The 933,602-nt window shown below is 41.3% G+C and overlaps 2 protein-coding genes, 2 long non-coding RNA genes, 2 other non-coding genes and 4 pseudogenes across 11 annotated transcripts; 5 read left to right on the top strand and 5 right to left on the bottom strand.

Moving 5' to 3' along the window:
- Positions 1-79,005: 79,005 nt before the first annotated feature.
- Positions 79,006-98,219, bottom strand: LOC129644185 (uncharacterized). Its single transcript, XR_008710770.1, has 3 exons — positions 98,049-98,219; positions 83,540-83,635; positions 79,006-80,077 (listed from the first exon to the last, which is right to left on the bottom strand). It is a non-coding gene; the product is annotated as an uncharacterized LOC129644185 (long non-coding RNA).
- Positions 98,220-175,476: 77,257 nt separating this feature from the next.
- On the top strand, positions 175,477-177,881 carry LOC129645022 (uncharacterized). The gene is made up of 3 exons (XR_008711124.1): positions 175,477-175,631; positions 176,692-176,806; positions 177,649-177,881. It is a non-coding gene; the product is annotated as an uncharacterized LOC129645022 (long non-coding RNA).
- A 63,424-nt stretch (positions 177,882-241,305) lies between these two features.
- On the top strand, positions 241,306-242,477 carry LOC129645021 (sodium/potassium-transporting ATPase subunit beta-3-like; annotated as a pseudogene).
- Positions 242,478-382,365: 139,888 nt separating this feature from the next.
- TMEM108 (transmembrane protein 108) lies at positions 382,366-791,389 on the top strand. 6 transcript variants are annotated; one of them, XM_055569673.1, is made up of 7 exons: positions 382,366-382,494; positions 389,019-389,136; positions 405,604-405,691; positions 608,576-608,661; positions 775,471-776,904; positions 785,651-785,805; positions 791,044-791,389. In XM_055569673.1, the coding sequence occupies exons 4-7, from the start codon at positions 608,622-608,624 to the stop codon at positions 791,164-791,166; spliced, it is 1,752 nt and encodes a 583-aa protein (XP_055425648.1). In that variant the 5' UTR covers positions 382,366-382,494; positions 389,019-389,136; positions 405,604-405,691; positions 608,576-608,621; the 3' UTR covers positions 791,167-791,389. The 6 variants fall into 6 exon arrangements, with proteins under 6 accessions (XP_055425648.1, XP_055425647.1, XP_055425646.1 ...); XM_055569674.1 differs by lacking the exon at positions 405,604-405,691 and adding an exon at positions 386,606-386,679 and having other exon boundaries at positions 382,392-382,494; XM_055569672.1 differs by lacking the exon at positions 405,604-405,691 and having other exon boundaries at positions 608,580-608,661.
- Positions 571,443-572,714, bottom strand: LOC129644536 (histone-lysine N-methyltransferase SETMAR-like; annotated as a pseudogene).
- Positions 711,903-711,975, bottom strand: TRNAE-CUC (transfer RNA glutamic acid (anticodon CUC)). The gene has a single exon. It is a non-coding gene; the product is annotated as a tRNA-Glu (tRNA).
- On the bottom strand, positions 743,682-744,553 carry LOC129644183 (40S ribosomal protein S2-like; annotated as a pseudogene).
- Positions 791,390-795,051: 3,662 nt separating the features above from the next.
- BFSP2 (beaded filament structural protein 2) lies at positions 795,052-872,031 on the top strand. Its single transcript, XM_055570123.1, has 7 exons — positions 795,052-795,540; positions 843,318-843,400; positions 849,641-849,797; positions 850,762-850,923; positions 867,178-867,309; positions 869,403-869,623; positions 872,028-872,031. Exons 1-7 carry the CDS (start codon positions 795,052-795,054, stop codon positions 872,029-872,031), a joined length of 1,248 nt encoding a protein of 415 aa, XP_055426098.1.
- LOC129644181 (transmembrane protein 254-like) lies at positions 822,367-822,740 on the top strand (annotated as a pseudogene).
- Positions 872,032-915,007: 42,976 nt separating the features above from the next.
- On the bottom strand, positions 915,008-915,143 carry LOC129645142 (U8 small nucleolar RNA). Its single transcript, XR_008711232.1, has one exon. It is a non-coding gene; the product is annotated as a U8 small nucleolar RNA (small nucleolar RNA).
- Positions 915,144-933,602: the final 18,459 nt, after the last annotated feature.

The following is a 933,602-nucleotide window of genomic DNA, read 5'->3' as shown; positions in this document are numbered from 1 at the left end:
CACCTTCATTAGCTTTGTTCGTAGTAATGCTTCCTAACACCCATGACTTAACACTCCTGGATGTCTGGCTCTAGGTGAGTGATCACCCTATTGTGGTATTCTAGGTCATAAAGACCTTTTTTGAACCGTTCTTCTATGTATTATTGTCACCTCTTCTTATTCTCTTCTGATTCTGATCACATGTTCAGAGCCTTCACAATGAAGCCCGATAACTAAATAAAGCTATGATCAATGCCATGCTGTGTGACCCAGGATTGGAGAGTTCTGACAAAACGTGGTCCACTGCAGAAGAGGATGGCAAACCACTTCTGTATTCTTGCCTTGGGAACCCCATGAATAGGATGAAAAGGCCAAAAGATATGATACCTGAAGATGAACCCCCAGGTTGGAAGGTGTCCAATATGCTACTGGAGAAGAGCAGAGAAATAGCTCCAGAATGAAGAGGCTGCAAAAATTGAAAATGGTGCTTAGTTGTAGATGTGTCTGGTTGATAGATTTCAGTGAACGGTGTCGGATTTGTGGCCTCTGGAGGAGAAAATTTCAACCTGAGGCCAGAGAGAATGCTTGATCACTCAGAGCTTTTGTGTAGCAGAGTTTTATTACAGTGAAAAAGGGATAGAAGAAGCTTCTGACATATACCTCAGAAGGGGGCAGAGAGTGCCCCACTCGCTAGTCTTACCAAGGCCTTATATACTTTTTCAATTGGTTACTAACAATAGAAAGGTCTTACCAGACCCGCTCCCAAAACATGCATCTTAAGATAGCAGGATTAGTCAGAAGGTTCCTATTAAGAAGGAGAAACATGTCCTCGAGCAAGATACATTATTATTTTATAATCATCAGTACAGAACTTAAGGAAAAACATACTCTTGAGAAAGACAAGTTGTTTTGTTGTGTAATCAATAGCTCTAGGTTTAAAGAAAGTTAATCTTAGGCAAAATATATTGTTGCTGTAACAACTCAGAGCTTAAGAAAAAAACATATTATGTTACTGAGACAGAGGAATGTGGAAAAAAGGTTTGTCCTTTTCTCTTCCTTGAGGGCCCCAGACCCCTTCCTCCTCTTCGAGGGCCCCAGACTCTGTTTCAACCTACTTAAGAAATAACTCTCTCATGATGGTCAAAGTAAGGTCTGATGCTATAAAGAACAATATTGCATAGGAACATGAAATACTAGGTCCACGAATCAAGGTAAATTAGATGTGGTCAAGCAGGAGATGGCAAGAGTGAATATCAGAATTAGGACTCAGTGGACTAAAATGGATGGGAATGTGTAAATTTAATTCAGATGACTACTATAGCTACAACTGTGGTAAGAAATGGAGTAGACCTCATTGTAACAAGAGTGTCTGAAATACAGTACTTGCATGCAAATTTTAGTAATTCAACGCTGTGCTCCAATCACTAATGTTGAAGAAGCTGAAGCTGAAAGGTTCTATGAAGACCTATAAGACCTCCTAGAACAAACACCAAAAAGATGTCCTTTCATCACAGGGGATTGGAATGCAAAAGTAGGATATCAAGAGAGACTTAGAGTAACAAGCAGTTTGGCCTTGGAGTACAAAATGAAGCAGGGCAGAGGCTAACAGTTTTGTCAAGAGAACACACTGGTCATAACAAACAACATTTTCTAACAACACTAGAGATGACTCTACACATGGAAATCACTAGCTGGTCAATACCAAAATCAGATTGATAATATACTTTGTATCCAAAGATGGGGAAGCTCTATACAGTCAGCAAAAACAAGACTGGAGGTAACTGTGGCTCAAATAATCAGCTCCTTATTGCAAAATTCAAGCTCAAAGTGAAGAAAATAGGAAAAACTTCTAGGCCATTCAGGTATGATATAAATCAAATACCTTATGATTATACAGTGGAGGTGACAAATAGATTCAAGGGCCTAGATCTGATAGACAGAGTGCCTGAGGAGCTATTGACGGAGGTTTATAACATTGTACAGGAGGTAGTGACCAAAATCACCCCCAAGAAAAAGAAATGCAAGAAATCAAAGTGGTTTTCTGAGGAGGCCTTACAAACAGCTGAGAGAAGAGAAGCGAAAGGCAAAGAAGGAAGGGAAAGCTATGCCAAACTGAATGCAGAGTTCCAGGCAATAGCTAGGAGATAAAGAAAGCCTTAAGTGAACAATGCAAAGAAATAGACGAAAGCAATAGAATGGGAAAGACTAGAGATCTCTTATAGAAACCTGGAGATACCAAGGGAACATTTCATGCAGATAGTTGCTTGTAGTAGCTTCTTATGATCGTTTGTATTTCTATGGTATCAGTTGTTAGTCTCCTTTTTAATTTCTAATTTTATTGAATTGTGTCCTCTTCCATTTTTCTTCATGAGTCTGGCTAATGGTTTATTAACTTTGTTTATATTCTCAAAGCAACACTTTTTATTTTTATTAATTTTTGCTACTATTTTTTTCATTTCTCTTTCATTTATTTCTGCTCTGATTTTTGTAATTTCTTTTCTTCTGTTATCATTTTTTCTTCTTTTTTGTCTAGTTGCTTTAGGCTAAGGTTAAGTTGTTTATATGAATTTTTTTTTTTTTTTTTGAGATAGGATTGTATTCTAAAGCTCCCTTTTAGAACTGCTTTTGCTGCATTCCATATATTTTGGGTCATTCTGTTTTCATTGTCATTTGTTTCTAGTTGTTTTTGATTACCTCTCTGATTTCCTCAGTGATCTCTTGGTTATTTCCACAGCGATCAATGCAAACAAATAGAGGAAAACAACAGAATGGGAAAGACTACAGAACTCTTCAATAAAATTACAGATACCAACGGGACATTTCATGCAAAGATGGGCTCAATAAAAGACAGAAATGGTAGGGACCTAAAAGAAGAAGAAGATATTAAGAAGAGGTGGCAAGAATACACAGAAGAACTGTACAAAAAAGATCTTCACGACCCACATAATCACGATGGTGTGATCACTTACCTAGAGCCAGACATCCTGGAATGTGAAGTCAAGTGGGCCTTAGAAAGCATCACTACGAACAAAGCTAGTGGAGGTGATGGAATTCCAGTGGAGCTATTTCAAATCCTGAAAGATGATACTGTGAAAGTGCTGCTTTCAATATGCCAGCAAATTTGGAAAACTCAGCAGTGGCAACAGGACTGGAAAAGGTCAGTTTTCATTCCAGTCCTAAAGAAAGGCAGTCCCGAAAAATGTTAACTACTGCACAACTGCACTCATCTCACACACTAGTAAAGTGATGCTTAAAATTCTCCAAGCCAGGCTTCAGCATTACGTGAACCGTGAACTTCCAGATGTTCAAGCTGGTTTTAGAAAAAGCAGAGGAACCAGAGATCAAATTGCCAACATCCTCTGGATCATTGAAAAAGCAAGAGAGTTCCAAAAAAACCATCTATTTCTGCTTTATTAACTATGCCAAAGCCTTTGACTGTGTGGATCACAATAAACCGTGGAAAATTCTTCAGGAGATGGGAATACCAGACCACCGGACCTGCCTCTTGAGAAACCTATATGCACGTCAGGAAGCAACAGTTAGAACTGGACATGGAACAACAGACTGGTTCCAAATAGGAAAAGGAGTACGTCAAGGCCGTATATTGTCACCTTGCTTATTTAACTTATGTGCAGAGTACATCATGAGAAACACTGGGCTGGAGGAAACACAAGCTGGAATCAAGATTGCCAGGAGAAATATCAATAATCTCACATATGCAGATGACACCACCCTTATGGCAGAAAGTGAAGAAGAACTAAAAGAGCTTCTTGATGAAAGTGAAAGAGGAGAGTGAAAAAGTTGGTTTAAAGTTCAACATTCAGAAAACTAAGATCGTGGCGTCCAGGCCCATCACTTCATGGTAAATAGAAGGGGAAACAGGGGAAACAGTGGCTGACTTTATTTTTCTGGGCTCCAAGATCACTGCAGATGGTGATTGCATCCATAAATTTAAAAGACACTTACTCCTTGGAAGGAAAGTTATGACCAATCTAGATAGCATATTCAAAAGCAGAGACATTACTTTGTCAACAAAGGTCTGTCTAGTCAAGGCTATGGTTTTTCCAGTGGTCATGTATGGATGTGAGAGTTGGACTCTAAAGAAAGCTGAGCACCGAAGAATTGATGCTTTTGAACTGTGGTGTTGGAGAAGACTCTTGAGAGTCCCTTGGACTGCAAGGAGATCCAACCAGTCCATCCTAAAGGAGATCAGTCCTGGGTGTTCATTGGAAGGACTGATGTTGAAGCTGAAACTCCAATACTTTGGCCACCTGATGCGAAGAGCTAACTCACTGGAAAAGACCCTGATGCTGGGAAAGATTGAGGGCAGGAGGAGAACGGGATGACAGAGGATGAGATGGTTGGATGGCATCACCGACTCAATGGACATGGGTTTGGGTGGACTCTGGGAGTTGGTAATGGACAGGGAGGCCTGGTGGACTGCAGTTCATGGGGTCTCAAAGAGTGGGACATGACTGAGCGACTGAATTGAACTGAATAGCATATTTTTTATCTTTCCTGTGTTTGTGGTTTTTACATTTTTTCCTGTAATAATTATATTTTTAAAGATTTATTTATTTATGTGAACCATTTTAAAATTCTTTATTAAACTTTTTAGAATATTGCTTCTGTTTTGTATTTCAGTATTTTGGCCTCAAGGTGTATGTGATCTTAGCTCCCAGACCAGGGACTGAACCCACACTTCCTGCATTGAAAGTCAAAGTCTTCACCATTGGACCACCAGGGAAGCCCCCCTGTAATTGATGTCTAACCTCATAGCTTTGTGGTTAGAAAAGATACTTGACAAAATTTCAATTTTATTAAATTTACTGAGGCTTGATTTGTGGCCCAAGATATAATCTCCCGGAGAATGTTTGTGTGCACTTGAGAAGAATGTGTATTCAGCTGCTTTCAGGTGGAATGTCCAGTTGTTGTTTAGTTGCTAAGTCATGTCTGACTCTTTGTGATCCCATGGACTGTAGCATGCCAGGCTTCCCTGTCCTTCACTATCTCCCAGACCTTGCTCAAACTCATGTTCAACAAGTTGGCGATGCTATCCAACCATTTCATCCTCTGTCACCCCCTTCTCCTCTTGCCTTAAATCTTAACCAGCATCATGGCCTTTTCCAGTGAGTCAGCTCTTCATATCAGATGGCCAAAGTATTATAGCTTCAGGTTCAGCATCAGTTCTTCTAATGAATATTCAGGGTTGATTTCCTTTGTGACTGACTGGTTTGATCTCCTTGCAGTCCATTGACTGTTCTATAAATACTTAAGTCTATCTTGTCTAATGTGTCATTTAAGAATTGTGTTTCCTTATTAATTTTCTGTCTGGATGATCTATTCACTGGTGTAGCTGGAGTGCTGAGTCCCCCAGTATTATTATGTGACTATCAATTTCATCTTTTATGTCTATTAACCTTTGCCTTATGTGGCGCTTCTCTGTTGGATATATAAATATTTACAATTTTTTAATTTTCTTCAAGGATTGATCTTGTAATCTTTATGTAGGGTCCTTTCTTGTATCTTGTAATTGTTTTTATTTTAAAGTTTATTTTTTATGACATGAGTATTGCTATTCCAGCCTTCTTTTGTTTGCCGTTTGCAGGATATATCTTTTTCCATCCCCTCTCTTTCAGTCTCTATGTAGGTCTGAAGTGAGTCTCTAGAATACAGCATATACATGGGTTATTATTATTTTTTTTTAATCCATTCAGTCAGTCTGGGTCTTTTGGTTGGAGCACTTAATTCACTTTCATTTAATGTAATTATCGATAAGCATGTTCCCATCACCGTTTTCATAATTATTTTGTTTTTGTAGGTCTTTTTACTTCTCCTATGTTTCCCACCTAGAGAAATTCCTTTAGCATTTGTTGGAAATATGGTTTGGTGATGCTGAATTCTTTTAGCATTTGCTTGGTCTGTAAAACTTCTTTTCTCCATTGAATCTGAATATCTTTGCTGGGTAGAGTAACCTTGGTTGTAGGTTTTTTCCTTCCCTTCACTTTACATATATCACACCACTCCATTCTGGCCTTCAGAGTTTATGATGAAAAAACAGCTGATAACCTCATGAGGATTTCCCAGTATGTTATTTGGTGCTTTTCCATTGCTGTTAATATTTTTTCTTTGTATTCAATTTTTGCTGGTTTGATTAATATGTGTCTTGGCATGTTTGTCCTTATGTTTACCCTGTATTGGACTTACTGCATTTCTCAGACTTGGGTGACTATTTCCTTTCCCAGGTTAGGGAAGTTTCCTGCTATAATTTATCCAACTATTTTCTCAGGTACTTTCTCTTTTTCTTCTTCTGAGACCCCAATAATTTGAGTATGGATGTGTTTAATGTTGTCCCAGAGGTCTCTGAAACTCTCCTCATTTCTTTTCATTTTTATTCTGTACTCTGCTCTGCAGTAGTTATTTCCAGTATTCTATCTTCTAGCTCTCTTATCCATTCTTCAGGCTCAGTTATTCTACTATTGATTCCTTCCAGTGTATTTTTTATTTCAGTTATTGTGTTGTTAATCACACACAATGAACATATTGATTTTTTTGTTCTTCAGTTCTCTGGGTCCTTGTTAAACATTTCTTGTATCTTCTTGACCTGTGCCTTCCTTCTATTTCTGACAGCTTGGATCATCTTTACTATCATTACTCTGAATTCTTTTTCACATAGAGTTCCTTTTTCCTCTTCATTTATTTGGTCTTATGGGTCTTTACCTTACTCTTTCACTGGTAATATATTTCACTGTTGCTTCATTTTGTCCAACTTACTGTGTTTGTGGTCTCCTTTTTTCAGGTTTCAGAGTTGAAGTTTCTCTTTCTCTTCTCTTCCCATGGTGGATAAGGCTGGTCCAGCAGCTTGAGTAGACTTTATGGTGGGAGAGACTGATGCCTGCACTCTGGTGGTTGGAGCTGAATCTTCTCTCTTATGATCAGGCCATGTCACGTGGTGTGCTTTGGGGTGTCTGTGAGCTTAGTATCACTGTAGGCAGCTTGTCTGCTGATGGGTGGAGCTGTGTTCCTGTCTTGCTGGTTGTTCCGCTAGAGGTATCTTGCACTGGAGCCTGCAGGAAGTTGGTAGAACCAGGTTTTAGTGTTGTGATGGAAACCCTAAAGAAAGCATATACTGATTGCTATTCCCTGGGCCCAGGAATTCTTTGGTGGTCTAACATCCTGGACTTGGTGCTGCCATAGAAGGCCCAGGCCCAAGCCCTCGCCAGGGAATGAAGAGCCCACAAGCTATGCAGTGTGGCCAGAGAAAACAAAAAACAAAACAAAACAAAAAACCCCAAAAAAACAAAAAAAAACCACACACACACACAAATAAATATAACTGAGGACAAATAGCAAAAACAAAAACAAATACCAACAACAGCAACCCACAAAAAAGAAAACAAACAGACAAACCAAACCCCAGACAAATGATAAAAACAAAATCATTCTGTTTATAAATAGAAACAAAGAAATAGGATAAAAAAAAAAAAAACCCAAGGTAACAAAAATTAGAGAACAAACAAAAGAATTCAAAGATGAAAACAATCAATAAAGAGTAACTAACAAAAGCAAAACAAAAACAAAAACCAGAAGCCAAACTTAAAAAAGCTAACATAAACAAACAAAAATGATAAAAAGACAAAACAGAACACAACAAAATACAAAAGCAAGGAAAAAAACCACAAAATGACAAAAGTAGAAATATAAAAAAATTAAAGCATAAAACAACAACTTTTTTTATTTGCTAATAAAAATAATGGCAATAGGAATAAAATAAAGCTTAACAATAATGGGAGTAAGAATATTTTCCTGGGGCCTCCTCTATCAGTGCCCTTACTTCCACAGTGAGCTAAAACCAACCCCCACCTTCCCAGGAGGCCCTCCAATGCCTCTAGGTAGGACTCTGAGCCTATTGCGAGCACTGTGTGGGCAGCTCAGACTCTGACCTCTCCCAATTCCTATGTGTACTTGCTCCCAAAATCCATTGCTAAAGTTAGACAGGTCTCAGTTGTGAAAGATTTGTTATCTATTCAGATATTCCACAGATTTACCACAGATTTAATCTGTGGCTTGTGCAGCTGAATGGGGAGATTTCCTTTCCTTTTCCTTGGTTTCACCCTAGGGGTTCAACTTTGGCTTTGGCCCCTTCTCTGTGGTACAACAACCTCAGACATCTGTTCCCTGCCCAGGTGACAGGGAGTGAAAGCAGCAGCTAATTGGGGCTGCTCAAGCTGGGGAAGGGTATGGTGGCCACATCTGAGGTGTGTGTGCCGTGGTTGTGGTGGCACAGACTGGCAGCAGTTGCAACAGACAGGGTCGTGCTTGCTCTGGTGGAAGATTCTCCAGCTCATGGAGGCAGGGACTGCTGTGTGGGTGCAGTGGTAGCCCTGCCCCCGGTGTGCCTAACAGTGGCACCTCATCTCCCAGGCCGACCATGTTACCTCTATGGGCATTCCTGGCTGTAGAGCCTCTTACTCCTGTCCTCTCTGATGTACAGGTTTTTTACTCTGTGCCCATTTCAGAGGTGAATAAGCTTGACTTTGAACAGAGAGTACTCATGAGTTCCTTAGAAGGACAAAAAGGTGTCAGAGTGCTCTGCATCTAGAATTCAATTTCTGGCACCTGGTCCAGGGCTCCCTCAATGACCGAATGCTAAGAAAGTGTTCCATCTGTAGAAACACTATCAAAATTAATACTGGGTGTTTTCATTTTGTCACATATTTCTTAATGAAAATGGAAAGAGAGATGTTGTTAAATAAATTTAATGGACAGTTCTTTTTCAGGAGTTAATTCAGTAGGTCAAGGGAGAAATATTCCATAGCACTCAGCAGATTTTTGAAGTATGTATCACAACTCCCAAAAGAGAATTATAAAACAAGAAATATGATTGCTTAAATAATAATTAGAGTGAAGAAATGAACTCTATCTTAACATTCTAGTGCATTGCCAATGTGGCTTTGACATTAAGTTGATATGTGACTCAGTTCAGTAGAGTAGATGCCACAGGATTATTTTTTAGCAATATGCTTTAAGATGCTTAAAGAAAAGAATAATGTTGACTGCATCAAGAGTACAATCAAGGGCCTTTGGAGCACAGATCAGTAGAGTGGAATGAAGACACATATGTTCTACAGGGATAAAGATGATCCCTGACAAATGTTGAAATAATGTGACCTCTGCATGATAATTACTTTACAAATTTTGCCCCTGAATGGGGCTTCTTGTTAAATTAGGAAAGACAAAATTTTCAAGCATGAGGCTGTTTAAGATTTTAACTAAAACTCCTGTGAAAAATAGAAATGCAAGCAGGATGACAATAATCATTCAGGTTGGTGACTATCTCCTTATTTCTTGATGATTATGTCCATTATGTTGAAATTTTCACTTGCAGTCTTTGAAATTTAGCAACTAGGAAAGACCAGCTGTTGGAACCAAATCTATTTCTAGAGCATTAATCAGAGACCAAGTCAACATTTATTCACAGCAAAGCATTAATTGGTATTTTCTACAGGGTTTTTATTTAACTTCTGAATTATGTGAGTGAGATAAATGAAATCTATATTTGTGATGCAAAGGATGATATATTGATCATCATCTTGTTTGTTCTGTAGTAGTTTCCTTCTTTCAGTCTTTGATATTTTATTTAATAGGTTATGCTGATGTGTGTATGGGAAAGGGTGTATGGGAAAACCAGACCCTCAGCAACTCTACCAAAAATTGGTTAACAATCAACAATTTAGCTTGTTTATGTAATAATTGTTCCATTTCAGACTAATGTTTTATTTAACCAAGGTTATTGCTATTAATGGATATGACTTTGAGAAATTTGTTTAACCATTAGTATAACTTTTAATATTTTAATCAGTTTTTAAAATGATAAAAGAGGAACAGAAACATAGCTTGCTCCATAAAATTGTAGTGGGGGGAGGGGATAATATCTGCAAATTGCTCAACCCAACCCTGGCACATAGTAAGCACTTAGTAAATAAGTTATGTTAGTATTACTGATGATTGATGATACATTGAAACTGTTATGGTATGTATATTTATCTGTGTGGGTGTGTATATGTAAATATGTGTTTTGCCTATAAAAGTATGTTTACTTTTCAGTAGCCTTGGTGCTTCAAAACAAAAACTTTCAGAATTTCTAAGAACACTTAAGAGCAGACTTTTCATTCAACAGAGAAATATGGATGTTAGAACCATAGTAGTATGGAAGCATATTATGCATATTTATTGTGTATTATTTGAGAATGTTGAGTTGGTATACTTCTCTCCCTCTTTCTTCCTGTCACAAAGATTTGGAACAAAGGACCACTTGTAGCTCAAACAGGCAGGATTTTATTAGACAGACAGCATGCAAGATTAACAAGAACAAACTAGTTAATGGCTCATCTGGGAAGTGAGAAGCAGGCAGACAGTGGGAAACAGGCAGGCAATGGGAAGCAAATAGTATGCAGCAGGCAACAGACTCCTAACACATACTTGAGGTCTCACCCTGGGAGCAATCCTGAGGCCTCTTGGCTTACCTTTTTAAACTTTTTTCTTCTCCGCCTGGAGCCTGATTGGCTACACTCTATGCAAAATAGGTGATGGTACCAGCATGTACCTGGTTGGTTATATCCAGGACAAATCAGCGAAGAGGGTGCATGTTTTCCCAGGTTAGGCCCCATGCAAATAGGGGATGGTACCAGCGTTCACATAATTAGTTACACCCAGGACTAGAGGTTCTCACTCAGGTCCTCAACTTCCTCTTTTATTGGCTTTTTCTCCCTCTGTACCGTTCTGTCATCTGGGACTCTGTCTTTTTAAAATTTATTTTTTCTAACTACCTGACAAGAACTCTGCATTCAAATAGGTATATATTTCCTTTTCTTATTTGTCTTTCACTTCTCTTCTTTTCTCAGCTATTTGTAAAGCCTCCTCAGACAACCATTTTGTCTTTTTGCATTTCTTTTTCTTGGGGATGGTTCTGATCACCGCCTCCTGTACAATATCATGAACCTCCATCCATAGTTCTTTAGGCACTCTGTCTAGCAGATCTAAGCCCTTGAATTCATTTATCACTTCCACTGTATAATCATAAGAGATTTTATTTAGGTCATACCTGAGTGACTTCCTACTTTCTTCAATATAAGTATGAATTTTGCAATAAGGAGTTCATGCTCTGAGCCAGAGTCAGCTCCTGGTCTATTTTTTGCTGACTGTATAGAGCTTCTCCATCTTCGGCTGCAAAGAATATTATTAGTTTGATTTACATATTGACCATCTGGTGATGTCCGTGTGTAGAGTCGTCTCTTGTATTGTTGGAAGAGGGTGTTTGCTATGACTAGTATGTTCTCTTGACAAAACTCCGTTGTCCTTTGCCCTGCTTCATTTTGTACTCCAAGGCCAAACTGCCTGTTTCTCCAGGTATCTCTTGATTTCCTACTTTTGCATTCCAATCACCTATGATGAAAAGGAAATCTTTTTTTGGTGTTAGTTCTAGAAGGTCTTGTAGGTCTTAATAGAACCATTCAGCTTCTTCAGCATTAGTGGTTGGGGCATAGACTTGGATTACTGTGATACTGAATAGTTTGTCTTGGAAACAAGCTAAGATTGTTCTGTGATTTTGGGGACTGCACCCAAGTAATGCATTTGGGAGTCTTTTGTCGACTATGAGGGATACTCCATTCCTTCTAAGAAATCTTTGCCCACATAGTGAATATAATGATCCTCTGAATTAAATTCACCCCTTCTGGTCCATTTTAGTTTACTGATTCTTAAAATGTCGATGTTCACTCTTGCCATCTCCGTTTGACAACTTCCAGTTTACCTTGATTCATGGACCTAACATTTCAGGTTCCTGTGCAATATTGTTCTTTACAGCATCGGATTTTACTTTCACCACCAGACACATCCACAGCTGGGTGTTGTTTCTGCTTTGGCTCAACCTTTTCATTCTTTCTGTAGCTATTTCTATGCTCTTCCCCAGTAGCATACTGAACACCTCCTGACCTAGGGAATTCATCTTTCAGTGTCATATCTTTTTGCTTTTTCACACACTTCATGGCGTTCTCAAGGCAAGAATACTAAGGTGGTTTGCCATTCCCTTCTCCAGTGGACCACGTTTTGTCAGAACTCTCCATCTTCATCCATCCATCTAGGGTGGCCCTACATGGCGTGATTCATAATTTCATTGTTAGGCAAGGTTCTGATCCATGTGATCAGTTTGTTTGGTTTTCTGTGATTGTGGCTTTCATTTGGTCTGTCGTCTGATAGATGAGGATAAGAGGGTTGTGGGAGCTTCCTGATAGGAGGGACTTGCTGTGGGGAAAATTGGGTCTTGTTCTGGTGGACAAGGCCATGCTCAGTTAGTCTTTAATCCAGTTTTATGCTGATGGGTGGAGCTGTATTCTCTCCCTATACTATGGCCAAACTATGGTGGGGTAATGGCAGTAATGGCAACCTCCTTCAAAAGGACTTATGCCTCATGCTGCACCTCCCAGGACTGTTGTACTCAGTGCCCCTCATCCTGCGGCAGGCCACTGTTGACCCACTCCTCCATCAGAGACTCCCAAATACACAGAGGTAAATCTGGCTTAGTCTCTTGTGGGGTCACTGCTCCTTTCTCCTGGGTCCTGCTGTGTGCAAGGTTTTATTTGTGCCCTCCAAGAGTCTCTGCTTCCCCAATCCTATGGAAGTTCTATAATCAAATCCCGCTGACCTTCAAAGTCAGATTTCCTGGGAATACTCAGTCCCTTTGCAGTTTACCAAGGTTGTGAAGTCTGTTGGGCCTAGAACTTTTGCAACAGTGCGAGAACTTCTTTGGTATAATTGCTCTCCAGTTTTGTGGGTCACCTCCTCGGCAGCTCTATAGTGGGGCTAATTAATGACAACCTCCTTCAAGAGGACTTAGGCCACACGCTGTGCCTCCCAGGACTGCGGCTGCCAGAGCACCTGTCCCTGCGGCAGGCCACTGCTGACCCATGCCTCAACAGGAGACCCTCAAACACAGGCAAGTCTGTCTCAGTCTCTTGTGGGGATCACGGCTTCTTTCCCTCAGTCCTGGTGACACAAGGTTTTGTGTGCACTCCCTGAGTGTCTCTGGTGGGTAAGAGGTTTGATTTTAAATGCAATTGCACCCTTCCTACTGTCTTGCTGTGGTTTCTCCTTTGACCTTGGATATGGGGTGTCTTTTTGGGGTGGGTTTCAACATTCTCCTGTTGATGGTTGTTCAGCCGCTAGGTGTAATTTTGATGTTCTCACAGGAGAAGATGAGCATACGTGCTTCTACTCTGCCATCTTGAAAATAGATCACTTTCCTTTCCTCGAGTGCTCTGAGAGCTATCAGTTAAGTGTTTGGATACTGGCCCATCCAGGTGTTCCCCGAATTTGGACTACCACTGCATCTGACTTCTTGGGAGAACATTTTAATTTCTTTAACAAAGTTTTAGTAGGAACTTACCTTGAATTTAGATTCTGGAGTTGCATTCTCTGGCCCCACTCTACACTTAATTTCCTCCCTAAAGTTTCCTCCCTCACTGGCCCCTTTGTTACAACAAGGGCTCTCTATTCTTCCCCACACAGAGTTGCCTTGAGCTTCAGCTCACTGTGGAGTATTATCTCTCTTACTCTTCCTTGAGCTAGAGGTAGAGATGACTTCTGGAAGTCCTATCCTTACCTCTGGTCCATTTCTTTCTAACCTATCCAACCTGTCTGAGGCATATTCACTAGCAGGTGACTAGGTGTATTCTATGTATTTTATATTTTATATTTACCTTTGGCTGGAGGCCTAATTGTTTGAGAAAAGTTTTATAGAAACCCCCTATTTTGAGGGGCCTTTCAGTTTTCCATTGCTTCTCAGGTAACTCCAGTACAGACTTTGTTTCACTCTTTTTCATCTAGAGCTACTTAGTAAACCTCATGGCAAATTTCTGTTTCATGTCAGGAAGTTCTTAGTTCTCTTATTGGTAGAACTGGGCATATTGATAGGTTTTGAGCTTGCTTATAATCCTAAGTTCTGTTTCAGGATGTGTGCCTCGAGTAATTACTTCAAAGTCAATTTCTAGAATGCTGTAACTTCAATTTTATTTCTATTAGTTAAATAACTTGAAATGTATAACTGACTCAACAGTATTATATGTTTCAGATGTATAGCATAGTGATCCATATTTTCATACACTAAAAAATAATCACCACAGTAAGTCTAATTGCTATGCAAAGTCTATCACCATGCAAAAGTATTGCAATATTATTGACTACATTCTGCCTGCTATCCATGTTCATCCCCATGACATTTGTTTTATAGCTCTAAGTTTGTGCTCTTAATCTCCCTCACCTATTTTATTCGTCTCCCTCAACTATTTTATTAATTTCCTTCCCCAGCAACCACCAGTGTGTTCTCTGAATCTATGACTCTGTTTCTGTGTATTATGATTGTTTGTTTGTTTCATTTTTTAGATTCCACCTTTAAATGAAGTCATGCAGTATTTGTCTTTCTCTGGCTGGCTTATTTTCACAAATGGCAAGATTTCCTTCTTTTTATGACTGAATAATATTCAATTGGCAAAACTTGGCAAAACTCTATTAGCCTTTGCCCTGCTTCATTCTGTATTCCAAGGCCAAATTTGCCTGTTACTCCAGGTGTTTCTTGACTTCCTACTTTTGCATTCCATTCCCTTATAATGAAAAGGACATCTGTTTTGGGTGTTAGTTCTAAAAGGTCTTGTAGGTCTTCATAGAACCGTTCAACTTCAGCTTCTTCAGTGTTACTGGTTGGGGCCTAGGCTTGGATTACCATGATATTGGATGGTTTGCCTTGGAAACAAACAGAGATCATTCTGTCATTTTTGAGATTGCATCCAAGTACTGCATTTTGGACTCTTTTGTTGACCATGATGGCTACTCCATTTCTTCTAAGGGATTCCTGCCCGTAGTAGTAGATATAATGGTCATCTGAGTTAAATTCACCCATTCCAGTCCATTTTAGTTGGCTGATTCCTAGAATGCCAATGTTCACTCTTGCCGTCTCCTGTTTGACCTCTTCCAATTTGCCTTGATTCATGGACCTGACATTCCAGGTTCCTATGCAATATTGCTCTTTACAGCATCAGACCTTGCTTCTATTGCCAGTCACATCCACAACTGGGTATTGTTTTTGCTTTGGCTCCATCCCTACATTCTTTCTGGAGTTATTTCTCCACTGATCTCCAGTAGCATATTGGGCACCTACCGACCTGGGGAGTTTCCCTTTCAGTATCCTATCATTTTGCCTTTTCATACTGTTCATGGGGTTCTCAAGGCAAGAATACTGAAGTGGTTTGCCATTCTCTTTTCCAGTGGACCACATTCTGTCAGACCTCTCTACCATGACCCTCCTGTCTTGGGTGGCCCCACATGGCATGGCTTAGTTTCATCTCGTTAGACAAGGCTGTGGTCCATGTGATCAGATTGGCTACTTTTCTGTGATTATGGTTTCAGTATGTTTTGTCCTCTGATGCCCTCTCACAACACCTACCGTCTTACTTGGGTTTCTCTTACCTTGGACGTGGGGTATCTCTTCACGGCTGCTCCAGCAAAGCGCAGCTGCTGCTCCTTACCTTGGACAAGGGGTATCTCTTCATGGCCACACTTCCTGAACTTGAACGTGGAGTATCTCCTCTCAGCCTTTCTGTGCCGGTGCAGCCACCACTCCTTGGACGTGGGGTTGCTCCTCTTGTCCACCTCCCCTGACCTCGAGCGTGGGGTAGCTCCTCTAGGCCACCGCCCTGACTTCGGATGTCGGGTAGCTCCTCTCAGCTTCAGCAGTACATGAACCATGAACTTCCAGATGTTCAAGCTGGTTTTAGAAAAGGCAGAGGAACCAGTGATCAACTTGCCAACATCTGCTGGATCATGGAAAAAGCAAGAGAGTTCCAGAAAAGCATCTATTTCTGCTTCATTGACTATGCCAAAGCCTTTGACTGTGTGGATCACAATAAACTGTGGAAAATCCTGAAAGAAATGAGAATACCAGACCACCTGACCTGTCTCTTGAGAAACCTGTATGCAGGTCAGGAAGCAACAGTTAGAACTGGACATGGAACAACAGACTGGTTCCAAATAGGAAAAGGAGTTCATCAAGGCTGTATATTGTCACCCTGTTTATTTAACTTATATGCAGAGTACATCATGAGAAACGCTGGACTGGAAGAAGCACAAGCTGGAATAAAGATTGCCGGGAGAAATATCAATAACCTCAGATATGCAGATGACACCACCCTTATGGCAGAAAGTGAAGAGGAACTAAAAAGCCTCTTGATGAAAGTGAAAGTGGAGAGTGAAAAAAATTGGCTTAAAGCTCAACATTCAGAAAACGAAGATCATGGCATCTGGTCCCATCACTTCATGGGAAATAGATGGGGAAACAGGAGACACAGTGTCAGACTTTATTTTTATGGGCTTGCAAATCACTGCAGATGGTGATTTCAGCCACGAAATTAAAAGACGCTTACTCCTTGGAAGGAAAGTTATGACCAACCTAGATGGCATATTGAAAAGCAGAGATGTTACTTTGCCAAGAAAGGTCCGTCTAGTCAAGGCTATGGTTTTTCCAGTATGGATGTGAGAGTTGGACTGTGAAGAAAGCTGAGAGCCGAAGAATTGATGCTTTTGAACTGTGGTGTTGAAGAAGACTCTTGAGAGTCCCTTGGACTGTAAGGAGATCCAACCAGTCCATCCTAAAGGAGATCAGTCCTGGGTGTTCATTGGAAGGACTGATGCTGAAGCTGAAACGCCAATACTTTGGCCACCTCATGTCAAGAGTTGAGTCATTCAAAAAGACCCTTATGCTGGGAGGGATTGGGGGAAGGAGAAGGGGATGACAGAGGATGCGATGGCTGGATGGCATCACAGACTCCATGGACATGGTTTGAGTGAACTCCGGGAATTGGTGATGGACAGGGAAGCCTGGCGTGCTGCGATTCATGGGGTTGCAAAGGGTCGGGCACAACTGAGCGACTGAGCCGAACTGAACTGAATATTCAATTGTATACATATACCACATCTTCTTTATCCACTCATTTATTAATGAATACTTTGGTTACTTCCATACCTTGGCTGTTGTGAATAATATAGTGAACATGAGGGTGCATATGCCTTTTTGAATTAGGTTTCTTTGATTTTGGGGGGAAAATATCCAGAAGTGTAATTGCTGGATCATAAGTGATGTTTCTATTTTTAATTTTTGAGGGAACTTCGTATGTTTTTCATAGTGGCTGTATCAATTTGCCTTCCCACCAACAGTGCTTGGTGGTTCTCTTTTTTAAACATCCCGAGAAACAAATTGTTTGTTATATTTTTGATAATGACCTTTCTGACAGGTGTGAGGTAATTATCTAATTGTGGTTTTGATTTGCATTTCCCTGACTTTAGTGATGGGTGATGTTGAATATCTTTTCTTGTGTCTGTTAGCCATGTGTATGTCTTCTTCAGAAGAATGTCTATTCAGATTCTCTGACAATTTTTTAATCAGGTTGCTTGCTTCTTTTTGATGTTGAACTATAGTTCCTTGTATATTTTGGATATTAATGAAGTATCAAATCTATCATTTGCAAATATATTCTCCTATTCAGTTGAAATTTCCAATTTTGTTGATAGTTTCCTTTATTGTGAAAAAGTTTTTTAATTTAATATAGTCCCACTTGTTCATTTTTGCTTTTGTTTCCCTTGCCTGAGGAGAGAGATCCAAAAAATTGTTGCTAAGACTGATGTCAAAGAGTAGATTTCTTATGTTTTCTTCTAGGAGTTTTATGGTTTCAGGTTTTCATTTAAGTCTTTAATCCATTTTAAGTTCATTTTTCTATATTGTATGAGGAAGTAGTCCAGTTTGATTTCTTTTGCATATAGATGTCAAGTTTTCCTTAAACCATTTATTGAAGAGCTTCTCTTTTCTTTGTTGTATATTCTTACCTCCTTTGTTGTAGATTAATTGACCATATGAATGTGGGTTTATTTCTAGATTCTGTTCTGTTGATTTATGTGTCTGTGTTTGTGCCAGTACTATATTGTTTGGGTTATTGTAACTCTGAAGTATAGTTTGAAAATGAAAAGCATGATGCCTCCAGTTTTGTTTTTTCTCAAAATATTTTTGACTATTCAGGATCTTTTGTATTTCAATACAAATTTTAGAATTCTATTTTCTAGTTCTAGTTCCATTGGTATTTTGATAGGGATTGCATTGAATCAGTAGATTGTCTTGGGTAGTATGGTCATATTTTAGCAATATGAATTCTTCCAATCCATAAACACAACATGTCTTTCCATTTGTTTGCATCATCTTCAATTTTTTTCATCAATGTCTTATGGTTTTCTGAGTACAGGTCTTTAACTTCCTTGGTTAGATTTATCCCTAGGTATTTTATTCTTTTTGATGCATTTGTAAATGGGATTGTTTTCTTCATTTGTCTTTCTAATAGCTTTTGTTAATATATAGAGACACCACAGATTTCTGTATATTAATTTTGTGTCCTGCAATTCATTTATTTTTTTCTAATAGTTTTTTTGTGGTGTATTTAGGATGTTCTATATATAGGATTGTGTAGTCTGCAAATAGTGACAGTTTTGCTTCTTCCTTTCCAATTTGGATTTTTAAATTTTATTTTTCTTGTCTGATTGCTGTGACTAGAATTTCCAACACTATGTTGAATTACAGTGGCATGAGTGGGCATCTTAATCTTGTTTCTTAGAAGAAATCCTTTAAGTTTTTCACCACTAAATATAACGTTGGCTGTAGCCTTGTCATATATGGCCTTTATTTTGCTGAGATATGTTTCCTTTATCCTCATTTTATTTTTTATCATGAATGGATGTTTGATTTTGTCAAGAGCTTTTTTTACATCTTGAGATGATCATATAATCTTTAGTCTTCAGTTTGTTAATGTGTGATAACACTGATTGATTAGTACATATGAATTAATTCTTGCATCTCTAGGATAAACTCTACTTGGTCATGGTGTATGATACTTTTAATATATTGTTGAATCCATTTTGTTAATATACTGTTGAAGATTCTTACATTTATGTACATCAGGGATTGTTGTTGTAGTTCAGTCTCTAAGTCCTGTCTGACTCTTTGTGACCCTATGATTGCACTTTTTGTCCCTCACCGTCTGGAGTTCACCCAAGTTCATGTCCATTGAATCAGTGATGCCACCCAACCATCTCAGCCTCTGTCATCCCTTTTTACTCCTGCTTTCAATCTTTCCCAGCATATCAGAGTATTTTCCAATGAGTTGGCTCTTCCCATCAGGTGGGTCAAAGTATTGGAGCTTCAGCTTCAGCTTCGGTCTGTCCAATGAATATTCAAGGTTGATTACCTTTGGGATTGACTGGTTTGATCTCCTTGCTGTCCAAGGAATTCTCAAGAGTCTTCTCCTACACAACAGTTTAAAAGATCAATTCTTTGGTGTTCAGCCTTCTTTATGGTCCAGCTCTCACATCTGTACTTGACTATTGGAAAAACCATACTTTTAACTACACAGACCTTTGTAGGTAGAGTGATGTCTTTGCTTTTTACTACACTGTCTAAGTTTGTCATAGCTTTCCTTCTAAGAAGCAAGCATCTTTTAATTTCATGGCTGCAGTCATCATCTGCAGTGATTTTGGAGCTCAAGAAGAGAAAATCTGTCACAGCTTCAACTTTTTCCCCTTCTATTTGCCATTAAGTGACGGGATTGGATGCAATGACCTTAGTTTTTTGAATGTTGAGTTTTTCTTTCTTTCTTTCTTTCTTTATTTTTTAATATTTGTTCATTTGGCTGTACCCAATCTTAGCTGTGGTATGTAGGATCTAGTTCCCTGACTGGGGATCAAGCCTGGGCCCTTTGCATTGGGAGCACAGAGTCTTTAGCCACTGGACCACCAGGGAAGTCCCTGAATGTTGAGTTTTAAGCCAGCTTTTTCATTCTCCTCTTTCACCCTCAGTAAGAGGCTCTTTAGTTTCTCGTTGCTTTCTACTATTAGAGTGATATAATCTGCATGTCTTCTGAAGTTGTTGATATTTCTCCCAGCAATCTTGATCCCAGCTTGTGAGTCATCCAGCCTGGCATTTCACATGATGGTGGCAATATACAGCCTTGTCGTACTCCTTTCCCAGTTTTGAAGCAGTCAGTTGTTCCATGTAAGGTTCTACCTTTGCTTCTTGAACCTCATGCAGGTTTCTCAGGAGACAGGTAGGATGGTCTGGTATTCCTATCTCTTTAAGAATTTTCCACAGTGTGTTGTGATCCACACAGTCAAAGGCTTTAGCATAGTCAATGAAGAAGAAGTAGATGTTTTCTGGAATTCTCTTGCTTTTTCTATGATCCAACAGATGTTCTGTTGTTATTGAGATTGCACACAAGTACTGCATTTCTGACTCTTTGGTTGATTATGAAGGCTACTCCATTTCTTCTGGGATTCTTGCCCACAGTGGTGGATACAATGGTCATCTGAATTAAATTCACCCATTCCCGTCCATTTTAGTTCACTAATTTCTAATATGTCAATGTTTCCTCTTGCCATTTCCTGCTTGACCACATCCAATTTACCTTGATTAAATTTCACTATCATCAGGGATATTGGTCTGTAATGTTCTTTGTGTGTGTGTGTTGTTTGGGGCTGGTTTTTGTATCAAAGTGATGCTGATCTCATAGAATGAGTTTGGAAATATTCTTTCCTCTTTGATTTTTTGGAAGTCTGAAAAGTATAGGCTTTAACTCTTCTTTAAATGTTTGGTATAATTCACTGATGGCATCTGGTCTTGGAGTTTTGTTGGTCGATTTTAAAAAAAGTATTAATTCAATTTTTTTTAAATTTTATTTTTAAACTTTACATAATTGTATTAGTTTTGCCAAATATCAAAATGAATCCGCCACAGGTATACATGTGTTCCCCATCCTGAACCCTCCTCCCTCCTCCCTCCCCATTCCATCCCTCTGGGTCGTCCCAGTGCACCAGCCCCAAGCATCCAGTATCGTGCATCGAACCTGGACTGGCAACTCGTTTCATACATGATATTTTACATGTTTCAATGCCATTCTCCCAAATCTTCCCACCCTCTCCCTCTCTCTCAGAGTCCATAAGACTGTTCTATACATCAGTGTCTCTTTTGCTGTCTCGTACACAGGGTTATTGTTACCATCTTTCTAAATTCCATATATATGCGTTAGTATACTGTATTGGTGTTTTTCTTTCTGGCTTACTTCACTCTGTATAATAGGCTCCAGTTTCATCCACCTCATTAGAACTGATTCAAATGTATTCTTTTTAATGGCTGAGTAATACTCCATTGTGTATATGTACCATGGCTTTCTTATCCATTCATCTGCTGATGGACATCTAGGTTGCTTCCATGTCCTGGCTATTATAAACAGTGCTGCGATGAACATTGGGGTACACGTGTCTCTTTCCCTTCTGGTTTCCTCAGTGTGTATGCCCAGCAGTGGGATTGCTGGATCATAAGGCAGGTCTATTTCCAGTTTTTTAAGGAATCTCCACACTGTTCTCCATAGTGGCTGTACTAGTTTGCATTCCCACCAACAGTGTAAGAGGGTTCCTCTTTCTCCACACCCTCTCCAGCATTTATTACTTGTAGACTTTTGGATCGCAGCCATTCTGACTGGTGTGAAATGGTACCTCATAGTGGTTTTGATTTGCATTTCTCTGATTATAAGTGATGTTGAGCATCATTTCATGCGTTTGTTAGCCATCTGTATGTCTTCTTTGGAGAAATGTCCATTTAGTTCTTTGGCCCATTTTTTGATTGGGTCATTTATTTTTCTGGAGTTGAGCTGTAGGAGTTGCTTGTATATTCTCGAGATTAGTTGTTTGTCAGTTGCTTCATTTGCTATTATCTTCTCCCATTCTGAAGGCTGTCTTTTCACCTTGCTAATAGTTTCCTTTGATGTGCAGAAGCTTTTAAGGTTAATTAGGTCCCATTTGTTTATTTTTGCTTTTATTTCCAATATTCTGGGAGGTGGGTCATAGAGGATCCTGCTGTGATGTATGTCAGAGAGTGTTTTGCCTATGTTCTCCTCTAGGAGTTTTATAGTTTCTGGTCTTACGTTTAGATCTTTAATCCATTTTGAGTTTATTTTTGTGTATGGTGTTAGAAAGTGTTCTAGTTTCATTCTTTGACAAGTGGTTGACCAGATTTCCCAGCACCACTTGTTAAAGAGATTGTCTTTAATCCATTGTATATTCTTGCCTCCTTTGTCAAAGATAAGGTGTCCATATGTGCGTGGATTTATCTCTGGGCTTTCTATTTCGTTCAATTGATCTATATTTCTGTCTTTGTGCCAGTACCATACTGTCTTGATAACTGTGGCTTTGTAGTAGAGCCTGAAGTCAGGTAGGTTGATTCCTCCAGTTCCATTCTTCTTTCTCAAGATCGCTTTGGCTATTCGAGGTTTTTTGTATTTCCATACAAATTGTGAAATTATTTGTGCTAGCTCTGTGAAGAATGCTGTTGGTAGCTTGATAGGGATTGCATTGAATCTATAGATTGCTTTGGGTAGTATACTCATTTTCACTATATTGATTCTTCCAATCCATGAACATGGTCTATTTCTCCATCTGTTAGTGTCCTCTTTGATTTCTTTCACCAGTGTTTTATAGTTTTCTATATATAGGTCTTTGGTTTCTTTAGGTAGATATAGTCCTAAGTATTTTATTCTTTCCGTTGCAATGGTGAATGGAATTGTTTCCTTAATTTCTCTTTCTGTTTTCTCATTATTAGTGTATAGGAATGCAAGGGATTTCTGTGTGTTGATTTTATATCCTGCAACTTTACTATAGTCATTGATTAGTTCTAGTAATTTTCTGGTGGAGTCTTTAGGGTTTTCTATGTAGAGGATCATGTCATCTGCAAACAGTGAGAGCTTTACTTCTTCTTTTCCAATTTGGATTCCTTTTATTTCTTTTTCTGCTCTGATTGCTGTGGCCAAAACTTCCAAAACTATGTTGAAGAGTAATGGTGAAAGTGGGCACCCTTGTCTTGTTCCTGACTTTAGAGGAAATGCTTTCAATTTTTCACCATTGAGGATAATGTTTGCTGTGGGTTTGTCATATATAGCTTTTATTATGTTGAGGTATGTTCCTTCTATTCCTGCTTTCTTGAGAGTTTTGATCATAAATGGATGTTGAATTTTGTCAAAGGCTTTCTCTGCATCTATTGAGATGATCGTATGGTTTTTGTTTTTCAATTTGTTAATGTGGTGTATTACATCGATTGATTTGTGGATATTGAAGAATCCTTGCATCCCTGGGATAAAGCCCACTTGGTCATGGTGAATGACCTTTTTAATGTGTTGTTGGATTCTGATTGCTAGAATTTTGTTAAGGATTTTTGCATCTGTGTTCATCAGTGATATTGGCCTGTAGTTTTCTTTTTTTGTGGGATCTTTGTCAGGTTTTGGTATTAGGGTGATGGTGGCCTCATAGAATGAGTTTGGAAGTTTACCATCCTCTGCAATTTTCTGGAAGAGTTTGAGCAGGATAGGTGTTAGCTCTTCTCTAAATTTTTGGTAGAATTCAGCTGTGAAACTGTCTGGACCTGGGCTTTTGTTTGCTGGAAGATTTTTGATTACAGTTTCAATTTCTGTGCTTGTGATGGTTCTGTTAAGATTTTCTATTTCTTCCGGATCGAGTTTTGGAAAGTTGTACTTTTCTAAGAATTTGTCCATTTCTTCCACGTTGTCCATTTTATTGGCATATAATTGTTGATAGTACTCTCTTATGATCCTTTGTATTTCTGTGTTGTCTGTTGTGATCTCTCCATTTTCATTTCTAATTTTATTGATTTGATTTTTCTCCCTTTGTTTCTTGATGAGTCTGGCTAATGGTTTGTCTATTTTATTTATCCTTTCAAAAAACCAGCTTTTAGTCAATTTCTTTACTAACAATCCATCTGTTTAGATTTTCTCTTTATTCCTGATTCAGTATTGGAAGATTGTACATTGTTAGGAATTTATCCATGTCTTCTAGGTTGTCCATTTTATTGGCATATAATTTATAGTAATCTCTTGTGAGCCTTTGTATTTCTGTGATGTTAGTTGTAACTTTGCCTTCATTTTTAGTTTTGTTCATTCAGGTCCTCTTTCTTTTTTTCTTGATGAGTTTAGATAAAATTTTATCAATTGTATTTTTCTTTTCAAAGAATCAGATCTTAGTTTCATTATTCTTTTTTATTTTTTGAGGGGCCTTTATTTCATTTATTTCTGCTTTGCTTTGGTGATCTTTTCCCTTCTACTAACTTTGGGTTTTGTTTGTTCTTTTTCTAGTTCCATTAAGTGTAAAGTTAAATTGTTTCTTTATTTTTCTTATTTCCTGAGGTAGGTTTAAATTGCTATGAACTCTTTCTTAGAACTGCTTTTACCGTGTCCCATAATTTTCGATTGCTGGTTTTCCATTTTCATTTGTCTCCAGGTATTTTTTTTTTTCTTCAGTGACTCACTGTTTAGCAGAACTATGTTTAGCCTCCACATTCTTGTGTCTTTGCAGTTTTTTCCTTGTGATTTCCAGTCTTACGCCACTGTGATTGGAAAAGATGCTTGATATGATTTCAATCTTAAATTTATTGAGACCTGTTTCTTGGACTAGTATGTAATCTGTCCTGTAGAATGTTCCACATGCATTTGAATTTGTATTTTGCTGCCTTTGTGCTGGGGTCCAGCCCCGGCTGATCCAGGGTATTTGAAGGGGAGACAGCATCAGCGATTATTTAAATATTAATTAGAGATATAAAGAGTAATAGAATGAGGATAGCTCAGTAGGAAAATTCAGTGGAGAAAAGAGGCTGAGTAGCTTGGTTTACGTGGGAGACCAATAAAACTTCAAGACAAGAAGTTTGCACCACTTACATAGGCCGCAGGTGTCCTTCCGTTCTCCCAGAGGGGAGACACTGAGGCCTCCCCGGTCAGATCTTAGAAGCCCAGGCAAAATTAGTAAACTTGGTGGGTTCCATGCTCCAGATGGAGACTCAGCCAGAGTTCGAGAGAGAGAGAGACATGGGGAGACCAGTATTTCGAGGAACTGATCCCAATTCTTTATTTTCCAGAGTCTGTTTTTATACACTGAGATGTTATACAAAAGTCATGCGAGGACAGCAGTCCTGACTTTTATTAAAGTCAGGTGCTTCACACAAATGTATACAGAGGTCTTAGGGGTGTTACATCATCTTCTGGCCAGGGGGGCCTGCTGACAATTTATGACCCTCTCCTTGTGACTGCGGTCAGTCTTAAAACAGACATCACTCAAAAAAGTTACATTCCTATAGGGTGAGGGTGTAGTGGGTTTTAGTTAAGGAAAGAATTTACTTGGCCTAAGGTCTAACGTGATTTATATCAAAGGTTAATACTTATTTCTTCTATATATTCATTAATGTGTATAAGGGCAGGGGATGTGGAGACTTAGCAGTAAACATTGGCTCAACAAATGAAAAACCCTTTGAAAGGTTGTTGTTGAATCACGCGAATACACCGGGATTCTTGGCCCCCGGAGGAGAAGAATTCAATCCGGGGCCAGAGACGAGGCTTGATCGCTCAGAGCTTTTGTGTAATAAAGTTTTATTAAAGTATAAAGGAGATAGAGAAAGCTTCTGACATAGGCATCAGAAGGGGGCAGAAAGAGTACCCCCCTGCTAGTCTTCAGCTGGATGTTATATAGTCACTAGCAGTCTGTTAATGAAAGAAAGGAATGTCTTAAAATTTAGAATGGCACCAAATGGTTTATCTTGGGCCATAAAATAATTAACTTGAATCTTAAAGAAGGGCAGACCACCATACAAATAGTTTCATTTACATAGATTAGGGGAACAATATCTGAGTATAACATACTGGTTTGTCAAGTAGGTTCTGGGCCCAGAGGCGGAACCGACTTGGAGACAGAGTTTGGGGTAAAGGCGTAGTACATTAGCATAGCTTAAGACAAACATTTCCATAAGAAAAAGGCATTGGTTATCTCTAGGCTCAAGAATAGCTAACTTCAGGTGAAACCAGGTGTCATTATGGCAACACAGTATTTTAAGAGAAACCTCTCTTTAAATTTGTATAGAGAAGGAAAAAAATATTGTTAGTTTGTTTCCTCCTGCCGCTTAAGAGAGACAAAAATGTCTGACACTTGCAGGCTATTTCCTCCATTTGGAGACCCCTGGCCTTCCTACCTGTTACCCTCTCACCTTCACCAATACAATTTCTAATCAGCCCACTATACTTATACTAATAATTTTCTAACTTCTCTAAAGAACATGTTTTTAGAAGGTTTAAAGCATCTCGTGCCTCTCACGGTTGGGAGGCTGTGAGCAATCACATGTGGCTGGACAAGCCTGTCAGGCAGGCTAGAGAACCTTCAGAGGAGTTTGTAGGTTGAAACACTCCTGTCACGCCCAGGAATTATTATTAACTGGAGCTCTAAGTTAACTCCTTCTCCAAAAGAGGTGGTGGGGGACAGCCCCCCATAAAGTCAGAGGTGTAAGTGAGAGCACAAAGTAGTAAAGTAGGCAGGCTCTGGTTATGGGGGTAGGTGCTCGAGGATTTCCAGGGGGACTCCTGAGGCTCGATCACGCCTTTGCGTATGTCGAGCCTCCTTCCTCATGACCTTTGCCATGGGTGGAGTGCCTCACGCTGCCCCCAACACCATATATCTATTAAGTTCATTTGGTCTAATATGTCATTTAAGGCCAGTGTTTCCTTAATGGTTTTATGTCTTGTTGATTGATCTGTCCATTGATGTAAGTGGAGTGCTAAATCCCCCCTACTATTATTATGTTACTGTCAGTTTCTCCCTTTATGTCTGTTAATATTTACTTTATGTATTTAGGTGCTCTTATGTTAGTGCATATATATTTACAATTGTCATATTTTATTCTTGAATTGATCCCTTTACATTTTGTAATGTCCTTCTTTGTCTCTTGTTAGTCTTTGTTTTAAAGTATATTTTGTCTGATATAAGTTTTGGTACACCAGCTTTCCTTTCATTTTCATTTGCATGGGATATATTTTTCTATCCCCTCACTTTCAATTTATGTGTCTTTAGATTTGAAGTAAGTCTCTTATAGGCAGCATATATGTGAGTCTTACTTTTGTGTTCATTCAGACACTCTTTGTCTTTTGATTGAAATATTTAGTCCATTTGCATTTAAAGTAATTATTGCTAAGCGTATATTTAGTGCCATTTTGTTTTCTGGTTATTTTTTAGTTCTTTCTTTCTGTTCCTTTCTTCTTCTTTTGATCTCTTCCTTTGTGATTTCATGAGTATCTTCAGTGTTATGTTTGGCTTCCTTTCTCTATTTTGTCTCTGTGTGTGTATTAATATTATAGATTTTTGGTTTGTGGTTACCATGAGTTTCATATATAACAATCTCTACTGAGCGACTGATCTGATCTGATCTGATGTATTATATGTAATATATATCTATATATATTATATGTATAAGGTTTGCCAGGTAGAATATTTTTGGTTGTAGAGTTTCCTCTTCATCATTTTGAAAATATCATGCCACCGCCTTCTGGCCTGCAAAGTCTCTGCTTAACAGTCAGTTGATATAGGAGTTCACTTATATGTAATTAGTTGCTTTTCTCTTGCTGCTTTTAAGATTGTCTCTTTATTTTTTGCCATTTTAATTACAGTGTGTCTTGGTGTGGATCTGTTTGTGTCCATCTTATCTGGGACTCTGTGTTTCCTGCACCTGGATGTATTTTTCCTTTCCATGGCTAGGGAACTTTTCATCAATTATCTCTTCAAATAAGCCCTCTGCCTCTCTTCTTCTGAGATCCTTTTTAATGCAATGCTAGCATGTTTGATGTTGTCCAAAATGTATCTTAAACTGCCCTCGTTTTTAAACCTTTTTTCAGTTCAGCTTGGACAATTTCCACTTCTCTGTCTTGCAGTCTGCTAATTCATTCGTCTGTATTATCTAATCTATTAATTCATTCTAGTGTATTTTTATTTCAGATATGTATCCATTAGTTTTTAAAGGTTTTTTATATTTTATAACTCCTTGTCAAACTTCTCATTGTGTACATCCATTCTGCTCCTGAGTTTGTACCTTAAACTCTTCATTAGATATTACTTATCAACACTTCATATAGTTCTTCTTTTGAGGTCTTGTTTTGTTCCTTCATTTGGAACGTGTTCCTCTGTGTCCTCATTGTGCTTAATTCTCTGTGCCTATTTCTGTGTATTAGGTAGGTCATTTCCTTGATCTTAGAGAAATGGCTTTAGGTAGGATACAACATATCGGGCCCAGTAGCTACTCACACTTGGGCTTTCCCTGTGGCTCAGTGGTAAAGAATTCACCTGCAGTGCTGGAGACACAAGAGTCATGGATTTGATCCTTGGGTTCGGAAGATCCCCTGGAGGAGGGAATGGCAACCCACTCCAGTATTTTTGCCTGGAAAATCCCATAGACAGTGGGCTACAGTCCATGGGGTTGTAAAGAGTTGAACATGACTGCAAGTACACACACACACACACACACACACAGCTACTCACCTTTGTCACTAGAGCTATGTGCTCTAGGAGTGTTTCCTTTGTAAGTTATGTGGGCCCCTGTTGTGGTGAGGCTGACTTGTGGGTGAGTTGATAGGACCAACTTGGCCTTACTGGCTGCCAGCCCTGCCTTCTGCAGTGGCTACCATCTGCTGGTAAGATCCCTGTGTAGCTTGAGGGGGGATGGTCCCAGGTCTGGTGCTGGACTTCCGGTGGGCAGGTTATGGTGCCTGCCAATGTGAGTGTCTTCATGGCAGACAAGACCCCTGAAATGGCTTCTGCCAGCATCTATGTCCCCAGGGGGAATTTTGGTTGCCTTCTGCTTCTCCAAGAGGCTCTCCAAGATCAGCAAATGGGTATGACCCAGGCTCCTTTCAAATTGCTGCCTTTGCTATGGGTCTTGGAGCAAGTGATTTTGCATGCATTCTGTCACAGTGGAATCTCTCTTTTCTACAGCCTTCTGGCTCTCATCTATACACACCCCACTGGCCTTCAAAGTCAGCCATTCAGGGGGCTCATCTCTGTGTAGAACCCTTGAGTTGGGGAGCCAAATGTGGGATTTGGACCCCTCACTTCCTTGAGAAAACCCACACAATTGTGATTATTCTTCTCTTTTTGAGTTACCTCCTGCGAGTGTGGGTTTTGACTATACTGCATCTCCATTGCTTCTACCAATCTTGTGGTAGTTCCTTCTTTATATCTTTAACTGTGAAAAATCTTTTCTGCTAGTCTTCAGGTCATTCTCATAGATATTTGCTCTTTAAGTAGTTATATTTTTGGTGTGCTTGTGTGAGGAGATGAACTCAGGGCCTTCCTAAATCAGCATTCTTGGCCATACCTCCTGTAATTTTAATTTTAGAGAACAAAAATATTTTGGGGGAAAAAAACAGTACTAGTTACAGATCATTCCTTCAAAAGAGAAGGATCATGTTCAGCCTATAAATGTCTATTTTTTTCTTTTCTTTAAAAAATCAATTAATTTTGATTGGAGCATAATTACCCTATTGTGATGATTTTTGCCATACATATACATGAATCATTCACTTACTGATTTATTTATATGACAAATATTTCCTGGGCCACTTCTCATAGGTAGAATTGGATGGAAGAGTTCCTCCTACATCTGTCACTTAGGAATTGACCAAGGAAATCTCTTTTGTCCAATTAACATAGGGAAAAAATGGTTCAGATGCTCCTGGCAGCAATGGAATTAATTATTTTTGGCCTGATTTAAAAAAAAAAAAGCAAAATTTAATTCTCAAGAAAAAACCCTTATTTCCTTGCAAGGAAATAAGAAGCACTTTACTGATTTATTTCTCAACATCCCACTCCAGGTACATTAAAAATGCGGACTGAAATGTTTAAAAACCTGTAAGCTTCATTCACAATTCTGTGTGAATCTACCTTGTCATAAGATTTTTATTTTTATCTGTCTTAAGTTTAGGCTGCAGAGATAAGCTGACTCACTGGGCTATCTCTTAATTATCAAAAATAAAAAAAATAATTATCATAGATGTGTCTATGACATATGATTTAAATTTATCTACATTTTATCTAAAAAATGGGGTATTTCTTAGTTTTCCAACTGTCACCTTGATATTTATATGAGGCAATGAGCATGATTTTCAGTTTCATGAATGAAGAAACTGAGTCACAGAGTAATGAAATGTCTATTAAAGATCAACCATGGCCTGAGGTTGCAGAAACTAATAAATTGTCTGGTAGGAAATAAAATGGCACAGATGGATACAGGTATCTCCAATCAACTTCTCTAAACACTTCCCATTCTCATATTATTTTTGTTCTAGTGCAGTTTATAAATCTTTTAAGTTATTTTTCATGTATGTGTGGTTTTTATTTTAGACTGTGGCTGTTGGAGAGCAAGGACCACAAATTTTATTTATTTTTTTAAATCTCCTTAGTGTATGGAGTGTAGAGATAACCATATATTCAGGGAGGGGAGGGTGGCAGTGGATGTTTAGTCAGTTGTCACTCTGTATATTCCATCCCTGGTGCTTGGGGCTTCCCTGGTGGTTCAGCACTAAAGAATCTGCCTGCCAAAGCAGGAAACGTGGGTTCAATCCCTGGGTCAGGAAAATCCCCTGGAGAAGAAAATGAAAATCCACTCTAGTACTCTTGCCTGGGAAAATCCATGGACAGAGGAGCTTGGCGGGCTACAGTCCATGGGATCACAAAAAGTCAGATAGGACTTAGCAACCAAACAACAACAACAATTTTCTATCTTATATTGCTTTGAGTGAAAATTTCCTAACAAAACTCTTCTTATTAGTGGTCAGTGAAATAACCCAGGATCAAAGAGATCTCCTGCTTGAGTCTTATCACCCTGCCATATCTGTGAGCAGATAATGCAAACAGAAGAAAAAAATACTTTAAACTTGCTGTGTTAAGATTTAGCCAGCATATTAGAACTCAATACTGGTCTTCTGACTTCAAATTCTATACTTTGTCCACCTGTTTCTTAGTCCTTAAAAAGCAGAAAGTGGACAGTTTAGGTCCTGTGTCAAACTCTTTATAATTATGGGAATGTATATTTCATATAGAAATATTTCCTAACATTCAAATCAAGAAATAGGAAAGCAAATAATTCTTACCCAATTAAAGCACTTTTATGTTAGTCCATAAACTTAAAAAGACAATTAATGTTGAGATATTCCAACAGTGAAACTGAAAACATTGATTCAAAACATTGATTTAAAAAGTTCTTGCCTTTTTGGAATTTTTTTCTGTTGTTATTTCTGCATGTAAGTATTTCAGTGTATGTTCCAGTTTATGAGCAGCCAGTTGCTGAAATACTAGTCTCAAGTCAAGGTCAAACATCTCATTAAAGAATAGAATTTCTCTAACATGTAATGCTTTGTGCACCTGGAGTATATATTTCATGAGCAGAACTAATTTGATCTGATGTTATCGTATTCACAAAGCTCAGGCTTATTTTGCAGTGGTAGAGATGATATTCTGTAACAAGTATGGAGATACAACTCCTTAGACATAATCTCATTTGGCCCTATTAGTTAGGCGGAAGAGTCATCATTATTATTAACATGCCCACTAGAAACTGAAAATCTCAAAACCATGGTCAAACAAGTTTTGTTACAAGGCACAAGCTGATATGTAACGAGAACGTGAAAGTGTTAGTGGTTCAGTTGTGTCTGACTCTTTCGAACCCCATGGACTGTAGCCCACCAGACTCCTCTGCCCATGGAATTCTCCAAGCAAGAACACTGAAGTGGGTAGTCTTCTCCAAGGGATCTTCCTGACCCAGGGATTGATTACAAGCCTTCTGCATTTGCAGGCAGATTCTTTACCATCTGAGCTACCATGGAAACCCAATATGTAGTGGAGGGGGCATTTAATTAAGTGACTATCATGTATTAGAATGATCAGTGGGTATTAGATTTTTAGGTTAGATTATATGAAATGAAGTATATTGATTAAGAACATGGGTTCTGTGTTCAAATCCCAATTTTACCACTTACTAATTCCATGACTTTAAGCAAATATAAACTTTCTCAGTATCACCTACTACCTAGAAAATTAAATGAGTTAAGGAATACAAAACTCTTGGCACAGCATTTGGTGCATATTAAGCACTCAATAAATAAAGCTCTTATTATTACTCCAACAAACCTCATACACACACACATCACCAGCATCAACAACCCTATGAGTGGAGCAATATTTTCATATTTCTTTAAAATCACTCCTTGAATTATCTCCTCCAGTTTTAGGACTCTGAATACTACTTATTCATTGGTAACTTCCAAACATATATCTCTAATCTGCACTTTTTCCCTGAACTTGTATATCCAACTGTCTACTTGACATCTACTTGGGGATCTAAAACATGATGTACCCAAAAGTGAATTCTTGATATTTCTTCTCTTCTGGTACCTCCTGCAGCTTTCCCCATCCTAGGTAACAGCAGCTCCATCTTTCCAGTTGTTCCCTACTTATCCCTGTGTAACATACTATACCTTGTGCTATTTCATCCTGTTTATTGTCTGCTCGTTATTGTTCAGTCACCAAGTCGTGTTCTACTCTTTGCGACCCCATGAGCTGCAGCACACTAGGCTTCCCTGTCCTTCACTCTCTCCCTGAGTGTGCTCAAACTCATGTCCATTGAGTCAGTGATGCCACCAACCATCTCATCCTCTGTCACTCCCTTCTCCTCTTGCCCTCAATCTTTGCCAGGATCGGAGTCTTTTCCAATGAGTTGGTTCTTCACAACAAGTAGCCAAAGCATTGGTGCTTCAGCTTCAGCATCAGTGCTTTCAAAGAATATTCAGGGTTGATTTCCTTGAGGGTTGACTGGTTTGATCTTCTTATTGTCTGCTTACCCTGTTAGAAGGCAAGCTTCATGGGAATAAATAATTTTTATTGGATAGTAATAGTCTCTCGCATATAACAGGCACTCAATAAATATATCTTAATGAATGAATAAATAAATGTTTATTTAATAGACAAGGAAACTGAGATTCACAGAAGTTCATGAACTTGCCCAAAGATAGAAGTGGGTAAGTAAAGACACCTAGGTTTATATGACTTCAAAATCCATATTTAAAATTACTACACATTTTGTCAGGGTTAATTTCTGGATGTTGGTCAAAATCTAGATGTGGCTTCAGATACACATTAATGTAATAATGTCTCAGCACATCCTTGGGAAATGAAGATTTCTTAAACAAATTCAGCCAGTGTTTTAAAAAGTGTTTTTCAAAGGAAAATGCTTACTGGCCTGAGCACAGAGGGGGAAGGGAGGGTTGAGAAGAGTGGGGAAGGGATTTCTGATCTTGTTTCTGTTGCCTTGACTCTAGTCCTGCCCATGTGGTGGGTCCCTGCTTGGCCAGAATGCTGTGATTCCTGAGACAGAGGCAAATTTGCTCAGGCTGAGAAAACATCCCTTCCATCCTCACCCTCTTTCTTCTCTCTGCTTCTCTCCATCTTGTCTTTCCACATCTCCACATCTTCCTTCACACCTTCCCATCTCTCCTGAGCTCTGTCTCCATACTCTTGTCCCAACCCTTCACCCCTCAAGTATGATATCAGGGCAGTCTACTAGGGTGTAGCACCTAAGATTCATAAAAACTAAGGTTTATACATTAGAGTTAATTAAATAAGAAGGTCTGTTCATTAAAACACACTGAAGAGAATGAAAATGTAAGGCAGAGACTAGGGATATATGTGTTTGTTGTATATATATCTAACAAAGGATTCATATTCAGAATATGTAGATAGCTCTCTTGAGTTCAGTCACTCAGTCGTGTCTGGCTCTTTGCAACCCCATAAACTGCAGCAGGCCAGGCTTCCCTGTCCATCACTAACTACCGAAGCTTGCTCAAACTCAAGCTTGAGCTTGAGGTCGAGTCTGTTGAGTCGGTGATGCCATCCATCCATCTCATCCTCTGTTGTCCCCTTCTCCTGCCCTCAATCTTTCCCAGAATCAGGGTCTTTTCCAAGGAGTCAGTTCTTTGCATCAGGTGGCCAAAGTAATGGAGTTTGGGCTTCAGCATCAATCCTTCCAATGAATATTCAGGGTTGATTTCCTTTAGGATTAACTAGTTGGATCTCCTTGCAGTCCAAGGGACTCTCAAGAGTCTTCTCCAATACCACAGTTCAAAAGCATCAATTCTTTGGCAATCAACTTTCTTTATGGCCAAACTGTTACATCCAAACATGACCACTGGAAAAACCATGGCTTTGACTAGACAGACATTTGTTGGCAATGTCTCTGCTTTTTAATATGTTGTCTAGGTTGGTCATAGCTTTTCTTCAAGGAGAAAACATCTGTTAATTTCATGGCTGTAGTCACCATCTGCAGTGAGGCCAAGAAAATAAAGTCTCTTACTGTTTCCATTGTTTCCCCATCTATTTGCCATGATGTGACGGAACCAGATGCCATGATCTAAGTTTTTTGAATGTTGATTTTTAAGCCAGCTTTTTCACTCTCTTCTTTAACTTTCATCAAGAGGACTTCAGTTCTTGTTTGCTTTCTTTCTGCCATAAGGGTTGTGTCACCTGCATATCTGAGGTTATTGATATTTCTCCCAGCAATCTTGATTCCAGCTTGTGCTTCATCCAGCCCAGCGTTTCTCATGATGTACTCTGCATATAAGTTAAATAAGCAGGGTGACAATATACAGCCTTGACGTACTCCTTTCCCAATTTGGAACCAGTCTGTTGCTCCATGTCCAGTTCTAACTGTTGCTTCTTGACCTGAATGCAGATTTCTCAGGAGGCAGATCAGGTGGTCTGGTATTTCAATCTCTTTCAGAATTTTCCACAGTTTATTGCGATCCACACAGTCAAAGCCTTTGGTGCAGTCAGTAAAGCAGAAGTATATGTTTTTCTGGAACTCTCTTGCTTTATTGATGATCCAATGGATATTGGCAATTTGATCTCTGGTTCCTCTGCCTTTTCTAAATACAGTTTGAACATCTGGAAGTTTACATTTTACATACTGTTGAAGCCTGGCTTGGAGAATTTTGAGCATTACTTTACTAGGATATGAGATGAGTGCAATTGTGCAGTAGTTTGAACATTCTTTAGCATTGTCTTTCTTTGGGATTGGAATGAAAACTGACCTTTTCCAGTCTTGTGGCCACTGATGAGTTTTCCAAATTTGCTGACATATTGAGTGCAGCATGATATTTTAGGATTTGAAAGAGCTCAACTGGAATTCCACCATGTCCACTAGCTTTGTTTGTAGTGATGCTTCCTAAGGCTCACTTGACTCCACAGTCCAGTATGTCTGGCTCTAGCGAGTGATCACACCATCGAGGTTATCTGGGTCATGAATAACTTTTTTGTATAGTTCTTCTGTGTATTATTGCCTTGTCACCTCTTCTTAATATCTTTTGCTTCTGTTAGGTCCATATCATTTCTGTCCTTTTTTGTGCCCATCTTTGCCTGAAATGTTCCCTTGGTAGTTCTAATTTTCTTGAAGAGATCTCTAGTCTTTCCCATCTCTTGTTTTCCTTTCTCCCCCCCCCCCCCCACCCCCCCATTTCTTTGCATTGATCACTGAGGAACCTTTCTTACCTCTCCTTGCTTTTCTTTGGAACTCTGCACTCAGATGGAAATATCTTCCCTTTTTTCCTTTGCCTTTTGCTTCTCTTCCTTTCTCAGCTATTTGTAAGCCCCCCCCCCCCCCCCGAGACAACCATTTTGCCTTTTTGCATTTCTTTTTCTTGGAGATGGTCTTGATCACTGCCTAATGTACAGTGTCAGAAACCTCCATCCATACTTCTTCAGGTACTCTATCAGATCTAATCCCTTGAATCTATTTGTCACTTCCACTGTATAATCATAAGGGATTTGGCTTAGGTCATACCAGAATGGTCTAGTAGTTTTCCTTACTTTCTTTAATTTAAATCTGAATTTGGCAAGATGTTCATTGGAAGAGGTTAGAATTATTAAAACTTGGAAACCCAGACAATGGTCCTGGAGGCTGCAACCCAAACCTCTGAGGAAGTGGTCAGGCCCCCTTGTGCAGGTGTTTCTGAGGCTAGTTTTAAAAGTGTCAAAGAAACTACAAACTAGATTCAACTGTTGCCACAGGAAGAATCTGCTAATGTTGGGGTGAGGGGCATTTCTGGGGTAACAGAGTAGTGGGAAGCAAGCTCAAGAAAGTATGTTCTTCTTAGGACCCGCAATTGGCATTACCTCATAGTGAGCAGCTGGAAAAACCAAAATGTTGATTTGCAGAGTCGAAGCTCCAGTCTCATAAGGCATAGTGAATAAGGGGTGAGGGGGACAGTGAAGTTGAGATTGGGCCTCGAGCAATTTTGTATTTAAATCCCAGCTTTGCCCCTCACTTGTTGTGTGACTTTGGGCAAGTTACTTCACCTGTTTGAAGCTCAGCTCCACATGAGTAAAATTAAGGTAATATTCCCTTATGAGCTCATGGTAGTGAGCCTTCAATAGATGGACTCCAGTATTTAACTTCTTTGTTGATGTAGCACTAGCTCCCCCCTCACTCACTCCCCTAAATCATTCCTAGTGTTACAGCCCAGTCACTTAGCCCTTGAGATGGCTCTGCTCAGTGGTGCTCTGTGCACTCCAGTTCCCTCATGATGTGCACTCCAGTTCCCTCATGAAAAACTCCCTTATGATTCAAGATTCCTAGAACTAAGTTGTGGCAGTGTTGGAATGCAGTCTGTTGTATCACTTGGCTCTCAGTTCTCGGGGTGGGGGGTGGGGGCAGGGAGAAGTTAAGCAGCTGGCCCATCATCCTTTCTCTCCTGTAACCATGCGGAGACTCCTGGGAGACAAAAAAAGCAAGTGACCCAATGTAATCTCTTCATAAACATGCTGATAATTGGCCTCCTGGTAAATAAACTAATGACACTTACTAGCAGGAGACACCCTGTCTATGGAATGTTTTTAGCAGAACTGCTCCTGGATTAGGATTGCTTATGGAAAACTAATTTAGAGTCTATGGAGTTATGAACCATGGCTCCCTAGAGGAATCCATTTAAGTCACATAATGATCTGGGTATAAAGTGGGGGTTATTAATAACCTAGATAGCATATTCAAAAGCAGAGACATTACTTTGCCAACAAAGGTCTGTCTCGTCAAGGCTATGGTTTTTCCAGTGGTCATGTATGGATGTGAGAGTTGGACTGTGAAGAAGGCTGAGCGCCGAAGAATTGACGCTTTTGAACTGTGGTGTTGGTGAAGACTCTTGAGAGTCCCTTGAACTGCAAGGAGATCCAACCAGTCCATTCTGAAGGGGATCAGCCCTGGGATTTCTTTGGAAGGAATGATGCTAAAGCTGAAACTCCAGTACTTTGGCCACCTCATGCGAAGAGTTGACTCATTGGAAAAGACTCTGATGCTGGGAGGGATTGGGGGCAGGAGGAGAAGGGGACGACAGAGGATGAGATGGCTGGATGGCATCACTGACTTGATGGATGTGAGTCTGGGTGAACTCCGGGAGCTGGTGATGGACAGGGAGGCCTGGTGTGTTGCAATTCATGGGGTCGCAAAGAGTCGGACACGACTGAGCAACTGAACTGAACTGAGCTGAAAGTCTCCTTGTTGTGTAAGGTAACCCACACATCTATTTGTAGACACCGCCCCCCCCCACCCCGCCCCCAACCATTGCCGTGAGCTGCAGAGTACATGTCTGATACAGGAAGAGAGGACCTGGGGAGCCACACTCCAGATCCTGGACCCCTCCCTACCTCACCTTTTCCTCTTAATTGGTAGTTCTGCTGGTAAAGAATCTGCCTGTAATGCAGGAGACCCTGGTTCAATTCCTGGTCAGGAAGATCTGCTGGAGAAGGGATAAGCTACCCACTCCAGTATTCTTGGGCTTCCTGCAATGTGGGAGACCTGGGTTCCATCCCTGGGTTGGGAAGATCCCCTGAAGATGGGAATGGCTACCCATTCCAGTATTCTGGCCTGGAGAATTCCATGAACTCTATAGTCCATGGGGTTGCAAAGAGTTGGACACCACTGAGTGACTTTCACTTTCACTTTAAAATGATTAGTGAAGCTTGATACTAACAGAAACTCACACTAACCCAGAGAGTTGTTGGCATGGTGCAGCCACTCTGTTTCAGTGAACAAAGTATTGTTCAAACTCTAAAAACAAGGAGCTAGAGGCTCTTAGCAACATGTGTCAGATTCACTGGATTTTTAATTCACTAAATAATATCCATATTTTAGAGTCTAACTCAGATGTTTCTCTGGCTGTTATAACTTTCTTCTCTCTAAAAGTGTAGAGGTAAAATGAATGCTAAATTTCCTTAGAAAATAAGTGTTCTGGCCCTAGCTCTGCCACAAATGGACTGTGACCTGGGATAGAACCCTCAGCCTTTCTGAACCTCAGTTTTATCATTGAGTATCAGGGAGGGTGATGCCCTTCACTGTGCAGTGTACAATGGGGAGGGTGATCATACTACATCCCCCACAGAATTGTCATGAGAATCAAAGGAAAGATACAGGAAAATTCTAAATAAACTGTATGAAATATGGCCATATTTCTAGAGCAATAATTTTTAAAGAAGCAACACTTTTAATCTCTTTCAGGGCTTTTACTAATACTAGCCTAAATATGTAGTTTAAAAAAATCTGAATTCTCTTACTTACATTGACACTAGCAGATTCACAATTCATCTCTGCTTCTAAAAAATATTTTGTTTAAGTATACTTACATGAATTAAAGCACAGGGGTCTTAAGTATACAGTTTAATCAATTTTGACAAATGCATACAACTATGTAACCTACACTTCCATTATATACATGTAATGTACATAATATTTCCAACACCTGCAAAGATTCCACATGCCTTCTTCTAGCCTATCACATCCTTCAGAAAAAACCATTGTTCTGAATTCTATTGTTGTGTGTAGTTTTTCCTGTTCTAGAAATTCATACTTTCTTATGCTTCGCTTTCTTTCATTCAGGATAATGTTTTTGAAGTTTAGCCACATTGTTGTGGATGTAAGTAGCACATTCTTTTATTGTTTTTCTGTATAGGATTCCATTATATGAAAACACCATAATTTGTCCATGCTTCTGTCAAAGGCCATTGGATTGTCTCTACTTTTTAGCTATTAAAAATGGGCTAAGAGGACCTTCCTGATGGACTAGTGGCTAAGACTCCACATTCCCAGTGCAGGGGGCCCAGGTTTGATCCCTGGTCAGGGAACTAGATCCCACATGCCACAACCAAGACCTGACATAGTCAAATAAATAAATAATTATTTTTTAAAAAAGTATGGACTAAGGACAGTCTCATATAAGATGTTGTACAGATATACCTTTTCATTTCTTTTGGGTAAATACCTAAGAGTAGAACTGCTGAAACTCAGTATGTTTAAGTTTTTAAGAAACCACCAAATGGCTTTCCCAAAGTATGCAAGAATTCCAGTTTTTTCCATTTCCTTGCTAATATTTGGTGTTGTCAAAGGTTTTTTTTTGTTTGTTTGTTTGTTTTTTTACTATAGCCATGTGTGTGTCATGGTATCTCTGGTTCTTTTTTCAAGTTTTCGTGGATTCTTAAACTTTTATTTTCAGAACCCTCTTGGGGGTATATTCATGAAGTTATATGCAAAAATGTATGCCTGCCTACATTTTCAGGAGGATAGAATCTATATAAATTTCACCTTCTTAAACACAGTCCCTCATTTGCTCAAATGTTAACAATTACACAAACAGCAGTCTCTGAAGATGTGATTTTTGATCAGTCTGATAGACTAGGTCATAATTAACTATCTGCAGTCAACTATTTATGTTCTCACCAGCTCAGAGATTTCGTTTTACTATAATGTGAATTTATGTATGGCAAAACCAATACAATATTGTAAAGTAATTAACCTCCAATTAAAATAAATAAATTTATATTAAAAAAATTCTTATTAGCTCTTAAAGTCTTAAAATACCATTTGACCGAGATTTCTAAAATGTCCTCATGTATACAAAGCCCTTTCTATAGTGAAAATCATGTCCTCTGGCTCTGTGCTATTTATTAGGAAAGGAAATTTGCATTCCTGATGTGATTAAGGGAAAATTAGTCATGGAGACATTCACAAGGAATGTCTTTTGGTCTACCTGAAACTTTAGCAAATAAAACAGGTAGGGATAATTGCCATAGACTTTTGGCATGCTCTGAAAGTTCAACTTGTTTTGTGATTAGCCTCATCAATGTAGTCTTTTAGGAATCTGCTTTCTATATTGTTGTTTATTTTCATGTGCATAATTTAGCAAAAGTTTTCAAAACGCCATTTTTGTGTGTAACTTAAAAAGACAATGAGCTTCAGAAGACATAAAATTTCCTGTTTGCAACTCTACCACATTTACCTTTAGAATTCACACTGAATGAATTCAAGGATTTAAAGAAAGAGTTGAGAAATATTTGCTTGTTTTGTAGATGTTCTGTTTATGTCCAATTCAAAGTGTGCCAGTAATTTGCAAATGGTCACTTCCAATATAATAATAAAAAAGCCAGCTTCTAGCATTTATCTTTGTAAATGATTTTTCTTAGGAGTTTAGATTTGAATAAAAGTAATAAAATTATCAAGAGGTGGCCAGTCCACACTACATCCAGTACTATTTATTGAGTATTGAAATAATGAATTAAATAACAGTAGGATGGTACTTCTTTCCACACTATTATACTCATAAAGGGATTAGTTTAGTCTCACTGATGGTCATTTGATATGACAAGGGGAGAAATAAAGCACGAGAGTATGTTCTGATATGCTTTTATTTTTTGGTAACAGCTTTATTGAGACATAATTCACCTACCATATGGCTCACCCATTTAAAGAGTTCAATTCAATGGTTTTCTGTATATTCACAGGGCTATGCAAACAGTAGTACAATCAATTTCATTAACAGTCACCTCCCTCTCCTATTTCCCCTCAGCCTTTCCAGCTCTGCTGCTGCTGCTGCTAAGTCACTTCAGTCGTGTCCGACTCTGTGCGACCCCACAGACGGCAGCCCACCAGGCTCCCCCGTCCCTGGGATTCTCCAGGCAAGAATACTGAAGTGGGTTGCCATTTCCTTCTCCAGTGCATGAAAGTGAAAAGTGAAAGGGAAGTCGTTCAGTCGTGTCCGACCCTCAGTGACCCCATGGACTCCAGCCAGGCTCCTCCATCCATGGGATTTTCCAGGCAAGAGTACTGGAGTGGGGTGCCATAAACCTACTTTTTGTATCTATGGATTTTTATGGATTTGCCTATTCTGGACATGTTATATACATGAAATCATGTAATATACAGTCTTTTATGACTGTCTTCTTTCGATAAATATAATATTTTTGAGATTCATCTATACTGTTACATGTATCCTTACTCCATTCCTTTTTATTGTTGGAGGATATTCCATTATACAAATTCTTCACATTTTATTTATCCATTCACTGATGGGTGCTTGTATTGTTTCCACTTTTGGCTATTCGGAATAATATCGCTATAAACATTTGTGTACAACTTTTTGCATAGAGATATGTTTTCAGTTCTCTTGGTATATACCAAAGAGTAGAATTGCTGCGTCATATGAGAAGTCTATGTTTGTCTTTTGAGAAACTGCCAAGCTGTTGCCAAAGCTGCTACACCATTTTACATTCCCACCAGTCACGTGTGAAGTGGTATCTCATTGTAATTGTGACTTGCATTTCTCTGATGGCAAATAATACCAAGTATCTTTTCATGTGCTTATTGGCTATTTGTATATCTTCTTTGGAGAAATATCTATTCAGATTCTTTGTTCACTTTTTAACTGGGTTGTATTCTTATTATGAGTTCTAAGAGTTTTGATATGCTTTTGAGTAACAGCATGAAGTGGAAAAATATGGGTATCTCTGAAAATGATAATAATATACATATTGATTGAGATGCTTGGAATTACATAAGAGCTGGAGGGCACTGTAAAGATGCCCAAGGTCAAGCCCTCCTTTTATAGATAAGGAAACAAGCTATTATAAAAATTAAATGATTTCCTGAGAAGCACAGCCAGAAGATTAGAGAATGGAGATTCAAGCACAAGTGTTTATACAGAATTTGCCACTCTAGCTGATTCATTTCATTGCTCGGGAATGCAAAATGATGCTCTGTCATGGCAAGAATTCTTAGATCTTTCTTTGCCTCTTGTTCTTGTTTATATTTATTGCTGTGGATCATACCAGGTTTCTGTTTGCCAGGGCAGGACTAATGGAGAATGAGTTCAAGAATGAGTTAGAGCTTAAGTTAGACTTCAGCATTCATCAGAACTGCTTGGAGAGCTTGTGAAAACACAATTGTGCCCAACATACATAATATACAGTAGTATGTAAATATATATATATATATATATATATATATATTTAAAATAATGACATGTGATGCACAAGTGCCAGTGACAAAAGTTAAATATTGTAAAGCACTTATTATATGAACTCCAAATAAACATTAATTAAGTAGGAACTGAAAAACATAGTTTAATGTGTAATCTTATAGTCATGGTTCTGAAATGAGCATGTAGCAGAATCACCTGGAGGGCTTATTAACACACATATTGCTGGACCCTACCTACCAAGTTTCAGATTTAGAAGAGCTGTGGAGGGACCAATAATTTGCATTTCTGACAAGTTCCCAGGTAGTGCTGATGCTTGTAGATCCAAGGACCTCGCTCTGAGAACCATTGCACTAGAGGGAAGAAAACATTTCAGTATCAGGGGCAGAGATACTGTGATGGAGGGGAGGACCAAATTATAATACAATGCCATATACAAGTGTACAATTTTTCCAGATGTTCTTAATTTTAATTTTTTTTTCAGTATATACTTTGAAATACCTGATTTGCTTTTTCTTACACTAGCTTGAAAGGGAGCAAAAATGCCAGTTCTTTTGATTTCCATAATCACAAATTGCAGAACTTTGTACCATCAAACATTTTATGCAATTACATATATATGTATATAATATATACAAAACATTATATATAATTATGTATACATGAAAACATTTGACAAGGCTATTTGGCTTCATTTGTAACATAGAATGTTTGTCCTAAAACAAGACAGCAAGAGGATATCATTATGATACAGCTGGAAAGCTGATCACATTTCTCTGGAGAGGTCAGTCATGGCCAGAGTGCTTAGATTACTTAACACCGATACTTGTATACTACTGGTGCTCTGTAAATAAAAAACCTATGTTGTTGAATGGATGAATGCTTTCTCTGCCATGGGTTTTACTTTGGTTCAGACATTATAAATTTCAAGTTGAAGAACGTGGCTGATAAATTTAGTTATATTTTTCAGACTTCCGTATCAAGGTGAAAGGCATAGGCATTTTACTGTATTTCTGAATCCTTGTATATCATCTTCTGTTGGGAGTTCTGAACCATGTCTGAACTTAGCCTTTAGGCTTTAGGTATTCAACTATATGGTTGGCCCAAAAAATCATTAGGGTTTTCCTGTAACATTTCTAAGAGAATTTTAACATGAAGCATTTGAAAGTTACAAATGAATTAGCCTATACTGAGTATCTTTGAAATCTTTATTTACTTAAATTTTTTTTTAATTTTATTTAATTTTATTTTTTTAATTTTATTTTTAAACTTTACATACTTAAAATTTTAAAAAAAATTTTTAAATTTATTTTTGGTTGTGTTGGGTCTTTGTTGCAGTGTGGGCTTTTCTCTAGTTGCTGTGAGCAGGGGCTACTCTGTAGTTGCAGAGTGTGAGCTTCTCATTGAGGTGACTTCACTTGTTGCTGAGCACCAGCTCTAGGGTGTGCAAGCTTTGGTAGCTGCAGCTTCCAGACTCTAGAACACAGGCTTGATAGTTGTGGCACACAGGTTTAGTTGCTTTGCAGCACATGGGATCTTCCTGGACCAGGGATTGAACTTGCATCTCCCACACTGGCAGGTGGACTCCTCATCACTGTGCCACCAAGGAAGCCCTGTCTGAAGTCTTTAGCATACTTATTGTTTTGGTTGAATCTAGTTTAGGAAGTCAGGAAATTTTTGTGTATAACCTTTGTAAAGATATTAATCATTCAAAATAGTGGATCTAAGATCATAGCATTTGGTCCCATCACTTCATGGGAAATAGATGGGGAAACTGTGGCAACAGTGTCAGACTTTATTTTTTTGGGCTCCAAAATCACTGCAGATGGTGGTTGCAGCCATGAAATTAAAAGACGCTTACTCCTTGGAAGGAAAGTTATGACCAACCTAGATAGCATATTCAAAAGCAGAGACATTACTTTGCCAACAAAGGTCCCTCTAGTTAAGGCTATGGTTTTTCCAGTGGTCATGTATGGATGTGAGAGTTGGACTATAAAGAAAGCTGAGCACCAAAGAATTGGTGCTTTTGAACTATGGTTTTGGAGAAGACTCTTGAGAGTCCCTTGGACTGCAAGGAGATCCAACCAGTCCATTCCAAAGGAGATCAGTCCTGGGTGTTCTTTGGAAAGACTGATGCTAAAGCTGAATCTCCAATACTTTGGCCACCTCATGCGAAGAGCTGACTCATTGGAAAAGACCCTGATGCTGGGAGGGATTGGGGGCAGGAGGAGAAGGGGATGTTGGAGGATGAGATGGCTGGATGGCATCACCAACTCAATGGACATGAGTTTGAGTGAACTCCGGGAGTTGGTGATGGACAGGGAGGCCTGGTGTGCTGTGATGCATGGGGTCACAAAGAGTGGACACGACTGAGTGACTGAACTGAACTGAACTGAATTGAAGGGTGAATAAAACTTGGAAAATTCACATGATGTAAAACACCAAGTGGGCTTCCCAGGTGGCTCAGTAGTAATGAATCTGTCTGCCAGTGCAGAAGATACGAGTTCAATCCCTGGGTCAAGAAGATGCCCTGGAGGAGGAAATGGCAACCCCCTCCAGTATTCTTGCCTGGGATATCCCATGGACAGAGGAGTCTGGTGGGCTCTAGTCCATGGAGTTGCAAAGAGTTGGACACAACCGAGCAGCAGCAGCAGCAGCATCCCCCAATATTTATACTATCCTTTTTAACAACAAATCACTTCTCCACAATTTTAACTGGGCATGGTGTCCAACCAGATAGAGACCACATTTCCCAGCATCACTAGCTGGGAGGCTAAGGAGGTGGCCATGTGAGTGCATTCTGGTCAGTGGGATACACACAACAGTGATGTGTGGTCTCTGGGTCACACCTTAAAAAGGAAGTTCTTTGCCAACCATTATCTCTCTCCTCCTCACTGCTGGCTGAGATATGACCATTCCACAAATGAAAGCTGTATATTGAGAATGTTCAGTTCAGTCCAGTTGCTCAGTCATGTCTGACTCTTTGCGACTCCATGAACTGTAGCATGCCAGGCCTCCCTGTCCATCGCCAACTCCCGGAGTTCACCCAAACCCATGTCCATTGAGTTGGTGATGCCATCCAGCCATCTCATTCTCTGTCGTCTCCTTCTCCTCCTGCTCTCAATTTTTCCCAGCATCAGGGTCTTTTCCAATGAGTCAGCTCTTCGCATGAGGTGGCCAAAGTATTGGAGTTTCAGCTTCAACATCAGTCCTTCCAATGAACACTCAGGACTGATCTCCTTTAGGATGGACTGGTTGGATCTCCTTGCAGTCCAAGGGACTCTCAAGAGTCTTTTCCAACACCACAGTTCAAAAGCATCAATTCTTCAGCATTCAGCTTTCTTTATAGTCCAACTCTCACATCCATACATGACCACTGGAAAAACCATAGCCTTGACTAGACGGACCTTTGTTGACAAAGTAATGTCTCTGGTTTTTAATATGCTATCTGGGTTGATCATAACTTTCCTTCCAAGGAGTAAGTGTCTTTTAATTTTATGGCTGCAATCATCATCTGCAGTGATCTTGGAGCCCAGAAAAATAAAGTCAGCCACTGTTTCCACTGTTTCCCCATCTATTTACCATGAAGTGATGGCCCTGGACGCCATGATCTTCGTTTTCTGAATGTTGAGCTTTAAGCCAACTTTTTCACTCTCCTCTTTCACTTTCATCAAGAAGCTCTTTAGTTCTTCACTTTCTGCCATAAGGGTGGTGTCATCTGCATATATGGGGTTATTGATATTTCTCCTGGAAATCATTTTTTATTTTTATTTTTTTTACTTTACAATATTGTATTGGTTTTGCCATACATTGACATGAATCCGCCATGGGTATACATGTCTTGATTCCAGCTTGTGCTTCCTCCAGCCCAGCGTTTCTCATGATGTACTCTGCATAGAAGTTAAATAAGCAGGGTGACAACATGCAGCCTTGACGTGCTCCTTTTCCTATTTGGAACCAGTCTGTTGTTCCATGTCCAGTTCTAACTATTGCTTTCTGACCTGCATACAGGTTTCTTAAGGGGCCGGTCAGGTAGTCTGGTATTCCCATCTCTTTCAGAATTTTCCACAGTTTATTGTGATCTAAACAGTCAAAGGCTTTGGCATAGTCAATAAAGCAGAAATAGATGTTTTTCTGGAACTAGAGACACCTATCAGCCACTAATTCCAAAATAAGAAATAGATTTTTCTTATTTAATACCTGACATTTTAGGTTCTTCTTAGCTTATCGCCTAATACATGTATTATCTCATTTAATCCTTATAATTAACATGTCAGGTATTTGTTGGTACCCACACTTATAGGTGAAGAAAGGAGTGATTAATTTGTCCAAGCAAATGGGGAAACTGAAATTGAAATACAAATAGCCTGTATTCAAGTCTAATTCTTTTTTCCAATGGATTGTTTTCAGGAGAAAAAGAATAACATTTTCTAGTCCAGAAAGTAAGATATCAAGGAGACATGACTGAAAATTCATAAAATTAAGTATCATCTGAACAGGTCTTGTTTATCAAATCTTATCTATTAAAGCTAACTAAGAGAAGTCACTACCCTAAGAAGAAGGAAAGACAATAGAGTCATTTTAGGGAAATTTTGTGGGTGTTTGGCTATATCCTTAACTTGTAGTTTTAAGTTTTCGGAAGGAACTCTGCCTTCCCCACAAAAGGGCCTCTCTCTGCCAGAAATCTCTGATGGACTTGCTAAAACTGCATGGTGTTCCTTAAATTCTCATGCTGGTGCTAGCACAGCACACCAAGCTGTGAGCAGCTATGCTGCCAACAACTCAATGAGCAAGAAACAGACCATATGCTAAGACATGACCTCTATAAACATCCTTAACTTCACAGTGATGAAAAAGCAGGTGCTTAATAACCATATTTCAAAATTATGTCACGGTTTGGATTTTGGAAGAACATCAACTCATCCTGTATCCACAACCAAAAGACTGCAAATTATCTTTGAGTTGGTTGCTCTTGGAAATTTTCGTATGTGAGGACCTTCAGAACGAAAGAGATGCAAGTTATTCTTTGTATTTGAGAAGGCCATATTCTCCTACATGTGGTCTCAAGTTATCTGCCTCTTTTCCTTTTCTTCTAACAAGTGTGCTTTGGTCCAGGTTACCCTACTTGGGAAGATCCCCTACAGAAGGAAATGGCAACCCACTCCAGTATTCTTGCTAGGATAATCCCATGGACAGAGGAGCCTGGTAGGTCCATGAGGTCCCAAAGAATGGGACTCAACTGAAGTGACTGAGCTCCCCACTCAAGCCTAACCTCCCTTTTCCTCCTACTCTGCTTCTTTGTATTTATGCTAGAGAAAGGAATATCCCTCCTTTCTAAGTCCAGACCCTTTGCCTTATTCTTTTGCTAGGATATTGCTCCATCAATAGTCCCTCTTAATTGACTTCCCAACCTTTCTGTCTGGTGATCCCTGTCCCTTCTTAACACACAAACATCCCCCTTGTGGTGGTTTTGTAATGTGTTAACTTGACTAACATACACACATGCCCCTTGTGGTAATTTTGTAATGTGTTAACTTGAACTGCATTTCCAAGAATTCTCCTCCTTGTGTATTTCTAGTTATTTGGGTCAGAGTGAGATTCCTGTGGGAGACTGGGAGGGTGGAAGTGAAGCAGCAACCATTTTGTAGTTTGTACACGTTGCCACTTATTAGCTTGGCTCTGTTGGTTGCTGTGAGGCAGCAGCCAGGTATGCAACTGCCCTACCTTTTCCTGGACCCTCTTTTCATGCTCCCTTTCTAGACCAGGTGTATGAACTTAGCTCCACGAGGATGTCTCCAGAGCAAACTGGAGACACACCACACTATGCAGAGGCAGCAAGAACTGTCTCTCCACAGGACACACCACACTATGCAGAGGCAGCAAGAACTGACAAGGGTCTTGGTTCATCCTTGTGGGGCTCCAGCTCGTGTTTGTGGATTCTGGACTGTTCTTGATCTCCTCCATTTTACAGCCATCTTCCCTTGTGTTTATCCTGTGGACTTCATGCTCCAACTCCAGACCAAAGACAGCTTCACAGAAACTGCTTGACCAGCTCCCATAATTCCATAAGTTCAAATTCTTGTGACAAATCCCTGTGTTTGTGTGTGGGAGTGTGTGCATACACACATCTCCTAGTGGCTGGCTGTTACTAATATACACCTCTTGACATCTTTGCCTAACACCCTCAAATTATATACTGCTCACATTCTTCCTTTTTTATCTCAACATTCTCTAGAATGTATATTCAATATCTTACTGCAACATATTCAAGTGTTTCTCAAAGTCATAACACTCGTTAAAAATGCAGATTCTGAGACCCACCCTCCCCACCAATCTCCACACTAACTGATCCAGAGTCTCTTGTGATGGACATTGGAATACACATTTTGGATAAGGAGTCCCCAGAATGTGATGCATAGTAAAGTTTAAGCACAATATAGTGCTTGACTCCCTGTAAACTGGACCTTTTCCCCTCACTGTCTTCTGTACCATCTTGTTGTTGTTGTGTCCAGCTCTTTGTGACCCCATGGATGCCAGCATGCCAGGCTTCCCTGTCCTTCACCTTCTTCCAGAGTTTGCTCAAACTCATGTCCATTGGGTTAGTGATGCCATCCAACCATCTCATCCTCTGTTGTCCCCTTCTCCTCCTGCCTTCAATCTTTCCCAGCAACAGGTCAGGTGGCCAAAGTATTGGAGCTTCAGCTTCAGCATCAGTCCTAATGAATATCCAAGATTGAATTCCTTTAGGATTGACTGATTTGATCTCCTTGCAGTCCAAGGGACTCTCAAGAATCTTCTCCAACACCACAGCTCAAAAGCATCAATTCTTCAGCGTTCAGTCTTTTTTATGGTCCAACTTTCACATCCTTACATGACTCCTGGAAAAAACATAGCTTTGGCTATATGAACTATTGCACTTGAAGCTGTTCTCTTGAACAGCATGGATGGCTTTCTTATTTGTCTTTTCTCTGGTTTTGACCTTCAGGAGAAGTTGACATTATTGAAAAATTCTTTCTTTTTATTCTTTATGTCATTATAACTGTATGTCTGGATGGGTGTCCCCTAAAATTTTCTAATCTGCTCCAGATACTTGGATCTTAGAAATCTACCCTAACTCTCCTTCTTACTACTACTCCTTTTTGTTTTCTTAGCTAGCATTTCCCAATGTGTATCTCAATTCAACTAAGGAATGTATTGAACAATTACTGTGTGCCCTGGGCTGTGCTGGCCCCTGGGAAAAATCCTTACACTCTAGGAGCTCACAGTTCAATAGTCCAAGAGATGATTATAATTAAAAGATCAATTGTAATTTGGGGTTATAAGTGCTTCCAGAGTGAGTAGTGAGTGCTAAGATGGAAGAGGCCAGGGCAATATGCCTAGAAAAAATTAAAGTGTTAGTTGCCCAGTCATGTCTGACTCTTTGCAATGCCATGGACTATAGCCCACCAGGCTCCTCTGTCCATGGAATTCTCCAGGAAAGAATACTGGAGTAACCATTCCTTTCTCCAGGGGATCTTTCCTACCCAAGGATCAAAACCTGGTCTCCTGCATTGGCAGGCAGATTCTTTATCATCTGAGCCTCTGGGGAAGTCCAATAGGCCTAGAGGAAGACTTAGAGAATTGTCACTCCAGTCAGGTACAGAATTGAATGAGGATGTTCCAGCAAAGAAAAGAGCCTGTCCAAAAGGTAGGAGGTGTGAGGGATCAAGGTACATTCTAGGACCTGTAAATAATTTGTCTTGTCATGGGAGGGAACAGATAACATAAAGTTGACCAGGTAAATTAACGGTGCTCACAAAGAGCCTTAACCACCTTATTAAGACGTTGGTCTTTATTCTAAGATGGCATTAGGGAGTTTTAAGTAGTAGAGAAAAAGGGTGACAGATTCATGCTTTGGAAATACTCTCCTAGTCAGTCAGTCAGTTCAGTTGCTCAGTCGTGTCCGACTCTCTGAGACTCCATGAATCGCAGCATGCCAGGCCTCCCTGTCCATCACCAACTCCCGGAGTTCACTCAGACTCATGTCCATCGAGTCAGTGATGCCATCCAGCCATCTCATCCTCTGTCGTCCCCTTCTCCTCCTGCCCCCAATCCCTCCCAGAATCAGAGCCTTTTCCAATGAGTCAACTCTTCGCATGAGGTGGCCAAAGTACTGCAGTTTCAGCTTTAGCATCATTCCTTCCAAAGAAATTCCAGGGCTGATCTCCTTCAGAATGGACTGGTTGGATCTCCTTGCAGTCCAAGGGACTCTCAAGAGTCTTCTCCAACACCACAGTTCAAAAGCATCAATTTTTCGGTGCTCAGCTTTCTTCACAGTCCCACTCTCACATCCATAAATGACCACCAGAGAAACCATAGCCTTGACTAGATGGACCTTTTCCTGGCAAAGTAATATCTTTGCTTTTTAATATACTATCTAGGTTGGTCATAACTTTCCTTCCAAGGAGTAAGCGTCTTTTAATTTCATGGCTGCAGTCACCATCTGCAGTGATTTTGGAGCCCCCCAAAATAAAGTCTGACACTTTCCACTGTTTCCCCATCTATTTCCCATGAAGTGATGGGACCAGATGCCATGATCTTCATTTCCTGAATGTTGAGCTTTAAGCCAATTTTTTTCACTCTCCACTTTCACCTTCATCAAGAAGCTTTTTAGTTCCTCTTCACTTTCTGCCATAAGGGTGGTGTCATCTGCATATCTGAGGTTGTTGATATTTCTCCTGGCAATCTTGATTCCAGCTTGTGCTTCTTCTAGCCCAGCGTTTCTCATGATGTACTCTGCATATAAGTTAACTAAACAGGGTTACAATATACAGCCTTGATGTACTCCTTTCCCAATTTGGAACCAGTCTGTTGTTCCATGCCCAGTTCTAACTGTTGCTTCCTGACCTGCATACAGATTTCTCAAGAGGCAGATCAGGTGGTCTGGTATTCCCATCTCTTTCAGAATTTTCCACAATTTATTGTGATCCACACAGTCAAAGGCTTTGGCTAGTCAATAAAGCAGAAATAGATGTTTTTCTGGAACTCTCTTGCTTTTTCCATGACCCAGCGGATGTTGGCAATTTGATCTCTGGTTCCCCTGCTTTTTCTAAAACCAGCTTGAACATCAGGAAGTTCACGGTTCACGTATTGCTGAAGCCTGGCTTGGAGAATTTTGAGCATTACTTTACTAGCATGTGAGATGAGTGCAATTGTGCGGTAGTTTGAGCATTCTTTGGCATTGCCTTTCTTTGGGATTGGAATGAAAACTGACCTTTTCCAGTCCCGTGGCCACTGCTGAGTTTTCCAAATTTGCTGGCATATGGAGTGCAGCAGCACTTTCACAGCATCATCTGTCAGGATTTGAAATAGCTCCACTGGAATTCCATCACCTCCACTAGCTTTTTTCATAGTGATGCTTTCTAAGGCCCACTTGACTTCACATTCCAGAATGTCTGGCTCTAGGTCAGTGATCACACCATTGTGATTATATGGGTCATGAAGATCTTTTTTGTACAGTTCTTCTGTGTATTCTTGTCACCTCTTCTTAATATCTTCTGCTTCTGTTAGGCCCATACCATTTCTGTCCTTTATCGAGCCCATCTTTGCATGAAATGTTCCCTTGGTATTTCTAATTTTCTTGCAGAGATCTCTAGTCTTTCCCATTCTCTTGTTTTCCTCTATTTCTCTGCATTGATCACTGAGGAAGGCTTTCTTATCTCTTCTTGCTATTCTTTGGAACTCTGCATTCAGATGCTTGTATCTTTCCTTTTCTCCTTTGCTTTTCACTTCTCTTCTTTTCACAGCTATTTGTAAGTCCTCCCCAGACAGCCATTTTGCTTTTTTGCATTTCTTTTCCATGGGGATGGTCTTGATCCCTGTCTTCTGTACAATGTCACGAAGCTCAGTCCATAGTTCATCAAGCACTCTATCTATCAGATCTAGGCCCTTAAATCTATTTCTCATTCCACTGTATAATCATAAGGGATTTGATTTAGGTCATACCTGAATGGTCTAGTGGTTTCCCCTACTTTCTTCCATTTCAGTCTGAATTTGGCAATAAGGAGTTCATGATCTGATCCACAGTCAGCTCCAGGTCTTGTTTTTGCTGACTGTATAGAGCTTCTCCATCTTTGGCTGCAAAGAATATAATCAATCTGATTTCGGTGTTGACCATCTGGTGATGTCCATGTGTAGAGTCTTCTCTTGTGTTGTTGGAAGAGGGTGTTTGCTATGCCCAGTGCATTTTCTTGGCAAAACTCTATTAGTCTTTGCCCTGTTTCATTCCATATTCCAAGGCCAAACTTGCCTGTTACTCCAGGTGTTTCTTGACTTCCTACTTTTGCATTCTAGTCTCCTATAATGAAAAGGACATCTTTTTTGGGTGTTAGTTCTAAAAGGTCTTGTAGGTCTTCATAGAACCATTCAATTTCAGCTTCTTCAGCATTACTGGTTGGGGCTTAGACTTGGATTATTGTGATATTGAATGGTTTGCCTTGGAAACGAACAGAGATCATTGTGTCGTTTTTGAGATTGCATCCGAGTACTGCATATCAGACTCTTTTGTTGACCATGATGGCTAATCCATTTCTTCTGAGGGATTCCTGCCTGCAGTAGTAGATATAATGGTCTTCGGAGTTAAATTCCCCCATTCCAGTCCATTTTGGTTCGCTGATTCCTAGAATGTTGACGTTCACTCTTACCATCTCTTGCTTGACCACTTCCAATTTGCCTTGATTCATGGACCTGACATTCCAGGTTCCTATGAGGTATTGCTCTTTACAGCATTGAACCTTGCCTCTATCAGCAGTCACATCCACAACTGGGTATTGTTTTTGCTTTGGCTCCATCCCTTCATTCTTTCAGGAGTTATTTCTCCACTCATCTCCAATAGCATATTGGGCACCTACTGACCTGGGGAGAGACGTCCGAGGTCAGGGGCAGCAGCTGAGAGGAGCTACCCTGCGTCTGAGACCAGCAGCAGCAGTCGGGAGGAGCTACCCCATGCCCGAGGCCAGGGGCAGCGGTTGGGAGGAGCAACCCCACCTCCAAGGAGCGGTGGCTGAGTGGGCGCAGGAGGGCCTAGAGGAGCTATTCCACGTTCAGGGTCAGAAGGGGCGGCGGTGAGGAGATACCCCTCGTCCAAGGTAAGGAGCAGTGGCTGCGCTTTGTTGGAGCAGCTATGAAGAGATACCCCACGTCCAAGGTAAGAGAAACCCAAGTAAGACAGTAGGTGTTGCAAGAGGGCATCAGAGGGCAGACACACTGAAACCATCCTCATAGAAAACTAGTCAATCTAATCACACTAGGACCACAGCCTTGTCTAACTCAATGAAACTAAGCCATGCCTGTGGGTCCACCCAAGATGGGCGGGTCATGGTGGAGAGGTCTGACAGAATGTGGTCCACTGGAGAAGGGAACAGCAAACCACTTCAGTATTCTTGCCTTGAGAACCCCATGAACAGTATGAAAAGGCAAAATGATAGGATACTTAAAGAGGAACTCTACTAGTTGTGATAAAGATGGCACTCTCAAAGCCAGGGGAGCCAGTTAGGAGGCTCTTGTAAAAACTCAAGGTGAGAAATTGTGTGTCCCTGAGACAAGCCTGTTTAGGGTGGTGGAAGATGAAGAGAGATATCTGGGAGATGTTTGACAGAACTCGGTGGTTGATTTGATCTGGGGTGTCTGGGGTGTGGGGTGGGATTTGGGAGTGAAAGAGAAAGAGGAGCCTAGGATATGGTGTAGATTTCTGGGTTTAGTGAGTAGGTTATACACCTTTGTCTTAGGAACTCAAGGAGGAAAAACAGGTTGGGATGAGGACAGGGACCAGGAATGAAGAGTTTGTTTCTGTGCCTGTTCAGGTGATATCCAGTAGACAGGTGAACATAAGGATAAGCAGGCATGCTCATGGGGGCTGGGCCTTGCTGACCATTATTGACTCTGCTTTTTTTGGGGCACCCCAAGTCATGCCTGCTTATCTCAGCTTTTATAAGGAGAAATGAGTACCCAATATATTGAAACAATCTAAGAGAATTAATTTGTTAGTTCTGTCCTTCTATAAACTCTGTAACTTAATACTTCTTGCTCCCTCCATCTTTCCTGTTCTGTGAGCAGCACTGAAGGGGAAGCTGTGGAAGGCTGAATAGTGGTCCCTCAAAGATGTCCATGTCCTAATCCCAGGGACTTCTGAATATGCCACCTACATGGCAAAAGGGTTTTTTGCAAATGTCATTAAATTAAACATCTTGAGATGGGGAGAGTAACCTGGATAATGTGAGTGGCCCAGGGTAAGTATAAGCATCCTTATAAGAAGGTGGTGGGAAGTATGGAGTTAGAGGAGATATGATGAGGGAAGAAGTGGTCAAGGTGATATAGGGCCATTAGGCAAAGAATGCAAGTGGCCTCTTGAAGCTGGGAAATGTAAGGAAATGAAATTTCCCCCAGCCTCCAGAAGGAAACAGATCTGTATACACTTTGATTTCAGGCCAAAGACACTGAATTTGTACTTCTAATCTTCAGAACTGAAAGATAATACATTTTGTTTTATGTCAGTAGATTTGTTTTAATATGTTACATCAGCAGTAGGAAACGAAGACAGAAATTATCAAGAATCAAAGCTGGAGAGATACATGATAGCCTTAGATGTTGGCATGACTAAAATCTCAAATCCTGCTTCATAAGGCCTGAGTTGTGTGTGTGCATGCTAAGTCACTCCAGAAGTAGTTTGACTCTGTGTGACCTTCTGGACCGTAGCCTGTCAGACTCCACTGTCCATGGGATGCTCCAGGCAAGAATATTGGAGTGAGTTGCCATGTCCTCCTCCAGGGGATCTTCCTGACACAGGGATCAAACCCATGTCTCTTAAGTCTCCTGCATTGACAGGTGGGTTCTTTACCACTAGCACCACCAAGGTCTGGGTTATTGTTGTTCCATCACTAGGTCATGTCTGACTCTTTGCGACTCCATGGACTGCAACACGCCAGGCTTCCTTGTCCTTCATCAGCTCCTGGAGTTTGCTCAAACTCATATCCATTGAGTCAGTGGTGCCATCCAACCATCTCATTCTCTGTCTCCCCCTTCTCTTCCTGCCTTCAATCTTTCCCTGCATCAGGGTCTTTTCTAGTGAGTTAGTTCTTTGCATCAGGTGGCAGAGGTGGCAAGAATACACAGAAGAACTGTACAAAAAAGATCTTCATGACCCATATAATCACAATGGTGTGATCACTGACCTAGAGCCAGACATCCTGGAATGTGAAGTCAAGTGGGCCTTAGAAAGCATCACTATGAAAAAAGCTAGTGGAGGTGATGGAATTCCAGTGGAGCTATTTCAAATCCTGAAAGATGATGCTGTAAAAGTGCTGCCCTCAATATGCCAGCAAATTGGGAAAACTCAGCAGTGGCAACAGGACTGGAAAAGGTCAGTTTTCATTCCAATCCCAAAGAAAGGCAATGCCAAAGAATGCTCAAACTACCACACAATTGCACTCATCTCACATGCTAGTAAAGTAATGCTCAAAATTCTCCAAGCCAGGCTTCAGCAATATGTGAACAGTGAACTTCCTGATATTCAAGCTGGTGTTAGAAAAGGCAGAGGAACAAGAGATCAAATTGCCAACATCCTCTGGATCATGGAAAAAGCAAGAGAGTTCCAGAAAAACATCTATTTCTGCTTTATTGACTAGCCAAAGCCTTTGACTGTGTGGATCACAATAAACTGTGGAAAATTCTGAAAGAGATGGGAATACCAGACCACCTGACCTGCCTCTTGAGAAACCTGTATGCAGGTCAGGAAGCAACAGTTAGAACTGGACATGGAACAACAGACTGGTTCCAAATAGGAAAAGGAGTACATCAAGGCTGTATATTGTCACCCTGCTAATTTAACTTATATGTAGAGTACATCATGAGAAACGCTGGACTGGAAGAAACACAAGCTGGAATCAAGATTGCCAGGAGAAATATCAATAACCTCAGATATGCAGATGACACCACCCTTATGGCAGAAAGTGAGGAGGAACTAAAAAGCCTCTTAATGAAAGTGAAAGTGGAGAGTGAAAAAGTTGGCTTAAAGCTCAACATTCAGAAAACGAAGATCATGGCATCTGGTCCCATCACTTCATGGCAAATAGATGGGGAAACAATGGAAACAGTGTCAGATTTTATTTTTGGGGGCTCCAAAATCACTGCAGATGGTGACTGCAGCCAAGAAATTAAAAGACGCTTACTCCTTGGAAGGAAAGTTATGACCAACCTAGATAGCATATTCAAAAGCAGAGACATTACTTTGCCAACAAAGACCCATCTAGTCAAGGCTATGGTTTTTCCAGTGGTCATGTATGGATGTGAGAGTTGGACTGTGAAGAAGGCTGAGTGCTGAAGAACTGATGCTTTTGAACTGTGGTGTTGGAGAAGACTCTTGAGAGTCCCTTGGACTGCAAGGAGATCCAACCAGTCCATTCTGAAGGGGATCAGCCCTGGGATTTCTTTGGAAGGAATGATGCTAAAGCTGAAACTCCAGTACTTTGGCCACCTCATGTGAAGAGTTGACTCATTGGAAAAGACTCTGATGCTGGGAGGGATTGGGGGCAGGAGGAGAAGGGGACAACAGAGGATGAGATGGCTGGATGGCATCACTGACTCTATGGATGTGAGTCTGAGTGAACTCCGGGAGTTGGTGATGGACAGGGAGGCCTGGCATGCTGCGATTCATGGGGTCGCAAAGAGTCGGACACGACTGAGCTACTGAACTAGAACTAATATGTATCTTTGTCAGCAAATTGATGTCTCTGCTTTTTAATACACTGTATTAAAAATTACATTAAAGATTGTATTAAAGATTACATTACTCCAAAAGACCCCAGTGCCCACATTGATTATTTCTGGTTGGATACTAGTAACCCATCTAAGCAATTATACTGTATTGTCATCTCTTTTGCCAAATCAGTCATTTCCGGACATTAGACTGCATCAGAATCACTTGGAGAGTGGTTTCTAGCTGCCCCCTCTCCACATTAGGTTTCATATAGGGTATGAGAATTTGCATTTCTAACAAGCTTCTCACTGATGCTATTTATCTGGGGATCACAACTTTGAGAACTAGTCTAATATCTATACTTATCTCTTTGTACTCACTCTAAGAGGTGTTGTATAGATAGATCTCTTCCTTCTTTATTACACTGTCAATTCTCTTAGATCTCATTCTGTTTATCCTCAGAATTAGCAACATGCCTGACATAGTAGACATTTCATGAATATCTGCTAATCCCCTGGGTAGCCCTTACATCCTCTAAAATCTAGGGACCCAGCTTCTTTCAGCAAAATATTATACTGCACAAGGCCTTCTTTAAGATATAACAATTGTTTACAGCTCCAGAAAATTTCACTGAGATATGAGCAATTGGATACAATCTCCAATAGGTTGAGCATAGTTCACTCTCTGGCACTTTTATATGTCTGAAAAACCAAACTAATTATATTTTGACTTTGGCAAATTCTCAGTAAGAGATCTGTCAAGTGTAATACTATCACAAGGTATTTGGTGACATAAAGAAGAAAGAAATTAGAAGAGTAAATATTTCCCTCCACTAGGGGCAGGAGAGGTAGTGAACAGAAGAAAACCACATTAGTAGTTTCAAATGCTCTTTTCTTATGAACCCATGGAGGAACAACAATGTTGGTTTTTATCGGTGAACACTGGGTTCCCAGAGACGACGCAGTTCTGTTTCAGTGCAACCTTTCCCTGACAGCTCAAAGCTTGTCTTTGCCCCGGAACCATTTTTTAGCCTGATATGACTTCCCAGTTGAGTTCTAAAGAGAAGAGGCTCTCCAAGTAGGTTTTTAATCTTTCATAATGTTTTTAGAATCCTTGTGTTAAGGTGTCTAGAGACCCTTGTATACCAGATTCTTCAAATAATATTCTTTCTAGTTAGTTGGCCTGAAAAATATAATCAACCATTAGAATATGAATATGATATTTTATAAGATTATCAAGTATAATTATAATTTTCTTTTGTTATTCTAAATTGGATGTAATCCATATTGATTTATCTTTTAGAATAAGGCGGCATGGTTACAAAAAGACAGCTAGAGGAGAGAGATTTAATCCTAGCATCTACTTTTATTTAAATAAGATTGATATATTTTGGAGGCATGCAGTACTGCTACAGAGGTGGCAAATACATGACTGACCAGACTGCATCTACCTGACTTTGCCCTCTTCAACACAAATGCATCTTCAAAATCCTTTTCAACATGTTGATGATATGGTTAGAAGCCTAGCTCTGGAAGACAGAGCTGGGTTGGAATATATGCTGCTATAATTAATGAAGCCATGGCCTTGGACAAGGTACTAATCTCTAGGCTCTAGTTTTAGTTAGTAAACAGTGGTAATGATAGCAGGGATCTTACAAAGCTCTAGTGAGCTTAAATGAGAGAACTTAATCCCAGGGATGGGGGAGCCTGTTGGGCTGCCATCTATGGGGTTGCACAGAGTCGGGCACCACTGAAGCGACTTAGCAGCAGCAGCAGCAGCAGCAGCAGCAGCAGCAACACATTCCTAGGAACAGTGTGTGTGTGTGTGTGTGTGAAAGTCGCTCAGTCGTATCTGACTCTTTGCGATCCCATGGACTATACAGCCCATAGAATTCTCTAGGCCAGAATACTGGAGTGGGCAGCCTTTCCCTTCTCCAGGGGATCTTCCAAACACAGGGATCAAACCCAGGTCTCCCGCATTGCGGCTGGATCTATTACCAGCTGAGGCACAAGGGAAGCCCTTTGAGGCCAAAATTAACTTATTTCTCTTTCCAAACACAGGAGAAAGAACAGAAGTCAGAAGTCGTATACTTTAATGCAAAGCCACTGTGCTGCTTTAGAACATGGCCCTGTACAAAGAGCTCCATAATGTTAACTATCCTTCCTCTTATTATTATAAGCTAGTAAGAAGGGGGCTTCCTAGGTGGCACAGTTGGTAAAGAATCTGCTTACCAATGCAGGATACTCAAGAGATGTGAGTTCAACTCCTGGGTCGGGAAGAACCCCTGGAGGAGGAAATGGCAACCCATTCCAGTATTCTTGCATGGAAAATTCCATGGACAGAGAAGCCCAGGGGTCTGCATCCCATGGGGTCACAAAGAGTCGAACATGGCTGAGCTCATGCACACACACACAAGAATGGGCAAAGGGTGAATTTATTTGAATGGCATTCACCTCCATAGTGCTTAGATCATGTCTGGGCAGAGACCTTATTTGTTAGGTTTCTAAGTTGCTTACCTTATCAGGCTCTATCCATCCAGCATGATGTCACACCTAAGTAAGTACACCCAACTGGGCCGCAACCTTCTGATTCCAAGCCCAGCTTTCCCTGCAACCTCAACCTCCTCCAAACCAACCTGCTCAAATTATGGTGCTTCAGACAGGAGAGGATACTGCTACTGTCATTTGCCACATTCTTTCAACCTTTAGAGGGCCTAGCTGAGAACTGAATTTTGTACCACTTAATGCTGCTCTCACTAGAATTTAAAGATATTGAATGCAAAAGCTGCACTCCATTCAGCTTCCCAAGCATAAACTAAACTCATCTGATTCTCTCCACATACACACTGACACCCCTCTAATTCAGCACACCATCATCTCCTGCCTGGATTGCTAAAATAGCTTCCTACATTGGCCCTTTTCATTTCCCTCCCTCCCAACAAGTCTCCATCTTGACTAGTTTGAGATTTTAAAAATGCAGTCCTGACCATGATCCTTGCTTAATATTTTTCAGCACTTTCCCAAGCTCTTGTAATAAAATTCAAAATCAAGATCCAGGATTCCATGGGGCAGTATGAATTTGCCTCTCCCTACTTCTCCTTTCCTGTATCATATTCTTCTCCTCTTCTGTATGTCACAGCTATATTTCAGATCCTCAAATAAGCCAACCTCTTTCCTTTCTCAGGGCCTTTTTGCATTCTATTCCCTAGCTATTCCCCTGGCTCTTAACTTGCTTGTCTCTGACTCCCTCTTAGGTTCAACTGTTCCTTCTTCAGAGAAGCCTTCACTCATTCCCACTCCCTAATATAAATTATACCCACACTTATTATTTGCTCCAGACTATTTGTATTTTTCTTTCATAGAGCTCAGCACATAATGCTTCACTTGCTTGTTGCATATTTCTCTCCCCTTCTACACTGTGATGCTCATGTGCTTAATCACTCTCCTCCCTCAGGGAAAATCTTAAGTAGATTTTGTTTAATTTCACAAATATAAGAGCAGGACCTTTTCCTTTCTCAGTATTACACCACATGGTAGATTGTGAGGGCCCCAACCTCACTGAGGGGAGATTACTTACTGTGTCCTGGTATTTTGCAGTGAAGTGCCTGTCTTCATGTACTAATGGGTAAGGAGTGAACTTGGGGCTTGCTTGGAATATTTGTTGAGTACGCTAAAATTTCTGTAACAAACTTCAAATATTTTAGTGACTTAACAAGAAAAATTAACTTCCGTTCACACAATGCAGATGTCCATGAATTCTGGTCTGTGTGGGACTGGAAACCCAGGGGCTCTTCCAAGCAGGGATGTGGGAACCCAGGCTTCTTCTATCTTTTGGTTCTGCCATTTTCTCTTGCCTTGAAACGTGTCATTTATATCTGACAGAACAGGAAAGAGGGAGCATCGGGACTACACTGGAAGCGTTTATGGACAAGATAGAAAATGATGTGTATCACTTCCTCCCACATTCCTTTGGCCAGAACTCCCTGGTTTATGATGTAACTTCATCTAGTTGCAAGGGAGGCTGGGAAATAGAGCCTAACTGTGTGCCCAGGAAGAAGAGGCAAGGATGGAGTTTGAACACCTGGTAGATAAAGACCCCGTGCTCCCTATGTGTTGGTAAATGCAGTCTGTTTGCCATCTGGCTCCTGGATGATCACAGCTTCTCCTCATGCTAACCCTGGGCTGAGATACAGCTTGTGCTCAGCCATAGACCTTTTTGGTCTGGAGTGTTCCTTCCAGCTCCCTCGCTGGCCTACCTGTGGCCACTCTCTTGCCCTCCATCTCTCTTCCGCCTTTCAGTGAAGATAAATCTTTGCCATTTCATGCAGTGTCTGTGTAGGTGGAGGTCCTGTTCATGCTGACATAGTGTTTATTCCTAAAGTCATTTCTCTGGAGAAGGGAATGACAACCCTTCTTACCTGGGAGTATTCTTACCTGGGAAATCCCATGGACAGAGGAGCCGAGCGAGCTATGGGACATAGGATCATAGAGTCGAACATGACTCGGTGCATAGCACAATGTCATTTCTATCCCCCTAAAGTACAAGATGTCTTCTTTTTTTCTCTGCTTTCTTCTTATTCCATCTTTCCCCTGAGGCAATGAGCATAGCTTAGCTACTTGATTGGGAACAGAGAAATAAAAAGGAAACTACTGGGGGAAATAACACTGATTTATATTTCAAAAACATTGTCCTACAACAAGTATAAGCTCAATGAAGGTAGAGACCTTGTTTGTGTGTTCACCACAATATCTCCAGAATCTAGAAGATGGACTCAGTAAATGTTTACTGAGTAAATAAATGCATGAGTAAGCACGTGAGTATTGTAAGAAATATCATTCCTCATAGGTATTCTCTTGCATCTTGATTCTTTCATCCCTTCCCAGGCTTTCCATCTCAGGGCTGTGGGCGGTGCTCTGATGGCCCTGACAGTGCCCTGCATTCTTCAGGTTTGATATATTGTCTCATACTTTTTCAAGTATCGTCACAGACATTTGGAGAGAGAAATAATCCAAGAAAACAGGACAGGGAACAATAATAAAAGGAAGAATAAAACACCCAGTGCCTGACACACAGAAGACCTATAGCTGTTTACTGAATGAGAGGAAAGAAGAAACACCCAGTTTTCCCCATTCAGGACCTGAAATAGGCAATACATGAACGTGCATTGAATTTCAACATTCTTTTGATGAAAGTTTATTAAAGAGAGCTATGCTGTAGCTATGCTGTAGTCATGTTACTCTTGTCCTTCAGCAATAGACTAGATTTGTTTTTCTAGTTTGTGTCTCTGACTCTCACGGCCAGAGAGAGTACTGTAGAATGCTGGGGGAGAGGCAGGATCAGGAGGCATGAAGGTGGTCCTCAAGCAACATTGAGAAGGAAAGTGATGTGGCTTCATTTGGATTTTAAATCACTGGTCTCTTTGCTATATTTTCAGGAGTGAAGAGTTCAATGAAAAAAAAATTTTTAAAAACCCCTCTTCAATTCTTGGAGGCCAGCATCACAGATTAGTACTTTGGCTCTCATATCAAACACCTTCTTTCTGGTCTATGCATATTTTATAGGCTGAAAGACAAAAACATTCCACACCCACCCCCTCTTAAAACCAAAAAAGGCATTTGATACAATTCTGGACAAGGAAATATGGTTAATTTTTTCTGCTGTGAATGAACAAAATGACAGTTAGTGTAGCTAGTATCTTGTGACCATGAGAGAGAGGTCAACAGACCCAGAATGTCGGCCCTGACCTTGATGAACTGCTGAATCAATAGTGCTGCTGATGCTAAGTTGCTTCAGTCGTGTCCGACTCTGTGCGACCCCATAGATAGCAGCCCACCAGGCTCCCCCGTCCCTGGGATTCTCCAGGCAAGAACACTGGAGTGGGTTGCCATTTCCTTCTCCAATGCATGAAAGTGAAAATTGAAAGTGAAGTCGCTCAGTGGTGTCCAACTCATAGCAAGCTCATGGACTGCAGCCTACCAGGCTCCTCCGCCCATGGGATTTTCCAGGCAAGAGTACTGGAGTGGGGTGCCATTGCCTTCTCCAGTAGTAGCAGACACCAATCTTCAGACTTCTGTTATATGAAGGGAAAGTAAACTCCCTCTTTGTTTAAGGCACTGAAATGAAAGATTCAGTTTTAGCCTAAAGTATGCTTTACTGACAGCGCTTCTTTCTTTTATTTTCTTTTTTCAGATAAAAATAAACAAAGCAGCTATGGTACATATATACAATGGAGTATTACTCAGCCATTAAAAAGAATACATTTGAATCAGTTCTAATGAGGTGGATGAAACTGGAGCCTATTATACAGAGTGAAGTAAGCCAGAAAGAAAAACACCAATACAGTATACTAACGCATATATATGGAATTTAGAAAGATGGTAACAATAACCCTGTGTACGAGACAGCAAAAGAGACACTGATGTATAGAACAGTCTTATGGACTCTGTTGGAGAGGGAGAGGGCGGGAAGATTTGGGAGAATGGCATTGAAACATGTAAAATATCATGTATGAAACGAGTTGCCAGTCTAGGTTTGATGCATGATACTGGATGCTTGGGGCTGGTGCAATGGGACGACCCAGAGGGATGGAATGGGGAGGGAGGAGGGAGGAGGGTTCAGGATGGGGAACACATGTGTACCTGTGGTGGATTCATTTTGATATTTGGCAAAACTAATACAGTTATGTAAAGTTTAAAAATAAAATAAAATTTAAAAAAAAATAAAAAATAAAAACCCCACCCTCAAAAAAAAAAATAAACAAAGCAGCTGTATTTAATAAATACAGAAACATTTTCACAAAATATTAAAATAAGATTTAAAATATGAAATTGCATAATAGGTGAAACAATTATGCAAAAGAATAAGGTTGGAGAACTCACATTGTCTGACTTTAAGACTTATTCTAAAACTAAGTTTTTGTAAAGTCTTTAAATCAAAACAGTGTATATTGGCAAAATGGATCATTGGAACATGATACATAGTCCAGAAAAGATCAAATTGCAAAATAGTCATCATTGTGGAGCATTACCATACAGAGGAAAAATCTAAAAACCTAAATTACCTTTTCTGTCTAGAGCTTCAGGTCAGCTTGATCCATAGTGACTAAGCCTGAGATAAATTGTGATTATAATGAATATCAGTTTAGTTCAGTTCAGTTGCTCAGTCGTGTCTGACTCTTTGCAACCCCATGGATTGTAGCACGCCAGTTTTCCCTGTCCATCACCAACTCCTGGACCTTGCTCAAACTCATGTCCATCAAGTTGGTGATGTCATCCAACCATCTTATCCTCTCCCATCCCCTTCTCCTCCTGCCTTCAATACTTCCCAGCATAATGAATATGATTACAAGTAAATTCTGCACTAGCCTTTTCTTGGCTAGGCTATACATCTCCAATCTGTGGTCGTCTTGCTATCCCACTCTGATATCCCCGAAGGTTTAGATAAACTCCTTAGACCCTCAGGCAAGCCAGTCCTGGCACTGTCCTTTCCCAGTAACAGCTATACCACCTCTAGTCTGGAGCAGGTGCTGAATGTTTCTTTCTGGTGTTCCTATCCCCCTTTCCTGCCCCTACTAATTTTCTCCTTCAGACACATCAGCAGTGACAGATTTTATTTTCCTGGGCTCCAAAATCACTACATATGGTGACTGCAGCCATGAAATTAAAAGATGGCTGTTTCTTGGAAAGAAAGTTATGACAAACCTAGACTGCACATTAAAAAGCAGAGACAACACTTTGCCAACAAAGATCCATATAGGCAAAGCTATGGTTTTTCCAGTAGTCATATATGGATGTGAGAGTTGGTCCATAAAGAAGAATGCCGGAGAACTGATGCTTTCATACTGTGGTGTTGGAGAAGACTCTTGAGAGTTCTTGGACTGCTGCTGCTGCTGCTGCTAAGTCGCTTCAGTCATGTCTGACTCGGTGTGACCCCATAGACAGCAGCCCACCAGGCTCCCCCGTCCATGGGATTCTCCAGGCAAGAACACTGGAGTGGGTTGCCATTTCCTTCTCCAATGCAGGAAAGTGAAAAGTGAAGTTGCTCAGTAGTATCCAACACTTCACGACCCCATGAACTGCAGCCTACCAGCCTGCTCCATGGATTTTCCAGGCAAGAGTACTGGAGTGGGTTGCCATTGCCTTCTCCACCTTGGACTGAAAGGAAGTCAAACCAGTCGACCCTAAAGAAAATCAACCCTGACTATTCATTGAAAGGACTGATGCTGAAGTGAAGCTCCAATTCTTTGGCTACTTGATGTGAAGAGCTGGCTCTTGGAAAAGATCCTGAAGTTGGGAAAGATTCAGGGCAAGAGAAGAAATGGGCAACAGATGAGATAATTGGATGGCATCACCAACTCAATGGACGTGAATTTGAGCAAACTCTGGGAGATAGTGGAGAATAGAGGGGCCTGGAGCACTACAGTCCTTGGGGTTGAAAAGACTCAAACATGACTTAGTGACTGAACAACAACAGCAGACACATCATTCATCCCCTTCCATCAGTTGTCTTTGTCTCCATTTCCTTCTTTCTTGTTCCTTCCCCTAGATGATGAATCATATCATATCAGACCCTTGATTTACCCTCCAATGGATTCCCCTTTCATGGGGTGCATTCTTTCAACACAACAGATGCCTTGGGGTCATTGTTTACCTGTTTGCCCACATCTTGGCATGCCCAATCCTATCTGGACATTAAGATCTCCAGTCACACGTTTTTTTCCTGACCATTCTTCCTCCCCACCCTGCACTGATTGCTTAATCCATTAAAATTTTTTTTCAAAGCTTTATTAATCTCATATTGTCTTTTTCATAATTTTGTTTTCTTTATTTTTTCCATCTCCCATCACCTAAGTCTCCATAAAAGCAAGGACTTTATCTGCTAAAAGATGACATTTGTCTTTCATTTATAAGAAAATGAGTTAACCTTCAGGGAAAGGTCCAGGTAGGTTGTCCTTGTTTTCTCAGGACAGTCCAGGTTATTTCCATTCTCAAGAATGTGCCCATGGGATGCTGAGAATATTTTTCTCTGGGTCTCTTGTCTTTGGTGCTGAGCACTAAAAATTGTCTTTTTTTGTTAAAAAAAAATTGAAGTATAGTTGTTTTACCATGTTTGTTAGTTTTAGGTAGACAGACAAGTGATTGTTTCATATATATATATATATTATTTTTTCTTATAGGTTATTAGAAAATATTGACTATAGTTCCCTGTACTGTATAGTAGGTCCTTGTTGGTTATTTATTTTATATATAATAGTGTATTTATGTTAATCCCAAGCTCCTAATTTTCTCCTCTCCCCTCCTTCTGCTTTAGTAACCATAAATTGTTGTATCTGTGGGTCTATTTCTGTTTTGTATAAGTTCATTTGTATCTTTTTTTTTTTTTAGATTCTACATGTGATAATCACATGATATTTGTCTTTGGCTTGCTTCACATAGTATGATAATCTCTAGGTCCGTTCATATTGCTGCAAATGGCATTAGTTAGTTCTTTTTGACAGCTGAGCAATATTCCCTTGTAATAAATATACCACATCTTTTTTCATCCATTCATCGGCCAGTGGACATTTAGGCTGCTTCCATGTCTTGGCTATTATAAATAGTGCTGCTATGAACATTGGGGTACATGTATATTTTCCAATATATGCCCAGCAGTGGGATTGCTGGATCATATGATAACTCTGTTTTTAGTTTTTTTTAAGGGACCTCCTTACTTTTCTCCATTGTAGCTGTACTTATTTACATTCCCATCAACAGTGTAAGAGGGTTCCCTTTTTTCCACACCCTCTCCAGCATTTACTGTTTGTAGACTTCTTGATGATGACCATTCTGACCTGTGGGAGGAATTATCATTTTGTGGCCAGTGCTCTTTGTAACCAAGCTTCCCTGACACAAGAAATCCTCAGCTTCAAGTCGATTTGATTTGAAGCAGAGAATGGATGTGGGGTAAATATACAAACTGTAAATATCGGCTCCATCAGTTAACATATAATTTTTTCTTAGTATAAAAGTAAGTTTGACTATTTTTGGTAATTGCAGAGTATCCTTATATATGGATGACTGATAAGTTATCTAACTAATCTCTTATTAACAAACATTTCAATTCTTTTCAGCTTTTTTCCTTGTTAACAATATTGTGACAATGAACATTCTTATATATTTTTGTGTGTATGTGAAAATTTTCATCAGGTTAAATTTCTACATGTGAAATTTCTGAGTCAAGCAGTATGCATGTTAACAAAGCTGATGGTTATTGTTTAAGGCCATTTGAAACAGGAAATTAATACAATGATTACCTTCCAATAAAGCAAACATGTGTTTCTGTTTCCATTTGGAGATAATACATATATATTTTACACATACATACAAACCTGCTCTCCATAAGGAAGACGTTTTAGATATTCAAACTATATAATTATCTTTCGCATTCCCAGCTTTCACTTCAATGATTTTTAATGAATGCACATGGAGTGAATTCATGGATCTTTAGAAGTGATATGCCTTCTGTGTTAATTTTAGGCTATGTCATGGTCACAGATGGATTTCTAATTTACACATCTCTTTTTTTTCAGACAAGAGTTCCAGAGTCTACAAGCTTAAGGAGATAGTTATATGCCAAACTCTGTCTTTGGATTTCATTTTGAATTGTACACTAAAACCACGGCATATTAGAGCTGTAAGTGATCTTATAGATCTGTGACTGGAGTGTCTCAGTTCATAGCTTGGGTTGCAAATAAGGCACTGCTCAGGTAGGGTCCCAAAGTTGAATGTGGAAGTCCTCACCTGCCTCATGAATGGGAAATACAGTGACCTTTCCTGGGAGCCCCTTCTTCTGACAGGCCAGGACTGAAATCCCAACTCAGGCTAGGGGAATTTGCAGTTCCACAGAGGCTGATGGCTCCAGGAAGAGCTGCTAGTGTAGACCCTTTTGGGGTCACTGCTCTTCTTTAAGGGGCCAGAGAGAAGGCCCCAGCAGTGAGGAGTAAGTTCAGCCAGAGGTGGGCTTTGGGCATATATGGCTTGGACTCCCATCATTATAGTTCCTTACTTATGTGTCCAGTTCTCCAGGACTCAAGCCTGCTCCCTGCTCCTGGGTTTGGTCCCAGTGTGCACTATACTTTGGAACTCCTATGTCATTGCAGAAGCTGGGCAGGTGGTCTTATCTGTTCTCCTTGGTGGTGCATTTACCTAGGCTTCTCATGGCCCTTCTCTGTCTCTGGGACTAGTTCAGGGCAATGCCCAGTCCACCCTCACCAGTTTTAGTTCATAAGACAAAGTGTGAGGGTCTTGATCCCCTTCTACCCTCACCCCCTAGGAGTGTCTTGGGCTCCAAATGTAAATTTGGTTTCTCCCTAACAGTTGTCTTCATATTCCACTTATCAGTATTTTTTTTCTCTTTCTCTCTCTCTCTTACAGATATTAAATTATATTTTACCTACCTGATCTATATTGGAGATCATGTAAGTCTAGTCCCCTCATTTTAAAATTGAGGAAACTGAGGCACAGAGAAGTTACCCATGTCACAATAGACCAGAGACAAAAATTCTTGCCTTCTAAATCGTAATTCAGGGCTCTGTTATTTCCACTTAGATGTTTCCTTTTTGTGGGTTTTCTTGCTGCGTTTTGAAATCCTAGTCATTTTCTTTCTACATTCTTGGTCACATTCCAAGCTGCTCAGCTGAAGTATACCTAAACATGCTGGGTACCTTTTTAATTCCCTTTCCACAGCTCCCCTCAACTCTCTTTTGGGTCAAACCTTTTCAAGGAGTTTCTAATTCTGTTTCTTTCTAAACATATGTCACAAGATGGACAACTGAGGGAGTCAACTAGAAAGCAGTTGGAGAGGCAAGAATACTATGTAAAGAATAATCTCAATCCACTGAGTTTTGGTTAACCCTGAGAGCTGGACTCCTATCCTGTGGTCTGGAATGCTGGGTGTTCATCCATTCCTCAGGCTGACATGCAGACAGGTCATGGGTGAAGGTCCTTCTCCTGAGGAATTTGATTTCACAAAACCCAGAGTTTTGCTGAGGATTGGCAGAATACAAGGCGTTGACTTGACTAACATTGGATCACATTGGCAGGCAGCATTTGTCAGAATACCATTCTACAAAGACAGCCTCAAGAACTTTCTGAAAAATACCTTTGAAAGAATCATATTTCCATCTTGATTTATCTTTATGCTTTAACATGCAGTGAAGATGTCCTAGGTTTGCATCCATAAATTTTACTAAAATGTCACAATTCCACTCTGTCATCCACATTGGCTCATATCTCTAGGAGGGAAGCTTTCAGCCTTGTAACACACTGAATCAGCTGGGGTGGGGGTTAGAAATTTCCAGTAACCTAGCCACTACTCATACCAGTTAAATCAGACCCTCTGAGGGTGAGACCTAGGTATCAGTACTTTAAAAAAACTTTCTGGTGATTCTGTTGTGTAATTTGGGTTGAGAATCACTGCCTAAAAACTGCTCCTTACAGGCAATAATTTGCCTAAAGTTCAAACTCTTAGCTTTGTGAGGGCAGAAACTGGTCTATTTACTGTAACTTATCCTGATACTTCTAATAACTCCTGGCCCATAGTTGGTACTTAATAAATATTTACTGAGTGAATGCATGCTTATTTTGAACTTCATAAAGATGTATATAAAGAAATACTTTTCCTTTTGCCCAGGGATAATGTTATACATCTGCAGTCATGGAGCTAGATCAAGGTTAGAGGCATGTAGTTACCCTGAATTCTTAAATTACCGGATCCTGGAAGTTTTATGGCCCTCAGGGAAAACCCTGGCTGGCTGGAGCTGTGGGGATTCTTAGGGAGATCAGCATAGTGGCTGTTTACCAGCTGGAATGAAAGTATTTTGCTATTTTACCCATAGGTCCTTCTGTACCCAAGTATAAGCAGGCCGCGGTGATTTGGGCTTTTCCTTCACCTGTTGTCAGGGATTTCTAGTCTCAGAGGCTGCCTGTGATCTGGTGTTGTCCTTTCTCTGACTTCACCTTCCATCATTCCCCAGTCCTTCTCCTTGCACTCCCACCACTTTGGCCTTCCTTGTGTTTCTTCAGTCCAGTTCAGTTGTTCAGTCATGTCTGACTCTCTGTGAGAGAGATAGACAGCAGCACACCAGTCTTCCCTGTTCATCACCAACTCCTGGAGCTTGCACAAACTCAAGTCCATTGAGTCGGTGATGCCATCCAACCATCTCATCCTCTGTCATCACCTTCTTCTCTCACCTTCAATCTTTCCAAGCATCAGGATTTTTTCCAAGGAGTCAGCTCTTCGCATCAGGTGGCCAAACTATTGGAGCTTCGGCTTCAACATCAGTCCTTCCAATGAATATTCAGGACTGATTTCCTATAGGATTGACTGGTTGGATCTCCTTGCAGTCCAAGGGACTCTCAAGAGTCTTTTCCAACACCACAGTTCAAAAGCATCAATTCTTTGGTGCTCAGCTTTCTTTATAGTCCAACTCTCACACCCATACATAACTACTGGAAAAACCATAGCTTTGACTAGCTGGACTTTTGTCTTCAAAGTAACATCTCTGCTTTTTACTATGCTGTCTAGGTTGGTCATAGCTTTTCTTCCAAGAAGCAAGAGTCTTTTAATTTCATGGTTGCAGTCACCATCTGCAGTGATTTTGGAACCCAAGAGAATAGTCTCTCACTGTTTCCCCATCTATTTGCCATGAAGTGATGGGACCAGATGCCATGATCTTAGTTTTCTGAATGTTGAGTGTTAAGCCAACTTTTTCACTCTCCTCTTTCACTTTCATCCTGTTTGCTTTCTTCCATAAGGGTGGTGTCATCTGCTTATCTGAGGTTGTTGATATTTCTCTCAGCAATCTTGATTCCACCTTGTGCTTCATCCAGCCTGGCATTTTGCATGATATACTCTGCATATAAGTTAAATAAACACGGTGACCATATATAGCCTTGACGTATCCTTTCCCGATTTGGAACCAGTCTGTTGTTCCATGTCTTGTTCTAACTGTCTCTTCTTGACCTGCATACAGATTGCTCAGAAGGCAGGTCAGGTGGCCTAGTATTCCCATCTCTTTAAGAATTTTCCACAGTTTGTTGTGGTCCACACAGTCAAAGGCTTTGCGTTGTCAAAAAACAGAAGTAGATGTTTTTTTGGAACTCTCTTGCTTTTTCGATGATCCAGTGGATGTTGGCAATTTGATCTCTAGTTCCTCTGCCTTTTCTAAAACCAGCTTGAACATTTGGAAGTTCATGGTTCACATATTGCTGAAGCCTGGCTTGGAGAATTTTGAGCATTACTTTACTAGCGTGTGAGATGAGTGCAACTGTGCAGTAGTTTGAGCATTCTTTGGCATTGCCTTTCTTTGGGATTGGCATGAAAACTGACCTTTTCCAGTCCTCTGGCCACTGCTGAGTTTTCCAAATTTGCTGGCATATTGAGTGCAGCACTTTCACAGCATCATCTTTCAGGATTTGAAATAGCTCAACTGAAATTCTATCACCTCCACTAGCATTGTTCCTAGTGTTGCTCCCTAAGGCCCACTTGACTTCTCAGTCCAGGATGTCTGATTCTAGGTGAATGATCCCACCATCATGGTTATTTGGGTCAGGAAGATCTTCATTTTGTATATTCCTTCTGTGTATTCTTAATATCTCTTCTTAATATCTTCTGAGTCTGTTAGGTGCATACCATTTTTGTCCTTTATTGTGCCCATCTTTGCATGAAATGTTCCCTTGGTATCTCTATTTTTTTTTTAATTTTATTTTATTTTTAAACTTTACATAATTGTATTAGTTTTGCCAAATATCAAAATGTATCCGCCACAGGAGAGAGAGGTATCTCTAATTTTTTTGAAGAGATCTCTAGTCTTTCCCGTTCTCTTGTTTCCCTCTATTTCTTTGTACTGATCATTGAGGAAAGCTTTCTTATCTCTTGTTAGTATTCTTTGGAACTCTGCATTCAGATGGGTATATCGTTCCTTTTCTCCTTTGCCTTTTGCTTCTCCTTTTTTCCGAGCTATTTGTAAGCCCTCCTGAGATAACCGTTTTGCCTTTTTGTGTTTCTTTTTTGTGGGGCATGGTCTTGATCTCTGCCTCCTGTACAATGCCACAAATCTAAGCCCATAGTTCTTCAGGCACTCTATCAGATCCAAGCCCTTGAATCTATTTGTCACTTCCACTGTATAATCATAAGGGATTTGATTTAGGTCATACCTGAATGGTTCTAGTGGTTTTCCCTACTTTCTTCAATTAAAGTCAGAATTTTGCAATAAAGAGTTCATGATCTGAGCCACAGTCAGCTCCTGGTCTTGTTTTTGATGACTGTATAGAGTTTCTTCATCTTCAGCTGCAAAGAATATAATTAATTTGATTTCTGTATTTACCGTCTGGTGATGTCCATGTGTAGAGTCATCTCTTGTGTTGTTGGAAGAGGGTGTCTGCTATGACCAGTGCATTCTCTTGGCAAAACTCTATTAGCCTTTGCCTTTCTTCATTTTGTACTCCAAGGCCAAATTTGCCTGTTACTCCACGTATCTCATGACTTCCTGCTTTTGCATTCCAGTCCCCTATGAAGAAAAGGACATCTTTTTGTGGGTGTTAGTTCTAAAAGGTCTTGTAGGTCTTCATAGAACTGTTCAACTTCAGCTTCTTCAGCATTACTGGTTGGGGCATAGACTTGGATTACTGTGATATTGAATGATTTGCCTTGGAAATGAACAGAGTTCATTCTGTCATTTTTGAGATTGCATGCAAGTACTGCATTTCAGACTCTTGTTGAATATGAGGGCTACTCCATTTCTTCTAAGGGATTCTTGCCCACAGTAGTAGATATAATGGTCATCTGAGTTAAATTCACCCATTCCAATCCATTTTAGTTCACTGATTCTTAAAATGTCCATGTTCACTCTTTCCATTTCCGGTTTGACCACTTCCAATTTACCTTGATTCATGGACCTAACATTGTAGGTTCGTATGCAATATTGCTCCTTACAGCATTGGACTTTACTTCCATCACCAGTCACATCCACAACTGGGCATTGTTTTTGTTTTGGCTCTATCTCTTCATTCTTTCTGAAGTTATTTCTCCACTCCTCTCCAGTAACATATGGGCATCTACTGACCTGGGGAGTTCATCTTTTTGCCTTTTCTTAATGTTCAGGGGTTCTCATAGCAAGAATACTGAAGTGGTTTGCTATTCCCTTCTCCAGTCACCACATTTTGTCAGAACTCTCCACCATGACCCGTCCATCTTCAGTGGCCCTACATGGCATGGCTCATAGTTTCATTGAGCTAGATGAGGCTGTGGTCCATGGCAGAGAAGGCAATGGCAACCGACTCCAGTACTCTTGCCTGGAAAATCCCATGGGTGGAGGAGCCTGGTAGGCTGCAGTCCATGGGGTCTCGAAGAGTTAGGCATGACTGAGCGACTTCACTTTCACTTTTCACTTTCATGCATTGGAGAAGGAAATGGCAACCCACTCCAGTGTTCTTGCCTGGAGAATCCCAGGGACAGGAGAGTATGGTAGGCTGCCGTCTATGGGGTCGCACAGAGTTGGACACGACTGAAATGACTTAGCAGCAGTAGTAGCAGCAGTGGTCCATGGGGCCATTTTGATTAGTTTTCTGTGATTGTGATTTTCATTTGGTCTGCCCTCTGATGGATAAGGATAAGAGGCTTATGAAAGCTTCCTGATGGGAGAGACTGACTGTGGGGAAAACTAGGTCTTGTTTCGATGGGTGGGTATTATATGATTATAATATGCCCTCTCAATTAATATTAGAATTTTTTGAAGGGTATATTACAAATAAATTAATAAAATGACTGCTACATTTGACGTCTTGTTTTACCTATCCCTCCTGCTCATGACAGTCAAACTTGTCTTCTTAAAATACAGCTCTGACTTCAAAGTTTTTTGATGGCTACTTATCACTACAAAAAAAGTTCCATAGCATGGCACCCAATGTCTTTTTGTATTTGACTCCACATCTTTTTGGTAGCATCTTTCAGTGCACCTCTTGCTGCCTTTGTCACACATTTGCCCTTCCTTTGACAGGCTGTGCATCCCTGTGTCTGTTATTGCCAGTAATGCTTCCACATGATTACTCCACAGATCATGCATCTTTCAAAATCTAGCTCAAATGCCACCTCTTCCATGATGCCAGTTGCAATATTTCCCATTGACATTGATCTCTATTATCTTTTTGCTTCTGTCATATCTATGATGCACTCTTCTAGGATATTTAGTGACAGATGTATCTAGACAATGTTTTCCTCAACTGTGTATCCTTACATTGGCTCACATAGGGGTGGCCGATAGAAGCTCAGAAAACAAAGTCTCCATTATGGAAAATATTACTAAACAATCACAGCATGATTTCCCACTAAATGCACTTCAAGGCACCTCAAGACATTATTTCTTTATTAAGTTATTATTAATAACTACTCTATGCAGTTATTAGCAGTTGATTAAATGAAATCTGCATTCCATCTTTAGCTAAATTTATGACCTCCTTCATAACAAAAGCTTAATGCTTTGGTTAGTTGAAGGGAATTTCACCACACAGACTCCACAGGTGGTTTCCACCAAGGACTAAATTCATTTGGGATAGGATAGAAAGTTAGAGGATTATAGTGGATTATAATGTTATAGCATAATAGCATGTGGAGGAGCTGGTCACATGGAAGAAATCTATTAGCAACAGCAATAAGCTCTTACTGAAGAGAAGCTAGGCTGTCAGATCAATTTTATTTTTTTCTCAAGAAGCGCACCAGGAGACTTTGTTATTTTCTTGGTTTAGAATCCAAGATCAGATAAAGGACTACATCAGTTCTGTGTAAGGCCGTGCTCTGGGAATCTCATGGGCCGGGGTTAGGAGTTAGAGTGTTTCCAAATGTCACAATCCATTTCATTGCTGTGAGGCAAACCTTCATCAGACATGGCTATACGTTTCACCCCTGGGAACAGCAGGTATCTGCAACACATTGAACTCTTTAAGCCATACAGACTGACTAATGTTCACAAGTCAGTTTGGGAAATTACAGAGCCATCAGGGGTTTGTTTGAAGACAAGGTCAGTCTCAAAGGCTTGTCTATTTCTTTGAAACCATTCTAAGGCTATACTGTCCAATACGATGCCCGCTAGCCACACTTGGTTATTTAAATTTAAATTAATTAAAATTAAAACTTCAGTTCCTCAGTCACACTAGCCACATTTTAAGTGCTCAACTAGCAACACGTGGCTTATGACTACCACAATGGACAGAACAGAGAGCATTTCCATCACAACAGAAAATTCTAGTTGACAGCACTGTGTTAACACCTCCTGAAACAGATCTGAACTCCTCTGCTCTGTACTTAGTTTTTGCAAAGGTTTTTGCTTGCGTGTACCAGTTACATTCTTTAGTATTGCCATTATTTATATCATGTAACTATTTTATTTATGTTTCTTTCACCAAAATAAATGCTTTTCTCTTCCGAGGCCTTTCTGTTTAATGTCTTATTTGAGAAAAATATCAAGGAAGTTTTATCCCCTATAATTAGAGGCCTGTGTAGTAAGCAAGATTCTATTATTTATCTTCTGCTGTTTTCTTTATGGTGGTTAATATCGTCCCTGCTTCCTCTGAATTCTTTTTTGTGACTTGCTAAGTTGGCTATGTCCTACATGGTGTTTGAATTTAAATTACCTACCATTTTGCCTTTCTAAGGAAGGTGTAGTGAATTCAGTGATTAAAGGAAGGGACTTTTGGGAAATAATGTGCCATAAGGCTCCTATCTATTCTGTGACATTTTTATTCTTGCCTCTTCTCCCACGTTAAATCAAAGCTATTGTGTATAAGGAGGTGTGTTAAAAATAGGCCACAGAATACAATGTGGCTAAACCTTCCACATTAGTTTTAAATGGGATTCATTTGAAATAACTTTAATTTTGGTTATGGTGGCTATCCAATATAATGCTTATTCTTTGTTACAATTCAAAGTCATATGCTTATTTTATTCCTATGATGATAAGATTAAATTTTTTTTTAAATTTTAAGTAAGGTGAAATATGAATAAACAGAAATAAGATATATTGTAGTATGAGACAGAATCTAACCATTCCTATCCCTATGGCTCACAAATTATCATTTTCCTCGCAATTTCCTACTAACATACCTCTTTGAATAAGGTCTGGACTGGCTACTTAGTATTCATATATTCTCTTTATCCACATGATGCTGAGGCTAAAGACTTGGTGTTTATGTGGGGAAAATGAACCCATACTTTCCTTTTCCAGCTTCCTTGTTGTCACAACAAGCTATCTTAAGAGACAGCTTTAGTGGGGGGTTAATTACATCCCACTAGGGTTTGAATCCTAGTTCTACTCGTCGTGACTGTATGGACCACAAAAATTACTCTATGTTGTTTACTTAAGCTTCTTCATCTTGGAGATGAGTTTGATTTCTGAACCGACATCATTGGATTTTCCCAAGGATTAATAAAAGTCCTTAAAACAATGCCTTTATTTTTCACTCAGGTTGAAAGCCTAAAAAACCCCCTAATTTTCTATGATAAAACTTAAAAAATTCCTAAGGTTTGAATGATTTTGTACTCTCCTTCAAATACATAGAGCCTTTATGAATCAGATTAATGCGATTATAAAAGAGACTATAGAGAGAGTGCCTTTGCCCCTTCTACTACTTGAAGACATAGCCAGAAATCTGGTGCCCATAAGGGGACCTTCACCAGAACCCTACTGTGCTAGCACTGTGGCCTTCCGCCTCCAGAACTGTGATAAATTCCAGTCGTTTATAAGCTGGACTTCCCAGGTAATGCTAGTGGCAAAGAACCCGCCTGCCAATGCAAGAAACACGAGACATAGGTTTGATCCCTGGGTTGGGAATATCCCCTGGAGAAGGAAATGGCTACCCACCCCAGTATTCTTGACTGGAGAATTCCATGGACAGAGGAGCCTGGCAGGGTACTGGCATGTGTCCATGGGGACACAAAGAGTTGGATGCAACTAACGCTTTTACTTTTTTCTTTTATAAGCTACCAGCCTTAAAGCAGCTGGTACAGACTAAGACAATAATTTATGTCCAATGAAATGCACAGGTCTTAAGTATACAGTTTGATGAGTTTTGACAAGTGTATTTACCATATAACTCATTATCAAGGTGTAAGAGATTTCTATCTCCTTGTTAAGTTCCCATAGTGGAAGTGAAAGTCATTCAGTCGTGTCCATCTCTTTGTGACCCCATGGACTATACAGTCCGTGGAAGTCTCCAGGCCCAGAATACTGGAAAGGGTAGCCTTTCCCTTGTCGAGGGGATCTTCCAAACCCAGGGATCGAACCCAGGTCTCCTGCATTGCAGACAGATTCTTTACCAGCTGAGCCACAAGGGAAGCCCATAGCCCCTTCTCCGTTAATCCCTGCCCCTGCCCCAACACACACAAGGTAATCACTGTTTTGAATTTATCACCATAGCTTATTTTTGTCTGCTCTAGAATTTTATCTTAATGGAATCATAGAATATGTATTCTTTTGTATCAAGCTTTTCTCATTTTCTATGAATTTTAATTAGATGTTTCATCTTCTTTTGTTACATCCTTTTCATCCACATTTATGTGGACCACCTGTCTTTAATACATTTAAGAATCACTGGTGGAGAAGTTTGATTTTTAAAGTCCAAGAGTATGACTTGGTGTTTTGGAAATGGCCTTGTAATTTCTAGCTACCTGACCAGGGTAGTTTTGGTAAGTTATGTAAACTCTCTGAACCTCATTTTTCACTTTAATGTGATTTTTGTAATATTAATACTTACCTTCCATGAACTTTTATTAGGATAAAATTAAATTATGTAGATTTCCCAGCACTTGTGGGTATTAAAATTTGCCCAATTCCCTCCCCTTTTAGACCAGTTAAGTCTCACATAAGTAACCAACCAGTCATTTTGGCCTTTTCTGTGACTAATCAGGTACCCATCAGTTACACTGAATATGTGAGTCTGCTTTAATTACTAAGTAGGCTCAAATCTAAGAACCCTGTATGGAACAACTGACTGGTTCAGGATTGAGAAAGGAGGACGACAAGGCTGTTTATTGTCACTCTGTTTATTTAACTTATATGCAGAGCACATCATGAGAAATGCCAGGTTGGATGAGTGGCAAGCTGGTATCAAGATTGCTGGGAGAAATATCAACAACCTCAGATATGTTAATGATCCTACCCTAACAGCAGAAAGCAAAACAGAGCTAAAGAACCTTCTGATGAGGGTGAAGGAGGAGAGTGAAAAAGCCAGTTTAGAACTAAATATTAAAAAAACTAAGATCATGGTATCTGGCCCCCATTGCTTCATGGCAAATAGAAGGGGAAAAGGTGGAAGAAGTGGCAGATTTCCTCTTTATAGGCTCTAACATTCATTGCAGATGGTGACTACAGTCTTGAAATAAGAAGATGACTACTTCTTGGTTGGAAAGCTATAACAAGCCTAGACAGTGTGTTAGAGAGCAAAGACGGCATTTTGCAGACAAAGGTCCATATAGTCTAGGTTGTGATCTTTCTAGTAATCACTTATGGTTATCAAAGCAGGACCATACAGAAGGCAGAGCACCAAAGAATTGATGCTTTCAAACCCTGGTGCTGGAGAAGACTCTTGAGAGTCCCTTGGACAGCAAGGAGACAAAATAAGTCAGTCTTAAAGGAAGTCAACCCTGAATTCTCTTTGGAAGGACTGGTGCTGATTTGGTCAAATGACGTGAACAGTGGACTCATTGGAAAAGACCCTGATGTTGGGAAAGATTGAAGCCAGAAGAAGAGGGTAACAGGATGAGATGGCTGGAGAGCATCACCAATGCAATGGACATGGACCTGGGCAAACTCCAGGAGACAGTGAGGGACCAGAAGGCCTGGCGTGCTGCAGTCCATGGGGTCGTGAAGAGTCAGACACAACTTAGTGACTCAACACAACAGGCTCAAGTCAAGGTTGTTTTCTTACATAATTACAGCTTTTATTTTTATTTGCTCATTTATAATTTACAGACTGGGCTTCCTTGGTAGCCACCAAGGACAGTAAAGAATCTGTCTACAATGTAGGAGATCTGGGTTCAATACCTGGGTTGGGAAGATATCCTGGAGAAGGGAATGGCTACCGACTCCAGTGTTCTTGCCTGGAGAATTCCATAGACAGAGGAGCCTAGCAGGCTACAGTCCACAAGGTCACAAAGAGTTGGACGTGACTGAGTGACTAACACAACAGCAATCATTGTTTCCATGTATTAACTTATTTAATCTTTATTACACCAGTTATTAAAAATAACTGCTATTGTTTTATTTTACAGATGAGGAACCCAAGACTCAATGTGGTTAAGTACCTTGTCCAGAATCATCCAAACACTTCATGGATTTTAACACCAGACCTCTGGGTAATAAAGCTTCCACCTTTCATAGAGCAAAGCTGTGTCCCCTGGGCTGAAGACAAGAGAGAGCCAAGACCCTCAAGTCTTGCTACCATCACATTGCACTCAGGAGAATTTTCAGAGCACCCTGGGGACCCAGGAGCTGTCCAGGCAGATGTGAGCATTATCCAGAGCTCTCCATGTGCCTTCTGCCTTCAGCACAGGTGGTGCTTGGCTGTGAATTGACTATGGTCCAGTTGTTCCTTTGTTTGTTCATTCATCAACAGGTGTATGTTACTCTTGCCATTTATGTGACTATTATATGCCAGAAACTATTCTGGGCACTGGAAATTCAGTCATATACAAAATAGACTAAAAAAAACTTTGCTTTAATGGAGCTTACATTCTAAATGGGGAAGATAGGCAGTTAGTGAATGAACAAACATATCTGTTTATTTAATTACTTTAATGTTGGGGTGTAGTAAGTTCCTTGAAGATAAAAAAAAAGTAGGGAAGAGGAACCTGGAAAGCATGGTATTTGTTTTTTTAAATATGGTGGTGAGGAAAGGCCTTGCTGATAAGGTGAATGAGGTAGGGAATGAGCCACACAGATATGGTGTGGGGTTGAGGTTTGAGGTGTTCCTGGCAAAGAGTAAACCCAAAAGCACCAAGGTAGGAGAGTGCTTGTTGTCTTCTAGGCACAGTCAGGAGCCTGGTGAGCCTGGATAGGGCAAGAGAGGAGTAATAAGGGACCAATCATGATGGGCCTTATTTGACATTTTAAGGATTTGAGCTTTTATTCTGAATGAGATGCAAAGCCTTTAGAGGAGTCCAAGCTAGGGAAGCACATGATTGGACTCACATTCTTAGAGGATCATTCTGGTTCCTGGGGTGAGAAAACAGCATAGGAAGGAAAGGATGAAGGCAGGGAGACCAGTTAGGAGGTGATGGCAACAATTTTCTAGATGAGAGTTGATGTTGAAGGTCGTGAGACTGTTTAGATTCCGGATATGATCTGAGGCTAGAGCCATCAGAATTTGCTGATAGGAGGGCTGTTGTTTGTGAAAGTGAGGTTAAAGTGATACCATGGTTTTTGTCCTGAGCCATTGGAAGGGTAGAATTTCTATCACTTAAGAGAGAGGAACAGATTTGGGGAGGGACATCAGGAGTCTGTGGAGAAGTTGAACTAGAGATGAGTATTAGATATCAGGGGGAGATGCTGGGAAGCAGAAGGTTGTGTGAGTCTTGAGTGTAAGGACAAGGTCTGGGATGGATATACAAATTTTGGACTGTGAGAAAACAGGAAGGATTCAAAGCTAGAGGCTAGATGAATACCTGAATGGTGTGGGAGTGTAGACAGAAAAAAGAAGTTCAATTTGAGTTTCCTTGTAACTGATGAAAAACTTAGTTAAAATGAAAACCTTATCTCAATTACAGAAAGGTTATTGGAAAGGTTTTATCCCTTATTACTATTTAATATTTCCATGACATTTCTCACTTATTCCTCACCCACTCTTTTTCCTTACTAAAGAGGTTCTTACTTATTTTATCATTATAGCAACCAGCCCTGCAGGCCACTTTCTCTGGCTCCCTCTCAGATTAATGGGCACTGAAGTTACTATTGGTCTCTTTGAAACTTCTGTCCTCTCTTTCTGACATTAGAAATTAAAGGAAGCCAAGGAGACACTAAAATAAATACTATATATTCTATGGACTCAAGGGCCTTATCAATATGAAGAACAGAACAGTTTTAGTTTGAAAAACATTCCCTCTTCCAATGAGAAATAAAGATAAGAAACATTCTAACTGTTTTAATTCTTGACTTTGAAAATTGCCTTCATTTTGTAAATGGAGAAACAAAACCCTATTTTATTGAAATGTGAATGGGTAGAAATAATCCTTTCACTACTCTAGATGTTATCATGTAATTCTTATATTGTTTGTGAAAGTCACTCTGAGAGTAAAGATGAAATGAGATAAAATATCAGGAAAGATTTTGTTCCAGTTACTATGGCTGCATAACAAATTACCCAAAATTGAGTGGAATAAAATAGACATTTATTATGCTCTCGAATTCTGTGGGTAACAAATTTGGGCAGGACACAGCAGGGCTGGCTTCTCACTCCATGTTGCCTGGGGCATAGCAGGTACAAGACATGAAGCTGGGAGCAGGAATCACAAAGGTTCATGCACTCAACTAGCAGTCGGTACTAGCTGCCTCTCCATTTGTGTTATCTCCATGTGGTCTCTCTGCATAAACTAATTTGGCCCTATTTGCAGCATGGTGGCTGGGTTCTAAGGGTGAGTGTCCTGATATAGAGAGGCAGGTAGATGCTGTCTCTTTTGTCTGGCTTAACCTCAGAAACTTCTTTTGGTCTGTTGGTAGGGGCAGTCTCAAGCTCGCCCAGTTTCAATGGAAGGAATAGAGGTCCTGCCTTTCAGTAGGGGGAGTGTCAATCACATTGTAAGAGGAGCATATGGAATGGGATATATAAATTGTTGCATTCATCTTTGGGAAAATACAATCTGCCAACGATTTAGTGACTATCAGGAACATGAGCTATTATATTCAAAGAATTATTGAGGAGGGAAGTAGAGAAGAGATAAACACCTTTAAGAAGAGATTAGAGGTTAATTTAAGAACTTTGACATAAGAGATTAGAAGTTGACATAAATTCCATCAGTAATTTTAGGAATGTTTCATTCTTTTTTTTTTTTTCCTTTCTGTTTTGCAGGCTGAAAAATGTTGCTCCAGGAGAAGGTCTGTCTACATCTATATCTCAGGTTTACAGTCTCATTAGGATCATATTGGTACAGTTTGCTGGTGACAAGCTTCTCAGTAGGCCACAGGGAAGTGACATAATGGTAAGATGCAAACAGTCACTGAAGGCCCTTAGGTGTTTGCAGGCAGCACCCATATGAGAAATGAGAGAAGCTTTCCTATGAGGCTGCTCTACTCCCTGACAAAAGACCAGTGAATTCCCTGACCACTCTGTTCTTAACTTCCACCAATTTCCCTGCAGACATATACAAAAAGAATCAGGCTAAATGATACCCTTTACCTTTGTAGTTTTAGATCTGGGAGAAGTCAGCACCATGAACCAATTTTTAGTAGAAATTGTTGTCTTGATCCAGGTTAGAGGATAGTTTGTAAAGGTTTATAACCTCTAGATAAAGACGGAGAGGGAAATGACATAAATAATTGGTGTTGTGGAAGCTCATGGTAAAGAAAATGCAAATATGTAGGTGAATTTGGGGAGTTATTTGGAACGATTTCAGATTTTCAAGCAGTGTATATGCTAGGGGGACAAACATCAGGGTGATGTTTTCTGACTTTGCCCATATACTATTGAATCAGAGGAAGTTCTAGGTTTCACATCAGCCCTCATGAGTAAGGTGACACAAAGCAAGAAGAAAGCTTAAAAAAAAAAAAAAAAAAAAAAACAACTACTAGGTCATAAAATACTAGAATTGATCTCAAATCTTAATGCAGTTTAAATGGACCAGATTTTTGCAATTTTCAAAGTACCAGACAGCTGAGACTGAACTTTATTGATTAGTTCTATTTTAATGAGCCCTTGACTGTTGGATGGCATCACTGTCTCAATGGACGTGAGTCTGAGTGAACTCTGGGAGTTGGTGATAGCCAGAGAGGCCTGGCATGCTGCAGTTCATGGGGTCGCAAAGAGTCGGACACGACTGAGCGACTGAACTGAACTGAACTGACTGTTGGAACCTTGGGATGCTGAACTATTGAAGTCCTACAAATGTTGGGATTTAGCTGCATGGGTGCCGCATAAGCAGAGGCATCTATGGGAAAAGTGGGTGCTATGAGAGCATTGCAGGGTCCAAGTGGACTTGGTAAAGACCAGGAAATGTTTGGATATCAAGGGAAAATGAGGGAACAAAGAAAAGAGTTTCCCTAGGAATGGGTAATTTCATGCAGGCACTATGGAAAGGATTTGGAAGGAAAATAGCAGTGGGGGAGTGGGTTAAGGGTGAAGAAGGCCAGGCCAGTTCTGAAATAAATTTGAGAAAGAAAAGATGACCTGGGTGGATGGGATACTTACATTTTTAATTCTGGGCAGTAACATGAAATTTGGGTAATTTAATCTTTTTAAAAAGTAATTTTTGTATTAGGGTAAGACTCTATGTGGTAGAGATTTCACTAGCATTAGCTCACCTTCTCCTGTTCACTTCTCTTCTTGGCCCACGGAGATTACTCTTGTCCATCTGTCTTCTATCTGGATGGGGCCATGTAACTGGTCTGACCTGTAGGCTGTGGGCAAAAGTAACATGTGAACCAAAGTATCTAATTACTGCTATAAGAACCTCTACTTCTCTCTTCTTCTGCCAGAAGAATCTGAAATATTCCAAATGATGGAAGCTTCACTCTTTTGGATTCTGGAGTGAGGATGACATGGACTAGAGACTCCTCAACCATAGCCCCATTGATATAAATGGACATGTTGCATGAGCAAGAAATAATTGTGTTAAACTACTGGAGCTTGGGGGTTATTACCTCAGCATGGTCTAGTCTATCATTAATGACACAAATCAGATGTGCAAATACTGTAGTATTATCGACTATAATTTTTTTTTTCATTTTTCTGTCAAGTCTACATCTTATTGGAGGTTGACAAGGGGATTTAAGTGTGTCGATTAATTATAATAGTCTCGTTTTTAGAAAAAAATATTACTGAATTGGCCAAAAGTTCATTTGATTTTTTTTCTCTAAGATGTCTCTGTAGCTCTTAGCTTTTTTTAATGTCATTCAAAACAATTTTGTTAATTATATTGTGACAGTTGTCATATCAGCATACATTAAAATTTTATATCAAAATTGAATTTTTGTGTAGCTATTTTAATATTGAAGATGGAATAAAAAAGCAACATTTTGGCATGCTTTATTATTTCAAGAAAGGTAAAACAACAATTGAAAAAGATTTGTGCAGCATATGGAGAAGATGCTGTGACTGATCAAATGACACAAAAGTGCTCTGTGAAGTTTCATGCTAGAGATTTCTCACTGGAAGATGCTCCATGGTTGGTTAGACCAGTTGAAATTGATAGGGATCAAATCCAGGTATAAATTGAGAACAATCAATGTTATCCCACATAGGAGATAGCTGACATACTCAAAGTATCCAAATCAAGCATTGAAAATCATTCACACCAGCTTGGTTTTGTTAATCACTTTGATGTTTGAGTTCCACATAAGTTAAGCAAAAAAAAAAAAAACAAAAAAAAAAACCAAAAAAAACCTTCATTGTGTTTTCGCATGTGATTTTTTACTTAAACATAATGAAAATGTTCTTTTAGAACACATTGTGACAGGTGATGAAAAGTGGGTACTGTACAATAATGTGGAAGGGAAGAGATCATGGGGCAAGTGAAATGAACCACCAACAACCACACCAAAGGCCAGTCTTCATCCAAAGAAGGTGGTGTTGTGTACATGATGGGATTGGAAGGGAATCCTCTATCATGATCTCCTTCCAGAAAACCAAATTATTAATTCCAACAAGTACTGTTCCAAATTAAACAGACTGAAAGCACCACTTGAATGAAAAGCATCTGGAATTAGTCAACAGAAAATGCATAATCCTCCATCAAGATAACACAAATGGCATATTTCTTTGATGACCAGACAAAAACAGTCATATTTGGTAGAGAAGTTCTGATTCATCTGCCATATTCATCAGACATTGTACCTACAAATATCCACTTATTTGTTTTTAAAAAACCTTCTTAATGGAAAAATTTCCATTCCTTGAACAAGTATAAAAGGTACATGGAACAGTTCTTTCCTCAAGAAGATAAAAATTTGGGGGAAGATGAAATTATGAAGTTGCTTGAAAAATGGCAGAAGATAGTGGAATAAGATGGTGAATACATTGTTTAATAAAGATCTTAGTGAAAATGAAAATAAAATGTGTCTTTTTACTTAAAAATCCAAACTTATTCCACCAAACTCAAGTTTATAAAGTAGTCTTCCCCAATCAACATAGTATCTAGATATAGAAGACAGCTCATTCATCTTTATGGCAGAGGGGAAGAAAGAGTTTTATGCTTTTTCTGGTGACTGTGTTGACTTCACTGAAGAAGTTATTGGCTAAGACTCCAGCTGACTCAGTTTTTCCCAGGTTTTCCTAGGTTCTGCAGATCCTCAGGTCTTGACTAAGTCCCACCTAGTAAGTAGCCTGGCCAAGGATATCCACTCCCAACCCAGTCTCTACTGGGGAGTTATGGCCTTTCCATGGAAGGGCCATGCAGACTAGAAAGTCTTTACCCTCAGCTACATTTTTGGGTCCCCACATTGGCCTACTGAGAAATATGTATGCAGGTCAAGAAGCAATAGTTAGAATTGGACATGGAACAACAGACTGGTTCCAAATCAGGAAAGGAGTATGTTGAGGCTGTATATTGTCACTGTGCTTATATATGCAGAGTACATCATGTGAAATGCCAGGTTGGATGAAGCACAAGCTGGAATAAAGATTGCTGGGAGAAATATCAATAACCTCAGATATGCAGATGGCACTACCCTTATAGCAGAAAGCAAAAAAGAACTAAAAAGCCTCCTGATGAAAGTGAAAGAGGAGAGTGAAAAAGTTGGCTTAAAACTCAACATTCAGAAAACTAAGATCATGGCATCTGGTCTCATCACTTCATGGCAAGTAGATGGGGAAACAATGGAAACAGTGACAGACTTTATTTTGGGGGCTCCAAAATCACCACAGATGGTTACTGCAGACATGAAATTAAAAGATGCTTGCTCCTTGGAAGAAAAGCTATGACCAACCTAGACAGCGTATTAAAAAACAAAGACATTACTTTGCTGACAAAGTTCCATCTAGTCAAAGCTATGGTTTTTCCAGTAGTCGTGTATGGATGTGACAACTGGACCATAAAGAAAGCTGAGCACTGAAGAATTGATGCTTTTGAACTGTGGTGTTGGAAAAGATTCTAGAGAGTCCCTTGGAGATCCAACCAGTCAATCCCCAAGGAAATCAGTCCTGAGTATTCATTGGAAGGACTGATGCTGAAGCTGAAACTCCAGTACTTTGGCCACCTGATGGGAAGAACTGACTAATTGGAAAAGACCCTGATACTGGGAAAGATTGCAGGTGGGAGGAGAAGGAGATGACAGAGGATGAGATGGTTGCATGTCATCACCGACTCAATGGACTTGAGTTTGTGCAAGCTCCAGGAGTTGGTGATGGACAGGGAGGCTTGGCGTGCTGCAGTACATCGGGTCGCAAAGAGTTGGACAAGATTGAGTGACTGAAATGAACTGATTGGCCTACAGGCACATCTGAATCACTTTAAAAAAAAAAAATTATTTGTTGAGGCTAATTACTTTGCAATACTGTGGTGGTTTCCACCACACATCGATACAAATCAGCCATGGGTGTACACGTGTCCCCCCATCCCGAATCCCCCTCCCATCTTCCTCCCCATCCCATCCCTTCAGGTGTCCCAGGGCACTGGCTTTGAGTGCCCGGTTTCATGCGTTCAACTTGGACTGGTCATCTTGCCTCATCTTTGTCTTAGATTTCTATCCTTTCCTGTCTGTTCCCACTGCCTGAGCTAAAGATCAGAGAGACAGGAATGCCTGGGCCCTTATAGGACCAGAAAATTCTTCCTCCTACACATTCCCCTGCCCCCAGTCTTTTCTTTTTCCCTCCAGATGGGGTATGACTTGCCCTTTCAGTCTGATGGGGACTTCCTCTAAATCACTTCCTTCTCATCTGTAGGTATCTTTGTTCTAAGTGGCCTTGCCTCCTTCATTAAGGCATTAAGCCTTGTGACTTGGCCTTAATGGTGAACATGATTAATAGGGAGAATAAAAAAAAAAAAAGCTTAGGCTTACATTCAAGGTAATTACATTAGCATTCATAAAGCACTTCTTCCTTGGAAATTCTGCCTACTCTCCTGACATTATTGACATTTGCTGGCTCACTTGGAGGAGAATCCAGCGGCCTTCAGTGTGTGGTAAGAGATGTGGAGAGCCCTGGTGTCAACCCTCTTGGTTCAGGTTGGTGGACTGACTCAGGGAGCTGCTTCTACTCTGTGAAACACTATATATAAAATTTTTGCCTGCTGCAAAAAATAAACTGAATTTAACCTCCAATTCCCATAGAAACCCTAAGAGAAAGACAGTTTTTCTGGTCTGCCAGCTAGCTTGTTTTCCTAAGCACATAGACTAATTTCCTTTAGGGTCTTACTCATCATGGCTTATTTTAAGACCAGCAAGGTTTGAATAAGTAAATGCAGACTTTAATTTTTTTTAATTTACTTTTTGTCATATCTTTTGTCTATGCATGGAGATTTTGAGTGAATTTTGCCTTATTAAGAGAAATTTTCATTTTTGTCTAATTGTGTACCTCTCTTATGGGATGACCACATAAATTTGATGCCCAGAGATCATTTTAAGCTGAACTTCAGGGAGTCTTGTTGCTTTTGAGCCTCAAGAATGGTTTGTCTTTGAGACTCAGTTCTTCTTTATGAAAAATAATGATTAATCATGAGTTTTCACATTCTTTTTTTAGTTTGTTGCTGAATAATTTTAGCCATGCATGATCTTGTATTTGTTGAATTCATGATACCTGTCTTTTATCTCTCCACCAAACAATCAAATCATGCTTCAGGAGTATGACATATGTCTTCCTTGCTGAAAATTTGTGCTAGAGGGAATTGCTACATTTCTCTCTGGTGTCAGGGACAATACAGAGGAAATTCTCTTTCTCTCTTTAGTTGTAAGATGTTGGGAGCATGTTCATGAGCAGATGTATAGCATTTGGACAAGTAACGCATCCCTGAAAGTTGCCTCTTGGTTTCAAATCCTATGACCTTATTTATTTGTGGTGGACAGATTTGTGTCTACTTCTTACTTGAGCTACTTATATGGCAGCTAGTTCCTGTAGACTTTAATCTTTTCATGCAGAGGAAATTAGACTGAGACCTTCTCTGGGTTCATGTCATGATCACACACCTCTAGTTTTTTACCCTGTGATTTCTCTGATATCACATCATTGAATACTGCTCTGCACTTAAAACCCCCCAATTCAGAGGAATAAATTTGCTCAAGCCACATTTGACCAATGGGAGAGAAGAGCAGATGTACTCACCTGCATCCTCAGAATGGAAACTTCTGAAATAAGGCTCCTTGGAAGGTCCTAGTAGATCAAGAATTGGCTGCTCATAGTAAAGACCAACCTAGTAACACAGCCTTGTGTTGGCCTTGTCTTCTTGTTTGGCTTTTCCTGTCCTGCAGTCTTGCTTTATAGGAAATGTATTCCAAGATAACCTATCTACAAGGAAGTTTTTTACCTCGGGTTCTGCTTTTGGGGGGATGCAAGGCTAAGATAGTATTCTTCTTTATAAAATAGGAGCTAGTGTTTTCTCATTGAAGCCTACCAATAGAGTCAAACATATAGAGAAGAAGCATATGAGAGTTTGTTGAATGTGTGTGTGTGTGTGTGTGTGTGTGTGTGTTGTTGTTCTTCAGTCTCAGTCATGTCTGACTCTTTGTGACCCCATAGACTGCAGCACGCCAGACTTTCCTGTCCTTCACTGTCTCCCAGAGTTTCCTCAAACTCATGGGCATTGAATCAGTAATGCCATACAGCTATCTCATCCTCTGTCATCCCCTTCTCCTCCTGCCTTCAATCTTTCCCAGCATCAGGGTCTTTTTCAATGAGTCAGCTCTTCGAATCAGGTGGCCAAAGTATTGGAACTTCAGCTTCAGTATCAGTCCTTCCAGTGTATATTCAAGGTTTGATTTCCTTTAAGATTGACTGGTTTGATTTCCTTGCAGTCCAAAGGATTCTCAAGAGTCTTCTCCAGCACCACAATTCAAAAGCATCAATTCTTTGGTGCTCAGCCTTCTTTATGGTCCAACTCTCACATCTGTACATGACTACTGGAAAAACCACGGCTCTGACTAGATGGACCGTTGTCTGCAAAGTAATGTCTCTGCTTTTTAATATGCTGTCAAGGTTCATCATAGCTTTTCTTCCAAGGAGCAAGCATCTTTTATTTTTTTTTAATTTTTTTTAAACTTTACATAATTGTATTAGTTTGGCCAAATATCAAAATGAATCCGCCACAGGTATACATGTGTTCCCCATCCTGAACCCTCCTCCCTCCTCCCTCCCCATTCCATCCCTCTGGGTCGTCCCAGTGCACCAGCCCCAAGCATCCAGTATCGTGCATCGAACCTGGACTGGCAACTCGTTTCATACATGATATTTTACATGTTTCAATGCCATTCTCCCAAATCTTCCCACCCTCTCCCTCTCCCACAGAGTCCATAAGACTGTTCTATACATGAGTGTCTCTTTTGCTGTCTCGTACACAGGGTTATTGTTACCATCTTTCTAAATTCCATATATATGCGTTAGTATACTGTATTGGTGTTTTTCTTTCTGGCTTACTTCACTCTGTATAATAGGCTCCAGTTTCATCCACCTCATTAGAACTGATTCAAATGTATTCTTTTTAATGGCTGAGTAATACTCCATTGTGTATATGTACCATGGCTTTCTTATCCATTCATCTGCTGATGGGCATCTAGGTTGCTTCCATGTCCTGGCTATTATAAACAGTGCTGCGATGAACATTGGGGTACACGTGTCTCTTTCCCTTCTGGTTTCCTCAGTGTGTATGCCCAGCAGCGGGATTGCTGGATCATAAGGCGGTTCTATTTCCAGTTTTTTAAGGAATCTCCACACTGTTCTCCATAGTGGCTGTACTAGTTTGCATTCCTACCAACAGTGTAAGAGGGTTCCCTTTTCTCCACACCCTCTCCAGCATTTATTACTTGTAGACTTTTGGATTGCAGCCATTCTGACTGGTGTGAAATGGTACCTCATAGTGATTTTGATTTGCATTTCTCTGATAATGAGTGATGTTGAGCATCTTTTCATGTGTTTGTTAGCCATCTGTATGTCTTCTTTGGAGAAATGTCTATTTAGTTCTTTGGCCCATTTTTTGATTGGGTCATTTATTTTTCTGGAGTTGAGCTGTAGGAGTTGCTTGTATATTCTCAAGATTAGTTGTTTGTAAGTTGCTTCATTTGCTATTATCTTCTCCCATTCTGAAGGCTGTCTTTTCACCTTGCTAATAGTTTCCTTTGATGTGCAGAAGCTTTTAAGGTTAATTAGGTCCCATTTGTTTATTTTTGCTTTTATTTCCAATATTCTGGGAGGTGGGTCATAGAGGATCCCGCTGTGATGTATGTCAGAGAGTGTTTTGCCTATGTTCTCCTCTAGGAATTTTATAGTTTCTGGTCTTACGTTTAGATCCTTAATCCATTTTGAGTTTATTTTTGTGTATGGTGTTAGAAAGTGTTCTAGTTTCATTCTTTAACAAGTGGTTGACCAGATTTCCCAGCACCACTTGTTAAAGAGATTGTCTTTAATCCATTGTATATTCTTGCCTCCTTTGTCAAAGATAAGGTGTCCATATGTGCGTGGATTTATCTCTGGGCTTTCTATTTTGTTCCATTGATCTATATTTCTGTCTTTGTGCCAGTACCATACTGTCTTGATAACTGTGGCTTTGTAGTAGAGCCTGAAGTCAGGTAGGTTGATTCCTCCAGTTCCATTCTTCTTTCTCAAGATCACTTTGGCTATTCGAGGTTTTTTATATTTCCATACAAATTGTGAAATTATTTGTGCTAGCTCTGTGAAGAATGCTGTTGGTAGCTTGATAGGGATTGCATTGAATCTATAGATTGCTTTGGGTAGTATACTCATTTTCACTATATTTATTCTTCCAATCCATGAACATGGTATATTTCTCCATCTGTTAGTGTCCTCTTTGATTTCTTTCACCAGTGTTTTATAGTTTTATATATATAGGTCTTTAGTTTCTTTAGGTAGATATATTCCTAAGTATTTTATTCTTTCCGTTGCAATGGTGAATGGAATTGTTTCCTTAATTTCTCTTTCTGTTTTCTCATTATTAGTGTATAGGAATGCAAGGGATTTCTGTGTGTTAATTTTATATCCTGCAACTTTACTATAGTCATTGATTAGTTCTAGTAATTTTCTGGTGGAGTCTTTAGGGTTTTCTATGTAGAGGATCATGTCATCTGCAAACAGTGAGAGCTTTACTTCTTCTTTTCCAATTTGGATTCCTTTTATTTCTTTTTCTGCTCTGATTGCTGTGGCCAAAACTTCCAAAACTATGTTGAATAGTAATGGTGAAAGTGGGCACCCTTGTCTTGTTCCTGACTTTAGAGGAAATGCTTTCAATTTTTCACCATTGAGGATAATGTTTGCTGTGGGTTTGTCATATATAGCTTTGATTATGTTGAGGTATGTTCCTTCTATTCCTGCTTTCTGGAAAGTTTTGATCATAAATGGATGTTGAATTTTGTCAAAGGCTTTCTCTGCATCTATTGAGATAATCATATGGTTTTTATTTTTCAATTTGTTAATGTGGTGTATTACATTGATTGATTTGTGGATATTGAAGAATCCTTGCATCCCTGGGATAAAGCCCACTTGGTCATGGTGTATGATCTTTTTAATGTGTTGTTGGATTCTGATTGCTAGAATTTTGTTAAGGATTTTTGCATCTATGTTCATCAGTGATATTGGCCTGTAGTTTTCTTTTTATGTGGGATCTTTGTCAGGTTTTGGTATTAGGGTGATGGTGGCCTCATAGAATGAGTTTGGAAGTTTACCATCCTCTGCAATTTTCTGGAAGAGTTTGAGCAGGATAGGTGTTAGCTCTTCTCTAAATTTTTGGTAGAATTCAGCTGTGAAACCGTCTGGACCTGGGCTTTTGTTTGCTGGAAGATTTTTGATTACAGTTTCAATTTCCGTGCTTGTGATGGGTCTGTTAAGAAGTTCTATTTCTTCCTGATCGAGTTTTGGAAAGTTGTACTTTCCTAAGAATTTGTCCATTTCTTCCACGTTGTCCATTTTATTGGCATATAATTGTTGATAGTAGTCTCTTATGATCCTTTGTATTTCTGTGTTGTCTGTTGTGATCTCTCCATTTTCATTTCTAATTTTATTGATTTGATTTTTCTCCCTTTGTTTCTTGATGAGTCTGGCTAATGGTTTGTCAATTTTATGTATCCTTTCAAAGAACCAGCTTTTGGTTTTGTTGATTTTTGCTATGATCTCTTTTGTTTCTTTTGCATTTATTTCTGCTCTAAGTTTTAAGATTTCTTTCCTTCTACTAACCCTGGGGTTCTTCATTTCTTCCTTTTCTAGTTGCTTTAGGTGTCGAGTTAGGTTATTTATTTGACTTTTTTCTTGTTTCTTGAGGTGTGCCTGTATTGCTATGAACTTTTGCCTTAGGACTGCTTTTACCATGTCCCACAGGTTTTGGGTTGTTGTGTTTTCATTTTCATTCGTTTCTATGCAAATTTTTATTTCTTTTTTGATTTCTTCTGTGATTCGTTGGTTATTCAGCAGCGTGTTGTTCAGCCTCCATATGTTGGAATTTTTAATAGTTTTTCTCTTGTAATTGAGATCTAATCTTACTGCATTGTGGTCAGAAAAGATGCTTGGAATGATTTCTTTTTTTTTTTTTTAATTTACCAAGGCTAGCTTTATGGCCCAGGATGTGATCTATCCTGGAGAAGGTTCCATGTGCGCTTGAGAAGAAGGTGAAATTCATTGTTTTGGGATGAAATGTCCTATAGATATCAATTAGGTCCAACTGGTCTATTGTATCGTTTAAAGTTTGTGTTTCCTTGTTAATTTTCTGTTTAGTTGATCTATCCATAGGTGTGAGTGGGGTATTAAAGTCTCCCACTATTATTGTGTTATTGTTAATTTCTCCTTTCATACTTGTTAGCATTTGTCTTACATACTGCGGTGCTCCCGTGTTGGGTGCATATATATTTATAATTGTTATATCTTCTTCTTGGATTGATCCTTTGATCATTATGTAGTGACCATCTTTGTCTCTTTTCACAGTCTTTGTTTTAAAGTCTATTTTATCTGATATGAGTATTGCTATTCCTGCTTTCTTTTGGTCCCTATTTGCATGGAAAATCTTTTTCCAGCCCTTCACTTTCAGTCTGTATGTGTCCCCTGTTTTGAGGTGGGTCTCTTGTAGACAACATATGTAGGGGTCTTGTTTTTGTATCCATTCAGCCAGTCTTTGTCTTTTGGTTGGGGCATTCAACCCATTTACGTTAAGTATGACCCCGTTTCCATTTACTTTATTGTTTTGGGTTCGAATTTATACACCGTTTTTGTGTTTCCTGTCTAGAGAATATCCTTTAGTATTTGTTGGAGAGCTGGTTTGGTGGTGCAGAATTCTCTCAGCTTTTGCTTGTCTGAAAAGCTTTTGATTTCTCCTTCATACTTGAATGAGATCCTTGCTGGGTACAATAATCTGGGCTGTAGGTTATTTTCTTTCATCATTTTAAGTATGTCTTGCCATTCCCTCCTGGCTTGAAGAGTTTCTATTGAAAGATCAGCTGTTATCCTTATGGGTATTCCCTTGTGTGTTATTTGTTGTTTTTCCCTTGCTGCTTCTAATATTTGTTCTTTGTGTTTGATCTTTGTTAATTTGATTAATATGTGTCTTGGGGTGTTTTGCCTTGGGTTTATCCTGTTTGGGACTCTCTGGGTTTCTTGGACTTGGGTGATTATTTCCTTCCCCATTTTAGGGAAGTTTTCAACTATTATCTCCTCAAGTATTTTCTCATGGTCTTTTTTTTTGTCTTCTTCTTCTGGGACCCCTATGATTCAAATGTTGTAGCGTTTAATATTGTCCTGGAGGTCTCTGAGACTGTCCTCATTTCTTTTAATTCGTTTTTCTTTTATCCTCTCTGATTCATTTAGTTCTACCATTCTATCTTCTACCTCACTAATCCTATCTTCTGCCTCTGTTATTCTATTTGTTGCCTCCAGAGTGTTTTTAATTTCACTTATTGCATTATTCATTATATATTGACTCTTTTTTATTTCTTCTAAGTCCCTGTTAAACCTTTCTTGCATCTTCTCAATCCTTGCCTCCAGGCTATTTATCTGTGATTCCATTTTAATTTCAAGATTTTGGATCAATTTCACTATCATTATTCAGAATTCTTTATCAGGTAGATTCCCTATCTCTTCCTCTTTTGTTTAGTTTGGTGGGCATTTATCCTGTTCCTTTATCTGCTGGCTATTCCTCTGTCTCTTCATCTTGTTTAAATTGCTGAGTTTGGGGTGTCCTTTCTGTATTCTGGCAGTTTGTGGAGTTCTCTTTATTGTGGCGTTTCCTCACTGTGTGTGGGTTTGTACAGGTGGCTTGTCAAGGTTTCCTGGTTAGGGAAGCTTGTGTCGATGTTCTGGTGGATGGAGCTGTATTTCTTCTCTCTGGAGTGTAATGAAATGTCCAGTAATGAGTTATGAGATGTCTATGGTTTTGGGGTGACTTTGGGCAGCCTGTATCTTGAAGCTCAGGGCTGTGTTCCTTTGTTGCTGGAGAATTTGCTTGGTATGTCTTGCCCTGGAACTTGTTGGCCCTTGTGTGGTGCTTGGTTTCTGTGTCAGTATGGAGGCGTTTGATGAGCTCCTGTCAATTAATGTTCCTTGGAGTCAGGAGTTCCCTGGAGTCAGGGTTTGGACTTAAGCCTCCTACTTCCAGTTATCGGTCTTATTTTTACAGTAGTTTCAAAACTTCTCCTTCTATACAGCACCATTGATAAAACATCTGCGTTAAAGATGAAAAGTTTCTCTACTGTGAGGGTCACTCAGAGAGGTTCACAGCATTACATGGAGAAGAGAATTGGGAGGAGGGAGTTAGAGGTGACCCAAATGAGATGAGGTGGAATCAATAGTGGAGAGAGTGGGCTAGCCAGTAGTCCCTTCCTTATGTGCACTCCACAACTGGACTGCTCAGAGATGTTCACGGAGTTATACAGAGAAGAGAAGAAGGAGGCAGGAGACAGAGGTGGCCAGAAGGATAAAAGGGGGAAATGAAAAGGAGGGAGACAGATCCAGCCAGTAATCAGTTCCCTAAGTGTTCTCCACCGTCTGGAACACACAGAAATTCACAGAGTTGGGTAGAGTAGAGAGGGGTTAGGGAGGAGATACAGGCGACCTGGTGGAGAAAACGGAGAGTCCAAAGGGAGAGAGAGCAGTCAAGCCAGTAATCTCGTTCCCTAGTGAAAAATGGGTCCTGAAGATTGGGTTTTTAAAGGTACAAAATTGGTAACAAATACATAAAAGCAAAAATTAAAAATCTAAAGTAGAGTTTGGAATTTCAAAAATGCGATGTTAATGAAAAGAAGAAGGAAAAGAAAGAGAGAAAAAACGAACAAAGAAAAACAAACAAGGTTGCGAAAATTATAAAGAAACTACAGGTACAAAATTGATAACTAATACCAAAAAGCAAAAATTAAAAATCTAGAGTAGAGTTTGGAATTTCAAAAATACAATGTTAAAAAGAAGAAGAAGAAGAAAAATAAAGAGAGAAAACAAACAAACCAACAAAAACAATGTCACAAAAATTATAAAGAAAACTCAGGTACAAAATTGATATCAAATACCAAAAAGCATAAATTAAAAATCTTGAGTAGAGTTTGGAATTGCAGATATATGATGTTATATAAAAGAAGAAGAGAAAGAAACAGAGGGGAAAAAAAAGAAAAAAAAAGTCACAGAAATTATAAAAAAAAACTATATGTACAAAATTGATAACATATACCAAAAGGCTAAAATTAAAAATCTAGAGTAGAGTTTGGAATTTCAAAAATACGATGTTAAAGAAAAGAAGAAGGAAAAGAAAGAGAGAAAAAATGAACAAAGAAAAACAAACAAGGTTGCGAAAATTATAAAGAAACTACAGGTACAAAATTGATAACTAATACCAAAAAGCAAAAGTTAAAAATCTAGAGTAGAGTTTGGAATTTCAAAAATACAATGTTAAAAAAAAGAAGAAGAAAAATAAAGAGAGAAAACAAACAAACCAACAAAAACAATGTCGCAAAAATTATAAAGAAAATACAGGTACAAAATTGATATCAAATACCAAAAAGCATAAATTAAAAATCTTGAGTAGAGTTTGGAATTGCAGATATACGATGTTATATAAAAGAAGAAGAGAAAGAAACAGAGGGAAAAAAAAGTCACAGAAATTATGAAAAAAACTATAGGTACAAAATTGATAACCTATACCAAAAGGCTAAAATTAAAAATCTAGAGTAGAGTTTGGAATTTCAAAAATACAATGTTAAAGAAAAGAAGAAAAAGAAAAAAAAAAAACACCGTCAAAAAATTATAAAATATATATATGAAATTTACTGAAGAAGAAAAAAAAATAGGGTCTTTTTTTTTTGCAAAGTAATAGTTATAAAAGTGAAAATTAAAGGACAATAGAGGACTTAAAATATTTTTTTAAAAAATTTAAAAAAAAAAAGAAAAAAAAAGAAAGAAAGATTGATCGTAAAAATAGTAAAAATATATCTAGGTCTTTCTCTGGTTTTGTTGTGAGTATTGTGGGTTCAGTTCATTTTTGGCTAGTTCCTTGGTCTGACTTATATTTCTCAAGATCTATAGGCCCCTTCTTATGCAGTCCGTAGTAACCACAGGGTTTTAATCTATGGCCTGTAGCTTCCAAGGCATTTCCCTCTGTTATAGCTTCTTCTGTTTGCTGGTCTCTTCAGTGTCTGGTTCCCGCCCTGACACAAAGGGGACGGTGGAGGACACTATTTTTTTTAATTTTATTTGAGCTCACTGTTCAGCAGCGCTGTGGGGAGGGAGGGAGGGATGCTGCAAACAGATAACACTGGCGTATTATCTGAGGCTTGCAGTGCCTCAGCCACACTGGGTCTGTCCCCGCTCACGGCGCGTGTAGCCTCCCTGCCCACACTGCTCGGGCTCTAGGTTGTTCCGCCGGGAACAATCAGAGGCCGGCCCTGGGCTGAGCTCCCAGGTCCAAGCCGCTCAGGTTCAGGCACTCGGGTAGTCCTCAGAGGCGCAGACTCGGTTGGGCCTGCGTTTTGTGCTCTTCCCAGATCCGAGCAGATCAGGTGATGTGTTTGGCAGGCGCCAATGCTGCGACTTATCGCCTCCCCGCGACTCGGTTATCTGGGTGTAAAACCGGTGCACCTTCTCAGGCAGATGTTGACCGTCCAGACCCCCAAGAAGTTTTAGTTAGCAAAGAAGCCTGCTTACAGTTTTATAGATAGTGTCTCTCTTGGGCTGCGATTGCCCCCTTACGGCTCTGGCTGCCTGTCACCGGCGGGGGAAGGTCTGCAACCGGCTATCTCTGTTCAGTCCTTTGTTCTGTGCGCGGGCCTGGCAGTGTCTTAGGTTAGGGCTGGCTTTTCGCGTGGTAGATATCCCACAGTCTGGTTTGCTAGCCCAAATTATTTCGCTCAGATAGCGCTCAGGACATTCAGGCCGATTCTTACTCTAAGGGACACAGCCCGCGCCGCGCTTCCCTGCCCAGCCCCCGCTTGCTAATGCCGTGTGCAGGCGTCTGCACTGCTTCTCCGCTGGGGGAGTTACCATAGGGCTCACAATCTGCGATTTTTAATTGTTTATTTATTTTTTTTCTCCCTTTTATGTTGCCCTCTGTGCTTCCAAAGCTCGGCACAGATTCGGCAGTGAGAAGGTTTCCTGGTGTTTGGAAACTTCTCTCTTTTTAAGACTCCCTTCCCAGGATGGAACTCCGTCCCTCCCTCTTTTGTCTCTTTTTTTGTCTTTTATATTTTTTCCTACCTCCTTTCGAAGAGTTGGGTTGCTTTTCTGGGTGCCTGATGTCCTCTGCCAGCATTCAGAAGTTGTTTTGTGGAATTTACTCGACGTTTAAATGCTCTTTTGATGAATTTGTGGGGGAGAAAGTGTTCTCCCCATCCTACTCCTCCGCCATCTTGGCTCCTCCTCCGCAAGCGTCTTTTAATTTCATGGTGGCAGTCACCATCTGCAGTGATTTTGGAGCCCAAGAAAATAAAATCTCTCACTGTTTCCATTGTTTCCCCATCTATTTGCCATGAAGTGATGGGACTGGATGCCATGATCTTAGTTTTTTGAATGTTGAGTTTTAAGCCAGCTTTTTCACTTTCCTCTTTCAACCTCATCAAGAGGCTCTTTAGTTGCTCTTTGCTTTCTGCCATTAGAGTGGTATTATTTGCATATCTGAGGTTGTTGATATTTCTCCTGGAAATCTTGATTCTAGCTTGAGATTAATCCAACCTGGCATTTCACATGATATACTCTGCATATAAGTTAAATAAGCAGGGTGACAATATACAGCCTTGACATACTCCCTTCCCAAATTTGAACCAGTCTGTTGTTCAATGTATGGTTCTATCTGTTGCTTCTTGACCTGCTTACAGGTTTCTCTGGAAACAGGTAAGGTGGTCTGATATTCTCATCTGTTTTAGAGTTTTCCACAGTTTGTTGTGATCCACACAGTCAAAGGTTTTATTGTAGTCAATGAAGCAGAAGTAGGTATTTTTTTCTGAAATTTCTTTGTTTTTTCTATGATCCAACAGATGTTGGCAATTTGATCACTGGTTCCTCTGCCTTTTCTAAGTGCAGCTTATACATCTGAAAGTTCTTGGTTCGCATACTGCTGAAGCCTAGCTTGAAGGCTTTTGAGCATTACTTTGCTAGCATGTGAAATGAGTGCAATTGTTTAATTAGCAACTCCTGATGGATACATTGTCAAAATAATTAACAGATGGATGTTCAGGGTATTAAAAGGAAAGGGAGTTAGAGAAACACCTTCTTAAGTAAAGTTATGCCCATTCCAAATCTAGAGCCTCATGAAGCCTCATGACTGTGGAGGGGAATCCTGGTAACCATTTATATAATCAATGTCTTAAGAAGGAAACTGTTCCTCTGTTATGATACTGTGATTTATAATAAACATATATTTGGTCTCCATCCCATTCCTAGTATGGAGCTCAGAAAACCCTTCAAATTTACTAAGTGAAGATAGAGAAAGTTATGTTAATGGTGTGATATTTGGAAAACCCCTAAGCAACCTAAGGATGGGGGTCAGTTTCCAGGGGAATCATCCTGTGATTAGAAGGTTGGAACTTTCAGTCCCCACTGCTGCTGCTAAGTTGCTCCAGTCATGTCTGACTCTGTGTGACCCCATAGACGGCAGCCCACCAGGCTCCCCCGTCCCTGGGATTCTCCAGGCAAGAACACTGGAGTGGGTTGCTATTTCCTTCTCCAATGCATGCAAGTGAAAAGTGAAAGTGAAGTCGCTCAGTCATGTCCGTCAGATCCCACTACCCACCCTCAACCACCGTCCCCCACCCCCACCCCCATACTACCTACCCTCAAACCCTCACCTCTGGAGAGCGGAGAGGGACTAGATATTGAACTCAGGTCACCAATGGCCATTGATTTAAACAACCATGCCTATGTGATGAGGTCCCCATAAAATCTGAAAGGATGGGGTTTAGAGAGCTTCTTGACTGGTAAACATATAGAAGTGCTGTACTAGTGGTGCCCCCAAGAAAGAGTTAGGAAGCCCTGAACCCCTTTGTGAGTACCTTGCTCTATGTGCTTCTTCATCTGACTGTTCATTTCTACCTTTTACATTATTCTTTATAATCAACTAGTAAAGTAAGTAAATTTCTCTGAGTCCTATGAACTGATTAATCAAAATACCTGAATGCGAAGAGTGGGTGATGGGAATCTCTAATCTAGTAGGGCAGAAGCCCAGGTGACAGCCTGGACTTGCAATTGGTATCTGAGCTGAGGGGAGGGAGGTGCAGTCTTATAGGACTGAGCCCTTAACTTGTGAGATCTGACACTATGCTCAGGCAGACAGCGTCAGAATTGAGTTAGATTGTAGGACATCCAGTCAGTGTTTGCTGAGAACTGCTTGATGTTGTTGGAAAGAACACACATTATACTGGCCGATTGGAATAGGAAAATAGAATTCCATCAAAATCACAAAAGAATAGGCATGTTATAAGAGAGTGTTGGAGGAGGGGATCCCTAAAAATTTGCTGCCTACTAGGATTGTTGAGATTGGGGTGCTAGTCACTTGATTGTAGTCGTTCAGTTGCTTAGTCATGTCCAACTCTTTGTGACCCCATGGACTGCAGCACACCAGGCTTCCCTGTCTTTCATCATCTCATGGAGCATGTTCAAATCCATGTCTATTGAGTCAGTGATGCCATCCAAGCGTCTTGTCCCCTGGTGTCCCCTTGTCCTCCTGCCTTCAATCTTTTCCAGCATCAGGGTCTTTTCCAAAGAGTCAACTCTTCACAACAGGTGGCTAAAGTACTGGAGTTTCACTTCAGCATCATTTATTCCAATGAATATTCAGGATTGATTTTGAATGTTGAGTTTTAAGACAGCTTTTTCACTCTCTTCTTTCACTTTCATCAAGAGGTTCTTAAGTCCCTCTTCATTTTCTGCCGTAAGGGTGGGGTCATCTGCATATCTGAGGTTATTGATATTTCTCCCAGCAGTCTTGATTTCAGTTTGACCTTCATCCAGCTCGACATTTCACATGATGTACTCTTCATACAAGTTAAATAAGCAGGGTGACAATATACAGCCTTAACGTACTCTTTTCCCAATTTTGAACCAGTCAATTGTTCCATGTCTGGTTCTAACTGTTGCTTCTTGACCTGCATACAGGCTTCTCAGGAGGCAGGTAAGGTGGTCTGGTATTCACATCTCTTTCAGAATATTCCACAGTTTGTTGTGGTCAAAGGCTTTAGTGTGGTCAATGAAGCAGAAGTAGATGTTTTTCTGGAATTTGCATTTTCTATGATCCAACAGATGTTGGTAATTTAATCTCTGGTTTCTCTACCTTTTCTAAATCCAGCTTATACATCTGGAAGTACTATTGAAGCCTAGCTTGGAGATTTTCGAGCATTACCTTGCTAGCATGTGAAATAAGTACAATTGTGGGCTAATTTGAACATTCTTTGGCATTGCCTTTCTTTGGGATTGGAATGAAAACTGACCTTTTCCAGTCCTGTGGCCACTGCTGAGTTTTTCAAACTTGCTGGCAAAATAATGCAGCACTTTAACAGCATCATCTTATAAAATTTGAAATAGTTCACCTGGAATTCCATCACCTCCACCTATCTTTGTTTGTAGTGATGCTTCCTAAGGCCCACTTGACTTCACAGTCCAGGATGTCTGACTCTAGGTGAGTGATCACACCATCATAGTTATCTTGTTCACTAAGATCTTTTTTTGTCTAGTTCTTCTGTGTATTCTTGCTACCTCTTCTTAATATCATCTGCTTCTGTTAGGTCCATACCGTTTCTATCTTTTATTGTGCCCATTTTCGCATGCAATGTTCTCTTGGTATTTCTCATGTTCTTGAAGAGATCTCTAGTCTTTCCCATTCTATTGTTTTCCTGTATTTCTTTGCATTGTTCACTTAGGAAGGCTTTCTAATCTCTCTTTGCTATTCCTTGATAGTAAGTCACTTGGTAGTCACTGGATAGTATGCTACAAAGGATTTTTGTCTTATTTGTGCTCATTTCTGAGTAACTGGTAGATATTATGTGGCTCTGGTTTCTTTATCATTTTCCTAAGAAAGGGAAAAGTAAGAGAAAAATTTGCCCCCTTTCTTGTGGTTGCTTTATGTGGGTAACTAAGTTATTTCCTAAAATCTTTAGTTTTCTGTTCAATTTTGATAATTCTATTTGCTTTGGTGAATCATAAGCAACCATGATTACTTACATGTTCCCTTTTGAGACCTTTCAACAATATACCAGTTGAATAAAGAATTTCAGAAGTTGATCATAGTAATTAGCACTATTTTGGCTACAAATTAAAGAAAGTCTAGTGACAGTTGTTGAAGCAAGGATATTGTAGTGTTCACAGATCTCAAGGGCAGGTTTCTCTCTTCATCTTTTGCCTATTAATGTCTTTATTTTTCTACTATATTTCTGTCTTCTTCACTCCTTCCCCTGGGTTGTTGTGCTTGTATGTGAAGAAAAATTGGTGGTTGGTAGCTAACCTTTTCATTTAGAGTTTCAGCCACCTGGGATGAGATGGACTCTTTCATTTCAGTTAAGAAATCCCTGGCAAGGGACTTGGAGTGGCCCAGCTTGAATCAAATGCTTACTCTGGAACCAATCTGATGACTAGGACAGGTTTTGTTAGGTAATTGGCTTAGATATCTTCTCCTGGACCAGCTAACTCTGGCCAGGGTACATTTTATATAAGACAATTGGTCCAGAGATTATCATGTTGATAAAACAGAGAGGAAGAGGGAGAAGAGGCTATTCCCAGTAGAAAGCAGGGCAGGGGTAGAGGTGGTTCCATGTATTCCATGCAATAGTTGTTCATTACACTGACCCCTTAGAGTCAATTTAAGGTAAATTTCACATAAATAGGGCTTACCTGGTGGCTCAGACCATAAAAAATCTGCCTGTGATGCAGGAGACCTGGGTTTGATCCCTGGGTTGGGAAGATCCCCTGGAGAATGGCTACCCACTCCAGTATTCTTCCCTGGAGAATTCCATGAGAGGAGCCTGGCAGGCTACAGCCCATGGGTTTGCAAAGAGTCAGACACAAATGAGCGACTAACACTTTTACTTTTCTCACATAAAATAACAAATATTTTTGGTGTTGGATATATTAAACAGTTCCTTTAGAAAAACAGAAGATGTTTTAAAAATAGATAGTTCTTACCTATGACATGGATAAAGATACTGTAATAATTCAGTCATAATATCTAGCATATTAAAACATATAAATATTGGACCTTGAGAACTTGTTTGGAGGTTCTAGCAGGGGAGTGCAGCTACTCGTGTACCCTTGACTGAAGACTATTTCTCTTCTATCGGGGATGGTTGTCCTTTGACTGAGTGCGCAGCTTTGGGAGGGACGCACATTGAGCAGTGAGGGAGGGAAGGGAAATCCGCCTAAACAACCAGATCAGCCAAATCAACAATATTGGAACAATATTGGAATGTTGATGGAGTATTGGAATGCAATGAAAATGAAATATCAAATAATTCCCCCAGCTACTGAAATTTTCCTTCAGTTAAATATGTATTTAGTTTTATTTGTTGTTATTTGTTAATTGTGTAAATAATAAGTGATGAAGCAGTCTAGCTCTGGGGGTATTTTGCTTGGTTTTCACTTACTAATTGCATGGCCTTGGAAAAATTACTTAATTTCCCTATGGAACATCCACCTGTAAAGTGGGAATAATAATTGTGGCCTATTCATAGGTTTCTATGAGTATAAAATTAGTTAATATGTACTATGTGCCTGGCATGTAGTCAGCATTCAGTTAACATTCACTATTATTATGAGACTACTCTAAGAATTATTACTTTCTTCAAGACTATAAGTGATTGACACAAAAGGACTGTCTTTCATACTTTTAAAATTTTCATTGAAATGATCACTTAAAATGGGCTCTTTGCAGAAATTTTGTGAGTTCTATCTTTCGGAAAAATACAAAGTAGGGGCCACTGGTCATGCTTTGAATACTTGAGAATATTCTGCACAAATGTTTCATTTCTTAGATATTCTGGCACCCTCTTCTTCTGAGTACAAAGTAGAATTTTATTTTCCACTTACTGGAAGTTAAGTGACCTGCCCTGGCAGTGATTTCTTGGTGGAGAAACTCTGAGTCAGGAAGCATGTTGCCTTACTCTCTTTTCCTTCTACCATGACAGCTGGCAACTTCTAAGATGAGAGCTTCTCCATTAGCCTGAATCCCTAATTGACAATGCACAATGGACATATACTATGAACAACAAAGAAACTTTTGTTGTTTTAAACAACTGAAATTTTGCTATTCGGATTTCAGTGCAACTCAAGGCTTCCAAAAAAGGCCTCTGAAAAGGATGTTATCTTCAGGCATTAGATCTGACTGGGCTGGTTCTTCTTTGGCTATATTTCATCCAGGAATGAACATCTGCATAATTAGGATATAAATTTCAAATAATATCACATTGCAAAGAGTGAATGTTTTAGTGCAGTATAAAAACCCCACATTTTTTGCAACAATGCTGCTATTATTTAAAACTCTGACATCAACTGAAAATTTATATTAAAGTAATAAATTTCTAACCCAACCTCTCATAAGCAGAGCTCATTTTTAAGGCTGCCATCTCTGTTTGCTTGGGAAAGCCCATACACACATCATTACAACAATTCCAAATACTACTACTGATCAACCACCTTTCATTGGTTTTTGTAGTTTGAACTATCTGTTTCATCTATCTCTTTCTTTTACTGCTCTAATTTATGAGAGACCTGATTTTTTTCTATCCAGAAATTCTTTCAAATTAAATCATTTGGTGTTTTGTTATCCATCTTGAATCTTAGGAAGCACAGTTTATTTGACCCTTTAAAATAGCATCTCCTGTTATTCCTGGGTTAAAAATGAGTGTACAGTTGGGTTAAGAACCAGATTCAACTTGTGGAGATTTTGTTTTATTGAGGCCTGAGTTTTACTGTACATTTCCTCTACAGTCAACTGGCCAACAAAATCTTTTTTAATGTTTTCCCTCAGAAACATCTCTTAAATCCGCTCACCCTTTTGCACACTGTAAGCAATATATTGTTCAGCTTTTTCTCATCACTTTTTTCAAGTGATGAAATTTCAAGCTTCCTAACTGGTTTTCCTGGCACTGGTCTCATTTACCATCAGAATTACTAATCTAGAAACCAAATCCTCATTATCTACCCAGGGGACAAAATGGATGCTTAAGACACAAAATGAATGCTCTTCCACCTTCACTTTTCCTACCTCCTGTACTCCAGTACTCATAATTCTTCAAAACACATTTTCACTATTTACCAGTGTCAAAGCTTTTCATGCCCTGAGGCTCTATGTTGATTTCCCTGATCTAAAATAACATTCTCATCTACCGTGTATTTATTTTCTATGTTATTGCTATAACAGAATACCACAGATTGGAGGTTAAAAAACAAGAATTTATTTTCTAATAATTGTGGAGGCTGGAAGTCCAAGATCAAGGTCTTGGAAGGATGGTTTCCTCTGAGGCCTCTCTCCTTGTCTTGCAGACAGCCACCTTATTGCTTCGTCTTCACGTGGTTTTACCTCATGCTGCCATCTGTGTTCAAATCTCCTCTTCTTATTAGGAAACAAGTCTGTTTGGATTAGGGCCCTAAAGGCCCCATTTTAACTGAATGAGCTCTTTAATAGCACTAGCTCCAAATATAGTCACATTTTGTGATATTGGGAGGGAGTAGAGCTTCAACATATGAATTTTGGGGATGGTGTGTGGTGTGTGTGTGTGTTCAGTCATGTCTGAGACCCCATGGACTGTAGCCCACCAGACTCCTCTGTCCATGGAATCTTTCCAGGCAAGAATACTGAAGCAGATTGCCATTTCCTACTCCAGGGGATCTTCCTGTCCCAGGGATTGAACCCCTTTCTCTTGCATCTCCTGCACTGGCAGGTGGATTCTTTACCTAGGAAGCCTTTGGGGATGGGGAGACACAATTTCATCCATAACATACCATATTTTCCAACTACTTATCCTTCAAGATTCAATTTTCTGGGAAAGCTTTCCCTGGACCCTCCAGTTATTAACTCCTTGATGCTCCCATAATACTTTACTTAGCTCAATTTTCACACTAACTGTACTGTAATAATTGATGGCATAGATTGGCACATTTTTTCTTAAAGGGCTGGGTGTAAATATTTTAGGCTTTGCAGGCCAGACAGTCTTTTTTTTTTTTTTTTTTTTTTTTGTTTTTATTGTTTGTTTTTTTTTTAATTTTATTTTATTTTTAAACTTTACATAACTGTATTAGATTTGCCAAATATCAAAATGAATCCGCCACAGGTTTACATGTGTTCCCCATCCTGAACCCTCCTCCCTCCTCCCTCCCCATTCCATCCCTCTGGGTCGTCCCATTGCACCAGCCCCAAGCATCCAGTATCGTGTATCGAACCTGGACTGGCAACTCATTTCATACATGATATTTTACATGTTTCAATGCCATTCTCCCAGATCTTCCCACCCTCTCCCTCTCCCACAGAGTCCATAAGACTGTTCTATACATCAGTGTCTCTTTTGCTGTCTCGTACACAGGGTTATTGTTACCATCTTTCTAAATTCCATATATATGCGTTAGTATACTGTATTGGTGTTTTTCTTTCTGGCTTACTTCACTCTGTATAATAGGCTCCAGTTTCATCCACCTCATTAGAACTGATTCAAATGTATTCTTTTTAATGGCTGAATAATACTCCATTGTGTATATGTACCACAGCTTTCTTATCCATTCATCTGCTGATGGACATCTAGGTTGCTTCCATGTCCTGGCTATTATAAACAGTGCTGCGATGAACATTGGGGTACACGTGTCTCTTTCCCTTCTGGTTTTCTCAGTGTGTATGCCCAGCAGTGGGATTGCTGGATCATAAGGCGGTTCTATTTCCAGTTTTTTAAGGAATCTCCACACTGTTCTCCATAGTGGCTGTACTAGTTTGCATTCCCACCAACAGTGTAAGAGGGTTCCCTTTTCTCCACACCCTCTCCAGCATTTATTACTTGTAGACTTTTGGATTGCAGCCATTCTGACTGGTGTGAAATGGTACCTCATAGTGGTTTTGATTTGCATTTCTCTGATAATGAGTGATGTTGAGCATCTTTTCATGTGTTTGTTAGCCATCTGTATGTCTTCTTTGGAGAAATGTCTATTTAGTTCTTTGGCCCATTTTTTGATTGGGTCATTTATTTTTCTGGGGTTGAGCTGTAGGAGTTGCTTGTATATTCTCGAGATTAGTTGTTTGTCAGTTGCTTCATTTGCTATTATCTTCTCCCATTCTGAAGGCTGTCTTTTCACCTTGCTAATAGTTTCCTTTGATGTGCAGAAGCTTTTAAGTTTAATTAGGTCCCATTTGTTTATTTTTGCTTTTATTTCCAATATTCTGGGAGGTGGGTCATAGAGGATCCTGCTGTGATGTATGTCAGAGAGTGTTTTGCCTATGTTCTCCTCTAGGAGTTTTATAGTTTCTGGTCTTACGTTGAGATCTTTAATCCATTTTGAGTTTATTTTTGTGTATGGTGTTAGAAAGTGTTCTAGTTTCATTCTTTGACAAGTGGTTGACCAGATTTCCCAGCACCACTTGTTAAAGAGATTGTCTTTAATCCATTGTATATTTTTGCCTCCTTTGTCGAAGATAAGGTGTCCATATGTGCGTGGATTTATCTCTGGGCTTTCTATTTTGTTCCATTGATCTATAAAATCAAATCAATAAAATTAGAAATGAAAATGGAGAGATCACAACAGAAAACACAGAAATACAAAAGATCATAAGAGACTACTATCAACAATTATATGCCAATAAAATGGACAACGAGGAAGAAATGGACAAATTCTTAGAAAAGTACAACTTTCCAAAACTCGATCAGGAAGAAATAGAAAATCTTAACAGACCCATCACAAGCACGGAAATTGAAACTGTAATCAAAAATCTTCCAGCAAACAAAAGCCCAGGTCCAGACGGCTTCACAGCTGAATTCTACCAAAAATTTAGAGAAGAGCTAACACCTATCCTGCTCAAACTCTTCCAGAAAATTGCAGAGGATGGTAAACTTCCAAACTCATTCTATGAGGCCACCATCACCCTAATACCAAAACCTGACAAAGATCCCACAAAAAAAGAAACTACAGGCCAATATCACTGATGAACATAGATGTAAAAATCCTTAACAAAATTCTAGCAATCAGAATCCAACAACACATTAAAAAGATCATACACCATGACCAAGTGGGCTTTATCCCAGGGATGCAAGGATTCTTCAATATCCGCAAATCAATCAATGTAATACACCACATTAACAAATTGAAAAATAAAAACCATATGATTATCTCAATAGATGCAGAGAAAGCCTTTGACAAAATTCAACATCCATTTATGATAAAAACTCTCCAGAAAGCAGGAATAGAAGGAACATACCTCAACATAATAAAAGCTATATATGACAAACCCACAGCAAACATTATCCTCAATGGTGAAAAATTGAAAGCATTTCCTCTAAAGTCAGGAACAAGACAAGGGTTCCCACTTTCACCATTACTATTCAACATAGTTTTGGAAGTTTTGGCCACAGCAATCAGAGCAGAAAAAGAAATAAAAGGAATCCAAATTGGAAAAGAAGAAGTAAAGCTCTCACTGTTTGCAGATGACATGATCCTCTACATAGAAAACCCTAAAGACTCCACCAGAAAATTACTAGAACTAATCAATGACTATAGTAAAGTTGCAGGATATAAAATCAACACACAGAAATCCCTTGCATTCCTATACACTAATAATGAGAAAACAGAAAGAGAAATTAAGGAAACAATTCCATTCACCATTGCAACGGAAAGAATAAAATACTTAGGAATATATCTACCTAAAGAAACTAAAGACCTATATATAGAAAACTATAAAACACTGGTGAAAGAAATCAAAGAGGACACTAACAGATGGAGAAATATACCATGTTCATGGATTGGAAGAATCAATGTAGTGAAAATGAGTATACTACCCAAAGCAATCTATAGATTCAATGCAATCCCTATCAAGCTACCAACAGCATTCTTCACAGAGCTAGAACAAATAATTTCACAATTTGTATGGAAAAACAAAAAACCTCGAATAGCCAAAGCGATCTTGAGAAAGAAGAATGGAACGGGAGGAATCAACCTACCTGACTTCAGGCTCTACTACAAAGCCACAGTTATCAAGACAGTATGGTACTGGCCAGACAGTCTTTGTCACAATTTCTCAACTGGCGCCATCATAGTAAATGGAATTCAGAGCTGCCCAGGTGCCGGTCTACGGTGGCATCATAAGTGCTCAGTATGAGAATTTTTCTTTCAATTTTACTGAGTGTAAGAATGGTGAACTACAAGAAAACATCTTCTTTTGCCTTATAATCATTTATTTCTCATAAAAATCTAGTGCAGCTTGCAGAGCAACAGCACAAATAACATTTTACCATCCAGCTGTCATTTGGCCTTTTATGCATGGTCTAGGTAACTTCTTTAGCTATGGAATCCAGAGCAGGTCACTTAATATTTTTGAAAGCAAATTTCTAATTTTTAAAACAAACAGTTGGACAGAAAGTATTTTCAACGGGGAGCAATTGGCATTCAGGCAGTTTAACTCTTCCACGTGTGAGACTCTGGTGCACACTGCAGGATGTTTAAAATCTCTGGTCTCTGACTAGGAGAACTTCCTAGTCATTATGACAGCCTCAAATACCTCCAGATATTTCCAAACAATCTGAGTTTTAAACACTTTGCATAACTTCTAACATCTCTTTTAATTCTAGAATTCTATGGCTTTTATGTTTTTTTTGGCAATTAAATATGACAATTTCTGTTTATCTGACATCTAAGCTAATCATAAAGCTCAGGCAGCAAATTTTGTTTAGTGTGTGTCGGGGAGTAGATATTTTGTGTTCTGACTTTATTTTTGTTTTGAAAAGGCAAATGATAAAATACCTCATGTTCAATTAATTCTCAAATGTTGCATGCCAAGGTACATCATTGGGTTGCTTCATATTTAACATAATCTCTGATCCTTTTGCAGCTCCCAAAATGATAGCCACTAACCACATGTGGCTATTTAAGTTTAAATTCAAATCAATTCAAATTTTTAAAATTAAAAATTCAGTGTCTCAGTTCTAGTAGCCACATTTTGCTATGCATGTGGCTGTACTTGTGGCTAAAGGTTACCAGAAAAGCACAGGTAAAGGATGCCTCCTTCAACACAGGAAGTCCTAACAAAGTTCTAACGATCTAGTGTGAGTTATAGCTGATTCAGTTTATTTTATATAAAATTTTATATTATTCAGCTTATTTTTCATACTGAGACTGCTATTATATTCCATTTGTTTAATAATCCAGACACAAAAACCTTTCCCTTACCCATTCTGGAAGCTTGAAATCTTACTGTAATAAGTAAAACACACATTGATCAATTAAGATATTTAAAATTTGTATGTGAATGTTATTAGAATCTAGAAGAACTGGCAGAGGAGATTTTTATATATGGAGCCTTAGTGAGACCTGCTTCTCTGTTTCCAAGACCCTTGTGAATATAAAGATTTCCATAGGCTCCTCTTCTTTGTTTTACAAGTTTGGGATCATGAAAGAAAAAAAAAAAATGACTCTGATTTGGCACAAGTATTTTGATTGTGTGAGTTCCCTTGCTGAAGGAGGTTCTCTCACTGCTTGATGTCAGACTGAAAGAGTTTATGTTGGAGGAGAGTCTCTCACTTGTTTTTCTGTCCCAGAAACTTACATGCCCATATCCTATCCCAGAAGGCAGGACAAGGGCTTGAAATCGCAGAGTAGGTAATGTGAGTGTAAGATCACAGGTGGGCTGATGAGTCTCTCATGACTACTTGTGCTATGTTTTAATTAGTGAAGCTTTTCTTATCTCCATGCCTGTATTTTAATTGCCCATGGGGCAGCCTCACTTCCTAGATGAAGGTTTACAGAGTCCCTTGGAGGCCCAAGAATGATTTATTGCTGCTTATCCAAAGGTTCCAGATGGTGTTCTGCTACTACAGCTTTAAGTCAAATCACAGTTGTAGGAAAGAGACCTACAGTGAGAAGCCAATCTGATTGTCAGGCCCTTTACCAACGTCTAACTGTGAGAATCCTTTCCTCTTCGGACAGCCCTTTCAATGGGTAAATACTTTCTTGTATGTGGGCAGTAATCATAGCTGGCACTGATGAAATGAGCTCATTGCACAAGGAAGTGGGCTCAGATCTTTCCTCCCAACTAGATGAGGAGGGTTCTACTAAGCTCTGGTCTCAGAGATGTTAAGTAACCTATTGAAGGTCACACCGTCAGAAAGGTGTAGGGTTGAGATTTGACCCTAGGCAGTCTGATTCCAGAGTATACATGAGTGTGTGTACACTATTCTATTAAATCCTTGGTGGACATTTCTATTCCATCTTCTTCACAATCCTACAAGGTATTAAAGGGACTAAAATAAAGCCAAAATATAAAGATCCCAATACCAGAGAAGAAGATCTGTCTAGTCAAATCTATGGTTTTTCCAGTAGTCACATATGGATGTGAGAGTTGGACTATAAAGAAAGCTGAGTGCTGAAGAATTGATGCTTTTGAACTATGGTGTTAGAGAAGACTCTTGAGAGTCCCTTGGACTGCAAGGAGATCCAATCAGTCAACTCTCAAGGAAATCAGTCCTGAATATTCATTGAAAGGACTGATGCTGAAGCTGAAACTTCAATACTTTGGCCACCTGATGTGAAGAACTGACTCCTTGGAAAAAACCCTGATTCTGAGAAAGATTGAAGGCAGGAGAAGGGGATGACAAAGATTGAGGTGGTTGAATGGCATCACCGACTTGATGGACATGAGTTTGAGTAAGTTCTGGGAGTTGGTGATGGACAGGGAATCCTGGTGTGCTGCAGTCCATGGGATCACAAAGAGTTAGACACAACTGAGCAACTGAACTGAACTGAACTAGGTTCACTATAATATTAAGCAGGAGGTACAAAGATTTCCCACATGCTCCCTGTTCTCACCCTCTACAGACTCCCCCATTACCAAGAACTCCCACCAGAGAGATTTGTTTCATCTGATGAACCTACATTGATACATCATTATCCAACAAAGTCTACAGAGTCGGACACAACTGAGTGACTGAACAGAACTGAACTGATTACCAGAGAAGTTAAATTCACAGCTCCTGAACAAACTGGCCTTTTTGTCCTCAGACAAGACCATGCCCATTACATGCTATGACAGCTCTGCCTGGGGAATGGGCATAAATGTGAGGGACAGGGTAGAAGTTCCCTCTCTGAAGGGAAGTCTGTATGTCAGACTACTGCCAACTAGATTGCTCTCTTGGTCAAGAGGAGCAGAGATTCTGGTAACTTAGAAATGCGATAGTTTTTCTAAACCTACATTTGGGGCAAATGTGGCTGTGGAATTTTCTGAAAATACACCTCCTCCAGGAAGGTGTATTTAAAGTAGTTCTTCTCCTATTTCCAATTCCAATAACGAGAGGAACTCGGATTAGTTCAGTAGATATCCACCATGTCTGTTTGGGCAGAATGCCCCAGTGCTATAAGAGGACTTGCTATGGTCAGATGATTGGTGCTCACTTTGGCCTAGTCGCTTGGCTAGAGGGGCAGGACAGGGTAAGGGCAGGTGGGGCAAAGTGAGCAGACTACCTTGGTATCAAACCTTCCTCAGAGATAGTTTCTTCAAGAAGAGGCTGGGATTCAGATGCACTGTCATTAATGTATCTTCTACAGAGAGAAAATACTGCACTTCATTAAAATTCTGTCTAGTGTGTGTTTTATGTTTTGGGACGTGATTTGTAAATATTCTCCAGGTTACATAATTCCACAGTTAACCAATCCAACCCTCTCTAGCAAATTAGATTAAAGGAAAATTCCTAACCTAAAGTTTTTTATTTGGAAACTTCTGAGACTCTTAAGTCTCCCCAAAACAGAGCGCCTCATAGATCCCATTAGGGATTTTGGTTGAGGCTTTTAGTCCTCAAATTCTTATTCTTTATTTTCTTTTCTACCACACAATTATTCTCACGTGTATTCTGAGAGTTACTATTGTTTTCTGCTGGCATTTACCCTACCTAGGGGTTCTTAGCTCTGGTTACAGGTTGGAATCACCTGGGAACTTTAAAAAAAACACTGTAGCCTGTGGCATACCTCTGAAAATTATGATTTAATTGTTTTGTGAAGGTCTGGGAATGTTTTAAAAGGTCCTCTGGTGATGCTGATGTGCACCCAGGGGTCATAACCACAATGCAGTACCTGATGGGCAGCATTACCAGCATCTGGGAACTTATGAAGAATTCTAACTTTGGGGCCTTATCCCAGACTTGCTGATGTAGAAACTTTTGAGGTGGAGCTCAGCAGTCCGTGTTTTAACAAGCCCTTCAGGTGATTCTGCTGAAGGCTCAAGTTTCAGAACCACTGGTCTACATTGAGCTGCTTAATTTATTGTAATTCTTCATAAAACCTTATCTCCAGCCTTTGAACTAGGCTTTTGGATGTGGCCTCTTGAATCACATTTGTCACATAACTTAGCTGACTGTCTAAGAGCTGCATGGGCTGTCATATGGCTTGGCAGAAGGTTAATCATTTTGATAATTTTGGCAATCCTCCACTGTTTTATTTAGGATTATTAGTTACAAAAATAAAACAGCTAAATCTAGTCCTCTCAGTGGGTTCCCTTTATTATTTCTTTTTAAACATGATTGAGTTAGACAAGCCATGCCCGTCGGGCAACCCAAGACGGGCAGCTCATGGTGGAGAGATCTGACAGAATGTGGTCCACTGGAGAAGGGAATGGCAAACCACTTCAGTATTCTTGCCTTGAGAACCCCATGAACAGTATGAAAAGGCAAAATGATAGGATACTGAAAGAGGAACTCCCCAGGTCAGTAGGTGCCCAGCATGCTACTGGAGATCACTGGAGAAATAACTCCAGAAAGAATGAAAGGATGGAGCCAAAGCAAAAAGTATAACCAGCTGTGGATGTGACTGGTGATAGAAGCAAGGTCCGATGCTGTAAAGAGCAATATTGCATAGGAACCTGGAATGTCAGGTCCATGAATCAAGGCAAATTGGAAGTGGTCAAACAAGAGATGGCAAGAGTGAATGTCGACATTCTAGGAATCAGCGAACTAAAATGGACTGAAATGGGTGAATTTAACTCAGATGATCATTATATCTACTACTGCAGGTAGGAATCCCTCAGAAGAAATGGATTAGCCATCATGGTCAACAGAAGAGTCCAAAATGCAGTACTTGGATGCAATCTCAAAAATGACACAATGATCTCTGTTCGTTTCCAAGGCAAACCATTCAGTATCACAGTAATCCAAGTCTATGCCCCAACCAGTAACGCTGAAGAAACTGAAGTTGAACGGTTCTTTGAAGACCTCCAAGACCTTTTAGAACTAACACCCAAAAAAATATGTCCTTTTCATTGTAGGGGACTGGAATGCAAAAGTAAGAAGTCAAGAAACACCTGGAGTAACAAGTAAATTTGGCCTTGGAATATGGAATGAAGCAGGGCAAAGACTAATAGAGTCTTGCCAAAAAAAAATGCACTGGTCATAGCAAACACCCTCTTCCAACAACACAAGAGAAGACTGTATACATGGATATCACCAGATGGTCAACACCAAAATCAGATTGATTATATTCTTTGCAGCCAAAGATGGAGAAGCTCTATATAGTCAGCAAAAACAAGACCAGGAGCTGACTGTGGCTCAGACCATGAACTCCTTATTGCCAAATTCAGACTGAAATTGAAGAAAGTAGGGAAAACCACTAGACCATTCAGGTATAACCTAAATCAAATCCCTTATGATTATACAGTGGAAGTGAGAAATAGATTTAAGGGCCTAGATCTGATAGATAGAGTGCCTGATGAACTATGGAATGAGGTTCGTGACATTGTACAGGAGACAGGGAGGAAGACCATCCCCATGGAAAAGAAATGCAAAAAAGCAAAATGGCTGTCTGAGGAGGCCTTATAAATAGCTGTGAAAAGAAGAGAAGCATAAAGCAAAGGAGAAAAGGAAAGATATAAGCATCTGAATGCAGAGTTCCAAAGAATAGCAAGAAGAGATAAGAAAGCCTTCCTCAGTGATCAATGCAAACAAATAGAGGAAAACAAGAGAATGGGAAAGACTAGAGATCTCTTCAAGAAAATTAGAGATACCAAGGGAACATTTCATGCAAAGATGGGCTCAATAAAGGGCATAAATGGTATGGACCTAACAGAAGCAGAAGATATTAAGAAGAGATGGCAAGAATACACAGAAGAACTGTTCAAAAAAGATCTTCACGACCCAGATAATCACGATGGTGTGATCACTAATCTAGAGCCAGACATCCTGGAATGTGAAGTCAAGTGGGCCTTAGAAAGCATCACTATGAACAAAGCTAGTGGAAGTGACGGAATTCCAGTGGAGCTATTTCAAATCCTGAAAGATGATGCTGTGAAAGTGCTGCACTCCATATGCCAGCAAATTTGGAAAACTCAGCAGTGGCCACAGGACTGGAAAAGGTCAGTTTTCATTCCAATCCCAAAGAAAGGCAATGCCAAAGAATGCTCAAACTACCGCACAATTGCACTCATCTCACATGCTAGTAAAGTAATGCTCCAAATTCTCCAAGCCAGGCTTCAGCAATACGTGAACCGTGAACTTCCAGATGTTCAAGCTGGTTTTAGAAAGGGCAGAGGAACCAGAGATCAAATTTCCAACATCTGCTGGATCATGGAAAAAGCAAGAGAGTTCCAGAAAAACATCTATTTCTGCTTTATTGACCATACCAAAGCCTTTGACTGTGTGGATCACAATAAACTGTGGAAAATTCTGAAAGAGATGGGAATACCAGACCACCTGATCTGCCTCTTGAGAAACCTGTATGCAGGTCAGGAAGCAACAGTTAGAACTTGACATGGAACAACAGACTGGTTCCAAATAAGAAAAGGAGTTCGTCAGGGCTGTATATTGTCACCCTGTTTATTTAACTTATATGCAGAGTACATCATGAGAAACGCTGGACTGGAAGAAACACAACCTGGAATCAAGATTGCTGGGAGAAATATCAATAACCTCAGATATGCAGATGACACCACCCTTATGGCAGAAAGTGAAGAGGAACTCAAAAGTCTCTTGATGAAAGTGAAAGAGAAGAGTGAAAAAGTTGGCTTAAAGCTCAACATTCAGAAAACGAAGATCATGGTGTCCGGTCGCATCACTTCATGGGAAATAGATGGGGAAACAGTGGAAACAGTGTCAGACTTGATTTTTCTGGACTCCAAAGTCACTGCAGATGGTGACTGCAGCCACAAAATTAAAAGACGCTTACTTCTTGGAAGGAAAGTTATGACCAACCTAGATAGCGTATTCAAAAGCAGAGACATTACTTTTCCAACCAAGTTTCGACTAGTCAAGGCTATGGTTTTTCCAGTGGTCATGTATGGATGTGAGAGTTGGACTGTGAAGAAAGCTGAGCGCCGAAGAATTGATGCTTTTGAACTGTGGTGTTGGAAAAGACTCTTGAGAGTCCCTTGGACTGCAAGGAGATCCAACCAGTCCATTCTGAAGGAGATCAGCCCTGGGATTTCTTTGGAAGGAATGATGCTAAAGCTGAAACTCCAGTACTTTGGCCACCTCATGCGAAGAGTTGACTCATTGGAAAAGACTCTGATGCTGGGAGGGATTGGGGGCAAGAGGAGAAGGGGACGACAGAGGATGAGATGGCTGGATGGCATCACTGACTCGATGGACGTGAGTCTCAGTGAACTCCGGGAGTTGGTGATGGACAGGGAGGCCTGGTGTGCTGCGATTCATGGGGTTGCAAAGAGTCGGACACGAGTGAGTGATTGATTTGATCTGATCTGAACTTTAAGTTTGATTCTAAGATCTGTGTCTGTTTCCATTTTGTAAGTTAGTTCATTTGTATAATATTTTAATTAGGTCCACATGCAAATGATATCGCATGGTATTTGTCTTTCCTTATCTGACTTACTTCACTTAGTATGATAATCTCCAGGCCCATCCATGTTGCTGCATATGGCATTATTTTGTTCTTTCTCATGGCCAAGTGATATTCCATTGTAAAATAATTGGATTATTTAATATCATATTATGGGAGAAAATACTGCCTCTGGGATAAATCTGCATTTCTGTTTAAACTTGTGAGATATAATGGTGAAGGATAAATGGGATAATACACAAAAGACTCAGCATCCTGTCTAGAGCATGGAATGTGCTGAATAAATGGCAGTTCTTACTATGTAAAATCCTCCAAAGTTCCTTTAAAAAATCATATGAAGGCACTGTCACCAGGAAATAGCATTATAAATGCACAAAAATATTAGGAGGTGCTTTCATTTTAGGGACATGTTTATTAAGTAGCTACTCTACAGCAGTTTGATCCCTGGGTTGGGAAGATCGCCTGGAGAAGGCAATGGCAAGCCACTCCAGTATTCTTTCCTGGAGAATTCCATGGACAGAGGAGCCTGGTGGACTACACAGTCCATTGGGTCAAAAAGAATTAGACACGACTGCCAGGGACCAGCCCTGGCTGATCCAGGGAGTTCGAAGTGGGGATGGCGTCGGTGAGGATCAAGATACAATAGCTTTAATTAGATATTAGTTAGAGATATAAAGAGTAAAAGAATAAGGATAGCTTGGTAGGAAAATTCAGTGGAGAAAAGAGGCTGAGTAGCTTGGTTTATGTGGGAGACCAATAAAACTTTAAGACAAGAAGTTTGCACCACTTACGTAGGCCGCAGCCGTCCTTCCATTCTCCCGAAGAAGAGGAGACACTGAGGCCTCCCTGGTCGGATATTAGAAGCCCAGGCATAATTAGTAAGCATGGCGGGTTCTGCGCTCCAGATGGAGACTCAGCCAGAATTTGAGAGAGAGAGAGACATGGGGGGACCAGTCTTTCGAGGAACTGATCCCAATTCTTTATTTTCCATGGTCTACTTTTATACACTGAGATGTTATGCAAAAGTCACATGGGGTCAGCAGTCCTGACTTTTATCAAAGTCAGGTGCTTCATACAAATGTATACAGAGGTCTTAGGGGTGTTAGATCATCTTCTGGCCAGGGGGCCTGCTGACAATTTATGACCCTCTCCTTGTGACAGCGGTCAGTCAACACTTATTTCTCCAGGGGTGATTATTCTTAAAAAAGACTCCACCTTCCGAAGGTACAGATAAAGTCACATTCCTATAGGGTGAGGGTGTAGTGGGTTTTAATTAAGGAAAGAATTTACTTAGCCTAAGGTCTAACATAATTAATATCAAAGGTTAATACTTATTTCTTCTATATATTCATTAATGTGTGTAAGGGCAGAGGATGTGGAGACTTAGCAACAAACATTGGCTCAACAAATGAAAAACCCTTCATCAATACAATTTCTAATCAGCCCACTTATACTTATACTAATAGTTTTCTAACTTCTCTAAAGAACCTGTTTTTAGAAGGTTTAAAGCATCTCGTGCCTCTCACAGTTGGGAGGCTGTGAGCAATCACATGTGGCCCGACAAGCCTGTCAGGCAGGCTAGAGAACCTTCAGAGGAGTTTGTAAGTTGAAACACTCCTGTCACGCCCAGGAATTATTATTAACTGGAGCTCTAAGTTAACTTCTTCTCCGAAAGAGGTGGTGGGGGACAGACTCCAGTAAAGTCAGAGGTGTAGGTGAGAGTACAAAGTAGTAAAGTAGGCAGGCTCTGGTTATGGGGGTAGATGCTCAAGGATTTCCAGGGGGACTCCTGAGGCTCGATCCCGCCTTTACGTATGTTGAGCCTCCTTCCTCATGACCTTTGCCACAGGCGGAGTGCCTCCCACAGGCTCCGCGCACATGACTGATTGTCTAACACTATACCTGGAGAAGCCACTTTTTTTTTGTTTCATGGCATCTAAGTTTTAACCATTCTGCCATTTTTAAAATAAGCATTTGCCAGTGATGTGTTTTCAGAAAAGAGGATAGTGGAAAAGTCAGCAGCCTTACTAAATAAAACATCAATTCTTCATTTCTTTGCTTATTGATCAGAGTTGTGCACCGGAAATGCCCAGGGAACTGTTGAAAATATTGACGTCTGGTCTCTATCTCCAGAGTTCTGGTTTTAGAGGTCCAGGTTGGTGCTAAAGCTTCCCAGGTGATTCTAATATGCAGCCAGGACTAAGACTATCAGTTAAGAGGCATTCAATACTTGTTCTGAGAGACAATATACAAATAGATAGTGGCCAGATCATATATAACAAAAGAACTCTGACCCACAGCCTCTGCAGTAACTGACATAGAAGGATCAGGACTTAGTCAATAACTTTCAGCTTCCCAATTTTTGCCTTCTGCCGGGACCAGGAGCTCCACCCATGACAAAGGTCATGAGGAAGGAGGCTCGGCATATGCAAAGGCGGGATTGAGCCTCAGGAGTCCCCCTGGAAATTCTCGAGGATCTACCCCCAAAACCAGAGTCTGCCTACTTTCTGCTTTGTGCTATCACCTACACCTCTGACTTTACAGGGGGCTGTCCCCCATTACCTCTCTCTGAAAAAAGAGTTAACTTACAGTTCCAGTTAATAAAGTTCCTGGGTCTGATAGTGTTTCAACCTACAAACTCCTTTGGAAGTCCTCTAGCCTGCCTGAATAGGTTTTTCCGGCAACATGTGATTGCTCAGAGCCTTCCAACTGTGAGAGGCATGAGATGTTCTAAACTGTCTAAATACAGATTCTTTTGAGCAGTTAAAAGATTGATTAGAAATTGTATTGGTGAAGGGGTTTTCACTTGTTGGGCCAATGTTTGCTGCTAAGTCTCCATATCCCTTACCTGCTGTGTCCCTGGCAGTATATTGATTAATATGATTGGTGTAAGTAGTAGTTTAATGTTTGTAACCTTGGACCCTTGAGTTAATTCTTTTACTTGTTATAGCCCACCGCACCTTTGCCCTATAGGAATGCAATTTTATCTAATGCTTTTGAAGGGTGGCTCCTGACTAATCACCTTTAGAGAAAAATAAGTTTTCTGAAGAAAGGGTCTTAAAATGTTAACAGGCCTCCAGGCCAGAAGATGATGCAAATCACCTAAACTTTTGCATATGATAAGTTTGCAGGAAGAAAGCCTGGCTTACTTCATGACTCTACCCCTTCCCCCATTATCCTCTGTGCATAACTTAAGGTATAAAAACTACTTTGGAAAATAAAGTGCGGGCCTTGTTCACCGAAACTTGGTCTCCCCACGTCATTCTTTCTCTTACCTTCTGGCTGAATTATTCAGCCTCTTTTCTCCACTGAATTTCCTCACTGAGCTATCCTTATTTAACCACTCTTTATATCCTTAATTAACGTTTTATTAAGCAGTTGTTTCCTGATCCTCGCCGATGCCATCCCTGCTTCGAATTCCCTGGATCCACCGGGGCTGGACCCCGGCAGCCTTCCCCATCCCACTCCCTGCCTCCAACTCAGGACCAACCAGAGTAAGTCAAATATACTCCCCAAGCAAGTTAGGTAGGACACACTGCTTCTAGTTGGCCCTCTAACATTCCCTTGCTGCTGCTGCTGCTAAGTCACTTCAGTCGTGTCCGACTCTGTGCAACCCCAGAGATGGCAGCCCACCAGGCTCCCCCATCCCTGGGATTCTCCAGGCAAGAACACTGGAGTGGGTTGCCATTTCTTTCTCCAAGGCATGAAAGTGAAAAGTGAAAGTGAAGTTGCTCAGTTGCAACCCCATGGACTGTAGCCTACCAGGCTCCTCTGCCCATGGGACTTTCCAGGCAAGAGTACTGGAGTGGGTTGCCATTGCCTTCTCCCATTCCCTTGCTAACAACCTCCAAACAGGACAAAACTGATGTCTCCTCTTTTCTTCACTGTAAAGCTTTCCTGTTTCTCTGCTTGTGTTTGAATTTCTGACAAAATGCAAGTGATAGTGGCTGATTCCCTTGCTATATCAAACTGAGAATAAATAGTCTCTTTGACCTCATTTAGGTGGTCATCATTTATATTCACAATGCTGTTGTTTGTTACTGTAACTGGATCTCCAGGGGATCTTCCTGACCCAGGAATCAAACACAGGTCTCCTGCATTGCAGGCAGATTCTTTATCTACTGAGGAAGCCTACTGTAACTAGTATTGCATACGAAAATAGCATATTTTGGCATCCCTTACAAACAAGCGTGTGCAGTTCAATTCAGTCACTCAGTCGTGTCCAACTCTTTGCGATCCCGTGAATCACAGCACACCAGGCCTCCCTGTCCATCACCAACTCCTGGAGTTCCCTCAAACTCATGTCCATCGACTCGGTGATGCCATCCAGCCATCTCATCCTCTGTCGTCCCCTTCTGGATCACAATAAACTGTGGAAAATTCTGAAAGAGATGGGAATACCAGACCACCTGACCTGCCTCTTGAGAAACCTGTATGCAGGTCAGGAAGCAACAGTTAGAACTGGACATGGAACAACAGACTGATTCCAAATAGGAAAAGGAGTAAGTGAAGGCTGTATATTGTCACCCTGCTTATTTAACTTATATGCAGAGTACAAGAGTACAAGAGAAGCACAAGCTGGAATCAAGATTGCTGGGAGAAATATCAATAACCTCAGATATGCAGATGACACCACCCTTATGGCAGAAAGTGAAGAGGAACTAAAAAGCCTCTTGATGAAAGTGAAAGAGAAAAGTGAAAAAGTTGGCTTAAAACTCAACATTCAGAAAACTAAGATCATGCCATCTGGAACCATCACTTCATGGGAAATAGATGGGGAAACAGTGGCTGACTTTATTTTTCTGGGCTCCAAAATCACTGCAGATGGTGATTGCAGCCATGAAATTAAAAGATGCTTACTCCTTGAAAGCAAAGTTATGACCAACCTAAACGCATATTAAAAAACAGAGACATTACCTTGCCAACAAAGGTCCATCTACTCAAGGCTATGGTTTTTCCAGTGATCATGTATGGATGTGAGAATTGGACTATAAAGAAAGCTGAATGCCAAAGAATTGATGCTTTTGAACTGTGGTGCTGGAGAAGACTCTTGAGAGTCCCTTGGACTGCAAGGAGATCCAACCAGTCAATCCTAAAAGAGATCAATCCTTAATATTCACTGGAAGGACTTGACCACCTGATGGGAAGAACTGAGTAATTGGAAAAGACCCTGATGCCAGGAAAGATTGAAGGTAGGAGGAGAAGGGGATGACAGAGGATGAAATCGTTGGATGGCATGAGTTTGGGCAAGCTCCAGGAGTTGGTGATGGACAGGGAAGCCTGGCATGCTGCAGTCCATGGGGTTGTAAAGAGTAGGACATGATTGAGTGACTGAACTGAACTTATTACCATTTTTCTCTGTGCATCTGCTTAATTCTTTCTAGTTGATTTAGATCACCTGTATCTGTTTTTCTAGCCCATGTGGCAGAATAACCACTATAGCAACTCCCAGATTTATATCTCTTCAACTGGAGACAAAAAAGCTAGACCAATTGGAATCTCTTATTCCATATTTCCAAGGAAGATCTCATTGATCCAAATGGAGAGGTTCTCTTTCCTGCTTCCAAACTCTAACCATGTGCATTGCTGGGAGGAGATCACTTCCCACGGGAAACAAGGAGGGTGGCTGAGGGGAACAGTTGAGCAATACAGCCTTGATAATGCAAAAAACAGTTGCATTTAAATTCTAGACTTGTACTGACCCCTTGGTTCAGCTGTTTCTCAGCTCTCTAGTGAGTTCAGTCTCCTCTGGTAAGTCTTCCTTTGTATAACTTGTACCTGCAGCTCCTCTTGAGCATTTTAGAGTTGTTTGAACATTATTAAGGAAAATTGCTCTTGAGAGACCATGGTGCCTCAGGGGACCCTTATGGATGCCTCTGTGTGTGCCCATAGAAATGTGCCAGGTGTGTCCATGCTCCTGACATTTCCCAGTGTCCTCTGGAAGTCTTTTTCACCCATTACTTGATGAGGGATGCTTCTGCCTAAGCAACTGCTATGATCCATGCAATACTTGGAGGGGATTTATGATCTAGAATCATCTTGCCCAGGAGACCTAGGGTTTGGAGCCCCACAACTTCCCACTGCATCTAACTCTACTCATCCAAAATGAAATTCTTCTCCCTCACTTACTCCTTACTTCACAAACCCACAGAGATGCAGAGTCAGCAGGAAGGTCCTAGGAATAGAGCTAGAGAGGATTTCTTGACATGAAATGATATCAGAGCCATCCAGTCCTAATCAATCCACATTCTAAATTCTGGGCAACACAAGGAGGCAATTAAGCATCAGTGTGTGCCATTTTGTTTGTATGTGAGTATAAATTGCAGAGACTAGACATTTTGAGACCGTGCTCAAGCCAAAACTAGGGATACTGTGTGTGTGTGCACGCTAAGTCGCTTCAGTCATGTCTGACTCTGTGAGACCCTATGGACTGTAGCCTGCCAGGTTCCTCTGTCCATGGGATTCTCCAGGTGAGAATACTGGAGGGTTCTCTAGGGGATCTTCCTGACTCAGGGATCGAACACACATCTCTTATATCTTCTGCATTGCAGGTGGATACTTTATCGCTGAGCTACTAAGGAAGCCCTGGGATACTGCGCTTCTTCCATCAAATCACATAGTATAAGTACAGAGGAGCCTATAGGATTAAGTCCAGAATTGATACATCAAAGGAAGCTTGGAGAGAAGTGCTGCTTCAGATGTTCCAGCCACCATAACCATGGAGCTCTGCCCCGAGTCTTGATATTAAAGATTTATTGAAAATCTGACACACTTGTCATTATACAAATAACATATTTTTACTTTTTTCAACTGAAGTTCAATTAAGATTTTATTATGTGAAGTCAAACAGCCGCCTATTTCTTAAACTTCTAGCTTTAAACAAGCACCAATATTGTCAGTCTGCTTTGATGTCTTTTAAACTTTAAATTGAAAACAGGAACAAAGATATCTTAAAGTTTTGCATTGACTGTGTAATTGCAGGGTTCATAGTCTCTCTGCCCTTTTCAAGGTCTTGGGGACTATCCGATCTGACATATCCCAAGCTAGATATTTGAGGACACCTTGTGAGAGGTTTCCTGGTAGCTCTGCTGGTAAAGAATCTGCCTGCAATGCAGGAGACCCCAGTTTGATTCCTGGGTCAGGAAGATCCACTGAAGAAGGGATAGGCTATCCATTCCAGTATTCTTGGGCTTCCCTGGTGGCTCATATGGTAAAGAGTCTGCCTGAAATGCAGAAGACCTGGGTTTGATCCTTAGATTTGGAAGATCCCCTGGAAAAGGGAATGGCTACTCACTCCAGTATTCTGGCCTGAAAAATTCCATGGACTGTATGGTTGATGGGGTTGCAAAGAGTCAAACATGACTGAGCAACTTTTCCTTTCACACTTTTACTTGTAAGAGATGGTCTCCCCCTTTTATTTCCCACTCACATCCTGCGATGTTTTATGTGAGTTTGCAGTGCATCTGACCCTTCACTGTGAAGGCCCTTAGAGCCATTGGCCACTGAGACCCAGTTGAGAGAGACTGAGTTTCCATTCCTCTACTTACTTATATAGCTGAGCAAGACACATATGTTTTTAGCCTCAATTTCTTCTTCAGTCAAATAGGAATAAGGGGGAAAACAGAGTATGTTCTGCCCACCTCATATGGAATCAAATGATAATCAAGAGATATCCCAGTGTGGAAGTCCTACAACCATTCATTGAGCACCTACTGTGAGCCATGTATTAATACTCTACCAGAGCCTGGGGATACAATGATGGAGCAAGTACAGACATCATTTCTTCCCAGATGAGTTTACTTGAATTGACTGAGGAAATTAGATTTTAAGTTTTGAAAGTCACACAAGCAAATGTAAACTTCAACTGTTTTTAATTTTCCAAGACAGAGGTAAATGGTGCTGGAGAGGCTGTATGAGGGAGATCTGACCTAGGTTGCAGGTCAGAGAAGCCTTCCCTGCTGTTGTGATAATGGTTATATCATGAAGGGAAAATAGGGAGTAACAAGAGGCAGAGATAGGGAGAATCTAGGCAGGGGGAACAGCAGGTGCAAAGGCCCAAAAAAAGAAGATACAGAGTGTACACCAGGGTCTGAAAGATCATATAAAAGGACCCCTGGCATCTTGCCCTGACATCATTATAGTTAAGGGAACACAACTGCATACATGATCAGAGGGGGAAGTAAAGGCATCTCTGTATCATAAGATGACCACAAAATCAGAAACATCCCATCCAATCCTAGTACTTAAACTGAATAAAGACTTGAGCCCCTTTCTGTGAGTTGAATAAAACTTTATCTCTGACTTGTACAACTTTCATGTCTTCTGAAATCTAACGATCCTTGCAGATATGATAATCACGTGAGGGACATCCTTTTTGAGCAATGAAAATAATAATAGGACTGAGTATAACTTCATGGTCAGTCAGTTCAGTCACTCAGTCATGTCTGACTCTTGCAACCTCGTGGACTGCAGCACACCAGGCCTCCCTGTCCATCATCAACTGCCGGAGCCCACTCAAGCTCCTGCTCATCAAGTCGGTGACGCCATCTGACCACCTCATCTTCCGTCATCCCCTGCTCCTTCTGCCTTTAATCTTTCCCAGTATCAAGGTCTTTTCCAAGGAGTCAGTTCTTCACATCAGGTGGCCAAAATGTTGGACCTTCAGCTTCAGCATCAATCCTTCCAATGAATATTCAGGACTGATTTCCTTTAGGATTGATTGGTTTGATATCCTTGCAGTCCAAGGGACTCTCTAGAGTCTTCTCCAACACCACAGTTCAAAATCATCAATTCTTCTGTGCTCAGCTTTCTTTATGGTCGAACTCTCACATCCATACATGACTATTGCAAAAACCATAGCTTTGACTAAATGGACCTTTGTCTGCAAAGTAATGGGGAGGGAGGTGGGATGGGGGTTCAGGATGGGGAACACATGTACACCCGTGGCAGATTCATGTTGCTGTATGGCAAAAACAATACAATATTGTAAAGTAATTGGCCTCCAATTAAAATAAATAAATTTATATTAAAACAAAACAAAACAAAATTGGAACCTAAAAAAAAAGTCTCTGCTTTTTAATATGCTCTCTAGGTTTGTCATAGTTTTTCTTCCAAGGAGCAAATGTCTTTTAATTTCATGGCTGCAGTCACCATCTGCAGTGATTTTGGAATCCAAGAAAATACAGTATCTCTTTGTTTTCATTGTTTCCCATCTATTTGCCATGAAGTGATGGGACCAGATGCCATGATCTTAGTTTTCTGAATGTTGAGTTTTAAGCCAACTTTGTCACTCTCCTCTTTCACTTTCATCAAGATGAAGAGCCTTCGCTTTCTGCCATAGGGTGGTGTCATCTGTATATGTGAGGTTACTGATATTTCTCCCAGCAATCTTGATTCCAGCTTGTGTTTCATCCAGCCTGGCATTTCACATGAGATACTCTGCATGTAAGTTAAATAAGCAGGGTGACAATATACAGCCTTGACGTACTCCTTTCCCAATTAGGAACCAGTCCCTTGTTCCATGTCCGGTTCTAACTGTTACTTCTTTACCTGCATACAGATTTCTTTTCATGGCATTTTTCTTTAAATACACACTTAATCCTTTATTCAGGTTGTCACATTCTCTTGACAGTTGGATTCTCTTGATTTAAGACTTGAAACCAAGGGGAAAGCTATGCTGGAAGTAGGGGCATTATCTTGCCTGCAGAGTGATGAGTGCATTAGAGAGACAGAGTAAGAACAGATGGACAAATTTGGAGGCCCCTGTAGTAACCAAGTTGAGAGAAGATAGAGGCTGGTCATAGGATGGTGACAGGGTGGTGGGATGGAGATAAGAGAATGAAATTGCAAGATATTTAGGTGATAAAATGAAGAGAACTTGATTCTGGCCTTTGAAATAGTATGATGGTGAAGTCATGTCCTGAACAGGGAAGTGCTAGGAGAGGGACCAGCTTGAGTCTTGCAAAGTTCCATATGCATGTAAAGTATGCTTCATTCCAAATCACACAGTGCCTTCCCAGCATCCCCGAATTTCAGCGTGTAGTCCATTAAACTCTCTGGTGAAATGAGCAGAATTCTTTCCTTGGTCAAAGCCACTATTACATCTCCTTGGAGAATTCATCTAAATACATCTAACCCTCGGGGCCAGGAGAGAGGAGGCATTAAGCCACCATCCTTCTCTATTAAAAACCATTATGTTTGCATGACATTAAAAAATTCACAAGGTGTTTTATCACAGTGCTGCTCAAAGTGTGGTCTCCAGAAGGCAGCATCAGCATTACATTGGAGCTTGATGGAAGTCCTGATGCTGAAACCTTCTGAATCGGAAACACGGTGTGTATGTCTTGGGGGAGGGGAGTTAGCAATCTGTGGTTGACAAGCTCTCCAGGTGATTCTGATCCACACTCACTCAAGTTTGAAAAGCATTGTATATCATACAGTGCTTCCTAGGTGGCTCAGTGGTAAAGCATGCTAATACAAGAGACACAGGTTTGATTCCTGGGTTGGGAAGATCCCCTGGAGGAGGAAATGGCAACCCACTCCAGTAATCTTGCCTGGGAAATCCCATGGACAGAGGAACCTGGTGGGCTACAGTCCATGGGGTTGCAAAAGAGTCAGACACAACCGAACACACACACACACATCATACAAACTATCTTCCTTGCTTAGCAGTAATTGTGGAAGATGGATATTATTACTATCTCTGTTTTACTAAGGAAGAAATGAAGCTCTGAGAGGTTAAGTGTTAAATATGCAGTAGGTGGTGGCAAATATAGAAAGCCGGTCTACGGATCTTCTAAATCTACATTTAGTGCCTATCACAGGCTTTTTACTTGAAATGAATGCAAGAACCTTGAGGGAACAGATGTGTAAGTTTTGATGGGGACCGAGAATGGGAAAATGGGTTTGGAAAGAGAGAATGATTTCTTTGTTGTTGTTTAGTCACCAAGCTATGTCTGACTCTTTTGTGATCCCATAGACTGTAGCCTGCCAGGCTTCTCTATCCCAGACAAGAATACAAATAATTAACCACTAGATTATATTCTGCTTAGGGAGTGTCTCGCAAGCTGGAGCAGGGGTGTGCTGGGGCCAGCTAATACTAGCCCGTGAGAGCCAATAATGCACATCTCTTCTAATCTCTGCGTTCAGTGACAACTGAACTAATAGGTTATAATTGACTAGGATGGGAGTATTTATACCATAGAAAATGGCACAGACTACAAATCAGGGCTCCTTATCCCCACTCTCAAGAACTGGTTGTTAAACGTTTACCAGCATACCACTGGGTGAGAGTCAGAAGATCTCAGAGACAAAGCATCATAAAAGAGGGAAGGGATTGATAGAGAAGTGGTGCATGTCACTCTGATGCAGGTAGTGTTGCTGATGGTAATTATAAACCGTGTAGATTAAATTAATTGACAACAAATAAATCTTAAATCACATGCTTCTAGCTGAGTTTACCAAAGTAAGATAGGAAAAAACTTATTCAATGCACTTATATTTAAGGCAAAATAATAAACATCTTAAGATAGGAGTCTCTCAGTTCAGTTCAGCTCAGTCTCTCAGTCATGTCTGACTCTTTGCAACCCCATGAATCGCAGCACGCCAGGCCTCCCTGTCCATCACCAACTCCCGGAGTTCACCCAAACTCATGTCCATCAAGTCGATGATGCCATCCAGCTATCTCATCCTCTGTCGTCCCCTTCTCCTCCTTCCCCCAATCCCTCCCAGCATCAGAGTCTTTTCCAATGAGTCAACTCTTCGCATGAGGTGCCCAAAGTACTGGAGTTCAGCTTTAGCATCAGTCCTTCCAATGAACACCCAGGACTGATCTCCTTCAGAATGGACTGGTTGGATCTTCTTGCAGTCCAAGGGACTCTCAAGAGTCTTCTCCAACACCACAGTTCAAAAGCATCAATTCTTTGGCGCTCAGCCTTCTTCACAGTCCAACTCTCACATCCATACATGACCACTGGAAAAACAATAGCCTTGACTAGATGGACCTTTGTTGGCAAAGTAATGTCTCTGCTTTTTAATATGCTCTAGTTTTCATTAAATACAAAAAGCAACATGAACCAGATTTTGATAACAGAGAACACTTATTCCTTTTCCCCAGCATGGGCTTGAAGTCACTCTTAAGAGCTCTTTAACAAAATGATAATGGGGTGCTAGAGGTAAAGAACCCATCTGTCAATGCAGGAGGAGACATAAGACACTTGGTTTGATCCCTGGGTTGGGAATAATTCCTGAGGAAGGCATCACAACCCTCTCCAGTATTCTTGCCTGGAGAATTGCATAGACAGAGGAGCCCAGCAAGCCACAGTCCATAGGGTCGCATAGAGTCAGACATGACTGAAGCAACTTAGTATGCATGCATGCACACTATCAGCAAGACCTGCCAAACCTGAAAAGAAATGAGGTTTTGTCAAGATGAGGTTTCTGTTATATCTCAGAATTCAAGTTGAACAAAATTCTATGAAGTTTTCTAAAAACCTCAGTGAGAGTAAGTGTAATTATATTGAAACATACATTCATTCTGGAGTATTTGTTTTAAATGGAACCTATCATAGCTAAAATTTCAATATATTTTGGTTTAGAAACACAAACTTATGATTTGGGTATTTAACTCATAATATTATAAAAATTGGCTACTGAAGCCAATTTTAAGAATCGCCTAGAAGCCCTGTAGTTCCATGAATGTCAACTTGGGTTACACATTAGAATCACTGGACAGCTTCAAGAAATACTGATTCTTCTTTAATAATAATAATAACTGATTTAATTAATTAATTAATATAAATATTTAATTAAAATTAATTAAATAAAATTAATTAATAAAAATAAATAAAAATATAAAAACCTTTCTGGAAACAAAAGTCCAGAACCAGATGGCTTCACTGGTGAATTCTACCAAAGATACAAAGAAGAACTTATACTGATCCTTCCCAAACTCTTCCAAAAGGCTGAAGAGGAGGGAACACTCCCAAAGTTGCTCTATGAAGCCACCATCCTGATACCAAAATCAAAGACACTACCATTGACTTAAAAAATGCACACGTTGCAACTTAAGTTTTATTTGAAGCAAAATGAGGACTGTAGCCTGGGAGATAGCACTTCATATAGCTCTGAGAAACTGCTCTGAAGAAATAGGGGGAAAGGCTATCTATGTGATTTTGGTGAAGGGAGAGTACATGCAATCAAGTATATTTTTTTCCAGAAGGTTTTTGCTAGTTATGAGGAGCAGTCATCACCATGAGGGATTTTAGTGCTTTCTAGATGTGAGGAGATACAAGAATTGGGCTCATAACATCAGCTTCTGAAAATACCTATCTGAAGACCTGTACAGCCATTTCCCCACCCTGCCCCTGAGCACAGAGTACCTAACTTCTGCTCTCCACCCTGAACTCCTTTAAGGGGGTGCTGAAAATCAGCAACTGGAGCAGCACATGATTTAATCTTTGTAGAGATATATGGTAATTCCCAATGGCAAGTGCCAATTTATGGCTGACACAACCAAAAAAGAACATTACCGGCCAGTATCTTCGATAAATATAAAAGCAAAAACCCTCAACAAAATATTAGCAAACTGAATCCAAAAACATAGTAAAAGGATCACATGCTACAATCAAGTTGATTCATCCTAAGGTCACAAGGATGGTTCAACATACACAAATCAATCAATGTGATACACTACCAAATCAACAAAAAACAAAAATCGCATGAGCATCTCTATGGATGCAGAAAAGCATTCAATAAAATTCAACATTCACACAAAAGTGAATATAGAGGGGAAATATCTCAATGTAATAAAAGCTACTTATTATAAACCCATAGCCAACATAATAGTCAATGGTGAAAAGCTGAAAAACATTTTGTTAAATACTGGAACAAGACAAGGATATCCACTCTCATCCCTTCACTTCAACATAATATTGGAAGTCCTCGGTTCAGTTCAGTTCAGTTTAGTAGCTCAGTCGTGTCCGACTCTTTGCAACCCCATGAATCGCAGCACGCCAGCCCTCCCTGTCCATCACCAACTCCCGGAGTTTACTCAAACTCATGTCCATCGAGTCGGCAACGCCATCCAGCCATCTCATCCTCTGTCGTCCCCTTCTCCTGCCCCCAATCCCTCCCAGCATCAGAGTCTTTTCCAATGAGTCAACTCTTTGCATGAGGTGGCCAAAGTACTGGAGTTCCCAGGGCTGATCTCCTTTAGAGTGGACTGGTTGGATCTCCTTGCAGTCCAAGGGACTCTCAAGAGTCTTCTCCAACACCACAGTTCAAAAGCATCAATTCTTCGGCACTCAGTTTTCTTCACAGTCCAACTCTCACATCCATACATGACCACTGGAAAAACCATAGCCTTGACTTGATGGACCTTTGTTGGCAAAGTAACATCTCTGCTTTTGAATATGCTATCTAGGTTGGTCATAACTTTTCTTCCAAGGAGTAAGCGTCTTTTAATTTCATGGCTGCAGTCACCATATGCAGTGATTTTGGACCCCCCAAAAATAAAGTCTGACACTGTTTCCATTGTTTCCCCATCTATTTCCCATGAAGTGATGGGACCAGATGCCATGATCTTTGTTTTCTGAATGTTGAGCTTTAAGCCAACTTTTTCACTCTCCACTTTCACTTTCATGAAGAGGCTTTTTAGTTCCTCTTCACTTTCTGCCATAAGGGTGGTGTCATCTGCATATCTGAGGTTATTGATATTTCCCCCAGAAATCTTGATTCCAGCTTGTGCTTCTTCCAGCCCAGCGTTTCTCATGATGTACTCTGCATATAAGTTAAATAAGCAGGGTGACAATATGCAGCCTTGACGTACTCCTTTTCCTATTTGGAACTAGTCTGTTGTTCTATGTCCAGTTTTAACTGTTGCTTCCTGACCTGTATACAGGTTTCTCAAGAGGCAGGTCAGGTGGTCTGGTATTCCCATCTCTTTCAGAATTTTCCACAGTTTATTGTGATCCACACAGTCAAAGGCTTTGGCATAGTCAATAAAGCAGAAATAGATGTTTTTCTGGAACTCTCTTGCTTTTTCTATGATGCAGCAGATGTTGGCAATTTGATCTCTGGTTCCTCTGCCTTTTCTAAAACCAGCTAATGATGCTAAAGCTGAAACTCCAGTACTTTGGCCACCTCATGCGAAGAGTTGACTCATTGGAAAAGACTCTGATGCTGGGAGGGATGGGGGCAGGAGGAGAAGGGGATGACAGAGGATGAGATGGCTGGATGGCATCACTGACTTTATGGACATGAGTCTGAGTGAACTCCAGGAGTTGGTGAGGTACAGGGAGGCCTGGCGTGCTGTGATTCATGGGGTCGCAAAGAGTCGGACACTTCTGAGCGATTGAACTGAACTGAACTGAATATACCATTGTGTGTGTGTGTGTGTGTGTATGTGTGTGTGTGTATATATATATATATATATATATATATATATATATGCATGTACCACATCTTTATCCATTCACTTCTTGATGGACACTTAGGTTGCTTCCATATTTTGGCTATTGTGAATAATTCTGCTATGAACATAAGGATGCATGTATCTTTTTGAATTCATGTTTTTGTGGATTTTTTTAGATCAGTTCTATAAATTTAAAAACATGTATGGATTTGTTTTTTTAAAAGGATATTTTAAAATATAAATTCAATTTTTGTAACAGTTATATAATAGCTATAGGTCTCATCAGGTTATCTATTTCATCTTGGATAAGTTTTAGTAGTTTGTAGTTTTTGAGAAATTAATCCATTTTATTTAAATTGTTGAATTTTTGTTCCTAGTGTTGTTCATAGTATTTTCTTATGATCCTTTTAATGCCTGTGATGTCTGTAATAATATCTCTGCTTTTCATCCCTGAAGTTTTCCTTCGCCTGAGAATATCTTCATTTTACCTTTATTCTTGAAGGATATTTTCACTGTATATAGATTTCAGTGTTGACAGTTATTTTCTTTTAGCTTGTTAAAATTGTTGTGCTTCCTTTTCCTAGCTTCCATGGTTTCTGGTGAACAGTCTGTTGTCCTTTGAATAATTGTTCCCCTATAGATAATGTGTCCCTTTCTCTAGCTGCATCCAAGTGTTTCCTTTAATTTTAGTTTACAACATTCTGATTTTTATGTGCCTAGGTATGGATTTATTTGTGTGTGTGTGTGTGTGTGTGTGTGTGTGTTTTTCTCTATTTGTGTGTTTTCTAGCTCCTTGAATCTGTAGTTTTATGATTTTTGAAAAACTTGAGAAATATTCAGCCATAATTTCTTTAAATATTTTTTTTTCAGCAGCACTATCCTCTTTACCTTTCCTTATGGGACTTCAATGACATGTCTATTAGACATTTCTTGTTTTTTAATCCCACAAGTCCCCAGGACCCTGAAGTTTTTTTAATCTGTTTTCTCCTGAATAATTCCTATTGATCTATCTTCAAGACCAGTGACTTTTTTTCTCTGTTACCACCTCTATACCAGTATTGACTCTATCCCATGAGGTTTTTTTTTTTTTTTTTATTGTATTTTTTGTTCTATAATTTCCACTTGGTTTTTCTGTCTTTCTGTCTTGTTGTGGTTGATACTTTCTATGTTGTTCTGAGTGTTCACAGTTTCTTATTTAAACTTTTTTTTTAATAATATCTTGAATTAAGGATTGTCCAATAATTCCAACCTCTGTGGCATCTTATCACTGGTGTCTTTTCCCATGTATGTTGAAGTTGTCAAGGTTCTTTGTGTGTTAGAACTATATCCTGGGCAATTTCAACGTTATAAGATGCTGGGTTTTGTTTAAGTCCTATGAATCTTATTGAGACTTTTGTTTTAGACTTTTGTCTTGACCTCTTTAGATTCAGGCTGCAAATTCCAATCCAGGCTGTGGTTGCAATATCGCCTTAGTTTTTAAAGACTTTACAGTGTTACAAGGGTCTGTCTGAAGTGTGTGCCATTCAGTTTGGAATCTAGATGAGAGCCTAAGGCCAGATCCAGAATTTTCAGGTCGGGTGAGCCCAGGAGTTCATCAATAGTTGTACGGAATTGCTTTCTGAGGTCCTCTCCCTCCTCTATCTCTGAGAGACTTACTGGTCCCTAGGGCTCCCCTTTTTGGTCCTCTGGCCAGAAATTGCTATTTATCCTATTATGTTAGAAGGGCAGAGAGAAAGGGAAAAAAATCACTGGGGCTTGGATTGGCCTGCTCTCTTGGACTTGTAGTTTCACTGATTTTAAAGGAAGATTCCTCTCCCTTAGGATATGATCTCCTATAGTTTTCCTTTATTGCCATGCACATGCCACTGGATTGCCTGGGATATGAGGTAAGAGGGCAAAGGTAGAGAATAATTGAAGAATTTACCTAGCTATCTCTGAGCTTTAAGAGATCTCTTTTATATTCCTTGCCCCCAAGACAGAGTCTTAAGGTGCTCTCTTGCTGTTTGCATCACAATGCTCACATTTGTGTTTCTGTTGCATTTCCTTTTGGGTTACAATTTCCTTCCCACTTTCAGCCCAAATGCTTCCAGAGAAGTTGGTCTCACTTATGATTCAGGAAACAGCAAGTAGTTCACGCCTAAAACAATTCACTCAACACATTTTCCTGGCTAAAACTGATTGATTTAGAATTGGACATGAGACCCAAGCAGAGCCAAGGAGATGGGAAAAGATTTCTGCTAGAATTTATAGAAACAGCACTAGGTCTTCCCCATCTCTAGATTTAGGCCTTCAGCCCTTGGAGCTGCTGGCAACTATGTGGGGACCATAGGAGAGACAGTTCCTAGGAATGTCACCAACACCAAGGATGAAGAGCAGAGGAAAGGAGGGGGAGACAGCAAGAGAGAGAAGCCACATCCTGGTATCACTTAAGCTTTGGATTAAGTATCTGAAACCAGTTAGATCTCCCCATGCACTATCTAGTAACTGGAGTCAGTGTATGCCTTTTTATTTCTTATTGCATTATGAGTTGGTCTTTCTGACACTTGCAATGGTAATGTTTCTCACTTTATCAGTACTATCATTCTGTATTTCCTCACATATCGAAAAACTCTAATTAGTTATAACCTGTATTTTCTCTTATAATATTTGCCTTTACCTTTTCTTTGTGGACCTGGGCAATCTTGTTATCCATCTGTCAGTTTAAGTGATGCTGCTAAGTCACTTCAGTTGTGTTCGACTCTGTGCAACCACATAGACGGCAGCCCACCAGGCTCCTCCATCCCTGGGATTCTCCAGGCAAGAATAATGGAGTGGGTTGCCATTTTCTTCTCTGATGCATGAAAGTGAAAAGTGAACATGAACTTGCTCAGTCGTGTCTGACCCTCAGAGACCCCATAGACTTCAGCCTTCCAGGCTTCTCCATTCATGGGATTTTCCAGGCAAGAGTACTGGAGTGGGGTGCCATTGCCTTCTCTGGTTTAAGTGATGAAATGTCAGTAAACTCTCCTATGACTGTGAACAGACGTTGCTGCTGCTGCTGCTGCTAAGTCACGTCAGTCGTGTCCGACTCTGTGCGACCCCACAGATGGCAGCCCACCAGGCTCCCCTGTCCCTGGGATTCTCCAGTCAAGAGCACTGGAGTGGGTTGCCATTGCCTTCTCTGGAACAGGTGTTAGATATTATCATATACCAAGAGTTCATAAAAAGACATTTCATCTGCTGGCTTCTCCAATGTTCCTGATATAATGTGTATTGTTATGGGTAGGGAGAGGTTGAAACAGAGATGAGTGTATACAATTGCAATACTGGCAGGGATTGGGGGCAGGAGGAGAAGGGGATGACAGAGGATGAGATGGCTGGATGGCATCACTGACTCGATGGACATGAGTCTGAGTGAACTCTGGGAGTTGGTGATGGACAGGGAGGCCTGGTGTGCTGCGATTCATGGGGTCGCAAAGAGTCGGACATGACTGAGCGACGAAACTGAACTGAACTGAACTACAAACTTTGGTTAAACTGTATCTGTTCAAGGTAGCCCAAAGACATTTTTAAGTTTTCTTTCATGGAGGGGTAAGCCTAATGCTGAGAATAAAATTTCCCAAGATGCTGCAAAACCCAACCATTAGCTCTCATGTACATGCTATCCTGGGCTTATCCTGGTGGCTCGGTGGTAAAGAATTTGCAGGAGATGCAGGTTTAATCCCTGGGTCAGGAAGATTCCTGGGAGGAGGAAATGGCAATCCACTCCATTATTCTTGCCTTGGAAATTCCACGGACAGAGGAGCCTGGTGGGCTATATAAGTCCATGGGATCACAAAAGAGTCAGACATGGCTTAGTCACTAAACAACAACAATGTGCTAGCATGGAGTCCAAGGAACTTGGACCCTCTTGGGGAGGGGTAACCTGGATTGGTAACAAAGTATGAAACAAATCAATGGAATTACTGGGATTTGAACCTGTCTACTCCAGTGCCCTTTATTCATCCTTAAGGATACATGGTCACTCAGAACATCATCACTTAGAGGCACCCATCTGAGCAAGATTTCATGTTTACCAGGTGGGAAATAACCATGTTGTCAGTTCTCATCTCCTCCTATGCTATAGATTATTGCATCAACATCATGGAAATCATTGTCTACTTCATGTTGGTCAAAGAGACAATAGTAGATTAAATATGCCTACACCAATATTCCTTGCTATTTCTTCTACAAAGAGGCAGACTGGCTGACCTCAGCTACTTGCTTAGCCAAAGAATGCAACAGAAGTGATCTTCTGGGACTATGGGGACTAGGTCAGAAAAAGTCTTGCAGCTTTTGAGAAGGATTCTTTTGCAGAAGACTCTCTCAGTGCTCTGAGCTGTCATGTATAAAGATCATCTACACTGAGACTGCCATGCTGGAGGGGCCAATGTATATAGGTGTTCCAGTTGACAATCCCAACTGGACCTAGCCACCAAGACACCAGATGTGAGTGAAGTCATCTCTTGGCTGTTTCTTGCTGTTCTGTGAGATGTTCCAACACAGGAATCTTCTCACAGATTGAAGTATCTGTTGTGCCCAAGTGTCCTGGACCCTAGGACATACCTCAGTATGAGATGTTGGGTTTGTCTACCATTTTCAGAAATCCCCCAAGCTCTCAGGGAAGCTCCTTCTGCCACCCTTCCTCACATTTTACCCAATTCACAGCACCAGACTCTGTCCATTCCCCTCTGGGATAACCCCGCTTCATTCTCTTCAGTAAGACATGTTTGCGTTCTTTCACAGTAGAGGCGCAGGTGGTGGTCCTGTGGTAAAATGCAGACTTCTTGGAAATACAGTGGTTTGGTGAGAGAAGGGGCTGGGTCAGAGGGCTGCTTTGTTCTCCCCTGATGAGTCCACAGGAAGAGGACAAAGCAAAACAAAATAAACACAAGCCACAAGATCGGTTTTCCTCTGATCTCTCAGTTATTGACATGGGCACCTCAATGTTGTCTCCAAGTCCTTGGAATATTCAGAATTGAATTACATGTTAAAGAAAATGCCACAAACACCAGAAAACTGTTAGTCATATTGGAGAAATGGGTCTCATACACAAATCAGAATATTTCATCAAGGGAAGAATTTTTCATTCAGGTGAGGCATGGTTAGATCCCTGGTTAGGCATGGTTAGATTAAGGTGCAGTCCAAAATCTCAAAGAACTTAAAATTGTATTTTGGCTATAAGACATTAATTCAAGAAAATAAAAATGCAGTACACGTCATTGGGTGGTGATTCAATGTTAAAATGTTGTGGGAGAGACAGTTATGTCTGTCCTCGACTTATAGAAAAGCTATTCTGAAAACCACCTCACAAAGGGAATGCACTTTCTATAGCTGTTCTCAAATCACCACTTTGCCCAAATTGACCTCTTTATGATCTAGAGACAATCTGCCCATGAGAATTTGAATGTAAAGTTTTCACTGAGTAGCATGACAGACACCCCTGTGGTGTGAGAGGACAGACTAGCAACTGACAAGGGGGAGAGGAATCAACGTGTAATTCTTGGCTTGGTCTGGCTTTGTCTATTAATTGTGTGATTTTGTTTAACCCCAGCAAGTCCTCTGAAGGGCCTACAAGGTATAAGATGAAAAAGTCCTGGGAGCCTTTCAGGGTGGGGAAAGCTTTGTCCCTTTGAGAGGGTGTGTAATGAATGGTTGAATATGTAAGCCCTTGCTCAGGCAGCTTGAGTTTGAATTTCTGTTCCTCCTTTTATTAGCTATGTGATTTTAGGCAAGTTATTTAATAGCTCCATATCTCTTCTTCAAAAAAAGTGCATAAACATTCCTCTATCATAGGATTTCTTGAGGATTAATTAATATAAAGGTACTTTGAATAGCACATCAGTTCAATTCAGTTCAGTCACTCAATCGTGTCCGACTCTTTGTCACCCCATGAATCGCAGTTTGCCAGGCCTCCCTGTCCATCATCAACTCCTAGAGTTTACCCAAACTCATGTCCATCAAGTCGGTGATGCCATCCAGCCATCTCATCCTCTGTTGTCCCCTTCTCCTCATGCCCCCAATCCCTCCCAGCATCAGAGTCTTTTCCAATGAGTCAACTCTTTGCATGAGGTGGCCAAAGTATTGGGAGTTTCAGCTTCAGCATCATTCCTTCCGAAGAACACCCAGGACTGATCTCCTTTAGAATGGACTGATTGGATCTCCTTGTAGTCCAAGGGACTCTCAAGAGTCTTCTCCAACACCATAGTTCAAAAGCATTAATTTTTTGGTGTTCAGCTTTCTTCACAGTCCAACGCTCACATCCATACATGATCACTGGAAAAACCATGCACATAGTAATTGCTCAATGCATTATTCTGGCTGTTTCCTCTTCAAGGATATCTCTAAAGAACAAGCAATCTGTGATAGATTTGGAGGCTAACCTCTAATAAATAACTAATGAAGAGATGAGGTAACTTTTAGAAGCTTAAAGGAAGTAGTATTGATATGTTGAAAAAAAAAGTATTAGCTTACCTGGCAAGTATAAAACTTATGGAATTTACTCTCCTAGGAGGTTGTATAAGTCAGAAATAGATTCATGGAGGGATGAAATAAAGCTGTAAGTGGTAAGGACCTAGATTTAGGACATACTGAACTTCTGAGAGCACAGGAAGCAAATGCTGTTTCCCTAGCATCCCCATTGGTGCCACCATTGGAGAGAGTGGGCTGAATGAAACATGCGCTGGCCCTGTGGGAAAGGAGTTTACATAGAGCTTGAAGAAGTAAGTGGTCTGATGGCTGAAGCTTTCCAGAGCTCGCAGTTGGAGATCCCACATTTGCTTGCCCAGAGGAGATGCTTACTAAGACTTTGTTGAACAAAAGAGATCTTCCAACTTTGGGACCCATCCTGGCCCCAAGGCAGTAAAAGAGACTTTTTTTATTTTCAGGAGTTTGGGAGGTGGTAACAGTATTTTGGGTTTTATACCTCACAGTTATCCTCCCTTCTTCCTTGCTGACAAGGCCCTGAATTTGTTCACATTTTGCGGCACAGTGTATCAATCCCCACAGCTTGCATCTTGATTGTTCTAGACAATTGTGATCATCCCATCCCTCCTCCCAGTGACTAGTTTAATTGTAGTCACTTGATCTAGTTCTGGTCAAGGTGATACAAGAGGAATTCAACTAAGAAGTTTTGGAAAGGATTTTTCTTTCAGATAAAAGAAGGCATACAAGTTACTTTATTCTTTCTTACTTTCAATATTATTATGTGAGGGTGTGATTTGTAGGCCTACTGCAGACTCCTTGTAGCCATGAGGTAAACTAAAGAAGTTCATCCTGAGTCCAGATATTAGTAAGTGACTTAGGAAAGCTTAGGACAGCCTACCTCAAGACTTGGTATGCGAGATTACCAGTCACCCCCTATTGTTTAAGTCACTTTTATTCAGGTGTTCTGTTACTTGCAGACAAAAGCATCCTGATGTGATCACCATGTATGTGTTGTTTACCACCATCAATTGGTGCAGTGCTTGGCACATTGAGCCAGGACCCCGTAATATTGGGTTGGCCAAAAATTTCATTTGAGTTTTCTATAATATCTTACGGACCCTGTTACAAGAGACTTGAATGAATTTTTGGCCAAACAGTTCATTGAATTAGTAATGACAGCACTTTTCAATCTTACTGCTGATTCTACTCTGTCCTATTTCTGGTGGTAAGGTCCCAGGAGGCTACCTGAGCCCTTGCTTAGGTAACCTGCCTGGAGCTATAGACACTTGTCCATTGAGTCTTTTTTTTATTTTTGCTTTTCTCAGTTCTTCCAGTGGAGTTATGCCCACAGTCAGTAGTGCCTCTCAGATCTTCTTGAGCTCAACCTCTGCCCAGATTGTGAAAGGATGGCCTGCTTTCACATCTTCTGTTGCTGAGTTCCTTCTGAAGAGGAACTGTTTGTTACCTTCTACTGAACTGCCCAGCCATACAACACTTGCCTGGATTGCCTAATTTTGTCTATTTTTTCTTTTGTCTCTGGAGACTGCTTGCCTGGAGCACTCTCCCTACTCCTACCCCAACTACCATCACCATCCCTTGTATCTTGTCTAGAACTCTAAGCTTCCTGTGGCTCCTGGCAGGTGTGACTTGTTCGCATAACCCAGCATCCCCTGAGTGAGTATGGCCTGTTCGATCAACCGACTTCCTGAAGCCTGAAAGGCTTTCCTCCTGATATACTCAGAAGCCATTTCTGTCATTTAATAGAGTTTGGTTAGATGTTAATGAACAATGACAATTGCTTCTTCTATAGACTAGAAATCCTCACCTGTGATTGTGAAATATCAGGTAGAAGCTGAGCTAGAATAAAATTCTCCTCTGCTCACTGTTCACCTGTAGGACTGAAGAAAGAGTCCAGGGACATTCTAACTTACATGAAATCAAAAAAGTAAATATTTTTAATCTTACTAAAATTATTAAGTATTAGAAATGGTGGATATTTTTAGTAAATTATAAAATTACATGAACAGCCCAAAATGTAACCTAAATACCCGTAGAATGGTAATTTAAATGTGGTATATTTACACAACAGAACACTAAACCAATGAGAATGAATGATCTACTATTCAACCATGTGGATGAATTTCAAAACACAATACCAAGTTAGAGAAGTCACATGCATATATACTGCATGATTCTATTTTGTTTAAAGTTAAAAAACAAGCAAACTTAACATATGGTGTTAAAAGTGAGGATAGTGGTTACTCCTGAGACACTCTCACCAGGGTAACCACTATCCTGACTTATATGGAGACAGTGGCCAGAATGGAGCATGAGGTGGGATGTTCTTCTTTTTGATGTGGGAGCTGGTTATATAAATGTATTCAGCTTGCAAAATTCACTGAGCTGTTCACTTATAATATGTATGTACACTTTTTTATACATGTTACACTTCAATAGCAAGTTCAAAAAAATTACATTGACATGGAAACAAAGCCTGGATCAAAAACAAAAATTCACAGAGTCCTAGTGCCAAAAATGAAGTTCTTCATTTTACAGAGGGGTGGACTGAGTGCTCAGGAAGTCCAGTGAAAAATCAGTAAGCCAGTGGTCAAGTTAGACACGGCACTCATGTCAAATTCCAGCCTGATGCTCTTTCATTGAATGGGCACAAGGGAAATTAGACTGTAACCAATAGCCTAGTGATATTTCCTTCTGTGCATCTTTATTTCCTTTGTTGGATTTACTTGAGGATCAGAGTTGGGGAACATGTTCAGGCATATTTATTGCTAACAGATGCTTTGTTGTTTAACTGAGGTATATACTAAACAGCACAGATGACTAAGGTTGGCAGTTGCACAGGGTCCCCCATTCAGATAAGTCCCATTCTTTATGTAATGCTCTACTATTGCCATCTTGAAATTCTGGCTAATTTTTAAACAAAGGCCCAGTATTTTCATTTTAATTGGTTCCCATAGGTTATGTAGTCAGTCCTGCAGATAATTGTTGATTTGTATAATAAGGTGGCATACAGGTGAAGAATTTGTAATCAAGATTCATCAGTCCTGATGCTGCTGCTAAGTCACTTCAGTCGAGTCCGACTCTGTGCGACCCCATAGACGGCAGCCCACCAGGCTCCCCAGTCCCTGGGATTCTCCAGGCAAGAACACTGGAGTGGGTTGCCATTTCCTTCTCCAATGCATGAAAGTGAAAAGTGAAAGGGAAGTCGCTCAGTTGTGTCCAACTCTTAGCGACCCCATGTACTGTAGCCTACCAGGCTCCTCCGTCCATGGGATTTTCCAGGCAAGAGTACTGGAGTGGGGTGCCATTGCTGGGAAAGATTAAAGGCGGGAGAAGAAGAGGATGACAGAGGATGAGATGGTTGGACGGCATCACCTACTCAATGGACACGAGTTTGAGTAAACTCCTGGAGTTGGTGATGGACAGGGAGGCCTGGTGTGCTGCAGTCCATGGGGTCACAAAGAATCAGACATGACTGAATGACTGAACTGAACTGAAGGAAATTTATTATTTAAAGTTAAATCTTACACAACAACAAATTATTTTTATATGAAGAATAACCCCCTAATTTATGTATATTACTGTTAAATTTCTGTACCATCAGTTGACTTAAAACATGAGATCAAATGGAACATGAAACAATAAATAAGATTCTTGAAATAGTCCAATTTAAGAGCTGGAAAGAAATATTCAGTTCAGTTCAGCTCAGTCGCTCAGTCATTTCTGACTCTTTGCAACCCCATGAATCGCAGCACGCCAGGCCTCCCTGTCCATCACCAACTCCCGGAGTTCACCCAAACTCATGTCCATCAAGTCGGTGATGCCATCCAGCCATCTCATCCTCTGTTGTCCCCTTCTCCTCCTGCCCCCAATCCCTCCCAGCATCAGAGTCTTTTCCAATGAGTCAACTCTTCACATGAGGTGGCCAAAGTACTGAAGTTTCAGCTTTAGCGTCATTCCATCCAAAGAAAGAAATATTAAGACTCATTTAATCCATTCCTCTTATTTTGCAGATAGAGAAAATGAGGTCTAAAGGCTGGAGTGATTTGCAAAGGAACTGAGTCAACTATGTATGCAGAAGTCAATGGAAATTGATCAGTGTAGGGCAATATTTGAAAACTGAGTGATATTTGGGAATTTTTGGCAAGGTTTCTGGAGCACTTCTTTTCCCATCTGAGAAAAAGCCTCTTAGCCAACCCAAAACATTAAAGTTTGCTTTATGCAGAATCATTTGCTGGAGAGAAAGCACACAGGGAAACTGATTACATTTCGTGTAAAATAATTACCTTAAAGTAGCATCTGCTACATGCAATGTGCACTGGGAAAGAGAAATAGCTGTCAGAATGGCTCTCTGTCAAACAGTTTGTTAGCATCAACATGACCCAACTCAGTATCTACCATAAGTAGATACCAGTGTCCAACAAAGACTCTGGCATCTGTCTGGGGCACTGGGCTTGCATCTCAGCCCACTGCTGCTTTGCTTCACTGAACAGATTTAGGTGGCTGGGTAATGACTGTGTTCTGCTTTAGATCAATGACATTTCTGGGCCCAGAGAAATAATAAATTAGTTAAATTTTTTTGGTTAAGGATCCACCTGCAATGAGGGAGACCTGGGTTCAATCCCTGGGTCAGGAAGGTCCCCTGGAGGTGGGCATGGCAAGTCCCTCCAGTATTCTTGTCTGGAGAATCCCATGGACATGAGAATCAGAGTTGGGGGACATGTTCAGGCATATTTATTGCTAACAGGTGCTTTGTTGTTTAACTGAGCTATATAGTAAACAGCACAGATGACTAAGGTTGGCAGTTGCACAGGGTCCCCCATTCAGAAGAGTCCCATTCTTTATGTAATGCTCTGGCAGGCTACAGTCCATGGGGTCACAAAGAGTTGGACATGACTGAGAAACACAAGTAGCTGGTATGGGCTAGGAGTTCTGTTAGGTGACAGGGATAAAATATACCTCTGTTCTCAGGGAGTCCTCAGCCTAGTTATGGAGGCAGGCACAGTTACAGTCAAGGCAGTGAGTCCTGCAGCACACACAAAGGGAATGAAATAGTATGGCTATCTGGTAGAGCCTGGCAGAAGAGTAGGGAGCAAAGATGTGCTTTCAGTGTCTAAAAGGATGAGTAGAAGTTATCCTGGTGATGGTCCAGGAGGGAGATGACATGGCAGGTGGGCAAAAATCTCCAAAAGAGTGTGAACAAATGTTTTTTTGTTGAGTATCAATGGTTTTGAACAAGGAAGTGATTGGTGTTTCAGAAAGATTGTTTCTGTTTTTATTATCTATAAATCTGTTGCTGTTTTGTAAATAAGTTCATTTACCAATGGGGAAACATGGGATGGGAAGAACAAATCAGGAGCTTGGGAGAGACACACACACACACACACACTACTATATAAAATAGATAAGCAACAAGGACTTACTGTATAGCACAGGGAGCTCTACTTAATATTCCTTGATAACCTATATGAGAAAAGAATCTTAAAAAGAATGAATATATGTGTGTGTGTATGTATATATATATAACGGAATCACTTTGCTGTGCACCTAAAGTTAACACAACATTGCAAATAAACTATTCTAAAATAAAATTAAAATGAGAAAAAAGAAAGAATTTCTACATGAGGGACAATGGTTTAGTGGATGATGGAGGGCAAGACGGCAGGCATGGTCCAGGTAAGCAAAGTGCTCTAACCTGTGAGCTTCCCTTACTCCTCCTTAGGTGCCCCAACACTGGGGAGGTTAATTTATCGGGACCTGGTAACCTATGAATGTGGAGGGTAAGAGACAAGACAGAGTCTCCATGTTGTAGCCAAGGTGGTACTGGCACAGTGGAGCCATAAGCTGGCATAGGTGTTGTGGAAGAAGGACTTAGAGGGAAGAATGATACATTCTTGGGGAAGCTGAGTTGGAGGTGCCTGTGAAACATCTAGGTGGATAATTTTAGCATTTTAAAGAGAAACTCTTGAACCTTTTCTTAAAAGTTGTCTGAAAATGTGTTTGTGATCGTTGGATAAATGAACTCATATCTCATGTGTGCACACAATATGCAATATCATGCATCTTCATTTCAAGTGAACATATCATTAGGTAGTCATTTTAAAACCATGTCTAAATAGCAGAGAGTAGGGAAACTATCTTACAATTTTATTGCTAAAAGGAGGCACAGTGACTACATTCCACACGAATCAATTGGAGCTCAGTGAGACCGCCATCTCTCAGCTGATGCAATTCACCTATCTGAAGTGACCCATACAACCCTCCCATTTTAAAGGAGAGCTTTGAAACACTTTATTCTTCCAGCCTCTACATCTGCCTGCCACCTAATTATGGTTTTAATTTTTCCTTCCATCTCAGGTCCCAGCTTTATCCCTGGCTTCTCTCCCCTGTTTTCTTTAAAACTTCTTTGAGAAGAGCTTTGGAGAAGCACTTTGGACATGCTAGTTGATTCCATGGTCTCCAGTGAAGTGGGAAGCCCATGATGCCCTTGGTTGTGGTGGTCTGATTCCCTTCACTTGCCCTAGGCATGATCAGGGTCTTGAATAGTTAGAGGCACAGAAGAATGCAAAGCAGGGAGCTTTGGATCAACTTTTCCTTCTAATGGTTCTTTTCAGTAAGAGAAACAGTATTATAAGAATCTAAGTCAAGCAGGTGTTAGCATCCCTGAGGAGCACTTTTCAACTAATTTTAAGCACACTCCATTCTAAATTTTAAGAAGGCAAATAATTATGTGTCATTACCAAAGCTTCATTTTACATCAAATTTATGCTTACTGGGGCCCCCTTATACCGTCAATGTGTAAGCAGAGTTGTATCCTAATTATAGAAGTCAGCCCAGACTCTTTCTAAAATTATGACAGTTTGATAGTAGACTATTTGGATGGGGCATCACTTTCTCTGTCAAGACTTTCTTCTGGTGGAGAGGGGAACTTTAACTATAATACAGAATCAAAGTTAGGCTGTGAGAAGTCATCAATATTGGCAATATGTATCTGTCTTCTTCTGTTCCACTCTGAACAATTAAAGCCTTGGGCAATGAGATTTGTCAGCATAGCAAGCATGGAGATTGAAGTAGGTGCCCTGGGCCAGGAGCAGAGGAAAAGGAAAAAGGGTAAGAAAGCAAAACTTCTCACGTGAGCAGACCTTAGAACAAAAAGGGAGTTGTGAAAAAATATTTCAACACCTTGGCTCCCAGTGTTCCAGATTTGTGTTGAGTAAGGTGAGACTTCTGGTGAAGGTACTCCTGGTGCCTGCACACTTCACCATGCAACACAGCAGGGTTCTAGTGGCTTTTGTGCTGGTAAGGGCCATGATATTTGGAGACGCTGAGTCCTTGGTCAGGAATGTGTAATAATAATGAAAATTAGACACTATCATTTACTGACCATCTACTGTGTGCAGAACACCAGAGTAGGTATGTAGCTTGAGCAAAGCATCATATCATGGGCATGGTGAGCAGAACAGAACACAGGTTGTAGGCTTGCCTTTTTTAAAAAAAATTACTTATTTTTTAATTGAAGGATAATTGCTTTACAGAATTTTGGTGTTTTCTGTCAAACCTCAACATGAATCAGCCACAGGTATACATATATCCCCTCACTTTTGAACCTCCCTCCCATTTCCCTTTCCATCCCACCCCTCTAGATTGATACAGAGCTCCTGTTTGAGTTTCCTGAGAAATACAGCAAATTCCCATTGGCTATCTATTTTACATATGGTAATGTAAGTTTCCGTTTTACTCTCTCCAAGTATCTTACCCTCTCCTCCCCTTTCTTCATGTCCATAAGTCTATTCTCTATATTTGTTTCTCCATTCCTGTCCTACAAATAAATTCTTCAGTATCATTTTTCTAGATTCTGTATATATGTGTTAGAATATGATATTTTTCTTTCTCTTTCTGACTTACTCTGTATAATAGGCTCTAGGTTCATCCACCTCATTAGAGCTGACTCAAAGGCATTCCTTTTAATGGCTGAGTAATATTCCATTGTGTATATGTACCACACTTCTTTAACCATTCATCTGTCTATGAACATCTAGGTTTCTTCCATGTTCTAGCTATTGTTAGTGCTAACAGTGCTTCAGTGAACAATGGGATACATGTGTCTCTTTCAATTTTGGTTTCCTCAGGGTTTATGCCTAGGACTGAGATTGCTGGGTGATCTTATTCCTAGCTTTTTAAGGAATCTTCATACTGTCTTCCATAGTGGCTGTATCAATTTACATTCCCACCAATATTGCAAGAGCATTCCCTTTTCTCCACACCCCCTCCAGCATTTATTGTTTGTAGACTTTTTGATGATGGCCATTCTGACTGGTGTGAGGTGACATCTCATTGTAGCTTTGATTTGCATTTCTCTAAAAATGAGCAATGTTGAGCATCTTTTCATGTGTTTGTTAGCCATCTGTATGTCTTCTTTGGAGAAATGTCTGTTTAAGTCTTTTTCCCACTCTTTGATTGGGTTGTTTGTTTTTCTGGTATTGAGTTGTATGAGCTGCTTGTAAATTTTGGAAATTAACCCTTTGTCAGTTGTTTCCTTTGCTATTATTTTCTTCCATTCTGAGGGTTGTCTTTTCACATTCCTTATAGTTGCCTTTGCTGTGCAAAAGTTTTTAAGTTTAATCAGGTCCCACTTGTTTACTTTTGTTTTTATCTCCATTACTCTAGGAGGTGGGTCATAGAGGATCTTGCTTCGATTTGTGTCATCGAGTGTTATAGTTTCTGGTCTTACATTTAGGTCTCTAATCCATTTTGAGTTTATCTTTGTGTATGGTGTTAGGAAGTATTCTAATTTCATTCTTTCACACGTATCTGTCCAGTTTTCCCAGCACCATTTATTGAAGAGGCTGTCTTTGCCCCATTATATATTCTTACCTCCTTTGTTAAAAATAAGGTACCCATAGGTGTGTGGGTTTATTTCTGGGCTTTCTATCTTGTTCCATTGGTCTGTATTTCTGTTTTTGTCCAGTATCATACTGCCTTGATGATTGTAGTTTTGTAGCATAATCTGAAGTCAGGAAGCTTGGTTTCTCCAGCTCCATTCTTTCTCAAGACTGCTTTGGCTATTCAGGATCTTTTGTGTTTCCATATGAATTGTGAAATTTTTTTGTTGTAGTTCTGTGAAAAAATGCCATTGATAATTTGATAAGGATTGCATTGAATCTGTAGATTGCATTTGCTAGTACAGTCATTTTCACAATATTGATTCTTCCTACCCAGGAACATGGAATATCTCTCCATCTGTTTATGTCATCTTTGATTTCTTTCATCAGTGTCTTATAATTTTCTGTGTACAGTTCTTTTGTATCCTTAGGTATGTTTATTCCTAGATATTTATTATTTTTGTTGCAACAGTGAATGGGATTGATTCCTTAATTTCTCTCTCTGATTTTTCATTGTTAGTATATAAAGATGTAAGTGACTTCTGTGTGTTGATTTTGTATCCTGTGACTTTGCTAAATTGCTCTAGTAATTTTCTGATGGTATCTTTAGGCTTTTCTATGTACAGTATCAGGTCACCTGCAAACAGAGAGATCTTTACTTCTTCTTTTTCAAACTGGATTCCTTTTATTTGTTTGTTTGTTTTTTTTTCCCCCTCTGATTGCTGTAGCTAGGACTTCCAGAACTATTTTAAATAATAGTGGTGAAAGCAGACACCCTTGTTTTGTTCCTGATCTTAGGGAGAATGCTTTCAGTTTTTCACCATTGAGAATAATGTTTGCTGTAGGCTTATCATATATGGCCTTTACTATGTTGAAGTAGGTTCCCTCTATGCCCATATTTTGAAGAGTTTTAATAATAAGTGAGTGTTGAATTTTATCAAAGGCTTTTTCTGCATCTATGGAGAAGATCATATGATTTTTAACTTTCAATTTGTTAATATGGTGTATCATATTGATTGATTTGAGTATATTGAAGAATCCTTGCATTCCTGAAATAAACCCAACTTGATCAAGGTGTATGAGCTTTTTGATATGTTGCTGAATTCTGTTTGCTAAAATTTTCTTGAGAATTTCTGCATCTATGTTCATCAGTGATATTAGCCTATGGTTTTCTTTTTTGTGTTGTCTTTGTCTTGTTTTGGTATCATGGTGATGGTGGCCTCATAGAATGAGTTTGGAAGTGTTCCTTCCTCTGCAATTTTTTGAAATAATTTCAGAAGTATAGGTATTAGCTCTTCTCTAAATGTTTAATAGAATTCTCCTGTGATGCCATCTGGTCCTGGGCTTTTGTTTTTTGGGAAATTTTTTTTTATCACAGCTTCAATTTCAGTGCATGTAATTGGGTTGTTCATAATTTCTATTTCTTTCTGGTTCAGTCTTGGAAGATTGAGCTTTGCTAAGAACATGTCCATTTCTTCCAGGTGTTCCATTTTATTGCCATATAATTGTTCATAATAGTCTCATAATCCTTTGTATTTCTGCATTATCTGCTGTAACCTCTCCTTTTTCATTTCTAATTTTTCTGATTTGATTCTTCTCTTTTTTTCTTGATGAGTCTGGATAAAGGTTTGTCAATTTTGTTTATCTTCTAAAGAACCAGCTTTTAGTTTTATTAATCTTTACTATTGTTTCTTTCATTTCTTTTTCATTTATTGCTGCTCGGATATTTATGATTTCTTTCCTTCTACTAGTTGTTTTTTTTTTTTTTTTTTTTTTTTTTTTTTTTTTTTTGGTTGCTGCTGTTCTTCTTTATCCAGTTGCTTTAGGTGTAAAGTTAGGCTATCTATTCAATGTTTTTCTTGTTTCTTGAGGTAGGACTGTATTGCTATAAATTTCCCTTAGAACTCCTTTTGCTGCATCCCATAGGTTTTGAGTTGCCCTGTTTTTATTGTCATTGGTTTCTAGAAGTGTTTTGATTTCCCTTTTGATTTCTTCAGTAATCTGTTTGTTATTTAGAAACATGTTGTTTAATTTCCATGTGTTTGTGTTTCTTACAGTTTTTTTCTTTTAATTGATATCTAGTCTCATAGTGTTGTGATTGGAGAAGATGCTTGATGCAATTTCAATTTTCTTAAATTTACTGAGGTTTGATTTGTGACCCAAGATGTGGTCTATCCTGGAGAATGTTCCATGTGCACTTGAGAAGAAGGTGTGTATTCTTCTACGTTTGGATGGAATGTCCTGAAGATATCAAGAGATCCATCTCATCTAATGCATCATGTAAGACTTGTGTTTCTTTATTAATTTTCTGTTTTGATGATCTGTCCATTGGTGTGAGTGGGGTGTTAAAGAATCCTATTGTTATTGTGTTACTGTCAATTTCTCTTTTTATATCTGCTAGTGTTTGTCCTATGTATTGAGCTTCTCCTATGTTGGGTGCATGCTGCTGCTACTGCTAAGTCGCTTCAGTCGTGTCCGACTCTGTGCCACCCCATGGACTGCAGCCTACCAGGCTCCTTCGTCCATGGGATTTTCCAGGCAAGAGTATTGGAGTGGGTTGCCATTGCCTTCTCCTGTAACTGCATAGTGATACACTAATTCAAACTTACTGCTATGGGGGAAAAACACCATTTAATGAGACATGAAGACAAAGCACAAACCCGACTAAGGGGACACAAGCTGTGGACCACAGCACTGCTACAACCAGACCAAGTGGGAGGAAGGGGGAGGGGAGATGGATGGGTAAACTACAGCCTCTGGGGCGGGGGAGGGGTGGGAGGCTGGGGTCTGGATTGACGACGACTAAGCAGACAACAGGATGAGACAGGAAATCAAAACCATTGATGAAAGCAGACACACCATCAGAGAACTCCAACATCAAGGAAAACATATACAGAACTGTTCTTTTACAAATACTCGGAAAGAAATCAAGCATAAAACCACAGAGAATTGTCAAAGAATTTTAAATATCAACTAATTAGCCAATGATGCAAATTATAAAAACAGTGTGTCAAAAGACCACAAAAAGGACTAGTTACCACTTCGCATGCTGCTAAAATGATTCATGGTTAATTTAATTATATGCTGACTAACAATGCAGCTAACATGAAATGGATGGTAACAGAAAAAAGTGATAATACAAGTGCAGTTACAAAGCAGAGTGTTGTACACGTGATTTCATGGGGTTGGGTGCATAGATATTTACATTTGTTATGTCTTCCTCTTGGATTGACCCCTTATCATTATTTAGTGTCCTTCCTTATCTCTTGTAATCTTTATTTTAAGGTCTTTTTTTGGTCTGATATGAGGATTGCTACTATAGCTTTCTTTTGCTTCCTATTTGCATGGAATATATTTTTCCATCCTCTCAGTTTCAGTCTATATGTGTCTTTAGGTCTGAAGTGGGTTTCTTGTAGACAGTATATGTATGTATCCATTCAGCCAGGATGGATACATATATATACTGTGTCTTTTGGTTGGAGCATTTAATCCATTTACATTTAAAGTAATTATTGATATATATGCTTCTATTGCCATTTTCTTAATTGTTTGATGTTGATTTTATAGATCTTTTTTCTTCTCTTGTATTTCTTCACTATATAAATCCGTTTAACATTTATTGTAAAGCTGGTTTGGTAGTACTGAATTCTCTTAACTTTTGCTTGTCTGAAAAGCTCTTTATTTCTCCATCAATGTTGAATGAGGTCCTTGCCAGGTACAGTAATCTTGGTTGTAGATTTTTCCCTTTCAATACTTTAAATATATCCTACCATTCCCTTCTGGCCTGCAGAGTTTCTGCTGAAAGATTAGCTGTTAAATGTGTGGGGTTTCCCTTATTGTATGTTACTTGTTTCTTCTCCCTTGCTGCTTTTAATAATCTTGTTTTGTAATTAGTCTTTGCTAGTTTGATTAGTATGTGTTTTGGTGTGTTTCTCCTTGGGTTTATCATGTATGGGATTCTTTGTGTCTCTTGGACTTGATTGTATATTTTCTTTTCATACTGGGGAAGTTTTCAATTATAATCTCTTCAAAATTTTTCTAATATCCTTTCTTTTTCTCTTCTTCTGGGACTCCTATAATTTGAATGTTGGTGCTATTGATATCGTCCCTGAAGTCGCTGAGACTCTCCTCAGTTCTTTCCATTCTTTTTACTTTATTTTGCTTTTCAGAAGTTATTTCCACAATTTAATCTTCCAGCTCACTGATTCTTTCTTCTGCTTCAGATATTCTGCTATTCATTCCTTCTAGAGTATTTTTAATTTCAGTAATTGTGTTGTTTGCCTTTGTATGTTTATTCTTTAATTCTTCTAGGTCTTTGTTAATTGATTCTTACATTTTCTCCATTCTTTTTTCATGGTTTTTGATCATCTTTACTATCATTATTTTGAATTCTTTTTCAGGTAGTTTGCCTATATCCTCTTCATTTATTTGGACTTCTGTGTTTCTAGTTTGTTCCTTCATTTGTGCATTATTTCTCTTCCTTTTCATTATTTTTATTTAAACTTACTGTGTTTGAGGTCTCCTTTCCCCGGTCTTCAAGGCTGAATTCTTTCTTCCTTCCTTTTGGTTTCTGCCACACTTATGGTTGGTGCAGTGTTCTGTATAAGCTTTGTATAGGGTGAGATTTGTGCCACTTTTTTTTGTTTGTTTGTTTTTCCTCTGATGGATGAGGCTGAGTGAGGTGGTAGTCCTGCCTGCTGATGACTGGGTTTGTATTTTTCTTTTTGTTTGTTGTTTGGATGAGGTGTCCTTCATAGGGTACTACTGGTGGTTGGGTGATGCTGGGTCTTGTATTCAAGTGGTTTCCTTTGCAGGAGTTCTCACTATCTGATACTCCAGAGGGTTAGTTCTCTGGTAGTCTAGGGTCTTGGAGTCAGTGCCCCCACTCCAAAGGCTCAGGGTTTGATCTCTGGTTAGAAATGAAGATGCTACAAGTGGTTTGTTATTGCATTAAGTAAGATTACAAACAAATACCCCAAATGAGCAATGAAAGATGAATGCCAGACAAATGGCAGTTACAAAATCAGCAAAAAATGATTAAAATAATGGAATATACATTTACCATAAAAAAAAATCAAAGCAGTCCAACATAAATAAAGTACAATAGATTGACCTGGTGAACAAAGGAAATCAAAAATTATATCTACCAGTTAAGAACAAAACTAACTAAAGCACAGACTGGAAAGCAAAACTAAAGCAAGGTGCCAAGTGGGGAATAAGGCAATGAAAACAAAACTAACAAATATGTTGAGAGGAAAGGAAAGAAAGAATAGACATGCAAAGTTAAATAGAGGTAGATAAAGAAGATTTATATACAGTAAATGTTAACTGCAAGGGGAAAAAACAGTAGGAAAAGCAAACAAAGGGATAAGTGTAGAAAAAATAATAATAGATTTAAAAAATTAAAATTAAAAAAGAGAAAAGAAAAAAATAGGAAGAGAAAAGAATTTTTAAAAGGAAAAGAAAAAGAAAGAAAACTCCTCAGAACTATAAAAGACCAATGTAGAGGCAGAGGTTTATAACAACATTGAAAAGTGTGATTGAAAAAAAAAACCTCAAAAGCTTAATTAGATTTCATGATACCAATAAAATCAATAACTAAACAAAGGAGGGGGGTGGACAAAAGGAAAAAAAGGGGGGGATATAATCCAAAAGAAACTACAGAACAAGTCAAAACATAAAAATAATAAATGCTTTACTTGAGTCACTGCTGTCAGGGTCATTTCCCTTGCTGGGAGTCACAGTCCAGCTCTCCTACCTAGGATGCCCTCCAACACTGTGCTGTGCTCTGGACCTGCTGTAGGTGCAGCTCAGATTCTAATCTGGTCTTACTCCTGTGTGTTTTTGCCTCCAAAGTCCACAGCTATCAGAAATAGAGTGTTTTCTTTTGTGGGAGCTCTCAAAGCCTTTTTATGTATTCTGTAAACAGAGTTTGCCTAGTTGGTCATGTGGATTTAATCTGCAGATTGTACAGCTGGTGGGAAGGTTTTGGGTCTTCTTCGTTAGCCACACTGCCCCTGGGTTTCAATTGTGGTTTTATTTCCACCTCTGCCTGTGGGTTATCCACTGGGGTTTGCTCCTGAGGCTGCCCTGGAGGACTTGAGTCTGCCCCAGAGAGGGCCAGGTGCAGAGGTAGTGCAGCTGCTTGGGTTGCAGGGGTTCTGGCAGCACCAGGTACTCAGGGGTGTTGGCAGCTAAGGCAGCAGGATATAATGCTCTAGAATGGTATGTCAACCAGAATTGGCCAATACACTCCAGTAGTCTTGCCTGGAGAACCCCCTGACAGAAGTCTGGCAGGCCACAGTCCACAGGGTAGCAAAGAGTTGGACACGACCAAAGGAACTCCACGTGCATAGATGCAAGATTTTTTATTTGCCTGTGGCAGCTCTGCCCCAGTGAGTGTTGAGCATGAAGGTGGCACAGCTGCTTGGGTTGTGGGGACTCTGGTGACACCAAGTGTGCCGAGACATGGGCTGCCTCAGCCGCAGGCGTTATGGACGTATCACTATTTTTTTTTTTTTTTTTTTTTTTTTGAGCCTCTGGTGGCTGGTGATCAGAAGGCCTCTTTGGCTAGTCTTTCTCCATACCTCCGCCCTTTCAGGCACTTAGAGGGCTCTCTTTTCTGGGGTCCTTCTCTGTGTTTTAGTGCATCAGGCACCTAGGGGGGCACCCCTGGCTGGGGTACTACTCTATAGATACCTGCGTCAGGCACTTAAAGGTGCATCCCTGGTGGGGTCCTACTTTGTAGTTTGGTGCATCAGGTGCTTGATGGCCAGCCTCTCTATTGTTCAGCTGCTGATGCTGGCATGTGGGGAAAGAGGCTATGGTGATGGCTCCACCCCCTATGAGCAGCTCAGTGGTGTCACCTTTCCATGGCTGCCCGGCTTTCCTCCACAGGCATTTCCCACCAGAATCTCCTCCCTCACAGCCCCTTGTTCCATCTCTCCACAGTCAACATTTGCCCTTGCCCTGGGATTGCTCTACAATCATAGGGCTGCCTTTTTTTAATTCTTTCCATTGTACTGCATTTCCCAGTGTTCTAGACTAGTATGGAGCTGTGTGTGCACATAGAGATGGAAAAGCTATTAAGACTTTTAAGAATGAATCTCAGGTGGTGAAATTTCAGGCATGCAATAAGACTGCAACTTTGACTAGCTTTCTGAAAATAGATAAAATGGCTGTTATAGAATGTGGTTGTTGGGAAAGTTCAAGATAACAAGTGATAAAGAGCCTGGCACATGATGATGATTAATAAAATATATACACTGTAGAGGGTTTCTCACACTGCAGCCCTTCTTTTAAACCCTCCTTCCCTACTGCCTCATCCCTGAGAGCCATTAAACAGAGTACTTACTGCCTTTTTTTTTTTAATAAATAAAAGGTTTTTATTGCAGTTTTGTGCTGTGCTTAGCTGCTTAGTTGTGTCCGATGCTTTGTGACCCTGTGGACTATAGCTGACCAGGCTCAGACTTCGGAGAGCTCACCTTCCTTGGGAATCCTGGAGAAGCCTGGTTTGAGATCCATGGGGATGGATTTGTGTCTGGCCCAAATCTGCTCAACCCACAGAATACACCAGGTAGGTCCTGAACAACATTTCTTGGTCTTAAGGTCCTATCCTTCTCTAGTGGTATTCCCACCCAAACCTGGGGCAGAAAGCTTGCTACCAGATACAACTTTTCAATCCCAGACTACAGATGGGGCAAGGTTTTATGAACCCTGGCATTGTGCAGGGACTTGTTCTGGCTGCCTATCTCTGACTCTGCATTCTGATCAGTTCAGTTCAGTTGCTCAGTTGTGTCTGACTTTTTGAAACCCCATGGGCTATAGCACGCCAGGATTCTAGGTCCATCACCAACTCGCAGAGGTTGCTCAAACTCATGTCCATTGAGTCAGTGATACCATCCAAGCATATCATCCTCTGTCATCCCCTTCTCCTCCTGCCTTCAATCTTTACCAACATCAGGGTCTTTTCTAATGAGTCAACTCCTTGCATCAGGTGACCAAAGTATTGGAGCTTCAGCTTCAGCCTCAGTCCTTCCAATGAATATTCAGGACTGGTTTCCTTTAGGACTACTTTTTCAATCTTGCACTCCAAAGGACTCTTAAGAATCTTCTCCAATGCTACAGTTCATAAGCATCAATTCTTTGGCACTCAGCCATTCTTATGGTCCAACTCTCATATCCATACTTGATTATTGGAAAAATCATAGCTTTGACTATATAAACCTTTGTTTGCAAAGCAATGTTTCTGCTTTTTAATATGCTGTCTAGGTTAGTAATAGTTTTTCTTGCAAGTGTCTTTTAATTTCATGGCTGCAGTCACCATTTGCAGTGATTTTGGAACCCCCCCAAAATGAAGTCTGTCACTATTTCCATTATTTCCCCATCTATTTGCCATGAAGTGATGGGACCAGATACCATAATCTTAGTTTTTTGACTGTTGAGTTTTAAACCAGCTTTTTCACTCCCTTCTTTCACTTTCATCAAGAGTGTCTTTAGTTCATCTTCACTTCCTGCCATAAAGGTGGTGTCATCTGCATATGTGAGGTTATTGATATTTCTCCCAGCAATACTGATTCCAGCTTGTGATTCATCCAGCCCAATATTTTGCAAGATGTACTCTGCATATAAGTTAAATAAGCATGGTGACAACACACAGCCTTGATGTACTCCTTTCCCAATTTGGAACCAGTCTATTGTTACATGTTTGGTTATAACTGTTGCTTCTTGACCTGCATACAGATTTCTCAGAAGGACGGTAAGATGGTCTGGTATACCCATCTCTTTAAGATGCTCTACAGTTGTTTTTTGTGATCCACCCAGTCAAAAGTTTTAGCATAGTCAATGAAGCAGAAGTAGATATTTTCCTGAAACTCTCTTGCTTTTTCTATGATCCCATGGATATTGATAATTTAATCTCTGGTTCCTCCACCTTTTCTAAATTCATCTGAAACATCTGGATGTTCTCAGTTCATGTACTGTTAAAGCCTGGCTTGGAGAATCTTGAGCAATTTTTTGCTAGCTATGAGATGAGCGAAATTGTGTGGTAGTGTGAACATTGTTTGGCATTGCCTTTCTTTGGGATTGGAATGAAAACTGACCTTTTCCAGTTCTATGGCCACCGCTGAGTTTACCAAATTTGCTGGCATATTTAGTGCAACACTTTATCAGCGTCATGTTTTAGGATTTGAAATCGTCCAGCTGGTATTCCATCAGCTCCACTGGCTTTGTTCATAGTGATGCTTCCGTTCAGTTTAGTTCAGTCACTCAGTCACGTCCAACTCTATGCGACCCCATGAATCGCAGCACGCCAGGCCTCCCTGTCCATCACCACTATCAGAGTTCACTCAAAGTCATGTCCATCAAGTCGGTGATGCCATCCAGCCATCTCATCCTCTGTCGTCCCCTTTTCCTCCTTCCCCCAATCCCTCCCAGCAAAAGAGTCTTTTCCAATCAGTCAACTCTTCACATGAGGTGGCCAAAGTACTGGAGTTTCAGCTTCAGCATCATTCCTTCCAAAGAACACCCAGGACTGATCTCCTTCAAAATGGACTGGTTGGATCTCCTTGCAGTCCAATGGACTCTCAAGAGTCTTCTCCAACACCACAGTTCAAAAGAATCAATTCTTTGGCACTCAGCTTTCTTCACAGCCCAACTCTCACATTCGTACATGACGACTGGAAAAACCATAGCTTTGACTACATGGAGCTTTGTCAGCAAAGTAATGTCTCTGCTTTTGAATATGCTATCTAGGTTGGTCATAACTTTTCTTCCAAGGAGTAAGCGTCTTTTAATTTCATGGCTGCAGTCACCATATGTAGTGACTTTGGAGCCCCCCAAAATAAAGTCTGACACTGTTTCCACTGTTTCCCCATCTATTTCCTATGAAGTGATGGGAACAGATACCATGATCTTAGTTTTCTGAATGTTGAGCCTTAAGCCAACTTTTTCACTCCCCTCTTTCATTTTCATCAAGAGGCTTATTAGTTCCTCTTCACTTTCTGCCATAAGGGTGGTGTCATCTGCATATCTGAGGTTATTGATATTTCTCCCAGCAATCTTGATTCCCGCTTGTGCTTTTTCCAGCCTAGTGTTTCTCATGATGTACTCTGCATAGAAGTTAAATAAGCAGGGTGAAAATATACAGCCTTGACGTACTCCTTTTCCTATTTGGAACCAGTCTGTTGTTCCATGTCCAGTTCTAACTGTTGCTTCCTGACCTGCATACAGGTTTCTCAAGAGGCAGATCAGGTGGTCTGGGATTCCCATCTCTTTCAGAATTTTCCACAGTTTATTGTGATCCACACAGTCGAAGGCTTTGGCTAGTCAATAAAGCAGAAATAGATGTTTTTCTGGAACTCTCTTGCTTTTTCCATGATCCAGTGGATGTTGGCAATTTGATCTCTGGTTCCTCTGCCTTTTTTAAATCCAGCTTGAACATCTGGAAGTTCAAGGTTCACGTATTGCTGAAGCCTGGCTTGGAGAATTTGGAGCATTACTTTACTAGCGTGTGAGATGAGTGCAACTGTGTGGTAGTTTGAGCAATTTTTGGCATTGCCTTTCTTTGAGATTGGAATGAAAACTGACCTTTTCCAGTCCTGTGGCCAATGCTGAGTTTTCCAAACTTGCTGACATACTGAGTGCAGCACTTTCACAGCATCATCTTTCAGGATTTGAAATAGCTCAACTGGAATTCCATCACCTCCATTAGCTTTGTTTGTAGTGATGCTTTCTAAGGTCCACTTGACTTCACATTCCAGGATATCTGGCTCTAGGTGAGTGATCACACCATTGCGATTATCTGGGTCATGAAGATCTTTTTTGTATAGTTCTTCTGTATTTTCTTGCCACCTCTTCTTAATATCTTTTGCTTCCATTAGGTCCATACTGCTCTGTCCTTTATGGTACCCATCTTTCCATGAAATGTTCCCTTGGTTTCTCTAATTTTCTTGATGAGATCTCTAGTCTTTCCCATTCTATTATTTTCCTCTCTTTCTTTGCATTGATCACTTAGGAAGGCTATCCTGTCTCTCCTTGATATTCTTTGGAACTCTGAGTTCAAATGGAAATATCTTTCCTTTTCTCCTTTGCCATTCACTTCTTTTCTTTTCTCAGCTATTTGTAAGGCCTCTGTGGATAACCATTTTGACTTTTTGCATTTCTTTTTTTGGGGGATGGTTTTGATCAAGGCCTCCTGTACCATGTTACCAACTTCTGTCCATAGTTCTTCAGGCACTCTGTCTATAAGATTTAATCTTTTGAATCTATTTGTCACTTCCACTGTATGCTCATAAGGAATTTTATTTAGGTCATATCTGAATGGTCAAAGCTTTTGACTGTGTGGATCACAATAAACTGTGAAAGATTCTGAAAGAGATGGGGATACCAGACCACCTGACCTGCCTCTTGAGAAACCTATATGCAGGTCAGGAAGCAACAGTTAGAACTGGACATGGAACAACAGACTGGTTCCAAATAGGAAAAGGAGTACGTCAAGGCTGTATATTGGCACCCTGCTTATTTAACTTCTATGCAGAGTATATCATGAGAAATGCTGAGCTAGAAGAAGCACAAGCTGGAGTCAAGATTGCTGGGAGAAATATCAATAACCTCAGATATGCAGATGACACCACCCTTATGGCAGAAAGTGAAGGGGAACTAAAAACCCTCTTGATGAAAGTGAAAGTGGAGAGTGAAAAAGTGGGCTTAAAGCTCAACATTCAGGAAACTAAGATCATGGCATCTGGTCCCATCATTTCATGGGAAATAGACGGGGAAACAGTGGAAACAGTATCAGACTTTATTTTTTTTAGGCTCCAAATCACTGCAGATGGTGACTGCAGCCATGAAATTAAAAGATGCTTACTCCTTGGAAGGAAAGTTATGACCAACCTAGATAGCATATTGAAAAGCAGAGATATTACTTTGCCAACAAAGGTCCATCTAGTCAAGGCTATGGTTTTTTCAGTTGTCATGTATGGATGTGAAAGTTGGACTGTGAAGAAAGCTGAGCGCCGAAGAATTGATGCTTTCGAACTGTGGTATTGGAGAAGACTCTTGAGAGTTCATTGGACTGCAAGAAGATCCAACCAGTCCATCCTAAAGGAGATCAGTCCTGGGTGTTCTTTGGAAGGACTGATGCTGAAGCTGAAACTCCAATACTTTGGCCACCTCATGTGAAGAGTTGACTGATTGGAAAAGATTCTGATGCTGGGAGGGATTGGGGGAAGGAGGAAAAGGGGACGACAGAGGATGAGATGGCTGGATGGCATCACCAACTTGATGGACATGAGCTTGAGTGAACTCCGAGAGTTGGTGATGGACAGGGAGGCCTGGCGTGCTGCAATTCACAGGGTTGCAAAGAGTCGGACACGACTGAGCGACTGAACTGAACTGAACTGAACTGAATGGTCTAGTGGTTTTCCCTACTTTCTTCAATTTAAGTCTGAATTTTGCAATCAAGAGTTCATGATCTGAGCCACAGTCAGCTCCAGGTCTTATTTTTGCTGACTGTATAAAACTTCTCCCTGTATAGTACAGGATCATGCTCAGTAAATCTTGAATTCAATTTTCTGTTAAAGGCTGGGGCTGTGTTCTCTCTCTCTAGTTTGGCCTAAGGCCAAAGTATGGTAGGGATGATGGTGACCTCCTTCAAAAGGACTTAGGGCAGCATACCCCAGCATGCCCCAGGGCTCCCAGGACTGTTGTATTTGGTGCCCCTGACCCTGGGGCAGGCCACCTGCTGTCGACCTTCACCTCCACCCAAGACTTCTAGAGACTCACAGGCAAGTCTGGCTTAGTCTCTTGTGGGGTCACTGCTCCTTTCTCCTGGGTCCTGGTACAGCAAGTTGCTTCCTGATCAGGCATTAAAACCCTCTCCTCTCAAGTGTATTTAATAAGGCTCACATCTTGTGGGCTGCATAGCTTCAACTTTCATTTTCTTCACTATCTAAAGTCTCCTTCTTTTCTTCTGACTCCTGGCAATTGCTCTTTCTTATTTGAATGTGTATTAAAGAGAAACTTTGATGAGAATTCTCAGCTTAAGCCTTCCACTGAATGACTCTAAGCCCATGGGAAATTTAGGCAACTAATCCCAAACTTGTTTGAAACCAGATTTCCCTGTATCAGAGACACAAAAAGAAAGAATTTACATCCTGCCTTTTGGCCAAATTCTTTTCGTTATATAAGTTCTTTCAATTTCTGCTTAGAGAAACCTGCTTATCTTACACCTGAGTGCAATAGTGTGGCTCTCCCTTCCAGGCAAGTAGTAAGTCTAGCTTTCTTTCACACCATCTTTCCTGGTCTTTTTTTCCTCACTGCCCAACACATATCTATTTTTAATTTAAAAATATGTGTAGGATCCAGTCTTTCTGCATATTTGGAGAAGAGTTTGGGGTGGAATTGGCCTACACACTTGTTAAGCCTTCCACCAGGTCTAGAAGTCTGGGTAACTTCTGCAATGTTGACTCACATTGTGATAACGCCACACGAAGGCCCTCAAGTCAGGGGAATGTAGACACAAGTAACTGAAAAAGGAGGGAGCACCAGAAGCATTTTTCCCCTGGGATATAGAAAGGCTCTCAGCTGTTCTGGCCAAGGACAAACCTTGCCCTTCAACCCAGAGTCTCAGATGCAGGAGGCCACTTTCTGTGTAGTCAGGAATTTGGGTTCTCACCATCAGCAGCCATATGGTTTTGGAAACATTCATCAGCTACAGAACTTGCTGATCTGGAAAAACAGACCTTTCATCAGACAGCCCAAAATATTTATATGGGAAAATGAAAGACTTTCTTTGTGTGCAAGCTGCTGACAAGCATTTTCGTTTGAATATATACCAGGCAGAGGCTTCTCTGGGGGCTCAGTGGTAAAGAATCTGCCTCCCAATGCAGAAGACACAGGTTTGATCCCTGGCCCAGGAAGATCCCACATGTTGTGGAGAAACTAAACTTGTGTGTCACAACTACTGAGCCTGTGTCCTAGAGCCTACAGACCACAACTACTGAAGCCTGCACACTCTAGAGCCTGTACTCTGCAACAAGAGAAGCCACCACAATGAGGAGTGTGAGCGTTGCAACTAGAGAGCAGCCCTCACTTGCCACAGCTAGAGAAAAGCCTGCTTAGAAGTGAAGAACCACCCAGCGCAGCCAAAAATAAATAAATAAAATTATGAAAAAATACCAGCTGGAAAAGTAGAATCTTTCAAGGTATATTTCAGTGGATAAAGGCTGGCTGTTCAAAGTGTCACTTGAAAGAAAAGTCACCCTCAGTGACTGAGAGATGGGTGCAGCAGCCCAGGAAGAGGGCAGCAACAGTGACTCCTGCATAACTCTATTTCAAAGCCTATTCTATGCAGTCTTTTTTTTTTTTTCAGGTAACTCAGCAGATTCCTTAGACCATAATGCAGTTGATATCTCCATTTGACTCTTAGTCTTGAAACAGTCTCTATGAAATATGCACTGAGGCAGAGCAAGTTTCTCTACCCAGTTTGTGCCACTACACTGGGCCTGATGTCTAGCACCCTTCTTTTTGGAATCCAGTGTTTTCATTACAGTGATAATGCAACATAGCACACACATATATTTTCCTACTCCTCAGACTAAGAAACTATGTAAACTAAAGTCTTATGCATCTCCAAGATTTGTGGGTTCCTATGCTGTACTGTGCTTAGTTACTCAATTGTGTCTGACTCTTCGTGACCCCATGGACTGTAGCCTGCCAGGCTCCTCTGTCCATGGAATTCTCCAGGCAAGAACACTGGAGTGGGTAGCCTTTCCCTTCTCCAGCGGATCTTCCCAACACAGGGATCAAACCCAGGTCTCTGCATTGCAGGCAGATTATTTACCATCTGAGCTACCAGGGAAGCCCAAGAATACTGGAGTGGGTAGCTTATCCCTTCTCCAGGGACTCTTCCCAACTCAGGAGTTGAACCAGAGTCTCCTGCATTACAGGTAGATTCTTTACCAGCTGAGGTACCAGAGAAGCCCCATGGGTTCCTATAAAGAGCACACATGGAGGCCTACCTACATACTGTATATCAAAATATTTAGAAGGTATGAATCAAGTGAACAAACTGTTAAATAAATTGTATCTCTCTGCATTGCCATATATGTCTTTATAACATCTTGGGAGGCCATTTTTGAGTCTTATTTTTTGAGTTTCTTGAGGTTCCATGCTGAAGTGAGATGGTGGTGGAGAGTAAGCCACCAACCTGTGTCTCCCCTTCCCTTTTCTTTCCATCCCTTGTTCTAGACTGTTCTGTGAGGGACCTTGTGCACAAGTGGGTGAATCTACTTAGGCTGCCGTAAAAAAATACCACAGGCTGGGTGGATTCAGTAACAGAAATTAATTTTCTCACAGTTCTGGAGGTTGGAAGTCCGGGATCAAGGTGCCAGCTAATTTGGTTCCTGGTGAGTTTCCTTCTTGTCTTGAGCATTGTACCATCTTATTGCATCCTCAAGTGGCATTTTCCCTGTGGCATGTGGAGCGAGGGAGCTCTCTCGTCTCTTCCTCTTCTAAGGACATTGGCCCTGCTAGATTAAGGTCCTACCCTTATGGCCTCACTTAATATGTACTACCTCCTTCTTTGGCCCTTCTTCAAATGCAGTCACGTCAGGGGTTAGGGTTTTAACATATGAATCTGAGGGGATGCAATTCAGGATGTAGCAGCAAGCTTGCTGATATTGCAGCCTGGATATTTAAGCTCTATCTACAAAGCCTGCTAACCATCATTTTGGGTCACCCATCCAGGCCCTAAACTGCTAATATCAAAATATGATCTACATGGATTTTTGAGGTCTCTGAACTTGACCTAGATCAGTGCTATCCAAGGCAGTGATGGAAACATTCTCTATTTGGGCGGTCCAGTATGGTAGCCACTAGCCATTTGTGGCTATTGAGTACTCAAAATGTGGTTAGTGAGACTGAGGGAATGGACTCTAAATTTTATTTAATTTTAATTGATTTAAATAGAAAAAAAAACACATTTAGATAGTGGCTAACATAATCATTGCAGGCTTAGAAGTTGGGGAGCAGGTTTTATGCAAGCATGTCTCCTAGCCCCACAGACTCCTTGTCCAGAGGGTAGGGAACTGATTGTATTTTTCAAAAATGACCAAACCCACATATTTACCCCATCTAGGATGCTCTTCTTTCATTGTTATTGGCACATCTCTCTACCAAGAGGGGTGATCTTTGTTCCCCTTAGGTGAGGGATTGTGACTACCTGCACCAAGGGGGTATGGTGGAAGTGATAATTTGTGACTTCCAAAGCTGGGTCATGAAAAGGACACAGCTTCTGGCCACTTCATGCTCTCTCTCTCTCATACACACATACACAAACACACAAACTTTCAGAATTTCTGAAATTGTGTAAATAAGCAAATACCACCCACATTAGAACAAGAAAAAGCTATTTAATTCAGAGTTTGTGTAGTAAGGGAGTCAGCCATCATCATGTCTTTTTGCAGAGATCCAAAAGCAGCAGACTAGGGGCATAGCTCTAGGTAAATGGAAAGCCTCAGGTGTGCCTAATTAGAAGTGTGTGGCCTGGGGAAGCTGCAGGCTGGCAAATGGAAGTAGGCCATTTTGTGTGATTGATTGCTGCTGCTGCTAAGTGGCTTCAGTCGTGTCTGACTCTGTGGGACCCACACACATAGATGGCAGCCCACCAGGCTCCCCCGTCCCTGGGATTCTCTAGGCAAGAACACTGGAGTGGGTTGTCATTTCTTTCTCCAAGGCATGGAAGTGAAAAGTGAAAGTGAAGTCACTCAGTCGTGTCCAACTCTTCGAGACCCCATGGACTGCAGCCTACCAGGCTCCTGTGTCCATGGGATTTTCCAGGCAAGAGTACTGGAGTGGGTTGCCATTGCCTTCTCTGGTGTGATTGGTTAGGGAGGGCAGATTTTGCTTTCTTTAGTTAGTTTTAAGTTGGAAATGGAAGCAAAAATCAGAGAAGCTATCAGTTATAGATCAAGTCCTGGCCATTTGGGGCTTATTGATATGGAAGTTGTTGTTGGCTTCACTGATGGGGGCACATTGTGGTTCAGGGTTCTATTCCCATGTATGATCTAGCCATTGTCCATTTGTATGTTTGGCTTCAGAACCTAGCCACCGTCTTGTGTGGGAGCTTCCCATGCGGAGAGGACACAAAGTCTTCTGACAGCAGCCAAAATCAAATTTCCAGTTCTGTAAGTGGACACCTTGAAAGCATTAATATATCCTCCAAAGTCAAGCCTTTAAATCACTACAGGCCCAGCTGACTTCTGACTACAACTTCCCATGAGAGACCCTGAACCAGACTCACCCAGCTAAGAGTGCTTGGGCTTAGTCGCTCAATAGGGTCTGATTCTTTGCAACCTCATGGACTGTAACCTGCCAGACTCCTCTGTCCATGGGGATTCTACAGGCAAGAATACTGGAGTGGGTTGCCATGCCCTCCTCCAGGGGATTTTCCCAACCCAGGGATTGAACCCAGGTCTCCTGCATTGCAGGCTGATTCTTTATCATCTGAGCCACCAGAGAAGCCCCTTTCCTAGCTAAGCTACTTCTTAATTCACAATCTGGAGAAACCACGATAGATGTAAATGATGATTGTCATTTTAACTCACTAAGCTTTGTGATTTTTTATGCACCGTTAGTGAAAGTGAAGTCACTCAGTCGTGTCCGACTCTTGGCGACCCCACGGACTGTAGCCTACCAGGCTCCTCTGTCCATGGGATTTTCCAGGCAATAGTACTGGAGTGTATTGCCATTTCCTTCTCCAGGGGATCTTCCCGACCCAGGGATCCAACCCAGGTCTCCTGCATTGTAGACAGACGCTTTACTGTCTGAGCCACCGCACCCTTAGATAACTAATAAAGGACAACAGTGCAGCAGGAAAGGGGCCATCTCAAAACCCTCAAAGCTATGGGGCCTAAGAGAGGGGCGTCTTTCATCTGGATATAAGGGCAGTACTGGTGAAAGTATATGGATTTAGTTAGTTTCAGTCAGTATCTAAGTGTTTCCTAGGGAAGGATGGGTTTATTTATATAAAAGGGGAACTTAAAGGACTGCTTAGGGTGCTTGAGACCAGGATAAGTTTTTATAAGAGCCTTTCATCTGGAGTACAAAAATACACTAAAATGTGATGGTACCATTTATTTGCTTGATGTGTAAACACAAAAAATGTACACATTTTGGAATAGTCACAGTGGAAGGAGAGCTGCTTATACTGATGATGCTGTCTATCACTTTTCAAAAATGCCTGTGAAATCTCTTTCAGAATTGCTACAAAGCTTGATTATGAGCTTCCCAAGAAACCAGACTCATCACTCAAACTGAGACTTGGTTTGTGACCCCAGACAGCAGTTCCCAGCTTGATTACCCAACCAACTCTGCAGATGTAGCTCTGAATGGTTTAGAACTGTTTCTAAATCTCACATCACCCCCCCTGAGGACACTTATTGTCAGAGTTATCTTTCTAAAACACATTTTGGATCATGTGCTTCAGTGGCTCCTGGTTGTATAGAGAATTAAGCCTCAGCTTTTCAGCCAGATTTTCAAAACTTTCTACAATATGCAGTCCCCACACAGCCTTTCAGTTCAGTTATCCAAGAACACAGAATGCCCTCTTTCCTTACTGGTGATGGGTACCATTTACTGAGCCCTTATCATGTGTTTAACACTGGGGTAAGAGCCTTACAGAATACTTGAATTTTATTTTTATATGATTTTATAAGGTAAATGTTATCTTTATAGTATAGATAATAATAAAAAGTGACTAACTAATGTTGTGTATAATGCTTACTGTGTACAGAGCCACTGTACAATGGAAATAGAATGTAATCCATATATGTATCTTAAATTTCTAATTGCCACATCAAAAAATAAAAAATGGTGAGATTTATCTTAATAAATTTTTTTAATTATGTGTGTATAATCAGTATAAAAACTTACTAATATACTTCATTTTTTGGTATTGTCTTGGAAATCCACAATGCATTTTATACCTACAACACATCTCAATTTGGACCTAACTTTTCACTGCAAATATTTGATCAGTATTTAGATTTCATAAAAAATAAACTGGAAAATTAGAATCACAAACTCAAGTTGATCTAAATTTACTTTAAAGGAGTTTAATACTTGAACTAGTAGCAAAAATTATTTCTTTTCTTATTCTCATTCATTTTGACCAACTACTTCAATTTAAACATTTGAATTTCAACCAATTAAAATGAAATAAAATTTAAAACTTATTTTTTCACTTGCACTAGCCACATACCAAGTGCTCAGTGGTCACATGTGGCCAGTGACTGCATATTAGGCAATACAAGTCAAGCACTTTACTTTCAACATGAATGTATGGGATAGGTGCTATCATTATTCTCATTTTACAGGTAAAGAAACAGGCACAGAGGCAGGAAGTTGCACTAGTACACAGCTAACAAGCTGAAGCTCAGAATGGTATTTACCTAATAAAAGTTGGAGCCAGGATTTGAACTCGGGGTTAGGTCCAAAGCCTAAGTTTTCATCCATGCACTAGTTTCCTCACACCCATCTGAATGCAGAGTTCCAGAGAATAGCAAGAAAAGATAAAAAAGTCTTCTTAAGTGAGCAATGCAAAGAAATAGAGGAAAACAATAGAATGGAAAAGACTCAAGATATTTTCAAGACAATTAGAGATATCAAGGGAACATTTCATGCAAAGATGGGCACAATAAAGGACAGAAGCAGTATGGACCTAATGGAAGCAAAAGATATTAAGAAGAGGTGGCAAGAAAACACAGAAGAAATATACAAAAAAGATAATGACCCAGATAGCCAGGATGGTGTGATCACTCACCTAGAGCCAGACATTCTGGAGTGCAAAGTCAAATGGGCCTTAGGAAGCATCACTACGAACAAAACCAGTGGAGCTGATGGAATATCAGCTGAACTATTTCAAATCCTGGAAGATGATGCTGTTAAAGTGCTTCACTCAATATGCCAGCAAATTTGGGAAACTCAGCAGTGGCCACAGGACTGGAAAAGGTCACTTTTCATTGCCCTTCCCAAAGAAGAGCAATGCCAGAGAATGTTAAAACTACCACACAATTGCACTCATTTAACATGCTAGCAAAGTAATGCTCAAAATCCTTCAAGCTAGGCTTCAATATGAACTGAGAACTTCCAGATATACAAGCTGGGTTTAAGAAAGGCAATGGAACCATAGATCAAATTGCCAACATCCATTGGATCATAGAAAAAGCAAGAGAATTCCAGAAAAACATCTACTTCTGCTTCCCTGACTATGCTAAATCCTTTGACTGTGTGGATCACAAAAAAACTGTGGAAAATTCTTAAAGAGATGGGAAAACCAGACCACCTTGCCTGTCTTCTGAGAAACCTGTGTACGGGTCAAGAAGTGACAGTTAGAACTGGACATGGAACAACGGACTGGTTCAAAATTGGGATAGGAGTGTGTCAAGGTTGTATATTGTCACCCTGCTTATTTAACTTATATGAAGAGCACATCATGCAGAATGCTGGGTTGGATGACTCACAAGCTGGAATCAAGATTGCTGGGAGAAATATCAACAACCTCAGATATGCAGATGATATCACTCTAATGGCAGAAAATGAAGAGGAACTAAAGAGCCTCTTGATGAAGGTGAAAGAGAAGAGTGAAAAAACTGGCTTAAAACTCAACATTTAAAATGCTAAGATCATGGCATCCTGCCCCATTATTTCATGGCAAATAGATGGGGAAACAATGCAAACAGTGATAGAATTCTCTTGGGCTTCAAAATTACTGTGGATGGTAGACTGCAGCCATGAAATTAAAAGACACTTGCTCCTTGGAAGACACTTTCTCCTTAAGGCTTCCCTGGTGGCTCAGATAGTAAGGAATCCACCTGTCAGTGCAGGAGACCCAGGTTCGATCCCTGGGTTGGGAAAATTCCCTGGAGAAGGAAATGGCTACTCACTCCAGTATTTTTGCTTGAAGAATTCCAAGGACAGAGGAGCCTGGTGGGCCATAGTCCATGGGATCACAAAGAGTTGGACACTACTGAGTGACTAACACACTTCAGTGCTCCTTGGAAGAAAAGCTTTGACAAACCTAGATAGCATATTAAAAAGCAAAGACATCACTTTGCCAACAAAGGTCCTCATAGTCAAGGCTATGGTTTTTCCAGTAGTCATGTACAAACATGAGGGTTGGACCATAAAGAAGGCCAAGCACCAAGAATTGATGCTTTCAAACTGGGGTGCTGGAGAAGTCTCTTGAGAGTCCATTGGACTGCAAAAAGATCATACCAGTTAATCATAAATGAAATCAACCCTGAAAATTCATTGGAAGGATTGATGCTGAAGTTGAAGCTCCAATAGTTTGGTCACCTGATGTGAAGCGCAAACTCATTGGAAAGGATCCTGCTACTGGGAAAGATTGAGGGCAGGAGGAGAAGGGGGGTGACAGAGGATGAGATGGTTGGATGGCATCATCAACTGAATGAACATGAGTGTGAGCAAACTCTTGGAGATAGTGAAGGACAGGGAAATCTGGCATGCTTCAGTTCATTGGGTTGCAAAGGGTCAGACACAACTGAGCAATTGAACAATATCAACATTCACCTAAAATTCTTCCTGTTTTATTTGTGTGTTTTTTTTTTTTAATATCAGACTCTTCCCTCTGTCTGCAATATCTTGCAAGTGTCAATAATTCACTCAGTCATTCAGTCAATCATATTTTCAACAAATACTGGCAGCTATTTTTCAAATGTCTCTGGTGTAGAGCAGAGCAGTACTCAAAGAGAGATGTAGCATGCTCTCCCAAAGCTTAGAGTTTACAACAGCAGTTCTCCAGCTTTGATTTTAGGACCCTGTAACACTCTAAAAGTTGAAGACTGCAAAAGACTTTTGATTATGTGGGTTACAGTTGTTGGTATCTATTATATTAGAGATTAAAACTAGGAAACTTTTAATTCATTTGAATATAGCACAATGAACCTATTATATGTAAGCATAAATAATATACACCTATGAAAAGATAACTACATTTTTCCAAAACAAAAAAAATTAATGAGTGGCATTTGTTTATAATTTTGTTAGTCTCTTTAATTTGTAATATTTTATAATCTGGATTCTCATCTCTGCTTCTTTAATTTGATGTGATATGTTATTTTGGTTGAGGTATATACAGACTATCTGGCATCACCCAGATAAGTAATTGGAAAAGAGAGAAGTATCTTAAAAGTGTTTTCAGATAATTGTGGAAATTATTCTTTGCTTTAATACTATACCAAAAATCAATAAGTGGTAACTTCTTAAAGATTACTACAATATCGAATCTGAAATCACACCAATGACAAATACATGAAATAAACTTTTCATATTAAAATTCATTAGTTTAGTTTGTACTTTCAATGGATCTTATTATGATTTTGTAACAACATGTATTGTTTAAGAAACATTGATTCACTGAGTTATACCATTCTTTCAAATGTTGACATATTTCATTACACAATATATAAAAAATTACATTTATTAATAGCAGCACTGATCATATCAGAAAAGTCTTTAAGTGTTGGAAATCTGTTGAGCTTGTGGTGACAAATACAATTTTTCCAAAATTCTAACTTGTATGTGAATGCTTGAATTTTACCATTGGCCATACATAATATGAATTTTTTTTCTTTAAATAACAGACTTTGTTCATTTTTGAGAGAATGTCTGCCAAATACCCAGGTTGAATAAGCATAGTTTAACTGCCTGTTGTTCTTTCAAGTAAAAATGGTGTTCCATAGAAAATAGCATGTAGCTCAGCTTACAGTCCAATCACACAAATGCTTTTCCTTGGGATGACCATCGTACTTCATCATATTTCAGCAGAAGAGCTTGCATACTTCCCATTTTTTCATGGAGAATATAAGACAGATATGTACTCAAGGGACATGATTTAATAAAATTAATCATTTTTATTGCTTAATCAAGAACATTCTTAAGTAAAACTAGCATTTTTTTTTTCCTGTGAATGGATGGAGGAAGAATAGAACAGCTAATGCTACAGGTTGTTGTCCCAGCCATGATTCATCTTAAGGCACCAGTAGTTTTACCTCCATTTCTTTTGTACCATCAATGCAAATGTCAATACAGTAAAAAAGATAAAAAACAGTTTTACCTTGAAACTAGTTTTTATCTTGTGAACCCCAAGGGTCTGAAGACCACACTTTGAAGACCAATGATCTAGAAAGAAAAATAATTACTCAAGTACACATGTAAACTGACCCACCCCAAAGGGTCAAGGATGCCCTCATGAATATCTAAGGGTAGACCAGAAATGCACATGCCAGTGACCCAGACAAACCAAGGGCAGAGTAGGGGAAGTGAGTGTCAGGTATAAGCAGTAGGGTGTGTAAAAGCTGGAAAAAACAAGCAGGCTGGAGGAACAAGTGTGTTTGGCTGAAACCTAAAGAATCACAGAGAGAGTAGGAGGTGATGAGATCAGATATGTGGGGAGGTCCAGCCTGTGAACAGCCCTACAAATGTGTTGAGGGCATCGCATCACCTCTGTTTGCTCCTGAAAATGTTTAACCTGAATCTAATCATGAGCAGACAACCAGAAAAATCCAATTTAAGATGCATTTTGCCAAACAATCTTACTGGATTCTTTTTTTTTTTTTTTTTAATTTTATTTTATTTTTAACTTTACATAACTGTATTAGTTTTGCCAAATATCAAAATGAATCCGCCACAGGTATACATGTGTTCCCCATCCTGAACCCTCCTCCCTCCTCCCTCCCCATTCCATCCCTCTGGGTCGTCCCAGTGCACCAGCCCCAAGCATCCAGTATCATGCATCGAACCTGGACTGGCAACTCATTTCATACATGATATTTTACATGTTTCAATGCCATTCTCCCAAATCTTCCCACCCTCTCCCTCTCCCACAGAGTCCATAAGACTGTTCTATACATCAGTGTCTCTTTTGCTGTCTCGTACACAGGGTTATTGTTACCATCTTTCTAAATTCCATATATATGTGTTAGTATACTGTATTGGTGTTTTTCTTTCTGGCTTACTTCCCTCTGTATAATAGGCTCCAGTTTCATCCACCTCATTAGAACTGATTCAAATGTATTCTTTTTAATGGCTGAATAATACTCCATTGTGTATATGTACCACAGCTTTCTTATCCATTCATCTGCTGATGGACATCTAGGTTGCTTCCATGTCCTGGCTATTATAAACAGTGCTGCGATGAACATTGGGGTACTCGTGTCTCTTTCCCTTCTGGTTTTCTCAGTGTGTATGCCCAGCAGTGGGATTGCTGGATCATAAGGCGTGTCTATTTCCAGTTTTTTAAGGAATCTCCACACTGTTCTCCATAGTGGCTGTACTAGTTTGCATTCCCACCAACAGTGCAAGAGGGTTCCCTTTTCTCCACACCCTCTCCAGCATTTATTACTTGTAGACTTTTGGATCGCAGCCATTCTGACTGGTGTGAAATGGTACCTCATAGTGGTTTTGATTTGCATTTCTCTGATAATGAGTGATGTTGAGCATCTTTTCATGTGTTTGTTAGCCATCTGGATGTCTTCTTTGGAGAAATGTCTATTTAGTTCTTTGGCCCATTTTTTGATTGGGTCATTTATTTTTCTGGAGTTGAGCTGTAGGAGTTGCTTGTATATTCTCGAGATTAGTTGTTTGTCAGTTGCTTCATTTGCTATTATCTTCTCCCATTCTGAAGGCTGTCTTTTCACCTTGCTAATAGTTTCCTTTGATGTGCAGAAGCTTTTAAGGTTAATTAGGTCCCATTTGTTTATTTTTGCTTTTATTTCCAATATTCTGGGAGGTGGGTCATAGAGGATCCTGCTGTGATGTATGTCAGAGAGTGTTTTGCCTATGTTCTCCTCTAGGAGTTTTATAGTTTCTGGTCTTACGTTGAGATCTTTAATCCATTTTGAGTTTATTTTTGTGTATGGTGTTAGAAAGTGTTCTAGTTTCATTCTTTTACAAGTGGTTGACCAGATTTCCCAGCACCACTTGTTAAAGAGATTGTCTTTAATCCATTTATATTCTTGCCTCCTTTGTCAAAGATAAGGTGTCCATATGTGCGTGGATTTATCTCTGGGCTTTCTATTTTGTTCCATTGATCTATATTTCTGTCTTTGTGCCAGTACCATACTGTCTTGATAACTGTGGCTTTGTAGTAGAGCCTGAAGTCAGGTAGGTTGATTCCTCCAGTTCCATTCTTCTTTCTCAAGATCGCTTTGGCTATTCGAGGTTTTTTGGATTCTTAAAAAAAATATATCAAGGGGTTGAAAGACAGAAAAATATGAAGGAAATGTTCTAAATCAAACTAAATCAAACTCCAATATTTTGGCCACCTGATGCGAAGAGTTGACTCATTTGAAAAGACCCTGATGCTGGGAAAGATTGAAGGCGAGAAGAGAAGGGGACGACCGAGGATGAGATGGTTGGATGGCATCACTGACTTAATGGACACGAGTTTGAGTAAACTCTGGGAGTCGGTGATGGACAGGGAGGCCTGGTATGCTGCAGTCCATGGGGTCGCAGAGTAGGACACGACTGAGTGCCTGACTGACTGAATCCTTAACTGGATCTTGATTTTAAGAAAAAACCTACCACCAACAGCAATAACTATAAATGACATTATTGGGATAATTAGGATAATTTGAATTCAGATTCTATGCTGTATCAAGGCTAAATTTTCTTAATGTGACAATTGTATCATGGTTATATAGGAAAATGCCTTTAAATGTATTTAGGGGTGAAATATTAGATGTCTCTGACTAATTCAGTTCTCAAATTATTCATCCAAAATTATATGTATATAGAAAGAGAAGGAGATAAAACCAATGTAGCAGAGTACTAATAATTGATGAATTTAGATGCAGCATATTTTATTATTCTGACAAATTTTCACTAGGTTTGGAAACTTTAAAATAAAATGTTGTAGTATTACAAGTTTGGGTTTTATCCTAAAATCAGTGGAAGCCATGGAAAGATGCTAACCAAGGGAATCACATAACTAGGACTCTTAGGTCACAAGGGATCAAAACCCAATTAAAACAGAAAACTTACTGACTCACATGATCAAATATGATGGGTCATGCTGGTCTCTGGATTTCAGAATCTGCATCTCCTCATGTCCTACCACTCCACTCCCAAACCTTTCACTCCTTTCTTTTACTCTATAATATTGACCTCATTCTTTGCAACTATAGACACAATTTCCTCTGCCAGGAACCATGGCCTCAGAGGAATGTGAGTTTATTGCCTTACTTTCTGGGAATCCTCTGCTCCCACCTGTTTGAAATTGACTAATCCCCAGCAAAATATTCTGATTGGTCCTATGCAGGCCAATCAAAGGTTCACCCCTTTGACCAATCACTGAGGCCACAGGTGATAATTGGAACCCCCAGATTCTGTCCTTGCCTCAGTTCCTTCTCTTAGAAGCAGATGCCAAGATGAGATTAGATTTCCAAGAGATTTATTGGGGAAAATGCCCATAAAAGATAAACTGAAAGGAAGCAGAAGTAGTTGAGGAGACCCTTCAGGCTGTAATACAGGCCTAATGTTTGTGAAAGAAGAGAAGGAAGGATGGACGATTAGGAAGAGCCTCAGGCCACTGCATGGTTCTGAGAGTCTTCACCAAGCAAATAGAGAATTCCCAAGAAGATTGTCATTGGAAAAGTACTACATCCAGGCAGGACTGTCCCAGCTCTAGATCCCCATCATGCTCAGTCATTGGCTGCAAACAGCCTGGAGGAAGCATGGTCTCGGTATAAATACAATGGTGGATCCCAAAGTGCAGCTGCTGGAGCCTGTCAGTCAACTATGTGGGCTTTTTAGACAGTCCGAACTGTACACCTTATGGTTGCCACATCCTGATGATCAGAAAGAGAATAGGGGGATGGAGGAAGAGCTGCTGTGCAGAAAAATGATAAAGCAATAGCTATTATGCATTTCTCACAAAGGAAAGAATCTTACCTTTTCTCTAAGTCCTCAGTTCTTTTAATCTGTTTGTTCTTATTCAGTAATTGGTGTTTAGTAATTAAATTTAAATTTTTGAAATGATTACAAAAAAAAAGAGGAATGAAACAGATATTATGAAATAACAGTATGATCTTACTCAGCTGGAATGATTCCTTTGAGGCTAAAAAATGTGCGTTTGATGTGCGAAGTCTGGTGTATTCAAATTTGCTTATTTTATCACTCTAACTTCCTGTGATTTCTAGTTAAACTTCAGGACACCTGTGTGGGTTCTTGTTTCTTGCTTAATAGTTGTGTGAATTAGTGGCAGTAGAAATAGAACTAGGTTTCATCCACATTCAACCTTTGTTCCCTACCTCGGTCTCATCACATAGATAACCGGGGCTGGAACATACAAAGGCTGGATTGTCACCAAAAGTGGAATAAGATGTTGAGATGAAGGACCTGATTTTGATTTGGAATAGAAAACTTTTCAAATGAAATGGGATGGTATAGCTGCAATGGAAAAGAGTGAGAGAGTTAATTCTTAGGTCGGTTGATAAGGAGTCTGGGACCCTCTAGGAGGAGAAAGTGGTCTGGGGCCCTCGAGGAGGAGAAAGGAGCAACATTTTTTCCCTACATTCCTTTGTCTTAGTCACATAAGACATTTTTTTCTTAAGCTCTGAGCTGTTATGGCAACAATAAATCCTAAGACCAACTTTATTTAACCCCAGAGCTAATGATTACACAACAAAGCAACTAATCTTGCTCAAGGATATGTTTTCCCTTAAGCTCTGTGCTAATGATTATTTAACGAAGATGTATCTTGCTCAAGGACATGTTTCTCCTTCTTAACAAGAACCTTCTGACTAATACTATTATCTTAAGATGTATTTGAGAGTGAGTCTGGTAAGACCTTTCTATTGTCAGTAACCAACTGAAAAAGTGGGGTTTTAGCTCCACCCAAACTAGTGAGTGGGGCACTCTCTGCCCTCTTCTGTCTAGGTCAGACAGACCTTTTTCACTGTAATAAAACTTTTGCCACATGAAGCTCTGAGTGCCTGAAGCCTCATCTCTGGTCCTGAAGCTAAATTATTTTCTTTAGAGATCACGAATCTAACACCGTTCACTGTAAGCTATCAAGAGTATTGTGGTTCCTCAAAAAATTAAACATAGAGGTACTTTATGATCTGGCAGATATATTTCTAGACCCCAGAGAATTGAAAGCAGGAACTTAAACAGGTATCTGTACATCCATGTTCATAGCAGCATCATTCATAATAGCCAAAAGGTGGAAGTGTCCATCAGTGGACTGATGAAAGGATAAAGAAAATGTGGTATATACATTTAATAGAATCTTATTCAGCCTTAAAAAGGAAAGAAATTCTGTTTTTCTAAAATAGAAGTATAGTTGATTTACAATATTGTATTAGTTTCAGGTATACAATATAGTAATTCAAGATTTTTATAGATTATACTCCATTTAAAGTTATTATAAAATAACAGCTTGTTTGTATCTCTCAGTTGCCTATCCCTTATTTTGCTCCTCCCCACTTCCTTCTCCCTACTGGTAATCACTAGATTTCTCTGTGTATTGGTGAATCTGTTTCTGTTTTGTTATATTCATTGTTTTATTTTTGTTGTTGTTGTTCAGTCACTAAGTCATGTCCAACTCTTTGTGATCCTATGGACTGCAGCATTCCAGGCTTCCCTGTCCTTCACCATCTCCTGGAGTTTATTCAAACATGTCCATTGAGTCAGTGATGTCATCTAACCATTTCATCCTCTGTTCCCTTCTCCTCCTGCTTTCAATCTCTCCCAGCATCAGAGTCTTTTCCAATGAGTCTGCTCTTTGCATCAGTATTGGAGCTTCAGTTTCAGCATCAGTTCTTCCAATGAATATTCAGGGATTCCACGTATAAGTGATAACAGAGTATTTGTCTTTATCTGACTTGTTTCACTAAGCTTAATACCCTCTAGGCCCATCCATATTGTTGCAAATGGTAGAATTTCTTTTTTTAATGGTTAAGTAATATTCTATTCTATATGTATAACAGGTTCTCTATGCATTCATAAGTTGATGGGCACTTGGGTTTCTTGCATATCTTGGCTATTGTCAATAAAGCTACTGTGAACACTGGGGTTTGTGTATCCTTCTGAATTACTGTTTTTCTTTTTTTATTTTTTTCAGATATATATTCAGGAGTGGAATTGCTGGATCATATGGTAATTCTATTTTAGTTTCTTAAAAAGTTTCCACACTGTTTCTCATACTGGTCTCACCAATCTACAATCTCATCAACAAGGTACTAGGGTTCTTTTTTCCATATGCCCCCCAATATTTGTTATTTGTAGACATTTTTGATGACAGCCATTCTGACAGATGTAAAGTGTTATCTCATTGTCATTTTGATTTGCACTCTGCTGAGGATTAGTGCTATGGATCATTTTTTCTTGTGATTGTATATATTCTTTGGGAAGATGTCTCTTCAGGTCTTCTGCCCATTTTTAATTGAGTTATTTATTTTTGATATTGAGTTGTATGAGATGTTTATATATTTTGGCTATTAACCCCTTATAGCTCAGTCACTCAGGCATGTCTAACACTTTGCGACCCTATGAACTCTAGCTCGAAAGATTTCTCTGTTCATGGAATTTTCCAGGCAAGAATACTAGGGTGGGTTGCCATTTCCTTCTCCAAGGGATCTTCCCAATGCAGGAATTGAACCCACATATCTTGTATCTTCTGCATTGGCAGGTGGATTCTTTACCACTGAGCCACCAGAGAAGACTTGTAGGTTATATTATTTGCAAATATTTTATCCCATTCAGTGGAGCTATTTTTAAATTTTGTTGATGGTTTCCTTAGTTGTGAAAAAGCTTCTAAACTTAATTTGGTATTATTTATTTTTGCTTTTGTTTCTTTTGCCTTAGGAGACAGACCCGCCCCCCACCCCCACCCCCCCCCAAAAAAAAAACCCCAACCAAAAATACCGCTATGATTTACAAAGAGTGAACTGCTTATATTCTTTTCTAGGATTTTTATGGTTTCATGTCTAACATTTAGGCCTTGATCCATTTTGAGTTTATTTTTACATGTGATGTGAGGGAATATTCTAATTTTATTCTTTTACATGTAACTGTCTAGTTTTCCCAGCACGACCTGTTGAAGAGACTCTCTCCATTGTGCATTCTTGCCTCCTTAAAAAGGAAGGAATTTCTGACATATATCACCACATCGACGAATTCTGAGGACATTCTGCTAAGCGAAATTAACCAGTCACTAAAAGGCAAATGCTATATGATTCCACTTATATGAGTTACATAGCTGTGAAAAGAAGAGAAGCGAAAAGCAAAGGAGAAAAGGAAAGATACAAACATCTGAATGCAGAGTTCCAAAGAATAGCAAGAAGAGATAAGAAAGCCTTCTTCAGTGATTAATGCAAAGAAATAGAGGAAAACAACAGAATGGGAAAGACTAGGGATCTCTTCAAGAAAATCAGAGATACCAAAGGAACATTTCATGCAAAGATGGGCTTGATAAAGGACAGAAATGGTATGGACCTAACAGAAGCAGAAGATATTAAGAAGAGGTGGCAAGAATACACAGAAGAACTGTACAAAAAAGATCTTCACGACCCAGATAATCATGATGGTGTGATCACTGACCAAGAGCCAGACATTCTGGAATGTGAAGTCAAGTGGGCCTTAGAAAGCATCACTATGAACAAAGCTAGTGGAGGTGATGAATTCCAGTGGAGCTATTTCAAATCCTGAAAGATGATGCTGTGAAAGTGCTGCACTCAATATGCCAGCAAATTGGGAAAACTCAGCTGTGGCCACAGGACTGGAAAAGGTCAGTTTTCATTCCAATCCCAAAGAAAGGCAATGCCAAAGAATGCTCAAACTACCGCACAATTGCACTCATCTCACATGCTAGTAAAGTAATGCTCAAAATTCTCCAAGCCAGACTTCAGCAATATGTGAATCGTGAAATTCCTGATGTTCAAGCTGGTTTTAGAAAAGGCAGAGGAACCAGAGATCAAATTGCCAACATCCGCTGGATCAAGAAAAAAGCAAGAGAGTTCCAGAAAAATATCTATTTCTGCTTTATTGACTATGCCAAAGCCTTTGACTGTGTGGATCACAATAAACTATGGAAAATTCTGAAAGAGAAGGGAATACCAGACCACCTGACCTGCCTCTTGAGAAACCTGTATGCAGGTCAGGAAGCAACAGTTAGAACTGTACATGGGACAATAGACCGGTTCCAAATAGGAAAAGGAGTTCGTCAAGGCTGTATATTGTCAGCCTGTTTATTTAACTTATATGCAGAGTACACCATGAGAAATGCTGGACTGGAAGAAACACAAGCTGGAATCAAGATTGCTGGGAGAAATATCAAGAACCTCAGATATGCAGATGACACCACCCTTATGGCAGAAAGTGAAGAGGAACTCAAAAGCCTCTTGATGAAAGTGAAAGTGGAGAGTGAAAAAGTTGGCTTAAAGCTCAACATTCAGAAAACGAAGATCATGGCATCCGGTCCTATCACTTCATGGGAAATAGATGGGGAAACAGTGGAAACAGTGTCAGACTTAATTTTTCTGGGCTCCAAAATCACTGCAGATGGTGACTGCAGCCATGAAATTAAAAGACGCTTACTCCTTGAAAGAAAAGTTATGACCAACCTAGATAGCATATTCAAAAGCAGAGACATTACTTTGCCAACAAAGGTTCATCTAGTCAAGGCTATGGTTTTTCCTGTGGTCATGTGTGGATGTGCGAGTTGGACTGTGAAGAAGGCTGAGCACTGAAGAATTGATGCTTTTGAACTGTGGTGTTGGAGTAGACTCTTGAGAGTCCCTTGGACTGCAAGGAGATCCAAGCAGTCCATTCTGAAGGAGATCAGCCCTGGGATTTCTTTGGAAGGAATGATGCTAAAGCTGAAACTCCAGTACTTTGGCCCCCTCATGCGAAGAGTTGACTCATTGGAAAGACTCTGATGCTGGGAGAGATTGGGGGCAGGAGGAGAAGGGGACGACAGAGGATGAGATGGCTGGATGGCATCACTGACTCGATGGACGTGAGTCTGAGTGAACTCTGGGAGTTGGTGATGGACAGGGAGGCCTGGCGTGCTGCGATTCATGGGGTCACAAACAGTCGAACATAACTGAGGAACTGATCTGATCTGATTATAAAAAAGTGTAATGACTTGGAAAGGAAATTGAGAAACTAAGAAGTCAACCATAATTCTGCTATCCCATTTAAATGGTAGAATTCCTTCTTAGATCTGCTTTTGTGTATTTATTTTTCCCACTTTTTCCAGTCAGGAATACATATATTTGAGTCTATAAAACTACATTTATAGAAATAACTTTTAGTGGTGAGAGTAAATTTATTATTAAAAATTGCAAACTGCAAAAACATGAAGAAAAAATAAAAATTAATTTAATTGTACAACTGAACAAGAACCAATACTAACAACTTCTTTCCTATGAATGTATAATATTCATTTAGAAATTGGAATTGTACTCTACATACAAATTGTATCCTGCTTTTTGTCTCGCTTACTTTCTCCCAGCCACCAAATATTCTTTGAAACAACAAATTTAAAAATATCATTGGAATATAGTTGATTTACAAAGTTATGTCAATTTCAGGTGTACAGCAAAGCGAATTAGTTATACATATACATATATCCACTTTTTTAAGATTCTTTTCCAACATAGGTTATTAGATAGTGTTGAATAAGGTTCCCTGTGCTATATGAAAGTGAACATGAAGTCGCTCAGTCGTGTCCGACTCTTTGCGACCCCATGGACTGTAGCCTATCAGGCTCCTCCGTCCATGGGATTTTCCAGGCAAGAGTGCTGGAATGGATTGCCATTTCTTTCTCCAGGGGATCTTCCCAACCCAGGAATTGAACCCAAGTCTCCCACATTGCAGGCAGACGCTTTACCGTCTGAGCCACCAGGGGACCCAATAAGTAAGTGAAGTCGCTCAGTCATGTCCAACTCTTTGAACCCCATGGACAGTAGCCTGCACCAGGCTCCTCTGTCCATGGGATTTTCTAGGCAAGAGTACTGGAGTGGGTTGCCATTTCCTTCTCCAGGGAATCTTCCCGACCCAGAGATCGAACCCAGGTCTTCTGCATTGTAGACAGACGCTTTACTGTCTGAGCCACCAGGGAGCTATATAGTAGGTCCTTATTAGTTATCTATTTTATATATAGTAGTGTGTATATGTTAATTCCAATCTTCCAGTTTATCACTCCTTTCCCCTTGGTATCCATAGGTTTGTTTTCTACATCTATTACTCTATTTCTGGTTTGTAAATAAGCTCATTTGTATCATTTTTTTAAAATTCCACCTATAAGTATTATCATATTTGCCTTTGTCTGACTTACTTCACTAGGTATGACAATCTCTAGGTCTATCCATGTTGCTGCAAATGGAATTATTTTTATTCTCTTTCAATGACTGAGCAATATTTCATGGAGCAAAATTTCATACATATATAACACCACATCTTCTTTATCTTTGAAGTGAAGTGAAGTGAAGTCTCTCAGTCATGTCTGACTCTGCAACCCCATAGACTGTAGCCTACCAGGATTCTCCAACCGTGGGATTTTCCAGGCAAGAGTACTGGAATGAGTTGCCATTTCCTTCTCCTATGGACATTTAGGTTGCTTCCATGTCTTGGCTATTATAAATAATGCTGCAATGAACATTGGGGTGCATGTATTTTTTCAAATTATAGTTTTATCTGGGATATGCCCAGAGCAGTATTGCTGAACCATGTGGTATTTCTGCTGCTGCTGCTAAGTCGCTTTAGTCGTGTCCGACTCTGTGCAACCCCATAGATGTAGTTTTTTAAAGAAACCTTTATACTATTCTTCATAATGGTTATACCAGTTTACATTCCCACCAATGGTGGAGGAGGGTTCATTGTTCTCTATAATCTCTCTAGTATTTATTGTTTATAGATTTTTTGACATTGGCCATTCTGATCAGTGTGAGGTGATACCTCATTATAGTTTTGATTTGCATTTCTCTAATAATTAGTGATGTTTAACATCTTTTCATATGCTTTTTGGCCATCTGTCTTCTTTTAGAATTTCTGCCCATTTTCTGATTGGGTTGTAGTGTTTTTTTTTTATATTGAGCTGTATGAGTTTGTATATTTTGGAGATTAATCACTTGTCAATTGCTTCATTTGCAAATTTTTTCTCCCATTCGGCGGCTGTCTTTTTGTTTTGTCTATGGTTTCTTTTGCTGTACAAAGTTTTAAAATTTAACTAGGTCCCATTTGTCTGTTTTTGTTTTTATTTTCATTAAGGACATAGATCAAAAAAGATATTGCTGCAATTCATGTCAAAGAATATTCTTCCTATGTTTTCCTCTAAGAATTTATAGTATATGGTCTTAAATTTAGGTCTTTAATCCATTTTGAGTTTATTTTTTCTATTACTATTAGAAAAATATTTTTTCTATTACTATTCTATTAGAGAATGTCTTAATTTCATTCTTTTAACATGTAGCTGTCAAACTTTCCCAGCACCAGTTACTAAAGAGGTTGTCTTTATTGCAATGTGTATTCTTGCTTCCTTTGTAATATAGTTCAGTTGACCATATGTGTATGGGTTTATCTTTGGACTTTTTATCCTGTTCCACTGATGTATAATTTTTTTTGTGCTAGTACCAACTTGCTTTGATTACTGTAGCTTTATAGTATATTCTGAAATCAGGGAGCCTGATTCCTCCAATAAAGTTTTTCTTTCTGAAGAAATTGCTTTGGCTATTCAGGGTCTTTTCTGTGAAACCATAGTTTTAATGGGCCATCACAGCTATTGTATACAAATATTTTAAAGGAATTTTCCTGCATAAGTTTTTCATTATTAATGTTCTCTTCTAATCTATTACATATATGCAGTGTAGTTTTTATAGGATTTCAAAGATTACAAGCTTACTAAGGGTAGAAAGCATTTGAAATAAAGTATAGAATCTAGCCTGAATCAAAATGATGCTGCACCAAAGGTGTTCACCAAAGTGGGGAACAATCCAGGGAGGATTTTGGACTGTGGTTACCTAATAGCTCTAGGCTAAAGAATCTATGGAAACTGATATATATATATATATATATATATATTTATAAAGATAAAAGAATCTTTACATATCAAAGCAAATAGTCAAATAGTCTTTGGCTATGTCCCAGTTATTTTCAGATTTACTTATGTACCCATTGGGCTTCCCTAGTGGCTCAGCTGGTAAAGAATCTGCCTGCAATGTGAGAGACCTGGGTTCAATCCCTGGGTTGGGAAGATGCCCTGGAGAAAGGAATGGCTACCCACTCCAGTATTCTTGCCTGGAGAATTCCATGGACTATCCATGGAGTTGCAGAGAGTCGGACACGACTGAGCAACTTTCACTTTCACTTTCGCCCACTGGCCTACTTTGCCAGAAATTTGCCCACAACCAGTTTCTTTGTGGCATCCCATGGTGGATGTGGGTCCTAGTGCGGGCACAATTGCTGGGCTGCCACTGGCATACAGAACTCTCCAGCTCCTGGCTCACCCTGTTCCACTGAAACTGCTTTAAGTTTCCCCAGGGCTCTGAGTCAAAACCAGACAGAAGAGGAATTCCCACTCTTTTCCATTCCAAGAAAAGTCCAATTTCCTCCTTCCCACTTTCCTACCCCCCTTGCTAGGGAGAGGCTTTGTTTTCTTGACCTCAAGAAAACTCCATCAAATCTTGGTCTACCTCCCATAGTCTGATTCATTCTTTCTTATCTAGGATTTTCATCTAGAGTGACAGATGCCCCATAGTGTAAATAGGTCAAATTGATCTCACCTAAAATTAAAAAACAAAAGTGGGTTGGAACAATGAGCCACAACTTGTGTTCTAATGAATTTCAGGCTGCTCACTTGGGAATACTGAGGAATAGAGGAAGATAAAAATTGTAAAACCAGGCCAAATAACACTTAAAGTCCAAATAACAATCTCCTTGCCAGTCTCTACTCCTCTAAATTCACCATAACGAGGAATACCTTCCAACTTGAAAGCAAAGATTTAGTTAAAATAGCTGGCTATCCAAACAAGTTACATTCAGCAAGCGGAGCAGTGTTTGGCTTCATTGCTATTTATTTTAGGCCTAAAATGAGTGTTCAGAAACATAAAGACTCTAGAAGGTATTGTATATTCAGTTCCACATTTAACAAATTATGGGTGTTCTGTATGTTGTGGGTTTAGCAGTTAAAGGGAGTTTAGCAGTCTCAACATAAAACTGCATCTTGTTGGTGGCACCAATGGAAATAAACAAATACACAGCTGCTTCATTAAACTTAAATATTATTTATGACTCTGTAAATATAAATAAGATTTTGTTAGAATTGTGTGCCCCTGTGGTCGCAGCTTTCTATAAAAATGACTCAGAACTTCATACCTTCTAAGATTATCCTGCCTTTGCCATGTTTGCCTGAAAAATGAAAAAAGGAAATTTTAATTATGGGAATGAGCTCTACTGTGAATGGCAAGAACTCCATACTTGCCTTCAACTACCCACAGTATCCTTTATTTCTTCCCCAGCCTTCCCCCTTCGTCTGAACTCTTTCACTCCCAAGGCCCTGGAATCCATTATTTCCTTGGTATATACTAGAATTACTAGAATTAAGTGCCCTGTGAATATCTGTATAGCAGGGGAGGAAAAAACACAAGGCATGTTAAAAAACAATTTGGAGGAAGTAAAATAAAAGTGTTCCACAGAAATCAATATGGTAATACAAAGGAGAAGCCTGTTCAATAGTGTTTTAAAAATCATAGAGCCTGAGATGTTTGGAGAGAGTAACATGGAAACTTACATTACCATATGTAAAATAGATAACCAACGGGAATTTGCTGTATAGCTCAGGAAACCAAAACAGGGGCTCAACCTAGAGGGGTGGGATGGGGAGGGAAATGGGAGGGAGGCTCAAGAGGGAGGGGATATATGTATACCTATGTCTGATTCATGTTGAGGTTTGACAGAAAACAACAAAATTCTGTAAAGCAATTATCCTTCAATTTAAAAAGAAATAAATTTAAAATTAAAAAATCATAGAGATAATTTAATTTAAAAGAGATTAGATCATTGCCAGAATGGCCACATGATTATAATGTGTATATCCTCAAATGAAAAATAATCATTGTCTTAGCTTTTTCTGAGTCAAATGTAATTTCTGATTAGACACCTCCTGAATTCGCTAACAAATTATGATCAGAAAAGAAGCCCAATAAGTTTGGAGTTTGGTTGAATTTAAAATCTGATTTTATGATTCATTTATACTTAGAGATGTTGTTGTTATTTCTCTCCTCTGATTTCAAACAGAACAGCAACCAGGGACTGAAACTAATGTTATAAGTAACAGTTAAGTTATAACAGTGAAGTTTCCCTATTAAGAAGCAAGAAGATCCTTCAATCTTTGAATAGAATATAAATCATGTCAGAATAACAGAGTGAATAATGTCTCTTCTCAATAGCTAAATCGATTGCCAAAATCTTGAAAGTTTTCCTGAAATAAAGAATTAAACATTTGAAATATCTGTCCTAGTTATTATCTCTTAGGTTAGAAGTCCAGTCACCCATCCCTGCTTTTGAGAAATGCACCCCCCGCCCCCATGATCTAATGGCACAGCTGCAGTTGATTAGACTGGGGGCAGCTGGGAGACCTGATCAAACAGGAATTTGGAATTAAGACTGAGAGCAAGCAGTATTAAGGACAGTGAAACTAGTAAGGTGTTGACTCAGAAGTTATTAATAGTAGCTGTTAAACCATGAGGACTACAAAATAGAAAAAGCTGGGAAACAGAATAGAAGAGAATTTGGGGGCTTCACCAGAGCATTCTGGAGTAATCTCAGGTTCCAGTGTGTTCCTGAAATCCAGCTACAGTTTTTTTTGTTGTTGTTGTTCCATTACATAGGTTTTTGTTGTTGTTGTTGTTCCATTATGACCACTGTCATCTTTATAATAAACTCTCTTTTCAACTAAAATTAAATCCAAGGGGCTCCTCTTACTTTCAACAAAGAAAGGTCCTAAACAACTTTTGGAAATACTTTTATAATTATTTATTTAAAGCTAAGACCATTCCTGCTTTAAATACAGACAGGCTTGATATGAGCATTAATATTAATTTTGATATTTTTAAATTATGGCAGATAATTAAAAACATTATGTTCCTCTACAAAACAATAAAATAAGCTTATTGAAAACAGGGAAGGAAACTTTATGTCTTTCCTTAAAAACTAATCAATAATTTTAAAAAAATTTCATATTCATCAGTATTTCCTAATGTCTTCAAAAAGACATTAGGAAAAAAGTCTTCTCTACTTGTGTAGCAAAATGTATTGCTATGACTCTATCATAAATATATCATAATACATAGCAAACAGTTATCATTCCACACAGTCTATTTCATCTCTACTCTGAACTCTGACATTGGGGATATGAGGTTGGAGAGACTACAAATGCAGTCCTTGCTGCTGCTGCTAAGTCACTTCAGTCGTGTCTGACTCTGCGTGACCCCATAGATGGCAGCCCACCAGGCTCCCCCATCCCTGGGATTCTCCAGGCAAGAACACTGGAGTGGGTTGCCATTTCCTTAAGGAAAGACAAACATAATGTGTCACATTGGACTCTCTCTATTGCTTCCATGAGCCTACATATTAGAGAGAGGGCCAGGGCAGCCTCCACAGGAATTGCTGAGAGACAGCACAGCCAACCCTGTGACTCCTAGTCTTTCATCTAAATTCAACATAAATAAGAGAAGCCTAGATTGATTATTTTATTGAAAAAGAATTCCTTTGATGTTAATTTATAGGAGTAGTGAGCTTTATGGTTATTCCCCTCAATTCCTACTCCCTTCCTTTAAGAAAAGTTGGAGCTGTGAGGACTAGGAGGACAAGAAATATGTCATATTCTCCATGTGAACACACATAGAGAATATTCTAAGTCTCATTTGGAGGCTGGTGGAGGTAACAGCATTGTTCTTCAAAATGAGAGATGGTTGTAATTTGAATGTCCCATAATTCCAGAGTTTGCTGGGGCAAGAGTACAAAAGTGTACTGCTGGGCAAAGCAGCCTCTGCAGAAGGGCAGCCAAGCCAGAGTCATCCTGCAAGGATCCAGTGTCAGAGGGCTGGCCCCACAGCATGAGGGAATCTGAACTATTCTGCTGGAACACCGAAGTTGAAGAGAGAAAGGTTTCACAGAATAATGAATGTCTGGATAGTGAGGTCCTGTCCAAGAAGTGAAGTCATGTCCATGAAGATTACTGAAGAATCTACCAATGTGGTTATGAAAGAGCCAGCATTTGAAGGTGGGCATTCAATAGTCAAATGAAAGCTACAAATAGCACCAGTTAGATTCACATCCCTCCCCAAGCCCAATCTTGGAGGTGCTATAAGTGGAAACAGAATTGGATGAAAGATGGAAATGCTGACATTGAAAGTGACTACTGTTGGGATATCAACCCATCTCATCCTCTGTCATCCCCTTCTCCTGCCTTCAATCTTTCCCAGCATCAGGATCTTTTCTAATGAGTCAATTCTTGAGATGGTTGGATGGCATCACTGACTCAATGGACATGAGTTTGAGCAAGCTCCGGGTGTTGGTGATGGACAGGGAAGCCTGGCGTGCTGCAGTCCATGGGGTCACAAAGAGTTGGACACGATTGAGTGACTGAGCTGAAATGTTGGGCTGCACCTTGCAGATCTGCAAGATTTGTCATTGCTAGCCTTGAGACTGAAGAAAGAGCACAGAGACAGCAACAGAGACATAAAATGTTTATTGGATAGGGAACCTTACAAAAGGGAATCAGCAAAATTCCTGGAGTGACACCCCACCATGTACAGCCAATGGCAAGCAGTATATGGTAGCAACCTTCTACTTTGGGGAGAGGGAGGCTACTGTTTATAGCGGGGATAGATGTCAGGTTGGTTCACATTTACCAGGCAAACCAGCAACTGGGGTAGTGGTCTGGAAGTTACTGATTAAGCCTTATAATTGAGAGGATTGGATAGTCATGTGAGTGAAGCAGGGCCTGGTCAAGCAGGGGATGTACAGAGATCAAGGGAACAGCCATCTTGAATGACCTGACCTTTTAACTGCATTTCTTAATGTCTGAAAGCAAGACTGTCATTTAATACCTGAAGATGTTAAAAGCATACGCCTCAGATGTTACAAGGAAGAAGTGAGATCTATCAGTGTTTAAAAGCATTGGTGGGAGAAAAAGTCAAATTCAGCTAATTCAATAGACCAGTCAAGTAAGTAAAGAGATAATTATGAGAACTGTCTAAGTGCTGCTATCCAGGTGAATATGGGTTGTCATAGAGAAAACATGGGGGCAACTGAGTGAGTTTCAGTGGAACATAAACTTCTTCCCAGAATTAGTGAGTTGAAATAACAAATAGGAGTTTTCCAGTAAAAAAAAATGAAAGATTGGAGGGGAAGGGCAGCTTTAGCAAAAGAGGCAGGTACAAATTTCTAAAAGCAAGAGAAACAATGGCCCTTTTGAGAAATTACAATTGATTATGTTTTGAATATAGACTCTGATGGGGGAGAAGTGCAAGGTGATGAATCATATACTCTAGTAAGGAGCTTGCATGTAATCCTGGAGCCTGTGGTAATCCATAAAGTAGCATTTTTAAGTAGGGAAGGAGTATTGTGAAAGATCACTCTAGCTACTGTGTTCTGAGACACCTGGAGCTGCATCCAACATGTTAAGGAGCTCTGACAATAATCAGGATGAAGGATGCTGATAGTTTAAACTAGAACTAAGAGAATGGCAATGAGAATGGAGAGAAGGTACTAGATATCAGAACTCTTCAGGGAATATAATTCGAAAGACTTGGGGATGGACTGAATGAAGGAGTAAGTAAAAGGAAGAGTTAAGGATGCATGTTCCCAGAATGGACAACCAGAGTTATTCAATTGTTGGGATACAGACATTGTAGCAATTGCCAAGGTAATTGGATTGTATGGGAAATTGAAAGAGTGAGTATAGACAGCTCTTTTTAAATAATTTGAAGGTTGTGAGGGGATAAGAAAAGAGAGTAGTTAGAGAGAGAAGGAAGCTGGGAGCATAAAGAAGGGTGAGCGCCAAAGAATTAATGCTTTTGATCTGTGGTGTTGGAGAAGACTCTTGAGAGTCCCTTGGACTGCAAGGAAATCAAACCAGTCAATCCTCAAGGAAATCAGTCCTGAATATTCATTGGAAGGACTGATGCTGAAGCTGAAACTCCAATACTTTGGGCCACCTGATGTGAAGAACAGACTTACTGGAAAAGACACTGATGCTGGGGAAGGTGAAGGCAGAAGGAGAAGGGGGTGACAGAGGATGAGATGGTTGGATGGCATCACTGACCCAATGGACATGAGTTTGAGCATGCTCTGGGAGTTGGTGATGAGCAGGGAGGCCTGGTGTGCTGCAGTCCATGGAGTCGCAAAGAGTCAGACATGACTGAGTGACTGAAGTGAACTGATGCTTTGACCTAATAATACTACTTCTAAAATTTTATTTAAGGAACTGATTGAATAAAAGCATACAGGCATATATGAAAAGATATTCATGGGAGCATTATTTTTATTAATGAAAAGTAGAAAACAGGTGAAATGTCTAATGATGAGTACTAATAGTTATCATATATCCATACAATTATTAAAATAATGATAAAGAGCTATAGTGATTGACAAGGAAAAACGACCATGGTATATTAAGTGGAAAAGCTGGTTAAAATAAAATAACTTATTTTCCCAGAGTTGAAATATATATGCCTAGAAAAATACTGAAATTAATTATCTCTTGGAGAAAATATTTTCAGTGGCTTTTATTTTTCTTCTCTAATTTTTTGTTATTGATGTATTTGTTTTACAGTCAACATTTTTTACTGTTAACTGTTCATGAAACAATAAAACTGATGCTGTTTTTGATCTACAAAATTTTTAAAAATTACCACTTAGGGAAACTTTTCAGTTGCACTACTGCTTTGGGCTGAATCATGAAATAACAGTTTAATGTGCATCTTCTGGCTCTCCTATGTGCTATAACATGTGGTTGCTAACCTACTGACAGATCATATGGGGCTCTGGCTAGATGAATAATGAAGGTTTTCATCATTGCAGTATCTGGGTTAGACAGCAGTTTCAAGGAAGGCAAACCCAAACTAAACCCGAGAAATTGTCAAGCCCAACCAAAACCCATATAAAAACTGCCTGGTGGTGTGTGGAAAGGTCCATGGTAGTTGACCTGGTGCTGATGTGGCTTGTCTTCCCACCAAACATAGATGTGCCAACTACGGTTTCTAAGCTGGACTTGCCTCAGCAATGCAAGTGATTTCATTTGGAGTTGGGAAGTCACTAACATAGATTATGGCTCTTGCCACCTCATTTTATAAACCCAGCTTGCTGCCAACCAAGTCTGCATCAATAGTCACAGTTTCCAGTCTCAGGCATTTCTCTTACTTTTGGTGTTATAATTCTGTAAAATAAATAACTGATATACTTTAATAACAGAGAAGACAATGGCAACCCACTCTAGTACTCTTGCCTGGAAAATCCCATGGACGGAGGGGCCTGGTGGGCTGCAGTCCATGGGGTCGCTAGGAGTTGGACACGACTGAGTGACTTCACTTTCACTTTTCACTTTCATGCATTGGAGAAGGAAATGGCAACCCACTCCAGTGTTCTTGCCTGGAGAGTCCCAGGGACGGGGGAGCCTGGTGGGCTGCCGTCTATGGGGTCACACAGAGTCGGACACGACTGAAGCGTCTTAGCAGCAGCATACTTTAATAATGTGGTATCTTGGTTGAACATGAGATTTTGAGGGCTTTTCTGAAAATTCTTTTATTAGGTCATCAACATTCACACTTTTAGCAACTTCATTTTGAATTAATATAATTCAAAGTGACATCAGTAACTTGACAAATACAAGATTGCAAACAATTTTTTTATGATTTAGCAACTTAGAAACTAAAACAATAAGGACAATGACTTCGTAATCTGCTTTATTGCAATGTCCATTTTGGAGGCTTTTATTTTATAATAATTTACTGACAAAGTTTACTGCCTAAGTGTCAGCAGTTCCTGTCATGATGCTTAGTCTGGGAAGTTAACATTTGTGTAGATGATGTAAAGATGGACAAGTAACCTGTTCCACTGAAAATCCTGGTGCTGCTCCCAAGTGAAACCCTGCCTCTCCTGTGCTGCCACCACCGCTCCTGCTTCTGCTAATTCTGCTATCACTGCCAACAAACTGGGCCCCAGTCTCCTGGCCCCGGGTTCTTCTTTGGGGGGGTCCCACAGCAGGTGTGGACACTGGACAGTCAGACCAATTGATTACTGCTTGCCATGCTCATGGACCTGAGCTCACACATACACACAAAGATATCTGGTGTATCTCCTCCGCTCTTTTACATGTTTCACTGCCTATTAGTTTCACTTAAAAAACACAAGTTCAAAGATCAAATTATTAAGAAGTTCATGATGACAGAGCATTAAGCCAAGTATGTGGTCTTTTCAAAGACCTGTGTCCTCTGCAATGGCCCTATTCACAATGAAGACCCATGCAGCCCAACAGAGGGGCAGTACCAAGGGATAAGGACCTTGTTATAGATTAATTTTATCTGAATTTCATGTGAATGGAGTCAATCTGTAATTTCAGAGTCACTTTTTAATTGTAAGCTAGTTTTATTGAGGTATAATTTATATACAAGTAAAACCCATCCACTTAACAAAGGCACAGAATTAGGTAACTGACATCACTACAGTTCAGATATAGAACAGTTTTGTTACAACCCCTCCCCCCTACCCCTGCAATGTCTCTCATGGAGATCAGAGTTGGTAGAATAGAGATCTACTGTTTGGGAAAGATGAATTCAGATTAATGCAAGAATCCTCAGCATGATATGGAAATTGATTTGGGAGTTTAATAAAAAAGATGGACAAACTAGTGAGATCTGGCCTGCAGAAGGGATGTCTGTTAATGGTAAGAGGAAATTTGTAAAGAATTGGTCAAATATTTTTAAAAAAATTTAAGGACATTGTATTTTGAATATTCTGACTATATAAGGATCTAGAGTTTTCTGAAATACTAGAGTTGCTTTTCATTCAGATTCAAATTAGGACTATTGAATTTACTTCTGACTGTTACCTCTGAAATTAATTCCTTTTGTGTAATTGAAACAAAATAGCATAAGGGGAGAGATGTATGGACAGAATACATGAACACAGACACACACAAACAGCTAGCAGGCACCATTTATGTGCCATAGCCTGAGGGAGGTGGGGATAACTTATCATAGAGGAAGTTTGTCATGGGTGCCCTTTTTGCTTCAAACTAGTGGAAGTCCTCCAGGTGTAACAGATTGATTTTCTGTCTTAATTAGATGAAATGCTCACAAGTGCATAGATTGGGTATTTGAAGGCATCACATAGTTTATTAATAACTTCTTCTCTGAAGAACAAAAGAGAGAATGAACATAACTCTACAATATAAAAAAAAGTCAATGTAGGGAATATATGTGGAGCACCAGCTTCAACACTTGATTGCATGAAAAGGCAGGTTGGCAAAGTAAGTCACAAATGTCCAGACCAATTTTTTTCCTATTACTCTATCATGTAGGCCAACTGAATGGGGCCCACATTTTACACAGCTGAACCTGAAAACTCTGGCTGTCCAGGCTGCATAATTGGAGTGGGCCAAAACATTTCACATCAGTTCTCTGCAAATTCCCAGAACTGAGTATACCCAAGAAAAAGTTTTGTGTCTATGTGTGCAGAAACCTACACTCCCAATCTGTTATTAAAATAGGCATCCTGTAGATGTTTACAGAGTGTTTGTGAGGTGGTGTGTGAATAAAAATTAAATATGCATATGTTTTTGTTATACAGACCAGAAATTTGATTAAATGATCAAGGCTTTGCTTACTAAACCATCATATTGACCATCTATGTTTCTTCTCTGTGATGCTTAGATACTGGCTTGCTGAATGGTGAGAGGAAATTTTCAATGTAGAGAATGTTTGCTTCTAGATACACTGAAATTATAACGAGGGGCATAACTGCAGAAAAAAAGACACTGGGATTTGAGGGTTGGGAAGGCAGGAAAAGAATGCAACTAGAAGCAGTGAGTGCTGGATAAGTGATCATGAGTGATGGCAAGCACAGACAAATATTCACATCAGAAATATTTCTTAGACATTACCTTATAAAAGACTGAATTGAAGTAGGATATATAACATATTAGTTTGATATTCAACTTCAAATGCACCTTATTTTTCTTTTAGGGCATACATAAATGTATGCAGTATAGCTTCTAATTTGATTTCTGAAAATAACTGAGATACAACCACCCAACCCCCCTTTCCCTTTGTAATTCATGAGTGCATGGCCTGTGAATAATGCCTGGGGGCTCTAAGAATGAATTCATCAAGTAATGATATGTCAACCTTAACTTGTTTTTATGGCAGATTTTATAGAGAAGGAAAAAATAACTGTATTTATTAAACTGAGACTGACTAGAATTATCATTGACTAAATTTCTTGAAATGCAAGCACTAGCACCACTCTAACACATGTGCTTTTTGTGTAGGATTCTTTTGTTATGATATGATAAGGGTTATATGTTTTTGTAAGTTATTTGGGTTAAATCCAGAGGGTGTGATGCAGCATTCAGCCTGGGTATGACCTCAGTCTAGGGACAGTAAACACCAGGCCAAAGTAGAATTTATCATAAGGGCTAGTCTGTTCCTGAATGTTCTGGTAAACTCTGCTATTTAAGAAGAGTGGAAAGGAAATACAAAAAGAGGGAATGAAGAAATCCATATATAATGAATACCTATCATGTTTGGTCAGTGGTCCTCAGAGTCAATGCAGTCAGTCCAACACTAAATGGATTGCCATCAGTCAGTTCAGTTCAGTCGCTCAGCCATGTCCGACTCTTTGCAACCCCATGAATCGCAGCACGCCAGGCCTTCCTGTCCAGCACCAACTCCTGGAGTTCACTCAGACTCACGTTCATCAAGTCAGTGATGCCATCCACCCATCTCATCCTCTGTCGTCCCCTTCTCCTCCTGCCCCCAATCCCTCCCAGCATCAGAGTCCTTCCAATGAGTCAACTCTTCACATGAGGTGGCCAAAGTATTGGAGTTTCAGCTTTAGCATCATTCCTTCCAAAGAAATCCCAGGGCTGATCTCCTTCAGAATGGACTGGTTGGATCTCCTTGCAGTCCAAGGGACTCTCAAGAGTCTTCTCCAACACCACAGTTCAAAAGCATCAATTCTTCGGTGCTCAGCCTTCTTCACAGTCCAACTCTCACATCCACACATGACCACTGGAAAAACCATAGCCTTGACTAGATGGACCTTTGTTGGCAAAGTAATGTCTCTGCTTTTGAATATGCTATCTAGGTTGGTCATAACTTTCCTTCCAAGGAGTAAGTGTCTTTTAATTTCATGGCTGCAGTCACCATATGCAGTGATTTTGGAGCCCCCCCAAAATAAAGTCTGACACTGTTTCCACATCTATTTCCCATGAAGTGATGGGACCAGATGCCATGATCTTCATTTTCTGAATGTTGAGTTTTACACCAACTTTTTCACTCTCCTCTTTGACCTTCATCAAGAGGCTTTTTAGTTCCTCTCCACTTTCTGCCATAAGGGTGGTGTCATTTGCATATCTGAGGTTATTGATATTTCTCCCAGCAATCTTGATTCCAGCTTGTGCTTCCTCCAGCCCAGTGTTTCTCATGATGTACTCTGCATATAAGGTAAATAAGCAGGGTGACAATATACAGCCTTGACGTACTCCTTTCCCTATTTGGAACCAGGCTGTTGTTCCATGTCCAGTTCTAAATGTTGCTTCCTAACCTGCATATAGGTTCCTCAAGAGGCAGGTCAGGTGGTCTGGTATTCCCACCTCTTTCAGAATTTTCCACAGTTTATTGTGATCCACACAGTCAAAGGCTTTGGCATAGTCAATAAAGCAGAAATAGATGTTTTCCTGGAACTCTCTTGCTTTTTTGATGATCCAGCAGATGTTGGCAATTTGATCTCTGGTTCCTCTGCCTTTGCTAAAACCAGCTTGAACATCTGGAAGTTCACAGTTCATGTATTGCTGAAGCCTGGCTTGGAGAATTTTGAGCATTACTTTACTAGCGTGTGAGATGAGTGCAATTGTGTGGTAGTTTGAGCATTCTTTGGCATTGCCTTTCTTTGGCATTGCCTTTCTTTGGGATTGGAATGAAAACTGACCTTTTCCAGTCCTGTGGCCATTGCTGAGTTTTCCAAATTTGCTGGCATATTGAGTGCCTCACTTTCACAGCATCATCTTTCAGGATTTGAAATAGCTCAATTGGAATTCCATCACCTCCACTAGCTTTGTTCATAGTGATGCTTTCTAAGGCCCACTTGACTTCACATTCCAGGATATCTGGCTCTAGGTGAGTGATCACACCATCGTGATTATCTGGGTCATGAAGATCCTTTTTGTACAGTTCTTCTGTGTATTCTTGCCACCTCTCCTTAATATCTTCTGCTTCTGTTAGGTCCATGCCATTTCTGTCCTTTATTGAGCCCATCTTTGCATGAAATGTTCCCTTGGTTTCTGTAATTTTCTTGAAGAGCTCTCTAGTCTTTCTCATTCTGTTGTTTCCCTCTATTTCTTTGCATTGATTGCTTAGGAAGGCTTTCTTATCTCTTCTTGCTATTCTTTGGAACTCTGTATTCAGATGCTTATATCTTTCCTTTTCTCCTTTGCTTTTCACTTCTCTTCTTTTCACAGCTATTTGTAAGGCCTCCCCAGACAGCCATTTTGCTTTTTTGCATTTCTTTTCCATGAGGATGGTCTTGATCCCTGTCTCCTGTCCATAGTTCATCAGGCACTCTATCTATCAGATCTAGTCCCTTAAATCTATTTCTCACTTCCACTGTATAATCATAAGGGATTTGATTTAGGTCATACCTGAATGGTCTAGTGGTTTTCCCTACTTTCTTCAATTTCAGTCTGAATTTGGCAATAAGGAGTTCATGGTCTGATCCACAGTCAGCTCCTGGTCTTGTTTTTGTTGACTGTATAGAGCTTCTCCATCTTTGGCTGCAAAGAATATAATCAATCTGATTTTGGTGTTGACCATCTGGTGATGTCCATGTATAGAGTCTTCCCTTGTGTTGTTGGAAGAGGGTGCTTGCTATAACCAGTGCATTTTTTGGGCAAAACTCTATTAGTCTTTGCCCTGCTTCATTCCTTATTCCAAGGCCAAATTTGCCTGTCACTCCAGGTATTTCTTGACTTTCTACTTTTGCATTCCAGTCCTCTATAATGAAAAGGACATCTCTTTTGGGTGTTAGTTCTAAAAGGTCTTGTAGGTTTTCATAGAACCATTCAACTTCAGCTTCTTCAGCGTTACTGGTTGGGGCATAGACTTGGATTACTGTGATATTTAATGGTTTGCCTTGGAAATGAACAGAGATCATTCTGTCATTTTTGAGATTGCATCCAAGTACTGCATTTTGAACTCTTGTTGACCATGATGGCTACTCCATTTCTTCTGAGCAATTCCTACCCGCAGTAGTAGATATAATGGTCATCTGAGTTAAATTCACCCATTCCAGTCCATTTCAGTTCGCTGATTCCTAGAATGTCAACGTTCACTCTTGCCATCTCTTGTTTGACCACTTCCAATTTGCCTTGATTCATGGACCTGACATTCCAGGTGTCTATGCAATATTGCTCTTTACAGCATCAGACCTTGCTTCTATCACCAGTCACACCCACAAGTGGGTGTTGTTTTTGCTTTGGCTCCATTCCTTCATTCTTTCTGGAGTTATTTCTCCACTGATCTCCAGTAGCATATTGGGCACCTACTGACCTGGGGAGTTCCTCTTTCAGTATCCTATCATTTTGCCTTTTCATACTGTTCATGGGGTTCTCAAGGCAAGAATACAGAAGTGGTGTGCTATTCTCTTCTCCAGTGGACCACATTCTGTCAGCCCTTTCCACCATGACCCACCCATCTTGGGTGGCCCCACAGGCATGGTTTAGTTTCATCGAGTTAGACAAGGCTCTGGTCCTAGTGTGATTAGATTGACTAGTTTTCTGTGAGTATGGTTTCAATGTGTCTGCCCTCTGATGCCCTCTTGCAACACCTACCGTCTTACTTGGATTTCTCTTACCTTGGATGTTGGGTATCTCTTCATGGCTGCTCCAGCAAAGCGCAGCCATTGCTCCTTACCTTGGACGAGGGGTATCTCCTCACCGCCGTCCCTTCTGACCTTGAACGTGGAATAGCTCCTCTAGGCCCTCCAGCACCCCCGCAGCCACCGCTCCTTAGAGGTGGGGTTGCTCCTCTGGGCCGCTGCCGCTGGCCTCGGACATGGGATAGCTCCTCTCGGCCACCGACCCTGACCTCGGAAGTGGGGTAGCTCCTCTTAGCTGTTCCTGCGCCGTGGCAGCCAGGCACTCTCAGCCGCTTCCCCTGACCTATGACATGGGGTAACTCCTCTTGGCCGCCTCCTCTCGGGTATGGGTTCCTCCCGGCTTCTGCCCCTCGGATGTGGGGTAGCTGCCCACGCTGAATGAGTGATAGTAAAACAAGAGAGTATCCCTGTGAGTCTAGGAGGCTTGGAAACACCCAAAGCAGCAATCACAGTTATCCAGCAGTCATCTCAAAGTGATAAAGGTACAATGTGATTGGATATTTTTTAGCAAAAATTATTTACATTGTATACCCTCTATTAAAGAGAGATTGGAGTGAACAGAAAGGAACATTTTTAAAAGGAAAGCAAGAGGCAAACACTGTTAGGGCACATGTAAGCACCATAGCAGAAGTAGAACTTTGAAGATCACAAAGGCGGGGTTTTTTTTGTTGTTTGTGTGTGTGTGTGTGTGTGTGTGTGTGTGTGTTTAAGAGGAAAGGAGTTCTTGGCTAAGTGGCTGTGAACTGTACTGTGTCCAGAGCAAGAGTCGCCCACAATGAATTTGGTACGCGTGAAAATGTGACATCCAGCTTCTTCAGGTCTACCTCCATGGCAGAGAGTAGCCAGTCCATGGTCTTGGCCTTCTTGGGCAGGGCATGCTCAGTGATGTGTGAAACAGGAATAAAAAGCATGCTATCTTGACCCAATGGTGACAATGCAGATGGGTAGGACTTGTTCCAAACTCCTTGTTCAATGGGCTAGGGTTTTGCTAGGTCTTCTTCATAGTTTACCTTCTCCATTTAGCCTTCCCCCTTCCTTTCAAAGGTTTGATCTCTAACAAATGCAGAGCATCCCGAATTGGCTCAGCATAACTTCCTGAGAACCCAACCTGCAACAGTCCGATTATATAATAATATCTCAGATTACTTTAGTGGAGAGACACAGCTTAGAATGTCTAAATAGTCAAGATGCATAGTACTTGAAACACTTCTCAGAGAATACCTTCATGCTCAAAAATTAATTTTCTACTACCATATTCAGTTCAGTTCAGTTGCTCAGTCGTGTCTGGCTCTTTGCAACCCCATGAACCGCAGCATGCCAGGCCTCCCTGTCCATCACCAACTCCTGGAGTTTACCCAAACTCATGTCCATTGAGTCGGTAATGCCATCCAACCATCTCATCCTTTGTTGTCTGCTTTTCCTCCTGCCCTCAATCTTTCCCAGCATCAGGGTCTTTTCAAATGAGTCAGCTCTTTGCATCAGGTGGCCAAAGTATTGGAGTTTCAGCTTAAACATCAGTCCTTCCAATGAACTGATCTCCTTTAGGATGGACTGGTTGGATCTTTTTGCAGTCCAAGCGACTCTCAAGAGTCTTCTCCAACACCACAGTTCAAAAGCATCAATTCTTCGGTGCTCAGCTTTCTTTATAGTCCAACTCTCATATCCATACATGACCACTGGAAAAACCATAGCCTTGACTAGATGGACCTTTGTTGACAAAGTAATGTCTCTGCTTTTTAATATGCTGTCTTATATTGGCCATAACTGTCCTTCCAAGGAGTAAGCATGTTTTAATTTCATGTGGACTCCCTAAAAGGAAAGAACGTACTAGTCAGGCCATTTTAAACATCTAGTTTACTTGACAGTTATATTTTTAAATTATAAATTAGTAAATTAGCTTTCCATTAAGCTCAATCTCTGAGAACATTATTAATATGAGTCTGTTCCTGGGACATGTTCTCAGTCTCAAAGCACCCACAAAATCAGTGTCCTCAGCATATAGGATTCAAGACCAAAATCTGAGCATGGCAAGTCAGTGTTATGGTAGTGGACATCAGTTATTTTATCTCTCCAGAATCCTATCCTTTGAGGAACACTTCTGCCTTCAATTTTTTGAAATTCCTTTGGCTCTCTCAAACATCACCACTACCTCATCCCACCACCGCCTGTGCTGCCACAACAACCATCACAGGGGTTCAGTTCTGTCGCTCAGTTGTGTCTCTTTGTGACCTCATGGACTGCAGCACACCAGGCTTCCCTGTCCATTACTAACTCCCGGAGCTTGCTCAACTCATGTCTGTTGAGTTGGTGATGTCATCCAACCATCTCGTCCTCTGCCATCCCCTTATTCTCTTGCCTTCAATCTTTCCCAGCATGAGGGTCTTTTCCAATGAGTCAGTTCTTCACATCAGGTGGCCAAAGTATTGGAGTTTCAGCTTCAGCATAAGTCCTTCCAATGAATATTCAGGACTGATTTCCTTTAGAATTGACTGGTTTGAGTTCCTTGCTGTCCAAGGGATTCTCAAGAGTCTTCTCCAACACCACAGTTCAAAAGCATCAGTTCTTTGACGCTCAGCCTTTTATGGTCCAACTATCACATCCATACATAACTAGTAGAAAAACCACAGTTTTGACTAGACAGACTTTGGTCAGCAAAGTAATGTCTCTGCTTTTTAATATGCTATCTAGGTTGGTCATAGCTTTTCTTCCAAAAAGCAGAAGTCTTTTAATTTCAAGGCTGCATTCACCATCTCAGTGATTTTGGAGCCCAAGAAAGTAAAGTCTGTTACTATTTCCATTGTTTCCCATCTACTTGCTATAAAGTGATAGGGTCAGATGCCATGATCTTTGTTTTTTGAATGTTGAGTTTTAAGTCAGCTTTTTCACTCTTCTCTTTCACTTTCATCAAGAGGCTCTTTAGTTCCTTTTTGCTTTCTGCCATAAGGGTGGTGTCATCTGCATATCTGAGGTTATTGATATTTCTTCCAGCAATATTGATTCCAGTGTGTGCTTCATCCAGTCTGGTATTTCACAAAATGTACTCTGCATATAAGTCAAATAAACAGGATGACAATATACAGCCTTGACGTACTCTTTTTTCCAATTTGGAACCAGTCCATTGTCCCATGTCTGGTTCTAACTGTTGCTTCTTGACCTGCATATAGATTTCTCAGGAGGCAGGTAAGGTGGTCTGGTATTTCCATCTCTTTAAGAATTTTCCAGTTTGTTGTGATCTACACAGTCAAAAGCTTTAGTACAGTCAATGAAGCAGAAGTAGATGTTTCCCTGGAATTCTCTTGCTTTTTCTATGATCCAGTGGATGTTGGCAATTTGATCTCTGGTTCCTCTGACTTTTCTAAATCCAACTTGAACATCGAGAAGCTCTCAGTTCACATATTGTTGAAGCCTAGCTTGGAGAATTTTGAGAATTACTTTGCTAGCATATGAGAAGAGTGAAACTGTGCAATAGCTGGAGAATTCTTTGGCATTGCCTTTCTTTGGGATTGGAATGAAAACTGACCTTTTCCAGTCCAAATTTGCTGGCATATTGAGTGCAGCACTTTCACAGCATCATCTTTTAGGATTTGGAATAGTTCAGCTGGAATTCCATCACTTTCACTAGCTTTGTTTGTAGCGATGCTTCCTAAGGCCCACTTGACTTACCCTCCCAGATGGCTGGCTCTAGGTGAGTGATCACACCATTGTGGTTATCTGGGTCATTAAGATCTTTTTTTTTTTTTTTTGTATAGTTCTTCTGTGTATTCTTGCCACCTCTTCTTAATATCTTCTGCTTCTGTTAGGTCCATACCATTTCTGTCTATTGTGCCCATCTTTGCATTAAATGGTCCCTTGGTATCTCTAATTTTTTTGAAGAAATCTCTAGTCTTCCCATTCTATTGTTTTCTTCTATTTCTTTGCATTGTTCTTAGGAAGGCTTTCTTATATCTCCTCACTATTCTTTGGAACTCTGAATTCAGATGGATATGTTTTTCCTTTTCTCCTTTGCCTTTCACTTTTCTTTTCTCAGCTATTTGTAAGGCCTCCTCAGACAATCATCTTGCCTTTTTGCATTTCTTCTCCTTGGGGATGGTTTTGATCACTGCCTTTTGTACAGGGGTGGATCTCCACTTCTAGCTTGACTGATGAAGTTCCTTCTCCTGGAAATTTGAATCTCCAGTGAAGGTGTGCATGGAGCAGAAGGTACTTGGAGCTGAGTCATATGATGGCAATGCTCAAGAGATTGTCCTTGAATTTCTAGTGCTATATTTCCTAAAACTGTCCTAGTTTGTATACTCCAAAGCTTTCTTTGTTCAGTTCTCCATTCCTTTTGTAAATGACTCTAGCAATCATCTATCAAATGCCTTTTACTGTATCATGCTAGTCAATGTACTAGCCACATCTAAGAAAACAGAAACTACTTAAGTGTTCTAGAATCAGATGCTTGTGGTCATTCAGTCGCTAAGACATATCTGACTCTTTGTGACCCCGTGGACTGTAGCACATCAGGATCCTCTGTCTTCCACTATCTCTTTGAGTTTGCTCAAATTCATGTCCACTGAGTCAGTGATTCTATCCTCTGCCACCTCCTTCTCCTTTTGCCTTCAATTTTTTCTAGTATCAGGGTCTTTTCCAGAGTTGGCTCTTTGTGTCACGTGGGCAAAGTATTGGAGCTTCACCTTCAGCCTAAGTCATTCCAATGAATATTCAGGGTTGGTTTCCTTTAGGATTGACTGGTTTGACCTGCTTGCTGTCAAGATACTCTCAAGAGTCTTCCCCAGCACCATAATTAGAAAACATCAATTCTTCAGCACTCAGCTTTTTTATGGGCCAACACTCACATACATACACGACTACTGAAAAGACCATAGCTTCGACTATATAGACCTTTGTTGGCAAAATGATTTCTTGGCTTTTAAATATGCTCTTGAGATTTGTCACAGTTTTCCTTCCAAGGAGTAAGTATCTTTTAATTTAATTTCATGGCTGCAGTCACCATCCACAGTGATTTTGGAACCCATGAAAATAAAATCTTTCATTGTTTCCACTTTTCCCCCTTCTATTTGCAATGAAATGATGGGACCAGATGCCATGATCTTAGTTTTTTTGAATGTTGAGTTTTAAGACAGCTTTTTCACTCTCCTCTTTCACCTTCTTCAAGGGGCTCTTTAGTTCCACTTCACTTTCTACCATTAGAGTGGTATCATCTGCATACCTGAGGTTGTTGATATTTCTCCTGCAATCTTGATTCCAGCTTGTGTTTCATCTAGCCTGGCATTTCAGATGATGTATTCTGCATAGAAGTTAAGTAACCAGGGTGACAATATATAGCCTTGTTGTTAGATTCAGGGGTTAGATGCACTTGTTAAAAAGTGAGCGATCTGTGAAGACAACCCTAAACTAGGAAACAGTCCAGAGATTAACTATAGTAAGCAGTTACTCTCACCCTTAGGCTGGCGGGACCACAGTTCATATCAGAGCCCAGGGGCCTGAATTACCTGAAAGAAACTAATACCATAGTAGATCTGTTTAACATGAACTAGAGCAGTGAAGGATACGCAGCTGCACTAGGAGAGGCTATTGGATATAGAGAGGAAGGGGAGAAATATCGTGGCTTTTTGCTTCTTGCTGCCCTCCTAACTCCTACCAATACTTTCCATTAGCCAAATCCAGCTGACTTGGAGCCTAGGAGTTGAAGCCTAGGAGGGTACCCAGGGCCCAGGGCCATTGCTGTCAGGATACCCTTTAGTCACCTCCATGAGAAACCTCCAGCTGATACAGCCATTTGGTGAACCTTCAAGAGAAGACAAGCTATATTCCTTAGCTGGCCATTTAGACATGAATTATGCACCTTATTGGAATGCTAATTATATAAACCAAGTACTGTTTGCATTCTTTATTATAAAACATTTCTGAATATCCAATATAAACCCACTTAGCTCCAGGGAATTGGCATTAAGAGGGATTGATTTTAAATCATATCCATTTAAGACTTTTCATATACCACCCAACAAAAGTGAATTTAATAAAGGTGAATTTATTCTGTTAATAATTTCAAACTGAGCATACATGCTCCATGTGAAAAAGGTATACAAGACCTTGTTAATTAAGTTTCAGAAATGGAGAATGAAGAATCAACTGTCAAAACCTCAAGGAGTACATTTATTTGTGGTGTTTTATAGGGGAAAAAAAATAAAGCTGAAAAGTTACTGAATAAACATTCATTTTTCTAGTAGTATGTTTGAAAAATGTCAATTACTCTGCACAGATCCCTCCAGAAAATGGAATGAATTGAATTTATGTTTTCATTGTTGTTGTTTTACCTCTAATGCATGCTTCCTTTGTGCTTCATGAAAAGACACTGTCTGACTATAGGGCATGTGTTCACTTATTTTTATAAATATCCAGCAGAGAAATTATACTTTTTATGGCAAAAATATTTTTAGCAGGTGTTCCAAAGCAAGCTGCTTGTATGGTTTTTTTCCCTGGCATGTTGGCATAACTATACAACTTTTTAAAATTGCTGAGGCCAATAGATTTCCAATTTAATTTTTGCCTATGGAAAATTACAAAAGACAATAGATACTTTTAAAAGAAAAGCAAGTCTAACCCCCAGGTTTTATTTGTGGAAAAAAAAATTAGAATAAATCTTTTAACAGTAACAGGGACTTAAAATATGCTATAAAGGAAATTTGGCTCAAACACCAACTTTGATTCAAGGCTATCTCTTAAAGAGTAAATAATTTAAGGGTACAATGGCATAACACCACACTCCACTGAGAACTAAATAAACATGATTTTCTACTAAAAATTTATAAAAAGTGATAAGATTTAGCTTAGATCAAATGATCAAAATTACCTAATGGTAAACCCAACCAAAATGGTGGTGATTTAATTTAGTGCACGTAAGACATCCAAATAGTCAGTGACTTCCATGTACCTCTGGTTTCCAGCTTTACCAAAAGAAAATCTGAGAAGAATTTAAAGTTTCAGAGATTTATAACTGTTCCAGTTTCCAAATATAGGATTATTGGAAAGGAAACCAAAGTTTGCATAAGATTAAGACTTTTCATGGAGGTTGTGGAGATACTTGTACTGCAAATAAAGTTAGAAAAATTGCAAATTTGAAAAAAAAAAAAAAAAACCCTCTTATGACTAAATTAAGATCTCAAAGTATCCTAGTAGTTTATCAAGTCAGTCACAATGGTCCAGTTTCCAAAGTAATGGACTGCAAGAGTTGAGTTTCAAGAAAGTAAAGATATTGAGATATATCTCAAGCCCTCTCTTGTCTCTTACAACATTGTTGTTATTCATTTCACTCATCCATATCTTATAATCACTCGGTACATTTTTCCCCCAATATTACTTCAAAGAATTACCTATTAGATCAACTAAGAATAGGAAAAATAAATCATGCTATTTTATCTTCACTTATTCCTTCTCCAACGTTCTTTCTTTCTTTAGTAAATCCAACTTTTTGACTCATACCATATTCAGCTTTCTGAAGAACTTCTTTTAATATTTCTTGCAGTGTAGGTGATCTGGCAATAAATTCCTAAATAACTTTGTCTGAGAAAGTATTTATTTCTCTTTTGCTTTTGAAGGATAATTTTACTGGATGTGGATTTCTACAAGGGTTTTTTTTTTTCTTTCAATACTTTAAATATTCTATTTCACTCATTTTTGCTTGCATAGTTTCTGAGAAAAAGTCCCCTGTAATTCTTATACTTGTTTCTCTGTAGGTAAGGTGTTTTCCTCCTTTGGCTTCTTTAAATATTTTTAATTTTTCTGAAGTTTAAATATGATATGCATTGGAGGAGCTTTTAAAATTTGTTGACAGTAAAATTTTAATGAATCCCTTATAGAATTTTGTTTTTAAATGCTTGAAAACTTTTCACTTATATTATTTGTTGCTAACATTCAAAACCTGGCATGAATTTTAATTATCCTCAGGTGTAGATAAGCATTTTAGAAAATCATTAACTTATTTTAAGTTATTTCATTATATTATCATATGTGAGTATGAAGAAAAAGTATCAGTAGTTTGTTTTATTAATCTTGGCAATAAATTTTTTGTTATTTTAATTTTTATTTTATATTGGGGGCTGCAAGAAGCACAAGCTGGAACCCAGATTGCAAGGAGAAATGACAATAACCTCAGATATGCAGATGACACCACCCTTATGGCAGAAAGTGAAAAAGAACTAAAAAGCCTCTTGATGAAAGTGAAAGAGGAGAGTGAAAAAGTTGGCTTAAAGTTCAACATTCAGAAAACGAAGATCATGGCATCTGGTCCCATCACTTCATGGGAAATAGATGGGGAAACAGTGGAAACAGTGTCAGACGTTATTTTTCTGGGCTCCAAAATCACTGCAGATGGTGATTGCAGCCATGAAATTAAAAGACGTTTACTCCTTGGAAGGAAAGTTATGACCACCCTAGATAGCATATTGAAAAGTAGAGACATTACTTTGCCAACAAAGGTCCGTCTAGTCAAGGCCATGGTTTTTCCAGTGGTCATGTATGGGTGTGAGAGCTGGACTGTGAAGAAGGCTGAGCGCCAAAGAATTGATGCTTTTGAACTGTGGTGTTGGAGAAGACTCTTGAGAGTCCCTTGGACTGCAAGGAGATCAGCCCTGGGATTTCTTTGGAAGGAATGATGTTAAAGCTGAAACTCCAGTACTTTGGCCACCTCATGCGAAGAGTTGACTCATTGGAAAAGACTCTGATGCTGGGAGGGATTGGGGGCAGGAGGAGAAGGGGACTACAGAGGATGAGATGGCTGGATGGCATCACTGACTCAATGGACATGAGTCTGAGTGAACTCCGGGAGTTGGTGATGGACAGGGAGGCCTGACGTCTTGTGATTCATGGGGTTGCAGAGTCAGACACAACTGAGACACTGAACTGAACTGATAGTTGATTTACAATGTTGTGTTAGCCTCAGGTGTACAACAAAGTGATTCAATTATCAGATCAGATCAGTCGCTCATTCGTGTCTGACTCTTTGCCACCCCATAAATCGCAGCACGCATACACATATATCCATTATTTTTCAGATTCTTTTCCCATATAGGTTATTGCAGAATACTGAGATCCATATGTCATACAGTAAGTCTTTGTTGATTATCTATTTTACATGCAATAGTGTGTATATGTTAGTCCCAAGCTCTTTATTTCCCCCAGCCTTTCACCTTTGATAACCATAAGCTTGTTTTAAAAGTCAGTGTGTCTGTTTCTATTTTGTGAGTAAGTTCATTTGTATCATTTTTTAGATTCCATATATAAATTATACCATATAATATTTGTCTTTTTCTTTTTCTTTATTTATTTATTTTAATTGAAGGCTAATTATTTTACAGTATTGTAGTGGTTTTTGCCATACATTGACATGCATCAGCCATGGGTGTACATGTGTTCCTCATCCTGAACCTCCCACCTACCTTCCTCCCCATCCCATCCCTCAGGGTCATCTCAGTGCACCAGCCCTGAGAACGCTGTCTCATGCATTGAATCTGGACTGGCAATCTATTTCACATATGATAATATACATCTTTCAATGCTATTATCTCAAATCATCCCACCCTCACCTTCTCCCACAGAGTCCAAAAGTCTGTTCTTCACATCTGTGTCTCTTTTGCTGTCTCACATGTAAGGTCATCATTACCATCTTCCTAAATTCCATATATATGCATTAATATACTCTGTTGGTGTTTTTCTTTCTGACATACTTCACTCTGTATAATAGGCTCCAGTTTCATCCACCTCATTAGAACTGATTCAAATGTATTCTTTTTAATAGCTGAGTAATATTCCATTGTGTATATGTACCACTGCGTTCTTATCCATTCTTCTGCTAATGGACATCTAGGTTGCTTCCATGTCTTGGCTATTATAAACAGTGCTGCGATGAACATTGGGGTACACGTGTCTCTTTCAATTCTGATTTCCTCGGTGTGTATGCCCAGCAGTGGGATGGCTGGGTCATAAGGCAGTTCTATTTCCAGTTTTTTAAGGAATCTCCACACTGTTCTCCATAGTGGCTGTACTAGTTTGCATTCCCACCAACAGTGTAGGAGGGTTCCCTTTCCTCCACACCCTCTCCAGCATTTATTGTTGTAGACTTTTGAATAGCAGCCATTCTGACTGGTGTGAATGGTACCTCATTGTGGTTTTTATTTGCATTTCTCTGATAATGAGTGATGTTGAGCATCTTTTCATGTGTTTGTTAGCCATCTGTATGTCTTCTTTGGAGAAATGTCTGTTTAGTTCTTTGGTCCATTTTTTGATTGCATCATTTATTTTTCTGGAATTGAGCTGCAGGAGTTGCTTGTATATTTTTGAGAATAGTTCTTTGTCAGTTGCTTCATTTGCTATTATTTTCTCCCATTCTGAAGGCTGTATTTTCACCTTGCTTATAGTTTCCTTTGTTGTGCAAAAGCTTTTAAGTTTAATTAGGTCCCATTTGTTTAATTTTCCTTTTATTTCCAATATTCTGGGAGGTGGGTCATAGAGGATCGTGCTGTGATTTATGTCGGAGAGTGTTTTGCCTATGTTCTCCTCTAGGAGTTTTATAGTTTCTGGTCTTACGTTTAGATCTTTAATCCATTTTGAGTTTATTTTCGTGTATGGCATTAGAAGGTGTTCTAGTTTCATTCTTTTACAAGTGGTTGACCAGTTTTCCCAGCACCACTTGTTAAAGAGATGGTCTTTAATCCATTGTATATTCTTGCCTCTTTTGTCAAAGATAAGGTGTCCATAGGTGCGAGGATTTATCTCTGGGCTTTCCATTTTGTTCCATTGATCTATATTTCTGTCTTTGTGCCAGTACCATACTGTCTTGATAACTGTGGCTTTGTAGTAGAGCCTGAAGTAAGTCAGGTTGATTCCTCCAGTTCCATTCTTCTTTCTCAAGACTGTTTTGGCTTTTCGAGGTGTATTTCCATACAAATCATGAAATTATTTGCTTGATTTCTCTGAAAAATACCATTGGTAGCTTGATAGGGATTGCATTGAATCTATAGATTGCTTTGGGTAGTATACTCATTTTCACTATATTGATTATTCCAGTCCATGAACATGGTATATTTCTCCATCTATTTGTGTCCTCTTTGATTTCTATCATCAGTGTTTTATAGCTTTCTATAGATAGGTCTTTTGTTTCCTTAGGTAGATTTATTCCTATGTATTTTATTCTTTTCATTGCAATGGTGAATGGAATTGTTTCTTTAATTTCTCTTTCTGTTTTCTCATTATTAGTGTATAGGAATGGAAGGGGTTTTTGTGTGTTGATTTTATACCCTGCAACTTTACTATATTCGTTGATTAGCTCTAGTAATTTTCTGGTGGAGACTTTAGGGTTTTCTATGTAGAGAATCATGTCATCTGCAAACAGTGAGAGTTTTACTTCTTTTTTTCCAATTTGGGTTCCTTTCATTTCTTTTTCTTCTCTGCTGTGGCTAAAACTTCCAAAACTATGTTGAATAGTAGTGGTAAGAGTGGGCACCCTTGTCTTGTTCCTAACTTTAGGGGAGATGCTTTCAATTTTTTCACCATTGAAGATAAAGTTTGCTGTGGGTTTATCATATATGACTTTTATTATGTTGAGGTATGTTCCTTCTATGCCTACTTTCTGGAGGGTTTTTTTTTTTTAATTATAAATGGATGTTGAATTTTGTCAAAGGCTTTCTCTGCATCTATTGAGATAATCGTATGGCTTTTATTTTTCAATTTGTTAATGTGGTGTATCACATTGATTGATTTGCAAATATTGAAGAATCCTTGCATCCCTGGGATAAAGCCACTTGTCATGATGTATGATCTTTTTAATATGTTGTTGGATTCTGTTTGCTAGAATTTTGTTAAGGATTTTTACATCTATGTTCATCAGTGATATTGGCCTGTAGTTTTCTTTTTTTGTGGAATCTTTGTCAGGTTTTGGTATTAGGGTGATGGTGGCCTCATAGAATGAATTTGGAAGTTTACCTGCCTCTGCAATTTTCTGGAAGAGTTTGAGTAGGATACGTGTTAGCTCTTCTCTAAATTTTTGGTAGAATTCAGCTGTGAAGCCGTTTGGTCCTGGGCTTTTGTTTGTTGGAAGATCTCTGATTACATTTTCGATTTCTGTGCTTGTGATCAGTCAGTTAAGATTTTCTATTGCTTCCTGGTTCAGTTTTGAAAAGTTTTACTTTTCTAAGAATTTGCCCATTTCTTCCAAGTTGTCCATTTTATTGGCATATAGTTGCTGATAGTAGTCTCTTATAATCCTTTGTATTTCTGTGTTGTCTGTCTGTTGTGATTTCTCCATTTTCATTTCTAATTCTGTTGATTTGATTCTTCTCCCTTTTTTTCTTGATGAGTCTGGCTAATGGTTTGTCTATTTTATTTATCTCCTCAAAGAGCCAGGTTTTAGCTTTGTTGATTTTTGTTATGGTCTCCTTTGTTTCTTTTTCACTTATTTCTGTCCTAATTTTTATGATTTATTTCCTTATGCTAACCCTGGGGTTCTTTATTTCCTCTTTTTCTAGTTGCTTTAGGTGTAGAGTTAGGTTATTTATTTGATTTTTCTCTTCTTTCTTGAGATAAGCTTGTATTGCTATGAACCTTCCCCTTAGCACTGCTTTTACTGAATCCCATAGGTATTGGGTTGTTGTGTTTTCATTTTCATTCTTTTCTATGCATATTTTTATTTCTTTTTTGATTTCCTCTGTGATTTGTTGGTTATTCAGAAGCATGTTGTTTAGTCTCCATATGTTTGTATTTTTAATATTTTTTTTCTTGTAGTTGACATCTAATCTTACCACATTGTGACCAGAAAAGACCTTGAAATGATTTCATTTTTTCTTTTTTTAATTTACCAAGGCTAGATTTATGACTCAGGATGTGATCTATCCCGGAGAATGTTCTGTATGCACTTGAGAAAAAGGTGGAATTCATTGTTTTGGGATGAAGTGTCCCATAGATATCAATTAGGCCTAACCAGTCCATTGTATCATTTAAAGTTTGTGTTTCCTTGCTAATTTTCTGTTTAGTTGATCTGTCCATAGGTGTGAGTGGGGTATTAAAGTCTCCCACTATTATTGTGTTACTGTTAATTTCCCCTTTCATCTTGTTAGCATTTGCCTTATATATTGCGGTGCTCCTGTGTTGGGTGCATATATATTTATAATTGTTATATCTTCTTCTTGGACTGATCCTTTGATCATTATGCAGTATCCTTCTTTGTCTCTTTCATGGCCTTTATCTCAAAGTCTATTTTATCTGATATGAGTATTGCTACTCCTGCTTTCTTTTGGTCCCTATTTGCATGGAAAATCTTTTTCCAGCCCTTCATTTTCAGTCTGTGTGTGTCCCTTGGTTGGAGGTGGGTCTCTTGTAGACAGCATATATAAGGGTCTTGTTTTTGTATCCATTCAGCCAGTCTTTGTCTTTTGGTTGGGGCAGTCAACTCATTTACATTTAAGGTAATTATTGGTATGACCTTGTTGCCATTTACTTTGTTGTTTTGGGTTCGAGCTTATAAACCTTTTCTGTGTTTCCTGTCTAGAGAAGATCCTTTAGCATTTGTTGAAGAGCTGGTTTCATTGTGCTGAATTCTCTCAGCTTTTGCTTGTCTGTAAAGCTTTTGATTTCTTCTTCATATTTGAATGAGTAATGTCTCTGCTTTTGAATATGCTATCTAGGTTGGTCATAACTTTCCTTCCAAGGAGTAAGTGTCTTTTAATTTCATGGCTGCAGTCACCATCTGCAGTGATTTTGGAGGCCAGAAAAATAAAGTCTGACACTGTTTCCACTGTTTCCCCATATCATTTTTTAATGTAAAAATTTTTGAGTTCTTTATTACTCCTTTAATTTTCATTTTTATAATCTACTATTACCTTGCCAAAAAAGACCTTATTTTAAAAGCAAATTTCATATACACACTATTTTATATTTTTTGTGATTTTGCTTTGGTTTTTTAATATTGTATTTTTGAGAGTCTAACCTTTACTCTAGATTTTTAATCTTTGCTTTTTGGCATTTGTTATCAATTTTGTACCTTTATGAATCCAATATTCAGTACCCATTTTTCCTTAGGAGTGTAATTACTGGCTTGATTGGTGTCTCCCCTTTTGAGTCTCCTATTTCTCCCCCAGGTCACCTCTATCTCCTCCCTCCCCCTTCTCTTCTCTACCTAACTCTGTGAATCTATTTGGATGTCCAGGCTGTGGAGAACACTTAGGGAACTGATTACTGGCTAGATCTCTCTCTCTCTCCTTTTGACTCCCCCTCTTCTTCTCCTTTTAAATGCAAAGAAATAGAGGAAAGCAACAGAATGGGAAAGACTAGAAACCTCTTCAAGAAAATTAGAGATACCAAGGGAATATTTCATGCAAAGATGGGCTCGATAAAGGACAGAAATGGTATGGACCTAACAGAAACAGAAGATATTAAGAAGAGGTGGCAAGAATACACAGAAAAACTATACAAAAAGTATCTTCACGACCAAGATAATCACGATGGTGTGATCACTCACCTAGAGCCAGATATCCTGGAATGCGAAGTCAAGTGGGCCAAAGTTAGTGGAGGTGATGGAATTTCAGTTGAGCTATTTCAAATCCTGAAAGATGATGCTGTGAAAGTGCTGCACTCAATATGCCAGCAAACTTGGAAAACTCAGCAGTGGCTAAAGGACTGGAAAAGATCAATTTTCATTCCAATCCAAAAGAAAGGCAATGCCAAAGAATGATAAAACTACCATACAATTGCACTTATCTCACACGCTAGTAAAGTAATGCTCAAAATTCTCCAAGCCAGGCTTCAGCAATATGTGAATCATGAACTTCCAGATGTTCAATCTGGTTTTAGAAAAGGCAGAAGAACCAGAGATCAAATTGCCAACAACTGCTGGATCATCAAAAAAGCGAGAGTTCCAGAAAAACATCTATTTCTGCTTTATTGACTATGCCAAAGCCTTTGACTGTGTGGACCACAATAAACTGTGGGAAATTCTTCAAGAGATGGGAATACCAGACCACCTGACCTGCCTCTTGAGAAACCTGTATGCAGGTCAGGAAGCAACAGTTAGAACTGGACATGGAACAACAGACTGGTTCCAAATAGGAAAAGGAGTATGTCAAGGCTGTATATTGTCACCCTGCTTATTTAACTTCTATGCAGAGTAAGTACATCATGAGAAACGCTGGGCTGGAAGAAGCACAAGATGTAATCAAGATTGGTGGGAGAAATATCAATAACCTCAGATATGCAGATGACACCACCCTTATGGCAGAAAGTGAAGAGGAACTAAAAACCCTCTTGATGAAAGTGAAAGTGGAGAGTGAAAAAGTTGGCTTAAAGCTCAACATTCTGAAAACTAAGACCAGGGAATCTGGTCCCATCACATCATGGGAAACAGATGGGGAAACAGTGTCAGACTTTATTTTTATGGGCTCCAAAATCACTGCAGATGGTGACTGCAGCCATGAAATTAAAAGACGTTTACTCCTTGGAAGGAAAGTTATGACCAACCTAGATAGCATATTCAAAAGCAGAGACATTACTTTGCCAACAAAGGTCCATCTTTGGATAGTCAAGGCTATAGTTTTTCCAGTAGTCATGTATGGATGTGAGAGTTGGACTGTGAAGTAGGCTGAGTGCAGAAGAATTGATGCTTTTGAACTGTGGTGTTGGAGAAGACTCTTGAGAGTCCCTTGGACTGCAAGGAGATCCAACCAGTCCATTCTGAAGGAGATCAGCCCTGGGATTTCTTTGGAAGGAATGATGCTAAAGCTGAAACTCCAGTACTTTGGCCACCTCATGCGAAGAGTTGACTCATTGGAAAAGACTCTGATGCTGGGAGGGATTGAGGGCAAGAGGAGAAGGGGCCGACAGAGGATGAGATGGCTGGATGGCATCACTGACTCGATGGACGTGAGACTGAGTGAACTCCGGGAGCTGGTGATGGACAGGGAGGCCTGGCGTGCTGCGATTCATGGGGTTGAAAAGAGTCGGACACGACTGAGCGATTGATCTGATCTGATCTGATCTGAATAGTGAAATATATCTAGGAATTTCTCTGGAGCTGTTGAGGGCAGTGTGGGGTCAGTTCAGTTTCAGATAGTTCCTTGTTCCAGCTTCTACTTCTTCTCAAGGTCTATAGGCACCTTCCAATGTAGTCAATGCTAACTACTGGGTTTTAATCTGTTACACCTGTCACTTCCAAATCTATTCTCTCTTTATTTTGGCTTCTTCTGTTTGCAAGTCTCTTCAGTGTCTAATTCCCATCCTGATATACGGGGTGAAGTGGTCACTTATTTAGGTTAGCTTGCTCAATTGTGTTTTGTTGGGGGTCGGGGTGAGGAACACTGCAAATAAATATCACTGGTGTGTGTGGGGAGTGCTCACAGTGTCTGGGCCACACTGGGTTTGCCCCTGCTCATGGCATGTGTGCTCTCCCAGTCTACACTGCTCAGGCTCCAGGTTGCTCTGCAGGGGAACTGTCTAAAGCCAGCCCTGGGTTGTGTGCACTTCCCAGGCCTAAGCCACTCAGGTTCAGGTTCTTGGGTACTACTCAAAGGCACAGACTCGGTTGGGTCTGCGTTTTGTGCCCTTCCCAGGTGCAAGCAGCTCAGGTGACCGGGTGCTTGGTGAACTCACTCTCCCAGGTGGGCAGTGTGTCTTATCACCTCCCTGGTCCCAGCCGCTCGGTTTCCTGGGGGTGCAGTGACAGTGTCGTCTCAGGTCTGCCGTGTGTCTCCTCTGGGGAGCTGATCTTTGACTGCAACCCTCCTGGCAGATGTCAACTGTCCAGGATCCCAGGAAGACTTGGTTAGCAACTGGGAGCCTGCTCACAGTTTGGTAAAGGATGCCATCTCTGGGGCCAAGATTGCCCCTCACCTTCCCGCTCTGGATGTCGCCTGCCTTCCTCTCTGCTTCCAGAGCAGGGAGGGGCCAGTCCTCAGTTGGCTAGCTCTCCTCTAGTATTCGCTCAGTTCTGTGAACAGTCCCGGCAGTGCCTTAGGTTAGAGCTTTTCACAGAAAAGTTTCTCTCTCTCTCTCTCTCTCTCTCTCTCTCTCTCTCCCCTCTCTCTGGCTATCCCACAGTTTGGGTTGCTATCTCATGTTAGCTCCCTCAGATTGTCCTCAGGGCATTCAGGCCTGGTCCTAACCCTAAATGTGCAGCACACTCGCCTCCCTGTTCAGCCCCTGCTCACTGCTGGTGGACAGGAGCATCTGGGCTACTTCTCCTCTGAGAGTTGCGGTTAGCAGAGTATTCTGTGGGTGTTTTTTTTTTTTTTTTTTTTTTTTTGTTTTAAATTTTTCCCTCCCGGTTAAGTTGCCCTCTGAGATGCCAAAACTCCCCACAGACCTGCCAGTGAGAGGGTTTCCTGGTGTTTGGAAACTTCTCCTCCTTCATGACTCCGTCTCTGGGATGAGTCTCTCTTCCTTACTCTTTTGTCTCTCTTTTTATCTTTTACATTCTGTCCTACCTCCTTTTGAAGAGAATGGGCTGCCTTTCTGGATCCCTGGTGTCCTCTGCCAGCGTTCAGAAGTTGTTTTGTGGAATTTGCTCAGTGTTCAATTGATCTTTTGATGAATTTGTGGGGAAGAAAGTGATCTCCCCATCCTATTCCTCTGCCATCCTAGGACCGCCACCAATATTTGTCTTTTTCTGACTGACTTTAGTTCGCTTAGTATAATAATCTCCAGGTTTATCCATGTTGCTGAAAATGGCATTATCTTGTTCTTTTTTAAGGCAAAGTAATATTCCATTGTATATATTTACCACATCTCTATCTATACATTTGTTGATGGACATTTAGGTTGCTTTCAGGTGTTGGCTACTGTAAATAGTGTAAATGAATGTTAAGGTGCATGTATATTTTTAAATTATGGTTTCCTTCAGATTGCTTGGCCCAGGAATGAGATTGCTGGATCATATGGTAGTTTTATTTAAGTTTTCTAAGGAACCTAATACTGTTCTTCAGAATGGTTGTATCAGTTTGCATTTTTACCAACAGTGTAAGAGAGTTCTCAGTCCTCCACACGCTCTCCAGCATTTACTGTTTGTAGACATCTTCATGATGGCTAATCTGACCAGTGTGAGGTGATACCTCATTGTAGTTTTGTTTTGTATTTCTCTAATAATTAGTGATGTTAAGCATCTTTTCATGTGTTTTTTAGCCACCAGTCTGTCTTTTTGGGAAGGATGTCTATTAAGATCTTCTGCCCATTTTTGATTCAGTTTGTTTTTTTCTGATATTGAGTTGCATGAGTTTTTGTATATTTTGGAGATTAGTCCCTTGTTGGTCACCTCATTTGCAAATATTTTCTCCCATTCTGTGAGTCGTCTTTCTGTTTCATTTATGGTTTCCTATGCAGTGCAAAAGTTTTGATTAGGTCCTATATGCTTAATTTTGGTTTTATTTTCATTACTCTAGGAGGTGGATCAAAGAAGATTATTGCTGTGATTTATGTCAATGAGTGCTCTGCCTATATTTTCCTCTAAGAATTTTATAGGATCTTGTCTTACATTTAGGTCTTTAATCCATTTTGAATTTATTTTGTGTATGGTGTTTGAAAACATTCTAATTTATTTCTTTTACATGTAGCTGTCCAGTATTCCCAGCACCACTTATTGAAGAAGTGTGTTTTTGTCATTGTATACTCTTGCCTCCTTTGGCATAGATTAATTGACCATAGGTGCATGGGATTATTTTTGGACTTTATATCTTGTTTCATTGATCTGTAGTTTTGTTTTCATGCCAGTGCCATGTTATTTTGATAACTGGAGCTTTGTGGTATAGTCTGAAGTCAGGGAACCTGATTCCTCCAGCTCAGTTTTTCTTTCTCAAGACTGCTTTGGCTATTTAAGGTCATTTGTGTTTCCATACACATTTTTAAAAAATTGTGTTCTAATTTTGTGAAAAAATACCATTAGTTATTTGATAGGGATTGCATTTAATTTGCAGTTTACTTTGGGTAGTATAGTCATTTTGACAATATTGATTCTTCCAATGCAAGAATGTGGTATATCTTTTCATCTATTTGTGTCATCTTTGATTTCTTCCATCAGTTTCTTATAGTTTTCAGAGTAGAGATCTTCTGCTTCCCTGGGTAGGTTTGTTCCTAAGAATTTTATTCTTTTGATGCAATAGGAAATGAGCTTGTTTCCTTAATTTTTCTTTCTGAACTTTTGTTGTTAGTGTATAGAAATGCAAGAGAGTTATGTGTATTAATTTTTTATCCTGCAACCACTCTGAATTCATGAATACAGTCAAGTAGTTTTCTGGTGGCATCTTTAGGATTTTCTATGCATAGTATCATGTCATCTGCAAACAGTGAGAGCTTTACTTCTTTTCCAATTTGGATTCCTTTTATTTCTTTTTCTCTTCTGAATGCTGTGGCTAGCACTCCCCAAACTATGTTTGATAAAAGTGGCAAGAGTAAACATCCTTGTCTTGTTCATGATATTAGAGGAAATGGTTCCAGTTTTTCACAGTTGAAAATGTTTGCTATGGGTTTGTCAGATATGGCCCTTGTTATGTTGAGGTAGGTTCAGCTTGATATCTTTGATTTAAATTCAGATAACATATTAGTATATGTGTTCCTACACTTCCTTCCCATCAGCCCTTGCAATGTGATTGAACATATAAGTAAAATGATTATTTCCTAATTGAACTTAATTTTTGCATATTCATGGTAGCGTTTTGTTAAAATTTTACGAGGAATTTGAGTTTTTGCAGATGTTAACTCCTTATCCACAGACTTACTGTATAGTGTTAACTAACACTTATGTGACACTGCAAGAGTCAGTCACTGCTCTAAGTATTTTACAAACATCAGGATATTTAATCCTTACAGCATACCTTGAGGATACTCTTATCCCCATTTACAAATGAGAAAACTGAAGAGCTAGAGATTAATTTACATAACCAAAATTCAAGCATTTCAGATGTCAATGTTATTGCAGATTTGGTTCCCCAGACAGTAGATCTAGAGATGAAGCTTAGCATGAAGAAAGTTTAATAAGAAGTACTCTCAGGAAAACACCAGTAGAAGGCAAAAGAAGAAAGGGACATTGGGCAGAAAAAGAATTTGGACCAAGTGCAATCTTAGCAACAGTTTCTGTCAACACGGGGGAACTTTGAAAATGTGGTGGCCTTCAGAGTAGTTCCAAGTAGGGTCAGGAGCAAAGACCTTCACAATGACCAGTCATTGGATGAAGGCTGCCTTTGGAAAAGGGGTAATGACCCTGGTGAAGCAGCTCTCACCATCAATAGCGTTTTTCAGATAAGGACAGCCTCCTCAGTCACTGGGAGAGTAAGCATCTCAGTCCTAAAGAGGGAACAGGGAAGTTCATCCAGCAGCCACTATATAATCTGCCTATTCAAGTATCTTGAAATGCGGATTCTGGGCCAGGGCTGAGAGTCTGCATTTCTAACAAGGTCCCAGGTGATGGCAGTGCTGCTGGTTTGTGATTACAAGATCCTGGTTATGCAGCTCCAATGCTTTAAAGTTAGGAATAGAACCTAGGCTCTTCGATTATGAGTCTGTGATCTTACCACTTTGTGGCACTGCTGCTTAGAGAAATTTTAACAACCAAAATTTTAATTCTAAAGAATTAACTTGATATACCATGCCAGATGACTAGCTTTAAAGCTGTACATATCTCCTGGCCTACAGGAGACATGTGTGTGTCTCTAGAGGACATGTTATCCCCTGCATGTGTTAATTGCTGCAGTTTATCATTGCTGGCTTTCCTAGTGACATTTCATCACTAGGAAGAGAAGGAAATTCTCTTCAGCTAGCCTGACAGTTTTTCAGGACCGACCTTTAAGCAAGTGTATCAAACATGAGAATGACCTTAGCTACTTGGTATTCATAATTTGTGGCATAGATTGGCTGTTATTATTTTTATCCGAAAATTACCATTTTCTATTTAAATGGTTTATTATAGTCTTAGGTATGCATTTATTATGTGTTAGAGCCATCCCCCCCACCACCACCACCAAAGGAGCCTATGTTTAATTCTATGATGAGAACTAGTAAGAGAATTGGATTTGACATCAGGTTCATCTATATTCAATTTTTTAGAACCACATTTATTATATAAAGTCAAACCTACACTAAGAATTTCCCAGGTTACAATATCCTGTTAATTATATGATGATATTTTTCTCACCATGTACTCCCCACAAGCACAAAGGGAAGAAGATAAAATGTTATGCAATTTTATAATGTCCACACAAAGGACAAATGTGAGAATCAGTAACATATGTGTGTCAGCCTTTACCTTGTTTTAAATTCTTATATAAACCATGATTTAATTATTTTACTTTTCGTCTTTTAAAAAGACGAATGTGATAAGAAATATACATATACTCCTGTATAGAAATTAAGTAGCAGAGACCTGGAAAAGAGAAGTGATCTACTTGAAGATATGTATTGGCTTATAGGAAATAAAATCTTGAACTGGGGAACACTTTGGTTAAGAAACCTCTTCCAGCTCAGTCTGTTCCCTAGGCAACAAAAATCTGTGTTAAAAAAGAAACAGCAAAAAAAGGATAACACTTAGAGTAGTAAAGGTTTCAGAGTTCTTCATTCAGAAGATTCACAATGGAAAATCATTTGTTTGAATACTGCAGTTTAAAATGGTGACTCTAAGAATTTGGGTCAGCAGAGACAGTAGTCATTCTTCTAGAATGATGGTTCTCAAAGTGTAGTCTCTGGACCAGTATCATGGACATGAGCTAGGAACTTGTTGGAAATGTAATTTCTCTGTCTCCATCCTAGATCTGCTAAATCAGAAACTGGGTAGGGGAAGGAGGCGGGTAGCAATCTGTTTCACAAGTCCTTCATGTGGTTCTCAAGCCACAAAAGTTCGAGAAATACTATGATGCTTCAAATCTGTTTAGAACTGATTCTGTTCCAGAACATTTTTCTATACACACGGAGGCACACATGTAATATACACAAAATCTTTAAAACATTAGTTTGAAGGAACTCATACTAAAACAGTTGCATCAGAAGCAAATTCCTTACTCGAAAGGATTAGAATAGGAGTCTCTAAAGTTCATTTTAGTGTCTTTTTCTATGCCTAAACTATAGAAGTTGCAAGTTCCATGGGCAATTTCAACAGTAAATATGCCTCCCATTGAATTTAATTTCAAGCAACATCTGGAAGAGCGGTTAGCAGCAGGAAGCATCTTTCAGGAGCAAAAAGATGTCTTTATTCCTTAAATTAAGTAGACAATGACTTCCATCAGGTTTGTGGAAAGCAGCCTTCCTGTTGAGGAGGAGCTTCACTTTGCAGATCTTACTCCTACCTCCCTGCGGCTGGGACAGAAGGTCAGGGAAGATGGGAGCAGTGAAGAGCGGAGGAAATACTGTATTTTGTTCCTGGCTTTCTTCCTTTTGCTGTTGATATAGGAAAGAGAGCTGTAAGATCAGTAACCACTTTTTGAGAAGAAAAAACTCATTTTTAGAACTATAGAAGAGATAATCTAGAGTATTCACAGACAAAAACCACGAAAAGAATTGAAAATTTCTGATAGCATACTTATCCCGAATGTTATAGTTATCTATCTTAGCCCTAGAAACAACTGAGTACAAATGAATCAGTTAAAAAAAAAAAAAAGGATATCTAATATGATTTGGAAACAAGAAAAAGTTGGATTAAGCTTTAATTTATATATATATTAAGACAATGTAGCAAGAGTTATATGGGCTTTTAAAAATTTGCTAACATTTACTGAGTGTCTATTAAGCACTGAAATACAAAATCCATATTTAAAATTTTAGACTTTTTTAACTTTTCTTTGCATTTATTATTAGTTGCTTCATTTATTCCTGAGCCATAAGTTTTTGTTTCTTCAATTTCTTCTGGGATATCTTTTTCTTTTGTGCAATCTCCTCTTCTGGTTTAGGAACAATCTTCTTTTTCAGTAAGGTTCATCTCAATGTGGTGAGGAGAGCTCATGTATGGGTTGATTTGACCACGAGTGCTGTAAGTTCTGTACCATATCTTGGAGGCGTTGTTCACCTGGCTGTGTTCAATGACCAGAGACTCTACATTTACATCTACATTAAGTTCAGCTTTGCATGCTAAGTCGCTTCAGTTGTGTCTAACTCTTTGCAACCCTATGGACTATAGCCTGCCAGACTTCTCTGTCCATGGGATTCTCCAGGCAAGAATACTGGAGTGGGTTGCCATTTCCTCCTCCAGGGGATCTTCCTGCCACAGGGATCAAACTTGTGTCTCTTACGTCTCCTGCACCGTCAGGCAGGTTCTTTACCACTAGCACCACCAAGTTCAGTGTTACTCTCTGCACTTTTGAGCATGTTCAGTAATAATTCAGTACTCTTTTTGGGCCACCGACCCTGTGTCCAACCCCACTAGTTGGCCTGTATACACCTACCAACTCCACCATTGTAACAACGAAATGGCACACATTGCTTCTGTAAAGGGACATCCTTCAGATACGTGGTGGCTTTTCAGATATGCATACCCTTGATGGCCTGGATGGTTTTATGAGTGTTCTAAAAGTGAACACAAAGATTCAAAGCTCTTGATTTGCATGATTTGGTGGGATTTTGTGGGTCAAGTGAATAGTGAACCATTTCTAGAGGTCACTTTGGGCTGTTTACCAGAAAAAATACCTCTAAAACATATTTTTAATAAATGGGGATATTACTGTTATATCACTCAGTAATGGTTCATAGCTACCATTTATATGTGTTTCCAAAACATGATCTCATTTAATTATGACAATCCTTTGAGGTTTGCTTAATCTTCATTTTGTATGTGAACAAACTGTCATCTAGAAATTTAGTCAATTTTACCCATCAAGTAAATGGAAGTGGAGGCAAGATTTGATCCTTAGTCTATCTGACTCCAAACCCTGCTCTTAATCTCTGTACTCATTGGCCTCAATCAATTAGTCATGATCAACTGCCAGCCAGCTTGCACATTATTCTCTTGTGCTCTCATAAGTCTAGTTCTTTGACAGAATAAATGTATCTTTCTAAAGTTCACTCTATATGTGTTGCGTATTCAGAAATCAAGATCAGTTCAGAAAAAGTAAAATAAAAATAAAGCAAATTTTGAATTTATTCTTTTCAAAAATAAATTTATTTTTGTAACCAATTGAAGCAAATTTTATATAGTATATAAACTGCCTATTTTAAGTATATTTCAACAACTTTCAGAACAAATTCACCAAACCACGATCATAAATCAGTTTTAAAACATTTCTTTTACCCCAATAAAATCCCTTATGCCTATTTACTCTTAATTCTCCTTACTACCCATCCACCCAGGCAACAAATAACTGCTTTTAGTCTTCATAGATTTGCCTTTTCTGGAAATTCCATCTAAGTAGAGCCATGTAATACGTGGTCTCATATTAAGTGGCTTCTTTCACTTAATGATTTTTAGGCTTAATCCATGTCATAGCATTTGTCAGTAGTCCATTTCTTTTAAATGTTGAAGTAAGTCAGAAAGAGAAAGATAAATACCATATTCTAACACATATATACAGAATCTAGAAAAAATGGTATTGAAGAATTTATTTACAAGGCAACAATGGAGAAAGAGACATAGAAATGGACTTATGGACATGGGAAGAGGGGAGGAGAGGGTGAGATGTATGGAAAGAGTAACATGGAAACTTACATTACCATATGTAAAATAGATAGCCAACGGGTATGGCTCAGGAGACTCAAACAGAGGCTCTGTATCAACCTAGAGGGATGGGATGGGGTGGGAGATGGGAGGGAGGTTCAAAAGTGAGGGAATATATGTATACCTATGGCTGATTCATGTTGAGGTTGAACTGAAAACACCAAAATTCTGTAAAGCAATTATTATTAAATTTAAAAAAAAGTTTTTTTAAGTGTTGAATAGTATTTCATTATATGACTGTATCACCTTTTATTTATCCTCTCACTTGTTGATGGATATTTAGGTTGCTTTCAATATTTGGCTATTTTTAAATAATTTTGCTAAGAAAAATCACGTCCAAATCTGTGTTTTGGTTTCACTTGGGAAGATACATAAGAGTCTACAAAAAATGGAATATGGTAAATTCATAGTTAACTTTTTAAGATACCACCAAGCTGTTTTCCAAAGCAGCTGCATCATTTTACATTCCCACCAGTAATACATGAAGGCTAGGTTTCCCCATGTCCTCACCAACATTTGTTATTATCTGTCTTTATTATTACAGCCATTCTAGAGTGTGTGAACTATAAGGTTGCATTTCTCTAATGACTAATGATAACTATCTTTTTGTGTGCTATTAGCCATCAGTATATCTCCTTTGATGAGGTGTCTATTTATATCTATTTTATTAGGTTATATGTGTTCTTTTTATTGAAGTATTTGAGTTATTTGTACATTATAAGCCAACATAAATTATGGTAGTCCTAATCCCATATCTCAATAAATTTTGGCAAGACTGTATATTACCCCAACGTCTGTACACGTCAAGAATACTGAAATCACACCATATCATTTCTATAGTGATGAACAGATTCAGTAGATTGAAGTGTAAGATATCTGCAAACACCCTATTTTCTCTTTTTTGTGTGTGAGGTCTTATTCCTCACAGCTGGAAGCAGTGAACACAGCCTGCTTTTGAAAAGAAGCCCATTATTAGCACATTGTGATGATTTTAAAGCATGGTGTCAAATTCTTTGACATTCCTCCCATAAAGAGATGTGTTCTATCTTCTTCCTCTGTATTCTGTGCTGGCTTGTAAGTGCTTTAATGAATAGGGTACCATGGAAGTAGTGTGACTTCCAAGCCTAGGTTGTAAAAGGTTATACATATTCTGCCTAAATTGTTGGAATACTTGCTCTTGAAGCCCTGAACTATCACATAAAATGTTTATCTATTCTGAGGCTGCTATGTTGTGAGGCGGCCCAAGTCATTTGGAGAGGTTGTGTGTAGACATTTCAATTGACAATCTCAACCAAGGCAACATATTATGTGAGTGAAGAAGCTTCCAGATCTTTCCAAGCCTCTAGCCTTTCAGATATTCACAGCTGAGGTCCAATACTTCAAGGAGCATGAAAAGGAGACAGGTCATTCCTGCTGAGCCAAATCCTAATTCCTCACCCACAGAATCTATGGTATAACAACACAGTGGTTGTTTTGTGCCCCTACTTACTCATTTAGTCATACCATTAGAAACTGCAGTCACATTCCACCTCTCAAGAAGATCTCCCTGCTCTCCTCTGCACACCTGCCTCTCTCCCCTCTCATGGAAGATAGGATTCCTTGCTGTACTTGTGAGTCATTTATGACCCCATGGATTCTTCACCTTGGCCCCATCTATGTCACCACTCTGTTGCTTTATGTCCCACTGCAAATCGATGGTCAATTTGATGTCTCAGTCCAGATTCTCAAGGAAGAGAATCTAGAATAGTCTATTTATTTGAACTAGACCACTCAAGTTATGAGTGAGCTTGTATTGGCTGCTTTGGGGTGAGGTCTGCACTCCTGGTGAGCAGGCATCTCTACTTATAGAGATCTCTACTTGTAAAGAGATGCTCTTTTAGGAACTGTGGGCAAGGAAGAAACCATGAAATTTGTGTATATCACCAATAACCATATAATATGATGAAGACTATGGGGAAAATATATACAACGCACTATAAAATGACAAAAGGAGAGTGATTAGTTCTGCTGGAGAGGTCAGATAAGCAACCCCAGAGTTGCTGGAATTTGAACTTGGTCTTAAAGGGCAAGGAAGATTTATTAATTTTTTAGGCAAAGGCAATAACTCAGGGCACAGAAGCTGGCATAATTATGAAATGGCAAGTACTTTCATGAGATTAAGTTGCCAGAGAGCTTGGAGACACGAGGTCAGAAAGTTAATATGACATACCTGGAATGTCCCTTTTCATTGTAATCCTACTCAGAGTAAGAGTAATCAGTGTGACAAGTTATGCAAGATTTAGATTTTTATATATAGCTCTGAAACTAAAGTTTGTATCAGCATCACCTAAAGGCTTAAAAAAAAAAACAAAAAAAAAAACAGTTTAACGGCCCCCTTGCTGAATTTCTAATTTAGTAAGTCTGAGGCAGACTCTGAGAATTTACATTTCTAACAATTTCCCAGGTGATGCCGGTGCTGGTCCAGGGGCCATGCTTTGAGAAACCACTGCTCACTTCAGGTATCCTTTAGGGCTCATGCTAATTTAAGACCAGGATTTAGAATCCACAAATTTCTGTCTGGCTCTGATGTAGACTCATGTTTCTGAAAGACTGAAATTTCCCCCTACTTCCCTCTACATCTACTAGTTGATGAATGGCCAGGATCTGTGAATGTTTTACAACAGGAAGTAAATAGTTGCCATAGTGATTATGTCTTATTGTAGGGATATATTTGTACAGAACTTGGGATTAGGGTTGAAATGAAATAAATCACTTGATAACTAAAATGAGTAATCACAATGGTCTCTGCCAATCTGACTGCACTCATGAGGGCATATGAGCCAGAGGGCATGGTTAGTATTGAGGATGTAGAAATGTCACTCCCTGTTTTTCTCCACCACAGAAGCATGTTTTTTCCTTCTTGGTACTCATTATACTTGATAATTATTTATTTTTTGTTTGTTTGTTTATTTCTTGGGTACTTGATTATAAGCTCCACAAAGACTGAGATCAAGTGTGCCTTGTTTATAAATTTGTCTCCAACCTCACTGTGGTTGAATAAATGAATGTATGATGACATATGGCCTTGCTTTCATTGTCTGGTAGATACATGGTTACATTACAACTGATATGCAGCTAAATAGCTGAATATTGAATGAGCTGTAGGATGCTGTAGTGGTAGAAAGTAATTTTGCCCCAGGGGTGTCAGGGGAGTCAGAGAAGATGTCACTGACAAGAGGATACTTTAGATGGAGGCTGCAGGATAAGTAGGAATTTAGAAAGTAGACAGGAGTATTGTAGACTGACATTCAAGACAGAAAATTTTGTATGAGAAAGCATGGCTGTGATAGAATGTGGCATGCAGGAGTAGTTGGGGCACAAGTGATGAGAGAAGGGTGACCTGAGATGAGACTGGAAAAGTTCTGGGACCAAAGTGTAAAGGTCCTGAGATACCATGCCATGGGTTTGAACCTTGCCAACTTTGATAGGAGAGCCACTAGAGGCATGAGAGTGGTGTCATAAGATTGTAAGAATATGATCCTGGTAGTCAGTAGGAGGGTGGAAGGATGTCTAATTGATCTGGATTACAGTCATCCAGGCAAGAAGTGATGAAGTCTCAGACAAAACAAGAACCCTGGGAGTCAGAAGAAGGACAGATTTGGAAGGCTTTAGAAAGCAAAATCACTGTGGTTCAGACAGTAAAGAATATGCCTGCCAAGCAGGAGACATAAGAGACAAGGGTTCAATCCCTGGGTCAGAAAGATCCTCTGGAGAAGGAAATGGCTACTCACTCCAGTATGAATGAGGAACCTAGTGGACTACAGTCCATAGAGTCAGACACAACTGAGTGACTAACACTAGAGCAGCAAACCATAAAATAAACAACAAAAAAACAGACAAAACCAGAACCCTGGGAATCAAAAGAAAGGGATAGATTTGGAAGGTATTTAGAAAGCAAAATCAATAAGACTTGGTAACTGATAGACAATGATGAATTTCTGTGAGGGCAGAGTAAGGATTTATTTTATACAACGTTATTATGTGCCATGTAAATATTTGTTGAATACTGTTCTAACTACTTTATAGATAACAACTCATTTAATCTTAGAAACCTTGTGAGGTAGACACTCTTGAATATCATTAGCCCAATTTTACAGGGTTTCTCTGGTGACTCACTGGTGAAGAATCCACCTGCAATGCAGGAGACTGCCTGCAATGCAGGAGACACAGGTTCAATCCCTGGGTTGGGAAGATGCCCTGGAGAAGATACTGGCAACCCAGTCCAGTATTCTTGCCCGGAAAATCCCATGGACAGAGGAGCCTGGTGGTCTACAGTCCATGGTGCTACAAGAGTTGAACAAATTTAGCAACTAAATTACCACCAGCCCAATTTTACAGTTGGGGAGACCTAGGTACAAATGTATTAGATTAACTTGCTCACCATCACACAGTTATGAAGTGGTAGAGAGAGGATTTGAACCTAGAAACCCTGGCTCCAGGTTCATGCCGCTTAACTCTAAATGAACAACCTCACAGTTGCTGTGGCTCTAAGGACTTCAGGGTACTGGGAGGAGTGCAAAGCTTACAAAAGGAGTAAATTCAATTCCTTAAATTTCTGAATGATTTTGTTCTTCTTTTGTCTTCCAAACACTAACAATACACTCTTCTCTTCCCAATATTAATAATTTCAGTGATTTTCTGAATGAAGTCAATGGAGTTGAAAGGAGAAACCATTGGTCCTGAACACATGTCAAAGCGCAGAACAAGAGCCTGATTTCCAGAGCTTCACAATGAATGGTGGTTGATGGGTTACAGAGAAGTGTCTCTGCATCTGAGGGAAGACCCAGTCAAGCTTGTGATGATGGGACTTCAGATAGTGACCAGAGCCTCTGAAGACCATCTCTGCCTGCCAGAAACCTACTAAGCATATAACAGTGGATTGTTGTTTTCCTGTAATAATAATAATAACTTTCCTTAAGTCAAGCTTTTTATATGAATTGCAGTGTTGTTGTTCAGTCACAAAGTTGTGTCCAACTATTCACAACTCCATGGACTACAGCACCTCAGGATTCTCTGTCCCTCACCATCACCCAGAGTTTGCCCAAGTTCATGTCCAATGAATCAGTGATGCCATCCAACCATCTCATCCTCTTTCATCCTCTTCTCCTTCTGCCTTCAATCTTTCCCAGCATCAGAGTCTTTTCCAATGAGTCAGCTGTTCACATAGGTGGCCAAAGTATTGGAGCTTCAGCTTTAGCACCAGTCTTTCCAAAGAGTATTCAGGGTTGATTTCCTTTAAGATTGACCAGTTTGATCTCCTTACTTTCCAAAGGACTCTCAAGCACTACAGTGAGAAAACATCAGTTCTTCAGTGCTCTATCTTCTTTATTGTCCAGTTCTCACATCTGTACATGACCACTGGAAAGACCAGAGCCTTGACTATACGGACCTTTGTCGGCAAAGAGATGTCTTTGCTTTTTAACACACTGTCTAGCTTTGTCATGGCTTTCCTGCCAAGAAGCAATTGTCTTCTAATTTCATGGATGCAGTCACCATCCACAGTGATTTTAGAGCCCAAGAAGAGGAAATCTGTCACTGCTTCCACCTTTTCCTCTACTATTTGCCATGAAGTGATGGGACCAGATGCCACGATCATAGTTTTTTTAATATTGAGTTTTAAGCTGTCTTTTTCACTCTCCTCCTTCACCCTCATCAAGAAGCTCTTTAGTTCCTCTTCACGTTCTGCCATTTGAGTGGTATAATCTGCATATCTGAGGTTGTTGATATTTCTCCCGGTAATCTTGATTCCAGCTTGTAACTCATCTAACCCAGCATTTCACATGATGTGCTCTATGTGTAAGTTAAATAAACATAGTGACAATAAACAACCTTGTAATATTCCTTTCTCAATCCTGAATCAGTCAGTTGTTCTATACAGGGTTCTAACTGTTGCTTCTTAAGATTCATACATATTTCTCAGGAGACAGATAAGACGGTCTGGTATTCCCATCACTGTAAAGAGTTTTCCACAGTTTGTTATGATCCACACTGTCAAAGGCTTTAGCGTGGTCAATGAAACAGAGGTAGATGTTTTCCTGGAATTCCCTTGCTTTCTCTGTGATCCAGTGAATGCTTGTAATTTGATCTCTGGATCCTCTGCCCTTTTCTAAACCCAGCTTGAACATCAGGAAGTTCTCAGTTCATGTAATACTGAAGCCCAGCTTGGAGGATTTTGAGCATAGCCTTACTAGCATGAGAGATGAGTGCAACAGTCTTTAGTATTGCCCTTCTTGGGAACTGGAATGAGGATTGACCTTTCCCAGTCCTGTGGACACTGCTGGGTTTTCCAAATTTGCTGATATATTGAATGTAGCACTTTAATAGCATCATCTTTTAGGATTTTAAACAACTCTGCTGAAATTCCATTGCCTCCACCAGCTTCATTGGCAGCAGTGCTTCCTAAGGTCCACTTAACTAAGGTCCACACTCCAGGCTGTCTAGCTCTGAATGAGAGACTACACCATTGTGGTTATCTGAATCATTGAGATCTTTTTAGTGCTGTTCTCTCATGTATTTTTTCCATCTCTTCTTGATCTCTTCTGCTTCTATTAGGTCTTTACCATTTCTGTCCTTTGTTGTGCCCATCTTTGGATGAAATATTCCTTTGAAATTTTCAGTTTTCTTGGAGAAATCTCTAGCCTTACCCTTTTTGTTGTTTTCCTCTATTTCTTTGCATTGTTCATTGAAGAAGTCCTTCTTGTTCCTCGTTGCTACTCTCTGGAACTCTGCATTTAGTTGCATGTACCTTTCACTTTCTCTCTTGCTTTTCACTTCTCTTCTTTCCTCAACTATTTGTAAAGCCTCCTCAGACAACCACTCTGCATTCTTGCATTTCTTTTTCTTTGGGATGGTTTTGTTTGCTCTCTCCTATACAGTTATTATGGGCCTCTGTCCATATTCTTCAGGCACTCTGTTTACTAGATCAAATCCCTTGAATCTATTCATCACCTCCATTGTATATTTATAAAGCGTTTGATTTAAGTCATACCTGACAAGCCTAGTGGTTTTCCCCCACTTTCTTTAGTTTAAGCCTGGATTTTGCTATGAGGGTCTGATGACCTAAGCCATACTCAGCTTCAGGTCTTGTTTTTTCTAACTGTATACAGCTTCTCCAGCCTCAACACGAAATAATGTAAACAACCTGATTTCAATACTGATCATTTGGTAGTGTCCATGTGTAAAGTCATCTCTCGTGTTCTTGAAAAAGAGTGTTTGCTATGATAAGTATGTTCTCTTGGCAGAATTCTTTTAGCCTTTGCCCTACTTCATTTTGTACTCCAAGGCCAAACTTGCCTGTTACTCCAGGTATCTCTTGACTTCCTACTTTGGCATTTCAATCCCCTATGATGAATAGAGCATCATTTTTGGTGTTAGTTCTAGGAGGTCTTCTAGGTTTTCATGGAACTGATCAACTTCAGTTTCTTTGGCATTGATGGTTGGGTCACAGACTTAGATTACTGTGATGTTGAATGGTTTTCCTTGGAAACGAACCAAGATCATTCTGTCATTTTTAAGGTTAAAAAAATGCATTTTTAATGCAAGTACTGCATTTCAGACTCTTTTGTTGATTATGAGGGCTACTCCATTTGTCTATGAGATTCTTGCCCACAGTAACAGATATAATGGTCATCTGAATTAAATTCACCCATTTTCATCCATTTCAGTTGAGTGATTCCTAAAGTGTCAATGTTTACACTTGCCATCTCCTGCTTAACCACTTCCAGTTTACCTTGATTCATGGATCTAAGATTCCAGGGTCCTACACAATACTGTTCTTTGTAGCATCAGATTTTACTTTCATCACCAGACACATCCACAATGGAGGGTCATTTCTGCTTCGGCCCAGCTGCCTCATTCTTTCTGGAGCTGTTAGTAGTTGTCTTCCGCTCTTCCCCAATAGCATATTGGACAACTTTAGACCTGAGGGGCTCATCTTTCGGTGTCAGATCTTTTTGCCTTTTTATACAGTTCATTGGGTTCTCACAGCTAGTATACTGGAGTGGTTTGCCATTCCCTCCACCAGTAGATCACATTTTGTCAGAAATTTCCACTATCACCTGTCCATCTTGGGTGGCCCTACATGGCATGGCCCATAGCTTCATTGAGTTACACAAGCTCCTTTGTCTTGACAAGGCAATGATCCATTAAGGGAAAATACTGTGTAGCTCTTCAATAAATCTAGAAGTTAAACCACATGGATGTGAAGTCACCTTTCAAATCCACATGCTATTAGGAGGGAAAAGACAGCTTTTTAGGGAATAACCTAAAAAATGACTTTTCCAGTCTTTCATCCATATAATTTCCTTAAAATCTGGCCTAATTTTTCTAAACAAGGAGGAGGGGATGTGGCCCTGGCCCAGTGAATTTGAAGCAGTGCCACCAGGAAGTACAAGAGTTAAGGAAAATAGTCCTGAGATGTACTTGAGTAGTGGCAAGTAGGTGATTATTGGAGAAATGTTTGAGCCCTTACTGTGTGCCTTCAGTGTACTGTTCCACTGATGGAATCTGAATCTTAGTGCAGCCTCTGTTCTGTGATGTGGGCAAACTTTTATAGTAAGTCTGTGAATAGAAGTCATTTACTAGTACTTCCGAGGACTACTGAGAGGATCACTGCTTGTGCTGGGTGATTTTAAATAGAAATCCCTAGTTGTCTTATATTAACACAAATATGAATGCTTTGGTTAAAAATTACAGTTTGTTAATGAGAGTAGTACATTTGGCAAGTGTAGTTGATGTACAGGTGAGGAGTTGAGCAGCAGCTACAATGTCTTTTCTGTAGCCTGGAGTCATTATAATCTCTGTTCTGTTGTAGAGGGCTGACTTGACTTGTAAAACCTAAATTTACTGATATCATTGCATGACTAAGTGCACACACACACATTGCCAGGGGATGATAAATATTTCACTCATATTTTAAAAGTACCTGCTAATTTTCATGCTCAACATAAATGAGAAATGACATTTTTCCTTGTAAAATTTGTTTTGTTTTGTGATGGAGGGCTATTGCCTTAGTGTCAATTTTTTTTTTCTTATGTGAATGTCAGAGGCAATACCTGAAGTTAAGAAAGGAAAAATAAATATTAATTTTTAAAATTGTAATGAGATATAAAGAATGTAAAATTTATCATTTGAACCATTTTAAATTTACGTCTTGGCAAAATTAAGTATGCTGACATTGTTGTGCCACCATGATGACCATCCATCTCCAGAACTTTAATTTTCTAAAGTATAAACAGCAATAACCATATCATATGTATTATTCATTATATTCAAAGGGCCCTCAGGATAGACTGCACTCCCCAGCCTCCTTGTGCTATAGGAGGCCTCACCATCCTGGAATTCTGTTACAGAGTTAGGTAGGTTGTAAATTTGAATGAATGAAGACATGAATAAATTCTTATCAACCTCTCCATCCCGTCTCTTCTGGGAAAATGTGGATGATGCCTATTGTTCAGTTCTGTTTGGTCCTAGTGAATAGCTTCTTAGTATTTAGAACTCTTTAGTGCTCTGGTATAAACTTCAATTGTAGTGTCAGAGTATGTAGGACTCAGTCACCTACCAAGGACCTTCAACATTGGGTCTCATGGTAACAAGGTGCATTTGTTTACATACTCCCCTTAGTCTGTGGTCCATATGAATAGAAATGTCAAAAATATAAAGAGACTATATTTTTTCTCTGTCTGCCCTGGAGGTTTTGCTATTTTTATTAGACTTGGCCCAGTCTCATTTCTTAGTAACTCGGGGTTTTGAAATTGGTCATCTGCATTCCTGTTAGAAGTAGCTCACCTTACCCACTTCCAGATGAGTAAGGACATAAAAATTCAATGAGAATAATAATCATCATATCATATTATGAACATTTACCATGTGCCAGACTCTGTGATATATGTCTTAGATGTGCTATTTCAAATAATCTCCCAAATCACCCTCTAAGACAAGGGTAAGGTTTCCATGTACAACTTCTGAGTTTCTGTCTATGCATACATGCCATCTCACTTAATCCTTAAAGCCACTTTGTAATATACTTCATTTCACTAATGAAGAGACTGAGGTTCAAAGAGGTAAGAAATCCTTGCCAGTTACTTAATTCTAAGTGATAAAACTGGGATTCAAATTCAGGCCTCTCTGATTCCTAAGTCTATTATTTCTCTCAACCCTCTTTAGATTTCCTCTTCAAGTCATTTGATTTTGATTCCTGCTTGTACAGCTGATCTTTTGCAGGCTGTTTTTGTTGTTGTTGTTGTTTTTATGCATCTTGTCTCCTTCTTGCCATCCTTTAATCATGAAGATGGTGAATCAGATATTCAGAGTCGAGTCTTTTGGAGGATATCGAAGAGATAATTTGCTTCTGGGAAAAACAGTCTTGTCAAGGCTTATGGATTGTTTAAAGCGCTGTAATTACAAAAGGCTTTACATCAGACCAGGGACTGGCCAAATGGGCTCAAACATATGAATTAACCTTCATTAACCCTAACCCACTCCAGTATTGTTGCCTGGAGAATATCAGAGACAGAGGAGCCTGTTGGGCTGCCATCTATGGGATCGCACAGAGTCAGACACAACTGACACAACTTAGCAGCAGCAGCAACAACACGATTTGAGAAGAGATGGGGGATTCTGACAGTAAGGAAGAATACCTCAAGTTCTCCCTGAAGTGTTCCTTCATCTTAAATGAACAGAAGGAGATCAGATATGGCATAGCTGTAGTTGTTTTATCACATTAAAAATCAATATTAACTTTTAGCAACTGGTTTTTGACACTGTTTATATTTTGGGTTTTAAGAGACTTTACCAAAATAGTTCCATAGCCCTGTCCTTTTCTTGCCTGTACCCCCACCCGGCCCCATTTTCATTGTTGAAAAATTGTAAAACATAGAAGAGCAAAAGAAGAAATGAAAAATGACCCTTGGTTGGCCTCCTTGCTTGATGTCACAGGAGAAAAGACCTTTAACTTGGCATTCTGCTATAAAATGTTCTTAAGGTTAAACTTCTCCCTCTGATTTAAGTGTAACATATAGATTTCCAAAAATTCAATCCAAGAATGAACTCATGTTGTATAAAAGAATGAATGTACTTGTTAATAGACCTATAACTATAAGTTTGCAACTAGATCTGATTCTGTTTTTTTCTATATCTTAGGGATAACTGATCACAGAAAAAATCAGTAAGCCTCTTGTTGAAATTTTATTTGTATTTGCAAAATACACAATTACCTCCTTGATAGAACAAAGAGACCTCTATGACATGTTTTCAATTATTTACAAGGCTGAAAAAAGTGCATCTTAGAGAGAATGAGATAGCGTTCATAAAGCGCCCAACACAGAGTTGTGTATCTTGAAAGTTTTAAGTGCATATCAAATGCTGATAATATGTACATCTCATTCAAATGTTGCTTATGCTGCTTGTGAATTTTCTCTTCTGTTTTTGTGACTGAAAAGACTGAAGTAGGAATCACAGCTCATTCCCTCCCTTTGTTCATTGTATGTTCTCTGTGCTGCCTTACAGGGCTCCTGAGGGCAGAAAGCACATGTATTTTTAACAGTAGATTAAGAGGAAGTGCTTTAATAAGGGGACAACTGTTAAACTGTAAGGCTTGTTCAAGAAGTAAATTTACAAGAGTAATTTAAAGTGTATTGCTCATGTGGTTCTGTCTGCCTGAAGGACATTTGTGAATTTTTCAGGTGACTCTGACCAGATATTCCATTGCACTGTAATCTGGACAGGTAAAAATAAAAATTATCTTTGTTCATTTCTCTGTTCCCAGAGCTTGGAATGGTGAGCACACAATAATTTATTCTACCCCTCTTTCCATTTTCTTTCTTTATGAATGGACTCAACACTGCAATCATCTTTGATTTCATCTTCTCCTTCACACCTGTCTTAGTCCGTCTACGGTTGGTTTATAAGCAGTGGAAATTTATGTCTGACAGTTCTGGAGGCTGGGAATACCAGTATTAAGGCACTGGCAGATTTGATGTTTAGTGACAGCCTGATTCCTGGTTCAAGACAATCATCATTTCACTGGTGGTAGAAAGGTCAAGGGAGTTCTCCGAGGTCCTTTTTCAAAGGGCACTGATCCTATTCATGAGTATTCTACTCTTGACCTAATCAGTTCCTGAATTTCCCACCTCTAAGTATCATCAAATTGGGGATTAGGTTTCCACATATGAATTTTGGGGGACATAAATAATCTATATCAACCCTATATCCAGTTTGTTACTATGTCTATCAATTCTGCCAGTTCTATACTTAGAGAGTCATTCCCTCATCTCTAGTATCACTGGCTGAGAATAAATATACTCATCTGGGTGACATAATGTGGAATTCCTTTTCAGAGTTGGGGGTATGGGAATATCCAGGGAAAGAGTGGGAGAGATATAAGACAGCAAATCCTTTGGAGCCAGCTCTTACTCACTGGCATCTCTTGCACAAAGGAAGGGAGCCCATGGCTCTCAGAGATTTTTATGAAATCAAAAGCAAGACTATGATATATTATCTTGGTCCCCAAGGCAAGTATCACAGAACTCCAGTTCTGTAAGGTACAGTAGGTATTTTTTGAAGAGCAGGAGTCAGAAATAAGTTTGGGAAGTTTGGGGTTAGATGATGTTAAGCCAAAGATTTCTTATTGTTTTCATTGGATTGTGAAATAGTAGAGGGGAGTGACGGTGCACAAACTTTCCAGAATTACTTGACAATACAGCCCTCTCTCCCCAGACTTGGTTGAGAAACCCTGGCAGGAAGACAGCATGGACTTTTCAAGGCACCAAAATACAGGAGAACAAGATGGAGGAGGAGTAGGTGGACGTGGAGTACATCTCTCTCTGCAGATACATCAGAAATACACCTCAGACCCAGAATTGCTTGCATAACACCAGTTGAGAGCAGGCAGGAGTACCTGACCACTGGGAAAGAATATATAGAACCACCCAAAACTCTGTAGGATGAAGGAAGTAAAGGGAAAAAGAGGAGAGTTAGTAGGACTGGACCTGCCCCCAGTGGGTAGGGGAACTGAAGCAGGGGTCCGATCCCCACATCAGGGCAATTGTTTAGAACAGAGGAGAAGAATTTGAGGCTGAGAGTGAAGCAGCTGATCTGTGACTGCCTAAATGGAATGAGAATCACACAGACAATCCTTGTCACAGCCATACGTACCCCAGACAGGGACATGGGTCCCCTAGAAGGCACAGTGGCTGGGAAATGGAGCATAGGGATTGTGGAGCAATCCCAGGACGAGGTCTTCTGTTGACTATGGGGAGACAGCCCAAGGGGAAGTGAGAAGGTATATTATGGTAGCAAATGCCTGTGGAGGAAAACCAGGCAGCATGGAGGCAAGGCAATATGGCTGAGTCATGCGTAGGGGGTGGAGCCATGATCATAGCCTCTGTCTCTCTCCACACGCTAGCACCAGCAAGTGAACAATAGAGGCTGGCCCTTCAAGCACCTGACATGCCTGAACAACAGAAAAGGACCCCAGCCAGTGGAGCCCTTTTAGTGCCTGATGCTCTGACATCAAAGTAGGACCCCAGCGGGGTGGGGGTGGGGGTGGGGGGGGTGACGCCTTTATGTGCCTGATGTGCTGAACAATACAGAAGGACCCCAGCCAGGGGAGTCTTCTAAATGTCTGAATGGGTGGAGCAATGGAGAGAACCAGTCAAAGAGGCCTTCTGATTGCCAGTTGCCTGAAACTAGAGAAAGACTGACAGGGCCATAGCTCCTGTGGCTGAGGCAGTCTGTGTCACTGGACACTTGGTGCCTCCAGAGGACTAATCCCTGCCCACCCACCCCCACCCCCTCCAAGCAGCTGCATCACCTTCATGCTCAATTCTCACTAGGGCAGAGCTGCCACAGGCTAGAAAAAGCCTTAATAGTACCATATCTCCTGTGACAATAGCCGCCGGCCCTCCTGTGTTAGCAGGCATTGCCGGGTCCCTGTGATCCAAACAACCGCGCCAACTCCATGCATGATCCCCACTGGAACAGAGCTGCCAGAGGCTAGAAAAAGTCCTGTGTATGTGCACATGGGGTCATTTCAGTCGTGTCCAGCTCTTTGTGATCCTGTGGACTGTGGTCTGCCAGGCTTCTCTGGGAGATTCTCCAGGCAAGATTGCTAGAGTGGGTTGTCTTACCCTTCTAGAGCACCGTATTTCCTGCTGCCCAAGCCACAGGCTCTCCTAAGTACCTGGTGCTGCCAGGGCCCCTTTGATCTAGGCAGTGTAGCTAAGGAAGAGGACCCAAAACCTTCCCACCAGCTGTATAAGCTGCAGATTAAATCCACACGATCAACTAGGCAGACTCCGTGTCTATGGAATATATAAAAAGACAATGAGAGTTCTCAAAAAAGAAAATGCACTAATTCTGACAGCTTTGGACCTTGTAGGCAAGAACACACAGGAATAGGACCAGATTAGAGTCTGAGTTGCTCCCAGAGCAGGTCCAGAGACCAGCCCCGTGTTGGAGGGCATTGTAGGGAGGCGAGGTGGACTGTGACTCCCAACTAGGGAAAGAATGTTGACAGCAGAGACTCAAGAAAAACATTTATCTTTCTTATATTTTGACTTGTTCTGTAGTTGCTTCTGGATTTTTTCTTTGTTTTTTTTTTCCACTTTTTCCCCTCCCTCCCCCCGTTATTGTAGTTGTCAATTTTATTAGTACTATTAAATCTATTTAAGCTTTTGAGAATTTTATTTCAATCACAGTTTTTATTTCTACTATATACTCTGCCTCTACATTGGTCTTTTGCTGTTCTGTGGAGTTTTTGTTTTTCTTTCTGTTTTATATCTTTTTTTATTTTAATTTTTAAAATTTATTATAATTTTTTTTCTATATTTATTTCTTTGTTTGTTTTTCTGACTGTTCTTTTCCCATTGCAGTTAATCTTTAATATATACAAATCTTCATCTACCTCTATTTAACTTTGATTTTCTATTCTTTCTTTTTCTCACCATATTTGTTAGTTTTGTTTTTGTTGCTTTATTCCCCAGTTGGCACCTTCTTTAGTTTCGTTTTCCAATTTGTGCTTTAGTTAGTTTTGTTTTTAACTGGTGGATATCATTTTTGGTTTCCTTTGTTTTCCGGGTTAATCCATTGTACTTCATTTTTTATTTTTTGGACTGTTTTGGTTTTGCTTATGGGTGTATATGTGTCTGTGTATATTTCATTACTTTAGTTATTATTTGACTGATTTTGTAATTGCCATTTGTCTGGGGTGCATCTTCTGTTTCTCATTTTTGTGTATTTGTTTCAATCCCACTTAATGCCGTAATAAACCACTTGTGGAATCTCCATTCCTGGCCAAAGATCAAGCCCTGAGTCTTTGGAGTAAGAGTGCTGACTCCAAGACTCTAGACTACCAGAGAACTCCTAATCCTAGGGAATATCAAATAGAACTCCTACAAAGGCAACCACTTGCATACAAGACCCAGTATCACCGAACTACCAGTAGCATCCTGTGCAGGACGCCTCATCCAAACAACAAACAAAACAAAAATACAAACCCAATCATCTGCATAAGGATTACTACCTGACTCAGCCCTGACAGTCAGAGGAAGAAAAACAATTCATCCCTTCCTACCAGAACACAAGCACAAGGCACATCCTATAAGAAACTTATGCAAACCACTGGACCAAACTTATGAAGGCAGAAACCAAAGAAGAAATAATTCAACCTCAAAGCCTGGGAAAAGGAGGCCTCAAATATAATAAGTTAAAAGAAAATAATAAAAAGGCAAAGAAATACTGTTCAAATGAAGGAACAACCTAGACACCCACAAGTCCAAATAAATGAAGAGGAAATAGGCAAACTACCAGAAAAAGAATTCACAATAATGATAGTAAAGTTGATCCAAAACCTTGAAAATAAAATGGAGAAAATGCAAGAATCAATTCACAAAGACCTAGAAGAAATAAAAAATAAATATACAGAGACAAACAACACAATTACTGAAATTTAAAATACTCTAGAGAGAATCAGTAACAGAATATCTTAGGTAGAAGAATGGATAAGTGAGATGGATGATGAAATGGTGGAAATAACTTCTGAAGAGCAGAATAAAGTAAAAAGAAAGGAAATAACTAAGGATAATCTCAGAGACCTCTGTGACAATATTAAATGCACCAGCATTCGAATTATAGGGGTCCCAGAAGAAGAAGAGAAAAAGAAAGGGCATGAGAAAATTATTGAAGAGATTATAGTTGAAATTTTCCCAATACGGGAAAGGAAAGAATCAATCAAGTCCAAGAAGTGCAAAGAGTCTCATACAGGATAAACCCAAGAAGAAATACACCAAGACACATGCTAATCAAACTAACAAATACTAAACATAAAAAAGAATATTAAAAGCAGCAAGGAAAGGCAACAAGTAACATACAAGAGAAACCCCATACATTTAACAGCTAATCTTTCAGCAGAATCTGCAGGCCAGAAGAGAATGGCAGGATATATTTAAAGTACTGAAAGAGAAAAATCTAAAACCAAGATTACTCTACCTGGCAAGGATCTCATTCAAAAATCATGGAGAAATCAAAAGCTTTACAGACAAGCAGAAGTTAAGTGAATTTAGTACCACTAAACCAGCTTTACAACAAATGTTAAAGGGACTTATATAGTCAAGAAATGCAAGAGAAGAAAAAGATCTACAAAATCAAACCCCAAACAACTAAGACAATGGCAATAGGAACATATATATCAATAATTACTTTAAATGTAAATGGATTAAATGCACCAACCAAAAGACACAGACTGGCTGAATGGATTAAAAAAAAAAAAAAAAAAACAAGACCCATATATATGCTGTCTACCAGAAACCCACTTCAGACCTAAAGACACATATATACTGAAACTGAGAGGATGGAAAAATATATTCCATGAAAATGGAAAGCAAAAGAAAGCTGGAGTAACAGTCCTCATATCAGACAAAATAGACCTTAAAGTAAAGACTATTACAAGAAATAAGGAAGGACACTACATAATGATCAAAGGAGCAATCCAAGAGGAAGACATAACAATTGTAAATATCTATGCACCCAACGTAAGAGCACCTCAGTACATAAGACAAACACTTACAGACATACAAGGAGAAATTAACAGTAACACGATAATAGTAGGAGACTTTAACACCCCACTCACACCAATGGACAGATCATCAAAACAGGAAATTAATAAAGAAACACAAGTCTTAAATGATACATTAGATGAGATGGATCTCCTTGATATCTTCAGGACGTTCCATCCAAATGCAGAAGAATACACCTTCTTCTCAAGTGCACATGGAACATTCTCCATGATCACATCTTGGGTCACAAATCAAACATCAGTAAATTTAAGAAAATTGAAATCATGTCAAGCATCTTCTCTGACACAATAATCATTTTAGAGTATAAATGATTATGTTTAGAATAATTATATTACTACCCAAAAATATTTTCCTTATGGTTTTTTCTAATGTGAGATTCTGTGTTCACCATTTTAAGAATACAAATTAAGAGACTTTATTTTATCTTCAAAATTTTTATTGGAGTATAGTTGATTTACAATGTTGTGTTTCAAATATACAGCAAAATTAAACACTTATGCATATACATATCTCCACTCTATTTTGATTCTTTCCCCATATAGGCCACTACAGAGTAATCAGTAGTTTCCAGCAGGTTCTTGTTAGTTATCTATTTTATGTATCCAGTTCAGTTCAGTTGCTCAGTGGTGTCCGACTCTTTGCAACCCCATGAATCACAGCCCTCCAGTCCTCCCTGTCCATCACCAACTCCCAGAGTTCATTCAGACTCATGTCCATCGAGTTGGTGATGTCATCCAGCCATCTCATCATCTGTTGTCTCCTTCTCCTCCTGCCCCCAATTCCTCCCAGCATCAGAGTCTTTTCCAATGAGTCAACTCTTCGCATGAGGTGGCCAAAGTATTGGAGTTTCAGCTTTAGCATCAGTCCTTCAGACTGCCCTGGTGGCTCAGACAGTAAAGCATCTGCCTACAGTGCGGGAGGCCTGGGTTTGATCCCTGGGTTGGGAAGTTACCTGGAGAAGGACAAGGCAACCCACTCCAGTACTCTTGCCTAGAAAATTCCATAGACAGAGGAGCCTGGTGTCCATGAAGTCACAAAGAGTCGGACACGACTGAGCGACTTCACTTCCAATGAACACCCAGGACTGATCTCCTTTAGAATGGACTGGTTGGAGCTCCTTGCAGTCCAAGGGATTCTCAAGAGTCTTCTCCAACACCACAGTTCAAAAACATATAGTAGTGTGCATATGTCAGTTCCAATCTCCCAATTTATCCCTCCACCCCTTACCCCTGGTAACCATAAATTAGTTTTCCACATCTGTAACTCAATTCTTGTTTTGTCAAATAAGCTCATTTGTACCCTTTTTTATTTTAGATTCCACATACAAATGCTATCATATGATATTTATCTTTCTCTGTCTGACTTCCTTCAATCACCGATGATTTCTAAGTCCATCCATGCTGCTGTCAATGGCATTAAATAATTCCTTTTTATGCCTAAATAATATTCCATTGTATATATGTACCTCATCTTCTTATCTATTCCTCTGTTGATACACATTTGGTTGCTTCCAAGTTCTGGCTATGGTAAATAGTGCTGCAATGAACATTTGGATACATGTATCTTTTTGAATTATGATTTTCTCTGGATATATGACTAGGAGTGGTATTTCTGAATCATATGTTGGCTTATTTTTTATTTTTTTAAGGAAACCCCATACTGTTCTCCATAGTGGCTATACCAGTTTATATTCCCACCAGCAGTGTAGGAGGGCTCCCTTCTGTTCATGCCTTCTCCAGTATTTATTGTTTGAAACTTTTCTGATGATGCCATTCTGACCAGTATGAGGTGATACCCCATTATTGATTTGATTTGCATTTCTCTAATAATTAGTGCATGCATGAGTGCTAAGTCACTTTAGTTGTGTCTGACTCTTTGAAACCGCATGGACTGTAGCCCACCAGGCTCCTCTGTCCATGGGATTAACCTGGCAATAATATTAGAGTAGGTTGCCATTTCCTTCTCCAGGGGATCTTTCCAACCCAAGGATCAAACACGCATCTCTTACATGTCCTGAATTGGCAGACATGTTCTTTAACACCAGTGTCACCTGGGAAGTCCCAGTAATTAGTGACCTAAATCAAATCTCTTACAATTATACAGTGGAAGTGACAAATACATTCAAGGGATTAGATATGATAGAGAGTGCCTGAAGATCTATGGACAGAGTTTTATAACACTGCACAGGAGATGGTGATCAAAACCATTCCAAAGAAAAAGAAAAGCAAAAAAGCAAAATGGTTGTCTGAGGAGGCCTTACAAATAGCTCAGAAAAGAAGAGAAGTGAAAGGCAAAGGAAAAAAGGAAAGATATACCCATATGAATGCAGAGTTCAAACAATAGCAAGGAGAGATAAGAAAGCCGTCCTAAGTGAACAATGCAAAGAAATACATGAAAACAGTAGAATAGGAAAGACTAGAGATCTCTTCAAGAAAATTAGAGATACCAAGGGAACATTTCATGAAAAAGGTAGGCACAATAAAAGACAGAAACAATATGGACCTAACAGAAGCAGAAGATATTAAGAGGTGGTAAAAATACACAGAACTGTACAAAAAAAGTCTTGGGGGCCTGAACAGTGCAGGGATTGGCTCCGGAGGGCGGAGCTGTAGTCCAGTAGCAGCCCACTGGGCGCAGTTCAGCACAGTCGGTTTGACCGCTCTCCACAGCCAGAAGGTTTCCTCAGCCCCGCTGTCTTCCGCTGCTGGCGCTGGGCTGTGTGGCTGGAGACTGGACGCGTCTCTGCGCTCCTTGCTGCTCCACTCCAACGGCCGCAGCTCCCCTCGTCAACAGCACACACACCATGATGAAGAAAGACAAGAAATCCTTCAACCAGAGCCTGGCGCAGTGGAAGCTCTTCGTCTCCAACCGGACCACCAAGAGCTGGGGTTTGATCGTACTCTTCCACCTAGTCTGTTATGGGTTCCTGGCTTCACTCTTTTCATTCACAATGTGGACCATGCTTCAGACTGAACGATGAGGTTCCAAAATATCATGACCAGATTCCTAGTCCAGGATTTACAGTTTTTCCAAAACCAGTGTTGGCGTTGGATTTTTCATTCACCCTGTCTGATTCAGAATCCTATCAGGGGTACATTGATGACCTTAAGAAATTTCTAAAGCCATATGGCTTAGAAGAATAGAACAATCTCACAGACTGGAACATTTTTTGAGCAGAAGGTTCCAGAATACACAGCATGTCAGTTTCCTCTCGCCTTATTTGAAGGATACAGTGGTGTGGATGATCCCACGTTTGGCTACCAAGCAGGAAACACTTGTGTTCTTATGAAAATTAACAGAACAATTGGATTACAGCCTTAAGGAGAACCAAGGATAGACGGTATTGCAAAGAGTGAAAGCACAGCAGTTCTATCAACTAATTCTCCCAATGGAAAAATAGATTTAAAATATTTTCCATATTATGGAAAAAAAACTGCATGGGAGCTGCCTGCAGCCACTAGTTGCCATCCAGCTCAGCTTTGGTAGTGATGCTGAAGTAAAAGAAGCAATGGTTGAGTGCAAGATTGATGGTTCACCCAACCTAAAAACCCAGAATGACCATGACAAGTTTTTAGGACGAGTTACATTCAAGATCACCATGCATGCATAGTAGGAGTTAGGATGTCTCCACAGAGTAAAGGTTGTGTTGTCTGTCTTCATTTTGTATCAGCTGAACCTGTCATTCCAGAATTATGAGACCACCTTGGAGAAAGGTGGAGTGGGACATGACACTGGGGTAACATAATGTGCTTCCAGATGATAGTGGTCCATGTCTTTCCAAGTAACTGTGTGTTGCCTCTGTTGCTTTTTGAACCATGTACAGTCACCAGATAGCAACTGTGAACACCTGATTCTGAACATGTAGGTTGGGAATCTTCTCCAATTTTTATGTGGTTTAGTTGCCAAGTGTCTAAAGCTTAATGTGCTGTGTTATGTAAATATTTTATAGATTTAACACTGGTTAACTGTCATATTTTGATGCTAGCAAAGTTTTAGGGGATAAAATGGTATCTGACCAAAATCAAATGATTTTATACCTGCAAGAAAAGCAGCTTCTGGAAAACTTCTGTACGTGAGGAGGAAAAAGGAAAATAACAGTGGATTTGAAAGGTTTAAAAAAAAAAAAAAAAACTCTAATGACCAGATAATCACAATTACTCACCTAGAGTCAGACCTCCTGAAGAGTGAAGTAAAGTGGACCTTAGGAAGCATCACTACGAACAAAGCGCTAGCAGAGGTGATGGAATTCCAGCTGAGCTATTTAAAATCCTAAAAGATAATGCTGTTAAAGTGCTGCACTCAATATGTCAGCAAATTTGGAAAACTTAGCAGTTGCCACAGAACTGGAAAAAGGTCGTTTTCATTCCAAACCCAAAGAAGGGCAATGCCAAAGAATGTTCAAACTATGGCACAATGACATTCATTTCACACGCTAGCAAGGTAATGCTCAAAATCCTCCAAGCTAGGCTTCAACAGTACATGAAACTGAGAACTTACAGGTGTACAAGCTGGGTTTAGAAAATGCAGAGGAACCAGAGATCAAATTGCCAACATCTGCTAGATCATAGAAAAAGCAAGAGGATCCCAGAAAAACATCTACTTCTGCTTCATTGACTATGCTAAAGCCTTTGACTGTGTGGATCTCAACAAACTGTGGAATACTCTTAAAGAGTTGGGAATACCAGGGTACCTTACCTCCCTCCTGAGAAATCTCTATGCATATCAAGAAGAAACAGTTAGAACTGGACTTGGAACAGTGGAGTGGTTCCAAATTGGGAAAGGAACCATGTCAAGGCTGTATATTGTCACCCTGCTTATTTAACTTCTCTTCAGAGTTCATAATGCGAAATGCCGACCTGGATGAAGAAACACAAGCTGGACTCAAGATTTCCAGGGGAAATATCAATAACCCCAGATATGCAGATGACACCACTCTTGTGGCAAAGAGGAATTAAAGAGACTCTTGATGAAGGTGAATAAGGAGAGTGAAAAATCTGGCTTAAAACTCAACATTCAAAAAACTAAGATCATGGCATCCAGTCCCATCACTTCATGGCAAATAGATGGGGAAACAATGGAAACTGTGACAGACTTTATTTTGGGGGGCTCCAAAATCACTGCAGATGGTGACTACAGCTATGAAATTAAAATACGCTTGTTTCTTGGAAGAAGAGCTATGACCAACCTAGACAGCATATTAAAAAAGCAGAGACATCACTTTGCAGACAAAGGTCCATCTAGTCAAAGCTGTGGTTTTTCCAGTAATTATGTATGGATGTCAGAGTTGGACCATAAGGAAGGCTGAGTACCGAAGAATTGATGCTTTTGAACTGTGGTGTTGGACAAGATTCTTGACAGTCCCATGGACATCAAAGAGATCCAACCAGTCAATCCTAAAGAAAGTGAACCCTGAATATTCATTGGAAGGACTGATGCTGAAGCTGAAGCTCCAATACTTTGGCCATCTGATGTGAAGAGCCAACTCATTGGAAAAAACCCCTGAGTTTTTGAAAGACTGAGGGTGAGAAGAGGATGGGACAATAGAGGATGAGATGGTTGGATGATATCACCAACTCAATGGACATGAAATTGAGCAAGCTTTGAGAGATGGTGAAGGACAGGGAAACCTGGAATGCTGCAGTCCATGGGGTTGCAAAGAGTAGATCATGACTGAATGACTTAAGAACAACAACAAATATTTAGTGAGCATCTCTTCATCTACTTTTTAGACATCTGTCTCTTTGGAGAAATGTCTATTTAGTTCTTCCACCCATTTTTCAATTGGGTTGTTTGTTTCTCTGTTATTGAGCCACATGAGCTGTTTGTAGTGTGAAGATCAACCCTTCTTTTCTCTTCTTTTCCCAGCTATTTATAAGGCCTCCTCAGACAACCTTTTTGCTTTTCTTTTCTTCCTAACACCATACACAAAAATGATCTCAAAATGAATTAAAGACTTAAATATAATGTCAGAAAGTATAAAGCTCTTCAGGGAACACATAGGCAGAATATTCCTTGACATGAACACGGCAAGATCCTCTTTGACACACCACCTGGAGTAATGGAAATAAAAAATAAAAATAAATGAATGGAACCTAATCAAAATAAATGAATAAAAACTTAGCTTTTACACAGCAAAGAAGTGGAGTGGCTCTCATGTAGTCAACAAAAGTCTGAAATGCAGTACTTGGATGCAATCTCAAAAATGACAGAATGATCTCTGTTCATTTCCAATGCAAATCATTCAATATCACAGTAATCCAAGTATGCCCCAACCACTAATGCCAAAGAAGCTGAAATTGAATGGTTCTCTGAAAACCTACAAGACCTAGAACTAACAGCAAAAAAAAAAAAAAAGATGTACTTTTCATCATAGGGGACTGGAATACAAAAGTAGGAAATCAAGACATACCCAGAATAACATGAGCGTTTGGCTTTGGAGTATACAGTGAAGCAGGGCAAAGGGTAACAGAATTTTGCCAAGAAAATGCACCGTTCATGGCAAACACCCACTTCCACCAACACAAAAGATGACTCTACACATGGGCATCACCAGATGGTCAATAGCAAAATCAGATTGATTATATTCTTTGCAGGCAAAGATGGAGAAGTGATATACAGTCAGCAAAAACAAGACCAGGAGCTTACTGTGGCTTAGATCATGAATTCCTTATTGAAAAATTCAGACTTAAATTGAGGACAGTAGGGAAAACCACTAGGCCAACAGATATGACATAAATCAAAACCCTTAAAATTTACAGTGCAAATAACAAATAGATTCAAGGGATTAGATTTGATAGACAGAGAGCCTGAAGACCTGTGGGTGGAGATTCGTAACATTGTACAGGAGGTTGTGATCAAAACCTTCCACAAGAAAAATAAATTCAAAAAGACAAAATGGTTGTCTGAGGAGGCCTTAAAAAGAGCTGGGGAAAAAAGAGAAGCAAAAGGCAAGAAGTAAAGGAAAGATATACCCATCTGAATGCAGAGTTCCAAGAATAGCAAGGAGAAATAAGAATGCCTTCCTAAGGGAACAATGCAAAGAAATAGAGGAAAAGAGTAGACTGGGAAAGACTAGAGATCTCTTCAAGAAAATTAGAGATACCAAGGGGATATTTCATGCAAATATGGGCACAATAAAGGACAGAAATGATATGGACCTAACAGAAACAGAAGACAAGAAGAGGTAGCAAGGATACACAGAAGGACTATACAAAAAAGATCTTAATGACCCAATAACCATGATGGTGTGATCACTTACCTACAGCCAGATATCTTGGAATGCGAAGTCAAGCAGGCTTTAGGAAGCATCACTACAAACAAAGCTAATGGAGGTGATGGAATTCCAGCTGAGCTATTTCAAATCCTAAAAGATGATGCTGTGAAAGTGTCACACTCAATATGCCAGCAAATTTGGGAAACTCTTGTGGCAGTGGCCATAGACTGGAAAAGGTCAGTTTTCATTCCAATCCCAAAGAAGTGAAATGCCAAAGGATGTTCATACTATGGCACAATTGCACTCAAGCTAGGCTTCAACAATACACGAACCGAGAACTTTCAGATGTTCAAGCTGGATTTAGAAAAGGCACAGCTCAGAGATCAAATTGCCAACATCCCTTGGATCAAAGGAATAGCAAGAGAATTTCACAAAAATATCTACTTCTGTTCATTGACTATGCTAAAACCTTTTACTGTGTTTATCTCAACAAACTGTGGAAAGTTCTTAAAGAGATGGGAATACCAGACCACCTTACCTGCCTTCTGGGAAATCTGTATACAGGTCAAGAAGCAACAGTTAGAACTGGACATTGAACAATGGACTGGTTCCAAATTGGGAAAGGAGTATGTCAAGGCTTGTCAAGTATTGTCACTCTGCTTATTTAACTTATGTGCAGAGTACATCGTGCAAAATGCCAAGCCTGATAAAGAAGCACAAGCACAAAAGAAGATTTCCGGGAGAAATATCAATAACCTCAGATATGCCGAGGACATCACCCTTATGGCAGAAAGCAAAGAGGAACTAAAGAGCCTCTTGATGAAAGTGAAAGACGAGAGCAAAAAGGAGCTGGTTTAAAATTCAACATTCAAAACTATGTTGAATAGTAATGGTGAAAGTGGGCACCCTTGTCTTATTCCTGACTTTAGAGGAAATGCTTTCAATTTTTCACCATTGAGGATAATGTTTGCTGTGGGTTTGTCATATATAGCTTTTATTATGTTGAGGTATGTTCCAACTGACAAACAACTAATCTCGAGAATATACAAGCAACTCCTACAGCTCAACTCCAGAAAAATAAATGACCCAATCAAAAAATGGGCCAAAGAACTAAATAGACATTTCTCCAAAGAAGACATACAGATGGCTAACAAACACATGAAAAGATGCTCAACATCACTCATTATCAGAGAAATGCAAATCAAAACCACTATAAGGTACCATTTCACGCCAGTCAGAATGGCTGCGATCCAAAAGTCTACAAGTAATAAATGCTGGAGAGGGTGTGGAGAAAAGGGAACCCTCTTGCACTGTTGGTGGGAATGCAAACTAGTACAGCCACTATGGAGAACAGTGTGGAGATTCCTTAAAAAACTGGAAATAGACCTGCCTTATGATCCAGCAATCCCACTGCTGGGCATACACACTGAGGAAACCAGAAAGGAAAGAGACACGTGTACCCCAATGTTCATCGCAGCACTGTTTATAATAGCCAGGACATGGAAGCAACCTAGATGTCCATCAGCAGATGAATGAATAAGAAAGCTGTGGTACATATACACAATGGAGTATTACTCAGCCATTAAAAAGAATACATTTGAATCAGTTCTAATGAGGTGGATGAAACTGGAGCCTATTATACAGAGTGAAGTAAGCCAGAAAGAAAAACACCAATACAGTATACTAACACATATATATGGAATTTAGAAAGATGGTAACAATAACCCTGTGTACGAGACAGCAAAAGAGACACTGATGTATAGAACAGTCTTATGGACTCTGTGGGAGAGGGAGAGGGTGGGAAGATTTGGGAGAATGGCATTGAAACATGTAAAATATCATGTATGAAACGAGTTGCCAGTCCAGGTTCGATGCACGATACTGGATACTTGGGGCTGGTGCACTGGGACGACCCAGAGGGATGGTGTGGGGAGGGAGGAGGGAGGAGGGCTCAGGATGGGGAACACATGTATACCTGTGGTGGATTCATTTTGATATTTGGCAAAACTAATACAATTATGTAAAATTTAAAAATAAAATAAAATTTTAAAAAAATAAAAATAAAAACTAAAAAAAAAAAAAAAATTCAACATTCAAAAAAGTAATGACTGGATCATGGCATCCAGTCCAATCTTGCCATGGCAGATAGATGGGGAAACAATGGAAACAGTGATTGACTTTATTTTCTTGTGCTCCCAAATCACTGCAGATGGTGACTGCAGCCATGAAATTAAAAGATGCTTGCTCCTTGGAAGAAAAGCTGTGACAAACCTAGACAGCATATTAAAAGGCAGAGACATTACTTTGCAGACAAAGGTCTGCATAGTCATAGCTATGGTTTTTCCAGTAGTCATGAGTGGATTTGACAGTTGGACTATAAAGAAACATCTTCAATTCAGTTCAGTTGAGTCACTCAGTCATGTCCGACCCTTTGCAACCCCATGGACTGTAGCCTACCAGGCTCCTCCATCCATGGGATTTTCCAGGCAAGAGTACTGGAGTGGGGTGCCATTGCCTTCTCCGCTTCCAAGGAGCAAGTGTCTTTAATTTCATGGCTGTAGTCACTGCCTGCAGTGATTCTGGAGCCCCCAAAAATCTGTTTCCATTGTTTTCCCATCTATTTGCCATGAGGTGATGGGACCAGATGCCATGATCTTAGTTTTCTGAATGTTGAGTTTTAAACCAACTTTTTCACTCTCCTCTTTCACTTTCATCAAGAGACTCTTTAGTTCTTCTTCACTTTCTGTCATAAGGGTGGTGTCACCTGCATATCTGAGGTTATTGATATTTCTCCCAGCAATCTTGATTCCAGCTTGTGCTTCATCCAGTCCAGCATTTCTCATGAGGTGCTCTGCATATAAGTTAAGTAACAAGGTGACAATATAGAGCCTTGACATATTCCTTTCCCTATTTGGAGTGAGTCTGTAGAAGAGGTGGCAAGAATACACAGAAGAACTATACAAAAAAGATCTTCATGACCCAGATAATCACGATGGTGTGATCAGTCACCTAGAGCCAGACATCCTGAAATGCAAAGTCAAGTGGGCCTTAGGAAGCATCACTACTAACAAAGCTAGTGGAAGTTATAGAACTCCAATTGAGGTATTTCAAATCACAAAAGATGATGCTGTGAAAGTGCTGCAGTCAATATGTCAGCAAATTTGGAAAACTCAGCAGTGGCCACAGGACTGGAAAAGGTCAGTTACATTCCAATCCCAAAGAAAGGCAATGCCAAAGAATGCTAAAACTACCTCACAATTGCACTCATCTCACATGCTAGTAATGCTCAAAATTCTCTAAGCCAGGCTTCAACAGTATGTGAACCTAGAACTTCCAGATGTTCAAGCTGGATTTAGAAAAGGCAGAGGAACTAGAGATCAAATTGCCAACATCTGTTGGATCATGGGAACAGCAAGAGAGCTCCAGAAAAAACATCTTCTGCTGCTTTATTGACTATGCCAAAGTCATAGTGTGGATCACACTTTTACTATGTGGATCACAAAAAACTGTGGAAAACTCTTCAAGAGATGGGAATACCAGATCACCTGACCTGCCTTCTGAGAAACCTGTATGCAGGTCAGGAAATAACAGTTAGAACTGGACATGGACATCTAGGTTGCTTCCATGTCCTGGCTATTATAAACAGTGCTGCAATGAACACTGGGGTACGCGTGTCTCTTTCAATTCTGGTTTCCTCAGTGTGTATGCCCAGCAGTGGGATTGCTGGATCATAAGGCCTAGATGTCCATCAGCAGATGAATGGATAAGAAAGCTATGGTACATATACACAATGGAGTATTACTCAGCCATTAAAAAGAATACATTTGAATCAGTTCTAATGAGGTGGATGAAACTGGAGCCTATTATACAGAGTGAAGTAAGCCAGAAAGAAAAACACCAATACAGTATACTAACACATATATATGGAATTTAGAAAGATGGTAACAATAACCCTGTGTACGAGACAGCAAAAGAGACACTGATGTATAGAACAGTCTTTTGGACTCTGTGGGAGGAGAGGGTGGGATGATTTGGGAGAATGGCATTGAAACATGTAAAATATCATGTATGAAACGAGTTGCCAGTCCAGGTTTGATGCACGATACTGGATGCTTGGGGCTGGTGCACTGGGACGACCCAGAGGAATGGTATGAGGAGGGAGGATGGAGGAAGGTTTGGGATGGGGAACACATGTATACCTGTGGCGGATTCATTTTGATATGTGGCAAAACCAATACAATATTGTAAAGTTAAAAAAAATTAAAAAAAAAAGAAAAGAAAAAGAAAAAAATTACAATTCAAAAAAAAAAAGAACTGGACAGGGAAGAACAGACTGGTTCCAAATCAGGAAAGAGTACATCAAGGCTGTTTATTGTCACCCTACTTATTTAACTTATATACAGAGTACATCATGAGAAATGCTGGGCTGGAAGAAGCACAATCTGGAATCAAGATTGCTGGGAGAAATATCAATAACCTCAGATATGCAGATGACACCACCCTTGTGGCAGAAAGTGAAGAAGAACTAAAGAGCCTCTTGATGAAAGTGAAAGAGGAGAGTGAAAAAGTTGGCTTAAAACTCAACATTCAAAAAACTAAGATCATGGCATCTGGTGCCATCACTTCATGGCAAATAGATGGGGAAACAATGGAAACAGTGGCAGACTTTATTTTTTGGGGCTCCAAAATCACTGCAGATGGTGACTGCAGCCATTAATTTAAAAAATACTTGTTCCTTGGAAGAAAAGTTATGACCAACCTAGACCATATTAAAAAACAGAGACATTACTTTGCAGACAAAGGTCCATCTAGTCAAAGCTTTGGTTTTTCCAGTAATCAAGTATGATGTGAGAGTTGGACTATAAAGAAAGCTGAGCACCAAAGAATTGATGCTTTTTAACTATGGTGTTGGAGAAGACTCTTGTGAGTCCCTTGGACAGCAAGGATATCCAACTAGTCCATCCTAAAGGAGATCATTCCTGGGTGTTCATTTGAAGGACTAATGCTGAAGCTGAAACTCCAATACTTTGGTCACCTGATGCAAGGAGCCAACTTGTTAGAAAAGACCCTGATGTTGGGAAAGGGTGAAGGCAGGAGGAGAAGGGGACAACAGAGGACAAGCTGGTTGGATGGCATCACTGCTCAATGAATATTAGTTTGAGCATCTCCAAGAGATGGTGAAGGACAGGTAAGCCTAGTGTGCTGTAGTTCATGGGGTCGCACAGACTTGGGCACAACTCAGTGACTGAAAAACAACAACAAAGGAAACAATAAACAAGATGAAACAAAACAAAAAGTTCAGTTAGAAAATGAGCAGAAGATCTGAACAGACATTTCTCCAGAATCATACAGATGGCCAATAAACACATGAAATGATGCTCCACATTGCTCATAATTGGAGAAATGCAAATCAAAATTACAGTAAGGTGTCACTTCACACCAGTTAGAATACCCATCATTAAAAAATCTACAAACAGTAAATGTTGGAGAGGATATGGAGGAAAGGGAACCCTCCTACACTGCTGTTGGGGATATAAACTGATACAGCCATTATGAAGAACAGTACGCAGTTTCCTCACAAAGCTAAGAATAAATCTGCCATATGGCCTAGCAACCTCACTACTGGACATACATCATGAGAAAACAATTCTAGAAGACATATGTACCCCAATGTTCATTGTAGCACAATAGCCAGGACATGGAAGCAACCTAGATATCCACTGACAGATGAATGGATAAAGAATCTGTGGTACATATAGCAATAGAACATTAATAGCCATAAAAAAAATGAATTTGAGTCAGTTCTAGTGAGGCGGATGCCTAGAGCCTATACAGAGTGAAGTCAGAAAGAGAAAAACAAATATATTAACACATATACATGGAATCTAGAAAAATGGTATTGATGAACCTATTTGAAAGGAATGAATGGAGACACAGATGTAGAGAATGGATATGTGGACACAGTCAGGGATGGAGAGACATCGAGGGACAAATCAAGGATGTAGCATCAAAATATATGCACTACTATGTGTAGGATGGGTAGCTGGTGAGAAGTTGCTGCATAACACAGGTGCTCTGTGGTCACCTAGAGGAGTAGGATGGGACGGGATGGAAGTTCAAGAGGGAGGGAATATATTTATAATTATGGGTCATTCATGTTCTTGTATGGCAGAAACAAATACAGCACTGTAAAAATTAAAAAAAAAAAACTTAAAGATTTTATTATAGATTTCATTATGTATTTCCAAGACAGAATTGTGCAGGAGGAAAACATCATTTGGGATATAACAAATCTTTGAACAAATTGCTGGCTGCAGTTTGAGGATGGTTTTTCAGTGCCTGTGTAAAGAATACAGTGAGAGATTCTCCCAGAACATAGACAGCATCAGTGACCAGGAATTCATTTAACATCTCCACATACTTAAAATGACTTCACTCTTGATAAACCTGTTTCAAAAATTACTCATAAGTATAGATTTAATATTTTGATTCTCAGAGTTTTCTAGACTTGTTTATAAGGTCCATGAGGTCAGGGACTGTTTAAATTCATCCACTTGGTAGTGATGCAGGGCCTGTTAGCAAAAGGCATAGACTTCTTACCAGATCCCACCACTGCATAAGCCCAAATTCCCACAACGAATTCCTCCTTCCCATCATTAATAGTGGTTCTACTTCCCTGACTGGATTCTGACTGACACTTTTCCTATACAACTTTGTACCTAGGAACTTTTAAAGAATTCATTTTACTGCATGATCTTACCCAGGGATAAATTACCCGTTCTTTGCCCTCACAGGAGATCAGATCCAGAGGTGAGGTCAAATTTACAGCAGTATAGAACAGTTGTAGTTAACAGACACAGCTTCAAATGTCAAGAAGATCGAAGTTTAAATCCAAGATCAGCTACTTCCTGGCACATATGGGCCTGTTAAAGTCAAGGAGGCTTAGTTCTCTTATTTGTAAAATAGACACAGTAACATGTATCTCCCATGGTGGTTGTAAGATTTAAAGAACCCAAGGCACACTAACCTTGGTGACTCAGATGGTAAAGAGTCTGCCTGCAATGTAGGAGACCTGGTTTGATCCCTGGGTTGGGAAGATCCCCTGGAAAGGGAATGACAATCCACTCTGTATTCCTGCCTGCAGAATTCTGTGGATAGAGGACCCTGTTGGGCCGAAATCAATGAACTCTCCAAAGAGTTGGATACAACTGAGCAACTAACATTTTAACTTTTTCAAGGTACATTAAGCACTTAGTTAGCATTGTAAGGGGCACAAAGTAAATAAATAAATTCTAACTATTAAACCAGAAACACATCAATGTAATCATTTTCCATCTAGAAATAAAGAGAGATCTTTTGTGGGGTCATGAAATAGAAATATTAGCCAAGTCTTCCACCAGTAAATCTCTTTAAAGAAATCTTTTTATCCTTAAGATAATGTAAGGATAAAGTAACCTTCTCAGCATTCATTATGATTTAAAAACATCTCTATGAAGAACACTGTGGAGAGGGGGCTGCTGAGGAGAGCGTGCAGAGCAGAGGAGGTAAAGAGCTAAAGGACCTGTTTTCAACTGCTATCAGCATGGTTGATGAAATGGACCCAGACTAAGAGGAACGTTGTCGCCCACACAATTTCTTATTCAGTTATATGACAGATGAAGCTGGGAACCCCCTTCATGAAAGATAAATGCCTCTGATTTGTTTGATTTGTTGAGCTCAATGGAGAAAAATTTCCACATGCTTGAATAGTTTTCACTTGTTGTTTCCTTCTTGTTTTGTAGAATTCTGTCTGCCCTTATCCCAGCTGTAGATTGCTTATTAAAGGCATAAGGTAGAGCAGATCCCTCTGTGTGAGACATACCAACCTAACCCTCAGCACCAGGAGAAAGGTGCTGCACAATGCATTGCCCTGACATTTGGTTGAAGGACGTTGGTGGCTCTCTACAACACCCAAGGGTACTATTGTGCTGTACAGAGCTGAGGCTGAGTGGTTTCCTTCAGACAAAGAGAGAAGATATTTCAGGCCAAGTTTAGACTTTGGTACAAACTAATTAAAAAATTTCCATAAGAAAGAGAGGGTGAAATCCTAATCAATATGGCTATAAGGGAATTCATTCACTTCTTAAAATTGTGTTCCAATGTGACTGGTTCTCTAGAAGAAATCATATTTCATAATTTAAATATCATGAAATTTTATCAAATACTCATGTGCATTTTGGGGGTGAAAAAAGTCATTTTAATAGTATATTCTAATGATGGAATTAAATAATGGCTCTGACTCTAAAATTCAATCACCTTAGGTTATCATAAGAAAGATGATAATTTCCTTTGTAATTAGTCTAAGTTAGAGGTAAAATTGGAGAAGGAAATGGCAACCCACTCCAGTATTCTTGCCTAGAGAATCCTGTGGACAGAGGAGCCTGGTGGGCTGCTGTCCATAGGGTCGCACAGAGTCAGACACGACTTAGCAGCAGCAGTGGCAGCAAAGGTAAGAAGAAAAAAAAATGGTCTGTAGCTTTGAAATAATGGTTTGAGAAGGATGCCTTCAACAAAGGTGAAAAATGCACTATGTTGAATAAAGACCACAAGGTAATGAAACATGGCTACTTCACTAACTTGGTCTCCAAGTTTCGATTTGTCTGCAAGCAAAAATTGCCAATTAGGGCTCACACTGTTTAATCACTATCCTATGTTTATTTTAGCAGTTCAAAGCCAGAAATTAAACTGCTATCTGATTGCACTGATTATTTCCAAAAAAGTAGATGGTTATTTCAAACTTGGAGAGGATATGGGGAGTTGAGTGGAGATTCAAGATGAGGAAGAAATCAAAAGACTTAAATTTTTCTGGATTTAAATATTTACAGGTTGGTTTAAAATGAATTTCCAGGACACTAAACATATCCAAACCCAAATATGATTTTTAAGGGATGATTTCTTGTTACCATGTCTCTAAAGGGCAAATTGGTGATATGTATCAACAGCCTTAATAATGTTCATAAATTTTGATGTAGCCATTCCAATTTCAATTGGAATACTGAAATATTCAGGAAATATTCAGAGATGTAGACAAAGATCTATGTCCAAGGAAGCATTGACAGTATTATTTATGAAAACAAGAATTTAAAAACAGCTTAGATGTTTAGAGGGAAAAAAGTGATGGGTAATTAAATTAATTGCATCTATGCAGTGAATTATTTGAAACTATCAAAATTTATGTTTTACAAACAAACTCATAGAAAAAGAGTTCAGATTTGGAGTTACCAGAGGCATGAACTGGGTGTGTGTGGGGGGTGCAGAGCAGGGAGCAGTGCTCAGGGAGGGAGAAACTGTATGTAGGCAAAAAAAGAAAACTGAGAGAGGAAAAAAATTGAGATGCAAAAAATGGAACTGTGCAATCTCTGTTTATAGACATAGTAATATCTCTTGCTATTATTATATTTTGATTTAATTTTTTAACTGGAGGAAAATTGCTTTACAACGTTGTGATGATTTCTGCCATACAACAATGTGAGTCAACCATAATTATACATATATCTCCTTCCTTTTGAGCCTTTCTTCCCTCCCCACATCCCACCCCTCTAGATCATCACAGAGCCCCTGGTTGGGCTCCCTGTGTTATAAAACTCATATATATGTGTTATAAAACATAACACTAGAAAATTGATATTGATGAACCTATTTGCAAGGAAGGAATGGAGGCACAGATATAGAGAACAGACTTGTGGACACAGTAGGGGAAGGAGAGGGTAGGATGAATGGAGAAAGTAGCACAGACATACATACACTACCATGTGTAAAATAGACAGCTGGTGAGAAGTTGCTATTATTTTAGAAAAATAATTGAAAACACTATTGAAAAAATAAAACTTTATGTTTTAATAAGAATATTTAATGGTAAGGACAACTATTTAATATCTAAGTTAAGTCTGGTTAAAATGGATGAAAATTATTTACATTATCTACACTATAGCATGCTGCAGTTCATGGGGTCAAAAAGAGTCGGACATGACTGAGCAAACTGAACTGAACTAAACTGAACTGAAACTATAACTAATACAATTATGTAAAGTTTAAAAATAAAATAAAATAAAATAAATTAAATTAAATTAAAAAAATTGATGGAAGTGTTTTAAAAGCTGTACACATGTAAATGGTGGGAATGAAGATTATTGAAATTTTTCTTCTATTTCTGTATATTCCAAATATTTTACAGTTAGTTTATTTCATTAACTGAATAAACTATATTCATTGTATGCTTGTAATGTGTTAGGTACTATGCTATGCATATATCTAAGTAGTGTTGCTGCTGCTGCTGCCGCCAAGTCGCTTCAGTCGTGTCCGACTCTGTGCGACCCCATAGACGGCAGCCTACCAGGCTCCCCCGTCCCTGGGATTCTCCAGGCAAGAACACTGGAGTGGGTTGCCATTTCCTTCTCCAGTGCATGAAAGTGAAAAGTGAAAAGTGAAATTGAAGTCGCTCAGTTGTGTCTGACTCTTAGCGACCCCATGGACTGCAGCCCACCAGGCTCCTCCGTCCATGGGATTTTCCAGGCAAGAGCACTGTAGTGGGGTGCCATTGCCTTCTCCATAAGTAGTGTTAGCACTGCCATAAAAAATAAAACAAATTAAGCCTGCGTGTTTCACCTAAAACAGTCATCAGACATCTGAAATTTCTCTTGTACTGATTCCTGTATATGTTTTACTTAATCATTATGATATAACCTCTTGTAGGGTAGAAGATTCCATTTAACCTACATTTATTGGGTATTATTTTGTGTTCAGCACTGTTCTAGGCACTGAACTTATTTAGCACTTTTAAAATTCTCAGCACTACTCAAAATCCTGCACAGTGCTTTGTAAATTCCTGTTGAATTATATTTTAATGCCAGAGAGAAATACATTTGGACTTTGGTATCAACTGAATGACATCAATCCTAGCTCTTCCTCTTAATATTTTGAGATAATGATAAAAGGGAGCTAGTATTACCTACCTCAAAGTGCTGATGGGGAAATTAAGTATTGCACATAAAATGTCCACCATAGTATCAAGCAAATAGGTGACCTTAATAAGAGGTTTTTTCCCTTTCCTTATCTACAGGTTGAACCATATGTACTTAGTGCTATTCAACCATTTTTTTTTTTTTTTGGAGTATAACTGCTTTACAATGTTGTGTTAGTTTCTGCTATACAATGAAGTGAATTGGCTATATGCATATATATGTCCCCTCCCTCTTGAACCTTCCTCCCATCCCCACCCCATCCCATCCTTCTAGGTAATTACAGAGCACCGAGCTGAGCTCTCTGTGCTATACAGAAGCTTCCCACTAGCTATCTATTTTACACAAATAGTGTACATATGACTCAGATATATGTAGAGAATGGATAATGACACAGTGGGGAGAGGGAGGGTGAGACAAATTGGGAGAGTAAGATTGACATGGGCTTCCCTGGTGTCTCAGATGGTAAAGAATCCCCCCATAATGCAGGAGATACAGGTTCTATCCCTGGGTCAGGAAGATCCCCTGGAGAAGGGAATGGCAATCCACCCCAGTATCCTTGCCTGGAGAATCCTAAGGACAGAGGAGCCTGGTGGGCTACAGGCCATAGGGTCGCAAAGAGTCAGACACAACTGAGCAACAAACACAAGCTCAAGACTGACATATATACACTCAATCATGCTTAATCTACAAAAATGGCAATTCCATATGGTTCAATCTAATAATTACTGATACCCATTTGGTAGGCTTCCCTGTGGCTCAACAGTAAAGAATCTGCCTTCAATGCAGGAAACCCGGGTTCAGTCCCTAGGTTGGGAAGATCCCCTGGAGTAGGAAATGGCAACCCACTCCTGTATTCTTGTCTGGAGAATTCCATGGACAGAACCTGGAGGGCTATAGTCCATGGGATCACAAAGAGTCGGACAAGACTAAGTGATTAACACAATGCTATATTATAGGGCCTTTGATTAATTATATATAAAAGCTATAACTGCAGATTAGAACAGAGAGAAAGGGCTTGATATAATTATGAAATAGTTCAATGAAATTCTGAGAACTTAAGATGTAGCTTAATCTGGAGACAGCATCATAACAGCCAAATTTAAAAAACAGAAAGATCAATAGTATCTAGTAAACCATATAGGAGAAGGCAATGGCACCCCACTCCAGTACTCTTGCCTGGAAAATCCCATGGACGGAGGAGCCTGGTAGGCTCCAGTTCATGGGGTCGCTAAGAGTCAGACACGACTGAACGACTCACTTTTCACTTTCATGCACTGGAGAAGGACATGGCAACCCACTCCAGTGTTCTTGCCTGGAGCATCCCAAGGACAGGGGAGCCTGGTGGGCTGCCATCTATGGGGTTGCACAGAGTCGGACACGACTGAAGTGACCTGGCAGCAGCAGCAGCAGGAAACCATATGCATTAGTGACGGGTTCAGTTCAGTTCAGTTCAGTTGCTCAGTCATGTCCGACTCTTTGCGACCCCATGAATCGCAGCATACCAGGCCTCCCTGTACATCACAAACTCCCGGAGTTCACTCAGACTCACCTCCATTGAGTCGGTGATGCCATCCAGCCATCTCATCCTCTGTCGTCCCCTTCTCCTCCTGCCCCCAATCCCTCCCAGCATCAGAGTCTTTTCCAATGAGTCAACTCTTCGCATGAGGTGGCCAAAATACTGGAGTTTCAGCTTCAGCATCATTCTCTCCAAAGAAATCCCAGGCTGATCTCCTTCAGAATGGACTGGTTGGATCTCCTTGCAGTCCAAGGGACTCTCAAGAGTCTTCTCCAATACCACAGTTCAAAAGCATCAATTCTTCAGCTCTCAGCTCTCTTCACGGTCCAACTCTCACATCCATACATATTGATGGGTAGGGGAAGTCTTAACTCAGACTGGAAACCCATAAGTGCTATAAGAAAAGTCAGACCTATGTGACCGCATAAAACTTTAAAATACCATGAATAACATGAATTTATTTATTGCTTGCATTTCATCCCTAGAATGTAGGGTTCTAGAGGGAAGGAATTGTTGTCTATTTTGTTCACTGTAAAATCGTCAGCATATAGAATAATGTGTGGTGCATAGTAGGTATCATTACAAAAATATACTATAAGCTAAATCAACAATTTCTTCCACATCTAAGTAAGAGATATGGAAGAAATATTTGCCATAAGAGAAAAGACAGAGGGTTACTATTTCAAATGCAAAAGAATCCTGAAAAAGTAACAAGATGAGATCATAAAACTTCATAGGAAAATAGAGGTTCCAACATTAAAGGACTGCATTACTACTTCAGAATGGCAAAAGTTAAAAACCCTGGCAAACTATATTATTAATAGGAATGTGGGGCAAGTGTTCTACCACACAGAGCTAGTGAAAAAATAATGAATTCTGTTAAAACTTAAAATGTATACACATTTTGAGCCATAAGTGTTTCTTTCTGGTCATCTGTTCCATTAAAATGAAAGCAAAAGTATCATTATAGTATATATATACAGAGATGTTTATTGCAGCATTATTTTATAGGTGCAAAAGAAAAACTGAAACAAAGTGATGGTCAATAACAGAATGTTTGAAATTACAACACATTGGAATATAAAATTCTAGGCAGCCATAAGAAAGAAAGTCATTGTTCACAAAATGCAAGATTCAAAAATACGTGCTTCAGTTTTTGCAAAATAATGACAAAACATCTCTTTGTGTGTTTCTATATATTATGAATGCATATGTACATTATGTGTAGTTTTTATGAACACATGAACGTAAGGAAAAATATGAAAAAATATACAGTAGGTTGCTACCATGGGTAGATTTGTGTCTATGAGGAGATAATGTAGATTGAGAAAGGGGTATATGGAAAGGAAGAGCTAAACCAAAACAAAAACTACCTTCAAAAAAACAGGGTGTATTATATGATCACATATCTTGAGTTTATATAAAATTATATGTGACTATATATACAAATATTAAAAATAAAAAAATAACAGAACAATGGAAATGAGTTCCATGGAGTCTCTGGGCATTTCAGTGCAGCCTACATGTTTTGGTGCCACCTTAAAGAGCACTGTAAGTTGACATTGACATGGAAAATAACACAAGGCAACACTGCCAAGCCCACTGTGAAAACAACCGAAAAGAAGATAATAAAGACCACCTCTGTAAAGCACATTTCTTAGAGGCCAGATGCCATACTCTAGTTAAACTCAGTAACAAGAAAGAAGCCCTGAAAAGTAGTGAAGACTTCAACTATGTCTTCCACTGGCGGATTCCTAAGGTACATTCAAGCTTGGTAAGCCTGTGATTGCAGAACTGTAATGAGAATGCTCTAACACTTAAGATACATACATAGAATTTAGAGCTGGATGGGCTTTGAAGGATTGTCTAATAGTAGGTCCTAAAGGCAGGAGGTGGAGAAGGCAATGGTACCCCACTCCAGTACTCTTGCCTGGAAAATCCCATGGACGGAGGAGCCTGGAAGGCTGCAGTCCATGGGGTCGCAGAGGGTCGGACACGACTGAGCGACTTCACTTTCACTTTTCACTTTCATGCATTAGAGAAGGAAATGGCAACCCACTCCAGTGTTCTTGCCTGGAGAATCCCAGGGACAGGGGAGCCTGGTGGGCTGCCGTCCATTGGGTCGCACAGAGTCGGACACGACTGAAGGGACTTAGCAGCAGCCACAGCAGCAAAGGCAGGAGGAGAAGGGGATGACAGAGGATGAAATGGCTGGATGGCATCCCTGACTCGATGGATGTGAGTTTGAGTGAACTCCAGGAGTTGGTGATGGACAGGGAGGTCTAGTGTGCTGCAATTCACAGGGTTGCAAAGAGTCAGACACAACTGAGTGACTAAACTGAACTGAACTGAAAGGTTCTTTAATTTAAAATTTTTTTATTGTGGTAAAGTATATCTGACATTAAATTTAACATTTTTTTTTATCATTTTTAAGTGTACGGATGAGTGGTGTTAAGTGCATTCACATTGTTTGCCAAATGTCTCATTTCAACGGGCCTGTTAGGGGACACTGGGTGAGCAGACAAGACCTTTCTGTGTTAACTGTGAAACTCCCCACACATTTATAATTATTTCAAGATTTTAAATGTTTTTAAATGGGGTGCCTATGTCTTCTTTAGGAGCTTCCCTGTAGGTGTGGGAGAGGCAACACAAGGAAGATTCCAAGTATGGTCTCTACATTTCACCTTCACTTGGGGTGGCACCACTTCATCTCCTTCGTGTGCTGTGCTTCTACAGGAGATTTCTGAAATTTCATGTTAAAAAGCATTTCCAGCATAAAAAAAAAGTAGTTTGGGAAACTACTGACATCATTTTACAAATAAAGAGAGATTAATTTAGTTTTCCAATGTTTCTAAGCTAATATATGATGGCTAGGACATCATTTCAGATCTGCTGACTCCTGTCTGTTCCTCCCTACACTGCACTATCATCTCCATTGAAAAATAAAAGATTTCTGATTCCCTTCCAAGCTCTGTCAACATTTATAAGAAGCTAAAATTAACATCTTCAAATAGCAACACAGGTAATATGTGTATAATAGACCTGGAGGAAACTATGTTGCTATTGTTGTTCAGTTGCTCAGTCATGTCAGACTCTTTGCAACCCCATGGACTGGAGCCCAGGAGGCTCCTCTGTTCCCAGGCAAGAACCCTGGAGTGCATTGCCATTTCCTTCTCCAGGGGATCTTCCCAATCCAGGGATCAAACTCACGTCTCCTGCATTGGCAGGTGGATTCTCTACAGCTGAGCCACCAGGGAAGCCCAGAGGAAACTATAGTTGAGAACAAATCTAGAGACTCATAAACTTAGGATATCAAACACCAACATCTCCAAGTTTGTAACCTCCAACAGGTGGGTGTGTACACACATGCCCTTAGTCTCCTGAAAGTTTGTGCAATGAAAGATAACATATCTGACATGAGTCTCAGAGAAATTTAAGAGAAAAAGAAATGAATGCCCACTTTTCAATTCATTTAGCAACTGTTTATAAACGTCTACTAAGTGCCAGAAAGTGTAACAGACACTTGGGATGTGATGGTAACAAAACAAGACAGGGCCTTTGCTCTCATGAACTCACTGCCTGAATGGGTGGAATACAGTTATTAAACCACTAACCAAACTAAAGAATAGATGCTTCAACCGACTTGGAGGAAAGAAAGGGATGAAATATAGTACAATGAACATGTATAAATAGAAAATAACCTAAAAACAGTCAGAGGAAGCTTCCCTGAAGTGGTTTGACCTGAGTCCACAAGTAAGAGTTAACTGGATGTGTTTGTGAAAAGCTACTTGTAAATAAAATAACTTGAGTTTTCTTTGTTGTTGTTCAGTCACTAAGTCATGTCCAACTTTTCTGATGCCACAGACTGTAGCCTGCCAGGTTCTTCTGTCCATGGGATTTCCCAGGAAAGAATACTGGAGTGGGTTGCCATTTCCTTCTCCAGGGGATCTTCCTGACTCAGGGATTGAACCCACAGGTCTCAAAGAGTCGGACACGACTGAGCGACTGAACTGAACTGAACTGAATCCTGCATCAGCAGGCAGGTTCTTTAGCACTGAGCCACCAGGGAAGCCCATTTGTTATCTTTTTTTTTTTTTTTTTTTTTTTTATGTTCAAGCTGGTTTTATTTTTTTTTTTAATTTTATTTTTAAACTTTACATAATTGTATTAGTTTTGCCAAATATCAAAATGAATCCACCACAGGTATACATGTGTTCCCCATTTGCTATCATATGTATAGTGAGAAAATATCTCTGGCCTCACATTTGAAAGTTCTGAGTTGTAGCTGCATGGCTTCAACTAATGATATAAGGGGACCAGTCAACCTACAGACCATTCACCTCAGTTTCTGTGGGGGTTAGCTTCATGTGTCAACTTATCTGGGCTAAGGGATGCCCAGATAGCTGGTAAAACATTATGTTTCTATGTCTGTGATGGTGTCTCCAGAAAAGCTTAGTATTTGAATTGGTGAGTTGGCATCATTCAATCCACCTAAAGCCTGAGTGAAACAAAGGCTGGCAAAAGAATGAACTTTCTCTATTGGCTTGAGCTATGACACACATATTCTCCTGCCCTCAAACATCAGCGCTTCTGGCTCTTGCACTCAGATTGGGACTTAGACCATCAACCCCCCAGTTCTCAGATGTTTGGACCTTGAATTCAGTTACATCACCTGTAGTTGATGTAATTAATTGTTTTGGTTCTCCAGCTTGCAGATAGCAGATTGTGGGACTGACTTCTTGGTCTCCATAACCATGTGAACCAATTTCTATAATGAATACAGATTTCTTACTGGTTATATTTCTTTGAAAAACCCTGACTAATGCAGTCCCCAGAGAAACAAATACTGCTTCCCCATCTTATAAACTGCATGAAAGAGTCTATGGGGTGAACTCTCTTGCAATTCCAATCCTCAATTTATGAATAGGAGTGTTAGCTCAGAAAATGCATCCTTGGGCAGTACTATTTGTGAATTTACCTGGGGAATTACAAAAGTATTTTGCTGAGACTTCTAAAACTAAAACCAAGAAGACTTACAGTATCAAAGGCATTAAATTTCCAGCCAGAAGATCTGATATTAAAAGTTTACAGAGATGTTGACTGCACATAACTTAAAATTTGTGGGCACTATCACCTCTTTGGTGTAGTCAGTAAAGCAGAAGTAGAAGTTTTTCTGGAACTCTCTTGCTTTTTTGATGATCCAATGGATGCTAGCAATTTGATCTCTGGTTCCTCTGCCTTTTTTAAATCCCAGCTTGAACATCTGGATGTTCTCAGTTCATGTACTCTTTATGAGTGGGAAGGTTAGCTCAGATTTTGTTGGATCATCAAAAAAGCAAGAGAGCTCCAGAAAAACATCTACTCCAGCTTTATTGACTACGCCAAAGCCTTTGACTGTGTGAATCACAACAAGCTGTGGAAAATTCTTAGAGCAATGGGAATACCAGACTACCTTACCCGCTTCCTGAGAAATTTGTATGTAGGTAAAGAAGCAGCAGTTAGAGCTAGACATGGAACAACAGACTGGTTCCAAATTGGGAAAGGGGTATATCAAGGCTATATATTGTCACACTGCTTATTTAACTTATATGCAGAGTACATCATGTGAAATGCTGGGCTGGATGAAACACAAGCTGGAATCAAGATTGCTGGGAGAAATATCAATAACCTCAGATATGCAGATGACACCACCTTTATGGCAGAAAGCGAAGAAGAACTAAAGAGCCACTTGATGAAAGTGGAAGAGGAGAGTTCAAAAGCTGGCTTAAAACTCAACATTCAGAAAACTAAGATCATGGCATCCAGTCCCACCACTTCATGGCAAATAGATGGGGAAACAATGGAAACAGTGAGAGACTTTATTTTGGGGGGGCTCCAAAATCACTGCAGATCATGACTGCAACCATGAAATTAAAAGACGCTTGCTCCTTGGAAGAAAGGCTATGACCAACCTAGACAGCATATTAAAAAGCAGAGACATCATTTTGCCAACAAAGGTCTGTCTAGTCAAAGCTATGGTTTTTCCAGTAGTCATGGATGTATGTGAGAGTTGGACTATAAAAATGCTGAATGCTGAAGAATTGATGCTTTTGAACTGTGGTGTTGGAGAAGACTCTTGAGAGTCACTTGAACAGCAAGGAGATCCAACCAGTCAATCCTAAAGGAAATCAGTCCTGAATATTCACTGGAAGGACTGATGCTGAAGCTGAAATTCCAATACTTTGGCTACCTGATATGAAAAACTGACTCACTGGAAAAGACCCTGATGCTGGGAAAGATTGAAGGCAGGAGGAGAAGGGGAAGACAAAGGATGAGATGGTTGAATGGCATCACCAACTAGATGGACATGAGCTTCAGCAAGCTTCGGGAGTTGGTGATGGACAGGGAAGCCTGGTGTGCTGCAGTCCATGGGGTTGCAAAGAGTTAGACACAACTGAGCGACTGAACTGACCACCTCTTCAGGTCACAGCACAGTAGGAATGTTCTCAAAAATGGCAAAGAACTGATTATACCTCAAACTCTGGCTGATTTGAAGTATGGCTGCTTTTAAGAACTTCTGTTTATTTCAACTTTTTGAAAATGCATATTAACTCCAATTTTACAGTTTTTCTCCTAACCCCTACTATCTGTAAGAATGTGTACTTGCCAACTTAAGTTTTGCCAATCATAATACTCCAGTGGCTGGCAGAGGATTATTAGATTTCAAAAAATTTTTTTCTTTTTAAAATTTTTATTCAACACACGGTAATATTTTTAACACTGGCTTTGTATCATTGAAAAAGAAAAAAAATGAAAGAGTCTGAAAACTTAAAAAAAAATAAAGGATCTTGTTATGATTTATGTCAAAAAAAAAGATGCTTTGCATATCCCATGCTCTCTTTAGAGCCACCCTAGTACACTTTCACCTTAATACCTTTGTTACCATCAGCATACCCCTAGTAAGATGATCCGTGAGCTCCAGAGTGAACTTGTCTTCAGTTGGTCTAGTTGAAGAGACAGACACGTGATTCAGGATGAAATCTTGTGCTTTTCACTTCTATAATCTTATGATAGATAAATGGAACTATGCTAATAATAATGTTTTTAGCATTTGATTATATACCTTACTCAGTTACACATTCTTTGACTGCAGTTTTTCATATCAGTGCCAAACTTTATGAGAGTACATAGGGGATTTCAATTTAATAAGTGTAAAGGATGCTAATCTTAATTTCACTATTTAAGTATGTTGGCAACTGAGTCAAAATGACACAAGGAACTCTGGATGTTGGCACAGTTTCACTTACTCCAAAGAAAAATGAAGGCTGTATCTTCTGTTTACCTTTTGCTCTTCTTATGTTTCTCTCCTCCCTTAAGCTCTCAGTTTGAGAGGTGTAGAGGGGTGGAAAGACAAAAGTTAGATAGTGCTCATCAGCTTTTGGACGTGAATATATTAATAGTATTGCTTTAGGTGCATACACCAGGAGTGCCAATGCACAGAGGCAGAGCCGAACTACTCCTGTGGCTTACACACTTGGGAAGCTCTATCTGCATATGTGTGTTTGTGTGTGGTGAGTATATGTAAGTGTGTGTGTGTATGTGGTGGCTATGTGTATGTGTGGTTGGTATGTATATGTATGAGAGTGTGTGTGTGGTGGGTATGTGTGAGTGTGGTGTGTGTGTGTAGTGAGTGTGTGTTGGTATGTGAGTGTGCGGTATGTGTGTGGTGGGTATGTGTGTATATGGTGGGTACATGTTTAAGTGTGTATGTGGTGAGTATGTATGAGTGTATGTGTATGTGTGTGTTGAGTATGTGTATGTGTGCGTGTGTGGTGAATATGTGTGAATGCATGTATGTGTGTGTGGTGCTCTTTGATCTGATCACTTCTGCTTGCTGATCCATCTATCGTATTTCCTGCTTTGCTGTCACTGTAGCTTAGGCTACAGAAGTGTGGGGAAGAGTTGTTTCACCTCTTCTGTCCATTGCTGCTCCCATTAGCTCACGACTGATCAAACCTTAGGGATGTGAAAACATGTACTCCTAGGGCATTCTCAGCTCCCTATGGTAACATGTTGCAATGAGATACTCATCAATTGAAACCTCAGACAGCTCTGCACCTGTGAGAGGCAACCCTCCAAAGTCCCCACGGATGCCTTCGTACAGATTCTTCCACTTCCCTTCCGTTTCAGGTTTGGAATGTATAAAGATCCCTGGGAAGGAAAGGCCGTGGTGATAGCACCCTGGCTCTACAGTAAGTTATTCTGCCCCCTGTTGGGAGTATCTGGTATCTATGTGAGAGCTTCTTTGGGTGACTGGTAGGATTTACATTTTTGAAAATCAGTGGTTTTATAAAGTACATCTTTAAGAAAGAGACAAAATAGTTTTAGATTTTAAGTACTCTAGAAAACACATTTCTATGGTGTTTTAACAACCTCCTGCTTTCAGGTCTATTTTTAATGCCAGGTGTGTGACTTGGGGATGCTCTCTGGACCTCAGATTCAACTATAAAATGAAGGACTTTAACCACATCAGTAGTTTCCACTCAAGGGCCGCCTTGGAGGTCAGAGAAAGGTTCCTATACTCCACCATCCACCTGAGCAGCTCAACTTCTACTTGGATTATGCTTTGAGATTCCTCATAAGATTTAAATCGAGAGAGAGTGAGAAAAGAAGGAGGAGGAGGAGGAAAGGCAAGAAGAAGAAGAAGAGGAAGAGGAAGGAGAGAAAGAGAAGAAAATAAAGAAAGTGGAGGAAGATAAAGGAAGAGAAGAAAGTAGAAGAAAAGAAGAGAAGGAGAAAGAAGAAGAAAGGGGGTGAAAGAGGAAGAAGAAGAAAAAGCTTTCTGTGGCTTAAGGTTGTTTCAGAAAGCAACTGAATAGCTTTTAAAAGGTGTCTGTCATAACTTGATAGAAATTGGTAGGAGATATGAGGAGTATTGTTCCTCAATTATTAAAATCCTATCTTCTAGGGCTTTCTCTGTATCCTTTGACCTTGTGATTGCCTTCTTCTCTGTTGTTTTCTTGACCTTCACCCAAAGATTTCAAAGGAAATATGAAGGAACTCCAGCCACATGGAGTCCCACTAAGCAGGCAGAAGGATGAAGACTAAAACAGTATTCTCCCACGCCTGGTAGGCAGACTCCAAGAGGTGGGTTAGCTGAGAATTATTTGAAAGGGCAGAATCCCTCGAGAGTCCTCCCTCTAAGCCTGTCTCCCAAAGTCTCCTTGTAGTCTGGCAAGGCCCCTTACCCCACTATGAAACACATACCAAACATGGCACTCCAGCTCTTACCCCTAGTCACTGAATATATCCTAAATTTTTCAAAGAAATCTAGGTCTAATCCTTGTGACTAAAAATAAGAAAATTATTAAAAAGTATATTGTGTTAACCAAGAGAGTTAACTTGAAGTTAACTTCCAAATAACTATCATTTTATTGCATATAATTTTTTTAAGCTCTTAAAAATGTCAGAAATTGGGTGGGATAATAAAACAAAGGACTTCCCTGGTGGCTCAGTAGTAAAGAATCTGCCTGCCAATGCAGGAGATGCAAAAGACATGGGTTCTGTCCCTGGGTTGGAAAGATCCCCAGGAGGAGGGCATGGTAATCCACTTCAGTATTCTTGCCAGGAAAATCCCATGGACAGAGGAGATTGGCAGACTACAGTCCAGGAAGTGGCAAAGAGTTGGACATGACTGAAGTGACTGAGCATGCACACAATAAAACAAAATGGACAAAATATTGATAATTATTGACAGTGGGTGGTATGTATATGGGAATTCACTAAACTATTTTCTCTACTTTGGGATATAGTTGAAGTTTTCTATAATATGAAGTTTTTTGAAAGTGTTATGGAGTCTGCTGGAAGGAGCATTGGGCCAGGAGTAGATCTCATTAGCAGGAGAAGTGCTGGGCTTGTCAGAGGAGGAGCTGGATGAAAGCAGGGTGTGGAAAGTCTTTGGAATCTCCTTATAGTGGGGAATCGGGAACCAGGAGGTAACCTTCCATGGATGGAGGCCCCCAAAGAAAGCCCTGGAAGGCTGAATGGACAGATGTGTGCACCTCTGAAACCAGGCTGCCAAGGGTGGGGAGTACAGACAGGAGTGGGAGAAGGGGGTCAAGCTCTTTCTGATGTTTCTTCTCCTCATAGCCCTTTTCTCCCCTCCTCCCTGGAACCTCTTCCCACTTGAGGTCCCACTTCTATGCCCAGCTCCTGACTTGTTCTCACCTTCTTTACACCCACTTCCCCTTCCTCATCTCTGATTCTTGAGATCTCCTTCTGCACATCTGGGTGGCCAGGTCTGGATGTACACCAGACAGATACAAGACTGTTGAATGCTGCTTGGTTACACACAGGATAAATACTTTGAGATTTCACAAAAGAAGGTACTTGCTTTATAAAATTTAAATAAGAGAAAGATGTCTATAAACTAATATGAAAAAAAAAAAACTCACCAACTTGTTAGCATGCTGATTTATAAAAATCTCTCTACTCTAGCAATCAAATATAATGTGTTTAAAACTGCATGTCACCACACCATTGGTACTTTATTAAATCAATTTGTAAGTCCAACCAGCAATTTTGTTATTTTGTTTTGTCGCTAAGTTATGTCTGACTTTTTGAAACCACATGAACTGCAGTACACCAGGCTTCCCTGTCCTTCACTATCTCTCAGAGTTTGCTCAGACTCATTGTCCATTGAGTGGGTGATGCCATCCAACCATCTCATCCTCAGTCACCCCCTTTCTCCTCCTGCCCTCAGTCTTTCCCAGCATCAGAGTCTTTTCCAATAAGTTCACCACTGTTTCCTAAATTCAGGGTTTTCTCCAATGAGTTGGCTCTTCACATCAGGTGACCAAAGTATTGGAGCTTCAGCTTCAGCATCAGTCCTTCCAATGAATTCAGGGTTGATTTCCTTTAGGATTTACTGGCTTGATCTTCTTGCTGTCCAAGGGACTCTCAAGAGTTTTCTCTAACACCACAATTCAAAAGCATCATTTCTTTGATGCTCAGCCTTCTTTATGATCCAGCTCTTACATCTGTACACGACTACTGGAAAAACCATAGCTTTGTCTCTATGGACCTTTGTTGATAAAGTGATGTCTCTGCTTTTAATACACTGTCTAGTTTTGTCATAGCTTTTCTTCCAAGGAACAGGCATCTTTTAATTTCATGGCTGCAGTCACTGTCTGCAGTGATTTGGGGGCCCAAGAAAATAAAATCTGTCATTGTTTCCACTTTTCCTCCTTTTATTTGATATGAAGTAACCCTGGAAGAAAAGTTATGACCAACCTAGATAGCATATTGAAAAGCAGAGACATTACTTTGCCAACAAAGGTCCATCTAGTCAAGGCTATGGTTTTTCCAGTGGTCATGTATGGATGTGAGAGTTGGACTATAAAGAAGGCTGAGCACCAAAGAATTGATGCTTTTGAACTGTGGTGTTGGAGAAGACTCTTGGGAGTCCCTTGGACTGCAAGGAGATCCAACCAGTCCATCCTAAAGGAGATCAGTCCTGGGTGTTTATTAGAAGGACTGATGCTGAAGCTGAAACTCCAATACTTTGGCCACCTCATGCGAAGAGTCGACTCATTGGAAAAGACCCTGATGCTGGGAGGGATTGGGGGCTGGAGGAGAAGGGGACAACAGAGGATGAGATGGCTGGATGGCATCACTGACTCGATGGACATGAGTTTGGGTAAACTCCAGGAATTGTTCTGTGCTGTGCTGTGATTGATGGGGTTGCAAAGAGTCAGACACGACTGAGTGCCTGAACTGAATTGAACTGATGGGACTAGATACCATGATCTTAGTTTTCTTAAATGCTGAGTTTTAAGCCAGCTTTTTTTACTCTCCTCTTTCACCCTCATCAAGAGGCTCTTTAGTCCCTCCTCATTTTCTGCCATTATAGTGTTATCATCTGCATATCTGAAGTTGTTGATATATCTCCCAGCAACTTGATTCCAGCTTGTGAGTCATCCATCCTGGCATTTTGTATGATGTAGCCTACATATAAGTTAAATAATCAGGGTGACAAATACTTTGTGAAATCAATTAATAAGTCCAAACAGCAATTTTATTATACAATATAATTAAATAGGATCAAACAAAAAATACCAGGAGCATCACACATAGTAAGAAAAATATTATTACATGAAAAATTTGATTCACTTAAATGTATACAAAGGTATGAATGTTTAGACAAGGATGCAAAGTATCCTACAAAGGCAAGGATGTATTTTAAGTGCTTAGCAACTATGAGTTGTTGGTATTTTTATTCCTTTGTATTACTTTCATCACCCCTGACAAGGTCTACTTCAGATGTATAGTTCTCATCATGAGAGGGAATTATGATCATGGATGGTTTAGTACAAAATCTCTCCCATTGAAGAACTAAATATCTCAATCTGTGTTTTCTACTATTGGGTTATCAATGCCATTATTTAAACATTTTCAGTGTATTACATCAAAAAGAAGAAGTGATGTTGTAAATGCGGCATAGATAGTTAAGCCTTCTCAGGTCCACCTCTGTCCCCCAAATCCTGAGTAACTTGGATTCTCTGAGGAACATTCAGTAAATTTACTGTTTCAGAGCATGGGCATTTCAGCATCTTCCCCTAGAGCCAAATTTTCTCACAATCTTTTCATCAAGCATTCCAGCAATAATCTTTTTTATTTCTCTCCTTCCCACCTTCTAAGACTTCTTGAAAGAAAGATTTCTAGTCACAACCTCACCTCCTGTTTTAGTTAGGGCACAGGCTAAGTAAGCTTCTGTGACAAAGATATCCAAAAATATGGTGGCTTATGTAATTTAGAACTCCTTTCTGGTCATGTAACATTCTGGCAGTAGGTGGTCCAGCCTGTACGACAGCTCTAGTCCATTTAGGAACAGAGGTTCCTTTTATCCTGTGGCTCCACCATGCTCTGGAGTTTTGTCTTTATCTGAATGATGAGAGCAAGGATGATGTCAGGGATTTGACCTGCCATCAACAGAGACTGGTGTTGCCATTAGCTGAAATGGAAGTTGATTTAGGAGACAAACATGAGGACCTCACTTAGGCTTGTTAAGTTGTGCATCCAAGTAAAGATATAAGTAGATAGTTGGATAGACTGAGTGAGAATTGAAAGAAGAGGTCTAGGCCGTAGACATGACTTGAAGAGTCACCCATCATGGACCTTGATGAAATCAACAAGGGAATGAGTATGTATAAAGAAAAAAGGATTAAATACTAAACCCAGGGTTACAAAAATGTGGAGGTTAGAAGCATGAAGGACCAGTCTGTGAATGAAAAGGAGAAAATGGTCAGAGAGGGAAACCAGGAGAGTACAGTGTCCTCAAAGCTAAGAGAGGAACATGTGTCAAGAAGGAGGGGACAATCTCTTGTCAAATGCTGCTTATGAGTCAAGTAATGTGAGGACAGTGATATGACAATTTGATTTAGCTTCAAGTGGCAGGAAACACATCTGCAGAGCAGAGGAAATGGAAGAAGGGCTCCTGCTTTATTGAGTCATTTATTTTTTCATTCATTAATCCAAGAAAAATTGAATACATAAAATACTCCTATGTTCATGACATGTACCTTTAGCTGGATATTCAAAAAGGACTGTTCATAAATTATGCCACATGTCTTAGATTCAAATCTCTAAGTACTGCTTTTTTTTCTCCAAAGCTCTCCTCTCCTCCTCCTCCATAATCAGCTGCCTGGGTGACCAGCCTGTGGCAAAAATGGTCACTCTGCAAGAGGAAGACCCTAAAGATAAACCATAAAATACAACAGTCAGAGAAGACATAAACCACTACAGGAATCTGGCTGAATGTTGAAAGGGAAAATGTGCAAAACTCTGGGAGCACCTGGGCTGCAGCCAAAGTCCTCTCCAGGGTCATGGGTCAGAGACTTCCAAGAGGATGTCATCGCAATGAATGTGCGCAAGTGCTCACTCCTGGAATGCTTTAATGAAGTGGAACAAGGGCTTAAATGAGCCAAATCAGCTTTGAAATCATGACATGTGCTTATGTTTGTACTAAAATGAACTCACTTATTTGAAAACATATCCCATGGAGGGTGAGCCTGTAGTCAGGAGGGTGTCAGGGAGATGATAACAATGCAGGACATTGAAATCCACCAGAGAAAATCCACAGCACAAAAGTTAAAGAAGGGGGTATAATCATCTAGCTGGTATTAGGAAGGCTGCTCTAGAGTAAACAGGTACACTGACTGAGAGCACAGAAGCCCCTGGCTCAGAAAAAAACCACCACTATTTCTGGAGCTTCCTCAGTAAAATGAGGGAATTGGACAAGATGGTTTCTGAGATCTCTTCCACCTCTTACATTTTGAAACCGAAGTCTCCCAAATGTGTGAAAAGATTCACTTTGTTGATAATTAGGAAGTGACATTCCAGTCTCACTGTGAGTTTTGACCCAGATACATGCATTACTAGAAGTGTTAGTGATTGTATCCTTGTAAGAAGCCACATATGTACACAACTTTTCAGACTCAGAGGCCTGAAGGTGTGATGGGGATGGGAGGGGGCATTTGCTGCCTCGAGCCTACATGCTCAGAATTTGTCTCCTATGTAAAGACTAGAGCAACACAGTGGACTGGCTGTTGCTGAGAAGTGAAACATTGTTACTCAACACACACAAAAAGATGACAGCAGAGGTTCAGAACCAGCCCTGTGGCAGGGATCTGACAGGACCACACTCCTACCGTGTGCAGGCAAACAGCTTCCTATTTCTCTCTGTGATTTCTTGCACAACCTTCCAAACTCATTCTTGGCATGCTGTGTGGACTAATGTGTTATTCTGTGCTGGGCTCCATGTCCACTGCCTTGATTTATATACAGCACAGTGGAACTGTTCTTTGTTAATCAAGTTTATTATACAAAGCTCTTCTACCACATCTTTCTATTGTGGAAATTAAATGCGCCTAGGGAAGATACAGTCTTGAATATTAAATGAGGAGATATATATCTTTCCTAAATGACAGTTACAGCCTGTTAGTTTATCTCATGTCCAAATGGGGTGGAGAAGTGGTCATATGATGACATGGATCTCAGGCCCTTTGCAGGGGATTGTCCCCCAAATTCTCAAAGATAGACATTGTTCCCCCAAATTCACACACTGACAAGTGGTAAAATTTGAATTTGAGACCTGCTTTATTAACTTTAACTCTGTCACACATCCCAAACCACGATTATGAAACAACAATGGCCCAATTCTTAGGCAGCTAGCATTGACACCATTCGAACTTTGTATGTAACCAGGCTCAAGGTGAGCTCAACCTTTGGGTTCCCCCATTAAATGAGCTGATAAATTGCCTTCTTTGCTCCAGCTACTTGACATTGGTTTCTGTCACTTGTCAATAAATTTTCATAATGATTTACGAGCTTTCCTATTCTGGAAACAAGTCTGTGTGCTTATTTAGGACCGATGACTACACGTGCCGTTGGTAACCCACATGTACAATGCTGTGCTGAAAGTTTTGTATGTGTATTCATTTACCCTCAAAACAGATAGATATTTTTAATTTTCTCGATAAAGAAACTGAGGCACAGAGGGGTTAGGTATATTTCCTAGGACCATGTGTCTAGCAAGATTCAGAGTCAAGATTTAAACCCTGGTAGTTAGATGCTGCAGTCCCCACCCAAAACCGTGTTGCCATACAACCCCTGTGTGTGTGTGTGTGTGTGTGTATATGTGTGTTTTAATTGTGGTGTTAACATGTGTGTGTGCGTACACATGTGTCTTAACTGTGGTGTGAAGAGGTAGGCTAATGGGGAAGAAGTAAACTTCTAGATTGCTAGTCGTTTTCTGCAGAGCAGACTCTGACTTCAGGATGCCTGGCCACACAGAACACTTAGAACGCCTTCTGGGGAGAAGTCAGCAAGTTGAGATGAAGCCACTGGACAGTGGATCACAGTAAGGGCATGTAGGGGCTTTAGGAAAATGGTGGCTCATAGCATGTGGACGGAACAGGAAGTTGAACACGAAGTTTGAGTGAAGTGAAGGAACTTCTGGAAGCAGAATCCAGCCCAAGGAAGGCAAAAAGGATTAAACTGACAGAAGGGTCAGTCAAGTCCCCTTGTCCACACACCACCCTCCATATGCACCTAAAACTTAAGCAATATTTAATTTTACACCTTTTCAGTACTTATCAACCCTTTTCATCTTTGAAAATGTGAAAAAAAAAACATATTACTATCTGATGTTAAATTGTTTTTTTCCCCTCTGAGATAGTTCTCATGGTTGGGAATTGGGCCACTAGCCATTTAAAATTTTTTCTTTCGTGACTTGTTAATCAACAAATATATTAAGCTATACTACTGGGTTGGTGCTAGGGCTTCCCCTGTGGCTCTGCCAGTAAAGAACCAGCCTGCAATGCAGAAGGGTGGTAGGAGCCATGCGTTTGATTCCTGGATCAGGGAGATCCCCTGGAAAAGGAAATGGTAATGGCAACCCACTTCAATATTCTTGCCTGGGAAATCCCATGGACAGAGGAGCCCAGCAGGCTACTGTCCATGGGTCACAAGGGTCAGACATGACTTAGAGACTAAACAACATTGCTGCTGCTGCTGCTAAGTTGCTTCAGTCGTGTCCGACTCTGTGCGACCCCATAGACGGCAGCCCACTAGGCTCCTCTGTCCCTGGGATTCTCCAGGCAAGAATACTGGAGTGGGCTGCCACTTGCTTCTCCAATGCATGAAAGTGAAAAGTGAAAGTAAAGTCGCTCAGTCTTGCCGACTCTTTGCGACCCCATGGACTGCAGCCTACCAGGCTCCTCTGTCCATGGGATTTTCCAGGCAAGAGTACTGGAGTAGCTTGCCATACATTAGGTTAGTGCAAAAGTAATTGCAGTTTTGCATTGCTGAAGTTTGTCATTTGATAATGGAATGCATTCTTAAATAAATGTGGTTATGTTATATATCATAAAAATGCACATTTCTTGCTTTATGTTTTTTGCTAATGAATTATTACTTGCTGTTTATTTTACATGTATTTTAGACTATGGAAATGATGTTAGACAAAAAGCAAATTCGAGTAATTTTCGTATTTGAGTTCAAAAATGGGTTGTAAAGCAGCAGGGGCAACTTGCAACATCAACAATGCATTTGACCCAGGAACTGCTAATGAACTTACAATGCTGTGGCGGCTCAAGAAGTTTTGCAAAGGAGACAAGAGCCTTGAAAATGAGAAGCACAGTGGCTGGCCACCGGAAGTTGACAACGACAGCTGTGAACATCATCAAAGCTGATCCTCTTACAACTACATAAGAAGTTTCCCAAGAACTCAATGTTGATCATTCTGCAGTCATTTGGAACTTGAAGCAAATTAAAAAATGAAAAAGCGCAATAAGTCAGTGCCTCATGCTGCTGCTGCTGCTGCCGCTAAGTCGCTTCAGTCATGTCCGACTCTGTGCAAACCCATAGACGGCAGCCCACCAGACTCCTTCATCCCTGGGATTCTCCAGGCAAGAACACTGGAGTGGGTTGCCATTTCCTTCTCCAATGCATGAAAGTGAAAAGTGAAAGTAAAGTTGCTCAGTCGTGTCCGACTGTTCGAGACCCCATGGACTGTAGCCTATCAGTGCCTCATGAGCTAACTGCAAATCAAAAAAATTGTCATTTTGAAGTGTCATCTTCTCTTATTCTACTCAACAACAACAAAATATTTCTGTACTGGATTGTGATGTGAAACACACAATGGATGGGGAAACATTCAGGCATCAGTGTTTCCCCATCTGGAAAATAGATTTTATATGACAATCAGTGATGACCAGCTCAGTGATTGGACTGAGAAGAAGCTCCAAAGCACTTCCCAAAGCCAAATTTGCACCAAAAAAAGAGCCATGGTCACTGATTGGTGATCTGATGCCAATCTGATCAATTATAGCTTTCTGAATCCTGGTAAAACCATTACATCTTAGAAGTATGCTCAGCAAATCGATGAGATGCACTGAAAACTGCAAAACCTACAGCCAGCATTCATCATCAGAAAGGGTCCAATTCTTCTTCACAACAATGCCGGACCACATGTAGCACAACCAATGCTTCAAAACTTGAATGAATTGGGCTGTGAAGTTTTCCCTCATCTGCTATATTCACCTGTCTTTTCATCAACTGACTACCACTTCTTCAAGCATCTTGACAACGTTTTGAAGGGAAAATACTTCCACAGCCAGCAGGATACAGAAAATGCTTTCTAAGAGTTTGTTGAATCTAGATTCAAAAAAGCAAGGGTTTTTATGCTATAGGAATAAACGAACTTATTTCTCATTGGCAGAAATGTGTTGATTGTAATGGTTCCTATTTTGATTAATAAAGGTGTGTTTGAGCCTAATTATAATGATTTAAAATTCAGGGTATGAAACCACTATTACTTTTGCACCAATCTAATATTTGATGGCAAATTACAGAAACCTAACAAAGGAGTTATTAAACCTATTGAGGAGTTATTAGATTTTATAACTGGGAAACAGAGGTGCAGCTACTTTTATGTAAGTCTAGATCCAAGATCTCAAACCACATAATCATGAAATCACCTCTCTCTCTCCCCCCTATCTCTTCTACTGTCCCTCTCTGAAAGTTTATCTTCTTAGAAGGAGGGGTTCCTTTTATTTTATAGCATATGCAACAGCCTGTACACCTGCAAAAGATTGACTTATTGGGAACGTACCAACCCCTGAACTATCAGCACACCTGAGGGGTGAGGTAGTTTGATTGGTCACACGTCAGTTCTTGAGGTGGGGAAGGTGAAAACATGCTCTTGACAGTTTTAGGAGATAGTAAAGGGCATTTTCGGAGAAGGCAATGGCACCCCACTCCAGTACTCTTGCCTGGAATATCCCATGGACGGAGGAGCCTGGTAGGCTACAGTCCAAGGGGTCGCGAAGAGTCGGACACGACTGAGCGACTTCACTTTCACTTTTCACTTTCATGCATTGGAAAAGGAAATGGCAACCCACTCCAGTGTTCTTGCCTGAAGAATCCCAGGGATGGGTCGGGGGCTGGCGGGGGCGGGGGCCGCTGGTGGGCTGCCGTCTACGGGGTCGCATAGAGTCGGACATGACTGAAGCGACTTAGCAGCAGCAGCAGCAGCAAAGGGCATTTTCCCAAAGCAAAATTGTGCAAAGTAGAAGGAAAGACTGGCAAAACAAATGATCATTAAAATACTCTTTTCTATTTAAAAATGAGGTGTTTAAGTTTTGATTTGAAAGAGCTCTTTATATATTAAGAATGTTAACATTTGATTTTTACTATATAAACTGTATGTTTTTCACAGTCTGTCACTTGTCTTTTCACTCTGTTTATGGTGTACTTTTTCTTTTTATAGTAATGAAAGATTTTTACATAAGCCCCCACAGTTCAGTGAGTTTCCTCAGAGCTGCCGCTTGAAGAGATACTCACCCACATCTCAGGACCACTCACCACCTTACCCTACAGCCTTGCACAGTTAGTATGCTAAAGTTCTAGCTCCCTACTTCTTCAAAGAGATTTTCAATGTTTCCCCGTCTGTAAAATGGGAAACAATACTACCAGCAGGATATACAGTTATGCAGCAGAATGTCTTTATTTTTTGGAATTGCATGCCAAAGTGTCCAGATGTCAATGGTTTATTTTGAAGTGATTCACTTACAAAAATAAATAATGAGAGAGAGAGAGAGAGGTATGTGAGGCAAATAGTATAAACTGTTAATAGTGTTGTATCTAGGTGGTGGCTAAACGGATGTTCATTGTACAATATTTCTACTTTTCTTTATTTGAATTTTTTCTAATTAAGAAGTTACAAAGGAGAGTGAGAATAGGGAGTTGTGGAGCATGTGTGTTCTTATTATAAACATCCTCTGCTCCACTGACGGTGCATCCCAGTGGCAATGTGTGGGCTCCAACTGCAACTCTATGGAGTGTGCACTGCAGTTTACACTCTAATGCAGCCTTTGTTGTGAAGGTAGATTTGGGTGGGGGGATGTTGGTGCCACAGAGGGGCTGTGAACCTCTAAGAAACCTTACTCCCAGCTAATCTTTGGAAATCTGTGCAAGGCAGTGGCCTTGCTGACTGATGACTTTGTCTAGACTTTGAATTGTACAGCTTCTTGTGGGAGCTAGACTCACATTTTTTTTTTTACAAGTCCTATATTTTATTCCTAATATCAGGTCCTATAATTTGACCCAAAGAACCTACAGTCTTTTCAAATACAGTCCTTTCAAAGTATACACTATTTGGTGATGCTTAATGGCCTACCAGGCCCCTCTGTTCATGGAATTCTCCAGGCAAGAATACTGGAGTGGGTAGCCATTCCCTTCTCCAGGGGATCTTCCCAACCCAGGGATCGAACCCAGGTCTCCTGCATTACAGGCAGATTCTTTACAGCCTGAGCCATCAGGGAAGCCTCAGTTTATTAAGCAGAATTCCCAGGTGGCACAGTTGTAAAGAACCTGCCTGCCAATGGAGAAGCTGCAAGAGATGAAAGTTTGATAACTGGGTTAGGAAGATCTCCTGGAGTAGGAAATGGCAACCCACTCCAATATTCTTGCCCGGAAAATTCCATGGACAGAGGAGCCTGGAAGGCTACAGTCCATGAGATTTCAGAGTCAGACACAACGGAGCATGCAGCACATATTTTGTTCAGAATATTTAGGTCAAACAAAAGCTGGCTTTTTATTTAAAAGAAAAAACTTGCCCCAGAGCATGCTAGCATTGATTCAGAAAATACATGAACTCCTTGATGTCTTAGCTCTGTTCAAAAAGAATATGAAAAGATGCAGTCATTTTTGAAGACTTCTAGCCTAGAGAAAGAGTCATCAGAAATCTGGAGCCTGGAGGAAACTGTAAGTTTAAGAATGAAGCAATTTCCTGAAAATAAGACTTGAATGAAGAAAGCCCTACATGCACAGAAGAAGAGAAGTTGGTGGCTGAACTTATAACACTGATCCATTCAATAGAAAAAAAATTGAGTAATCACTCCACAAGCAGTTTTCCAACAGAATATGAGGGCAAGAGCAAATTCCCACATAATCCCGCAGCAGCAGCTGGAGCTTCCTGTTGAAATCAGAGCTTTCCTCTCTCTGCCACTAGCATTTCATGTTTGCTATTAGACTATGTCCATCTATCCAAATTCATTATTGCCAAAGGGATATATATTGATCCAAGGGGACAATTTCTGCAAGAAGGACCTTTTCACCTTCTTCCCTTTCTCTGTTTCCTTCTCCATTTTCACCTCACCCATCTACCATCCTCATATCCTGAAAATAAAAGAGGATTCATTCTAGATTAACTCAACTTTCAAACAAACCAAATATTTAAGAACTGTGCTGATAACTTCCGACTATACTGAAAAACTTGGGGCCCCCACTTTTGTCTCTTTTAAAAGAAATAGTCTGGCATTATTTATCTTTTGCCATTAGTTTAAAAAACTGCTATTACTTAGGAGACAAAACTTTTGCTTGAATTAAATTTTGATGGGACTCTGGTCCTTAATGTTTTGAAGATAATATTACCAACTTGTGGGGCTTCCCTGATAGCTCAGCTGGTAAAGAATCTGCCTGCAATGCAGGAGACCCTGGTTCAATTCCTAGGTCAGGAAGATCCCTTGGAGGAGGGCATGGCAACCCACTCCAGTGTTCTTGCTTGGAGAATCCCCATGGACAAAGGTGCCCAGCAGGCTACAGTCCATGTGGTCACAAAGAGTCAGACACGACTGAGTGACCAAGCACAGCACATCAATTTATGAGTAATATTTCTATTTATTTTATCTTTTGCATGCATGTGCATGCACGTGTCTGACTCTTTGTGATCTTATGGACTGTAACTTACCAGGTTTCTCTGTCCATGCAATTTTCCCAGCAAGAATACTGGAGTGGGTTGCCATTTCCTCCTCCAGGGAATCTTCCCACCCCAGGGATCGAATCTGCATCTCCTGCCTTGATGGTAGATTCTTTACCGCTGAGCCACCTAGTTAGTAAATAAATTGGTACTTTAATTTTTAATTACCATCATTATAACCTCAACAGCAACAGGAGCAATATATGTGTAGCTCAGATACAGGAGTTTCTGTATACAGCAAATATGGTTTTTGTTTGCTCAGAGGTATGTTGACTATAGTTACAAATCAAATGTAAAAGTTTATTTTTACCTAAATAAATAGTGGTTAGTGATCAATTTTGAAGAGATAACTGCACTCCCATGTTCACTGCATCATTATTCACAATAGCCAAGATATGGAAACAACCTAAATGTCCATCAATGAAGGGATATGAACGTGGAATATACAGAATGAATAAACAAAATGTGGTATAATTATTATAAAATATAATGTAAATAATATATATGTATAGTGTGCATAACATAATCTTATTCAGCCTTAAAAAAAGGAGGAAATCCTGATGTATATGACGAAAAGGATGAACCTGGAGAGCATTATGCTAAGTGAAAGAAGCCAGTCATAGAAGAATAAATACTGCAGGATCCCACTTCTGTGAGACAATAAAAATAATCAAATTCATAGAGACAGAGTGGAAAGTCAGTTGCCAGGGGCTGGGAGAAGGGGAAATAGAAAACTTCTGCTCTGTGGGTATAAAATTTCAGTTATGAAAGATGAGTAAATTCTAGAGCTCTGCTGTATAACATTGCATCTATAGGTAACAACACTGTTCTGTACACTTAAAAATTTATTAAGGGGGTAGATCTCATCGTAAGTGTACTTGCTGCTAAGTCACTTCAGTCGTGTCCGACTCTGTGCAACCCCACAGACGGCAGCCCACCAGGCTTCCCCATCCCTGGGATTCTCAAGGCAATAACACTAGAGTGGGTTGCCATTTCCTTCTCCAATGCATGAAAGTGAAAAGTGAAAGTGAAGTCGCTCAGTCATGTCCAACCCTCAGCGACCCCATGGACTGCAGCCTTCCAGGCTCCTCCTTCCATGGGATTTTCCAAGCAAGAGTACTGGAGTGGGGTGCCATGTGTACTTACCACAATTAAATAAATAGTCATTGGTTTAAAAGAATTCTACGTGATGAAATCTATTAAACATTAATGTATGTTTTTGTCTCTTTTTCCATGCTTAGAAACTTCTTTTCTATCTCTATATCATAAAATCTTTCTTGTAAATTGTGTTCTAGAGCATTTATAATTTTATATTTTAATCCATGATGTTGCCATTTTTGTTAGTTAAGGTGACACTAACCACAGTAACAATAGCCCTCCAAATCTCAGTGGCTCAACACACTAAGTTTTGGGGTTTTTTTCCACAGAATAGTCCAAAGCAGGTGTTAGCTATGTGGCCTTCTGTATGGACATGCAAGGACCCAGACTTCTTGCATCTTGAGTCTATGCTCCCAGTTAGGTCAGTACAGTACTGGCCAAGGACCTATAAGGAAGAACATGGCAGAATGTTATATTTATGACTGAATGGGCCAGTCCCGGAAATAGCATACATCATTTATGCCTACATTCCACTGGTCAGGATTCAGTCCATGGACACAGAAAACTGCAAAAGAATCTGTGTAACAGGAGGGAATCATCTTTTGGTGTCATATCGTTTTGTCTTTTTATACAGTTCATGAGATTATCATAGCAAGCATAATGGGGTGGTTTGCTATTTCCTCCTCCGGTGGATCACTTTTTGTCAGAACTCTCCACTATGACCTGTACATCTTGGGTGGCCCTATATGGCATGGCTCATAGCTTCTTGAGCTACACAAGCCCCTTTGCCATGACAAGGCAGTGATCCATGAAGGGGGTGTGAACTAGACCATAAAGAATGCAGGGCATCAAAGAATTAATGCCTTCAAACTGTGTTGCTGGAGAAGAATCCTGAGAGTCTCTTAGACTGCAAGGAGATCAAATCAGTCAATCTTAAGGGAAATCAACACTGAAAACTCATTGGAAGGACTGATGCTGAAGCTGAAGTGCCAGCAATTTGGTCAACTCATTGGAAAAGTCCCTGATGCTGGCAAAAATTGAGGGCAGAAGGGGAAGAGGGCATCAGAGGATGAGATGGCTAGATGGCATCACTAATGCAATGGACATAAACTTGGACAAACTCCAGGAGTTGGTGAAGGACAGGAATGCCTGTCATGCTGCAGTCCATGGAGTCTTAGAGTCGGACACTACTGGGTGACTGAACAACAACAGGAGGGAAAGAAAAGAGGCTTTGAGGAACACAGAGAAGTCTCTGCTGCAATTTTGCACAATTTTATCATAAGATTAGAAACAGAGCCCCTTATCATTTGAAAATTTGGGGTCAAGTTGAATCATGACCATTGTCCACTTCCATTGTCCACTTCCTCCATTATCTCCATCTTCAATTTGCTTTATCTGTACAATTTTACCTTTCACACTAGATCTTTGTTATTTAATTTTTGTATATCTTTGCTTTCTTTTTCTTGTAGTGTGAAGTGCAGATCCAACTTTACTTTTCTCTATTTGGTGAACTCAGTTTTTCCAGCACCATCTATCTACACAAAACAAGTTGTAATTTTAAAAGCTTATTTAAAAACTAAGATGCCAACACATATCAAGTTCCCACATGTACAAGGCCTCTCTGTGCTCCTCCAGTGGCCTATTTGTCTGGGTTTCTGTTCAGAAACACGCTGTTTTTATTGCAATAACTCTTGTTACTATAATAACATGTCCTACAGGTCTAGGTCTGGGGAAAGCTACTAGCAGCTTAGGTTACTCCATTATTGTTTCTGGATTGAAAAATCTCTAAACTTGGTCTTAAATTATGACACCATTCCATTAGTAGAGGAAGATGAAGGCAGGTGAGATCTAACCATAAGGTTTGTAAGCTATATTGTGATTATATGTCCTCTAAGGCAAAAGGCAAGTATCCTTGTTAAGTCTAGACCATGACAGCCAGGATAAGGTTGTGCTTATGCCAATAGTATGGAATAACTTCTCTCTTGTCAATTAATAGAATCCAAAATTCTCAGTAACTTTTCTTTTGCCATCTATCTCCAGCCAATTATTCTACTCTCACTGACAGAGATAGCATTGTGCTTATTTCATCTAGTTCCTTATTTTATCCTTGTGAAAGCCATAACATTGTATTTTTTATTTTTTAATTTATTTTTAATTGGATGATGATTTCTTTACATGTGCTGGTTTCTGCTGTCCAACGTGAATCAGCTATAAGCTTATAGATATATCCTCTTCCTTTTGAGCCTCCTTCCCACCACCCCCATTCCCCATCTAGGTCATCAGAGAGCACGGAGCTGAGCTCCCTGTGGTATGCAGCTTCTTCCTGCTAGCTATCTATTTTACACATGGTAGTGTAAATATGTCAATGGTACTCTCTCAATTTGTCCCACACTCTCCTGCTCCCACTGTATCCATAAGTCTGTTCTCTATGTCTGAGTCTTTATTCCTGTCCTGCAAATAGGTTCATCAGTACCATTTTTCTAGATTTCATATATATGTGTTAATGTATGATATTTGTTTTTGTCTTTCTGACTTTGTGTAACAGGCTCTAGGTTTATCCACCTCACTGTAAGTGTCTCACATTCATTCCTATCTATGGCTGAGTAATATCCCATTGTATATATGTGCCACAACTTCTTTATCCATTCATCTGTCAGTGGATATCTAGGTTTGCTTCCATGTTCTGGCATTGTAAACAGTTCTGCAAAGACGCATAGGTATAGATGTCTTTTTCAATTATGAGAGTCTCAGGGTATATGCCCAATAGTGGGATTGCTGGGTCATATGGTAGTTTTATTCCTAGTTTTTTTTAAGGAATCTCCATACTGTTTAAAGAACCTACCTCAACCTAGTAAAGGCCATATACAACAAACCCACACAAACTTTATTCTCAGTGGTGGAAAACTGAAAGCATTTCCTCTAAGATCAGGAACAAGACAAGGGTGCCCATGCCTGCCACTATTATTCAATATAGTTCTGGAAGTCCTAGAGACAGCAATCAGAGAAGAAAAAGAAATAAAAGATTCAAAAAGAAGTAAAATTCTCAGTTTGCAGATGACATGATAGTATATGTAGAAAACCCTAAAGATGCTGCCAGAAAATTACTATAGCTAATCAGTGAATTTAGTAAAGTCATGAAATACAAAATTAATACAGAGAAATCTCTTGCATTCCTACACACTAACAATGAAAAATAAGAAAGAGAACTTAAGGAAACAATCCCATTCACCATCACAACAAAAAAAAAAACACAATACATAGGAATAAATCTACCCAAGGACACAAAAGGGCTTCCCTGGTGGCTTAGCTGGTAAAGAACCTGCCTGCAATGTGGGAGACCTGGGTTAGATCCCTGGGTTTGGAAGATTCCCTGGAGAAGGGAATGGCTACCCAGTCCAGTATTCTAGCCTGGAGAAATCCAGGGACTGTATAGTCCATGCAGTTGCAAAGAGTTGGACACAACTGAGCAACTTTCACTAAGGACACAAAAGACCTATATGCAGAAAACTATAAAACACTGATGAAAGAAATCAAAGATGACATAAACAGATGGAGAAATATACCACGTTCCTAGATTGGAAGAACCAATATTGTGAGAATGACTGTACTACCCAAAGCAATCTACCGATTCAGTGCAATCCCTACCAAATTACCAATGGCATTTTTCACAGAATTAGAAAAAAAATGTCACAATTCATATGGAAACACAAAAGACCCCGAATAGCCAAAGCAATCTTGAGAAAGAAAAACAGAGCTGGAGGAATCAACCTTCAGACTATACTATAAAGCTGTAGTCATCAAAATAGCATGGTATTGGCACAGAAACAGAAATATAGATAAAAGCAACAGGATAGAAAGCCCAGAGATAAACCTACACACCTATGGGCACCTTGTCTTCGACAAAGGAGGCAAGAATATACAATGAAGAAAAGACAGCCTCTTCAGTAAGTGGTGCTAGGAAACCTGAACAGCTACATATAAAAGAATTAAAGTAGAACACTTCCTAACACCATACACAAAAATAAGTTCAAAATATATTAAAGACATAAGCATAAGACCAGACATTATAAAACTCTTGGAGGAAAACATACACAAAGTAGAACACTCTTTGACATAAATCACGGTAAGTTTCTCTCTGAACCACCTCCTAAAGTAATGGTAATATTATAAACACAAAAATAAACAAATGGGTCCAAATTAAACTTAAAAGCCAAAACACTTTAAGTCATTTACCCTCAGATTATTTATCAAGTTTTGGGAAATGCCAGAACAAGAACTCAAATCTCCCTTACTGTGCTTCCCAACACTGTCAACATGGATTCTGCAGGGAAGCTGTCTCTATAATCTCATTCCTTTTCCTAAACACTTGAGAAATATTGCATCAGCTGATCATAGATGCTGAGATCAGGGAGCAGGGCCTATTTTTCTTCTCCTTCCTCCCTCTGAGTGATTCTCAATTATAGGAAAGAGGTGGATGAACACAGGCAATATTCCTCATCTCTGCTTCCTTCACTAGGCATGGAAGTGAGGTTGAAGGCCAGCTAAATGTGAAAGTCTAACTGTGAAATCTGCATGTCTTTACTCCAAAAATACAATGGGAGGTCTCATGATCACATCAGTGAAAATCAGGTGCTTAACCCCTTTATTCCTCTATCTTATCACCATTCCTCTGTATATGGCTTGGAAAAGTGGGTACTGAGGTGGAATGTATTATACTCAGGATCCATGTGAATGATATGCCAGTTGAGAACATGGTGTCCTCTTTGGAATAGCATTAGTGTGTAACCATGAGTGGTCTGGAACTCCTAGGGTTGAGTAAGACTGGGATGGAAGGTCTATGTGATGCCTACATCCTCTTACCCCTTAGAAATTTTTGAAAATTCCCTGTCTAATCATTTGAAAAAGGAGGTACACATTGAGATCTAAGAAATATATTGTCCACTTAAATTCTCTCTGATAATCCCAAGTAGAGTTAGATAAGAATTAAATCTTGCCCCAGGTATTAGATGGGTAAAAAATTTAGGCATGAAAAATGGAAGCAGAGAGGCAGTGACATGTCCATAGCTATATGAAAATGGAATTTTTGAGAACTTTTTCACTCTGGTATAATTTTTGTTAAAGCCAGAAGCTTCAAGTCTTTATATCTTGTTTCCAAAATGTAAGGTCTGTTTGGGGGGAAATGCAGTCAGGATGGAGAGTCCCCATACTGCTCCTAATGCCAGCATATATTGCATATATTTCCTGAGACATTATTTAACCTTCTCAGGTGAGAAGGAAAGTGATTTTGTAGCAGTTACAGTTGCTGACATTCAAGTGCTCTTCTTTGCAGATTTACATTAAGCATCTTTCAACTAAGGGGCCTTAAAACTCCTTCCAGCCATGAGTCTGCTAGATTATGGTCTCTGAAAGCTTTGGCCTGTTTAAGGAGGATTCTGAGGAAAAATGACACAGAGGAACATGTGGGTCAGCAATCTTGGGCTTTACAGAGGGGTGTGTCGCCAGAATCTGACACTATTTTTAGGAATTTCAGCCTTCTAACTCTTCCTCCACATATGATAGCCATCTCTGCATCTGTGCATATTCCTCTGATGTGACTTAAAAGTCTAAAATGAAATCCAGCTCCTTTTGTACTCACTGCTCTTCTGATTCTACTACTGCTACTGCAAAAAAAAAAAAAAAAAACAAAAAACGCAATGTTATGCAAATTCATTTTTAATAATTTCCTTAAAAGAGAGGTCAAGGGAGTTTTCCTAGGCAGCTCCTTGAAAGTTGCCATGGATAATGCTTTATCTTTCTCAGACAACAGCAAGAATGTGGAGGCTACTCTGTCAAGTTTTATGAAGTGAATGATTGTCCCTATTCCAGAATATCTGTAACAGGAATAGACTCCCCATCTATCAAAAGTATGGTGGGTACCATTCATAAGAAAGATCACTTAAGTCAAGGGTCAGACATCCCACCTTTTTTTCTTTTATACCAACAAGCAACTTCCTCTAATTCTGAGAAATGTCAAGGAATATAATAGTGAGATCATAAACTTTTAAGTCAGAAAATTGGAGTTTGAATCTTCAAATTGCCATCCATTATCTGCGGGTGCTTAGATGAGCTAATTTTTCTGAACTTCCCTTTTTCATCATAAAATGGAATTTCTGGGAGAATAAAGTAAGTGGGTGTTCAATGAGTAGATGATAGGGCTTTATAAACTGTATTTTCTCCCTACTTTCCAGACCAAATTTAAGAAGTGTCAAATAACAATGTCAGAAGTGGAAGTCAATGTAAGTGGTGGAACAAACAAAACTCAGTTGATATAATTTCCATATTAATTCATTTAATTATTCATTCAGTCAATACACATTGATTGTGTGCTGTCCTGGTATTGTCCTGAGCGATGGGAATTAGACGTGAGGGGGAGTGAGACTTGGACACTGACACCCGATCTCCAGCCGCAGCCCTGGAGCAAGTGAGTAGCAGGGACAGGTGCTTCTCAGCAGTCCGGACGTCAAGTTCAGACCTGTATGAACTTCGCGTTCATGCCCGAAGGCCATTCGTGCTGGTCAGCTTCCTCAGAGCCGCTCTGTCCAGGTTCCTCCGTCTCCGGGTGATGACACAGGACCACTGTTTTGCTGACTGACACACATAGGGTTCGTAAGACGAAAGTGGCTTAATACTGCCCTGGTTTATTGAATGGAGCGTGGAAACTGCTGAGACTTTCTTCTCTTTTTCCCTTCTCTTTTCAAAAGCTTTAGAGGGCAAATAAGATGACTTCAGACTAAAGATGGAAGACCTGCTGGGTCTACATGAAATAGGTTTGTCTTCTTTGGCAGACTGGGAATCAGTGGAGCAGGCATACGTAAGGACTGTGCTTTTGCCTGTGATATGGCAAATGTTTACTTTGAGTGAACTCACAGGAAAAAAAGCAAACTTTCCCTTTGACTCTGAAATCTGTAATTCAGACCATTCCTTAAACTGTCTGTTTTTAGAGAAATAATTTTTGTTTCGAACCATTTAAAATGTACGTGAAGTAAATAGCATCATGAATTGTTTATAAAGGAAAGGCTTTCATCATAATGATAGCAGCAATTTTTGAATGTTTATTTAGTTTCTCATTGTTTCACTATTTACCTCGATCCTCAATACAAGTGTATGAGGTAGGCATGTAAGTTAAAATAGGATTTGAGAGGCAATACTTTGTTCAAGGTCACATAGCTAGTAAATGGCAAACCCAGGTCTGATTTTGGAAACTTACAACCTACACAGTGCTTTCTGCCATGGCACTGGCTCTGTATAGCGTGAATAAAATATGTGTGTAATATATGTGATATTTACAAAATTACTGTGTACAAAGTGCCGCAGAAACTCCGCCACGTGCCTATGCTCAGTTCCTCAGCTGTGTCCAACTCTTTGTGACCCACACACTATAGCCTGCCAGGCTCCTTTGTCCATGAAATTTTCCAGGCAAGAATACTGGAGTGGGTTGTCACTTCCTATCCCAGGGTATCTTCTCAACCCTGGAATCAAACCTGCGTTTCTTTCATCTCCTGCATTGACAGGTGGATTCTTTATCACTAGTGCCACCTCCACAGAAATCCCACCACACAAACAAATTATTCCCCTAAGGAGGGCAAAAAAAAAAAAAAAAATGCTTCACAAGACAATCCTCTCATTTTAGAAGAATGAAAATGAAGCAATGAAACTCAGAGAGATTGTGACTTGCCCACAGTGGCAAAGTAACAAAGTTAAAACAGAACCAAATGCTTAAGCAGTGCTTTTCATACAAATAAGAACATGCAATCTAACTATGCCCAGGTTAGTAAGGTTTGGGGCCCAGTAGCAGCTTGAATAATTTATAAGGTAACCAAGAGTTAAAAGGCAGAAGTTTAGATGTGCTGGGGGGAAACTGGTCCCCAAGTTATTTTGTTAACCCAAGACTGATCCCTAATGATATTCCTCCCTGCCCTGGATCAGGTGTCCAGTTAGAAGTTAAAGTGGCTGTGACTGAGTGATGTTCAAAGAAGAGTTCATCTGTTCCCAGCTCCAAGACTAGGGTAAAAAAGTTTGAAAAGCAGGTGGAATGATATGGTGGGTGCTAGATAGAGGGTAGACTAGTTCCTCTGTGCTAATACAGATGTTTTCTGCACCATCGGATGTGTCTGGCTGTTCAAGTTATCTATTGATGCATGGCCAAAATACTCTAAAACTTCATTGTATAAAAACCACTTTTTATGACCATGGATTCTGTGGATCAAAAATTCAGAGAAAGCACAGGAGGGATAGATGGATCATCTCTGCTCCTTTATGTCTGAAGATTCAACCAGGACAACTCAAAAGGGTGCAGCCTCATTGGACACCTCTTTCTCCACATGACCTCTCCTTGTGGCTAGCTTGGGCTTTGTCAAGGGCCAGCATTCTCAGCATAGTGGAATTTCTTATATGACAGCTCAGGACTTCAAAATATCCAGGCAAAAGCTGCCAGCCCTTTTAAAAATCTAGTCGCAGATCACATTTGTCTTAGCACACAGTACACACATTTGTCACACAGTCATGGGTCAGCCCTGATTCAAAGGGAGGGTATACAGACTCCAGCCTTCAGTGGAAGGACTGTCAAATAAGTTAGGTCTATCTTTAGTCTATTACAGTATCTCAGGAGAAGGGAACATGAAGAAGATTGTCTTCACCTCATTCACTGCTCTGATTAGAACCTAGACTTGGAAAACATAGCAAGAGAAAATAATAGGAATATCAATTCTTCACTTTAGTTGAAAAAATTCAGTGTATTTCTTCTAAGTGAAGAAATTCAGGAAATCCAAAGGCAATTAAGAGGTGAAAAAGAAATAAGACATGTTGTTTCTTTGAGGCAATATGATATAGCAGAGAGAAGACTGGTTTGAAAGTTGAGTTAGTTAGTTAGTAGTGTTAGTCACTCAGTCGTGTCCAACTGTTTGCAAACCCATGGACTATAGTCTGCTAAGCTCCTCTGTTCATGAAATTCTCTAGGCAAGAATACCGGGGTGGTAGCCATTGCCTTTTCCAGGGGATTTTTTCAACCCAGGGATTGAATCTGGATCTCCTGAATTGCAGGCAGATTCTTTACCATCTCAACCACCAGGGAAGACAAGTACAATTATGATGTGATTGGGGGCAGTCCTTTCAAAGCCAGAGTTTCCATAGTTGTCCTCCCTGCCTTGGAGAAGTGGTTGTGAAGGTTAGATAAGATGGTGTCTTAGACTGGACCCCTGAAACTAACCTTGAAATTAGAATGTGAAAATCATTTACTAGGAATTAATATCAGTAAAAACTAGTAGTAGAGAAATGGGAGGGCTTCCCAGGTGGCATTAGTAATAAAGAATCCACCTACCAATGCAGGAGTCACAAGAGACATGGGTTCAATCCACGGGTCAGGTAGATCCCCTGGAGGAGGGCATGACAACCCACTCCAGTAGTCTTGCTTGGAGAATCCCATAAAGAGGAACCTGGCGAGCTACAGTTCATGGGGCTGCAAAGATTCAGACACGACTGAGTGGCTAAGACACACACACACACACACACACACACACATAGAAGTGGGAAATTGAGACAGGTGGGAGAAGGGGGCCACATAAGAGTGAGTTATCATGTATCACCAAGAGCAATTTTGACTCAGTCCCACAGTTTCTTTACAGGAGAGTGTAGGTATTGAGTCAGAGGAGGGGGAGAAGCAGGGAATTTATTTGTTGTTGTTTAGTTGCTAAGTCATGTCTGACTGCTTTTTGAACCCATGAACTGTAGCCCACCATGTTACTCTGTTCATGGGATTTCCAAAATAAAAATACGCGAGTGGGTTACCATTTCTTTCTCCAGGGGATCTCCTCAACCCAGGGATCGAACATTTGTCTCCTGTCTGAGCAGGCAGATTTTTACTGCTGAGCCACCAGGGATGCCCAGGGAATTTATACCCCTTTGCTATACACTACCATGTGTGTGCTAAGTCACTTCAGTTGTGTCCAACTCTTTGTGACCCTATGGACTACAGCCTACCAGGCTCCTATGTCCATGGGATTCTCCAGGGAAGAATGCTGAAGTGGATTGCTGTGCCCTCCTCCAGGGGATCTTCCTGACCCAGGGATTGAACCCACATCTCTTACATCTCCTGCATTGGCAGGTGGGTGCTTTACCACCGACACCACCTGGGAAGCCCCCATACACTACCATATCTGTGCCATTAGATAAAGGATACCCAAGGGAGTGTAAATTCCAAAGCACTTCCAGTTCCCACTGTGGCCCGAAAAGCCAGTTATAGCAAACTGGGGGCAGCCATCCAACAAAAGGATGTAGTTTTAGGGGGCAAAACTCTACCAGAAGTCAGTGTGCTAGAAAACAATAATGGAATTGTCAGGGATATAAGCAAAAAACTGTAGCAAAGCTATAGATGGCCTAGATAAACTGCCCCTCAATAAGTAGTAACAATTCTTGTTTTTTTCTTATGCTGTTATTGGTAAACAATGTAAAATGCTTTGTATTCCCCTAAATTCTGGAGGAAAGGACACTGGTAGATAAGGTAGAATACAGTTTTCCTCCAATCTAGGGCTCCTTCTAGCTTTGCGGAAGTCCACAGTCTCTTTTATCTCTGCCTGAATCATCTGCTTCACAACACTGTTTTGGTGGAAGGAAAGCTACCTTTCATGATTTGAAGCTGTTACCGAAAGAGTGTGTGTGGGTCTGGATACTTACTGCTCAAAAGCCAATAAACAGACCATGTTGGTAGAAAGAAAAATTTGCTTTATTTCAGATGCTGGCAACTGGAGGGAGAGGGTGGTGGACATCTGGCCAAAGGCAGACTTTCCCCAACTAGCAATCAGTGGGGCAAGAGCTTTCATAGACATAATTGAGAGGCAGAGGACTACATGTAGAAACAGTACAGTCATCTCTGACAGGCTTCTTCACATTGATCATCGGTGGTCTGACCAGCATCATCTTGATTGTTTTAGGTACAGTTAATCATCAGTTCCAGGGTCCATTTGTTCCCATTTCTTAGAGGTGAATTCTCAGAATTGTAGCAGCTCATGTCCTGGGTACAGTCTGGTCATCTTGTTGTTAATTTCTCCACCTGGGGTTTCAGTAGCTATAAGACAGCTCGCAGAATATGGCTCAGAATATTATCTGTAGCCCTTGAGAAAGAATTAAAGTTCCTTAACTATGCTTCATGACTGTATTATTGTTTAGTCTCCTGTTCTCCTTTGTTTCTACATTTCTTGCTTCTCTGATTAAACTTATTCTTTTATTAAAGTTTTTTCCACAGACAAAAGACAGGCAGAAGATATGGTGGTGAGGGGCGAGTTCAGAACCATAGGGTTCTGCTCCATTTCAAAGCCAGGGTTCATATCCACTGCTGGGCATACACACAGAGGAAACCAGAATTGAAACAGACACATGTACCCCAATGTTCATGGCAGCACTGTTTATAATAGCCAGGACATGGAAACAACCTAGATGTCCATCAGCAGACAAATGGATAAGAAAGCTGTGGTACATATACACAATGGAGTATTAGCCATTAAAAAGAATACATTTGAATCAGTTCTAATGAGGTGGATGAAACTGGAGCCTATTATACAAAATGAAGTAAGCCAGAAAGAAAAACACCAATACAGTATAATAACACATATATATGGAATTTAGAAAGATGGTAACAATAACCCTGTATGTGAGACAGCAAAAGAGACACAGATGTATAGAACAGTCTTTTGGCCTCTGTGGGAGAGGGTAAGGGTGGGATTATTTGGGAGAATGGCATTGAAACATGTATATTATCATATGTGAAATGAATCGCCAGTCCAGGTTCGATGCATGATACAGGAGGCTCAGGGCTGGTGCACTGAGATGACCCAGAGGGATGGGATTGGGAGGGAGGAGGGAGGGGGGTTCAGGATGGGGAACACAGGTACACCTGTGGTGGATTCATGTCAATGTATGGCAAAACCAATACAATATTGCAATTAGCTTCCAATTAAAATAAATAAATTTATATTAAAAAAAATTAAAAAATAAAACAAGCCAGGGTTGAAAGAATAGCTTTTCTGTTCAGCTATTCATCTCCTCTACAAGCCACCTCTGCTTTTCAGTGGATTGTATCAGTTTCACTTAAGTTCAGTTGCTCAGTCGTGTCCAACTCTTTGTGACCCCATGAACCGCAGCACACCAGGACTCCCTGTCCATCAACAACTTCCAGAGTTCACTCAAACTCACATCCATCGAGTCGGTGATATCATCCAGCCATCTCATCCTCTGTCTTCCCCTTCTCCTCCTGCCCTCAATCTTTCCCAGCATCGGGGTCTTTTCCAATGAGTCAGTTCTCAACATCGGGTGGCCAAAGTATTGGAGTTTCAGCTTCAACATCAGTCCTTCCAATGAACACCCAGGACTGATCTCCTTTAGGATGGACTGGTTGGATCTCCCTGCAGTCCAGGGGACTCTCAAGAGTCTTCTCCAACACCACAGTTCAAAAGCATCAATTCTTCTGCACTCAGCTTTCTTTATAGTCCAACTCTCACATCCATACATGACCACTGGAAAAACCATAGCCTTGACTAAATGGACCTTTGTTGGCAAAGTAATGTCTCTGCTTTTTAATATGCTATCTAGGTTGGTCATAACTTTCCTTCCAAGGAGTAAGCGTCTTTTAATTTCATGGCTGCAGTCACCATCTGCAGTGATTTTGGAGCCCAGAAAAATCAAGTCAGCCACTGTTTCCACTGTTTCCCCATCTATTTGCCATAAAGTGATGGGACTGGATGCCATGATCTTCGTTTTCTGAATGTTGAGCTTTAAGCCAACTTTTTCACTCTCCTCTTTCATTTTCATTGTGTCAGGTACTGGGGCCCAAATTGCTTATGAAATTTAATCATCACCTTTCAGACATGAGAGAGGGGGAATCTAATCTCTGTGAAGTCACTGAGATCCTTTCTGATAGCACCCACTGACCCCCATTTATGTTTGTCATGAAAATGTCTATAACATAAACATTTTCAGTGTGTTTCAACAATCCCAGTCCATTTTTCTCTTAGAACACCTTCAGCACTTTGGCCCAGACTTGCTGGCCAGGGAAATTCCCTCAGCATGGCTGTTGTATGTGCTTCTAAGTTTACCTTAGAGTAAGTCTCTAAGTTCTCTTCCCATGGGTTTCATAAAAGATGGTGCTCTGGGTTGAATTGTGTCCCCCCCTCCCCAAAATATAAAAACTTCCCTGGTGGTTCAGATGGTAAGTGTCTGTCTACAATGTGAGAGACCTGGGTTCAATCCCTGGGTTGGGAAGATTCCCTGGAGGAGGAAATGGCAACCCACTCCAGTACTTCTTGCCTTGAAAATCCCATGGACAGAGGAGCCTGGTTCAGGCTACTACCCATGGGGTCACAAAGAGTCGGGCATGACTGAGCGACTTCACTTTCCCCAAATTATATGTTGATGACCTAAACTCCTCCTGAAAAGTAAAAAGTAAAAATCTCTCAGTCGTGTCCAACTCTTTGCAACCCAAAGGACTACATCCTCTGTCCATGGGATTCTCCAGGCAAGAATACTGAAGTGGGTTGCCATTCCCTCCTCCAGGGAATCTTTCCAACCCATATATCAAACCCATGTCTCTAAGTCTCCTGCACTGGCAGGCAGATTTTTTATCACTAGTGACAGCTGGGAAGCACTACTCCGTTGCCACCAGTTCCCCCCATCCCCTGCATTGCCTACTGTGACCTTACTTGGGAATAAGGAACAGAAGGATTCCTTCCTTTACAGAAGGAATAGAGTTAAAGTAAGGCCATTACAGTGCAGCTTAATCCAATTATGGCATCCTTGTGAAAAGGGGAAATTTGGACACAGAGCTAGACATGCACAGAGGGAAGACATTGTGCAGACATACAGCGAGGATGCCAAGCTGATGATGAGGCAGAGATTGGAGTGAAGGATCTACAAATTGAGGAACTCCAGGAAGATTTCTGAGAACTGCCAGAAACTAGGAAGAGGTCATAAAGAATCCTCTCCTAGAGCAGTCGGAAAGAGCATGGCCCTAACTGAAACCTAGCCTCTGGAAGAGTGAGAGAATAAATTATTGCTATTTAAAGCAATTCAGTATGTGGAATTTGTTACAGCAGCCATGGCAAAATTGGGTTCTCTAAGCATTCTGAGAACTGACTGCAGGGTCTTTGCAAGCCACTTCCCAGGTTCTTAGAACTTGGTGTCTTCATCCCAAAAATGTGAAGAATAAGTTTAACAGCTGTGGCAGACTGTGTTTTCCCAGAACATCTGCAACTATATTTCTTATCCCATATAATTTTCTACAGTTGATCATGTTGACACTCATTCAGATGAGGTCCATATCCTCTACCCTTAAATATGAGTGAGCTCATGACTCAGTTATAACCAATAGAATGAGGCAAAAACAGTACTGCATGACTTCTCTTTTAAATTTTTATACAAATTTTAACATTTTTTCACTTATGGTTATTACAAAACACTGGCTGTATTCCCTGTGCTGTACAATACATCCTTGAACCTACCTTATAAGCAGTGGTTTGTATCTCCCACTCCCCAGTCCCTACATTGCCTTTCCACCTCCTCTTTGTGGGTGACCACTAGTTTGTGATCTATATCTGAGTCTGTTTCTTTTTTGTTACATTCACGAGTATTTTTTGGTATTTTTTAGATTCCACATGTTGTTGTTGTTGTTGTTGTTCAGTTGCTAAGTTGTGTCCAATTCCTTGAAGTCCCTTGAACTGCAGCACACCAGGCTCCTCTGTCCACTATCTCCCAGAGTTTGCTTAAACTCATGTCCACTGAGTCAGTGATGCTATCTAACCATCCTCTGCCACCCCTTTCACCTTTTGCCTTCAATCCTTCCTAGCATCAGGGGCTTTTACAGTGAGTTGGCTTTTTGCATCGGTGGCCCAAAGTATTGGAGCTTCAGCTTCAGCATCAGTCCTTCCAATGAATATTCAGGGTTAATTTCCTTTAGGATTGACTGGTTTGATCTCCTTGCTGTCCAAGGGACTCTCGAGATTCTTCTCCCAGCACCACAATTTAAAAGCATCAGTTCATCGGCATTCAGCCTTCTTTATGATACAACTCTCACATTCATATATGACTACTGAAAACACCATAGCTTTGACTATATGCAAATTTGTAAGCAAGGTGATGTCTCTGCTTTTAAATACACTGTCTAGGTTTGTCATAGCTTTCCTTCCAACCAGCAAGCGACTTGTAATTTCATGGCTGCAGTCACCTTCCACAATGATTTTAGAGCCCAAGAAAATAAAATCTGTCACATTTCCACTTTTTCCCCCATTTCCCATGAAGTGATGGGACCAGATGCCATGATCTTAGTTTTTTCAATGTTGAGTTTCAAGCCATCATTTTCCCTCTCCTTTTTCAGCCTCATTAAGAGGCTCTTTCATTACTGTTCGCTTTCTGCCATTAGAGTAGTATCATCTACATATCTGAGGTTGTTGATATTTCTCCCATCAATCTTGATTCCAGCTTGTGATTCATCCAGCCTGGGATTTCCCTTTATGTACTCTGCATACAAGTTAAACGGAGAAGGCAATGGCACCCCACTCCAGTACTCTTGCCTGGAAAATCCATGGACAGAGGAGCCTGGTAGGCTGCAGTCCATGGGGTCGCTAAAAGTTGGGAATGACTGAGCAACTTCATTTTCACTTTCCTGCATTGGAGAAGGAAATAGCAACCCACTCCAGTGTTCTTGCCTGGAGAATCCCAGGGACGGGGAAGCCTGGTGGGCTGCCGTCTCTGGGGTCCCACAGAGTCAGACACGACTGAAGCCACTTAGTAGCAGCAGCAGCATACAAGTTAAATAAGCAGAGTGACAATTTACAGCCTTGTCGTATTCCTTTTTCAATTTTGAACAAATGAGTTTTTCCATGTACCGTTCTAACTGTTGCTTCTCAACCCACATACAGGTTTCTCAAGAGACAGGTAACGTGGTCTAGTATTCCCATCTCTTTAAGAATTTTCCAGTTTATTGTGATACACACAGTCAAAGGGTTTAGCATAGTCAATGAAGCAGAAGTAGACATTTTTCTGGAATTCCCCTGTTTTCTCTATGTTCCAGTGAATGTTGGCAAGTTGATCTCCAGTTTCTCTCCTTTTCTAAATCCAGCTTGTATATCTGGAAGTTCTCACTTCATGTACCTCTGAATTTTGAGCACAATCTTACTAGTATGAGAAATGAGCCCAATTGTATGGTAGTTTGAACATTCTTTGGCGTTACTTTTGAGGAGCCTGGTGGGCTACAGTCCATGGGGTCACAGAGAGTCAGGCATGACTGAGCGACTTCTCTCTTCTTTGAGATTGAAATGAAAACTGACCTTTTCCAGTCCTGTGCCCACTGCTGAGTGGGCCCAGTGCAGCATTTTAACAGCATCATCTTTTAGGATTTGAAATAACTCAGCTGGAATCCCATCACTTCCACTGACCTTGTTTGTAGTAACGTTTCCTAAATCCCACTTGACTTCACATTCCAGGATGTCTGGCTCTAGGGGATTGAGCTCACTATCCTGATTAACCAGATCATTAAGACCTCTTTTGTATAGTTCTTCTGTGTACTCTTGCCACCTCTTCTTAATTTCTTCTGCTTCTGTTAGGTCCTTACCAATTATGTCCTATATTGTGCCCATCCGTGCATGAAATGTTCCCTTGATATCTCCAATTTCCTTGATGAGATTTCTAGTCTTTCTCATTCTATTGTTTTCTCCTATTTTTTTGCATTGCTTATTTAAGAAGGCCTTCTTATCTCTCATTGCTAGTCTCTGGAAATCTTACATTCAGTTAGGTATCTCTTTTCTCTTTTCTCTTGTCTTTTGCTTCTCTTCCTTCCTCAGCTATTTGTAAAGCCTCCTTAAACAACCATTTTGCCTTCTTGCATTTCTCTTTCTTGGAGATGGTTTTGGTCACCATCTCCTGTACAATGTTACAAATCTCTGTCCATTGTTCTTCAGGCACTCTGTTTACCATATCTAATCCCCTGAATCTATTTGTCACCTCTACTGTGTAATCATAAAGTATTTGATTCAGGCCTTAACTGAATGGTCTAGTGGTTTTTCCCACTTTCTTCAATTTCAGCCTGAATTTTGCAATAAGGAGCTGATGATCTGAGCCACAGTCAGTTCCTGGTCTTGTTTTTACTGACTGTATAGAGCTTCTCCATCTTTGGCTGCAAAGAACATAATCTGTCTGATATTAGTATTGATCATCTGGTGATGTCCATGTGTATAGTCATCTCTTGGGCCTTGAAAATGGTGTTTGCCATGATCAGAATGTTTTGGGGACAAAACTCTATTAACTTTTGCCTCGCTTAATTTTGTACTCCAAGACAAACTTGCCTGTTTTCTGGGTATGTCTTGACTTCCTATTTTTTGTATTACAATTCCCTGTAATGAAAAGGACATCTTTTTTTTTTTTTTTTTTGGTATTAGTTCTAGAAGGTATCACAAGTCTTCATAGAACCAGTCTACTTCAGCTTCCTTGGCATTAGTGGGTGGAGCATAGACTTGGATTACTATGATGTTGAATGTCTTCCTTGGAAACAAACCAAGATCCTCCTGTCGTTTTTGAGATTTCACCCAAGTACTGCATTTTGGACTCTTTTGTTGACTATGAGGGCTATTCAATTTCTTTTAAGGGATTCTTGCCCTCAGTAGTAGATATAATGGTCATCTGAGCTAAATTCACCCATTCCCATCCATTTTAGTTCATTGATTCCTAAGATGTTGAGGTTCAATCTTGCCATCTCCTGCGTGCCCATGTCCAGTTTACCTTGATTCATGGACCTAACATTCCAGGTTCCTATGCAATATAGTTCTTTACAGCATCAGGCTTCCCTTTCACCACCAGACATATCCACAACTGAGCATCATTTCCACTTTGGCCCAGACATTCCACTCTTTTAGGAACTATTAGTAATTTCCCTCCGCTCTTCCCCAGTAGCATATTGGACACTTTCTGACTTTGAGGGGGCTCATCTTCTGGTGTCGTAACTTTTTGCCTATTCCTACTATTCATGGGGTTCTTGCAGCAAGAATACTGCAGTGGTTTGCCATTTCCTCATCCAGTGGACCATGATTTTACAGAACTCTTCACTATGACCCGTCAGTCTTGTGTGTCCCTGCACAACATGGCTCACAGCTTCGTTGAGTTAATCAAGCCCCTTTGTCACCACAAGGTTGTGATACATGAAGTGGATTCCACATATAAGTGATATCATACAGTATTTATCTTTCTCTGATTTATTTCACTTAGCATAATGCCCTCCACGTCCAACCATGTTGCTTCAAACAGCAAAATTTCATTCCTTTTCATGGCTGAATTATATTCCATTGTATATATACCATATATTCTTCATCCATTCATCTATTGATGGAGACTTAGGTCATTTCCATGTCTTGGCTATTGTAAATAATGATGCTCTGAACATTGGGGTGCATTTGCCTTTTGGATTTGATGTTTTTGGCTTTTTCACATATATAGAATCATAGGTAGGTCATATGGTAGCTCTAGCTTTTTGAGAAGCCTCCATATTGTTTTCCACAATGGCTGTACCAATTTACTCAGGTGACGCTAATGGCACTCGTGGTAAAGAACCCACCTACCAATGCAGAAGACATAAGAGACGTGGGTTTGATCCTTGAATCAGGAAGATCCCCTGGAGAAGGAAATGTCAACCCACTCTAGTATTCTTGCCTAGAGAATCCCTTGGACAGAAGGGCTTGATGGGCTATAGTTCATAGTGTTGCAAAGAGTTTGACACAACCAAAGTGACTTAGCATGCATGCAACAGTGTACAAGAGTTCCCTTTTCCCCACTTTGTGATGCTGAGACATGAAAGTTTCCACTCTGTCTCCTGGGATACTTGCTATAGACCCCTAAGTCACCATATAATAAACTTATTCTGAAGCTGTTGTGCCAGGAGGAAACCCCAGCCACATGTGGAGGCCATAGAACTCTGGTCAACATCAGTAGGTAGTCAACATCAATCTCCAGACATGTAAGTGAGGATGTCCCCAGAGTACAGGCATATCTTATTTTATTGTGGTTCACAGATATTATGTTTTTTTATGAATGGAAACTTTGTGGCAACCCTGTGTTTTCAGATGATGGTTGGCCTTTTTTAGCAATAAAGCATTTTTAAATTAATTAATTTATTTTAATTAGAGGCTAATTACTTTACAATTTGTGGTGGTTTTTGCCATACACTGTCATGAATCAGCCATGGGTGTATAAGCATTTTTAAATTAAAGCATGCATATTTTTAGACATAATGTTATTAAACATGTTTGACTACAGTATACTGTAAACATAACTTTTATATGGTCCAGAAAAAAAAATTGTGTAACTCACTTTATTACAATATTTGCTTTATTGTAGTGGTCTGGATAGAACCTGCAATATCTCCCATGTGTGCCTGCATTCTAGATCTCACCCAAGAAGTCTCCTCCTGTCATGGAGTCTTCCTAGCTGAGAGTCCAGACATCCACAAACAAAGGCAAGTCATTTCCACTGAGTTCTTTCTGAGTTTCTGACACACAGAACCCATGAATATGATAAAATGTTTGTTGTTTTATGTCACTAAGTCTGAAGATAATTTGTTGAGCAGAAATAATAATTGGGACACTAGCTTTTCAATATTTCTGCCTGATGTTACTGCTTAGAGTCTAAGTACTAATCCAAAGTATTCTGAGAAGAGGAGGAAGAGACTCTGGACAGACCAGGCTATCTGTCAAGAGAAGGCCCTTTTCTCCTGCTTTCACCTCTCTATCACCCAAGTTGAGGAGTCAATAGCAAATAAGTGCAGCTTTTCAGGGCACCTCCAGTTAAGTCTTAAAGCATTTGCACAAAGTTGGTGTGAGTCTGCTTTTCACCAGCCTTTACAAATATCTCAGCCCAAATTCCAGTCAATCCACAAATCTACAATGACTTTCATGGTGGTTGGGCTCCCTCTGTGCTACTTTCTAACCACTGCCCTTTTACCCATTGAAGATCATTCATTTGACAAAATTACTGTATGTCATTTATGTATAACCATTGTGCTAGGCTTTGGGAACATCAGAAAGGTATACGGAGATGAATCAGCCACTTAATCAGCAAGATAACCTTGCTCTTAAAGGACTTTATAGAAGAATCAGAGAGTTAAGACATAGCCAAAGAACTCCCATTCAAGGTAGCAGTGGTACGAAGACATACAAGAAAGCAGGCAAAATGCTGAGAGTACTGTGCAGAGAGAGGTCACTACCTGATGGGCAGGTTGTTTGAGTTACTGTCTCTCAGTTCCAAATATGCCCTTCCATAGTCTGCTTTTTGGCACTGAGGTTGCTGCTGCTGCTTCTGCTGCTAAGTAGCTTCAGTCATGTTGGGACTCTGCAAACTATACATACATTTCTGCTCTATTAGGCTCTGCCATAGGGAACACCAGGGGAAGATTGCAGGGCTGGAGAAAAAGCGGGCGCACTCCACCTGTTCACTCTCTGTTCCCGAGAGTACCACTTTAGCAGTGCCTCTTCACCCTGGCAGCAGCACTTTGGCAATGGCAGTGCATTCCTGTAACAGCAGCTGAATCCAGTTTGCAGTCTCTTCAACACCCTTGAACCAGCCTCACTGTCACCTCTCAGAGGGACCAGAACCAGACAGCTTGTGACCACTTCTCAGGGATCTGGATCCCTGCCCAACAGAACCCTCCTCTGTTTTTATATTTTAATAAATTCTACCTCTTTCCTTTGTACACTCAGCCCGAGAAATGTTAGTTGCCATATGTGTTGTTACTTCCTTCACTTCAGTTCAGTTCTGTCGCTCAGTGGTGTCCAACTCTGCAACCCCGTGAACTGCAGCACGCCAGGCCTCCCTCTCCATCACCAACTCCTGGAGTCCACCCAACTCATGTCATCGAGTCGGTGATGCCATCCAGCCATCTCATCCTCTGTCGTCCCCTTCTCCTCCTGCTCCCAATCCTTCCCAGCATCAGGGTCTTTTCCAATGAGTCAGTTCTTCACATCAGGTGGCCAAAGTATTGGAGCTTCAGCTTCAACATCAGTCCTGCCAATGAACACCCAGGACTGATCTCCTTTAGGATGGACTGGTTGGATCTCCTTGCAGTCCAAGGGACTCCCAAGAGTCTTCTCCAGCACCACAGTTCAAAAGCATCAATTCTTCAAGTGCTCAACTTTATTTATAGTCCAGCTCTCACATCCATACATGACTACTGGAAAAACCATAACCTTGACTAGATGGACCTTTGTTGACAAAGTAATGTCTCTGCTTTTTAATATGCTGTCTAGGTTGATCATAACTTTCCTTTCAAGGAGTAAGCATCTTTTAATTTCATGGCTGCAGTCACCATCTGCAGTGATTTTGGAGCCCAGAAAAATAAAGTCATCCACTGTTTCCACTGTTTCCCCATCTATTTCCCATGAAGTGGTGGGACTGGATGCCATGATCTTCGTTTTCTGAATGTTGAGCTTTAAGCCAACTTTTTCACTCTCCTCTTTCACTTTCATCAAGAGGCTCTTTAGTTCTTCTTCACTTTCTGCCATTAAGGGTTGTGTCATCTACATATCTGAGGCTATTGATATTTCTCCCACCAATCTTGATTCCAGCTTGTGCTTCTTCCAGCCCAGGGTTTCTCATGATGTACTCTGCATATAAGTTAAATAAGCAGGGTGACAATATACAGCCTTGACATACTCCTTTTCCTATTTGGAACCAGTCTGCTGTTCCATGTCCAGTTCTAACTGTTCTTTCCTGACCTGCATACAGGTTTCTCAAGAGGCAGGTCAGGTGGTCTGGTTTGTCCATCTCTTTCAGAATTTTCTACAGTTTATTGTGATCCACACAGTCAAAGGATTTGGCATAGTCAATAAACTTCCTTAATAAAACTTTACTATTTCCTTTTTACCCTTTCAGTTACCTAGTAAGTGATTCCTGATATCAGATTTCCTCTGTTCAAAAGCATGCATGGTAAGACTACTGAGGATGTGAAATTGGACCCCTTGTGCACTGCTGGTGAGAATGTAAAATGGTGCACCTATTAGGGAAGATGGTATGAAGGTTTCTCATAAAAATAAATAAATAAAAATAAAGCTATCATTGTGTGTGAAAGTTGCTCAGTCATGTCTGACCCTTTGCAACCCCATGGACTGTCCATGGAATTCTCCAAGCCAGAATACTGGAGTGGGTAGCCGTTCCCTTCTCCATGGGATCTTCCCAACCCAGGGATCGAACTCAGGTCTCCCACATTGCAGGTGGATTCTTTACCCACTGAGCCACCAGGGAAGCCCAAGAATACTGGAGTAGGTAGGCTATCCCTTCTCCAGGGAATCCTCCTGACCCAGGAATCAAATGGGAGTCTCCTGCATTGCAGGCTGATTCTTTACCAGCTGACCTACCAGGGAAGCCCTAGAACTACCATGTGATCCAACAATTCCACTTCTGGATATAAATTCACGTAAATCAAAAGCAAGGCCTCAAAGAGACATTCGTACACCAGTGTTCATAGCAACATTGTTCACAATAGCCAAGAGGTGAAATCAACACTTTATGCATATAATGAAATGCTATTTCGCCTTTAAAAAGTGAAATTCTGACACAGTTTGCAATATAGATGAACCTTAAGGACATTATGCTGCAAAATAGGTCAATCACAAAAAGACAAATATTATACGATTCCATTTACATGAGCTATTTAGAATAGTCAAACTCAGAAACAGAAAGTAGTACGGTGGTTTCCAGGGGCTGGAGAGATGAAAATGGGAGTTGTTTAGTGAATATAGATTTCAGCTTTGTAAGATGAAAAACTTATGGAGATTGGTTGCACAACAAAGTGAACATACTTAGCAATACCAAACTGTACACTTTTAAGCAGTTATGATGGCAAATTTTATGAGTATTTTACCAAAATTCTTAAAAATGTTATGCTTTCTGCCTCCTGAGCAACCCTGAATAATGTGGCAATTAAAACTTTCTATTAGTTTTTGGGCAGTTGCAGGGAGTAAGTGAGTAACTGAAGGAACAAACAACTTAAATCCTAGTGGTTTCACACAATAAAAGTTAATTGATTTTGTCACGTTTCAATGTGGCCAACAGGGTGGCTTTCCTCCATGGGGCCATTCAAGGACTCAGACTCCTTCCATCAAGTGAACTCACCATCTTGGTCATATGGTCCCTAGAGCCACCACAGAAGGTAACAGAGTATGTAGAGAATGTCCCAGAGGGTTTATGGCCAGGGTGATCATTCAGATATCACATTTGCCAGATCTCTCATTGGCTAGAATTTATTCACATGGCTCAAATTTAACAACAAATGAAGCTGAGAAGTTAGTTTTCCAGACAGCACAGAAGGAAACTAAAATGAATTGGGTGAATACACAGCACTGTTCCTAACACAATTTTACAGAGAGAATGGTATTTGGGCTGAGTCTTGAAAAGTGAGTCTTGTCCAGTCTTCATCTCTATATTTCTTGCCCTTAGCACAGAGCCTGGTGTAGATTGGTCTCTTGATAAATATTTATTGGATGGATAAATAGACATGCAGCTTTCTATAACCATCGAATTACAAGAGGACTATAAGGAATCTATTCTAGAGAATTCTATTTCTAGCAGAATGATTGCCAAATTTCCTTTGGGCCCTGAGAACACAGGACAGTGCTGATTGCCAATATTCAGTAAATTTTTCCCTCTTATTTCAGCATGAAAAATAGACTCAGAAGTTGGTAGCTTACTACCATGGCTCAGGGATGGAAAATGAGCCAAGAATTATGATACCAAAATGGAACATAGCCTGGCAGAGGATCTTGAGTCCACATACTGCTCATCAATCAGTGTGAACCCTTAGTCCCTCCCAATTCCAACACAAGTACTGAGTATGTGAAGAGTAAACCATGCCTATCTTGAGACATGCCTAGTTTGTTTCATTGAGCCTGTGGAAGCTTGCCCATGTATGAAGGCATGTATTTTTTTTTTTTTTTGGCTTGTTTGAGGAGATATTAATAAAAATAAAGCCAATAAAAACAAAATGATCATAATTAATGCTAATAAAGGGAAGAACCAGATTGCTGACTGCATCTGTTCAATCTAGCTTTTCAAGTAGTTGGCAGTGGTTTTATTATTGGTAAGTGGGAGATAGTTAATTCAGGGCCATTACCCATTCCTAATATGCTTACACACAGATAATGATGGCACAGTTTCTCTTGCTAGACCTTGGACAGCTTCCCAGTGGGTTTTGTGTAACAATATGACTGAGTGTGATCTGGGTGAGGAGATTATTCTTGATGTTCTGTACTGCAAATATCCCATGTGGAATCTGTGTTTTGGCTATCTACCACAATGTGACACACTTGCTAAACTTGGCGATTTACAAGTTTTTTATGCTCATAGATTCTTTGGGTCGGGAACTCAGAAGGGCACAGTGGACATACTTATCTCCTCTCTATGATGTTTGATGCCTCAGCTGGGAAGACTTAAACGATTTAGTAAAATCTTCGGCAAGCTTCTTCTCCCTGGTACCTGGGTTGGGCTCATTTGAAGGCTGGGCTCAGCTGGGACTGTCAGTTGGCACGCCCACCTTAATTTCTCTATATGCTTGGACTTCTTACAGCATGAAAGCTGGGTCCAAGAAGGAGGCAGGCATTCCTAAAGACTAAGGATAAAACTGGGTGGCCTATACCAACCCACACCTCCACTGGACACTCCTGGGCAAGTCTGGGTCAGTCTCTTGTGGGTCACTGCTCCTTTCTCCTGGGTCCTGCTGCAGGGTTTGGGGCACTAAGTGCAACAGTACATGCATGGGAACTTCTGTAGGAGGTCAGCATTATCTTCATTACCTTCACAATAGTTTCAGATCAGATCAGATCAGATCAGTCACTCAGTTGTGTCCGACTCTTTGCGACCCCATGAATCGCAGCACGCCAGGCCTCCCTGTCCATCACCAACTCCCAGAGTTCACTCAGACTCACGTCCATCGAGTCAGTGATGCCATCCAGCCATCTCATCCTCTGTCGTCCCCTTCTCCTCCTGCCCTCAATCCCTCCCAGCATCAGAGTCTTTTCCAACGAGTCAACTCTTCGCATGAGGTGGCCAAAGTACTGGAGTTTCAGCTTTAGCATCATTCCTTCCAAAGAAATCCCAGGGCTGATCTCCTTCAGAATGGACTGGTTGGATCTCCTTGCAGTCCAAGGGACTCTCAAGAGTCTTCTCCAACACCACAGTTCAAAAGCATCAATTCTTCGGTGCTCAGCCTTCTTCACAGTCCAACTCTCACATCCATACATGACCATAGGAAAAACCATAGCCTTGACTAGACGGACCTTTGTTGGCAAAGTAATGTCTCTGCTTTTGAATATGCTATCTAGGTTGGTCATAACTTTCCTTCCAAGGAGTAAGCGTCTTTTAATTTCATGGCTCCAATCACCATCTGTAGTCATTTTGGAGCCCAGAAAAATAAAGTCTGACACTGTTTGCACTGTTTCCCCATCTATTTCCCATGAAGTGGTGGGACCGGATGCCATGATCTTCATTTTCTGAATGTTGAACTTTAAGCCAACTTTTTCACTCTCCACTTTCACTTTCATCAGGAGGCTTTTGAGTTCCTCTTCACTTTCTGCCATAAGGGTGGTGTCATCTGCATATCTGAGGTTATTGATATTTCTCTCGGCAATCTTGATTCCAGTTTGTGTTTCTTCCAGTCCAGCGTTTCTCATGATGTACTCTGCATATAAGTTAAATAAACAGGGTGACAATATACAGCCTTGACGTACTCCTTTTCCTATTTGGAACCAGTCTGTTGTTCCACGTCCAGTTCTAACTGTTGCTTCCTGACCTGCATACAGGTTTCTCAAGAGGCAGGTCAGGTGGTCTGGTATTCCCATCTCTTTCAGAATTTTCCATAGTTTATTGTAGTCCACACAGTCAAAGGCTTTGGCATAGTCAATAAAGCAGAAATAGATGTTTTTCTGGAACTCTTTTGCTTTTTCCATGATCCAGCAGATGTTGGAAATTTGATCTCTGGTTCCTCTGCCTTTTCTAAAAGTTTCTGCCTTTTCACCATAGTTTGGTCCCAGGTAAATAGCAGGGAGGAAACACAGCCCAGCCCATCAACAGAAAATTGGATTAAAGATTTACTGAGCATGGCCCTGCCCATCAGAACAAGACCCATTTTCTGGCTCAGTCAGTCTCTCCCATCAGGAAGCTTCTATAAGCCTCTTATCCTTCTCCATCAGAGGGCAGACAGACTGAAAACCCCAATCACAGAAAACTAAATAATCTGAGCACATGAACCACAGCCTTGTCTAACTCAATGAAACTATGAACCAGGCCATGTAGGGCCAACCAAGATGGACAGGTCACGGTGGAGAGTTCTGACAAAATGTGGTCCACTGGAGAAGAGAATTGGTAAACCACTTCAGTAGTCTTGCCTTGAGAACCCCATGAACAGTATGAAAAGGCAAAAAGATAGGACACTGAAAGCTGAACTCCCCAGGTTGGTAGGTGCCCAATATGCTACTAGAGATCAGTGGAGAAATAACTTCAGAAAGAATGGAGATGAAGCCAAAGCAAAAACAACACCCAGTTGTAACTGGTGATAGAAGCAAAGTCTGATGCTTTAAACAGCAATATTGTACAGGAACCTGGAGTGTTAGGTCTATGAATCAAGGAAAATTGGAAATGGTCAAGCAGGAGATGGCAAGAGTGAATGTCGACATTTTAGGAATCAGAGAACTAAAATGGACTGGAATGGGTGAATTTAACTCAGATGACCATTATATCTACTACTGAGGGCAAGAATCCCTTAGAAGAAATGGAGTAGCCTTCACAGTCAACAAAAAATTCCAAAATGCAGTACTTGGATGCCATCTCAAAAACGACAGAATGATCTCTGTTCATTTCCAAGACAAACCATTTAATATCACAGTAATCCAAGTCTATGCCCTGACCAGTAATGCTGAAGAACTTGAAGTTCTATGATGACCTACAAGACTTTCTAGAACTAACACCCACAAAAGATGTTCCTTCTCATTATAGGGACTGGAATGCAAAAGTAGGAAGTTAAGAAACACCTGGAGTAACAGGCAAATTTGGCCATGGAGTACAGAATGAAGCAGGGCAAAGGCTAATAGAGTTTTGTCAAGAGAATGCACTGGTCATAGGAAACACGCTCATCCAACAACACAAGAGAAGACTCTACACATGGACACCACCAGATGGTCAACACCGAAATCAGATTGATTATATTCTTTGCAGCCAAAGATGGAGAAGCTCTATACAGTCAGCAAAAACAAGACTGGGAGCTGACTGTGGCTCAGATAATGATCTCCTTATTGCCAAATTCAGAGTTAAATTGAAGAAAGTAAGGAAAACCACTAGACCATTCAGGTATGACCTAAATCAAATCCCTTATGATTATACAGTGGAAGTGACAAATAAATTCAAGGGATTAGACCTGATAGACAGAGTGCCTGAAGAACTATGGTTGGAGGTTCATAACACTGTACAGGATACAGGGATAAAGACCATCCCTAAGAAAAAGAAATGCAATAAAAAGCAAAATGGCTGTCTGGGGACTTCCCTGGTGGCTCAGACGATAAAGTGCTTGTCTACAATGCGGGAGACCTGGGTTCAATCCCTGGGTCGGGAAGATCCCCTGGAGAAGGAAATGGCAATCCACTCCAGTACTATTGCCTGGAAAATCCCATGGACAGAGGAGCCTGGTAGGCTACAGTCCATGGGGTCACAAAGAGTAGGACACGACTGAGCAACTTCACTTTCACTTTACAAATAGCTGTGAAAAGAAGAGAAGCAAAAAGCAAAGGAGAAAAGGAAAGATGTACCCATTTGAATGCAGAGTTCCAAAGGATAGCAAGGAGAGATAAGAAAGCCTTCCTCAGCCATCAATGCAAAGAAATAGAGGAAAACAATAGAATGGGAAAGACTAGAGATCTCTTCAAGAAAATTAGAGATACCAAGGGAATATTTCATGCAAAGATGGGCTCAATAAAGGACAGAAATGGTATGGACCTAACAGAAGCAGAAGATATTAAGAAGAGATGGCAAGAATACACAGAAGAACTATACAAAAAAGATCTTCATCACCCAGATAATCATGATGGTATCATCACTCACCTAGAGCCAGACATCCTGGAATGCGAAGTCAAGTGGGCCTTAGGAAGCATCACTACGAACAAAGCTAGTGGATGTGATGGTATTCCATCAAATCCTAAAAGATGATGTTGTAAAAGTGCTGCACTCAATATGCCAGCAAATTTGGAAAACTCAGCAGTGGCCACAGGACTGGAAAAGGTCAGTTTTAATTCCAATCCCAAAGAAAGACAATGCCAAAGAATGCTCAAACTACCACACAATTGCACTCATCTCACATACTAGTAAAGTAATGCTCAAAATTGTCCAAACAAGGCTTCAACAATACATGAACTGTGAACTTCTGCATATTCAAGTTGGATTTAGAAAACGCAGAGGAACCAGAGCAAATTGCCAACATCCGCTGGATCATGGAAAAAGCAAGAAAGTTCCAGAAAAACATCTATTTCTGCTTTATTGACTATGTCTAAGCCTTTGACTGTGTGGATCACAAAAAACTGTGGGAAACTCTTCAAAAGATGGGAATACCAGACCACCTGACCCGCCTCTTGAGAAATCTGTATGCAGGTCAGGAAGCAACAGTTAGAACCGGACATGGAACAACAGACTGGTTCCAAATTGGGAAAGGAGTACGTCAAGGCTGTATATTGTCACCCTGTTTTTGACACCACCCTTATGGCAGAAAGCGAAGAAGAACTAAAGAGCCTCTTGATGAAAGTGAAAGAGGGGAGGGAAAAAACTGGCTTAAGGTTCAACATTCAGAAAACTAAGATCATGGCATCTGGTCCCATCACTTCATGGCAAATAGATGGGGAAACAATGAAAACTGACAGACTTTATTTTTGGGCTTCAAAATCACTGCAGATGGTGACTACAGTCATGAAATTAAAAGACGCTTGCTCCTTGGAATAAAAGTTATGACCAACCTAGACAGCATATTAAAAAGCAGAGACATTACTTTACCAACAAAGGTCCATCTATTCAAAGCTATGGTTTTTCCAGTAGTCATGCATGGTTGTGAGAGTTGGAGTATAAAGAAAGTTGAGCACCGAAGAATTGATGCTCTTGAACTGTGGTGTTGGAGAAGACTCTTATGATCCAGCAATCCCACTGCTGGGCATACTCACTGAGGAAACCAGAAGGGAAAGAGACACGTGTACCCCAATGTTCATCGCAGCACTGTTTATAATAGCCAGGACATGGAAGCAACCTAGATGTCCATCAGCAGATGAATGGATAAGAAAGCTGTGGTACATATACACAATGGAGTATTATTCAGCCATTAAAAAGAATACATTTGAATCAGTCCTAATGAGGTGGATGAAACTGGAGCCTATTATACAGAGTGAAGTAAGCCAGAAAGAAAAACACCAATACAGTATACTAACGCATATATATGGAATTTAGAAAGATGGTAACAATAACCCTGTGTACGAGACAGCAAAAGAGACACTGATGTATAGAACAGTCTTATGGACTCTGTGGGAGAGGGAGAGGGTGGGAAGATTTGGGAGAATGGCATTGAAACATGTAAAATATGTATGAAATGAGTTGCCAGTCCAGGTTCGATGCACGATACTGGATGCTAGGGGCTGGTGCACTGGGACGACCCAGAGGGATGGAATGGGGAGGGAGGAGGGAGGAGGGTTCAGGATGGGGAACACATGTATACCTGTGGCGGATTCATTTTGATATTTGGCAAAACTAATACAGTTATGTAAAGTTTAAAAATAAAATAAAATTAAAAAAAATAAATAAACAAATAAATACAAAATTAAAAAAAAAAAAAAGTCCCTTGGACAGCAAAGAGATCCAACCAGTCTATCCTAAAGGAAATCAGTGCTGAATATTCATTGGAAGAACTGAGGCTGAAGCTGAAACGCCAATTCTTTGGCCCCCTCATGTGAAGAACTGACTCATTTTAAAAGACCCTGATGCTGGGAAAGATTGAAGGCGAGAGGAGAGGGGGACAACAGAGGATGAGATTATTGGATGGCATCACCGACTTAATGGACATGGGTTTGAAAGGACTCTGGGAGTTGGTGATGGACAGGAAAGCCTGGCTTGCTGCAGTCCATGGAGTAGCAGAGTCAGACACAACTGAGCGACTGATCTGAACTGGTATGACCTAGCCTCAGAGGTCACCAAACACCACTCTGTTGATCAGAAATAGTCACAAGCCCATGTGGATTCAAGGAGAGGAGATATTGACCCTCAAGATGGATAGAATATCACAGGATTTTCAGCTTTTTTTTTTTTTTTTAATACCACCACACTTAGGTTCACTCTTTTTTGTGGGAACAAAATTCTCTTGGTTGTAACTTTAAAACATATCTTGAATCCTATCACTTTTCACCACCTCCATTGTCATCACACTGGTCCCAAGACTCTTCCCCCAAGAATAGTCTAAGAATCCTTGTCTCCATCTGACCTGCCTAAAGACTATTTTCAACAGAGCTATCAGAGTGATCCTATTAATCATTAGTCATATCATAGCATTCTTGACCCAAACCTTAAGGGAATCCCCATTGTTCTCAGAGTATAATTAAGTTCTATGGTTGCATCTATAGCACCTCTCTTCCCTCCTCTCCCATTACTCATCCCTTTGCTGCTTCTGCTCTAGCTGCACTGGTTTCTTGCTAGTCCTTGAACATACTAAACAGAGTCCCAACTCAGGACCTTTGCACTTGTTTTTTCCTCTGCCAAGAATGACTTCCGCCAAGATATCTGCATGTTTACTCCTTTACATCCTATAGGAGTCAGCAGTGAAAACTTTGCTCACCGATCTCAAAAGAACACCTCACCTCACCTCACCTCATGCTCTGTTTTTTCCACAACACCACCATCATCTAACACCTAATGTATTTTCTTACTTGTCTTGTTTCTTGACTGCCTCCCCCATTAGAATGTAACCTCCATGAAGACAAGGATTTTCTCTTTTTTGTTCACCATTGTATCTCTAGAACATAAACATACTTGGTACGTAACAGATATTCAACATATATTTGTTAAGTGAATGAGGGAATGAATTAATGAGAGTAAAAGTTATGCACTGTCAAATTCTGCTCAAAAATTGTTCTTTTTTTAAATTTAAATTTATTTATTTTAATTGGAGGCTAATTACTTTGCAATATTGTATTGGTTCTGCCACATATCAACATGAATCCTCCACGGGCGTACACGTGTTCCCCATCCTGAACCCCCCCTCCCACCTCCTTCCCCTTACCATTCCTTCTGGGTCATCCCAGTGCACCAGCCCCAAGGGTCCTGTATCAAACCTGGACTGGTGATTCATTTCTTATATGATATTATACATGTTTCCATGCCATTCCCCGAAATCATCCCACCCTCTCCCTCTCCCACAGTGTCCAAAAGACTATTCTAACATCTGTGTCTCTTTTGCTGTCTCACATACAGGATTATCGTTACCATTTTTCTAAATTCCATATATATGCATTAGTGTACTGTATTGGTGTTTTTCTTTCTAGCTTACTTCATTCTGTATAATAAATTCCAGTTTCATCCACCTCATTAGAACTGATAATTGTTCTGATATAATAAAATGTTTTAAACAGGCTGATAAAGGAACAGGATTTGACTCTATGGAGAAAGTATGGGAGGTTTGCTTCCCTTTTATAGGGACAGTGTGTCAATGTTTCAACATAGTTGGGTTTTCTCCTCATCCTTAGATATGTGTGTTGGAAGGGCAGAGGGGAGGCATTGCTGTGTAGCAGAAAGAGGTATGCTGCTGCTGCTGCTAAGTCACTTCAGTCATGTCTGACTCTGTGTGACCCCATAGATGGCAGCCCACCAGGCTCCCCCATCCCTGGGATTCTCCAGGCAAGAACACTGGAGTGGGTTGCCATTTCCTTCTCCAATGCATGAAAGTGAAAAGTGAAAGTGAAGTCGCTCAGTCGTGGCCAACTCCTAGCAACCCCATGGACTGCAGCCTACCAGGCTTCTCTGTCCTTGGGATTTTCCAGGCAAGAGTACTGGAGTGGGGTGCCATCGCCTTCTCCAATTAAGTAGTGGTATGATCAAATATAACTCACTTTATCTCCTTAGCTGATTTCAGCTGTGGTTATATGATGTGTTCTGTATATTTTTATATCTTTATATGAATCTCTCACTTATGGTTACTGTATGTTTCCATATTTATGTTACACTTCAATTTAAAAGTTCACTGAAAAGTTTCGACCTAAAGAATTTATATAGATCCCCTGGAGGAAATGGCAACCTACTCCAATATTCTTGCCTGGAAAATTCCATGTACAGAGGAGCCTGGCATGTACACCCCTGTACATGGGGTGGCAAAGAGTCAGACAGAACTGAGACAGTAATACAAAGCCTTTTATATGTCTATACATCTAAATATATATATATTTTTATATATATATATATATATATATATATATATATATATATATAAGGAGAATTTGGACATTTAACCTAACTAATGACCTGGATAAATATGAGAGGAAAAGAGGCAATGTAAGCGATAGGAACTGGCAGGGGGAGTTCAACTCATGCCTTGAAACAAAATTAGGATGATGAGCTTCAAAGTGGTTGAAATTTGACACAGGGGAGCCCTCAAATATGAATTCTTCTTGCTTTTCCTAGACCTCTCTAAACTCTCTGGTCTATGCCGAGGGGTGAACCCAGAATGTTTCTGGAATTCCGAATAAACTACTGGATTCATTCTTGTTCTAATTTCTCACAGCATCATTTCCAATCTACTCCAGAAGGTGCTTTCTTTCATACAGTCTATTTCTGTGACTTTTTTTTAATCTGTCAAAAGCCTTCACGACTCTAAAGGGCCACGTAAAAAATCAAGGGAGGACCATTTACAGATGGTGAGAGAGGCTGCATACCATATTTCAGAAGAAGTCCCACAAGTTGAAAATCATAGCTGGTCTTTTTTAAATGGTTGTCCAGGCAGGATTTCATGACTAAGAGTGAAGTGTTTGAAGAAGGTAGTTTTATTTCCCGCTGTGAGGCACTCTGAACAAAATAAAGACATTCTAAGCTCAGGGCTGACATTCTACACCTCACCTATTATCCATAGCAGAGAGAAATCCCTTTCACAGAGTTCCCAGGTATAGAAGCTAATTGCAGTAGTTCCCCTGCACTTCCTTTTATGATTGAAACTTGGGGCATTACAGTGTGCTGATTATTGATAATCACACAGTGGTTGGGTCTGCTTTAAGAATGGAAGATCTATTTTTTCATACTCAGACTCATTCGTGTTACTCAGTAAGATGCCTCACCCTAATTCTCACAGCTCATTTTTGGTGCTGCTGATTTTAAGGTTTATATTAGTTCCTTATCACATCAGTTATCTATTGCTATGTAACAAACTACCCTTCCCCCATTTATTTTGCTCATGAATTTGAACTTTGGACAGAGCTTGACAAGGATGGTTCATCAGTGGGGCAACTTGACTGAAAGCTGGGTGATACACTGTCAAGCTGACCCACTCACATGACAGGCATGTGATGCTGGTTGTTGGGTGCGAATTCAGCCAGGGCTATAAGTCAGAGGGCCTGTTCCTCTCCACATAGTCTCTCCATAAGCTGCTTGGGTTTTGATCTTTGGTATTTAAGACAGACTGTCCCCAAAAGACAAGATGAAGTACATGACATGTTTATTATTTATCTTTGGAAGTTAGAATGCCACCCTGCCATACCCTACTCATTAGGGTAATTGAAAGGCCATGCAGATTCAAGAGGAGGAGACATGATTCCTCATTTCTTGATGAAGGAATGACAGCGTTCTGAAGGAACATGTACATGGAGATATTATTGTGGCCATCTTTGGTAAACAGGATGTGCTGCAGATGTTGAAACAGTAGCTAACCCAGAGGAGTGACAAGATGCTTATGAAACAAACATGTATGTACAAGTGTTTGTGACATGTGTATGTGGAAAAGAACCTTTGGGCCCTCTTCTACATACATCCAAGAGAGACTGTCTAAGCCGATCATCCAAAAGAGGTAGAATCAAAGGACTACCTGTGATCTCTCACTCTACTCTCCACTGTCCTTTCCTCCTCAAGGAACAAAGTATGGGTAATTTCTAGGGCCATTGCACTGAAACTCAGACAGGTCTGAGTTTTTTTTCCTTAAAGGAAAGCCTAAGGCAAAATATGTGTAATAGTTGGAGTTTGTGTTTTTTGTCTTAATTAGAAAAAAAAAAAATCAAGTAGAGCTTCCATCAGCCAGTTTACCATCTTATAAATTCTCTATTTATATCTGGATTGATAAAGTGGGTTTTGTAAATCCCTAGATAAAGGGAAGAGAAAGAGGAGGATTTGCCAGGTTCTTTAATCCAATCTATAGTTCAGTGATAAAGAATCTGCCTGCCAAGCAGGAGACTCGAATTTGATCCCTGGGTCAGGAAGATACCCTGGAGAAGGAAATGGAAACCCACTCCAGTAATTTTGCCTGGGAAATCCCATAGACAGAGGAGCCTGGAGGGGTTACAGTCCACAGGGTTGCAAAGAGTCAGACACAATTTAGTGATCAAACAACAACAATGAGTAACGAGGCAGATGTTGTTCAATGGTTTACTTAGCTCCTTGCCTTATCAACTGATTAAGAACCCAAATTCATAAAGGGTGTAACTAGTATCCCAAAACTTCAAAAATATGTAAGTAGATTTTAACCTATGGTTCAAAATTAGTAACTCATTTAAAAACAATAGAGTTTGGAATAGGCTGCAAGGCACAGATTGGAGCTCTTGAGTTAATGTTGAAGAGGAGGAAAGGCAAGTTAAGAAGAGGATGACTGGTTTTGTCTGGGGACTTTGAAGAAATTGGCCAGTTTGAACTTTTCTTTTAGCCCTGTCACATCTATTGGCAAGTAGACTCCAGACACCTGCAGACTTGCTGCCACTCATTCTCAGAACCCCCAATAGGTTGCCTGAGCTAGATGTCCGGAGTACTAACCCCACCTCCTTTATGGTTTCACAGTCCAGGATTGATGTACCCAGGGAATTCAGCCTTCTTTTTGGCTCCATTTTTCCTGGAACATTTCAGCATCAAAGATTTTTTCCAGCTCACTGGGCTGAAGTTATAGCTTTTAGCGTAAGTCTGACCTATACCAATGGGCATTCAGCCAGTCAACATTATGTATTGAGTATTGAATTTCACTATGCCAGACTTGGTACTAGACACTGGCTATAGTTTGTGAGCAAAACAGACCTAGTCCTTGGATTAACAGAGTAAAAACTTAGTGGAGGAAGCAGACAATAAACCATAGATAGACAAAATTCCCAAATAATATGTACTTACAAATAGTGACAAGTGTTTTGAAAGAACTAAACAGGTTGCACAGCCATAGGATAGAGTTAATGAAGCATCAATCTGAATAGGCCCAGCATCTTGACTTATTCTTGCAAACATTTTTCTATGTGGTTACATCCATATTTGCCCTAAGCAATAATATGTGTATGCAGGTCAAGAAGCAACAGTTAGAACTGGACATGGAACAACAGACTGGTTCCAAATTGGGAAAGGAGTACATCAAGGCTGTATATTGTCACCCTGTTTATTTAACTCATATGCAGAGTACATCATGCAAAATGCTGGGCTGGATGAAGCACAAGTTGGAATCAAGATTGCCAGGAGAAATATCAATAACCTCAGATATGCAGATGACACCACCCTTATGGCAGAAAGCGAAGAAGAACTAAAGAGCCTCTTGATGAAAGTGAGAGGGGAGGGAAAAAACTGGCTTCAGGTTCAACATTCAGAAAACTAAGATCATGGCATCTGATCCCATCATGGCAAATAAATGGGGAAAAAATGGAAACAGTGTCAAACTGTATTTTGGGGGGCTCCAAAATCACTGCAGATGGTGACTGCAGCCATGAAATTAAAAGACACTTGCTCCTTGGAAGAAAAGCTATGACCAACCTAGACAGTGTATTAAAAAGCAGAGACATCACTTTGCTGACAAAGGTCTGTCTAGTCAAAGGTATGGTTTTTCCAGTAGTCATGTATGGATGTGAGGGCTGGACTATAAAGAAAGCTGAGTGCCAAAGAATTGATGCTTTTGAACTGTGGTGTTGGATAAGACTCTTGAGAGTCCCTTGGACTGCAAAGAGATCCAACCAGTCCATCCTAAAGGAAATCAGTCTTGAATATTCATTGGAAGGACTGATTCTGAAGCTGAAACTCCAATACTTTGGCCACCTGATGCAAAGAACTGACTCCTTAGAAAAGACCCTGATGCTGGGAAAGATTGAAGGCAGGAGGAGAAGGGGATGACAGAAGATGAGATGGTTGGATGGCATCACCAACTCGACGGACATGACTTTGAGCAGGTTCCAGAAGCTGGTAATGGACAGGGAAGCCTGGCATGCTGCAGTCCATGGGGTCACAAAGAGTTGGACAGGACTGAGTGACTGAACTGAACTGATGCTGAATAATAACAGCAACAGTGGTAGTATTGCAATAATAACAATACTTGACACTTGTATACCCCTGACTAAGTCCAAGGCACTTTTGTAAGTGACTTACATGTATTGACTCATTTAATATAATATTGGGTAATGGCTAGACTTGTACCAGAATGTAAGGTCTGCTATTATCCTTATCTCTCAAATCCATGAATCACTGTCTTGCTCCTTTCATCCTATCTCACACACACACATCCCTGCCCTTCTCCTTCAGCTTCTTGCAGCTGAGATGTGTGAATGAAGGATGGAGCAGCATACCTGTTTGGTGCATGGTTTGTCTTGGCTGACCTCCTCCTGGGGCCGAGCTACTGTTCCCATGTATGTTCTGCACTATTTCCCCACTCCCTGTTGCCTTCTTCTTACTCAGTGTTCCCAAAATACTGCACAGTTGCAGCACTGATCAACCCTTTCAAAGAGGCAATGCTATCAATATCCAACTGGAAAGAAAGATGACTACTGCAAAAATATGGGAGACAATGTTGGGTCTGGAGATTTCAAAATCACACAGAGAGATAAACTTGTGCATACTAATTTTCCAACACATTTTTAGGAGCTAGGTTCCTTTTAAAATGAAATATTTGGAAATTCCAATATATAAGACAGAGTTGGTGGGAGCTCCATAGTCTAGGTTTACCCTTTTTCGTCCTTATGGGACCCAAGTCAGCCTCGTGAAACTCGATAACTCTGTAGAACTCAGTTTTAAAACATTGCACTTAGCAATTACAAGGACCAATTATGAGTAATTGAATAGAGGATTACATTTTTTAAGGTGCAGTTTTAGGAAATTAGTTAGCAGTAATATACAGCAATAATTGGATGAGGAAAATGGAGCTGAAGAGATTAACAGATTGCTCCTGATCTCCTGATTTGAGATATATTAATAATGTCTCTTCTTCATATAGAATGTTCTGATGAATAGAAACTTATCATACACATTATCTTACTTGCCTCCACAACACTGCCATGTGACATGCAAGAGGACTGTCATTATCTCCATTTTATAGTTGAGGAAGACTCATTCATTAAGATCATACGAAAATATGTAAACTGAGAAATACAGTTCTTGGTTTGTAAGATTTTTCTTTAATTTCCAAGGCAGTAACTTCATAGATGTGAAGAAATGGAATGCAGGACAGATATATTTCAATAGGGAAAGGAGATGAGTTGACCCAAAGCAGTATTTCCCAGGATGTGTTCTTGGGATGTTATAGGTATATTCGTGGATGTTATTTGCAGAAACTGTATCTATCTTCAAATGAAGTTAGGTAACACTAGGTGCAACTTATGTTTTTAAGTTATAGTATTGCTCAGATATTTAATAATCTGAAGTGCATTAGCTCCCTCTAAATGGAGGATACAATATAAAGAATCTCCCACATTTTTTTTTTTGACACAGTACTGTCTATTCTTAAAAAGATGGAGTACCAGACCACCTTACTTGTCTTCTGAGAAACCTGTATGAGGGTCCAGGAGTAACAGTTAGAACAGAACATGGAACAACTCATTGGTTCAAAATTGGAAAAAGAGTATATTGTCATCTTAATTATTTAATTTATGTGCAGATCACATCATGAGAAATGCTGGGCTGGATGAATCACAAGCTGAATCAAGATTGCTGGGAGAAATATCAACAACCTCAAATATACGGATGATACCACCCTAATACTTTGGCCACCTGATGCAAAGAACTGACTCATTGGGAAAGACCCTGATGCTGGGAAAGATTGAAGGCAGGAGGAGAAAGGGACGACAGAGGATGAGTTGGTTGGATGACATCACAGACTCCATGGATATGAGTTTGAGAAAGCTCCTGGAGTTGGTGATGGACAGGAAAGCCTGGTGTGCTGCAGTCCATGGGGTCACAAAGAGTCGGACATGACTGAGTGACTGAACTGAACCGACTACTCTAATGACAGAAAGTGAAGAGGAAGTAAAGAACCTCTTGATAAGGGTGAAGGAGGAGAGAGAAAAAGTTGCCTTAAAATTCAACATTCAAAAAACTAAGATCATGGCATCCAGTCCCACCACTTCATGGTAAATAGAAGGGGGAAAAGTGGAAACAGTGACAGATTTTATTTTTTGGGGCTCCAAAATCACTGTGGATGGTGACTGAAGTCATGAAATTAAAAGACACTTGCTCCTTGGAAGGAAAGCTATGATAAACCTAGACATCTGCGTATTAAATGCAGAGACATCACTTTGCCAACAAAGGTCCTCATTAGCCAAAAGCTGTGGTTTTTCCAGTAGTCATGTATGGATGCGAGAATCAGACCATAAAGAAGGCTGAATGCCAAAGAATCGATGCTTTTGAATTGTGGTGCTGGAGAAGACTTTTGAGAGTCCCTTGGACAGCAAGGATCAAACCAGTCAGTCCTAAAGGAAATCAATCCTGAATACTCATTGGAAGGACTGTTGCTAAAGCTGAAGCTCCAATACTTTGGCCACCTGATGCAAAAGAGCTGACTCATTGGAAAGACTCTGATGCTGGGAAAGCTTGAAGCCAAAAGGAAAAGAGGGCAGCAGAGGATGATATGGTTAGATAGCATCACTGACTCAATAGGCATGAATTTGAGCAAACTCTTTGAGATAGTGGAGGACAGAGGAGCCTGGCATACTACAGTCCATGGAGTCACAAAGAATTGGACACAACTTAGCGACTAAACAAAAGCAGCAACGTTTTGTCTTTAGGGGCATTTCATAGAGTTTGATAAGTTTCTATGAAATGAATTTTGGGAACTGTGGTCTAGACCATGGATTTGATATACACTTTATGTAAAGAGCTTGATAGTGAATGGTTTAGGCTCTGCAGGCTCTATGATCTATGTTGCAACTACTCAACTCCACCATTATAGCAGGAAAGTGGCCATCAGTAACAGGCAAACAAATGGGCATGGCTGTGTTCCTTTAGGGATACTGAAATTTGAATTCCATATAATTTTCATGTGTTATGAAATATCCTTCTTTTGATTGTTTCAAACTATTTGAAAGTGTAAAGTCCATTCTTAGGTCTTAGGCTGTAAAAAAAAAAAAAAAAATAGCCAGCAGGTTGGATTCTAGAACTGAGGGCACTACCTGTGGAGGACTGGCTTCAGGATGGAAGAACGCATGCAGAGACAGCTATGTTGAGACATCTGTGGTATATGGGAAAGAGAGCGGATGGTGGTGAAGGCTGGCCTTAATGCCCTCAGAATTCTGCCCAGGACTTGGCACTGTTGTGAAGTGTAACTTGGTGAGAACTTCAGTTCATCTCAGCTTCTTGTTTAGCCTGGGCCATTTATCTGTGGCAGCAATATTTGGGGTAAACTCACCACGTATGTCTCAGTCAAAAACAATGACTGAAACAACAGTAGCAAGACAGCTCATTGACTCTCATGTCTGAAGAAATTTTGTTAACCTTTGTTTGCCATCTTGCTCCTTGGTGAGCCCTAATTTTTCCTGTCAAATCCCCTCCTCAATGGCAGACAATTATATTTTGGCCCTCTCTTGGGATTATCACACTGTAAATACCACAAATACCACTCATTTATCTCAAGGCAGTGTTTGAAATGAAGTGATTCTTTTGTTAGCCATAAATTCTATTCCTTCTGTCTGACTGAAAAGAAAAAAGCATAATGTGAGAGCTGTGAGTTAAGGTTTATTCGGGGCCAAATGAGGACTATAGCCTTTGAGTCAGCTTCTCAGATAGCTCTGAGGAACTGCTCTGAAGAGGTAAGAGGGGATGTCAGTACATACATGATTTTGGTAAAGGGAAGTACATGCCACCAAGCACATATTTTTTTCAGAAGATTGCTGCTGGTCATGAGGAGCAGATGTCTCCATTAATGATTTTAGTATTTTTAAGATATGAGACTATGCAAGAAATTTGGCTCAAAAAAATCTCCTGAAAATATCTGACTATCTGAAGACCTGTTATGCTAGCTTTTCTAAGACCACAGAGTGCCTCATTCCTGATCTTCACCCTGAATTCATTTCAGGGCATATTGAAAATCAGAAATTACAGTGGCTAACATAATACTCATAGAGGCAGATCACAAGTGACAATTTTTAATTGGTGCAGTTCGCTCATGTCATATATTTGATCATGATTTGGGAAGAACTTCATCACCATTTTGTCTTATGGTGCTAGGAATGCTCATTCCTAGGTTAGTTAAGGATTTCTTTGATGGGACTTTCAATGTGCTATTAGTGGACTAGGCCTTATTAACTGTAGCCAAAACTCTCTGGACCCCCTATGTTACTAGTCTGTTTTGGTCCAGGAAAGTATTCCCTCTTGTTGTTTCTTCCCTTATCTAGAGTTATGGCACCCCACTCCAGTACTTTTGCCTGGAAAATCCCATGGACGGAGGAGCCTGGTAGCCTGCAGTCCATGGGGTCGCTAGAGTCGGACACAACTGAGCGACTTCACTTTCACTTTTCACTTTCATGCATTGGAGAAGGAAATGGCAATCCACTTCAGTGTTCTTGCCTGGAGAATCCCAGGAACGGGAAGCCTGGTGGGCTGCCATCTATGGGGTCGCACAGAGTCGGACACGACTGAAGCGACTTAGCAGCAGCAGAGTTACACTATTATTAATCTCATCTCATTATCTAATCATTAATCTCATGTAGAACTATGCTGCTGCTAAGTCGCTTCAGTCGTGTCCGATTCTGTGCGACCCCATAGATGGCAGCCCATCAGGCTCCACCATCCCTGGGATTCTCCAGGCAAGAACACTGGAGTGGGTTGCCATTTCCTTCTCCAATGCATGAAAGTGAAAAGTGAAGTCGCTCAGTTGTGTCCGACTCTTAGCGACTCCACGGACTGCAGCCTCCCAGGCTCCTCCATTCATGGGATTTTCCAGGCAAGAGTACTGAAGTGGGGTGCCATTGCCTTCTCTATATATCTAGTCAACTGCTTCAAGTAACCTAGTCATCATTTTTTTGAAGGCTCAACCACACATTTGGTAATGTAAGAAACAATAATTTTGTTAAACAGGCAAAACACAAATAATATAGCTAGTGATATTAATAAGATTAAGAACACTGGAAAAGTTTCCCTGCCCTCCTTCAGGGGATCTTCCCAACTCCTGGATCAAACCCACATTTCTTATGTCTCCTGCACTGGCAGGCCAGTTCTTTACCACTAGCATCAGCTGGGAAACCCCACTAGTAATAAGTAAGAAATTTAGCCAAGAACTTCTAGTAGGTGTAGCTCAGAATATCCACAGGTTGTCTGACTTTGTTCTGCACCAATCCTTCTCTTTAAGAGAGATTATATTTTGGGATTGTTAATAAGGCATCCAGATCAATTTCACAGATTTTAGTCTGATTATCCTTAGTATGGTTTAATTGTTCCTAAAATAAAGAAGACTTTAAACTTAAAGGACCATAGCTTGGTGTTAACCACATAAATTCATTCCATAATTGTGAGAGGCTTCATTTTTTTATTGAAATAATATTTATTTCTTTTAATATTGTTTATTATAATACTCATTAACATTTACATAATGTTACTGCATTATATGCAGAGTACATTATGCAAAAAGTGAGCTGGATAAAGCACAAGCTGGAATTAAGATGGCAGGGAGAAATATCAACAATCTCAGTTATGCAGAAGACACCAATGAACTACAGAGTAGGACTCCACCTAGGGTCCCCCTTTAAGTGCCTGCCTCGCCAATCTACAGAGTAAGACTCCAGCCAGGGGGGCCCTCTATGTGCCTGATGCTCTGAACAACAGAGAAGGACCCCAGGTAAGGAAGCCCTCTAAATGCCTGAACAGGCTGATCTATGGCGAAAGACTGGCCAAAGAGGCCTTCTGATTTCCAGCTACAAGAGATTCGACAAAAGACTGACAGGGCCATAACTCCTGCGGTGGAGGCAGGTCATGTCCTGAACACTTGGCGCCGCCAGGGTCCCCGCAAGCCAAGCAGCTACACCACCTTCATGCTCAACTCTCACTGGGGCAGAGCTGCCACAGGCCAAAAAAGTCTTGCATCTATGCAGGCAGGGTTGCTTCAGTCGTTTCTGACTCTTTGTGACCCTGTAGACTGTAACCTGCCAGGCTTTTCTGTCAGGGAGGGGTGTTCTCCAAGCATGAATACTGGAGCGTATTGGCCCATATTGGTTGCCATACCCTTCTAGAGCACTATATTTCCTGCTGCCCTAGCCACCAACTCCCCTGAGTACCCTGTGCTGCCAGAACCTCTGCGACCCAAGCAGCTGCACTCCATACCTGCCCCTCACAGGCTCAAACCCAAGTTCTCCAGGGCAGTCTCAGGAGCAAATCTCAGTGAACAACCCACATACAGAGATGGAAATAAAACCACAATTGAAACCCAGGGGCAGTGTGGCTAAGGAAGAAGATCCAAAACCTTCCCGCCAGCTTTAAAAGCTTCAGATTAAATCCACATGATCAACTAGGCAGACTCTGTGTCTATGGAATATAAAAAGGGCATTGAGAGCTCTCACAAAAGAAAATGCACTAGCTCTGATAGCTGTGGACATTGGAGGCAAGAACACAGAGGAGTAGGACCATATTACACTCTGAGCTGCCCCCACAGCAGGTCCAGAGTTCAGCACAGTGTTAGAGGACATACTAGGGAGGTGAGGTGGACTGTGACTCCCAGAGAGGGAAAGAACTCTGACAGCAGTGACTCAAAAAAAATTTATTATTCTTATGTTTTGACTTGTTCTGTAGATTTTTTTGGATTTTGTTTTCTTTTGTTTCCTCCCTCCACCTTTTGTAGTTGTCAATTTTATTGGCACTATGAAATCTAATTAAGGTTTTGAGCTTTTATGTTTTTTCTTCTGCTTCTTTTTTTTTCTCAGTCACATTCTTTATTGTTGTTATAAACCTCTACCTCTATGTTGGAGTTTTTCAGTTCTGGGGAGTTTTCCTTTTTTTTTTTTCCTTTTCTTTTCTCTTTTTTTAATTTTAATTTTTAATTCTTTAAACCTATTATTATTTTTTATACTTTTATTCCTTTGTTTTCTTTTCCTACTGTTCTTTTCCCCTCACAGTTAATCTTTAATATATATAAATCTTCTTTATCTACCTCTACTTAACTCTGCATAACTATTCTTTCTTTCCTTTCCTCTCAACATATTTGTTAGTTTTATTTTCATTGCTTTATACCCAATTGGCACTTTGCTTTATTTTTGTTTTCCAGTTTGTGTTTTAGTTAGTTTTGTTCAGGTAGATATAATTTTTGGTTTCCTTTGTGCATCAGGTCACTCTATTGTACTTTATTTTTGTTGGACTGTTTTGATTTTATGTATATGTGTATATTCAGTCACAATTTTTATTGTTGTTATAAGCCTCTGCATCAACGTTGGGCTTTTGCAGTTCTGTGCAGTTTTCCCTTATGTTTTTTCCTTTTCTCTTTCTTCTTTCATTTTTTTTCCTTTCTCTTTTTTATAATTTTAACTTTTAATTTTTTAAACCTATTCTATTTTTTCTACATCTATTAATTTGCCTTTCCTACTACTCTTTTCCAATTGAAGTTAACCTTTAATGTATGTAAATCTTCTTCATCTACCTCTGTTTAACATTGCATTGCTATTCTTTCTTTCTTTCCTTTCCTCTCAACATATTTGTTAGTTTTGTTTTCATTGCTTTATTCCCAACATGGCACCTTGCCTTAGTTTTGTTCTCCAGTTTGTGCTTTAGCTAGTTTTGTTCTTAACTGGTAAATACAATTTTTGATTTCCTTTGTTCACTGGGTTGATCTATTGTACTTTATTTATTTATTTTTTTGGACTGTTTTGACTTTGCTCATGGGTGTATATCCATGTGTGTATATTCCACTATTTTAATTACTATTTGCCTGATTTTATAACTGCCATTTGTCTGGAGTTCTTCTTTGGTTTCTCATTTTGGGATATTTGTTTTAACCTCACTTAATGCCGTAACAAACCACTTGTGGAATCTTCATTCCTGACCAGAGATCAAGCCTTGAGCCTTTGTAGTGGGAGCATTGACTCCAAGACCCTTGACTACAAGAGAACTAACTCTGCTGCTGCTGCTACTGCTAAGTCGATTCAGTTGTGTCCAACTCTGTGCAACCCCATAGATGGCAGCCTACCAGGCTCCCCCCATCCCTGGGATTCTCCAGGCAAGAACACTGGAGCGGGTTGCCATTTCCTTCTCCAATGCATGAAAGTGAAAAGGGAAAATGAAGTCGTTCAGTCGTGTCCGACTCTTAGCGACCCCATGGACTGCAGCCTACCAGTCTCCTCCACCCATGGGATTTTCCAGGCAAGAGTACTGGAGTGGGGTGCAATTGCCTTAGCAGGTATCAAATAGTGAGAACTCACAAAAAGGAAATCACTGGAATACAAGACCCTGCATCACCCAATCACCAGTAGCACCCTGTGCAGGACTCCTCATCTAAACAACAAACAAAACAAAAATATAAACCCAATCATCAGCAGACAGGATTACCACCTCACTCAGCCTTGCCCATCAGAGGAAAAACAAACAAACAAATAAACAAAAACTCAGCACAAATCTCACCCTATAGGAAGCTTTCACAAACCACTGGACCAACCTTAGGAGGGGAGAAACCAAAAGGAAGAAAGAATTCAACCTTGAAGCCTGAAAAAAGAAGATGTCAAATACAATAAGTTAAAAAAAAAATAATGAAATGACAAAGAAATAGTGCACAAATGAAGGAACAAAATAGAAACACAGAAGTCCAAATGAATGAAGAGGAAATAGGTAAACTACCTGAAAAAGAATTCAGAATAATTATAGTGAAAATGATCAAAAACCTTGGGGAAAAAAGGGAAAAAAGTGCAAGAATCAATTAGCAAAGACCTTGAAGAATGAAAGAATAAACATACGAAGACAAACGACACGATTACTGAAATTAAAAATACACTAGAAGGAGTCAATAGCAGAATATCTGAAGCAGAATAATGAATGAGTGAGCTGGAAGATAAAATGGTGGAAATAACTTCTGAAGAGCAGAATAAAGTAAAAAGAATGAAAAGAACTGAGGATAGTCTCAGAAACCTCTGGGACAATATCAAATGCACCAACATTTGAATTATAGGGGTCCCAGAAGAAGAAGATGAAAAGAAAGGGTATGAGAAAATTTTTGAAGAGATTATAGTTGAAAATTTCAGCAGCATGGAAAACACAATAGTTAATCTAGTCCAAGAGGCACAAAGAGTCCCATACAGGATAAACTCAAGGATAAACACACCAAAACACATACTAATAAAGCAAACAAAGACTAAACACAAAGAAAGAATATTAAAAGCAGCAAGCAAGAAGCAACAAGTAACATACAAGGGAAACCCCATACACTTAACAGCTGATCTTTCAGCAGAAACTCTGCAAGTCAGAAGGGAATGGCAGGATATATTTAAAGTACTGAAAGGGAAAAATCTACAACCAAGATTACTGTATCTGGCAAGGGTCTTATTCAAAATTGATGGAGAAATCAAAAGCTTTTCAGACAAGCAAAATTTAAGAGAATGCAGTACCACCAAACCAGCTTTACAACAAACGTTAAATGGACTTATACAGTCAAGAAATACAAGAGAAGAAAAAAGATCTAAAAAATCAACATCAAACAATTAAGAAAATGGCTATAGAAACATATATATCAATAATTACTTTAAATGTAAATGGATTAAATGCTCCAACCAAAAGACACACACTGGCTGAATATATGCTGTCTACAAGAAACCCACTTCAGACCTCAAGACACATGTAGACTGAAAGTGAGAGGATGGAAAAATATATTCTATGCAAATGGGAATCAAAAGAAAGCTGTAGTAGCAATCCTCATATCAGACAAAATAGACCTTAAAATAAAGAAGAATACAAGAGATAAGGAAGGACACTACATAATGATTAAGGGATCAATCCAAGAGGAAGACACACCATTGTAAATATCTATGCACCCAATAGAGGAACACCTCAGTACATAAGACAAACACTGCTGCTGCTGCTGCTAAGTTGCTTCCGCCGTGTCCGACTCTGTGCGACCCCATAGACGGCAGCCCACCAAGCTCCCCCGTCCCTGGGATTCTCCAGGCAAGAACACTGGAGTGGGTTGCCATTTCCTTCTCCAGTGCATGAAAGTGAAAAGTGAAAGGGAAGTCGCTCAGTCATGTCTGACTCTGAGCGACTCCATGGACTGGAGCCTACTAGGCTCCTTCATCCAAGGGATTTTCCAGGCAAGAGTACTGGAGTGGGGTGCCATTGCCTTCTCCGAGACAAACACTAACAAACATAAAAGGAGAAATGGACAGTAACACAATAATAGCAGGAGATATTAACACCCTACTCACAGTAATGTACAGATCATCAAAACAGAAAATTAATAAGGAAACACAAGTCTTAAATGATACATTAGATGGATGGATCTCATTGATATCTTCAGGACATTCCATCCAAATGTAGAATACACACCTTCTTCTCAAGAGCACATGGAACATTCTCCACTATACCACATCTTGGGTCACAAATCAAACCTCAGTAAATTTAAGAAAATTAAAATCATATCAAGCATCTTCTCCGGCCACAACACTATGAGATACTAGATACAATTACAAGAAAATTACAATTACACTAGATACAATTACAAGAAAAAATTGTAAGAAACACAAACATAAGGAGATTAAACAACACATTTCTAAATAACCAACAGGTTACTGAAGAAATCACAAAGGGAAATGAAAAAACTAGAAACAAATGACAATGAAAACACAACAACTCAAAACCTATGAGATGCAGCAAAAGCAGTTCTAAGAGGGAAATTTACAGCAGTACAATCCTACATCAAGAGACAAGAAAAGCATTGAATAGACAGCCTAACTTTACACCTAAAACAACTGGAAAAAGAACAAAATAACTCCAAAATTAGTAAAAGGAAAGAAATCATAAAGATCCGATCAGAAATAATTGAAAAAGAAATGAAAGAAACAATAGTAAAGATTAATAAATCTAAAAGCTGGTTCTTCGAGAAGATAAACAAAATTGACAAACCTTTAGCCAGACTTATCAAGAAAAAAAGAGAGAAAAATCAAATCAACAAAATTAGAAATTAAAAAAGAGAGGTTACAACAGACAATGTAGAAATACAGAGGAGTATAAGAGACTATTATGAACAACTATAAGGCAATAAAATGGATAACCTGGAAGAAATGGACAGATCCTTAAAAAGTTCAACCTTTCAAGACTGAACCAGGAAGAAATAGGAATATGAACAACCTAATTACAAACACTGAAATTGAAGCTGTGATCAAAAATCTCCCAAAAAACAAAAGCCTAGAACCAGATACCTTCACAGGAGAATTCTATCAAACATTTAGAGAAGTGCTAATACCTATTCTTCTAAGACTCCTTCAAAAAAATTGCAGAGGAAGGAACACTTTCAAAGTCATTCAACCATCACCCTTATACCAAAACTAGATAAAGACAACACACACACACAAAGAAAACTACAAGCCAATATCACTGATGAACATAGATGCAAAAATCCTTAACAAATTTTAGTAAACAGAATTCAGCAACACATCAAAAAGCTCATACACCATGATCAAGTTGGGTTTATTCCAGGAATGCAAGGATTCTTCAATATACGCAAATCAATCAATGTGATACACTGTATTAACAAATTGAAATATAAAAACCATATGATCATTTTAACAGATGCGGAAAAAGCCTTTGACAAAATTCAGCACCCACTTACGATTAAAACTCTTTTAAAAATGGGAATACAAGAAACCTACTTCAACATAGTAAAGGCCATATATGATAAGCCTACAGAAAACATTATTCCCAATGGTGAAAAACTGAAATCATTCCCCCTAAAATCAGGGAACAATACAAGGGTGTTGACTTTCACCACTATTATTCAACATAGTTCTGGAAGTCCTAGCTAGAGCAATCAGAGAAGAAAAAGAAAGGAAAAAAATCCAGATTGGAAAAGAAGAAGTAAATTTCTCAGTGTTTGCCAATGACATGATACTGTACATAGAAACCCTAAAGATACTATCAGAAATTTACTAAAGCTAATCAGTGAATTTAGCAAAGTTGCAGAATATAAAATTGATACACAGAAATCACTTGCATTTCTATATATTATCAATGAAAAATCAGAAAGAGAAATTAAGGAATCAATCCCATTCACCATAACAAAAAGAATTAAATATCTAGGAGAAACTTACCTAAGGAGACAAAAGAACTGTACACAGAAACTTATAAGACACTGATGAAAAAAATCAAAGACGACATAAACAGATGGAGAGATATTCCATGTTCCTGGGTAGGAAGAATCAATATTGTGAAAATGACTATACTACCAACTGCAATCTACAGATTCAATGTGATCTCTATCAAATTACCATGGCATTTTTCACAGAACTAGAACAAAAAATTTCACAATTCATATGGAAACACAAAATACCCCAGTAGCTGAAGCAGTCTTGAGAAAGAAGAATGGAGCTGGAGGAATCAACCTTCCTGACTTCAGGTTATACTACAAAGTCACCAAGACAGTATAGTACTGGCACAAAAGCAGAAATATAGACCAATGGAACAAGATAGAAAGCCCAGAAATAAACCCATGCACCTATGGGTACCTTATTTTTGACAAAGGAGGCAAGAATATACAATGGGGCAAAGACAGTCTCTTCAATAAATGGTGCTGGGAAAACTGGACAGCTACATGTAAAAGAATGAAACTAGAATACTTCCTAACACCATACATAAAGAAAAACTCAAAATGGATTAGAAACCAGATGTAAGACCAGAAACTATAAAACTCTTAGAGGAAAACATAGCCACAACACTCGATGCCATAAATCAAAGCAAGAACCTCTATGACCTACCTCCTAGAGTAATGGAAATAAAAACAAAAGTAACTAAGTGGGACCTGATTAAACTTAAAGGCTTTTGCACAGCAAAGGAAACTATAAGCAAGGTGAAAAGACAACCCTTAGAATGGGAGAAAACAATAGCAAAGGAAACAACTGAAAAAGGATTAATTTCCAAAATATACAAGCAGCTCATACAACTCAATGCCAGAAAAACAAACAACCCAATCAAAAAGTGGGGAAAAGATCTAAACTGACATTTCTCCAAAGAAGACATACAGATGGCTAACAAACATGTGAAAAGATGCTCAACATCACTCATTACTAGAGAAATGCTAATCAAAATCACAATATGATATCACCTCACACCAGTCAGAATGGCCATCATCAAAAAGTCTACAAACAATAAATGCTGGAGCGGGTGTGGAGAAAAGGGAATGCTGTTGCGTTGTTGGTGGGAATGTAAACTGATACAGCCACTATGGAAGACAGTATGGAGATTCCTTAAAAAACTAGGAATAAAGCCACCATATGACCCAACAATCCCACTTCTAGGCATATACCCTGAGGAAGTCAAAACCGAAAAAGACATATGTATCCTGTTGTTCACTGCAGCACTATTTACAATAGCTAGAACATGAAAGCAACCTAGATGTCCACTGACAGATGAATGGATAAAAAAGTTGTGGTACACATACACAATGGAATATTACTCAGCCATAAAAGGAATGCATTTGAGCCAGTTCTGATGAGGTAGATGAACCTAGAACCTATTATATAGTGTGAAGTGAGTCAGAAACAGAAAGATAAATATCATATTCTAATGCACATATATGGAATCTAGAAAAATGGTACTGAAGAATTTATTTATAGGGCTGCAATGGAGAAACAGACATAGAGAATAGACTTATGGACATGGGGAGAGGGTGAGATGTACGCAAAGAGTAAGATGGAAACTTACAGTATCATATGTAAAATAGATAGCCATCAGGAATTTGCTGTATGGCTCAGAAAACTCAAACAGGGGCTCTGTATCAACCTAGAGGGGTCAGATGGGGAGGGAGATGGGAGGGAGGTTCAAAAGGGAGGGGATATAGGTATACCTATGACTGATTCATGTTGGGGTTTGACAGAAAACAACAGGGTTCTGTAAAGCAATTATCCTTCAATAAAAAACTAGATTAAAAAAAAAAGATCATGGCATCTGGTCCCTTCACTTCATGCAAATTGATGGGGAAACAAAGGAAACAGAGACAGACTTGATTTTCTTGGGCTCCAGAATCACAGTGGACAGTGACTGCAGCCATGAAATTAAGACACTTGCTCCTTGAAAGAAAAGCAATGACAAACTTAGACAGTGTATTAAAAAGTAGAGACATTACTTTGCCTACAAATGTTCGTAGAGTCAATGCTATGGTTTTTCCAGTAGTCATGTACGGATGTGAGAGTTGGACCATAAAGAAGGCTGAGCACCGAAGAATTGATGCTTTTTAACTGTGGTGTTGGAGAAGACTCTTCAGAGTCCCTTGGAAAGTGAGGAGATCAATCAACCTTAAAGGAAATCAACCCTGAATATTCACTGGGAGGACTGATGCTGAATCTGAAGTTCCAATACTTCGCCACTTGATGCAAAGAGCTGACTCATTGGAAAAAACGCTGATGTTGGGAAAGATTGAAGGCAGGAAGAGAAGGGCACAACAGAGGATGAGATGGTTGGATGGCATCACTGACCCAATGGACATGAGTTTGCGCAAACTCTGTGAGATGCTGAAGGACAGGGAAGCCTGGCGTACTGTTAATCCATGGGATTGCAAAGAGTCAGACGGCCTAAGCAACTGAACACCAACAATAACAACTGTTTTGTGTTTTTTAATTTAATTTAATTTATTTTATTTTATTTTTAAACTTTACATAATTGTATTAGTTTTGCCAAACATCAAAATGAATCCGCCACAGGTATACATGTGTTCCCCATCCTGAACCCTCTTCCCTCCTCCCTCCTCATTCCATCCCTCTGGGTCGTCCCAGTGCACCAGCCCCAAGCATCCAGTATCGTGCATCGAACCTGGACTGGCAACTCGTTTCATACATGATATTTCACATGTTTCAATGCCATTCTCCCAAATCTTCCCACCCTCTCCCTCTCTCACAGAGTCCATAAGACTGTTCTATACATCAGTGTTTCTTTTGCTGTCTCATACACAGGGTTATTGTTACCATCTTTCTAAATTCCATATATATGCGTTAGTATACTGTATTGGTGTTTTTCTTTCTGGCTTACTTCACTCTGTATAATAGGCTCCAGTTTCATCCACCTCATTAGAACTGATTCAAATGTATTCTTTTTAATGGCTGAGTAATACTCCATTGTGTATATGTACCACAGCTTTCTTATCCATTCATCTGCTGATGGACATCTAGGTTGCTTCCATGTCCTGGCTATTATAAACAGTGCTGCGAAGAACATTGGGGTACATGTGTCTCTTTCCCTTCTGGTTTCCTCAGTGTGCATGCCCAGCAGTGGGATTGCTGGATCATAAGGCAGTTCTATTTCCAGTTTTTTAAGGAATCTCTGCACTGTTCTCCATAGTGGCTGTACTAGTTTGCATTCCCACCAACAGTGTAAGAGGGTTCCCTTTTCTCCACACCCTCTCCAGCATTTATTACTTGTAGACTTTTGGATCGCAGCCATTCTGACTGGTGTGAAATGGTACCTCATAGTGGTTTTGATTTGCATTTCTCTGATAATGAGTGTTGTTGAGCATCTTTTCATGTGTTTGTTAGCCATCTGGATGTCTTCTTTGGAGAAATGTCTATTTAGTTCTTTGGCCCATTTTTTGATTGGGTCATTTATTTTTCTGGAGTTGAGCTGTAGGAGTTGCTTGTATATTCTCGAGATTAGTTGTTTGTCAGTTGCTTCATTTGCTATTATCTTCTCCCATTCTGAAGGCTGTCTTTTCACCTTGCTAATAGTTTCCTTTGATGTGCAGAAGCTTTTAAGGTTAATTAGGTCCCATTTGTTTATTTTTGCTGTTATTTCCAATATTCTGGGAGGTGGGTCATAGAGGATCCTGCTGTGATGTATGTCAGAGAGTGTTTTGCCAATGTTCTCCTCTAGGAGTTTTATAGTTTCTGGTCTTACGTTTAGATCTTTAATCCATTTTGAGTTTATTTTTGTGTATGGTGTTAGAAAGTGTTCTAGTTTCATTCTTTGACAAGTGGTTGACCAGATTTCCCAGCACCACTTGTTAAAGAGATTGTCTTTAATCCATTGTATATTCTTGCCTCCTTTGTCAAAGATAAGGTGTCCATATGTGCATGGATTTATCTCTGGGCTTTCTATTTTGTTCCATTGATCTATATTTCTGTCTTTGTGCCAGTACCATACTGTCTTGATAACTGTGGCTTTGTAGTAGAGCCTGAAGTCAGGTAGGTTGATTCCTCCAGTTCCCTTCTTCTTTCTCAAGATCGCTTTGCCTATTCGAGGTTTTTTGTATTTCCATACAAATTGTGAAATTATTTGTGCTAGCTCTGTGAAGAATGCTGTTGGTAGCTTGATAGGGATTGCATTGAATCTATAGATTGCTTTGGGTAGTATACTCATTTTCACTATATTGATTCTTCCAATCCATGAACATGGTATATTTCTCCATCTGTTAGTGTCCTCTTTGATTTCTTTCACCAGTGTTTTATAGTTTTCTATATATAGGTCTTTAGTTTCTTTAGGTAGATATATTCCTAAGTATTTTATTCTTTCCGTTGCAATGGTGAATGGAATTGTTTCCTTAATTTCTCTTTCTGTTTTCTCATTATTAGTGTATAGGAATGCAAGGGATTTCTGTGTGTTGATTTTATATCCTGCAACTTTACTATAGTCCTTGATTAGTTCTAGTAATTTTCTGGTGGAGCCTTTAGGGTTTTCTATGTAGAGGATCATGTCATCTGCAAATAGTGAGAGCTTTACTTCTTCTTTTCCAGTTTGGATTCCTTTTATTTCTTTTTCTGCTCTGATTGCTGTGGCCAAAACTTCCAAAACTATGTTGAAGAGTAATGGTGAAAGTGGGCACCCTTGTCTTGTTCCTGACTTTAGAGGAAATGCTTTCAATTTTTCACCATTGAGGATAATGTTTGCTGTGGGTTTGTCATATATAGCTTTGATTATGTTGAGCTATGTTCCTTCTATTCCTGCGTTCTGGAGAGTTTTGATCATAAATGGATGTTGAATTTTGTCAAAGGCTTTCTCTGCATCTATTGAGATAATCATATGGTTTTTATTTTTCAGTTTGTTAATGTGGTGTATTACATTGATTGATTTGCGGATATTGAAGAATGCTTGCATCCCTGGGATAAAGCCCACTTGGTCATGCTGTATGATCTTTTTAATGTGTTGTTGGATTCTGATTGCTAGAATTTTGTTAAGGATTTTTGCATCTATGTTCATCAGTGATATTGGCCTGTAGTTTTCTTTTTTTGTGGGATCTTTGTCAGGTTTTGGTATTAGGGTGATGGTGGCCTCATAGAATGAGTTTGGAAGTTTACCATCCTCTGCAATTTTCTGGAAGAGTTTGAGCAGGATAGGTGTTAGCTCTTCTCTAAATTTTTGGTAGAATTCAGCTGTGAAACTGTCTGGACCTGGGCTTTTGTTTGCTGGAAGAGTTTTGATTACAGTTTGAATTTCCGTGCTTGTGATGGGTCTGTTAAGATTTTCTATTTCTTCCTGATCGAGTTTTGGAAAGTTGTACTTTTTTAAGAATTTGTCCATTTCTTCCACGTTGTCCATTTTATTGGCATATAATTGTTGATAGTACTCTCTTATGATCCTTTGTATTTCTGTGTTGTCTGTTGTGATCTCTCCATTTTCATCTCTAATTTTATTGATTATGAAGTTGATTTGTATTCAATTTTTACTTTTTAAAGTTTTTCTTTATTTTTTATAGGAATATAATTGCTTTATAATATTATGGTGGTCTCTGCTGAAAATCAACATCAGATCAGATCAGATCAGTCACTCAGTCGTGTCCGACTCTTTGCGACCCCATGAATCGCAGCACGCCAGGCCTCCCTGTCCATCACCAACTCCTGGAGTTCAACCAGACCCATGTCCATCGAGTCAGTGATGCCATCCAGCCATCTCATCCTCTGTCGTCCCCTTCTCTTCCTGCCCCCAATCCCTCCCAGCATCAGAGTCTTTTCCAATGAGTCAACTCTTTGCATGAGGTGGCCAAAGTACTGGAGTTTCAGCGTTAGCATCATTCCTTCCAAAGAGATCCCAGGGCTGATATCCTTCAGAATGGCTGGTTGGATCTCCTTGCAGTCCAAGGGACTCTCAAGAGTCTTCTCCGCAGGTATACATGTGTTCTGTGGCAGATTCATTTCTATATTTGGCAAAACTAATACAATATTGTAAAGAGTAAAAATAAAATAAAATTAAAAAAAAAAAAAACATAAAAAAAAAAAAAAAAAGAGTCTTCTCCAACACCATAGCTCAAAAGCATCAATTCTTCGGCGCTCAGCCTTCTTCACAGTCCAACTCTCACATCCATACATGACTACAGGAAAAACCATAGCCTTGACTAGATGGACCTTTGCTGGCAAAGTAATGTCTCTGCTTTTGAATATGCTGTCTAGGTTGGTCATAACTTTCCTTCCAAGGAGTAAGCGTCTTTTAATTTCATGGCTGCAGTCACCATCTGCAGTGATTTTGGAGCCCAGAAAAATCAAGCCTGACACTGTTTCCACTGTTTCCCCATCTATTTCCCATGAAGTGATGGGACCGGATGCCATGATCTTCGTTTTCTGAATGTTGAGCTTTAAGCCAGCTTTTTCACTCTCCACTTTCACTTTCATCAAGAGGCTTTTGAGTTCCTCTTCACTTTCTGCCATAAGGATGGTGTCATCTGCATATCTGAGGTTATTGATATTTCTCCCAGCAATCTTGATTCCAGCTTGTGTTTCTTCCAGTCCAGCGTTTCTCATGATGTACTCTGCATATAAGTTAAATAAACAGGGTGACAATATACAGCCTTGACGAACTCCTTTTCCTATTTGGAACCAGTCTGTTGTTCCATGTCCAGTTCTAACTGTTGCTTCCTGATCTGCATACAAATTCCTCAAGAGGCAGATCAGGTGGTCTGGTCAACATAATCACTCATAATTATATATATATATGGCTTTTATATGGCTACATATATATTATGGCTATTACATATAAATAAAACTCCCTCATAAGCCCTGCCCAGTTCTACCCTCTAGGTCATCACAGAGTGCCAGACTAAGCTCCCTGTGTTATACAGCAACTTCCAACTAGCTATCTGTTTTACATATGATAGTGTATATGTCAATACTACTTTCTCAACTTGTCCTGGCCTCTTTCCCCCATTGTGTCCACAAGTCTGTTCTCTTTGTCTGCATTTCCATTCCTTCTCTCTAAATAGGTTCATCAGTACTATTTTTTCTAGATTCCGTATATATGCACCAATAAATGATATTTGTTTTTCTCTTTCTGACTTAATTCACTCTGTGTAACAGGCCCTAGGTTCATCTGTCTCACTACAACTGACTCAAATTTGTTCCTTTTAATGGCAGAGTAATATTCCATTGTATTTATGTACCATATCTTCCTTATCCATTCTTTGTCGATGAATATCTACATTGCCTCCAAGTCCTGGTTTTTGTAAATAGCATTGCAGTGAATATTAGGGTACATGTGTTTTTTGAATTGTGGTTTTCTCAGGGCATATCTCCAGCAGTGGGATTGCTGGGTCATTAAAATAAATAAATTTAAATTAAAAAAAATAAAAGAATTGCCATACTGTTCTCATTATGGCTGTATCAATTTACATTCCCACCAATGGTGCAAGAGGGTTCTTTTTATTCCACATCCTCTTCAGGATTTATTGTTTGTAGTTTTTTGATTATGGCCACTTTGATTGGTGTGAGATGATACCTTATGGTAGTTTTGATTTGCATTTTTCTAATAGTAAGTGATGTTGAGCATGTGTTTATTGGCCAGTGTATGTCTTATTTGGAGAAATGTCTGTTTTGCTCTTTTCCCCATTTTTTGAATTAGCTGTTTGTTTTTCTGATATTGAGCTGTATGAACTGCTTATATATTTTGGAGATTAATCCTTTGTCAGTTGTTTCATTTAAAATTATTTTCTCCCATTCTGAATATTATCTTTTAATCTTGTTTATTGTTTCCATTGCTGTGAAAAGCTTTTAAGTTTAATTAGATCTCATTTGTTTATTTTTGTATTTATTACATAACTCTAGAAGGTCGATCAAACAGGATCTGCTGAGATTTATGTCAAAGAGTGTACCGCCTATGTTTTCCTCTAAGAGCTTTATGGTTTCTGGCCTTACTTGATCCATTTAGAATTTATATTTGTGTGTGGTGTTAGGAAGTGTTCTAATTTCATTGTTTTACATGTAGCTGTACAGTTTCCCTGCATCATTTATTGAAGAGGGTGTCCTTTCATCATTGCATATTCTTGCCTCCTTTGTCAAAGATAAGGTGTCCATAGGTGTGTGGGTTTATCTCTGGGTTTATTTATTTTGTTCTATTGATTTATATTTCTGTGCCAGTGCCATAATATCCTGATGACTGTGGCTTTGTAGTATAGTTTGAGGGAGGTTTTATTCTAATAAATGAGAAGTATTATTTTTGACTGAGATTCACCTCATTGTTTTGGTGAGTTTGAGTGACTCTAAAAGAAAATTCAGATTTATGGCTAGGGAAGATATTATATTCATGGTACACCAGATATTATTAATTGGCCAGGGCAAAGGATTCCATCTAGTAATATCAATAGTGACCTGAACAGGACCATAATTTCTTCTCAAAGAAGTTTTCTAAGGGCTATACAATGAGAGCTTTGCAATGGAGAAACCAACCAAGGTAATGCACAAGTACTGTCTACAGGTAACTGATAATAAACCTAACAACTGTATTAACTTTAACTCTGCATAAGATTGTGAAATACATTTGGTTCATAAGCACGAATGTGAGTACTTATCAAAGTGATTGGTATACAGGCTTGGAATAGCATCGGGTCAGCTGTCTCCTTCAGATGTCTTCTTCTCATCCTGGTCTGGTAGTTTCTCCTCTATGTAAACATTGTTTTAAGATTATTTTAAGGTCAGAAATCCTCTCTGTAGGCCAAACCAGTGCAGAGGCCCTTTCTAAGTGGAAATATTAATCCAAGAATCAATTCCCTTCCATTTCACTGTGCATGAGCTAATTAAGATTTCCTTCCATTTAGGTAAGAGGTATTTCTTTTTCAAATTGAAGTATAGGTGATTTACAGTGCTTTGTGAATCTTTGCTGTACAGCAAAGTGATGCAATGTTACACGTATATATTCTCTTTTTAAATATTTTTTTCCATTATGGTTTATCCCAGGAGATTATACATAGTCCTCTGTGATATACGGTAGGAACTTGTTGTTTATTCATTCTAAGTGTAATAGTTTGCATATACCAACCCCAAATTCCCAGTCTATCTCCCTTCTTTCCCCTTGGCAACAACATTCTGATCTCTATGTCTATGAGTCTGTTTCTGTTTTGTAGACAGGTTCATTTGTGCCATATTTTAAATTCCACATCTAAGTGATATCATATAGTATCAATATTTGTCTTTTTTTTTCTGACAATTCATTTAGTATGATGATCTCTAGTTGCATCTATGTTGCTACAAATGGCATTATTTTGTTCTTTTTATGGCTATTATTCCATTGTGTATGTGTGCATCTCTTCTTTATCTATTCATCTGTCAATGGATATTTAGGTTGCTTCCATGTCTTGGCTATTGTGAATAGTGCTGTTATGAACATAGGGGTCCATGTATCTTTTCGAATTGGAATTTTGCCTGAGCATATGTGCAGAAATGGGACTACTGGACTATATGTTTATTCTAATTTCAGTTTGCTAAAGAAACTTTGTGTTTTTCATAATGACTGCACTAACTTACATCCTTACATCCCACCAAGGGTGTAGGAGGGTTCCTTTTTATCCACACCTCTCCAGCATTTATTATTTGTAGACTTTTTAATGATAGACATTCTTACCAGGGTGAAGTAGTATCTCATTGTAGCTTGATTTGCATTTCTCTGAATTACCAGAGCTAGTCCCTTAAATGATGTATTTTCCAGTATGCATAATGCCCTGGTTGTAGGTCATGGGGTATCTGATCTTCATCCAAAGATAGATTACTGAGATAAGCTTCAGAAACAAGCTTAATGTGTCCTTTTAATAGTTCAATTAAACTTATAATAATATAAGATTACAGTAAGTAACTATCCGGGAAGTGATTCTCAGTAAAAACAGACTTCAAGTAACAAAACTAAAAATTACTATCCACTGAAATACAACCTTTTTTCTCTCTAAAATTACTCTCATTTCTACCAAATATAGCTAAACTAATTTGTTTGCAAAATAAGTCTGGTTTCAATACAATTGGCCTGATGATTTATATAAATGTAATTGATCATACAGTCTTTTTTAAAGTTGGCCTTGCTGGAACATTTTATAAGACATTTCAGATTGAATTTTTAAAAGGTCTCTGAGGGGAATTTCCTGTTTGTCCAATGGTTAGGACTCTGTACTTCCACTGCAGGGAGCACAGGTTTGACACCTAGTCAGGAAATTAAGATTCTGTATGCTGTGCAGTGTGGTCAAAAAGAAAAACATAAAAGTATAAATACATAAAAAAATTTTAAAAGCTTCTAAGGCCAGTAAAGCCACACTTAGGGCTCGTCACAAATTTCATCTGTGATATCTACAGATTTGGGGGAATTTCTTCCTTTTCAAAAGTCCCCCAGATTCCTGAGATTCCTGCACCTGTTAGGAGATGGCCTTCCTAATATACCTGACAAAACTGTGAGGAACTTAAAAGTCTTCAGCCTCTGGAGAGATCAGATTGAGAGAAAAGACAAAGGTTTCAACTCTGCATAGCGAGTGAAGTCTCTCAGTCGTGTCCGACTCTTTGCAACCCCATGGACTGTATCCTACCAGGCTCCTCCGTCCATGGAATTTTCCAGGCAAGAGTACTGGAGTGGGTTGCCACTTTCCTTCTCCAGGGGATCTTCCCAACCCAGGAATTGAACCCAGGTCTCCCGCACTGCAGGCAGATGCTTTACCATCTGAGTCACCAGGGAAGCCCAGGGTGCTGTTCTACATACAAAGGTATAATTTAACAAATTCCTCTCAGGTATAATTACCTTGAGGGGAAGGGTTTCTTTATATCTGGTAAACACAGATTAAAAGCCAGTAATGCTTCAGACAAAACCCATAAAAATTATAACCATATTCATTAGTCCTATATAACTAATACTTTTTGTTAACAGTTTTATGAAGCCATCAGGTTTTCCATTAGAATTCTTTAGTTTCTAATCCAGTCCTCCAGAATGATCTGAAAGTTACCAGAAACCTGTAACTTGCTATGAGTCTTCTTGAAGAGAAAGCATTTTTGCAAAAGCATCAGAGTAAAACAATAACTGTCTATGAATGATGAAAGACTTAAGAAGATGTGGTTAAAGGCCTGATTACAATGCAATTGATAAAGAAATTTGGTTACTACTGTAATGATAGCTTATAGTGATAGCTTATGTTGGATTTGCAATCTCTGAAGAAGATTTAGCTTCAGGACCAGGGACCAGACTTGATCACTCAGAGCTTTTGTGTGGCAGAATTTTTATTACAATGATAAAGGACAGAGAAAGCTTCTGACACAAACATCAGAAGGGGGATGGAGAGTGCCCCCCTCACTAGTCTTATCAAGGCCTTATATACTTTTACCAGACCCACTCCCACAACGCACATCTTAAATTAATAAGATTAGAACTAACAATAGAAAGGTCTTACCAGACCTACTCCCACAGCAAGATAGCAAGGTTAGTCAGGAGGTACTTGTTGAGAAAGAGAAACATGTCCTTGAGCAAGATACATTGCTGTTATATAATCATCAGTACAGAAAAACATAAGGAAAAACTTAAGGAAAAGCATACCCTTGAACAAGATGAGTTGTTTTGTTGTGTAATCATTAGCTCTGGGCTTAAAGAAAGTTAGTCTTAAAAATTGTTGTCATAACAAATCAGAGTTTAAGAAAAAAATGTCTTATGTGACTAAGACAAAGCAATGTAGGGAAAAAACGTTTGTCCCTTTCACCTCCTTGAGAGCTTGAGAGCCCTGGATTCTTTTCTCCTCCTCAAGGGCCCTGGACCCCTTCTTCCTTGAGGGCCCTGGACTCCTTATCAAACTACCTAAGAATTAACTCTCTTAGTAACATATAATAGTTTAAGATAATAGCTAGAATTATGACTGGTAACATTTTATCAGGACATAGCAGATTTTTAGAAATTTCATATAATTTCTAGAATATCTACATTAATAATATTTATGCATAAAATATAACCTAAGAAGATTTATTACTCTTTGATAATGTTTCCCATGTAATTTAATATATCAAATCAACCTAATTAGTTTAAGATCTCTCTTTGGGATGTTCCAGGGGCCCTTTGAAGCATCCCAAGTTTAGCTAAGGGTCAAAATAAATTCATTAGGATTTGATTTGGGAAGTTTGTCAAAAACATCAAAAAGGTTTCAAATGCTTGGTCAAATAGAATTATAGTCACTGTGAAACAATACTTACCCACTTAACCAAATTGACAATAAAAGATTTCAAAGGAAAATATAGACATTTATAACAGATTACTAGTTAAAGGTAAAAGAAAATTTATCTGTTATCCAAAGCAGATCAACATTTTAAGAAAATGTTTTCCTCTGAAGAGAGAAACCAAATTCAGGTTTTGTACCAGCTTATTTTAAAATTTATTTCTTCAACTAAATATTTTCTAAACTTAGCCAATCTTGACCATACACAAAACTCTCCTCTTTTTGTTCTTTTGCCACAAACCTTCCATAACTTTATGTATTCCTATTAGTTTTTCCTTATTTTTTCCATCTAGAAACAACCAGCTCTAGGACAAAATTGCTTTCTTTTCCCTTAACAAAATTCAGTTCCATTCCTCATATCTTCTTTTACTGGAAACACATGTCCTGTTTTCATGGTATACTGAAATGTTTCCTTTATTATTTCTAGTAACTTTAATTACAAGTTTGAATTAGGATCTTCAACTCTTAAAAAACTTAATTTCCAGTGTATACTAAGAAGTAAGCAATTATGAACTGCCTTTTACATTAGCATTCTAGAGAGTGGCAAGCATAAGTACCAATAATAATTTCTAAAAACAAGTTCTTTCTTATAGAAAATATCTCAGTGTGGCACAAAATGTATTTATTAACAGTCCTAAATGCCTTTAGTTTCCTGTTTCCTGAAACAATGTTCAGTACTTAATGTTTTGGCATCTTGTTTTATTTGAAAATGACCTAACTGTTCAATAAATTTCCATCATTTAACTTAATTTAGCACAATTCTAAAATTTCAAGTTAAAAAATATCAAGTGAGATTATTTTTAAGTAGACACTACTAAAACAATTATTCCATAAACAGTTCAAAAAATCTCATCTCATTTACATTTATTTATAAAATATTTCATCTACCAAGTTTTGTTTGCTTGCTGACAAATTTGCAACAAATATAACAAGATCTTATTTGATTTTTATTAATCCTAGGTACAATAAAGATATAATACTTAATATTGATGACTCTAAAGATATGTCTATATTAATTAAATCAACAAACTTTAATACCAGATATTAATTTAATATTGAATATTTCCCAGTTCCCACATGAACCTGAAATTCATTCTGGCTAGTTTACCTTTATATTTCTGAGCATTTGTATAAATGCTTAATTTCCTTTAAGTCAGTTTAAAGCTTATTTACAAATTAATTTTAATAATACCATACTCACAGATATGTAGATAGACACAGCCAGAGATCTCATGCTTTATTTTGAAACTTAGTCATGAATCAGGTATTACAAATATAAAACCTACTAGTTTATAAATAACAGTTGGAATAAGTTAAATTTTAAAAGGCTTCTTTCCCACCTGTTTTTACTTCTGGTTCTCAGGAATTAGAGATGGTTTAGATAAAATAAGTGTTCCTGAGAGCCTTGATCTCAAGGTACAGGGAGAAAAAAGCAAGTTCTCCTAGAGGGACTTGTTCTCTCAGGGTCAGAATTCTGAAAAGATGTTTTATTAAGCCAGGTTTCTCTAACAACTGTGTATGCAATAAAAGAACCCATCTTGGCCATTTTCATGGCAAGATTTTCCTTTAATTCCTAGTTAAGTAAGTGCTTGTATGTATAAGTTTTGGACATACATAAAATTGACTGAGTTGGAGGTTGACTTTCTGATGCTTCTCATTTCTCTGTTCGAGAGGCTCTATTTCCCACTTTAAAGTTGAATTTGCAAGGATAAAATCTGCTAATGAAATTATGTGGTGGCCAGTGTGCTTCTTGTGAGCTTAACTCCTCTAGGCATCACCCTAGAGTCATTTCAGCCCTCTTACATGTCTTGTTACTCCCTTTGGTGGTCTAAGACCACCATGGATGGTTGGATCACTGAATGGCCAATTCTTATACGTGATCCCTGGATGATCAAGTCTTTTAACTAAAGAGTGGGTCTATGGAACCTCTCCATAGTACAAGGACTCTGTCTTCAGCATTTCTGGTAAAATTTTTAGTCTCCTGAGAAATCCAATATTGACTGGGAGAAGTCTTGTCCTTCTTCTTTAGTGCAAAGCTTTTGTGTAATATATTTATTTTTATCTAAACAAATTCTATTAAAGCAGTTGAATTGAAGTAAGGCAGCAGATCATCCTTTCGCTCACTCACTCAGTCCAGACCACTCAGTGTCATTCAACTGAACAAACCCCAGTGTCTTCCAACCAGCAATCCCCAGTATCTTTCAACTGAGGGGAGCAGACAACCTAAGAGCTGTTTTAGGTTCATAGGTAAATTGAGAGAAAGGCACTGAGATTTCCTATATACCTCCTGCATCAACACTTGTGTAGCCTCTCTCATTACAAGAATGATAAATTTGTCATCATTGATGAACCTGCACTGATGTAGTAGAATCACCAGCATAACATTTTTAAAACTTTTGGTAAAGCTTGCTTACATTGTGTTTCTCAGCACGTCTATTCTGTGTAGCACTAATGTTCATAGGCAAAATATTCAGAATGTATCAACTATATGACAAATTCTAGTCTCAAACTTACCATTGACTCACTACTGGTGTATAGTGGTTCACAGCACAAAATTTTATTTTCATATTATCCTAGCTTCATAGGTATATACTTGGGGTTATTTTTACATAGTGTCATGAGATCCTTGGGCAAAATGGAGGACAGGACAAATATCAGAAGATTAGCCATTCCCAGCCTCCTTCTGAGACACTTCTTTTAAGTCAAAGGTAGTCAAAGCCAATTAGCTCAGAGGAAAGATGCTGACCCTAAGAGATACCCTCTACAAGGACAATGATCACCTGAAGGAATCAGATTTGGAAAGCTGGACTGTAACACAGAGTCAGTGAGCTGACGATATGAGTAGATGGACAGGGCAAAATGCAGGTAAGAGGCTAGCAGAGTTGCACAAGCAGGTGCAAAACTGAGGGAAAAGATACAGGTATGTGTTTTTGCAGATTTCTGAGGCCTAAATGAACCCCAGGGCCCCATTGCTCTAGAGCTTCAGATCTTTAGTTGAAGGGTTGCAATAGGTGGATGGGCTTCAGCGTATCTGTGAGTCCTCTGATAGTGTATGTAACATTTTTTGCCTATGCACATTTTTCTGGGGTGATGTACCATTCATAACTTTCTATAGACTCTCAAAGGTGTCTCTAATGCAAAAATTGTTATAGATAGAAAAATCTAGGCCTGTTTGTTTTGGAATTTTTCTATAGATCAAATATCTTGATTCTCTATATTAAAATATTAGGATTTCTTATAACGTCTCTGAATCCATTCTGCATAGCTATTTTCCTTGGATCTCTCCCAGCTTGACATTAATACTTTAATCTTGAAAGAAATGGAAAAGTGTCTCTGTCAAATGCATAAATAGCACTTGAAAAAAATATAGAAAGAGTCAAAAATCTCATTTTAAGTTGTAAAGTGACAACTTTTTATGGTCTTATGTTGTCCTTTCAAGTTGACAGTACATCGACCTATAAAACTGTGCACTGTGCTTGTTTGGTCTCCTTCACTCTTGCTCAGGTTTATACTCTCTTTCACCCACCAAATGTAATTCCAAATTCCAGAGGGTGTAGGAAGAAAAGGGAGAGATCATTATCACTTTGATAATGAATGAAATAATGAAAGTCTTTGAAAAAATGCCAAAACCCAGCTAAAGCTAAAAAACAAAACTGTTTCATTATAGTGTTGAAATCTACCCATAAGGAGAAAGGAGAGAGCCAGTGAAGTCAGTTTCTTTAAATGAATACAAGAATAAAAATCCTTGGAAAATGCCAGAAACACAAAAGCTGAAAAATAAAACTCTCTCTCATGAATGTGTTAAAATCTACCCATAAAAGAAGACATTTTCAATTGAAATTAATTTTTTTTGGCCTTCAAATATTGTTTCCATATACTGAGATAGCTGCTGCTGCTGCTAAGTAGCTTCAGTCGTGTCCGACTCTGTGCGACCCCATAGATGGCAGCCCACCAGGCTCTCCTATCCCTGGGATTCTCCAGGCAAGAATACCGGAGTGGGTTGCCATTTCCTTCTCCAATGCATGGAAGTGAAAAGTGAAAGTGAAGTTGCTCAGTCATGTCCGACTCCTAGCAATGCTATGGACTGCAGCCCACCAGGCTCCTCCATCCATGGGATTTACCAGGCAAGAGTACTGGAGTGGGGTGCCATTGCCTTCTCCGACTGAGACAGCAAAGCAGACTAAAATCATCACCTCGATTTATTGGAGAAAAAAAGAAAACATGGAGTCAATGTAACCCATGGGTGCTCGGTAAGGTGGTAGCTCTCCTGGGTCTGGGACTCAGAATGTTCCTCTCCAAGGCCCGTGATTAGATCAATAATCCATATACCCTCATGCTGGCTGCCCACAAGAGAAAGGGCAAATAGTGGATTAGGTGATTTGAGATGAATGGTCAACTAAAGAAGGTCATACACAAGAGCTCATGATCTCACAGGTTGGTCCCTGTTGAATAGTCTAGAAATGTAAATCCTTGGAATGTTCCAGTGACGATTTCCAAACATTATTTTCACTTTTTTTTCCCCCTTTGGCTCAAAGACAGCGCTAGTTTTCTTTTTTTTTTTTTTTTTAATTCCTGTTTTAATTCTGGCCTATTAATTCTTGTTTGGAAAATGTAATCACTTAGAGAATAGGAGTAAATAGAAATTTTCAGTGAGAATTGAAAAAGTGTGTAGTGTTTCAATTTTAAAAATACACACACATATTAAATCCAGCAATAGATTTATTGTTGAATTCCCTTGACAATGTACAGGGCAAAAATAATCTTGTCAAGAAACCTAAAACATATTATTCCCATTTTTCTTGCTTAAAAAAAATTAAATGTAACAAACATACTAAAATGTGTCTAAAATGTCTTTTTTGTGTGGTATTCCATTGTGAGACTATATCACAGGTTATTTATCCATTTCCCTGTTAATGGACTGTTTCCATAAAAGTTATTACAAGAAATGCTGCTTGCTATGAAGATTCTTATATTAAGAATAGCATGTGTTTCTGCAGAGTTTATACCTGGGGATGGATTGCTGGATCATTTAAGTATGTGTATCTTTAGCTTTATTCAATACTGCCAAACTTTTTCCAAGTAGCTATACTACACTTTGATATTTCTATTTTTAATTATTATAATGATATGCCCAAGTTACGCGCTTAAGGACCGCACCTGGTTTTCCTGGCAAGAATAGGTTGGTAAATTGGTTTGGGAACAATTCTGTTCGCCAGCTCTTGTTTTCCTTGATTAAATTTCTCCCATTGATACACTACTTCAGACACTGTTTTTCTTGCATTTGCCATGATAATACAGTCATTTTTAAATCAACCTTTGACCTACATCAATATAACTATATAAGATGAGATTAAGAGACCCAAAAGAAAGCCAATACCAGGGAAACAATTTGCAGAGGACATAATTTCCCTTGGGCTTAGAGCATTTGTATTAAAGCTGCTGTGATATGTAATACAATCTATTTTTTAATTCCTTTTTAAGGCTATTTAAGTGATGCCAGTGTAACAGACTGATTTAACACAGTTAAATGCCAAACTGGGATTTTAAATACCAATGTTTTCTTCTTTAAAGTTGGATCCCTCCAGGATATTATGAGAATGCAGGCATCTTCATGGCAGTCTGTCACCTTGTGGCTCCAGAAATTGAAAGCTCATCATCTTCATGGATCTGCACCAGTTTTACTTATTAATATTTTTAGTGTCTGCCTATAAATCAGGCACAAAGTAAAGGGTGTTTAAAAATAGCCTTCTCAGTCTACTCAGGTTTGATACACTCTGCTAAAAGGAATTGTTGAAATCAGCATCTCCCTTCTTTCCCTTGCTGACTTTTCCCTGACTATGGGATGCACCTGTGTTGGATCTGGGCCCATCAAGATCTCCAAAGGTTTACATCACTGACCTTTGTTTCTGAAAAACTCTTCTGAAAATCATCATCTTATTATTTCATCCAAGGGCAGGTTTCAATAATTCAAAACTGGGAGCAAGAGTTTGGCTTGTGGCTTAAGTTGTGGTTCAGTTTACCTAAGCACTGGGCAATAAAGAGATCTCACATTAAATGAAGTAAATCATTTGCATGATTAAAGTGAAGTCAAAGACAGCTTGGTTTGTGACAATTATGACAATTATACAGTATTAAGAGTTTAGGAGGACATACAGGGACCCATATATTTTACAAATTTGTCATTTTGTTTCTGTAAAGGGAGATCAAAATATAATTCAGGAGATTATACAGATACAAGGGAAATAAGTGAAGAGTGAGCGTCAGAATTACAGCATAACATAATAGGATTTTAGGAATTCAGTAAGGACTAACTCCACAAAGTCAGATGCTAAAGTGAGGACCAGAAGAGAGTTTGAAGGAAGTTAGGCAGGGTAAGAGCAGAGTCAGGAAAAGCACCTATGAGACATTGTGAAGATGGCAGAGAGGCTGGATCATGTCTGAGAGGTATGAGAAATTGTGTTGGCTTCCTAGTGTGGAGACCCATCCATGGAGAGTTTTACATGCCAGGTGGAGAACTGGCAAGGGGCGCCAGTGAATTTTCTTAAACATGACAGAATAATGATGGGAGTGACTTCTGAAAAGATGAAGTCATCATGATTAATATCAGGGAATGGACAGGCAAGAGGAAATATTCTGGCCTCATTGAAAAGGAACTGGTTAAAGACGTTCATTGCCACACACAGTTGAGCAGATGGTGCATCATGATATAAATGGCATCAGCAGAGCCGTGTGTGTACAATCTGAAAGATATTTTGTCTTGGGACAGAGGAATCTGGGAGAGTAAAAAGCCATCTCATATTTCATGGAAATCATAGTATTAGAGGCTTATAAAGTCCCCCCCCCCTCAAATCAACAGAACTATATTTGTGCATTAGAGCTTGATATATACACTAACATTAACATCTGAAAAGTATATTGTTTATTTTTCGTACAAGTGCTAGTCCCAGAGTATTCACAGAAGCATTACTCACAGCAGCCCAAGACTGGAAACTGCAAAATTCATCAGGTAAATGGGAAAAGAAACTGGAGTACATCCGCCAGTGGAGTAGCTCTCTGCAGTAAAGGAGAATATGTTTCACAGACATTATGCTGAGTAAAATGAAGCCACAAGAAACAGTGCACACTGTATCATTTCATTCATACAAATCTATAGAGACAGGAAGCAGGTCGGAAGGGGCCTGGAGGCCAGGGACTGCAAAGTTGCATAAGGAAATTTTGGGGAGTGAGGGAGTTCTTTATCATGATTCTGGTGGTTTCAGGAGTGTATCTGTTAAAAAGTCATTGAATTAAACACTTTAAATGTTTGCAATATACTGTACATAAATCATAAGAGAATAAATTCAATTAAAGAGAGAAGCTAAGTTCCAAATATTTTCTTTAAAATATTATATTTTGTTAGAGTTAGTAGAGATTTCTTAGTTTTTAATCCTTTAATGTATTTTTAAAAGATCTCTATGTTCTAATCATTGCTATTAACAATTTTTTAAAATGTAATCTGGTTCTTTTGGAGAATGGGAGAAAACAGACATTAGTATGAGTCTGGAAATCAAAAGCAACTAAATTACGAGAATTAAAAAATTCTTTTCCCACTCACATTATCTGATTTTGCATTTTTAAATGCAAATACATTTATAAATTTTGTAAAACAGTTACTGTTACTACTTTTCCTGATCTTTCCTGATATCTTAGAAAATTCAAGTTGAATCAATAAACTGGATCATTTCCTAGACAGTTTTTCTCCTATTAGGTATTTGCTGGTTTAGCTCTAGTGAAAGAAAAGACAGCTTCTGACACACTTGTCACAGGAACCAGGGAAGCTGAAGAGTGACAAGTAAACTTTAAAGGGCCTTCTTCACATGAGGTGGCAGTGGCTTTCTTTCTTTATGATAATCTTTTCTTTTTCTCCATGGATGGTGAGCCAATTACAGTCATAACTCAACAGGAAGGTGTTCTTACACCTTTGATCATAAAGATATTAATCACCATTCTGCTAGTGAGTCTCTGTGGTTTGATCACATCAATTATTAATTTGTGAAGTGTGAGTTTGTCATTTCCTACTGAAATACTGGCTATACAGATTGGTATACAATGAAATGGAGGCTGAGCAAGGAGGCTGTCCCTTCACCATTAGGAATATCAGACCCTGTTTGAAAAAAAAAATGCAGTTTAGAAAATGTTTTGCTTTTATACATTCAGCTATTACCATCCAGGACTTGAGCCTTAAACCTTTTAAACACAGTATTTGTAAAGTCCATTATAATGCATTTAGAGCAGTGGTGTTCAACCTTGGTTGTGCTTGTGAATCATCTGAGAAGCTTTTTAAAAATGTCAAAGCTGGGCCCCACTCCCAGAGATTCTGACTTAATTGGTCTAGGATAAGGCCCAGGCAAAGGTTTTTTAAAAAGCAACCCAGGTATTTCAAGTGTGCAATCAAGATGGCACACCACTGATTTAGAGACAGGACAGTGCTTTTTAAATGTTCTAAAGAAATGGAATACATATAGGTTTTTATAGACCATATTAATTAAAAAAGGCATTAAAACAGGTTTGAGAAATAGATTCATCTAAATATTTTTTTAAATAAATGAAAATTATAATTATAATCTGAAAATTATAATTAAATAAATGGAAATTAAGACAAGAGGTACCATTTTCCCCTATTGGTAAAAATTAAAATGATTGATGATATCCAATGATAATGAGAATACATGGAAATGGAAATGCTGATAAAATACATATAGGAGCATTAATTTGCTGCTAGTTTCCTGGAGGACAATTTAGCAACATCTATCAAATCTTTCAAGTCTTATACCAACTTGTCTCTCAATTTCAATCTTAGGAATTTACTTGCAAAATTTCACCAAGATATAGGTTTGTGGACATTCATTGCAAAATTTTTTGTAATAGTGAAAGCCTGTAGAAAACCAAAGTGTTCATCCTTTAGAAGACCAGTTAATTATGTACATTAACAAGATAGACTATTAGGGAGATATTTAAAAAGAAGTGCTTCTATACATGCTCAGACGCTCAGTAGTGTCTGACTCTTTGCAATCCCATGGACTGTGGCCCACCAGGCTCCTCTGTCCATGGAATTCTCCAGGCAAGAACACTGGAGTGGGTTGCTATTTCCTTCTGTACCCTCTATATATGCTGATATCAAAAGATCTCTTAGACATATTATTAGGTAAAAAAAAAAGGTACAGAAAATTATGTACAGCATGATATCTTTCGTGTAAATGTAAGCAAATGTAATCTTAAATGCTCACAGATGCACTTTTTTTCCTTGAAGGAAATGTAGTTATCTTTGGGAGAATGAGCTTTAGTAAAGGCAACAAGCTTTTATTTTCATTTTGTACCTTTCTGTACAGTTTGAAATTTCTCACCCGTTACATATAGAGATATATAGGGTTTCTCAGGTAGCTCAGTGGTAAAGAATTTGCCTGCCAAGCAGAAGACGCAATTTCAATCCCTGGGTGAGAAAGATCCCCTGGAAAAGGAAATGGCAACACCACTCCAGTATTCTCATCTGGGAAATCTAATGGACAGAGCAGCTTGGTAAGTTATAGTCCATGGGGTTGCAAAGAGTCAGACAGGACTTAGCAGCTAAAGAACAACAACAAATTATATACATACATACATATATATATATATGGAGAAGGCAATGGCACCCCACTCCAGTACTATTTTGCCTGGAAAATCCCATGGACGGCGCAGCTTGGTAGGCTTCAGTCCATGCAGTCCCTAGGAGTCAGACACGACTGAGCAACTTCACTTTCACTTTTCACTTTTATGCATTGGAGAAGGAAATGGCAACCCACTCCAGTGTTCTTGCCTGGAGAATCCCAGGGACAGGGGAGCCTGGTGGGCTGCTGTCTCTGAGGTCACATAGAGTCAGACACGACTGAAGTGACTTAGCAGCATATATATATATATGTGTATATATATATATGTGTGTGCTTTGCTCAGTCGCTTTAGTCATGTCTGACTCTATGGATTGTATACACAGAGAAAGAGACAGGTAGACCACAGAGATATTGCAGATTTGGTCCCTGACCACCTCAATAAAGCAAATATTTCAATAAAATGAGTCACAAAAATATTTTGGTTTTCTAGTACATGTAAAAGTAATGTTTCAGATCAGATCAGATCAGTCGCTCAGTCATGTCCGACTCTTTGCGACCCCATGAACAGCAGCACGCCAGGCCTCCCTGTCCATCACCAACTCCCAGAGTTCACTAAGACTCATGTCCATAGAGTCAGTGATGCCATCCAGCCATCTCATCCTCTGTCGTCCCCTTCTCCTCCTGCCCCCAATCCCTCCCAGCATCAGAGTCTTTTCCAATGAGTCAACTCTTTGAGGTAGCCAAAGTACTGGAGTTTCAGCTTTAGCATCATTCCTTCCAAAGAAATCCCAGGGCTGATCTCCTTCAGAATGGACTGGTTAGATCTCCTTGCAGTCCAAGGGACTCTCAAGAGTCTTCTCCAACACCACAGTTCAAAAGTATCAATTCTTCGGCGCTCAGCCTTCTTTACACTCCAACTCTCACATCCATACATGACCACAGGAAAAACCATAGCCTTGACTAGACGAACCTTTGTTGGCAAAGTAATGTCTCTGCTTTTGAATATGCTATCTAGGTTGGTCATAACTTTCCTTCCAAGGAGTAAGCGTCTTTTAATTTCATGGCTTCAGTCACCATCTGCAGTGATTTTGGAGCCCAGAAAAATAAAGTCTGACACTGTTTCCACTGTTTCCCCATCTATTTCCCATGAAGTGATGGGACCAGATGCCATGATCTTTGTTTTCTGAATGTTGAGCTTTAAGCCAACTTTTTCACTCTCGACTTTCACCTTCATCAAGATGTTTTTTAGTTCTTCCTCACTTTCTGCCATAAGGGTGGTGTCATCTGCATATCTGAGGTTATTGATATTTCTCTTGGCAATCTTGATTCCAGTTTGTGTTTCTTCCAGTCCAGCGTTTCTCATGATGTACTCTGCGTATAAGTTAAATAAACAGGGTGACAATATACAGCCTTGATGTACTCCTTTTCCTATTTGGAACCAGTCTATTGTTCCATGTCCAGTTCTAACTGTTGCTTCCTGACCTGCATACAGATTTCTCAAGCGGAATATCAGGTGGTCTGGTATTCCCATCTCTTTCAGAATTTTCCAGTTTATTGTGATTCACATAGTCAAAGGCTTTGGCATAGTCAATAAAGCAGAAATAGATGTTTTTCTGGAACTCTCTTGCTTTTTCCATGATCCAGCGGATGTTGGCAATTTGATCTCTGGTTCCTCTGCCTTTTCTAAAACCAGCTTGAACATCAGGAAGTTCACGGTTCACATATTGCTGAAGCCTGGCATAACAATATATACTGTAGTCTAGTAAGTGTGCAATAACATTACATCTCAAAAACAATGTACATGTCTTAATTTAAAAATTCTTTATTGCTAAAAATGCCAACCATCATCCAAGCCTTCAACAAGTCATACTGTAACACAGCAGTAACATTAAAAGTCATTAATTCACCATAACAATTTTAATAATTGTTATATATATCACCATAACAATTGTAATAATAATTAGAATGTTTGAAAGATTGTGCAAATTACCAAAATGTGACACAGAGACAAAAAGTGAGCAAATGCTGATGAAAAAACTGCACCAGTAGATTTGTTTTGATGCAGGGTTATCACAAACCTTCAATTTGTGAACAATGCAAAATCTGCAAAATGCAACAAAACAAGGCATGCCTGTATATACATGGCATATAATTGAGTTTTCTGGGAGCTTAGATAGTGCTCCATTTTTCCTTATCACATAAAGTTTTAAAAGTGAGGAAACCAGAAACAAGAGTTTTTTGAAAGTTTAAAAATAAAAGTACAAGTAATTTAGAATAAAAAATACATGTTTAAGGTCTCTGTGACTGCCGACTGCCACACATTTGGCTCTGATCTAACAGCCTATAAAATAACCACCACCAAATCAACTGCTTGACTCATGTTGCCTGTAAGATAAAAAATGCATTTGTAGGGGAAACCTAGCAATTCACAAAATGTAAGTGCAAGTTTTTAGGTGAATCTTAAAAAAGAGAGAGAGAGAGAGACTGCTGCTACTGCTAAGTCACTTCAGTCATTTCCGACTCTGTGTGACCCCATAGATGGCAGCCCACCAGGCTCCCCTGTCCCTGGGATTCTCCAGGCAAGAACACTGGAGTGGGGTGCCATTTCCTTCTCCAATGCATGAAAGTGAAAAGTGAAAGTGAAGTCGCTCAGTCGAGTCCAACTCTTAGCGACCCCGTGGACTGCAGCCTACCAGGCTCCTCCGTCCATGGGATTTTCCAGGCAAAAGAGTACTGGAGTGGGGTGCCATCGCCTTCTCCGGAGAGAGACTACTGTGTGCAATTACAGGGAAATATCCTCAACAGTTATTCACAAATAGGTGGGAAATTTTTATCTATTTTGTAGAAGAGAAAGCTCAGTTACTGGCCCTCTCTACTGAGATAGTAGTGCTCTTAGTTGCAACAAATGGCCTCTTTAGGCAGTGTTGCTACCGGCCACAGACACCATAGATAGCATTGGCCATGCTGAGCATTGGTGCTAGAATGCCATCTTACTGCTCCCAGAAACCAAACATCTTCACTGCCACCCTCCCCAGAAAACAGATCCCCTTTGTTCTTTTACAAACCAAAGTGTCCTGCATGACATTTGATTGGTGGACCTGAAGTCATCTGACTTGCCATGGCCACAAAGATAGTTGAAAAGTGGGCAGGTCTGATAACGTGGTGTTTCTCCCAGTATGAGGGCAGGATATTCCCATTCACAAGATGCAAGTTGGTCAGAAAAAGGATAAATGCTCACCAAGATTCCAAAGTTGATACAGGATGAGGGCCAGACAGCTCTCAGGATCTGCGAATATGCTTTGCATTATGTCTCTTGTTTTGCTATCAGGAAGCTCTACTTACACTTGGTCTTAACTCTAATGTCTTTACGAGTTCCAATACACATCACAACAAACATGTAAACTAATATGAGCTAAAGGTTTGAGGATGCCTTCTTCTCATTGCTCCAGATGCTTGATAGACATTTAAATAAAAACAAATTAAAGTTCAATGCATAATGAAATCTGGAACTGCCCAAATACCTTTCAACTGGGAGATGGATAAATTACGATATAATATACAGTGATACAACATACAGCAGGAATGAGCTGTTGCTGCAGCTCATATGCATCAACATAAAAGAACCTACAGAACATTATGCTAAGTGAAGCAAGCCACAGTCAAAAAGGCTACATAATATATGATTTCATGTATAACATTCTTGCATAAATGAGAGGCCAGGGGAAGGGCTAAAGAGGGCAGGGGAAGGGCTTGACTATAAAGGGGCAAGGACGAATTTGGAGGACAGCAGACCTATTATATATCTTGATTGTTGTAGCGGTTACATGACTGTAAATGCTTGTCTTATCTCTCAGAACTATATACTAAAAGGATAAATTTTCCTGCATATAAATTATACCTTAATTGTTACGTGGAGGAAAAAACCCAATGAAAAATACATGCATTCACTTTTCAACAAATACTTACTCATCACCTACTGTGTGCCAGACACTTTTAAATGACCATATTTTTAAGCAAACTAATTTCAGTGTCTATAGTACATTGGAAATGACCTAAATTATGCTTCCAATTCCTTAAACTTGATTTACAGCCAAAAACAATGCATGAAGAACTTTAGCGGTGATGGGAAAGCATGGCAAGTAGTTTCTTTAATCCATAACTGACAAACTACTGAAGTCTGGTGTGAAGACATATTGCAGCCAATGGATTTGACGCCCCCAAGTACCAATTTAGAAAATCGTTTTAGGTGATAATTGGCCATGAGAAACTCACATTTTTGGTGCAAGAAGGCTTGGAATTCCTGGTGGAAAGAAGTGGGGAAGGAAAATGGTGAGGGTGGCCTGAAGTAGGGAGGTGGAGGAAGCAGAGCACTAACCTGGAGATCTCACTCGTCCTACTTCTGACTTGGGTAAGATTACTCTGCCTTTCTGCATTCAGTTCCCTTACCCATAAAATGAATGAACTGGAAAAGTGGGAAAGCACCGACTCCTCAATGCAGGGCTCTTTCAGGGACCACCTGTGTGACCATGGACAAGTCAGTTTTAATTCCTTACTATATCAAATGAGAGTTTAGTGGTTGCACAAGAATGTTGATACCACTAAACTATACACTTTAAAATGGCAAATTTTGTTATATTTATTTTACTACAATAAAAAAAGTTTTAATTGAAAAAGATTTAGACAAAAGGATCTTTGGGGTAATATTGTTTGATCTCTCCTTTTCCTTTTGGCATTAAGTCCAAATTCCTTAACAAAGCTGCCCATAGAGTGTGCAGACTCTGGGCAAATATTTCTTCTGGGATCTCTATCCATATAAACAGTTTGAGTCATCCAAAATCAGTTATTCATCACCATTCTGATGACCTAAGCTCACATGATCTCACACAAGAAATACTGCGTCTTCTAGCAGGAGCAATCTGCTTGCCAGACTGACATTCTGGAGCCATTACTTGGCTCTTGGGCCTCAGGAAAATCCCATAGTATGAGTCCTGGGGCATCTGCTCAACCCCCCAAAATGGGGTAGAAGATTAAGAGCCACACGAAGGAGAGACACAGAGAGTCTGTGCAGGTCCCAGTCTGGGCTCTGATACTGTCATACTCAACTAGTTCAAAACACTAGAGAGGGACTTGGAAATTTTTGGAAAAGGCCCTCCAAAGCACAGGCTCTTGAGTCATGGGTCCAGGTTGGGCTCAGGGTGATAGGGATAGGAGTAGGGGTGCTTAAGGAATTGCCCATGTCTAAGTGTGGTACTTCTTAATTTGGCTTATAAACCCTCTCTGTTCTATGTCAAATGTGCCAAGGAGCCTCTCATTCTTAGACTATACACCTGTATAGGGTTTCTCTGCTCAGAACACAGATTTCACCTTCTGCTCCTACACTCGTTATCCTGTTTATTTAAACCTATCCATCTGGGAGCCTCCCAGAAGTCTTTTCTGATCCTTAATACTCAGTTAGTGACCCTGACGGGCTATGTTTTTAGGTAGATGTAGGATTTTGGGAACTGTCTTCTCTTTTTCTTTCCCAAATCAATTCACCAGAATATTCAAAATAAAAGATAACAAAATTGCTCAGGAGTAGAATACAAATTTTAAATATGCTTCGTCTTTCCAGAGGCTGGAGAGGAATGAAATAATTCTGCGTTGACTCCTCAGGGGAGAAACCTGCATTTAGAACAGGGAGATTGATATTAGCCCTTCCCAAAGGTATCTGACAGAAATTCCCAGCAGCTTGGTGGTAAAGAATCTGTGGGCAATGCAGGAGGCACAAGAGACACAGGTTCAATCCCCTGGTTGGGAAGATCCCCTGGAGAAGGAAATGGCAAATCACTCAAGTATTCTTGCCTGGGAAATTCTATAGACAGAAGAGCCTGGCGGGGCTACAGTCCGTGGGGTTGCAAAGAGTCAGACACAACTGAACATGCTTGCATGTATATAAGGTATCTGAAGCCTGTTTCTTGTAGACTTATACATCTTTCACTCATTCATTAATTTATGCATCCATCCATCCTTCATTCAATAAGTAAACAAGCATTTGTGTCTCCTTGCTTTATTTATGGCACTAAACTAGATCCGGGGTTAGGTAGGAGTTGGGGGAGAGTCAAATAAGACATGGTTCCTTCAAGATGCTCATAGTATACTGGAGACAACCCACTCTGGGATGTAGTTAATAGTGGTATGCCAGGGACCATTGGAGAATCCTGAAGATGTGTCTGGGGGCTTTCCTGACAATTTGCCATGGTACAGGGAATATGTCACTTATGAGCACATGAATTCAGGAAACTTGTTAGGAGAGAACAAGACTTCAAGGATTAGACCATGCCATGCCCTGGAAGCTGAAGGGAGCATGAAGAAGCATGGAATATTCTGCTTTTAGACATTAGATTCCAAGACTGTCTCTATGCTTGCTAGTTTGTAGCATATCCTATATTAAAAAAAAAAAAAAAAAACCAGAAACCCAAATAAGAAGCCAAGAATCATAATAGGAGGTCTTCACTGTCAAGCACCCTGAATAGATAAGACACTGAAGAGAAAGAAGTAATGACAAAGTCATGTCTAAAGGACTTAACCACAAATAAACTCCTTAATTTGCTCCTCCAAAGACTAGGGGTCAATTAGGAAGTGTGGTGGCCCCTAGTATCTGTCCTTTGCAACAGCTTGACAGTTAAGGAGAGAAACTTCACCCACAGAGGTGCTGAGAAACCAGTGTGGGTGATTTCTGAAATTAAGAGGCTTTGCTGAAAAATCTTTCTGACTAATGTCCAACTCTGTAATTGATTTTGGACTGATAAAGAAATGGAAATTTCTCCTATTTGCCCCATATTTCCCTATACAGATAAGTTCTAATGCATTTGTTCCATGACTGATATTTCTTCTGTCCCTAAATAGAATAGCAGGAAAGATTAACAGACTGCCTGGTGTTTTCTCAGTGCCCTCTGCTTGGGAATGAACTATTTTGAGTCTATAGCTCCTTTTAGAGTGAGATGAAAGCTATGGGCCTCCTCCCCGGAAAAAATGTACATAAGCCTAAACACAAAATATTCCATATAATTTCAGTGGATTCAGAGACCCACTTGAAAAATATCCATATAGCCTAGGGAATCTGTGCTCCAAGAAATATTAAAAATGTAATTTGTTGCAAAATAGAGCTTCCATTTAACAGCATTAATTAACAAGTCTCCAGAGATATTGGACAGTGGTTCTAAGGTTAGAGGTTTGTGGGATGGTTCCAAGGGAGGAGTAAAGTCAGTGGCTTGGAAGTCAGCATGGAAATGGGCACAGTGACAGACTCTAACCATGTGATAGTGACACTCCTCCTCCTAGTTAGGGTGGCCTGATAAAATCCAGGATATCCAGTTAAATTTGAATTTCAGATAAACAGTAAACAAACTTTCAGTATGTCAAACATATTAGGGATATTGTTTTTGTTTGGACTACTACAACAGAATATCATAGATTAAGTGACTTAAACAACAGACACTTATTTCTCACAATTCTGGAGACTTCAAAGTCTAGGATCAAGACACTGGCAGAATCAGTGACTAGTGATAGCCCACTTCCTGGTTCAGGTATGAACATCTTCTCATTGTAACCCCATTTGGCAGAAGGGGCAAGGGAGCTCTCTGGAGTCTAGCTCAGTTGGTAAATCATCTGCCTGCAATGCAGGAGACCCAGGTTTGATCCCTGGGTTGGGGAGATCCCCTGGAGAAGGAAATGGCAACCCACTCCAGTATTCTTGCCTGGAGAATCCCATGGACAGAGGAGCATGGTGGGCTACAGTCCATGGGGTCACAAGAGTCAGACACAACTTAGCAACTAAACCAGCACCACCGCAACCTCATTCATGAGGCGAGCTCTAACCTTGTAACCTAATCACCTCCAAAGACCCCCACCTCTAAATCCCATCACATTGGTTATCAGGATTTAACATACACATTTCAGGGGGATACAAGCATTGCTTATTCTAAAACTTATTCTCTGTTTATTTGAAATTCAAATTTAACTGGGTATCTTCTATTTTGATTTGCTAAATCTGGCAGTCCTAGTCCTGGTAAATTCTTCTTTGGCAGGTTTTCCTATCTTGCACTTGTTATATCTCTGTTGTTTGTGTGTTTCTTTTGACAAGGTCTTTCTTCTTCCTTATCTCTAGATGTACCTTAATTTGATGCAGCTCTGACAAGAAGCTAAGGATGACTGTTTGTTACCATCTCTCCCAACAGCACAGGAATAGTGAAATTGTGTATGTCTGTATACATGGATGCATAAGAGAGAGAAAGTGTAAAAGAGAAAAGTGATGGAGCATACAGAAAGAAGTTTAAGAGTTAGTATTTTGAGATAAACATGACTATTAGAAAAAGAAGTCTAACCTCCAGTGACTACAGAGAGAGGTAGTAGTATAACTAGTACATGATTAAGATAGAGAAATGAGTTCTTGTAACAAAACATAAAAAAAATTCCTTGAGGAGTCATGAACTGCTTGACAATGGAAGTTAAGTCTTCTTGAAAATCAAATAGTTTGGGAGAACTGTTAGTTGCTAATGTCAGTATCTATTTTCTTCTTTTCCTTATAAAACCTCTGATCTCTGATTTTGGTCAAAGCAGTAGTGTGTCTGGCTAAAACACATTTTTCAGCATTGTTTGCATCTAGAATAGTCGTATGACAACAGTTTCCAGTGAGACATAATAGAAGATTGTTGAACATTTCTGGGAAATAGTTGCTTTTCTGATATAGATGCTACCTTTTCCTCCTTTTGGCTTCCTTCTTGCTCCTACCCAGAGAACAGAAATAAGACTAGGGGTGAAATAGCTATCTTGAAATCATGAACCAATCATGAACGTAAAAGGACATGCTTAGAATGGCAGAGCAGAAAGGAAAAAGGAGTCTGGGCCATTAACATCTGTGGTGGATATTGTGTTGTAACAGCATAAACTCCCTTCAGAACTGGTCTTTGATCCCCACTGCCGAGACTCTTGATAGCAGGTGTCCCTCACCTGTTAGCCCTCACTGAAAATTGTCCTTACCTGGAGATAGACCCCACACCACATCTCACGCCCTTCTGATGGTTAGCCAGCATCCAATGATGCTGGTTGAGAAGAGGGTATAAAGCCCTGCTCTCTTGTTCCAGCACAGAAAACTCTGAAGGGCCAGCTCTAGACCTCCCCATATGATTGTCAGAGATCTGTTGTGACCACATCATGGCCCAGCTTCTTCCTTTTACCTAATTCTGTTGCCTTTCCTTACCCCAAAGATATTAATCCCAATAGAAGTCCTCAACATTCAGTCTCCATTGCAGAGTCTTCTTTCCAGGAGACCCTGACCTGCTGCAATGATCTTGCACAGCTGCTATGTCAGCCTACCTCTGAACTTCTGATGGCACAAGAAGTTTTTTACACACTATTGGATAAACCCCAGAAGCTGTTTATATATATCCAGCCCAAATCAATGCCTGTCCAAAATGGAGGGGTGTTTTATATCTTGAACCATGAGCTTAAAAGTCTACAAAAAGGATTGAGTCACAAGATTAGCATGTGTTTCTGAAGGCTAATGTAATATAAGTGAGACTTCCGGATTGACAAAGAAAAAATAATTCTCATCTGATTTCTGCTTTGGAAAATGGAGATGAGGAAAAGTCATTCCCTAAAGCTGTAGTAAAAGGCAGGGCCTTGACAGCTCTTACTGGAAGGCTAATGAAGGATGAACTCCTAAGAGACTTGGCTAGATTGAAACACAAATATTGGCTCTACAAAAGCTGGCAGCCCTCTTTGACAAAAATAGATGAAGGCACAGGAAGAGTTGGTCGTATGGCCCAGAGTAAACAATTTTAGCACCAAAGATTTAATGTTCAAATGCAGATTTGTGTTGCTATTGACAAACTCCTCAGACATCATTAGTACTGGAAAATCTTGATAACTAGAGATGTTAAATCAAGAAGACTTCACAAAGGTATCCAAAAAAAGCCCCACAAAATTAAAAAGTAAACAAATCTAGAAATTAATAAAAAATGGAAGCAAATAACTTCTCTTTCTTCCCAATGAATGGCATATAAAGATAAGTACACATTTGAGTATCATAAAATCTAAAGAAAATGAATTCTAGGTGAAATAAACAGTGAATCCAAGATCTCTTGAAAATATAGAAAGCCTGAAATTGGTATTTTCCTTAGTGTCTCAGTTAGATGCATTATGATTATGTTGTTTAAGGTGAAGTTAGAAAATCTAAAATCAGGAAAAAGTAAAGTAGTCCTGAGAGCTTAATCAATCCTTACCCAAGATCATTGCATCATTACTAATAGATCACTGCCTTTTCTTTCTGGGTTTTAAAATTAGCACAATAGACTCTTCAAATAAGATAGTCATTGACATGAAAATGAGAAATGTGTACTTGGTGCATATAGGTTTTGACTGCAAAGATATTTCCCAAAGTAATTTAAATCTAATGACTTCTCAGACATTTGCTTGCCTTGAAACTGGGGCAATGACAGAGAAGTACATCTGTCATCTCAAGAAAGTCCCAGCAAAAGCAGGGATTCAAGTTTTAATTTGTGTGCCTGGAATTTTTAGCATAGCTTTTCTTTCCCATTTCTCTACTTTACAAAAATCTGTACTATATTGAAAATGGCCACATTTGGCACAATAATTTCAGTCCTTTAATTTAATTTAGTTCTATAAAACAGTTCAAGTCACTTTATACTCAGGCTAACAGATTGACCTAGAGACCTCCAAAGATCATTCAAGAGCTGGGAGAATATCTCTGGAATTCTCTTGAACCTAGTGTTTCAAAGTATAAGACATATTTCCTCTTAGGATATGTGGCCTCCTTTCTTTTTTAGTCATGGAATCCAGATTTTATCCATGACAACAATGTACTCTGCTAAAAAAAAAACAACCCTACAGTTCCCAGCTTCCCTTGCCCTTCACAGTGATCGCATAGCACAGTTCTGAGAAGGAGTTGGGAGATTTCAGGATGGGAATTGACTATGTTAGCCAAGGGATATATCTGTGGCCCATATCTGATTTACAGATATGTTAGCTTGGTCCATAGAGATTTACTTTAAAAATGATAAATTCTCATAAAAAAATCAGATTTCTAGATTATTAAAAATTTATGAGATATGATCTGTTTGCATTCCCACATTGCAGTAATGGGTTGCAACTCAGTAACAACATGGCCCCTATGTCTTTCTATTGCCTGCTATACTCCTTTCTACATTCAACCCACTCCAATATTTTTGCCTGGAGAATTCCATGAATAGAAGAGCCTGGCAGGCTACGGTCCATGGGGTTGCAAAGAGTTGGACATGACTAAGTGACTAGCACACATAACACATACACCTGCCTCACTCTGCCAGCATTTGCTTTGTAAACTTGCTTTAAACCATAGTCTGTCTCTCTAGTTCTTTTTCCCTTCTGTGTCTTATGTTTTATCTGTCTGTGCCTTGGCCCTGGATGACAGATCTGTCCTAAAATTCACACAGGGATCATGCCTAGGGAAGACTTTCTCAAATCTGCCACATGCATGAGTGAATAAATGGGAGTATTATTCACTGACTTTAATATTTTAGTTACTGGTCTTGAACTTGGATCACAGGCCATATTCCAAGGTGAAATGGATCACATGAAGTCTAAAGGTCTCAAATCACTTATGTGGCCTTAAGGATTAGAAGTGAATTATAAGATCAACCTCAGGGAGTTTTTACCATATCAGATGAGATCAGATCAGATCAGTCACTCAGTCGTGTCCAACTCTTTGTGACCCCATGAATCGCAGCACGCCAGGCCTCCCTGTCCATCACCAACTCCTGGAGTTCACTCAGACTCATGTCCATCAAGTCAGTGATGCCATCCAGCCATCTCATCCTCTGTCATCCCCTTCTCCTCCTGCCCCCAGTCCCTCCCAGCATCAGAGTCTTTTCCAGTGAGACAACTCTTCGCATGAGGTGGCCAAAGTACTGGAGTTTCAGCTTTAGCATCATTCCCTCCAAAGAAATCCCAGGGCTGATCTCCTTCAGAAAGGACTGGTTGGATCTCCTTGCAGTCCAAGGGACTCTCAAGAGTCTTCTCCAACACCACAGTTCAAAAGCATCAATTCTTTGGTGCTCAGCCTTCTTCACAGTCCAAGTCTCACATCCATACATGACCACAGGAAACACCATAGCCTTGACTAGATGAACCTTTGTTGGCAAAGTAATGTCTCTGCTTTTGAATATGCTATCTAGGTTGGTCATAACTTTCCTTCCAAGGAGTAAGCATCCTTTAATTTCATGGCTGCAGTTTTACCATATACTTTTTACCAAAGGCAGCACCAGGGATATGTGATAGGGAGGTAAGTGGTCCTCCCTTCTATGAACAATGAAAAACTAACAATTTATGGTTTTATTCATCCACTTGCCAAAAACACATTTTGATTATCTTTATTTTCCTTACTCACATCATTCTCAGGGGTTGTGGTGGTGGTGGTTTAATCACTAAGTCTTGTCTGACTCCTGCAACCCCATGGACTATAGGCTGCCAAGCTCCTCTGTCCATGGGATTTCCCAGACAAGAATTCTGCAGTGGGTTGCTATTTCCTTCTCCATGGGATTTTCCTGATCCAGGGATCAAACCTACTTCTCCTGCATTGCAGACAGATTCTTTACCTCTGAGCCAGGGAAGCCCCCTCAGGAGTTGTGCTGTGCTGTGCTGTGCTAAGTCACTTCAGTTGTGTCTGACTCTTTGTGATCCTATGGACTGTAGCCTGCCAGACTCCTCTGTCCATGGGATTCTCCAGGCAAGAATACTGGAGTGGGTTGTCATGCCCTCCTCCAGGTGATCTTCCCGACCCAGGAATTGAACTCTTGTCTCTTACATCTCCTGCAATGGCAGGTGGGTTCTTTACCACTAGCGCCACCTGGGAAGCCCCCTCAGGAGTTGAGGGTACCACAAATTACACTCATTGAATGAAGTAGTACCTTTTTCATAAACTTCCCCAAGCTCAAGTTTCACAGGACCTTCTGCATTCCAATATATCAAGATTGAGTGATCACTCTATGTATACAGTTCTTGATATTAGAGGTTAGTATTGTCCTACTTCTTAGCTTCTACCATTCTGAAATGACAAAAAAAAAAAATCTCCCCCTTTCATTTGGCCTTAGAAGGCAACTTTCTGTCTGGTGAAACTCCTGCTTGCAATCAGGCTAGCTGTTCTTTCCTGAAATTTTTTCCATTGTAACTTTCTTGAATTTCAGTAACAAAAGATACATAAAGTTTTATGGAATGAAAAAATACATTTCTTTTGAATTATATTCAACAACTGGCTGATCATTTGAGTTGCAGTGCACACTGAATTGACATCCTGGAATGATGTTACTCCTTTGGTCATAACCAATCACAGCAAGTAATTACTTTCATACATGGAATATTTATTGATTACATTTTCTTATATTGTTTGGGGGTTTGTTATTTAATGACATAGTAGCAATTCTAAATTGTGGTCCTTAGGCAAAAGCATCAGCATCCTCCTCGACCCTGTTTAAAATGTACATTCCCAGCACTCACAGCAAACTTACTGAATCAGACACTCTTGGGATAAGATCCAACAATTTTGTTGTCTTGTATTGATTACAAGCCTTCTAAGTGATTTTAATGCACACTCTAGTTGGAGACCCACTGGCATAGTGTTCTGTGAGTGACTATGACATAGTGACAGAAAAATTCATAAGAAAGGAAGTTTCTGAGAAAAACTGGACTGTAAAAGAGTGGTAGAAAATGAAGACCAACCAAAGAGCCTCTTGATGAAAGTAAAAGAGGAGAGTGAAAAAGTTGGCTTAAAGCTCAAAATTCAGAAAACAAAGATCATGGCATCCAGTCCCATCACTTCATGGCAAATAGATGGACAAACAGTGGACACAGCGGCAGAATTTTGGCAACCCACTCCAGTGTTCTTGCCTGGAGAATCCCATGGATGGAGAAGCCTGGTGGGCTGCAGTCCACGGGGTCGCACAGAGTCGGATACAACTGAAGCGACTTAGCAGCAGCTTAGCAGCAAAATCACTGCAGATGTCACCATCTGCAGCCATGAAATTAAAAGATGCTTACTCCTCGGGAGAAAAGCTATGACCAAACTAGACAGCATATTAAAAAGCAGAGACGATACTTTGCTGACACAGGTTCATCTAATCAAGGCTATGGTTTTTCCAGTAGTCATGTGTGGATGTGAGAGTTGGACTATAAAGAAAGCTGAGTGCTGAAGAATTGATGCTTTTGAACTATGGTGTTGGAGAAGACTCTTGAGAGTCCCTTGGACTGCAAGAAGATCCAACCAGTCCATCCTAAAGGAAATCAGTCCTGAATATTCACTGGAAGGACTGATGTTGAAGCTGAAACTCCAATACTTTGGCCACCTGATTCGAGGAGCTGACTCATTTGAAAAGACCCTGATGCTGGGAAAGACTGAAGGCGGGAGAAGAAGGGGACAACAGAGGATGAGATGGTTGGATGGCATCAATGACTCAATGGACATGAGTTTGAGTAAACTCTGGGAGTTGGTGATGGACAGGGAGGCCTGGCGTGCTGCAGTCCATGGGTTCGCAAAGAGTCAGATACAACTGAGCAACTGAACTGAACTGAACTGAAAGGAGTGGAATATCAAAAGTATTGTTTTGTAATTTTTTGTTTGTTTGTTAGGATTTATGGCTATTGAAGCAATCACTGGCAATGTGTATGAGGTGCCCATGAGTCATAATTGAAGTAGTACTATCTAGATTTGACGATCTTACTATAATTAGCAAGGGGAAAGGAAGAAATTCAAGAATGGAGAAAAGTGTTTAACCTGAGAGGAACTTAAATATTTATACACACTCTTATTAGCAGAGAGAACACAAAACCTGGAAAGGAAATGAAACATAAATGAACGGTAATAATAAACCCTGCTAATAGGTAATGGCAATTGCCCAGTTTACAGTAAAATCATCAGAGATGCTCACAGAAGTACAGGGAGAATTCTAAGGTTGAGAGCTTCCATTCACTTCATAAATGATTCAGTTCAGTTCAGTCGCTCAGTCGTGTCCAACTCTTTGCGACCCCATGAATTGCAGCACGACAGGCCTCCCTGTCCATCACCAACTCCCAGAGTTCACTCAGACTCACGTCCATCAAGTCAATGATGCCATCCAGCCATCTCATCCTCTGTCGTCCCCTTCTCCTCCTGCCCCCAATCCTTCCCAGCATCAGAGTCTTTTCCAATGAGTCAACCCTTCGCATGAGGTGGCCAAAGTACTGGAGTTTCAGCTTTAGCATCATTCCCTCCAAAGAAATCCCAGGGCTGATCTCCTTCAGAATGGACTGGTTGGATCTCCTTGCAGTCCAAGGGACTCTCAAGAGTCTTCTTCAACATCACAGTTCAAAAGCATCAATTCTTCGGTGCTCAGCTTTCTTCACAGTCCTACTCTCACATCCATACATGACCACTGGAAACACCATAGCCTTGACTAGACGGACCTTTGTTGGCAAAGTAATGTCTCTGCTTTTGAATATGCTATCTAGGTTGGTCATAACTTTCCTTCCAAGGAGTAAGTGTCTTTTAAGTTCATGGCTGCAGTCACCATCTGCAGCAATTTTGGAGCCCCCCAAAATAAAGTCTGACACTGTTTCCACTGTTTCGCCATCTATCTCCATGAAGTGATGGGACCAGATGCCATGATCTTCATTTTCTGAATGTTGAGCTTTAAGCCAACTTTTTCACTCTCCTCTTTCACTTTCATCAAGAGGCTTTTGAGTTCCTCTTCACTTTCTGCCATAAGGGTGGTGTCATCTGCATATCTGAGGTTACTGATATTTCTCCTGGCAATATTGATTCCAGCTTGTGCTTCTTCCAGCCCAGCGTTTCTCATGATGTACTCTGCATATAAGTTAAATAGGCAGGGTGACAATATACAGCCTTGACGTACTCCTTTTCCTATTTGGAACCAGTCTGTTGTTCCATGTCCAGTTCTAACTGTTGCTTCCTGACCTGCATATAGGTTTCTCAAAAGGCAGGTCAGGTGGTCTGGTATTCCCATCTCTTTCAGAATTTTCCACAGTTTATTGTGATCCACACAGTCAAAGGCGTTGGCATAGTCAATAAAGCAGAAATAGATGTTTTTCTGGAACTCTCTTGCTATAATAATAAATAACTCTCTTGCAATAATAATAAATGATTATTGAGTACTTATTCTATTCCAGGCATTGTTCTAAGGGCAATTGTCTTGTCCAATGAGGGACAAGATAGAAATAAGTTGCCCTCACAGAACTTAGTCTAGTAGGGGTCATGAGATACTGAATGGCCAAGTTTGATACATTGTGACAGAAGCCATATTAGCGGATGTGCCAAGTAGCTGTGGGGGCTCAGAGAAGAGGCTCTGAACTTAGATAGAAGAGGGGAGTCTTGGTAATGGCCATTACCTAGAGCAGAAGCATAGCGTAGGAGCAAATTGAAGGAGATTAGTAAAGCACTTTTCTGCAGCTCATTTCAAATGATCTCTCTGAGTTGGAAAGCATTAGTCCAAGCTTGAGGTTTTAATAGAAAATGTGTGTTAAAATGATATGTGACAGAGAAGAGAGATTTAGGACTACGGATATCAAAATCCTTGGCAGAAGCACAGGACTGAGTCCAGAGTCCTCTTTGAAATGATTTCTAACCTTAGGAAGGTAATCGTCACACTGCAGGGAGGGCTCTAGCCAAGAGGAAATGCATATGTTTAAAAAAAAAAAGTCTTTGAAAACAGAAGACCTGAATATTCTCCCTAATGGGTTGCTATTCTGAGATCTCAGAAGTTTGAGCCATACAAGCTCTTTAGCAAAAATAGTTATAGGAATATATGAGGGTCACGTTTGGGGACCCCTTATTAGTAGTAACTTTTGTCAGAGGACTGTTGCTGATGGAGCAGGAGATGGCTGATGGAATTCCAGGGAAATCTCAGTATTTAAAAAAAAAAGCAAATAAAGGCAGGGGAGAGGGAGAAACAAACAATCTTAACTTATTTTATTTTTATGTGTTTATATTTTCATTTACCTACTGAAAAAAATTTCATTTTAAAGCAGGTAACACTTACTGAATGTTTATTATGTGCCAGGTTTTCAGTTTGTTTTAAAGTTGAAACTAGGTGTAATTGGCCAAGAAAGTCACAAGTGGTAGTTAATGTCAATGCCTGCAATACCGGAGACCTGGGTTCAATCCCTGGGTTGGGAAGATCCCCGGAGGAGGACATGGCAACCCACTCTAGTATTCTTGCCTGGAGAATCCCCATGGACAGAGGTTCCTGGCAGGTTACAATTCATGGGGTTGCAAAGAGTCAGACACGACTGAGCGACTAAGCACAGCACAGCACAGTTGATGTCAAAAGAGATAAGAAACAACAGGAAGAACAGGGTTATATATAATTCTTATCAGCTTTAATCAAATAGCCATTTCATTAAGTTATTTTAAGTCAGGCAAAGTCAGGAAACTATAATTGAGGTTCAAAGTCTTTGAATATTTAAGCCAAAGTAAATTTTGTTTGGGATTATCTTTTCTCAGGTCTCTTCTGAGTCTTTTTGTAAGAATGGGTAACAGTTGCATATTTCACCCCTTCAGTTCTACAAGTCAGCGCTTTCAGTGAGCAGATTCTCTCTCAGTCCTTATGGTTTGTCCACATTGATTTTGTTCAACTTCGTGAAGTGTTTTGTTTACATGGTCACTGTTACAGTCGAATAATTCTAACTTGCCTGTCTTTGTGGATAGTCTAGTGAAGGAAGTCGCTATATTACTCTTTCAGTATCTTAATTTGCAGCAAATAATTCAGCCTATGAAATATGCTCCATTCCATTCTTGAACAAATCCTTTATCTCACCAAGATCAAAGGATTCCACTTATTCTTGAGTGACTTCCTCCCTTGACATGTTAAAATAAGCTCCTTTTATTGGTTTCAGAGACATTTGTAAGGTGCTCGTCAAAGTGTTTTTGTCGTAGTTATTATTCTAATTTATAATTGATTGGTTTCTTTATTTACTTTACATTAATGCCCTTACCAATTCAGGGGAAGTGCCCTATTTTATCTCTGATAATTTATATGGAACTGGAAGTTCTCTTTTTAGCTCCTACCTCTAATTCTTATTTTGGTTCCTTGGTTAAATGCTTTTCATGAAAAGCAAACAGCAACAAAAGAGTATATAGTCTTTCTTGTGGGTTATTGACTTTTTAAAATCCTTCCTTTCAACTGTCTCCTAAATGGGGCCTGCATTTATCACATTTCCCTTTAAAAAAAATCTAGAGTGTATGGAATGGGATTCTTGGTTTTCACCTGTCCCATGAGGATGTGAAATTTAATTATGTTATTAATTTTTGCCAAGTGTCTCACCCACAGCAATCTATAGGGTCCATTTCTGATCCTGTTTAGGATGAAAGTTCTCTCCATTTCCCTTCCTTGTGGCATTTAGAAAGCAGTCCTCAATTTATTAACATCCAGCCTTCTACCCTCACCCCCATCTCCCATCCTGATTGAGCAGTTGGTTACTTTGTGTTTTGATAACTCAGCTGGTAAAGAATCTGTCTGCAATTCAGGAGACCCTAGTTTGATTTCTGGGTTGGGAAGATCCACTGGAGAAGGGATAGGCTATCCACTCAGCATTCTTGGGCTTCCCTAGTGGCTCAGCTGGTAAAGAATCCACCTGCAATGTGGGAGACTGGGTTCAATGCCTGGGTTGGGAGATTCCCTGGAGAAGGAACCAGCTACCCACTCTAGTATTCTGGCCTGGAGAATTCCATGGACTGGAGAATCGGACACGACTGAGTGACTTTCATTACTTTGTGTTTGGATGATTAAAGCCTCCCATTATTATTATTTAGATAAGTTCTTCAGCTTCCTCATTTAACTTCTCAACATTTGCTGATTCTTCAGTTGCTGTTGCTGTTCTTCAGTTAAATTAGTCATGTCCAACTCTGTGATCCTGTGGGCTGCAGCACTCCAGGCTTCCCTGGCCCTCACTGTCTCCCAGAGTTTGCTCAAACTCAAGTCCAGTGATCGATGATGCCATCCAACCATCTCATCCTCTGTGTACTATTCTCCTCATGTCAATCTTTTCCAGCATCAGAGTCTTTTCCAATGAGTTGGCACTTCACATCAGATGGCGAGAGTATTGGAGCTTCAGCTTCAGCATCAGTCCCTCCAATGAATATTTAGGATTGATTTCCTTTAGGATTGACTGGTTTGATCTCCTTGCTGTCCAAGGGACTCTCAAGAGCACCACAGTTCAAAAGCATTAATTCTTCAGTGCTCAGCCTTCTTTGTAGTCCAACTCTCACATCTGTACTGAAAAAACCATAGGTTTGACTCTAAGGACCTTTGTTGGCAAAGTAATGTCTCTGCTTTTTAATATGCTGTCTAGGTTTGTCATAGTTTTTCTTCAAAGGAGCAAGCATCTTTTAATTTTATGGCTGCAGTCACCATCTGCAGTGATTTTGGAGCCCAATAAAATAAAGTTTCTCACTGTTTCCATTTTTCCCCATTTACCATGAAGTGATGGGACCAGATGCAACAATCCATGTTTTTTTAATTAATTAATTAATTTTAATTGGAGGCTAATTACTTTACAATATTGTTTTTTGCCATACATTGACATGAATCAGCCATGGGTGTACATGTGTCCCCCATCCCGAACCCCTCTCCCACCTTCTTCCCCATCTCATCCCTCCAGGTTGTCCAAGTGCACTGGCTTGGACTGGTACATTGAACTTGGACTGGTGATCTATTTTACATATGGTAATATACATGTTTCAGTGCTATTCTCTCAAATCATCCCACCCTCGCCTTCTCCCACAGAGTCCAAAACTCTGTTCTTTATATCTGTTTTTGAATGTTGAGTTTTAAGCCAGCTTTTTCACTCTCCTCTTTCACCGACATCAAGAGGCTCTTTCATCCCTCTTCATTTTCTGTCATGAGGGTGGTATCAGCTGCATATCTGAGGTTATTGATATTTCTCCTGGCAATCTTGATTCTGGCTCATGATTCATCAAGCTCAGGATTTTGCATTATTTACTCTGCATATAAGTTAAATAAGTTTAATAGGCAATATACAGCCTTGAAGTACTCCTTTGGAACTGGTTTGTTGTTCCATGTCTGGTTCTAACTGTTGCTTCTTGAGCTGCATACAGGTTTCTTAGGAGGCAGGTAACATGATTGGGTATTCCCATCTCTCAAAGAATTTTCCACAGTTTGTTGTGATTCACATAGTCAAAGGCTTTAGTGCAGTCAATAAAATAGAAGTAGATGTTTTTCTGGAATTTCCTTGCTTTTCCTATGATCCAATAGATATTGGCAATTTGATCTCTGGTTTCTCTGCCTTTTCTAAATTCAGCTTGTACATCTGGATGTCTTTGGTTCATGTAATGTTGAAGCCTGGCTTGAAGGATTTTGAGCATTAGTTTACTAGCATGTGAAATAAGATCAATTGTGTAGTAGTTTGAGCATTCTTTGGCATTGCCCTTCTTTGGGACTGGAATGAAAACTGAACTTTTCCAGTCCTGTGGCCACTGCTAAGTTTTCCAAATTTGCTGGCACACTAAGTGCAGCACTTTAACAGCATCGTCTTTTAGGATTTGAAATAGCTCAGCTGAAATTCCATCACCTCCACTAGCTTTGTTCGTAGTAATTCTTCTTATGGTTCACTTGGCTTCACAGCCCAGGATGTCTGGCTCTAGGTAAGCAATCACACCATCATGGTTATCTGAGTCATTAAGACCTTTTTTTGTACAGTTCTTCTGTATATTCTCATCATTTCACTTGAGTAATCTATAAAATACATTTTTTCAACATGGGGAAGTTTAAACATGAAATCCTTTTACTATGGAAAGTTTTCATATGAAAAGTTATAACACAAATCTATCCTGTGAAACTGGGCTTCCCTGGTGGCTCAGCAGTAAGGAATCTGCCTGCAATGCAGTAGCCACAGGAGATGCAGGTTCAATCTCTGGATGGGGAAGATTCCCTGGAATAGGGCATGGCAACTCATTCCAGTAGTCTCGCCTGGAGAATCCTTTGGACAGAGGAGTCTGGTGGGCTATAGTCCATAGGTTTGCAAAGAATTGGATACGACTGAAGTGATAGCATACAGGCATGCACACATCCTGTGAAGTTTATTCAAATAATGCTTTTTGTGTGTCTGTTATATACCAATTCTAGGCACTTGTGATAAACAGAGACTGAATCAAAATCCATGTCCTTATATAGTGAGGGGTAAGGTAGGGAGACAAAGAAATAATTTGTCAGCTGTTGATAAGAGCTAAAAAGAAAAAATATATGTGTGTGTGTGTGTGTGTGTGTGTGTGTGTGTGTGTGTAGGGCACTAGTTTAGAACAGCCCTTTTCTACCACTTCCACCAGAGAATTAAGCTCTGGTGCCCAAAGGTACCCTTTAAATACGATGAATTAACTTCTCCCCTATGCAAGTAGAATGATACCAGCTGGTACCATCCTTGGGAGATGGGAGAAAACAGTCACCGAATTCATTTTCTATGGGGCTTAATACCTTCATGGAATGCTGGTAGAGAAAGTCGGCATTAGAGAGTCACAGTTCGTGGTAGGGAGTGGGTGCTTTGGATCATCTGACCAGGGAAGGCCTCTCTGACAAGAAGTCCCTTGAGCAGAGACCTGAATTTAGTGAGGGAGGAGGGCCCTGCAGAGGCAAGGTGAGGGTGAGGGGTAGGGGGTGGTGGCCAAGTATTCCAATCAGAGACAAGAGTGGATTTCATATATTTGCAGAACAATTAAGAAGGCCAGTGTGGCTGGAGATGAGTTATCAAGACAGAAAGGTAGGGATAAGATCAGAGAAATGGCTGGTGAAGGGTGGAGATGGGGTGGTGAGACATGCCAGAGGCATTTCAACTTGAGTTAGTTCACCAGAAATTTACTGAGCTCCAACTGTGTGTGATGACCCGGGGGTTTCAAAGATGAATGAATCACGGTTTCCATCCTCTTGCAACTGGCAATATAGATTATATCACTTGACTCACACTAAGTAAAATAGTGTGATAAATGCTATAGCTTAACAATAAGCAGACAGATGGCTATAGGTTGAGTCCTTCCAGAAGCAGAGCCTGAACCAGGCACTCAGGTGTTAGTGATTTATAAAGGAAATATCCATAAGGAAGAACTAATAAGAGCCAAGCAAGGGTGGGATTTCAAGCAACAGACTCAGCCTGATCTATGGGGAATTCTGTACTGTAAATTACACTGCAGAGTTTGTCACATTTTAAAGCAAAAGAGTTGTTAGTCATTGACTATGGGCTTCCCAACAGGGTGGTGTCACTCTCAGGCATTTTGGGTTTTATATAAGTGAGATGGCTCCAGTTTCAAAATAATCTCTGAAGATTATTACAGAGGGAGTGGAGGCTGGGGATGGCGGTGGGAACACAGAGCTAGTGAAAGGGATCCAGGGGAATCTTGGGGCACCAACAGTCTCCATTCTAGGGCTAACAAAGTTTCTCAGCCTAGAGGGTAGGGCTTGAAAGATGGGCAGAGGATAGCAAGCTTTTCTCTGGTGGAAACCATGCCTGTTTGCTTGGTGCTATGTCCTTAGCATCCAGTTGTTGAGAACCTCAGAGGTGTTTCTAAGTGGGAATGAATGCATGCATGAAGAGCATCCCTGGCTCAGGATTTAGTCTTGAGAATTTTTAAGAATCATTTGGTGGAAACCACATATGCCAATATTACATCTTCATAAAGGATGCTAAGCTCTTCTGCCTAGGAATGGAAAGGTGGTAGACATATAGTTCAGCAATTTGGGAGATAAAGTCATAAAAATGTCATATACTTGAGTGTGAGTAAGAAGTAATCCATCAGAGGGACAAAAGTCCAAACTACTTAGAGTATGATGTGTTTTATTTAAAGTTACAAAGGGAAAATCAATGAAAACAATCTCTAAATCATCAAGAAAATATTTTATGTGTGCCAGCAGCTAGTTTTTTGTGTGTGTGACTTGGTGTTGGGGACTGAGAGGGTCTTTTAAATCACAGAAAACTTGCTTAAATGTAGATAAGAATCAGTATAGGTGAGTGGCACAAGGATGCAGAGCTCGAAATTGGAGTTGTGTCAGGTACCAGAGAGGGATGAAAGGTTCCCCCAGGTGCCAGTTCTGATTGGTTGAAGTATCATTGTTTTTGTTCAGCCGCTCAGTTCTGTCTGACTCTGTGACCTCATGGACTGTAGGACACCAGGCTTCCCTGTCCTTCACTGTCCCCAAGAGTTTGCTCAAACTTACGTCCATTGATGATGCTGTCCAACCATCTCATTCTCTGTCATCATTCCATTCTCCTCTTGCTGTCAATCTTTCCCAGCATCAGGGTCTTTTCCAATGAGTTGGCACTTTGCATCAGGTGGCCAAAGTATTGGAGCTTCAGCATCAGTCCTTCCAATGAATAGTCAGGGTTGATTTCCTTTAGGATTGACTGGTTTGATCTCCTTGTTTTTCAAAGGACTCTCAGGAGTCTTTTCCAGCACCACAATTCAAAAGCATCAATTCTTCAGTGTTCAGACTTCTTTATGATCCAACTCTCAACTGTACACGACTACTGGAAAAATCACAGCTTTGACTATAAGGACCTTTGTCGGCAAAGTGATGTTTCTGCTTTTTAATACACTGTCTAGATATGTCATAGCTTTTTTTCCAAGGAGCAATCATCTATTTATTTCATGGCTGCAGTCACCATCCACAATGATTTTGGAGCCCAAGAAAATAATATCTGCCACTATTTCCACTTTTTCCCTATCTATTTGCCATGAAGTGATGGAATCAGATGCCATGATCTTAATTTTTTGAATGCTGAGTTTTAAGACAGCTTTGTCACTCTCCTCTTTCACCCAAATCAAGAGGCTCTTGAGTTCCTCTTCACTTTCTGCCATTAAGTGTGGTGTCACCTGAATATCTGAGGTTGACATTTCTCCCAGCAATCTTGATTCTAGTTTGTGATTCATCCAGCCCAGCATTTTTCATGATGTACTATGCATACAAGTTAAATAAAAAGGGTGACAATATACAGTCTTGAAGTACTCCTTTTCCAATTTTGAACCAGTTCACTGTTCCATGTCCGGTTCTAACTGTTGCTTCTTGACCTGCATATAGGTTTCTCAGGAGACAGATAAAGTGATCTGGTATTCCTTTAAGAATTTTATCCATGTTTAGAAGAATACTGTTAATAATGGCTAACATTTATTTAGCATTTCTTACATGACAAACATTCTTTAAACACTTTGAAAGCTTGCTTGCTTAGTTGCTCAGTTATGGCCTAGTCTGTGTGACCCCATGGACTGTAGCCCACCAGTCTCCTCTGTCCATGGGATTTTTCAGGCAAGAATACCCGAGTGGGTTTCCATTTCCTCCTTCAAGGGATCTTCCTGACTCAGGGGTCGAACCTGTGTCTACTGTGTCTCCCTCTTGGCAGGTTCTTTACCTGCTGAACCATCGAGAAAGTCTGCTTAAACACTTTATATTGTTTAATTAGCTATTAATAGCTGTAAGAGGCAAGTAGTTGTATTGCCATTATATTTCCATTTTACAGATGAGAACACTGTGCAATCATTTATTCAGTACCTTCCAAGAGATAAACACTCCAGGTTTCTACAGCTGGTAAGTGGAAGAACTGGGATTTGGTCTTGACTCTTCTCACAAAGATAGAGTTGAATGCCATGACTGACTAGAAAAGAGAGGAAGGTCATTTGCCATCCTTGCATTCTGATCTTTCCCCCATCTTTCAGTCACCTTCCTTCTCCTTTCACAGCCAGTCAAATTAAACACCTTTCTGCTCACCCTCTGCTGGCTTTTACGGGTGCTCTGAAATTCAGTTCAGGAATTGCTTCTTGCAGAAAGTCTTCCCTGATCTCATCAAGAATTGGTGTTCCTTCTTTCTTACAGTGAACGTGCCTCACTTGTAATATAAAACTTTTTATTTTGAATTGTGATGCCTTGAGTTTAACTTAAAATGAGCTAAAAGCCAGGTTTCACATAGTATTTTTGTTGAAGGAATGAGACTCGATTCCTTTCCTTATTTCTGTTGCACAATACTTATGTAGTCTTCTAAAAGTTACCTGCATGGGAGTTGTTGCTGTTGTTGCTCAGTTGCCCAGTCATGTCTGACTCTTTGTGGGATAGGAGTTGAACCACATGGAATGGAATCACAGAAGTTGAACACATGGGATTTCCAGCCCTGTTATTCTTTTATCAGTTTGGAACTTCTAAACATTTTATTTAGTAAAAATTATGCTTATGTTTTCTATTATATGTATACACACAGTGTCTTCTTCCATAAATCATTCTCTCCTTTGTGCCTAAGCTTGCTAAGTGTGGTATCTCCATCTAAGGAATTAACTTGTTGGAAGGGGTCCATGGTGTCTGTATTAATCATGTTTTATTTCTTAAGGTGGGGAGGTATAGATGGGCATACCACATTTTAAGTATGAAATACTATATAGAACATTAAAAGGAATACTTATAAATCTTTATAGATAATATTATAGATAATATATTTGTCACCCTGCTTATTTAACTTATATGCAGAGTACATCATACAAAATGCCAGGCTGGATGAATCACAAGCTGGACTCAAGATTAGAAAGTGAAAGGAAAGTCGCTCAGTCGTGTCCTACTCTTTGCAACTCCATGGACTGTAGCCTACCAGGCTCTTCCCTCCATGGAATTCTCCAGGCAAGAGTACTGGAGTGGGTTGCCATTTCCTTCTCCTGGGGATCTTCCTGACCCAGGGATCAAACCCAAGTCTCCCGCATTCCAGGCAGACACTTTAACCTCTGAGCCACCAGGGAAGCCCAATCAAGATTGATGGGAGAAATATCAATAATCTCAGATACACAGATGACACCACCCTTATGGCAGAAAGCAAAGAAGAATTAAAGAGCCTCTTGATAAAAGTGAAAGAGGAGAGTTAAAAAGCTGACTTAAAGCTCAACATTCAGAAAATGAAGATCATGGTATCTGGTCCCATCACTTCATGGCGAATAGATGGGGAAACAATGGGAACAGTGACAGACTTTTATTTTTGGGTTCCAAAATCACTGCAGATGGTGACTGCAGTCATGAAATTAAAAGACACTTGCTCCTTGGAAGAAAAGCTATGACCAACCTAGACAGCATATTAAAAAGCAGAGATATTACTTTGCCAAGAAAGGTTCATCTAGTCAAAGCTATGCTTTTGTATGGTTGTGAGAGTTGGACTATAAAGAAAGCTGAGTGCTGAAGAATTGATGCTTTTGAACTGTGGTGTTGGAGAAGACTCTTGAGAGTCCCTTGGACTGCAAGGAGATCAAACCAGTCAATCCTAAAGGAAATTAGTCCTGAATATTCATTGGAAAGACTGATGCCTGACATACTGCAGTCCACGGGGTCGCAAAGAGTCAGACATGACTGAGCGACTAAACTGAACTGAACTGACAGATAATATAAAGAATGTAAAGAACATAAACTTATCTTAAAATGTCCAGTGTTTTAGGCTAAATCTACACACTTTTACACTGTAAAGTGGAGAAAAGATAGCAGCTATTAAAACAAAGATACAGACAGAAAATGGTTATCCTGGCTAGATTTATATGCTAGACAGGGACTAGAATCTTGGGTAATCAGTGGGTCTTCATGAATGAAATAAATGAAGTTTAGAGAAGCTATTTATTGCTAGAGAGATGAAAACATAATTAGCAATCATTAAACAGTCCTGTGGAGGTTCTGATTATCATGCAGCAATGGGTGGATTTTTTGGAGACTTGGCTATTTATATCTAATCTTCTTCTTTTCTTTTCAAATATACCTAAATCTCTTACTAAGCAATTTCGGGTTGGGGAAATGGGGAAGGGGGATTGCATAAGCTAATGCCTGATTTATATCAGATACTAACATTTCCATTTCCTGAGACTGAATAGCCAGGTTATACCTGTGAGGCGAGCAGAGAGAAACAGAAAATGAATGACAGCCTGGATGTTCTTTTTTTTTTTTTTTCCAATTTTTATCCTCCAGCAAGAATTTCTTTTGTTTCTTGATGCATCTTTTTGTAATGATGATATTCACAAAATAAAATAAATGCTTTTTTTTCTAGTTAAAAATTTAAATTACTGATGCTAGTTAAATATCAGTGAAAATTGTCCTTATTTTACCCAGTGGATAAAGCTACAAGTTTATGAGGTGAGAAAAATTTCTCCTCCATTTAATGCTGTGAAATATATTTTTAAAAGTGTCAGAGCAGAAGGAAGTTAGATTTCAGACTTACACATCAGATTCCATATTTCTAATGTGGCAAATCAAGTCATTTTTGAGCAAGATGGCTGTTGTTGGCAGAGTGTTCTGAGGGCACCTCACTAATTAAAAACTAGTTAAAAACGAGGTCATATTCCACTATAGCAAATATCACTCCATAGAAAAACTGTGCAACAACAGTTTTCCAAGGTCCAGGCACTAATCATTTTATGTCACAAAATATAAGAATTTGGTAAAATCTCAATAAAGAGCATTGAGACTCTTTCAGAATACCTTAAAATGGACTCACCTCCTTCATTTAGCTGTCATGGCAAACTAAACTAATAGTAGAACTTGAGAGTTTGAGATGTTCTGTAACAGCAGATACAATGTAGATTCAAGTGTAACTAGTGCTGGCTTCAGAATTGTTACAGGAGGGAGCCTAGAGGAAGTTTGGGGTGTGACCTGGGAATCTGTTTTTTCACCAGGACTCCAGGTGATTCTGTTGCAAGTCTTGGGAAAAGCCTCAGAAAATAACTCTCAATAATGCTCAAATAGAAATCTGCTTTTAGTTAAGAAGGACACAAAACAAGTCAAGATAGCACCAGAGATTTCATCAGTTTGGAGTGGTTGTCAAAGGTAATAGGTTTTTTGGGCAATATTTACTTAATCAACTGGAATTAAACCTAGTTGTGAACCTGGCTTTTAAATTTAGTCTACTAAATAGTCTTTGGAATATTTATTACCTATGAATTATTTTTTGGCTTTAAAAAAATCTGTTCTCACAAATTATATGGAAGCTTTCCCTCTGTTTCTAGTCTTTATATCGCTAGTGATTTGTGTTGCTGAGTTGATTTCCCCTGTTAAAAAATGAGTCCCTCAGTCTAGCAGCTTGTATAGGTATTCTCAAGCATGGCTGGATACAAATCACTGGTGGAACTTTTTAAACCTATTGTTGCCCAGGCTCCACTCCTCACTCCAATCAGAATCTCTAGGCACAGGAACCCCAAAATCTATTTCCTTAAAAGCACTACTGTCTTTTCATTTTGTTTTTAGCTTTCTTTGCTGTGCAAAAAACTTTTAAGTTTAATTAGGTCCCATTTGTTTATTTTTGTTTTTATTTCCATTTTGACAGATGAATGGATAAAGAAGTAGTATAGGTATGTACAATGGAATATTATGTAGCTGTAAAAAGGAATTATTTTGAGTCAGTTCTAGTGAGATGGATGAGTCTATTACACAGAGTGAAATGAGTCAGAAAGAGAAAAACAAATATCATATATTAATGCATATATATGGAATCTAGAAAAATAGTACTGAGAAGCCTATTTGCAGGGCAGGGATAGAGAGGCAGACAGAGAGAACAAACTTGTGGCCACAGCAGGGGAAGGAGAGGGTGGGATGAACTGAAACATTTATATTACCATATATAAAACAGATAGCTAGTGGGAAGTTGCTGTATAACACACGGAGCTCAACCCAGTGCTCTGTGACAGCCTAGAGTGGTGGGATGGGGTGGGGGCTGGGACGGAGATTCAAGAGGGAGGGGACATATGGATACTTAACGACTGATTGACATTGTTGTATGGCAGAAACTAACAAAACATTGTAAAGCAATTATCCTCCAATTACAAAAAAAAGTGTTACTGTATACCCAAGCTTGAGAACCACTGGTTTAAAGATAGCAAAATAAACGTTGTCTGAGATTTTCAAACATATTCTTCTTGGTTAGACATTTCTTTACTCTTGCTGCAGCCAGAACCATTGCTGTGCTAGATTCAGTGCATTCTTGTAACTCTGAGTTGTGTGCTATGCTACCTCTGATAGAGTTACTGGTGAACAGTAGCTGAGATTATTAAGCAGGCTTTCACTTCTGGGGCTGATAAGCCAGAGGCCCAAGATACACTGACAAGGATAGAAGTTTTCTCTAAGTGACATTTTGATCACCTTGAGGAATAGTGAGAGAAAACTGCTGAAGCAGTGTCACACCACCTGGCCTGAAGCAGGAAGGTTTTGCAGACTGTAGCACTTAGACCTTTGAATCACACTGGTACACTATTGGGTAATAGGACTATGCTGAACAATAGTCTAGCCAGTCTGAAAATACTCAGATTTAGGTCAAGTTTGAGAGATGACAGAGGCACTGGGCTTCCTGATTTCCAGACTCTGGAATTACTGACAGAAGTCTATCTGGGCAATTTCAAAGATTCCTAAAATAGGATATTACAAACTCTGGCTTATATTGGATAGTTCTGACCTGAATTGTCCAAGGAGCTGCAGCAATTAGTTCCCTGGATTTTATTCCTATAATGCTTCTTCCCGAGTTTGCCTGTGTAGTTCTGTGACAGACAAATTTCCAAAAAGCAGGAACCACTTATGCTGCTTCTCTGGCCAAGAATACAGCACAGTGACACGTCCAATATTTCAGGATGACTTAGTGTTCTCAATGAGGAACGTCCACCAAATTAGTTACTGCCCCATGAACAAAGATGCTAAGTCACTTCAGTCATGTCCGACTCTGTGCGACCCCATAGACGGCAGCCCACCAGACTCCCTAGTCCCTGGGATTCTCCAGGCAAGAACCCTGGAGTGGGTTGCCATTTCCTTCTCCAATGCATGAAAGTGAAAAGTGAAAGTGAAGTCGCTCAGTCGTGTCCGGCCCTCAGCGACCCCACGGACTGCAGCCTTCCAGGTTCCTCCATCCATGGGATTTTCCAGGCAAGAGTACTGGAGTGGGGTGCCATTGCCTTATCCGGAACAAATTTGGGTGATATTCAAATCAAACATGCCTTCCCTCAGCCTGTGCCCAAACTACAAGCGTCACCAGAACACCCCTTGTTCAGTCAGTCACTGCAATACTTTATCAGTTGAGGAAGGAAAAGGTTTTGAAACTTCTAAATAACATGGAGTAGGGGGTTATAACCATCATTTTTAGACAAGTGCCTTTAAAATCTTGCTACCCAAAGCGTGGTCCTCAGACCAGGAGCATCATCACTGTCTAAGAGACTGTTGGGCAGAATTTTAGGTCCCCGTCTCAGGCTTACTGGATCAGAATCTGCTTTTGAATAAGATGCCCAGGTCATTCTTGTTCATATTTAGAATTTGAGATATCAATAGATCTAGTAATTGATCAATCTAGCACCAATCAGAGCCCAAAACAGAGATTCAGCTCTTTGTACACGCCTCTCACCCGATCCACTCTGTAGCAACCGAATCCCCGGAGACATCGGAACGGGTGCAGCCGAGGGCAGCTTGGTGATTGGCTAGTCCGACCACGTGACCGGCGCTGGCCCTCCCGTGCTTGTGGATTGGCTCTCGCGGACGCTGACGGACAGGGCCGGGGCGGGCCGAAGCCAGGTCGGGGGGGCGCGCGCGGTGGCGCGGAGAGGCGAGGACGCGAATGCGCGTGCGCGAGCGGCGGGGCTCTTTCCCCGAGCCGTCGGCGGGAGCGGGAGCGCTTCTCCCGAGGTAAGAGCTGCCGCGGGGCGGGCTCCCTGCCCCTCCGCGGCCGATTGCGGGCGATCGGGGCGGGGGCAAGTCTGAGGTCCGCCCGCCCAGGGAGCCTCACTTGGGAGAGGATGCAGACCCAGGCTCAGTCATCCCCCTCGGTGCCTCGGTTTCCCTTTTCTGCCAGCTAATGCATCTCCGCATCCTCTTCACCGCGGTGACGGGTCCACCCGAGGGGAGTTGCCTACCTGGTAGCTTCGCCTCCGCCTTTGTTTCTCTCCCGGAGGGATGCTGGTACCGACCCCCTCCCCAGGTAGAGGGTGAAGGGTGGTGGGGCAGGGACGTCTCCGGCGCTAGAGCTGGCCTAGAGCCGGGGAGAAGATGGCTTTAATGCAGTGGGATCTGTCACATGTGAGAAAGAAGAAAAAAATGTAGTGTCACTTTGGCCAAGCCACGGGACTCGAACTAATCCGGCGGCGGCGACCAAAGCCGTATTCCTGGCGCAGCCGTGCGGGCAGGGGTGGGGGCAGGACCCTCGGGCCAGCCCAGGTGCGCCGGTGGAAGGCTTCTCCGGACCTGCCTGGAGCTCTCACCCCAGAGTTGCACCGAAACGCTTTCAGCCTGCTGAAGGGATCAAGAGATAGGGGGGAAACATTATTTTAAAAGCCGCTGGGCACTGGCGGAGAAGGTCTAAGTGAGAGGCTACAGTGAGAAATTATAGCGAAACTGATGGCTGGTAGTTGTGAGGGGGAAGATCCCTGCAGTGAACTGCAGAGCAGACCATCACACGGATATTCTCCTTCAAGAAAACCTGATTTTTTTTTTTTTTTTTTTTGCGGGCTGGCGGGTGGCTGGTTATCTCTGTAAACTGAGGTTTTTCTGGGCTGCCGAATCAAGTAATGACTTATTTTTAGCATGTTAATGGGTGCTAGGGAGAAGGGAAGGCAGGTTACACCCCTTTAGATCTCCTTAATTCTTTCAAAAGTGCGTGTTAAAAGAAGGCCTTTGGATGTCAAAAGCTGTGTGTGTGTGTGTGTGTGTCTGTGTGTGTGTGTGTGTGTCTGTGTGATTATGGTTTGGGGGTTGGGGATGACTCCTTGAAGTCATACTTTACAAAAGGCATCCTCTGCCTCTTTTCCTTCTCAATTTCCCTAGACCTGAAATAGCAAGAGCATACTGTACAGCTCATAACAAAGTATAAAAAGCCCCTTCAGTTTTCCACTAGTTAATTTATTAGCTATACCTGTTAGTCTGCTTGGTTCAGAACGGTTTAAACTATTATTAGGAAGATTTTACTGTATTTTGGAATTCCACTATAATTCATTTACAACTTATTCTGGTAGGAAATGGACAAGAATCTGTCTACCTGGTTCCTCAGAGACATCCTGACAGGGTTCCAAGGCTTTTTATTACTCTTACCTTCCCCATACAAAGTTTTGTTTCTTTAGGAAATGATGTGATTTTTTTTCAAATATCTAAGACACACCGCATGCCTGTGAAATGCCCAAACTTGTTAAGAAATCAATTTGCTTGGCAGGTTCAAACTAACTAAAGAAGGAACACTTACATTTGTTAGGGGGAATCAGAATTAACATCAACTGTAGCAGATTAACTTTTGGTGGTTTTCTGGGGTGAGCCAAAGTAAAAGAAAAGGTGTTGCAAAGCTTGTTGGGAATGTAACAGATGACTTCATAAAGGAAAATATAGATTGTCACCTGACAGATTGGTACATAAAGCAAATTAGAGTAATTTTAGAACTTGTCAGTGATTTGTTTCTAGCTGGTATCAGAGGGGAGAGGAAGGAATTCTGAGGCTGGGGTAGGGAGTGTAGTTTGAAAAGATATATGCTTCTGTGTTTAGAGAGAAAATGTCGCTTTTGTTATATAAACTACACAAAGGACATGCAGTGTTTATGTTTAGTCTGTGAAAGGGAGGCAGGGGTTTTGGAAAGGTTGAAAAATACTTATGAGGTTAAACAAGGGAAAGCAGAAAGATTGGCAGGCTTAGTTCATCTTAAGGGAAGCAATGTACCTCAGTGACCTACAGGACAAGGTTTATTCTCTGATTCAGTAAAAGCCCACTAATGTTGCTTCCAAAGCAACAACAAAATCATTTCCTTTCTGTCGTTTCTGTCCCCTGGGTCAGGGAGGGAAGAGTGAATGAGAGATTAAAGTCTGACCTGCATGCCTAAGCAGTACTGTCCTTTGAGCAGGATCTGTGTCACACTGTGTAAATCTAAGAGCTGTCACGTTGATAGAGGTCTGAGCACCTTCCCTGGACTCTTGCTGTAAGATAGAGTGGGATAACATTGCCACAGGTGGAAGCAAGGTGAGAACATCTGATACGGAAGCCCTAGGGTGAGGAGAGCTAGGAAGTGTTTAATTCATTGAGGCTCTGCCTTTGGAGCTTTGAGAAGGCAGAGCTGCCTCTCTACTGGCTTGACTGGCTGGGTTTTATACGGCTTCCCAAGGACCTGCCCTTCACGATGGGGTCTCCTGTGGATTTCTGTGTCTCAGGTTGTAAGCATCAGTTAGCTTGTAATGTGCTCTAGAAAAGAAAGGCTCACAAAAACACAAATCTAGGCTGCCATTCTTTCAGGCATGTCAACTGCAGGCTTCCAGAAAACAAGTTATGCCCTCCCTGTCAGTAGATGGCACTGCTGTCTCTGGGAATTCCTGGAGGAGATGAAACAGGAGCTGGCAAACCAGTGATGTATAGCCTCTGGTCTAGAAGATTTTGAAAGGCTGTGTCAATTCCCAAAGAAAATCATAAAAAAAAAAAAAAAAAAAAGAAAAGAAAAGAAAAAAGTTTCGAAAGCCAGAAATATTGATACAAAGTAGGAATGATGGTTGTAGGGGTTGAGAATGGGTGCCATTACTTTGCTGATTGTGTGTGGGAAATGGAGAGGGTAAGCTGACAAGCGTCGGAACACAGGTTTTGAAAGCCCTTGCATACATATTGTTGGCTAATTGAAAATGAGGTTGAATTCATGATTCAATCAAATTTCCCAACAACTTCCTAGCGTCTACGTCTTTGCTTATAAAACTCATCTGTATACAGGGACGGGACTATGGAAATACACATATAACTTTTAAGCCTAATCAATATCCAATAATTATGTATCTGAAGATAGTGGTGAGAGTATTAGTAAAAATAATGCTCATGCTTACTATATTTTAGGGCTGTCCATAATATCCTAAAACTTAAAAATTCCTAATAAGTATTCTACAATTTTAAGATTTTATTAGCAATTCACATCCTGAACTTTGGTTTTATTGACCTTATTAGCCAGGGTTTGTTCATTTATTTCCCTCTTTTGAACTACCTTTTCTTTCATTTTTTTAAAAAAATAATTGACTGTTTTGATATGAATTTTGTAGCCATATATTTGAAGGAGATGATACTGTTGCTGGTGAGGTTACTGTGCATAGCATATGAGCTTTGACCTTTCTGGAGGCATAGAACTCTGCTCCTGGGAGTCATTACCCGAATCACCTGCTTCCTCATGCTGTCCCTGTGCTATGGCTCAGCTTTTTGGAGTTTATTTCCATCTCTCTTCAAGTGAACTCATGAGCTGATTTTTATTACCAATGCCAAATCCTAAAATCTTGCTGACGCTAGACAGCAGTAGTCACAACAGTTTGCTAACATTACCTCATTATGTGACCTCAAATACATTTCTTTGCCTTTCTGAAACTCACTTTTCTCACCTGGGTCACTGGAATTGGGTGAGATGTGATGCATGTCTCTTGAAAAAAATTGAGATGTGATGCATGTCTCTTGAAAAAAATTGAGATGTGATGCATGTCTCTTGAAAAAAATCCTAAGTCAAAAATTCTACGCCCAGCTGATTCTCATAAAGTGTCAACATTTCTGAAGCCCTTGAAAAATTCTCATCTGAAAGGTATTTTCATGCAGTGAACCTAGAGCAAAAAGAAATCTCACTAATATTTCTTCTCAGAGAATCCTAATAATTCAGAGTTGTAAGAACCCTTAGGGATGGTTTAGCTTGACCTTCTCATTTTATAGACACAGAGTTTCACCTCAGAGCTTAGTGATTTGCCCAAGCTAACAGAACTAGAGAGTGGTAGAAAACTGGAACCCAAGCTCATGTCAGTCCTGCCTTTTCCAGTGCTGAATTTCTTCACCTGCCATCAGTACGAAGAAGATGCTGTGTCTACAGGGCTGGAGCCAAGAAAATTCTGGGTAATTCCTTAAAGTAGGGTTTTTAAACCACAGCGTGAATAGTATCGTGTTGGGCAGAAATTCAAGGTCTGACTTCTTTTTTGCACCTCATTCTTTTCTTCACTGACTGTTCTTGAGTAGTATTCTTTACTATACATCCTTGTGTTTTTTTAAACTTTCCTGCAGAAGAAAAAAACTTTCTTTACCCTAGAAGAGTCACTCTCCAATCAGATGTTTTTAAATTGGGTCCATGGACTCTGAAGGCTATGTGACTAGAATAATTTCCATATAACTGATTTCCTTTTTATTCTTATATATTTTTTTTTCTCTGCATTTAAGAGATTATTTTGAGGAGTTCCTTAGGCTTCAGTAGATTGCCAAAAGTACGGGAGGGTCCATGGCACAAGAATAGGTAAAACTTCTAGGGTTGAGAAGAGGTTCTGGGAAATTGCCAGTATGGGAGAGTTTTGAGGTGCTAGAGACACTATGGGAGAAGAGAGTTGGGGGTGGAGTACAGAAGTAAACCTGTAGCAGTCCTTAGAACATTTTACCTTTATTAAAATGCTTAAAATTACTCACTAAATGAAGATGCTGATAATAGCATTTTACTCAACGATGGATATGCAAGTATTGATTTCCATTTATCATTTCTTGTTCATTAAGTAGCCCCTCCTAATTTTGCCAAAACACTTTCAAATTTATATCTCTTTATCGGAGACATGCATATTAAGAGATTCCATTCTTCCCTTCCTGATTTAGGACTTTGAATTTGGACTCCTGTCTTTCATTGCTGAGGCCCTATATTTTTACTTTCTGCTCTTAACTTTGAGGACTCACCATGATCTCAGAGATGCAAAATAATTTAAGTATCATGGATAAAAAAATCTTGAGATTCCTTTATTTGTGCCCAGGATTGGCTATGGAAACCTCTGTTCCCCCTCAGCTAATTATTAATATTTCCTTTCCCTTTTTTATTTGCAATCTCAAATTCTCTTCTTCTAATTGTTCCCTAATAGCAATGACTCAGTGTGTATGTATGGAAAATAAAAGTTCTTGTTTTTGCCAGAAGGTATACAGAAGTTAATTTGTGTTCAGGTCACATTTTGGACTTGTGAGATATAACTTTGGTGAAGATCACTGTTTCAAAGAACATTTGCTTGAAAACCTTGGTCTGCGCTGTGAGCCCTTCCCTTATGCTCAGTATGATGTGGTCCGCGCTGGCGAATGCTACCTTCTGGTGCCTTTTTAGGTTTGGGTCAGAGTAGCCATTTACTCTCACTTTAGCAGAAGAATAACAATTACCTTTTCTTCTTCAGCAGCTTATCGACTTAATTTATGTAATAACAGAAGAAAAAGTCCAATTTCTGTACTCTGATTCCGGCACACTGAGTTAGTATGAGATGAGATTTGAGGGACATTGTAGACTTCTGAGTTTGTTTCCTTGTCTGGAAAATAAGAGGGGAAAGCAGTGACCACTTAATTCTTTCTAGTTCCGAAATCCTGTGACTCTTTGAAATTTTACCTGGTATCCTGAAAATGGGGAATTTATGTATAATCAAAGTTGGTGCCAGTTTTTTATCTGCAGATCACTCTTTGGTATACAAAAATATTCTCTAATTTTTAAAATCTCTTTTCTGCTTCAAGTGTGGTCAAAGAACATCATCTGGGAGTTTGCAGCTCAGCATTTTGTCAAGATACCCAGGAGCTATGCATGCTGTTTTGTTTCATTTCTGATTCTCACATTGATGCATAGGTCAGTGAGGGAAGCAGAGTATTGCACAGATGAGGAAACCAGATCTCAGAGTCATTAAGTAACTAAGTCAGATTTGCTGTTAGCGTCTCACCCAGAACTCCATACCTTAAAGCTAACATCATCTTCGTTGGGCTGGAGCCAGGCTTGTATGATACTGATTATTAGCTACCCAGCAACCCATGGATTTAGGTGTGGCTGTGTAACTAAGTGGAAGTGGAAAAATATTGTGGTCCATTTCTAGGGAAAAAAGAAACAAAAAGAGAACACCCACGCAAATTCCTCCATGCTGTTTTATACTCCTTGTAGGCTGGAGTGGAGAGGGTCCCTACGAGATCTTGGGATGCTATATTAAAGGATGGCAGGACTTTTGTCAGCCTGGTTGCCTGGATTACTGTTAAGGGAGACTGTTCAATTGTGCAGTATGTATACAGGAACAAGAAATAAGCTTTTATTGAGCTTAAACCATTATATATGTTTGGGTTTATGTGTTAAGTAAGTACTGATAGTTAGCCTATGCTAGCAAATTCACCTGAGGAATGGTGGCTTGGAACTTGAAGTTATGGATCTTCTGGCCTAACGTATTCATTCATTCATTTTTCATCTTTAGTAGTTGGTGATCGATTGGTTGTGATCCACCATGCAGAAGTGAGCGATGAAAGGCAACAGAGCTGATGGATCATGAGGATGTAAGTGCATTTGAAGGCTCTCACACCCTCTACTCCAGGGTAAGTCAAAGGCATTCTTTGCCGTTGTTGTTCTGGTTTTACTCTTGTCTTAACAGCCTCTTGGAGTCACAGACAGGGTGCCCTGTCTGTGAAAGCTTCCCAAAGCCTTTAGTGATTCAGGTCATAAACACTGTTAAGATCAGCACTTACAAAGCTAAAACCATGATCCAGGTGATGGGATAGAATCTGCATGGGCATATCTCAACATAAGAATTTTTTAGTGAGTTTGTATGGGGTTTGATTTACATAGGGAGTGAGGGTGTTGCTGGGCCTTCCTGAGAAGGGAACTAGGCCTGAGTGCTGTTTTCCTGTAGCCATATCATATTGTTGTCTCTGCTGACACAAATTCCCCTCTCTCAGCACTCTACTCTTCCATGGATCACTATGCTTCACTTTTCCTGCGTTAATCACTTTTTTTTAGGGGTGGGGGGATGGAAAACCGCTTACCAGAGAGTTGATGATTTCCAGTTTGGTAGATAATAGCGGTAGCAAAGCACATGGTTCTGCCCATTCCATTTTATTTTATCCAGTGTCACTGGAAGTCACATGTCCATTCCCTCCTCATCTGTTTGCAGTCCTTAGTGCGATGAATGTAGGCACCGGGAGCATTATAACTAAAGCTGCTTTGGATTTTCATCTGTCGTGAAGACTTTGAGACCAAGAGGAGATTTGGTGTGCCCTTCTCAGAGGCAGTGGAGGGCTGAGAGGGAGGAGTGGAAAGGACATCCCATCCTTTCTGAGGTCTCTGGCTTTTAGAGCTTAAACTAAAACCAGACTCACTACAGAGAAAATAATAATTAATACAAATCTAAGCATAGCTAAGACGGGTTAGGAAAAAGGGGGACAGGAGGTTATATTTAGAAAAAAAAAAGTACTCAGCTGAGAAACTGAATGGGGGATTGTTTTTAAGCGTCTTAGTTCAATACTGTGGAGTCCTTGCTGATAATGTCCCATTACCCACACGCAGACAGAGGGCACCCAGTAAGGCTGATGTCCTTCTGTGCCTCACATGGCTCAGTAATGAGTACAATTTACTGAACAAAATAGACAATTAGGAGCTGTAGATCTCTGGAGATTCCCATAAGCATGTATCATTACAGCTCTGGAGTGATGCATGTGCTTAGAGATAAGCAAAGCAGAGGACAGGGAGCTGTAGGGCCCAGCAACAACTGAAGGGTCTAGGTGAGCAGCCAGACACAGACCCTGGCTCGGCGCCTGGGGGTCACTAAGGAGAGGACCTGGTCTCTGCTAAGCTATCTCATTAGAGGAAAGGAGCCAGACTTTGCCAGCTTTTCCTCATTTTCCTCTGTGGCGCCAAAAAGTATAGCATGACAGAAATAGCACTCAACTGGTATGTTTCCATGTAAATGCTATATGAGGATCAAATTACAGAGGGAGCCATTCTTTATTGATTAGGAGCCAAAGAAGCTAGTGCTGGATGCCAGAGGATCAGGGGTTCTCATCCTCAGCACCAGTGGCATGCTGAGCCTGGTGCTTCTTTGTTGTGGGCTATCCTGTGCATTGAAGCATGTTTGGCAGCATCCTTGGCCTCTACCCTCTAGATGCCTGTAGTTCCCCTGACCCCCACCACAATCGCGACAATCAAAAGTGTCTCCAGACATTGCCAAATGTGCCCTGGGGAAAAAACTGCCCCTGGTTGAGAACCACTGCTGGAGGTGATTTAATTTTGCTCTTGATTTTCTCTGGGATGGCATGTCAGTAACTTAGTCTCATTATGCTTGTTTCCCTACCTGTGAAATAGACACAGCATTTGTAAGTCAGTAGCCTAAAGAAGGGATGTACAAAGCACTGTGTGATTACTTGAGAGCTCTATAATGGTAAGAAATACCTGTATCCTCAAATATCCAGGACCCAGGGATCACTCTTAATCCTTATGAAGGCAGTAGCTGAGGAGCAAGGGAGTTTGAAGGGTCAGTGGTTTGGGAAATGATGCATAGTGGCAGACTCTGATTTCACTTGAAGCCTTCATATTCAGTTCATTTCAACAATATACTCTTGAATAAAGGCTTTTTTTTTGTAAAGGGAAAAAATGGGAGAGTAGAGGAGAGAAATAAGCCCGTTAGAAGAGCAGTCAAGGAAATTGCTTTTAAGTAGGGATGGGAGATTGTGGTAATCTCTTAAAGTGACTTGTATAATTAGTGCTAAGTTGCTTCAGTCATGTCTGATTCTTTGTGACCCTAATGCACTGTAGCCCACCAAGATCCTCTGTCCATGGGGATTCTCCAGGCAAGAATATTGGAGTGGGTTGCCATGCCTTCCTTCAGGGGGTTTTCCGGACCCAGGGATTGAACTTGAGTCTCTAAGTCTTCTGCATTGGCAGGTGGGGTCTTTGTCACTAGCACCACCTAATGAAGGTAAGTCACTAGGACATAAAGTCACCGAAGGACATAAAGAAGTAACCCTCCCAAAGAAAAATATCCTCCCAAATTACTATGGATCCTAGAGCAGATTTTTTGAGTAATACAACAAATACCATAGAATGTTTGGAGAAATCTGTTTTTATTCTATAGCTTTTCCATCTATTTCTTCTCTCCTTTGAAAGTATAGAAAAGGGGTTGTCTTCAACCCATGCCCATTGAATGATACATAAAATGTTTTAGGATCTCAGTTTTACTTCTGCTCATCTTCTAGAACTGTGCTGGAATGGTGAAAAGGGCTATCACCCTGGCTTGGGCCTGAAGCAGTCATGTTATTTTACTAGAAAACCTCAGTTTAGGAAGCGCAAGTGCAGGGATTAGATGTAAACTGTCCTGGCAGGTTTGAGTTCAGCTTTGCTGAGGTGTTGGTCTCTGTACCTATTAGATACACTCACCAAACTTAGACCAAGACCATACTGACACAGGCACAGTGTGGACAGAGAGTGTGGCCATCATCAGGGAGTTCTGTTGGACAGCACTGCTTTAGTCTGTAAAGACTATTTATCAGAAATCCATACTTGTAGTGACAGTGTGTGTGTGCTTATTATAACAAGACCTCACCTCATTTAAAACAGAATTGTGTTTTGGATTTCTCCATCCTGGGTCACTTTTCAGTCTGTGAGAGGATCTTGCTGAACTTTTTAGCTGCTGAAGCACCTGTCACAGAAAGTGCCATGAACCTGTCTCTGACATAACTGAGTGCACTGGCTCAAAAATATCTGTGCTTTAATCCCAGACTGCTGAGCTGTCTCTTTCCATTTGGTATCTCCACACGCTGACCCTCGGTGGCGAAGCTTGTTTGTGCAGGATGTCTCTTTTGATACTGCCTAGAGCAGCAGAGCTTCACAAAGCGTCTGGGACAGGTGGTGAGACAGTTTTCACCTTCCTTCCTTCCAAGCCCCAGCATGGCTCAGAAAAGTGTTTCATAAGAAGGTATTAGTTCACAAGCTTAAGCTCTGAGGCGTTATCCCCTAAAGGATTAGTTTGTAAAGTAGTATAGGACATATTTAGTAGTTAAGCCCTTGAGCAACATGAAAGAATTTTCAGGTGATATTATCTCTTTCTAGTACCAATATTAGTTGCTCTGAAACTATCATAATTAGAACAAATGAAAAGATGTAGAAATAAAGACACATATTTTAAAAGATGCAATTTAGGTCTAACTGAGCCCAAGACTGTTTTGCATGGTAGAAGGAATGAGAGCAGAGGGTTTGCATGCTGTGAGCAGTGTTGCTGGAGACAAGGCATGGAGATGGCTGGGCTGAGATGATTCTTGGACGGGCTCACGGACTGCCTCTCTCCTGACTGTGGTGCCGATCCTTGTATTGCCCTCCTCTCTTCACTTTGTGTTTCTGTTCTGCTTGGGGTGTTGGAGGGGTCTTAGTGTTTCTCAAGGGAGGTGCTCTTAGCATTTTGATAGAATGACTCATCCCTGTGTGAAACTTTGCTGCCCATTAAAAGACATATAGTATCCCTGGTCATTGAATGTTTGTATTACTCTAACCAAGTCATCAAGTCAACCAACAAAGCCCCCTGTATTTCTAAAGATGGCCTCTGATTGAGAATCACTGACTGCTAGAGCGTTGGGGGGTTTTAGAAAGGGGGAGTAATTAGAGTTGCAGAAGTGCAGGTGCTCGGAGGGGCTGGCTCATTAATTTATGATATGACCTCACCTATTCCCAGTGCTGGAACTGCTTTGGGAGCCAGTATTATTCTATAGAGACCAGAAGAATCAGGTTTTGCCAGTGGAAAACTTGGTCCCTGAACCTTGAAATCAACCCAGAAGTCACAGGGGGATGTCTGTCAGTGCCACAGAGGGTGGAGAGATTACTGAGGCTCCCAGAGCATGCTGGTTTTTATTCTTGACTGGGAGAAAGAATGCGGCAAGGGAGATTTAAAGACAATCCAAGAGAAAAGGATTTTGCCAGCCATTTCTTTTCTTTCTCTGTGATTACAAAAACTGGCTAAGTAGCCCTAAATTTGTGAGGTTATGTGTAGACTCTCAGATGGGAAATCTGATGTTGTTTTATAGTTAGTAAAGAGAAAAAGAACACTTTCAGACGTCTTGCTGTGGGGCATCTATAAATGTCTCTGATTACAAGAACAGAAGCTCATTCAAGTTACTTTAAGAAATGGAAGGCTTAAGTAAGAATATATGGGAAAATAAAACAAATGTCAGACGTGTGGCAAGTTGTGGGTAATCCCAGAGGTCTTTCAGGATGAGAAAGAGCCATCATGTGGCCAGACCTCACAGCGACAGGACCTGACTCAGAACCAGGAAGATTATTGCCTGACCTGTTGCAACTCCAGGATGTGTCTCCACCAGCAGTGCTCGATCAGGCTGCATTCTACTTCTCCACATTTACATAGCTCAAGATTCCTGTATTGGCTTCTCTACTCATGTCTTCCTGTCCCCACAACCTAACTGATGGTCTACGTATGGACCAAGAAGGAAAAGAATATGATAATTCTGAAGTAACTATCAGCCCTCTGGTTATAGAGATCTTTCTCCCAGGCAGTCTCAGAGGTACTGATGCCCTCTCTTGGCCCACACAGTGGTGGCCTGGGTCTTCTTGCCTCAATAAAGACTGTGGTTTCTCTGGAAGGGAGCAGTGGTAGGGTCAACAGAATGTGAGACCTCTCTTGTGTAAGGACACTGAATTCTTAACTCTTAGAATCAACATAAACAGTGTTTATGGGTTATGTGTATAATAAAGAGTTGGAAGATTACTTTTGAAGCCTCTGCATTCAGTAGCAATTATGAAAAAGCCTGAATCTGTATTTTTAGGAGACTAGCTGCATCATGCATTGGAGAAGGAAATGGCAACCTACTCTAGTGTTCTTGCCTGGAGAATCCCAGGGACGGGGGAGCCTGGTGGGCTGCCGTCTATGGGGTCGCACAGAGTCAGACATGACTGAAGCGACTTAGCAGCAGCAGCAGCAGCTGCATCCCAGAGCAGAATGGTAGGGAAATTGCTGGGCTAGGTGATTGGGAAATCAGCAGTTATATTTTCCATATGGATATTTTATTTTTTTGCATCTGTCAAACGCGATTCTCTCAACCACCCATGCATCTTGTAGGAATAATGGCTAGGTAGCTGTCTAAATGTTGAAAGACATTTTGACATCTCTGACAAGTGTTATTCAACAGCTGGGTTTGTAAGATTCCAGTTCTGACAAAGTAAAATAATTTGGCTTATTACTCCAGAAATAAATTCCATAGAGATGGTGTCATTTTAGGAATTACTACCTTAAAGGCAGACTTAAAAATGTTTTGTGTTGTAGTGTGTTCTGTTTATTTAACCCCAATCTTGGAGAGCTAGTTTCATTTGAACCAGTGATTGAATATGACTTTACAAGGGAGTGCATCCTCATATTTGCAGAAGGCTCTGTCCTTATTTATGATTCTGTGATAGGGTAAGATGATGGTCCTGGCTTCATGGGCCATCACAGCTGTGAAGGGCCTGCTCTGTGACGTCACACACAGCCCATTGGCTCGCTGAATTCATTTAAGGCTCTTATTCTTCGCAAGCAGCTGGAGCATGGGAGTGACACATGCAGAGTTAGTATCTCCTTAGCTGCAGCTTCTGTTGAAGGCAGCAGAAGAGAAGTTCAGTGGGGCTTCTGCAACTGCTAGTTGAAGCAAGAATGTAGTCTGTTACTGAAAGATGATTGGGATCAGCTTTCTCATTCAGCTGCTCAAAGGAGCAGAGATGAATCTTTTGCTTCAGTTTCTCTTCTTACTCTGGGAAGATCCCTATCCCTTCAATGGAATTTTTTTAACAAGAAGGGAAAAATAGAGAATTGTATCCAATACATTTTAATATACATGATTGTATTTCTTCTGAAGAGGAAGATTTGTATAGAGTAACCATATATCACCAGATTAAAATCCTCAATTTTAATTTTAAAGAAATTCTAATCTTATAGTATAAATCAAACATAAAGTCAAATTTTTGCATATATAATTTATTTTTTATAAAAATAAAACAAAATTATGTTTGTTCTCATAGAATCAGGAACTAATTTGCAGCCCTTGCATGAAGATTCTGTAGCAATGGTAAAGACATCTGCTCTCTCCAAGGTGTAAAGAGATGAAAGATGATGCCTGAAAGATGCCTGAGAGTCCCAGGTCCTGAATCCTGGGATTTTGTCCTGCTCTAGGCCACTCCCTAGATAAGTGTTGGGGGATAAGTGTGATAAATGGACATAGATGCTTGAGAGGAGGGCTGAAACCTCCAGCTTTGATGAAGTGTCCTGTGCTTCCCATGAGCCACAGGAAGGAATAGATCCTACTCAGGCCTTTCCCTCATGAGCCCATTGTTGAATCCTGGCCTTAGCCTTTCTAGGAAACAAAGCTATGGCTGAAGTAATATCCTCAAACATGATTTCTTATTAACATGTCCCTTTTAAAAGAAGCTTCCTGGACGAGGACAAAGGCAGGCAGATGTATGCTTCCCTTAGCTGTCAAAAGCTGTCCCCTTTCTATTGGAAAGTGAAAAAGAACGTTGCTCTGTCCTGTCTGACTCTTTGTGACCCCATGGACTATACAGTCCCTGGAATTCTCCAGGCCAGAATGCTGGAGTGGGTAGCCTTTTCCTTCTGCGCAGGATGTTCCTAACCCAGGAATTGAACCCAGGTCTCCCACATTGCAGGTGGATTCTTTACCAGCTGAGCCAGAACGCTTATTAGATCACTTATGAAATTTTTAATTATTGACATTAGTAAAATATTTGCCAGACATTAAACAATAGGACATTAATAGAGACCCTCAGTTAGTGTCTTTTAATTTGAGAGCCCCAAATCCCATGTTAATGTGGTACTAAACTTCAGCTTCTTGTTCCTTTTGGTGTTTCTCTAAATGCATTTCCATCTTTTCCCTCCTCCCACTAACCCTGTTATCTAGTTTAGATCCTTTGGTCTGTTTACCCCCTTTCTTACATCTTTCTTGATTTCCAAAGTTCTGTGATTCCCAGCAGTCTGAAGGACAATGTGCTTCTTAACTAGGCATAAAGACAGTCTGCAGTATGACTCCAACTTACTGTCTGACTTTCTACTCTTTCTGTTCACAAACTGCTCCTTACTCAGACTGGTCCTTGGTCCAGTTGTCTATTCTGTGCATAGAATGCCCTTTCTTTCCAATGACCATATCTGTTTGGTAACATTGAAAACCTTTGTCCCATTAGCCAGATGTGCATTTCTATCTTGTCTCTATCAGATTTTAGAAAGGTGACTTTGGGAAAAATATTTAATTTCTCTCAACCTCAATTTTCTTATTTGTAAGAAGGGACTCAAAATAGCCCCCTTATAGGATCCTTGTGAACACGGTACCATGTCCTTGCTTCTGACTGCCCAGAGCCAAGCTGTGTGTGTAGGCTTATCATGTGCACTTGCTGACAAAGTTACTGGTCAGATTTGCCCAGTTGATCTGAATCACATTTCTTGATTAGCCATCCTCTGCCTACAATTGCTGCACCTTCTGTAGACACATGTTCTCCAGTACCCCTAACTTGATCAGTAAGCACCTGAAAATATATGCTCCTAGGACATGACGGAAAGGGGACCCTCCCACACTATTGGTGGAAATGTAAATTGGTGCAGACACTGTGTAAAACAGTATTGGAGCTTCTTTAAACTACAAATAGAGTAACTATATGACCCAGCAATCTCACTCCTGGGCATGTATCCAGAAAAGACAAAAACTCTAATTGGGCTTCTCTGGTGACTCAGTGGTAAAGAATGTGCCTGCAATGCGGGAGACATGAGAGACACAGGTTTGATCCCTGAGTCGGGAAGATCCCCTGGAGAAGGAAATGGCAACCCACTCCAGTCTTCTTGCCTGGAGAACTCCATGGACAGAGGAGCCTGGTGGGCTACAGTCCATGGGATCGTAAAGAGTCAGACGTGACTACGCAATTAACACTTTTCCTTTCTTTCTTTCTAATTTGAAAAGATAACATGCACCCAAGTGTTCATAGTGGCACTGTTTACAATAGCCAAGACATGGAAACAACCTAAGTGTCCATCAACAGATGAATGGGTAAAGACAGTGTAGTGTCTTTACTACACACACACAAATACAGTGGAATATTATTTAGCTATAAAAAGAATGAAGTAATACTATTTGCAGCACTGTGGGTGGACCTAGAGATTGTCATACTGAATGAAGTAAGTCAGAGAAGACACATATCATATGATATTGTATGTGGAATCTAGAAGAAAATACAAATGAACCAATTTACAAAACAGAAATAGACTCACAAACATAGATAACAGTTATCAAAGAGAAAATGGGGAAGAGGGATAAATTGGGAATTTGGGATTAACAGATACACACTACTATATATAAAATAGATAAACAAGATGTTGCTGTGATTTATGTCAGAGAGTGTTCTGCCTATGTTTTCCTCTAGGAGTTTTATAGTGTCCAGTCTCATATATAGGTCTTTAATCCATTTTGAGCATGTTTTTGTATATAGAGTTAAAGAATGATCTAATTTCATTTTTTTTAACATGTGGCTGTCAGTTTTCCCAGTACCATTTGCTGAAGACATTGTCTTTCTAACATTGTATAGTCTTGCTTTATTTGTCTTAGATTAGTTGGCCATAGGTGCAGGGGCCTATTTCTGGGCTTTCTACCCTATTCTATTCATCTATATTTCTATTTTTGTGCCAGTACCATACTGTTTTGATGAAAGTAGCTTGGTAGTATAGTCTGAAGTCAGACAGCCTGATTTTTCCAGTTGCATTTTTCTTTTCTCAAGATTGCTTTGGCTGTTTGGGGGTCTTTTGATCCATATCCCAGAATAATGAAAAGAAAAACAAACAAATGGGACCTACTTAAACTCAAAAGCTTTTGCATAGCAAATGAAACAATAAACAGAACGAAAAGACAATTCACAGATTAGGAGAAAATATTTGAAAATGATATGATCAATAAGGGATTAGTCTCCAAAATTTATAAACAGCTATTATGTCACTTAACACATCAAAACAAACAACACACTCAAAAAATGGACAAGAGACCTAAATAGATATTTCTCCAAAGAAGACATATGGATGGCCAATAGGCACATGAAGAGATGTTCAGCATCATTAATTATTAGAGAAATGCAAATCAAAACTACAATGAGATATCACCTCACACCTGCCAGAATAGTTATCATCACAAAATCCACAAACAATAAATGCTGCAGAGGGTGTGAATAGAAGGGAACCCTCCTACACTGTTGGTGGGGATGTAAATTGGTACAGCCACTATGGAGAACAATATGGAGGTTCCTTAAATGGCGCTAGTGGTAAAGAACCCCTCCGCCAATGCAGGTGATGTAAGAGACTCAGGTTTGATCCCTGGGTTGGGAAGATTCCCTGGAGAAGCGTATAGCAACCCACTCCAGTATTCTTGCCTGGAGAATCCCATGGACAGAGGAGACTGGCAGGCTACAGTCCATGGGGTCACATAGAGTCAGACATGACAGAAGTGACTGAGCACAATACACATAAACTAAAAATAGAGCTACCATATGACCCTGCAATCCCACTCCTGGACAAAAGCATGGAGAAAAGCATGGTCCGAAAGGATACATGCACCCCAATGTTTATGGCAGCACTGTTTACAGTTGCTAAGGCATGGGAGCAACCTAAATGACCATCAACATATGAATGGATAAAGAAAATGTGGTATGTAAATACAATGGAATTTTACTCAGCCATTAAAAAGAATGAAATAATGCCATTTGCAGCAGCATGGATAGACCTAGTGAGTGTCATACTGAGTGAAGTTAAGTCAGAGAAGGAGAAATATTGTATGACATCCCTTATATGTGGAAACTAAAAAGAAAGGGTACAAATGAACTTACAAAACATAAAGAGACTCACAGTCTTATAAAACTCATGGTTGCCAGGGGGAGGGGATAGTTATGGAGTTTGGGATGATCATGTGCACACTGCTATATTTAAAATGGATAACCAACATGGCCCTATTGCATGGCACATGGAACTCTGCTCAGTGTTATGTGGCAACCTAGATAGAAGGGAAGTTTGTGAGAGAATGGATACATGTATATGTATGGCTGAGTCCCTTCATCATTCCCCTGAAATGATCACAATATCAGCTACACCCCAATACAAAATAAAAAATTCAAAAGTAAAACAAAATAAACAACAAGGACTTATTGTATAGCACAGTATCTTGTAATAGCCTATAATAGATAAGAATCTAAAAAATAATATGTGTGTATGTGTGTTAGTGTGCTCAGTTGCATCCGATTCTTTGTCACCCCATGAAGAGGCTCCTCCGTGGGATTTCCCAGACAAGAATATTGGAGCAGGTTGCCCTTTCCTCCTCCAGGGGATCGAACCTGCATCTCCTGCATTGCAGGTGGATTCTTTACCACTGAATCACTTCTGTATGTATAGCTGAATCACTTTGCTGAACACCTTCAACATTGTGAATCAAGTCTACATCAATAAAAATAAATAAATGAAAAAAAATGATTGAATAAACTTGTTACTTTGGGAAAAAAAGGATACTGTTCTCCCTGCACCTGTTATGGTGAAAATTATCCTGGGTCTTCATAATGTCCTGATTTATCTCCTATATTAGGAATTGAAGGCAGTTTTAGGGTCACTCCATACAACCTGAGCATTGGTTCATTATCTTCACAGTTGATTCTTTTATGTATAGTGAGATTATCATGAAGATCAATGGTATGAGTATAGCTGTCATGAGAAGTTATACCTCTTTAAAACAGTTTTCCCAGGCCCAACCAACAGGCTTTTTATTCCAAACATCATTTAATAAAATGCAACATGACATTAACAGGATTGCTTGTACGAACCCTTGTACAAACCCTCGGAGTTCATTTAAGCACACTCTGCCCCATATTGATTCTCAATTATAGCATGTTTAGCATGAATAAACCTGCTGGTGTTCTCAAACAATGGTAATGCTGTCCTGGCAGTTCTGCCCTTCTGACTGTGGAGCTGAAAGCATATCAGTGTTTCTTTTGTTCACTCTTTTTAAATTATGGTTTTCCACGTCTTACTCAAATGATTTAAGCCATACTTTAGGCTTATAAATTGTAGTTTTTAAAACGTATCTTCTTCTGGCCCTTCTCACTCTTTCCTTTATTTCTCCATTTTTCTTATTGTATCATGGAGAAAATAAGACTTAAAAATTTTTTTCTACTCAAGGTGAGAAAAATTTAAATACTTGTATTGCTTTTCTGGTTTGAGCTTCCTTTTTTTGGTTATTAGCATTGGCTGCAATTTCATATATACTTGTGGGTCTCTCACTGCATTAATTTTGTCTCTTGCTTGTTTTTTTAAAAAATTTTATTGGTGTATAATTGATTTGCAATGATGTGTTACTTTCAGGGGTACAGCAAAGTGATTCAATCATTCTTTTCAAATTCTTTTCCCATATAGGTTATTATATAGTCTTGATTAGAGTTCCCTGTTCTATATAGTTGTTGTTGCTGCTCAGTTGCTCAGTCCTGTCAATTCTTTGTGACTCCATGGACACCAGGCTTCCCTGTGCTTCACCATCTCCTGGAGTTTGCTAAAACTCATGTCCATTGAGTTGGTGATGCCATCCAACCATCTCACCCTTTGGCACCTCCTTCTCTTCTCCTTAATCTTTCACAGCATTAGGATCTTTTCCAATGTGTTAGCTCTCTGCATCAGGTGGCTGAAGTGCTGGAGCTTCAGCATAAGTCTTTCCAGTGAATATTCAAGGTTGGTTTCCTTTAGGATTGACTGGTTTGATCTCCTTGGTGTCCAAGGCTCTCTCAAGAGCCTTCTCCAGTACCACAGTTTGAAAGCATCAATTATTCACTTCTCTGCCTTCTTTATGGTCCAACTCTCACATGTATACGTGACTAATGGAAAAATTGTAGCTCTGACTATACAGACTTTTGTCTCTGTTTTTTAATACGCTATCTAGGTTTGTCACTGCTTTTCTTCCAAGGAGCAAGCGTCTTTTAATACTACATAGTAGCATTAATGCTATATAGTAGGTCCTTGTTAGTTATCTAGTTTACATATAGTAGTATGTATATATTAATCCCAGTCTCCTAATTTGTTATTTCCCCCATATTCCCCCTTTGGTAACCATAAATTTAATTTAATTTTGAGGCCTGTGAATCTGTCTCTGTTTTGTAAATAAGTTCATTTGTATCATTTTTTTTTTAGATATAACCAATGTCATATGACATTTGTCTTTCTCTGACTTATTTCACTTAGTGTGATAATCTCCAGGTCCATCCATGTTGCTGCAAGTGGTATTATTCCATTCTTTTGATGGCTGAATAATATTCCATTGTGTGTATATATATATATCCCACACCTTCTTTATGGACATTTAGGTTGCTTCCATGTTTTGGCTATTGCTGCCATGAACACTGGGGTGGATGTATCCTTTTGAAGCATGTTTTTCTCTGGATATATGCCCAGAAATGGGATTGCAGGGTCATATGGCAGTTCTTAAGGAACCTCCATACTGTTCCCATAGTGGCTATTACCAATTTACATTCCCACCAACAGTGTAGGAGGATTCCCTTTTCTCCACACCCTATCCAGCATTTATTTATTTATTTTCGTGGATTTTTTGATGATAGCCATCTGACCAGTGTAAGATGATACCTCATTGTAGTTTTGATTTGCATTTCTATAATTATTAGTTGGGGCTTCTCAGGGGGCTCAGTAGTAAAGAATCCACCTGCCAATGCAGGAGATGCAGGTTTGATCCCTGGTTTGAAAAGATCCCCTAATGTAGTAAATGGCAATCTACTGCAGTATTCTTGCCTGGAAATTCCACAGACAGAGGAGTCTGGTGGGCTGCAATCCATAGGGTTGCAAAGAGTCGGACAAGACTGAGCATGCACGCAGGCAGGCAATAATTAGTGATGTTAAGCATCTTCTAATGTGCTTTTTGGCCACCTGTCTGTTTTCTTTACAGAAGTGTCTATTTAGATCTTCCCATTTTTTTTTTGATTGGGTTGTTTGATTTTGAGCTGCATGAGCCATATGGGAGAAAATATTTGCTTAAATTTATTGATGACAGGTATTAGTACAACTGCATGGATTTTTCTGCATTCTTTGGTGATATGAGCAGTAGCTCACTGAACCCTTAACAATTGTCTAAATTTTGTGGGCTTTCTCTCTTTTTAGACTTTTGGAGGAAATATATAAAAATCCATGAGAGTATTTGTGGTATGAAAGGATCCATTACAGTATACAGTCAGCCCTTCATATCCATGGTTCTGCATCCACGATTCAATAAACTGTAGATAGAAGATATTTGAGAAAAGAAGTTACACAAAGTTCCAAAAAAGGGAAAACTTGAATTTGCTGCACTGGCAACTATTTACATGGCATTTACATTGTATTTATAACAATTTAGATAGTATTTTGGAGAAGGCAGTGGCAACCCACTCCAGTACTCTTGCCCGGAAAATCCCATGGACGAAGGAACCTGGTGGGTTGCAGTCCATGGGGTCGCGACGAGTTGGACACGACTGAGCGACTTCACTTTCACTTTTCACTTTCATGCATTGGAGAAGGAAATGGCAACCCACTCCAGTGTTCTTGCCTGGAGAATCCCAGGGATGGCAGAGCCTGGTGGGCTGCCGTCTATGGGGTTGCACAGAGTCGGACACGACTGAAGCGACTTAGCAGCAGCAGCAGCAGATAGTATTTACATTATGTTAGGTAACATAAGTAATCTAGAGATTACCTCAACACTGATGTTTTATATAAGGGGCTGGAGCACCTGCAACTTTTGGTATCTACTGGGGAATTAGCTGGGTCCAATTCCCCAGCAGATACCTACGGACGATTGAATTTTTCTTTCCAGATCCTCATTTTGGAGAAGATTTGTGATAGAATTGTTTGTTTGGGGTTTTGGGGGGCTCATAACCTGAAAGATTATCTAGTGTATTCTTTGAATGGATAAATATTATAGGCATGCAGCAGGAGCCTCCCACCCTCTTCTCTCCATGAGCACTGATGGAGGAAGTGCCTGTGTGTCTGTTTAGGGTGACAGAAAGGGAGGGTGGTAACAATAAACTGGGAGACTCTATTGCATGAAGTTGCTTGTTAATCCTCCTGAAGGGGAAAAACCAGTGTTTTCGGCCATGTGTTCTTCCTCACATAGTTATTCATAGTTTGAGGAAGCAAGAAATATATAGCCTCTAATCAAGCTGGATTTTCTTTTAAACTGTTGATTTTTAGTTTTTTAAATTATGGGCACTTGGATGAGAACAGCAACGGGAAGATGAGGTGTATAGCAGCTGATACGTGGCCTCTTTGTGCCTGTGTTAGGTTGAGTCTCCTACTCTTTCTTCAGTTTTAAAAAAACCTCTCAATTTCCTGCCTGTGAGCTAATGAGAACTTTCTCCTACTGGAAGCTCTCCCTTGTTCTCTCAGAATTTAGGAAGAAGAGCAGATGTGATTAGATCTTGCCTTGGGAGGGTGATAGCCCCACTGTGGGTTTGTTGCTGAGGAAGGAAAAAGAACTCCCATCTTTGATATTTGGCAAAACTAATACAATTTTGTAAAGTTTAAAAATAAAATAAAATTGTAGTTGAAAAAAAAAAAAATTCCAGGCACATCCTGCGCGGCCCTCAGAATCACCACTTGCAGGTGTGCCCTCCGTGCCACAGCCTGTCTGCCTGGGTTTCCTCCCTTTGCAGCTGGGCAGACCACTAAATGTTGGGGCTGCTCCCTTGTGCCCACCACCTTTCTTCCCAGGGTGGAGAAGATGGGAGAGGGATAATCCTCAGGGGTGAGAGGCCCAACAAGAAGAGACCAAGAAGTACCAAGGGCAAAGCCCTGTTTCCCAGCTCCACTCCAGGCCTTCCTGCTCATCTAGCTTTGCTTCTTTGGGCATTATAATTTGAGGCCACATTTTGGAACTAGGAGACTTTGTTACTAATTGGAATTTTTTCCTCATTTACTTATTTGTCTCTGGAGTTAGACAGTGAGGTCTCCTCAAGCGTGGACCCTGCCAGGAACTTCTTGTGCATTCTTTGCATGACCTACCCTACAGGAGGCACATGGGTAGGGTCTCGAAAAAGGGGGTTTGCATGGCGTTAGTAGTTTGTAGCCTATCTTATTCATTCCCGTTTGTGTGTGTGTTAGTCGCTCAGCTGTGTCTGACTCTTTGTGACCCCATGGACTGTACGCCACCAGCCTCCTCTATCCAAAAAATTCTCTGAGCAAAAATACTGGAGTGGGTAGAAATTCCCTTCTCCAGGGGATCTTTATGACCCAGGAATTGAATCTGAGTCTTCTGCATTGCAGGCAGATTCTTTACTGTCTGAGCCACCAGGGGAGCTTCATTACCATTTTAATGTATTTTCTCAATGTCCACTTGCTTGTTTCTCCCTGGAATGGCATTTATTTTTCCAGGTGGGTGAAACTGTGAATGCCTCCAAAGCTGTCTGCAGTAGGATTGATTTGGTCATATCAGACTTCATCTGTTGTTGAGCTGAATCTTACTTGTCTCTTGTAACCCTGTTTCAGGAACATGAGCCTCACTTTTAACTTAAGAGATTTCCTTAACTACCAGAAGATGGAATTTTCTGTGTGGTTACAGAGGACTCAGTTCACTTCTGTGTCATGTACTTTAATAATTAAGAGTCCATCCAGCTCCTCTTAGTCATATCTTACTCTGTTATTTTTGTTTTCATTTAAGTTGTCCTATTCCTTTGTCCTTTGTTGTTTAATGTAGTCTTTTTTCCTTAGCCAAACCCATTTCTTTGAAGGGCAGGGACAAGACCTATTTCTCATGCATCCTTGGCTACCCTTTTTCTCCCTATCGACCAAGTATAAGACTTTATTCAAATTAGGTGATCCATAAATGTTTTAACCTAATTAAACCCAAGCATTTATAGCATTCAACAGGAAGAAATGCCTTTAATACATTAAGATCTAAGCACACCTTAGAGGTCTTCTGGTCTACCTCTTTTTTGGATCAGTTTATTGATTCAGTTATTTCTTAATTCTTCCCTCTATTTTGTACCAGGAGCAGGAGATCTGAGGTGAATATAGAGGTGGAACTTACTGTCAAGTGGAGAGGATAGGCAATGAACAGATGATTAAATCTGAAAGCTGTAAGTACTGGGAACTCCAGAAGCCCACCACTGGGAAGCTGCCTTAGGGTCCAGGGAGGCTTTTGTGAGAATGTAAGGTTTAAACTGGGGATTATCAATCCAGAGAAAGGAAGTACTTGCCCAAAGCCAGTCAGTAGCTCCTGTGTAGCAGAGCTCAGCCTGTAACCCAGGTTTCTACCCAGATTTCTTAGCAGAGGTTTGCCTGTAACCCAGGTTTATTCCTCTGAATTTTGTGACAATTATGTGAAAGCCCTCATTGTTAAAGTACTTTAATCTTCTGAATTTCATTGAGTACATACCATTTAGCTATTATATAAATAGCTTACATTTTGATGAGAAAGGCTTGTGTATTTTTTCTTTCCTTGCCATGTGTGAAGCAATATACAGTGGAGGAGCCTAGTAGGCTGCAGTCCATGGGGTCACCAAGAGTCAGACACGACTGAGCGACTTCACTTTCACTTTTCACTTTCATGCATTGGAGAAGGAAATGGCAACCCACTCCAGTGTTCTTGCCTGGAGAATCCCAGGGACGGGGGAGCCTGGTGGCTGCCAGGTGGGTTCACACAGAGTCAGACACAACTGAAGCAACTTTTGATCCTGTGATAACTTATCTTCTTCATAACTTTTAAGTTTTATTTAATTTCCCCTAACTTATTAGGAGATTTTAAAATTTATTCTACAGGGTGGTAAAAATTAAGGGCTCAGGAATTATAAAAATTGAGAATAGCTAAACAATAAGTGATAATAAGAATTTAATAAAAATTTCAAAATAAACTTCAGGGGCTCTCTGAGATGATCCCAAGAAGTTGGAAAGGGATCTTTTTACCAGTTTTTCTTAACTCTTCAAAGCTCATTACATATCTGGGCTTGGCCAGAGATGGCAACTGGCAAATCCTAAAGAGAATTCTTCTCATATTTACTCACAAGTATTTTTGTGTAAGATGCATGGGAAGAAGACCAAGGTAGTGGGAATGAAGCCCTTGAGAAGAAAGATAGTAGAAAGGGGCCCACTTAACCTATAGATATAGTGAGTATTTTGAAAATTTATCATTCCATGTTAGTTTGCAGAGAAATGCATAAAATATGATTACCACAAGATCACATATCAGGTTAATGAAGGCTTGAACTGTGTGAAATAATCTGCAAAATGTTTACATTTAAAGGCTTTTTTTCTGGGTGGTTCTGGATTCATCAGATTCTCAAACAGGGTTCTCATCACAAAATGGTTAAGAATAATGGTACTAGCAGAAAATACTGATTTTAAAAAGTTTGGAGTGATAGAATCTTTCCATATGTGTCATGAAAATCAGAAATTGTTTAAAAAATTATTCTTTCATAGTATAATAAAACTTATATATGACAAAAAATCACTATAAACAAGATTGAAAGATGTGACTAACTGAAATATTTAGAGCATGTTTATTGTTAATGTCTCTTACATGCAAGTAGAAACACATTGGCAATGTGTTTCAATAGCATAATGGTGTTGGCAAGAGTGAGGATTTCTGGAGGGCTTGGGTCAGTGTTGTTATAACCAGTTGGTTGGTTGGGTCTCTGTTGTTACAACCTTTGTTTCATAGCATAGATGCATTCTCAGGGATACCCACTGTAGGTTTGTATTTGATAAGAAAAAACTAGAAATAACCTAAGTATCCATTAGTAGGAGACATGTCACTAAATGTCTACCATGGAATACTATATAGCCATTAAAAATAACACAGTTCTGAACAGAAAGCCCGGAAATGAAGCCATATGTATATGGTCACTTAATCTTTGGCAAAAGAGGCAAGGATATATAATGGGGAAAAGAAAGCCTCTTCAAAAAACAATGTCAAGAAAAATGGACAGCTTTTTTGACATGCTAAAGAGTCAAACTGGACTTTTTTCTTATACTATGTGCAAAAATAAACTCAAATGAATTAAAGACTGAAATATGAGACCTGAAGCCAAAAACTTCTAGAGGAAAACATAGGCAATATTACCAATATGTCTTTTGATCTGCCTCCTCAGGCAAGAGAAACAAAAGCCATAGTAAACAAATTGGTCTAGATCAAACTCATGGCTTTCTTGGTGGCTCAGGTGGTAGAGAATCCTCCTGCAGTGCGGGAGACCTAGATTCGATCCTTGGGTTGGGAAAATCCCCTGGAGAAGGGAATGGCAATCCACTCCAATATTCTTGCCTAGAGAATTCCATGAACAGAGGAGCCTGGAAGGCTACAGTCCATGGTGTTTCAAAGAGTCAGACATGACTGAGTGACTAACACAACACAACAACAAAACTCGAAAGCTTTTCTCTGTGAAGGAAACTATTAACAAAATGAAAAGACAGACTACTGAATGGGAGAAGAGGTTTGTAAGTAATATATCCTATAATGGGATTCATATCCAAAATATACAGAGAACTTATACAACTCAACATAAAAAAAAACAAAAATCTGTCTTAAAAAATGGACAGATCTGATTGGAGACTTTTCCAAAAAAGCCATGTAGATGGCCAACAGAAATATGAAAAGATGCTCAACATCACTAATCATAAGGGAAATGAAAATGGAAATCACAAAACCTCACACCTGTCAGAATGACTGTCATCAAAAAGGCAGCAAGGAACAAATATTGGCCAGGATGTGGAGAAAGGGGAACCCTTGTACACTGTTGATAAGACTATAAATTGGTATAATCACTATGAAAAATAGTATGAAGGTTTCTTTAAAATCTATACTTATCATATGATCCAGAAATTCTACTCATGAATATATATCCAAAGGAAACAAAAACATTAATTCAAAAAGATACATGCACCCTGATGTTCATAGCAACATTATTTACGATAGCAAAGACATGGAAGTAATTGAAATGTCCATTAATAGATGAATGGATAAAAAAGACACATATACATACACACAATGGAATATTACTCAGCCATAAAAATGGAATCTTGTCATTTGTGATAAAAGGAATGGACCTAGAGGATGTTATGCTAAGTGAAATAGGTGAGAGAAAGACAAATACTATGTGATTTCACTAAATATTTATAATCTAAAAAAAAAAATTACCAAATCATTTGGAAACAGAGTCATAGATACAGAGAATAAACTTTATGAGCCCCAATGGGAGGAAGGTGGCAGGGTAACTGAAATAGGTGAGGGAGATTAAGAGGTCCAAACTTCCAGTTATAAAATGAGTCATGGGGATGAAATGTACAGCATGGGGAATATTGTCAATAAAATTGTAATCACTTTGTATGGTGACAGAGGGTAACTAGTCTCATTGTGGAGATAATTTTGTAATGTATAAAAATATCAAATCACTATGTTCTAACATAACTAATGTAGTATAGTATGTAAATTACACTTCAATTAAAAAATACTTTATTTTTATGGGAAGCTATCTGGCAAATTAGCAAGTTAAATTTAGGTTAAAATAATTATGATCACAGGAAAGCTTAAGTAATATGAGTCCCTTTATATAAAATTGTTTTTATATATGTACTTGAGCAGAAAGGGCTTCCCCAATGGTTCAGTGGGTAAAGAATCTGCCTGCAGTGCAGGAAATACAGGAGACACAAATTGATCCCTGGGTCAGGAAGATGCCTGGAGGAGAAAATGGCGACCCACTTCAGTATTCTAGCCTGAAAAATCCTATCGACAGAAGAGCCTGATGGGCTACAGTCCCAGGGGTTGCAAAGACACAACTGAGCGACTAAGCACTTGGGCAGAAGGACTATTGAATAACATCTTAGTAGTGTCAGAGAAGGCGATGGCACCCCACTCCAGTACTCTTGCCTGGAAAATCCCATGGATGGAGGAGCCTGGTAGGCTGCAGTCCGTGGGGTCGCGAAGAGTCGGACATGACTGAGCGACTTCACTTTCATTTTTCACTTCATGCATTGGAGAAGGAAATGGCAACCCACTCCAGTGTTCTTGCCTGGAGAATCCTAGGGACGGCGGAGCCTGGTGGGCTGCCGTCTATGGGGTCGCACAGAGTCGGACACTACTGAAGCGACTTAGCAGCAGCAGCAGTGTTTTTTCCAAGTGATTTTATTTTGTAGTTTTTCTGTGTGATTTATATGGTTATAAAATGAGCGTGCCTCATTAAAATTCCTAACAATATTTAAAACCTGCTTGATTCTACTGATCAAGTGTTTGTAGCACCATCCAAACAACGTAGCATGTTAGTGGGCAGAAAGGATTGTTTTTATAGAACATCTATTAAGTTCAACTTTGTATACACCCAGACATGAAGTGTTAAGGATACAAATGAGTGTCTTTGTGCCTAGGAACTTAAAGTCTAGCATAATTCTAAAATGACATGTTATTCAGTAGGTATGCAGTTCATTGGCCTGGAATATATAAGTATCTGCAAAGGAGAGCTTTTACGATGGATGGCATGTGTATTCAAATTTGTCATTTTACCTTGAATGTTTACCCACTCGTGAAAGGAAAATCAGTGAGTGCTTCACTTTGAAAGAGATATTTTGACACAATTTTATGGACCTCCAGAATCATTTAAGTGAATGTTGCTACTAGTTTTGACACTTACTTTTAAAGGGAGCTAGCAATTTCTTTCATTGGCTTTGTTAGGTATTGTAACCACCTACAATTTAAATCATGGACCCTGATTCTTCTTCATGGCAGTGCTGGAAAATCAGGATGCATATTCTAGGTGAAAAGGTCATTTATTCACTTTGCAAGTAAAATGAGTGCTTAGTCATTCCTTCATCCAATTTTTATTTCTCTGAGATGGATGGTTTCCTCTAGCATCGTCATATTATTTTTCCATATTGGAAAATCATAGACTCTTGAGTGAAGGCAGAAATAAGAGCCATGAAACTTTTTTAGAGTTTTTGGTAATTTTATTAATTCTCCATTAACATCTCATTATTTAAAACTTTTACTTTTCTGTGGGCTTAGAATGTAAAAACATCTATCTGTTGCTAAAGGACATTCTTTTGGGCCAAGAGCTAGGAGATTTTCAAAGAATCTGTTTTAAGGGAAGTTGGTTAATGTGCTCTGTCATCCAATCTCCTCTTTTACTTTTATGGGAATTTGTGCTAAGGGAAATCTTTGTAAGCATTTTCTAACTCAGGATGTGTATATTGCCTGACAAACTTAAAACAAGTCTCATGTGAAACTTACTTTCACAGAATTAAATTTGTTTCATTCTAAATTCTGGTGACATTAATGCCAGTTCATTTTTGCAAAGATATATCAAGCCCCTATGGATTCAGGGAGAAGAAAGATGAGACAGAACACTTTTGAGGACTTTAGCCAGTCCCTTGAGGCATGCTGAGGGCTCGCTGGAGATCTTAGATTTAGAGTAATAGCATTTAGCAGAATTCTGTGACTTTCTTCTCTGGGCCTGTGTGTGAAAGAGTGGAGAGAGGAAGTCAACCAGGGTGTGGCTTTACCAAGTGAGCAGGTCCCTGTGAGAGCAGGAGGAGTTTTCACTCAGGGAGGGAATGGTTCTGACAATTGAACGTGGAATTTACACTGGTGAAGGAGGTGAGGCCAGACAAGAGGAGGCTGATGGAAAGTGAGAAGTGGTTATCAGGTCTCATTGAGGTTGCTGGAGTTGGGGTACCAGAAGTGGGAAACTGACAGGATGGTGGTGGTTGGAGATGAATGTGGAGGAATTTCAGTTAAGAACTGGTATGTGTTCTTGGAGTTAGGGTGGAGGGTAGAGAAGTGGGGGATAAGAAAGCTCATCTGTGTGGACACTGAATTCACCTAGAATCATGGCCACCATAGTGGTGGAGTGTGACAGGGTGCCAGGAAGCCATTTCTTCCTCGACTTTGGGGGAGTGGGTGGTACAGTCTGATTTTGTATGATTCAGAACTCAAGAGTTTTTATGGAAGAGGAGAGGAAGGGCAGTGGGCCAGGTGTGGTAAAGAGAAGCAGTAGGACCTCCACCCTACCTCTAAGCCCTGTGGTTTGAGAATGTGGGAGAAAATAGATACCACTTGTGAGGGCTGGAGTTGGGGAGTAGTGTTCTCAGGGAACAGCCAGGTAGAAAGACAGAGGGAGCATTCAGAAGGAAGGGGGTCTTCCTGATGTCTGCCTGTGAGTCCCAGAGAGCACAGAAAAAGGGCATCAGACACTGAGAAGGAGGGGAGATAGAAGGTCAAGAAAGAAGTATGAAAGAGGCTGTTTGGGTATAAAAATTGGAGGAATGAGAGGTGACCTGGGCATCTCATTGTGTCTGTTGTCAATAGGAGTAAAAGGTGTAATGAAATGAGTCCTGATAGTCCTGAGGCTTTAAGTATAGGGAGTGGGTTGGGAGGCAGGTAGTGTGGATATTAGAGCATCCAGAGTTCTGGGTCTCCAGACAGATTCCTGCTTGAGGGGTCATATACCAAACACAGAGGGCTCCCGTTTAACCCCAGCTAGACGAGTGCGTGCATGCATGCTAAGACACTTCATTTGTGACTGACTCTGTGACCCCGTGGACTGTAGTCCTCCAGGGCCTCTGTCCATGGCATTCTCCAGGCAAGACTATCAGTGTGGGTTGCCATGCTCTCCTCCTGGAGATCCTCCTGACCCAGGGATCAAACCCATGTCCCTTAGGTCTCCTGCATTCACAGGTGGATTCTTTACCACTAGACTAGAGGAGGGACTATCTTAATTCTGAGCACTCAGCTCATTCTTATTCCTGCCTCGGGAAGGGTAAAGAGCTGCAGAGGAACATGAAGGCTGTTCTGCTTTATTCAGCTTTGTGAATCACTTATTTCATATATAACATCCCTTTGGCTATGACATATTTCTGCTAATCACTTTGTGCCTGATAAAGAGCCCTCATTCTTTCTTTTTTCTTTCCTTTCCACTTACCCATTTGCACTGCTATGTCTGGACAGATGAGGCTGTAGTGGGTGCTAGTCTGAGGGCAAAGCATTGAGATGTGCCTATAGGACTCTGCTCAGATACTGTCTGCAAGAAGGCATTTGGCTTAAAACCAGGGATCACTTTTGCTAACCTCAAGGGCATCAGTTCTGTCTTCTGGGTAATCCAAAAATATTCCATAGTACAAGCCAAAAGAAACTAAACAACTAAATGTATGAACTGAACTTTAAGTAATCTATTTTGGGAAAATTAATTTGTGTTTAACTCTTTGTAAGCGCTGGATTTAAAATCCAAAATGAACTCCTTGATAAGTCCTGATTGTCTACCTGTGGACATATGGTAGTGTCTTAATTCTCACAGGAAGAGATCCAAGAGAGATTTATCAAAAGGAGCTAATTTTAATTCTAACTCCTCTTTCTAGAATCCTGCTACCTTTACAAGGATATCACACAGAAATGACATTTCATGAAACATTTGAGTTTTTTTAACATTTCTCTTCTAAAGGTCTACTTTGTATGTAAGGGGACTTCTCATAAATTAATCATAGATTTCAAAACAAAGGGAGGGAACAAACATGAATATAAAGTTTGATTAGAGAAGGAAACTAATTTTTCTCGTGGCAAATTACAGTATATGGTAGCGGTTTTGACGATGGACTGAAGCAGGGGAAGATGGCACTAATGAAATCATGATTTTAAAGGTACCCCTTCCCTCCTTAAAAAGAAATCTCTCCTACAGATCCATTAGATGATATGTAAACAGTAAACACAACGCAAGCTGATTTTCTGGCATTTTTTCCAACTTTGCATTGACACTTCCTTATATCTGCAATAGTCTTGATCATAGTTTAGTCCCTGCAAGATTCTGGAAGTCCTGAAATAGAAAAGTTAAATCAGATCCCTGCCAGGCAATAAACATTTAGAAAGCAGGACAAGACCTTTTATGTCTCACACACTGACTTTGGGAAAATGATCTCACCCTTTGGGGCGTGCTAGATGGTAAAGCCGCAATGATATGATGTTTAAATGAATGTAAATGTGTTCAATGTATATTTATTGAATAAATTAAACTATGGTCAGTGTATTATTTAGTATTGTATATTCTTTTCTAATTCTGTGTTTGCTAGCAATCCAAATCCAAATGTGTAAGGAAATGTACAAATATACACGTGTACAGGTACACACACACAGGCATGTTCCTACACAGGATATACCCGCATATACAAAGAGAACCTTGACTCTTTTTTAAAATTAATTAATTTATTTTAATTGGAGGCTAATTACTTTACAGTATTGTGGTGATTTTTGCCATACATTGACATGAATCAGCCATGGAGACACCCTGACTCTTAGCTAACAGAATTTTCAATTAGCCAGAACGTTGCATTTTTCCAACTAGGTATGTACATTAAGCTTGCTGTAAATGTAGTTGCATTTTGCCAGTTTTAAATCTTTTTCCTCATAGAGAAAACAACCATGTTTAGGAAACTATGTCTTAGGAAATAAAAATAAGCTCAGGGAGGGGAATGTGTAATTTTGTCATCTCTTGGTGGCTTAAGCCTAATCTCTCCACCTCTAACCTAGTTTTGACATTTTCTAAGCTCTAGTTTATACAGATGAAATCCATTTTTTATAACACGCTCTGTAAACAAACCATTCTTGATGAAAAAGTGAAAGGGCCTCAACACAGGGTCATATTCCTTAATTGAGAGCTTCTATGATAAGAGGGAAGATCAAGGTTGGTGGGATAGGAGGATGTGGAATTCACTTCCCCCGACAAACACATAAAAAATACATCTACATATGGAACAGTTCTTATTGAAAACCAACTGGATCCTGGAAGAAAGATTCCTGTACAACCAAGGTTGTCAGAAAGATCCACATGGAGTTGGGTAAGACAGGAAGAGAAATGTGCCCCAGGGAGGGAACTCTGAGGAAAAGGAAGATTTTAAGGGCAGAGGTACTCCTTGGGGAGTAAATGATTTGAGCTACATATTGGACGCTCCAGTCCTGCGGTCCGACACAGGGAAGACAAACACTCTTCATTCGTCGGAGGACCAGTGAGACTAATAGGAGGGCTGTTGGAAGCCTGGCCTCCGCTCCTGAGGAGTGCACACCCACTTGGTTGCTCCCAAGGCAGGTCAAGGATGGCAGACTGAAACTGCACAAGTGGCTGCCAGTTTCCTTTGACCATCTGGGTACATGCCCCAGCCTGAGCAGAACAAATGCTCCAGCACCACTTATTATATCATGTCACAGCTCCACAGTGGAGTGATGGTTATTATGGCCAAGGAAAGAGCTTGACTGTTAGTTCCAGAGGTGGTCCAGACCCAAAGTGACGTCTCAGCAGGTCAGGGACAGCTATCACTGGCATTTGCATAGGCAGTGTGTCAGAAGAGCCCAAACTCTATGGCTGGACCTCCACAGCCTGCACCCCATCACATGCCAAGAACTTCACATGCTGAGAGCCTGCTTGGGTCCTTCTTGTACCAGACTGTTCCCCTCTGGGGCAAGGGTGCTGTTGCTAGGATGTGGGAGAGCTCACACTTAAAGCTAACAGAAACAGCTCAAATCTGAGCCTCAGGGCTTCTACTACAGCAACTTGGGACCCAACCCTGCCCCTTGATAGGGCAGTGATGGCCACTGAGCAGAGGGGAAGCCCTGGCTCACACCTAGTTCAAGCCCTAGCCCCTCCTCCAGCATTACCTCCTACCTAGGTGGTAGCTTCTCACACACTCTGAGGAAAGATGTGACTTCTGTTCACGTTAGATCCAGCTCTCCCACCAAAGCCACAGAGCACATGCTTTGTGCCCACAAGAGAGCACTTGTTCCTAGAAGACACATCTTCAAGACCTCAATAGGTAACTGTTTCACCTAATTTCACAGAGACAGAGAAAGTTAAGCAAAATGAGAAGACAGAGGAATTGATCTCAATTAAAAGTAAGAGAAGACTCTTAAACAACAACAAAGAAAACCACAATGAAACAGAAATTAACAACTTACCAGATAGAGAATTCAAAGCATTAGTAATAAGAATGTCAACTGAGTTAGGGGGAAAAGTAGATGAACATGGTGAGAATTTTAACAAGGAACTAGAAAGTATAAAAGAACCAGTCAGAACCGAAGAATACAAAAACAAATCAAGAAAACATGAGAAGGATGACAGAGAAATAAGACAGGGAGATCACATCTCTCCCACAAATACATTAAGAATTCATGTGCATTTGGAATGACTCCTATAGTACAGCTTCCGAACACTGGCAGAAGACTTCCAAAAAGGCAAGCCAGTCTCCTTAGAACAAGGTAGGGCAAAAGATAGATACAGGATTTCAGGGCACCTGTGAGCTGGGGAGGGAGTCATAAAGGCAGAGAAGTTTCTGCACACTCAGAAACCCACTCATGGGCAGAATCAGGGGTGAGCCTCAGAACTTCAGAGGGAATGTAGCATCAGGTGCTCAAAAGGCAAAACAGAGAGAATTCACAACAGAGATTGTTGCTGACCAGAACTTCCCAGCCGAGAAACAGGCTGCACGCCCGCATCCACAGCCTGAGTTTGCTGAGGCTCAGGCTCAGGGATCAGGCCCCAGGTAAGGGACTGGGGTTGGCTGCCATGAGGGCTAATACAATGCAGCTAAGGGAGTCCAGGAAAAAGACTGGGTGTCCTTGCTGGGACACTCTAACCTCGCACATTCCCAGACAGCATCTGTGTGCCTGGTGGCAGCTGCCAAAACTGGCAAAACCAGCAGAATTAGACATGACTGCAGTCTATGATCCCAGAGTGGGAAACATAAGCCACTGGCAACTGCCAAAGCCAGGAAGAGTGCCTGAGGCAGTGGACAAAACGCTGCGATGGCCCTGACCCAGAGGTGGCAGCAGCTATCAGGCTGTGAGCAGGCACAGGTTACTGCCCACACCTTGCTGGGACCCCAAGCAGCTTGGCTCTTCCTAGGGACCCAAGACCCTGGTCCAGTTTCTCTGGGAGAGCGCAAGACCCTCCTCAGACTGTAACAACATTTGGCAGGTCTCTATTGTAGCAGGCACTCCCTGGTACATCCCAGTTGTGTCTGCCAAACCCCTCTTCACAGTCCCATTGAGCAAGTGAGCCCTCACACTCCTTGGCCTTCACCCCCTCTTGTCTGGGTGGGGAACAGACACCAGAGGGCAGCCTGCAAGCAGAGACAGGGCCAAAACCAAAGCTGTGCCACCAAAGAAAAGGAAGGGAATTAACCCCTGCAGCCTCAGGTGCAGTGGGTTAAATCCCTGCAGTTAGCCTGAGATTATGGACTTTGGTAGGAGGTACAATCTGGAGTAAGGCCAAATCTGAGACAGAACAGATCCCATACTGCCCACAACAGGCCCAGAGACCTTCCTAGAAATATTGGAGGGCTTTCTGAGTAAGCAGATTGACTGGAACACACTGTATGGAGTGGAAAATGGAGGAATCATGAAGGCATTGCTTTCACTACCACCCTCTATATAATTTTCTCTTTTTTTCTTTTTGTTTTTTTTTTTATATTATTTCTATATTATTCCTTTAATCTTTATTTTTTATAGCCTACTTTTTCCTTTTTTAAAACATTTTATTTTTAATAAATTCATTTCATTTTCCTATATTTATAGTACCCTTTAGTTCTATTGAGTTTTCCCCAGGTTTCTGATTTTGTATTCTTGCTAGTCTAGTCTTTAGTATTCATTTTCACTTATGGGTTTGTTTATTGACTTGATTGCTCTCTTCCTTTTTGACTCCTGTTTTTATCCTTTTCTTTTTTCTCATCTCTCTTTGTAAGACTGTGAATCTCTTTGCATTTTCTCAGCTGTTGAATGTTGCTTTCACCAATGGAGTCTTGTCTTCTGTGCTGTATGGCATGTAGTCTTGGTGCTATAGTAAGGGGTTTAGCCTGAACCCCTGAGGTGGGAGACCTGAGTCCAGGACTTTGGACCACCAGAGTACTCCCGACCCCGTGAAACATTAATCAGTGAGAGATCTCTCAAAGGCCTCAATCTAAACACTAGGACCAAGCACTACCCAAAGATGAGCAAGCTTCAGTGCTGGATGCCACATGCCAGTCCTTCAGCAAAGCAGGAAAAGAACCCTAAACATTAGCAGAGAAGCTGACCAAACCCATACCAAACCTATAGACACCCCAAAATACACTACTGGACATGGCACTGCCCTTCAGAGACACACGATCCAGCTCCATCCACCAAGACACAGACACAGGTCCCCTCAACCAGGAAACCCATAAGCCACTTGGGGGCAGACTCCACAATTAAGAGGAACTATGACCTTCATCCTGGAGAAAGGAGACCCCAGACCCAGTAAATTAAACAAAATGAAAAAACAGACAAACATGCAGCAAGTGAAAGAACATGGTAAAACCCCACAAGACCAAACAAATGAAGGGGAAATAGGCGATCTGCCTGACAAAGAATTTGGAGTTTTGATAGTAAAGATGATCCAAAATCTTGGAAATGAAATGGAGGCACAGATACATAGACCGGAAGCACGGAACTAGAAGATACAAGAAATGTTTAACAAGGACCTAGATGAAATAAAGAATAGACAACCAGCAATGAACAACATAATAACTGAAGTTAAAAATACACTAAGGGGAACCAGTAGCAGAATAATTGAGGCAGAAAAATGAATAATTGAACTGGAAGATAGAATGGTGGAAATAACTGAAGCAGAGCAGAATAAGAAAAAAGAATTAAAAAATGAGGACAGTCCCAGAGACCTCTTGGACGATATTAAGTGTATCAACATTCAAATTATAGGGGTCCTAGAAGAAGACAAAATGGCATGAGAAAATATTTGAGGAGATTATAGTCAAAAGCTTCCCTAACATGGGAAAGGAAATAGCCACCCAAATTCAGGAAGCACAGAGTCCCATACAAGATAAACCCAAGGATAAACACACCAAGATGTATTAATCAAACTAATAAAAATTAAACACAAAGAACACATATTAAAAGCAGCAAGGGAAAAGCAACAAATAAATTACAAGGGGATCTCCAAAAGACTAACAGCTAATCTTTCAACAGAAACTCTGCAGGCCAGAAGAGAGTGGCAGGATATACTTAAAGTGATGAAACAAAAAAACCTGCAAGGAAGTTTACTCTATCCAGCAACGATCTTGTTCAGAGTCGAAGGAGAAATCAAAAGCTTTACAGACAAGCAAAAGTTAGGAGAATTCAGGAGCACCATACCAGCTTTAATACTAAAGTAACTTCTCTAGACAGGAAACACGAGAGAAAGAAAAGACCTACAAAAACAAGTACAAAACAATAAGATAAATGGTAACGTTGTTGTTCAGCAGCCCAAGTCATGTCTGACTCTTGGGGACTCCATGGACTGCAGCACACCAGGCTTCCCTGTCCCTCACTATCTCCCAGAGTTTGCCCACATTCATGTCCACTGAGTCTGTAAGGCCATTCAACTAACTCATCCTCTGTCACCATCTTCTCCTTCTGCCTCCAGTCTTTCCCAGCATCAGGGTCTTTTTCAATGAGTCATCTGTTCACATCATATGGTCAAATTATTGGAGCTTCAGAAGGTGTCCAATAATATCATGTGTAAGAATAATTAACTAAAATGTAGATAAATGCTCCAACCAAAAGACACAGATTGACTAAATGGATACAAAAACAAGACCCCTATACAAGCTGTCTACAAAAGACCTTCCTCAGACCTAGAGACTCATACAGACTGAGGGTGAGGGGCTCAAAAGAGATACTCCATGCAAATGGAAATCAAAAGAAAGCGGGAGTAACAATTCTCATATCAGATAAAATAGACTTTAAAATAAAAATTGTCAGAAGAGACAAGGAAGGACACTACATAGTGATCAAGGGATCATTCCAAGAAGAAGACATAACAATTATAGGTGTATATGTACCCAACATAGGAGTACCTCAATACACAAGGCAAATGCCAACAACTATTAAAGAAATTGACACACAATAATAGTGGGGGATTTTAGCAACCCCCTCATACCAATGGACAGATCATCCAGACAGAAAATGAATAAAGAAACACAAGCTCTAAATGGTACATTAGACCAGTTGGATCTAATTGATATCTACAGGCCATTTCATCCCAAAACAGTGGATTTCACTTTTCTCCCCTAGTGCATAGGAAACATTCTCCAGGATAGATCACATCATGGGTCACAAATCAAGCCATGGTAAATTTTGAAAAAAATTGAAATCATTTCAAGCATATTTTATGACCACAACACTTTAAGATTAGATATCAAATACAGGAAGAAAACTATAAAACACAAACAGATGGAGGCTAAACAACATGCTTCTGAATAATAGCTAAGAGGTCACTGAAGAAATCAAAGAGTAGAGAAAAAAAAAATACCTAGAAGCAAATGACAATGAAAACATGATAACTCAAAATCAATGGGATGCCCTAAAACCAGTGCTATGAGGGAAGTTTATAGCAATATGAGCCTACTTCAAGAAACAAGAAAAACATCAAATAAACAACCTAACCTTACACCTAAATCAACTAGAAAAAGAAGGAAAAAAAAAACAAACCCAAAGTTAGTAGAAGGAAAGAAATCACGAAAATCAGAGTAGAAAAAATTGAAATGAAGGAGACAATAGCAAAGATCAGTAAAACTAAAAATCTGGTTCTTTGAGAAGATAAACAAAACTAACAAACCATTAGCCAGAATCATCAAGAAAATATGGGACTCAAGTCAATAAAATTAGAAATGAATAAGGAGGAATTACATCAGACAATGCAAAAACAAAAGGATCATAATAGACTACTACATGCAACTATATGCCAATAAAATGGACAATCTCATAGAGATGGGCAAATTCTTAGAAAAGTATAATCTTTCAGAGCCAAACCAGAAAGAAATAGAAGATATGGACAGGCCAATGATAAGCACGGGAATTGAAATTATAATAAAAAAATCTTCCAACAACAAAAGCTCAGGGCCAGATTGGCCTCACAGGTAAATTCTAACAAAATTTTAGAGAGTATAGGGCTAACAGTATAGGGCTATCAACTATACTGTTCCAGCTCTCCCAGATAATTGCAGAGGAAGGAAAACTCACACTCATTCTGTGAAGCCACCATCACCCTCGTACCAAAACAGGACAAAGATGCCACACACACACAAGATAAATACAGGGCAATTTCTCTGATGAATATAGATGCAAAAGTCCTCAAGAAAAGTTTAGCAAATAGAATCCAGCAATACATTGAAAGGATCATGCATCATGGTCAAGTGAGCCTCATCTCAAGGTTGCTAGGATTCTTCAGTATATGCAAACCAAACAATGTGATACACCCTATAAACAAATTGAAAGATAAAATCCATATAGTCATATCAATAGATGTAGAAAAAGCTTTTGACAAAATTCAACAACAATTTATAATAAAAACTCTCCAGAAAGTAGGCACAGAAGGAACTTACCTCAACATAATTAAGACCATATATGATAAAGCCACAGCAAACGTTATTCTCAACAGTGAAAAAGAAAAAACATTTCTTCTAAGATCAGGAATATGACAGGGGTACCCACTCTCACCACTGTTATTCACCATAGTTTTGAAAATTCTAGTCACATCATTCAGAGAAGAAAAAGAAATAAAAGAAATCCATTTAGGAAAAGAAGAAGTAAAACTCACTGTTTGCAAATGGCAAGATACTATACAGAGAAAACCCTAAAGATTCCACTGGAAAATTGCTAGAGCTAATCAATGAATATAGTAAAGTTGGAGAATATAAAATTAATACACAGAAATCACTTGCATTCCTATACACTAACAATGAAAAATGAGCAAAATTAAGGATACAATTCCATTTACTATTGCAACAAAAATAATAAAATACCTGGGAATAAACCTACCTAAAGAGACAAGACACCTGTATGAAGAAAACTATAAGATACTGCTAAAAAAAATCAAAGATAACACAGATGGAGAGATATACCATGTTTGTGGATTCGAAGAATCAATTTTGTGAAAATGACTATTGTATCCAAAGCAATCTATAGATTCAGTGTAATCTCTATTAAACTACCAGTGGTATTTTTCACATAACTAAATAAAAAAATTTCACAGTTCGTGTAGAAACACTAAAGACCCTAAATAGCCAAAGCAAACTTGAGAAAGAAAACAGGAGCTGAGGGAATCAACCTTCCTGACTTCAGACTATACTACAAAGCTACAGTTATCACAACAGTATGGTATTGGCACAAACACAGAAATACAGACCAATGGAGCAAGATAGAAAGACCACAGATAAAACCACGTACCTATGAACACCTTATCTTTGACAAAGGAGGCAAGAATATACAATGGAGAAAAGACAGCCTCTTCAATAAGTGGTGCTGAGAAGACTGGACAGCTACATGTTAAAAAATGAAACTAGAATAACTCCTAATACCATACACAAAGATACATTTAAAAAATTGATTAAAAGCTTAATGTAAGGCCTAAAGCTCCTAGAGGAAAACAGGCAGTACATTCCTTGACATAAATCACAGCAAGATCTTCTATGACCCACTTCATAGATTAATGGAAATAGAAACAAAAATAAGTAAGTGGGGTCTAATTAAACTTAAAAGCTTTTGTACAGCAAAGGAAACTACAAACAAGGTGAAAAGACAACCCTCAGAATGGGAGGAAATAGTACCAAGTGAAACAATTGGCAAAGGATTAATCTCCAAAATATACAAGCAGCTCATGAAGCTCAATACCAGAAAAACAAACAACCCAATAAAAAAGTGGGCAGAATACCTAAACAGACATTTCTCCAAAGAAGACATATAGATAGCTAAAAAACACATGAAAAGATTCTCAATATCACTCATTAGAGAAATGCAAATTAAAACTACAATGATATATTGCCTCACACCAGTCAGAATGGCCATTATTAAAACAATCTACAAACAATAAATGCTTGTGAGGGTGTGGAGAAAAGGGAACCCACTTGCAGTCTTGGTGGGAATGTAAACTGATACAGTCACTATGGAGAACAGTATGGGATTCCTTACAAAAAAAAAAGAAAAAAAGACAACTAGGAATAAAGCTACCATATGACCCAACAATCCAACTACTGGGCATATACCCTGAGAAAACCATAATTGAAAAAGACACAGGTACCCCAGTGTTTATTACAGCACTATTTATAATCGCTGGGACATGGAAGCTACCTAGATGTTCATCAACAGATGAATGAATAAAGAAGTTCTTGTACATATATATAATGGAGTATTGGTGGTGGTTGTGGTTTAGTCACTAAGTTGTGTCCGACTCTTGCGACCCATGGACTGCTCAGCCAAAAAAAGGAACACATTTGAGTCAGTTATGATGAGGTAGATGAACCTAGAGCCTATTATACAGAGTAAAGTTAGAAAGAGAAAAACAGATATCATATACTAACACATGTATATGGAATCTAGAAGGATGGTACTTATGAACCTATTTGCAGGGCAGCAGTAGAGGTGCAGAATTAGCAAACAGACTTGTGGACACAGTAGGGGAAGGAAAATGAGGGACATGTTGAGAGAGTAACATTGAAACCTATAATACCATATGTAAAATAGACAGCCAGTAGGAATTTGCTGTATGATACAGGGAGCTCAAATTCTGTGCTCTGACAACCTGGAGGGATCAGATGGGATGGGAGGTGGGAAAAGGGTTCAAGAGAAGGGACATATGTATACCTATGGCTGATTCATGTTGATTTACGGCAGAAAGTAACACAATACTGTAAAGCAATCATCCTCTAATTAAAAATAAATTTTTTTTTAAAAGCACATAAGAAGGATCAAGAACAGACCAGGTAATACAGAAAAATGCATAAGTAATCTAGAAGACAGAGTGATGGAAATCACCCAATCAAAATAGCAATAAGAAAAACAAATTTTAAAACATGAGCCCTGTTTAAGAGATCTCTGGGATAAATGAGACATGCCAAAATTTGCATTATAGGAGTCCCCAAAGGAAGAGAGGGAGGGATGGGGATTAAAAATGTATTTGATGAAATTACAGCTGAAAAATTCCCAAACCTGAAGAAAGATTCAGGTATACAGGTACAGAAAGCATGGAGGATTCCAAAAAAGATAAGTACAAACAGATGCACACCAAAACATGTCAAAATGGCAAAAGCTGAGGGGGGAAGTCTAAAGGCAGCAAATGAAAATGCCATATAAAAGACTGTAAGGCTATCAGGTGATTTTTTTGGGGGGTGCAGAAGGGCACGGCATAATATATTTGAAGTGCTAAAAGAGAAAAAAACCTGCAACCTAGGATACTCCTACTTATCAAGATTATTTAAGGAGAGAGAAGGAACTTCTCAGACAAGCAAAAATGAAAAAAAGCTCAATAATAAACCTACCCTAACAGAAATGTTAAAGGGTATTCTCTAAGTGGAAAAAGCTGTATCAAGAAGTAAGGATCTATAGCAAAGGAAAATATCCTACTAGTAAAGGCAAATATATAGTAAAGACTGAGGATCAACCACTTCAGTAATCTGGCACAAAGGTTAAATGGCAAAAAAAAAAAAAAAAAATGTGGAAGCAACTCTAATAAATAGTGAATAGGTATTTACACATAAAGATGTGAAATATGATATCAAAAAATAGTGAATAGATATTTACACAGGAAGGTGTGAAATATGGTATCAAAAACAAAATGTTGGGGAAGGGAGTAAAAATTTTCTTGGAATGTGTAAATGACTGCTAGTTTAGAACAAGTAGATATAAGTTTAGGTCAACATATATGAACCCCAATGGTAACCACAAATCAAAAACCCACAGTAGATACACATAAACTGGAGAAAAGGGAAAATAAACATACCACTAATGAAGATCATCAAACTACAAGGGAAGAAATTGAAAGAAGAAGAAAACACAGAAGAACTGGAAAACACTTAATAAATTGGCAATAAGTACATGCCTATCACTAACTACTTTAGATGTCAGTGGACCAAATGTACAATTAAAAACATAGGGTGGCTGATCGAATTAAAAGAGAAAAACAAGACTTATCTATATGCTTCTTACATAGCTCACTTCAGAGCTAAGACACACACAGAGTGAAAGTGAGGGATGGAAAAAGATTTCCATCCCTCATGCCACAAAGAATGAAAAGTTCCATCTATTTCATGGAACAAGGAAGTGATAGGAAAGTGGAGGTAGCTATGCTCATATGAGATAAAAACTTACTTAAAAACAAAGGCCAAAAGAAAAGACAAAGAAGGGCATTATATGATGATAAAGGGATAAATACAAGAAGAAGATATTACACTCATTAATATATATGACCCAATACAGGCACATCTAAATATATAAAGCAATTATTAACAAACATAAATGGAGAAGTTGACAATAATATAATAATACAAGGAGACTTTGACACCTCACTGACATCAATGGATAGATTATCCATACAGGAAGTCAGCAAGGCAGCAGAGGTTCTAAATGACACAGTATATCTGTTGAACTTAATAAATATCTACCAAACATTGCATCCCCAAAAAGCAGAATACACATTCTTCTCAAGTGCACATGGAATGACCTGCAGGATAGACCACTTGCTAGACCACAAAACAAGTCTCAGTAAATTTAATACTAAAGAAATTATATTAAGAAATGTTTTCTAATGGCAACGGTATGAAACTAGAGATCAATTAAAGAAAAATGAGAAAAGCACAACTATTGTGGAGACTAAATAACATGCTAGTAAAAAACCAATAGGTTGATGAAGAAGTCAGGGGGACAATCAGAAAATACCTCAAGACAAATTAAAATGGAATACATTTCAAAATCTATAGGATGCAGCAAAAAGAGGTCTAAAGGAAAACTTTATAGCAATGAAGGTCTACCTCAGGAAACAAGAAAGATCTCAAATAAGCAACCTAACCTACCATCTTAAAAAAAAAAAAATATATATATATATATATATATATGAAAAGAAGAACAACAAAGCCCAAAGAGAAATAAATAGAGACCAAAAAGCAAACAAATGAAAACAATAGAAAAGAAGAATAGAAACCAAGATCTGCTTTTTTTAAAGGCAAAATTGATAAAACTTTAGCCAGGATCATCACAAAGGAAAAAGAGAGGACTCAAAATAAGAACGAAAGAAGGGATAAATAACACTGCAATACTGAGAAGCAATTATATGCCAGCAAATTGGACAACCTAGAAGAATAGGGCAAATTTCTAGAAACCTACTATCAAGCAAAACAGAATCAAAAAGATATAGACAATATGAACATGGCATTTATTCCAGGGATACAAGAATGGTTCAATATCCAAAAATTGATCAATGTGACCACTTTTACAAAAGGAAAGATAAAAATCACATGATCATCTCAATAGATGCATAAAAAAACATTTGACAAAATCCAACATCACATTCTGTGATATATTTGATTACTCCTCCATCTTATTTCTAACAAATTGTGTTATTCATCACACAGCCTGTTTTTTAAGTGAGAGGGTTTTTTTTGTGTGTGTATCCATATGGTATTCATGTGGTTATAAGTATTTGTTTGTAGCATTCTAAGGATAAAAATAAATTTTGAAATGAAAATTGCAGTACCAGCATGTCACTATTTCTACATAGTTGAGCCACTTTCAAGGCTTAAAGTGAGTAGGATCCCATAAATGAACTTTTCAGTGTAATTAGAATGTTAATAATGCTTGGAAATTTTGGGTCTGTGAATAAGGAAATGTACTCTTCTGGAGGTTCTTCTGTATATTCTCTAAGTGTAGAAATCCTAAACCACTATAGTAGCTATGAAAAGCTACTCATATTTACTTCATTAATGTGGTTTCTGTGAGTTTTTACTGTGATTATAATTCTTCACATGTACTTATACTCCAATTACCTTACTGTGCTTGGCAGCCCGAGCATGACATTCCTCACTGAATTTTCATTGAGTTACTTACACTCATATTTTATGTGAAGTAAGTATTTTCCTGAACTTGTATTTTAATTGGTATTATATTGTCATAACCACCAACTTTATTGCTATTTCCATGTAGAACAAGCCCCTTTAATGCTTTGTTGGCCTGATTGCAGGATGATCCCTTTAATTTGCTTTATATTATGATATTATTTCAATGCACATCTCATTTCATACCATATCTTGCTGTATAAAGGATTTAGAATGTTGTCAAAAGTTGCATTAAAATATAACAAGTTAAAATTTAAGACTGAATGTGAAATAAGGGAAAAAAAAGGTAAGGTAATAAAAAGATAGAACCTTGAATGAAGCTAAGGAAATTGCAGTTTTAGGCACTGTTATTCTTGTTTTTAAAGGGACAGATACATGGCCTTGGGCTTTGTAGCACCCATTTTGCAGGAGTCTGTGCTACATTACACAGTATCCTTAATATAAGAGCAAACCATCTACTTCTCTTCTGTACTTTGGTCAGTGTTTATTAACTGTTTGAAAAGAGTCAGTTGATCATACATAGAAGAGTAGTTATAATGTATATGTAAGTTATGAAGAGTACCTCTTGTCTCTCCTGTGTACTTTGTGCATAGTCAAAAATTAGAACATTACCATTTCCTTTGAAGCCCCCAATATGCTCTTTTCCAACTGCATTCTTCTCCTTTCCCCTCATTAGATGTAATCAGTATCTTAAACTTCACAGTTATTCCTTAAGGTTTTAAAGCTTTTACATTATTTACATACAAAGTAAAAAATACTGAAACGCATGTTTTTTTGTGACCTTGCTTCTTGTCCACAGCATTGTTTGAGATTCCTCCATGTTGAAGTTTGTACCATAGCTCCTTTGTTTTCCCTTATGTGAGCATGCACTCTTTATTCCCTTATGCTATCAATGTTCCAATTTTTGTCTCCAGGTTCATGTCCATGTACGTCTTACATAAGTCCCGACATGTGAGACTTTCTCTAGGCTCTATAATTATCAAACAATTGTGTCATATGTGCACATTCAGCTTTGCTAGACAATGTGAAATTATTTTCCAAAATCGTTATACTATTTTATAGTCCAGCTAGTATAATTGGAACTCTTGAGCTTCATATCCTGATAATACTTGGTCTGACTCTTTAATATTTGCCCATCTATGGTGGATGATTTATGCATTCTTTATAAAGGTATTGTGAGGCTAGAAGAGGTGAATTTCCTGCTTACTGGATCAAAATCACTAATGTTGATAACCTGCTTAGATAAAGAATTTAGAACATTTTTCAAACGTCTTCAGTTATTATTTTCTCAATTAACACAGAAATCAGTAATTACTTGGCACTGTACCTAGTATGTGCCAAGATACGTGGTCTGCTCTTGGAGACCTTATGTGTCCTATTAGGGTGCAGGCCAGCTGGGCTGCAAATGCTGTGCAGGAGGTGTCAGGTGCTGAGATGGAGATTAATACAGGAAACACACTTCAGGAGGTGTGTCAGAGACAGCGTCTCACACAGGTGAATTTAGTTGAGACATAATGAGTAGGAAGAGATTAGCTGGGAGATGTAACTACAGTTGGCTCTTGAATAGCACAAGGGTTCATTTGTATTCACCTTATAGTCAGCCCTCTGTATCCATGGATCCTCTGCATCTATGAATTCAACAAACCAAGAAAGTGTAGTACTGAAGTATTTGCTGTTGAAAAAGTCTTGATGAAAGTGGACTCATGCAATTCAAACCTGTGTGTCCAAGGGTCAACTGTACTGTGTGTGGGGTGGGTTGGCGGAAGGAGAAGGGACATTTCAGGCCAGAAGGGAACTGCATGCACAAGGAAGTTGAGGCAGGGTAAAAACCCACATGTTTATGAATTGTAAGAAGCCCTATATGGTGGAAGGCAGAGGCTGGGTTTGGAATATTGTGGTAAGAGATGAGGTTGGAGATTAAGAGCAAGCCAGACCATATAGAACCTGCAAGGAGGGTAAAAAGTGTTAATTCACACTTAACTGCAATGGAAAGCTGGTGAAGGGTTTGAAATGGAGGGGGTGGGGGAGGGTGATGATATAGTTGAGCTGTTAAGAAGACTTTTGCTGATATCTGAAGAATGAACTGAATGACCTCCTGGTGAAGCATGTAAGAAAATTGATCATACTAACTGCCAGGTTTGCTATACAAGGAAAATAGGCCTTAGAAACTCAGAAAAGGGAGAGATCACTGTGGAGGGAGCCACCAGCAAAGGCTTCCAGGGGCAGCTGTCAGTTCAGTGTGGACCTGGAAGCATGGGTAGAAGTTAGACAGCAGAGAATAGGGAAAGCATTCCAAGCAGAACAGAACAGAACAGCGTAGACCTCTGGATAGAACAGAGAAGGGCTGGAAGGTGAATTTAGAAAGAGGGAAAGCTGTTCTCGAATAGCTTCCTTACTAGTGGAGTAGTAAACTGATAGGCTTCGTGGCTTCATGAAGATGTAGCTGAGACAGCTCTAGTTTAGAAGATTTCACTAGGAATACAGTTTATTTATGAATAGCACCACTTCATCTTTGATTGTGGACTGACTTTGTTGGCCCTGGATTACTATCTTAGGGCACTTCACTAAGTCACATGGTTGATTTTAGTTTGTCACTGGGTTTTTGTATAGAAGAACCAATTCTGTTTATATAACCTAAGAAGTAATTGGGCTTCCCTGGTGACTCAGACCATAAAGAATGTGTCTGTAATGCAGAAGACTCAGGTTCGATCCCTGGGTCAGGAAGATCCCCTGGAGGAGGGAATGGCTACCCACTCCAGTTTTCTTGCTTGGGGAATTCCGTGGACAGAGGAGCCTGGTGGGCTACAATCATGGCGTCACAAAGAGTTGCACATGTGAGTGACTAACGCTTAAGAAGTAATTAGACAAGTGCAGGTTTAGCTAATAAAGGAACTTATTTTACTCCCTCAAGGTTTTCATCTTTTCTACAATAGTGGGAGTAAGTGGTTGAGCCAACATGCATCAGCAGGGTCAAGTCAAGTCTGTTGTTTTGAAGGATTGTAAGGTTCTGTTCAGTACAAATCCTTCTGTTTATCATCCAAAACCCTTCCCTTCCATATCTCACCTTTTATTCAATGTCCAGACTCCTCCCTAGATCTGCTCCTAAGTTAGAAATAGCCAGACCACCTGATATTTCATCCTGGATTCTGTCTTCATTTATGCGCAGAGCTGGGAGTGGTGTGTGGTCCGTTCAGTCTTTGGTCAAAGTCCAGCTGTATAACAATGTGTGCTTTCTTCAGTCTCCTTAACTTACCTGCTTTTTCCTCAGTGTCGTTATAATCTCTTGAATTTAACGATTTAATATATATTACTTTTACTCGCAAAACCTGATAGATATCTCTCCTCCAGAATGATAAATTTCTCTTTGACTGATGCTCCTCAGCCCCTTCCACCTTTAACAAGTGCTTCTAAATTTATTTTCCTGTAAAAGCCCACTGCTGCATTTTTGCCCATCTTCTCTTTTGGCTCAGTACCCCCATCATACCTCGTTAAGTTATCCTCCTGGGGCACTGAGTGGTGCTGCCCGTATAATGACCGTCATCAGTCCTTGCTTAGCTTCCCATACCTCTTCTCAGGTGACCCAAGCTATTTTGGTACCTGCCAGAGTCAGCGATTCAGAGGGACCCTCTAAGTGCCCAGTGTATGCCCAGTGTAACACTGTGCCTGGCTTCTAGGAGGCCTGCAGTCTTGGGAGAAGAGGGTTTATACGTGTGAGGAGTGAGCCAGTAATGCAAGACTGGCTTCACCAAGTGGTCAGTCATCTGTGTTGAGCAGCCCAGCCTGGGCATTTGCAGGACTGTGGTTGCTTGCTACCACCATCCCCTCTCCTCACAGCTTATGGGCAGTGAGCTGCAAGAACTGAAGAAATTTAAAGTGAGTTTTCCACTGGAAAGGGTTTTAGACTCTGATGTGGCTTGTGAGGAACTGCTGTGAATACAGATGTAAAGGAAAAATATAGTAAACTGTGAAGACTGATTATTAAGAAGAGAGTAGGATTTAATCTCATTATAACATTTCATTATAAGGACTCATTCTCTATAATGAAGCAGTATCTGTGATGACCTGTAGAAAAAGCTTTTTGCTGTTCTGATTACAATAAACTTTGCAGTCAATACTTCCTCTGATTCTTTTTCATTTAACAGCCTTTTGTCATTAGAAGTAACTTGTGTTCTGAGCTACAGATGGGTTTCTGGGAGACAGGCTACTACAGTGACACAGAATATTCTAGTGCACCTTCCCTTTTAAACTCAATATTTACTGCCCTCAGGGAACTCTCGGCGGGGAGGTGGGGACCCTGGACTGCAGGTCTGATGTCCTTGAGGCAGGAGCCCAGTACCTTGCACAGTGCCTGATATGCAAAAAGCGCTCAGTAAGAATTCACCTTTTTGTTGATGTTGTTTGGAAATAATTTCAACTTCTAGAAAAGTTTAAATGCAGTACAGAGATCACCCAGGTACTCACTACCCTGGTTCAGATGCACTTACTGCTTTGTTGCATGTGCATGCTCATGTACACAGTCTCTCCCTACCTCTCTCTGTGTATAGGTGGGTTGTTTCCACTTGGGGTTATTATAAACAATGATGCTGTGCACATTCACATCCAAGTCTGTGCATGTGCATACTTTTTCACTTCTCTTGAATAGATACTTAGGAATGGAATCATGATACATTTATGTTTCTTTGTAAGAAGCTCCTAAATACTTTTCTAAAGTAGCTGTACTGTTTTACTTTCCTACTGGCAATGTATGAGGGTTCCAGTTCCTCTATGTTCTCACTAGTGTGTTATTGTCTGTCTTTTTAATGATAGCCGAATGGCACCCCACTCCAGTACTCCTGCCTAGAAAATCCCATGGACGGAGGAGCCTGGAAGGCTGCAGTCCATGGGGTCGCTGAGGGTCGGACACGACTGAGCGACTTCCCTTTCACTTTTCACTTTCATGCATTGGAGAAGGAAATGGCAACCCACTCCAGTGTTCTTGCCTGGAGAATCCCAGGGACGGGGGAGCCTGGTGGGCTGCCGTCTATGGGGTCTCACAGAGTCAGACACGACTGAAGTGACTTAGCAGTAGCAGCATCCTAATGGATAAAGAAGTATGTCATTATTTTAATTCGTATTTCCCTAATGACTAATGATGTTGAACTTTTTTTTTTCCCCATGTGTTTATTGACCATTTGTATATCTTCTTTGGTAAAATGTCTATTCAAGTATTTTGCCCATTTTCCTTTGGGTTTTTTGTTATCTTCTTTTTAAAGTTATTTTTATATTCTAGATGTGAGTCCTTGTTAGATATATGATTTGCAGGTATTTTTTGGTGACTTTTCATTTTCTTAATGCTTTCTTTTGATGTACAAAAGTTTTAAAGTTTGATGAAGTGCAATTTATCATTTTTTTCTTTTATGTTTCATGCTTTTGATGATTCTAAGAAAACTTTGAATAATCCAAGACCATAAAGATATTTTCTTATGTTTTCTTACATAGCTTACATTTATATTTATGACCCATCTTAAGTTAATTTTTGTGTAAAATGTGAGGCAAGGGTCCAAATTAATCTTTATGTAAGTGGTTATCCAGTGGTCCAAGCGCCATTTGTTGAAAACACTATTCTTTCCACATTAAATTGCCTTGACACCTTTGATAAGAATCAGTTTAACTATAAGAGTTTATTTGTATACGTTCAGTTGACATTCACCTTTTTGAAGAGAACTGTTTCCCCACAGCTTTTTTTAAAAAATAAACAAATCCAAAATGAAGAACACTATGATGTTTTTTCATAATTAGATTCAGGTTGTGGCTCAGACAGTAAAGCGTCTGCCTACAAGGCAGGAGACCCGGGTTCAATCCCTGAGTTAGGAAGATCCTCTGGAGAAGGAAATGGCACCCCACTCCAGTACTCTTGCCTGGAAAGTCCCATGGATGGAGGAACGTGGTAGGCTACAGTCCATGGAGTCGCAAAGAGTCGGACATGACTGAGCAACTTCACTTGGTCACTTGGCTGGGACCGGATGCCATGATCATGATCTTAGTTTATACATTCCTGGCCAGGGCACTAAATAAGATATATTGGATCCTTCTGAGATCATTAATTTAGAAGTACTTGATGTCCACCTGTCCTACATTGGTGGGGTAATTTTGGTCACCTGGTCAAGATGTCCAATTTCTCCACTGTATAGTTACTATTGGAAAAATCTTGCCTCTCATAAAATACTTTCCCCTACACATAGCATCCATTGATAATTCTTGCCTAAATCAGTCTTTCTTGGGATGGTTGCAAAATGATTTTTCCAGACCTACCTACCTGCACTTTGCACATTGAACAATCATCACTAGACATTCTGCTGTTGGCAAGAGCTCTCCCTTTTATACCATTTATATACTTCTCCATCTGTTTATGATTGGTGTGGACTGGAGGATTACTATTTTTTCAGTAGTTTATAATTCATTACAATCCTTAATTATTTTGGTGCTCAAATGAACAGATTTGGCTAAATGGACATTATTTGTGTTGAAGGTTTATATAAGTTGCATGAAACTGAGTAGACCCTTGTTGAGTCACAGTACAGTTTCATATCCAGAAATAGTCTAACATCCAGTAGTCAGAAATCATCTGATATTTAAACACTGATACCAGTGAAAATAATTTAAACCTTTCCTGAAGTTTCTTAAACAAGAACCAAAGGAAAATTCCTACCATGATACACAGTGCCACTTAGCATATGCTGCTTCCCTGTCTGTCTTCACCTGCCCCACAGATCATGTCTCACAAACTGATCCCCCATCTCTTCCCTGTCAAAGCTCATGCTTGCTTGTCTTCTGTCTCTATGTCCTTTTTGCCTTGAACTTCTCTGTCTTCAAGACTCTACCCATTTTTTATTTGGTGGCTTGTGTTTTGATGTTGAGTTGTGTGAGTTCTTTGTACATCTTGGATAGTAACCCCTTATTAGATGTATTGTTTGCAGATATCTTCTTTCATTTGATAGGCTGCCTTTTCATTTTGTTGATGGTTTCTTTCACTGTGTGAAAACTTTTTGACTTCATGTAGTCCTATTTGTTCATTGTTCCTTTTGTTTTCCTTGCCTGAGAAGACAGATCCAAAAAAACAAAATTGCTAAGACTGATGTCAAAAAGTGTACTAAAGCCTCTTTTTTTAAATAACAGCTTTATTTAGATACAATTTACATATTATTCCATTCAGTCTTTTAAAATATGTAATTCAGTAGTTTGTAGTATATGCAGAGTTGTTTAGCCATCCCCACTCTATAGTTTCAGAATATTTTCATCATCTCTAGGAGAAACCTCATATTCTTTAGCACACCCTACCGTCTTGACCCCAGCCCCTGCCAACCACTAAATTTGTCTTCTGTTTCTATGGATTTACCTGTTCTAGACATTTCATATAAATGAATTCATTAAATATATAAACTTTTGTGCCTGGCTTCATTTACTCAGCATAATGTATTAAAGGTTCATGTTCTTAGTACTTCATGTTGTTATTACTTTTTATGTCTATGTAATATTCCATTGTTGGCATATACTGGATTTTGATTATCCATTGATCAGTAGATGGACATTTGGGTTTTTTTTTTTTTACTTCTTTGGATATTATGAATAATGTTATTTGTGTACAAGCTCTTGTGTGTGTATATGTTTTCATTTTTCTTGAGTTATATGCCTGAGAGTGGAATTGCTGAGTTGAATGGTAACTCTCTGTTTAATCATTTGAGAAATTGCCAGGCTGTTTTCCACAGTGGCATTACACTTTGACAGCAGTGTATGAGGATTCCAGTTTCTTCACATACCTGCCAATACTGTTATTATCTGACTTTTTAATTCTAGCCACCTTTGTGCCTAGAATTTTTGATTTGCATTTCCTTAAAGACTAATAATGTTGCTTTGTATGGTGGTTGTCCTTGTTACACATAGACACTTTAAGTTCAGAACTTTGAGAGCATAGCAAAAGTAGCAACTAATTTTGACTGATCTATCACGAAGGTTATTTCAGATTGTAAAAGATGATGCTGTTAAAGTGCTGCACTCACTATGCCAGCAAATTTGTAAAACTCAGCAGTGGTCACAGAACTGGAAAAGGTCAGTTTTCATTCCAATTTCAAAGAAAGGCAATGCCAAAAAATGTTCAAACTATCGCACAATTGCATTCACCTCACACGCTAGCAAAGTAATGCTCAAAATTCTCCAACCCAGGCTTCAACAGTACACGAACCATGAACTTCCAGATGTTCAAGCTGGATTTAGAAAAGGCAGAGGAATCAGAGATCAAATTGCCAACAGCCACTGGATCATCAAAAATACAAGAGAGTTCAAGAAAAACATCTACTTCTGCTTTATTGACTATGCCAAAGCCTTTGACTGTGTGGATAATAACAAACTGGAAAATTCTTACAGAGATGGGAATACCGGACCACCTTACCTGCCTCCTGAGAAATCTGTGTGCAGGTCAAGAAGCAACAGTTAGAACTGGACATGGAATGACAGACTGGTTCCAAATTGGGAAAGGAGTACATCAAGGCTATATATTGTCACCCTGCTTATTTAACTTATATGCAGAGTATATCATGTAAAATGCCAGGCTGGATGAAGCACAAGCTGGAATCAAGATTACCAGGAGAAATATCAATAACCTCAGATATGCAGATGACACCACCCTTATGGCAGAAAGTGAAGAAGAACTAAAGAGCCTCTTGATGAAAGTGAAATAGAGTTAAAAAAACTGGTTTAAAACTCAACATTCAAAAAACAAAGATCATGACATCTGGTCCCATCACGTCATGGCAAATAGATGGGGAAACAATGGAAACAGTGACAGACTTTGTTTTCTTGGGCTCTAAAACCACTGCAGATGGTGACCACAGCCAGAAATCAAAAGAAGCTTGCTTATTGGAAGAAAAGCTATGACCAACCTCAACAGTGTATTAAAATGCAGAGACATTACTTTGGCAACAAAGGTCCGTCTATTCAGAGCTATGGTTTTTCCAATAGTCATGTATGGATGTGAGAGTTGAACCATAAAGAAAACTGAGTGCTGAAGAATTGATGCTTTTGACCTGTGGTGTTGGAGAAGACTCTTGAGAGTCCCTTGGATTGCAAGGAGATCAAACCAGTCAATCTTAAAGGAAATCAGTCCTGAAGATTCATTGGAAGGAGTGATGCTGAAGCTGAAGCTCCAATACTTTGGCCACCTAATGTTAAGAACTGACTTATTGGAAAAGACCCTGATTCTTGGAAAAATGGAAGGCAGGAGGAGAAGGGGACAACAGAGGATGAGATGGTTGGATGACATCACTGAATTGATGGATATGAGTTTGAGCATGTTGGTGCTGGGAGTTGGTAATGGACAGGGAAGCCTGGCATGCTGCAGTGCTTGGGGTCACAAAGAGTTGGACACAACTGGACTAACTGATCAGGAAGGCCTAAAAGGTGAGGGAGGTGCTTTTCAATTTTTCTATCATTGTAGAGTACTACCGCTTTCTCCATCCACACTCCATACCACCTGACTACCCAACACATACTCTTCCTGAGTGCCTATCTGCATTAAGTTCCATAGTTCATGAGTATATCAAACTCAGGCCTGTCCTCTTGGAGCTCATATACCAACAGCCTAAATCCAGTCACCCATATAAATGGCACATGCATGAGTCAGGATAGAGTGTGCATGGTTCCACCTGCCTTTCTATCTCAGGACTTTTGTTTCTTTTCTTTTACTAATTCATAGTAGAGGTGACCAAGAAGGCAATGGCACCCCACTCCAGTACTCTTGCCTGGAAAATCCCATGGATGGAGGAGCCTGGTAGGCTGCAGTCCATGGGGTCACGAGGAGTCAGACACGACTGAGCGACTTCCCTTTCGCTTTTCACTTTCATGCATTGTAGAAGAAAATGGCAACCCACTCCAGTGTTCTTGCCTGGAGAATCCCAGGGACAGGGGAGCCTGGTGGGCTGCCATCTCTGGGGTCGCACAGAGTCGGAGATGACTGAAGCGACTTAGCAGCAGCAGCAGCAGCAGCAGAGGTGACAAGCATCAGCTGATTAGCTGTTGTCTCTCTAGACTGTTTGAAAACAGTACTGCCATCAAAGTGTCTTTTGACTGTGTATGAGTATTTCTCTGGTGTATATATATATATATAATATATATATATATATATATATATACACACACATACACACACACATACATACATAGAGAGTAAAACTGCTGGGTCGTACTTAATTTTACTAAGTAGTATTTAATTGCTGTTCAGAATAGCTGTATCAAATGGCTGAGCAAAACTGCTGGGTCATACTTAATTTTACTAAGTAGTATTTAATTGCTCTTCAGAATGGCTGTATCAAATGGCTTCCCTACCAGCACTTCTTGGAGGTACTAGTGGCTTCTTGGAGATTTCCTCAAGTCCCCAGCAATGATTGGCTTTATCCAGCTTTCTAATCTTTGCTGGGCTATCATGTGTGAAGTAAAATCTCATTTTTTTTGCATTTCTTTGATCATCAGTGATTTGAACATTTCTTGCTGTTTTGCTGTGGTTTCTAGCAATATAAAGCACCCTGAAAGTGAAGAAGTGAAAGTTAGTCACTCAGTTGTGTCTGACTCTTTGTGACTCCATGGACTGTAGCCCCCAGGCTCCTCTGTCCATGGAATTCTCCAGGCAAGAATTCTAGAGTGAGTTGCCATTTGCTTCTCCAGGGGATCTTTCCAACCCAGAATCAAACCCAGGTCACCCATATTGCAGGCAGACTCTTTACTGACTGAGCCACCATGGAAGCCTTATAAAGAACCCTATTGAATAGTAATCTTAATTTTCAAGGAGTCTTAATTCTCATGATAATCTTTAATCATTATCCTTGCCTTCATCACTCTTCATAACTAGCACATCCCTTTGGTTTTAACTTCTCCCCTCTCTGTATCCTTCTCCCTTGTATGTTATTCTTTATGAAGTTATAGGAAAGATAGGATATTATTTAGTCCACTCTGTGTTTTGTTTCTGGGGTGTACAGAGAGCTTTCTCCTGCTTTGTACCAGCAGTGAATCACAGAGGAAGAAACAGATGGTTTGAAGGGTGAGAAAAACCCACATGGGAATAATGCCTCCTTAAAAACCAGCATTCAACAGGAACCAAGGAAGGAGGTTGAAAGAGTGAGGAAGACTGAGACAGGTGTCTAAGGAAGCGGTTGGTATCTGGAGATTCTATGGTCCAAAGGAAGGAGGAGATGATCTATAAGGGAATACAGCTTTGGATGATGAAAGACATTATTTTTCTTTAAGTCTTTTTTTTTTCCTTATACTTACAAAGTTTTAGAAAGAACACATCTGAGTATCATTCTATTGTTGATGACAGTTCAACAATACTCATAAACTGTAACTGTTCTTACATAATAGTAAAAATAGTAACTGTTCTTACATACTTTTAGAATAACTAATAATTATCAAAGTTTCTAATTTACAGTACTGAGAAGTATAGAGCAAAATACAATTTTTGGAGGACAGTTGCTCTACAATATTGTAGATATTGGCCTCCGCCACCTATCAATACAAATCAGTTCAGTTGCTCAGTCGTGTCCAACTCTTTGCAACCCCATCGTTTGCAGCACACCAGGCTTCCCTGTCCATCACCAACTCCCAAAGCTTACTCAAACTCATGTCCATTGAGTTGGTGATGCCATCCAACCATCTCATCCTCTGTCATCCCCTTCTCCTCCTGCTTTCGATCTTTCCCAGGATCAAGGTCTTTTCCATTGAGTCAGTTCTTCGCATCAGGTAGCCAAAGTATTGGAGTTTCAGCTTCAGCATCAGCCCTTCCGATGAATATTCAGGACTGATTTCCTTTAGGATTAACTGGTTGGGATATCCTTGCAATCCAAGGGACTCTCAAGAGTCTTCTCCAACACCACACAGTTCAAAAACATCAATTCTTCGGTGCTCAGCTTTCCTTATTAGTCCAAATCTCATGTCCATACATGACTACTGAAAAAACCATAGCTTTGACGAGATGGACCTTTGTTGGCAAAGTAATGGCTCTACTTTTCAATATGCTGTCTAGGTTGGTCATAGATTTTCTTACAAGGAGCAAGCATCTTTTAATTTCATGGCTGTGGTCATCATCTGCAGTGATTTTGGAGCCCCCCCCCAAATAAAATCTGTTGCTGATTCCATTGTTTCCCCATCTATTTGCCAAGAAGTGATGGGACCAGATGTCATGATCTTTGTTTTCTGAATGTTGAGTTTTAAGCTAACTTTTTTACTCTCCTCTATCACTTTCATCAAGAGGCTCTTTAGTTCTTCTTTGCTTTCTGCTGTAAGGGTGGTGTCACCTGCATATCTGAGGTTATTGATATTCCTCCCAGAAATCTTGATTCCAGCTTGTGCTTCATCCAGCCTGGCATTTCGCATGATGTACTCTGCATGTAAGTTAAATAAGCAGGGTGACAATATACAACCTTGATGTACTCCTTTCCCAATTTGGAGCCAAACTGTTGTTCCATGTCCAGTTCTAACTGTTGCTTCTTTTTTTTTTTTAATTTTATTTTATTTTTAAACTTTACATAATTGTATTAGTTTTGCCAAATATCAAAATGAATCCACCACAGGTATACATGTGTTCCCCATCCCGAACCCTCCTCCCTCCTCCCTCCCCATACCGTCCCTCTGGGTGGTCCCAGTGCACCAGCCCCAAGCATCCAGTATCATGCATCGAACCTGGACTGGCAACTCGTTTCATACATGATATTTCACATGTTTCAATGCCATTCTCCCAAATCTTCCCACTCTCTCCCTCTCCCACAAAGTCCATAAGACTGTTCTATACATCAGTGTCTCTTTTGCTGTCTCATACACAGGGTTATTGTTACCATCTTTCTAAATTCCATATATATGTGTTAGTATACTGTATTGGTGTTTTTCTTTCTGGCTTACTTCACTCTGTATAATAGGCTCCAGTTTCATCCACCTCATTAGAACTGATTCAAATGTATTCTTTTTAATGGCTGAGTAATACTCCATTGTGTATATGTACCACAGCTTTCTTATCCATTCATCTGCTGATGGACATCTAGGTTGCTTCCATGTCCTGGCTATTATAAACAGTGCTGCAATGAACACTGGGGTACACGTGTCTCTTTCCTTTCTGGTTTCCTCAGTGTGTATGCCCAGCAGTGGGATTGCTGGATCATAAGGCATGTCTATTTCCAGTTTTTTAAGGAATCTCCACACTGTTCTCCATAGTGGCTGTACTAGTTTGCATTCCCACCAACAGTGTAAGAGGGTTCCCTTTTCTCCACACCCTCTCCAGCATTTATTACTTGTAGACTTTTGGATCGCAGCCATTCTGACTGGTGTGAAATGGTACCTCATAGTGGTTTTGATTTGCATTTCTCTGATAATGAGTGATGTTGAGCATCTTTTCATGTGTTTGTTAGCCATCTGTATGTCTTCTTTGGAGAAATGTCTATTTAGTTCTTTGGCCCATTTTTTGATTGGGTCATTTATTTTTCTGGAGTTGAGCTGTAGGAGTTGCTTGTATATTCTCGAAATTAGTTGTTTGTCAGTTGCTTCATTTGCTATTATCTTCTCCCATTCTGAAGGCTGTCTTTTCACCTTGCTAATAGTTTCTTTTGATGTGCAGAAGCTTTTAAGGTTAATTAGGTCCCATTTGTTTATTTTTGCTTTTATTTCCAATATTCTGGGAGGTGGGTCCTAGAGGATCCTGCTGTGATGTATGTCAGAGAGTGTTTTGCCTATGTTCTCCTCTAGGAGTTTTATAGTTTCTGGTCTTACGTTTAGATCTTTAATCCATTTTGAGTTTATTTTTGTGTATGGTGTTAGAAAGTGTTCTAGTTTCATTCTTTTACAAGTGGTTGACCAGATTTCCCAGAAAGTTCATTGCAATACAGGCACACCTCAAGAAACAAGAAAAAAGTCAAATAAATAACCTAACTCTACATCTAAAGCAACTAGAAAAGGAAGAAATGAAGAACCCCAGGGTTAGTAGAAGGAAAGAAATCTTAAAACTTAGAGCAGAAATAAATGCAAAAGAAACAAAAGAGATCATAGCAAAAATCAACAAAACCAAAAGCTGGTTTTTTGAAAGGATAAATAAAGTTGACAAACCATTAGCCAGACTCATCAAGAAACAAAGGGAGAAAAATCAAATCAATAAAATTAGAAATGAAAATGCAACATCACAAATGAAAATGAAAATCACAACAGACAACACAGAAATACAAAGGATCATAAGAGAGTACTATCAACAATTATATGCCAATAAAATGGACAACATGGAAGAAATGGACAAATTCTTAGAAAAGTACAACTTTCCAAAACTCGACCAGGAAGAAATAGAAAATCTTAACAGACCCATCACAAGCACGGAAATTGAAACTGTAATCAAAAATCTTCCAGCAAACAAAAGCCCGGGTCCAGACGGTTTCACAGCTGAATTCTACCAAAAATTTAGAGAAGAGCTAACACCTATCCTGCTCAAACTCTTCCAGAAAATTGCAGAGGATGGTAAACTTCCAAACTCATTCTATGAGGCCACCATCACCCTAATACCAAAACCTGACAAAGATCCCACAAAAAAAGAAAACTACAGGCCAATATCACTGATGAACATAGATGCAAAAATCCTTAACAAAATTCTAGCAATCAGAATCCAACAACACATTAAAAAGATCATACACCATGACCAAGTGGGCTTTATCCCAGGGATGCAAGGATTCTTCAATATCCGCAAATCAGTCAATGTAATACACCACATTAACAAATTGAAAAATAAAAACCATATGATTATCTCAATAGATGCAGAGAAAGCCTTTGACAAAATTCAACATCCATTTATGATCAAAACTTTCCAGAAAGCAGGAATAGAAGGAACATACCTCAACATAATCAAAGCTATATATGACAAACCCACAGCAAACATTATCCTCAATGGTGAAAAATTGAAAGCATTTCCTCTAAAGTCAGGAACAAGACAAGGGTGCCCACTTTCACCATTACTCTTCAACATAGTTTTGGAAGTTTTGGCCACAGCAATCAGAGCAGAAAAAGAAATAAAAGGAATCCAAACTGGAAAAGAAGAAGTAAAGCTCTCACTATTTGCAGATGACATGATCCTCTACATAGAAAACCCTAAAGACTCCACCAGAAAATTACTAGAACTAATCAATGACTATAGTAAAGTTGCAGGATATAAAATCAACACACAGAAATCCCTTGCATTCCTATACACTAATAATGAGAAAACAGAAAGAGAAATTAAGGAAACAATTCCATTCACCATTGCAACGGAAAGAATAAAATACTTAGGAATATATCTACCTAAAGAAACTAAAGACCTATATATAGAAAACTATAATACACTGGTGAAAGAAATCAAAGAGGACACTAACAGATGGAGAAATATACCATGTTCATGGATTGGAAGAATCAATATAGTGAAAATGAGTATACTACCCAAAGCAATTTATAGATTCAATGCAATCCCTATCAAGCTACCAACAGTATTCTTCACAGAGCTAGAACAAATCATTTCACAATTTGTATGGAAATACAAAAAACCTCGAGTAGCCAAAGCGATCTTGAGAAAGAAGAATGGAACTGGAGGAATCAACCTACCTGACTTCAGGCTCTACTACAAAGCCACAGTTATCAAGACAGTATGGTACTGGCACAAAGACAGAAATATAGATCAATGGAACAAAATAGAAAGCCCAGAGATAAATCCACGCACATATGGACACCTTATCTTTGACAAAGGAGGCAAGAATATACAATGGATTAAAAACAATCTCTTTAACTGTTGCTTCTTGAACTGCATACGGATTTCTCAGGAGACAGGTAAGGTAGTCTGGTGTTCCCATCTCTTTAAGAATTTTCCACAGTTTGTTGTGATCCACATAGTCAAAGGCTTTGGCATAGTCAATAAAGCAGAGGTAGATGTTTTTTTTGGAACTCTCTTGCTTTTTTGATGATCCAGCAGATGTTAGCAATTTGATCTCTGATTCCTCTGCCTTTTCTAAATCCAGCTTGAACATCTAGAAGTTCATGGTTTGTGTACTGTTGAAGCCTGGCTTGGAGAATTTTGAGCATTACTTTGCTAGTGTGTGAGATGAGTGCAGTTGTGCAGTACTTTGAGCATTCTTTGGCAACACAAATCAGCCATAGATATACATATGTCCCCTTACTCCTTGGAGCCCCCTCCCATCTCCTACCCCCTCATGCCCCTCTAGGGTGCCACAGAACACTGGGTTGAGCTCCGTTTCATACGCCACATTCTCACTTGCTATCTATTTTACATATGGTAATGTATATCTTTCCATGCTGTTCTCTCAATTTGTCCCACTCTCTCCTTCTGCCATTGTGTCCACAAGTCTGTTCTCTGTGTTTGCATCTCCACTGCTGCCCAGCAAATAGGTTCATCAGTACCATCTTTCTAGATTCCATAGGCATGCATTAATATACAGTATTTGTCTTTCTCTTTCTCACTTACTCCACTTTGTACAATATTCTCTAGGTTCATCCACCTCATTATGACTAACTCTAATGCATTCTTTTTTATAGCTGAGTAATATTCCATTAAATATATATATATGTACTGCAGTCGTCTTCCCTCATAGCTCAGTCAGTAAAGAATCTGCCTGCAGTGTGGGAGATCTGGGTTTGATTCCTGGGTTGGGAAGATCCCCTGGAGAATGAAATGGCAACCCACCCCAGTATTCTTGCCTGGAGAATTCCATGGACAAAGGAGCCTGGCAGGCTACAGTCCATGGGGGTCACAAGAGTTGGACACAGCTTAGCGACTAAACCACCACTACCACCACAACGTCTGAATCCATTCATCTGTTGATGGATTTCTAGGTTGCTTCCAAGTCCTACCTATTGTGAAAAGTGCTGCAGTGAATATTGGGGTACATGTGTCTCTTTCAGTTATGGTTTTCTAAGGGCATATGCCCAGTAGTGGGATTGTTGGGTCACATGTAGTTCTAGTCCTAGTTTTTTAAGGTTCTTTTTAAAGAATCTTGATCAGTTCAGTTCATTCTCTCAGTTGTGTCCAACTCTGTGACCCCACAGGCTGCAGCACACCTCCCTGTCCATCACCAACTCCCAGAGACCACTCAAACTCATGTCCATCAAGTCGGTGCTGCCATCCAACCATCTCATCCTCTATCGTCCCCTTCTCCTCCTGCCTTTAATCTTTTCCAGCATCAGGGTCTTTTCTGATGAATCAGTTCTTTGTATCATGTGGCCAAAGTATCAGAGCTTCAGCTTCAGCATCACTCCTTCCAATGAATATTCAGGACTGATTTCCTTTAGGATTCACTGGTTCTCCATAGTTGCTGTATCGATTTACATTCCCCCCAACAGTGCATGAGGGTTCCCTTTCTCCACATCCTCTCCAGCATTTATTATTTGTAGGTTTTTTTGATTATGGCCATTCTGACCAGTGTTAGGTGATAGCTTGTTGTAGTTTTGATATGTATTTCTTTAATAATGAGCGATGTTGAACATCTTTTCATTTATTTGTTGGCCATCTGTATGTCTTCTTTGGAGAAATGTCTGTTTAGATCTTCTGCCCATTTTTTGACTAGGTTGTTTTACTGATATCAAGTTGCATAAGCTGCTTGTATATTTTGGAAATTAATCCTTTGTCAGTTGTTTCATTTGCTATTATTTTCTCCCACTCAGAGGGTTGTCCTTTAATTTTATTTATTGTTTCCTTTGCTGTACAAAAGCTTTCAAGTTTAATTAAGCCCCATTTGTTTAACTTGTTTTTATTTCCATTGCCCTAGAAGGTGGGTCAAAGGGGATCTTGTTGTGATTTATGTCATAGAATATACTACCTATAGTTTCTGGCCTTACATTTAAATTTTTTATTCACTTGAGTTCATTTTTGTATATGGTGTTAGAAAGTGTTCTAGTTTCATTCTTTTACATGTAGCTGTTCAGTTTTCCCAGGACCCCTTATTGAAGAAGCTGTCTTTTCTCCATTGTATATTCTTGCCTCCTTTATCAAAGATTAGGTGCCCATGGGTACGTGAGTTTATCTCTTGGCTATCTCGTTCCATTGGTCTGTGTTTCAGGTTTTTTTTGGTCAATACCACATTGTCTTAATGACTGTAGCTTTGTAGTATAATTTAAAGTCAGGAAGGTTGATTCCTCCAGCTCCATTCTTCTTTTTCAAAATTGCTTTGGCTATGTGGGGTCTTTTCTATTTCCATAAAAGTTGTGAATTTTTTGTTGTTGTTGTTGTTTTAGTAGGGGAAAGCTTTAGATGTGATGCTGGTCTGACACTGAAAAAGAAAGCAGGGAGGAAGGAAAGCTGGGTAGGAAGAACCTCACACTGTGGTACAGCTCTGAGAAAGTCTTGTCTGACCCAAGAAGAAACTTTGAGTAAAAAATCACCTATAGGGTGTCCCTGCTAGTGAGGAATGGCAAGCCTTGCTCAGTCATTAGCTGATACTGCCTGAGGAGAGTGTAGCCTCAGCTTGAAAGTTGAGGCAGAGCCTTAGGACACACACAGCTGGGAGCTATTGGTTCACTGTGCTCCTTGCAGCAGATTCTTCCTGAAAAATAAATCTGAGCAGCACACCTGTGGCCACCACAGGCTACTTTGTATTCCTACCTCTACCATGCCACATTTCTGCAACCATCATTCAACAGATAGGAGTGCCTTCTTTGTGCTGGTGACCAAGCTTGCTGAGCAAAGCCAGGCTTGTCTGGGCCTGTGGTCTAATGGGGCAAACTGTGCAAGTCAGATGTTCACACTGGCAGGAGCATGACTACCAACCACAACTGGAGGAAACGAAGACCTTTCCATGGGAGCAGGTGACAGATTTTGCCAAGAATTTCCACTCAGATTTGCCAAGAATTTGCACTGTTCTTGACATTTATATAAAATATTTGTTTTATACTCATATGCCTTTAAAACAGTAACTTAAAATTTTTTTTCACTGTGGAACTGAAACACAGGTTAAATTACTCCACCAAAGTCACAGAGCCAGTGATCCTGAGATTTGCACCGAGGGAGTGTGACCCTGAGTCTGTGCCAGACAGGCTATTTTGCCTCTTTCACGGCTTTACTTGGGAAGCTCTCCTCTGATGCTGTTTTGCACCCCTCAGCCTGGCCTAGCTGTTTGTGTATACAGAGTCTCTGTTGTAGTACGTTGTGAGGGCCCTGGAGACTCACCCCCTCACCCCGAACACCTCACACACTCAAGGCCTTTGGAAGTCTGTTGAATGACTGGATGGAGACAGTGAGTCGTTGGTGTGTGCCATGTGGACTGTTAACTGGAACAGGCTCCTGGAAGGGTAATTTTGCTCCTTTTCAGATGTTTTTTCTCTTTACTCAGCCTTCAAACATTGTTTACCTTCTCTTCCTGGCTGAATATTATCCCCAGACCTACCCACTTTAGAGCACTGGGACTAAAAAGGGGCTTCTTTGAAAGAAGTATATTCCAGAGATCTTTGTTTTCTTTGTTTTAATTCTTCTTGTGGTGTCACATTCGTTGGGGAATTTATATTTCTTTTCATGTCCTTGAAGTAATGCTTTATTTTTAGATAGTTCTCATCCAGAGAGCATTCTGAAGACAGTGATATTTCTGGGTTTGTTATAAAGGAATATATAATTAAAACTCATGTTTTGCATTGTGCTAAGAGACTTTCAAAGAGATGAAACAGTAAAACAATTGGGAGATGAAGGTGTTGGCTTTATTACTTTTCCTCTCACCTTTCACAAGGGCTAGTCCTGGGGTAGTATAGAAAGGGGACATATAGTAATTCTAAAAAGCTTCATGCTCCCTTTGTGTTCATAGCTAAGACCTTCCAAGATAATAAAATTTCTTAACATGTTGAAGATGAAGTTCTGAAGCTCCTGACATGGTTGCAGAAAGCAGAGAAAATACATCCAAGAGATCACTCTTTGTAATGGCCTTTCCAAGAAGACCCCTCCCTTATACCCTCTGATGTAGTGCCTCTCTGAAGTATCTAGATAATAGGATCTGGTATATATTCCCTGAGCTTTTCAAATGCTAGAAACCACTACCAAATGAAAAAAATTAATGATGATGATCATGAGCATGTAGCCCCTAGACTGTATGACACCTACAGATTGATCAGTTGTGTCCTACTCTTTGAGACCCCGTAGCCCACCAGGCTCCTCTGTCCATGAAATTCTCCAGGGAAGAATACTGGAGTGGGTAGCCATTCCCTTCTCTAGGAGAGCTTCCTGACCCAGGGATCAAATCCAGGTTTCCTGCATTGCAGGCAGATTCTTTACCACCTGAGCCAGTAGGGAAGCCCAAAGATTGATCACCATCAGCCACTCAGAGGATTGTGCACAAGTTAATCATAGACCCTTTGGACCCCATGCTCTCATCTTGCCTTTAAAATTGCTTTGATGAAATCCTTCATGGGGTTCAGGGTTTGGGGGGCACAAATCACCTGTTCTCCTTGCTTGGCCCTATAATAAGCCTTTGTCTGCCCCACATTCTGGTGTTTCAGTTTGTTTGGCCTCATTGTGTTGGACACAGGAACACAGTTCTATAACATCTTCAGTCAGGAAGTTGTCAGTCAACTGTGCAGTGCATACCCCAATATCATGGAGGATGAGATTTATTTCCATTATTTTTAAAAGTTTCATAGATTGAAAAAATCATTAGGAATTTTCAACTGATAAAATCTGGAGAGAACAGTGTCATGAACTGTACGCACCCAACTTCAGCATTCATCTGCCCTCTGTCGCCCTTATCACCAGACTTGCCGCCTGAGTCATGAATGCTACGCTCTCTGGTCTGTCAGTTTTCTCCCAGTGCTTAGTTTCCCTTTGGTTAGGCTCCATTTACTCTCACTGAAGAAGTCAATCTGTTAGACCTATTCCAGTTACTCTTCCTTCTCTTCTTACTCTAGATAAAAAATGATCTTACAGCATGGTTTGGAGCAGGACGTTGTAAAGTTAACTCATCCCCATATGGTATAGACTTCCAGGAGCTATTGAAAGAGCCACAGTGGCAGAGGAGAACAAGAGAGGCAGATGGGGCAAATCCTGCTAGAATGATGAAAGCCTCAGAATTGGTTTTTGAAGTATTATTAACTTTTGGAGAAGACTTTGGATGGATAACATAAGAAATAATACTTGTGATTTTTCATTACCATAATGACAACAGTAGACACCTTGTTTGGCATGCATACTACATGCCAAGCACTCTTCCAGGCACTTGACATATATTATCCCATTAATTCTCACAGCAACAAACTGAGGTGCAAGAACTGTTAACGTTACCATTTTACAGATGAGGAACCTGAGGCACAGGGGAGCTAGTTCACTCCAGGGTGCACACAGCACGTGGAAATGGAAGTTTAGACATCCATGGGCTCAGAGTGTGAGTGAAGGTTATGAAGACTGACTCCTTTGTGAAGGAAGCCATGACTCGAGGAGTAGGAAGTTTCTCCAGGACACATGGCTGGTGGGTGAGCAGGGCTGAGACTCTTGTCCAGGAACCAGACTTGGGCCAGGTGTGTTTCACTGGTATCACATGGCTATCTCCACTGCTAGAAGCTACCCAGGCCTCATGATACCAGTCTCTAACTTTCAGCATTTTGGGGATTGACTCTTCTCTTTCTGTCTTTTCTTTCCAGGAATGTTTCTTGCTTTAGATAATTTTTTATCTTAACTCTGCAAAATACTAAACCTTGGAAACATTTAGAGATACAACTTATTCAGGGTCCATAGTACAAAGTCAGTGTGAAGTTGGGGGAGGAATCTCTTGCATCCGTATATGAAACTGTAAGCATAATGAATTATTTCTGTTCCTTTTTTCCATTTCCTCCACCTCATTGTCTCAAAAATGTCTGGAGGATAATTTTTCTAACTCTGCCGCAAAAAGCATTGCCTACTGTCATGCTTATTCACTTTATTTTCCTTTTAGAATGGAAAAGGGCTATACAAAGCAAAAATACAATGGGAAAGGAATACAGAAGCACAGAACTGATTCTTAATCAGAGGCTACAACAAGAGATGGGGCTATAATTGAAATATAAGGGTTTGCCTTTTTCTTTCTATTTTTTAATGCTTTATACTCATGAATTTTATCTGTTCACTATATTACAGTAATAGCCTTTTCCCCCTAAATTTGTCTTCCAAAAGTCTCTTTAATCTTGTTTCTGTGTCATTTTGACATAACCCTATTAATCTTTGAGTCGTTGTTGCTTGCTATTTGTGGCAATAAGATGTCTTGTTGAATGTTCTTGCTAGATTTTTTCTTTTTTGTAATTATTTTAATTTTTTATTTAGTGGCAGAATAGAAGGAATGGTGTAGATTATGTGGATTTTAGAACTCCTTGGAAAAGTTTGAAAGCCATTAGTTAGATCATTGTGCCATTTGTGTGTGTGTGTGTTTTTTAAAGAATTTCAGTCTCCATCAGAGCAATATTTTTGGAGTGGAACATTACTTTGGAAGTAGAATTTATAAGTTTTCTAAATCAAGTGTTTCTATTTTTAACTAATTTCATCTTTTCTCTTTTTCAACTCTTCCACTCGTCTCTCTTTGCTGAGCTACATTTTTAAACAAGAGAGAAGAAGAGAAAGAATACACTGATAAATGCTTACTAAGGACATTTTACATGAAAAGAGACAGAAAGAATTCTCAGATGCTAATCCTGCTCAGAGAGCGGTGAAAGGGATGACATACCAAATATTTGCTGTCCTTGGAAACCATCTCTGCTCCCTGCTCCTTGAGGCTGTTCCTCTGTCCTGGTCCCCACTGGCCTGTCCAGTGTTGGCTAGAGGTAAAAACAGCTTACTTCAGAGCCAGATGTGCCTAGAGTCACATTTTAGCTCTCTTCTTAGTTAATTTCTGGAGCATTCAAGTCGCCCGACCACCCCTCGCCAAGTATAAGGTGAAGCCAAACCACCCTTGTAAGCTGGAGGTAAGGGTTAAATGAGAAATTCTATACATTGTAAGTGCAAGATCTGAAGCATTGCAGGGGTTCAGCCGCTGTTGAATTCTAGCTACCTTGCATTCTGTTTATACATGAGGGGTGTGTATCTGCCTCATTTCTCTAAAGGTTTTTATTGTTAAATATAAGATGACTACAGCAACAGTATAAAATAGTTACAGTTTAAAGAACTGTCATAAGATGAGCACCCTTTGACATCATCCATGTGAAACAGGTCTCGTCTTCCTCCATTGGACAAGGTACATGCCAGAGTTCAGGACGCAGTCTTGCTTCCACAGAACGGATGAGACTAATAGCACCTTGCACTGCCAGAGGTCAGACATGGTAAATAGAGAGAACATTTCATTTAGCTAAATTAAGTTGGCCCAAATCCAGCAAAGATCATGTTAGCAGAAGGGAGAGCTCTTTGTCCAGTACACTGTGGTCTGGGGATTACTGTGGGTTAGCTGCTTGATTCCACACTCCACATATATGTCTGTGGAAAGAGTGGCCTGCTTTGTAGTATTAAAATTACAAAATGACTAGGAAAAATCTAAATGTGTAGAAATCCTTGTACTCCTCCCAGGAATCTTAAGTTCCCACTTGTAAAAGGCAGTTAAGAACGTTGGGATTCCCTGAGGAGGAAGACTCAACTTTAGGATCTTGGCTTTCTCAGCCTTCACTCAGTGGTGACCTTCACTCACCAGTGTTTGGCTGCAATCCTAATAAAGATAGGCCTGAATCACCGTACCTATCTCCCTCTCCTCTGGGTTTCTCCCTGTTGTACCCTCTGCCTGTGACTCTGCTTTATATATATGTCCCTGACCTGCTCTCCACTCTCCAGGACTCTGGGCTGGATAGAAAGTCTTGTTGAGTTATGAACACTGCCTTTAGTAGTCCCTCTTACCATGCCGTCCCACCCTGACTCATCTTTCAAATTCTGTCCAGGTTGGATCTGGTAACCCTGCAGGGTACATATTCTAGAATGTGTCCCAGGCTCTGTACCTTTTAACCACAGAATGTGGCCACTTGCCAACTTGCTCTGTTGCCTAGTCCTCATCTGAGATCCAATCAGACATTGGTGGTTAGGGGTTAACCAAGGGAATGTCTTTTTGTTTTTGTTTTATGCTGGCCCTTAAAAGATGTGGTAAAGCTGTGGCATTGTGACAATTAGCTCTTGGCATTGTCTTTTGGGACCAGATGAGGGAAACTTTCTTCTGTCATTAAGACTTCTTGTGCCAGGCTCACACTGTCCACATCAAAGCACCCTTCTTATACTCCCTGGCCTTGCTAATTAACTTGCTTTTGACCTTGTATCTCTAACAAGACTGTAGATATCTTGAGAGCAGGGACCATGTTCCTCACACCTGAGCACTTGGTGTTGTCATCCATATACTATGTGTGGTGGCAGCAGCCAGAGAAGAACCTTGGATTTACTATTTTGTTTTGCCCAGTCATCACGTAGAAGATCAGGTCATTGCCTGTTATGTCATTAGAGTTGAGATCGAACTAGGTAGTGCCTTTGAGAAATAAAGCCTTCATTAGAAAAATGGTCTCCTCCCATTAGAGAGCTTTCACAAAGCTGGAGAAAAATATCATAATCTTGGTAGTGTACCTGTTTGGTGAAGGCAATCAGATTGTTACTGGAGTGTTGAAATTGACTTCAGGATTTTCTTTCTTAATCAGGGCCCAAATATTTTAGATAGGCATTTGGAACAGTACAAGAATGGCCATGGTCATTGCTCTCATGTTGTCGGTACCCTTGTTGGAGAGACAAGATCCAAAGTAAGATAACCAGCAATGCAAGAGCATCTGAGAAGGGTGCTGTGGGACAGACAGCATGTGCTACAAGGTTGACAGTGCAGAAAAGACCTCACAAAGGCGGTAGACCGTGAAGGTCTTAAGTGGGACTTTCACAGATGGGGTGATTCCTAAGAGCAGAGAGGCTGTGAGGGGGTGACCCAGTTGTGAACAAACTAATGTGCAGGAGGTATCTGAAGGAACTGATGTGTCAATTAGCTGGAGTAGAAAGACGATGGGCTTCCCAGGTGGCTCAGCAGTAAAGAATCTCCTGCAGTGCAGGAGACCTGGGTTCAATCCCTGGGTTGGGAAGATCCCCTGGAAGAGAGCATGGCAACCCACTCCAGTGCTCTTGCCTGGAGAATACCATGGACAGAGGAGCCTGGCGGGCTACAGTCCATAGTAGTCCATGCTACTCTACATAGCACAGAGTCGGACACGACTGAAGCGACTGAACAGCAGCAGCAGCAGAAAGAGGATAAAACAAAGAAGTAATGGTAGGTAAATTGAACAGGGTTCATCATAAATCACAGGGGCGAAAAATGCCAGCCCAAAGGGTTTGGAGGTGAGAAAGGATGTTCTAGTGGAAGTGATGTTTTCAGATTAGCCTTGGAAGAGCCTGTGGGGTAGTAGGGATGGGGTGATGCTGAGAATAGGGTAATTGTGGGGATACATTGCTATTGGGGCTGTTTTTTTGAGTATCAAAGCTTAGGCCACTGTGTTCTCCTCCTAAACTACTTCCAAACCATTTTTATAGATCTGTGCTAGTAGTTCATCACACAGAGTTCTTGCATGATTTATGGTGCCAAGCAGTATGTTAACACTATATTGAAGTGTTTGGCTTTGAATAAATGTTGATATTAATAATTCTTGTTAAGGACATTTCTGACTGATAATAGACATTTCAATAGCTGCTTACTAGATTGAACCCAGAGTTATTTTGCTGTGGCATTATGACAGCCCTTGACATTGCTGTTTGGGACTAATGAGGATTGATTACTCTGTCATTAATATTGGTTGTTCCATGGCCACAAGTGCCAGGAGAAACCATCAGAAGTGTGCAGAGCCCTGCTTTTGTACACATTGATGCTTAGAAAATCAGAATGATGTCAGTTTTTTGGTAAATTTTCCAGTTTACATTCTGTGCCTTTTCAGTAATTTCAACATATTATATTTTGAATTTTTATTGAAAAGAGATATTAGTTTTTTTTTTAATAAAATGCATATGAATCCTGTTTTGGGACTGTAATTCATTCATTTTTATAGCTTTTTGGTCCAATTTAATCTGAATGTGCCTCGTGACCTTTTATGGTGTCAGACTAAGCGACCTCACTTTCCCTTTTCACTTTCATGCATTGGAGAAGGAAATGGCAACCCACTCCAGTGTTCTTGCCTGGAGAATCCCAGGGACAGGGGAGCCTGGTAGGCTGCTGTCTATGGGGTCACACAGAGTCGGACATGACTGAAGTGACTTAACAGTAGCAGTAGAATGGTTAGATGAGGGCTTTCTTGGTAGCTCAGCTGGTAAAGAATCCACCTGCAGTTCAAGAGACCCCGGTTCAATTCCTGGGTTGAGAAGATCTCCTGGAGAAGGGATAGGCCACCCACTCCAGTATTCTTGGGCTTCCCTGGTGACTCAGACAGTAAATAATCCACCTGCAGTATGGGAGACCTGGGTTTGACTGTTGGGTTGGGAAGGTCCCCTGGAGGAGGGCATGACAACCCACTCTAGTATTCTTGCTTGGAGAATCCCCGTGAACAGGATACCTGGAGGGCTACAGTCCATGGGATTGCAAAGGATCTGAGTGACCAAGCACAGCACGTGGTTAGATAAACTTGATGACACTAATATAGGCTGTCATTTCATATGGAGAGTGACTGAGTAACCAAAGAACTTGACAAGGAAAGAGAAGAGAGAAGTTTCAGGAGCCACAGAGAGCCTACCTTCTATAATCTCAGATTTGTACTAGACCTCACGGTTCAGAGGTGCAAACTCGCTTTCATTTCCTGACTCTTCAGGGGAAAAAAAGCGAACAGCCTGGTGAGAAATCTTGTTCTTTCATAAACTAACCTGCTGAAGGTAGGTCTGAGTATCTTGAAGAGATGGAAAACAGGTCAGTTGACTGGCTGCATACCAAATTTGGGTAAACATTCCAAGATCAACCAAATGTCAGTTTAGCATGTGTTCAATATGTAGATTAAATCCTGAACCAAAATGCAGAAAAAAGAAAGGTTCAACCTAATGGAATTTAAAGGCAAGTTCACACTCTGCCAGCTTTGTAGGCTGAGCATAAGCAGAAGATTAAAATGAGACCAACAAAGATGAAGGACATGGCAGGGATGGAAGAAGTCACCAGTGGGTCTTACTTTATTTTATTATGTTACTGAAACCCTGGAGAGCTTGTAGCAAGTGCCTAATTAGAAAATGAAACATTCATTACTTGAGAAGGAGATTACTGCTTTTAGAAAAAACATACAGAGCTCTTTTATCCTTTCTATCAAACCTCAGGAGCCAAACAAAAAATTTGTCAGTATTTCTGAACTCTCTGGCATCTCAAGGCAACGATATGATTCTCATTACTTGATAAATACAGCAATTCTTCAGGAGAACCTTTTCCCCTGACTTAATTTTAAAAGGAAATTTCACATAGCTGCTGCTTTGTTAGGGTCCAGTCTATAAAAGTTTATAAGGGTTTTGAAGTCCATCTATCATTGGCTCCTTCCTGTGTCAGCTCTGGGCAGGACCACTTTGGGAAAAAGCTGTCAATATGCATCAATAAGTCACTTCCCAACATTATAAAGATATTATATACTTGTGTATTGCCAAATAAAGCTTGATAAATCAATGCATCACCTCTCTTGTACTGATTCTGTAAGAAATTTCAGTTTCATTGTAAGAGTGAGATGAAGCAATCTTCCATGCAGCCAGCATCCAGAGAAATCCAATGATTAACAGTTTGGAATATTTCCTTTCAGTATAATTTTCATGCATATAGAAATGTACTTTTTATTTTATAAAATTGGAATCATACTGTTTATAATAATATGTCCCCTAAATTTTGGAGAAGGTGATGGCACCCTGCTCCAGTACTCTTGCCTGGAAAATCCCATGGACAGAGGAGCCTGGTGGGCTGCAGTCCATGGGGTCGCTTAGAGTTGGACACGACTGAGCGACTTCACTTTCACTTTTCCCTTTCATGCATTGGAGAAGGAAATGGCAACCCACTCCAGTGTTCTTGCCTGGAAAATCCCAAGGATGGGGTCACAGAGAGTCGGACACAACTGAAGTGACTTAGCAGCAGCAGCAGCCCTAAATTTCCACATGTCATATAATTTACCATGTCATTAAATGTTCTTTGAGAACATGAGCGTGTAAGGCTGAATAGTTTCCTATGGAAGTCCCAGAATTTACTTGCTATTTTTCTCCTTTAGTTAAATGAGCATTGTCTGCTGTACTTTACCTACATAAAACAATGATGATTATCCTTGCAAATTCAATTAGTGTTTGTGAATTTTTAGAATTCAGTTCAGTTCAGTTGCTCAGTCGTGTCCAACTCTTTGTGACCCCATGAACCACAGCACGCCAGGCCTCCCTGTCCATCACCAACTTCCAGAGTCTACCCAAACCCATGTGCATTGAGTTGGTGATGCCATCCAACCATCTCATCCTCTGTCGTCCCCTTCTCCTCCTGCCCTCAGTCTTTCCCAGCATCAGGTCTTTTCAAATGAGTCAGCTCTTTGCATTAGCTGGCCAAAGTATTGGAGTTTCAGCTTCAACATCAGTCCTTCCAATGAATACCCAGGACTGTTCTCCTTTAGGATGGACTGGTTGGATCTCCTTGCAGTCCAAAGGACTCTCAAGAGCCTTCTCCAGCACCACAGTTCAAAAGCATCAATTCTTCGGCACTCAGCTTTCTTTATAGTCCAACTCTCACATCCATACATGACTACTGGAAAAACCATAGCCTTGACTAGACAGAACTTTGTTGACAAAGTAATGTCTCTGCTTTTTAATATGCTATCTAGGTTGGTCATAACTTTCCTTCCAAGGAGTAAGCCTCTTTTAATTTCATGGCTGCAATCACCATCTTCAGTGATTTTGGAGGCCCCAAAATTAGAGTCAGCCACTGTTTCCCCATCTATTTGCCATGAAGTGATGGGACCAGATGCTATGATCTTAGTTTTCTGAATGTTGAGGTTTAAGCCAACTTTTTCACTCTCCTCTTTCACTTTCATCAAGAGGTTCTTTAGTTCTTCTTCACTTTCTGGCATTAGGGTGGTGTCATCTGCATATCTGCTGCTGCTGCTGCTAAGTCGTTTCAGTCGTGTCCGACTCTGTGTGACCCCATAAACGGCAGCCCATCAGGCTCCACTGTCCCTGGGATTCTCCAGGCAAGAACACTGGAGTGGGTTGCCATTTCCTTCTCCAATGCATCATAGTGAAAAGTGAAAGTGAAGTCGCTCAGTCGTATCCGACTCTTAGCAACCCCAGGGACTGCAGCTTACCAGGCTCCTCCGTCCATGGGATTTTCCAGGCAAGAGTCCTGGAGTGAGGTGCCATTGCCTTCTCTGCTGCATATCTGAGGGTATAGATATTTATTCTGACAATCTTGATTCCAGCTTGTGCTTCCTCCAGCCCAGTGTTTCTCATGATGTACTCTGCATATAAGTTAAATAAGCAGAGTGACAAGATACAGCCCTGACATACTCCTTTTCCTATTTGGAACCAGTCTGTTGTTCCATGTTCTAACATGTTCTGTTGTTCCAGTTCTAACTGTTGCTTCCTGACCTGCATACAGGTTTCTCAAGAGGCAGGTCAGGTGGTCTGGTATTCCCATCTCTTGAAGAATTTTCCACAGTTTATTGTGCTCCACACAGTCAAAGGCTTTGGCATAGTCAATAAAGCAGTAATGTTTTTCTGGAACTCTCTTGCTTTTTCGATGATCCAGCGGATGTTGGCTATCTGATGTCTGGTTCCTCTGCCTTTTCTAAAACCAGCTTGAACATCTGGAAGTAAATTAATGTAAATAACGTTATTGGTTAAATACATACATTTTAAATAAATATTACCAGAATGCACTGACTTGAGTTTATATTTCATCTATGAGATGTTGTCTGTTTCAATGTGCTCCACCAATGCCAAGTATTACTGTTAAAAATTATTTTGCAGATTCATAGGTAAACATGGTATCTTAGTTTTAATTTGTATTTCTTTGTACAAGATGTTGGATTTTTCCATATATTTGTATACGTGTATTTATTATTGTTTCGGCTTATTCTGCACTCTAGAGAGTGATCCTCTTTGCATATTGGCTTCCATATGAGATGAGTGATGGCGCAATTATAATTTATAACTTACCACAAACACAGGCAAAGGACAGCCATTTTTATGGATTGGTTGATTAGATCAGTCAGTGTATCTACTTTTATAATAATCTACTTAATGCACATCTGTCGTAACTTTCTGTTCCTTATTCTTTCCCTGACATTTATTGATTATGGTGCATAATGTAGTAAGTCATTTTAAAAACTATCTGATGAGTGGTATAGTCTTTTTTATTACAAATTTATGAATTTATTAGTATCATACCTGTAAAACTGCCTATTTTGTTAACTACTACTCTTAGCTTATTCACCACCAACCTGATCAAATTCTTTGGTTTGAAGAAGACTATAAGATTATCAAGATCATTTTCTGCCCTTGTGTGTGTGCTAAGTTGCTTCAGTCATGTCGACTCTTTGTGACCCTGTAGACTACAGCCTGCCAGGCATCTCTGTCCATGGGATTCTCCAGGCAAGAATACTGGACCAGGTTGCCATTTCCTCCTTCAGTAGATCTTCCAGACCCAGGAATCAAACCCACATCTCTTACTTCTCCTGCATTGCCAGGTGGATTCTTTACCACTAGCTCCACCTGGGAAGCCCCTGCCCTTAGGCAAAGCCCAATAAAATTAGGCTGAAAAAGGCAGTAGAGAGAAAGCACTATGTTAAATCTGAAGGTTTAATTTTGAACTCTGGCCTTTTCAGTGACCTTGGTCCAGCCAGCTTCTCTGAGCCTTAGAGTTTCCATCTGTAAAATACAAATAATAATTGCAGCTTTATTGGCCATAAAAAGTATTCATTAAAAAAGATATATATATATATATATAAAATAGTTTGTAAACTTTTACAAAATGGAAATATAAGGAATTATATAACTTATTCTTTTTATTTCATTAAGGAATAGGCTTCCCCAGTGGCTCAGACAGTAAAGAATCTGCCTGTAATGCAGGAGACCTGGATTCGATCCCTGGGTCGGGAAGATCCTCTGGAGAAGGGAATGGCTACCCAGTCTAGTATTCTTGCCTGGGGTACAGACCTTGGGGTAGTGAAGAGTCTGATATGACTGAGCCAACTAGCACTTTCTTTTTATTTCATTAATGAGTTCAAATTCATGGGCCCAGCATGCTTCTGCTGTGCTGCTCTGCTACCTGGAATTCAAATTCATGAACTGTATAAACATTGACTGTTTTTTACATGGCCTTCTGGTTTACAGGCCCCAGTTTTATACAAAGTTTGGCTTATACCTGAAAGAACATACTACCTAATTCTCTATACCTACTAATCTGGTTTCTGAAAGCTCTGATAAAGTGCTGCTTCTTTGGTTTGAGAGTCATCTAAGAACTATCATGGTAGCATAAGAACACAAATGTTTGTTTTGATCTTCTCTGAAAATACATATTATTTGGTGCCTTCACTTGCTAAGTTTCAACTGGTCTGTCCCTGTCTAATAATAAAATACTAGTCTATAACGTATGGTGACTTCAGCAATACTTAGAGCTTCAATATTACAAGGCTTGCCTTAGGAGGAGGCTTGCAGGTTTTTTCCTCTGATGCTAAACTAATGCATTCTTCTTTGATGACTGTTGAAGTGGCAGGGAGGGGAGTCCATCATTTGAGCCTAGAATTTATAAACAATTAAGTGGTAGAAATAAATCAACTTCATTTCAGATCCAGACTGTTAAGAAACCAGTGATGAGAAGTCAGCAGATTTGTTTTTCATTGATTAGTTGACACACTCAGAGGCCTGTGAAACATCTCCACTCTTACCTTAACTCCAGGGTGTGGGACCTGCAACTGATAGTATTCTGAGGTCTCTTTTACCCAGTTCAGTTTAGTCGCTCTATCATGTTCGACTCTTTGTGACCCCATGAACTGCAGCACGGCAGGCCTCCCTGTCCATCACCAACTCCCGGAGTCCACCCAAACCCATGTCTATTGAGTCGGTGATGGCATCCCCAACCATCTCATCCTCTGTCATCCCCTTCTCCTCCTGCCCTCAATCTTTCCCAGCATCAGGGTCTTTTCCAGTGAGTCAATTCTTTGCATCAGGTGGCCAAAGTATTGGAGCTTCAGCTTTAGCATCAGTCCTTCCAGTGAATATTCAGGACTGATTTCCTTTAGAATTGACTGGTTTGATCTCCTTGCAGTCCAAGGGACTCTCACTTGTCTTCTTCAACACCACAGTTCAGAGCATCAATGATTAGTCCCTTGTCAGATACATAATTTGCAAATTTTTCCTTTCATTCTATGGGTTTTCTTTTCATTTTTTGGTGGTTTCCTTTGCTGTGCAGAAGCATTTTACATTGATGTTCAGTTCAATTCAGTCACTCAGTCGTGTCCGACTCTTTGCGACCCCATGAATTGCAGCATGCCAGGCCTCCCTGTCCATCACCAACTCCCAGAGTTCACCCAAACTCATGTCCATCGAGTTGGTGATGCCATCCAGCCATCTCCTCCTCTGTCATCCCCTTCTCCTCCTGCCCCCAATCCCTCCCAGCATCAGAGTCTTTTCTAATGAGTCAACTCTTCGCATGAGGTGGCCAAAGTACTGGACTTTCAGCTTTAGCGTCATTCCTTCCAAAGGACACCCAGGACCAATCTCCTTTAGAATGGACTGGTTGGATCTCCTTGCAGTCCAAGGGACTCTCAAGAGTCTTCTCCAACACCACAGTTCAAAAGCATCAATTCTTCAGTGCTCAGCCTTCTTCACAGTCCAACTCTCACATCCATGCATGACCACTGGAAGAACCATAGCCTTGACTTATTCCCACTCATTTATTTTTGCCCTTATTCTTTTGCATTTGATGAAGATTCAAAAATTCATCACCAAAACCTATGTCAAGAAGTTTACCACCTATCTTTTCTTCTAGGAGTTTTATGGTGTTAGGTCTTACATTCCAGTATTTTATCCATTTAGGGTCAATTTTTGTATGTTATGAGATAGTTGTCCAGTTTTATTCTTTTGCATATAGTTGTCCAGTTTTTCCAGCATGTTTTATTAAAGAAATTGTCCTTTCCCCATTGTATATTCTTGGGTCCTTTGTCACAGATTAATTTACCATCTGTGTGTGGATTAATTTCTGGGCCCTCTATTTTGTTCCGTAGATCTATGTGTCCTTTTTATGCAAGTACCACATTGTTTTAGTTACTACAGCTTTGTAATATAGTTTGAAATCAGAGAGTGTGATACTTCCAGCTTTATTAGTCTTAAACTTTGTCTATTTGAGGTCTTTTGTGTTTCCATACAAATTTTAAGACTATATTATTTCTGTGAAAAATGCCATTGGAATTTTAATAGAGGTTAGATTGAATCTGTATGATGCTATTGGTAGTATGAACAGTTTAACAATACTAATTCTTTCAGTTCATGAGTATGGAATATCTTTCCATTTATTTGTATCTTCTTCAATTTGTTTCATCACTGTCTTGTGGTTTTCAGTATAGAGATCTTTCACCTCCTTGGTTTATTTCCTTCCTTGGTATTTTATTGTTTGATACAATTGTAATTGGGATTATTTTTCTAATTTCTCTTTCTGATGGTTTATTATTACTGTATAGACGTGCAGCTGACTTTTGTGTATTGATTTTTTATCCTGTCTTTACTGACTTTGCTTAGTAGTTCTAACAATTTTTTGATATAGTTGCTAGACTTTTCTATATGCAGTATCATGGCATATGCAAATAGAAGCAAGTTTTACTTCTTCATTTCCAATTCAGATGACTTTTTTTCTTGCCTAATTTCTCTGGCTAAAATGTCCAGCACATTTAATAAAATGTGTTTAATAAAAATGACTGGAGTGGACATCCTTGTCTTGTTCCTGATCTTAGAGGAAAAACTTTCAGCTCTTCACTGTTGAGTATGGTGTGGTGTTAGTTTTGGGCTTGCTAGATATGGCCTTTATTATGTTTTGGTATGTCAGAAGATCAAACAATTCAATCCTAAAGGAAAGCAATCCTGAATATTCATTGCAGGGATTGATGTCAAAGCTGAAATTCCAATACTTTGGCCACCTGATGCAAAGAGCTGACTCACTGGAAAAGACCCTGATGCTGGGAAAGATAGAAGGCAGGAGAAGAAGGGCACAACAGAGGATGAGATGGTTGGATGGCATCATCAACTGAATGGACATAAGTTTGAGCAAGTTTCAGGAGATGGTAAAGGACAGGGAAGCCTGGCATGCTGCAGTCCAGTGGGTCACAAAGAGTTGGACATGACTAAGTGACTGAACAGCAACAAATGTTCCTTATATACCTGCTTTGTTGACAGTTTTATTTTTTTATCATAAATGGATGTTTAACTTTTTCAAATGCTTTTTCCTGCATCTAGTAAAATGATCATATGATTTTTATCCTGCCCTTTTTTAATGTGGTGAATCACAATGACTGACTTGCAGATGTTGAACCATTCTTGTATTGCTATCATAAATCCCATTTGATTATGGTATATGATCCTTTTAATGTATTGTTTAATTCAGTTTGATAACATTTTGTTGAGGATTTTTTATCTATGTTTTTCATGGATTTGGGCCTGTAGTTTTCTTTTTCTTATGCCATCCTCATTTGGTTTTGATATCAAGGTAATGCAGACCTTGTAAAATGTATTGGTATTAATTCTTTAAATATTTGGTAGAATTCACAAGTGAAGCCATCTTGCCCTGGGCTTATATTTTTTGGAAGGTTTTTTTAATTACCAATTTAGTGTCCTTGCTAGTAATTGATCTGTTCAGAGTTCCTATTTCATCATGATTCAGTCTTGGTAGATTATATGTTTTTGGAGTTTATCTGTCTTCTAGGTTGTCCAATTTATTGGCACATAAATGGGACTTCCCAGGTGTCTCAGTGGTAAAGAATCTACCTGCCAAACAGGAGACATGGGTTCAATCCTTAGGTCAGGAAAACCCCCTGGAGAAGGAAATGGCAACTCACTCCAGTGTATTCATACCCGGGGAATTCCATGGACAGAGGAGCATCATGGCCTGCAGTCCATGGGGTCGCAAAAAGTTGGACACAACTTAGCAAACAAAGAGCAACAACTGTTTATCAGATCAGATCAGATCAGTCGTTCAGTTCTATCCGACTCTTTGCGACCCCATGAATCGCAGCACGCCAGGCCTCCCTATCCATCACCAACTCCTGGAGTTCACTCAGACTCACATCCATCGAGTCAGTGATGCCATCCAGCCATCTCATCCTTTGTTGTCCCCTTCTCCTCCTGCCCCCAATCCCTCCCAGCATCAGAGTCTTTTCCAATGAGTCAACTCTTCGCATGAGGTGGCCAAAGTACTGGACTTTCAGCTTTAGCATCATTCCTTCCAAAGAAATCCCAGGGCTGATCTCCTTCAGAATGGACTGGTTGGATCTCCTTGCAGTCCAAGGGACTCTCAAGAGTCTTCTCCAACACCACAGTTCAAAAGCATCAATTCTTCAGTGCTCAGCCTTCTTCACAGTCCAACTCTAACATCCATACATGACCACAGGAAAAACCATAGCCTTGACTAGAAGAACCTTTGTTGGCAAAGTAATGTCTCTGCTTTTAAATATGCTATCTAAGTTGGTCATAACTTTTCTTCTAAGGAGTAAGCATCTTTTAATTTCATGGCTGCAGTCACCATCTGTAGTGATTTTGGAGCCCAGAAAAATAAAGTCTGACACTGTTTCCACTGTTTCCCCATCTATTTCCTATGAAGTGGTGGGACTGGATGCCATGATCTTCGTTTTCTGAATGTTGAGCTTTAAGCCAACTTTTTCACTCTTCTCTTTCACTTTCATTAAGAGGCTTTTTAGTTCCTCTTCACTTTCTGCCATAAGGGTGGTGTCATCTGCATATCTGAGGTTATTGATATTTCTCCCGGCAATCTTGATTCCAGTTTGTGTTTCTTCCAGTCCAGCGTTTCTCATGATGTACTCTGCATATAAGTTAAATAAACAGGGTGACAATATACAGCCTTGACGAACTCCTCTTCCTATTTGGAACCAGTCTGTTGTTCCATGTCCAGTTCTAACTGTTGCTTCCTGACCTGCATACAAATTTCTCAAGAGGCAGGTCAGGTGGTCTGGTATGCCCATCTCTTTCAGAATTTTCCACAGTTTATTGTGATCCACACAGTCAAAGGCTTTGGCATAGTCAATAAAGCAGAAATAGATGTTTTTCTGGAACTCTCTTGCTTTTTCCATGATCCAGCAGATGTTGGCAATTTGATCTCTGGTTCCTCTGCCTTTTCTAAAACCAGCTTGAACATCAGGAAGTTCACGGTTCACATATTGCTGAAGCCTGGCTTGGAGAATTTTGAGCATTACTTTGCTAGCATGTGAGATGAGTGCAATTGTGTGGTAGTTTGAGCATTCTTTGGCATTGCCTTTCTTTGGGATTGGAATTAAAACTGACCTTTTCCAGTCCTGTGGCCACTGCTGAGTTTTCCAAATTTGCTGGCATATTGAGTGCAGCACTTTCACAGCATCATCTTTCAGGATTTGAAATAGCTCAACTGGAATTCCATCACCTCCACTAGCTTTGTTCGTAGTGATGCTTTCTAAGGCCCACTTGGCTTCACATTCCAGGATGTCTGGCTCTAGGTCAGTGATCACACCATCGTGATTATCTGGGTCGTGAAGATCTTTTTTGTACAGTTCTTCTGTGTATTCTTGCCATCTCTTCTTAAAATCTTCTGCTTCTGTTAGGTCCATACCATTTCTGTCCTTTATCGAGCTCATCTTTGCATGAAATGTTCCTTTGGTATCTCTGATTTTCTTGAAGAGATCCCTAGTCTTTCCCATTCTGTTGTTTTCCTCTATTTCTTTGCATTGATCACTGAAGAAGGCTTTCTTATCTCTTCTTGCTATTCTTTGGAACTCTGCATTCAGATGCTTATATCTTTCCTTTTCTCCTTTGCTTTTCGCTTCTCTTCTTTTCACAGCTATTTATAAGGCCTCCCCAGACAGCCATTTTGCTTTTTTGCATTTCTTTTCCATGGGGATGGTCTTGATCCCTGTCTCCTGTACAATGTCACAAACCTCATTCCATAGTTCATCAGGCACTCTATCTATCAGATCTAGGCCCTTAAATCTATTTCTCATTTCCACTGTATAATCATAAGGGATTTGATTTAGGTCATACCTGAATGATCTAGTGGTTTCCCCTACTTGCTTCAATTTAAGTCTGAATTTGGCAATAAGGAGTTCATGGTCTGAGCCACAGTCAGCTCCTGGTCTTGTTTTTGCTGACTGTATAGAGCTTCTCCATCTTTGGCTGCAAAGAATATAATCAATCTGATTTCGGTGTTGACCATCTGGTGATGTCCATGTATAGAGTCTTCTCTTGTGTTATTGGAAGAGGGTGTTTGTTATGACCAGTTCATTTTCTTGGCAAAACTCTATTAGTCTTTGCCCTGCTTTGTTTATAGTAGTCTCTTAAGATTCTTTGTATTTCTGTGGTATCAGTTTTGACATCTCTCCTTTATTTTTTTATTTCTTTGATTCCTCTCCCTTTTGTTGAGTCTCACTAAAAGATTGTCATGTTTTCTTATCTTTTCAGTGAACCACCTCTTAGTTTTATTGTTCTTTTCTCTTCTTTCAGTTTCTATTTCATTTAATTCTACTCTTATCTTTGTTATTTCTTTCCTTCTACTAATTTTTGGCTTCTTTGGTTCTTCTTTTTCTAGTTCCTTGGGGTATAAAATTAGGTTGTTTATTTGAAACTTCTCTTATTTCTTGAGATAGGCATTTATTGCTATGAACTTCCCCTCTTAGAAATGTTTTTCCCGCATCCCATAGATTTTGGATTGTTGTGTGTCCATTTTCATTTGTCTCCAGGTATGTTTTGATTTCTTCTTTGATTTCTTCACTGACCCATTGGTTGTTTAGTAGCATATTGTTTAGCTTGCTCATGTTTCTGTTTTTTTGCAGTTTTTTCTTGTAGTTGATTTCTAGTTTCATATTGTTGTGGTCAGAAAAGATGTTTAATATGATTTAAATCTTCTTAAATTTATTGATACTTGTTTTGAGACCTAGCATGCTATCTATCCTGGAGAATGTTCCATGTGCACTTGAAGAGAATGTATTCTGCTGCATTTGGATGGATCGTTCTGTTTCTATTGATTGTCTGTTTGGTCTAATGTGTCATTTAAGGCCAATATTTCATTATTGACTTTTGTCTATGTAATATATCTATTGATGTAATTGAGGTGTTAAAGTCTCCTACTAGTACTGAGTTGCTGTCCATTTCCCTCTTTCAGTTCGGTTCAGTTCAGTCCCTTAGTCATGTCCGACTCTTTGTGACCCCATGAATCGCAGCACTCCAGGCCTCCCTATCCATCACCAACTCCCGGAGTTCACTCAAACTCATGTCCATTGAGTCGGTGATGCCATCCTGCCATCTCATCCTCTGTTGTCCCCTTCTCCTCCTGCCCCCAATCCCTCCCAGCATCAGAGTCTTTTCCAATGAGTCAACTCTTCACATGAGGTGGCCAAAGTACTGGACTTTCAGCTTTAGCATCATTCCTTCCAAAGAACACCCAGGACTGATCTCCTTCAGAATGGACTGGTTGGATCTCCTTGCAGTCCAAGGGACTCTCAAGAGTCTTCTCCAACACCACAGTTCAAAAGCATCAATTCTTCGGTACTCAGCTTTCTTCACAGTGTAACTCTCACATCCATACATGACCACTGGAAAAACCATAGCCTAGATGGTTTTGACTTGATGGACCTTTGTTGGCAAAGTAATGTCTCTGCTTTTGAATATGCTATCTAGGTTGGTCATAACTTTTCTTCCAAGGAGTAAGCGTCTTTTAATTTCATGGCTGCAGTCATCATCTGCAGTGATTTTGTAGCCCCCAAAAATAAATTCTGACACTGTTTCCACTGTTTCCCCATCTATTTGCCATGAAGTGATGGGACCAGATGCCATGATCTTCATTTTCTGAATGTTGAGCTTTAAGCCAACTTTTTCACTCTCCTCTTTCACTTTCATCAAGAGGCTTTTTTAGTTCCTCTTCCCTTTCTGCCATAAAGGTGGTGTCATCTGCATATCTGAGGTTATTGATGTTTCTCCTGGCAATCTTGATTCCAGCTTGTGCTTCTTCCAGCCCAGTGTTTCTCATGATGTACTTTGCATAGAATTTAAATAAGCAGGGTGACAGTATACAGCCTTGACGTACTCCTTTTCCTATTTGGAACCAGTCTGTTGTTCCATCTCCAGTTCTAACTTGCTTCCTGACCTGCATATAGGTTTCTCAAGAGGCAGGTCAGGTACTTATCAATAATGGGTAATAATGTTATGGGATTTATCCCTCCCCTCCAGGTTTCCCTTTTGGAAGCCATAAGTTTGTTTTCAGCCTGTAAATCTGTTTCTGTTTTGTAAATAGTTCACTTCTATCTTTTTTAAAAGTTAGATTTCACATATGAGTGATATTATATGATATTTGTATTTCTTTTTCTGACTTACTTCACTTAGTTTGATAATCTCTGAGTCCATCTTTGTTGCTACAAATGCCATTATTTCATTCTTTTTTTAATGACTGAGTAATATTCCATTGTATATGTGTACCACATCTTCCTTGTGTGTTCCTCTGTTGATGGACATTTTGATTGCTTCTGTGTTTCAGCTATTGTAAACTGTGCTGCCATGAACACATTGAGGTGCATATATCCTTTCAGTTTATGTTTTTCTCCTCATGTATGCCCAGGAGTGGGATTGCAGAGTCATATGGTAGCTCTGTTACCATATATTAATATATGTGAAGCCACTTTGTTTATTATGAGCTACATTATAAATTTATTTTATTATAAAGTGAAAATATCATTTCATGTGCAGTTTTTGTCACTTTGCCTTTCTGTTTATTGAGTAATGATGTATGTATATAGGTGGCACTGAAGAGGTTGCTTTAAAATTACATTGTTTTCTTAACATGGATTACATTTACTGTTACCTATCTTATTGTTTTACTTCTGTCTAAATGTTAGATTTCTATGTAGCTTTATTTGTAGTTTGGCATCATTTAGTAATTATCCAATGAAACAGACATGCGGCTTACTGTCATTTTCTAATGAATAGATCTGTTAGTAAAGGAAGATAAGCCTTATCATATCCATTACTCTGTATGGATGCTGCAATGATCTCATCCATGACTTTATAAAGAACTAGCTGTGGAGTTCCCATTGTAAGAATATTTAATTTAGGTTTCTTACCAAACCTTCTGGTTAGAGTTAGAGTCAACCTGAGAAAGACCAAGTAAATCAAGGATAGAGCAGGACTGCTCTGTGAGGATGGACTGAAACAAGTGAGAATTTCAGCCTGCTGCTGCTGCTAAGTCACTTCAGTTGTGTCCGACTCTGTGCGACCCCAGAGACGGCAGCCTGCCAGGCTCCTCTGTCCGTGGGATTCTCCAGGCAAGAACACTGGAGTGGGTTGCCATTTCCTTCTCCAGTGCATCATAGTGAAAAGTGAAAGTGAAGTTGCTCAGTTGTGACCGACACTTTGCGATCCCATGGACTGTAGCCCACCAGGCTCCTCCGTCCATGGGATTTTCCAGGCAAGAGTACTGGAGTGGGGTGCCATTGCCTTCTCCGAATTTCAGCCTAGATAGACACTTATCAATGGGGCCATGTGATGTAATCAATAAAATGGTGAAGCATTAGGAGTTGCTTAAAACCCAAGCATTAGGAGTTGCTTAAAACCCTCAAAAGAGTCCTTTTGAAAACTGTAAATATGCAGGGTTCGAGTCCCCTATGCCAGATATTGTCCGTACGATTGCAGTGACAGCTCCCATTGCCATAGCGCTTCACCATTGTGTTACCAGCTCACCAGGTACTTTACCTCATGCACTCACTGCAAAGTTTGTTCCTCTCACTATACCAGCCTCAGTTAAAGCTTCATCATTTCTTCACAGATTTACTTCAACAGCATCTAGTCTTGATTCCCCAAAGCATTCTCCATGTTTCCCATATGATCTTTCTCAACCAGGAGTCTTATCACATCAGTGCCTCTTCTATCTTCTATATGTGAAGCTACATGTTCTTGCACGTGTGCAGAGCTTGTGGTTATATTGCCAACTTCTCTAGCCTCATCTGTTGATACTTGCCTATTTATAATCCTGGCTTCAGTCTTCTTAAATTACAGTGGAAACCTGATCTGAGACATAATTTTTAATACAAATATTGGTTAAAATAGAGACCTAAAAATGATACATTAAATTTTTTTATTTTAACTTAAAACATGTGTTCACATTTGTTCAACAGTCTTTTGATATAGGGCCAAAGCCTTTGCCTTGAATGTGGCTCTATTTGTCAAAGTACCTCATCAGTTTTCTTGTATAACCACACCCATAATATCTCTCATGATTTCAGTTGAGTTTCTTTCAAGTAGAGTGAATGAAAGAGCAGAATCTTCTAGGTTGCTATGTTATATTTTCCAGTCTTTTATAGCCATCTCACTCACTTGTAATTTGACAGTAACTTTTTGGCAGCTAGCTTTTTGAGTCGTTTTGAAAGATTCAACCTAGTTTTCTTAGAAACAGTAAACTCTTTTTTTTTTCACACTCATATTTCACTGACTTATATAATATTTAATTAAATAATATAATGTTTAATTAATTTGATTATAAAGCCAAGCACAACTGGCATACACATGTTGGGAACCAATACAAGTGACTCTTGGCAAACATTTCCCTCACCTGAGTGAGACATCAAGTGCCCTGGCCCACTGGAGAGAATCCATTAGTATTTGGCTTGGGTGTCAAGATGTCTTTCAGAGAGAATGGAGAGTGTTAATTCAGGAGTTAGTTCAGTAGAAGTCAGTGAAATGAGTTTTTCAACTGTGTTTACAGCCCCTTAAATAAGTCGTAGCCTCTTCTTTTTAAAATCTTGGCCACCTCTTTGCTCTCAGATCCTTACAAATTGAGTTCTGATAGCATGGCTTCTTCCAGAAAGCTTTTCCTCCTAGCCCGTCCCCTTCCAGCCAGTTGCTCCTCCAGTTTGCTCACTTAGTGTCACACGCTATTGGCTTAAGTGTCCCTGTGAGTCCAGTGAGACCAGGACTGTGTCATTTATCTCTGACTCCATAGTCTTGGCCTTTAGAAAGTATTGGATAAATGAACTTGAATTTGTTTGTTCAGGAGGTGGTACAAACTGAAAAATATAAATACATATCCTTATTATTGACACTCTTAATATTTCTGAACTTTGAATAGGACTTATAATAAATGTGTTTGCTTATAACCTCAGTAGCTATTATTGAATTGATGGTGTATCTTAAGCATCAAAGCAATGAAGTAGGTTAAGAAAAGCAAGATAGATCACTTCAGGGACAGCTAAACCTTAATAAGCGTAGTCATAGAGTGTAACAATGCTTTTCTATAAACACCCCTCCACGCTGCTTCCAGAATCTCTCTTCTGGGCCAGTGCAGCATTTCCTGTTGACCCCAGGTCTTAAGGGTGACTCAAGGTAGGAATGCTGTGCAGCCCATGGGTAAACACGAAGACTGGAGTCAGGGTGCCTGGGTTCAGATCTCGGCCCTGCCTCTTACTCTGTGTACTCAGACAAGTCAGGGCCTCACTTTTCTCATCTACAAAAAGGAGAAAATCATAATTTTTAAATGATCCACAAAAGCCACTTAGAGCTGCTTGGCACGTCTGTGCTTTCAAGATAAGTTAACAGATGCTATTGCTATTATTGAGATACCAAAGAATTCATAAAAGTCGTCTTATAGATAGTATAATCACAGATGAATTTATAAATGCTTTCATAAATAGTAGCATCCCTTCTGCACACTCACTGAAAGGAATTCAAAGAGGAAATACCAGGTGGGTAGATATTTGAATCTGGAATCTACCATTTGCCAGTTGTCACATTCTGGACTATTTTCTTCACGTCTCTTAGTCTTGGTTTCTCTACTAATGAAATAGAGATGATAGCAATGCAAGGCTTGGAGGGTCACTATGGATATTAAATTATAGGATGAATGTCAAGTATGGCTTTTGGAAGATAATAACTTTGATAAATGGCATCTGTCTCTGGCAATTATCATCAGTCACAGACTTGGTATACAAAATAAAACTTTGTTTATAACTGAATTTTCTTACCTCTTGAGCCTCCATTTTTCTCTTTTGGCTGAAAATGAAATCTTGCCAACTTTTCAGAAATTTCCAGACACTTCCCCTCATTCTCTAGTTTGAGCAAACACTCAGTTGATTTTGGGTTTCTTTCCTTCTGCTTTCTACTTTGCTTCTCCCTCAGGGTAAGTTTATTGGGATTAGGTGTTATTCTGAGATCTGTGACACTTACTTCAAATGTAAGGTTTCCAGTGGTCTTTGGTTCTGCCGAGTGCACAGCTGAAAGTTTTCATTCTGCCTTCCAGGCCCCAGACCCTGCTAATACCTCAGGCCTTCTTCTCTGATACTATGGGGGAAACTCTTGGTTTTCTTCCTCATCTCACTGGAAAGCACAGACCTGTATGGTGGCCCCCATGCATGTCCCTGCTCTCCTTGTGCTGCTGGCTCTTCCATCCTTCTGGATCCTGCTACGTGCTAAGCTTCTCTCAGCTTCTGAACTCACCTGAGGTTTCTTTTGCTTTATCCCCCATCCACATAGACTTGGTTCAAAGTGCAGATAGGGGGAGAAGGCTGTTTTCTTTTCAGAAACCCTCTTACTCTTTGGATTAGTTTTCCATTGCTGCCATAACAAATTACTGGACATTTAGCAGCTCAAATAACATGCATTTTATTATCTCACAGTGCTGTGTTAGGAGTCGGGGGTGACTTAACTGACTTCACAGACTTGGGTTTTATAAGACCGAAATCAAGGTTCAGGCTTACTTGAAGGCTTACTAGGTTGTTAGAAGTTCCCAGTTTCTTGCCTTTGTATGCCTGAGACCCCCATTTCTTTGCTGCATGTCAACTGGGGGTTATTCTTAGCTTCATGTGACTCCCCACTTTCCTTGGCTCATGGCTCCCTTCTTCCATCTTCAAAGGCAGCAATGGTGGGTTGAGTCCTCATATTTTGAATCTCTCTGACCTTTTCTCCTTTCTCATCTTTTCTGCCTTCCTTTTCCTGTGCTTCTCCCTGACTTCTCTGACTGAGGTAATTACATTGGACCCACCCAGATAATACCTCTGTCTTAAGGTCAGCTTATGAATAACCTTAATATCATCTGTGAAGTCCCTAAAGAGCAATACCTAGATTAATGGCTGGATTAGTAGCCAGGAACAGGAAATGTCAGGGGAGGTACATCTTTAGAATTCTGCCTGTTGCACTCTTATCCCAAAACTCCTCTGACTCTCCTCTGTTAGTGGAGGGATAAACTGGCTGGGCATGTATTCCCCAGTTCTCCAAAAATCATCATTTATCCTAGGAGCTCAGCTTTTGATATCTGAGACATGTTCCAAAGTGCCAAACTATTTTCTCCATCGTAGGCGTCAAGATGCCCTGACTGTCTAGAACTAAAATTAACCTTTCTCCCTTCTATCATGTGTATCCCATGGACTGTGTGTGCAGAAAGGCCTTCCTGTCTCTTTGGATGGTGATTAAAGGATAAAGGCATGCTAGTTTGATTAATCAAACATTTATTGACTATTTTGTAATAGACAGTGATATGAGAGATTCTGACCTGAAAAAATGTATAAGCTAGTAGGAGTGAATTTCATGTAAACAAATACTTATAATAAATGCACAATGTGAAAAGACTGTGTAGGAATACATATGGTACTGTCAGAACCGAGAAGAGGACACTGGGACTTTCAATGGAGAGGAGAAGGTTTAAGAAACAGTGGTGTATAGGCAGGCCCAGAAGGAAAGTGGTGGTTGAGAAACAATTTTACTTATCTGCAGTCTACAAAGTAGTTTTCTATACTGAACTTCATTTAGTAACCACACTTACTTTTTTCAGTAGGGATTATAGTATTTCTGTTACAGATATAGGAGGTAAAACTAGGAGATTTGCTCATAATCAGACTCCAGGCTTTGAATGACTGAGATTGAACCCAGTTTCACTAACTGTAGATCATGTGCTTTTTTTACTAACCATTTTAATATGAGCAGGAGGCGGAAGGGCCAACCGTGTGGCAAAATGGCAGAGTGTGGTGGCTGGTATGGTGTATACAGTAGCTAGCCTCCAATAGCCTCCTACAGTCCCCACCTACTGGTATTGACACCTTTGTATAGTCCCCTACCAAATGGGATTGGGCTGGCCAGTGTTACCAATAGGATATTACAGAAATGATGATGTCTGATTTTGAGAATAGGTCGAAGCAGACCTTGTAGCTTGAAGCTGGCTTTCCTGAGTCTCTGTTTTTGAAGGGAAATAGCTGCCATGCCCTAAGAGACCAGCATTTCTTTGGGGAGGTGCCCATGGCAAGGCTATGGGAAAGCCATCTTGGCAGCAGATCTTCCACTTCTAGTCAAGCTTTCAGGTGACTGCAGCCTCGTGGCAGATCCTGAACTAGAAGCTGCCAATAAAGCTACTCTCAGATTCCTGACCCGCAGAATCTCTGTGAGGTATTTATTGTTGTCCTAAGCCACTAAGTTTTGGGCTAATTTGTTTCACAGTAATAGGTAGTTAATACAGCATGGGTTTTACAAGAGCAAGTAATTAGTAATATTTAAATGGTGTTAAACAGATTATAAAAAACCTACTGTGCAGTCTAAGAACTTTAGTTTTTATTCTGCGTAAGGGAGACACTGTAGGGTTTTGAACAGCAGAACCCTTAGAAAAATAGATTATTGGTGAGTCTCTTGAATATGGAACATTTACAGATTAACTGATTTTCATGCCATTTGGGCCTGGAAGGCAGTCACTGAGGAATTAAACATCTTATAAATACTTCTGTCTCATCTTTTTCTGAGTTTGAAGATCTTAAAATCTGTATCTGACTCTTTGAATCCTAGGAATCATAGTTTATTTTTATTTTTCTAATTGGTAGAGAGCTTCCTCCTTGCAGCATCCCTACAAGGCTAGTACAAGCCCCTGAAAGAAAAATGTCTTGTCCTAAGAGTATGCTCAAGGCAGATGTGAGTCACCACCTGAAGAAGTGTACATGGTTTAAGCGTGTGATGATTAGATTTCAGCCAAACACAGACATAGAGAGAAGTATGTAGTGGGAAAACTCTGATCAGGAGCTTCTATTCTCTGGCCTTCTGGTGCAGTCAGGTCCTTGGTTAGCTCTATCTGAAGGCTAGGGGCAGAATGATACAGTGGAAAGAACAATATATTAGAGTCAAGGGGAAAGTGCTAATTCTCACTAAGCCATTGGCAAGCTGTGTAATCCTGGGCAAATATTAAATCTCCTGAGTCTCAATATCTTTGCTCATAAAATGAGAAAGGGTTGGATTAGATGATTCCCAATATTCATTCTCATTACAATGTTCCATGACATATGATTCCTTTTATGTGATATTTCTGTCAAAATTGAGATAACATGTATCTCTGGGGAGAGTTTAGAGTGATAATCTAACTATTCTAAAGGGAATAAGACAAATATTATAACCAAAAATATTCTTTGGAAATTTTTGTATTGTTATTAGACACAATGTATATCCATTTGCTTGGTTTTATGTGTAACATGAGTATTCCTCTGTAATTATAAGAATTACTTAATTTCTAAAACTCATAAAGATTATGGTGGAAAAAATTAGAGATGCTGCTTGCTGTTGAATGAGTTTATATATAAGTCAGTAAGTCTGTGCCATAGGTATTTTTCAGTGTGTTTTATGTTCTGTCTGGTAATTGCAGTTTTAATTGATTGTTGTGACTTTTACAATCATCTTAACACCTTGCAGGAGGTGCAGCCTTCTGCCGGTGAATATAGAGTGATCTTATCTTTGGTGCAACATTAGCATACAATAGGAACTCTTAGGCATTGCGATTTGTAGTTATTACGGATTTTCTTTCCAGGTTGGTAAGTGGAGACGGCACTCCTTATAGAACAGTACAGGATAATGAAATCTGCCCATTAGTCACAAATCCTGTATTTTAGCTTCCATTGTAATTGTAGCTCTTCTTCACCAAGCCTATTTTGCCCACTTTTTTTTTTTTTCTTTCTCCTTTTTCTCCCATCCATCTCTCAGAAAACTGGTGGGAATGCAGTCAGATAAACAAGCAAATAAATGAAAAGGAAGAAAATCAAGGGGCCTAGATGTTGCAAGAGCTTCATAAACTCAAACTCTGGCAATTCTGGAGTTGATTTGAGTGTAGGGGAGGAGGTTGGGGAGAAGGTCACCAGGTTAAGTAGCTTGCCCTATTTGAGTATGTAACCCCAATTTCAGACACTGGCAGACAGGAAGACAAGCAGAAATAAGTATTTGGTGCTGGATATGTAAAAGGATGCATTTTCACGTCATCCTTCTACTGTGGACCTTATTTACACACTCCAATAGGTGATTTTTTCTTTTTCCACACTCCTTTCATTCTAAGAGGATTACACCATCCATTGCTTTCTGTCCACAAATCTTCCCATGCGATTTGATCAGCATGTTTGTGACATTTTTGGTTGTATCAGGAATTGACCATACCTCTAATTGTCTGAGGAGGCAGCAAGCATTGCGGGGGGGGCCAGAATAGCCAGAGGGTGTGTGAATTCATTACTAACTTATAGAGCATGGCCAGAGGGATACTGGTATTCTTTTTTTATTCTTTTCAAAACTCTGACTTGAAACAGATATTATGCAAATTCTTGAACTTAATGAAGCAAAGGCTTTGTTTCTTAAACTTGAGTTGCCAGCCCGGACACTCAGACTTCCTGATTCAAGGTACACGAAATAAGGCCTGATAATTTGTATTTCTGACAAGTTTCTAGATGGTGTGGATTCTGCTGGTCCCATTTTGGAAACTGCTGTCCTAAAGGTTCTTCTAACCTGGAGCAATTGGAAATCAGGTTACAGAGCCTTGGGGTTTCTCAATTCTCTCACTCCTTTGAGGCCAGCTTGTCTCTGTCCCACTGCTGCTTGGGTATGGGGTCATGGGTGTGTGCCCATATTCTGTCCTTCGGACCCAGAATGCTGAGAACTCTGGGACGCCCGACCATTGGAATTTCTGAACATGGTATAAAACCAGAGCTCTGGTGCAGAAGTTGTGATCTCCTTGTGACCTTAGGAACATTGTCATTTAATCTGGGAAATAACACTCTAGGTGGGAAGTATTCTCACTTTTATCTGTGAGGAATTGAAACTTGAAAAGTGGAAATTACTTGCCCAGAAGTGAAAGGCAGAACTGGTATTTGAACCCAGGATTAGGGCTTCATTGCCTGATTTTCCTTCACCTAATCTCTGTTTCTCCTGGGTTCCATTTTGACCTCTTTCCTCATTATTATGCAACCAAGATTACAAATTACACAGATTCTCTTTAATTAGGGCTTGAATTATGACTTACATATACATATGTGTGTATTTATATATGTATATATCATATATATATGGTATATATATACACACATATGCTCCTTGGCTTCATTTTTATTAATTTGCATGTATATCTAGTATAGTATGTAATATGTGTCCTTGAAGTTGCCCTAAAGCAGGTTAGAATAGGGCAAGAAATACATATATGCCTAGTGCACATACATGTTACTCATCCACACACAAACTGGCTTTTCCTCTATGCCTCACATTAAGTCTAAGAAAATCTGCCTCTTTGATTGCCATTGATTTACACTAAGTTCCAGCCACACCCTTGACTGCCATCAGTAAATAAATGGAGATGAAACTTCCTTTGCTGCCCATCCCTCCCCATGTTCTCCCCAGTACTTCACCAAAAAGGAAGAAATTTAGGGCATCGTTTAATTCTGGGGAGATGGTTGGCAGGTCTGTATCGACAGATCCACTCTGTTGGAAAACAAGAACAAGACCTGAGGGCTTTGAGAGTATGTCTGCAGTGAGAGTTTATATACTTTGTCCACATTAATAGCAGTGCAGGTATTTTCCTTTCCTGTAGAAAACAGCTCTTTTTCCACTGAGAGGTGGAGCAGGGGAACAAACCAAAAAAACAAAAAATTCTGGTGTCTGCTGTTGAAGGCTGTAGGGAACAAGGAACTGCGTTACAGGAAGAATGGTGATAAGGAGGAAAGATTGATCATCGTAGGTACCCCCCAGGAACTAAATGACTGGGAAATATAAAATCACTTGTTTTTAAGTTTACTGGTGGAAGTGGGTGTTGGAAAGGTTGAAGCTTGTAAGTTATTGTGAATAGTGAAGGAGGGTTGTTTGGAAACTGAAAAGAAATTGTAACAGCAGATGTGGCTGGGTGGTACGTTATGGAGGTACATGCATGCTTGTGAGGGTACTTGGGTTCAGCTGTGTGTGGTTTTCTGTACTGTCCTAGTGTTTCTCATGGTTGAAATTGTTCACAAGCAAACACAAGATTTGCATTATGCTCTAATGGTTCCCTAGTATATCACTTGCATTGAAACAAATTTTTGTTTTCAAAGAAGCATTATAGCACACTGACTTTAGGTCAGTTCTCAGATGATTCCCTGCTTCCCTTATTAGAATACTTGATGGCCATCTGTGAGACGAAGGGTGCCGGGGTCCAGCCCCAGCTGATCCAGGGTATTCGAAGGAGAGACGGCATAGGCGAGGGTCCGGAAACAACTGCTTAATTACACGTTAATTAAGGATACAAAGAGTAATAGAATGAGGGTAGCTCAGTAGGAAAATTCAGTGGAGAAAAGAGGCTGAGTAGCTTGGTTTACGCAGGAGACCAATAAAACTTCAAGACAAGAAGTTTGCACCACTTACGTAGGCCGCAGGCGTCCTTCCGTTCTCCCGAAGGAGAGGAGACACTGAGGCCTCCCCGGTCGGATCTTAGAAGCCCAGGCATAATTAGCAAGCATGGTGGGTTCCGCGCTCCAGATGGAGACTCAGCCAGAATTTGGGAGAGAGAGTGACATGGGGAGACCAAGTTTCAGTGAACAAGGCCCGCACTTTATTTTCCAAAGTAGTTTTTATACCTTAAGTTATGCATAGAGGATAATGGGGGAAGGGGTGGAGTCATGCAAGGACAGCAGTTCCTGGTCCTAATCGAAGCCAGGCTTTCAAACTTATCATATGCAAAAGTTCAGGTGATTGACATCATCTTCTGGCCCGGAGGCCTGTTAACATTTTAAGAAACTTATTTTTCTCTAAAGGTGATTATTCCAAAGTCAGGCACCAGCCTCCAAAAAAGCATTGGACAAAGCTGCATTTTACATTTCTATACACCCATTATATCAATCAATACACTGCCAAGGACACAGTAGGTAAGGAGTATGGAGACTTAGCAGCAAACATTGGCCCAACAAGTGAAAAACCCTTCACCAATACAATTTCTAATCAATCTTTTAACTACTCAAAGGAATCTGTGTTTAGGCAGTTTAGAACATCTCCTGCCTCTCACAGTTGGGAGGCTCTGAACAATCACATGTGGCCGGAAAAACCTATTCAGGCAGGCTAGAGGATTTCCAAAGGAGTTTGTAGGTTAAACACTGTCACATCCAAGAATTATTAACTGGAGCTGTAAGCTAACTCTTTTTTCAGAGAGAGGTAGTGGGAGACAGCCCCCCGTAAAGTCAGAGGTGTAGGTGAAAGCACAAAGCAGAAAGTAGGCAGACTCTGGTTTTGGGGGTAGATGCTCGAGAATTTCCAGGGGGACTCCTGAGGCTCGATCCCGCCTTTGCGTATGCCGAGCCTCCTTCCTCATGACCTTTGTTATGGGCGGAGTTCTTCACGCTGGCTCCCGGCAGTGATAGAATTCCAGTTGAGCTATTACAGATCCTCACTCAATATGCAATATGCCGGCTCCTGGCAGAAGGGCATGTGAAAATGCCTCTTTTGTACATATTTTCTTTCCTATCTCTTATAAAATTTTGTTGTTGTTGTTCAGTCCCTAAGTCACGTCCTACTCTGTGACCCCATGAACTGCAGCATGCCAGGCTTCCACGTCCTTCACTTTCTCTGGAGTTTGCTCAAACTCATTGAGTTGGTGATGCCATCCAACCATCTCATCCTCTGTCACCCCCTTCTTCTTTTGCCCTCAATCTTTCCCAGCATCAGGGTCTTTTCTAAGGAGTCAGTTCTTTGCATCAGGTGGCCAAAGTATTTGAGCTTCAGCTTCAGCACCAGTCCATCCAATGACCAGATGCCATGATCTTTGTTTTTTGAATGTTGAGTTTTAAACCAGCTTTTTCACTCTCCTCTTTCACCTTCATCAAGAGGGTCTTTAGTTCCTCTTCACTTTTTGCCATTAAAGTGGTATCATCTACATATCTGAGGTTGTTGATATTTCTCTTGGCAATCTTGATTCTAGCTTGTGAGTCATCCAGCCCAGCATTTTGTATAATGTACTCTGCATTTAAGTTAAATAAGCCGGGTGACAATATATAGCCTTGATGTACTCCTTTTCCAATTTGAACCAATCTGTTGTTCCATATCCAGTTCTAACTGAATATTAAAAAAATTAAGTAATGAGTAAATCCCCCTCATTTTGTGTAACATCACAAAATGGATGTTAAATTTTGGGGGGAGCCACATAAAAATTTCCCATGTAGCAAAATAACTTTGTTAAGGTGATCTGTTCTCACTCCATCTCCCATAAGGTGATCTGTTCTCACTCCATCTCCCACCCCACCACAGCCTTTGAGCCAAGCCACATGGGGCTGAGTCACTGATGACTGAATGTTTGTTTTCTCCCTGATGATTTTCTTTGACTGATAGCCCAGAGAGGTGCCTGTTGAAGTGGCCCTGTGTTTTTTGGTGAAGTGTGTGTACTCATTTGTTCTAGCTCTCAGAGCATTCCCCAGGGTCACATTTATTGATTTCAGGATATGGCTGTGTGTATTAGACACTTCTTGACAATTGCATGCACAGTATTTGTGATGGTTAATCCTGGGGTACACTGGGTGTTTCATCCTTTTCAGGTCCATCTTGGGAAAAAGGGAAAATTCACATGGAGAAAGAAGCAGCTTCACATCTTTGAGCCTACATTTGCAGGGGAGTCATGTCTGGCAAAAATATAGATAAGGCAGTGCTTTTGGAAGGAGTATCTGGTCATTTTCTTCAAGTTCAACATCTCTCATCCAATTAGACGTAGCAGCTGGATCCTCATGTGTGCATTCCAATTACAGAGAGAGAAGAGTTGAACCACTTATGGTGGCTCAGATGGTAAAGAACCTGCCTGCAGTGCAGGAGATGCAGGTTCAGTCCCTGGGTCGGGAAGATCTCCTGGAGAAGGGACTGGCAATCCACTCCAGTATTCTTGCCTGGAGAATTCCGTGGACACAGGAGCCTGCTGTACTACAGTCCATGGGGTTGCAAAGAGTCGGACGCGACTAACTAACACTTTCACTTTCACTAACATAGTGTTATATCTGCTGGGAAAGGTAGTATCATTATAAACATGTAGGAAATTAAAAAAAAAAATTTAAATATAGGTCCTAGAATTTAGGGCTAGAAGGAAATGTGAAGAGAAAGGATTTTTTTTGTCCTATGCTTCATCTTACAATAAGGAATTTGAGTCTCATAGAAGAGGCATAATAAGCCATCAGATCCTGTCTTGTTATAACATAAAGGGACCAGGACTTAAGACACTAGCTCCTCTTGTACCATGATGCTGATTTTTGTAATTCAGTGAGTTCTGACCACTTACATAAGAATCCAGGAGCTCTCATTCTGTTGTTGCTGTTCCCTTAACCCTAGTATTTGTAACACATGCTTGATTTGATTCCCCTGCTTTACCCACTTCAATTTTATTTTATATTTTAAAGCTGAGAAAAATGAGGGTTGCTTTTATTTCGGCCACGGCTACCACTAGTTGCTTTGCTTTGGTTGACATCCTTTCTTACCTCAGCGGATAGAAATATGAGTAAGAATATCCTTTGACAAGGAGGACAGAAGTGCTAGCCTACTCCTTATGGAGGCCTATTTTCCAACAGTTCTGTTTTATCTAGTCAATCCTTAAATGTGTTACTAGAGATATGAAGACCTAAAAAAAGAAACCCCCCAGAAAATTTCTAACAAAAATGTTTACCTCCTCAGGATAATTTTTTAAAGCCAAATTGGAAAAAGGTGTATTATGAAAAATGTTTAGAATGAAATGCAGTATTTCAGATATAAAGTGTTCATATGCTATGTTGCCTTTAATCCTTCAAAATGAATTCTTAAAAACTTATAATTGGAGGGTGTTTATGAAAGACCATTTATGGCATCAGTTTAGTATAGTCTCCATACTCCAAAGACAGGCTAACGTTCACCAAGTACTGATATTCACTAAGCACTTACTGGGTGTCAGGCACTATTCTGCATGGCTCACAAGAAATCATTCATTTAATCCTCAGTACAACATCTTGAGGAAAATGCTGTCATTAGTCATTTGATGGGGTAAACTGAAGTTCAAACAGTGGTTTGACTTGCCTAAGGCCACATGCCGGTAAGTTGAGGAGATGGAAGCCTCCACTTGTGTCAGGCTTTCAAGCTTACTCTCCTAGTAGAAATGAGAGGAGGAGCTGGAAGCACCTGCGTTACTCATGCTTCTCACACTTATCAGGGCATCCGCCCAGGCAGTTTTGTTCTCCATTAAAGGGGACTAAAAATAACACACAATTCTCCTGTTCACAGATTTGTTGTGGTAATGCAAGAAGATAAGGGAGGGAAGTCATGTTTAATGAGCATCTACTACGAGCCAGGGACCACAGGAGTGGATGTGTTTCACATAACATCAGCCGTTGCTGCTGTCCCTGTTAGCACTGTTGTGCAGTTATCAAATTCTCTGTTGACTACTGAGTCACTGCTATTTTCAGAAGATGGATTAACTGCCATCTGTTCTCACGTTTGGGTCTTCTAGTTGCCTCTCATGCCTGTCTTATTCAGCCGATTTCACTGGAGGCAGGAGATTATTTTTAAAGTGATACATGTTATTTGTAGAAAATTTGGGCAAAGGATTAGAAAAGGCAGTTAAGGAGGAGGAAACTCAAAAGGCTATCAAAGTATTGGAAAAGATACTCCAAGTCACTAGTGATGAGAGAAATGCAAATTAAATCAATAATGGCATGTGTAGCATTTTAGAGATCTCAGTTATGCCCAGTGTTTCTGGGACTTTGGGGACCTTCATGCATTGTTAATAGGAGATAGACTGATGCTACCATTTTGGAGAGCCTGTGACACTACCTGTTTGAATTAGGGCCACTCACACCCATAACCCAGAAATTCTATTCTGGAGATGTATGAAAATGTCTTTGTCTAATATATATATACACACACACATATATATATACATATAATATATATGTATGTATATATAAACACATGCATATATATATGCATATACACATGCATATACACACACATATATATATAAGGAATATATATATGTGTGTGTGTGTGTATGGAGAAGGCAATGGCACCCCACTCCAGTACTCTGGAAAATCCCATGGACGGAGGAGCCTGGTGGGCTGCAGTCCATGGGGTCACTAAGAGTCAGACACGACTGAGCAACTTCACTTTCACTTTTCACTTTCATGCATTGGAGAAGGAAATGGCAACCCACTCCAGTGTTCTTGCCTGGAGAATCCCTGGGACAGGGGAGCCTGGTGGGCTGCCGTCTATGGGGTCGCACAGAGTCGGACACGACTGAAATGACTTAGCAGCAGCAGCATATATGTGTGTATGTATGCATTTGTGCATGCTAAGTTGCTTCAGTCATGTCCAACTCTGTGCAACCCTATAGACTGTAGCCTTCCAGGCTCCTCCAGTATTCCCAGGCAAGAATGCTAGAGTGGGTTGCCATGCCCTCCTCCAGGTTATTTTCTCAGCCCAGTGATTGAACCTGCGTCTCTTATCTCTCCTGCATTGTGTGTATGTAAAGCACCATACTAGGACATGAGTGTATTCACGCAAGGTTATTGTGATGGTAAGAGGGAGTCTTACCGCTGAAGAATTGATGCTTTTGAACTGTGGTGTTGGAGAAGACTCTTGAAAGTCCCTTGGACTGCATGAAGATCCAACCAGTAAATCCTAAAGGAAATCAGTCCTGAATATTCATTGGACAGACAGATGCTGAAGCTGAAACTTCAGTACTTTGGCCACCTGATGTGAAGAGCCAACTCATTAGAAAAGACCCTGATACTGGGAAAGATTGAAGGCAGGAGGAGAAGGGATGACAGAGGATGAGATGGTTGGATGGCATCACTGACTCGATGGACATGAGTTTGATTAAGCTCGGGGAGTTGGTGATGGACAGGGAAGCCTGGCATGCTGCAGTCCATGTGGTTACAAAGAGTCAGATGCTATTGAGTCACTGAACTGAACTGAACTGAACTAAAGAGGGACTTGGAGGTAAACTGGTTGCCCTTTACTAACAAATTGGTTAGTTCAAATTTATTTGAAAGAGCATAAAGGAGTATAGTGCATTGATTAGATGAACATTTATCTACATGACTGAATCTTAAGGGCATAGTGCCAAATGTAAAGAGTAAGGAAAATGAGATGCAGTACAAGTTAAATTACATGCCCACAAAATGATGCTCATTTCTGTAAGTGCACAAAATGAGGCTATCTGCTTTCAAGCTTATAGACTTAGTAGAAATGAAGGGAGATACAGAAGAAGTACCAGTTAAACCTGTCAGAGTTGGTTGTGTGAGGGATGAGGGCGAGAAGTGGGGAGATAAAAAAGGAAATAATAAATAAAGCAAAAGAGAACCTTGCAAGAACAATGATAATAATATGCCATAAACAGGGTAACAATAAATTCAACTCCTTGTAAAGGAAGAAAGTCAGAAAATACAAGTCAAAACACGAAAATAAAATTATGTGTAATTCTGTTTACAGATAACTGTTAAAACTTCAGTGAACATTCTTCTAGTATTTTGTATGTGTATATGTATATGTGTATTTTATGTTTATCACACATATATTTATATACTCAGTAAATGAAATGTACATTTTTTTTCATATCCTAGCTATGAAGATGTACTAAGTTATCTCTAAAATGCCTTCTAATTCTAAGACATTCTGTCTTCAGGGTGAATACCATATCATCAAATTCAAATTTTAAACTGATTTATGTTCAGCATATTTACTAAACATTCTTAGTATTCAACCATGAGATGCTAGTACATTCAAAGGAAAATATATCTGCATATGCTTTTAACTCGAATAGTACTTATTTTGGCTTGATTGTTAGAGATCATTTAAGTGCATTCAGATCATTGCACAGGCTGACAGTTTGCTCTAAGTTTGGATCACAGTATCAGATGAGTATTGATTCCAAATGGAACAACTTGGTCTAATGTAGTAGAGAACCTTCCCAGTGAGTGACTGGATGGCTTTTAATAGGCTAGAGCTAAACACATGCCTTGCAGGATCTCAGTTCCCCAACATGGATCAAACCTAGGCCATGGGAGTGACAGTGTTGAATCCTAACCACTAGATCACCAGGGAACTCCCTGAACAATTTCTGTTCAAAAACAAGCAAATTAGTGAATAATAGAGTCCTGAACTTTTAGTTTCAGTTTTATATGTGGACTATGAGAAACCTTTAATAAAGAGTTCATTCTTCTCTGCCAGAGACAAAAGCAGACCAAAGTCTATCCTGGCCTCTTTAAAAAGCCAACAGAAACCTCCCACAGGAGACTGAGATCTCAAATCATTGCACTGGTAGCAATGATGGAGTTTCCATTGGCTGTTGTTGCTATGGTAATCATTGCTGACCTCACAGATCCTTTCCTAATGATGTTCTCAACAGGTTAACTTGTAGCATTTGCTCTGTGTGTATGTATCTATGTCTGTTTGCTTGTGACTAAGTTGTCCAGTCTTACTCTGAATCCAGAGTCAGAAGGTAGCAGGCACCAATGCCCCTCCCTTAATAATAAATGCTAAACAAAGATTTGTGAGGCTGGATTCAGTGCACTGGATTTGGAAAAACAACCAAAGTTATAAGGAGTTTCAACAAATATCTACAGTTCTCAAAGTGTAGTCTTGGAAGTCCATGTTGCTGGCAATTTTCTCACTTGAACAGTTTCGGCTGCTCATTAGAGGAATCAGTAAACATATGAAGTTTGCAACTCTGAGCCTGCAAAAGTTCCCCCCATCCCGCCCACCAGCTAGGAGGGAGTAGTTATTTTAAAACTACCCTTCTTTAGAATTAATCATTAAGCTTTTCTGGGAGAAGAGAAGCATGGACTTAACAGGCTACTGGCTACTCACCAGGTTTCTTAGTCTCTGGGGTTGGTTAATAGTGGTTCTCACAGCCTGCTGAGTATAAGCCCTTCCTTGAGACTCTGGTACCGTCCAAATGTGGGAAACACTCAATGTTATAATATCAAGACTGTTTAAAGACTTCCCAATTATGACATTTCCCCAAACCTAAATTGATAAAATTTTATCAGATTTTTGCTCTGCCACCAATGAAAAAATAATCCTCCCATGATAATATAGTATTTGTGGTTATAGAGTACCATGAATATTAAATGGAATCAGTTTTTCCAAAAAGAAGGGAGTGTTGTTGTTCAGTTGCTCAGTCCTGTCCGACTCTCTGCGACATCATGGACTACAACATGCCAGGCTTCCCTACCCTTCACCGTTTCCCAGAGCTTGCTAACCTCATGTCAGTTCAGTCAGTGATGCCATCCAAACATTTCATCCTCTGTCGTCCCCTTCTCCACCTGCCTTCAATCTTTCCCAGCATCAGGGTCTTTTCTAATGAGTCAACTCTGAATCAGGTGGCCAGAGTTTTAGAGCTTCAGCATCAGCATCAGTCCTTCCAATGACTCTTCAGGATTGATTACCTTTAGAATTGACTGGTTTGAGTTCCTTGCAGTCCAAGGAACTCTTAAGAGCCTTCTCCAACACCACAGCTTAAAAGCATCAATTCTTTGGCGTTCAGCCTTCTTTATGGTCCAACTGTCACATCCATACATGACTACTGGAAAAACCATAGCTTTGTTTAGATGGAGTTTGTGGGCAAAGTAATGTCTCTGTTTTTTAATATGCTGTCTAGGTTTGTCATGGCTTTTCTTCCAAGGAGCAAGCACCTCTTAATTTCGTGGCTTCCATCACCATCTGCATTGGTTTTGGAGCCCAAGAAAATAAAATCTGTCACTGTTTCCCTACCTATTTGCCATGAAGTGATGGGACTGGATGCCATTATCTTCATTTTTTGTTCTCGGTTTATATACTGTTGAAGCCTGGCTTGGAGAATTTTGAGCATTACTTTGCTAGCATGTGAAATGAGTGCAATGGTGCAGTAGTTTGAACGTTCTTTGACCCCCTCTTTGGGGTTGGAATGAAAACTGACCTTTTCCAGTCCTGTGGCCACTGCTGAATTTTCCAAATTTGCTGGCATATTGCGTGCAGCATTTTAAGAGTATCATCTTTTAGGATTTAAATAACTCAACTGGAATTCCATCACTTCCACTACCTTTGTTTGTAGTGATGCTTCCTAAGACCTGCTTGACTTTGGACTCCATGATTTCTGGCTCTAGGTGAGCGATCACACCATCGTGGTTATCTGGGTCATTAAGATCATTTTTGTATAGTTCTTCTGTGTATTCTTGCCACCTCTTCTTAACATCTTCTGCTTCTGTTAGGTCCATACCATTTCTGTCGTTTATTGTACCCATCTTTGCATGAAGTGTTCCCTTGCTATCTCTAACTTTCCTGAAGAGGTCTCTAGTCTTTCCCATGCTATTGTTTTCCTCTATTTCTTTCCATTGATCACTTAGGAGGGCTTTCTTATCTCCCCTTGCTCTCTTTGGAACTCTTTATTCACATGGGTGTATCTTTCCTTTTCTCCTTTGCGTTTCACTTCTCTTCTTTTCTCAGCTATTTATAAGGACCCCTAAAACAACCATTTGCCTTTTTGCATTTCTTTTTCTTGGGGATGATTTTGATCATCACCTCTTATACAGTGTCACAAACCTCTGTCCATAGTTCTTCAGGCACTCTGTCTATCAGATCTAATTCCTTGAATCTATTTGTTACTTCCATTGTGTAGTCATAAGGGATTTGATTTAGGTCATACCTTAATTGCCTAGTGGTTTCCCTACTTTCTTCAATTTAAGTCTGAATTGGGCAATAAGGAGTTCATGATCTGAGCCACAGTCAACTCCTAGTCTTGTTTTTGCTGACTGTATAGAACTTTTTCCTCTTTGGATGCAAAGCATATGATCAGTCCGATTTTGGTATTGACCATCTGGTGATGTTCATGTGTAGAGTCATCTTTTGTGTTGTTGGAAAAGGGTGTTTGCTATGACCAGTGCATTCTCTTGGCAAAACTCTGTTAGCCTTTGCCCTGCTTCATTTGTACTCAAGGCCAAACTTGCCTTTCATTCCAGATATCTCTTGACTTCCTGCTTTTGCATTTCAGTCCCCTGTGATAAAAAGGACATCTTTTTTGTTGTTGTTCTAGAAAGTCTTGTAGATCTTCATAGAACCATTCAACTTCAGCTTCTTCAACATTAGTGGTTGGGGCATGGTCTTGGATTACAGTGATAGTGAATGGGTTGCCTTGGAAACAAACAGAGCTCATTCTGTTGTTTTTGAGACTGCACCCAAGAACTGCATTTTGGACTCTTTTGTTAACTATGAGCACTACTCCATTTCTTCTTAGGGATTCTTGTCCACAGTAGTAGATATAATGGTCATCTGAATTAAATTCACCCATTCTGGTCCATTTTAGTTCACTGATTCCTCGAATTTCGATGTTCACTCTTGCCATCTCCTTTTGACCACTTCTGATTCATCTTGATTCATAGACCTAACACTCCAGGTTCCTATGCAGTATTGTTCATTACAGCATCGGACTTTACTTTCACCACCAGATATGTCCACAACTGGGCATTGTTTCCAGTTTGGCTCAGCCTCTTATTTCCTTCTGGAACTGTTTCTGTACTCTTCTCCAGTAGGATGTTGGGCACCTACCAACCTAGGGAGTTCATCTTTCAGTGTCATATCTTTTAGCCTTTTTGTACTGTTCATGGGGTTCTCAAGGCAAGAATACTGAAGTGTTTTGCCATTCCCGTCTCCAGTGGACCATGTATTGTCAGAACTCTCCACCATGACCCGTCCGTCTTGGGTGGCCCTATATTGCATGGTGCATAGTTTCATTGAGCTACACAAGGCTGTGATCCATGTGATCAGTTTGGTTAGTTTTCTGTGTTTGTTTTCATTCTGTCTGGCCTCTGATAGATGAGGATAAGAGGCTTGTGGAAGTGTTTTGGTGGGAGTGACTGGCTGTGTATTCAACTGGTTTTTGGTCTGCTCTGGCGGGCTGGGCCATTTTCAGTAAATCTTTAATCCAATTTTCTTCTGATGTTTAGGGCTATGTTCCCTCCCTGTAGTTTGGCCTGAGACCAAACTATGGTAGGAGTAATGGCAGTAATGGCAACCTCCTTCAAAGGACTTATGCCAGCATGCCGTGGCTCCCAGGACTGTTGTAGTCAGTGCCCCTGACCCCACAGCAGGCCACTATGGACCCATGCCTCCACTGGAGACTCCTGGACACTCACAGGAAAGTCTGGCTCAGTCTCTTGTGGGGTCACTGCTCCTTTCTCCTGAACCTTGTGCCTACAAGGTTTGTTTTGTCCTCCAAGAATCTGTTTTTCTGGGGGGGCTCAGTCCCTTGCCAGATCTCCAGCTTGGGAAATCTTTCGTGGGCCCTAGAACTTTTGCAACAGTGCAAGAACTCCTTTGGTATAATTGTTCTCTGTTTTGTGGGTCGTCTGCTTGGTGGCTCTATGGTGGCACTTAATGGCGGCCTCCTCCAATGAACTTATACTATATACCACATTTCCTAGATCTGCTGAAACCAGAGCCCAAGTTCCCATGGTAGGTCACTCCTGACATGTGCCTCTGCAGGAGACATTCAGACACTCAAAGGCAGGTCTGATTCAGTCTCTTCTGAGGGTCACTGCTCCTTTCCTTGAGTTCTTGTGTGCACAAGATTTCATTTTGCACCCTCCGAGCATCTCTGGCGGATCTGAGGTTTGATTCTAAACACAGTTTCACCCCTAGTACTGTCTTGTTGGGGTTTATCCTTTGTCCTTGGATGCAGGGTATCTTTTTTTGGTGGGATCCAACATTCTTCTGTCTCTGGTTGTTCAGCAGCTAGTTGCGATCTTGATATTGCTGGAGAAGATGAGCGCATGTCTTTCTACTCCACCATCTTTGAGGTAATTTATAAGCATTTATGTTAAATTTTATGTTTGCAAAATACATTTTAGTTGCCTCTCAAATGAGAGACCTACAAACCTAAGCCACTCCTGCCCCCATTTGATATCTCAGCTTTAGTAAGAAGGGCTCCCCAGGTGGCACTAGTAGTAAAGAAGCTGCCTGCCAATGCAGGAGACATAAGAGATGGGGTTCAATCCCCGGGTCGGAAACATCCCCTGGAGAAGGGGATGGCATCCCACTACAGTATTTTTGCCTGGAGAATCCCATGGACAGAGGAGCCTAGCAGGCTCCTCCATGGGGTCTCAAAGAGCTGGACATGACTCAAGAGACTTAGCACAGATGCAAACTTTAGAACAATAGGTAATTTTCTTTGGACATTGCCCCCAAACCATGTTTTTCACTAGCAGAAGAACAGATGCAGATAAAACTGCTTAACATCTGAGAAGTGGCTGTTCCAGAACGTAATAAGTCCCTTGTGAAACCACAGTGAGGCTGAGGGCTATGAATCCTTCCCCACCCAGGTTTCTGTTTCCTCTGGATATAACAGATCGATGCTAGGGGTTGTCAGTTTACCATAGGGATGTGTAAAAAAAAAAAAAGGTTTGTTACGTTCTAGGCAGTGTGGTGTGGGGCCGTTGCCGCAGACCAAGAGTGAGAGGATTGGACTTGACAGTGGAATCTATCATTTCTAACAGTGTGGCCTTGATTACATCAGTAACCTCTCCTACTTGTAAAATGAAGACATCTGCCTTTCTTGTCTCACCAGTGGTTGTATCAGATGAGTAACATGGATCATTCTTTGCAGCTTCTGGAGTGCTTTGGACATGTACTAACTCATTCACCAAAGTCTGATCATTCTGCACAGGCTGCAAAACATGTTTGCACATGTGTCTTTCCTGAGTCTAGGCTGTCAGGCTCCTTAGGCTCCTCAGTTTGCACAAGCTGACAGAGTGTATCCAAGTGTACCAGATAGGGGAGGAAAGGAAAATAACAGAGAAAAGAAGAGGAAAAGGGTAGGTACTCCCCTCCACCTACTCTCCTGCTCCATTCAGCACACTGATTTAATTCAGTTCTTTCCTGCTTTGTATGCATGGACAGAGCCTCTTGTGATAATGTGCATGAAAAGAGGAGTAGTTTTTTAGAAATAACTTGAGATGTAGTTGGCTGCAGCCATCTGACAGAGCCCTGGATCTCTCTCCAGCAATGTCATCCATTTGTAGCCCATTGATTCATGGTCTTTAATAATTTTTTTGAGGTAAATCTGAAGTTTACTTTATCTACCAAGAAGGGACCCACCAAGCAAATGAAAGTGTAAATAAGTTTGCTAGGAAACATACTAACCTGCTTAAGAGAACGGGCTGTTTTCAAATGCCTTACTTGCATCAATTTGTATCCTAACTACATACTGATTATGAGTGATTCTAGTCATTAAAGTAGTCCTATGAGGATTTCTACTTGGCAATATTTTATTAGCATTTAATTTGAATTACTCTAATAAAACTCCTCTTCTTTAAAACTCATCCGTAATTCAATATTGTCACCCAGATCTTCCTCCAACAGGATGAATTTCTTGTAAGGTATTATTGTAATTAATTACATGCTTCTAAATCCCTTGGAAACTGTCTGGTACAATTACATCCTTTGAATAAGACTTTGAGTTTCCTTTGGTTTCCTTAGATATTAATACAAATGTCTTGACACTTAAATGGCTTTGCTGAAGTTTGGGTACCGAGAAGAGTGTCCTGTAGAAGCCAATTAGAGAGATTGATAATTATTTATGTCCTCTATGACTAAACTGTAGTCCAAATAGGAGGCCAGCTTCTTCCTGTGAAAAGTTGGTTAGATTTCTGTAATTACATACACAAACCTTTATTCATAAAACAGCTTCTGCATTGTGCCTTACCTATAGTGAACATTGAATAAATACTTAATGAATGAAGGTATAAGAATACATACATCTTTGGGACTTTCCTTTTTCTTTCATATAGACTGTCTTAATGTTGACCAGCCTATATTATGATAGACACTCTGTAAGAGGATTGTGTTGAAAGCACTACCTGTTCATCCCATCCCCTCTTTTGCCCATCTTTCAAATATTTGGGGGGAACCTATTGAGGAACCACATTAAAAAGCAGAGACATTACTTTGCTGAGGTTCGTATAGTACTTTACTAAAGGTTCGTATAGTCAAAGCTATGGTTTTTCCAGTAGTCATATATGGATGTGAGAGTTGGACCATAAAGAAGTCTGAACGCTAAAGAATTCATGCTTTTGAACTGTGGTGTTGGAAAAGACTCTTGAGAGTCCCTTGAATTGCAAGGAGATCAAACCAGTCATTCCTAAAGGAAATCAATCCTGAATATTCATTAGAAGGACTGATGCTGAAACTGAAGCTCCAATAGTTTGGTCATCTGATATGAAGAGCCGACTTATTAGAAAAGACCCTGATGCTGGAAAAGATTGAAGACAGAAAAAGAAGGGATGACAAAAGATGAGATGGTTGGATGGAATCCCTGATTCAGTGGACATGAATTTGAGCAAGTTCTGGGAGATGGTGAAGGACAGGGAAGCCTGGCATGCTGCAGTCCATGGGGTCACCAAGAGTCAGACACAGCTGAGCAACTGAACAATAACAAGAACTTTGGAGCCAGTCAGGCATAGAGAAGAGACAGATTCTCTGCCCCCATGCATGTCATATTTAGTGTACAGACCATTTAACCTTTAGTAGAGAGATTTGCCTTTCACTGTACTCAGAGCTGCTGTGTGCTTGGTCCAAGTCAAATCTCAACCATACTTCTGTGGTTATTGCTTTGAGCCTAGCTGCACCACTGGTTACAAGGCAGATGCTATGAGCAACGGCTTATTCCTTCTTAATATATCCCAATTTTTCACTTTATGCTATGATTATGTAACCTCTAGGGACTCTCCAGTACTAGGGTTCCACAGTTCTAAATAAACAAAGTAGTTTTGTACTAAAGATTATAGCTAATGTTTTTGAGCATTTACTCTCTCTATGCTAAACACTCTTTTAAGAACATCTCATATGTTCTCTCATTTAATTCTCAGAGTATCTATGGAGTGTTATTATAATTTCCATTTTACAGATAAGGAAACTTGAGTCATGCAGGAACACATTTGTATTTGACAGTTTCACATAAAGGAACCCTTGCTCTTTCTAATAGTAAGACCGTTTGGCATCTTGCCCAATTTTTTCAGATTGTTTCCACCTCATTTGATCTGTTACACCTGTCCCCATTCATTTACATGGGAGAAGTGAGGCATATGAGACTGTCTCTGAAGTTGGCTTTAAATTCAACATTCAGAAAATGAAGATCATGGCATCTGGTCCCATCACTTCATGGGAAATAGATGGGGAAACAGTGGAGACAGTGTCAGACTTTATTTTTTGGGGCTCCAAAATCACTGCAGATGGTAACTGCAGCCATGAAATTAAAAGATGCTTACTCCTTGGAAGGAGTAGTTATGTCCAACCTTGGAAGTTATGTCCAACTTGGAAGGAAAGTTATGTCCAACCTTGGAAGTTATGTCCAGCTTGGAAGGAAAGTTATGTCCAACCTAGATAGCATATTCAAAAGCAGAGACATTACTTTGCCAACAAAGGTCCGTCTAATCAAGACTATGGATTTTCCTGTGGTCATTTATGGATGTGAGAGTTGGACTGTGAAAAAGGCTGAGGGCCGAAGAATTGATGCTTTTGAACTGTGGTGTTGGAGAAGACTCTTGAGAGTCCCTTGGACTGCAAGGAGATCCAACCAGTCCATTCGGAAGGAGATCAGCCCTGGGATTTCTTTGGATGGAATGATGCTAAAGCTGAAAGTCCAGTACTTTGGCCACCTCATGTGAAGAGTTGACTCATTGGAAAAGACTCTGATGCTGGGAGGGACTGAGGGGCATGAGGAGAAGGGGACGACAGAGGATGAGATGGCTGGATGGCATCACTGACTTGATGGACGTGAGTCTCAGTGAACTCCGGGAGTTGGTGATGGACAGGGAGGCCTGGCGTGCTGCAATTCATTGGGTCGCAAAGAGTCAGACAGGACTGAGCAACTGAACTGAACTGAACTGCTTTCTGTGGTTCTCCAGGTCCAGGACCATCGTACTTAACCAGGGCTTCTGATCCTGGGTCAAGACACGTCCTCCTCCTTTCTGCTCATCTGACCAGAGCCCTACTGAAGACCTCTCACTTGTCATGGGAGATTTGGATTCTCGGTGACTTTAAGCAGTTATTGGGAGAGCATTATAATGTAATGTGTTTCATATCCCCTGCATTTAGTTGAGGAGCTAGTACCAACTCCCAGCTTTTTTTCCTGCTCCTTTGTTGAATTAACATCTGGAACCTACCTTTAACAGTTCTAGAATGAAAGTGAAAAAGTGAAGTCGCTCAGTCGTGTCCAACTTTTTGCGACCCCTGACTGTAACCTATCAGACTCCTCCGTCCATGGGATTTTCCAGGCAAGAGTGCTGAAGTGGATTGCCATTTCCTTCTCCAGGGGATCTTCCCAACCCAGGAATCAAACCCGGGTCTCCGGCATTGCAGGCAGATGCTTTACCATCTGAGCCACCAGGGAAGCCCAATAAAAAACCAGTTCTCTGCCCAGAAAATCAATACTACTTGGGAAATAAATCACATTGCTCTAGCTGAAAGGAAAAAACTCCCACAAATTTATCTGTCATTTTGATTTTGATTCATTCTTTCACTTTTGTAGGACATTTTCAGGGTCTCAGAGAATCTGCTCTTTCCGTGAAAGTGCTTGTTGAAGCATCTTCTTTAACATATGATCAAAATGGAGAGAGCCCTTCTTTTCACAGGAAACTTCACTTCTTGTTACTGAAAACTGTCGCAACAGTCATTATGTCTGGCTTTCAGAGACTTCCTGGAGTTAGGAGAACAATAGACAGTTAAAATGGCAGTGTCAAGAACATTCTGGGGTTTTAATAGTGAGTACCACAGGAAATTTTTCTCTTGAGTTTGTAAGAAAAAGGTAGGAATATTTGGGAGACTGGAATAGTGCGAAAATGAACTTTAATGCTATATTTTCTTAATGAAGTATTCTTTCTAGCCTTTGGAAGTTGAAAATATTAATTTTACGCCATGGTCTTCATTTTCTTGTTACTGATGTGAAAGTGACTAAGGGAAATTTCTCTTCAGCTGTCCCTCACTGCATTTTAAGTACTCTCCCCATTTTAAGTACTCTTCCCAAAAAGATGCATTTGCAGCTTTTTGACTTTTTATTTGATGAAACATCATTTAGGGTTCTTAGAACCAGTTTATTGGCTCTTAAATTTTTATGTATGTTCAGGGCTTCTGGGGCTTATGATTTCTGATTTAGTAGCAGTACTTACTTATCTGCTTCTTCCACCTTCTCTAAGTCGAAAAAAATAATAACACAAAAGACTCAAGTATTAGGAAGAGATGTTTATTTGGGGGGGGGTTCTCAGATGGTGCTAGTAGTAAAATAATCTGCCTGCTGATACAGGAGATGGAAGAAATGCAGGTTTGATACCTGGGTGGGGAAGATTCCCTGGAATAGGAAATGGCAGCCCACTCCAGTATTCTTGCCTGGAAAATTCCGTGGACAGAGGAGCCTGCTGCGCTATAGTCCATGGGGTACCAAAGAGTCAGACATGACTGAGCTTGCGCGTGTGCACACACACACCACACACACACATGCTTTTTTTGTGTGCACTGCAATGTGTTTTTCCAGTTTTTTACCTTAATTTACATAGCTCTAATATGATTTCTTAATTTCTAATGGTTTTGATATATTTACCATGTTCAGCATGTTGAAAGTACAGACTTTGTGAACAATTTATATGAACTGCTGATTCCACTTCTGCAGTTTCTCACTTACCACAATAGCTGTGGATGGTTTAAGAGACTCCTGTATTAGTTACAAGGTATACTTAAATGGTAAAAATAAGCTGCAGGCTTTATTTAACAAACAAAAAAAAAAACCTAAATGATGGAAACCATATGAAAGCAATAACGAATTATTAACATTTTTAAAGTATAAGGCTTACTTTGTTTTAAAATTGATCAAAATTTTAAAAAACTATAAAGAGAAAATAAGTCTTCCTGTTCTCTGATTCTAAAGTGTTATTTAAAGGTAACTAGGTTAAAGTGGTGACTGCAGCCATGAAATTAAAAGACGCTTACTCCTTGGAAGGAAAGTTATGACCAACCTAGATAGCATATTGAAAAACAGAGACATTACTTTGCCAACAAAGGTCCATCTAGTCAAGGCTATGGTTTTTCCTGTGGTCATGTATGGATGTGAGAGTTGGACTGTGAAGAAAGCTGAGCACCGAAGAATTGATGCTTTTGAACTGTGGTGTTGGAGAAGACTCCTGAGAGTCCTTTGGACTGCAAGGAGATCCAACCAGTCCATTCTGAAGGACATCAGCCCTGGGTGTTCTTTGGAAGGAATGATGCTAAAGCTGAAACTCCTGTACTTTGGCTACCTCATGCAAAGAGTTGACTCATTGGAAGAGATCCTGATGCTGGGAGGGATTGGGGGCTGGAGGAGAAGGGGACAACAGAGGATGAGATGGCTGGATGGCATTACTGACTTGATGGACGTGAGTTTGAGTGAACTCCGGGAGTTGGTGATGGACAGGGAGGCCTGGCGTGCTGCAATTCCTTGAGTCGCAAAGAGTCAGACACGACTGAGTAACTGAACTGAACTGAGGTTAAAGTTTCTGTAGAACCTTCCAGAAATGATCTAATGTTCTACACATACACACTCACATCCACATACAAGCATAAATATACATAAGTATATTGTTGTTGCTTAGTCGATAAGTCATGCCTAACTCTTTGTGACTCCATGGACTGTAAAGCCTGCGAGGCTCCTCTGTCCATGGAATTTCCCAGGCAAGAGTACTAGAGTGGATTTCCATTTCCTTCTCCAGAGGATCTTCCTGACCCAGGAATTGAATCCATATCTCCTGCATTGGCAGGTGGATTACTGCTGAGCCACCAGGAAACCTACATATATACATATACATACACATCTGTACTTATATATGTACATATATAGATATCAGTTCAGTTCAGTTCAGTCGCTGAGTCGTGTGCAACTCTTTGCAACCCCGTGAATCACAGCACACCAGGCCTCCCTGTCCATCACCAACTCCCGGAGTTCACTCAGACTCACGTCCACATGCACATAACACACATATGTACTTCCCTATGGGTTCTATTGTGCAATATGTTTTTCTTAAAGATGTATCTTAGAAATCTGCCCATATCAGTACATATATTCTACCTTACTTTATTGGCTATGTAGTAGTGGTGGCATGTCATAATTTAAATTACCTTCTATTTATTAACATTTGGGTTATTTCTAGATTTATCCTGTCACAAACAATGCTGCAATAAATATCCTTGGACATACCTTTTCACCTTTTTTTTATTTTTGTGAAAGTGAAGTGAAAGTCACTCAGTTGTGTCTGACTCTTTGCAACCCTATGGACTATACAGTCCATGAGTTCTCCAGGCCAGAACTGGAGTGGGTAGCCTTTCCCTTCACCAGGGGATCTTCCCAACCCAGCAATCGAACCCAGGTCTCTCACATTGCAGGCAGATTCTTTACCAGCTGAGCCACAAGGGAAGCCAAAGTAGGGGAATTAACTAGTGAAGGTGTGTGCATTTTTAGATAATGCCAAATTGTCCTCCAGAATTACTGTATCAGTTCCAGCAATATGTGTTACAGTATATACAGTATATGTTTCACTTCAGTATATACTCACTGAGTACTTACTATGTGTCTTCTCTGAAATGGGATCTCAGGATCAAAAATTGTCCTTGTCAAGTCATGAAAGTGAATATATAGAAAGCATTGCCAGGATCGACTTCTAGTTCTATTCCTAGCCTAAATTGACAACTCCCCCTACATCCCCCTTCCTGCATCAGTGGCTTGCTTTCCTTGTGGGGAAAAAAAAAAGTAGCTTTTTTTTCCCCTCTAGTACCTCCCTTGATAATCCTGTCAGTTGCTTTTAGGAGCTAGGACGCACTGTTGGCCTCTCTTTGGAAAGGGAAGCATGGAACTCTATCAGCAGAACAGCACAAAGGCAGGAGAAACACAGTTTATTTATTATTGAAACTCCTTCACCTCTGTGGGTTCTCAGAGAAAGTATTTCACTTTAGGGCACTAAAATTATGTTAAAGACACTGAGGGCTTCTTCAGAATTCATTGAGGGGGGAAATGTGGATAGTAGCATTAGTCATGTGGGACCACGTTGGTTTCTGATACCAAAATTACCTAAATGAGTAAAATACAATCTGTAAGTTAAAATATCTGGTTGCTACTATGGCTGATTCATGTTGATGTTTGGCAGAAACCAACACAATACTGTAAAACAATTATCCCTCAATTAAAAATAAGTTAAAACAAAATATCTGGTTGCTAGTCTGTTTAGTAAATGAATAAATAAATAGGAGGGTCCTTAGTACACAACATAGTGGATGATAAACCTGGTTTTCTAAATGGAAGCATATGGACTGGTAATTCAACTCATATAGCTGAGGATGAACAAGATCTCTGGTTCTCTAAGAACTGAAATTTCCCTGGAGGAAGCTCAGAATGAACACTTTAGAGCTGCCCAGTCTTGGGCCATTGCCTTGAGCCTGTGAGCATTATTTTACCCAGGGGTAAAAGGAGGCTGCAATTTGCCCAACAGCTGTGTGTGCTCCAGGCCACTACCAAGGGAGGCTTACTCTGCCTCTTCCACAGCCAACCCACCAGCCTCTGAGTGTGTTCTAAAAGATAAAGAGAAAAAAGTAAGCCCCTTAGAGAGGCTGGAACAGGCTAGTAGTTGCTAGGCAAGTTATTCGTGGGTCCTTGCCAAATGTCTGCAATGCAAATAGGGAACTTTCTGGGAAGAGGAGTGAGATGGTGGCGCATGTTGGTTGCCATAGGAATGTTTCTCTGATTGGAACAAGACCACAAAGTGGAGAGAGCAAGACGGCTGTATCTATGGTTCTTTCTGCTTGGGCATGGGAGCCCAGGGTGGGCCATGGAGCAGAGGTAAGCCATGGGGAGGAAGGGGCTAAACCCAAGAAACGTTCTGTGAGGCTAAGTGTGTGGAAAAGGCAGAAGGATGCTGCATCCTGTGAAGGGAAGAAGGGCCTCAGCAGATGAGTCCCTAGATGCCCTGTGAAACTAATGGTTTCTGAAGCTATAAACAAGCAGGAGAATTAAGAACAGTTTAACTCTGGGAAATTACATGATGAACCCCTATCCTGTTCTGAAGGTCTGAGACTTGGAGAAGCTACCATCTAGAATTAAGTCAGGGAAAATTCTGATTTGACTCTGGAAAAAACCCAGGTTTAAATTAGATGTAGATTTAAAATAGTGAGATTTAGTTGGAAGATTTAATTTGAAGTTATTTTTAAGTAAATATTGTGCTAGCTTATATCTTTATTTTAATTCATAAAACGAAGGTAGTGATAAAGATTTGTTAATTAATTATGCTGCTATATTAAGTTCTCTTTTTATAGAGGGGGAAGCACAATTGACCAAATTGTGTGTTACTGATGTCAAACCTTAAAGAGACCCTCTAAGATGGGTTTATTGCTCTATTAATAAGCACCTTACATATCTGGTGGCAGCTTCTGGAATGACAGCTCAGGGTCCAAGCAGAAATAAGCAGCTTTTAGCTTTTTCAAATGTTGAACCTTTGTGCTATTTAACTTCTCTGTCATTGATCAATTATCAGCTCTTAAAATGGATGTGAGAGCTGATCCTTGCCTTTCTGGAATGTTGTGAGCATGGAGGTTGCTGTCATTGAATACAGTTTCTGGAGGTGGTAGAAGATCCTGAGGCGCCTATGATGATAATGACAGGCTTAGTTTATCATAATGATTTAGGTCAAAGATTTTGTGTTTCAGGTTTTTTTCTTTAACTTAAAGGAAATTTTGTTTAGCTGATAGTTTTACTTATACATATAAAGTATTTATATATATATATATATTATTATTATTATCATTTGTGCCATAGATTTGATTTGTGTTCAGAGGGTATTTAAAATAGTCTCATTAGGGTGTATATGTGTGTGTATTAAAAAAGTTGCTTCTTTTTTAACATATTTATTTATTTCCTTATTTGGCTGTGTTGGGTCCTAGGTGCTGCATGCAGGATCTTTCTCTGTGGTGCACAGGCTCTCTAGTTGTGACCCACAACCCCTCTTCCATGGGTAGAGGGGACAATGAGGCTTCTTGACCCAGTCAGTCTAGAAGTCTGGAGCAAGGGGCTGAGGAGGAATATTTTCTAATTCAAATTAATGTAAATAAAACTGTGACCTTAATTAGGAACCACATTGAAATGTGGACATTTGAATCTTCCACTGAAACAGAAACTAGAGCCAACTGTGAAGAATGAAACAATAAGAAAGACAAAGGAGGGCCTATGAGCAGGAAACACACTGACGTAAGTGTGTAAGCAGCCGCACTGTCGCCTCTGCTCCAGAGAATATGCTCAGTAGTTGCGGCATACAGTGGAGGTGTTTCTTTTCGTGTGGTTTCTTCTTGGGTCATGTAAAGAAGACTAATAGAACATGATATTTATTATCAAGTATTTGAATTATAGTGATGCATAAATACAAAGGATGGCATAGGACCCAGATTAGAGGTTACTGTATTCTGTTTCAGAATTCACTCCTTCATCAGTGTTTTGGTCTGCACCTTCAGCATCATTTTTACTTTAATTGATCAGATAATGGTTGATTGACAAATTAATCTGAGGTAAATTTGTAAACCAAATGTCAAATTTTAATTTACTGGGAGAGTATAATTAGAAAAACTATCTTTGGACTCTTCAGATGGTATAACCTTTCTCTAGTTTGATCTTGACAAAGAAACTAAAATGTATATTGGTTATAATGTTTTTTAAAAAGTGATATTCTTATCCAGACCTACTAGAATTTAAGCAGCACTAATAAAAATATAATGTGAACCTCAAATGTGCACTTTCTATGTAATTTTAAATCTTTTAGTAGCCACTTAAGAGTAAAAGGAAACAGGTAAAATTAGATTACCATTTTAACAGTAATTAATATAATTATTAATGAGATATTTTACATTTTTTCATATTAAATCTTAAAATCCAGTGTACATTTTTCACTTATAGCTCATCTAAATTTGGACAGTACGTTTTCACAGAAAACACATGATTTGTATTTAGATTAAAATTTACAGTTGAAAAGGTAGATTCACATACCCAAGTCATTCCACAATGCATATCAACTTTGCAATAATTGAATCAGTATCTATTTCTAAATTTAAAGTTAAATAAAATTTAAAATAAAATTCAGTTCCTCTGTCTCACTAGCCATGTTTCAGGCACTCAGTAGCGACACTTGGCTGGTAGTGGCTGCCACGTTGGACAGCACAAACAGGCCTGCTTTTCTCCAGCTTCTGTTCTTCACTCCCACATACCTCAGTTGTGAGTCCTATCTGAGAACTCTAATGGAGAAAGGACCTCACTTTGTAAGCAGGGAACTACAGACAAAGAGTTTACATTTTTAAAAGAGATTTCCATTTAGACTATTAGAACCCGCCTGGCAAGGTTATCCGTTTGGTTGACTATACTGTCTCCGCCTTGCTCCCAGACATACCCTCAGCAGGTAGAACCATGCCAGTGTACCTCCCTCGGGCTTCTCCGGTCAGCCTCCACACTGGCCCGGTGCCTTTACATCAGTGTGTTTCCTGCTTATAGGCCCTCCTTTGTCTTTCTTACTGTTTCATTCTTCATATTTGGCTCTAGTTTCTGTTTTAGTGGAGGATTCAAATGTTCACCTTTCAGTGTGGTTCTTAATTAAGGTCACAGTGTTTGATTTATATTAATTTGAATTAGAAAATCTTCCTCCTCAGCCCCTTGCTCCAGACTTCTAGAGTGACTGGGCCAAGAAGCCTCACAGTCCCTTCTACCCATGGAAATATTTTTCTTTGGGCAAATCAGGGTTCTTCACTATGGTCACCTGTGATTAGACCTGTTAACCTTTAAGAACCTCTCTTTTTTCCCTAGGCAGGAGGAATTAAGAAATACGTAGGTAGGTAGGTTATGATTTGGAAGATAACCACCGCCACTGCCCCCTTAGCCTTGCTATAAATTTTTGCTTTGCATTTTGCTTGAGTCTGAACCTTGTTTGGCATATAGCATGATCACCAAGAGGTTATAGAGCACAGAGTTCATCAGTTCCTATTGGATACTTGCCACTTTCAAGGGACATCATCAATTACAGTGTTGAAATTCACCCTGTGCATTCTGGGACATATAAGGTAAAAAGTGCTTCCAGAGCCTTTCCAGGTCTACGGAATAATGTGTTATCCAAGACAGTATACAAGTCCTCCCTTGGTAAGAAAACTAGCTCAGAAATTCAGTCTATTGAGTCATTTTGAACTAATTTGAGTAGGAATGCACATTGTGTGCCTTCCTCATTACCATCAGAATCAAATAATTTTTAAATAGGACTTTGTGGAATGATTATCAATGACAGAAGGAAAACCTTGTATGCTAATCCCTAGTCCATGAGCTGTGAGGGTTGTGATATCAGGAAAGCCATTGGCTTGCTTTGGGCCTCACTTCTCACCTGTCAAATGTTAGACCAGGTGGTCTTGAGGCCCATTTCAACCATCATATGTTTTGATCATCTTGACTGATCCCATAACTTCCCAGAAAACCAGAGGCCTGTGAAGTCACTTCCTGAGAACATGTAGCAAGTGGGAGGCAGGTCTCTGGTTCTCAGTCATGTGCTTTGTTCACCCCAGAAGCTTCATCAGGCTCTTAGAGGCTGAGCATGAACCAGATGAAGATATTCAGAAGAATGGCTGGTTCTATCTATCCACATGGAGAAGGCAATGGCACCCCACTCCAGTACTCTTGCCTGGAAAATCCCATGGATGGAAGAGCCTGGTAGACTGCAGTCCATGGGGTCGCCAAGAGTCGGACACGACTGACCGACTTCACTTTCACTTTTCACTTTCATGCTTTGGAGAAGGAAATGGCAACCCACTCCAGTGTTCTTGCCTGGAGAATCCCAGGGATGGGGGAGCCTGTTGGGCTGCCGTCTATGGGGTCACACAGAGTCTGACACGACTGAAGCGACTTAGCAGCAGCAGCAGCATCTATCCGCATAACATCATTCATTTTGTCTGCTGATATTTTGAGGTTGCTGGCCAAAACCTCTAAAACCTCCAGGTTGCCTGTTTTCTGCTACCTTCAGTAATTCAGCTCAGGCATCTCTATGGCATAAAGTCCACCAGTGACCTCTAAACAAAATATATATATCCGTTCTTTGTTGCTGAAGAGATATGATGACAAAGGAAAAAGTAGCAGCTGGAATGCAGTTAACTTTGCTCAAATATTTACCATTTAAACAACTATAACAAAGCAAAGCAGAACATAAGACCCCAGTACAGTACTGCTGTTGAAGTTCCCAGAGTGGGCTGGCGGCCTGCTTCAAGTGTTGAGGTGGTGCTCACAGATAGGAGGCTGAGCCTGACTTTCTCAGGAGGGCAGCTTTTTGCCAGCAAACGCAGGAGCCTTTGTACTCCTGTCATTCAGTTGTTTAAAAAGACAAACAGAGGTGTCAAGGAAAGGAAGCTTATTAATTGCCTATTAGGTGTACAAGGCATACTAAGTATTTTTTACATATTGGCTCATTTAATTCTATAACCACTCTACAAGATAGATAGGTATTATTTCCATTTTACAAATCAATATAAGTACTCAGGAAAGTAATATAGCTTGCTTAGGGTCACAAAGTAAGTGAGAAGGGATTTTATTTGGCTCTAAAATCTAATTATTTTCCACTAATTTCAGTAATATCCAATAGTAGTGATTTCAATTTGGTTCCACTGAGTTTGAGGAGGATGCCTGATGCCAAATCTGAAGATGCCAACATAAATGGACCAGAATGAAAGGGAAATACATAAATAGAGTAATTCATTTATAAGCAGAGGTTGTTAAACTGCATCTCAGAGATCCTTTGAAGATATAACAAGCAAAAATATTAAATAAGTTTTTAAGATAATAGGATTATAAAGATACTCACTGATAGGATCATTGATCAGTGGCAAAAAGTTTAATCCTAAATCAAATTTAACCTTCAGAGGTGGTGCTTGCTGCTTTTGGGGTGAAATATGGTGCCATCATTTTGGTTTTTAAGAAACTGTGTTGTTTGGGTTGGTGGTTCCTTTGGGGACATGAGAGGATGACATTTACATTCAGTGCCCTTCCCACAGATATGAATGACAACAGTTATCTAATGCTGCACAATAAAGTTAGTTCCTTAAAGCAACAGCCATGTTTATTTTGCCCACAGATCTGCAGTTTGGGCAGGGTTTGATGGGGATCATTCATCTCTGCTCACTCAGCATCAGCTGGGTTGGCCTGAAGGCTTTAATCATCTGAGCTCACTCACTCATATGTCTGAAGCCTGGTCTGGAAAGACTGGAATAGCTGGGCTCCTCTGGCATCTCTCTTTCTTGGTGGCCTCTCCAGCATGAATTGCTGCAGGGTAGCCAGACTTCTGTGCTAGCTCAGTGCTCTTAAAGAAGTGACTCAAGAGAGAAAGTCAGGCTGTAACCTTATCTTTTATGACCCACCCTAGGAAATCACACAGCATCCCTACAGTGCATTCTGTTCATTGAAGCAGTTACAAAAGCCGCTGAGGTTCAGTGGGAATGGAAATAGATTCCCTCTCTTGATAGGGAAGTGGAAAGTTTCTGGAAGAGCATGTGGAACTGGAAATATTACAGTGGCCATTTTTGGAAAATACAGTCTGCTGTACAGATAAGCCAGGATATGGGTTATATGCTGATGCCTAAGCCAGATATATCTCTGGGCATTTCTTGCCCATCCAAGGGAGCATATTGGTATGCAAATGAAATATAATTTATTTCCCTATAATTTAACCCACCATAATTTACACTCTTCAAAAAAGTAAATCATCTGCAAAATTTTGGCACTTTCTCTACCATTAGAAACAAATCACTTGTAATACATGAGTGGATTAGGCTAATGAGATAGCTAGTATGCTCTTCCTGAATTTTCCATCATTGTTGAGCCCATGCCTATTTAATGTTCTTGAATTGTCATCATATTTCTGCTTTTCTACATTGTGTGCAGAAGTAAACAGCTGAGTATTTATGTAAACACTTTGCATAGAAACCTTTCCACTTAAAACTAAAAAGTGAAGAAGACAGTTACACTTAAAATTGAATGTTTCCGGTAGGGGTTCATTCTAGCGTTTTAAAACATCTGCTGCCTCCTCTTTTGAAGATGAAATGATTATTCAAGACACATTTCTTAAAGTTTACAAAATTAGTATCTTCTTTCAAGTGCTACTTGTAAAATGTAGGAATCCTGGGGCGTGGCACACAACAGACTTAGGTACATTTTGCATTAATTGGGCTTAGTTTGTTCTAGACCTTTTTTAAAACAGTAAAATATTCCATCCATATTAAGAAATATAAAATTTATAGGTACAGTTTAAAGAAAAACATGAATACTTGTGTATACACCCTGCAAGTTAGAAAGTAGACTGTCACCTTCCTTATCCCCTGGAGGTTAAACCCTTTCCTTGCTTTATAGTATTACCATATCTATAGCAAGACTTCCCCGGTGACTCAGATGGTAGAGCGTCTGCCTACAGTGTGGGAGACCTGGGTTCGATCCCTGGGTCGGAAAAATCCTCTGGAGAAGGAAATGGCAACCCACTCCAGTACGCTTGCCTGGAACATCCCAGGGAAGGAGGAGCCCGGTAGGCTCTGGTCCATGGGGTCGCAAAGAGTCGCACACGCACTGAGCGACTTCACTTTCACTTTCCTGAAGTCACTTAGTCGGGTCCGACTCTTTGCGACCCCATGGACCGTAGCCTACCGGGCTCCTCCTTCCCTGGGATGTTCCAGGCAAGCGTACTGGAGTGGGTTGCCATTTCCTTCTCCAGAGGATCTTCCCGACCCAGGCATCGAACCCAGGTCTCCCACACTGTAGGCAGACGCTTTACCGTCTGAGCCAAGTAAAATCCTTTATTTGTTTGAATCATCACATAATGCTTTTCACTTTAATTAAAAGTGTTTTATATTAAAAAAAAAAAACAAACTTGTACATCTTTCGTTAGTTTTACAGTTGACCCTTGAGCAACAATGGGTTTGAACTGTGCAGATACACTTATACATGGATTTTTTTCCTAGTAAATATGTACTCCGGTGTTACTCAATTTGTAGTTGATTGAATTTGAAGATGCAGAGCTATGAATACAGAGGGCCAACCACAGAGTTACATTGGAATTTTTGACTGAGCTGCTCAGGGGTCAATTCCCCTGATTCTTGTGTTGCTCAGGGTCAACTGGATTCTTAGGTACTATATATTTTTGTTGCTATTGTTAATGGTATCATTCTGATTATTGCCAAGTATGAACCTGCAGTGATTTCTGCATATTAGTTTTATGAAAATCAAATTTGCTAAATCTCACTACAGGCGTACTTGTTTTTCTTTTTGCACTTCAGTTTATTGCACTTCACAGGTATTGCATTTTTTAAAAATTGAAGGTGCATGTAAGCTGTTTCAAGCATTTTTCCAACAGCATTTGCCTACTTGGTGTTTCTGTGTCACATTTTGGTAGTCCTGGCATATTTCATACTTTCATGTTATTATTGATACTCTGTTTTATATGGTAATCTGTGGTCTTTCATGCTACCACTGTAACTGCTTTGGGGCATCACAAACTGCATCCTTATTAGATGGTGAACTTAACTAATAAATGTTGTGTGTGTTCTGACTGCTCCACCAGCCAGCTAGCTGTTCTCACATCCATCTCCCTCTCCCTGGGGCTCCATGAGACACAGCAATACTGAAATTAGGCCAGTTAATAGCCCTACAATGGCCTCTAAGTGTTCAAGTGAAAGGAATAGTTGCTCATCTCTCATTTTAAATCAAAAACTAGAGATGATTAAGCTTAATGAGGAAGGCATGTCAAAAGCTGATAGCTAGGCCTTTTCCACCAAACATCTAAGTTTTGAAAGCAAAGGAAGAGGAAAAGTTCTTGAAGGAAATTAAAAGTGAACACATGAGTGATGAGAAAGCAAAGCTGCCTTATTGTGAATGTAGAGAAAGTTCTAGTGGTCTGGATAGAAGTTCAAACCAGCCACAATATTCCTTTAACCCAAAGCCTAATCCAGAGCAAAGCCTTAATTCTCTTCAATTCTATGACAGCTGAGAGAATTGATGAAACTGCAAGAGAAAAGTTTGGAGGTAATAGAAGTTTAAAGAAAGAAGCTGTCTCTAACATACAAGTGCAAGGTAAAGCAGCAAGTGGCTTCGCTAAATAGCAGATTTTCCATGTAGACAAAACGGCCTTCTACTGGAAGAAGATGCCATCTGGGATGTTCATAGCTTGAGAGTACAAGTCAGTGCTTGGCTTCAAAGCTTCGAAGGACTGGCTGACTCTTGTTAGGAGCTAATGCAATGCGAGTGGTGACTTTAAGTTGAAACTGGTGCTCTTTGACCATTCTAAAAATCCTAGAACCCTTAAGAAGTGCTCAATGTACTCTGTGTGTATTCTAGAAATGGAACAACAAAGCCTAGATGACAGCACCTGTTTAAAACATGTTTTAGTGAATATTTTGCAGAAGGAAATGGCAATCCACTCCAGTATTCTTGCCTGGAGAATCCCATGGACAGAGGAGCCTGGAGGGCTTCAGTCCATGGGGTCACACAGAGTCGGACATGACTGAAGCGACTAAGCAGCAGCAGCAGTGAATATTTTAAGCCCACTGTGGAGACCTACTGCTCAGCAAAGATTCCTTTCAAAATATGACTTTTCATTTACAATGTACCTGGTCACCCAAGAATTCTTATGGAGATATACACTGAAATTAATGTTATTTCCATACTTGCTAACACATTATCCATTCTGTAGCCCTCGAATCAAGGAGTAACTTCAGGTCTTATTATTTAAGAAATGTATTTCATAAGGCTGTAGCTTCCATAAATAGTGATTCCCCTGATAGATTTGGGTAAAATAAATGGAAAACCTCTGAAGAAGAGTCATCATTGTAACTGCCATTAAAGACATTTGTGATTCATGAGAAGAGTTCAGAATATCAACATTACAGAAGCTTAAAAGAAGTTGATTCCAACCCTCATGAATGACTTTGAGGGGTTCAGGGCCTTAGTGGAGGAAGTAACTGCAGACGTGGTAGAAATAGCAAGAGATGTAGAATTAAAAATGGAGCCTGAAAATGTGACTGAGTTGCTATTACTCTCATGATAAAAACTTCACAGATGAGAAATTGCTTCTGATGGATGAGCAAAGTTCTTGAGGAGGAACCCACTTCTGGTGAAGATGCTATGAAGACTGTTGAAATGACATCAAAGGATTTAGAATTTTATATAAACTTAGTTGATAAAGCAGCCACAGGGTTTGAGAGGATTGACTTCAGTTTTGAAAGTTATGTGGGTAAAATCTATCAAACAGCATTACATGCTACAGGGAAATTGTGAGTGGAAGCGTCGATCAATGCAGTAACTCAGCTGTCTCATTTTAAGAAATTTCCACAGCCACTCCAACCTTCAGCAACGCACCACCCTGATCAGTCAGTAGCTATCAACATTGAGGGAACATCGTCCACCAACAAATAGATTAGGACTCACTGAAGGGTCAGATGATGGCAGCATTTTTTTAACAATAAAAATACTTTAAAATAAAGGTATGTACAGAGAAGGCAATGGCACCCCACTCCAGTACTCTTGCCTGGAAAATCCCATGGACAGAGGAGCCTGGTAGGCTACAGTCCATGGGGTTGCGAAGAGTTGGACACGACTGAGCGACTTCACTTTCACTTTTCACTTTCATGCATTGGAGAAGGAAATGGCAACCCACTCCAGTGTTCTTGCCTGGAGAATCCCAGGGACGGGTAAGCCTGGTGGGCTGCCGTCCATTGGGTCGCACAGAGTCAGACATGACTGAAGCGATTTAGCAGCATGAACATTGTAATTTTAGACATAATGTTATTATGCACTTAGACCACAGTATAGTGTAAACATAACTTTCTGTTGTGGATCAGTCACTAAGTCATGCCCAACTCTTTGCGACCCCATGGACTGTAGCCCACCAGGCTCCTCTGTCCATGGATTTCCCAGGCAAGAATACTGGAGTGGTTAGCCATTGCCTTCTCCAGGAAATCTTCCCAACCCAGGAATCGAACCTGTGTCTCCAGCATTGCAGTCAGATTCTTTACCGATTGAGCCACCAGGGAAGCCTTTTTATATGCACAAGAAAACCAAAAAATTCATGTGACTCACTTTATTGTAATATTGATTTTGTTTAAATCTTATCTATCCTTATTGACTTTTATCTGCTGAAGCTGTCAATTACTAAAGGAATTATATTGCAATTTCTCTCTCTGGTGATTTGCTCATTTCTCTAGTTATCATGTCAGTTTTTTGCTTTGCATGTTTTCAGGTAATATTAATAGATATACACAATTTATAATTCTTTGTGTGTTTTCCATGTTTTAGATGTGTCTTTTACAATCAATGCATAGCTAGATTTTTATTTATTGTCTAAAAATATTAATTAGAAAGTGGGTCTTTTGCCTTTATTGCAATTAATTGTATGTTTACTTTTATTTCTATCACTATTTTATGTATTTTTATTTGTGAATGTTTTCTATTTCTCCCACCCCCCACCGCCACCCCCCCGCCCCACACACACATTTCTTGCTATCTTTTGAACCAATCATTTTTTTCCCCAGTCTGGGTTTTTCCTCCTACTTCTTTTTAGGTTATATGCTTAGTGTCTGCCCCCTTAGTAGCTGTTCTTGCTATTTCAGCAAATATATTCTAAATTAAAGTTTCTATTTGATGAGTATGTTATAACTCATGCTCCCAAACTCAAAAGACTTACCTCTCCTCAGCTTCCTTATTTTTCTTCCACAAATTACATGTTTTTCTTATAGCTTTAAATAAAGATTACTTGGTTTTATCCATCTACTTGTCATTAATTTCCCTTGTTACTTTCTTCCATTTCAGAGTTTCATCGGTAGCCTTTTTCCTTCTTTCTGAAGTACAGCCTTTAGAATTTCATTTAGTGACTTTTTTAATAGTAAACTCTATACTATATGTCAGTAATACAGAGATGAATAAGTAACACTCACATAAAGTATACAGTTGCAGTGTAAGCACAGAATTCAAGATTGTAATTCAAGATTACAACCATGTGTTGTAAGCACAGAGAGGGAAAGCTAAATTTAAGGAGCAGGGGGTAGGGGCATCTCAGGATAGGAAATGTGAAGTGTGGAGGGCTCTGGGTGCTTTCATGGAACATTCATCAGCGCAGCAGGCTGGAGCTTAGGAGCAGGTTAGTGCCAGATGGAGCTAGAGAGGTTAGCTAGTTAGCAAGTGGGTTATGGAGAGCCTTAAATGCCAAACTGATGGCAGTAGAGAGTTGGGGGAGGTTTAAAGCAGTGGGGTGACATGAGTAGAGGGATTATTTAGGAGTGATATGTGTGACGTGGTGGGCCCTGATCTGGGAGGAGGCTGGTAACTAAACCAAGGCAAGCAAAGGTAATGAAGAGGAGAAACAAAATTTTAAAGGACATTGACAAGGTAAAGCTCTGAAAAGAAGATTTAAGGAAGAGAGATTAGGTGATGCACTCCAAAGACTATAATCTAGAGGGCTAGCAGGATAGAGAGCACGGAGGCGGTGTGCATGTTGGGGGTGCAGTGAGACACCACTGCAAGGAGAATATGAGGTGAGTCTGTCACTTAAATGATTTGATATCTTTTCAGGAAGATGATGAGTCAGTCTTAGAAGATCAGTGTTTAATAAATTAGGGATATCTCTGTGTTGAGAACTCGGCAACATTTGATTTTGGTGGTTCTGGTCATTACTGTTTTTCCTTCTTTGGTTTCCTGAGTTAGAATATAGATCTTTGCTGCAGGATGCAAAGAGTCTGTTTCTAGCAATAAATAACATATAATTAAATAATCATAGGATTTCAGTGAAATTTTAGGTCTAGAATTTGACATGTAGAACTATCTTCTCTGCTCTTTGCAAAATGATTGCTGCCATGCAGTGCCTGCTCTTGGCTGATGGAACCTCTTGTTGGGTATCTATTTTTAACCTTAACACTGTCCACAGGCTGGCAGATGTGATCCAAAGTGTCTAAGAGCATCTGGTAAGACAGGAAGGAGTGAAAGGGAGGGAAGACAGAGGCAGAGCAAGGGAAGGGGAAAAAAAAAAAAACCCTCCATTTAATTAAAAAAGTATTTGCAACGCTTATGCTTCCTACCTGCTGTTTTTAGCTGGCAAGATCAGATTCCTCCCTGGAGATTGGCGCCTGGCCTATAAGCCCAAATGCGGGCTTTCTTTTTAATGCATGAGTCATCACAGTGATTCAGTGACTTATTCGTCACTCACACGTAATGATTGCAGTGGACACTGCTGAGAGTCCAAAGGAACTTCTCCCTGTCAGGGTGCTTAGTAGCTTTAATAGCAGATGTGATGTGTCAGTTCAGAACATGAGCAACTCCTTGCCTTCTACCTGGTGCTATCCTGGAGTGTTCTGGACTTGGGCATGCATCCGTCAGTTCAGTTTAGTCTCTCAGTCCTGTCTGACTCTTTGTGACCCCATGGACTGCAGGCCCCATCAGATCCAGCATTTCTTGTCAGAGGAGGAAGCTGGGAGTTAGGGGGAGAAAATCATGTGCTATAAAATGTTTTCTTTGGGGAGCTCTACTCTATCTGGCAGCATCATGATCTAAAATATTCCTGGCCTTTTTATATTGGTGGCGGTGGCTGACCCATGGGATCCTGATGTGTGAATTGGGTGCTGCTAAAATATCTTACCTTTTAGAAGTGACTCAGGAGGAAAAGTGTCAAGTAAAAGTTGCTCATTTCAACCTGGCTGGAAAAAATTTTGAGTTGTGAAGTTGCAGAATGATTCTTATAGTTCTTGTTGTTGCTGTTGAAAACTACAAATACAGATTCTAAAATCTGCTTAGAAATGAGTTTGTCACTATTAACACTTGCCTTTGGATGACGTTGGTAAAGTAGAAAGTTGTTGACATAGATGAGCTCATGAGAGCAGTATTTTATTGAATTTATCTAAATTTTACCTAAATTGTCTCATTTAATCAATCATGCAGTTAAGAAAACTCAGAGAGTGAGGAAACTGTCCAAGGTACTATCCAACTGAGCAAGTACATGGTGGACACAGTTCAAACCCAGGAATACTTAATTGGTGGCAAAATTTATACCACACTGCCTCTGGGCATATTTTGGTATTTACTTTTGCTCATTTGAGAGAACAGATGTGTTTTCTGTGATAAATTCGACTTACCCAGGTGTTTCCCCTTTATGGAGACACCATTCCTCTATACCTGCCCTGAGTTCCAGCCTTCAAAACCTGGATGCTGTCTTCAAGTAACAAAAATAGGAAAAAAAAAAAAAAAGCCTAAATAAGGGATTTGGTCCACTGTGCAACAGCTCGCCCTACTGTAGTCTTTTCTTTGTACCCTTTCTTGAATGTCCATCACTCTATTTATGATGGTTAAACTATTAAAATTTCTGACTGTCCTTATCATAAATACAGATTATACAAAGTTCTGAGAAGCAAAGATGTCAGCTGTATAAACACAGGGATTTATTTCTTTTTTCAAGTGATTTAAACTTGACTAAATGCCAGGGATGAACCAAATGTCAAGCCATCAAGAACAACAGGAACATATAAAGGTTGTCTTGGGAGCAGGTTTCCTTGATACCAAACTGAAGTAACTTCCTATATCCTACCATGCTTCGGGGAAACAAATCTTTTAATGCACATGAGTGTTCTATTGCCTTCAAGAGAACTTATAATCACTTGCTTGAATAAGCAGAATTTACAATAAAAAAAGCTTAAGGACATGCATGGATAGCATTTCATTATGAAAAAAGGCAGTGTTATAAAGACAAAAACGTTTGAGATGAGATAATATTTTGAGGTGAATCATTTTCCATGAGAATTACAGGTATCCAACCAAAAGACTTCCGTATTTTTAGTGTGGGTTGTCACCCACAAAACACACAAAATGAAGAGCTAGATCCAGGAGTCAGGAGTTACGACAACATGAAACAACAGAAGGTAAGAGAAATTATTAAGAGCAATAACTGTGATAGATCATCACTCATAGGACAGGCATCATCTGTTGCCCAGTGCAGCTTACCACCTGAGAGCCCACAAGGAGTGACTCCTGAGGAGCCCCTTCTAGTCTCTCAAAAGAAAATAAAGAGAAGGGAGACTGTATGTAGGATAAAGATTGAGGAAGATCTTTATGTATATTTGATACAGGTAGAACGAACTTACCTGACTAGAAAGGTAAATTTATTTTTAACTTTATGCCAACTTGTGGCAGGTAAATGAATTTCTGCAAAGTCCTATGGAGCCATTTGTACTAACCTCTGTTGATTTTCTACTAACTTCATGGAAACTCGTGTTCTTAAACTGCTCAGAGGCTTTGGTTTTACCACCTGTATAATAAAGGAGGCAATGCAGATGGTCTGTAATGTATGATTTGTGACCACAGTGGGTGGATTTAAATGAGTTTAATTATCAATTGATGTGCTAGACACATGATGAATGACTTAAGGAAAATCAGCCAAGGACAGGTAGCAAGTAGCTCGTCCTGACTGATCTCAGCAGAGCATGTACAGCTTTCCAGACCACCAGAGAAAAGGGGGCTCTTAGCCAGGCTCTATTTGATTGTTCCTTCCCTGGATCTCCTTATTAAATATCTGGCTTGTCTGCCATGTTATGCTTGTCCCAACCTGTCAAGACCTCAGGCAACTCATGATGTTAGCCTTTCCTGATTGTTTGCCACTGAGATAACTATTGTTACCAACAGTGCCCAGGCAGGAATTTTTCCATAAAATCAACCCCCTGTAGCAGGGAGGTAGAACTGCCAATTCCCACAGCCCTCTCCATCTGTTGAGGCTTGGGTAGAATTTTCAGTAGCATGAAGCTGAGGTGGGAGGTGGCAAGGAATAGGAGCAATCTCTGGCTATAATGTCACAGAATCCTACTCTTCTTACTGAGATTCAGTAGGTGTACTTGAATAAATCTTAATTTATTATATGCCTTTGGTCAATTTCCAGAATTTTTAAATGGTCATTTTGTTTTGTTTTTATTTTTATTGAGATAAAATTGACACACTAGAGTAGTTTCAGGTATGCAATGTAATTTGATATATGTATATATTTTGAAATGATTACCATAATGCTTATTTAATATCCATCACCATACATAGCTATAGTTTTTTCTTATAATGGAATTTTTAAGATTTACTCTATTAGCTGCTTTCAAATATACAATAGTGTATTGTTAACTATAGTCATCATTCTGTACATTACATCCCCAGGATGTTTTTATCTTATACCTGGAAGTTTATTCCTTTTCATCACTGTGACTCATTTCTCCCATTGCTACCCCACACACATACCCTGCCTTTGGTAACCACAAATATTTTCTCTGAATTCATGAGTTCATTTCTTTCTTCAAATTCCATATTTGAGTGATCATACAGAATTTGTCTTTCTCTAATTTCACTTAGCATAATGCCCTCAATTTTTATTCATGTTGTCACAAATGGCAAGGTTTCTTTTTTTTATAGCTGAATAATATTCCATTATGTGTGTGTGACAACTTCTTTATTCATTCATCCATCGATGGACTAGTTTATTTCCATGCCTTTGGTATTATAGATAATGCTGCAGTGAATATGGACATGCAGATATCTTTTTAAATTAGTGTTTTCATTATCTGCAGATAAGTATTCAGAAGTGAAATTGCTAGATTATATGGGAATTCTATTTTTAATTTTTTGAACAATCTTCACATTATTTTCTATAGTGGCTGCACCAATTAACATTCTCACCAACAATGCACATCCTTGCCAACACTTGTTATTTGTTGTCTTTTGATGGTAGCCATTCTAACAGGTGTTAAGTGATGCCTCATAATGGTTTTAATTTTCATTCCCCTTATGATTAGTGTGATGTTCAGCATTTTTTAATGTTATCTGTTGGCTATCTGTATGTTTTCTTTGGAAAAATGTCTATCCAGACCTACCCATTTTTTTAAATCAGATTATTTGTCTTTTACTATGGATTTATATGAGTTATTTTATATTTTGGGATAGTAGTTCCTTAAAGATATGATTTGCAAATATTTTCTCCCATTCTGTATGTTGCCCTTTCATTCTGTTGATGGTTTCCTTTGCTGTGCAGAAGCATTTTGACTTTCTGTAGTCCCACTTATATATTTTTTCTTTTATTGCTTTACATTTGGTGTCAAATTAAAAAAAAAAAAATCATTGCCAAAACCAATGTCTTAAAGCTTACCCCCTGTGTTTTCTTCTAGCTTTATGGTTTCAGGTCTTACATTTAAATCCTTAATTCATTTTGTGTATAGTATAAGATCGTGATATTGTTTCATCCTTTTTCATGTGGCTGTCCAGTTTTTCCAACATTATTTATTGAAGAGACTGTTCTTTCCCCATTGTTTCATCCTTTGTCATGAATTAATTGACCATATAAACGTTTTTTTCCTGGGCTCTCTATTTTGTTCCATTGGCGTGTGTATCTGTTTTTAATGCCATTTAATGCCAGTATTATACTGGCATTTTATTACTATAGCTTTGTAATATAATTTGAAATCAGGAAATATGGTATCTCCAGCTTTCTTCTCTCTCAAGATTGCCTTAACTATTTGGAATCTTTGATGGTTCCATATCAATTTTAGGACTAGTCTGTTCCTGTGGGGGAGGGGAAAATCCCATTGGAATTTTGATAGGGATTGCATTGAATCTGTATATTACTTTGAGTAGTTTAAACATTTAATATTCTTCCAGTCCATGAGTACAGACTCTCTTTCTATTTATTTCTATATTCTTCGATGGCTAGGGTTTTCAGTATATAGGTCTTTTACTTCCTTGCTGAAATTTATTCCTAGGTATTTTATTCTTTTTGATTCAACTATAAGTGGGATTTTTTTTAAATGTCTCTCTCTGAAAGTTTGTTATTAATTTATAGAAGCACAATAGATTTTTGTGTGCTGATTTTGTATCCTACAACATTAATGAATTCATTCATTTTCTCTAACACGTTTTTGTTAGAGCTCAGGATTTTCTATATGTAATATAATGTTATCTGCAAATAGAGAAAAGTATTACTTTTTTCTTTCTGATTTGAATCCCTTTAATTTCTTTTTCTTTTCTCATTGCTATGGCTAGGACTTTCAATAATATATTGAATAAAAGTGGCAAGAGTGAATATCTTTGCCTTGTTCTTAATCTTATAGGAAAAGCTTTCAGCTTTTCATGATTATGATATTACCTGTGGAAATGGCAACCCACTCCAGTTCTCTTGCCTGAAAAATTCCATGGATGGAGGAGTCTCATAGGCTACAGTCCATGGGGTCACAAAGAGTCGGACATGACTGAGCCATTTCACTTTCACTTTTGTCATATATAGTCTTTTCTATGTTGAGATGCATCCCTCTGTATCTGCTTTGTTGAGAGTTTTTATCATAAATGGATGTTATATTTTTCAAATTCTTTTTCTGTAGCTATTAAAATGATTATCTGATGTTTATTCTTCATTTTGTTAATGTGGTGAATGACATTGGTTGAATTGTGACTGTTGAACCATTCTTGCATCTCCGGATTAAATTCCACTTGATCATGGTGTGCAATCATCTTAATGTATTGTTCAATTCAGTTTGCTAATATTTTGTTAAGGATTTTTGCATTTATGTTCATCAGGACACTGGTCTATAATTTTCTTGTGTCTTTGCCTCGTTTTGGTAACAGTGTAATGCTGGCCTCATAAAATGAGTTTCCTTCTCTTCTATTTTTTTAAAGCATTTGAAAAAAATTGTATTAACTTTTCTTTAAATGTTTGGTGGAATTCACCAGTGAAGCCATCTGGTCCTAGACTTCTGTTTGATGGAGGATTTTTGATTATTGATTCAGCATTCTTGATAGTAATAAATGTGTTTATATTTTCCATTTCTTCATGATTCAGGCTTGGTAGGTTGTATATTTCTAGGAATTTATCCATTTCTTATAGGTTATCTAATTTATTATTGTATAATTGTTCATAATAGTTTCCTATGATCCTTTGTATTTCTGTGGTATCAGTTGTAAAATCTCCATTTTCATTTGTCATTCAGTGTATTTGAATCCTCTTTTTATTTGGTGAGTCTAGCAAAAGGTTTCTCTACTTTTTAAAATCTTTTTTAAAAAACACCTTAGTTTCATTGATCTTTTCTATTGTCTTTTTACTCTCTATTTCATTTATTTCCACTCTAATTTTTTTATTTTAAAGTTTCAACAAATTTGGTTGTTTTCAACAAGTTTGTCCAGGTTTAACATTGCTCAAAGATTTGCTGAGCTCCTCACTCAAGCATTCACAAAACCCCATATTTTCTTTATTTATTATACAGTTTTTTTCAAAACCTATTTTAAACAGTTATGTAACTTGAAATTAGAGATACAAAAAGAACATTTCATGCAAAGATGGGCAAAATAAAAGATAGAAATGGTATGAGCCTAACAGAAGCAGAAGATATTAAGAAGAGGTGGCAAGAATACACAAAAGAACTATACAAAAAAGACCCTAATGACCCAGATAACCATGATGGTGTGATCACTCACCTAGAGACAGACAACCTGGAATGCAAAGTCAGGTGGGCCTTAGAAAGCATCACTACAAACAAAGCTAATGGAGGTGATGGAATTCCAGTTGAGCTATTTCAAATCCTTAAAGATGATGCTGTGAAAGTGCTGCACTCAGTATGCCAGCAAATTTGGAAAACTCTGCAGTGGCCATAGGACTGGAAAAGATCAGTTTTCATTCCAATCCCAAAGTCAGGCAATGCCAAAGAATGTTCAAATTACTCAGTAGTTCAAAGTATTGCACTCATCTCACATGCTGCTGCTGCTGCTGCTGCTAAGTCATGTCAGTCATGTCCGACTCTGTGTGACCCCATAGAAGGCGGCCCACCAGGCTCCTGTCCCTGGGATTCTCCAGGCAAGCATACTGGAGTAGGTTGCCATTTCCTTCTCCAGTGCATGAAAGTGAAAAGTGAAAGTGAAGTTGCTCAGTTGTGTCCGACTCTTCGCAACCCCGTGGACTGTAGCCTACCAGGCTCCTCCGTCCATAGGATTTCCTAGGCAAGAGTACTGGAGTGGGTTGCCATTGCCTTCTCACATGCTAGCAAAGTAATATTCAAAATTCCCCAAGCTAGGCTTCAACAGTATGTGAACTGAAAATTTCCAGGTGTTCAAACGGGGCTTAGAAAAGGCAGAGGAACCAGAGATCAAATTACCAACTTCTGTTGGATCATCGAAAAAGCAAGAGAATTCCAGAGAAACATCTACTTCTGTTTCACTGACTATGCTAGTCTTTGACTGTGTGGATCACAACAAACTGTGGAGAATTCTTCACGAGATGGGAATGCCAGACCACCTTACCTGCCTGCTAAGAAATCTGTGTGCAGGTCAAGAAGCAACAATTAGAACCAAACATGGAACAGACTGGTTCTAAATTGAGAAAGGAGTATGTCAAGGCTGTATACTGTCACCCTGCTTATTTAACTTACATGCAGAGTTAACTTATCATGGGAAGTAGCAGGCTGGATGAAGCACAAGCTGCAATCAAGATAACTAAGAGAAATATCAGTAACCTCAGATATGCAGATGACATCACCCTTATGGCAGAAATCTAAAGGAACTAAAGAGCCTCTTGATGAAAGTCAAAGAAGAAAGTGAAAAATCTGGCTTAAAACTCAACATTCAAAAAACTAAGATCACATGGCATCCAGTCCCATCACTTCATGGCAAATAGTTGGGGAAACAATGGAAATAGTGGCAGATTTTATTTTCTTGGGCTCCAAAATCACTGCAGATGGTGACCACAGCCATGAAATTAAATGATGCTTGCTCTTTGGAAGAAAACCTATGACCAACCTAGACAGCATATTAAAAGGCAGAGACATTACTTTGCCGACAAAGGTCCATCTAGTCAAAGCTATGGTTTTTCCAGTGGTCATGTGTGGATGTGAGTTGGACCATAAAGAAAGCTGAAAGAAAGAAAGTGCAGTCGCTCAGTCATGACTGACTCTTTGCAACCCCATGGACTATAGCCTACCAGCCTTCTCCATCCATGGGATTTTCCAGGAAAGAGTACTGGATTGGGTTGCCATTTCCTTCTCCAGGGGATCTTCCTGACCCAGAGATCGAACTTGAGTCTCTCGCATTTCAGGCAGATGCTTTAACGTCTGAGCCACCAGGGAAGCTGAGCACCTAAGAATTGATGCTTTTGAACTGTGGTGTTGGAGAAGACTCTTGAGAGTCGCTTGGATTGCAAGGAGATCAAACCAGTCAATCCTAAAGGAAATTAGTCCTGAATATTTATTAGATGGACTCATGTTGAAGCTGAAGCTCCAATACTTTGGCCACCTGATGCAACGAATTGACTCATTACAAAAAACCCTGATTCTGGGAAAGAATGAAGTCAGGAGGAGAAGGGGATGACAGAGGATGAGATGGTTGGATGGCATCACCGACTTGATGGACATGAGTTTTAGCAGGCTCTGGGAGTTGGTGATGGGTTGGCATCCTGCAGTCCACAGGGTCATAAAGAGTCGGACATGACTGAGCGACTGAACTGAACTTGAAATTAGCACGTGTAAACTCTAGTTGTAAACATCTTGAGTCCATTCAGTTACCTCTATGAGCCTTGCAGGTGCAGTTGATCATGACTTGACCATAAACCATGCTGATTTAATAATATAGTACAGTTTTATAGTGTTAGTCGCTCAGTCATGTCCAACTCTTTGTGACCCCATGGACTATAGCCCACCAGGCTCGACTGTCCTTGGGATCCTCCAAGGAAGGATACTGGAATGGGTTGTCATTCCCTTCTCCAGGGGATCTTCTCAACCCAGGAATCAATCCCAGGTCTCCTGCATTGTAGGCAAATTCTTTACCATCTGAGCTACCAGGGAAGGACAAGCAATCGATTATGTATATTACTTCATGCTCTATTGGTAAAGTGAAAAATTGTGTCAACCGTCAATATCCTGTAAATGGTAAATATCTGAGAATTTTTAAATCAGAGGCTAAGTTGATTGAAAAAAAGATATTATTAGCTGGGCAATTTTGTACTTAATAACTCCAACAAGTTTATAAGTTTTTGTTTTTAAGAAAAAAGTCTGAGCAGTTAAGAGATGGTAAAGAATTTTAAAAACACCTTTACAAATAGAAATCAAGTTAAAAATTGATTGTTCCTGTCTCAGTCTATTCCTTTAGTTTATCCACATCCATTTTCTGCACTGCATAAAAAGTCTTGAGTTATAATCACATTTGAGTGATAGAAACACATTACAGTACCAGATGAAATAAGGCTTTGAGAATGAGATAGCAACTTATCATGATTCATTTATTTTCTTTAATCCTTATGTATTTTGATTATTAAACTTCCCAGAATATTTGTGATACGTACCTTCTCATCCTCCCAAAATTTTGCATGTGCCATCTTGAGCTCCACCTCAGTAAGTGAAATGGACTGTGCCTATCAGAGTATATTAGAGGAGAGGCACTCACTGTGGAGGTTCACTTAAAGGATCCAGCTTACCCAACCACAAGAGTATTGCTCAAAGCTTTTGGAATCAAATAGAATTAAATCACACCATCTATAAGGGAAAGGTCAGTATCCAGGAGAACTTTGAGGACAGGTGATTTAAACTGTTGAGGGAAGTAGGCACAAGTCTCTCTGATGGTCAGGCTAGTTCCAGCAGCTCTGATACCAGCAGGGCCATTGTTGTTGAAATAGACTTATGCTCAGTGACTGAGGTACTGAGAGCAGAGCTCATCTCCTGGATAGCTGAGCCTGCGGAGAGTCAGAGGGAAAGGATAGGACCTAAATTTTAGGGTTGAGCAGGAACTCACTTAAGAATCTAGAGCTAAAGGTCATTCATGGGGACTGGGCAAGTCTGGTGGTTAGTAAGAAAAAACTGCAATGAAGTGGGAATGTGGGTGCCCTAGAGTCCTCTCTAGTCCCATAGGTATAGCTGGATGAGAGCAACAATATCAATCTCAGACCCTACCCTGCTCAGGGAACAAGCTGATAATATCCAGGTTTCTAATCTGGGCTAAGGCTGCTGATAAGAGACTTCAGAGGCTGTAGCTGAGCTGAGATTAGAGACAAGAACTGACCTATATGATTATCTTTTCAGTGCCAAAGAGATGTCATTGCCATTGTTCAACTCTCACTGTGAAAAATCACTCATGCTCCTGCTACCAAGGTAGCCACAAGGCCCAAACAATATAAATACAAAATATTCCCTCTTGTTTTCCTGGTCATTATTGCTGGTTATAAGGAACCCCATGTCAGTGGATATGACCCTGGAATGGAAGTTGAGTTAGTGCTTAGCTCATTGAGATATTATAGAAAAAAATCATGAAATTGTTCAGTTCAGTTCAGTCACTCAGTCATGTCTGACCCTTTGCGACCCCATGAATCGCAGCACATCAGGCCTCCCTGTCCATCACCAACTCCCGGACTTCATCCAAATGCATGTCCATCGAGTTGGTGATGCCATCCAACCATCTCATCCTCTGTTGTCCCCTTCTCCTCCTGCCCTCAATCTTTTCCAGCATCAGGGTCTTTTCAAATGAGTCAGCTCTTCGTATCAGGTGGCCAAAGTATTGGAGCTTCAGCTTCAATATCAGTCCCTCCAATGAACACCCAGGACTGATCTCCTTCAGAGTGGACTGGTTGGATCTCCTTGCAGTCCAAGGGACTCTCAAGAGTCTTCTCCAACACCACAGTGCAAAAGAATTAATTCTTCGGCGCTCAACTTTCTTTATAGTCCAACTCTCACATCCATACATGACTACTGGAAAAACCATAGCCTTGACTAGACGGACCTTTGTTGGCAAAGTAATGGGAATGATTCTTATTTTAATGCTGTTCTGCATACTGTTGGGCAAAGTTTCTCAACTGTGGTACAATGAGAAACCAGGTAATTTGAACCAGGTAACACTTGGTTGTAAGGGAGGGCAGGCCGTCCTGTGCATTGTAGGTTGTTTTGCGGCATCTCTAGTCTCTACCCATTAGATGCAAGTAGTACCTCACTTTCCTAGCTGTGTAACCAAAAAATGTCTCCAGATATTACCAAATGGTACCTGAGGACAAAATTGTCCCTAGCTGAGAACCACTGCTGAAGTCTTCAAAAGAAGCCTGTGTAAGTCATGGCTCTGTTCTCAAGAAATCCAATTGTGTGCACACATCTAATCTATGTGTATAATGTGGTAAAAAGTCTGTTTGGAATGGTGTGCTTCTTGGCATACATATGAAAAGAGTTAGAAACACAGATCAAGATGGACTGACATGAGGAAATATGTTGAAGGGGGGCCAGAAGTGGAGCCATTCATTTAAGGATGGATGGCATATAACATGTGCAGGGGAAAAGTGCAGCTGGTGAGCAAGGGCGAGCATGTTGGGAAACTGTGAGAACACTGCCCTACTTGGGCGGCAGGGAGGGGGGGTGGTGCAGGGAGGAGGGGATGGGTTGGGACGTAGGGGGAGGGAGGCTGAGCTAGGAGCTGCTGCCCTGAAACAATCTCATACTCCATGCTTCCCTGCAGCTCCTTAAAAACCACATCCTGGTCATGAAATTAGTTCTATGAAATGGATTTTACATGTACTCAATGTGAAGCTACTTTTCCTCTTTTCTCATGTGATTAAATATGATAATAAAACAATTTATAGTACTTTGAACTAACAAGCCATGTCCCCTCATTAGGAACTCTACCTGATAAGATTATTAGTGGAATATATTTGTAGCTGACACTAAGCTTTCACTATGTTCCAGGCAGTCTTCTAAGTGCTTTATATATGTAACTTCATTTGTTTTCACAACAGTGCTAGTTGTATTATGTTCTCATTTTCTTGACTACATTTGGGGGAATTGAGGCATGAAGAAGTTACACAAATATCAATAGTAAGATGAATAAACGGGAATTGAATAAAATTGACCTGGCTTCAGGTTCTGTGCTTTTATTCCACACTACAGTCCCTTCTCTACCCATGCTAATAACTTGCCATAGTGTGACAGAGATAGCGAAAAACCATATAGATAGAATTAAAAAGTATATGGCACTTGTGCCCATAGTCTCTGGCCTGTTGGAAATCCAAAAGTGTTGACTAAAGGCTTTGACTGTGTGGATCACAAAAAACTGTGAAAAATTCTTAAAGTGATGGGAGGACCAGAACACCTCACCTGTCTCCTGAGAAGCCTGTATGCAGATCAAGAAGCAACAGTTAGAACTGGGAATGCAACAACGGACTGGCTCCAAATTGGGAAAGGATTATTTCAAGGCTATATATTGTCACATGCTTATTTAACTCATATGCAGAGTACATCATGCAAAATGCTGGGCTGAATGAATCTCAAGCTGGAATCAAGATTGCTTGGAGAAATATCAATAACCTCAGATATGGAGATGACACCACCCTTATGGCAGAAAGTGAAGAGGAACTAAAGAGCTTCTTGATGAAGGTGAAAGAGGAGAGTGAAAAAGCTGGCTTAAAACTCAACATTCAGAAAACTAAGACCATAGCATATGGTCCTATCACTTCATGGCAAATAGATGGGAAAACAATGGAAACAGTAACAGAATTTATTTTCTTGGGCTCCAAAATCACTGCAGATGGTGACTGCAGCCATGAAATTAAAAGATGCTTGCTCCTTGGAAGAAAAATTTTGACAAACCTAGACAACATATTAAAAAGCAGAGACATGACTTTGCTGACAAAGGCTTGTATAATGAAGGCTGTAGTGAAATGGTTTTTCTGGTAGTGATGTATGGATGTGAGAGCTGGACATTAACGAAGGCTGAGTGCCAAAGAAGTGATGTTTTTGAACTGTGGTTCTAGAGAAGACTCTTGAGAGTCCCTTAGACAGCAAAGAGATCAAACCAGTCAATCCTAAAGGAAATCAACCCGAAATATTCATTGAAAGGACTGATGCTTAAGCTGAAGCTTCAGCACTTTGGCCACCTGTTGCGAAGAGCTGACTCATTGGAAATAACCCTGATGCTGGGAAAGATTGAAGGAAGGAGGAGAGTGGAATGACAGAGGATGAGATGGTTGGATGGCATCACGGACTCAATGTACATGAGTTTGAGCAAATTCCAGGAGATAGCGAAGGACAGGGAAGCCTGGCATGCTGCAGTCCATGGAGTCACAAAGAGTTGGACACAATTGAGTGACTGAACAACAGAAACAACAAATAGAAACATATCTTGCTTTAGCCATTTTTTTCAATGAGATCTTTTGAATTTATCTTGTTTCCAAATTTTATAGACTAATGTATTCAATTAACACTTCCTGTAATATTAAAGTACATTATATTCATCTAGACCTGTTATAAAGTAATACCTTGTGTTTATAAAAGCCATTTTCAATTGCATTATTTTATCATCAGGACAGCTCCAGAAGCAAAATCATTTATGATGCAGAAGAGTTTACATTGATATTTTCATTCCTTTGCCTTTTATTATTGCTTGATATGGTAAAAAGATGTTGTAAATTGCTTTCCTGATGAGGAAACAGGGCTACAGAGAGAAGCAGAAGTGGGGTTTAGGTTTGGAATTCCCTTCAGCCCCGGGTAGATCCTGTGCTACACTGAGCTAGGTGTAGAGACTCCATGCTCTACCTCAGCCAGATTGGTGCCCTGCCAGCCCAGTGGGTGCTCCTGTCTGCCCACACTCATATTTCCCAGCCTTTAGTGTTCTTCTCCTCCATTTGATATGCTCCCAGTTATGAACATCCACAGGGAGGGGAAGACTTATCTCTTACCAGTATGTTAGATACTGGCCAAGTTCCTTGACTTCTCTGATGCCTTATTTTCTGATCTATAAAATGTCCTCAGTATAATCTACTACTACCTGCTTAGAAGATTTTATTCAAAGAAACTCAATAGACATTTCAGTGTTTTCACCTCTCAGCCTGGCTTGAGACTCACCTATTTTGAGATCTTTCTTTGACTGAAACCTTTCTCTGATTAGAATACCCTCTGCTGTGAGTGTTTGAATGAATCCATTGTAGTTGGATTAAAGCTGGATGTAACAATATGAACTCATGTTTATTTTAATGTATACATGGAAATTGAGTTATCTATGTAGCATGCATGCACACTCAGTTCTCAGTCATGTCTAACTCTTTGCAACCCCTTGGTCTGTAGGCTCCTCTGTCCATGGAATTTTCCAGGCAAGAATACTGGAGTAGGTTGCCATTTCCTATTCCAGGGGATCTTCCTGACCCAGGGATTGAACCTGCCTCTCTTGCATCTCCTGCATTGGCAGGTGGGTTCTTTAACACTGCACCACCTGGGAAGCCCCATATCTGTGTATACATATGTGTGTTTTCTAGTTCTATTCCCTGAGAGGCCCTAGGGACAGTAATACTCCTATAGCAATGAGCATACCTCATTGCTAACACATGATGCCCAGATCTTGGTTGCTAAATACCATTTTCTAGTAAAATGAACCAGTACCACTTTGGGAAATGGCTGAATCTTGGGCCAATAGAGGAAAATACCAGATGAATCTGGAGTATCCTATAATGCCAAAAAGTAAGTAAATGTTCAAGGGGAAAAAAAAAAAAAAAAAAAGAGGCCATGTTAAAAAGATACATGATTAGATATATCTAAAAGAAGCTCCAAAGGTCAGTGCTGAAGCAATTTTAGCAAATATCAAAGATACCATACTAATATAAATAAATAGGGAGAGGGGATAAATATTTTTTCTGAAAGAATTCTAGGTATTAAATTTAGAAAATATAGAGAGAAATAGAAAATTGTGATTCAAATATCACAATAAATTGCTGTAGGCAGGATTTATCAGTGAATACTAAATTTAGGCAAAACCTTGAGAGAATATTTGGCATAGATTCAAAGTATCTCTCGCAAGATAGTTATTACTGTAGTGGTTTTAATGTAAGTTGACAAGTCCTTTGAGACTTCTTCCTCCAACAAATGAAACTTGAATCCTCTCCCCTGGAGGAGGCTGAGCTTAGTGACTCACATCTCACTAGTAGAGAGTGGAAAGGGAACATTACTAATTTTCCAGTGTCTAAGCCTGGCAGACACCACCTCAACCAGGTGATCTAGGTGAACACCACCAGGAAAAAGTTGCCTTGACATCAGGTACACCCTGATTTGATGTGATGAAAAGAATGCTTCACATCTGTGATATTCTTCCCTGAAATTCACAGGCCCAAATCAAGGAGGATTCGACAAAAGACCTGACCAGTACTTTTCTAAAGTATCAAGGTCATGAAAAAGTGAAGGCTAGGAAAGACTGAGAAACTGTAACGGAAGGAAGGAGCTAAGGAGGTGACAACTAAATGAAATGTGGGATCCTGAGTTGGAGGCAAGAACAGAAAAGGGATATGGGGGTGGGGGGAGGAATTCTCCTTTAGGATCTCCATCTGGGCTTAAGAACAACACTGACCTAAGACTATTAGCAGAAGAAAAAGCATACACCCTTTACTAAATTTCTGCCTGTACCTGGGGGCCTTCAAAAGAGAGTGTAGACCTTGAGGAAGTGACCAAAGCAGGAAGCTTTTATACTTTTAGACCAAGAAGTGATAGATTTGTGAAGAAATGGCAAAAGGGTTTGGGCTAGGGGCAACAAATTATGGGGAAGGCAATAGGACATAAACGGGGTGGGAGGGAAACCAGTGGAAGATAATATCACATCATTAGAGTAAGTTTGTTTGTACAGATCCACTTCAACATTAATTCCCAGTCTCTGGGAAACAAGGATGTTCTTTTCTTCCTGGTACAGAGGACCACCTTTCTCATGAGAAATTTTATGACCTGTTTTTGGGTACAAAAGGAGAGGTCAGAGAGCTCTTCCTGAATCTGCTCCTTCTCAAGTGCCTTTAGTTCATATAATCAATATGCCAAAATGGCATATTTTGGAGTCCCATGTCCGGAACTCCTTCAAGGACATTAGTGGGAAAAAAATGAGTAAATTCAAATGATGTTGTAGTTTGAGTGCATGCATGCTTAATCACTTCAGTCGTGTCTGACTCTCTGCGACCCCATGGACTATAGCCTAGCAGGCTCCTCCATCCATGGGATTTTCCAGGCAAGAATACTGGAGTGGGTTGCCATTTGGGGATTAGTCAGTAATATTTTTCCAATTTTAATTGCTTAGTTTATAATTGTACCATGGTTGCATAAGACCTTAACATTAGGGGAATTTGGGTGAAAGGTATACAGGAACTCAGTACTATCTTTGCAGCTCTTTTGTAAATCTAAAATTATTTCAAAATTAAAAGTTTAAAAATTTTTCTCCTATATTTTTCTTGTTTTGCATATCTTCAGCACCTGCATTTACAGACTTCACAGAGCCACAGTTCGCTAACATATCACTAACAGAAAGAATTCTGTTCTTTTCAAATATGTATGTTGCCCCCATTTTTATATAAACTCTACAAAAATTAACTTTTTGTAACCTCCTTGGTTCCAAGAGAAGGTTATATTTTCTTAAAATTTCTTTAATGAATGGATAAATAAATGAACAGAAACTGAGAAAATTAAAAGATTATTGAAATACACTCAATAAATATCCAGTGTAGGCTGGTTTGTTACCTTTTTTTAAAAAGATATTTGTTAGCCATGCTTCCTTCGAGGATCAGGTCGGCTCTTTGAAGATATTTTTAAACAAACGGGGCTCAGTTTTCTCAACTATGCTCATATAATAAACTGTAGAACAATGTCCTCAAGAACTGGGTCTTGGAAGGATACAGGCCACAGTTTATATGTGTTATTTCACTACAGAAAAAAAAAAAAAGCACAGAAGCTAACATTTGCCTGTGTTTTCCTAATTTTAAAAATATTCAGGGTCTTTTAATTTAAGATGAGCAGAAGCTATGTCCTGGTCTATTTGAATTCCTAGCCAAATGTTTCCCCAAGATAGAAAACTCAGCCTCATGTTCTGTAATTAAATTGTGCTTATGGGACATACATTGCCTGAAAAGTTTATGGGTACTGCTTTTGTTTTCAGGGAATCTTTAAAAGAAGTAATTTAAGTTTGTAATAAATAGCTGTTTTTCTCTGGGCATTTGGGAAATGCATAGGATAACTTTGGAGCCAGAGTCTGGTTTTTCTGAATTGAAGTGCTGTCCTTTTGTTCCTAGGGGCGTTTGTTGTTTTTGTTTGTTTTATCTTCCATGAAGGTACTGCTTGTGTCATATGATTATGCTTCTCATGAGATGATCCTAACACTGGACAGAGACCTGAGGCTTCATTTAAAGGTCTTCCATGCATTCAAAATATGAATCTACATTATTAACAGGGCAGGGCTTCACCATCGTATTTCTTAGAGTATTACATTCCTAATGAAGATCATTCAAGAAAGCTCCTCAGCTTTCAAAGGTACTGGTAGGGCTAAAAAAAAAATCATTTAACCCAGCTTATATAGTAATAAAATATGTCTAAATCAGTCAGATAGACTTCACATCTGATATTGTGTAGAGGAATGTCCAATAGGAACTTGAGTTTTAGGCCTTGCTCACCCTTCAGCACCCACAGACCCTCAGATGACACAGTTCACTTTTCTTAATCTTGGTTTTTCTGTCTAAAAAGTGAGAAGAGTTAGAATGTATGATCTTTAAATTCCCTTCTAGATCAAGAACATGATCAACTAATAGCTTTTCCATTTTAACAAAGATGTTATTTCTTATCAAAGAAAAGTTCATTCAGTGGTTCTAAAATGTCTATAATAGTTTATAAAGTGGGGTGGTACTACGGATGTAATGTACAACATGATAAATATAATTAACAGTTATGTATTATACATGAAAGTGGTTACGAGAGTGAATCTGAGTTCTTACCATAAGGAAAGATTTTTCAATTTAATTTTTATCTATATTAGATGATGAATGTTGACTAAAGTAGTAATCACTTCATGATATAGTAAACTGTTATACTGTACATCTTAAACTTATACAGTGCGGTAAGTAGCACTAGCAGTAAAGAACCCTCTTGCCAATGCAGGAGACAGAAGAGACAAGGTTCAGTCACTCCCTGGGTCTGGAAGATCCCCTGGAGAAAGAAATGGCCACCCAGTCTAGCATTCTTGCCTAGAAAATTCCATGGACAAAGGAGCCTGGCGGGCTCCTCCATGGGGTCACAAAGGATTGGACACACTGAAGTGACTTAGGATGCATGTCAATTATATATCAATAAAAATGGAAGAAAAAGAAAACTGAAATGAAACAAGAAATGAAGTCCTGACAAAAAAATTTTAATGGAAAAAAAAATAGCTGGGCAGGGAGGGTCGAATGGCATTGTGTTTGAGGAAAGGCTGAAGGCTACATACATACACATATTCTTAAAGTCAAACACCTTCATTTGGCTTCTACAGCCTTTCATAATCTGGTCCCAGTTTACCTCTCTTGACCTCATTATCCCAACTCAACTGTATCAACAGTGAATTTTTCTTCTTTTTCTTCATTTGCCATGTTCTCTCTCTTCCTAACCTGTATACCTGATACTCCCTCTTCCCAGAACACTTTTCTACTGCTTCTTTAGCTCTTCTGTTTTATCACCATTACTTCCAAGAATTCTTTTCTGAACCCACTCTGGGTCTGGATGAGTGAACCTTCTGGGTGCTCCTTTAGCATGGACTCTCCTCTGTCATTAGCACTTGGCAGGGAACTTGTTTATCTTGTCCACATCCCCTGGTGCCTACCTCAGTTGCTGATGCCAAGATGCTCAATAAATACTTGTTAGGTTCATTAATAAATGAGAAATAATAAATCTGGACCAGATTACTGGGAAGACTTTCCAAAATTCACTCAAGAGATATTCAGTGGGAAAACCACCATGGAAATCAAATTATAATCTACCTGTGAATATCATACATCTGTATGATCTTCATATTATATCACTTGTCACTTATATTCCAGGAAGAATCTGCTGGACACTTGGGGTAGGGGAGGATCATAGACATTATTAAGCCCAGGATTTTAAGCAGTGGAAATAAATAACAGTAACAAAGAACCTATTGTACTGCAGTAAAACTAGTCTTATAGTTTGAGCTACTTTAATGAAGTAAGTGCCAAATCTTTTGTGTTTTATGTTTAAATAACAATAGAGTGACTATATAGCAGTTCCTAAATATTTTTAATTGCAGATTGTCATTAAATTTTCTGTTATTCAAAATAGAAAGCCCAGAGATAAATCCATGCACCTGTGGACACCTTGTCTTTGACAGAGGAGGCAAAAATATGCAATGGAGAAAAGACAATCTCTTTAACAAGTGTTTCTGAGAAAACTGTTCAACTACGTGTAAAAGAATGAAACTAGAACACTTTCTAACACCATACACAAAAATAACCTCAAAATGGATTAAAGATCTAAATGTAACACCAGAAACTATAAAACTCTTAGAGGAAAACATAAGCAGAACACTCTGACATAAATCACAGCAAGATCCTCTATGACCCACCTCCCAGAGTAAGGGAAATAAAAACAAAAATAAACAAATGGGACCTAATTAAACTTAAAAGCTTTTGCACAACGAAGGAAACTATAAGCAAGGTGAAAAGGCAGCCTTCAGAATGGGAGAAAATAATAGCAAATGAAACTGACAAAGAATCTCCAAAATATACAAGCAGCTCATACAACTCAATACCAGAAAAATGAACAATGCAGTCAAAAAGGGGGCAAAAGAACTAAACAGATAGCTCTCCAAAGAAGACACACAGATGGCTAATAAATACATGAAAAATGCTCAACATCACCCATTATTAGAAAAATGCGAATCAAAACCAGAATGAGGTATCATCTCACTTTGGTCAGAATGGCTGCCATCAAAAAGTCTACAGATAATAACTTCTGGAGAGGGTGTGGAGAAAAGGGAACCCTCTTACACTATTGGTAGAAATACAAACTGGTATAGCCACTGTGGAAAACAGTGTGGTGATTCCTTGCTGCTGCTGCTGCTAAGTCGCTTCAGTCGTGTCGGACTCTGTGCGACCCCATAGATGGCAGCCCACCAGGCTCCCCCGTCCCTGGGATTCTCCAGGCAAGAACACTGGAGTGGGTTGCCATTTCCTTCTCCAGTGCGTGAAAGTGAAAAGTGAAAGTGAAGTTGCTCAGTCGTTCCCGACTCTCCTTAAAAAACTGCAAATAGAACTGCCATATGACCCAGCAATCCCACTGCTGGGCACGCACACGGAGGAAGCCAGACTTGAAAGAGACACATGCACCCCAATGTTCATTGCAGCACTGTTTACAATAGCTAGGACATGGAAGCAACCTAGATGTTCATCAGCAGATGAATGGATAAAGAAGTTGCAGTACATATACACAATGGAATATTACTCAGCTATAAGAAGGAACACATTTGGTGAGTTCTAATGAGGTGAATGAAACTGGAGACTATTATACAGAGTGAAGTAAGTCAGAAAGAGAAACACAAATACTGTATATTAACACATATATATGGAATTTAGAAAGATGGTAATCATGATCCTATATGCAAGGCAGCAAAAGAGACACAGATGTAAAGAGCAGACTTATGGACTCCATGGGAGAAGGCGGGGGTGGGATGATTTGAGAGAATAGAATTGAAACATGTATATTACCATATGTATAATAGATGACCAGTGCAAGTTCGATGCATGAAGCAGGGCACCCAAAGCCAGTGCTCTGGGACAACCCAGAGGGATAGGGTGGGGAGGGAGGTGAGAGGGGGGTTCAGGATGGGGGGATACATGTGCACCTATGGCTGATTCATATCGATGTATGGCAAAAGCCATCACAATATTGTAAAGTAACTATCCACCAATTAAAATAAAGTAATTTAAAAAATTTTGTGTTATTATCTCATTTTGTTTGTTTGTTTAACCATTCAGTGGTATATCGGTTGCCTCACGCACGTTACCTCTTTTAGCAATAGTGCCAGAGTAGAACATGAGACTGGGTAAGAGAATGGAATGTTGAATGACATGGTAGATGCCAACATGAGTAGAACAGACACTATTATTCATATACAGGTGAATAGAAGAAAGAGAGTGAAGGGGCATTTATTTGGTCATTGGAGACTTCCTTTAATCAAAACCATATCTGACTTCTCAACTCCATGGGCAAACTTGGTCAGTTGCCTGAGTCCTTCCAAGATACCAGTAGAGTGTTCATTTTAATTAGAGGTTTGTTCAAGTCATACTCCAGATACAAGAGACAGAACAAAATAATTCTCCATTCATTGTCCCTTTGAAGAATAACATTGGTTGCTGAGGAACAACAATAGCATATTCTTGTGCAAACACCTGGTTTGCTGGGAATTCACATTACTGCTTCAACCAGGCTCTTACCCTAGAAAGAGAAAATATCTCTTTTTGGCTTCCCAATGTAATAGCAACATGCTGACTTCACTTAATCTATTTTGGCCAAGAGGTATCCCAAGTGAACCTTCAAAAGGGCAAAGGAGAAGCTATAATGGCACATCTGTTCTCTATTGAAAACTGATTTGATTCTGAAAAGAAAAAAGTAAAATAGAGGACACCCGTCTTTATAGCTGTTTTGGAAATTGCCACCATTTATTTGGGTAATGGCTTTGTCGCATGGCTCCACTCTCTCTCCCCTGGGTTACAAAGGTCATGATTTCTATTTCACAGAAATAAAGAAATTTCAGTGACTTACTTTGGAGGAATTGGAATTTAACTATCAAGTCTGGAAAGCCTGGAAACTTGCAGACATTTCCAGACTCATTACCTGGAAAAATACTTTTAAGTTGTTTTCTGAAATGCCCTTATCTAAGCCTTTTAAAAGAGAGCCAATTCAAATTATTTCACTTTAAAGTGTATTGAAGCACAGCAAGCACTTCTGTTAGCTTTTAAAATCCATGCAGTGTAGCAGTTAAGGGCAACTTAATTAAAAAACAACTGACAATATCATTAAACTGGTGAGCAAAATAGAACTAATTTCAGACTGGAGTCCTAGCCCTAGGCTGGAAAGAGCTTTGACTTAATATTTGGGTTAGTTTCCTTTTGTTCTTAGGACACAATTTAACAGTGATAGGGATTGATTGTGTTCTATGTACTTATTAAATAAATGAACTTTTCAGAAGAAATGAAAACTTACGAAAGTAAATCAACTTTGGTTCATGTAAAATCAAATAGACAGCTTCTTTACTGTGTCAAACACTGTTCTAAATAAGACAGTCTTCCTAAATGTAAAATTACAGTCAAGAGACCCAGATCCTATTTTGGCTCCACCATAAATTCTGTGATCCTGGACAAATCTCTTCAGTTTCTCTGGAGCAGATGGATTCCAAAGTTCCTTCCAGCCCTAAAATTTTTTTATATGTTAATATCTGAGCCTAACTGGCTCAAGTGGAAGCATTAGGCAAAATTCAAAGGCAAGTACTACAATAAGTGAGACATTTAGTGAGAAACTACTATGCAGTAAGCTTGTTCTAAATGTTTGTTGCGTTACCTCATTTAATCCTGCAGCAACCCTATGAAGTACCATTATTTCCCACAAACAAGGAAATTGAGGAAACCGTGTCCTAGGGCAGTTCCTTCTGTAGTTATATTAAGGCACATTAGATAAGCTAATGGAGAATTGCTTTCACCATTAGCACCTCTGCTTGTTATTCAGACCTGGGTTCTAATTAGGCAGTTGGTTTTTGAGTTCCAATCTTACCCCATATGCAGGAACATGGCATTCATTCCAGTGTTTCAGGACACATTCTGCCTATGGGTATCCATGGAAATGGCATTATGACAGCAAAATGGCTCCTAGTGAATTCACAAAGAGGAGCTTTCAGTATCAAAATAAAGGTAAACAAGTCTGTGCAAATCTGTGGAGACTGTTCTAAGAGTGATGCATTGTCAGGAGTATGTGGTGTGATTTGATGTGATGAAAATGGGAAGCATGTGCATGTCAAGTTTCATCCCTATGAAACCTGTACCTGTAAAGGCAGGTAGCATCTGGAGGACATCTCCGAATTGAGCAGACTTAAGTTCTCCCTAACAATGAAGTTCTTGATTTATCTGGTTGGCATCTTTCTTCTCTAATGCCCAAAGCATGGCCTTGGTGTTCAGAAAATAGTGATTCTGTTACAAATTAACCAAGACAAACTTAGAAATATACTGCCTTTTATAAGGTGAGATAAGATGAGATAAGATATGGTAAGATTCTGTGAAGAACACAAAGTATATGACAATATGTTCTCAGAAAACATAAATTTAGCAATCTGGTACATGTATAATATACATGAAGGGAAGAGTAATGTCCGATAATGTAATGAATAAATAGTGCAAATAAGTGGCAAATTGGAATGCACTGCTTATTATGGGTGCAGAGATTGTATCATAGTAGTTTTTTAACTAAAAGATTAAGATTTGGAGTTCCAAACTGTTTGATTTACTATCTGTGCAATTTAAATAAGTTTTCATCTCTGCGAGCTTTAGTTATTTTATTTGTAAAAAAAGAATGCTGGTAGAACCCACACTGTAAGGGCGCTGTGCGTGTGTATGCTAAGTCGCTTCAGTCGGGTCCCACTCTTTGCAACCCTATAGACTGTAGCCCGCCAGGCTCCCCTGTCCATGGGATTCTCCAGGCAAAATTACTGCAGCGGGTTGCCATGCCCTCCTCCAGGGAATCTTCCAGACCAGGAGTCAAACCTGTGTCTCCTGTATTGACAGGCAAGTTCTTTACCACTAGTGCCACCTGGGAAGCCCCTGTAAGGCTTGAGTAAAAATCAGATGAGGTAATGAATGTGGAAGAACTTTGCAAAGTTCTTCAATAATAAGCTTGTCATTTAGTAATAGCAGTCAGTAATGTTCACTGAAGTGTCCAGCTTAATGCTTTTCAGACATATGATAGAATTGTACAGCCTCGCCACCTATGAAGTTAGGTAGGGCCGTGTGATCTACTCTGGCTGATCAAGTGGACATTTGTTACTCAGGTGGACATTTGTTACTTTCAGGTTGAAGTTCTAACAGCCTGTGTGTGATTCACTGCTTTCTCCCTTCTTGCTCTGCCACTGTGATTGTGGAAGCATCATTGGGTCTTAAATCAACCTACAGTCCCTTGGATGGCTATGATGAGCAGAGCCCCCAGACAACTAATGTTGAGCATAGAGCATGGGCAAGATCATGAGCAAGAACTATGTTCCTGCCATGTTAAAGTAGTAAGAATTGGGGTTGTTACCACAGCATAGTTTTTTAGCATGTTGATTAGACCTTATATCTCTCATCTTTAATATTACTTGAGTACCTGTAGTACTGAGAACCCCATGAACAGTATGAAAACATTACTTGAATTACCTGTAGTATTAAGAATCCCATGGACAGTATGAAAAGGCAAAAAGATATGACACAGGAAGATGAACTCTCCAGATCAGTAGCTGCCCAATATGCTACTGGAGAAGAGTGGAGAAATAACTCCAGAAAGAATGAAGAGATGGAGCCAAAGCGAAAACAATGCCCAGTTGTGGATGTGACTGGTGATGGAAGTAAAGTCCGATGCTGTAAAGAACAATATTGCATAGGAACCTGGAATGTTTGGTCCATGAATCAAGGTTAATTGGAAGTGGTCAAACAGGGGATGGCAAGAATGAACATGGACATTTTAGGAATTAGTGAACTAAAATGGACCAGAATGGGAGAATTTAGTTTAATGGGCAATGACTATTACATCTACTATTGTGTCAAGAATCCCTTAGAACAATTGGAGTAGCCCTCATAGTCAACAGAAGAATCCAAAATAGGCACAATCTCAAAAATGACAGAATGATCTCTGTTCATTTCCCAGGCAAACCATTCAGTATCACAGTAATCCAAGTCTATGCCCCAACCACTAATGCTGAAGAAGCTGAAGTTGAATGATTCTGTGATGACCTACAAGACCTTCTAGAACTAACACCAAAAAAAAAAAAAAAAAATGTCCTTTTCATCATAGTTCCCTGGCCAGGGATTGAACCCAAGCCCGCTGCATTGACAGCATGGAGTCTTAGCCACTGGATCACCAGAAAAGTTCCCAAGAGTACTTTTAAATCTTGAGGAAGAGTTTTGGATAGTGCCTAAGACAGCACCACTTTATATTGCACTTTTTCTGCATGATAGAATATCCCAAGCCTATACATATCGCTAGCCCTAAGGATAGAATGCTCAAACTACCACACAATTGCACTCATCTCACATGCTAGTAAAGTAATGCTCAAAATTCTCCAAGCCAGGCTTCAGCAACACGTGAACCGTGAACTTCCAGATGTTCAAGCCGGTTTTAGAAAAGGCAGAGGAACCAGAGATCAAATTGCCAACATCCACTGGATCATGGAAAAAGCAAGAGAGTTCCAGAAAACCATCTATTTCTGCTTTATTGACTATGCCAAAGCCTTTGACTGTGTGGAGCACAATAAACTGTGGAAATTCTGGAAGAGATGGGAATACCAGACCACCTGGCCTGCCTCTTGAGAAACCTATATGCAGATCAGGAAGCAACAGTTAGAACTGGACATGGAACAACAGACTGGTTGCAAATAGGAAAAGGAGTACGTCAAGACTGTATACTGTCACCCTGCTTATTTAACTTATATGCAGAGTACATCATGAGAAACACTGGCCTGGAAGAAACAGAAGCTGGGATCAAGATTGCCAGGAGAAATATCAATAACCTCAGATATGTAGATGATACCACCCTTATGGCAGAAAGTGAAGAGGAACTAAAAAGCCTCTTGATGAAAGTGAAAGAGGAGAGTAAAAAAAGTTCACTTAAAGATCAACATTCAGAAAACGAAGATCATGGCATCTGGTCCCATCACTTCATGGAAACAGATGGGGAAACAGTGGAAACAGTGTCAGACTTTTTTTTGGGGGGCTCCAGAATCACTGCAGAGGGTGATTGCAGCCATGAAATTAAAAGACGCTTACTCCTTGGAAGGAAAGTTATGACCAACCTAGATAGCATATTCAAAAGCAGAGACATTACTTTGCCAACAAAGGTCCATCTAGTCAAGGCTATGGTTTTTCCTGTGGTCATGTATGGATGTGAGAGTTGGACTGTGAAGAAGGCTGAGTGCCGAAGAATTGATGCTTTTGAACTGTGGTGTTGGAGAAGACTCTTGAGAGTCCCTTGGACTGCAAGGAGATCCAACCAATCCATTCTAAAGGAGATCAGCCCTTGGTGTTCTTTGGAAGGAATGATGCTAAAGCTTAAACTTTGGTGGCTAAAGCCAATACTTTGGCCACCTCATGTGAAGAGTTGACTTATTGGAAAAGACTCTGATTCTGGGAGGGATTGGGGGCAGGAGGAGAAGGGGACGACAGAGGATGAGATGGCTGGATGGCATCACTGACTCGATGGACATGAGTCTGAGTGAACTCCAGGAGTTGGTGATGGACAGGGAGGCCTGGCGTGCTGCAATTCATGGGGTCGCAAAGAGTCGGACATGACTGAGCGACTGAACTGAACTGAAGGATCTGAGCCATCAACTAGAATGAGGATTCAAGTGTATCCCTCTAGGTGCAGGTGAGTTGAGTAAATAAGCCCCTCTTAGTTCTTAAATGAATGATTAGCCCATCCTCAGGCAGCAGGAGTCTATTGGAAGACCGGTCAGTGCCAGCACTGGAGGTAGTGAGATGGGCTTTTTAAGGGATTAGTCTTCTTAGACTGAATAGATTAACCCATTTTGGGGAGCAGATTCTACATGCCATATGTCAAGTACTGGAGCAGTCATTTTCAAATGGGTTATCTCCTTTAATCCTTTTGACAGTCCTGTGAGTCTTAGTCAACTTCCTTTATTTATAGATTAAAACAAACAGAAAAAATAGAAGTTCTGCCTTCCACATTTCTCTCTGTTCTGCCTCGTGTATCTTAAGAGACTGGTTAGATGCAAAGTAAGTTGGCCAAAGGAAGGAAAATTTTGTTCTTTTTTTTAACATCACAAAAATGACGCATTTTTAATAGATAATCAAAAATGCTAGAGTCACTAGGAGAATAATTCAACCATGCATGAAGAGTATTTGTTGAGACTTTGAACAGCCAGCCCCAAGTGTGTGTGTGTATGGAAGGAGAGGGGAGATACCACATCCCTCTTCCAGCAGGTCATGAGCACTGAGTGTCTCAAGTATGCAGGGCAAGAGAATTGGCTCAGTAAACGGGCAATTGAGAGATGCTATCACAGGGGTGATGTCCCTGGTTACTGTCTCCTGATGACCTTTCCTGTGGATGGCTAGTGTCATCCAGCTGCATGTGACAAGTTAGCTAACACAGCAGAGTTGAGCTCAGCCCATGGATAGCTTAGCAGGCTGTAAACACCACCAGCATTTCCCCTGCAGGGAGAGTGTGACTGTCCTGCTGTATCTGTCAGATCATGTGATGAATCACTTGGGAAAGGACAGCAAAAATGCAGGCTTGCAATACACAAAGGAAAAATGTATTTCTCCCCAGGTTGCATTCACCTCCTCCCCAGATCTTCGCTGTGACATCCTGCTGTTTCTGACAGGCTGCCCTCCTAAGTTATCTCTCCTGTAAACCAGTGGTGAGGCCCTCCACATGGCAGTGGTTATCATCCATTTGACAAGATATGTAGAATCCATCACCCTGGTTATTTTGTGGTCTTCACCTGTTCATTAGTTTTTATTCTAGTTTTCTTAGTTAAGTTAGGTAAATCCCCACGGCCCATTTTCCTGGAATTTAGATATTTTAAAGCATTTATACACCTGTAGTTCTCTTGGGAAGACCCACTGGAGAAGGAAATGGCAACCCACTCCAATATTCTTGCTTGGAAAATTCCATGGACAGAGGAGCCTGGCGGCCTACAGTCTGTGGAGTCACAGAAGAGCTGGACGTGACTTAACGACTAAGCAACGACAGACAGTTCTCCTTGGCTGTGTTTATCCATACTCTAAATGGCAATTTTATTTTTCTCCGTCTGTTCAAGAGGATCCATCCGTCTGACTACTTTGAGGATTCTTGTACGTTACTTCGTGTATTTCTGGTATAATCCTTTCCAAGAGTAGAACCACAAGCTTACATTCAGTGTTAAGAAACCACAAGGATGATGATGTGATGGTGATGAGCACTTATATGTTTAACTCTGGCCCAGATGCTGCTCCACGTGTTCTTGTTAATTTAATCCTCACAACAACCCTATGAGTGAGTACTGTTGCTATCTTCAGTCTATAGATGAGGAAACTAAGTCACAGAGAGGTTGATTGAAATATCCAGTGTCATACAGCTACCGCTGGCGGAGCTGGGGTTCAGACCCAGGCAGTGTGACTCTAGGGCGTCTCTCCTTTCACTGCTCCTCTGTACTGTTTCATTCTGCTTCCACTTTTCCCTTTTTCTGAATTCTTTCTCAGTCTAGGTGAGGCCTCTCTCTGTTTTGTTTGACAGAAGGCATCCTCCAGGGCAAGTGGACTTGCCTAAGGGCTTACTTCACTTTAACGGAGGTTAAAGTCCTCAAGCTCGTGAAGGCCTAACCTGCAGGGAAATCAGTATTTGCTGGCTGGAGTTAGGAGTGGCCAGAACTCTATGATGGAGGGGCTGGTTCTGGAAAGTGGAGCTGGTGGGAGAAGAGGAACTGACAGCATTCATTGGAATCATAGGAGGAAACAATTGTGTGTGCTTGGTGGGTAGGTTCTGGGTGGAAGGTTGCAAGAATATATATGTAGTTCCAGTTCTCAAACCCTAGAGAAGAGTTGAAGTTGGGTCTAAAACAAGACTGCACTTTCATTCTAGTTTGTTTATGCAGTCTTGGCAAACAAAAATGCATTTTGCTTAGTAGTGTAGTATCATTTCATTTCTGTTTTATGCAGATCCCTGGCACTTGTAGGGCAAGAGGGAGTAGTAACTTTACCACCCTTCCATGGATGTGTCATCCCTTCCCCTTGCCACCTGCCACCTGGCTTTATCATGTTGTAGAAGAATCTCTGTTAGTGTATGGTCAGGCCACCCAGGGTGGCTGTTTTCTCACTCTTTGTGCATGCCCTGCTTGACCAGTCCCTGCTTCACTTAGACCCTACTCGCCTGATTGACCTTCCTTCTTAATCATAGAGCCCCATCAGTACACGCCTACATACCTGCCTGGGCCCCAGCTAGTAACTATTCTAATCTTTAGATGAGAACACCTCCACCATGATAGCATAGCAAAGGGGCGGTGAAGGACCGTGCTCCTGGTTTCCTTGGTAACCAGTGAGCCAACCTGACATCAGTTCCCTGTATAACTGATGACTTCCCTCTCCTCTGCCACCCCCAGAACAAAGACTGCTGCTGTGTCCTGCCCACCATCTGCTACACACAGTGGGGTATTACTCCAGGACCCTGCTTCAGACATGGAAGCTCCCCCACCCATAAAAGCACTGATGTCTCTGTTGCTGACTCTGGGCTCTTTCTTCAGGCTGGGCAAGTACAGGGCTTGCTGGCCTGCATAGTATGTACAGCCCAATAGTTAGAAACTTAAAGCTTAAATAGGAGTGGCTTTATATATGACATATTAAGTCATCTGTCATCTACAATCTTTGTTAAGGTGTTCTTTGACTTTGAAAGAATGCTCAGATCCTTTTGCAGCTGGATTTAAATTTAGGGACCACCCTGGCCTTGGCTCCCTTGTTACATAAACCAGGAAACAAAGGTCTGGAGAGAATTGCTCAATTGTCAGAGCTGCAGCCCTGCTCTTTGGCCTGCCAGCCTTGTGTTCTCTTCTGCTATTTCATTTCTAACTTCTGCTTCTTGCAGAAGGGAACAGATATTACTTGGAATGCTTTGGAAGTTGACAGACACCATTTGCTGGAATTTTTTAAACCTGTATTATATTTTAGCATGGCTGTCTTATTGTGGACAATTTATCCAACCCCTATCCTTCATTTCTCCACACCCATTTAAACAAGTGTATCTGGAATCCTAGATTGAAAGGTACCTTTTCCTAGAATGCTTGACATTTACTTACTGTTGCCTTAAGGAGAGTGAGAGGAGAGCAAAGAGAAGGTGGCTGAGAGAGAGAGATGGAGACTGGGGAGGGAGGAAGGAAGAGAGAGAAAAGAAACAAGCAAACTAATAGGTACTTCCAACTTTGTGACTTGAGGAATCTGGTAACTTATCTCAACATAAAATTAACATGCTAGACTTGGGCTACCTTAGTAATTAACTTTTGTTTCATTTACTTGGTGTCACTCATTTAACACTGAAACACGAGCCTCAGCAGGAAGCTGAGATTTTGAGAAAATTGAAGCAAGGAAAGGAGAAAGTACCTGAAAGCTGTGCCATGGCCTTTAATCATAGATTTTAGGTTTTTATTAAGTTTTAGGAAGTTACTTGGAAAAAGGGCTGCCACTGGGTACTCTGTTCTGCCATCAAGAACCAAATAAAGCCTCGTTTGTACACTGAGGTTCTGGAAGTCCCTGAGCCCTGAGACTCATTCCAAAGAGTGTGAACACTGCCCCTTGAGACAAGGTTAAAAATATTTTAGCCCTGGACTGTGGGGCCAGGAGCCTCAATCAGAGCAGGGTTGCCTTGGGCTGCCACCTTTGAAAGCTTTCCTGTATAGAAAAACTGACAGCTTCTCCCAGGGGGGGATCTTCTTAGTTGACCACACCTTGCTGTCACTGCTCACCTGGCCATGCCTTCAAATCTCGATAACCTTGAAGATCTGCTTTTGTAAGTCACTCAGCCTAGCCATCCCACCCAACTTGTGCATCTAGTCAGTCCATCACTCTCCTTACACCAAGCCCTAGTCCTTGTGTTTCGTTTCGCTCCCTGGAGGGTCGTTTGAGGACTTAATGAAAACATGGCATCTGACATGAAGGCTATACTGTCTCCTGGGTCCCTGTAATGGTCTTCTACCTGGCCTTCCTGCTTTCACCCTGACCTCCCCACCGCCCCACCCCCTACACCCCCGCCAAAGCTGTTTTCTGTATAAAAACCAATTTGATCTTTTAAAAATGAAGATTCCATCTCATCACTTCCTTGTGTGAAGTCCTCCAGTGACTTCTCGATCTTGCCACGCTGCTCCACTTGCAAGCCTGTGTCGCTCTGTGCCTCAGCTCCCTGCCTCCATCTCGGATGTCAGTTTGTACCATCTCTCGCCTTTGATTCAGCCACCCTGACCTGCCTCTTTTACTGCTCCAAATATCTGCTGACGTTGGCTCTCATGTAGAAGCTGTTTCTGCTACCTGATATGCTCGCCCATTGATCTTCGTGTGACTAGCTTCCTCACACCATCAGATCCCGGCTTAACATCTTCAAAGAGGCAGTCTTGAATTGTCTAGTCTGAAGTAGCCACACAAATAGATTCTTTGTGTCTCATGTTTTTGTACTTGTTTGTTATCTCTTTATTTCCTTTAGGAAATCATCTCATGAAGACAGGGACCTTTCATGGCCTGATCTTCTTGTTTTCCCAGTGCCAAGACTAGTGTTGAAAACATAGTAGGTGGGCAATTAATACTGAATGAATGACACCTGATAAGTGTTCTATAAATGTTCACTATTCGTATTAATTACATTATCAAAAACCAAAAAGGTGAAACCTTAATATAACTGGGGTTCTATTTTGTCCTGATTTTATGCAGTAACATGTTCAGAAAAATAGGTGTCCAGCAGAAAAATATGACTGAAAGCAACTAAAATCTCTGCTCACACCCTCAAGAATATGCCCAAGATGGAAGGATGTATTTTTCATCTATAGTAAAACTTGTTAAAATCCCATCTCACCATCTCTTTTGCCCACATTATCCAACACTCATGGCAGCCAGTCAGTCAGTTTTCTCTATCTCCCCGCCAAGTTCCAACTGAAGAACTCTGCTCAAAAACCCATGGCCTGGCTGCACACCTCCAGGTGCTGGACCCATTTTCTAAATCGGCATAACAAAAAGTCACAAATCCAACAGGCAGGCTTGATAGATGGAGTTGGAGAGGTGGAGGTGAGGCTGGGGATAGCCACAGGTTAACACACACACAGCAAAAAAGGGAAACTCAATAACTGAGTGAATTCTGAACTGAATGGTGTTGAAGAAGCACTATGGTGGCTCAGTGGTAAAAAAAAAAAAAAAATCTGCTTGCCAATGCAGCAGACTAGGGTTCAATCCCTGGGTCGGGAAGATCTTCTGGAGAAGGAAATGGCAACCTATTCCAGTATTCTTGCCTGGTAAAATCCCATGGACAGAGGAGCCTGGCAAGCTACAGTCCATGGGGTCACCAAGAGTCAGATGTGACTGAACACTACTCTACTACTACTATACTAAAAAGCTCTACTTGGGAGCCTTGACTCTTAGGAACTTTTTATTAGGACCCAAGTACACAGAAGGTATATGTCTTCATTCTTGGTTTCCTGCTATGGAGCGTTGAACCCAGGACAGGAGGGGATGTCTCCTATCCCAGAGCTCTTTCTCTCTTAGAATCTTACTGACTCTGACTGGATGTAGTTATTAACTTGCTGTATTATTTCATTTTTAACTGTTGTGTATTAAAAGCTTTAATCTAAAAGGGAAAAGGAACAGTTAGTGGCAGAGAAAAGAATATGATGCCCAGCATCCTGACGTGAGCAGACCGGGATGAAGCGTGATTTCATTCCCCCGGTCTGATAGCAATCCTGATCTCTCAAGTCCAGCCAGATTCCACTTTACCTCTGAGTTTTTTCTCCAGTAGTGGATTCTGGCTTCGAGAGCCATCTGTTAGGCTCCCTCAGAGCCAGCACACGTTGCAAGACCAACTCTTGAGAAGACAGTCTACAATCAGGGAGGCAGGGCCCTACCCTGCACATTGCCAGGCCTGTCAGAGCAGCTTCCCTGAGCTTCCTGCTCCCACCAGCTGACCTCAAGTGACTCATCAGGTTAGGAGAGAGTGGGAATAGAATCATTTCCCTGGGGGATCCTGGCTATATAATTGCTATCATTTGTATGCAGTTGAGTGATTTGCAGAGGAGCATGGCTCAGAGCTCCCAGCTGCATTCTGCCTGTTTATTTCTGGCACCATATGAAACACTTCAGAAGGTGGTTTCCAAAAGGTGATGTGGGCATTATGGTAACATCTGGGGCTGGGGTTTTCTCCCACCCCATCTAGATTCTGGTCAGAGGCCTGCATACAAAGAACCTAGGTTTAATAGCTGCAACTTGCTTTCCAATCACATGCCTGTCAGTTCTCCCTGTTTCTGCCACAGTCCTGAGCCTCTCAGCTGCCCTGCCCCAGAGAGTACCAAGGGAGGCAGTTAGACATAAATATTCATGAGAGAAAGAGAGAGGCTCAGAAGCCAGAGGTCAGGGAACCATTTTTTCTGAAATGGGCTATTGGCTTCTTACCTTGCTTTCCTTTTTTCCCAATCCATCTTCTTAGAGTAAATTGACATTTAAAGTGGCCATTGTCTCCCATCCAGTGGGGAAGAGCCAGACAATGAAGGTGACAGAGCCTGGAGTGGTATAGGAACCACACACGATCTCCTGCAACAGCACTGTGTTTCACATCACAGCTTATACCAGTCATGGGTAAATTGCCCCACACGTCCTCATTCATGCCAGGAGTCAAGAAGGATGGGATGAGGAGGGCAGAGAATTACAGGTGGCAATGGCTGTCATGCGTGACAGTGGAGGGGTGAGTTGGGAAGACCTGGTCACCTATTTCCCTTGGACTCTGCCTGGGGACAGGCATTCAGGAGCTCACACTGCCACCTGCCCCCAAGGCTTTCTATACCAGGATAATCAGGGAGGGTATTTCAGGCCTTTGCCTTCAGGAGGGTGGGGGGTGATGCTCAGTGGCCTGAATCTATGGGCCTTTGGAGAATTTTGCCCACAGTGGTGCATCCTCCTCTACTCACCCTTTTCCTGTCTGAGTCAAATCAGCTCTGGTCACCAGGTTTCTAAAGTTTGGGCTGCTGGCCAGGGCCCCACTTTGCCATATACCAGGGATCTCTTCTCTGACAGCTGTTTTAGCCTCAAGTTTCGGTTTTTAGTTTTCTCAATATCCTAAGCTAGGATTTTGCCTGTTTCTAGCTACCCTTACTTAAGTTTCCTCTTGTAATTTGCAATCAGAGATGCACAGTTTGATTAACTATCTCTTCATAATGTTCCTTTCCTTTTCCTTGCATTAGAGTTGGCCTCTTGAGTTTATTAGCCATCACAACTATCTGTATGTGCCTGCTTTTGTATGAACTATATTTAATGCCTTTTTCTGTTAATACTGTGTGGCAAGAATAATTTTATTAATCTCAACAGATAAGACTGAGTGTCGAGTCACAGGAAGGGCTGTGGATTTCTCCCTGACTCGATCTAACACTGTGAAGTGTTTCTCAACTCCTCCAAAGGCACACCAGTGGCTTAACACAGTCCTTAACCCAGCCAGTCCCATGAGCTATGTATGGAAAAAGCCTGACACCTTGGCAGAGGAGGGTCCCCTGAGCTTGTCGCAGAAACCACTAATCAAGAAACCAAGCACCACACACGGAGAGTTGGAGGACTCAGGTTTATTACACCAGTGGGCCCAGAGGAGTTAACACTCCAAGTTCTGAGCCCCGAACAAAGGGGTTACAGAGTTTTTATAAACTTACTATAGTGGGCAACACTAGCTGCTAATACGCTGGTTTAAACTAAGGGATTTTGTGTGTACGGGAGCAGTAGTTAAGATGGGGAGGGGGATGCCTGACCTTTACATGGACAGGCATGATTAAGCAGATTTGCAGGAGCTGGGCAATTGCAAAGAGCAGGACAAGGATGAATGAGATAAGCGTCAGTTCCTAGTATTGTAAGTCTCCACTTTCTGAGACTACGTGACCTACGTGATCCAGACTTTGCATATAGCAAGCTGAGTTACAGAGGCAGAAGGAGCAAGAAGTTATGTAAAATTTTAATTTTTCCTCTTTATTCCCCCCTCTTGTTGCTTCTATCACTCATTGTAGAAAGCATCATCTCATGTTTTGGTAGGACATTCAGAGCTCCCTATCGTTTAGGGGGCTATATTGAGCTATTACCATTTGTAACTTTATGGATTCAATTCGAGAGGTTATGAACTGGGTAATAGCATTGAGAATACAAGGGCCAAACAAGAGCACAGCAAAGAGCATGAACAGAGGACCTGTTAAAGGGAGAAGCCATGATGCCCAGCTCCAGATACTGTTCCAGTTATCCCAGGAATTAGCTAGTTTCTCTTTCCTTTTATGATTTGTTCCTTTAGCTGTTGGGCCATGTCCCTGACTATTTTTGATTGGTTTACATAAAAGCAGCATTCTTCATTCAAGAAGAGGCAGAGTCCTCTCTTTTCAGCTGTCAGTAGGTCTGCTGCTACTGATACTGCTAAGTCCCTTCAGTCGTGTCCGACTCTGCGACCCCATAGACGGCAGCCCACCAGGCTTCCCCATCCCTGGGATTCTCTAGGCAAGAACACTGGAGTGGGTTGCCATTTCCTTCTCCAATGCATGAAAATGAAAAGTGAAAGTGAAGTCGCTCAGTCATGTCCAACTCTTAGCGACACTATGGACCGCAGCCTACCAGACTCCTCTGTCCATGGGATTTTCCAGGCAAGAGTACTGGAGTGGGGTGCCATTGTCTTCTCCAGTCAGTAGGTCTAGCCCTTTCCTATTCTGTAAAACCACCTCAGCCAGGGTGTCTAGTTGGTCCTGTAACAACAGAAGAGCATAGCCATAATACTGATTAGGGATAGAGGCCAGGATTGACAGTGAAAATCTATCGATATTTTGATAGCCAGATCCTCAAACTCCCGCTGTGTGTTGACCAGCCAGCTACCGGAGTGTGGCTGGAGCAAGGCTGAAGAATCCTCAAATTTCTGCCGTGCATTGACTGGTCAGCTTCCGGAGTGACTAGAGCAGGGCTCAGCGTCCTTTGTGGGTGAGGGCCATTGTCTTTGGAACTGGACCTTGAGGAGGTTTCTGGGGTCCTAAACTGCTTTCCAGGTGTCCTCATCACGGGAAGTCACTGCCTTCTTGACTCTGGTGTGGTGGATCCAAAGGAATGACACCTATAACTCTAATAGCAGTAGGGGTTGCCAGGACAACCGTGTGAGGGTCTGTCCAAACTGGCTAAAGTGTTGTTTTTTTTTTCTAATCTTTAACCCATATCTCATCTCCTGATAGGATGAACCCAGTTGCCCAAAGGAATGGGTGTCCTTTCTAAGGTTTATCAGGTGATATGGTGGAATACCTTTTCCAGGGCCTGGAGGTGTTGGGACATCTCCAGTTCAGCTAGTTGTTGGTGGTCTCCCTTGAGCTTTTCTATCAGCTGGGGGTGGTCTCCTGTATAAGATCTCAAAGGGAGAAAGCCTGAGGTTCTCGGGGTGCATTTACAGAGGGAAATGAGAGTCCACAGAATGATAAGACAGCTTGTTCCAGCACTGTCTGGGTGTTGGTTGGGGGATATTCTTGTCATACTACTACTTGGAGAAGCAGACTTAACAAGGAAGTTAAAGATATATGACCCAAAGATTAATAGAAGTAGGAAAGCTGTTGTGGGGCTAGCCAGGAGAACCAGATCCAGACATTGGTTCATGACAGTAGTGTTCTCTAGATATGAGAAGATGCAAGAATTTGGATTCATAAAAATCTTTACCTGAAAACATCTGACTATCTGAAGGCCTGTTTTCCTGGGTTTTTCCCAGAGCACACAGAGTGCCTTATTTTTTTGTCTCCACCCTGAACTCCTTTCAAGGGGGTGTTGAAGGTCAGCATCTTGTTGCCGTCATGATTTAATCTTTGTAGAGGCAGTTGGCAAGGGCCAACTTCCAGTCAGCAGGGCCCCTTCAAAGCCACATATTTGACCATGTTTTGGGGGCATTTCATGGTCATTGCTGGAGAAGGCAATGGCACCCCACTCCAGTACTCTTGTCTGGAAAATCCCACGGACAGAGGAGCCTGGTAGGCTGCAGTCCATGGGGTCACTAAGAGTAGGACATGGTTGAGCAACTTCACTTTCACTTTTCACTTCCGTGCATTGAAGAAGGAAATGGCAACCCTCTCCAGTGTTCTTACCTGGAGAATCCCAGGGATGGGGGAGCCTGGTGGGCTGCCGGCTATGGGGTCACACAGAGTCGGACACGACTGAAGCGACTTAGCAGCAGCAGCATGGTCATTGTGTCCCATGGTGCTGTGAAGGCTCATTCCCAGGTCTAACAAAGGTTCCATTGACTGACTACTCAATGTGTTGTCACTGGACCAGGCCTTGTAAGTAGCTAAAGTCTCTGTCTTACTAGCCTCTTGGTCCAGGAAAATATTTCCTCTTGTTCTTTCTCTCCATATATAGAGTTACATTATTACAATTACTGATCTCACATGGAACTGCATATCAGCATTTTATCACAGGCTCAGGTAAGAAATTTGGTAACATAAGAAATAATCTTCTGAAGCAAGCTACATAGGAAATAACATAGCTAGCAGTTATTAGTAACACCACAAGCAAGAATTTAAGTCAAGAACTTTCATTGGGTATAACCCGGTATACCCCAGGTCATCTGACTCGGATAAATGATTATCAGTCAGTTCAATTGGCTATAAATGATTATAGCCAATTGTTAATCTCCTGATTGTACATCATGGAGCATTTGACCTTGTATACAAAGATTGGTTACTGAGATAAGCTTTAGAAACAATCTTAGAGTGTCTTTTTAATAACGTAATTAAAACTTTTATCAATATAACATAACAAGGAACTATCTCAGAAGTGAGTCTTAGTAAGCACAGACCTTAATTAACAAAACTAGAACTTAATATTCAGTGAAACGTAATTTTTTCCTTTTTGGGAGAACTCATTGTGAGGGCATTAACACTGTAGCCAGGGAAGGCTTTAACCCATCAGATAAAAATGAGGTCTGTCAGGGAGCTGGGAAAAGGCAAGCAGCTGTCTTGGATTTCCCAAAGCCCTGGCTCTTTGATTTTCAGCTGTTGTTTATCCATTTTTAATTTCCTGATTTAGGAGCAGACTATTGCCATGTTTTAAGGACATCAGGATAGCAAAAGTCGAACCATAAGGGGTTCTTTTTTGTAGAAGCAGAATGAGCTTTGTCTGCGTGTACCATAATCTGAAATAATGTTTATTTACTTTACCAAAGTAACAAAAAGATTTTTAAAACAAATATAAATCACTTAAAGGCAAAGAAATTCATAATCTGTTATCAAAAGTTGCATTTTAAGAAAACTGTTCTCTAAACAGAGAGAAGACCAAATTCCAATCTGGTTCCAGCTTCCTGTTAATAACAACATTTGTTTATCTGTTTAATCTTAGAAAGTCTTTTTCATAAATCTTGCAGAACTAGCAGTATTCTTCAAAAGGCACAAGAGTAAAACCATAGAAAACATGTATAAAATCTGATTCTTTTGCAGTTGACAGAGAAACCTGGTCATTGTTGTGATATGTAACACTTTAATATGATAACTAGAATTATAATTGACCATATTTTATCAGGGCATATCAGATCCATATGAATTTTACATAATTTTAGGATATCTATATTAGTAACATCAACCATACGGTATAACCTGAAAAGATTTATCACCCCTTTAACAGTACTTCTCATGTAATTTAACATGTCCAATGAACTAAGGTAGTGTAATAGCTCTTTGGGATGCCTCAGGGACCCTCTGAAGCATCCCAAAGTTAGCTCGAAATCAAGTTATTTAGGAAGTTTTGTCAATAAATGTCAAAAGAGTTTGTAACAGTCAGGTAGGATCATATAAGTTACTGTGAAATAATAGTTATACACTTAGCCAAAGTTAGATGATTTCAAAGGTAAATATGGAACAGATCAATTAAGAGGTAAAGAAACTTAAATCTATTATTAAAAGCAGTTCATCATCTGAGGAAGGTATGTCCTCTTAACAGAGAGAAAGGCCAAATTCAAGTTTTTGTACCAGCTTACTTTAAACTCATTTAGGTAAACTTAATTAAATTTATTTTAAACTTAGTCAGTCCTAACCATGCACAAAACTTTTTTTTTAGGGTCCACTTTCCACAGACTTTTTAATCACTTTCTGTAACAGCCACCTGTAAGTCTGACCCACTTTCTTTTCCCTTTGTAAAATGTAATGTTTTGTATCTTCTTTGTTAAAAACATACATCCTACTTCCTTATTAGAGTAGCAAAAAAACATTAATACTAGATATTTAGTATTGAATATTTCCAAGTTTACATGAATCTGAAATTTATTTAGGTTAATTTTTCTTGTATTTAGAATTGTTTGATTTGCAAGCACTTACTTTCTTAGGCCAATTAAATTAGAATTCATGTACAATTTCAACATTATTATCAGAAAAAAACAAAAGACTTACACTGAAACATATATAAATCCAGACAGACAGACAGAGATCTTATACTTTTCTGTTTGATATTTAAAATATCTCTTTGATCCCCCCTTTTTTTTTTCTTTGCTTCAAGTTCTAATTTGCCCAAGGCTGAGGTCTCAGGCAAGGTTGGCTGTGTATTTCAAGGACATGAAATGGGTTAACTTCAAGCTTTTTCCTAGGCCTTTTAACAAGCTACTTGTTTGTGTGGATCACAATAAACAGTGGAAAATTCTGAAAGAGATGGGAATACCAGACCACCTGACCTGCCTCTTGAGAAACCTATATGCAAGTCAGGAAGCAACAGTTAGAACTGGACATGGAAAAACAGACTGGTTCCAAATAGGAAAAGGGGTACGTCAAGGCTGCATATTGTCAGCCTTCTTATTTAACTTATATGCAGAGTACATCATGAGAAACGCTGGACTGGAAGAAGCACAAGCTGGAATCAAGAATGCTGGGAGAAATATCAATAACCTCAGATATGCAGATGACACCACCCTTATGGCAGAAAGTGAAGAAGAACTAAAGAGCCTCTTGATGAAAGTGAAAGAGGAGAGTGGAAAAGTTGGCTTAAAGCCTAACATTCAGAAAACTAAGATCATGGCATCCGGTCCCATCACTTCATGGAAATAGATGGGGAAACAGTAGAAACAGTAGAAACAGTGTCAGACTTTATTTTTCTGGGCTCCAAAATCACTGCAGGTGGTGACTGCAGCCATGAAATTAAAAGACACTTACTCCTTGGAAGGAAAGTTATGACCAACCTAGACAGCATATTAAAAAGCAGAGACATTACTTCGCCAATGAAGGTCCATCTAGTCAAGGCTATGGTTTTTCCAGTGGTCGTGTATGGATGTGTGAGAGTTGGACTGTGAAGAAAGCTGAGCACTGAAGAATTGATTCTTTTGCACTGTGGTGTTGGAGAAGACTCTTGAGAGTCCCTTGGACTGCAAGGAGATCCAACCAGTCCATCCTAAAGGAGATCAGTCCTGGGTGTTCATTGGAGGGACTGATGTTGAAGCTGAAACTCCAATACTTTGGCCACCTGATTCAGAGGGCTGACTCATTTGAAAAGACCCAGATGCTGGGTAAGATTGAAGGCAGGAGGAGAAGGGGACAACAGAGGATAAGATGGTTGGATGGCATCACCGACTCAATGGACATGGGTTTGGGTAGACTCTGGGAGTTGGTGATGGACAGGGAGGCCTGGCATGCTGCGGTTCATGGGATCACAAAGAGTCAGACACAAGTGAGAGAATGAACTGAACTGAACTGAAAAAAGAATTGGTTTTGCAGTTGCCAAAAATAAAAATTTTTCTCATTCCATTCAATTATCAGTCACGCACTCACAATCATTCAGAGGCTATTACAATGCCTCCCTTCTCCCAAGTCCCCAGGTTTCCTTAACTGTTGAACACTTCCTGGGAGCTCCAAGGAGGTAATCCATCTCCTCTTCTATCTGTTGGGGTAGGACCTGACTGGGGACTGGCCCTGGGGCCTTACCTTATCCTGTGGCCACTCCTGGTGAGTTGGTCTGTCCCTCAAATGAGTCCAGTCAGGGCTCCGCCAACCAGAGATTTGGAACACTGGTCCAAAAGAGAACCCAAAATACCATCAGGTGGCATGCCTTCTTGTTTGTCTTGTGGTTCCTTCGCTCCAGCCTGGCTGAGCCACCAGTCCAAAGGCTCAAGGGGCCAGCATGTTTGGAATCTCACTGGGGCCCCCAGAAATATTGCAGAAACCAGTCATCAAGAAACCAAGCACCACACTTGGAGAGTTGGAGAACTCAGGCTTATTACACCAGAAGGCCCAGAGGAGTTAACACTCTAAGCTCTGAGCCCCAAACAAAGGGGTTACAGAGTTTTTGTTGTTTTTTTTTTACAGAATATTTCCTAGTTTTCTTTTACTTAAAAAATTTTTTTTTCTTTTTTTTTTTAATTTTATTTTATTTTTAAACTTTACATAATTGTATTAGTTTTGCCAAATATCAAAATGAATCCGCCACAGGTATACATGTGTTCCCCATCCTGAGCCCTCCTCCCTCCTCCCTCCCCATTCAATCCCAGTGCTGGGTCATCCCAGTGCACCAGCCCCAAGTATTCATTATCGTGCATCAAACCTGGACTGGCAACTCGTTTCATACATGATATTTTACATGTTTCAATGCCATTCTCCCAAATCTTCCCACTCTCTCCCTCTCTCTCAGAGTCCATAAGACTGTTCTATACATCAGTGTCTCTTTTGCTGTCTCGTACACAGGGTTATTGTTACCATCTTTCTAAATTCCATATATATGCGTTAGTATACTGTATTGGTGTTTTTCTTTCTGGCTTACTTCACTCTGTATAATAGGCTCCAGTTTCATCCACCTCATTAGAACTGATTCAAATGTATTCTTTTTAATGGCTGAGTAATACTCCATTGTGTATATGTACCCAGCTTTCTTATCCATTCATCTGCTTATGGACATCTAGGTTGCTTCCATGTCCTGGCTATTATAAACAGTGCTGCGATGAACATTGGGGTACACGTGTCTCTTTCCCTTCTGGTTTCCTCAGTGTGTATGCCCAGCAGTGGGATTGCTGGATCATAAGGCAGTTCTATTTCCAGTTTTTTAAGGAATCTCCACACTGTTCTCCATAGTGGCTGTACTAGTTTGCATTCCCACCAACAGTGCAAGAGGGTTCCCTTTTCTCCACACCCTCTCCAGCATTTATTACTTGTAGACCTTTGGATCGCAGCCATTCTGACTGGTGTAAAATGGTACCTCATAGTGGTTTTGATTTGCATTTCTCTGATAATGAGTGATGTTGAGCATCTTTTCATGTGTTTGTTAGCCATCTGTATGTCTTCTTTGGAGAAATGTCTATTTAGTTCTTTGGCCCATTTTTTGATTGGGTCATTTATTTTTCTGGAGTTGAGCTGTAGGAGTTGCTTGTCTATTCTCGAGATTAGTTGTTTGTCAGTTGCTTCATTTGCTATTATCTTCTCCCATTCTGAAGGCTGTCTTTTCACCTTGCTAACAGTTTCCTTTGATGTGCAGAAGCTTTTAAGGTTAATTAGGTCCCATTTGTTTATTTTTGCTTTTATTTCCAATATTCTGGGAGGTGGGTCATAGAGGATCCTGCTGTGATGTATGTCAGAGAGTGTTTTGCCTATGTTCTCCTCTAGGAGTTTTATAGTTTCTGGTCTTACATTTAGATCTTTAATCCATTTTGAGTTTATTTTTGTGTATGGTGTTAGAAGGTGTTCTAGTTTTATTCTTTTACAAGTGGTTGGCCAGTTTTCCCAGCACCACTTGTTAAAGAGATTGTCTTTAATCCATTGTATATTCTTGCCTCCTTTGTCAAAGATAAGGTGTCCATATGTGCGTGGATTTATCTCTGGGCTTTCTATTTTGTTCCATTGATCTATATTTCTGTCTTTGTGCCAGTACCATACTGTCTTGATGACTGTGGCTTTGTAGTAGACCCTGAAGTCAGGTAGGTTGATTCCTCCAGTTCCATTCTTCTTTCTCAAGATCGCTTTGGCTATTTGAGGTTTTTTGTATTTCCATACAAATTGTGAAATTATTTGTTCTAGCTCTGTGAAGAATACTGTTGGTAGCTTGATAGGGATTGCATTGAATTTATAGATTGCTTTGGGTAGTATACTCATTTTCACTATATTGATTCTTCCAATCCATGAACATGGTCTATTTCTCCATCTGTTAGTGTCCTCTTTGATTTCTTTCACCAGTGTTTTATAGTTTTCTATGTATAGGTCTTTAGTTTCTTTAGGTAGATATATTCCTAAGTATTTTATTCTTTCCGTTGCAATGGTGAATGGAATTGTTTCCTTAATTTCTCTTTCTGTTTTCTCATTATTAGTGTATAGGAATGCAAGGGATTTCTGTGTGTTGATTTTATATCCTGCAACTTTACTATAGTCATTGATTAGTTCTAGTAATTTTCTGGTGGAGCCTTTAGGGTTTTCTATGTAGAGGATCATGTCATCTGCAAACAGTGAGAGCTTTACTTCTTCTTTTCCAGTTTGGATTCCTTTTATTTCTTTTTCTGCTCTGATTGCTGTGGCCAAAACTTCCAAAACTATGTTGAAGAGTAATGGTGAAAGTGGGCACCCTTGTCTTGTTCCTGACTTTAGAGGAAATGCTTTCAATTTTTCACCATTGAGGATAATGTTTGCTGTGGGTTTGTCATATATAGCTTTGATTATGTTGAGGTATGTTCCTTCTATTCCTGCTTTCTGGAGAGTTTTGATCATAAATGGATGTTGAATTTTGTCAAAGGCTTTCTCTGCATCTATTGAGATAATCATATGGTTTTTATTTTTCAATTTGTTAATGTGGTGTATTACATTGATTGATTTGCAGATATTGAAGAATCCTTGCATCCCTGGGATAAAGCCCACTTGGTCATGGTGTATGATCTTTTTAATGTGTTGTTGGATTCTGATTGCTAGAATTTTGTTAAGGATTTTTGCATCTATGTTCATCAGTGATATTGGCCTGTAGTTTTCTTTTTTTGTGGGATCTTTGTCAGGTTTTGGTATTAGGGTGATGGTGGCCTCATAGAATGAGTTTGGAAGTTTACCATCCTCTGCAATTTTCTGGAAGAGTTTGAGCAGGATAGGTGTTAGCTCTTCTCTAAATTTTTGGTAGAATTCAGCTGTGAAACCGTCTGGACCTGGGCTTTTGTTTGCTGGAAGATTTTTGATTACAGTTTCAATTTCCGTGCTTGTGATGGGTCTGTTAAGATTTTCTATTTCTTCCTGGTCGAGTTTTGGAAAGTTGTACTTTCCTAAGAATTTGTCCATTTCTTCCACGTTGTCCATTTTATTGGCATATAATTGTTGATAGTACTCTCTTATGATCCTTTGTATTTCTGTGTTGTCTGTTGTGATCTCTCCATTTTCATTTCTAATTTTATTGATTTGATTTTTCTCTCTTTGTTTCTTGATGAGTCTGGCTAATGGTTTGTCAATTTTATTTATCCTTTCAAAAAACCAGCTTTTGGTTTTGTTGATTTTTGCTATGGTCTCTTTTGTTTCTTTTGCATTTATTTCTGCTCTAAGTTTTAAGATTTCTTTCCTTCTACTAACCCTGGGGTTCTTCATTTCTTCCTTTTCTAGTTGCTTTAGGTGTAGAGTTAGGTTATTTATTTGACTTTTTTCTTGTTTTTTGAGGTGTGCCTGTATTGCTATGAACTTTCCCCTTAGGACTGCTTTTACCATGTCCCACAGGTTTTGGGTTGTTGTGTTTTCATTTTCATTCGTTTCTATGCAAATTTTGATTTCTTTTTTTATTTCTTCTGTGATTTGTTGGTTACTCAGCAGCGTGTTGTTCAGCCTCCATATGTTGGAATTTTTAATAGTTTTTCTCTTGTAATTGAGATCTAATCTTACTGCATTGTGGTCAGAAAAGATGCTTGGAATGATTTCTATTTTTTTGAATTTACCAAGGCTAGCTTTATGGCCCAGGATGTGATCTATCCTGGAGAAGGTTCCATGTGCGCTTGAGAAAAAGGTGAAATTCATTGTTTTGGGATGAAATGTCCTATAGATATCAATTAGGTCCAACTGGTCTATTGTATCATTTAAAGTTTGTGTTTCCTTGTTAATTTTCTGTTTAGTTGATCTATCCATAGGTGTGAGTGGGGTATTAAAGTCTCCCACTATTATTGTGTTATTGTTAATTTCTCCTTTCATACTTGTTAGCATTTGTCTTACATACTACGGTGCTCCCGTGTTGGGTGCATATATATTTGTAATTGTTATATCTTCTTCTTGGATTGATCCTTTGATCATTATGTAGTGACCATCTTTGTCTCTTTTCACAGTCTTTGTTTTAAAGTCTATTTTATCTGATATGAGTATTGCTACTCCTGCTTTCTTTTGGTCCCTATTTGCATGGAAAATCTTTTTCCAGCCCTTCACTTTCAGTCTGTATGTGTCCCCTGTTTTGAGGTGGGTCTCTTGTAGACAACATATGTAGGGGTCTTGTTTTTGTATCCATTCAGCCAGTCTTTGTCTTTTGGTTGGGGCATTCAACCTATTTACGTTTAAGGTAATTACTGATAAGTATGATCCCGTTGCCATTTACTTTATTGTTTTGGGTTCGAATTTATACACCGTTTTTGTGTTTCCTGTCTAGAGAATATCCTTTAGTATTTGTTGGAGAGCTGGTTTGGTGGTGCAGAATTCTCTCAGCTTTTGCTTGTCTGAAAAGCTTTTGATTTCTCCTTCATACTTGAATGAGATCCTTGCTGGGTACAATAATCTGGGCTGTAGGTTATTTTCTTTCATCATTTTAAGTATGTCTTGCCATTCCCTCCTGGCTTGAAGAGTTTCTATTGAAAGATCAGCTGTTATCCTTATGGGTATTCCCTTGTGTGTTATTTGTTGTTTTTCCCTTGCTGCTTTTAATATTTGTTCTTTGTGTTTGATCTTTGTTAATTTGATTAATATGTGTCTTGGGGTGTTTCGCCTTGGGTTTATCCTGTTTGGAACTCTCTGGGTTTCTTGGACTTGCGTGATTATTTCCTTCCCCATTTTAGGGAAGTTTTCAACTATTATCTCCTCAAGTATTTTCTCATGGTCTTTCTTTTTGTCTTCTTCTTCTGGGACCCCTATGATTCGAATATTGTAGCGTTTAATATTGTCCTGGAGGTCTCTGAGATTGTCCTCATTTCTTTTAATTCGTTTTTCTTTTATCCTCTCTGATTCATTTATTTCTACCATTCTATCTTCTAATTCACTAATCCTATCTTCTGCCTCTGTTATTCTACTATTTGTTGCCTCCAGAGTGTTTTTAATTTCACTTATTGCATTATTCATTATATATTGACTCTTTTTTATTTCTTCTAAGTCCTTGTTAAACCTTTCTTGCATCTTCTCAATCCTTGCCTCCAGGCTATTTATCTGTGATTCCATTTTAATTTCAAGATTTTGGATCAATTTCACTGTCATTATTCGGAATTCTTTATCAGGTAGATTCCCTATCTCTTCCTCTTTTGTTTGGTTTGGTGGGCATTTATCCTGTTCCTTTATCTGCTGGCTATTCCTCTGTCTCTTCATCTTGTTTAAATTGCTGAGTTTGGGGTGTCCTTTCTGTATTCTGGCAGTTTGTGGAGTTCTCTTTATTGTGGCGTTTCCTCACTGTGTGTGGGTTTGTACAGGTGGCTTGTCAAGGTTTCCTGGTTAGGGAAGCTTGTGTTGATGTTCTGGTGGATGGAGCTGTATTTCTTCTCTGGAGTGTAATGAAATGTCCAGTAATGAGTTATGAGATGTCTATGGTTTTGGGGTGACTTTGGGCAGCCTGTATCTTGAAGCTCAGGGCTGTGTTCCTTTGTTGCTGGAGAATTTTCTTGGTATGTCTTGCCCTGGAACTTGTTGGCCCTTGTGTGGTGCTTGGTTTCAGTGTCGGTATGGAGGCGTTTGATGATCTCCTGTCAATTAATGTTCCTTGGATCAGGAGTTCCCTGGAGTCAGGGTTTGGACTTAAGCCTCCTACTTCCGGTTATCAGTCTTATTTTTACAGTAGTTTCAAAACTTCTCCTTCTGTACAGCACCATTGATAAAACATCTACGTTAAAGATGAAAAGTTTCTCTACTGTGAGGGTCACTCAGAGAGGTTCACAGCATTACATGGAGAAGAGAAGTGGGAGGAGGGAGTTAGAGGTGACCCAAATGAGATGAGGTGGGATCAATAGTGGAGAGAGTGGGCTAGCCAGTAGTCACTTCCTTATGTGCACTCCACAACTGGACCGCTCAGAGATGTTCACGGAGTTATACAGAGAAGAGAAGAAGGAGGCAGGAGACAGAGGTGGCCAGAAGGATAAAAGGGGGAAATGAAAAGGAGGGAGGCAGATCCAGCCAGTTATCAGTTCCCTAAGTGTTCTCCACCGTCTGGAACACACAGAAATTCACAGAGTTGGGTAGAGTAGAGAGGGGTTAGGGAGGAGATACAGGCGACCTGGTGGAGAAAACGGAGAGTCCAAAGGGAGAGACAGCAGTCAAGCCAGTAATCTCGTTCCCTAGTGAAAAATGGGTCCTGAAGATTGGGTTCTTAAAGGTACAAAATTGGTAACAAATACATAAAAGCAAAAATTAAAAATCTAGAGTAGAGTTTGGAATTTCAAAAATGCGATGTTAATGAAAAGAAGAAGGAAAAGAAAGAGAGAAAAAACGAACAAAGAAAAACAAACAAGGTTGCGAAAATTATAAAGAAACTACAGGTACAAAATTGATAACTAATACCAAAAAGCAAAAATTAAAAATCTAGAGTAGAGTTTGGAATTTTAAAAATACAATGTTAAAAAAAAAAAGAAGAAAAATAAAGAGAGAAAACAAACAAACCAACAAAAACAATGTTGCAAAAATTATAAAGAAAATACAGGTACAAAATTGATATCAAATACCAAAAAGCATAAATTAAAAACCTTGAGTAGAGTTTGGAATTGCAGATATACGATGTTATATAAAAGAAGAAGAGAAAGAAACAGAGGGGGAAAAAAAGAAAAAAAAAAGTCACAGAAATTATGAAAAAAACTATAGGTACAAAATTGATAACATATACCAAAAGGCTAAAATTAAAAATCTAGAGTAGAGTTTGGAATTTCAAAAATACAATGTTAAAGAAAAGAAGAAAAAGAAAAAAACAAAACAAAACAAAACAAAACACGGTCAAAAAATTATAAAATATATATATGAAGTTTGCTGAAGAAGAAAAAAAAATAGGGTTTTTTTTTTTTTTTGCAAAGTAATAGTTATAAAAGTGAAAATTAAAGGACAATAGAGGACTTAAAAAAATTTTTTTTAAAAATTAAAAAAAAGAAAAAAAAAGAAAGATTGTTCGTAAAAATAGTAAAAATATATCTAGGTCTTTCTCTGGTTTTGTTGTGAGTATTGTGGGTTCAGTTCATTTTTGGCTAGTTCCTTAGTCCGACTTATATTTCTCAAGATCTATAGGCCCCTTCCTATGTAGTCCGTAGTAACCACAGGGTTTTAATCTATGGCCTGTAGCTTCCAAGGCGTTTCCCTCTGTTATAGCTTCTTCTGTTTGCTGGTCTCTTCAGTGTCTGGTTCCCGCCCTGACACAAAGGGGACGGTGGAGGACACTATTTTTTTTAATTTTATTTAGGCTCACTTGTTCAGCCGCGCTGTGGGGAGGGAGGGAGGGATGCTGCAAACAGATAACACTGGCATGCGCTCGCAGTGCCTCAGCCACACTGGGTCTGCCCCCGCTCACGGCGCGTGTAGCCTCCCTGCCCACACTGCTCGGGCTCTAGGTTGTTCTGCGAGGAACAATCAGAGGCCGGCCCTGGGCTGAGCTCCCAGGTCCAAGCCGCTCAGGTTCAGGCACTCGGGTAGTCCTCAGAGGCACAGACTCGGTTGGGCCTGCGTTTTGTGCTCTTCCCAGATCCGAGCAGCTCAGGTGATGTGTTTGGCGGGCACCAATGCTGCGACTTATCGCCTCCCCGCCACTCGGTTATCTGGGTGTAAAACCAGCGCACCTTCTCAGGCAGATGTTGACCGTCCAGACCCCCAAAAAGTTTTAGTTAGCAAAGAAGCCTGCTTACAGTTTTATAGATAGTGTCTCTCTTGGGCTGCGATTGCCCCCTTATGGCTCTGGCTGCCTGTCACCGGAGGGGGAAGGTCTGCAACCGGCTATCTCTGTTCAGTCCTTTGTTCTGTGCGCAGGCCTGGCGGTGTCTTAGGTTAGGGCTGGCTTTTCGCGTGGTAGATATCCCACAGTCTGGTTTGCTAGCCCAAATTATTTCGCTCAGATAGCGCTCAGGACATTCGGGCCGATTCTTACTCTAAGGGACACAGCCCGCGCCGCGCTTCCCTGCCGAGCCCCCGTTTGCTAATGCCGTGTGCAGGCGTCTGCACTGCTTCTCCACTGGGGGAGTTACCGTAGGGCTCACAATCTGCGATTTTTAATTGTTTATTTATTTTTTTTCTCCCTTTTATGTTGCCCTCTGTGCTTCCAAAGCTTGGCACAGATTTGGCAGTGAGAAGGTTTCCTGGTGTTTGGAAACTTCTCTCTTTTTAAGACTCCCTTCCTGGGACGGAACTCCGTCCCTCCCTCTTTTGTCTCTTTTTTTGTCTTTTATATTTTTTCCTACCTCCTTTCGAAGAGTTGGGTTGCTTTTCTGGGTGCCTGATGTCCTCTGCCGGCATTCACAAGTTGTTTCGTGGAATTTACTCGACTTCTAAATGCTCTTTTGATGAATTTGTGGGGGAGAAAGTGTTCTCCCCGTCCTACTCCTCCGCCATCATGGCTCCTCCTCGGTTACAGAGTTTTTATAAACTTACTATAGTGGCAACACTAGCTGCTAATACGCTGGTCTAAACTAAGGGATTTTGCGTGTACGGGAACAGTAGTCAAGATGGGGAGGGGGATGCCTGATGTACACGGACAGGCATGATTAAGCAGGTTTGCAGGGGCTGGGCAATTGCAAAGAGCAGGACAAGGGTAAGTGAGATAAACTCCAGTTCCTAGTATTTTAAGTCCCCACTTTCTGAGACTACGTGATCCAGACTTTGCAAGGAGCAAGCTGAGTTGCAGAGGCAAAAGGAACAGGGTGTTATGCAAAATTTTAACTTTTCCTCTTCAAGCTGAACAGTGAAGACCCAGTAGGCTGTCATTGGTGAGGGTGGATGAAAAGCTTTGTATGTATTGGAGCTTAAGAGGTCAGCAGGAAGCAGTGTGATATAAAAGGAATACTGAACTTGTGTGAGAGTCCTAGGTTTGGGAGCATCCTCACTCTGCCAGCTTACTGGCCAGACGACATGGTCAAGACCTTTAACCTGATACCGTTTGGGTATGACTGCTGTGTACCCGGCACCACGTTTGACACTGCTGATACAGTTGTGGGTGTGACAGGATTTGCAGCTAAATGTGACCACCCTGGTTTATTTTTTAGTGGGTTCTTGTGTGAGTGACTTCTTTTGTTAACTCTGTTTTCATATTAGAAGTATTTTCAGTGACAACATTATTTTCAGTAACAAATATATTTTAAAGTTCACGTGGAGATAGCATTAATATATCCATCCAGGATACCAAATAGAAAAAATAAATAAATAAAAATGAAATAAATAAATAAAAAGAAAAATGTACACAGCAATGTAGATAGAGAATACACTTTATCTTGTGGGAAAAGTTTTTTTATGCATTTATTCCCATAAATAGAAAAATGTAAAAACACTACCACCATTGATATAAGGGATATAAGTTGCTTATTAAAGATAATTTTCATTAAAATACATGCAGCCCAGTGCTCATAGCAGCATTATTTACACAAACACATATACATACACATATATACAATGGAGTACTATTCACCCAGAAAAAAAGAATGAAAAAGTGAAATAAGTCAGAGAAGAACAAATACTGTATGATATTACATATATGTATAATCTAAAAAATACAACAAAGCAGTGGATATAACAAAAGAGAATCAGACTTATAGAGAACAAACTAGTGGTTACCAATGGGGAGAGGGAAGAGGGGAAAGGCAAGATAGGGGTAGGGGATTAAGAGGTCCGAACTATTAGGTATAAAATAAGCTACTAGAATTTATAAGTACCACACAGGGAATACAGCCAATATTTTGTAATAAGTATAAAAGAAGTAAGGACTTCCCTGATGGCTCAGATGGTAAAGCATCTGTCTACAATGCGGGAGACCCGGGTTCAATCCCTGGGTTGGGAAGATCCCCTGGAGAAGGAAATGGCAATCCACTCCAGGACTATTGCCTGGAAAATCCCATGGACAGAGGAGCCTGGTAGGCTACAGTCCATGGTGTCGCAAAGAGTCAGACACGACTGAGCAACTTCACTCACTCACTTCACTCATAAAAGAAGTAACACCTTTAAAAATTGTGAATCACTATATGATACACCTATAACTTATATAATGTTGTATATCAGCTCTACTTTGATAAAAATAATAAAATAAATTTTTAAAGTAAGTTTTATGAAACTCCACCTGATCCTCTAAAAAGCCATTTTTCTGTGTTCTTATTGAATACTTGGGAAGACAGCGGGCTCATAAAGAACAGCCTCTATTTACATAGCTTATTTCCTTATCAACTCCTAAAGTGTCAAAAGCAGCAGAGTAGAGTGGCCAGAAGGCATGGACTGAGGACAGTCTTCAGATCACCCTTTGATGATAGGTGATAAAGAGATATCACCCTCTGGAGATAAAGAGGCTCCAGAAGGGCTTCTTTGCTTGTTTGGAGCCTGAAGAAGAGCCCCTGGGATCCTCTTGAGAGATAAATACCAAAGGGAGATTGGGCCTGGGGAGACTTAGATGAGTATACAGTGGGTGATTCAGAGTAACTGAGAAGAACATTTTAGAATCACTAACTGTAAAGTTAGTTTACAAATTGGTAAAAAGACAATATCACATTAAAAACTCCTCATGACATACTGCTGCTGCTGCTGCTAAGTCACTTCAGTCGTGTCCAACTCTGTGCGACCCCAGAGACGGCAGCCCATCAGGCTCCCCCGTCCCTGGGATTCTCCAGGCAAGAATACTGGAGCGGGTTGCCATTTCCTTCTCCAATGGATGAAAGTGAAAAGTGAAAGTGAGGTCGCTCAGTCATGTCCGACTCTTAGCGACCCCATGGACTACAGCCTTCCAGGCTCCTCCATCCATGGGATTTTCCAGGCAAGCGTACTGGAGTGGGGTGCCATTGCCTTCTCCGCATGACATACTAGTAAGTGGGAAAAAAAAGAGTGGACACTGTCTTGTACATATAATCTTATTAAATTTTGGAAAAGAAATATTTACAGATGTGTCATTGGATGATATTTTTCTGGGCCTACCTTTAGGCTTTTCTGTGTTTTCCAACCTTTCCACAATAAGCGTGTATCTCCTTTATACTCTTAAAAAAAAATGGTGATTATAAACAAAACCCTGAAGTATTATCTATGCAGGAAGGGGACTATCTGCTGCTCACCATTTCATCCCCAGTGTCAGGGCTGAACATTAGAATCACCTTAGAAAGTGTGTGAACTATGCAGCTTTCTGAGCCTCATTGCTGGAGATACTGACTCAGTTGAACTGGTAGGAGACAAGGCTGCCAAGGAAAGTGGAAGCAGATTCTAGACTAAGTCATACTAAAGAATGTTATCAGAGCTGTCATTTCCCCTGTAAACTACAGGTTCATTGTAACGTTGGGTAAAATCCGTACTCCAGTTGAAGACTAACACTCTAACCGTCTGTCCATCTTAGCTCCAGTAGCAGCTCTACCAGGGAAGGACAGATCTAGTTCAGTTTTCCCCCCAGATGCCTCATGGGCTTCTGGGACTTGGAAAAGGTAATTATCTCTCAAGTACCAGATGGCTGTGTAGATTAGCTCTGATAAGTAGAAACAGTGATGTAAACGAAGGATGTGATTAGCTGGTTGAATAACAACGGATCATCTCAAGGCAGATGTACTGGAAACAAGGGTGGGGTTGGATACTAAAGTTTTCATTTTCTTGGGTTCATTAGCAAAACATTCATTATTTCAGTGGACATAAAGAGTGGGCTAACTTTATACCACAGCATTCTCATTTTTATTAAGGTAACACTTTCCTTAAAACTTAGTGGTAAGAGATGACAATGTTGTTTTCCATCCACTTGTAAAGAATAGTAATGTCTTCTTCCTGGGACATCTATCTATTTATTCATTTATTTAAGAATTTCAAACAAAGCATTTTCAGCTCCATTTATGACTGCTATGGAAAACTAATATTCATACTATCTACCTAAACAAACACAGACCTATATTTTATATATAAAAAAAGACAAATGAAGCTACCCAAATATTTTAGGCCACCATTCCATTTCTGCTTAGTTAAAAGCAACAACGACAAATTGAAAGTTTTCAGGTTGCTGCCTACTGAAAACCATGCTATAGACTCCAGGATCTCCCAGCTCTCAATTCCCTGAGGTATAAATGGAGAGAGAGGAAAAATCACAGACAATTTAAAGCATGGTTGAGCCAAAACTAGTCGAAATGTGGTACCAAAATTTTCATTGTAAACATATTTAGTTCAAAGCAGGTTTAATATTCAGAAACACATTAACATTCTAAAACATCATCTAAAAGCATAAATAATGTAGGTATTGATTTAGTGCAAGCAACTAAACATTTACTTCCTCAAGAAAGAAATGGTCAGAATATTAAAATAAAAAATATTTAAAATCAGAGTTTTAAAAAGATCAAAGTCTTTTAAAATATACTGCTTGGTTTTTTGGGTTTTGTTAACTTGTTTTATTCCTGGGTTGGGAAGATCCACTGGAGAAGGGATAGACTACCCACTTTAGTATTCTCGGGCTTCCCTTGTGGCTAAGCTGGTAAAGAATCCTTGTGCAATGCGGGAGACCTGGGTTCGATCCTTGGGTTGGGAAGATCTCCTGGAGATGGGAAAGGCTACCCACTCCAGTATTCTGGCCTAGAGAATTCAGACATGACTGAGCGACTTTCACTTTCAATTTGTTTTATGGAGAAAGAGAGATGTCCCCAAGCTATGATAGGAAATCACATCTATTCATTAGTGTGTTGTTTCCGATAAAGACACAAAGATGAAAATATTCATACTGAATTGTGATGATTTTATTTTTTGACAGTTTATGTATACCTTTTGGACATGGTTAATCTTCAGACTGATTTATTTTCCAGCCCTAGATAATGAATAGTTAAACCTCATATCACTCTGACCCATTTTCCTAACACTTAGGTAAGTAGTGAAGATTAGGCAAGTAAAAGTAGTAGGTGTTACCAGCAGATGCAGCTCTGTGAGGTGAGTTGGTCGTCAGTGGATATTTTTTCATTATCTTACTTACTTGTAAGTCTGATGTCACTGGTCTGGCTTTCTCCTTTCCCTAACATCTGGATAATTTAACACCAGGCAATGGCACCCCACTCCAGTACTCTTGCCTGGAAAATCCCATGGACAGAGGAGCCTGGTGGGCTGCAGTCCATGGGGTAGCAAAGAGTCAGACATGACTGAGTGACTTCCTTTTCACTTTTCACTTTCATGCATTGGAGAAGGAAATGGCAACCCACTCCAGTGTTCTTGCCTGGAGAATCCCAGGGGCAGGAGAGCCTGGTGGGCTGCCGTCTATGGGGTCACACAGAGTCGGACACGACTGAAGCGACTTAGCAGCAGCAGCAGGTGATGCTGGTTGTGGCTGGCTTTCCATTAATCTGTGCCTCCATGTTGCATTTTATCCATACTTACTAGGAACACACAAGAAATTAACAAAACTGTGGGATAAACAGGTAAATGCTATGTGCTTTTAGAGTTACAATTTTATTTGAGGATGTTGGGGACAAAATAATGTAAACAAATTTTATCAATGGTAAATAACTTTAAAATTATTTTATATTAAATAAATTGTACATATTACAGAATATAAAGCAAAATGTGATTTGGTTTTTAAAATTAAACAAGAGACTTGAAGGAAATTTCCTGCTTAGAGAGAATACTTTCTACTATACCCTGAGGGTCCAGAATATAGGGTTAGAGTCGGGGTGGGTGGTATATATATTTTTTCTTATATTAAATGTTCTTCTGTGAAAACATTGAGGGGCACTGAATGAGGTCATCAAGAACAATAGCATAAAATTTATGTAAGTAAATGTCCATTTAGTTATAGTTATGAAGGAATTCCATTCAGTTACTATACTTTCTCTGAAAAAGCCTACCTCTTAAATGCTGCTGCTGCTGCTAAGTCACTTCAGCCGTGTCCGACTCTGTGCGACCCCATACACAGCAGCCCACCAGGCTCCCCCGTCCCTGGGATTCTCCAGGCAAGAACACTGGAGTGGGCTGCCATTTCCTTCTCCAATGCATGAAAGTGAAAAGTGAAAGGGAAGTCGCTCAGTCGTGTCCGACTCTTAGCGACTCCATGGACTGCAGCCTACCAGGCTCCTCCATCCATGGGATTTTCCAGGCAAGAGTACTGAAGTGGGGTGCCATTGCCTTCTCCTACCTCTTAAATGAGCCAAGTATAAATCACTTATTATCCAGTTTATGAGGACTCAACATTTAGAAAACAGTTTAAAGAAATACAAATGGATAAATTCTCACAATTACCTGATAGAGAAGCAGTAGTTTCCTCATTTACCTACTGTAATGTCTTGATTACCACTTTGCATGTCAGAAGTCCCCATGACTTGTGCATACCTAGACACTTGCTGCTGAAGATTTCCTGCAGACTCTGATGATGATAAAGATGATGGTGAAAGTATTTGTAGCTAAGTGGCATCCAGCTCTTTGCAACCCCATGGACTGTAGCCTATCAGGCTCCTCTGTCCATGGAATTCTCCAGGCAAGAATACTGGAGTGGGTTGTCATTCCCTTCTCCAGGGGATCCTCCCGACCCAGGGATCAAACCTGGGTCTCCCTTATTGCAGACAGATTCTTTACCATCTGAGCCACCTGGGAAGCCCCCAAAGATGATGGTAGTCAGCACCTAATAGTGTTTGCTGTGTGCGAGGCACTGCTCTAAGTGTTTTTCAGTTAACCCTCACTAGCAGGGATTGGTGGAGAAGGAAATGGCAACCCACTACAGTGTTCTTGCCTGGAGAATCCCAGGGACGGCGGAGCCTGGTGGGCTGTCGTCTCTGGGGTCGCACAGAGTCGGACATGACTGAAGCGACTTAGCAGCAGCAGCAGCAGCAGCAGGGATTGGGGGCAGGAGGAGAAGGGGACGACAGAGTATGAGATGGCTGGATGGCATCACTGACTTGATGGACATGAGTCTGAGTGAACTCCGGGAGTTGGTGATGGACAGGGAGGCCTGGCGTGCTGCGATTCATGGGGTCGCAAAGAGTTGGACACGACTGAGCGACTGAACTGAACTGAACTGAACTGAAGCAACCCTATGAGATATAATTATCCTCCTTTTCCCATTTTACATATGAGGAAACTGAGGCCTGGATGGTTCAAAAAATCTCCCAAGGGCATGTGGCTTAGAAATCACAGAACCAAGGTTGGCCCTGGGTGTTCTGGCTCTAGAATCCAGCTTGTAAACATTAACTTGTCCTGCTTCTCATTATAGAAATTATTAAATATGTACTGTTTACCAGATTAGAATTCATGAAGTTGGTGCAAGTAATGTTGGAGAACAGCTTGAGTGACGTGAACAGCATTAACAAATGAGGAGCTGGTAGGATTGGGCAACCATGATGCAGCTGATGTTTCCAAAGAGAATCATTTGGCTAACAAAGGAAAGAAAATGAAGCCCTGAAATAGATTTTGAAAAATTGCTTTCATTATATTTGTTCTGTGAGCATCTTGTGTGAAGTAAGGAGTGTCATATGGTACTATTGGGCCATTCTGTCTACAAAACACTCCAAAAAACAGTCAATTTATTCTTTATTCAAAGAATGTGTTCTTTTCCCAGTTGTTTTCAGATAAAGATAATCTGTACTAAAGTGTATGCTTAAAAGTTTTCTTCAGGACACTAGGCAGTTATAGGAAGTTGATGGTGCCAAGTGCCAGTAAAGGTTTAAAGGAGTCTCCTCTGTGCTGTCCAGAAAAGAAGAGCCTGGTTGGCCATACCTATGCCCTATCACCCCACATTTCTTTAGTTTTCTTTTATTACAAGAAAAGAGAGAGGCCTTCTAGCAGCCATTCAGGGGATATTGTTTCTTACCACTGGAAAGCATGCACACGCACGTTTAATTTCAATGTAGTTGACAGCTTCCTTGCTTAGTTCTGTGCCTTTTGAGGGCAAGATCTGTGTTCTTTCTAAATACCAAACGCTTAAGATCACTTCCTCATCACTGAAGTTGCCCCTCCCACAGCCTGGACTCAGTCAAAGATTGTCCTCTAATGAAGAGACCTCATTGCAGAGAGAGAAACATTTTGAGGCACGTTTATGTAGAACATATAAAAGTTTTCAAGGAGTGATTTTGTTCCAAGAAAAGATTTTAGCAGATTCAATCCAGAAGCACAAATTTGAGCTAAAACAGAGGATTTAGTTTGCTAAAAGCTTAAGCAGTAAGCTTTTGCCTCTGAATCCCCAGTCTACGTAACCTAGTACTCCGACTGGTAGATCTCACCCTGTCTAGGCAACCCCAGTTGGCTTTGGTTTTCCACCATTTATCTGTCACATGTGTCAGTGTCTAATCGTTTCTGCATGTGCTTAACTGCTGGCTTTTTATTCCAGTTTTAATGGAAGCAGATTCCTTTCTTCCCGCAGTGGTAGATCAATTAACCACACTGCATTGAGGGCAGGAAAGGTTAACTTTAGTTTTCAGGACTGATAGTCCTAAGCAGAATATAAAAGGCTAGATTTTGCTTTTATCTAGGAAAATGCATAGATTGGAGTCTTCCCAGAGAGCTTGTGAGAGTGGGCTCTTTAAAAAGACCTGCTGGGGGTCAACCTTTGGGGAGAACAGCCTGAGATTTCCACATGGATTTACAACTGGGCACATCTGAGCAGTAGCAGACCATGAGAATGGAAACCTGGGAACCCCACGGTCATTAGATAATTGTATGATCTTTATGACGTGGTCTTTATTTCTGCTACTTTGAAGTTTCATGATAATGCATTTCTTTCCATATTTTAATAGTCTTGTAGCCTTAAATATACACCTTCTTCCTTTATTCACCTATGTGTGTGGGAGAAGCTACTTCAGCCAGCAAGCCTCATTACTGTCTTGTCTGGAAGCACAGGGCCCAGCTGGAGGTGTGCTGATGCACCTGTCCTTTACGTGAAGGTTTCTGGAGTCCAGGGAGAACTGTTGTTTTTTGTTGTCATTTAGGCACTCAGTCGTGTCCAACTCTTTGAGACCCCATGGCTGTAGCCTACCAGGCTTCTCTGTCCATGGGATTTCCTAGGCAAGAATTCTGGAGTGGGTTGCCACTTCCTTCTCCAGGGGATCTTCCTGAGCCAGGGATCAAACCTGTGTCTCCTGCACTCACAGGCAGATTCTTTTACCACTGAGCCACCAGAGAAGCCCTCCCAGGGAGGATACCTCTTGTGAAATGATATCTAAGCCAAATAAGTCTGATAAGAAGGTGTTTCTGTAGGAGGTACACCTGACTGAGTTGTGGCCTCTCTGGCACCAGGTACTGACTGTAGTATTCAGTCCAGACATCTATGCACAGCAATAGCAGGTATTAATCCATAGCTAGAGGTAGAGGAGACTTTATAATAATAACAAGAGTATTAGTTGGCAGTGTTTGAACCTTCACTCTGGAATTATAATATATAAATAAAAACAAACAAATGTTAATGTGTTCACAGATATTAAACCAATGCATCTTTTCCTCCTTCCCTTAGAGTCTTGTCTCCTTATAGCTCATCATTTGTAAGCTACAGTGAGCTTATGGCATTGGTGCAGGAGACTGGCAGGATGCTGCGCTTGAGAGCAGGCAGTGAGGAGTGAGAAGTCCCATTAAATTCCCCTACCTGATTCTTAGGTAAATGAAGACCCAGTTCACAGGATTCTCCCAATGTGGAGACTGCAGTCAGGAAGCAAAAGGTTCGATGCACGATACTGGATGCTTGGGGCTGGTGCACTGGGATGACCCAGAGGGATGGTACAGGGAGGGAGGAGGGAGGAGGGTTCAAGATGGGGAACACGTGTATACCTGTGGCGGATTCATGTTGATATATGGCAAAACCAATACAACATTGTAAAGTTAAAAAATAAAATTAAATTTAAAAAAAAGAGAGAGAGAGAGAGAAATAAAAGGCCTGCTGCTGTCCTGGCCAAGGTAAGAATGAAGCATTCAGGGAAGTGCCCGAGATTCTATCCCAGTGCTCCTGTTGGGACTGGGGAGCAGAAAGGAGCACAGTGCACATGCCTCCCAAACCAATACGGAGCAGTTCAGTCCCCATACACCAAGGATGCTCAGGTGAGAACAAGAAGCATCACAGCAGATGTAGGGTGGACATGCAGCCCAGGGCCATGTGGTGCTGGGGCTGCAGCCAGCTTGGAAAAGCTAAATAAACAACAATGCAGAAATGGCCAGATCTGGCTGGGAGCATTGCTGGAGGAAAAAGAACGGGACAGCCTCATACTTTACTATCAGAGGCCAGAGGGCACATATGACCAGGAAACAAGGTCATTACTACAGACCAGTAGGTGCCAGGCAGTGCACACGTCAGGACGAGCACAATGCTTATGACACTGCGAGGGCCCGTGCTATTACAGGAGAAGAGGAAGCTATCAGAGAACCTGAATGTTTTCTAAAAGAACTTTTATGATTTTTGTATTGGACTAAGTTTTAAGCTTGACTGGGCATTCGGTTAAATCAGATCAGATCAGATCAGTCGCTCAGTCGTGTCCGACTCTTTGCCACCCCATAAATCACAGCACCCAGGCCTCCCTGTCCATCACCAACTCCCGGAGTTCACTGAGACTCACGTCCATTGAGTCAGTGATGCCATCCAGCCATCTCATCCTCTGTCGGTCCCCTTCTCCTCCTGCCCCCAATCCCTCCCAGCATCAGAGTCTTTTCCAATGAGTCAACTCTTCCCATGAGGTGGCCAAAGTACTGGAGTTTCTGCTTTAGCATCATTCCTTCCAAAGAAATCCCAGGGCTGATCTCCTTCAGAATGGACTGGTTGGATCTCCTTGCAGTCCAAGGGACTCTCAAGAGTCTTCTCCAACACCACAGTTCAAAAGCATCAATTCTTCGGCGCTCAGCCTTCTTCACACTCCAAATCTCACATCCATACATGACCACAGGAAAAACCATAGCCTTGACTAGACGAACCTTTGTTGGCAAAGGAATGTCTTTGCTTTTGAATATGCTGTCTAGGTTGGTCATAACTTTCCTTCCAAGGAGTAAGTGTCTTTTAATTTCATGGCTGCAGTCACCATCTGTAGTGATTTTGGAGCGCAGAAAAATAAAGTCTGACACTGTTTCCACTGTTTCCCCATCTATTTCCCATGAAGTGGTGGGACTGGATGCCATGATCTTCGTTTTCTGAATGTTGAGCTTTAAGCCAACTTTTTCACTCTCCTCTTTCACTTTCATCAAGAGGCTTTTGAGTTCCTCTTCACTTTCTGCCGTAAGGGTGGTGTCATCTGCATATCTGAGGTTATTGATATTTCTCCCAGCAATCTTGATTCCAGCTTGTGTTTCTTCCAGTCCAGTGTTTCTCATGATGTACTCTGCATATAAGTTAAATAAACAGGGTGACAATATATAGCCTTGACGAACTCCTTTTCCTATTTGGAACCAGTCTGTTGTTCCATGTCCAGTTCTAACTGTTGCTTCCTGACCTGCATACAAATTTCTCAAGAAGCAGATCAGGTGATCTGGTATTCCCATCTCTTTCAGAATTTTCCACAGTTTATTGTGATCCACACAGTCAAAGGCTTTGGCAGAGTCAATAAAGCAGAAATAGATGTTTTTCTGGAACTCTCTTGCTTTTTCCATGATCCAGCAGATGTTGGCAATTTGATCTCTGGTTCCTCTGCCTTTTCTAAAACCAGCTTGAACATCAGGAAGTTCACGGTTCACATATTGCTGAAGCCTGGCTTGGGGAATTTTGAGCATTACTTTACTAGCGTGTGATGAGTACAATTGTGCGGTAGTTTGAGCATTCTTTGGCATTGCCTTTCTTTGGGATTGGAATGAAAACTGACCTTTTCCAGTCCTGTGGCCACTGCTGAGTTTTCCAAATTTGCTGGCATACTGAGTGCAGCACTTTCACAGCATCATCTTTCAGGATTTGGAATAGCTCAACTGGAATTCCATCACCTCCACTAGCTTTGTTTGTAATGATGCTTTCTAAGGCCCACTTGACTTCACATTCCAGGATGTCTGGCTCTAGGTCAGTGATCACACCATCGTGATTATCTGGGTCGTGAAGATCTTTTTTGTACAGTTATTCTGTGTATTCTTGCCATCTCTTCTTAATATCTTCTGCTTCTGTTAGGTCCATACCATTTCTGTCCTTTATCGAGCTCATCTTTGCATGAAATGTTCCTTTGGTATCTCTGATTTTCTTGAAGAGAAACATATCAGACGTGATCAGAACTAATTTTTTACTAAGTGGTTAAAAGAGAGAATCATAAAAAATTTATATATGTATCTATCTTAAATATTTTAATTTAATGCAAATCTGCATTCATACATATATCTTTTAATGGTGACCTAAGGATTTCTTTGGAAGGAATGATGCTAAAGCTGAAACTCCAGTACTTTGGCCACCTCATGCAAAGAGTTGACTCATTGGAAAAGACTCTGATTCTGGGAGGGATTGGGGGCAGGAGGAGAAGGGGATGACAGAGGATGAGATGGCTGGATGGCATCACTGACTCGATGGACGTGAGTCTCAGTGAACTCCGGGAGTTGGTGATGGACAGGGAGGCCTGGCGTGCTGCAATTCATGGGGTCGCAAAGAGTCGGGCACGACTGAGCGACTGATCTGATCTGATCTGATCTGAAGACCTATTCTTAGAGTCCTGCTGCTTATTTCTGGCATAACCCCCTGCCCCGTAATGCTTTGTCTACAATTTGTAGTTATATTTTCTTTATTTTCTCAATTACTCTTTGACTCTTGCAATGAAATGTGAGCATAGAATCTTTGAGTTTTTATAGGTAAAAAAATATTTTACAGTTGCCTTGACACCTAATTGAAGGCATTGTTAGAGGAAACATATCAATTAAGTCTATTCAAAGCACTTGATTTAGTTTGCATACAGACAGCTTTCTCTTCAGTCCCTTTTTCCTGCTTTCACAGTGTGTTATGCAACTATGTTACTAGTAACTATGTTACGAGTTATTAGGTAACTAACATAACACATAAACTGGACATAAGCATATTTGGAGACACAACTTATTCTTGAAAGCAGACAATGTGGAGACACCCCAGAAACCTGTTACCTGTGAGTTCTTGGTGTTGCAAGGGAATCAGTCAGTGTGACATGGAGTGGAATGGAGGGTACTGGTTCATTTGCAGGTCAGTTAACTAAGGGTTGTGTAAGAGTGTGAATAGCATAACGTTTTGTCTCTCTAACATTTTCAAAGTTGTATTCTCCCCTGCACTTCCAAGTTGCAGGCAGTGTAGGTTACACTTTCAAAGTCCACTGCATATACTCTGTGATAATTTAACCAAACCATAAATGTATGTAGCTAATTTATAAAAGGATAATCAATGTAACACTCATTTTTTTCCTGCTGATTCTTTTCCATGATATTCTTGACTCCATGATAGTAAAAACCAGTACGGAGAAGGAAATGGCCAGTATTCTTCCCTGGGAAATCTAATGGACAGAGGAGACTGGCAGGCTACAATCCATGGGATGGCAAAAGAGTTGGACACAACTTAGTGACTAAATAACAACAACAAATAAGGCTTTTCTTTATTGTCTATAAAATTTATTCTATTAGGTTGACACAAATGTACTTGGAGATTCAGACTATGAATTTTAAATCATTGTAACTACACTGAAACACATCTTTGTCTGTCAAAATAGGAACCATTACAATCAACACATTTTTGCCAATGAGAAATAAATTTGCTTATTCCTGTAGTGTAAAAATCTGTACCTCAGGATTCTGTGAACTCTTGGAAAGCATTTTCTGCCTCCTGCTGGTTGTGGAAGCATCTTCCCTGCAAAAAGTTTTCGAGATGCTTGAAAAAGCAGTAGTCGGTTGGCAAGAGGCCAGGTGAACTTGGTGAAAGAGACAAAACTGTGTAGCCCAATTCATTCAACTTTGAAGTGTTGGTTGTGCGACGTGTGGTCAGGCAATGTCGTGGAGAAGAATTGGGCCCTTTCTGTTGATCATTGCCAGCTGTAGGCATTGCATTTCTCGGTGTGTCTCATTGATTTGCCGAACATACTTCTCAGATGTAATGGTTTCGCCAGAATTCAGAAAGCTGTAGTGGATCATATGGACAGCAGACCACCAAACAACAACCTTGACCTTTTTTGGGTAGGAGTCTGGCTTTGGGAAGTGCTTTGACCTTCTTGGTCTAACCACTGAGATGGTCACCACTGTTTGTCATATAAAAAACGCTTTTTGTCATATGTCATAATCTGATTGAAAAATGGTTTATTGTTGTTTCATAGAATAAGAGAAGATGACCCTTCAAAACGACAGTTTTTTGGAATTTTGGTCAGCTCGTGAGACACCCACTTATCGAGCTTTTTCACCTTTCCGATTTGATTCAAATGCCAAATGACCATAGGATGGCTGGCATTGAGTTCTTCAGCAACTTCTCCTGTAGTTATAAGAGATCAGCTTCAATAATGCTCTCAGTTGGTCATTGTCAACTTTGATGGCTGGCCACTGTGCTCCTCATCTTCAAAACTCTTGTCTCCATTGCAAAACTTCTCAAACCACCACTGCCTGTATGTTCATTAGCAGTTCCTGGGCTAAATGTGTTGTTGATGTTAGGAGTTGTCTCCACTGCTTTACCACCCATTTTGAAGTCAAATAAGAAAATTGCCCAAATTAGCTTTTGGTCTAACATCATTTCTATAGTCTAAAATAAATATGAAATGCACAGCAAGTAATAAGTCATTAGCAAAAAAATAAATGAAGCAAGAAATGTGCATTAAAATGTATAACATAACCATGTTTATTTAAAAATGTATTGCAATATCAAATGGCAAGCTTCAACAATGCCAAACCGCAGTTACTTTTTGTACCAACCTAATAGTTTCTGTTTACCCACCTCATCTAAGGTCTCTTCAAATATGAGCTTCATAGTTGTATTTGGAAGGAAGTTTACTTCCTGCCAGAAGTTCTCCAGAATTACAGCTTCCTGATCTACCACTTAATTCAAGTTTGACTTGGCTTTGTTGCCCTGACTCTCTGTATTTCTCTGCTCTACATCCTCTCTCAATGCGATGGCCTCATTAACTCTGACTACAGACTAAATAGGAGAGGTTATTCTCAGCTGCTTTTGGTTGGAAAAGTAACTTCCTGTTTGAGGGTCCAAACTATTGCCCAAACTCAGTCTCTGTTCAAATAGAAATGCGGAGAGAGTTGGATGAAGTAGAAAAGAGTAGCTTTATTGCTTTGCCAGGCAAAGGTGGGCACAGTGGGCTAATGCCCCCAAGACTGTGTCACCCACCCTGGAGGGGTAGTGAGGAGTTCTATAGGTTCAAGGAGCAGGGCATGATCAGCTCATGAACAGTTCTTGGATTGCCAGTTTGCTGGCATCAAGGTGAAGTTTCAAGTATGAACAACCTTCTTGTTTGAACCAATTTAGGGTCTGTGTTCTTGTGGTCAGCACTTTTCATCTGGAAGGGGGTCTGCTTCCTATAAGCGCAACTTAGGAATGTGTGTCAGGTGTTTTATCTATATCTTTCTGGGAACGGGGAGTTCAGTGATTCTGCTATGTGGCAGAATTATAGTCTAAATTATTACCAGTTCCCTAGACCAACAGCTATTCTTTGTTTCCACATCTTCACACTTACTGATCCTTAACTCTTAAGTCAGCCCTTTACTTCAAAAGACAAGGACACAGGGCCTTGTACACAGTTTCAAAGCTAGAAGCCTTTCTTCCCCTGCATTGAATGGACATATGGGTACTTTCTGCTTAACTCTTATATCTCACTCTGCCCTTCATCCTGCCTGCATTGCTCCCTGTCTCCAAAGGGGTGCCTGATTAACTGTTTCATGTCCAGTGCCAAGCAGGTTTCTCTTGTTCCCTGCTCAGGCACTATTTCCCTGTGCAGTGGTCTAAGGCCCCCTGAGCCTGCAGTAGAAAGGTTAAAAGGAGAGTTGGCGAGCTCTTCCTTGGCATTGTGCCTGAGTGTGTTCGCCACTTCTTGTTTGCAGAGCTAGAGATCCTACAGGTGAATCCCTAGCTGTGAATCAGGGGCCAGAATTTCAGCACGTGCTCAGCAATTTCTCCAGCTATAGGAAAATTCTCACCCAAGAGTGCACAGGTGCCTCGCTGCCTTTGGCAAATGAACTGAGGGCCTTTCCAGTCTGTCGGAGGATGCAGTCTCCAGAATGGGGTTGACCTCCTTCTCAGGTTGGAGAGTCTACAGTAATATCCATTTTTGGGGGTTTCATTGGTTACTGTTTTCTCTAGAGCCAATACTGTCCACTCTATTACGAACTGTTTAGGGTTGCTTCACACTGTTGGTAACTATTTCTGATCCATTTGTGGCACATTTTTGAAACTTACTCCCCTCAAACTGTTTGAGTTGATATTACTGTCCTGTTTCTGCTATTAACACAGTTCATAATTTATTTCTTACTGTCCTAGCTCTGATCCATGCCTGCAAAGCCATGTTGTGTAAAATGAGTTTTAAAAGCATCAACTGCAATGCTGGGGTCAATTTTTCATACTCTGAAAAGGCTTAGGAATCAAAACCCAGTTGAGAACCTAGTCTGTCCTGTTTGTGAGTAGAAATAGAAGCGTCAGTCATGATATTGTGACAAATCTCTGGGAAATGTGTCATCCATCGATTGGTGCGGTTATCCCTGGAAACAGCGTGTAAAGAAATAAGTCTTCCCAATCCAAGTTTCCTTTTGATAAAACCTTGGCAACAAGGTTGGCAACAGCTTTTGTAATCCTAGGTTTCAAGTCTTAAAGAATAATTTTGCTGGATGATGCATGCTTTGAGGATTATTTTAAATATCATCATACTGCTTCCAGACATCTCAGATTTTAATGTGCAAACTGGTATATCTTTTTCCTTTCTCTCACTCTCTCTGTGTATGTATATCCTGTCATATCAAGTCAATCAGTCATATCAGAGAAACAGACCTTGGACAAGTCAGTCAGCCCTTCTGGGCTGTATCCTCACAGTGCAGGGTGAAGGAATTGCACTATCTTTTTATTTTAAGCTTTCTATTTTTATAACATGTTTTTACTTTAATGGGAAAGCACCTTGTGATCACATGCTTACGTATGTCGTCCATATGCAGATAACATATATTAAGGTTTTATCTCTGAGAGCCTGGACTGATATGATTCACGTATGTACAAGGACTGTTCTCTTAGCCTTTGTCTCATATTTTAATATATGTGAACTGAAAGGAAGGGTTAAAAAAAAAAAAAGACTAAAATATTTTTTGACTAAATATTAGATCCACCCCAAACCAGTCTTCACCGGTCAACCTGTGTTCGAAGCCATATAATAGAATAGTGCTACATGGGGCTACTGTAGGGATGAGAGATGCGGGGAGGAATTCTGGGCCTGGGTCTCCCAAGGCTGGCTCACTCATTCACAGCCAGGAGTAGTCTTGAGTGTGGTCTCATAGGAAAACATAGGTTTCCCAGCAACGTCCTATCTACATTCAGGGGAGGGTTCTAGTATACATTAAATTTTGCATCTATCAGGATCCTGACCTCTGGAAAATGAAAAAGATAGGAAGAAATAATCAATAGATTTTAGAAAAAATCTGGTGTCTCTTGTGCCATTTCTTCCTCAGAGCTGTTAAAGTCTGCCTTTTGGACTTAATTCTCTATTAATTGTCTAACGTGCTAACATGAGCACCATAGCTAGTCCTCTTCTTTCTCGATTCTCACACCCCATTAAGACTGAAGCTAATTTGTCACATTGACACTGAGGAATGTTATTATTCAAAGCTGAATTTCAAAGGGAATTTATACAGAATGAAACCAATAAGCCAAGCAGCCTTGACATTTAATTTTCTTGGAAACCTTCCCCATCAAACCAGGAAAGTCTGCACACTACACATTTGCAAAATGGAAAGTGGTGTTGGAGGAGGATAATCTCCCCATGGAAATGATGAGTGAATAATTTGAAAGAGGTTGGATGGTATAAATGGTCCTGTCTCCTTCCCTCATCCTCCCTGTCCCCTCCCTGAAGTGACATTTGTGAGCTCCAGCTTCTGGAGCTATTTGTATTATTCCTTTTTTCATGGACATGGAGAGTTTGGGAAATTAACAAGAACGAGGAATTTTATATTTGTTTTTGGCTATCAGTTCTAGGTTTGCACTAAATATTAAGATTTCTTCTTGGTCCTTAAGTTCAGAGGATCAATGAACAGTGTCCCTCTATCAAGAGTTGCCTCAAAATTCTAATATGGATTATTGAAGATTAGTTCAGGACACTGAACTAGGTGGTCTAAACATACAAGAGGAACCGTGTTTCAGGATCCACTTACTGCCTTTTTTAATCCAGGTAGGTAATACTGATTGTATTAACAAAAAACCCAAATCTCAGTGTTTTGACATAAAAATTTATCACTCACATCCTGATCCTATGTAGGTTGGCATGAATTGGGGTGAAGAAGGACCCTTAGCTCCATTTGTGTGCTAAGTCGCTTCAGTCATGTCCAACTCTTTGCGACCATATGGACTGTAGCCCACCAGGCTCCTCTGTCTATGGGATTCCCCAGGCAAGAATACTAGAGTAGGGTGCCATTTCCTTCTCCAGGGGATCTTCCCGACCCTGGGATTGAACGTGCATCGTTTACGTCTCCTATGTTGGCAAATGGGTTCTTTACTACTAGCACCACCTCGGAAGCCCCTGTTCCATTTAGGGACCTAGAAGTTCTCTATAATGCATCTTAGATTCAGCATCCGTCTCCTGCATTCTCTGCATCAACCTGGCAACTAAGTGAGAAAGAGAGTAGAGGATCATGCAGTTTAGACACTAGAATTTTGCTATGTGGTCCTACCTAACTTCAGGGGAGCTTTGAAAATGGAGCTGAGCCCGTGACCTGCAGGAGGAAGAAGCAAGTTTGGTGAACTCATAGTACTGACTCCAGCTTGGTTTCCTTTCCTTTTCTACCCACACTCTCCTAGTCCTAGAGGGTAACTGTGTAACGACACCAGAGCATCTAAATAGACAGATCTAGTGGTTTGGCATGTATCCATCTGACCCCATTTTATTCCATTTACTTTTCTCTGGAAAGAGAAGACTGTTATACATAGAGGATTTTTCTCCTGTTAGGAATAATCATGTATAAATAGAGACCCTGCTTGAATCACCATATTTTTAAAGTGGAGTGGCTGCCGACTTTTGATATACATACATGGAAAGTAAGAGAAGATATCATCCATCCATCTGTTATGTTAGGAAAATCTTTAAAAGATTGTTGCTTTCTACCAAGGTGTTCCTCTGAGGGAAAGAGGAAAACATAGAACTTCAAGATGGCCAAATCACCAAAAGAAAAACAAAGCAGAGAGATTTCAGATTAAATGATAATGGAATGGTATAACACCAAGATAGCTAGTAACAGAAGATTACATGATTACAAATTTCAGACATAGTGTTCAAGAGAGATTCATTTACACCCTTTAAACTTATTCCAAAATTCAAGGTCTAAGAGTTTCTCAACTCAACTTGGTTCTTGATTAAGAAGCAGTTCAGACATCTGAAGGACTTATTAGATGGGACCCAAAGCACTACAGAAACATTTGACAAGGAACAGATAGAAATCAGGAACTGGCCTGTATACTCTGACTTTTAGTGAATCCTTCAGCAGAGCATGGTAAAGGGATTTTATTTGAGCATTCTGGTATTTCACAGGGGAAATTTCTATGCATTGACATTTAAGACCCATCAAATACGGTTCTATGTGCCTTTGCTTAGAATCCATTCCCCAAGAGGAAAGTATGAAAGTACTATTCCTTTATTGATTATATACAACATCTTCCAGCAAAAGGCCAGCACTGCAAGAAAAATCCCATCTCCATGGCAACAAAGATCTCAACTTATAACTTGATATCACATGATAAAAAATTGTTTTTTTTTCTCTAGCCTTAAAGATTGCAGTTTCGTGAATGTGGGGAGTTATCTGTGGAAAAAGGATTTTGTTAGAGCATCTGGGCCAATGGGCTAATGTCCACGGTGAAGGCCTTTTGGACTTTTAATATATCAAGCCAGATTTTATTTACATCAGGTCAAGAAGTGTTACTTTAGCCATGTTAGACATCATTTTCCTACCCAGGAACAATGAGCTTTTTTTAAAAAAAATCAGGAGCTATCTCAACAGTGGAAGAATAAGAAATTTAACTTGTTCAACTTCCCTTGATTATTGCCAGACCCCCAAAAATAAGGGAGGGAGGAACTAATTAAATTGACCTCATTGGATGCAACTGCCTTTTTTCTTGCTAAGTTCTTCTTAAACCTCTTATGACAGTGGAGCCAGTCCTGTAAGGGAGGGACACCTGATCACCCTGGTCTAGAAAACTGAGCTTCCCTACAAGCTGTGCTGTAGAGAAATTTCCTGCCACCTCTGTTTTAAGGGCTTCCCTGATAATTCAGTAGGTAAAGAATCCGCATGCAATGCAGGAGACCCCAGTTCAAATCCTGAGTCAGGAAGATCCGCTGAAAGGGATCAGTTCAGTTCACTCGCTCAGTCGTGTCCGACTCTTTGCGACCCCATGAATCGCAGCACGCCAGGCCTCCCTGTCCATCACCAACTCCCGGAGTTCACTCAAACTCACGTCCATTGAGTTGTTGATGCCATCCAGCCATCTCATCCACTGTCATCCCCTTTTCCTCCTGCCCCCAATCCCTCCCAGCATCAGAGTCTTTTCCAATGAGTCAACTCTTCGCATGAGGTGGTCAAAGTATTGGAGTTTCAGCTTTAGCATCATTCCTTCCAAAGAACACCCAGAGCTGATATCCTTCAGAATGGACTGGTTGGATCTCCTTGCAGTCCAGGGGACTCTCAGGAGTCTTCTCCAACACCACAGTTCAAAAGCATCAATTCTTCAGCGCTCAGCTTTCTTCACAGTCCAACTCTCACATCCATACATGACCACAGGAAAAACCATAGCCTTGACTAGACAGACCTTTGTTGGCAAAGTAACATCTCTGCTTTTGAATATACTATCTAGGTTGGTCATAACTTTTCTTCCAAGGAGTAAGCGTCTTTTAATTTCATGGCTGCAGTCACCATCTGCAGTGGTTTTGGAGCCCCAAAAAATAAAGTCTGACACTGTTTCCATTATTTCCCTATCTATTTCCCATGAAGTGATGGGACCACATGCCATGATCTTCGTTTTCTGAATGTTGAGCTTTAAGCCAACTTTTTCACTCTCCTCTTTCACTTTCATCAAGAGGTTTTTAGTTCCTCTTCACTTTCTGCCATAAGGGTGGTGTCATCTGCATATCTGAGGCTATTGATATTTCTCCCGGCAATCTTGATTCCAGCTGTGCTTCTTCCAGTCCAGTGTTTCTCGTGATGTACTCTGCATATAATTTAAATAAGCAGGGTGACAATATACAGCCTTGACGTACTCCTTTTCCTATTTGGAACCAGTCTGTTGTTCCATATTCAGAAGAAGGGATAGGCTCAGTTAAGTTCAGTTCACTCTCTCAGTCATGTCCAACTCTTGGTGACCCCATGGACTGTAGCACACCAGAATTCCCTGTCCATCACCAGCTCCCAGAGCTTGTTCAAACTCATGTCCATCCAGTTGGTGATGCCATCCAACCATCTCATCCTCTGTTGTCCCCTTCTCCTCCTGCCTTCAATCTATCCCAGCATCAGGGTCTTTTCCAGTGAGTCAGTTCTTCACATCAGGTGGCCAAAGGATTGGAGTTTCAGCTTCAACATCAGTCCTTCCAATGAATAGTCAGGACTGATTTCCTTTAGGATGGACTGGTTGGATCTCCTTGCAGTCCAAGTGACTCTCAAGAGTCCTCTCCAACACCACAGTTCAAAAGCATCAATTCTTCTGCACTCAGCTTTCTTTATAGTCCAACTCTCACATCCATACATGACTACTGGAAAAACCATAGCTATGACTAGACAGACCTTTCTTGGCAAAGTAATGTCTCTGCTTTTTAATATACTGTCTAGGTTGATCATGGAGAAGGCAATGGCAACCCACTCCAGTACTCTTGTCTAGAAAATCCCATGGACGGAGGAGCCTGGTGGGCTGCAGTCCATGGGGTCACGAGGAGTCAGATACTACTGAGCGACTTCACTTTCACTTTTCACTTTCATGCATTAGAGAAGGAAATGGCAACCCACTTCAGTGTTCTTGCCTGGAGAATCCCAGGGACGGGGGAGCCTGGTGGGCTGCCATCTATGGGGTCGCGCAGAGTTGGACATGGCTGAAGTGACTTAGCAGCAGCAGCAGCAGCAGATGTTTTTCTGGGACTCGCTTTTTTGATGATCTAGCAGATATTGTCAATTTGATCTCTGGTTCCTCTGCCTTTTCTAAATCCAGCTGGACATCTGGAAGTTCACGGTTCACATAATGTTCAAGCCTGGCTTGGAGAATTTTGAGCATTACTTTGCTAGCGTGTGAGATGAGTGCAATTATGTGGTAGTTTTAACATTCTTTAGCATTGCCTTTCTTTGGAATTGAAATGAAAATTGACCTTTTCCAGTCCTGTGGCCACTGCTGAGTTTTTCAAATTTGCTGGCATATTGAGTGCAGCACTTTCACAGCATCATCTTTTAGGATTTGACATAGCTCAACTGGAATTCCATCACCTCCACTAGCTTTGTTCATAGGGATGCTTTCTAAGGCCCACTTGCCTTCACATTCTAGGATGTCTGGCTCTAGGTGAGTGATCATCACACCATCTTTTTTGTATAGTTCGTCTGTGCATTCTTGCCACCTCTTCTTAATATCTTTTGCTTCTTTTAGGTCCATAATGTTTCTGTCCTTTATTGTGCCCATCTTTGCATGAAATGTTCCTTTGATATCTCTAATTTTTATGAAGAAATCTCGAGTCTTTCCCATTCTATTGTTTTCCTCTATTTTTTTGCATTGATCACTGAGGAAGGCTTTCTTATTGCTTCTTGCTGTTCTTTGGAATTCTGCATTCATCTGCTTATATCTTTCCTTTTCTCCTTTGCCTTTAGCTTCTCTTCTTTTCTCAGCTATTTATAAGGCCTCCTCAGGCAACCATTTTGCCTTTTTGCATTTCTTTTTCTTGGGGGTGGTCTTGATCACCACCAGGATGATCTCTGTTCGTTTCCAAGGCAAACCATTCACTATCACAGTAATCGAAGTCTATGCCCCAACCAGTAATGCTGAAGAAGGTGAAGTTGAACGGGTCTATGAAGACCTACAAGACCTTCTAGAACTAACATCAAAAAAGATGTTCTTTTCATTATAGGGGACTGGAATGCAAAAATAGGAAGTCAAGAGGTATGTGGAGTAACAGGCAAATTTGGTCCTTGAAGTACAAAACGAAGCAGATCAAAGGCTAACAGAGTTTAGCCAAGAGAGTGCACTGGTCATAGCAAACACCCTTTTCCTGCAACACAAGAGAAGACTCTACACATGGACATCACCAGATGGTCAATCCCGAAATCAGATTGATTATATTCTTTGCAGCCAAAGATGAAGCAGCTCTATAGGATCAGCAAAAACAAGACTGGGAGCTGACTGTGGCTCAGATCATGAACTCCTTACTGCAAAATTCAGACTTAAATTGAAAAAAGTATGGAAAACCAGTAGACCATTCAGGTATGACCTAAATCAAATCCCTTACAATTATACCATGGAAGTGACCAATAGATTCAAGGGTTTAGATCTGATAGAGTGCCTGAAAAGCTATGGACAGAGGTTCATGACATTGTACAGGAGGGATGGGCCACCCACTCCAGTATTCTTGGGCTTCCCTTGTGGCTCAACTGGTAAAGAATCTGCCTGCAATGTGGGAGACCTGGTTTGATCCCTGGGTTGGGAAGATCCCCTGGAGAAGGGAAAGGCTACCCACTCCAGTATTCTGGCCTGGAGAATTCCATGGACTGTATAGTCCATGGGGTCGCAAAGAGTCAGACATGACTGAGTGACTTTCATTTTCTGTTTTAAGACCTTAAAGTGACAGTGAGTCTGATCAGACAGATGTCTTCAGTAAAGAGGCAGGAAGGAGACTGGGCACAAGAGGAACTTGACATTCCTTGATCACAGGCTCTGTCCCAGGCTCTGTGCTGGCTGCTTCTGGCACTCAGATCAAAGTGTGTGCAGCCCTCATTGGCTCTTCTGAGCAAAAATGAACTTAGGCCCCTGCTGGTTGTCACTGGAGGCAGTAACTTCTATATGAGGATCTAAACTAAGAGTTCAACCCAACATTTATTAGCCATTGGTGTCAACGTATGATTCCATCAGAGTTGTTGATGGAGCTGGTATGTCAATTAAACAGTGATTCACTGCAAAGAACAAAAACATTCTAAATATGCCAATCTGGCTCATTTTCACCCCTAATGAATGAAAACATTAAATCCTTTTTCATTTAGAATTAATTGGAGGAAGCAACAGAGTATATTAGTAGTACCATTATGAATGGAATTTGAGAATTGGGAGGGGAGTGCCATAAGCAGAGATTTTTTTTTTTTTTTTTTTAAGAAAAATATGGGGCATGAAGAGGCAGAACCAGAGAAGGCAGTCAGTTTAATGAAGCATAGTCCCCAACAGAGCCTTAATAACTTGTTTTTAAATGTGCTAATTTTCTCTTCTGCTGTTGGCTTTTGTTTAGTGAGCAAACTTTCACCTCTGTTATTATGAAATAGGCCTCTGCTCCTTTGAAGTTGTGAAAGATGTTTTTAAAAGTCATCATGTCTGTCTAGGTAGATAGGCTGATTTATGCTGTGGTGATGAACAATCATGGCAGTTTATTTCTCATTCACACTGTGACAAGGCAACAAGGATGGGCTGCAGCTCTGCTTACTGTCCTTTTTACTCTGAGTTCTAGGCTGATGATGTAGCCTCTGTCGGGAACACTGCCAGTTTTGTGGTCAAGAGTGTTTTAATCAAACACTGGCTGTTAAAGCTTCGGTCCAGAATCAACACACATCAAGCCTGCTCATATCTCATTAGCCAAACAAATCGTATCACCAAGCTTGGGCCAGGAAGGGAGTCCTTCTTCTCTAAACTTAATCTTATGTACTATGAACTTAGGGGGAGATACCCTTAGTCTCTTATTCCTAGGTTATTTTGTCCACATGGGGCTACCTGAGGCCATTTAGGGGCTTTTTAAAGGTTATAAAGGCCAATCTTTAATTTGGTCCTTGCCCTGAAACTGAGATTTAATTAGCCTTCATTGCTTAAAGGTCTCGTTAGTTTTGTCTGTTGTTGTCCAGTCATTCAGTCGTATCCGACTCTGCGACCCCATGGACTGTAGCACACCAGGCTTCCCTGTCCTTCACCATCTCCTGTAGCCTGCTCAAACTCATGCCTATCAAGTCAGTGATGCCATGCAACCATCTCCTCTGTCATCCACTTCTCCTACCTTCAATCTTTCTCAGCATCAGGGTCTTTTCTAATGAGTCAGCTCTTTGCATCAGGTAGCCAAAGTATTGGAGCTTCAGCTTCAGCATCAGTTCTTCCAATGAATATTCAAGATTGATTTCCTTTAGGATTGACTGGTTTGATCTCCTTGCAGTCCAAGGGACTCTCAAGAGTCTTCTCCAGCACCACAGTTCTAAAGCATCAATTCTTCAGGTCTCAACCTTCTTTATGGTCCAACTCTCACCTCCATCCATGACTAATGGAAAAGTCACAGCTTTGACTATATGGACCTTTATTGGCAAAGAACTATCTCTGCTTTTTAATACACTGTCTCGGTTTGTCATAACTTTTCTTCTGAAAAGGAAGCATCTTTTAATTTCATGGCTGCAGTCACCATCTGCAGTAATTTTTGAGCTCAAGAAAATAAAATCTGTCACTGCTTCCATTGTTTCCTTATCTATTTGCCATGAAGCGATGGAACCGGATGCTATGATCTTCGTTTTTTAAATGTTGAATTTTAAGCCAGCTTTTTCACTCTCCTCTTTCACTTTCATCAAGAAGCTCTTTAGTTCCTCTTCGCTTTCTGCATATCTGAGGTTATTGATATTTTGTGTTATAGTTTGGATTATAAAGAAATTGCCTCTTCTAATCCTATAAGACTTGGAATTTCTGGGCTCTCAGTCCTTTTTATTTCTGCTTAATAAAGTTTTCACTTTTTAAAAAAATCATCTCTTTCTCATGGTAGCTTGTCAGACACAGCCAGCAGCAATCAGAGGATGCTATTAGCATTCCATTTTTCCCTCTCTTCACCTAGAGCAACAAGCTCATTAGGTGCATTATGTGTGTTCTAAGTTGTCACAAGTGACAGTTTTAGCAAATATTTTCCTTCTGCAGAATGGATTGCCATCCTTCTAGGCTCCATTAAAAGAATTTCTGCATGGGACTACTGCCTGGCCCTAAGCCAATTCCTTTGTTTTAGGGCTTTTTGTTGTTACTGGAGCACCCCATTTCTCATAACAATTACTTTATATATATATAGTCAGGATATATTAAGTTATATTGCAGTAACAAAAGATGTCCAGATCTTAGTAACTTCAAACAAAAAAGGTTTACTGTTCCCTAACATACATCCCCGTCACAGATCAATTGTATCTTTATTCCTCGAACAAGGGCTATACTAGATGCCAAAATATATGAGGCTATATCAAAATTTTGAGTGAATATAAATTAGAAACCTAGCATTGTATTTATACGAAGTCAAGCAAGTGGAATCTAAATGTTATGTATCTTTTTAGCTAGGCAAAAATTCATTAATTTTCTAATATGTATATATATATACACACACATACACACACACACACACAGAGTATATATATATATAGACACACACACACACACACACAAAAGCTTTTATTTGCCATCTGAGCCAGCTTATATACAGAGTACATCATGCAAAATGCCAGGCTGGATGAAGCTCAAGCTGGAGTCAAGTTTGCCAGGAAAAATATCAATAACCTTAGATAAGCAGATGACACTACCCTAATGGCATAAAGTGAAGAGGAACTAAAGAACTTCTTGTTGAAGGTCAAAGAGGGTAGTGGAAAAGGTGGCTTAAGACTCAGCATTCAAAAAACAAAGATCATGGCATCTGGTCTCATCACTTCATGGCAAATAGGTGGGGAAAAATGGAAACAGTGACAGATTTCAGTTTCTTGGGCTCCAAAATCACTGCAGATGATGACTGAAGCCTTGAAATTAAAAGATACTTCTTCTGTGGAAGAAAAGCTATGACAAACCTAGACAGCATATTAAAAAGCAACGACATCACTGTGCCCACAAAGGTCCATAGAGTCAAAGCTCTGGTTTTTCCAGTAGTCGTGTATGGATGTGAGAGTTGGACCAAAAGGAAAGCTGAGCACCAAAACATTGATCCTTTCAAACTGTAGTGCTGGAGAAGGCTCTTGAGAGTCACTTGGACTGCAAGGAGATCCAACCAGTCCATCCTAAAGTAGATCAGTCCTGAATATTCATTGGAAAGACTGATGCTGAAGCTGAAACTCCAATACTTTGGCCACATGATGTGAAGAACTGACTCATTGGAAAAGACCCTGATGCTGGGAAAGATTGAAGGCAGGAGGAGAAGGGGACAACAGAGGATGAAATGGTTGGATGGCATCACTGACTCAATGGACATGAGTTTGAGTAAACTCTGGGAATTGGTGATGGACAGGGAGGCCTGGCACACTGCAGTCCATCGGGTCACGAGGAGTCGGACACAACTGAGCGACTGAACTGAACTGAGTAATATAAGTAATTTCACTGGACATTTCCTCGAGCCTGTTTATGCCAGTTTTGCTGTGAGTAGTTTTCTGTGTTTATTAACATTTTTTTCAAATTATTTCTCTTTTCCACTGACTAGATTCTCAATCCAGACTAGACAAAGAGAAATAAGTAAGTTCCCTCTTCTGCTGTATTTTTTACAGCAACTTTCTGAATGTTCGGACTTATCAGCATCAAAAAGGGACATAAAAGCTCCATGATATTTTTGTCAGTATAAAATCTCATAACTTCATTTTCCAATCAGCATGGAAGCTAATGCTTTCTCTGCAAGTTCACCTATTCTTACTGGCCAGAAAGCTGCCTAGGTATGAGAAACAAAATGCAGGTTGGATACCAACTTTCATTTGATGCCGAACTGCTTTCTTATATTGAAGGCTTCAGATTTCCTTTCTGGTTATAAACTCAATCTCATGAAATTGTAACATCTTTAACCCTATTCAACATAGCCAAAATCTTGGAATATAAAAATTTTCATTACAAAGACCTATATGTTTACATGACAGTTACCATGAGCACTAACACAGTAAAAAAAAAAAAAAAAAAAAAAAAAAAATCCAGTGTCAGACTTCAGTGAACTAATACTTAGGGTGTGCCTGTCTGTGTGTGTCAGACAACTATTTAACAGTCTATTATACAAATCATATATGATCTTAGTCTGGAAAGAGAAAAACTTGTCTCATTCATACCTGAAAAATTTCCATGTTTGAACATTTTGGTTCTGTTTGCTATATGTGGAAGAATAAGAAACACAATGATAATAATAATGTTAATTATATTTATATCTCTATCATTTATAAGAAACTTCCCCCGTGTACTATCTAATTTAATATTTGGAATAAGCAGCCTCTGAATGGTTGTTGTTGTTGTTCAGTCATAAAGTCATGTCTGACTCTGCAACCCCAAGGACTCTAGCACTCCAGACATCCCTGTCCTTCACTATCTCCTAGAGTTTGCTCAAACTCATGTCCATTGAATCAGTGATGCTATTCAACCGTCTCATCATCTGTCACCACCTTCTCCTCTTGCCCTCGATCTTTCCCAGCATCAGGATCTTTCCCAATGAGTAGGCTCTTCACATGCGGTGGCCAAAGTATTAGAGCTTCAGCATCAGTCCTCCCAATTAATATTTAGGGTTGATTTCCTTTAGGATTGACTGGTTTGATCTCCTTGCAGTCCAAGGGACTCTCAAGAGTCTTCTCCAGCACCACAGTTTGAAAGCATCAATTCTTTGGTGCTCAGCCTTCTTTGTGGTCCAAGTCTTATATCAGAAAAGCCATAGCTTTGATTCTACGGACCTTTGTTAGCAAAGTGATGTCTGGTTTTTAATTTGCTGTCTAGGTTTGTGATAGTTTTTTCATTGCTGCAGTCACCATCCACAGTGATTTTGGAGCCCATGAAAAAGAAATCTGCCGCTGTTAACATTTTTCTCCCATCTGTCACAAAATTTCAATAGATCTAAAAATCCTTAGAGAATGGGTCAAAGTTACTCTCATGTCATTGTTCCAGGTGAGAATAGAAAAAGGACAAGAAGACAGGTAAATCTTTCCTAGAAATCTCTGATGGACTTCTGTTTATTTCTCATTAGCTAGAACTATGTCTCCTCTAGCTGTAGGGAGATTGGGATAATTTCCCAGATTTAGGTTTTGTACATTGTCAGGTTAACCCAAATTGGGTTTTCTTAGTAAGGGAAATGGAGAGAATGGCTGTTGGTAAACAACTAACAATGTTTTCCATAGTAATCAATGTACTGAAGATACTAAGTAAAATAATAGAGGCACACTTAATATCCATTTGCAGATTAATGGATAAATAAAATGATCAAATGTGATAGAGTATTCTGTAACTATATTAATTATAGTTAGGTCATGAAAACAAAAGCTGGTCTAGGTAGGAGGACTAGGAAATGTTTCATTACAGGGAATTAGAAGCTATACAATCTTTGGACGGCCAGAGGAGTGAATGTCAGCAAGACCCCTATCTTAGCTTGGATTCCTCACAAAGCAGAGCCTGAGAAAAGGACTGTGACCAGATAGTTTACTTGAGAAGTGAGCCCAGGGATCAGCAGTTGGAGAGTAAGGGAAAGAAGAATAGCTAACCTGGGTAGGGTGTGTTGTGGAGGTTGCATTATGATGGGTAGGAGCTTGATTCTGTGAGAACCTACTGAGATACAGGATACCTTCCAGAATTGTCTCCCCAAAGATTAGAAGGCAGGGGGATTTATCCACTGGATCCTGAGAATTGCCCCCAGAGATACTGACTTCCTATATTTATGAGCTGCCCATGTGTATGTGAGCCAGCTAACTCTTGTGACTTCTGAAATGTTGGAGGAACAGAAAATGGATATGTGTATCCTGCACTTGAGGCAGGATGCTGCTAGCATGAAGCGAGTTAAAGCTTGTGTGGAACTGTGCAACCATGGCTGAAATCAGAGGTAAAGCCAAGAGGATATGAACCGTGGTGCAGAGGCATCTGCTACAACAATATCAGGATATTTCACATAAAACAGACCTAGGAGGGTAGTCCCCGTAGAGGTGGCTCTCTGGGAGACACTCAGAAGCCTCTGGCAATGCCTTCCATCTCTTGTCGACCACTCTCCCACAGCTGCTACCGGGGAGGTAGCTTCTCTTTACCTTTATAATGTCATGCAAGTGCCTCTAATTGGTGGGATCTAATGGGAAACCTGATGGCAAGGGCCTCTGAGAAATGCAGTTTCCAGGCTTCATGCCCCTGAGGTAAAAAGGAGAGGTCAGAAGGGTGAAGTTTGTCCTGAATATCAGTGATTGATGTCTGGCCCAGCAGCAACTGATGAATTATGTATGAGGAGTTTACAAAACTGGTTTTAATCACTTCCTATTCTCTTCACTGATGAAGGAGGGATCCTGCACTAGTGGCTTGGGGATGGCCAAACATACAACACTGGACAGATGAGATCAACAGCAGCTGACTAGTCACATGGACTCATAGCTGGAGGCTGAGGACAGGAATGCCATGCAGGGCACGTGGGACCTTTCCTCAGAAACAGCATGAACAACCAAAGGCTGTGGGAAGCAGGCTTTGTAATATCAAGAGGCTGAGGAGCCTCTGATTCATGTGGAGGATGAGATTGGCTTGTCTGAAAAATTCCACTTGCTTGGAGGGAACTGAAACCTCCTACTCAGGGTTAAGTAGGACCTGTGCCTGGTCCTTTTGATAAGGAGAGTTGCTTGGCTAGGAGACTTTGATGACTGGATCAAAGAGGGAAGCGAAGAAGCAGGCCATTCAAGGCCTTCCCGGCTTTACCAGATGTCAAGGCAGACATATTAATGCACATAAGCCTTATTTGTGGCCTTATACCACATAAATGGGCTTCCCAGTTGGCACTAGTGGTAAAAAACCCACCTGCCAATGAAGGAGACATAAGAGCTGTAGCTTTGATCCCTGGGTCAGGAAGATCCCCTGGAGGAGGAAATAGTAACCCATTCTAGTATTCTTGGAAAATCCCATGGAGAGAGGAGCCTGGCAGGTTACAGTCCATAGGACCACAAAGTGTTGGACACATCCTACCCCATGGAGTGCTGCTGTCCATGGGGTCACAAAGAGTCAGACATGACTGAGCGACTGAACTGAACTAAAGCAACTTAATATGCACCCACCACATTTATTTTTCAGTCGCTCAGTCATGTCTGACATTTTGCAACCCCACAGACTGCAGCACACCATGGGGTCAGTCGTGTGCTCCATTTTCCCCCGGAGTTTGCTCAAACTCATGTCATTCAGTTGGTGATGCCATCCAACCGTCTCATCCTCTGTCGCCTCCTTCTCCTCCTGGTCTCAGTCTTTCCCAGCATCAGGATCTTTACCAGTGAGTCAGCTCTTTGCATCAGGTGGCCAAAGTATTAGAACTTCAGTTTCAGTATCAGTCCTTCCAGTGAATATTCAGGATTGATTTCCTTTAGGATTGACTGGTTTGATCTCCTTGCTGTCCAAGGGACTCTCAAGAGTCTTCACCAGCACCACAGTTCGAAAGCATCAATTCTTTGGTGCTCAGCCTTCTTTATGGTCTAACCCTTGCAACCGTACATGATGACTGGAAAAACCATAGCTTTGACTAGATGGACCTTTGTTGGTAAAGTAATATCTCTGCTTTTTAGTACGATGTCTAGGTTGGGCATGGCTTTTCTTCCAAGAAGCAAACGTCTTTTAATTTCATGGCTGCAGTCACCATCTGCAGTGATTTTGGAGCTCAAGAATATAAAGTCTGTCACTGTTTCTCTTTTTTCCCCATCTATTTGCCATGAAGTGACAGGACTGAATGCTGTGGTCTTAGTTTTTTGAATATTGACTTTTAAGACAGATTTTTTACTTTCCTCTTACTCCTTCCCTCAAGAGGCTCTTTAGTTCCTCTTGGCTTTCTGCTATTAGGGTGGTGTTTCTGCATATCTGAGGTTATGGATATTTCTCTCAGCAATCTTGACTCTAGCTTGTGATTCATTCAGCCCAGCATTTCACATGATGTACTCTGTATAGAAGTTAATGAGCAGGGTAACAATATACAGCCTTGACGTACTCCATTCCCAGTTTTGAATTAGTTCATTGTTCCATGTCCAGTTCTAACTGTTGCTTCTTGACTTACATACAGGTTTCTCAGGAGGCAGATAAGCTGGTCTGGTATTCCCAGCTCTTTAAGAATTTTCCACAGTTTACTGTGCTCCACATAGTCAAAGGCTTTAGCATCATCAGTGAAGCAGAAGTAGATGTTTTTCTGGAATTCTTTTGCTTTTTTTTAATGATCAAGTGGGTGTTGGCAGTTTGATCTCTGTTTCCTCTGCTTTTTCTAAATTCAGCTTGGACATCTGGAAGTTTTCAGTTCACATACCATTGAAGCCCAGCTTGAAGGCTTTTGAGCATGACCTTGCTAGCATGTGAGATGAGTGCAATTGTGCGGTAGTTTGATCACTCTTTGGCATTGCCCTTCTTTGGGATTAGAATGAAAACTGACCTTTTCCAGTCCTGTGGCCACTGCTGTTTTCCAAATTTGCTGGCATGTTAAATGCAGTACTTTAACAGTATCATCGTTTAGGATTTGAAATAGCTCTGCTGGAATTCCACCATCTCCACTAGTTTTGTTCATATTCGTGCTTCCTAAGGCTTACTACAGAGAAGGCAATGACAACCCACTCCAGTACTCTCGCTTGGAAAATCCCATGGATGGAGGAGCCTGGTGGGCTGCCGTCTATGGGTCGCACAGAGTCAGACATGACTAAAGCAACTTAGCAGCAGCAAGGCCTACTAATTTGGGCAGAAAAAGAAAAGGGCATATCTTTTTTTAAATAGTAAGATTAAATGACTTTTATTTAATCATCTCATTTTGTAAGACAGCCCATTCTTCCCAGGATTTCCTCTGTGACAAGCCCAAGAACCTCAAAGGATCAGACCTTTGTATAGTGTCCCCTAACAAAGGATATTGAGAAAAGAGGGCCTGTGTATTAATGAAGATATTGGAAGATCCTTGAATGAGTAAAAATAGTCAAATGAATAAACTCATGAACCAGAAAGCAAACAGCCAAGACTCAGAACTCATCACTGCCTTTTCTTCTGCAGACGCTAAGTGTCATTTGCCATCCAGTGGTCACTCTCATCTGTTGGGGTGCCCATAGGTTCAACACCACCTTGTCCCTGATGGGAGAAGAATGCAGTCTCTCCTCCTTAAATCTGAAACCCAGTCTTCCTTGCCTCAACAGCTGCTGCCACAGCCTTTAGTGGTTGAAGGGAAAGTGGGAAGAATCTGAAAACCAGGAACCACCCTACCCAACCTGCCCTTATCTGAACCACCTCCCAGATCAGAATTCATAAGTAACAAGTTTCCTGCACTACATACTTTTCTTCTGTTGTTTTTTCCTCCACACGTCTGCAGCCTCTACAACTGTGCTGTCCAATATAGTAGCCACTTACATTTAAGATTTATGTCCCCAGCTACATGAGCCACATTTTAAGCCACCAGCTACAGGTGGCTACTGTATTGGACACTACAACTTACACAACACTTCTGTCTTCACAGAATATTCTGCGACAGCGCCACAGTTTTGTGTACAGTACAGTCATTTGTAGGATCGTTCATGCATTTAGTCAATATGCTGGATACCTACCTTGTGCTTGACCCATTTCTAAAGACTGAGGATACAGCAATAGATAAGATAAGCAAAATTTCTGCTTTCCCAGGACTTACACTTCAACTTACAAAGCCTGCATCCAACTGTCAGTATGTAGCAATAGCTTGAAGAAGGACAGCCTGGGGAAACAGAGAGTTAATTGTTGTTGTTGTTGTTTTTTAATCTTGGCTCATCACCAGTCTGATTCCTTTAAGATGTAGCTCTCTGTTTTCTTCTGCTTTTAGACCTCTGAATTTTAGACATCTGATTTGAGCTGATTTGCATGGCACAGATGGCTTACACATTTGATTTACCTTTAAGTGTTGGCTGCCACTGTTAAGTTTTTTAGATTCTAAGTGAGAGATTTATTTGAAAGTAGTCGTTCTAGGATTTGATCGTTTAAATCAATTCTGGCTGCCTGTGTTTAGAATTTTAGTTCAGTGAAAGGTCTAGTTCTTACTGATGGTATATAACTACAGCAGAGACAAACATGGCAATCATTTTGTCCGTTTTCCTACCACAAAGCCCATGTTTTAATACACACACCCCCTATACAGGGGTTACTCACAGAGTGTTAATAATACCAGCCTAATAAGTTGAATCATGAAAATGGGTGGTATTTCTAAATTAGCCATTAGAATTCAGACACTGCTAAATGCTCTCAACAAGAACCATGAATGCCAACACCAACAATCTGGTTGAACTAATGAACTGTAAATGTATTCCCTGCTGATGAACTGATGACTTAGAGTCTGTTGCAGAAGAAAGAGACCCTGGAAATGAGTCTTTCTGCTCCAAATCCCTCTTTCCTCACTATTGCTTCTTTGAATAGTAATAATTTGACCAAGCAAGAGTTGAAGAGTAAAACTCAGCTATAACATGATAAAGGCGTCCAAAAATTCACTCATGCAAAGCAGAGCTTCTCAGACTTCTGTGTGCATCCTGGAGGGTTTGTTGAAGCCAAAACTGCTGAACCCTCTCCCCAGAGTTGCTGATTCAAGGAGTCTAGGTTAGAGCCTGATAATTTGTATTTCTGACAACTTCTTGGATGCTGCTGGTGATCTTAGGTCCACGTTTTGAAAACCCCACTTTGTAAACCACATGATTATAAAACTGTGGAGTTGATGATGAGTGCCTACACAGCTAGCCTAGAGACCTGAGGATCCAGCTACATGATCAGCTCTACCCAGGTGTGGACCTAGGTTTGGCACCAGCTGATGGTGACCATCTAGTCCTGGGTAGACATGATGGGAGAAGTTCTGGGTCCTGGGACTCCCAGGACAGTGAGATGCCAGCTATCTCATGGAGTAAGCATTTATTTTGTTGTTCAGATCTGGGAAGACTGAGCCTCAGAGGCCCAGCTTCTGGCTCTCTGCTTCCTGACCACTGCCTGCTGCTTCCCTGTCAGTCTGTCTTCTCTGTATTTCCTTCCCACCCCTAGAAGATGAAATCTTTGACTCAACCCTACCTGAGAAGCTGGAGAGCCAGGTACACTATATCAAAAACTGCACTGTTTAGGAGTTTTAAAGCAGCCAGTAGTAGGTCTTCTATTGTTTAATTTACTCATCCAAATTCCTGCCTCACTGTCCTCTCTCTGCAGCTTTGAGCTTTTCCACCTTTACTAGTCAAAATGCTTCTTCACCTTGAAAGTTAGTGTAGATTCCATCTCCAAACACCTTGTCTGTGCTCTCCAGAAGACATAATTTCTCCTTCCTCTGAAAGGATAGGGATATTATTTTATTCTCAAAACAACCATGTAGTGTAGGTGTGATGCTTGTTTACAGATGAGACAAGAAGGGTAACACATTTTCTACTTTGTAATAATTTGCCATAGTAAAATAATTTGTCTGACAGAGCTGGTAGAGCAAAATCTGGCTGTAGAGTGATTTTTGATACATTAATCTCTCATCATATATTAATTATGAGTGTAGGCACACATTATTTCATCAACTCCACCGTAGTATAACCATGTGGTTTACAAAGTGGGGTTCTCAAAATGTGGTCAGACTTAATCTCTGACAAAACATGGTCCACTGGAGAAGGGAATGGCAAACCACTTCAGTATTCTTGCCTTGAGAGCCCCATGAACAGCATGAAAAGGCAAAAAGAGATGACACGGGAAGATGAACTACCCAGGTTGGTAGCTGCCCAATATGCTACTGGAGATCAGTGGAGACATAACTCCAGAAAGATTGAAAAGGCAGAGCCAAAGCAAAAACAATGCCCAGGTGTGGATGTGACTGGTGATGGAAGTATGGTCCGATGCTGTAAAGAACAATATTGCATAGGACCTGGAGTTCTAGGTCCATGAATCAAGGTTAATTGGAAGTGGCCAAATAGGAGATGGCAAGAGTGAACATCAATGTTTTAGGAATCAGAGAACTAAAATGGACCGGAATGGGTGAATTTAATTAAGATAACCATTATATTTATGACGGTGGGCAAGAATCCCTTAGAAGAAAGTGAATAACCCTCATAGTCAACAAAAGAGTCTGAAATGCAGTTCTTGGGTGCAATCTCAAAAACAAAAGAATGATCTCTATTTGTTTCCAAGGCAAACTATTCAATATCACAGTAATCCAAGTCTGTGCCTCAACCAGTAATGAGGAAGAACCTGAAGTTGAACGTTCTATGAAGACTTACAAGACCTTCTAGAACTAACATCAAAAAAAGATGTCCTTTTCATCATAGGGACTAGAATGCAAAAGTAGGAAGTCAAGAGATACCTGGAGTAACAGGCAAATTTGGCCTTGGAGTGAAAAATGAAGCAGGGCAAAGGCTAACAGTTTTGTCAAGAGAACACACTGGTCATAGCAAACACCATCTTCCAACAACACAAGAGAAGACTCTACACATGGACATCACCAGATGGTCAATACCGAAATCAGACTGATTATATTCTTTGCAGCCAAATATGAAGCAGCTCTATACAGTCAGCAAAAACAAGACCAGGAGCTGACTGTGGCTCAGATCATGAACTTCTTATTGCCAAATTCAGACTTAAATTGAAGAAAGTAGGGGAAACCACTAGACCATTCATTCAGTTCAATTCAGTCGCTCAGCCATGTTCAACTCTTTGCAACCCCATGGACTGCAGCATGCCAGGCCTGTGTGTCCATCACCAACTTCCGGAGTTCACCCAAACCCATGTCCATTGAGTCAGTGATGCCATTCAGCCATCTCATCCTCTGTCGTCCCCTTCTCCTCCCACCTCCTCCCGCCTAGACCATTCAGGTATGACCTAAATCAAATCCTTCACAGTTATACAGTGGAAGTGACAAATAGATTCAAGGAATTAGATCTGATAGAGTGCCTGAAGAACTATGGACAGAGGTTTGTGACATTGTATAGGAAGCAGTGATCAAGACCATCCCCAAGAAAAAGAAATACAAAAGGGCAAAATGGTTGTCTGAGGAGGCCTTACAAATAGTTGAGAAAAGGAAAGAAGCTAAAGGCAAAGGAGAAAAGGAAAGATATACCCATCTGAATGCAGAATTCCAAAGAATAGCACAGAGAGATAAGAAAGCCTTCCTCAGTGATCAATGCAAAGAAATAGAGGAAAACAGTAGAATGGGAAAGAAGAGATCTCTTCAAGAGAATTAGAGATACCAAGGGAACATTTCATGCAAAGATGGACACAAAAAAGGACAGAAATGGTATGGACCTAACAGAAGAGGTGGCAAGAATACACAGAAGAACTATACAAAAAAGATCATCATGACCCAGATAACCACGATGGTGTGATCACTCACCTAGAGCCAGACATCCTGGAATGTGAAATCAAGTGGGCCTTAGGAAGCATCACTATGAACAAAGCTAGTGGGGGTGATGGAATTCTATCAGAGCTTTTTAAAATTTTAAAAGATGATGCTATTAAAGTGCTGCACTTGATATTTCAGCAAATTTGGAAAGCCCAGCAATGGCCACAGGACTGGAAAAGATCAATCCTCATTCCAGTTCCCAAGAAGAGCAATAACTAAAAAATGTTCAAGCCACCAAACAATTGCATTCATCTCCCATGATTGTAAGTGATGCTCAAAATCCTGCATACTAAACCATAAACTGCATGACATGAACTGAGAACTTCCAGATGTCCAAGCTAGGTTTAGAAAAGGCAGAGAACTCGGGATCAAATTGCCAACATTTGCTGAATCATAGAGAAAGCAAGGGAATTCCAGAAAAACATTTAGTGTAGTTTTTTGACTGTGTGCTAAAGCCTTTGACTGTGTGGATCATAACTGTGAAAGACTCTTAAAGAGATGGGAACTCCAAACCATCTTACGTGTCTCCTGGGCAACCTGTGTGCCAGTCAAGAAGCAACAGTTAGAGCCTTATATGAAATAACTGATTGGTTTAAGATTGAGAAAGGAGTACGACAAGGCTATTTATTGTCACCCTGTTTATTTAACTTATACTTAGAGCACATCATGAGAAATGCCAGGCTGGATGAGTTATAAGATGGAATCAAGATTGCCTAGAGAAATATCAATAACCTCATACATGCAGATGATACTACTCTAATGGCAGAAAGTGAAGAGGAACTAAAGAACCTCTTCTTGAGGATGAAGGAGAATGAAAAAGCTGGCTTAAAACACTAAGCTCATTGCATCTGGCTCTATCACTTCATGGGAAATAGAAGGGGAGAAGGTGGAAGCAGTGATAGATTTCCTCTTCTTGAGCTCTAAAATCACTGTGCATGGTGAGTGAAGCCATGAAATTAGAAAACGATTTCTTCTTGGCAGGAAAGCTATGGCAAAACTAGACAGTATGTTAAAAAGTAAAGACATCACTTTGCCAGCAAAGGTCTGTATAGTCAAGGCTATGGTCCTTCCATTAGTCACCTACAGTTATAAGAACTGGACCATAAAGAAGGCAGAGCACCAAAGAACTGATGCTTTTGAACTGCGGAGCTAGAGAAGACTCTTGAGAGTCCTTTGGACAGCAAGGAATTCAAACCAGTCAATCTTAAAAGAAATCAACCCTGAATGAATACTCATTGGAAGGACTGATGCTGAAGCTGAAGCTCCAACACTGTGGCCACGTGATGCAAACAGCCGACTCATTGGAAAAGACCTTATGCTGGGAAAGATAGAAGGCAGAAGGAAAAGAGAGCGACAAAAGATGAGATGGCTGGATGGCATCACAGATGCAATGGACATGAACTTGGGCAAAGTCCAGGAAATGGTGAGGGACAGGGAGGCCTGGCATTCGACATTCCATGGGCTTGGAAAAGCATTGGACACGACTTGGCAACTGAACAGCAACAAGGATCCCTGGTTCTCCCGGAAGCTTCTCACTGTCCCTGGGGAGTTTGCTTGATTGATCTCTTATGTTCCTCCATAGTTCTAATGTGCTATTAGAGTCGGGGTTAGAGCAGCTAGATTCAGTCTTGGTCTCCATCCCGGTCTTATCATGAGAGTCAGCTTGAGAACCTTTTAAAATTGTCCCATCTAAGAACCTGGAATTAGAATTCCTGAGGGAAACACCTAGGAATTTATTTTAAAATAGATTCTGACTATCAGCTTGTTTGGGAAACAGCAGTCTTGGTTCTTCTGGATATTTATTCTGGCCTTTGTGGTCATCAAAGCAAGACAGAATTATCAACACAGTTAAATGATCTGTTTAGTATTTTAGGCCCTCACAAGTGAAATCAACTGTATTACTTAATTCATGCTTCCTGAAGCAAGGTGTAAAGTTGAGGAAAAAATTGAGGTATAAAGTTCATCAGAAATGCTTGGGATGCCATGGCTTCCCTGTGGAGTGAGCTTGTCTGCACAGGCCTTACCTGTGACCTTGATCCATACTCTTCAAGTGATGGCTTCAGCTTTTGGTATTGACCCATCCCACTCTTGCCCACATAATTTTTCATGTCATTATAATTGTTATTCAAACTGCACATTCAACAGACTGTATCCTGTGGAATCACTTGACATAAATTATGTATTTTCAAAGATTAAACGAAACCACAAATTAAAATGTCTTCATACGAGCTCAAGCATTAAAGAAGGCTTTATGCAGATGGAGGTGGGATGGGAGGAGCTAAGGAAGGGGAAGAGAGTTTGAGGGTAAAGGTTTATAAATGAAAAATATTGCCTCCCGTATCAGTAAACAAAGGATGATACAGCCATCAAGCCACTACAGCTCCAAAGGAGCTCAAAGACTTCCCTGGTGGCTCAGATGGTAAAGCGTCTGCCCACAATCTGGGAGACCCAGGTTCAATCCCTGGGTTGGGAAGATCCTCTGAAGAAGGAAATGGCAACCCACTCCAGTACTCCTGCCTGGAAAATCCCACGGACAGAGGAGCGTGTTAGGCTGCAGTCCGTGGGGTCGCAAAGAGTCGGACACGACTAAGCGACTTCACTTCAGAATAGAGACAAATGAGTTAGCTTGCCAGGCTACCAAGTCTCAGCTACTGCAGCTGCCCCAGTGTTATGCCCTGAGGGGTCAAAGGATGGGAAAGAAAAGTATTCTGGCCCCAGATAGCTGAGTTGCATATCAAAAGAATGTTTTCAATGAGCTGAGACTCTTGTGTCTTCCCATTCATGAAGTGAAGTGAAGTGAAGTCGCTTAGTCGTGTCTGACTCTTTGTGACCCCACGGACTGCGGCCTACCACGCTCCTCTGTCCATAGGATTTTCCAGGCAAGAGTACTGGAGTGGGTTGCCATTTCCTTCTCCAGAGGATCTTCCCAACCCAGGGATTGAACCTGGGTCTGCCGCATTGTAGGCAGACACTTTACCATCTGAGCCACCAGGGAAGTCCTCGTCCCATTCATGGAGAAGCACTAAATCTCCTTAACCTGAGAGATCTTGTTTTCTTTAATTAACAGTAATCTTTTGATGTTCCTGCTATCTCCCCTTTGTTGCAAAAATCATGATTCCTCCCTTATCTCTTTGAACTCAGAGCTATCTGAGAGGCTGCTTCCCAGGCTTGATGTCCTCAGAAAGTCTGCCAAATAAAACATAATTCTCAACTGTTTGATCATACATTTTTTTTTTCAGCCAACAAGTCAAAATTAAAATTTAGCAATTGCTATGCTATTATGAATAATTTCACATGCTGAAATATACTGCCCATTCAAATTGTGCATCGTGGGTTTAAATAGTCTTTCCACATGTAAACATTCAGATGACAATTTTGCCTGTTTCATAAGGCCTTGCCTCTCTTTCCATTATAAAAATGTGGTGCATCTTTCAGAACAAATGCCTGCTACCCAAAAGAAATACACATTTTTTAGATCCCCAAATTCAATATCTGAGAATGTTTCTCAGACACTGCAAAAGATAAAAAGAAAAATGCTTGAGTTTACTGTGGATGAGAAATAATCTTTTTCATAAGCTGGTGCAAATGATAGAACATGCTCCTTTAGTATTTGGCATTGCTACAGTATCATATAATTCCTTGACTTTGGTATTCAGTCTTTAATATCAAAACTATAAAAAGGGATGTGTAATACGTATTCTTCACCTCGCACAAGCACCTTTCTGTCTCCTCAAATGAGATAAGTGGTCTCAATACACTTTAATGCCAGAAGGAGAAGGTCTGTGTCATTCTAATATGCCTCAAACTTCTGGTCCTATTTTTATCCTTCTGCTGACTTCAGTGTCTGTGGAGAGCAGAATACCCACCCACAACAGATGCAAATAAAGTCCAGCTGGTCTTGAAGAACATTCAGGCAGTCACCTCTTATTCCTCCAAGCAGAATCCACATCTTATCAATCAATCCCTTTTTGTAGGCTTTTCCTTAGCAGATAAATAATTTTTGCCCTTTTGTTTTAAATTCTACTGAAATTAAATCTCAGTGGGTCTGTAAACTCCCAGTAGTTTCTTTTCTTTTTCAGAGAAGGAAATATGAAGGGGAGGAGAGGGAAGGAGCTCTACTGAAGGTGTGTTTCATCCTTTGAAGTTTATTGGGCCCCAGGGCTCCTGGAGGACAGAGCTTGGGTGGAAGGTAGAGCTGCATGTCCTCTCTCTCTTCCCAGCCCCCAACAGTCACTGTGCAGGCTCTGCTGCAGGAGAACCCTTATAAGTCAGAAATTCCACAGCCTTGACCCATATGAATTCATTGCTAATATTTTTTTTTCTTCCATTCTTTTTTTTTTTAATTTTATTTTATTTTTTAACTTTACAATATTGTATTGGTTTTGCCATATATCAACATGAATCTGCCACAGGTATACATGTGTTCCCCATCCTGAACCCTCCTCCCTCCTCCCTCCTCCCTCCTCCCTCCTCCCTCCTCCCTCCTCCCTCCCCGTACCATCCCTCTGGGTCGTCCCAGTGCACCAGCCCCAAGCATCCAGTATCATGCATCGAACCTGGACTGGCGAATCGTTTCATCTAAAATTTCTAACCTCTGTTGAAAATTTAGGGAAAAAATTTTGAGAGGATTTTCAGTTTCTTTAAGATAAAAGAAACAAAGAGCTATTTTTCTGCTGACAAATGGCTGGAGCCAAAAAAAAAAAAAAAAAAAAACCACTATTTTTTTTCTGCTTTCAAGTTCACCATAGTCCCCACTACTTCCTATAAACTAAACTCCCAGACCTGAGGCAAAGCAACAGTCATTGTAATCATGCTCACACTGTTGATCCCAGAGTAGGGTGAGCTAGTTCTTGTGCAAAAATGAGAAAATTTGGAAGAAAGAGTAGGAGGGCTATAAGTTTCAAGAAAAGTGAGAGAGAATATTTCTTTATGGAAGTGAAGGATATTCCTGTGTTTAAAATGCAAACTGTCTCTATCAAAAGAACTTCATATTCTGAAAACACCATTATGACCCAGACCCAATGCTGTGGACACGTACACTCATTTGTGACTTTTGGTGTAAGTGAACCTGAGAAACCATCACACTTGCCTTCCTGGGGTAACACAGCAGCTCAGGCCCTGGCCTGACTTACTGAACGTCAGTCCCCCCTATTTTCCTAGTTCTCTCTAACCGCACACGACCGGAAGCAGCATATCTGTACACTAGTAGCTTGACAGAAAAGAAGAGACGCATACGATATATCACGTACACAGTAACTTCTTTACTTCACTTAATTCTCTCAGCAATCCTTTGATTTAGGTGTCAGCCCCATTTACAGATGAGAAAGCTGTGTCTCAGAGAAGTAAAGTAACTTGCCCAAGTTCATGTAGCAAAGCTACTTGGGGGCAGGCCTGCCTCACTCTGTCTCTGAAGCATGGTGCTCCTGCTGCTCATCAAAAAACTTTCCCTGAATTCCTACTTAACACAAAGACGTTAGTGTTTATTGTGGGTTGATAAGGAGCAACCTGGCTTCCCAGGTGGCACAGTGATAAAGAACCTGCCTGTCAGTGCAAGAGACGCAAGAGACAAGTGTTTGATCCCTAGGTCAGAAAGATTCCCTGGAGTAGGAAATGGCAACCCTCTCCTGTATTCTTGGCTGGGAAGTCCCATGGACAGAGGAGCCTGGCAGGCTACAGTCTATGGGTTCACGAGTCAGACACAACTGAGCAACCGAGCCCACACAGCATAAGAAGCAGCCATGGCAAGAATATTCTATTTGTATGCTTATCAAGAGGTTTGTCTAATGATCTTTTCTTAGATTTTAATGGCAGAATAGGTTTGTATTTCTGAACAAAATAGAGAATGTACTTCTATTTACACAGCCAAGAAAAAAAAAAAAAGCCACGGTACTAGCTGTCCTTTTTGCCTTTATTTTCAAGAAGCTCCAAGGGAGGTGTATGGCCCCAGTGCACCTTGTGGTAAAATGAATTGCCCCCTTTCTCCCTGTAATTCTGGATCTGTCTTTCTGATGCCATTAATGTGCTTTGATTTGTTAGTATTTCTACTGTACAAGTTGTATCTGATAGTGAACTTCCTCAGATCCTTTTTAAGGAAGACAAATGTATAAGTTCTAAATAAGAATCTTAGAGTTCAACTTATCCCCATATAAGTAATCTCTAAAGTCAATTTAAATAAGACACTGGATTTACAGAAGAGGCCCTTTGGGGAATAGCCCAAAAGCTTTTGTTTTATGGCTTAAGAGAAGCAAAATTAAGATGGTTGGTGAGCTCTGGCCTGATTTGTTATCTTGCCTTTTGAATGGGTTGTCTCAGTCTTTGCCACAAGCATATCAAGGACTATTCTTATACCTTACAAGAAATGCAAGGATCAGGGAAGTCAAGAATCCAGCTCAAGGTCTCATTGCTGGTAGGTTTGATCTTGAATAAAGACTGATTTCTTGACCAAACAAAAAAACAAAAACACTACTAGGCCCATGGAAGACATGAGATGAATTGTTAAATGGCTAAATCAAGGAGTGACCATAATTGATATGATTATTCCATGAGGACTTTTTAGAAAAGGAAAGTCTCTCTTTTTCATCATCACTCTATTATAATTTTTGTGATGAGAAATATAATGTCTAGAAAGGCCATGAATCTTAGATATCATATAAACTTCAGGGAGACCTGGGTTCAATCCCTGGGTCGGGAAGATCTCCTGGAGAAGGAAATGGCAACTCGCTCCAGTATCCTTGCCTAGAACATCCCATGAATGGAGGAGCCTGGTAGGCTACAGTCCGTGGGGTCGCAAAGAGTCAGACGTGGCTGAGTGACTTCACTTTCACTTCATTTTCACTTTCAGCTACCTAATTTTAGAGTATCAGAAATCATGTGCAGAACAAAGTCATTATTTCTACTTATAAAAAGACTACGACTTGGTGTCTGTGTCCCTACCTGGAGGAGAATGCTCCATTCCAAACTTCACAGGCCTGTGATGTTAATTGATATGTCAATTCTGCTATTCCTTTTCCCCTTGTTCCCAGAGAGCAAGTGTTAGCCATCAGCTTAACCAAATCTTTCTCTGTCCCAAAGAGATGGTGAACTATTATCCTGTTTTATTCAAACTCTACTGTTGGCATGGATTGCTCATCATATTCATTCTTTGCTCCACAAAATATTTTAAAGCTGGACTCAAATACCATTGATTTTCATTACTCATAATAGTTACATTCTATAAAGTTGTCATGAATATTGAAGGACTAATGAGTAAAGACTGAATCTGTGCTCCTAAGGGAAATGTAGGGTTAGGTTCCTATTAGATCTGGTCACATTTTTGTCAACTGATCCATATATAGTCTTGTTTTATATGTGTTTCTGTCTAAAGATGCCTTGTGTAATATGCACTGTTCATTCATTAACTTTGCACTCATAGTCGTAGCACTATAACTCATGCCTGAACAAAGCTTATCTAAGACATGTGTTTTCTCTGTAAAGCTCATCACAGTCTTCTTGCACTTAGGAACACTAGACACCTCAGCACTATGCTTGGGGGCCATTTCAAACAGAGATGTCAATAAAAAGCACAAAATGCTAAAAAGCATGGCACTAAATTGCCTGTTGAAAGGACACTGTTCACAGTATGAGAGCTGAAACACAAAGACAGAGCACTGCCTCGCTCAACCTTAGTTTGGAGCAGATGTGCTAGGCGGTTCAGATTTTTGCCATTCTGCCCATGTATGCAGACAACTGCTAAAGCACCATGAAGATTGATTTCAGGAAAAATTTAGGGACTTTAAATCTTTCTTTCTTATAAGTTGAACATTTCTATAGTTTTTAACTTATATTTTACTTAATTATAGTTTTTACTGAGTAATTTTTTTATGTAATAAAGTTTATCTTTTTCCTTATTGCTTCAAACTTTGACTCAGAGTTAGCAAACCTTCTCTACCCCCAAGTAATAGAAGAATTACTCATATTTCCTTCTAGTATTTGTATTCTTTACTTTTTTTTACAATTAAATGTCTACCTTATTTGGAGTTTATGCTGGTATGTGATATTTGGAATGAGTACAGTTTTAACTTTATCATATTGCTCTGCCATTATCTCAAAATGTTTATTTAAAAGCTCATCTTTTTGCTTGCTGATTTAATACTACTGTCCTTATTGTATCATAAATATCCATTATAACTTGGTATATTCATGTGCCAGTTTCAAATTATTTTAAATATAGAGGCTTTTGAGGATGTTTTAATGTCTAGTAGGCCTGGCAGTCCCTCTCTCCCTGGCCCCATCTTCTTGGAATTTTTTTTTTCCATAATTTTCTTGGGTATTCTTTCTCATTTGTTTTCTATGAACTTGTCTTTTCAAGTCAATTTACATATCAAATGTCAAGAGGTTTTCATTTGGTTCTTTATTACTTCTTCCCTGGCTACGTGGACATTTCTAAAGAGATTTCCCTCCCAAGTCAATAAAATTGATAGAACAGTTTCATTTAACCCAAAAGGAGAGGAAGGGTTCTCTGAGGCTCGCACTTGCTAAGGAGTGATTCGGGTTACTTGCACCCTCTCATCTCCCCTGAGCTCATGATCGGCCAGGTCCCCACCTGTGCTTCTGTCTCTGCATGTCTGGTCAGGTGTTTTCATCTTCCTCCTCTCATTTTTCTTTTCTTCGGCCTTTTGGCTATAAAACTGTACATTCTTAGGATTAGCTGTCATCATTGGAGCTCCTAAATTATTCCCTGAGGGACTAGATACAATTAATGTTAATACAGTTAATCGTTAATACAATTAATGTGGTTAAAAAGAGGCTTTTGATGAAATCTCACCATGCCTCTCCATCCAGCCAAGGAGCGCAAGTGACCCAAGAGACTCAGCTGAGAAACCATCATTAGAACTCTAAGTGAGTTCAGTTAGGTCACAAAGTAAATATACAAACTCAGTCATTTCCATGTAGAAGCAATGTAGAAAATATAATGGAAATGGAAATTCCATCACCGTGGCAAGAGTACATATAGGTGTAAAATGCCTAGGGATTAACTTGACAAGACTATAGAACTTAAATGAAAAAAAACATTACAAAACTCCACAGAAGGACCTAAAGATTAATTTTGAGTAAATAGTAGGTCATATGGTGCTTGTTGTTAGAATAGCCCTGGGTAACCCAGAGGACTGAAGTGTCCCATATTTATGTGCTCAGTTGTTTCTTCGATATTCGAATGACATGACTCTATTCCATCTATTGTGACAAGTGTAACAGTTTCTTCAAAATCTCCAAGCATTTCCAGAGATGATTGAGGGGCTTATGTTCCTCTTGATCAACATCAACTACAAATATTTCTGTTCTCCTATTACTTGATTATTCATTTATCCATTCATTTATTTCTTTATTCACAGCACATTTGTTGCATGCTTACCGGGTCCTGAGCACTCCGAAGATGCCTACCAATCATTGCTTATGGTCCTTGTGGCTCCTATCTCCATTTCCAGTCGCTCTTGTCTTAAGACATAGTCTCTTTCATTGCCCAGCTGAGCATCGCTAACACAAGGCTGTTTTGTGCAAGACTTTCTGAGGTTTTTGAGGGTCCTAGTGGTGGATAACTGTTGTGGCATAGAGAAGGAGGACAGATGTGGTGTCTAAGTACAAATAGCATAAAACAAAAAGCAATGGGAAATTAAATATTATACATATTAAAGTTTGTGGGGAATTTCTCATTCTATCCTTTATTCTTGTGTCTTACCTACTACTGTCTTTTGGAATTGCCTGTTCTGCCTCACAGTATCTCTTGTTTATCTCCTCAGCCTCTCTGATTTCTAGACCACTTAATCCCTCTTTTCTAGCCTTTGGGAACTCAAACCTCCTCTTATGTTATCAAAGTCAAAGTTAGTTGCACAGTCATGTAGCCTGCTCGGCTCCTCTGTCCATGGAATTCTCCAGAAAAGAGTACTGGAGTGGGTTGCCATTTCCTTCTCCAGGGGATCTTCCCAACCCAGGGATTGAACCTGGGTCTCCTGCATTGCAGGCAGATTCTTTACCAACTGAACCACTAGGGAAGCCCCCTCTTATATTATAATGGAGAGCAATTTAACTCACTCTTTCTCTCCCTCTTACTCAGCTAGATCACACTGGGGGTGGGTTAGCCAAAGAAATCATTGAGCTATTGTTCGCCCACCCGCTACCCCACCCCACAAAACAAGAGCTCTTCTCTTCCTCTAAAAGGGATTCTTCTGATCTCCAGAGCTACAATCTTTAAAAAATTTAATTCCCTCAGCACACTTGGATTTTGATGAAATCAAGTCTCTCCCAGATTAATAAACAAATAGAAGATAATTTTAATTATAATCCCAATGATTTTTTTTCTGAAATTTAATAAAATTATCTTAGAGTTAATGTGGGGGAGAACAAGCTCAAAGAACAACATCCATCCATGTGTGTTCGTTCGTGTCCAACTCTTCGCAGCCCCATGGACTGGAGCCCACCAGGCTCCTCTGTCCATGGAATTCTCCAGACAAGAATACTGGAGTGGGTTGCCATTTCCTACTCCAGGAGATCTTGTCAACCCAGGGATCGAACCTGGGTCTCTAAAACGGAAAGTAATGCAGAACTAGTTCTACTCGGAATTTGAGTTAAACAATGCATATTGTTTAATGGGAGAATGAGCAGACAGAGAAGTAAAACATAACACAAAGTTCAGAAACAGATCTAAATGAAATTTTAAAAAATAGCAGAAGAAAATATAGGCAACTTTTTATAACTTTTTATGTAATCCTTAATTAAGTAAGGAAGGCCTTTCTAACCATGGTTTTGTGTGTGTGTGTGTGTATGCATAATTCTTACCAAAAAATAAGAAAAAAACAGCATGCTTCACAACATGAATGAACCTTAAAAACACTATGCTAATTGAAAGAGCCAGGCACAAAAGGCCATATATTCTGTGTGAAAGTTACAGAATTGGCAAACCCATAGTGCAGTAGATTAGTGGTTGCCAGGGACTGGAAAGAAAGGATGTTAGGAAATAACTGCTAATAAACATGGGAATTTCTTGTTAGTGATGAAAATGTTCTGGAATTAGGTATTGGTGATAGTTGCACAACTTTTAATATGCTGGTAACCACTAAATTGTCTACTTTCAAGGCTGAATTTTATGATACATTAATTATACTTGAGAAAAAATTTAAGGATAGATCATTTCTACTTGGGGTATCGTAAGAAAAAAAAAAAAAACAGCATGCCAGTAAAGAATGGTTAAGGAATGTCTTTAAAAAACATTCAGTGACATTTGTTAAAGGTGGCAAGACATACATTATTCAAGACCATATGAATGGATGCAGGGACCATTGCAATGGGATTTTACAGTAAGGGTGAGAGACTGGGCTCCACCCTGAATAAAGCACGGTCAAGTGGGAATAGATAGCCAAGGAGCAGAATGGGAATCAGTGGGTGGAAAATTACTAAGAGGAAGCACCAGGGTAAGGGGTTTGGCTAAATTGACCAACCAAGCTTATGCTGAAGGTAGGATGGTAGAGTAAATCTGATCAAATATTGAGGGTTTGGGGTGCTGGTTAAATTAATTTAGCAGGGTTCTTGCTAAAACCAGTGTTAGCAAATTCAGGTTTGGCTGCTCACCACTCAAAAGCCAGTAATTCTAGAGGCAAGTGTCAGTAGAAAGCAAGGACGCTTTAATCAGAAAATTTGGCAGCCTTGGGGAGGAGGTGGACTCATGTCCAGAGACCAGCTCCAAGGATTCTGCTCAGCCATGACAGTTTTTAAAGGGAAAAATGGGGGAAAGAATCTCAGAATTGTCGAGGCAGGAGGTTGGGTTCTGCATCATCTCTACTGAGTGCAGACTGGCTGACTCTCTCTCTCCAGATATTACCTTGCCCTCTTGATTTGCCGACAGGATTCCTTAGGGGGCCATTGCAGGGTAGAGAGCTAACCATTCTTTACTAGTTAATTCTTCACTCTTCTTTTTATCTTGGAGAAGAATTCGCAGGTTAGGCAAGGCATGGTGTGCATTCAAGGAGAGCATAAATCAGGAGTTAAGTTAAATTGCCTAATGATCTTATTCCTACATTAGGTTCTTTAAAGGTTAAAAAGGGAGAAGAAATGGGCAAACAGGAAAGGGGCAAAAGAGCTGCCTTCACTGGGTTTTACAAGGAAGTGCACAGATAGGTCTACGGGAGAAGGCTCAGCACCTAACTAGAGAATCTTTGCCAAATGTGAATTTACAGTCTTTAAAAAGACTAATAAACCTGTAAAATGCAAAAGCAATGAGATGAAATATATGCCTATTTACTTGGCAATGATGGTAGGAAAATACAAGTTTCTTTCATTGAGTAGGTTGTAGTCTAATGGAGATTTTCATAATATGGTGTTGGTGAAGGGCATCTCAGCAATGTATTTCAAAAGCCTTAGATTGTGTCCTAGTGATTCTGTTTCTAGGACCTTATCTTGAAAAAAATACTGTGTGCCATTTAGAATAAAGTTGTAAAGTGCAAATTCTCTGGTGGTCCACTGCTTAGAACTCCACACTTTCACTGCCGAGAGCCTTGAGTTCAAATCCTGGCCAGGGAACTAATATACCATAAGCCAAGAGGTATGGCCAAAAGAAAAAAAAAAAATGTAGTAAAGTGTAATAACAACAGAGGAAGATATTTCTACTGCTAGGGAGAAAAAGTATAGCAAAAGAGACCAATAGAAGTGCACACAGGAAAAGCTAAAGAGATAGGTAATTTTTAATTTCTTGTACATTCTTAACTATATTTTGTTTAGCTATATTTTTCAGATATTCTACACTGGAGGTATCTTTTGTAATCAGAAAACAATAGAAAAGTTGTTTAATATAATACAATTTGAAATTGGTGAAGCTTTCAGGGGAGTGTTTTGTTTGGTGAGCAGGATTGCAGAAATGAGATTACAAGTTCCTTGTTTCTCCTGTTTCAAAACTAGAGATACAGGAAAGATGTTTTGGAAGTCCTCAAAATCCCAAGGCCTGATTCTCACTCTCTAGTTGCCCATATGAGTGATGTGTAGTTTCAAAAGCTAATTGATTAATTGATAGTTTTATAACATAGACTATATTGTGGTATATTCACTCCAAGAATTTTTCTCTTCAAATAAGTTATTTTGGGCTTTAACACCAGGGTCATATTGAGTGGAGTTCTTTATGATTATTGACTTGAATTCTGTTTCCCAGATATAATGATTTTCTTCTCCCATTTCCTAGACAGAATCATGAATAAACTGGAGGACAAGCAGGACCAGATGATACCATGAAGAGAAGTTTACAGGCCCTCTATTGCCAACTGTTAAGTAAGTCGATGTCACTTTTCTTCTGGCCTAGAATAGACCAATGCTATTATTTCACTGGTGCCAGAAGCTTACCCACCTTCTGGAGGAAGACCAGTGTTTGGCTGGTGAAGGAGAACAGTACATTTTCCCTCTGCTTCGTCTAGGTACTTGAGTAGCAAGCATTAAGTCATTCTATTGCCTCAGGCATCAGTTACTATATATAATTATTGTAGACTTTTATATGATTATTCTAAATTGGCGTGTTAAGCACAGTCAATTTGAAAATGAGTATCAAAAGCGTTAATACTCTTAGTTAATACTCTTGGCAGAATTTAAAGGGGTTCTGGTATGATCCACTCTGGACTCCTCATGAAGAGGGAATGGTCGGCTGTTAGGATTTAGTTACATAGACCCTATTACCATTCAGTGAATGTACAGCCTTTATTTGGAATAGTGTTGCATAGTTCCATGTGTTCTTGAACAATGAGTGGTGAAGTGTAATTTGTTTAGGTTTGGTGGTGGAGTGGCAAGTGTTCGATCATGATTTTCTTGGCACATTGCTCGTGTGTTTTGTGGGTTGTACCATAAAGTCCCAGTTGTCACACAGGGACTGTGTAATCTTTGGGACTGGGTTGTTACTGAATGAATGTAAAATCTAACACCAGCTGGTGGGTTTGATGTTCAGATTGACACATTTGGGACAATAGACATTACCCACTCCAGGTCAAACCAGAGCCATTGTATTGGGAAAACTTGAAATTCATTGTGCTTATCTGTTTCTTGCTGAGGTGAATAGAGGACCTATCTTTCCTAGGCTGAGTGCTCCTTGTTAACTTTTGCCAAGAAAATAACATGAAAAGAGATTGAGACGCAAATCACCAGTCAGCCCTTAGGATTTAGCAGTTCAGGTTATGTTGTATCCCCAGTGCAAAGCACTTAATCTACAGACAGCATTCTGACTGGGTGTTTTAACTGACTCATTTTTGCTATTAAATTCTAATCCCTGAAACACAGATCACGTCAGCCTGATTTCAGCCTGGTAGAGCGTCACCAAGAGTTATAGGGACTCCCTCATGTTTTTTCTCCAAGTATTTTATAGGGTTTGATGCTTTTTTTTTTTAATGATAAGCTTGCTTATTAGAGAAAGGGCTTTATGGATTGAATTACCAGCGTCATCAAGGAGTGATTAATTCTGCCTTGATGAGAGAGGGAACATTTGGAAGATGAATAGGATTACACACACTCAAGAAGGCGAGGCAGTTTTTTATAGTCAAAAGAAACCAGAAATGAAAAACAGCATAGTTGATTTAGAAGGCAGCAGAAGGTTTGTTGAATTCACCTATGCTGATTGTATGCCCCAAAGTTTACATAGTATTATAAGGTCATGATTATACAGTGGAGGTATGAATAGATTCAAGGGATTAGACCTGGTAGATAGAATGCCTCAAGAACTATGGCCAGAGGTTCATAACACTGTACAGGAGGCAGTGACCAAAACCATTCCAGAGAAAAAGAAATGCAAGAAGACAAAGTGGTTGTCTAAAGAGGCTTTACAAATGGCTGAGGAAAGAAGAGAAGTGAAAGGCAAGGGAAAAGAGCAAAGACATACACAATTGAACGCAGAGTCTGAAAGGTTGTTGTTGAATCACGCGAAGACACCGGGATTCTTGGCCCCTGGAGGAAAAGAATTCAATCTGGGGCCAGAGACGAGGCTTGATCACTCAGAGCTTTTATGTAATAAAGTTTTATTAAAGTATAAAGGAGATAGAGAAAGCTTCTGACATAGGCATCAGAAGGGGGCAGAAAGAGTACCCGCTTGCTAGTGTTAGCAATGAAGTTATATACTCTCCAATGAATCCAAAGAATGTCTGGAGGTTGTAAAGACCTTACCAGACCTACTCCCATAATTTACATTTTAAGATAACACTGTCCTCAAGCAAGATACATCCTAGTAAAGACCAGGTCTACTCCCATAATTAACATTTTAAGATAACAGAAGGTTGAATCCAAAGACTGTCCTTAGGCAGGATACATTATTGTTATATAATCCTAAGGAATGTGGAGAAAGAAAAAAAGTTTGTCCTTTCTTCCTCCTTGAGAATTCCAGACCCCTCTCTCCTTGGGGACCCCTAGATTCCCTATCAACCTGCCTAGGAAATGACTCTCTCAAGTCCAGAGAATAGCAAGGAGAGATAAGAAGGCTTTCTTAAATGAACAATACCAAGAAATAGAGGAAAACAGTAGAATGGGAAAGACTAGAGATCTATTCAAGAAAATTGGAGATATCAAGGGAACATTTCATGCAAGAATGGGCATGACAAAGAACAGAACCAATAAGGACCGTACAGAAGCAGAAGAGATTAAGAAGAGGTGGCACGAATACACAGAAGACCTATACAAAAAATGACTTAATGACGTGGATAACCATGACTTAACTTCCATGTACCTCAAATATAAAATGGGATATGACCACCCACTACATAAGATGGTATTCAGTGAGGTAATATGGCATATAGAACACCTACAATAAATGCCTGTTCCTTTACTGAGCCATCCTGTCTGCATGAAAAGGATACAGCCTCCCTAGGAGCTCTACTGTAACTAACATTTGCATGGGACTTTTTGGTTCACAAAAATGTTTACAGGATTTAATCCTTACAAACCTTATATGGCAAGTGGAACATTGACTATCATTGATCTCATTCTACAGAAGAGAGAGTTGACATGATCAAGGCTGCCTTTCCCAGGTCGTGTCACAATTTTTTTTAAAAATAGTAACAATGGAAAGTAGGGAACATCATCACAAACATTTAAGAATGTGACATTACTGGGGAGGCACTGAGTTCTGAAGTGACAGATTTGGTCTTTGCCTGGGTGCTGTGTCCTGGAAATTTACTTCATTTTTAAGAAGACCAAGACAATCCTTTTGAGCTTATGAAAGTAAGTTTTTATATACCAATATCTGTTCAAATCAAAGTCATTTGGATACTTACTCAGAGTTAAGGAATAATGATATTTAGTAAGTTAAGCATTTGCTCTATACACAGGAATCTGTATTTCTTAAATCATTCTCTGTATTATTGGTACATCTTGCTTATTCTTGCATCCTCTGAATATACTAACTGTGCTGACCATACAAAAAGTAATCCTTTGCTCAACCCAGAGAACTGTCCACAGGGCCCTATTACTCAAATGGTGGAAGATAAAGAGAATTCCTGTAGTAGATTTGGGTTCCTAATCTGTAGCATATAGAAGGTAAGAAGTATCAACTTTTCTGCTCTCTACCTGGACCATGGAGATTGCATCTGTCTCAGCCTCAAATTATGCACACAGACACACACACCCGAAAATCCATATTACTCAACTCTCTAGGCTCTTTGAGGCATAATGAGAAGCTGCTTGAGAACAGAGTTCATTTCTGTTGGGATGATCTGCCTCTCGTCTGATCTCTGGAACTGGGCAGAAAGCCATAAATATACTTTACAATGAGCAAAATGTCTTTTGTGTTTTTTCAGTGCTAACTAGCGATTTTTGCCAACCAGCTACCCAGTGACTTTATTTACTTCTTAATGGCATCACCGACTCGATGCACATGAGTTTGGGTAAACTCCAGGAGTTGGTGATGGACAGGGAGGCCTGGCGTGCTGCGGTTCATGGGGTTGCAAAGAGTCAGACACGACTGAGCTACTGAACTGAACTGAATAATCACTTAACAATTGTCCCTCTAATCACTTCTTAAACTAAAAATATCAAGATAGTAATATCTTCCATAGGGAGTTAACATTCTCCCTCTCTTTTCCCTTTTATCCCATAGTATACCCAGAGCCCCACCATGGTACCTACTAGGCCAGTTGCTCTAATGTGATCTGTGATCTGAAGCTCTCCTGTGCTCTTTAAGAAAGAAAACAATCTGACTAAATTAACTAATGCCAAGGTGTGCTTCATTGGCTAAGGAGAGTTGGGAGCTTTTCCATAACCTTCAGGGATATTTGCATTAATAAAGAAATTAATCTTACCTTCTTAAGGCAAATGCTGTCAGTGTTGTGGGGTTTTTTTAATATTTGTTTATTTTTGGCTGCACTGGGCCTTTGTTGCTGTGTGAGGGCTTTCTCTAGTTGTAGTGAGTAGAGGCTACTCTCAAGTTGCAGAGCATGGGCTCTAGGGCATGTGGGCTTCAGTAGTTGTGGCTCACAGGCTTAGTTGCTCTGTGGCATGTGGAATCTTCCCAGAGCAGGGACTGAAGCCAAGTCCCCAGCATTGGCAGGTGGATTCTTAACCATTGGACCACCAGGGAAATCCTCAGTGTCGTTTTAAACCATACTGAGTATAGCAGTTTAAACAGGTAAGTTTGCCAGGGCCTGTCCATTTATTTGGATCTCTTTGAGTCAGTGGTCTTGAATTTTCACATTATTTCTCTTTCTGGCTTATCCCTTGCCTCTTTGGCCAACTAAAAGCAGAAATGATCTGCTTATGCCTTATCGTCACCATCCTTCTGGATTTCTAGTGCTGAATACCTGAAGTTATGCATTTGGATATCAGTTCCCACAGACTCTTAACTTGTTGTGAACCCATTTCTCTGCATCTGCATTGTCTCTGCTTAAAGAAGGGCTTCCTATGGTCTTACCTGAGCTCTTTTAATCATCTCCCTTCCTGCTGCCCTTATCTAAGGCCTCCTCCTTCTAATCCACTTTCACATTGCCACCAAACAGCAGCCTGTCCACTGCTGATGATGTTTTGATGGCTTTGCATTACCAGGAGCAGCAGTTCTCATAGTGTGGTCCAGGAAGCTCTGGGGACCCCTGAGACCTTTCCAGGCAGTCTGTGAGGCTCTCCTTTTCCAACTATATTATCTTTATGAAGCCAGATTGTCTTTATATTCTTCAGCTATACTGCAACAGATTAAATGCAGAAGCTGATGTGAGAGCCAGCTAGCTGTCTTTCATAAGCCAGATCTTAAGGATATTTACAAAAATATAAAACAATGGTACAAACCTAGACTGCATACTAAAAAGCCGAGACATTACTTTGTCAGCAAAGGTCCGTCTAGTCAAGGATATGGTTTTTCCAGTAGTCATGTATGGATGTGAGAGTTGGACTATAAATAAAGCTGAGCGCAGAAGAATTGATGCTTTTGAACTGTGGTGTTGGAGAAGACTCTTGAGAGTCCCTTGGACTGCAAGGAGATCCAACCAGTCCATCCTAAAGGAGATTAGTCCTGGGTGTTCATTGGAGGGACTGATGTTGAAGCTGAAACTCCAGGACTTTTTCCACCTGATGCAGAGAGCTGACTCGTTTAAAAAGACTCTGATGCTGGGAAAGACTGAGGGCAGGAGGAGAAGGGGACAACAGAGAATGAGATGGTTGGATGGCATCACCAACACAATGGACATGGGTTTGGGTGGACTCCGGGAGTTGGTGATGGACAGGGATGCCTGGTGTGCTGCGGTTCATGGGGTCACAAAGAATCAGACATGACTGAGCGACTGAACTGAACTGAATCCTTCTCATAATTTTTTTGTTTTAGAAAATATGGTTGTATTTTATTTACAGTGTTATATATTAACATATAGTGAGTTTATTGTTATTTTAATGGGTTAATATTTTTTGTTTCTCAGTTCTAATAGCTGGTAAAGAATCCATCTGCAATGCAGAAGACCCCAGTTCAATTCCTGAGTCAGGAAGATCCTCTGGAGAAGGGACAGGCTACCCACTCTAGTATTCATGGGCTTCCCTGGTGGCTCAGATGGTAAAGAATCCACCTGCAATGCGGTTTGCCCCCAATCCCTCCCAGCATCAGACTCTTTTCCAATGAGTCAACTCTTTGCATGAGGTGGCCAAAGTACTGGAGTTTCAGCTTTAGCATCATTCCTTCAAAGAAATCCCAGGGCTGATCTCCTTCAGAATGGACTGGTTGGATCTCCTTGCAGTCCAAGGGACTCTCAAGAGTCTTCTCCAACACCACAGTTCAAAAGCATCAATTCTTCGGCACTCAGCCTTCTTCACAGTCCAACTCTCACATCCATACATGACCACAGGAAAAACCATAGCCTTGACTAGACGAACCTTTGTTGGCAAAGGAATGTCTCTGCTTTTGAATATACTATCTAGGTTGGTTATAACTTTCCTTCCAAAGAGTAAGCGTCTTTTAATTTCATGGCTGCAGTCACCACCTGTAGTGATTTTGGAGCCCATAAAACTACTGCGGGCAAGAATCCCTCAGAAGAAATGGAGTGGCCATCATGGTCAACAAAAGAGTCTGAAATGCAGTACTTGGATGCAATCTCAAAAACGACAGAATGACCTCTGTTTCCAAGGCAAACCATTCAATATCACAGTAATCCAAGTCTATGCCCCAACCAGTAATGCTGAACAAGCTGAAGTTGAATGGTTCTATGAAGACCTACAAGACCTTTTAGAACTAACACCCAAAAAAGATGTCCTTTTCATTATAGGGGACTGGAATGCAACAGTAGGAAGTCAAGAAACACCTGGAATAACAGGCAAATTTGGCCTTGGAATACGGAATGAAGTAGGGCAAAGACTGATAGAGTTTTGCCAAGAAAATGCACTGGTCATAGCAAACACCCTCTTCCAACAACACAAGAGAAGACTCTATACATGGACATCACCAGATGGTCAACACCAAAATCAGATTGATTATATTCTTTGCAGCCAAAGATGGAGAAGCTGTATACAGTCAGCAAAAACAAGACCAGGAGCTGACTGTGGCTCAGACCATGAACTCCTTATTGCCAAATTCAGACTTAAATTGAAGAAAGACGGGAAAACCACTAGACCATTCAGGTATGACCTAAATCAAATCCCTTATGATTATACAGTGGAAGTGAGAAATAGATTTAAGGGCCTAGATCTGATAGATAGAGTGCCTGATGAACTATGGAATGAGGTTCGTGACATTGTACAGGAGACAGGGATCAAGACCATTCCCATAGAAAAGAAATGCAAAAAAGCAAAATGGCTGTCTGGGGAGGCCTTACAAATAGCTGTGAAAAGAAGAGAAGCGAAAAGGAAAGACATAAACATCTGAATGCAGCGTTCCAAAGAATAGCAAGAATGTCAAGGATGTCATTAACTGTAAAATGCACTGTTACTTTAATGAACCACTGAGAAAGAATTAATGCTTCAACTGTAAAACTATCACAAGCCATCAATTATACGTTACAATACAGAAGCACATGTATGGATAAAATACAGAATTTAATATTAGAGTAGATTGTGGCTAACTGGGCAACATGTCCCTGGGTTTCTGCCACTAAATTCTCCTTTAAAACCAAGTCTCAGCAAACCCAACTGTATTCTAGCTTCCTCCCGTATTCTAGCTCCCACCCTAGGTTGCCCCCATATTGCAAAGGAATTTCCTTTGGAAGCTAGAGAAAGATCCAAGTAAATGGGCTATCCCTAACTGACGTTGGTGAGCATATGCAGTCTTCATGGTTTGTTTTTCTAAGAAGTAAGAGGAAGTTTTCCTTTAGGTAAAGGAGGGAGAGCTGGTATAAATCATAACTGAATGATGTGGAATTAATGTCCAAACAACTATTAACTCCAGAAATGTAGGCTCTTTTAAATGTTACAGGCAGTCATACAGATATTGCATTAGTTATACAGTGGAAGTGAAAAATAGACTCAAGAGGTAAGAACTGATAGAGTGCCTGAAAAACTGTGGCCAGAGGTTCGTGACATTGTACAGGAGGCAGTGACCAAGACCATCCCCCAAAAAAAGAAATGCAAAAGGGCATAATGGTTGTCTGAGGAGGCCTTACAAATATCTGAGAAAAGGAGAGAAGTGAAAGGCAAAGGAGAAAAGGAAAGATATACCCATCTGAATGCAGAGTTCCAAGGAAGAGCAAGGAGAGATAAGAAAGCCTTCCTAAGTGATCGATGCAAAGAAATAGAGGAAAACAATAGAATGGGAAAAACTAGAGAACTCTTCACAAAAATTAGAGATACCAAAGGAACATTTCATGCAAAGATGGTCACAATAAAGGACAGAAATGGTATGGACCTAACAGAATCAGAAGATATTAAGAAGAGATGACAATACATGAAGAACTATACAAAAAAGATCTTAATGACCCAGATAACCATGATGGTGTGATCACTCACCTAGAGTCAGACATCCTGGAATGCAAAGTCAAGTGGGCCTTAGGAAGCATCACTATGAACAAAGCTAGTGGAGGTAATGGAATTTCAGATGACCTGTTTCAAATCCTAAAAGATGATGCTGTGAAAGTGCTGCACTTAATATGCCAGCAAATTTGGAAAACTCAGCAGTGACCACAGGACTGGAAAAGGTCAGTTTTCATTCTAATCCCAAAGAAAGACAATGCCAGAAAATGTTCAAACTACCAGACAAATGCACTCATCTCACAGGCTATCAAAGTAATGCTCAAAATTCTCCAAGCCAGGCTTCAACAGTACATGAATCAAGAACTTCCTGGTGTTCAAGCTGGATTTAGAAAAGTCAGAGGTACCAGACATCTAATTGTCAACACTGGATTACAGAAAAAGCAAGAGAGTTCCAGAAAAATAGCTGCTTCTGCTTTATTAACTACACCAAAGCCTTTGACTGCATGGATCACAACAAACTGTGGAAAATTCTTTAAGAGATGGGAATACCAGACCACCTTACCTGCCTCCTGAGAAATCTGTATGCAGGTCAAGAAGCACCAGTTAGAACTGGACATGGAACAACAGACTGGTTCCAAATTGGGAAAGGAGTATGTCAAGGCTGTATATTGTCACCCTGCTTATTTAACTTATATGTAGAGTACATCATATGAAATACCAGGCTGGATGAAGCACAAGCTAGAATCAAGATTGCCGGGAGAAATATCAATAACCTCAGATATGCAGATGACACCACCCTTACGGCAGAAAGTGAAGAGGAACTAAAGAACTTCTTGATGAAAGTGAAAGAGGAGAGTGAAAAAATTGGCTTAAAACTCAACATTCAAAAAACAAAGATTATGACATCTGGTCCCATCACTTCATGGCAAATAGATGGGGAAACAGTGGAAACAGTGACAGACTTTATTTTGTGGGGCTCCAAAATCCCTGCAGATGGTGACTGCAGCCATGAAATTAAAAGATGCTTGCTCCTTGGAAGAAAAGTCATGACCAACCTAGGCAGCATATTAAAAAGCAAAGACATTAGTTTGCCAACAAAGGTCTGTCTAGTCAAAGCTATGGTTTTTCCAGTATGGATGCGAGAGTTGGACCATAATGAAAGCTGAGCACCAAAGAATTGATGCTTTTGAACTGTGGTGTTGGAGAAAACTCTTGAGAGTTCCTTGGATTTCAAGGAGATCCAACCGGTCAATCCTAAAGGAAATCAACCCAGAATATTCATTGGAAGCACTGGTGCTGAAGCTCCAATACTTTGGCCACCTGATGGGAAGACATTACTCACTGGAAAGGACCCTGATGCTGGGAAAGATTGAAGGGGGGAGTAGAAGGGGATGACAGAGGATGAAATGGTTGGATGGCATCACCAACTCAATGGACATGAGTTTGAACTGGCTCCAGAAGGTGGTGATGGACAGGGAATCCTGGTGTGCTGCAGTCCATAGGGTCGCAAAGAGTCAGATATGACTGAGCGGCTGAACTGAACTGAACTTGCCTCAGAAATGAAGAGTTTTCACTTCCTCCACCCACCAATGAAGGTGCTTCCCTTTCTCACTGGAGGTGCCTGACTATACCATTCATGGAGGATAACATGTGCCAGCCACAGTTAAGGACTCAGATTGTGGATTAGGACTGCATGCATGCTTGCTAAATTGCTTCAATAGTGTCTGACTCTGCAACACTATGGACTATAGCCCACCAGGCTCCTCTCTCCATGGGATTCTTTTGGCAAGAATGCTGGAGTGGGTTGCCATGCCCTCCTCCAGGAAATCTTTGTGACCCAGGGATTGAACTGGTGTCTCTTATGTCTTCTGCATTGGCAGGCAAGTTCTTTACCACTAGCACCACTTGGGAAGCCCCAGGTTAAGACTACTTGGGCTCAAATCCTGGTTTGCTACAAATTATTATCCAAATGATTTTTTCCTCTTTAGGTACCAAACCTGCCAATTAAGCGTGCCTCCAAATAGCTGTTGGAGCGTCTGCCCTCCACCCCTTGCAGATCTATCACTCCAGAGGCCATGAAAGTAAAAAAGCAAAGTGCTACCACCAGTAGCTATAATAATGGTAGTGACACAATCTGTTCTCCAGTAAGCATTATGGAAATTGGAGGTGTCCATGTCATCAGCACTACAATTCAGTATTTCAGACTGGATTACTCCAATTGGCTTTCATTGCTGGTTCTCAAACCTAGATATACATTAGAATCACCTGAAGAACTTTTAATAAATCTCCTTGCCCAGACCCCACACCAGATCAATTAGAATCTTTGGGAGACAAGGTGGAGAGTGTGGGGCCTGGGTATCCTGTGATTCTAAAATGCAACAGTGTTGAGAATCACTGGCTTAGAGCAGTGATAACCATGCAACAGAATTACCTGGAAGGCTTATTTAAATACAGATTGCTGGGCACCACCCCTGGAATTTCTGACTCAGTATATGGGGATAGTAATTTGCATTCCTAAATTTTCTCTGATGCCGAAGAAGCTTTGGTCCAGGGACCACAGTTTGAAAATCACTGTCTTAGACAAAAGAAGTGCTGTCTCCTGGAGCCAAAGATGCTTTCAGTTTCCCTGCATCACTTGAGCAGGGTGAAGTGGTGAAGTGAATCTTGGAGCAGAACCAGGGTCAGTTAGGAAAGAAGAGGAAGGAAGTTAGAAAGGAAGGAAGAGGAGGAAAAGCAAAAGAATCACAGTGTTGTAAGGTTAGGAACTGTTAGAAGTTGAGGTTTCAGTTACTCCTCGGGATACGCTGGAAATTAGTTTTCACTCTGTTTTAAAAAAGGGCACCAGGAATGGACTACATGAGCTTATGTTGTTGTTGTTGTTCAGTCGCTCAGTCGTGTCTGACTCTTTGTGACCCAATGGACTGCAGCACCCAGGCCTCCCTGTCCTTCACCATCTCCTGGAGTTTACTCAAACTCATGACCACTGAGTCGGTGATGCCATCCAATGACCTCTTCCTCTGTCATCCCCTTCTCCTCCTGCCTTCAGTCTTTCCCAGCACCAGGGTCATTTCCCATGAGTCTGCTCTTCTCATCAGGTGGCCAAAGTATTGGAGCTTCAGCTAAGGTTATAAACAAAGACAAAACAGGAGAATGGTCCTCAACTCTGGCTGTTCACTGCATCAGGCCCACTTTAGAACTTGATTTTATAAGACTATTTCTTTTTTGTTTCTTTTTTTTCTTTTATTTTTTAAATTTATTTATTTTTCATTTCATGCTGGATAATTCTTTTGCAAATCAGGAAATTGAGGCTGAAATTTTTTTATTATGAAAAAAATTTTCTAATGTTTTCTAGGGAGAACAGATCTCCTTGATTCTTTGAAGGTTAATTCATTTACACAGAAAAATTGAGGAAATAACACTTTGGAGTCCAACATTAACCCAGTAAGCTTGTGCATATTGGACCTTTAAAGGTGTCATGTTGATTTAATGTCTTTTACATTTTAGACTGTGATTTTTTTTTAAATTTGCCTAAGTCAACAATTCTCTTATGCAGATTAAACAAACCTTAGTAGACATTCTCATTGTAAGCAATGCCGGTAAAGACTGAGGAAAAAAATATTTTAAAGAAACTCAATTTTATGACTTTAGAGTGTACTCCATTACACACACGGCAGAAGCATAGGTGAGGGAAGTCATGCTCACACCTAGAGTTGTTGACTTAGGTAAATTTAAATGTTAACTCTTAATGAATTTTAATGAACCATATAGAAAATTCAACTTCTATATCAAAATTCTATTTGAATTTTCAATATGAAAGTACTTTTGCTGAAACATACAGTGGGAGAGAGCATAGAATTTGGATTTGAAGGATGTACGTTGTGTTCTCATGTCTTCTCTTAGCAGTTTTGTCATTTTGCACAGAGCACTTACCTGCCCAGATCTGCCTCATTTTCCTTAACTACAGGACACAAATGATGAGTAAATCTACCTTGAGGATTGTTGTGAGAGTTAAATGATCAGGGTATAAAAACATTTCATAAGTTGTAAAATGCCTTCTAAACATGGGTTGTTCTTTTGCTATCGTCCTTAAATAACTTAGGGCTTCCCTTGTGGCTCAGGTGGTAAGCAATGCAGAAGACCTGGGTTTGATCCCTGGGTTGGGAAGATCCCCTGGAGAAGGGAAAGGCTACCCACTCCAGTATTCTGGCCTGGAGAATTCCATGGACTATATAGGCTATGAGGTCGCAAAGAGTCAGACATGACTGAGCAACTTTCACTTTTCACTTTAAATAACTTAAGCATTTCTTTTGTTTTTAAATTGTGCTATTGTTTAGTAAATCTCATTTAAAAATTTTAAAAGGGAAATGTGAAAGACAGTCTAGTATGTCCCTACCCAGCTTCCAGTTCAGTAGAACACTCATTCATACACATGAAACTCAAGGTAGCTATTCTAACAGGGCGTTTTCTGGCTTATCGGGATCTGATAAAATTCTGGAAGATTGTTCTAAATGAGAGAGGTTGGAGGAGAATTTTTTTAATGAATAAAAGGAATTTCTCCTCAGCAGATTCATATTGACTTGTAATAAGTCTTCTCTGGAAGTTTCCTGGATGGTTCAGTCATTGCCTTTACAAATGTGAGGGACACTGGAGATTATCCAGCTAGAATCCAAGAAGCTTCCCAGACCTAAGCCACGTTGCCTTTGCCAGCTCTCCTTCTTAATCTCCCTCTCCTGTTCACCCATTTCCCTTCCTTTCCTTTGGGTTATCTTGCTCACCAGGCTCTCTCTTCTCTTTGATTTTCCCCTTCAGAAGTTTCTGAAACTTTCTCCTGCAAGGCATAAATCCTTTATCTGGTGTTCTGACAGCCCCTCAAAAGTGGGTTCCTTGCCTTTGTTCTGGCGGTACCAGCATGTCACTTAGGGTATCAGGGTGCCCTGTGAGCTGTGGCCAGTCGTATTACTCATCCCCCGTCTATGCATCTTCATCAGTTTCCTCTATAAAAAGCTCCCTATGGCTGCCATATGACATTAGCACAAACTTGGTGGCTTAAAACTGCAGAACTTTTTTTTTCTCACAGTTATGGGGGCCAGAAGTCTGAATTCAGGGTGTCAGCAGAGCTGCACTCCCTGCAAAGGCTCCAAGAGAGAATCCTTCCTTGACTCTTCCATTCTGGTGGCTCCAAGATGTTCCTTGGTTTGTGGCTGCATCACTCTAGGTTCTACCTTTGTCTTCACATGGCCTTTCCTCTTATCCCTGTGTCTCTCCTCTGTGTATCTCTTGTAAGGACACTTGTCAATGGATTTAGGGCCTACTGGATAATCAAGCATGATCTCAAGATCCTTGATTACACCTCCAGAACTATTTTTTCCAAATAAGGTCTCATTAACCGGTTTCCAGGAGGACTACAGTCGATGGGATTGCAAAGAGTCAGATATGACTAAGTGACTTAACCCTTTCAACAGGTTTCTAGGTTAGGACATAGATAGGCCTTTTGAGGGACCACACCTCAACCAATCAGAGAATGATCTTGCTATACTTCATAGAGTTGGTAATACAAGTGTATCAAGCACTTAGCACAGTGCCGAATGGGTGCTCGGGCCGTGGTGAGTGTGGGTGGAAGAGTAGGGTGTCAGGAGATGGAACCAGTGCACTTATGAGTTTATACAGCTTTCTGAAGAAGTTTTACCACAAAGTGAGGGCAGGAGAGCACCAAGTGCTTAAAAAAACAAAACAGTGAACCCAACCCAACAGGTGTAAAAGTTCCCAGGAAAGATTTGCAGAGACTGAATGCTGTAGGGCTGTGAGCTTCAGGGACGGGAGGTGCACACTGAGGCTGAGCCTCTAGGCAGGAACGGCTCTAGCTGAGATTCCCAGGCCCATGTGTAGTTGGTGCACAGGCTGCATCTCCTGACCTTGCCAGGGACTGCAGTGCTGGGTGTTTGATGAGAAGAGGCAAGAATTAGATTCCCTTGAACTGTGATGAGTGAGTCTGGTTAACACTGAGCATAAGGGCTTTAAAGATTTCCCTGGGATATTCTCTCAGACAACTATCTCCCACAGGGCAGAGCCCAGGCTCTGTGCTGGCAGCTGCAGGGTCTGCTGATTATAACATGGCTTGGGAAAGAGCCTGAAACCCTCTGAAATGAAAAGATGCTACAGTTTACTTTGAAATTCCTTGGTTAAGTGAAGAAATGAGAGCGTTAACCACCTTCCCCCAAAGCCAGAGTCCACATGTCACCTGGATGGGGGACCAAGTATTGTGCCCCAAGTCCCTGCTGGGTCATGCCCCAGCACCCAGGGTCGCAGAGGAAGGTGCATAGGAAGGTGATAGATGGAGATGGTTGGAAGCTCTCGGTCAGGGCATTTAAAGAGGGGTGGTGATTATTAAGACTCCAGCTCAGGCCTGGAGGCCACTAGGAGGTTGGAGGAGTGCCAGCCTGCAAGAAACCTGAGTGGCTGGGCAACTTCCTCCTCTGAACACATGGGGTCTTATCTAAGTACTTGGAGCAGAGCCAAAAATGTTGAGTCATAATTATTTCTACCATTATTACCATCCCTTCCCCTACTTATCCCATTTCTCTGGACTTAAAGTGAAACCTCATCTCTGTTTTATCTCTGGGACCTGTTCTCATTCTCATATACTGTGTTACAAGTCCAAGCTATTACATCTCCGCCCTTCCCCCTATGAGTCCCCTTCCTAAGTCTCCTTTGAGAGCCTGTCTGGAGTCCCAGCTGAGCTCCAGAGGTGACTGGAGAAGGACTGGTGATGAAAGTATCTGTGGTTAGAGATTTAATTGAAATCCCCCCGGAAGTGGCCCCGTGAGTGTCTCCTGTGCATTATTAACTTGGGATGATAAATGAGGAGGCCAGGTGTTTTCATCTTTCCCTGATGATGTGGCTCTTACAGATGTGGTCTCCTTGGGAGTTCTTCCCCATAGGTGGAACTTTGGCACGTCATTGCCAGTCTGGGAATCCAGATTTCCCCAATCGATGGGTACTTCAAAAATAAAAAGTTCCAAAACTTATGAATTATTTATAAACTTCTGAGGGATTTATAGTATAATTATTCAGGAAGGAAGGCAGTCTTTATACAGGACACCTAATTGTTCTTGTGAGAAAAACATTCTTGTGTGTACAGCAGGGAATTGAGAGATTTACCTTCTGATGTTACATGAGAATGTGTAGACTTTATATCAAATAAATTTCATTTTCTTAAAAAAAAAAAGGAAAGAGGAGAGGAAGAGAAAGAGGAGGCATCAGATAAGCAGTTGCTAAGTCTTGAAAGAGATTAATGGTCAGGATTTTTCCACTTGCTTCCTCTTTCTTTCATTTTCCATGACTGGATTTTATTCCCTGGAATATATGGAAGAGTCAGATAGTTTCAGAGCTGAATGGAAGATCCTTTAGTAATTGCCACTCTGTCTAACAGATGAAGAAACTGATTGCATCCTGAAAGGATAAGTGGATTTGAGGCCAGAGGCGCAAACATGGGTCCCCAGAGCCAGGTGCAGGGCTCCCTGCAGGCTCTCCTTCCACCACCCTCCACCCTCCATCTTCCCTTCAGCTCCAGTCTCACTGCTTTTCTCTTCCTTTCTCAAGTATTCCAACAACCTGGCGTGCCTGGCTCCCTGCTGCTCAGGATTGGCCCCCTGACCTCAGCCCTCAGAAGCTTCCTCCCCACCCAGCCTCTGTCCATGACATTACCTTGATTTAAGTTCTGCTAGCACATGGGGCTGTCTGACATTTTTCTTTGCCCTTTTTTCTGCACTGCCTACATCTCTTGGAATGTCAGCTGTGAGCCAACATACTATATTCCCAACATTGAACAGCACCTGGCTCATGGAAATCTCCCAACAAAAGAAATGGATGAAGAAGTTGTGGTATATATACAAAATTTTGAACACGTTTGAGTCCGTTCCAATGAGGTGAATGAACCTAGAACCTGTTATACAGAGTGAAGTGAGTCAGAAAGAGAAAGATAAATACCGTATTCTAACACATATATACAGAATCTAGAAAAAATGGTACTGAAGAATTGATTTACAGGGCAACAAAGGAGAATCAGACATAGAGAATAGACTTATGGACATGGGGAGAGGGGAGGACAGGGTGAGATGTATAGAAAGAATGACATGAAAACTTACATTACCATATCTAAAATAGATAGCCCACAGGAATTTGCCATATGGCTCAGGAAACTCAAACAGGGCCTCTGTATCAACCTAGAGGGGTGGGATAGGGGGGAGATGGGAGGGAGTTTCAAAAGGGAGGGAATATATGTATACCTATGGCTGATTCATGCTTAGGTTTGACAGAACATAGCAAAATTCTGTAAAGCAGTTATCCTTCAATAGAAAAATTTTTTTAAAAAGCAACATTAAAATAGAATGAACCAGACAGAGGACCAATGGGCAGGTTTTTTGAGTGGTTCACATTGTCAGAAAGGGGTATAGAAAGGGGTGAAATTATGGTCTAGATCATCACTGTCTGATAGACATAAAGAATGCAAGCCACAATTTAATATTTTCCAATAGCCATATTACAAAAAATGGGTAGAAACAGGTGAAATTAATTTCAGTAATATAGTGATATTTTATTTATTTATTTAATATATTTAAAATATTCTTATTTCAACATGTAATCAGTATTTTAAAAATTATTAGTGACATATTTTGCTTCTTTCTTTCATACCAGGTCTTTGAAATCCCATATATAATTTGCACTTATACCACATCTCAATTTGGACATTGAATTTTTATCAGAAATACTTGATTGGCACTTAGATTTCATAAAACATATAGTTGAAGAATTAGATTCACATAAAATTTTTTCTAGCACTTGAATTTGATATCAGTTTTTAAGTTTAGTTAAAAATGAATAAAATTTTAAAACTCAGTTCCTCAGCCACTAGCAGCATCTCAAGCGCTAGGTGCCACCTGTGGCCGCACAGGGATGTATCACTGACACCTCAGTGTTGGTTTTGATGTTCCTCTGCCCTTCCTGCCCTCCATCCGCCCCGTGGTACAGAGCCTGGTGGGCAGGACGCACTGAGGCAGAACACCAGGGTCCTGGCCATGATCGATGACTGTACCTCTAGCCCACCCATCTCTGGGCATCATGTTAAGAGGTAGTAGTTGGCAAATCCCTTTAAGTAAAGTGGTTTTGAGTTGTTTTAGAGGAAGGGCAAGATCAGGGATTCTCACACTGCCTACCGAGACTGTATAGTCCAGGATGAATCAAAGCACACATTGGAGCCTCCCTTGCAGTGGTGGCATCAGGCTCAGGGCTTAGGAAACACAGAGAGCATCACGCAGAGCAGAGGCCCTGACTCTGGAGCAGCCTGCTTGCATGGCTCTGACTGGGTGAGCCACAGAGGCATTGAGAGTTTCTGTCCAGGAAGGCTTCTTCCTCAGATCCTCTGCAGGTCCTGAACATCCCTCTCACGAAGCGTGTTTTGAGATCCGCAGCCCCTCCGTGTACATCTCATCCTGACCTCTGCTGTAGTCAGGCCAGGCAGCACTGTGTCTCCCTCAGTCCCTGAGGAGCTTAATGATGCAGGGGCAGACATGCTATTTCTCACAGCTTTCTTACACTTGTCTGGGAGGCCTGGGTATCATGCCATGAGCTGACTCCACCAGCAGTCCCAAAGGAAACTTTCATGTTGCATGCATCCCTTGGGAGAACAAGGGTGAGTGCTGTATTGTGAAACATCAGATGTCATAGGCTTCTGTCATAGATCTAAGTTAATTACCAAGTGCTCTAAGAGCATTAGCAGAGTAACTCTAATTGAGATACACAGAGCACAGATGCCCACATAGGCAAGGGGCCTGATGAGTAGACAAAGACTAAAGTTTGTCTTGTGGAGAACTATCTCACAGAAATTCTTAAGTCATAAACAATTTGCAGGTAGAGCTCTTCACAAATGAATGAGCTACCAAGAATGGAATTTTTATTAGACATCCCTACTTTAACCCCCTCTCTACAACCTGTAGGTGGATCATTTGATATCCTCCTATTTTCATTATCTTTCAATTTACTTTCATAAAGGACCAGGCATTGTGCTAGGCACTAGGAATGGAAAAATGTACACACTTCCTTCCATGAGCTCCAGGCTAGTGGAGAGAGAGGCTTCAAAAGAGAACGAGAGTATAAACATGGGTTCATCATGATCAGACAGAGCGCCAGCTGCATGTATGGTTCTGGGAAAAATTCTGTGAATACAGAGATATATAAGACATAATCTACTATCCAGAAGCTTATAGTGTAATCAAGAAGACAAGTATGGACGATGAAAAGAAAATAGTGCATTTTAGAATATAATAAGAAGCCACAGGTCAAGCCATGTTCTTAAGTCCAGCTTAATAGTAATGAAGATGACATTTTGATTCAATCTCTGAGTCCTCGGTGTGTGTTTTAGTGGCTCCAGACTTGGAGCAAGGCAGTGATTAGTCCCTGAGACTAGCACTACAACCAAAGGAGACGAATGAAAACCAACCATTTGTGCTTCACAAAGTGTTTTCTTATCTGATGTGCCTTTCATCATCCTGACAACCCTGTTGATGGGCATGATTTTTATCACATTACCACAGAAAAAAATGGAAACCCAAAGAATCTAAGTGTTGTAGTTAAGATCCTACAAGGTCCTACAACTTGAACCCAGGTCTTTTCTTGCTCCGAGTCCCGTATCTTACCCACAGTCTCTCATAAACCACAGTCATTGTGCTAGGAATACTGTACAACTCACTGACGACAGTTGTGCCATCTGATTGTGTGTTTTCTTCTTGGAGTTTTTCAACTTGAGTCAGTGAACTCCTCCAGCCTTTCCCTTGGAATATGCCTCATTTTGTTTTAGCAGATTTGGTAGTTGGTCTTTTTGTCACCCATCCTCTGCCCCTAGTCTGTTTAAAGAAATAAAGTAAACAGTAGCAGGGTAAAGATACTGGCTCCCAGATATTGGCTAGATTATATTTGGGGAAATAAATGTTGTAACCCATCAAGGCAGTGGGCCATTCCTTTTATAAGCCAATGAATCTGGAGTTCACTTAGCCTCATTATTTCTTAGTTAGCAAACTCTGCATGTGCCATCCTTATGGCTGTAATTTTTAAAAGTCTTAGATTATTATAACAACTGAGAAAAATGATGGGAAAAGAAATCTGGCTCCCAATATACATTCACTTAATTGTTTCTTGAATTAGATGTGTCTTCATCCAGCCCTCAAAGGATACCGCGCCCTTCCTTGTGTAGTTGCTGATGGGGCTGCCAGCGGATGAGAGGTATTTCAGGGTGCTGCAGGTCTTCCTCCTCGTCATCCAGTTGTTTATTCTGGGTACCAGCTGGACCTGGGAGGATCGAGGTGAAAATTATATAGGAAGAGTGCATTACAGTGACATAACATCTCCCGTGTGGTGCCAAGTGAAACATTAACAATTTGTGTTGAGTCTGATATTCTAGTCATGGCACTTAAGCCTCATTCAAGCTGATGTGACAAGAGGAAGAGACTGTAATGGGACAGCCCCATTGTGCATTGAAGAATGACAAAGGACTCAAGAAGTAAATTAATGTGGCAAGCTATTGGGCTGCATTGCGCTTCCCCTGTGGCTCAGTGGTAAAGAATCAGGCAGCAGTGCAGGAGCTGCAGTAGACATGGATTCCATCCTTGGGTCAGGAAGATCACCTGGAGGAAGGCATAGCAACCCACTCTAGTTTTCTTGCCTGGAGAATCCCATGGACAGAGGAGCCAGGTGGGCTTCGTAAGGTTGCAAAGAGTCAGGCATGACTGAAGTGACTTAGCAGCAGCATTGGGCTACATCAGAGCAGCTAAGGGCAGGGAATGTTAGCCCTTAAACAGTTTCTCTCACATTGTGGTTGATTATAGACGAGCTCTGAAGGCGCTGTATGGGGGAAACCAGAGTAGGGAATACTCTGAGCATGAAGTATGTGAACTGACATTCCACTGCCACCTCCTGAGTCTACAGCAGCATCGGCCCCCGCTGCCCTGCTGCTGTCCTGAGGGCCTCACCTGCAGGCTTCTCACCCTCTGAGCTCCCGTCAGCATCTTCCCCTAGGGAGCTAGATTCTATTTTCCATTAAGTTCTCAGCACTGAGGGCCTGCCCAAACAGACTGGTCAGCCAGCACTATGAGAGGGAAACCAACTTGGCCTGGGATCTCTGGGTGTTCCTAAACTCCACAGCTGAGCTCTCGTGGCCTGTCCAGGGTAAGGCCAGATATGACATGTCCATATTGTCAACAGCAACACTGTCTGTAGCTGCTTGGCTTTTTCCAGCCCCACCTCCTGCAGGGTCTTGGCTCTTCTTTCATATCCTCATTGGTTCATTGCTGAGAGGCTAGTGTGCATCACCACCAAGCCCATCCAACATAGATCTTTTTCCTTCAACATTTATATATTTCAAGAGAAAAAATACAAGATATGGTTGCAGGACCAGTGAAATAATCTGTTCTGCCTTTTGTTTCCCCAGAGGAAGGATGATACAGTCCAGTGAGGAGAAGGCAGATGATAAAATATTGTGAAGAAGCTTAGAATCCCAAAATAATAAAGAATGAAGAAATGCAGATAGCAGAGTACAAGGAATTAGAAAAGCAGTCATAGTTGAGTCCAGAGTTATTATGAAGATATGAGGAAATGAGTTCAGGCTAGGAAAAGAGATGAGAAAGAAGAAAAATAGGAGACAGAAAATTAGAATTGAGAGGATGGAGAAATTTTTTTAAGCAACCCCTAATCCTGCAGTTACAGTCATAATGATGTGGACAGTTGAAAGTCATTATATTTTATTTGCTATTTAATACAATTTTCATAGTAGAGTAAAAGTTCCCAAAAGCCCAGCAATGCTACTGTGAAAATCCCATTAATTTGCAAGTATCTTGCAAAATTCTATTGTTTAGTTATTAGGCCTGCCTACTTACTAACTGCACAAGTGGACTGTTAGGGTGAATTTCAACAGTTTTAAGGTAGTGAGTGTATCAAAAGCCAAAGAAGCTCTAAGAAATGGAAGATGAAAATAAAAAGCCTAAAGTGAATCAAGTGGGCACCAGGCTGCTGATTGAATAACAAAGTGCATTACATTTGTTGAGTTCAAAAGTCAAAACACTATGCATCTGCTCATTTTCCTAAATTATTTATATCAATAAAACATAATCAACAAAACAGCCAGATGTTAGTGATGAGTTTCCAGGTTCTTTGGAGACGCCTACAATAGTGACATCAACTATAGATGCTTAATCATTGCCGTGGCTACCTAGATGCCACTAAAATAACCCTAATCATCTTTCTTCTATAACTGATGACATTTCAGAAGTGTGTTTATCTGACCAGGAACACAGTTATAGGAAGCACCATCATTTTAAGTTAATTTTGTAGTGATTGATTTTCTTCACATTAAGGAATAACGATTTTTAAAATTTTTTAATGAATTAATTTAATTGGAGGATTAAATTAATTTACAACATTGTCGTGGCTTTTGCCATACATTGACATGAATCAGCCATGGGTGTACATGTGTCCCCCATCTTGAACTCCCTTGCCACCTCCCTCCCCATCCCATCCATCCCTCTGAGTTGTCCCAGTGCACCAGCTTTGAGTGCCCTGATTCATGCATTGAACTTGGACTGGTCATCTATTTCATATGTGGTAATATACATGTTTCAATGCTATTCTCTCAAATCATCCCACCCTCGCCTTCTCCCACAGACAAAAGTCTGTTCTTTACATCTGTGCCTCTTTTGCTGTCTTGCATATAGGGTTGTAGTTACTATCTTTGTAAATTCCATGTGTATGCGTTAATATACTGTATTGGTGTGTTTTTTTTTTTAACTTAGTTTACTCTGTATAATAGGCTTTAGTTTCAGCTGCCTCATTAGAACTGATTCAAATGTGTTCTTTTTAATAGCTGAATAATACTCCATTGTGTATATGTACCATAACTTTCTTATCCATTTGTCTGCTGATGGACATCTAGGTTGCTTCCATGTCCTAGCTATTGTAAACAATGCTGCGATGAACATTGGGGTACACGTGTCTCTTTCAATTCTGGTTTCCTCAGTGCGTATGCCCAGCAGTGGGATTGCTGGGTCGATTGGCAGTTCTATTTCCAGTTCTTAAATTCCTTGAACAGTATACTACTACTACTACTAAGTCTCTTCAGTCGTGTCCGACTCTGTGCGACCCCATAGACGGCAGCCCACCAGGCTCCCCCATCCCTGGGATTCTCCAGGCAAGAACACTGGAGTGGGTTGCCATTTCCTACTCCAATGCATGAAAGTGAAAAGTCAAAGTGAAGTCGCTCAGTCATATCTGACTCTTAGTGACCCCATGGACTGGAGCCTACCAGGCTCCTCCGTCCATGGGATTCTCCAGGCAAGAGTACTGGAGTGGGGTGCCATTCATTGCCTTCTCCAAAGTGATATGTGTAGTAGGAAACTTTTTAAAAAGAAAAGAAATTTTTATTTTATGAAAAATGCAGTTGCATATATTCTCCCAGCTTTATTAAGATATAATTGACATATAACTGTGTAAGTTTAAGGTATACAATCTGTTAATTTGATACACTTACATATTGCAAAATGATTACCACCTGTTGACTTTAAAAACTGCACAGTGTAAGAGTTGCAAGTTAAGTTTTATTTGGGGCAATATGAGGACTGCAGCCCAGCAGCCAGCACATCAAATAGCTCTGAGAAACTGCTCCAAAGAGGTAAGGGGGAAGGACAGTATATATGTGATTTTGGTAAAGGACGAGTACATGCAATCAAACACATTTATTTTTTAGAAAGTTTCTGCTGGTCTTGTGAAGCTTCTCCTAGTCACGGGAAACAGTCAGCACCCTGAAGGATTTAGTGCTGTTTTAGATATGAGGAGATACGAGAACTGAGCTCATAAAATCAGCACCTGAGAATATCTAACTATCTGAAGACCCGTCCTGCCAGTTTTCCCAGAGCACAGAGTGCCTCATTTTTGCTCTCCACCCTCCTGAACTCCTTTAGGAAGTACTGTAGGTGAGCAGTTACCACAGCACATGATTTAATCCTAGTGGTGATAGATGGCAAGCACCCATAGCAAGTGCCAATTTGTGGTTCACACACCATAGTATCATCATGAATAATGCTCTTCACAGTTCATCTTTGTCAGTAATGCTGCAATGAACATGGCAATGCAGGTTTCTCTTTGAGGTCCTGGCTTTATTTCCTTTGAATATGCCCAGGAGTGGGATTGCTGGATCATATGGTAGTTCTATTTTTAATTCTCTGAGGAGCCTCCATTCTGTTTTCCACAATGGCTGCACCAATACTTACATCCTCACCAATAATGCCCAAGGGTTCCCTTTTCCCCATATCCTAGCCAGTACTTGTTCTTTCTTGTGTTTTTGACGATAGCCATGCTTCTCTGGAAACTTAACTGGTACAGAATCCGCCTGCAATGCAGGAGACCCCGGTTCGATTCCTGGGTTGGGAGGATCCGCTGGAGAATGGATAGGCTACCTGCTCCAGTGTGCTTGGGCTTCCCTTGTGGCTCAACTGGTAAAGAATCCACCCAGGAGGACCTGGGTTTGATCCCTGGGTTGGGAAGATCCCCTGGAGAAGGGAAAGGCCACCCACTCCAGTTTTCTGGCCTGGAGAATCCCATGAACTGTACAGTCCATGAGGTCGCAAAGAGTCGGACACGGCTAAGCAACTTTTACTTTCACATATTCTAATTGGTGTGAGTGATATCTTCCTGTGGTTTTGATTTGCATTTCCCTGATGATTAGTAATGTTGAACATCTTTTCATGTACCTGCTGGACATCTTTTCATGTACCTCCTGACCATTTGTAGTTCTTTGAAAAAATGTCTGTTCAATTCCTCTCCCTATGTTTTTTTTTCTCTGCCTATGTTTTACTCGGATTGCTTGGTGGTGTTTATGTTTTTTGTTTCATTTGTTTTTTGCTATGGAGTTATTAATATTTGAATTCTTTATGTATTTTGAATAATATATGATTTGCAAATATTTTCTCCCATTTCGTAGGCTGCCTTTTCATTTTGTTGTGGTTTTCTTTACTGTGCAGAAGCTTTTTGGTTTGATCTAGTCCTACTTGTTTGTTTTTTTTTTTGCTTTTGTTACCTTCATTTTTGGTCCAAATAATTTTAAAAAGTCATTTCCAAGACTGGTGTCAAACATCTTTTTCCCTATGTTTTCTTCTAGGAGTTTGATAATTTCATGTCTTATGTTCAAGTCTTTAATTTACTTTGAGTTGATTCTTATATATGGTGTAGTATAGTTATATGCTTTTTTTTTTTAATGTGTATTTTTAAACTTCAAAAAGTATGCTTCCTTGGGGTATCAGATCATCATTATTATCTCTACCTATAGGGGTGAAGTGGCTTTAAGAAAATTCTCTATTCTCTCAACTCTAATTTGTCCCCTGCTTTTCTTCTTCCTTCTCTCATCTCACAAATCATAATTCTTTGGCATTGAGCCAGTTGCCTAAAATCATAATGTATCACTGCAACAAGAATCCCTTGGATTTTGTTTGTTTTACTTTATAAGAGGTCTAGTCTGACTTGTATACTTCTGCTGGCATATCCGATGGGTGGGTCAGTGAGGTTCCCTAGGATCTTAGTCAGTTCATAGCCAGCCATTCTGTCACTCAAACAGGCACTGAAAGAGATTAATAGTCAGGTAGCCAGGCACTGTGCTAGATCCTGGATGTACTCCTTAAAAGGCAAGTTCAGTCACTCAGTCATGTCCAACTCTTTGTGACCCCATGGACTGCAGCACACTAGGCTTCCCTGTCCATCACCAATTCCCAGAGCTTGTTCAAGCTAACGTCCATCGAGTTGGTAATGCCATCCAACCATCTCATCCTCTGTTGTTCCCTTCTCCTTCTGCCTTCAATCTTTCCCAACATGAGGCTCTTTTCCAATGAGTCAGTTCTTTGCATCAGGTGGCCAAAGTATTGGAGATTCAACTTCAGCTCAGTCCTTCCAATGAATATTCAGGACTGATTTCCTTTAGGATTGACTGGTTAGATCTCCTTGCAGTCCAAGGAACTCTCAAGAATCTTCTCTAACACCACAGTTCAAAATCAATTCTTCAGTGCTCAGCTTTCCTTATGGTCCAGCTCTCACATCCATATGACTACTGGAGAAACCAGAGCTTTGACCAGATGGACCTTTGTCAGCAAAGCCATGCCTTTGCTTTTTAATTCACTATCTAGGTTGGTCATAGCTTTTCTTCCAAGGAGCAAGCGTCTTTTAATTTCAAGACTGCAGTCACCATCTGCAGTGATTTTTGGTACCCAAGAAAATAAAATCTGTCCCCTGTTTCCATTGTTTCCCCATCTATTTGTCATGAAGTGATGAGACTGGATGCCATGATCTTTGTTTTATGAATGTTTAAGCCAGCTTTTTTAATCTCCTCTTTCACGTTCATCAAGAGGCTCTTTAGTTCCTCTTCACTTTCTGCCATAAGGGTGGTGTCTTCTGCATATCTGAGGTTATTGATATTTCTCCCGGCAATTGATTCCAGCTTGTGCTTCATTCAGACCAGCATTTTGCATAGTGTACTGTATTTAAGTTAAATAAGCAGGGAGATAATATACAGCCTTGACATACTCCTTTCCCATTAAAAGGCAAACAAAATATTAAAAATCTTATGCTCCCTGAGAGAGTCAGATGAAAGTTACCCTTTCTCAGAACAAATTTTCTTCGACATTCACTAAGCACTTGTTATGACGGCACTGCAGAGGATGTAACCTAATGAAGACAGGGTCCCTTCTCTTTAAAGGAATTTTATACAGCCAACCAACCAACCAACCGTTATTGTTTTAATCAGTGTAGGTTGTGTGCTGTAACAAACAACTCCAAGATCATAATGACGTAGCCCAGCGAAGATTTGTCTTTCACTTACCCAAAGTTCCCAAGTAGATGTTTCTGTTTGGGTGGCTTTCCTCCAAGCTTTGATCAGGAACCCAGTTTTTTCCATCTCATGATCCCATTATCTTCATTGTTGGCCTCCCAAGACCATCACAGATGGGAGATAGTTATTGTCTACATGTCCTTCTCTGACTAGAGGTAATACACTTGAATTTCTGTTCCTATCCCATTAGCTTGATTTAGTCATATGGCCCCATCTAGATGCAAGGGGACTGGAAAATGCAGCCACTTCCCAGAAACCAGTATACACTGTGGGAGGGAAACATGAATCTTGGGTAGCCAACTAGGCACATCTGTTTCTGGGTCTACACTTAAAACTCGAGGTGGAAAGTTAACGAATGAAACAAGACAACCTGTCAAGCACTCGAGTCTTCTGACAGCCTGTAATACTGAGTAAAATAAAGGCCATAAGCATGGTTTTGAGAAAGAATTAGTTCTAACCCCTGTTGCTATGTAACTCCTGCAGCATTGTTTCATAGCAGTTTTTATTATGGAGTACTGTTACCATCACCGCCATCATCTGTTGATGTGAGTGCCCTTGAAATAAATGAGTGAGTGACCAGAACCACATTAATTTCAGGTTTTGATAGCCTCTTGGGAGTAAATATTGCTGTTCACAGATTGAGAAGGATGAAAGGAAAGTAAAACGTGATTCATTTCAGCTCCCTGTTATGGTAGTATTAAAAAAGCTGAAAAAGTCTGGGTATGTGAGATGAATGGAAACAGGGCCATTATCTAAGGTTATTCAGGCTGTGAAGTGCACAGCGGTAGGGGCACCATTCACATGCAGACTGTGTTAATGTTGTCCTTCTGGAATTATATGGCTCTCTTGTAAACGGCTGAAAGAAAATTTTAGCAATGGGTAGTAAGGGAAAATACTGTTTTAAACACAGTTTATGATGCTTTAACTTAAAGTTCAAGTTGGGACCCAGCAGATACTTTCCTTTTAGTTTTTTCTGACATAAGTTCTGTTTTTTCTCAAAATAGTATATAAGGAAATCTTGTTTCATAAGCAGGTATGTCATGTTTCTGTGAAGAAATGGAAAGTAAAATCAAGAGGAAGAGAGTTGAGAATATGATGAAAGGTAGAGAAACAGAAGATGGAAGGATCAAGGAGCTGTGACGTTTGAGTGGATAGGGAGACCTCTCTGAGCCTCTGATCATCCATCTGTGAAATGATGCTTAAACTAGGAAGTCTCCAGCACTATGTCTGTGTAGAGTGTTCAAAGAAACATAGAATGTAGAGCAATCTATTGCAGGGGTTTCTGTCTGGCCTGACAAATACCACATAAATCAAGAGGGGTAGTTCTATGACAGAAACATTGATCTGTGAGTCAGAAAAGCTGGATTCTAATGCTGGCTTGGCTACTAATACAGCCTTGAAGTCAGTTATTTCCTTGTCCTGAGTGAGCCTCAGTTTACCTATTCCTGAGTGTCAGGTTCTCCATTCCTGAGTCTCAGTTTATCCACATATAAAAAGAACATTTAAAAAAGAACATCAAGTGTTCTACAACATTGTTCCTACTCTTAATATTCTCTGATTCTAGAATTTAAACATGATGGGTGTTTTTGCCCTAAAACAAAGAAAAAAGATCTGAGTGTCATGGGATCTCCACACTGGAGTCAGACTTCATGGCAGAAGCTCATCAAGGAAGAAACGTAAGGGCATAAGTAGTCTCTTCACCTAGTCCATCTCGTGTGTTACAGCCAATTAAACATGAGCTAAGCTATTTAACTCTTCAGATGTGATCTAATATATATAGAAAACTGAAACACATGCCACCCTTCTGATAGGCTTTTTGAATCATAAATCTACCTGTAGGAAGATTTCTTTTGCCAGTGGTCAATTTAATTTCACTTGTTTTCATTATTTACCAAGCTTCTGTTGATTGGCTAGTAGTCATCTTTAAAAATATGTTTTGTACATTTGAAATTTGCTAGAATAGATCTTAAATGTTCTCACCACCAAGTAAAAAAGGTAACTGTTTGAGGTGATGAATGGGTTAATTAACTTGACTGTGGTGGTTATTTCACACTTTATCAAAGCATCAGGGTGTATAATGTAAATACATACAATTTTTGTATGTCAGTTACAGCTCAGTACAGCCAGGGAAAAAACAAAAAGCATCTCCTGTGCATATTGAGCTTTGGTAGTCACTGTGAGTTTTAAAGAAAAGAAAAAGATAATAGACCTGATCTCATAGAGTTTCTGATTAATTCCAGTAGGTGTGGGAAGTAGGTAATTGGAGAGCTAATTTTAAAAACTAAACTGTAAACCTGGCTGCAGCACTACCGTGGGTGCTAAACATGTCCTGTAAAGGAACGTGAGCCATGTTCTGTAAAGGAACATATAAAGCATGTTTATTGAGTACTTGTAGGTTGAATGAATGTGCCTAGGAACTATCCACCTGCAAGAAAGGCAGCCAGTGAACAAACTTATCAGTCACGGTTACAGCTATTAGTTGAGGAAAACAATAATAACATTAGGCTCTCTTGAGAATTTCTAAACATAGTCCTGCTTTCTTGTGGTTTGGATTTTGAAACCATATTACATATTCTATGGTAACTCTGAAAGGAGATATAAATAAAAGTAATTCCAGTGATAGCACCTTCTGGAAGCCAGCCAGAACAAATGGGAATTCTCTTGGTATGAAAGCATCTTCAACCAAAGGGTCTCAGAGTACCTATAGATTAATTTTCATGTCTCAATGAACAGTTTCCAAACACATAAGGAAGCGAGCTGTGATAGTGGGAGTCAGCAAGAGAGAAGAGAGAACAGAAAGAGATGGGGAAGGGGGAGAGAGAGGGAGAGAGAGCTTGGTTTAGACTGCCAAGAACTTTAGCTGTTGGAATTATCAGATACTGAGTATGAACCATTTAGGATTCTCATAGGGTAGCTCAGCGGTAAAGAATCCACCTGCCAATGCTGGAGACATGGGTTTGATCCCTGGGTTGGGAAGATCCCATGGAGAGGGAAATGGCAACCCACTCCAGTATTCTTGCCTGGGAAATCCCATGGACAGAGGAGCCAGGCGGGCTACAGGCCATGGGGTGCAGAGTCAGACACAACTTAGCGACTAAACAAGAGACTTCTCATTATCTATCAATGTTTAATAAATTACCACAGAATTTAGTGGCATAAAACAACCATTTGTTATGCTTGTGGAGTCTGGGGGTCAGGAATTCAGGGTCCTGGGGAAGTGGTTTGTGTCCACTCCACACCGTCAGTGTCCGTGGCTGGAGGGCTGAGCGCCTCAGCTGCAGGCTGCTGCAGCACTCGGGATGCTCTTGCGCTCACATTTCCGGTGGTCCCTGCTGGCTGTGACTGAGACCTTGGCTGGAGTTGCCAGCCAGGACATCCAAATGTGGCCTCACGTCCTGGCCTGGGCTTCATCACAGCATGATGGCTGGTTTCCAGAGCATCTGTGGAGAGAGCCAGGCAGAAGCCATGTCAGCGTTTCTCAACTAGCCCCGAGACTTGACGTGTGACTTCCACAGCATTATTTGTGAAGGAAATCACAAAGGCCGGCCAGGCTTGAGGGAAAGAAAAAAGACTTCACCTCTTGATGAGGGTATTCAGGGTTCTGAGGGGGAATTTGGCAGTAGAAATATTGTTGAAGCCATTTTCTAAAACCTGTCAGATTAGGTAAAAATATTTGAACAAATGAGAGAAGAATATAATGAAGGGAAATCATGAGATAATAGACGATTCAAAGTGACCAGTTAGATTTGAAGGAAGAACAAGCTAGAACCTACAGAATTACAGAATATGTAATCATTGGAATTTGAAACTCCATATATAGATTAAATAGCAGATTTAATCTTTTTAAAAGAGTTAATGTACTAGAACATGGAGCTTAAGAAAGTACCTGGAATATGTTATGGAGAAATAAGAAGGTGAAAAATTTGAAAGTGATTGAGACATGGAAGGTTATTTGAGAGGGCCTAGTAGGTATAAGGGGGAGCTCAGGAAGGAAGAATAGAGACAATGAAGAGGAAGAAATATTTGAAGACTTAAATTCTCAGAATATTTTCCAGGATGTAAGAAAGATGGGAACATTCAGATTCTGGGAGTACTGTGAGTCTGAAAAAAGAGTAAAAAGGAACGCCAAACCTGAATATACAAACAGTGACATTGCCCATAATGAGATAATCTTTTTTTAAATTGGAGGATAATTGCTTTACGATGTTGTGGTGGTCTCTACTGTGCATAAACTTGAATCAGTCATAATTATACATATATATCCCCTCCCTCTTGAACCTCCCTCCCATGCCACCCCTCTAGGTGGTTACAGAGCCCCAGGCAGGGTGCTCTGTGTTATAAAGCAGCTTCCTGCTAGTTATCTGTTTTACACAATAGTGTATATATGTCAATGCTACTTTCTCAATTTGCCCACCCTCTCCTTCCCCTGCTGTGTCCACAAGTCCATTCTTTATGTCTACATCTTCATGCTGCAATGAACACTGGGGTACATGTGTCTTTTTGAGTTGTGTGTTTTTTAGGGTATATGCAGGCAGAGGAAAAGGTTACTTATAAAGGAATAGCACTTAATATGACTGTTGGCTTCTCTATAGCCTCTATGGCACTCAGGAGGCAGTGAAATAATGTCTTTAAAATGCTGATAGTTGATAACTGTCAAATTAGAATTATGGATCCAGTGAAACCATCTTTAAAGCATGAGAGCGAAATAAAAACATTTTCAGATTTTTTTAAAAATAGAGTATTTCACGGATACTCTCATTACAAAATTTCTAAAAGATATGCTTCAAGAAAAAGAAAATTTTCCCAGAAGGAAGGTCTTAAATGTAAGAAGGAATAGTTACCAAAGAAATTGGCAAACAATATTCTGTATTAAACATTATGTGTGCCCACTAGGTCTCTTCAGTCATGTCTGACTCTGTGCAACCCTATGACTGTAGCCCGCCAGGCTCCTCTGTCCATGGGATTCTCCAAACAAGAATACTGGAGTGGTTTGCCTTGGCCTCCTCCAGGGGATCTTTCCGATCCAGGGATTGAACCCGTGTCTCTTGCAGCCTGCATTGGCAGGCAAGGTCTTTACCACTAGCAGCACCTGGGAAGTCCCAATAAACAGTATAATGTCTAATTTGTCAGGTCAAACAAAAACAAAACTAAAAAATATACTGGACAATAGTAGCATTTAAGTTGGGAGGAGTTGAACAAAATCAACGTGTTCTAACTTCCTTACCGTGTTTGAGAGGAAGGAAAATACATCAGTTAACTTAGACATTGTCAAGGTAAATAGGCATGGCAAACTTTTAAGAACCCCACTAAAAGAGTAGAAATAGGAATCCCCAGTGGTTCAGCAGTCAAGAATCCATCTGCAATGCAAGAGATGTGGGTTAGATTCCTGGGTTGGGAAGATCCCCTGGAGTAGGAAATGGCAAACTCCTCCAGTATTCCTGCCTGGGAAATCCTCTGGACAGAGGAGCCTATTAGGCTACAGATCCATGGGGTTGCAAAGAAATAAACATGACTGAGCATGCATACACACACGCTCCAAACAAGCAGAACAACAGCAATGACAACAACAACAAAAAAACACTGTTGTAATTAGAAAAAGACAATGGGCATAAAAAATGGGCATGGAGAAGTTGGATGAATAGGAAAAGGTAGAAATAAGTACAAATATCAGTAAGCACAGTAAATGTCAGTAGATCAAGATTACTATACATTTAATGCAAAAGTCAGAAAAGGATAACATGAGAAAGGAAAATTACTGTGTCAACCTTACGCTCATCAACATGACTGTAAAGTCATGGCTTGGTGGGAGGGATGGCAACCATGAAAGCTGAAAAGAGTACAGTGCCTGCACCTGTCAGCCCTGCTTTTTGGATGCCTCCAAGGACAAGATCGTGCCTTCTTCTGGTATATTTCTTGGGTGGAGGTTGGCAGGAGGTCTTTATTGATATCAATTCATTTGAGGCTGTCTCTTAATATTCATGACCTGAGGCTGCCACACAATGCCTGTGTTATACCACAGCACCTCTTTTACAACCCAAGATGTCACAGTCTGATGAGTAATGAGGTGCTTGTGGGAGTTATTGAAGGATTAACTGTAGACTGTTAACCAATCCAGGAGTTGCAGGAGATGAGGCACCATCATAAAGAATTTATCAAAGTCATTTGTCTCTGTTGCTGTGGACAGATTACATTCTCATTCTGTCTCTGAAAGTTTATAACCAGTCTGAGTAGTTACAAATGTATTATTAATAATCCTTAGAAAAGCAATACATTTTAGTATGATTTAAGCATTGCTCAAGTCCAGAAATTTTCAACAACTAGACCTGACCTCATAATATCACTGCCTCTTGGACTTCCCTGGTGGTCCAGTGGTTAAGACTACCTGCTTCCACTGGGGGGGCATGGGTTTGATCCCTGGCTGGGGAAGTTCTGTATGCTGAGTTGTGCAACCAAAAAAAACACACACACACACACACACACATTTGACCCTCCTGAAACAAAACCTAAAGCACTATTGTATCTCTCCCTTTGAGTGCCAAGGATCTACCTGTCATCTATTCAGGGGCATGTTAAAGCGTGAGTTGGTAAATTAGGTTAAAGTTACAAGCATGGATTTACCTCTCCACCCTCCCTTCTCTGAGAGTTGTCAGTGAGGAAAGGACGAATGAAAAGGGATGCAAACCATTCATAGGACTAGACTGGACATCTGAACTGGGCAGAATAGAGGCTGCTCAGTTGTAAACTTTGGTCAGCTCCTGATGATGAAGGAAAGTGCAAAGACTTTTCTTCCAGGCACTGATCAACTTACTGCGCAGCCCTGAGCTCTGCCTGTTGTGAAGTCAGAGACCAGGCAATCTTTACTAGAGGCAAGGATCTCCCCAGCATGAAAGGTTCCAGGAGGAGTTCTTTCATGTGTTTCCTTCAGGGACCTTGTGGGAAGGGTAGGACAGAAATCAGATGCCCCTGAGTCCCATGCTAAGAATACCATTCAGACTCCACCCTCGTCTCCATCCAGCTATGAGAGGGCAGTTTGTGAATGCAGGAAAACACACTCTGTGTTTCTCCAGAAACTGGTTTGGAAGGCCATGTGGTGGGTCCAGGCCAGGGGCAGCTGGCTGCCGGGCCCTGCTCCCTCTTGGTAAGAGTAGATGAACTAGTGGTGGGGTCCAGAGGAGCCCCTCAGGCGCACATGTGCCACATCCTTGTTTCCGGGCAGCTGTCCATCCCACCTCCGATTCCCTGCAGCTCAGGGGGCAGAGGTTGTAGCTGCAGCAGGCACTCACCCTCTCCAGCATGGCCAGTGTCACTGCTGCATTGTCCATCCTCGTCAGCCCTGCCCCTTGGCAGTCCCTTCCTCAATGGTTTGAGGAAAGGACCTCATCCAGAGTGGTAGGTCGAGGGGGCAGGGGTGAGGCAGCGAGAGAGACAGAGAGAACAAGAAATTGGAAAACATCTTCTCATGCTGTGAACAAAGGGCAAAACATCGTGTAGGGACACTTTTTTCCCTTGAGGATGGGTAGGGTTTCTTTTTTGTTTTGGAGTGACAGCTCCTTTGAAAATAAAAAGATGGTGTCCTATAAGTCTCTTGAACTAAATTTAGCATATGAAGAGCAGTTTCAGGATAAGCTGATTGTTAGTGCAACTGAGAAAGCACTAAAACAGGCCCTTTCTGTGCCAGCAAACCTGTGGACATGACTGGAAATAATAGGAGATTTTACCTTTTTTGCTATTTTTGTATTTACGGGTAAATGTGAAATGCTAAGTTACTCGTTTGCTGTTTTCATAATTCTCCTGCCTGATTGTTAGACTGCAAATGCTGGTGGTTAGAAGTATCAACTGCATTTTAAAAAGAGTTGTATGGAATTTTTCTAGCAATATCACTCTTCTACATGTCTACCTGTTTTAGCATGACAACAGGAGGTGAGAAACAAATCCAAGCTCTAATATTATGCTAAGTCAATTTGACTTTTAATATTGCTGTTTATGCTTTATTGTTAAGTATCCAAGATGTCAGTTATTTTGGTTTGATATGAACTGCTGCTGCTGCTGCTAAGTCACTTCAGTCATTTCCGACTCTGTGCGACCCCATAGATGGCAGCCCACCAGGCTCCCCCGTCCCTGGGATTCTCCAGGCAAGAACACTGGAGTGGGTTGCCATTTCCTTCTCCAATGCATGAAAGTGAAAAGTGAAAATGAAGTTGCTCAGTCATGTCCGACTCCTAGCGACCCCATGGAGTGCAGCCTACCAGGCTCCTCCGCCCATGGGATTTTCCAGGCAAGAGTACTGGAGTGGGGTGCCATTGCCTTCTCCGTGATATGAACTGGTTGTGAACTAAATTAAATAGCAACAAGACTTTGCCATTTGAACTTTGACAACCTTAGATTCAAATATAGGTTCTGTCATTTACTATCTACCTCAGTCTCTCCATCTGTCTAGGAGTAATATAACCCATGATTCTGGAGTTGTGAGGATTAAGGGAGATTACTTATCACCAGTTCTGTGCATACTACCTGGTAGTTAATAGATGCCAAATAAATAGAAATCATTCATTATTCATATAGCCCTCTAGTTATGGACTCTGGGCTTGATGACTGTTATTTAAAGTTGAATGAGAAACTTTGAGTGGGAGGGAAAAAGTAATTCTCACTCAGACAGAAGTCTTAGGTACCTGGTGAGGTACCTACCAGCCAACAGCCTACAAGGTCTAGAACTGCCAGTGAGAATTAAATTCCTCTCCCTTTCTTTTTTCCTTCAGACTCCTAATAAATTGTACTGGAAATGTGAGAAATCTGAGCTACATGAGGCCATAGGATATAGGAGAAGAGCATAAACTTTCCAGTTCTGGCTTTGCTCTTTACCAAATTTAGTTTGTCTCTTCCCTTATTAGAGTAGTCCATTGAGGTAGCATATGTGGAAATGACTGAGGGTAATGGGTACACAAGCTGGACTCAAGATTGCTGGGAGAAATATCAATAACCTCAGACATGCAGATAACAGCACCCTTATGGCAGAAGGCAAAGAGGAACTAAAGAGCTTCTTGATGAAAGTGAAAGAGGAGAGTGAAAAACTTGTCTTAAAACTCAACACTGAAAAAATTAAGATCATGGCCTCCAGTCCCATCACTTCATGGCAAATAGATGGGGAAACAATGGAAATAGTGACAGACTTTATTTTCTTGGGCTCCAAAATCACTGCAGATGATGACTGCAGCTATGAAATTAAAAGATGCTTGCTGCTTGGAAGAAAAGCTATGACCAAACTAGACAGCATATTAAAAGGCAGAGACATTACTTTGCCAACAAAGGTCCATCTAGTCAAAGTTATAGATTTTCCAGTAGTCATGTATGGATGTGAGAGTTGGACCATAAAGAAAGCTGAGCGCCAAAGAATTGATGCTTTTGAAATGTGGTGTTGGAGAAGACTCTTGAGAGTCACTTGGACTACAAGATCCAACCAGTCCATCCTAAAGGAAATCAGTCCTGAATATTCACTGGAAAGACTGATGCTAAAGCTGAAACCCCAATAGTTTGATCACTTGATGTGAAGGACTGACTTAGTAGAAAAGACCCTGATACTCGGAAAGATTGAAGGCAGGAGGAGAGAAGGGGATGACAGAGGATGAGATGGTTGGATGGTGTCACCGACTCTATGGACATGAGTTTGAGCAGGCTCCGGGAGTTGGTGATGGACAGGGAAGCCTGGCGTGCTGCACTCCATGGGGTCACAAAGAGTCAGACATGACTGAGCAACTGAACTGAACTGAACTGAATGGGTACACAGAGCCTGGTGTCCACATTCCTTGTCTCACTCACTCTGCCTCCCACACTCGCTGTTGGCTCCGCTTCCATGTTGGAAAATCTGCCACTATCCATCAGGCCATCTACCACATCTAGCTTCTTAGTGGCATCTGGGCATATTTATCGAGCACCGCTGGAGCAGGGAGTTCCACCATCCACAGACATGTCTTATGGATGACTGGGGAACCCATTCCATAGCCCAGAGGATGATTTCCAGAAAAGAAGGTTTATTCTTACAGCTGGTACATAGGAAACAATGAGTTGATCTCTGCCTCAAAGGGCTGACAATTCATTGACAAAATGTAGAAAAATTTATGGAGAAGGAAATGGCAACCCACTCCAGTATTCTTGCCTGGAGAATCTTGTGGATGGAGGAGCCTGGTGGGCTGCTGTCCATAGGGTCGCACAGAGTTCGACACGACTGATTAGCATGCATGCATGCATTGGAGAAGGAAATGGCAACCCACTCCAGTATTCTTGCCTGAAGAATCCCAAGGACAGAGGAGCCTGCTGGCCTGCCATCTATGGGGTTGCACAGAGTCGGACACAACTTAGCAGCAGCAGCAGAAAAGTTTAAATGTAAGATTGGGAAAAGAAAACTTTGCACTCATAAATAATAGTTAAGAGATTCTTATTCATGATTTGAGGATAATTATTTTGTTATTTTAGTATTTACAAACCCATGCAGAATCATCCTTGAATTTTCCTTTGGTTTAGTCATCAGTTTCTGCATGTCCTGTGTGAATTCAGCAACTGCATCTTTGGTCATTTGGACAATTCAAAGGACTGATCTACCAAGGTCCAGATAGGTGGATGCCTTATGGAGACAGATCCCAGAGCCAAGGATACTAAGAATTGGTTTTGTGGGTTTAAGGGGTGAGTGAAAGTCTCATCAGATGTGGAAGAACTATGCCAACTCACCAACTCAGATATACCTTATGCCAGGTGTTGTGTTTTTACTTAGCACCTGGCTTGGTTGAGGAACCTGCATTCAGTAAAGCAGTTTCTTGCTTGCAGAGCTACTCACCTATGACCATTTTCAGTTCAGTTCAATTCAGTCGCTCAGTCGTGTCCGACTCTTTGTGACCCCATGGGCTGCAGCACACCAGGCCTGCCTGTCCATCACCAACTCCCAGAGTTTACCCAAATGCATGTCCATTGGGTTGGTGATGCCATCCAACCATCTCATCCTCTGTAGTCCCCTTCTCCTCCTCCCTCAATCTTTCCCAGCATCAAATGAGTCTTTTCAAATGAGTCAGCTCTTCTCATCAGGAGGCCAAAGTATTGGAGTTTCAGCTTCAACATCAGTCCTTCCAATGAACACCCAGGACTGATCTCCTTTAGGATGGATTGGTTGGGTCTCCTTGGGACTCTCAAGAGTCTTCTCTAACACCATGGTTCAAAAGCATCAATTCTTCGGTGCTCAGCTTTCTTTATAGTCCAACTCTCACATCCGCACATGACCACTGGAAAAACCATAGCCTTGACTAGACGGACCTTTGTTGACAAAGTAATGTCTCTGCTTTTAAATATGCTGTCTAGGTTGGTCATAACTTTCCTTCCAAGGAGTAAGTGTCCTTTAATTTCATGGCTGCAATCACATCTGCAGTGATTTTGGAGCCCCAAAAAATAAAGTCAGCCACTGTTTCCACTGTTTCCCCATCTATTTGCCATGAAGTGATGGGACCAGATGCCATGATCTTAGTTTTCTGAATGTTGAGCTTTAAGCCAACTTTTTCACTCTCCTCTTTCACTTTCATCAAGAGGCTCTTTAGTTCTTCTTTACTTTTGCCATAAGGGTGGTGTCATCTGCTTATCTGAGTTTATTGATATTTCTCCCGGCAATCTTGATTCCAGCTTGTTCTTCACCCAGCCTGGTATTTCACATGATGTACTCTGCATACAAGTTAAATAAGCTGGGTAACAGTATACAGCCTTGACGTACTCCTTTTCCTATTTGGAACCAGTCTGTTGTTCCATGTCCAGTTCTGACTGTTGCTTCCTGACCTGCATACAGATTTCTCAAGAGGCAAGGTCTGGTATTCCCATCTCTTTCAGAATTTTCCACAGTTTATTGTGATCCACACATTCAAAGGCTTTGGCATAGTCAATAAAGCCAAAATAGATGTTTTTCTGGTGACCATTTTAGGCTTGCTTTTTGTTTTAATAAGATTATGAGGCTTCTACTATGTGCTGGGCATCATTCTTGATAGTGAATAAGATAAATAAGATCCCTAGAATGTATAGTTGGGCAACCCAAACAATAAGGAAATGTTTAAAACCTGAAAGAGACCCCTACTATGCAGAGATCTAACAAGGTTATTTTGATAGTGCTTGCCCAGGTATCTCATTTGGTTAAGTGATCAAGAAAAGCATCTCAGAGTAGGTTAACACTGGACTGAACTCTGAATGGAAAGAAGCACCCTGCCCTGCAAAGATGAATAAAAAAAGAACAAGGTAGTAAAGGACAACATGGGCAAAGGCCCTGAGGGGAGACATGCTCATAATTGTTGAGGAACAGAAAGAGGGCAACTGTGTCTGAAGGACAGTGAGTGAGAGGACCAGTGGGATGAGATACGGTGTTCAGATGAACAAAAGCAAGAAGCTTGGGTTAAACTCCCACTATGTGTTTGAGCTACTTGTCCACACTTGAATTTATTTCAAAAAGGGATAAGTGAGACTTTGTTAACTTGATTCTGATGGCAGTAACTGCATCATCTCTAGGTCCTGGGATAGTTGGAACAAATGGATAGCAAGAAACCACAAGGAAGAATCAGGGCTCTCTTTGGAAGTGGTAGCTGCTACATTCACTTGTTCATCAAATATTTAATATATGCTAGACATAGCTTGGAGAAGGCAATGGCACCCCACTCCAGTACTCTTGCCTGGAAAATCTCATGGACAGAGGAGCCTGGTAGGCTGCAGTCCATGGGGTCGCTAAGAGTCAGACACGGCTGAGTGACTTCACTTTCACTTTTCACTTTCATGCACTGGAGAAGTAAATGGCAACCCACTCCAGTGTTCTTGCCTAGAGAATCCCAGGGATGGGGGAGCCTGGTGGGCTCCCGTCTATGGGGTCGCACAGAGTCAGACACAACTGAAGCAACTTAGCAGCAGCAGCAGCAGCAGACATAGCTAGGCTACCCAGGTGGCTCACTGGAAAAGAATCAGCCTGCCAGTGCAGGAGATGCCAGAGATACAGGTTTGATCCCTGGGTCAGGAAGATCCCCTGGGGAAGGAAATGGCAACTCATTCCAGTATTCTTGCCTGGAAAATCCCACGCACAGAGGAGCCTGGTGGGCTACAGTTCATCAGATTGCATGAGTTGGACAAGACTTAGCGACTGAGTACACACACATGTAGCTAAGTGCTATGAATATAAAAAAATAAGTTAGAGCTGCCTAGGAAGGAATGATGCTAAAGCTGAAACTCCAGTACTTTGGCCACCTCATGTGAAGAGTTGACTCATTGGAAAAGACTCTGATGCTGGGAGGGATTGGGGGCAAGAGGAGAAGGGGACGACGGAGGATGAGATGGCTGGATGGCATCACTGACTCAATGGACGTGAGTCTGAGTGAACTCCGGGAATTGGTGATGGACAGGGGGGCCTGGTGTGCTGCGATTCATGGGATCGCAAAGAGTTGGACACGACTGAGCGACTGAACTGAGGAAACTCAAAATCCTGTGTCCTTGTGAGAATCTTCACAAAAAGCCCATCTCAAAATTATATCTTTAAATTGAGATCTCTGTGAATACCAAGTCAGTGAATATCTGTAATAGACATAGTGGCCTTTTGATTTCTGAGTTGGTTGTGGTCTTTCTAAGCAGGAACAATTTAGACCTTTTCCTTAATGCATTTCTGAAAGACTGCTGGCAGCTCTGCTCTTCTTGGCTGAGAATCAGTGATTGTTCTCTTCATGCTCTCACTTACATCTTCTCACTGACTCATTCTTGAGACTTACTAGTATACAACAGCAGAAAGCATTACCCTGTACCTGGAGGAATATAAAGGGTACCTAGAGAGCTCTTGGAGAAGGAAATGGCAACCCACTCCAGTGTTCTTGCCTGGAGAATCCCAGGGATGGGGGAGCCTGGTGGGCTGCCATCTATGGGGTTGCACAGAGTCAGACATGACTGAAGCGACTTAGCAACAGCAGCAGCAGAGTGCTCTATTTTCCCCTCTCATAAGATGCAAGCTGCATTCATTTATCACTGAGTATTTCTGTTTTAAGAAGCTGTTAATTTCAGTAAGCTTTGATGGAGGTTTGAAGCACAAACATTTTAATGAGGTCATAAATCAAGAAGCCAAAGCAGCTTTCTTCCTATGTCCTCAAACAAAATTAGTGGTGGTGGGCATCCTTAGGTGTTATAGTGCCTACTTTGGCCAGGCAGGAGCATTCCCAGCTTGGGTTTTAATAAGCTACAGTCAGCACCATCCAATGGAGAAGGCAGTGGCACCCCACTCCAGTACTCTTGCCTGGAAAATCCCATGGACGGAGGAGCCTGGTGGGCTGCAGTCCATGGGGTTGCTAGGAGTCAGACACGATTGAGCAACTTCACTTTCACTTTTCACTTTCATGCATTGGAGAAGGAAATGGCAACCCACTCCAGTGTTCTTGCCTGGAGAATCCCAGGGACAGGGGAGCCTGGTGGGCTGCCGTCTATGGGGTCGCTAAGAGTCGGACATGACTGAGTGACTTCACTTTCACTTTTCACTTTTCACTTTCATGCATTGGAGAAGGAAATGGCAACCCACTCCAGTGTTCTTGCCTGGAGAATCCCAGGGACGGGGGAGCCTGGTGGGCTGCCGTCTATGGGGTCGCACAGAGTCGGACACGACTGAAGTGACTTAGTAGTAGTAATAGTAGCACCGTCCAAGAGTAGTACTGAGAAATTTGACTTCATGGCTCAAGTGTCAGATACCACAGGCCATTTTCTCATCCCCATCTCAGAGTCCAGATTCAATCATATCAGCTGTGAAGTTACACATGTCAAAGGGCAAATATCAATAACAGATGTCTTTGTTTCTTTGGTTTACCCCTGCCCTTTTAACTGCCGTAACCAGTGTATTCACCATTCAGATAAGGTCGCAGACTAATATCCAGCCTCCACTCAGGATAGCCTTGTGTACTCATTTCTGGAATTCCACAGCTATTACCTTTATGTGTTGAAATGAATCTTATATATGGACTGAATCCCCTCTGGTATTTTTTTTCAAATGTCTTAAAATATTCACTTACTTATTATAATCTCATGCTTAATGCAGTTTTCCTGGGCCCAATGGATCTCTCTTTCAACATATTGTGTCTGTTTTATATGGTGTCATGTATTATTTAAATGCATTTATTATGAAATGGGACATGCACAAGCTTTTCAGATTGGCAAAGAGGTTGCCCTCTGGGCAGATTTTTCTATGAACTACATCACTCATGATCTCCTCCTCCTTCCCAAATGAAAATTTACAGAGCATCCTGATATTAGGCATTACCATAGTAATGTAGAAAGATTGTTCAAACAAAAATGAAAGAAACAGAGACAGCACTGAGCTTTTACCTTCGAGGCTTTAGGTTTCTGTGAGCCCACCAACTCAGACAGAGGGCCTAGAGAAAGCAGGGAGCCCATCCCCAAGATTACTGATGATAATTAGAGATAAGAATGTTGTAGTACTTGTGGGTTCTGAGCATTCAGTTCATTGGATATTTAGTAAGTACGCACAATGTATCATGCAAGCAGCAGATGTGGGGCTACCTTCAAAGAACCTGTAATCTAGTAATCATGCCTCTTTCCCACAAAAAGGATTGTTTTCCAAGAATCTTAACAAAATTTTCAGATATGAGCCCTTTATTACCAGGCATCTTTGTTTTCCAAATCTCTTGAGAATGGGCTCTTGGTTTATGACTATAACACAAAAGTTTGTCCTGAATACCTTGCTAATGGGATATGATCCTCCATTCAAAATACTTAAGCAAGCCTTCTGTGTTTTTTGGAAGTTCTCTGCTCCTATAGATCATAAGTGATAGTTTAAAAAACTTTGCAAGCCAGTTGTTTTATTCCCTTGCAAAGATCCTAACCTGTCGGGAATACCACAGGTGAGGTAGAGGGCACAGTGGTTACAGGAAACCCAGAGAGCAGTGAAGTGAAAATGCTTGTAGTTTCTTGGATAAGAATAATCAAAATACCATAGTGGTAAATTAGCAGTAATGAAGTGAAAATTAGCTGAATTCCATTTTGTGCATAACCAAGTAGAAGGGAGCATATATGTCATTCAGAGCTAAGTTATTTCTCAAACGTTTGCTACGTTTGAAAGCAGTATCAGTCCTTTGGGTATTCTATATATGTTACTATTTACAACATTATTATTCTATCCTAATTGCAGTCAGGTTGAATGAGTTTTTTCAGTGCTTGGAGAATCTGACTTAAAACAGTGAAATTTCTTCATGGATCTAAAAGAAGTTCAGAGATGAGCTCACAATGTTGAGTTATTAAAAGATAAACATCAAAGAGTACTCACTGATAGTAACTGATGACTTACTGGTTTTAATGAGTAGCTGATAGTCTCATTTTACCTTCCTCAAAGTATTTATGCATAATAATTTCTCTCATTTAAATTTGAAATGACTCAATTCCATACAGTATTTTTGTGGTGAAAAAGAATAAGCTAAACAAACATTGTTGTTCAGTCACTAACATGTCCAACTCTTTGTGACCCCATGGATTGCAGCATGCCAGGCTTCCCTATCCTTCACTGTCTCCCAGAGTTTGCTCAAATTCATGTCCATTGAGTCGGTTTTGCTATCTAACCATCACATCCTCTGTTGCCCCCTTCTCCTTTTCCTTCAGTCTTTCCCAGCATCAGAGTCTTTTTCCAGTGAGTCAGCTCTTCACAGCAGGTGGCCAAAGTATTGGAGCTTCAGCTTCAACAGCCCTTCCAATGAATATTCAGGGTTGCTTTCCTTTAGGATGGACTGATTTGATCTCCTTGCCATCGAAGGGACTCTCAAAAGTCTTCTCCAGCCCCACAATTCAAAAGCATCAATTCTTCAGTACTTAACTTTCTTTATGGTCCAACTCTCACATCCATACATGACTACTGGAAAAACCATAGCTTTGACTTTACGGACCTTTGACAGTAAAGCGATGTCTCTGCTTTTTAAGATGCTGTCTAGATTTGTCATAACCTTCCTTCCAAGGAGCAAGTGGCTTTTAACTTTATGGCTGCTATCACTGTCCAAAGTGATTTTGGAGCCTGAGAAAATAAAACCTGTAACTGCTTCCACTTTTTCCCCTGAATGGCATCCCCGGATGCCATGATCTTAGTTTTTCTTTTTTTTTTTTTTAATATTGAGTTTTAAGCTGGCTTTTTCACTCTCCTTCTTCACCCTCATCAAGAGGCCCTTTAGTTCCTCTCCACTTTCTGTCATTAGAGTGGTATCATCTGCATATCTGAGGTTGTTGATATTTCTCCTGGCAATCTTGATTCCAGCTTGTGATTCATCCAGCCTGGCATTTCATGTATTTCACATTTCACAGATGTACTCTGTGTATAAGTTAAATAAGCAAATAAATAAAATAAACAAAGAGCAAATAAATAAAAATTAAAAATGGACCATTCTAAATGTTTGAAATTTGACATTCTCCGATGCCCTGAATACTCCATCTTTACTCTTTGATTCATCCATCGGAAGGGCGAAAATAAGCTCTTGGTGTGATACTACTTATAGATTCTAATGATATTAAAAAGTCAAATTCACTGACTGGAGTTTTAACTCTGTCATAAATTTCAGCTTCTAGAAAGGATGGACTTTTACGTAATTAAATGGCTCAAAATTAGCATCAGAAGTGTGAGAGGGACACAGATAATCCACAAACTGTGGAAGCAAAGCTCGCAGGCAGCATTCGGACAAGTTGTCGAGGTCAGTCTATTGTGCTGTCTTTCTATAGCTCACACAGCCGCTGCTGGAGGGTGAGGCAGAGACCCCTTGCCCAAGTCACAGCCAGTCTAGTGATGAGTGTTTTTTTTCTTCCTCTCTAGCTTGAGAGAAACTATTTCAGAGCAGTTATTTGATATGAGCGGTCAATAGTTCATCTGACAAAGAGAATAATTCGTGAGTTATGGAATATTGGGGATCTGGAGGTAAAAATAAGTTCAGAGTTCAGATACCTGACTTAATAGAAGGAGACAGAGAACAGTATCAATTTCCCCAAAGAAGGCTGTCCTGTAGGGCTGTTCTGCAAGTGGTACTAGGTCACTTCAATCACTCACATCTCTTGTCCAATTTCTCTTGATCAAGAACTTCATGTGTAGCTGCTTGTTTGTGGTTATATCTTTTTGCCTTGTCATTCTGTTCATGGGCTTCTCAAGGCAAGAATACTGAAGTGGTTTGCCATGCCTTTCTCCAGTGGACCACGTTTTGTCAGAACTCTCCACCATGACCCGTCTGTCCCAGGTGGCCCTACACGGCATGGTTCATAAATTTCATTGAGTTTGACAAGGCTATGGTCCATGTAATCAGTTTGGTTAGTTTTCTGTGATTGTGGTTTTCATTCTGTTTATGGTTAGAGATTCATTCTATGAACCCAGAACTATGACTTTCTCAGCAAGAACATAGCTAATTTAGGATTGAAATTATGTCCACAGGTGTCAACACTATTTTCTAGCAAAGATAACATCACTCTCAGCAAGTTGTCATTACAACTTGCTTTCTGCTTTGGGTACAAATTCATCACACACACACATACAAATACACCCTGGCTTTTGAAACAATTCATGATATAGGTCTAGATTTGTTTAGAGGAAAAGATGTGGCCATGAATGTACAAAGTACTTACCATAAACAGAACTGGACTTGATGATTATCTGTAAAATGAGCAATGGTAAAATTACCCACCTTAGAGGATTTCTAAGGGGGCTAAATGAGATAATGCAAGGGTGTTGATCAGGAAAACAGTGCAGGAAGCAGAAATCGCTCTAATAGTTTGAGCAGAAAGAGGTTGCATATAGATGATTAAGTGCTTACTAAACTATTAGAAAGCTGGGACAGTAATAGAAGTCAGGAATGGTCAGGTCCAAGCACGCACCCCTGTAGAAGCAATCCACATCAGGAACCACCTCAGTGACCACTACAGCTGCCTCTTAGCTCTGAGAAAACTGCAGCCAGGATACAGGAATGCTGAATACAGATGCCTCACCACCTCTCATTCTGATCAGAACTGACCTGCGGAGAGTGACCTTTTGCTGGCTTGGGCCTCCAGGTCCCCCACAGCCTGCAGTGTACATCGAGAACACTGCCACACACAGGAGTCAAGGAAACATGTTTTAGGCTCCTCAACCCCTCCAGCTAGGAGGAAGGTGGAATTCAGGTTGGGAAAACCAGGTCTCATTATTTACCACAACAGGAAAGTGCTACTGCAGTGCCTACTAAAGTTTAGTTACATTCCTCCTGCTTTTGCTATTCAGATGTGAGGTAGTACTTTTAACTCTCTTGTCTCCCTCCTCATTTCCTAGAGCTCTTTGGACAAGTTGATATCTAATGGCACCCAGAGACCCAGAATGATGGAGGAGTTGTTCTCCTAAAAGAGTACTGTATGCCAAGGCTAGAACTTGACACTCCGAGCTTAGGAGGCCCTCTTAATCTGGTTGAGACTGCTGGCAAAGCCCTCAGGGCACACAACCAGCTGTCCCATGGAACATACAGCTTTACTTGGGGATAACCCCTCGCTAGCAGATGAAGTCAGAAGCCTCAATTAGCAGTTACAGAGGAGAAGCAGTTTGGTTCAGATCCTAGAGAATTGTGCTGTCCAGTAGGATAACCACTTAAAACACATCAGATCAGATCAGATCAGTCGCTCAGTCGTGTCCGACTCTTTGCGACCCCATGAATCGCAGCATGCCAGAGTGATCGAAATTTAAATTATCTGTAATTAAACAAAACTTGGAATTCTCAATTACTATATGTAACTAGTGGCCATCATATTGGAGAGTGCAGACATAGAACAGTCCCATCAGTTTTAGCAAATTCTGTTGGATGGCACTGCTGGAATGTCTCTTCATGTGTCAATCAGAACTTGCGAGCATAGCTGAAATCTACAGCCTTTGCGAGTTTTCTGAAATATTAATGGCACAGAGTATCCTTTTAGGGCCCCAGCCCTTTCCCAGTCTGCACCTATACTCCTAGGGCTTTTCCATGACCCCCAAAGCTGCCCTTGGTGTTGGGCAAGGAGAGCCAGGAGTATGGTGATAGCTGTTTGATCCCTCACTGACTGATTGATCATTAATCAAAGGTCAAATATTCCTGATAGACTAGTTTGGCATGGATCCACTAGGAAACCTCACAGCCAGACAGGCAAGGCAGGATCCTTTGATTCCATGTTCTTTTCCTAACTTATTCCCTCCAGATATCTGTTTCTTCTGCCTCGAACATTCTGTGTGCCTTTGAGGTTTGATGTTCTACCTTGAAGCTTTGAAATAATTCATTAAAAAGTGTGACCTTGAGCTCCCAACCTGTTGATAGACAAAACACATGCTTTGAATTAGGTGTGATCACTCTGCCCTTCACTGCTGTGCAGCGCTGACTGCACGGCGCTTACAGGCAAAATGTACCTTCCCTACATCATTTGCTGGCACTCCGGTGCAGTGATTCTGAACCCTGTGGGCAGAAGCTGTTGTTAGCCAATGTAGCTAACATTCATTCCACACCTGCACGTGTTCTGGCACCACCCTCCATCCTTGGCAGCAGAGCTGCATTGGGAGAATATCCCAAATTTGGACTTGGGGAGTGGAGGGATAGCTACTGTTGAGCTCCTGCAAGAAGTCTGAGACCATTGAAAATGAACGGAATAGTCATGATATTTTCTCCTCCAGGTCCTATCAGTTTCTTGTATCAAATCAGATGCAATGAAGGTACATACTTTATTTTTTGACTCTCCATAGAAATACCTTCACCACCCTAGAATTTAATATGCTTTTGACTTTTGTTGAAAAGTAGCTGCATGTAAAAGTTTCCTACACTTTTTTTGTGTGTGTGTGTGTGTGTATCAAAAACATCACTCATTGTGTTTGAGTGCCTCTTATATAAAGAGTTATGAGATAGTTCCTTTTATAATTCAATACTAGAGCAGAAGCTATATTTACTGACAAACTTACATGCTATCTCTTTCAAATGTTGAAAGCAGCATAATTCATTCAAATCTCTTCTTGTCTTGGCTCCAAGGAAGCTCTAAAAAAATTTGTAGTAGCGTCCCTAGCCTAGATCTTCTCTTATAAAAATTATCCCCTACTAAGACTTACCATCACTTATTCTTATTATTATACTTCCCTATATTTAAGAGTTTTGGGGGGGTTGGTTATTCTTATTTTGTTTTAGTAATCATATGTTCTTATAAACTTCCTATGCTTTTTGGACATAAACATCAATAAATCAATGAATATCAACTTAGGGATGAAAAGTTACCTATGGAAACCTTTAAAATGTACATGTCAGGAGTGCACAACTAGTGAGTTAGCATTTCTGGGGGCAGGACTGAAATATGTATGTAAGTGTGTGTGTGTTTATGTTTATACTCCAGCACTTTGGCCACCTCATGCAAAGAGTTGACTCATTGGAAAAGACTCTGATTCTGGGAGGGATTGGGGGCAGGAGGAGAAGGGGACGACAGAGGATGAGATGGCTGGATGGCATTGCTGACTCGATGGACGTGAGTCTGAGTGAACTCCAGGAGTTGGTGATGGACAGGGAGGCCTGGCGTGCTGTGATTCATGGGGTCGCAAAGAGTCGGACACGACTGAGCGACTGATCTGATCTGATCTGATATGTATATATATATATATATATATGTGTATATATATGTGTGTATATATATATATATGTATACACACACACACACACACACACACACAGATGTATGTATTAGTTGCTCAGTTGCGTCTGACTCTTTGCAACCCCATGGACTGTAGACTACCAGGTTCCTCTGTCCATGGGATTTCCCAGGCAAGAATACTTGAGTGGGTTGCCATTGCCTTCTCTAGGGGATCTTCTTGACCCAGGGATTAAACCCCGATCTCCTGCATTGGCAGGCAGATTCTTACCATCTGAGCCACCATGGAAGCCTGTGTGTGTGTGTGTGTGTGTGTGTGTATGTATATATCAGTTCACTTCAGTTGCTCAGTCATATCTGACTCTGCAAACCTGTGGACTGCAGCATGCCAGGCTTCCCTGTCCATCACCAGCTCCCAGAACTTACTCAAACTCATGTCCATCGAGTCAGTGATGCCATCCAACCATCTCATACTCACTCTGTCATCCCTTTCTCCCCTTGCCTTCAATCTTTCCCAGAATCACAGTCTGTTCAAATGAGTCAGTTCTTTGCATCAGGTGGCCAAGTATTGGAGCTTCAGCTTCAGCATCAGTACTTCCAATGAATATTCAGGACTGATTTCCTTTACAGTTGACTGGTATGATCTTCTTGCAGTCCAAGGGGCTCTCAGGAGTCTTCTCTAACACCACAGTGCAAAAACATCAGTTCTTTGGTGCTCAGCTTTCTTTATTGTCCAATTCTCACATCCATACATGACTACTGGAAAAACCATAACTTTGACTAGACAGACCTTTGTCAGCAAAGTAAATACCTGTATATGTACGTGTGTATATATATGTGTGTGTGTGTGTGTGTGTGTGTGTGTGTATACACACATCTTCTTTTAAATCTCACAGATAATTATGATGTGTTCTGTTTAAGAGCCACTGAGGTAACTCAGTGGATGAGTGGTGTGATAAAAAATTGAAAATTCAGCAGTCAACAGATTGCATCATAGCTGGCCCTTGTGAGATGGCAGGTCTAGTAAGTAGTGGCAGGTGCTTAAAGAACTTCCAGGGTAAAGGGATATAGTTACTGTAAAGTCATGATTCCAGGGCAGTTGACTTCATTCACTTGTTCATTCATTCCAACATATATAAGTGCCTACTATTTTCCAGGTACTTTGATTAGCATTCAGGTTATCCAAATGGTACTGTCCCTTGCCTCGAAGGAGTTCACAACCTCATGGGACTGTCAGAAATATAGATAATGACTAGACATTGTAATAAAGATAGGGATACAGACACACCCAGGGCATCATGGCAGCCCAAGGAAGAGGCATCTGGTTAAATCTTGAGGGACGAGGTTGGTGAAGGCTTCCTGAAGGAAACATCTGGAGATCTGGGTCTCAAAGGATGGCTAGAAGTTACCCAGATGAAAAGTTTTCCCAGAAGAGATGCCAGTGTCAATAGCTACACAACAAATAACCCCAAAACTTGATGACTTCAAGCAACAAACACTTATCCCACCATTCCTATAGGCCAGGAATTTGAAAGTGCTCAGCCTGAAGGGTTCTAGCTCAAGGTCTCTCAGTTGGTTGTAGTCGAGGCATCAGCTGGCGTTACAGGTATCTGAAGGCTTTACTGCAGCTGGAGGATCTGCTTCTGAAATGGTTCACTCATGTGGCTGCTGGCAGGAGGCCTCGGTTCCTTACCATGTAGGTTTTTTGATAGGCCTGCCCGTGTGTTCCTATGGCATGACAACTGGCTTCTCCCAGGGTAAATAATCCAAGAGAAAACAAAACAAAAGCCTAAATATCTTTTATGATCTAATCTTTTTTTAACTTTTTATTTTATATTGCTATAGCCAATTAGCAATGTTGTGATAGTTTCAGGTGGAGAGCAGAGAGACTCAGCCATACATATACATGCATCCATTCTCCCCCAAACTCCCCTCCAATTCAGGCTGCCATATAAAACTGAGCAGAGTTCCATGTGCTATACAGGAGATCCTTATTGGTTACCCATTTTAAATATAGCAGTGTGTACATGTCCATCCCAAACTCCCTAACTGTCCCTTCCCCACATCATTCCCCCTGGCAGCCATAAATTCATTCTCCAAGTCTGTGAATCTATTTCTATTTTGTGGGTAAGTTCATTTGTATCATTTCTTTTTAGATTCCACTTAAAAGAGATATGTTATTTTTAGTCATATGCTATTTTTCCTTCTCTGCCTGACTTACTTCACTCAGTGTGACAACTTCTAGGTTATGACCTAATCTTAGAAGTCACACAAAATTCTATTGGTTAGATGGGAGGGGACTACCCAGGGGGTGTGAGACAGAGATCACTGAGAAGATCTTGAAAGGTGGCCGCCACACAAGGATATCAAGATTAAGACACCAAATGGCAGAAGAAGCTGTGAGGTCAGGACCTAATCATGAAGACCAGCAGCCAACATTAACAGGCTGGCACTTCATTTCTAGGCAGCATGGAGCCACTGGAGGAAGTGGTAAGAAGAGAAGACTGGCGCCAGATCTGTGTTTTAGAAAGTCCTCTTGGAAACTGTGGAGAAAGTGTGAAACAGAAGGGACAGTGAGCTGTCACCAAAGTCCAGCAAGATAACACCTAGATCAGGCAGTGTGGTATGGGATGTAGAACTCTGCTACTCAAAAGGTGGTCTGTGGAGCACAATCTCGGCAGCTCTGGCATCATCTGAGAGCTTGTAAAACTGCCGAATCCTAGACATCACCCTGGACACAACAGACTCTGAGTCATATGGACCTAAAAGTTTGAGAAGTATGACTACAAGGGATGCAGTAGAAATAATTAGGAATATGAGTGCTAAGGGGAGAATAGGGCAGAAGATTGGCTCCTAAGTCACATTTGCTCCACTTCAAAGCTAGAAAGCACACTGTAAATATTTTGACCTGAATCTACAGAATGAGTCCATAGAGAGCTATGGATTTTCACAGTGCTGTTAATGGTGTGATAAGACCTAAGAACAAGAAGGCAATTCTTTCTCTATGAAATGTAGTCATGTAAAATGTGCCAACAAAGGAAACCTACTGAATACCGCTGTATTGTAGAGGTTCACAATATTTTTCAACCAGTATATTTGTTTTATCTCAGTCTGAAGAACAGATATCTACATTTTCGGAGTAGAGGCAATGAGGAATGGAATCATATGATAAACAGGGATTTGGGAAGATAATGCATATTCTGGAAAATGTCCTAATTTCCAGATGACCTTTCCAAGCATTGTCTTTTCTGGGATCAAGTTTGGGAACCAGTTAACTACTGGGCCTCACACAGGAGATGTCTGCCAGGAAATCCATTACTTGCCTTCTGGACCGGCTGACACCCCCAAACGGGGTTTGCACTTGTTGAGTGCAAGCGCATCCTGTGAGTCTGCCGGCCGGGAAGCACCCGCTGTCATGTGTTGCGTGCCAGTCTTTGCTTTCTGCCTTCCTTCCTCTACCCAGATCTTTACAATTAGAAAAATTCTGTAAATGAATTCATTCTGGATCTCAGAACTCAAATAAATATATTAGCCAGTTCTATAAAGAAAGAAGGAGCAAGGAAATGAATATGTATCAGTCAAACGAACAAACCTCAAAAAAACCTATAACCAAGCATTGGCACCGTAAGTATTTTATTCTTGGAGGAAGGAGAATTTCCAGTGAGTTATTTATCATTTTTTGAGTAGTTTTTAGTTGGCTTCTCACAGTGATATGAAGTTATCTGTTGCCATTTAGGGTAATTAGACAGGCCCCTGACCAGTAAATTTGAAGCTTCCAGTAATTACACAGCCTTGGTAGTAGATCTCTATCTGCCTATCACCTGCAACCTCCTACTGTGGCATTTCCAAGGATCCCAAGTTGTGAGGAGGAAGCTTGCAATAGTACTGCCCTGTCCTGAGCTTTGGGACTTCCATATCCTTACTCCCAACCCAAACCCTTAGTGAGCGTTGAAAATAAGACCCACCTTCTCATGGAAATGAGCTAGAGTAGAGTGAAGAGCTGCCAATTGGATCATTCTGAAATCTTGTGAAAGATAAACCTCATTTTCCTCTCTTTGATTGTGTCATCTCAACAGGCATCATGTTCCTACTCAGAAAGTTTACTTTGGAGGCATTTTTGAGATTCCAGGAAAGCATCAATCAGAGAATTTGCTACTTGCACTCTCCCCCAGCCCCTGACTTCACCTTTCCTGGTCCTCCTTAACCTACTGTGTTTTATTTCATCCCATAATATTGATCACCTTCTAAATGACAGTATAATATACATACTTATCTTTATTATCAAGCTCCCTCCACTAGAACATGAGCTGCGTGAGCACAGGGATTTTAGTGTTTCGTGTTTTCTGTTGTATCCCAAGCACCTTGAAAGTACCTAGGACATAGTAGGTACTCGACAAATATTATTTGAATAAATATAAGATCCTAAAAGACCTAGAAACCTGTAGCACCTTTGTTTAGAGATGAGACTCAATCCCTGAGAGTTTGTGACTTGCCCAAGAACACAAGCTAGTTTGCAGAGTCAGATATAAACCTTGAACCCAGATCTTCCTCTCAAGCCTGTGTCCTTTTCACCACCCCTTCCACTTTTGGCTGATGCAGCTGTGCTGGAGAGTGGAGGCTATTGGTCCTAGTCCACAAGAAGAACTTTCTAAAGGCTGTGCAGACACAGGCAGGTGTCCTGGACATGCTCTCAAGAAGACCTTGGTGGTCAAATGTGGCTGAAGCCATTTGTTTTTTGGTCATATTAGTCAATTTCTCCCTGCTTGAAGAATGGCCCTACATAAGCACACACAATTCTCCCGCCTCCCCAAATCACCACACAGCTCTGTCAGGAAGAGTCATACCCTCCACCCCCACCCTCTTTGGTCAGAGGGGCTGGTGATAGTCACTGAAGAACTGAAGCCCCCTGGAAGCCATCCTCCTGAAGCCAGCACTGTTCTGACCTTTGACTTTCTGTGGCTCTTTGGTCCTTACCACTTCAGATACTCGAGATATCACTCAGTCCAGCTCTGGACCCAACATCTGGGCAGGCTTTCTTGCCTCTTCATCTACTCTGTACCACCCTCACCATCATCAAGAGGCCAAGAAGGAGACTTGGGGAAACCAGGAAAGACTGAGCTCACTGATTGAGGGAAAGGGTCAAGAGTTCCATAGTAGAAGGGGAAGAGCCAGGAAAGAGGAAGAGACCAGGAAACAGGCAGGGCCCACAGCCTTCAGGGGAACATTGTCTGGGGATTTGAATCAACCACATCACTTTGTCATTAGAAAATATTAACTTTTTACCCAGTGACAACTATGTTCAAAACCTCTCTCACAGGGCCCATAAACTTCCTTATTACAGGGCTGTCAGTTTTCAGTAGGAATACCCAAATTCAGCAGTTCAAAAGTGATTACTCAGAAATAATTTCCTACATGGTATTAAATCTCTAGAGAAAAATGTAGAAGGTGTTTCTGCATTCAGATATTCACTAGAGAGATGGGGGAAGGGGAGAGAGAGAGAGCAGGAATTAACAGCATGGTTCCTTTGGCTTCACAGGACTGTCTAGCTAGTGTGTGAATTCAGGAAGTGTCTCATTTGCAGGGAAAGAGTGATTAACACCAGGCGCTGCTCTGGCTCTCCTGGAAGAGAGAAGAGACAAAGCTGAAAGGTGGCATCCTCAGGCCATCATGAGCAGCCCCACTGGAAGCTAGCCCAGCTTGTTTTATCATTTCTTCCATCAAGTGCACAACCCAGCCTTATTCCTGCACCTGTTTTATTCATCTGAATCCCTACTGTGTGTCGGGCTCTGATGAGTCCTATGCAACCTGTCTTCAAAGACCTCGGTTGCTCAGTAAAGATATGAGTAGGTGAGCAAATAATCAACAGCTATGGTAAAATTAATGCATCATAATAAAAATGCACTGACATTAGGTTGTGGGTTCTTAACTGCTTCAGGAGCTAAAACAGGCCTCTGAGAGGAGGTAGCGTCTGAACTTGGTGCCTTGCAATTTCCCTTAAGGTCGTCAAATTCCCAGATTCTCATCAATAAGCCCAACCAGGATATCCCCTCCCCTAGGACTGTTTCTTTTTTTTTTTCCTTATTAGACATTTGATTTGTGTGGTCTAACACTTAGGGCATTGAAGGAGCATTCCGGGTCCTTTGCCTGCTAGGAGCACTATTCACTTTTTTTTTTTCCCCCCATAAAGGGGTTTGTTACAATATCTGAAAGATTTCTTAGCAATTTTCTTGAGGTGCAGGGAATCCCATAGAACCTACTCTCATTACTGCATAGAATCATCCAACTCTAGAGCTGAACTGACCCTCCAAGTCTCTTCAGCCTGATTACAGTCAATGGGCATCAGCCTAGGAAGGCCACAGGACTGCCCAGAAGGGCCACATCTAGGCCAGGCCATGGTTCTGCACTCTTGGGGATACCTTTGGTCCCTCCAACAGCACACATCTGTTGGCATAGTGGGGTGAACAGGAACAAACATGACATTCAAAGAAGGGGGGATGTATGTGAGGTGTCACTGAATCACAGAGCCGGAAGGGCATCTTGCCCACCTCCTACATTTTCCTCATGAAGAAAGAGGAGTGGGGGAAGATAAGCCTAATTGTCTCAAGCAGGGGAGGCCCTGCCCTCTAAGGCGGTGTGGAAATACGCATGATCATCTTTGGTTGTCAAAACGACTAGGAGTGATACTGGCATTCAATGTGCAGATACCAGGGGTGCTAAGCATAGTGAAGTAAGTGGAATAGTCCTACCCAGTGAGGACTCACGCAGTCCCAGATGGCAGCAGCACACTGAGAACCACAGGATTAAAGTGACTTTGCTTATGGCAGCAAGAGCCCATCAGGAGCAGAGAGGACTGGCTCTGTGAGCATTTACAGAGCAGCAGCTTATCATTGAGTGCGTATGTGAGAGTGGCTCACTAACCCCTCTGAGAACTAATTAGAAATCTCCTCTTCGGGGAAACTTTCACATACACATGAACTTTGCACTTAATTTTAATGGATTATAAGCCCCTTTAAGCCCATCCCTGAACCCCAGGTTAATAACTCTGGACTAGAAAGAGACATAAAGGTAGAAGAAATTAAATATGTGTATATTTTCTTATGGATAAAGGGGTATCTGCCTAATGGAATGAATAATAAGTGTCTTTTTCCCCTATCAAATAGGCATAGTGCTATCCATACTATTAGACTTTTTTTTTCCCCACTCACCAGAAGCCCTGGAAAATTCACTTGAAAACTATAGCTATTGTTTCCTAGTGAGAGCCAACCGAACACCAAATCTGCTTCCAGCACCTGTCTTCCCTTTGCTGTCCCCACATTACAAGTGTGGGGGCCACAACAGAGATGGGAGTGGGTCACAGGCTCCTGTGATCCTGTGTGTCCTGGCTGAGGTAGAAGGAACATAGGTTTAAATGCTAGTCAAGCTGTAAATCATATGCTGCATTTTATAAATTTTCCAAGAGGGCAATTTCTGACTCATTAAATTAGTTAGGTGGCAAAATGCTCCATTTCAGGGTGTTTTGTTCCTGCCATTTGCAGCAGGCAGTGGATTGTCAAGCCTCTGTGGGGCTGTTTTGGAGAGGAGGGTCGGGGAGATGAGGAGGAGAGGGAAGATGGCCAGCCCACTACCATCCTGTGAGAGAGGACTTTGGGCCAAGTGTAAAAGTAGAGCCAGACAGACCTTGCGAATGGTCACCCTGCAAGAACTTTGACTCACTCCACCTGACAGAATCCTCTAGGACATATTTTCTTGTCCATTTTACTAATGAAGAAACTGGCTCAGAGACATGAGGTAACTTTTTCACAGTTATATAAAATTCCCACCCAGCCCTCTGTGACACCTAGGCCAAGTTCTCCCTACCCCAGGGCTTCCCAGACACCCAGCTAGTTTGTGTAAATGAGCAAACACAGCTAATGGTACTTTCAAACTGCTCAAATGACCTGCATAGCGGGGAGCTCCATACCTGCAAATGACTGCAGCTCCCCAGCTGCAGGACCCTTCCCAGGTTGCTCTGGGTGCAAGATGCTGGGGACGAGCCTGCCAACTGTCATTCAGATTTCTGGTGATCCATCAAGGCAACCTAGAATCCTGTCAAGGCAACGTCTCTCATGGGCTTCTTCCTTCTTTCTCTTGATTATGAACCTTTCCTTCTAGACTGATGGGAGAGGCAAGGCCCTGCTGATGCAAGTGCCTAAGAACGCAGCCCCTGAGAGCCTCCTGAGCCTGGCTGGACACATTGCGAGGGAACTGCATCTGCTCTCACTTTGTGATGGCTTTGTTCTGTTCCCCATGGTGATTTGTTTTTCCCTCAGTTCAGTTCAGTCACTCAGTTGTGTCCGACTCTTGGCAACCCCATGGACTGCAGCATGCCAAGCTTCCCTGTCCTTCACCATCTCCCAGAGCTTGTTCAAACTCACATCTGCTGTGTCAGTGATGCCATCTAACCATCTCATCCTCTGTCATCCCCTTCTCCTCCTGCCTTCAATCTTTCCCAGCATCAGGGTCTTTTCAAATAAGTCAGTTCTTCGCATCAGGTGGCCAAAGTATTGGAATTTCAGCTTCAGCATCAGTCCTTCCAATGAATATTCAGGACTGATTTTCTTTAGGATGCACTGGTTGGATTTCCTCACAGTTCAAAAGCATCCCTCAGTTCAGCCAAGCATAACTGTGTGCTTATGGGCAAGAGTCCCTTCCCACTGCCTCCTGTCAGGGAGTCTTAACTACAGCTGAACAAGTGATTCCCTGCCCCCGTGACCAGGCTTACCATCCACTCAGGCCCATCTTATTACTGAACATCTTCTGTCTAGAAGGTGAACTTTCTGAAGGTAGTGGATCCCTGTACCATTTGTCAGAGAGTACGAGATACCCCCACCCTCCCTACTGGGTGTGGTTTTCCAGCCTGACCATCTCCAGCGGAGCTGATGAAGGGGCAGGTCTGACCAGAGTCTGAGTGAAATTCCACTGCCTCTGGTGCAAGGCACTCAGGGCTGAGAGCTCCTCTTCTGAATCTGTTGAAAACTAGCACATCAAATGGAACCAGTGAGCTACAAATCTTTCTCATTTGCTTCTTCAAGTCTGATTCTGTTATGCCTGAAACCATTGATTACAAGTCGGTGTTTGATTTTCCTACTTCCATCAGCAAGAACCACCAACACTCAGTCAGGCTCTAAAATTGGTCTTGGAATTCCAGAACCAAGTACAGAGCCCAGAGGCTGTTGAGAGACTCATCCTTTGAGAATTTTCATTCTGGAATCAGGTCTTTTGAAGGGAAAATGGAAAGAGCACTAACACAGGAGTCAGAAGACCAAAGGTTTAGTTCAGACTCAGTAACTAATTGCCCATACTACCCAAGTCACTTTCTCATCTAGTTTTCCCAACTGTAAAAATGTTTTACACTTAGATATTCTCTCTGAAGCAGTGCCTCCACTAGAAATATAACAGGAGCCACACAAGTAGTTCTAAATTTTCTAGTAACTACATTAAAAAATTAAAAGATGCTTGCTCCTGGGAAAAAAAGTTATAACCAACCTAGACAGCATATTAAAAAACAGAGACATTATTTTGCCAACAAAGTTCCGTCTAATCAAGGCTATGGTTTTTCCAGTAGTCATATGTGAATGTGAGAGTTGGACTATAAAGAAAACTGAGTGCTGAGTTTCAGCTTCAGCATCAGTCCTTCCAACAAATATTCAGGACTGATCTCCTTTAGGATGGACTGGTTGGATCTTGCAGTCCAAGGGACTCTCAAGAGTCTTCTCCAACACCACAGTTCAAAAGCATCAATTCTTCGGCGTTCAGCTTTCTTTATAGTCCAACTCTCACATTCACATATAACTACTGGAAAAACCATAGCCTTAATTAGACGAAACTTTGTTGGCAAAGTAATGTCTCTGCTTTTTAATATGTAACCCCTGATTTAGGAGCTTCTTAATCTCCACTAAGGATTCCAGAAAGAAAGCCAAGGAGGGTGAATTAGGAACAATCTCTGTTTTTTAAATGAGGGGTACAGTGGCTAGTGGTGGGCATTTGTTGAGAGCATAACTCCCTTTCTAAATGCCTCTGAAATTAAGAGGTGCTAAGAGGAAGTGCTTAAGAACCACCTGGCTCACCAGGTCCAGGGATGGAGAGGCTTGAAGTTGCATCAAAACGTGGGCTTTGACTGTGGAGAATAGTGTGGAAATTCCTTAAAAAACTAGGAATAAAACTACCATATGACCCCAAAATCCCACTACTGGGCATATACCCTGAGGAAACCATAATTGATGAAGACATGTACTTCAGTGTTCATTGCAGCACTATTTAAATAGCTAGGAATGGAAGCAACCTAGATGTCCATCAACAGATGAATGGATAAAGAAGTGGTACATATATACAGTGGAATATTCAGTTCAGTTCAGTTCAGTTGCTCAGTCATTTTTGACACTTTGTAACCCCATGGACTGCAGCAGGCCAGGCCTCCCTGTCCATCACCAACTCCCAGAGTTCACTCAAACCCATGTCCATTGAGTCGGTGATGCCATCCAGCCATCTCATCCTCTGTTGTCCCCCTCTCCTCCCGCCTTCAATCTTTCCCAGAATCAGGGTCTTTTCAAAGAGTCAGCACTCGGCCATAAAAAGGAACACATTTGAGTCAGTTCTAATGAGGTGGATGAACCTAGAGCCTATTACATAGAGTGAAGTAAGTCAGAAAGAGAAAAACAATTATTATATATTAACGCATATATAGGGAATCTAGAAAGATGGCACTGATGAGCGTATTTGCAGGGCAACAGTGGAGACGCAGGCGTGGAGAACAACCTGTGGACACAGTGGGCAAAGGAGAGGGTGGGGCAAACTGAGAGAGCAGCGTTGAAACATGTATATTGTATATTACCATGCGTAAGATAAACAGCCAGTGAGAATGTGCTGTATGACACAGGGAGCTCAAACCCGCTGCTCTGTCACAACCTAGAGTGGTGGGATGGGAGGGAGGGTCAAGAGGGAGGGGACGTATGTATGCTTATACCTGATTCACACTGTTGTGTGGCAAGAAACACAACATTGTAAAGTAATTATCCTCCAATAAAAAAATGACTCAGGAATATATATATATATATATATATATATATATTCACTATTGGTGAATCTATGTGGAATACAGAGTTTCGTTGTACCGGTCTTTATAACTTTTAGTAAGAATTTTTTTTAAATAAAAAACAAGAAAAGGATGGCAGCCTGGCAAAACCTAGATACAGATGTTCCAAGAAGATAGCCGTGGGAAGGGTGAGGACCCAGCCTCCACTGAGACAGGAGCCGCTGGAGTTAGAGCAGGTTCTCTTGCCCTTGAACTTCACCGACTTTCCATTTCAGAGGTAATCTGGTGTGGTGGTAAGAGCCTGCACATCAGACACACTCAGCCCTGGTGTCCATGGGCTGCAGGGCCCTAGCTATTTAACCTTGCGAGGCTCAGTTTCCTACCCTGTAAAAATGGGATGTGGCAACTTACCTCGCAGCCTTGCTGTCAGGATTGGAAATGACGTTTACAAAGTACCTGGCTCAGCATCTGGCATGTAATAGGTACCTTCCCCAAATTAAATATATCTTTGTTTCCACAGAAAGACCATGGCTGGCTGGCTCCAGTTTTTTTTAATTACTTTCAGGCGCAGAAAGCAACAAGTCTGTTGCCAAGTCTGTGGGCCTGAGGCTCAGGCTCTGCCACTCTGGAAACCTCTAACTGCAAGCCCTGATGGAAATCCTATTGGCTTAACTGCTCCAGGCAATGCTTCCAAGGATGACTGATTTCTTTGCAGGTGTAATCACTCCGGGCATAACCACTGCAAGCCCTTTCTAGTCTGCTTTTGGAAATCTTTCCTTCCCTAGCTGCCACACAGTATGAGAAGTGAGATCAGGTTATCAGCTCAAAAGTTTGAAAGGATGAAATTAACTCTGGATTTGCCTTGAGACAAATGACCTCACAAGACATGGGAGGTAAAAGTGAAAAGAACTGTCTGGGATCATGGGTGAATAGCAGTGATGCTGAGCTAGAAGCCAGAAGACAGATTAGAACTCACTCTGCTGTTTACTAGTGGTGGTGATGGGGGATGGGGGATGGAGGCGGGTGTTCCAGGTGAGCCACTCTGAGTCCATGATGTTATTTGTGAAATGTAGATGCTAAGGCTTCAGAGTTGATAAATTAATAAAAGAGATAAAGTCTATGGAGGGCTGTATGATATAAAGCCTTGCTCAAAGTGCAATTAAGCATTGATTTCATGGGGAGAAAAAAGCAGACTCTTGGGCCCCACCCCAGCCCTACTGCATCAGAATTTACATTTTAACACCATTCCCAGGGCACTCAAATGCACAGGAAAGTTGAGAAGCTGCGCTAAGACATCACCCTTGCTTGAGTTGATTCTTATAGTATTAATAAATAGTACCTTTAAAGAGGTCTGAGAGATCTTAAAATCAGGACTTTAAAAACAAGATCCCTTTTTGCTGGAACCTGAGACCTACTTGATTTTCAGTGTTTTGCCTATTGAGGCTGTAAAGAGTGTCATTCAAGGGCCTGGGAAACCAGCACAGTCTCTGGTGAACACTAAAAGCACCCTGAGAACCCTGATAGAGCTTTTGCCTCAACATAGGGCTAAGCCAGTCCTCTGTACCACCCCCACCATGACCCCCGAAGTCAGCTCTGAGGGACCTGTTACTTCCAGGTCCGGCCTTTGTTCTGGAGACTGCCATGTTCCTCATGAGACCATCCTGGCTTTCTGAGGGAAGGACTGTAAGGGTTTAGCCCAAAGTCAGGCGCAGGTAGGAATCAGGACTATCTGTCAAGTCTCCTTTTGCTGACAGAGGTGGAAGGTGGTGTCGAAAACAGCTGCACAGCCTGAAAGCTGAGAGTTGTTTTATCTGGCAGGTCTTCTTAGGACTTCAGCCCAGGAGACAGCATCTCAAGTAACCCTGAGAGAACTGCTACAAGGAGTTGAGGGGAGAGCTAGGACATATAGGCATTTTGCAGCAAAAAGAACAAAAGATTACTGTTAATAAAATAAAACCATATATCTTAAGGAATTTAGTGCTTTTCTGTGTATGGGAAGATGCAAGAGTCTGGGCTCACTGCAGTTATTCCTTTGATACGTACTTCAGCTAGGTGGGGCCAGTATCCTGTGTTTTCACATCGTGAGTTTCCTCAGGCTTTACCACTGGGCAGCTGCAATCCCTAATGACTGTGACATCCTTTGTTTACTGATATCAATGTTAAAAAAAATTGCACAACATGTGAGAGTTGTGAGTCAGATTTTATTTGGGGTAAAATGAGGGCTATAGCCTGGGAGACAGCACCTCAGATAGCTCTGAGAAGCTGCTCCAAAGAGGTAGAGTCAAGCACATATTTTTTTGCAGAAGGTTTCTGCTAGTCATGAGGAGCAGTTGACACCACAGAGGACTTTAGTGCTTTTCTAGATACGAGATACAAAAATGGGGCTCATAAAATCAGCTCCTTAGAATATCTATCTGAAGACCTGTCTTGCTAGTTTTTCCCTGAGCACGGTGTGCCTCATTTCTGCTATCCTCAGACTTCTGCTATCTGAAGTCCTTTCAGGGGGTGTTGAAGATGAACAGCTGAAGCAGCACCTGATTTAATCCTTGTAGAAGTAGGTGGCAAGGGGCAATGGCAATTGCCAATTTGTAGTTAACACTGACTATAGTAAGCAATATTCTACTTCCCAGTGATACTGACCCAAATGAACTCTGTTCACCCTTACAGTGGAGTAAAGGAAAGACCCCAGATGTAGATCCTAAGTCCACAGTTCTTTTCATCTGCTTTACTTTGAGCCTAGGCCTGGCTAACTCAGAACCCTTGATGGCAGAAACTGAAGGGCCTCTATCCTGGTTCTCAGCACTTAGCTCAGTAGCTGGATATGGCAAATAGCTGCCCAGTGAATGAGTTTGATGAAGACCTCAGTACAATGTTTTATAAGTATTAGGTGCTCAAGAAATAGCTATTGGTTGATTGACTAGGCCAAGGTGACTTTCCTATTAGACACCTATATGCACAGAACCCAGAACCTGTGAGTTCTTCAAGAGACTATGAAAATGTTTCAGGCCTGACGATCAACAATGGAGAAAGAAGTCAGAATACAGAAAGAAAACTACAAAGTAAACATTAAAATGTGTAATTAGGGGAATATCATACATAATATTAGCTAGTCAAGTGCAACTCGACCCTGAGGGTTCTGTACAAATTATATTAAATTGTAGGATGTGGGTACATTTTAACATGTTAAATGTGGCATGAGTGGAGCTTCTGAAAGTTAATATAGGGCCCACTGCTGCTGCTGTTTAGTCGCTAAGTCATGTCCAACTCTTCTGCAATCCCATGGACTGTAACCCACCAGGCCCCTCTATCCATGGGATTTCCCAGAGAAGAATACTGGAGTGGGGTTGCCATTTTCTACTCCAGGGGATCTTCCTGACCCGGGGATCAAACCCATGTCTCCTGCATTGGCAAGCGGATTCTTTACTACTGAGCCACCAGAAAGCCCATGTAAGCCCCAAGAAGGACTTGAAACAGCCTGGTCACAGCAGTGAAGTGTGAGTCAGGTGGTGTACTCCCCATCCCTCCCTGCGAGACAGCCTGGAGCAGAGGCAAAAGTTCCTGCCTTTCGGAAGGAACTGAGATGGGCTCAAAGGTCAAACCCAGGACAGTGGCAAAGAAATGGCACAGCAAAAGTCATGGCAGTCAAGATGTTTGAAAAATTACAGGATGTTCACCCTGTCCCTAGACAGTTTTCCTAGTCTATTCTTTGGTAAGGAGAATATCTTTTGTAAGGAGAGAATTTTCTGCTGCTTGTCTTACTACCATAGTATTGATTAATGACATACCCTGTATCCTGTGGATTTCTATTTATTTCCTTAATCACAGGCTGTAGAGAGTGGGGTGGGCTGAATGTAGGAAGAAACTGGGAATCACATTTTCATCATTCTTTACCATTTCCCTATTCTCTTCAAGAACACAATTTTTGTTCTAAATTTCTATTAAGTTACTCATTGAGGTACTGTACAGAACCAAGTGGGAAAAGTCTCTTTGATCTGAGAGGCCCAATTTTAAACATTTGTGCAGACAGTAATAAAGGAATTGGCTTTTGCTGCATAATAAGAACCCTTCCCCCTAAAAAAACTTAGTGGCTTAAAATGACTATCATTTATTTAGCCTATAATCCTAACAGTTATCTATGTGGGCTGTCCTCAGCTGGTTGGTTCTAGTTTGGGCCGGACTCACTCATGCCTTTGTGCTCAGCTGCCAAGTGGGTTGAGGGAGGCTGGCTGATCTGGGACAGCCTCATTTGGAACTGTTCATCTCTGCTTCACATGGTCTCACTTTCTCCTGCAGGCTAGCTCTGGCTTGTTCACATGGATACTGAGCAGGTATCTAAGAGAACAGACAGAAATATACAAGACTTATTGAAGTCCACCCTCAGAGCTGGCATACTGCCACTTCCACCTCATTCTGTAGGCCAAAGCAAGTCACACAGCATCCTAGATTAAAGAGATGGGAAAGTAAACTTTACCTCCTGATGGGAAGAACTTTAGAGTCACATACAAGGTGGGGGCAGATACTGTGAAGGGAATAATGGCAGTCATTTTTGTAATCTACCAGAGTCACATCAAAAGAAATAGAGCCCTGAATGAAATTAGTAAATAAGGCTTAACCTATCAGGACAAAGAAGAGGAGGGGTCAGAGGAGTAATATATTTAAATAAGTCAGACTGAGGGGGGCAGGAAATGAGAGCCAGAGCCTCTTCATTGCACTGAAGTTTGCAAAGTTGGTTTTGATGGGGAAACTGAATTCTGCTTTAGGAAAGGTATGTGTGTGGATAGGGTTCTGCCAGATAGCTGTGCCTCAAAGGTATGCAAAAAGCATAGCATCAGATAAGAATGAACTATGCTGTAGACACCATAGGTAGTTGGAAACAACCACAGCTAACTGAGCCTCTTTCTCTGTGCTCTATACCAAGGACAGAGAAGCTTAAACAGACAAACAAACAAAAAATGTGTGTCACATGGCTAAGAAAGTGACAAGCAGAGGTGGCACTTCCAGACAGAAACCCGGGAGCAGTAGGCACACTAGGTGTGATGGAGGGATACTGTGGCGAGCAGCAGGAGGCTAGTTCAGGGTAACTCTGCTCATGGCCCAGGCTTTGCCACTAACCAGCTCTGTGATGAGGTCCAAGTCACCTTCTCTTCTTGGGCTTTGGTTACATTCTCTACCAAATAGGATGAATTTGATTGTCTCTGTAGTTCCTTCCAGTAGTGGAATTAAGATTTGGGGGCTGAGTACTTTATTTTTTTAATTAATTTATTTAATTGGAGGCTAATTACTTTACAATATTATAATGGTTTTTGCCATACATTGACATGAATCAGCCATGAGTGTACATGTGTTCCCCATCCTGAACCCCTCTACCACCTCCCTCCCCATCTCATCCCTCAGGGTCATCCCAGTGCACCGGCCCTGAGCACCCTGTCTCATGCATAGCCTGGTGATCTATTTCACATACGGTAATATACATGTTGCAATCTATTCTCTCAAATCATCCCACCCTCACCTTCTCCCACAGAGTCCAAAAGTCTGTTCTTTATATCTGTGCCTCTTTTGCTGTCTCACGTATAGGGTCGTTGTTACCATCTTTCTAAATTCCATATATATGCGTTAATATACTGTATTGGTGTTTTTCTTTCTGACTCACTTCACTCTGTATAATAGGCTGAGTACTTTTATACATAATGGCTTATCCCAAGAAACTATACAGAAGGAAAAGAGTATTCTTAGACCACTCTCGCCCTGGGCTTTAGTGCAGTTTTCCTGGCCATGGACCTCTCTGCCAAACCCAGTTTGCTTATTTTCCTTGAGATAAGAGGATAATGATGCAAATAAGAATCAGAAGAGACTCCACGGAGATTTAGAAGGTTTTCTCCCCAGTTTCAGTGCCATTTTAGGCAGCACAGGGCTCCCTGCTGGAGTCCAGAGATTCAGGATCTTAACACAGTCATGTTGTTGCTTACCCCCTTGCATAAACTATTTGAATCAGGCATGCTTTGAAAACTTTCTTTGACTCCACATTTCAATTTCCAGATTCACTGATGAATTGGGTTGCCAAGAAGTCTCCAGATAGTGTCAAAGAAGGCTCTCCTGGCGCTGATTAAAACCACACACCCTTGTCCTCCTGTGCATTTCCATTTGCCCATCATCATCTCATTTCTCTTTCTCTACTGGTGTGACATTAAGTATGTGTTTCCTGTCCCTATCTCCATTCAGGTTTTTTGTAAAGGGTGAAATTCTTTTGCAGCAATGTTTGTAACAGTGAAAAGTGGGACAAACCTAAACTCCCACAGAGGGAGGAAAGAAAGAAAGTGAAGTCGCTCAGTCGTGTCTGACTCTTTGCGACCCCGTGGACTGTAGCCCGCCAGGCTCCTCTGTCCATGGGATTCTCCAGGCAAGAATACTGGAGTGGGTGCCGTTTCCTTCTCCAGGGGATCCTCCCAACCCAGGGATCGAACCTGGGTCTCCTGCATTGCAGGCAGATGCTTTATCCTCTGAGCCAGGGAGGAGTGGTTTAATAGAATAGGGCAATGCTATTCGAGGGAATAGAGTACAGCAGTGAAAAGGAGCAAGGTTTATTGGTATTAACATCAAACATTTTTCAAAAGATTTGGAGAAATGGGGAAAATGTGGTATTATTTATGGTAAAGTCAACTTGAACAGTTATTTCAAGGGAGGTGTAGACATGTGTACACCAGTGAATTTGCTCAGGAAGGACACATTAATAGGTCATGACAGTTTCTGGGATCAGCAGAATAGAAGAGGGAAAGAGAGTAATGGGAATGTTTGCTTATCTGCATTACTTACATTTTAAACATTGGACACATAAAATCATATGATTTATGACATTTTAAAAAAATGTTAAATGGAATTTTTGTAAAGAGGTGATCAATACATGATTGATCTCTGGGTTGGGAAGATCCCCTGGAGAAGGGAATGGCTACCCTGTCTAGTATTCCTGCCTGGAGAATTCCATGTAGCCTAGTGGGCTACAGTCCATGGGGTCACAAACAGTTGGACACGACTGAGTGACTAATACTTTCAACTGTTTTTTCAGTTTGTATTTACCTCTGGATATAAGAAAATAAGTAAAATGTGGGGAAAATGTACTTGTTCTCAGATTAATAACCCAGCATCCTATATGTGGAGATGTCATAAACTTTCTGACCTGTCACTGTGAAGGAAAAGAACACAACAGAGGTTGCAGGAAATAGAAAGGCCATGTATCCCAACCTGTACAAGAACCATCTGCAAAGATCTGCATTTCAGGTTTTGATTGCTCTGTTATTTCAGAGCTAATTCCAAGAAGTGACAGCTTTTTCCAAACATGGTGACATTTAATTGCAATTAACTCCTTACAATTTAATTATAGAAGAGTAGTATTGATATTTCTTCATAATCTGGACAACCAGATACTCACATAATCAGTACTTTCCTCTGCTCTTTGAAAATGAGACAGATAAGCCCAAATTGGGGAACTTTTCCAAAAGCCTTTCAGGTTCTGTCATACAGTCAATCCAGATGATGCTTAATTTCTTACACCTTCAGCGGTTATAGTACCATATGCTGATAACTTTTGTTTATAACAATGGCAGTAAGATACTGCATGTCCTTAATGCAACTTTGGGAATTTCAAAGAAAGCTCAAATGTGGTGGTATCTGCTGTTGCTTTCCATGTTTTCAAAAATTATAATCTATGTGCCATGTATCTGGTACCTGTCAGGTACCCAGAAAACTCAGCAGTGGCCTCTCCACATTGAGAAATGTGGGAGAAAAGACCTGTGCGGTGTCTCCAGGTATGAGATATGGACTAGCCACTTGGGCCTGGAGGCTGCTGTATTGAGCAGCAAGATTCTAGAGCACTCTGACAGAGAGTCTTCCTGGCCAGGGGGCTGTAGGGTTGCCTGGTACTCAGGGTTGGAGGAGGGCCTTGTCCTTCCCAGAGCCGCTTCTTCCTCCCCGAGTCTGGGCTCCTGTGTAGTGCTCAGCTCCCAGGCAGCCAGAGGAAGAGGCATCTAGCCCCCTTCAGAGCTCGTGTGTCCTTTGGGCCCCAGCCTCTCTCTGTCAGCAGGTCAGAATCACTCCACTCGAGAGTCAGCCCTTTCCTCCACCCTCCGCCCCACTCCCCCAGCCACACGTGACTCTCCTGGCTCCCACCCCTTCCCAAAGCCCTATCAGTGCAGGCACAGAAGAGGTTGTTTGTTCAAGGGGCTAGCCCAGCTTGGCTCCCTGCCACTCTCAGCCAAGTTATTCTTTCTTTCTCTTAAAAATTGATTTGGTGTATAGTTGATTTACAGTGCTGTATTTAATTTCTGTTGTGCAGCAGGGTGTCTCAGTTAAGTTCAGTTCAGTCACTCAGTCGTGTCCAACTCTTTGCAACCCCATGAACTGCAGCACGCCAGGCCTCCCTGTCCATCACCAACTCCAGGAGTTCACTCAAACTCCTGTCCATTGAATTGGTGATGCCATCCAGCCATCTCATCCTCTGTCATCCCCTTCTCCTCCTGCCTTCAATCTTTCCCAGCAGCAGAGTCTTTTCAAATGAGTCAGCTCTTCCATCAGATGGCCAAAGTATTGGAGTTTCAGCTTCAGCATCAGTCCTTCCAATGAATATTCAGGACTGATTTCCTTTAGGATGGACTGGTTGGATCTCCTTTCAGTCCAAGGGACTCTCAAGAGTCTTCTCCAACATCACAGTTCAAAAGCATCAATTCTTCGGCACTCAGCTTTCTTCATAGTCCAACTCTCACATCCATACTGGAAAAGCCACAGCCTTGACTAGACGGACCTTTGTTGACAAAGTAATGTCTCTGCTTTTTAATATGCTGTCTAGGTTGGTCATAACTTCCCTTCCAAGGAGTAAGTGTCTTTTAATTTCATGGCTGCAATCACTATCTGTAGTGATTTTGGAGCACAGAAAAATAAAGTCAGCTACTGTTTCCACTGTTTCCCCATCTATTTGCCATGAAGTGATGGGACCGGATGTGACAGTCTTAGTTTTCTGAATGTTGAGCTTTAAGCCAACATTTCCCCTCTCCTCTTTCACTTTCATCAAGAGGCTCTTTAGTTCTTCTTCACTTTCTGCCATAAGGGTGGTGTCATCTGCATATCTGAGGTTATTGATATTTCTCCCGGCAATCTTAATTCCATCTTTTGCTTCTTCTAATCCAGCGTTTCTCATGATATACTCTGCATAGAAGTTAAATAGGCAGAGTGACAATATACAGCCTTGACGTATTCCTTTTCCTATTTGGAACCAGTCTGTTGTTCCATGTCCAGTTCTAACTGTTGCTTCCTGACCTGCATAGAGGTTTCTCAAGAGGCAGGTCAGGTGGTCTGGTATTCCCATCTCTTGAAGAATTTTCCACAGTTTATTGTGTTCCACACAGTTAAAGGCTTTGGCATAGTCAATAAAGCAGAAATAGATGTTTCTCTTGATTTTTCGATGATCCAGCGGATGTTGGCAATTTGATCCCTGGTTCCTCTGCCTTTTCTAAAACCAGCTTGAACATTAGGAAGTTCACGGTTCACGTATTGCTGAAACCTGGCTTGGAGAATTTTGAGCATTACTTTACTAGTGTATGAGATGAGTGCAATTGTGTGGTAGTTTGAGCATTCTTTGGCATTGCCTTTCTTAGGGATTGAAATGAAAACTGACCTTTTCCAGTCCTGTGGCCACTGCTGAGATTTCCAAATTTGCTGGCATAGTGAGTGCAGCACTTTCACAGCATCATCTTTCAGGAGTTGAAATAGCTCAACTGGAATTCCATCACCTCCACTAGCTTTGTTCGTAGTGATGCTTTCTAAGACCCACTTGACTTCACATTCCAGGATGTCTGGCTCTAGATGAGATCACACCATCGTGATTATCTGGGTCATGAAAATCTTTTTTGTATAGTTATTCTGTGTATTCTTGCCACCTCTTCTTAATATGTTCTGCTTCTGTCAGTTACATATATATATTCTTTTTCATATTCTTTTCTGTTCTAGTTTATCACAGGATGTTGAATATAGTTCCCTGGGTTATACAGTAGGACCTTGTTGTTTCTCCCTCCTGTATATACCATATACATCTGGTATATACTGCATCTGCTAATTCCAAACTCCCAGTCCTTCCTCCCCTCACCCCTGTCTTGGCAATCACAAGTCTGTTTTCTATATTTGTGAGTCTCTTTTTGTTTGTAGATATGTTCATTTGTGTCATATTTTAGATTCCACATACAAGTGATATCATATGGTATTTGTCTTTCTATGACTAGCTTCACTTAGTGTGTAATAATCTCTGGGTTCATCCATGTGGCTGCAAATGGCATTATTTCTTGCTTCTAAAGGCTGAGTAGTACTCCATTGATTACTATACATGCACCACATCTTTTTTATCCAGTCATCTGTTGATGCACATTTAGGTTGTTTCCAGGTCTTGGCTATTGTGACAACAGGTTCTTCTTGTCCCTTCAGTCAGATGGCCACCTTCCCTCGGTGATGGCCCTACTTGTCCCTCTTCTCATTGGGCAGGCGCCTTTGCCTTCTGCTCCAGTGGCTGCTGACACCCTTGGTTGGTTGCCTAGCAACTGGCCAACGTTTTGAGTTTACCTCTTTCAAAAAATGGGTTTTGTCTCTTCTTCCCATGTTATTTTTCTGAATTGCTGCCTGTGCTGTTCAGACCATCCCAGATTAATGCCAAAACCCTGACATATTCAATCCAAGAATGACCTGCAACCCTCTTTTTCTACTGGTGTTTGCAAGAACATTTCATTTAGTCTTTTGTGCTCCACCTGGCTTTAGGCCTCAGTTTTGTCTTCCAGTTCACTAATTACTAAATCACTGTATCACTGTCTAAGGTTATTCCAAGCTTTAACATTTTTTACTTTGATGAATGTAAATTTAATTACCAACATTTTAATTGGTAAAAGTTCTTATTTTTTGCATTCTTTGCTTTATAATTTCTTTCTGTGTTTTTCAAGTGGAAGGTACTACTTCATTTAGGATTTTTGTGTTTTTTCTGATAAAGTGCAGAAATGGAATAGGTGGGTTTTATGATGGTAGAACTGTCTTAAGTAACAAATATGTTTTGAGAAATGTGTGTTGAGGCTCCTGCTCCAGAGTGAGTTGCTTAATGTGGAGAGACCTGTGAGTGGCTTGGTTCAGTTCCCAATCAGACCATAACTTTGATCTTCCTCCTCCTTGGACTTTCCACCTGCTAAAACTACAGCCCCAAGTGGTAGCTAGAAATGACTGGCTTTTTCACTTTCACAAGTGAAACCCTACCTCAACCCCAACCTCAAGCTATGAACCTGATTCCCACCCCTAGATCCTATGCCATTATTCCCTTTTTCCTGCCAGAGCTAGACTCCATCACTGCCTGCCTGCTAGCCTGTGGCTTCAGCAGTCTTCACTGTTCTACCTTTCTGTTCCAATTCTGACCCAAGTATGTTAATCTTGCCTTTTAGTTTAGCTGTATCTTTTTAGTTTTCTAATTTTATGTTCTAACTGGCATTGCTCTGTGCTTGATGCAGGAGGCAAAGGGGGGATACATCAAAACACAAGTTTACAAAGCTGTCTTGACCAGTGGTGTCCCCTCCAAGGCATTTCTAATCATAACACACTCCTACATTCATTGATTCCCTAAACATCTGGTCACAACTGTGAAAGAATACAGTACAATAGGCGCTCATTAAATGTTTGTTGAGTGGATATATGAAATATCAAATCTAAGGCAAACATTACTCTAGAGAAGAACCCCACAAACTTTCAATAAGGTCCTTCTGTGTTATCTAATGGGATGATGGGAAGTGTGTTCAAAACTCTATTCCACTGAGCCACAGAGGCCCCTACAAATAGGGCAGGCACATAAATTATAATTTATTGTGACAGACGTTATTTTCTTGGGCTCCAGAATCACTGCAGATGGTGACTGCAGCCATGAAATTAAAAGACGCTTGCTCCTTGGAAGAAAAGCTGGACAAACCTAGAAAAGGTGTTAGTCACTCAGTAGTGTCTGACTCTTTGTGATCCCGTGGACTGTAATCTGCCAATCTTCTCTGTCCATGGAATTCTCCAGGCAAGAATACTGGAGTGGGTTGCCATTTCCTTAAGCAGAGACATTACTTTGCTGACAAAGGTCCCTATAGTCAAAGCTATGATTTTACCAGTAGTCATGCATGGATGTGAGAGTTGGACCATAAAGAAGGCTGCATATTGAAGAATTGATGCTTTTGAACTGTGGTGTTGGAGAAGACTCTTGAGAGTCCCTTGGACTGCAAGATCAAACCAGTCCATCCTAAAGGAAATCAACCCTGAATATTCATTGGAAGGTCTGGTGCTGAAACTGAATCTCCAATACTTTGGTCACCTGAATCGAAGAGCTGACTCATTAGAAAAGACCCTGATGCTGGGAAAAACTGAAGGCAGGAGAAGGGGATGACAGAGGACGAGATAGTTGGATGGCATCACCAACTCAATGGACATGAATTTGAGCAAGCTCTGGGAGATGGTGAAGGACAGGGAAGCCTGGTCAGATACAATTAAGATACTGAGCAACAAATAATTTATTTTCTAACACTGACTCTTTTGAGAGTGAAAGAAAATGTTCTGAATAATTGCCCCAGAATAACAGACTTAAATTGGGTCTGTGTCAAACAAACCAGAATGAATGGGCACTTGATTCTTTGACCAGCTTGGTGGTGTTGTTGCATGAGATTCCCACAAAAAGCCAAGTGGCATCTTCTTTTTGCTCACTTTTCTGTTACTATTCCAAGTAAGGGGCTGCAGAAGTGACTTTATACCCTTTCTTCTCTGGTACCATCCTTCCAATCTCTTCTAAAAAGGTAGTCCATGTTTTTAAAAACTCTGTGTGCAAAATAGGGAACTAAGATAATTTTTATGAATCTCTTTCTCTCCTGGTACCTCCTCCAAATTATTGCAGTAGTCCATTTTATATGACCCTCAAGCAAAACTCCACACACCCAGATTCCTCTTGAATACTTTCCCTAATACCCCTCACCAGTCTTGGTTTCCTTTCATCAAAACCAGCAACAAAACTCTCTATAGCCTCCTCCAGACCAGCTGTAACCCTGAGAGCCCTTGGCTAATCCAGCTCACTAGTGGTTCAACAGCACATCAGCCTTTCTACCCCAGGTTCTGGGCTGTGGCTCTCGAAGTGGCAGTCTGTGGTATAGCCAGGCAGTGTACCTGGTGTTCCTGTTATCCACTGCTGTGTATCAAACTACCCTGAGACTTGACAGCTTCAAACTACAACCATTTTGTTATAATATACCTGATAGTTTACATTGATAGGAAGTGGAGGACAGGGTTCAGCCAGGGGATTCTTCTGCTCCATGGTTCATTGACTGACTAAGAAAGCTTGATGGTATTTGGCTGGTGGGTAGGTTGGTCTGGAAGCTGTCAGACAACTTTACAAAACAAGTTTATATCTTAGCAAGGATGGCTGGAAGGCTGAGCATGGCTGCACGGACTGTCAGCTGGAGCACCCACATCTGGCCTCACCTGCAGAGCAGTCTCTGGGTAGTTGGCTTTCTTGCATGGCAGCTCATGGGCGCCAGAGAGACTGTCTCAAGACAGCTAAGCGGAAGCCACAAAGTTTCTTATGACCTAGCCTTGGGGGTGCCAGGAGTCACTTAAATTGCATTTTACTGATCAAGCAAGTCACTAAAGCAGTCTTTGTGCATGCTAAGTCGCTTCAGTCATGTCCAACTCTGCCATCCTTACTGGCTCTTTGGTCCATGGTATTTTTCAGGCAAGAATATTGGAGCGGGTTGCCCTTTCCTCCTCCAGGGGATCTTCCCAACCCAGAGATCAAACCCATGTCTCCTGCATTGCAGGTAGATTCATTACCGCTGAGCCACCTGAGAAGGCCACTAAAGCAGACCCAAATTTAAGCTTCCCAAATGGGAAATGGGTGGAAATTAAGCTCCACCTCCCAACGGGACAGTATCACACCTGACTTTTAAACGATCCTGAAAGCGACTCCAAAATGTGATCCACATGTTGTACCTGTATCAGCCTAGTGCTACAATAGGACAGCAGTAGTGAAACCTCTGGTCTTGGCCACTGAGCATGCCTGGGCACCAGTGAATGCAGAGGCAGGTCTTGTGGCTCCAAGCCCACGGACTTAGTAACTGGAAAAGCTGCTTTTATCAGGAAATCAGGAAACAGACCAAATATGAAAAGGATTGATTCTTCATGTAGATTCTGTTATCTGCTTCTCTGATCCTGTTTTCTTAGATTTTGACCTAATTACTACTTATATTCTTTATTTTTCCAGCTTTATTATTGAACCCTTTGTTCCTCTTTGCTTTCAGAGTAGACAGGGAGGCTGGATAAGTAAGAAGCTCAGGTCCCTCAAAGTCCTGCCTAGCTGACACAGGAATTGAGCATGTGGTTGGCAAGAAGTTTCTTGGTATTTTTAAAAATTCACCTCTTCAGACAGTTTTATGTAATGAGATTCAGGAGATAATAAGCAGATCACTGACAAAGAATATGGATTAAAATTCTTGCAAAGCCTTGTTTATAAAACCTTTTTAGAAGTAAATCAGGGCTGAGTATATTTATGGATATGAGTGACCTCTGTCAATTATTTTTTAATATAAATTTATTTATTTTAATTGGAGGTTAATTACTTTACAATATTGTATTGGTTTTGCCATATATCAACATGAATCCACCACGGATATACACGTGTTCCCCATCCTGAACCCCCCTCGCACCTCCCTCCCCATACCACTATTTTATCAATTCAGGAAAAACTGTTTGAATGAAGCACCATGCAGTATTAAAGAATATGATACAAAACTTCACATGTTATTTACTCCCTGAACAAAAACTGACAAATACGATTATACTGAGTTCCTACCTTCCTAAGTTGCATGGAGGTTAATAGAGTTACTTCTAGACAATTCACCCTGTTTTTCAGAATGACTTTATTTGCTCCTTTGTTTGAGATTGCTGGTTGTCTCTGATGGGAGCTAGATTGAAATTGTGATGTAGCATCGATGGCAAATTATAATAAAATGAATGTTGTGGGAGAGAGTACGCTGGTAAGATTCCAACACAGCTTCCCGGTCTAAGGTATGCTCAGTGCCTAAAAGAAGTGGATGCTGGTTGCAGATGGTTTCATTGTATATTTTGCCCCTGGCCTCAGTAAAACCACTCCACTATTCCCTGGGCTTTCCTGGTGGCTCAGCTGGTAAAGAATCCACCTGCAATGTGGGAGATCTGGGCTTGATCCCTCAGTTGGGAAGATCCCCTGGAGAAGGGAAAGGCTATGCACTCCAGTATTCTGGCCTGGAGAAGTCCATGGACTATATAGTCCATGGGGTCTCAAACAGTTGGACACAACTGAGTGACTTTGGGCTTCCCTGATAGCTCAGTTGGTAAAGAATCTGCCTGCAGTGCATAAGACCCCAGTTCAATTCCTGGGTCGGGAAGATCCGCTGGAGAAGGGATAGACCACCCACTCCAGTATTCTTTGGCTTCCCTGGTGGCTCAGCTGGTAAAGAATCCTCCTGCAATGAGGGAGACCTGGGTTCGATCCCTGGATTGGGAAGATCCCCTGGAGAAGGGAAAGGCTACCCACTCCAGTATTCTGACCTGGAGAATTCCATGGACTGTATAGTCCATGGGGTCACAAGGAGTCAGACACAACTGAGTGCCTTTCACTAAGTAAAACCTGAAGAATTTTAGTTAGGGCCTCTCTCAGATCAGTAAACCAAACAGACTGTAAATCAAACAGAACAGATCGATAATTTGTTCAGCTTTGTTGAACACAGATAATCACTTAGGTTCCACAACAAATCCAGGAGAGCCAAGTGGAGAATTTTGCTGCTGCAGCATTGAAGTCAGAGGAGTGCTTCACGTTCCTGTCATCACCCCTCACTCACTAGGCTGGGTACAGGATAATGGGCCCAGAGACCCCAAGATGGGAACAATTTAAATTACATTTTAATTGAGCCCCAGGAGGGAAGGGAGAATTATGAGTGTCATTCAGAGAAAATAGCAATTGTTTCTTGTCTTCATAACCATTTACATACCTCGTGCCTCAACAGCTAGATTGAGTAGCAGCTGTGCCCCTCACAATCAAATGTGTGTGTGGGCAGTTACGTGAAGCTGGGACCTCTCCATAAACTGATTTTTTTCCTAGTTCTTTCAAAATTGTGCTATACTAGATTAGCAGCATTCTGATATGCTTAGTTTAGCAAAACCCCACTACATCTTAAGTGCCAGGAGGTAGAAAAGAACTTAATCTTCTCAGAGAAGATTTCTACCCAGAACCAAGAAATCAAACCAGACTCTATGTGGCTCTGTGTGTCTATAAAAAGCATCTGATGCCATTTGAATGCCATGTATTCTCAAAAGCGGGGACAAGGAAATTCCTTGTAGAGAAACATTTACAGAATCCTATGTGGAAGGTGGTTAGTGCATTTGCCACAGCCCTATTCTCTGTGATCATGGGTATTCCTTTATACTGAGGAGTATCACAGGAAGCACACTACATTTTACCGGTATGACACATCCCGGGAGTGGAGCAGAGTGCTTGCGTGTGGTAGAGCTGCTGTTGCTGAAATGACAGTGGTAACAATACCCTACACTTTGGGAAGATCAGCAGTCTGATGAATACATCATGGTTATTAATTCATTTAATTCTCATGAGAAACCTAGGAGGTACTAAAATACAGATGAAACTCAGGATTTATGTCTCAGTTATGAGGAGCGAAGTATACAGGGCAGGGCTGAGGCAGAGTTGGTCATAATTGAATGGTTTGGGGTCTTAGTGATGGTGTATGTTTTGTTCTGTTTGCTTTTATGTAGGTTTGATATTTCTTCATCATAAAAAGCAAAACAAAATCTCTGAGGTAGATACTATTATTTGCTCTTTCTTATCGATAGGAAACCTTGCCCAAGTGTTTGCTTGCATCCAGCCACTCTGTCCATGGTTCTGAAACTGCACCACAGTTCCCCAGGGCACAGCAGTAGGGCGGAGGGAGTGGATATGGTGGCCCAGTGCCCCATACCTGTCAGATACTACCTGAACTAAGAGCTCAAATTCATGGTGTGCACATTAGAGCACCCTGCTTTCCTCTGATGATAGCATATCTTTGTGAAGCTGGCTTTTCAGCACTTGTGATAAAAAGCAAGTACCACATGAAAAATCAATGTGGAACCAAAACTGAAGGTTCTTGTGTCCCATCTGATTCTGAAAAGTTTGCCGTCCCTAATAGGTGCATACATCCCATTACTAACTAATTATAATATTAAAGAATAAAATTAAAATATTTTTCTTTCAATGTATGTGCTTTTCTTTTCAAATGGCTATTAAGTTGTTCTTGAAATTGGACCTGTCTTATACCACTCATAAAAACTAATTCAAAATGGATTTTAAAAAGTGGATTAAAGACCTAAATATAAGACCAAAGTTTTTACCCATATGTTAAAGAGTCCTAGAAGAAACCATAAGGAAAAAGCTCCTTGACATTGGCCTTGGCAATGATGTTTTAGATGCAACACCAAAAGCACAAACAAGAAAAGCAAAAATCAAAGGTGACTACATCAAGTTAAAAAGCTTCCACACAGCAAAAGAAACAATAAACAAAGTAAAAAGGCAACCTATTGAATGGGAGAAGATATTTGCAGACCATGTGGTGGCTCAGGGAAAGAATCTGCCTGCAATGTAGGAGACCTGGGTTCAATCCCTGGGTCGGGGAAATCCCCTGGAGAAGGGAATGGCAACCCACTCCAGTATTCTTGCCAGGAAAATCCCATGGATAGTGGAGCCTGGCAGGCTATATATAGTCCATAGGGTTGCAAAGAGTCAGACACAACTGAGCACAGCACAGCAACAACATATAGTGGATATAGGGCTTATATCCAAAATATACAAAGAACACATACAACCTCAATAGCAAGAACATCAACAGTAAAAACAAGCAATCGAATTTTTAAAATGAAAAGAAGAACTGGATAGACATTTTTCCAAAGAAAATATTCAAATAGCCAAGAAGTACATGAAAAGGTGCTCAATATCACTAGTCACAGAGAATCAAAACCAAAAATGTGGATCACTGTCTGTTAGAATGCCAACGTCAAGAAAACGGGGAAAAAAGCGAATGTTGGGGAGAATGTGGAGGAAAGGGAACCCTAATAGACTATTGGTGGGAATGCAAATTGGTTCACCCAATATGGGAAACAATACAGAAATTCCTCAAATTAAAAATACAACAACCATAGGAACCAGCAATCCCTCTTTTGGGTATCTAGCCAAAGGAAATGAAAACAGAATATCAAAAAAAATCTACATTCCCATGTTCATTGCAGCATTATTCAAAATAACCAAGATATGGAGACAACCTAAGTGCCCATCGACAGACAAGCAGATAAAGAAAATGTGGCATGTATACACTGGAATATGATTCAGCTGTAAGAAAGAAGGAAATCCTGCCACAATATTGTAAAGTAATTAGCCTCCAATTAAAATAAATACATTTTAAAAAGAAAAAAAAATGTGATAGTTACCAGGAGCTGAGGGGATTGGGGAGATGTGAAAAAGGATAAACTTGAAACTGGAAGACTAATGAGTGCTGGAGATCTAATGTAAAGCGTAGTGATTATAGTCCACAAAACAGTATTATATATTTCAGAATTGCTAATGGCCTGGTTTCAAATATTCTCACCACAATAAAAAGAAGTGACAATTGTATGATATGGTAAAGATATCAGCTAAAGCCGCGGTGGTACTCATAAGGCAATATATATAAATGTATCAACTCAACACTTTAATTCATACAATGTGTATGTTAGTTATATCTCAATTTTATAATGTGATTTATCCATAAAATGGAATATTATTCAGAAAGAAAATTCTGTCACATGCTATGACATGGATGAAACCTGAAGACATTATGTTAAGTGAAATCAGCCAGACACAAAAGAACAAATATTTATTGTACCATGCCACTTATATGCGGTACCTGGAGTTAATCAGGTTCACAGAGACATGGGATGGGTGTTGCCCGGAGTTACAGTTAACTGGCTGTTGCCCAGTTGTTAGGGAGTTAGTGTTTTAAAGGCACAGAGTTTCAGTTTGAGAAGATGAAAAAGTTCTGGAGGTAAGACGATGACAGTGGTTTCACAACAATGCGAATGAGCTTAATGCCACTGAAATGCACACTCTAAAAAGAAAACAGGTTAAAATGGTAAGCTTTATGTATATGTTGCCATGATACAAAATAATCCTCAGAAGGAAGGAAGGGGGGAGGGAGGGATGGTTCATTCACTTATTCACCCATACTTACAGAACACCTCCTACTTGCCGGGTGCTGAGCTAGGCACCGGGGTTACCTAGTAGTGAACAAACAGACAAAATGCCTCCCTGATGGGAAGACAAACAATAACCACAATACCGAACAGTAAGTGTGCGTTCTTTTAGATTTGCTAACAGTGCTAAGAAGGGAACAAGGCAGGCCAAAGGCATAGAAAAGGTCGTGGGGCAGGAAGGAGGTGACAAGAAAGGCCTCACTAAGGCGGCAATTTGATAAAGACTTAAAAGAGGTAAGAGAACTATCAGCCACTTATCTTTGTTGGCTGTCTCTCTCTCTCTTAATTTTTGGCCACACTGTGCAGTATGTGGGATCTTAATTCCCTAACCAGGGATTGAACCTGTGCCCCCTGCATTGCAAGCATGGAGTCTTAACACAGGACCACCAGGGAAGTCCCTGTCAGTTGTCTCTTAACAAAAAGAATAAACTAATTCAGAAATAAAGCCCTGAAATCACATTATACAACAAACAGAAAACTAATGAGAACTGGCCTACATCAGGTAGAATAACTCATGGAAGAACAAAAGAAAACTGGTCTGTAACCTCTGGATTACCTCACTGGTGTTTTCAATAGAACCTGAACTTGGAGAAAGAGGAAACAGAGGTGATAATCACACAAACCCTGTACTGTACCTCACTCACAATGCGAAATGAAGAAGGGCCCAGAGATTTTACCCAAATAAGAAATCACATTCTCTGGAGAAGGAAGTGGCAACCCACTCCAGTATTCTTGCCTGGGAAATCCCATGGACAGAGGCGCCTGGTGGGCTAGAGCCCATGAGGTCTCAAACGTGTCAGACATGACTTAGCAACTGAAAAAGTTCATTTTTTAAAACAGCTGAAATACCCTACACAATAAATTTAACACTGTGTAAAGAAATGTCTGTTATGCTAGTATTGTTTTAGTAAGTTGCAGAGCTGTCTGAATTTATGTTTTGTATGAGAGTCCTAAATGTTCTTCACTACCCTTTTTCTTCCTAGTAGCAACATGATGTAGAGGTTAAGAGTGTGGCCTCTGGATTTCTACTGCCCAGGCTCAGGTTCTAACATGAGGCATGCACTTAACCTCTCTGTGCCTCAGTTTTATTTTCTGTAAAAAGAAATGATAATAATAATACGTTAGGATTGCTTTGAAGTGTAAATGAGTTATTATTTTTTAAGCACTTAAAATAGTGTCTGAAACACAGGAAGAGCTATATGTTAGATACTACCATCATTATAGTTTGTATTTCTTGAATTATGCTGCGAAATGAATAACTAAAAGGTTGGCTAAGAGCATTCACCCCTCACTTTACTGCTGCAGTGCCTTGCTTTGGTTTGGTTTTACATTTTTCCACAAATGATTCAGATCTGGCCCACTGCCTGCAATGTTTTGTATTTCTAAATGGTTGAAAAACATTTTTTTAAATATCTTGTGACATGAAAATTATATTATATTCAAACTTGTGTCTATAAATTCACATTTTATTAGAACAATAATAAAGAAAAACATTCATTTATTTTGCCTGTGGCCGCCTTCACATTACAGTGGCAGAGTTGAGTGGTCTGAAGAAGACCTTAGGCCCCACAGAGCCTGAGATAGTTACTATCTGGTTCTTTACAAGCTTAAGTTTTCTTAGAGCTGAAAGTATCACAGTCATTATAGAGGTGTACTTTTAGATATGGTATATATTTCAGAAATGATGCATGTAGCAATTTGTGGGTAGGTGGACGTTTTTTGTAGTATCTTTATGTGCATTATATTTTTATGTTACAAGACTAAGCATTAGGAGTTTTTTCAAAGATAAATGTTTTAGCTGCTGGACTGTCATAACATGAAAACAAATACCCTGATGGAATGTGGCAGTAAATTATGAAATAAACAGTGTCTAAATTCAATTGTTAATTGATCCCTAAAAAAAGAAAGAAAGAAATCACATTCTGGTGATTTGAGATGCTAAATAACAGTAGCTAAAATTTCATGCATGCGTGCTCAGTCACTTCACTCATGTCCGACTCTTTGTGATCCCATGGACCATAGCCTGCCAGGCTCCTCTGTCAATGGGATTTTCCTGGCAAGAATACTGGAGTGGATTGCCATGCCCTCCTCCAGGGGATCTTCTGGACCCAGGGATCAGCTGTTTTAAATGGGATCTCCACTGTTTAAATGGGATCTCCAGCTGCTCACATAATAACAACGTAACAATATTTTGCTCTTGTATGTAGATGTTTATGAATTTGGGAGTGGAGGGCCCTGAGAGGATGTTTTTTCTTGAACTGTGGGTAACAAGTAAAGTCAATACTGAAAATGCTAATAGCAATTAGAACCTTCAGTCATTCAAGAGGTGGGTTGTTTTCATTCTGGCACTCTTTAAAAAACCTTGTAAATGGAACTGTCAGAAGGAAAAACATTTAAATTACCACCACTGGATTTCTTTATGGGACAGATGCAAGCTTCCTGGAGCTGTGGATTTCCCTGAGCCTTGCACAAGAGAAAATTGCAGATTTATTGATTCTAAGCCCCTGATGTCCTGTGTTCCTCAGCTTGCCCACCCTCTGGCTTCTGTCTCCTTAAGGCAGCCCTCACCCACAGAGGCAGGGCCCTGAAGCATTTGGAGCCATGCAGCCCTTCGCTTTCCTCCTGACCTTGCTCACCTCTGGACAGTAAACAAGCTTCAGCTTCTCTCTCTGCCACCTCCTCCCCTTCCCAGAAAATTTTGAATTAATTCTTCTATAAATCATCTCTTGTTAAAACCATTTTACAGAGCAGGATCTGTTGTGGTTTCCAGACCTGACTGCACACCTGGGTCCCACCAGGAGCTCGATAAGAACAGAAGTCTGTATTTAGTACATATGAGAAGAGACCCATGAGTTTGTCTAAGTACCTCAGATAATTCTGTTAGAAAACACTTCATGAGAATCTTGAAGGGTAAATGGAAGTTCACCAGATTGACAAAGGGAAAAGAATTCTTTTCACTTGGATATAAAATACCATGTGTACAAATATGGGTGAAGGTGTGTACATAGCAAGTTAAAGAAAATGCAGGTTTTCAAACTACAAAAAAAAGTGTTCAGGTGGTAAGGAAACTCTTTTGTAAACATCAGAGTTCTTGACATGATTTCTTTTAATAAAGATCTCACTGCCAGGCTCCCCTCCAGCTCTGCTGTTTCAGGCTTCCAGTGGTGGGTTCCTAGCCCTGTCCTCATAGGCCCAGAGCCAAGGTCTGGGTTGCTTCAAGCTTTCTTTGACCCTGCCACGACTGCCTCTCGCTTGTCCTTTGCTCTGGCATTGATCGTCATCATAAGAGAGAGAAACAGCATGGCTGGGACTTGGAACTTGGCTGTTTGTAAAATAGCTCAGGCAGGAACAGCCCACCCCAAAGTGCTCTGCAGTTGGCAGAGAGTTTGAATGGTTTTAGGGTTTAGAGTTTGAATGGGAACCCCAGAGACAGTTTTCATCGAGTTTTTCCCAGGCATCTCTCCCATACTCTCAAGTACAAGATCCTGTCTTCCTTTGCCAGAACAGACAGACAGATGCCCTAGCCACAGTTTTCTTATAGTAGAATTCTGGATTTAGTATTATCAATTTGATGGAATGGAGCTCTGTGAAGAGCTCAGGGCTTGAGATAGAACACCTGGCTTCCTGTTCTGTTTCATAAGCTACTTATTTGTCCAACTTAAGCCAAATCACATGGCCAAATGAAACGTTCTTTCCTGTCTCAGTTCCCCTTTCTATAAAATTGGTATTTTAGCATGCATTATATACTTTTTGTGGCCTGGAATAATGGAGGAGATCTCATGTGAATGGGTTTTGAGGAAAGGGATGTATGTTACAAATGAGGGGCTATTTCTTAAGAACAACAGGGAACAGAACCTTGTATAATTCAACCTTGTAAGGCAGGTTGCTTTTTCTGAGACACAAAGAAGAATCAATTTACCAGTAGGTACCATTCAGGAAATGTTAGCTTTCACTAATAGTGTTTCCATGTAGACAGTCTGCCATTCATCATAGGATCTGGCCCCAGCTTTCTTCACCACTGACCCCGCAGCTGGAGTCAGTCATGCCTTCCCTTGGGTTCCCATTGAAGTTAGCACTTCCCTCCCTGAAAGCCTTTATCACACTCCTCAAGGGCAGAAACCTTCTTTGTATCTGTCCTCAAGGCTAATACAGGTCTTCACACATAGTAAGCCCTTAACAAATGTTGGCTATTAAATGGATGAGCTTGGACACTGTCCAGCATTGGATTAGATGTACGTCAAGCCAAAGATTAGCACAATATACATTACTGGGTTGGAATGGATCTTAAGGGTTCATCTTACCAACTTCCTGCACTTAGCCAGAGCCAACTTTCCAGCACCTAACAAATTAGGGTCCTTTATTTTCAGTTCCTTCCTGAGACGGACGTTGAGTGGTTTCGCTGGCTAAATAGTGGTTTAGCTTCCTTTGTACAGCAAAGTCCATTTCCTCTTTAGCTAAGGAATGAAAGGGGTTGAACATGCCCAAATTTTATGTATAGGAGGGACTTTTTTTATATATAATTGAAGATTTTTCTTATATCAGAGTCTGATCTAGTTTACGTTGGAAGCAAAGACCATCATCTCAACAGAAGAACTAAGAAGCTATCAACTTGAATTTTAGAATTACTTCCAATAGCAACTGGTATCATGGGAATCTGCTTCAGCACACAGAGTGGAGATGCTGTGGCTTGGAACACTGCCATCCTTTTGCCAAAGATAGACTAGTATACAGAAGATCTTGCATTTGTCAAGTCTGAATATTAATTCCCTACTCTCTGAAGTGTTTAGTCCCCTGTGATGAATTTAATTCAGTGAATTTAATTTACTAGAATTGCTTTTATTTGGATAATGAACATTGGTATTTCTCTTCTTTATACAAATACAGGGCATCTTCAGGCACAAGGAAAGTGATAGTATTAAACATAAAGAAGAAAGTTTTATTGTCCAGTAAAAATCTCTCAACCCTAGAGCTGTTTTGAGCTGATAGCAACAAGGCTCTAAGATTCTTTGAACTTCTAGAAGAATGTGGTAATAAAAAAGCAACTATGCTTTTTGCTATTTGTTTTACTTTTTTAAACAAATTCTAATTTAGAATTGAGAGATCAAAGAAAACTATAAAACCATAAAAACATACAGCATTATGTCACAGAGCCATCACTTCATGATGACTGATCTCAAGATATTTTCTCTACTTCCTTCAAATATGATTATTTCTGGGCAATTTACTTTAAATACTGGTGTAAGGATGATTTCCGGAGATGGGGGCTTTGCCTCTTGTGATAATTCTCTCATCTACAGAAGGATAGAATCAATTTGATTCTCAAGTAGCAATATTGAGATGTATTTTTTATTTGTTTGCTTGATTATTTTTTAAACTTCTAACATTATTGATGGAAACTAATTAAAACTAAATGCACATTGTTTTTATTAAATGGCTGCTACTGAGATGGTGAAGTTCAGGAAATGATAGGCCAGCCCATGATAATGATAGGCCAGCTAATGATATTAGCTGATTCACAATTGGGATAATTTCAGATTTATGAGATTTGAAGCATCCATATGTCTTTACTGTTTCCTGAAAAAAAAATTTTTAAGGAAATGAATGTATGTGCCATTTCAATCTAGTTAGAGCAGAACCACCAACAGAATAATGTACATTCCTTGCCTGAAGTAAAATTTTACCAATGCTAGGAGGGTTGCTGTGGGCAAAACCATTTGAGGTTTATCAAGTTAAAGGCTATTTTTCAGCTACTCCCCACTATGTAATTTTATAACAACAAATCATGAGAAAATAATGAATTTAGATAAAACTTGTAATCCTAACATCACAATATGTCATAATTTTCTTTTTTCATGTTTGTTTCATTAAAAGGATAAGTTTAGAGATTAGTGTAAGTTATCCAAAATTTTTTATGCAGAAGCTAGGCAAAGTTTGCCCCGAACCCTAAGAATCATAGCATTTAAGATCTGAAAGAAGGCTTTTAGAACAACTCACCAAGGAGATGGGAGAGTGGGCAAAGCAGAGCTCTGTTCCCATACCTGCTTGCCATGGTCTAGCCATGTGGCCTTGGACCGTTAGGTAACCCCGTGACCCACGGTTTCCTTATCTTTAAATGAAAATAGTGATTAACACCTCTGCCTACCTGGAAAGTTGTGAGCATGAAATGAAATCTCCTGGAAGCATGTGAACTATAAAGCTCAATGTCAGGGTCAGTTTTGTTACTGTTTAGAAAACTCTCTTACTTTTCCATTGAAGAGCAGAAGTGTGCATGACATGCCTGAGAGCATTCTTTGGTAAAACCAGGTTTGGAATCCAGAAGGTCCCTACATCCAGACGAGGCTCTTCGTATCCCTGAGGAACACTGAGAGAGCTGGGAGGGAGGTAATGAGTGCTAGGTTAGGGCCACTGCTGGCTGCCAGGCCACCAGTTACAACTGCTTCACCTCTTCTGCTACAGAAGGGTACGAGTTCTAGGCTCCTGGATAAGCAACACCAACCAGCATGGCAGCTGGCCCACTGAAGAGAGAAGACCATAGAGTCAGGAGAACACAGCTCATCAAGACCTTCTGGATGAAAACATCCTCTAGCCAACAAAGGGTAATGGAGCTGTCTTTCGGGGAACAGCCTCTCCTACTAAAATGAAAGAACAAGACAGAGTGCTTTAAGACTGGAAAGAGCTTCTGTCCCAACTGACTATTTCTCCAAAATTCTCACTTATTTCTATTCCAGCTGCTCCTAGTCTGTCTAATGACTGAGCATGTATCCACACTTAACACTCTGGTTCAAATATTAACAGAAGTCCCCTCTTTCTTGGTTTTCTCTTGGTCACATTTAAGTTTTTTTTAAAAAAAATTTTACTAAATACTAAAGGCAGGAAAAAAACTAAGCCAAAATAATAGAAGAAGCATTAAAGCTATCAAAGCAGTGAAGTCAGAATTTAAGTCTCAGAGTCTCTTCCCCCAAAGCCCTTGCTTTTTTGAATTCATTAAACATAAAACAACCATTACATTGTTAAAACAGGAATTACACCCAGGAAGCAAAGTACTTAGAACTCACAGGGATATTTACATACAAAGTGCACAAAAAACCTGTTACACAAAGAAATCATGTTTCTGCCGATATTTCCGGAATTCAAATTATCATGTAGCCAGGCTAACCAACAAGTAGCATGTGAGCATCAACTGTTACTACCAGGTTACTAAGCTGCCCAAAAACACTAACAGAAAGCAATGATCTGACATTTCCACTGAACTTCATGCTTATCCAGATCCCTGTCCCACTCCTCAAGGATAGATGGATAGGCTGGAGGAGGCACCTGCCTGAACCAATGTGGCAGGGCCAGCGCACCTCACAAGGGGTTGTTGGGGCCACTTGTGGACAGTGAGGCTGCAGTCCAGCACAGAAAAATCAGGAACAAACATGGGGAAGTGTCAGGAGGACCCCCAGAAACCAGGTTTGAATGAAAGTGTGTCTCATTCAAAACTAATACAATTATGTAAAATTTAAAAATAAAATAAAATTAAAAAAAAAACAACAACAACAAAGATATAGACTCTAAGCAGACAGCTTTCTCATTAGATGGAAGGAAGAATAGAGAGTATGAACCAGTGAGGATGATGGATCCCTGGTGATGTCAACTGTCCCCACTTTCCTGGGGAGTCTGGTCCTCAGATATCTGATCAAGACAATAGCACAAGGCCCAGGTCTGAGCTGAGTCTCACACCCTCTTTCTGATGGAAGTCAGAACAGCACAGGGCTAACAATGGCTTTTCCTTAAATGCATGCAGATGCACTAATAATACTCATTAGGCATAGAGCTCACTCATTTAATTTAGCACGTCTCATTGTGTCACTGCCTCATTGCCAGGACAGATGGGTGCACTGCTCAGGGATACTTCTCTCTTCCTGAGACAGATGTCAGGATGTTGGGGCCATGCTGGAACAATGCCAGTGTGTTTATTAGTAACAAAAGATTGTCAGCCTCCCTTCCCCCAGTTGAGGTTTTCATTCTTGTAGTTAAAATGCCAATCCCAACCCAGGAAAAGAAAGATTTTGAAAGAAAGGAAAAAATAGGGTGAAGGTAGAAAAGAAAATAGTAAATGACCAACAGGTAGAATAAAAAGAGAACGTTTGGGTCAGTTGTTTACTATCACTAAGATAAACTAGGAGACTTATAATTCCCACAGGTGAATTGATTTATCTCAGGGGAAGTTAAAATGCAGAATTCTTACCCCACCCCAGAGCTACTACTTCTTAAAGCCTAGGACCTGTATATATTAATTCCCTAGGAGTGGACTATGGGACACACTTGAAAGCCACTGGCTGAGACAATCTTTAAGGTTTCCTTGTATACTTGAGAGTCTTAGGAGAAGAGGGGAGAGGGAGATGTGGGTAAACACAGAGGGCAAGACTGCTGTATCCAAGCTGCTTTATCCTGGGGAAGCAGCTGCCCTCCTAGGAAGGGGTGATAAGCTATCCAGGTCAGAAGAGGAGACGGAGGCATGCTTTATGCTGGTGTTTATTTCTTTTGTTGGAGTTTATTTCAGTGACTGTGGACAAGTCCCTGACAAATGAGGGTATTCTACCCCTACCTTGTAAGTCTCAAATGCTTTGATCTCTTTGCTGTCTTTGTCCGTCTTGCCAAGATGTTCTGAGCTCCCTCCTCCCAACATGGACTGCACCACTAGCGAATCAGAGAGCAGGAAGCAAGGAAGTGCCTGCCCACTGACTTTGGTCCCTCTTCCCTCTCCTGGCTGCTGCAACCTCTTTCCCCAGTTATCTGCCTTTTTGAGGGTATTCTTATGAGTAGGTTTCTATTTACTCTTGGTAGAACAGACAACCCTCCCAGCTCTGCCAGAAGGATGAAGTGATTCATTCCAGCCAGGGGCCCAGGAATAATGTTGCCGTTCCACTGCTGCCTCATGAACTTCCTTAAAACTTAATACAAAAATACACAGAATGTCTGGAAAACAGAAGATGCCTCTGAATCTCAGTACAACTGTTTGCATTTTATGTAGTCCCTTGATGAATTTTCATATTCATATTTTTGAAAGTTACCTTTAGTTGGAGAATAATTGCTTTACAATGTTGCATTGGTCTCTGCTGTACAACATCATGAATCAGCCATCAGTTCAGTTCAGTCACTCAGTCCTGTCTGACTCTTTGCGACCCCATGAATCGCAGCACGCCAGGCCTCCCTGTCCATCACCAACTCCCAGAGTTCACTGAGACCCATGTCCATTGAGTCAGTGATGCCATCCAGCCATCTCATCCTTTGCCGTCCCCTTCTCCTCCTGCCCCCAATCCCTCCCAGCATCAAAGTCTTTTCTAATGAGTCAACTCTTCGCATGAGGTGGCCTAAGTACTGGAGTTTCAGCTTTAGCATCATTCCTTCCAAAGAAATCCCAGAGCTGATCTCCTTCAGAATGGACTGGTTGGATCTCCTTGTAGTCCAAGGGACTCTCTAGAGTCTTCTCCAACACCACAGGTCAAAAGCATCAATTCTTCGACGCTCAGCCTTCTTCACAGTCCAACTCTCACATCCATACATGACCACTGGAAAAACCATAGCCTTGACTAGACGGACCTTTGGTGGCAAAGTAATGTCTCTGCTTTTGAATATGCTATCTAGGTTGGTCATAACTTTCCTTCCAGCCATAAGTATACATATATCCCCTCCCTCTTGAACTTCCCTCCCACCCCACAACCTAGAGCCTCTTATACAGAGTAAAGCAAGTCAAAAAGAGAAAAATAAATATCATATGTTAATGCATATAAATGGAATCTAGAAAAATAGTACTGATAAACATATTCATATTTTATATAGAGTACTTATGATTTTTGTAGGACCTTTTCTATTATAACCCCTTTCCTCACTGCTGAATAATCTTGATAATGATCTTTGTAATAGCTGTAAAATTCTCCATCTAGAAAAAGTACCACTTTGTGTAATACTTATGCTTTGTATGTACCAGGCTCATAAATATTACAGTAAATATTAACTCATTTCACTGACAAATGTTTATAAACTCATTCACACTCCTAACAAATATCATACTCATGTTATAGATGAGGAAATCAAGACTTAGAGAGACTAGGTAACTTGTACAAGATCACATAGTAGTGAGTGGCAGAGACAGGCATATGCTAATCTATGCTCATAACCACTGTGCCATGCTGATATTTTAGTTAACTGTCTTATCTTCAGAATTATAAATAACTGCAAAGAACATCTTATTGCTCATGACTTTTCATCCTTTCAGATTATGTGTTTAGTTAGGCTAGGTTTCCAGGAGAGCTGCCTGCTCCACTTCCTGCTTTGAACTGACAGAGGTGGAAGCCGTACACAAGTTCCCATTGGGGAAACCTGCACTGGGGGGAAAAGGACACTTTTTTGTGAGGCTGTTAATATTTGATTCATGACAAGTGTCATCTAGGAACAATCTGGGAAAATTATAAAGCTTGCAGCCTAGCAAAATGAAGCCTGCAGAAGTTGAATGACACTGTGCAGCCTGCTGATGCTCACTGCCTCCCAGGTGACCTGGAGGCCAGAAAGCCACTCTTCAAACAAGAGGAGTAAATTGCCTCTATTTCAGTGGGGGAAATAAAAGAGTAACTTTTCAATGGCAAATATATTTAACCAACCAGCTGGTGAGTCTCATCTTATTCTTTTAATCTGGACTTTTTGACAAGCCATGAACACAAGTCAATTTGGAGATCAAGCCCAAATCTCCAGAATTTCTGTAGAGCTGGAGATGAGGTTGGCAGTCTTTTTGGAATGGAGTGCTAAGGAGACTTGCTTGAAGCTACGTTTGTATAGCAAGCAGGACTGTTCCTTCTGCAGCACCTTTGTTTATGTGGTGGCTTAGCATGAAGGAGCTCATGGAAATTGCATCCCCCTCCTGCCCTGGGCCCAGCACAGACTCAAACAACTCATGCTTAAGATTTTTGAATGATGTTGGACCAAAACCATCAGAGATCTTAGCGAAAAAGCACTTCTTTGCTTTTTTCTCCCTTATGACACAGGCCCTCTGTTCTTCTCTGCCTGGGATGCTACTATAAATAACAAAAACTAAAACTGTTCCCATTCCTCCAGGCCAATATATATCTTCGACCACACACACACACACACACACACATACACACACACACACACACACACTCTTCTCCTGAGCCACCCTAATGATAACAATCATACATCTGTTCCCAATTCTCTCCAATTATGAATGTGATTATCTTATGTCATTAGCACATTTTATTAAAATGGTCTTCCTATCACATAGAAGTGATAAATCTGAAAACCAGAGTTAAGAATAAGGAAGGATCAGAGTGGGAAGAAAATAGGACTAGCTGATTCTTCACCCTAAGTTTTCAGGAAATTACAGTGAGCCAAAGAGTTCTGAGTGCCAAAGAATTGATGATTTTGAACTGTGGTGTTGGAGAAGACTATTGAAAGTCCCTTGGACTGCAATGAGATCAAACCAGTCAATCCTAAAAGAAATCAATCTTGAATATTCATTGGAAGGACTTATGCTGAAGCTCCAATACTTTGGCTACCTGATGCGAAGAGCCGACTCACTGATGCTAGGAAAAATTGAAGGCAGGAGGAGAAGGGGACAACAGAGGACAAGACATTTGGATGGCATCAGCGACTCAATGGACATGAGTTTAAGCAAGCTCCAGAGATGGTGAAGGACAGGGAAGCATGGTGTGCTTCAGTCCACGGGGTTGCAAAGAGTCAGACACAACTGAGCGACTGAACAACAACAACAAAGAGTTGTAAGTGAGGTACTTTCATGGCATAGTTAGAATTCATAGGTTACCTGACAGGTCCGTGCCTTCTCTTGCTCCATATTTCTCTGTGTCATTTATCAAGCCATTGGAAGTCTCAAAAGTGTTTGTTCAAAAGATAAAGGATTGTGTGTGTGTGTGTGTGTGTGTGTGTGTGTGTGTGAGAGGAGAAAGGAGGAGGAAGTAGATCCTGACCACATTTAAGAACATAAAGACCAAAGTAAAAGTAAATAAGTCCTGAAGGAGAGTGATTAATGTCCAGGGACTGTTGGCAGTGTACCTGTTGGTGTTGCCTGGCAACCTCATCTGTTCCTGGAGCAATAGAGTCCCAGGCAAAGAGAGAAATTGGTGATGTGTTCAGAGAGCTAATTTACCATTCCTATCCCTCTTTGCTGGCTCAGCTGGTAAAGAACCCACCTGCAATGCAGGAGACCTGGGTTTGATCCTTGGGTTGGGAAGATCCCCTAAAGAAGGGAAAGGCTACCCACTCCAGTATTCCAGCCTGGAGAAGTCTGTGGCCTATATAGTCCATGGAGTTGCAAAGAGTTGGACACGACTGAGTGCCTTTCACTTCACCCCTTTTTGCTGACTATGAATAAAATTGGGTAAGGATTTCTGTTTTAAAGTGTGCCCAGGGTTTGTTTCAATCAGGTATGGTAAGACATACAGATATGGAAATCACTGTCATGAAGGCATGTCTCACAGATCCTTAGAAACAGCAGGCATGGTGTGCCACACAAGGCCACCCAAGAAAGCACCAGGGGTCAGACAGGAGGCAACAGGGTAGCATGGGCGAGAACCTATATTATAGTTTTCATGGGATGGAGAGGGCAAGACTGGGTAAGCAGGGTAAACAGACTTAGAATTGGCTAATCTAAATAAGTTTAGTGCTATCTGATGGAGAAGGCAATGGCACCCCACTCCAGTATTCTTACCTGGAAAATCCCATGGATGGAGGAGCCTGGTAGACTGCAGTCCATGGGATCACTAAGAGTCAGACACGACTGAGCGACTTCACCTTCACGTTTCACTTTCATGCATTGGAGAAGGAAATGGCAACCCACTCCAGTGTTCTTGCCTGGAGAATCCCAGGGACGGGGGAGCCTGGTGGGCTGCTGTCTATGGGGTCGCACAGAGTCGGACATGACTGAAGCAACTTAGCAGCTTAGCAGTGCTATCTGAACCATAAATTGCTCATTTCCTGGCCCTGGCGTAATTAGGGCAGAAGGATGGTGTCCATACCGCAGGGCCCTCGTGAAGTGAAGTGAAGTGAAGTCACTCAGTTGTGTCCAACTCTTTGCAACCCCATGGACTGTAGACTGTCAGTCTTCTCCATCCATGGGATTCTTCAGGCAAGAATACTGGAGTGGGTTGCCATTTCATTCTCCAGGGGATCTTCCCAACCCAGGGATCAAACCCATGTCTCCCACATTGTAGGCAGACTGTTTACCATCTGAATCACCAGGGAATCCTGGTGTTTTCTAGTTTAGTATCTCTAAGAATCAGCGCACCCTGGGAGGGGTAGCCCTCCCGCAGGTCTGCAAGGCCCAGATGCCAGAGCACTAGAATATAGAAGATAAGAAAGTATAGTTAATACTGGCCTTAATACACACGTAAGCAAAAGGTCTACTGTCTGTTTTGTGATGTAAGAGATATCTGTGTTTTCCAGGACTGATATTCCCAGAGTAGGGAATCTCTGGTGGCTCAGCAGTAAAGAATCTGTCTGCAATGCAGAAGATGTGGGTTCAATCCCTGGGTTGGGAAGATCCCCTGGACAAGGGAATGGCAACTCACTCCAGTATTCTTGCCTGGGAAATCCCATGGGCAGAGGAGCCTGGCTACAGTCCATGGAGTCACAAAAAGTCAGACATGACTTAGGGACTACACCACCACCCTTCCCAGAGTAAGAAAGGAGCCCTAAAAAGCAGCGTGAGAACGATCTCCTGTTCCTTCCCTGTCCCTCTGATGCCCAAGAACACAATGTGCACACCTACTAATGCCAAGCAGGTGCCTCAGGAAAAGCCATTCTTTGAAGATGAGCACTTTAGGACCTGACGATCACTGAAGCCTTTTCTGCAGTACTGGTGTGTAGTCCCTGAGGTGCAGACTTGAAAGAACAACTGCAAACGGTGCAGGATTCAGGTCTGGTCGTTTTGATTATCTCAACACAGAAACGCGGAGAATGTGTTTTCCTCAGCTCACCTACCAGGTTTAACCAGGGTTGAGGCATGAGCTGTGTCGTTTCCAATTACGCACTGTGAGCATTGCTAAGAGGGAGTTACTATATTATGCCATTGTTGAATGAGGTTCAGTAATGAGAATAAAAATTTGCAGAGCCTTTTGTGTTTGTAAAATGGTTTACAAGCACCGGCTGACTCATTTGTTAATAATTTCTTTGGGGGATTCTTAACAATGCATATTTAGGAGATAGAAGTGATGATTTGGATGGGGTTAAGGGAAAAGCCAAGTAATAGAAAAGCATTTAGCACAGTCATTTTTATTCCATAGTCTCTGCAAGCCTCAACTGACTAACCATTTTCCTTGCATTTGGTTACACATCCCCAGTCTTCCCTGGTGGCTCAGATGGTAAAGAATCTGCCTGCATTGTGGGAAACCCAGGTTCAATCCCTGGGTTGGGAAGATCCCCTGGAGAAGGGAATGGCAACTCACTCCAGTATTCTTGCCTAGAGATTTCCATGGACAGGGGAGCCTGGAAAACTACAGGCCATGGGGTTGCAAAGAGTCAGACACGACTGAGCAAAGTCAGTGCAAAGCCCAGCACAAATGCACACACACTGGGTAAAACCATGTTTTAAGCTTTATGTTATCTGCCTTCCCTTATTGCCACAGAACAGGGGCACAACCCCGGAAGTACTCCGTGAATGTCCTTCCACCTCCTCTGCCTCTGCCTCTATGATGAATCATCCCTACAACTGTATAAGCCTCAGTGTTCTCAGCTGTGAGATGGCTGAGCAAGGGAGGTACAAAGGGCACAAGGGGCTGTAAGGTCTCAGCTCTTATATCCAGTGAATCCACGATCTTCCCACTTTCGTTGTTTGCCACTCCAGTGTGTGATTCCAGGTATCTCCTGCTCATCACCTTACTAAACCTTAAACTGACACATCAGTGAAACCACATATGTACACATACACATGTACACACACACCCAGTTACCAAACTTTACATACCAGGGAATTTATACCTTTGGTAGACTGAAGACATATTCCAAACTGAAATGTAAAATTTCAATTTACATTTTGAAAATATAAAATTTAAAATATACAGTTTCATGGATCTTCTGAAATTTCTGTTCTACATTTAATATTGCAGTGTTTTTACTCTAATCTTTGAGTAATGTTGGCCCTGCAGCATGATCCTGTAGCATCTGGCATTCCTGAGCCTGCCCCCCATGTGTCCTGTGAGCCCTCGAGCATGAGAGGAACAGCAGTCAGCCTCACACAGATCTGACTTCATTCCTTGCTAGGCCCTCAAGCCTGAAGTCAGGTGGGACATAGGACATAGGACAGTGGACCTCCTACCTGCTGCCTGTTTTTTAATTGTCTCTTGATGAGTTCTGCTGATAGAGATTAAAGTGGTCCAGGAAATATTTTCAGAACCAGAGGCCTGTTTGATGATAAAGCTGTTCTATGGGAATTTTTTCTATGACACTCATCTCTAATTTTATAATATAGCTCTAGTTATAGAAACAGGTGTTCTTTAGAGCTAACAGTAGCAGCAAACTTCTCAAGGATAATCAGTGCCTGGAGTATTTGCATATTAGAGCTATCATTTAGAAAACAGTTTTACATGCATTTCAATGGTAACCACTGTATTTGGAGGATGTACATGCCACACACTTTGCCTAACATCAGCAGCGTCAGTCAGGGTCCCCATAGAGAACAGATGCCCTACAACAGGGAAGTGGGTGAGTTTTGGATCTTTCAAAGGAAATGTTTCATAATAGTGACAAATCTTATAGAGAATGAACTTTGTCAGAGTTTACCAAAGACAACTGTCTTTCGGGTACCTTCTTAAACATTCCACAATATATAGAAAATCAGTCAGAATACTTTTGAAAATAACTTCCTAATATTCTTCTCATAAAATCAAACTTAAGCAGTGAAGAAATTTGGTCATTATTTATTCATTTATTATGCAGTCTTAATGAAACATGAAAGCCTGCCTTAGTCATTAAAAAACCAAATACACTCTTAAAGTGAATACCATTAATTTACTAACCCAAGGTTGATTTATGAAGGTTAAATCATATGTAATTATGTGACAATTCACTTTGCAAAACTTTACTGTTATCATGATGAAATATCAAGGAAATCCAATTTCAGTTGATTACCCTGTTATACTTTTTGTGTTTTTTTTTTTTAATGTCTATTGAAAAGACAAATGGTTGTATAGTTACGTGGTTGCTAGTTCCTTTCTGGCTAAGCAGGAAATTGAAGTCTCTTTGTGCTAATGTAGTTTCTGACTTTATTCCTGGCTCAGCGCTCTGTGTTTCCCATGTCTTACTATATAAGCCAACATAGCCATGTGGCAGCTACTACGTGCAGAGGTGGAAATAAAACCACAGTTGAAACCCAGGGGCAGGGTGGCTAAGGAAGAAGACCCATAACCTTCCCACCGCTTCAGAGAAAATCCACACAATCAACTACGCAGACTCTGTCTATGAAATATATAAAAGGGCGCTGAGAGCTCCCAGAAAAGAAAACGCACTAGTTCTGATAGCTGTGGACATTGGAGGTAAGAACACACAGGAGTAAGACCAGATCAGAATCTGAGCTGCCCCCACAGCAGGTCCAGAGATCTGTACAGTGTTGGAGGGCATTGTAGGGAGACGAGGTGGACAGTGACTCCCAGCGAGGGAAAGGACTCTGACCGCAGTGACTCAAGAAAAAACATTTATTATTCCTGTTATGACTTGTTCTGTAGATTCTTTTGGATTTTTCCTTTTTTTTTTTTTATCTCCCCCTCCGCCCCCCTTTCCCCCCCACCCCTGTTGTAGTTGTTGATTTTCTTGGGACTATGAAACCTAATTAAACTCTTGAGTTTTTTTTCCTCAGTCACATTTTTATTGTTGTTATAAATGTCTGCCTCTACGTTGGGCTTTCTGCAGTTCTGTGGAGTTTTCCTTTTTCTTTTTGGAGGGGTGGTTCTCTTTTTATTTTTAATTTTTCAAACCTATTATTTTTTTTCTATATTTATTCCTTTGTTTTCTTTTCCTACTGTTCTTTTCCCCTTGCAGTTAATCTTTACTGTATATAAATCTTCTTTATCGACCTCTATTTAACTTTGCATTTCTATTCGTTCTTTCCTTCTCTCTCAACATATTGTTAGTTTTGTTTTCATTGCTTTATTCTCCACTTGGCAACTTGCTTTAGTTTTGTTTTCCAGTTTGTGCTTTTGTTAGTTTTGTTCTTAACTGCTAAATATAATTTTTGATTTCCTTTGTTCACCAGGCCAATCTACTGTACTTTATTTTAGTTGGACTGTTTTGACTTTGCTTATGGTTGTATATCGGAGAAGGCAATGGCACCCCACTCCAGTACTCTTGCCTGGAAAATCCCATGGACAGAGGAGCCTGGTAGGCTGCAGTCCATGGGGTCGCTAAGAGTCGGGCACGACTGAGCGACTTCAGTTTCACTTTTCATTTTCATCCACTGGAGAAGGAAATGGCAACCCGCTCCAATGTTCTTGCCTGGAGAATCCCGGGGACGGGGGTGGGCTGCCGTCTATGGGGTCACACAGAGTCGAAAATGACCGAAGCGACTTAGTAGCAGCAGCAGCAGCAGCAAGAGTTCTTTATTCTAGATACAAGTCTTTTTCCAATATGTTATGCAGATCTTTTCTCCTGAGGCTTACATTTATATTTTTGTGTATGACTTTTGCTTTCTTTTCTTAATGGTATCTTTGAAGCATGGAATTTTTTAAATTTTGATGAACTTGGTATTATTTTTAAGAACTCTGCCCAACCAAAAGTAACAAAGACTTTCTCCTATATTTTCTTCCAGAAATATTACAGTTTTAATTCTTACATATTGGTTTACATGCCACGTTGAGTTAATTTTTGTGTGGAGTATAAGGATCTAAGTTCATTATTTTTGCATGTGGCTATCCAATTATGTCAGCATCATTTGTTGAAAAAACTCTCTGCCATCCCCATTGAATAGTCCTGATCCCTTTATCAAAAATCAAGTAACCATAAGTATAAGGATTTATTCCTAAACTCATTTCTGTTCCATTTGGTTTATATTACTATCCACCTGCCAATACCACATTGTCTTAATTACTGTGATTGTACAGTAAGTTTTGAAATCAAGTAGTATAAGCCCATCAACACTGTTCTTTTTCAGAATTGTTTTGACTATTCTAGGCCCTTTACATTTCCATGTAAGTATTAGGATCAGCTTGTTAATTTCTAAGAACCTACTAGAATTTTGATAGAATGCATCAAATGTATACATCAGTCTCGGGAGAACTGACATCTTAACATAGTTTAGTGACTTTAAAACAGCTTTTTATTTGTAAGAAAATTCAAACTTAAAGAAAAGTTTATAGGAATAGTATGAAGAAAACACAGGTACCCATTATTCATATCCACTAAATGTTAACAGTTTGCCTGTTTGCTTTATGGATCTCTTCTGTATGTATGCAATTATCTCCTGGCCACTTGAGGTTTAGTTACATACATCATGCCCTTTTCCCCAAGGACTTCAGTGTGCATTTCCCAAGAATGACATTCTCTTACATAACCACAGTGAAATTACCAAGTTCCCTAGATATGCTTTCATCTCTTCATCAATTACCTATATTCCAATTTCACCAATTGGAATGTGCTTCATAGCCTGTTTTCCTCCTGAATAGGATCCAAGCTAGAATCATACAGTTCATTTAGGTGTCACGTCTCTTTAATCTGAAAAACTCCTCAGCCTTTCTTTGCATTTTATAATATTAACAGTTTTGAAAATACACTGTCAAAAAACATTAGACAATACATATATATTCACACTTTTGAAAATTATTTTTACATCATTTAAAAAATACATTTAAAGTAGATATTCTTTGTTTTTTCTTGTCTGATGTTTCCACCTGATTCCCTTCATGTTGTGCTTCTCAAGTCAGGACACCACTCAGACAGTGGCGTGTCCTTCTCAGAGAAGGAAGAGAACACTGATAATGGCATTAAAGGCAGAAGGCCTTTTTAATATGTATTTAAGGCTTTTTCCTAATGCATGGATGATGAGAATTAGAGAAAGATGCTACCAAATGAATGACAGTTTTCTTATCCACCGTGATCTAATACAAGATTAACTCCTTTCTGCTGTTCTATTAATATCTCCAAAGACTTCCCTGATTTGATCGCTGCCATGCCTGTTTGTGAATAAATGGATGGAGCTGTGTTCCTGTAGGAATTCTTAAGGGTTTTTGTTTTTTGTTGTTGTTGTTGTTCCATTAAATCAAGAAAAACGAACAACTCAAAAGAAAAGTAATGGCTCAGATTTTATTGGAAAGGGTAGTACATGGAGAAAAAAATATTTTTAATAGCTTGGGAAAATAAAAAGGATGATGACAAATCCAAAGCATGTGCCACCTCTCATCCGTATCTCAGCATCTGTTTAATAGGAGAGGATGACAGCTTTGTTATTAAATTATGTAGATGCTAATTGAAGGCACAACTGAATAGGAGGTTCAGTTGCTTTCAGAAGCACTTTCAACTTACTAGCTGTGATTTCAGAGATGTAACTCTAGACCCATTTCTAATTCTCAAACTGATACTGCTCCTAAGAACATTCATACTTTGTGAAAGAATGGTTGTACAGCTAGTAGAAGATGTATAAAGTCACTTTTTCACTTGAAGATATAAGCTTCCTCCCATTATATATTACGGGCTTCCTTGGTGGCTCAGACGGTAAAGAATCTGCCTGCAATGCAGGAGACCCAGGTTTGATCCCTGGGTGGGGAAGATCCCCTAGAGAAGGGCATGGCAACCCACTCAAGTATTCTTGCCTGGAGAATTCCATGGACAGAGGAGCCTGGCAGGCTACAGTCCGTGGGGTCACAAAGAAATGGACACATCTGAATGACTAACATATATTATAGCCAAGGTCCTTTAAGAGCTGTAAGCTGCACACTAAAGCCATGTCTCCACCTACTCACACAGAGGTCTAGGGCTGGAGCTTTGTAGCATGGAATCTATCATGGGGGTTGGTGGGTGGATTAGACTTTGCCTAAAGGTCTGGAACAAGGACAGGTAGCATCAATTTAAGATTTGGAATTACTCGGTCCCAACCCCAAGAGCTTATTACTGTTGGTACACCTCTCTGAGAGAAGAACAATGGCAGTGGCCACCTAATTTGCATGGCCCTTTCAAAGCACTCAGCAGTTTCTCCTTTCAGGCAATATAGCCAAAATGCTTTGGTGTGAATGTTGGCCTCACCATCTTCTTAAAGTTGTCTCACCTTGTTGGGTCTCAATTTCTTCATGTGTACTATGGAGATAATAGTGGTTCCTTGCTCTTAGCTGGTTGTGGGAACTAAATAAGATAATATTAATCAAGTGCTAAGAATGATGCCCATCTCACAGGAAATGCATGATATAAGTCCTCATCCTTATATTCTACTAGAGAACACAAAGGCATGGACTGATACCCTGTGTGTTTCTTTTTGTAATGTGATTTTTATTTATTTTTGGCTGTGCTGGTCTTCGTTGCTGTGTGGGCTTTTTCTCTAGTTTTGGGGCAAATGGAGGCTGCTCTCTAGTTGCAATGCACAGACTTCTCTTTGCAGTGGCTTCTTTTGTTGCGGAGCGCACAGGCTCTAGAGTGCAGGCTCAGTAGTTGAGGCACACAGGCTTCGTTGCTCCACGGAATATGGGATCCTCCCAGATCAGGGATCCAATCTGTGTTTCCTGTATTGGCAGGCGGATTCTTTACCACTGAGCCATCAGGGAAGCCCTCCTGTTTTTAACAGGTGTAGAAGTAGGAGCCAGAAGTTCAATGACTTGCCTACGATCCCACAATAATTGAAAATTAAAAGAGAAGCCATACTCCTGAGTATATGAAACAGGCCTGGACCAGTCTGGATCCCCACAGAAACGCATGACCCCTTCCCCAGCCCCCAGGCCCATCAGAGCCTGGATCTATGGCAACTGCCAGACACAGAGGCAGTGAGGAGCCGGGCAAGTGGGGGCATGAGCAACACAAACCCCATCCCGCCCCTGCCAGGCTGCCAGATACCCCAACAGCAAATCTCACCGACCTGCTGGTTCCATGTAAGCCCAGCACTCACAGTCACAGTCACATATAGAGAGAGTTAGGTCTCCCTCAAAAGTAAAGACCATGGAAATATCTGAGATCTGGCTTTTATAACTTCTGATCTTTAGGGAATGAAAATTAAATTTGACACAACTTTGACAGTGGACACCACAGAAGCACTTGTTTGCAAAGCTCACTTTCATCTTTGCATGACACAGTAACAGTAAAAGAAAAAACAGAATACATAATTGAGTGAGCACTTGTATCATCCAGTTATTAAGAGAGATAGAAAAGCATATACACACACTCTACAGCTTTAGCAAGCACCTGCTCTTAAAGTAATCCTCCTGCACCTAAGATCCAGGGAGAGCTGGAAGCCCTGAAGCCTCTCCTGAAACACCACGGTAACAAAGTAGGGAGGGGCCTATACAAACATTCCAGTAATCAGCTATTCTGGAGTCCCTGTGACATTAGTTATTCCATTAATCACAGGAGACAAGAAAGATAAAAGGAGACACATATATGGGGCAGGAGGAGAAAAGGAAATATACTCCTCACATTCTTTAAAAAAAAAAAAAAAGACTAGAAGAAATACAGCAGTGGGTTGAGTGATTCCCGTTGGGTGGTGAGATTGTGGGTGTTCAGTTTGGATCTTCCTTATCTAGGTATCCTCCAGATTTGTAAGAATCTATTTTATAATGGAAATTGAAGAAAGCACTCTCCTTAAAAGAAAAATCAGTATCCATTGGGCACCAGCTGTAAAGGTCTGTTCTGCAGAGCCTGTGTCTCTAGCATCATCACTTAGGGAGCTGTGTGATCACTAGGTTTGTTTCTATCCTATGTGCCAACTGTGAACTGAACAGCACTTTTCCTGGTACTTAGTTGAAGAGATCTGAACCTTAGAAAGTGAGAGCTTGCCATTACAAGAACAGGTAGGACATATAAAGACATGGGTGAACATCTTTTCTTTGTCGGTAAAGAGATGTAGCCAAACCCTGTATCTCATTGGTACCAAAGGAATGACTGAAAATGAGCCATATTGTCAGATTCCTCCTCTTACCCAAACAGGGCCCAGCTGGCAAGGTCCCCAGGTACCTGAGTCAGAACTAAGGTGGGCAGATTTGGCCCTCAGTTTATAATATGCAAGACCAAGGGGGAAGCGAAAAAACAGGGTCTTGGGGAGGTACCTAATCAAAGAGTCAGAAGAGTGAGTTGGTATAGCTGGAGGAGGTAAAGCTGGGTAGCCAAGGATGAAGCTGAGGATGGGAGAAAGTTCTGTGAGGAAAGGGGATCCACAGTAGTATCTATCTGTAAACATCAATGGGGAGAGGAGAACCACTGAGTATGCCAGTGAGGCCTGATGGGGTGGTTTGTAAACTCTTTTGAGCTTGTCAGAGTGAGCACTGATTCAAAAGTGAACTGCAACTGTGTTTCTGTGAGCATCTGAAAAGCACTCCAAGTTCCTGGGCTGACAGTCTGTTTTCACAGCCCTGTTGTTGCCCATCTCAATCTGATGGCCTGCAAATCGAAAGGGATTTCTATCCCCCGAGGAAATGTGTGTGTTGCTGTTACCATATTACTGTGATGGCTTTAAAAAAGGATGCTATTCCCTTGACACCAGATGTGTGACAAGCTCAGTAAAAATTCTTGAGTTTTTACTGCCTTTGCTAAGGAAGTAATTCTTTGCAGCCAAAGATGGAGAAGCTCTATACAGTCAGCAAAAACAAGACTGGGAGCTGACTGGCTCAGATCATGAACTCCTTATTGCAAAATTCAGACTTAAATTGAAGAAAGTAGGGAAAACCACTAGACCATTCAGGTGTGACCTAAATCAAATCCCTTACAATTATACAGTGGAAATGACAAGTAGATTCAAGGGATTAGATCTGATAGACAGAGTGCCTGAAGAACTATGAATGGAGGTTCGTGACATTGTACAGGAGGCAGTGATCAAGACCATCCCTGAGAAAAAGAAACACAAAATGGTTGTCTGAAGAGGCCTTACAAATAGCTGAGAAAAGAAGAGAAGCTAAAGGCAAAGGAGAAAAGGAAAGATATACCCATTTGAATGCAGAGTTCCAATAATAGCAAGGGGAGATAAGAAAGTCTTCCTCAGTGATCAATGCAAAGAAGTAGAGGAAAGCAATAGAATGGGAAAGACTACAGATCTCTTCAAGAAAATTACAGATACCAAGGGAACATTTCATGCAAAGATGGAACAGTAAAGGACAGAAATGTTATGAACCTGTCAGAAGCAGAAGATATTAAGAAGAGGTGGCAAGAATACACAGAAGAATTATACAAAAAACTATCTTCATGACCCAGATAACCACGATGGTATGATCACTCACCTAGAGTCAGACATCCTAGAATGAGAAGTCAAGTGGGCCTTAGGAAACATCACTATGAACAAAGCTAGTGGAGGTGATGGAATTCCAGTTGAGCTCTTTCAAATCCTAAAGATGATGCTGTGAAAGTGCTGCACTCAATATGCCAGCAAATCTGGAAAACTCAGCAGTGGTCACAAGACTGGAAAAGGTCTGTTTTCATTCCAGTCCCAAAGAAAGGCATTGCCAAAGAATTGCCACACAATTGCACTCATCTCACATGCTAGCAAAGAAATGCTCAAAATTCTCCAAACCAGGCTTCAACAGTATGTGAACGTAAAAATTCCAGATGTTCAAGCTGGATTTAGAAAAGGCTGAGGAAGCAGAGATCAAATTGCCAACATCTCTTGGATCATAGAAAAATCAGGAGAGTTCCAGAAAAACATCTACTTAAGCTTTATTGGTTATGCTAAAGCATTTGACTGTGTGGATCACAACAAACTATGGAAAATTCTGAAAGAGATGGGAATACCAGACCCACCATACCTGCCTCCTGATAAATCTATATGCAGGTCAAGAAGCAACTCTTAGAACTGGACATGAAACAACAGACTGGGTCCAAATAGGGAAAGGAGTACGTCAAGGCTGTATATTGTCACCCTGCTTATTTAACTTATATGCAGAGTACATCATGTGAAATGCTGAGCTGGAAGAAGCACAAGCTGGAATCAAGATTGCCAGGAGAAATATCAATAACCTCAGATATGCGGATGACACCACCCTTACAGCAGAAAGCAAAGAGAAATTGAAGAGCCTCTTGATGAAAATGAAAGAGGAAAGTGAAAAAGTTGGCTTAAAGCTCAACATTCAGAAAACTTAAGATCATGGCATCTGGTCCCATCGCTCCATGGCAAATAGATGGGGAAACAATGGAAACAGTGACAGACTTGATTTTCTTAGGCTCCAAAATCACTGTAGATGATGACTGCAGCCATGAAATTAAAAGACGCTTGCTCCTTGGCAGAAAAGCTCTGACCAACCTAGAGTGTATATTAAAAATCAGAGACATTACTTTGCCAACAAAGGTCCATCTAGTCAAAGCTATGGTTTTTCCAGTAGTCATGTATGGATTTAAGAGTTGGACTAAAAGAAAACCGAGCACTGGAGAATTGATGCTTTTGAACTGTGGTGTTGGAGAAGACTCTTGAGAGTCCCTTGGACAGCCAGGAGATCAAACCAGTCAATCCTAAAGGAAATCAGTCCTGAATATTCATTGAAAGGACTGATGCTGAAGCTGAAACTCCAATACTTTGGCCACCTGATGCAAAGAACTGACTCCTTAGAAAAGACCCTGATGTTGGGAAAGATTGAAGGCAGAAGGAGAAGGGGACAACAGAAGATGAGATGGTTGAATGGCATCACCAACTCAATGAACATGAGTTTGAGCAAGCTCCAGGAGTTGGTAATGGACAGGGAAGCCTGCGTTCTGCAGTCCATGGGGTCACAGAGTCAGACATGACTGTGCAACTGAACTGAACAGAAAGAAGTAATAAACATCATCTCAAAGAGAGGGAAAAAAGATGTTTGCCAAATCTTGAAGATCTTGGCAGATACCAATAATATGATTTTTATAAGAAATTAGTTTCTCCAAATTGTGAGTAATGGATTTACAGATTGCCCAGATGGCTTAGTAAATAAGAGGTTGGAAACAGAACATAAATTATAAGCAAGAACATAAACATCAAGCCAAACTTTGAAAATAAGCAGAATAGAAACCTGAAGAGCATTAACAAATAGTAATTGCTCATAACCTTTTTTTAAAGCCTATTTATTTATTGGCCACACCACATAGCTTACAGGATCTTAATTCCCTGACCAGGGATCGAACCTGGGCCCCTGGTAGTGAGAATGCCAATTCCTAACCACTGGACCACCAGGAAATTCTCTGCTTATAATGTCTTCTTGGTTAGAAATGTTATTTGGTGTGGATGCCCCCAAATAGCAACTGAAAAGGCTTTTTTCCAACATGGTTTAATCTAGCAGGTATGAATTGAGTGGCTTCTGTGTGCCAGACACCATTCTAGGAGTCGGGGACACAACAGCAAACAAAACAGCCAAGTTCCTGCCCTGTGATGCTGACAGTCTATTAGGGAAAGATTAATAAATAGGAATAAATAAGCAAAACATATGGTGTGTTAGATGGGGATACATGCAATGAAGAAATCTAAGGCCTGAAAGGGGAGTAGATGTGTTGAAGGGTGGTGCTTCAGCTTGGAAAGGGGAGAAATGTGCCAGAGGCCCTGATTTCAGGAAAGGATTGGTTTCCAGAGTGGAGATGGGGGCTCCAGCCAGGCACCTTACTCCCTGGATCTCCTTTTCTCCAGTGATTGAGTGGTGCAGCCAGACCAGGATCATTGTCACCTCACAGCTGTGGTCAGTGGAGGCACTTTGGTATGCAACACAAGGGAAATTAAGAAAAAGGTTGGATTTCAACCTTGCAAAGTGATTCACCAAGTCATGTTCTCTTGTGCCAGGAAAACAAAGCCACACCTCACCCAGAGGGAGCTTCTGCTCTAGTGGGGCACTCCCATTAGTGGCCTCATTGGTGCCCCCTCTCCGGTGATGGCAGATGGGAGGGAAATGGGGAGAACTGTTTAACACTTTGAGGGTATTACAGACTTGTACAGTTCCCTCTTTAACATTCACCACTTTGTAGGCACTGTCATTTTTCAAGACCATTTTATAGGCTAAAAAATGGAAAATAAAGATTATATAATTCCAGTTTGAGGATTTAAACCCACGTCTGTCTGAGTCCAGAGTGTGTCACCTTTCACTCCACCTGGCCACGTTCTTACTAGCGCCTCACTCTTCACCCTTAAAAACCTTTCCCAGATGTAGATGCACTCAGCAAAATCCAGAATGTGGGTCTGACCACAGGAAAAGTTGTCTGGTTTGTTCAGTAGATTAATACAGGGAAAAGAGTGGGAAGGAAACCTATAAATTAAAAGTGACTTAAGAAACAACCAGTTTAAAAGCTTGGACCTCATTTAGACCTTTATTCGTATAAACTATTTTTTTTTTTTTAAGAAACTGCTCTGCAGTTTTTTTATATGAGTTTATTTATTTTAATTGGAGGCTAATTACTTTACAATATTGTATTGGTTTTGCCATATATCAACATGAATCTGCCACAGGTGTACACGCATTCTCCTTCCTGAACCCCCGTCCCACCTCCCTCCCCATACCATCCCTCTGGGTCATCCCAGTGCACCAGCCCCGAGCATCCTGAAAAAATAAAAATAATTCTTCAATATTATCAAATACCTTGCTAGTGTTCAAATTCCTGAATGCATGTCATTGATTTTAAATAGTTTATATGGATTGACCGTATAAACTATTTAAAATCAATGACTGACAAACAACTAATCTCGAGAATATACAAGCAACTCCTACAGCTCAACTCCAGAAAAATAAATGACCCAATCAAAAAAATGGGCCAAAGAACTAAATAGACATTTCTCCAAAGAAGACATACAGATGGCTAACAAACACATGAAAAGATGCTCAACATCACTCATTATCAGAGAAATGCAAATCAAAACCACTATGAGGTACCATTTCACGCCAGTCAGAATGGCTGCGATCCAAAAGTCTACAAGTAATAAATGCTGGAGAGGGTGTGGAGAAAAGGGAACCCTCTTACACTGTTGGTGGGAATGCAAACTAGTACAGCCACTATGGAGAACAGTGTGGAGATTCCTTAAAAAACTGGAAATAGAACTGCCTTATGATCCAGCAATCCCACTGCTGGGCATACACACTGAGGAAACCAGAAGGGAAAAAGACACGAGTACCCCAATGTTCATCGCAGCACTGTTTATAATAGCCAGGACATGGAAGCAACCTAGATGTCCATCAGCAGATGAATGGATAAGAAAGCTGTGGTACATATACACAATGGAGTATTACTCAGCCATTAAAAAGAATACATTTGAATCAGTTCTAATGAGGTGGATGAAACTGGAGCCTATTATACAGAGTGAAGTAAGCCAGAAAGAAAAACACCAATACAGTATACTAACGCATATATATGGAATTTAGAAAGATGGTAACAATAACCCTGTGTACGAGACAGCAAAAGAGACACTGATGTATAGAACAGTCTTATGGACACTGTGGGAGAGGGAGAGGGCGGGAAGATTTGGGAGAATGGCATTGAAACATGTAAAATATCATGTATGAAACGAGTTGCCAGTCCAGGTTCGATGCACGATACTGGATCCTTGGGGCTGGTGCACTGGGACGACCCAGAGGGATGGTGTGGGGAGGGAGGAGGGAGGAGGGTTCAGGATGGGGAACACATGTATACCTGTGGTGGATTCATTTTGATATTTGGCAAAACTAATACAATTATGTAAAGTTTAAAAATAAAATAAAATTAAAAAAAAATTAAAAATAAAAAAATAATAATAAAATAAAATCAATGACATGCATTCAGGAATTTGAATACTAGCAGGGTATTTGATAATATTGAAGAATTATTTTTATTTTTTCAGGTGTGATAAAAGAGTAATTTTTTAAATGAGTAAATTTAAAGGTACATGCTTACGTATTGCCAGAGGGAATGATATGATGCCTGAGTTTACTTTAGAGTAATGTATTTGAACTTGCACTGGTCATCTGTTTTACAAATGGTAATATACATGTTTCAAAGCCATGTTTCAAAGCTCTGAGACAACCCAGAGGGATAGGGTGGGGTGGGAGTGGAGAGGGGGGTTCAGATTGAGGAGAACACATGTATACCTGTGGCCGATTCATGTTGATGTATGGCAAAAAAGCATCACAATATTGTAAAGTAATTATTCTCTAATTAAAGTAATTAATTTTTTAAAAAGAATGATGTATTGGAGGGATCATAAATAAGTAAGACTGACCATGTGTTGATCACCATTGTAGCAGTTTGTTATACTATTCTCTTTAGTTCTGTATATGCTTAAATTTTTCCACAATAAAAAGTCAAACCAAACACCCCTGCCATGGTGAATGTGGAATTGGTTGCACTGACCACCTGCCAGAGCTGGCTAAATGTTGGACTTCCTCCCCATGGTATACTACCCTGTCTTGGGGCTGTGACTTTTCTGCAACCAGCTCATGGGTCATCTCACCCAAGGAACAAGGGGGTGATGTGGTATAATGAAAAGAAGTCTGGCCTTACTTTTAGGAGCTGCAGACCTAGAGCAAAGCCCTTCACCTTGCTGAGCCTTGGGGAGTTGTGATGATCAAATGGAATAGCATTAAACAATAGAATAATATCAACCCTGAAGATCCCTCCCAAGAAGATGGGCTCTCAAATTCCTAGTCAGCTTAGACCCAGCAATTAATGAATAGGGGGAGAAGTGGTCTCTATAAGGGGAGTGACTCACATTTTCTGGATCTTCTTTTTCCCACTTTAGACCATTCCCCCTGAGAGAAGGAGCCCGTCTTGTGCTTCTCTGTGTTCCCAAGATAGTAAGGTGGGAAGAACATGGCTTTGGCATCAGAAAGTCCTGGGTTTTAATTCTATATCTATCACTTACCTACCACAGAGCCATTGGCAAAGCTTTTAATCTTATCTGTGAAATAGCCATAATGAAGCCCACCTAGAAGATTTAACAGAAGACAATCAACGCCCAGTGCATAGTTGGTGCTCGGGAAGTGTTAGTTTCCCACTGCCCTCAGGTGCTTTCTTGATAGTGAATGAACAAGTGTAACTAGATGTGTCTGTGAATGTGGGCGCCTCAGCAGCAGAGTCACCAGGTACAGCCGCACAGGCTTGTCACTGCACAAGAGCACCTGGCTGGGCTCAGCTGTTCACCCGAGTGCAAGACATCTGCCTGAAGGAAGAGTGTCTTTGTCCACTTTGCACAGAGCTGCTGAGTGAGTGCTCTGTGTTCCTGCTCAGAAGGGAAATGCCAGTCACCTAGAGGAAAGGGTTTGTTTTTATAATGCATGACTCCAACTAGTGCCAAGAGTCAAGAGGAAAAATAACCCCAATTCATATTGTCAGAGCACTGGGCCTTCTTTGAAACGAACCACATTTTGAGACCATGTTAAGATTTTTTGTTGGTTATTCAGGTTCTCTAGCTTGGGCGTTATGGTACCAGGGTCATTAAAAAGACAGAAGCATGGAAGTGCTAGTTGGTGTGGGGAGGGAGGAGGGAGGAGGGTTCAGGATGGGGAACACATGTATACCTGTGGCGGATTCATTTTGATATTTGGCAAAACTAATACAATTATGTAAAGTTTAAAAAATAAAATTAAATTAAAATAAATAAATTAAAAAAAAAAAAGACAGAAGCATGGAAGTGCTAGTTTTCCGAATGGGCTGTCTGAGGAAGGTGGCCACCGTGGGCCTGGCTGCATGTTAGGCAGTCCTCAAGGCCACCCTCCAGATACAGTCAACTCTGCATCCCAGGTGGATGCCCGGTGAATCTTAACTAGTGATAGGAGTCCTCCTGGCAAATGTCCATCGGCAGAAGGGCCCCTAGGGCTGTTGCTTCCTTTGAACCATTTAAAGAGGTGCTGCCTCTCCAAAGAGGTGTCAGGGTCAGCTCTGGGTGAGCACACACATCTCTGCCCCACCACACTACTTCATTTCAGAAGCTCAGGAGCAGGGATCCCACCCTTCTAAAAGGAAAGAGCAGAGGCCAGGCCTACTGCTGTAGATGTGTTTGGGGTGGAGATCAAAATGATTCTAAAGTCTGTCAGGACAAGCAAAGGCAAAGAGCCAAGAAAGTTATGAAAAGAAGAGCAGTGAGGTTCAGTGAAGGAAGAAGGGAAGGCAAGAGGGAGGCGGGCGTAACAGGTGGACAGCATGAAGTCCAGATATACATCATTTTTTTCTAAATGTTTAACTGATTGTCCCAGTACTATTTTTTGAAATTCCTCCTTTCTATTCTTTCCCCAAACCACCTTTGTAGACTCATTTTTTTAACTATGGGGGATTTTCAGTTTAGTTCCATTCATCTGTCTGCTCTCTAGTTGGCATCTAGGAACATTTAGTGGTCCAGAGAGGATTTGGAACCACATTCAGAACTGAAGCTAGATGTATGCTTCCCTAAATGGGGATTGCTATCATTTTGCATTTGGGAGCCTAACATCATGAGGTGATGTGTATGTAATAGAGGATCAATCATTTGTGCCTAAGATCATGCCATGACTCCTGACCACGAGGGAATAAAGGGATGTTGGTACCAAAATCTCTGAGCTCGTCACTTGTAGTTAAAAATCTGGTAGAGCTCAATAAAAGTCCCTATAATTTGATCAGTTTTTCCTTTTTCTACAATTAATACAACCGTGTGAGCTCCTGCTACCTGCTAAGTCGCTTCAGTCGTGTCTGACTCTGTGTGACCCCATAGACGGCAGCCCACCAGGCTCCCCCATCCCTGGGATTCTCCAAGCAAGAACACTGGAGTGGGTTGCCATTTCCTTCTCCAATGCATAAAAATAAAAAGTGAAAAGGAAGTCACTCAGTCACATCCAACTCTGAGCGACCCCATGGACTGCAGCCTTCCAGGCTTCTCCATCCATGGGATTTTCCAGACAAGAGTACTGGAGTGGGGTGTCATTGCCTTCTCCTACTGCATGCTTACTGTCTGCAGTGCCCAGACTGAGTCAGCAGGTGTCTTCTTCCCTCTATGGCCCTGTGAGAAGAAGAGGGATTCTGGTTTCTACTCAAGCAAGTAAGAACAGTGTTACCAGTATTTCCAGGCATAGAGCAGTGGTTGGTTTTTCCTAATCCTGCCCTACCCTCCTCACCTTCTGCTGTCAGGCTGTCTCACAATAGCACAGAGAGCCAGTCCACGCTTGCAGAGCAGTGGACAGAGGAAGCCACAGTGTGTTTTAGTGCCCAAGACTGTAGCAGGGCACATGTAACGTAGGACTGAATGCCGAACACCACTCTGCACCTACTATGCCACAGGTTCCCGAAATAGTCAGGGGATGGGAGGAAGGAAGAAAGAAGGGTGGTGGTTAGAGATGATCTAAGACCTCACTTTCTAGTCTCACTGTGTTAAACCCATACCTCTGTTTTAACCCTTGTCAGATTTTGAGGCTGTTTGTTTATTTATTTACCTATATGTCCCCTACCTACCCTCCTTGAGCTGCCTAAGAGTGTCATGACTGTTTTAACCATTTTCATAATCTAGTCTGTTGTCCAGAGTATATTAGGTAGTAAATAAGTGTTTGAAAATGTATTAAGTGAGAGAATCTTGGAGTATATATGACAACACTATTAATAGTATTTTGTGGGTGGAAAAAAAAAAACATTATTCAATCTAAGCACATTGTGCGGGGGCAGGAAAGCATCTCCTTTTAAAAAATTAACAGCCCCACTGTTGCCTGATGTCTTGGAACATGTTCCAGGTCTGTGTAATTAAAACCAGAGAAGGAATCTGGGAAATGAGGTTGGGCTCTTTGCTGAGGAAGATAAATATTCTCTAAGCAGGTGACGTGTGAGTTCATCAATGCCTAGAGCCCGTGACAGCCTAGCAGTGACTGGCAGAGCTTTTCTGGGTCTTGTCTCTGTAGACAGGATCACAAGGCCTCACAGAAAAGCTCCAGGGAAAAAAGAGGAGGAAAATGCTGGAAGTGGTGGAAGCTCTTCTTCCAATCGCTCCCTCACTCTGCAGCTTCAAGTCTGGGCAGCTGTGCTAACCACATAGGGAGATTTTATTTTCCCTTTCCTTTGCTTGGTTACCCTCCATTTTTATTTATTGTTGTCTTTTAAAGCAAAGATAAAGTTCAAATAATGCTTATCACAGCTCACAAGCACAGGAAGTGAAGATCCTAGGCCCTCTGTTCAACCCCACCAAAAACTACACACACAGCGGCAGTAATCTCAAAACCTCTGAGAGAGAGTGGTTAATTTCTAATTAAACATGCTTCCAGGCTGTGACCTATTACCTTTTCTGGGAGAAGGTTATAGGGCAGTGTGTGGTTCCATCCCCTCCACAGAAAGAAGATTAAAGTTCCCCATAAAAAGGAACTTGATGCTGGGGGAGATGCAATTTGGGTTTCTTTCTCTTTCCATCCTTTGTACCTGGAACTTTTGCTTTGAAAAGAAACAATCACAACAATGGCAAGGAGAGAAAGGAACATTAATAATGTCATAAACACAGCTATTTGCCTGCCCTGAAAAGTGTTGGGTACACACAATTCTTTTCATGAAGACAAGAGATCCAACCAGTCCATCCTAAAGGAGATCAGTCCTGGGTGTTCACTGGAAGGACTGATGCTGAAGCTGAAACTCCAATACTTTGGCCACCTCATGCGAAGAGTTGACTCATGGAAAAGACCCTGATGCTGGGAGGGATTGGGGGCAAGAGGAGAAGGGGACGACAGAGGATGAGATGGCTGGATGGCATCACCGACTCAATGGACATGACTTTGGGTAAACTCCGGGAGTTGGTGATGGACAGGGAGGCCTGGCATGCTACAATTCATGGGGTCGCAAAGAGTCGGACACGACTGAGCAACTGAAATGAACTGAACTGAAGTTGCCTTTTGATGAGAAACTTTCTCTTGGCCAGCTCCACTTCCCTGCCTTGCCATGTGTGTATCTGTGTTGCTCTGGAGAGCAGCTGGGCCAGGAGACCCCACAGGGAGGTGGGAGGCGGGGGCGGGGTGCAGTGGGAAGGAAGCTGACTTCTAAGCTTAAAGTCTCTGTCAGGAAAGGTTAGGCAGGGGAAACCATGTCCAAGTGCAAGAGTGTGTGAGAGAGAGAGGGACAAAGAGACAGATGTTATATTGATATGTGGCTTATAGTTAGTTTTCTTGGAAAAGTTCTTTTCTAGAATGACATTGGTGAAAACCTTGGGCAGCAGAACCACCTGGTTTTATAGGAAAGTATCTCATCAGATAGAGTAGACCTTGTGTTTTTCTTTTTTGCTGTTGTTGCTATGGCTTTTGCTAAGATTAAATACAGTACTGTGTCTTCCAACTACATTCAGCCCATTCTAGAGAATGGAGCTTGCTTTGTGGACTGGATTCTAAATCATGCTTTCTCTGCTGACAGGTTGCTTCTGTTTTTTAAATGTATTCAGTTTATTAAAAGTAATAAACAAACAACTTTATAACGTATCAGGCTGGGTAAAGAAACGGATCCCTGAAAAGTATGATATTTGTAATTCACTTCAAAATAGCAAAACATTAGAGGTGAGAAGTAGACAACGTAACATATCAGGCAAGGGGAATAAAAGAGATCCCTAAAAAGCAGTTATCATTATACAGTGTTCGGAAATTTACCTCATAGCAATGCAAGAAAGGAGGGAAGTGGGTGGGGGATTAGATAAGCAGGACTGGCCAGGAGTTGATACTTGTTGGCACATGGAAGTTTCCTAATACTCTTTTGCCTACTTTTACATAGATTTATGTTTATCTGTGATAAAAGGTAAAAAGTTGTACCCATATCCCTTAGTCCGAAGATATGGAAGCAATCACAGGAAAAGAAATCAGGCTGCAGGCTACCAAGACATTTTACTAAGAAAGATACTGACATTCACTGTGGGTGGTTGCCTTATTTGGGGATACTGACTGTCATCAAATGTCTCAGTACTGAAAAAAATAATGCTGGAATAAAAAAACTCCTGGTTATGGATTTGATCCAGACTTAATAGGTCTCTCCCAGTGCTGAATATTTTATGGGGCAATTTACCATCCTAATGAAACATTCCTCTGATGGAACATTCTAATGGAGGCAGAGAAACCAGACAAATGACTCTCTTTCCTAAAACCAACAACAAAACATCCAGTGCAGACTGCAGTGTGGATTAAACAGTCAAAATATTGCCTTTCTTCATCTGTTAGAACCCCCTGGGAGCAGAAGGCATGTGGAATCTTCCCTTAGCTGCTATATCAGTGCCATTTATAGACTGCACGCTACATATCCACAGAGCCCCCCAGGGACCCATATTGATTATCATTCCTTTCTCTTCTGGTTTCCCTAGAAGCATGGCCCCCTGTGTTCCATGATGCACGCATTTCCCTGGGGACAAACCTAATTAAATCTCAAGAATTAGAGGAAGGAATCTTATTAATACTTGTCAGGGGAATTCTGGTGATGGAGGGTAGGGAAGTCTGAAGAACAGAGAGCCCAGACTAGAAGTCAGTTTGTGTTACAAATACATACTGAAACATGTGGCTGAGGCCCTTGAATTGATCTGCCTAGATAAGTCAGAATCTTTAGAGGGGGCTGAGGTGTCCAATTTGCTACTGAAATAGCCATTTTTTATATTGGGAAGGCAGTGTATAAGAGGAAAATGGTTTCTCCCCTGAATCATCTCATGTTTTAGAGGTTTGAGGATGCCACAGATCCAACCTAGGTTAGAGAGTCACTAGGAGTAATTCTGTCTAAGGGGGATGCTGAATATCTGGAGACATCTCTGTGCGACTCCCACTGTAGCCATGCCAAAAGCTGACAAGAGAGAGCTTCTTGGAATCCAGGTACCAAATGTGAATCAATACATCTCATTCCCACCAGCTCTGGAGGATGGTTACCACGTTCAGCAAACAGGAAATGATGAAAGAGTTGGAATATGTGGCAAAAGATACCAATAGTGAGGCCCAGAGACCAGAGACCTCCATCGCAACTTGGACACTCCCTAGAGGTGGGCAGATACAGCAGGGCTAGAACAAGATCCTTCTGGTACATGGTCATCAGCCTGTTTGGGAAATGCTTTTGGCCCCAGAATTAAATATACAGCCAGGTTCTGGTGTGTTTCAATACTTTCTAAAGATGGGGGAGGAGGAGGAACTAACCTTAAAGCCCTTCAATTATAGCCTTTATCAAGCATCTAGATTCAGTCTTCTTCCTGTCCTTTCCGCTAATTGGTCACATTGCACCAGCATGTTCCTCTAACCAAGGAACCACTAGGGAAGTGGGTGACCATTAGTGTCATGTTCATGAACTATCTCAGGCAGATAAATTGGGAGAAGGGAGTCTATCCCCTGTAGTGCTCCAAGTGCCAGAGCATTTGTCATAAAACCAGACCACCTCCTCGGTTCCTGACACTAACCCGTCAAGACCTCATCCAAGGTAAGGTTAGAATAACTGCATGAGCCATGATGGCAAAGCCCTAGGGATTTCTGTCTGTGTGCAACACCTCTCTTTGCAGGGTGAGGTCCTCTTCTCTGGGAGCCTGTGGCTTATTTACATTGCCTCTAATTCTGTGATGAATGTTCTAGACCTGTACCTTCCTGTATGGTAAGACAATATGTGGCAATTAAATTTAAATTTTAATTAATCAAAAACTCAACTCCCAAGTAGTACTAGCTACATTTCAAGTGTTCAATAGCCATATTATGTTTAGTGGCTACCATATTGGACAACACAGATTGGCTACCATATTGGACAGTACCAATAAAGGACATTTTCATTATGGTGGAGAGTTCTTGTGGCTAGCACTGCACTATACCATGGATCAGCAAACTATGGCTCGTGGGCCCAGTTCAATCCTCCTCCTATGATAGCAGATGAAGTTTTATTGAATGACCGTCATACCCATTCTTTTATATATCATCTATTGCTACTTCCACACTATATGGGCTCAGTTGACTGGTTTGCAGCAGAGACCATTTGGTCCACAAAGTCCAAAAATTTACTGTCTAGACCTCTATAGAAAATGTTTTCCAACCCTACTATATACCCTTTTCCCAGAAAAATGTACATGGCTGCATAAAAATTTTATACCTAATCTTAGGACCCCCTTACTTCCATCCATGTAAACCAAGCTCAGCTTACAAATTTCTTTACTAGTTCCATTTTTCTAGACTTTTCAGGCCTCAGTTTCACACAACTGATATCTACAAATGCTAGATTTATATGACTTCAAAAGATTTAAAAAATCTTAAATAACTAATGTCACCAGAGAGTTTACGGTTATGCTAAACTGTATGTACACTTTCATAAAGTATCACTGACAAGCTTACCATCACTTAAGAATCAGACCATTGGCTCTGCTGAATATAAACCCCCTTCCTACTGTTCTTTATTGGAGTATAATTGCTTTACAATGTTGTTTTAGTTTGCACTGTACAACAAAATGTATCAGCTATAAGTATACATTTATCCCCTCCCTCTTGGGTCTCCCTGCCACCCTGCTCCCATCCCACCCGTCTAGGTCATCATGGAACACTGAGCTAGAGCTTCCTGTGCTCTACAGCAGTTTCCCACTAACTTTCTGGTTTACACATGGTAGTCTATATATGTCAATCCTAATCTCTCAATTCCTCCCACCTTTCCCTTCCCTGCCCCGCACCCCGTGTCCAAATGTCCATTCAGTATGTCTGTGTTTCTGTTCCTGCTCTGGAAATAGGCTCATCTGTATCATTTTTCTAGACTCCATATATATGTGTTAATATATGATATATGTTTTTCTCTTTCTGACTTACTTCACTCTGTGTGACAGACTCTCGGTTCATCCACAGCTCTACAAATGACCCAATACATGTAAAAGAATGAAATTAGAACACTACCTAATACCATACACAAAAATAAACTCAAAATAGATTAAAGACCTAATATAAGACTGGACACTGTAAAACTCTTAGAGGAAAACATAGGAAAGATACTCTTTGACATAAACCACAGCAAGATCTTTTTTGAGTAATGAAAATAAAAACAAAAATAAACAAATGGGACCTAATTAAACTTAAAAGGTTTTGCACAGCAAAGGAAACCATAAGCAAGATGAAAAGACAGTTCACAGAATGGGAGAAAATATTTGCAAACGAAGCAATAGACAGAGGAATAGTCTCCAAAATATACAAACAGCTCATGGAGCTCCATATCAAAAACAAATAACCCAATCAAAAAATGGAAGGAGGACCTAAATAGAAACTTCTCCAAAGAAGACATATGGATGGCCAAGAGGCACGTGAAACGATGCTCTACAGCACTAATTATTAGAGAAATGCAAATCAAAACTACTACTTGTAACTCTTTTTCCGAGATTATTTTTCATACAAAGTTAAAAGCACATTGTATTTCCTTCCTTGCCAGGGTCCAGCCCCAGCTGATCCAGGGTATTCGAAGGAGAGACGGCGTAGGCGAGGGTCAGGAAACAACTGCTTAATTAAACGTTAATTAAGGATATAAAGAGTAATAGAATGAGGATAGCTCAGTAGGAAAATTCAGTGGAGAAAAGAGGCTGAGTAGCTTGGTTTACGCGGGGGACCAATAAAACTTCAAGACAAGAAGTTTGCACCACTTATGTAGGCCACAGGCGTGCTTCCGTTCTCCCGAAGGAGAGGAGACACTGAGGCCTCCCCGGTCGGATCTTAGAAGCCCAGGCATAATTAGTAAGCATGGTGGGTTCCGCGCTCCAGATGGAGACTCAACCAGAGTGAGAGAGAGAGAGACATGGGGAGACCAGTATTTCGAGAAACTGATCCCAATTCTTTATTTTCCATGGTCTACTTTTATACACTGAGATGTTATGCAAAAGTCACACGGGGTCAGCAGTCCTGACTTTTATCAAAGTCAGGTGCTTCATACAAATGTATACAGAGGTCTTAGGGGTGTTACATCATCTTCTGGCCAGGGGGCCTGCTGACAATTTACGACCCTCTCCTTGTGACAGCGGTCAGTCAACCAGGACACTTATTTCTCCAGGGGTGATTATTCTTAAAACAGACGCCACCCAAATAAAGTTACATTCCTATAGGGTGAGGGTGTAGTGGGTTTTAGTTAAGGAAAGAATTTACTTAGCCTAAGGTCTAACGTGATTTATATCAAAGGTTAATGCTTATTTCTTCTATATATTTATTGATGTGTGTAAGGGCGGGGGATATGGAGACTTAGCAACAAACATTGGCTCAACAAATGAAAAACCCTTCACCAATACAATTTCTAATCAGCCCACTATACTTATACTAATGGTTTTCTAACTTTTCTAAAGAACCTGTTTTTAGAAGGTTTAAAGCTTCTCGTGCCTCTCACGGTTGGGAGGCTGTGAGCAATCACATGTGGCCGGACAAGCCTGTCAGGCAGGCTAGAGAACCTTCAGAGGAGTTTGTAGGTTGAAACACTCCTATCACGCCCAGGAGTTTTTATTAACTGGAGCTCTAAGTTAACTCCTTCTCCGAAAGAGGTGGTCGGGGACAGCCCCCCATAAAGTCAGAGGTGTAGGTGAGAGCACAAAGTAGTAAAGTAGGCAGGCTCTGGTTATGGGGGTAGATGCTCGAGGATTTCCAGGGGGACTCCTGAGGCTCGATCCCGCCTTTGCGTATGTCGAGCCTCCTTCATCATGACCTTTGCCATGGGCGGAGTGCCTCACGCCGGCCCCCAACACTTCCTGACCACTTGCCCAGTCCACATCTCTTCAAGAGAGATAAGCTTCATCTAAATTATTTCATCTGATTGATAATTGTCATTTATAACTTTATGGCTACTTCTGTCTCGGGTATTCCTTTGGAAAAGCTGTATGGATTCATTACATATTCTAATATATTGTCTATTGATTATAAGATAAAGTCAAGCACATATCTGCTGATACTTTTTCAGTTGACCTGTCTTTATACTTAGAAATATCTCTTAATACCTGCAGGGCAGGAGACCTGTGTTCAGTCCTTGAGTTGGGAAGATCCCCTGGAGAAGGAAATGGCAACCCACTCCAGTACTCTTGCCTGGAGAATTCCATGCACAGAGGAGCCTGGCAGGCTTTAGTCTATGGGATCACAAAGAGTCAGACATGACTGAGAAACTACCACTCACTTACTCCGAGAGTCTAAATTCAGTAAACTCTGTTGTTAGGTTCACTGCTGCTGCTGCTGCTAAGTTGCTTCAGTCGTGTCCAACTCTGTGCGACCCCATAAATGGCAGCCCACCAGGCTTCCCCGTCCCTGGGATTCTCCAGGCAAGAACACTGGAGTGGGCTGCCATTTCCTTCTCCAATGCATGAAAGTAAAAAGTGAAAGTGAAGTCATTCAGTCATGTCCGATTCTAGCGACCCCATGGACTGCAGTCTACCAGGCTCCTCTGTCCATGGGATTTTCTAGGCAAAAGTACTGGAGTGGGGTGCCATTAGCTAAGCTATATTAAAAAGTTAGTAGAAACTTGTCCAAAAATTCTACATATTTCACATCTCTTCTGATTCTTGAGATTTTTATCACTAATACAACTTCATTTAGCCTTCTCCTTCCTCTAGCTATTCTGTTCATTCTCAAATATGTATACATCATGCTGCCACAGTTACGTTTAGAGGCTGTCACCTTAAGGTTCAACAACATATCTTTCCTGGATTTTTTGAGTTGCATATTGGTTGGAAGAGCATTTGCTTGTGCACATTTAAGCATGTGAATACACACCACACACACACTTACCTAGACTTTCTCTAAGTTTAGCTTAAGTACCTGATTTAATTAGCCAAGAGGACAAAATATCATCTGAAGTCACAGGATGTGAGGGCACACCAGGTGATATAGGGGCAGAAGGTTATATAGTTGTTGCAACATATTCCAAAATGCCTCCTTTTAACCCAAGAGTCCACAGCAGTAACACACAAACGCTGGTGACACTGTTTACACACTGGTCTTTCCAGGTCCAAAAAACTCCCATCTTTCTACATCACAAGCAAGGTCCATCACCATCTAGATAGGACATAATCAATCAGTGTCTTTGTTTTGATTTAGGGCCTTTTAACAAATGGTAGACCCCTCCTGTCTTTTTAAACAAACTCAGCGTCAGCAAGACATGTGCATCTTCATTCATTCAACCTGTCACTCATTTTTCCTTTAATTTATCAAGGACTTGCTATTTACAGGAACTGTTCTAGATGTTGGAAACACGCCAATGAACAAACCAAAACACATATGTTACGTTGGTGGTACTTACAGTCCAGTGGAGCATACTAAAATAAATTTATTTTATTTTTAGTATTGCATTTATAGAGAAAAATCAACAATTGGTTCAAAACTCAAATAGCCTTTTAAACTACTTCATAAAATTTAATTAGCATAAATTTCTAATGGAGTTGTAGTATGCCTGACAGGCATACCTCATTTTATTGTGCTTTGCATATTTTTCGGGGTTTTTTTTCTTTTTTATATATATTTAATTTTTTACAAATTTAAGGTTTGTGGCAACTCTGAGTTGAGAAAATCTGCTGGTGCCAAGAAATAAATTATTTTTAAAAGACACTGAAAGTGGGCCAAGAGGGAACATATCTCAACATAATAAAGGTTATATATGACAAACCTACAGCTAACATCATACTCAGCGGTGAAAAGCTAAAAGTATTTCCTCTAAGATCAGGAACAAGACAGGGATGTCCACTTAACTCACTTTTATTCAATAGAGTCTTAGAAGTTTTAGCCACGACAGAGAAGAAAAAGAAATAAAAGGAATCCAAAGTGAAAAGGAAGAAGTAAAATTGTCACCGTTTGCAGATGACATAGTACTATATACATAGGTAAACCTAAAGATGCTACCAGAAATCTACTAGAGCTCATCAGTGAGTTTGGTAAAGTTGCAGGAAACAAAATTATACAGAAATTTGTTGCATTTCCATATACTAACAATGAACGATCAGAAAAAGAAATTAAGGAACTAATACCACTTACCATCACATCCAAAAGAATAAAATACCTAGGAATAAATCTGCTTAAGGAGGCAAAAGACATATATTCCACAAACTATAAGACGATGAAAGATATTGAAGATGACACAAACAGTTGGAAAAATATACCATATTCTTGGACTGGAAGAATCAATATTGTTAAAATGACCATCCTACCCAAGGCAATCTACAGATTCAGTGCAATCCCTATCAAAATACCAATGGCATTTTTCACAGAACTAGAGCAAAAAAATTTTAACTTTGTACGGAAACACAAAAGACCCTGAATAGCTAAAGCAATCTTGAGAAAGAAGAGCAGAAATAGAGAAGTCAGGCTCTCTGATTTCAGCCTATGGCACTGGCACAAAAACAGACACATAGATCAGTGGAACAGGACAGAGAACCCAGAAGTAAACCCGTGCACTTACAGTCAATTCATCTATGAAGAGTTCAGTCCAGTTCAGTCGCTCAGTCATGTCCGACTCTTTGAGACCCCATGAACCACAACATGCCAGGCCTCCCTGTCCATCACCAACTCCCGGAGCCCACCCAAACCCATGTCCGTCGAGTTGGTGATGCCATCCAACCATCTCATCCTCTGTCGTCCCCTTCTCCTCCTGCCCTTAATCTTTCCCAGCATCAGGATCTTTTCAAATGAGTCAGCACTTTGCATCAGGTGGCCAAAGTATTGGAGTTTCAGCTTCAGCATCAGTCCTTCCAATGAACACCCAGGACTGATCTCCTTCAGAATGGACTGGTTGGATCTCCTTGCAGTCCAAGGGACTCTCAAGAGTCTTCTCCAACACCACAGTTCAAAAGCATCAATTCTTCGGTGCTCAACTTTCTTTGAGGTCCAACTCTCACATCCATACATGACCACTGGAAAAACCATAGCCTTGACTAGATGGATCTTTGTTGACAAAGTAATGTCTCTACTTTTTAATATGCTGTCTAGGTTGGTCATAACTTTCCTTCCAAGGAGTAAGTGTCTTTTAATTTCATGACTGCAGTCACCATCTGCAGTGATTTTGGAGCCCAAAAAAATAAAGTCAGCCAACTGTTTCCACTCTTTCCCCATCTATTTGCCATGAAGTGATGGGACTGGATGCCATGATCTTCGTTTTCTGAATTTGAGCTTTAAGCCAACTTTTTCACTCTCCTCTTTCACTTTCATCAAGAGGCTTTTTAGTTCCTCTTCACTTTCTGCCATAAGGATGGTGTCATCTCCATATCTGAGGTTATTGATATTTCTCCCAGCAATCTTGATTCCAGCTTGTGCTTCTTCCAGCCCAGCATTTCTCATGGCGTACTCTGCATATAAGTTAAACAAGCAGGGTAACAATATACAGCCTTGATGTACTCCTTTTCCTATTTGGAACCAGTCTGTTGTTCCATGTCCAGTTCATACCCTTTACGAATATCTCTTATTTTCTCTAATGGTTTAGAATTTTTCAGGAAAACAATAATATTTCTATGAATAATAGTTTTGTATTACTTTTTTATACATTATTATTCTTACTTTTATTTTATTTTATTGTATTGATTTGAATGTCCAGAATAAGGTTAACTAAATCTAACATGATGTTAGTGGGGATCTTTGTTTAATCCTGGTTTTAATGGAAATGACTATATATAATAAAAGCTATTAGGTTAAGGAAATATGCTTCTGAATCTAATTATGAGGTTTTTTTTTTAAGGAGTGGATATTAAATACTGTCAAGTATTTTTTATGTAATCTATTGAGCTTGTCATTCAACTATTCTCCTTAAGACTTCATGGTCTATATTAATAGATACTAAGAGCAATTCACGCAGAAGGCAATGGCACCCCACTCCAGTACTCTTGCCTGGAAAATCCCATGGACAGAGGAGCCTGGTAGGCTACAGTCCATGGGGTCGCTAAGAATCGGACACTACTGAGCGACCTCACTTTCACCTTTCACTTTCATGCATTGGAGAAGGAAATGGCAACCCACTCCAGTGTCCTTGCCTGGAGAATCCCAGGGATGGGGGAGCCTGTTGGGCTGCCATCTGTGGGGTTGCACAGAATCGGACATGACTGAAGCGACTTAGCAGCAGCAGCAGCAGCAAAGGCATGTGTGTGTGCTAAGTTGCTTCAGTTGTGTCTGACTCCTTACAACCCTATGGACTGTAGCCCACCAGCCTCCTCTGTCCATGGGATTCTCCAGGCAAGAATACTGGAGTGGGCTGCCGTACCCTCCTCCAGGGGATCTTCCTGATCCAGAGATTGAACCTGTGTCTCTTATGTCTCCTGCATTGGCAGGCAGGTTCTTTACCACTAGCATCAGCTGGGAAGCCGGTCAAAGGCATACATTTTATTTTTTCAAGAAATTAACGTTTGAATATATGTATGATTGTTTTTCTAATTTACAATTTTACTTACTTTTTTATTTTCCTCTTTTTGCTTTAATTATATTTTGTTGTTTAAAAAAATTTCAGCTGAATTCACAGATAACTTATCTTCATACTTCCTCATTAAATGATGAAGACTTTCAAGGTTATGAATTTGTCTGAATTGAGCTTTGAATAAAATATATTTCTACTTGAGTTTTGCTGAGTTTCCTCTAACCTTGTATTTACCAATCTTTTGTGTCGTGTTTTAGGTTAATGGAGCACATCAGCTATATTTTATTTTAGGTGAACGCCTCTGTCACCTAATAAGAGACTTTGGTTACATTTATTCATATAAATTTAGGTCTTATTTTTCTCACTTTCTTTTATGATTTCTATTCTATTTTTTTTTCTATTCTATTTTTTGATGGCTCCTGACTTGTTTCTTTGTTTTTAAAGTATACAAACGTTTATTGTCCTTCAATAATTATCTCTAATTATCCATGCCAAACACAAAATCGAATCTCTCCCTCACCTTTCCACCAATTCCACTCAAAACAGGAATTTATCAAGTTGAATGGGCCTCATCCATTTCTGTTTCTAAACAGTTATACTCATTTAAACGATCTTCCAAAGAACTATCAGCAAAAAATGTCAATTTTTCTTCATTATTCTACTGAGTTTTCTAACTAGTCCTTGTGCCAAGGACACTGTATATCAATTATGCTTAAAATGTCACTTAAAAATATAACTGCTTAAGGACAAAACAGAAATTAGCAGTTTTAACTATTTGTTTAATTATTACAAGAGATCTTGGTCACAGTTTCCACATTTTATTCCCTTCTGCTATAGACTGAGATAAGTCAGATCTTCTCAAATAATCTTAGAGTCAGAAAAAACTTTATAGAATATTCATTTCCACAACTTTTGGTTACAGGTAAGGAAACAGAAGTCTAAAGAGATTAATGTGCCTCTAGTATAACTTGTCTTTGTGAAAAAGATAAGAGCAAGTGGAAAATCAAAAACATGTCAGGGACAGCAGAGCTTGTCAGACAGTTCCAAAGTTAAGAATAAGACTTTATTAACAGAGAGAAATGAAAGCTAACCTTTGGCATCGCATAAAAGGAATCAGTGCCTAGAAATTGAAATGGAGAAGTAATGTACAATTCTGTGATAAGTAATAAGTGTTTAAGAATATTCCAAGATTGTGGTCAGTTGCATCTTCCTGGAGAGTTTAGTTTCTTAGTAAGTCAATCTGTATGTTTTCATTGAGCATTTTCTTGAGGTTCATAGTGGTGTTGTAGGAGAGTCAAAGGGCTTTCCAAAATAGCTCGCAGCAGGCTAGAGATCAAGAAACTGAACTTGTAATTATATTTTGGCCATTGAGTCTGTGAACCTGAGCAGGTCATTTTCTCTCTTTGGGTTGTTTGTTGGTCCCTTCTTTGTTGAAATGACTATTTGTCTTTTCACGAAATCATGAAATGGTTGACTTTTGAAGTGGCCTGGAGCTCATCCTCATTCTGCAGGTCCAAAGAAATGAAGTGAGTCTCTGAAAGTCATGAAGTTAGAATCAGATATAGCATCGTAATCCTGGTCCTCTATGAATGAGTTTTGAGATTCTTCCCAACCATGAAGTCTTATGATTCCATGATTGAAATGTAAGATGGTGTTTCTTCCCTGAAGGATCCCATAATCAAGTTGAAAGGACACTTAAAACACAGAAATAGTTATTATAAGACAGCAGATGAGATCTCACAAGCAGAACAACTTCCACTTTAGCCATTTAGAGAAGCAAGCTGTTAGGAAAATCACTGAGATTTGAACTGATCTTTGAAAAAATTGTTGAAAGGAAAAAATTATTATGGATGTAGGAAAGTAGCCAGAGAAAAGTTGTGCACCTGAGATCAGCCAGGACAGTGGCTGGGTCTGTCCAGCAGGAGTGGGTGGGGTATGGTCCTGCTAGAGAAGAGGTTATTGTTGTTTGTCTTCTGTTCCTTGAGGCTGAAGCTGACATGAATTTTTTTGAAAGAAGCAGGAGCAGGGTAAGGTAAAAGGAGAGGGATGTTTTAACCCTGTTTTTTTCTCCCCAAAGTAAGCTGACATATGGCTTAAATTTTAGAGAGTGGTTTCAGGGAACTTGTGTAGGCAACTGAAAAGAGTGAAAAAGTGGAAGGGAGAAAGAACATATGTTACTGAGCTGATCACCACTGTGGACAATTGGGATGCAGTCTCACTAAGGATCCTTGGAGGAGCAAAGTAGGATCTTATGTCCCTGCAGGGGACAGGAGAGGGCGAAATCTGGCTCCATCCCTCATGTGTCAAAAGGTGCCTGCCTCTTGGGATGTTATCCTGCTCACATGGCAGGAGTGTGCATGTAACAGGAGGGCTGTGTGCTGCTCACAATCTTCTCATGTGGCTGTGGCGGGGAAGGTGGGGTTAGAATGAGAAAAATGTGGCGTGCAGGTGCTGTCTGCTTGCTTCTCTATGTGCCTAATTTCTGTAGCAACAGCTAGAGTAAAATGTAGGCAATGAGGAGATGAGGCTGCTGGCCCAGGGGAAATGGATTTGGGATTGAAGTCCTCAGACCTAACTCTGCCTGGGTGGCTCAGAAAAAAAAGAGCATTAAATCAGTCTGGAATGGACTGAGACATAATGGAATTTCCCAGAAGGTTTTTTTTTTTTTTTAATTTTATTTTATTTTTAAACTTTACATAACTGTATTAGTTTTTGCCAAATATCAAAATGAATCCGCCACAGGTATACATGTGTTCCCCATCCTGAACCCTCCTCCCTCCTCCCTCCCCATTCCATCCCTCTGGGTCGTCCCAGTGCACCAGCCCCAAACATCCAGTATCCTGCATCGAACCTGGACTGGCAACTCGTTTCATACATGATATTTTACATGTTTCAATGCCATTCTCCCAAATCTTCCCACCCTCTCCCTCTCTCACAGAGTCCATAAGACTGTTCTATACATCAGTGTCTCTTTTGCTGTCTCATACACAGGGTTATTGTTACCATCTTTCTAAATTCCATATATATGCGTTAGTATACTGTGTTGGTGTTTTTCTTTCTGGCTTACTTCACTCTGTATAATAGGTTTAAAAATGGGGGGCAGAAATACTGTTCAGAGAAAATGATGTTAAACATGATAACATGTAATAGTTATTACATGATAAACATGTAATAGTTACTACATGTTATTTCTATGCTCAAAACTCTCTAGGATTTCCAGTTCACTTAGAGCAAAAGCCCAAGTATTAACAATGCCATTGACCTTTGCTCTGACCTCATTTATTGCCTGCCCCAACCCCACTCTGGTTCAGCCACACTGACTTCCATGTTGCGCTTTCAAAAATTATCCCTCAGGGCCTCTCCACTCAATGGAGGCTCTTCCTGACTGTCCCACATCACACCCTTCATCCTCTGACCCTACTTAATTTTTCCATACACTTATTCTACCTCAGTTCATATTCATGTCTTTTCCCCCTCAAACAAACAACTTTTTATAAAGCATAGATGATTTAAAATGTTGTCTTAGTTTCAGGTGTACACATTCAGGGGTACAGCAAAATGATTCAGTATCTACATCTATCAATCTACCTATTTTTCAGATTCTTTTCCAGTATAGGCTATACAAGAAATTGAGTATATTATAATACTCAGTTCAGTTCAGTCGCTGAGTCCTGTCCAACACTTTGCGACCCCATGAATCACAGCACGCCAGGCTTCCCTGTTCATCACCAATTCCCAAAGTTTACCCAAACTCCTGTCCATCAACTTGGTGATGCCATCCAGCCATCTCATCCTCTGTCGTCCCCTTCTTGTCCTGCCCCCAATCCTTCCCAGCATCACAGTCTTTTCCAATGGGTCAACTCTTCACATGAGGTGACCAAAGTATTGGAGGTTCAGCTTCAGCATCAGTCCTTCCAATGAACACCCAGGACTGATCTCCTTTAGGATGGACTGCTTGGATTTCCTTGCAGTCCAAGGGACTCTCAAGAGTCTTCTCCAACACCACAGTTCAAAAGCTTCAATTCTTCAGCGCTCAGCTTTCTTTATAGTCCAACTCTCACATCCATACATGACCACTGGAAAAACCATAGCCTTGACTAGACGGACCTTTGTTGACCAAGTTATGTCTCTGCTTTTTAATATGCTGTCTAGGTTGGTCATAACTTTCCTTCCAAAGAGTAAGAATCTTTTAATTTCATGACTGCAGTCACCATCTGCAGTGATTTTGGAGCCCAAAAAATTAAAGTCTGACACTGTTTCCACTGTTTCCCCATCTATTTGCCATGAAGTGATGGCACCAGATGCCATGATCTTAGTTTCTTAGCTTTAAGCCAACTTTTTCACTCTCCTCTTTTACTTTCATCAAGAGGCTCTTTAGTTCCTCTTCACTTTCTGCCATAAGTGTGGTGTCATCTGCATATCTGAGTTTATTGATATTTCTCCCGGCAATCTTGAATCCAGCTTGTGCTTCCTCCAGCCCAGCATTTCTCATGATATACTCTGCATAGAAGTTAAATGAGCAGGGTGACAATATACAGCCTTGACGTACTCCTTTTCCTATTTGGAACCAGTCTGTTGTTCCATGTCCAGTTCTAACTGTTGCTTCCTGACCTGCATACAGGTTTCTCAAGAGGCAGGTCAGGTGGTCTGGTATGCCCATCTCTTTCAGAATTTCCCACAGTTTATTGTGATCCACACAGTCAAAGGCTTTGGCATAGTCAATAAAGCAGAAATAGAAGTTTTTCTGGAACTCTCTTGCTTTTTCGATGATCCAGCAGATGTTGGCAGTTTGATCTCTGGTTCCTCTGCCTTTTCTAAAACCAGCTTGAACATCTGGAAGTTCACGGTTCACATATTGCTGAAGCCTGGCTTGGAGAATTTTAAGCATTACTTTACTAGCGTGAGAGATGAGTGCTATTGTGCGGTAGTTTGACTTGTATTATTTTTTTAAGATTCTATATGTAAATGACGTTAGATGACATTTGTCTTTCTCTGTTTGTCTTAGTTCACTTAGTATGATCATCTTTAGTTCCAACAACGTTGCTGCAAATGGCATTATTTAATTCTTTCTTATGGCTGAGTAGTATTCAATTGTACAAGTGTACCACATCTTCTTTATCCATTCATATGTTGATGGATATTTAGGTTGCTTCCATGTCCTGGCTATTGTAAATAAGTGCTGCTATGACACTGGAGCGCATGAATCTTTTCCGATTAGAGTTTTTCCAGATATATGCCCAGGAGTGAGAATGTTGGATCATATGGCAACTCTATTTTTAGTTTTTTTGAAGAAACTTCATACTGTTCTCCACAGTGGCATCACTGATTACCTCCCAGTGTAAATAGTATGGGCTTCCCAGATGGTGCTAGTGGTAAAGAATTTGCTTGCCAATGCAGGAAAGGCAGGAGATGTGGGTTCGATCACTGGGTGGGGAACATCCCCTGGAGGAGGGCATGGCAAACCACTGCAGTATTCTTGCCTGGAAAATTCCATGAACAGAGGAGCCTGGCAGAATACAGTCCATAGGATCACACAGAGTTGGACACGACTGAAGTGACTTAGCACACACACACACGTAAATAGTGTAGGAGGGTTCCCTTTTCTCCACACACTCCCCAGCATTTATTTGTAGATTTTTTTGATGATGACCATTCTGACTGCCCTGGTGGCTCAGATGGTAAAGAATCTGCCTGCAATGTGGGAGCCCTGGGTTCAGTCCCTGGGGCAGGAAGATCCCTGGAGAAGGGAATAGCTACCCACTCCAGTATTCTTGTCTGAAAAATTCCATGGACAGAAGAGCCTGGCAGGCTACAGTCCATGGGGTGGCAAAGAGTCAGATACTGAGTGACTAACACTTTCACTTTTGACTGATCAATGTTAGGTATGCTTTATAGTTTTGATTTGCATTTGTCTAATAATTGCATTTTTGATTTGCATTTCTCTAATAATTATGATGTTTAGTATATTTTCATAAGCCTGCTGTTTTATTGGGTTGCTCATTTTTTGTTTTTGTTTTTTTATATTGGGCTGTATAGGCTATCTGTTTATTTTGGAAATTAATCCCTTATCATTCACATTATCTGCAAATATTTTATCTCATTCTGTAGGTTATCCTTCTGTTTTGCTGATGGTTTCTTTCCTTCACTGTGTAAAAGCTTTTAAGTCTAATTGGGTCCAATTTGTTCTTTTGTTGTTGTTTTTACTTTCATGACTCTAGGAGATGGATCCAAAAATGATACTGTTGTGATTTATGCCCAAGAGTTCTGCCTGTGTTTTCCTCTAGGAGTTTTAAAGTATCTGGTCTTATATTTAGGTCTTTAATTCATTTTAAGTTTGTTTTCAGTTTTAAAGAATGTTCCAGTTTCATTCTTTCACACGTAGCTGTCCAGTTTTCCCAACACCCCTTATCAAAAAGACTGTCTTTTCTCCGTTGTATATTCTTGCCTCCTTTGTCATAGATTTCTTACTTTTGCATTCCAATCCCCTATAATGAAAAGGACATCTTTTTTGGGTGTTAGCTCTAGAAGGTCTTGTAGGTCTTCATAGAACCATTCAACTTCAGCTACTTCAGTGTTACCTGTTGGGGCACAGACTTGGATTACTGTGATATTGAATGGTTTGCCTTGGAAATGAACAGAGATCATTCTGTTGTTTTTGAGATTGCATCCAAGTACGGCCTTTTGGACTCTTTTGTTGACTATGATGGCTACTCCATTTCTTCTAAAGGATTCCTGTCCACGGTAGTAGATATAGTGGTCATCTGAGTTGAATTCACCCATTCCAGTCCATCTTAGTTCGCTGATTCCTAGAATGTCGATGTTCACTCTTGTCATCTGCTGTTCGACCACTTCCAATTTGCCTTGATTCATGGAGCTAACATTCCAGGTTCCTATGCAATATTGCTCTTTACAGCATTGAACCTTGCTTCTATCACCAGTCCCATCCACAACTGGATGTTGTTTTTGCTTTGCCTCCATCCCTTCATTCTTTTTGGAGTTATTTCTCCACTGATCTCCAGTAGCATATTGGGCACCTACCAACCTGGGGAGTTCATCTTTCAGTGTCCTATCTTTTTGCCTTTTCATACTGTTCATGGGGTTCTCAAGGCAAGAATACTGAAGTGGTTTGCCATTCCCTTCTCCAGTGGACCACATTCTGTCAGATCAAATTGCCAACATCTGCTGGATCATCGAAAAAGCAAGAGAGTTCCAGAAAAACATCTATTTCTGCTTTGTTGACTATGCCAAAGCCTTTGACTGTGTGGATCACAATAAACTGTAGGAAATTCTGAAAGAGATGGGCATACCAGACCACCTGACCTGCCTCTTGAGAAACCTGTATGCAGGTCAGGAAGCAACAGTTAGAACTGGACATGGAACAACAGACTAGTTCCAAATAGGAAAAGCAGTACATCAAGGATGTATATTTTCACCCTGCTTATTTAACTTATATGCAGAATACATTATGAGAAATGCTGGGCTGGAGGAAGCACAAGATTGCTTCCAGGAATCAAGATTGCTGGGAGATATATCAATAACCTCAGATATGGAGATGACACCACCCTTATGGCAGAAAGTGAAGAAGAACTAAAGAGCCTCTTGATGGAAGTAAAAGAGGAGAGTGAAAAAGTTAGCTTAAAGCTCAACATTCAGAAAACTAAGATCATGGCATCTGGTCCCATCACTTCATAGCAAATAGATGGGGAAACAGTGGAAACAGTACCTGACTTTATTTTTATGGGCTCCAAAATCACTGCAGATGGTGACTGCAACCATGAAATTAAAAGACGCTTACTCCTTGGAAGGGAAGTTATGACCAATCTAGACAGCATATTTAAAAACAGAGACATTACTTTGCCACCAAAAGTCCATCTAGTCAAGGCTGTGGTTTTTTCAGTGGTCATGTATGGATGTGAGAGTTGGACTATAAAGAAAGCTGAGCGCCAAAGAATTGATGCTTTTGAACTGTGGTGTTGGAGAAGACTCTTGAGAGTCCCTTGGACTACAAGGAGATCCAACCAGTCCATCCTGAAGGAGACCAGTCCCAGGTGTTCATTGGAAGGACTGATGCTAAGGCTGAAACTCCAATACTTTGGCCACCTGATGCAAAGAGCTGTAATTTTGTCATTTGAAAAGACCCTAATGCTAGGAAAGATTGAGGGCAGGAGGATAAGGGGACGACAGAGGATGAGATGGTTGGATGGCATCACCGACTCGATGGACATGGGTTTGGGTGGACTCTGGGAGTTGGTGATGGACAGGGAGGCCTGGCACGCTGTGGTTCATGGGGTCACAAAGAGTTGGACATGACTGAGCCACTGACCTAACTAATGGTTATAAAGTCAACATACAAAAAATTAATAACTAATTATTTTATTTATATGAGGTTCAAAAACAGACAAAACTGATCTCTAATGGTAGAAATCAGAACAAATTGTTGCTCTCAAAGGGGAATATTGGCTGAAAAGGAGTATCAAGTTTCTTAGGGTATAGAGAGGTTCTATATCTTGGTTAGAGTAGTGATTAACAGATGTATACTGCACATTTAAAGTGTGAGTGTTGGCTGATTGGATTTTAAAAAAGGACCTTTCAATATGCTCCCTACAAGAGACTTACTTCAGGGCTAAACACACACACAGATTGAAAATGAGAGGATGGGAAACAGTACCCCATGCAAATAGAAATGACAAGATAATGAGGGTAGCAATATTCATGTCAGACAAAGTAGACTTTAAAACAAAGGCTATAACAAACACAAAGAAGGGCACTATGTAATGATAAAGGGATCAACACAACAAGAGGATATTACACTCACTAACACATATGCACCCAAAACAGAAGCACCTAAATATATAAAGCAAATACTAACATATGTCAAGGGAGAAATGAGCAATGACATAATAATAGTAAGGGACTTTAATAAAATCAGTAAGGCACTAATGGCCTTAAATGACGTAATAGACCAGGACTCTAAGACAAAATAGACCAGATCATAGAATATTGCATCCAAAAACAGGAGAACACACATTCTTTTCAAGTACACATGGAATGTCCTCCAGAAGAGATTAAAAGCTAGGCCACAAAACAAGTCTCAACAAATTTAAGAGAATAGAAATTATATCAAGCATTTTTCCCAACTACAGTGATATGAAACTAGAAATCAACTACAGAAAGAAAAATGGGAAAATGAGAAATGTGATAACTAAACAATATACTGCTTGAAAAACCAGTGGGTTGATGAAGAAATCAAAGGGGGAATTAGAAAACTATTTAAGGCAAGTGAAAAATGGAAACACAACACTTCAAAATCAATGGGATGCAGCAAAAGAGTCCCAAGAGAGAAGTTTATAGCAATAAAGGCCTTCCTTAGGAAACAAGAAAAGTCTCAAACAACCTAATCTACCACCTAAAAGAATTAGGAAAATGAACAAAGCTCAAAATTGGCCAAAGAAAGAAAATAAAGATCAGAGAGGAAATAAATAAAATACAAATAAAAATATATAGAAAAGATCAAGGAAACCAAGAACTGAGTTTTGTTTTGTTTTGTTAAAAAAAAAAATATGAAACTGGTAAATTTTAGCCAGGCTCACCAAGGAGAAAAGAGGGGCAAAATAAGAAATGAAAGAGGAGAAATAATAATTTATGCCACAGAGATACAAAAAAAAAAATCATAGAAAAATACTATGAACAGTTGTATGCCAACAAATTGGACAACATAGAAGAAATGGACAGATTTTTAGAAATATACAGCCTGCCAAGATGTAATCAAGAAGAAATAGATAATTTGAACAGACTAATCACAAGTAGTGAAAACAAAAAAACAGGAAACAAAAGTTCAGGATCAGGTGACTTCATAGGGGAATCTTACCAACCATGTAAAGAAGAACTAATACCTATCTTGCTCAAACTATTTTTAAAAATTGGAGAAGATAGGACACTTTCAGATTCATTCTATGAAGCCACCGTTTCCCTGATACCAAAACCAGACAGATACTACAAGGAAAATACAATTGTAGGCCAATATCTATGATGAATATAAATGCAAAAATTCTCAAAAAAATATTAGCAAACTAAATCCAGCAATATATAAAAAGGATCATATACCATGATCCAAGTAGAATTTATTCCAAGGGCACAAGGATGTCTCAACATTTGAAAATCAATGTGATATACTACATTAATAAAAGGAAGGATTAAAAATTACATGATCATCTCAATAGTCACAGAAAAAACATTTCACAAAATTCAACATCCATTCATGATAAAAAAAAAAAACCCTCATCAAAGTGGGTATAGAGGGAACACATCTTAACATAATAAAGACCATTTATGACAAACCCACAGCCAGCATCATACTCAATGGGGAAAAGCTGACAGCTTTTACTTTTACTTACTTTTATCCAAGAACAAGATAAGGATCTCTACTCTTGCTGCCTATACTTAACATAATATTGGAAGTCCTAGCCACAGCAATTATACGAGAAACAGAAATAAAAGTCATCCAGATTGGAAGGGAAGAAGTACAGCTGTCACTGTTTGCAGATGACATGGTACTCTATATAGAAAACCCTAAAGTCTCCACACAAAAAGTATTAGAATAAATGAATTCATCAAGATAGCAGGATACAAGGTTAGAAAAATCCATTACATTTCTCTACACTATTAATCAACTAGTAGTAGGGGATTTTAAAAAAAGTCCTGTTTAAAATCACATCAATAGGAATAAAATACCGAGGAATAAACTTAACCAAGGAGGTGAAAGACCTATACTCTGAAAACTATAAAACATTGTTGAAGGAAACTGAAGATGATACAAAGAAATGGAAAGATACCCCATACTCTAGGATTGGAAGAATTAATATTGTTAAAATGACCATACTACCCAAGGCAATCTAGAGGTTCAATGCAATCCCTACCAAAATACCCATGACATTTTTCACAGAACTAGAAAATAATCCTGAAATCCATGTGGAACAACAAAAGACCCCAAACTGACAAAGCAGTCTTAAATAAGAAGAAAAAAACTGGAGATATCACCCACCCAGACCTCAGACTATACTGCAAGGCTACAGTAATCAAAATAGCATAGTACTGGCACAAATACACAGACCAATGGAATGGAATAGAGAGCCCAGAAATAACCCCACACACATACGGTCAATTAATCTACAACAGTGGAGGCAAGAATATGCAATGAAGAAAAGACAGTCTTTTCCACAAGTAGTACTGGGAAAACTCGACAGTTAAATGTAAAGCAATGAGATTAGAACTTACTTCATACCATATACAAAAATAAACTCAAAATTGATTAAAGACCTCACTGTGAGACCTGAAACCATTAAACTCCTTCCTATGAGAGAACATAGGCAGAATATTCATTGACATAAATCCTAGCAATACTTTTGACTGTCTTAAGGCAAAAGAAATAAAAGCAAAAATAAACAAACGGAGCCTAATTAAACTTAAGAATGTTTGCACAGCAAAGAAAACTGTCAGCAAAAACAAAAAGACAACCTACAGAATGGGAATAAATGATATGGCCAACAAGGAATTAATATCCAAAATATGTAAACAGTCATTACTACTCAATATCAAAAGAGCAAAAACCCAATCAAAAAACGGACAGAATATACATTTTCTGAATAAGACATACAGATGGCTACTGCTGCTGCTGCTAAGTCACTTCAGTCGTGTCCAACTCTGTGTGACCCTAGACAGCAGCCCACCAGGCTCCCCCGTCCCTGGGATTCTCCAGGCAAGAACACTGGAGTGGGTTGCCATTTCCTTCTCCAGTGCATGAAAGTGAAAAGTGAAAGTGAAGTCGCTCAGTCGTGTCCAACTCTTAGCGACCCCATGGACTGCAGCCTACCAGGCTCCTCCACCAATGGGATTTTCCAGGCAAGAGTACTGGAGTGGGTTGCCATTGCCTTCTCCGACAGATGGCTACAGACCCATGAAAAGATGCTCAGCATTGCTAATTGTTGAGAAAAGTAAATCAAAACAACAAGATAGCACCTCACACCTATGAGAATGGCTATTATCAAAAAGTCTACAGATTACAAGCAAGGAGAGGATGTGAAAAAAAGAGAATCTTTGTATGCTGTTGGTGGAAATGTAAATTGGTACAGCCACAGTGGGAAAGTGTATGGAAGGTCTTCAAAACACTATAAATAAAACTGGCATGTGGTCTAACAATTCCACTCCTGGGTATACATCCAAAGAAAACAAAAACATTAATTTGAAAAGATACATGCACACCAATGTTCATAGCAGCATTATTTACAATCGACAAGATAAGGAAGCAACCCAAAGGTCCATCAACAGATGAATGGATAAGAAAGATATGAGAGACAGAGATATATACACATACATACATAAACACACACGTAAGGAACATTACTCAATCATTAAAAAATGGAGTTCTGCCATTTTCAGCAAAGTGGGTCGTCCTAGAGAATATTATGCTTACTGAAGTAAGAAAGACAAATACTATATGATTATCACTTACATGTGGAATCTAAAAAATAATACAAATTAATGTATATGCAAAACAAACTGATTCACATAGGAAACAAACCAGTGGTTACATTGTAAATCAACTATGCTTCAGCTTAAAAAATGAAATGAAATGTGTATTATTATATACAAATGGAATCATATAGCTTTTTGTGCCTTCCTTTGGCCAGGGAAATTCCAGGGGAGGGATTCTGCTGTGAGCAACCAACACTCCTTTCTGGGGGAAGACAGCCTCAGTCTTGAAGAGAGAGCTGAGTGACACACAACATTCTCTACATGGTTAAATGTAAAAGATGAAATTAAACCAATACAATATTGTAAAGTAATTAACCTCCAATTAAAATAAATAAATTTATATTTAAAAAAATAAAAAATAAATTTCAAATATAAAAAAATTTTTAATTTAAAAAATGGAAGAAAATAACAAATAGTCCAAAAATGAGATTGAAAAGGATTTTCTTTTTGTGATATTTCCCAAATCAGATAAAAAGAGGTGTAGAGCATCTATACTGACAGTAGGTTTTATCAAGGTGGGGAGTGTAGGTGGAAAGGGACAGCAGTAAGAAAGGCCACCAGCATCACCGTGGTCCAGGAGGGACCTCTCTTGCCTCAAATGCTGAACATCTGGAGGACAACGTTTCCTTCCAGTGCTACTCTACTCAAATCCCTGACAAATAGCTTGCACATCAGCCTTGGTTTACAGCATTACTTCACATTTGTGTATGGTGGGGAGAGGCTGATTTTGAGTCACCCAGAGGGTCCTGCCTATTTCAAACTCAACATGCTTGTAAGAAAGCATAGTCTCCAGGGGATATTCTCCCACTGGCTCCGACCTCCCCCAGCAACTTGCCCTTCCCTGAGACCTCACCCCACCTTTGCATGCCTGTTACAGAAAGTCAAGGCCATAGAAGCGGCTGAACATCCAGCATGTGGGCTTTTTCTGGACATCCCGTGTTCTCACTTGCTGCTTTATTCTGAACCCATTGGAAGGCTGATCAATGGCTAGAGATTATGACACTTTAGGAAGGAAAAAGAAACCTTCTGAGTTAATATTATGATAATAGCAGCCACAGTGACTGTACCAGACACTGTGAGAAGCCCTCTCATATATTATCTCACCAAATCTTTTTTTTTTAACCAGTTTCATTCACTTTTTTTTCTCATATAAAATTACGTGGTAGCTACCGCTGGAGCCTGGGTCCTTGCATGGAGACTGGTGTGGGTCCTTACAAGATGGTCAGTGAATTCCTGATACAGAGACTTGGGGAACACCGTCTCTTTCCAGAGATCAGTTGGAAATGGCATCAAAAGTGGCCTTAGTGGAGTTGCCCAGGGTGGCGGTATAGCCCCTGGCAGAGGTGTAACAGTCATCAGTGCCAGCCATCATCAGGAGCATCTTGGGCACAGGGGCCAAGACGATGCCAGTGCCCCTGAGGGCAGGGATGAGGTACACCAGCACTGAGCCACAGCAGCCAGTCACCTTGCAAGGGACAGTGTGGGGCTTGCTGATCTTGTTTCCCCAGTAGCCTCGTCACATGGGACAATGGAGAGCTTGGCCAAGATGATGGCCCCTATGACCAGGAGAGCAGTGGCTACCTTCTTAGAGCACTTGACACCCAAACTGACATGTCTGTTGTGATCCCCAGTGGCAGCAAATGCCTTGAACCTGGTCCACTAGCCAGCATGGACCTGCTTTTGCACAGGCATAGTCTTCAAAACCTTGTCCTTGAGGGATGTCCCCAGGAAAAAGACAATGATCTCAGATTCCTTGATGGGCAAAGAGAAGAGGTAGATCTCCTCCAGGAACTTGATCTTCATGTCCTTGACCAGAGGGCCCAGCTTGGTATCGAGGAGCCACTCCTTGTCCTCGGCCTTACCTCCAAGAGCGCCATGGCGTTTACTCCAGCCCCCCAGCCCTGACCCTGGCCCCAACTGTGGCTCTGGACACCACTGCCAAAGTCTCTGTGGATGCCACCACAGCCTCCTATTCCAGGGCCCCCAGGGCCTCCAGGCCCTCCCACAGCACCGGGGTCAGCCTTCATTTGGTGTTTTTACAAAGAAGCCTCACCAAACCTTAAGTCTCTATTTTACATATGGAGGAAATGAGGCTTAGAGTGATCAATTGCCCAAGATTACACAACTAAAAACACTTTCCTAAGACACTTGGATGTGAATGAGGATCTACCTGATTCCAAAGACCTCATTGTTTCTGTCCCCTCAGTTCCTCTCAGGTTTCATTGAGCAAGATGGGCTATGGAGACCAGGGGCGGGAGACTTAGTGTGCAGCTTTTATTTCATCATTGATTCTCAGTCTTGGCTTCACATTAGATTCACCCAGGGAGTGTCTTAAAATCTCATTGGTTCCAGTGAGAAGCTAAGGTTGAGAACCACTTATTAGATGCACCCCCAAAGTATCCTAGAATACAGAGTTGGTGTCATCTTAAAAGCTAGTGTTACCTCCTCCTTATGCTTTAAGGAGATTTCATCATGGATGATCTGGTGACTATTTTGAGCATTTTATTTACAACTTGATATTCATATTGACCTAACAGAAATGGTGACTAAACGTAAACAGAACAGAGCAGCTTCAGTAAGCTTAGGAATCCTCATGTGGTGGGAAGTCATCACTCTGAACAGAGTTAGAAAACCTAAGTTCAAGTTATAGTCCTGCCACTTACCACCTATATGACTTGATCTTGAAATTCCTCCTTAATCTGAAGGAAGCCAACTAGATTTTTGAGCAGCAGAATGACATGCTGGGGTGGGGGTGGGGAGAACCGCTTTCTAAAATACCAGAGGTTGGAGACAAAGGTGTTGTTCAAGGGTTATGAGGGTACTGATAATTCTGCCTTTACCACCCACCTTTGTGAAATTAAAGTTATGGGAAGCAATCTGATGCTGATTTTGGCTCAAGAGTTAGAAGAGCCTGTTTTTGTAACAATTCCTTAAATGGAACCACATACATTGTTAGTCTTAGTTCTTTCAAAATGAAGATGCAAGACCCAAGCCTACCAGGGCAGTGACATAGCAAGAACTTGCGTAACTTCAAGCATCCTAAGGATCCCATCCATCAGGGAATCGAAAGCCAGGACTCCTTTGCCAAGGACTGCTGATCTGCTTCTGCCCTGTGCAGTCTCCTCATCTCTGACAATAAATAAAGACTTTAACTCAGAGTGTGCATGTGAGGTCACCCAAACTCTACTGCCCCCCTGCTCCTAGATTGACAGAGAAGTACTAGATGTGAGATGTGAACTGGGAGAAAGGTGGTGCAGTGGAAAGAAATAATCACCTCTCACATACATGGAGGCAGTTTAAGAGCCAGGAACCTCACTGCTACCCAGTTGCTATGTTCTGGTTCCCCATCAGAAAAAAAGAATAGTACTGTGTCCTGCCTACTCTCATACAGCCCCCTTTCCAAACTTTCCTTCACAAGCATCAGGCAGGCTCGTGATTTCTGCCAGATTTGGCTCCTCAACATTCTGGAGAAACGCCAGTGTGCTTGTGTCCTTTAAGGTGGCTTAGCAATGAGACCACAGGAGGCAGGGCGAGCAGCTGGGGATTTCACAGGCGACTCTTGCTTCTCCCTGTTGTCTTTGTTTCCACCCTCTTTTCAGCTCATTTTAGTCTTCTGTAAAGTGTTGGTCTCAATTTTTATGTTACAAAGCTTATGTTTGTGCCCATCCCATTGTAAACCACCTTAAATCCTTTCTGAGAGCATGAAAGGCATATGTCAGAAACAGTTTTGTCACTTTGGACCTCCACGTCTGTGGCAGGAGGCTGGCAGCCACCAGTCAGGTGTGTGCCTGAGTGAGGGTCTGAGCTGTGGACACGTCTGGAGGCCGACTGACATGGAGGCACCCAACAAACCTGGTCAGGCATCTGACAGACTCCTACCATGCTAAAGGGGCACAGAGGGTGAGCTGGTACCCAGAACATCATGTCACTCAGCCTCATCTTCAGGGGAGCGTGGCCAGGACACTTGTTTACTACAATGAGTTGTACAGAATAGAAATATTAGGGTTTTGATAGTGGATCCTAGCAGCACTTTTGTGAAACAGCATAAGGTGGAGAGAATGGGGGATCAAGGTTAGAGAGACCAGAGTCTGAACCTCGGACAGGACAGAGGCACAAAATCCGTCACCAAAAGAAGGTGTGTGCTTTCCTTGCCATGCCAACACATAACCATACCTCCCAAGATCCCTGCACCCCCACCTCGCCAAACAGAGCCTGGCAGGCCCAGCTCGGAAAGGGGCTTAAAGGAGCCAAGCAGCCTCCTTAACTGTAGCTGTACTTGTCAGATCTTACTTTAAATGTCATATAACCATTTTTTACACAGATATAAATTTCTAATTCGGCTTTTTCATTTACACATTTCTTTGGCATATGTGCTAAGCACATGCTTGGGGAAAAAAACTAGTTTAATTCTGATTTTCTCCCTTTAAAACAATCAGCATTTCACACTCTAGTGCATAATTCATTAAGTAAACCAAAGTTTTTGTTTTTTTGTTTTTTTGAGCTCATGGGAGGGAGGGCAAGTGTGAAGATATACTTTTGTGGGTCATATCAAGAATTCCATGGTTAGACCTGTTTTGATCCAGGTGACTTTCATGGCACAGATATTCAGCTAAAGTATCTGAATATCCCTGCTTAGCATTTGGAAATGGTTGCAAAAAAGAAAGATGCTATAACATGCTGCTTCAAGGCACTTTGTTTTTTCTTTACCTCCTACGGTAGGAAAGTAGGACTTTGTTTAAGCACACATCTTTCTCTCCTGTCAGTCAGACAGAGATCACAGCCCAAGTGGTGAGTGTCAGCCGAAGTTATTTACCTCATCATCTCTATTTGAGTCATATGCATTATTGGTACTGAGCATCTTTAATTGCTATCTTAAATTCTTCAAAAAGATTTATTGTGGCTCAACCTCCAAAGGTTGTGTTGTGTGCAGAGGGCACAGAAGCAGAGCATCAGAGCAGAAATTTGATATTTGTGAAACAAGTGTTCATCATTTAAGAATGGTCTCCATTCCATATACCAGAGCAACGGTCAAGTTCTAAATGGGACTAAAGGAAAGATGACCCTTACAAAACAGTTGAAACTAGGTTGTGTTTTGCTGCTGAAATATTTGCAAAAGAGTTAGCAATTATGTACTACATGATGTAAGTGAAGGGATGCATGATGAAAGTGTCTAGATAAGTCTAAAGGCACTCCCTCAGTAGCATAGAATAAAAATTGTAAATGTAAGAAAGCATTGTGTTATAGTGTAATTGGCAGTATGTTTTCTTTCTTACTGGGACATAAAACAATAGTATGTTGTCTCTTATGTTTGATGAAATGTACTTAAAACAGAAGAGCTTGAATTTCCTTAGGTAAATATTCTATCTATTGCCTGGATAGATAGCACATTTAGCACAGGATAACTTATAAAATTCACTCCCAGAATCTGACCACAAGCTGATGCAACCTCAGATGGTTTGAGTGTGAACAACAAAGATTTCATGGAATCCTAGAATGAGTAATCTGTAAAGGAGTCTTAGGGATTCTATGGTCTTACACATGGAGCTGCTGGAGCCCAGAATTCAGAAGCCTCTCTTCAGTCACTGGACATGTATTTAATCAATGGATCATGAGAATGTGAGGCATGGATGCCCTTTTCCCAGTGCTCCCAGTGGACATTTTGGCTTCGAGGGGAGTGGACAGGAGAGGGGAGAAATGGGAAGGGATGGAGTTTAAGGTTGGGCAGCTGTTCATTTGTCCCTTATTTAACGATTTGTTTTCTGTGGATGCCTCCTCTACAGTTCCCCTCCTTACATTTCCCTTATCCCTCCACTGTGCCCCTCACCACTGCCCCCGCAACAACCCTGTAATTTTTTCTTTGCTTTTGTCCACTATTCTCCTCCCTTCCCACCCACCTTCTAAGCCTTGAAGTGGCAGATTAGTTGAAGTGGGGGAGGGAACAGGAAGACATATGTGAAGAAAGCAACACAGACAAGAGGCATCAAAGAAACACTTTAAAAATTTAACTGAGGTACTTCCCTGGTAATCCAGTGAGTAAGAATTTACCTGCCAATGCAGGGGACATGAGTTCAATACCTGGTCTGGGAAGATTTCATGTCCTGCAGAGCAACTAAGCCCATGCACCACAACTATTGAGCCCACTCTCTAGAGCCTGTGCTCTGCAACAAGAGAAGGCACTGCAATGAGAAGCCCACGCACAGCAATGGAGAGTAGTCCCCGCTCACCACAGCCAAAGGAAGCCCACATGCAGCAATAAAGACTCAGTTCAGTTCAGTTCAGTCGCTCAGTCGTGTCCAACTCTTTGTGACCCCATGAATCACAGCACGCCAGGCCTCCCTGTCCATCACCAACTCCCAAAGTTCACCCAGACTCACGTCCATTGAGTCAGTGATGCCATCCAGCCATCTCATCTTCTGGCATCCTCTTCTCCTCTTGTCCCCAATTCCCCCCAGCATCAGAGTCTTTTCCACTGAGTCAACTCTTCGCATGAGGTGGCCAAAGTACTGGAGTTTCAGCTTTAGCATCATTCCTTCCAAAGAAATCCCAGGGCTGATCTCCTTCACAATGGACTGGTTGGATCTCCTTGCAGTCCAAGGGACTCTCAAGAGTCTTCTCCAACACCACAGTTCAAAAGCATCAATTCTTCGGTGCTCAGCCTTCTTCACAGTCCAACTCACATCCATACATGACCACAGGAAAAACCATAGCCTTGACTAGATGGACCTTTGTTTGCAAAGTAATGTCTCTGCTTTTGAATATGCTATCTAGGTTGGTCATAACTTTCCTTCCAAGGAGTAAGCGTCTTTTAATTTCATGGCTGCAGTCACCATCTGCAGTGATTTTGGAGCCCAAAAAAATAAAGTCTGACACTGTTTCCCCATCTATTTGCCATGAAGTGATGGGACCAGATGCCATGATCTTCATTTTCTGAATGTTGGGCTTTAAGCCAACTTTTTCACTCTCCACTTTCACCTTCATCAAGAGGCTTTTTAGTTCCTCTTCACTTTCTGCCCTAAGGGTGGTGTCATCTGCATATCTGAGGTTATTGATATTTCTCCTGAGTGTGAAATATCAAATAAGTTATTGATATTTGGCTGTGCTAAAGACTCAGCACAGCCAAAAATAACTAATTAATTACTGTTTTAAAAAATTAACTGGGGAAATTCCCTAGCGGTCCAGTGGTTAGGATTCCACTTTTTCACTGCTGAGGGCCTGGGTTCAATTGAGGAACCAAGATCCCACAAGTGAGGCAAAAAACAAAGAAAGTTAACTGGAAATTTTTCCATCTCAAATCCTAACCTACTCTAGAGCAGGAGTTGGCAAACTACAGTCTTCTGCCTCTTCTTGTAAATAAAGTTTTATTGAATCACAGCAGCATGCATTCATTTACATCTTGTATGTGTCTGTTTCTACACAGTGATGGCAGGATTGGGTGTCCACATAGCCCAAACTGTTTACTAGTTTGGTGTAGACAAGTGCTTCCCCAAGAGTAGTCTGCAGAGGTCTCCTTGTGCAAAATGTTAAAGAGGTATTTCTGGAAAGAAAAAGCTTCTTGGGTCAAGTACTTTTGGTAACTCTGCTTTTTAATCAGAGGATTTCTTAGATCCTTTAATACGCTAACATGCACTGTGAATTTCTGAGAGGTAGCTGAAGTATACAGCATTTTCCCAAGTTAATTTGGGAACCCTTTTCTTACAGAGCACCTTATGGGTATAGAGTTCCTCAAAAGACACTATGGAAGATGGTTCTCATTCAGTATCCAAGATATATTATTAATATTAAGTGAGAAAAGCAAGGTGTATCCATTACACTCCCATCAGTGTAAAGCATGAAGAAGGAAACTGTGGTTAAGTGTTTGCTTGTAAATGTTTCAATCATCTCTTGAAAGATCCATAGTGAATTGGTAGTACCACTCACTTCGAGGTGTGTTGAAGCTGGGAGATAGCTTTTCACTGTATTGATTACCTGCATTTTGACTTTGGGATCATGCCAATGTACTTCATTATCTAAACAGTCTGTCCATCAACATAATTAAATTTTAAAACAAAAATGTAAAATGATAAAACACTTTGGAAAACAGTTTGGCAGTTTTTAACAAAGTTAAATATATACTTACTGTATGTCTCGGCAGTTCTTCTCCTAGGTATTTACAGAAGAGAAATGTAAACATATGTGCATGCATACACACACTGTAAATAAAATGATGGGAGAGCAGAGACAGGCTTCCATATAAAGATGTGTTGGTTATGTACCTGCAGCCTCCTCCATTGTGACACTGCCCCACGGAGCCCCTTCTTCCCACCTCTCTCATACCACTTCCCTAGAAAGAAATGTGGCATGAGTTTGGCACATTCACAGTGGTTTCTACCCACACCACATGCATGGCCTTCTGTGGACTGGCATCCCTCTGTACGACCCCACTGAAGACTAATGGCAGAATTTGGACTTTATCAATTGAAAAGCATCCATTTGGTAAGAGCACAGGAGAAAATAAAGACCACAAATCCAAAGGGCAAAATCATGGAGTCAAGTGTAGAGTCTTTTCCTAATGGAGGAGGATCCCTGCATTCCCCCCCACCACCACCACCACCCTGTAATCCTCCACTGGCTCACAGTGCTCTCAGAAAGGACTATATTTACAAGCTGACTCTCTTGTCATGGCTGCCTCAGGAGTTGCTGCTTCTCTCTTGCAGTCTGTTTCAGAACATGAGCTGCCCAGTTGGCACCACATCCACAACCCATGGAATAATAACCACACCTATCTAAGGTTGTGCTTTACAAATGCAAATTAAGTTCACTGCTGGCAGACAGCTCAAATTCCATTTGTTCTTGGCTCACTTTAGCTTAAAAAGGTACAGAGACCAAGAAACCTAGCCAGAGCTGGAGGGCATCATTTGCAGAAAATGCAGCATCTGAAGGAGCCAGGCAGAGCAGGATGGAGCATTGCTGTAGCTCACCTATTTTTATTTCAAATTTACTAACTACCTGGACCATTTTCTTTGTGGCCTCTGCAACTACATTTTCTCCATTATTATCCTGTGGATGACATAGTCTCCTCCTCCAATAGAACAGGTCACTGATTCCTCTGCATTCCCTTTGGGCAGTACCTTTCAAAATTTTGTGAAATTAGAATCACCTGGAGGTTTTTTAAACACACACACACACACACACACACACACACACACACATTGCCTAGCCTGTTCCCTGAGTTCCTGATTCAGTAGGTTTGGAATGGGGATCCAAGAGTCTCTATTTCTAGCAAGTTCCCAGGTGATGCTGATGCTCCTGGTGATCCACACTCAGAGTAGCTCTTCTCACAGTACATATACCTCTATCATGGTATCTGTTATATTCTGCTTTCATTGTTACTTTTGTAGGAAGGACTTACATCAGTACTGTCTCATAGAAATGTAACCTATGTATATAATTTTAAATGTTATAGTAGCTAGTAATATATTAATAAACATGATACAATTAATTTTAACAATACATTTTATTAATAATCAAATATACCCAAAATATTATCACTTCAACATGTAACCAATACCAAAATAAATATTAATCAGATATTCTATATTTTTTGTACTAAGTAATCAAAATTAGGTATATATTTTATACCTAGAGCACATTTCAGTTTGAACTAAGCACATGTGGAGTGCTCCATGGCCACATGTGGTCAGTGGCTACCACACTGGGTGGGACAGCCTGAGGTCATGCTCAACGTGTACCAGAGAGTGTTGTAAACCCTTTAACTCATTTAATATATATTTAACCTTGTATATTAACTCTAGCCCCTCACGATAACCATAGGGGGTAAACAGTGTTATTAATCTCATTTTACAGGTGAGGAAACTAAGGCCAGGAAAGCTTTAGGTAACTTGCCCAGGACCCCTGAGCCAGAAACTGAGGGCAAGGGGGCTGGAGCTTGGCATCTGGCTTCGGGGTCAGCCACATTTCCACAAGGCCCTCATGCTCAACCACAGCTCCCTGGAGGGTAGGGAGAAATCACTGTCTTTGTGGGTCCCCAGGCAAAGAGCACCATTAGCTCAGATAGAACACCCAGTAAAGGTGTGCTGAAGGACTTAATGAGATGGAGAGGAAGGTTTTGTCAGACATTCAACCAACAGGATCAGATAACCTCAGACCACCACTGTATGTGAGTAGGTGAAAGGGGATATTTTAAAATTAAATTTGAAATTGTCTATTCTCTAGTTGCTTCCAGGCTAATAGATGTGAGAAAATACACAAAGACAAGAATAAAGGTCTCTCATACTATTATTTATAGTGGCATTCACAGTTAGGCTGACTGGAACCAGGAAGGGTTACACTGAGAGAGGCTACCCAGAGTTGGTGAGTCTAAAGCGATGTTAGGTGAAATGGAAAGAATGTGGTGGAGTAAGACACAGGAAAGGAATGATAAGAAGGAAGAATCCTCATCAGCACTGAGTGGATGCGGTTTACTGCAGACCTCAGTCCCTGGAAGCAGATTATGAGCTACAGATTTGCACACAACACTTCCAGGAGAGATGGAAAGAAGCTGAGCTGTGAGGCCACAGAAAGACCCTATGGAGACCTCATGGGCTAGGGTGGTCCTCCCAAATTGAGGTAGGGGACCAGTCCTTCTAACCCCTCATGAGCCAGTCACTGGATGCAGGTTTCCCAGAAAGGAGGTGTCACCTTGACCTGAGAGCAGTTCCTGAAGAGAAACTTGGCTGTGTATCTTCTGCTGCCAACACCTCTAGCCGTGATAGCATGAAGACCTCCTTGCTGAGGGGCAGAAGGAGGACTCTGCAGTGCACCACAGTATTCACTGCACTGATTCAGTGAAAGACCTAAAGAACCAACAAGAGAGCATGTGGGTGAATGGAAACCACGCGATAGAGTCCCAACATAGCCAGTTTGTGTGGGAAATTCATGCAACGCCATGCAATTAGTGAGTGAATTTACACCTAGTTCTCTCTTTTTCCTGACTTCCCTGGTAACTCAGATGGTAAAGCGTCTCTCTGCAATGCTGGAGACATGGGTTCAATCCCTGGATCAGGAAGATCCCCTGGAGAAGAAATTGGCAACCCACTCCAGTATTCTTGCCTGGAAAATCCCACGGATGAGGGAGCCAAGTAGGCTACAATCCATGGGGTTGCAAAGAGTCGGACATGACTGAGTGTCTTCACTTTCTTTCTGGTTCTCTTTATACCTCTTTATACCTCTCTAGGAAAGAGGAGAGAGAGATGAAAAATAGAACTTAAACACCCTTTATTACGAAGTGTGCTGTTCCTTGATCTGTAGTATTTAAACACTGTGTTCTAGATTCTACAAGAAATCTGGACCACATTTGGAGGCCACATTTACTTGTGTGCCTTGGGTACCTGACATGTTGAGTGCAGGGTCTGGATTGAGGGGAGAACAGCTAAGGACAGAGCACACAGAGCAACTAAGGACATCCCACAGAGCAACTAAGCCTGCAAGCTGCAACTACTGAGCCCAGGCACAACTAGAGAGTTCATATGCTGTAATGAAAGATCCCACATGATGCAATGAAGATCTTGGGTTCTGCAACTAAGACCTGATGCAGCCAAATAAATAAATATTTTTTAAAAAGAAAGAAAAGAAACTGTCTCCCATTCTCCCCTGCCTAGGAGAGAAGGGCAACTACCTTTCTACTACTAAGCAGGGTGTCTACAAAAGATGGCAGCCCCAAGGTGGGTGTTGATGGTGGTCCCCACGCCACCCCTAGACTTGACCTGGGGATCAGAGCCTGTCAGAGATGTGCCTCAGTTTTGATCCTGATCTTATATTCTTGGGTTCAGGTCAGAGGCAGAGTTTAAACTGTGCCTGGAGTAAAGCCGGACCAGAGTGGAAGAGCCTTTGAGAGTCTGACTCTGCATGCTGCTGCTGCTAAGTCACTTCAGTCATGTCTGACTCTGTGCGACCCCATAGATGGCAGCCCACCAAGCTCCCCCATCCCTGGGATTTTCCAGGCAAGAATACTGGAGTGGGTTGCCATTTCCTTCAATGCATGAAAGTGAAAAGTGAAAGTGAAGTCGCTCAGTCGTGTCTGACCCTCAGCAACCCCATGGACTGCAGCCTTCCAAGCTCCTCCATCCATGGGATTTTCCAGGCAAGAGTACTGGAGTGGGGTGCCATTGCCTTCTCCGCTGACTCTGCATAGTCACCCACTTATCTTCTCCAAAGCCTACTGAAGTTTGGAGTCCTTTGCCAGGTGGTGAGCTTTGCTGGGAGTAATCAAGTGTTATCACTAAAGGGCTTTTGCAGCTGGCAATGTCCACCGAAAATACAAAAGAAGGAAGGTAGAGAAAAGCAGAAATATGCATGCATATCATGGGTCCCCCTTGAGTTTGGTGACCCTGAGTAAATCCTTTAACCTCTGTGAACCTCAGTTTTAGGGAATGATACCCATCTCACAAAAGGTTTTATGAGTATGTATCGGCTTGCAGGAGTGAAGTATAAATATAATAATGTTTAATAAATATGTGTCTTACATTATAGTGGACATACATAATACATGTATGTCCATACATACATATACATAATAGTGGACATTAGCACACTATAAAGTGTTTCCCACCCATAAATAAACTAACCTTTTCAGAAACTGTCAGAATTTTCTCTGCCAAGATGCATTTTATTAGCTGTGGTGGGGAATGAGGTAATGGCAGCCATCTTTGTGGCTGAGATCAGGATGCCAGTTTATCCAGGAAACAAAAGCCACACTCAGCCCTCAGTAGATGTTTGTTGAACATGTGAATGAAGAAATGGGCGGATGGTGGAATGGTAGTAAGAGGCTGTGGATTTTCCTCCAGGAAGCCTCCCTGGGTTCCTCCAGCTTTTGTGGGTTCCCTGCAAGCCACAGCACATAAAATGTGCTCCATCCAAAATAGTCCTGCCTTACAGCCCCCCTTCTGTTGTTCCCTCTTTGTTCTGTATTCTCATCAGAACACTTGACTTGACATAAACAAGATGTTTTTATTATTTTTTCCTCCAAAAAAACTACCTCCAAGTCCACATTGAATTATTTAGTTACCTATATCCACAGACCTTTACTCCAAAAGAGAATAATAAAGAGGTGAAGGGTGAGTACCCTTATCATTATACAGAACATGGGTTGAGACTTGTTCTTTCTTTTCTCAGAGGGTTTTGTGAAGATTGAGTAAGATGACATAAAAATTTCTTAGTAGAGTTAGTGCCTGGCACATAGTGGGCACTCAATAAATGGAGATGTTGGAGAGAAGGAGGGATGAGATAGGAGGGAAGCTTTCATCACCAGGCACACACAGCCTGGAGAGCTGACTTTCAGAATTCAGTTGTGAAATCTAACTCATGCCCAAAGCCTAATTATATCTTGGAGTGTGGGTTTCCTGCCTTGACATGGGGATTAGACCGTTTCACACGGATGCACAGCTGTGTTGCCTGAGCCTTTTTGTTCCAGGCAAACTGGAACAGGCGGTAAACCTTTTGCAACCAAAGAGAGTAATGCCAACCAGCCTGCAGCCTGCCTGACAGGAGCCAGGCCGGAATAGCAAGCAGCCTCGAGCCCAGGAGCCATGCAGCCAATGCCACAGAGAGCAGACACCAATCTTGACGTCAGTCAGTTCCCTGTCACCCCGCCTGCCTACCCCTCCCCCCAGGCACCTTCCCACTGTCCCTGCTACATCCCTGCCAGCCTCCCCCTTCCTCCTCTTCCCTTCTGTCCTTGGCAAACTCTTTCGAGTGGAGGAGCAGGTGCTGAGAGATGACACCAGACTGTTAGCCAGCCCTAGAGGATGTCAGGTCAAAAGCCCCAATGTCCTTTTTAGGTAAGAGACTCTCAGATGTGATCAGGCCAGCACTCTTTTTCTTCTCCTCCTGGCTTTGGAGAGTTCTGAGCTGGGGCTGGGCTTCCCAGGTGCCACTATTGGTAAAGAACCCTCTGAGTTGTAGGACACACAGGAGACATGGGTTCAATCCCTGGGTCAGAAAGATCCCCTGGAGGAGGAAATGGCAACCCACTCCAGTATTCTTGCCTGGAGAATCCCATGGACAGAGGAAGCCTGGTGGGCTACAGTCCATAGGGTTGCAAAGAGTCAGAGAACAACTGAAGTGACTTAGCACAGACATATGAGCTGTGGGTAGACAATGCCTCTGTGCTCTTCACCTCAGCCTCTTCAGGCAGGCCCTGGAACTCACCAGGGCTCCTCTGGGGTTGAGAGATCCTGTTATAGTTGTGTGGTGCTCACTGGACCAGACCCCAGGCTGTGGGGCTGCAGATTCCGGGGGAGTCATTTTATTGGGTTTGTAGGAGCCACAGGTTCAGAGCATCATGGCTTCTAGGACACATTGAGCCCCGCCATGGGCTGCCTTGCCTGCACCACCAAATACAAATCCTCCTTCCTTCCTGCTCTCATCCAACTCCTCCCCCCTCTCCCCCGCCCAAGAGGATGCACCTTGAGTCAGCAAGCCAAAGCTGGCACTTGTCTGTAAATCCCAAGTCCTGGCAAACACTCTCATATCACCAGTTCAGTTCAGTCATTCAGTTATGTCCCACTCTTGGTGACCCATGTACTGCAGCATGCCAGGCTTTGCTGTCCATCACCAACTCCCAGAGCTTGCTCAAACTCATGTCCATCAAGTCAGTGATGCCATCCAACCATCTCATCCTCTGATGTCCCCTTCTCCTCTGCATTCAATCTTGCCCAGCATCAGCATCGTTTCCAATGAGTCAGTTCTTTGCATCAGGTGGCCAAAGGATTAGAATTTCAGCTTCAGCATCAGTCCCTCCAATGAATATTCAGGACTTATTTCTTTTAGGATTGACTTGTTTGATCTCCTTGCAGTCCAAGGAAGTCTCAAGAGTCTTCTCCAACACCACAGTTCAAAACCATCAATTCTTCAGCACTCAGCTTTCTTTTTTTTTTTTTTTTTTAACATATTGTGGTGGTTTTTGCCGTACATTCACATGAATCAGCCACAGGTGTACATGTGTACCCCATCCCGAACTCCCTTCCCACCTCCATCCCCATCCCATCCCTTTGGGTTGTCCCAGTGCACCATCTTTGAGTGCCCTATTCCATGCATCAAACTTGGACTGGCAATCCATTTCACATATGGTAATATACATGTTTCAATGCTATTTCCTCAAATCATCCCACCCTCACCTTCTCCCACAGAGTCCAAAAGTCTGTTCTTTATATCTGTGTCTCTTTTGCTGTCTCGCATATAGGGTCATCATTTCTCAGCTTTCTTTATAGTCTAACTCTCACATCCATACATGACTACTGGAAAAATCATAGCTTTGACTAGACAGACCTTTGTCAGCAAAGTAATGTCTCTGCTTTTTAATATGCTGTTTAGGTTGGTCATAGCTTTTCTTCTAAGGAGCAAGCACCCTTTAATTTCATGGCTGTAGTCACCATCTGCAGTGATTTTGGAGCCAAGGAAAATAGTCTGTCACTGTTTTCATTGTTTCTCCACCTATTTGCCATGAAGTGATGGTATCAGAGGCCATGATCTTAGTTTTCTGAATGTTGAGTTTTGAGCCAGAAAAACTTGTTGAATGTTGAATGTTTGAGTTTTCACTCTCCTCTTTCACTTTTATCAAGGGTTTTTTCATTTCTCTTCACTTTCTGCCATAAGGGTGGTGTTATCTGCATATCTGAGGTTATTGATATTTCTCCTGGCAATCTTGACTCCAGCTTATACTTCATCCAGCCCAGAATTTTGCATTATGTACTCTGCATATAAGTTAAATAAGCAGGGTGACAGTATACAGCCTTGACATACTCCTGTCCCAATTTGGAACCAGTCTGTTGTTGCATGTCCAGTTCTAAGTGTTGTTTCTTAACCTGAATACAGATTTCTCAGGAGTCAGGCAAGGTGCTCTGGTATTCCCATCTCTTGAAGAATTTTCCAGTTTGTTGTGATCTACACAGTCAAAGGCTTTGGTGTAATCAGTAAAGCAGAAGTAGATGTTTTTCTGGAATTTTCTTCCCTTTTCTATGATCTAAAGGATGTTGGCAATTTAATCTCTGGTTCCTCAGCCTTTTCTAAATCCAGCTTGAACATCTGTAAGTTCACAGTTCACATACTGATGAAGCCTGACTTGTAAAATTTTGAGCGTTATTTTGCTAGCGTGTGAGATATGGGTCAGCAGTGGCCTGCTGCAGGGATAGGGGCTCTGGGTGCAGCCACCTGGGTCACACAGCCTGTGGCATAAGCCCTGTTGGAGGAGGTCACCATTAACCCCATCATAGAGCCGCTAAGCAGATGACCCACAAACTGCAGAACAATTATACCAAAGAAATTCTCACAATGTTAAGAAAGTTCTAGGACCCACAACAGATTTCCCAACCTGGGTATCTGACAAAGGGTCTGAGAATCCCCAGAGAATTTGACTTTGGAGGCCAGTGGGATTTGATTACAGGACTTCTGCAGGACTGGGGAAACAGACTCTTGGAGGGCACAAACAAAACCTTGTGCACACCAGGACCCAGGAGAAAGGAGCAGTGACCCCACAAGAGACTAAACCAGACTTGCCTGTGAGTGTCCAGGAGTCTCCAGCCGAGGCATGGGTCAGCGGTGGCCTGCTTCAGGGTCGGGGCACTGAGTGTGCACGGGGTGGGTGCACAGGGCCTTTTGAAGGAGGTCGCCATTATCTTCGTTATCTCCACCATAGTTTGGTCTCAGGTCAAACAACAGGGAGGGAGCATAGCATTAAATTGAATTAAATATTTACTGAGCATGGCCCCACCCATCAGAACAAGACCCAGTTTTCCCCACAGTCAGTCTCTCCCATCAGGAAGCTTCCATAAGCCTCTTATCCTTAGCTGTCAGAGGGCTGACAGAATGAAAACCACAGTCACAGAAAACTAGTCAAGCTGATCACATAGACCACAGCCTTGTCTAATGCAGTGAAACTATGAGACACCCAAGACAGACGGATCATTGGGGAGAGTTCTGACAAAACGTGGTCCTGAAGAAGAGTTGCAAACCATTTCAGTATTCTTGCCTTGAGAACCCCATGAACAGTATGAAAAGGCAAAAAGACATCACCAGTTAACTTTGGAAAGGCATGAAGGCTGATTTGCTTAGGGGATGAGGAACAGAACTAGCAACGGTGGGTGCAGTGATGGGAGGGGGTCTCAGGAAGATCTGCAGGAAACTGGTTCCATGCATCTCAGCCTTCTTCTGCCTCCTGTCTTATGTGATGTGTGTCCATTTGAACCTATTAATGTTAATCATTAAGATAAGCAAAGTGATAACACGATATGTGTGCATGTACACACACACACATGCACACAACTGTAATGCCACATCTCAGGACTCATATTGTTTACTGTTTTCTTCTGTTAACATTGTCTTCAAAATAAACATCTATAATTTGTGGCAAGCATTCAGCTGCAAATACTTTAAATGATTGGAATCCTCTAAGTCTTCTTTTACCCTCTCATCTTTTACAGAAAACATTATTCTGCCCCTAGTACAAGTCGGTGAACTAAGTTCTAGGGTTCAAAATGCTGAAGAAGCTCGCGGCCCTAGGGGACTGACCCAAATGTAGCAGAAGATAAAACAACAGTTTTCATCTATTGCATCCAGGCCTCAGTGGGGCCTCTGTGCCTCTGTGTCGTGTTCTCATCCCTGAAAGCACACTCAAGTTAGGCATGATCTTCCTTACGTACAAGAAGGAAAACAAGGCTGAATCCATCTGCCTCAAGTCCCACCATTAGAACGTTCCAGAGCCAGGATGGACCTAAATCCCACTGACTGCAGGTCCATCCCTGCCCTACCACAACACCCTTGGCTGAAGGGTTCTGTGGGGAAAAGGGCCATGTATGAATGGGAACAGATTGCCTTGTGAGTACTGGGCAGGGAGCCACCAATTCCAACTGGACAAATTGAGGAACCATGATCTCGTCAAGAGAAGGTGACCGTCAGGTTGGGTTTTTGGAGAGGGATCCAAGCAAAAAAGGGATATGTGCAGAACTTTGATTGGTTGTATAACCACATCCAATACCTCATACAGTTTTCATGTTTAGATAGCAGGGCAACATATCCCGGTGGTTATATGTGAACCGTGAACTTCCTGATGTTCAAGCTGGTTTTAGAAAAGGCAGAGAAACCAGAGATCAAATTGCGAACATCCGCTGGATCACGGAAAAAGCAAGAGAGTTCCAGAAAGGCATCTATTTCTGCTTTATTGACTATGCCAAAGCCTTTGACTGTGTGGATCACAATAAACTGTGGGAAATTCTGAAAGAGATGGGAATACCAGACCACTTGATCTGCCTCTTGAGAAATTTGTATGCAGGTCAGGAAGCAACAGTTAGAACTGGACATGGAACAACAGACTGGTTGCAAATAGGAAAAGGAGTTCGTCAAGGCTGTATATTGTCACTCTGTTTATTTAACTTATATGCAGAGTACATCATGAGAAATGCTGGACTGGAAGAAACACAAGCTGGAATCAAGATTGCCGGGAGAAATATCAATAACCTCAGATATGCAGATGACACCACCCTTATGGCAGAAAGTGAAGAGGAACTAAAAAGCCTCTTGATGAAAGTGAAAGTGGAAAGTGAAAAAGTTGGCTTAAAGCTCAACATTCAGAAAACGAAGATCATGGCATCCGGTCCCATCACTTCATGGCAAATAGATGGGGAAACAGTGTCAGACTTTATTTTTCTGGGCTCCAAAATCACTGCAGATGGTGACTGCAGCCATGAAATTAAAAGACGCTTACTCCTTGGAAGGAAAGTTATGACCAACCTAGATAGCATATTCAAAAGCAGAGACATTACTTTGCCAACAAAGGTTCGTCTAGTCGAGGCTATGGTTTTTCCTGTGGTCATGTATGGATGTGAGGGTTGGACTGTGAAGAAGGCTGAGCACTGAAGAATTGATGCTTTTGAACTGTGGTGTTGGAGAAGACTCTTGAGAGTCCCTTGGACTGCAAGGAGATCCAACCAGTCCATTCTGAAGGAGATCAGTCCTGGGATTTCTTTGGAAGGAATGATGCTAAAGCTGAAACTCCAGTACTTTGGCCACCTCATGCGAAGGGTTGACTCATTGGAAAAGACTCTGATGCTGGGAGGGATTGGGAGCAGGAGGAAAAGGGGACGACAGAGGATGAGATGGCTGGATGGCATCACTGACTCGATGGACGTGAGTCTCAATGAACTCTGGGAGTTGGTGATGGTCAGGGAGGCCTGGCATGCTGTGATTCATGGGGTTGCAAAGAGTCGGACACGACTGATCGACTGATCTGATCTGATCTGATCTGAATGAGACATAAGCTTTGGTTTCCATGCAGCCTGCTTCCTTGGTCAAGAGTATTTATGTTACACATGTAGCATGTATATAAACTGATCCCCCAGTTGGAATTTGAACAGTTTAGAAAAAACTATGTGTTCAGGCTGTTAGTCTCCCTGACCATTTCCCCTCCAAACTCCACACTCTGTATGAGAACACTTTAAATGGTGAGAAGCAGAGGGGATAGATAGATGTGACAATAGTTACTCCCCTCTGTAAGTGGGCTCCAAAATGCATCTGTGGACACATGATCTAACACCAAGGCTCTGTGAAAGTTGCCTACAAACCTCCCTTCAGCTAAGTTTCCTTCCAGGACACACTCTCACATTGTCCCTGCTGTCTTACCTCCGTGGAACGTTTTTTTTAAATCTCAGGCTAGATTTTTGTTTTGGGTTTTTGTTGTTTTTGTTTTTTTTTCCCCCCCATAATTTTTATTTATTTATTTTTGGCTGCACTGTCTCTTCGTTGCTATGTGCAGGCTTTTCTCTAGTTGCGGTGAGCCAGGGCTACTCTTTGTTGCAGTATTCAGGCTCCTCATTGCAATAGCTTCTCTTGTTACAGAGCACAGGCTCTAGAGCACAGGCTTAGTAGTCATGGCTCACAGGCCTAGTTGCCCTGCGGCATGTGGAATCTTCCTGGACCAGGGATCGAACCCATGTCCCCTGCATTGGCTGATGGATTCTTATCCACTACACCATCAGAGAAGTCCCAGAGTAGTTTTGAACCTAACAGAAAAATTGCAGAGTAAAACAGAGAGATTCTATATAGCCTGCAGCCAGTTCCCACTGTAATCAGTGTCTTACAATACCAGTGTACATCTGTCACAATTAATGAGTCAGTATTGATACATTATTGTTAACTAAAGTCCAAACTTTTACTCACATCTCCTTCATTTTCCCCCAGTGTCCTTCTTCTGTTCCAGGAACCCAGCCAGGATTCCACATTACGTTTAGTTGTCATGTCTCCTTAGACACCATTCGGCTGTGAGTTTCTCAGACTTTCCTTATTTTTGATGACCTTGGTGAGGAGTACTGGTCAGATATTTTGTAGCATGTCCCTCATTTGGGATTTTCAGATGTTTTTGTTATCATTAGACCTGGGATATAGGTTTGGGAAAGGAGAGCTACAGAGGTGAAGTGCTGTCTTCATATCCAGGGTGCATATTATCACCATGACCTTGATCACCTGGCTGAGGTAGTGTCTGTCAGGCCCTCTACTGTAAAGCATAGAACATTTTTATGAGTCTTTTGCTTTTAGTTTAGGAGAGTACAAAGCAGTCTGGACTGATGCATTTGTGTTCTTTCCCATGATGTCAGCGAGATGTTTCCTGAATATTAACGATCCTGTTATTTTATTAGAAACTGAGCTGACCTTTTCATTCCTCTAACTCTGACTCCTGTTGTTTGGAGAAGGCCTTTGAGAAAACATCTTTGATGTGTAGGTTTGTTCCCCTGTCACAGATGATTCTCTTCCCTTTCAGAATGACAGCCCTTTGAAGCAAATGGTCATGTATGTCTTCAATATGTAGGCACCATATATACATACATATACTCTTTGAACTCGTGTCTTCAATGTGTGGTCACCTTATGCTAGCCTCCACCTCATTCCATCTGTACCCTGGTCCACAAAGTACCTAGATGCCAGGAACTTCAAGCCCCTGTTAGTACGCATTTATTCCTTCCTTTCTTTGATGTTAAGTTAAAGTGTTAGTCACTCAGTCATGTCTGACTCTGCGACCCCATGGACTGCAGCCTGCCAGGCTCCTCTGTCCATGGAATTCTCCAGGCAAGAATACTGGAGTGGGTAGCCATTCCCTTCTCCGGGGGTGGGGGGAAATTGTAACTATAGATTAGAGAAATCATGATGCTGAAGAAGGAGCCCAGAAGTGAGCTATTTCCCTTTCCTTGCATCTGGGCAGGAGACAAAAGTAAGGGACCCATGACAAGATCAGCTTGTTGAGCCCCAGCACTTAAAACCCCTGATGTTTAAATCCAGGAGTTTTTTAATGAAAGAACTTTAATTTCACTTCTACAAAGATAATATTCAAGTTATTATTACTGCCTAACAAACTGCCTCAGAACTTCAACATTAATCATTGATTTTCCCATAAATCTAGTTAGGGGGCATCACTTGTCTCTACTCCACCTGGACTCAGCTGGGGTAGCCCACATAGGGTTGAGGATGGTTCACTGCCCTGGCTGCAGTGATTTTAGTTTTCAATCAGAAAAGTAGAAGTAGAAGTCAGTTGGTGCTGACTTCATCTAGAAGTTCAAGCTGGGACTGAAGGCCAGAGCCTCAGCCCCTTTCCAGATGGGCTCCTTCATGGACTGCTCAGGCTTCCTCACAGCATGGTGGCTGACTTCTGAGAGGAATACCCAAGAGTAAGGACTCGGAGGAAGCAGTACCATCTCTTATGACCTGGCCTCAGAAATCATGTAGCATCACTTCAGCCATAGTCACAAACCCACCCAGATTCCAGGGAATGGAACAGACTTCACCTTTCAGTAGGAGTGCTGAAGTCACATTTAGGAAGAGTAAGCTGGTTGGGGTGTGTTACAGTGGTTATTTTTGGAAAATAAAAGCTGGCTAGTGATTGATTTAGAAGAGTTTTCTTTTTTCCCAGTTTTATTTCAATATAATTGACATATAACATTGTATTACATCATAATGATTTAATATGTTAATATATTGTGGAATGATTATTGCAATAAGTTTAGTTAACATCAATCACCCCACATCATAGTTACAACCCTCATCATAGTTACAAGTTTTTATATGATGAGAACTTTTAAGATTTAGTCTCTTGAAAGAGAAAGTGAGTGAAAGCGCATAATTTTTTTTACATGATGAGAATATTTATGAAATGCACATATGTAACATTTATGAAAATGTACACATGTAAAGTGACCTATAATCCCCCTCAACAGAAACCTGGATTAAAGATTTACTGAACATGGCCCTGCCCATCAGAACAAGACCCAGTTTCCCCATCAGTCAGACTGTTCCATCAGGAAACTTCCATAAGCCTCATCTTTATCCATCAGAGGGCAGACAGAATGAAAACTACAATCACAGAAAACTAACCAAACTGATCACATGGACCACAGCCTTGTCTAGTTCAGTGAAACTATGAGCCATGCTGTGTAGGGCCACCTAAGACAGACGGGTGATAGCAGAGGGTTCTGACAAAACGTGGTTCACTGAAGAAGGGAATGGCAATCCACTTCAATATTCTTGCCTTGAAAACCCTATGAACAGTATGAAAAGGCAAAAAGGTATGACACTGAAAGATGAACTCTCTAGGTCGGTAGGTGCCCAATAGGCTACTGGAGAAGAGTGGAGAAATAACTCCAGAAAGAATGAAGAGACAGAGTCAAAGAGAAAATGATGCCCAGTTGTGGATGTGATAGGTGGTGGAAGTAAAGCCCAATGCTGTAAAGAACAATATTGCATAGGAACCTGGAATGTTAGCTCCGTGAATCAAGGCAAATTGGAAGTGGTCAAACAGGAGACAGAAAGAGTGAACATTGACATTTTAGGAATCAGTGAACTAGAATGGACTGGAATAGGTAAATTTAACTCAGAGGACCATTACATCTACTACTTGTGCAAGAATCCCTTAGAAGAAGTGGAGTAGCCATCACAGTCAACAAAAGAGTCCAAAATGCTGTACTTGGATGAAATCTCAAAAGTGACAGAATGATCTCTGTTCGTTTCCAAGGCAAACCATTCAATATCACAGTAATCCAAATCTATCCCCCGATGAGTAATGCTGAAGAAGCTGAAGCTGAATGGTTCGTGAAGACCTACATGACCTTCTAGAACTAACACCCAAAAGAGATGTCCTCTTCCTTATACGGGACTGGAATGCAAAAGTAGGAAGTCAAGAGCTACGTGGAGTAACAGGCAAATTTGGCCTTGGAGTACAAAATGAAGCAGGTCAAAGTGAACAGTTTTGCCAAGAGAATGCACTGGTCATAGCAAACACCCTCTTCCAACAACACAAGAGAAGACTCTACACATGGACATCACCAGATGGTCAATACTGAAATCAGATTGATTATATTCTTTGCAGCCAAAGATGAAGAAGTTCTATACAGACAGCAAAAACAAGTCCAGGAGCTGACTGTTGCTCAGATCATGAACTCCTTATTGCAAAATTCAGACTTAAATTGAAGAAAGTAGGGAAAACCACTACACTGTCAGGTATGACCTAAATCAAATCTCTTATGATTATACAGTGGAAGTGACAGATAGATTCAAGGGATTAGATCTGATAGACAGAGTGCCTGAAGTACTAGGACAGAGGTTTGTGACATTGTACAGGAGGCAGTGATCAAGACCATCCCCAAGAAAAAGAAATGCAAAAAGGCAAAATGGTTGTCTGAGGAGGCCTTACAAACAGCTGTGAAAAGAAGAGAAGCTAAAGGCAAGGGAGAAAAAGAAAGATATACCCATTTGAATGCAGAGTTCCAAAGAATAGCAAGAAGAGATAAGAAAGCCTTCCTCAGTAATCAATGCAAAGAAATAGAGGAAAACAATAGAATGGGAAAGATTACAGATCTCCTCAAGAAAATTACAGATACCAAGGGAACATTTCATGCAAAGATGGGCTCGATAAAGGACAGAAATGGTATGGACCAGACAGAAGCAGAAGATATTAAGAAGAGATTGCAAGAATACACAGAAGAACTGTACATAAAAGATCTTCATGACCCAGATAACCATGATGGTATGATCACTCACCCAGAGCCAGACATCCTGGAATGTGGAGTCAAGTTGGCTTTAGGAAACATCACTATGAACACAGCTCGTGGAGGTGATAGAATTCCAGTTGAGTTATTTCAAATCCTAAAAGATGATATTCTGAAAGTGCACTCAGTATGCCAGAAAATTTGAAAAACTCAGCAGTGGCAACATGACTGAAAAAGGCTAGTTTTCATTGCAATCCCAAAGAAAGGCAATGGCAAAGAATGTACAAACTACCACACAATTGCACTCATCTCACACGCTAGCAAAGAAATGCTCAAAATTCTCCAAGCCTGGCTTCAACAATACATGAACCAAGAAATTCCAGATGTCCAAGCTGGATTTAGAAAAGGCAGAGGTATCAGACATCAAATTGCCAACATCTGTTGGATCATCAAAAAAGCAAGAAGTTTTCAGAAAAAAACCTTCTTTCACTTTATTGACTACAACAAAGCTTTTGACTGTGTGGATCACAACAAACTGGAAAATTCTTAAAGAGGTGGGAATACCAGACCACCTAACCTCCCTCCTGAGAAATCTGTAGGCAGGTCAAGAAGCAGCAGTTAGAACCGAACATGGAAAAACAGACTTGTTCCAAATGAGTACGTTAAGGCTGTATATTGTCACCCTGCTTATTTAACCTCTATGCAGAGTACATCATGTGAAATGCCAGGTTTCATGAAGCACAAGCTGGAATCAAGATTGCCAGGAGAAATATCAATAACCTCAGATATGCAGATGACACCACCCTTATGGCAGAAAGCAAAGAAGAACTAAGGAACCTCTTGATGAAAGTGAAAAAGAAGAGTGAAAAAGTTGGCTTAAAGCTCAACATTCAGAAAACTAAGATCATGGCATCCAGTTCCATCACTTCATGGCGAATAGATGGTGAAACAATGGAAACAATGAAAGACTTTATTGTTTTGGACTCCAAAATCACTGCAACTGGTTACTGCAGTGATGAAATTAAAAGATGCTTGCTCCTTGGAAGAAAAGCTATGACCAACCTAGGCAGCATATTAAAAGTAGAGACATTACTACTTTTAGTAGTAATAAAATGGATCTTTTATCAACAAAGGTCCATCTAGTCAAAGCTATGATTTTTCCTGTAGTCATGTATGGATGTGAGAATTGGACTATAAAGAAAGCTGAGTGCCAAAGAATTGATGCTTTTGAACTGTGGTGTTGGAGAAGACTCATGAGAGTCTTGGACTGCATGGAGATCCAACCAGTCAATCCTAAAAGATATAAGTCCTGAATATTCATTGGAAGGACTGATGTGAAACTGAAACTCCAATACTTTGGCCAACTAATGCAAAGAACTGACTCATTGGGAAACACCCTGATGATGGGAAAGATTTAAGGCAGGAGGAGGAGGGGACAACAGAGGATGAGATGGTTGGATGGCATTACCAACGCAATGGACATGAGTTTGAGTGAGCTCCGGAAGTTGGTGATGAACAGGAAGCCTGGCATGCTGCAGTCCATGGAGTCACAAAGAGTCGGACACAGCTGAGTGACTGAACTGTACTGAACATTTAAGATTTACTCTCTTAACAACTTTCAAATGTACAATAAGTACTGTAGCCCACTAGCCTCCTCTGTCTGTGAGATTTTCCAGGAAAGAATACTGGAGTGGGTAACCATTCCCTTCTCCACGGATTATGAACTATAGACACTATGCTATACATTATACCCAAAATTTATTTATTATAACTGGAATTTTGCCTACCTTCCCCCATTTCCCCTGTTCTCTGTTCCCCACCTATGGTAACCACAAACGTGTTCTGTATTTCTATGAGTTTAATTTTTATTTTATTATAATTTTATTTAGTTATTTATTTTTGGCTGTGCTGGGTCAGCATTGCTGTACAGGCTTTTCCTTAGTTTGCGGTGAGCAGGGGCTACTCTCTAGTTGCGATGCATGGGCCTCAGTAGTTGCGGAGCATGGGCTCAGTAATTATGGTTCCCAGGCTCTAGAGCATAGGCTCAACAGTTGTAGCGCACAGGCTTTGCTGCATGTGGGATTTTCCTGGACCAGAGTTCAAACCTGTGTCACCTGCATTGGCAGGCAGATTCTTTACCACTGAGCCACCAGGAAAGCCCTGATTTTTATTTTAGATTCCACACGTAAGTGAGATCATATGGTACTGGTCTTTCTCTGTCTGATTTATTTCGGTTAGCATAATACCCTCAAGGTCCATCCATGTTGTTGCAAATAGCAGCATTTACTTCTTTTTGTGGCTGAGTAATCTTGTGTGTGTGTGTGTGTGTGTGTGTGTGTGTGTGTGTGTGTGTAATACTGCACTTCCTTTATCCATTGATCCATTAGTAGACACTGTGGTTGATTCCATGTCTTGGCTATTGTACATAATGCTGCAGTGAACTTGGAGGTGCAAATATCTCTTCAAGATAGTGATTTTTGTTCCCTTCAGATATGTACTCAGAAGTGGAATTGCTAGATAATATATTAGTTCTATTTTAATATTTTGAGAAAACTCCATCCTATTTCCCATGTGGGCTCTAACCAGTTTACATTCCCACCAACAGTGCACAAAGATTCCCTTTTTTCCACATCTGTACAACACTTGTTACCTCTTTTCCTTTTGATTATAGTCATTCTGATGGGTATGAAGAGATATTTCATTTGTTTTTTTATCGTGATTTGGATTTGCGTTTCTCTGATGATTAGTGATACTGAGTGCCTTTTCACGTACCTGTTGACCATCTGAATGTCTTCTTTGGAAAAATGTCTATTCAGACCCTCCAAGCATTTTTTTATCAGATTATTTGGAGTTTTTTGCTAATTGAGTTGTATGAGTTCTTATATTTTGGATATTTAGGAGAGTTTCTTATTCTTCAGCAAAGATTTGTTGTGGCTAATGTACTGGACTAGATATGGGGAAATATCCTTGATGCAGACACAGTCTCTGCACTCGGGCAGCTTAGAGTTCAGACAGTGGGCATTTGAAACAGGACACTGGGCATTTCCATTTAGAGATGGGGGTTGGAGCAGGGGTAGGAATGGTGGTTACAGGCACACAGGAGGGGCTTCTAGCAATGGCTTCAAGACCCAAGAGGAGTTCTAGTTGCAAAGTGCTTGTCCCCAAATAAACTGAGTGACTAAGGCAGAGGAGCAAAAGCTGAAGATGAAAGGTGGTGTGGTTGCCGAGTGTTTCTGCTTGGGGGGAAATGTTTGTTTTGTAGCTGTGGTCATCATAGCTCCTACTATTGTTATATCATTGCCTTTCTTCATAAAGTGTAGGACATTTTCCTGGATCAAAACTTTCTCAGTACCTAGGGTCTCGAGCAGCCAGGATCAGAGAAACTGTGTTTAAATCCTGACACTGTTACATGATGGCCATTTTGACTTCAGATGAATGACTTAACTGTTTATTACCATGGAGATGACTGGAGTTCTCACGCTTGTCATTCTTCCTTATTTCCTGCTACCAGGAGAGGAGCTTGTGTGTGTGTGTGCTCACATGTGAGTACACATGTTTTTGATAGAAAGCTGTGATCTGTCAGCTTCAGAGTTGCAGCATGAAGTGAATTCATGCTAGCTGGAGGCCATAGTAGTGTCTGGGTCACCCAGGCCCATCTCATGTGGTTTTCTTGCTCACATGTGTTCTAGAGATTGTACTCGGAGCAATAATTCTCAGTGGAGTCATGGATCTGATCAGTGCAACTGTTGAATCAGTGATCCCCAGACATTTCTGGAACCCACCAGGTGATGGCCTCAGGTGTGTCTCAGAACTAAGCAGAACCCTCTGTGCTTTAAGTTCTGTGACCTGAAGCATGTCACCAGCAGGACTTGATAGGAGGGAACATTTGGAAAGTGTCTGCCAGAGAAGGGAGTAGAAGCAAAGATACACACCCCCAAACTCCTTTTGTCTTTATGAAAAAAAAATCTGCCTTTCATAAAGAAGCCCAAGGTCACAGGCATGAGTACCTCTTCAGAACAGTCACCCAGCTCACCCTAAAGTCAGTGATGGGCATTTATTTCTGAGCATGGACAGAAACCATGCTCTTAGGAATGACAAGCTTTTTGATCTTTAAAACAAAAGGATTTTGTTTTTAAAAGAAGTCCAGAGGATGGAGCACTGGAATACCAGACCCACAGTAATGTGAAGAGAGCCCTGTGGGCTGGTGCATCATAGTACGTGGCCCAGAGTGAGGATTCCACTTCACTGGGCCTCAGCCTTCTCATCTGTCAGTGAAGGAGTTAGATACCAGGGAACCCTAGCACCCCTTCCAATTAAAAGACAATAGTCCTGAAATGAGAAGAGCATGTTTCCTGGCAAGATGGTATGTTATTGCCCATGTAGAAAACAGACTTCATGATGGTCAAACTTGGTGAGCATGGATTCTCTTTTTTTGTTGTTGTTGAAACATCAGATGCAGAAGCTAAATTGCAAAATAAAGTTAACTAACTTGTTGAAAATGTTAATACAGAGCCCTGAAATGGAGCTAGAAGAAAGCAAGTAGGAAGAAAGAAAAATCAAAAAATCAGTAATAGAAAATCAACTCCCAAAAGATTTTGAACCACTGCTTTTGAATATGCAGAGTGGAATGGTGAGGGAACATGGTTGAGCGTGTGGAGCCCACTATCCCAGGCTGTGTGGAAGGAGGCAGCTTCCTGTGCCTCTCTGTGCCGCTCTTCGTCGGCTGCAATGGGAGCTAATGATAGTACCTGCCTCATCAGGTTGTTATGAAGATTAAATGTGTCAGGAACATGCTCAGCCCTTCAAATGGCACGTGGCAGGCAGGAAGCACTCAGCACAGATTAGTCATTTCTCTCTTCACCAATTCCCTCCTTGCCTTTACCAGATGCAAATATCATGCCCAATATGGGCTGTCGGCAGCCAACCAAATAAACAGAAGGAGGAAGGCCTTTCCTTCCCTTGGGTCCTGGGATCACTGGGCACGGGAATTGCAGGTAGGAGGAGGCCTTCCTGCCACATCTGAGCACCCATCAATCTTTGGTTCCCACCCTCTACACTTGTCTTTATTCTGGCATCCTTTAAAAATCAGTTCTACATTTAAAACACATCAAGTAGGATTTTAGTTATAGTCTCGCCTACATATTTGGAATTAGAGCTGGCAAAGTCTATTATGCAAATCTATGCAAATTATATTCAAAGAGGCAGTAGCCCCAGATTGTGGGGAGGGGAATGAGCAGGCCAGCACAAAGGGCCTGGAGTGGAAATTTGCATCTGTTAGGGGAGCCCTGGGTTGAAGGCCTTGAGCAGTAATTGTGATGGTATAAGCCTTTACATTCAGTGCTTAACCTTTTGTGCCAAAGAGGAGAGGCGATTTCCACAGTGAGGATGACTGTGGGTGTTGAAGGAGGCATTTGGGCATTGCGGCGCTGTAGCAGTTTTATGATACAAATGAAAAGTTGCTTTGAAATGATGACTATAATCCAGGCCGTGTCCCGACCAGCTGTGTTCTTGGACAAGTCACTTCACTCCTTCCGTTGCCCCTTCTGTGAAATGAGGGGACTGGACTAAGTTGTTTCGAGTGCCCTTCTCACTGTGACAGCTAAATGTCATCCTCTAGGTGGAGACCCTGTGCACCCAGGAGGGCAGTATCCATTCATTGTACCGAAGCTTTCAAATCTGAAGAAAAAAGGGCCCTAACAGTCCTCCTAGAGTGAAAATACCTTCAGGGGATGCTGGCAACTAGAAAGAGCTGCAGCAAGGGCACGCATGTTTACTTCCCCTGAAAGTCTTGCAGGAAGGAGAACTCCAGTCAGTTGTATACACTTTCCACCTGGGAGGATTTTAGCCCCAGGGATGTTCATGGTGGGAAAGTCAAGGGAGTTTCTTTCCCTGAGTATTTTGAAGACCAGGGAGCATTAAGCCCTCGGCCTCTAGAGGCTGCAGAAGTTCCCCCTGGAGGCCGAGCTACCCCTCTCCTACCTCTGGCCTGTCCCTGGGGTCCCTGGGGGCCTCTCTGAAAACTCTGGGCTGCCCTTGATGCTGTTGCTGGAAGGCAACAGTGTCCTTGTCCTTGGTCATGGGCCTCGGATTATATGGAGCACATCTGTGCTCCCCCCTAGGAATCCTCTGGGCCCTTAATTTTAACTCCAGCTGTTGTGGCAGCCTCCAGCCGGGTACAGGTGTGAGCAGACAGCCCCTGCCCAAAGCCTCACTGACTCACTCAGGTGGGCCTCGTGGAGGAGCAAGGAGGTGGGTGAGCAGCACTGGCGGTGGGAAGGAGAGCTGCTGGCAAGAGGTGCTCAGCTCCTCAGAGACCCCCAGCAGATTTGAGTTGCACCCTGATCAGTTCATAACCTACCCTAGGATTGACTTTCCCTGTTTCACTCATCTCAGGCCCCCACAGCTGTCCCCTAGGGCCACTTCCCAAAATAAACTCCCTGTACACAAGCCCCAGTCTCCACTTCTCATTTTTCAGGAATCTCTAAGGTATGACACAGATATCAGTCTATTGGGTCTGCCACACAAGTTATCACCGGCCGGCGGGGAGTTAAACCACAGAAAGTTATCATCTCACAGTTTTGGAGGCTGGAACCCCAAGATCTAGGTGCCAGCAGGGTTGGAGTACTCTGACTCCTTTCTTCTTGGCTTGCAGGCAACTGGCCTGTCACTGCCTGTCTGTGTGCGGGCCTTCTTTGCATCTGTGTCCTGGGCTCCTTTTCTTATAAGGACACCCTTCAGATTGGGTTAGGACCTGCACCATCAGCTTCATTTTGCCTTAATCAGCTCTTCAAAGGCCCTAACACACAGTTCCACCCTCAGGTGCTAGGGCCAGGGTGTCCGCATATGGCTCTGAGGGGAATGTGTTCAACACATATTGAACCAGGGTGCTCGTGAGCCAACAGAGGCCTATTAGGGCACGGCCCTTAAAACCTCAGCAGTCACGACCACCAGCTCTAGGAATAGATTGCCCCTGTGGTGCTAAACTGCCAGAGAGGGGCTGCAGTAACCGTGAGCGCGTGCTTCCTTCTATAGCTGCAACTTCCTGTCCTCTTCTCCTGCCTCGTATGCGCTGGGTGACCAGGAACTCTGTGCATTTTGGATATGCCTGGGTGTCACACACTTCTCTACTGAGGGGCTTTGAACACATTACTTAATCACCCTCAGCCTCAACTTCCTGCCCCATCAGGTGGTTAAATTGAGGGTTCAGTCAAGCATGAAAGACAGGGCCAGAGTGATGCTCAGTAGCCAGATTTTAGGATTGACCCAGATAAGGAGAAAACACTGTTGGTGTATGGGCTAAACTATGAATGAAAGTGTGGGGAAATTCTGTCGTTTAGGGAGAATTGTTGGTCCTGGAGATGTGACTGCTATAGGCTCTACTCCATCTGCCGTCCCTCAGCCTCCCCCGCCCACTAAGTTAGACATGCAGGGTGAGGGAGCACCGACCCAAACCCCATCCCCTCCCCTAAGTTGGAGGAGGCCTCAGTGGTGACCCTGAACCTTGCTTTGAAGCCATGTTAGGAGGTCTTCTCCCCATCTCTGTTTCCAGAAACTCACCAGAGCCCCTGTCTTCCCCTGCCAGCTTTGCTGACCACCCCAGGTTCCCCAGCATCACCACCAGGGCCCCTGCTTTGACCATTCATCCTGCTGGAATCTGTGGGGGAGGGAGGCCCCGAGAGGGTGACCAGTCAGAGGCCCATCTCTACCTGGGCTGGTCTTGGCGGCTAGCAGCACTGAAGGAAGGGCATGAGTGTGACTGAGCAGGGGGCCCCTGTGAACGGGGGAGGTCTCAGGTCAGAATCGGACTATAGAGGTCTGTCAAGCTTTCCCTGGTGGTAGGAAGCAGCTCTTCCTAGCCCATGGGTTGTACAGGGTGGCCAGTCTTCATGTTTATAATCCGAATAGATCCTACATATCACATTGATCTGAGGTATTATTTTTAAAGATGGGCACATGCTGTTGTGATTAATAAAATCCACACATCTTTCGAAGAGTTTTTACATGTATAGATTTTTGTCCTTGTGCATTTTTCTCAGTGAACAAAAAGCACACACACTCACCATCATGCAAAGTCCATAGTTTTCTGTCAATGCCCAGAAGGGCTCCTCCTACTCTGGAATGCCAGGCACCACCAGTGGTCTTCCAGAGTTCAGCTTCATGAGCACATAGGACAAGCAGTTAACCATACAACCAGCTGGTGTTTATGCACTGTACCTTCTCCTGCAGGCTCTGTGCTAAGTGTTTTATAGGCAGCAGATCTGGTCACCCTCTGAATCCCAGTCCGCTTCTGCCTGTTGATCACCAATGGCACTGAGACATCTCTGCCTTGTTTTAGGATTGTTTGTGGATCTATATGACCTCACCCAGGCCCTGTTCATTTTTGTGTCTCCAGGGTCAAGGAGGGGGTAAACCCTCCTTAACTCTTTGGTGGGTGGGTGTGAACAAGCACCTGTGTCTAGTTCATAAATGGAGGAGTCTGAAAAGGCGTGGGTGCTGGTCAGCTCTGCCCACCCAAGCCCTGCTTAGTGACTCAGGGCGGCTCACACAGAGCTGCTGGCTTCCTTGTGGTCACACTTTGGACGGCTCCCTGGTGCAGAAGGTCCTCAGGCACTCAGGGGCCACAAGGCTTCCTCCACGCCCCTCCCCCAGCCCGTCTGAGCATGTGCCCTTGGGCGGAGGGCGGAGGCATTTCAGAGGCACTTGGGAAAGGACAGGCCTGGCTGGTTTAGCCGTCTCTGGTTCCCCTGTGGGTGGGTTCTCTCTGGGAGGGGTGCTGGGTGGAACCAACCTGATAGATACCCCCGTCCCCACAGTGGGATGCGCGGGGACCTCAGGGATCCTCCCACCGTTTCCCTTGAGTTCCCAAGTGCTTCAGGTTCATGGGTAAGGAAGGCACAGGGCTGAGCTGCTCCCGGGATTTCACCTCTGCTCTCTGTCTCCTTCTCAAGGCTTCCTCCTGACCTTGGCGCTGACTGAAGCACTGGTATTTGCTGCCCAGGAACCATCTCCCAGGGAATCTCTTCAAGTCTCCCCCTCAGGCACCATCCCAGGCACCATGGTGACAGCATCCCTCAGTTCTACCAGACACTCCTCCATGGTGGCCACCCCTGCCTCCGTGGTGACACCGACCCCTCATCCTGATGGACCCTCCTCACAGGCCACAGCTCCCATGGCAACGACAACACCCCATCTAGATGGACACCCTCCCACAAACACCATCTCCACCATCATGGCGACGGCATCCACCCCCCATTCTGAAGGCTCCCTGTCCACAGGGCCACTTCCTGCTGCCGTGGCAACCACATCCTCCCATTCAGAGGGCCGCTCCCCGGGTGAGACTGCGCCCACCATCCTGCTGACAAAGCCAGGGGAAGCCACCAGCCGTCCCCCCACAGCCCCCTCCAGAGCTACCACACGCAGGCCCCCCAGGCCCCCTGGCTCTTCCCGAAAGGGAGCCGGCAGTTCACCACGCCCTATCCCCGCTGCACCCAGTGGTCATGCCGGGAGGAAGGACGGCCAACGGGGAAGAAACCAGAGCTCCACACATCTGGGGCAGAAGCGGCCGCTGGGGAAAATCTTTCAGATTTACAAAGGCAACTTCACAGGGTCTGTGGAGCCTGACCCCTCCATCTTCACCCCCAGGAACCCGCTCTGGGGTTACTCCTCCTCTCCACAGCCCCAGACAGTGGCCGCAACCTCAGCGCCCAGCAGGACCTCGTGGGTACCACCCACCACCCCCCTAGTGCCTGTGGAGGACAAGCCCAGCCTTAGCAGGGCAGACCAGGGGGGTGGTTCCACCTTCACCAGCCAAGGAGGGGAGCCAGATGCCACAGCAGCCTCAGGCACCCCTGCCAGTCAACAGCGTGCTCCAGTGCCTTCTCAGCGCCCCCATGGTGACCCGCAGGACGGCTCCAGCCACAGTGACTCCTGGCTTACTGTCACCCCCGGCACCAGCAGACCTCCATCTACCAACTCTGGGGTCTTCGCAGCCACCACGGGGCCCATCCAGGCTGCCTTTGATGCCAGTGTCTCAGTCCCTTCCGAGGGGCTTCCTCAGGGAACATCCTCAGCCCCGCAGGCCCCAGCCCGCCCAACAGGGGCTTCAGAAAGCACTGTTTCCCAAGCCGAGGAGAAAGCTGTGGCCACCCCCACACCCACCATGATGGGCAGGGTGCCCAGTCCCCTCTCCACAGTGGTGTCCACAGCCACAGGAAACTTCCTCAACCGTTTGGTCCCCGCCGGGACCTGGAAGCCTGGAACAGCGGGGAACATTTCTCACGTGGCCGAAGGGGACAAACCCCAGCACAGAGCCACCATCTGCCTGAGCAAGATGGACATCGCCTGGGTGATCCTCGCCATCAGCGTGCCCATCTCCTCCTGCTGTAAGTGCCTCACACGCTCCCTTCTCCCCTCGCCCACCACCACGGCAGCATGCCCATCCCCACAATTCCTTTGCCCCACACTTGGGCAGTCCCCACCAAGTGGTCTGCAGAGCTCCCAGAACCCCAGGAGAGAAGGCAGCAGAACAAGAATCCCAGGTTATCCCACTCCTGGCCCCTAGCTCATCAGGCCATGGCTCAGATGCCCACTGATCATAAAGGCACAACTCCTATGAGCTGGGAGTCAAGTCCAACTCGGCATTTTGCAGAAAGAAACACCAGGCTGGGGAAGGGACATGGTTTCCCCAGGACCCCAGAGCTCATGAGAGGCAGGGTTAGAATGTAAGCTCAGAGAACCCATCTTCCAGCCCAGGGCTCATGTCATGACACTACCCTGCCTGCTCTCTTCTCTAGCCACGTGACACCAACACCCCGCAAGGTGAGAGCTGGTGCTTCCAAACCGACAGCCTCCAAGTAGCAGAGCCCTTGGAGCCTTCCTCCCCACCTCTCTTCCATCACCCTTACTGCTGCTCTCTTCTCCTCCTCCTGTCTTCCCTCAAGAAAGAAGAAAAGATGAAGTTTTTATTTTGCAGGAAGTTCTAGTAGCCTTGACAAAAACAGTACTTATAACTAAATTGAGGCTTACAAGTTACATGTGAATTTAGCTATTTTGTGGCTCCTCCCCATTTTGCTTGTCCATGAGTGGTGTGAAGTGGTGCTTTGTGGACCTTGTCATTGCCTTTGCTCCCACTGGGTACATGGAGAAGGGCTCCCCTAGACCACAACAATAGCGGGCCACCAGCGCCCCCTTGCTGCCACCATCACTCCCACCATCACTCCTGTATTGAAAACTCTAGGGGCTTCTTCCTCCCTGAAAAAAGTGTAGTGAAGGTGTTAGTTGCTCATTCGTGTCTGACTCTTTGCAACCTCCTGGACTGTAGCTCACCAGGCTCCTCTGTCCAAGGAATTCTCCAGAAAGAATACTGGAGTGGGTAGCCATTTCCTTTCTCCAGGGATCTTCCCAACCCAGGATTGAACCCAGGTCTCCTGCATTGCAGGCAGATTCTTTACTGGCTGAGCCACTGGGGAAGCCCTCTTCCTCCCTGACATCTCCACAAAGAACCTGATGCAATCACTCGGGACCCAGGGCTGCCTTCATGTCTCCCCCATGCACCTGATCTCAAGTCTTAAGAGTTCTTCTGATGGCCTCACAGGAATCCTTACTGTGCCTGCCCTCCCCCCAGCCCCACCACACACACAGACATCATCCAGGTGCCCCCTCAGTCTTTGCAGGGGTGAGAAACCCCTGTGCTCCCCACTTAGCCCCTTTCTCCTGTGGCTGTTTCCAGCTCTCCTGGGGGCATTGTAATTTCCCCGTTGTAAGTTACACTCTTTGGTTCTAACCTCTGCCCTCTGAAACCTCACAAAACAAGTCCACCCACCAACCCCTGAGATACAGGAAACCACTCTCAAGGGCAAGCTTTTCTTTTCCAAGCTGTCGTCCCTGTCCCTTTGAGTCTCTTCACAGGGCCACCTGGCCCTGGTCCTGCCCCTATCTACCCCTCCAATGGCCTCAGTTCATGCCTGCCCCAGAAGAAGCACCGCATTACCTGTGCCCGGCCGAGGCAGAGAAGCGTGCGTGGCAGTTCCTCAGTTCGGACACTTTAGTCACATTCAGGCAACCTGCTCTGGCATCAGGTCCTCACGTCACACCATGGGCTCAGCCTGATCTCAAGGGGAATGAAGCCCCAGAAACTTTTTCAGAGGAGGCTATGCGGCCAGGTCTCCCAGCCTGTCTTCATGTTATGGGTCAATCGAACATCAGCACAGGAGGTGTGTGCCTTTAACATGAACCTGATGTCTGCTTGGCATTGTATTCTGACAAAATCCTTTTTAATCTGAGTCTGGATTCCTTCCAGGAGCTGCCTCTCCCAGCTCTCTGTCTGCTTCTAGTTGATAAGCAAAGCAAACTTTCCGTGTTGAGGAAAGTCCAGTCTGCTCAAGGACCCAGTGCGGAAAAAGTGAAAATGTTTACAGGTTGCATATTTCATTCTTTCCTTAAGCAGATTTATTGTCACTCATGGGTGCACACAGATATTCTTAAAGCTGTGATTGCTCACTTCTAAAACAGAAGAATGATAATGAGAAAATGTAGCACTATTAGCCAATAAATTATTAATAATGGTCATATTTGAGAAGTAACCACATTAGAGACAGCTTTCTAATTTTCCATTCTTTCCATGTGTCTAGAGGCTGTAGTTTACAAAGGGAATTCCTACTATTTTTAATCATTCATCCTTAAAACAGACTAGCTAGAGCAATAAAATAAAAAGACAAAGCAGATACACCATACAGGTAGGGAGTATGTCACCAAGTGAAGTGACTTGCCCAGGGTCCCAATCACACCTGAGCCAGCCCAGATCTGGTGACACAATCCATTCAACTCAACAGCATCTCCCAAGTGCTCACTGTGTGCCAAGCACTATTTCAAGCATGAGGGACCCAGAAGTGTGTGACACAGCTTCCCCCAGCCAGCTGCCCGGGCCCTGTCCCTATCTGCACTCCCACAGCCCACACCCACCTGGGTCTGCAGGTCTAAAAAGATGTCTCCAGCCCCTCTGCTATATATGAGTTTGAAATTAGATCAAATTTTACTGCAAAGCAGAAAACCCATGGGCTGCCTAAACCATGCATAATAACATCAGCCAAGACAGAAGTGAGGACAAGCCTGGAACTGCACCGTGAGAATGCTTCTGGCACTGACAGGAACCTTCAGCCACTGGGCGAGAGCATATTACTTCAGAAAGGAAGATTTCCCCCTGGGACCCACAGCCCCTGCTTCCTTTGGTGTCTGTCTTGCATCTCCACCATCCTCAGGCCAAGCCTTCACTCAGCAGGGTTCCAGCCTGGCTGCCTCCACATACATACAGCTCCCTGTCCTGTGGGACTATCGCTGACCCTGTGAAGGTCCTGATGAGAGGGGCACTGAGAAAGAAGATGCTTGTCCAGCTTTAAAATACTGTGCTGTTTGAAAGCTCATAGCCTGGCCAGGTCTAGGGGCCCCACAGTCAGACCTTCTCAGCAGCTACATTTATCCTAAAGCACACTCTCCAGCCCTCAAAGAAGAGTTTCCTCTTTGGCTGGTTTGTCAGATATTTCAAGCAATCTGCATTGGTGACAAAGTACATGCATAGATTTTCTCATCTGGCTTTTCTGAGTAGTCCGGGCCCTGGTCCAGCTTCTCTGGGGCTGCTGGGCAGGCCAGCAAGTCCCCGGTTTCCGGTGGAAGCAGAGGGTGATTGTAGCAAGTCTCAGGTCTGCTCAGAGGGGCTGTCACCACTCACACCTGCCCTTCAGATCATGAGCCCTTTCTAGCAGCTGGAAGGATGTATGTTGCGCCAGGTCTGAGAAATGCTTTGTCTCCTGAGCCACACTGGAAACAGCCACACTCAGTTTCAGATGTGCTGAGAACTGAAACTGATTGGATCCAGGCCACGTTTGGTCAGGGGCTGGGAGCTGGGTGGCTCCTGAGATGGTCTCTGCTGCCACCATCAGGACGCACGGGCCACCACCTCCTGCTGGAAGCCTCTGGGTCTGGTGCCGAAGTGGTCCCTCTCTTGGCTGCCAGTACTCTGGGTTTCCATCAGGAGGTCAGTTATGTGGCTTTGTCAGGCTCTCTGGCCTGGCCTGCACATACCACATTCATTGTTGAGACTGTCTTCATCCAGCCTCCCTGGAAGAGATGGGAGTTACATGGGGCGAAAGCAGGAAACAAGGCCAGTTACAGATATTTTTCATCATCAATCCAAGCTGAGCCATCCAAAGCAGAGCAACCTCTCACTGACCCAGGATTCGTGAGAGTTCACATGCACGTTACCCAGGACAGGCTGGCCTCCTTCCAGACGTACAGAAATGCCACTGGAGCAGCAGAGAGAACGCATCCTTATGCCAGGTGGCTCGCGGCTATATTACCAGTTGTTCTGTGAATGTTACTAAGTCCGAATGTGTCTGTGTACCTTTACTCACAGACCCCAGTGACTTTGTAGTTATTATATTTTAAAAAAGAAAGAAAGAAACCTGGGTCAGAAGTACTCTTTCCAGTTAAAAGAATAGATTACAACGGGAAGTAAGCATGACCAGGTTTGTCTCCTTGGGGTTTATGAACCAACCGAGGGAGGTGGGGCAGCCTTTGAAAAAGGCAGGCTTACCCAAGGGTGTTCCCGAGGCTGGACTAGAGTGTCCTGGCCACGCTCACAGCTCTTCCCTGTGCTTCCCAACCAGCACCCACCACAGGAACCTTCTGGAGCTTCCTCAGGCACATCTCCATCCACCAGGCCAGAAAGTCAATGAGCCCCCAAACCTGCTTTCCCCAGGCCCGCCACCCGGTCCAGCCCGGCCTCCTTCCACACCCTGAGGCCTCCCTTGACCTCCCGCAACCTCCAGAGTGAGGAAATGATTGTCCACAGATGGGCTGGCACCACTCGACTAATCCTTTCCTCCAGGGTTTCCGGTTTCTAATCTACCTAATGAGGGGCCAAACTGAGATGTCAGAGCTCCCTGCCCTCTGTCATTTGCCTAACTTTAAACCCGTGTGAATAGCTTGAGAGGGACCCTGCTGTAACAGGAAGCCTTGACTTGGGATCCAGACACACCTGGATGTAAAGCCAGCTCTCCCACTAGTCGCCCCTGGGACTTGGACAGGTTAACCCTTGGGCCACTGTTTTCTTACCTGCAAAAATAGGACTAACGTCCACTGTGTTAGTTCAAGGCCTTCAGGAGGCAGATACCAAAACAGAATTAGGCCTGCAAGAAATTTATTGGGGAAACACCTTTGAATTATTGATATAAAGGAAGAGGAGGTGGAGGGCTGGGAAGGAAAAGGCTGGATAGTCGTCCTGAGGAAGCTTCCACGAGTGAGGGGAGTCCTCAGACCATTAGAGGAGTTTCCTATCCTGCGGGAACAGACCTGCTCCATCAGTGATGGCTGGGAGCAGCCTGGGAAGGGTGGCCTCGGCACACCCGTGGTGGCAAGTTAGGGGGCAGAGGCGGGGGTGGTCCCTTGGCTGCCCCGTGCAGCAGGAGAGCTGCTCAGGCGCTCGCGGGGCTGCAGCTGCCACTCCAAAGCCTTGTGGGGGACAGCAGATGCATCTGAAGTCCTATCACAGCATCTACCATGGGGAGGTGCCCGGTGAGGACACGGTCAGAGGGTGATGATACTCATCTCATTGTCAGGACTTGCCACACATCCTCCAGCCGCCCATGGAGAGCACCCTCAGCAGGCATTGTCAAAGCACCTCCCTCGGGGTCCTATAGGCTTTCGTGTCCATTTCCCATCGTATAGCAGGTCCCAGCCCCGAAATGAGGTCCCTTCCAGAAACACAGCACAGTACCCAGGCTCCATCTTCACGTCAGCGACCCTCCTCCTTCCTGTCATACATCCGACAAGCTGTGGCTGATTCTCTATTGATGTGCTGGAGAAGCGGGGAGAGCTTGCTTCACTCTCATTTCAGTTTCAAAACTAGAGGAAATAGGGATCCTATTGACCTCCTCGAGGGTCTTGACAGCATTTCCCTTTGGAGAAACAGAGCAGTTGAAGCTTTCGGTGACATGGGAGGGGGCGCGGCTTGCACATGAGTGTGCAGAGTTGTGTGGTTTAGAAGTTTAGGCGACTTCAGTTGCCTCTTCTGTGAATGGGAGGAGTGCCAGCACCTTCCTCAGGCAGCCATATCGTGAGTTAAATCAGACGGTAGAGCACCTGGGAATAAAATAGAGACTCCATAAATTTGATTGAACTTTTCTTTCTGAGATGAAAGCTCAGACCCCAAAATAATGGAAGTACTAACCTAACCCTTGGTCTTGAACCACGCAGCAGGCATGCAGCCCAATTTTTCCTTCAGGGTCTCCCTTTAAGGATGATGATGTGAGAACCGGAAGGAAACTCATATTAGTGAAGCACCTATTGTGTGTCAGGCAGTGCTCTCAGCATTTGGCATTCATGATCCTTACAACCCTGCCAGGTCTATAGTGATCAGCATGAGGAAGTGACGCCTAGTGTAATACACAGCCGAGTCAGACTTGAACTCAGGTCTTTTGGAGTCTAAGCCCATGCTCTTCCTGTAGCCGGGCTGGCCTCTGGTGTGTAAGTGAAATGGTGTTTGAGAGGCACCAAGAACTCCCCGATTGACGTGTAATCAGGCTGGGAGTGCTAACAACATGGGAGGAGGAAGAGAAAGTGAGGAACAGAACTCCCCATTCCGACCCCCAGCCCTTCCCACAGGGCAGGACCCTGGTCGTGCGTCCTAACCAGGCCCAGGCCCTGGGGCAGGGGCAGTGTGGGCTCAGAGGGCACTGGCCTGGGATCCAGAGGACCTGGATTCTGCAACCTGCACACACCTAGGTTAGCGGGCGGGGGTGGGGTGAGGTGGGAGGGAGTGGTTCATGCAGCCTAGCCCTCACCCTATGGCTTGGGTTTCCCCAACTTGAATTCCCCTGGGCTGCTTCACCATTCCAGTCCCAGGAGTAGGGTGAAAAGTAGTAGTGACAATGAAGAATAAAAATTCCAGAAAAGAGAAGGGACCAGGGCCTTGCCCCAGCCTTGCCACTTGCTGTGACCTGTGGCAAGCTGGGTTCTGCATCAGAGTCTTCTCCTCTAAAGAACAGGCAGATGTGCCCTAAATTAGCAGATTTTCAGGCTGACTCTGCAGCCTCCCTCCTCACCCCTTCTTCCTGCAACCAGTTGAAGAAAGGGCTCTTTGGAAGGAAGGGAGGAAACCCACAAAGCTTGAAAGGATCTCTACCAGCCAGTCTAAAATGTCTTTGAGCTCAAGTATTCAGAAACTGGCTTTCTATTTTTAAAACTTTTTTGAGAGGACCTGGAAGAATGGTAAGAAAAGTAGAAGTCTTTTTGATCAAAGCAGATTGGATGGAATGGAAACTTGCCCAATCTCTTGATCTTGCCTGGAAGCCTTTTCAAGTAGAGATGCCAGCAAGGCCAGCAGCAGGAAAGAGCTACAGAATTCCTCAGTCAGCCTGCAAGCCTCTGGGCTCTGGGCACTGAGGTCTCAGCCTGTGTGGATGCCAACTTTTGCAGTTCCCCCATACCCTGGCAGGCATAGGCCCCCAAAACTACCAAGCCTGCTGGCCGCTGTGGGCAGAGATGGGCCTCCACTGCCCCCTGGTGGCCACTGCCACCACGGTACCAGCCTCTATGGACAGCTCAGCCTGCCCTCCACCCCCCAGCACAGATGATGGGCACCACCAGGATGTTGAGGGCAACCATGCCTACCCCTGATCCAGAGTTTCAGCCACCCCATGGGTTCTGGGGATGGCTGCTTCTCCTCAAGATGGCTTCTGTCTCCCTGGGGCACTGCATCCCCTGTTCCCCTGTAAGAACCCCGGACAGGCCACCCCACCTCTCTGACCTTGGAAGCCTTCCCTGTCAGCATGTCCAAGCCACTCTGTTCACACGTGGTTCAGCAGCAGCCTCCAAACATGCTCCTTCCTCCCATGCCCCTGGGGGTCCGAGACTGAACAAACAGGGTGGCACCTCAAGCTATGTGGAGGCGGGATCAGACCTCTCTCTGCAGTGAGATTTCAATGTCAGCATTTGGCTTGTCTTTGTGAGGCAGAACCATGGATGGTTGAGAGCATGGACTTCGGAGCCATCTGGATTTGCACTTGGGCAAGTCACTTCACCTCTCTAAGTCTCCATTTCCCTGTCTGTAAAATAGTGACCCTCATAGTACTGACCTCATGGAGTTACATGGAGGATTAAATGAATTCATGTTTCTAGAGTACTGGAGCCCTACATACATGCTATAGGACTGCTAGCAGCTATTTGTTTTTGATGATGGTGGTGGTAATGAGACCGGAGCAACAGTTTTATCAGGGTCCAAGACCTCTGCCTAGAGATTTTGCTCTGAGCCTCTGCCCTCTGTGGAAGTCAAGGCTCATTGGTAAGATTCCTTGGGCTCTGCTCATCTCTATGCCACACTCCCACTTCGGGAACACTCCTCCTCAGTCCTGAGGTGCAGCTTGGCACATACATGTCACTTGCTGCAGCTGAGCTCTGGGGAGCCCTCCCAGTGAGAGCGCAAGGCCTTTACTTGGAGCAAACTCCCTGGCACTGCAACATGCACAGGTATCCGAAATTCCATCCAAACGTCCCCCTGGGCCTCACCTCCCACCTCACTCTTGCCCACACCAACCGCACTCCAGCCATGCTGCTATTTCCTCATGTACATGCAGCTCGTCCCCACCTCAGGCCCCTTGGACGTGCTATTCCCTTCACTAGGGACGCACTGCCCCTGTTCCACCCATGGCCAGCTCCTTCCCCACATGCCAGTCTCAGCCATAAGGTCACTGCTCAGGGAAGCTTTTCAAGATGGAACCCCTCCCGTAGCTCCCCTCGGCTGTCTCCCTCACTTCCCCGTGTTTCCTTTTCCCTGAACAGTTATCTTTCTATACTGTCTAACCCCCGTGAACCTTCCATATACACGCAAGGAGGAAAGTTTATGAGAGCAGGGCGGTCCTGTCTTTTTCTTCTCTCCCCCGTCCCCAGCACCTGGCACAAAGCAGGCGCTCCACGTTTATAGATATTTGTTGAGCTAATGAACAAGCGAATCAATGAGCAGGGCAAGTGGCTGGATGTGTGACTGTCACGGTCCCACCGGAGGCTCACCTCCCTCCCTTCGCGATGCTGGCCCGGCTCTCCGCCCCTCCCTCTCTCTAACCGGGACTCTGTCTGCAGCGGTCCTGCTGACCGTGTGCTGCCTGCGGAGGAAGAAGAAGCCCGCCAATCCCGAGAACAGTCTGAGCTACTGGAACAACGCCATCACCATGGACTACTTCAGCAAGCATGCCGTGGAGCTTCCCAGGGAGATCCAGTCCCTGGAAACCTCTGAGGTAACGAGCCCCAAACCAAGGGCTGCCCCCAGGAGGACTGCCATTGGGGGAGGAGCACCCGCTCGCCTCTCCAGCCTCCTCCTGGCAGCAAGAACCTGCAGGGTCCTGAGCTGTGGGGCCCCGCCCCAGCCCCGCCAAATGGGCATCTGCTTGGCGAAGCACGTTTCTTGGGACTTTGGGTTTCTGGGAACAGGCCAACAACTGTTCATTGAGGACAGTTTGGTGGCAGGCGTTCAGGAGACTGTGAAGGTGGGAGCTTGCTCTGAAGGGGTCCAGGCTCCGAGATGTGGTTAAGGTACTGGACCTTGGCATCATTCAGATAATACGGGGAGAGTAGGATAAGAGGGGGATATGGGGAGAGTTAGAGGGCTGTGAAACCCACGGAGGAGAGCCTCACAGAGCAAGTGCTGGCAGGGTGAATGAGTGCAGGAAACCCCAGCCCGGCCAGTAAGGGAGCTGGGCTTTGAACCCCATGTTCTGATTACAGAGACCACTGCTCTTTCCACTCTCACAGAAGGGTGGGGTAGGGGCCAGGGTGCCCCAGGAGAGGTAGATGGATTAGGCACGGCCTTGGATGAAGTTGGATGGAGTTTGTGCATTAATTAGTCTTGGACAGCAGAGAGTCAATGAAAGTTAAGCTTTTTGTGACCTAGTTGTAGAAAGGTTGTGCTGATGGTCATCATCAGTGAATGGATAAGAAGGAAAGGAAGGATGGTTTAGTGAATGGCTGAATGGATGAGAGGACAGAAAGACAGGTGAGAAATAAGTAAGGGATGCAGTTGAGATGGCTCGGGAGAAGGGTGGTGGACAGCTAAGTAAAAGTGGGGGTGGGGCTGAGCGTGCTTCTGGTGGAACAGTCCCCTGCCCTCCTGCAGACCCATCTCCCCAGCATCCAGATGAGCTTTTATAGACATGCCTGTGATCACATCACACCTGTGCTCAAAACTCTTCCGTAGCTTCCCATTGCTGGTAAGTTGAAGTTCAGAGTCTTTTCAGGGCCTGTGAGGTGAACCTGTCCCCACCCAACCCTCCAGCCTCATGTCATACCCTCTCCCTCATCTGTGAAGCTCAGATGACATTGGATTTCTTTTCATTTCATTATGGCACCAAGTTATATCACACTGCAGGGCTGTGCATAAGCTCTTCCCTCTCCTGGTGTGTCTCCTAGCATGTCCCTTCTCCCTCCTGGGCATCCCCCTCACTGTCCACTCAGTGACTCAGTGACGCACCACTCAGGGTGCAGTCCAACAGTCACTTCCTCAGAGAAGCCTCCCCTGCCTGCCGAGCTGGGCACCCTCTCCTATCATCAGGTCTCAGCTCCTGTGCTTTTCCACTGTGGCATGTACCAGGGTTGTAATTATTCAGCCACAGGTCTGACATGACAATTTTGAGTCTCTCGCCCCCACACTGCTAACCCCAAGGGGAAGTTCTAAGGCACTGATTTTACTCGCCTACCAGCAGTATTGGCACATTCAATCATCTCCTCCTTAAACCATTTCTTCACTGGCATCCCAGCCCCATCCTGTCCTGTTCCCTCCCACCGCCAGCAGCTCCTCCTTAATCTCCATCATGGCCCCCTGTCCTTTCCCCAAGCTCCAGTCACAGGAGGGCCCAGGCTCAGTGCTCCCACTGCTTCTCTTCTCTGTGAGAGAGTTCCGTGACTTTAAGGCCCATTTCTCACCATGACTACCAAGTTCTGCTCTAGCCTGGCCATCTCGCCTGAGCCCCAGACCCATGTGCCCAGCTACCGATGCACACATTTCACGGGCATCTCATAGTGAACAGCCCGAGACTGATCTCTCAGGTTTCCCTGCCACCTCAATGCCCGGAAGCCCCCTGGTGTTTCTCATGATTAGATGGTACTGCTGGCCACCTTCTCCTCTGACACACCCCACATCCCATCCGTCAACAGCCCCTAGTCCATTGGCTTTTCCTCCACATGAGCAGGTCTCACTACCAGCACTGTGACCACCCCCTACCCCAACGACACCCGCCTAGGCTGCCATCATCCCTCGAACCCAGGATTGTTGCCATCGTTCTGCAAACAGCTCTCCCAGCCGCTGTCTGCCCCCAGTCCCCGCTTGCAGTCTGTCCTCCACACAACAACCAGACCAGCCTTTCAAGGGAGGACCTCATGTCAGTCACAACTTCCAAGCCTCACAGGGCTCCTCCTCACACTCTGGACAAAGTCCAGATTCCTCCTAGCTGGTTTTTTCTCAGGCTTGCCCTGCCTACCTCCTCCCTACTCTGCCAGGCCCCCCAGGAGTACAGGTCTCAGTCCCTAGAGTAAGCTCATCCTGGCACCTGTCTGAAATGCTTTTCTCCCAGCTGCCTCCATCTCTCACTTCCTCCAAGCCTCTGCTGCAGTGCCACCTCCTCAGAGAGGCCTTCCCTGACTGCTCTACACAGGTTAGAACCCCACCTTCCCCCTATCCACGGTGCTCTGTCCCCACCCTGCTTCATTTTTCTTCAGGACTTCTCTCCACCTGGCATTGTACCCTTCTCTCTCTGTTGACTGCTGAGTATACATCTCACCTACTGGAACACATGCTGCCCCAGGGCAGGAGGCTTCCTCACACCCTATGCCCAGCTCCTAGAACAGTGCTGAGCATGTGGTAGGTACTCAGTAAATGGTCATCACATGAGTGAACTTTGCTCACAATCTACCCATCATCCACCCCAAAGCCTGACACACAGTGGACACTCAGAAAAAAAAAATTAGCTGAAGGACAAACAGAGGGACAGGCCTTACAATGGCATTGATCTTTAGCATGACCAGGGTACAATTTGGTGGCAGGAGTGTTCCTGAAAACTGTCACAGTGAGTAAAAAAAAAAAAACAGGTAACTTGGCCCAAGGGCTGGGCCCACTTTGAGTGTGGGCTCTGTTCCCCTGGACCATAAACTGCTTACAAATTGGTAAATGAAAACCAAAAGCCAGAGGACAGTGCTGGTGAGCACAGCACCCACAGCCCCAGGCCACCGTGGGACACAGGCCAGAGACCCTGCTAGGACCCAGGGTCAGGGGTCTGCAGCAGCGCCAAGCTTGGCTGGCTTCAGAGTGGGTTTCTCACCCTCTCCCAGTCGGCCTGCTCCCCTCATCCTGCTGTATTCCCAGTAACAGCAGTTGTGCCCTGTCCCCCGGGCACAGAGGCCCTGCCCACCCACACAGCCACCGCAGTCATGGGGCCATGAGCTCACTGCCAGGCTGCCAGCTTTGGAGGCTGCCAAGTGCTTCGCCTAAGCAAGTTTCCCTGGCACCCTGCTCCCCTGCTGGGCTGATGAAAACAGCAAAACAGAACTGTGTGGGCAGAATTGTGGTGCCCAGAAGCGTTTGGAAACTTTTTCATGCTTTCTCCTCTTTTTCCCTCCCTCCTTCCTTTATTTTTCCTTCCTGCCTTAGTTATTTTCTACATAACTTTCTCTTTTTTTTAACACAGAATAACTTCCCCAATGTGGTTTGCCCTTAAACTCTTGTGAGGACTGTAAAACCACAGCACATCTCTGGCTCCAAACTCTCCATCAGCTTAACCCCAAAGCCCAATGAAGAAAGAGGATTTCTGTCCCCTCGCTGACACGCTGCCCTGGTCTCCTCTCTTAGACAGCTGGCCCCACGTCCACCCCTAAGATGAGCGAAGGAAATTCTTGTCTTCTGAAGACATTTTACAACAAATGGCCTTTCTTCCTTTCTCTCCTTATTACCCATAAATAATATATACTTGTCAAAAATTGCATGCTTTTTATTCATTTTGGGGGGAGTATAGTGCAGTGAAAACAAAAACAAAAAAGTCTGCACGTTTTGTTTAAAAATAAATTTCAGAGTATTGATCATGACATCTTAAATTGAAGCCATTTCTAAGCTGATGCTGCTGCTGCTAAGTCGCCTCAGTCGTGTCCGACTCTGTGCGACCCCATAGACGGCAGCCCACCAGGCTCCCCCATCCCTGGGATTCTCCAGGCAAGAACACTGGAGTGGGTTGCCATTTCCTTCTCCAATGCAGGAAAGTGAAAAGTGAAAGTGAAGTCGCTCAGTCGTGTCTGACCTCTAGCGACCCCATAGACTGCGGCCTACCAGGCTCCTCCACCCATGGGATTTTCCAGGCAAGAGTACTGGAGTGGGGTGCCATTGCCTTCTCCATTTCTAAGCTGGTCTGGCCTAAACCAGTTACACCCAAGTCTGCCACTGAGTCTTTGCCCTACAATAGCCTGCAGGCTCTGAGGCTTCCGTTGTGTGGAACTGGAACAAACTGTGGCTTTTTTTCTCTATGTCAACACCTGGGCTGGAGTCTGAGAACTGCTATTGCATAGCCCCCATCTGCCTCCATGACTGAGGCCGAAGTCATTCAGATGACCTGAGCGGGTTGTCTGTTTCTAGGCTTTCCCCCTCCTGGGTCTGTGTAGATGGACTGAATTTTTCAGTCACCTATTGTGCAGTCACACAGAAATTCAGATCCATTCAGCTCAGCACATCCAATGCTATAAGAAACAGGCTTAGAATTCTGACCAGGCTCTGGGAGGACTCGGGAGGGAGGAATGAACTCTGCAGGTTCTGGTAGGTGGGTCTCAGGAGAAGAAAGAGGAGAGCAAGTGCTGGGTGTGTTCAGGAAAGAAAAGTGGTGAGGCCTCCTGGAGGTCTGTGGGGAAAAGGTGGAAGGAGAGTCTGGGGCCCAAGGGGACCAGGTTTTGCCCACTAGGGCAGCGAGCTGTACACCATGGACAGCTGTACACGCGTGGACAGCAATGCTACCTCTTGCAGCCTAGAGTGGAGATGATTCAGGAAGCAGGAACCCTTCTTTGGAAGCTGCTATGAAGATCTGAAAAAAGAGCAGACAGATCTCTGAACCCCAGCATCAGCAGTGAGGATGATGACAAGTGGTTAAGATGAAGAGAAGATAGGTAAAAGGGATTAAGAGGTACAAACCTCCAGTTATATAATAAATAAGCCTCACGGATGTAATGGTACAGCATAAGGGATATGGTCAATAATATTGTAATAACTTTGTTTGAGGGCACAGGTTATTGGGCTTATCATGGTGACCATCTCATAATATGTGTAAATGTCAAATCTCTATGCAGTACACTGGAAATTCATGTAACTTTGTATGTCAACTACATTTCAATAACTTTTTTCATATTTACCAAGCACTCCCAAGTGGAAGTAAATGTTCCAGTGGGTATGTAAGAATGGCCACCTGATGACCCCTCCCCAGCTCACCCTGTCTCCTCCCTCTGTCCTCCAGGACCAGCTATCAGAGCCCCGCTCCCCAGCCAATGGCGACTACAGAGACACCGGGATGGTCCTCGTTAACCCCTTCTGCCAAGAAACGCTGTTTGTGGGAAATGATCAAGTGTCGGAGATCTAACTAAGCAGCAGCCCTCGCTTTACTGGTCCCCACCTTCCATCTCTAACTTATCAATATACAAATATATATTATAAATATAATCTTTGTGTAACCCTGACTTGATGAGAAACATTTTCAGCAGCTTTTTTTTCCTAAGAATTGTCAACATCTTTTTTATAAGTGTGGTTTAAAAAAAAAAAATCTTGGCGGAACAATCCATGGCCTTTATAAAATAAAGGTATTTCTAAGCAAAGCAGTTGCATTGATTGCTTCTCTTAATAACTGTCCTTGTACGTGGGGGTCCCAGCAGCCCCAGGCAGGTGAGAGAAGAGACTGGCCTGTACAAGTGGATATTAAAATGGCCAAGTGCAAGGCCTCTGAGGCTTCCTACAGCTCTAGTTCCTCTTGATTCAATGGGAAGGACCCCATTTCCGTCCCCTCATCCGCACCTAGTGACGGGAACTGGGCACCTGGAAGGACGCTGGCGGACAAGGAAGAGGGAGCCCTGAGCCCTGTGACGGCACCAATGGCTGTCGAGGGTAATTGCATCCGAGGTGTGGACAAAGGCTGGCGTGTGGAGGCGGAAAGGACCGCAGTGTCCTCCGGCCACGCCCCCTGACAGCCCCCTCAGGGAGCCCCCACTGTGCTAACATCAGGACTACTTTCCCCTCCGCCAGCAGGAGGCTCCCCTTCAAGTGTATCCCCACATTCTCCCACCACCCGCAAATGCATTAGACACGGTGCCTTTCTCTGGAGACTGTTTGAATGTGGATCCCAGCCCCGGAGCTTTGAAATGCTTGCCCTTCCTCAAGGATCCAATGTTTGGGGGTTCACCTTTGTTTTCTCGAAAGACCATCACATCACCCCCATGAGGAACGTGTTTGTGGAAGAAGCCTTGGAGTGTGGAGCTGTAGTTTTCTAAACCTTCCTCCCAGGATCTTAAAATAACAAGATTGCCAAAGCGGATCTCTCAGAAGACATCACTGTATCTGTGCTGGGCGCTGCAGACCTGCCTGGGGGTCACCAGGGGTCTTCACCTCTCACTGGTCTCTCCGTCGGTGGTCTCCCGCTGCCCCACCCCCACCCCGGGGTCCACAAACCAACAAGGCTCAGACCCCCGGAGACAGGAGAAGGGCTTCCAGAGATGGCTGCTTATCCATTTTTTCCCCTAATATATAGTGGCTAATAGAGAAGATAACTGCTTTGGCACTTCCTTTCTCTAAATGAAAGATAGTTTGATAGTATATTTTGATTATAGATGTTCTTATAGTCAGATTGGGACCCGAACTTGAATGTTGAGTCATATGTTTGTGTTATTGCTGTGGTCTTTTTATCATACCTTTTTCCTTTCCTACATTTTCCTTTTTAAAAAATGGCCTTTAAACTTGTGTGTTCTCAATGTCGTATGAATGTACTTAACATGAGTTTGGTGATTGTCTCTCTTCAAAGACTCTTCAACCCACAAGGAAGCAGGTTACATGTTGCTCTGAGACTCATTTCCCAGCGCATTGCTGTCTGATCTTTCAAACTTATCATAATATTTCTGTCAGTGATTGCATTTAAAATATCAGTGTGTGTGTATATAGAGAAAGAAATCTGTTTGTAAAGTAGAATTTATATATAATATATGTAATCAGAGATACATATGTTATATATACATATGTGGGATGTATGACTTATTTTTCCTTATACACAGAATTCAGCTATCATGTATATATAAATAAACTTATTTTATTAGCCAGAGCATTAAGTTGCTAATACATTTTGCATTCTTTTCATTTTTAGATAACTTTTAAGTCTTCCTTAAGTACCAACACCATGTATCCATCTGTATCTATTTTAACAGTAAGTTGGATTTTTATCAGTGTGATGAGCTAATAGCCATTTATCATTTGTTAAAACAAATTCTTTAGGCCATGCTTGGGATTTCTCCCCCAAAAGTCATTTGTCTATGGGTCTTTGAAGATATTGGTGTCAAGATACATCCTCCTCATCTGCCCCTCCCTGGACTCTGGACCATATTGTAAATATCTTCAGTCAGAGAAATATGAAGTTAACCTGACCACAGAGTGTCACCATTTCACAGAGTAACAGTGCCTAAACGTGGCACTATTGCAAACAATTTTTGTGGCTTGAGCCCTCCGTTCATTCTTGAATGATCCATCCTGGAATTCCTGCAGCTCCTGGGGCCCATTAGCATCACCTGTTTTAGGAGGATGTCATTATAATGCAGACTAGTGGGAGCCATGGGCCTTCAGGTACATCAAGAAAGGGTGCTTTCCGTTCACAGCAAGAAAGCCTCATCTAAATAAACAAGGGGCACTGTCAGCCTTTACTTGATCTGATTGGTTACTTAACCTGATAATCATATATTCAACATTGATATTCATAAAGTACTTTCCATGTCATTTCAAATAGAAAAAGTAGGAGGAGGGAAAAAAGGAAAGAGCACATAGAATGTTCCAGTAAGTGACCAGCTTTTTTAACTCTGTGTGTGTGACCTTGGGCAGGTACCCTGTTTTCTGGGTGTTAGGAGACAGGGGGATTCTAGATAAGTCACTGGACTTGGAGTCAGAAGAAGACTTCTCATCCCAGCTCTGCCACTTCCTGGACAGGAAACTTCAGGTAAGTCACGCAGCTCTCAGGACTGTCATCACACAGTGAGACACACACTGAGAACAGGTGGTCCTGGGCAGTGTGATGATACTCCTGGAGTTGTGCAGTGCACAGCCCTAATGGCAGTGCATGTCAACCTTGATCCTGCTTCCTGAGGTCAAATTGAGGACTCAGTGTAGTAAGCATGGGAATGTGCACAGTACCGGCTGCATTCAGCTCACCACCTCCCCTTCTCTCCTCGAGGTGCGTCCCCACATTGCAGGATCTGGGTTTTGGTTACTTCTTTTCTCTAGGGTTAAACTTAAATGCAGTGGATTTCAGGTCCATTCTGTTACACTGGGGACTGCAAGAGCCTTTCTGGATACTGAGGGCATAAGTTAAAGCTCAGGGGGTGTCATCCAATACTAGCTTGGAGCACCCTTTAAGATTTTTAACCAGAAAACCTCTTTTTATGTGTACTAGCTTTCTGGCAGATGGGGAAGCCAAGGCACAGGGAACATCCAGAGCATGTATGGCCAACATGTGTAAGAACTGAATTTGCCCACAGTCCCTTTCTAGTGCATCAGCGAGTTAGAGCCCAGGCCCGTGCATGGAAAATAAGGTGCAGAGAAGGGAAGCAATGTGGTCAAGGTCAAGCAACTGACAAACACCATGCTTGGGGGCAGAAAGGCGCCAGGCAGGGACCTGATCTGCTGCTGGGTCTGAGGGAGCCTGGAAGAGGCAACAGGCTTAGTTTGTTTCTTTTGAGTCCCTGAGGCTGCTTCCCACCAAGGCTGGTTCACAGTCATCTCCAGGCACATGTCCACAGTCACACACGCAGCACAGGTAGAGCTGGAGAGCACTGACGTTAGCCCTGAAGCACCTGGAGTCAGTCCTGCCTCAGCCACTCTCTCTACTTCTGATCTAATGGCCTTGAGCTTCAGTTTTCTCATCTGTGAAATGGGACTGCTGGGTGTCAGCCTTGCCCTCCTAGGTAGTGAAATACACAGGCCCAGATGAGCCACCCCCACAGCCTACACGGATCCAGCCTCCCCACCACCCACAGAAAAATCTAGGAGGTCAGGCACATGATCCTGCTGAGAACGCCTGAGCGCCTCTCTGCACACAGCCCTGGGCGGGCCATTTCCCTTTCAGCTTGGTGAATGGTGGAAACTCATGGAAAACAGCAGACAAAGCAGCCCTGGCACAGGGAAGCTTCCAGAGAGGCCCAGTCACGGGGATGCTGGGGCTGGAAACCAAAAACCACTGTGCTCTGTAAGTCCCCTAGGCACAGCAGAGGCAGAAGGGGAGATGAGCACCAGGCGAGTGGTGGTGGACGCGCCCGCAGAGGCCAGCTCCAGCATGCCTCTGCAGAGGCACAAGGTGTCCTTCAGGGCAGCTCAGTCACCGTCCTCCCTGGACGGCCTCCCAGCTTCCAGGACCGTTGCCGTGAGTGGTTATGTCCGAACACCCAGAGTCTATGTAGGGATGACACCCAGTGGGCCCACAGGTGGCCTGGGTGCCCGCGTGACCCGCAGGGCCCTGGGCATCAGCAGCGTCTTCCTGCAGGGCCTGCGGAGCTCAGGCCTGGCCACGGCACCTGCTCCCAGCCTGGAGAGGGACCTTGGTGCCGTCGAGGACCTGGGGGGTTGCCTGGTGGAATACATGGCCAAGGTACATGCCCTGGAGAAAATCAGCCAGGAGCTGGAGGCACAGCTGCGCATGCACCTGGAGAGCAAAGCTACGCGATCAGAGAACTGGGGTGCCCTCCGGGCCTCATGGGCCAGCAGCTGCCAGCAGGTGAGTGCCTGAGAGAGGATGCTGACTGGCTGCCTGCTGCCCCATCTCTGGGGGTCATTAAAGAGAGAAAGGGTGCTGAGGTGGGGTGGGAGGTGGAGGGGGCAAGGAAGTGAGTGGCCTGAGGCCAGAGAGACTGACCATAACCCCTTACACTTCCATGCTAAAAACATTAATGACAGTGATAAAAAGAATAAAAGGGGGCACCATTTATTAAGGTGCCCTCGGGGCCAGGCCCATGCCAGACCCTCCGAGACACTGTCTCCTCTAGGATTCAAAGCAGTACTGTGCAGAGGATCGTTCACTGGTTGCATTTTTAGATGAGAAAACCGAGGCACAAAGAAGTTATGTGCCCCAAAATCACACAGCCAATGGGGAAACAGAGCTGAGGTTTGAACCTAAATTTTTCCATCTCCAAAGCTTGCATTTCTCCCCTCAGCCTGGGCTGACTCTGTAACTTTGTGTTAAGAAAGGGTTTTTACAGCCTTCATCAAGCGGAATGGTTTTTACAGCCATCAGCACCACCCAACGGCTGTGGCATTACAGACGATGGCTAAATGGAGGCGTGTTCCTACTTGCATCAATTCAGGGCTGTCCTGTAGAAATCTGAGCCATGCAGGTAATTGACAAATTTATTACCCACAGTAATAAAAGTAAAAAGAAACATGTGAGGTTCATATTAGTGTATTTTATTTAACTCATTATATTTTAAATGTTATTTCAACATATAATCAATACTAAAATTATTACTGAGATAATTTACATTTGGATAGAAGTTCTGCAATGATGGAAAAGTACTGTATCCATACCATCTAGTTATCTCTGGCTACTGAGCACTTGATGCGTGGCTAATGAGAATGAGGAACCGAGATTTTTCTTTTATTTCATTTTCATTCCTTTAAATTTAAACAGCCACAAGTGGCCAGTGGCTACCTTGACCAGGGCAGGGCACAGAGGTTTCCTCCTTGCTTGGTCAGGACCTGCTCTCCAGGGTGGTTCTGCAGGATGCTGAGATCATCAGTCACGTCTGCTTGCAGCCTGTGGTTCTGACACTGGGCCCGCAGCTAGCTTTGCACATTTCATGTCTCTTTGTGGTGGCTGGCTTCTCTGTTCCCCTCCTCCCACAAATGCTGGCCTTGGCATCCCTCTGAGCTAAATCAGCCTCTAGCCGAGCCAGGAACTGCCAGCTCAGACCCCTTGCACCCTGGGGCTCAGCACACAGCCCCCAGGGGAACATCACAGACCTTCATTCATGTGTGACTGGGTGATGCTGGGCAGACACACTCAGGGGCTCCCCATTTGCCCCTCTTGCCTCCCACTTCATCCCCTGGAGGCTTCTCCACTGCCAGCTGGTGCCCAGCAGACAGCACAGTACACATGACACCCAACACTGTCCTCTCGGCTCTTCCTCAGAGCTGCTGCTCTGCTCACATCCATCTGTGTTGGGAGGAGAGCCATCTCAGAGCAGCCTGGGGCCTTGAAGCTGACAAATCTCAGCCAGCCATTCCTCCAGGGTTCTCCAACAGTAATAATACCAAATTTTTGTGTCCTACAAGCCACCAGAATGCCCCTATTCCAATATTTCTTTATTTCATTGGAAAAGACTCTGATGCTGGGAGGGATTGGGGGCAGGAGGAGAAGGGGACGACAGAGGATGAGATGGCTGGATGGCATCACTGACTCGATGGACGTGAGTCTGAGTGAAGTCCGGGAGTTGGTGATGGACAGGGAGGCCTGGTGTGCTGCGATTCATGGGGTCTCAAAGAGTCGGACATGACTGAGCGACTGAACTGAACTGAACTGAATATTTCTTTATTGGAATATTCCGATATTTCAGCTCCTGCCAGATAATTTCTTACACTCAGCTCCCACACAGACTTTTCATAAGTCAAATGTCCCAATTCCTAAGTCAAAAAGTATAGTGACAAAACTTAGTCCATACTCAACAGAGACTGACTTAATCTGGCTTCAGAGGCTTCAGCAGCTTGCCCAACTTCTTTGAGCCTCAGTTTCCTTATCTATAAAATGGGTATAATAATGCCATGGGTATTCCAACAAGTCCATAGATAAATAAGTTACATAGGTCCTGCCCGTAGGTAGACTACAGATCAGAAAAATGCATAGTGAGAGTGGTACAGGTACAGTGCTGTGGGCTAGACACCAAGACAGTCAGCCCCCAAATAGGGGCCATTTTCATTTTAAGTGACTTGAGATTCTAGCTATGAATACAGAGTTCCCTTTTTCCTCTTTTATGAAACACGGACTTGAAGATTCAGTTAGAACAACCTGTAAAATGGAATTATTTCTGTTTCACATGGCCCAGTCCTCCAGCCATATCTAGCTCTGTTTCATCCAAAAAAATAAATAAGTAAATAAGAAAATCCTACATATCTGAGAAAGACACACAGTTTTTCCTCTGTTGCTGTTGCAAAACTGACCCATGTGGGCTATCCGCCTCCCCCTTCAGCTTTACTAACACCTTCTCTCCACCTGGTATTCTCCACCCAATCACCAGAGGAGAAGGGGAATGATCTCTTGTCCAGAGTGATCTTTTGGACACATGCAATCCATAATGCAAATTCTGCATTATAACCCTGCCCGAACCCTCTGGGCTTCTCCTCACCGACAGGACTAAATCCACAACCCTGAGCTCAGTCCACAGGGCCCTCCCAAAGTCACCTCTGTCCCAGCCACACCACCCACCTGGGAGGCTGTGAACACACCGTGTGCCCTCGGCCTGCTGTTCCTCTGTGGCCTCGTGACAGCCTGCACACACATCCACTGCAGCGGTTGCCATGTTGTCCTGCGTCATTTGCGTGTCTAGGCCCTCACATACTAGACTCACTTAGGCACATGGACAGGTCAGGTGAACCTGAATTTGGATGTTGGCTCTGCTACCTTCCAGCTGGGCGGCTTTGAGTTGGTTATGTAACTTCTCTGAGCTTGTTTCCTCATTTGCAATTTGGGCGTCACTGTATCTACTGTGTGGAGCTGTTAGGGGGTTAACTGAATGTCACGTACTTGGTCAAATCAGTGGCTAACAGCCTAGAAAGACAGTTTCATTCCTGGCACTGCAGATACCTAGAGCCACATACACGATCGATGGTCAACACTGAGAGGGACCCGTTCCCTTCAAATCCTGGCTCTGCCCCTCACATGGTTGGTCCATGTGAGGGGCACATCCACCCCACACCTCCCTTTCCCTGTCTTTGAGATGGATGAACACCTCACCAGTGGAAAGGGGCCACTATGAGCATGAACTGAAATAAGATGTGAAGGGGGGTTGCATGGACTATGAAGGGCTGTGCGGGTGCAGCGTGGTGTCCTCAAAGAGGACCCGCCCCCCTGGGAGCTGGGCCACAGGCCCTGGGGTTGCTATTGGGACCATGGCCCCCTTCAGGGCCTTAAAAGGACCCCTTACTCCCCGATCCCCAAGCAGTGTCCTCATCACCCAAGGGCCGCAGGAGATCGCTCCCTCCTAAGCCCTATCTATCCCCAAACAGCAGGCCCAGCTTCTGGGCACTGAGAAATGATGCCTTTCCCTCGGGGAGTGGGGCCCACTGCCTCCCTGGGTGCAGGTCATGGAGCCCTAGACTCCCACCCGCCAGTCCCCATAGGGCTCAGGAGGGACCTGTCCCCCAGGCACTCTCCCCCTTTTGGCCTAGTGATCAGCCCCCCGCACCTCCACAGTCCATTTGTTTCAGAATGTGCCTCCTTCTCCTCATGGGGGCTCAGAGGCAGCCACGCATGCCGAGTGCTCCTGGGCTCCTCTGCCCTCACTTGGATTTCTTGGCCTGGAGCTTCCTGCCTGTCTCTCCAAACACCTGTCCCCAGCATTCCCGACACTTCACAACACTCCTGTACCCTCTCCCCTTGGCAGCCCAGTCTCCTCCACCTGCAGCCACTTCCTCCCCTCTGTGCACCGCCTCCTCATCCTTCAAGTCTATTTCAATGGCACCTCTGCTGTGAAGTCCTCCCTGATCTTCTTTGGCCCCTCAGAACCAGCACTGAGGCCTGGGGTCAAGCTCTCAGTAACTGAGCCCTAAAGGGGCTGAATGGTGGTTGGACACCTAGAGAAAAATGTCACCTTCTCCCTAGCCTGGGCCCCCAACAGAATCCAACATGGACCCCTGTCACCCACGAGTAGGTTGAGCTGGGAAGTCCATTTCAGTGACACTTTCTCAGACTCAGCTCTAGGAGCAATGGAGAAGTTCAGAGCAAGTACCAAGCATGATTTCATGTCCAACACTTCTGTAGCTGTTTGAGAAGGAAAAAGAAAAAAGATTGAGAGGGGATAGTTTTAATGGAGAGTTCCCAGAGCTTTCCTGGGAAGAGGCCCCTCTGCCCCGGAGCCTCCCACAGCCTCTCCACCTCCACCAGGAGTTTTCACCACCAGCCTCGAGGAGACACAGGCGTACTTTCAGAAGAACAAGGAAGAGGGTGAGAGGGGGAAAGAGAGTGCTGTCCCTGTAGACAAAGCCCCAGCATGGGACGTGACCCAGGACGGGGGCTCAGGAGTTCACAGCACAGCAGTCCAGTGAGCAGCCTGGGGAGATCGTCTCCCTTCCACTTCACTGTGTAAGTTTATCAGCCTTGGAAGAACTGGGGTCAGAGTCAGAGCCAGCTTCATGGGGGCAGACCCACTGCCACACTATGGAGCCCAAACTCTAATAGGCCCCAAAGTTGGGGTTTAAGTCTCAGTAGCTGCCTGCAAAATCCATGGACGGAGGAGCCTGGTGGGCTGCAGTCCATGCGTCACTAAGAGTCGGACACGACTGAGCGACTTCACTTTCACTTCTCACTTTCATGCATTGGAAAAGGAAATGGCAACCCACTCCAGTGTTCTTGCCTGGAGAATCCCAGGGATGCGGAAGCCTGGTGGGCTCCCGTCTGTGGGGTCGCACAGAGTCGAACACAACTGAAGTGACTTAGCAGCAGCAGCAGCTGCCATATTGAAACTTTCACTAGCTGTTTCTTTGAATTCTTGTTTTGTAAGTGAAGTCCAATGGCACAGTGAAGCGTGTGTCAGGGACTTGGAGCCTCGGCTCCCCTGTCTCTCTGGGACAGCCAGGTCCTGTGACCCCTTGCAACTCAAGGCCTCTTCTGACCTCCCCTCCTTGCCCCACCCCCAGCAAAGGCCTGGTCACAGGGGCAGGGAGGGTCAGGGTGGTGTCTCGGGGGGCAGATCCGAGACTGGCAGCACCACAGTGCATTCAACAGGCAACTGACAGGAGAAAGGTGAGCCTTTCACCCACCCTCGATCCAGGTGCCTACAGAGCATTACTGAGGTTCAGTACTCTTAGGGGCCTGTTGTCCTCCATGTTAGGGTGGCCAGTCTGTAGAAAGGGAGATGCCTGGCTGGACTTCCCCATCCCTGGCCAGGATCTAGCACATCAGTCCAGTAGCTGGCAGGAAGGGTAACCCCATAGTAGCAGCCCTCACAGCTCCCCCAAATCACAGGGCATGGCCCCCCAGGTGCCTGTGGGTTGCATCTGTGCCTTGATTGCCCCTGTACTCAAAGGACTACAAAATTAAACAGCAAAAATGAGTAGGACAGGTCAAGAGAAAAAATAGAAAGAAAGGAAAATTCTAATACCTTTCAAGGCACCCCTTTTCCTGCTTTTTGAAAGCAGGAAAGCACAAGGAGCTCTGTGCTTTCATTTTACACTGGGACTTACAAAGTATGAAGCCTGTCCTAGTTAGAGTTAAATGTATATGAAGTTCTTTTTAATGTCCAAACGTCTCTCTCAGCGACTCAGCTGTGTTAGAATAGAAACTCTCAGCTACTTCTGCTCAGCAGTAAAACAGATGGAAGAACTCCCAGATGGTGGCCAAGAGGTCAAGGAGGACCCGGGTACCAGCTCAGGCAGAAGGTGGTCCTTTCCCTCTCTGGCTTTGCTTAGTGCTCTGACTTTTCATGCCAAGTGAATAACGCTGATAATAAGTTCTGGCGGCAACATCAGGCCCTTTCATGCTCAAATATGCCAACCTCAAGCTTGGAATTGGGCAATATCCCTGCCTCAGAGCTGCTCATGAAAGAAGAGTAGGAACAGAGGTGGAGCAGCCACATAGTCAAAGCACCGGGAGTGAGCAGAGGCCAGCGCTGTGGAGAGGCTGCAGGTGGAGGAAAGGGGACCGTGGAGGCTTAAGTCTCCACTGAAATTAGTGGTCTCCATGGGAGAAAACAGCGGCTTATACCTCCAATGGCGAGGGCTGTCAGCTGGAGGCAAGGAGAAGTCAAAACTATTGAAAGGCAAAAGGATTCAAATTTCAAATGGGCCTGATTTTAATATTTCCCCCACTCTCACAGTCTCTCTTTCTGTCCCTTGCAGAGAAGGAGTCCATACTCTGAGGATCTACCTATTTGGGGAAACTACCAGAAACAGGGAATCTGGATCCAGGCCAGGTTTCTCTCCTCACAGCACTTGGGGTCCTAGCAGTTTTTTGTTTTGTTTAAAAAAAAAAAAAAGATATGAGAAGAACCCTCCCCACTGAATACATGAAAGGCCACAGGGTCACTGTTGTGATTCACAACCTAGTATCCCTGAAAGGCGGAGAGAGGAAGAACCTGAGCAGTTTTAGAACCTGTAAAAGCTTGAATACATTTACCCAAGATAAACCACTCAGTCTGTTTCTCGATAGATACAATGAAGTGAGAGCAGGCCCGTGAGGTAGTCACTCTGTTAGCAGATCTATAAGGGACACTGAAGGATCATTAGAAATGTAACTAAAGAGAGAGAGATACATTGAGAGTTCCTCTGAGGAAGAGTGATGTGTAAGATTGGAAAAATTCCTTGGATGGAACAGGCGAGGGGAAGGAGGCCTAAGGCTCTTGATTGAGTAATACAGGTGGTCAGTAAGCTGCTTTCTAAGAAAAGTTGTTTTTTATTTCTTGAGGGCTCTTCTTTTGCTACATAGAGTCTCTCAGAGGGAGCAGAATTGCTGAAGAAAATAAGGGAGAGACTGAGTCCTGTCACTTGGGGCCTCTAGGCCCTTCCCACACGCTGTTTAGTCACTCTTAAATCTCTTAAGATCTGTTAAAACGTCAGGTCCATGTTGAGGAAGCCAGCAGAGGAGTCTAGATAATAGGGATGTCCTGCAAAGACTGGGGATTATTAAGCCGGGGAGACTGAGGCCCCACAGACCTGAAGACAAGTTCTTTCTTGATCGCTCTACATCTCGATTCCTCATCTGGATAATGAGGATATTTGGACACTTTCTTCAATGATAAATTGTCTCTAAGAAGAAAACACTGGTAGCCTTCCTGCAGAAATTAAAAAAAGGATGAGTACTGTCTCTACTACTGTGTAACACTGGTCAGAGGTAGTAGTCAATTCGATCAGAAAACAATTGGAAAGCACCAAGAATTTGAATACAAGAGGGAAAATGTTGGTCTTCCTGGAGTATCCGAAAGGTTCCATGTGAAAACTTTACCACAAACAATAACATAATTTTAGTAAAGTACCAGGTTACTTAAAAAATTAAAAGTCAATGCCATTGTATCTATAAATAACAAAAAAGATATAATGAAAGAGAAAAATCTTACTTATGATAGCAAAAAATAAAATGAAATGCCTTTACATGAATTTAACAAGAAATGTCCAAAATCTATATGAGACCACCATAAAACTCTCCTGAAAGACCCAAATAGAAAGAAATACCTTGCACTGAAATATAAAGACTTGAAAGCATAAAGATTCCAGTTCTCCCTATTGATTTATAAATTTAATGCAATTCTAATTTTTAAAATAGTAACATTGCTTTTTTAGAGCTAGATGGGTTCATTATAAATTTCACTTGTAAGAGGAAAAAGGCAAGAAGAGCCAAGAAGAAAAACTAAAAAAGAAGAGAAAGCTCTTTCAGATAATAAAACATACTAGAAAGTCTCAATCATTAAAGCAAACAAAGGATAGAAAGGCCACTGAAACGTAAGACAAAATTTAAAAGTAAGCCCCACTGCATATGGAAATTAGTATTGATCAAGGCAGCCTTTGCAACCAAGCCTTTTCAGTGAGTGGTATTCAGGAAACTGGATAGTCATAAGGAAAATAATAAAATCATACCCATTCCTCACTATATTTTAGGATCAATTCCAAATTCATTCTAGATTTAAATGTAAAAGAGGAAGCCACACAAGGCTAAATTCTTTATAACTTGGCTGTGGGGACATTTTTTCTTGATATAATTCAAAATCTAAAAGCAAACTTACTGATCTTTTAAAATATTGATAAATTTGATTACCAAAATTTTTTAAATTTTGCATTCTCAAACAACAACATAAGCATAACTGAAAAATAAATGGCAAACTAAAAAATAAGTATTTGCAACTTAGAATATAAAGGGTTAATATCTCCATTATACAGACAGCATTTAAAATTTAAGGATTAAAAAAAGTCAGCAACACTCTTATTTTTAAGTGGGCTAGAGATATGAATAGACTGTTTACATACAAAAAATAAAAAGAAAAAAAATTTACAATCAACTAATTTCTTTTAATTGGAGGATAATTACTTTACAATATTTTGATGGTTTTTGCCATACATTGACATGAATCAGCCACGGGTGCACAGGTGTTCCCCCATCTTGAACTCTCCTCTCTAAAGTTAAAATGATTTTTAACCACATAAAAGAATGCTCAATTTCAGTCATAATAGTAAAATATAAAAAATAAAACAAAATGAAAACCTACCTGAGACCATTTATATCTATCAGATTGGCAAAGCTCCATAAATGTGTCAGTCTGTTCTGTTGGTGAAGCTCTGTGCTCTGCTGTGCTCAGTCACTCAGTCATGTCCGACTCTTTGTGACTCCATGGACTATAGTCCGCCAGGCTCCTCTGCCCATGAGATTTTCCTGGCAAGAATACTAAAGTGTGTTGCCATTTCCTACTCCAGGGATCTTCCCAACCCAGGGATTGAACCCACGTCTCTACGTCTCCCACATTGTCATGAGGATTCTTTACCACTGTGCCACCTGGGAAGCCCAGGTGAAGCTCTAGGGAAGTTCATATAATACTGATGGGAATGGAAAATATTGTAATCACTTGTGAAGAAGAATTTGGCAATATCTATACAAATTTATATGCATTTATGTATATTGAAGTTGATCCAGCAATCCCACTTCTAAGACTCTCTCCCAATGACACACTGGCAAAAACATGAACAAGAAGTATGCATAAGACTATTTATTTCAATTCTATGAATAATGGCAAAAAATTGGAAGCAACCCAACTACCAATCAGTAGGGACTAGTTGAATAAGCTGTGAATTATATGTCCACAAAAGAAATGAGAAATAACTCTGTAAACTATTATGGAAAATCTCCAGGATATATTGTTGGGTTACAAGGTGGAGAGAATATGTATGTTATTGACCACTTATCTAAGAAAGAGGAAGGGATATGAGTACATGCATACATATTGCCTTATAATTGAAAAAATTTTTTTAACATGTTTTTAAATGATCACTTACAGGAAGCAGGCAGAGGGAAAAGAAATAGACACTAGAGTTGTTTTAATTTATCTTGTTATGTGGAGATGACTTTGGGACCATGCAAATATTTTAGAGAGTTATAAAACAAAATAAAATCTTAAAGAGAAAGCTCTAAAAATCAAAAAGAAAAAGAAACAAATGAATCCAACTATGTTTCAAACTTATGGTATAATCACACAGAGAAGAACTATTCCAAGTGACTTTTAAAATCACAGTAATCCCTAGTGGGGATGCAGAAGAGTACTGCAAAAAGAATTTCAAATTATTTCAGTAATCATGTTGTTGGTTGTAGGTCAACATAAAATAAATATATATCCATTTCCTAACTCTGATCAGTGAAAAGACTTAGAAACTATGGCCAACCCAGTGGTACTGAGCATTTTTAGCCTCTGGTTTTGGTCTCTAACCACCATCTTTCACTATAAGAACAGAAGCTCCTTGGAGAAATGGCTAGATCCAGGTTTGGGGGCAATGAGTCTGAGGAACCAAGGAAACTATAAAGAACTACTAGAGTCACATTAAAAGATTTAATAGTCAATTTGAATAAACCCCCACTAATCAAAGATGGCAAAATACCAATAAGAATATTAACTATAGTAGATTGAAATACATAAAAATGTTTAAATCTATGCATTCAGTATTGTACTCTTCTCCTCCAAAATCCACCTTGGAGTCTTCTGAGGAACCAACTCAGTTTTTTGAAAACTGGTAGATAATGAGCCAGACATTTTTCCTGACTTTCCTATAAGAACTATAGGTATATCATGGTTGCAGTTTTAAAAAGAAGAAAAAGAAAAAAAAGAGAGGAAGCATCATTTTGTAGAAGTATTACAGTTAAAAACAAATAAGAATGTAATTATTAATTTTATTTGTATATCATAAAAGTAATTCTTAAAACAGCATTTGAATATCACCACTTTGCAAATAATGTATCTAGGCAATAACAAGAATCAAATAGCTACTAATCTCACAAAAAAAGACCAGCAGACTTGTACCTTCTGATGGAGCACGCAACACCACCTATGAAGTAGCCTTGCCAAAAAAAGAAAGAAACAAACAAGAAAATTGCAAGTGATTAAGTCTCAAGAAAGAACTACGGGAAATACAGAGGTCAGATGAACATGTTAACTGACACCATGGGGATGAAGTCAGCAAATCCAGGCAGTAGGAAACTACAGGGGTAACCATCCAATTTTTTCAGCAAGCAAAAATTACCAGGGGAAAAAGGAGAGATGGGGGATCTATAAGTTAAAAGAGATTAAATTGACATATCAGCCCATTGAAATGGACTTTATTTGGACCACTCTTCAAAGAAACTGTAAAAAATATATCAAACAAGTGAAGAAAGAGGAACTGGATATTTGGTGCTATTGAAGAATTGTATTTACTTTTTAGATGCTATGTATATTTAGATTTGTAGAAGTTATGTGGTTTTTTAAAAGATGCATGTTTATAATTTAGCAATGCCATACTGAAATATCTGAAGAAGAAATAATATCCAGGATTTGTTTAAAACAATCTGGGACAGGATGGAAATGTGAGGGGATATTGGTATAACAAAAGAAGAAAAGAAAAAGCCATGTGTTTATAATCATACTGCTGATGGGTATACGGGGATCCATTATACCATTCTCTTTTTATATATGTTTGACATTTTCACAATAAAAATGATTGATCCGTAGGTATAACATGAAATAATATATGTACATTGCTGGGAGCATACTTAATACCCAATTAAGTTTGTAGAATTGAATAAATGAGAAGATCGCAACATTAAGTGGGTGGTAACATAAACAACTATGTTTACATGAGAGGTTCAAACCACAGACACTGAAGAAGTTGAGGAGCGGGGTACTGACTAGCCCTCAGAGGTACCCCCAAGAAATGGAGACCAAATGTGAGACCCAAAGAACCTGCCAGAGGGTGACCCTTCAACCCAGGCCCAGCGTGGACCAAGCTGGGAATTAGGACCAGGTGTGACCGCCTGCAGGGCAATCTGCACTTGGAGCTGACCTCCCAACTGTCAAAGGGAAGGTCTGTATTGGACATTTGTTATAAGTCAGCAAAACAGGTTTTATTAATATTCAGACTACGGCAGTAGGAGAGAGAGACTTCAGAATAGAACTGAGCTCAACTCCACTGAAACAAAAGGTAGGAGGCTTTTTAAATGCTGGTGTGCTACAGGAGAATGCTGAAGGAGGCTGAGGAGGGTGGTCCAGGTGATCTGGCCATCCATGTTCGCTAACTGGCACTTATCCAGAGGAGAAACACACATCTCACATCTTTATGATGGGCACAGACTGGAGCAAGGAGCCCCCTGAAATTAGCATCACACCAGGAACTGGGAGAGGGGGAACTATGTCCCCAAATGTTTGCATATCACAGAGACAGCTCCCAGGTCCTAGAGGAAACATTCTGAGTTGTAGGAGATTCATATCTCAAAACAGTAGAGAAAAGATTTACAGTTCCATGTTTCCCAAAGTAGTTGTCTAAGAAAAGGTAGAGCAGGGGCCTGTTGTCAGGCTGGAACAGTAAACTCTTTGGGGAGCTTGAGCTCCCTCAGGAAGGCATTTTAAGTGGGCTGAGGTCAGCCTAGGGACATGCTTGGATGCAGACGGAAGCCGTGTGAGAGTTCTGTCAGGTCCCCTAGTTGGAGGGCGGTGGGGGGTGAGAGTGCCGTGCAGTTTGCAGGTCTCCCCTCCAAGCGCCAAGCTCTCGCAGTCCTGCCCTGCTGTCTATTCCAAGAGTGGTGCAACACAGCACACAAAAGGCAGCCCATGAATGGCTGGGCAGTGAGGGCTAAATACAGGAGCAGGCGGTCTAAGGTTTCAAATCAGAACCCTGACGTGAAATACTAGAAACAGCCCAAATGCCCCATAAAGCTAGATAATGCAGTAGACTCCTCTGCAGTTATAAGAAAGAAGGAAGCTTGTTATGTCCCAGTGAGAAACTATGGTGCATGCTCAGTAGCTTAGTCGTGTCTGACTCTTTGCCACTCTATGGACTGTAGCCTGCCAGGCTCCTCTGTCCATGGGATTTTCCTGGCAAAAATACTGGAGTGGGTTGCCATTTACTTCTCTAGGGGATCTTCCCAACCCAGGGATTGAACCTGCATCTCCTGCTTGGCAGGTAGCTTCTTTACCACTGAACCACCTGTGAAACTAAATATATATATATATATATATTTTTTTTTTTTAATCAAAAGGCAGACTGCAAAACCTATCTATGCTATGCTACCATTTGTGTTTAAGGCAAAAGAGAGAGAGGAAGAAAGAGAGAGGGGTCCTTAAGGAAGGAGAAAGAAAGAAAGAGGGGAAGGGAAGAAGGAAAGGGAAGGAGGGAGGGAGAGAGGAAGAAAGGTGGAGTGCAGCCTGTCCCTGGAAGTATACACAAGTGGTGGCAATGGCTGCTTCCAGTGTGGAGCTGGGTGACTGGAGACACGGTGGGAACAGGCTTACTTTGGGCTCTTGCACCATTTGAATGATATGTCTTAAAAGAAAATAAAGTTATAAATAAAACTGCTACCAGTGACTTGGGGTGAGTTCCAGTCAGGTCCAGGGCTGGTGAAGCCCCCACAGCCTCAGAGAAGTACCAAACCAGGTGTGAGGAAAGAAGACTTTTCCCAACGAGCCTTCTCTCAAAACAAAACCCCAAGAGCAACAGGAGAGACCCTCCACCGACCTACACTTTCCAGAAGAACTAAATTACAACAATCCAGGCAAGTGCCAAGGACAAATGTGATGCCTCTTTCCAGCGAGTTATTGAAAAAATGGTTGAACCCAGCAGAATGTAATCCATACCCACCCCAGTCCCCAAAAAGGCTTATGCTGATCTACCAAAGTTGAGGACTCAATTTAGAAAAATAAAATCTAGTTTATCGTTGTCTGGCTGGAAAAAAGCACATAAAGACTCATTTACCTGGTTGTAAACGAGATGGTAGAGCAGAGTGTCACAAATACATTATTTAGCAGAAATGAGAAGTTATGTCAGCCATTATCAGTAAGTTACAAAAAGCAATGTGCACAGAGTGGAAAACTCCATCACAAAACCGACCAACTGGTAGTTTTTATTTATCTATTTTAGGGACCAATGAGGAAAACATGGGGAGAGAAGTAAAGTTTAAAAGGCCCCCTTCTCAGCAGACTCTGGGCAAAGTTTCACCCGAGGCAAACAACCCTCACCGCCCACACCTGCTGGAGCTGTGTCCCCCAGCACCAAGGACAGAGGCCCCTCCCCCGGCACCCAGGCCCCACCCTCCCTTGCCCTCCCTGGCTGAGCAAAGTACTTCCAGGCCTCACCCCCAGCCTTTAATTGTGTTATTTCTTCATCATCTCTGACCGATTCAGGTAAGGGCCCACTGCTCAGGCCTGTTCCCAGCTAACTCTGAGGAGGAAGGTTATTTGATAAACAAATTGATTGTTACTTGGGGAGGGATGTGACTCTGAACTTACTAGCGCTGCTTTATGTTCCTAATAAAGGTGGAAAGGCTCTTTGCCCATGTGTGGCTGTGAAGTGTGAATGAGACGAGGAAGACAGGTTCCTGGCCTGTCCCCAGAAGTGCTGCCTGCAGACTGAATTGCACCTGATGGGATTTTAGCTCCCATAGGCACCTGGCAGTTCACCCAGGGCCAGCCAGGCCAGGCCTTCGCTGCAGGGGGCACCCCTGGGCAGGCGGTTCACCCAGGTCCCAGCTGCCCTCTGGAGCGGGCATAGGTGCCCTGGGAGTTCTATACGATTCCCTCCCAAGAACTGTGCTCTCTGATAGAACCCATGGAGACGAACTGTGTGCACCGTCACTCTGGGCGCTCAGGTAGCGCCTTCATCAGTGTGACACCTGCAGATATTACCAGGAGCTTTATTCACTGTCTCAGCGGATTCTCGCCACAGTGTCTCTGTCACCCAGAAAAATGGAGGCGTGCCCACTTGATCAGTCTGCCAGGGCCGCCACAGAAAATTACCACAGACTGCGTGACACTGGGTGGCTTAAACGACAGAAACTTGTTTTCTCACAGTACTGCAGGCTGGAAGTCCGAGGTCAAGGTGTCTGCAGGATTGTTCCCTCTGAAGCCTCACTCCTTGCCTGACAGGTGGCTGTCTTCTCCCTGCGTCTTTGCATGGTCTTCCCTCTATAGTAAAGTAAAGTAAAAAGTCGCTCAGTCATGTCTGACTCTTTGCGACCCTGTGGACTATAGCCTATCAGTTTCCCCCGTCCCTGGGATTCTCCAGGCAAGAACACTGGAGTGGGTTGCCATTTCCTTCTCCAATGCATGAAAGTGAAAAGTGAAAGTGAAGTCACTCAGTCGTGTCCGACTCTTAGCGACCCCATGGACTGCAGCCTACGAGGCTCCTCCATCCATGGGATTTTCCAGGCAAGAGTACTGGAGACCTGTGTCCAAACTTCCTCTTCCTATAAGGACCCACTTATATCAGACTACCACCACCTCATTTTAACTTAATCTCCTTTTTAAAAGCCCTTTTCAATGCAGTCACATTCTGAGGTGCTAGGGGTTGGGACTTCAACATGCACGTTGGGCGGGGGGCCCACAATTCAGGCCATTAACACCCACTTTATAGACAAAGAAACTGAGGCCCACAGAGATACAGTTTCTCTGTGAGTTAGTGTTCTAGTCAGGACCAACTCAGTGTTGGCTGCCCCCCAAAAATTATGAAAAACCTCCTATTAAACTCATTTAAAAGACCCCAGGGACTTCCCTGGTGGTCCAATGGTTAAGACTTCACCTTCCAATGCATGGGGTGAAGGTTCGATTCCTGATGGGGGAGCTAGGTTCCCACAGGCCTCACAGCCAAAAAACCAAAACATAAGACAGAAGTAATAGTGTAACAAATTCAATAAAGACTTAAAAAAAAAAGAATAAATAAGAGACCCAAGACCCTGAAGGGTAAACGGGCCAGTGATCCCCTGAGTGCCTACTGTTTGATAAGATGGAGTCATAGTCAGTGAGAGCCCTTCTCTGAGAGGAGATTAAACTCTGGGATATGCCTCCTTTTTCTCTGCTTTTCTGCCTCTTCTAATTTGGGAGGAACTGCCAGAAACAGTGATTGATCCTTACCCAAGCTTGCTCTAACTGGAACGAACTGCTTTAGCGAGGACCCGTGAGGCTGGGCGCCTTCCAGCTGTCAGGCCGCTCAGTACTGGGACTTGAAAGTTTAATAGCTTGGCTGTCGGGGAATGGTGCGGCCCCCCAGGGATTTCTATTTTTCTTCTTCAGTGATTTTTTTAATGCTTAGAAAAATGTGCTGAGCAGTCTGCCCTGAAGGCAGAACCTCTTTATCTGAATGGAGCTGAGGAGCTCCGGTGGGAGCCTATGGGGGAGGAGAGAGGGGTGCTCCTTGGAAAACGCTCTCCTACATCAGAGGCTTCCACAGACTGCGGGGTGGAGCCACAGTCTCCCTTGCAGGGGTGATGGCTGCCACCACACCTAGGTCCACGGGGCCCCTTGAAGTGCTGAGGGTTCTTCCTGGGAGGCGAGAGGCCACGCCCAGTGGGAGGAGCCCCCTGTGCTGACCCTGAAGGACCTGGGTCTGAGAGCGAGGCAGGCACCAGTTACAGCCAGGCTGACCACTAAGAGTACGCAGATATGGGGATAAAGTCAGGTGTATCGCTTCCTGAAGCAGGAGAGAAACACTCTGAGGGAACCTGGGACATCTCAGGAAGAGGGATTGCAAGGAGCTTGTTGTGAGGTGTAGGCTTGTACTGGGCAATTTGGAGGAAGTTAAGAGTAAGGACTTGTTCTGTATTTGATGCTGTCAGGAACCAGGGGCTCTTGGATGATGGGGTAGCTTACAGTTTGGACCCAGAGGACAGGGTGCAGCAGGCCTAGAGCTGTTGTGAGTAAACAGCAGTCCCTCACAGCACTGGCTGGAAGGAGCGCATTGAGTTTATGTGGTTGAGAGCATTGACCTTGCCTTTAGGTTCAGATGCGATCATGTGGAGGCCTTGTCTCTGTCCCCTCCCACCAGGATTACAGAGCAACACTCTGGTGGTCGCTGATTCACTGTGAACGTTTGTATTCAGATGACCGTACCACGCCCCAGCTCTTAACTGCAGCTGCCTGCTGTCAGGGCCAGGGTTTTACATCCTCCGCCCAAACTGGGCCTCCTGAGCAGCCTGACCTCAGTGGGGGAAGGGGGGACTTGGAGACAGAGCTGGCAAGTCGAGATCTCTGCCTCACATGTGGCTACGCAAGGCTCTCCAGGCTGGGCCAAGGCGTGGTTTGTTTGGGAAACAGGACTCTGATCTCAGAAATGCTGGGGCCCCACACCCCTGCCTGTCTCACCTTCTCCCCCCAGGAATCAGTCGTGCACCTCCCTGTAAATGAGTGGAACAGAGTGACAGAGACCAGGCCCAACTTTGTCCTTCCCTAATGTGAGGCCCTTATCTCAAGATGAGGGGGGATGACCCTATTTCACAGAATTGTGAGAATTCTGTGAGATAACACAGGGAACTAGAAGCTTCCAGAAGGCAGGGACTTCCTGCCTCTCTACTCCCTGATCTTTCTCTGGCACCCTAGACAGTGCCTAGCACATAGTAGATACACAATGAATATTGATTAAATCTACAGAGAAATATGACCCGCAAAGTAACTACTTAATAAGAGGTTTTCTATTATACTTGTTTGCTGGCTGCCATAATGAAGCACCACAGAGAGGGTGGCTAAAACAACAGAAATGGACTCTCTCCCACTTCTGGGGCTGGAGTTGGAAATCTAGATGTCAGGGGAGTTGGTTCCTCCTAAGGTCTCTAAGGGAGGATCTGTTCCAGGTCTTCCTCTACCTTCTGGTGGTGGCCTGCCGCCCTTGACCTTCTTTGGCTTGTAGATGTATTATTTCAGTCTCTAACTTCCTTTTCACTGTGTTTCTGTGTCCAATATTCCCTCTTATAAGGACACCATGTCACACTGGCCTAGGGTCCACCCTAATGACCTCATCTTGATTGCATCCGTAAAAACCTCATATTTCCAAATAGGGTTGCATTTACAGGTACTTCAGCATATCTTTTGACTGGTACACAGTTCAACCCATAACATCAGCTATTGTTTTTATCACATTACAGTCTTAATTTCCAACATTTTATCCTGTTTCCTCAAATGTCATTTAAAGGTTCCAGAAATGCCAATATTTCTGCACCTAATTCACTTCACCCTCACTTCCTTTTGCACTTGAAATCAGATCCCAAATCTGTGTGGTGTATGAAACCACACACATGGTACAGAGAACTCAGGAGAGTACTATTTATATATTAGAAACACAGTAAATGTCACTAAGTTGCTGTATGATCTTGGACAAGTTATTCCACATCTCTGAACCTCAGTTTCCTCAACTGTTAAATGAGATTGGGTCAAACTGACATCTTGCATACACACAGGTAATAGGTCAGATTCTACTTCATTCCATGGACACCAAGTACAGGTGACTCCCATGTCTGTCTTCACTTCAGGGCTAACGGGCTGTGTGCCCTGCAGCAAACCCATTTCACTCCAAGTGAAATCACACTTACAACATGAGAGGGTGAAATTCTCTGCTCTCCCAAGCCTTGGCCCTAGACCTTCTGTCACTGTTCCTCATTATCCCCAAGCCATGGAGGACGCCTAAGAGAAGAAACTGCCCTCCCATCAGCCTGGTTCCCTAATCTTTCATAGCTCTGCTGGTTGGCCGGCTGGGATAGGACTGTTCAGCATATGTTGGCCACCTGCTTCATTTTCAAGGGTCAAGTGGTGCCTGTGCTCCAGTACTGATGAATCAGTTTTACTGACCCCCCCCCCAACACACACACATACACACACACACACACACACACACACCTGCCAGAATATATTGAAGGTCTTGCTAACTGGCAGTGAGGGGAGAAATTGGCTTACTGAGAGAGCACAGAGTCCACACCTGATCCATGATCACAAAAATGCAGATTATGTAGCCAATAGACACCTGGAATTTCCAGCTTGAACACCCCCCAGCATCATGCCTGACCTAAAGGTGGTCCTGGATACAAGTGAATATTTTTCCTGTTCTCAGACAGATGAGAATCACACTCCCAGGGGCCACTGCTGTCATTCATCCCCAAGAGCAGAGGTTTAGTCCAACAGGTCCTGACTCTAACCCCTGGGACAATGCCAGGCACAGAGAGAGCAGAGGAGAGAGGGAGGAGGACAGAAGGAGACAGTGCCTCACAGTGATTCACGGTACAAGCTACAGAGTCCAAAAAGACCTGCATTCAAATCTGACTTTGCAATTGACTGGACTTGTGATGGAAAACAAATTTATTGGCCTCTCTGAATTTCAACATATCGGCATCTGTAACACGTGGATAATAATATATACCCTACAGGATTGTCATGGGAATTAAATAATTTACTGAAAGCATTTAGCTTAGTGTCTAGCCAGGCATGTGCTCAATTAACTGTAGTGGTAATTTATGTCACTGTGTGTAGTGTTTAAAATGATAATAACTGCTTGGATTGTAAGGCCTTCCCAGTACCATCTGCTCAGCCAACTCTTCAGTACTGCAGGATGAAGGAATTAGCAGTTGTGCAGGGGCAATCAGAGAGGGATATCTTTTATGGGTGTCAGTTCTAGAAGGTCTTTAGGTCTTCATAGAACCATTCAACTTAGCTTCTTCAGCATTACTGGTCGGGGCACAGGCTTAGATTACTGTGACATTGAATGGTTTGCCTTGGAAATGAACAAAGATCATTCTGTCACTTTTGAGATTGCACCCAAGAACTGCATTTTAGACTCTTTTGTTGACTATGAGGGCTACTCCATTTCTTCTAAGGGATTCTTGCCCAAGTAGTAGATATAATGGCCATCTGAGTGAAATTCACCCATTCCAGTCCATTTTAGTTCACTGATTCCTAAAATGTCGATGTTCACTCTTGCTATCTCCTGTTTGATCACTTCCAATTTACCTTGATTCATGGAGCTTACATTCCAGGTTTCTAAGCAATATTGCTCATTATAGCATCGGACTTTACTTACATCAGTAGTTATATTCACAACTGAGCGTTGTTTTTGCTTTGGCTCCATCTCTTCATTCTTTCTGGAGTTATTTCTCCACTCCTTGTCAATAGCATATTGGGAACCTATCCAGGATGTTCATCCTTCAGTGTCATATCTTTTTACCTTATCATACTGTTCATGGGGCTCTCAAGGCAAGAATACTAAAGTGGTTTGCCATTCCCTTCTCCAGTGGACCACGTTTTGTCAGAACTCTCCACCATGATCCATCTGTCTTGGATGGCCCTACTTGGCATGGCTCATAGTTTCTTTGAGTTAGACAAGACTGTGGTCCATGTGATCAGTTTGATTAGTTTTCCGTGATTGTGGTTTTTGTTCTGTCTGCCCTCTGACAGATAAGGATAAGAGGCTTATGGAAGCTTCCTGATGGGAGAGACTGACTGAGGGGTAGAGTGGAGGGGGTGTTGTTCTGATGGGCAGGGCCTTGTTCAGTAAATCTTTAATCCAATTTTCTGTTGATGGGCAGGGCTGTGTTTCCTCCCTGTTGTCTGACCTGAGACCAAACAATGGTGTTTGGAGATAATGAAGATAATAGCACCCGCTACCACTCTCAGTACCCCTGACCCTGCAGCAGGCCACCGCTGACCCACGCCTCCTTTCTGAGACTCCTGGACACTCACAGGCAAGTCTGGATCAGTCTCTTGTGGGGTCACTGCTCCTTCTCCTGGGTCCTAGTGCACACAAGACTTTATTAGTGCCCTCCAAGAGTCTGTTTCCCCAGTCTTGTGTAAGTTCTGGCAGCTCTATGGTGGGGTTAATGGCAACCTCCTCCAAGAGGGCTTATGCCACACCCAGATCTGCTGCACCCAGAACCCCTGCCCCCTGCGGCAGGCCACTGCTGACCCATACCTCCACAGGAGACACTCAAGCACTCAAAGCCAGGTCTGGCTCAATCTCTGTGGGGTCTCCTGGTGTGTACAAGGCTTTGTTTGAGCCCTCCGGGTGTCTCTGGCAGGTATGGGACTTGATTCCAAACATGATTTTGCCCCTCCTACTGTTCTGCTGGGGCTTCTCCTTTGCCATTGGACATGGGGTATCTTTTTTGATGGGATCCAACATTCTCCTGTCAATGGTTGTTCAGCAGCGAATTGTAATTTTGGAGTTCTCACAGGAGAAGGCGAGCTCACATTCTTCTACTCTAGAACTAACACCCAAGAAAGATGTCCTTTTCATTATAAGGGACTGGACTGCAAAAGTAGAAGGTCAAGAGATACCTGGAGTTACAGGCAAATTTGTCCTTGTAGTACAAAATGAAGCAGGCCAAAGGTTAACAGTTTTGCCAAAAGAATGCACTGGTCATAGAAAACACCTTCTTCCAACAACACAAGAAAAGACTCTACACGTGGACATCACCATATGGTCAATACCAAAATCAGATTGATTATATTCTTTGCAGCCAAAGAAGGAGAAGTTCTATACAGAAAAAAACAAGACCAGGAGCTGACTATGGCTCAAATCATGAACTCCTTATTGCAAAATTCAGACTTAAATTGAATAGAGTAGGGAAAACCACTAGGCCATTGAGGTATGACCTAAATCAAATCCCTTACAATTACACAGTGGAAGTGACAAATAGATTCAAGGGATTATGTCTGATAGACAGAGTGCATGAAGAACTATGGATGGAGATTCATGACATTGTACAGGAGGCAGTGATCAAGACCATCCCCAAGAAAAAGAAATGCAAAAAGGCAAAATGGTTGTCTGAGGAGGCCTTACAAATAGCTGAGAAAAGAAGAGAGGCTAAAGGCAAAGGGGAAAAGGAAAGATACACCCATTTGAATGCAGAGTTCCAAAATGCAGAGATAAGAAAGCCTTCCTCAGTGATCAATGCAAGGAAATAGAGGGAAACGCTAGAATGGGAAAGACTAGAGATCTCTTCAAGAAAATTGTAGATACCAAGGGAACATTTCATGCAAATATGGGCACAATAAAAGATATAAACGGTATGCACCTAACATAAGCAGAATATATTAAGAAGAGGTGGCAAGAATACACAGACAAACTGTACAAAAAAGAGGACCAAAATAACCACGCTGGTGTGATCACTCACCTAGAGCCAGACATCCTGGAATGTGAAGTCAAGTGGGCCTTAGGAAGCATCACTACAAACAAAGCTAATGGAATGATGGAATTCCAGTTGAGCTACTTCAAATCCTAAAAGATGATGCTGTGAAAGTGCTGCATTCAATATGCCAGCAAATTTGGAAAACTCAGCAGTGGCTACAGGACTGGAAAAGGTCAGTTTTCATTCCAGTCCCAAAGAAAGGCAATGGCAAAGAATTTACAAACTACCACACAATTGCACTCATCTCACACGCTAGAAAGTAATGCTCAAAATTCTCCACGCCAGGCTTCAACAGTACATGAACTGTGAACTTCCATATGTTCAAGCTGGATTTAGAAAGGACAGAGGTAGCAGAGATCAAATTGCCAACATCCGCTGGATCATGGAAAAAGGAAGAGAGTTCTGGAAAAACATCTACTTCTGCTTTATTGACTACACCAAAACCTTTGACTGTGTGGATCACAACAAACTGTGGGAAATTCTTAAAGAGATGGGAATACCAGACCACCTGACCTGCCTCTTGAGAAATCTGTATGCAGGTCAGGAAGCAACAGTTAGAAATGGACATGGAACAACAGACTGGTTCCAAACTGGGAAAGAGTACATCAAGGCTGTATATTGTCACCCTGCTTATATAATTTATATACAGAGTACATCATGCGAAATGCTGGGCTGGATGAAGCACAAGCTGTAATCAAGATTGCTGGGAGAAATATCAATAACCTCAGATATGCAGATGACACCACCCTATAGCAGAAAGGGAAGAGGAACTGAAGAGCCTCTTGATGAAAGTGAAAGAGGAGAGTGAAAAAGTTGGCTTAAAATTCAACATTCAGAAAACTAAGATCATGGCATCCCAACCCATCACTCCATGGCAAACAGATGGGGAAACAATGGAAACAATTACAGACTTTATTTTGGGGGGGCTCCAAAATCACTGCAGATGGTGACTGCAGCCATGACATTAAAAGATGCTTGCTTCTTGGAAGAAAAGCTATGACCAACCTAGACAGTACATTAAAAAGCAGTGACATTACTTTGCTGACAAAGGTCAGTCTAGTCAAAGCTATGGTTTTTCCAGTAGTCATGTATGGATGTGAGAGTTGGACTATAAAGAAAGCTGAGCACCAAAAAATTGATGCTTTTGAACTGTGGTGTTGGAGAAGACTCTTGAGAGTCCCTTAGACTGCAAGGAGATCCAATCAGTCCATCCTAAAGGAAATCAGTCCTGAATATTCATTGGAAGGACTGATGCTGAAGCTGAAACTGCAATCCTTTGGCGACACTGGGAAAGATTGAAGGCAAAAGGAGAAGGGGGCGACAGAGGATGAGATGGTTGATGGCATCACCGACTGGATGGATATGAATTTGAGCGAGCTCTGGGAGCTGGTAATGGACAGGGAAGCCTGGCGTGCTGCAGTTCATGGGGTCGCAAACAGTCGGACACAACTGAGCGACTGAACTGAATTGAATCAGATATGTACCCTTGGTGTCTGAAAATCATTTCACTATGTGATAGAAATCCAACAGCAGACTCCAGGCCAAATTAGAGCGGCCAGGGATTCCCTTGTAGGCGGGGCTGGGGCGGAGGGTGGGCGGAGTCTCAGGCTGCTGTCTTTGACCAGATTATCTTGGCAAGTGGCGCCACCTTCTGGCTCCTCTAGGAACTGGCTTGAACTCCTAGTCACCCAAGCTGCAAAATCTGAATTGTGCCAAGCTCTGGATGCCTATAATCATCCCTTCATTGCTAGAGCCACCCTGATCCAGAGAGGCCAGCCACACACTTCATACCGCCCCTCAGTCAGTCCGTTCATGTCAGGATTTTCATGACAGCTCCCAATTTCCTGAGGATTATAAATCAACCATAAAATTGCACTTTGCCCCAAGACTTTGCATATTATTATCTAGCAAGTCTGTTCTTATTCTCTCCTGCTTCCATTTGTGGTGGGAGAAACCACCTCCTCCTTTTCTCTTTCAGTTGCATTTTCTGTGGCTTTGGGTTTTAGATGAGAGCTTGAGTTTGCAGTAGGTGTCCTGAGTCCCATCTGCTCTCAGCTCACCAAAGACTTTGCCTGGGGCCCCAGTCTCTCCACCTTGATCTTCTCATCTACAAAAGGACAGACAGAATTACACCTGCCATCATGGCTCCAACTCTTTTGAAACTGACGGAGAATAATATGAGTGGGGAAAACGCCGTGTCAGTGTCAGAGATTAGGCTGCAGCTCCTCAGCCTGCGGGTGTAATTAGTGTCGCATGTAAGTACAGAATCTTAGCAATAACGGCGCGTGCTGGCCCCACCCCCTTCCTCAGCAGCAGGCTCCACAGTGTAACCTTTGTCGTGGTGGCTGCTGTGGAGCTGGCACAGAACTCACTTTTATTCTGTTCATTCATCAGGCACCGATGGGTCTACTCTGCACCAGGCACTATGGAGTTCGGATATTAAAGGGTCAAAATTCTTGGCCTCTAGGACCTGGAGAGCCAAGAGGGATGAGGAGTGAATAAATGAATCCGCACATTGTTGAGAGCCTGCCGTGTGCCAAAGCATAGTGCAGGGTGTGTGATGGGTGTCAACTGTGTGTTAAACAGGAGGGCCTCTTGAGGTCTGCTTACAAAAGCAGCTTTGGTTTGAAAGGGACCTCTTCCAAGGTCCTTTTCAATGTATTCAGTGGGAGGTAAATGCTTGTTGAAAACATGAATGGTCTCAGGATTTTTCTGATCACTTATAGGTAATTAAAAATTCCATGCTTATTTTAAGTCCCAAAACACTGTCTCAATCCAGTAAACAACATGACTGGTCAATATATTATTCAACCCATGGACCCACGTTTTCCCTCCTCCCAGGTGGGCAACCCCCGGCCCCGCCCTGCCCTCCCCACTGCTGTTTCTAATGCAGTCAGTGTGTAAGCAGGAGGGAAGGAGAGGAAAGGAAGGCAGAAAGATTCTTTCTTGAGAGACACTGTTATAAGGTGGCTTCACAATGTCCGGGTATGGCTGGAGTTCAAACCAGGTTTCTTCTCCTGAGGACGTTTCTCTTAGCTCTTCTGAGACGCCCCTCCCCCTCTGCAGGACTAGCTGCAGGGAGAGGCCTCTCCTCTGCTGGTGCCCCCCACGGCAACCCCACCCCCAAAGGTGCCCTCTGGTAGACCCCTCTCAGTGGAGCCCAGGCTGCCACACCTATCGCAGGGTCTGCCTTTGCTGCTGGGGCAGGTGAACCTCCGGGCACTGAAAGAGGAGCGAGCAGCTTCCCGTCTGGGCTCAGACAGTTTAACATTCTGTTACACATGCACGTGGTTTAGTCCTCTTGGTACTCTGGGGAGAAAGTTTCCTTATTCCCATTCTACAAACAGGGGCCTTTAGAACATCACACATCCACAGGTGACAAAGACAGGGTTTGAAGTCCTGTCTCTCTGATCAAGGCCATGTTTCTTCCATGAGTCCTTGCTATGGTCACTAAAGAGTGGAGGGACCAGCCATCACACCTCTCTGTGCCTTGGTTCTTCATCTTGCGTGAGCTCCAAGAGCCCTTTGCATTCTAAAACTGCATCATGAAATGTCTGAGTTGAGGTTTCCTGCAAGCCATTGGCAAAGCAATCTGCAGGGGCTCGGCCTCCAGTGTGGGAGGCAGCAGAGCTCAGCGCTCCACTTCCTGCCCTAAGGCCCTGCGTGTCCTGCACCTTAATCAGCGCAGGGAGAGACAAACCGCTTTTAACTGGTGCTGGCCTTCTTCTCCTCCGTGAGGATGTGCCCTGTACTGAGCACGACATGAATTTGCTTCCTCTTCCACAGGCTCAGTTCCCACCGCCCCTCCTGCTGAGAGGGTTCTACCTTGCTGAGCAGGATGCGGTGTTTCAAGAGAGGAACTTTCCAGATAGCACAGCTCTTCTAAATCAGCTATCTCATCTGGAGGAAAACCCCGGCTGTCCTGGATGTGTTGGTTGTCAGTTGCCCCAAATAGAGCCCTCCTAAGGGATTTCCAAAGATAATCTGGTGCTCTCCTAACACTTGCTTTGGCGCCATCTGTAGGAATCAGTGCGCAGCAGTTCTCTGCTGTCTCCATAGATCCTCACAGCCTCTCTGTGGAGTCAGATCCGGTGTAATTAACCTCCTGTTACCGTCTGAGCCACCAAGGGGCTTCCCTGGTGGCTCAGATGATAAAGTGTCTTCCTCCAATGCGGGATACCTGGGTTCAGTTCCTAGGTAAGGAAGATCCCCTGGAGAAGGAAATGGCAATCCACTCCAGCACTCCTGCCTGGAAAATCCCATGGATGGAGGAGCCTGATAGGCTACAGTCCATGGGGTCACAAAGAGTCAGACACGACTGAACTATTAGCTACTATGCCCCGGATGGGGAAACTGAGGCTCAGAGGTGAGAAATACGTGCCTGGTAAAGGCCAGAGCCAGGACTGGAACCTTGATTTCCTATTCCAAATCTAATACTTTGAGTTCTGTCCTCTCTTTTTTTTGCTGGTGCCCTTCTCTAATTGTCTCTCTATCAAATCCCATTCCTGGACATGGAGTCCAAACCCACCTTCCTGCTCCTCAACCAGCCCCGGGGTTAGAAGGTGAGGTGGGATCTCAGGCAAAGGAAGGGTGAGGATTCTTCAATAGTTCTTTCAATAGACTATTAGCCACATCCACCCTGCCAATCTACTGACCTGCCCATCCTACACCATTGTAATAAATTGAGGTTTTATGTCCATGTAACAGAGAAGGGTTTGTCTCCTTCATTAAATTAGCCTGGGTGTTCAGACCCAGGTTCAGGGGTAAAGCATATTAATTCCTGATTGCCCTTAAGTTCTAGTGGAGGGTAACAAAGCTAATGTTTATTGAGCACTTACCATATGGCTTCCCTTGTGGCTCAGACGGTAAAGCATCTGCCTACAATGTGGGAGACCCGAGTTCAATGCCTGGGTCAGGAAGTTCCCCTGGAGAAGGAAATGGCAACCCACTCCAGTATTCTTGCCTGGAAAATCCCATGGACAGAGGAGCCCGGTAGGCTACAGTCCATGGGGTGGCAAAGAGTCGGACACGACAGAGCGACTTCACTTCGCTTCACTTACCACATGCCAGAATTTGTTCTGAGGTTCTTGCATCTCTTAAGCCATTTGACCTGACAACAACTCTGTGTAGCCCACACTTTTATAATCCCCCTTTTAAAGATAAGGCAACTCCCGGCTTTATCTCCGCCCGCACTGCCAGTGGCCTGCCAGGCATCCCATGATGTGCGCTGCAGCGATGGGGAAGGCGAGAGGAGATGAGGCCTGCTTCCAGAGGAGCAGTCTGTTCTGGGTTACTGTCATCATCCTTTCTTTTGGCTATTACATGTGGATGGTCTTCTGGCCTGAGAGTGCTCCTTATCAGAGCCTGGGACCCCTGGGCCCTTCACTCAGTACTCGCTGAACCATCATCACACCCTCATGCATGGTTGGTGTTGGCTTGCCTGGATGATTCTAGTGGGAGTGTCCTTGTATGCCATTGTACTGCACAAGTCTAAAGTCATCACGAATACGTGGACCCAACTGCTCTGGTTCCTACGGATGTTCCTTTTCGGGATGGCATCTCTCTATTACTTGATTGCTTTTAGACCAAAACGCCAAAAACAAACTTAAAGAAGATATCCAAAAAAACTGAATCACTTTATTGTACACTTGAAACTAATATAATATTTTTAACCCACTATACTTAGTTTAAAAAAATTAAAAATAAATTAATTAATAAGAGAGAGAAAATATAGCATATAAAGTTGCTAGGGGGAGAAAAGAAGATATTCAAAAGCTTTCTCTATACTTTGATATTCAGCCTCATCTTTTTTGAGGGGTGCTGTGTTTACTTGACTCAGAGAAGGCAATGGCACCCTACTCCAGTACTCTTGCCTGGAAAATCCCATGGACGGAAGAGCCTGGTAGGCTGCAGTCCATGGGGTCGCGAAGAGTCAGACACGACTGAGCCACTTCACTTTCACTTTTCACTTTCATGCATAGGAGGAGGAAATAGCAACCCACTCCAGTGTTTTTGCCTGGAGAATCCCAGGGACGGTGGGGCCTGATGGGCTGCCGTCTATGGGGTCGCACAGAGTCGGGCACGACTGAAGTGACTTAGCAGTAGCAGCAGCAGCAGTGTTTACTTGATCTTCCTACTTTTTAGAAAGTTAAGGCCCTCTAGTTATTCATGATTCCCTCATCAGCCCTAAAGTTAAGTAGATAGTAGAGAAAGATTTTAGCTTTCTAATTACGCAGACTAACGTATTTGGCAAAGCGCTCCCAGCTGCCTTCCTGTGGTCCTTGGCTGCACTGACATTCTCCCTGTCACCTGCTTTCAGCCACATACTAAGTTTGAGATACCCTTGCTCACACCTTCTGATTCAAACACCTTACCCTTAACCACCACCATCTTATCAGCTCGCCTTCCTCCAATTTTTTTTTACCCACTTGATCCAAAATAGGGTGAGGCCTCCACAGCACATCAATTCCACCCAGTTATTGGACACCTGTGAGGCAGGATCTTCTCTTAGGCTTCCGCTTCACATTACAAAGAATGTATACCTGTGGCGGATTCATTTTGATATTTGGCAAAACTAATACAATTATGTAAAGTTTAAAAATAAAATAAAATTTAAAAAAAAAAAAAAAGAAAGATAAGGAAGACAAACAAGTGCCTGGAATGGGGTGGGCTGAGCAGTGACACAGAGGACATGCTAGGAATCAGAAGAAAGGATTGGAGAATGCCTTTTCTGCCCTCCCAGCCAGGAGTGGTGTCTCCTTCCACTCGGGCCTCCGACACAGTGCTCTGTGATATGCAGGTCTGACGGCCACTTTCAGGTCAGGACGGCAGCTTAGACAGCTTCGTTTTCAACCCTAACACCTGTCCCATCGCCTCACACAGAGTTTACTCCGACTTCACTCTGCACTAGTTCAGCAGCATTCCAATTTTTATTTGAAAACTGCAGGACCTGTACAGTGTACACCTGTCTCAGAGAAAAGCACAGGACTGCCCTTGACTCCCATCTTTCTGTGGGTCTCCTACAGGGTGGGAAACCTGTGTCTTTCCACCCTTTCCTATTCTTAATTACTTTTCTTCAGACTCTGTAGATGTGTCCCTCCCGTTCTGACTCACTCAGCCATTCCTGTTCTAGAGAGTCTAGCTCATGGTCCTCCAGCTAATGACTACCTCTCTCATTCACCTGGCTGTCTCTTATGACTATTAACTGGCTGGGACAGAAGGGTTATTGACTGTCGCCTCTAGGAGATCGTAGGGTTCCTTTCCTGAAGGTCACCCTGGTTGCAGGTTCACTAGGAACTAGACCTTGTTGTTTTTTTCCCATGATACAGTACGTCATGTTATTTGTTTTAAACTAATATTTGTGAGAAACAGATCCCTCTCCCCACTCCCCCCAGAAAAGAGGCTCCAGGGAAAACCACAGCCATGAAACATGGTAGACTATGAATTGCTTTTGGTGGAGAGTGACTTCTGCACAAAAATCCAGGTCTTACCCCTTCTTTTGTGATTGAGGGGTTATTAATGGTTTCAAGGATAATATGGCAGATTACTGAAAAAAATGTGAACTGTATCTCCAATTTAAAAAATAATAAAGATAAGGCAACTCACAGACTTAGAAAACAAACTTATGGTTACCAAAGGGGATAGGGAGGGGAGGGATAAATTAGTAATTTGTGATTAACATATACATACTACTATATACAAAACAGATAACAAACTAGAACCTATGATATAGCACGAGGAATTCTACTCAGTATTTTGTAATAACCTATAAGGGAAAAGAATCTGAAAGACAATATATGTGTAAGAGAATATATATATAAAAGACGATAACTAAAGAATATAAACATATATATAACTGAAAGACTGTGCTGTCCAGCTGAAACAACACTTCATAAATCAACTATACTTCAATGAAAAAATAAAACTTAAAAAATAAAATAAAGATGAGTAAACTGAAGCACAGAGCAGTTAAGTAACTTTTGCAAAAAGTCACACAGCTAATAGGTGATAGAGAAAAGTCTTTGAATTTGGGTGGTTTGATTCTATAGCCTATGTGCCCAACAGCCCACGAGACAGCTTGAGGTATCCTGACCCCAGAGAGTTTCTGGGATGAGAAGAACGCTTGTCTTAGATGGATGCCCTAGAGGCAGAGCCCAAGGCTAGGACTCTTTAGCAGGTGGCATATTATAGAGGTGTTCCTGGAAAACCTGTGAAGGAGAAACAAGCAAGCAAATCATCTCAGCTTCAGGTGAACTCAGGAGGGGAATTTCCACTCAAAGTTGTCCTAATCCCAAGTGAGGGAGGTGGGCTTCCACACCCCATGCTTGTCAGTCATTCCCAAAGGACTAGCCCAGGGAACTGAACAGTGGGCTGTGCTGGCCTGAGGGCCCTGCTTTAAAAAGAGTCCCAAGTGCAGACTATGGGAAGCGAAAGCACAGGAAACCCACAGGCGCAGAAAATGGTGGAAAAAACAATCCAAGAGGATGTGGCCGAGCGCCGACAATGTCTGCTCCAGCAGCCACACTGAAATAGGGAAGAACTTGCAATTCAGTTTAAGCCTCAACAAGTCCCCAGTGTATTTCAGAGCAACACAAATTCATCTGATGTTGGCAAGCTCTCAGGAACAACTCTTGTCAAAGGGAAGTAGAGGATAACTAATAATATTTCTGCAGAGCCTCCTCCAGGTAAACACAAAGTGCCCCTCGGAGAGCCCATGCGACTGTGACCATACCCACATGGCTGACCCAAGCCTCTGCAGCCACCTACCGCAGCCTCACCCATACAGACTGCACTGCTCTGCCCCACTTTCCTATGCCAAGTCTGCCTCATCTTCATCCTTGCTGCCCAGAGGCCTCTTCTGGAGCTCTAGAGGTCCCCACTGCCCTCTACCTGGTCATCTCCCCCCACCCATGATCTGCCTCCTCTGCCCAGTTGTCCCAGCCACTCTTGCTCTACACTTTAGGAGCATGGGCATGCCAGCCACTGCACTGACTTTCTTTCCCTTGTTGTTGAGTGGTGTTGTCTCATTCTTCTTAATTTATAAAATATGTCAAATATATAAAACAGATACCCAGCATCCGAAATCGTCCACCTTAATGTTATTTGCTACAGACTTTTTTTAAAAACGCACAATCAAAGATTTCAGATACAGCTGAAATCCCTTTGTGCTTTGTCCTGATTCCATTCTCCTCTCCAGAGGCCACCACTCCTCTACATTTGGCATTTATCATTCCCACCAAGCTTTTATCAATTTTACAATGTGTGTGTATATATATATCATTTGTAGGATTATTTGCATGATTTTAGACTTTATATTCAATTGTATTACATTGTGCATTAGGGTTCTCCAGAGAAACAGAATCAACAGGATGTTTCAGGGAAACATTTTAAGGAATTGGCTCATACTATAATGAGGCTAGAAGTCCAAAATTGAGATGTCAACAGGTTAGACACCTGCTGCTGCTGCTGCTAAGTCGCTTCAGTCGTGTCCGACTTTATGTGACCCCAGAGACGGCAGCCCACCAGGCTCCCCGTCCCTGGGATTCTCCAGGCAAGAACACTGGAGTGGGTTGCCATTTCCTTCTCCAATGCATGAAAGTGAAAAGTGAAAGTGAAGTCGCCCAGTCCTGTCTGACTCTTTGCGACCCCATGGACTGCATTCCACCAGGCTCCTCTGTCCATGGGATTTTCCAGGCAAGAGTACTGGAGTGGGTTGCCGTTGCCTTCTCCAGGTTAGACACCTAGGAAAGAGCTTTTGTTCCAGTTCAAGTCCAGAGGCCATCTGCTGGTAGAATCCTTTCTTCCTCTCGGGACCTCAGTCTTTGTTCTATTCAGGTCTTCAACTAATTGAATGAGGTCCTCTCACTTTACTCAAAGTCACCAATTAAAATGTTAATCTCATCTAGAGTAATGTTGGACCAAATATCTGGGCACCATGTTAGTCACTCAGTCATGTCCAACTTTTTGCGACCCCATGGACTGTAGCCTGCCAGGCTTCTCTGTCCATGGAATTTTCCAGACAAAAGAATACTGGGCTGAGAAGCCATTCCCATCTTCAGGGGATCTTCCCAACCCAGAGATTGAACCTGGGTCTCCTGCATTGCAAGCATATTCTTTACCGTCTGAGCCATCTTGGCACCGTTTGTTGCTATTGTTGGGTTGCTATGTCCAACTCTTTGTGACCCCATGGACTGCAGCACACAAGGCTTCCCTGTCTTCCACTATCTCCCAGAGTTTACAAAACTCATGTGTATTGATTCGGTGATGCCATCCAACCATCTCATTCTCTGTCGCTCCCTTCTCCTCCTGCCCTCAGTCTTTCCTACCATCAGGGTCTTTTCCAATGAGTCCCATCAGGTGGCCCAAGTATTGGAGCTTCAACTTCCGCATCAGTCCTTCCAAAGAGTATTCAGGGTTGATTTCCTTTAAGACTGACTGGTTTGATCTCCTCACTATCCAAGGGACTCTCTCAAGAGTCTTCTCCAGCACCACGGTTTGAAAGCATCAATTCTTTAGTGCTCAGCCTTTTTTATGGTCCAAATTTCACGTCCATACATGACTAATGGAAAAACCACAGCTTTGACTATATGCTCCTTTATCAGCAAAGCAATGTCTCTGTTTTTTAATACGCAGTCTAGGTTTTTCATAGCTTTTCTTCCAAAGAGCAAGCATTTTTTTTTAAATTAACTTATTTATTTTAATTGGAGGCTAATTACTTTACAATATTATAGTGGTTTTTGCCATACATTGACATGAATCAGCCATTTCGTGGCTGCAGTCACCATCCGCAGTGATTTTCGAGCCTAAGAAAATAAAATCTGCCACTGTTTCCATTTTCCCCCCATCTATTTGCCATGAATTGATGAACCTGGATGCCAAGATCTTAGTTTTTTGAAGGTTGAGTTTTAAGCCAGCTTTTCCACTCTCCTCTTTCACCTTTATCAAGAGGTTCTTTAGTTCCTCTTAGCTTTCTGCCATTAGTGTGGTATCATCTGCATATATGAGGTTGTTGATATTTCTCCCATCAATCTTGATTCCAGCTTGTGCTTCATCCAGCCCAGCATTTCACAGCTCAACTTTGCATACAAATTAAATAAGCAAGGTGATAATATACAGCCTTCATGTACTCCTTTCCCAATTTTGAACCAGTCCATTTTTCCATGTCCACTTAGAACTGTTGCTTCTTGACCTGCATACAGGTTTATCAGGAAGCAGGTAAGGTGGTCTGATATTCCCATCTGTTTATGAATTTTCCACAGTTTGTGATCCACAAAATCAAAGGCTTTAGTATAGTCAATGAAGCAGAAGTAGATGTTTTTCTGGAATTCCCTTGCTTTTTCTATGATCCAATGCATGTTGGCAATTTGTTCTCTTTTCTAAACCCAGCTTGTACATTTGAAATTTCTCAGTTCCCATACTACTGAAGCCTAGCTTGAAGGATTTTGAGCATTACCTTGATAGCATGTGAAATGAACGCAATTGTACAGTAGTTTGAACATTCTTTGCCATTGCCCTTCTTTGGAATTGGAATGAAAACTGACATTTTCCAGTCCTGTGACCACTGCTGAGTTTTCCAAATTTGCTGACATATTGAGTGCAGCATTTTAACAACATCTTTTAGGATTTGAAATAGCTCAGCTGGAATTCCATCACTTCCACTAGCTTTGTTCATAGTAAAGCTTCCTAAGGCCCACATAACTTCACACTCCAGGATGTCTAGTTCTAGGTAAGTGACTGCTGCTGCTGCTGCTGCTAAGTCACTTCAGTCGTGTCCGACTCTGTGCGACCCCAGAGACGACAGCCCACCAGGCTCCCCCGTCCCTGGGATTCTCCAGGCAAGGACGCTGGAGCAGGTTGTCATTTCCTTCTCCAGTGCATGAAAGTGAAAAGTGAAAGGGAAGTCGCTCAGTCGTGTCTGACTTTTCACGACCCCATGGACTCAAGCCTACCAGGCTCCTCCATCCATGGGATTTTCCAGGCAAGATTACTGGAGTGGGGTGCCATTGCCTTCTCCATGGTTATCCAGGTCATTAAGACCTTTGAACAAGTCTTCTGTGTATTCTCGCCACCGCTTCTTAATCTCTTCTGCTTCTCTTAGGTCCTTGCTGTTTCTGTCCTTTATTGTGCCCATCTTTGCATGAAATGGCCTAGCCCAACTGACACAAGAAATTAACCGTTATATACTGTTTCCTTAAGCAACTTGCTTTCTTAACTCTCCATTTTGATTCTGAGATTTGTCCTTGTTGATGCATGTAGCATTTCATTGTATTTACTCATAGGTTATGAATTTTTCTGTCGATGGACAGAGGTCGCTTCACTGTCGAACCGAAGAGGCTGCTTCGGTTGACTGTCACAAACGAGAGGGACATAAACTTCATGTGCACTGGACAGATTCTTTCTAGGTCTGACGTGGGCAAACTACAGGCAGGCCAAATCCAGCCAAGCATCTGTTTTGTAAATAAAGTCTTACTGGAACACAGTCACACCTGTTCATGTGCTAATTGTATACTAATTGGCTGCTTTCACACTCCCAGGCAGAGTTGTGGATTTGCAACAAAGACCACAAAGCCTAAAGTATTTCCTCCCTGTCCCACTAGAGAAAAGGTCTCTGGGAATTCCCTGGTGGCTCAGTGGTTTTGATTCTTCCCTGTCCCCGCAGAGAGCCCCGGTTCAATCCCTGGTCAGGGAACTAGGATCCCACAAGCAGCCACAGAACACCCCCCAAAAAAGAAAGGGTTTCCTACTGGGCTCCAGGTTGGTACCTAGGAGCAGCATGGGCTCTACCTATCATCAGCTTTTAGCCAACATTGCCAAATGCCTCCCCAGAGTGGCCACACAAACTTACCCTCCCAGAAACAGAATATGAGGCCCCCCTCCTTCATATCCTCTACTTCCAAAGGTCTGCCAGTCTGATGCTTGTGAACTGGTTTCTCATTGCTTTTTCATGTTTGGCTCTTTAAACATGTATCACTTATTCATTCAACAAACATCTATTAAGGGATTATTGTGTGCCTGGTACTATCTAGATAAAGCTGCTCCCTTTGACAAGAGAAAAAACTAAGCTACTCAGTGTTAGAATCACAATTCAAACATGGTGGGTGGTGAGGCAAGATGGTTGCGTGTGGGTGGTGCAGGCATGCCCTGGAGAAGTTAGCACCATGAAAAATGATCAAACAGCTGACTCTTCTGCAGGCCTGAGGATGCTCGGTTGAGAAATAAAGCAACAATTTGGCTCTCTGCCCACAGCTTCTCACAATCAGGGGCACTTCCATCGTAATTCTTAGCAAAAAGGATCTGTATTTCACACAGGTATCATTAGAGTCATTTAGTAATTAAACTGGTTTCCTATCTTCTCTTTTGACCTTAGAATACAAAACATCTGCAATTATAAGAGAAAAAGTGAATGTGAGAAAGAAACTGTCCATAAATGATACAGCAAGACATACAGCTTTATTATTTAAAGTTATCAAGAGAGCCAATAAATAAAGGGAAAGGGAGGTGGAGTGTGAGAGCAGTAAACCTTCATATGTCCGCCAGGAAGTCAATAAATAATGCCTATGGCTGAGAACTCAAGCAATCAAAAAATCTGTAGAAAGATGGGGCAAGCTCTGAACAGACAAACAGCTGGGGACTAGGACATGAGGTTACAAAAATGTGGGCCTGGGAGTGCTTTTTCTTTACAAACCTTTATAAGCATTTCTTTTTAGTACTGTCTAATTTTTAAACTAGTGTATGCATGGCTTTATTAATTTTTAAGTTGAAGTACAAAAGAGAGTTTCTGAAATAATTACAGATAAAGTGACATGTGTATAACAATCTGAGATAAGGAGTAGAGGTCAGTGGAAATGGAGGTTTTTTTCATTAGCCATGAGATTTTAATTGTTGAAGTGAGGAGATATGTCTCTTTCTACCTTTACATGTAATTTTATGTAGTTGAAATTTTCCATAATAAAAAATTTTTTAAAAAGAAAAACGGGCAACAAGCTATGAGTCAGACATATGAGGATTAAATTCAGCTTGGATGCCTAGTCCTGTAGGCAAGTTCCTGAACTCTCTGGGCCTCAGTCTCCCCATTGGGAGGCTGGGAGGCCGGGTTTGGTCATGGCATGCAGAGGTAGCAGTGTGAGTCAAGGGCTGGAACCTGGAAAGGCCCTCATCTGTTCAGGAAAATAGTTCAGCCCACAGCGGGGGAGAGGAGAGAGAAAGCCAGAGTGAAGAGCAGGGTCAAGTTGTCAGGGTTTATTTAAGAGCACACCCCTGAATAAATTCAAATTTGCTCTTAGTAAGTTCATGCCAGTAGAAAGGGAAATGGGAAGTTGGAAAGCATTTGTTTCAAATGTAGAAAGTTGAGAGATGCAGAGAGAAGTCCCGGAGGGAGACCAGCTGGCTGCCCAAACAGAGCCTCCCAGAGTCACCATATCTTGACATGCTTGGTGCTCAAAACTCTGATTTTATTAGGGCATCTGTAGAAATTAGAGCCAGCTCATGACAAAGAAACTCTTCTGACATGTATACCCAGGATTACATCTGCTATACTGTGGCGGTTAAACTCTTTGTTCAAAGCAAGTCCAAGGTAACTGAGGCAGGATGTTGGGGGGTGTGGAATGAAGGAGACCTCTGGGGAGGGTGAAGACAAGGGAATTCTGTCCTCCCATGACAGAGGGCAGCCTCTAGGGACTAGAAGCTCCTGATTGCCCAGCACTGTGAACACCAGCACCCACACCAGCCTCTTGCTCCACACTCCTCCGACCTCTCCTACTAAGACTTCTTCTCTCAGATGGACTGCAGTGTAATGATGAGGTCAAAACTCACATGCAGTACGGACTCAGGAGGGTTCCCCCAAACTCAACTTCCCCAGAAAGAACGAAATTAGCCTTCAGTGTCCCTGATTCTCCCTGGATGCCCAGTGGCTGTGAGTACGCTTGGGATGAGCTGTCCGGGAGGTGACACCTTCTTCACTATCTGATGACATGTCCCCTGACTCCACCTGCAGGTGCAACCTTAACTCATTCTGTGGGCTTCATATTTTCCATCTACAGGCAACAACTAGCAGGTTGAACTAGAAAAGAGATGATTAGGACTCAAACCAAGCTGGATAAGGGATGGGAATGGAGTGAAGCATGTCAACGTAGGGAACTGTTATGTTTGATTTGGGAGTGAGGAGAGGGGCCGAAGGTGATTCTCAGGTTGGAAGTAGGTACAAAACTGGCTGTGCCTTTAGGGGATCCCCTGTCTGGTTGTCCCTGAAGAAGCAGCACCATTTCTGGGCCCATTTATCCATCTCATCCTGTACCACACACTGTGCTGGGGATGGAACAACAGCAGAACCGAAAAGCAGTGCCTGGCCTCAAGGAGTTTACATTCTGGCAGAAAATACACAGATAGCAACTAATAAATCAAGAAACAAAAACTGGTAATAATTATAAGCTGTGATGGGCTTCTCTGGTAGCTCAGGTGGTACAGAATCTGCTGCAATGCAGGAGACCCCAGTTCGATTCCTGGGTTGGGAAGATCCCCTGGAGAAGGGATAGGCTACCCACTCCAGCATTCATGGGCCTCCCTGGTGGCTCAGACAGTAAAGCATCTGCCTGCAATGCAGGAGACTTGGGTTCGATCCCTGGGTTGGGAAGATCCCCTGGAGGAGGGCATGGCAACCCACTACAGTATTCTCCTGGAGAATTCCCATGGACAGAGGAGCCTAGTGGGCTGTGGTTAATGGGGTCACAAGGAGTCGGACATGACTGAGGAACTAAGCACATATAGCTGGGATAAGTGTTTCAAAGAAAGAGAACAAGGCAGAGAGAGGAAGAGTGGAAGAAGATCCTGCCTTAGGAGAAGAGATCATGAGAATGGAGCCACCCATACAAAGAGAGGAGAGCAGTCCAAGCTGAGGAGTCACCGCCCGCCAAGGCCTCAAGGCAGGAGGGAGGCCCGCATGGCCCGCAGGCTTTAACCTGCAAGCAGTGGGGAGACCGTCACACCTGCAGGGCCTTGAGGGCTGCTGTCAGGAGTTTGGGTTTTATTCTAACCAAAAGAAACACTGCAGAAGAGTTTTTATTTAATCACAGCAACATGATCTGATGTGAAGAGTTGAAGAAAATCTCCCTGGAAGCAGGATGCAGCATGGACTCAAGGAGAGGAGGACACATGGATTAGGAGGATGGTGTCTTGGGGTCAGACAGCGTGACGGGATGTACACCAGGGTGCGGGTGGAAATGTGAGATGCAGATGGATTTGAGGTACTCTGGGGCAGGAGTGGGTGTAAAGCTGACTAACCTTGGTGTTGGATTAGATGTGGCAGATGAGAGAAAATGTGATGTCAAGACTCTGGTCTTTGGGTAGGTGTTGGTACTGTTTACTGGCATGGAGAAGTGGGGGAGCGGTATTTGAGGGAAAAGAAATTCCGTTTTAGTCAAGTTAAGTTTGTTAAGTGGAGAAGATGTCAAGGGGAGAATGGTACAACAGCCTGGAATAGAAAGGAACGTTCTGGGCTAGAGACAAAAATACAGAAGTCGTCGCATATACATTTCAATCCATGCAAATGAATCAGATCACTTATGACTATAAAGAACAAACTCAAAGACCCAATCCTGAGAAACTCCAGCATTTAGAGGTCAGAGAAGAGAGAAAGATTTCACAAAGGAAAAAGTCAAAAGCTGGCCAAAAAGTAGAAGGAAGAGTAGGGGAGAGTGGCTCATGGGAGCCAAGAGAGGAAAGTATGTCTTGTGATAAATGCAATAGGCAGGTCAGGATGAGCACAGAGATGCATCTGTTTGGCTTGGAGATATGGTGGCCTTCACCATCTTGATGAAATTGCAGAAGAGTCGGGTATAGGGACAGATGATGATTTCTTGTTCATTTATTGCTGAAAACAAGTCATTGTTGCTGTTGTTCAGTCACTAGGTCTTGTCTGACTCTGATGACCCCATGGACTGGAGCACAACAGGCTCCTCTGTCCTCCATTATCTCACAGAATTTGTTCAAATTCATGTCCACTGAGTCAGTAATGCCATCTAACCATCTCATCCTCTGTCGTCCCCTTCTCCTTTTGTCTTCAGTCTTTCCCGGAATCAGGTTCTTTTCCAGCGAGTCAGCTCTTCACAGCAGGTGGACAAAATATTGGAGCTTCAGCTTCAGCATCACTCCTTCCAATGAATATTCAGGGTTGGTTTCCTTTAATATCAACTGGTTTGATCTCCTTGCTGTCTAAGGGACTCTCAAGAGTCTTCTCCAGCACCACAATTTGAAAACATCAATTCTTAGGCTCTCAGCCAACTCACATCCATACATGACTACTACAAAAACCATAGCTCTGATTCTGCAGACCTTTGTCAGCAAAGTGATGTCTCTGCTTTTTAATAACGCTGTCTAGGTTTGTCATAGCTTTCTTTCCAAGGAGCAAGGCCTTTTAATTTTATGGCTGCAGTCACCATACACAGTGATTTTGGAGCCCAAGAAAATAAAATATGTAACTGCTTCCACTTTTCCCCCATCTATTTGCCATGAAGTGATGGGACTGGATGCCATGATCTAAGTTTTTTAATGTTGACTTACAAGTCAGCTTTTTCACTCTCCTCTTTCACCCTCATCAAGGGGCTCTTTAGTTCCTCTTCACTTTCTGCTTTTAGAGTGGTATTATCTGCATATCTGAGGTTGTTGATATTTCTCCCAGCAATCTTGATTCCAGCTTGTGACCAGCCCTGACATTTCACATGATCTACTCTGCATAGAAGTTAAATAAGCAGGGTGACAATATACAGCCTCGTCATACTCCTTTCCCAATTTTGAACCAGTCAGTTGTTCCATGTCCGGTTCTAACTGTTGCTTCTTGACCCACATACAGGTTTCTCAGGAGGCAGGTGAGCATTTATTCTAAACTTGAAAGTCAAACAAATGTGAGAAGTGTTTCCAGGGTTCTTACATCTGCCAGTGTACCAGCTGATCTCATTTCCCAGAGCCCAGTCTTATCCACCTCCTCCCCTTCTGCAGCTCTGTCTGCTGGGACGTCAATATCATTAACTCCAAATAAAGCATTCATTATACCCTTGAGCCCAAACAATAAACCCTTTGAAAATACTACTCATCCTCGCCCTCTTTGAAACACAGTGATAGTCAAATCCCTCACCTGCCCCGCTTCACATGTATCAGCTCACGTGATTCTCACAACTACCCCAGGAGGCAGAGCATGGCATTATCCACATTTAATGGATGAGGAAACGGAATCTTAGATAACTTATCCCAGCAACTGGCCCAAACTGGTGAGGGAGGAGCTGGGGTCAAGAATAGGCCAACATGTTCATTGCCTACACACCATTTACACTGTATGGAGAGTTGCAGACGTGATCACCAGAGAGTGAGGGAAGGGGATTGACTTAGATGTAGGATAACCCAAGGAGGAAGGAAGGGAGGCAGCAAGGGCCAGTTTGGTTTTTTGTTTGTTTGTTTTTTGTTAGTCACTCAGTAGTGTCCAATTCTTTATGATCCCATGGACTGTAGCCTGCCAGGCTCCTCTGTCCATGGAATTCTCCAGGCAAGAATACTGGAGTGGGTAGCCATTCCCTTCCCCAGGGGGATCTTCCTGACACAGGAATTGAGCCTGGGTCTCCTACATTGCAGGCAGATTCTTTACTGTCTGAGCCACCAGGGAAGCCCCCAGTAGCTCCACCTGAAAGCCTAGGGTTCGTCCTTAATTCCTCTCTCTCATGCCCCCTGAAACTGCTGCATCCCCACCTCCTCCCTAATCAAAGCGCCATCACCTCTCCTGGGTGAATGCAGAAGCTCTTCAGCTGGGCCCTCAGCATGGCCCCCAGTGTCCTACAGCTTCCTTCCTGCAGGAGTCAGAGGGGTCCACTTACCATGGGGGTCACTCCTGTGCCTGTTCACAAGCTTCCAGCGACTTCCCAGCAGAGGCCATCTCCTTTCCACTCTTCCCAAGACCTTCACCCTGAAGTCTGTCTTCTGCCTGCCTTTCTAACCATGTCTCCTACCATACCTGCTAATTCTCCAAAACCAGCTCATAGCCAGCACAGAGGAAATCATCATCACCTGCTGGAGACATGGAGGCAGGAATGAGTGAGTGAATAAAGCAGCTTCATAGACAAAGCCATGTTCAAGATGAGCACTAAAGTGGGAAAGAGTTTCTCAGGTGGCCAGGTTCGGGGTAGAAGACCAGGTGTTCCAAGTAGAGACCACAGTGTGGGCCAGAACAGCAAGAAGGGCCAGGAGCAGCTTGGGGGCAGCCTGAGAAGGACTGGAGGCAAGTCTGTGCAAAGCAGAGGCTCTTAAAGTCCAACGTGCATTGTAATCCCCTGGAAAGCTGGTTAAAACAGAGATCATTAGGACCCACTCCAGAGATTCTGACTCAGACATGGGAGGTAGGGTCTGAGAATTTGCATTCTCTCAAGTTTCAGGTGATGCTGATCCTGCTGGTCCAGAGGGACCAACCACACTTTGAGAACCACTGGGGGAAAGTCTGCTAAGGAAGCCTCCAAGTGGAGGCACAGATGAAGATAGGTCCAGGGATGTCAGATGAGACAACTGCAGGCCACCCCCGGAGCAGCTTGAACTCACACAGCCAGTGTGCAGCCCCTCCCACCAGTACCACCCCCCACAGAACACACCCCTGCCCACCTGGACCTCTGACTGCCATTTCCCTGCTAGTCAACCCCAGCTACTCTCATCCACAGCCTTTTAGGCTTTGCAGGTGACTTTTGTTTTTGCTTCTAGCAAAACCAATGGGTCCTAATCCCTCAGAACCAGCTAATCTCACATAGCAATTTGTCCTATTGCTGCTATGACGGTGTTTCTTTTTAACAGAAGTGGTATTAGGTTACATGGCCTTGATGGTAGGGGCAGCTCCGGGAAGCTCTGGCCAGTGGGACAGAGAGAAGGAAAGGATGTCACCTGCTGGTGTCTCCAGCATACCTGGGGACAAGCTGCCAGCCTGCCCTGCCTTAAGTCTGTCCTTAAGAGCAACTGTTACATCAGTTTACGTTATACTTTTCTCCTACTAGAAAAGTGGACGGGTGTGGCCCCAGGGTCATGAATAAGCATGTTTGCATTCCCAGCATCAGTCAGGGACTGCACATCTTAGTGTGTGGTATTTTTATTGCCTTCTCCCCAGAAAGAAAAGGTGATTGGAGAAGTGAGGTTCATTTGCATCCACTATAGCCATAAATCCAAGAGGACCAGATAGCTAACACATGCCTCTTGCGGTCTTAAATACAAATGACCTCTGCTGTCTAGGGCCTGACAGCAAAGCATGCAGCCGCACGAGCCCTCTGACCCTTCAGAGTCGGACCACAGATCTGCCTCAGCTCTTCCCAGCTTACAGAGCTCAGAAATGAAAGCTCGGGGACTTAGAGTGGGAGATGGCTTGGGTTGATTGGTTAGCATTCTCACACACAGTAGGGAAAATGTCTCTTTGTCTTCATGATGGAGTCCAAATAGGAACCAGGAATCCTGACTCTTCTGTGTTACAGCAAAGACAGAGAACAGTCCTCCACAACACAGTCTCTCTTGATTCTGATGTGTCTTTTGGTTTCCAAAACTGATGACAAAGATTTGCACACTTTCAAGTCACATTAACCTGGCTTAGCCTTCTGGCTCTGCCACATTCCAGCTGTGGCATAGCTAAGGTTAATTGCTAAGGCAATTAACATATGTCTTAGCATCCTCATCCGTAAAATGGGTGTGTTGATATCAGTATAGGGGGGATTGGAGGAGGGCATGAGCATTTAGTGAAGTTGTGGATGTAAGTACTGAGTGGGAGGTGGGGTACTGTGTTGGTAAGCTGAGATCTGTTTAACAGCTGGCTCTCCATGGATAAAAGGTTCTGTGGTACAATATTTGCCAGTCTCCCTGGTGGAGCTACTCTCACCCAATGACATCAAGCTACCCACACAGACGCAGAGCTGGGAAGAGATGCATGCAGGACAGTGGTACACAGTTTCACCTGTCTATTAAAGAAAAATGCACAACCTAAGAGTTGAGAATTAAGTTTTATTTGGGGTCCTACTGAGGACTATAGCCCAGAAGACTGCCTCTCAGATAGCTCTGAGGAACTGCTTGGAAGAGGTAAGGTAAGCTGCAGGATATAGGAGCTTTATGCTAGAAAACAAACATCAAAAGATCACTGCTAATCATAAGAAACTGACATCTCAAGCTGATGATTTCAGTGCTTTTATATATAAAGGGAGATGAAGAGTCTGAGCTCATTGAAATTATTCCTTCAATATGCATCTTAACTATCTAAGGCCAGTATCCAAAGCACAGAATGCTTCCTATTTTCCTCCATCCTAGGTTCTTAGGGTGCACCATGGGGGTAGGGGGCAGCTGCAGTGGTTAATGGCTTGGTCTTTGTAGAACTATTAATAGAATGGCAGGCAACATTCTTTGTTTACTGGAATGGCAAGCAATGTTCCCTGTCCACACATCACTATAGATATAATAGAAACAAATAACCTCAAAAGCAGAGATGACAGACAAACATAGTAAAACAATTTGGAACTGATGAGTATTCATTACTTTTGTATTCTGAGTATTTATTACTTTTGTTTTTAATATAGTTTATGTAATTGTAGGGCTTCCCTGGTGGCTCAGATGGTAAAGAATCTGCCTGCAATGCAGGAGACCTGGATTCAACTCCTGGGTGGGGAAGATCCCCTAGAGGAGGGCATGGCAATCCACTCCAGTATTCTTGCCTGGAGAATCCCCATGGCAGAGAAGCCTGGAGGACTACAGTCCATGGGGTTTCAAAGAGTTGGACATGACTGAGTGACTAAGCACAACACAGCACATGTAATTGTAAGTTCACATAATTAAAATTTTCGTCATGCCTATGTTTAACAACCAGCTCACAAAACTCCTGAAATAGTTAACAGTCTGCCCTGGCAAGCCAGTACAAGGCAGTCCAAGCCAGCGCCAGCACAGGGGGCGGGCAGCACACGTGTGGATGGGCAGTAAGTCCGACTTCCCTTCCTCTTCCTTTTCTGTCCTCAGCCCCAGAGAAGATGGTTTTCCCAGATATAGAGACAAAGATGGTCCCTGTTCCACTGCAGGCTCCGTGCTTACTTTTGGCCTCGGCCACAATCCCAGTCCTCAGCCTGTGCTAAACCTCATCTGAGTCCCAGCCCTGGACGGGCCTCCCGGCCCTTTCCTGGCTGCGGGCGCTGAGCTACCACTGACATCGAGGCCGTGGCCTCTGCGGGGCTGAGGGACCACAGGAGGACAGAGGAAGGCTCTCCGTGGCTGAGCCCTGGCTGGAGGTCTATTTTAGGATCCCGTCTGTGGACATGGGGTAGCACCACCAGCCAACTGTGCTTTGGCAAGTTGGGACCTATAATTAGCCTCTGCCTGAGGCTCGAATAAACCCCTTGTTGTTACTAAACAACAGTGAAAGCAGGAAGGTCCCCAGCTTCCTGGAGCCCAGCGCTGCCCAGCCTCCTCGGACAGAACCACTTCATCTGCTGGGCAGCGTCCAAACGGTCCCAGGCCGCCTCCAGTCCTCATCCGGGGTGAGGAGGAGAAGCAAGGGCAGGGTCCCAGCCTTGCCTCCCATCAGCCGGCACCTTCTACTGACTCCTGCGCCTGGCCTCCTGGCAGCCTCCTACTTAGAGTCTGCGGTCCACCGGGTAGATGTCACTGATTCCCACAAGCCACGCCCCAGCCGTAACGCAGCACATGTAAGCACTAGTGTGTTTATTCTGGACAACCAGACATAGGTGACTGCGTCCCCAAGCATCCTTCTGCTTTTCCAGATTAGTGTGCCTCTGAACATGGTACACACATACCGCCACTCATGCCCCAGGGCTGGGTTTTGTTTTTAACTTTTTCTGTCCAACCCCTCGGTCCCCAGTTTTAAAAGCAGACACAAAATGGAGCTGTACCCAAGAGAATAGTTTAAACCTGGAGCTCCCTCACTGGCACACCCCACCTTAGTCTTTATATATATATACTTATTTATTTATGGCTGCACTGGGTGTCCCTTGCTGCCCAAGGGCTTCAGTAGTTGCACATCCGCCCTAGAGCATGTGGGCTTCAGTAGTTGTGGCACACAGGCCCAGTTTCCCTACAGCATGTGGGATCTTCCCAGACCAGGGATCGAACCAGTGTCCCTTGCATTGGCAGGTGGATTCTTAACCACTGGACCACCAGGGAAGTCCTGCATTAGTCATTGTTTTATTCCTTGTCTTAAAGGTGGTCTTCCAGATGGTACAAACTGCAGCCTGTTCTGCCCACATCGGCCCCACATGGCCATATAGTTTAGAGCACTTCTGAAGCCATCTTCTCTGTATCAGGGGTTCTGAGCCCACAATCTGGACACCTTCTATGCCTCGAGGTCCCATACCAGGGTGTAATATTTGCCAGGGGTACAATTGTGAGAAAATGAGCAGAGTGAGTGCCCTGAGCTTCAAATTCATCATCTGCAAGGTGGCATCACTGAGCATCCAGAGACAAGGAAAGGGGCTCCTGATGTGGGAGTGGCAGTGTGTGAAGAGGACGAAGAGAGGGCTGGGTCAGGGCTGCCAGAGATAGTGCTCAGAGGCCTCACTTAGCCAGAGCCCTTGAATGAACTATATCCAACAACATAACTATGTCTTCTTCTTGTCTGTATTCTTGATGCTCTGACAGCTGGGGCCTCATTAACAGGCAGAGACTGCACTTTCACGGGGCTAGCAAATCCTAGAGATAGTAACCACTTACCTGGGACAATGCCTTTGAGATGCAAATCAGCCCATTCTGAGTCAGTACCCCAACCTGATTCCCATTACTGGCTCGCACCTTCCAGGAGGCAATATTCCTCTGCTCCGACCACCCAGGGCTAGGTACCAGACAACTGGGGACCACCACTATAGCATAGAGACCACTGAAATTATTTAAACCAGCCAGTCCCAGCTGCTTGCCTTGCCATGCCCATTTCTTCCCATGAAAACCACAATAAAACCTTGACCCATGCTTTCCCCTCACCCCTTCCTGACCAACCCTGGTACTTCTCCAGATGTTGATGGAATGGCCACCACAAGCCAGAGCTTGGGGACACAGCAATGAACAAGGGGCTAACCTGGGGAGGGCTACTTCAGCACAATGAGGTTAGACTTTGCTGGGGAAACAGGAAACACAGGGTGGACCAAGTCCCAGCTCCAAGTGGAAAGAATGGTGCTCTTCTGATCCAGTAGGGCCATCCTGTGTGGTTTGTCCACTCCATTGATTTTCCCAACAGCAACCTCATCTTCTCACTGCTCCAGCCCCACCCTGACACACACAGGGGAGAAGGATCCTGGGGTCTCCTTCTCCCCATTCTTTCTCATCTCACTCTAGTCTCTGACCTCTGGTGCTGGAAGTCCTCCACCAAGTCAGCAAAGAACTCATTAATTGCAACTCATTAATTTTTAAGAGCAAAGGACTGATAAGAGCTTAAAACAGTCATTTGCATCATTTTATTTTTTCAATTTTACATATTTTTATTAAAGATAATTTGTGCTATGCTTAGTCACTCATCCGTGTCCAGCTCTTTGTGACCCCATGGACTGTATCCCTCCAGGCTCCTCTGTCTGTGGGATTCTCCAGGCAAGAATACTGGAGTGGGTTGCCATACCCTCCTCCAGGGGATCTTCCCAACCCAGGGATTGAACCCAGGTCTCCTGCGTTGCAGGCAGATTCTTTACTATCTAAGCCACCAGGGAAGCCAAAAACATAACTTACATATAGTAAAATACACAAATCTGCAAGGTACAGCTTAACAAATCTTTACCTATTATGTGTGTTAATCACTCAGTTTTGTTCAGATGCAACTCTTTATGACTCCATGAAGTCAAGAATACTAGTATTCTAGTCAAGAATACTGGAGTGGGTAGCCATTCCCTTCTCCAGTGTATCTTCCCAACCCAGGGATCAAACTCAGGTCTCCTGCATTGCAGGTTCCATCTTTAAAAAATTTTATTATTTATTTTTATGTTTGGCTGTGCTGGGTCTTCATTGCTGTGTGAGCTTTTCTCTAGTTGTGGCAAGCAGGGGCTTCTCTGTTGCAGTGTACAGGCTTCTTATTGTGAGGGCTCTCTTGTTTCAGAGCACGGGGCTCTAGGGCATACAGGTTTCAGTAATTGCAGCTCCCTGGCTCTAGAGCATGGGCTCAGTAATTGTGGCACATGGGCTTAGTTGCTCTGGGACATGTGGATCTTCCTGACTTAGGAATCAAACCTGTGTCTCCTGAACTGGCAGGCCGATTCTTTACCACTGAGTCACCAAGAGAGCCTCTTGCCTCCTTCTTAACATGTGTACACCCGTAGCGGATTCATGTTGATGTATGGCAAAACCAATACAATATTGTAAAGTAATTAGCCTCTAATTAAAATAAATAAATTTATATTAAAAAAATAAAATACCAGTTAGTTTATCCCGCAGCCCAAACTGAAGATTATATAGAAGTCAATATGTAAAAAATATATATGTTTTTTAAAAGAAGCTTCTCAGGTTAAAAAGAGGACCATCCCCCCTAATTCCCACCTGTGGGGATCTTGAGAGGTGTTATGGTCCAAGTCTGGAAAACCATTCTTCTCCATGAAACCTTTGAACTGTATGTACAATGTTTACGTTCACATGTATGTTTTCAGAGTGGACAGAATTCTAGTGCTGTCCAGCATCTATTTAAATGTAAATAGTTAACTTTAAATAAAATTGAATCCCCCTCTGCAGTTGCCTTTACCACATTTTGAGTGTTCCGTAGCCACGTGGGGCCACTTGTTGGCCCGCGCAGTATAGAACAGTTCCATCATCACAGAAAATTCTGTTGGACAGCACTGGTCTAGAGAGTTCATCAGCTTCTCAAGACATCCATGACCAGAAAATGTTAAGAGACACTAGGTTGAACCAGTGAAACTTTGTTTAAGGAGCCAGAAATTTCTCTGGAGAGCCAAAAGCTCATCGTTGTGAAAGAGGCTATGGACAAGTCTGCCTTAAGTAATCTTTTTGTTCCAAAATCCAACCCTAAAAGCCCTTAAAATACATCCAGATTTTAGACTTCAGTGTCTATCTCATCCTCTCTTAAAGAAGGACACTTAAATTCTAAAAATACTTGGCGTGAGAAAAGTTCTCGCAGTGCCCCAAAGCCTCTGTGCCCAGCATGAGTGCCCAGTGGGAAGTGGGAAGACGTGACAGTGACCTTGTCCTTCGGTGTGTGGTCGTTCTAGGTGGGCGAGGCGGTCCTGGAAAACGCACGGCTCATGCTCCAGACAGAGAATATCCAGGCGGGCGCGGACGACTTTAAGGAGAGGTAACATTCTGCAGCAGAGGGGACTGTCCCTCCACACCCAGGACTCCTGGGCCACTTGGGTAATGTGTCTGCAGCAGGCACCTCAGTGTCACAGAAGGCTGGATGGGATAACAGCGGTCCTGGGAGAATCCAGAGCCAAGACCACCCCGCTCAAGCGCTCCTTGTCAACACAAATAGGTCTAAGACCTCAGAGATTTCACGAGTGTCACTTGGTTTAGAGCAGGGGTCTCAAAACTCATTGTACATTAGAATCACCTGAGAGACTGATAGAACACACAGATGGCTGTGCCCACACTCAGAATTTCTGATTCAGTAGGTGGTACCTAAAATTCACATTTCTAACAAGGTCCCAATGATGCTGATACTCTGGTCCTGGGAACACACTGTGAGAACTACTGGTTTGGATCTATGCTTCTCAATTCCAGCGGCATATGAGAATTACCTGGACACTTGAAAGTTCCAGTACACAAGCCCCACAGGCTAATTAAACAGAGTCCCAGCGATGGGGCCAGGCCTCTGTATCTTTAAAGTTCCCCAGGCTTTCTTGATGTCCATCCAGCCTTGAGAACCAGTTCTTCGGAGTCTAATACAGTATTTCCTAAAATGTGGCTGATGAAGATCATTTTAAGTGGTATGAAGATTAACATTTTGTTTTTAATGCTCATTGATTTTTATGTTACCTTCTGTTTATGGCCCATGAAACTGTCTTTCCACTATAGTACTACCATTTATAGTATCAATTTAAAATTTATTTAATATAAAGAGCTTTTAAAGTTTGTTGATTTAAGGTTTGTCTTTAAGTAGACAAATTTAAGCAACAATAAAAAGTAAATAATGATAAAGGAGATAAACATTTAGGGCAAAATTCTGAAGGAGAGTGAGTTTTGCAAAACACTGGCCTAATGGAAAGGCAAAATGAAGATGCCCTTTTATGGATGAGCACAGTGATTTTGAGAATATTTTGTGGGGAAAGTGTCCTGGGACTTGAGCAAATGGGTGAGCCATGGGATTGTTATTCCCTAAACTGGGAAAGATGAAGAAGAAAGGCATACTGTTGGGAGTCTGTAGGCAATACCATGATCCCACAGTCATTCTTAAGGAATAAGAAGGATATTGTGACGAAACTCCAATACTTTGGCCACCTGATGCAAAGAACTGACTCCTTGGAAAAGACCCTGATGGTGGGAAAGATTAAAGGCAGAAGGAGAAGGGGATGACAGAGGATGAGATGGTTGGATGGCATCACCAACTTGATGGACATGAGTTTGAGCAAGCTCTGGGGGTTGGTGATGGACAGGGAAGCCTGGCATGCTGCAGTCCATGGGGTCGAAAAGAGTTGGACATGACTGAGGGACTGAACTGAACTGTGATGAAAAAGGGAATCCCCACCATCTCCTCAGATCCCTGGTCTTTTCCTTTCTCTGACACCACGCTCCTCTACCTGCTAAAAGGCCTCCATTAGTGGCACTCTGGAGTCAAATAGACTCTCAATCAGCCAGGGTTGCTGTTTCCCCAGCACTGTAGCCAATGTTACAGGCACACAAGGAAGCAGATCCATCATCCAGTCATGATAGCTCAGTGCACAATTAAAGACAAACACCAGTAAATAGCAAACCATTCACACTAAATTTAAGGTGGAATTTAATAAGTGTGATAAAACAGGATCTGACTGAAATGCCTTTCATCCATTTATTCCTTTTGGCATTAATTCATACATTCATACATACCTTTGTCCTGCCATTCAAAAGAATAGAATGTAAACTCACTGAAAGCAGGGGTTTGATCTATTTTGTACCCCATTGTATCACCAGCTCCTAAAACAGAGGACATGAGATAGATGCTCAACAAACATTTGTTGAATGAGTGAATAAATGAGTTCAACATGTGTTTGAATGTCCGCTTATCCCAGGCCCCTTGCCAGATGCTGGGAGTGAAGAGAATCAGGCATGGTTCCTGACCTCAATGAGCCCACAGTTTAATGTCAAAGACAGAGGAGTGAGCAGACAGTGGTCTCACCGAGCATAGATGCCATCACTGAGATGAGCCCAAATGAGGGAGTATTGGCAAAAGATTTGGATCCTGAACTCATGTAGAAGTTGACCAGGCAAATAAAGGACTCATGACTTCCCAGGCAGAATGAGCACATGTGGCAAGTTGGGAGGACGTGAGAAGACATGGTGTGTTATTGCAATTCCAAGCAGCTTGGGAGACTGGGGCATGTAGAGCAAATGATCCTGGAGGACCACGTCAGCCATTCCAAAGGGCTCAGACATTATCTGAGAGCAGAGGAGACCCTCAGAAGGGGTCTGAGCAGTGGCCCATCATGACCAGACTTGAGCTTTAAAGGAAGCTTTGTAGTGGTAGAGAGAAGAGGCAGGCAAATGAGTAGGAAACAATGGGAGTGAAGGGTCTGGATTGAGACAGTGGTTGGAAAGTCAGTTTATCAGATTATTGAGGAGACAGAGAATGCGACAAGACATCTGAGAAGAGAGATGACTCAGTGTGCTTAAGTACAGTCACTCTGCGGGCAATACTGTGAGTCTGGGAAGACACTAGAAGGCAGGTGTAGTTTAGGGCTGGCCTGGGATGGTAGTAGTGGGCAGACTTGAGGGATGGGTTGAAGAACTAACTGGCTGGATTTGAAAATTATCTACTTAGACAACCTGAAGAGAGAAGGTTAAAGGTAAATCCCAGGCTTTGAACTTGAGTAATTTAGAACACTGGTGATTCTTTGAATGAAATGGGAAATTGGGGAGGGAAAGCTTGTCTAAAATTCAGGCATTGATAATGAGTTTGGTTTTGAGGAAGCTGAGTTGAGTTGATGATAGAGCAGTCAAGCAGAAGTGATGAGATGCCATGGACACTGTCATGTCAGGGAGGCCTGCAGGTCAAGGCAAGACAGTTCTGGGTGCCATGAGCACCCAGGGGTTCTAACTGAAGCACCACTCAAAGAAGGGTGGTAAAAAAAAAAAAAAAGGCTAAAAGTTTAACAGCAGCCTTGGGGGATGTCACAGAGATATTTCAAATCCTCAGAGGACTTCCCAAAAAATGGTCCTTAGGGAACCAAAACATCCAGTAATGCTGAATGGATCATGTGCTGGAAGGGACCAGGCTCCCTGGCCAGGTGAGCAAAACAGGACTGCAGAGGCAGTGAAGGATTCTTCCAACCTGGGTCAAAAGGGACCAATCCCCTTTATATGAGTGGCTTTCCATTTCAGCTGGAGAGACAGGATTTGTCTCCAAAGGGACTAAATGTCAATAAGAATACAATCCTTCAAAAAAGAATACATTTGGGTAGAAAATGTAATCCCACATATAGAACACAGAAAAAATGCTTCAGAAACCACCCTTGAGTGCTGATCCAAAGATACAGGTCCAGCTCTCAGGGAAGTCTCTGGTGGTATGTCACAGGGCTCTGTCCTCAGTCTCCTCATTTACTGTTTTTAACTGCAAGGTGCTTGAAAGCAGATGTGACCAAATGACCCACGATCCAAAGCCAGTGGGGGTGGTGAAGAGTAGACTGACAGAATCATGATTCTGCTCCCAACACATTGGAATAATAGGCCAATGAAACTGTAAGAGGATAAGCATGAACTCCTATTTTGGGGTTCAAATACTAGGTACACTTAGAGAAGACAGGAAAACTGGGTTTCAAGCAGCTCTTATGAAAAATGTTCAGGGGTTCTCCTTGATTAGTCCAGCAAATATAGCTGGTCAAACTGAAACAAACAAACACAAACAAAAACTCACAATGCAAATCTTAGGGTTTGTGATGAATAGAATTAAAGGGTTTAAACAAAGGGGCAGACATTCCCACAGGACTGTGAACTGATCAGGCAATATCTGGAGTTTTACATTTTGTTCTCTGTATCACATTTTAAGAAGGATGTAGACCAGTGAGAGTATTTCTAATCATTCCACAAATATATCTTAAACCTGGTGCTGGGAAAACAAAACGGAAAGGGTCATAGACCCCGCCCTTAATAATGATGGATATGAAAACTGATTTACGTGAAGAATGGAGGAAGGAAGGGGAATGTTTAACCTGAAGAAGAAAGGTCTTGGAGGGGTCGAGGGGATGGAGACGGGATGAGGGAGTGAGTAAGGGATTATCTCCAAATATTTGGGGACAGCCAGTGAAGGATTTGGGGACAGCGAGTGAAGGATTTAAACTGACTTCAGGTGTTGCAGAGGATGGAACTCAGACTCTTATAGGAATGGAAACTAAAGCTCTTGAAGGAGGCAATTTGCAATAGTTAGAATCATTCAAAAAATGGCCTGGTGGCCTTGGGCAATGAGGTCCCATTGCTGGAAGTTTTGAAGCCGAGCCTGCATGATCACCTATCAATAATACCATCAGGGGATTGTCACCTGCAATCAGTTCAAATCAGTTCAGTTCAGTTCATTTCAGTCGCTCAGTCATGTCCGACTCTTTGAGACCCCATGAATCGCAGCACGCCAGGCCTCCCTGTCCATCACCAACTCAAGGAGTTCACCCAGACTCACATCCATCAAGTCAGTGATGCCATCCAGCCGTCTCATCCTCTGTCGTCCCCTTCTCCTCCTGCCCCCAATCCCTCTCAGCATCAGAGTCTTTTCCAATGAGTCAACTCTTCACATGAGGGGGCCAAAGTACTGGAGTTTCAGCTTTAGCATCATGCCTTCCAAAGAAATCCCAGGGCTGATCTCCTTCAGAATGGACCGGTTGGATCTCCTTGCAGTCCAAGGGACTCTCAAGAGTCTTCTCCAACACCACAGTTCAAAAGCATCAATTCTTTGGTGCTCAGCCTTCTTCACAATCCAACTCTCACATCCATACATGACCACTGGAAAAACCATAGCCTTGACTAGACGGACCTTTATTGGCAAAGTAATGTCTCTGCTTTTCAATATGCTGTCTAGGTTGGTCATAACTTTTCTTCCACTGCAATAGTCAAATGCTAAAGTTCCTTAAAATTCTAAGACCTTAAGATGCTTTCTGGAATGAGAGGTATGAGACATCTCCCTTCTGTGGATAGATGAAGGTAACATGTGAAATGTGACTGAGTGGATGGTGGTGGAAGAGAGGAGCGACACTGGAAGAAATTGGAAAAAATGTTGGATAGTTGTTAGGAAAAAAGGCCTGTGCAAACCAGAGATTGAAGTGACTCAGAGGTGATGGTTTCACACTTGTGTCTGTGCATGTATGTGTGTCTGTGTTAGTCACTCAGTAGTGTCTGACTCTTTTTGACCCCATGGACTGTAGCCCACCAAGCTCCTTTATCCATGAAATTCTCCAGGCAAGAATACTGGAGTGGGTAGCCATGCCCTCCTCCAGTGGATCTTCCTGACCCAGTTATCAAACCTGGGTCTCCTGCAGGCAGATTCTTTACCATCTGAGCTGCCAGGCAAGCCCCGTGTTATTGCATAGTTCACATATAAATCCAGGTCTCCAGTTGCTGTAGAAGAGAAAGGCACACCCCTTCTGATGCTGCAGTGCTGGGGAGGGGATGGGCACCAGGGCCCCTGTTGCTGAAGCATGTGTGTTCCTAGGCGTGTCAATCCCCACCTCTCACTTTGGCCCGGACCTGGCCTTCATCACTTGTCTATATCCCCCTCTTGGCCTCTGAAGACATCTGGGTCTGCAGCCACAGTCCTGAAATTTTACCTGGGCTCTTTGGAGAGAGGAACACGTTCTTCATTTTGAGATTATTAACACATAGCCTGGTAATTAGCAGATTCTCAGTAGTGTTTGTTAAAGTATCCTCAGGTTAAAAGGATAACAAATTAGAACAATGACGACAGTACTGGTCCCCTTACCTGGATATGGTCTCTTGGAGAAGCTTTCCCTAGAGCTCCTTGCTTCCAGTGCTCCATGAGGCTCATACTTTGTTAGCCCAGGTGCCCTGTTTTCAGCAGTTGGCTGCAATCATTTTCATTTTAATAAATCAATATGTAACAATTGCATTAACAGTGTCCTCAAACCCACTGAGGTAAAGGAAATGACAACCCACTCCAGTACTCTTGCCTGGAAAATCCTGTGGACAGAGGAGTATGGTAGGCTACAGACCATGGGGTTGCAGAGAGTCAGACACGACTGAGTGACTTCACTTTCTTTTCTTTCTTTCAAACCCACTGAAACACTGAATTTTAATATTCATTTCCTGACTATCCCATAATTAGCCTGTTGGTCACATTTATAATCTGATTGTTTTGCTTTGGGGTTATCCAATCTTGCTGATTGGCTTCTTTTACCTACAGGTACGAAAATGAGCAGCCATTTAGGAAGGCAGCAGAAGAGGAAATTAACTCTCTGTATAAAGTCATTGATGAAGCGAATTCATCAAAAATGGATCTGGAGAGTCAAATAGAAAGCCTGAAAGAAGAACTCGGCTTTCTGTCCAGGAGTTATGAAGAGGTAGGTGGGGACTGGGCTGTCTACAGGTCCAGAAGCCCTCACCTGTCTGGCTGAGCTTCACAACACAAGTGACAACAGCCTTTCTGTGTCAATTGCTCTGGGCTGTGGGTAAAACGCCAATTAAATATTATCAGATTCTTATAGTGGGTGAGGTTATCTTGAGTCTCAAACTCCAATTGCTTCAGGGACCAGGCAGGTACAAAAATGGGGAGGCAGCAGGTCCAGGCAGCAGTGTATGATGGAATGTGTGTTGAATTAAAGGGAGCATCTCCCAAGGTTTCTAGCTCGGACCGTCATTCAACACTGGACAGAACAAATGAAATAACTCTGAGAGTAGATCCAGGCTGTGGCTTAGTCACACTTTATAATAAAATTAGGTCAGATCGGAGTGACAAGACCAAAGGGGCCCACCAACGGTGATGTGGTCCAGTGTCCTGCAGAACTGCGCTGATTCTAAACTACATTGCACCTGTCACTGGTCCAAGATCTAAAATGCTTGCAGTTGAAAAAGTGAAAACCCACTTTACCATGTTCACATTGGGAAGTTACTTCTTTTGTCCAACCTTGAGCTAACCACTTCCTCCTGTTCTTAGTTCCATATTTGTCACCCTTTTTAAAAGGTACCCCTTTTTAAAAACATCACAGTTATCTTTAACTTTCTTTCTGCCTACTCTGACTTGATGAAATTCATAAGTTTCATCCTGTTTTTGTTGCTTATTCTGTGTTGTGATTTATTTTGAGTTTTGCTTTGGGTGGGTCTGGGATTGTGAAGACCAACTTAAGAAACGCATCCTAGGGAAAAGAGAATATGGTGCCCAAGCTGCCTGTCTCTGTGAAGCCCCACGATTGGCAGCAGCAGACTGAGAAGCCAAGTATCGCTCCTGGAGCTGGGCTTTGGCTGCTAGAACTTCATGTCTTTTCTTTCTCCTCTTGAACTCAGTGAGGTGTATGTTGTCATTTTCAGGATGTGAAAATGCTGTACAAACAGCTGGCAGGGTCTGAGCTGGAACAACTGAATGTTCCCATTGGCACTGGGCTGGATGACATCCTTGAGACGATCAGAATTCACTGGGAAAGAGATGTTGAAAAGAACCGGCTGCAGGCGGGAGCCTTGCTCCAAGCTAAGGTGAGAGGCAAGACCAGCACCCTCACTCTGCCCTGTGCAGAAGGAGGCCAAGCAAAGATGAATAGCAGCCAACATGTGAAAGAAGAAAAGCAACCATTTCAATCTCACTAGACAAAAAGACATGCAATTTACAGCAATAGTTTTTTGCTCACCTGTCTAAACGCAGAAAATGTTTAAAATGTTAATACTCAATGTTGGCAAGCATGTGGGTGCTCCCCTGAGTTCTTGGGAAGCACAAACCAGTCTGATGTCTTTGAGGAAGGGATTTGATGATATGTATCGAGAGTCTTAAAATGCCCCTACCTACCAATTGAATAATCTAGACTCCATTAAAGGTATAATTGAAAATATAGATAAAATTTACATCCATATATACCCACTGAAGCATTTATTATTACAAGGGTGAAAAAAGCATTTATTATTACAAGGGTGAAAAGGGAGGAAAAACAGATAAATGTTTAACAACAGGAGAAAGAGTAAGCCACAACCTAAGCATGCAGTAGAATATCAGGCAATTATTAGAAATTAGATTTATGAAGCATTGACAGAAGTATGGGGACTGCTCAGGCAATAAGGTAAAATGGGGGTAATAAAGAGAGTAGAGAATGGTACATACCAGGGGCCAGCAAACTTGCTCTAGAACAAGATAGTAAATACTGAGGCTTCCTGGGCCAGAGGTCCTCTGTTGCAGTACTCTGCTCTGCCACTGGTGTGAAAACTGCTGTGGACAGAAAGTACCAGTGAGCATGGCTGTGTTCCAATAACACTTTATTTTCAGAAACAGGAAGTGAGTGGGCCTGATTTGGCCTTTGGGCTGTAATTGCTGACCCCTGCTATACACAGTGGGTAAAGCATTCAAACAAAGAAGCTAAGCCTCAAGAAAAAGTCAGAAGGAAGTTTATTTTACTTCAATTATACCTTTATAATTACATAATTTAGGGCTTCCTTGGTAGTTCAACTGGTAAAGAATCCATCTGCAATGCAGGAGACCCTGGTTCAATTCCTGGGTCGGGAAGATCCCCTGGAGAAGGGATAGGCTACCCACTCCAATATTCCTGGGCTTCCCTGGTGGCTCAGATGCTAAAGAATCCTCCTGCAATGTGGGACACCTGAGTTCAATCCCTGGATTGGGAAGATCCCGTGGAGGAGAGCATGACAACCCACTCCAGTATTCCTGCCTGGAGAATCCCCATGGACAGAGGAGCCTGGTGGGCTACAGTCCATGGGGTTGCAAAGAGTTGGACATGACTGAGTGACTTAAGCACAATTATACCTTAATTAAGCTCTAAAGAAAAGGTCTCCCTTTTAAAAAAAAATCAGAAAGAAAAAACCCTGTAATGTAAAGGTATTAGCATTAGCGGTGGTTGTCTTTAAGCGAGGGACCCATTTCACGTTGTGGTGTGTTTTCTTTCTTGTTTTTGAGTATTTCTCAAACTTTTCTTAAAAGTATGATTTATATTTGTGGAGGGAAAGCATCTTTTCTTAGACCTCAGAAATAAGAAAAGACTTAACCAGAAAATAGAAAGCACAGGGTTTGTTCTTCCCTTCTCCATCTCCCACCAATTCATGACTCTGGAATTCTGAGGCAGAGGATGAAAGAGCAGAAGAGGAAAGGAAGCAGAAAGGAAGTGAGAAAAATTAGATAGAATTTGAAAGAAGGCAAGAGGGTTGCTCTGAAGTCTTGGTGACCATTGAGTGGGTCTCAATCCTGACTGCACAGCAAAATTATTTTAGGGCACTTTCAAAAATACCCAGGCCCGAGACCAATTAAATCAGAAGGAGGAGAGGAACTTCCTGGCTTTTAAGCTCACTGATGATTCTAACACATAGCCAAGGTTGGGGACCATGGGTTGATCAAATCAACCAAAAGGAAATGAGGAAGGCCTTTTCTGTTCTTTCTTTTCTCAGCCGTCCTCAACCTCTGCCCCCACATATCAACAGGAAACTTCCCCACAGGGTCTTCAGAAATGTGGATCCCCCCAAATTCTCCAGTCCAGAAAGTGTCTTCCACTCCCCAATTCTCTACCCTCTACCCCTTTCCAACACCTCTTCTTTCAATTCTTTGGGCCAGGTCACTACAAACAATTTCCACAGCAAATAGTGCCTAGTAACTCCATTGATATACAGCCTCCACAACCGCGAGAGGTGAAACAGCACAGAGAGAAAGTGAAACCAAAACATAGATTTGGTTTGGGTCCATTGTTTCTTAGGGGACTCATGAATATTTACAATGAATGACCCTGGAGACCATCTGTCCCATACCCTCATTTTAGAGGTGAGGAAATTAAGACCCACAGAGGGTAGTTGATGTCCTGAGGTCACACAGCTGGATGTAACACCACTGTTAAGCTCTCCTGACTCTGGGTCCAGGGACCCTTTCTCTGCGCTGGGCTGTCACTTCTCTTTGGCCCTGTTCCCAAAGCTAAATCATACTGACCCAGCAGTCTGCAAACTTGCTTCTGTCCTAACACCCCCGGGGTCCTTACCACACCATAGTGATTATCTCTCTGGGAAAGGGTGGAGGGGCTCTGTAAGTAACAGAAATAAATTGTGCATTGCATGAAAAAGAAAAAATTTGTTAGTTATTATTCTTCCCTTACCCTCTTGAGAATCATCATCAGCCCAACAGTCATTCAAATGTTAATTCTAAACAGATCCATTAGAGTTGGTTTTTTTTTTTTTATTTTAAATAGAGTAATCTGAAAGCTACATCTCAGAGAATACAGACAGTATTTGTTTCAGTTTGGCCAATGCTTCCAGTGGGCCTCTTGCAGAGAGGCGGAGTTCAGAAAATATTTGCAGAATGAGTGAATTCTTCTAATCATCCACAGCAATCAGAACTGACAGCCAAAAGTCCTCCAATAAATAGTTTTGTCAGTTGCCATCATGCCCTCGGGGACTAACTTTTGTCCAGCCGGAACATCTCTTGTCTGTTTCTTGGCAGCAAAGCGTAAATGTGAAATAGCTTAGCACACACTGCTTTCAAAACCTTTTGCAGAGAGAATATAGACATGTGTTTAATTACCTCTCAGTCTGGAGAGGCTAAAAATTAATTGACATGATTAATTTGTCTTCATTTACATTCCCCTAGAAACTGATCCTGAGACAAATGTTGAAGTGTAGGTAGTTTCTTTGGAAGTTGCAGGAAGCAGAGAAGTGAACCAATGAACACACTATCCAGCCAGCTCACACTGTGAGAGACTGGAGCATCCCCACGGTGGGTCTGGGGGACAGTAAAGAATATAAGAGAGATCAGGAAGCTGGGGTAGTAATACCCTCTCCTGACAGTCATCTGACATCTGCTAGCTGAGTGACCTTTCAGAGTCTTCAGAGAGAGCTCCCAGCTGCAGAATCTGGCAGCAGGAAGGAAGCTGGGGAGAACTAACGGGTCACCTAAGGAGTCAAGGTGGATGCTATCTACCTTGTTCCATGGATAACCAGGTAGTCTGGAGGGTGGTGTGGCATCTGCTACCACTTTCCTGCTAACTCTTAATCAGTAAAAGCTTGTAAAGAAGTTCCCGATAGGTTCTCTCTAGTCATGGTGTTATAGATGTTGGGAACCTCAGCGGCCCAGTTTTTTTTTCTTTATTTACTTTTAATTGAAGAATAATTACAATATTGTGTTGGTTTCTGCCATACATCAACATGGATCAGCCATAGGTATTCATATGTCCCCTCCCTCTTGAGCTTCCCTCCCACTTCCCACCCCATCTAGCCCCTCTAGGTTATCACAGAGCCCCAGTTTCAGTTCTTTGAGTCATACAGCAAATTCCCACTGGCTATCTATTTTACATATGTTAGTGTATTTGTTTCCATGCTACACCTTCCATTCATCCCCACTCTCCCCTTCCTACCCACCCCCCAGCCCCATGTCATAAGTCTGTTGTCTATGTCTGCATCTCCATTGCTGCCCTGCAAATAGGCTCATTGGTACCATCTTTCTAGATTCCATATATATGCGTTAATATACCATATTTGTTTTTCTCTTTGTGACTTGTTTCACTCTGTTTAATAGGCTCTAGGTTTATCCACCTCATTGGAACTGACTCAAATGTGTTCCTTTCTATGGCTGAGTAATATTCCATTGCATTTATGTACCACAGCTTCTTTTTCCATTCATCTGTTGATGGACATCTAGGTTGCTTCCATGTCCTGGCTATTGTAAATAGTGCTGCAATGAACATTGGGGTACATGTGTCTTTTTCAATTATGGTTTCTCAGGATATATGCCCAGTGGTGGCATTTCTGGGTCATAAGGTAGTTTTATTCCTAGTTTTTTAGTAAATCTCCATACTGTCTACCATAGTGGATGTATCAATTTACATTCCCACCTTGGTCCAGTTTTTGGAGTTTCTCAAGTTGCAGGATTCAGTGACTGGGGCATCAGGTTGGTCCAGAGAATTTCTAGAGTGTTTTAAAGTCTGGCCCTTTCTTTTCTGTTTGATGTGGTTACCCAACTCAGGATATCTGGGTATACTTTGAGAACCTCCAACAGCATGCCATACCACCCTCCAGACCACCTGGTTAGCCATGGAACACATTACCCAACTGCTGCTGCTGCTGCTAAGTTGCTTCAGTCGTGTCCGACTCTGTGCGACCCCATAGACGGCAGCCCAGCAGGCTCCTCCATCCCTGAGATTCTCCAGGCAAGAACACTGGAGTGGGTTGCCATTTCCTTTTCCAATGCATGAAAGTGAAAAGTGAAAGTGAAGTCGCTCAATCATGTCCAACTCGTAGCGACCCCATGGACTGCAGCCCACCAGGCTCCTCCGTCCATGGGATTTTCCAGGCAAGAGTACTGGAGTGGGGTGCCATTGCCTTCTCCGACCCAGTCTGCAACTACCACCTTAAAAGACCACCTTGGGAAATCCAGTAGAGTCGCTATTATTTGCCTGTTTCCTAGATTCATGTGCTGAGATATTTCCACTCTGTAGAGTAACAGACAAAACAGAGAGTCCTAAGTGCAAGTATGCTCTACCCAGACCTTGGCTAGGTTAAGATCTTACAGTGCTCTTCTTCCTAAAACTTTTGCAGAACTTACGGGTTCATTGAAGTCATCTGTCCGTCATTGTTAGAAGACTATTAATAAAATTCAAAAATTAAACCGATAACCATGTGAGGCCATTTGTGCTGGCTAGACCTCTGACATCCTTTCTGTTCATTCAAACAGCCTCAAAAGTAGGAACTATTGTTATTCGCACTTCACAGATGTGTTTTCTGCAACCAGGAAGGAAGAAAGGGAAGCAAGTAGAAAGGGAGAAAAGGAGGAGAAAGAGCCGGGAGCTTCTAGTTTCCCTGCAACCAGGCTGTTTCTACTAAGTTTTTCTTTCACAGGTGCAAAAATTCAAGCATCATATCATCAACAGGAAAAGGATGTTCTGGGTAGCCAAAAAGACACTTTCAGGAATGTAATCCTAAATGCCTGTTACAGTCTTTTGAGGGCTTTCCCTGTGGCTCAGTGATAAAGAATCTACCTGCAGTGCAGGAGACAGGGGTTCAGTCCCTGGGTCAGGAAGGTCCTCTGGAGGAGAGCATGGCAATCCACTCCAGTATTCTTGCCTGGAGAATCCCATGGACAGAGGAACCTGGCAGGCTACAGTCCATAGTATCACAAAGAGTTGGACACAACTGAAGAGATTTAGCACACACCCATGCATAGCCTTTTATGTCAGTGTCAGTCCATCATGATATATATAATCCAATGTTTCTTCCACCTGATCTTTTCCTTACAGTGTGCGGTCCTCCTAGAAATGGGGCCACTCTGCAGACTAAGAGCTCCCAAAGTTTCTGAATCAGGCTGCTTAGGGATTGAAAGGTTGACCTTAACCACTTCAGTTTGCCCTTGATGGAATTGGAGGCCCTCCCCCCCAATTCCTAGAAGTTGCATCTCTGTCCTTGTTCACTGCAGCTGGGTGATGTGCACAATAATCAAAGGCTTGTTTAATGTTGGGCAGGGGGCGGCGCTCTGATGAATCTCTCAGGGGCAGGGGCTCCCCAACAAATCGATTGCTCCCATGCCTCCTGCCCTGACAATAGGCCACACTCGCCTCAGATCAGTTTAAGGCATTTGTGGTCAGAAACTTTGTCTGTGCTGTAACCATCATGCCTCAAATAGTCAGGATGAAGATTGTGGAGACGGTTAAGAATGAAGAAAGCTGAACAGATGGAGATGAATTGTGAGGTTTCTGGTTGTTGCTAACTTAGAGCTGGAGAAGACACTGAGACTGACTGGAGTGGTGCCCTCTGATGAAAATGTCCGTGGGCAGGTGGGGGAAGGGGCTGCTCTGTGACCTGTGCAGCAGTCCAGTGAGGCAGCTCAGTCATGGTTATTGAGCACCGGAAATGTGCCTGACACGACTGAGAACCTGAACTCTTGATTTATTTTTTATGACTTCTTACATAATCACTATGTGTTGGCTAGTTGGCTACCATACTGGACAGCATGGATCTAGATCTACCTGTGAGCAACTAGAAGCTTTGGATAACATGTCACCATGTCATCTGTATTCACAAACAGTAGCTTGCCCTGTGGGTATATTTTATACAGGCCGCTGTGTCTGTGCCTTTTCTTTGCTTGCTTTTACCTGGAAGAGTCAATATTTTCTAGGGTATATGAACTTGGATTAAATGCATTTCTGGCACTCAACTGTAAGATGGGAAATTAGAAGCTCCATATGGTCCTGCCACGATAGTCAACTGGGGGGGTTCCTTTGGGAAAGCAGACTCCGAGAGTATCTGTAATCTGGGGGTCCCTGTGTGCTGATGAGTTGGCTATAATCTCAATGGCTCTTCCGTGAAATAAGTCCTCACAGCAAGCACTGAAGAGGAATCATGTAGCATTTCTGAACCTCATAAAAACACCACAGAGTCAGCTTTGAAAAGATCCCCAGCTTACTTTTATTTCTTATTTTATTTATTCATTTTAATATCTAATACCTTCAGTTGGTTCAAAATTCAAGATGTACAAAATAACCAACAGTGAAAAGTGTCACCTCACCCATGTCCCAGGCACCCAGGCTTTGTTGTTGGGTCAATAAATGTTACCCTTTTCCTATGTCCCCTTTCAGAGACATTTTATGCATATACAAGAAAATGTGTACATATTTTCTCTCTTCTTACACAAATAGTATTATTTGGAACATACTGCTTCTTAGCTGCACAATATTGTACCCCAGAGGGCAACAAAGCTAAATCTGGCCCACAAGCAATATCGGACCTGCTGCCTGTTTTTCCACAAATAAAGTTTTATTGGAATGTAGCCATGCTCATCATTTACATATTGTCTACAGCTGTATTTGCATTGTACCAGCAGAGTTGAGTAGTTGCAACAGAGACCATGTGGTCTGCCAAGCCTAAAACATTTACTATCTGGCTCTTTACAGAAAAGTTGCCAACCTTTGTTCCAGCTAATGTGTATCCCAGGGTTTTTTTAACCTGCACCCTGTTGATGAATGGTGGCTTCCAGTCTTTCCTATAATATTATAAATGATTAGTCACTAAATTTGTATGTCCCTCCTTTCCCAATATAAAAATGTATCTGTTGGATAAATTTATAGACATGGAAATGCTGGAGCAAAAATTATGTGCAATCGGTAATTTTGATAAACATTGCCAAATTACCTTCCGTAAAGGTTGTAACAATTCTCATTAGAAATGTTTGAGAATATATATTCCCCGCATCCTCGAGACTGAATTCTCACACTGTGATCTCTTTGTGATCTTTGCCAATATTATAGGCAAAAATGGTTTTTCAGTGTACTTTTATTTTGCCTTTGTCATATTATGAGGAAGGTAGAACATCATGGCTGAATTTCATCCATATTTGCTTTTGTGTATTCTATCAGATCATATCTTTTGCCCATTTTTATTAGGTCTTGGACTCTATTACTGGTTTGTAGTGGCTGTTTGTACGTTAGAGAAATAATTAATTCTCCATGATATCGTCCTAGCTTGTCACTTGTCTTTTTTTTTTTTAGCCACACTGCATGGCTTGAGGGATCCTAATTTCCTGATGGGGGAATAAACCAAGCCTTGGCAGTGAAAGCACAGAGTCCTAACCACTGAACCACCAGGGACCTCCCTGTCACTGGTCTTTTTACTTATTTTATGGTGGTTCCAGCTAGCTTTCAAAAGTTGTTGTTAGCCTGTAAGGAAGTGTTAGTATAGGAGCCAAGGGCCAGAATTTGGTTCCTGTAGCTGTGTGCTGCGGTGGTGTGACCCAGCTGGTGCAGCTGGGGGCAGGTGTGGAGAGTCAAGAGTAGGAAATATGAAGAGGCTGTCGCACCTCCTCTTTATCTGACTACCCAGCACAATCACAGGTGTTGTAAGGGCGCACCCAGGTCCTCACCTCCTATATTGGGTTTTCAACCCCATGACTGGTCAACACCCAGTTGGCTATCAGGGGATCACTCGCCATTGCAACCTTGTCCTCACACCTTCTACCAAGAAATCTTCACTCGCTCACTCATTCAGACGCCGCCTGTCAAGCACAAACCAGGCTCCAGGCCCTGAGCTTGGTGCTGTGGACACAAAGTCCTTGGCTTCAATTCTTGGTCATTCCTGGCACCTGATTCTGCTGATCTCAAATCTGTTTTGGATATTTCTTAACAGTAGCTCTTTCCCAAGAAAAGCATAGGAATCTTACTTCTAAACCAAGAGATCTGCAAAGACAAGACAACACAAATCTCTGAGACATTAAGGTAGGGTGGCTTGTATTCAACATTTGGTCTCCTGGCAGGAGCAGAGCAGAGGTGAGCCTTCTTAGGAATGGGGTGATCTCCATGAACCAGAGCAAAAATGCTGTCATTTCAACTTTTTCAATAATTACTTTAGGAAGAAAAATCTATTTTTATCCTCAGAATACTCCTCCTTCCTGAGCCTCTTGTGCTTCTTTCATCAGCAGGCACACTTTCACACTACCAAGAAGGCAGGGGTCTGCCAGACCACGTGCTCCCATGGGTTTACTTTGGCAGCTTCAACTGAGGCTGTGAATTGCTCCTATACCCTAAAGAAAGCACCTTCAGCAGCCAAACAGCTCTCATGTAAATTCAAGAAGAGACTTGGCTCAGCCAGGCCAGGCCAGCTCTTCTGCCAGTGTTGATGTTTCACTGAGGGAGACAAGAACTTCTTTTTAATTCCCACAAAGGAGAACCCAAATCCTCCTGGGTGGCATCCAGCCTTCTCCCTATTAATCCTACATCTGGCTGGGGTAGCTGCCTGGCAAAAGCTTTCCTCAGCTAAATAGCATTTATATGACACTTATGACTATGAAGTACCTTATAATTATAATAATGACAGCTAGTCCTCCTAACGAAAAGGAGATTTGATTTAATTCCATGGTAGATGTTCCTCTACTGTAGTCCCAAACCTGTGCCTGGGATACATTGTTGACCTTAAATAAAGGTCGCTGGGTATGTTCCAGGGGTAAAAACCAGCTTAGGTGCCTGGAATGGAAGTTGAGGGGTGAGTATGAAGTTGTTCCTGCGCACAAGGTGCTACACCCTAGTGTGAGGTTAGGTGGGGAGCAGGTGGGAAGCAGTGGACAGAAAGACCGCTCTTCCGCAGGACAGAGTGAACCGAGCCAGGAAAGCAGGAGCTTATTAAGGGTTTACCAAGTGCCAATGTCCAGAGCACTTGACAGGCCTGTTCTTATTTCATCTTCCTAACCCGAGACAGCTACTGTGATTTCAACCATCATATAGAGAGGGAAACTGAGGCACAGACAGGTTAGATAAATTACCCAAGATCACAAAGTTAGGACATGGCAGAGCTAGGATTCAAACCATGTGTTCTAACTATAGAATCAACATTCTTCACTGCTAGGCTGACCCAGACAGATCACATGGAGTGGGTGGGGAGCTGGGGAGCAGGGAGACCTTGATTCGTCCTCTTTTCTAAGGATGAGCACAAGTGACATCATGTGTGAGGTTGGGAGCGCTTTGTCTTGAGGAACCAAAAGGTTATGCCAGGCTTCTGTCAGGATCTTTCCAGACCACAATTCTGTGCCTTCCCTGTGGATGTGAAAATGAAAGTGTTTGTTGCTCAGTCATGTCCGACTCTTTGAGAGCCCCATGGAGTGTAGCCCACCAGGCATAAGATTCCTCTGTGAAGCAAGATCAGAAACCCCTGCTTCTCCAAGGAACCCATTGCTTTCCCTTTCTCCATGAACGTGACCATAATGAGGTCAGTGTAATCCTGCGAGATCTGAGAAGCTTAAGAGCAAGGACGTTGGCAGAGTGATGCTCTCATAAAGCTGTTCCCCAGCTGCAAAACCCAGAGAGCTTGTGAGACTTTGGAGCCCATGCAGCAACTGCTCAGGGAAAGGCAGACTGCACATGTCCACCCTTGAGTGCTCAGCTTGGACTCATGTTCAGTGCTCAGCTTGGACCCATGTCACTGCTTTCCATACTCTGCCTCCACTTAAACTCTCACTCTCCCCTCACACCACACAATCACCACTTCCAAGTCACCTTTCCAAGTGCCCAGGGTGTTTGGAGGAATGGCTGAGCTAATCAGCAAAGTGGGTGGGGTGTGGAGATGGCTCTTTTCCCCTCCAATTGGATGGCTCTTTACCATCCAATTCTTCATTCTGACTTCCTTGAGAGTCTTCTGCTCTTTTTCTCTCACATCCATCCTTCATGTGCAACACCATGCCAATTTGTAAAAATTAATTTGAAAATGTTTACCATATTTCAAAATGCCAATATGCTCTCCTGCCCCAGAGATATTACTGGAGTGCAAACCTGAGTAGCCTAGCTCCTGCACAGTGGAGCCAAGGTTTCAAGCTGATTTGCAAGCCTAGGGACCAACATATTTGAATCTCAGCACACATCCCAGCAATGGCACTGAACCGCAGATCAAGGTCCTCCCTTCCCATGCCCAGGGGCTAGAAACACACAGCTGCTGTTTGGTGTATGAGGAGAAATCTGGAGGTGTTGGGTCAACATAAATCTAAAAGCCACTGGAGAAGAACATGTTATACTTTTAGGTGAGTTAAAACAATTGACTGTCCCCATATGCAGGGCAAGTATCATTTGTGGCAAGCTGATTTAAGAAGGTTGTCATTATTGTTCAGTCACCAAGTCGTGTCCAACTCTTTGTGACCCCATGGAGTGCAGCACAGCAGGCTTCCCTGTCCTTCACTATTTCCTGGGGTTTGTTCAAACTCATGTCCTTTGAGTCAGTGATGCCATCCAACCATCTCATCCTCTGTCACCCCCTTCTCCTCTTGAAAATGTTGGAGATGTGATATAAAACAATATTTAAACCCATAGGGATCAAATTAGTTTCTTTTTCTTTCCACCTTAAATTAAAAAATGGTACAAGAAAGTTTCCATTTAGTGCTGGGACGTCACTAACACTTCTCTTATATTTATTAATTCCACCTTTCAACAAAGAGAAAGCCAGCTTTGAGATTCAGCAGCTTGGCAAGCAGCATTTGTTAGAATACAATACAGTGGCTTGTTTTCATTTTATTGACTTTTCAGTTACCTTTTATCTTTGGCAAGTAATACAGTTTTATCAGTTTCCGTAACAACCTAGAACTTTGCTTCCATGGACCAGGTGTCACATGGAAGTTTTAAATGCACATTCCTGGGCCCCACTCAGGATCTCTTGACTCAGAATCTGCATTTTCACAAGGTCTCCCAGATGATGCGGCCACACGTTAATATTTGAGAACTTAACTGCAGATCACATTTTTAAAGACATTTATTTACAAAGAAAAAGTGAATTGATTCAAATAAAAACAGTTTGAATAAGTATTCATATATGTGACAAACCATGCTCGTTGTCTAAGAATACTTGGGAAACATTTGGGTACAGCATTTTGCTAATAAAACTGAGACATGGGGATTCATCTCTCCGGAGACAGTGGGTACCACTGAACCACAGACTGCATTATCTGAATGCAGTAGAGGGACAGTTCATTCCTTGGCCAGCAGCTTTACCCCAGGCCTGCCCACCAAGGAACTGAAGTGTGCCTCCATGGGCTGGACTTCCCCTCGTGCCCAGCTCTAACTCATGCTGTGCTGGTGACATTTCCCAACTTCTCTCTGCAAGGAAATGTAAACACATGTATTTATGTGCCAGTCATATTCATATTACTACTTCAGTTCAGTTCAGTCGCTCAGTCGTGTCCGACTCTTTGCAACCCCATGAATCACAGCACCCCAGGCCTCCCTGTCCATCACCAACTCCCAGAGTTTACCCAAACTCATATCCATCGAGTTGGTGATGCCATCCAGCCATCTCATCCTCTGTCGTCCCCTTTTCCTCCTGCCCCCAATCCCTCCCAGCATCAGGGTCTTTTCCAATGAGTCAACTCTTTGCATGAGGTGGCCAAAGTATTGGAGTTTCAGCTTCAACATCAGTCCTTCCAATGAACACCCAGGACTGATTTTCTTTAGGATGGACTTCTGGTTGGATCTCCTTGCAGTCCAAGGGACTCTCAAGAGTCTTCTCCAATACCACAGTTCAAAAGCATCAATTCTTGGACACTCAGCTTTCTTCACAGTCCAACTCTAACATCCATACATGACCACTGGAAAAACCATAGCCTTGACTAGATGGACCTTTGTTGGCAAAGAATGTCTCTGCTTTTCAATATGCTATCTAGGTTGGTCATAACTTTCCTTCCAAGGAGTAACCATATTTTAATTTCATGGCTGCAGTCACCATCTGCAGTGATTTTGGAGCCAAAAAAATAAAGTCAGCCACTGTTTCCCCATCTATTTCCCATGAAGTGATGGGACCAGATGACGTGATCTTCATTTTCTGAATGTTGAGCTTTAAGCCAACTTTTTCAGTCTCCTCTTTCACTTTCATCAAGAGACTTTTTAGTTGCTCTTCACTGTCTGCCATAAGGGTGGTGTCGTCTGCATATCTGAGGTTATTGATATTTCTCCTGGCAATCTTGATTCCAGCTTGTGCTTCTTCCAGCCCAGCATTTCCCATGATGTACTCTGCCTATACTACTTAGAGATAACATAAAAGTTTCTGTTGATATTTTCTTATGTTATTTTAGAAATAACAAATTTTAAGATAAAATACTTTGTTTTTCCATTAGAACCTATAGCTTCAGTGTGACTTGCTATTTCTTACAAAATCTGCCAGCCATGTTAATAATTCTGTCATCAACTGTAGTGTCACAAAATCAGAAAAGTGCTTGATTATTAATATCAAATTAAACAAAAAGTCACTCACATCATAGGAATGAGGACAACTCTGCTGTGAATTTTGGTTGATATTTTCGTTGACTTTAATGAGTTCATTCATCAGTGCTATGAATGACTTCTTTGTGAATCACATAGTAATTTTCAAATACTTGAAGAATAACCCCTCTAACTTTTCTGACATTATCAATGCAATAGCTATAGACATGACCCACTTTTAAGTTTAATCTGCATTATTAACACTTTCTGCATCCCTTTCTTAAGTCTGCACAATCAACAAAACAATAATTCAGTCCCTGATTTGTAGTGTTTGCCAGTTTCCATGGTGTAAGTACTCTCACCAGGGCTGATTTCAAACTACTGTATAGCTCAGTCATGTCTGACTCTTTGTGACCCCATGGACTGTAGCCCACAAGGCTCCTCTGTACATGGAATTTTCCGGGCAAGTATATTGGATTGAATTGCCATTTCCTCCTCCAGGGAAGCTTCCCAATTTAGGGATCGAACCCACATCTCTTGTGTCTTCTGCATTGGCAGGTAGATTCTTTACCACTGAGCCACCTGGGAAGCCCATTAGTTATCATTAGGAGTATTCAACTATAGTGAGTTTTGCAAACTCATTTGTTAGCTACTATTCCTTGTTACATATAGAAAATATACAGAGCCAATATTTGCTCACTTTTAAGGTTCCTAAAACCTCCACATGCATAACTGATGGGAGCCTCACAGTGACCCCAGGAGGCAGTCATCATATGATTATCATTCCCCACTCAACGTCATCTAAGGGTACAGACTGGAACTCAGAAAGGCTGAATAATGGGCCAGAGATGCACAGCCATGATGCACAACCAGTCAGAGCTGAGCCCACGGGTTCTGCTGTCCCTCAGCTGCTCCCTGGCATTTAATGGACATTTTAGTTGAGCTCTTAATAGACCTCAAACAGCAAGAATTGGCAGAACTGATACTGAGATGTGAGCCTTTTGATTTGGGATTTTTTTAGCCAGTCAATTAGGTTGGACTATTTGGGCGTAATTCTATAAATAAGTATTCATATGTGGTAAAGATGGGAAACTCAGAAAGCCAGTAGCCTAGGAGAGAAAGCAGTTTATTTTCTCCTGCATCATTGACTTGGAGACCTTTCATCGGACTGCACTGAAGAAACACGAGGGAGAACTCTGATGTTTTCCCTTTTCTCCAGCAAAGAGGAGTAGCAGTGACCTGCTCTCGTGAATGTAGGAGGAATCAGAATATGTCCATCTTGCTCTGGGGAGAAACACAGATCTTCCCCTTGTATTCACAGTGGTGGTCAGATGGATCTTTACAGGAAAACAGCAGCTTTCAGGTCGAGCTGGTTCACCCCTTGTTGGAGGAAGATGTGGGACAATTGCAACGCTGGAGGGAGTTCAAATTTCCAAAGTTTATCATGGTTACAACGCCTACATTTTTTTTTTAATAATCCTTCCTGATGACCCCTTAGCACTGGGTTTTTTATTATTAATTAATTAATTTTGGGGAGGTTGCACTGGGGTCTTCTTTGCTGCACACAGGCTTTCTCTAGTTGTGGCAAGTTGCGGCTACTCTTCGTTGCCGTGCACCACCTTATCTTTGCAGTGGCATCTCTTGTTGCTAAGCATGGGCTCTAGGCACACAGACCTCAGTAGTTGCAGCATGTGGACTCAGGAGTTGTGACTCGCAGGCCCTAGAGCACAAGGGCTCCAGTAGTTACGGTACATAGGCTTGGCTGCTCCCCAACATGTGGAATCTTCCCAGACCAAGAACTGAACCTGTGTCCCCTGCACTGGCAGGCGGATTGTTAATCACTGAGCCACCAGAGAAGTCTGATATGCCTATGTTTTTGACTCAGCAGTTTCACTACAGCAATTTACCCCTCAGAGATCCCCCCATGTATGGAAAATGAGGGATTGCATCATTGTTCATAACAGGCCAAGACTGGAAACAAGGTAAGTGTCAATCAGTGGGAAACTTCCAAATAATCACAGTACCTCCAAGCAAAGTAATATCATGCAACCCTTAAAAAGAATGTAATTGATCTACATGTACTGCTATAGAATAGTTTCTAAAAATGTATTAAGTACCAAAGCAAGGAGGGATGTTCATATGCATCTGTTAATTGATGCTTTTGAACTGTGATGTTGGAGAAGACTCTTGAGAGTCCCTTGGACTGCAAGGAGATCCAACTAGTCCATTCTGAAGGAGATCAGCCCTGGGATTTCTTTGGAAGGAATGATGCTAAAGCTGAAACTCCAGTACTTTGGCCACCTCATGCGAAGAGTTGACTCATTGGAAAAGACTCTGATGCTGGGAGGGATTGGGGGCAGGAGGAGAAGGGGACGACAGAGGATGAGATGGCTGGATGGCATCATGACTCGATGGACATGAGTCTGAGTGAACTCCGGGAGTTGGTGATGGTCAGGGAGGCCTGGCGTGCTGCGATTCATGGGGTCACAAAGGGTCGGACACGACTGAGTGACTGATCTGATCTGATAAATGAATGAAATAGCTCTGGTAGGAGATAGAAGAAACTAGAAACAGAATGAAGTAATTAGGGCACAGGAAGAAAAGGTGACTTTATACTATATATCCTTTAGAAGATCTTTTGTATTTTATTCTATTTGCATGCGTTATATGTTCAAATTACTTAAGTGTTGGAATACAAGTTCATGTGCTGCTGCTACTGCTAAGTCGCTTCAGTCGTGTCCGACTCTGTGCGACCCCAGAGACGGCAGCCCACCAGGCTCCCCTGTCCCTGGGATTCTCCAGGCAAGAACACTGGAGTGGGTTGCCATTTCCTTCTCCAAAGCATGAAAGTGAAAAGTGAAAGGTGAGTCGCTCAGTCGTGTCCAACTCTTCGCAACCCCATGGACTGCAGCCTACCAGGCTCCTCCGTCCAGGCAAGAGTGCTGGAGTGGGGTGCCATTGCCTTCTCCAACAAGTTCATGTGGGCACCTATTAAAAAAAAAAAGAAAAAGTGATTTTTAAATCAAATGGCTGTTTCCAAGAGGGTGAGAGGAAACGACAGGTTCAGGCCATGGCTCCTCTTCTCACTTCTGACTCTCCACAGCAACAGGCGGAACTGGCTCGCAGGGCCCAGACCCAGGAAGAGAAGCTGGCTGCAGCCCTCAGGGTGGAGTTGCACAACACTTCCTGCCAAATCCAGAGCCTGCAGGCTGAGACGGAATCCTTACGAGCTCTGGTGAGTGGGCCAGGAACAGTCCTGGCCTTTTCTGTGTCAAGTTTAACTCTCGACTGTCTAACTGTAGTCATATGGCTTTCCCATCTCACAGCACGTGAGAGTTTTGAGGCCTGCAAAGGATCGTCTGGTACTGAATGCCAAGTGTAGTAGGTAAAGTTAGCACCCCAGATCTTACCAGCAAATAATAACCAGAGCAGACACTGATCTACATTTATTTCTACTAATCACATTTTGCCACCTGTAGACATACCCAGGATGGGAATCTGACTCAACATTCTCATATCCTGTAAAGTTAGGAAGATTTAAATAAGATAATATGATGGCCTCTGCTTGACAGTAGTCATGATTCAAAATGACATCTTGAGCAAGAATTTTCCATTTCAGTCACAATGGTCAAAAGAGAGTACAGAAACTTGTTTCAACAAGACTCAGTCCAATTTAGAAGGCTATTTGTTTCTTATATGTCATATAAAAGGCCAGATTCTAAATTATAGAACTACATAATTAGAAGTACTAAAAACTGTTAAAGATGCATACCATTTTTTAAAGGTGTTTACTGGTCAGTAAAGCCCTACAGTTTGCAGGGCTTGGTATATGGGAAGATGAGAAGAAAGTTTCAGTCTAGTGGCGAGATAGGGCAGTAAGTGTAACCATAATACAAGTGCTGTTATTTAGGCAACACACACACACACACACACACACACACACACACACCCCTGCTCTGTATCAGGTCCTGTCTTATCTCTGGGGTTATAGAAACCAGGTTCCTTCTCTCAAGGAGCTCAGCATCTGCTAGAGGAGACATGCCCTAAGAAGCTCAGCCCACTTCAAGGGCATGTGTGTGCTTGGGAAGCTGTGAAACCCAGAGAAGGGACACCCTAATCCAGCCTGGTGGTGGCAGGCACAAGAGGTTTCCTAAGAAAGGTGGCTGCTGTTAGCAGCGGGGTGGTGGGGGAGGTGGGGGGTGCTGTGGTGCAGAGGAGGAGGAACTACAGTCAGAGGAAATGAGCTGGGAGACCACAGAGTTTCCTCCAGATGAGAGGCGATAAGCAGTCATCCAGGGTATTGGTGGCTGGAGCAGAGGGGGCACAAATGGGAAAATGTTTCAGAATATAGAAGAGGCAACACTGATAACTGAATTTGGGAAGGAAGCAGGATCAGGGGCATATCTTTCCCTGGCTTCTAGCTCCTGTTGAGTTCACCAGCTGGAGCACAGGAAAGGAGGGGCCAGCAGGTTTGGAAGGAAGCCAATGGCTTCACTTTGAACACCTTGATTTGAGGTGCCCACAACCTGTGTATATGTCTAGGAAGAACCTCAGTAGCAAGTCTGCATGGGTGGGGAGACATCTGTGCTGGACACATCAACACAGGAGATGACCAAGTCATGAGTCTGGTAGAGACCAACCAGTGTGGCTCAGCTCAGAGAGAGATGGGCTAAGGGTATAGGGCGAAGTGGCAGCTGGGGAAGAGGAACTAGCACAGTGTGCTACCGAGACACTAAGGAAAGACATGCTGAGGGTATAGAGACCAGAGACGTTATTTCTGACTGTGGAATGTGGGAAGCATGCAGGAGGAGACAGCATCCCCGCAGGATGGTGAGTGGGGGTTCACAGAGGAAGGAAGGGGCCCAGAGGGGGAGCAGTCAGGAGCAAAAAGGCTTGGAGGCAGTTCAGGAGAAGACTGCAAAATTTCTTTGAAGAAACACCTGCAGACTGCCTCCTGTGTGTGTGTGTGTGTGTATTTCTGTCTCCTTTTATCTCTCTCCTTCTCTCACTCATCTCCCTCTCATTTTCTCTCATCATTCTGTCTCATAGGCCCTCCCTTCTGGTCTCCCTCCCCTCTTTTTCTTCCTCGTCTCCCTCTCCACCTCCACCCCCATAGGAAGGATCAGTGAATTAGACTAAACAAGACTCTGGCCTCCCCAGGAGGATTCATTACTTCCCCACTGAGCCACCTCAGTCGGTCAAGGTAATCGTCATGGGAGAAACGGACAGACCAGGCCGAGGCCAGCCCCTCCCACTGCTCTGCCCACCTCCCTCTTCCCAGGGCCTGTCCCTCGGCCTCAGGCTTGGCCCACGTTCCCTCTCTTGTAGAAGCGAGGCCTGGAGAACACCTTGCACGATGCCAAGCACTGGCATGACATCGAGCTGCAGAACCTGGGAGCGGTGGTCAGCAGGCTGGAGGCGGAGCTCAGGGAGATGCGCGCGGAGGCGGAGCAGCAGCTGCAGGCCCGGGAGCACCTGCTGTCGCACAAATGCCAGCTGCAGCGGGACGTGGCGTCCTACCACGCGCTGCTGGACCGCGAGGAGAGCAGGTGCGTCTCTGCTAGCTTTGTTAGGAGACGGGTAGGTACTCATAGGTTTCGATTACACATTTTCTCAAATACTATAAAAGTAATTAATGTAAAAAGGAGAAATCACTGCCCAACACATCCCCTCAACTCCCACAGCCTGACTGTCCTCCCAGGACTTTTCCATTCATATGTACATAGTATTTGTCTTCCCTGGTGGCCCAGTGGTAAAGAATCCACCTGCCAAGGAGGAGACAAGCGTTGGATCCCTGGGTGGGGAAGATCTCCTGGAGGAGGAAATGGCAACCAACTCCAGAATTCTTGCCTGGAAAATCCCATGGACAGAGGAGCCTGGGGCTACAGTCCATAGGTTTGCAAAGAGTCAGACACGACTTAGCAACTAAACAACAACAATATATAGATGAATATATAGTATATACTTACGTGTGTATACATATATGTGTGGATGTCAGTATATATTCATGTATACAGACATATGGGCACACACCTATAGACACACCTATATGGTTCACACTTACCTCATACTACATGGTATGTGTTAGCAATGCTTTCTGCTGCATGTTGCTGCTGCTGCTGCTAAGTCGCTTCAGTCATGTCCAACTCTGTGCGACCCCATAGATAGCGGCCCACCAGGCTCCCCCATCCCTGGAATTCTCCAGGCAAGAACACTGGAGTGGGTTGCCATTTCCTTCTCCAATGCATGAAAGTGAAAAGTGAAAGTGAAGTCACTCAGCCGTGTCTGACTTATAGCGACCCCATGGACTGCAGCCCACCAGGCTCCTCCGTCTATGGGAGTTTCCAGGCAAGAGTACTGGAGGGGGATGCCATTGCATGTAGTAAGTCCTTATTATTGAAGCTATAAATCAACACTTTGGAAACATGCCAAGCCTCGGCATCTTTTTAAAAATGCAAATTCTGCTTCTATAAGTCTGAGACAGGACCTGAGACTCTGCATTTCTGACAGAACTCTCAGGTGATGCCTGTACTGCTGGTCCACAGACCACACTTTGAGCAGCAAGGGCATAAACCATGTTCACCTGAAAGTTTCAGAAATGAGATAGGCTAGGCTGCTCGTGATGTCAGTCAGGTCCCCAGCTCATTTCATCCCTCTGATTTACCATTCCTGTCTTCATCTTTGTCACCCATGGTTGCCAAATGCCTATCACAGCTCCAGAGAGCATAACTTCATGCATGGCAAGAAGAGGGAGGGAGAGGGGACAGAAGAAAGGATTTTCCCTGCATGACTCACTCCTTTTTTCAGTGAAGGGAAAATGTTTTGAGAAGGCCTCCAATCACATGATTAGACCTACCTGCAAGGGAAGCTGGGAAAGCAACTATCTAGCTTTTCCAGCCTCCATAGTGGACAGAGGTGAGAGGTTGGGAATGACATGTGTACGTCAATGTACATACATGTGTGTATGTGGTATATATACATTTATGTGTGTGGTACATATACATATATAACACATATATATACATATGTGTGGTATATATACATATACACCATGCACATATATATACATGTAGCAGTACTTTTTTAATGGGTAAGGACACCCTGAAGCATAGGCGTGAGGCTTGGGGCTCAGCTTCCTTGCCAATTCTTTAAGGAAATTCAAGCCTTTCTTTCATCATAATTCTGTATCTCTGTGCCCTCCAAGGTCCATTCTATGGCATACATTGAATTAGAAATAGAATAGCAGGGCTAAGAGACGACTTGTTGATTATGTAGTACAATGGCTCATGATTCCAGAGAGAATAAGAAGTCCAGAGCAGAAAAAGATTTTCCCATGGTCCCACGGGGAGGCAGAGCTGGACTGGATCCCAGGCGTCTGGGCTCTCACTGTGCTCTGCGACATCCCCTTCTTAGAAGGTGAGAAGGCCAGGAAGCAACCTAACACTCACTCCTTTCAAACAAAAAACGTGGCATCCAGCTCCTGTTTCCAACTGCCTTTTTATTGGATTGATTTCTGTTGATTATAAAAGCTAGATGTTTGTTACAACACTAATTTTTTCAGGTGTGTATGAATAACTGAAACACAAAAGTAACAAGACTGGTTAAATTTACTTCAAGAACTCCATTCAGTGAGTGCCTGCTATGTGCCAGCAGTCTCAAGCTCTATGCTATCTTCATTTCCCCTCAAAACTCTGCCAGACCACATCATTATCCCCATTTTACAGACAGGAAACAAAATCAAAGAGATCTTAAGTCATTTACCCAAGGTCATACAGCTAATAACCGTGGAGGTAGGAGTTGAAACTCAAACTGTCTTGTTCCAAAGGCCAAATTCTTTCTGTGAAACATCTACCTTTCCTGTAATCCTATTGTGATGTCTTTACTAATTTTCATCATCCATGGCTTTTCTCACTCAAATGTGTTTTTGGGTTTTTTTTTGTTTGTTTGTTTCAGCTAATGGAGAAATACCCTCTTTTCATGAAGAAAATGCTGGCTTCCTCACCAAGTGACCAATGAAGTTCCCTGAGGAATTCCCACCCCTACCCCCTTACACCCCCAACCCCCATCTCCCCTCACCCTTCCCACTCCCCACCCCAAGCTGGATTTCCTGGTTGGTTCAGCTTGAGCTGAAAAGCTTCCTGGAAGTGGAGAGGGTCCTGCTGCCTTAATTCAAGTAGTCTATAGCTCGAGCAATCTCCCTTGCCCCTCTCAAATAAATGCTTTGTGTGTGGCTTCCAGTCTGCCCACCTTGTTCAACCCACTATCAGATAGAGATGGATATCACTTTACCTACCTGGCCTTCCCTTATGGGGCCATTCTTAAAGGCTTCTGGAAGGGTCCTGGAGCATGATGCCATCTTCCTCATTATTCAAAGGTCAGCTGCTCATGGGTTTATCAACATAAATGTGCTTATGGGGTGAGAGTTGTGCTCAGCATACCAGATTGCCACCATTGGGGGAAAAAAACAATGTTCTTGCTAGAGGGGGTCAGCATGTAGCGTGATCACAGAGCATTCAGGTGTCTTTAGTGTGCTCTGCATGAATAATTGTGCACAGACACCCACATGTCACTGCTGTTGGCAGAGCACCTCTCTCCATCAGTTTAAAGGGAACTTCAGTTTAAATCTGTGGGAGATGAATTAGGTTGTGATTGTGGCTGCCTACACTTGCAGCCTCAGAACATTCTTCCAGGGTCCTTCCCCAGCCCTCTCAGGGCCCAGGCCAGCCAAATATAGTTCATGAATCTGCCGCCTACCCATTCGAGACGCCCCTGCCTTCTGATTAAAACTGAAACCACCACCTGTGTCCTACCACAGGCTCTCAGTGCCTCCAAAACCACACACGCCCAGCCCAGACTTAATTTCTTAATTCCTCCCCCAAGCTCCTATCAGCACACCTGTCACACAGAATTACAGACCAAAATTTAAAAATGATCCAAGCTGAGTCTCTGTCCTCACATAAGCAGCTAATCCAGACAGGGCAGTGTGTCCAATATGGGCACATTCAAAGACCCCCTCCTTCAGCTCCTGGGCTTCATAAACAAATGGAATCTTATTTACCTTTAAGAAAGTTAGAAAGAGAAGTGAGGCAAGACATGGGGATCGCCTGGTTGAAATCGCTCCAACTGGTTTCGCTTGTGGCTTCCAGGATCAAAGGAATTGCATTAATAAGTCAGGTGGGCAGGACAGCTATTTAGTTTGCATGGCACCTTTGCATGATTCCCTTTGTTATCTGAAGCATAGAAATAGTCAAGACACCACCTACGGCTGCATTTCAGAAAGCACCAATCCCCTCCATAGCTGCACACCTAGGGGTGCCCGTGACTGAAGCCATGGGTACCAGGGCCTCCCCAGAAGAATGTGCAGCCAACTTTATAGAATGCCCGTTCACTGGGGTCTGCTTCTTTTCTTTTTTACTTATTATGGTGAATTTTTGTTCCCCAGCCACGATCTAAATCCCTAACTTAAACACAGCTGGAGAGCCTCAGAAGGCCAGCCATCAGAATGAGATACTTCTGGATCTGAATGGCTGTGCATTTCCCAGAACCTGGAAGCTAGGGGAGAATGGATTTGTACACCCTTCTGAGCTTCCACCAGACAGCACGCTGTGCCGGCCGCACACACTCAGTCTCCTCGGCTCTGTAATCTCAAAGAGCAGCTGCCATAAATCATTAAGTTAATCATCCTTTGGCAAGGAGAGCCCAGCAGACTGGTGCTTCCAGCTCTCAGCACGGTTTCTTGCTGTCTCTAATGAGGCTTCATTAACAGGTAAGAAAAGGCACTGTTGGCCCTGCTGAAGCCTCATTTAATTCAGGCTTCCTCTCACAGCATCCGGCACAATTACACTCTGGCAGCAGTTCACTGACAGGTGGCAGGGAGGCTGTTGCTTATGTTGGCCTCAAGGATGCAGCACTTGTTCTGGGGCAAACCAGAGAAGGGCTTTCAACAGACTCCTCTGAAAGCGCAGATGGGCTCTATTTCCAGACAAGGTTACTCCACTGACCTCTGGCCTGGCGCCTGAGGCACAAAACTCCCTCTGAGATTGTTAGAATACCCATTGGATTTCAGACCAAGGTAAGTCTCCCTTTCATTATCATGTATCACACTTCCAAGCATCTGCAGGTACCCAGACATTTTCTTGGACTTTGGGGATCCCAGTAAAAAGAAGACACAGTTTCTGCCCTGTTGGGTTTACAATCTCATTGAGGAGTTCATATGGGCACATAAAAGGGGAAACAAAGCAAAGTAGGCAGAGCAGCACATTACAATTTGCATGACCCCTTTAACATAGTTCAGTTTATCATATAAAACATGAACACAGACTCTCAGATCTGACCTCTGTTGGTTTCAGTAAGATGATTCAGCAGGAATCATCAAACACCATGGTGGTCTCTGATTATCTCCATATAGCACACAAATATTTTTTCCAGATTTATTGAGATAAAACTGATGTGTAACACCATATAAGTTTAAAGTATATAGCATAATGATTTGATATATTGTGAATGATTACCACAATAAGTTAACATATATTATCTTATATCAGTTCAGTTCAGTTACTCAGTCGTTTGGCGACTCCATGGACTATAGCATGCCAGGCCTCCCTGTCCATCACCAACTCCAGGAATTTACTCAAACTCATGTCCATCCAATTGGTGATGCCATCCAACCATCTCATCCTTGTTGCCCCCTTCTCCTCCTGCCTTCAATCTTTCCCAGCATCAGGGTCTTTTCAAATAAGTCAGTTCTTCGCATCAGATGGCCAAAGTATTGGAGTTTCAGCTTTAGCATAAGTCCTTCCAATGAATATTCAGGACTGATTTCCTTTAGGATGGACTAGTTGGATCTCCTTGCAGTCCAAGGGGCTCTCAAGAGTCTTCTCCAACACCACAGTTCAAAAGCATCAATTCTTCGGCACTCAGCTTTCTTTATAGTCCAACTCTCACATCCATACATGACTACTGGAAAAACCATAGCTTTGACTAGACTAACCTTTGTTGGCAAAGTAATGTCTCTGCTTTTTAATATGCTGTCTATGTTGGTAATAACTTTTCTTCCAAGGAGCAAACATCTTTCAATTTCATGAGTGCAGTCAACATCTGCAGTGATTCTGGAACCCCCAAAAATAAAGTCTGTCACTGTTTCCACTGTTTCCCCATCTATTTGCCATGAAGAGATGGGACTGGATGCCATGATCTTAGTTTTCTGAATGTTGAGTTTTAAGCCAATTTTTTCACTCTCCCCTTTCACTTTCATCAACAAGCTCTTTAGTTCTTCTTCTCTTTCTGCCATAAGGGTGGTGTCATCTGCATATCTGAGATTATTGATATTTCTTCTGGCAATTTTGATTCAAGCTTGTGCTTCATCCAGCCCGGCATTTTGCATGATGTACTCTGCATATAAGTTAAATAAGCAGGGTGACAATATATAGCCTTAACGTCCTCCTTTCCTGATTTGGAACCAGTCAGTTGTTTCATGTCCAGTTCTAACTATTGCTTCCTGACCTGCATACAGATTTCTCAGGAGGCAGGTCAGGTGGTCTGGTATTCCCATCTCTTTCAGAATTTTCCACAGTTTGTTGTGATCCACACAAAGACTTTGGTATAGTCAATAAAACAGAAGTAGAGGTTTTTCTGGAACTCTCTTGCTTTTTCAATGATCCAACGGATGTTGTCAATTTGATCTCTGGTTCCTATGTCTTTTCTAAATCCTGCTTGAACATCTGGAAGTTTCTGGTTCACATACTGTTGAAGCCTGACTTGGAGAATTTTGAGCATTACTTTGCTAATATGTGAGATGAGTGAAATTGTGTGATAGTTTGAACATTCTTTGGCATTGCCTTTCTTTGGGATTGGAATGAAAACTGAACTTTTCCAGTTCTGTGGCTAGAAAAAATATCTTCATGACTCAGATAACCATGATGGTATGATCACCTGCCTAGAGCCAGGCATCCTGGAATGCAAAGTCAAGTGGGCCTTAGGAAGCATCACTCCGAACAAAGCTAATGGAGGTGATGGAATTCCAGTTGAGCTGTTTCAAATCCTAAAAGATGATGCTGTGATAGTGCTGCACTCAAAATGTCAGCAAATTTGGAAAACTCAGCAGGGACCCCAGGACTGGAAAAGGTCAGTTTTCTCTTCATTATAATTTGGATATTAACCCCTTAGTAGATGTATAGTTTGCAAGTATGTTTTCCCAATCAATAGGTTGTCTTTTGTTGTTTTTTGTTTGTTTTTGCTGGGCAGAATCTTTTTAGTTTGATGTCTTCTAACTTGTTTACTTTTTATTTTGTTGCTTGTGCTTTAGGTGTCATATCCAAAAAATCGTTTGTCAAGACCCATGTCAAAGAACTTTTTTCCTATGTTTTCTTCAAGGAGTTGTAAGACTTCTCATCTTACATTTAGGTCTTTAATCCATTTTGAGTTAATTTTTGTGAGTAGTATAAGATAAGGGGTCAAGTTTCATTCTTTATGTGATATCCTATTTTCTCAGTTATTGAAGAGACTGTGTTTTCTTCATTGAATATTCTTGGCTCCCTTGTCAAATATTAATTGACCATATATGCCTGAGTTTATTTCTGGGCTCTCAGTTCCGTTCCATTGATCTGTGTAACTAGTTTATGCCAATATGATACAGTTTAATTACTATAATTTTATAATATAGCTTGGAATCAGGAAGTGTTATGCTTCTCTCTTTGTTCTTCTTTATCAGGATTGTTTTTGCAATTCATGGTCTTTTGTGGGCCCATGTAAATTTTAGAACTGTTTTTTCTACTTCTGTTAAAAATACCATTGGAATCTTGATAGAAACTGCATTAAATTTCTAGATGGCTTTGAGTAGAATAGACATTTTAACAATATTAATTCTTCCAATCCATGAACACAGAATACCTTTCCATTTATTTGTGTCTTGTTTGATTTCTTTCATCAATGTCTTATGGTTTTCAGTGTAGAGATCTTTCCCCTCCCTGGCTAAACTCATTCCTAACTATTTGTTTCTGATACTATTGTGCTACAGATATCCTTTCTTAAACACATCATCTTTTTGTTAGAAATGGTAAAAGAAAGTGGTGCCTCTTTGGGGCCATTCTAGCATCTTATCTGGAGTTGCTGGACTTAGCAAATAAAAATATAGGATGCCTAGGTAAATCTGAATTTCATACAAATAATGAATAATTTTTAATAGATGTATGATATGTCCCACATATTTAATGAGACATACTTCTACCAAAAAATTATCTGGCAGCCCTAATCATACCAGAAAAAAACACTCCATACTTCATATTTCCCACATAGTATCTGACCTTAAATGATATATGAAGGTTTGTCCAGCATTTCTAGCTTGGATATTGCAACACACAAGAAGGGGAAAAGGTGATCCAGGCCATGTCCTTGCCCAGTCTTGATTGAAAACTCAATCTCCTGACACAGCAGCACAGCAGTTCCAGTCATGTTTAAGAAATTAATCTGCTCATTGAGTGATGAAATAAAGCAAACTATTTTCTCTGCTGAAGCGACTGGCTTAATTAGATCATATAGACTGGTTATTTTGAACAATAGGTTGAGCAGGAACCAGAGTAGATCCCACCATAGATGTGCTGTGTTGCAGAGTCAACAGAAAACCCACTTGTCCCTGTCAAGCATAAGAGAAAATATTCCATTTTCTCCAGCTCCTCTTGAAAGGGAAAGGTAATTCACATCACAGCGAGTCAGGCTTTCAGTGCAATACTAGGATTGGACACAAAAGCCATGTTGATAACTTCCCTGGTGGTCTCAGTTCAGTTCAGTTCAGTTCAGTCTGTCAGTCGTGTCCGACTCTTTGCGACCCCATGAATTGCAGCACACCCCACTCCAGTACTCTTGCCTGGAAAATCGCATGGACAGAGGAGCCTGGTAGGCTGCAGTCCATGGGGTCGCTAAGAGTCAGACACGACTGAGCGACTTCACTTTCACTTTTCACTTTTATGCATTGGAGAAGGAAATGGCAACCCACTCCAGTGTTCTTGCCTGGAGAATCCCAGGGATGGGGAAGCCTGGTGGGCTGCCGTCTATGGGGTCGCACAAAGTCGGACACAGCTGAAGCGACTTAGCAGCAGCAGCAGGCCTTCCTGTCCATCACCAACTCCCGGAGTTCACTCAAACTCATGTCCATCGAGTCAGTGATGCCATCCAGCCATCTCATCCTCTGTCATCCCCTTCTCCTCCTGCCCCCAATCCCTCCCAGCATCAGAGTCTTTTCCAATGAGTCAACTCTTCGCATGAGGTGGCCAAAGTACTGGAGTTTCAGCTTTAGCATCACTCCTTCCAAAGAACACCCAGGACTGATCTCCTTTAGGATGGACTGGTTGGATCTCCTTGCAGTCCAAGGGACTCTCAAGAGTCTTCTCCAACACCACAGTTCAAAAGAATCAATTCTTCGGCTCTCAGCTTTCTTCACAGTCCAACTCTCACATCCATACATGACCACTGGAAAAACCATAGCCTTGACTAGACAGACCTTTGTTGGCAAAGTAATGTCTCTGCTTTTCAATATGCTATCTAGGTTGGTCATAACTTTCCTTCCAAGGAGTAAGCGTCTTTTAATTTCAAGGCTGCAGTCACTCTGCAGTGATTTTGGAGCCCCCAAAAATATAGTCTGACACTGTTTCCACTGTTTCCCCATCTATTTCCCAAGAAGTGATGGGACCGGATGCCATGATCTTCATTTTCTGAATGTTGAGCTTTAAGCCAACTTTTTCACTCTCCTCTTTCACTTTCATCAAGAGGCTTTTGAGTTCCTCTTCACTTTCTGCCATAAGGGTGGTGTCATCTGCATATCTGAGGTTATTGATATTTCTCCCAGCAATCTTGATTCCACCTTGTGCTTCTTCCAGCCCAGCGTTTCTCATGATGTACTCTGCATAGAAGTTAAATAAGCAGGGTGACTGTATACAGCCTTGACATACTCCTTTTCCTATTTGGAACCAGTCTGTTGTTCCATGTCCAGTTCTAACTGTTGCTTCCTGACCTGCATACAGGTTTCTCAAGAGGCAGGTCAGGTGGTCTGGTATTCCCATCTCTTTCAGAATTTTCCACAGTTTATTGTGATCCACACAGTCGAAGGCTTTGGCATGGTCAATAAAGCAGAAATAGATGTTTTTCTGGAACTCTCTTGCTTTTTTGATGATCCAACACATGTTGGCAATTTGATCTCTGGTTCCTCTGCCTTTTCTAAAACCAGCTTGAACATCTGGAAGTTCACGGTTCATGTATTGCTGAAGCCTGGCTTGGAGAATTTTGAGCATTACTTTACTAGCGTGTGAGATGAGTGCAATTGTGCGGTAGTTTGAGCATTCTTTGGCATTGCCTTTCTTTGGGATTGGAATGAAAACTGACCTTTTCCAGTCCTGTGGCCACTGCTGAGTTTTCCAAATTTGGTTGCGTATTGAGTGCAGCACTTTCACAGCATCATCTTCCAGAATTTGAAATAGCTCAGCTGGAATTCTATCACCTCCACTAGCTTTGTTCATAGTGATGCTTTCTAAGGCCCACTTGACTTCACATTCCAGGATGTCTGGCTCTAGGTCAGTGATCACACCATCGTGATTATCTGGGTCGTGAAGATCTTTTTTGTACAGTTCTTCTGTGTATTCTTGCCACCTCTTCTTAATATCTTCTGCTTCTGTTAGGTCCATACCATTTCTGTCCTTTATCGAGCCCATCTTTGCATGAAAAGTTCCCTAGGTATCTCTAGTCTTTCCCATTCTGTTGTTTTCCTCTATTTCTTTGCATTGATCACTGAGGAAGGCTTTCTTATCTCTCCTTGCTATTCTTTGGAATTCTGCATTCAGATGCTTATATCTTTCCTTTTCTCTTTTGCTTTTTGCTTCTCTTCTTTTCACAGCTATTTGTAAGGCCTTCCCAGACAGCCATTTTGCTTTTTTGCATTTCTTTTCCATGGGGATGGTCTTGAGCCCTGTCTCCTGTACAATGTCACGAACCTCCATCCATAGTTCATCAGGCACTCTGTCTATCAGATCTAGGCCCTTAAATCTATTTCTCACTTCCACTGTATAATCATAAGGAATTTTATTTAGGTCACACCTGAATGGTCTAGTGGTTTTCCCTACTTTCTTCAATTTCAGTCTGAATTTGGCAATAAGGAGTTCATGGTCTGAGCCACAGTCAGCTCCCAGTCTGTGAGTAGACTCACAAACCCAAGTTATTCCAAACATACTTAGAAGTTTTCCAATAACCGAATGACGGGCCAAAAAAATTGTTTTCCTTTGATGTTTACAACTATACTGACCATTTATGTTCACCTTTTTCAGAAGAATTCATGTAAATTTGAATCAAAAGCATGTCAACTTCAAAATCACACCTAATCAAGTTAAGTAAATCCACTCACTCTTACGTCTAATTATTAATATTACATTTAAGGAGGTATTCCACAAATTGAAAATCAATTCTAAATCTATAAATATAAAAAATGAAACGTTTCAAAATTTTCTTGTAAGTTTTACAGGACAAATATTCTATATAGCTTTTCATTTTTTATTAAAATTAAATAATATTTCAAATTCAGTTCCACACCCACACTATCCATATTTCAAGAGCTCAATAGACACACATGACTAGTGGCTACCATATTGGAGAGTGCAGATTAAAGTTGAGTAGAGGTGTATGGGATGTACCATGGGCTTAACTACCTTTTGAAAACAACTGTGGTGTTGGAAAAGACTCTTGAGAGTCCCTTGGACTGCAAGGAGATCCAACCAGTCCATTCTGAAGGAGATCAGCCCTGGGATTTCTTTGGAAGGAATGATGCTGAAGCTGAAACTCCAGTACTTTGGCCACCTCATGAGAAGAGTTGACTCATTGGAAAAGACTCTGATGCCAGGAGGGATTGGGGGCAGGAGGAGAAGGGGACGACAGAGGATGAGATGGCTGGATGGCATCACGGACTCGATGGACGTGAGTCTGAGTGAACTCCGGGAGTTGGTGATGGACAGGGAGGCCTGGTGTGCTGCGATTCATGGGGTCACAAAGAGTCGGACACGACTGAGCGACTGATCTGATCTGATCTGATCTGAAGGTCATATTTGCAAGCTTATTTGTGAGAAGTCCTGCTTAATTTTACCAAATACGTCTGAAGTGCCTGGCAGAGGGGTATCCCTGAGTATACTGAGTATAAATTGAGTGACTGTCATTCCAACAGTTTCACAGGCTTCCTCCAGTAATCCTTCTACTCCACTATACTGCTTCTCTACTCTACTACTGGCTTCTCCACTACAGCCAGCTCTTTTGGAAGGAGTTCCCTAGCAGAGTGCTTGGCCTCCTGTGACACAGGACTTTCCTTTTATGCCACATCCCTCTCCTCCTTACTGCACAGGCCCTGGAAGGGGTAATAAATCCAAAGAGGCTCATATCTGGCCCCTACTTGCTCAGCTGAGCAATTCTGCGAGTTCTCACTCCCTCATAGAGGTCCCATAGCCTTTCCCTCAGTCTAGTTACATCCGGACTCACCTCCAACCGTTTCAGCTCCCCAGACAGATTTGAACCCCACATCTGGGCTGAATTCATATCCTTTCCTCAGCCCCACACAAACCAAGATATGTGACCAGGCACTTGTTTCAATGTCCCCAGATATTTCTTGAGTTTTAAGAAACTCCTGAACTGTCAGTTGTAGTTGAGGGAGGGGAAGCTAATCTCCCCAGACCACAAAAGGAACCTCTAGGGAACAGTGCTGCCAACTTCACAGCTGGCCCCAGCCTGGGTGTCCTATTACATACTATGTTCATGGCACTTAAGGCATCATTGATTATAAAACACATCACTATTGAATGTAACACTAAAAAATAAAGCCACTCCCAATGGAAGTCTGCTACAAGACCCCCAGATAAAGGTGAGACATTAAAGGCCATGGTTTAGGGGTAAATGAGAAATATACAAAATAGAAATAGCAAGAAAAAAGACAAGCAGAATGACACAAGAGAAGCTTCAGCCAGAGCCTGAAGCTTATGCAATTTACGCCATCTTTAAGAAAATGAATATGAAATATGTTATTCTTACAAATTTTACAAAACCAGATGATCATGTGAAACTGTGACTCAGGCCCCTTGCAGGACCTTGGAAGAACCACACAAGAGAGGGACCTTGAAGTTTTAGTTTCATTGGTTTTGGGTATACCTATCTCTGCCCACAAGGGACTGGCAGAAGCAAACAGAAAGCCTCTGTGAAGGCACTCAATTTTAATCCAACTGAATAGCAGTAACACATCATCAACTGTTATCCTATCTTGATTTTAGAGATTTTAAAGTATAAAACAATGTGCTCCTTAGAACCAGTGAAATATGGTCCTTATAAAGGAAAGTGGTAATCTAAACGTTGGCCCTGCTTTGCCTTAAACAATAACAATGACAGCATGACAATAGTGATGATGACGGCTACCATTCGTCAAGCTCCTTCAGTGTGCCATCCTTCTCATAACGCTTTTCTCTTTCCCCATGAGAGCTTAATGCTACCACCAAAGACTTGAAGATGCAGGGTAGTGGTTCCCTCCTTATCCACAACTAACCCACCTGTGTGGTCAGCACACAGTCAGGTGGGTCATGGAGAAGGATCAGAGAGGAAGCAAATGGTGAGGTGACTCACAGCATGATTGCTGCTGCTGCTGCTAAGTCGCTTCAGTCGTGTCCGACTCCGTGTGACCCCAGAGATGGCAGCCCACCAGGCTCCCCCGTCCCTGGGATTCTCCAGGCAAGAACACTGGGGTGGGTTGCCATTTCCTTCTCCAATGCATGAAAGTGAAAAGTGAAAGTGAAGTCACTCAGTCGTGTCCAACTCCTAGCGACCCCATGGACTGCAGACTACCAGGCTCCTCTGTCCATGGGATTTGCCAGGCAAGAGTACTAGAGTGGGGTGCCATTGCCTTCTCCAAGCATGATTGCAGGGGTGGTATTTTCCCTGGAGCAAATCCACACAGCCCTGGCACCTGGTGTGTCACTATTGATCCAGCAAATGCTTTTCTCCCCATCCTATCCTGTCCCTCTGGCAGGAACAATGAAATACCTTTCCTATCTTGCTTCAGGCCATGTCTTCTCCCCTGTACATGGTCATAATGTATTCTAGAAGGACCGAAGAATACCATGATCATCCATTACAGGTTTTCATCATGCTAACTAGACTTGGTGGGCCCAGGGAGCCAGCATGTAGGTCCCTCTGTAAGCCAGATGGGGGACATAATCCCTGAGAATATGGGTGGAGCCTCTAAGGATCCAGTGGTCTAGAGTTGTGGGTACAGACCTTCGAAAGTGAGATACATATTGTACTTTACACACCAGCCACCACAAGGAAAGACGGGCCAAGCTAGATTTTCAGAAGCAGCACACAAATAGTTATTTGGCTGTGAACTAAATGCAGTAACACATAAGGCTGCAAGGTCTGACGTTTGAGGATTTTTTTTTTTTTTAGTTTTTATTTTGACATAATTGCAGACATACAGAAGTCAAAAGAATAAATTTCAAAGAATTCCTATGTACCCTTCACTCAGATTCCACAATATTATCATTTTAGATCAATAAACCATCCCAAAATTATTAATACAGCTTTAAGCTATACTAACTTCAGAAGTATAAATGCTATAAACTTTAAAAAATTATTTTAAAGTTTTAATTTCTTATGTACTTATCTATTAATTACTTGTATACTTATCTATTGTAATATATTAATAACCTGAAAATTTTGACTGGCAAACATTGAGACAAAAGCTTTACATTTTATATTTTTTATTTAAAATTTACAAAATTTTGTAAAAATTTTTAATTAGTAGACTTTATTTTTTACAGTGGTTTTAGATTTACGAAAAACTAAGCAGATTGTACAGAGAGTTCCTGTATACTGCCTCTCCCACAGAGTTTTCTCTAGAGAGACAGTAAAAAGATGAGTGGTTGCCAGGGGTTCCAGGAGAGGGAAAGGATGAATGGGTAGAGCACAGAGGGTCTTCAGGGTGGTGACACTATTCTCTATGGTACTTTTATGGTGGATACATGTCATTATACATCTGTCAACCAAGAGAATGTACAACACAAAGAGCAAGTCATAATGTAAATTATGCACTTCAGCTAATAATGATGCATTAACACTGGTTTAATTAAACTCTGGTTGGGTCAAACCCAGGTCTCCCACATTGCAGGTGGACTCTTTACTAGCTGAGCCATAAGGGAAGCCCAAGAATACTGGAGTGTGTATCCTATCTGTTCTCCAGCAGATCTTCCTGACCCAGGAATTGAACCAGGGTCTCCTGCATTGCAGGCGAATTCTTTACCAACTGAGATATCAGGGAAGCCCCCCTGTATTATTAACAACTTGCATTAGTGTGGTATATTTGTTACAACTGGTGAACCAATATTCTGGTCAGTCACTCAGTCCTGTCTGACTCTTGACGATCCCATGGACTGTAGCATGCCAGTCCACCCTGTCCATCACCAGCTCCCAGAGATTGCTCAAATTCATGTCCATCGAGTCGTTGATGCCATCCAACTATCTCATCCTCTGTTGTCCTCCTCTCCTCCTGCCTTCAATCTTCCCCAGCACCAGGGTTTTAATCAATGAGTCACTTCTTCACACCAGGTGGCCAAAGTATTGGAGTTTCAGCTTCAGCATCAGTCCGTCCAATGAATATTCAGGACTTATTTCCTTCAGGATGGACTGGTTGCACCTCCTTGCTGTCCAAGGGACTCTCAAGAGTCTTCTCCAACACCACAGTTCAAAAGCATTGATTCTTTAGCACTCAGCTTTCTTTATAGTCCAACTCTCACATCTACACATGACTACTGGAAAACCATAGTTTGACTAGATGGACCTTTGTTGGAAAATAATGTCTGCTTTTTAATATGCTGTCTAGGCTGGTCATAGCTTTTCTTCCAAGGAGCAAGCATCTTCTAATTTCATGGCTGCAGTCACCATCTGCAGTGATTTTGGAGCCCCGCAAAATAAAGTCTATCACGGTTTCCATTGTTTCCCTATCTATTTGCCATGAAGTGACGGGACCAGAGGCCATGATTTTAGTTTTCTGAATGTTGAGCTTTAAGCCAGTTTTTCCACTCTTCTCTTTCACTTTCATCAAGAGGCTATTCCGTTCCTCTTCACTTTCTGCCATAAGTGTGGTGTCATCTGCATATCTGAGGTTACTGATATTTCTCCTGGCAATCTTGATTCCAGCTTGTGCTTCAACCAGCCCAGCATTTTGCTTCCCTGGTGGCTCAGACGGTAAAGTGTCTGCCTGCAATGTGGGAGACCTGGGTTCAATTCCTGGGTCGGGAAGATCCCCTGGAGAAGGAAATGGCAATCCACTCCAGCACTTTGCCTGGAAAATCCCATGGACAGAGGAGCCTGATAGGCTACAGTCCATGGGGCCACAAAGAGTCGGACACAACTGAGCGACTTCACTTTCATTCTGCATATAAGTAAGCAGGGTGACGATATACAGCCTGACATCCTCCTTTCCTGATTTGAAATCAGTCTGTTGTTCCACGTCCAGTTCTAACTGTTGCTTCTTGACCTGCATACAGATTTCTCAGGAGGCAGGTAATGTGGTCTGGTATTCCCATCTCTAGAAGAATTTTCCACAGTTTGTTGTGATCTACACAGTCAAAGGCTTTGGCATAATCAATAAAGCAGCAGTAGATGTTTTTCTGGAATTCTCTTGCTTTTTCAATGATCCAGTGAATGGTGGCAGTTTGATCTCTGGTCCCTCTGCCTTTTCTAAATCCAGCTTGAACATCTAAAAGTTCACAATTCATGTACTATTGAAGCTTGGCTTGGAGAATATTGAGCATTACTTTGCAAGCACATGAGATGAGTGCAATTGTGTGTAGTTTGAACATAATTTGGCATTGCCCTTCTTATTAATGCCTCATTATTAACTGAAGTCCATAATTTACATTATGACTTGCTCTTTGTGTTGTACATTCTTTGGGTTTTGACAAATGTATAATGACATGTATCCACCATAACAGTACCATAGAGAATAGTGTCACCGCCTAAAGACCCTCTGTGCTCTACCCATTCATCCTTTCCCCCTCCAGGAACCCCTGCCAACTACTGATCTTTTTACTGTTTTTGCTTTTTCCAGAATGTTCTATAGTTGGAATCATATAGCGTGTAACCTTTTCAGATTGCTTTCTTTCACTTAGCACTATAAATTTAACGTTTCTGCATGTCTTTTCATGGCTTGATAGATCATTTCTTTTTATTACTGAATACTGAACACTATTCCACTGTACGAATGAAATATGGAACACCAATTTGTGTATCCACTCATCCATTGAAAGAATCTTGGTTGCTTTCAATTTAGGGCTATGAATGAAGCTGCTCTAGACTTCCATGTGCAAGTTTTGTATAGACATAAGTTTTCAACTCATTTGGTTACAATATTATGTATTACTTTAAAATACATGTTTTGGCAACTTCCCTGACAAGTAGGAAGTCAAGAAATATCTGTAGTAACAGGCAAGTTTGGCCTTGGAGCACAGCATGAAGCAGGGCAAAGGCTAATAGAGTTTTCCCACCAGAACACGCTGGTCATAGCAAACACCTTCTTCCAACAACACAAGAGAAGATTCTACACATGGACATCACCAGATGGTCAATACTGAAATCAGATTGATTATATTCTTTGCAACTAAAGATGGAGACGCTCTATACAGTCAGAAGAAAACAAGACCAGGAGCTGACTGTGGCTCAGATCATGAACTCCTTATTGCAAAATTCAGACTTAAATTGAAGAAAGTAGGGAAAACCACTACATCATTCAGGTATGACCTAAACCAAATCCCTTATGATTATACAGTGGAAGTGACAAATAGATTCAAGGGGTTATATCTGATAGACAGAGTGCCTGAAGAAACTATGGACAGAGATTGATAACATTGTATAGGAGGCAGTGATCAAGACCATCCCCAAGAAAAAGAAATGCAAAAAGGCAAAATGGTTGTCTGAGGAGGCCTTACAAATAGCTGAGAAAAGAAGGCAAATAGCTGAGAAAAGAAGGCAAAAACGCTAAAAGTAAAGGAGAAAAGAAAAGATATACCCATTTGAATGCAGAGTTCCAAAGAATAGCAAGGAGAGATAAGAAAGCCTTCCTTAGTGATCAATGCAAAGAAATAGAGGAAAGCAATAGAATGGGAAAGACTAGAGATCTCTTCAAGAAAATTAGAGATCCCTAGGGAGCTTTTCATGCAAAGATGGGCACAATAAAGGACAGAAACAGTATAGACTTAACAGAAGCAGAAGATATTAAGAAGAGATAGCAAGAATACCCAGAAGAACTATACAAAAAGGATCTTCATGACCCAGGTAAACACGATTTTGTGATCACTCACCTAGAACCAGACATCCTGGAATGCGAAGTCAAGTGGGCCTTAGAAAGCATCACTACAAACAAAGCTGGTGGAGGTGATGGAATTCCAGTTGAGCTATTTCAAATCCTAAAAGATGATGCTGTGAAAGTGCTGCACTGAATATGCCAGCAAATTTGGAAAACTCAGCAGTGGCCACAGGACTGGAAAATGTCAGTTTTCATTCCAATCCCAAAGAAAGGCAATGCCAATTGCACTCATCTCACAGGCTATCAAAGTAATGTTCAAAATTCTCCAAGCCAGGTTTCAACAGTACATGAACTGTGAACTTCCAGATGTTCAAGCTGGATTTAGAAAAAGCAGAGGAACCAGAGGTCAAATTGCCACCATCCATTGGATCATCGAAAAAGCAAGAAAATTCCAGAAAAACATCTACTGCTGTTTTATTGACTATGCCAAAACTTTGACTGTATAGATCACAATAGACTGTGGAAAATTCTCAAAAGATGGGAATATCAAACCACCTGACCTGCCTCCTGAGAAATACGTATGCAGGTCAAGAGGCAACAGTTAGAACTGGACACGGAACAACAGACTGATTCCAAATCAGGAAAGGAGTACACCAAGGCTGTATATTGTCACTCTGCTTATTTAACTTACATGCAGAGTACATCATGAGAAATGCTGGACTAGATGAAGCACAAGCTGGAATCAAGATTGCCAGGAGAAACACTAGTAACTTCAGATATGCAGGTGACACCACACTTATGGCAGAAAGTGAAGAGGAACTGAATAGCTTCTTGATAAAAGTGAAAGAGGAGAGTGAAAAAGTTAGCTTAAAGCTCAACATTCAGAAAACTAAGCTCATGGCATCAGGTCCCACCCCTTCATGGCAAATAGATGGGGAAACAGTGGAAACAGTGACAGACTTTATATTTTGAGGGGCTCCAAAATCACTGCAGATGTTGACTGCAGCCATGAAATTAAAAGATGCTTGCTTCTTGGAAGAAAAGCTATGACCAACCTAGACAGCATATTAAAAAGCAGAGACATTAGTTTTCCAACAAAGGTCCATCTAGTTAAAGCTATGGTTTTCCAGTAGGCATGTGTGGATGTGAGAGTTGGACTATAAAGAAAGCTGAGTGCTAAAGAATTGATGCTTTTGAACCGTGGTGTTGGAGAAGACTCTTGAGAGTCCCTTGTACAGCAAGGAGATCCAACCAATTCATCCTGAAGGAGATCAGTGCTGAATATTCATTGGAAGGACTGATGCTGAAGCTGAAACTCCAATACTTTGGCCACCTGATGCAAAGAACTGACTCACTGGAAAAGACCCTGACGTTGGGAAAGATTGAAGGTGGGAGGAGAAGGGAATGACAGAGGATGAGATGGTTGGATGGCATCACCGACTCAATAGACATGAGGTTGAGTGAGCTCCAGGAGTTGGTAATGGATAGGGTGACTTGGCGTGGTGTAGTCCATGAGGTCACAAAGAGTTGGACACGACTGAGTGACTTAACTGAACTGAACTGCGCAGTCCAGTGTTTAAATCAGTGCTCTCAGTGCAGGGGGCACAGGTTTGATCCCTGGTAGGGGAACAAAGATCCCATATGCCGCACAGTGTTGCCAAAAATAAATAAATAAATACAATGCATTTCAGTTTTTATATAGTATCAGTTTGTTACACTAGAAAACACGCACTTGTTAGCACAGCTACACCTTTTCTATTTTTCCTTCTCTTGCTCTCTTAGTATCATTTTTTTTTTTGCTCACATCATTTTTATTTAATCAAGATTTTCTGTGTTCACATTTTTTTCTGAAAATGTAAATCCTTGTGTTGTCAGCCTTTGTCCATATTTAGCTATGAGTACTTTAACCACAGCTTTTTCATTCTTAGATTCTTTATTATGTTTCCTCTCTTGTTTAAATCAATTTGTCTTCAGTGAATTTTCTAAGTGCTGGTGGCTGATGGGTACTGGACTTCTTCCTTCATGTTTGAGCATGTCTTACTGGTTCTGTTACATTTGGATAAGAATTGACTAGGTACAGTGTTCCCAGGTCACATTTTGTTTCCCTCAGAACTTGGCACACTTGACTTCAGAGTCTTTGGCTTGGACTGTTGTGGAAAAGTCTGAGGCCAGTCTACTTCTCACTGCTTCTTCCTGGACACTTGAATAATTTGTCTTCATTTTTCAAGTTCTTAAATCAGACTGCAGATCTGCTCTGATTACCATCATTTTTAATCACTTTTTACATGTGATATGCCCTATATGCCTAAAAATTTTATTCTTCTTTCATTTTAAGGTAAATTTTTTTATATTACATCTCTGAATACATGTTCTATTCCATTCGTGAGAGTCTCTACCTCAAAGCCATCAAAGAGTCACCTCTGCCCTCTTCATGTCTATCATCTCCTAATTTTTTATTTTTTTCCCTTTTCTCCACATTCATTCTGATTATCTCAAGACTCTCCATCAAAATTTGACTCTCAGCTATATCTATTCATCAGTTCAGTTCAGTTCAGTCGCTCAGTCATGTCCGACTCTTTGCAACCCCATGAATCACAGCACGCCAGGCCTCCCTGTCCATCATCAACTCCTGGAGTTCACTCAGACTCATGTCCAGCTATTAATATATCAGGTTTATTTGTTATATATCAAATAGTACTAACTTTTATTTAGTTCTGCAATATCCTCTTCAACCCATTCTTCTGGTCTTAGCTTATTCTCTCATAGATATTATTATATTAAATTAAGAATCTATATGTTCTCTTAGTGCAAAACACTTATGGAGAATATGCCCCTGTCTAAGGGTGCATGCTGGTATCTTTCTATGTTATTTATATTTGAATAATTTATTTGACATAGATTTGGGTACCTACTACTGTAAGACCGTGTTTTGGTCTCCAGGAATACCACAAAACAGAAAAAGTTATTGCTTTAAAGGTACTTATGTTGTGTAGGAGTGCTTACATGTGTACACAGAGTATGTCTGTGTATTTGGGTTTGCTATGATACGTTTATGTACCAACTACATCATTTTTTGCCATTTTACTGATGGTTAACCTGGTCTTTGCTACACAGATCCTTCATTTCTCTAATGAAGTGAGATTGAATTTTCCTTGACATTTATTGTTTCTTATTCTCTGGAACCAGATTGAATTCCCTTCAGGGCTTCAGATTAAATTACCCATGTTGATTTTAATCTACTTTTCTGTAGCTTGAGGATAGGATCGTTGTGATTAAATTTATGGACTTCAACCTTACAAAAGGGAATTCACTTTGTTGTCATAACAAACTTTTCTTTATAAATTTAATTTTAATTACAAATCATATAACTACAGTTTCAAAAAGTTGGAAAAGAATAAAGTCACCTGTACATGTTTCTACTTGACAACAATTTATATGATTTTTGCTTTTTAGTAACTGGACCATTACCTAAAAATGAGTAAGCTGAGGAACCAAGAGAAGGAACCCAAGGGCTCCATGGTAGCCTGTGCATCATATGAGTCTGAAAACTCCTCACTGACTATTTAGGAGAAAACCACTAAGATTTTTTTCCACACAGATGAGCACCTGAAGGTGTTTCATATCTTGGTTGCATCTCATGACAAAAATCACCATATACATAGATACGATCCACGTGCGAGTGCAATTTCATTTCTGTCCAAACTGGAAATACAGCTTTCACCTTCTTTGTGTTCCTCCCAGTCAAGAATTACATTTGTCTCTTGGGTGGAATTGGTGCCAAGTTACCAGAAATGAAATATGCCCTCTCTAGGTTGTCTCCAAAACAAGAAAAAAAAAAAAAGAAGGCAAGAGGAAGGAACTTTGGCAAATTCAACAAACACAAAATTGCCTTAAGCATTCCCAAAGAAACTTTTCAAGGACTGACACTAAAGGGAACTAAGTACAGAAAGATAGAACTCAGACTAAAGAACACTCCTTCCTACAATCATAAAATGTATATGCGTTTCCTGGCAACCAGAACGAGAAGAAAAATAAAAATATCATACTTCTTTTTGCCTTATAAATGAATGGGAAGACTCCAGATTTTCCCCACTTTTGCACTTTTAAAGGACAATTTTTACATGGATCTTTATGTATAGAATCATGAACAATGGGATAGACAACATTCTCAAAATATAAAGAGAGATCTACTTACGTTATCTATGATCCCAGATATAAGGACAATAAAGAAGGATGTAGTTTTATAAAGTCAGTGCCACAAAAGGAATTCTTCAAAGTCCTACCCAGACTAATGAATCCCTTGTGTGACTTTCTTCTTACTCAGTGTTCTATTTTCCACTGCTCTTGCCTTTGTGTATGTTTTTTTAAAATTCTGTTTCTCTCTCAGGCATGAAAGCATCATCTGTTAAACAACCATTCTGAAAGCCAGAAGAGAATGAGCAAGCTGCTGTCAGAGGCAGGTCGTGCTGAAAGCAGGAAGTGGGAACCATCCTTCACTGTTGCTCTCTCACCTCTGCACAGCCCTCTATCCCTTGCCCACGGCTTGGAGGCCTGCGGGGGAGGAGGGGGGCCTCACTGCTTTCTGGGCTTACCACCTCCCACTGCCATGTCCTGTCCAGGCTCATCTCTCAAATACTGTCACAGCTTAAAGATTACCTCCTGTCTCTTTTTTAATTAGTTTATTTTATTGGCTGTATATTGTCACCCTGCTTATTTAACTTCTATGCAGAGTACATCATGAGAAACGCTGGGCTGGAAGAAACACAAGCTGGAATCAAGATTGCCGGGAGAAATATCAATAACCCTCAGATATGCAGATGACACCACCCTTATGGCAGAAAGTGAGGAGGAACTAAAAAGCCTCTTGATGAAGATGAAAGAGGAGACTGAAAAAGTTGGCTTAAAGCTCAACATTCAGAAAACGAAGATCATGGAATCTGGTCCCATCACTTCTTGGGAAATAGATGGGGAAACAGTGGAAATAGATGGGGAAACAGTGGAAACAGTGTCAAACTTAATTTTTGGGTGCTCCAAAATCACTGCAGATGGTGACTGCAGCCATGAAATTAAAAGACACTTACTCCTTGGAAGGAAAGTTATGACCAACCTAGATAGCATACTCAAAAGCAGAGACATTACTTTGCCAACAGAGGTCCGTCTAGTCAAGGCTATTGTTTTTCCTGTGGTCATGTATGGATGTGAGAGTTGGACTGTGAAGAGGGCTGAGTGCCGAAGAATTGATGCTTTTGAACTGTGGTGTTGGAGAAGACTCTTGAGAGTCCCTTGGACTGCAAGGAGATCCAACCAGTCCATTCTGAAGGAGATCAGCCCTGGAATTTCTTTGGAAGGAATTATGCTAAAGCTGAAACTCCAGTACTTTGGCCCCCTCATGCGAAGAGCTGACTCATTGGAAAAGACTCTGATGCCGGGAGGGATTGGGGGCAGGAGGAGAAGGGGACGACAGAGGATGAGATGGCTGGATGGCATCACTGACTCGATGGACATGAGTTTGAGTGAACTCCAGGAGTTGGTGATGGACAGGGAGGCCTGGCGTGCTGCGATTCATGGGGTCGCAAAGAGTCGGACACGACTGAGCCACTGAACTGACTGAGTATAGTTGATTTACAAATTTGTGTTAGTTTCAGGTATAGAGGAAAGTCATTCAGTTATATATACATACATATTTTTTTCAGACTCTTTTCCCTTGTAAGTTGTTACCAAATATAGAATAATGTTTAGTTCCCTGCACTATGCAGTTGGTCCCTGCTAGAGATTACCTCCTCACTTTATTTTCCATTAAAACCGCTCTCTCCTCAGGCCTGAGTGAAACATCAAAAGGAAATTATGTATATCAATCGGGTCCAATCAGGGAAGCAGAACGGAAGTGAGCTCTGGGATAAAGAATTTGGAATTAAACCTTATGCAATCATGAGAGGAGCATGGAAGAGGAAGTCAGAAAGGAAGAGTGAGATGAGAGAGTTGCCAGCCTATCAATCAGAGAAGCACATCCCAGTGGAGTGTGATGCAGAAACTGACAGAGAAGCTGTGTGGGCTGTGGGCCCACAGCATCTGGTGATGGGCTTGCTGTTGGTCATCAGGGACACCACTTGGATAGAAGAGTTGGTTTCAGAGCGCAGGAGGGCTAGGGCTAGCCTGAATGCACTGGCACCTCTTCGTATGGCACTGTATCTAACCATGATGACATCCAGAGAGTAAGGCTGCTGCTTCTCTCTCACCTCCCCAGTTTGGTGCAAGCTCCTCTTTCTGGCAACTCTAACCTGAAACCAAACAGGAAAGGGATTGTGGAAACATAGTTCCCATTTAACAGGTTTGACAACAGAACGATCCAGTAGAATATGCTTAGATAAAGTCACACTGAGTTACAAAGCTCCTGATACTCTGTGAACTTGTCTGAAAAGGATACTTTCCAGGAAAACATTCCTTCAGAGAGATCTTGGGCAGATAAAGAACAGACTGCCAGCAGGGTTAAGATAGTTTCCTGCTGCCCTCCGTACTGGCTCCAGGGCTCTGCAACTGTTCCACCACCAATCACCTGATTATGTTGCTGCTGCTGCTGCTAAGTCGCTTCAGTCATGTCCGACTCTGTGCGACCCCAGAGATGGCAGCCCACCAGGCTCCCCCGTCCCTGGGATTCTCCAGGCAAGAACACTGGAGTGGGTTGCCATTTCCTTCTCCAATACAGGAAAGTAAAAAGTGAAAGTGAAGTCGCTCAGTCGTGTCCGACTCCTAGCGACCCCATGGACTGCAGACTACCAGGCTCCTCTGTCCATGGGATTTGCCAGGCAAGAGTACTGGAGTGGGGTGCCATTGCCTTCTCCAACCTGATTATCAGATCAGATCAGATCAGTGTCTCAGTCGTGTCCCACTCTTTGTGACCCCATGAATTGCAGCATGCCAGGCCTCCCTGTCCATCACCAACTCCCGGAGTTCACTCAGACTCACGTCCATCGAGTCAGTAATGCCATCCAGCCATCTCATCCCCTGTCGTCCCCTTCTCCTCTTGCCCCCATCCCTCCCAGCATCAGAGTCTTTTCCAATGAGTCAACTCTTCGAACGAGATGGCCAAAGTACTGGAGTTTCAGCTTTAGCATCATTCCTTCCAAAGAAATTCCAGGGCTGATCTCCTTCAGAATGGACTGGTTGGATCTCCTTGCAGTCCAAGGGACTCAGATGACACTAAATGTAGGCTTTGGAGGACTAGGATCATAGCCCAAAGAAGTCCACCACAAACTCATAATTTCTTTAAAGTCTTCTCTTTTATCTTCATTATTCTTGAAAATCCTGTGTCTTACTTTGCTCATTTCAGTATCAAAATAAAATTCTAAGTTGCTTACTGGGGATAAGTTTCTTTTTTCTTCTCAATCCAGTCACTTGCATGTGAGGAGATGCACTCATTCATTCCGTAGCTTCAAAAGCCCCAACCACACCACCACGTATGCCCTGGGAAGCGTACATGCAAGACTGAGAAACATAGGCTTTCCCTTGAAAAGTGGTTCAGCTCATCAGCCACTTCCTGGCTTCAAACATCCAAAGGGTTCCGACCACTCTCAGGATCAAGTCCAGCCTCTCGAGCCCACCATTCAATGCCTCCATGATCTGGGATCACCCACTTCTCCTGCCTCTCTTCTAATCTCAGCACCCACTCCTGCCTCCTAAAGTGTCCCTTCCAGCCCATTCCTGAGCACCCAGTACTCCTGATGCTTCCACACCCTTCCCTGTGCTGTTTCCTCTCCTCTGCCCACGTCTTCAGCTGAAGAAATCCTTCTCAGGCCTGCAAGACCCCACTCACCTGTCACATCCCTGAAGCACCCCCCCCCCACCCCGCATCTTTGCACCATTAGGGCCACAGCTACATACCATTAGCTGTTATTGTTTTGTCTGGCTTCCCAGGTGGCCTGTGAACACCCAGGGCAGACACTGTCAGAAGCTTACTCAACAGCCGTGCTCCTCTTCCGCCTTGCTGATGGAAGACCAGCCCTATTTGGAGGAAATGTAATTAAGCTAAACTAGTATGGCAACCCACTCCAGTGTTCTTGCCTGGAGAATCCCAGGGATGGGGTAGCCTGGAGCCTGCCGTCATGGAGTCACACAGAGTCGGACACGACTTAGCAGCAGCAGCAGCAGCAGTATGGCTATCCTATATTATTTCTCCACCAGTGAGGGACATAAGCATGGGCCCATGACTCATTTCTGGTTATCAGGGTGCCAAGAGGAGATACAAGGGCCCTCTTTCACTGTCTCTCTCTGTCTCTCTCTCTCTCTCTCTCTCTGCCCCATGTAGGACACAGCAGAAGGTAGCCATTTGTCAGCCAGGAAGAGAGCTCTCACCAGAAACTGAACCCTGCCAAACATTGACCTTGAACATTCAGTCTTCAGAACTATGAGAAAATGAATTTCTGTTGGTAAAGTCATCAAGTCTACGGCATTTGTTACAGCAACCCCAGCTGCTAGTTGATTCATGCTTAAATAGCTGAGATTTGTGAAGTGCTTGTCATATACTAAACTCTGTGCTTATATACTTAGTCTCTCAGTCGAGTCCAACTCTTTGTAACCCCATGAACAGTAACCCAACAGGTTCCTCTGTCCATGGGATCTTCAGGCAAGAAGACTGAAGGGTGTCATTTCCTTCTCCAAAACACTGTTCCAATATTTTTTAAGCACCAACTCATTTAATATTTACTACTTTCCAGTGAAGTAGGTACAATTAAGATCTTATCCACTGTACAGATAAGAATCTGAAGCACAGAAAGTCTGAGTACTTAGCTCTAAATCATAAAGCCAAGAAGTAGCAGAGTTGGGATTGGGACAGTTGCCATTTGGCTCCACATTCACTCTCACCCACTGTAATATTCTACTGCTTCTCAAGGGCTAGCCTTGTCTGATTCACCTTACAATTCTTCAAAGCCAGTACAGTGCCTGACCCTTGGTAAGGCATTTACTGAGCACTGATGTACTAGGCAATCTGCCAAGCTTTGTCAATAATCATCTAATTTCAGCTTCACAACAAGTCTATCAGCATGGTAGCTGAGAGTCCTGTTTGCTTATGGCTGAGAGGGTTCATGGGATGCAGGACTTTCTATTTAAGCTGGGGTGAATTGGTCACCTTACATTTCAGGGTGTGTTACGACTCTCATTGGCCCAGGAATTTTTGCTTTTGAGGGCCCCTCTCACAAAGTAGACTTTGGTGGACCCTTAAAAATTTGTCTTTTTATTACATGAGAAAAAAATGTAAAATATCTTCTTCAGCCCTAACGGTTTATTTTTTTTTCTTCTGGTTTTAAAAGAAATCAAACATTTTAGTAGGCTGCAAAAAATATCATGTGTGGCTTCCCAGGTGGCTCAGTGGTATTAATAAAGAATCCGCCTGCCAAGCAGATGTGGGTTTGATCCCCTGGGTCAGGAAGATCCCCTGTAGAAGGAAATGGTAACCTACTCTAGTATTCTTGCCTGGAAAATTCCATGGACAGAGGAGCCTGGTGGGCTACAGTCCATAGAGTTGCAAAAGAGTCAGATAAGACTTAGTGACTAAACACCAATAGCAAAAATATCATGGACCTCGTGCTTGTGCCCAGGTCCTCCTAGGCTTAACGGATCTGTCATAATTCCCATTTCACAGAGAGTTTAAGTAATTGCCCAATAATCATACGTCTAGAAAAGTGATGGAGCCAGGATTTTAATTCATTCTAACTTCAGAATCTGTGCTTTTTTTAACTGTTCTATCAGTGTTTTCCAACATTTTTGATGGTGACTCACAATAAGAAATAAGTTTAACAGTACAGTGTAGTATTCACTCAACATTTATACACACACACACATTCACACAGAGAGGAATCAAAAGGTGCATGTAACAATATTTACCCTTACTGCACATAATTTGTGCTGATGTTTCCTGTTTTATGTGGTTCTATTTCATTTTTAAAAATGCCAACAGCAGCCCAACACCATTCATGACCCATCAGTATGTTGTGACTCACAGCTTGAACCCTGTACTCTAATATCGTCAATAAATACTTGTAGAATGAATGTCTTGGGTGTAGAGACAGGATAGGGACATCACCCAACACAAATATTTTCAGCCAAGTAACTATCAGTTTCATCTGTCTCTTTAACAACTGAAATAACATGAAAAGGAAACGTGTTATTTTAGAAACACAATGCCAGTGGTTGAACATTTTAAAATATCTGCTTCCTAGAAAGAATGTGGTGAGAACTTTGATTCTGCATGGTTTTGTCTTGAATAAGTCTTAACTCTCTGCATTCCATTCTTAAGACAGGGCATGTGCTTTCCAGAACTCATGAACTCAGGAGTAGAATGAGACAGCTCACTCTCCAGGGTCTGTGCGTGCCTGAACAGGGATCTTGGTCACATCCAACACGAGCGTTTCACCAGTTTCCTTAACTGTGTGCTAGGGGAAAATGTGAATTACAAAGCTGGCTAGGTAGATAAATAATGGCTACTAAACTAGATCAAAAATGATCAGGCCATGTAAAGAAGCTACTGGGCAAATTTTAAATCATTCTGAAGCCTTAAGACTTCTGAACTCCCAAACAAAGATGTTAATACTACTGATATTAATTAGAAATTCTCAAGTGACCCTGAGGGGCTGACTCTCCTGTCCTTCTACATCTGGGGACTCCTCTTTTTTAAATTATATATTATTTATTTATTTTTGGCTGTACTGGGTCTTCATTGCTGAGCACAGGCTTTCTCTAATTGTGGTGAGCAAGGGCTACTCTCTCATTGTGGAGCACGGGCTCTGGGGGCATGCAGGTTCCGTAGTTAAGGCTCCTAGGTTCAGTAATTATGCTGCATGGGCTTAGTTGCCCTGCTGCATGTGAAATCTTCCCAGACCAGGGATCGAACTGTGTCCCCTGCATTGGCAGGCAGATTCTTAAACCACTGGACTACCAGGAAAGTTCTGGGAACTCCTCTTGATAACAAATAATTTTCATTTACTAAGACCCTCTGTTCACTAGCTGTATACTCAGTGTCCAGACAGGAGCTGGGCACCAACTAGCAGTTGACCACTGATGGATGAATAAAGGCCTACATGAAGGAATGAATGAGTGTTGGCACAACCTCAAATTAAAGACGTTTAGACCAAAAAGCTATAAAACCCAAGTTCTCAGAGTAGGGGTGATGAGGCAGGAGGAGAAAAGTCAAAGAACAGTTGAGGACACAAGAATCCTAGTGGAAGGCAGGTAGGGGGCGTAGTTTCTGTCAATTTTGATGTCTAGCTTTCAGCATGATAGTGACGACAGCCTTCACTTTTTTGACCTTCAGTATCCACAACAGTAAATTGAGATGTCTCTATCCAATGACATTAACTGTTCCTTTCAGCACACAAATTTCAGAATTTTCAGAACACTAAAGGTCCTGGCTTAGATATTTTGATGTTAGAAAGAGTCCTCATGCCCAAAGAGATTGGGACCCATTCTCACATCTTTATGGGTGGTATTGCTTTCCTGGGGTTGGGCTTGGAGATTCCTTTACTGACTTGCCAGGTAACCAAGGAGAAGCCCCATCGTGCCCTGTATCCTTTCTTGGTGTTGGTTTAGCTGCTATGTCCAACTCTTTGTGACCCTATGGACATAGCCCACAGGCTCCTCTGTCCATGATATTCTCCACGCAAGAATAGTGTGGTGCATTGCCTTTCCTTTATGTTCCTAATTATAAGTAAAATTGTGCCAAGCATTGGGCTAAATTCTTTCTGTGCACAAGCTCATTTTGTCCTCACAGCAGCCTGTGAAGTAAGGAACTCCATGCTATAGATCCCCACCTGAGGAAATTTCATTTTCTCTCTTTCCTGTTCTTTCCTACTTCCAGCTTTCAAGATCCTGACCCCCTGAATTTAATTACACTTCCTCCTTCTTGGTTACAGTGACTATGGAAATCTCACAAGATTCTATTACTTAATCCTTTGGTATTCGTTATCCAAGCTTTACTATGTAGTTCTTTGTGTTGAGTTATTCTTATTGGTTTCAGAATTTGACCTGTGGTGTTTGCTCCTCTTCATAGCATGCACTGCCAGTTTTCTTGAATGATTTTTTAAATTAGAATCATTAATGGATTCCTCACCTTTGCACCATATGAAAAAGGCTTTGTACATTGTCAATGTGAATCATCTTACCCCTTCCCGAGAATGCCTCACCCGCTTCAGGAAGAGGACTTGGCATCCATTTTGTCACCAGTGACCTGGCCCCTCCCTGACCATAGCTGACTGAACCAAAAAGAATTGGTCAATTTTCTCCCAAAAATGTAAATTGGGCCTAAAATAAGAAAGTCCATTTTTGTTGGTTACTTGACTGAAAGATGGCCCAGCTCGGAGGCTGTGGGTGAGCAGAGAAGTCTAGATGCCTAGTCCATTGAGGGGAAGACACAAAGCAGATGTGCAGAGAGAAAGAGAGATGGAGCAAGTTTTGGAGAGTCAGATAAGATCTGTACTTTGGCTCTTGGAGTCAGTAGAGTACCTGTTCAAGGCCATGCAGATTCTGATTTCTATGGGTCTCAGAGAGCTATGTGATCCATAAAATTTATCCTGTTTGCTTCAAACTAGCTTCCATGTGCGGAGAAGGCGATGACATCCCACTCCAGTACTCTTGCCTGGAAAATCCCATGGACGGCGGAGCCTGGTGGGCTGTAGTCCATGGGGTCGTGAAGAGTCGGACGTGACTGAGTGACTTCCCTTTCACTTTTCACTTTCATGCATTGGAGAAGGAAATGGCAACCCACTCCAGTGTTCTTGCCTAGAGAATCCCAGGGACGGGGGAGCCTGGAAGGCTGCCGTCTATGGGGTCACACAGAGTCGGACATGACTGAAGTGACTTAGCAGCAGCAGCAGCAGCTTCCATGTGACCAATACTAAGTATCCTGCAAGACTAGGAACAAATGTTCCTTGCGAAGAGATGCCAACCAGACCCTTTCCTCAAAGTGAACATTTATTCCTGGGATTCCTGTACTACCACAGTCCTCCTGTATACTATCAGAGTCCTCCTGTACACTACCACATTCCTCTGTAAACTACCACAGTCTGCCTGTATACTACCATAGTCCTCCTGTAAACTATTACAGTCCCCCTATATACTACTACAGCCATCCTGTTATACTGTCAGCATCCCCCTGTACACTACCACAGTCCTCCTGTACACTACCACAGTCCTCCTATACACTACCACAGTCTGCCTGTATACTACCATAGTCCTCCTGTAAACTACTACAGTCCCCCTATATGCTGCTACAGCCATCCTGTTATACTGCCAGTATCCGCCTGTACACTACCACAGTCCTCCTGTACACTACCACAGTCCTCCTGTATACTACCACAGTCCTGTACACTACCACATTCCTCCTGTATACCACCACAGTCCTCCTGTACACTATCACAGTCCTCCTGTATACTACCACAGTCCTCCTGTATACTACCACATTTCCCCTGTGTACTACCACATTCCCCCTGTACACTACCACAGTCCTCCTGTACACTACCACAGTCCTCCTGTACACTACCACAGACCCCTGAATACTACCACAGTCCTCCTGTATACTACAGTGTTCCCCTTGTATACTACCACAGTCCTGCTGTATACTACACAGTCTCCTATATACTACCATAGTCCCCCTGTATACTACCACAGTCCCGCTACTACCACAGTCCTCCAGTATACTACCACAGTGCCCCTGTATACTAACACATCCCCCCTGTATATCACCACAGTCTGCCTGTATACTATTACAGTGCACACCCTCTGTATACTACTACTGCCCTTGAACTACTATCACACTCCTATCACTGCCCTTGCACCCATGAGCATCGTCTGATTTCTCATCAACTAGACTTGAGCCCTCACATGGCAGTGATGGTGTCCACTTCAAGCCACTTCTCTTATGCTTAGAACAACTATATAGTAGATGCTATATAGATTTTTTAAATTTAATTTATTTTTGGCTGTGTTGGGTCTTTGTAGCTGTGCATTGGCTTTCTCTATTTGCTGGAAGTGGGGCTTCTCTCGTTGTCGAGCACAGGCGCTAGAGCATGAGGGCTTCAGAAGTTATGGCCTACAGGCTTAGCTGCTCCAGGGCATGTGGGATCTTCTTAGACTAGGGATCAACCCCTGTCCCCTGCATTGGCAGGCAGATTCCTAACCCCTGGGCCACCAGAGAAGACCCTAATTTTTTTTTTTAATTTTTAAATGTATCTATTTTATTTTTGGTTGTGCTGGGTCTTTTTTGCTGCCCGGGCTTTTCTCTAGTTGTGGCGAGTGGGGCCTTCTCTCTGGTTGCTGTGTGCAGGCTTCTCGTTGTGGTGGCTTCTCTCGTGGTAGAACCCTTGCTGAGGACACATGGGCTTCTGTAGTTGCAGTTCCTGGGCTCTAAGGCACAGGCTCAATAGTTGTAGTGTACGGGCTTAGTTGCTCCAAGGCATGCGTAGTCTTCCTGGATCAGGGATCGAACCCGTATGTCTCCTGCATAGACCTGCAGATTCTTGGCCACTGAGCCACCAGGGGAGCCATGGATATTAGTGAATGAAACAGTGAGACAATGAATTTATGAGTGGGAAATCACTTGACTATTATTCAATGACTCTCATTCAATACTGGACATTTCAGGTGTTTTTCAGCCGCTTATGAGAATTAGACACAAGCAGGTGCTTTTTGTCCTGGCCCCTCTGCATTCCAGCACCCCACACAGTATCAAGTACAGTGGACACTCAATAAATGTTGGTTGAATGAATGATTTAGCAGGTATGGGAGGGAAGAGAAGTAGCGGGTGTTTGGGCCACAAAAACTCTAAATCTTAACTTTCTGCAAATCCTTACCCAAGGATATTAATTTTCTAAAGACTACCCATAATTCTTGCCCTGTTATTTTCATTCCTTGTTAAAGAAAACCTACAGAAGGAAATGAAATGCTCTCATCAGAAGGAGCCCCAGACCCCTGTTTTGGCTGACTTCCTACCCCCTTTACCGCATTCCTGAGCAAAGGCAGGTGGTCCCCTGAAAGTTCTGCTGTTTACTCTTCCTATTCATCATCTCATTTGATGAGGAAAGGAAGATTTCATCTTTCTAACAGTAGTTCACCTTTGCTGCTGATGACGTCTCCTCTCTGCCTTTCTCTGTCTTGCTCTCTCATCCTGCACTTCCTCCTTCTGATGAGTCCAAGCCCTGAATTTCCTTCCCCCACTTTTCACCGTTCATTCTAATCAGAAGCTCCTGGTAAATTCCTTGCTGAGGCAGGACAAAAAAAAGCAAGTGTGACCATTGATTCCCATAACAGATGTTAACTGAGTGTCCATGATGTGTCTTACATATTCCAGAGTTATTGGGCATACAGACCAAGAGTTTACAGTCTTGGTCATCAAATAGCTTAGTTTTATGGAGAAAACAAATATGCAATTCCCATGGGATTAAGAACACTACCCTTCCCCCCAAAATATGACTAAATGGGATTTTAAAGTGATCTCTCAAGTAGTTATGGATATACACACAGATTTAGATAAATTTAGACATACCTAGGATACTTATAACAACTTGATGTTAATTTGCTAGGGCTGCCATAACAAAGGCCCACAGACTGAATTGCTTAAGCAATAGAAATTTATTGTCTCACAGTTTATTGTTCTGGAGGCTAAAATTCCAAGATCAAACTGTTGGCAGATTTGTTTTCTTCTGAGACCTTTCTTGGCTTGCGAATGGCCACCTTCTCACTGTAGCTCACGTGGTCTTTTCTCTCTGTGTACAAGTTTCCCAGTAACTCTTTGTGCATCCAGACTTCCCCTTCTTTTACAGACACCAGTCAAATTGTATTAGGGCCCTGTCTAACAGCATCAGTGAGTTCAGTTGCTCAGTCATGTCCAACTCTTTGAGACCCCATGGACTGCAGCACGCCAGGCCTCCCTGTCCATCACTAACTCCCAGAGTTTACTCAAACTCATGTCCATTGAGTCGGTGATGCCATCCAACCGTATCATCCTCTGTCATCCCTTCTCCTGCCTTCAATCCTTCCAGCATCAGGGTCTTTTCCAATGAGTCAATTCTTCACATCAAGTGGCCAAAGTATTGGAGTTTCAGCATCAGCATCAGTCCTTCCAGTGAATAGTCAGGACTAATTTCCTTTAGGATTGACTAGTTGGATCTCCTTGCAGTCCAAAGGACTGTCAAGAGTCTTCTCCAACACCACAGTTCAAAAGCATCATTTAACTTAATCAAATCTCTAAAAACCCATCTCCAAATAGTCACTTGCTGAGGTATTGGGTTAGAGCTTCAACAAATGAATCTTGGCGGGAGACACATTTCACCCCATAATATTATAGAATACTGATAGCTAAACACATTAGAACCAAGTGAAATATCTAATGATATGATAATGATGAAACTGATCCAACAAATATATACTGAGTGCTTTCAGGGCCAGGTACTACTCTGTTTGCTGAGTCCTGTCCACAGTCTAGTGGGAGCAGGAGGCTAACAGACAAATCATAAGAGACGTAACCAAGCATGATACTCATGATACTCAAGTTCACTCTGGATGTAAACTTCCTTGTTCCCTCACTTACTAGCTGTATGACTGTGGATAAGCTGTTTAACTTCTCTGTACCTCAGTTTCCTCATCTGTAAACAGGTCTGTTTTGAGAATTTAATATTTATAAAGTACTTAGAATTGTAGATGGAACATAGCACAACAAGTGATAAATAAATAAATTTGTGAACATTCACATGAGTCTGACATTGAAAATGAGGTCTCTGGTAGACCGCAATCTTGGTTCCAATTTCATCTCCCTCCTTGTATCCAGGGCCTTTGCCATGTGACTGCAATTCCTCCATAGGTGGTGGAATCTGTTTCTTTGCCCTTTCACTTCAAGCTGGCCCATGTGACTGGTTCTGGCCAATAGAATGTTAGCAGATGTGAAATTAGTAGAGATTTGAAGTGTGCCAGTGGGGTGTGTCCCCTTGTGTTTCTCTCATCATTATGAGAATATGCTGGAACTAATCGACTGATCCTAGTGGCAGGATGGAGACATATGGACCAGAGTCACCCCAACTGACCAGAAAACATTTAAATGAGAACCAGTGCTAACTGTGTGTACTGAGAATTCGAGGCTACTTCTTACCTAGCAGTAACTGACTAATAGGATGCTGATTGAGATTATTTCATCAGGAAATGCTCCCAATAAATTACATGATGGCAAAAACTGATTACAAAACAATTCTTACAGTAAGATCCTATTTTTTAATTTTAAATAAATTTGTTTATGTGTTTTTGTGTATCCCTGAAAAAAGTGTAGACCAAAATGTTAGCCAGTGGTTTTCACTGATGGGTGGCAATTTTTATTTTGTATTTATTTTTTTCTATGCTTCAAGTAAGCTAAATGACCATGTTTGGATTCTGTGTTTAGATGGGTGGAGAGATGAATGGTGGTTGGGTGGATAGACACAGCCCTCCCTCGTGCCTGTTCTCCCAGATTGGTCTGAACTCTTCTGTGGTGATCAAACACCCACTGCAGTAGGGCTGGAGGCCACACAGAATGTCTGTGATTATAGCGGTTTGGAAAATGATTTGTAAGATAGCCTTTCAAGGTGAGACATCTTGTTAAGATTCTTCCAGGCCCCCTGAGATTCCTGTAGGGCTTGGAACATCATGTTTAAATGCATTTGGACATATGCCAGGTCAGGATGAATTAGAGGTTAACATTTAGTTTAAGAACAAGATAAAAGAAGGCCTGAAAAACAAGCTTGAAATATCTGTTCTACTTGCTGCAGTTACTTCATTTTAGGGCACACTGTCCCACACCATTTCCTTGGTCTCCCCAGGGTGATCAGCCCTGATAGATGGCACCTGGGCATATGGGCCTTGACCTCTCCAGCTAGAGCAGGACACACTGTAGCCTTCACTCTGTCTCACTCTGGATTCAGAATCCACAGTGGCACCACAGTGGATTCTAAGCCTTGGTAGGAGAGACTTCTGTAGTTGTTGTCTTTTTTTTCTGATTTTTTAAAATCAATTTTGTTGAAATAAAATCCATCCATTTAAAACGTACAGTTTGGACTTCCCCGGTGGTACAGTGGATAGGAATCTGCCTTGCCAATGCAAGGGGCATGGATTTAATCCCTGATCCGGAAAGATCCCACACATCTTGGAGCAACTAACCCTGTGCACCACAACTACTGAGCCTGAGCTCTAGAGCCTGAGAGCTACAAATACTGAGCCCATGTGCCTGAAGCCTGTGCTCCACAACAAGAGAAACCCCTGCAATAAGGAGCCCATGCACCGCAACTAGAGAGTAGCCCCCACCTGCCACAACTAGGGAAAACCCAAGTGCAGCAACAAAGACCCAGCACAGCCAGATAAATATACAAAATTTTTAAAAATAAGTGAAATATACAGTTTAATGAGTTTTGACAAATGTATACCCTCTTGTAATCAAGATACAGAATCTCGCCGTCACCGTCTCAGGTTCCTGCCGGTCCCTTTGTAGTCAATCCCAACTTGCATTCCCGACTTCAGGCAACCACTGATGAGTTTCCTGACTGTACATTAGGTTTGCCACTTCTAGAACGTGACAGAAATGAACTCATACAGCATGCACCCTTTTGCGTCTGGCTTTCTTTGCTCAGTATAATGTTTCTGAGATTCATCTAAGGTGTGTGACACCTTAGCTTTTTTCTTGTTTCTAAAGAGTATCCAGTTTATGGATGAACCACAATTTCTTTATTCATTCAGCTTTTGATGGACATTTGGGTGGTTTCTAGTTTGGGACTATTTTAAATAAAACTTTTCTTTCCTTTTTTGAATTTCAACCATACTTATCCAGTAGCTGCTATGGGACTCGCTACAAAATGAACAATTTTCCCTGAAGCTTGCTTTTGCACTAAGAAAAATTATCTGTGATCAAACAACTTGATAGTTCATTATTTCATTCCACCAAGCACATATTTAATGAGCCATTTATCCAGTAAACATTCGCTTACCACCTACTATTATTACTAGTAATGATTTAGTAATATATTGAGTGCTTAATAAAGTACACCATGCCTCAAATACAGGGATTATCACATTCATTTCTCACAACTGTCCTATAGGGTAGCTGTGACTGGTCACTCAGCTTAAGGTGTTTCTTAAACGAAATAAAGTTGCCTTTTTTAAACAAAAGAATTTTCTGTGCATCTTAAGCTTTTCATTTATTTATTGGCCTGCCCTCCTCTCTCTCTCACTCCACTTGGGTTTTGTGAGGTTTTACGACATCTCTTCTTTAATCAGGACCAAATGACCTATGATGTTGCTCATGCCTTTATGTTTATTGGCCGACACCAAAAGGAAGACATTATACTCTGACATCCCTGGTGTCATACATAGATTAGTATTCACTCCAGGCACACATAGAACACTTCATTTTTCAGAGACATGATTGAGCCAAGGTGCTACATAAGTCAAATAAATAAGTATAGCTCCAGAAAGCCAAGGGCAGTTCTGTCCTTTGTGACACGTGGAAATACAGTTAACTTTCTGAGTTCTACTGAATGCTAACATGCACCAGGAACTTTGGAAAAAGGAAAAAAAAGATGAGACAGAGAAAGACTCTCCTAACTCTTGACAAGTTTAATTAGTATGAGAGCCAAGAATAAGCCGAAAGAATAGTTTTCAAGAAAGCATAAACAATGGGAGAAAACTAGTATATCTTGAGCTTCTGCCATCTGCCAAAGAATGTGCTAATCCATGTGCTCCAACGTGGCAGGTCCTCATGATCCCCTAGGAGACTTATGAAAACATAGATTACTGGGCCTCATCCCCAGAATTTCTGATTCTGTAGGTCTGGAGTTGAGTTCAAGAATTTACAACTCTAACAAGTTTCTAAGTGCTATTGATGCTGCTGGTCCAGGGACCACAGCCCGAGACCCACTCAGAGTTGATAATATGTGCTAGACCCATGTATTATCACATTTAAACACCCCAAGAGCACTATGAAGCAGGTCTCATTGTCCCCAATTTGTACGTGAGGAAAGTAGAGTTCAGAGAGAAGTTCCACAATTGTACCCTGAGTCCATAGCTAGTGAGCAGCACAGCCATACTTTGAAGTCACAGTTATCTTACTCTATGGTTTTCCCACAATTTCAAACATCCCTCAGACTCTTCCTGGAAAAGCAGACCTAGAATATTATCTGAGCTGCTCAATGTTGCCAGAATCTCCAGTGTTTGAGAATAAACAGGCACCATGGCATTATTTAAGATCACATTGCTCCCAAAATAATGGAATGGTTTGGAAAGGATCCAGAATGTAGGAGTCAATGACCCTGATGAACACTATGTGCTTCTTTGAAGCAACTCAGTATGCAAAACACTTCAAGGTGGCCTATCACTCTTGCTTCCTCCTTTCATAAAGACAGAGCCTGGTTACAAATCAGATTTTCACCTGACTGTCTCCCTTCTGCTTCCCATAAGCCTCCTGCTGCATTAATTCAGCATAAGGAATAATTCTATAAAATGTGTAAAAGCAAATACTTCAAACATAAGTAGATTTTCTCATATGAACAAAGAAATTGTCTTCCTTGTTGAATTTTTGTCCTCTAAAAGACTTTAATTCAGGGACTTCCCTTGAAGTCCAGTGGTTAGGACTCCATGCTTCCAATGCAGGGGGCACGGGTTTGACCCCTGGCCAGGGAACTAAGATTCCACGTGCTACAAGATACAGCCAAAAAAAAACAAACTTTATTTCAGACACAAATTGTCAATTTAAGAAATGAGAGATGACATCACTAAAGAGTCTACAAAGATTAAAAAGATGATAAGAGATGCTTATTGAAAACTTTTATGCCAATAAATTTGACAACTTAGATGATATGGATGAATTCCTTGATAGATGGAAACGACCAAAGATTATGAAAGAGCAAATAGATAACCTGAATATCATGTCTATTAATGAAATTGAATTTATAGTTTAAAATATTTCCACAAAGAAAACTCCAAGTTCATATGGCTTTACAAGTAAATTCTACCAGACATGTAAGGGTAAAGTAATATAAATTCTATACAAATTATTTTAGAACCCCACACCCTGAATTGAAAATGCAGATGCCCAGCCACTGAACCACCAGGGAAGTCTCCTGTGGAGCTTTTATAAGACTGAGGATTCCATTTCATCTGGCATTACCAAAATTGCATTTTTTCTCCCCTTAATATTAAGTGCAGTCTTTGGTCTGGAAGTAAAGTCTTTGAATTTCAGGATAATTTTAACTTAATAGTTAATTGGTAAATAACCTCTCCTCTTTAATTTCCTGGGCTTCCTTGGTGACTCAGACAGTAAAAAATCTGTCTGCAATGCAGGAGACCCAGGTTCAATCACTGGGGTGGGGGGACTAATATACTACATGCCTTGTGGCACAGACAAAATTTTTTAAAAAGAACTCCAGGAAGTAAACAAGATTTATATGTGTCCCTGCTTTGCAGATAAAAAAAATCGGTCAAGGAAACAGGGTGGGGGAAGTTTGACCTACACACCTCCCCTCTGGTGGTAGGGAAGGCAGAGATAGGAGGACACACAAAATAAGCTATTTCACAATTTCCCTATGGATGAGATTAGAAAAAATTCAAAGTTACTAGAGAATGAAAAAGATGGTTCTTAGAGAAGGAATCCAGAAGAAATGGCAATCCACCTCATGGGAAGATTTTTTTGGGGGTGGAGAGGGTGCTTCCCACATGGCTTATGGGATCTTAGTTCCCCAATCAGGGATTGAACCCAGGTCCCCTGCAGGGGAAACACAGAGTCCTAACCACTGGACTGCCAGGGAATTCCCTAAACTTTTTATTTTAGAGAATTTCAAACTTACCTAATAGAAAGTGAAAGTGAAGTCACTCAGTCATGTCTGGACTTTTTGTGATCCCATGGACTGTAACCTACCAGGCTCCTCAGTTTATGGAATTTTCCAGGCAAGAGTACTGGAGTGGGTTGCCATTTCCTTCTCCAGGGGATCTTCCTGACCCAGGGATCAAACCCATATTTTCTGCATTGCAGGCAGATGCTTTACCATCTGAGCCACCAGGGAAGCCCCAACTTACCTAAAGGAGATAGAATATAATGAAGTCCCATAACATTTACCCAGCCCCAAACAACAACCATCAACACGTGCATGCCTCCAGACCTCCATCCATTTCCTCTGTCACATACAGTTATCCCCCCTTGTCTGTGGGGGTTGCAAGACGCCCAGTGGATGTATGAAATAGTACTGAACCCTAGATGTGTGACTTTTTTCCTATACATGTTTGCCTAAAATACAATTATAAATTATGCACAGTAAGAGATTAACAACAGTAACCAACAATAAACTAGAACAATTTTAACAATATACTGGAATGAAAGTTATGTGAATGTGGTCTCTGTAAAATGAGGATTACTTGAACGTGAGAACTGGGTTACCATGACAGTCAACATGATCACCTAGACGGCTACTAAATGACTAATGGGTAGATATGCTGGACAAAGGGATGATTATGTCCCAGGCAGGATGGAGTGGGATCTCGTGGGATTTCATCATACTACCTTGAATAGTGTGCAAGGGGCTTCCCTGGTGGCTCAGTCGTAAAGAATCCACCTGCCAATGTGGGAGACAGCGGTTCAACCCCTAATCCAGGAAGATCCCACATGCCAAGGAGCAATCAAGTCTGGACACCACAACTACTGAGACTCTGCTCCAGAGCCGAGGAGACACAACTACCAAGCCCACACGCTACAACGACTGAAGCCCTCATACCCTAAAGCCCGCGCTCTAAAACAAACGAAGCCCCCACAATGAGAAGCCCGCACACCACAACTAGACAGTAGCCTCTGCTTGCCACAACTAGAGAAAAGCCCTCGCAGCAACAAAGACGCAGCACAGCCAAAAATAAATGATAAATAATTTGATAATTTTTTTTAAAAAGAATGGTGTGCAACTTAACATTTCTGAATTGTTAATTTCTAAATTTTTCCATTTAATACTTTTGATCCAGAGTTGACCACCAGTAACTGAAACAGGGCAGAAAACAAAACTGCTGCTAAAGTGGGGGAGGGGAGGGGTACTGTATTATTTTAAACCAAATCCCACCCATAATATCATTTTACCCATAAATACTTCAGTTTGTTGTTGTTTAGTCATTAAGTTGTGCCCAACTCTTTGGTGATCCCCACATACTATAGCCCTCCAGATTCCTCTGTCCATGGGATTTCCTAGGCAAGAATACTGGAGTGGGTAGCCATTCCCTTTTCCAGGGGATCTTCTAAACCCAGGGATTGAACTTATGTCTCCTATTGGCAGGTGGATTCTTCACCACTGCCCAAATATTTCAATATGTATCTCTAAAACACAGCCTCACAATCTCAGCATCATTACTGTTGTGAGCCAAATGACTCTTTGCTATGAGCAGCTATCTGGTGCATTATAGGGTGTTTAGCAACATCCCTGGGTTCTACTCACTAGACCCTGGTAACTCCTTCCCTCCAGTTATGACAACCAAAAATGTCTCAAGATTGCCAAATATCCTGGGAAGCAAAATCTCAAAACTGAGAACCACCACTCTAAAAGATGAGGGCTCTTGTTTAAAACATAGATGATACTATTACCATGTGTTTTAAAATTAGTAGTTATTTCTTACTTTAACCAAATATCCATTCCGTGTTTACATTTCTAATTGTCTCATGAATGGTGGATTCTTTCCAATATTTTTTTTTTGTAATAAGGATTCAAGTGTACTCCATACATTCTGATTGGTGGATATGTCCTTTAGGTATCTTTTATGCTGTTTCCCCTGCATCCTTTTTTTTCTCCACTTTTTTCTTTTTTAAAAAAAAAAAAGAAGCCATATGACCTATAGAGTTGCCCTTAGTCTGAATTTCACTGATTACATGTTCATAGTAGTTTAACATTTCCTCTGCACCTGAAATAAACAGACACTGATACACTAATACAAAAAAGATCTTCACAACCCAGATAATCACGATGGTGTGATCACTGACCTAGAGCCAGACATCCTAGAATGTGAAGTCAAGTGGGCCTTAGGAAGTATCACGATGAACAAAGCTAGTAGAGGTGATGGAATTCCAGTTGAGCTGTTTCAAATCCTGAAAGATGATGCTGTGAAAGTGCTGCACTCAATACGCAACCAAATTTGGAATCCAAACTCAGCAGTGGCCACAGGACTGGAAAAGGTCAGTTTTCATTCCAATCCCAAAGAAAGGCAATGCCAAAAAATGCTCAAACTACTGCACAATTGCACTCATCTCACACGCTAGTAAAGTAATGCTCAAAATTCTCCAAGCCAAGCTTCAGCAACACATGAACCGTGAACATCCAGATGTTCAAGCTGGTTTTACAAAAGGCAGAGGAACCAGAGACCAAATTGCGAACATCTGCTGGATCATCAAAAAAGCAAGAAAGTTCCAGAAAAACATCTATTTCCGCTTTATTGACTATGCTAAAGCCTTTAACTGTGTGGATCACAATAAACTGTGGAAAATTCTGAAAGAGATGGGAATAACAGACCACCTGACCTGCCTCTTGAGACACCTGTATGCAGGTCAGGAAGCAACAGTTAGAACTGGACATGGAACAACAGACTGGTTCCAAATAGGAAAAGGAGTATGTCAAGGCTGTATATTGTCACCCTGCTTATTTAACTTCTATGCAGAGTACATCATGAGAAACACTGGGCTGGAAGAAGCACAAGCTGGAATCAAGATTGCCGGATGACATCAGATATGCAGATGACACCACCCTTATGGCAGAAAGTGAAGAAGAACTAAAGGGCCTCTTGATGAAAGTGAAATAGGAAAGTGGAAAAAGTTGGCTTAAAGCTCAACCTTCGGAAAATTAAGATCATGGCATCTGGTCCCATCACTTCATGGCAAATATATAGGGAACAGTGGTAACAGTGGCTGACTTTATTTTTGGGGGCTCCAAAATCACTGAAGGTGGTAATTGCAGCCGTGAAATTAAAATATGGTTACTCCTTGGAAGGAAAGTTATGACCAACATAGACAGCATACTAAAAAGCAGAGACATTCCTTTGTCAACAAAGGTCTGTCTAGTGAAGGCTATGGTTTTTCCAGTAGTCATATATGTATGTGAGAGTTGGACTATAAAGAAAGCTGAGTGCCGAAGAATTGATGCTTTTGAACTGTGGTGTTGGGGAAGACTCTTGAGAGTCCCTTGGACTTCAGGGAGATCCAACCAGTCCATCCTAAAGGAGATCAGTCCTGGGTGGTCACTGGAAGGACTGATGTTGAAGTGAAACTCCAATACTTTGGCCACCTGATGCAAAGAGCTGACTCATCTGAAAAGACCCTAATGCTGGGAAAGATTGAGGGCAGGAGGAGAAGGGGATGACAGAGGATGAGACGGTTGGATGGCATCACTGACTCAATGGACATGGGTTTGAGTAAACTCCAGGAGTTGGTGATGGAAAGGGAGGCCTGGCATCAGCATGCCAGTTTCATGGGGTCACAAGTGTCAAATACGACTGAGGGACTGAACTGAACTGAACTAAACTGATACCTGAAATAAACAAATACTGATGATTGATGACATTATAATTCTACCATTCTGTCTCCATTTATTAACTGAATTCCTACATAAAGGGAAATTTGCCCTAATGAGCAAGTTCTTTACATTAGTAATGGCCACCTGTAAGGCTGAGGTGAATAAGATTCTGAACACTGTGGAAATTCAGCAGGTGGTCTACAGCCATACCGCCCTGAATGTGCAGTCTTCTAATCTCAAAAGACAAACAGAATTGGGCCTGTTATTACTTGGATGGAAATTCAGCATTTGATGGGACAGTGGTAGTGATTTCTATCCCTGATCTAATCTACTCCCTTCTTTGAGAATTTAAGGCTCAGTAGAAAGAATATTACATACTTGAGGGCAGAGTGTTGAATATGATTATGGAGTCAGGATAGGCTTAGAATCAAACGGGTTATTTTTTCTTTTTGTTTTTATTGATAATTCCCAATATTGACAATATGCAAGGAAATGGCATTTTCAGACACTATTTGTATGAACATAAACGGTACAATTTTTCTGGAGGACAACTTGACAACATATAAAAAAGCCTTTCAAGTTTGCATATCCTTTGACCAAGAAATTCTACTGTCAGAAATTTACCCCAGGGATGTCCAGAAGACTCAGTGAAGTTTATTCATGATAAGTCTGTAGTAATAAAACATTAGACACAACCTAAGTGTTTGCCTATAGGGGATTCACTAAAGGCAGTGTGTTATGCCATCAATGGCCTTGCAGTCATTTGAATATTACAGGATTTATCAAGGCATAGAAAGATATCTAAGATATATTATTGAGTGAAAAAAATGCAGACCTTAAGTAATACAATCTGGAATCAAAATTGCCAGGAGAAATATCAATAACCTCAGATACGCAGATGACATCACCCTTATGGCAGAAAGTGAAGAACTCAGGAGTCTCTTGATGAAAGTGAAAGAGGAAAGTGAAACAGCTGGCTTAAAACTCAACATTCACAAAACTAATATCATGGCATCTGGTCCCAACACTTCATGGCAAACAGATGGAGAAACAGTGGAAACAGTGACAGACTTTATTTTTTTGGACTCCAAAATCACTGCAGATGGTGACTGCAGCCATGAAATTAAAAGATGCTTGCTCCTTGGAAGAAAAGCTATGACTAACCTAGACAGCATATTAAAAAGCAGAGACATTCCTTTGCCGACAAAGGTCTGTATAGTCAAAGCTATGGTTTTCCAGTAGTCATGCGTGGACGTGAGAGTTAGACTATAAAGAAAGCTGAGTGATGAAGAATCTATGCTTTTGAACTGTGGTGTTGGAGAAGACTCCTGAGAGTCCCTTGGACTGCAAGGAGATCCAACCAGGCAATCCTAAAGGAAATCAGTCCTGAATATTCATCGGAAGGACTTTGTCCACCTGATGCAAAGAACTGACTCACTAGAAAAGACCCTGATGCTGGGAAAGATTGAAGGCAGGAGGAAAAGAGGACAACAGAAGACAAGATCATTGGATGACATCACCGACTTGAGCAAGCTCCAGGAATTGGTGTTTGACAGGGAATCCTGGCATGCTGCAGTCCATGGGATCGCAAAGCAACTGAGAGACTGAACTGAACTAAGTAATATATAATCAGTAAATTCATTTTTCTATTTTTAAAAAAGGAATTATGCATATAAACATATGCATAATGTAAAAAGAGGTTTCAATAAATATAACAAAGTATTAACAGCTAATATTTAAATATTAATATTACATGATGGTAAAATTAGGACTAATTTATATTTTCTTTCTTTTGCTATGGGCTTTCCTTGTGTCTCAGCTGGTAAGGAATCTGCCTGCAATACAGGAGACCTGGGTTCAGTCCCTGGGTTGGGAAGATCCCTTGGAGAAGGGAAAGACTACCCACTCCAGTATTCTGATGTGGAGAATTCTATGGACTGTATAGTCAGTCCGTGGGGTCGCAAAGAGTCGGACACGACTAAGCGACTTTCACTTTCACTTTTCTTTTGTTTATCTGATTTTTCAAAATTTCTGTAACTCATATTATTTTTTAAAAGAAAAAATATTTAATAGCAAGTATCTTATTTTTTTATTTTTGTTTTTTAATCAGATAGGCGCAATCAGGGTGTTGCAAGTCCTGATTATGGAGAGCCCTTAATCATAAATCATGCGAGCTCCAATCATCACGTTCTATTCTGCCCTCCAAAAAGAGGAACAGGTAAGAATTATCTTACCTGACAATAGCAAGTACTTTAAGTTAGAGTTGCCAGGTATCATGGGACGTACTTACACGAAAAAAATTATTCATTGTTTAATCTGAATTTTTAATTTAATGAGGTGCTTTGTATTTTTATTTACTAAATCTGGCCAGCCTATTTTTAATGTAAAGCAATCAAAGGAGAGACTTGGGTGCTGGCCCCTTTGAGAACAGAAGAGTCACTGATTGTATCCAGTCTTTTAAACCAGGAAATAGGATTTGATGGAATAAGATAGGAAGATACATTTGGAAGCCACATAGTCCTTATCTGAAATCTGGACTCTGCTACCACTGCCACTATCCCCACCCCCCCACCCCAGCCCCATTCACCCCACAATCTGGATGTTCTGAGGTGAGTCACTTATCTCCCCTGAGCCTCATAATAATGCCTGGCTTGCCAGGATCAAATGACAACATGTGTGTGAAGGCACTTAGTAAACTGTGAGTGCCAAGCAGCACATTATTATCATGTTAACAAATTATACACACAAGGACACTTTGAACAGGAACAAAACATCTGCCACAAGACAACTGCAGAATTGTTCCTTGCAGCAGACTTTGATGGCTCTCTGAGGTCAAAACAACTCAAGGTTTAGTTACTCCAGGACTGAACCCATACATTAATATCTATCCAGATTGCTTTTACGACCCTATTTATAGATGCACTGATCATTAAATAGTTTGGAACACTTTGAAGCAAGTCGGTTGTTAAATTGCTTGGCCAGTGGCTCAGAGGAAGCCCGCATGGTTTATGAGTTTGGCAGCTCATAACTCCAGGCCCTCACCTTATCACCTTATCCTCACACACCAGGCTCAGTCACCTTGGAAACTGCCCTATTCTAGATGCAGAGCACAGAGCGCCTGACTGACATGGAATTCCTCAGCAGTCGCCTTCTTGTCTGGTCTCTGTTACTGAAAAACCATCGGTGCCTCTCAAGCCACTTTAGGGAGGATCCAACAGCGGAGTTTCAAGGATCTTCCAGGGGAAGATTAATGCTAGAGATTGAGGTTTATGACAACATGGAAAAACAAATTGAGGGAGGAAAAAATTAAGGGAGAAGGAAAGAGGAGAGGAGGGAAGGAAGAAGAAAATGTGGAAAAGTTCAGAAGAAAGAAAATGAGAGTATCATCCTATTTTACAGATGAGGAAACTGAGGCCCAGAGGCCCAAGGTCACATGACCAGCAAAACAGCTCCTCATGGGAACCAGACACTCTGGAAAGAGCAACATGAAAATGCAGCTTGTGAGTGAAGTGGAAAGACACTGGGGAGCAACCGCAAGAGGCAGCCACCCGCCAGTCTTCACCAGACACTAAACCTGACATGGGACCCACCAGCCTCCAGAACTGTGAGAACCAGATGCCTGCTGTTTAAGGCCTCCAGTCCATGGTATTTGTCATAGCAGCCCAAGACATTTGGCAATTCTCTTTAACTGATGGAGGAACTGCCGAACTATGGCTGCCCCAGTTTCCTTTTCCACCATCGGTGTCTGAGGAGCGGGTACCAGTGTGGTCCCGTAGTCCTCAGCCCAGATCTTCACTCTGCCACACACTCAACTGGGTGACCTCCTTACACAACCTCTTGGAGTCCCAATTTCCTCATTATAGAATGGAAACAACAGACTTGAGGGGAGATTACACAGATGACATACAAAAAGCTCCTAGGGCATGGTGCTCAGCAAATAGTGGTTTCCTGGTCAGTGTGCAGAGAATCAAAACATCTCAGTGTAGGAAGGAGCCTGAGAGATACAACATGTGATGCTACTTCCTGGATTATTATAACACGGTCCCCTGTCCTGTGTCCTGACCGAATATCCCCATTGCTACTCACTGTAGGGCATCAGTGGCCAGAACCAACTCCACAGGACATAAGGAGGCATTTCCCATTATTTCTTGGAAACCTGGCTTTCACGGGGTATAAATGAGTGCTATAATGGGAGGAGGAGGAAGAATTCTGAAGTCAAATAACTGGGAAAGACTGGATTGAACAACACCAAGGCAGATTTCTCTTCGGCAGGACACCTTGGATCATTGAACAGAGTCATACACTAAAATCTCCAAATAGGAATAGAGCATTTCTAAACCTCTCTGTCCTGTAAAATGAAAGTCTGCATCCAGACATAAGGCATCTGTCCACACAGCAGGAAAACCACATACAACCACCATGGCTGAATTGTAAATACTCACCCCTAAAACCTCTGTCTGCCCTGTAGCGATTCTCACCTTTACTGATTTATCCCAAATGGCAACATAGAAACTGTGGCCACTGCTACCCTGCTGTCTTCCTTAATGTCTCCATCCATCCCTGCTGCCCGAAGTCAATTTCCAAGTTCAAGTTCAAGGAGTTGGATAATCATCAGAGGCTGAGCAAAGCTAGTCACCATGTGAGGATTGAGGGAGTCCGCCCTCCCCATCCCCACACTGAAGCAGATACTGAATACAAATGAGCAGAACTAGGTTTCCCTTCTCAGCCAGGGTTCTCAGCTGAGATTAGAAAATTGCCAAAGAGCCAATTTTCTTGGGTCCTGCAATTGCCCTTTTGTATGTTTTTGCACCTTTTTTTAAAACTCCATGATTTGTCTGGAGACTGTAACTAAGAGATGTAAGGAATGGTCAGGATATGAGGAGACAGAACAAAACCCTTAGCAATTTTTTGAAACCCTAGGTAAGAAGCTGAAGGAATTGTTCCAGAAGACCTGACCTCTAAAGTTCACAGTACTGCAAATGCAAATGAGTTATACCCTTCTGTTGCCCCTACCTCCCAGAATGGCGAATAATTCCATCTCAAATGGCTACCCTGGGCTTCCCAGGTGACTCAGCTGGTAAAGAATCTGCCTGCAATGCAGGAGACCTGAGTTCGATTCCTGGGTTGGGAAGATTCCCTGGAGAAGGGAACGGCTACCCACTCCAGTATTCTTGCCTGGAGAATTCCATGGGCAAAGGAGCCTGGCAAGCTACAGTCCACGGAATCATAAAGAGTTGGACATGACTGCATTGCAGGCCTGGAGAATTCCATGGACTTGAATTTTGCATCCATGGGGTCACAAAGAGTCAGGACAGATGGCTACCAGATAAATGATTCTCACGTCATGTACAACTTACCCTGAGTCCTTTATTCTCAATGCCACTAAGGAAAGTGAGGCCTTTTCCTGAACTCTCTTAACTAGAATGAAGACAGTCCCAGGATGACCACAAGACAGGGACAACTGTGCCAGTGAATTTTTTTTTTAAATAATTGTATTGATTGATTGATTTTTGGCTATGCTGGGTCTTCATTGCTGTGTGGGCTTTTCTCTAGTTGTGGCAAGTTACTCTGCAGTTGCAGTGCTCAGGCATCTCATTGCAGCAGCTTTTCTTGTCGTGGAACATGGGCTCTAGGGCACATGGGCTTCAGTAGTTGCGTCTCCTTGGCTTGAGCACAGGCTCAGTAGTTGTGATGCACGAGCTTAGTTGCTCTGCAGCATGTGGAATCTTCCCAGACCAGGGATCAACCAGTGTCTCCTGCATTGGCAGGCAGATTCTTTACCACTGAGCCACCAGGGAAGCCTACAATGGATCTTTATTAAGCACCTACTGTGGGATAGACGCATATGGTCCAACAGCCAGAGAGAAGAGCCAGCCACACAAATGCGTATGGCTGGAATAAATCCAACCCAACCCTGGGAGCATCAATAGTTCCTCCAGACGCTCTGCCCAGCTGGAGTTTGGGAAGCTAAGCAATGTCTGTAATGTAAGGAATCTGATGCACCCAGCCCTTATCAACCCTGTCCGAAGAATGCAGCTTAGCGAGCCCCTTAGGAAGATTTACCCAAGTATGAAGTTAGAAGTGGGTTTGTCTTTCATCAACACACTTGAAGGCAATAGGCACTGGTGACAGCAGAAGAAAGGCTGGCCCAGCTCTATGGGGGGTAAGGTGGACCTCTTCCTGGGAAGCAGGGGGCCTGGCTGCAAAAACTATGATGTGATGTGTGGCTCAGGACATTGCATGTCCCTGAATCTTAGCATTTTTGGTAGGGGTTGGGGGTAAGGGCCGGTTGAGGAAGAGAGGCAGCCTGCTATGGCAGGCTGGGGGTCACCAGACTTGGCTGTACCTCTAACATGCTGGGTGACCTCACCAAGCCATTTCCCCTTTCTGACCTCAGCTACCTTATCAGTAAAAATAATAGTAATAATAGTGAGATGATTGTTCTAGGTCTGTTGATTGGGGTTTTTTTTTTTTCATTGCTGTATTTTGTGAAATTCTCACAACATAAAGCTTGTCATTATTGACATTTAGCACATTCACAATGTTGTGTGACCATCACCGCTATCAAGTTCCAGGACATTTTCATCATCCCCAAAAGAAATCCTGCACTCATTAAGCAGTCGCTCCCCATTACCCCATCCCCCTAATCTCCAGCAACCACTAATCTGCTTTCCGTCTCTGTCTCTATGGATTTGCCTATTCTGAATATTTCATATAAATGGAATCATGCAATTATTTGTCCTTTTGTGACTGATTTCCTTCACTTAGCATGATGTTTTCAAGGTTCATTCATGTATCAACACTTCATTCTTTTGTATAGTTAAGTAGTATTTCATTGTAGAGATATATTACTTTTACTCATTCATCATTTGTTAGTTATGATGAAATTTGGGTTGTTTCCACCTTTGGACTGTTGTAAAGAGCCAAATGTTTATAATAAAACTGTGAGAAATAAATGTCTGTTGTTTAATTCACCTCATCTATGGTTATTTTTTTACAACAGCCTGAGCAAACCAAGACATATGGTAATCTCCATATAATTTATTACAGAACCACCAAGCTTTTCCACAGTGGCTGCATCATTTTTCATTCTTACCACCAAGGTTTGAGGGTTCTGTTTGCTCCTCACCCTCACCAAACTATATCCTTAAGCAGGGAGGGAATTTAGCAGTAAAATCTTTTCTTCTAACACAATCTTTCTTGGAAACCTACTATGATAAAACAGATCAAAGAGAAACTGCTGGGGTTGGAGGTGATAACACACCTGAGGAACCCCTTAGGGTTGAAGAAACACAATTTTAAAACCATTTGCTACAGAGTTTGTTATATTCTTCCTGGCTCAGAATCTGAATATCCCATCTTGATCTCCTTCCAAGGTCTATCCTGGTCTCTGGAGGTTGGGTTATCGAGGACTCTCCCCATCTCTATTCTACACTTTCAGGAAAGGCCTGAGATGATAGTCCTCTTCAGCTTGGGGTATGGGGCCCAACAATGGAAGAATTAGCCAGTTCTTTTTCTTTTTGGCCATGCACAATGGCATGTGGAATCTTAATTCCCCAACCAGGGATTTAACCCCATGCATTGGAAGCAAGGAGTCTTAACCACTAGACTGCCAAATAAGTCCCAGCTGGTTCTCTTTAAAATAAAAATTCCGGGATCCCACCCCAGACTTAGAGAATGGGAATCTTCAGGGAAGAATCCTGGATTTTTTTATACATCTTTTACGTACTTCCCAGATGATTTTTATGCCCCCAGATTTGAGAACCACTGAACTGGAAGGGACTGAGAAGTGAGGGTTAAGAGACTAAACACCTAAATTGGTAAAGGCCACCATCTTATTGAACTTTTGTGAGCTTCTCTTCTGCTCTTTGAAAAGAAACGTTGGATTTTGCTTTGGGATCTGAGTGCCAACTGGGGCTTTCCAAAGGTCAAACTGGCACAACCTCCAGCCTGCAGGACTGGGAAGCTCCAAAAGATAAGGATACTCTTGTGACCTCAGGAACTGCACACAATGTCCCAGCATTTCCAAGTGCTTCTTTTTAAAATGATGCTTATTATGGTTACTTTTTTGAAATTTGAAAATATAGCAAATCAGTCATAAAGCAATGACTGTTTATGTGAGTTTTTGTAGCATTAAGCAAAGTCTTCTTTGTGTTGAGAATCAACATTATTTACTTTGGGAATCTTGCCCAGATTTCTGTCAACTTATTTATACACAGTTTCTCTTCCCAGACTTGTGACTCAATGAAGTTTTCCCCATCTGGGGCAGGGAGCGAGCAAAACTGTCATATGCAGATGCAGCCTAGTACACTGAGCTTGTAAGAATCATCAAAGACCCCCTACTCTAGTGATACCCCCAGAGCAGTAACCCCCTCTTCAGACTCTTCTGGGATTCATCCAAGAATGAGTAGCTCCCCACCTGTTTTGGTTAGTCACTCTTACATAAAAAATCTTGCCAAAACTCAGTGACTTGACACAAAAACTATTTCATTATTAGTTCTCTCCAGTCTTTGGAGTCGCTGAGCTCAACTTAGCAGTTCTACTACTGTGATGTTGGTTGGGGCTATAGCCACCTGGGGTGTCAACTGGGCTGAAGAGTGAGCTAAAGAATCCAAGCTGGCTCACCCACATGGCTGGGAGCTGATGCTGGCTGACAGCTGGGAGCTCAGCTGAGGCTGTTGGCTGAAATGTCAGCACATAGCCTCTTCATGTGGCTTGGGCTTCCCCCAGTATGGCAGCTGGGTTAGGGAGGGAATATCCTACAAGCAAATGTTCCAAGCACTGATTTGACTCCAAGGCCTTAAATAAATTACCTAATCTCTTGGAACCTAAGCTTCTCCATCTATCACATGAAGATAATTTGTCGAAGATAATTTGATAAAGATAATTTATCAAATGAAGATGAATCTTCCCCATAAGGCAAAGACTAAGTGAGACAGTATGAGTAAAGCCCTTCACACAATGCTCCATAAATAAGAGCAGGTTATGATCATGGCCACCCCAACACTTAATCCTGGAGCATCCTTGATAGTACACAATGAATCTCTCCAGAGTTTCTCCCTGGCTCATACAAATTGCTGGGCTGCCACCCCTGACTTGAAGAAAAGGAGGAGGTTGCCATCTTTGGTGGGTTTCTGTAGGACTAGATGCAGAAACTACGGACTAGACATCAGAAACTATGACATGACTCCTTGGAAAATATATTTTTCCACCCCACAGAGAAGGAAAGGGTGGCTTTATTAGTTTGCCAGGCAAATCTCACGGACAGAGGAGCCTGGTAGGCTGCAGTCCATGAGATCGCAAAGAGTCGGACACAACTGAGTGACTTCACTTTCACTTTCCACTTTCATGCATTGGAGAAGGAAATGGCAACCCATTCCAGTGTTCTTGTCTGGAGAATCCCAGGGACGGGGAGCCTGGTGGGCTGTGCGTCGCAGAGTCAGACACGACTGAAGCGATTTAGCAGCAGCAGACAAAGGGAAACACAGCAGGCTAGCTCCATAAGAACTATCCACTTCCCCCCCTAACCACCCGTACCCCATAAATAGGGAGAGGTTATATAGTCAGTCTGGATAAGGGCATGATAAAGATCAAGGCAGTAACAGTGTTTCCTTTGTTTGTTGCTTTTTTTGGCTGTGCTGGGTCTTCATTGCTGCAAGTGGGCTTTCTCTAGCGGTGACAAGCAGGGGCTACTCTTCATTGCGGTGCACAGGCTTCTCATCTCAGTGGCTTCTCTCGTTGCAGAGCACAGGCTCTAGGGAGCAGGCTCAGTTAGTTATAGTGCATGAGCTTAGTTGCTCCATGTCACATGGGATATTCCCAGACTAGTGATTAAATCCACGTCCCCTGAATTGCAACGTGGATTCTTAACAACTGGATGACCAAGGAAGTCCTGAAATGTATCTTAAAGGGAAAAAAATATCTTACAAATATTCAAAGATATTTGAATGTTCCTTGAAACAGTGTAAATAACATCTTATCAACAGAAACTTATCAACCGAAATGTCTATCAGTAAGAGCTGGGATATGATACATCCATATTCTACTGGATATTTGTTTGTTTTTAGGGTATCTAGTATCTGATCATTCTTCGTTTAAAGAAGAAATTTAAAGATAAGAAAGAAGCACCCCTGCTTTCCACTACAGAAGCATAAAGAAGGCAAATATGCCCACTCCTTGCTCCCTGGAAGACAAGATACAAGCATGTGAGCTGAGTGGCCGGTGTGTGGGCTCCTGCCTAAGGTTTTGCCCACAAAGACACAAGGACAGTTAGCGGTTTTCAAGACTGCTGTGTTGGCAGTGGAGCCTAGATTCCAGGGGCATAGTGGTGTCTGGTGGAGCAGAGCTGCCTCAGTGACTTAGACTACTCACCTTGTAACTGTTATGTGCCAGAGAAATAAATTTCCATATTCTTTAAGTCTCTGTAAGTTGAACTTTCTTTGTTATGGTAACTTAGATTATCCTAATTATGGTGATTTTAGAACATAGCCACAAATTCTTTTCTACTCCTCCCGTTGAGAAGTAGAGACTATGTCTCCTCTTTTGAATTTGAGCAGGCTTGTGACCACTTCAATCAATAGACTTTGGTGAAAGTGATTTCCAGGGTTAGGTCACAAAAGGCGGTGCAGCTTCCTCCCTGCTTGCTAGAACACCAGCTCCTAGAACACTGAACCACCTTGTAAGAAGTCAGACTACCCAGAGGCCACCACACTGTGAGGAAGCCCAAGTCACATAGAGAGAGCTTGTATAGGCACTCTGATCAAGAGTCCCTGCCAGCCCAGAGTTCAATGCATGGCAGCCCAGTCTCCAAACATGTGCATGAAATAGCCTCCAGATGATTCTACCACTCCACCCCCACCCCAGCCTTTCATCTCACTCTTAGTGTGAATTTTCCCAGCCAAGATCCCCGACATTGTGCATCATCCCTGCTGTGCCCTGTTAGAATTCCTGACCCACAGAATTTATGAGTATATTAAAATGGTGAGTGTTTTATTCTACTAAGTCTTACGGATTATTACATAAAAATAGCTAATGGAACTCTAAACTGACATAGCATAGATTCCATGGGCTATCCAATACTTTTCAAAATTTTTCCTTTTTTGCTAAATAAGCTAACCACAGTGTATCTCTGTTGTTGCTATCAACAGTCTTGGCTAGTGGGTATACAATGAAATACTATGCAACCCTTAAACTGAGGTAGCTCTAGCTCTATATTAACCATCACAGAAAGAGACTCACAATGTAGTTTTAGGAGAAAATGGCAGATTCAAAAATAGTAGGTTCAAAATGGTTACAGTTTTGTAAAATAAAATTATTATTTTTGCATAGTGTAAATTCTAAGATGCTATGCACCAAAATTACATGGTCTCTTAAGTATTGATTACCTATTTTTTCTATATAGCTTCATTACAATTACATGTATAAATTTTTAATTAAAAATATTAAAAAAAAAATAAAGCCAGGGTTATAGATTCAGAAATTTAAGAGTGCCTGGAATATTTCACCACCTCTGGAGCTTTTGCACATTCACTAAAGAGAAACCTTGAAGCACAATCTTTGGGTAGTGGTAGACCCATTAGGCTGCGTAGTAGCTACTAATAATCCCTCCCCTTACTACAAACATATGCTATTCCTCATATCAAGAAGTACAGTTTATTTCCCCTTTCCTTATATCTAGGCTCTCCCTGTGACTGCTCTGGCCAATGGAATGCAATATAAGATGTTCAAGGGCTTCTGGCTTCAAGTCCTAGGAGATTTGGTAGCTTCTGTTTCCTTCTGCTTACATGCCTGTTCTTGGGATGTTCCCTCTCAGAATCCAGTCAAAGCCATATGGAAAGGTCACATGGAGGAGAACCAAGACTGTCCCATAGGCAGCCTTAGATTAGCTCCTAGCCAACAGCCAGCACCAACTGCCAGCCATGGGAATATGTCATTTGAGATTCCAGCTCAATTGAGCCCTAGTGGCTGCAGATCCAGCAGACATCATGGGGTGCAGAAGAACCATCTGTCTGAGCCCTGTTAACCCAGACTCATGAGAGATACTAACAGGATGGTTGCTTTAAACCACTGAGTTTTGGGGAAATGTGGTAGCCAGCCTCCAAGATGGCTCCACTGATCCCTACCTCCTAATATGTATACCTTTTATAGTAGATTTGCACACGGTACCAAGGCTGGTCTGTCTGACCAAACAGACTAGACCAGAAGTGATGCACAGTATGTTACTTGTAAGATTAGATGATAAAACGCCTCATAGCTCTATTTTGGCCACTCTCTTCGTATTCTGAGCAGCCCCTGGGAGAGAAGTCCACATATGAGGACCAACTTGTCCCCAGGTTGCCCAGGACTTTCCTGGTTTTAGAATGAATGTCTCACATCCTGAGAACCCCCTTAGTCCTGGGCAAACCAAGATGATTGGTCACCCTATGTGACCAGCTATGTGGTAAGGTAGTGAGACTTCAGGACAACAGTAAACGAAAAATAAGCCCTCTTACCAACAGCCACATGAGGGAGTCATTTGGGAAGCAAATCCCCCAGGCCCAGTCAAGCCTTGGGAAGACTGCAGCCCCAGCCAACTGCCCAACTGCAACCTCATGAAAGACCCTGATCCAGAGCCACCCAGGTAGGGTGACCCCTTGAAATTATGTGAGACAATAAATATTGTTATTTTAAGCTGCTCAGTGTGGGGTAGTTTGTTAAACAGCAATATGCAGGTGGTCTGTTGCCCCCTAATAGATCAGAGAACACTAACAGATCATGGCCTCCACCTATTTTAAACAGCTATGATGGTCTTTTTGTTTAGAGATCTTTTCCTTTCCTGAAAATGAACCTGAGGGAATGCTGCTTCTAGAGTTCCTGAAAAACAGTGTCCCACAGGGTCCCTGGTTGCTGCAGCTTGAGCTCATTCCACCTCTAATTATTTTCCAAGCCTTAACAATGAATCTCTTGGGCTCACAAAGCCCTCCTGCCTCTCCATTTTTAAATGCTCTCTGAGGCTATCCTGATTTCCCTGAAGGCCTGAGGAATTTACCTAGGCTGCTTAAATCACCTTCTGTGCTGGAAAGTATCCCTTGATCTCTGAACATGGATATCTGTATGCAGAGAGCAGTGCACATGGTGCGTGGACTGTAGGGCACACAGATATTCTGGGGGAGCCTGAGGGGTCTTAACCTAAAATCTCTTCCAACTGGCACCAAGGTATCGGAGAGTTCACCTTTCAGGTGTGATTAATTCATTTGAGAGGACAAATTATCCACCAGCACCTTCTTCTGAATGAGTTTACTGAAGACATTCTGCTCTACCCAAGGCAGCATATGAGTAGTGGGCACTTGATCCAGAGGAGCACAAAAGACAGGTGAGATCTCGAGAGTTGATCTTGGTCCACCTTCTAATGTATTAGACTGACTCCATGTACAGCTGGGCTGCAGGGCTGCACATGTGCAGAGCACCCAGGATGCTAGCAGCAGGTTGCTGTATACACCCAGAGACTCAGAGACGCATTGCCGAGTATCAAAGGTATTAGTTCCCCAGGGCTGCCATAGCAAAGGGCCGCAAGCTGAGTGGCTGAAAGCAGCAGAAGCGTAGTCTCTCATGGTCCTGGAGGCTGGGTGTCCAAAATTAAGGTGTCAGCAGGGCTGGTTCCTTCTGAGTGCGTTGATGGAATCTGTTCCAAGCCTCTCCCCTAGATGCTGGAGGTTTGCTTTCAGTCTTTGATGTTGCTTGTCTTGTCGATACATCACCCTGACCTTTGCCTTGATATTCAGATGGCACTCTCACTTTGTGTCTGTCTCTGTGTCCAGATTTCTCATACTAATAACCTCATCTTAACTTCATCATCTGCAAAAACCTTATTTCCAAATAAGGTCACATTCATAGGCACCAGGTGCTAGGACTTCAACATCTTTAGGAGGGACACGATCCAACCCCTAACACTAAGCCATTAAGGAAATAGTTAATATCTATAAAATGCTAGGCACTTGCCATGATAGTAATTTTATATACATTATTTCTAATCCTCACAAAGATTTCCCAATTTTATAGATCAGAAACTGAAGATCAGAAAGGTTACAGGGCTTGTCTTAACTTACATAGCTAGAAGTATAGGATCTGAAATTAGATAGCTTGGCTTCACCACTTAGCTGGGAGGTCTTGGGTAAGTTACTTAAATTTTCTGTGCCTTACTTTCCTCCTTTGTAAAATGGAGATAATAACAACTATACCTCTATCCATTTAGGGTTGTTGCAAGCATTTTAAGAGATGCACAGAGCCTGGTACATAGTAATTACTGAATTCATAGTAGCTGTTATTTAGTTGTAGAATCAAGTGAAATAAGATGGAAGGTGAAAAACAAAAACCTTATGATTTCACTCATATGTGGAATCTAAACAAAACAAGACAATAATAGACTCATAGACACAGAGAAACAAATTAGTGGTTACCAGAGGGGAAGGTGGTTGGGGACAGGAGGAAAATAAGTGGTGGTGGTGTTTTTCAGTCCCTCAGCCTGTCCGACTATTTTTAACCCCATGGACTGCAGCATGCCAGGCTTCCTGGTCCTTCACCATCTCCCAGAGTTTGTTCAAACTCATGTCCATTGAGTTGGTGATGCCATTTAACCATCTCATCTTCTGTTGTCTCCTCCTCCTCCTGCCTTCAATCAACATTTGTTGACAACTAAAATGATAATTTAAAAAACAGTGAAAAAATTAAAGCTTCATGATGTGTATTTGTAGTTACTAAATATGAAATCACTTTCACTTTGGCCTCTTCTCTCCAGTCTCCTGGTTATATAGTTCTTGCTCATGCTAAACTGTGACTTCGAAATGGAGGGAGCAAAATAGCCACCACAAGTGTCCATCTGCTTAGAGCTCCTATGGTGCCCCTCCAGGACCTCAGTACTACCCACCATCCACTCAGATTTCTGAGCTGGCAAAGCACACTCCCTCTCAGCTTTGGTTCCTGCTTCTCAGAAATGTAGATAATAGCACAAGTTAGATTGTCTTGAGTGTTAGATAATGTAACACATATAACTTGTCAGGCACTAAAGAGTCAGACGACTGAGTGACTGAACTGAACTGAATCAAATTAAGAACTCAATAAATTAGTTCTCTTCTCCTTCTTTAAGTTGTATGTGTGTTTATTTTAATTTTGTAAAAAGGCTTGAAAATAGTTAACAAGATTAAAAACTTTTAAAATTTTCAGAACCAGTTTGGTTGTCTGTTGCTATGTGACAAAACAGTGGCTTAAAACAATAAGCTTATTATCCTATCACACAACTGTCAAAAAAGTCAGGAATTCGGGCAAATCTCAGTCAGGAAGTTGTACTGCTCCATATGGCATTAAATGAAGCCAGTCTGTGGTATTTATCTGGTGACTTGGCTGGTCAGGAGGGTTAAGACAGCTTCCTTATTCACAGGTAAGGCCTTGGCTCGGCTCAGTTGGACTACTGGCCAGGACAGAAGTGAATCACAGGAAAAGAACTTATAATATGTAAATATGTGAAGTTGTAAAAGTCCAGAGCAAGTACAGGCAGACCTGGGTGGTATTGCCAGTTCAGTCCAGAGCACCACAGTAAAGCAAATATAAAAGGCAAGTGAATCAAGACTTTTTTTTTTTTTTTTTTGGTTTTCCAGTGCATATAAAAGTTATGTTTACACTATACTGTAATCTGTTAAGTATGCAATAGCTTTTATGTCTTTACTGTTAAAAAAATGCTAACCATCATCTGACAACACAGGGTTGCTGCAAACCTTCAATTTGTAAAAATCCCAGCATCTGTAAAGAAGAATACATAAGGTATGACTATACTGCAAAACAACACGGCACTTTGGAGCCTCTAATGAAAGAAAGGTTATTTCTGTTTGGGAGATTCCAAAAAGGCCCTCACATGGACTTTTGAGGGTGCAGGAGAGTTCCCAGATTTGGTTGGGATGGAAGGCATCTTAGAGGAAATGAAAAAGCACCAGCAAAAATGTGAATGTGAGAAGGTAAGGGACCTGTTTATGCAGGAAGTAGATAAATTCAGAATGAAGTCTAATCTCACGGGTAAGTCAGAATAAGCTGTGTTGTGAAGGATTTTTGAATGTTAGGGTGAGGGGAGATCTGTTTCACTTGATATGCAGATGGGAAGTCTCACCTGGCCTGAGTGAAAAACAGATGCCCACAGGGGTCAGGCATCGAAGATAAGTGAGTCAAGTGGTCTGGGTATAAAAATACCTTGGAGGCAGCCACTGCTCAACTTTGTCATAGTTATCATTCAGAGATATGAAGCCACTTGGCTTCATATGAAAAACTTCTGATTTTCCAAAAGGAAAGTCTAGATTCTTAGGTAAAACTTCTCACTTTTGATGTTTACAGCTATTTAAAAACTGTGTGCAGTTTAAAGAAAACTCATCTGTGGGCCAGATGAAGCCAGTGGGTGTCTGCTCTCCTTGAATATTTGTAGGGGCAGAGTGGGTGGAGGAAAGACAGGGGAAGGCCCCACCAGAGGACTAAGCTGCTTTGAAAGAATTCATCTCCAGTGTGTTTAATGAATGTGTTTTTGTTTTTGGCCTTTTAGAATCCTCTCTACACTAGGGCTGGTTTGCTAGGGAACTTTGGATTGGGCCTGGCAGCTGGTTCCCACCTTTCAGGACTTCTTAATTTTCAGTCTTACATAACCCATCCTCTTTCTTCCTTTTTTTTTTTAAAGTTTTTTTTCTCATTAATTAATTAATTTATTTATTTTGGCTGCATCAGGTCTTTTGTTGTGGAGCCTGGGCTTCTCTTTAGTTATGGTGCATGGGCTTAGTTGCTCTGAGGCATGTGGAATCCTATGTTCCCAACCAAGTATCAAACCTGCCTCCCTTACACTTAACCACTGGACAGGTAGATTCTTAACCACTGGACAACGAGGAAAGTTCCCCCGTCCTCTTTCTTTCTTCCGTTTTTTTAGGTAAGAAGTGGATTTGGTTAGAGACAAACACACTCTACAGACAGAAAGTGTGCCATCTCAGAGGGTGAGAGAGGGCCCCCATCCTCTTTCAATGGTTCGTTGTTTTGTCCCAGGAATGAAGCCTCATGTAAGCATTCTTGTGTGTGTGTGTAAGAGTTCTTCCATCTGAAGAATTCAGAATTAACAACAGACCTGGGCTGAGCTTTCTGAACTTGGCAGGAGCTAACCCTTATGGAAACAGAATGTTTTGTCTGCTATAGAACTGAGGAAGGCCACTGACTAAACTCGTAACTGTTCAGTCAGTAATCAGTCTTTACACTGATTAATTACATAACTTGTATTCAATCTTTTGGCTGATTACCTTTGATCCCAAGATTATCAGCAAACCTTTGTAGAGGAAAATGTTCTACTTTATTATGTCTGCATTGGGATGACAGATTATATAGTGAAAGAAATATTGCAAGTAGTAGAGCTAGAGCTAGAAAAAAGAGAAGTGATTTATTGGCTGGGTGACCTTGGTCTGCTCATTTTTCCCTCTGCATTTCAGTCCCCTCATCAATCATGTTCTAACTACAAGCGTTCGCCTCCTGGTGTATTGTGAGGATTCAGTGAGATGGTGAATGCAGAAGTGCCTGACACCCAGCTATGCTGGATCAGAGAGGAATAAAGGAAAGTATCAGAGCTAAGGAGATATGGATTTAAATATTGACTTCACTACTCTTCTTAAGATTTAATGGTTGTGTTCATTACAAAGTGATTATCCCCCAAATCTGGTTACCATCTGTCGCCATACACTTGACCTCCCCTCAGCTATTTCAGACAGCCTGTAGAACTATAGACGGAGGTTAATAACATTGCATAGGAGGTGGTGATCAAAACTATAACCAAGAAAAAGAAATGCAAAAAGTCAAGAAGGATGTCTGAGGAGGCCTTATAAATAGCTGAAAAAAGAAGAGAAACTAAAGGCAAAGGAAGAATATACCCATCTTTATGCAGAGTTTCAAAGAATAGCAAGGAGAGATAAGAATGCCTTTTTAAGTGAACAATGAAAAGAAATAGAGGGAAACAATAGAATGGGAAAGACTAGAGATATCTTCAAGGGAATATTTCATGCAAATATAGGAACAATAAAGGATAGAAACGGTATGGACCTAACAGAAGCAGAAGATATTAAGGAGAGGTGGCAAGAATACACAGAACAACTATAAAAAAAGATCTTCATAACCCAGATAACCACAAGGGTGTGATCACTCACCTAGAACCAGACATCCTGGAGTGCAAAGTGAAGTGGGCCTTAGGAAACATCACTATGAACAAAGCTGGTGGAGGTGATGGAATTTCAGCTGAGCTATTTTAAATCCTAAAACACGATACTGTGAAAGTGCTGCACTCAATATGCCACAAATTTGGAAAACTCAGCAGTGACCACAGGACTGGAAAAGATCAGTTTTCATTCCAATCCCAAAGAAAGGCAATGCCAAAGAATGCTCAAATTACCGTGCAATTGCACTCATCTCACATGCTAGCAAAGTAATGCTCAAAATCCTTCAAGATAGGTTTCAACAGTATGTGAACTGAGAATTTCCAGATGTACAGGCTGGACCTAAAAAAGTCATAGGGACCAGAGATCAAATTGCCAACATCTGTTGGATCATAGAAAAAGCTAGAGAATCCCAGAAAAACATCTCCTTCATTGACTATGCTAAAGCCTTTGACTATGTAGATCATAATATACTGTGGAAAATTCTTCAAGAGATGGGAATACCAGACCACCTGACCTGCCTCTTGAGAAATCTGTATGCAGGTCAAGAAGCAATAGTTAGAACCAGACATGTAACAATGGACTGGTTCAAAATTGGGAAAGAAGTATGTCACGGCTGTATATTGTCACCCTGCTTATTTAACTTTTATGCAGAGTACAACATGTGAAATGCTGGGCTGGATGGAGCACAGCTGTAATCAAGATTGCCCAGAGAATCAGATATGGTGCTCAGATATGGTGATGACACCACACTTATGGCAGAAAGGGAAGAAGAACTAAAGAGACTCTTGATGAAGGTGAAAGGGGAGAGTGAAAAATCTGGCTTAACTGAACATTAAAAAAAACTAAGATCACAGCATCCAGTCCCATCACTTCATGGGGAAACAATGGAAACAGTGAGCGACTTTATATTTCGGGACTCCAAAATCACTTCAGATGGTGACTCCAGCCATGAAATTAAAAGGTGCTTGCTCTTTGGAAGAAAAGCAATGGCAAACATAGACAGTGTATTAAAAAGCAGAAACATAATTTTGCTAACGAATGTCTATATAGTCAAAACTATGGTTTTTCCAGTAGTCATGTATGGATGTGAGAGCTGGACAATAAAAAAAGCTGAGCTCCAAAAAGTTGATGCTTTCAAACTGTGGTGCTGGAGAAGACTCCTGAGAGTCTCTTGGACTGCAAGGAGATCAAACCAGTCTATCCTAAAGGAAATCAATCCTGAACATTCATTGGAAGGACTGATGCTGAGCTGAAACTCCAGTACTTTGGCCACCTGATGCAAAGAGCTGACTCATTAGAAAAGACCCTGATGTTGGGAAAGACGGAAGGCAAAAGGAGAAATGGGCGGCAGAAGATGAGATGGTAAAATACATCACCAACTCAATGGACATGAATCTGAACAAACTCCCGGAGACAGTGAAGGACAAGGAAGCCTGGCGTGCAGCAGCCCACAGGGTCACAAAGATTCAGACACAACTTAGTAACTGAACAACAACAAAGGAATCTCATCTGCAAGACTCCCCCTTCAATCCCCTCCACAGTCCTTTCCACCCTGACTGCCTTAATAAGCCTTGTCACCAGCAGTCACCTAAGGATAGTATCACAGGCAGAACAGAGAAGAGGGTGGAAAAACAATTTCCTTGGAATTCACACCCATTCAGGACAAATGAGTTAATCACCTTCTAACAGCTTAATGCAGACCTCATCAATCTTAAACAGTTTTGACAGCTGGAGTAATTAAGATTGTGTCAGGATTCTTGTTGTTTTCGAAAAGATTATAAATCCTCTTATTTTGAAAGGGCCAGGTGAAAGGTTTTCAAATCCTGTTAAGAATTTTAGCCTGAGAAATCCTGAGAGCAATGAGTAATCATTGAATGGTTTTAAACAGAGGAATGATAAACTGATCTTATTTTTTGATCCAGGGGAAAAAAAAAAACTCTGGTTTGGAAGGCAGGGTTTAGTGATTAATTGGATGGAGGGTGAGTACTCTAGCCTGACTTTAGGGCTCTGCCCAAGGGCAGCTGGATGGGTTGGATGTGAAGCAGAAAAGGAAAGGAGTGATCAGAAAGTAATTCTCTCTTGGACCAGGTTAGCCAGACATGCCTGAAGGCAGGCTCATGCCCTAGATCAGATCTCATGCCCTAGAGCTCTGACTGGCTGACTACTTGGTCACAGAGGGAGGGCCCCATAGGCCAGGCCAGCTTGTGGAATCAGAGGCTTCTAGGAAGCCACAGCTGGCCCAGCAGAACTGGGACATCGAGGAAGGCCCTGAGTCCACGGGCTTTCCTCGTGACTCAGAGGGTAAAGCATCTACCTAAAATGCGAGAGACCTGGGTTAGGTCCCTGGGTCGGGAAGATGCCCTGGAGAAGAAAATGGCAACCCACTCCAGTATTCTTGCCTGGAAAAGTCCACCAACGGAGGAACCTGGTAGGCTACAGTCCATGGGATCGCAAAGTGTCACGCACGACTGAGCAACTTCACTTCTGAGTCCATGAGGCCTTAGTA

The sequence above is a fragment of the Bubalus kerabau genome, chromosome 2 (assembly GCF_029407905.1).
Source record: "Bubalus kerabau isolate K-KA32 ecotype Philippines breed swamp buffalo chromosome 2, PCC_UOA_SB_1v2, whole genome shotgun sequence".
NCBI lineage: Eukaryota > Metazoa > Chordata > Mammalia > Artiodactyla > Bovidae > Bubalus > Bubalus kerabau.
Note: the sequence above shows the minus strand (reverse complement) of the source record. Positions and strands in the feature narration are given on the sequence as shown.

Excerpts from the sequence above, each read along its gene's own strand:
- TMEM108 (XM_055569672.1), top strand. The coding sequence starts at position 608,622 with ATGAAGAGAAGTTTACAGGCCCTCTATTGCCAACTGTTAA. Across the intron at positions 776,905-785,650 it reads CGTGCCCATCTCCTCCTGCT|CGGTCCTGCTGACCGTGTGC; the intron begins GTAAGTGCCTCA and ends CTCTGTCTGCAG. Across the intron at positions 785,806-791,043 it reads AGTCCCTGGAAACCTCTGAG|GACCAGCTATCAGAGCCCCG; the intron begins GTAACGAGCCCC and ends TCTGTCCTCCAG.
- BFSP2 (XM_055570123.1), top strand. The coding sequence starts at position 795,052 with ATGAGCACCAGGCGAGTGGTGGTGGACGCGCCCGCAGAGGCCAGCTCC. Across the intron at positions 795,541-843,317 it reads GGGCCAGCAGCTGCCAGCAG|GTGGGCGAGGCGGTCCTGGA; the intron begins GTGAGTGCCTGA and ends TGGTCGTTCTAG. Across the intron at positions 867,310-869,402 it reads CGGAATCCTTACGAGCTCTG|AAGCGAGGCCTGGAGAACAC; the intron begins GTGAGTGGGCCA and ends CCTCTCTTGTAG.